This window comes from Tiliqua scincoides, chromosome 1 (genome assembly GCF_035046505.1).
Source record: "Tiliqua scincoides isolate rTilSci1 chromosome 1, rTilSci1.hap2, whole genome shotgun sequence".
NCBI lineage: Eukaryota > Metazoa > Chordata > Lepidosauria > Squamata > Scincidae > Tiliqua > Tiliqua scincoides.
This window is the reverse complement of record NC_089821.1, coordinates 124,246,204-125,374,453: the sequence shown is the minus strand read 5'-3', so window position 1 is coordinate 125,374,453 and position 1,128,250 is coordinate 124,246,204. Positions and strand designations below refer to the sequence as shown.

Below are 1,128,250 nucleotides of genomic sequence, written 5' to 3'. Positions count from 1 at the left end.
GTTAAGCAGCAAGGTGGCCAAATTTGTGGATGATATTAAACTTTTCCAAGTGGAGAAGACTAGAAGGGATTGTGAAGAGCTCCAGAAGGCTCTCTCCAAACTGGAAGAACAGGCAGCAAAATGGCAGATGTGTTTTAATGTAAGTAAGTGTGAAGTAATGCATATTGGAGCAAAAAGTCAAAACTTCACATATATGCTAATGCAGTGTTTCTCAAACTGTGGGTCGGGACCCAATAGGTGGGTCGCAAGCCAATTTCAGGTAGGTTCCCATTCATTTCAATATTTTATTTCTAATATATTAGACTTGATGCTACCATGGTATGTTACTGCATTGGGGGAAATGCTACATACCTGTACTTTTAACAAGCTACTATGTATATTCTTTTAACAATTATAGTGAATGGGACTTACTCCTGGGTAAGTGTGGGTAGGATTGCAGGATTGTTAAAAAAATTTCCTGCTTGATGATGTCACTTCCAGTCATGACATCATTTCTGATGGGTCCTTGCAGATTCTCATTCTGAAAAGTGGGTCCCGGTGGTAAATGTGTGAGAATCACTGCAGTAGACTATAATTTGCCTTCTTGCTTAGTTTCACTGCATGCTAATATTATAATGCCATTGTTCAAATGCATGGTAAGGCCACACCTGGAGTACTGCATACAGTTCTGGTTGCTACATCTCAAAAAAGATATAGTGGAAATGAGAAAGGTGCAAAAGAAAGCTACCAAAATGATTACTGGGCTGGGCACCTCCCTGATGAGGAAAGGTTACAGCATTTGGGGCTCTTCAGTCTAGAAAAAAGGCACACGAGTGGGGACATGATTGAGACGTACAAAATTATGCCAAGGATGGATAGGGGGATGCTCTTTTCCCACTCACACAACACCAGAAATAGGGGACATCCACTAACATTGAGTGTTAGGAGAGTTAGGACAGACAAAAGAAAATACTTCTTTACCCAGCGTGTAATTAGTCTGTGGAGCTCCTTGCTACAGGATTTGGTGGCATTTGGCCTGAATGCCTTTAAAGGGGAATTGGACAAATTTCTGGAGGAAAAGTCCATCACAGGATACAAGCCATGATGCATATGTGCAACCTCCTGATTTTAAGAAGTAGGCTACCTCAGAATGCCAGAGGCAAGGAAGGGCACCAGGATGTAGGTCTCTTGTTGCTTAGTGTACTCCCTCAGTGCTATGTGGAGGGATGGCTGCTTCTCCAGCAGCACCAGCCAGTGATAAGTAGTTTTGGGGTGGGGGGAGTGGGCGAAATGTGGTAGGGGGGCAGGGCAGGGGGAGAAACCAGGGCTGGAGGGGGTGGGACCAGCAGATCCCTGTTCCACCAGATCCTATCCTCCCTGTCGGGCTACAAAGCCCACATGGGGTCTCTCAAGTCTGTGCCAGTAAAATAGTCGGTGCAGACTTGAGAAGCCCCTTTGCGGGGCTTGGGGCTTTTCCCAGGGGAAGGGGACAAAAGTCCCCTTTCCCCAAGGAGGCTCCGAGAAGACCACCAAACCAAAGGCTTCAGCGGTGCCACTGGATCCAGTGGTAGTTGTTTTGGCACTGCTGCACCCAGTGGAGACGCCAGCTTCAAAATTGGACGGCCATTGGTAAAAGGAGTGCAGCATTTGGCAAAACAACCGCAGACACCAAGAGGCATTGGGCTGGCCTTGACAGAGAGGCACAAGAAACTATTATAAACAAAAAAAGGAGTAATAGGTTAAAAGTTCATTACCATAATAGAAGAGGTTAGGTGGGGGCCTAATTCTGTAAAAGAGGATTTAGTAATTAGTAAATAAATAAAGGCGTTCTTACATGAGACATTTACAGTGTTATGGAGAGTGGGCATACTAGAGGTTTGGGCTGCAACTGATCCTCAGCTTCTTCAACAAAAGCTGCAATCCTGTCCACACTTCCCAGAGAGTAAGCCCCATTAACTATAACTATAACAGGGCTTACTTCTGAGTAGACAGGCATAGGATTGGGCTCAAAATGTGCCTGTGTCAGTGTGGTTTTCTCTGTGGCAGAATGCACTTCAATATTCCATGCCTTCTAGCAGACATGAGTTTTAAGAGACCATCTAGTAGATGTTCTAGGCTTAAAATAGTTTCCAGTTGAGTTAACATTGTGAGGCATGTTCCTTCAAAATAATAACAATAAATCATCAGCCGCCCTCTTCCTTGTATTTGGTCTGCTTTGATCACGGCATGGCATTGTACTAAGAAGAAACTGCACCATAGCTCTGTGTTTTATCCATTTTGGAAACAAGGAGATTTCAGGCTGCAGGGCTATCTGCTAAAAATAAAATGTACAGTACTTGTGGCACAACTGTCACCTTTCATTTTCTTTAGTAAAGAAACTAGGCTTCTTTCTTGCCTCACAAACACTAGACTTTTTCTTTTTTTCCCCACAAGATGCATTTACAGTCAAATTTCTTCTACTTAAATTTCAGTAGAATTACTCCCTCAGATTTTAAGAGAGTGAAAAATAAGTCAATTCTGCCTGTAAGTCAACTCTTACAGACTCCACCTCTGGCTACTGTACTTTTGGGATTGTCTCTTAGCCAGGGCTGTCCCTAAGGAGTTGTGGAAACTGGGACATTTTCAGGGTCCCTAAAGTAGTGCCCCAATTCCCTCCCTCTTTTAAAAAAATCTTCAGTGCCCCAATCGCCACCTGTATAGCCTCCATCCTCCACCAGAGCCCTGGTCACTTCTTCAAGACAGATGGTCAAGGGAGCATGCGCAGACCCAAAGAGGATTCCCTCCCCAACATCCTCCTGCTCCATGTGGCTTAAAGAAGGACCCGGTGGTGGAGATGGCAGCAAGGGATGTGTGTGTTCTAGAGAACAGTGGTTCCCAACCTGGGTGCCTGCCAGGACTTTTAGGGGTACTTGAAAGAGAACTGAATAATGGCAGAGAAAGGCAGGTCTGTGTTAGAGAGCCTTGCAGGGCTGGCATTAGAATGCCTTGTGGGGTTAATATGAGGGGAACAATTTATGGAAATGGGCTGCCAAGGGGTACGCAAGTGGAAAAATGTTGAGAACCACTGCTCTAGAAGAGTGATCAAACCAGGATCACGTCTCCCCACCCACTTCTCCAGAGCCACTGCAATTCTCCAGTGCTGCTGCCATTGTAGCAGCAGTGCTGGAGGGGTTGGTAGGGGTTGCTGCCTCCTGAAGTGAACTCCACAGGTGCAGAGGAGCCTGAGGCACTCACCCTGATTTGCCATACCCTAGGGATGGCTCTGACCCAGCTACTGTTCTTGGAAGGCTACAGGAGGGTCATGACTGGACAACATGATCTTCTAAGGAAGTACTGAATAGTGGCATGTATATGTGAGGGAGAGCACACACTTATGTAGAAAAGGGACCTTCTGACACCTCTATTGTAAGTAGCCTATAGTGGCTGCTACTTGTTGGGTCATACCTTTGCAAGTTTAAAGGGACACCCATGCAAATAAATCATTGAATACTTGCACAGTTTGTAACACAGAGTTCTGAGGTTCTCTGCTTTTTATCACTTTACACTCCTCCTCTTTTCAAGAAGCCACACCTTGTGAATGATTCAGCTGTCCACCCACAGCATTGGTAATTTTTTGTTTAGGCCAAGTGCAAACATTTCTGGCACTTAGAGCCTGTTTTTTTAAGAGACAGGAGGCAACCATTTGAGAAATGATGTTTTGAGTCTTTTGGAGTAATATATGGTTCAGAAGGCCAGCTGTTGCATGAACTGTGGCTGGGGAGAGTGACCACATAGGCCAGATCTCCAGCTTGTGTGTTTTGGCCGAACTCCATTTACTGCAGTGTAAAATGTGCAGATTTATAGCATCTGAGGGCTCGTTATATGCACAGAAAAATCATGCCAGTTTAAAACCAAAGAGGGGAAAACTAGTCTGTAAATTAAGTTGAAAACTTTATTTGTGAATGCCTTCACAAATGATGGACTTCAAGTTCCATCAACTAGATGTTTAGAATGGGATACACCAGCTGTCATGCGAGCACAGCATGCAAACCATCACATTACAACAGTGTCTCAGGCTATTTATACAGAGACACATTTCAGTGTCTGTAAGAAGCTACCCTTTATATACTATTTATTTTTATTTTAAGAATTTATTTACCACCCTTTGAAATACAGATTTCCTAGGCTGCTTATGAAGTGAAAAAGAACAAGATAAAAAAATGGCACCCAATAGAAGGGCAATAAAACTGGCAATGTAAGGCAGACCAAAGAAAGAAAATTATAACAATCTCATTCATAGAAGATAATAATAACAACAACAATCTCATTCATAGAAAATAATAATAATAATAATTCATAGAAAATAATAATAGAAAATAATAATAATAATAAATATACCGCCTTTCTTGGTCATCAGATTTCTCGTCAGACTTTAATTCAAGGTGGTTTACATAGGCAGGCTGTTCTAAATCCCTGTAGGGATTTTTACAATTGAAGAAAGGTTCTATCTTTCAAGAACCACAACATTTCAGATGGATCTTTCTGATCTGGTATCACATTCTGGCCTCCAGTTTCCTCCCACACAAGCTGACAAACAGCTTCTTCATCTCTCACATGGAGGGCAGCCAAGACGCTTCTTCGCTGACACCAGAGCAGGTGGAATAACTTGTCAGCTGCTTCAAGGTCTCACCATTCACGGTGCCGGTGGCCTCGAACCGGCGACCTGCGGGTGTTATCTTCAGGCAAATGGAGGCTCTACCTTTTCTGGTGTGTTTTATCTGCCTAAGGCCCAAATCCTAACCAACTTTCCAGTGCTGACGTAGCTGTGTCAATGGGGTGTGTGCTGTATCCTGCAGTTGGGTGGCAATCACTGAGCCCTCCCCAAGGTAAGGGAATGTTTGTTCCCTTACCTTAGAGCTGTATTTACCTCGGTGCTGGGTTAGGATTGCACCCTTAAAGATATGATTATGTGCCAGGTGAGAGACCCTGCGGTTTCATAATTGGAGGCCTTCCCACTGACAAGTTCTTTTCCCATTTGTCGCCTGCCTTACCTCATATGGTAGGGGCATCCTGAAGAAGCCCCCAGTGTACAACTGGAACACAAGACCCAATATGGCGAATACATTCACAATCTAGGTATGTTTTCCAGTTGCCCTGAGTCCCAGGCCTTGAGGTTCGGAGTGCAGAGATGGGGAGCGAGGGGTGGTGCCTGTCAGAGCTGTTTGTAGGTCTTCTGGGCTACTCTTAAAATCTAAGCCAACAGTATTTTTAAAAACACACACACATTTTGGTGTGTAAGTTGACCCAAAATAATCGATATTTGTAGAGCAGAATTTGTAGAGTTTATCATAGATATATTAGACTTGGAAATAATAACTTCCATTACTGGAATTTGTGGTTGGGTGTTGACATAGCTCACTGACCCACATTGCTTTCATTAGATGTTTTAGATCACTAGAGGTTTTAAGTCAGCTGTTGTTAGACACTGCCAAGGATGGTGTCACCGGAGAATCCCCTGGATGGGACTGTTTAATGGATGGTTAAGCTGCTCATAAACATTTCTGTCCCCATCAGGATGCTAAAGTGCAGGTTTGCCTGATAAAACTAGGAAAAGGAAGCCAATCATCTTCCTGTTGCACACATTGTTTCCTGTGCAGACTGTAGATCAACAGAGAGTTGTTCAAACAACAATATTCACCAATATTGGCATCAAGAAACCAGTCACTCTCCTCGGTAAGTGTATACTAGGATGTTTCTAATGTTAAGACTGCAATTTTATGTACAACTACATGGGAGTAAGTCCCACTGAACTCAGTGAGACTTGCTTCATCAGTTTGCATGGGAACAGGCTGCTCATTGGTCACCCAGGGCCAGTCTAGGAATGAAGCTGACTGAAACACTCACTCTGTGCATTGGGGGGGGTCGGCAATGAACAGAAAAGGGGTGCGTACCTAGTTATTTTAAAGGGTCAGCCTAGCATACCTTATTATTTTAGGGTCTCGTTACTTTTGATTATGTTAGGTTAACAGAAAACAGCAGAAATGTTTAGCATATTTACATTTCAGTTTCATTATCTCAGTGTAATTAAAAGAATTAGTATATAGATCTTTTTTTTTTAATCCTTAAATAGTAAGGCGCAGCACAGCAGGCACCAAACTGCCTCTGTTGTTTTTGCATGACAATCTTGCATGTATATTCTTGAGTCGGCATGCACACAAGATACACCTCCTAGCACCAGAGCTCTCCTTCTTCTGGAGTTAGAATTCCAGTCTTGGGTTATTTAGACTCCAAGCCAAGGTTTCTCAAAGCAGCTCACATCTTACCCTGAAAGTCAGTCTCAGTTGATATATCTTGGATGAATTTTGCGACCTTGAATTGATCCTTGCCGTTTTGTTCCAGGCAATAGTTCAGGCATTATTCAGCTCACAAATCAGCGGGCACAACAGAGGTATGAACAACAGAGACAACCTTGAGAATTAGAATTAATTTCAGGAACAAGTGGCATCGCTGAAACTGACACTGAGCCAGTTTCTCCTTGGCTGGTTGTTTTCCCATCTGTGTTATCTGTTTCTCCCTTTGTTCCCTGAGATTGTTAGAAAAATAAGCAAAGAAGAGATGGGATGCCTTCCAAAGTAGTTTGCTTTTCAGTGTGCTTCCTCTGCTTACTATTGAACAACCCTAGATCTGTAATATGCATGAAAATGCACTTCTTTGTTGTTTCCTTATCATATACTGATCCAGACTATTTTCTTGCCAACCTTTTCAACTAATCCTTCAATGAATTTTGATGCCATTGAACGCAGTTTATTCCTGGATACTGCATTAGGATAATGCCATGTGTACTACAGTATGGAACAAAAGTCCAGGAAACAGACCCTTTGTTGGCACTGAAGAATCATGGGCATTGGGGCCAAGCTTTGAAAAAACTGTCTGCTGGTGCAGAGGCTGGTGAGAGAGCAAGTATGACTTTCTGTTGCCTTCCCCTCCCTTCGGGGTGGGTATCTTTTATTAGGCCAAGAACTGTTCTGGCATAAGAGCAAGCAGGCTTTCAAGCTACACAGAAACTCTAATTAGGAAGTAGTTCTGAGCATGAGGAAAATATTAAACAGCACTCTTTCCATTGGATCTTATCATGGATGTAAACGCCAGTTAAGCTCATTGGCAACCTGTAACTGCTGCGTCTCGATCAGACCTCTGTGCTGCAGTTTGCTGCTCTTATGCTATGAAACCGGGGGGGGGGGGCGGATGGGACAGCTCCTGCCCAACTCGTTGCAACAGGTACTTCCAAGTTTTAGTTTTGTCTTGGGGTAAGTGTACAGTTTTATTTATTTTTGTTCAGCACTAGGGATTATGTAGTCCCCTGTTCCCTCTCCCCTGTTTTCTCCTTCCCATTTGCAGCCAGTGAAACGGGGGGGCACTGTTTTAATTTGGGGGAAGACATGAGAATTTCTACCACAGCAGAGGCTGGAGGCAGATGTTCACAGGTACTGGTTCGCTAACATGGCCCTGCATCACAGGCATTGGGTATAGGGCAAGAGAAATCTTTTTGTGGCTCTTGGGCAGAAGATGTGCATGTGGAAGCCTGCTGTCCAAAATCAACTTCCCAAATATGTTTGCAAGCAGCCTTGAAGACCTAAGTGATGGATAGGGAGGATGTAAATCTATTAAAGGAATCAATACCCTGCCTTTCTCCAATGAAACTCAACATACTACACAGGGTGGCCAAGCAGTCCAGTACTGACCAGATCCAGACTTCTATAGCTCCAGCCAGATTGCTGCATTATGTTCATCTCTGATGCAAGAAAGCCAAGTCCTCTTCCCGATCAAATGTACTGTTTGCAGGGAAATGACATTTTTCATCAATAAGCAGCTCCATTTTATTGCTGGGAAAATCTGTTACTCTGCAACAGTTCTCTTTGTTTGCTTTTTCCTATTAGAGGCAAAGCACTCTCTTGCTGCTCCACTCTCCATTTTAGATACTGCAAATCAGTCCATTTTATTTAATTTACGGATTTAGGCTGCAATCCTAACCTCACTTTCCTGGAAGTAAGTCCTATTGAACACAATAGGGCTTACTTCTGAATAGACCTGGTTAGGCTTGTGCCCATAGAGTGTTTTATTTGGGGGGAAAACAGTCTTTGGATCTATAGCATGAGCAAAGAGTGAGAACAGGAGGCTCTCTCATTATTCATTTCTGTCTTGATCCTGTTTATGGAAGAAGGGTTTGTTTGCACATTCCCCTCAGGTCACATCCAATGTGCACCAGACTCCCCCATCACATGGTCTATTACTGCCTGCTGTGGTTGTCCACTAACCATTCACATGGCTGGGGGGTAAGGACATTGTAGGGCCACCACACAGCAGGCAAAATAAACACAACCAGAGGAGTTTAAAAAAAAAAAAAAAGCACAAAGGATAGGTTTATGAACAACCATGGTAGCTAAATCGAGCTTCCATGTTCAGAGGCAGTATACCTCTGAATGTCAGTGACTGGAGACAGAGGAGGGCTGTTGCCTTCATGTCCTGTTTGGCTAGCTAACTGCTGTTGGAAACAGGATATTGGACTAGGAGGACCCTGTTATGTGATTTTTTGCAAGTGGAGGTGACCCACTGGGACCACAGAGAGTGTAGGGGTTCTTTAACCTCTGCTATTTTCTCCAGCTCTCAAATTCTTGGAGTGAACATTCCTATGGAGTCGCCCTATGCTGCTTTGTTCCTAAGTTTTGGGTCAGTGAGTCTCCCACACCGGCTGCTTGGTAATGAAGTACGGAAGCATTGGAGGATCCCAGCCAGATGTTTCCAGAGGCAGAAATGTACCACAGAAAAGGCCATGCTGCTTAAAGGCCATGAACTAATTAGAACAAGTGTCCTGAGTACAGCCTGGCTCCTGCCGCATGCACATGTTAGAAGAACGGCTGTGATGCGATATTATTCGACACCATCGGAACAAGTCTCTGGGGGGCTATTTTTGCCTGCCCATAATTGTGAGAATGTTGTAACGTTTGTCCACACACCCAGCCCCGCCCAAATGCCTGCTATGCCAAAGCAGAGAAGAGCCCAGCAGTTAGGCATTTCCCTTTCTCTGCTGTTCAAGCAGCTCAAACCTGGGACCTGTTGCAGCCTGCAACTTGCTCTGGCACGACCGAAGCACTAGGAAGCAGGTATGATTGCTTTGTGCCTGCCGGTGCTGTAAGTCTTAGTATTGTGCTGTTAAATAGGACTGAGTACTTGGCTACAGAACAATTTTTCTTTTAGAGGCCCGGTGATGTGTGTAGGTGACAAGGCAACTGATCATGAGAGTGTTGTACTGAACCAGATAGAAGGCAGTGCGTGCATTTGTAGCAAACTGGATTTGAGGGAATTTCTCCTCAAGGCATTTATTTATCAGTTCTGACCAAGAAAGGGGGTGGTGCTCAGTATTCTGGGACAAGGAACTCTAACATTTGCTCTCAGGACAAATTTGCAGCAATTCACAGTGCAAACCTGTCATGTCTACTCAGAAGCAAGCCCCACTGATTTCAAGTGAGCCTGGTTCTCAGGTAAGTGTGTACTATATAATATTGCAGTTGGTCTGCCTTTGCATGCATAGTTTTGCAAAGTGTCCACTCTGTGCAAAAGTGAAAGTGACAAGAGTCTTTTCCAGACTTTGCCTTGGCTTGATATATTTGTGGCAAAACAGGAATAGGGAATTAGAATTTGGGAACATAAGGACTTCTGTACTGAAAATACTGCAACACTCATGGTTCTTAGAAAGGGACCCTAAGCAAACTTGGCATTCTCAATTGCCATTCTCAAACAGGCATTTTGCCACTCGTAATGGGAGTGGATCTATGGATCTTTGTGGCATCAAAATTTTATGTATGGAAGATGAGAGCCTTCAGGAGCAAACTTTTATATAGCTCATTGCAAGGGGCTACTACAGAGGACTGAGGGCCCAATCCTATCCAATTTTCCAGTGCCGGTGCAGGTGTGCCAATGGGACATGCACTGTATCCTGTGGTGGGGAGGCAGTCTTGGAGGCCTCCTCAAGGTATGGGTACGTTTGTTTCCTTACCTCAGGGCTGCATTGCGGTTGCACTGGTGCTGGAAAGTTGTCTAGGATTGGGCCCTCAAACCTTGTTTTTTTGTGGTTTACTCAAGTATATTTCAGAAACATTAAGCTGGCAGCAGCTACAGTAGAATTTAAACAGTCTGAGGTGCACACAGCTGCATAGTATCATACGATTAAATGCAATCATGATAATGAAAATTGTTGTCAGAGCTTTCAAAGTATCTATAAAAAAAAGCATTGACTCCAATTTCCACGACAGCCTCTGTGGTTTTGAACAGACTATTCAGGAACATTCCTTTCAGTCAGAGGCACTGTGTGTGTGCGTGTGTGGCAAGCATAGTAAGATTTATGCCTCACAGTTTGTTGTCTCTACAAGGAGATAAGACAAATGTTTAGAATTTCTTTTAGGTACTGGCCATTGGTCAATCAATAAAGATTTAACTTTTTCCTTGCCAACAGAGATAGGAGTATCATTGGAAACTTGTTTTAACTTCTAATTAAAACAGTCCACCATGTGTACATTTAAACATATGCATGGTGGACTGTTTGAATGAGAAGTCATTGACAAGTCAATCATATGATCAGACTCAAAATGGCCATCAATAAGCATGAACTTACCTTGACATATTAGTTGGCATCATATGCTCTTCCAGCTACATCAAATTTTTTAAAATGTAGTTAAACAACAACAACGCCAGTATAGCACTTCCCACAGTGACCCTAGTGACCTACCCACATGTTGGCATCCTTCAGTCTCGGAAGACTATGGTATTGCGCTCTGAGTAGTGGTTCTGGAACAGAGTGTCCTCTCCAGTGCGCGAAGCCTGGGTAAAGTAGGTATGGAGGATAGGCTGTTTCCCATGCAGCAAATCCCCCCTCTCCACGTCGCTGAAATGGTCCAATGGAAAGGCAGAGGCCAATACGGTTGGTTCCAGCGGCATCGCAGGATTGCCAGAACGTGACTGTGTTCAGCCATGAACTGCCTCAGGGACTCCGGCTCCGGATTTTGCCTCAAGGTTGACTCCTGAAGCCTTTTCCCTAACTGGATGTAGCCACAAGGCAGTGGAGGTTTGGGATCAGAGTTTTCCTTCTCTCAGATGAGCTGCCTTCCCAGGCTGACGAGTCCCATCTACCCGGTGGCTGTTTAGTTGCCTCTTACAACAAGTACAGCCAAACTGAGGGCCTATTCTTATCCCCAGCCCCCAGGGGAACCTACCCACCAATCCAGAAAATGCCCCCATACAGTCCATCAATAGAAGAAGCCAATCAGCAAGTAGCAATGGTGGAACACCATGATGATGTTACTTAAATTGAGCCCAGAAGTGAATGGACCAGTGAAATGGAATTGAAGTGTGGGTTGTGTGTTCCTACCTAGTTCCTGCCATAGTCTAGGTTATGGGTAATATGCTCCTGATGATCCATGTTCCTTTAGGGGAAGAGAAATCTGCTGACCACAGCAGGTAAAGGAGTGGAATGAGTGAGGGGACCTGTGGGAGAAAGGATGAGAAAGCAAAGAGCCCACATAATCATTTTGGCTGCAATCCTATACACACTTTCCTGGGAGGAAGCCCCATCAATTGCAATGGGAGTAGACATGCATAGGATTGCACTGTTCATGTCTTAGATGGCAGCCCAATGCAGACTTACGTGGGAGTATGCACCATTAAAATCAATCTGCCTTAGTTTTGAGTAAATATGCATTGGTCCCAACAGTTTTAGAACTTCCAAAGGATAGGTACAATCTCTGGGTTAAGCCCTGATGATCCCAGAACCAGCAAATAAACCTGATTTTTTTCCCATCATTGTCTACGTGCCACTAAACAGCTCTGAAAAGCAAGGCCCATTCTTGACATACATTGTGGGAAGGATTATTTGTCTTTGAAATCATTCAAGATTAATTTCTTTCACTGGAATTTCAACTTGGACACCCAAACTGAAACAAGAAATGTTTTCAGTGATTGACAGCCCAATCCTATCTAACTTTCCAGCACTGGTGCAGCCACAATGCAGCCCCAGGGTAAGGGAACAAATGTTCCCATACCTTGAGGAGGCCTTTGTGACTGCCACTCCAACACAGGAAGCAGTGCATACCCCATTGGCACAGTAGCACCTGCACTGCAAAATTGGATTGGATTGGGCCCTCAGAGGAGAAAACGGTTGCTACTACAGTTTGACAACCTTCAGAGCTTGTCAAGCTTAAGGTTAAAAGCAAGGCGATCCCAGAGCAAAACTCCAAAAGAAGGTCAGCTGTCACAGTTATAACCTTCCTTTCCCACTCAAATCATCTTCTTGTCTCCTCCAAGTCAACTCCACCTTCACACTCAACCTCTGGCTACCAACAAAGGGATGTCTCTGAACCACATGCATCCCAAAGTCACCACAGTTTTTTTGGCTCTCTCTATGGTGTAATGTTGGCTCAGATAATTCTCCATTCCCTCTGCCATTTGAACAACAGAGCTGAGAATCTCAAGTGGAAAATCTAAATAACAACCCACTCATCCACTGCCCCCCCCCCAAGCTTCATACACTACTGTGGAGCACAAACTACTGAGAAGTTCCCTTGCAGGAGACTCATTGAAGTAAATGGGGTCTCTTGTGTTGCTCCAATTCATTTCAGCAAGGGTTGACCTGGAGAACATTCTGATACACTGTGCCCCCTGGGTCAGATCCAGTGATCTCCCCTTCTGCTATCCTTCATGATGAGATTCCCACTTTATTCTGTCTCATAATAAGTCAGGGTTGAGTCTAGTAATTTGACAGTTTATTACTCATCGTGTGATCCTGAGTAACCATTTTCTACATAAATATTTGGGGATTAATTACCATGGAGAAGTAAATGTGGAAAGCATCGCTTTGGTGCTGACAATCCACATTCATTTTCAGGAAAGATCCATGATCACAAGCAGACAGGCACCTGCCCTCCTATACCTCACCTTTCCTGAAAAATGCATATAATTCTGACATAACCCTTTCATCAGTGGTGTAGCTAAAGGGGAGCCAGGGAGATCTATTGCCTTAGGTATCATGCTTTGAGGGGGTGTCAAGGGGATGCCTTTTGGAGGCCTTAGAAAGGTGTTTCCAGTTATCAGCAAAAACTGGGAGTGCTTTTCGAAGGCCTCTGAGGCCTAGGGGAGTGGATGGGCCCTGGATACCAGATGCCCTAGCCCACTGCTTTTTATAAAGTGTTTTTTCATGGGAATCATTCTAGAAGAACAGGCAGGGGGTAGAATACATGTTAGGACACAACATAAAGATCAGCAGGGCATCTGTTTCCATGTTAAATGGCTCTGCTATATTTCCTAGGAAAGGTAAAAGGGTCTACAAATTACTATCTACATAGCATAGAAAAATGGATTGATACAGGGGTGTCCAAAGTTTTTGGCAGGAGGGCCACATCATCTCTCTGACACTGTGTCTGGGGCTGGGGAAAAAAAAGAATTTACATTTCAAATTTGAATAAATTTACATAAGTTTACATAAATCAATATACTAGAGGTGGAACTTATATGAATGAATGAAGGTCTTGCAATAGCTCAAGGCCTATAAAAGGCCTTGCACAAAGCAAGGCCAGCCTTTCCTTTACTGCTGCTGCTGCATCACAGATGTGAAACAGCAAGCAGTGGAGGAGCCCTCATCCCACAGCCAATGTGAGAGGTCAAACAGTTGTCCTTATGCTGAGAGCAGTTACATTGAGCCAGTGCGGGCTCCAGCAAGTTACTGGAGGGCCAGAAGCTCATTGGAGACTGGTGTGTCCCTGAGGGCCGCATTGGGAGTCCTTGAGAGCTACAAGCGGCCCCAGGGCTGGGGTCTGGGCACCCCTGGATTGATACATTCCTTTCATGAGCCTGTCTTTTAAGTGGTGTGTATGTATGTGTGTTTTCCCTTCACAATCTTTGTGACAAGGTTGAGATGTGAAAGTCAAATGTTTGAAAAGTATCCCAGAATTAATTGTCTTGGCTATTGTAGCTATCCTAAGGGGATCCCACATTTGCTTTCACTGCCTTTGGTTTTTAAAATGCAGTAGAGCTTAATTAAACCCGTGAGATACAGAAATAAGGCATGGCTTTCACTCAAGCCAGGAGAGTGCCTTGCTGCTCTGGAAAATTTCCCAACTCTTGAACTTCCTCCAGGTTCTAGAATTGCTTTTCATTTGAGATGACCTTATGTTCCTAGGTTTTTGTGTTGGTAGTGCAGAGGTTATAGCTGCAATCTCAAAGCCCGGTCCAAAACATATTTCATTAGGGTGAAACTACATACTATGTTATCTTGGCCTGATGTGCTTAGTTCTTCATTCAATTGCAGCTGTGGGAAGGGGGGGTTTGATCTGGACTGAAACTGTTGTGGAGGAAAGGGCTAAAGCCAACCATGTCAAGGCCCCAGATTCCTACCTACCCACCCCATGGTTGCTGCTTGCCCTGGGAAGAAATCTCCCACTGACACCAATGGGAACTTTTCATATTAGGCATATAGTAGCAGAGGGGAGAAGGATCAGATCTGGTTTGAGACAGTGGCAGGGCAAAGGTAAAAGCCCCTCATGCTAGTCGCAATCTATATCTTACACTATATCACATACCTATGCTGCAACTGCTGCTGAGTGAGGAAAACCTAAGCATGTCAAAACCAAGTAGGTTGGAGCCCTTTCTGTCAGGAGAACTGCATAAAGGGTTCCAGTCTTATGACCACATGCACTCAAGACCTGTACTGTTCCACAGGGCTAATAGTTAACCTTCCTTAGTCCTAGTGTATATGGCTAGTTCTTCGTCCTGGATCCCTGAAAGGATTACAGTCTAGTGCAGGGGTGCCCAAACCCCGGCCCTGGGGCCACTTGCGGCCCTCATGGCCTCTCAAGGCGGCCCTCAGGGAACCCCCAGTCTCTAATGAGCCTCTGGCCTGCCGGAGATTTGTTGGAGCCCACAGTGGCCTGACGCAACTGCTCTCAGCGTGAGGGCGACAGTTTGACCTCTCACGTGAGCTGTGGAATGAGGGCTTCTCCACTGCTTGTTGTTTCATGTCTGTGATGCAGTAGCAACAGCAAGGGAAAGGTTGGCCTTGCTTTGTGCAAGGCCTTTTATAGGCCTTGAGCTATTGCAAGACCTTCATTCATTCATATACGTTCATCTTTAATATATTCATTTATGTAAACTTATGTAAATTTATTCAAATTTTAAATGTGAATTAATTCTTTTTTTCCCCTGGCCCCCAATACAGTGTCAGAGAGAGGATGTGGCCCTCCTGCCAAAAACTTTGAACACCCCTGGTCTAGTGTGCTGTGGCCATGTGGTTAAAGAGCTGTTGTTTAGGGAAGAAAGTGCTGGTTCTAGTCCTATTGGCTGTTCCTCTTTTGCTGCTGATCTGCTTGTTGCCAGCCAGCATCCAAAGGTTTCAAAGTTTACCTTCTTCCCCCATTTTGGTAATCTTTCCCACTGAGCTGTTGGGGATATCACAGTATTATTTCTTATGGGCATGTAATTGTGACTTCCATTCAGCACAGTCCTATGCAGGTCTATTCAGAAGTGTGTTTCACTAAGTCCAATGCAATTTACTCTCCAGTAAATATTGCATAGGATTGCAGCCATTTTTGCTCATCCTAATGTGCCCTGGCATGTGCCTGTTACAGGACTTGTGTGGGGTACACTGCAGTTTTTCAAACTATAGACAAGTGTAGGTTGCCATGGTGTATGTGTGTCTTCCAGTTTGTGTCATGTCTATGTGGTGGGCTTGGGTGACCTTGTAAGCTTGCATGGACTGGCTTCTTCCATGCATTGCTGGCCTGTCGGGCTATGATCGATGGTTTGTCAGCAGTGTTGCTGTGGTGATAATGTTTGTTATTTACTGCTGAGAATATGTAGGATCCCAATTATATTACATCAGTGTTATGCTGACATCAAGAGTCCACCTGAGCCATGCAGCTATAGGATGACTATACACTTCTTTGTGGGTTTTGGGTTGTTGTTGTTTTTTTTGTTTAATGCTATAGGCACTGTGATGAATGCCCTGTTTTTCCCCCATTTTTTGTCTATTTTTCTGGGGTTTTCGACACTCCCCAGAAACTCCTGTGTAGCTGAATAAGCTGCTGAGCATCCTTTGGAAGCAGCTTTTGTCCTTCGTTTAGAAACTCCGTTATTCTCCAAAGATGTGCTGTTTGTGGATTCAGCTTCTCTTCCTGTCTGGAATGGCTACCTCCAGATTGGCTTGTGCTCAGATTGGCTTGTGCTCAGCAACTGGGCAGCCATCTAGGACAAGGGAGTGGGATGGAGTGACCAGGTGGGTTCCACTCCTCCAATCAGGTAATTTGATGACATCTTGAAAGCACAGTTATTTTTTCCCCAGCCCTTAGAAACTGGGAGTTGTTCTCTGCTAAGCGCTGTTCACTGGGAGCTCAGAGAGGCACTTCCTCACCCACAAGAGCAAATTTCCTTGAGCAAGGTAAGTAGCTTAACCTAGGGGCTCCCTAGCTAGATTGCGATCAGGAACTTTTTGTTACTTTGGGCGCAGTCCTAAGCAACTTTCCAGCACTGACCTAGCCAAAATGCAGTCCCAAGGTAAGGCAACAAACATGCCCTTACTTTAAGGAGGCCTCCTTGACTGCCTCCCTACTGCAGGATACAATGCATGCCACATTGGCACAGCTATGTCAGTGCTGGAAAGTTGTTAGGATTGCACCCTTTGTCTGCTAAGTGACTCCAGCCAGTGTGCAAACATCGCCTGCTTTACCCTTGTGGGGCTGTGATAGTTTGAAAGCACAAATAAATACTCTGTGAATTCAGTATGGTTGAACTCCATGGAAAACATGGGCTGCCCTCAAAACACTGTAAAAGGCAAAGGGCTTAAATTTTCACATGCAAATGTTCTCATGGGGTTTTAACCTTACAATAACTTGAAATTGCTTACACGGAGGAGGGATAACTGGAAATGTTTGCAATTCCTGTCCACACAATGGAAACATCACCACTTGTAAGAGGATTGTGCCCTCAACTTGTCAACTTTACCCTGTTGTTCCTAAAATGAGACTCATTGGAAAGTGACATTGTTGCTTTTTGCCGTCTTGGCTCCAGCCCCCCAGCACCCCTGAGACAGGAAGCAGACTCTGGCAGCTGGGTCAGCAGACCTTGCTGCTGAACTTCCTTTTTCCACCAGGTTTTGGACTTTTGTTTCTGCTGACCCTTCGGCCCTTTACAGGCCTTTCCCATCAACTTTAAGGCTGCCTGCCTTCAACTGCTGTTCCGAGATTTGCTTGATCATTTATCTGCCCTGCTACAATAACTGAGCCCTGTGGTGTCTAAAGGCTAACAACATAATTCTAGTGCAAGCTTTCTGGGACAAAAGAGCCCTCCTCATCAGATGTGGTTTGGCCAGGCAGGCTTGGTTTTTAAGTGAGGAAATAACAGCTAGAATGAGACTTGGGGGGGGGGGGGGCTGGAGCTTTATGTGTATATGTGTGTGTGTGTGGGGGGGGGTTACGTTGGTGTTGGACAAGTTGATGAAAGTGTCGACCCAATGTGCAGCGGCAGTAAAGAAGGCCAATTTTATGCTTGGGATCATTAGAAAAGGTATTGAGAACAAAACAGCTAATATTATAATGCTATTGTACAAATCTATGGTAAGGCCACACCTGAAGTATTGTGTCCGGTTCTGGTCGCCACATCTCAAAAAGGATATAGTGGGAATGGAAAAGGTGCAAAAGAGAGCAACTAAGATGATTGCGGGGCTGGGGCACCTTCCTTATGAGAAAAGGCTATGGTGTTTGGGCCTCTTCAGCCTAGAGACGCCTGAGGGGGGACATGATTGAAACATACAAAATTATGCATGGGAAGGATAAAGTGGATAGAAAGATGCTCTTTACACTCTCACATAACAACAGAACCAGGGAACATCCACTAAAATTGAGTGTTGGGAGAGTTAGGACAGACAAAGGAAAATATTTCTTTACTCAGCGTGTGGTTGGTCTGTGGAACTCCTTGCCACAGAATGTGGTGACAGCATCTGGCCTGGATGCCTTTAAAAGGGGATTGGACAAGTTTCTGGAGGAAAAATCCATTACGGGTTACAAGCCATGATGTGTATGTGCAACCTCCTGATTTTAGAAATGGGCTATGTCAGATGCAAGGGAGGGCACCAGGATGCAGGACTCTTGTTATCAGGTGTGCTCTGTGGGGCATTTGGTGCGGTCGCTGTGAGATACAGGAAGCTGGACTAGATGGGCCTATGGCCTGATCCAGTGGGGCTGCTCTTATATAATCTGGATGGGGAAGCACAGCTGTAAGGGGGGAAAAGCTCCTGTTGGACCTGGTTCCAGATCCAAGTACATCTTGCCTCTTTCCTGGACCTGATTTGGCCCTTGGACTAAACCTGTGAAGACTTGCCTTTGCATTGCTAACTCTCCAAACATCAATCACATCACACCACAATGAGTCTGACACAGCAATGCCTTGCCTGTAGGACTGCCTCTATTCTTTTAATGTGAAGTAACACTGCATAAAATGGACTCGGGGCCACATTCCCGAGTCCTAAAAATTCCTAAACATTTAGGAGTATATGGGCAAATATAATTTTAGTCTCCAGCTATTTTCTGCCTCAAACATATGCTCACTGAAAAGTATTCTAAACTCAAAATTGCTCTTAACTGCAGCTGTTTTAGATGACTTCTTCATGTTTACAATTTTTTAAATGACTCATCTGGGTGGTACTGGTATCTTGTGCAGAACCCACATCCCAAGGGAGGAATAACATGCTTGTAGCTCAATGAAAATCCTAACAAATATTTTTTGAAATGTTGTATTTACCAAGAAAAAAAACATTAACGAAGCAAAATTCATTTAGCATGTCATTCAAGTTTGAAAGGACAAAGTGTCATCTCCATTTTGGTTAGATTAGAAGAAGCAGATTAGTAGAAGCTGTCTGGACTCAATATAGAGGGGGAAAGATAGATAGATAGATAAAAGTGATATAAGTCATTACATAGATATCTAATATCTGGCAGGAGGTCTGGTCTAGAGGGTAGAGACTCCATTTGCCTGAAGATAACATCCACAAGGTCACCAGTTCAAGGCCACCGGCACCGTGCGACCTTGAAGCAGCTGACAAGCTGAGCCCAGCTATTCCATCTGCTCTGAGCGTGGGAGGATGGAGGCCAGAATGTGAAGCCAGATCAGAAAGAAACATCTGAATGTTGTGGTTCTTGAAAGATAGAACCTTCTTTCAATTGTAAAAATCCCTACGGGGATTTAAATAGCCTGCCTATGTAAACCGCCTTGAACAAAGTCTTGAATAAAGACCAGGAAAGGCGGTATATAAATACCTGCATTATTATTATTATTGGTTCCACTTCTGTAATTCAAGACAATCCATAGCACACAAAACTTCCAAAAGTAGAATCCTAAAGGAAGCGGCACTACAGCTTTAGTGAAAACTGATGAAAAGGTGAAAACTGGTGTAGGCATCTGCTGCTACAGAACGGTCTGGGAACCTCCTAGTAGTGCTAGTCCAGGCTGCAGCAGAACTTGCCCAGCCAAAGGCAAGCACCAAGTATGAATGGGTGCCCAGAAGAGACTCAAAAAGACTCCTACTTGGAACTATAAAAATAGGGGGGGGGGGGTTGTCCAGTCCACAGCACATGGCAGGCCTTGGGACACAGCTGACAGGCTGCATTTGGCTTGGCAGGTGATGGATTGTAGAGCTCTGCATTGAATCAAAAGGGAGAATCAGCACTGGTTCTTTGCTTTATGAGCACCTTTTTGCTTTATGAGTCTGCATGCATAAAATGCAGAGTCCTTATGCGTGTGCTTTTTATCCCCCACAAGATGGGCATGGTTCTCCCCTACCTTTGCAATGCAATTGGCAGATTATTTTTTAGCACCCCCCCAGCCCCCCACACGCCTCAGGAAGGCTGTCTGCTTTGTTCCACTTGACTTTTTCTGACACGTGTCACTTTCATTTCATGGAATTAGAAGCTCATTCTCTGTTTAACTTTTTAAAAAAGGAGGGAGGGAGGACCATCATGTAGTTCAAGAAATCAATCCTACACAGGCTTATTCTGAAGGAAGTCTTACTACTTTTAGTGGGGCTTACTCCCAGTGTTAAAGGACTGCCATTTTGCAGCCCATTCCTGTGCATGTATACTCAGGAGTAAGTCAGGACTGCAGCGGCGGGGGGATGATCAGGGGGGCTTGCCCCCCTGAGCCAGCAGTTTGCCCCTCTAGCATTTTTTCCAAGCCTGTCAGTCCAATTCTATTCAGTGGGTTTTACTCCCAGTTAAGTGCATCAGATTGCTGCTTTAGGACCCAACCCTATCAAAATTTCCAGAGCTGATGCCGCTGTAATACAACCCTAAGGTAAGGGAACATTCCCTTACCTTGAGGAAGCCATGACTGCCCCAAACCACCACAGGATGTAGCGCATACCCCATTGGCAGAGCTGCAACAGTGCTAGAAAGTTGGATTTAGATTGGGTCCTTAGTCAATTAATGGTATGGGTTTTGTTGATTGATCAATTATCAGTTGGATTTGCATATGAATGAAACCTGTAGTTCTGAAGTTAAAAGGAATAAGGAAAGTTTTAGAATTACAAAACGCTGCCTGGTAATAATGCGGATCTTCTCTTATGTGGAATCAGAGTTGGGAGGAAGAGGGCGATTTTGTTATTTGCAAAGGGCACATGTATCATTCTGCCTTAATACCCAAATTACCTCAAAAAGTGTGCTACTGTATATATCTATATTATAAACTAATTCACTCTTGGGAAACTTTGGGAATTGTAGGTAGGTGGGAATTATAGGAATCACTTCTTAAATTCTCAGTGCCCATACCCAACTACTCTAGGTTTGAAGTCATGGGGAGAGAGTCATGGCAGCTAAAACTGATATAAGCAGTGCTTTTTTTGTAAATAAAAAGGTGCAGGAACTCACAACTTATTTATTTATTTATCTATTTTTAAACCATTTTTTATTGGAGAAATAAAATAAAATTAAAGTAAAGATGAACTTACTTCTGGGTAGACAGGCATAGGATTGGGCTGTCAATCTCCACATCCCCTTCCCCCAGCTACTTTTTCTACACAAGGGGAAAAATACTGTACAGGTGCACTTGTAGCGTGTAGTATGTAGTGTGGCACTACTTCGAGGAGAGGAAGCAGTGAATGGATTCCAGAAAATGGCTTACATGAGTTTCATGTAGTAAAATTACTCTAAGCAACTGTGGGAGTAAGAACAAAAAAGGAAGTCTTACACAAGAGGGGTCCTTAGGTGCACCTAGAAAAAGCTACATTTGCAAACAAGCCATTAAATATGATTTAATTCAGGTATCAGAATACTCTTTGTCTTTGGGAAGGTGCTTGGCATGCAATTGTATGTTCTCTGCTGCCCTGAGCAGCTGCTGTGCGTTGCTGGAGAGGAGCTGCAAATGCTGGCTGGCAGAGAGCATGCTTGTGGGGGAAGGATGAGGAGGATCTCTGGCAAGGCTGGACAGCACATTGTACACACGGAGAATTCCTTTTCACCTGCCCTTAGCATGTGAAAATGGTGCAGATATATATCTTTGCCAGGATTAAGAGCCCAATCCTAGGTATGTCTACTCTGAAGTCCACTTTAGTGAATGGGGCTTACTGTGGATAGGATGGCAGCCTCAGGGCCCAATTCTGTGCCTGTCTACTCAGAAGTCAGTCCCATTAGAGTCAATGGGGCTTCCTCCCAGGAAAGTGTGGAGAGGACTGCAGCCTCAGAGCCCTTCCTCTGCCTGTCTACTCAGGCTGCAAGGCTATGACACTTTCCTGGGAGTAAGCCTCATTGAACACAAAGAAACTTACTTCTGAGTAGACATGCTTGGGTTCTCACGCTGCAAGGCTATGCATCCTTTCCCAGGAGCAAGCACCATTGAGCACAATGAGACATACTTCTGAGTAGACATGTCTAGGCTTGTGCTGCAGATTGGTACAGGGGCTGCACCAGCCAGCTTCCTTCCCCTCCTCCTCTGCCAAGCCAGTACCTGGGCGTTCCGTGGGTGCTGCAGCCCGTCTCCCTGGCTGTCCATCCTCCTCCTCGGCATTGGCGCGTGTCCCCCACGCCCTCCACCGGCTTGGAAGTTGCACGGGGAAGCAGAGCGTGGGGGAGGGGAGGCGGGCTGGGCTCAGGCAAGAGCTTGGAGATTGGGGCAGGAGGGGGTCGTTGTGTGGTCAGGTAGGGGCCAGGCACCCACCCACCCTGCACCCCCCAGCACCCACCCAGCGAATGCCTCTATTTTGTCCCCCCCCTCCTGGAATGCCTCCAAAGGGGAGGGGCCCCTGCAAAAAGGTGCCGGAACTCCATCCCCCCCGCGTTACATTAGAAAAAAAGCCCTGGATATAAGTGCAGTATAGCTGTAACTGTAAAAAAGAGGGTCAGGACGATGCCCCCTTTCAACAAATGCTCTGTGCAAGATGGCTAAAGACAGGCTATATTCAGAGATTATATTCTGAATGTAGCAGTGTAAGTAATACCTATGAATGAAATCTCCCCTACTGTGAATAAAATGAAGCAACAGCTATTTCAAGCTGGGTTTTATCATCAGCATCTCTAACATTAATTTGCAAAATTGCCCCATAAATTGCTCCTCGATGCACAATCCAGCAAGCCCCTCTTTCACATGCTGTTCTGAGTATATTTGCATTGCACATTTTGATTGAATTAGAAATTAAGTTAATTGAACCTAATGAGGCTGAGCAGCATGTGGAACTCCTAGTGATGCAAATAGAAATGCCTGAATGGGATTTATGAAATTTCAAATGCTGTATGTGTTCATCAACTTATTTATGTTCTTCACTTCCTCAAGGTTCACACTATGTGCCTGAGAGTTGTCCCCTTTGCATCAGACAGAGGCAGGGATGTGCAAACCCAGTGCAGCTTGACCAGAGTTCAGTCATGAGTCTCCGCCCCCTGCCATTCCGCTCAAAAACTAGTTCTAACAGACAAACTTTTCAAGTCGCCCAGAGTGGTTTCATGACTTGAAGAGACTGGAGTCACATGGCTTTTTGATACGTGTGTCAGGCACATGGAAAAAAAAATGGAGCTGCTGGTGGAGTGTGTGTGTATTGGAGTTGTGATGTCCCCATCCCATCTGTAAACAAGGTAGGAGGGGAGGGACGAGAGCAGGGACAGAAGTGGCAAGAGGGAGGAGAGTCATGTGCAGCAGCTGGGAAGCTTACCAGTATGAACCAATCCTTTGCAGCTCTACTCAGAAGTAGTTCCATTTGTACTGGTTGTTCAATGAGGCTTCCTCCTACCAAGTAACAGCAGAGCCCAAAGGAGCCATGCAGTTGGAAAGCATGATCACTAAGAACCTCCTCCTCTCTGGGCTTCTCCAGCCAATTCCTCCTTGGGCTCCTCCTCCTGCTCTACCTCATCTACAGAAACAAATCAGACCGTCCATTCTTCGTCCAATGATCATCGGTTTCTTCAGAGATGGACAAGAGAGCCCACTCCCGCCTCTCCCCACCTCCTGCTTGATGCAAAAGCAAAACATTAACCCTCCCTTGCCTCCTGGCTGGAACTTCCCTGCTGTTCACCTGGTCCAAATGATGGGCGTACAAGGTCTTTCATGCTGCAAAAAAGTAAGCAAGCCAGACACAAGTCTGCATGCATGGGACTGAATGCCGAGTCAGTGCCTGAATTATTGACGCAGGTGACTTGAGTGTTTAGCAACTCGGACTTGAGTCCCTGACTTGAGTTCCCTTCCCTGGACAGAGGACATTGTGGAGTAAACAGGGCTTGTGCTAATACCCAAAAACCTCACAAGCATTTGTTCATTCTATGATAGCGCTCTCTTGAGAAGCACCCAGTACAGAATGTCTGGCAACAAATGAAATTCACATCTAGCTTGCTTCTGGTTTAGGTGTTTGCCTCTGCTAGTTTGTCTTTCAGGTGTGTTTTCATGTCTGCTTTATTGATGGACTTTTCTGGTTTTACTGTGAATTGATATTTTGTATGCTGTCTGAGTGTCCTTGGGCAGAGAAAATATTTTATGAATACAGTAAGTAGATGTGTTGCAAGGTCCAAAAAGCAAGACTCAGTAGTCAAGGGTGATCGTTTGCAAGCTTTTATTTCCTTGCTAGCAACGGGCATCTCATGGGACTACTGTCCAAAGCATTGAGAGCCAGTATCAATGTTAACCAGACCCTTTATAACATTCTGGGTCCTTTGTTTGAAGATTTGAACTTCCCATTGGCTGAAGTTTGACATCATAGATGGGGCTAACTCTTAATAGGCTGTAGATAGCCTTAGAGACACTTGATAGGTGAGCTTCAAGTTACAGGTTTCCAAATAAGGTAAAATTAAACAATTAAACATAATTGAATTACAAAGTTTTCAAGAACCAGCAGGGGATGCTATAACATTATTTTATCCAGGACTGTCCTTCTTGGCAGAACTTCAAACGCATTTCTTAGCATACATTCCCTTCGGACTCTTGGATGGCCTTGCTTGAGCCACTTGTCTTATCTCTCCTGCATTCCTTCTCCTGTTTTTAGCAAACACTGTGGGGTCGTCTGCCAACCTCTGGAGGCAAGGACCTTTAAACTTCCTTTTAACAGTTTTACTCTATGTCTTAATTCTATTTGTGACCAGTTACTTTGAGTACATTGGTACTGAGGGATCTATAGTGGTGTATATCCTTGCTAGAAGTGACCTCTTCCCTTTTAGTGGTTCCCTAGCACCTGCTAGTATAATCTCTTTGAGCTAAGGCTTCAGCCAGCTTCTTGTGATTTTTCATATATTTTAACATAAAACAAGCCAAACTTTCACTGCATCACTTTTTCTTTTTAAGAAATCCTTCTCCCATTTACCTTCAAACAAGTTACTCAGACATTACATGCCAGGCAAACTGCTCTCTCTCTCTCTCTGCACCTTCCTAATCAAACCTGCACCAACCCCTTTAACATTCATTTCTCCATTTCAGTTGCAATTCAAACAAAGACTGATTCTCAAGGATGTTCTTGGTTATCTAATTAAATGTATTCTTTTTCTAAATTCGTCTCTTGCAGGTGTCTGTGTCTAGCTAGCTAAACGCTATATTAACCTGCCAACTGATAAGCCTTCCCTGCAATACTAAGGCTTTTCTTACTTCTAATGACCACAATGTTTCCATATATGTGTTTTCTCAGCATTGTGATATCTTGGCTGGCCATATACTTCTGCCAAGATGTAGCCTATCTCTTCAGCCTTAGATACACTCCCTTTTCCAAATTCTAAAGTGTAGCACAGCCTTTGAAGCCCAAGGTCTCAGCTTCTGTGAAAACAGCTTCTAAAATGAGTCTTTCAAGCAGCTTTTCTATGAGACTAACTATGATTTTTAGATGAAAACAGCTTTCACTATTCTATGCGCCTTTCATGCTTTAGCAGTGTGGCTTTTAAGCCTTTAAGCTTTTTCCCAATGGCATATTAGCCTGGTCATTCTGTCACCTTCCATCAGATGGAGTCCTCAAAGACAAGCGTACAGTTAAAGAGGGGCTGTAGCTTGATGCATAGTTTGCACACAGAAGGTTCAATCTGCAGCATCCCAAACAGGACTGGGAAAGACCCTTGTTTGAAACTGCTACTCATCAGTGTACTGTAGACAACACCACACCAATACTACACCTGGATTGTGTGGATATTTGTCCCCACCTGGTATGCATGTGAGCAAGGGCTCAAGACTCAAAGCATGGATTATAGGGGAACTGAATAAGTGCACATGATTCCCAAAAAGAATCTGCATTCAAACCATACACATGGAGCCATGGCCCCTCCCTAACCTATTGCTTGTCTTTAAGTAGCTATTAATCTGCTTAAGACACTTCCTCTACCCAAAAACACGCCTGCAGTGTCCAAAAAAAGGAACACTTATGTGCACTCCCCCAATAGATAACATGTCTGATATCACAGGCCTATAAAATTGAGGGTCAGAAAAGTTTTCCCCAAACTTTATGGTGGTTTGATATGAATTTGGGATGCTGATTCCAAAAATGGCATCTGTTTTTCCCTTTCACATCTAGTTTTGGAGATATAGCCTCATTAGTGAATGGTTCGAGCAGCTTTCTCATGAGGAAGCCTACACCATGGCTTCCTCATGAGGAAGCTGCTTGAACCATTCACTAATGAGGCTATACTATATCTCCAAAACTAGACAGGGCAAAATGGATGCCATTTTTGGAATCAGCACCCCAATTATACACAGGAATTGGTGTAATGTTTAAGGAAGCGAAATGTGTGTTGGCCTGTGTATTCAGTGGAATCATAGCTGAGATGTCAATATTTCATGTAGAAAACATTTAAGTTGCCAGAACTCTTTGCTCTGACATTTTCAAAACATTGACAGCTGGGAGGGGGAAACTTGTACTCCTTTATAACCCATGTGTTTCATGTTTTCAGAAAAAAACTCTTATTCTTAATTCTGTTCAGGTTATAATCCTTAAGAATTTTTATTTTTAAAATACAATGCATTGACTTTTAAGGTACCGGTACTTTTCTTCCTGCCCATGATGCTTTGCTTTTTCTCTTATTTCTGTTTTAGACATTACTGAAAGAACTCTGCCATAGCTGCTGATTCAAACACTACTTTGATCAACAGTAAGGAGCTACCTGATATTGTCTGTCCTCTTTTCTCAGTTTTAGTTCTGCTTGTTCACGCAAGATGCACAAAAATTTTTACAAAAAGATGTGGTGATTAATTCAACTGATGTCATAGAATGAACCAGGGCATTCTATGGACAATCTGGGACAAAGCATTTGGAGGACTCCCTGATGGCTTCCATGAAATAAATGAATCTTTCCTGATAGTAAGGCAAGGACCCCAAATGAAGTACATGACACGAGGTATCAGATTGGGACTGGAGCCCAGAGCAGTTGCCTTAGTCATAAAGCTACATATCTTCCTCAGCTGGACCAAATCCCTGATATGCAGTAACTCAGATACAACTTTACCTTTGCAGTCCTAGCACTGTATATGCAGCCTTTGTACAGAATATGCAGGCCATCCTTGTGCTTGCAAGGATGGAGAAGCTATGGTGGTGCGAATCCCAGTTTTGCCACAGTCAGTTACAAAGAAAAGAGCTGGAACTTTATTCAGGGGTTGGGAGGTCAGTTCAGATTTATGTGAGAGAGATTTCAGTCCAGGTGAAGAAGAGACATAGCTTTTTGACTACAGCAACTTCTCCTGGCTCTAGTTCCAATCCAATTCCTCATTTCAGATACAACATGCTAAAGCTAGCTTGCAGAACTACACAAACACCTGGTCAGAGGACTGAATTTCACTTTAACTTTTAAAGCTCTTTTTTTGCTTATGATTTGGGGATGGGTTATCTAAGGAACTGCCTTTTTCCATATGAACTGGTTTCTCCCCCTGAGGACATCTGAAGGGGCCCTGCTTGCTTTGAAGCCTGAGTCACAGCAACAAGGGGTAGGGTCTTCTCTGTGGCTGCACAATTATTGTGGAATTTCTTCCCAACTGAGTTAAGAATTATGCCCTTGGTGCTAGCTTTCTGGGGGAGGAGAAGGGGGCTAAACATTTTTCTTTCTTTCATTTAACCATTCCTTCATAGTTCTGCTGGTCTTGTTTTTGTTTTAGTTACTTTGTTCATGTATTTTCATGTATGTGTTAATGCTGGTTGTTTTTACTTCTGGATTTTAAAATTTTTGTACTGTTGTGATTTTATGAATTTTTAAGCCACTTTAGGTGTCCTGGTAATTGTGTGGGTGAAGGGAAGGTAGAGTACAAATATTTCAAATAAATGTATAAGGTGGCCACAAAGACCCTATGCATGAGATTTTGTGAATTTGAGATGGAAGCCATTTAAGCCTGCACAGGGACTTCATGGCTGCCCGGTAAGTACATGTTTTGGTATTGTAAGCACAGCACTGCTGAATCCGTGCCCTGTACATGGGCAGATAAATACCAGCTGGTTGATTTAAAATGCCACTGCTAAGTATATTCTGTGATCACTTACAGCCCAGTCCTATCCAACTTTCCAGCACCAGTGCAACCACAATGCAGCCCCAGGGTAAGGGAACATATGTTCCCAAACCTTAAGGAGGCCTCTGTGACTGCACCCCCAACACAGGAAGCAGTGCTTCCCCCATAGGTACAGCAGCACTGGCACTGGAAAATTGGATAGGATTGGGCTGTTAGTTTGTTGATTGTGGTTTCTCTGTAGTTTCTACTCCTCACCCCATTCTTACTTCTGTATTCCTGCACCACCCAGGAAACGACCTGTGACAATGGCAATAGCTTACGATATGCAATATGAAGACTTGGACAATTTCACCTACTACTTGGAGAATTATGAGGAAGATGAGCCTGCAGCCTCCTCTCTCAGTAATCCACAGATTATTTCTCTTGTGCTTCATGCTCTGGCTTTCCTCCTTGGAGTGCCTGGCAATGCAATAGTCATCTGGATTATGGGTGTGAAATGGAATAAGACAGTCACTTCTCTCTGGTTCCTCAACCTGGCAATTGCAGACTTAATCTTTGTCTTGTTCCTGCCTCTTTACATTACATACGTGGCCATGGGCTTTCATTGGCCCTTTGGGAAATGGCTATGTAAAGCCAACTCCTTTATTGCCTTGTTCAACATGTTTGCCAGTGTTTTCTTCCTGACAGCAATCAGCCTCGACCGCTATGTTCATCTCATCCATCCTGTCTTCTCCTACAAGTATCGGACTGTCAAGAACACCTTCATTTTGACTGGGATCATTTGGATTTTGGCAACACTCATTGGGAGCCCGGCACTGTATTTCAAAGACACCCTAACATTACCTGACAATGTAACCATTTGCTACAACAACTTTCACCCAAATGACTTCCATCTCATTGTGTTAAGACATCATGTTCTGACCTGGGTGAGGTTTGTCTGTGGCTATCTCTTTCCTCTGTTAACTATGGTCATTTGTTACTCCCTCCTGATTTTCCAGGTGAAGAAAAGTGCTATACTAACTTCCAGCAGACTTTTCTGGACTATTCTTATCATTGTGGTGGCTTTCTTCATTTGCTGGACTCCTTACCACGTATTTAGCATTCTTGAGCTGTCAGCTCACCACAATGACTACTTGCATGACTTGCTGCGGGATGCTGTTCCTCTTTCTGTCGGCTTTGCTTTCATCAATAGCTGCCTCAACCCCATTCTCTATGTGCTTCTCAGCAAGAGACTCCGATTCTGTTTTAGTGTGACCTTTTCGGAATTAGTGAAACACACACTAAGGGAAGTTAGCCGATCTGGGACCATCAGTGAACCAGTATGGAATGCCATGAACTTACAACTGTGTGAAACCCCTGAAACTCCTGAAGTATAAATTTGCAAGCTTGAAAAATCTCAGCAAGTGGCTCCCTATATCTTTCACCCTTTGCACAGTATCCACTAGTATTCCATAGCCAGCAGTGTTTGTAACTATGCCTATCTATATGAACCAAAGGCATGGTGTGTTGAGGCTTCTTAGTTGAATTCTGGAGCTCATGATTCTTTTGTATGCTCTTCTGTGGATCTTTAATTGGCAGTATGGCTATAAACACATTTTTAACCAGACTGTGCTCTTTTGCCTTGAAGAGGAGCTTGATCCAGACACTCCAGTGGGTGATTATGTTTATTGTCACATTGTGAAACACTCCATCATCAAACTTTTGGACTTGGCTTTAAAGGCCAGACCATCAACTAGCACCTCTAATGACTATCTCAAGCTACTAAATGAATGAGGGTGTTTTGTATGAGAGCATAAGGATACTCTCATAATCTTATGAGGATACTTTGCCTCATAATCCTATTGAATAGTTTTTCAAAATCAAAATGTTGTCTTCCTCTGGCTCCAGTCAAAGACCTCAACCTTTTTCTTAGTCCGCTGGGGTAATTCCTTGGGAAATTTTCACTTTTTTCTTAGTCTGCTGGGGTAAATCCTTGGGGAATTTTCATATACATTCTCTTTCCTGTGTTGCTTAAAATAAACTGCATTACAATAGGTTGCACCTAAACAGCTGCTTAAGGCTGCTTGGCAGAATCCTTGGCTTCTTCCTTTCTGGTGGCTGTTCCTCAGGCCGTATCACAAGCTGGCTTTCAAAGTGTTTTCATAATTTGTAAAGCAGAACCACTACGCAAAGGGAAGATGTTCTGGTCTTGCCACACAAAATGGACAATGGAGCCCACTTGTCTCTTCTTCTTTATTGCCCGCTGCAGAGCACGTGGATGGAATTCAATATATCGAGCTTATTACTTGTAACAAGACATATGAATCTCTTATCCTAGCAAGAAGTGATCTCAACAATGTGGATTTTCTTTTTCATATGTACCAGATCATGCAGGCACACGCATACAATTAGGAAGTGCCAGAAAGCACTATTTCAGATGAGTTCAGTCTCACACATGTGAGACGTCTGCTCCTTTGGAGGTGTGCTGGGGGGAAGGAGGAAGGACCAGAGGAGCTCTGCTCCTCCACATCCAGAGCCTCTGTGTTGGACCACAGGCCCAACATGGAGGCTCTCAATTCTTTGGCAGCCCAAGGGTTGCCACAGAATTGAGTAGTCCCATTGCAGGGCGACTTGCCTTACTGGAGGGAAGGGGATGAAAGTCCCTTTCTCCCAAGATGCTGACAGCGCTGCCTAGTTAGCACTTAGGATGCTGCAGCAGCCATTGTCAGCGCCACAGTAGTACCACGCTCTGGGCAGTATAGGATCGGGCTGGCAATCTAGTGCAAACAGCTTTGTTCCTTGAGCACGATCATTCCATGCCATCCCAACAAGCCATGTCAGTCTTCAGCACTATACACACCAATGCAACATAGTCATCCATCAAAAGGCTGATAGAATGTTGATTTCGGTGGGAGGGGAAGCCTGGTTATATCCACGTTTAGTTTGAAGTAAGTTTGTGAGTTCATAGAGAGTAACACCCAAATGGGCATGTATAGGATTGTCAAGGCAAACATTTGCTTCTGTAATCTTCCCCCCCAGAACATTATAAAATCACATTTCAGTTGCATTTGTAGAAAACATTTTTTATTAAGAATCTGTATACCTATATTTATCTGCATTGCACACATAGCAGAACTGTTTTGGAATGATTTTGCCTGCAGTGTGTTGTCATATGGCACTTTGTCTTACTGGAGACATAGTCCAGACCTAACAAGGAAAAAAACATTTACAATAAATTCTTAAGATTGGTCTTTGTTTTCTTGAGGGTGGCTGATTTTGAAGATTAAATACTTGCATAACACTCTGCTTAATACATGAGAATATGTATCTGATTACCCATCTATTCAAAAATTGAAGATTTGTCATCTTGTTAACTGAGTGGAAAACAACCAACCCAGCCAACTGGAGGGGAGCTGGGTAGGGGAAGAGTCTGTCCTGCCTTGTTTGTGGAAAAATCAACATTTCCTGGACCTGCCTTGTTTCCCTCTTAAATCCCATGTTCAAATTATTGACACATTTTGTTTCATTGGTGTACAAACGCATTGTGTGTGTCTGTGCACACACACAGCCTTCCCCCAGTTCAGCTTGCATCATGCAGGCACTGAAATCCGAATGGCCACCTGCCACAGTGTTTTCTTCCCCCCTCTCCTGTTGTGAACAGCATCCATTTTGTTGACTGGCTGCATCATTTCCTTCTCAATGTCCTTGTGGCTGCAGGGGGTAGAAGTGGAGAATGACAACAGGTGGGCACACCAGGGAGTAGACAGGAGCTGCATTGGCCTGATCACTCCTCTCACTTGAACTTGCCTGCTACCCTGCTAGTCCAGCTACCCACTGGTGTGCTTAATCAGCCAATACAGACCAGGCTATCTGGCAATAGATACCTGAGGAACTGGTGGCTGCTGCAGCAACACGTCAAGAGTAATGCTAGTAGATGGTATGCAAGTCTGAAATGGGTACATATTTAGTAGATGCTTTCACCACATGATGCTTGGGAAGTTCTCTTCATAGATTCAAATCATCTGTAGTTTGTGGCTTGGTGTATTTGAGTTCCTTGCTATGAATACACTAGTTTTACTTTGGACTAGAGACTCTGTTTCCCCAATGGGGTCTGTAGACATTTACAACATATTATGTTGGACTCATATTGATGTGTAGTCTTTAGCCGAGCTCACATGCCTGAATTGTGTCCTTTCAGTTCTTGCTTTCTGCCTGTGCCACAGGTGGGAGTCTGAACTGGGTTATGCTGAGGGTTGCTAACCTGCTAAGAAGTATGGATAGCAGAGAGAGCAGGTAAACATATACACAAGCTGCACATTTTGGATGAACAAAACATTTCCTGCTGAGAAAAGAAAACCAATTTTTTTTAATTTCTTTCAAGAGTTGGCCCCTAGAGTTAGTAAGGACTTGCCATGCAAGAAACATTGGGCAGCTAGCTCTAGATATGCCACCTAATTCTAACACAGACAAAATACAGTGGCAAACAGGTAGAAATGCTACAGATCAGTCCCATGGACTTACTGGAATCTGGCAGCTCCAACATAGTTCTAGAAGGTTCAGCAAGCTGTGCTGCATCTGCACACAGGCCTGCTGGGGTGATGGAGCCTCCATAGCTGTGGTACTGGATTCTAATAAATCAAGCACCAAAAAGTGGGACCCAACATTTGGTATTGATTTGGGATTGCAATCTGGAAGTATAATGGAATCTAGAAGGGTACATTTCTGTGTACAAAGCCCAGAGTGTTGACCCATCTCTAAACAGTTTCTTAGAATTACAAAGGGGAATAAGGAATGTCAGGAATCAACCCTGTCAAGAAGTTACCCTACCAAACTTGGAAGACCAACCCTGGAATCCCAAATATCAGACAAAGTGGGAGTGGTTACTTTTGCCCTTTACAGATCATGTGCAATACCTTGACTTGCAACATCAAGGGATGCCCTAGATGCAAAAGCCATCATACATCAGCTGCCATATGTAAAAGTTACATAGTGTCCTAAATCAAGGGTGTCTAACATAAGGCCAGCAGGCCAGATACAGCCCTCAGAAGCTCTTTATCTGGCTCTCGATTGCTGAGCTGAAGTGTCACTGCTGAAAAGGCAGCCTGCATGAAAATTAGACTCTCCTATATCTTGGAAATATTGATATTTGTGTATTTTCTCTCCTGTCACTTGCACCTAATGAGTACCTAAGTGGGAAAAAGTACTTATTTCTAATCATGACCTGCTTAATGACATCAACTCCAGCTTCACAACATCACTTCTGGCCCTCAGCAGGTGCCATGAATGCTGTTTGGCCCACTGTAGGAAGAGCGTTTGACACCCTTGTCCTAAACAGTACTTACTTGTGGAGGCTGTGTATGATCAAGGAATATAAACATATCAAGTACCAAGTGGGGAAGAGAAGCCATTCTAGATACTTACTGCTTTACAAGTTCCAGACCGCAGCTCTGCTCTAGCTGTTTGGTAGTGGATAGCAAAGCTTTTGAAAGCTTGGCTGCATCTGTCCTAGAACTACTCCTGGAGTAGGCTGCACAGTCTACGCCAAAGGTCCCCAACCCCAGCCCGGGGGCCAGATGCGGTCTGTGGCAAGCCTCTATCTGGCCTGCGGCCAGCCTCTTGTCCCCTGAAAGCCCCTGACCAACTTTGCCGAACATGACTGGAACTGTGCTCTGGTTGCATCTGGAGGGTGTTCTAAAGGCCAGAGAGGTTGAATGAAAGAGCCCATTCATTCGTTTATTCACACATCTAAGTTTCATCTCTGATTTATTTATATAAATTTTATACTTAAATTTTTTCCCCGGCCCTCAAAACCATGCCAGACATTTGATGCGGCCCTCTGGCCAAAAAGTTTGGAGACCCCTGGTCTACGGTATAGGAACATCACATTAAACCAGTCAGGCAGATTCTTCCTCACTTGACTTTTGACAAGGAAGGAAGCAGGCAGAACTCATCCCACACAAGCTGCCAGGCTGCAGCTTGTCACTGGTGGTGTCTTCCGTGTGCTTTTTTTGCTGGGTTATGAAATGGGTTGGGCTGAGACAGTTGTACATCCTTACACAAGTCTTTGGTGGCACACTAAGGCCCAACCTAGGTATTATAGGCAAGTGCTGTGTCACAATACAAAACCCATCACATGAAAAAAGGGAAGTATGTCTGCTGTTTCAAAACAAAGGCATATGGGCTCCTCACCTTTCCATGGCTGTCATTTCCTTCCAACACTTTTCAGTCACCTGTGGTGACTTATGGTATTGAAGCTCACCTGTGGAGAAATGCAGCCGGAGTGGTCTCTTCATTCTGCACCAACCCCCTTGGCAATTAGAACCAGAATTTTTACCCAATAAAGGCAGTTTCATGCTTGAACATATTCAACTGTGATTGCCATCTCTAGTTTGGTCCATCATTCTCTATTTTTCTTAGGCTGAAACATTAACAAAATTTAGAGTGTGAGAGTATTCTTGTTCTGTGTGTGAGGGATAAATGGTCACTGAACTGTTGGATCTCTGAACTGATCACCTTCAAGGTTCATCCAAAATACCACAGAATGTTCCACAGCTAATTTGATTATGCTTTTTTCCATCCAACTCACTCAAACCACAGCACTTAAAAAATTGTGTTGTCCATTGCCAAAGACACCAAAAACACACTGAGCCAACTACTTGACATTTCTCTGGCACCTTCTTCTCTGAAGCAGGGCGTTAACTCAGAATGTCCTGGCCATCTTCCTCTTGGAATGATAACATTCTACTGCATTTAATTTTTCAACAACTCTCATAATTTGTTCCACATTCCAGATGTGGGGAAAAATGGCAGTGTCCAATACATTCTTTTCAACTAAGCACAGCAAACCTTTCCCATTTGGTTCATAATCTATCATTCTTCTAGAATGCATGGAGGGGAAAAATGGGTTTTTGCCTAATGTAGTAAAGAGCAAAGTTGTAGTCCAAACTCCACCAGTCTGAGTCTAGCATTATGGTAAGAGTTCATCACTCAGTGTTCAGAAGGCAGAATTCCTGTATTGTACATGGCAATTTCTAGTTACATTAGTTTCTAACATAGATCTCTTACTCATTGATCGTGATAACTGTCACTCTTCATTTCAGCACTTTATGACGACGATATCCGGCTAATATGGGTTCTGCGCTTGGAGCACAAGTATTCAAAAGAACGAAATTTGCACACATTTGAATGCACGAGTTTATGCAATCAGATACCGTACCAGCTCCTTAGATCTTAGCCAGTGTCCTGAAGATTCATGCTTACTGTTTTGACCATCAGATGGTGTTAGAACCCATTGATTTCAGATCAAGGTGTTTGTCACCTTTAGGATAAGAGACAGAACATATCTGCAACCATTTGTTAGGCCACTTGTTTTATGCCTCTCTGCTACACTGCTCTATAAAGCTTATGCAACCAGGGTGCCATTTAGCAGATTGCTGGAGAATGATCTTTTCCTTTTCCCCCTAATTGCGCCTTAGAAGTGTTTACTTGTGCTTGGGAAAAAAACTGCTGAAGCATACACCTTGCACCTGCTTCTTCACATAGCTGAACTCAGCACCTTTTTCAGGACATTTATACTGAAAAGAATGCTTCACCTCTCCCCTCCAAGTTCTGCAGCAGTATGCAGATATAATTAACAAAGAGTCAAGCAAGCAGTTCAGTCCAGTTCTCAGTTTACACCTGGTGGACAACATGTATACTGCTTCATCCCTGAAGAATACAATTTGCTGATGGCAAAATGTATTTCCAAATAAAATGAACGAAGGGCAAAATACAACCCCTATCCATCCTAAAGCACAAGGGACAATAATGATGCTTCTTGTAGAGCTTTGGTTCCCTCTACAGCACTGAATGACACTCTTCCACCAAAGAGATCAGGCAGCTAAAATAGCCTTAATTAACAGCAGCTGAGGCAAATCCAGCACTAGGACATTTAAAACTGAGCAGGTGGTAAAGGCCAAGAGAAACCTAAAATGAGAAGAGCAGAATATGGGAAAATGACAATTGAAAAGATGCAGGTTTAAGTGCTTAGCTTTGTGTAGTGTACTCAGTAACACGTATTATCACATAGCAACTGTGCGTCAAGAGTGGGTTTGGTTTTGAATTCTCTATGCAGGCAACAGAAAAAAAAACCATGCAGTTTCAAGTATTCTTTCCCCCCCCTCCCTCAGCAGTACAGAAAAGTAACTCACCATCTATATTACAGCAATTACAAGAGCTGGAAAGAGGAAGGTTGCTGAGTGCTACCAATCACACCCATGTTTATAGTTTTGCCAAGGCCCAATTCATATTTTACCTTCTGTACTTCAAAATGTTCCTAACATAAAAAGTTCTTATGTGCAGGAAGAGCCATTTTATCCCATCCTTGCTTTCAGAGTTTGGCATGGGCTATGTCAGGTTATTTCTGTTTACTTTCACAAACCACCCTGTGAAATTGGTTAGTTTAAATATTAGGCCTTGTCCACAAATGCATAATGAAATAATAGCATGGGGGAGAGAAACTTATGTTTTTGAATGCTCCCTTACATAAATGTCAAATAAAAAGCCAGCATAGCAAACTGAGCAAGGGTACAAATCCAGATTTCTTTGTGAAGAACTATTTTCTATCCACCCATCATTTTGCCTTTTCATGTTTGGTTGAAGCAAGAAGTACAACTTTGAAGCAAAATTTATAGAACTCCAAATATACTATAGCAACACTAATGAGCTATAACCAACCACTTAGTTTTAAAATAGCTGAAGGCTAGAAACATTACACACATGAAGGTTTTACTAATTCATATTGACAGCAAGTTGACAGGATCATTAACCAATTCAAATATTACAACTTTGGGAGATTTGTCCTGTTTTTTCATTTTCAAGCCAAGCCATCCCAGATAAGCAGGTGGAGATGAAGATGTGAATGTCAGATGTCAAGGCTTCAATGTTTACTAAATGAATGACACTAATTTAGTCCCATTATTTCTGTTTTGGGGAAATAAAGGTGCTCAGTTCAGGGTTATCTTCACAAAACAGAAGGGCTAGGAATTTTATCAAGCAAATGTTGCACCATAAAGCTTGAATTCTGACCATATGAAGATTTATGCCGTTACTATGAAACATTATTCTGCTTTTGAGTCAGATACAAAGAATGGATGCATCTGCACAGCTTTAATTCAATTATTCTGTACTGAAAAGAATACTTGCTGGTCCATTGTAAACGTACTCTGACATTTTGGATCCCTCATCAGAGCAGCAGACATTCACTTTGTTCACCTATTCATCCAAATGTAAATATAGCTGTATAATTTGTAACCCAGAGACACCCATTTAACAACTACACCCATCCTGAGGATGACCCTGCAACAAATGCATCCAATGATGGCACAGAATTTTCTCAAGCAATTTTCTAGACAAATAACCTACATTTTGATAATTAGGATGGTTACGGCTTTGCTGCCCTTTAGCTGTGTTCCCACCCCCAATTTCCTCTTTCAGATTCCTGCTGTCTATTCCTACCCATTCTCCACCCTTCAAAGGCACATATTCCCTCCTCATCCTTCCAATTTGATAAGCCATTCGCAGAATATATAGGGCACACTAGCCAATGAATATTACCCTAATGTATAACTTAGCCAACCAAAAGAACTGAGCAAAGTAGCTTGGAGTAAGAGCCAGTCATGTATTTGAATTTTGTAAATTGACATACATCAAGTTCCCTTTCTGTTCTCCACCTTTTTAAGAGAATGGTTTATAAGTATCAAGCAAAGTTGCTTCTCGTCACATTAGACAGTCAATTGACTATGCAAGGAGGATGCCACACATTACATAATATACTGTGGGATTCTAACACAACAGCTAAGCAAGTTAGCAAACCACTAACGAATGATTATGAGATATCACTCACTCATGGAATATGTACATTATTTTAACAGAGAAATTAAATGATTTCCCACTAGCTGACACATCTCATAATTTTAAAAGGATCCATTTCAAAGTGAAAAGAAAGCCACCCTTTAAAGGATAATAATGGAACTAACTTGCAAGGAAACAGTTTGAGAGGAAACAAAAACACAGACACTTCAGTGTTTCCAATAGTTTTACTTCTGATACAATCAGGGCTTAGATTTTGTTGAAAGCTGCTACGTCCATTGATTGTACATAATCTTCAAATGCAGTGATTTTCTCTTCCAACATATCAGTCCCAACTTTATCATCTTCGACTACACACTGAATTTGAAGCTTCTTAATTCCATAACCAACTGGAACCAATTTAGCTAGGAAAAAAATACAGTAAAATAGCTATTAGAACTAATAGCACAGCAAGCACTTCTGTATTTTTGTGAACAGGTGCTCAATGAATTTCCCATCTCTGCTGTAGTCTGTATGAGAACCACAGCTTTGGTTGGAGGCAGAAATGTATTCAAAACGGACCTGCTCTCTGCCTAACTCAGACTCTGTCAGTTATAAAAGTTACAACACTGCAGAGAAACAATTTTTGTCAATTGGTTCAGAGAAGATTTGTGAAACTTGCCATACTCCTGAATCTTAGTTTGCTTCTTCCCACTAGCTGGTAAAGTGTGTGTGTGTGTGGGGGGGGGGGGGAGACACACACAAACCATGTGACTTTTTACCAATGTTTAAGAGTTTGGCCATTTCATTCTGGCCAAAATCCCATACTCCACCAAAATGAAGTCAATGATTGTGCTCTTACAATCAGAAGTCCTCACTGCTTCTTAGCAAGTGGGAAATTTATGTAAAGCACATCTGCCCTGTGAGATTTGGGTGGGCAATATAACCTCCACCAAATCCCTGGGACTCCAAGGCTAAATACGATCTGCCATCATTGACTGAATGACAATATTTGCAATTACAGCATCTGTTGAAAGCCCAAATGTGGTCCTGAAGCATTATCTGCTACTGAATCGCCTATGCTTCTAGAAATACTTACTGAACGTATGCAGACAAAGGAGTCTATAATATTGGCTACAACACCTAAAGTTGCTTAATAAATATGACAGCTGAAGCCTTAGAGAGAGATGGAACACAGAGCTGGGTCACCCTATCTTATAAAATGAATGGATAGCAGCTTTAACTACAATATCTCAAATTCAAAAAATTTTTTAGAGTCTACTGTGCACCACCACACCTTCATTCTAAGGGGTTGACCAATAAATCCAGCTGCCAGCATTGCAATTTACCTGGAGTATCACGTAAATACATTATGTGGTCTTGTTCAGTGATACAATTTTTGAGGGAAAAAGATATTTGCTGTCTTAAATCTGCAATACAACAAAAACTGATATTTGTGTATCCTTCTGTTCTTTTAAGTTACATGCCTTATCTCATGGAAGCTAACTGCGAGATAGCAAAAAGGATTCTCTGTACCCTTACTACAGCTAAAAGACAAGCACTGAAAGGATAAGTGCCCCCCCACCATTGCTCAATGGACCGACCTCTTAACCTTGTCAACATTTGAATGAATGGCATATAGGCAGCAACTACATATGGATATATTTTTGGACACCTGGAAGCTTTTCTTATAGATTCATGAATAGATTGCCTACTAACATTTATTGTAACTTTTATGTTATTTTCCCATCTTTTTCTTTTCTCTCTTATTTACTAATAAAAGAGAAGGGGAAAAAATCCCTGGGACTCCCATCAAAGAGCCACACAGAACTTTGTGCACACAATCATGTGCTCTACCATTAAGCCATGGTCCTTCCACCATCAACCACCAGTTTTCAGCAATAGCCTTTATGAATTACTTACAAGATCCCCAGACCAGACCATCAGCTTGAATGCTCCTGACACACTCTTCCAATTTGGCCATGTCTGTCTCATCATCCCAAGGTTTCACATCCAACAAAAGGGATGACTTGGCAATTAGTGCTGGCTCTAGAGGAACCAAAGAACGGCTTAGTAAAATGGTAGAATAGGTTATTTTAATGAGAACCAGAAACTCACAAGTTTTTTTTTCCATACAAAACACTTCTGAGCTATAAGATAAATTTTACACCCCCTATCAAACATTATGAAAAATTATTATCAGAACATTATGAAAAAATGATGCAAGAAAAGATAGTCTTGTCCGTCACACTGAAATCCCTTTCACCTAGTTGAGAAAAGGGCATTATATAGTGTAACTGTTGATTTCCCACAGTTGGAATACTGCAACTGCTACAATACAGAACAGTTTCAGGCCAGTAGCTGTGGAATTATGCATTAGTTATGATCAGAAATCAGAATTTCACCATTAGCAAAAAAAAGGACCAGAATAATTTTCTCTTGAGTTCTCTGGATTTAAAAAAAAAAATTATTTTATGAAATGGTGGTAAACTGTTTGCTGGTCCCTACAGTGAGACCAAATGGCACCCATAAAGTATTTTCAATAAAAAATTTAACAAACTTGTAAAACTTTTAAGTCTTACACTACAGCCTATAAATGTCATTATTAACTAGAAATGGGAATTCACTATCAGACTTATCAAGCTGTTTTAGACGCAACAGGGAGGCTAAATCTAAGGTAGACATAATTTTTTCCTATTATTTATATAGCACTGAAGTTCATAGATTAATTCATAATAAATTTAATCTAAAAACTAATTTATAGTGAGTAAATTCAGGGATGATGAATAGATAGAATATGAATATTTTAAATAAACCAAGAAACATACTTTTTGCTTTTTTTGATTCATACTGTGCAAGACGCTCCTCCCTTAATCTTTTTGCCTCGTCACTTTCCTAAGAAAAACAAAACCATGAAGTTAAATAAAACAAAGCAAGCCCACCTCTATAACACAATCAAGTACAACCGGATTTTTCAGGTAAAACAAATCATCATAATTTCAGTCGAAAGATGGTGATTTGGTTTTGTTCATCATATCGCCAGTTGAAAACTGAAAGCACCCCCCATGGCAGTTGTTCATGAGAACTTATTACAGACAACCAAATTTCACAGTTTAGAGCGTGGCATGACTATACAATGAGGTTCATGTTGCTGTTTGCATAACTTTTGCAACAAAAGTTAAAGATGAGAAGGATGCCAAGTACCTCCTCTTCATCAGAGCCAAAAAGATCAATGTCGTCATCATCTTTGCTATCTCCATCTGTTGCATCTTCCACATCTGCAGGGCCATATTTCCCCAAGGCTTTTTTCACCCCAGGCAGGCTAGAAAACAGGCAACACTTAATTATTTACAGTAACCTCCTTTGAATTACACACACTCCAGAATTATTTTGGCAAAACAATTAACAAAGTTATTGCATTCCAAAGGCACTTGTTGCCTTAGAGAGTAGTTACCAAGTTGCACAGGCATAAACATCAGAGATTGAGTTACACATGTAGAAAAGAAAGGTGGAAATACAGTGGTAGAATGGGCTGTATCACTTCTGTCTATAAGTAAGGTACTATAATTTATCAGAGCCCCACATTTAATAACTCCCTGCAAACAGGAGACTAGCACATGAGAGGAAAAGATTCTAGCTCTGCTAGTTTTACAGCACTGGAGAGCAAGTAAAAACATTATCCCCCTCCTCAGGTATAATCAGTTTACCACCTCATTCTGTACAACAGAGTTGAGTAAGATCTTTATCATGGCATGGCGTGTCTCTCCTTCATCCCAGTTGATATTATTCCACAACACATACACACACTTTTGATATGAAATTGTGTCTAATTGCTCTGGTAAGCGTCATGCTGCAGTTCCACATGCATGCAAGAACACGCTCAAGCTGAAATCCTAAACAGGGCTATGCATAAATGATCAACTGGAGAGGTCCTCTTCAGGAAGGTCAGACAGATACTACACTTCTCCAGTACGGTATCCTAAGAACTTGTCCTTGACTCCCGCAGTTCCCTGCTTTTGATGAAGGAAAACAGCTCCTCCAAGACCAACAACTGAAGATTAAATGTTTTATTAAATGCCTGAGACTTGCAGAATATGTTTTCCTGTGGAACGTAATTATAAAGCCAAATGCCAATCAGAACTCTTTAAATCAAACTAGGAGTCACAAAACATTTTTTTTAAATGTAGAAAGAGCTCCACCTGCTGCTTACATATATAGTCAAGAGCACTGATTCTCAAATTTTTTAAAGGCCCTAGGCGAACCTTTTAGAGACCAAGTGCCCAAAGTGCAACCCAAAACCCACTTATTTATCGCAAAGTGCCAACACGGCAATTTAACCTGAATACTGAGGTTTTAGTTTAAAAAAAAAACTCATACATTAACATCTTTTACCTACTATTACTTGTAACCCTTAATGAACTTTTCCTCTAGAGATTTGTTCAATCCCTTCTTAAAGGCACCTAGGCAAGTTGTCATCACTGCTTCCTGTGGCAAAGAGTTCCACAGACTAATCACATGCTGGGTAAAGAAACTGGGGGTTTGGAGTGGGGTGCCATCAATATGCCAATGACACCCAGCTCTATCTCTCCTTTCCTCCAGACTCCAGGGTGGCGGTTGGGGGCCTGGAGCGCTGTCTGGAGGCAGTGAGGATCTGGATGGGGGCTAACAAGCTGAAATTAAATCCGGATAAGACAGAGGCTCTCCTGGTTCGGAAATCCTTGATGCAGGTGCTGGACTATCAGCTTGCGCTGAATGGGGTTGCACTCCCCCTGAAGGAGCAGGTGCACAGCTTGGGGGTCCATCTGGACTCGCAGCTGCTCCTGGATTCCCAGGTGGCGGCTGTGGCGGGGGGGGGGGCCTTCGCTCAGCTTCGGCTGGTGCGCCAGCTGCATCCGTACTTGGATCACATCGAGGTTAGATTATTGTAACGCGCTCTATGTGGGGCTGCCCTTGAAGACGGCCCTCGGAAACTGCAACTAGTGCAGAATGCGGCAGCCCATGTAGTTACTGGAGGTAGGTGGTTTGACTCTGTCAGTCCGCTTCTCCAGCAGCTACCTTGGCTGCCCATTCGTTTCTGGGCCCAATTCAAGGTGCTGGTTTTAACCTTTAAAGCCCTATACTGCTCTGGGCCACTGTATCTTAGAGATCGCCTACTTCTGTACAATCCAGCTCGTCCTCTTAGGTAATCAGAGAAGGCCTTTTTACAAGTGCTGCCTCCTAGGGAGGTACGTGGGGCAGCGGCTAGAAATAGGACCTTCTCAGTAGTGGCACCAACACTATGGAATTCCCTTCCCCTTGACTTAAGAATGGCTCCCTCTCTTGAGAATTTTCGGCAAGGCCTGAAGACCCTTCTGTTTAAACAAGCCTTCTGAGTTCTTAGCCTTTTTAACATCTTTTCAACATCTTTTAATTTTTCACAGGCCTGATTCTTTTATGACTTGCTGCTCTATGCTCTTTTTACCTTTTTATTACTTTTTATCTGACTACTGTTTTTTATGATATGCGTTAATATGCTTTTATCTGTTTTTAAATTATGTTTTTAATCTGTTTTAACCTGTTGTAAGCCGCCTTGAGTCCCTCCGGGGAAAAAGGCGGGGTAAAAATAAACTTATTATTATTATTAAAGAAATATTGGCAGGGAGGGGGTGGCTGCAAACCTTGCCACTGTTCATTTTCTCAAACAAGAAAATTTTTTTTTAAAAAGCCCCACCCACAGAAGTGGGCTCTAAGGCTGCAATCCCAGCCACTCTTTCCTAGGAGTAAGCCTCATTGCCACTAATGGGACTTACTTCTAAGTAGACACACACACAGGAGCAGGCTCCAATCCCAGGCACCCTTTCCTGGGAGTAAGCCTCATCCACTGTAATGGGGCTTACTTCTGAGTACACACACACAGGAGCAGGCTACAAGCCTCATCCACTGTAATGGGGCTTATTTCTGAGTAGACACGCAGGATGTCTCCTCTGCTGTGGAGGAAAAGCCTCTCCTGGCGCTGAGTGGGGAGCTGCTGAGGGAAAGGCAGGCTGCAAGGGCTGAGGAGAAGGGCGGCTCAGGCTTGGCTGGTGGTCTGCCAGTGAAGGGCCCTGAGCCATTCTAACAGAAAAAGCCAGGAGCCTGCTGGATGCTGATTGGCTGAGCCTGCTGGAGAGTTGGGGAAGGGAAAAACAGGGACCTTAAGCCTGCAGAGCAGGCAAAATTGAAAAGGGAAACAAATGTGGGGCAGGTGGGGGTGAAGGGAGAGGAGGGAAGCAGCCCGCCCTCCCAACACACAGGGGCTTGGTTTTCTTTAAAGTGACATGCAACTTCAGCACCCCTCTCCAGACTGCCTGGCTCAGCGCTGCGTGCCCCCTCTGGCATGCGTGCCATAGGTTCGCCACCACTGCCCTAGGCAGCTGTCCGATTTATAAATGCCAAGGGTGTCTACAGTGGTGATTGAGCAGCAGTGCTCCCCCTCAAGTAGCAGCTTGTTCAACCCTTGATGCGCATAACCTAATGTACCCTGTCAGTTTCTCAAACCACCAAAAACTGGTTCATGACCCACTTTTGGGTCAAACCTCTGGGTCAAATTGGCAGGTTTGACCTGTGGGTCAAACCCATAGTTTGAGAACCACTGGACTAGACTATATACAACACTAGACTTCAAAGCCATGAAACAAGTAATTAAAAGGGGAATGCTGTCCTTGTTTATATTTTTTTATAGCCGCTACGATTACTACCAAATAACTGTCTCTTCAAACCTGTTTGGCATCCCAGACTTCAGAAATTCTGTGCTAATTTAGAAACTAACATGCAGTTACTGATAAGACCTTTTAAGAGGCACCAAATGAATGAAATGATACACAGTCTATATGGAATCTCAGTGGCTACAAATATTTGCTTAGTGCTTGAAAAGACAAGGAAAATCACTGCTCCATTTTTGTCCCAGTGAAGTCAAGGACTAGACCAGAGGTTCTCAAACTGGGGCATTGCGATGGCCCAGCCTGAGAAGCTCTGTCTGTGCCACTGCCAGGGGCAACAAGAGCTTAATTTTACTCATCAGTATTGGCAGCACCATCCTTAGAGTGCGAGGAGCCCCATGGAAGCCTCCACAAGGCTCCACAAGCCTAAGAAAATGTAAAAATTAAGATTGTAACCCACTTCCGGTTTTCAATTGCAAAACTGAGAAGTGAATCATGATGTTACGGGAAAATTCCTCATTTTATTGTATTTCTGGTTATGCTACTTTGATATCAAGAACAGGCCTTCATATATGGATGCCAGCATGCAAAATGAACTATTCTCCCAGAAAACACTGGCCTACAGGCCTCATTCCCACTTTGGTCAAGCTCAGACTCTTGGTTGCGTATTTCCTCTTCTCCCCTCACAATCACACATCCTGGAAGGAAACTGATAATCCTACTTGTATCTCTAGCTGAATGAAACTCAGTAATCCTGTCAGACGGTTTTCCATTGTATCTTCAGTTTGTGTTTGCTTTCCTGAATGCAATTTCAGTAACTTCTGTATTTTGTAACAAAACATTAGAGTATACCTGTATTTTGCATTAACTTAGGTAAACCTCACTTAAAGTTGCTAGACATTCTCTGGCACCAAAGAGATAATCTGCATTTTAGCTGACACTGCTAGCCCTGTTTAGCTGTATCCTGGTTGATTAAGAAGAATTCCCTTCATTCATACCCTAGTTACCTATTGATAAATTAAACATTCTGCTTACATGTAAGCAACTTTTCAATATCCTTAAATACTACGACGGTTTGACTAGCAAATGATCACTCTCCCTAGTGCCCTAACATGGGGTAACTCTCTAGGTTGTCCACAGACACACATGCTGCTCACAGAAACTGCTGCTCACAGACCAGACATCCAGACAGGTAGCTATGTCTTTCACTTTGAACTCTTTCTCTTCCCTCACCCCCCTTGTTCCCTTCTCTCCCCATCTTTAGCTAGCAGCTGGGGTTGGCAGAACAGGGATCCCTGACATCCTTCCTTACCACTCCTCTTTCTGATTTCTTCAGATGCACCAAATACACTCTCACGACACTGCACTCACCACTATAGGACACTCTGGTTAGGGCATTACAATAGTCCTCTACTGATTCTTTTGGATATCTATTTTGTGTCCCTTTTAATAAAACTGTATTCGTTTATTGGAATATTTATCTCTGTTTCTTCTTTAAAAGGAATTTCTGCAGAACGCTGGTTCGCATCCAGTCTAAGGTCCCAGTGTTCCAATAGAGCAGGTATACTTATTCCCCGAAACTAGGGGTGCCCAAACCCAGACCTTGGGCCACTTATGGCCCCGAGGATTCTCAATGCAGCTCTCAGGGAGCCCCTAGTCTCCAATGAGCCTCTGGCCCTCTGGAGGTTTGTTGGAGCTCGAATTGGCCCAACGCAACTGCTCTCAGGGTGAGGGTGACTGTTTGACCTCTCATGTGAGCTGTTGGATGAGGGCTCCCTCCACTGCTTGCTGTTTCATGTCTGTGATGCAGTAGCAGCAGCAAAGGAAAGGCCAGCCTTGCTTTGTGCAAGGCCTTTTATAGGTCTTGAGCTATTGCAAGACATTCACTCATTCTTATAAGTTAATCTGTAATATGTTCATTTATCTAAACTTATGTAAATTTATTCAAATTTTAAATGTAAATTAATTCTTTTTTTCCCTGGCCCCCGACACAGTGTCAGAGATGATGTAGCCCTCCTGCCAAAAACTTTGGACACCCCTGCCCTAAACAAATAAACCTAGCTCATTTGGTAACAGTGATGCCCCAGTTTGAAAACTCTGGACTAGACTGAAGGACAACGGTGGGTTGAGATTCAAGATGCGTTGAAGCAGAGATGCATACCAATCATGCATATTTATCACTTTATGTGAAATACTTTTTTAAAGCAAGGTTTCAGTTCCCGGGAAAAGCAAAACAGCATCTTTCATAACTATTAACATTCTCCAAATAAAAAATGAATATCATGGTTTTCATCATTTAGTCTTACAATGATTGGCATTATTGCAATATTTAACATTTAATGCATAGCACTGGCAAAAAAATTATACTACAGTTAGCAAGTTATGAAATTGGCAGGATTTGGGACAAGTTCTGCAAATAATCTTTATGCAAGTTTAAGCTGAACTCTGACAGCATGATTTTCCAAAAAAATGCTAAACAAATAATTGATGTTTACTATCTCTGATCCATTTATTGACCCACAAAATGATGCTTTTCAGAACTGTATCATTAGTGCATCAAAATGCCAGCACAGACCGAGGTACAATAAGTGGAACAGCTTATTCCATTAATGAGATTGTCAGAAATATGGGTTTTCCAGAAAATTTACAATATAGAACTTCCAATACCCTTCTCTACCGGAATCTGAATTTTTAGTCCAGGAAAATTTTCCAAGTGGAAAATTCAATTTCTCCCCCCAGGTCACTAATATTATGAATTCTAAAAAAAGAGTCAGTTTTCACTGAAAATAGTAAAAGTAGTAAAATCCAAAACAAAAATGCAGACAAAAAAAAAACAAATTCAATCAAACAAGTCCTACCTTAATTTTTGTTTGTCATACGATTTAATGTGGTTGTACCACCGGAGGGCATGGAATAGCTCAGAAGGAGGGGGACCAGCAAGAGCTTCAAACACTGCAACATCTGCCTGGGATGGGACATATCTGCAAAAACATATTCATAGAAAAATAGGTTTACTTGCACCACATAGATGATCACATTGTTAAAGTTGCAAAGATATCCCAGAATGCTCCACTACTTTCTAGAAAGGAAGGGATTATGCAATCCTACTCTGGTCATGGTTGTGCACCATCTCACTTGCTTCTCAGAGATAGCTCACTGGCCACAAAGGCAATTGGACTGTTGGAACAGATAACACTATTTGATCTGATCGAGTCAGACTGTTCTTAACTTTGTTTACACTGGCTCCCACTCGCACAGGCCTGGAAGCATGCATCTTTTGTTATAATTTCACAGTAAATGCTCAAGGAGTGTTTGTGGTGCACCAACAACTGAACTCTCCACACAACAGATATACACAGCACCTTACTGTGCCTCAGAGCCAATATGGGTAGGGGTAGCTTTTGCTGCAGCTAAGAATATGTTCAGATGGTTCTGAAAGCAGACCTTCAGTAAAAGGCAAATCTGGTTCCCCAGAACATAAAAAATTTCTTTAAACACTATTGTACCTATGACAATAGCATTCAGTAATGACTTTATACAGCTATTCCAACTAGCAATCTCAGAGTCACTTGCACTGTCAGTATCTACTTCATAAGTTAAGCAGCTTGAGTACAGCAATCTAACTACCTCCTGCTCAGCATGTACACCATGAAGATGAACCTGTTCACCTCTCTATGAAAATGCAATTGCTATAGACCTCATTCTGATGTTTCATTCAGTTTAAAAATCTAATATTTCAGGTTGGGCAGACACCACTCCATCATCTTGAGAAGCCACACTGAAAGTTCACACTGAAAAGTGTCTCAGTCTACAGAGGGCTGAGGTCAAAAACTTGGTTAAAAGCAAATTATTTAAAAAACATGCCCAACCAAAACACTTTGAATGAATGATTATTAGCCATACCCTACCTCACAGACCCATTGCAAGTATAAAAGTTATCTTCTTTAATCAACCTGTCTTTAACAACAGATTGATTCAGTAATTCCATCTTGTTAGGACAGCCTTTTACCCTCCCATCAGCAGCCATTCAGAAGACCTAGGTAAATTCACAAGATCATGATGGGGGCTACAGCTGCAATCCTATACACATTTACCTGACAGTAAATTTCACTGAATTCAATGGGGCTTGCTTCTGAGACACGCATAGGATCGCACTAAAGAGAATGAACTACAAACAAGTCTCTTGTTTGAGACTTGCCTCAGTTATAAGCTCTTAGCTGTTTTTTGGTCTTTCTCTCAGTCCCCTTTCTACAATATAGGGAGATAATGATGACCCATGCCCTAGTGACATCCAGATTAGACTACTGCAACATGCTTTAAATTGCAATTAGTGCAGAACACAGCTGCCTGCGTGGTTGCTGGGGCTCATTGGTTTGACTGCCGGGCCGCTGCTTTGGTGGCTACGCTGGCTGCCAGTTTGCTCAGAGCTGAATTCAAAGTGTTAGTTTTGACTTTTAAAGCCCTAAACGGCTTGGGTCCAGGGTATTTGAGGGACTGCCTCCTTCCATACAATCTGACCCATCCTCACAGGTCACCAGAGGTGGCCCTTCTAACTGTGCCACCACCAGTAGAGATGAGGGGGATGGCAGCAGAAAGAGGGCCTTTGCAGTGGTGGCTCCCCATCTGTGGAACCCCCCCCCCCAGAACTGCTCCCTCTTTAGAGTCCTTGGGGGGGGAGGGGTTTAAGACCTTTTTCTTTAGGGAAGACTTTTTATGCTGACACTAGGGGGCACAGAGTCTCATTATTCCCTTGGTTCCACCCCGTGGAGGGCACTTTGCACAGATGATTTTCCTTTAATTTAAAGGGTCTGTCTCATGTTGAGATAAAAATCTCTACAACAGTAAGAAAAGCATTTTAAAGGGGTGCATTTTTCCCCTTCTCCAGGGATCAGCACATTCCTTCTCATTTGCTGTGGCCATTCCTGTTGAGTTAAATCCATGTGTGAAAAATCAGTGTATAACAAGGTTGGACCTGTATTTTAAATTCAGGATTAAAGTTTTTATTGGATTTTATTGTGTTTTATTGTTTTTAAAAGTTTTATTTTTATACTTATTTATATGTTTTATGTGTTTAATATGATTTTATTTGTCAGCTGCCTTGACTGCCCTTTACTGGGATAGAAAGGCGGGATATAAATTCTATAAATAAATGGGGTTATCCTTCTGGATCACCTGGGGGTAGTGGTGGCTTGGGGGGGGGGCCCTTTGTCTAGCTTCAACTGGTGCATCAGCAGTAGTCCATGTTGTCCATGCCTTAGCACACTACAACTTGATTCCTATAACTAGAGATATTTGAAAAAGGTTTTTTTTACTCAGAAGTAATCCCATTGCGTTGTAGGCTATAATCCTATTCATCAGAAACAACCTCTCTACCTATAACATGGTCTACATGAGCCAGCCCTTGAAGACTATTCAGAAATTTCAATTAGTGACAGCCTGTGGGGTCTCAGGGCCTGGTGGTTTGACCCACTATACTGCTGTTCCCAATTGAGTTAAGAACTATAGCCTCCCTGTTCACTTTTCAGTAAGGGACAAAAACATTTTTGGTTTGGCTTTCCCATCTCTTAATTTCTATTGTTAGAATTTTCCATAACACCAGATTTTGCCTGAGTTTTTTGCTGTTCTTATTAGCTTCCTGTTTTGTTTTTACTATACTGCTGATTTTGTTTCTTTACTGTCAGCTTTTAAACTCATTTTGGTTGCTGCTTTTATGATTTAACATTATCGCATTGCCTTTATGGTTTTTTTAAAAGACTATAAGCCACCCTGGGTGCACTGATGTTGGGGAAAGATGGAATACAACCATTTTGAATACATTATTTAATACAGACCTATCCTACAAGACCATTGCAAAGCTTACAAATGTCATCTGAATAGCCAAAAGCACTATATGCTAAATATTGCCATTCCTACAGCATCCTCTGGTCCAAGGAGCCTGCAGTGAGGGGTGCAGCGCTGTGTCTTGGCAAGTTGGCTGCCCCTCAGAGCCTGGATGAGTGCAGGGAAGGCAAGGGTGGTGCAAAATCTAGCCCCCAAACAACAAAAGAAGGTAGAAGGTCACAAGACTGAGGTTGTGAAGGGACGCAACGTGGGAGGAGTATCCATTCATTGAGGTTCTGATCCTGCCTCCCAGGAGGGGCATCCCAGCAGTAGGAATGCCAGGCCCTTCCTTCCCGTGAATGTAGCACATCCAAGATAAATGTAGGACATGACAAAAGAAAAACTAAAAACACTCATGTATGCATTTCATGCGGTTAATTTAAACACTATATTACTTGCTACTTAATATTAATATACTTCAAGCTGTATTCAGTTGGATCTGACTTTTGGTGATCCTATGGACTAAGTGGTACCAAAGTTTTCAGTCTTGGACCATTTCTTTCAGTTGCATATTATTTTTAAATTTATAACTATATTATGTATAATTTATTAATAAGAAGGCTACGTGCTGCCTGCAGGGGCCAGTCACAAGGAAAAGGAGGACGCAAAGTTCTTTTCCAGGACACAAGGGTAAAAAAGAGGACATGCCCTGGAAAAAGAGGACATCTGGTCATCCTGTACAGCACAATCCTATCCATGTGTAAGTACTCTAAGCTTCCATTCAATGGGGCTTACACCCATGTAACTGTGTACAGGACAGTGACATAGGCTACAATCTTACCCACATTTTCCTGGGAGTAAGCCCCACTGGATACAACAGGACTTACTTCTGAGTAGACAGGCAAAGGATTGGGCTCTTAGGCTAGCCACACTTCTCAGGCATAGGATTGGGTTGTTATGCTATTCACACTTTCCTGGGAGTAAGCCCCACTGACTAGAATGGGACTTACTTCTGAGTAGACATGCACAGGATTGGGCTCTGAGGCTGCAATCCTATCCAGACTTTCCTGGGAGCAAGCCCCACTGACTATAAGGGGGCTTACTTCTGAATAGACACGCTCAGGATTAGGCTCTTAAACTGACGTACCACTAACTCCCAGCAGAAGCCAGCCACTGGGAGCGTCCCCTTCGCAATGGTGCCCAAGGTGCTATCGCTCCATCGCCTCCCCAGAGGATGCTTTTAACCCCTTTGTGCCCGGCCCTCAGCGCAGACATCTGCTCCCTGTTGTATGTGCATCTGCAACACTCGGCTTAAGAGCCTGACGACAAGGAGGTCCTGGAGGGAGGCGTCACGGCTTTCCCAGCCCGCGCCGCGCTTTGTGCGGGCAGCGAAGGGCCAACAGGACCTGCGCCACGCGGGACAGACGGAGGCGCCTCCGCTCGCAGCCCCGAGGCGGAGTGACACGCCGAAGCTCGCGCGTGTTCGGCTCACCCCTCGACGTAGCTCTTGTCCGCTAGGAAGTCGTTGAGGACCTGGAGCCCCGCGGAGGATTTCAAGTTTCCGAAGCCCATGATGGTGGCGGAAGGACACGCAGCAGGGCGAAGAGCCACAGAAGGGAGCACGACTACAGCCGCCCACCAGCACGCGCCAGCCAAAAGAGATCGCGGTCTAGCTCCACGCCCTTATATAGGGCGCAGCGTATCCCTCCGCGTGGTCCGCCTCCTGTCACCGCGCTGTGTATCCCTCCACCTCTGAACGCTGGAACCTCAACTGACGCGCTCATACCCCCCCAAACGAGGTGCAACTGGCGGAAGTGACGCGCCCATACCCCAACGAGGCATGTCATAGGAGGAGGCGGGACACGTGGCATAGTTCCTTGCGGGCAGGAACTGACTTCATAGGTGGCGGCGGGCTGCCCGCTTTCTCCGTCAGGGAGGCGAAGGTTGCCGAAGGGCTGACGGAAATTGCCGAAGCGGTGGCCATATTATTGCCAAGGAGAAACGGCGTTCCCGAGGAGGCGTGTGTGTGTTTGCGGTCCTTGAGGGTGGACGCCCCCCAGCCGGGGTGAAGGTGATACGGACCAGGAGGGGGGGTCGGTGGGGGTGGTGGTGGTATGAGCGCCTGTGACTCCCTGGGGGGGCTGGTGAGGGGCTGGCGCTGCTCCCCTGCCTGACGCCCTTGACTCGGGTCGGGCAGCCCTGGGTCGCTCCCCAGCCTCTTGGGGGGGGGTGTCCAGGGCCTGTCCGTTCAGGACTGTTGTTGAAGGGGGGGAGGCGCAGCCCCCCCTCCAAATGCTTCAGTCCTCCCTGGCTGTGAGCAGCAGGGAGCCTGGGGGCACCTTGGGCATAGTGACTGGCACCTGCTGCTGGGGGGGGGGGGGCAGGCATTTGGCAGGAGGGCCATAGCACCCACTGACAGGGCTAGTTCAGTTAATGCAGGCAATTAAGCTGCACTGCAAATTTGCATAAATTAGTACATTAGAGGCGGAACTTGCATGATTGATAAATTTGCATAAATTAATACATCAGAGGTGGAACTTACATAAATGAATGACTTTTACTGAGCTTACTTATAACACACATGAGAACTATAATAGGCATGTAGAACCTCATGAGAACTATGAACTGTTTGCCACACACCTCTTGCACAGTGAAAACATACAGACCAAGCCAGAAACACATGGGGACATAAATTGTTCAGAGGCAATGTGGGGGGAGCATTAAAATAATGGCCAGGGAAAAGCAGAAAACACATGGAGACTCTAAAAGGCATTGCTCTAACTTGGCCTGGAGCCTGTGTCTGGCAGTCACAACTGGCGGTTGCAGACCAGTGCAGGCTCCTGCAGGCCAGAGGCGCACTGGAGACTGAGGGCTCCCTGTGGGCCAGATTTGGTGTCCACAAAGGCTGCAAAAGGCCAGCAGGCTGGGGTTTGCCCACCCCGTGCTAGATCACTTGCATGCATGCATGCATTTGTATAAGATTGCTTTCGTTTGTTATTGCTTACCCAGGCACAAGCCCCACTCACTATCATTGTTAAAAGCATATACATTGCAGCCTGTTAAAAGTACAGATCTCCCCAAATGCAGTCACATACCATGTTGGCATCAAGTAAAATATTGATAATTTACTATTTATCAATAAAAATAGTAAAATTTTTAAAAATAGTAAAATCACTAAAAATAAAATATTGAAATTGATGGGCCACCTGAAATTGGCTCACAGTCTACCTAGTGGGTAACAAACCATAGTTGGAGAAATGGTGATCTCTAACCCATAGCAATTTGCGTTTTTTAAAACATTTTTACTCATTATAACATTTCTCAATTTAAGAAACGTTTCTCATTATTTCTTAGTAATTGTCTCATTTCTTGTTTGTTCTGAATCGTATCATGTTGATTTCAAAAAAGATCCAAGTAAAACTTATTTATTCATTCAGATTTCATTCCTTCATAAAACTGATTTTTTCAACCCATAAAAATGTGTAAAATATACAATATGGCCCTTGTACTGGAAAGTTTGGAGACTCCTGCTCTACAGGGCCAGGTACAGCCTGGATGGTATAGAATCAGAATTGTTGATAAACAGTAATTTCCCTCTGCAGTTGAAGTATCCTTACCCAGCAACAGATTGTCCTGGCAATTGAAAAGTTCTTCTGCTAGTTTTTGGCTGTTGACACTTTTGAAAGTTAGATTTGTGCTTGTGTAAGCTTGCTCTTTTGTCCAGTGAGGATGGCAGCAGGTGATGCCCTCCATAGATGAATGCAGTGGGACACAATGCTCAAACCATGCAGTGCTTTGCTCCCTCTCCCCCCCCCCCCAGCATCTGCTGCTGTCTACAAGTGTTTATGAGTAAGGCTGATGGAACTGGTCCAGAGGCCAAATTCACTAGGACTGTTACAAACTGCAACTTTGGTAGCCACACCATGCCTTGCAAGCCCCCTTCCCACTTAGCTTGATGAACTCACATGATTGCTTAAGATTTTGCAGTTATTTGGCTGCACCTAATAAAAGTATATCCAGATTGCAGCATTTAAATTTTTTCCTAATACACTGATTTTTTAAATATGTGCTAGTATAATTGGGTGCCAGAGAGGTCCTGACCCTTTCAAAAAGTTTGTAGGACTGTTCAACAGGTGCAACTTCTCTCACTACTGCATGACAAAAGTGCATCTTTGCACTGGATTGTTTCAAACTTCTGATTGTTTTTAATGTTTTCTAATTGTTTTTGTGAGAGGTTTTTTTTGTATTTGGTAAAAATTGCAAACAAAGGTAGTGAAGACAAGCAGTGTACTGAAATTCCCTCTTCTCCAAAAGTAAGGGTATGTGGGGACCTTGTCTGCTTTTGTCACTTCAATAGCTCAATCCTAGAACTTCTGCTTTAGTAATTAATGGATTGCTGACAGAAAGAAGGTTTCTGCACTGGCTGAATGGAAATGTGGAGATGGTTGCTTGAATCTGAATCTGGTGCATATACAGTGTAACTGAGATGTTGCTGTGGTATTAAAACTTTTGATCTTCCTATCTGCATATGGAAATTAGGTACATTTGAGCCTGTTGGGTTGCATGGGTGATTTGGGCTGAATTCTATCCCCTCTGGAGTGAGCTGCCATGCTAAAGAGCTGGCACAGGTCCAAGGAGACCCACTGGTGATAGGAGGCTTACAGGGAGATAAGGGAAAATATTTTCTCTTACCTCTCCAAGCCTCCTGATTAGCCCTGCCCCCCCATAGCATGCAGCGCAGCCCCTTTTGGCATGGCTGCATGCTAGGGTGGGAAAATCATCAGATTGGTTAGGAACTCATTAGTTGTATATAACAGAAGAGGAAAAAATGCAAGTCATTATATCTTCAAGATATCAGTTGTTGGCAACCTTCAGTCTCGGAAGACTATGGTATCGCGATCTGGATGGTGGTTCTGGCACAGCGTCTAGTGTGGCTGAAAAGGCCGATTCGGGAGTGACAATCCCTTCCACACTGGGAGCAAGTGTAGTGTGTCCCTGGTCTGTCTCCCTGGCTATGGGCCTTCCTTCTTTGCCTCTTTGCCTCAGACTGTTGGCCAAGTGTCTCTTCAAACTGGGAAAGGCCATGCTGCACAGCCTGCCTCCAAGCGGGCCGCTCAGAGGCCAGGGTTTCCCACTTGTTGAGGTCCACTCCTAAGGCCTTCAGATCCCTCTTGCAGATGTCCTTGTATCGCAGCTGTGGTCTACCTGTAGGGTGCTTTCCTTGCACGAGTTCTCCATAGAGGAGATCCTTTGGGATCCGGCCATCATCCATTCTCACGACATGACCAAGCCAACGCAGGCGTCTCTGTTTCAGCAGTGCATACATGCTAGGGATTCCAGCTCGTTCCAGGACTGTGTTGTTTGGAACCAAGCCCAGGTGGTGTAGTGGTTTGGGAGGTGGATTTAAACCTGGAAGATCCAGGTTCAAATCCCCCCTCAGCCACTAAGCTCCCTGGGTGACCTTGGGCCACTTACTTCAAGATATGGGAGAGCCCAATTATCTTGTGAGCTGTCTTTTTTTAGCAGCACTACTTCTGTTGAGGTATTACTTAGCACCTGAGAGGTGCTCTGCAAAGTGACACCTTGTCAGAAGCAGCACTGCTAAAAGGTTGGTGCTAGGAGAGCCCATTTATCACTCAGCCCATTGCTCCTTCAGCAGTGATGCCTCGGCAGAAGTGGTGCTACTGAAAGGGTGGCCTGCATGATAATTGGGCTCTCCCAGCACCTTTGCAGCTTCTCCTCCCGTTCTCACACTTCTTGATTTGCCTCTTACCTTACATTGTTCCTTGTCTTCTGAGGCCTCCTTCTGTCTTTCCCTTCCAGCACCTCGGCATAATTGGTGCTGGGAGAGCCCAGTCAGTTAACATTTGAACTGCTTTCACCTTAGCAGACATGGTGCTGCTGAGAGGGTGGCCTGCATGATAATTGGGCTCTCCCAGCGCTACCCTTTCAGCAGTGCCACTTCTGCTGATGTATTGCTGCAGCTAAGAACAACTGATGGTGATACTGGGAGAGCCCAATCATTATGGCATAAAGAGCTCACACAGGCCGTATGTGGCCCACAGGCTTTATGTTTGACACCCTGATCTAGCTTGAAAACTTCTGTACTCCCAGATGGAGATAAGCAGATGAATCATCTGACATATTGGACAGTACATAGTACAAGAGTCACTTTTAGAATGGGCCTTCATATCTGTAGTTAAGGTGGTGTGTTGCAATACTTGTGGTGGTTTCCCTTTCAGACATTGCTTACTTGATGCCCTGCTCATTCTTCAGTCTGAAAGACTTTAAGAGAGTTGTATATATGTGGTGCTTCTGGTTTTCACATAATGGCATACTAATGATGTGGAAGTCTAGCTGCAAATTGAGGTGCATGTATGAATATAGTACATTTGCGCTTGATTATCATGGTAGCTCGTTATGCTATGAAGCAGGGTAAAAAGTAATGTGTATACTTATTGGTTGGATGCACATACAGAGTTGGTAGGCCATACATCTTGAATTCCAGGTTCACAGTGTCTCCTTTTGCTTCAGTGTTCTAGTGTGTGTTTTCACTGTACTCAGTGCAGAGTCCTTGTATTATGTGTTGAACAGCTCTTATAAAATAAAATGGAACTTTTGTCATAAGGTAAAGCAGTTGCCTAAGAATAAACATTAAATAAAGCATGTCTTTGTGGATGTGTGACAATGTTTGCTTTGATATTACAAGTGTTTTATATGCTTAGCCTTAAGTATTTTGAATTTGAATTGATCTTCTGTTCCTGCCATTTTGATAGAGAACTATCACTTGAACCTCATCTTAGAGCTTAATTTTAACATTTCTTTGCAGCATCATGTTCCGACTCCCTGCTGTCCGAAAGGCCTTATCTGGCATCACTCAGACTAATAATGGATGTGGTAAGATGCTTTTCTAGTTAGAACTTTTGTGTGGTGATACCCTACCTCTTTTTCCTGCACCCCATTTGTGTATTTTGTGATAACTTTTATTAGCAAGTCACTAATTCACAAGTGTGTTATTTTATTTACTATATTTAAAGCAAATATGGCATGAAGGATCTCGTCCCCCCCGTTCCCCCCCCCCGGACCGCAAACAGTAAGATTGAAAAGCAATGCAAAAATTAACAGCTTAGTAGTAGTATGTATGAATATTGCATTGCTTATATGTAGGGTGCTTTACAGAGGACAGGCCCCTGTCTCAAAGGGCTTGCAATCTAAAATTAAGCATGGGAAACTGAGGAAGGGGAGAGGAAAGGTGGCAGACAAAGGAAGAATATGCATTTATTCAGTTACTTAAACTTAGACTTGATTTATGTGTAGGGACTGTGTTAAAGGCTTCACAGAAGAGGTGCATTTAGAGGAAACGGGGAGAAAGGTGGTAATTCACAGAGGTTCTGGGATACACTTCTAAAGGATAGCAAGGGGCAAGTTATTTGCAAGAATAGAGTTGTTTGAGGGAGCAGAATTGGATCTGGCTGATCTGGCTGGATCTGGATCTTGAGGCTGATCATCAGAGCTGTGTGACTTCCATGGGTGGTTGCAGACTCTGAATATTGAAAATGACAACACAAAGAACTTGGTTGTTGTGTCAGAATTTGGAACTGAGGGTAGACTGTCCTTAAACATTTCATATATGGCTCTTATTAGTAAACATTTTGGGGCCTGACTTTTCTGATTCCTCTTTGGACTGTGTTTGAAGTCTTCCTTGATTGTATTTCAAGTGGAAAGAGGGAAAAACTGAGTAAAACATCTATCTCCTAAAAACCGTTTCTCAGTCTGTATTTTTTGTGTTAAATATTGCTATTTAAAGTAGCTTATAAAAGAATGAAATCACGAAATAATCAACACCAAGCAGAGATTCCTTTTTAAAGGCAACAGGTAAATTAAGACACACGTGTAAAGTTCTGAGAGAATAAGCCTCATTTTAAAACATGCTGGAAGTATGCTGTTTCAGGCTGAGTTCTGTCAGTTTTTTGTTTCTCATATAAGCTTAGCTTACAAATATGAATTAAATATTAAATAATACACTTATTTTATCAAGGTCTCTATCTACTTCTGTCACTGTGGTATTTTTCAGCATTGCGATGACAACTTGACTTCAGACAACATTTTCATTTTTTGACAATATGAGCTGGGCTTTCTGTTCGCTTTGTCAACAGTGCCACTGAATCCAAAATCTGTAATATGATTTTGAGCAATATAGTGTTATATCTGTATTTTATTCTGGTTTTCTTTCAGTGCGTGCAACAGCAACAGCAGCCAGCAACCTCATAGAGGTTTTTGTAGATGGGCAGCCTGTCATGGTACCTCCAGGAACCACAGTGCTTCAGGTACAATGACTCATGAATCTATATCTTTTTCTACTTCCTCCTAAGACTTGTATTAACTTATTTTGTATTTTCTAAGTGTTTTTATGTAATCAATAAGACACAAGTGTTGCAGCTTATATGTAGTTCCATTCTTCGTTAGGAATGTGTGTGAGAGGAAAGTTTTCTGCATATGTAATTTTTTTGTTAGGTAATCCGTTAAGTCAGTGCTGTGACTACATTTTTAGTTTTGTGTATGGATTGAGTTGTTACTGTCAGGAGTGTTAGGATTGTCACTTCTACATCCCCCTTTCCGAACCGATGAGTCAGAATACTGCATTTGCAGTACTTGTACCATTGTCAGTCTGCAGGGAAAGAGGGGACATTTGCAGCGATATCTAGGACTTTCAAAACAACATGATTATAGACTAGTCTCTGAATTAGAGTAGAGAATTAAATCAGAAGGAGTTTAATGCCCAACTGTAATTTAAAATTTTCTGAAAACTATATAATGCTGTATTTTACCATTTCTGCTCAGTCAGTGTTTGTTCACTTGGCATGACAGTGCTAGAGTGAACCATAAGAACATAAGAACAGCCCCACTGGATCAGGCCATAGGCCCATCTAGTCCAGCTTCCTGTATCTCACAGCGACCCACCAAATGCCCCAGGGAGCACACCAGATAACAAGAGACCTCATCCTGGTGCCCTCCCTTGCATCTGGCATTCTGACATAACCCATTTCTAAAATCAGGAGGTTGCGCATACACATCATGGCTTGTAACCCGTAATGGATTTTTCCTCCAGAAATTTGTCCAATCCCCTTTTAAAGGCGCCTAGGCTAGACGCCAGCACCACATCCTGTGGCAAGGAGTTCCACAGACCGACCACACGCTGAGTAAAGAAATATTTTCTTTTGTCCTAACCCGCCCAACACTCAATTTTAGTGGATGTCCCCTGGTTCTGGTATTATGTGGGAGTGTAAAGAGCATCTCCCTATCCACTCTGTCCATCCCCTGCATAATTTTGTATGTCTCAATCATGTCCCCCCTCAGGCGTCTCTTTTCTAGGCTGAAGAGGCCCAAACGCCGTAGCCTTTCCTCATAAGGAAGGTGCCCCAGCCCCGTAATCATCTTAGTCGCTCTCTTTTGCACCTTTTCCATTTCCACTATGTCTTTTTTGAGATGTGGCGATGAGAACTGGACACAATACTCCAGGTGTGGCCTTACCATAGATTTGTACAACAGCATTATATTAGCCGTTTTGTTCTCAATACCCTTCCTAATGATCCCAAGCATAGAATTGGCCTTCTTCACTGCCGCCGCACATTGGGTCGACACTTTCATCAACCTTTCCACCACCACCCCAAGATCTCTCTCCTGATCTGTCACAGACAGCTCAGAACCCATCAGCCTATATCTAAAATTTTGATTTTTTTGCCCCAATGTGCATGACTTTACACTTACTGACATTGAAGCTCATCTGCCAATTTGCTGCCCATTCTGCCAGTCTGGAGAGATCTTTCTGGAGCTCCTCACAATTACTTCTGGTCTTCACCACTCGGAAAAGTTTGGTGTCGTCTGCAAACTTAGCCACCTCACTGCTCAACCCTGTCTCCAGGTCATTTGTGAAGAGGTTGAAAAGCACCGGTCCCAGGACAGATCCTTGGAGCACACCGCTTTTCACCTCTCTCCACTGTGAAAATTGCCCATTGACACCCACTCTCTGCTTTCTGGCCTCCAACCAGTTCTCAATCCAGGAGTTCATTGGCCTGAGCCTCCAGAGTACTGAATTAACCTCTTACGTTTCATAGCATCATCATGTACCCTGCGGAGGTGTGGGACCAGGAAACTAATTTAGTTTAACAGAAAGCACAGTTTAGAAAAGCTCTGCTTCATTAAGTGCAAGTTATTTATCTTCCTTTCTATTCTTGCAAATCCTAATTTCCAGAATCCTGTAAATGGCACTGATCTGGAAAGTTCTGTTTTTACTTCTGGGCCAATCAGTATGTCTTGTAAAAACCTATAATATGTCACTTTACTGTTTAGTTTTCAAATACTTGCTGTTACATTTTGTCATATCATATTGGTGCTTTCCTTTCTTCTTCTTCCTGTATTAAAGATGTTCTAATGTTGTAGTTCTAATGTTGGAAACCTATGTCAGAAGCATTTTCTGAAGCATTTAAGCATTTTCAGAGGAAAATAATACAAACTCTTTGTGAAACTTTATAAAGTAAGACTGTGTCACATTTGTATAGAAGTACCCTAAAGAAATTTCTAATGTATGCCTTATTTTTCTAAATTCATGTTTTTCTTCTTTAGGCCTGTGAAAAGGTTGGAATGCAGATCCCTCGCTTTTGCTATCATGACAGACTGTCAGTGGCTGGGAATTGTAGGATGTGTCTTGTGGAGATAGAAAAAGCCCCCAAGGTTATTTATTTTATATATGTATATTTTTTTGCAAATAGTGATTTATATGCATTTTAATATTTCTGGAAAAGCTCTGTAGCTGAGTTTATCCTAAAGATCTAGTTGTTGTATTGGTAGCACCTCAGATGGTGGTTTTCGCTGAGAAAGTACAGTCCCAGTGGCATCACTAAGGAGTGCAGGCCGCAGTGGGTGATGCGCATAGGGGTGTGTGACATGCACTGGGGGTGACGCACTTAAATTGCGATAGTTAGGAGTAACTCCATCATATTATATACTGTTGGATGCGGAATTTCGAGCGGAATGCAATGCAAAAAACCAGAGTGAAATATCTCCTTTCTATCAAACATTATGGCCAAAAAACTGGAGAACAAAAATGCATGGATCCCTATGGAAAGTGAAAGTGAGACGTATTGTGCATTTACTCATGAGTAGGTGAACGTGCCTTAGTCCGTCGGAAAGCACAGGCTGAGAGGAATCCAATGACACCAGAGTGGTCCTGATCCAATGAATGCAGCCCCAAAAAACACCTGAGAAGGAAGTCCCTCCCTCCAAGCAGATGAATGTATTGAGCTCTATGGAAAGCAAAACTAAGCCTCATGGTCACGTTTACTCATGTGTAAGAAAACGTGCCTTGGCTGGTGTGGAAGATTAGGTGAAGGAGAGTGCAAGGCTACCAGAATGGTCCTGATCATATGCACCTGGAGCTAAACAAGTGCTCCAGAAGGCAGCATCCCCCCCATTAAAAAGGATCAAAACAGAAGTTTCAGCTGATAAGGTGAACTTTTTTTTGAGACCTGCAAAGCCAGGTGGATCCTGATAGTGATCTGGTTTGAACAGAAGTTCTTAAATTGAACTGGGCACTGGGTAGGGCTGAAAACCTTATTGATTTAGGGAGCGGGTGTTATTGCAGGCAGGTCACAGTGGAAATTCACTTGATGGAACAGGGCTGGCTTCTGCTTATTTGTTTTACTTTAATTATTTATGCTGATTTATTTTAATTTGCCTGATGATGTCACTTCCACCATGATATCACTTCTGGTGGTTCTTTGACAGATTGTCATTCTAAAAAGTGGGTCCCAGTGCTAAAAGTTTGAGAACTGCTACAATAAGGTGTTAGTGACACCCGGGGGGGGGGGTGTGACACCCCTAGTGACCAAAATCACTAAAATCATAATATGGAAGAATAATACCATCACGCTATATCAATCAATGCGTAATTTCATGCAGAATGTGTTCCATCTTTGTCATATCAAAAGGTACAGACAAAAAACCAGTGGGGGCGGAGTGATGGTAGATCACCATGCCCACCACCTGAATTTTCCTACTTTATCTAAATCTTTATCTTTCATTCTTTCTGTTAATACATCCATTTCTGCAATTTCATAAATCTTATCTATTAATTTTTCTCTATTGGGAATATCTGTAGATTTCCATAATCGTGCATACAATATTCTAGCCACTGTATCTGTACAATAAGATATTTCTTTTGCAAATCTTTAATTTCTGACACTATATTCAGGAGAAATATTTCCAGTTTGAATGGTATTACAATATTAAGTATCTCTTGAAACATTTTTTGTATCTTTTTCCAGTATATCTTGGCATTTTCACAGGTCCACCACATACGATAAAAAATACCCTCAGTCTGGTTACATTTCCAACATTTATGTGATAAACCTGGGTACATTTTTGCTATTTTATCTGGGGTCTGATGCCATCTATAAAACATTTTATATAAATTCTCTTTAAAAGAAACCGCTTTCGTTAATATTGTGGTCTCTTTCTAATCTGTTTGTAGCCAGTAGCTGCTTGTGCCATGCCTGTGATGAAGGGCTGGAATATTCTGACAAATTCTGAGAAGTCTAGGAAAGCAAGGTAGGCTGCATCTGATTGTGTGCTCTGAAGTAAATCCCATTGTGTTTAATGGGACTTACTTCCAGAAAAACTTGCATTATAAGACTGCAATCTGAATATTTTTACTTAGATGTAGGTTTCATTGGGCTTTACTCCCTATTAAGTGTACATAGGATTATTGGCTTGGTCTTTTGGCATTAGAACAATGGACTGATGGTTGGGTTATTTAAGCAAATTGTTTGCATTTTTTTAAAAAAGGTAATTTATGACTCTTTTTCTAAAAGGGAAGAATAATTTAACTATCTATAATTTTAGTGATAATTTAGTATTGAGGCCTGTTTTTCTGGTGGACGTGTCTCTTCAAAACTATGATTAAACAGCGTAAGTCTTCCTATCTGCATCTGCCTCTTAGACAGGCAGGAGTCTTCATGTTGCATATTGCAGTCCAGTGGAGCAGACGAGAGGCTGCCTGTTGGCAAGCTTTATTTTGAAGGAATGTGCACTTTGTTGTAGAAAGTAACGTAAGATGGGCTATATGTAAATATTTATCGTCTAAACAAGAATCCTACGCTGTCTTGTATTTTTCAGTTGTTAGGAGAAATCAAAAGCACATAGAATGATATTCTTATTTCAGCTAGCAGCTGGGCAACATTCCAGAATACAGCAACCATTAAAACACCTTCACTGTGAATGCCGCCCATTTTACTCTTGTAGGTTTGAGGTATCTCACTAATATAAAGGGCTGTTTTCATGATGGTGAATAAAGCATTTTTCTCTTTATTTACTGATTCCCAACAGAGAAGGTGTAATGGAGTTCCTGTTGGCAAACCATCCATTGGACTGTCCAATCTGTGATCAGGGAGGGGAGTGTGACCTGCAGGTATAACTTCTATAATTTTTTAAAATACTATTTTGAATGCAACTTTGTTTTTCAATATGTGACTGAGAGCGCAGTTCTAGCCTCTTATGTCAGTGCTTTCAGCACTGGCATATCGGTGCCAGTGGGACATGTGCTGCATCCTGCAGCTGGGTGTCACTCACAGAGGCCTCCACAAAGTAAGGGAATGTTTGTTCCCTTACCTCAGAGCTGCATTGCCCTTATGTCAGTGCTGGAAAGCACTGACATAAGGGGTTAGGATTGCGCCCTGAGACAAATAATTCTGGATGGATCCTGCTATATGAGCTGTACATCCCAGTTTGCCTTTGTCATGAACTCAACAGATAGCCTTAGGCTAACCGCTCCCTCCCTTTTCTTACATGTTTTACGAGTATAATAATAGATATCAGCACTTTGCACATTTAGAGTGCTGTATAAATGTTACATATCTGTTGGGTGACTGCTATTTAAATATTTTCTTGACTTATATTTTTAATGATGTGAACCTCCTTGGGTTCTTTTGATATAGAGCAGGGGTGCCCAAACCCCAGCCCTGAGGCCACTTGCGGCCCTCGGGGGGGCTTCCAATCTGGCCCGTGGGGAGCCCCCAGTCTCCAATGACCCTCTGGCCCTCCGGAGACTTGCTGGAGCCCATGCTGACCCGACACAACTGCTCTCAGTGTCAGGGCAACCGTTTGACCGCTTGTGTGAGCTGTGGGACGAGGGTTCCCTCCACTGCTTGCTGTTTCATATCTGTGATGCAGCAGTGGCAGCGAAGGAAAGGTCAGCCTTGCTTTGTGCAAGGCCCTTTACAGGCCTTGAGCTACTGCAAAACCTTCATTCATTCATATAAGCTCCATCTCTAATAAATTCATTTGTGTAAATTTATTCAAATTTGAAATGTAAATAAATTTTTTTTCCTGGCCCCTGACAGTGTCAGAGAGATGATGTGGCTCTTCTGCCAGAATGTTTGGACACTCCTGATGTAGAGCAAAAAGGTGGCATATAAAGTTTTAAAAATAAAATAACATACAAATATGTTCATTTATTTTGGGTCAATTATCTTAGGACCAGTCAATGATGTTTGGCAGTGACAGAAGCAGATTCTTAGAAGGAAAGCGTGCAGTGGAAGATAAGAACATTGGCCCATTAGTGAAAACTATCATGACTCGGTGCATACAATGCACTCGATGCATCAGGTATCTACTTTGTTCACCAAAAAATAATAAAATGCATCTTTGTGTTGTGACTAGAGAACTAAGAATATTTATTCAGAATACTGCTTTTCAGAAAAAGGTTCACAAAGCAGTTCACAGTGAAAATCAAATTCATCTGCATGCTATTTGCATTTGTTTTTTGATCAATTCTTCTATGAGTTGAACTCAGTAATAGTACTCAGTTCTCTTGAGAAGTGTCAACAAGAAGATATGGAGGAGTCCACTCAGGAGTCCCAAAATTGGGTAGGCCCAAGAAAGAACATGGAATCAAGGTGCAGCAGTATGACAATTGAATCATTTTATTTCAGTTGTGTTGTACCATTTTTGCTTGGAGATATGCTTGTTGTTTTTTTCATGAGTTAAAGGTCTTTTAACAAGGTTTTTAAACAAGGTAGCAGTAGTTTTGTGTCCTTTTGTGTCCTTTCTGGAAGCACTGAATGTTTGGGTTGACTGTTCTGTTATGTGTTATGCTTTTTTTTAAAAAAAACACAGGTTTGCAAATGAGATTGCAGGGGTTGATGATCTCGGGACCACAGGAAGAGGAAATGAGATGCAAGTTGGCACTTATATTGAAAAAATGTTCATGTCTGAGTTATCCGGCAATGTGATTGATATCTGTCCAGTTGGTGCCCTTACTTCCAAACCATATGCTTTTACTGCTCGACCCTGGGAGACAAGGCATGTATTCTTACTGGTATCTGATGTGGTGTTTTAAATGTAAATCTTGTTATGCTATTTTCTATAAGCCAAAGAAAAGAATGAATTCAAATTTATACAGGTTTTCTTAACTTTTGAATTGCATTTGTAGCAAACTTTTGGGGAGAATCCCAAGAATCCTAACCAAAACATGCTAATTTTTTAAAAGGGGGTACAGCTTGAGAATATATGCTTTGGTAGTGTTTCCTAGGCCAGGGATGAGGAAATTCTGCTAAATTCAGAGAATTTGCTCAGGGTAAGCATGTTTGGCAAGCCTTCTCATTGTCTTTAGGATCATGCAGTACATGATGACATTGATATTACTACGATACCCAACTGAGTCAATTCCACAAGTGTAAAGTGCATATTTGATTATACCAGTATGGCTGCCTGGGATGCTGCACCTGCAGTAGTGGTGGTGGGAGGGAAAAGTTGTCATAATGAAACTGCTAACAGACCTCTACAGGATGAGTTTAGGTTCAGTGCTGCTAGGTGCTGACTGTTGGTTTATATCAGGGGTCTCCAAACTTTTTGGCCAGAGGGCTGCATCAAATATCTGGCGTGGTGTGGAGGGCTGGAAAAAAAATTTAAATTTAAAAAAATTAGAGATGGAACATAGATGAGTGAATAAATGGGCTCGTTCATTCAATCTCTTTGGCCCTCAGAACACCCTCCACACACAATCAGAGCACAGTTCTGGTCATGTTCAGTTGAATAGGCCAGAGGCTTTCAGGGGACAAGAGGTTGGCTGCGGGCCAGAAAGAGGCTTGCTGTGGGCCGCATCTGGCCCCCGGCCGGGGTTTGGAGACCCCTGGTTTATAGCTTATCATGGGAACTTAATTCTCAATTGTGCATAATACTATATTACAGTATTACTGTACTGTTTCAACAGTGTAGTTGAACACATGGAAGTGCTTAGGAGTTTCAGTGGAGGAGATCTAATGTGCAGGTATTAATCTTCCCCTATTTCTACCTATAATTGTTGGCTTTGTTTTTTCTTTAGAAAGACCGAATCCATTGATGTTCTTGATGCAGTAGGGAGTAACATTGTGGTGAGCACTAGAACTGGTGAAGTGATGAGGATTTTGCCCAGGCTGCATGAAGATATTAATGAGGAATGGATATCTGATAAAACAAGGTATGCATGTGCACAGTGCAACCTTATTTGAAGGGAATTTTGATAAATTGCATAAAAATATACCAGTTTTAAGGCTTGTCTTATTTCAGTTCCATGCTTGGGGATTTAGAGGCTGCTCAAGAACTATTTGTGGTTTTCTGTCACTGTGCATAAATTGTTAGAGACAAGCAATTTTAATTCATTTCTTATTCTCAAGGTTTAGAGGGCATAATTTTTTCTTGTTTTGTAAACCACTTGTTAAACTTTTTTGTAGAAAAGTGGTGTTTATAAATATCCTTAACAATCCAGAGAAAGAGATGTGCTGTTGTCTCATCTTGAAATTGGTGGAACTTTAGCTGTGTGTTGTTCAGTGCAGTTGTGCCTTGTGTGTGTGCATGTCTGAAAAGGTTACAAAACTAAGAGCCCAATCCTATTCAGTTTTCCAGTGGTGATGCAACCATGCCGATGGGGTGTGCACGGCATTCTGTGGTAGTACGGCAGTAACAGAGGACTCCTCAAGATAATGGAACATCTGTTCCTTTACCTCAGAGCTACACTGAAGCTGCATTGGTGCTCCCAAGTTAGATAGAATTGGGACCTAAGAAATGCCTTCTATCTTAATGGAGTGATACTCTTTTTGGCACTACCTCCTCTTGACGAGTCCTGGTTGTGAATGAAACTCTGTAAGCATTTTTGTGTCACAATAAAAGACAAAATACTTGCGTTTTAATAGGGTACCTGTTTCTGAGAAAGTGATATACTGGTAGTTCTAAGGTAACGAAGTATGCTGGTGTCAGGTGAATATAGCAGAATGATCTTCAGTAGCTGCTTTTATCATTGACTTGAATTCAACTTTCCAGATTTGCTTATGATGGCCTGAAACGTCAACGTCTTGTTGAGCCAATGGTCAAAAATGAAGAAGGGCTGTTCTGTTATGCATCTTGGGAAGATGCCTTGATTCGTGTTGCTGGAGTGGTAAGAACATGTAATTCTGATAATGCACTATTGAGCAAAGCAAAGTAGTAGAAAAACCAAAACTACTTCTGAATTCTGTGACATCACAAATAGGATCAGACCTTACTAATGGCTCTTACAATATTGGGGAGAGAGTTTTGAAATTAAGTGCTTCTTTTCATTTATCATTGGCTAGTCTTATTGCACATATTTTGCACTTCTAAAGAATAGTCACAAGAATGTCCTCTGTGTTGTGGACCATGAAGATAAGCCTCCCCAGTGCCATCTTCTACATTTCACAATGGTTCTGTTTGTTTTACAGAATAATCATTGCATCACAGTTCTGTGATTAAAGCACCTTGAGTTTACAATGGATAGCATCCATTTTTGGAAGCTCCCTGTGACTGGAAGGAGTGTTCTGCAAGGGGTTTTTGCACAAGTGGAACACTCCTTCAGTTCATCACGTTCTGATGACAGAAATGCTAGTCAGGATGCTACCCTTTTTCTGTTTTCTTGGACTCCAGGTAGGCATTTTATTTGTATTTCTTCTTTGTAGCTTCAAGGCGTCCAAGGTAATGAGATAGCTGCAATTGCAGGAGGATTGGTTGATGCAGAAGCACTAGTAGCGCTCAAAGATTTGTTGAATAGAGTAAACTCGGACAACTTGTGCACTGAAGAGGTTTTCCCTACTGCAGGAGCTGGGTGAGATAATACAAATAGAGCTGTTTTATTAGGGGCTGATACAAAGAAAATGTTGAGTTGATACACAGTGGCAGGACTACAAGCTTTTGCATAGTAGAGAAATGCACGTAGGCTTGTTGGAGACAGATGTAGGTTACTAGGATAGAGTTTTTCAATTATAGTAGGGTGCCCAAACCCCAGCCCTGGGGCCACTTGCAGCCCTTGAGGACTCCCAATCCGGCCTGCAGGGAGCCCCCAGTCTCCAATGAGCCTTGGGTCCTCTGGAGACTTTCTGGATCCTGCACTGGCCTGACGCAACTGCTTTCAGCGTGGCGGCCAACTGTTCGACCTCTTGCATGAACTGTGGGGTGAAGGCTCCCTCCTCTGCTTGCTGTTTCACATCTGTGATGCAGAAGCAGCAGCAAAGGAAAGGCTGGCCTTGCTTTGTGCAAGGCCTTTTATAAACCTTGAGCTATTGCAAGACCTTCATTCATTCATATAAGTTCCATCTCTAATATATTCATTTATGTAAATTTATTCAAATTTGAAATGTCAATTTTTTTCTTGGTCCCCAATACAGTGTCTGAGAGATGATGTGAGCCTCTTGCTAAAAAGTTTGGACACCCCTGAGTTATAGGCTTCTAAAAACTGTACTACACAAAGTATGGTGCTACTTTTATTTTCCCATCCTGTTGTGAAAACTACAGTATATGATATGAAAGTTTAGTGCCATTTCTGTAGAGCACAGTGAAAATGCCTATAGAGTAGTAAAAATGCCATTTTAGCTAAGGGATTTACAATCCAAGAAAATTGTTTGGATCTAATGCTTTGTATTGAATATTTTGTGTTAAACATGGAAAAATTATTCTTGATAAAGCTATTTGAGTCCTTCCCATGGGAATGTCACCTCTCTCCAATTTTTTGCTGACTGTTTTGTGCATCTTGTTACAGAACAGACGTGCGATCAAACTACTTGCTTAATACCACGATTGCAGGTGTGGAAGAGGCTGATGTCCTGCTTCTGGTCGGCACTAATCCACGGTTTGAGGCACCACTGTTCAATGCCAGAATTCGTAAAAGGTTGGTGGTTTGCTAACTTAAAACCACATTCTAGAGATTTGCATTGAGATATTGCTTATATAGATATTTTGAAGGCTCTACCCTAGTTTTTAACATGATAGTATTGAAGTCAACTTAATATCGGTGGACATCATTGCCTTGTAGCTATTAATAGATTTTATGATCCAGTCCTATCCAGCACAGGAGCATCAATGCCATATGTCCACCACTGCATTTTGTGCTGGAATTGAGCAGGCTGGAATCTTATCGAAATAATGGGACATTTGTCCCCTTAGCCCACGTAAAGCCCCAGCCTGCTCAGTGGGTCTTGAGCCTGCGCCAGCTATTTTGCTGGCGCAGATTTGAGAAACCCTGTGTCAGGCTTTCGAGCCTGGGAGGGAAGATAGGATTTGGCAGAGGAGGCCTCTCCCTCCCCCCATTCTGTCCGCTCTCCACCCTCCCCCTGCCCATAATTGAGCCAATGCACTATAAATTGATCAACTGGTTACAATGAATTGTTACTAATTGTGTTCTGTGTTAAGCTACCCTTGAAAATCTGAACAGTTAAACCTAGTTTTTAGTAGCTGCTATCAGTTTAGTGGCGTCCTTTGCCTTAAAAATTAGGGTATCCTGCCTTTCATCATGTGCAGAACCCCTATCACATTAAGTGACTTCTTCATAAGGAACTCTCGCAGGATAATATATATTTGTCATTCAGACATGTTCGTCTGCACGTGATAAAAGGTTGTGTCTTAATGGTGTCTTCCATTTGCTCTATTTTCCAGTTGGTTACACAATGAGCTAAAAGTAGCTCTTGTGGGAAGCCAGGTTGACTTGACTTACACCTATGATCATCTGGGAGATTCTCCACAACTACTCCTGGACATTGCTTCAGAAAAACACCCATTCAGCAAGGTACTTTTAAAAAGAATTCTGCTGGTCTTGGGACTATGGCACAAAGTCAGTTCCTTGTGAGAGTGGATGGTAAAGGGGTGATATTCAGTACACAAGTACAGGATATTAAGTCATACTAGATATGCTTATGAATGTATCCAGTGCACTGTTCATATCTCAAGGTTGGCTGATCTAGGTCTGCACTGAATTAGCACTGGTTTAGGATGGAGACTGTCTTTATAGTAATAATGCTGAAATGCCCACTGATCAAATTGGGCTGCAATCCTATACTTGTTTATTTGGGAGTGAGTCCCTTTTACTTCCACTCTTTGGGGCTACTTCTAAAGAGACAGGCATAGAATATTGCTTAGTGTGCCTAAGTTGAAAGTTACTTCCTTTTTGTAAAGCAGCATTGTTGTGTTCAGCAAAGCAGTGTTCTCCTCCTCCTTTCACAGAGATGAATGCAATATTGAAAACCCTAAATTTTGTGGTAGCTAAAAAAGATAGATGTCAAAGTCTGTTGTATTGTCATCAGCAGAAAACAAAGTGTTCCCTTTTCTGCAGTCAGAATTCAAGCCACAAGTTTCTCTCCAAAACCATTTAAGCCAAAGAGCAGTTGGTTTAAAATTCTCTTCCAAATGACCATCTAAGGAGCCCCAAAAGGTGCATAAGAGCAAGCTTCTAGCTGTTCAGGTTGGGAAGACCTACATGGCTAAGCTGTATTACTGCTGGACTGCACTATTGAGCTAATTGGGAGAAATACTACTGTCAGAGCTGACCTTGTTATATAAACCCAGTTTTGTTTGAGAGGCTGCATTGACTCTGTTTCATTCCTGTTTAAGTTCTGGTGGAGGGTCAGGTTGCCAGAGAGTGAGCCAGATTGGGGGCTGAGAACCTGCAAGGCATGCATCCCTGCTCTCATAGCCATGCAGAGAGTGGCTCTCTGGTAAGCTAGGGACTAGTGGCAGCAGAACAGCGACCAGATGGGTTGACATCCTGGGTCAGATGTTTATAACAGAACCTCATGTATATACAAGGATGTGGAATTGCAAACTGCTTTTAAAACGTTTTATTTGAAAATGGGCTCTTGATCCAATATCCAAGTAGTAGGGTGATTTTCCCACTCTCTTGCCTCTTCAATTTCTTCCCATAGGTCCTGAACCAGGCTAAGAAACCAATGGTTGTGGTTGGCAGTGCAGCACTTCAGCGTGGTGATGGAGCAGCTATTCATTCAGCCATTTCCACCATTGCACAAAATGCTAGGACAAAAAGTGGAGTTGGTACTGACTGGAAAGTCATGAACATTCTTCATAGGTGTGTATGAAGTTTCTCTATTTTTTGTTCCCCCCCCCCCCGGTGAAGATTTCCTGGTACCAGTGGCTCAAGTAGAAAATGATGGATGCAAACTGACAAAACTGCTATTTCTTTTCCAAGCAAACATTTCAACGAACAGAGCAAATTGGTAACTAAAATGGGGGATATATCAGCAATATTTGCAGTAGGACATGCCCAAATAGTGAAATTTCTATTGAGCACATGGTACAAGTGCTTCCTGTATATATTTGCCCCAAATTAAGCCACAAGAGGAAGGGCCCTTTCAAAATCATTTTGTCATTTCACGTACTTCTATGAATTGTAGTCTAGAACTTAAAAAGTATTTTTGTCTTGATAGCTTTCAGAATATTTTATGGATCTGACTGAGTAGCATGGTGCTATGAAATCATGAGTATGTTAGAATTACTCAGAATAACTGTGCATGTTATGAAAACTTCCATCTATACATTTTATCATTTATTCATACTGCAACCCTTTCCCAAAAGCTATGCTGCTTTGTTATTGTATATTATTGCCTCCATGGCAAACCACTAAAACTCTAAGGCCGGGGTCTCCAAAATCCGGCCCAGGGGCCAGATGTAGCCTGCGATGAGCCTCTATCTGGCCCGTGGCCAGCCTCGTCTCCTGAACGCATCTGGCCCACTTGACGGAACATGATTGGAGCTGTGCTCTGGTTGCATCTGGAGGGGATTCTAAGGGCCAGAGAGATTGAATGAGCCCGTGCATTCATTTATTCACTCATCTAAGTTTCATCTCTTATATAAATTTTATATTTAAATTTTTTTCTGGCCCTCTACACCGTGCCAGATATTTGATGCGGCCCTCTGGCCAAAAACTCTGGAGACCCCTGCTCTAAGGACTCAATCCTATCCAGCTTTCCAATGCCGGTGCAGCCGCAATGCAGCCATGAGGAAAAGGAACATTCTCTTACCCGGAGGAGGAAGCCTTTGTGACTGTCCCTGTGCTGCAGGATGCAGTACGTGCCCTATTGACACGGCTGCACCAGCACTGGAAAATTGGATAGGATTTGGCCTCAAGGCTCTTACTTTTTTTTAACAAACCTTTTGTAACAATTCATTTTCATTAGTGTAGATTCTTTTAATGCAGGGGTCTTCAAATCCCAGCCCAGGGGCCAGATGTGGCCCACGGCTAGCCTCTATCCAGCCTGCAGCCAGCCTCTGACCCCTGAGAGCCTCTGGCCCAGTTGACCAAACACAACCGGAGTTGTGCTTGTGGGGTGGGGAAATGGGGGTGCTTTTAAGTGTGTGCTTTATTTCTTGGACTGTGCTCGTTCTTAGAGAAGTCCTGGACATTTGAGCCCATTCATTTATTCATTAATCCAAGTTCCATCTCTATTGTATTTAAATATTTTTTTTTTCCGGTCCTCGACACTGTTCCAGATATTTGATGTGGCCCTTCAGCCAAAAAGTTTAGAGACCCCTGCTTTAATGGAAAGAACAATATTTGTTTCTGAATGAAAAAAGATGTTTATATTGGACACCCTCACAAATCTTAGATGTATTAGTGAGGGCCCAATCCTATCCAATTTTTCAGTGCCAGTGCAGCTGTGCAAATGGGGTGTGCGCTGCATCTGGTGTTGGGTAGGCAGTAATAGAGGCCCCCTCAAAGTATGGGAACACTTGCTCCCTTACCTCAGGGCTGCACTGGTGCTGGAAAGTTGGATAGGATTGGGCCCTGAGTCAGTAATACAACCTATTGTAATTTGAAGTGAGAATTTCTACAAATTCTCATTTTTTAGGACCTGCGTATAGCCAACATAATTTGACCTGTTTGATATAACTGCCTGAATATTCCAAATCTTCTTGCAGAAAGTCATATACTGTGTTACAAACAGTTTGCATTTCCTGGTTTTATTTAGTATATTTGACATTATCTTATGTAATCAGTCTTTCTGTCCAATAGAACTGGTTTGCAGTTGAAAAGGAAATTTATCTGTTAAGCGCTAGTCATTTTCTTCTGTAGGGTTGCAAGCCAAGTTGCTGCACTTGACCTAGGTTACAAACCAGGTGTGGATGCAATACGAAAGAATCCTCCCAAAGTGCTGTACCTCTTAGGGGCAGATGCTGGTTGCATTACTCGTCAAGATCTGCCCAAGCACTGTCTTGTCATCTATCAGGGTAAGCAGCACTATAATAATACTTTGCCTACATTTTGCTCCTAAATGCATGGTCTAGATTTTAATAAAAGAAATTTAAAACAATGAAGCATAAACTATAAAGACCCGAATGCATTTTTGATTCAGGCTTTTCTCAGATTTCAAGGCACACACGTATGCCACTGCTTTTTCCAATTGTTCTTGAAATGATTTTCTTCTGATGTTTGCCTGCTCTCCCCCCGTCTTCGCATAAGTTCAAGCCCCGCTTGATGATGGGGATGCTAGTCCACATCCCTGTTAAGTAGTGCATGACGGTACTTTGAAAACACGGTTTTCTCATTCAACTTCTGCTTTTTCCAGAAGAATGTCTAATGGACTTTAGCTTTGACTGTAGTCTCTTCCAAATTCAGTATCGATGACTTAAAGGTCAGCAGAGATGGAAAATGGGTGATAACCTTACAAATGTCTCTATCTTCTTGCAAGTAGCAAGAACTATATAATTGCCAGAGTGGCTCTCTATTGGGATCCTACAAAATCTGTATTGGTATGTTGGGGAATTCACATTAAGAGCTATGACAGTTAAGTGCCTTCACTTTCTACCATAACAAACAGCCCCCATGCAGAAACTATCCAGAATATTATGCTTGTGCAGTGTGCACAGGTGCAAAACATGATCCCTCCTCCAGAGCTGTTGATTTCTCTTCATCCCCCCACCAGCTACTGCTGAAGACTTTTGGTAACAACATGAGATGTAGTGGGAAGGGGCTAATAACTGGAAACAATGAGGCAAATAGCTAGCAAAATGCGCCTCTGCTAGTGGTTCCTCTCCAAGTGTCTGGTAATACGCTTTTCCCGCACTACATCTCATTCTGTTGAGTGTCCCTGGATCATCTAGCAGCTGCTTTTTGTGTTGGAGGTCTGGCAACTTTGCTAAAGAAGGTGCCTTGCATCAGCACAACACTAGATGCTATCAACTGTTTTAGAGGGGAAAAAACCCCATCCAATGAGTAGGTTACCTAGAATAAGGAGGTGGTGTCTGGAAAAACATTCATGGACCCAACAGAGGGAGGCTGGAAGTGACAGGATGAGGAAGTATTGGTTGCAGTAGATTGGGTAAAAGCACAGCTAGCACCTTGGCCTCTGCTAGATTTACTGGCCTGCAACTGTCTCCAAGAAGTGCAAACTGCCCAAATTTATGTCCCCTCAACAAAGCAACTGCCAAAGCCCTTTGGCAACAGTATATGTTGGGGGAGGGATGCTGCAAGTGGTTTGGCCTCAAGAGCATTGATACATGCAGACTTTCTGATAGCTTGTCTAAGAAATTGACTGGTGCGGGTCATATCTGAGAAATTGCTACATGTACATGTGACTTTTCACTCTGTGTGTAGTACAAAATGAAATGGCACTAAAGGAAGCAGTTTTATTGAAGCAGTTTTATTTACAGTACATAAATATGTACAAAATATTAAGTCTTCCCTTGGTAAAGAAATATCTGCAAGCAATAACTTGAACGTATGACTAGGTGTATGATACATGCAACAAGGCTATAGCTAAAAGACAAAATGGGATATCAAAATTCAGGGCTTCAAATGCAGACTTAAGCCAAAGAGCACAAGTATCACTAGGGAAGAACTATAAAACCAGGATCAGTTGAGCAGAGGAATTTAATGTTGAGAGGTTGTAGTGTTATTTACTTTGAGAGAATAATTTCAATTAGTTCTAAGCATAATCTATATTTCTTTTTTGTTAAATGCAATAGACATTTGCAAGAATTAGTGTTACCAAAAAGGCTGTTTTGTTTAGGGGAATTATTTATATTAGCCTTCTGGAAACTTTTGGGACCATAGGCTGGATACAAGACAGCGTAGAGCAAAGAAATCTCTTGTTTAGCTTAATGAGACTGGGAGAAAGGTAACTTTCAATCAAAGGATTATATTTTTATTACAAAAATACACAAAGGTAAAACATAATACACATAGAGAATCGATAAGTATAGATTTCTAGTACTGGTCTGGTGTACCTAACTAGTGGTGGATGCGTGTGCTATGTATTTTGGGGTGCATCCGAAAAAGAATCAGAAATGGACAGAAAGTAGGGAGGTATTATAGGGGTTCCTTAATCTGCTAAACCCAGTTGCTGACTAAAGATAGGGGAGCAGGGAGGAATAGGTAGGGAAGAAGGGGGGGAGTTTAGACGCAACGATATATTTACCTGTCCGGGGGGGGGGGGAGTTGGAGGAAGAGTCTGGCCACTCTGGCCGGTGGGCAGTCAGAGCGACAGCATGTGCTCTGAGTTCTCTCTTATAAGTTGTCTTTTGCCCTGGAAGTTGATCTAAACTGACCGGAAGTATCCCAGAGCTGTGGGCATGCTCAGTAACACACAATGGTACACGTGGAGTATGTAAAGAAAAGGTGGAAGGGTCCAGAACTCAGTTATCAGCAAAAGCTTGGCTCTGGGGGAGGGAGGCAATTTGCATAAGGTGCTTAAAGAGTGTTAAAGCTACAACAAAAGAACAATAGACTTCCTCCTCCATAGGTGCATGCTTGTTTTGCATAATCAGGAGACACAGTGATTAGGTTATACATTGACCTGCAAGGAATTGGGAGTTTGTGTAATTCATGTGTTTGCAGCTTGGCCATGGCCCCTTAGAAACATGTGCTGGGGGAGGAGTGGCCTGCTTGCTTGGTCTGCATAGTCCAAAATACATAACTAGATATAAAAACAAAACTTGGAAGGGAAAAAGGGGATTTTCACGTAACAGGATTCCCCGCCTTGGGGCCGAGATCACGTGAGTGGTCTCATGGCCCCACACCAAATCAAACTAATTAAAACACATTGAGACAAGATTATTGCACAAAAAAAACAACATCAATAATAAAAATTATCTTGTGAATATAATAAAATCTCTTGTACTTGAGAAATCATGTATGCCTACAAACACAGCTCATTAGTATGGTGCCTTGTGTATGGGGCGGTACAGAGCAGCTTGTCACCAGCATCAGGGTGGCGAAGTTGTGGTCTTCCTCGAAGGGGTGTCGTCTGGCACAGCTGAAACTCAAGAAGGTTGTGGATCCCGTTGCATACCTTGGACCTATTCATCTGGAGCGATCGCCATGGCGTGCAGTCACCTTGTTGCCTTGCTGTCTCGCTGAGAGAGAGTCCACAGGCTGAGTGAAAAGTCAGATTGTTCTGACAGCCATGCTGCTTCCAAGAGAGGTACAGTCCAACAGAGCATGGGTCCAGCTTGTCTTGCAGTCCACGCCAGAGTTTCCAGGGATGCGAGGTTGCTCAACTTGTGTCCACAGATGGATGCTTGAGGTGTCTTTTTCTTTCCCTGCCTAGCTAATAAGACATCAAGTACACCAGATAATGCTGAGCATTCATGATTTCTGAGGGTACCAAGAGCTAAACACATTAAAAAAAAACAACTTTAAGAAAAACCATAACTCTGTCTTGCTTGGAGATCTGTTGGTTTTAGCTATAGAGTTCATAGAGAAATGTTTCTTGATGCAAAAACTTCTCCTGCTCACTGCATCTCAGGTTGCCTTGCTTGGAACAGAATACATGAGGTAGACTTGTTGGGATTACATTTACATGAATACAGGTTACATGCATAAGGTGTATAGAGATTGTGAAGAGAGAGAGAGAAGAGATTTTGAAATTTATATTCACCCAATTTGTGCTTCGAACCAGATTAGCATTGGATAGCCAATTTCTCTATAAACTGGACTTGACTGAGAAACAGAAGGGCTGATAAACATTCTGAGTCTCACACTGTCCATCAGTTAAAGTGTCTGTTGTGGGTGACATACAACAGGCAAAGTGAGGTATTATTTGTAAATAAACGACATAAATTGTCCTGAGAATACTTGTACTATAAAAGGAAATCACTTCATATAGGCTCATTGCTCAGCTCCTGTGAAGGAATTTGAGATTCAAGTAAATTTTTGTTCTTTGGAGGACATTTGTCCTTTGGAGGACATGTCCTCGTTCCTTTTCCTTTGTCCTTACTTGCTGTTGAAGCAAAAAAAAGGGTTAAAACTAAAAGATAGCCTTTGCTAAATTAGGCAGTAGAGGTTCTGCTTTGTTTGCTTCTTGCATTAAGTTACTGAAACAAAAAAATTAAAAACACAAAAGATTGCTACTCATTTGCACTCTGTGCATGCCCTGAGGCACCAAGATTAGGAGGGTTCCTCCTGCTTTTCTTTTCATTAGGAACAATGCATTGGCTTCTTGCATTGCTTACATAAGATCTAGAAAGTTTCAAGGAAACATAAAGTTATTAGTAAAACTTTTGTTGCTGGCACAGTGGCAGGGAGTTCCAACGGCCACTATAATCTAAACTTTTAGCATCAAAGAAGAAAAAAAAATGTTAAAATGCATTTTACACGCACATGGTTTATTCTTTTCTCCAACGATAATGTCTTCTTTGGAGTGGAAATCTTCCACTCCCTATGGTTCCATTTTCCCTAATTCTAGGTTTGAAATTTATTTCTTCTTGGCTGATGGAAGAGATGACTGAAGACTGCTCTCTTCCTGCTTTAGCAGCCATGTGTCCATATGGACTTCTGCCTACTGGAGCTTTCCTATTATACTTCTGCCTGTTCAAAACATCAGAAAAATCTTGTCCTAAAAGAAATGATGTAGGTGTGTCTGAATGTACAGCCACAACACGTGTACCTTTCCATCCTTTAAATTCTAAATGCACCTTTGCTTTAGGTACAAAAATCTCTGGACTTTCATAAGGCTTTACCTTATATGTTTCTCCAGGTAAAATCTGACATTCTTTCACTAAGTTTCTATGAATTGAGGTCAGTCTGGCTCCAGAATCTATGTGTCCCCGTATCTTTTTCCCATTAATAGTCAAAAAAACTTGATTTTTACTAGGAGGGGGCTTGGAAGTGCAAGCACTGAAGAACATCATGGGGAAAACTGGTTCTGAGGCAGATGGCTCTACCTGTTGGACAGCTGCCACAGGCTCAGGAGCTCTGGGACTGTATTTTGTGGCTAAATCCCTTAACTCTTCCAGAGTAGCTCTGTCCCATAACTCTTTTGGAACTTTCCTCTCTGCCAGGTCTTTCCTGAGGTAAGCTTTAAGCTCTTCTCGTTCTTTGTTCCTTTCGGGGGAGTTATTTCTTTCTCTGCTCTGATTCTGACTGTAAAATGGATTGAAATCCTGGTTCCCATTGCTCTCCCAATTTTGATTATCATTTTCATATGGAGAGTGAGAGCCATAATTAGAGTAAGTTACTGCCTGGATTGGTTCTTCTTGGATAAAGGGATTAACTGAGCACTGTGTCTCTCCTTCCCATTGAGGGTTAAATGGAGACTTTTGCTCTGATTCAAAAATTTCTTCTGTGTCTCTTTCCCATTGAGGGTTAAATGGAGACTCTGGCTCTGATTCAAGGGTTTCTTCCCCTTGGATAAAGGGATTAACTGGGTACTGTGTCTCTCCTTCCCATTGAGGGTTAAATGGAGACTTAGCCCTTGGATCAGAGGGCCAAATTTGCTCTGATTTGAAAATTTCTTCATTCCCATAGACTGAGGCTATTGCAGCTCTGTGTGAGTTTAGAGCCTCTTTTAATTGCTGTATTTCCTTCTGGCAACTCACGTGGCTTACAGACTGTTTGTTTTGTTGGGCCTGGGTCATGAGTTTTAACACTAAATTTCTGGTTTGTTCAAGATCCTCCTCTAGCTTTCTATTGTCTCGTTCATATTTTTCTATTGACTTTTTCCTTTCTATGGTGTAAATGGCAAGTTTGTTTGTGTAATGTTGTAACTGCCTGTTCAGATCAGTTATCCTAGCCTCTTTCTCTGCTATCTTCTCTAACTGAATCTCTTGATCTCTTTTAAATTCTGCTATCTGGGCATCTTTTATTTCTATGCTTTCCTGGAAAGTCAAAATACCATTCCACAAAACATGAGCAAAAACTGCATCCTTCTTAGCCCCTCTTGGTCTGTATTTCTTTTTGAATTCTTCACAAAGATCAACTATTTTTCCACAAATATCATTGCTTTCAAAGCAGCCCAATTTCCATGGATTCTGTCCTTTTTTTCCTAACCATTTCTCTATACAATTAACTCCTGAACTTGTGTACAAGTTCTGGGTTTCTTTAGATTCTGCTTCATTCATTTTCATGGTTTTGTTTTTCCTCTCATATATTGTGCTTGCTAATTGCTTCAGTTAAAAGCACACTGGGAAGGAATTTTTATTGAGGCTTGCTTGCTCTTAAGGAGCAAACAGCTGACTCCTTTTAGCAGGATCAAGAGCAAAAAGTGAGTACTGGAGGGTCTGCTTCTTGCAGACTGTAACCAGAGCCACGGGTGTAAAATTTTCCTGGTCTGCATGCAGGTAGTCCACCCAACTCCAAAAATCACAAATCTGTGAGTCTAGCGTTTCTCAAGTCTATGTTCCTACTCCCTATGCTTTTTCCTTTAACATTCAGCAAGGTTTTTCCTAGCATCTCCAAAAGGATCTTTGCAGAACTACTGTCTGATCCTGTGTTAGCTCTGACACACTGGCATCACCAACACATGCCTGCCCAGCTTTCTCCACCAATAATAATGTTACCAAAAAGGCTGTTTTGTTTAGGGGAATTATTTATATTAGCCTTCTGGAAACTTTTGGGACCATAGGCTGGATACAAGACAGCGTAGAGCAAAGAAATCTCTTGTTTAGCTTAATGAGACTGGGAGAAAGGTAACTTTCAATCAAAGGATTATATTTTTATTACAAAAATACACAAAGGTAAAACATAATACACATAGAGAATCGATAAGTATAGATTTCTAGTACTGGTCTGGTGTACCTAACTAGTGGTGGATGCGTGTGCTATGTATTTTGGGGTGCATCCGAAAAAGAATCAGAAATGGACAGAAAGTAGGGAGGTATTATAGGGGTTCCTTAATCTGCTAAACCCAGTTGCTGACTAAAGATAGGGGAGCAGGGAGGAATAGGTAGGGAAGAAGGGGGGGAGTTTAGACGCAACGATATATTTACCTGTCCGGGGGGGGGGGGGAGTTGGAGGAAGAGTCTGGCCACTCTGGCCGGTGGGCAGTCAGAGCGACAGCATGTGCTCTGAGTTCTCTCTTATAAGTTGTCTTTTGCCCTGGAAGTTGATCTAAACTGACCGGAAGTATCCCAGAGCTGTGGGCATGCTCAGTAACACACAATGGTACACGTGGAGTATGTAAAGAAAAGGTGGAAGGGTCCAGAACTCAGTTATCAGCAAAAGCTTGGCTCTGGGGGAGGGAGGCAATTTGCATAAGGTGCTTAAAGAGTGTTAAAGCTACAACAAAAGAACAATAGACTTCCTCCTCCATAGGTGCATGCTTGTTTTGCATAATCAGGAGACACAGTGATTAGGTTATACATTGACCTGCAAGGAATTGGGAGTTTGTGTAATTCATGTGTTTGCAGCTTGGCCATGGCCCCTTAGAAACATGTGCTGGGGGAGGAGTGGCCTGCTTGCTTGGTCTGCATAGTCCAAAATACATAACTAGATATAAAAACAAAACTTGGAAGGGAAAAAGGGGATTTTCACGTAACATTAGACTTACAACCATACTGGTTGTTCTTTGAAACTAAAGCTTTTTGGGTTACCATTTTTTTAGGGCACCATGGTGATGTAGGAGCACCTATGGCTGATATTATTCTCCCAGGAGCAGCTTACACAGAAAAGGCTGCAACTTATGTGAACACTGAGGGCAGAGCTCAACAAACCAGAGTAGCAGTTACACCACCTGGTATGGCAAGAGAGGACTGGAGAATTATTAGAGCAGTCTCTGAGGTACTCTAAGCAAAGGAAATGTCAACTGCTAATAAGTCTTTTATTTACTGCATTGATATGTACCACTTTTCTTAAATGGCGTTAAAATTGTGGATTGCAACTTAAAATGCTGAAAGAAAAAACCCAAAAATGTAAAGACAAAATAACGAGTTGTTGGTCAGGCTGTTGGTGTTCTCCTCAGAATCTAGTAACATGAGGTCCCTGGTCTGAGATTCTCTTTTCAAATACAGCTTAAAAGCTGCACTGGAGGTGCTATCTTTTGAAAATGCTACACAATGAGAGTAAAGGCTTGTAAGGACTCTAAATCATCCTTTCATGCTGTGGAAAAATGTGTTTTCTTGAATTGAGGGATTCATAGTATGGAATCAGTCTTGCTAAAAAGAGATATGTGGTCTGAATGATCACGTGTGCATTTGGCTGAGGATTCTCAGTTTCTCCCCACCCACTTTGTGTTTCAGCTAGCTGGAATGACCCTCCCATATGACACTCTTGATCAAGTGAGAAGCCGATTAGAAGAAGTATCTCCAAACTTGGTCCGATATGATGATGTAGAGGAAGCCAACTACTTTAGCCAAGCAGCTGAGCTGTCAAAGGTCTGGCATCCTTCAACTGTACAGATGCTATGTAACTCTATAGCAGGGGTATATTGTGTCATGCTAGAAGATAACACTGTGGCATGAGAATTCTGAATTCCAACAGTGACTACTAAATTCTTTCAATTGCAGGTAGTGAACCAGAAGCTTCTTGCTGATCCTCTTGTTCCGCCCCAGCTCACAGTTAAAGACTTTTATATGACAGGTAACATTAGCCAGATTCCTGTGAACTAGCAAGAACTCACCACTAAGGTGTCTTGCATCTGTTTGCTTTAGCTTCCTATGAACAGAATTGTTGGGTACTTTTTTGGTTATTTGGTCAATCAAGCTTTGCAGTTTGCCTTGCCAAAATACATTGTTTAGCCCTCCTTGCCCCCAGTACTCCTAGGTATTGACAAAATGCCACATAGGTGGTATTTCTTATTTCCTGGATTTCTTAATTGCTGTTAACTGCCAGAACTACTTCTCCATACCAGTCTACTTCTCTGGACATACACTTTCAGAGAAGTAGATTAGAAAATTAATCATGCTTATCATTCTGATATAAACTCTAGAGGTTTTTGGAGGTATACATGCACCCTGGTAGTTAACAGCAATTATAACTACTGTATGGTATTTGCATGTTGTCAGTTAATATTGGTTTGCCACCACTGTGGTAATGGTCCTGTTCATGAAATCTGAATAAAGATGCTCCATTGTATAGAAAGTTCCTGTATGTCTAGAGTATTTGTACAAGATACTTCTGTAAGAGTGAAAACTAAATTCAGAGTCCTTCCCTTATTACAAGCTGTATCTTGTATAATACTCACTGCATGCTTCCATGAAAATGGCTTATCCCAATGTTTTGATGTTTAACACAAAAGGAGTACACTGTGGAGGATTCTGCAGACACACACTTTGGGTGCAATCTTAACCCCTTATGTCAGTACTTTCCAGCACTGGCATAGTGGTGCCAATGGGATGTGTGCTGCATCCTGCAATTGGGTGTCACTCATGGAGGCCTCCTCAAAGTAAGGGGATGTTTATTCCCTTACCTCAAAGCTGCATTGCCCTTATGTCAGTGCTGGAAAGCACTGACATAAGGGGTTAGGATTGCACCCTTTGTTCTACAACCACTTTCCTTTATTAGGACTTGCATGACTGTTAACTCTTTAGCAGTAGAATTACTATGCTTCAACAACTGTAGCCCACTGGGTATATGATAAATATTGAAATTAACAACTAATACAATATTAATATATTAACTATAATTTATATCAACTAATGTTATAAAAGCTTGCATCTTAGAAAGTATTTAGTCATTCATGTTCGTAGGATCTTGGATGTCTCCAACTACTTGCATTCTTTAATGAACAGCAACTAGAGCATAAACAGTGTCTTATTCTTGAACCTTTTGAGTTAACAAGCAAATGTTTGTCTTTACAGATCCTATTAGTAGAGCATCACAGACAATGGCTAAATGTGTAAAAGCTGTTACAGAGGGTGCTAAGGCAATTGAAGAACCCTCCATCTGCTAAAGAATGAAATGCTGCAATTTCCAGAGTCCACTGGGTGTGCTCATGACTGATTTGATAAAAAAGCACATACACATGTGATGGTCAGTTTAAGTTCACACCTTCTTTATGAATACAAATGAGTTTATGGCTGTCAGCGGGCATTTGGTAACTATATTTGGCAACTTTACTGCATCTAGACAAATTATGTATACTGATTGTGTACAAACATGTGAAATTAAAGCAGTTTTACATATGCGGGACTTTTTATGCACTGTCACTTTTTCAATAATTAGATATAGAATTGCAGATGGAAAATTAGGGCATATGTAAGATCTTAACACTTAATGTATTGGAAAACAATCTAGCAAGATCAAGCCACTTTGTTGCATTTTACCATGTCAGAGTTTTTGGCTGGGAAGCATAACTAAGTTATTCCTGGGTAGTGCCACATTACTGGACTTGTAGCAGTCTCTTGCCTGAAAGGTTGAGAAATAAAGCAGTATGGAAAAAATACATTTTCAAGAAAAGAAAAAATTATTCTTGCTCATTTTGAATAGGTGCATATGTATTAAATTTTGAATATAAGGAAAGTGATATAAAAACCTGTGTGTAAGTACCATTCATTTCCAATGTATCAACTAAAAGCATTGCAGAACAGAACAAGTAGACATTTAAACCATGGCAAAAACTCGTCCTAATATCCTTATAATTGACCAATAAGCTATGCATTTTTTACTAACTTAGCAGCCACAACCCCAATTGTTCTGAACTAGTTCTGGCAGATAATTTGAGTTACTTATGCCTTTGTTCCAACAGAGAGATGTTAACCCAGTAAAAACTAATACAATTAAAAAAAAAAACTCTGGAAGGCCACAGGACATTTAATCTTTTTCCAGTTGGCTTTGCCTCACTGCTCCCTTGGTCTCTGGCTGTTTCATCTCTTGAGCACTTTCTGCTTCCAAAGGTCCTGCAATATTCATTGTTTGTTAGCAGCTGTACCATGTTCATCTCTGTGCCCTGCTATGTCAAAGAATGGCACAGAAGCATTCCAAAGAGTACAATTCCTCTATGCAGTAGAGGGGCGAAAGAAGAAACTGATCCTGGTGAAGGCCTTTCCACCATAATGTAGCCTCACTTTATATAGTGCTATCAATGAGTGTGGTGCTTTGTAACAGACAATCCCTACCAGATTCTAGGAATTCATAAGCTAGAGGTAGAAACATAAGGATGATGTAAGGGGAAAGGAGAGCTGAGTGGTGGCAAGATAAACAAAGAATGGGATTACATGAAATTTAGGCTTGTCTGCAATAATTCTCTGCTTTCAAACCCTGACTCCACCACTATCAGAATGGTTCAGGAAACTACTTAATACTTGAACACCTGGTAATTATTTTGCGTTGTCAGGATCAGAATATATAGATTTCCGGCTAGGAAGCAGAGGCATTCTGCTAATAATAATAATTATTATTATTATTTCTATCCTGCCCTTCTCCCTAAAGGGACCCAGGACGACTTACAAGATATTAAAAACAGATTAATATGTTTGTTATGTTTTAAACACTAACAAACCATAAAAACAGTAGTCAGATAAAAGTCAGAATAAAAAGAGCATAAAACAGCAGTTAATAGAGGAATCAGGCCTGTACAAAACAACTAAAAGATGTATAGAAGATGTTAAAAAGGCCATGAAGTCAGAAGGCTTGTTTAAACAGCAGGGTCTTCAGGCCTTGCTGAAAAGTCTCAAGAGGGGGAGCCATTCTCAAGTTAAGGGGAAGGGAGTTCCATAACGTTGGTGCCACTACTGAGAAGGCCCTGTTTCTTGCTGCCGCCCCACGTACCTCCTTAGGCGGTGGCACTTGTAAAAAGGCCTTCTCTGATGACCTCTGATGAATACCTGTTTTTCATTACATGTCATAGTCAGAAATAAATGCATCTGCTATAGCTTGTACTAATTTTGCTGCACAAACTTCTCATGTTTGCCCCATCATACTTTTTTCATACATCAAGATAGCCTCAGCAGTGAAATATGGTGGTCCCTCCCCATTTATGGAATATTGTTTCCACTACAGAAACTTGAAAACTGGTACCTCCCCCAAGTATGATAACATCACTTGTCTTGAAGCAGATACAAAAAAAATTCACTACATGGAAATCATCTCTGCTGAAGCTACCATAAATCTGTGTGTGGTTATGCAAGTTGCTGTATATTCACATGCTGGAAAGCTCAGGAATTGTGAAAAACCCATTGACAAGAGTTCACCTATTTACTGAACACCTAAACTCCAATTAAAACAGTATGCATGGCAAAAGGAAATTCTCAGCTGCTCTGTAATTAAGACCCCAATATTAGTTAACATACCACAATTTCAATATAGATATTGTAATTGGGCCAAGTGAAGTACCTGAAGCCACTTGATTGCCAACCAGCTTTAGACCAGGCCATGAGGAAGATGGGAGAATGGGCTGGAAATCCTAAGATTTTTAGAATGCAAAGTTAGCAAAACTTGCTCTAAACTTTAGGAGCGTGAAACCAATAAACAGATACCAATACTTTAATACAGGGTCCACATACCCTTCTGCTACTTCAATCTCCTCAATATTGCCTTTGCACGGGTACACATGCCCATGCCTCAGATATAAGGAAGGGCACATGCATGCACTCTAATCTCTTTACTTACCAGGAGAATGATCTGCAGCTGCTTCTATTTTAAATTGAAACTGTACTGCCTGGGTTTCCAGGCTGCATCACTTCTGCTCAGACAGGAAGCTGCACAGACCAAGTAGGCTGCAGATCATGTTCCTGGTAAATAAACTAAAGGAATGGGTGGGCTCCACATTGCCTCTCCTTGCCTACTTGGTGCTTTGTAAGCAGGCACAATCAGCCAAAGGTAAGCCATTTTTAAAAACTCAATGTTTCAGTGGGAAAGAATTCAGCACATGTTTTATGCTCCCAGTAATACTAGATCTCTAGGTCATTCAATAAGATTGAATGGCAAGACAAACTAAAGTACTTCTTCCACAACAACCTGTAGTTAATAAAAGCTGTGATGATGGCCACTAAGATGGCTTTAAAACTGTCATGGAGTTTAAGACTGGCTTTAAGTCTTTAAAGATAAACTTTAAGACTGTCATGGAGGTTAGGTCTATCAATGGCTACTAGTCAAGACAGCTGATGCTATTTCTAGGTTGAGAATAAACATGCCATAGAATACCAGTTGCTAGGGAGCATTAGTGACAGAAGGCTGTTGATGTGATATCATGATTGTGGGCTTCCTAGAGACATTGGCTGGCAACTGTTAGAAATGAGTTTGCTGGACGTTTGGTCTGATGCAGCAGGGCACTTCATATTCTTATTAAAGTTAATAGGTCTTGAAACTAAATTTTGGCGGTTTTTTGCTCAGCATTTAATGGCAACATGGACAAAACTTGCTGCCTAATAAGTCCATGCCTCCCTTAGGACAGGGATGATGGTATCACAGGCCCTGGTAATACTAGAAGTTCAGTATTAATTTTTTGCACATAAACTAATGCCAAAGTATCTTACAAAGAAGATAATGTATTTTCCTTGAGAGATGATGCTTAAACACAGTTAGTGTGCAAGTGCATTCTTTCAAGGAACAACAATAAATTGTTCTGTACTTTATTTACTCTTAGAAGTTACTCAGGAATGATTATCCCCCACCAGAAATAGCATTTCATAGTCTACTTTAAAAAAAAACCCCACTACAAATGTATTAAATTGCTTAAAACATTTTTGAGTTCACACTGACCTTTTCAACCAGAGGTTTTTCAAAAGAGACTCCAATTACAGAAGAACAATAGTCCTAATGCTTGTGTAGAACTTGCCAAGTTTTCACTGAAACACAAGTTTAACCCATGTCTGGACTATATATATATATATATCAGATTGCAGGTGGAAAGTTTGTACAATTGAATATTCCTCCATACAAAATATTCTTCCTCCAAAAAAATCCTTGATGTCAGGAGAACGGTTCAAGTCTAGCCTCTCCTCCCCAACACCCTAGTTTTCTATGTGCAGAAAATGTAGGCGGTGGGTAGGAGCATTCAATTTATGTGAGGTTTCACCTGCAAACAAATGAAATAGCTCAAACTCAGGTTTACCATGGCCCAAATCCTAACCCACTTTCCAGCACAGGCATAGCTGTGCCAATGGGACATGTGCTGCATCCTTCAGTTGGGGGGCAGCAGGGAGCAGCATAGAGGGGGGCAGCATAGAGACCTCCTCAAAATAAGGGAATGTTTGTTTCCTTACCTAGGAGTTGCATTTCCCTTATGTTGGTGCTGGAAAGTGGGTTAGGATTGCACCCCGTGTCAGTGAAAATAAGGTCCCAGTTGTACAGTACTTTGAATCTTAGGCTGTGTTACTGGAAGGAATGGGATTTCAATGTATGTAACTGCACAGAACCTTAGCAGTGCAAGATGCTCCTAAGCAATATTTACTCAGAAATGAGTAGTTTGGCACTGGGGCTTACTAGCAAGTAAGAGTGCTCATCACTGTAGCGCAGTGGTATTCAGATTGGGGCGTCTTTGCTCCCTTAAGGGGTGGGGGCAGGGGGAAGGCAGTGACGTGATCCCCAGGATCGCATTGCTAACGGGGCTGCAGGGACTGGGATGCACTCACCAGTCCCTGCAGCAGCCTTCCCAGGGTGAGGGGAGCCCTGCAGGCGCTCTCACAGGGCTTCCGGTTTTGCAGAAGTGGAGTGCAATCACTCTACTTTCACTTTAGACCAGCTGGGGAGCCCTGCAGGCACTTGCGCAGAGCTCCCAGCACCCCCAGGATGATGCTGCAGAGACTGGTGAGTGCATCCCAGTCCCTGCAGCCCCCCTGAGCTGTGCAATCCTGGGGTTGCCTTTTCCCCACCCCCACTGCCTCCCTCCCCTCCTTTGCAAGAACTTACTGCACTTTTCAAACGCCCAGAGAATTTGAAAACTGTAGCTGTAGCCTTACAGCCCAATCCTGTTGGGTTTGAACACTGTTCTGGCAGTGGGGATTGTCTTACGGCAATCTCAAAAGGGCCTGTCACAGTGCACAGAAGCAAGTGCTTGCTGCAGCAAAAGCAGGGACGCTGTAGTGACCCAGCACAAGGCAGCAGCTCTGTCAGTATTCCCCATCTGTTGGGATCTCAGGTAAGTCAGTGGGTGAGATGGGTGAAATCTGGGCAAAGAGTGGGCGAAATCTGGGAGTGCAGTGAGTTCAGTGGCAGCTGCATCAGCAGAATACTAGCCACTTTTGCAATCTCAATCCCAGGGCCTGGGTCCACACACACAGGAATTTAGCTAACACAGGTGTGAGTAGACTCCTGCCTCATGGCTTACTGGGGTAAGAGAACAAATGTTCCTTTATCCAGAGGAGACCTCTGAGACTGTCCCCCCTCAGGATGCAGTGCAAGTCATTTTGGCATGGCTGTATTGGCGGGGGGGGGGAGAGGGGGGAAGCATAGGATTGGGCTGTTAGTATCTTTAAATAGAAACTACTGTACTTCTTGAATTTCATATGTAAGAGCACAGTATTTAGATCCCATGTCCATGATTGCAAATATGGGATTAGACTGTGTCACAGAAAATGAGCATGCTGTGCTGTACATGGCTAAGGAAAACAGACTGCACATATATAGGAACCTACCCTCAGCTCCAGCTATGTCTGACAGGGCTGCAGCACAGCCAATGTTATGTACTTGTATGGCAGACAGGGCGTTTCAAAGATCACATTTTGTTTCCCACCAATGAAGATTACAGCATGTGGGCTGCAGCAGCCTATGCCACAGATGCTGTTCTGCCCTCTTTGGCCCTAGTAAGAATCTCATTATTTAAACAATGGTGAAGATTTTGTAAAGTCTAAAATTAGCCAAGAAAGCGCTTTTATTTTGCTAATTTCTTGTTTAAAGAAAAAAGGATTTAGAAAATCTAAATTCAAATTCACAAGCATGTGCTGGTACAAAAAATCCACAAGCTTCCAGAAACTGTTTGTTTGATGTTTGGCATTCAACCACAAGGTCTAATACTGCCCAAAATAACGAGGACTCATCCAACATAGCCCAAAACCAAGTAATTCTGCACTTTCACTGAGAAGTTGTACAGAATTTGTTTCCCAAATGGTAAAATACAAAGCACCACAAACTATTAAAGAAGGCAACAAATCTCTTGCTATAAACGTGCAAAGGATGAAGGAAAGACAAACAATTCCTTTGATAAAAGTGTCCAACACTAACCTATTATAACACTGTCAGATTTAGAGGAGCAACTTGTGGAAAAATTCCTACTTCAGGAATAGAGTCAACCAGGCAAAGAAATCTACTACACTGCAAACCTAAGCACACTGGCCTGCAAATAAAGCTCCATGGAAACCAATAGGATTCAACTCCAAGTTGTTTAGAGTTGGGGGAGTGTCCAATTCAGTGATGTTTCTTTTTTATCTGTTTTGCGGAACATTGTATATACAATAAATCCAACATTTGGACAATCAAAACATAGAACATTTTTTTAAAATGGAAATTGTTCATCTAACAATGAATGCGCTCCTGACACATCCAAGAATACTAGATAGAGAAGCTCAGCATTAAGTAAGAAAGAGAAACTAAGGCCAGTTTAAAGCCACTGTACTGTTCCCACTGCTTCTGCCTCTACCTTCACAACAGTATACTTAATATGAAACACATTATATTTTTAAGTACTGCAAAATTTGTAACAGTCCACTCAGAATATATACATCTCGGAATATTTTTCTTTAGTTGGTCACACTATATCATAATATAATGGCAGTACAATTCTATACATGCATATTCAGAAGAAAGTCCCACTGTGTTCAATGGAGTTTACTCCCTCCCAGGAACGCATGCATAGGATTGCAGCCGGACAGCCCAATTCTATGCATGTCTACTCAGAAGTAAGTCCCAGTAGAGTCAATGGGGCTTACTCCCAGGAAAGTGTGGATAGGATTGGGCTGTGAATCAGGTTATTAAAATACTGTGTAACAGCATTTCACAGTGTGCCACTATCCATTTTTTGTTTTACTTTTCATGTTTCACTTTTCTCAGCCTATAACAAGTTTATCAACTTTAAAACAACAGACCTCATCAGTCAAACTTCACAGCAGACACAAACACAAATTGAAACAATTCCTATTCAGTCTGATCTGTGAAACGTTTAAAAAAAGATATATATTAGAACTCAACTATTGTCAAAGTTTTGGATAGCATTTTTTTATTTTTCCATATTCATTATGGTGAACAAAAATTGCAACAAAAACACACAAGTTGCATTAATCCATACGTCCTGTTTATTGTCATCAACACCTACCTTTTCTCCACCTGAACAACATCTACCTATGTAAACATCTACATTTTCTTGACCTGAAGTCTGATCTATATCTATGCTTTTAGTATTGTTATATTTGTAAGCCACCTTTGTGGGATAGAAAGTCAGGATATAAATTCTGTAAGACAAACAAACAAATCAAATTTACCTTATCCTGGAAGATTAAAAAAAAAAAAATCAGTTCTGCCCCAAACCATTGACAGAAATCCTAATCATTCCATGAGAATGTACTGTACTTACATTTGCAGAACTGCCACACCACATAACTTAAGAAGTGTAGTATAAAACTTCAGGAACTGGGGGGCAGGGACGTGGGAGGGAAGAAATCAAATCATTTGCCCTATTTTATTTTTGTTAAAAATCAAGTGAAGAAAACAAGACTTAGAGAAAGATTCTTGTTCCATCTTTTGAGTGGCCAGGCAAAAAAGTGTCAGGCCACCTGCCTTTCCAAAACAGAGCTAGGCATGGAGAGGAGCAGCAGCAACAGCCTGTGTGGGGAAGCCACTTGCCAGAGCCCCTCTTCTCCTGGCGCTTCTCCTTCTTCTCAGGCTCCCTCCAAGATGGTAGGAAAGTTGTTGTTTTGGAGGGCAGAGGAGCCTCTGGCTGCCTGGTGTTATGTCCTCGCAGTGCCTGTAGTGGTGCTGTAGGAGGCTGCTGCGCTCTCTTCTGGAGCGGCCCGGCAGCCCTGCCTTCCTCGCTGGAGAATATATTCAGGGATTCCCCTTCATAATCACCTGCCCTCCGAGCACTTTGTAGTTTTAAAATAATAAAGGGCTCCCTCGCCAAGCCTCCTCTCCAAGCAGGGCTCCGCTCCGCTCCCAGCCGGGGGGGGCGGCGGCAGCAGCTCCTCCAGCAGCAGCTCCTCCAGCAGCAGCCGCCTCAGCACTGAAGCCGCTCCGAGTCCATTCCCCGGTCCCTCTGCTGGGGAGGAAGCTCTGGTCTGCCAGCCCAACAGAGGGAAAGGGGGGCGCGGAGAGAGCGGGAGAGGAGAGAAAAAAAAGCAGCTGGAAAGGTAAGCCAGGCCCGGCCTGCAGCCCCGGGCTCGCGTAGAGCGGCGGGCGGCCCCGCGGGCGCTGGGCGGGCCGCCGGGCGGGCTACGCGAGGCCGCGGCTTCGACGGGGCGCGCTAGGCCGCGGCGCCTTGAGGGGGGCCCGTGGGGTGCCGGAGCCCGCGGGGTGCCGCGGAGAGGCCCGAGAGGGGCCAGGGCGGCCGGACTCTTCCACAAAAGGGGGCCGCGGCGGCGGCGGGCTCCGTTGGGCGGGAGGCGGAGAGCAGGCCTCGACCCAGCGCGGGCCTGCGAGCTCCCCGCCCCCGCGGGGTCCCGCTCCGGCCGGTCCGAGGCGCCAGAGTGGGGGTCAGGCGGAACCCTCCCGTCTCCGCGCTGCTTTGGGGCTCGTTGTGGAGGGACCCCGAACTCGGGAGCGGCCAAGCCGCGCGGTGGACGGGGCGGTGGACGGGGGGGGGGGCTCCGGGGCGGGCAGGCGGGGGGGCAGACAGGCCGCTGCGAATAGTCTTTTAATTAGTGTTTCGACCACGGAGCCTTTCAGTGGGGACCGTGGGCGGGCAGGGCAGGGCAGGGCAGGGCGTGGGGAGCGCGCTCAGGAGGAGCCCCGCCGCCGCTGCCGGCCTTCCAAGTTCCATTCCAGTCCTCCCGCCTCCCTGGACTGGCCTTTTCAGCCGCACACCTGTGAGCTGCAGCACTCTTGGGCCCTGAGTGAGTGTGAAAACGGGTGACACCCAAACTCAGTCATGGGGGGGAGACATATACAAGCACACCCCAGTGGTCCTTCCTCCTCCTCTGCCCTGCTGGGTGCACCCCCATCTCTCCCCCCCCTCTGCCTCAGAAGGAATAAGGTCTTAAATTGAGATTTAAACTTGTGATTTTGGTAGAAACTTTCTCTGCAACTCTTGGAGTGGGCAATGGGCTGAAGTGGCAGGGCGCATGCAGGGGAGAGGAAGGGCATCCTGCCTGCCTGCCTGAGAGATGTTACAAGGTCTCACCCGAGAGAACCTTGCAACATTTGGTCCTCGTAACCCTGGTCGCTTGAAGGTTTCTTTTTAGGAGAGTGGAGTGCTTGGGGGGTGGGTGGGTTCGTGAGGCAACCCCCCTTTTCGACATGTGTGTTTCTTTCAGTCAGTTCCTCGTGCAGGACTACTTGATCTTCCCACTTCAGATAGTAGGTGCTGTCAGCCACTCAAGCACGTGCTTGGGTTTCTCCATCAGACCCCAGTTTTGTGAACGAGGGGCACTGCTTGAGCTGATCTCTGGAAATAATTTAGGCCATATCCAGTTTCCCAGCGCTGGTGCAACTGCACCAACTATGCACTACATCCTGCAGTAGGGGAACAGTCATGGAGACCTTCTCCAGGCAACATTTGTTCGCTTTCCTCAGTACTGCCTTGTGGTTGCACCGGCACTGGAAAGTTGGATAGGATTGGACCCTTACTTCCCAAGCCCGAATCTCATAAAAGACAAATTATGTGGTGTCAAGGCTGTTTTGGACAGGGACATGTGGTGGGTGGGGAGGCAGGTGAGGCTGAGCTTCTTTACTGGAGTTCTTCAAAAACAGTGCCACTGCCTTGTGAGGTGCACAAGCACTCACAACCCACGCGCAGAGTTTGCATACTTCACACAGCAGTGGCACTACTTTTCAAAGGACTCTAGTGGAGAGGCTCTGCCTCACCTACCGCCCTACCCACCACCCGTCCCTGGTGTTAGACTAGAAATATGTTATACTAGGGCATTGCATTCATATAGTAGGTGTTCTGTGCATAAAGTTGCTACAGCAGTCTCAGATTAGTTTCAAAGATGGACCTGTCATCCTCTGGAGATAGATTGGTAGGTTTGAATATAAGACATTATGATGTCTTTGAGGCTAGATACCATCAACACAAGGTTGCCAGGTCATTCTTAAGAAAAAGTACCAAACCCTGAATGCCCACAGTATATTCAGGTGAATTTCTGGCCAGAATTCAATAAACTGTGCCTCTAGTTCTGTGTGTTCAGGGCACTCTAGCTTTGTGTTTTTCAGACTGCAGTCCTTCAGAAAACATGTCAGTTTCTGAAACAGAGGAGCTTTTCAAAGGCACTTTGTGATATGGCACAGGGTCTTGTGGTTCAGAGTAAAAGAAAATTAAAAAAATCCCCCTGGACATGTTCAAAACCTAAAGTAGCTCTCAGGATTCCAGACCTTGGTCTGTACAGAACAGAATATTATTCCTTGGTGGTGGTGGTGGTGGGGGAGGTATGGATAATCATCCAATGAACATTTTATTTTTTAAAAAGTTCATTGGATCTATGTGGGCAACTTCATATGACCTTTAGGTGAGTGTGTTTTTTTTTCCAGTTCTGGCAGAGAGCTTAGATCCAGGTGTATTTTGTGCAAAGCACTTATACAAGTATTCTCTTACAAAAACAAGCCTGAGCTATATCTCTGAGCGCTGTTATACTGAGGCTGCAATCCTAACCCCACTTTCCTGAAAGTAAGCCCCATTGAACAAAATAGGGCTTAGACCTGGGAGTGGACCTGGTTAGGATTGTGCCCTGAGTTGGATAACTTTGTTATTACTTATGGCAGTGGTTCTCAAACTCTCCCAGAGAGTTTGAGTGCCACTAAGTCTTTGCGGGGGAGGGAGGGAGGCAGCGGGGGTGGGGGGAAGGCAGCAATGCAATCCCCAGGATCGCACTGCTCAGGGGGGCTGCAGGGACTTGGATGTACTCACCAGTCCCTGCAGCAGCCTTCCCCGGGGTGTGGGGAGCCCTGTGCGAGTGCCTGCAGGGCTCCCCAGCCGCTTTGAAGTGAATGTAGAGCGATTGCGCTCCATTTCTGGTTTTGTGGAAGTGGAGCGCGATCGCTCTACTTTCACTTAGAACCTGCTGGGGAACCCTGCAGGTGCTCACGCAGGGCTCCCCGCACCCTGGGAAGACTGCCGCAGGGACTGGTGAGTACATCCCAGTCCCTGCAGCCCCCTTAGCAGTGTGATCCTGGGGATTGCGTTGCTGCCTCCCCCCCACCCCCGCTGCCTCCCTCCCTCCCCTGCAAAGACTTAGTGGCTCTCAAACTTAGTGGCTCTCAGTGCGACCCTGAGGACTGCATCGCTGCCTTCCCCCCTGCCCCTTAAGGGAGCAGAGGCCAAGGCCCTCAGGCTGGGGTGTAGTGACGCCCCAGTCTGAATACCACTGACTTAGGGCAATAGGTCTAAGCCATCCTCAAAATGCATCTGGTGGTGAAATTACCATGTTGTCCTCTCTAGAATAACTGAATTGGATTGAGGCCTAATTTATTTTTCACAAAATTAAGTTTATTTAAAAAAAGCCTCCTAGAATGAGAGGGGAAGGTCCTAACACTGAAAGCCTAAGCACACTCAGTTGTGAATTAACTTCGTTAATGAGTTAAAAATTAATGAGTTTTCATTTTAAGTATATATGTTAGGATAAGGAAGCAAACATTTTTGCTTTCAAATTAGGGCCACCCAACTATGACCTTTAAGTAAGACGACACTTCTGCTCTCATTCTTTGCTTTCAATTCTTGTAACAAATCCTAGATTTTACTCTAGAATTTGTTTACTAGAATATAAACTTTTGTCCAATTATGGAATAAAGTAATCTGTTTTGGAGTAGACCTTTTTCATCTTTGGAAAAGTAGTTGAGTTGTTACAATAAATACTTGATATAAATATCTAGCAGCCCAATCCATAATCCAAATAAGCTGAATTGTCTGAGTTTGTTAATTTGCAATTAAACCATATAGTTCAGTGCCATTTGGTCTGGAGTGCTAGGTTAAAAATAATAGGATCAGGTTAAAAAAAATAGGATCAAGTGCAATGGTATTGGTGGTGATGATGCTGGTGATGGTTGTAGTAGTCCAGAGAACTGACATGAGTTGTGGTGTTGCACCAGTGCAAGCACTGTATGTGCACTGCCTTGCATGAGTCAGATGGACTGAAATGGAGCATAGTAAGAGCAGGACAATTAATGTGCAAATCCTAAACTACTTTCCTGCACTGACATAGCTGTGCCAGTGGGGCATGTGCTGCCTCCTTCAGTTGGGTGGCAAGTCACAGAGGCCTCCCCAAGGTAAAGCCATTTAGTTATTTGATTTTTCTCTGTAAACCGCTTTGTGAACATTTAGTTGAAAAGCGGTATATAAATACTGTTGTTGTTGTTGTTGTTGTTGTTGTTATTAAAGGAATGGTTGTTGCCTTACCTTAAATCTGCATTGCCCTTACCTCAGTGCTGGAAAGTTTAGGATTGTGTCCTAAGTGGCAGCATTAAGCACAGTTGTATCCATTTCAGCAGAGTCAGGTGCAGCGTTGTGAACACAAAACATAACTACCTGTATGTTAGCTCAAAAGCAAGAGTACCTGATATCAAGGCTTGTACTTACTTCAAGTGAGCCCAGTATGCTCACTAACCTACTCTGGTGCAGCAGCAGCTCCTTACATGCCTCCCAAGGTTTGTTCTGCCTGTCCAACTGATTACAATAAAATTGAGATACTTTATCCAAACTAACTTGTGCGCATGCTATAGCTGTTATTTTCAATGTTGTGTGTATGAGGATACTGTATTTACTGCATAGGGTAAATATAGACTAGTTATTCACAATGGTGGGCATACAACCACAGGGCAATCTTTTGCCAGTGGCATGTGGGGAGGATAACCTTTCCACACATCCATATATGATCTGAAATCCTAGGAAGTAAGGAAGGGAAAAGTGTTATCGCATGGATGATTCTACAGATGACTGATTCTCCGCATGGTGTTTTGCACACTGTTGTAAGTTATGACTTGATAAATGTAATTACTCCCCCAAAGCAGGAAGATCTATAGTTTAAGAATTAGAGGCAGTCTTGAGCTGGGGGGTTATGTTCTGAGAAGTGGCAAGAACGTAGAATATTCTTAAGTAAAAGATATCAGTACATTTTGTGGGGGGGGGGGGAACAAACCTCTAGAGTCAGGGTTATTGATCTTGCTATCAAAAGTAGCATATGCTAATTTTTTCTTTTGGTATTGAATATTTTGGTTCTACCAGCCTACCCTTTCTGCAAATTGTAAAACTATATCAGTTTTAGAAAGACAGAATGGGGGCAGTTTTGTCACATCAAGCTTCTGGAAATTTTTTTAAAAGTGGCTTCAAGTGTTCAAATATAGAATTACAGATGATAATGAGAAAAATGCTGCTGGGACTAAATTAACATCTTTCTGATATGTGTGAGTTGGTACTGAGCACAAGATGATATGAATCACTTTCATTCTGATCCTAGATACATAATTTGGAAATAACTCCTTTTAATGTTGGTGGCACTTGCTTTCACATTAGGGTGGAAATCCTATACAGTATGCACCCACCTGAGAGCAACTCTCTTTGAACAAGGTTGGATTATTTCCTGGAAAATGCACATAAGATCGAACTCCATCACCATGATGTCCGGGTTCATGCAGAAGAGAGGTGTGTTTCATTCCTGGTTTCATATGTACAGTAGTCTTCAACAGTAGCTGCTCCTATTCACTTGCAAATATTCTTAAAAATAACAAACCAAGAGTGAGCTGCTACCATAAAAGACTGGACAAAATCGATCTCTCTCTCTCTCTGAAAGCAAGAGACTTTGGAATTATGGCTACTGAGGGTAGGTTCAGATTGACAGGAATCTAAAATACTAGGCAATGCGTTATTAATACCTGCCAATACAATCTAATTTCAGTCCTGATCTTTGGAACTTGTATAAGGGGTCTTCCTCATAGTAAGTATAGTAAAGAAGCCTATGGTGCCTTGAAGAATAGGTCTGGAATCCTTCCCACATTTCCTAGAGAGTCAATCCCATTGAATTCTGAGTTAACGTGACTAGGGTTGTGCTGTAAGAAATTCATCATTGCAAAAGCTTTCATGGACTGGATTTCAGTTTGTCAGATGTACTGTATCTATATAGGTTGCTCATTCACTATAATAAGCTGCCACCCATGACAGCTATGGGAGTTTTGGAATGTATCCAATTGATACTTCTTGGAAGATGGGCGTTTGTCTCTCCTTTACCAGCTCCCCAGTATTTTGCTAAGCTCTGTCACTTTACGGTGTTGTTAGTGTAGGCATTATCACTTGAGACGCTCCTCCCACAGAAAGGTCCAAAGTGCTTCCATGTACTAGCCTTGTTTGTTCCTGCCTCTGCTAACATAGCAAGATTTCACACTAATTCTGAACGTTTCTGGGCAACTTAATAGGTGATGCCTGTGCACACAGTTCTAGGATGTAGTCACAAATACCCAGTGGCACACACTGGGAACGTTGACAGACAAGTTATTGATTTCAGAAAGGATTAAGAAGTACGTTGTGAACTCAGAAGTGGCAATGGGAATCTTCATTTATTTGACATGTCCCTTTGATCCCATGGATTCAGAGCAGCTTACAGTGTGAGCTGCTTTTCCAGACATACGTGGTTGTTTTAGAGTTGTGCTGTTTTTCTTTTTTCATTTTAAAATATCACTGGTACATGTTTAAACACTGAATCATTGAATGATTTTTTTTCATATGATAAATTCACATGAGCTGAAGAAACACAGCCTTTTGAATGTTGTTCAGTGCTTTCTAAAGGACTAGAAACATTTCAAAGCAAGGAATTATAGTAAATGCTTGTAAATATGAAACTCAGTTCCCAGAATTCTAGTATGACCCAGAAATAGGCAGCTTGTTCTTATTAGCTGTTTCCCAGAGTAAATGTAGCCCATCCAAAGTGGGCTTGGTTAGATTCAGCCTTGAGTTGTACACATGGTTTGAAGTTTCAAGACAGTTTGAATGCAGCAGCTATTTGCTAAATAAATTTGAAATTTCAGATTTCATTGCACGTATTTTTACAGTACTGATACTCTTGCTTGAATCTGCTGTAGAACTGAGTCCCAGAAAGCAAAAATTGCTCTGATTTGTAAATAACACAGGCCAACACACATTTTGCTTCCTTAAATGTTGCACCGATTCCTGGGTAAATTTGGGGTGCTGATTCCAGAAATGGCATCCGTTTTGCCCTATCATGTCTAGTTTTGGAGATATAATATAGCCTCTAGTGAATGGTTCAAGCAGCTTCCTCATGAGGAAGCCTACACCATGGCTTCCTCATGAGGAAGTTTCTTGAACCATTCACTAATGAGTGATCACACACACTAATGTGCGATAGGGCAAAACGGATGCCATTTTTGGAATCGGCACCCCAAATTCATATCAAACCACCATAACGTTTGGGAAAAACTTTTCTGACCCTCAATTTTGTAGGCCTGTGTAATTGTGAAGAAGGTATCAAATAAAATTAAGGCAAACCTTGAGTTAAAGATGGTGAAGCCTTTCTTGTGACCTTCAAAGCAAGGAACTGTATCATATAGTTCCTGTATGTGAGTGTGACTGTAGTTCATAATACCCTTGTGTGTGACAAAGAAACAGAATCCAAGCAGGGTGTTCTGAAAAAAGAATACAGGCAGGTCTCTCTATCCATGAAATTAGTTTTCTGCTGATCCAGGGCCCCCTGCGTGTCCATTAATATTGTTTAGAGCAGTGGTTCCCAAACTGTGAGCTGTGGAAACCAGCCAGCAGAGCCGTGGAATCCTCTCAAAAAATCTGCTGCCCTATACAGTGTATAGGATTGTATAAGATTGTGACCCTAATGGGGAGCCACGGCCAATGGCCCAGTAGGTCAAGAGAGCCACCAGTCGAAAATTTTGGGAACCACTGTTTTAGAGCCTTACCAGGGTGAAAATGTTCTTACAGGTCTCTATAAGTAGTCAAGCTTATAGCGACACTCAGACAGCCTGCTGGCAGCCTGAATACTTGAAAAAACTAGATTGACACGAATAGGAAACAGTTAACTTTCTGTTTCATGTTAGCGTCGATCTAGTCTTTTAAAGCATTCAGGCTGCCAGCAGGCTGTCTGCGTGTTGCTGTTTGCTTGAATGCTTATAGCAACCTGTAAAAGCAAGAACATTTTTGCCCTTGTAAGGCTCTAAACAATGTTAATGGGTATGCAAGGAGAGCACGCAGGGGCCATCAAGACAGGGTTCCCCCATCTCCATCGTTTCTATATCCTTAGAACCTATCCCCCATGGATATGGGAGCCCATTTGTATTTATAATGGCACAGATCACTAGAGGAAGATAAGTTTAGCTTCCACTTAGATGATGTCCCCAGATCCAGCTTTTTACTATATGTGACTATCCTTTCTTATGTGGAAAAGTAAAACATTACACTTAGAAACAATGGGGGAGGGGCAACAACATACACAGTACCAGCCCCAGATTGCTGGGGCTCCTGTGACAAACCCCATTCATCACCTGACACAACACTGAGTGCTCCTGCTACCTGAGCAGTATTGAGGGTTCAGGGACTCCTGAACAGTACTGAGGATTCAGGACTCTGCCTGGCCAGGTTACTAGATACTAATGTACCTGTATCTGTACATTATCAGCCGTCACTCACAGGAACAGTTCTGGTCGCCGCACCTCAATAAAGACATAGTGGAAATGGAAAAGGTGCAAAAGAGAGCGACTAAGATGATTACTGGGCTGCAACACCGTCCTTATGAGGAAAGGCTACAGCGTTTGGGCCTCTTCAGCCTAGAAAAAAGACGCCTGAGGGGGGACATGATTGAGACACACAAAATTATGCAGGGAATGGACACAGTGGATAGGGAGATGCTCTTTACACTCTCACAAAACACCAGAACTGTATGCCAATAAAGGTATTATTGTATTGTATTGTAAAACACCAGAACCAGGGGCCATTCGCTAAAATTGAGTGTTGGGAGAGTTAGAACAGACAAAAGAAAATATTTCTTTACTCAGCGTGTGGTTGGTCTGTGGAACTCCTTGCCACAGGATGTGGTGGTGGCGTCTGGCCTGGATGCCTTTAAAAGGGGATTGGACAAGTTTCTGGAGGAAAAATCCATTACGGGTTACAAGCCATGATGTGCATGTACAATCTCCTGATTTTAGAAATGGGCTATGTCAGAATGTCAGATGCAAGGGAGGGCACCAGGATGAGGTCTCTTGTTATCTGGTGTGCTCCCTGGGGTATTTGGTGGGCCGCTGTGAGATACAGGAGGCTGGACTAGATGGGACTATGGCCTGATCCAGTGAGGCTGTTCTTATGTTGTTATGATGGGGAGCCCTGCAAACGGAGCACAGAAACTTCATTTAAAGTGGGGCCTCTCTTATATCTAGCAGGGGAAGAGTAACTTTTCCCTGTTCATCCCAACATTGCATCTCTCCAGCGGATATTGCTGTTTCCCTTGTGCTTTTTTTGGAGCCCATTTGGGACAAACAAGGAACCGTCTTTTCCAAGCAGCTGCACAGCAAAAGGAATGACAACTCTTTTTGTTGAAAAGCAGTATGTAAATATTCTAAATAACATCCTGCCTTTCCTTTCCTCTACTACTCCAGAGCTGCAGAGGAAGAGCAAAATGTTTTCAGCTCCCTCCCACACTGTCACCCCAATAACAGGAGTCGAGTATGAGAGGAGGGAACGCAGCTTCTGAGTTGAGAAGGGGAAAACATTTCTCACCTTTTTAAACCTGAAAACAGTGCTTAGTTTGGAGGAACAGAAAAAGAAGATCCTGTTTTGAAAAGCAAGCTTGCCCTGGCCCCTTCTCTGCACATGGCAAATGCAGTTTCATCACCCTTTCCCATTTTTTACTTGTATATAAGATAAAGAGATGTTCACAAAATGCCCAGACATACTGACAGCCAGGTGTTCTCTTCAACTTGCAGTGGACTCCACAGAACACCATAATACTTAAGAAACTATGTGTGCTTGCTGAAAGGATCCCCAAGATTGGGAAGGAGTTGTAGCTCAATGGGAGAGCAGCTTCTTTACATGTATAATGTTCCCTTTTCAATTCCGAGTGCTCCTGGGAGGGCTGGAAAAGGCCTCTGTCTGAAACCTGGGAGAACGGCTGCCAGTCAACATTGACAATACTGAGTTAATTGGATCAACAGTCTGACTCCATATAAGACATATTCATAGACCAGGGTTTCTCAAACTCTGGGTCGGGACCCACTAGGTGGGTCACAAGCCAATTTCAGGTGGGTCTCCATTCATTTCAATATTTTATTTTTATTAGACTTGGTGCTACCATGGTATGTGCCTTCATTTGGGGAAATGTTACAGACCTGTATTTTTAACAGGCTACTATAGATATGCTTTTAACAATGATAGTAAATGGGACTTACTCCTGGGTAAGTGTGGGTAGGATTGTAGCCTAGGATTGTTAAAAAATTTCCTGCTTGATGATGTCATTTCCGGTCATGACGTCACTTCCGGTGGGTCCTGACAGTTTATCATTCTGAAAAGTGGGTCCCGGTGCTGAATGTGTGACAACCACTATCATAGACAGTAATAATACATAACAGAGCCCAGTTGCTTATAATGGTTGAACTGCTGTTAGTCTTCAGGAAGGGAAGGATATTTGGCAACAGTAGGGGAAGTAGGAGAGGATCCCAGGAAATGTATGGCATTATTAGGGTTGGTGTTATACAAAAGCATATCAAGCCCATTTTGCCCCACCAACACTTCTTCAAGTTTCCAGTATCATCAAGGAAGACTGAATTAGGGTGACAAACATAAAAGAAACTGTGTTTCAGTAAGGTCTTTGTGCCCGAAAGGGCTCCTAAACCCTAGAGTATAAATAGGAGCATTATTTCATTCCCCAACAAGAAAATTCCTTGGGATCTGCATCTTTTATGAAGGATTGAGGCTCAGACTATGGGGCAACTGTGATGCTAGCAGAGCTTCATACTTCAGTCTTGTTCAAATAAGGCACCATGTATTCTGTTGCGATATTCTAATGTTGCTTCCCTGCTATGGACAAGTAATACATTCACTGCTTTTTCTTCTGCAAAGTAATTATACACGGTGTGAGTAATGGCAACATTTCTTTACTGTTACAGAGAATATTTATGCTATATTATTATTAAGACTATTTATATATCACTTTTCAACAGGAGTAGTTTCGAAAGTGGTTTACATAGTAAAATAAATCAAGAAATGGTTCCTTGTCCCCAAAGGGCTAATAAAAAAACATACATTAGCAGCACTAGAAACACCCACTGTGAAAGGTGCCTTGCTGAGGTAAAGAGGGACAGTTGCTGTCCCCCTGCTAAATATTACAGGACACAATTTTAAAGATGTTCTTTGTCCAGTTAGCATGGTAGTTTCTTTAAATGCTCATATTAGGTATTTCTTTATTTCTTTTTCAAAACACTATCATTTTGATGGAAAGACTGGTACCCTTCTTGAATATGTCTTGTGATCCTCAGTTTGCATCTTTTATGATGAAGTACCAGGGCATTTCTATGTTGGGAGAGCAAGGAGTTTAACTTTTATTGTGTTATTTTTTTCAGTGAAAATCCTCAGCTGCTCTTTGGTCTATCTGAGAAATGTCTGTGTATATTTCCTTTGTAAAGCAAATAAATGGAGAGAAAGTTCAATTTGCCCAGTTAGGGAAAATGTATGTATAGACGGGCTGTTTTTTTTTTCCTAGCAGACCAAACAGTGAGTGAGTGAGGGAGGGAGGGAGGGAGGTCTTTTGTCATCAGAAAAATAGCACAGGGGAAAAGTTGACTCCCTTCCCCTTCTCTATGTCACAACACTGGTCCAGTTTTTCCCATTCAGCCATGGTGGCATTTACCAAAATTTAAAGAGGCAGGAAATCCCATCATAATTCCTGTTGTCTTACCTAGTTTGGGCTGAAAGTTGCATCTGTTTTGCTGCGAACTTACACACTTCCTCTCTTTTTTCTTTACAAGCCCATCAGTGTGCAAAAGACCTTCAAAGCTTCAAAGTTTGCTATTATTAAGAACTATATCTATCCTCTTCCCTTCCCCACCCATTCAAGCATCACTTTTCCAAAACCTAACACATGAAAAGGGCTGTTCTCATATTTTCTGGCAAGGCCCCTTACTTTCAACAGGTGTCTGACAGACAGAAACCCGTAAAACAGTGTTTCTCAAACTGTGGGTTGGGACCCACTAGGTGGGTCGTGAGCCAATTTCAGGTGGGTTCCCATTCATTTCAATATTTTATTTTTTATATATTAGGCTTGATGCTACCATAGTATGTGACTACATTTGGGGAAATGTTACAGACCTGTACTTTTAACAGGCTACTATATATATGTATATGCTTTTAACAATGATAGTAAATGGGACTTACTCCTGGGTAAGTGTGGGTAGGATTGCAGCCTAGGATTGTTAAGAATTTTCCTGTTTGATGATGATATTACTTCTGGTGGGTCCTGATAGATTCTCATTCTTAAAAGTGGGTCCTGGCGCTAAATGCTTAAGAACCACTGCCGTAAGATATTTCTCAGTTTAGAGATGCAATGCTATGAAAATTTCACTATTTAATTGCTGCCTACTGAGCTGCTATAAAATACCCGGGGGGGGGGGGTGTTTCACAGTCAGATCTATTGTGCAGTACAGGTGGCTTATTTATCCGCGTTAGTTCCATCCATGACTCTGCGGATTAACAAAAAATGCATTGTGCTAAATTCCATAGAGTTACGCAAATACACTGCAGCCTGACACTTCCGGATGGAAGGAAACTAAGGCAACTGTTATCAGTCCTCTCCCCTCCGCTCTGTACTCAGCCCTCCCCATTGCCAGCTGCCCAGCTTCTTTCACATGGGATGCTGATCTTTTAAGAGCCCAGCCCTATGCGTTTCTTCTCAGAAGTAAGCCCCATTGTAGTCAATGGGGCTTACTCCCAGGAAAGTGTGGAGAGGATTGTAGGCTAAATCTCATGCTTTGCTTGGTGGGAAGGCTTGCTTGTGTCGGTGATTGCCTGCACCGTGGGGGGGGGGGTTTGCTTGTGTCGGTGATTGCCTGCACCATCTCAATGGGTGGAGGGAATTTGGCAAATGCTCCCTGGGTTTTTTAAAGCAATCCCCTCTGTTGCTACCACATCTGCCCCTGTGTGAGTGAGTGAGTCAGAGAGAGAGAGAGAGAGAGAGAGAGAGAGAGAGTGCGTGCATGCGCTCCACCTTGATGCATGTGCTGGCTACAGAGATTTTGGCCCCCCTTCCCCTCTTCAGCCTCTCTGCTGGCTCAGGGGCCCCAAGAGTGTTACTGTTCCTTTGCAAGGGGAACCTCTTCCAGGGCTCTAGGGCTATTTCCCTGCCTGGGCAAGGCAGAGCCTTTTTGCAGTGTTTTGGGCTGCCTAGAAATGGAGCAAGATGCCAGTGCAGGGCAAAGGAGGCAAAGGTGTGTGTGACAAAGGTGTGTCTACCCCATGAGACAAATTCGCAGATTAAAAATCCGTGGATAAAAAGGCTGCACCTGTACTCTTACTTTGATTCTTTTCCAGTTAACTGCTGAATTTTGTCACTGCAATGAAAAACACCTTGGCTGTAATAACTGTGTCTTTATGATTCGATTACCTGTACATCAGATAAAAGGAGGAAAATGTTAGACTGTAGAATGACTGGGGAATTAGAAATGAATAGAGTAGGCTATGTTCTATAGATAGCCTCAAACACATGTTTGAAGCCTACTGGAGGAAATGCAGCAGGAGAAGGGCTAGGGAAACAGTAGGTGGAGGAGAGGGTTCGTTCCTCCACCCATCGTTCATGTGCTCCAAATTGCCCCCTCCAAAGCATTCTTTTCAGAAAGAAGGAGGCTGTCAAGGTTTGGTTACACTCATTATATGCTCGTAGTTTAGACCAGTGATAGCGAACCTTTTAGAGACTGAGTGCCCAAACTGCAATCCAAAACCCACTTATTTATCGCAAAGTGCCAACACGGCAATTTGACCTGAATACTGAGGTTTTAGTTTAGAAAAAAAAACTCATACATTAACATCTTTTACTTACTATTACTTATAACCCTTAATGAACTTTTCCTCTAGAGATTTGTCCAATCCCTTCTTAAAGGCACCTAGGCAAGTTATCATCACTGCTTCCTGTGGCAAAGAGTTCCACAGACTAATTACATGCTGGAAAAGCCTCTCCTGGCGCTGAGTGGGGAGCTGCTGAGGGAAAGGCAGGCTGCAAGGGCTTGCAATGGCTGAGGAGGAGGGCAGCTCAGGATTGGCTGGTGGTCAGCCAGTGAAGGGCCCTGAGCCATTCCAACAGAAAAAGCCAGGAGCCTGCTGGATGCTGATTGGCTGAGCCTGTTGGAGAGTTGGGGAAGGGAAAAACAGGGACCTTAAGCCTGCAGAGCAGGCAAAATTGAAATGGGAAACAAATGCAGGGCAGGTGGGGATGAAGGGAGAGGAGGGAAGCAGCCCATCCTCCCAACACAAAGGGGCTTGGTTATCTTTAAAGTGACAGCTTTAAGCACCCCTCTCCAGGCTTAGCGCTGCGCGCCCACAGAGACAGCGCTGCATGCCCCCTCTGGCATGCGTGCCATAGGTTCGCCACCACTGGTTTAGACCCTTTAGCTGAATCCAACTGTTTAGCTAAATCCTACTGTTCCTGCTACCAATTGATGCTCAGAAGGGTTGTAACTCAAAGAGTTGTAACAATTGCAACATATGTGGAACAGAGGCCATCATCAAGTGCTTTCCTGTGCTTGGCTAGTAGAATTCACCAGAGCAAACTATCTGTGAAGAATGAGTATTTTCAGAGATCTTGTGTGCAAAATACTCTCTTTGCAAAATGTCAGGTTATCATTCTAGCTAGTAATTCTTCTAGCTAGTAATGTGACCAGATTGATTCACTTCTCCTCTCTAAGCAATGTGGATCTGTCTCATGTCTTCATTAACAAGATTTTTCTTTGGTATGTTTTGTAGACAATCTGCTTTATCTTGACTTGTCGTCATTCCTGGATTGTGGTGTCCTTGGGGCTCTCTGCTAACACTGACATGGTACAGAAGATTTAAACTCGGGTAATTGATTCCCTCCAAGTAGATTGTAAAACCCCAGAAACCTTTTTTTTTCTTCAACTTTGAAACTTATCTTTTCTTTCTTTGGCTCTTTCAGCTGATGTTCACAAGGAAAAGAATCACGTGATGTATGAAGGCAAACACATACACTTTTCTGAGGTTGACAATAAGCCGTTGTGCTCGTACAGCCCTAAATTGTGCAAACAGAGGCGACTTAACGGTTACGCCTTTTGTATCAGGCACGTTCTGGAGGACAAGACTGCCCCCTTCAAGCAGTGTGAATATGTGGCCAAGTACAATAGCCAACGCTGCACCAACCCCATCCCCAAATCTGAAGACCGTAGGTAAGTGATGTGGCATGGTTAAAAAAGCATATCAGTTTGGGGCCCAAGGCATGATCTAAAGACACACAATGCTAACTAAGCAAGTCTCCAGCTCGTCAGTGTTTTTTGATGGGAGACTCTGGATTCCCTATGCATGACACCTTGACCACCCCCAAAGAAAAGTCATGGTATAAGTAAAATAACAATGCTTTTTTAAAAGAAAGAAAATAACTGTATTGTCACATTCAGCCAAAGTCAGACCAACCAAATTAATATGATTTTCTTTTTTGAGACAAATATTGCTTATTAGAGAACTAGGAAGATGTGTGTCTATAGAAAAGACAGCTGGATGCTTTGGAGGACTGATGTGTCCATAAGGCATAGAAGCCCTTCTTTCTCAACACCAGAGCTCTTTACATGTTTACAGCTGAGCTTCTTGAAACATGTACACAAGCCCTGGAAAACTGGAGATGATTTTCTTTTTGAGTGAAAGTTGGGTTGAGTAAAAGTTGGGATTCCTGGGAATTTATATATTGGTTTACAAAAGTTATTGGTTTACAAAAGTACAAATATACTGGTTTACAAAAGTTTTGTATTTTAGAAATTGCAAAAGACTCCTAGAATCTTGGAAGGAGTACCTAAGGTTGATGGTTGCATACATACTGTCTCTTCTATATTTCTTTTCTGGATGCATTGAGCATTTGTCTCTGTCTACAGTCTATAATCTACAAAAGAGATCTATCTTGAAATTGTGGCATAAATTTAAAAAAAATGCTTGTAGACAAGTCGTGGGAAATCCATACATCAGTTACTGATGTATGGATTTCCCAAGACTTGTCTACAAGCATTTTTTAGAATTTATGCTTCAGCGCTGTTTTGTGCTGCTGCTGTTGCATACAAGCAGAACTGTGAACTTTGACAGTTCCATCAACCTCCTTTACAAGAGAAGTGAGTAGGGGCTGAGTAAACCTGTCCTCTTTGCCACCACATATAGGAAGAACTGCCTTAACCTCTCTTCCAGTTGGAAGTAGCATGGATTTTAAGATGGGTCCACTACTACTCCCTTCCTTCAGAGCAGTTTCTACTATTGTGCTCCTCTGCTATGTAAAGGCATTGTCAGATTGTCAGGTCAGCAGTGTCACTAGCAGCACAGGATAAGAAAAGGGAGTTCAAGAGCAAGGGTACCCTTTTGCTGGTGCTGGATAACCTGAAGCCAGTCTTGTGCTATGCTTGAACGCAGTTAGGGTCATCACTTGGCTTGTTTTTCAGCCCTACAGCAAGAGTACAGAGTTTCAATATTTCATTTAATTTTCACAAAACTTTATGAAGACATCTGAGTGAAGACTGAAACCCCCCCTCTAGTCTCTCTAAAAATTCACTAACTGACAGCCCAATCCTATCCCCCACCATACAATAACATGCAGCTTCATAAACATGGCACATATTGCATGTGATGGTGGGGATGGCCAGCAGTCTAATCAGAGGTATATAAAAATATGTTGTACTGACTTCTGGAAGGGCTGCCTGGTAGCCTATGGGTATCCTTGGATCCACATCAGCTAATAGCAGGCTTCAGTCTGGGGAGAGGAAAGGGGCAGGATGGATTGGGAAAGAGGGGATAGCATTCTATGCAAGTTACTACCACCAGGTTGCACCCCTTCCTCCACTCTTTCTGTCCTGAAACTCCCCTGAACCTCCCCCTCCCTGCCCGTGACATGCTTCTGCTGACTTACCAGAGTTGGTGTAGCCCAAGCTCAATGATGGCTCTGAATGGTCTGGCAGCAATACAGTGTCCATGCCGTTACTGAGCCTTTTACAACAGTGTATTGAGAGATATACTTTTGTGAAAGGCCCATAGGATTGGGCCAGGAGAGATTTATGACAGCAACACCAACATTCCATTTTTAATACTGTATATATTTATAAATGTACAATTGCATAACTAGCCATTCAATTAATAGGACTGGATATACTGTAGATATGTAAAATTTTTGCCAAGTAAGCAAACTCCAATTATCACTTCGTCTTATGTCCTGGTCAATCAGAGGGCAGAGACTTTCAACTCTGAAAAATTTCCTTTCTTTCTCAAGCAGCAGGCAGGCACCTCTCATAGATCAGATGCAGAGATCATTTGTTTCTATAGTAACTTTCCTGGGAAATTGCAGCCAAAGTTAACCTTTTATTCTCCTTCCTTCTGCTGCAGCCTGATTCTGCTTTGCAAATGCTTGCAAAGCAGGTCTGTTTTTTTCAACAAAACGATGGGATCCTTCTTTCCATTTGAAACAAAGTCCCAGGCTACAATTCAGTGCACCATTTTTTAAGAATAACTCCCATGGAAAGCAATGGGTTTACTTCTGAGTAAAAAGGGTTGCAAATATATGCAGCTGCATCTCTCTGCTATGAACTGAATTGCACACGCTCAGTTATGTGTTATGGGTTGTATGTTGTATTTAGAGCTTCTGGCTTAACACACCAGGCACCTTAAAGGTGGATTTGATTCATGGTTCTCCTGCAGTGGTTCCCAACTTGCATATCCCTTGGCAGCCCATTTCCATAAATTGCACCCTTCATATTAGCAAAATGTTTGTAATAATACAAGCCCTCATCTCCTCTCAGATTTCATGTATTCATCACATATTTTCTCTTTTCATCTGTATGAAGAACAGAAGACTCTGCCTTTGCACTGTTTTGCACCGGAAGTGTGCTGAGAAATTCTGGGTGATTGATCACTTTCCATATTATGTTTCAGCTTTTTTACTGTGCTGGTTTTCAATCACTGGTTCATAGATGAATTGATGATCAAAAACTAGCTATTGGTGGGGCTTTCACAGCCAACTAGCTACCTACCTTCCTGCCTTGCTGGCCCTTCAAAGCATTCTGGAGCATGACCTGCCTTTTTCTGCCATTATTCCATTCTTTTTCAAGTGCCCTTAAAGGTCCTGTTGAGTGTCCCTGGGAGTACATGAATACCAGGTTGGGAACCACTATTTTACTGGTATGTTGTTTACAGTGCACTTACTCTGATAGTGTTTACAAAAGGTGATGAAGACCAGAATTTAAAAAGAATAAAAGTGTATCTTATGATCTTTCACTATGTTTTTAATAAATTAGAGACTACAGTTCTTAGGTAACAATTAGTGATTAGGTTATTTTTCAGGATCTGGCCTCGAGTAAAATCAGACAAAACTATAGTCAGACACCCCTCTAAGTTTAACCCCCGACTTATCCGAGGGTCATAGAAAGTTCCATGATTGTTGGTTCAAAGCCTGCCCTCGACTTATCTGTGGGATCGACTTATAGGTGGCTGTCTGCAGTAGTTTTTCTGCAAGTGCAGAACAGTTTCAGAATTCAGCATTGCAAAAATCTCTTTTTAAAAAGCCATGTTCCTAACTCATGTGGCTATAAGGGTGTATGTTAAAGCTTGTGGGAAATGTCTGGTGAAATTTTTGAAACCAGAAAGTTGGACTGAATTTCCAGGACACAGAGCTGCAGTGCCCTGTTTAGTGCCTTGCTTTTCTTTACAACTAGTAGAGGCAGAATAAATTATGCAGAAGAAGGAAATTTATGCATGTGTGCTTAATTTGCATAATGTAGACAGGTCACAGAACAGAGGTTTTCATGGTACAGGAGCTTTAGTGCAAAATTCTTGCAGCTCTGACTATGAAACAGAAATTTGTAAAAGGTGGCTTCAGATGTTATTGAAGAAGTTACTGCTTATTGAATGCAGAGCCATTTTGACAGTTGACTGGAAGACCTATTTGGAGTGTGTGAAGAAAACAGGCTTTAGCTTTTGCTCCTAAATAGAGTTGTTTGTTTTTGTTGATAACTAAATAAAAACGCAAAACGTCACATTTCGCTTTGTAATAAATAACCGCATTTTAAAATCCATAGGTAATGAGTAAGGAACACTGGATAAAAACACACAGCACCACGTTTTGCATTTTAATTCAACAAATTAAAAAAAAACAAACAATTTTTAAACACCTCTACTCATAAGTATATGTGCCTAGAACAGTGGTTCCCAAACGTTTTTCTCGTAAGTTAGCTAACAGTGCAATCCTAGGCATATCTACTCAGAAGTAAGTCCCACTGTGTTCAGTATGATTTACTCCCAAGTATGTATGTTTAGGATGGCAGCTCTATTTTAGTAAAGGGGAGAAATGAATGCTTTGTTGTGGCTCACAAGATGGAAAGCTATTCTATTTAAAACTTTCTAGTGTGCATTTTTGGGGGGGGGGGAAGAGCAGTTAACTAGGTGTGAAGCATCATGTCACAATATTGGGAAACAGATGACAGCAAGAAGAGTACAAGTTAACCATAACTTCTTAAATGTACCTTGCTTCATTTTCTTTTTGGCTTTAGTTGGTGTGGTTTTAAAGTGTGTTGCAAGCCAGCTAGAATGCCTCCTTATCAGTGAGGAAATATTTTGGATAAATTAATAACAAGAGAAACTACGATACTCATAACTGGGAATGCATAAAAATAATGACTCCTTTGCTTGTGGAGTTTTCTTTAGATTTGTAACTGACACTGGAGTTACCTACTCTGAGACCTAGAAAGCAAGGCAGTACAGTGGGCCTGTGCTACCTGCGGATTTGGGAACCTGTGGATTTGATCATCCGAAGGTCCTGAACCCTTTGACGTGAACCCATCGGAGGTGGTGGGAGCTGTTGCCTCTGGCGGGTGTTCTGAGGAGGGTTTCTGAGTCTTCCCCAGGCCTCAAAAGGCCTTAAAAGGGCCTAAAACGTCACTTCCAGCCCCTCCCCCCAAACTAGAAGTGACCTTCTAAGGCCTCCCAAAGGCCTCAGAACTTGCTTGGAGGCAACTGGAGTGCAGCTCCCTTTGCTTGAGGAGGATTAGGGGGCCCCAAGACCCACAGTCATCATCCGCAGTTTCATTCTCTGTTACAGGGGGTCCTGTAACAGAACTCCCGTGGATAAAGAGGGACATCCTGTAATTACTTCTAGACCAGTGGTTCTCATACACTTAGCTGCAGGACCCACTTTTTAAAATGAGAATCTGTCAGGACCCACCAGAAGTGATGTCATGACTGGAAGTGACATCATCAAGCAGGAAAATTGTGAACAATCCTAGGCTGCAATCCTACCCACACTTACCCAGGCATAAGTCCTGTTCACTATCATTGTTAAAATAATATACCGTACATAGTAACTTGTTAAAAGTACAGATCTGTAACATTTCCCCAAATGCAGTCACATACCATGGGAGCATCAAGTTTAATATATTAAAAATAAAATATTGAAATGAATGGGGACCCACCTGAAATTGGCTTGCGACCCACCTGGTTCCCACAGTTTGAGAAACACTGTTCTAGACCATTAGTTTAATGTAATGTGAAACATTTCAGTGCAGTGCAATCCTGTCTTGCGCTGGAATAGGCAGGCTGCAGGCCTGCGCTGTATTCAGCGCACGTTTCGGTCTGGCTGAGGTTCGGTCCGAGGCAAGGGGAAAAAATTTCCCTTACTCCAAGTAGAGCCACAGCAGACCCAATGAGTCTACTTGGATCTGTGCCACCTAAAGAGGTAACACAGATCTGAGCAGCCAAGAGTTGCTCCATTTTGCCTGGGAACAGGGCTAGGATCCGTTATAACTGCTGGAACCTCGCTCCCCGCCTGCCCTCCTCCCGCCCCAAAACATCTCCCTGCCTTCCCCATGCCCCCCCCGGCCCCTGTGCTGGCCCAGCTCAGCTAGCGTGAACCTTCACCACCATGGTGGCAGGATCTGCAGGCCAGTGCAGCTCTGTGCACCCATGTGGCTTTCTCCTAAAGAGATGCAAACAGCAGGTTTGCAACCCTCCCAGGCCTTGCGCCAGCTGTGGGCAGTTAGGATTGTGCCCTGAGTCAAAAACTCAAAATGTCAAAACCTGAAAATCTCATCTTTCCTCTCAAGCCCTCCTCTCCTTGTACTTTCTCCCACTCCATCAACAATCCGTTCAGCTTGTGGAGGAGGCTTGAAGCCTTGGTTTTATATTTAATGCCTCTCTGTCCTGCCTTTCTCATACCCAGCCTGTCACAAAATCACGTCATTTCTCCTTCTACATTGCAATAATTTGAGAAAACATCGCAAAGCTATGGCCTTCCTGTCAGTCACCTCTTGCTTTTATTACTGCAACCTTTTCCTCTCTGGTCTTCTGCTATTGCAGCTTAATATAGCACCTGCCATAAAATCATTCAGCTCTGATTATTACTGTGATCACATCACACTTTTCCTTGGATTCCTACATGGGCTTCCTAGCCACTCTCGGATCCAACACAAGCTCCTGGTTTTTACTTTCAGAATCTTTTTAGCTTACAAGACCTTGTTCTTTCTTGCATCTTTGCTCTCATACCCCAATATACTCCTACCTGGCACTTTACTTATCCAATTCCACCATCCTCAGCTGTCCAGTGGTCTCCTGCTTCCACACACGACTCCAACCTTGTTCTGTCTTTTACTAGAACTCCCTTTCAGATTACCTGCATGATGTCTCCCCAGAATCCACTTCTCCCATTAAACCTTTGACACTACTCCCTAGTGGCAATTGATGCATGCGTGTTTCTTGCTTAACCAAGCAACTTTCTTGCTTCACTGAAGAACGCGACCCACAGGCAATCAGCCTGCATGCTACAGGGTGGACACTAACCGAAAGTTCCTGCTTCCTGTTGATGTTCAGTTAGTTTCTCTCTCGTTGCACATTGTGTTCTTCAGTGAAGCAAGATATTGCTTTGTTAAGCAAGAAACATCAGTGTCAATTACTAATAAAGGAAAACGAAGGTCATAGGTGTGGGGGGGGGGCATGCAGGGGACCCTCCGGATCCATGGATAGGTGAAACTACTGGATCCCACTGGTATCTGCGAGATACCTGTAAGCTTAGTTTTAGAATGTTTCTTTTCTGCTTCCTATTTACCTTCAGTTCTGCACTTTGGGCTAAAAAATGTTTTGGTTTTACTTATGAAAGCACCCTAAGTTTTTAACAGACTGCAAAAAAGATTGGTTGTATAACCTTAAAATCTGGGTTATTGAGATTCACTAGCTCATACAAGCAGAAAGAGTGTGTAAAAAATGTGAGGAAATGTAATTTGGCTTAGGAATTGCCAAGAGTGATATCAGCCTTGACACCGCAAGCTTGACCTGCTTGTGGGGGTGCCTGTTTCTGTTTATTGCCTTGTAGAAGGTTGACCCAGTGCCTTTGAAAGTCAGATTGCCCACAGGCTGTTAACCTTTAATGTTGAACTGTGTGCTGAGACCCAAAATAATATAAACCCTAGTGCTTCACCATGATACAGTTTGGGGTATTTTCAGAATGGAAATGTTTTGCATCATTTCATAACATATTACCTGTTTACTTTTTGATTTAGTAACACTGAAGGGAAAACATTTTTGTTCTTTGTTAAGCTCTTTTCCTTGCCTTGGACATTTAAATTAGACTGGTAATGTTCGTGTTTTGCTTCCTCTTCAAGCACAAAATGGGAGTGTCGGGAATATAAGCTTCCTACAGAAATATGTTAAACCTAACACAGCTATTTTTGTTAGGATAAGAAAAAAAATTATCTTGAAAGATTTCTGTTGTGCTTAACCATCACATTTTTTCTAGTAAAGGGCTCCTTTTACATGCCAGCCTCAATATGTGGCTATACTGTAACATTACAGTATGTTGCCCGTCATTCACATGGTACTGTTATTTCTTTGGAAGTTTGTTGTTGATCAAAAAATGGTTATTTAAATTTGCTCCATTCATATTTCTCACAAATATGAAAAGAAATACCTGGGAACAGTCACTATTTGTTGATTGATCATTGTTCTTTTGATTTTTGGTTTGATTTTGCTGTGTTCTGCTTTTCCAAGGTATTGCAACAGTCACCTACAGGTTCTTGGCTTTATACCGAAAAAGGAGAGGAAGAAAAAGAATGATTCAATAGAGGAAGTAAAAGTTCGGCACCAGATGGATTCCATGGCTTTCAGTCTGACCGTTCCTCCGCTGGCCTTGAAGATGCCCAATGGACTGGATGGGATGTCTCTCTCTCCACCAGGGGCTAGGCTTCCTCTACACTATCTGGAAGCAGAATTAGAAGACCCCTTTGCTTTCAACGAGGAAGAGGATGATCTCAAGAAAGGGGCCACAGTGAAGAAAAAGTTGCAAAGCAAGTTAGCCCAAAATCGACAGCGCCAGAGAGAGACAGAGATTCTGAAAGTTCGCCAAGAGCACTTTAGCCCCCTTCCTGCACCTTTGCAGCAGCAGCAGCCTCTGCAGCAGCAGCAACACTCCCATCTCTCACCTTTACCAACTTCTTTAAAGCCAGCAGGGCTACCGCAGAGCTTAGTCTGCAAGTCACCTCAACCCCAGAACACCAGCCTACCAATGCAGGGAGTGGCACCCACCACACACACTATAGCACAAGCCAGGCAGTTGTCAAACAAGAGACCTCTGCCTCTCCTGCACCCTGCGAGGGCTCCTGCCCCAGACCCACCCAGGGCTGACAGGATCCTCATGAAAGCCACAGCCTTCTCTCCGCACTCATCCTGTTTGAGCCGATTACAGAGACTGGTGAAACTGTGCACTCAAAAACAGCAGCTGGATGCTGATCTGTTTCCTCACTTAGGTAGATGAAGAATTGTGCATTTTGTTTGTGGGTTTTGGTGTATATTACATAGCTCATATATGCATTCACGTACTACTTAAGTAAATTGTAAGCTTATGAGCACATGCTGCTTTGTGAAAAGGCAGAGTTGCATATACAGTAGATATCTATAGGAATATGTAGTACAAGAATACCTCCCATGAAGCTGCTTACTTTAGTTGTGATTTGTTACAGCCCTCTATACTGGCACAACTGACAGCTGTTGTAGCCTGTGAGAGTACTGCATTCTGGGAAGTCCAGCACCAGTCAATGCCAGTTTCCTACCTTATCTTTAACAGTGTCTCCTACAGCACTGTTTTCAGATCGCACTTGACTTTCTGGTAACATGTCCCCCAAGTTACGGGAGCTATTACTGATTTCAGATTCTCATCAGCTTAGTAAGGGAAATATATAAGAAAGCACACAATTTCTTTGTGCAGCTATAAATATAAGCAAAGGTAATAGCTGCAGGGGGCACAGAGATGGGGTTCCCTCATACCTGCAATTTCCTGTATCCACGGGTGGGGGGCAGGGATGAGGATGACTGAGTGTGTTCATTTCCTCTCATACTTTCCAGGGTTGGACTGGTCTGAAGATAGTGGAGAAGAATTGGAGGAATCGGAACAAACCTCGCCATACCAGGTTGCATGGTCTATTAGAGAAGCCCGCAGATATGAAAGGAATGAGTAAGTACCTATGAGAAAGTTTGTACAGAGTAGGAAATAATAATAATAATAATTTATTATTATTATTATTATTATTTTATTTTATTAATTTATATCCCGCCTTTATGCCCAAAGGGCACACAAGGCGGCTTACAACAATTAAAAAATACAACATTAAAAACAATAATTAAAACAATTTACAAATAATCAGAAATCTAAAAACCCCGTGGATTCTCATATAAAAAAGCAAGAAAGCCAGCCAGCCTGTCAACAATTAAAAGCTTTTTGAAATAAAAAGGTCTTCAGTCCATGCCAAAATGTTAACAAAGAGGGAGCAGTTCTCAATTCTAAGGGGAGGATATTCCAAATTTCGGGGACCACCACCGAGAAGGCTCTCTTCCTGGCCGCTGCCCCTCTCACATCTCTTGGTGGTGGCACAGTCAAAAGGGCCTCCCCAGATGATCTAAGAGCAGGATTGCAAGGAAGGAGGCGGTCCCTCAAAAACCCCGGACCCAAGCCGTAAAGGGCTTTAAAAGTCAAAACTAGCACCTTGAATTGGGCCTGGAACCAAACCGGCAGCCAGTGTAGCCGCCGAAGCGACGGCTTGACAGAGTCAAACCTACGTGCTCCAGCCACCACATGAGCAGCCGCGTTCTGTACTAATTGTAATTTCCGGACCGTCTTCAAAGGCAGCCCCACGTAGAGCGCATTGCAATAATCTAATCTAGATGTCACTAGGGCATGGGTTACACGCAGCTCAGGTATGGTCGCAGCTGGCGAATGCACCTGCTAACCTGCTTTTTAAAGTGTTTTGCTTGGGAGAAAGGGCAGGGCAGAGTCTCCTGGAGCAGTGCTCCTATATGCTTGGAGGTCTGGTCACAGTGTTCAGATTAATCCTAACTGAAAAATTTAAGATATAGATAGTAAGCGGTCTGCAACAAAACGTTGCCACATCTAACTGGACCCTAAAATTGAGGGATTTTTTTTGCTTTTATTAATTGAACATAATAATGAAATCCCGGGGGAACGCCACAGTTCCCATACCTAGGGGCCGTGCCTGGCTGTCTGGAGGTTGTGTGTGGCCTCCTTTGCACTATTTTTTTTTTTTTTTTGCCTTTTAAGGCATTCTGAGGCCCCAGAAAGGGCTTCCCCATGTCTCAGAATGCATTAAAAGGCATAAAAATGTCACTTCCAGTTTCCTGAGGAATACCGGGAGTCTCTTTTTTGGGGATCCAGGAGCCTGTCTGAAGCCTGCAGAGGCTGCCTCTGAGGTCTTCCGAACGCTCTCTGGAGGGGACCTGAGTGCAGCTCCACTCCCCTTTGGAGGGTTCAGGTGGGGCCAAGTCTGACTCAGTGCGGGTCCAGGGGTCCTGCATTGAGCCAGATCTGTGGATGTAAAATCTGTGGATAATCAGGCTCCACCTGTACCTCTGTTATAGAAAGAGGGGGAAACATATCCTAGCACCTCTTTCATTAATGTGTTCACTGGAGCTAACAGATGAAAAGAATCAGAAAGGGCTTGATGCTCTAGAAACGACTAAGTAGATAAAAGGGATCCCAGTGTGAAAGCAGGGAAAAGATGGTCAAATATAGACAAAGGTGGGTAAGTGTCATTATCTTAGCCCAGAATTTATTAAAATATACAGTATATAGAATCTAGGAGGCCCAGGAAGTAGGAGGCAGCAGGCTGGCTTGACTGTAAATGTGAAAGTAATGTCAAAGATTGTAAAGGAGTCACATGTACAAGCAAAAAACATAAGAAACCACCAGCTCCAGTATTCTGTGCAAAGGTGCAGGGTACCAGGTTTGTATTTTACATGAGTTACTAACAGCGCAATCCTATCTTGTGCTGGAACAGATAAGCCAGGAGGCTTGTGCAGTATCCAGTGTAAGATAGGGCTCCAAAGTGACTCAGCCAAAGGTAAGGGAAACTTTTCCCGTTGCCCCTGGGTAAGCCACTGCAGCCCCTGTGGGTCTTCTCAGACTTAAGCTGAGCTCGGCTGACACAAGGCTTGCTCCCTATGTTGGCGCGGAGGCTGCATTCAGCCTCCTTGGGCCAGTGTGCCTCCGCGCGCCATCCTAGCCAACACTCGAGGAGGTGCAAATCTGCCTTATGGCACATTTGCAACCCTCCTGGGCTGGCACAAGGGCAAGTCTGGATTGCGCCCTAAAATACATGTGATTAGCATTGTATTCTGCATAGTTCAAGTGTGTTTTTGTGTTAAGAAAATGCAGACTTTGGTGATATATTGATAGCTTCTCCAGTAATCTAGATTTAGGAAATGAAGGTCCTCAATCTTTAAAATGACAAATGTTCCTCATTAGATTCAGCCTATAGCATTGAACTGAAGTTAATTTAATTGGACTTGTTTAATAATTACGTGAATTTTGGATACTACCTATTTTATCAACTGTTTCCTCCTCCCACAATTTCACAGGCCAGATGATGATGAAGCCAGCGGCAGGAGTTCCCGTGTGTCCCAACTTTGCACTTATTTTCAGCAGAAATACAAGCACCTCTGCCGCCTGGAGCGGGCAGAATCTCGTCAGAGGAAATGCCAACATACATTCCAGAAAGCGTTGCTGCGGGCAGCCAGCAGAGAGCCGGAGTGTGCTGGGCAGCTGATACGAGAGCTCCGAAGAACTTCATGTACCAGGTGAGGCACCACATATTCCGGTACAGCAAGCCAACGCTGCAACTGTGAAAATACATATGTCAGTCATTTTAATTCGAATGCGGGTTTTTGTAAGAAACTCCAGGAAACTGGAAATATTTTCTTATTGCACTCTAAGAAGCAAAATACATAGCCAAATGATTCCTTTTAAAATCCAGCTTTTTTCCTAGCTCATCATTTCATAAGATTAATTTTTTTCTAGAAAAATATATGAATATTTAGTTTTGGATCACTACCACAAAATTCAAAAATAGACAATGCATATGAAACTTCATACAGATAATTGCAGTAGATATTCAGAATTTCAGACTTACAGTGCAAATTGGGACCAGAAGTGGCTCAGCCGGAGGCAAGGAGAAACTCTTCCCCTTACTCTTGGGTAAGCCACCACAGTCCCAATGGGTCTCCTCGGACTTGCACCACTTCAGGAGGTGGCACAAGTCCAAGGGGAACAAAGCGACTTCAAGCCACTCTGCACTGCTCAGGGAACAGGGTTGGGATCCAGCATAACTGCCGGGTCCCATCCCCATCTACTGCTCCCACCTCATCCACCCCCTGGAGCCCCCTCTGCCCGCCCTCCCCCAACCCCGGAACACCTCCCTTCCACCTCCTTGCTCTGGTTTAGGATTGCACCCTTAGTATGTTACATTTTAAAGGTAACCATCTGAGTATGAAAAACTACCCTTTACATTTTATGTTTATTTTTCCCTAAAAGAGTTGGGGGTATTCATATATTGAAAATTAATTTATACACTGATAATAAATAGAAATATTTTTATTTATGTATTTATAACATTTTATTCCATCCTTTGTTTTGTATAAGAGGGTCGCAGGGCACCTTGCAAAATTTGGAAGAAGAGGTTAAAATGTAATGGATGGTATATTTGAAGTCAGATTGATTTCAGCTCTACAATAAGACCCCAATGGCTGTATATCATGGACAACAGTGGACCTTTTCTGTGATGATCTTAGCAGTAGTATGTGCTGGCTGTTTTTTCCTTCTTGGGCCATACAGTGGGACTGGGCTATTCACTCAGTTTTCTGTATTGCTGGCTAAATGGCCATTTTTGCAGTTTTTAAAAAAGAATATTGGTATAATTATAGAAAGATACAAACCATTTAGAATACAAAGTTTAAGTCCGTTTTCACAACAACCTTCATAACTATGTTCAAATTATTGAGAATAATACATATGGATGAATTTCACCTTGAAATGTATCATTCTAGAGTGCTTCAAACATAGACCATTTAAGAATAAAGAATTGCACAATACATTTACCTAGTAGCATAGTATGTAGCATAGTACCATAGTAATGTCATATGTTAATTTAAATAACATCGTAAGATCTATATCCTTAAAAACAGTTCAGTCTGATTTGTGGCACTGATTTCTTCTAATGACCAAACATAGATATTGTGGTACAGTTAAAAGTTTAATTACTAGCTCTACATCATTCATCTCTTCAGTACCCATAAAATAACAATAACATTACCTATAGATCTTCTGGAATCTTGTGGTGTTGTTTTCTCAATAAAACACAAAATTATTTTCTCCTACCACTTAACTGTATCACATTTCCAAAAATATGAATAAAATAATCATCTAAAACACTGCAATGCCAACACATATTTCCTGTAAGATAACTCATTTTATAGGTTGTCAGGTGCCGCTGAAACTGAGATTCTTTTTTCAGATTCCTTTTTGTTAGTGATGAAACAAACATGCTTCTAAATAAAAACCCTTGCATGTTGTGGTTCACCTCCATCTAGAACGTTGCCTCATTTTTTTCCTTTTGTCCCCTTTCTTTAACAACACCTTATGCAAACATCCAGTTATTTCCTTTTTATGATATTGGTTTTGCAATTTTAGTTTTATTTTTCTATTAACAGCCTTAATGCAGATGTTGCTTTTTCAAAAACAATTTTTTAATGCTCTACCGTAGCTCAGTGGTTGAACATCAAAAAGTCCCTGGCTCAATCTCAGTCTAGCTAGTTAGAAAGTAGAAAAACTGGAAGAGACAAGCTCCTGACACTCTGGAGAACTGCTATCTGTCAGAGTAGATGAGAACTGAACTTAAATGGACCAGCTATCTGTCTGACTGCTTATAAAGCAAGTTCAGCTATTCAAAGGAGTTGTTCTCTTATGATAAGCTGTGCAGGAGCTGGCAGAACACCGCAACTGGCAGAACACCGTGATTTTGATTATGATGCTCTGGTGCAGAACTTGATAATTACTATCTTACAGCCAAATCCTAAGACGTGCTGGTGCAACCAGGCCATATGGCCAGCCCTTCATCCAGTGCAGCTTAGGACCCAGTTGGAAGTCTCCTCAGGGTAAGGGGATATTTTTCCCCTTAACTGTGTCACGCCCAGCCATTACCCTATGGGGCTTCTCGAATCCATGCAGCTATATAACTGGAAAAAATTCAGGAAGCCAATGATAACACCAGTCAGGCTGGGAGGAGGGTTAGGATACAGCAGAGGCCTGTTGTGCCAGTCCCACCTCTCACCCAGGCCTGATACACTCCATTCTGCCCCCCTGTGCCCAAAAATGTCCGTCCCCACCACCCTGCCCACACACCTGTGCTGCCTGGTGCAAACCTAGCTGTTTTGGCCAGTGTAGGGTCTGGATGTGGCACTGCCAAGCTGGCACAGGCCTTCGTGCCGCCCCAGCCAGTTCACGAGTAGATGCTAATGTGCCTTACAGTTCACCACCGATTTAGGATTGCGCTGTGAAGCCCTTTTATCCAACACAGAATGGCTTCAGTTGATTTTTCTCCTCATGAAATTTGTAGGCACTTTATACATGGACATGGGGCACATCTAGTTTTATTGTTTTTACAGGGAAGCCATCATTAAAGTAGCATTTCAATTTTATATTTTTCTATAATGTTTTATTTTGATAAGCTGTTCAATATCTTTTGGACAGTTCCGCCAGCTGTTTGTACTTTCTTTTTCTCTTAATAAGGAAATATACCTTTTCTCGTTGCCACCTTTATAAGCTCAGTTGCAATTTAGCAATTTAGCATCACAGTGCCTTCCTTCTTGACATGTATAGAATTGCTTGGTATTCAATGTTTATAAGGATGTTGGAGACAGAATGAGTCCATGTCCTTGTGTTTCATTTTGGTTCAATTTTCCCCTGCTGGTTATAGCTTCACTCACCAGGACAATTGACAGCTGAAATCCTGGAAGGTGCAATATATCAGGGATTCTTCACAAGTCTGTTGAACATGGTTAATGGGCATAGCTCAGTTTAGTAGGATTTTGATAATTTCTTTATATAAAGCCTATGTTTTGTAGAGTCTCCCTACACTAAAAAAGACTAAAAAGCACTTCAGTCCCAGCAAGCTGAGCTATATTTTGTGCCTTGGGGCAATCAAAACTGTGAGCCAAGGAAAGTTGACCTCTGTGACCTCCATCCTTTATGCAGATTGGAGCAAATCTAAATTACTTGCCACAGTCTGTTCTGCCATTCTTGATATTTTGTGTAATTAATACTCAGCTTGCTAGTTACAGGACAAGGATACTGAGTCCCTGTTCCCATCTTATTTAGCCCACTTCTCTGCTTTCTGAGGTTTCAGCGGTATTCCCCACAAACATTCAGGCAGATGGCAGATGGACAGAAGCCTGTTAAAATATGAAAGTGAACCTTTTCCGGAAGCTGGGTTCTGCACCTACTTAAATATTCTCTGCTTCTGTGGACTTGTTTCAAGTACACAGCCTTGATTCGAAGCATTCAATTAACTGTTTTGGTTCTTTTATGCACTGGTCTGGCAGGGCTGGAAAAATATTTGTAAATTAATAATGGTTATTATTTTTTTGTTTTATCATTGGTGACTATTAGTTAAGTGTATGGAAGATAGTCAGTTACTGCAAGCAGATATCACCACTGCAAGCTTAAACCATTTCTGCCCAATGTTGCATATACGTAACAGAGACCAAATGTGTACACCTGTGGTCCAGGCAAAATTGGATTCATGTTGAGTGCCAATAGATGGGCCAATGATGAATATTAGCATCGTTCCCAGCTTGTGAACTTTCCTGCAACCCCTCCCATGGAACTGTTCAAATGCTGAGCTTGATATGGTCTGTTAGCCAAAAATGTAATGGCAGTTCTTAGCTTCCTCATGTCTTTTTGTTTCAGCACGAGCCAAGTGAAGCAGCAGGGTGCGTCACCATGTAGTGGCACCACGAAGGGCGAACCATGCACCAACAAGGCTCTTCCATTCACAAAACACTGTTTTCAACGTATCTTTTTTTGGGTCATCCTTCTATTTGTGTTGTGGGTTGATACTTCTGATCACCCCTCTTTGATCAATGTGTAATGCTGAACTACATCTGCTAATATTTCTGGAATCTGTAAAAGTAGCAGAGACGGCATGACGATGCAGAACTTAGGCCAGATAAGTCAATGGGTACTGCTGTGTCTGTGACAGTACCAGTGGCTTCCATGAACCTAGTTTACGTATGTTCCATTTTCAATTTGCAAATCAAGATCCTGGAGTGTCAATCCTTGTGTCATTGATTTATAAGCTGGGAAGCATCCATTGGAGAGTGATGCATAATTTTTGTTAGTCATGCTTGTTTGCCCCAGGATTTGTGACTTCTTGCTTAGAAGAGAACCATCTGCCAAATAGGCAGGTTTTTATTGGTAGAAATGGACTGAGTGCAAGGTAGATTCAGTGGCCAATGCATGACAAGAAGGCATAAATGTCCATTTAGCTGGACAGTTGTATGCCACCTTTACACTTCCAAAGAGGCTCTCAGGGGCTTATATTCTGCTGAAAACACAAAAGATAATAAAATCATTGTCAAACATTTATTTTAGATAAATCTTGTCCTTAAAACAGGCTGAGATCCTTAGGGTTGAATGGGGGTATTTGAAGCCAGGTCGGGCTTGTCCTAGTCTGACCCTCTACACCACACTCACAGAAGCCTCTAATTAAAATACTTGATGGATTGGGACAATGCAAAATCTATAGGTAGATTTCTATTACTTGGACTTGTCTTAGGGCACTGAGGATTGAGGGTCCATGTGTTCTGCTGTTGTCCTATATACTACACTGAAAGGCTGAAGAAGGGCTGGAAATTTAGGTAGAACTTGGTTAACAAACTAGTGAAGAACCTAGACAGCATCTGCCTCAGCTTCAGTTACCTTTTGGTATCCAGAATTTCTCAGTTTGTGCTATTACTCACCTCCAGTGTGGAGGAACAAACAAATTTATAGTTGAGATTTATCATTATTAAAAATGGAAGCACAAGGATGACATTGCCTCTGTGAGGTTAGTAGGTATGTTCTCACAATATAGCTGAATAATCTCATATCTGAAGTAAGCTTAAAGTTTTTAGCCGGGAGTGTAGGTACAAGGAACTTGAGAGAGTGAAATGACCTGTAATGACTGAGAGATGAACGTGGTATAGTTTTGCAGTATCAATAGGAGAGGCAGAAACCAGGGAGAATGAAAGTCCTTAGGTTAGAGACCTTGACAAAGGAAGAAGTTGAACATGAGAGTAGGGAATTGCTGGAGCAAAGAAAAGGAAAGATTTGAAATTCAAGATGCTCAGAATTTTAATAAGTTTTCTATGTCTTCCCACCCTTTACCTTATACCTTACTTGAGCCTATTACAGGTTTTTACCTGCTCCTTTCTAATTGCATATCTTGCTTTAATTTAAAAGTAACTCCTAGGCACTGAAGAAAAAACTGTGAATTATAAAGAGAACAATGAAGACAAGGTTGACTGAGTACAGAAAGGGCCCTTTGTAGATGAGACAAGAACAGAGTATCCAAGAGCAAATGGCAGATAAAAGATCGACAGAACACTGAAAAGCTTTTAAAATCTGGGCTCTGTTAGTACATTGACCCAATTAGACATGTTAGTAGACTGATTCGTGTATCCAGCAGCCCCTGTGCAATTTCCTGTAGCATGGCACCGGACTGCTGAACTCACATCCAGAAGGCACTTGTGGAGAAGCACAGTTTGAAACTAGCCACATGGAGGTTGTACATTCGTTCTTTTGTTCTTTTGTTCTTTCTTTCTAGTGACCACAAGGGTTATTCTTTAGGCCTAAAGAATAATCTAAATATAATCTGGAATCGCAGGATAGATTAGTCATGTGGATTTGTCCATGCTCTTTGTATACCCAACATAATTATCCTGCCGTTGTTCACTTGGTTGCTTGTTTGAGGTGAGGCAAGTGCCCTCAAAGTGAAAGCTCGCCATGCCCCTTGTCGGTCACTTAAATGCAGAACTAAAGCAGGTGAAGTAGTTTTTACCAGAAGCTGCATGCTTTAAAGAAGATAGAGAAGGGAAAGTGTCTACTGCAGTTTGAAGGGAAAAACTGTTAGAAAACCTGAAAATTCATAAAGTATATATCTTTTCTGAGCAATATAATTTCAGACTCTGGCTTCAATGTATTGATTGCCCCTGTACGTCATCTTTCAGAAAGGCAGGAAGAATTTAACCGTTTTTGTTTTTCTTTATGTGGATGACAGAAATCCTCTCTTTAATATTAGAGTATGGATTGTCATTAGTTGGTTAGAAAGCAAACTTATTGATTGCATTGCCTCACAAATGACAGTATTGATTAAAAATCTCTAGGAAACAGGCACACAAACTCATTAGCAAAAGAGCAACTTCAATAAACCCATCTTAATAAATAATGAAATCATTAGCAGTTCTGCTTGATGGCAGTTTTCTGCTTTAACTGTTGACCTTGCATCTTCCCGTGATGCTTGAAACACAAATGACATTTTAAGGCATTTACTGAAAGCTGGATCTTAATACATGTTGGCATCCTTCAGTCTCGGAAGACTATGGTATTGCGCTCTGAGTAGTGGTTCTGGAACAGAGTGTCCACTCCAGTGCGTGAAGCCTGGATAAAGTAGATATGGAGGATATACTGTTACCCATGCAGCAAATCCCCCCTCTCCACGTCGCTGGAATGGTCCAATGGAAAGGCAGAAGCCAATACGGTTGGTTCCAGCGGCATCGCAGGAGTTGCCAGAACGTGACTGTGTTCAGCCATGAACTGCCTCAGGGACTCCGGCTCAGGATTTTGCCTCAAGGTTGACTCCTGAAGCCTCTTCCATAACTGGATGTAGCCACAAGGCAGTGGAGATTTGGGATCAGAGTTTTACCTCTCAGATAAGCTGCCTTCCCAGGCTAACGAGTCCCATCTACCCAGTGGCTGTTTAGTCACCTCTTACGATAAGTACAGCCAAACTGAGGGCCTATTCTTATCCCCCAGGGTTGATCTTAATACAGGGGGCTCCAGTATTTGCAGATCCCATATCCGCATATTCAGTTATCTGCTGATTGGGTCCATGCGCCCCCCTGTGCGCACCCTGTCCAGTAGCGAGGGGAGCTCTGCTCTCCCCTTACCTCCGGAGAGTCCTATGAGTCCAACAGAGGCTACAGATGTCTGTCCGCAGACTCTGTTGTGCTGAGACTGAGCTCTAGAGCTCAAAATGTGACTTCCAGTTTTACAGAGAAACCGGAAGTGACTTTTTTTAATGCCGTATAAGGCATTTCTCCGTAAAACCAGAAGTCACATGTTTTGAGCTCTACAGCTCAGTCTGAGCCCGAGAGAGGCCACAGGCAGATGTCCACAGCCTCTCTGGGCTCAGAGGACCCTCTGGAGGCTCAGCTCCAGACGGTGGGGGGCAGCCATTTGCCCCTATCCACTATTTCAGGTAACCGCAGGGGATTCCGGAATGGAACTCCCACAGATACATGGGCACGCCTGTGCAGAATAGCATTCAATACTCTGTCTTTTTTACTGTCTTTGCAAATCAAGTAGTCTTGTATTTCCCACCTATATTGCATGTTATTCCTGACATACATTTGCACAGATATCCTCTTGAACCGATCACAGCAGCTTTTCTCAAGTTGCACAGCCAAGTTTGCCGATGGACAGCAATGCTCTGTGCCAGTTTTTGACATTACACATCAGACACCCCTGTGTGAAGAACACGCCAAAAAAATGGTAAGTTTGTGTGATCATCAAGTTACTGTAAAAACATATACACTGCAACAGTGTATTTATAACAAGCCGGTAGTGAAAACGAATATTAAGAAATTTGTTGTTGCCCAATTTTTACTGTGAAAGCTGCTCTGGGAACATGGTGTTGAAAAGACTTATATACATATTCTAAATAAATAATTCATTTGCTTATTTTTTAAAATATTTGTATGTAATTGTTTTGTGCCAGGTCTCCTCAAGATAGTTAAAGTGCACTCACTCACACACATGCACCAGTGAATAATACAATAAAACCAGCAGACAAAGAAAATCCCAGTACAGCAACTCCACAGGTCAATAATAGAGTGACCTGACTTACCATAAGAGAGCAAACAGCAAAGCGGAATTAACTTTTCCTAGAAGAGAGTTCAAGAGCCCTGGTGCTACCATAGAAAAGCTGTGTCCTAGATTATCCTTCCACCATACTTCTAACAGCAAGGAGGCTTGAAACAGGACCTCTGAGGAAAATCTTAAGGATGTTTGAGTGGAAGGAGGTTGTCTTTTAGGTTCCATGTGCTCAGGTCGTTTAAGCCATCAAGCCACGGAATCGCATCAATGTACAGCATATTCACATCTTCCTTCAGAAGACTGTAAATTGAGCTTCTGGAGCAGATGGCAAGCTAAGAATGACTGTCCTCTGTATATGCATTTATGTGTCCATACATCTTGTCCACTTATGAACTCCCAGTGCACATAAACTTGCAGCATGAATACAAACATAATCTGCAGAAAATGGGGCCACATATCACCCTAAAGTTCTTTCTCCTTTGTCATATCATGGTATTTTTGTTGAAAAGTAGTATATCAATAATATATAATAATCATAATGTGTTCTTAGTTCAATTTTTCATTTTTGTATGCAGTTTTGTTCTGAAAAGTAATTGCCTTGCCTTGTGGTGTGCCATGCTGACTACTGCTGCTGTGTTCATGGAAAAGTGACTATATCTAACCTTGGACTGTGAAATTCTTCTTTGTGATTAAATGTCACTCCTAAACATCTCGAATATCACATTTTAGCCTATCGTTCTGTGACCAAATTTGAAATAGTTTGGTTTAAATGCTCTTTCACTTCCACTGCCCACCATGCCTTGGTATTTGAGAAATACAAACCAGTTTTCAGTTTCATGGTTGACTTTTTAAATTGTTTGGTGTTCTGTATTGACTTGCATGATGTAGAAGTTCTTATGAGTGGCAAGAAAAGATGGAAGAGCTTCACTTATTCTTTATATGCTCTTTCCGTTCTGTTTTGAAAAGGATAACTTCCTGAGAGGAGACAGCTCCCGTAAAGTTCAGCACCAGCAGCAGAGGAAACCCAGGAAAAAAACAAAGCCACCTGCACTTACCAAAAAACACAAGAAGAAGAGAAGGCGGGGACCACGACGTCCCCAGAAACCAATTCCTCCTGCTGTGCCCCAAGGAAACCTCAGTATGCCCACCAGCGTCTCACTGCCAATGGAGATCTCCCATATTCGGTCAGTGCCCATTAGCATTTTATTTTCAAGTTTACTAGCCTTTGCAGGAAAAGAGAGCCTGAGTGAATCAACATTTGAAACTTCCTTAAACTTGAGTCAGACCGTTGGTCCATCTTGGTCACCATTGTGTACATTGACTTGGCAGCAGTTCTTCAGGGCTTTAGAGAGGGAAGAGCTATGGCCGCATCCCAACGGGTATGCATAGAATATTTCCTGGATATTGCATATGGATATATTCTATGCTGCCTGTACAAGAAGTAGGCTAGCTAAGGCTGCAATCCTGTACACACTTTCCTGGGAGTAAGCACCCACTGAAGGCAGTGAGATTAACTTCTGAGTAAACAGAATCATGTCACAAGTTTTCTTTCACAGTTAGTTAATACAAAACCTGAGCCAGATTTTGCTGTGTCGAGTCCTTAATAATTGGTGAACATAAAGCTGAATAGCCATTGAGGAAAGGTTAGTGGTGGGCAGTCATTCTGCACCTTCCAGTCTGAGCAATAACCCATGCATCTTTAATTTACCATCTCTCCATGTATTGCTCTCTTTTCTTTCTTAATAACAAATTGCTCTGCCAAACAGGGAGATATTTGTGTTGGCACTGTATATTGTCAAACACTGAAATCTCTTGAAAAAGGGAGAAGCGGTTTCTATTGTGACTGGGACACATCTTACATACTAGTTCTGGTGAATAAATTAACATGAAATTTAACTATCAATACAGTAATACTTCCCATAATGCTGCCTTCTTTAGCACAGTTTTGTTACAGCTGTCTTGATCCTGGATTGATTGACAACTGTTGTAACCAGTGGGAGCAGTACATAGAGTGGTGGCTCCATCCACATTTCTTAATTTTTTAAATGCACACTTAAAGCCCTCTCACATCAGCCCAGTAATGCAAGTTGCAAGTTGCATCACTGTTTAAAAATTGCTGGTGTAAGTTCATGCAGTGTCTGTTTTGTCAGTTCTGTGCCAAGCACATTAGAGGAGGTGAAAAAGCAGCAGGGTTTTTTCTAGATCCAGTGCATAGGCTCTTAGTTGCAACCCTACATATTTCCTAGGTGGAAGAAGTTGCCTGACAAGCATTTTCCAGGGATAGGATTATGCAGTGGCTAGAACTTTATAAGTCACTATAACAGCTACAGCGGCTCCCATAGATTCAGGTTGTGGTGGCAGGATGGTGAGCTAGGACATTTGGAGAAAGAGAGAGCATATGCATCCTAGAACAGGTCAGTGCCCAGCAGCCAGGCATGGGTACCAGACTGAGGGGGGGGTGACTGGCTTTCCTATATTCCTAGGAGCCCTTCCACGCCGGACTTGAGTACTGATGAGCTGCCAGATGACATCGCCAATGAAATCACAGACATTCCACATGACCTCGAATTGAATCAGGAGGACTTTTCTGATGTTCTACCGCGGCTGCCTGATGACTTGCAAGACTTTGATTTCTTTGAAGGTATCGTCTCGCCCTTGGTTTTGTGTGAAAATCAGTTTAGATAACAAAATGTGGAAAAGCAGGTTTGAGTTTAGTTTTAAGTTTGGAAGTAGCTTCATTTCTCTTCTGCATTGGTTAAATAATTTAGGAGAATACTGGAACATGAAGATAAAAAGTAATGGCTCAGACTTCTAATACTTCTAATACTAATGTCAGTATCCTGGGTCTAACGCATCACCCCTGAATTTGAAAATATCAAGCAAACATTGCTGTCACCTGAAAATGTGTTAACCCAGCGTTCCCAAACTTGTCATCCGTAGTGGGTCACAGGCTCGCTGCCAGGCATTATGGGACGCAACATGGAAGTCGCTTTGGGTTGTGGCAGCATGTGTGTTGCACTGCATCATGCAGTGTGTACTTAAACAGTGAGTCATGACCCACCTAATGGGTCACAACCTGATTTGTTGGTTGGTTGCGTGCCTGCCATGGCCAGGAATCTGCAGGGCAGCCTGGAGCACAGCGTGGCACAGCCAGTGATGCGACCCAGAAGTGACTTCTGCATCACATGCCATGATGCCTGCAGATTTCCTGGTTGTGGCAGGTCACAACCCACCAAAAATTCATGACCCATGGTTTGAGAAACACTGTTTTAAACCAATTTTGGAGAACCATCTGTTCTTTTCTCAATATTTTAATACCTCTTTTATTTTTTTTATTTTTATTTTTTTAATATATTTTATTCATTCATTTCAGATACAGGAAAGGAAATAGGTTTAACTTTGGGTAGGGTACAACACAGGTTACACATAAGGTTTGGCCCCAGATTCCAACATACATCATTTAGTTAACACAGAAAAAACACAATAATCATCAATACAAAGGTTCGCATATTTATCAATATAAAAAATTGATTTTTACGAAATATTTTAATACCTCTTTTAATAGTTTACTGTATTTTTTCTTACAGTGCAAGCCTATGCATATCTACTTAAAATAAACCCCATTAAATTCAATGGGACTTACTTCCAGGTAAATGTGCATAGGATTGCAGACCTTTTAAGGTTAAGTTTGAGACAAGGATTTTTCATATTTTGGTAAAAGTAAATAATGGCCCTAGTAAATCATGGTTTGTTGCTGTGAGAATGTACTGTTATGAGCCTTGACATACACACTGTCCTTCTTCTCCCCTCCTGTTAACATGCAAGTGGAAGAAATCAGAAGCTTCCATTTGAGATTTATAATAAACTACATCCAAATGTAGGCAATAGTGTCTTGCAGAAAGTCATGGTTAGTTAATAAATCAGCCTTTCAATTTTGGATTGATATCCTGATTTATTAACTAAGTGTGGTTTACGTAAACTATTGTTGCCTATATGTGAGCATAACAGGAAACCATAGTTTGCTACAAACCACTAGCTTAACCCTTCTTACCTTCAGGGTAGGAAAGCTGAATACATGAGCCTAAGGCTCATGCCTTCTTGTACACATAATGACAAATCGTAGTTTGTGCATTTATGTCTGAAATAGGGTATTGTGTGGATTTTCATTTTCTTTTAATGTCTGCATAGCCAAATTTGAGGACCGTTATTAATAATTCAAAGTGAAAGCTTTAATACTGTAGATTTGACGAGTATTTTTGTTACAATAAAAGAAAACCATTATGACAACAGTAAGTTGTGTGCTGAAATGGTTTCCAAGTATCCCATTAGTAAGGGCAGATTTTGAAAGAGAAAGTACAAAAATTTACTTAACTCTGAAGGGACCTTGTTTCCTTCATTATCTGGTTAGTTAGCAAACCAGGATATCAAGCTAGGATTTGGTTTGTCATCCTGATGTGTTAACATTGTATTGTACAGACTATAATCTCCCCAAGTCACTCCCCTGGCTGAAAATACTTGGTGGTACATCATTAGGTCAGAGAGAAGTGCATGTTGAACAGCTTGAACATCCGCCGCATCTTTCCTTGGTCGATTTATATACATCAGTCTTTCTTAAATTGAGGAAAATTTTGCAGGAGCATTTTAGTGTTATATTGCAATGTAGGAGTTGGCGTTGAAAATGATGACGTGCCTGCCCTTACACTTAATGTTATGGAAGCATGCGCATCAACAGCCATCAAGAAATCAGCAATACCTATGTGGACCCCGTCCATTCACAATAGCAAAAAGTAATTTCATCTAAGCAAAAGTAGCTTTGTGAACGTACATGGCTAAAGCCTCTCTGAGGGAAGATTGGTGAACCTTCTGGTGGACTTCAGAACATTTTTTGCAGTATATGAAATGAAAGACAAACAAGTCATTGTCTCTTTGGCAGATTACTCTATAGGCTTTATGTCTAAGTTGCTTTTTTTTTTTAATTAATGCAGGTAAAAATGGAGATCTCCTCCCTACTACTGAAGAGGCAGAGGAGCTGGAACGGGCCCTGCAGGCTGTAACGTCTCTCGAGTGTCTGAGTACTATTGGAGTGCTCACACAGACAGATGGTGTGCCAGTTCAGGAGCTGTCAGACAGAGGAATAGGGGTATTCTCCACAGGTGCTGAAACTCCAGGAATTCAGTCCTTAAGCCGGGAAGTCAATGCGGATCTAGGTGAGCTACTAAACGGGCGTATAGTACATGATGACAATTTCTCTAGTTTGGACCTGGATGAGAGCTTGCTCCGTTCTGCTACCTTATCCAACCCACCTACGCCCCTGGCAGGGCAGATTCAGGGGCAATTCTCTGCCCCAGCCAACGTCGGCCTTACTTCTGCCACTCTGATCAGCCAGAGTGGGCTTGGGGAGAGAGCCTTCCCAGGACAGTTTCAAGGACTTCATGATGGCAGCCATGCCTCCCAGAGGCCACACCCTGCCCAGCTGCTCAGCAAGGCAGACGACCTAATCACCTCACGACAGCAATACAGCAGTGACCAGTCACACTCCTCACCCCATGGAAGCCATTACGACAGCGAGCATGTGCCGTCTCCCTACAGTGACCATATAACGTCCCCCCATGCCACCTCCTACTCTGGTGATAACTTGGCAGCTACATTCTCCACAGAGATGCCCATCATAGCACAGCATTTGCTACCATCGCAACTGGAGGTGCCACTTAGTGGGGTGGTGAACCCCAGGACTCACTGGGGGAACCTCCCAGTCAACCTGGGTGACCCCTCTCCATTTAGCAATCTGCTTGGTGCAGATGGACATCTCCTTTCCACCTCCTTGTCTACACCGCCTACCACGTCGCACTCAGAGACCACACAGCCTGCCTTCGCCACCGTGACCCCCAACAGCTCCAGTGTGCTTCCGGGGTTACCACAGACCAGTTTCAGTGGCATGGGTGCTGCATCTTCTGAACTCATGGCTTCCACTTCCCCCAAGCAGCAGCTCCCCCAGTTCAGTGCCGCCTTTGGCCACCAACTGAGCTCTCATAGTGGCATTCCCAAGGACCTTCAGCCCAGCCACAGTTCCATTGCTCCTCCAACAGGCTTCACAGTAACAGGTGCCACAGCTACTAGTACCAATAATGCATCTGCCCCTTTCACCACCTCCAGCTGAGCTTGTCTGTCTGAATTTCAGGCAGTTGGGGATCCTGATTTTTCTTTCCCTCCCCACTGTCTTCTCTTTCCTAGTTTTTTTTTTTGTCATCCCACTTCTTTTTTACAGACAATTTTTTCATTTAAAATAAAAAAGAGGAGGCTAAAAATAAAAGTCCTGATTCAGTACAGACCAGGGTTTTCCTCTTGCTAAGCTGTTCTCTATTGATCTTTTGTGCTGTTTATGTATTGGTGCTCATTTCCTCCTGGCAGGTTCTCTATATTTACCCAGTTAACACCCCCCAGTTAGGTAATACACAAAGTTACTGGATGTAATTTACCTTGGCCTGAGAAATGAGAAGATACCTCAGATTAAACCTAATGCAAGTTCTTATTTCTTAAGGTTCAGATCAGAGCTTTCAACCCTATTAGCATCTGGGGAGGAGGGAGGGTGCTTTATTATTATTTTTAAGGTTGAAAATGGGATGGAAAGTAGATCAGCCTTTTTTATTTGGTAATTGGGCACCACAGAATCAAGCCAAGACCATAGTTCAATTATTAATTCTGTCAACTTAACAGTGGGCTCTTGACCTCCTTTGTGAGCGTAGGAATGTGTGTGCATGAATGTGTGTATGTATTTTAAGGGTACATGACAATTCTTTCCTTTCCTTTCCTAAAGAAGCCCCCTTGAAACCAATGACTGTCCTTCCTGCATGCTGATTCATTTTCTTCAAGCTGGATTTATTAAATTGAAAAAAAAATTAAATACATGGGACAAGTTTGCTTGTACAGTACTTTTTGATTCAGAGAATTCAGAGTATTTAAGGTAGTAGTTAAAAAGATTAGCATTGATGAGAGGGAAGAGAAGGCATCTCTAAGTATTGGAATAAACTATCATGGCCTACCTGATTGGATAAAAATATGCTAATTTCTCCAGCTGATCAATTTACTGCAGTACTGTTGATGGGTTAGCTTTTTCCAGTAGAGCATTGTCCAGAATTTATCACATGAAAACAAATTCTTAGCTTGCAGAAGTGTTTTTTTTCCTTTCAAACTGCTATAGGTCAGATATGCTCAGTGATTTTACAAAGTTTTAGCCATCTTCTGTCATTCGATGCTCTTGAGGATTCCAGCAGGGGGTAGTGAGCCTTAATGGTATCTCAGAATACTTCTTCTATTTTTTATGAAAAGTTAGGTGTGGGAGAAAAACAAAACACCAAAAACACTATCCAAAGCATAAAGACAGGAATTCTCATCTCTTTTGCTAGTTGGCAAAAATGTCTGAAGCAGGAGATTCCAAAAGCATCACCTTATGCTCCCTGAAAAGCCTCAATTGACAGAATAGGGGTTGTGTCCTTTGTGAAGTTTTTCCTAAAAGGGGGGGGGGAATGTTGTTTGTGAAGCAACTATCTGTTACTCTCTTTCCCATATGCACACCCAACAGGGCTTTGTGCTTGTAGTGATTTTGATTCTCCCCAAAAAGTAAGTAGATTTATGCAGTTTTTTTCCATTAAGGCAAGTTCTGCTGCTTCTCTATGTTTTATGATATGGAAAGAATGGCCATTTACTCTTACTTAAGACCAGGCTTCATTTATTATGGTGACATGTTTGGAGTGTTCGTAATTTTGTTTAATGTTACGATATATAAAAAACATATAAAAGTAAGGCATACTCTAGTAGACCATTTTAATTGGTTTAAATTGGGGAATAAAAAAGTCACTTTTTGTGACTAAGAAAGTGGTAATTTCTTCATCTAGCTTTTTGTATTCCGCTTACAGTGATGCTCAAGGAAAATATGACACAGGCTAGATAAAGTCCTTGACTTCCTGAGAGAGGAAAGGGGTGGTGATGGTTCCAGGAATTGCCTGTTTAGGAGCCATTAGAGTGATGTCCTTATTTTTTAAAAATGTGCAGCTTATTGCTTTGAAAAGAACTGCAAGTTAGAATTTCCTCCACATACGTCGGCCAGAAATGTTTTGTGCTTTGAACCTCATGGATATTTTTATTTTCACCTGAATTGAAATGTATAGTAAACATCTTAAGTATCGTCCATTTATAGAGTTAAGCGTTTTAAGTGGCACTAAGCATTTAAATAAAGCTCCTCACATCTTATTCTACATGGCTTACAATGTGTTGCAAAATGAGGCTCCACTTGCCAGAGGCTGCCATCATGCCCACTGCCATTTTGGTTTTCATGCATAGCGGACAAATAATTGTTGTCCTTCTCTCCGCCCCCCCTTTTTTGTGGTTTCCATGCAGTTTGAACAGATGAGATGATTAGCTCTCCCAGGAAGGCGATTTGGTTTGGCAAACTTCTTGTCATTACAATAAATGCTACTTGGCACAATTTTATTCTACTGTTTTAAAATCAAGATAATAACTGGGATCCAAAGAGCCATCTATAGTTTTCTGTGCATGTGTAAGGGCTTTTCAGCCACCTGCTTCCTACTGGAGCTGCCCCCCCCCCCAAAAAAAAAAACAGGGTCAAAAAAACCTTCTGGAGCAGCAGCCCATAAGCTGTGAAAGGTGAAGGAAAAACTAGCAAGTTGTGAATGAAAATTAGCGAGTAGCGAATTTTACTGTAGTCCATTCTGCTAGTTCTCATGAATGTCCACATTCCTTTTTAAACACACACACTCCATTCATAGGTCTTACAAAGTCTGGTGTGCATCCCTTGACTCAGTGGTGCTGCTTTTTTGTTTGCGAGACAGTGGGAGAGCATCTGAAGCTACAATAGGTCCAAGCCACACATTTGGGCAGGGAACAGGTCAAGTTTCAGGTGTCTTGCAAGTCAGGATTTGTGTGTGTGTGTGGGGGGGGGGGATCCCAAGTGTTCATTTCAAGCCTGGGTTTTAAGATTTCCATAGTTTCATTACCCTAATCACAGTGGGTTATATCCAAAGCAAGTTAACTACGATTAAGCCCAACTGAGTATAATGGAACTTAATTTAGCCATGACTAATTTATCTCATTGATTTCAATGGTGCTTTGTCATGATTAACTTTCTTTGAATAAAACAAGACTATGCTTAAAGTTGCTGAGATAACTCGGAAATCTAGAGAGAGATACCTTTGTGTTTTGTTCAGGTGAATCATCTCTCTCTCTTTCTAAGCAGTTTCTGAACTAACCTCAAGTTGTATCGTGAGTAGCAGCAATGATGTTACCACCTTTTAAAAGAAATTCAAGATTGCTTCATTGTTGGTTAACAGTAGACTTCTTATGTTATCCAGAAATGCAAATAGTGAAGTTTGGCACACTTGCTCTGTGTCAAAACTTATATTTTATATATTAACACAAGAAATTAAACTATGTAGGATCAGCAGTTTTCACATTGTTGTCCAGGTTTGCAAGTGGAAAAAAAAATGATTAGCTGGTTTCAGTGAATTATTACTGAACATTTATGTATACTGCATATCATTTCTTGGAACTTGGCTTGCTTTCTCCTTTTTTTTTGGTTCTGGTTGCATACATCTTCGCTTCCCAGCAGTCTCAGAATTAAGAGTTTCTGGTTGAAATGTATGAAATAAGAGCCTGCTTTTCTTTTGCCACTGGGGGGCACCATTTAGAAAGATTCTTTTTTTCTTGAGAACCTGAAATTGTGAGTGACACACATTTAATCTTTCCCGGAGCAAGAGAGCTAGTGAGACAAAATACAGGGCTGTGAAAGAAGAGAGCAAGTTCAGTATATTCATTGTAACTCCTTTCGCAAACACAGAGTAAATACATGAACTGGATTAATAGTTTGAACGAGGTCTTTTTGTCTTTATTCTCTTGTTAGTTGTGAGGGCATTTTAATTAATTTCATAGATAATGTTACCAAATTTGTGCTGTCAACAATGCAGTGCAGATTCCTTCTGGATGGCAATCTGCTTTAGCCTCTTGCTTGTAATATGAAGTGGACTGATTTACCCTGAAACACCAGCACCTAAAAACAAGCAAACAAAAAAACCCACCTTACAAAATGGATCTAGTCTGAAGAGTTGGGCTGTTGGGTTATGCAACAGAGAATCTATGTCCTCTGGGGAAAGGGGTCAAACCAGTTTCTCTGAATGGTGATGATGATCACTATCCAAATCGGGGCATGTCTCAGGGATTCCTTGTGGAAATAAGGGCAGTTAAAATAGTTTTAAATAATTTTAATGTAGATTGTCATCACAGCATGAGTGCTAGAAAGAGAATACCCTTTTCATTTTTGTAGCCTGTAGTGTGTGGTGTGTGGGGTTCTTTCTCTTCTCGAAACTGTGCTCAAATCTAACACATGATTTCTCCCCATCGTGCTCAACTTTAAGCATTTATTTAAAAAGACCTTTCCTTCCTGCCTGTACCATGAGTATTCAGAATACTTAATGTAAATTTTTAAGACAAAGGTATATTAATTTATGATATTAACATCACCTCATAAATTATAAGTTTTATACTAAAAACTGTATTGAGTGTAATGAATTATGTTGCGTATGTGTTTTAATAGCTATAAAATTATACACTTTTCTTTTTTGAAAAACAGCAGAAAAGAATTCTAGTGGAGCACCTTTTTACACTGGATATTTGCCGTGTCAAGGTGTACAGCAATTCTTTGCTACCTTGCAGATACAAATGAATATATATATATATAAGTATAAAATATATTAGGTGAAAATGATATCTTGTATTGATGAAACATACAACTTTTTTTGTCCCGTATGTCCCCACTCTGCGGATCCTTGTTTCTCTGCAATAATTTATCTGTGGCTTGTACCTATGATGGTTAGAGGTTTTTTTTTTAGTTACAGGGTAAATAGATCAAATTTGAAATCCAATTGCTGCAGCTGGAAATGGTGAACCAAGTTTGTAAAACTCCCCCATCCCACTTAAATATATTTATTTCCAGTTAGACCTGCAGGTTGGATGTTTAAAATGACAAAATATTAAATCTGGGATCCATGGTGTCTTATTCAGGAATTTTCTCCCTTTCCTCACAAAGGAATTCCCACTGTGACTTATAAATAGAACTTGGGTATCTTGTGTGCATGTCTCTCTCTCTCTCTTTCTCACTCACACACATACAAGCGCACGCACGTTGGGGGAAGAGACTGTATGTGTGATATTCGAATGTGTATATTTGTATGTAGGTTATGGGGTGTTTTGTTTTTGGCTTTTTTTAAATAAAGAAAAAGTAGTTGAAGAGTGATAGAGTGTATTGTGGAAATGTGATTACTTAGTTGGGATTATTTTGTGCTCACTGTTATACAAATAACCAAACTACAGAAAATTTTGTTTCAAGGCTAATTCTGATATCATGTTGTTGGGTTTTAAAAATTTTTTTCTTATTCTAATTGAGCCCTGTTAAAATGACAGAAAATGCCATATATCCAAGACAGCCTTTATTTAAAAATAAATAAATTAAAAGGGGTTTTGCTCATGCAGGATTTAAAGTGAAGTTTTTATGTTTGATGGGAATATGAGACATGAGATCCTATACATGTTCAGGGTAGTACAAGAGTCTTCTGCCTCCAATCTGAAAATGGGTCCTTGTTACCAGATTATAAAGCTTCATGTACGGTGGCTTGCTGTCCCCAAGTTACACTTTCCTGTCAGAGCTGTTTGCATTGTATTTTGGAAGGGAATCAAGTGTCTTACTGTTGAAAAATACTTACTTGGGAGCTTCTGGGCAGGACTAAAACTAAAGCTACTTTCAGTCCCAAAGATGGCCTCACTAACAATCATTTTAGTTACTGATAACTTCACAACTTGGAACAAGAAAGGAATTCTTATTTGGGCTAGTGCAGTTATAACATGGGCTGCTGGCCAACGAGCAAATGGGAGCCATCTTTAGAAGCATGGTTTCCCTCCCTGCAGCCACATGAATAAATTGCACACATGCACACAACCATTGTGGTTAAGCAGTGTGACAATATCATCATTAAGCGTAGTTGCGGCTACCCGGGGTTTCCCTTGAAAACCTTTTGGTTAGTCTTAGCTATAGTTAATGCTTGTACAAACATACTTGCTTAAGCCATTTCTGCCCAATGTTGCATATATGCAATAGGGATCAAATGTGTACACCTGAAGGCTGACATAAATGGGTTAATGGCAGTAAGATGAGAGGGGAACTTAGTCCAGGCTGTGGGAAGGGAAAGTCTCTTGCAAAGTCTTCTCCAACATTTGCTTGGTGTGGTTTTCAGGGAGCCCTGGGTGCATGTACACCAGCCTTTAATGAGAGGCCCCAAACATGTTTGTTCATTTCCTTTCACATTTAGATACATTGAACAGCAGTATCCAAGCTGGAAACAGCTATGCCTTGAATGCTGCATGTTCTGTTGCTGTGAAAACCATGTCATGGAAATTAAAACATCTCTATCAAAATTTCTGTTGGTGCACAGAATCACATCAGGGGCTTTCTTTGCAAAAGAGGTGAAAAAAATTCTTGCAGCTGATATGCTCGCTTCCATATTTTTTCCAGTTATTTGTATGAAAATCATATTCCTTGTACATATGCATGCCAGTAAGAAGGGGGAAAATGTGGGTTGTTTATGGTCTTGCTTCCTATTAGGTGGTGAATATGGGAAGTACCAGAGTGAATTTATTTATGGGGAAGAGTAGACTCCTTTTTGTGTATACGTGTACAGAGAGATGTATATCAGATGTGGCAGCACTTGGCTGAATGTGGAATTGCCCTTTCCATGTACAAAAGATAATATGAATGTGAGACTTCTAATTCTATAGATGTGTGCATATTTGTGTCCATATGCTAGGTATACGTGGCACACACATACAAAATATATGTTACGACGAGTATGTGCGTGGGTATAGAGATCTATGTATAAGAAGCTGAAATTGTAGTTTCATTTGAGGGTTTTGGATGACTTCAAACTGCGGTTTGATTGCCACGACTTCAATTAGCATGGAATTATCTTAATGTATTTGCTTTTGTTTCTAATATAAAAGCCCTATATGATCTCTTCCAGTTGGTCTACATGCACCCCTTTTGCATACCTTTAATCCCGCTCTACTACCATACCAGAACTTCCCTCCGTCAGCGCCCAGTCTTTTGCGTAGGTCCCTCCCTTGTCACCAGGACAAGAGTCCCACTCAGTACAAAGTTAAATCCTGCTACTAATTCCCACCTTTCTTAAACGACTTGTTTTGAAACCAGTTAAACTGAAAACGCTTTTGAATAAGCACGCATCTTTTTGGTTTATTATGCCAAAGCTTAAGTAAATCCATAAGCACAGTTGGCTGGGTCCGTTTCCATGTTGTGATGCAAAAGTATTGGGAAACTCCTCATTTTCCTTTAAGGTGTGCCAGAGTGGTATCTTTTCTGCTAAAATTTCCAATTTTAAGAGTTCTCCACTTATTTGGAAAATTGCTTGGAGTTGGAAGATCGCTCTCAACACAAATATCACTTTGAACCAATGTTTTATCAAATTTTAGACTTGGGGCCCAATCCTATTCAACTTTCCAGCACCATTGCAGCCCTGAGATAAAGGAACAAATGTCCCCTCACCTTGAGGAGGCCTCTGTGACTCCCACCCCCACTGCAGGATGCAGCGCACACCCCATTGGCACAGTTTTATCAGCTCTGGAAACTTTGATAGGATTGGGCCCTTAATGTTTCCATGAGAATTAAATAATTATTTTGGGCCAAAATATTTTTTTTCCCCTTGTTGAGAGTGAAAATATTTGTGCATCTTAAGCTAAAGACTCATTCACATGACCAAAATGGGTGATTTCAATGCACTTTATAGTTGGTCAGATAACAAAGTCCACTATCTGATTGCTCTGTTACAGAACCTGCCTGCTTAATTTTCAAGACATAAGCTGTTTAGTCAGTTATGATCAACTAAATTTGGGGTACAACCCAAGAAGAGCGGTATGGGGAGAGGAATGACTGACCATAAGGCACCGCCAGTTTGAACCACTTTGCCACACAGTAATGCACATTTAACTTTTCATCCTGAACTAATTTTTGGTCATGTGAACAATCCTTAAATTTGAGCTCCTATAGCCTCTCACAAAATGATTCAAGGAGCCTCCCTGCCACTAATTCAGTTCCAGAGTAGAAAACATCTTTAAATTATTTGGTTTTCTGGGCTTTCTATAAAATCAGTAATATTTTTTTTCTATATGCTGAGAGTAATTTCTACCCTCTTGCCCTCTTCCTCCCCAAAAAGTTATCCCTTTGGTATCCATGCACACCCCAAAAATTGATATTGTAGGGCTAAATGTTTCTGTATATGTATGTATATATAACATAACACACTCTTTCAGGGCATAAATACATATATATTAAGTATGCAATATATTTTCCCCATCCCACTTTGCATTCATGAATATATGAGAGAGAATACAGATATCGTTTATGTGAATTTTGGTTCAATTTTGACATTTAGCAAAATGCTGTCCATTCTGCAATATTGAAGCTGCGTTTGCAGTTGTGTCCGAAATGAAAGAAAAAAATATTTATAATTCTCAAAAGCCATTTGAAATTGTCTTTTTAACAAGAAGGAGGGTGGCTTGTTAAATGCTGCCCTGTGCTGATAGGGAAGGTGCCTGTTTTAAAGTATGGGAACCTGTTGATTGTAATGAGTTGCCTTTTCCTTTTACCCTATTTTTAAAATGGTAAAGACTTGCATTTTATTGCAAACAGTTTTCCTTCAAATTACCCTACAATCAGCATGCTTCCATCACTGTTTACCTTGCGTGTTTGGTAATATTGGTATCATTAAGGAGATGGTATATTTTGATGCCTCTGCAGGAAGAAAACATTGCCTCGTTGCTTTTGCCACAGTTAACATCCCTTGTCAAGGATGGATATTTTCTTTTTAATGAAGAAATGTCTGGAAATGTGTCTTTGTATTCAGTCGGAAAGTTCTTCGCCGGGAACTATTGTGTTCAAAAGAATTTCTCAGGCTGTTTTTTACATCATGCCATTATGTAACTCTTTTCATATGTCCAAACTGAATTGTTGCGTTGGGTTTAAAACGAAAAGGGTGGGGTGGGGGGATTAAACAACACAGATTCAGAATAGGGCAGGTTTAAGCAGTTCAAAGCCAAATATCTTCATCCCAGGTGATATTGGAAAAAGAAGTCGTCATCAGATTGTTGAACCATGGCCAGAAAACTATGGAAAGGTGCTCTCTCTCCCCCTCTCCCTTGGCTGTCCTAAAGAATATGTTGGTTTTTGTGTCATTTTTAAAGCTATCTCCATTGCAGCTTGATATCAGAAACAGCCTCATAACAAAGAGCTTCATGGCAGCCATTTGTGAAATAGGGAAGAAGTTTTAGTGGAAAAACCAAGTGAGGCAGCAGTGCACTGTGGGAAGTACAGCTTGCTAATGCTAACTGTCTTTCAGATTAACTGCATGGTAGCAAGGATTGACAGTCTATACCCATTTGTTGTTCCCATTCCAACACACCAAATCTGTTTTCTTTTGCATACATTAAAATAAAAGCAAAGAACACCTTTTCACCATTAAAGCATAAACACCTGCTTAAAGGGAACACACAAACTTGATACAAGCATGCACAAAAGCAAGTCTAATATCTAACCTAAAGAACAGAGTGGATGAGGACAATCGAGAGCAAGAACTGTATACTGAAAGCTCCAGCATAAACAGAAATCTGCATTAACAATTTTCTGCTGGAAAGCTGGAAAGCTTTGGGGGCATCATTCCAGAGGTGGGTAGTGAGGCTGGCATTTGTACTTTCCTTTTCAATTGGAAGACTTACATGTTCCTCATACTTCTCAATGAATGTACTGTAATACCATTTGAGAAAAAGAATCAATGAAATTATAAGATTTGTCTCCTTTGGTTATCTGGTCCTCTTTTAATTGGTTTAAGGGTTTTTTGTATACAGAAGTTTACATTTTTATGTATATTCTTGTGTAAAAAAAACAGATGTAATATGTGTATAAAACACTGTATGTATTATCTGTATATAGTGTGAGAAAATGATTTTTTTCTTTCTTTCTTTTGGATGTATTAATAAATCTTGCTGTGAAGTAGCCTTGGTTTATTTTATGAGAACAGACATCTGATCTGAAGGATTTATTTGCTGTCACACAGAAGGCCAGTGGACTGCTTCGAACTGCAGCACACATGGGTTGGGGGCATAGAGTGTTGAAGGTGCAGGGGCTGTCACATCAACAAGTAAGGGGGGCGGGCAGCATTTGGCATGCCACCTCAGGCATCAGGACATCCTGGGCTGGCCCTGCTCAGGTTTGCTAAATATAGATTAGCTATGATTTAAGAGGTGCTGAAAGATCAAGAAGGCTTTTGCCAGCGATGGGCAAGTTCAGCACAGCTTGACTTGAGTTATGAGTCTCTGCCCCGCCACTCAACTCACAAACAAGTTGCAATGGGCGAACTTTCTTCCAGAGCGTTTTTCAGACTTGAAAAGACTCATGAGTCTTTTTGATACATGTGTCAGGTGTGGCTTCATGGGAAAAAATGGAGCTGCTGCCTGGGGTGTGTCTGTGTGTCGGAGTTCTCTTTAAACACTCCCCTGATTTTCCATCCCATCTGTAAACAAGGCAGGAGGGGGTGGGGACAGATTGCTTGAGAGTGGGGACAGAAACAGCAAGAGGGAGGAGGCTGATGTGCAGCAGCTGGGAAGCTTACCAGTATGACCCAATCCTTTGCAGCTCTGCTCAAAAGTATTCCCATTTATTCCAGTTTTTCAATGAGCTTCCTCCTCCAAAGTAACAACAGAGCCAAAAGGAGCCAGCCATGCAGTTGGGAAGCATGATTGCTATGAACCACCTCCCTCCCCCCACTGCTTCTCTGCCTCTCCCCTTCCCCTGGTTGTCTAAGGCAAGAACCCCCTTGGACTCCTCCTGCCCTACCTCATCCAAAGAAAAAAATGACTGTCCATTCTTCATCCAATGACAATCAGTTCCTTCAGAGATGGACAAGAGAGGCCCCCCTGCCTCTCCCCTCCTGCTGGATGGAAAAGCAAAGCATCAGCCCTTCCCTGTTTCCTGGCTGGAACTTCCCTGCTGCTCATCTTGTCTGAATGAGGCTCCATGAAGTCTTTTACACTGCAAAGAAAGTAAGCAAGCACAGACAGAGTTGAGTCTGCATGTGTGGGACTGAGTGCTGAGTCAGTGGCTTCAGACTTGAGTCAATGCCCGAGTCATCGATGCAGGTGACTTGAGTCAAGTGAGTCAGCAAAAAACACATCACCTGACTCGTTCCCATTCTTGCCTTTTGCTATTCAAATTTCAAATATTGGTGTGTAGCACAAGCAATAAAAAGTAGACAGTACTTTTTAGACAGCAGTAATAAAAAGTAGACAACTCTCCCGGAGTTTGAAACCCGCAATAAGTCCTTGCGGAGGCGGAGGGAAGGCAGCAACGTGATCTCCAGGATCGCACTGCTCAGGGGGGCTGCAGGGAGTGGGGTGCACTCACCAGTCCCTCCCCAGCCTGCAGAAAGTGAAAGTGGAGCGATCGCGCTCCAGTTCCGCAAAACGGGAAGTGAAGCAATTGCTCCACTTTCACTTCTGCTGACCTGGGGAGCCCTGCAGAGGCTCACGCAGGGCTTCCCGCACCCCAGGAAGGCTGCTGCAGGGACTGGTGAGTGTGCCCCAGTGATGACGCTCCACTTCTGGTTTAGCAGAGGTGAGGTGCGATCGCTCCACTTTCACTATTGAAGCATTGGGGAGCCCTGCAGTCATGGGGAGCATTGGGGAGTCCCTGCACCGGGCTCCCTGCACTCCCAGGAGGTTGCAGGAGGCTCTGGTAAGTCCGGAAGCCTGAGTGACACGATCCTGGGAATCGCACCACTGCCTGCTCCCTGCCTCCTGGCTGCCCCTGCCTCTTAAGGGGAAAGAGGCCAGGGCCCTCAAGCTGGGGCATCACAATGCCCCAGTCTGAAAACTTCTGTTTTAGACTGATCTTTTGCTAATTCCAGAACAGGGTCCCAGCCTGCTCTCAGCTCAATGGACAGTCTCATGATCTTACAGTTTGAATGTATGGAGAAGGGTAATTGAGGCTGCAATCCTATACACACTGTCAGGGGAGTTAATCCTATTGAATCTGTAGGGCTTACTTCTAAGTTGACATGCATAGCATTGTGCTGCAAATCTTGCTCCTTTCTGAGGTGTGTTTTTATTTTTTAAATCTTACATAGCTGCAGCAGTCTTCATCTTATTATGACCCATCATATATTTCACAGATGGGAAGACAGCAAGATGAAACATGCCTTGATACTCATCTAGCTACCCTTGTTTTGAAACATGACTGATAGAAAAGAGCATGGCAAAGAGTACACCTTCTTGTTCTGGGTCTTTTTCTGGCTTTTCAGGTCAGCAACTGCTTTAGAAGAAGAGCAGCGGAGCAGCCGTTCATGATAACGTTAGCTGAGCCAAATGGAAGTTTTAAAAAAGCACCTCTCTTTCCTATGTCCACCCATACCCTGCTAGTCACAAAGTAGGGGAAGTGACTGCAGCTTTGCAGGGCATGCTTTGCATGGAGACGGCTGCAAGTTCAAGCTCCTGCAAGTTCAAGCTCCTGCATGTCCATGCCGAGGCCCCAGGAACAGCTGCAGCTCAGGATTTCATGGCCTCCATAGCAACCATGGGTCTGTCTCAAAGAATATTTGCCCCAATGCATGATGCGGGACATACGCTGGACCTGGTGTTTACTGCTGGGCAGGCTGATGGTGATCTGGAGGTGGGGGATATTAAGATCACTCCTTTGTCATGGACAGATCACTTTCTGGTGGGATTTAGGCTTGTTGCGGCCTCTCACCTCCGCAATGGCGGGGGATCACATTTTATGATCTGCCCTTGGAGGCTGATGGATCCAAATGGATTCCTGAGGGCTCTGGGGGATTTTCCTGCTGCCAGAGCTGGAGACCCACCCGGCGCTCTGGTCAATCTCTGGAATACGGAGATGGCCAGGGCCCTGGATGAGATCGCTCCCGACCGTCCTCTGACCAGTCGCAGAGTCAGAGCAGCTCCTTGGTTTTCTGAGGAGCTGCGGATGATGAAGCGGCAGGGCAGACGTCTAGAGCGTCAGTGGCGAAAGACTCGTACCGAATCTGACCGTACACGGGCTAGGGCCCAGTTGAGAGCATATTCTAAGGCGGTGGTGGCAGCTAAGAGGGCACACCTCTCTGCCACCATTGCATCTGCAGAGAACCGTCCAGCTGAGCTCTTTTGTGTGGTCTGTAGCTTTTTACATCTGGCCCCCCCTACTGGTGGGGAGGAGTACACGGAACCTCGCTGTGACGAATTTGCAAGACACTTTGCAGAGAAGGTCAATCAGATTCGGCATGACTTGGACGCCGCTGTGGGCATGTCTAGTGATGTCCCCGGGGCACCTGTCTATCCTGCTATTTGGGATTCTTTTCAGCTTGTAGAGCCTGAGGATGTGGACAGAATTCTCTGGAGTGTGAGACCTGCTGCTTGCCCGCTCGACCTGTGCCCAGCATGGTTAATTAGGGCTGCCCGGGAAGGGCTGGCCGAGAGGACGGGGAGGGTGATGAACTCATCTCTCAGGGAGGGGGTGCTCCTGCCTGCCTTGAAGCAGGCGATGGTTCGCCCCCTCCTGAAGAAGCCCTCCCTGGATCCCACTAATTTAAATAACTTTCGGCCGGTCTCGAATATCCCATTCCTGGGCAAGGTGATTGAGCGGGGGGTGGCGTCCCAGCTTCAGAGGGTACTGGAGGAAACGGATTATCTGGACCCATTCCAATCTGGCTTCAGGCCGGGGTTTGGGACGGAGACTGCCTTGGTCGCCTTGGTGGATGACCTTCGCCGGGGGAAGGACAGGGGGAGTGCAACCCTATTAGTCCTGCTGGACCTCTCGGTGGCATTCGACATCATCGACCATGGTGTCCTTCTGGGCTGGCTGGCCGGATTGGGGCTTGGAGGCACTGTCTTGAAGTGGTTCCGCTCCTTCCTGGCTGACAGATCCCAGAAGGTGGTGCTGGGGGATGCCTGTTCGGCACCCCGACCTCTTAGGTTTGGGGTGCCGCAGGGTTCCATCTTATCCCCCATGCTTTTTAACATCTACATGAAGCCGCTGGGAGAGGTCATCCAGGGTTTTGGAGTGGGTTACCACCAGTACGCTGATGACACCCAGCTTTATCTCTCCTTTCCCCCTGATTCTGAGGAGGCAGTTGGGGTCCTGGATCACTGTCTGGAGGCGGTTAGGGACTGGATGTGGGCGAACAAGCTGAAATTAAATCCGGATAAGACAGAGGTGCTTTTGGTTCGGAAATCCACAGCTCGGGTGCTGGACTATCGTCCTGCTCTGAATGGGGTTGCACTCCCTCTGAAGGAGCAGGTCCGCAGCTTGGGGGTTCTCCTGGATCCACAGCTGCTCCTGGAGTCCCAGGTGGCAGCGGTGGCCAGGGGAGCCTTTGCTCAGCTTTGGCTGATTCGCCAGCTGCGACCGTACTTGAGCTGCGCGGACCTGGCCACAGTAACCCATGCCCTAGTGACATCTAGATTAGATTATTGCAATGCGCTCTACGTGGGGCTGCCTTTGAAGACGGTCCGGAAATTACAACTAGTACAGAACTAGTACAGAACGCGGCTGCTCGTGTGGTTGCCGGGGCACGTCGGTTTGACTCTGTCGAGCCGTTGCTCCGGCGGCTACACTGGTTGCCCGTTCTGTTCCGGGCCCAATTCAAGGTGCTAGCTTTAACTTTTAAAGCCCTTTACGGCTCGGGTCCGGGGTATTTGAGGGACCGCCTCCTTCCCTACAATCCGGCCCGTGCTCTTAGATCTTCTGGGGGGCCCTTTTGACTGTGCCGCCACTAAGAGATGTGAGAGGAGTGGCGACCAGGAAGAGGGCCTTCCCAGTGGTGGCCCCCGAACTGTGGAATACCCTCCCCTTAGAACTGAGAACTGCTCCCTCATTGCTAATGTTTCGGCATGGACTGAAGACCTTTTTATTTCAAAAAGCTTTTAATTGTTGACAGGCTGGCTGGCGTTCTTGCTTTTTATTTGAAAATCCACGGGGTTTGTTTTGTTTTTAGCTTTTTAATCATTGTAAATTGTTTTTAACTGTCTTTCATGCTGTATTTTTAAATTGTTTGTTAGCCGCCTTGTGTGCCCGTTGGGCAAAAAAGCGGGGTACAAATTAATAAAATAATAAATAATAATAATAATCTCCAAGTAGGGCTCGGAAAGACAGCCCATCCAAAGCGCTGGACATTCTACTGATCAGCTAGACAATATCGAGCTCGAAGAACCAGGAGTCTGATCCAGTAGCAGACAGCTGCATGTATCCAAGGCAGATTCAGGCAAATTGGTTATGTTGCTGAGCAAGTAGGGCAGCATGAGTACTCAAGTTCAGGAAGCAGAGTGCATTGGGAGGGTGGTGCTGAAATACTCTTCCTCGCCCAAGTGCTCTCTTGTTTACAGGTGCTGAGAGTTTTCTGTACTGTAAACCATGCACAGAAGCCACAGAATCTGTGGTGGCTGCCAGGACAAGCTTCCCTATCTTAATGGGAAGCATTAAATCTCACCATTGCAGTTTCCTCTCTCTCAGATGCTGGGGCCTTGGCTTCTCCATTTGGCGGAATGAAAGCCCTTCTGTGCCCGCCTTATAACAAGCTGCCAGGTTTTCATGTGGCATCAAGGGAGAGATGCCTTTTCATGTGGCCTTTTCATTCTCTGGGAGAGAGTACATAGCATATTCCTGGGATCAACTTTCAGGGTTTATGTGACTTTTTTGCTGAGAGGATTGTAACACCCTATTTTCCCAGCCATCCTTTTGCTAAATGCTCTGAGCTGGAAGAATCTGTATACAGCTTTGGAGCAGGAATCAATTTCATATAACCAATGAAAGAGGCCCTAGGATGTGGAAAACTGACAGCTGTCATCAAGCAGAAGAGAGGTTGCAGCTTGGGGCTCTCCCCTAAGCGAGAAGCAGAAATGTTTGCCTGATGCTCAGTAATGCTCTATTTATACCAAGATTCGTCAAGGTCAGTCTACTAGCATGTGGACATTACCAAATTTCATGACAAATGCAAAGCAGACACAGAGCAACCATGATCCATTGCCGTAATATCCTGATGAGAACACATTAAACAGTGAAGATGATTCCACTTGGAACAGCTTCACATGCTAAATTTATGTGAAGCAGCCTGTAAAACCCAGGAGTAGGACCTGTTGGAACATTAGAAACCGTGTGTGTGATTGCTATGTGGGGTTGTCTCCTTTTATTTTGACCCTCTACCTGTGCCTTTTTGATGGCATGCAGAAATTTAACCAGGTGAAGCTTGTAGAAACAGCTCATTTCCATGCCAGGACAAGCTTTCCTATCTAACTTTTTGCATGCTGGACTGCAAACAGAAACAAGGCCAGCAAAATGGGTGACAACCTTAGTAAGCTTAAGGACATTGCTGGACTGCACCCAATGTGCTCTGCAAGGGGAAGTAAACTGCACATTAGTAGAAATTGAAAAGGCAGCAAGCAGGATTCTAATTTAAGAGGTCTCTGGGAAAAGATTGATAATTATGGCAAAAGGGGAGGAAGAGGGCGAGTCAGCTCAAAAAAGTGCATTCTCAGCCTGAGGAATGCCTGCCAAACGAATGAGGAAAGAGATCTCGCTGAGATGACAATCAGCCAGGGAACAAGTATATAGGCTATGGCAGTGGTCTTCAACCTTTTTTGTGCCACAATCCCAATAAATAGATAAAATATTAGAGACCTACAGCGGATCCTGCCCAACTCCTGTGCCCTGATCTGCCCACACCTTCTGTTGCCTCCCACGTGTTGCCTTTCACAACAGCCCTGTGATGAGGCAGCCTAAGTAGGGCTGACCTTAGGAGCTGTGGGACAAGACAGCAAGAAGAGGCTGTGCAGGATTATATCAAAAACTCATTTCTGACAAGGCAGTATCATTACTGGATTGGATCCAAGCGGTTTCTTGCCCAGCCTTTGAAAGGTTGCCACGAACCTCAACAAGGCTTCGTGACCCCTGCCTCATTGCCCCATTGCCCACAAGTTGAAGAACACTGGGCTACAGAAAGGATGCAGTCATTTTTTGGTTCTGGACTAGAAAAACAGGGTGTGGTTTCAGAGATGAGCAGCAAAATGAGGTGGGGCCTGAAAAAAAGGAAAAAAAATACTGTTATACTTGTGTATAAATAAAATGATGCCTTAAAACTGACCCTGAGGACATGGGTCAATACAGTTGTAGAAGCTTCTGAGAATAGCTGCCTGCACATGCCTGATCTCGTCTGATCTCAGAAGCTAAGCAGGGTCAGGCCTGGTTAGTACTTGGATGGGAGACCGCTTGGGAATACCGGGTGCTGTAGGCTTATACCATAGTCTTTCGAGACTGAAGGTTGCCAACCATTTTAAGGTGGGAGTGGGCTGAGAAGTGGGACGGGGGAGGGTTTAAAAAAAAACAGCAATTCAAAGCAGGAAAGTGATATCCTCCAACATCCTAGCACCACAACCTCTGCATTGCTATACTCAGGGAAGCATCTCAGGACAACAGCCTCTGTGGCTGGGAGTGGGGATGAGAAGGGTTTGCACCGGGGGGGGGGGGGAGGGGAGACAAAGAATAGGGGAAATAGGGGTTTTTCAGCACTCCTGGGTACAGAGGTCTATCTGGGTGCAGCATCATGTGTGAATGCCCTGATAGCTTATGTCATGTAAATGAGGGCCCACTGCACTGATAGGATCCCCTGTCTTGCTGGGTAAGTTAGGCTGCTTACTGAGTTGGATGAGAATCTGCATCCCCTGCAAGCCTGGGGGTGGGAGGGAGAAACAGTCCTACAATGAGGAATTTCAAATGATATCGTCACACTGCAGCAGAGCTGCCAGTGTGAGGAGGAAAATGGTACTTTCAGCTGTCACCTCTTGAATAGGAGCACTAATGCTGTTTCTGTTATTTAAGCTCTCTAGCCTGTAATCATCCCATTTCTTGCCAGACGGGATGTGTCTCCTGTTTTATTAATATTATTGCTGAATTTGTGGTTTTGAAAAGATGCTGAACTGACATCCTTGGGCACTGGCTGGCTTTTATTAAATAAATAGAACAGATTTATTATAGCCTATAGACAGAGATGTTGATATGCGCACCCCCTCTCCCCACACACACGAAAACCAATCCAAATTCTGCATGGAGAAAACTCAAATTCTGTGCTCAAAATAAGTTATCAAATGTGTTTCTTGAGCATAAACACATATTACTTTTGCACTTTATTCTGGATCTGAGAGAAAAGATTTATTATTTTTTTTGGAATGTGATGGTTTTACCAGGAAATTTATAAGTCCTAATTTATACTTTCCACCAAGTAAGGTGGAAAAGGGGAGGTAGTAGAATTCTGGCCTGTTTCACTTCAGACTGGAGCTGTGGGGGTATATTTTTGAATTCCCCTCCCCCCCAAGCAAAGCGACAATAAAAATCCTGCATGTAGTAAATGAGCAAATCAGGGACAGGTTTGTCCTAAACCTGTTCACCAATATGCTTTTTTTAGGAAATGCAGCAAGTTCCTTGAATGGGGAAGCATTCTGGAATATGACCCCACACCTGCAATCTGAAGTGGAACAGTCCAGAATACTAACACCTCACTCTGCACAAGGTGTAGAGCAGCTATTTTCAACCACTGTGCCATGGCACATTAGTGTGCCATGAGTGGTCCACAGATGTGCCACAGGAATTTGGGGGAAGGTCATTTATTAGTAGAACCAATGGGGAATGTGAGCGCCCCACTGGCAGTATGGTGTGCCTTGTTACTTGTCAAAAACCTGATGGTGTGCCTTGACAATTTTAGTGCCTTGGCAGTGTGCTGGGAGAGGGTGCAGGGGGTACATCATACCTGGGCCCAGGGTCAAAAAGAAGATTGGGCTGTAAAAGAATTACACGATGGAGTCTTGATTCCTTGGCTTCTCAATGGCAAATGTCACTTTAACGGCGGACTGAACCTGGAATCTTTGTGCATGCAAAGCAGATGCTCTACAGCCCCTTTCCCATTCTATGATGAGTCCTACAATGTACATTCCAGCCTCTTGGAAACATGCACTTACTCAGCCATGTCTGCGTTATGAAGGCTGCTCAACTCTCTAATTATATATACAGTGTCAATGTTCCTGGCCATGATCACATGAGCCATAGTGCTGCACAGTGAAAAGCATAGATGGGGAAGAAGCACCTGCAGCTGGAGGTGTTCTGAAAGCATTTAGTAGAGCTGATTGTCCACTGCTTCAGGCAAGCTGCTTTTCTGTTTAAAACCAGCTGGGTGACTGATCAGTTGCATTAAAGATGTCCAAGCCGCCTCCAGCTAGCCACATTTCTCATCACTCTGTGCAATGCTTATCCAGTGACCATGAACACTTGGCCACAGAGTTCAATTCATTCAGTATAATTTTTTTTAACGAGAACTTTGATAAATATTATTTAAATTTAATTCTTGCTTCTGGAAACAAAAAACGTCACGTGAAGGTGATTGGAGATTGTGAGCCACACGGGGCAGAGAACATTTTTCCCTTTCTGTTGCAAAACACCAAGCATATTGCTGGTGTGTGTGTGTAGTTTCCCCTGCTAACTGGTTAAGAGGCACTTTTTCAAGTGAGTGCTCCTCTTTTATTTAGCAGGGGGAGAGTAACTGGCCCACCTCACCCCAGCAGTGTCTTTTCTAGTGGCTGTCTGCTGGTGTTGCATCTTTTTAGATTGTGAGCCCTTTTGGGACAGGGAGCCATTAGATATTTGATTTTCTCTGTAAACCGCTTTGTGAACTTTTTGTTGAAAAGCGGTATATAAATACTGTTGTTGTTGTTGTTGTGTGTGTGTGTGTGTGTGTAAAACACTACAATAATTTATATATAGTTAATATTCTTGCTGGGGCACAACCAACATTCCCTTGCATCCATGTTCACCATTCTTGCACACACGCACATCCACACATACAGTTGTTTCACACTCCCTGCCTTCCTGAATGAAAAGGAGCTCCAAGGAAAACCTTGTACAGTCTTTTACCAGTTGGTAGGTAAGGAAAGATTATTGAGTATTGATAGCACTTTTGTGATATCTGTTCATTTATAAATATAAAGCCTGTGCATGGGGGAAGTGAACAAGCACCCAGATAGAGCTAATCTCTAAAGCAACATCTCTTCCCCCAAAGCAAACAACATGCCCTTGGACTCCCACCCCCCTTTTTTCTTTCCATCCAACCGCACAAGTTAGACTTGCTTCTTTCACCGTCAGAATTTGAGTTGCAGGAACTGAAAATGGACTACCAAGGAAGGTCATTGGCGTATCAAAAGAATGTGACCTTGAAAGGGGATGATGGGTATTGAAGAGCTCAACATTGGGGCTTAATTTGCATCAATACTGTTTGTGGATCGAGCCTCAGTTGAAACCCCACTGTTAACCAGGAAACCTTATTGGTTTCTTAACATGGAGTGACTCCCAGTGGTGAGGGAAGGTCGCTCTGAAAATGCTCAAAGACACTCTGCAGCAGGCCTTCAGTCACGTTGCGAAAGAGGCATGATAGGGTAGATTAGGGGTTTTGGTCCAACAACAGCTCACAGGGCTTGACCCAGCTCAGTTGAAGCCCTGGAAGAATATGCAACTGCAGAAGCAGTTTATCTGTCTCCCAGTACTTCAATGGGAACAGAACCCACATTTCTTGGTCCGCATCCCAGTGTCCTTGCCTTGGGACCCATTTTAGATTTCTGTGCATTCAAGTTATTGACACTCGGTGTGTGCTGCCAATAGCTGGAAGCTTTGATTTACATCTTGGATGACTTTCAGCACATCCCCATCTTCCAGCAATAAATATTCTCATGCTCCCACTACCAGCCAGCTTTGCCTGCAGAAGAGACACCAAAGCGGCTGCTCTTGCTTCAGCAGCTTTAAAAAGATGAATTCCTGGGTTTGCCATAGCCTCTGGGCTTTTTTTTTTTTTTTAAACTGGATTTTAACTAGTAATGCCCTAGTGTTTTTCCTCTGCTGTCTTCCATATTCTTCCCCAGTAGATTGCTGCAGTCCTTGGGTTTTCATTGCAGACGTTCTATGTCATTTTAATAGCAGTCACTTGCATATACAGATATATCCAAAAATTAACAATCAAGAAAGAGCCAAAGTTATATCCGGTACACAAAGAACTGTAGAACACTGGTTTCCTTTGGATACGGTGATCAGCGAGTGATCCCAATTCACCTTGATGTGTGGTTGAAAGAAAAACCTTGGAATTTACTGTCAAGATATCAATATCTAGACCAGCAATTTCCAATTTCTTCCATCTCATGGCAAACAAGGTGCTAAAATTGTCAAGGACACCATTGGTTTTAGGATAATTGACAAGGCACACTATGCTGCTGGCAGGGGGCTCATATTCCCCAATGGCCTTACTAAAAAATGACCCTCCCCCAAACACCCACAGCACACCTGAAAACCATTTGTGGCATTGAAAATAGCTGATGTAGACCTGAGATTGTTCGAAGTCTCTACAATTTGACTAATGCTTTTCCAACTGTTACTGTTCCATTGTTCTGAGTAGTTTTGACCAATTTCAAATATTCATAACCACTTACCAGGTAAGCAATCACTTACCTGGCTCTTTCCTTGCCATCCATTTAAGCCATTTCTACCCAACGTTGCATATACACAACAGGGACCAAATATGTACACCTGTGGGCAGGGCAAAAATGGGTTAAGTAAAGCAGAAACTACAGTGCCCTCTGGGAGTTCTAAGCATGACTTGTACTTCTTGTTTTATCAAGAGAATTGTGCTGAAAGGAGCAGAGGTAAACAGCGACTTTTTTTCCTCTTCGTGGAGGGCACCATCAGTGCCACATCAGAGAGAGAGAGAGAGAGAGAGAGAGAGAGAGAGAGAGTTTGGCCGTCCCGAACTAGAGGGAAGGCTCCAGAAGGTGAGATGCTGGGGGACTTTCATTCAACACCTGGACCATTGGCTTGTTGGTGTTCTGCAGGATTCTGTTGACATGAATACTGATGCTGTTGACATGGAACTGCTGGGGGAAATCGTCCAGAGATTTAGAGTATAATCAGTATGCTGATAACTAGAGTGCCTCTCCATCACACTTCCTGGAAATACTCATCAGTTGGCATCTGAGTTCAGTAATGAACTGGATATGGGCTAACAAACTGAAGGTCCAATCTTATCCAACTTTCCAGCTGTGATGCAGCTATACCAGTGGGACGTGCCTTGCATTCTGTGATGGTGGGGGCAGTCTCAGAAGTCTCCTCCAGGTAAGGGAGCATTTGTTCCCTTTCCTCAAGGCTGCATTATGACTACATCAGCACTGAAAAGCTGGATAGGGATATGGGTCCTGAGACTTACTCTAGATGAGACAGAAATGCTCCTGATCAACAAACATCTGGTTTGGGGACAGGAGTTCTTCTATTTGCTTTGGATGGGGCTGCACTCCCCTGAAAACTCAGCTGCACAGACAGACAGTGTTTCTGGAACCAGCCTTGCTCTTGGATTGCCAGGTAGCAGCTGTGTCCAGGAATGCTTTTGCAAAGCTTAGGCTTGTGTGCCAATTCTGCCCATTCCTGGAGAAGGCCATTTTGGCATGGCAACACATGCCTTAGTTTCATCGGCACTGGATTACTACAATGTGCTTTAAGCGAGGCTGCTTTTGAAAAGTGGTGCACAGTGAAGCCTCTGGAATTTTGACCAGAAGGTTTTTTGGGGGGAGAACATGGATGGTTTGTTACACCAGCTGCACTGGCTTCCGGTCCATATCTCAACCCCGGGACAAAGTGCTGCTGATTATTACCTTTAAATCCTTAAATGGCCCAGGACCAGGATAGCTACAGGACTCTCTCCTCCCATACCATCCAGCTCATCAGGAGAAGCTCTGTTCCAAATTCTGAACTCTGAAGCTCCAAATTGCACTGCCTTATGATACACAGTTAGTGGGAACACAGGAAAGGTCCCTCTCTGCTGTAGCATTGAGGTTGCACCCCTCCCTGCCCAAGAGATCCATCTGGCCATGTCCTTAATGCCGTTCCAGTGCTAGGTAAGAAGGTCTTCTGTTCTAGCAGACCTTTGGCCTAGTTAGGATGCCTTATCCCCCTAGATTTGGGGGGAGGGGCGGTATTCATCTCTCACTTCTCTGTTCATTTGTTTAAATTTTAATGTTCCAATTATGTGTGATGATTTACATTTTTGTGTTCTTAGCTGTTTTAGGCCTCTCAGATATGCTCAAAGATTAGGGCCCGAGTGTTTTAAATAAATGGATAAATTCATGTGGAAAGTACAAGCAAAGCAATGGACTCTCCCACATTTAAACACGTGTTGCATTCTTTCAAGTTCCACTCCTCAGCATTTGTGAAATAAATGGAGCTCATCATGTTGCCACATTTTCAGCTCCAGCAGTAAAATCTGGTCGCTTGACTCTGAAAATTAGAACCTTAATTCAACTTGAGACTGACTTTTTGTAAACATTTTATGAACATTTTCTGCCAGTGCAGCAGGTGGAAAACTGCATCCTGCCAACAGAGTTACACAGAGTGGCCGCTGGCAGAGGGTTGGAGACAATCAGGGCAGGGCTCGGAGATGATCGGGGTGGGGATTAGGGCAGAGTGGGGGCAGATCAGGGCAGAGTAAGAGTAGGTTGCAGCAGCACAGACATCCACCATATCCTAAACCCTCACAGGCCAGACATGCCCACAGCAGGCGACACAAAGTTGTCTTCCCTCTTACTTCTCTCCCCTGACCTTTTCTCCTGAGATGGTGCATTGGATACAGCAGCCAGTGCACGAATGGCCCTGAATCCCTTGTGCTGGTCCTAGATGGGATTGGTCTGTTAAAGAGAACCTTGAGGTTCTGCTAAAGCCATTCTCCTCCACCTTCCCTACCTTTGGTAACTTGCAGAAAGTGCATATGGTGAAGTGTCTTGTAAACACCTCAGTGTTTGCCGGGGCCAGCCCAAGACATCCTGAGACTGCATGCCCAATGCTTCCTCTCTTACCTGATGTTGTGCCAGCCTCTGCTCCTCCCACTCTGTAATGCTCTGGTGCAGCACCTCCCTCTCCTCCACACTTCCTTTTCCTCTCTGTCCCCCCGCCCTTCAGTTTCCAATCTAGAGCTTGGAAAGAGGAAGAGGAACAGCGGAGGCAAGTAGGTGGACAGAGATGGATATCCCCCTGCCGCCCACAAATCTGCTGCCTGAGGTGACTGCTTCAGTTGGCCTCATGGATGGCCAGCCCTGAGCTTAGCCTTTGTGAAGTTTATCTCATATATTTCCAGTAATGTTTAGGAGACCTCAGCCAAAAACAAACAAACAAACAAACAAAAAAAGTTTTGGCATGTTCCATAAAGGAAAAGTATGAACAGAAGCAAAGGCAACATTGGTGGATGTGTGTTTCAAAAGGAATGCAGAATGATAAAATATAATTGGCTTCCTACTGCCTCTAATCTGCTGGATTTCCCTCACTGTCCAGCCTTTCGAAGTGTTGCTCCAAGGAACCTCTTCACTGGAATTATGGGGTCAGAGTAGAGAGGTGAGATGTTTAGATGTACCTGAAATCCATCTGGAACCTTTGCTCTAAAAAGTTGACCTGATTTAGCAAGAAGGTGACCCAAGCCTATTTCCGTGAATGAACCATCTCTCTGGATCAGCTTTTCTGCATGTAAATGGATATTGTGTTGGCGGAGAGGAGAAGGGAAGGCATCCAGCTTCTGAAAGGGTTGTTCTGCAGCATGCCCATGTGCACACACAGACTGCCAGACTGTGAGTCTGGGCTGCTTCGGTGGTGCCTTCAACTGTTTGCAGAGGGTGAGATAACCAATTCCAGTCACCTCTTGCACTTCCTCCCTCTGAGTTCCTTCTCCAGCAGGGGAGCAGCACCAGCTGCCTGTTCAGCAAGGGAGATCTTGGAGCAGGATGCAACAAAATGCTAGTAGTCCATGTGAGGGTGTCTACATCTGACCCTGGGCGTGCCTTCATTTCTTTCCTGAAGTGCAGGTCTCCTGCCTTTGAGAGAACAGAGCCACAGGGATCGCCCTCAGCGAAGCTTTTAAGGAATAACAGCCCTGCTCCACATTTGCATGCCTATGACATGGCTGCATTAGCAAAGCGCCCTGTCAGTTCAGTGGAGTGCTATGAATTAAAAGAGCCACTTGACTCAGAAACCATGAGAGCCCTTGTTCCCTTCCAAACCAGTCGTAAAACACAATTAAATTGCTGAATTAAAATGGGGCTCTTTGCAGTAACCACCGATAATTAACTTTTTTCCTAATAGAGGCAGCCATTCTACTCCTTTCAAAGATACCTGTTTTCCGTTTCCATTGCCCTTCTAGTCACCCCAAGGACAGAAATTGTTTGAGATACAACCGGCATGAGGCACAAGTAAAGGGGTTTGCAGTACAATCCTGTGCATGAACAAGAACATAAGAACAGCCCCACTGGATCAGGCCATAGGCCCATCTAGTCCAGCTTCCTGTATCTCACAGTGGCCCCCCAATGCCTTAGGGAGCACAAATACAACAAGAGACCTGTATCCTTTTGCTACTCCCTTGCACCTGGCATTCTGACATAGCCCATTTCTGAGACCAGGAAGTTGCACATACAGTTCAGTTCAGTAAGACCTTTATTGGCATAAAATACAGAGAAAGAACAAAACAAAACAGGAATATACAAAGACAACACAACACAACATAAGCATAAACATCAGTCACTGCCCAGAGTCCCAGAGCTCTGCCTGGCTATTACCCCAGATAAAAAGGAAGCGACATTATCCAGAGTCTCAGAATCAGGTGTGGAAAGGAGAGACTGGAGCATGATTGAATCCTCCCAGCCCTGCATCCTAGCTAACAATGGACCTAAATATTTCTTGCGTGACACATCATGTAGCGGGCAGTAAAAAAGGGTATGCATTGAAGTCTCAACGCAATCCCTACCACACTTGCATTTCCTCTCTGAATAGGGGATACCGCTGAACCTGCCCGTTAACAAGGCTGATGGAAGAGCGTAACACCTTGCCAGTGTGAAAGCTCTCCGGGCCTGTGGGCACACCAGGTGGTAAAAGAAGGAGGCCGGTTTCCCAAAACTGACTGGAATATGAAGATGGAGTGGAGAACATGTGGTTCTGGCGGCACTAAACAGCTCTTGTTGTTCAATAGTTGCACATACACTTCATGGCTTGTAACCCGTGATGGATTTTTCCTCCAGAAATTTGTCCAATCCCCTTTTAAAGGAATCTAGGCCAGATGCCATCTTCACATCCTGTGGCAAGGAGTTCCACAGATTAACTACATACTGAGTGACGAAATATTTCTTTTGTCTGTCCTAACTCTTCCAACACTTGATTTTAGTGGATGTCTCCTGTTTCTGGTGTTGTGTGAGAGGGAAAAGAGCATTTCTCTATCCACTCTATCCTTCCTATGCATAATGTTGTATGTCTCAGTCATGTCCCCCTCAGGCACCTTTTCTCTATGCTGAGTAGCATGGCTACTCAGAAGTTTGGGGTTTGAGAGAGGTCTGGACTCCTGACCGCTGGTCTAGCCCATTGGTCTTCGGCTGGTAACTGGAACCAACATCTGAATTGTGACTTGACCAAAAGTGGGTTGCACCAACAAATCCACCACAATTTTTCTGTGTGTAGGAGTTTTTTAAAAAGATGTGTGAGAAGGTTATTTGGAAGCTTTTGGCACACTATGCTACATACGGGGGATAGGATTGGGCTGTTTGAGAGCAAAAGGAGAGATAAAAAATAATGAAGGGGAGAAAGGCTGAAGAGGAAAAGAGGGAGAAAATGGATCATGGTTAAAAAAATAACAATGAGTCTCATGTTGCAGATTAGGGGTTAAGGTGGGTCCAGGATTGAAAAAGTGTGAAGGGTACTTAAAAGGAACCTCTTAAAGAATATGCATTTATAGCAGCCACTACTCTTGTAAGTATGGTGTATTCAAATAGAATTGCATCCTTGGCATGAAATGAGGCTGGAGTGGAAAAAAAAAACACGTGACATTGTTTGTGCAGAGGTTGATCTGAAGTGTGTATGGTGTCTTCCAAATATCACAATAATCAATTATTATCACAACATGGGGTCTCTGAGATGGGCTATATCCTAACTGCCTCTTAAGAATGGAATGTACTCCTGTTCACATGTATGTGTGGGAAGTTTTGGGAAGTTATACTGATTTCATCCTCAGCTCTGAATCCTGAAGAATCCTAGGACACGTCTGGCCCCTTGGCTGCCTTTGGGCCATTCCTGGTCTATATGCCACCAGGATTATGGCAACACAGGCAGAATTCCGAATGTCTTGCAAGCATACCAGCAACCTCCAAGTGACCCTGGGTGATATGCAAAAGCCCCTATGATTTCCTGCCCATGTAAACAAGACTCGAAATAACCTCAGTATGTTTGATCATGTCAACAAAGCCTGCATGGAGTTAGTTCTACTTCAAACCAGAGGAAAACAAAAATGGGTCCAAATGCACAGGACTGACTGTATTTTCCTTGGCAGCCATATCAAAGGCTGAGAAAGGTCTAGTGACTGTGTTTTGTTGCTGGCTACGGGTCAAACTCTGCTCCTGAGTTTACATGGCGGCCGCCGAGAGAAGCTGGCACAAGATCTCTGCAATTATTCCATGAAGCAATCTAGTTTTGTTTTTTATCAACAGAGAGACATCATGTATATTAATGAAGGTCATTCTGGGAAAAAGATGCTGCCTGTGAAAATTATTTTCCATTTTCTTCCTAACCTGCAAAATTAGACCTAATTGACTATGAATGGAAGGTTCTGTGTGCCTTGAAGATCTGCCTGACTTGTTGTACATTTCCTGTCATGGAAGGCGTCTTTTCTCCCTTTTTTTTTCCTTTTTGCTTTCAGAAAGCAGCATCTCACATTGTTTTTCCCCCTCCCCCCCATGTGAAATGTTTGAAAAGGGCTGCTCCGCTTTCATCAGTGCTGTTTCTGGTCTCTGCACAGGGCATTTCAGAAACATTTCATGCACGTCCTTATTGCACACAGCCTGTTTGTTCCACATTTTTCAGCAGAGAGGTACCCATGCCTGCCTCAGCTGGCTGAAAAATTTGTTTTCACATGAACAATTAGCTCACTTAATTACTTGCAATGGTCTTCATTCTGCAACTGATCAGATTATTCCACTGCCCCCTTTGTCAGCTTGCATCTTGAATCTCTTCTCATCTTACATTTTGCATTTCTTTTGTCTTCAAATGCCCTTTATGAACAACAGTTGCGCCCCACTTTTCTCTAGCCTCTTACAGGCATTGTACTTTCTCATGTGGTCCGGTTGCGCATCCTGAGATAACCACTCCTTAACTCATTTGACAGTCCAGCTTCGTTTAACACCCTTTCGCATGCAGTGATGCCAAAATGGCTACCATTGCATGCTGCGGAGGTTGCAGAAGTCTCCTCTGGGTAAGGGGAACAAATGTTCCCTTAGTGGGGAGGTAAGTGTCTGCGGTGCAGACAGGTCTTCTCAGACCTGCTCTACTAAATTTGCTGCAGGATCAGTTCTGGGAAGGGAGGTAGGATTCAGCGGCTGCTACTGCCATCTAATCCACAGGGGGAGGAACTGGGGGAGTGGGTGGATCCAGCAGCAGTCATACGCACTGGATCTTGCCCCCTATTTTTCTGTCCACTCCACCCCCTGTCTCTCTTTGGTCTTACATCAGCTATATAACTGGCTTTGGTCCAAGGAGACCTATAAGCCATCAATGGTTGGCAACCTTCAGTCTTGAAAGACTATGGTATAAGCCTACAGCACCCGGTATTCCCAGGCGGTCTCCCATCCAAGTACTAACCAGGCCTGACCCTGCTTAGCTTCCAAGATCAGACGAGATCAGGCCTATTTTCCCTTACTATGATAGCCACCCATCCTAGGATGCAGCATGCTCCTCTATAGCACAGCAGCATGCTTCATTATGGCAGTGATAGGACTGGGCAAGCGGTCAAATATCAGGGACCTGTGCCGTACAATGTTTCTGAAAAAGCAATAATGTGAGCTTTTAGTAAAAGTATGTCAGTGTCCCTATTGCTCTGCACATTTTCTGATTCTCATATAAGCCTTGAGCACAAGTAATAATAATAATAATAATAATAATAATAATAATAATAATAATACAGGTGTTTATATACCGCCTTTCATGGCCTTCAGATTTCTCCTCAGACTTTATTTCAAGGCGGTTTACACAGGCAGGCTATACTAAATCCCTATAGGGATTTTTACAATTGACGAAGGTTCTGTCTTTCAAGAACTACAACATTTCAGATGGATCCTTTTATGATCTGGTATCACATTCTGGCCTCCGGTTTCCTCCCACGCAAGCTGACAATCCTTCATATCTCACTTGAAGGGCGGCCAAAGAGCAGATGGAAAAACTCGGCTTGGCTTGTCAGCTGCTTCAAGGTCTCTCCGTTCACCGTGCCAGTGGCCTCAAACTGGTGACCTTCAGCTGTTATCTTCAGGCAAACGGAGGCTCTACCCTCTAGACCAGACCTCTTGCCCGTGTAAGTAAGCATGTCTTCCGGCCTGTATCCATTCTATCTGTGACTCATATGGAGGCAGTAGGCTGGACTGTACCAGTCCACAGCCCCCCCCTTTTTGTCTTTTAGTTCTCATCTTCTTTTTCTATACCTGGTTATGCTATTATGGACTATAATATCATGCAAGCTAAACTGTTCTCCCAGCATACAGGCCACATTTCCAGGACTTTGGTCAAGCCACAAACTCATTGTTAGATTACACAACCTCCCCCCACCCCCCATAGTCACACATTATGGGAGGAAGTCTTGTGTCTTAATCCAATCACCTTTTAAGCATCTCCTACGTTACTGTATGCAAACTTGAACTGCCTTCCGTGATTTTGGTGTTGAAAGTCTGTTTCTGATTCATTGTATTGTACCCACATCCTGCATTTTTTACCACACAGTCTTTGTTAAGTTCCCCTTTCTAGGAAGCCAGCTATTGACCCCCTGATTGAATTTTCCTGATAACTGATACCTACTCCAAGCACCCAGCATTGTGTTAAGCAACTAGCAATCAAACTACCTTCCAGCTCAGCACCTAGGCACTATCTCCCAATCCCTTATAAGAGAGGTCTTGCTCTCTCTTTCTCTCTCTCTCCAAGGCCCAACACATCTGCGTTGTGTCAGAGGGTCCTCTTCACAGGACTCCCCCCCCCCACTCCAACTGCTCTATAGGACAGGTAACTATCTTGCTCCTGGAAACTCTTTCACTTCTTCCCTCCCTCCTCCTCCTCTCTTTCCATCTTTAGCTAGCAGCTGGGGTTGGCAGAGCAGGGATCCCTAAAAGCCCCTACAACCCCCTTTCTCGTCTGTTTTCCTTGGATGCACCTTTATCATTTCAAGGTCATTTCTCCATGTGCATTATTTTTACCTTTGTTCTTTTGTAATAAAACCATAATCTTTTATTGAACGTTATCTTTCTCTCAGTCTCCTCTTTAAGCAAAAGGGAATTTCTCTGCATTATGCCATCTTGTTATCCAGCCTGAGATCCTAATGTTCCAATAAGGGCAGTGTAATAATTCCCCTAAACAAAACAGCCCTTTTGGTAACACACACTACAGCTCAGGGGGTGTACATCACCTTCTTGAATGCTTCCTCCTGTGGAAACAAAAAGCAAGCAAGCAAACACAAACAACCACATTCTCAGAATGAAATAAATGAGTACAACATGGGAAAAGATCTAACACAGTGCTCTGTGCTATGCCAGTTTAATACTTTCAGGGCTATCCTGACCCCGGAGACCATTCAAAAACATAAACTTTTTACTACAGCCTGAAATGGCAACATCCAGAGTTCTCCCACCTCCATGCAACACTCCTGTGCAAGCCGTATAGAATGATTATACTGTAATTGACTTTGTATTTCACATTAGTGCTAACCCTTTGGGGAAAAGACAGCTCTTGCTGAGAATCCATAGACCAAGAGGATACCAGGCCAACAGCCTTCCATTGACTTTAAATCAGTAATTTAGCCCTCCACTTCCTGTTGCCACTTTTTCAGTTCTTTCAGCCCTTTAGGATTTAGGATTTCCATTTGGCTTCTTCACTGCTCTCCAAGGGCTCTATCTTTTCAATCCCTATTCACTTTTGGGCCATTCACCAAACTTCAATATTTGCCTTCGCTGCGTACCATTCGTTCAATATATCTGTTTTCCCAAGTCTAGACTTTATTTTCTGAAAGAGCCCAATCATTTTCTTTCAGATGCCATTTTCTCCTCTTTTTATTGCTTTTCATTATGGCCCTAGACTCGGAAAATGTTGTCTGATGAATAATTCTTAAATCAACTAAAAGCTATAAAAAAGGGGCTTCCTCCCTCTTTTTCACTTATGCGCACCACCTATTATAAATCCTTCAGCACCATAAACAATTTTTTTTTCATATCATCCATAATTCAGTCCCATTCTGTCATCTGTCTTTTGCTTTTCCCATTAACTGCTCAGGGTTTGATTTGCAGTGAAATGTGTTGTTGGATGTTTAGGGCTATACAAACCAAAACAAGCTACATTGATCTCCTGTGTTGGCAGATTACATTTTATGTCCTTTCTAGGACTCAGAAAGTAAGACATCCAATATTATTTTCACTTTTTGGACACTTCTCTCAGATTACTTTCTTCACTCGATCCAGCTGAAAGAAAATGTTTTCTTTCACTTCAATCTTGGTGGGAAATTATCCACAGCACTATTTTGCTCAGCACATGGCAGAATCATGGTTTTATGGCTGTAATTTCTTGTGTAAAGTTGTCAGAGTAAGAGAATGAAATCCTTTATTTTGCCCACCAAATAGTTAGCTCATGAGTTCCGGAAACTATATTTCAAAGGTGTGTGGCTAAATGGACACTGATAGGCCCATGCAGTTGACAGGCCTTCAGAGTCAACAGGTGGCATGCTAGGAGACCGCATGTAGACTACAAAATGAATTTAATTTCAAACTGTTAATTAAACTACACATTCATTCCACATCAGGTTCACTGGTGAACTTTGAATATAGGGATGGTGTGACTGAGGATGCTGCCTGATGCCTCACTGGTTGGCAACCTTCAGTCTCGAAAGACTATGGTATAAGCCTACAGCACCTGGTATTCCCAGGCGGTCTCCCACCCAAGTACTAACCAGGCCTGACCCTGCTTAGCTTCCGAGATCAGACGAGATCAGGCATGTGTAGGGTAACAGTCTCCACTGCAGTTTTCAGAGACCAGGAAATGCAGGACTTCCAGTTTTATTGAAAATGACCAAGTGACTGGAGCATGATAGGGAAGCAGCTCAATGATGTTCACAACTGCGGTAGGCTGGAGGAGAGGTAGTGGCAGACTTGGGGTGAAGGGCACCCTAAATCCATCACCCCTTGCCCCCTCACCATCTGTACACACAGATGGTGGCTTGATTGCTGTTCTGCCACAGGAATTCTCACTGCAAATGAAACCATGTGCAATATGGCTTGTCTGTTTAGCACCAGGAGTGCAGCAAAAAGAGAACATAAATCCCCACTTGCATGCTTGACTCTCTCCTGCACTTGTACATCCTTTCTTTAGATCATTTGAGTACCCTTGCCTGTGTGAAATTGGGCTCTTGTTTCTAATGTGCTGGATATCTAGCCAGATAGCTAGAGAGGGTGTTTTGAATGTGTGAAATTTCTGTTTCCGTAATGATGCACTTGTGGTTCCTATGGGAATTATCACTAATGTTATTCTCTAACATTATTATCACTAACATTATTCAGTGATTTATTAATTTCATGCTTATCATTCCTGCATGGAGCTAAGAGCAGTATATACACTCCCCCTTCCCACTGTATCATCACAACAACACTTTGAGTTGGGTTAGGCTGCAAAATGCTGCTTGACCAAAGATTATCCAATGACTTCATGCCTGTCTGAGTAAAGATTTGAAGCCAGGTTTGCATGGCCTTCATCTATCAGACCACAATGACTCTCCTAAAAATTTAGGAGCTTTTCCCAAATTTTCCTAAATCACTTGTCAAACTATTTGCCATTCTAAATTGGAGGCACTGACTATGATGAATCTAATTTTGCTGGGCACAAAGCAGAGGCTTTTATCCTAGCAGCACTCTCCATGGACCCATGGAACTGATCCTGCCAAAATGTAAGCAGGCAGCACGAGGACATAGTTTGTACAGACAGTGAAGTGACAAAGTGATTTCTATACTACACACCCAGAGCTCAGTGCTTTGCAATCTGTGTCGATGTTTTTGATGCCTGGGCTGACCTAGCAGAACTCTTTGCAATGGATATTTATGAGGATTTGGGCAGACCATCACCTGCCATTCAAACGATTCACCCATTATTAGTCAATTAAAAGATGGATTATTATTCAATGTATTTCAATTCAACAAAAAAGTTCAATTACAGGTCATTCCTCATTATCTACTGAGGGTTCCGTTCCAGAACCCTCAGTGGATTAAAAAAAAAAAAAACAGTAGATACCAAATTAGTGGAAAAATAGCTTTAAAGACCCATTTCCAGGTTTCTTGCTCCTTCATTACGCCTAATGGAATAATTTCAGTCCAATAGATTCCATTATTCATCCCATCTAGTGGCTGAACACAGTATACTGTCTATACCGATGCATTCTGGAGTGAGAATGGAGGAACAAGAAACTTGGAAGTGGGTTTTAAAACCTATCTTTAACCCCAAGAAGCTTGCAACTGGTGCAGTTTAACAGTGGGAAACTTGGGAAATTGGATTTTGGTCCTTTTTTCATTGTTACAAGGCATTTAAATGTGGACCCCAGTGTCAGTGGTGAGTCAATTCAGTGGATGTTGAGGCACCACCTATAAATCATGTGGACGCAATCCTAAACCCTTAAGTCAGTGCTTTCCAGCACTGACATAAAGGCAATGTAGCTCTGAGGTCAGGGAACAAACATTCCCTTACTTTGAGGAGGCCTCCGTGAGTGACACCCAACTGCAGGATGCAGCACATGTTCCTTTGGCACCGCCTTGCCACTGCTGGAAAGTACTGCCATAAGGGGTTAGGACTGCGCCCTTAGTTGATTAAAATGAAAGAAGGGCGCAATCCTAACTTGTGTTGGAACAAGCAAGCCAGAAGGCTTGCATTGTATCCAGTGCAGTATTGTGGCCAGCAGTGGCTTAGCCAGAGGCAAGGGAAAACTTTTCCCCTTACCCCTGGTAAGGACTGCTGGTGCCTATGGGTCTCCTCAGACTTGCACCACCTCCTGAGGTGGCACAAGTCCGAGGAGAGCAGAGCTGCTTGAAGCCACTCCGTTCTCCCTGGGGACGGGGGTTGGGATCCAGCCGGATCCTAGCCCCGCCTCCCCCTCTCCGCCCCTGGGGCTGCCCATGAACGCCTCCCTCCCTCCTCCTCCCCACCCGCCCCCCACGCATACCTTTTGTCCTTGCGTTGGCTCATTCAGGCCGACACAAGGAGCTGGGGGGAAGCTGGCATGGAGACTTCTGTCAGCCTCTGCAGCGCCGGACTAGCTTCCTCCCAAGGAGGCGCAAATGTGCTTTACAGCACATTTGCTACCCTCCCAGGCTGGCCCAAGGGAGTTGGGTCAGCATAGGGTGCAGTTAGGATTGCACTCGAAGTTTAATATTACCAAAGCTTCTGTGTTTGTGCCTTTTGCAAAGTTAAAAGGTGTGTAAGATTATTTGCAAGTTAACAAACGAAAGTCCTAAAACTCCTAGTTAGAAGGAAAGGCCAACCTTAATATGCTGTTTTCTCTTCCCTAGTGGTAAAACGCACCCAAACTATGTCTGCCTCAAAAACAACATTTGTACCTTTAATTTGCACCCTCATCCATTAAAGTTGGCTGCCACTAATTAATTAACTAAAGCCTTTTGTTGATTAATCTACCAATTCAACCAAGTAAAGCTTGCAGCCCTGGTTAATACCTTCATAGATGGAACTGAGTGAAACCTGAAAGGAGGAGATAAGAAAACTGAAAGAGCCAGCCAGTGAAATAACTTTGTTACTTTCTCAAAGAGTTGCCTGTGTGCATTTTTCATGTTCTGTACTGTGCTGGTAGTGCTTTTTGATGAGGTCTGAATCTTGCCCAATTACCGTCCAAGCACAGTTGCTTTTTCTGTAGCACTGAATTTTGTTTTCAGGTTGAACATCCTTGCCTGCATCAACAGCGCCACGGAGAAGTCATGTTTCTGGGAGTCCATCTGGTCTCCATTCATCCTGTTGGACAACACATTCTTTTTGTTCCAATTCAACATCATTACTTCATTTCCTGAAAAGGATGCATTTCCTTAACATCAGAGTGATGCATGTCAAAATGTCTCGCTAGGCTCTCCCAATATGCAATAGTTCAGTATTTCCTCAGCTCTGGAAAAAGGATATACATTTCTTTCGGTTTACCTCATTATGCCTTAGGAAATAACTTTTCCTCTATTATCCTGACAGCTCCTGTTTTGACAGCTCTAACATGCAGTAAAAGCTGCTCAGTGCTTCTGCAAATACTGTATGTATCTCAATAATTTTCCATTCGTGCTATCTTTTTCCATCCTTGTTGAACTTTTTCAGACCCTTGTGTTGCTTTGAGCTGGTGCTTTATTTCGAAAAAGGAGGGGCAGGGCAGACCTTGAAGCCCTAACGCTGACAAAATTGGGAAATTGCTGTGGTTCCTCAATCATAAGGGAATAACACTCTGTACATGCCCAGAAATATTATCTATCATTACTTTTTTTCCCTGGGATGTCTCACAATATTAAAAAAATTAAATATTCCAGGTCTGAGTCCTACTGAATTAAAAGCAGTCTTGCCACTGCATAGAGGTATAGTTGATCTTTGAGCTTGCTTTATTCTAATGTATTAACTCTTGAATTGAATGGGCAATTTTTAAAGGAGGGTTGCCATGTTTCCATTGGAGACTAAATGCTAAATACGTATTTATTAAATAATCATACAAAAGAAGGAAGATGATCTAAATGAGCCAAGCAATGATTGCATCCTTGTTTTGCTTTATGTTTTGAACTTCTTCGATTATATCTAAGTAAGATATGTAAATCACTGTTTTGAAAAGTAGGAAAGAGGTATAGATTAAGTAAGGTGGTGTTTTGTGCCATGGTGCTCTGTCTCTAGCCATTTCTTCAGGAAGCAACACCACTGAAGCTACAATCCTATACATACATTCCTGGGAGCTCTATTAAGGTCAAGAGAGGGTCTTACAGCAACTGTATGCTGATCCAGAGCAGAAGTGCCTAGAGGTTAGCATGCTCACTCCCTTCCTGTTCCCCTCTCTTCCCTATCTGGAGACATAGTTTACTGGGGAAAAGCCCTGGTAGATTGAATCTGTGGCCCAGGAGATCAAGCTAGCCTGGGGTCTCTATGAAAATCACTCTCACGTCTCCTGTTGTAAAAAAGGTTATAATCCACTGTATTTCTTATACCAGGGATGAGGTAGGTTCAGAGTGAAATGCAAATAGTTTATTATAAAAGTCTAATGAAAGAAATGGGAGATAACAAAATCAAATGAACAAGGAAGAAAGGAAGGAGAATTTAATTTGACAAAGCGATTTAATCATCTGCAATTAATACTGAGCAGTGCAATAATATAAATGACCAGTAGATGGCGCTGGAATTTGCACTGCTGAATCTCATGCATGCGTTAACTCAGAGCTTCACCTGAGGTTTGATGTCCTTTTAATGCAGAGAGAAGACAACTCTGAAATCAACATTAAAATCCATGTGGTTTGCTACCTACACAGAAGCGGAGTGAAGCAGGGCTGTGTTCTTGCGCCAACCTTGTTTGGGATTTTCTTTACTGTCCTGCTGAAGCAGGCCTTTGGAACTGCAACAGAAGGCATCTATCTCCAGACCAGATCAGACAGAAAGCTCTTCAACCTCTCCAGACTGAGAGCAAAGTCCAAAGTCCAGCTGAAATGTCTGCGTGACTTCCTCTTTACCCACTCTACCAAAGATCTCCAGCAGCTCATGGATCGTTTTAGCAAGGCCTGCCAAGACTTTGGACTGACGATCAGCCTTAAGAAAACACAGGTCATGGTTCAGGATGTGGACTCACCTCCCTGCATTACAATCTCTGCACATGAACTGGAGGTTGTCCATGACTTTGTGTACCTTGGCTCAACGATCTCCGACACTCTTTCTCTCGATACCGAGCTAAACAAACGCATCGGTAAAGCAGCTACCACGTTTTCCAGACTCACAAAGAGAGTCTGGTCCAACAAGAAGCTGACGGAACATACCAAGATCCAGGTCTACAGAGCTTGCGTCCTGAGTACACTTCTGTACTGCAGCGAGTCATAGACTCTTCGCTCACAACAGGAGAGGAAACGGAACACTTTCCACATGCGCTGCCGCTGATGCATCCTTGGCATCACCTAGCAGTACAAAGTTCCAAACAACACAGTCCTTGAACGAGCTGGAAACCCTAGCATGTATTCACTGCTGAAACAGAGACGCCTGTATTGGCTCGGTCATGTTGTGAGAATGGATGATGGCCAGATCCCAAAAGATCTCCTCTATGGAGAACTCGTGCAAGGAAAGCGCCCTACAGGTAGACCACAGCTGCGATACAAGGACATCTGCAAGAGGGATCTGAAGGCCTTAGGAGTGGACCTCAACAGGTGGGAAACCCTGGCCTCTGAGCGGCCCGCTGTGCAGCATGGCCTTTCCCAGTTTGAAGAGACACTTGGCCAACAGTCTGAGGCAAAGAGGGAAAGAAGGAAGGCCCATAGCCAGGGAGACAGACCAGGGACAGACTGCACTTGCTCCCAGTGTGGAAGGGATTGTCACTCCCGAATGGCCTTTTCAGCCACACTAGACGCTGTTCCAGAACCACCATTCAGAGCGCGATACCATAGTCTTTCGAGACTGAAGGTTGCCAAGAGAGAGAGAGAGAGAGAGAGTCCCTTATCTGATTTTATCAGGATATTGAGCTCACCAGTGCTTTATGTTCGCTTCCTGCAAGGGGCCTCTCCTTCCTGGGAACCCGTTGAGTGAGATTCTCAGGCTGCTGGAACAAGAAGCAGCCATTTCCATCCTCTTGGGGAGTTTTATCATTCAGCTGTAATGATGTCATCTTAAATACTCTGGTAGCAAGAGGCAAGGGGCTAATATACCCAGGGATCGACCAAGTCTCAGATGATTCAAACTCGAGTCATGAAAACACATGTTATTCTCAACTCATACAGACTCAAGTCATATGTATCAACACCTTGAGCACTGTCTTGGGACTCGGGGTTTTACCCTAAAAATTAAAAGACAAATAGACTTGACTTGCTTTTGTGTGTGCTTGTTTGCTTACTTTTTCTTTTCCCACTTCCGAGACTTGACTCGCTTTTCAAAAAGACTCGAACCTGAGTCAAAATGACTCGAAAAACAGCTCTGGATGAATCGCAACGGCTGCCCAGTATGACTCACGGGTAACTTGAGTCAAGGAGGGCAAAGACTCGGGACGAGTCTTGGCACATTCCTGAATATACCCACCATTGGGAAATATAAAATGACGAGAGAACAGGCAAAACCCACAGAAAAAGAAATAGAATACACACACTCTCTCTCACACACAGAGTAATTTTATGATAGCCCCACTGAATACAATGGGGCTTACTTCTGAGTAGACACACATAGGCTTCTGTTGTCATTCACTTAGCAGAAATGTAACTAATAAAGATCCTACGAACCTGGGACCTGGTGAGTGCAGAGTATGTATTCAACCACTCAGCTATGGACAACCATCTTTTCTAATGATTTCTGACATAATTGAATTATGGAAGAGATCATGACATAGAGCTGAGGGAAGCCCAAAATGTGGCTGAGATGGCACATCTAATTGGGCATTTGTTATTTCCAGCAACTTTGAGTGACAGCCTGAAACTGCTACAAAAATAACAAGAGGTTTCAAATCCCATTTTCTACTAACTATTTTCTAAATTTCATGGTCTTGAAACTCCCCAGGCTAGTTACAATGTCATGGGATGTATGCAAGCTATCTTCCTGTCACTTACTAATAATCGTACCCTCTTTGCTATCATGTCCTTGTACTTGTTTCTTTTGTGTCCTCTTGTTTACCATTGAAACCCATTTCTGACACTTTCTAATGACAGTGTCATAGGAGGAATGTACAGTTTTCAGCCACAGAAATCCTAGCGCTACAGCTGACTTAAGGCTCCGCAGGGTGAAAACAGCTGTGCTGCTTTAATGCTGTTGTAACGGCACTGATCTTAGCGGAAGCCTGCCTGTGCTTTATATCAGTGCAAGTCTGATAATACACTGTTATTTTTCTTTCAGGCATCTAACATGTGCCAGAGGGAAAACTTGCCCTCTGAAATACAGGTTGGCTGTGCCTTCCCCACTCACTACTTTTTCTCTGGTGCCACCACTGCTTGTGCTTCTGTTTTTAGGAGGGCTCAGAAGCATCAAGAGCTGCAGGTTCATTCTCACCCAAAGATCTTTAGCCAGCAGTTAAATGCAAATCATGTCTGTTTCCCTTTTTTTGGAAATAGAAAGGACAAACAGTTGTTTTGCAAATACCAGAGGCCCTTATCCTTCCCTGTATGCAAACATGTAATTTTTAATGTGAAGTATCACCAGTTAACTGTACATAGACATAATCCAGAACATAACCGCCCATTGGAGGGTGTAGATTGAATATTATTTACATGGTACTGTCTGCAGAGTGGGATAAACAGGAGTCAAGGGTCACTAGGTACTTTGCAACAGACTTTCCAGACATCTGCATTACAGCACAATCCTAATTTGTGCTGGAATAGGCAGGCCAGCTGTATCCAGCACAGGTTTCAGGCTGGCTGAGGCTCGGCCTGAGGCAAGGGGAAAAAATTCCCCTTACCTGGGGAGAGTTGCAGCAGCCCCAGTGGGTCTACTCAGTTCTAAAGAGGTGGCGCAGATGCAAGCAGAACGGAGAAGCCTGGAGCCGCTCCACGCTGCCAGGGAATGGGGCTACGATCCGGTGTAAGTCCTGGATCCTGGACCCATCTCCTGCTCCCCGCCTGCCCATCCAAGTTCGGCCAGCATGAATTTACCAATCTTGGTTGGTGCAGAGTCTGGATTTTGGCCTCCGTGGGCTGGCACGCATCCCTGCACTGGCCTAACAAACTCACATGGAGGCGCAAACGTGCTTTATGGCATGTTAGCAATACTCCCAGGCCAGCGCAAGAGACTTATACTGGCCAAGCGCAACCTTAGGATTGTGCTCTTAATCTGTTAAGCAAAACAACCAAGATAGCTTGGTTGTTCAGGACTCACAAGTCTACTGAGGCACCCGCTTTCGTGGACTAGAATCAATTTCATCAGATGCATGAAGTATTATCCTCTGTTGCTGTGTGAGTTGTGTGCACATCTATCTATCTATCTATCTATCTATCTATCTATCTATCTATCTATCTATCTATCTATCTATCTATCTATCTATCTATCTATCTATCTATCTCAGGGGTGTCAAACTCGTTTCATACAGAGGGCCAAAGTTAGCATTCAGAGCTCCAGCTGAGAGCCAGATGTGATGTCACTGAGCAGAAAGTGACATAATTAAGCAGCTAATGGCCAGAAATCAGATTCTGTTCTCATATAGAAACTCATTAACTACAAATGACAGAAGAGAAAATCTCAAATCTTGATCATATTTCAAGATTTGGGAAAGCCCAATTTTCATGTAGGCTGCCATTTCAGCTGTAACATCTCAACAGCTGACAGCCTGAGGGCCGGATAAAAAGCTTCCAAGGGCCGCATCCGGCCCCCGGGCCTTATGTTTGACACCCCTATCCAGTGCTTTTTTTGTAAATAAAAAGGTGCAGGAACTCACAACTTGTTATTTATTTGTTTGTTTGTTTGTTTGTTTGTTTGTTTGTTTGTTTGTTTGTTTGTTTATTTATTTTTAAACCATTTTTTATTGGAGAAATAAAATATTTTTTATGTGCTTCCCCCCTAAAGATCAACTTACTTCTGAGTAGACATGCATAGGATTGGGCTGTCAATCTCCACATCCCCTTCCCCCTAGCTATTTTTTCTACACATGGGGAAAAATACTGTACAGGTGCACTTGTAGCGTGTAGTATGTAGTGTGGCACTACTTCGAGGAGAGGAAGCAGTGAATGGATTCCGAAAAATGGCTTACATGAGTTTCATGTAATAAAATTACTCTAAGCAACTGTGGGAGTAAGAACAAAAAAGGAATTCTTACATGAGAGGGGTCCTTAGGTGCACATAGAAACAGCTACGTTTGCAAACAAGCAATTAAATATGGTTTAATTCAGGTATCAGAATACTCTGTGTCTTTGGGAAGGCGCTTGGCATGCAATTGTATGTTCTCTGCTGCCCTGAGCAGCTGCTGTGCATTACTGGAGAGGAGCTGCAAACGCTGGCTGGCGGAGGGCATGCTTGTGGGGGAAGGATGAGGAGGATCTCTGGCAAGGCTGGACAGCACGTTGTACACACAGAGAATCCCTTTTCACCTGCCCTTAGCATGTGAAAACGGGTGCACATATATATCCCTGCCAGGATTAAGAGCCCAATCCTAGGTATGTCTACTCTGAAGTAAGTCTTGTTCTAGTCAATGGAGCTTACTCCCAGGAAAGTGCCTAGGATTGCAGCCTAAGAGCCCAATCCTATGCATGGCTACTCAGAAGTCCACTTTTGTGAATGGGGCTTACTGTGGATAGTATGGCAGCCTCAGGGCCCAATCCTGTGCCTGTCTCCTCAGAAGTCAGTCCCACTTGAGGCAGTGGGGCTTCCTCCCAGGAAAGTGTGGAGAGGACTGCAGCCTCAGAGCCCTTCCTCTGCCTGTCTACTCAGGCTGCAAGGCTATGACACTTTCCTAGGAGTAAGCTCCATTGAACACAATGGAACTTACTTTTGAGTAGACATGCTTGGGCTCTCAGGCTGCAAGGCTATGCACCCTTTCCCAGGAGCAAGCCCCATTGAGCGCAATGAGACATACTTCTGAGCAGACATGCCTAGGCTCGTGCTGCAGATTGGCACGGGGGCTGCACCAGCCAGCTTCCTTCCCCTCCTCCTCCACCAAGCCAGTACCTGGGCGTTCCGTGGGTGCCGCAGCCCGTCTCCCTCACTGGCTGGCTGGCTGTCCGCCCTGCTCCTCAGCATTGGCGCGTGTCCCCCGTGCTCTCCACCAGCTTGGAAGCTGCGCTGGGAAGCAGAGCGCGGGGGGAGGGGAGGCAGGCTGGGCTCAGGCGAGAGCTTGGAGATGGGGGCAGGAGGGGGTCACTGTGCGGTCAGACAGGGGCCCGCCCGCCCGCCCTGCACCCCCCAGCGCCCACCCAGCTAATGCCTCTATTTTGCTCCCCCCCTCCTGGAATGCCTCCAAAGGGGAGGGGCCCCTGCAAAAAGGTGCCGGAACTCCGTCCCCCCGCGTTCCATTAGAAAAAAAGCCCTGCCCCTATCTATCTATCTATCTATCTATCTATCTATCTATCTATCTATCTATCTATCTATCTATCTATCTATCTATGTAACTGAGCTTATGTTTCAGCAACGTGGCACAAGACTCTCCATTGTTTTCAAAGCAGATCAGTTAGTCTAAAAGTATAGCCTCCTTCTACAAAGCTGCTTTAGCTGGCAGGATGTAAACCATAGGATGGATTCTGGCCAAAAAGAGCAGGCCGGTTAAGCACGCCTTTAAATCTCTTCTGTAACTTGAATTCAGCAGGACTTAAAAGTGCTTACTTTATCTGGTTTGTATCTATTGCTTCTGTTTTGGTCACTAAAGTGACACATTCATCATGCTTGACAAGGGGCCAGAGCTATCAGCTTTGCACCATAGCTCAATAAAAGCTGTGTAAGAGCCAGTCTTGGCTTGCCTGTAAACATGTCATGTGGCCTGGTGGGTTGTTTGCATTTTTTAAAAATAGAGAGGGGGTACGCAAGATATGGTATCTGATACGGTATCAGAACGCGATACCATAGTCTTTCGAGACTGAAGGTTGCCAACTACCACGCAAGATAGCAACAGGAGGATTGGGGGCTTTAGGGCTTTGCTTCTGCCACAGTTTCACTGCCAGTTTGGGTCCTTGCACACTATTTTAAACAGAAAAAAGTCATCCAGAGCAAAACTGTGGTGGGGACAAAGTTCTAAATCCTTCCCCTCATCACTGGTACACTCTGTTTCTCAGTCCCTTTGGGACACAATTTAAAACAACAACAAAGGGCTATATTACATATATACAGGCGTCCCCCCATATCCACAGATCTGGTATCCACAGTTTAAGTTCTCTGTAGTTCTATGTGCCGCCCCCCCCATATCCCCATAGTCCCTCACACCCATTAGCATCCATTTTCTTCATTAGCAAGCAGTCACCTGAGAGGGAGTATTACCTCCTGAGTATGCATGTCTAGACTTGCACTGTATACATGCACAGACTTGCCCCCTTACACCCCCACAGCCTCCCACACTCATTACCATCCACTTTCTTCATTAGCAAGCAGTCCTTTTTCTTGCAGATGCTACAAGGAGAAAGCAACAAGCAGGCAGGCAACTTGCATGCTCAGGGAACACAGTCAGAACATTAACAGGAAGCGGGAGCTGTCCTGCTTCCTGTTAACGTTCTCAGTCTCTAGCATGAAGTTTGCCTACCTGCATATCGCATTCCTCTTGTAGCATCTGTAAAGGAAGAGACACGACTGCTTGTTAATGAAGAACCTGGAATGTAATGGGTGGAGGGGACGTGGGAGCAGGGGGGTCCACGGAGCATTACATCCATAGGGTTCTCCTGTATCTACATCCTGGAATGGATCCCCACTGATGCGGAGTGGGGCACCTGTAATTTATCTCTGAAGATATTTATTATTATCTGCACAATTATGTAGTTCTAAGAAATGGACTGGTGTCACCTTCATGGCCCAACCTCATTTGACCTAGACCTTAACATATCTGTTTTCCTGGCCAGCATCCGCATGCCAATTGTTTTGGATGTTTTTATTTTTAAGGTATTATTTTTAAAATGATTTCCCCCCACTTCTGTTGTCATGTCACCTTGGGCATTTTTTGAATGTGGAAAGATGGGATGTTTTTAATGAAGAATAATTACTGGGATTTGACCAGGGAGAACGGTAGGCTGGAAGTAATTACTTGCCCCAGCCAATCTAGCTAATTCATGTCTGGGTCTAATGCAGGACTCTGGAACCTGGAATTGTTATGGAGACACACTTATTTTGTATGCACAGCCAGACTGTTTTCTTTGTAGGGTTGCCAATCCACCAGGACTGGCCTGGAGTCTCCAGGATTCAGTAGCACTCTCTAGATCACTAGCAGCCCAACCAGGAGGCAAGCTGAAGCAGGTTGCAGCAGATTCAGAGTGTGTTTTACTCCAAGTCTGCCACCCCTACCACCAACCTACTGCTGACTCCTGCTGCAGCAATACATCCTTGCTCACTCAAATGAGAACCAGATCACCCCCCCCCCCCCGCAAGTACAGGGACCTGTATTGAAATGTATAAGGACAGGGTAAATGAAGGAGCTCCTTCATTTGCACCATCCCTTTGAATAAAACTGGAAATCTCACACTTCCAGGTTTGTGAAACCCTGTAAGGAGTATGGTAGTGTTTTTTCTTTTGTCTAGGACTGGGGGTGGCCAACCTTTCAATTTTAGGGCTCTTGGACCTTTAACAGTTGCGTGGAGACAGCTCCTCTACACAACTGCTAAAAGTCCAAGGGCCCTAAAGTTGACAGGATGGCTACCCCTGGTCTAGAGTGCCATAGCAGAGGCTGCAGTCAAAATGTCAGCATGGGGTGGCACTCCAGATCATGCTGCCTCCGGCTCCAGGTGGCGACTGAAAGCAATCCTAGGGATTCTAACAGGAAGTCCAGTTCCCTTGTGCCAGTTTCCAGTGTCAGCTTCTTGTAAAGGACGTTTGCACCACCGTGGGAGTTGGGAGGCCAGTGCAAGGAGGCACACTGGCCTTCCCGTGCCTGAGCAAGCCATAGCAAAGGTAAGTTTGTGCCTCTAGCAGACCACTGGCATGGGGGTTTGGAGAGGGAAGGGAAAAAGCATTTTGTGGGTATTCCAGAGCAGGGGGCAGGGTGGGCAGCAGGCAGACCAGTGGGCAGGCTGGACCTGGGAGGGGGTTGAAACTGGCCTCTGGCACTTAAGCTGGATCCTAGCCCCCCTCCCAAGCAGCTCAGTCGAACACTGGACTGGTTGGAGCTGTGCCAGCGAATCAGATGGTGCAGATTTGAGTAGCCCCATTGTGGTGGCTGGGGTACTGCTCAGGTTAAGGCAGGGCTTTTCAAACTGGGGCGTCGTGACGCCCCAGCCTGTGAGCCCTGGCCTCTGCCCCCTTAAGGGGGCTCTGCATTAAGACGCTCCGCGTTTACTTTCACTGTGCAGGGAGCCCTGCTGCAGGTCGCGCTGGGCTCCCTGCAGCCTGGGGAGGCTGCAGAAGGCTTGGGTAAGTGCACCCAAGCCCCTGCAGCCCCCCTGGGTGGTGCGATCCTGGGGATCACTCCACTGCCTTCCCCCGCCCCTGCTGCCTCCAGCCCCGCCCACGCAATTACTTAGTAGCTCTCAAACTCTCCCAGAGAGTTTGAGAACCACTGGGTTAAGGGGAAAAATTCTTCTTGCTCCAAGTTGAGCCACAGCCATCTCCAACCCTGCACTGGATACAGCACAGGTCAGCCAGCCAGCCTGTTCCAGTACAGGTTAGGATTGGGCTGAAAATCAATCAATAATATGTAAATGAATGTGTGAGTAACTAAGCTCATTACGGGGGTCAATTGGTATGAACCCATGTGCCAGTGGTACCCATGTGCGTTTCTGCCATGTCAATAGCCTCTGATTTTACCCATGGCCAGAACAGGAGCTGCTATCCCTGAAGAAGCAACATTGACAACAAAAGTGCAGTCAAACTTATCTGGCTCAGAAATATATTGCAAACTTACAGAAGCTCCACTTTGGACAATGAAGCAAGTACGAATAAGATACTTCTCACTGGAAGTAGAATGTAATTTAAGTCAGCATCTGCTGCCCTCCCCCATCTGTTTCACATGATGTTTTCATACATTGTATTGCTGTGGCAAGCAGCATGAAGCTGATTACTGGAGTCGTGCAGAACAGACACCTTGGAGAGCGCTGCTGTGCAGTCTCTTCATTTCATATGCGTAAAATTCTAGATTCAGTTTCTTGCCTCTCCAGTAGCAGGGCTGGGAAAGAAATCCACCAGAGACCTGAGAGAGCTGCTGCCAATTGCAGCTGACAATTCTGGGCTAGAAGGATCAACAGATGGTCTCAGCTTCCTCTGCCCACTTGCACCTTTGAGTGAGCTCTCATTTACAAGGGGACAGTTTCTGCCGCAGGATCAGCAGGGAGAGTAATGAAGGCCACAACCCCCACTCCTCATTGATAATTATATTAATTGCATCCATGAGTGAGGACAGAATGGCAGAATGCAGAGTTACTCCACTAACCTTTTATCTCTGGACTCTCCGATGAGTAATCAGAGTCAAGATTTCAGTGAAACCTGCAATCAAGCCATCCAAGCCCTTCCAAGGGCACATCACCAAATTATAAATTATTGAACTCTTTTGACACATTTGGAAGTTGTTCGTGATGCTCCCTTAATTTGAAGAGCACTTGAGGATGGGCAGTACATTTGAGACTCAAGGTTGGTCGCTGAGAGGAGGCTCAGGCAGGTCAGAATTTGTATGCTCATTTTTATGGGCAACTGATACTAGAAAACATGCGAAAGGCTGCCCTATGGACAGCTCCATCCTCCACACCCAAATAAATGTGGCTGAGCTGCTGGACAACATCTAGCTGTCATCTGTTGCCCCCTTCCAAAGCCCAGTGGCGATATTAATATTTATTCCACTGTAAGATAGAAAACACACAGCAACAGCTGAGCTTTATTAAGGCTAATCCCAGATCTTCTTGGAATCCACTTCAGTGGAATGCACTTTTGTCTTTGGCTATCACTGATCAGCAATGGGAATTTAAAATGGCTAGAAAACTTTTTAAAGAAAATCACAAGAACACAAATGGGGCTAGAGCTGTAGCTTAGTATCCTATGTGGAAGGATACTGGTGTTTTCAGCAAGGGCTGGGAAAGACCCCTCTTTAAAACCTCAAGAGCCACCGCCACTCAGGGTAGACAATACTGAACCTAGAATCTGGCCAAGCAGAAGGCAGCATCATTCATTTAGCTTGCTATTAATGGGTGCTAGCTTACTGATTGATAAATGCCACCTTACACCTACTCGAACGGGCCCTTAAAATGGCATCAACAGACACGCATCTCATTTGCACTATGACAAATGCTCACTGGATTGTGAATCTTTACACAGGTCTTGGAGCAGCTCTGGGCTGCAAATGAATTTAGGATGTCTCCCCCCTCCCCCACTGATCTTGAGTTGCAACAGGCTGCATTAGTGTTTCTAAATGTGGACAGTATAGCTGCTCACCATTGACCGCTGGCCAGTGCATTGCCATGAATATGATCCTAGAAAGGAACAGAAAGGTAGGAGATGTTGAATTCTCAATTCCTCTAATGTTTTCCTGCTCTTCAGTTGATTTTGGTCCATCCTCTACAGTGGCAGACAGTATCATTGGCTAAGTGGGTGTCTGAAGAGCTTGCCTTTGGTGGAACTTGTGTAAAACCTCAAGGCAGAGGCTGGATGGCTGATAGAATAAGCAGGGCAATCCAGAATCCCAGGATAACAGACTGAGACCAGAACAAAAACAGCAACTCTGAAAAACCAAAACATTATCAGACCAAAAGGAAACAGAGGTGATAAAGAGCTCAACATTAGTCTTCTCCTGGGAAGAAGTACTAGGATATTAATACCTTTCCGGAGTATTTGATTTCCTATAAATTCTGCAAAATGAGTAATTTGTTCACTGCTGGAAGACTGGGAGGGGCTTTGCAAAAAAACAACAACGATTGAGTCAGGCTCAATCCTTGGCTCAGGATGTGGGGTTGGTTTTTAGTTTGTCATTGTACTGCAGAGTTTTGAGAGAATGTCCTCTTATCTATCTATCTGTCTATCTATCTATGCCTAAAAATTAAAAAAAAATGCTTTTGTTAGTATACAAACCTGATGCTGCCCAGCAGGTAAGGAAATGTTGCTGAGACTAGAAATTTGTCAGGATCTTCCTCATTGGCTAATTTTTCAGTGTTGGCGTATAATTCAGCATGGATTGCATCTGTTCATCAGGGCATGTTCATATATTTTTGAGCTGCCTTTCATCTGAGGAATCTCTTATTGAATCAGCATCTTGAAGGATTGCTGAGTCCTTTCAGGATACCACCAGGTTCAGCTTTGTTGCTGGGGTCTGTTGTTTGACTTTCTCCTTCTAATTCATCTGCCTGGTAGATGTAGGATTTGGTCTTGCACCAGCTTTTCTGACTGTGAAGCTCACCTGATTCCCAAAAATGCCTTCTATCCCCATTTCTGGTGTGCTTTATTCTTTCAATAAATTCAATTTATTTTACTGTTCCACTGCCTAGTCTCAGTTTTCTCATAATGGAGTTGGTTGCCCATTTCCCCAGACTTCCATTACCTTCAGGCTTTTAAGAGGACCCTCTGGATTTGGGGACTCTTTGCCACCCTGGAAGGGAGGTTTGCCCAAGACAATTTTGTTCTTTATGGATCTCCCCTAGACTTGAGTGGTGGCGGCATCAGCTACCATCCCCATTTCATCCCAGTTCAATGAAGAGACAGAGGCATTTAAGTGTGTGTCTGTTCTAGGTGCTGAGCCTTGCATCCCCATCTTTCTGCCACACCTGGCTATTTTTTGGGCTATTAATCAAACGCAGCAATAGAGATTGGCCAGGTAAGACACTGGGCTGAAAGCTCACACTCATTGGATGGCCTAACTGAGGGAGCTGACCCTTTGATCCTCCCAATATTAGTGAGTTGCCAAATTCCTCCCTCCACCAATGAGGAGGGTGGAAGGAGCCACAGCTCATTGACATTGTTAATAAGTGTGGGGGGGGGGGATGCTTGGCTCCAGTGTCTCCAGCTACCTAGTACTGACCTTGTAAACTATCCTTTGTGTTACACCCAAATGCCTAGGTGGGAGCTAAAAGTCTAGCTTTGAACTTTGAATTGAGAAGGAAAGTAACTTTTTAAAAAGGAGCAACTTAAATGCTGGGAGTTTGTTGGAAAGGCTGTTAAGAGGTTTCTGGTTTTGCATTGCAGAAATTCTGCTGTTGCTTTGCTAGGAGTCTAGCACTCCTGCCTGTGTGCTTGATTGCTTGCTCCTTTGCTCAGTGTCTACACCTGTAAATGAAAAGATGATTACAAAGGCATAATTAGCTTCCAGTGCGCTTTCCTCCAAAAGGAGACATGACAAGAATCTCTTTGTCAGGCAGTGAACACGTGGAAGCATTGACTGAAGTTACCTCCCATTGCTATATTCCCGTCTCACAAACTGGTTCTACCATGAGATCACTGGTGACAGTGTGGTGGCTCACAAAACATTAAATGCCATAGAATTATGCAGGAGTAACTAGCAGATTCACTAGTGGAGATGTTTGGGCCTGTGTTGTAGCTGTCTTCTGAAATGGTTCTTATTAGGGCTCTCAGAAATTTGAACTCTCATCTTGAACACTGCATTTTCACAGGCAAATTGGCTGGTTAATTCCATCCAAGCCATCTGCATACTGCCCAAACCTCAGTATCTTGAGACGCCTTCTTGAGATGCTGAAGGAAGTGAAGGGCAATTTACAATTTAATAGACAGAAATGACTAGCCATTGTTGAAGGGAAAGTCCATCTTTCTTTGTCACTCCTCATTAGAATAATATCCAGAATAGCCTTTAAATAGCCCCAAATAGCCTTTAAAATTACTTTTCAGCTCCACCAATTAACATTCATCCTCACTATTGATCAATTAAAGTTGAGTTGAGTAATCTACCCTGTCATACTTTGTTCTAATATGTTCTTCCCTTAACATGGAGCAGGGCAGTAGTTTAGAGGCAAGATATGTGCCTTGCAAACAGATAGTCCCACTTTCTCCAGGTAGGCTAAGAATGACCCTATGGCAAGTGGCGTAGTTATGGGGGCGGCGGCAACGCAGTAAGTACTGCAGGTACTTACACCATGTAAGTGACCTCTTCCTCTCACCATCGGAGCCATTCCTGGCAACATGCAGGTGCTCCTGTGTAGCACCTACAGTACTAACTGCACCACCCCTCTGCTACGCCACTGCCTGTGCTGGGGTCTGACTCAGCTTCATTGGAATAAGAAGACATCACGCTCCTAGAGGAGTCACACCTGAATGAGAAGCGTACTCCCAAAAACATTTTGAACAATGCTGAAAGACTTCTATCTAGGCGTTGATGAGAAAAACTTATGAGACCAGGAATGTCGCATGAGCCCAGCTACCCTGCCATCTGAGAAAAGAAGTAGTGCTCTGGAAGGAGGGGGCCAGCTGCGCACAAACTCATCAGTCCTGGAAAGCCAGCCAGGTTTCCTGCCGGCAGCCTCTCTTACCTCATTCCCTCACAGCATTTACACCCTCTAGTTGACTGATCGCTTGAATCTCCTGCATCGATTGCTTTTACGCGGCGGTGCTTGTCTCGCTGCTCTCATTTCAGTGCTCAGCTTAGTTCTGAGCCACGAAGCCTCTTTGGGACACTTGGCATGAAAGATGGGGTGGAAGATTTTGTTTCTTTGTTTCTTGTTTCTCCCCTCCTCATATTTTTCCAGGAGTGATCTACTCATTAATCCCATAGAAAGGAAAACATGAGCCTTGGCAGTTCAAGTGAGTCACATTCTGCTAGATTTGCTCTCTGTGGCTTTGTAACAAATACACACTGTGTCTGTGTGTGTGTGTGTGTGTGTGTGTGTGTGTGTGTGTGTGTGGCGCGGGTGGAGAGGGAGAGAGACTAGATTTAAATTAGATTAGATTAACATGTGCCAATGCTGCTATCCTGAACTTGCTGACACCATTTATATACCAGTTAAATGCCATTGATGGCAGAGGTACTGCTCCTGTTTTCTGGGGTGTGTTCCAGGAGCTACCACAGTAAGCCCATTTATGCACAGTAGAAAAAACAGGACTGAGCTGCACAGCCTCTGGATTTCACAGCCAGGCCACTTCTGGCCCCATAGCATAGTCACATGTCTTGGCTAGCCATGGTTTCTGAATCTGTGCTTCCTTATGGCTGACACCATGGTCTAACAGCCCTGATCCAGGCTCATTTGATATGGCATCACCTGCTTTTAGTATCCATATTGGAGAGTGTGGCACTCATTACGACATCCTATGCCGCCTCTTTTCTCACTGGAAATCTACAAAAATGACTATCCATAGTTAAAACAATGTTGTTGGCAGCACTCCAAATCTAACCAATTACAATACAGAGAGTTTTGCCAGGAAACAGAGGATTCAGGAAAACTGAAAATGTCATGACTATGTAATGTCTCTCTTATCTTTCAGGGCACTTTTTTTTTTTTTAAAGGATATCAGAGAGTTGGAAAATATACAGAAAAGGACCTTGGATCCTTTGCCCAATGAGGAAAAAAATAATGTGACTGAAGCTTTTTACTTTAAAAGAGAGCTAGGGGTGTTGAGGACATGAATGATCTGCAAAGTTAGTAATAGAGTGGAGAGAGCAAATACAGACAACTCTCTCTCTCTCTCTCTCTCTCTCTCTCTCTCTCTGAATCTTGGAATTCATGCACTGTTGTTGATTGGCAGAAGGTTCAGGACAGACAAAAGTTCAGGACATTGTCTTAACACAATGCAGATGTATGAATTCACTGCCGTGAGGTGCAATGAGGAAGGCCTTTTAAAAAGAGTCAGTGCATTCATGAAGGATGGGTCTCTCAATGGCTATAAACCAATGGGAGCCAAACATGAAACCTCTCTACACAGGGGTCATATATCTTAGAATACCAGCTGCTGGGGACAAACAGTAGGGAATAACAACAGTGTTGTTGCCTTTGTGCTCTTGTAAGCTGCCTGGAGGCATGCAGCTGGCCACTGTTGGAGGCAGAATACTGTGCTAGCTAGACTGCCTTGGTCTACTCCAGCTGCGGGTCAGTTCTCGTGCTCACCCGGCCTCTCTTTGGCATGCTGGATCAGTGTTTGTGATCAGGTGCATCATTTCACTTTCTGTTACTCAGAAGTTCCAGCACGAGTTGTTGAGTACAATTCAGAGACAGTGAGGCACCCTTAAATACCATTGCAGGCAGTGCCACTTCTCCCAGGGTGACTTAACCTATAATTCACTAACATGGGGTCACCCAAGAAACTCGGAGTAACATGATGCCCTGATGTGGATTAGCGAATGTTTAAAATACAGGATGCAAATAGAAAGACTGAAAGAACAAAGTGCTATGCTGGGTCATGATGCTTTACACAGCAACCTCATGGCTTCGTTCCAAGATGGAGGTTGTCCTTTGAGGTGAATAGCACTAATGTTGGGCCATCTAATTAATCCTCCTGTCTTGCTGGCTCACAAGATGGCATCCAAGGCAGCTGAAATAAGACACAATAAGACATAAGATTCTCCTGGTGTGGGACGGAGGCAGGCAGGTGGGCGATTAATAAAAGGCTCTGAGGTGATGATGAGAGTAATTGTACACTACCCAGGCCTCAGTTGCTTTTCCAGATTTAATGAAGTTTAAGTTACAGGTGATCGTTTTGCTGTTTGTAGTGTGCAACCATTCCCAGTCCATGTTAAAACATTTGTCACCACAGACACTAGAAATGGCCAACTCTCCTTGTGGTTACATGGCCAGTGCAGTACATTTATAAGCAGTGGCCAAGGGTTAAACGGTCCTCTAGAGCCACTCTGACTTTCTTTTTATTGTGTCCATTATCTTTTTGGTGTTCTGTGCCTCATTCTGGGAGATCAACACAGCAGTGGCATCTTGATCCGCCATGCAGAATCTTGAGTTTTGCTGCCCATGTGGGTATCTTTCAGCAGGAGGGAGACGAAAGGCAGGCACATGACAGAGTGTCATCTATTCCCCTCATGACCAACGGGGATAAGACTTTGTTCTGAGAGAGCTCAATGCCATAATCCTCTGACTGTGAGGTTAATACCCTCTAATTGAAATGGAATTGAATGGAGTTTCCACCTGGTGCGTTTTGCAAGTTATTCCATGGTTTAGCTGACAGAGAAATAACTTTCAGCTGTTCTCAGTCTTGGATGAGCTTTATGAAGCCAACCTGGGACTGAGAGATGGAAATATTAATTAATCAATTAGCATAGTTGGCATCTTCATATATAATATATGGTGCCTTGTAATGAGATACATAAACTCCAAACATTCTACAAAAGTTGAGAAGACACAATTTGACCCACTCATAATTAATTATCATTCTCTTAGAACTAGAATGAACCCAACCTTCTTCCCCCAGAATTGTTAACTCTCAAGGGCAAATACTATTTAAAAAAGTCAAAAATTATAGTTTGTTTAAAATGGATTTCACCAGTTTGATGATGAAGACCAAGCCTAATTTTCAAAAAATAAGCAGGTAGTTTCTAATGGTTGAGTTTTAGAAGGTTTTCATCAAAATCTACACTGAGTAGATTTTCAGCCCCATTGAAAGTAAAGCTGAAAGATTGAAAATGCACTTGGGAAAACTGTTTAACTGATTTTAACCAAAGTTCATACCATGGGACTTCAGCACCACAGCACATATGTGGAGGTTTTTGGGGTTTTCCAAGAACCAGAACGCCTGCAGTTAAAAATATCAAGGGGATAGATTCAGTCTCACTGCGGGGGTGGGTCTTACTGTGGGGGATTCCTCTGGGGCTTGGAAAAGCCTCTAGCTCCCCTGGCATGCATTACAGGGATTTGGGGAGCTCTATCTGCCCCTCTCTTATTTTGCAACTCCCAACCCTATCCTCTATAACTGTCTGTGTGGTGATGCAGTGGCACCAACACAGCCTCTGCTATATTCTGTGAGGGAGCCTTCAGTGGCCTCTTTGGGGTAAGGGAACATTCCTTGGCCCCAGGATAAGCTATTGGCAGCCCACCAGATCTGTGCCAGCAGTATTGGTGGTGCAAGTCCATGTAGACCCATGAAGGCAGATTGAGCCCAGGGAGACTAACCTCTGAGAGAAACTAACATTACGTACAAACGTGTGTAATATGAAGAAGTCCAGAGTCTTTTTCACGAGCAGCAGGGACAATGGGAAAGATGACAGATGGGCAAAGAGTGAATTGCCTTCTCTTTGGCTCTTCCTTTCTTCAGCTCTCTGTCACCATGACCGTGTCTTTGCTTTCCTTAAATGTCTTGTTTTAGACCAACATTTTCCAGACATCGTTTTGCTTTTTTTTTTTTTTACTTTTGAACAAGCTGTCAATCACTCCTCTTTCCCTCCCCCAACATGCAGCTGAGCTCCTCAACTTAAGTGCTCTGAGGGGTTTTTCAGAGCCCCTTTCTCTAATTAGTGCCTTCCCTGCTGTAATTAGCCACTCAATTCCTTTTTACAGTCCAGTGGGTGCTCTGCACCAGTCTTTAAGCACTCTTACCTCAGAGCTCTCCTTAGTTGTCTATGTCCCAGTCCTCATAGGAGGATTTGATTCAAGCCAAATGGACAACTGTCCCATGCCTCATACAAACTGGGCTGCAAACTGTTTCTCTCTCTCCCCCCCCCCCCCCACTTGAAGTTACTGCCCATTCTGAGTTATCTCAGTCAGGGCGCAATCCTAACCAGCTTTTCAGCACTGACATAGCAGTACCAACGTGACATGCACTGCATTCTGCAGTGGGGAGGCAGTCAAGGGGGCCTCCTCGAGGTAAGGGAATGCTTGTTACCTTACCTTGGGGCTGCATTGCAGCTAGGTCAGTGTTGGTTAGAACTGCAACCTCAGTCAGTGTCAAAGGACACGCTTTTCCCAAAATGTGGCCCTGGCAGGATACAAGTTTATAAAAGAAATAAAGAATATATAACAAGAATCTTGAGTTCAGTGGGGGACAGGGCCTCCAAGAGGAATTATACCAGGGCGTACAAAGTTTCTTTGGGGCCCCTTCCCAAAGAAGGAGGGGCTGAAACAGAGTGGGGGGGGGCAATGGAGGTGGGCAGCATTTCTGCAGCAGCTGTAGCCCTACAGCTGTGTCCCTGAGCTCCCATCCACTTCTTCATGGTAAGCAGATCCACAAGCCAAAGAGCTCCTGGAGCAGGCCAACTTCCTCCCAGATGTGACACTGCTAAGGAATGTATGCATTTCTGGGCCTGGTGCATGTGGCTTCTGGCAGTAGTTGCCGCCATGTGCATCCCATGCAGGCGGCGAGTCCGAGTGAGATTGGAAAATGTCAGATCCCAGGAACTTTCTGGGCCCCCTTTCTGACCCTGGGCCTGGGTACAAATTACCCCCTTTACCCCCCTCTCCTAGGTCCTGGTGGGGGAGCATATGGTGTATGAAACATAAGTGAATCCAGTATTAAGTTCAGCCATTTGGAAAGGCCCCTTTTGAGGTTCTGAAGCAGTGCCCCTCTACCAGCATCCGGATGGAAGTCCACACACCATTTCAGGGAGCAATCTGGAGTCACAGCCACATAGCAGAGGCACCAGCCACAGCAAACCGAAATGAAAATGTTGGAATATTTGCTGGTTCTACTTTATTTTGTTAGCACATTTGTGCTCTAATGAAAAAACCAAATGAAAATAAACGTTCCTTTCCTTCAAACATCTATGGTGGCTGTCAGGTCAGAAAGTAGTAGACATGGGGATGTTCTTGTCGCTGGACACAGGGGCAAATCATAGGTACACTCCACTTAGAATTGTGGCCTGCTTGTTTGTGAGTGTTTGGGGCCAGTGTTGTGAGTGAGTTTGTGAGTGTTTGGGGGCAGAAATTTGCATTTTCCTAACTGTTATTCAAAAGCTGGGAAAATGGGATGTCAATGCAACAGAAAAGCAGCTTGCAACACAGAGGACATTGCTGGAATCGTGTGTATAAATTGGGCAACTTGCACATTTGTTCACAGAGCCAAGTCTGCGGGCAAGTAAGGCAGCCCCATTGGTAAAACCAGGACTGAACCCTCCATGAGGCCAGCTGAAGTGGTTCCCTCAGGCGGCAGATTGGTGAGTGGTGCCCGTCTCTATTTGCCTGCTTGCCTCCACTGCTCGTCCTTCTCCTTCCACTCCCTGGATTGCAAAAGAAAAGGGGATAGAGAGAAAACAGTTGAGGCAAATTTGGAGGGGAGTGCTGGAGAGTGGTGATCTAGAAGTGGGAAGAGCAGAGGATGGTACGTTATTGGGTAGGGAGCCAATATTTGGCATGCTGGCATCAGGTAGTCTTGAATCAGCTGAAGCTAAAGCTAAGAATACCTGGATTTGACCAGTTCCTGGCTAGAGGCCAAATCCTATGGATCTTGTGTTCCACCATCAAAGATCACAGCAGCACAGTACAAAGTGCATGGTAAATAGTGTGAACATGTCAGAGCCACTGGTGCAAATGGCCAGAGGTTCTGCAGGCCTGCTGCTAACGGACCCAGCCTGCACTAGACCTGACCTGTAAGGTGCCAGTGGGGGTGGGTTGTGGGAGGGTCATGGGTGTTTTGTGGGATGTTCAGGCAGAGGTGTAACTAGAAGCTCTGGCACCTGGGGCAGTGACATCAGGAGGTCACTTCCTGATGGCTGGTGGCTTCATATCCCCTGTTCCTTTGGGGGAGGCTCCCCAAAGAGAAAGAACAGGGCACGCGAAGCCACCAGTGCCTCCTCCTCCAGGGAGAACCAGGAACTGACAGCCTTGTGCCCCCCTAGCATAGCACCTGGGGTAGGTGCCCCTCAGACTCCACCCTAGTTACGCTTCTGAGTTCAGGGCAGGTAGGGAAGAAGGCAGGGGGTTGTAGAGGGCTGCAGGGGTGGAATGGTGGCAACAGCATGGATTGGGTCATTGGAGAGTTCAGACCCTATGCATGCCACCTTGAGTTTCAGCATAGAAGACATGCGATGGAATATCAATGTAACAAAGATACAAACATTGTGCTAAAAAAATCTCAGCCACAATTCAGTGCAGGGTTAGCTCCCTTTTATATACCAAGCAGTAAGAAATCTGGGTTTGTCAGCAAATGTCCCTTTGACAGGGTGTCTCTCTCTCAGATGAAGATACATTTCCAAAAGCCTGTTCATTGCATTCACACTTTTCATTTTTAGATGTGCATTTAAAAATGGTAAGCATACACAGCCTCACCTACCTCACAGGTTTGTTGTGAGGACTAAAGGAAGGAAGGAACCATGTACACCACCCTGAACTCTTAGAAGGAAGGGTGGTATAGAAATGTGAAAAAATTAATAATATACCATGACAAATATGTCTGTGAAGAGCACCATTGACAAGCCAATTGCCACTTGTCGTGTTCTATGTACTGCCCACTAGATGGCGCTCTAGGTTAAGAGACTGTGGAGAACCAAGCAAATGACTCGGTTCCACAATATCCTACCTTCTCAAGCACTGGAGGAAGCACAATGGCTGACTTGTTGCCCAGAGTGCCGTCTTTCCATTCACAACTTCACCACTATTTCTAATTATTATTATCATTTGCCACAACCACAAAAGTTTCTCATGCGTGTGCTTGCTTGCTGGTGCTGACGGTCCTGTTTCTGTCAGTTTCCACTGATGACTAGCTAATGCCAGGGGGGGCATGAAAATGGAGCTTTTCAGCAGGCATTAGTGTAAATTCTGTGTCTACAAAAGAAGCCGTGTCGGTGTGACTAACCAGGGTTATGCAGAAGCGCTCCACCAAAGTGCCTTCTGGACTGTGTGAAACTCAACTGGGTCTGAATACTACGTTGAGTCACTGGGTGCCTGGTGATCAACCTGCCTGTTGCTCTTCACTGTTCTGTTCCCCTCCCATCATCTGCTTAAGGCTCTCTCCCCACCTCTCACCTGGATCTTAGTTGCTCAGCAATGCTGGGCAGTTATTTAAAATGTGAAACAAAACCAAATACCACCTTGTATGTACACATTTTAGGGAAACAAAGCAATCAAAGATCAAGCCTGCTAATAAAATGTGTTTGATAAATTAAGCCCATTCTATATAGATGGAGTGGATAATTTAATGAAAAACTTGGTTCTGCAGCTTCCTCCCCCCCGTTCCCGAAGTGTTTAGTTTCCCAGCGTTATAATCACATTGTCTCGCTGGTTTTCTTGCATGTTTCATTCTTCATTCAAGTCATACCACTCTTGATTGACTTAATGGGCCAGATCTTCACGGCAGTGTAGAGCTGACGTCAAGTATTCCGTTGGAAGCTGGAACTTTTCCACACGCAGAAAATCCCCCAAGTTTTATGACCCAATTTCACTGTTCAGCTTTGCATAACTGAAATATGGGCATGAAAATAAACAGGAATGCCTTTTTCATTTAAATTTCAGCACTATGTTTTTGCATACAAAAAATGACGGATCAGATCTTAGCTATGCAGACCCATCTGTTATCAGCCAACCCCAACACCACTCATAAGCCCTTGACCAGATTATCAATCAACGCACACAAGGGGGGAAAGGAGGGTGGAATGAGATGGGCCGTACACATGAATATAAGAAATGAAAGTCTCAAACAGCTCCTGGAATACTGTTAATTTTAGGGCCCCCATACTATCCTTTAACTCCCCCCCCCATCGATGCAACTGTGCCAAAAAGTTGCATACTGCATGGGTGTGTGTGTGTGTGTGTGACCTGAGGGCTATTTGGAATTGAATATAAAACATTTATACTTCATTGCTTTCCAACGCTGCAAGATAAGTCATGTGGCTCCCACAATAGCCCTTAGAACACAGTGGTGCTAATATAATGTGATATTGGAATGTCATTCATTTTCAACTCACTGTGGATTTGTTGACCCTTGCATTGCCATTCCCAACTCCCTGTGTGAGTCCCATATTTCCCATTTCCTCTTATGAACCCACTACACTTGTACTCATGATTCTCAAATCTATCCTTCCATTGACACTACATTTGTTGACTCACAACTGGGCTGAGGTCTATGGAGAGATGTAACTTTTCCCATGGCTGCCCCTCCCCAATGGCTTGGCTTTGTCAACATGCATCTCTGCCTCTCTGGCAAAAAAGCCACAATCACTTTGTAACTTAGTGTTGTCATGTAGTTGGACTCCTCTTCCACTGCAATTTACATGCTCAGAGTGGCCCTGTATGTTTCAAGGAAAACACCTGTTGTAGAGTCCGCGAAGACGGGCAGCCATGCCTCACAGGCGTCCGTTCCTTCGCATGATGAGGAACGCCCAGTTCCTGCAAGATTTGACCGCTCTCTTGCGGTAGTTTGCAATGCCAAGGGAAGGCCTGACTGTCTGGCACCTGGGCATATATCTGAGAGGGTGATCGGGGATGGCTGCCCAGAGGGCTTTGAGATTTTGCAGCCACCGCCTCACTTTAAGGCAGGCCCACCGTCTCGTCCCCCACCTGAGGGGAATGCCTCACCTCACCAGGGCAACTTATCGCAGGACCTGGGCCATCGTTCATCCAGTATGGCGGCTCTCTACTTCCTGTTTGTTATTATTTACAAGAATATGTGAGACAAGACCTGAGGCAGGCAAGCAGGCAGCAGGACTTGAGGCAAGCCAGGCAATGGCTGGGTGGGTTTCTTTCCCTGGTTCTCTCTTCCACCGAGAGGCTTTCCCCAGGGGTTTCTTGGACTCCTTCCAGCAGCTCTCTCTCCCTTTTAGCTCTCCTGCAGAGCTCTGTCTTCAGCTCCTCTCCAGAGCTCTTGGCAGTCTCTCTTTCAGGGCTCACTCCCAGCTCCTTCTCTGGTAGTCTCTCATCCTGCAGAGCTCAGTCTTGAAGCTCCTCTCGGCAGCTCTTGGTGGTCTCTGCAGCCCCCTCTTCCAGCTCCTTCTCTGCCTAGCTTCCCTGGTGGTCTGAGAGCCGTCTGTGCTGGTGCAGCCCCTTTTATAGCCCCAGTGGCTCTGCACACGGCACTAATTGAAAGACAGCCCTCTAGCTTTCCTTCAACGGTACTGCAGCCTTTTTGCACAAGGCACTTGTCCTTTTGCGCTCAGCACTAAAATCTCCTGCCTCAGCCTCTCCCAACTCTCAAGGGCTCATCTTCATCATACATAGTTCACTTTAATTCTACTCAGCAACAGCAAGCCTGTTACTCTGCCCAACAACAGTGAGCCTATTGGCTCTAACAGTACTTAATGACTATTGGCTCACAAACAAGTCCTCAGCCATTTTCAACCACTGTGCCGTGGCACACTGGTGTGCCACGGATGGTGTGCAGGTGTGCCTTGGTGTGCACACCTCTTGGTGTGCAAGAGTTTGGGGAAGAGTGATATGTTATTAGGGTGACTGGGTGTTGTGAGCCCCTGCTGTCAATGAGGTGTGCCTTGTCAATTGTCAAAAAACTGGTGGTGTACCTTGACAATTTTAGCACCTTGTCAGTGCGCCATGAGATGGGAAAGGTTGAAAATTACTGACTTAGACAATTGAGCCCAAATCTTACACATATCACAGCCAAAGAAGAAGCAGATTTTTGGGTGCATCTCTATTCACATGCAAAGGAAATGTCTGCATTTCTCCTATGAAGAGACACGAGGAGCAGTGCATGTATCTCTTTCCAGAGGAAATGTACACATTCCTATTTTTACACACTTTCCTAGACCCACAAATAGAAGAAGGACCACCCACTCATATGTTTTCTTTCGACTCTGCTCCATAACCTGCCAGTAAACAGGGCTGCCAGTAAGAATACGGGCTGCCTTTCTACAAAGCTACCTTCAGGCAGGGATCCTGGTGATCCTCCAAGGGAAGGGTGCTGTTTAAATTCTAATTACGCTTCCAAGTTTGACCTTGGTGCATGTTTGGCATTGTTAACAGGGCAGAAGTGGGGTGGGTTGGTCATTGTTAAGGCCTTTTGCAGGGACATCGAAGGAAGGAGTCTGTCTCTGAGATATATTGGAGCAAAGCTGATTTGAGCTTTAGGCGGCAGCGTAATGACCCAGAATGCCTCCTGATGCTGCTGAGGTCTACCACCTCTGCACAATTTTTTTTCTTTTTTAAAAAAGCCATTTATTGAGATTCTCATGTGGTTTCTTCATGTGGTTAGTTGTAGAAATGCAGGACTTCTGGTGTGATTTAAAGGGACTTCATGAAGGAAGGAGGTCCTTCATTTGTGTGGTCCCTGTAAATCGAACCGGAAGTCTTTCACTTCCATGTTTGAAGAAACTGCACCTGTCGCAAAGCAAGGAGGCAGGTGATTCTCTGTCCTGTTAGCAGGCAGAAAGCAGATCCGTGCCGGTTACATCTGAAACAGGCAGCAGGGAGGCAGTGGCAGAAGTGGAATGAAGGGCACCCCAAATCTGCCACTCTCTCCCCTCCCCCACAATCTGCTGCTGATGCAACCCACATCACCAGGCCACCTCTGGCTTTAGAAGCAATGACCTGGTTGACCAGCCCTTTAGACTGCGTCCTGTGAGATCAGAGGAAGCCAGTCCAGTCCCTAGGATGCCCTCTGAACCTGCAGTTTGCCTCCCCCTCTAAAGCTGTGCCAGCTGCAGTCTTCCAACTGTCTTCCGCAGAAATCCTGCATCAAGCAAATTACAGTGCTCAAGTCCCAGCCAACAATGGACTTGGATTAACCGTTTTTCAAAGGTTCCTTTCTATTGTGGAGTTTTTTTCAGAAGCTTTTAGTGGAGCTAAATTTTAAACCACATCTGTTGCTGCCCTGCTCTCTCTAAAAGCAAAGCAATCTGACCCCACAGGCTAGGCTGTGTGTTCTGGAAGTCTATCCTTTGTACACTGCACAGCTCCTAAAGGGAGAGAAGTCACTAATGGCGTTTCAGCAGGAGTTCCGTGGCTTGGCATTGCACTGCTGTGTAGGAAAGCACTGCCTAAAAGCCACCAGTCGAATGCCACCAGGCTGTTATCCTAAATCAAGCCTGAGTTCTCTTTATAGACAACTTCCAGCTGTGTTGATACATTATCAAGCCAGCCTGTTAAGTAGATCTATAGTCCTGGTAAGTGTTTTTACTTATGTGCTACTCTTTTTCTATTAGTGCCTCCTAGGCTGCAATAGCAATCCATCACCATTGCCTATCAAAGTTTGCAGTACTGAAACTAACATGGGTTTGTATCGTGGAGGAAGAAAAACAGGGAGTAGAGAGAGCACAGCAGGCAGTGGCTTTGGTATTTTCTCGTATGCACCAGGGGCCAGATCCTCTGTAGTTCCAAATTACGGCAACTCCATTGCATTCAATGGGACTCTTCCCATTTGCCCCACATAGCCTCACTGAACCGCAGAACTCCTTATTTAGGCCCAAACGAGAAATTTGACTTTCTCTCCTAAGGGAATTGCTTTTAAACTTTTGTTTCAAAAAATCTTTTCTTCTGTTGGTATTTCTCTCCAGGGACTTGTCGGTGGAGAGACCCAAATCTCCCGGCAATAATATGTTTCTGAGTTATTATGCCAGCAGAAAAGAAATATAGAGATTTGAGCTGGGTCATTTTTTTCCTAGTGGCAGCCCAGACTCATTTTTAAAGGCTGGCTTTATGCAAACCTCAATGCACAATCAGATATTTTGAGCAGTGTGTGATGTGGCGGTGGCAGCAAACAGGCTTGATTGCTTGGTTTTAATAAAGAGCTAAAGCTGACAAATGATACACTTATTAGAGGCAGGCTTTGGCGATGGAGTAAACAAACAAAAGCCCTCCCGCCTTCCTCGTAACCACAAGCTCTGCAGTCGTGTTGGGAAGACGGTTGGTGCAGTGGGTGGCTATCTCAAGATCTGCATTCTGGTCACATCGCTGCTGCTATTGACCTTTGGCAAATCGCTTCACCTCTGCTTCCTGTCTTGCTTTTTGTCTTGTCTATTTAGATTTTTAAGCTCCTAAGGGGCAGAGCTGCTTTTCACTCACTGTTTATACAATAGCTGGACTGGCAGAGGACAACCAGGGGAAAGAAGCCTTTGTGAGCGACTGTGATCAAAGCAATTGGACTGGTTTCGTATTAGACAGTGCTCAGTTGTGAGGCAGATTGGTGGCATGTGTAACCATTCATCAGGACTGCGCATATTCAGTGATTCTGCACACTTCGAGAAAAGCCACCCCTGGGTGCCTGTTTAAGCATCTCACGTTACTTTAAACAAACAAGCATGTTTCTTGTGGTTGTCACTCCAAGAATAGGCACTAAAGATATACAGGTGATGCTTAGTGAACTTGGTATGCAAGGTTTCGTCCCCCTTCAGGTTGCCTTCACAACAACCCAGTGTGGTCGGTCAAACCAAGAGACAGAAACATTCAGTGAGCTTCATGGATGAGTGGGAATTTGGTCTGTGTTCATCCCAGTCTGACACTCAAACCACTACACCGCACTGCCTCCCAAGTATGCTTCCAATTTATGCTACCCACAGAGCTGGCTTTCCTTCGGGCAGAATTAGGGCTATCCAACTCTCTATATTGGCATATTTTAAAGCACAGAGTAATCCTAGCCCTGTTCTTGATTACTTCAGCCCTGTTTCTGAAGTAATGATTTGCTCTTATTGAATCTTAATTATAACACAGCATTAGCGTCGCCCTTTCAGAATTGTGCAAAGCACTTCACAGGTATCATGTTGAGATAGTCCTTACATGCACTTTGCAAAGTGAGTTGCTACTCTTATCCCATGTATCCCATGGGGTTGAGAGGGAGCAGCTTGCCTATGGTCACCTGGAGAGCTCACTGCAGAGGGGAGATTCACCCAAGGAAGTCTGGACTCACAGCTCTGTCTCTTCACCACTGTGCCACTCCAGTTGTAGGGCACTCATGTCTCTCATCTTGCACTGTCTGTGTCTGTGAGCTAGCTATTTTTGTAACCGGGAATTAGTGGTGTTTGGGGTTTTTCCTCAGGCACAAACAACAGATTTGAAGATTCATCCTTGCTGTTGGCTAATATGCTTATTTGTCGTTGGCACCGAGCAGTGGCCCAATCCCATCTGGGCTGGGCTCCTCTTCCACTGGTGCTATCTGCCATAAAGCAGTCAGTGGCAGTCGTAAAAGGCACTCTGGCAGCATACTTAGTAGTGCGCTGCCAGGAACACTGGCACCAGTGGATCCAGACCCTCCCATTGCCAAAGCTAAGGTGGTGGGGGAGGTGGGAGGGGATGGAGGTGGAAGGGGGTGGGCAGATTGGGGGAGGGTTTGGCGGTGGACCCGCCCCTTCCTGAACCCAATCTGTGCATACCTGTACCAGATATTTAGCTAGCACAAAAAAAAGTAGACCCCCTGCACTGTGGAGGCTTACCTCCAGGTAAAGGAACAGTTGTTCCTCCTTGCAACTGCCCCCACCCACAAGATTCAGCAGTAGCCAATTTGGCACCCCTGCATCTGTGTGAGGGGGGAAGAATAGGATTGGGCTGTAGGAGGAGGAACTGAGAGGCTGCCAGGCACTGCCCAGAGTGCATGCATAAATATCCACTATTCCGAATGGTAAGCATGAGAATTTTGCTGGAATCAAAGCACTGCTAAAAAGAGAGACAAAGTAACCTGGGGACTCTGCCTAAAGGGAAGGTAAAGCACAGTATTCTCTGCTGAGAGCCTGAAGGATTTACCATGCCATGGCAGTCTCAGCGCTAGCAATCCAAATTTACCCCTAATTTTGAGAGGAAGGATTCACTGTGCTTCCAATTACTAGAAAAACAAGGTTCTTCAGTGGAACTCTGTTCATTTTATTTCTTTCGAAGCGGTGAAGTGCGACGGGCTGATTTTATTGAACACCTCATCAGCCCTAGTTGAGTGCTTAATCAGTGTTGCAAACTCTTGAACAAGCTATAGAAGTGCCTGGTATTGTAAAATAACTAGCCCTTTGTTTCAGCCTCTTCACTGTACTTAAGATGTTAAGGGACATTTAACCCTTTGTACAGCACTCACTGTTGATCCTTGAGTAGAGGGTCAGAGCGGCTGGTGAGGGTCAGAGCGGCTCCATTTGTGCAGGGTACAGTGAGTGGGTCTGGGAGGAAGTAGCATTTCTGATGCTAAACAGCTGTGAGCACCCCGGGTGGGAAAGCAGTGCAAGCTCCAACTAACAAGGATGTGAGTTTAGTAAATAAGTCGATTAACAGCCCAATCCCAATCCAAACAAACAGGTATGACAGTGGAGTCAAGGTTCTCCTGTTGTTGTAAATGTTTACGAGGCGCTGGGGTGGCAATTTTGTTGACTACCAGTGGAAGCACAGATAAGCTGGTGTGAGAAGCAGGGGCAGGCAGGGGGAGGAACAGGAAAGTATCTGGGCAGGGATGGGGCAAGTGGAAGCGGAATAGGGGAGGGAGGGGGTGGATTCCAGTAGCACCAGCGTGTGCCAGGATCCTATCCCTATTCCCTCTCCCATACTGTTCTCAGTTCTGTGCTAGTAAAATAGCTGGTTCAGAATTGAGGATACCCATTTGGGCAGCAGAGGTTTGTCCCAGAATGACAGAATGAGCTTTGAGCTTTAGGAAAGGCAGGGTCTGTCTGTCTGTCTGTCTGTCTGTCTGTCTGTCTGTAATGCAGGGTATTTCTGCCTGCCTGCCTAAATAAATAAATAAATAAATAAAAATGTTCCTTTGCCATGAAGAGACCTGTGTGACTGCCCCCCACCATAGGATGCACTGCATGCTCCGTTGGCTGCATCAGTGTGGTGGGGAGTTTAGTTAGGACTGAGAATTTTTTTTTTTTAATTTAAAACTTTGATTTGTAATGTGGGGCTCCTTCATATTCCACAATTTTGTTTAGAACTTGCAATATTATGCAGAACTTGTATTCCTGAGTATTTAATTATGCATCATCATCATCATCACCATCATTTAGCATTCTGCAAAGGTTTGCATTCATTACATTAGTAATGCTTATGCCAGTCCTGAAAGGTAGATCAGTATGACTATCCCTGTCTTTCAGGCTGGAGAGGGACTGAAAACGAGACACCGGTACAGCTAAGCTGGGGCCAGGGGAGTACACTTTCCCCCTGTGGAGGAGTGGTGATTTTCCAATGTCTCTGCTGGGGGTGTGACCAAGCTTACCTTGGTGGTGTGGCAAACTGCGAAATCAACCTTTGGAGCCATTTCTTTGGCCAGGGCTGCAAGTGCATGGAGGATGGGGTGACAGTGCAGGTGCAGGGGTGTGTGTGACATGATGATGGAGGAGGTGTCATCATGTCACCTGATCCTAGTTACCAGCCCCCCCCCCGCTACACTACTGGGCTGAGATGGAATGCCTGAGGATACCCGGTGACTTTATTTCACAGCTTCTAGGTCACAATCTTATACCAATATAATATATAATATACCGGTTCCTTTAAAAAACAAAACCAATTTTTAGTCCTAGTTCTCATCTTTGTGCAGATATGTTTGCCATGCAAAAGTATGAGCGCTATTGAAGAAGGATCCAATATACGGTCTGAATACTATTCACAAGCAGCTTCTCTAGCCTGTCCAACTATCTATCCCTTGGCCATCATCTTGAGCATGCACCAGCAGGTGGGGGTTTTAATCCAGTGTAAGTACATAATCATTGAATAAGCCAGTTTCAGTCATCTGTGAATTCTGCTGCCCGATTTCAGAAACAGATTCACAAAGGAAGTTTTTCAGTCATCAGTACTGAGAAACTGAGAGATCCAACTGCCTCATTCTACTTGTGAAGACCATTTCCCTTGAGAGGGAAATATCCCTTGAAAGGGTATATCCCCAAACACAGCAAGCTAAAGGATATTGTCTTTTCCTACACAGATTTTTTTTTGCTTTTGCTGCATATTTTAACAGTGATGTGGGGTTTTTTTTTTTGCAGCAGGGGGAGGGGCATCCCTTTTGTTGCTCACAGCCTGGCTATGTATTACACCCATCAAAGTAGCTTCATGTAAGTCAGGCTCCGGCCGCTGAATATTTTGGCTGAGAAAGCTGGAGGTGATTGTAAAGTTGCTGGCTGCCTTCCTCCATCACTGCTTCTCTTATCTCTCTTTGGCAGCAAAGAGTCTCAGCTCCTTTCCCCTCTGAACCCTTAGGGAAAATTAGCTGCTAAAGAAGAGATCAGTAAGGCAAGGATATAAACAGTTGACTAACTTGGAAAAATGGCCAGTGGCTCATTTTTCCGGGTGTGTTTCTGCAGGGTCCTCTCCAGCCTTCTGTGTTGGCCTCTGAGAGAGTGTCAGAATTCTCCACAGTTCCTTTTGGCAGTTGTGGATATCTTTTTTTTAAAAAATAGGAACAGGTTTGATGTTCTCAGCATGCATATCTAGTACACAAGCCCATTGAATTGTTTCTGTTTATTGGAATCAATGAGATGGCCAGAGATGTACCATAGGTGCTCCTGAGCAATGATCACAGATAATCTGTAACATATGTCTTTTTGTGGCCTTTCTTACCTTCCCTAAATATAGGATTAAAGGCAGTGAATTTCCCCAAGGCCTCTCAGCAACATACATGGCTAAGCAGGGATTTGAGGTCAGGAGCCCAAGGGCCCAATCCTTTTCAACTTTCTAGCACCAATGCAGCCCTGAGGTAATGGAGCAAAGATAATCTTATCTTGAAGTAGCCTCTTATCTTGAGGACTGCCCCTCCACCACAGGATGCAGCACATACCCTGCTAGCATGGCTGCATCAGTGCTGCAAAATAGGATAGGACTGGGCCCCAGGTCCATTACATACATGCTATGTAAAACTGTACTGGCTTTCCAGTGCCAATGCTGCAAATTCAAGCATGTTCTTCCGTTCAAGAAACAGAACACATACACCCATCCATGTATATTATATGAGCACTCTCAGGCCGACAATGGGCTTCCAAGGTGTCAGACTGTCTTTTTCAAGTTCTGCTTCTTGAAATCCTTTTAAACTGAATACTCTGAGGACTGAACCTAGCACTTTCTGCATGCAAAGGTGTCCTGTACCCTCTCTGTGAGGGTGGCTGTTAGATTGCCAGTGGTGGTTATTGCAGGCAGTACAATAGATGGATTTGAAGAAATATAACTGCAGGCCAGGTCTGGACTTGCTGGTGGCTCCTTTAAAATAAACAAGTGTTGTTTTTTTGGGGGGCGGGGGGGGGGGAGATAAACCCTGAGAATCACTGGTCACTGTGGCAATTTATGATAATCGATGGTCAATTTTCTGTTACATCAGTGAATGTTACATTTTTCAGAGAAGATGGCCCATGGGAATATTGATTCAGATCAAAACCTCTCTTTTGAAAAAAAAATAAATTCATGTGCAATTATGCACAATATGTGCATAAATCAAAGAGGCCTTTTCAGAACTAATGAAGCAGAAATCTGTTTTTGCTAATTTAAGTGATCTTCCTGTTGACTAAGGAATTAACCAAGGAGAGAGAGAAAAAAAGCTGGGTTGAGGAAAAAAAAAAGTGAAAGAACAAAAAGCATCGATTGAAACAAAGAAATGTATTAAGTCTTAGCCACTGCTTCTCAGCAGTGATTCTTACACTTCATCAACAATTTAGTTTAAAGGCAACTGAAGCTACTGCTGCTGAATTTTCAGTTTTGTTAGGAAGATAATCCAGTTTTTCTTAAAATACATTAGAGTTACGAATCATTAATGTTGGATAAAACCAATGTGCCAGTTCCCCCATTTGAAAATGTTTGCTCATGGTGGTAAATATTTTGTATCATGCTGATCTAATTTGCATGCCATGGGGAGGCACAGACTGTGTTAAAACAGTTTAGAAAGTCAGTATGCATATAACATTAAATTAAACCCTCGATGCAACAAGAAGTCTTCTCTCTGTCTGAGCATACAGTTGCTAAGGTTGGGAATTTAACTCATATGACTTGGACTCTAGCTGCGAACATGTGTGATTTTGGACGATTTGGCAACTAGTGAGTCACAAGTGTGGAAGACCCTGAAAAACACTGGAGTCAGGGCCCCCCTGACTCGGCACTTGTCCTCATGCATGCTGACTCGAGTCTGCCTGTGTCTGGGTGTGCTTGCTTACTGTTTTCGTAGAGGGAAAAACCTATGGGCTCGTTGTTACTTGGGAGGGGGAAGCCTCATTGAATGACCAGCTGAAGTGGGACTACTTCTGAGTTGAGCTGACAAGCATTGGGTCATCCTGGTAAGCCAGCATTCCTACTCAGCGAGCACTAGGGAATAGGGAGTTCCATAGAGGCAGTAGGGAGTGCCAGACAGGGAAGGGTTAATGCATCCGATCAGGAAGGGAGAGGTGAGAGAAAGCTCTTTTGCTCATCTATGATAGAAAGGAAGGAACAGATGATCATTGGATGCAGGATGGGCAGTCTGGTATTTTCATTGGCTGAGGGAGGGCAGGAGGAAGAGCCCAAGGGGGTTCTTGCCTTACGATTGGCTGGAGGAGGAAGAAAGCAGCAGTAAGTTGAACAGCTTTTTAAAAAAAACACCAAAAAAATCGAAACAGATTCTTGGATTGTCACTAGGCCTGGAACTCTCTTACCCATGTTTTCTTCCACAGAATGTTAGCAGCCTGTTTAAAGAGACAGGAATGGATGTTTCAGTAATAATAACTTCCACTGTTGCTGTGTTAGCGGTGAAGAAAAGTGCGACAAGACTCGCTTAACAACCTAGCAACCTAGTTCATTGCTAACACAACATAAAATAGATAGAGCTGTAGATGGGAAACAGCCAGCAAAAGCAATCTGTGAGCGAGCAAGCTCCTCACAGGAGAGAGGAGACACACCTGGACTATACTGGGGGCCAAACAATGCTTGATCTTATGTAATCTTATTGGAGTGAAATGTACATGCCTTGGGTATTGTGTGGATCGAAATGCAATTGAATCTGTGTGTGTGTGTGTGTGTGTGTGTTTTAGCCAAACTGATGAGCGGGTACTTCTATTTATTCATTGACACTGCCTTCCTGCCTTGGCAAAGGCACTCAAGGCAGTTTACAATATTAAAACTAACAAGAGACAAAAGGTTTTAGGAACAGTGCTGTCCCAAGCCCATCATGGTATTTCAAGAACTGTTGACGTGAGCTCCACAGCCAGGTCTTCTCTTGCTTTACCCTCCCTCAGGGCACAAGGCCTTTCCATGGTGAAGGAGCTTGTAGGCTTTTGAAGGTTTTAAAAACATAAGAACAGTCCTGCTGGATCTGACAAAGGGTTGATCGTGTCCAGCATCCAGTTTCCAGCAGGTCCCAGCCAGAGGTTTCCAAGCAGGGTATGAAGGCAACAGCCCTTTTCTGCTGTTGCTCCCCCAAGCAACCTGTCTTCAGAGGTACACTGCCCCTGAATGTGGAAGTTCCATTGAGCTAGTATGGCAAATAGCCCTGTCCACTCCCCTTCTCAAGTCATCTAAGCTAGTGACTGTCACCACAGCAACAGTCTCTGCTGCACAATAAACAAGCAACACCAATGTTACGGCTATAATGACTTTACTGTGTTTTTGAGAGCATTCTGGTTCAGACTAAGATAAGAACCCCAAAGTGATTTAATACAGGCAGCAACCCTGAAATGTTGACTTAGGGAACAATCCTGAGTGTGCCTTGGGCCGGCACAAATCCCTTGCGCTCGCCCAGGAGGGTCACAAACATGTTTGTAAAGCATGTTTGCGCCTCCCCAAGAGTTGACTGTGCTGGCGTAGAGATGTGTGCTGGCCTGCAGAGGCTGAATCCAGCCTCTGTGCCAACTCTGGCAGGGAGGGTTGCATCGGCCGAGCACGGCCAACGCAAGGGTCTAGGGAGGGCAGGGAGGCGGCGGGGAGGAGGTGGAAGGGAGATGTTCCAGGGAGGGGGGAGGGTGGTCCCAGGGGCTGGAGGGCAAGGAGCAGGAGGCGGGGCTGGGACCTGGCTGTTATGTAGCAGCTCAGAGTGGCTGCAAACGTCTCCACTCTCCTTGGACTTATGCCACCCTGTGAGGTGGCGCAAGTCCAAGGAGACCCATTGGGTCTGTGGTGGCTTACCCGGGGGTAAGGGAAAGAAGTTCCCCTTGCCTTTGGCTGAGCCACTTTGGGCCCCAATCTTGTGCTGAATACAGTGCAGGCCTCCTGGCCTGCCTATTCCAGTGCAAGATTGGATTGTGCTGTTAGAAGCTCGTCTCACTAATTTCAGTGGAACTTACGTTCAGGTATGGCTGTTTTGGTTTATCTCAGTGACACTGCTAGTTCAGTTACACCGTTCTGTGCAATCTACTTCCCTGAACAGAGGGGATTCAAGGGCAAACTTTTACATGAACATGTTCCTTGTGAGAAGAGTGGTCTGAGACTTAAGATAGTATTAAGGTATCTGTTTATGAGCAAGAGGGAAGCAGACATCAGGTCCCCCAAATCAAGGAGCATGTAGCCCCACTCCCCAAAGACTGCTGCTTGCCAACCTGCTACAAATTCATTTTTTCCTATGCCACTAGCTATACACTCAGAGAGTCAGAAGACTGAATACAGCCCTGCCCTGTGTTAAATATTCCAACAGATAGTAGCCACCACTCATCAAAGCCATTATGCAAGAAAAAAACTGCACAAAAGCTGTTTGTCTCTTCACTTGCAATATTTTTCCATAACAATGCTTTGCAAGGGCAACTGCTGTTGAAATGATACCAAAGGCCAAAGCCTTCAGCTATCTGCTAAGAGAAAATAGCTCAGTCATGACACATTCAAGGTACATGGGTGGAACTGACACAGGCGTGCCTCTGCACTATCGCTGCTGTTAAAATCAGCAGACATGTAAGTAGCTTCCCAGCATTAATCATAATTGCTTCACAGCCAGGTCAGTTCTACCTGGTGGGTGCAAACAAATTAGAAAAAAAGAAAAACAACTCTGGCCTCCTGTATGATTTTAAAACTTCCCATGCAGATGCTTCGTAACTTGACCGGACAGATTACACCATTCATCTCTGATGTAACATTGTTTGTCATTTTTTAATATATTGAGAGGCTAAGCTCTGGATCCTTCCTAGATCTGTTTCCAGAGGTGCTTCTCTCTGGAAAAACCTTCAGGAGCAACCTTTTGGCATTGCCTTTCACAGCTGCTTCCAGCATGGCAACCAGATGTGACACTGATTCAGCCAGGCAACAGAGGTATCTGGAAAGGTGATGCCTACTGTCTGGGGAACAGCAGGGTACATGGGGGAACAGAGCTGAGGAAAAAAGACCCACCCACAGGATCAAAAGCTCTGTTGGAGTGTGCATCTCTGGGGAATGAAGTGATTTCGCTTGTTTTTTGTGCGTGTCAGAGCAAGGTCAGAGTCTAGTTGCGTTTGAGAGCCACTTCACATGTTCCTGATTATGGCTGTATGCTTAGGGGTCTATTACAGCATCACTTCAGAAGCGGCAACATACCTTTATTCCATTACAGGTACCAGCAGGACGGAGATGCTATGGCCACGGATTCCAGCTCAGGGGCAGGTGCAGTGTATGCAGTGAAAGGAATGCAGGTTGCTACTTCAGAGGATGCAGTACATCATGTATACATGTATGTGCACTCTTCAGTAGTAATATGTGCCATTGATAAGGAGTTCCTCCCCTAAAGAGGAAAACCTGCCATGCTAGTGCCTATCTATTAGCATTAACAAATGAAAGTTGCAATCATCATACACGTTTACCTGAGAGTAAGTCCCATTGATCTCAATGGAACTTACCGCAGACACTCGCCTATAAGTCAATCTCACGGATAAGTCGAGGGCAGGTTTTGAGTCAAGAATCATAGAATTTTCTATGACCCTTGGATAAGTCGGGATCATAAACTTGTGGGGATCTCTGATTATAGTTTTGTCTGATTTTACCCTAGGCCAGATCCTGAAAAATAACCTACCAGTAATTGTTACCTAAGAACTGACAGTCTCTGATTTATTAAAAATATAGTAAAAGATCATAAGATTCATTTTTATTCATAAACTTTTAAATTCTGATCTGCACCATCTTTTTGTAAACACTATCAAAGAGTAACTGCACTGTAAACAAGATACTAATAGAACAGTGTTTCCCAACCTGGGGTTCATGTACCCCCAGGGGCACTCAACAGGACCTTTATGGGTACTTGAAAGAGAATGGAATAATAGCAGTGCTCCAGAATGCCTTGCAGGGCTAGCAAGACAGGAAGGGAGGTAGCTAGTTGACTGTGAAAGCCCCACCAATAGCTAATTTTTGGTGATCAATTCATGTATGAACCAGTGACTGAAGACCAGCACAGGAAAAAAAACTAAAACGTAAAAAAGCGATCTATCACTCAGAATTTCTCAGGAGATATCTGGTGCAAAACAGTGCAAAGGCAAAGTCTTCTGCTCTTAAGCCAGAAGCTCTACATATAACATACAACTCAGAACACAACTGGGAGTGTGCAATTCAATTCACAGCAGAGACAAGCAACAGCAAATGGCTGTGACCAAGTGTGGCTGCACATAATTGAAACCCTGTTTACTCAGAAGCAGGCCCATTGCTTTCCCTGGGTGTTATTCCTAAGTAATGGTGCTCTGAACTGTAGTTTGTGAGACATTTGATGGGAGTGTTTCCACTTTCAGGGAAGGGGCATCCTGCAGCTGCAACAAGCCCACCCTCACCTGGTCTGAGGGCTGTTTCCTCCTCTTGATTTACAGCAGGATCAAGGCTGTCAGAGGGTTTCCTGGTCAGTTTCCCTGATTGCATGGCTTGTAAATAGGGGGCAGAGAAAGAGGGACAGTGGGGAAGGGAGAAGAGAAGGGGGAGAAAACAGTACAACAGAGTGAAGGCTGGTTGAGGGAAGAGAGGGGCTGGGACTGAAGGGCAGAGAGAAGCAGGCAGTGCAGGAGTGGGGGCTGGAGGGAGGGAGGCTGTGGGTGGGGCTCCCCTCCTCCCTCTTGCTCGGAAGAAGCAGATGCAGAGCTGTAGACTCTGCATGAAGAAGCAGGCCTCCCATTTCTCTCCACATCTTCAAGCTACAATCTTTTCCTGGGAGTAAGCCCCATTGACAATAATGGAACTTACTTCTGAGTAGGCATGCACAGGCTTGGACTCAAAGGCTGCCATACTATGCACACTTTCCTGGGGGTAAGCCCCATTGACAATGGAATTTACTTCTGAGTAGGCATGCACAGGCTTGGGCTCAAATGTGTTAGCCTTTTCTCAAACAGAAAATGCTCCATCCACTTGAACAATTCCACTGGTTTTTTTCCCTGCTCTATGATTGCCTCTATTTCAAATCAGGCAACCAGAACCATATGAAGAAAGGGTTTATACTGCTGATTTCCAGTTTTTGGAGGGCAACTGCCTATTGCATTGAGCTCTCATAGCATAATAATTGGCCCAGTTCTATCCAGTTGGGTGCCAGCATACTGGGTGTTGTGGTCGCAGAGGCTGCTTTACAGCCTACACCAATGTGTGCTGCTGCTCAGGAAGACCTGAGCAGCCTCCTGTGTGCCAGCGGGTGGCTGAAGACCCACTGGAACAGATAAGGCCGTGCAGGGAGTAGAGTGGTGTGGGGGAGGATGGAATGGGGATGGGTGGGTGAACGTGGTGATGACAGGGCTGAGATCAGATGCAGAGGGGGCAGGTTTGTTGGCGACGTATGCCATATCTGGACTCCTTCCCAGACCTGATCCACCGTCCTGGGTCAATGCAGACTTGCACCAACAATTGAGCTATAGGACAATTGAGTAGGACTATAGTGGCTTCTGGGGTTTACCTGGGGTCAAGGGGACAAATGTCCCCTTACACTGAAGAGGCCCCCAGCAGCTATAAATCCCCTGCAGGATACAGTGAAACCTGCATAGATGCACAGGGATTTAGTTAGGATTGGGCTACCTGAGTAGTAGTTGACAATCATAGCTATTTAATAATTAAGATGTGCACATCTGCATATATTTTACATAATGTGTTCCACTCCTGTTCTCTGTGGGTAGGGACCAGGAGTTTCCAGGGCAGAATTCTGAAACCCAACCATTGTCTGAACACTGAAAATTCTACCTGAGCCTCATTCCCTCCAGATTCTACTATTTCACAAGCCATGCCTATATAGTTTCAAACTTATTTCTGCAACCATAAGACCAGAAACCTTCTCTTACGAATGAAGGCCATGTTTCTGAGGGCACTGAATTTGCATCGGAAACCAAATGCTGAGCTTGTTTGATCATCACAAACACCAATATATAGCAATGTGCAATGACTTGCATTATTGTATGCTATTGAAAATATCCTATACAGTTATCCTCTTTATCTGCGGGGATTCCGTTCCCGGACCCCCTCTGGATACTGAAAACCATGGATAACAAAATCCACAGTTTTCGGAGCTCACCTTTGTTCTGAACATGACCGGAGCCTGGCTTTGGCCTCTCCAAGTCTCAGAACAGTGCCTATGGCATTTTTGATGACTTCCAGTAAAACCGGAAGTCATCCAAAAAAATGCTCCATGTGGCCTCTCTGAGACTCAGAACTGCTCTGGACGTGACTGGATCCAGTCTCTGGTCATATTCAGAGCAAAGGTGGGCTCCAAAACCCATGAACACCAAACCCCCTGATCACTCCCCCCCCCAGACCTCACAAATATGACCAGAACCTTGTTCAGGTCGTGTCTAGGAAGTTTTCTGAGCCTTGGAGAGGGTGTACGTTGTCGTGTCCAACCTCTCCGAGGCATAGAATGCTGCCCAGAGTGGTTTTCAGACAACTTCCAATAAAAATACAAGTCATCTGAAAGCAGCTCCAAGTGCCATTCTGTGCCTTGTAGAGCCTTGGAACAAGGTTCCAGTCATGTCTGGGAGGTCTGCAGGAGGATGCGATCTAAGGGTTTGGCATTGGGGTGGTGGGGCAAATCTGCTGATGCCGAAGCTATGAATAAAGAGGTCCCACCTGTACCTGGAGTCCTCAAGAATGGCAAGATAAATATGCTTTTCTTACGTGGCTTGATTCTAAAGTCCACTGCTTCCCTTGGTGCAGTCATGAGCAGGTGGAACACACTGGCATCTTGGCATAGGTATTACCCATCTGTGGTACTGCAGGCGATAGAGCCAGGCTTTGATAAAAGTCCTGGGATCTCTTTTCCCACAACTGGTCTCAAAAGAGCAAAGCAAGCCTAAAACACTCAGTTTAAGAGAACCAAGGGGAAGGAAGTGCTCCATTGACAGTCAGGATTTGCTAAGATAGCAGGCTAGGAAGGTGTGAAACTGTAACAATAGATACCTTCATGCTGAAGCTGGGTAAGCTTGTTGATGGAGCAAGTGCTGCTCCCTGTTTCTCAGCAAACCTTGTGTCAGAGAAGTAGCCCCAAACCAATTTTAAGCCTAGCTTCAGTCCTGTGTCTTCAAGAAAACCCTGAAAATACAGCTCTTATGAAGCATTATTGAATTGTTCATGGGCAACTCACCTATTTCACAGCATTGGGTGAATTTCATGCAAATTGTTACTTCAGCACTGTCCATTTCAGCTTTTTATGTGTCTGGGAGTCTTTCAGTTCTCTCCTGCGTAGGTTATGCATATTATTTCATCCCTGTGCATGAACCAGATCAGTTGTCAATGGTAAATGCAAGAGGTTGAGGACTGATTTTTTTCTTTTGTCTAATCCTCCTTCACAGGTTGTTTATGTCATAGATGCTCTTGAGGGAATCGAAACTACTGTACTCACTACAAGCTCCAAGTTTGTTTCTGTGTCTACCCATTATACCCTTCTGGTCAGTGACGAAGAGATAGGGAACAAAAAAGCTGCACCCCTGTGGATACCTACTAGGAAAGAATCCCATTGAACTAAATCTGTGCAAACATGCTTTAGATCAGTATATGTTCAATCATCAAGCAGAGCTCCATCTGATCATGAAACAAGCTGAAGTTTCCATCTGAACCTAGGGATTAGGGGCCGTGGAAGACAATAACTATTCACCTTTTAATTGTCCACAAATGTATAAACTCATATTGATCAAAAGAGGCCTACAGAGCTCTTGGAGGGAAAAACCTTAAAGACAATGGGTATGATCCCGCCTAAAAATCAGTGTTTTAAAATTCTGTTGATTTCAATAGGAGAATTAAGCACTTGCTTCAGACTATCCCATGGAAATCAACAGGGCTCAGTAGTGCTTAACTCTAGCTAGGTTTTGCCCTCTCTTTTCCAGCTGAGGGTTTTGCACCCATGAAGATGAAAGTAATCAAAGAGGAAAGCAAACATCCTTTCCCTTGTCAAGCGGGATCTAGTTAATATGCTTATGTAAAGCCTTTCCTCTTTTGTGTTCTTCTTTTGACACCACCAGCTGAAATATCTGCTAGATCCTGACAGTTCAGGGAGTGAAAGTTATGTCTTCTGAAACGGATGTTCCAGATATGATAGAACACCAATATATGGCAGCAAGGTGAGGATTTGACCCCAATGTGTGGATTACAATTCTGCCATGTACAGGATACACCAGAATAAGGGTGTCTGAGAAACTTTTGACTAGGTCAGATGTAAATCTACCAAGATGCTTAATGTTCTCTGAATGAGGACATGTCAGTTGGTTCTGCACCAGGCCGTCCTCTCAATCTTCTCTGTCCAATAACAATTGGTGTTACATACAAGGAAATCTGTCATTACAGAAGATTTAAGCCAATAACTAAATCCTTTCAGACTTATGAAGTCTATGATTGCATAATCCTATTTCATGTTCACCCAGGTGGCACTATCAGTTTTTTACTAGACTGCTGTAATGATGAAAATCATGGCAATGTAGAGATTGACTGGCCTGGCTGTGTGTGATGCGATGGACCAGCAGAATTTGGCTTCAGCCTTGGGATACCTAGAATTTCTTAAAAGTTTATATGGGGTTATTCAGTGAAGATCAATTATTAATGGTCAGCAAGCTCACCTGCAAATAGCTTGCCTGCACTACCAATCTTCTCCTGAATGTGAACTTGCACAGTAGTTCTGGGTGTATTCTAGGACACCTTCTGAATACACACTGGTCTTCTTTCTTAGGGTACAATCCTAAGGCACTCTTGGGCCTGCGCAACTCCCTTGTGCTGGCCCAGGAGGGTCGCAAACGTGCTGTAAAGCACATTTGTGCCTCCTCAGGAGCAAGCCGCGCCAGTGCACAGAGGCTGCATCCAGCCTCTGCACCAGCTTGCCTCAGATGGGTTCATTGGATGAACCTATGATGAAGGGATCTGGAGAGGGTGGGGGAGGGCGGGGCAGAGGCGGGAGGGAGGTGTTCCAGGGCAGGGGAGGGTGGTCCTGCAGGTGTGTCAGAATGCCAGATGCAAGGGAGGGCACCAGGAATGCAGGTCTCTTGCCTTTTGTGCTCCCTGAGGCATTTGGTGGGCCACTGTAAGATACAGGAAGCTGGACTAGATGGGCCTGTGGTCTGATCCAGCGGGGCTGTTCTTATGTTCTTATGGTGGGCAGGCGGGGAGTGGGAGGTGGGGCTGGGACCTGGCTATTATGCCAGATCCCAACCCCATTCCCAGAGCAGCATGGAGCAGCTGCAAGCCACTCTGCTCTCCTTGGACTTATGCCATCTCTGGAGGTGCTGCGAGTCTCAAGAGACCCATTGGGGCTGCACTGGTTTACCCAGGGGTAAGGGGAAGTGTTTCCCCTTACCTCTGGCTTGAGCCAATTTGGGCACCTATCCTGCGCTGGATACAGCTCAGGCCTCCTGGCTTGCCTGTTCCAGCACAAGATAGGATTGCGCTTCATGTAGGCTACTTCTGATTTTCGAAACTCACCATATGTTTTATTCATATCAAACAGGAGAGCTGGTCCCATCACAACCTTTAAGATTGCTTGTGGCTAATGCTACAGGTTGTGTGTGCAGGTGCAGAGGAGTGGAATTAGTTGGTTCCCTGGTCTCTCTTCTTGCAAGGGATCTTCATACTGGGGGGAACCTTGGTAATTGGGATTGACAGGAGTAAAGACATAGAAGGTTTTCACCTTCCTATGGCCTCCACGTACCCCTGGTGAGACTGCTGTATCTGTCAGTCATCCCCAGGGACAGGAAGACCGTGTGTTCAGGCTGTGTGTCTTGCTTCTTCCCATCACTGCACAGCGGGCTACAGTGGCTCCCACAGATCACTAGCATGTATTGCGTTCACTGAGTAATAATTGCTCCTATCACTTGATCATCTATAAACAATGATTGCATGTTGTCAAAGAATACATTACAGTAAATGATTGCTTCTTGCCATACATGCTATTTACCCAACTAGGAGCTGAGAAGTAACAACCCTAACAGAGACTGGCGATCACTTATGTGGATTCAGTGCAAGTAATGAGGCAACAGATGGACAGATATGGCAAGCCAAGGAAACAAACAGTATGCTTGATGTCTGTACTAAGGAAAACACAATCCTTGAACGCAGTCCTTGCTGCTGCAATAATAGTCCCTTCAGTAGCCTGGCAGTGGGAATGAAGGAGCCATAGTATGGATTTTCACAATAGCCAAGTGAAAAACCCAAATGCTATGAAAATTCACTAGGGGTTGGATCCCATAAATCTCATATGGGCTTGGGTTTCAATCTCAGTGTAACTTCTTCTGGAAAGACCCATAAGCGAAATGCTATACTCCTGCTTGGTCATGATCACTATTTTGTATGCTAAGTATATAAGAACAGAGGGCCCCTGTATCCACTGATCCTGCAGATCTGCAGATACACTTATCCATGGATTGGGTCCGTGGGGCCCCCTTGATGCATTCCTTGGTTTGTGCTCTCCTTGCCTCCAGAAGGTCCTCTGAGCCCAGTAGAGGCAGTGGACGTCCATCCTGCTAAACCTGAGAAGGCAAAGAAAGCCAGCATATGAGGTTAACCTTTCTGTTATTCCTGCATCTCAGTGGTGGTAGTGTTAAAAGGCATTTAGAAAAATCACTTCTAGTTTTATGAAAAAAACTGGAAGGCAAAGAAAGTGACTTCCAGTTTTTTTCATAAAACTAGAAGTGACTTTTCTAAATGCCTTTTAACACCACCACCACCGAGATATAGGAATTATAGAAAGGTTAACCTCATGTGCTGGCTTAATTGCTTATATAAGTATACTTATATAAGTATATGCAGAAATGTTAACATATTAATACAACAACAACAATATGAACTGACTCCTGAAGAGTGCTCCCTGAGACAATGAAGAACACTGCAGATCTCACCTCTCAATTCATGCACATTCTTGGCAACATTGCAGGGGATGTCTAGGATGCATCACTTGCATCAAATGGTATAGCCACATAAGAAAACAAATTGTCTTGGGCAGGATTGGCTTAAAGTGGGACTGTGTCAGAGATTTCCCATGCTCCTTTGTAGTAACAATTGCAACAGATCAGCATAAGAAAAGCCCTACTGGATTATGCCAAAGGCACATCCTGTTTCCTGCACTGGGCCACCAGTTGTCTCTGGGAAATCCACAGGAAGTTGATGAGGACATGCCCCTTTTCTACCATTGCTCTTCTTGAAACTGACATGCATAGACCTTTGGAGTAGCATATCGCGATCACGACTCACTGCGAATGACAGACCTATCCTCTGTGAATTCGAGTTAAAACATTGGGCATTCTGGGATCTGTGCTTTGGTGCAGGTGCTAAGTATCCTGTTAGAGATCTCTTCCTCTCTCCCACATCAACTATTCCCAGGGTTCCTTAGGAGAAGGAATGACTGCCCAAACAACATGTTTGCATCTGAGCTATGGCCTGAGGCCCAAATCCTAATCAACTTTCCAGCACTGACATAGCTGTGCCAGTGGTGTATGTGCTGCATCCTGCAGTTATTATTATTAATTATTATTAACAGTATTTATATACCGCTTTTCAACTAAGAGTTCACAAAGCGGTTTACAGAGAAAAATCAAATAACTAAATGGCTCCCTGTCCCAAAAGGGCTCACAATCTAAAAAGATGCAAAAAGAACACCAGCAGACAGCCACTAGAAAAGACACTGCTGGGGTGAGGTGGGCCAGTTATTCTCCCCCTGCTAAAAAGAGGAGCACCCACTTGAAAAAGTGCCTCTTGCCCAATTAGCAGGGGTAATTAGGGGTAATTAGCAGGGTGTATATGCATCTTTGTGTGCATGTACATATATGTGTGTGCATATGTGTGTTTGTATATATGTATGTAAATATATGTATGTGTGTATGTGCATGTGTCTGGGTGTGTATGTGTGTGTGTGTGTTTGTGTGTATATATGTATCATCAGCACTGATGTAAGGGCAATGCAGGTCTGAGGTAAGGGAACAAACATTCCTTTACTTTGAGGAGGCCTCCATGAGTGACACCCAACTGCAGGATGCAGCACACGCCTCATTGGCACCAGTACGCCAGTGCTGGAAAGCACTGACATAAGAGGTTAGGATTGTGCCCTGGGTGGCACTCACGGAGGCTTCCTCAAGGTGAGGGAATGTTTGTTCCCTTACCTCAGAACTGCATTGCCCTTACCTCAGTGCTGGAAAGTTGGTTAGGATTGCACCCTGAGATGGAGGGGGAGGGGGGAAAGAATTGAGTTCCATGGGTTCCATGTGGCATGGGTTGGGGTTACAAGGTCTAAACAGACTGAAGACTACTAGCAGAAGGACTAGCCATACCAATGTTGCTCTTGCCTAGGTGCAAGAGCGACATCACCTTGCTTGTTGCTTCTTATCTTGCTTCTTGCCCTGGCCCCACAATGACTCTTTGGGTGGGTCTGATGTGGACTTTTACAAGGGTCTAAATGCATATCTAGAACAGATATGGCCCCAGAATTCCATCAGTGCTGATGTGCACTCCTTAAAGCATTTGGTTCCACTGTGCTCATAATACCTATGGAATATGCTTTTCATGTATTGCTCACACAAGTATGACTAAGAAAGCTTTGTAGCAAAGTCCAGGCTTTCTCTCTCTCTCTTTCTTTCTTTAAATAAGTCTATAGGATTTTTACAGTCATCTAAGTGCTGAAATTTTGTTTCCTGGATCTGCAGCAGATGAAGCACAGGGCTCCAGTCTTTGTATAATGAGGAATTTCAAAAGATTAAAAATGAAAGAGAGCAGAGGCAATAATATTCAGAAAGTCTTGGTACAGGAATAAAGGGTAAAACTGTACAGTTTAATAAAGAGTTTGGGTTGGATGAACAGATGCAAGTGCTGAGTGGAGGTGACACTGCTATACGGGTTCAATGTAATAGCAAGTCAGTCACAACCCATAAGATCACTATCTATCATGCCACGGAAAAAAACATTTGCAGCACCTTGCAGTCTTCTTGTTTGCCAGGCTCTGCCACCCACAGGTGGTCTAGAACAGGGGTGTCCAAAGCTTTTGGCAGGAGGGCCACATCATCTCTCTGACACTGTGTCAGGGGCCTGGGAAAAAAAGAATTAATTTACATTTAAAATTTGAATACATTTACGTAAGTATACATAAATGAATATATTAAACATGAACTTATACGAATGAATGAAGGTCTTGCAATAGCTCAAGGCCTATAAAAGGCCTTGCACAAAGCAAGGCTGGCCTTTCCTTTGCTGCTGCTACTGCATCACAGACGTGAAACAGCAAGCAGTGGAGGGAGCCCTCATCCAACAGCTCACATGAGAGGTCAAACAGTCGCCCTCACCCTGAGAGCAGTTGCGTCGGGCCAGTAAGGGCTCTAACAAATCTCCGGAGGGCCAGAAGCTCATTGAAGACTGGGGTATCTCTGAGGGCCCCATTGAGAGGCCTCGAGGGCCACATGTGGCCCCAGGGCCAGGGTTTGGGCACCCCTGGTCTAGAACATTACACTGCTCAGGGGATCAACACCCCTACAGCAAAGATCTCATAATCTGTCCTATCCAGTGTAACTCATTGCCTGAATCAGGGTCATTGCATAGGGACTTCTCCAAAGTACTCATTACACCAGTGTTTTCGGGGGGGGGGATGGGGAAGTTTGCTATGGGATAGCCTTCAACACATGCTGTGAGTCAAAGCAGATGATGCACTTGAGATTTACGTGCAGTTGAGGTGTGAACACACACACACACAGACACAGACACAGACACACACACACACACACGCACACACACACAGGGGAAACACTAAGGTTCAGTGACGAGTGCCAACCTTATTCTTGGCCTCATGTGAGGGCACATTCACATTACAATGACAATTTAATTGTCACTTGTATGCTGCATAGCTGCCAATGAGACTCTTTGGAGCTTTAGCAGCTATTTAGTTGGCATAAGTCTGAGAAGCTCTTGGCATGTGCCACAGTCACTGAAATCCTCCCCTTCCCAGCCCTGGTACAGCCCACTCTGGACTTCCCCTGAACCACCTCCTCCACCATCTTACCTGCTCTGGCATAGCATCTGGAAGCCACTGGTACATGCTTAGAGTTCCAGCAATTTGTCCCAGTAGTCCTGTGGCATACAACAGCCATGCGCCTCTTGCAACACCATGAATGGACTTATGGCAGCGGATTGTGAGATCTGCTGCCATAGGCCTCCATAGGATTGGGCTGTTAATTTCTGTTTTTCTAAGCCAGTGATTTCACTTGTGTGTTGAGTGTACCTTCCCTTTGTAAATCATATCTGAATCTTTTCCATTCATTTGTATGCTTCCACAAAAGGGCTCACCCAAAGAGAACAAAATGGTCCTTTTCAAGTGGTTTCCAAACCGTGTTCACAGGACCACTGGGTTGATTGGAAACCTATTGAGAATTCCTTGATTTTAATTGTGGCAAACAAACTGCTTGAAGGGCATCTTGTTCATTATTACCATATTTCCCCTGCAATGTGCACAGGAGTATTTAGGGTGACAAGGTGTCTGAAAGACATCCAAGGGTATCATTTCAGATTTCAAGAGCAGGGGCAAAGAGATTCCAGTGGGAGGGCAAGGCGCTCAGCAAGGTTGAATGGCCTGTTCTAATTTGTATTCAAGATCAAATTTCAAAAAGCAGAACATTTTAAATGTAATGGATTGGTGGTGTGTGATGAATTAGCTTCCCTTACTCCCACCGTTTCCCCCATCAGCTTCCCTTAAAGTCATTTTTGCCAGGCCCACAAAACAGGGACATTTGGTCCCTGTTGCATTTATGCAATGTTGGGCAGAAATGGCTTAAGGAAAGCCTCAGTGTAAGGTTCAACAGGAAAATGGTAAGGTTCAACAGGAAACCGTGTAAGGTTCAACAGGAAACAGGAAACAACAGGAAGTGTTTCAGACTTCCCTGAGACACTTGAAAGCACCATCCAAAAAGACCTTATGGCCAAGCAGACAGGAATTGAATGGGTCTATGGTCTCCTTTGACAAGGTCCAGCCCTTAGCTAACTGGGAGTGGCACATACCAGTTAATTGGGTATTGCAGGTCAGAAGGCATGTAGGGATGTCCAGGTGGTTATAAACTATCCAGCCAGATTGACCAGTGGCATCATGACCTCTAGGCCAGGTCAGATCCAATGATGCTTGGGTGATGTCTAATATTGGACTTACTGTGGGGTCAGGAGGTGGTGACAGGTCCACCCGATACAGGACTACCCAAATCTTCTGAAAAAGCCAGACACGAGGCTGCTGGCCAGGAGCTGAGGGAAGACATCCCACCATCTCATGAGGTTGCAAGGTGCACCATAGAGGCTATACCCACCCCAGAGGCTGCAGGCTGAGCCCACCACCGAGCACAGAGGCTGACCAGCAAGGGAGAGGCCTGGTGGACCACGTCCACTGTGCAAGGCATCCTGGGAAGTAGGAATAGTGGGGGCAAACAGGGGATCTTTATGGATGTGAGGGGATTGTGACCAGGAGGAGGTGGGAGCCCATACCCTGGAGATAAAAGGTGACCAGCCCACGATGAAGGGGCTTGTCCTCTGGTCTCAAGAGTGCCTGGGATCTGTAGGCTGCCAGACCTCTTTTCAAGGCCAGGACCTGGAAACTCTGTCACAGGCATGAGGGAGACACTGGAGTAGGAAGGCAGGTGCAGCAACCCCCTTTCCAGGGAAGCTTCTGAGGCTTGACCCAAGCCCCCGAAATAGGGTGCAATCTCCAGAAACCGGGTGCAACTAAGGCAGACAGTCCACCCCAGGGGAGCGATTCTTCCCTTTCCACTCCAGTCCACCCTCCCCATTCCAGGCCCCTACAGGGGGAGTGTTCTGGCTTGGCTCCCTCCAAGGTTTCATCTGTGTGTGACCAAGCTCTCACCCACTTCCTGGGGATCAGAGACCTTTGACAGGGAACAGTGAGATGTAGCTGTGTTAGTATTTTGCTTTTAGGTTTACTAGTAATCACCTGCTTATATGATCGCTAAGATCCACACTTGGGCACTCCCAATGCCCAAGCTATTTCCCTTGCCTTTTAATTTCACTATTTCTTCCTTAGATTTTACCTGCCTGTTTCAACTCAATCACAGCTTTGCCCTTGTCCTCCTTGTTGCTGGGTTACATGTCAGAGCATTAAGCTAAGTAGTTTTTGCCAAAGTACTTTGCACATGCTCAGTGGCTTTTACTACTGTGGTCATTATATTTTGTGTATATATTGAGGACGGTTATATGCTAACAGGTCAAAGGGGCATCTTTGCAGGGCTGGGTTTGTAGCTCAGGGGCAGGGACACCTCCTTTTTTTTGCATGCAGAATTGTCCCAGGTTGGGAATGGCACCAGGGTGCAGATACCTTGTTGTCTTGTGTGCCCCCGAAGCATTTGGTGGGCCACTGTGAGATACAAGAAACTGGACTAGAAGGCCCTTTGGCGGATCCAGCAGGGCTCTTCTTATGTAGTCATATCTATGGGAGAGAGGCTTCTGAGGATGATCTCTCTCTCTGCTTTGTCCTTGTGATAGCAGCAGAGTCTTCTGAATTTGGCCCTGGCATAAGGGCAGATCTGGGGAAAGAAGGGAGACACGAGCATCAGGGCTTCCCTTTCCACCCCCTGCAGTCACCCCAGATGGTTATCAACAGAGGTCAAACAGTCACTCATTTTCAAAAAATGCAGAGTGATCTGTCTCCTTGGTATGCATATTTAGCACACAGGCTCATTTAAGTTTATAACAAAAACCACTCAGGGTGAAGGCAGATGCAATATTTTAAGTGTGGTGGAACTGATATGAATACACATTTGCTGCCCTGAAAATACATTCAGGAATGTGTTCAAATGACTTCACCCTCAGTGTGTTGAACCAAGGAGTTGGCCACAAATACAGGTTTCCTGAGACACAGAGGAATGGAGGGAGGGCTAGTACCTCTGGTCTTCCCTGAATGTGGCCCCCAAAGACATTTTGGCAGCAATCATATACACACTTACTTGGGAGCAAGTTCCATGGAACTCAGTGGGGCTTACTTCTGAGTAGACATGGTACAATTGCACTGTTTGCCATTACCAATGTTCACCAGCAATATGCAGAATAGGGAAGAAATGAGTGCACTTAGGGCACATTCCCAAATCTTCTGCAAAGTACCAGTTGAGTCTCGTTATTCTCGCGGGTTCTATTCCCAGAACTCACATGGATGGCAAAAATTGCATTAAAGCAAATCCATTTAAAAAACAATGTCCCTTTGCTCTGCAATTTAAAAACAGCCTTGCTGACCTTTGTAATGCAAGACAGAGTCATCAGGCAGACAATCCATCAATCAGTCTCTCTCCAGGTGCTTTGAAAGGCTTCACTCGGAGCCAGCAACCCCTACCTTCACCCAGAGTGCAGCACTGGGAAAGAATGCAAGTGATTATGCTCAGGGGACAGGGAGGGGTTGCTTGCCTTGAAGCTGTTCTAAGTGCCTGGAGAGAGAATGATTGATGGATTGTCAGCCGGCTGCCCTCTCTTGCATTTGGGACTCCAAAATGGTGTCTTGCTGTTTTTCAAGTGCATAACTTTGCTCACATATGGTGCTCTTGTAATCCACTGCCTCCTCCTGTTGCCTTTCAGCAGAGCTTGAGCCTTACTACTGACATTCAGAAGCAAATAAAAGCCAAAGGGAAGGATTGCCTGCACTGTCGGATCACCTAGGAAAATAAACCAAAAAGCATGGAGAAGTGTCTGCTATTTTTTATGACATGTAGTTCTCCTGAACACACTTGCTTTCTACAATGCAGTCACTTCTGAGAGCATAGTTAAGCTACAGAGCTAAACTCCCGAGGCAGATACTAGAAGGAAGAAAGAATATTTTGATAAGCAGCTCAGTATGAAATGGTCTCACATAAAAAGACGATGATGCAAGGAGATCTTATGTGAGAAGGTATTTGTAGACGCTCTACAGAAGAGCAGAACAAAAATAGTATATAATTCAAAAAACAAAAACCCAGCAACCAGACAGATGACATCTTTAACTCATATTTAGGAGCCACCACTTTGATATTCTCCAGCTTTGTGACTTTAAAAAGGCAGGGCTTGTAAAAGGTAGTGCTAGCAAAGTGGAAAAAAAATAAATTCATTGTTCATGGAGAGTGGGCACATTTGATTTTGTATCCAAAAAGGCAAATCTTTGCAGAAGCACAGGGAGATCTCAGAGCCATTTCAGACAACCCACAGCTGGAGCACCATGTCACATTTTATTTTCTTTCTTTAAGACACAGGCATGATCAAAGAGAATTCAGAAGTGTGCAGCAAAGATGGGAAAGTGCTTGAGGAGGAAACATTTAGGGATGGACACAGTTAGCTCTGACTAAAGAAGATAGAATGAGGGTGAAAGTGAGAGGGCAGGCAAAACAGAATAGTGGCTATGTCTCCATTTGTATGCACTCATACACACTTGTACATGACCGACCTGCCAGCTTGTGATCTCTGATGCTGAGAGACCACTGTAAATGTTGGAGAATTCCCATCAGCTTAGTCTCCTAGGAGTAAAACTTCTGATGACTCTCTGCCAGATGGTTGGTCCCATTGTCAAGACAGTCACTGCCCACATAATTTCTTTTCTTGAACCCTCTTGACGGAACATGACCCGCTCAGGGTTCCTCTAAATCATTTCTTACTTAGCGGAACGGCACACATTACAACCAAGACATATGCCAAGAGGCTGTCCTAATGCTCCATTTGTCTTTTCCATAATTGATTCACATGCAGGCCAAATACCCCGTAGATATTCACAAGGGACATAAACTCTCCCAAACACAATGACATCATCTTGTTTAACATGGTTCTTCTGAAGCCCAATTCCTGATATATGGCCATCAGCAAAAAAATTCATTAGTCTCAAAGCAATACTTGTTCCTCATTTTAGCTGTGGGATTACAGTGAACAAAAGGTGGCCACCACGTTATCAAATCCGCATTTCCTGCTCATACTGTCATGCTGTAGCCACGCTATAACTCAGTATTAAACTATATTTAATTAAATCCATATCATGAACAGGCTGCTTTGGCCAAAAAGAAAGTATGTAACAATGCATATATATTGACTCTCGTCGTTGGTCAATGCCAAGATTTATGGTCTCTGCAGGTAAATATTGAGCGAGGCAAACCCTTACTCAATTACGTTTGTCTCAGTCAATAAATCCACATGTTGACTCCAGCAGAACTCATCATCCATCTGTTATATTGCAACCAGTGTTCAATGATGCCACCCTATCTGAAATGGAGTTCTTGGTTAAACTGACACCAGGTAGGCGGTGTTGTGATGAGTGTTAGAAAATCTGGACTACTTGTTAAGATATACAGACAATTCTTGGAAAAGCTATAGATTTCTTGTGTAGTCCAATAGAAGGCATTTAGGTTTACATTAGGTCTTGTTAATGGTTTCAGGAGTAATCCAGAATTGCTTCAGGTATTGCTGGATGAAAGCTGTTGTTCTGAACCTTCAGCTCTTATTTACACAGGCAGGAATCCCAGGTTGGTTTAGCCATGCAGTCTGTCACCCCCATGATCCTGTGTTTAGTGTATGTCTGTGGAATTCCAAATCTCATCTCTTGTTGGATTTCCAAATAATTACCAGGTTATTGTTCTCACAGAGAACGACCTTAAAACTAAAAGGACTAAGAATATAGCATCAGATTATCTAGCAATGCCTTTGTGTTGTTATTGAGTTATGATTGGATGAAACAAATTACAGATTTTGGTTTGGCCCAGAGCATGCAGTGTGGCTGGCTAAGCTTCTACTGCATGCTATAGGAGAGGTAAGTAAAAAGTATCTACACTACCACTACCTGGTCTCCCGTGAGCCAACTTAGATCTGTACCAGTTTTTTGGCTGCGTGAGTAGGGGAGGGGATGTCAAACCTCAGGCAAGGGGCATGGAATATTGGTGTCACTGACATATTCACTGTCTATGTCACTGCCTCAGGCGCATCCTTTGGCAGGACAAAGTTCCAAACAACACAGTCCTGGAACGAGCTGGAATCCTCAGCATGTATGCACTGCTGAAACAGAGATGCCTGCGTTGGCTCATTCATGTCGTGAGAATGGATGATGGCTAGATCCCAAAGGATCTCCTCTATGGAGAACTCATGCAAGGAAAGCGCCCTACAGGTAGACCACAGCTGCGATACAAGGACATCTGCAAGAGGGATCTGAAGGCCTTAGGAGTGGACCTCAACAGGTGGGAAACCCTGGCCTCTGAGTGTCCCGCTTGGAGGCAGGCTGTGCAGCATGGCCTTTCCCAGTTTGAAGAGACATTTGGCCAACAGTCTGAGGCTAAGAGGCAAAGAAGGAAGGCCCATAGCCAGGGAGACAGACCAGGGACAGACTGCACTTGCTCCCAGTGTGGAAGGGATTGTCACTCCCGAATCGGCCTTTTCAGCCACACTAGATGCTGTTCCAGAACCACCATTCAGAGTGCGATACCATAGTCTCTCGATACTGAAGGTTGCCAACAAGGTGCCATATTCACCCCCAGCCTGCCTTTGACATGCTCCCAGCTGATCCCAATCTCAACCCTGATCTTCCTCCATATCATCCTAGAACAGAGTATCTCAACTAGTGGTATGGGTACCACCAGTGGTACTTGAGGTGGTATCTGGTGGTACTTGAAGGACTCCGGGCACCTTCTGCCTGGCAGCCAGACCAGGAACGTGACACAACCAACAGCGGTAGGAAGCTCCAAAGCATGCTTTTCTAAGCTCAGAAAAAGTCCTCCCATCCATCCTGAGAGCCCAATCCTATCCAATTTTGTAGTGCCCATGCTGCCGTGCTAATGGGATGTGCACTGCATCCGGTGGTGGGAAGGTAGTCACAGAGGCCTCCTCAAGATAAGGGAACATGTGTTCCCTTACTTTAGGGCTGCATTGCATCTGCACCGGTGCTGGAAAGTTGGATAGGATTGGACTCTCAGCCTCTTACTGGTATTTGTCACATCTCATCTGGCTGCCCAGCTGGCCTCCCAGTAACCCAGAAGTAACTGGCAATGTTGTCATCATCAGTTACTTCCGGTTTTACTTCAGATAGGTGGACCATGTGAAGTGGTATAGCCAAAGACAAATAGTGAGAACACTGTCCTAGAACACCCCAGAACACTCCCTCTGTTGACTTACCTGCCCTGGTGGGGGCTCTGAAGGTCATTGGCACATGCCTTGGGCGCTCAGCCCTTTGGACTGGCAGCCTCGGTCAGTGAGCTATTGTAGTGTCTACTGTGCCAGTGGCCCAGGCCTTGAGCTGACAGAGTGAAGGTTTCATTAGTGCAAGGTCTGGATAGGATTGGTCTGTAAAGCAAGTGAAGGCGTGTTGTTAGACTGGTATAGATGACTCTCCTGTGTAACTCTTAGGAGCCAGGGTATAATATGTTACAAGCAGAGAGCAAGTGGGAAGTTGCCTAGTATAATGTGCCTATTATACATTTAGTAAACAGAAGTCAATGAAAGTTTTTCCCTTCCATAAATAGCATGTGTGGTGATGGTGGTGGTGGGAGATAATGCTGACCAGGACAATGGGGGAGGCAAAGTACTAAAAGCCCCCACCCCTTTTCCATGGTTTTGCTATATATATAGCTGGTGCAAATCTGAGGCAACTCAGGGGTTGGGGCAGGAAAAAAAATGGGGAAAAAGATCCAGCATGTGCAACTGTGGTCACATCTACCCTTCCCTTCCCTGACATGCCTCTGGTTCCTCCCCCAATGTGCCCTGTAACTCTCTCTCCCCACCCACAAACCTCCCCCTCCACTCCAATGTGGCAATTGCTTTGCAGTGGCTTTGTGGCTCAGAAATGTTTGCCACCCATGTGCCATGTGCCATGTGCTTCACCATAAAGCACTTTATGACAGTGGAACTCTGGCTGGTATTGGGATGTTAGAAAATTGACTACTGTCCGTGAGGGCCAACATAAAATTGCAGTGCAGACACTGATTACCTGATGAACAAAATGTCCATGACACTAAGTAAATACAAAAGCAAAAACCACTCAGTCTCTTGCCCCATCTCCACTGTCGAGCACATCCCTCATGTGTTATAATCACTACCATAGCCATATTTGGTAATGCCTATTCACTAAGGACTGGAAGATCAATCTATCAAGAGTTTGACAGGATGCAAAATGGTTCTGGGGTATTTGCATCCTGGATTATTGTGGCCTGGTCAAATGCATTATGGTCCTTGACATCCCTGGACAATGACCAGGAATGACGCAAACATTTGTGTCTGGGTTTTTTGCATCCTGGTCATTTGCATCGTTCTCTAACTGGGCAACAAAATCTAACTGGGCAACAAACTCCATGTTATATGTTCTAAGCCTCTCATCCCAACCCTAACCCTACCTTTGCATTTTAAAAATAAACAAGTACATCTAATATACATATCAGTGTCACCCTTGTTATCCGTGGGGGTTCTATTCCGGGAATTCTGGGAATCCATTCTGTGGATACCGGAATCCGCAGGTGTTGGAATCCATGGATTTTGGAGGGCTTCAAGTCTCCAATTGGGTCCGGAGTCCCTTCTGAGTGCCTCCAGAAGACTGAAAAGCATGACTTAATAGTTTTTGCCCAAAAACAGGAAATCAAGCTTTTTGGCCTTCTGGAGGCCTTACAAGGCCTTCTGAAGGTCACAGAGGTTATGTGCAGCCTCCCCTGCCCTCAGAAGGGCCTTTGGCCAAGTGGGAGCACAGCTGCAGTCAGGTTTGGAGGGTTTTAGGATGCCACCCTGTGGGTTCGGAACCCATGGGTATTCAAATCCACAGGTACCAACACACGGATAATGAGCACCAACCTGTATTCAGACATAAATGTCCAGGAAGCAAAAAGAATGGATCAATATGTCCAATACTGGGACACATTTGACCGGGACACAGTTGTCCAGGGTACAATGGTCCTGGCACTAGCAAAATATGACTTGTGGGCTGCATTTGGCTTAATGGGTCACAAGCTGTGTAGTTCTAACCATATCTGATGCTTCAGAGGAAGAAGAAAATATTTCATCATTTGAGTGAGACAAAAAAAACAAACAACTTTCCTTCCTAGTTATGCCAGATTAAAGTTCATTGTAAAATATACAGGGTGACCCAAAAGTAGGTGGACAGTAGGTGGAATAAATGTTATTTACTGTCCACCTACTTCTGGGTCACCATGTATATTATTGTTTGATTCTCCTCAATACCAAAAACAAATGAAGCTCAGAGTGCTGACGTGTGTTTTGAAGGCTGTTAGAGAATTCCTCCTCCTTCCCTTCTTCTACAGCCTGATCAATACTACACTGTCACAGAACCCTCTTGCTAGCACACTGTGCTCCTGCCACGGTGAGAATGCAGAAGAGCTGGCACAGTGTCAAAAAGGACAGCCACAGAGTAGCAAAATCCTCCGATATGAATGAAATGTCTTGAACCAAAGCAGGCTCATACAAAATGGGAGTTCGTGCGCAAGACAAAATATGTTAAAAAAAATATTTTTTAACCCTAAAAAATTGTGCTTTCCACAAGTTGTGGGAAAGCATGAATATGTCTGAAGTGCATGGGCTGTGTCTGAAGCTGATGGGCGAATGGACCATCTTTTGGACAAGGGGTTCATTCATCTTTTAGTTCATTCCAGCTTTTTGAAGAACATGGCACAGTCTTATAACAATACACTACTTGTGAGTGCAGGTGTGAGTTCACAGGTTTCCATCCCCATACCAGAAATTTCCTGAACGTACTAGCATGTCATAGAGGAGACAAGGCCAACCTTTGTCCCTGATGTGCTAATTTCCCATAGGAGATCTGAGTGTGGTTATGCATTCGAATATGCAAAACTCCACCTTCATTCTGGAGTTTTTCATGCCTGAATTCTTGAATTAGTGCAAAGGGTGAACCTACAGATGATCCTTAGTTGGTGCCCACTGTCTTCATTCCTTTGAGTTCAAAATCATTTGGTCCCCTGGCCTTGATAACTTTTAGTGGGGACCAAAGACTCGTTCATACAACGAGTCTGTGCACTGCTACATTTCTTGTAGGGGGAGAATTAGCCCAGATGAACCTAGCCACGTGCATCCTTTTATCAGAAGTATAAAGCATACCACCACAAACACTCCACTTGTGGAGGTATGTCTTGATGATGTCAAATATAGGGGTACGTGGCCTAATATCACATTAGGCTGAAAACGATTATGTCTGGGATGGGCACCTTGTTTTAAGGTCAGCTGCACTGTATAATGTAGCTTATCTTATAAGGACAGATGGGAAGACACCAAACACAGGCATGACGGGAGGAGACCACATCGACACAGAGAAGGTACTTTATTGGTGCAGCACATTTAGAGTCTGTTTTTCTTCAGGGACAACAGTAAAAGCAACATTTATGTGCAATCTCTTAACAATTCAGTAATGAAACTGGTATATAAAAACACCTAAAAACCTGAGTGCACAAAGAACTTCAATATTGAATACAAGGCACAACTCATAAAACAGGAGAAAATAAATAACTTGAAATGAATAAAGTACATTCATGAAAGTTAGGGAAAATATTTCTCTGACAGAACACCAACAATGTCATAAACAACACAAAATACAGAACTTTTCGTAAAATAAGCATATACGCCTTCATGAACTTCAAACCAAAGCGGCTTACATATTAAAAATAAAAAATAATATACAAATAAAAACAACCCAACAAATATTAATTGATGAGACCACAGCAGTGCAATTCTTCATTTCCAAGAAAAACAGAGATACAGATATAAACAGCCAGCATCTTCCCAAGCCAAATGCTTAGCATTTTGTCAGGTATTCAGAAGTCCTGGAACAAGAGAGAGGGGTGTAAATGGGCTTTCTTGTAAGCTGTATAACACATTATAACAAAATATACTCACAACAGCTAACCTATCCTTATTGATTGCTTTTCCCAAAGATCAAGGCAATAAACTGATAAGTGATAAGAAATAAAACAACCATATACACATAGTGAAGTCAAAATCTATAATTAATTAAATGACATCGATGGCCCAATCCTATCCAGGCCTTGTGCTAGTACACTATCAGCGCAAGGCCTGGGCTGCTGGCACGGCAGCTGCTGTGATGGCCCACTAGCTAGGGGCCCTAGCGCAAATGGCTGGCAGCTCCAGATGTGCATGAACGGAGTGCACAGCCCCTGTGGGAGTAGGTAGGCTGGTGAAGGTGAGTTCCAGCGAAGGATCAGGACAGGGATCAGGCCAGCCCAGGGGCTTGACAAGGACAGGAGGGCAGATATCAGCAGCACTGAAATCTAAGGACCCCAGCCTAGGTTTGACATGCCTCCTTGGACCCATTCATAGCATCCAAAGAGCTGCTGCAGATTCAAGTTCACCCATTGGAGAACAGGCAGAAGCAGATGTGGGAGAACCCGTGGACATTATATATCTGGACTTTCAGAAGGCGTTTGACACGGTCCCTCACCAAAGGCTACTGAAAAAACTCCACAGTCAGGGAATTAGAGGACAGGTCCTCTCGTGAATTGAGAACTGGTTGGAGGCCAGGAAGCAGAGAGTGGGTGTCAATGGGCAATTTTCACAATGGAGAGAGGTGAAAAGCGGTGTGCCCCAAGGATCTGTCCTGGGACCAGTGCTTTTCAAGCTCTTCATAAATGACCTGGAGACAGGGTTGAGCAGTGAAGTGGCTAAGTTTGCAGACGACACCAAACTTTTCCGAGTGGTGAAGACCAGAAGTGATTGACCAGAAGGATCTCTCCAGACTGGCAGAATGGGCAGCAAAATGGCAGATGCGCTTCAATGTCAGTAAGTGTAAGGTCATGCACATTGGGCAAAAAAATCAAAACTTTAGAAAAAGGCTGATGGGTTCTGAGCTGTCTGTGACAGATCAGGAGAGAGATCTTGGGGTGGTGGTGGACAGGTCGATGAAAGTGTCGACCCAATGTGCGGCGGCAGTGAAGAAGGCCAATTCTATGCTTGGGATCATTAGGAAGGGTATTGAGAACAAAACGGCTAGTATTATAATGCCGTTGTACAAATCGATGGTAAGGCCACACCTGGAGTATTGTGTCCAGTTCTGGTCGCCGCATCTCAAAAAAGACATAATGGAAATGGAAAAGGTGCAAAAGAGAGCGACTAAGATGATTACGGGGCTGGGGCACCTTCCTTATGAGGAAAGGCTATGGCGTTTGGGCCTCTTCAGCCTAGAAAAGAGACGCCTGAAGGGGGACACGATTGAGACATACAAAATTATGCAGGGGATGGACAGAGTGGATAGGGAGATGCTCTTTACACTCTCACATAATACCAGAACCAGGGGACATCCACTTAAATTGAGTGTTGGGCTGGTTAGGACAGACAAAAGAAAATATTTCTTTACTCAGCGTGTGGTCGGTCTGTGGAACTCCTTGCCACAGGATGTGGTGCTGGCGTCTAGCCTAGACGCCTTTAAAAGGGGATTGGACAAGTTTCTGGAGGAAAAATCCATTACGGGGTACAAGCCATGATGTGTATGCGCAACCTCCTGATTTTAGAAATGGGTTATGTCAGAATGCCAGATGCAAGGGAGGGCACCAGGATGAGGTCTCTTGTTATCTGGTGTGCTCCCTGGGGCATTTGGTGGGCTGCTGTGAGATACAGGAAGCTGGACTAGATGGGCCTATGGCCTGATCCAGTGGGGCTGTTCTTATGTTCTTATGTTCTTAGGGTTGCTAAGTAAAAACCCATTTTATTGACCTCTCTGTCACTGAGTGTGTCATGTATGTAAGTTATGCAGGATTGAAATCCTGCATAACTGATTGGCCCAGACTTACGGCTGGCCAATCGGGTGATGGATCGAAATCCTACCATCCGATTGGCCCTCTAGTTAAGGTTTCAACTGCACCAATCATGGGGAGTCTGGGCAGAGCTAAAGGCTATAAAAGCCAGGGGTGTTTGCCTTGTGTTTCATTGCCAGGTTCTGTTCTGAAGATGGAATAAACACATTGAGCTGTTATCTCTATGCCTTCCTTTATTCGCATGGACCCACTATATAACAGAGTGGTCCCCAGCTGGCCCATAACATGCAGCAGAGGTTGTGCCAGCAGCTCTGCACATTCTGGGCCAGCCCCAGATAGGATTGGGCTATGAAAACCATAAACAACTGCAAGGTCAGGAAGGCCTTATTGATCATCCTTACCAAACATTTTACATCCACACAGTTCCTTTACTTTGGATTTCTGCTGAGTATACCTAATTTAGCTCCACTGTCTATCCATTGTGCCCTATCTCCTGACAGACGTGTTGTGTGGAGGCTTTAGCTGTGTTGGTTCCATATCCATAGAACAGAGGGAGCGATTAGCAGGACCATTCTGTGGAATTGGCCTCCGTGTGTCAGCACTGCAAGAGGGCAGCGTCAAGGAGAGGGCCTGGTCAGGGGTTTATGGTTTCTCTCCGCTTTATCCAAACTAAGCAAACAGTTCTGCCTTTGTGCCCTGGATTTTCTGATGTCTGCTTCAAAGTATCGATAGCTGTCCTTTAAAGACTAAGAAAGATTGAGTGGAAACATTCCATTAATGGTCTGCCATGCAGCTTCACAGTTCTGCTTTCGCATCTGATGGAGCAGGTAATTGCCTACAAAGAAAGCACACGCTCTTTCTTTCAACAAAAAAGAAAACCATTTCAGTTAGTCTTAAAAGGGCAACTGGACTTTTTAATAAGTTTTGAATTAAAGTCTAATCCAACTGATATTGCCTAGCCCAGTGGACCTACTTGGACTTTGGGAACCCTGTAAGTATTTGTGGGGAAGGGAAAGGGGAGGGAGTAGCAACACAATTGGGACGATTGTGCTGCTGCTGGGAAGGGAGGGGGTTTTTCCACTTACCTGGGGGGTTTGCTAAGGCCCGGGGAGGGGGGGTCTGGGGAGCCTGTGACTCCCTCTGCAGCCCTCTTGGCAGCTTCAAATTCCTGTAAAAAAGAAAAAAAATCCACTTCTGTTTCCATTGCGAAACCAGAAGTGATTCCCCCCCCCCAGTCATTGAAGTTTGAAAGTGCCAGGAGGGCTGCAGAGGGGCTCCCCAGACCCCACAGACTTAGTGATCCCTCAGGTAAGTGGAAAAAACTCCTCCCTCCTCAGCAGCAGCATGATTGTCCCAATTGTGTTGCTGCTGGTTTCTGCTGATTCCCCTGGTGGGTCACAACCCACCAGTTTGGGAACCACTTGTCTAGCCATCTTTTTTTTGGGGGGGGAGATACGTCTCCATCCTCTGAATTAGCATTAAAGTACTTACTGAACTGAGAACATGGAACTCAGTGGTTTGGACAAACACAGCTGTTAGTGGCAATACAAGGGAAGTCTCCATTCCCAGTAGGTTGGCTAATAGTCACTGGCTTTGGTGGCTATTTCCAAAAAAGGATTAAGCAGATTCATGGCAGTTCATGGATGCAAGAAGGGCAGGTGGCAACATTTCAGGTGGTTTTTGAAGAGATGGAACCCTCGTTTGGTATATGTTCTGTAGTTTGCAGAACCAAAATCCCAATGGTTGAATAATTTCAAAGGAGAAAACGGGATATGTCTACACTACAGACATAAAGAGGTTTAATGGCCTTGGGTCTTCCCATCAGGCAAGGAACTTGGTGCCTAGTAGTCTGCAAGGGGCTAAAAATCTCTAAGAGAGAATTTCCAGCATCCTTTCAATCGGAGCATTGCCTGGGTTCCCCAGGGAAGCTCAGGTCATGTTTGTGGTGGTGCAGATGTTCTTTGAAGACAGCTGAACACAGACAGCTAAGAATGCTTTTTGTCTTAGATGCCTCACTTGTCACTGTTGTTAATGTGAGGGAAAAGCTTGTGAAATGCTCTAGCCCATGCAGGTTTTACATCTGAAATATAAACACCCATTGAAGTGCCACTTGATTTACAACAAGCCGAGGATTAGGCTCAGGGCCAGTTCAAATAAACATTACCTTGGTGGCAGGACAGCCATTTTGCCATGGTCTGGTCCCTGCGTATTCAGTCATGTGCGTAAACAAGCAGTGTTTGGGCGTGATGACATGGCACGTTGGTACCCCACCATCACCTCTAGGTACTGGTGTGGGAAGGAATCAGATCATTCTGCTTACCCACATAGTGCTTGTTGACACACGTTACTGAAGCATAAGACTGAATAACATTGACATGGCTGTCAGGCCACAAAGGTAATGTTTGAATTGGGCTGCACATTGTGTCTGATGAATGGCCCTGATACCAAAGCCAAAAGGCAGTGGTTTAATTGTCTGGGAAGAAATATGCAAAGCAAGGAGTCAGTGCAGTAACAGAGAGCTTTGATAGGGAGTAAACTAACAGAAGTTTCTTGGTAAGCCCTTTAGTTTGGAATAGATGGGTGGGCTGACTTCTCTAGTTAAACAGGCAACCCAACAGGGCTGCGTGGGTGGCAGGACGGGGGAGTGGGTTTCACAAACACTTTGGTCTGCTGCTTCCTTCATTGAAGTGGGAGGGCTCAAAATGGGTGTTCACAGTGTGGCAGGTTGAGGCAGGGAAGCACCAGTGTTGTTTCTGGTGGATGCGGTGGCAGTCTCTTTTGCCAACCCTGTTCAGTCAGCAGTCACCTTTCCCTTCCATCAGTGCCCATGTGGAGCAAGTGTAAGGCACTGCAAGAATCTTAACTGACTATATTTGCCCTCAGTGATGTCATAATTTAAATACATCTGATTGGCTACATGCTGGCATAACATCACCCTACTCACTGCATGATTCTTGACTGACATGGGTCATTTCAAGAGAGGGTAGAAGTCCTAATTAGAAGCAATGTCACCAAAGCACCAGGAGCAAGGGGAAGTGACAACGGCAAACAGCTATGATTTAAAAAAAAATTGAAATCAGGGTTTTCTTCAGAGAACACTGAGCTCCCCTTGGAAAGTATGCCTTTCATCTTAAAATGTCTGCAGACAAACATTTGACACAGCTCTAATCCTTAAACAATGTTTGCATGGAAACCTGGGTCAGGCAGGGCCATCTGTGCTCTGTATTTTTGCTAGCATGGCCTGATGAAAAACCATAGAGGGCAAGTAGGGCACCTGTGCCTTAATCGTTTGGTAAAGTAGAGTGTGCATTTTGACAGAACACCAATTTAGAAAATCAAAACAGAAATAAATAGGTTCAGCAGTGCTGTTTCACTCATTTATACTGCAGCAGCAGCAGCAGAAGTAATTAGTGCTTATAGAGCATTCTTATAGAGCTTATAGAGCATGTAGAGGACAGGTGGGAAACCCTGGCCTCTGAGCGGCCCGCTTGGAGGCAGGCAGTGCCGCATGGCATCTTCCAGTTTGAAGAGACACTTGGCCAACAGACTGAGGCAAAGAGGCAAAGAAGGAAGGCCCATAGCCAGGGAGACAGACCAGGGACAGACAGCACTTGCTCCCAGTGCGGAAGGGATTGTCACTCCCAAATTGGCCTTTTCAGCCACACTAGATGCTGTTCCAGAACCACCATTCAGAGCGCGATAATAATAATAATAAATAATAATACAGGTATTTCTATACCACCTTTCTTGGTCCTCAGATTTCTCCTCAGACTTTATTCAAGGCGGTTTACATAGGCAGGCAATTTAAATCCCCGTAGGGATTTTTACAATTTGAAAGAAGTTTTCTGTCTTTCAAGAAACCACAACATTCAGATGTTTCTTTCTTGATCTGGTATCGCATCCTGGCCTCCATCCTCCCATGCTCAGAGCAGATGGAATAGCTCAGCTCAGCTTGTCAGCTGCTTCAAGGTCGCACGGTGCCGGTGGCCTCGAACTGGCGACCTTTGGATGTTATCTTCAGGCAAATGGAGGCTCAACCCGCTAGACCAGACCTCCTGCGATACCATAGTCTCTCGAGACTGAAGGTTGCCAACAACAGAGCATTCTTCTTTAGTGTTTGTCCTGTGTGGTGACAGGGTCCACTATTTTGGATCGGAGTCACCATTTCTCTCGATTGCAGATTTGGTCTGGGTGTAGGCAGGTGATTTTCATGTTGCCATGCAGCATGCCAAGCCAGCACTGATTCAGTCATCCCTTCAGTCATTTGCCATTGACCTCCAACTGAAGACCCTTGTGCGCCAGCGTACTGCTGTCGGCGTGCAGAACGTGGCTGTACCGTTGAAGGCGGGCTTCTCTCAACTTGTCTGTGATTGAAGCGATGCTGGCCCTCTGCCGGATGTCATAGAGCGTTATAGAGCATTCTACATACGCTTATCTCAGCAATTCTTTACAGAAGTTTCCACTTCTGTAAGGTAGGCCAATATTGTCCTCATCCACTCAGAACACAGTTGTGGGATAGTGGCTTGTTTTCAGACTATCGAACACGGCATCTAACCTACAGTCCTACAGATAAAACACTGAATTTCTTTGGGAATGAGTTCACATGGCTAATGTAAGATGGGAAATGGAAGTTTCTCAGCTCACAGTCTTTCTTTAGACTAGTCTAGGCTTTAACTGACGAGCTTGCAAGACTTTCTTTGCTTCTTTTTACTGTTAAGAGCTCTTGAGTTGGCATCCTTCAGTCTCGGAAGACTATGGTGTCACGCTCTGAATGGTGGTTCTGGAACAGAGTGTCCTCTCCAGTGCGCGAAGCCTGGGTAAAGTAGGTATGGAGGATAGGCTGTTACCCATGCAGCAAATCCCCCCTCTCCACGTCGCTGAAATGGTCCAATGGAAAGGCAGAGGCCAATACGGTTGGTTCCAGCGGCGTCGCAGGAGTTGCCAGAACGTGACTGTGTTCAGCCATGAACCGTCTCAGGGACTCCGGCTCCAGATTTTGCCTCGAGGTTGACTCCTGAAGCCTTTTCCATAACTGGATGTAGCCACAAGGCAGTGGAGGTTTGGGATCAGAGTTTTCCTTCTCTCAGATGAGCTGCCTTCCCAGGCTGACGAGTCCCATCTACCCGGTGGCTGTTTAGTCGCCTCTTACGACAAGTACAGCCAAACTGAGGGCCTATTCTTATCCCCAGCCCCCAGGGGATAAGAGCTCTACGTGAAAACAAAATTGTATGTACAAAATAAGATGAGACACAGAAAGAAAGAAAAAAGCTACAAAACAGAAACTTTCAGAAACTTCAACCCAGCTGAATTCCTGAAACCTAACTAAAGCACAGTTGAACAAGCAGAAGCCACCAACAGCGAAAACCCCCTCCCACCTCCCCCCTTAGGAGTGATTGCCTCATATTCAGCTCATGTTCAGCCCTAACAGGAGAAGCGGCTTCTGGTAAAATTCTCCCCCTGCACAATTAATCGGCTGCCCTGGGTGTTGGGTAGACATTGTCCAGAACAAGCCTATGGAGCACTTTGCAGGGATTGTTCCGCTAATCTCCAGGTGGAGTGTGTGATTGCATTTGGTAGGGACACTTTTTGCCCCTTCTCAACTATTGTTTCATAGAAGTGCTCTGTTTAGTAGCACTCTGGGTAGGCTACTGTGGAATGGCCAGGGGAGGGTGAATTGCTTGAATATTTTATCTGGCGGCATAGTGCTAGCTAGAATGCACTTGGGTTACTATGGTGACCAAGGGACGATGCTCCTTGGAGTTTGCTACATAATTCTTCAGAAGAAAGATTTAGGGATGTAGAACAAAACATGGCAGGGAAGCATCAAACCTAATAAGTCTCTGGGCTGAAAGGAAGCCAGATTTCTGTTTAGATACCACGGTGTTCGTTCGTTTTAGGGCCTGGGAAATATTCCAATTCTGCACCAGGCCAGTTCATTATACCGCCCCCCCCCCCAGTCAAATGGCACCATTTTATCACCTGGGTCGAAAATGAACCCACTGCCACATTCGAGCAGGCAGATCAAGGGGATGATCCCCCTCCCCTCGTTTAAACAACTTCCCTTTGTACCTGGTTTATAATAACGCTGATGGAAAACAGCATGCATATTGAACAAGATGCCAGGAAGGATCTGAAACTACCCCACTGCGTTTTTATCGAGCTGTGTGAATAGCAGCTGAAGAGATGGGCTCGTTAATCAAAGCAACAAGTGTCCAGAGGGCTCTTGCTGAAAGAGATGTTGCTGGAGGTGCTTTTTTTCCCCTCCCTCGTAAGAAGTTGAAAAATACATTTCCCTCCTCCCCCCACTGCAGTTGTTTAAACTTCCTTGGATAAATGAAATTGAATGTGGTTTTTATTCCCCCCCCTTTTTTTAAAAAAACAAACAGAACTCTGTGAATTTTAGCACAATTAGAGATACCCCCTTCCTTGAGGGGAGGAAACAAAGAATAGAAAAAAAGCAAAGCAATATTTGCTGCCCAACAACAAAGAAGAGCCTATCTTTAATGCAGAGCACAGCAAAAATGAAACGATGTCTCATAGAGAGATTGATTACACATGCCTCAATTGGCAGTTGGATCACATCTCGTGGCAAGGAGGTTAGGTTAGGGTGGAATAATTTATCCGCAGTCCAATTTGTAGTACGTCCTAAAGGCTACAATTGACATTGAAGCCCCACTTGGCTAGGTAGGATATTTTAAGCTGGGGCTGCACCAGTGAGCACGTAACACGTTATCTAATACAGGATGTGCAGAAAGTGGAACTCCTGAAGTCACATTCATTCATTCATTCATTCATTCATTCATTCCCCACCTTTCTCCCCAAAGGGCACCCAAGGTGGCTCACAAAGACATCAAAATACACATAACTTATAGAAAAGTATGGACACACTCCTACCCTGCACTGGAACAGGCAAGCCAAGAGGCTCGCGCTGTATCCAGTGCAGAATAGGTGCCGAAAGCGGCTCAGCCAGAGGTAAGGGGAAACATTACCCCTTACCCTCGGGTAAGGTGCCCGGCCCCTAAGGGTCTCCTTGGACCTGCACCACCTCCTGAGGTGGCACAAGTCGAGGAGAGCGGAGCTGCTTGTAGCCACTCCGAACTCCCCGGGAACAGGGGTTGGGATCCAGCATAATTGCTGGATCCCAGCCTCATCCCCGGGACTGCCCACCACCCGCCCTCCCCCCATCCCGGAATGACCCCCTTCCACCTCCTCCCTGCCCACCCCAGAGTCTTGTGTCGGCTGAGCTTGGCCAATGCAAGACTTGAAGCCTCCTCAGTGCGGAGGCTAAAGTCAGCCTCCACAGGCTGGTGCATCTCCATGTGCAGGCCTTGTCGACTCTCAAGGAGGTGCAAACATGCCTTATGGCATGTTTGTGACCCTCCTGGGCCGGCGCAAGGAACTTGCACCGGCCCAAGGGCTAGTCAGGATTGCACTCTAAAACATATAAAACTTTATTGAGCATATATAACACAGTATTAAGCCCCTGTCTTCCTCCCTGAAAAGCTAGGTGACACAGGAATGTTTTCAAGCCTCATTGACACTGTGCCACAGAGAGGGCCGATTGCAGATCCTCTGGAAACATATTACTGTGTTTAGAAGCAACAAGTGTCCAGCAACATGTGTTCTAGCCCACAATGTGAATGAAACCTTGGAGAGCTATGAGCTTGTGTGCTCCACACACCAGAGGTCAAAGGTGATGCTCCATATTTCCCTCTCCTCCTGTCTTACATGCAGGGCAAAGAGAGTGAAAGCTTTTGCTTTCATTTTAGAATAAACCACAGTTCTGTTACATATGAACTCCGAGCACTAGTTTTTTTTCATTGTGGCTTGTTAAAACAAACTATGGTTTAACCAGAATTTGCAAATTAGCCCTAACAATAGCTTGCTTCCTGGTGCTAATAGCAGGTTCAAGGAGGGGATTTTCTATTAGATTGTGATGCAGCAGGAAAGTGTTAAGTACGTACTCCACGCTGAAGTCCTGATCCTACTTGATCACTCCTCCCTCTTCAGCTGCTATTTAAATTTTTTAAAATGTACACATAGCTTCAGAATCAAAATGCCACCACTTTCTAAAACACAGGCTCAGACTCCATTTTGAACTGCTGTTCAGTATGTTGTGCGATGGAGTATATGCTTCTATTATGTTGTTAATCAGTGTGCATTGATTATAGACTTAAGGTTATGACATTCATAACCAAAATGCTGGCATTGTTGTGAACCCTGTTTTTTTTTTTTAACTGTTTACCAGTTTTTGCTATTTTGTAGAAATGCAGCATTGCAAGACGCCTCTGTGTCAGTGTGTGGGTGTGTGTGGATATGAGGCCCAGACCAAAAATGCACAAATCCAAGTGGCAATGGGAGTTTTCAATGGAATAAGTGCACATAAAGAAGAAAGACCCATGTTGGTTTCCTTATCCTGTGGGTTTTGTGCCATGGAAAATACAAGTATCTCTTTCCTGATCACCCCTATCTTAATCAATGAGTTCTCAATCTTCCATATGGGATTTTTGAATGCAATGTTGGAAAACTCACATGGCTCTTGATATCCATGAATTTGACATGAAATGGCATCCCAGACTGTCTTCCTAAGGAACTCTTCCTTGCCATAGCTCCTTCTCCAGAAGAAGAAAGTCCTGGATTGCAGTGAACATGTGGTTGCAAATCCCATGTGAGTTGAAACCCATGGAATAGCCACAAGTTTGGTCTGGGCCTCAGGCTATTCCAGAAATACTTTTCCAGACTACAGGGAGAGTCGGAGAGGAAGCAATAAGAAGAAACTGACACATCTTGTGAGATCCATGTAAAACTCCTTGGAAGCCCAGCAGACACAAGGTCAGGAGATGTGAGGGGGGTTGAGAAAGGAGTGGCTGAGAAAGCAGGACCCTTATTCTTGTGATACTGTTGAAGAAATTCAGTTTAGATTAGTCCAGAAGACATCCACCCCAGGAGACCAGCTTGACAAAACCAGAGGAGAAGCCAGTGAAAGATGGTCACAGTAGGTTTAAAAGACAAGATCCTGAAGGAAGCTGGCAGAGATCCCAAGACAGCAATTCCTTTGAACACAACCATTGGCTAGCCTCGGTAAATATGAGAGAGAGAGGTTGAATGAACAGAGAACACATTTCCATCTTCTCCCTACTTAAATTGGATGATCATTTCAGTGTTGCACCCATGATTGTCTGGCTGGGAGATAGTGTGAAATGAGTGACTGGGTGGTGTGCTAGGGTATGGTTTTTATTAGTAGCTTAGCTTTCCATTTTCTTTGCTGAGATCTGTACTCAAAGAAGCTTGTCTGTAATTGGTCAATGCAACAATTCCCATCCAGGGTCAAAAGAGGAAACTGGACCTCCTTCTCTTGCAGTCTCCAGGAGTCTGTGCAATCCTTTTGGCCCTTTTCTCCTGGAGGCGTGCTCTTTTGGATCAAAGTCAGTTTGCCCTCTAACAGTAAGGCCAAACCACCCATTTCACATGACATATACTTTATTCTGTTTCACGCTGTGAAAAATGTGCATGTTGGGAAAACAAGCAAACATGTCCATGGATTACACTTGAAATGTGGAGCCCTCCAACATGGTCCACAGCACTCATGTGTATTCATCACTTGATGGTCAAAGAACAACCTGGTCAAACACAGACAGAATTCTTATACTTGTCCCATCACAACAAATGCAACTGGCTTCAGCTAGTTTTCTTTCTCTGATGTCGTACATTTTTCAAAATCACAGGGCATTATTTTCACTCACAGTGGCAGGTGTTTTACAACCAAGACACCCCATGTGAAAAGCAACATTTTCAGTCTCATCTAACAGCCCAATCCTATCAAGGGCCTACAGCAGTGAAGTTCACAATCCACTGCCATAGTCCCCATTGTGGTGGTGCAAAAGCTGTGCTGCCATTGCATGCTTTGGAGCTGCCAGCACAAACAGCAGGAGCCTCCACATTTGCACCAGAACTGCATGGATGCTTCGCTGGTGCAGGTAAGGTGGCAGATGGAGCAATTCACAGGAGGAATGGAGCAGGGATCAGGTTAGGGCAGGGACTGGGCTGGGGTGGATCTCAGCACTAGTGGCTGTGCTGATAATGCCCCTGGCCCAAGTCCATCACACACACCCTGGACCTACTTGGATTTTCACCAGAAAAACAGCTGGAATAGATCCCAGTAGGCCTAATGGGTACCAGGGAACAACCAAGTAGGAAGTATAAAACTTCTTTACTTACCTGTCCGCTAGTGCCTGATTCTGAGCCAGTCCATATCCTGCAGCAGAGGCTACGTCAATTCCACTGCATGCTCTGAGCCAGCCCAAGATAGACTGGGCCGTAAAGGTGTGAACTTGGGGCAAATTCACCAGTTTAATAATAAAAATATGGCTTTTCCACCCAGGTTCGAGATGTGCTTTTCTGGCAAAATGGTCATTTGAACGCTCTGTCATGTGATGAGATGGCCACTCACAACACCCTTACTGGTGTTCAGATGTTTTCCAGGATGCGATAAAAGCAACTGTTTTACTTCTTGGAAGCCCATTTGTCTGAGCACTTCACTGTGCAAAACATATGTGGAAAAGTCACTTCATGATGTTGACTTTTATATGTTAAGAAAACACTTCCACAAGGCCCTCTCTCATCCTCAGGAGCTTCTGAAAATGATGCTCATTTGTGCAAGCGTTTAGTGGCTAGTGCCATCATTTGGATGGCATGTTTATTTTTCAGATTTTTCATCATTTTCCTTTTTGCATGTTCAAAGGCAGGACAAGTTAAAAGTCTGGTTAAAAAAAAAAATTTCTAAAGCTGAAGTCTCCTTTGATATATAGGAGCAGAATTGTTCACAGCCGTGGAGTGTATCTGTTGCATCACCTCAAGGGGTGGCGAAGACCTCCTTTCCATTGGATATGTCTGGCTGGTGGAAGTTCAATGCACTCTGCTGTATTGGCAGCCGCACATTATTACAACATGGCTCCTTGGGAATCAGAGCAAATCCAAAATTAGCAGATAAGGAGGGGGAGGAACCCTGCACCATTCCGAAACATGTCACATAGCCGTTGACACTTCAGCTGCAGCACTTTCACAGCAACCGGCAATGACTTGTAAGTGAAGAGACCTCTGAGCGATCTCTGTTCTTGACTAATTAACAGGCCTAAGAATGTTCATTAGGCCTCCAGGAACAAACTGTTGAGTTGAGTTGAGTTGTGTGTGTGTGTGTGTGTGTGTGTGTGTGTGTGTGTGTGTGTGTGTGTGTGTGTGTTTTTAAACCCAGAGAATGTCTGTTTGATCCTGCTGCGAGAAAAAGTGACTTGGGGAAGAATTCTTAACCTTTTGTTCATTCTTTCCTTTAGGCTACGACCAAGGGAGAAAGCATGTGTGACTACATGAGGAAAGAGCCCTGCAGTGGCCTTAGAATGAATGGACCAGAATTGAATAGCAATACCATCAAAAGCAGCACCAGAGTTTCAATGTGCTAAGCAGCAAGGACAGGCAACTGGTGGCCCTTGAAAGCCGGACGTAACCCTTGGCGGTCTTCATTCTGGTCCCTGGCAAGGTTTAATCAAAGCGAAGTGAAAAAGTTACCCACGTTTTTCACTCATAAGGAAAAGAAATTTGTTTTCAAAAGTGCTGAGAGCAGAGATGTACCACACCTCACATCTCCATTGGGATTTGTTATATAATGCCCTGTCTATTTTTAGTGAATTACAGCAAGGTCCTAAGCATGTCTATTCAGAAGGAAGTTCGGTTGCATCCAATGGAGCATGTGCCCAGGAAAGTGCCTATAGCAGCCATTTTCAACCAGTGTGCCTTGCCACACTAGTGTGCCGCGAATGGTCTGCAGGTGTGCCACAGGAGTTTGAGGGAGGGACATTTATTAGTAGGGCCATTGGGGGATGTGAGCCTCCCATCAGCAGCACGGTGTGCCTTGTCATTTGTTCAAAAACTGATGACTTGACTATTTTAGCACCTTGTCAGTGTGCCATGAGACGAAAAAGGTTGAAAATCACTGGCCAATAGTATTGCAGCTTTACTGCTCAAATAAGCACTGGGGCTGCCAACAGAATGTCTGTTCTGCCCGCAGAAGTGCCTGGAGCCAGCAGGCGATGTGCAACCTTGTTGCACTTGCTGACCCCACCAGCAAACACAACAAGGCCACTAGCACAATCACGGGTAGACACCTGCGTTCGCTGGCAGTGAGGACATCATCCACCAGTTACATGTAAGGCAGGAGTGAGGGCAAGTGGTGGGAGGGATGGGGAGGGAGTGGAACAGGGGAGGGAGTGCGAGGAATAGAGGTGCTTCTGGGCAGGGAGGAGAGAGGAGGTGGGAGGGGTGGATCTGGCAGCAATGGTGCATGCTGGATCTTATCCCCTCTTTTCTAAACCTCTCTGTCCCTTTTCACTCCTTGGGTATATGCCACCAAAATAGGTGGCAAATGTCCAAGGATAGCCACCGGTGGCTTCCATGCTTATTTGGAGGTAAGTACAAATGTTTTCTACTTACCTCCAGTTTCTCTTTGGGTCTCCCCGCCCCCCACTCCATAGGATACTTCCCGCCCCCCACTCCATAGGATACAGTGTACACCTTTGTGGCATGGCTACATCAGTGCTGGTGGCAGGAGATAGGATTGGGCTGTTAGTTATAAAGTCTAACTGTCCGTGAGGGGTTTAGATTCTGTCCACTGTGTATAGAGAATGCTCTCAAAGAAGACAGAAGTGGCTGTATATAGTTTGATTTCCAGGTGCCAGCAATATATAGGGGTGCCTTCTCCACATTATCGTTTTGACCCTAATCCACTCCTTCTACAATGAAGCATGATGCACAATGGAGGGTGGTGGTGGTGCTTTGCAAACAGACATGCCCACAGCACATCAGCAACAGATGGTCTTTTAACACAGATCCTGCCCCCAGTCATTTAATGGTCAATCTTATGGCAGACTGACCAATCACGGCTGCTACCAGGAGCTTTCAAAATGTCGTGGCCATTCATTTTTCCAGCCGTTAACACCAGGCTGCTTTTATGTGCAAGGCTTAAATATGGCTTTGAGCCTCTCGCACCCTGTTTATCTCACACAGAAATGTTGTAAATGCAGGCTGGAATGTGGCAGGGAACTCCAGTCTCTGTATTAGCTAGTTCAAGTGTTATGCTAGTATCACAGATTGGCTGAGGCTTCGGGAGCAGCAGTACCCTTACAGTGGGGCTGAGAGCTGCTTGACCTCAGTTCAGCAGCATGCCCAGCCATTGGTTTTTAAAAAGCACTTTAGCCATTTAATGCTTTTTAATAGCAAGTGTGATAAGCTGAGTGCGAATGATTAAAGCACTTTAAACGGGCACTTCCAAAGGACCAGGCAGCCCTGTTTGCTCTGGGGGTCAGATAAAGAAAAGTGGGGCAGAGCAGAAGGAAATTTCCTGGGTGTCTCCAAGGATACAGGGCTGGTTTGGCCTGGTTTGGCCTGCTCAGTCAAGGGCACCATCTTCTTGCCTTTTCACAACTGTGTAATACACATAAATCAACAGGTTCCCTTGCTGCATTTTCATGCCAGAAAAAAGGATTGCTGGTTGATGAGGGATTGATGGTTGCCTGTTATGAGGTTGTTAAATGTTAAATGTCCATAAAAATGTGGCAGTCTTATTTGTCCCCGTTCATTCATGGTAGCTCCCCTTTAGCTCCCCATTAATCAAGTCCTTGAGAAACAGTATCCTAAGCAGGGACAAGACTGTGGTGGTGGGATACTGAGTGCAGTGACAAGGCCTGCCCTTGCACAACAAGCCTTCAGATCTCTGCCCTGTTTTTCAGTTGGCTCCACCCAGTGCCACGATGCTCAGCTAGGCTGCATGCCCTGATCCCTTAGGTGCTATTGCACCCCATCCCTCTCTACATGCTGGCCTATTAGTCTATCATTACTTCTTAACTGGCTCTGCCACCAGTCTAAGCCTTTATACCCGTGTTTCTCAAACTGTGGGTCAGGACCCACTAGGCTGGTCACGAGCCAATTTCAGGTGGGTCCCCATTCATTTCAAAATTTTATTTTTAATATATTAGACTTGATGCTAACATGGTATGTGACTCCATTTGGGAAAATGTGACACTTCTGTGCTTTTAACAGGCTTCTATATATGTGCTTTTAACAATGATAGTAAATGGGACTTACTCCTGGGTAAGTGTGGGTAGGATTGCAGCCTAGGATTGTGAAAAATGTTCCTGCTTGTTGGTGTCACTTCTGGTCATGACATCACTTCTGACGGTTCCTGACAGATTCTCATTCTAAAAAGTGGGTCCCAGTGCTAAATGATTGAGAACCACTGCTCTATACCACTAGTAACTTTATTTGTGCCTGCTTTTCTCTCTCTCTCTCTCTCTCTCTCTCTCTCTCTCTCTCTCTCTCTCTCTCTCTCTCACACACACACACACACACACACACACACACACACTTACATGCAAGCAGGCATGTATGCATGTGCAGTCCCATGCTGTGATTGTCTCCTGCCCTCAGTGTTCACTCCCATTCAGTTCAGCCTGGTCCCAGCCAGCCAGCCATGTTTCTCTTTGCCCTACCCCAGCCCTGTGCAATCTGCATCTCCTGCAGAGTCGAGGGAATGAATGGAAGTGGAGTCAGGTAGCTGGCTTTGCAGGGACTTCCCCAGGGTCACTGTCAACAATGACAGCTATCCTATCCAGCATGCTCACTAGGTTGGATCTGTGCATGTGTGCTTATGGAAGAAGATCCGCCTCCCCCATGTAAACTCTAAATGGTTTTTTAATACTGCCATTTAAACAGCTCTAAAAACAAACTGTGAACCCGCCTTTGTTTTTTTTAGGTGTTTTTGTATACAAACCGTATGAAGACAGATGTGTTGTTAGTAGCCTGAGTGAGAGACACACTGGCGCTTGTAACGCCAATTAATACATTTTAAATCCACATAATACAAACAGGCACCTTACTTTTCAAAACAGCAGCCGCTATTCCTACATCAGCGGCAGCACTGGCGCACTTCACTGCTGCATGGTTCATACTGTGGCTTTCGTGCAGATTAAATTACCCACATTCCTTTGTATTTGGCTTCTCACCCTGTCCTATATTGGATCCTGGTCTGTGAAGAAATAGCAGTCCCAGTCCCACTGTTCTCTTGCACTAAGTATGGAGGATCTGCAGCGTGTGAAAGCAGCCCTGTTACTCAGCAACAGAGATGGGCGTGCAGGGAGAGACCTGTGGTGGCACAAAGAGAAGAATGCAAGAACTATGATATTTAGAGACAAAAATGGATGGACAGATATGGGATGCTGAGAGCACTGTAGTCAGGATCTCTGAGGAAGGGGTGCAGGGGGAACATCATAAAAAAGGGGACTAGGGAGACAAAAAGGGGGGGGGGTTTGGAGTCAAATTCACATTTGAAGGGAGAAGGGAAGGGACCCAAAAGAAACATTGTGCCCTCTGATAAAATTCCTCTCAGTGGCTCTGCCCGTAGTGGTGCAGAGACAAGGATAAAGAGGGCAGACTGAGGTGCAGAGGGAGAGGACAGAGGGAACACTATGGGGTGGTGGCAGAAAGAAGAAGTGTTGACATGTGAAGAAAGAGTGCCCTACAGGATTGGCAAAGAAAAAGTGGGTTACCAGAGCGTGGGCTAAAATGAACGCACTGTGTTACAGATGTGGCAGATGTGCTTTTGCAAGTGTGGCACAGCAGGTCTGGTCCCCTTAAATTCAGACAGATGTCAAAGCAGCATCCCCAGAATGATTCGAGTTTTGAATGCCCTATGGAGGATTCAGGCCACCTGAGAAGACAACACTCACTCTCAGCCATGGCTGTGACAGCATAAAGGCTTTGATGGCCGAGGCAGGGGAGAGAGAACCTTGGCACCACAGCAGCTGGGACTGGAAGGCAACTGACTGGCAGCATGCTGGCACCAGGCAGCTTTTGGGGTGTCTCTCTTTCATGCCAGACTCTGCTGAAGAGGAAATGGAGCAGAGCAGTCCCCTCTTTAATCTCCATACAAGAGAATCAACTCGCTCTCGGAAATCCCAGTCTTCCTGACCTCTTGAAAGCCACGACATGCTGCCATATGCTTCACTATTAAAGGAACGGCTGAGTTCTTTGTTCAGCCCTTCGGGAGAAGAAAAGCTGTGCAGCGATATGGCTGGTTGGCTCAGAGGAGACACTGAGGAGCTTTTGCAAAGCCACTTCTGATGGCCCAAATAGTCTGTGATCCTGAAACAGAGACTGGAAGGAAAAGAAACAGGATGACACTAAGATCTCCAGGCAGAAGGTTGCCTAGGAGCTTAGTTACTGGGATGCTGTTTAAAATGTGTGTGCTGGGGGGGGGGGGGAAATCAAGAGTTCAGCATTGGAAATGTCCCTTTAAAAAAGAGTGTAGTGGGGTGGAGAGGGGGTTTCCAGCGCATGACTGTGGCTGAGCTGGTGAATTGGTGAGTTCATCCATGAACCCTGGGGTCATGACCTGAAGGAAGGTGGGACCACACACACACACACACACACACACACACACACACGTCTGTACTGTGGCCAAACTACATGAAATTCAGAGCAGAAGCAAAGGAAGAAAGAAAAGAGAACTAAAAATTAAAAAATTAAAAGTGAACCCCTGTCAACAGTTGGAGTTAAAAGATACATCTCATCTGGATCTAAAGAGTCAGCAACCAATAGTTTCTCCATGTGGTATGGATTAAGGGGCCTGTCTTTCCTCACTTTCCCTGCCGCATGGGTGGGGTGGCTCTTCATGTATCCTGCTAATCTTTACTTTTTATAGCTAACATGCAAGAGATGATGGGGATTATTGCCCCATCATGTGGTCATAAAACAGGAGACACCAGAAGCAGTGCAAATGTAGTACTGTACAATGATTTGGTGCACTGCCCCTCCTGCGCCCTACTACTAGAGACCAAAGCATTGTGCATGTCTTGCCACTGTCCCAACACAAAGGTGCAAAGACATGAGTCCTCTTGTGGTGCTGCCAGCAGTATCTAGGTATGTGGCATGTTTTTCCACCTCTAGTTCAGGAATTCAGTGCCTGTGCCGCTTCTCTAGGGTCAAGTGCCTTCCAGGGAAGAGGCAGAGAATGTGGTGGCCTCCTGTGCTCTCAAGCTCAGAGGCTACAATGCTGTTACACTTAGACGGCTTCCCAGGTGCATTTCACATCTTGGAAACTTCCATTCTCTCTATGTGTGGTGCTCAGTGACATGCATATGGATCAGATCCAAAAGCTGTGCCTCTTCTGGTATAAGTGTCTTATCAACAGAAGCAGACGTGCACATGGAGAGCTGCATCCCCCCTGCCCTATTTTGACTTCTGTGCCCAATTTTACTTCTGCTTCTGTGTCATCTGTAATTGCCCCATTGTGCAAATGTGGCTGTGTTGGGGATGGGTTTAAGAGTTTAATGGATGCCTGTCAATGCTTTTAGTATGAAGGACTCTTTTTGGTGGGAAAGTGTTGTCTAAGCAAGGGATAGGAGAGGGGAAAGAGCTGTTGGCCTAAGTAAACCACAGGGACCCTTCCACCTTCCCACTCACTGATTTTATAAATGCTTGCTTCTGCGTCTGCCAGTATCTCTGTATGAAATGTATTCATTTGCATTAGCAAGTAGGTGGATCACCCTTTCCTGGGAAGGAAAATTCAGTGCAGAGAACTCCTAAGCAGACGCTTGGTATGTCCTCCCTCACCCTGTTGGGATCAGCGCTGTGATAGTGTAGCCCCTCTTGTGGCAGTGCTGTCACAGGGTCAGTTACCTGGGGGGAAAGAGCACCCACACGTAGTCCAAGTGCATCCTCTTCACAACTACTTCAGGTGTTCCTATACTTCTACTGAATCAGACAAAGGGTCCATCTATCCCAGGGCTCATGAAAAGATTGCTTAATGGTAATGTTCACTTTGTGCATGGGGAGGCGGGGCTATTATCTATTACAAAAAGAAATTCATTAAATGCTATCTATGTACTTTAAGCTGGCCGGAACATCTCTGCTCTGTGTAGAATTACTAATTAGAGCAAAGTATCATCCACGTATACATTGCAGCCCCTTCACTTATTCCAGAGTATCTGTACAATGAGAACAAGGGAGAACTCATTCACGGTTTTGTTGTAGGCACAATCTCAAGTGCAGGCACAAAACACACATGCATATGAGATGTGCACGCATTTTTTAAAAAACTTATATCTATTTAAAGCACATACAACCCCCCCCCCCATTTATTGAAGTGACCTTGAACAGTATATATTGGGACTAATTTGGAACAAGGGGTTCATTCTTCTGTTTTATTGCACCCTGCAGGTCCACACACTCGAGTGGCCCAGGTCACAACTTGGCATATCCACTGAGATGGAGAGCACTGTAAATGCAGGGCTTTCCCCCAAGGGTCAACTCATCGAGTTTCATAGACCCTGAGTGGCCTCCAGTGTATATGGAGTTTAGCTGAAAATTGTACCAGAGTTGCCTTTGATCATTACCTGGAGAGTCTGCCCGGAACAAGGGTCAGAAGGCTTACAGTACAGAAACACCACAATGCTGCAATCCTACCGTGTTATTGGTTTATTTATAGGAATGCTGTTCTAGGACTGCAGCCTTTCTTATTTCTTTATTTATTGAAAGCATTCCCCCCCCCTCAGTCTTCAGTCAGCAAAGCTACAAAAGCTTCCACGGCAGCATACCACTGCTAATCAATAAAAATAGCCAGTCATTCAAACAATAAAAGGTGGTTTGATTGGACGTGTGGGGGGGCGGGGCTATGGGTGCCTTGATGGCTTTTTCTTCTATTCCTGTTCTCAAGGCAAGTGGGGGTTCTGTAGGTCCCTGCAAGGAGCAAAAGGACCCATTCCAACTGGAGAAGCAGCAGCAGGCAGAGATGGTAATGCTGACACTTCACTCCCCTGGTTTTTTCTCCTCCTCCCAGTCATGTTTGCCAAGCATGCGCTGCCGTTATGCTATTGTTTCTGATTAAAATACGAAAAAGCATTTGGTGTCCCTAAACAGTTGGGGACCTGATCAAGCAAACCTTGTGTCCACAACATATTTAGGGATGAGCATCTGCCGCTCACACTTTATGCGATTCCTGCCACAAAAACACCCGTAGAAGAGCTGCAGCAAACATGATTGTAATGGAAAAAATGAAGTAGTGCTGAGAATCATCTCTGCACAAGTGGTCTGTTTTTCAGTCATGCAACAACATAACTGCCGTTCAATCACACGGACAACGAAGGGTTCTGAAGGTGGTTGTGTCACCTCAATCTTTCTTTTTCCACTGGAATTCACACTCCAGAGACCACCGTTGAAGCAACTTAAAGGACATCTAAGAATACGCAACCATAGATCAATATAGTTTTATCATTACTGATGCTCAAATGGTCTCACAATTACACACAGCACAAGTATAAAAGACATCCCCCCAGTTCCACTTCTGCAGTATTCCTCCCCTTCAAATATTCCATAGTAGTAATAGGATGTTTTCCATAAGTCAAAACAAGTGTGTAGCAATGGCATCTATACAGGTGCAATACCCTCCACACATCTTGATCTATCATCTACACAGCATGATATCCCATCTCCATTAAATGGGGATACCTACTGCCATGCTATTATTTCACATGTGCTCCAGTGGTTCTTATTTCATGGCTATTGTCTGAATTTTTCTGGTACATTTCTGGGATATTGTCCCCATTTTGCCTTTTTGGCAACATACGCCATCATTCTTTTCTTGTTTCAGACACCTGACCTCAGGTGTCTAGAAGCAAAATCTCAAGCTGGGAGGGGATGCATCTGGATGACTCTAGTGTGCATGCATGAAACTGCCCACACGTAAACAATAAGGAACCACGTCATACACAATCTGCTATTTCATATGCTGCAATGAGTGAAGTTCATTTGCAACAGGTAAGAACAACATGAAAAGGCACTCTTGGTTTGCTAATATACTTTAAACATTGTTCAGCATATTATACCTCCAGGGCGTTTCTCTCTGGCTACCCAGAGAACCAAATTCAATTCACCCCATGTTCAAGATTTCCTCTGATGTTCCAATGCAGTGGTAAGACAGAAACATCTTTCCACAAGATGTGGAACACGGTCCCAGTTTGGAGTCTGGATACACATCTACTCATGGGTGGGGAATCCACAAGTTTTTTTCCATCAGGTGCAGTCAGGAGGAAACAAGAAAGAACATGGAAGTAGCTTGCAACTTGTTCAGAATGATGAAAGTTGCTGTCAGTTTTTTGTTTTTGTTTTAAAATCATGTTACACCCCCCTCCTATTTAATCCATACCATATCCTTTCAATTAGACTTGTAGTGGTCCAGGAATGACAACTGGTTGCATTCTCTCCCAACAGAACTCTAAATTTCCTGATATGTTTAAATTTCTCCAAGCTGGAGAGACAAGTGTATAGTACATACCTCTTTAAAAAAAACTGGTAGCAGGGTTAGCACCAATAGTTCCCCTCCTCCTCTCCACTGATGCAGATCATTTAGGCTTCCTAGACCGAAATGTTTTGCTTTATAACAATAAAAAGCATGCTTGATCATACAGTCCTGAAGCCAGCAGTCTAGTGGTGCAATATTTGGGCCCCTGCTAGATTCTTGTGTAAACTGCAAAGGGCTTGGTCACTTCTGGTTTCTTTATGACAACTGCAGCCCAGGTGAAACCAGCTGGATGGAAAGGTTGGCAGAGTAAAACACGGAGGACTCGGGTTGATCTTGCAGCAGCCCTTTGGCACAAGACTTCATCTTCCCTATCAGCAACAGCTGACCTAGGATCACACTGAATTAGCCAGATGGTAAGCATGAACCCAACCCATTGAACCCAGGCGACATCTGTGGTGGGGGTGGCACAAGTGAGACTCCCCCCCCCCAATTTCTGCTTATGGTAAATGTTGACGGACATGGCAAGGTATACCCATGCCATCTGTAAGAGAGCAATTAATGCAAAATTGAAATCCTCCCCATTGCAAACATCACAAAATGTGTCCTGCTGGCACCAGTGGGCCCACTGCTGCTTTCACGTACGCACATATGCTGCTGTTAGCAAGCTAATTAGCTGTACTGTGGCCAGCAATGCTCGCCATTGAGCAGGACCAGCGTGCCGTCCCTTTTCCTTCCCTTCATCCAGTTGCCGTCGGGCAGCAGATCCTCAGGCTGGCTGTTCCCAGACAACAGCAAAGGCACACAGAGCCTGAGCTGCAAGGAGTTTTCCTAGCAGAAGAAACTGAAACAGCTGACAAGCCTTTCCCCCTCCCAAGTCCAATAGGTTAAGTGTGTATCTGGATAGGGAGGAGCGCCGAAAAGGGGCAGTTAGGCAGAACGGCGAGCGCACAGTGTGCCTTGGCAGTCTCCACCGAACAGATGGTTCCTGGGGAACCGTCACCAGCTGGTGTGTTTTGCAGCTGCCCCCGGGGGCTCTCCGTTGTGCCCAAGCCCAGCATCATCATGCCACAGTTCGAGAGAGCTTTAACTGTCTCTCCAATTGCCTGCTCCGGCCCACCTGTCTTCAGCTGCACATCATATGCACAGCAGGAGGAATTTATTTCTGTCTGATTTCATTTGCCTTTCTCCCAAGTAACAGGGCAAGGAGGGACAAGGTCAGTGCACTGCGAGGGACAAGCACAGTCCCAGAACCATAGGCAGCTTGCATTTCCAAGCATATCCACTGTCCCTTTGAAGAAAGCCATGCAAAGTATGCATTGCACAAAACGCACTGACCGCCACCCAAAACAGCAACCACTTGCTTTGTGACATAATGGTGCCGTGTGTTCCCAAGCATTCCTGGACTGGTGCACGGCAGGCATGAAAAGTGCACAGTCCCATGAAGTCAGGACTCAAGTCAGTTGTCCTCGAAGAGGCACCAGGGAGGTGGGGGGGGCAGGAATTCTACAAAAGGCCACAGCCAGGTGTTTAGGAGAATGCATGACTCCAACCTGTGCCAAGGCCTTCTTGGATTCTACCACTGCAGCCTGAAGGTAGGCATTGCCTTATGGAACATTCTCTTTTTATTTACGCAACAAAAGCAAATGTGCCTACAAATGTAGGTGTCAGGAAGAAAGGAGCTTACCAAGACTTCTTCCTTACATGGAAAGTGGTTCTCCCTCAATGGAGATCTTCAAGTAGAGGCTTGACAGGCATCTTTGGGAGATGCTCTAGAGAAGGTGTTCCTGCTTCAAGCAGGGGGTTGAACTAGACAGCCTTGAAGGCCCCTTCCAACTCTAGGATTTTCTGTTCTGTCATCCGACAGTCCCTCTTTTTCTCTAAACATAGGCCAGCTTGTGAAACTGTCCCCGCCAATTAATTTTTACTATTCTATAAATAACTTTTTTCCTTGTTTTTTTTCCCCTCCAGAATCATCCAATAAATTATTCCCGTTACTGAGTGGAGATGAGAGAAAATAGAACTGTGTTTAAGAAGTGCTTAGAACACTGTGGGCGGCAGCTGAAACGCCTGCCTAGTTGTCCTAACCAGGGCTGCAGCCCACGGCCCAAATGATGGCTAACGCTGCCACAAGGATGCTGCTGAGGTCATAACCATCTTCAGGGGCTTTCAAGCAGTTCACCAACCAGGCAGAGCAGTGGTAAACACTTGGTCTTAAAGGAGGACCTCTTTGAGAAGTCAGGTGGCTTAGTCACCTTCCCAAGATTGGCTGCCAGCAAGTCTAGTGGTCAGTTTCCTCTCCATATTTCTGTGACAGAAGAACATCATAGAAAAGGAGCAGGCCTGAGTCTAGCCAAAGGCCTATCTAAGCCTGCACTCCGTTGGCCCTCCAGTTGCCTCTCAGCAGCCCACTAGCAGGAAATGAAGGTGTATTGGCCATAATGGATGAATGGCGCCCACGAGTTCTAAGGCAGCCTAAGGAGCAAAAGGCTGGTTTGAAACGAAATGCTTGGGAGAGAGCGAGACGATCAGGAGGGGAGGGGGAGGGAAAGAACAGAAGCCTTTGGACTGGAAGAAAAAAGACCCCTTCAAAGGAATGATGGAGGCAAGACTTTAACCTCAGCCCAGCAGGAAGGAAGGGGTACACCTCCCTCTGTCAACTCTCCAGAAGCAGACGCCTGAAGAAAGGATTGAACCTAGAAGGAGAAGGTGGAGAGCTCCAGGGGCCTGTCGTCTTTCATTCCAGTCTATCCTCCCACCACCTTCAGCTCTTATCCTCTTATCCTGAGGGAAGTCTTGGTCCTTTCTTCTCTCCTCCGCCCTGTGGAGTTCCTGTTGCAGCTTGCATTAGCATTGTGTGGGAAGAATTAAAAAGCACATTTGGATCCATCTAATTTTGATGGACTGATGCAGCACACTACCCAGAGCGGGATTCCTTCCAAGGTACGGGAAAAATGTGTCTGTGATTTATGATGCGACAGACCCATTTCAATTGGATTCTCCAGCACACTGGCAGCCTCTCGAAGCTGGGGTAATGTCATAGCATCTGCTTCACAATTAGTCGTGCTTGTTGAGAATCCCATCCACGGGATAACAAGCCAGGGTCCCGCTTTTTATATAGTCTATCACAGGAAGGCCGTTCAGATCTGCCATGTGCTGTATAACCAGGTGGACTCAACCGTTTGCCCAGATCATCAGGCCTATGCCCTCCCAGTTTGTTCTGCAATGGCTGGTGATTGGCTGGCATTGCCGAGCCAATCGGTGTCCAGATGAATGCCTTTCACAGGTCCCTCCTCCTTTGCTCTCCAATTGGTCTGCCCTGAGAGCTGGCAGCCTCCAGGATTTTGCATTATGTCACAGAATGTGGTCCTGATGACTCATGCCTGCTCCGACCGCTTTGCGCAGCAGCACCCTGGCACAGGACCACATTTTGTACAGCACTGCAGACTGTACATAACCATTTGACATATGGCACCCGGGAAGATGCCAGATTCGGGGGGGGGGGTGTTTCAAAATGCAGGTCACAGGATGCGCTTTCATTATTAATTAGAGAGAACCTCTCAGGACAGCAACAGAGCTGGCAGAGCTGCAAATGTTTTTTTACCTACAGTAGGGGGGTTGGGGAGAGGGAGGAAGAAGCATTGGCAGGTTTCCACTGCTTATGACTCGCCTTGTACAAATGTTTAACCTCACAATGTCACCAGGAGTTATTGATTATGCTAACAGTGGTTCCTTCCTTCCCTTAGCAGAGACTCCCACTTTTCAGCCTCAACGAAGCTACATTAAAGCAGCAACAAGAACAGCCGTTGTGCAACTAAGGATACCATTTTAACGCCCTGGGAGGATGTTTCACCTGTGAATGGTAATTGTAGCTCTTCTGTTGATGGCTGTGGCAGCAACCAAGAGTAGGCTCCCATTAAGAACAAGGCACAAGCCACTAAAGGGGGGAATTTCAGGTGACACTTTGGGGGCTAGCTCTCACAAGCACCAAACCACCCAATTTCTCTGCTCTTGATTTCTTTACACTTTACTCTCACAGCCAGCTGTGTGCTGGCTGCAGTGAAAAGCACTGAAGCTAAAGAGAGATGAAAGATCCATCTGTGGTGTTAGATCTGCCATAGCTCACTCACACATGCCCATCATCGCTTCATGTTATAGCAATCAAGTGATGAATGTACATGCGTGAGCCACCCCTGCGCTTCTTGGAAGGCAATTCTTCTCAACTTGCAATGCACCAGGACGCAGTGATGCAAAACAAGAACTATGCTATTTATTCAACTTACATTCATGCCTATCAACCTCCTCTGAATTTAGGAGCCATTGTACTAAGCACTACAGATTACATTTTTGACAAATGCTGCATCTGAACATCCATTCAGACATTGCTTTCTAAATCACTCTGATACCGTTGAAACACTCAGGATCAGATATCAGGATTATATCACATATAATTCAGAGCTTATTCTTTCTAGTGTGTCACTAATTGACTGAAAGAGCAATTCTATACATGTTTATTCAAAAGTAAGTCACATGAGTTTAATGGGGCTTACTCCCAACTATGTTTCAAACAGGACTGTCAACACTATTCTGTAGTCTAGACCCAGAATATTTGAATATTTCTTCCATAGCTTCCTTTCCAAGTTTTGAAGTCTAAGAACAAAAACCGCTTGGCAGTCTCACCTTCTATTGAACTGGCAGCCACCATGGCATAGTCTTTTCTAGTGGTGGCGCCCAGGCTCTGAAATCAGTTACCAAGTTTTGCGCAACAGATTCAGGAAAGTAAACAAGCAATCATGGTCTTCATCTTCAGGGAAAGCACTTGTGATGACTTTCTTGTTTTACTGCCAGCATTCTGTTTTTAATATGTCCCTGTCAAAAATGATTTATTGTTATTTCTGTGTTTTTATTGATTTTTTTAAAAATGTAACCAGCTTTGCAAACCACCATCAGAACGTGGACTATGAATTGCCAAATCAAATAAATCAAATACTAAGCTCCATTTGAAGGTGTATACTAGAATTAATCTCAGTGGCTTGTATTGGCAACCTTCAGTCTCGAAAGACTATGGTATCGCGCTCTGAAAGGTGGTTCTGGCACAGCGTCTAGTGTGGCTGAAAAGGCCAATCCGGGAATGACAATCCCTTCCACACCGGGAGCAAGTGCAGTCTGTCCCTGGTCTGTCTCCCTGGCTATGGGCCTTCCTTCTTTGCCTCTTAGCCTCAGACTGTTGGCCAAGTGTCTCTTCAAACTGGGAAAGGCCATGCTGCACAGCCTGCCTCCAAGCGGGCCGCTCAGAGGCCAGGGTTTCCCACTTGTTGAGGTCCATCCCTAAGGCCTTCAGATCCCTCTTGCAGATGTCCTTGTATCGCAGCTGTGGTCTACCTGTAGGGCGCTTTCCTTGCACGAGTTCTCCATAGAGGAGATCCTTTGGGATCCGCCCATCATCCACTCTCACGACATGACCGAGCCAATGCAGGCATCTCTGTTTCAGCAGTGCATACATGCTAGGGATTCCAGCTCGTTCCAGGACTGTGTTGTTAGGATCTTTGTCCTGCCAGGTGATTACAGACAATATATAAAAGGCATATAACAGTGAATCTTAAAATCACATAAGCTAAAATCAACAAAACATAAAAACTGCAGCAGCAAAAAAGAACAGTCCAGATGGTTGAAGTATTAGGTTAAAAATATTTTAACCTCAAACGGTAGCTTTAAAACACAAATATCGATAAAGATGCCTGGGCAAAAAGCCATGTTTTCATTGGGCACTGGAAGGATAACAATACCAGTGTCCGGTGTGCAGAGTTAGGGAGAGCATTCCGTTTTCCGAATGCCACCACAGAAAAGGCTGTGCTCCTGTCAACCTACACCCCACTGACCCTCGACAAGCTGCTTGCTTCCACGCCAGTTTTGGAAGCCCATCTGAAAATGCACCGAGTATATGGAGATTAGTGTATCTGCTATGAAGGGCAGGAAAAAAGATGGGTCCACCGCTTTCACATGACAGTGAGTTATTGCCTGACTAACACACTGACAACTAGTTCACATTTCTGTTTCTCACAGTACTATAGCAACTGTGTTTATTTAAGAAAGAACCAGAAAGATTTGCAGCAAAACATTGTGGGATTTGCAACTGCTCCAGAGAAATAAGACATATTTTTTTTATTTTTCACAATTTTGTACCACTCTTTCTCCAAGGAGCTCAGGGTGGTATCTGAGGGTCCTTCTCTCCTTTTGCCCTCACAACATGCCTGCGGGGTAGGTGAGGATGAGAGGCAGTGACTGGACCAGGGTCACCCAGGAAGCTTTGTGGCTGAGCAGGAATTTGAACCTGGATTTTTCAGGTCTTAAGTCCAACACCAGAACCACTGCACCAACCTGGCTCTCTTCAATAAATATACTGAATGTACAGATTACATTATTCTGAAAACTACTTAATTGCGATCCCCTCTGTCAGCAGCGTCGACACCCCCTTTCCCTCCTCAGACTTGTGCCAGCTGAAGATATAAAAATCTCCTTTCCCCTCTGATGCTTCCTGATTCACCCCCCCCCCCACTGGATACAGCACACCTTTTTGGTGCAGCTGCACCAGTGAGAGGGGGGAAGGATAAGATTGGGCTCTTAAAATTCATTCAGACGGGTCTTCCCTAGCCTTGCCCTTGCCTGCCACCTTGAGCCTTTCCTTCATCTCTTCCTCACTTCTTCCCTATTATGTGTGGGGAGCCTGCAGTCCAGTGTTGCCAGGTGATCCTTTATCTTTCAATTAGCATAGAACTCTTGTCTTAAATTTCAGTGCTTACATGAGGTCAGGCTGCTAATAAAGAATATGCCACTGAGCATGTGCGGGCAGAGTGCCTTTTTGTCACAGTTGGATCCCCAGTCTAGGGCTTGGGATTAGGGTGAAGGACTTGCAGGCCATGGTTTTCAGGCAAGCTTGAGCCTCTCATTTTAAACCTATAATTTAAAAATTAGACCTGATCTACACATGCCACAGCATGAGGTGATAAGATTGCTGAGGTGCTAGAGTGGATGGTACTACCTCAGACTGCAGGGGCAGGAGCCAGTTTGAATGCTCTTGGCACAGAACCTTCCTGCAAGCAGAAAAAGAATACATCAGGGAGAAAGACGAACTGTGAGTCCAATCCTGAGCTCAGCACGCTGGCTTCCCACCGGTGCACATTGCCACAAACATGCCGTAAGGCACGTTTGCGAGGCTTCCCACCTGGCCAACCTCTGTGCTAGTCCAGCGCTGGGCTAGTGCCGGGCGGGCGCCCGTCCTCCACTGCTCAGCAGTCGCATTGACCGCTGAGCCGTGGCACAGTAGGTGGGGGCGGGGAGGGGGCAGGGATAGGGGGGCACCTGCAGGGTTTTTAAACTCTTTACCTTGGCAACCCACTATGTCATCTGTGGTGGATCTAGAGCCCGCCAAAGGTAGGAAGCTGCCATGTAAAATGGCATGCAACTCAGAAGCTGCTCCCAAGTTGTACCAGTGTGTGACCTGCTTCATTGGCCGTGTTGCATTACGGTTCTCAAACTGTGTGTCACAACCCACTGGTAGGTTGCAACCTGATTTTTGGACGAGGAAGCTACACGACATCGCCAGTGAAGTGGGTCACATGCTGGTGTGACCTAGAAGCAACTTTCCGGTTATGCACTATTTTACCTTATAGCTTCCTGGTTGCAGCAGGCCACTAACCTACCAAAAATTGGGTCGCCTCTACTGGGCACACACAGTTTGAGAAATGCTGCACTAGGCAGTATGGCTGGACTTCGGTATCCATGAGGTATCCATTCCAGACCCCCTGCAGATAACGAAATCCATGGATAAGCAAATCTGCAGATCTGTTCCATAGGAGGTTCCCTCCAGAGGTGTTCTGAGTCTCAGAAAGGCTTCCTCACATGACTGGAGAACACCTCTAGTCACGTCTGGGAGCTCAGGTCCAGCTGTACACCACAGGTTCAGAATCCACAATCCATGGACCCCTAATCTGGGGATAAAATGCCAGGCCTGTACTATGGTCCATGATGTTAACCAGTTGAATCACATCTTCATTTAAATGTATTTCTGTCAGACTGCGGTTCAGTGGAGTGTTGGTGAGAGATTCATCTGCATTTTCTTTTAGCTAGTCCCCGAGCTCTTAGATGCTAGCTTGTCTGTCATACGTGACTGGCAGGAGTAGTTTTTTTAAAAGCTTTAAATTTTTGCAGCCTAGCTAGCCACGCTGCTTTGTTATACAGTCACTCAAGTGCAGTTAGTTCCAGTAACTCTTCGAGCTCGAAGGACTCATCATCAGTAGTTCAGATGAAAAGTAGGATCTGGCTGATGTCAATGACATGAGCATCCTCTTCTAGAGCTAATGAAAAGTCCTTACATTGCCTGATGATTATCTGGTTTGGAGTCTGGAGGAGACCTGATTGTGCACTTGCCCTCTCTGCTACCGTTCAGAGAGATAATGATACTTTTTCAAAATTATTTGAAAATTCCACATTCGCTGCTCCGTAAGCCAACTTGATTGCATGCCCTTTAATTACCGTACACTAGGAATACGGCTCTATCTTACGAATGCTGCGATTCTACCGTTTGCTATTTTGCATCTGAGCTAGAATAGCGCAGTAGCTGAGACTGGGCTGGGAATCAAGAGGTCCCTGGATCAGCTCGTGTCGCTGCCATAAATTCATGGCTGGCCTTAGGCAAGCCACTCTCCTCTTCGCTCCTGCCAGCTGCAATGGAGAGATAATAACATGGGCTACCTAACAGAACTGTTGTGTGGATTGTTCAAATAATGTATGCAAAGTGTTTAAAACACTGTCAATGCTAATGGTGATTACGGCAGCAGCCTCAGAGCCTGCACTATTCATTTCTGCACAATAAGTTTATATTTCTTGCACTTGGTGCCAGTGGCATAGTGATAGATTTTGGAAGCACAGGAGCCTGCCTTGATGCACCCATAGCAATTCACCTTGTCTTCAGGGGTTAGCCTCCTTTGTTGTTGTTTGCTTTATTTTTAGGTGTTGCTCCTGCCACATGCTGCAATGACGGTTTTTGTTATGCTTTACTGCATAATATGCTTTTCTTGCATTAAAGTTTTTTTAATATGCTGGAAGCTACCTTGGGAGCCTGGGTCACAAATGGAAAGGTAGGGTTTGAGAGCCCAATCCTGGGCTCGACGTGCCGGCTTATTGCTGGGGCGCACTGTCGCAAACATGCCGTAAGGCACGTTTGTGAGGCCTGACGCTGGGCTAGCGCCTGTGCCGGCCCAGCACAGGCCGGCATTGGGCTAGCGCTGGGCGGGTGCCCAGGCTCTGCAACTTGGTGGTCGCACAGACTGCCGAGCTGCGGTAAGGTAAGTGGGGGCGGGGTCAAGGTGAGGGGGAGGAGTTCCAGGTGGGGAGAGGCGGGCAGAGGGTGGAGAGAGGGCGGGCAGGAGATGTGCCAGGGTGAGGGAACAGGGAGGGAGGGAGGCAAGCTCTTCTCCACCAGATCCTGCGCAGTCGTTTGGGGCTCGGCACCTGGCACAAATGCTCTTCCCTCACCGCCAATCTTTTGGTCGACTGTGAATCGAGTAGCCCCACTGCAGGGGTAATCCCCTTCACTGGGAAAAAGGGACGAAATTCCTCTTCTCCCAAGGTGCTGCCTGCGGCTGCTGTTGACACAGGCTGCGACGGCAGCCGTTTTTGGTGCCGCCAAAGTCGCGTGCCACGGAAGCTCAGGATTGGGCTGCCCGTCTTTTAAATGAATGAATGAAGCTTTTAAAAATCATTTTTATACCACCCTTTCCCCAAGGAGCATGGGACCATGTACTGTATACAGTTCCTGTCCTCTTTTTGCTCTCACAACACTGTGAGGTCGGTGAGGTTGAGAAATAGCAACTGGTCCAAGGTCAACCAGGAAGCTTCATGCCTGGCCAAGGATTTGAACCTAAATCTTTCAGGTCTAAGCCCAACTCCAGAACCACCACACCATCCTGGCTTGTTGTTGTCTTGTCTTTCCAGTCCTTTGAAAAAAATTTCCCAGGCAGCACCTGAGTGTCATGGTGACTGCTATTGCTGAAGAAGTCCCTTATATATTTGTAAATATGACACTATATATAATGATCTCTTTTTATATTTGGAGAATTTTGTGAACATTTAATTAAAAAAAAAAATCTCCATTGTACAACTCTGGCACCATCATAACCATCCGGTATATTCTAATTTGTAAAGGAGCAGACAGGTAAAACTAGCCTTTTAGGATAATACTCTCCCATTTGGTAAACGTTTAGATCTGCAATTCCATAGCTGCTTAACCAGTCCCACGGTGAGACTTACTTCTGCAAAGGCATTCATAGGATTGCACTGTTTGTATTATTCTTTGTTTTTTTAACTCGTGGAGTGTGTCTGCTTGTGCTCTATGCATTCATTTCTTTTTTTGAAAAGGATTAACAGAAGCATGACTATCCTCCTTTCCAAGTTCATCCTCCATCTATTCTTGCGTGACTGATGTGCAGTGGAAAAGAAGCCTATGGGAATATCACAAAAAGTTGGGCCAACCCTTGTCTTATGCTGTGGAAATGTCCTCAGAATCATAGAATTCATAAAACACAACCAATGTGTTAAGTTTCAATAGCATATTTCTTTTGACACTTTCAAGCAGAACTGATTCAATTTCTTTCACTATATATAGTGTTATCCTGTGGGATAGATCTTTGGTTTTCAGCTGGCGGGTTGCGCTCTGACATAAGGTGGGCCTTATTACCATTCTTTGTTTAGGATGTTTTTTAATGGGAGGGGAGAGAGAGAGAGAGAGAGAGAGAGAGAGAGAGAGAGAGAGAGAGAGAGAGAGAGGATGGACCCAGCAGTAAAACTTAAAATTGGATTACATATTGTTAGTTGGGGGAAAAAATGGTCTAAAAAGGCTACCAAAGTCTACTTGGGTGGAGGGTTGGTCTGGCATCTGGGAGATTCTCACCAATAATATCATTCACAGACCTTGGACAACTCTATGATTGGGTTCAGATAATCACCTAATCCATAGTCTAGACGTGGCCATGAATAAGCCTCCATGAGCTTTGATAGTCTCTCGTCCCTGATGATACGTAGCATAGGAATTTTGAGGTGGATGAATTGGATAGACATCTGGCAACCCAGGCATAAGGTGGCAACCCTATACCCAATTGTCTGGGACACAATTGGACACAATGGGACTTACTTCTGAGTAGTCCTGCATAGGATTGGGCTGTAAGTTTTATAGGCTGCTAGACAAGTGGGTATAGAATTTCACCTTATGCCTAGGTTGCCAGATGTCTACTCAAGATTCTACCCTTCCTTTAAACTTGTCCTAATAGGATCCGTAGAGAAAACCTGTCCACCTCAAAACTCTTATGGGACATAAAGTCAAGGACTAGACCAGTGATTTTCAAACGTTTTTGTCTCATGGCATACTGACAAGGTAGTAAAATTGTCAAGGCACACCATGCTGTTGGTAGGAGGGTCATATCCCCCAACGATCCTATTAATAAATGACCCTCCATCAAACTCCTGCGGCACACCTGGGGACCATTCATGGCACTAGTGTGCCATAGCACAGTGGTTGAAAATGGCTGGACTAGACCACTAGTTAAAAGAAACCACAATCTCACAAGTGTGGATGTAACAGGGAACTATGGTTACTTCAAAAGTGAAAGCCACTTCCAGTCTCCTCTCTCACACTATGGAGAGGGAAGAAGGAAGCACTTGTAGACTAGTTCTGATAACAACAAACCATGATTGTCTGAACCAGGTGATTGTCGAGAACCAATCCTCAGTTTCCCAGTTGACCTCAAACATGCAAAACCTCATCTGGATCAGATTTCCCACACGTATGCAAAAGTTTTCTGCATGTTTGGTTCCCTTTGCTGGTTTGGAGTTTGTTACTCAACCACAAACAGATGGGTTGGGAGTGGAGTGGGGTGGGGAGGCAAAATTAAAAAATGACTGTTTCAGCCATCTGTTCAATGTGGTCCTTGCACTCAGGAGGGTCGTGCGGCACGAGGCTGCATGTGAGGAGGATCCACGCCAAACAACATCAAGATTTTAAAGCACTTTGGAAAGCTAAAGGTTGCTATAGAGGTTACTGGAAATAACGAGTATGCTAATCCCTTGGTATAGTATTCTGCTATTGCTTTTTTGGCTGCCCTGACCTCTCCTCACAGCATGTGGGGGAATCCTGTAGGCCCTTCTAGAGTGACATGCCTTAACAATAAACTTTCTGTATTTTCCTTTGTGGAACATATTTTAATTTTGGCTGACCTTGGACTCTTCTGACACAGCTCCCATGCGCTAGCAAACATTCTGGACATTGTAGAACCTTTGGGAATGTTCTGCTCACTTGGGTTGAAATGCTCTCTTTCCTATGTCATTTTCTCCTTTTTCTAATTATATTACAGATTAATGCACATATGCCTGATTACTGCTGCATTTACCTTGCTGTGATTAAAATCTATGAAGTATTTGTCTTCTTGAAAACAAAGAGGCAGAGAAGAGACATTTGAGAAGAAAAGAAAGAGTTGGACATAGTTGTCCCTAGTCTGTGAGAAGCTCCAATTGCAAGAAATGTGTTAGGATGTGGTCAACCAAAGCCACACACATTTATGATCTCAATGAGTGAGTGAGTTGACCATGTGGATAAATCATTTCCATTGGAATCAATAAGATATAAAAAAGTGCTTCCCTTTGGCGGAATGATATCCTGAGCTTTCAGAAGGCCACAGTGCTCTTTCAGTCCTATCCTATGCTTGTTTACTTAGAAATAACCTCTCAGTGGAATCAGTGTATGTAAGTTTGTAGCTGTTGTTTTTTTGCTGCAGTTGAGTCAGGCTGCAATCTGTCACACACTTACATGGGATTCAGTTGCACTGAACTCAATGGGGCGTACTTCTGAGTAGACACACATAGGATTGCGCTGTCAAGCTGCAATCCTGTGCACATTTACTTGAGAGCAAGTCCCATTGAGCTCAATGCTTTGCTTCTCAGTAAACAAGCAAAGAGTTGAGTTGCATGGCTTCAATCAATCAAACCAAGCATAGTGAGGCTTATTTCCAAGCAAACGTGCAAATGACAGTGTTGTGCTATGGCTACACTTCTGAAAAGAAGCAACATAAATCATCACAGGAGTACTTTTTAAAAAAAAAACTCTCTGTTTTAGGCAGAGGGAACATTTCCTTTATTCATAAATATATGAAACTCTGGCTTCAACTCCCTGGATGCTTTCTGAGTCCTCATGGTGCTGCCAAACCTCAACAACAAAAAGTTACATTGCAGTCTTAAACCTATGCCTTAAATGGTCATAGGCTGCCCAGGACTTGGAGAAACAATGCTCTATGCAGGCAGCAGTCTTCAGCAATTTAATTGTCATAGGTGCATTTTAAAGCATACTGAATCACAGTGGTGTAGCTAAGCCAGGGCAGGGGGGTGCATTCCCCCCTGTGGCAGAGTGGCAGGTTCCCACCATCTCTGCAGGGTGTGTGTGATAGCATTCACCACAGGGACACAGTTAAATGCCAGGAAATGAGCCCTCCTGCCTGCCCTTGTTCCTGAACAGCTCCAAATGGAGCATGGAGGAGAGGGGTGACTGCACAGGTGCAGGGGTGATAGGAAGAGGCTGGGGAAATTATTGAGTCACCTGGCCCCAGATTCCTACCCCACCCCAGTACACTACTGCTGAATCACCATAGTTTGATGCGAGGTTGACCTTTCTCATTGCTTTATGGCCTTTGTGGCCTGTCCTTATCTTCATTTCTACCAGTCAATGATACACTGGCATCAGCTTAGGTGGGTGCATATTAATTATATAATAATTAGTATTTGGATAATGGTTAATACTCCTATGCATGTTTACTTGGAAAGAGTAAGGTGGATGCCTTTTAGATGGGGGTGGTGGGGAAATGTGAAAGAGAATCTGGAAAGAGAGGGATGGACACGCCCCTGAAGCTCCCCTGTCCCTTTAATTCTCTCTTCCCCACGGGGAAAGGACTGACATGTGGTATGTGGGGGTTCTCAAAATGATTCGTTGCCTGCTGCTCCTATCAGCTTCCCACAACAAATACCCAGCAAAGAGGCTGTGAGGTGGACCTTCTGTTTTCGATAGCCAAACTTGGTGGGAACTCATATTGCAGTGTGCAAATTCAAGACTAAGGTACACAGTTGCAGCTTCTGGGCCATGTGCGTCTTGGTGGGGAAGGAGACTGACAGGAGTGTCAGGCAACAAGCCCCAGTGGAGGGCAGCAGCTCATGCAAACGCACAGCTGTCAGTCACTGAGCCTGAGAGAGCAGCAGTAGTTGTGTTGTGCTGGCGAATAGGAGCACCAGCAGACCCACCAGCCTTATCTCCACTTATGGAGCATGCACAGAACCCGCAGCTGAAAAAGATTTCTGCATGGGCTCCAAGAAAAGCTGAAAATTCTTGAATGGATTCGTGAAGCACTTCCAAGCATCAGTGGGGCAATCTCGTTTGAACTGCATTAAAATAATACATGTGAGTAAGGGAGGTTTGGCAGTTGAGTGCGAATGTTGCCATCCTCCAATGGAGAGAGGAGAACTCAATACAAGGTTGCCCTCTTGCTGAAGCTAGCAGACTACTGGTTGACCCAAGTCAATTCAGCAAATTCATGGGTGAGGTGAAATTTAAATGGAGGGCATTCCTACTCACACGACTGCTGCCTCTACGAACACTTATATGGGAGTAAGTTGCAGGGAATTCAGTGAGATTTAGGGTCAACAACTGCACCCCAGGATAATGAATATTGAACAGACACCTGATATCCTTGGCTTTTGTACATACAGATTCCCAATAGTAAGTTTTTATCCTTTAATAAGACGAGTTGTTGTCTCATCTGAGATGGTTTTTCTGCAGCCTGGAAGCTCCTGTTAGGATATGTTGACAGAATGTGCAAGTTAAATTATAGCAATTGCAGGGAAGCTGAGAACAGATCCATGGCGGGGTTATCATCTTCCAGCTTGGTCTCCAAACTATTTTCCTAATTATTTGGTGATAATGAGACAATTGCCTATGACGACTGGACATAAGGATTTCACATGCATGTGCTATCAAGTGATATCACTGTGATAATTATGTGAGGTGGACTATAGCTGGATTCAGCAGGGAGCCCAGGATTTGTCACCCAGGCTTCCTGCTCAAGCTTGAGGCAGAAGAAAAGGGGTTAAAGACCCCTCTCCTTGGTTTTTCTTTTCCACTCCCTTGATATAACTTCCAGACATCTTTCAAGGGCATCCTCTCAATTTTGGCCACCTCTCTTCTTGATCCATTGCTTCCCAACCAATGGTCATTCCCTGCATCCTTCCCACTTCCTGTTTCCTCCTGCAAGACCAGGAGATGAGTCTCAGCTGGCTGGCAACAGAGTGGGGTACTCCCTTTCTAGCGTTCAGCTGTAGGGTTAGCCCTGTACTCTGTGGAATGTTAGCCTTCTTGACTGTCTTGACATCACCCACGTAGAGTCAGGAAAGTGGGGTTATTTGCAGAGATGATATGCGCTTCTGTTGCCGCTCCACATCTCGCAAGACACCTCTAGGGTAGGTTTTGGTGCTGAGCAAGTTACTTGCCTCTGCCCCCAGGTAGTTCTTGAAGCTTTTTGTGCTAGTTGCCAGGCAACTGACTATGGACATGAACACAACCAACTCGGAAGGAACAGGTTCTGAATCAAACCCTGAGACAAGTAGCATAATAACCTGAAAAGTCAACGGTCTCAAACACCCCCTGGCTGATTTACAAGTCCCAGAAAAATCACCTGTTGCAAATTGCTACTTTCCTTTGAAGTCAGACTGCTAGATAGCCTGTTATGAACTGAGAACCCAATCCTATGCATGTCTACTCAGAAGCAAGTCTCATTATAGTCAATGGGACTTACTTCCACATAAGAATGGATAGGATTGCAGCCTGAATGAGTACATTTGCAGACGGCAGTCTTGCTAAATATCCTGTTACTTTTTCAGGCATTATTCAAAGGACTGAGAACACAACTGTTAACTGTGCCTCACCCCAGAGTTAATGAGCGCCACAGGAACACACCTTGGCTCTCCCAGGTAGATCATCCTTAGGACATGTCAATAAGAAACTAAGCGTGGTTTATTTTGTTCTCTCAGCCCATTGGATATTTCATGGCCACCTGGGCATCCCTATCTGCCCTACGACCTGGACTTAGATGCCCATTCAGCTGGCACACGCAAATACCAGTAGGTGGGCTGACTGAGACCTTGTTCTTGCATAAATCAGAGGAAGAAGACATGGAATACACAAAATGATCTGCCAGCCTGGCCAAAGAGAATACATGAGGGCTGAGTGGAGCAAGCTCAAAGAGGTAGCAATGGACCTCAAGGTAAGGGGCTCTACCCCCTACTCTTTCTTGCTACCCAGCCTTCTTGCTGTGCAGGCAAGAAAGAAGAAGACGGGGCCAAGTAATCCTACTCTGCTTAGGATTGCTCTGCTTGCAGCTCTCTGCGGGACCACTCCAGCAGTAGCATGGGAAGAAAAGATAGGCTGCCACTGCCCCGCTCCTCTTCCTGCTTGCGGCCAGCAAGAAGAGGATTGGTGAGTCAACTGAAGTGGCCAGCTGAGTGATGGGTAGGCATGGGATGCTGTCCCCCTCATAAGTTCACCAGTCCCTCCAATCCACTGCTCAAAGAGGCTCCTTTGGGCAGTCTCATGGCTGGCTGAGCTCTGTTCACAGGTTCAATTTAATGCAGGCACAATTCTGTGTACGGTGTGCCAATTGTGGAGCTACAAAATGAACTCAGGTACAGTCATTCAGACAGAAGGGTGTACTCCGATTCAGCAGAATGTAAGACCAGCCTCAGGTTCTCCTTGAGTTCAGCATTTGTTTCTGCAGATAAAACCTGGGGAGAGCTGAGGGTGGGGGCAGGGCTACAGAGAACAGCCGCTGAGCACTATCCCATTCCCCTGTACCTGGCTTTTATAGTATTTGAACAGGCGTATAGATCAATTTGCGAAACGATATAGCATTTTCCTCACTTAGAAATGTATTACCATAACTGAAAAGATAGCAGTCAATCTGGCAGAAATATAGAAATTTAGAATAAGTATTTGAAACCCCAATGATGTCAGCAGTATAACTTCCATTAATAACTCAACGGATAAGAATTACTCCCTTGAACTCAAATCCTCATCCTGAGGGTATATCCAAGTTCTCCATATATGCCTAGTTCTGGGACTGAGCACTAATTTGACCTCTGATTTCTCAAAATCAGTAGGAAAGAGGGAGCGATAGTAAAAAAGGCAAGTGTTTCTTTCTAGCTTCCTTGTTTTCTTCTGCCTGCCACAAAATAGTTAGGTTCCCAAAAGATCAGGTGCCTTTGGGGCCACATACAATCAGGCCAGTTTAGCTTCAAGCTTATACATGAACTTGGGATGCCATTGAGGGAATATGGGAAGAAATCAGTCACCATTCCCTTTTGTGTTTCAGATCACATGTGTTTGTGCCTCAGGCATATCGTACCTCTGGCCAGCTCACTGAACCTGCACACCGAATGGCTTTTGTAAACAAGGGCGCCAGAGGATGCCTGTTGCCTGACATATTCCCTACCATGCATGTTCCCCACCACCGACATACATCGCTCCAACTGCAGAAGACAGCGATCTGACCCCCTGCCTCCTCACCCCATTCCTTCCTTGCACAGTCCCTTTAAACAAGTCAGGAAATGCGGAATGTGCCGGGAGCCCTTCCAGATTTCTTGTTTAATGTTCATGGTGAGTAAATATACTTGTATTTGTAATGCTTCTTAAACATTGCAACTCTCAAATCTCTCTCTTGCGGCTCTCACACACCTGAAGTTTTTGATATGTGGCTCTTACGTTAAGCAAGTTTGGCCACCCCTGGTCTGGAAGCAGGACAGAGGTTGAGGTGCTTCTGAGGGATGATCTCATGAGGTCAACCAGGAAGGCAACAACTAATCCCCATTCTCTCTCAATGGAGCCCTCACCTAAAAACCATGAAATGGCCAGGGATACTATGTAAGCAAGTCAAAAGCACAAACCCCTTTGCATATAATAATAAATATGAAAAAGCAGACAGTGCCTTGTATTGATGACTGTTAATAGTTATTATGAAGTGTAGAACAACTAATACATAATTACAACAAATACTCCTGAAATACACTGTGTGTGTGTGTGTGTGTGTTTTTTCCACAGCTTAGTAGTAGGTTAGAACCAGTTGTTGCCAGATGAGAGACAGCAATAAATATGACTAGCTTGCTTCTTTTTTCTTGCCCTCTGAGAAAACATGTTGATATAATCAATTTCACACTCCTTAATATTATCTTTACAGCTGACACCCAGCAAACATGACTCTTAAGTTGCAGCCACAGAAACTAGTAAACGTTTATGAATATCTCATTATGCATATTTTATTTTCTTATGAGCACCATAGTTGTGGCTTCCAGATGCTTCTTAAGTGTTCCTTTACAGACCTTTGGCAAAGGCTGTAGGTCAGAGGGAATGAAATGGGGGATTGCAGTAATTTAAACAAATATGACTGCGGTTGAGTATGAGAGCGTCTTCAGAAAGTGAAAGTCAGAAGGCAGAAAATAGGTCCTTAAAATGCTGAATAAATAGAGAAATCAGAAACAGGAGAAGATTCTCATGATGTGAGACTGTTTACATAAATGGCCTCCAAAGCACACAACCCTCGAACAGGTTTCAGCCTCTAAATCAAGTGCAGTTCAGATTTTTCTCATCTTGATGTCAGTGTCTTCCCCAGCCATGAATAATGTAACATATACAGAGAAGATGTGTACTTCTAAAACATGACTTGGGCGCTTGTGGTAGTCACACATCACAACTTCAGCCCCAGGGCTGGCCCAAGACCTCCAAATGCTACCTCCCTTGTCCAATGAAGAGCCAGTCCCCACCCATCCCACTCTTCAATGGTTAGTTTAGGGGTGCCCAAACCCTGGCCTGGGGACCGTTTGTGGCCGTCGGGGACCCCCAATCTGGCCCCAGGGGAGCCCCCAGTCTCCAATTAGCCTCTGGCCCTCCAGAGACTTGCTGGAGCCCATGCTGACCTAACACAACTACTCTCAGTGCAATGGCTGACTTATATGGCGAACTGCAGGTCGAGGGCTCTCTCCACTGCTTGCTGTTTCATGCCTGTGAAGCAGCAGCAGCAGCAAAGGAAAGGTTGGCCTTGCTTTGTGTAAGGTCTTTTATAGGTCTTGAGTTATCACGAGACCTGCATTCATTCATATAAGTTCCACCTCTAATATATTCATTTATGTAAATTTATTCACATTTTAAATGTAAATTCTTTTTTATCCTGGCCCCTGATGATGATGATGTGACCCTTCTGCCAAAAAGTTTGGACACCCCTAGTCTAGTTCAGCACTCTCCTCCCCTCCATCCTCTTTGCCCCCCACTTCCTTTTCCAATTCAGGGAGTGAAACGAGATGAAGGAGCAGTGGAACTATAAGGCAAGGAGAGAGACCTTCAGCAGGCTGCAAAACACTTCTCTCTCTTGTGATGGGGGAGCTCAGCTTACCCACCTTGTGGTTCCTCCTAAGCAGCCCTGCAGGTTCTCAAAGAGGAACCCTTTACACTACCAGGAAAATTTTGTTTTGATGGTTGAGTTTGCTACATGCTTGTGTACATGTGTAACACAGGCAGTTCTGCAGTTGTTTGTGGTCCTCATTGCTGGGACAGCCTTCAGGTGCGAAGCACACAACGGACAGTGTCGTATTTAAACTGGCTAAAATCTTTTTTTTCTAGGCTTGCAAATGGCAGAGGCAGCTGCAGTGAGTCAGTGCCTCTCCATGCTGCTGTCTCCATGCCACGCATTTTATCAGCATTATCTCCGCTTCATCCGGAGTATCTTGGGGAATCATCATAACTTATTCCAGAGTCAGGATACTGAATCTGTTCAATTTCAGCAACATTGCTGCATTCATAACCTTGTCATTATCCAGGAGACGATAACCTAAGGCAGAGTTGTTCATTTTTTAAGTCATTGAGCAATGTCCTGTTTATCGTATTCTGCACTTCTATAAATATCAGACACAAGAGAAGTTTTTTCCTCCTCCAGAATCACCTTTAGAATTCTCTGCTTTGTGGGGGGCAGGGAAGGGCACAACAAAGCACTGAACGCTCATCTGCACTGTTCCTGAAATACGTCGCTTTTAAAAAACAAACAAGACTTTTGCAAGTTTCCAACACAGGGATTTTTTTAGTCTTTAGTATGTTTCTAAGATAGCATCTTTGCACAGATTGCAGATAAAGCTCTTCAATGTTTTTATCACAATGCCCCAAAGTTAGAAACAGTTCCTCTCCACCTACCCAACCACCCCCAGTCCGTATATGACATTGGTATGTTTTAAAGAGCTTTGTAGATTAGATCGGTGGTGTGGAGTTAGATGTTTGAAAAGCGGTCAGCGAGGCTAATTAATCTGGTCTGTGTACAGAGCGCATTGCTGATTCTGAGCCCTTCTGGATTAACTTTGATAGCACACTTGGACTTCAGTCAAGATCTGAAATGGTTAGCACTCTCTCCATACTGTTTCAAATTTCCAACTACAGAAGGCTGAACTCTGGAAGAAGAAAAGTAGGAATAAATCCATGCTACTGCGTTGGCTTCATCAACTTATCAAGTTAAAAATAAAAATTTAAAAGGAACTCCACCTCTGATGACACAGGACTTATTTTCACACACATATTTTTAACAAAGCAGAATGGAGAATGCAATGGCCATTTCGGTAAGGCATACCCTGTGATCCTTGAATGTCTCTCCCACCTCAGTTTACAGGAAAATCCACAACTTTGGTGGGTAGGAGATGTGTGCCCAAGAACTTGAACATACTGCAAATGGGTGAGATTGCCCAAGTGGATTTCCATTTCATGCTGCTCTGTGTCTCTTTGGGTGCAGTCCTAACCCCTTATGTCAGTGCTTTCCAGCACTGGCATAGCGGTACCAATGGGACATGTGCTGCATCCTGCAGTTGGTGTCACTCATGGAGGCCTCCTCAAAGTCAGGGAATGTTTGTTCCCTTATCTCGGAGCTGCATTGCCCTTATGTCAGTGCTGGAAAGCACTGACATAAGGGGTTAGGAATGCGCCCTTTGTCGCATGAACATGAGAACGTTTTCCAAGGCAGTTGTCTGGGTTCATACAGGTGAGAATAATAATAATAATAATAATAATAACTTTATTTTTACCCCACCTTTCTCCCCGAAGGGACTCAAGGCGGCTCACAACAGATTAAAAACATAATTTAAAAACAAATAAAAACATATTAACACATCATAAAAAACAGCAGTCAGATTAAAAAATAGGTAAAAAGAGCATAGAGCAGCAGCAAGTCATAAAAGAATCAGGCCTGTAAAAAATATTAAAAGATGTTAAAAAGGCTGAGAACTCAGAAGGCTTGTTTAAACAGAAGGGTCTTCAGGCCTCGCCGAAAGGTCTCAAGAGATGGAGCCATTCTTAAGTCAAGGGGAAGGGAGTTCCATAGCGTTGGTGCCACTACTGAGAAGGCCCTATTTCTTGCCGCCGCCCCACGTGCCTCCCTAGGCGGCGGCACTTGTAAAAAGGCCTTCTCTGATGACCTGAGAGGACAAGCCGGATTGTACGGGAGCAGGCGATCTCTAAGATACCCTGGCCCAGAGCAGTATAGGGCTTTAAAGGTCAATACCCGCACCTTGAATTGGGCCCGGAAACAAATGGGCAGCCAATGCAGCCGCTGGAGAAGCGGGCTGACAGAGTCGAACCGCCTACCTCCAGTAACCACACGAGCCGCCGCATTCTGCACTAGATTCAGTGTCGAATACTGGGAGAGTGAAGCGAAGGAGAAATGTGAACAGGTAGACTCTGAGAAAGCTAGGCAGGCAATGCAGGACAGTGGCTGTGGAGCCCTATGTCCATGGGAGCTGTCCACAAGAAAGGAGGGGATGAGGCTGTGTGCTTCACTCCTGGTAAGTACTGAAAAGGGATAAGAAGGAGACTGGGCTCCGGATCCCTTCTCCCTGCTTACATGGTGAAACACTGGTGGGTAAAGAGAAGTGATTTGGAACTGTGGCAGCTTCCCACCTTGCTCTTAGCGGTAGAATGGGACTGATGCTGCCATGATCCCTTCCAATTTGTTCTCAGCAGATCACTGGAGGATTAGAGCTCCCAGTGGAGCAGCAGGCTGGAGATGGGAGTGAAGAAACAGGCTGGAGGCTCATCCATTCACCAACCCACCAAGGGTGCTGTTCTAGTGTCAGCTAACGAGAGGCTCACTAAGGTGATAATCTCAAGCAGTGGCTTAGGTGGACTGGGGATTATGGACACGTGGGCCCCTGTCTGCTGCCCCCACTGCCAGGAGAGTGCCTGTTCCAGCCAACCAACCACCACTGCTGCCACAGGGTTGGCCAGCTGCCCATCCACTGATGCTTCTATAGGATTGGGAGGATGGCTACCTACCCTCACAAGAGTACTCCCCAGGAAAAATGTGCCAGGAAGTGAGGCACTCTGCCTTCTCCTGCCTCTTCCAGAACGGATTTGAAAATAAGCACAGAGAGGGAGTGCAAGACAAAATGGAGGAGAGCGGTGGAGCATCCCTAGATTGTCTTCCTGCTACACTTGCTATAGATTTTTTTCTGCAACTACTATTGCTCTGGTTCTTAAAGCAAGCTCTCATTCTTTAAGTGAAGGTTATCATGTCACAAATTTAAAAGCCATTTTAACCAAAAATTGTAGGTGGGGCAAAGCAGTTCTCTAGATGGGGTAGCAACCATGGTGTGCTATGCGTTGTACACTAAATGCACCAACAGGCCCCACCTGGACTACAGCCTAGCAAGAATATTCTCAAGGACTTGAGTGAGTCACATATGGGTTATCAGCAAAGAGATTGTTGTACTGCAACAGAGTTTGTCTTCACACCATGACATCAAGGAACGCTCAGGTGAGGAGACATATACATTACCTACACATTCAAAGTTGGGTTCGGGTTTCAGGATGGGCCCTTGGCAATCTACCCCCCTCCCATGAATCCCCTCAGACTGGGTGGACCTTGAGACTTAATCAACCCATACAAAGCCTATAGATAGAGAGGTGGTCTCAGGGATCGACAGTGGGTCCTTTTCAGGCCATCTTGGCAGCTGTCCAACAGTGCCAAGCCCTGATGCTGGCCATGAGCACATTTTAACATAAGAGTTTACTTAATGTAACATTCGGTCCACTTCCAAACAACATCTGATGTGCATTTAGTTAGGACTCAGGAGACAGCCTTGTCTGTGTGACTGACCCCAGTATATGTTCCTTGCCAAAGTAGACAGGGCTTACCTCCTCTCTGATGGCTTTTTGCCCCAGGTTAAAACATTCCTGTTTCACCAGGCTTGTAACATCCCTGTTATCTGACTGTCTTTACCTTGGTAATGCAGAAATGGTGGTGTTAAATCTGATTTTTCCTGACTGCTGATTTATATTGTTGAAATGATGTTTTATCAGCTACTTTTACTGTAACTTCTTTTAATGAGCTTAGATACTACTTGATTGTAGTGTATTTTTGCATCTTGCTGTTAGCCGCCTTGAGCGTTATGTAACATGGAAAGGAGAGGTATAAATGCATAATCCATCCCAAGGTGGCAGATCTGCTCTGCCACCTAGAGTATTAGTCCCAGATTGTGCTGAAGGGTCTCCTCCACTCAGCAAACACCTCCCAAAGGTGCCTTGCCCTGCCGCAACAAAGAGCTGAACATTTTAAATTATTCACTGTGTATTTCCGCTGCAGTTTGCTGTTATTATTCCAGCTATCCTTGCAAAGCGGCGGAGTTGCCTGTTGCTGGTGAACCGTGCTAAGAATGCCTAAATACATCCTTTTATCACTGCAGCATCTACAATTTGCCAGTGAGCTGAGGTTTTGATCTTGCAATAGCCCTGTGCAGTAGCGAAGTAAGAATACTCTTTCCAGGACATATAGGTAGAAAACAGAGGGATTCAAATTGTATGCACTAGATACAGGTAGCCACAAGGGAATTCAGAGAGGATCTAGAATTCTGCACTGAAACACTTTCAAATCTTGTGATCACAAAATACAAATTTTACAAATGGAATAAATTTTAACACAAACAATAAACATCTTACGTGATCACGGGAAACCCTCTCCAGTCTACCATGAAACTTTTGCTGAAGTTTACCCCACACTGTCATTTTTTAGGCACTGAAAGGTGGCAGACAAAACTTCAAATAAATAAATACAGGTGGTGCTTATTTATCCATGGATTATATATCCGCGAATCTGACCCAATGCAAGTTCCCAGGACTTGCGTTGGGCCAGACCAGGCCCCACCTGAACCCTCCAAAGACACCGGAGTTGTGCTCTGGTTGTCTCTGAAGTCCTCAAAGGCAGCAAGCTTCCACCTGCTGCCTCTGTGGGCTTTAGAAAGGCTGTTTCGGCTGAAAAAACACTACTTCTGGTTTCCTGTGGGAAACCGGAAGTGGCATTTTTATGCCATATAATGCATTCTGAGGCCTGGGGTCTCATTTCTGGATTCCCATGGGAAACTGGAAGTAGCATTTTTTTCGACAGAAACAGCCATTCTGAAGCCCGCAGAGGCAGTGGGCGGACACAGGCTGCCTCTGCAAGTTTCAGAAAGCCCTCCAGAAACAACTGGAGTGCAGCTCTGGTCCCCTTCAGAAGGTTTAAGTGGTTGAAGATTGCAGATTTGATTATCTGCTATTTTCAGTATGGTACCAAAAATTTATGGGGCCTGGGTGACAAATGACCTTCGTATGCCACTGCTGACAACGGACCCCCTGTGGATACCGAGGCCCAACCTGTAATGTAATCATTTTGCAACAGAAAAGACTAGAAACTTATTGAGAATCTCTAGAATGAGACAAGATCGGCAAAATTTTGCAGATTCTGCTTATAAACTACACTCCATTGCACACAGTGGACTAAGGCTGCAATCCTATCCATACGTACCTGGGAATAAGTCCCATTTACTATAATGGGCTTGGACTCTAAGGGTGCAATCCTAACCCCTTATGTCAGTGCTTTCCAGCACTGGCATAGCGATGCCAATGGGACATGTGCTGCATCCTGCAGTTGGGTGTCAATCACGGAGGCCTCCTCAAAGTAAGGGAATATTTGTTCCCTTCCCTCAGAGCTGCATTGCCCTTAGTGCTGGAAAGCACTGACACAAGGGGTTAGGACTGCGCCCTAAGTGAGTTAGATTCCTTGGTCTTATCATAGTCTGACCCACACAACCCTGATTTACATTTTGAACTTCTGCCCTGTTTGATCACCTACACTGACCCGTATGTCTCATCTCTCTTGTGCCTTCTCACATAACAATTTCACAGAGAACCAGCTTGGGGGTGGGAGGGGGGGGAGAGAGAGACTGAGCCAGCTAGCCTCATCCCTGATCTCTGCCTCCTGTTCAGTGACTTTCAGATCAACATGCAGAGCATAAGAGTAAGGCCTTGTGCCTGATCTCAGTCTGCCCTTCACACGCATAGATTTTAAGTGAAAATGCTGTATGTAAAAGGTTATAGAGACAGTACAAGACACACAGGAATTTGCCCTCTGTGTGATCAATGCCAAACTTCAATCCTAATAGGAATTCAGGTTCTAGTGGTGCAGCGGCCTTTCCAACATCACAAACCTGCAGTGCACTCTCATGCGCAACCAGTTCGCTGCTGGAAATGGTGAATGGTGGTGGACATGCAACAACGGCCTTCCGAGGTGTCCCTGTGCCAGTATATTAGTGTGAGGATGGATGGAGGGTAGGAGGAATGTTGTGAGGAGGGGGAAATATGTGGTGGAGAGGGGGCTGTCAAGAGCAGGAAGAGAGCTGCTATTGGTGGCAGCTGCTCCGCTTATATCCTATCCCCCTTCCTGGTCTCGGTTGACCTCCCCAGGTCCACATGGGTTTGGGCCAGCCAAAGAGCTGGTGCAGCTCCAAGTAGACCTATCAGTGAGCAGAGGCTTACCCCAATGTAAAGGAACAAATGTTCCCTCAGGTTGAGGAGTCTCCAGAACTGCCTCCCCCGCAGGATACAGCCCATTCTCTATTGGCTGCATCTGCAGGGGGGATTTAGTTTGGATAGGGCTGTAATAATGCTGGTACATTGAATTTGCCTGCAAATGGGGATATGGTACTACTCTGCTTTGTCTGCATCTCAGGTGAAGTGGAAGTGAATCAATGTGTTGTGCCAATGCTGCTGGCCTTGGTCCATCCAGAATATGGCTCCTGTTAACCAGTGGATCAACAGGGCCATAGGGTGTTGTGAGGACAGGCACAAGACCTCCTGTTGCCGGAGGTGCAACGCAAAAGGCTGCCCCCCTTCCCTGGTGATGCACCAGCCTTTGCTCCTCCTGCTCCCTGGATTGGAAGGGGATGGAGAAGAAGAGGAAGCATGGAGAAGAGAGTTGTTGGGACATTTGATCTCATGCAAAACTATCAACATCACAAGGGAAACCTCTTAATCCATTTCTGCCCAACGTTGCATATGTGCAACAGGGACCACATGTGTACACCTGTGCGCCGGGCAAAAAATGGGTTAAGCTTCTCATGGTATTTGATAGTCACATTCCATAATGGGAGTACAAACTGCAGCTGGCATAGCAGGATCATGACAGCCTGCTAACCACTCTCTTAGCCATGGCTAAGCTGGTGGAGACCAGTATGGAAGCGGCATCAGCTACGTGTATTTACTATTAATAGGATCATCAGGACTGCCAGCTGCCTAATGCTAATGATACAAACAAGTAGTATTTATTGATCTTCCCCCCTCCTCTGAAAAAAATTCCCAGCGTGCATTATCATGCAGAATTATGCCATCCGCAATTGACTGAGAGGGGTTAATAGAACAGGAGACCCTCCCTCCCTCCCTCTCCCCAGACTTTTAATCATTTTTTTTCTCCCCCCGCTTGTTTACGCAGCTCTATGCAAAATTGGACGAGCTATTTGGAAAGCAGAGGTGTTAGTATATTTGAAGTGCAGAAAAATCAGCATTCAGTGCTATACAGCGTTTACTTCCTCAGTAAGCATGTCCGCTGAGGATTGCTTTCTTCATTTAAAATGCTTGCTCTGTTTGGAGCCTCTCACATGGCGGATAAAGGCCTTTTGCCCCTGGAAAAGGGGGTTTAACCACAGCCGTTTCGAATGCATCGTAGCTGTGGCTTTTTTTTTTTCTCTTGGAGGAGTGAGGTTGCTGAGTACATTACAGTAACATCTAAAGTAGGCATTTCCAAATGGTGAGGTTGGCAAGCTGGGTGCAAAGCCTCACCTAGCCACAAAGCTCACTGTGTGCCCCGGGCCAGTCATTGTCTTGCAGTGCCCAACACGGTGTGATGGCAGCACAACCCAACATCGACCCTGCCAAATCTGAATAAAGCAGTAGAGCAGTAGGCAGGCATTGCTCAGCCCTTCCACCTTTCACCCTCTTATCCTTGGAACCATGTCTGTTCTCTCATCATTTGTAACTTCTGGGATTGGAGCTCCACTGATCAAAAATGGCTGAGAAGTGATTTTGGAGGGGTGGGTGAGAGTTGAAGAATGGGCAGGGGAGGGTTCAACTGTAGTTCAACCCTCTCATTGGCTTGATGGGTATTTGGCAACAACCATGTGCCAGTCATGCTATTGTCCTTGAAGGAGGGCATGGAAATGCTGTCAATGAACTGGAGCTATGTGGATATGCAGCTAAAACCCTTTCACCATACAGGGCTAAGGAAAGTTAATGAGAAGGTTCAAACAGATACCTGAGCAGCAACTGTTACCCTGCAGATGCCTGATCTTGTCTGATCTTGGAAGCTAAGCAGGGTCAGGCCTGGTTAGTACTTGGATGGGAGACCTGGGAATACCGGGGGCTGTAGGCTTATACCATAGTCTTTCGAGACTGAAGGTTGCCAACCAGACAGTCAGTGAACTCTCAATGGACATCAGGAGCAATGGATAATTTCTACTCCATTAAAAACTAGTCATGTATGTTTTCTTTGGCACATCTGCATCTCCATTCACTTCAACGTATTTGGATGTGATAGACTTTCAGCTGATCTTCACTGTGGGCAGAACTGCACATAACAGTGACAAACCCAGTTCGTCGAACACCCAACACTTGTAATGGGGGGGGGCATTTCAAGCAGAAAAGCAGTGATGAGGGAGGATGCAGAAACCTCCATCCACTTGCAGCTTTTCTACTGTAGTTCCTACCCTAGCTCATTCACCCATCACCCTTTCACATCTGAGAGCCCATGATGATAGCATGCCTTTAAATCCCAGGGCTCAGTGAGAATTCCCAATTGGAATAGGCACTAGCCAGTTGGCAGCTGAGAGAGACCTTTGCTGTGATGTTTGATCTGTAAATGAAACCTTCATTTCGAAGGCTGCCTTCACAAAGGTAATAGCGGAATGATAACTTTTCACGTTACCACAAGTGGACAGGGAGTCTCTGTAAAAGCTGATTAGCATATTTGAAGGATCTCCAGAGTCAGCTAATGAGTGGAAAAATTTCATACCAGAGTTGGAAGGCAGTTCATGAAAGGCAGTGGGCTACACTCCAAGGAAGATGCTCAAAAGGTGGCAGCTCTTGAGGGCTTCAGAACCTCCCACCCAGTCATCACTTGTCTGCTTCAAAATCTCCTCTTTTTCAAGTCACGGTGATAGTGACCTGTGTTTGAATGCAGGGGTACGTACCTTTAATGTGATGTACTAAGTAGTAGTACAAGAACTTGCGGTTCTTGTTCATTTTCTGACCCAACCCTTGCAGACATTTTGACCAAATATGCACTCAGAACAAATTTCGACATTTGACTCTCTATTGTGGCTTCCTTTCTGCATAGCTCGCTCTTTTATGGTAATCAAATGTACTGCCAGCATTTTCTCCAACTATGCACACCAGCAAAGTGAACCAGATGCTTCTTGTTTTCCTTCAAAATCTCAGTGTTGGTTTTGTTTAGTGTTTCAGAGGATTGGACAAAAGACAGTATTTAATAAACCTGGCCTGCATTGCAGTGCATTTCTCAATGTACTAATAGTTTTGGCTGCAGCTCCCCATCTTGATTTAAAATCTGTCCTCATCTCTCATACAAATGAGCCCCTTAAAAAATAAAAAGCAGGCCAGTTTAATTCATCTCACGTGTTTAACTCGGTTCTCGCTCAGAATGGATGACTCCATTTTTAAACATAGAGGGGATGTGGACAGTAAGCAAGTTTCAGCTTTTTTTCTCAGCCAATCAGAGACAAGAGACTGGAAACTACTTTTGCCTTCTTAGCTTTAATCTTTGTTCCTACCACCAGAAGGCTAGCAGAGAAGCTGAGTGAAGACCATGCAGTGCATTTCTAGCTCACACTGTTGAAGAACATTCCTGTCATGTGTAGTGCATCAATGATCCCTTGCACAATCTGCCGTCAACACTGCGAGAGGTTTAGAGTTGTTTATTTGTTGTGAAGATTCGTAATATTTATTTAACTCATAACTTTCTGCCTATGGCTTAGAGCCATTTGATATTTCTTGACCTTGTCCATCCTAAAAATAGTTCTCCACTCTGGTCAGTTTCTATTATTCCTATTTTACAGATGGAGAATGAGACTGAAAGCAAGTTGGGATTTTAACTCAAATCCAGTTTTATGGTTAGAAGGTAGCCATTTTCAATCACTGTGCTGTGGCACACTGGTGTGCCGCAGGAATTTGAGGGATGATCATTTATTAGTAAAGCCAATGGGGTTGTGAGCCCCCCATGGGCAGCACAGTGTGCCTTGTCAATTGGCAAAAACCTAATGGTGCGCCTTGACAATTTTAGTGCCTTGTCAGTGTGCCATGAGATGAAAAATATTGAAAATCGTTGGGTTAGAGCCTGCACAACCATATTGACTTCAAGTACCTTATGGACAGTATGTCGTCCAATCATTCCTGCATCTAGTTTGCTTATTTTGAGTTTTGACATAAGCTGCTAAGACTCTATTCTTACTACAGCTCCATGCTAGGAGAATCATCACCTGCCTCATTTCAAGCAGTTGTTAAAGGCACAGAGCAAGGGTGGGAAAAACATATGACAACTCTACTTGGGCATATTGAGAAAGTCAGGAACTGGTCCATCTTTGTTCCTCATCTATAAAGGTATATACATTTATCAACTTAATGAAACATTTACAGCTACTTCTGTTTAGCATATGACAGTGAACATGACAGTGGTGTAGATAAGGGGGGGTATGGGGTGTCAATTGCCCTGGGTACCACACCAGGGAGTGTCGGTGGGGTCCTTTCAGAGGCCTTCTGAGGTCTGAGAACGCCATGCGTGGAAGCCTTAAAAAGGCACTTTTTGGTTTTAGCACTGCCTCCTTGGACCTCAGAAGGCCTGTCCACTCAAAAACTGGAAGTGCCTTTCTAAGGCCTCCAGCAGGGCTTCTAATGCCCAGAGAGGACTCCCTGCACCTCAGACCACCTCCTGGACACTCTGGGGTGGTGTTCTGGGCATATGGCCCTCAAGGGGTGTTAAAAATTTTTTGCCCCCATGTGCCAGATCACGCCACTGGAACTTGGTTTAACTACTCTTCATATCATTGGGTTAGAGACATAACTGGTGAATGAGAGAATTAATATTCCAGAACAAAGCATGTGAGCCTGGCAGCACATCTCCTGTACCCAGTTTGAGCCCTGAACAAGTATAAACTGCCCCAGCAGAAAACGCCTCACTTGTCTTCCGCACTGCTTTCAGTTTTCCTCCCAGGCAGCAGGAATCTGCGACAAACTTAAGCCTGGTAGATTGGCCTCCTTGTTCTGGTTCAGGTGCACTCCCCAGCCAAGGAGCAGAAAGATTTTAACTTCAAAAGGGGCCATTAAGATCACCTTCACTATCTGATCTCTAAACAAAGTTCTTACATTTCATCTGCATGATCTCAGCATTCCATCTGGCCCACCCAGGAGAGCTAAAGCAGTTGCCTGGTTGCATTGGTTGGAAGAGCTGAAAACAGGCCAGAGAAGAAGCAGGACAGGCATAAACAACTCCCCCCCCCCAATCTCTTTTAACAGGCATTCCCTAGAAAGGTTTTCCAGGAGTCAAGCCTAGTTGTCATCAGAGACTTCCCTCTATGGGCTATTGCCCAGGTTTCCTACAGTGACACAAGAGCAGTGGAGCATTTGGGAGGTGGAGCATTTGGCTCGTGTTATGATCTTGTATAGCATTTGGCCTGCATATTGCTGTAATGTGGAAGCCATTTCGAGGGGGCTGTTGTGGTGTTCTGAGGACCAAACTCCACATTATGCATATGCCACAAAAACCCAATGACAAATAGGTTTGGAGATGCATGTCTAGGAGAGTAATAGCTGGTGGGCAGTGATAGTGAGTGGTGTACTTGACCTTTTTATCTAACAGGGCCAACCATAATTGCACCATAGCTTATACTGACGCTTTTCTACAATGGTCCCCAAAACTCCCACCTTCTTTATTTTTATTTTTTGCTGTTTTGATTTAACATAATATCCAGTCTGAAGATAAGTACTACAAAGCTTGCTGACCTCTTTGCATTTTTTAATTGGCAATTACTATTTCTTTTTTTTAAATTGTACTTTCATTATGTAACTTTGTAAGCTGCTTTGGGCATTTGCTTCAACATGGGAAAGGTGGGATATAATTTTTTTTTTCCAATAAACAAAACAAAATAAATAAAAGGGTTACTTTACTGATGTGTTGATTTTTAAAAAAAATTTCTAATGGACCCCTGTGGCTGCAAACATTTTTTAAATAGACCAACAGCACAATCCTAACTTGTGCTGGAATAGACAGGCCGACTGACCTGCACTGCATCCAGCATGAGTTTAAGGCTGGATATGGCTCAGCTTGAGGAAACTGTTACCCTGCAGATGCACGATCTCATCTGATCTTGTCTGATCTTGGAAGCTAAACAGGGTCAGGCCTGGTTAGTACTTGGATGGGAGACCGCTTGGGAATACCAGGTGCTGTAGGCTTATACCACAGTCTTTCGAGACTGAAGGTTGCCAACCATTTGAGGCAAGGGGAAGTAATTTCCCTTACCCTGGATAACGCTGCAGCAACCCCACTAGGGATACACAGATCTGTGCCACCTAAAGAGGTGGGGCAAATCCGAGCAGCCCAGTGCTGCCCTGGGCTGCCCAGGGACGGGGATAGGATCCGGCATAACTTCCTGGCCTCACCCCCTGCTTCCTGCTCACGGGCCCACCCACTGCTCATCCTCCCCTGCCCCAAAACGCATCCAACCTCCCTGGGCCAGCACACATTATGTGCCAGCCTAGTTGATGCTCAAGGAGGTGCAAACGTGTTTTATGGCACGTTTGCAACCCTCCCAAGGTCAGCGCAAGGGATTGTGCTCCAAATCACTTTAAAACTTCATTTTTCTTGGTGTTTTCATTGCAAAATCATAAATTATCTGCCCAAAGTCAATTGTTCAGTGGCATCACTAGGGGGTGTGGGGTGTGTGTAGACCCATCAGGGGGGTGACACCAAAATGACTGCCATTGGAACCTGACACGGGGGGATTGATGAGTCCTACTCTGGGGGGAGCAGAGGGGGTGAGAGATGTCTGCGTAGGCTGCCTGCCCCTTCCCTCACTATCCAGACCTATCCAGACACAGCCCTGCTTTTGGCCTCTTGCATCTGTCCGGGTGAATTGGATTAGGGCCATGGCACTGATGAAATAATTTGATTTTTCTAACTAGATAGCTGGGGTTCTACTACAGTTAAGCTTCAAGGTGGACCTCTTGGATTTTAGGGGTTCTTGCTTACCCTGAGAGAAGATCTTTCCTAAGTTGGACTCTTTCAGTCTAAACTTCTTAGTCCTGGGTGGTGGCAACAGGAAAATTAGCCTTTCCCACCTCCCCACAACTGTGTCTGGACAAGAAAAGAGGGTGTTGTGTTGGATGCCCCAAACTTGGAGCTCTGGCATCATATCTAGATCGACCCTCAGGAAGATAAAGATAATTCAGGGTTGAGATGTTTATTATACTGTCAGTATTAATTTCGGAAATGTCTGAAGTGACATTAATTACAAAATGCAATCTTGGTACATTTTGATTAGCTGTATAGGTGATTCAGCTATTAAAACACATCATAGGCAGCTGAAGATATTTTGGTACCAGAGACAGAAAACTCAATTTATGCCCATCTGGTGGTAAAATAAAACAAGACTATTGCTGCCCTTTAATGATTCTCCAAAACCTGTAGATTTGCCTGGCATAAGGAACAGTCTATTTCAACTATTTTCAACCCTTTTCATCTCATGGCACACAAATAAGGCGCTAAAATTGTCAAGGCACACCATCAGTTTTTTGACAATTGACAAGGCACACCATACTGCTCACATCCCCCCATGGTTCTACTAATAAATGCCCTTCCCCCAAACGTCTAAGGCACACCAGCAAACCATTCAAGGCACACCAATATCCTCAGTGGTTGAAAACTGCTGCTCTTTTTAACGGTAGAAAGGCTGTAAAAATTGAAGATCCCTGAGATAGCCTTCACAACCACAGAAGCAGTAAAAACAGATTTAATCCAAAAACCATTTGAAAAGAGTATAAATCATAGTTTTTTTCACAGGCCCGAACAAAATGTTCTTGATTTAGGGATTCTCCCTTTGAGATAATGCTGAGACATTGTTCTCAATATTAGCAACACAATCGGCCACTTTTTTCCTTGCATCTGCACCTCCATGATTTCCCATAGTCCCCTCTTTCTTCTTTTTGTTCTTGTTTTGTTTAACAAGCTTTAGAACCTCCCTTCACTTTCTCCTGGGGAGTGTTTGATTGGGCTTTATTTCTGCTTCAGATTTATATACATTGTTAAAAACTCCAGTTGTTCGTCTCTGCTTGATGTCAGACCTTCCTCCCAATTAGATTCATGGTTGTTCTTAAGGATCCCGTAATCTTTTCATGCTCAAACAATAAATTCTGTTCCCCTTTCGCTCCAGGCCCTCCCTGGACCCTTGAGATACTCATGGGGCTCAACTCACCTCTCGGCCTGTGATTTGCAGTTCTTTTTCATGAACGATTTTGCAGTGGGTTTGTGCAGTATATATGGCCACTAGTGGGAGAGGGGAGTACAAAATAAGAAAACCAAGCATTACAAATGAATTTGGTTTTCTATAAGCTCAGACACTTCTTCATAACTTGACAGGCAATGACACTTTTTTTTTTCTTCAAAGCCATGATTTGCTGTGGCCTTGTTGTGCTTTTTATTAAAATACTATCAAGAGTGCTTGAAATGCTGGCTTTCCAGATGCCGAACTTCTTCCTTTAATAACTGCATTTGAGGCTTATATTTCCCCTCTGATGTATCAGCTGAGAGAACTGTGTCTGTACACACACACACACACACACACACACACACACACACACACACACACACACACACTTCCCTTGCTCTCCCCTTCAGTCATCAATGTATACGGCCTTTTCTTCAATGTCCTCATTTCTATGTAGGCTAAGAGATGCTTTTGCTTTTAGAAACTTTTCACGCTGTAAGTTAATAAAGCTTCCCCACTGAAGAGGTCTTGGAAGGACATGATGGTCAGGATTTCATCCACAATGGTGGATTATTGCTTAGCTATAAAGGGCTCCTCAGCTCAGTTAAGCACCTTCACTGTCTTTCTAAAATACGACTTTGAAGTTGGCTTGCCCGTCACTGTCCTTGAAGGAAGCGAAAGGTCACCATCACCTCTGCCTCCTTATTCAGCATTGCCGGGGAACAAATAAGCCTCCTGGGCGTACCTTTTCCTTCAAGTGACCTGAAATAGCTGGTCCTAAGTATACAAGGGCATCTGTTTCTGCACATATAATGTCCAAAAAGATAGTTTCTCAGACAACACAGACCTCGGTTAGCAGCTGGGATGGACAGAATGGGTTAGGACTAGAGATCATAATTTAGCTGGGAGTTGCAAGGCCATTATAGTTTTCCTTGCTGAGAAGGTTGTTCCATTCATTTCAATGGAGGCAGCAAATCTATGTTCATTCCCTTATCGGCATGCTTCCCAAACTTACTGTGGTCACATGCTCCTGCCGCCTCTTCTTCCTAGCTCAGCCAGGCACCGCTATCTTGGATCGCCCAAAATCTCACGCGATCCAAGATGGTGGTGCCCAGGGGAGCCAGTAGGAGTCAGTGCCTCAGTTCTCTGCAATGCACAGTTTGAGAGCCTCTGCTTTACTACTGCAGATCTGTTTCTTCCATTGAAATAAATATACTTGACTTCCAACGGGCGGACTTCCCTCAAATGAGGAGGCTGGTTAGAAGGAGGTTGAAAGGGAAGGTAAAAAGAATCCAATCTCTCCAGAGTGCATGGAGGCTGCTTAAAACAACAGTAATAGAGGCCCGGCAGGGGTGTATACCGCAAAGGAAGAAGGGCTCCACTAAATCCAGGAGGGTGCCCGCATGGCTAACCAGCCAAGTTAGAGAGGCCGTAAAGGGCAAGGAAGCTTCCTTCCGTAAACTGAAGTCTTGCCCTAATGAGGAGAATAAAAAGGAACATAAACTGTGGCAAAAGAAATGTAAGAAGGTGATACGGGAGGCCAAGCGAGACTATGAGGAACGCATGGCCAGCAACATTAAGGGGAATAATAAAAGCTTCTTCAAATATGTTAGAAGCAGGAAACCCGCCAGAGAAGTGGTTGGCCCTCTGGATGGTGAGGGAGGGAAAGGGGAGATAAAAGGAGACTTAGAGATGGCAGATAAATTAAATGAGTTCTTTGCATCTGTCTTCACGGCAGAAGACCTCGGGCAGATACCGCTGCCCGAACGGCCCCTCCTGACCAAGGAATTAAGTCAGATGGAGGTTAAAAGAGAAGATGTTTCAGACCTCATTGATAAATTAAAGATCAGTAAGTCACCGGGCCCTGATGGCATCCACCCAAGAGTTATTAAGGAATTGAAGAATGAAGTTGCAGATCTCTTGACTAAGATATGCAACTTGTCCCTCAAAATGGCCACAGTGCCAGAAGATTGGAGGATAGCAAATGTCACGCCTATCTTTAAAAAGGGAAAGAGGGGGGACCTGGGAAACTATAGGCCGGTCAGCCTAACATCCATACCAGGTAAGATGGTGGAATGCCTTATCAAAGATAGAATCTCAAAACACATAGACGAACAGGCCTTGCTGAGGGAGAATCAGCATGGCTTCTGTAAGGGTAAGTCTTGCCTCACGAACCTTATAGAATTCTTTGAAAAGGTCAACAGGCATGTGGATGCAGGAGAACCCGTAGACATTATATATCTGGACTTTCAGAAGTCCCTCATGGTCCCTCACCAAAGGCTACTAAAAAAACTCCACAATCAGGGAATTAGAGGACAGGTCCTCTCATGGACTGAGAACTGGTTGAAGACCAGGAAAGAGAGAGTGGGTGTCAATGGGTAATTTTCACAATGGAGAGAAGTGAAAAGTGGTGTGCCCCAAGGATCTGTCCTGGGATGGGTGCTTTTCAACCTATTCATAAATGACCTGGAGACAGGGTTGAGCAGTGAGGTTGCTAAGTTTGCAGATGACACCAAACAGTTCTGAGTAGTGAAGACCAGAAATGATTGTGAGGAGCTCCAGAAGGATCTCTCCAGACTGGCAGAACAGGCAGCAAAATGGCAGATGCGCTTCATTGTAAGTAAGTGTAAAGTCATGCACATTGGGGTAAAAAATAAAAACTTCACATATAGGCTGATGGGTTCTGAGCTGTCTGTGACAGATTAGGAGAGAGATCTTGGGGTGGTGGTGGACACGTTGATGAAAGTGTCAACCGAATGTGCGGCAGCAGTGAAGAAGGCCAATTCTATGCTTGGGATCATTAGAAAAGGTATTGAGAACAAAACGGCTAATGTTATAATGCCGTTGTACAAATCTATGGTAAGGCCACACCTGGAGTATTGTGTCCAGTTCTGGAAGCCACATCTCAAAAAGGACATAGTGGAAATGGAAAAGGTGCAAAAGAGAGCGACTAAGATGATTGCTGGGCTGGGGCACCTTCCTTATGAGGAAAGGTTATGGCGTTTGGGCCTCTTCAGCCTAGAAAAGAGGCGCCTGAGGGGGGACATGATTGAGACATACAAAATTATGCAGGGGATGGACTGAGTGGATAGAGAGATGCTCTTTACACTCTCACATAACACCAGAACCAGGGGACATGCACTAAAATTGAGTGTTGGGAGAGTTAGAACAGACTAGAGAAAATATTTCTTTACTCAGCGTGTGGTTGGTCTGTGGAACTCCTTGCCACAGGATGTGGTGATGGCGACTGGCCTGGACACCTTTAAAAGGGGATTGGACAAGTTTCTGGAGGAAAAATCCATTACGGGATACAAGCCATGATGTGTATGTGCAACCTCCTGATTTTAGAAATGGGCTATGTCAGAATGCCAGATGCAAGGGAGGGCACCAGGATGAGGTCTCTTGTTATCTGTTGCGCTCCCTGGGGCATTTGGTGGTCCGCTGTGAGATACAGGAAGCTGGACTAGATGGGCCTATGGCCTGATCCAGTGGGGTTGTTCTTATGTTCTTATGGGACCCTGAATTTGGAGCCTTTTCTATTTGAGACAAGTTATTTAGGTTGTAAGTGGTTACCTATAATTCACACATGTACTAGAAGAGGTCAAAAAATATTACTGTGAGAGATGAGAGTTTATTGGCTCTTATCTGACTCAGTCCAAATTATCTGGTTGCTAACTTTGACTGAAGAATTCCTTCCCTAGAGATTTTCTTTTCTAGCATATTGGGAACATCATTAAACCAGAGAGACCCTGTTAAAATCTCCAGGATTGCTTCAGAATTAACCTAGTGATTGACACAGATTTCTGAAGATTCCACACCACTTATAGGGGGCTGTCAACCCTATCAGGGTTGACCCTCTATTCAACATTCTGCATTCAACCCTGCATTCCAGCATCCCTATTATAGTGAGCTCTGGAGAAAGCCCTTGGTACAAGTAGGTACAAGTTCCTGGCAGCTGCTCCTTAACATTGGAACTTCATTGGAGGTCTGACAAAACCTGAGCCTGATCATCTTTCACAAACAGTAGGAAATTTTATGTCAGAAATCTGGACAGTAATTTAGCAGCTAGAGATGGACACATTTTGTGTAACAGTTCAATCAAAATATATGTCATGCTTGTGACAGCAGGAATTGAATTTGCCAGTCAGTGGAATGAGGCTAAAAATCCCTCTCCGCTGAACTAGCAAAAAGAGAAATAACTTGTGTATATGATTAAACTCATATATTCTGTAAGGTTCTGTGAAAGAAGGGAAAGATTAAACAACATAAGAAGTATTACAAAAATTGGAATTGGTTTATAAATTACAGGGACAGATGGGACAAATTATGGGGACTCCGAAAATCATTGGGAAAATATTTCCATTTTGACCAAAATGGTTTAAGCTACAGCATTGCTCAGGCGAGGGGCTACACAGTCAGCTTTCCGTGATGGACCCTGTGGTGTGTTCAGTCTCTGCTACCTCCAGAGGGCTGCAAAAGAACCTTGAGACCCTCAAGATTCTTGAGGATAGTTGTTGTTGCTCAATATCAACCGTGCTGAACTAGATGGGCCACTGGCCTGACCCTCAGGAGAAGGCAATGTTTGGGTGCTCTTCAAGAGGAGGGGTCGCTCCTACCTTTCCTCTCTTTGCTTCCCTCCTTGTTGCTGATACCTGATAGGGAGGTGCCCATCAGGGGCAATCCAGGGTTTTCAGGGCTTCAGATGGTTAGGTGAGGAAGAATTTACCTAATTCTGAGTAACACTATCAGTGGGTAACACTGGGTAACACTAGCCCATTCTGAGTAACACTCCTCCACTAGCCCTTGGGTCTCCATCAATGGGCATCGCACAGCTAAGCTGTGGAGGCTTCCTGAGAGCTGTCCTTCCTGCAGTGTCCTCAGGAGGCAAACTGGCAGGGCCCCTCATCATGGGTCTGGGTGGCCTTGTGTCTGTGTCTCTCCTCCCCACCCCTTCCTAGCCAGGTTCTCCTGATCCCACCTCGGGTGACTACAAAGGTTCCCCAGCTGTGTGCTCACTGTGACAGCTTGGCCAGTCTTCTCCCATGCATTTCCTCCCCCATTTCCTTCTTCCTCTTCCTCCTCAGTGACACTGACTGCCTGTTCAGCCAGCCACTGACGCAGCTGTTTCAGCGGCTGGTGCCCCCAGGATGCTGCGTTGAATGTGTCCAAAGCTGGACAGGCAACTTCCTCCATTCCTTTTGGCACTGAATTGTAAGATTGAAACTTGGAAGATTGACTCAATGCTCATTAATGATGCATTTAATTAACAGCATTCATTGAATTTATCTTGGGTGATATATCGTTTTGTATATAACTAGTATTACTGGTGACCATCATGAGTTGCATAGCATTTAATTTGACCTTACTATATTATTATGTGCAAGATATTAACGAAATAATAAATTCGGTATATATCTTTATGCTTTGAAATATATGTTTAGCTCTAAAGTACTGTGTACGCTGATAGCACTTTCAGGCAGCCTATTTGTGAGGGGGAGCGGGAGAATCGAGAAGGGAAGTGGGGCAGGCAGGGGGCAGTTCCAGGGCAGCAGAGGCAGATCTCAGTGGCAGTAGCACATGCCAGATCTTATCCCTGTTCTCATAACCCAATACACCCCTCCCTCCTCTTGGACTTAATCCAGCTAAATAGCTGGAGTAGGTCCAAGGACACCTGTTGGTGGCCAATTGGCCTATGGAGTTGCATCGCATAGATGGCAGGGGAAAGGTTTGGGCATTTATTAATGTATTTCAAAATGTTGTAAGGAAGGGATAGAACATCAGAAGCCTAAACGGCGGCAAGAAATAGGGCCTTCTCAGTAGTGGCACCAACGTTGTGGAACTCCCTTCCCCTTGACTTGAGAATGGCTTGACTTGAGAATGGCTTGAGAATGGCTTGACTTGAGAAGCCATTCTCAAGTCAATGGCTTGAGAATGGCTTGACTTGAGAATGGCTTGACTTGAGAATGGCTTGACTTGAGAATGGCTCCCTCTCTTGAGTCCTTTCGGCGAGGCCTGAAGACCTTGTTGTTTAACCAAGCCTTCTGACGTTCTGGCCTTTTTAACATCTTTTATATATCTTTTAGTTGCTTTTTTACAGGCCCGATTCCTCTAAGAACTGCTGTTTTATGCTCTTTTATTCTGACTCTTCTGACTACTGTTTTTATGGGTTCTGCTAATGTGTTTTTTAATATGTTTTTATCTGTGAAATTATGTTTTAATTTGTTTTATATGTTGTTAGCCGCCCTGGGTCCCTTTTTGGGAGAAGGGCGGGATAAAAATAAAGTTTTATTATTATTATTATTATTAAACAAATAAATAGGGAAAAATACCCTAGATACTCCAGAGCGCTCTTCTAGGGTCTGCTGCTTTCCTCTCTCATCCTTGCCGTGCTTGAACAGACACTTTTTGTTGATTACTTTAGATCAAGTTGATAAACAGAAACTTGGCAGATCAAGAGACAGTTGTACTAAAGCAGTCCACCTAGTTTTTAAAAGCCCAAGCATCAGTAGGAAGGGATGGTATCATTTACAGTGTGAAGTGACGAGGGGACAAAGGGGCTGCTTTGTTCCTGGGTGGATGTTCTACAAGGCTAATTTTCCTCCAGGACCTGTTAAGCAAACAGCAAGATCAGAGTCTTCAGCCAAGTAGCGGCACAAACTGGGGCCGTGGCCTCTTTACTCAATAGGTATATGCCTTAAGCAGGTGCTAGAAGAGCAGCCAGGGTGCACATGGATGGCGCACTGAACCATTAAGTAGGCAGTGGAGGCACCAGAAAAATGACATATGCTTTTCTAGTCATGTTTGTTCCATAAGCGCACTACCTAAGGACACATCCACACAGAAAGAGGGCAAATGTGAATCAAATTCCTTCCGGTGTACATGTTCCAGTGTTTGCACCCTACATTAGTTTCCCACCCACCTCCAAAAATGTACATCACACAAAGAGGCTGGTCTGCAAAACTGATTGTTTATCGTCGTCATCATCATCATCATCATCATCGCACTGTAACAAAATTTGAACAATTCTGTGTTTATCTGAATATTTTGATGTTTATTAATTTTGGTGCAAGAATTACAAAAATACTGCTATTTTTGGCATAGCAGCAATAGCTGAGCCACAAGTTATGCTATTCAGTTGTATAATACGATGTGTATTACAATGCATTAGGCAATAAAATAGATAAGAACACAAAATTTACAATAACTAAAAAAGCTTTGATGATACAAAAAAAAACTAAGATTACTGTTGGAATTAGCACCTCTGGATTGTATAAGAAAAATTAAATATTCAATATAAACTATTTTTGTGTTACCCATTGTTGTTATTAAGAATATTTTGATGCCCAGAGAGGATGTGCTTCTAGCTGCTGACATACTCCCAGGAAGACATGAGATAAATTATTTTGGATTACAAATAAGAGCACAATGTATTTCAATGGATGAGTGTAGCTGTTTCACAATAGCAGGACTCTGCAGCAGGTAACATCTGAAGGTCGCCAGTTTGAGGCCACCGGCAGCTGGGTGAATGGCAAGACCTTGAAGCAGCTGACAAAGCTGAGCTGAGTTATTCCACCTGCTCTTTGGTGTGAGCGAAGAAGCGTCTTGGCTGCCCTTCAAGTGAGAGATGAAGAAGCTGCTTGTCAGCCAGCGTGAAAGGCAACTGGGGGCCAGAAGTGATACCAGACCATGAAAGATCCATCTGAAATGCTGTGTGGTTCTTGAAAGAGAGAACCTTTCTGTTATTGTAAAAATCCCCTGGGGGGTTTAGAGATAGCCTGCCTATGTGAACCACCTTGAATAAAGTCAGAGGAGTAATCCGATGACCAGAAAGGCAGTATATAAATACCATTATTATTATTATTATTATTATTATTATTATTATTATTATTATTATTATTATTATTATTATTATTATTGACAGTCCACCACCACCCCCTTTAGTGTGGGTTCCTATTTTGGAGGAGACAGTCAGCTACTGTCTATTCCCCCTTTCAAGCAACCACACCCTGACTCCAAACTGAAAATTGTCTAACTTCTCAGAAAGGGGGTCGAGGCAGTGAATGGAACTGCCTTCCCGAAGCAGAGCAAACTTTGAGGCTAGCTTTGCAACACGAGGCAGAGGGACCCAGCCAGCAACCCCAAACTGTGCATCCTCTTGAGAGCAGAACTAGACTGCTCTCTGACAATTTGCTTGCCTCAAGGTGAATATCAATCCTTGTTCTTACTTCTCTCCCACCGTATTCCTGCCAGCTGCAACCGACTGAACTAATAACTCTACCATCCTTCACGCAATCTGAGAGAAGAAGCTCTCACCAAAATCAATCAAGAACTCTTTGATTACAGCAGCAGCCGGCTAACCTCAAACCATTATTTTGGGTGGGTGGGAGAGCTCACACACCAGGCACTGAATGTGAATGCTGCTTCCCTTGAGGAGGAGCTGACATGGTTGCAACAGCTCCACTTCCAGCAAGCACCCTAAAGCCAATATGCTTTATGGTACTGTTCTCCCAGCATGTCTTTTGCAGGATGAGGCAATGCTTCCTAAACTGGCTTACACAAGATAACCAATAATAAACACAATAACAATGAAGCCACACAGGGCTGGTGCTTCCCAAATAGGCCAACATTTTCCTTCCCTTTCACAACCTTCTATGAAAAAGTTTGGCACTTGTCAATGCTGACGGATGTCAACACTTCCTTCAGCTCAGTTCTGGTATAAACCGTTTGGTCTCCCAGACTTCTTTTGTCTACACCAGGGGTCTCCAAACTTTTTGGCCAGAGGGTTGCATCAAATATCTGACATAGTGTTGAGGTCCGGAAAAAAAATTTAAATATAAAATTAATATAAATAAATTAGAGATGGAACTTAGATGAGTGAATAAATGAATGAATGGGCTCATTCATTCAGCCTCTCTGGCCCTTAGAACACCCTCCAGATGCAACCAGAGCACAGCTCCAGTCATGTTCGACTAAGTGGGCCAGAGGCTTTCGGGGGACAAGAGGCTGGCCATGGGCCAGATAGAGGCTCACCACAGGCCGCATCTGGCCCCTGGGCCGGGGTTTGGAGACCCCTGGTGTACACCATCACTGGCTGACTTTGTCTGAAGTGAAGATCATGGTTGTCAAGCCCCTGTATGAGTTGCCTAATTTTTCCTTGGAGTAAACATAAAAAGGCTTAACCATGCAGAGTTGAAGATGACGATGACTTGAGCGGAGACAGGGGTGTGCTAAAGAAGGTGAATTTTAGGAATAAGAGCCAAGCGCTGACATGGTTTGCTTGATTCATTTGAATACTTGATAAGATTCCTTGCCTAGGTGACAAGAAATTAATTAAAATGGGGATGCGACAAGATCTTAGGAGAAAGGAAGAGAATAAGCCGCGAACAGGCGGAGGCTGGTCTACCTGCACCTGCCAGCAATTAATTATGCCTTCATTCATTACACTAGACCTTGGGTTTGCACCCAGCCTCTTTACTATGCCAGTTTCCCAGATTTTTTTCTTTTCTTTTAAGTTATTCTTATAAAGGGGAAAAATCTAATCATCATTAGGTAAAATTCTAAACTGCTTTTTCATTTTTCTTTTTTTTCTTTTTTTAAAGAATATGTTTGTTAGATTGTAATCAGCTCTTGAGAGTGCTTGGGAAGGAACGGATCCCAGTCTCAGAGCAATCTATACAGAGAGAAATCGCTTTCATTAAAACGTTAAGGCTTTGATTACCGCTGTACCACATAAAATCAACTCCTATCATTTGGCAGCTGGTGTTGGGAGGCACCAATGGCGCATGTCTATTTATTTCTTCCTTTCTCTCCAAGTAAAACTACAGGCAAGGGGGGGTGTTCTTTTAGATGGCTTGATTTCCCACCTCCCCCCCCCCCAGCAAAAACATATCACCAAAAATGGCCACTTCTACCTCCCAAACTAAATGAAAAAGCTTTTAGGCTTCATGAAGTGTGGGTACCTCTTCTCAGCACACCGTCTGAGTCGTATCCCAATCTATTAGGCTTTAAACAGAGCCAGCTAACGCAGCTGCTTCGCCTCTTGTTTTTCTATTACCTGCCTTTTCGCTCTCTGGTACAGCGAAGGAGCATCTCCAGCCAAAGTGATTTACAGGCTGTTACAGAAGGACAGGTCTGACACTGATTGAGTCACTTATCTCCCTTTTTGTGGCCAGCCCAATGACAGGCCTTCCCTCAGGTATCAATCAGCACATCAGTTCTTTGGGCCTAGGTGAGGGGGAAAGCTGTCAGGGTTGCATTTTGACTGTCATATTCATCTAAACTGCCAGCTGCCCTTCTTTGCTTAAAGAGCTTCTCTTTTTGCCACACACGAGCAGGAGGAGGATTCCCGGCAACGCTCGGCTTTCAGCATTCCCACTTGCAGCGCCCGTCTTCCAAGACATCCCTGACTTAATATGAATGTCCCTCCCTGCCACAGCAGCCAGTCATTACGGTGACTTTGCCATCTTCGAAACCCATGTTGCTAATTCACACAAAATGGATACAGTGTCACTCTGTGTGTGTGTGTGTGTGTGTGTGTGTGTGTGTGTGTGTGTGTGTGTGTGTGTGTGTGTGTGTGTGTGAGAGAGAGAGAGAGAGAGAGAGAGAGAGAGAGAGGTGGAGTCTCTACATGCAAATATCTTGTCATAAACCAAGCATCTAAGATGGCTAAATTATGAAAAAGTCACTGACCAGAATTTCTTCTTCCTGATAAAGAAGAGGTGGGTGAAGGGGAGGATATCGGGATGGAACACTACAATGCTGAAGCCTGGACATTGAATCTTTCCCAGACTGGATGGCACTTTCTCCTCACGTCTTTGAAAAATGATAAAAAGTGAAAAGCGGGCAAAATGGCGCGCAAGATGGATGGCTTTTATGACAAACTGCATAATTTAGGAGACTTCTTTAACACCGAGTACAAATTGCTTTATTCTTGAAGTGATAGGATCTCACAAGAGGCTGGAAAAAGCAACATGACTGGGAGGGTGTACATTTAACGCTTCACTGGAAGATGTGGGAGGGACGCACAAAGGGCCAGTCTCTACTTCAAAGTGTGTCAGGAGTGCTCAGAATGATTGAAAATGTCAAGTATTTTAAACTAAAATTGTAACCCAGTCGGGCTGCAGCTGATGTTAAGGTCTTCAAGCCACTGAACTGGTTTTGCACTTAGGCTGTTGGAAGTCAGTTCCTTGTAGGCACCTAACAGCACAATCCTATGCATGTCCACTCAGAAGTAAATCCCATTGTCCCATTGACCGGCAGGACAGCCAATGCAAATGGCCAGAGCCTTGCACATGTGCACCACCAGCCCATGCGGAAGCAGCTAACGTGACAGCAGGGGCAGGTTGTGGATGATTCAGGGAAGGACTGAGGTGGGGTGTGGTTCAGGCAGAGGGTGATCAGGAGTGGAGGAAGTGGATGTTGGTGGCAGCAATGCACAAACCTATTGCCCTTTCCTGATGGGGACCCACCCTCTGAGACTTCCGTCAGCAAATACGCCAGGTCCAAGGAGGCCCATTGGTGGCTAGGCAGCCTATGGGGAGGTAAGGAAATTTTTATTTACCTTTCCCAGGTCATCTGTTTGCCCACCACACCACCATAGAATGCAGTGTTAGTTTTGTGCGTTGTGTAAACTGGTGGGGGTTAGGATTGGGGCAGGACCGGCTTTAAGCCAAGTGGGCCAATTGCTCGCAATTGGGCCCCATGCTTCCGGGGGCTCTGTAGTATGGTAAAAATAAAAAATAAAATCAATATTTTAACTAAATAATTTCACAGTCACTAAAACAAGTGATTTTGTAATTATTTACTTTTCAAAGGTAATCTACACATTTTGTTGGTTTACTGGAAGGCTTGCATGTCGAAAATCTTATATTAAAATATGCCTCAATCCATTTGGTCCATTAATTCATATGTACTTTTTAAGTGCACATTTTGATTGCTTTCCATTTTACCATAGTGATATAAAGTCTACAATAAATTTTACTTATATCTCTAAGATTCTACAAACCTGGCCTGTGAACCTGGGGACCAGCAAAAAAATGTTTCCAATTTGGCTCTACAGCTCCTAAGGTTGGCCAAAGATTGGGATCTATATTTTTATGGCCATGCCAGGTTGATTATGGTCTCCATGACGACCCTGCGCTGGACTGAGACTCTGGACTAGGAAGGTCCTAGCATGGAGTGAAAGCTGAATGTCTCAGGCAATTTGATGGCTCAGTCATTATGCAAGGCCATCCTAAGCCTGGGATTATCAGGGCATGGCACAGCTCCCTTCAAGAGACACAGTGTGTTACAGAATAGAGATGTCTATTTATAGCTTTATTGAGACCAGGATTCTATGGCATGCAGGGCAAAGGGTGGAATTTGACAAAGTGAGCAAAAATGCACGGGGAGTCCTTTGGCTGGCACGGTCTGGAGCTGCAAAGTCTGACAAAGCAAAGGTCGGCAGCCTGCCATGCAGGCCTTGTGTTTGACTCTGACACCAGCGTGGGCTGATCAGCCTGTGTACACACGGATGATATTTGAAGAAGCGGGAGAGGGAGAGGAAGCCCTTTCAAGGAATCAGGCTTGATCTCTCCATCTGTCTGCAGTTGGCTGGCTGGCCCTGAAATGTGCCACCAGGGCAATCGATCCTTGGAGCAATCAGTCGGGAAATGCTAATGCAGGGATAAACTAATATTTGCCATCTCCCGAATGAAGCACTTGACATTAGAAGCGAGGCTGGAATCACAGACTCATCATGTCTGCCCAGCCCATTTTGAGGTTTGCTCAAACTCATAGGGACAGGGCCAATCACTCTTGTCACTCAGATATTATGTCATTCTGCCTGCTGGCGTAAAAGCCCGCCTGGAGAGCTGGCACACTCACTTTTCTGCTTATGAATTCCTGGTTTGCTTTGCGTGGATCCAGTAAACCGAACTTAAAAAAAAAATGGCATCAGCACTTCAGCAACCTGATTGAGATAGGAATATATTCAAGCCTGCCTTACCATCTGCAGAGCAGTAAAATACAAGGTAGACTTTTGTGGAACAGAACAGAAACAATCCCTATTGAAAATTGCTCAAAGGTGGGAAGGAATCACCCTTTCCACCTCCTCAAACCGGCAGCCCCGTCCCACAATTCTGAACACCTGTGCTTGACTCTTCTCTTCAGAAGCACTGAGTCCCTCCCATCCTTACTAATATGATTCTTTTCTTCACAGCAGCCATTCCAAAATGCTCAAGGCAAACAAGCCCATCTTCCTTGGCCACACTGCCCATGATCTGCAAATCCAGGTGACATCAGATGTCCAGATCCTATCTTCTTAATCAGCACATCCCTGCTGAAGAGCTTGGAAATATGAATCCCTTTTACAGCCCAATCCTACCTAAGTCCCCTCACAGAGATGCTGTGGTGCCAACGTGGCATCTGCTGTATCCCACAGGGAAGTTTTGGCATATTCAGGCCTCCTCAGGTTAAGGGAACATTTATTCCCTTGCCCTGAGGTAAGTCCCCACTGCCACGATGAGTCAACCTGGACCTGCATCAGCAATATTGCTTGCATCACCATGTTAACCGCTGAAGGCTAAGGGGGCACAGGAAAGGAGTTAGGATTTGGCAGATAATGCTGCTGTTGAACCTGCCCCCTTCCGGGGCCTGATTTGCCCTCCTCCCCACCCCACTGCCTTCTCATTCCTTCTGTGCCCCATCCTCAAGTCCTGTGAAATACATTTCCTTGCTTAGTTAGTGATGATGGGGTGTCTATCCTTTATTACTGGCAACGGACTCCTGGTCAGGTAATAAGTATACCCTTGCCTGCTGCTCTTCTTGACGGTAGAAATAGCCTAAGACAGGGGTGCTCGCACTTTTTTGGCTCGAGAGCTACTTTGAAACCCAGCAAGGCCCGGAGATCTACCAGAGTTTTTTTTACAATGTTCGCGCCATCATAACATATAACATTTATGTGTACAATGTATGTTGGTGTACCTTGAGCCCCACTGAGTATAACAGGACTTACTCCTGAGTAGACATGCCTAGGATTAGGCTGTGAGGCTGCAATCCTAGCCACACTTACCTGGGAGTAAGCCCCATTGAGAACAATGGGCATTACTCCTGGCATTTCCTCCCAGAGGCACCCGAAGGGGGGGTCGGCACTCCGCGATCCACTCATTTTGCCTTGCGATCTACCGGTAGATCGCGATCCACCTATTGAGCACCCCTGGCCTAAGATGTTGAATATTTGTAAGCAATTATACAACAGTGGCTGAGGCAACATCAGATGTTAACAAAACTAGACCTGTTTCACAAACTATCTCTGTTGGAGGCTGCTAGTGGGCAGACTGTTTCCCTATTAGAAAGAAATAGAACATGAATGGGGGGGGGGGCTCAATTCCCTTTCACATTTGGGAAAAAAAATGCATTTGTCAGAATTATGCAAAGTTGCATTTTCTCAGGAATATCAAAAGTCATAAAGCTCAGACCCAAAAAAGTGAGATAGATAATAAGAGATACTTGGCATTTATAGAACATCTTTTTTCTAAGTGCTCCTGTTGCTTCACATAGATATTATTTCAAGAATGTTTACAACACCCTTACAAGGTAGGTCAGCTTTATTTATTCCTGGTATCATCACCAAGGACTGCAGATGCTAAGGAGCTACTTGTAAACAAATCTGTGCCAACCACAAACTGAGACATTTCTGTCATTCTTTCCTGATCACTTGAGAATCCGAGATATGAATTTGGAACTTCAATCTTTTAAAAGTAACAGTACATTTTTTCTACTGTAAGATCTTCACTCTACTCTGTGTGTGTCTGTGTCTGTTACCTTATAACAGGGGTGCCCAAACCCTGGCCCTGGGGCCACTTGCAGCCCTTGAGGCCTCTCAATGTGGCCCTCAGGGAGCCCCCAAACTCCAAAGAGCCTCTGGCCCTCTGGAGATTTGTTGGAGCCCACACTGGCCCGATGCAACTGCTCTGAGCGTGAGGGCAACTGTTTGATGTCTCACGTATGCTGTGGATGAGGGTTCCCTCCGCTGCTTGTTGTTTCACATCTGTGATGCAGTAGCGGCAGCAAAGGAAAGGCCAGCCTTGCTTTGTGTAAGGCCTTTTATAGGCCTTGAGCTATTGCAAGACCTTCATTCATTCATACAAGTTCCATCGTTAATATATTCATTTATGTAAACTTATGTAAATTTATTCAAATTTTAAATGTAAATTTGTTCTGTTTTCCCCCGGCCCCCAACACAGTGTCAGAAAGATGATGTGGCCCTCCTGCCAAAAACTTTGGACACCCCTGCCTTATAAGAACAATGTTTACCAGACTTCCAGATTTCCTTGTAACAGGTGATCTTGTCAATTCACCTTTGGAGCCTTTCTCACACATACGTGTGTGCTAACACTTGATTACTGTACACCTGAAGCTGGTTCATACATGACTACCCCACCCAGTGATTATTTGATGGTATGAATGTGGTGTCCAGAACTGAAGCTGTTGACCACTTGTGTGCTCCACCTGCTACCTATGGGAGACAGCCCTCCACATATACAGCTGTATGAACAGAGTCTCTCTGCAGATGTGCTAATCAATGCATGCAGTTCATTATCACCTATTTTGAGCACCTGACCAGAGTTATAGATGGTTCGCATCACTCAAATGCAGTGGTGAAATCGAAAAACGTAAGATTCCAGGACATTTGGGGGGCCCCTCCTTTGGCTCCTGGGTTCCCTTCTTGGCCCCGAGCCTGGGTACAATTTACCCCCTGCACCTTCTCCTGGGCCATGCTGTCAGTGAGCCAGGAGATGATGTGAGTGCTTACTAGAGCAGCAGACTGGAGAGGGTGGCAGACACACAGCTGGGGGCTCGTCAGTGCGTCACGCCTCCGACATTGCCACTCGATGAGGTGGTTTCACATGGTTTCATGGACAGGCTGGCCCCACTTCGGACAAATGCTGAACACATGGGTGGCAGGACTTCAAGACCATGTCAGCACCAAGCTGGCATACTCTCCTGTCCCCCTCAACCACACATTCATCGTCTGCACAAGCAATGTCAGCAGAGTGTGCACAGCCTTCCCTTGAACACCTGTGTTTGTATCACTGGGAGAGGGGGATGAACATCCCTGTTTGTATCATTGGACGGGGGTGCTGCTTTTGTTTGAATACCTTCTTAGCACTCTATGATAGTCAGAGTAGGCAGCTCCTCTTTGTTTTTCTCGTATTCCCAGTGCCTTCTCGAATGAGGCCCTGGTTGCCATTGCTATATGCAGTTAGTTAATAAGGTGGCGGTGTGTTTTGTTTTGTTTTTTAGAGCAAACTAACAAACTTGATCCCTGACGTCTCTTGAATCCATTCCCTAACCCTGTAGACCCAATCAGTTTGTGTTTACATCCCATTTGGGGCAATGTAAGGAAGGATAGTATTTAGATGCCGCCAGATGAGCTCAGGCATACTTTGCTCACAGGGTTTGTGCAGCTTGTTAATGTGGCACCCTCAGTCAGGACCCTGTGGTGTTCATTGCTCATATTGACTGCCCTCAAATGTGGGAGCCAGCTAAGTGCACTGGAAAAATCATTGCATCTGAGTTCAAAACAGGCTCCAACATGACTGACACAGTTGGGGCTTAATTAACAGGAAGTTCACATCAAGCCGAAGCCAAATGTGACGATGGAAAAGCTTGAAGACAGTGTTGGGTAAGATTGCTTTCCTCCAGTAACACCGCAAACTGGGTCAAGCTGACCCACACGGTGACACAATCTTCGGCTGGCTCAGGATCTGCACATTCAAATCTCTTGTACGTTGGCCATAGTTCAGCACAGGTGGGAACCAGTTCAAGCCTCTCCATTGTCCTCAGAAGTAAATCCCACTAAGATCAGCGGACCTGCTCCCAAATTAAGATAGGCAAGGGCTGCAGCCTGATAGGGATCCATAGGCGTCAGTATTGTATGCTTAAATTTCATCAAGGAAGGTTTTATGAACAGACCGGATCAATGCCTGGTCCACACATGCAGCTGAATGAGAGTACAGTACAGAAGTGGTAAAATGGACTGCACCACCTCAGGCTACAGGGGAGAAAAATCGCACTGTTGAATTTTCCCCTGTGTTAAAAAAATATCCCATACAAATAGACAACCAGCAGAGTAGGCCAAGAGCTGAGATTGACTGCCCAATCCTAGGCATGTCTACTCAGAAGTAAGTCCCATTAGAGTCAATGGGGCTTACTCCCAGGAAAGTGTGGATAGGATTGGGCTGTGAATTATTCTTCCTGCTGTACTAGTTTCCGGTATGCAGTGAGATATTATTATTTATTATTACTACCGCTACTACTAGGTGGAGGAGCATCTAAAGATTAGACTTCCATCCTTGCAGCCTGAAGTGGTGTCCTCCATTTAACCGCCTCTTTCTCCCATTATGTGCAGCTCAGGTGTCAACACTGGCATTGGAAGCAAGTTCCTTAGCCAGGGGGAGTCTTGGTTCAGATGAATTCTGCCTGCAGCACACCAGCTAATGATTCAAGCTGCCTTATGTCTGCCTGAGAATCAGGCTTGTGTGGGGCAGCAGTCTAATCAACAGTGAGGCAGGCCTGTGAGAAAGCTCCATGTGAATGGCGCTAGGGCTCTCCCCATAACAACGGGTTGTACCCTGAAAGAGCTTAAATGAGTTTGCTGCGGTGTTGACATTTACCAAACTTTCTCAGTGTGCACAGTCTCTCCTAACTCCATCTTGGTACCTGAGTTGAATCAGCCAGGACTTCACCCTGGAATGAATGAGGCACAGCTCCTCTAAACAAGTTGGTGCTAAGGGCCATGAATCAGCTGTAGAACTGCGCAGCGTCTGTATAGTATGCTCTTCCAGAGTCTTGCAAATTCAAGCTCTCCACCTTGGCATCATCTCGCTTGCAAGCTCTCTAGTTAGAATTGAGTTTTGTTTGTTTCTAGAGGTGCAAGTCTTCTAGAACAGTGTTTCTCAAACTGTGGGTCAGCACTCACTAGGTGGGTTGCGAGCCAATTTGAGGTGGGTCCCCATTCATTTCAATATTTTTTTAAATACGATTTAAATATTTTTTTAACTCATAGGTTAGACTTGATGCTACCATGGTATGTGACTGCATTTGGGGAAATGTTACACACCTGTACTTTTACAAGCTACTATGTATATTCTTTTAACAATGATAGTAAATGGGACTTACTCCTGGATAAGTGTGGGTAGGAATGCAGCCTAGGATTGTTAAAAATTTTTCCTGCTTGTTGATGTCACTCCCATCATGACATCACTTCTGGTGGGTCCTGATAGATTCTCATTCTAAAAAGTGGGTCCTGGTGCTAAATGTGTGAGAACCACTGTTCCAGAATAATCAATCAAGCTTCATTGCCCAGTGGCCAAGCCTCCTGAACAGTCTTTTCAAACACTTACCCCAGGACGTCTCTCCCACCAATGACTTAAGCTCACACCCTGCCATTCCTTTTGTCCCTCAGGAACCCTCTGACTAGGGTGGAGTTAAGCCTTTGCATCTTCCTGGAAGGACACATCTGAACTCAATCATACCCAGGAAACTCCTGGATGCGCTTGCAGGAGACGTTCCAGATAGCATTAATTGCCCAAGAATGCCTTTGTAATATTTGTCCAAGTTCCTATAAATACTTTTGCTTTGGAAACAGACTGCTGGCATTTTCTTCCCCACTGAAGGCATCTATGCTTCAGTGTTTGGTGGTCTTCACTCCCTCCAATAGAGAGTTCTGATCTTCTGATCTGGTGTTGTAGAAGGCCTGGTGGGCGCAAAGATCACTGTGCCACTGTGCCTGATGGAGCTGCTGTTGGAAGTGGCCAGCAGCTCCCCACATGTGCCTGACACTGCAATGGAAGAGGTAGGTCAGTTGCATGGGCACTTTCTTTCAAGGGAGGAAGAGAGAGGACCAAGAAAGGTTCAGGGGAGGGAGGGAGCGATACTAGCAGCAGTAGTATATCCCTCATCCTATCTCCCTTCCTCTAAAGACCAACAGGCAACCAGGCAGTCTCCTGGTTTTTTACTTACCTCTTGCTGGCCATCCCCCCCCCCCAACACAGCATGCAATGTGCCTTCCATTGGTGCAGCCACATGCTATGGAGTGGTGAGGGACAGGATTGGGTTGTAAGGATAGGAAACGTCTCTTCTTCTCTCTCCTAACCCTTATAACAATTCTCATCCCTTCTAAAATCCTCAATTCCCAAGGAAACTGACCTGCTACAGTAGTCCTTTGGCTTGTGGATCTACTAACCATGAAGGAGCAGAGAGAAACTGAGGGACCCAGCTGTGGGGCTACAGCTGCTGCAGAAGTCAGTTTTGGTGCACACAGGACACTTTCCATTCTAGTGTGAGCCTAAATACAATGATACTAATCTCCTGCAATGATTTTCTATATTGGGAAAATTTTAGAGAGACTTAGGAGTGTGTTTGGTTTTCTGTATCTAGGTGCCTGCGCAGGGCAGACAAGACAGACCTGACCTCTGCATTGGGAAAACTGGTAGATCTGGCTCCAAGGCTATTCCGGCTGTTGCCCCTTTCCCCCTTCCTGTTTTGCCCCATTCTACTCAGCCCCATCGCCACCCCACACTTTGTTTCACTCCCTCCCTCTTTGGGAAGTGACCCAAAAGAAACTCTGTACCTCCTGATAAAATTTCTCTCCGAGGCCCTGACTGTTAGCCTAATTAGAAGCACTTTTCTCTTCTACCTGGTCAACAGTCCCCAAACAGTCACACACTGCATTTTAGCTGCTCTAGTTAGAATTGAGTTGTGTTTAATTCTCAGACTCAGGCAGACTCAGACCTGAGGTAGTGGTAGATGTACATGTACATGTAGTTTGTATGCATCTAGTATGCATGTATGTAGTTTGTTTGGAATGGTACATGTTGTTTGTATACATGTTAGAGCAGTGTTGGCAACAGTTGTCCTGGGCAAAATCCCAGTTCTGAACATGGTGTCATTTTGAAATAAACAGTTGCATTTTCTCCTGCACTATAGCTGCATGTGTTTATGTAATATAAATTTAAACCGCTCTCACTTAAGCTCTTTAGGGGCAGAGACCTGTCAATTTTTGCATGTGAAATTTTGTAAGGTGCTTTGTACTGAGATGTGAATGTGTATTCAATAAAGAATGGTAGTAACATTGCTGGGGATAACACTCAAGTGGGGGACATATGTCATACAGAAGTGAAGTGTAGTAAAGACACATACATATACACACACATAACACACACAACCTTCAAGGAGGTATATGAAATCCAACCACTACAGAAACACCCTGTCAAAAGCACATTCCGTCACTGGACAGATGAGCATTTTGCCCCAAAGCCACAAACATTCCACAAGGCTTGATTTACTTCCAGCTGTGATAAGCCTGGCTGAAAGATAGGAAGATGGAAAGCCAAGTGTCACTTCTCCTCACAAATGCGGCTAGAATGGCTCCGGGATCCAGGTGGCCTATGTTTCTTCTCAGTCACTGTACCTCTTCCAGTTTGAGACCTTGGCCGTGCCTCAATCTGGCACCATTTTCCACAGGCCTGTGTAAACATTTGTAGAGAAAAGGAAGATAAGGGGGAAGCGTGCTCTGTAAATAACAGATTGCTGGATGCCAGCAGGCACTATTAATACATTAGAAATGTCAAATATTTCACTGCTAGAATATCGTGCAAGAAAAAAGTAAATGTGAGCATTACATGTCATGGAACGGTGGAAAAAGCCGTGGGATTACAGAAGAGGCTAAACCTCTGCTTCTTTTTGGGAAAGATGGAAATTCCAGTAAATATTATCAGAAAATATGAGCATGGCACTGGCATACCTGGGAAGAGGTCAGCAGGTGCGTGGTCTTTCCAGGGTTGCCCCAGGGCGGCACAGGGGCCAGGACCATCGCTGGAATGTGGGAAACCAGGACGATTGTGCACAGGGCAGCTCGAGCTGCAGCACCACTCCACACTGACACCAGGGCACTGCAGGCTAGAAAAAGGAAAGCTCTGCACACCCCGTGTTTTCTTGCTTGGGAAAAGAGCTTGTTGTGAACATCTGTGTTTGCTTTTACCTTTTGAAGAAATGAAAAAGCCATTTTCCTATGATTAGTTACAAAAACTTAACAACTTCAATATAATATTGAGTTCTTGCAAAGAGCTGTGGAAACCTCTGATGAACAGCTTGATCTTCTTCATTCTGCCCCTGTCCATTGATACAGTGGGGCCAACATGATGACTGCTGCAACCTATGGTGGGGAAGGGACAGTTGCATAAGTCTCCTCCAGATAAGGGGACAGTATTTCCTTACCTGAAGGCAAGACTCCACAGTGTGGGCAGGTCTACTCAGACCTTCAACAGATAAATAGTTGTTGCAAGTCTGTGTTTACCCACATCACAGGATCAGGTCTGGCTAGGGGGTTAGGATAACAGCAGCACTGGCACCGCTGATCCTGCCCCCTTCCCAGGACCCAATCCACCCCCACTCCTTCTCACCCCTGCCCTGTTTCACCTCTCCCCACCTCTGTTCCACCCTCATGCCATCCCCTCCCACTTCTCCCACTGACTTACCCACTCTGACAATCAGTGGGAAATGTGACAACACAGGTGGGAAGCTTCAGGCCTTCCTACCAGTGTTGCCAACAGCACACTGTGTAGTGCGCAGACAGAGTGCCTTTTGACACTAGTGCTGACTGCTTTATGGCAGTCAGGACCTGCAAAGCATCGGATCTGACAATGGCTGGTATCAGGGCCTAGGAGAGGGGGGTAAAGGGGGTAGTTTGTACCCCCAGAGTCAAAAACGGGGCCCAGGAGCCAAAGGAGGGGCCCCAGAAATTTCCTACGATCTTACATTTTCCTATCTATTCAGACTTGTTGCCTGCATGGGATGCTGGGGACACTACCATGAGTGTGGGGCTGCAGGTACTCGCAAGCCATATATGCTGGACCATACATGACACTTGGTAACACAGTGTCAAATCTTGGAAGAAACTGGCTGCTACAGTATCTCTTTGGCTTGTGGATCTGCTTGCCATGAAGGAGTGTTCCCCAACCTTGTTTTGCCACTCCCTATCTCCAATTCTGCTCCCCTGTCACCATCCTCCCCCACTCTGTTTCACCCCACCCCCTTTGCAAAGGGGCCCAAAAGAAACTTTGTACCCCCTGATAAAATTCCTCCCAGAGCCCTGGCTGGTATGCTTAAGATTGGACTTGAAGTCTCGGATAACAACTCAGCATGAAGGAGACTACAAGATAAGTGACAAGTGTGTCATGAGTACACTGTGGTTGGACTCTCGCTTAGGAAACAAAAAAGAATGTGATACGGGGTACAATTTCTGCTTTCTGAGATTCTCAACTTTCATATCAGAAACCTCAGCTCCTCACTCCTGTACTGCACAGCTATGAAAACGGTCCCTAAGGTGTATGGGGACCACCTTGAGTAGTCTCTGAAGACTGTGTTCAGAGGTGGAGGTGGGGGTTCAGTGGCCCCATCTATCTTCTGGCCCTTCAAATTGTTAGAATAAGCTGGCCAGATTAAGGTAAATAGTATAAGAGTCTTTCTGGATCTGGCCAAGAGCCCATCTAGTCTGGCTTCCTGTATCTCACAGTGGCCCACTTCTGGGAGATCAGAGCACACAGGACAAGAAGATACCTGTACCCTGTTGTCACCTCCTTGTATGTGGCTATCAATTACACCAGGATAAAGAACACTGTAATGAATCAGTGCTAAAGGAAGCAGTGTTAGGAGAGGTATTTGTGTGTGTGTGTGCCTCTCTTTATCTTTAGTTGTATGCAGTTGTGCACAAGCAGCAACTCCAGGTGGGAATGAGTATCACCATCTGTCTTGACACATCCAGCTTGCATCCAGTTCAACGGGCAGTAGGTGATCACGCACTCATCAGTACCCATATCAACAGTGCAAACAGAAGCTGGTTATTGTTTGCAGCTCTTCCTTGCTGGATTGTTGGAGCAAATGAAAAGGCAGCCAAAGCAGCAGCCCCCAGATGCAAAGGAAATGAGCCAAGAAAAAAAAAAAATCTCTACTATAATGTTTATTAAATAGTAATTTTAAAAGGCTTTTATACAAATCATAGAAACACAGTTTGAGTTTGTTTTTCCTTATACACTGAAGAATCACAGTAAAAGCTTTAAAGTCCACATGATCTGGCTCAGCCAGTAAACGGTTGAACTACCTTGAGCTGGTAAATGTGAGAAATTCTGTTTCCTGCATACAATATTTCTAATGGATTTTTCTCCCCATGCTTCCTTGTCGACAGTAACACCTCCCTACAAATAAGGATATCAACTACGCTGCAGCCTGCCTGTCAGTCATGACTGAGATGACCTAGAGAGGTGGGAGTAACATGTACTTTGACAAAAGCATTGGTCATACTGATTTAGATTTGTGGGTGTGTGTGAGTGTGTTTTGGAAAGGGGAAAATCACTGAAGAACTTGACTAAGCAAATATAACATATATTTGCGTATGAAGATGTATTGATGTGAATATGGACTTTTTTTTTTCCTCGCCCTGTTAAAAATACAATCAAACACAGTTTTCTGCATTAGAACAGTAAAGCACCCAGCAGAGAGGTAAAGTGAGGTATCAGCTATGCAGCATTATGGCCTGATTCCGCTCATTGAGTGCACACAGCCAAGCTCCGGTACCAACCAACATGGAATTACAAAAGTACAGTATGGGCCTGTTCAAGAGGGAGCTGGTTCCATTGTACACAGCCTTGCATGAAACTCCCTGTAGAATTCACGCAAAAGGTCAGTAGCATCCTCCGGCCTCAGATTAGACACAAGTATCCCCACATAACCATTCACATACAGAACGCATACAGAGAACTCACAAGCACGCGCAAACACATATCTATCGAAATATATGTATACCCGAACTCTCACTCTCTGTATGTCTACTATACACTGAAAACACTACCTTTTTAAATATATTTATTACTTCTGTCAGGTGACCTTTACAGATTCAGCCAATCCTTCTGCAGCCTCCAACACATATATAAGAGAAATAAAGTTGGGACATGATCCAGTCAAAGGTAAGCAGGTGCTCAACTCTCCCATTGCATCAATGGAGCTTAAAAAGCGGTTAACTGTGGCTGGGCCATGTCCCCTTTTCACAACAGTAGCAGCAATCTGTCTGCAAAATGACCCTGTAAATTTGATGATTACCCTCTGTGTTTCTTTTAGATTGGGAAAAAAAAATGAGTCTGTATATGGAGTATACTGGATAGATATTTATCAAAAAGGAGCACTTTTTGGTGCTATTTCTAGCATGCTGAAAAGGCAATTATTTCCCCCCCCCCAATCCTCCTATCAAAGAGCCTGTGTTCCATTAACACTGCCAAGGAACCCTGGGAGCATCTCTCATGGAACTCCTGCCCAGGATTCTGGGGCACATTCTACAGCACACTGAGTCATTGGCTATTGGGTGGGGTAGGCCAAGCTGTTTTTTCAGAGATGTTTGTCCACTATTACCGATCTCCTCATTGAGGAAGTTCTGATGAGCCCCAGGGTGTCCCAGGACATAGTATGAAAAGATGAATATAAGGCCACCATCTTAAATGCAAGGAGTTAAATGCACTGAAATCAACAAGCTTAAGTGTGCCTAATTCTGTGCTGGACAGTGGCCTAAACAATTACAGGAAATAATAAATGCCTTGCTCATGCACTTGCATACATGGTGGTGGGCATCACACATACCAAAGGCTGTGGGCGTTCTGTATGGTAAGCATATGTGTTAAGCTGCTCTAAGGGCTGTTTCATACATTACGTATGTAATTACGCACCACAAACCATGTTTACTACCAGGTGAATGCTTGTTCAGGAGCTGCAGCCAGTACTGGTCCCTAGTAAGTATGTATGCATGATATACATGTTTGCAGAGATGTGTTTGTTAAATTCACAATTAACATGTTTTAGGTGTACTGTATAAAAACATGATAAGGTATGCAACTAAACAAAAGGCAATGTCTGAAACAGCCCTAACACTTGCTGATTTACTACATATGTGCTTAGGAGAGAACATAGCAATAGCTAGGCCAAAAAAGCAACAAAAACATGATGTTCTTGCATTGCCATAAATATGAGGTTGGCATAAATGTTTAGTACTAGGCTGTACGGTGTCACCCTTCAAACTACTACCAATTTTTTAAGTTCTGCTGGAAATCCCATCTGCTGATTCTGGAGCTCTTTCACATATCGTAGTCACTTTGTGATTTCTCCTAGGAAAGTGGCTTGAAGATTGCTGCCAAGAGCAGAAACAAAAGGCATTGGAAATACAAACTTAGCATTTGTAAACTTTTCTTTTACTGGTCTGCAATACACCTCTAGAATGGCACAACAGTACACATGACAGCATTAGAAATCTATCTGATCACGTGAAAGGACAAAGCTCTACCCAGTAGAGATCCAATGAAAGAGAATGATGAAAAGGAAGAGGGATGGGGGAAAGAGGGAATGCCTCCCTTGTCTTTTAAACATCTCTACATAGAGGGGGAAAATATTTTTCTAAGGCACTTGATTAAAAATAAAGAAACCACACACACCAAACCCTTCAAAAAACAAGTTGCTTTGCAAATCGCTAAGAGGCAAGTAGAGTTGCTTTGAAGGGATGAGAAAGTGAGAGCAGATTGGTCCAAACCTTTTATTCAACACCAACGCTAGAATATCAGCTTAGACCTGATACCCTGCAAAGTAACCATAAACGAAAGGGTCATAAAGATAGGTTTCCACTGGAGGGCTTAAATCCGCAAAGAAAAGTTGTGTCCCTGCTGCACAGAAAACACCAGGATTGTTTCCCTGATGTCAATGCATCAGTTCAGATTAGGGCATGCCATACTGTAGATCTTTGCACGATGAAGCCCTTGGTGCTGGAAAATGAAGGAATTGCATCATGCCTGATGGAGGTATCATTCCCACTCTAGCATGGGCTGGATAACACTATTCATTCCCACCAAACCCCCCCCCCCACCCACCCTGGCCCTGTGTTCTATTTTTCCTTCCCATCAGAGTGGCCACTGCATTAACAAAAATATATATAGCAGCCTGTCTTCCTCTCACAGCATATACAATGCCATCTCCTGAGTTCTTGGGCACCTTATAATTGTGTCTTTTGTTTGCTGCAATTTTCTTATAATAAAAGAGGAGGATTAAAAAAAAAAGACAGAAAGGAAAGTAAAAGAAAGAGCCCTTGTGATGAAGGCGTCCGCTGTTTCAATCCAAGATCTGGATTTAATAAATGGCTCTTATTCACGAATCACTTTAAGGCTCTTCAACCTCTCTTGAGGAGGCGCTTCTTGTTGCCTTGCACACCTCATGCTGCCTTCCTCTCTTGCTTTGTAATCTGGGAAGAAAGCCCTGGTGCTCCCACTGACCCTCAAGTCTAATTCCCCCCCCCCCCCACACACACACACCTGTCAATGCCCCAGCCTGATCAGAAAAAAAAAGCCAAGGCAACAGCACTCTTGCATTTTTGAGCCAAAGAAGCTGTAGCTTGCTGGGCTTTGTATTTCTACGCCAAAGAACAAATTGAAACCATGTAACAGTTTGGAATGGCATTAAGCTAGATGGGGCTTGTGTGTGTGTGTGTGTGTGTGTGTGTGTAATTTCTAAATATAGAATGGCTGCCAAAAGAAGGGGTGGGGTGGGGGAACTCTCTTTGGTTCCCAATCATCCCATTTGAGAAAGGAGGTGGGAAACAATGATCAACATTTTCTTCCTCACTTCCTGAATGCAAACCAAACATTTTGACTCTTGTGGATCCGATTTGCTCATATAAGACACAAAAATAATAGTATCAGAATTCCTTTCCTTGCCCCACCCCAGTCCTCCTCATTAAAATGATTAGCCATGGTCCTTGCAGATTATAATCCTCTTATTCAAAGTTTATGCCTGCTTCCCCCCCCTTTCTTTCTCTTTTTATTCCTTTCTTTCGTTTTAAAGATTGGGGCTGTCAGTAACCCCTCCCCACTTCAGTATTCCAGCACTGGCTTGTGTAAGATTATGGCATTCGGTTCCCATATAAAAAGTAATCTTCACCAGCCACTCTTGCTGGAATGAAATGTCAAATACGATTCCGGTGTAATCAGTCATGCCTCAGAGCAACACTTTTGGTGGTTCATTTTGACCTTGTGCTTGATGCCGTCATAAAGCTCAAAGTTGTAGTTCTCCAGGGTAGTGGAGCTCCGCGACGACAAGCCAGTATAGGAGCAGGTACAGTACAGCAGGAGCCCAGCACAAATGGCCCCTAGGAGCACACCCAGGGAACTCATGGCAATAATGGTGACAAGGATAGGATCTAGTGTATACAGCCAGTTTGGGTCTTTGTTCATCTGCGGGGTGAGCGGAGAGCTGGTTGAAGATGCCGTGTTGTTCTTCTCCTGGCCTAAATAGTCTGAAATATAATTAAAGGAAGTTATAGAAGGGAGGAAACACATTTCCCACTCGTAGGCTTCTCAGGGTATCTTGGTACTGTGTGAGGCTGTTGGAAGGTTGACACCGAGGCACTGTGGGTGTGAACTGGCAACTCCCTGTTGCTTGTTCAGTTGCTATACTGTGGGGATAGTTGCTATATTGTGGGAATGAGAGTTGCCATGCTAGTTCCCATCAATGATGCCTCCATGTAAGTCTGTTCTGAGGCAACCTCACACATGCTCATGGTGCATATGCATGACCTCTCATGCATTACCTCTGCAATCTGTACTAAGAGACTAAACAAAGAATGCAAGACAGCCCCCCCCCCCAATGCAGCCAACTGATCTGTATATTATTAGTTGCCAGCATTTTCACACTAATTTACTCTCAATTACTCTCTACTATCTACTTTACCCAGGCTTCGCGCACTGGAGAGGACACTCTGTTCCAGAACCACCATTCAGAGTGCGATACCATAGTCTTCCGAGACTGAAGGATGCCAACACACTCTCAATTTACAAGTCAAAAGGCAAAACAAGCTCCAGCTAAGAATTAATATTCCACTCCTCTTGAGCTCTCACATCAGAAGGGTGTTAAAGTCTGCAGTGGTGACAATAACTACAGCCATGACAACAGAGGAATGGAGGAGTTCAGTAACAGGATGCCTTTTAAAGTAATTTTGCTCACACAATGTGAGTTAGTTTTCTAACCACAAAACGCTGCGTTAAGGCCTGGAGGAGAATTCATTCCCGGGATTAGCTGGCTACACTCTAAACCGCTCTTGATAAGCACATCTGTTGTTATCCAAAGGGATGGGACCATTTCTCCATTTGTAGAAAACGTTTCTTTTTTCCTACATTGTTGAGTCTCTGACATAACTGGCGTACAGAAGTAACTGCATCAATGTAGACACTCCACCAGAGGCAGGTAAGCATCTCAACAGTTACAGCATGTGTGTTGTATTGATGTTAGTTACCATCATCCCTTATGGCAGTGGTTCTCACACATTTAGCACCGGGACCCACTTTTTAGAATGGGAATCTGTCAGGACCCACCAGAAGTGATGTCATTACCAGAAGTGACATCATTAAGCAGGAAAACTTTTAACAATCCTAGGCTGCAATCCTACCCACATGTTCCTAGGAGTAAGCCCCATTGACTGTCATTATTAAAAGCATCTACAGTGTAGCCTGTAAAAGTACAGGTCTCTCACATTTCCCCAAATGCAGTCACATACCATGGTAGCATCAAGACTAATCTATTAAAAATAAAATATTGAAGTGAATGGGGACCCACATGAAATTGGTTCGTTACCCACCTACTGGGTCCTGACCCACAGTTTGAGAAAAAGTGCCTTATGGTGTTGGTCAAACCTTCCTGAAGTCATCTTGGCAGAATGGGGCCATGGTTCAGATACACACATTTCAATGGTTCATACAGATGCACTGTCTTCATTTCCTGCTTGTGGGCTACCCAACTGGGTCACTCTGGGAAACGGTATGCTGGACTAGATGGCCTTTGATCTGATCCAGCATGGCTCTTAGGTTTTTTTTTATGTCATAAGGACAGAGTAAAAATCCAGTGGCCTTTATCTTCTCAATCCTGCTAGGCCTACTTGCAGCTGTGTAACCAAAGTTGACTATCCAGCAAGAAATCAGGTATGTCTTTCCCCTAAACTAGGGGTTCCTAAAGTGTGTATTGCGACGCCTTAGCACACTCACAGGAGTGCTGCGGGATGTTCCCAGTGGTCCATCCTACTTGTTCCCCCCAGGCACTGCCATCCTGGATCTCGCAAGATTTTGTGAGAACCAAGATAGTGGTGCTCAGCTGAGCTGGGAAGAAAAGGCTGTGGAGGCATCGTGACCCAGGTACGTTTGGGAACTACTGCCCTAAACAGTTTGAAATTTTGGCTGCAGTCTTCTACTGCTTGCCTGGGAGTAACCCCACTGAACACAGTGCAACTTCTGAGTAAACATACAAAGGGCTGCACTGTTAGATTACTTGCTTCTTCAAAAAATAATGAACAGTAAAAAACACTTGTGGGCTCTCCCTCGCTGGAGCTTTTCAAGCATAGGTATGGCCACCGTCATTTCACAGGTCCTGCTCCTAGCAGGAAGTTGGACTAGAAGCCCTTCAAGATCGTTTCCAACTTTAACATTCTATGATTCTATGTTTGACTAAAGCAACGAGAACAGTTCAAACGTTTCCATACTTGAAATGTTACTATAATAATGTTTGAAGATTTTCATTTAACTCTATAACCCAATTCTTCTTAACTGATAGATTTATGGTCAGTGCTGTTTACTGATTATTCATAAACTTCAAAATATTTTACCAATTAATTATTCTGCAGTCAAGATCAAAACTTGTGACTGAGACAAAGTGTACCTTGAGAAAGTCTTTGTGGAGCATGTGGCAGAAGACAGAAAGGCAGGGTGACTAGAAGGCCTGTGGCTGTGCCCTTTATGGGCACTGTCACCTTATGGGGAATCCACCTCTCACATTCAGCTACACCCCTTCAAGCCACAAAGCACATGGTGGTGAGGACATCCAGCTGCCATTGTAGCCAGGCCACTCCCAAGTTGCGGACAGGCCACACAGGCACCTGAGCACGAGGCACACTGCTCGCTGGCTCCAGCTGAGGAGCAGCCTCTTGTGCCAATGCAGTACAGTGGACCAGAGACTTTCCCCCCATTGGGTAAGTCCATCCCCAGACAAGCTTTTATATCTAAACTGAGATTTAAAAGTTGGAGATGGCTTGGATCCAGAGAATCACGAAGCAGTGTTCTACATGAGACGGGGGTTTCCTGCCTCCCTTCTACTTACCAGGGGAGTGTGTCCTCCACACCCCCCTCCTAAAAAGCTGAACCTGAAGGTCAGGAGATTCTTGGGAATTGGGTGGTGTTTGTTCAGAGGGTCCCAATGGCAGATGCAAAATTGCCCTCTTTCTCTTGTGCATGAAGCAATGCCTTTCCGTTCATGTAAGGCACTTGTGGATCCAACCCTATACCTGTGAAAAATAAGCCATGTGAGTCACAAAATTTCATACTCACCATCATCAGGGTCTTCCCCAAAATCTTCCCTGTGATCTTCTACCTTTGGAAAATCCACTGGAATGACAATAATTTTTTTGTTGTTATACAAGTTCTACTTTGCAAACCAGCAACCACAGACATTTGTCATAAGATCTACATGCTCGTGGAAGTAGATTTGGACTGTTCAAAGGCTATTCCTAATCAGGGCCATCTTCCAACATAGTATTTCTTATTTCATCTCCATCAGATGATCAGCTTTTAGGGAAAATGAAAGCTGGGGGGGACGGGGGAGGAAAATGAAACAGGATTATTCAGAAGGCCATTGAAATATTGTCAGTAGTGCCTTCATAATGGCTATAATTCATTAGTTGCATGATAACAGGTATTATCCCTGTAACTCTGAACAGTGCCCATCATTAGTCACCATTAACACAACATCCATTTAGCACACTCTCCATGTCATCATCTGACATGCACCTCAGTGGATGCAAAGACTAAATGACCCGCTTTCAACTTGGGTTTCAAATGAATTCAAGATAATTTAAGGAAGCTGTGTTTCATCATTACCTATCTATTCATGTAAAAGCTAAAAGGAAGCCAGTGAGATGTGAAATTCCACAAACATGAATCCATAGTCAGATGATCAGGCAAATCATACCTATGACTCAAGTGCTTTCTTAGTGGAAGCCCCTCTTTTAGTTCTTTGAAACACAGACACAAAGAATATCATATAAACTGATATGCACACTATGTGTGCCACTGTAGATCTCCTTGGAAAGTCTTTGGAGTTTTTTTGGCATGCTTGTAGATAAAATAAATAAAATAAACAAAGAAATAATGGTTGCAGCATCTTTTCAATGTACTGCATCTTAGTGATTAGTATGGCATATAGTAACAGCCTTGGTTTGCACATCAGGCAGATTGTAGAACATTTGATCACTCAACACTTGATGGCTTGAAGCTGAGGTCCATAATAAATGTGCCCACAGTAGTTCCATATGTTTTAAATAAAGAAACATCTCAGCTATGTAGAAAGAGAAAAGTGGGAAGGCCTGATTTTAGCAGCAACATGGCAGTCACAAGTGAGGAGGGCTGAGCCCACCCCAAGCCTGCTGCTGACCTTCCTGCAGCTCACCTTTCCAAGTGCTTTTCAAGCAGCCAAGGAGCCCAATCTTATTCCCCCCCCCCCCCACTGGTGCAGCCATGCCAAAAAAGGAGGTTATTGGGCAGCATTGGAGGTCTCCTGCTCTCCACTGGGTCAAACATCATCTCTCAATGATGCAGGAACAAAATTTACTGAGGATTTGCCCCAAGTCATTTTCAGTTAGGAGTCACTCAAACTCATTCCTATAATTCTAGAAAAATGTGTTTTGCTGCTTAGCCTCACGCAAGTTGAAACACAAACAAAACAGGAAAAAAAAAGTCAGCCGACAATTTGTAAGGCCAATGAAGTGAGACATGAATCTGTATCTGACAAGCATTGTACAAACAAATGCCTCACAAGCAATGTGGCGATATAACATTCAGGAATTACAAGCAATTATTAAACGATGGGTGTACTTGCCACAAGACAAACTAGACATGAACTGCTACACAGAGATGTATAAGGGGCTAGAACGTGTACAAGCTAAGTACAATCTCTGGAAAACAAATAAGCTGATCACAGGAGCAGAAGAAAAGAGACAACTGCTTGTAGGGTTGTGCTTTCAGGGTCATACGGTCACTGTAATTTTACAACGGATTCCTATTGTTATTACTCTGAAACTACTGGGTGACACCAATTCCCATGTTCCTGTCAGGGAATAAGATTTCAGGAATGGGTGCTGAGAACAAGAAGAAGCAATGCATTGCTAAGCAGCATGAGCAAATTCTCATAATAAGAGTAGCCCTCTTAGATCAGGTCAAACAGTTCAGTATCCCGTTTTCCACAGTAGCCAACCAAGTGCCTCTGGGAAGCCCACAAGCAAGAGGTAAGGAAATACTGCTCTTCTGCCATTGGTCCTCTGCAAGGGGTATTCAGAGGCATACTGTCACTGAACCCAGAGGCAACAGGATGGTATCCAGTACGGTAGATTGCCTTTCTCCAGTTTTTCCTGCTGCTGTGTGGAGAAAAGAGCTGGAAAGATGTCAAAACATGATTGTCACCATGACAGAGAAACTACTACAGGCTCAGCTGGGTGTACATTGGACCTAGTGTTTACTACTGGGCAAGTAGACGGTGATCTGGGTGTGGAAGAGATTCAGGGCCCAATCCTATCTCACTTTCCAGCACCAGTGCAGCTGCAATGCAGTTTCCTTACACTGAGGAGGCCTCCATAACTATCCTCCCACCACAGGATGCAGCATACACCCCATTAGTACAGCTCCAGGGCTGGAAAAGATGGATAGGATAGGATGGATAGGAAAAGATAAGATCACTCGTGGATAGATCACTTCCTGGTGGGGTTTAGGATACTGATGACCGCTTACCTCTGCAGAGGCAGGGGACCAAATTATATGGTCTGCACTAGGAGGTTGATAGGTCTAATTTTTTAATGGCTCTGGAGGCTTTTCCTGCTACCAGGGTTTGTAACCTATCCGAAGCTCTGGTCAAATTCTGGAATAAGGAAATTTTGGTTCCTTGGTAGCGCTTTGGTTTACTGAGGAGCTGCAGGAAATGAAGTGACTGGTCAGGCACCTTTAGCAATAGCAGAAGAAGACTTGCGGCAAGTCCGATCAAACACACAGGCTCAAGCTCATGCTAGAGCCAACTCTGTACTGGTGATGGCAGTGAAGAAGGTTTTTTTCTTTGCCACCACCACATCTGCAGGGCATTGTCTTGCTGAGTTTTCTGTGTAGTTCAGGGTGTGGTCCTCAAGGGATAGAGGAAGAGTGTACAGTTGTTCACTGTGACAAATTTACTAGATACATCATGGATGAAATTGCTTGCATCTGCCATGACTTGGATTCCCCATTGAAAGAATCTATTGAAGTCCCCCAGGTATCTGTTGGTTCCATTGTTTTTAGCCGGTGCAACCTGAGAATGTGGACTGGATTGATTGAAGTGTGCTTGTCTGTTCAATCCCCATCTAGCATGACTTACAAGACCTGCCCAAGAGAATCTGGCCCAGGGAAGGGATCTGGCCCACAGTGGTTAATGCGTCACTCAAGAGGGGTTGCTGCTGGTGGCATTGAAAATGGTAGTGATGCATCCCTTCCTGATGAAGCCCTCCTTAAATCTCACCATACTGGATAATTTCTGGTCAATTTCAAAACTCCCCTTCCTGGGCAAGGTGATTAAGTGGGTGGTGGCATCTCAGCTCTATAGTCTCGGATGCAACAGATTATCATTAATATTTGTTCTTTTATGACCACCTTTTACAGTCTCTTGTAATGCCTTTTATTGTTTTACTGTTTATTGCTACCTTTTGCCATTTTATAGCAGCTGTATTGATTTCTGCCGCTCACTATGATGATGCTCTTGATGGTTTTACTGTTTACTGTTTTAATGTTTGCTTTAATATTATTTTATGATTTTATATTTGCAAATTTTGTTAGCTGCCTTGGGCACCCAGTGTGGAGTAAAGGCAGGGTATAAAAGTGTGAAATATATAAATCAAAAGAGCAGCTCAGTAAAGAATATGCCTGGCCAATAATACCTTCCTGTATCAAATTGCAGGCCAGTGAGTTTCCTTATCCAGATTCTATGTTTTGTTATGCTGCACTTCCAGGGCTAGACTTAGGGCCCAATCCTAAGGTCACCCTGTGCTGCATCCAATGTTGCAAGCTGCTAGGTCACTGCTGTAAATGGGGAGAGGTGTGGCACATGTAGCAGTGGCTCCAGGAGGCTCCACAAGTGCTGGTAAGTTGGCAACAGGGGTGAGGAAGGATGGTTGGGGGGGGGTGTTCCAGGGTGGGGAGGGAAGGAGATGGGAAGCAGGCTGGAGGGAGAGGATCTGAGTCGCAAACATGCACACCAGATCCTAACCCCCATTTTCCGGCTTGCCCCACCTGCTTTCTCTCATCAGATTTACACCAACTATACAGCTAGCATGGGTCCAAGGAGACCGAAAGGCCACCAGGAGGCTTAAGGAGAGGTAAGTAAAAATTAACCTCTCTCCCAAAATCTGTGGCCTGATATGCATGATTTGTATGATTTAATAGTTAAGCAGGCCTTCAAAAGTCCTCTCCAGGAGAAATCACAGAAGCATAAAGAACCAGTTCTGGAAAGTAATTCTGTTCAGTTCAGCCACAATTGGAGTCAAAACAGAGTGAAGGACGTGAATTATGTTTCGGAACAGCAAAACAAAAACCCAAGCTGTGCAACATTTGCAGGAAGTAATTATTTTGAGAGTGAGTTCAGATTTCTCAGCCCACTTCAGGACCAACAAACCCAGATGGAAACATCTTGCATCTTCGGAGCTGAAAAGCTGCCAGAGTACCTCTTGGAAACAGAATGAAACACATCCAGACAGTGTTATTGAGTCAGGGTGGGAGAGTGAGGTGCTTGGGCCCACGGAAACTGAGAAACAAACGGTGATATTCACACTTAGATCCAAGACAACTGAGTTGGCAAAAGGAACACGATCTATCTAAAGGTAAGCGCTTTTTGTTTTAGTGGAAGAGGAGAAAAACATGTGCTTAAGGTTCCCATTTAAATCAATTGGACTTTAAAGTTCTTAATTTATGCGGCATTATTTCTAGGATTTTTTTTCATAGGACCTCCTCTAGCCTGATCAAACTGCTCCAGCACAACATAATGTGCCAGATGTGTGTGCATGCACACATCTGTGTGCTTAGACATCAACCCCCAGTGGCTTACTGCAGTACCAACTATCAGCACAAGTCCACTGGGTCCATTCCATGTCAGGCAAGTGCAAAACATTGGGTACAAATGGCTTTGCACTCCAGGTGATACCAAAAGACCTGGCTCAATGATTTTCATCAAAGGCAATGACTGCAGTCATGTGACAGTGAAGCTGGGTAAACACCCAGTTTCTCAGTGTTTTCCACAGCACTGACCAGCCAGCATTTGAGGGCAGCTCGTAGAAGCATCATAGGAGGAGGAAGGATTTAACAGAAATGAATATTATACTCTCTGCAATGTTGGTATTTGGAAAATGCCAAAGGCTTGAACTCTGGGAATTCATGTTTAAAACATGTACTCACTGAGAGGAAGGAGTAAACAAAGAGGAAATTAGACAGTGGCCCAGTGGAGAGGAGGCTGGCCTTTGTTCTGGCTGCCCCGCTAAGCTCTGTGCTTGCTGGTTGGCTGAGGCCAGGTTCAGCTCCCCATGTTATAAACAGGAATTACAGTATTCTACATCAAGGAGATATTTCGAGGACAAATACGTTTTTGAAATACATTGGAAAACAAAGGTTGAACAAAAGGAGAAGGAGAGAAAGAAATCAAAGAGAATTAAAACAGAGGAGGAAAGATACTGTATACCAGTTGGGGGCTTTTAAATTGGCAGCAAAATGCTGCAAGATACATCTCCTCTACCAAACGTTTCAAGGTCTAGTTGCATATTACAAGTCTAATGTCTGATTTCAAAATTTACAGTCCAATCCTTTGCATGACTACTCAGACGTAAGTCCCACAATATTCAATAATAATAATTGCTGCACAGGCAGCTAGGAATCAGTCCAATTGAACTGACTAGGGCTTACTCCTGAGTAGACATGCAGAGGATTCTGCCTGTTAGCTACCTAAATCCCTGTCTTTCACTCTTCTGAGCAGTACACAATAATAAATGAAGAATAATTCTTTGGGGCAATTCTTCTTAGCAATTAGCTAAGGTGAGGTGGCAAATGAGGTGTTGTCTAATCAAAGAAAATACTAACTAATGAAGCTGGATGGAAGAGTTCTCCCTTTTTGTTTGCATTCATGTATTCTTTCCTGTCCTTACATCTCAATATAATCCTGTTTTGGGGATATCTGGAGCTTCTTGATTTTTCAGTTACAGTTAGATGTCTTACAATAAATTAACTGCCTCGGGCTGCAGCCCTAAGCGTACTTCCTCAGGATGGCATACCTGGTCAAAGTCTTTGGTGTCTGATTTTGGTATCCATTCCCAGGGTGACTAGTTTCGTTTCAGGCCTATCCGCATTCAAAATGCTACCTTTGAATGGTGAGTTTAGAAATTTGCAGTACTATTTTAAAGAACTATTTTTAAAATGTCATTCCATTATTCCAAGTAAAAGTATTGCTTAAGAGAGTTTTTTTTTTCCAGTTTCCTGAAATTTCCATTTACCAATAGGAAAAACATGCTCACCCCTCCCCCAGGAACATTTCCATTTTCCTGGGCCTTCACATCTCTAGTCCAGATCCTCTTATCCGTGGACCACATCCCCACTGGGTCCTGCATAAGCATCAGATTTGTCTTGCCATCTCTTGCCGTGAGATCACAAGGCCTTGACCTATGAGATCATTAGGCCCCACTCCATGAGTCCTAGGCTTTGGGATGCTGGACAACTGGAAATCCTAACCATCATTATGTTCAGGACTTAATTCTGAATTAACATGTTTAGGATTGCATTGCTGGTTGAAAACATGATAACTGGGGTATGGAAAGAGGTTTCTGCTTACAGATTCTCCTATGCTTCATGTGCTGAGGGAGGGGATGAAAATCCCCAAAATAGAAAAACCCAAAATGGAGTTGTTCACAGTGAAAACACAAGATTACACACATGCTGCTGCATTCATGGAGTTCGTCCCCACCACTCTGGACTCTCCCCTCCAGTTGCTGACACTGTGGGTGACCTCTTTGAAGTGAGTAATGGAGGTTCCATAGATGCAACAGCATATGTGGTTCTGTGGATGGAGGCTACTGACCCTGACATCATCATTTTATTTTTCTTTCTTCTGTACAGGTTGTTTTGGATAATGGCAGCAAACTCTAAAAGAGCATCAGATAATCAAAGTTTTCTTTTAAAAATTTACTTTCCAGGCCTTAAAGGAAGAAATGTACACTGGGGAAAATTTGAATAAGGAGAACATTTATACAAAACGCTATTTACTTTGCTAGCAGTTTTCTCTATTCCCTTTGCTAATATTGCTGTACTTGTGTTTGATCAAACACTTTATCCTTCACAATCCCATTTCCTTTCCAAAATCAGTTCTGCAGTGAAACCATAATCCTATTTAGTGGGGAATTGTTTTGGGATTCAGACGCGAAGACTTGTGATTAGAAGGCCACGTTGGTTACATTCCAAATGAGCAAATCTTGTGATTTTTATACTGCCACCCACTATCCTGATACGTGAGTTCTTTCCTCAGAGATGGCAATGGCTTCAAGCAGACATCAAGGCCTTTCTGCTGTTCCTCCCTTAAATTATCAAACAATGGCTGTTTGAGCTGCAATAAATTTGGTAGCTGACTAATCCAGTTTCCAGCTCCTACATTTCACAGGGTTGCAGCTGACATTCTCTAACACATTTTTTTAAGCAAGCTCACATTTTTGTGAGCTGAGATGGTAAGAACTGAATACAATATTTAATCTGATCACTGAAGAATGAAGAAGAGTCTCTCTAGGTCAGGATATAATTGCACTGTGTTACACAGATTTCCATTGCTGCCATACAATGGTTTCTGTTTAAATTAAATAAATCTTCATTTGTTCAGTGTGATCCAGAAGCCAGTGCAGTCAGGGTCTTCGCATATAAAGCCTGCTGAAGTTCATTGATTTCAGTGTGACTGACGGACAATCAATTCTGTAACACCACTGGTCTCAGCAGAATTGTCCACCAGTGATTCACAGGTTGATGTAAAGTGTTACATCAGATAACATTCGTCTGTGTTATCTCACTCCCTGGGCCAACATCATCAGACCAGGTCAGGGAAGATAGCGTTAGGTGGAGAAGCAATACAGCTAGCAAAAAGTGAAGGAAAAAAGTACACTGCAGTTTCTTTCTCTAGCGAGAGACTACTGAAAATTACAATAGCACCGGAAAACCCTTCTGTGGTTTTGCAGCTGTGAATCAAACTTGTGTAAGTTTGTACCCCAAATACTCCATCTTAATGGATTTGAAGATGGATCTAGAAAGTTGTCTTACAGCACAATCCTATGTATGTCTACTCAGAAGTACGGGGGGGGGGTGTATCCATGAATCCTGTATCTGCAGTTTCACTTAACTGCGGATTGGATCGATGCCCTCCTCCCAAGGCCTTCCATGCACCCCTCCCCTCCCCTCCCCTGAGGTGAGGGGAACTGGGCTCTCCTCACCTCAGGAGACTTTCTGAAGTCTATAGAGGCTGTGCATGACCACCGACAGCCACTTCGGGTCTCAGAATGGTTGGAAAAGCAAAAAAAAAAGTGACCGGATTATACCTGAGGTATTCAATCTGAGCTCCCTAGGGAGGCGTGGCTACCCCCCAGGGGCGTGGTGAGGCATCTGGGGGAGAGAGGTGGCCATAGCTGCTCAGTTCAGCTCAGCTGCACTTGGCTGCCTCCTGACTTGCTGCTTTTCTGAGGCTGAGAACGAGGTAGGTGGGGCAGTGTGAAACATGGTGCGGGGAGGTGGAAGAGAAGGCTGGCTGGGCAGCTGCAGATGTGCTGCATCTCATCAGCATGGGGCGTGCTCCTGGAAGGCTTTAAACTGGGAGGCAAGCCTGACCTAGAGAGAGCAATGCAGTGCTTTCTTCCGCTTGGGAAGGAGGGAGCCCAGCCTGCTCTTAGTGGGGGGCGGGGGTGTCCAAATGCCACCATCTGCATTCCTCCATCTTGCCTGGGGGAAATAGGGGTGGCATCTTGTTATGCTATATGCCTCAGGCCTGTAGAGAATTTACAGGCTGGATAGAGCAAGGCCCTGATCTCTTGCCCTGCATACAGTGTAGCATCATGGGAGTGGCTGATGCAATACCTGGTCACCCGATGTGTCACCAGATGGTGAGTCACAGGATCACCAGACTGTAGCTTGCCTCTGATTGGCCAGTGCCAGTATATACTGCAGCCTGTGCAAGCTGCTGTGTGGGAGATGTTATGTGGAGTGTCTGCTGGAAGCTACGTCGGTGTGGATCGTGATCAGAGTGTCGAGAAAGAGAGCTATCTGTGCTGTTTGCTTGTTAAAGCTGCCTTTGAACTGTAAATATTGTACATACTGCAAGTAAAGGAACATCTGGTGGTAGAACTGCCGTGTGTCTCCTAATTTCCCGGGAGTACTTGCCTGACCTTGGGTCTCTGGAGCTTCGGTGTCGGCTGCGTACTGCAACACATCTGCATGTTGGGGTGTATGTGTGTGAGCAGCCCCCATCAACTTTGGGGGTGAGTTGTAATCTTGCTCGGCGTGGCTGCAATCCTATCCATACTTTCCTGGGAGTAAGCCCCATTGACTCAAATGGGACTTACTTCTGAGTAGACCTACATAGGCTTGGGGTCTGTGTCAGCTTAACCCAGGATCTTCACCTTTCTCTTTTTTCTCCCCTTCAAGAAAGAAAAAAAGAAGCCACCCTTGATCAGTCAGGCTTTGCCTCCAAAAATTGAATAAAAAATAAAAATACCCATTCCTTTTCAGCCATCCCCTCTTGCCTCCTTCGGGGGGGGGGGTACGTCCCATGTTGGCTGCTATTATAAAACAAAAGGCACAATCCTAGCTAGGTCTACTCAGAGGTGAGTCCTATTGTGTTCAATGGGACATACTCCCAGGAAAGTGAGGTTAGGATTGCAGCCAAACAATCTTTGGGTCTCAGTTTCACATCGGTTTGCAATTAGCAGATACACACAAAACAAAGTCTTCCCCTCCCCCAGCAAATTCATCACTTCTCTCTCTCCCCTCTTTCCAAAACCCTCCAGGTGTGCTGCTAACTCAGGGCACAATCCTAACCAGGTCTACTCAGAAGTAAGTCCAATTTTGGTCAATGGGGCTTACTGTCAGGTAAGTGTTGTTAGGATTGCAGCCTCAGAGCGCTGGCAGTTTTTTTGTTTCTAGTGTATAATTAGAACATGTTCATTCCCATTTTGGGGGTAACTGAGGTGAGGTGATATAATGGGGGCTGTGGCCAATGAACACAAGGACCAGGGGAACTGTGGGCTGGAAAAGTTCAAGAACCACTGAGTTATACAATAAAACCTGGTGGCATTTTTAATGCCTTATAAGGCATTGGGAGGCTGGAGAAGCCCCAAGGGTGGTCACACACAGCCTCTGCAGGCCTCTGAAAGCCTCCAGAGGTTATCCCAGCTTCCCTTACATCCAGAGAGCAGGGGGGCATCCCCTGGTATCAAATAACTGTGGGCACTTCCGGAACAGAAACCCTGTGGCTATCAGGGCATGCCTGTGTGTTCTATGCTGCTCAGGATTACAGCCTCTATCAGGCTGACCCCAAACACAGCAATTAAATCTCAGTGCAGATTACATCCCTCCAGCTGAACTGTTCTGATACTACCATGTATTCTGTTTCTCATTAAGAGAAAGAATTTAATAACTACCTTACAATAGTCAAAAAAACCCATTTGCTAGAATTCTTTTGGGAATGTTTTGGATATATATATTTATTTCAAAATGTTTTTTACCCTGCTTTTTCCTTCTAACTAAAGGTGCCCAAGGAGGCTTACCCATGGGCAATAAAATACAATAGAAAAATATAGAAAAAGCCAGAAATTCCTGCCAAGCGTTATACCAAACCCATTTGACACTAAATCAGGGCAGGCCCAATAAAACAGGAAAGTTTTAAGATGCCACCAGAAAGTCAAAAGCGATGGGACAGTCTCAGCTCAAGATGGTGCTCCACAACCATGAAGCCACTATGGAGAAGGCTCTTTTTCATGTCACTGCTGGCCAAACCTCAAACTTTCAGGTAACTAACATTTTTAATTGATTCAAGCCTTTGAATTTGGAAGGCAGATATGCCAGATTTCAAAAAACCCATTGCCACTGCAAACGTTTCAGATCAAACGTATCAGGTGTACTTAGGGGAAGCAAAGCAATGATGCTGGCTGAAATGGTCATGTCAAACAAGGACACCTGTCCTGGTCTCTTCTTGTGAGTTCTTCCTGGAAAGCACTGAGAAAATAATGAGAATGGGAGGGGCTTATCTACTCCAGCATCACTGCTGAGGATCTCATAGTGATTGGGATCAAAGTCACCACCATCCCAATCCTGTTCCAGTGAGTGCCTCAGAAAAGGGCCACCTGTCTCTTCATCCACTGCCACTGGTTCTAAACTGGCCTGGGGAATTTTTTCTGTTTCTGCTGTTTCTGGTGGTTTATCAGTTTGGGTCCAGTATTTATATTTGTCATTTAAGGTAGCACACACACAGCTTGACCAATTCTGTTATACTCAGTTGAGAAACAAAACAATGTTAGAAAAATTTAGGAAACAACATTATGAAATTATGGTTAATCAACACTGTGTTGCTGAAAATTTTCTAAGTGCTGAACTGCAGAAGTTAACTTCCAACTTATTTATACTAAAAAGTGGAAATGATAACGACATTGTAAGTGGTGTCTTATGAAATGGCTGATTGCTTGTTTTAAAGCATTTCTGAGCTCACTAGAAGGATAATTTATAAAACCTGAAAGAGGAAAACTGAGTTTTAATCAATGGACCTGACACAGCTTCAGTATAAGGCACAAAGCATAGCTGTAACTGGAGAGGTTGACATTTGCATCAGGGTGCAAAATAGGGCTTTAAAACAAAGTGAGTGCCCTGAGAAGTGGGAAGAGAAGGAGCACAGCCAAGGTGCTGACCTTTCAAGATGCTTTTTCTTAGATTAGGCTTAAATCTTACATGCAACTACAATAGATTATAGCAGGCAGGGTGATCATCATTGATGTTTGGCTGTTATGCAGGATAATTTCATCTAGGCACTTCAAACCAGAAAAATGAGGGAAGGGGGAAATGAGTGTTTAACCCTTAATGGTTGGCAACCTTCAGTCTCCAAAGACTATGGTATAAGCCTACAGCTTCTGGTATTCCCAGGCGGCCTCCCATCCAAGTACTAGCCAGGCCTGACCCTGCTGAGCTTCTGAGATCAGGCATGTGCAGGGCAACCCTACTCTGTTTTCCAAGTCAAAATTTCTCCTTCCTCAAAGCTGCTGTTAATCTTGCTGGGGGGGGGGGGGGGAGAAAGACAAGCACAATATAGGCTAGATTGATGGAAGGATAGATTTAGAATAAGAAAATAGCTTGGGGGGAAGGTCCCTCCCCTAGCTCTAATAAAAACCTGAGCTTCTCCACCTCCTTTAAAAAAAACACCAGGAGATTCCATAACAGATCTCCAGCATCCCACTTGGCCCCCTGGGTTCTCAAACAGTATCCTTATGAGGTTTCCTAAACTAGACTTCAATTGCAGAGACCCCTGGAGTAACTTCTCACTTCCCAATGGAAGGGATGTCTATAAGGTTTTCAGCCTATTCCTTCAATCCTCCAATTGAATTGCAAATGTGAAGCACTACATCTCTTTGTACCTTGAAGGTGCCACTCACATTGCAAAATGAAAAGGAAAATTAAGAAAAAGGAGTAACTGCATGCTTCACAATACCCAATCTGGGGCAGGAGAAGGTGGCGAGGTAAAAAAAATCCCCAATGGCAGGGTCCAGACACAACAGGTGGGTTACCAGATCCCCATCTCTAATCAAAAGATTGAGCTTTTCCTAAATAAGCAAAAGTCAAGGTTCCAGGTTTCATTAGGAATCTATTTTCAATAGTGAACTTGAACCCTAAGATTGGAAACTAGTAAAGGTTAAGAAATGTGCCTTGGAGGATGGACAAGAGCATCTATCTCCTCTGCAAACATATTCCCAAACATTTAGGATTAAGAAGGAAGACTCCCAGGGCAGATGACAAGACTACCAGGCAGGCCTAAACATTATTAAGCACTAACAAAGATAAATGATAGACAAATCAACCATCTCATGTCTAACTTTGGGCAGGCTGAAAGCCAATGAGGAGAGTGTGATTTCAGGTTTCCACAGCTTGCTCAGAATGGGAACCAAAAACACATGGGAAAAGAAAAGAGTGTTTCCTAATACCCGGAGCTAATATCAGTCAATAGCAGAAGTACTGAAGCAGTGCATTTAGGCTCCAACTTCAATCCATACTCTTACTGCATCCACTTGAAAATTGGAATGTTGAAAAGGTGAGGAATTAGCCTACACCAGCGCCTAAGAGAAGGGGGTAAAGGGAGTAATTTGTACCCGGGCCCAGGGTCAAAAAGGGGGGCCCAGGAGCCAAAGGAGGGGCCCCAGAAATTTCCTGGGATCTTACATTTTCCTATCAGACTTGTTGCCCACACAGGATGCTGGGGATACTACCATGAGTGTGTGGTTGCAGCCACTGCAGCTACTGGCAAGCCATATATGCTGGTATATACAGCATGAATACATACATACATGACACTCCTTAACCCAGTATCAAATCTGGGAGAAAACTGAACTGCAGTAGCTCATGGATCTGTTTACCATAAAGGAGTATATAGGAACTAAGGGACACTGGTCCAAGACTACAGCTGCTGCAGAAGCAAGTTTTGGTACATACAGGACACTTCCCATTCTAGTGTGAGCCTGAATAAGATGATGCTTATTTTCTGCAAGATTTTCTATATTTAAAAGATTTTAGAGTGACTTAGGTGTGTGTTTGGTTTTCCGTATTACTGTCTCTATCTGCCGATGCCACAGGGGTACACAGTTTCCAACCCTGTCGGAGCCTCAGAGAGGCTTCTGCAGGGTCTTAGAGGCTTGCGCCTGGGGCATTTGCCCCATTGGACCTAATGGTAGGTCTGCAACTGTTGACACTGCAAGCAAAAGTGTTGGGTATTATCTGCATTAAATTTATCTAACCGATTCAGAATTTTAAACATTAGTTTAAAGAAATTTTAAACATTAGTAAAACACCATTTTAAAATTAGTATCTGAACTGGAGCTGAATCAGAGAGTTTAAAAAAAAACAAAACCTAAAAAAAACAACTGATGAACTGGAATGTTACCCACATTTTTAATGGTTCAGCTAGCCTGATTTAGACTTGAAAGAAAAAATGAAGAGGAACTAAGTAGCTGCCATTTTGGAAGTTTACTATGAGAGGCCTTTAAATCTATACAATCACTTAAAAAAATAAATTAGGGTGTTCTAGAGATTAATGGTCTGAAGGACAATAATTTATAGCAGAGCTTAAGCCAAGACTATTTTGCATTAGCAGGGGAATGGACTAAGAAAGCATTTGGCAATAACTTTATGCCAGAAAAGCAAGGGACTGTGGACACTCCCTAAGAGAATTCTGGGAAAGAAAAAAAAATCAGGAAAAAATCCTGCATTAAGAAGTAGAAGAGAAAAGCTGATAGGCCACAATTACACTTCAAAACACATCCATTGCTAATTGCAGATGTTTTTATTTCCTAGATGTGCATTAGAGTTGAGAGAGTGAAAGAGAAACAGACAAATTAAAACAAAAACAAGGACAGCAGCAGCATTTTAATAGCATCTGTGGACTCTCCTGGCCTGTACAACTCACGTACATCACCCTCTCCTCTACTATTACAACATAGGGTTCCCAACCAATCATCTGGCAGAGCTCCTGTACATTTAACAAGAACATAAGAGCCATTCAAAGCTGAGGTTTTTCCAAGCATGAAGATAGCTTGTTGGCAAAACAAACAAAAAACTTCAGCAGTAAAAATTGTCTGTTATTCTATGTTAAAGGTACAGGAGCCCTGGGGTGGGGGGGGGGGGAGAGAGAGAGATACTGTAACCACCAGGTTCGTATTTGGGTAATTCTGGATCTCTTGCCAACACCTGAGGGTTAATTTGCAACCTGGGTCAGCTTTGGCATCTTTCAGTGGCACAGCTCAACTCTAGAACATATGAATAAATGAAGCTATCCCTGAGTGGGCCCAGGATATATTTCCCTTACCTCCAAGTTGCGACTTACCAGGAATTAAGAGAAAGCATTTCTAAATCAAACTTTAGTGATATTTTCAACCAGTTTTGAAACCTGTTTTTCTAGAAAAAAGCCCATTAGTTATTTTGGGGATGATATCCCTTTTGGGGGATGAGCAAAGCAGGTACTAAACATGTTTATTAAGAATAATCTCTTCCCAACTTGGCAAAAGTGCGGGTTGGACACAAGTCGCTTGTGCATATCCAGTCAGGTGGACTGGGTGACAACCTCCACACATGGTCTCATCATGACACAACAGCTGCGCAGTGTCAGGTGGGTGAATGTGGAAGTGTGGGATACAATGGAGGCAGAAATCTGAGAGACAGGAGGCACAGGAGGAGGAAAGAGCAGCTGATGGGAGAGGAGCCAAAGTGGTCAAAGCAATAATAAGCAAAGGCAGAATGCAGAAAGCTGAGGTAAGAGAGCTAGGCCAAAAGACCTGGAGGCTCAATGTCACGCATTGATTAGAAACTAACTGGGCAAGACATAGTTACCAACAACATACAAAACTATAATTCTGTAAATATGATATGCAGAGATATGAGGCACCTTTGCTGCTACCCAGCCCTGCCTTTGAGGCAGGATTGTCTAAGAGACAGTAGGCTTCATTGCAGGGCAGAATGGGGATTGGAATGCAGGGGTTTCCTTCCTCCAAGTCACTAACACTAACCACTTCACTACACTAGTTCCTGCAGGTGAGCGCCTGGTTTAGGGTGCTCTGCTGCTATTGCACATGCTCAGCACTTAAGCATCCAGCTCACCAATAAACAGCTTCACCCCACACAAAACGCTAAACTCTTTTTGGTTTATACAAGGACTCAAAACCCCTGCCAAGTTGAAATGTTCAGATCAAACCCTGCCAAATTGAAATGTTTTAGACAGAGCTTCAGACAAAAACAAAAGCTTCTGGTGTCAGCCTGACAACCTCTGGGTTGGCTGCACAACTGCTGTGTTGCACGTTAAGGACCCGCACAGGAGGGCCTTTTTGATTATTAACACCTGAGCACCAAAGCTCGGCGAGCCACCCACTTACAAAAGAAGCTGTACAGTATGTGGCCTAAGCAGAAGCCTTCCTAGTGTCTGTAAGGACAGCAAATTACAGCTGGAAAAACAGGAGTCTTGGTTCCATAAAAGCTGTTGTGGGAAGCAACTGCCCAAACAATTCCTCTGCTTGCATCCCTCCCCCCACAGAAAACCACCCCCACCCCCCACAGATCTGTGTAAAGAACTTCCAAACATAGTAGGAGTGTTTGTGTGTTCACAACATAAAACTTAAAATCAGTTCTTTCTTGCATGAATGTTTCTTAAAATACAAAAATTGGTGACACCCAAAATGTTTGCAGAACAAATGCTCTCATCTCCCTTCGCTTCCCCACAGTCAACATTCAGACATGAACATAAATAGAGCCAGGCAGGCTCAAAGGAAATTTATGCCTCATTTAAAAAAAACAAAACTGTCCTCAGATTACATGAATGAAGATAAATGCACTTCATCTTATTGTTCCTTTTTACATTGACTGCATAGCTAAACAGGGGCAGGAAATTAGCACTAGAATGGCAGCATATCTTACACTTTGAGTGCCTACCTGTATCCTGAGTGCTGAATCAAAGGTAACATTTGGTGTTTTAATGCATTCATTTGGCACCACAGAAAGCTCTCTGCAGTGTGTACTCACATAAACATGCCATCATTTCAAGAGCTGCAAAGAGAGGTTGCAGCCATGCATTCACCTACCCATTCATGCCTTCCATCACCTCCCTTCCTTTCCTATCTGCTTAGGGCAAGGATAATTCTCATTTTGCCTCACATTGGAAGGGAGGGAAAGATGAGTGACAGACTGAAGAAGAATGGGAGAGAGAAGCTGTGACTGCATCCTCTTTTGTACCTACAGTGTGCCTCAAGAGACATGACACAGTCTGGCACCCTTATTTTGGAGGGAAGGCTGTTTCTTCCTGTTGGTATGGCTTTTAAACAACTGAGAGTGCAAGTCTATGTGTGTCTATTCAGAAGTAAGTATCACTGAATTCAGTGTAACTTACTCTCAGGAAAGCTTGAACAGGATTGCCTGAAGTAGTTGAATTCTGTAGCCACTTGTGTGAGGTCTGCGTATCGCAATTAAGCCTTACGAATGTCTCAAAAGAGGTCAAACCCAGATGTTCTGACAGCATTAAATGAAAGTAAATAGAGCACTCTATCTGCTTCTGTTTATACATAAACACTAATTATTAAAAGTATTAGAAACATCTGCAGCATGAAAACAGCTGTTCTGAGATAAAGCAATGGAAATGGAAAAACCCTTACAACTAGTTGCAGATATTCCAAGTATTTTCAAAGTCCATCTTTAAGATCATTTTGGGCAATTACCTGGCGACAGAGAGTTCCACAGTTTAACCCTGCACAGGGTAAAAAATGTGCTGCTTGTCTTGCTTTAAACCTGTCATATGTTAATTTGATTTTGAGTGAGGGCATTTGGCTATTCTGCTATGCTGTAGAAGGGCATGCTTATCATTCCTTGTGTACTCCTTCCAGGCTGCTCATTGTGATAAGTGAAATGTTGATCATTCACTCATACTGCCCTTAGCCATCTCAGTTCTTAGCCTGAAGCACCTTCATCTTTCTATCTTATCCTTAGTTGGAAAGTGTTTTGCAGTCACAAGCTCTGCCATTTAAAAATTATAGCTGCTTGAAGTCTGACCCCAGCAACCTGCTTGGCATTTTGACTTCTAATACTAGCACATCAGAATTCCTCTAACTACCCACATTTGTTCCTCTGGGCTGTCTCTATCTCCAGAGTAATCAATCAAACTCTTTTGGTGAATCTGTCTAATATGCCCGAAGACAGGAGAATTATGAAAATTGATATCTGCTGAGAACATGACCATTTTCACTCCCTATTACTGCTTTGCCCAGATTAAGACAATGCTAAAGCTGAAAGCATTAATCTGCTAATTACTCTGATGAATTGATATACAGGTGGAGCCTATTTATCCACATTAGTTCTGTTCCGTGACTGGCGCAATTAACAAAAAAATACGTTGTGCTAAATTCCATAGAGTTACGCAAATACAATGAAGCCTAATACTTCCGGATGGAATGAAACTAAGGCAGCTGCTATCAATCCCCTCCCCTCTGTACTCAGCCCTCCCTGTTTCACATGGGATGCTGATCTTTTAACAGTCCAGCCCTATGCATTTCTACTCAGAAGTAAGCCCCATTGTAGTCAATGGGGTTTACTCCCAGGAATGTGGAGAGCATTGTAGGCTAAATCTCATGCTTTGCTTGGTGGGAAGGCTTGCTTGTGTCCGTGATAGCCTGCACCATCTCAATGGGGGGGGGGAAATTTGGCAAACACTCCCTGGGTTTTTTAAAGCAATCCCCTCTGTTGCTACCACACCTGCCCCTGTGTGAGTGAGTGAGTAAGAGCAAGAGAGCAAGCGCTAGCGCTCCACTGCTTATCCAACAGATAAGCTTATCTTATCTAGCTTATCCAACAGATAAGCGCTAGCGCTTATCTGGTCACGATAAGGAAACCGGATTTCTTGACGTGCTAAATGACTGTGGCTTAGATCAGCTAGTCACGGAGCCCACCAGAGGACAGGTGACTCTGGATTTAATTTTGTGCGGTACGCAGGACCTGGTTAGAGATGTAAACATTACTGAGCCATTGGGGAACAGTGATCATGCTGCGATCCGTTTTGACGTGGACGTTGGGGGAAGAATACCAGGCAAATCTCTAACAAAAACCCTTGACTTCCGACGGGCGGACTTCCCTCAAATGAGGAGGCTGGTTAGAAGGAGGTTGAAAGGGAGGGTAAAAAGAGTCCAATCTCTCCAGAGTGCATGGAGGCTGCTTAAAACAACAGTAATAGAGGCCCAGCAGAGGTGTATACCGCAAAGAAAGAAGGGTTCCACTAAATCCAGGAGGGTGCCCGCATGGCTAACCAGCCAAGTTAGAGAGGCTGTGAAGGGCAAGGAAGCTTCCTTCTGTAAATGGAAGTCTTGCCCTAATGAGGAGAATAAAAAGGAACATAAACTGTGGCAAAAGAAATGTAAGAAGGTGATATGGCAGGCCAAGCGAGACTATGAGGAACGCATGGCCAGCAACATTAAGGGGAATAATAAAAGCTTCTTCAAATATGTTAGAAGCAGGAAACCCGCCAGAGAAGCGGTTGGCCCTCTGGATGGTGAGGGAGGGAAAGGGGAGATAAAAGGAGACTTAGAGATGGCAGAGAAATTAAATGAGTTCTTTGCATCTGTCTTCACGGCAGAAGACCTCGGGCAGATACCGCTGCCCAAACGGCCCCTCCTGACCGAGGAGTTAAGTCAGATAGAGGTTAAAAGAGAAGATGTTTCAGACCTCATTGATAAATTAAAGATCAATAAGTCACCGGGCCCTGATGGCATCCCTGATGGCATCCACCCAAGGGAATCCACCGGGACCTGATGGCATCCACCAATTAAGGAATTGAAGAATGAAGTTGCAGATCTCTTGACTAAGGTATGCAACTTGTCCCTCAAAACGGCCACGGTGCCAGAAGATTGGAGGATAGCAAATGTCACGCCTATTTTTAAAAAGGGAAAGAGGGGGGACCCGGGAAACTATAGGCCGGTCAGCCTGACATCCATACCGGGTAAGATGGTGGAATGCCTCATCAAAGATAGGATCTCAAAACACATAGACGAACAGGCCTTGCTGAGGGAGAGTCAGCATGGCTTCTGTAAGGGTAAGTCTTGCCTCACGAACCTTATAGAATTCTTTGAATAGGTCAACAGGCATGTGGATGCGGGAGAACCCGTGGACATTATATATCTGGACTTTCAGAAGGCGTTTGACACGGTCCCTCACCAAAGGCTACTGAAAAAACTCCACAGTCAGGGAATTAGAGGACAGGTCCTCTCGTGGACTGAGAACTGGTTGGAGGCCAGGAAGCAGAGAGTGGGTGTCAATGGGCAATTTTCACAATGGAGAGAGGTGAAAAGCGGTGTGCCCCAAGGATCTGTCCTGGGACCGGTGCTTTTCAACCTCTTCATAAATGACCTGGAGACAGGGTTGAGCAGTGAAGTGGCTAAGTTTGCAGACGACACCAAACTTTTCCGAGTGGTAAAGACCAGAAGTGATTGTGAGGAGCTCCAGAAGGATCTCTCCAGACTGGCAGAATGGGCAGCAAAATGGCAGATGCGCTTCAATGTCAGTAAGTGTAAATTCATGCACATTGGGGCAAAAAATCAAAACTTTAGATATAGGCTGATGGGTTCTGAGCTGTCTGTGACAGATCAGGAGAGAGATCTTGGGGTGGTGGTGGACAGGTCGATGAAAGTGTCGACCCAATGTGCGGCGGCAGTGAAGAAGGCCAATTCTATGCTTGGGATCATTAGGAAGGGTATTGAGAACAAAACGGCTAGTATTATAATGCCGTTGTACAAATCTATGGTAAGGCCACACCTGGAGTATTGTGTCCAGTTCTGGTCGCCACATCTCAAAAAAGACATAGTGGAAATGGAAAAGGTGCAAAAGAGAGCGACTAAGATGATTACGGGGCTGGGGCACCTTCCTTATGAGGAAAGGCTACGGCGTTTGGGCCTCTTCAGCCTAGAAAAGAGACGCTTGAGGGGGAACATGATTGAGACATACAAAATTATGCAGGGGATGGACAGAGTGGATAGGGAGATGCTCTTTACACTTTCACATAATACCAGAACCAGGGGACATCCACTAAAATTGAGTGTTGGGCGGGTTAGGACAGACAAAAGAAAATATTTCTTTACTCAGCGTGTGGTCGGTCTGTGGAACTCCTTGCCACAGGATGTGGTGCTGGCGTCTAGCCTAGACGCCTTTAAAAGGGGATTGGACGAGTTTCTGGAGGAAAAATCCATTATGGGGTACAAGCCATGATGTGTATGCGCAACCTCCTGATTTTAGAAATGGGTTATGTCAGAATGCCAGATGTAGGGGAGAGCACCAGGATGAGGTCTCTTGTTATCTGGTGAGCTCCCTGGGGCATTTGGTGGGCCGCTGTGAGATACAGGAAGCTGGACTAGATGGGCCTATGGCCTGATCCAGTGGGGCTGTTCTTATGTTCTTATGTTCCATCTTGCTGCATGTGTTCTGGCTACAGAGATTTTGGCCCCCCCTTCCCCTCTTCAGCCTCTTTGCTGGCTCAGGGGCTCCAGGAGTGTTACTGTTCCTGTGCATGGGGAACCTCTTCCAGGGCTCCAGGGCTATTTCCCTGCCTGGGCGAGGCAGAGCCTTTTTGCAGTGTTTTGGGCTGCCTGGAAATGGAACGAGACACAAGCACAGGGCAAAGGAGGCAAAGGTGTGTGTGACTTTCAGTTCCCTCACCCTATTCAAGTTGAGACAAAACTGCAGATAAAAAAATCTGTGGATAAATAGGCTACACCTGTAGTTCACTGAACATGGAGGGAAACAAGAAGATGTTTAAGAAGACTGTAACCTTTGCAAAAGGGCGTTAAATAGTGAAGCACTGCTATGAATTATCTAGGCGCAATTCACTTGATTCAGGGGATGCTTTCAAGATGAAGATGACATTCTAAACAATTATTCATTTGCTGAAAGGGATACAGCTTTCCAGAAATGCTTATCATGCTGCTTAGCACTAAATGAGGAAGCATGAAAAGTGATGTCCCTTTAAAAAAAAAAAGAGAGAGAGAGAGAGAGAGAGAGAGAGAGAGAAAAGGAAAAAAAAGAGAGGTTCATGGCCCAATCCTATTCAAGGCCTATGCTGGCGAAACTTGGATTCTGTCAGTGCAGGATGCCACAAAAGCACCATAAAGCAGGGAGCAGGCATACTGGCAGGAGGCTGGGTCCTTCCCTCACATGCCAACAGAGCTATGGAGGCCCACCAGAACAGGTAAGCCTGGTGCAGGGGGTTGAATGGGGTGGGGATAGGCATTTCGGGCCTGAGGGGTGGTTTCAGTGACAGCACATGCCGAATCCTGACCCCCTTACACAGGCCTGATCTGCCTGCATGAATCAATGTGGACTTGCACCAACAATATCACTGGCGTTCGAGTTGACCCATTGATGCTGCTGGGGCTATAATGGAATTGCACTAGATTCTTCAAGGAGATAGGGCATGTGGGTCAACAGTGGCCCCTTGCTCTGACAAGTCTGGGAAGTATGTGGTTAAAACCTAGGCTTTTAGCAGTGGGTGTGCTGCAAGGCTGCAGCTAATAGAGGCAACAAGGTCTTCAAGGATAAAAGCAGCACTTGGAGAAGGGAGTGTTTGTGGGTGTAGAAGGAAGGAGGATGGAAAAACAGAGAGCAAGAGGAAGAAGCTTGCAGGAGAGAGGCGTAACGGACTAGCTAACTGACTGACTGGAGGCTGTGGGAGACTAGTGTGTGGCTTTCATGCCCAAGAACTGCTGAGAACCAAGGTGTTGCTGCAGTGGCCAGAGAAGCTGCTGGTGGGAGAGGGAAGGAAGGCGAGCTACCCTGTTGGTGGGGCAGGACCCTGCAATGCTTTCTGCAGAATTCTGCAGTCACACAAGGTTTCACAGAACTGCTTGCTAATTCCTTGTACAGTCAGTGCTACTTCTGCAGACCCTGCAAATTCTATTGCTACTCCCCAACCCAAATACAACTTGCCCATTAAATTAATAAATTCATTGTCTTAAAATGTCACTCGCTTTGGAATATGTATACGTGTTGGTTGAGTGATAGATTCATAGAACATGAAACTTGCAGTGTAGTGTACAATCTTATGCATGTTCATCAGAAGTAAGCTCCACTTATTGCAATGGGACTTACTCTCTAATAAGTATGCATAGGATTGCAGATATAGTCACTGTACTATCTAATATATTTTAGATATTGCACTGAAGATCATGTCATGACATTCAGGGAACAGAATTGGAGTGCTGGCTACACCTGAAGCTCCAATCTCTACTCTAAAATCACACATTAAGTGGGGATGTGTAGGACTCCTCTGAGGAATTTTGCTACTCGTATAGAAACACTTCTGGCTTTCCTTGACAGTCCTTGTGCATTTTTCCTGAGAAGCAACATCTAAATTCACATCTTTTTTCTTTCCAGAATTCCGGAATTGGGGCCCAATCCTCAACATTTGGCACCGGCTCAGCACCTGTGTACAGTGTCACAAATGTGCCGTAAGGCACACCTGCGAAACTTACCGCCTGGCCGTTCAGCACAAGGCCATGCTAAGCCAGCACCAGGCAGAGGATGGGCAACCACCACCCAGAGCTCCAGGGAAACGTAGGGTGGTGGAGAGGTGAGTGGGGGTGTGGGGTGGAGGCGTTCTGGGGAAGTTCAGGGAGAAGACATGGTGGGAAGAGGGAGTGGGATGGGATGGGATCCAAGCCCTGCATAGTGCCTCCTGGCCTGATGCAGGACTACTTCACTCTGCGCTGGCTAAACAGCTAGTGCAGAGTTGAGTAGCCCCATTGCTGGGCCGCTTCCCTTGCTCAGGGGAAGGTCTTTAGCTGCCCAACATCCATAGAATGCAGCAGCAACCGTTTTGGCACAGCTGCAGCCTTGGGCATCAGGCAGCTCAAGATTGGGCTGCCCATTCCCAAGTGCATGCCAAATTTCACTTTCCAATGGCAACTCTAGTGATAAGTCACATTTTTCCCCCAGTGGCATTTTTCCCTATAACATTATTAGCCTATATTATAGTGCACTGCAAGTCAAGGAGTGAACAATGTCCATTAGTGGCTTCAGTGTCTGCAGAATGTACTAAAATCAAGATGGTGCACATTTCTGCATGATTATTCATTTAGACTGATAGAAACTTAGTGGCTCAAAAAACTTGCATTGGCATTAAGTAATACCTAGCACTGAAGCTAAGTTTTCAAAGCATCTGATGAGCAGGTTGGCCCAATATCCATCCTAATCAGCAAAGTTTTTCTGACTGTTCTTCTTGAAAGGCAGCCTCTTTGCCCTGTTTTTGCTGTAGCTGAGCTCTCCTGAATCCTTGGAGACATTCTGAAATGATGCATCTCATCTCCTGGGTATGCCCCCCCCCCTGAGAAATCCAATATAATCGCAATCAGCAACTGAACACTTTAGTGAAATCCCAAATGAATCATATGAGTTGGCTCAGTTGATCAAGATAATTATGCTCCTAACAAGCAATGACAGGAAAGAAAGGGGGGGGGGGGAAACTGGGAGTGGGGGGGAAGAGGGTATCATTGAGACCTGAATCCTGTGCAGAAATAAGGTTCAAGCCTTGGATGCTATTAGCCAGTAGAACAGTACATATATAAATTATTGTCGGTGTTCAAATTTCTTAAGTAAGAAATGCCCATGCTAAAACTAATCCTCCAGAGTGGAAGTTCCCCTCATTTCACGTATCTTAAGATATATCTTAAGATATGTGAGCACTGGCTGACACTTCCTGGTGGTGGGAGAAAGTCACTCTGCATATGGTCAGACCTGCCATTCTTCATGAGTTTCAAGTCACTTCAATCACACTGGAAAGCAAGGTCCAGAGCTGAGCTTTAATAATCTCTGGTTCAAATGAAACCCTGAATAATGGCCAAACTACATGTTACAGAGAAATGTATAATCTGATCTGATTTTGTATAATGTATAATCTGATCTGGAACCATGGCAAAGTTCTAAACCTTCCCTTCCTGCCAGCCATGGTTTTCCACATTTCATACATTTTCCTCCCCCCCCCCCCATGCATGCTATATAAAAATAAAAAACCTGGGCCAAATTATACATTCCAAATAACTTGTACTTTGGCCCTAATACAGCTGAGATTCTCTCCCCTGAGCCACTTGTCCATTTGGCCTTTTTCATACAGAGGCTTCTACAATACGCACAGGGATTCTCACCATCTCAATTTCTCAAGGGTAAGAAAGCATAGCTTTTTTTACAGTTTCCAGCTTCTGCCAACATCTGTCATCCAGTGGCACTACAGTCAATGGTGAACTTCTCCAAAGCTCCTAATCAGGAAGGGTTTTTTTTTCTTTTTCCTCTTGCTTTCATTCAGTTCACTGCACCTCTGATGGCCTAAGAAATGAACTCTCGTTGTCAGTTCTTCAAGTTATGGCTACTTCATGATTATGGGAATGATCTATAAGCACAGGCAACATGATGTCTGATGATGCAGGAGGTCTGGTCTGGAGGGCTGAGCCTCCATTTGCCTGAAGATAACATCCGAAGGTCGCCAGTTCAAGGCCACCGGCACCGGGCGACCTTGAAGCAGCTGACAAGCTGAGCCGAGCTATTCCATCTGCTCTGAGCGTGGGAGGATGGAGGCCAGAATGTGCGACCAGATCAAGAAAGAAACATCTGAATGTTGTGGTTTCTTGAAAGATAGAAACCTTCTTTCAAATTGTAAAAATCCCTACGGGGATTTAAATTGCCTGCCTATGTAAACCGCCTTGAATAAAGTCTAAGGAGAAATCTGAGGACCAAGAAAGGCGGTATAGAAATACCTGTATTATTATTATTATTATTATTATGTACAAGGAAAAAACTGGTGCCATACAAGTTCCATATCCCTGGGCAGGGAATGGCTCCAAAACGGGCAGCCCAATCCAGTATAACTTCCCCAGAACCAATGCAGCTATGCCATTCTTCCCCCTCCCTACCTGTTTCATCCGTCCACACCCCGTGCAAATGTACCAGTCCTGGGGCTCCCATGGTGGCCGGTGTCGCCTGGCCACTGCTGCTCACCATTTGTGGTGGCAGCCAGGCAGTGCACTCTCTGGTGTACTGCATTATGCAATGGCTGTAAAGTGTGCTGTACCACTGGAACACATGTTCCAGCAGCTTCACAGGACTGGGCTGTAAGACAGCAGGAAGATGTAAGATATAAATTATACAAGGGATATGAAGGGTCATGACCTGGGACTCCCGGTGTCCACTCCAGCACCAGTAAGGCAGCTCATTTACTGAAGGAATTTCAGGCTGAGCTGTGTTGCCCAGAATTACCTGATCACACAATAAGTTCCCTGCTCAGGTAGCCTGGGGGTAGTGAGTGTAACTTCACCTGGTTCTATAAATCCTCAGCCCAAGGTCTGCTCTTCAGTCTGAGCACCTGGACTCCTTGTGAGAAGCTTCTGCCAGAAGCTGGGCACCTGCCCACCACTCCCCTCACAGGAGCTGCCTCTTCTTGATCCTGACTGTTTACCTGCTTGGACTCTGCGACATAATCAACCATCCCTCTTTATTGTCCAGAACTGGACAACACCTGCTTGCCCATTCCCATGAACCTATGGGTATGTGAAGGGATCAGAATAAGTCAGGCACAGGCAACACTGCTCCATCTAGCCCTTAGCTTTCCCTGTGAGTGAAAATGCCACTGTTGTGTGTCAAGAAAGAGTTTGGAAAGCTGTCCATCTATTCTCATTACTACTAATGAGACTTATGAGCTGCACACTCAAGATCAGCTCATGTAGATCACCTATCCCTTAACCAACTTGAATTTTTCTTTTGTGTTTATATATCAGAGTGAAAACTGAAGTGTTGAATGTATGCTGAGCATTCAACAAAACATCCAAAGAGCCCATGCTCTTTCTGAGCATGCCTATGTGTGGTGGAGATTCTAGTCTGTGGCCATGATTGTGAATATGAAATTGGGATGGTAGGTTTTTTCTAGGATAAATTCATCCCAAGAGAAAATGTGTGATATTTCTCATGTGCATGATTTAGCAAGTGGTGATGGAATCCAAACACCCTCACTCCCTCGAAAGCCTCATATCTCCAAAGCAGAGATAATCAAAGTGCTTCCAGAGAGTCAGGAGAGCCTCAAACTGTCCCATCTAATAGAAACATATCACACCAGACATTCCACTGATCTTTAGTCATCTTATCTGCCTCCTGCCTTGCACTTCTTGTTCAATCCATAATAACATCAGCCTTGTTTCTAATAATGTGATAAACTGGAGCATGGGTGGTTTCTCCCACTTGGCTCTCCATCTCTCAGACAGACTATTCCTCTGCCTGTTCCTTTCATTGCTTACCCTCCTTGTGGCATGGGACATTTTGATTCTCAAGGAAAGAATCTGCAATGCCCCTAGCACATACATAACAATACAGTTTGCTCAGAAGAACACTATTCTCATGATCCAAAAGGGAGGAAGAGAAGGAAAAAAAACAGCTATATGTATAAAAATATCATTTTTTTATTACATTCCACACAATACATCGTCAAGAATTTCAAAATTCCACAAGTTATTTTCACACACAGGCAACTGGGCAATGCTGACGATGTCACAGCTGTAAGGGGAGGAGGGTGAAAGGTGGCAGTAAAAATCTGTGGTGGGGAGGGGCAAAGGACAGTCTTTGGCGAAGTACTAAAAATAGGGTTTCTTAATCAGGTTAAAACACATCCATATTGAACATATTTGACCCAGGATGAAATCTGAAATGTTACTGGATGTATTTATGCTTGGCTGTGATTAGGGACAGCACTGGTGGACAGAAAGCCAATGGGAGTAAACAGTTTTAAGTTTATCATTACTTGTGACTAGTTCACTTTGGGGGTTTCCTATCATGGGTACCAGTGCAATAGAAATCAAGAAGCTGCTTGCTAACAAATTATTTCTACACTGGAAAACGTTATCCTAAGACCCACAAAGCTAATAAACCACACCTTACAAAGTGACCTGACACAGGATGGTCCTTCTGTGTCCTTACTAAGGATGCTCCTTACTAAGAGGTCCTCCATGATGAGGAATGTCTTCCCCCCTCCCCATTTTGAGATATGCAACAGGTGATGGCTTTGCTCTCACATATCTCTTCTTTCCAGATGCAGAGGATCAGCACACATGCTCATTTTCTTTTCATATACTCTCTGCACTTTAAGAATAGTTTCTCTACTAAACAGCACTGTGTGGCATTAACTCAGCAAAGCAAGCATCTTGGCAGAGTAAATTTGCTACATGCACCAGAGCATGCTACCTGAATAACATAGGGCTGAGGCAATGTGACATACACCCCCAGATTAAGTGCTCCTTTGTGGAACTGGCAAAGAACCTCCTGTTTCTTTCATGCCCTATGCCAGCCCTGTGGGTACATGGGATTCAATCCACTGGGAATCTGTCCCACACAATGAAATCAATGGGCGTTTCTCAATGAGGAGTTAATGATGTTTGTACAAGTCCCATTGATTTCAGTAGGGCTTCCACAAGAGAAACCCCTGATGGAATGCATCCATGGCCTTCACTCCCCAGTACAGCAGTGCTACTGATGTTTCTTTACGTTTTAGTTTTAATGAGGGAGAAAGGGTGGCTGGAGATTTGAAGAAGGATATAACAGCTAGTCACAACTGGATTTTTTTTTTAAAGCAAACATTGGAAAATCGTGTTTGGTGGAGATGCATTTTGCCTGAAAATATATATCAGACTGAACAATTCCAAAAACCTTTGTGTGTTATCACATGTTAATCTATATAAGGCATTTCCATTGCATTACTTCAGAGCAAATCAATAGATGGAGGCTTATCGTAGACTCCATTATGCCTCCTTTGTTAAAAGATGCAGAGATATCTGGATTGTAGCAGGCCTTATTCTTGGGGCTTTGGTTGACAGATGTCATTACCAACATCTTAAGAAGCAACATGAACACAAATGTTAACTGTGTCAATCAGCCATTTATGTGAATTTGGAGACAGAAAACGGGGGAAATCATTCTTTGTCTTTTGTAAATTACTGGTGAAAATACCTGGAAGAAAATTTCTTACTCTCACAAAAAAAGAAAGCTTTGCTAAGCAAGAGGTTTACTTATCAAAATAAATAAACCTTCGATTCATGGAGCTACAGCATTTTCCAAAACCTTGATGTACTGGTATCTATGTGTTACTCTAATGCTGGGTTTAACAAATAAACTGAACATTCATTATGAGATCGTATTTTATAAGGCAACTTGAAAAAGATTTGTTTTGTTGAGGGATTAATTCCACTACCAAAACAATGGCTATGTTGGAAAAAAAAAAATGTTAAGATCTCAGATCTGACCATCGAGCTTCTCTCAGTTATTCCCATCATCCACTGTGGCTTTTTTTTTTTTTTTTGGCTTGCCATTTATATTTTCCTTTGGCATAGCCTCTCCTTTTTCACCAGCACGAACCTGCTGACATTCTTATGGATGTCAAATATAAACCCAGCCAGAGCTAGATAAGGCAACAAAAAGCATTGTTTACTTCTCCAAGTAAACAAATCAGTGTATTCTTCATTAAAAAGGTATCCCAGGCCTACTACAAGGCAGGGCAGGAAAAATTACTCCCTGTGAAAATCATATAAGTACAAGCAAGTTCCAAAGGACCTTTCCAAGTAGCCATCCAGCCAATATCACACACGCATGCACACTTACATACATAGATATAGATATAGATATACAAGCACACACACATATACTCTTGCATACCCCTCCTGACTTGCTATTGAGTTTTCTTGTGAGTTGTCTACTGAGAAAAGAAAAAGTCTTGGAAAAATAAAAATAAAGGAGCATTCACTTTCAGAGAGACAGGGGAGGTGCGTCTCCTCTTGCAATCCCGGATGCAGCATTATACTTAGGAGTTTGTAAAAGAACACAAGGGTGAGGAAAGAGATGTCTAGAGTTCACATATATGCTGGATAAGGAGAAAAGTGCAAAATTGAGGCAACATATTTGAAGTCTTAGTTTTTTTTGTTTGTTTTTGTTGTGTTCCTGCTCCACTCTCAGCAATGCGAGCTGCGATCTTGCTCTAGTTTTATTGTTAAGGTGGGCTCCACTGCGAGAGGGGCCCCGTTGGAATAGTGGGAGGTTTTGTAGGTGATGGAGTGATCACTCTTCTTGGCCGCATAGCGGAACCGGTGATAGTGGAGCACAAGGGCCAGCGCGACGGAGACCAGCACCAGAACAGCACCTCCGGCGGCCATAACGTAATACCAGTAGGCTGGGATGGGCTGCACTGACACCGTGTCCACTGTGGGCTCGCTCCCTGGCAGAAGGGTGCCCCCTGGGGGAGAGACAGAAGAATGTTGCTAGGTGGGATGCATGCAAGCTAATAAATAAAAAGACACACACTCGCACACACGCACATGCTTTTAAAAGTTCCAAGCAGCTTAAATAAGGTCTGCATGACCAAGCACTCCCTTTAGTGGGAACGCAATTTCAATTTTTGACAAGCAGGCAAATTAAAGCAATTCATTAATTAGGAATATGGAGGAGGGGGGGGAGGAGGATGTAAATTTTGTTAATAACCATTACATTTCATGGGAACAGGGCCCCACCCCCCTTACCATCCTCTCCCCTCAATCAGCCCAGGCTTGTTTCAATGTGGCACTTGTTTGTCAAGCAATGACAAAACACATCACATTTCTAAACAAGTGACAAGAGTTTAATTGCAAAGTACGAAGGAGGTTGTGACAGGATCACAGAAAAGATACTAGAGAGGAAAACATGCTTCATTCCTATGGGAAAAGAAAGCAGGAAGGAATCTGCAGGCAAGACTTTGCTTTCTGCAGGCCGTCATGCACAGAGACCTAGAGGTTCTTTCTAGAGCCCGCTCCACCAAACAAAGCAGGCCATATGACTGACCCTCCGGCATGCCTTTACAAATCACAACTAAAACAGGAATTGAATAACAATCCTCAGCATGTTTAATTCAGATGCAAGTTCTACAATTTTCAACAGGGTTTCCTCCCTACCAAGTGTGCTTTTGATCCAGTCTGCATAGGCAGAATCCTATGCATGTCTACTCCAAAGTATGTCCTATTGTGTTCATTGGGGCTTACTCCTAGGAAAGTGTGCAACCTAAATGTATCTGATAGTACTGATAATTTCACAGCTAATCACTACTGCAAAATACAAATTAAGGCTTTACAACAGTTTAAGGTTCTCGCCCATGTTCTCCTTTTTCTGGAACATTTAATTAAAAATTCCCCTGATCTATACATATACTAAGGGCCCAATCCTATGCAACTGTACTGCTGATGCAGCTGCAATACAGCCCTGAGGTAAAGGAACAAATGTTCCCTTACCTTGAGGAGGCTTCCATGTCCGCCCCCCACCCCCCACAGGATCCAGTGCATGTCCCACTGGCACTACTGTATCAGTGCTGGAAAGTTGGGATAGGATTGGGCCCTAAGGCTGTCAGCCTATTAACTCATTTTAGTTTATTAATCATCTGTCATATAATCCATTAATCAATTAAATTTTTAAAAAAACACTTGCATATCATCGATACTTCAGTGTGAACAGCTTTTTAAAGTATTGAAGTATGTTTAAGATAAAACATAACATTTATAAACATAAGCCACAGCTAATTAAAAAGCTCATCTTTTACCATTTCCTCCTGCAAATATACCTCAAAAAATAGGCGTCCCTAACTTACAGTCCCAGCGAGTGCATTTTTCCCTTGCTAAATAAAATGGACCCCGCCTCCAATTAATAAATGGAAGTTTTAACTGACCACTATACTGATTAAACCAATTACAGGTTAAAGCTCTAATTTATGCACATCTTTTCAGAGAAGCCAAGTCAAGACTCTTCATCCAGTGTGCACATATGAAAACAATTCTTCCAAGTCCAGGAATATGCCCAGATGTGCCCCACAACATAGTCGCACCTCCTTCCCTCTGAGAACAGAATAAGCTTCATTCTCCTCACGTGTACACCATTCTCAGACCTCCCAAACTCAGCACTGGGAAACTAGTTGTCATAAATAACTTGGGAGACAGTCTGGGAAATTTATTTCTTTGCTGCTATTCAATGGCAGGCTGTCTCAGAGGCAACTTTCCAAATGACATGGTTTGGCCCAGATTTCTCCACCTCTTCCCATTTTGTGATGAGCGGGACAGAAAATTCAGAGACAGTGCCTGTGGGAAGTTTTCTTAAGTGCATTTTGAAAAATTTGCAACCAGCTAGGTCCAGTTGATCGTTTGTGATCTGACAGTAGCCCTATGCAGGTGATTGCTCACTGACAAATGTGGGAGAGGCTCAGCAAGGTCACATCCACTAACCATGCCCCCCTCTAATAACACAAACAGTAGCACTGCCCCCTGCTCACACTTTATAATTTATGGGTGTGTCTGATCCTAAGTTGTATCTAACAGCCTGTTGGATCTAAGATGTGACAGGGCAGCTATACTTGTTTACTCATCTATCTGCCCCTTCCCCATGTGCTCCTTTCAATGTCAAAATTAGGACACAGACACACACACTTTACACATGGACAGGGCAGGCACATGAGTAGACAAATGTGGTTGTCTGCTGCTTCCCATTCAGACCCAAGCTATTCAGAAAGCACAGATTTGGGCCACTTCATATGTAACTCTGAACACAAGAATCCCTGAAAAAAGGAAAGCCCATGTGAGGTTCAGTTCCTCTTCCACCCACTATGACACATAACTATGGCTACAGCTGCAGTGCCTGTGCATTGTTGGTGGAGAGTTCACAAGGGGCTTCTCGACATTTAAGGAAAAGACAAGAGACATAAAAGGGCCCTCTTACATGATCTGAACCGGGATCCGCAGCAGCTATATGTACTAACAACATTCTTCAAATGGGTCACCCTATGTGAGCAAGTGGGTAACTGTCATCCTAATCCTATGCATGTCTACTCAGAAGTAAGTTCCACAATATTCAGTGGGGCTTACTCCCAGGAACAGCCTGTGTTGCAATCCACACTTATAATGAATGAAGATAAATGAAAAATAGATAGTTCCATTAAATAGATAGTTTCTGAGCTTCTGTAAGCTGGTGTCCTTTGCTATTCAGCTCAGCGGTGCTAACTCTGGCTGCTTGGCAACCAAATCTGTGTGTGTTCCATACATGCTCAGAAGATTCCAAGGGGAAAACAAAACAGAGAATGATATGCATGGCTCTAAACCCAGCAAGGGAAGTTTCCCTTTACAACCCTACCTGCTTTTTCAAAGATACCAGTATGTGTTTTCCATGCACTCAGTGCTCTTTAGTCTTGCTGCGGCCTTCCCTATTCAATAGGTTAGTTTATGGTTCAGTTGCCTTGTGTGCACTGAAATGCTGGTGTTTAGAATGAGGTTTAAAATGACATCCAGAGCACAGGTTTCTCCAGAAACAGAAAATCAGCAGCCACTCAGGCATTTGTAACAGAGAAGCAAGGAAAGATTCAATTTGTGGTAACAAACGTGCAATCCCTCTTCATGCACATGAGCCAGAAGCCACCATCACAGCCATCAGCAAGTGACCTCCCATTTCCACGCAGAGGCAATTTTTTGGAGAGGGTAATGGAAAGGTGACCTTTCTTCTCACTTGCAACCAGGAACAACCCCTCAGCCGCAGAGCGGAGTGACCCAGAGTGAAAACGTGCAACATAGCTTGTGGTGTGCCTGTTCAAGGCATAGCTGGAGAGCCTTAAATGCAAAGACTCTCCCTATGGCAGCTATCAGCTTGCAGGCTCCTCCCTCCTCTCCAAGGCTTAGGAGGGTGAAGAGGTTCTGTTGCTGCCTGTCTTCATTCTTCACCAACTTACAGCATTAGGGAAAGGGACGTTTGATCCTGCCCTCCTCACTCACTCCTGTTATTTCTGTGAAGAGCTTTGACAAGCCCGGACTCAATAGCTTGAGGCTACACTGACCTTCATTTCCCACATTGGAGTTTTCTCTTATATTCTTTCTTTCATTCACTCACTCTCAGTTTGGGCTCACATACAGAAGAAGACTCATGGGTGCACTTTTACAGCCAAAATAGTTCTGATCCCAGCATGTGTTTGGAAAACAATACCTTAGAATTAATAGAAAGCCATCTAAGCCCAGTCCACCTATCCCCAAGGCAAGACCATTAGCCCATGATAGATAGACCTACCTAATTAAGACACAATATGTGGGAAGTAAAAGGCTGTGTGCACTGAAATGGGAATCTAGGTGACTCAGGCAAGTGAGTCAGACCACACTTTCCAGGGGAAGGCAAAAATTCCACAGCCTCACTTGGCCAGTATAATTTGGGGAAAATGTTCTTGATCTCAAATATGGCAGGAAATCAATCAAACCAACAAAAAAGCAAAAGCAAACAAAATTTCACTGGATGCATCTCCAGGTCACCCAGCAGTCTATCTCTATGGATGGCATCCCTGATGCCCTCCAAAATGAGTAGAAGAGCTCAAATTCATAGAGAAGAATATGTATGAAGAGAATCTCTGATTACACTGATCCTGACCCTCCCTGCTCCTTCCCCATCAAAATATCCCAAACTGATGGTTTGTTTAATTTTCTAGAGGAAATTGTGCCATTTCAAACACTGAGAAGAAAAAGTTTACAAAAGCAGCCATAAAACAACACTGAAGTAATAAAGCTGCCCATCACCTTGGGGATGTTGAACAAGTACAAACTGTCCTGCAAAGTGACAAATGATAAATATCTCGAGGTAATCCCCTGCTTTGCCACCCAGGCAGCAGAGGAATGAAAACACAAATGACAGTTTAATCACCAGTCGCTTGGAGCCAAGTCACTGGCACTTCAAGGCCTGGATTCTCAGGTACTGCAATTTGCCATGACGTGAAGGGTGAAATGGAGGGAACTCTACTGATCCACTTAAGATCTCAGACTTTCCTGCTTCCCAAACCATGCCACCTTCCAACTTATTGTCAGAGCCTATCCCTAGGAAAGGGTTTCCTTTTTTGACTCAAGACCTGGTAGGAGTCAAAGAAAGGGAAACTTGCCAAATTGTACAGAAAAAGAGGACAACATACACCTATCCAGGCCCAGGAGCCTGAAAAAAGTCAAGCTGAACTGACAAAAACACCAGTCCTGAAAAACATGTTTTGTGAACCTGCCTAAAAAGAAGGACATTTTTTGTCGAGGTCCAGGACTGAATGGAAGTAAGAAGGCCTTACTAATTAAGTACTAAATAAATATCAGTAGAAAAGAAAGACAATGGGTGCTCAGTATCCAGGTCTGTTCCAGGATCATCCGAAGATATAGAATTGACAAGGCAGACCACATGGCCAGTGGGGAGATCTCATACCTCAGTGGCCCTACTAATAAATGACCCTACCTTCAAACTCCTGCTGTATATCTGAAGACCATTCACAGCACACCTATGGGCCACAGCACACTGGTTGAAAACCACTGATCTATAACAGGGGTCTCCAAACTCCAGCCCAGGGGCTAGATGTGGCCCGTGGAGAGTCCCTATCCGGCCCACAGCCAGTCTGATCCCCTGAGAGCCTCTGGCCCAGTTGACCAAACACAACCAGAGTTGTGCTTGTGGGGTGGGGAAACAGGAAATAAAGTGTGTGTGCTTTATTACTTGGGCTGCATTGGTGCTTGGAGAAATCCTGGACATTTGAGCCCATTCATTCATTCATTCATTCATTCATTCATTCATTCATTCATTCATTCATTCATTCATTCATTCGTTCGTTCGTTCGTTCGTTCGTTCGTTCGTTCGTTCGTTCATTCATTCATCTAAGTTCCATCTCTAATGTATTTATTTAAATTTTATATTTCAATTTTTTCCCGGCCCTTGACACCATGCCAGATATTTGCTGCAACCCTTCGGCCGAAAAGTTTGGAGACTCCTGATCTATAACATGCAAAAGGATTCTGGGGGAGGGGGGGTCACATGTAGATGCAGTAAACAAGTGTCTAAAGCAGGGGTGCCTAAACCCCAGCCCGAGAGCCACTTGTGGCCCTCAGGGACTCCCAATCCAGCCCATGGGGAGCCCCCAGTCTCCAATGAGCTTCTGGCCCTCCAGACACTTGCTGGAGCCCGCACGGTCCCAATGTAACTGCTCTCACCCCTTGCGTAAGCTGTGGGACAAGGCTCCCTCCACTGCTTGCTGTTTTACATCTGTGATGCAGCAGTGGCAGTGAAGGAAGGTCTTGTATAGGCCTTGGGCTATTGCAAGACCTTCATTCATTCATATAAGTTCCATCTCTAATATATTCATTTAAGTAAATTTATTCAAATTTGAAATGTAAATTAATTCTTTCTTTTTTTCCCTGGCCGCTGACACAGTGTCAGAGAAATGATGTGGCCCTCCTGCCAAAAAGTTTGGACATCCCTGGTCTAAAGCCACCACTATTTTTCTTCTGACCATCTTGTACTCTGTTGTATATTGTATTGGCAACCTTCAGTCTCGAAAGACTATGGTATCGCGCTCTGAAAGGTGATTCTGGCACAGCGTCTAGTATGGCTGAAAAGGCCAGTCCGGGACTGACAATCCCTTCCACACCGGGAGCAAGTGCAGTCTGTCCCTGGTCTGTCTCCCTGGCTATGGGCCTTCCTTCTTTGCCTCTTTGCCTCAGACTGCTGGCAAAGTGTCTCTTCAAACTGGGAAAGGCCATGCTGCACAGCCTGCCTCCAAGCGAACCGCTCAGAGGCAAGGGTTTCCCACTTGTTGAGGTCCACTCCTAAGGCCTTCAGATCCCTCTTGCAGATGTCCTTGTATCGCAGCTGTGGTCTACCTGTAGGGCGCTTTCCTTGCACGAGTTCTCCATAGAGGAGATCCTTTGGGATCCGGCCATCATCCATTCTCACGACATGACCGAGCCAACGCAGGCGTCTCTGTTTCAGCAGTGCATACATGCTAGGGATTCCAGTTTGTTCCAGGACTGTGTTGTTAGGAACTTTGTCCTGCCAGGTGATGCCGAGAATGCGTTGGAGGCAGCGCATGTGGAAAGTGTTCAGTTTCCTCTCCTGTTGTGAGCGGAGAGTCCATGACTCGCTGCAGTACAGAAGTGTACTCAGGACGCAAGCTCTGTAGACCAAACATGTCTATAGCAAAGATCTTTGTTGAATTATCCTACTGCTAAAAATAGTTTGCTTTTTACTTTGCACTGCAAGATCCATCTTGCCCCGTGCTGTCAACCGGGGGTGGCAGCTGTTTGCAAAGGTCTTCAGCTGTTCCCTTTCCTGGCCCTGCTACTTGAGACCCTTTAAGGAAGGAACTGCATGCTCAAAGCACCACAGCATTACCCCAAAACAGCAGCCCCATGTCAAGTTATCCCCCTGCACAACACACATTGCAACTTGGCCAATGTCATTGCTTTCCTCCACTCCCAGGAGCCAACAAAGTGGAGCAAGGGTTGGAAAATAATACTTGGTATCAGGGTGAGGCCTGCGAGGTGTCAAGCAGTGGGGCCAGGAAAGACTACAGCTGAAGATCTCCACAAGCTGCTGCCACTCAGGTGACAGAACAGAGTGAGGTGGAGGACACTTGGTTGACTCCGTGTAAGACAGCTCCTTATATATGTATCCTGAAGATGGCAGACCTTTCTCTTCCCAACTTTAAAAAAGTGAACAAAATCAAAGAGAATAGAGCTGATGGTATCCTGAAGCATTACATAGCAAATACACTTTTTAGTAATTGTATATCTTGTCATACATAATTTTACTCCTAGGGCCTCTTCACATATTACATTTTTTTGGATGTACACTTGTGGTTTGCTTTGTTTTCTGAAGTGTCAAATAAATATGTAAAGTTTGTAAAAATGACAAATAGATCTTTCAAAACAAATGCTGGTCCTACTGAGGGATCACTTGGTGGAATCCCAGGTCTGTCGTGAAGGAGTGTGTGAAACAATCACTAAGGGCACAAGCTTCTTGTGCCGGCTCAGGAGAGTCGCAAATGTGCCGTAAACCAGCCTCCATGCCAACATGAAGAGGGAGCCTTGCATCAGCTGAGCTTGGCTGACACAAGGCTATGGGGTGGGTGGGGAAGATGTAGGAGAAAGGTGTTCTGGGGCAGGGGACGGCAGGCAGAGGGCAGTCCCAGGCTGGCGGGGAGTGGGAGGTGGGGCCGGGACCCAGCAGTTATGCCGAACCCTGACCCCCATTCCCGAGCAGTGCCTCAGACGTATGCCACCTCTGGAGGTGGTACAAGTTCAAGGAGACGCATAGGGGCTGCAGTGGTTTAGCCAGGGGTAAGGGAAAGAGTTTCCCCTTACCTTTGGCTGAGCCACTTTGGAGCCTTATCTTGCAGTGGATACAGCTCAGGCTTCCTGGCCTGCTTGTTCCAGCACAAGACAGGATTGCGCTGCACAATGCTGAAGATGCCTGGAGGTTTCCTCATGGTGTCTCATAGTGTTATGGTGAATCAGAAGCCTAGGCAGCTTGTCCTGGCTATTTCTTCCCTACACAGTTGCTCCCTTTCATTCTCTGTTGATCAGCACACCTGGAGTCCTTCAACAACAGACAAGGAGAGGCAATGTATGGAAGGGCTGGGGGTAGCAATGGAGGAAGAAGATTCACCAGCATATTTTAAAGGTAAAGGAAGAACCTCTGCTGACCCTCTTCACTGTGTCAAAATGTTTACACCACCTTCCTGTGAAACTCATCCTGTGTCTTTCACTTGTAATATGCCAGGCATCGCATATGAATAGCTCGAAGCTGTGGAAACAGCTGTGCCTGGACTTCTGTCAGGCTAAGGTGCTCCGCATATGAAATACAGTAAAGTGGAAGCACATCCAAAACTAGTCTCATAAAATCCAAGCCCCAGGCCATACAGTCTCACATTTTAAACAAAATTATTTTTAAGCTGCGTTTTCTAAACACCATTTTTGGTAAACACAAGATATGGGTGCTCCACTCCCTGCTCCTTTTTCAGGAGTCACTTTGCACTTGCAAATTTGCATTAGGTCAATTTGCATTTGCTTAACTTCCCATTCCCATCATGTCCAGTAAAGCATCTAATTAATGTAAGATAGCCTGGCATTCAGGGGCCTGTTTCCACTGTGATGGGCAGCCAGTGCCCACCCATACTAAAAAAGGGGGTCATGTCTTATACTATCTAGAATCCTTCTTCCTAATCTAGTTCTATATCTCAAGGGAAATGGTTTGTATAGGTGCATTCAATCACATGAGTCCCCACCAGCAAGCTGAAATGGTGGGGCCAAGCAAGCCCAAACACAGATTTACTACCAACATGAGACCTAGGCCACAATCCTAGCTAGATACATCTGCAACAGAAGCAAAAATATGTGTCTTTCCGTCTCCACCCTCAAGACAAGGCACTTGGAGGAGCAGGTCTCAGCTCCTGTCCTTTATGGACCTGACAGAACTGGATCTTAGACCCTGTTCCCATTTCTGTTCCTCTTCACAGAGAGGAAAGTAGAAAAGTCACGCAGTTGAATGCTGTGATTTAAACCAATAGCCCTGAACAAGACCAATGCATCTAGCATAGGAGAACTACTTGCTGAGGCCCATTTACTGCCCTGTTCTTAACTACAGTGGACCTGCCTTGTCCACAGGTCTGGATTTCACTATCAGTGGATATGGAAGATGCTCGGGTCCACGTTTAAAAGTGTTTTAAAAAGTCAAAATAAGCTGGAAAATAGTCTTTCCTATCATAGCTCTGCAAAACTGCACCATTTGCAGGACACTCAGTGGTGCTCCAGGAGTCACTTCCAGGTTGAGGGGGGAAAGTCAGGACCAAGGGAAGGGGTCACACAAACTGGAAGTGGCCTCCGGAGTACTGTGGAGTGCCCTCCAAACAATGTGGTTTTGCAGTGCTATGGTAGAAAAGGCTATTTTCTGACTTATTTTGACTTTTAAAAACACTTTTAAAAGTGAACCCCAGCAACCCAGACATCCATGTAGGGGGCGGAACTGAACTGTGGATACCAAGGGCCAAATGTATTTTCATCTCTCAGTTCAAGGGTGACTTGTGGAGAGTACAAGGTCCAGCAGGCATTTCTCCATTTTAACCATACTTGTCTTACTTTAGAATGAAGAAGAAATTGTTGGTCTATCTGTGGCCAAATTGACACATTGCACTCTAAACTGGTTGTAGGTGGACTCCAGGTTAATCACCTTTAATAAAATCCAAACACAAATAACATATTTGGCTTTAAAACATTTGAGCTAAATGGCTACTTGTAATGTATTCCCGCTATGTGAACTGGCACTGCAATCTACTCACTAGTCTGTCTCTGCTCCCTCCCAGTCATATCTTGCAGCATTGAGATGAAGGCAGTGAAAGAAGAAACAACAGAGAAGGAGAGAGAGAAAGAGAACCCTAACTTCAGCATGAACACTGGAACTGCAGAAGGGCTGTTACCATAGAGGGGTGACATGAGGATTCAGACAGCCATAATGCTCACATGATTATTGCAAATATTGCATCATAACTCAGTCTATCTGCCATTAATCAATGGAGGCCTAAAAAGATTATAGTCCAATTTTAACCATTTTCCTGCAAAGCCCACAAAACATCCTTGGAATGCCTGTATAATGTCAGCAGTTGGTGATGCTTGTATAAATCTGGCAAATATTAGGGCTGAGCTACTAAGACTACTTTTCATTAAGAAAATGAAAGATGAGTCAGCAGAATCTAAGGATTAAAATAATCATGATGAAGTTGCTAAACAACTTCTAGCATTAATGTCAGACTGAAACATAATTTTATGAATGTCAGCGTACTTTTTTTCCTTGGCTACAATGGCTTCTCTGCCAGATTCTCAATTTTAATCCCAAAGTAGTTTGCAAAACTATTTTTCACAAAGAAGGCCAACTTCTCGCAACCACTGAAAATACATCTCTTCTGGAAGTCAAAGCCAGCAGCTTTGGCAATACGTCAGCTATAGCTTGAGAGATTGCTCTAGGAAGAACAGTCTAGCCAATAATAAATAAAAAGGGAACAATTTAATATAAGCAGAAAGCTTCTGGAGGCGGATGCTCCTTGCTTTTGCCGCATTGGGGTTTTCCATCCCACAGGTGAAAGGCGGAAAGCATTACACAATGAAACAAAATGAAAAATCACTCCCAAAAGAAAGGAGCTGCCTTACTCTTTCCCCCACTCCAAAGCATCTCCACTGACTCAGAAACAAGTTTAATGAGGACGACACTATCTCCAAATTCCTTTCCCCTTCTGTTTCCCGCTACAGGTTTTATCAACTTGAGGCATCCCATTTTCTTTTCTTCAGGCCAACATTAAGCTATTAAATGCACCATTTCACCCTGCTTCTCTTTTACTAAATGTCAGCCTTCAAACTCAGGGTGACAGTTGTTCCTGCAATTTGATTCCCTCCCTCTGGTTTCCCCTCCCTCGCTGCTGCTTATGGTCCCTGGCTAAGAGCCCCAGTGCAGCCCTTGCCTTGGCATTTGTTGGCTGAAAAGGAAACCATCTCCACGCTAAATATTAATCATGTGCCGCCTCATTGCACTTCTAATGCACTGCTGATTTTTGGGTTAAGCTTCTCTGTGGTTGCAGTTTATTCCCTGATTTTACATCTTAAAGCTTCACTGCTCCTCCCTAGGCACAACAAAGGCAGAGGAGATCATCTGCACTCTTATTTATCTCTATTATTCTTTGGACTGAATGTGATGAGACCTGGGTGTGCCTGCAGTGTCAGCCCCACAGTGCAATTCTTAAAGGTCTTATGGAGCCTTTTCAAATAACTGTTTTTAAAGATTTGAGTGGGTTTAACCCACATTTAAATGGAGGGCATCCAGAAAGCCCAAATTTCTGTTCCAGCACTTCTGATGCATGAAGACAAATACAGGGTGCTTCACCCTCCCTCTACCTAATGAAACCACCACCAGTTCATACAGTTGAGAGTCTACCCAGTGACCAGAAGCAGCTACACAATCTAAATAGGTTGACATCCTTTGCTGGGCACCTGCGCCTTTGACATCTGCATGACCGGCAGATATCCAATGGGTGAAACATTTTTCCAGCACAGAGATAGTAATGGCAGGTGAACCTGTTAAACTTTTCCCTGTCACAGAATCAAGAGTTCTGCATTATGTTTTAAAAAGGAGGAAATAATCCAAAATGTGCATGGCTGGTTTCCTGTATTGAGCAGGATATTGAACACATAAGCTGCATTATCCAGGGTTCTTTCACCAGCTCCCAGAGTGCTATACTGCCCAATGGGGAGCACAGAAAGGGGCCCTCTGTGTGAGCCTGACTGACTTTGCCACTGTCACTTGAGTTTCAGAGAATGCACATATAAAGCTACCAAACATGCAGCAGAAAGAACATTCATTTTTATTTTATTCTTGAATTGAACACCTTTGACCAATGCAAAAACTGGTGCAGAACAAATATATATATTTGTGTGTGTGTGTGTGTGTGTGTGTATATATATATATATATATATATATATATATATATATATATATATATATATATATATATGCAGAACATATATATATATATATATATATATATATATATATATATATATATATATATATGTTCTTCAAGCTTCCAAACAAGTGAAAGCGACCCAACAGAAATACAACTTTTTAAAAACAAAAACAAAAAAAGGCTCATCCTGTGGTTTTTTGCTTTGGGGGGGGGGGCCAATGGACAGCAATCTGCCTTAACCCTCTCTCCCACAGTTCATGTCTAGTCTAGTGCCACCTGCTGATAGTAAAGCATATTACAAATGTAAATCTCTTCTTGCATAGCAGCAGTCTGTGTTAGTTTTTTTAACATTTCTTTCTTTGCACACACATTCAATTTTTAAATTAAAAAAAAATCAGAAATTAAATCATGCAGTAAGTAAAATTGCTAACATAAATGCATTTTTACCTGAAACTCCAAAAGTGTGTTCTCCAGAGAAAGCTGTGATGGGTTCTGCAAAGAAATTGAAAAGTTGAACTTCAGTATCTCCCACACAGCAAATTATAGATCCCCAGGACAGTCTTTGGCACGTGTGATCCTTGTGACTATGCATAAAGCACAAATCCACAAGAAACCTCTTTGTGCAGCTTTTCCTGAACTGCAGTTGTAACTAATTATCTTGCTGCACTTAGGAATCTGCTAGACAAGTGAGGCCCCATTTGTATATTTTATTACTGACTCAGCTTTTGTTCCTCTTGAGAAAAGTCATGAGAGAATGTCACCACTGATAGGTCATCTTAACTCTTTCTCTTTCTGCTAGTTTCCACCTCCAAAGTGTACAGTATTTCCCAGTTGCCTTCAGCCCCAGGAGAAAAAGAGGCAGGAATTCTTCCTTTTTCCCCATGAGGTAAAAAGTTGCTGAGATTAGTGGATATGTAATTTGGAGGTGGAAAACAAGGAGAAAAGATAAGAACGGCCCAATTCTAGGCTCTTGTTAGCATGTGCAGACTGGGTTTGATGCCATAAAACGCAGCAAAACAAAAGAAAGAAAATGTTGGGGGTGGATGGGATGTGATTAATGTCATTTATAGTTTGACCCTAGATTGGGGGGGGGGGAAATATAATCAGAATCTCAAGTACATGAAGTGTTTCCATAATGAAGAGTTGAAAATGCAAGAAGTAGTCTACCAGAAGTATCAGGAGATGCTTTTTGAATGCAAGAGTAGTTAGGCAATGGGAAAGTTACAGAGTGTTATTTTCTGGGGGAGTTTTAAACAGGAGATTGGCTAACATCTCCCAGAGATAGTTAAGTTTAAGATGGTTCTTTAGTCTCTCAGAGATGGTTAAGTGTCTGTTCATTTTTCGAGGCACTTCAATTGAAATCCCTTTCAGTGTTATGACTTCAGAAACTCTGCATATGTGTGTAGCCTTTGCATACCACTAAAGCTCTCCTTGCAAACTGACATGGCTTGAATTGTAAAGATATTCTCTATGACCAAGGAAAATGCAGTTAAGTTGGAACATGTTTGGATATAAGATTCGTATATATGCTAGCAACTTCAACTAAGGCAAGGACCTATATGTGGGATGAGCTGTCTCCTCTCCTTGCCCCATATTTCATACACAGCCTGTATGTGGTTCTGTTGCAAAGTGCATCATGGCTTCTGACCAGGACGTGCTGGTGTGCATGGAACTCACTAATGGGGACACACTTTTCCAATAAAGGGGAAAACTAAGGATTCCCTCTCTGCCTTTAAGATCATTCTGAAACACCATAAAACTATCTGGCATATTTGCCTGCGATTTCATTATCAAAAGACGATATTATGGCACCAGAGGTGTCAATTTTTCCCCCTTCTGGCAGAGCTTCTGTGCTTGATTGTTGCAAGTAGAACTTCATCAGATAAAGCTTTCCCTAGCACACAGTAGCAATGAAGGCAAAATCTTCACCTGTTGAATTTCTGCAGATCACAGAACAGCCAAAAGAAAAGTTAACAACTATTTGGCAACTCTGGGTGCTGCTGATGGCCCCACTGATGCTGATGCTGGGTGCTGATGTAGAACTGATGAAAACAGTTCTACATGGCCATTAAAAATAAATCACAGGCTCTTGTGGCCTTTATACTTCAGGAAATGGACATTTGCTAACCAATCCCATTATAAACTGTGCTCACCCTGTCAAGATCTGGTTTCAGATCTTCTGGAAACAACCACTTTTATCACTTTTGCCTCACCCATATATATTTTCAAGTAATATCACGGCTCTGCAGAAGGACCAGGTAATTGAATTGTTCTTCATTTAACTTTTCCCTACATCAATGGTTCCCAAACGGTGAGCCATGGCTTCCAGGGAAGCTGTGGAAATCAGTCGGGCAGCCATGGAATCTTCACGAAAAACCTGCCACTCTATACAATGTACAGGATTTTAGCCTAATGGGGAGCTGTAGGCAATGACACAGTAGGTCAAGGGAGTCACCAGTCAAAAAAGTTTGGGAACCACTTTTGCCCTAGACAACTGCAGCTCTCTTACAGTGCCGGCCTCACAATAATTTCATAGCCCTAAGGAATGCAAGCTGCCCCACTTAAGGGTACCTTGAAACAAAGATGAAAGTTTTTTTAGATCCTTTGGAAAAAAAATCTGTAATAAAGGACTGGATCAGAAAAAGCAACATTTAGTGCATATTACTGATTACTTTCTCAGAGAAGGAAAGGACTTTGACAATTTTCAGATTGTGTTTGCATTACTCCTGAAACTAGAGTCTCGTGGCTCAACTGCAGTTTCAGTGGAGTGCTGTGAAACAGTCTCCCCATCATTATTTGCTATCCCCATCACTATCCGCAATTCCCCGTGTCTCCATGCTCTGTGAGGATACTCCCCCCCCACAGATACGAGAAACTGCAGATAAGGGAGACCATATTTCCATGCCTCTCTGCACCGATTACCTTTGTTTAGGTGGATTACATTTATGCAAAGTGTTAAGGTGTCTTGCTTGTGCAAAAGTTATAAGCAAAAAGCTTATGGCCAGATGAGCAGGCAAGCAGCCTGCAGTCTAGAAGGGAGAGTAACAGCAAGTGACAGGTTTGTCAAAGAAAAAAAATAAATAGTACTGTGAATTATTAGACCCTTTTCTCAAGTTGAAAAGGAATCTGATTACTTTCCTAGATTACAATTTTAAAACAGGAGGGTGCTGTTCTAGGCAGTTCCTTCCATAGTCCTGATAGCAGGGGAGGCACAGAATGATGATACCCAGGTATTTTTTCATAGTCAGATGTTTGAGCTGTTTTCATTCAAAACTTTGAGACAAGTACTGTATCCTACCTGAGTGCTTTCCCCAAGGGGCAAAAGAGAACGGGGGGGCGGGGGGGGCAGTTTAATTCAGGGAAATGGTACAGAAAAAACGATTAGCATCCCACTTAATGCCATAGCCCTGATCCAAAGCCCTATCCAAAGCAGCTGCTTTGAAATTTTTTTTTAAGTGCAGGAGATCCTTCATGTGGATCTCCCACATCACATTTAGTTTTCCCTCTGAGCAGCTGTATGCATTACACCCCAGCAAAGATGCCTGAGGATACACCAATGTTTCTCAAAGCAAGCATGTAAGTATGGATTATGTACTCACATCTCTAAATGGACATTACATATGCTGGAAAGCCCTAGCACAATCAGGTTCTTAGTATATCTCTTGTTTACTGTTATAAATACCCATCTATCTGCTGTAAGTGTGTCTATGAGGCTTGGGGACATGCCCAAGAGAGGGAAGGAAGCAAGGGAGAGAGCTCCAGAGGAGGTCTGGAATGGAAGTAGCAGGAACGGAGGAGAGTGAGACTGGAGAAGGAAAGGAGAAGAATCCTGCGGAAGGACAACTGAGGAGAGCCAAGTCCAGGACAGGCCAACCATCTGGCAGGAGCCACCAGGCCCTCTGATTGATACCACCTCCCCCCTCCAGAGGTCAGTAGAGCCAACAGCAGAAGTGTCCTCCTGGGACCTCTGACTAAAGAACCTAGATTCCCAGTGAACACTATTGGGGGTGGGGGGTGGTTAGGACTGCTACTTTAGAAAATTTGGATAAATTAGCAAGGTTGTTTCAAGGAACTGAGCTGTATTGGGACTACACAGAACTAGATGAGACCAAGAGATGTGTATAAAAGAGCCTTCTATGTAAATAAACCTGTTTCCCATAAGCATCACTGGTTTCCCATAAGCATAAGGCTGGTCAAAGCCTGATTTTTGGGAATTATCCAGGGGAACACCAGAGTGTAGCAAAATTACCCCTTTGATGCTTCCTTCCCCTTCCCCTTGGGATGAGGCTGAGGCCCCTCATGATGTCACAGCATGTTAATCTGCATAATACATATCTAGTTCAATGGAGTTAAAAAAAATCCATTTCTTGATCATTATTTCTAGCAATGGTTGTCTTTAAATAGTTTTAGCTGATAATTTATACTGGAACCAATTTTTGCTTTTGCCTACTTCAGCATGTATTTTTCAAACACATTTAAAATTATAGGGAAACACTATTAGCATTATTCATCATGGGTGTTGTTGCTGTTGTCATTGTTGCTCTTGTACCGTGGCAGCGGAGAGATTATGGGCACAATCCTAACTAAATGTTAGGCTGGCGCAAATCCCTTGCGCCAGCCCAGGTGGGCTGCAAACGTGCTGTAAAGCACATTTGCTGCTCCTCGAGAGTTGGCTGGGTTGGCATAGGGACGCATGCCGGAAAACAGAGGGAGGGAGCGTTGTGTCAAGCTCGGCCGATGCAGGAGTCTCATGAGGGCAGGGAGGAGGTGGAGAAGAGACAGGAAGGAGGCATTCCAGGGTGGAGGGAGGGTGGACTAAGGGTGTTCGAGGGGGCGGGTGGGAGGGGAGCATAAGACGGGGCTCCGACCTAGCGTAATTCACAGTTTCACACATATCAGTTATTCAGCCACAAGTTGCTATTTGTTACCGACAAAGGCAAACAACCACCCATCCAGTGTATCTCACTGGCACCTGTTCTTTCTCCTCCTTGCTGTTACAGTGAAAGTAAGTGTTATGAGCCTTACTCAGAAAAGTTGCTTGTGCCGGAGTATGAAAGACAGGTAAGATTGTGCTACACACAGCTCCATCACACAACCACCACTATTTCTGCATACTTTGGTTTCCCTAGTTAACCTTCAGACTCTGGCCCATTTCACACAAATAGCAAAGGAGACAGTTAGCTGCTGTCAGACTAATCCTCTGCAGACTGCAGGTAGTCAAATCACATGACCGAGTGCTACTTCATATTATGTTTTAAGGGATTCTATGAACAGAAAACTAGATGGCAGGGAACAGACTTCTAGCCTAGCCTTCTCCTATGCTCAGTTTCCACAAGCATTTTTTTCTCTCTGTGAGAGGTATTCAACCATGAATTACGCCCATCTGCAACATACAAACTGTACAATCCAAGAATAGTTTTACCACCTCTTATGCTGTCTTGGGGAACTAGGCCTGAGCAACTTTTGCACAGGGATGTTAAAGAGAGGTAGTGTTGGCTAGAGCCACAATCCTACTCCTGCATGTGTATAGGTAGCTAAAGCTTTGCTTAAGGTTGAAATTGTGGATCATTCTATCACTAAGCAACAGTGGAATTGGATGAGTGGAATGGAGAGCAACTAAGGTTTACTTCACATGAAACTCTTGCCATGTGAAGATTGCTTGAAGTGACTATTGATGCATGGCCATTCTATGGAGGTGAGATGCTTGCAACTCAAAACTCTCTGTGAGGGCATAAAACATTTTAGCCATCACTTGCCACAATGTGGCAAGCATATGAATGGCTTGCCGTGTGCAGTAGTCACCATAGCGGTGCAATTTCAAGCAGTCTTCACCAGATAGCTGTTTTGAGTGAAGTGGGCCCAATAAATAAAAATAGCTAAAGAAGCCACACAAGATGCACCCTTATACCAAAAGGCCCTGGTCTCAAGACTAGTGGTGCAAAGCACTCCATGGCAAAACTTCAGCATAGACAGTCCACTTTTGAACTGGCCTATCTTACTGCCTGCTTTGATAACTGCTATAGATGAAATGCATGTTTACATACCCATACAGTTCTCGAAGGAACTATCAGTGCCTATCCGGACATCATCGATGGCAATCTCTCCCGAATGTCCTTCTCCTATAATTCCTTCAAACACAATCTAGGAGCAAAGACAAACAGCATAGTGAGTGTTATGTTTTCAGTTCCAAACAGTCCTTTTGTCCTTCAAAGGAAGGACATAAAATGTACCGAATCCTTTTGGCAAAATGCAAAGTTTTGAACTTATTCAGGCAGCTCTCCAAGTGACCATGGAAGTTGCTGTACAAAAAAATACACTTGAAAGACAAAAATGAAGAAAGTAAAATCTTACCTCCAACCCCAAAATGTATCCTATCTGCAGTTGACTATGAGCCCAATCCTATGCAGGTCTACTCAAAATAAGTCCCATTATAGCCAATGTGGCTTACTCCAGGTATGTGATAGCAGTGGTTTCCAAACTCCTCCAAGGGAGTTGTTGCAGGGGCAGGGTGGGAGCAGGGGGTGGCCCCAATGGTGCCACAGTGATTGTGGCACCATGGGGACCCAGGGGCAGTTTACTATACCTGGGGGGTTTCCTGGAGGGTCCCAGAGGCTTGCAGCCCCCGCCATGACCCTCTGCACGGCTGCACTGACCTCCGATCTGCTATATCTGCTAAACCTGGAATCCAAACTTGGTAGGCACAGAATGCATACTTGTTTTTATCACAGAGTTAACCTTCACTTCCCTTTTTGATTCTATGTAGGTATATGTCCCAACAAATCACTTGGGAACAAGAGTAGCCCTATAGATGCTTTAATTTTGTTTTGGGCAGCAATAAAACTCATTGGTTAAAAATGTAACGAGAGCAGCTTGCTGCACCTGGGAGTTTAGGCACGCTGGGATGTTCAGCCCTGTTACCCAGAAGTATCTGTTTTTTTCCTTGGGAAACAAGGGCCACCTGCCCATGGATTTTTGAAATTCAAGGACAAGCATTTGCCAGATCAGACCCAGAATGTCTTGCCTGGGCCCTGGGCCATCTCTAACTATTCTCAGCAAAGAAGCAAAGCCATTAAGAAGCAAAGCTGTTCATAATCCATGGTAGACAAATTCAAATTCTGATACAAGGGAATGCAAATGCCACATCAAGAAAACAAAACAAAAATAAATTCTCTGCTCCTGCTAAATTATGCAGCTCCCTCCAATGTGTGCAAATGTACTTGTCAAGTTTAATTTGCATGCTTCATTCCAAACCCAAGATTTGAGTTTTTGAAGGATCTTCTAGCAGGCAGCAGCCAGATGACATTGTTAAGTGAAAGGGGAACATGCCTGAAGCCATGTGGTGGAGGCAGACAGCTATGCAAGGCACAGCAGTTCTGACCGGTGGCACTATCCAGGTCCTTCCTGTTGGTTTTGTAACCACTTACGTACACTGCAGACTTAACAGTCATTCCCTCTGCCCTGGGATGCCTTGAAATTGTAGGTAATGTGAGGGTGGGAGCTATAGAGAATTCTCAGCTCCTTCACCAGATAGGGACAGATACATTTTCATCACCATGAAGGTTATATGCATACTTTCTCAATCAAAGCAGAGAGGTTCTCTGGACTGTAATTTATGTGCTGGGGTTTCCCCTCCCCCCCCACTATAACTCTGCCTTACAGAATCACTACCAGAGTATCTACCAGTATTTAAATTCTCTATCCTTGTTTGTACTCAGCTTTCTACAATTTTCTAAGGTGCCTAAGCAATGAATCCACACAGCGAACTCATTTCTCACACTCGGATTCCTCAAATCAAGGAAGTGTTAATTGTTTCTTTCCCCCAGAATAGTGCTCTCCCCCTCCCCTCACCAAAAGAAAACACCCTAGACAAGCTCTTCTGCCCTCTGTCTAGTTGCAAGATGCACCTGTGTTTATCCCTTAGAGGGTTGCAGTTCCTTGTCAAACCACCTGATAATCATCTAAGAACATAAATGGGACAACAAAAATATTTCCAAAGAAGAGACTTTAGGTATATAAAAGGCAACAGTATGAACAAAGACCTAAATCTATGTATAAAACAGGCAAATTCTGAATAACAAATACAGTGTCATTAAGTTACTATAGCAACATGGAAAAACACAATGAAGAAAAAGACCTTGCTCAACAATGTTCTCTAATGATGAATGAAACAGTATCTTTTGAAGTATTTGAAATGAGTACCACTGAAATCCACTTGAAACCAAAACCTCCTGAACCACAACCTCCGTAAGAAATGTACCTGATACTCCATATCGTAGCTAGGCAGAAGGATCCTGCCTTCTTTCCACTCTTCTCCTTGGTCTTCCCGAATGATCCACAGTGGCTTGTTTTCATGGATGGCTTCTCGCCACACCCTCAGCATTGTCCCACTCCCAGCGGACATCTGGTACCGGAATACCATACAAAGAGCACTCCTAGGTAAGAAGACCACGGGGCTAGCAAGTCGGGCATGTTGTCCTTCTCTTCTGGCACTGCTCTGTAGCCTTAAATAATTTTTGCCATCTGTTGAAGAGAGCAATTTCAGACCAAGTGGCAGCTTGGTATTCTTGGGTAAAGCAAACAGGAAGTGCATATAACAACAACATCAACTACAGTCTGATCACATTTCTTGTCGCTGTGAGCACAATAAAGGAGTGTAGGTAATGTACAGCCTTCCCCACAGATGGGGCTGCTCTGCTGTAACATTTTGGGTGAAACTTATATCTGAAGTTGAATTCCTGACAGAGAAACTTCATGTTAATGAGGAAAGTATGGGATGCTCGAAACCATGAGGCAACTCTTGATAGTGATACAGAGGTGAGAGGTATTTTGCAGGTGAGAACTGGAAAGGATTATCTTGCTTCCACGTGTTGATTCTCCCCTTTACCCCCATGCTTAAACCATTTTCCACTAGTGTTGTCTCCATCTAACCAGACTCCAAGACTGGTAGTAAGCTGGAGGTGGGGAATGATCCAAGGAGATGGATTATGGGGAAGAACTGGCAGAAGAAAAAAAGAGCTAAATACTTTCCCCCTTCAATTCCCTACTGCAAATTCCCCCCCCCTTCACATTTCCTTGAGAAACAGTAAGGAACATATTTAATGTAGTAATGTATAGTTATGCCCTGAGAACAGACACCCATATTTTGTTTATCAAGAAGGTCCCAGTCCTCATGGCTGTGGAACTGCATTGGCTTATTATGAAAACAACAATGAATTAGCATACTGTTTTAGCCAACAGTCTGAGGCAAAGAGGCAAAGAAGGAAGGCCCATAGCCAGGGAGACAGACCAGGGACAGACTGCACTTGCTCCCAGTGTGGAAGGGATTGTCACTCCCAAATTGGCCTTTTCAGTCACACTAGACGCTGTTCCAGAACCACCTTTCAGAGCGCGATACCATAGTCTTTCGAGACTGAAGGTTGCCAACATGTTTTTTCTAATCATTCCCTAGGAAAGCAATTTCAACCTTTTTCATTTTAGCACACTGAGAAGGTGCTAAAATGGTCAAGGCACACCATCAGTTTTTTTTAATTATTATTATTTTAAACAATTGACTGTCCAATGGCCCTACTAATATGTGACCCTCCCCCAAACTCCTGCAGCACATCTGTGGACTATCTGAGGCACACTAATGTGCCTCGACACAGTGGTTGAAAATCAATGCCCTAGGAGGTTGTGTGGTTTGCACCAATGTGTTCTGCCTTGATTCATGTCCTATTGCAAGTGCAAAAATGAGTATCACCCAAAAGAGGTGGCAAATATGTCATGTTGCCTGTAATGACAGAAGCTGTTTTTCTGTTTCTGCAGCTTCTCCTATCCTATTTTTTCAGAATTCTCCCTTTATTTTTATCTGTATTTAAAACAATTATTTTTAATTGTTAAAAAACATCTATGTTTTCACACCTCGATCTATTCACCAACATTCACTTATTCAAGATCTATTTGCAATTTTGCATATGCCTTTCATTTCACAATCCCCTACAAAGATCTCTTTTGTAAACCTATCCCCATCTATCTTTGTTCAGATTATGTTAAACAGGGCAAAAGTCAGTTGTGTATAAAGGGGAGCATATTTACCACAGCTTACAAAACAACAGCACTAAGCCTGTCCTCAGAATGCAAACAATAGCCCACTTATCAGGGGATGAAGAAGACATATGGATGCACTACAGTGCAAGTTGCAATATAAAAAGTACACAAAGCCCCACGGATGCTGAGGTTCAGCTTGTATTCATAAGGCCAACTTTTAAAAAGCAAGGCTCTTGTGCTTCTAGCAGCTGCATAACAAGCAGATATTCAGTTTGTGAAGTATTTCTTGTTGCTGAATCAACTAAGATTACAATCCTACATGTACCTGTTTGGGAATAAGCCCCATTGAACATAGAAGGATTTACTTCTAAGTAAACATGCACAGGATCAGACTGCAAAAAAGAAAAAAAAATCATTTTTGACAATACCAAGGTGCTGAGGAGAAAGCTGACTTCATGTCCTTAGATTAAGCCAAATCATTAATATGGAAGAAACTGAGACAAGTGTCTGAGCTGTACTACACAAAAGCCAATGCAGAGAGACAAGTGAGGAATATCCACTGCCTGATAAGAGAGAGACAGCATATTACATTGACTGAGACAGATCAGTGAGGAGGATGTCTATTTCACCAGCAGCCATAAGCATGGAAGTCTGCTGATTAAGACACTGAAAAGCTTAAGGCAAAAGATTGACATAATTAGGACAAGTGAAAGTGCAGTAATCGTCAGGGAAAAATTGACTCTGTAATCATGACATTATTGCCGGGCTTGTATTTACTCAGTCTCAAATGTGCTTGACTTACAAGTCAGAAGCTGACTCTCCAACACTACCCTCCACCTTGCCAACATGACAGGCTCAGGGCTGGAAAGGCTAGCTGTACTGTGGTGGTGGTAGTGGCGGTGCGCTTTTTATCTCGGGGTCTTTTTATTTTCATCATTAACAGTAATTATGTCGCAATTCGAGCCTATAGGCAGCAATCCTATATGCACATTCCTGGAAGTAAGCCCCATTGGACATAATGGGACTTACTTCTGAGTAGACATGTTCATAGATGATACATGAGCTGGAATGCTGATCATCATCTTTCGCTGTCTCTTTTTCTTCCCCCTTCTTCATACTGCAGAGGATTGGCCTCCAGCACAAGCAGCAGGGAGAAGTCAGTGATCGAAATAAAGGTGACTTAAATGCACCAAGCAGTTGTTCAGGGCACAAGGGGTTATTTTTAGCAGAAGGTAAACCTCTTCTGCCCCTCAGTTGTGGCCAACCTTGGATGACAGTAACATTGAATATGCTTATGCCTGCCACTTTATCTCCTGAGGGGAGGGGGAGATCAATGCCTGCAGCCTTTCTTGGCACAGAGATATAGTCATAGGGAAATCATGCTGCTGAATTGCTGTCTGCTGCACACCTATGCTCAAAAACTTGGTCAGGAAAAAAAACAACAGATGCCTCTTTTTCTTTTCAAGGAACACTTGGAGAGGAAATTGACAGGATCATATTTGGGTGGTGAGATGAGAACTTAACAAACATAGCTTGAGTCTGATAAATCCATCTAAATTTTAAGCACATTGGCCTGTTGCCTGTCTGAGCCTCTATGCTCTACTTTCTAGCTAAGCCTAAGTGGTGGGTTCAACACTCTGGGATAAGCCACAATGATGAAAATGTCCTCTTTGGAATTATCAAATGCTGGTACCCAAATATGGCATGGAAAAGGTCTCAGGTCCATCTAATCACAAGCCCATTCTCTTATCTTCAGCACAGAGGAGGACTACATATGGAACTTAATGAGCTATCAATATTTGGGCATGAAGCTGGAGATAAAACATGCACTGCAAGTTACCAACCCCGGGAAATCCAGGGTTGCCTCCAGTCAAATCAGCAGCAGCAGAACTCTGAGATTCCTTAGAAACTAAGATTGGGAATGCACATTGGGATTCCTTGAGGCTGATTTAATTAGGCCACTAAGTGGGGCAGTAGCGGAACTGAAGTATCATGCAGTTCAGAACCGTGGGCTAATGGAGAATTCTCTGATCATATTTACTGCTTCCAATTGTCAAGCCCTTTTTAAAGGCCTAAGGTAGTATCATTAACCTTTCACTTAGGAAACCTATGTCTGGGCTTCAAACAGCCAATGGGGGCTCATATGACAGAAACTGCCATAGGTAGAGGTGTTTGTTTCCAGTGAAGATTCCAACCCAACTTTCCAGTGCTGATGAAGCCACAATGCAGCCTTGAGGTAAGGGAAAAAAATATTCCCTTACCTTGAATCCACCAATACTGGATCCACCTGTACATGCTTTTCTGGAAGTAAACACAATGGGACCTACTTCTGAGTAAACATGCCTAGGACTTCACTGTCAGTCATTGAATGCTCTCTATACATCTTTCCAAATGTAGTAGCCGCCTTGGGTGCCCTTCGGGGAGAAAGGCAGAATACAAATCCAATAAATAAAATAAATAAATCGTATCCACTTTACTTTTGCCAAGGATTAACTTATATCAAGAAGAAACAGATTCCGTGTAGCTGCATCCACCTCAATAGCTGGGTAGCTTTTGGTGGACTTTGACTCAAGCAACTTTTTCATAAACCACTGTCTCCAAAAATGAGTGACATCTAGATTGATGAGAGCTCAGTTTCCAAGAAGAAGATTTTTCAAAGACAAAATTGCTCTTAGGCACTTATGTTCCATTGAAATTAATAGGTGTCAGGCACTCAAGTGTCACTCTGGCATCAAAAATTCTACATCCATGCCACTACTATCATAATGTAGCCCTCTTCATTAAAAACATATAATCAAAGTGTCACTGGATCTAGAAGAGTTGCATCAAGGGAATTAAGTGAAATTTGTCCAGACACTCCACCACCCTGACTTCTCTGCCAATATGATCAATAGAAGAGAAATAGGATATCAAAGCAGCCATGAGTACATTTTGCATTCCCTAGAAGAAGGATTTTCTCTGTTAAGACTACAGTATGTATTGTAGGAAAGCAGGATAACTCTCACCCACCCTACTCATTTGGCAGACCTTTCCTGTTTATGGGTTTGCAGGACATTCATGCCCTGGATTTAAGTATCATATTTGAACCCCTACCCATATAATGCAATGAGCAGAAGTCAAACTGCAAATTCATCTACCAGGCTGTGCATATTGACAACATGTATTTTATGGCTATACACGGGGGTCTACACATCCTAAGTGAAGTTTACATGGACATCTGGCAGGCCTAGAAGTGCAATATACCCAATAGGTGTGAGCACATTTCTGCTGTCCCATTCCTTTAGACTCATATTCAGACAAATTTGCCCAATTTAGAGAAGTTTATTTCAAGGAGCTCTCTTAAAAAAAGGACAGCATGAGGGTGGCTTTGTCTTTAGTCTCATAACATCTTCAGAGAGAGGGTGTGTAAAATAAAGGATGCCCCAGTGATTCTCCCTCGCATTAGTCAACCATAAAAGCAGACAGGCACATACACACAGTATAGCTGAAGAGGGAAGGAACTAAGGAAATTGGCCATTTCCTGGCTGAATGAAGGCACACATGCTTGAATCAGGAAGGAGGCTGTGTCTACTTCAATAAATGGCTTGAAAATAAATTTCTAGAGAAGCTAATCTTATTCAATTAAAGTCATCAATATTGTCTCAAGCCTTTGCTGACCTTGGGTCAAAATTCAGCAGATCAAAACTTTTGCCAACTTGCACAAGAGGTTGTTGTTGCTACTGTTATCATTAAAAGTATTTATATACTGCTTTTCAACAAAGTTCACAAAGCGGTTTACAGAGAAAATCAAATAACTAGATGGCCCCCTGTCCCAAAAGGGCTCAAAAATGAAGAACGAACCCTAGCAAACAGCCACTAGAAATGACTCTGTGCTGGGGTGAATAGAGACGGTTACTCTCCCCTAATAAACATCAAAGGAGCACCACTTGAAAAAGTGCCTCTTTGCCCAGTTAGCAGGTTCTGATCAAGTAAAGGCCTTTCTTGGTCAAAATTCTTCCTTCACATGGAGACATTGGCTCATGTATTTTTCTTTTTTTGTTTTTTGTTTTATTTTTCAAAAACAACTATAAACAAATACACATAACACAAAAAACATAACACATTTCACTACACAAAAAACACAAAGGGTGCAGGAAATCATATATCATTATCATATAACACTAAAGCTAATAAATCATTACATATCTTGATCAATTCCTCTTCTAAATTTACCTCTTAATATTCTTTTTTCATTCATCATACATGTATCATATCATATCAAAGATAATATATATGTAATACAATCATTTAAATGCCCTATCATATATTTCTGAAACTTCATTTTCAACCAAGCAGGGTTTTTTCCCTTGTTCAGTTTGTGTCGGTTTTCATTGTTAATCCAAAACTTCTAAAAGTCTGTCCATTTCCGTCACATTCATTATTTTCTCTATTAATTCATTTTTCATTAATATTTTAGAATCCTTCCAATATCTAACATATAAGATCCTCACTACAGTTAAAATCATAATAACTAGGTATACATCATTTTCTTTATCTATAATGTCTAAAATAATATAAAATTTATTGCTCTAATAAGTTTTTTTTTTACTTCCAGATCTATTCCCATTGATCTATTGTGATATCATGGCCTATATTTTATGCCCAATTTTATCATGCATTGTTTTACTGTTACATCTCAAAGTCCAATAGTCCATTTTATAATGCATATATTAATTTGATCTCAATCTTTCTTTAACATAAATGGCAACATCTTTTTATCTGAAACCACAAAACTCCTAATTTTTTATTCCCCAACAATGCCCTATTCATTAGTCACCACGCTTCTTTTTACTGGTCTTCCTCTCTTTTTGTCTTTTTCTTGTTGCTATTGGTGAGCGCCTCTTACTTGCTCCTCTAAGCTCTTCCCTCTCTGATTCATCAGTTGTTCCTAAATCATCTGATTTCTTTTCATCAGACTCCATTTCTGGTCTATATTCTTCTAATTCTTTTCTTCTCAATTTCTCTTTCTCCTTTTCTTATCTCATCTTTCATCACTGTACTCAAAATGTTTTCTGCTTTCATTGTTGAATTTATATTATATATCTGTGTCTGATACTGAAAAAACATACCTTCCGGAGAAAGCCATTTGTATGGTATTTGCCTTTCTCTTAAAAATTTTGTCAGGTTTTCATATTCTTTTCTCTTCTTCCTTACTCTCCATGGAACATATCTCAAAATGTTGACTTTGTTATCATCCACTGTCCAGTCCTTTTCCTGTGAGGCCTTCAGTAATTTATCTCTGTAAAAGGTTCTGATGAATTTCACATGGATTTCTCTTGGTAATTTGTGTTTTCTCAGTTAAGAAGTGCTCACTCTTCTGACTGAGTCCAATTCTTTAGATATCTCCTCCATTGGTGTATCAATCCATTTTGATATTAATCTGACAATCCACTGCGATGTATCTTCTCCTTCCTCCTCTGGTATATTTTGTATCCTCACCACTCGAGCTGCACTATCCATCTGAATTTCCATTAACGTTGTCTCTGCATCGTGCTGATTTTCTTTTATTTCTAATATTTTAGCTTGATCTTTTCTTATCTTTTGTCCCAATCTCTCAATCTTTTGTTTATTTTCTTCTGATGTAATTTTCACCTCCATCAGTTGTCCAGTAAGATCATCTAATCATTTCGTTAAAGCATCCACACTAGCCTGAGTCTGTACGGATTGGTTTGTTAGTTGCTGTACCATCACCAACAGTTTTTCTATGTTGTCTTGCACAGTCTGTTTCCAGTCTTTCCCTTTCATTTCCTCTTGTACTAATTTTCCAAGTCCCGTTTCCGACGCTGGCGAGCCTCGGACTTTCACTGTTTTGCCCACCATCTTCGTTCTTCCTTCCTTCTGCTCGCAATGTTCTTTAAAGCCACTAGATGTCCTCAGCGTATTCTCTTCCTTGCTTCAATTATAAACACAAATCCAGTTCTTGCAATGTCTTTTAAAATCCTCTAGATGTCACTAGATGTCACTGGTGCTCTGTTTTATTTATATTTCTCTTATCTTGTTTAGACTTGTAACCTTGGCAACGCAGGAATGTCCGACCGCTGGAATGTCAAAACATTCAGCTGTTCCTTCAGGCACTCCCAAACAATAGTAACAAACCAAAGCAATAAATGCTCCAATACACAAACTTTTCAAGGACAGTTAATTTGTAATCCACCGAAATTCAAAGTTGTAAAGTTATAATTATATTTTCATATATCCATAGCAAGCTTGGTAAATCTCCTCTACAATTTCTCCTCACACAGCTCCTCACATAAACAGCTGGGGAGAGAACCTTCCCCCCTCCTCCTCTTCTCACGACAAGAAAACAAATCAGGCAATCAAATTACTCAGTCCACGCCAGGCATGCGCAAACAGAATAACACTTACTTAAGTCTTTCAATGTCTTTCTCTGCAGGGGCCTCCAGCTTGATTCAAAATGAATTCTTCACCATTGCTGCCAAGACAGCATAAAGCCCCCTGGCCGGGCTTTATCTCCTCAGGAATCGTGCCATCACATAGAGGAGTTTGTTTCTCCTGACAAACAATCCTCGGATCTCCTTGGATCCACAGTTTTTGGGAATAACAGAGTGCCTTTCAAAAGCCCAAGAAAGGCACGTCTGTTCGGCTGCTGGCTGGCCCCTCCCCCCACTTGGCTCATGTACTTTTCCATTGGCTCTGTTTCCCCTTACAGCCAATGGAAAATACTGTATGTTAACTTATATGAGAGATCCTATGTTTATATTCTGGTTTATAACAGGTTTTATATTGCAGGGTGGGAGACATCCTGATTGTGGCACTACCTTCTAGGAGTACTGAAGGTACCCAAGGAGTAGCCGCCTTGGGTCCCTTCAGGGAGAAAGGCGGGGTAAAAATAAAGTATAATAATAATAATAATAATAATAATAATAATAATAATAATAATAATAATAATAATAATAATAATGAAGGAGTGAGAAGTATCATTTGAAGGTTCAATTGGATAGCAAATGTTGCAGGTAGACTAAGATGTACCTCTGGGGTAAAAGAAGGGGCTGAAGAAGCAAGAAGGAGAAGTTGCAATGTGTGCAATAGCAAGGATGAGAAAGAGAGTCAGTGAGCCAAAAGTCTCCACCTTCAAGTGCCTTGAGAACAGGCAAAAACCAACGAGAAACCAAGCATCGTATAGTTATCCTGAACTGCTTTACAGTTTTTTTTTAAAAAAGCAATACATATCCACTTGCATCTCTGGTTCTCATCTTCCAGTAGTTTTGAGGCTTGAGAAAAACAATACAATCTTTGAATCAAAGGGAGTTACTCGAGCAAATTGTGAGTCTCCTGCAGCACAAACCATTTTTCTGTTTTTTGTTTGTAAAGTGCCTAGCAAAACTTCACTGAGCTTCACACACACATTTTTAAAATTGTATCTGATGAAGCCCTGGCACCTTCAGATCATGAGCTGGGAAATAAACCCCATGATTTTTCCACAGATACATGAGCTGAGTCACACATACATATTCATTACTTGATGAATGGACCATCAAGTGACTATTTGCATGTATGAATACAAGTGCCAAAGTCAGAACCGTCATATTGCCACACACAGTGCTCTTCAACAGAGTCAGTTCACGCATTCATATGCTTGCTGTCAAGGGTAGTGTACATGGGTAGAGAAATTCAGTGGTATAGGTGCATGTGTGAACCAGCTTCTTACCATGGGAAGTGGGGAAAGTGGAAGGGAGAAGCCAAGATGCCACAGAGTCAACAATACTCGCCGTTCCCTTGATAATTGTTTATCAATTTCCAGATGTGCTCTCTAACCACTTATTGGTTGACAAGTAGGCTTGCAGCTGCTCAGAAAACTGCTGTTTCTCCCAAAAGAAGAGGCAAAGCAGCTGGCCCACAAGTGATGCTCAGGGATGGCACACAAGCAAGACTAATTTCTAGCCAATGTTTCCCAGAATGAATACAGGGCAATGGTGCTACACCTTCAATAGATGCACCAAAATAAAATTTGGGCAGATGCAGCTGTCTCCTGTTATAGCGTTATAGTGGCAGAGGAAGGGCCATTGGCAAATATTCTCTCTAGCAAGCAAGAGTGCAGTAGTCTCATATCCTAAAAACTGCAGTAATCTCATATCCCAATTTTAATGCTCTGGGGCCAAAATATACCAAAGGAGCCATGTGAGCTCCCAAAGTACTAATCGTAAGCCCCCCAATGGAGAGATGGAAAACTATGGTTAGAACACATCACATTATCACTAGGTGAGCTGCCATCTCGGCACATGCTGGTGTGGGGGGAAGAAGGGCAACAACCCACAAAGGACTCTCAGGCTACAACCAGAGATGAGTTTTTTTTTAAAAAAAAAACAACACCAGAGTTGTATGACCTTGAGTGGAAACAAAACTAAACTCAGAATTTGTGTTGTCTGGGCTTTCTCCAAGAGGCATGCAGAGAACGCTGGGACACTGCTAATTGCGGAGGGGGAGACAGCGTAGATTTGCATGAATCAAACTGTCCCATCCCCTCTGGACAGTTGGGTTCCTCCTGGGAACAGTGCACTCCTGGCAGCCAGCTAGTACAGCTGGCAGCAATGGCCTCTGATCACCTGCCACTAGCCAAGGTAAGCAGGTGGGCAGCAGGAAGCTGTAAAGCACTGGTTCCCAACCTGTGTTCCGTAGACCACAGGTGGTCCACAGGACCCTGAGAAGTGGTCCATGAGGTCTCAGTAAAAATCACTTCCAATGTCTCAATGAGCAAGCAATCTCCCATGAACCACCAATGAGGGCAGAGAATGGACTGCCCACAGCCATAACCACTGAAGTGTCAGCTGTGGCTTGGGTGGTCCATTCTCCGTCCTCTCTGATAGTCTGTGGGGGAATGTTGGGGACAGACCACCAGAGTGGGCAGAGACCAGACCCCCCCCACACACACACAGCTACATATGGTCCATGATGATTCCAATTTTTGCCCCGGTGGTCCACAGGTTCCTAAAGGTTGGGAACCACTACTGTAAAGTTGGTGATGGAGGCTTCCCAGAGGCAAGATAGAAAAAAGAAGCCGTAGGAAGGAAGAATAAGTCATGGGGGGGGGGGATACTGTGTACATATATGTGCACAGAGCCTAAATGCATCATGTACTCAAAAGCCCATATCAATCTGACACCAACTCTGCTTTGATGTGGTTTATACCTTGAGCAACTTATCAACCATCATCTGTACCTGCGGAAGTGATTCAATGTGCTTCTGAGTTTCAGAGATAGGATGATGGTATAGGAAGCAGGCATTACCTGCCCCTGCATCATCTGAAGATGAAATTGATGGGTTGCTGTAATGTCTACATGAATCAAATTAAAGCCTTGTAGATGCGGAGAGACCAAATAATCAAGGCCCACCACAGAGCTAATTGCCAAAATGGCTTGCCTGAGCCAAACCGTTCCAGTAAGTCATACTTTTTTATACAGTTAATGGAAGGAGAGTGATCAGCACCAAAGGAAAGGCAGCACCTGAATCAACGGAAGAAGAATCTCTCTGATACTGAACCATCTGAAGAAAGAATTTTGCAGAAAGTTCTGATCAATACTTTCAGGATCAAAAGCATATATTCCCTGGTTCTTTGATTTTAAAAGGCATTCCTTAGTAAGGAGACCACAGATAAACTACTGATGAACTGGCATCAAAAGTTCAAAAGGGCAACCTCAAGGCCTGAGGGCAAATCAGTTCCAGTAGCTCTGCCTGCTGCTGTTTCTGTGGCTACTGCTTCATTTAGAGATTTATGGGACATCTGGAATCAACAGAGCCAGAGCAGCAGGAATGTTCAACTAAGTGTTACTTTGCAAACAGCAGCACAACATAAGCACCTTGTTAAATCACGGACTGATCTTCCCAAACAACCATCTGGGAAGGCAAACAAATCATCTGGCTAACATGAATGGCTTTCGGCTAGCTTATCTTTTTCTCTCTAGCCTGCTTTTTTGGTGGGGGGGGGGGGAGGGTGTGCCCTAGGAAATATTTAACACACCGGAAACTTGGAATCCCACTGCCCAGATTGTGATGTAGTGTGATGGCTTATCTCTTAAGATCACACTATCTAAACCTGGTCACTCTGTGAAACAACTATTTCCTAAGGAAGGCAGCCAAGAAGGATGGTCTTGGCAGCCCAGATGGGATCATCTCCAGCAGAGCACATTATGCAGGGTGCATTCAAATCATTTGCCCAATATCTCAGTGTTAGGTGTTTCTTCTTCACTGGAGACTGGAAAGTGTTCCACCAAAGATAGTTCTATATTAACATTTGTTAATCAGCATATCTTCTTCAGAAGCAATAACTCTTCCAAGTTTTGTTATAGAGCTAACTCCTCTTAGGCTTGCAAAAAAGCTTCACATCTCACCAGAATCTGCTTCATTTTGGCAAAGAGAACAAATGCTTCCTACTTTATAGTCATCATCTCCAACTGCTGTCTGCAGAGATTTGCCCTGAGTTTCTCTGATTTCTTGAAATCACATTCAAAACTAATTCTTTGAAGTGAAAATTGGCCTGCCTTTAGTTCCTCTGTTCAACAAAGAAAATGGGCTAAAGTCTATGACATTTGGGTTCAGTTTCCCATTAGGGCCAGGACGCTTCCATGGCTTAAAGTGAAATCTTTGGGAGCACTTTCATTCAGGTCCCAAAATGACCTAGAGCTTTCTTGCTCAATTTAGGTGCATATGTAACTATTTTTGTTGCAGAGATGGAAGGTGGAAGGAAGCTGTTTTAAAGCTATTTTAAAAGGTACCACCCAGCTATGGTAGAGTTTACATTCATCTTACAGATACAAGATTTATTTAATTAAAATATTTATATCCTGCCTTTTCCCATCCCATGAAGGCATCCAAGGCAGTTTTCAGCATAATTACAAAAACAGGTATTACTACTACTTCTACTACTACAAGCCAATGATCAAAACAAAACAACACACCCAGATCAACACAGCTGAATGAGGGAATCAAACATGATCAGACAAGGCAGAAAAAGATTTTCAAGCAACACTAGAACATACACAGAAAGGGGAGCAATCTGATTTCCAAGGGGTAGGACTTCCATATGTGGGAAACCACCACATACCATCTCCTGCATCATGGCCAACCAAGCTCCTCATAGTGGCAGAATTGTCAGGAGGGCACCTGACCTAAGGGTCCAGCTGACCTAAATGGACGGGTCATTTCATACAAGGGAGATGGCCCTTCAGGTACCCCAGACCCAAGCTGTATTGGGCTTTAAAAGTAATCTCTAGCGCCTCTGAACTGAATTGCACCTAGAAACAGATCTGCAGCCAGTAAAGTTGGTACTTGGACCCCATCACCACATATGCACCAACTGGATGGTCTTCAAGGGCAGCCCCACATAGAACACATTTCAGGAATTCAATCCAAGGCATGGCTAGCCATGGTCAAGTCTGATTATCCACTTACCACTTACACCAGGCAGTGATTCAAGACTGCAACACCTTCCTAGCATTAGATGGAATTGAGCTGGAAGTCATCTGCATACTGGTGACAGGCAACTCCAATCCTCCCAGTGGCCTCTCCCAACAGCTTCATGTAGCTATTAATAACGCATGGAACAAGACAGATGCTGACGCCGTGCCAAAGTGGCACTTAAAATCCTCAGTTCCCTAGACCTTTAAAACGGGAACAACAGATCCACAACTCCTATGTGGATGAAATTCCTAACCGACTTTAAAACCTCTTATGCACCAACAAACAATGGACAAGCACATAGAACCTCTGTAAGAGGCACTTTTTCAAGTGGGTGCTCCTCTTTTTTTTAGCAGGGGGAGAGTAACTGGCCCTTCTCACCCCAGCAGTGTCTTTTCTAGTGGCTGTCTGCTGGTGTTCTTTTGCATCTTTTTAGATTGTGAGCCCTTTTGGGACAGGGAGCCATTAGTTATTTGATTTTTCTCTGTAAACCGCTTTGTGAACTTTTTGTTGAAAAGCGGTATATAAATAGTGTTAATAATAATAATAATAATTGATGGACCAATCCAAGTCCAATGCTTCTAAAAATTTACCTTCTCTGGCTCCATATCAGTTCTCTTACCCTGTAGCACTCTTGTTTTGATAAAGACAAATCAACTAGTAAAAACTATAATATTTATACCAGGTGGGCACTTCTCTCACAGGAAAATCTTTTCAATTCGATTACTTGTTAATTTACTTGCCAAGTCATCACCATTTTATTTTCTAAATAAAACTCCATCTATCAGACAAATCAATGAAGACTTCCAACACTGCAAGCCTGCACAAAATCAAGTCCTTAATCTAATTTGGGGAAGCCAGTAAGATGATCAGGCCCATCGCTTCAATCTCTTTTAATTAAGCCTGATTTTTCTGAACTGCACAGCAACTACAACTCCCACCAAATTTAACTGGAGTTCTGTTACTGTACCTGATTGAATACTTCCAGCAATCAGGCCGCTGGTGTGTAGCATTTATCCTAAATGCAAGAGAGTGTTGTATAGGTTAGCAGACATTGTGCACACTTTTGTACCTCCGTGCAAGTCTACTGGGCCTACACAGGGATGTGCACTGGCCCACGGAGGCCACATTCAGTCTCTGTGCCAATGGGATGCAGTAGGTCCACACCGGACAAGCTGAGCCTGCGAAGGGGTATGGGGGGTGCATGAGGAGGGTGGGCAGCGGGCAGGGAGTGGGGCCAGGACCCAGTAGTTATGCTGGATCCCAGCCCCATTCCCAGGTGGTGCAGAGCTACTCCATTCTGCTTGGATCTGTGCACCTCATCAGGTGGCACAGATCCGAGTAGACTCATTGGGGCCACTGAGGCTCTCCCCAGAGAAAGGGGAATTTTTTCCCCTTGTATTGGGTTCAGCATCAGTCAGCCCCAAACGTGTGCTGGATGTAGCAAAGGCCTCCTGGCCTTGCACAAGTTAGGATTGCGCTGTATGTGTCCACTGAATTCTCCATCTTTTTATACTATGTTGAAAGCAATGGCTAATCAATGATTACTACAGAAACATGAAGCGCTTCTTCACTGTCCACTCTTTTCCAGAGCGGAGAGAAACTGACCTCTTTACAAGATAACCTGGGGAGTGATATGAGATGTAGAGCTAGCTGAGAAAAGATAATCAACATACATGGTGTGTGTCTGGAGGAGGGTATACGAACATAAGGCAGAAAGAGTGCAGGCAGATTCAACTGGAGCACAAGTCATCTCTGACCCTGGTAGCTTTTGGGCGCAATTCTGAGTGCAGCTTAGGCCAGCACAAGTCCCTTGCGCTGGCCCAGGAGGGTCGCAAGTGTGCCGTAAGGCACATTTGCGCCTCCTGAAGAGTCGGCTGGGCCAGTGCAGGGATGCATGCCAGCCCGCGGAGGCTGAATCCAGCCTCCACACCAGCTCTGGCAGGGAGGGTTGCATCGGCCAAGATTGGCTGACACAAGGGTCTGGGGTGAGCGAGGAGGCAGGAGGGAGGCATTCTGGGGCAGGGGGAGAGCAGGCAGAGGGTGGTCCCGGGGGCAGGTGGGTGCGGAGCGCGGTGGCTTACCCAGGGGTAAGGGGAAGACTCTCCCCTTGCCTCCAGTTGAGCCACTTTGGGCCACTATCTTGCGCTGGATACAGCGCAGGACTCCTGGCCTGCCTGTTACAGTGTAAGATAGGATTGCGCTGCATGTCCCTTTGTCACGTAGCCACAGGAAGTCTTGTGCCTAGTTTCTGCTATAATTGTCATGACAAAAACACCAGTCCAGTAAATGGGAGCAGAACTGGAACCTTAATATTTGTTCTCACTGTGTACATCATGTACTAGTATACAATAGACCCTCACCATCTGTGGTCTCAGTATCCATGGATTTGATCATCCATGGTTGAAAGGAGACAGTCTCTGGAGCTCCAGGAGGCCACTTCCATGTCACAACAGACATTTTTAAAAAGTGTTCCCTTTAAAAATGTTTTTAAAAGTGATCCATTCCTTAACGCCAGAAACCATGCCAGCTGCAGGGCAGTCTGGTTCTCCTGGAAATCACTTGGGAAACGCTTCCATGGTTCATTCTGAGGTGCACCAGGGCCAAGAGAGGGGGTCATGAATTTCAGCATGTCCTAGAAGTGACTTCCACGAATGCCAGAGACTGTCCTACAGCCGCCACAATTTGCAGTGATAAGAAATGCTTGTAAAGACATTCTCTCCCTGCCCCTAACCTATCCCCATTCCACCCTAATGGATAACAAAACTGGCCTACCTTGCAAGGTTGTTGTTAGTATTACTTGGATAATGTATGTGAAGGTCTTTGAACCTTCCTTAGTGCTATCAAAATGGTATTATTATTATTATTCTGATATACTTCATTAGTCTCTGCAGAGTTCTGTATGTGTAGGTAAAAATTCGCACAATCTACTATCCCCTGCTATCTTCTGCCTTGGCTGGTTGAAACCATGGATAATTATACTGACTGGCTTCATTGGGATAAGGTTAAGCCTGATTTTACAGAAAGCCACAGTAAGCTCTCTCTCACTGGAGCCAACAGAAGAATCTGTTTGCCTATGGAAAGCATGAGAGAATTCACATGGAAAAAAATGCTTGCAATTCCCTCTGGGGGCATGAGGACTGAAGGATGCATATTCCATTGAGAGAGAGAGCTGTGAGGTTTCACTTTCACCAACAGGGATCACTGAATTTATAAGGGGAGCTTTAGGGGAGATGGCATGGAGATAATCTGTGAAGCTAAGGGCACAAGAAATATTGGGCTAAAAAAGGAAACACAAAGCTGCCTGAAAGACTATCTTGGAAAAAAATGGAATGAAATCAGTGTGTGTCTCGAGGAGTCATCCCCAATGTCAAAGGAAACCTGTAACTGTGTCAGGGCACATGCACAAATGGAACTGAAACTTGAGCAACTAGGTGGATTGACTGCTTCCTACTGCAGGTTTTTCCAGTTGCATACCTTTCCAATGATATTGCTGCACTAATATTATTTTTCTTGCATTTTTGGATGTGAGCATTTGACATGATCCAGTTCTGCCTTTTATTTCTCTGCGATTTAATTTATGTTTTGCACTGTAACTGCTGTAAAGAAGCTGGAGCACTTTCTATATGCCTCCTAGAGGCCCACATGCTTCCTTTCAGGGACCATGGAACACAAAAGGTAGCCACAGACCTTTGCATTTAACATAGGGGGAACTTCAGCACCTCTGAACTACAGCATCTGGGCTACCCTTAGTTGCCTTCCTGTAACCAACAGTACACCGGGGGGGGGGGGGGAAAGCAATGCCAGACCTCTCCAAACGTGAAAGAACATTTTCATTCTTTCTTGCCTGGGGCATAATGCTGATTTTTATGCATAGAAGGGGTGACCAGAAAAGCCTCAGAAGAATGTGAGAGTGTGAATTCAACAATGTCACTATTCTTCTCCCCAGTTAGTATATTACAAGAGAATCATTTTTTTTAAAGATATATTTATCTTTAAAAATATATCCACTAAACATCCACTACATCCACTAAAATTGAGTGTTGGGCGGGTTAGGACAGACAAAAGAAAATATTTCTTTACTCAGCGTGTGGTCGGTCTGTGGAACTCCTTGCCACAGGATGTGGTGCTGGCGTCTACCCTAGACGCCTTTAAAAGGGGATTGGACAAGTTTCTGTAGGAAAAATCCATTATGGGGTACAAGCCATGATGTGTATGCGCAACCTCCTGATTTTAGAAATGGGTTATGTCAGAAAGCCAGATGCAAGGGAGGGCACCAGGATGAGGTCTCTTGTTATCTGGTGTGCTCTCTGGGGCATTTGGTGGGCCGCTGTGAGATACAGGAAGCTGGACTAGATGGGCCTATGGCCTGATCCAGTGGGGCTGTTCTTATGTTCTTATATTGCTTATTTTAATCTGACAAAAAGTGCAAATACTTACAACATAACAGGAAAGCATTCTGCCTTTCAATTCCTAAAGCAAAAGGTCCAACAGAGCATCTTGTTTCCTGCAGATGCTTAATGGCCTAACGGAACTGAAGACTACAAATGTACAGCAAGTGAGAGCTTACAGAATCCTGAAAAGGCACAAAAGAGACAAAGAATTTCCAAGAACTCTTCAAGAGTCCCAAAGCAACATCACAATGATATAACTGTGATCCTTGACCAGGGTTATAGGGATGCCATTAAAACCATCTACCTTGTTCCAAAGTTTATGTCACAATTGCTTTGATGCTGTCTCGAACTTTTCAGTTGTCTTTGGAAGTTCTGTGTCTCTACTATACCTTTGCAGGAGCCTATAACTTCTTACAAACACAAAAACAGCATGGGCTCTGTGCATCACCTGGATAGCAAATAGTAGCAATGTAGCTTGTGAGTCCAGTTTGCTGCTCCCTCAACAAAGCTCCCCCAACCCATTACTCACACATAGAATATCGTGTGATTGTGGCTGAAAAGAGCATGGGAGTATCACACAAAGGCTAAAATGGAGAAGGGGCCCTGTTGGACTGAGTGCACGAATGGGTAATCTGTCAGTGAATAATCTAAAGCAAACTGTTTCTTTACAAAACATACGCAGCAGATATAGACTCTTAAGGAAAAGAGAAGAACAATTAATTATAAGAAGTGTCAGGGGAGAGGAAATGGAATGAAAAATTGAGTCTGAGTTATAAAAATAAGTAATTTTTGCCTACTTGCAGGAGGCTTATTATATTAATTAAACATTATTACAGCAAATGAGTTGGGGAGGGTTACGAAGTCTGAAGCTGCCTCTAAGTGTTCTCTCCTGTTGCCTGAGGCCACAGTCATCCTCAGATATTAATCTTCTAAAGTACTCTAAATGTTGAAGAGATAAACACTTGAAATATGAAAATGTTTCTTCTAACCCTGCTCCACCCTGCAGTCTGTGACCCTGTGCCAGCCCAAGATATTCATGAGACGGCCAGACAGTCTATGCTTCTTTCTATCGCAGACCATTTGGGAAGCCATGTTTGCTTCAGGGTTCAGCAGAGAAAACTGCATGTGGGACTGAGTCAGGTGCATAGGAGCCTAGTATTTCCAAGTGACATTTTGTAGACTATAGGAATAATTCCCATCAACATACATGAAAACATGCACCAACATGTGGACATGATGCATCAGTTATCCATGTAACTTGTTTGCAGAAAATGCTGTCTCCAACAGCCATCTACTGTCCATCATTTCATCTATCAACACACTGCATAGATGACCCAATTCCTTGACACATTTTGACATGTATGAGGTACAGGAATCATTCCCACAAAATACTACACTAGAAAAGACTGTAACAGCATGTTTGCATGGGTTTTTTTTTTCAGGATTCAGATTCAACACACCCGATTCCCCCAAGGCATATGGTATCTGATCCTATCTTCCTAGAAAGCCAATCATGCAGAAACATCGGGGATTGAATGCTAGAGAACAAATTATCTTGCCATGAAAGTGCATTCAGTATTTACAGTCTTGCTGTAAATCAGTGGTTGCCAAATTGTGTTCCTGACGGTTCACTGGAAGAAGCTACTCAATGTGAAGATCAGTGATAGTGGAAACACTTTCCTAAGAAACAGTTTGCCTGGCATTATTGATCAACCCCTGCAATATGAAGCTACTGACATTGGATATTAGAATATATTCTCAATTCACAGGCAACAAGACTGGCCGATGCACCATATGAACTGAGTGTGTATCCCATAGCATGTCCTATAATCGTCTGCACTGTGCAGACATTTGGTGGCAGGTGTTTAGGGGTTGACTGGCAGAAAAATTGAGGTAGAAAGTGTTCCTAAAAGTAGAAAATTTGAAGATCACAGCTACAAACAAAGACATTGTGCTTAGCCAGTTAAAGCCAAATTAATCAGCAACCTCTGTTTATGTTTCATATATGTTTTCCTTTCTCTGATTCTGCCTAGCAGGGGGGCACTATCCTTCCTTTCAAAAGCAACCTTAGATCAGTTAGTCTAGTTATTTCCAGTAAAGAATAGCAATCAGGGAGAAATGAATGGTTAGTCTTCAAAACACTGTCCTATTAGATAAGACCTACTGGAAAGCGGAGGGGAATCAATTGGATTAATGAATGCCCATGCTCTTCAGGGACAGGTATTACAGTGATCAGTGCTAGGGTGCTCAGGTAGCCTCAGGGATCAAATTAAATAGTGTGAAAGATTCCTTTCAAACAACAGTCCCACTTCAAGTAATCCTTGGATTTGTGATGTCAAATCTTAATGCATGTTCTTAGAAAGCAAGCAAATACAAGCAAATGTTTCTTGAAACCAGCAAACCTTTCTAGTCAAACTGAACTATACATTGCATTTAATGTGTAACATGGCTCTGAATGTTAAAAAAAACTTAAACAACAGTAACGTTCTGCGGTGGTAGTCTGATCCCCCAAGGTGTTAGTCCTTTCCCTACCCAAGGTGTTAGCTCTGGTGCACATGGAAGCATCTGTCATGGGGACCACAGCAGGTTTGGGGAAGGGATAATTTTTTTACAGTAACCACAAAAATAAATAATTAAATACTCCTACCCCACTCCATGGTCTTGATCTTGATTGGACACCCTATGGATGCTTAACTATTTTCTTTAATACACAGCCAAATTATGCAATTAATGTAATGTGTGATTTGGTTATCTATCCCACTCAAAGTGTTCATGTTGGAAGAGGAGCACCAACCCACAGTTTGTTGGAAGAGACCTTTAGATGCAAACCTAGGCCATCAACAATGCACAAAGCCTTCCATTGTAAAGACTTTCCTTACTGCATTCACCTCATCCTAAAGGGAATCTCAGTTCTTTTGTTCCAAGCATCACTTCTAGCAGAAGTGTTCAAGAATCAAGAGCAACTCACAGGAGTCTTCTTACATAGGCTTATGAGAGTTCTAATCCCAGAGATAATTGTGCAACTACACAGTTTAAAAAAAATGAAGATCTACCCATGCACATGAACAACTGTATGCATGTAAGAGTAGATACAAAAGCAGGTGAGGAAAGAAGCATTTAAAGTAATAAAACACAAGCTGGAAAGGATGAGTACAAGTTCAAAACAAACAGAAACTCTTCTATACATTGGGAAAATCAGGATGTAATTCTATGTATACATACCAGGGAGAAAACTGACTTCTGAGTAAACACACATAGGCTTGAGCTGTCAGAATGCAATTTGCTAGTTCAAATCTATCTCAGCATCAATTCAACATTTGTAGAAAGCACACAACCCCCTTATGAGTACTATTCAATATGGGAAAACTGTATATTTGAAATTATGGCCTTAATTATGTAGGTTGCAGGAACATGGAAAGCCAGCACATTAGGCAAAAAAAAATTTTCATTCTAATCTTTTCTTTGACAAGCAAGCAGTTCTCCTGAAGCAACCTTTTGACATGAGTTATCATTCACAAACAGGAGATTCTCTAGGAGGGCTGTATCATGTGCTTTCCTTGAACATTTAAATTTAGTTTATAATCTCTTTCAACCTGAAAGAAGTATTGTAACTTTTCCAAACCTATTATTACAAAAAAGAATTCCTAAAAAAGCATATCCGTGGAATGTTTAACATCTGCTGAGTATGTTAAAGGATGCTTAACAGGAATCATTATCCTACAGTTCATGTGTCAGCCATAGCATTTCTGTTACTTTATAGAATATGTGAACTGGTTTACCAGGGTAGTTCCCAATGCCTGGTCCCACGTGGCTCATCCAGGTGTTTCTAGAATGGAAACTCCATGTAAATCCCGTAGACATATCATGCGTCCAACCACAAAGATCTCCAGGAAGATCAAAGTTGCAGTTGAATCCTACAGGGATCTGAAAATCTTACAAGAACAGAACAACATAAAGACAAGATCAAAGAAAGGCCAGCCATGGAGAAACATTATTTAATAAGTTACATAGCTAGCAAATCATAAATAGTTGAGAAAGAATGAAGACTTTTTGGCACGCGTTTGTGTGTGCCTAGTTCTCTCGCGTGCTTCATCCTATGATTCATTTAATGTGTCTTGGGTTTCAGCAGCTCTTGAGGATCAGCCCCAAGTTTGGAATCATCACAATGCACATACTCACATACTTTCAGCTAAGCAAATGTAAAGGAAGGCACCAAATGCTTTCAGTCTCTCTAACTGGCACTTTTTCTTCCCCAGCACTTCACCCAAACTATTATACCTTCTTAAATGTCAAGGACTGTTCACCAGACTGTCCAGCTGGGCCACAGCCTTCCACCGTGGAGCCCCTCCTCCACTGAAAAAAGTGAAGAAAAATTCCAAGTTCCAAAATTTCTGCTTACTGAATGATGGGCCGTCAAACCACAAGGGGACTAACATCCTAACAGCTGCCCATAATGAGGACTCTCTCAGTCAGGGTTGAGTACCCAAGTTGCTATAGGGACAAACCACTGAAAGGCAGTCGTGCTTTAGGACTGATTCACACATGCAATAAATATTATTTCACCACTCAAAAAACCGGTGAGCACCCTCCATTGACATGTGATGTGTTTGAGGTGACAGTAGATTGAACAGGGAAGAGGATGTGTGAATTCTCCCCTCTAAATCAATGAGCTTCAATGCCCATACAAAAGGCTGAAATCTCAGAGATTTCAAAGGGATTTGGGTGTGGTCAATTTATTCCACTTGACTTCTAGAAGATTCAGCAAAGAACTAAAGAAGCTACAGGTCCTGCTGATATTCCATATTCTGGTTCTGGGAATTCTCTGTTCATTAGATTTGCTAACTGTATAAGGTTTACCAGTCTCTATAGGGAGCTTGTGCCTGAAAGGCATAATTTACAGTACAAGTATAAATCCAGGTAGCTGATTCCTCTGGAATTCAAATGTAGGAAATATGAGCAACTTCAGAGGACACGAGGATCAGCTGTCATGTTACATTTTTCAGGTGTGGGATGACACCTAAAACTCATTCCCATGCATTCTTGGTACAGGTAAGCGAACAATACACCTGACTGGAGCCTCCACAGACCTTATGCTGGTTCCAGTTCAAAGGTAAATTAGACAGCCCATTATGAGGTTATCAGCCATTTCCCATGTAAATTATTTTCAAAAGTTGTTCCATTTTTGAACTGACCCTCCCAGGTTGGTTGCAGCTGGGAAAGTGGAAGCTCCAGGAAGCTGGAGACAACTTTAATAATGAGAAGACTGTCAGAAAAGACTGGAGCAGAGATGCCAAGGGATTATTTCTGGAACCACTCCAAACAAGGAAGGGCAATCCAGGAGAATATACGTCAATGCCAGTTACAGTTGCAGCTTATTTGCAAGCTTCCTGAACAAGAAGGAAGTTTTAAATCAAGGAGCTGAAAAAGATAATGATCAGCAGAAAGAGGTCAGTGACCCATGCAATAGCATTCAGAAAACCTTATATAGAGAAATGGAAAGAACCTATCCCATCTCCAAAAATCATCATCATCACAGTAATAATGATTAGTGGACATGGCTCCTTTTATATTATGATCTAATCTGATTCTCCTCCTGAGAGAAGTATTGGTTCTTTTTAGACTTTCATAAATCTGATTGTCCAGAGAAATGTGCATTATTGTTTGTAAAGACACTGAGAATGAAATTTGTAGCTAAATCAAAGAACAATAATCTAAACCAGCCATTCTCAACAGGAGCCATATGGCCCCCTGGCAAGCCCAGTATGTTGGAATGTTCAAATTTTCTTGGTGTTCAATAATACATGATGTTATGTTTATCTGTTCATGTTGTATCCTTGTTTGACAGGGGGACCCTGGAACCTGAGAAGAGCTCCTAAGGGGCTGTAGCAAAAAAAAAAAAAAGGTTGTGAATGACTACTCTAAACTATTGGCCACTATCTTGAAACATTTAATTAGTGTGACTCAAGAGCAAGCAGAGGCTATTACTAGAAGGGCATGATCTCTTCAGTAGAACAAAGTAGAACATTTCGTTCTAAGACAGCAAACCTGTGTTTGCAGGTGGAGCACCTACCACTGCAGGTGGAGTGGGGGTTCACACAACTGAGTACTCCTCTGTGCAAACAAAATTCCTGCACATAGAAAATTAGTATATCAAAGATAAAGTTAGGTAGGAACCTCGTACCTTAATACACATTAGGTTCCTAGCACCTCATCCATGCATAAGGAAACCTCCATGCATAGTGGAGGATTCACAAGAAGAGTATTCAGTCTTATGAGTCTCAAACCTGGAGTCCAAAGGCATACAGCCCAGATATAGGTTTACCACTTCGGTGGTAATTACACTATGAATTAGGACAGGGTTTTTCAAACTGGGGCATCGTAATACCCCAGCCTGAGGGCGCTGGCCTCTGCTCCCTTAAGGGGCAAGGCAGTGAGGAGGCAGGAAGGAGGCAGCAACGCAATCCCCATGATTGTGCCGCTCAGGGAGCTGCAGGGGCTTGGCTGTACTTACCAGAGCCTCCTGCAGCCTCCTGGGGATGCGGGGAGCCTTGCGTGACCTTCTGCAGGGCTCCCCGAAGCTTTAGAAGTTGAAGTGGAGCGGTCGTGCTCCACTTCTGGTTTTGCAGACGCAGGGCACGATCACTCCACTTTTACTTCTAAAGCTTCAGGGATCCCTGCAGACAGTCGCACAGGGCTCCCCGCACTCCCAGGAGGCTGCAGGAGGCTCTGGTAAGTCCAGCCAAGCCCCTGCAGCCCCCTGAGAGACACGATCCTGGGGATCACGTCACTGCCTTCTCCCCGCCCCCGCTGCCCCCCCTGCACCTGCAAGGACTTAGAGCGGCTCAAACTCTCCCCGAGAGTTTGAAAACCGCTGAATTAGGGTATGGGGTCCTGTGTCTTTCCAGTGGAATAGAATCCTGATGGCACATTTGTACACAGTGTGAAATATTCAACTAATGATTTAAAAATTGTTCTGATATTTGATGCCCCTATTCATAATTTAGGGCCTAAGGCTACAGAATTAAAGCAGAGAAGCATTGACCTTCACAAACATTAGTTTTTTGTTTCAGCTATAAGTAGGAGTACCTGACTAAGGTTAAAACTCACATTTTTAAATTTGTGATGCATTAGGACTTCAAATTTGTAGTTTTGGAAAACTACCACTTTATAAATGCTCCTGAAACTAGTCAAGATAATCTTCAGATAGTTCAGAAGGATATAGGATGAACATATATACAGCAGGGTATTTGTCCAAAATCCAGTCCTCCTTTTTTTTTTTTTTAATTCTTAATGATACAGTAAATCAATGAAGCATTTTGTGAAGTCACTCAATCTTTGGTATTAAATAAGATCAGACTTCTGACCAAGCCTCTCTAGAGCTTAGGCTGTCACTAATAATATCATTCTGCAAGCCTCAGTTCCCTTGGCTAAAAGAGAAGGGGGAAAAACAAGAGTGATCACTTAGCTGCAAACTCATTATTGACAACAGTATAACTGGAATAGCCAAACTGCAGCTCAAGACCTATATGTGGCTCCCAAGTCATGCAAACCTTGGCTGCCAGCCAACTCAAGGAAGAGAGAGAGAGAGAGAGAGAGAGAGAGAGAGAGAGAGAGAGAGAGAGAGAGAGAACTACCAGGACTCCCCCCCCCCGCTCTCAGCAAAGAAAGGGTGGAGTCCAAGGTAGCATACACGTTGCATTTGCCATGTAGATGCTGCCCAAAACTGCATCCCCACAAAGCATTCTCTAACATGGTTTGGGAATACTGTAGTTACAACATGATGCAAATCCCTGAGCCTGCAAAAAAAAACGTGGAACAGGGGTGTGGAGACTCACAAGTCAATTATGATGATATCCTCACACATAAATACTGCATGGAGGAGGGGGAGCCTTACTGAGCAAGCTCAGAGTCTAGAACCTAGGAAGAGATATTGGTGATAGCTGTTCTGCAGTCAGACTTTTAGAAGGGACAAAGACTGGAGCTCCCTGGGGATTCTGAATTGGATTAAAAGAGAATAGGAAGTAGTAGCAGTCTGGTTAAGGTAACTGGAGTTGTGGGGAAAGCAGGAAATGTGAGTCCTATGAGAAGCAGTGAGACAGGGCTATATGGGACAGCAGGCAATTGGTTAACAGGCAGGGAGCCCATGCCCACCCAGCAAGAGATGGCAGAAGATGGGTGCAGGGAGAAATAGGATCCAGGAAAGCCACCATCACCTGAGTTGATGGTGGAAAAGTGAAGTTTAGGCATAACCTATTACGGCTATTCAGGGCACTGACTGGGACAAGGAAGAGCCTCATATGAAGGCAGTGCAGGCAGCTCTGAGGGAACCTGAAAAAGGAACCTCTGCTTCTTGCTCTGGTTGGCTTTTGAAGTGACTGCTCAGACTGGAGAAAACTGAAAGCCTCACAAGGGCACTTGTAACTGGCTGCACAAACATTTCTGTATGCAGCCCTTTGGATTAGTACCCCTTGTGCAATGTGCCCAGGAGTGGTGTAAGAGACCAGTTAGGTCAGACACTGGCCAGGGGCCTATCTGCTAGACTGACTCCCAAATCCTCTGTACCTGTGGCAATGGCATACCCATTATACTATCATGGAGGGCACTGCTTTTCCCCCAAGGTCCCTAGGAACCAGGCAGCAGTATGGATATCACTTAATCATATTGGACTAGATTCCAGAAGATACCTCCATTCTCCACACAGCCATCACCACAATCCGTTGCCTCTTCATCAATGGGGAATTGAGTGGTGGTCTCCTCACTCTTCAAGGTAGGCTTCAGAGTCTCTGCAGTGGACTTTACATCTGAATGCAAAAGGAGGAGGACAAAGAACAGAATATCTCATTAGATTAAGAGGAAGTCACACTGGCTAGCAAATATTGCAGTTGGGATGGGGGGAAGGGCTGCCTTCCCACACAGTGGTCTAGTTCACTTGTTTGCACAAACGCATAGCAAATTTACGCAAATCCCAGTCGTTGTCTATGTTTTCTGAAGTTTGCTCATTCTACAGCCATTAATTGGATTGTTATGCAAAGCCATGTCTCAAAGATCTCTGGCATACAAAGTATTTTGGTTTTTGCCTGTGGCATGCTGCCATCAGGAGATGGTGAGTTATGCAGCAAAAGGGTGAATGTGGTTTAATATGATGAGGAGTCACCTCTCTTAGGCAGTGATTGAACTAGATCAGTTTTACTCAACTGAATTACTGAGCCAGCTGGCCCTTGGCCCCTGAGGTGTTGTCCTAGACCTAGACAGAAAAGTTGAGATTAGCCCACTTCAGTTCCCTTGTGCCTGTATTCCCGCTGTTTATAGTGGCTGCCAACACTCAGTCCACATTTTCTTATTGCACACTGTGTATAGTATTGTAAGGAAAGATGGCAGCTAGGGTGATTGCAGTTACTCCTGCATGGGAAGAAGTGAGGAGAGAGGGAGGGAATATTCAGAGGATCCGTTGCAGAAAGCCAGAAGGTCTGAATATTCCACCTCTGGGAAAAGTGGTACTAGTGATGGCTCCATTCAACACTATGATTTTATGAAGACACCAAAAGGAGTAGATATATTTGGAAACATGAAGGATAGATCCCAAGTAGAGGAAGCATGTCTTGGAAGGAGAGCAGAATAAAAAAGGAGGAGAAACAAAACACCAGATGAATTGCAACCATCTGAGTAATGAATTCAGACTCACAGCATCCAAAGCATGAAACCTAACAGAAAAGCCTTCTTATGAGCATGGTAATAAGGTAAGGAAAGAAAAGCCACAAAGTTTCCCACATGCTATAGATGTCAACATGGCTCAAATCACTTGTAAAGCTTGATCTACGGATGTAGAGGAAATAAGGAATTCTTTCATCTTTGGACTCCAGTGGGCAACAATCTCCTTTATGCTTATGTTCTTATTGGTTTAAGAAAAGAAAAAAAAGCAGGAAAGTTTACTATAACTCCAGGAAAACAGAGATCACAGGCAACACTTTCATTTCCTTCACAAAAGGAAGAAAAGACTCAAAAATGCATACACGCACATACATACCCCATTTATGCCAATGTAGAAGAACAACAGCCAAATCCTACTGAGGGTTTATGACAGCAGATCTTGCAGTCCAACCTCACAAAAGGTGCACCACTATCATGCACTGTGGGGCTGCTAGTGCAAATGGCCAGTGGCCATATGCACAACATGATTGTATGCACAAATACTGTATGCGCAAACGGCCAGAGGCCATGTTACCGTATGTGTGCCAACAGCCAGAGGCCCTATATGTGCACCAACTTGGGCTGCACAAGGGCAGGTAAAGTGGTGGTGGGGATGGATCGTGGGCGGTTAGGGGAAGGATTGAGACAAGGAGCAGGATGAGCAGGGGGTGAATCTTGGCAGCAATTGTGCAAGTCAGATCCTATCCCCCTTTTCCCAGCTCGACATGCCCCTGAATTTCCTCAGACATGCACCAGCTAAATAACAGGCATGGGTCTGAAGAGACCCATTGACAGCCAGGTGGCTTATGGGGAGGTATATAGAAAATATTTCTATTTACCTCTCCCAGGTCATCTGTTCACTCCACTATCATAGCATGCAGCGTGCACTCCATTAGCGCTGCTTTATTGCATAAACTGGTGGAGAATTGGGACACAAGTAACTCAACACTGCAAATAACAAGACCAATGTTTGGGGACCAAAAGAACCTCTACGTGCTTTGGCACCTTACAGATAAGCACTTGGCTTCAAACTTTGTCTGTGCACTTTATTTCCCAGCCCTGTCATAAAAAAGAAAGAAAGATGCAGGCATGTACCTAAGAGCAGGTGTCAGGGGCAATTGAAGCTACAAAGAAACAAAGTTAAGGTCCACAGTAACTTATATGTGCTTGCTGCTTCATTTAGGAGAGAATTAGTCTGGGCTACAACATTAAGTATCTCATTACATTCCCACACTTTAGAGAGGTATGTGAGATATATTATAGCAGGACTGTTCAAATGCCAGAACAAAGAAGCAAAATATTGTGGCATGGAAACAGAAATTCTGAATCAAGGAAAAGCCAAGTGCAATAAACTATACAAATAAATGCAACTGATGGTCATTATTTTGTCTAAAAGGGCTTAATGCTTTATCCCGAGCCTAATGAATTGATCTTTTGCAGAATCAGTTTGGTACTGAAGATAAGAAAATTGATCTGGACAAACAGAGAACCAATGGGTTTTATGAAGAGAGGATTACAATCCAGCGCACAGGAGAGTTTGCACTTGGTGACATGTGGGTCATGTGAGAGTGTATTGCAGATGGATGTAGAGTGAAGTTCTCACTGGATGACTTCATGGCATATCCAAATGGGTGTTCCAATGGAGACAATTCCACCCATGCTTAGAATGTGCACAGGGTTCTCACTATCCACTTGATGACTAGAAGCCAAGAGACACACGCAGCATAGATTTTCTGCTCCCTGAACATAGAAGTCCTTTGTGGATACTGCCTGCATATCCACAACCAGGAGGGCTAGAAATGTATTCTTCCTTTCTTTCTTCTAAAGAAAGCAAATATTCTTACAAATCAAAATCCACCACCAGATTATGCATGGAATTCTTCCTGAAAGGAACTGGCAAACAGATTTCATTATTATGCACCTTCAGGTGATCATTAAATAAAGTCAGAAGCTGAAGGAAATTGCTTTAAACACCTTGACTATTTATTTCCTCTCACATAGCTCTTCCATTTCTTCTACCATTAAAGCATATTCCAATATCAAATTCAGCATTTCCCTCCGGTTTTCAGCAGAATCTATGCAACCTTAAACCTGCCTAATTTATAAGTTCAAATTTGTTATAATGCTATAAAACTCCAAAGCAATTTGAGAGCAAATTACATGCAAGGAATTGCACAAAATGATTATTAAAAATATCCGGTGAAATCAAGAAGTCCAAAGCTGAAAGTCAGATGCCGAAAATTGTTTTCCTTTGCACACAAAGATTTACAGGAGGAGCACAACCGTGTGAGAGATCTGTGAATGGGAAAACCCCATGCTGTGCTGGCATCATCTGCTGGTGTAATTTAGAGCCTCTTCAGTGTCTTGCACAGTCAATAGAGCTGTACAGGTTTCATGGCAGAATAAAGCAAAACTACAACAGCAGCAGGGCAGGCAACATGGTCTAAGAATGAAAAGCGTGCATGAGATAGCCTCACTCCTACCGGGCAGTCTATGTGTAGCAAAAGGCATCTGTGGATCCAGTTACAAAGCTGCCGAGAAATGGAAACCAGATGTTTGCAAGTTCAAAGGAGGGAAGACCAGTCACAAGCTAATGTTCGTCAATCTTCTGAAGAAAAAAATGTTGGCAGGTTCTTGAAACAAGCCAGCTGTTGACCTACTGCTTCAGGTCTACCCCCCCCGGCCCCCCCAAATAGCTATAAATGGCAAATTAGGTCCTGAACCCAGCTTCTACTGAGGCTGCTTCAGATGTTCCTTCTAGCGCTCAAAAACAAGTTCCTCAGCACAAAGTACAAGTGCACAAGTCACATCGGAAGTGACTCTTTGTTGCATGTTTAAATCAATAAATAAGGTTTATACACAAAAACAAGACCAGTCTCATCATGGTTCACAAACCCTTCAAAGACAGAGACATCTAGAACTGAGGCGTGAATGTGCTCTAGGAAGTGGGGGAGGAAAGGAACAATATTTTGATTTGCAACCCAAGATAGATTTATTGTGTTGGTTGAGACCAAAAAAACAGGCTTCAAGTGTGATGAGAAGCAAGGATATTTGTCAAGCAAAGTATGAATGTTTTTCTGAGGTTACTCAGGGTGTATCTTCAATGGAGCAGAAGCAGATTATCACACCCTGAGGCCTGGTTCTCACTGTGGCTAATACCACTTCAGACTGCAGGTACACAGGGGCTCACATGACTAAATGTGGAGGGGAAAAAGTTCCCTCCACATGGAACACTAGATTTCAGGGGTAAAGGTCCTAGTCTAGCATGCTCTTTGATGTGCTAATTTCCTATGCCCAAGAATGATTTTTTCCCCCACATGACTGAATGTTCCTGCATGTAAATAAAGAAATTAGCATACATTAAAAAGCAACATGTAAAAGAGGATGCTACAACCTTCACCCCTGACATCTACTATTCCATGTGCAGTGCTATTTTTGTTTTGGTTTTGTTTCTGTTTTGGGCATGGAGGAGCATTCAGGCAGGTGAGTCCCACCATTTGCACTCTGAAGTAAAGCCTAAATGCAGGTTGACTTAAGCTGCAATAGGAAGCCAGAGTCCTTATTCCCTACGTTGATGGTCAGTAGAAAGAACATGAGGTAACATCTCTTTGCTTCACCAGAGTGATTCCATCCAGGAACCTTAAAGCAAGAAGTGCACCTACCTGTGTGACTCCTACCTCTTCCGCCTCTCTTTTTTCAAAAAACCTCCCTGTTTCCATGGTGAGGAGTATGAGGCAATCTGCCTGCCTTGGTTAGATCTTAGGTCTAATTCATGTGTTACCACTGTGGTGTGGAAAACCAAAAAAACCCTCCTTCCACTGGCCATGTATGCACCAATCACATGGGTAGCCTGGGCCTTCTGACAACTACCCACAGCCCAATCCTGACCAAATTTCCAGTGCTGATGCAGCCACAATGCAGCCATAAGAGAAGAGTACAAACATTCCCTTGCCCTGAGAAGGCCTCCAAGACTGCCCTCCCACTGCAGAATGCAGCACATGCCCTGTTGGTATAGCTGCATTTGTGCTGGAAAGTTGGTTAGGATTGGGCTGCCATGCTGTCCTGATGGAAAGGTGGTGCTAGCCATGAAAATGACCACAGAATCTCCTAAGAGGGGATGGAGGAATGACAACATTAAACCAGTTTAAATCTGTGGTGTAGACATTCCATCGAGGATAAACAAAAGTGCTCAAGCAGACTTCCACCAATGCATTGTGGTGAAAGAGGAAAGCAAACCTTCTGAAGTCCCACTCCAGGCAGTTTATCAAGTTGTGTTTAGAGCTTTTATGTCTCTCTCTCTCTCTCTCTCTCTCTCTCTCTCTCTCTCTCTCTCTTTTGTATTATAATTTGATGATGAATGCTTGCAGTATGCTATCTTGTACAGCTTAATTACTGAACGGGTAATAACAATCCAGTGAAAGGCTAGTCATGGACTGCTTCTTTTGAGTTTCTTGTAGCATGAGCCCATAGAAAAATACTTTTTACAGATGTGGCTTCTAAATGAAAATCAAGTCTCTTTACCCGTGACATCTGGAAAGCAGATTGGATGCTAGACATATCTTAACAAAATAAAGGAAAAATAATAACTTTCTAGCCTAACAGTCAGCAACAAAAAATGATTTTGCTGCTGTTGCTGTATTGTGCTTCAGTGTTTTTATTTTGTTTGGTTTTTTTTTTTTTTGTCATTTCAGATAAGCACAGGAGGCCAGAGGGCAAAATTCAGCCAACAGCTTTGCTGGTTTATAGTGGCACATCAAAAGAAAAGACGAACAGTTCACTTATTAAGATCATGCAGGTAACATTTAGGTTCCTTTGACGGATAAGTACTGGAACTGTATCTCAGGAACCTTCAAATGTGAGGATTTTACCCTGTGGTCTATAGAAGAGCAACTGACTCCTCAACCAAAATTATGCCTTTCTATAAATCCAGCTCTCCCAATAGACAGGTAGTTTAATTATACTGTAAGCTTTCTGGAGGCAGGGACATTCAGGCATTAGGAGGTTCTACAGTCAGGCCTAGTATTTTCTACAAGCTTTAGGCATAAGAGCCCAATCCTATCTTTTACCCTGCCATAGCATGCAGCCATGCCAAAACGAGCTGTGCAACATGCTATACTGTGGGAGGCAGATTTAGAGGCTTAGGAGGGGAAAAGGAATTTTTTTTCCCCCTTACCCTTCCTCCATAAGCACCTCAACCACCAATGGGTCTCCTTGAACCTGCACAGCTCTTTACTGGTCCAGGTCCAAGAGACAAAGGGAGTGTGTTGGCTGTTCCTAGAGGAGATAGCATCCAGCACAAGTCACCCAAGCTGGGTGCCACACCCTCCCACCTGTGGCATGCCTCCCACTCACCTCTGCTCCATTCTGTTCTCACTTTTGGCAGCAGGAGCTCCTTTCTCTACCACCATACACAGGGCTGCTCCAGCCTCTTTGGTGGCATTCCAGAAGCATTCAGTTTCATGTGCTGCCAGAGTTTTGTTTGCAACTGCCATAAAGCAGCTACCACTAGTTCCAGCAACGGTAGAGCCCAATAGGACTGGGCTACAAGACACTGAACATTAGTATAGACCAGGGGAGTCAAATGTACTATACAGTGGGCCTGTTGTATCCACGGATTCAAGACCCACGAATTTCACTATCCGTGGGCCCTGAAGCCATGGGGACAGCCCCACATGGACCTTCCAGAGAGTTTTCTGAGGCCTGTGGAGTCCACATGTGTTCTCCACAGGCCTCAGAATGCCTTTTAAGGCCTTTGCTGTTGTCACCTTTCCTGTTGAAGGACAATTCTCTTGGTCTTTCATTAGCACATGTACATACAGCTTTAATAACTCCCCTGCTAACCTATACCGCTGGTGGGGGGGGGGAGGACGATTGATTCATACATCCTTATGCTCAAATGGCTGAAATAGTCTACCTATGAAAAATATTTGCAGGAGTCAAATATAGGTGCAAGGGAGGGCACCAGGATGACAAGGGAGGGCACCAGGATGAGGTCTCTTGTTATCTGGTGTGCTCCCTGGGGCATTTGGTGGGCCGCTGTGAGATACAGGAAGCTGGACTAGATGGGCCTATGGCCTGATCCAGTGGGGCTGTTCTTGTGTTCTTATGAGTCTTACCTGTCCAATCACACCCAAGCACTTCCAAGCGCATCCCGATTCCTGCAGGAGACCACCTTTCTGGGTGAACCCTGATGTACTGTGCAGGAATTGGGTCAAATCTTCTAACTTCAGGCGTATCATAGTGCATGTTTCCTTCAAACATCTTGAAGAAAAGAAACAGATATTAATATGAGCCTCCTTGGCTTCTATCCACCAAAAATAAATAGCTGGGGCAACAAATATTCTAAAAGGGGTCCAGCATTCCTGGAAATTGGTTGCCCTTTCAAGTTCATTTGAACTTTGTGTTTAACTGAGCAGTGGACCAAAAAATGAAGAAGCAAACCCTCAAAAAACGTGCTCAGAACATGAGGTTAACTGGAAAGAATTCAAAAATGGGCATTTGGGAATGCTTTCCAATAAACTTCATATTCTGAGCACCTTTTTGAGGCTTTGCCTCTTCTTTTTCTTTTGGTCTCCTGTTCTTGGTGCTGCCTTGTTTTTTCTTGCTTTACTGAGCAAAGTCCAGGCCCACAGAAAGAAATCAAGATAACCTGAACGATGGAAGTGACTGCAAAACAATCTCTGGGAAGAGGGAACATAGGCAAGACTGAAAAGAAACTTAGTAAGAAGTCAAAACAATATTTTTAATGGTACCAAGTCCAACTCTCATTTGTTTAAAAGTATTTTTGCCAGCTTTCAAATTGCACAAACACTTTGTGTAATATGTTCCATCAAACACCAGACCTTTTTTTTTTAAACCAAAATGAAACACTAGAGCCCATATTGTTTACATATCCAACCTCAATGTTTTGTCTTCAGGTTGTTCCTGAACAGGTGAGGTGACATGAGAACAGATCTCAAGTATCTACCATAAGGAAAAATCAGTGCAAATGTTTACCATTAATTCTAACAGAATGACAGTAGCCCTGAAGTGCAAGTTGTACCAAAACTGGTTAAGATTATCAGGAAATATGTCCTAATTTAATCTTCAGAACTTAAATCGTCAAACCATTGAATGAAAATGGTCAGAGAATTTGTAGAATCCCCTTTCAGAGAGACGGTTTCAGATGCATCTTACTGTTGCAGGGGACAAGGTGAACAATATTTTCTCTTGAACCCTATCAATATGTGAAACTAGATACTGGGCAAACTATGTCAATTTAATTATAGTACAGTTCAGTCAGATTTGCCTAGTGTAGTGATGGCCTACGGTTTGGGTTTTAAGACTTTTTAGGAACAGTGCTACAACTACACAAAACCCATGTAAGGTACAGAATAGATAATCACAACGTTAGCTGTTGAGGAGATTCCTGGGTAAACCACAATAGAAAGAACCTCATTTTTGGTTCTTTGTAGTGAGTGGTTCAATCCCGCAGTGTTAGGTCTCAAATAAAAAAGCCAAGTGAGTTATCATAAAATAAATTTGATCTGGAAGGCAAGCACCTAAGAACCAAACTAGACATGCTTTCAATTGAACCATTAGTTCTGGGGTGTTTGTTGTTCCTGGGACTAGTTCAGATAAAGGCTCTGATGGAAAAGTAAGAGGACTTTAAACCTAGCCTGACATGGTCCCAGTCTGAAGTGGCAGCCTTCACACTTGCTGGTTGGGGCGGGGGGGGGGAAGCAAACATACCAGAACAAAACTAGTTTGGCCCTAAGGGACAGCCCAGAATATTGTAATTGGGCAATGTAACTTTGCCCCAGAAAAAAGCAGTGTTACCTCCTGCATCCTGCTCTCTCCGCTCCACCTATGGTTGGGTTCCAACTTAAAAATTCCATATGCTGAAAAGAAAAGCATGCTATTGCCCAGGAGAATATAGCCCATCTGACAAAACCACACAGCATACTTTGGCACAAAACGTGCATCCTTTTAGCCAGATCCCGATCCCAGATACACTGACTAAAATCTGGAATAGCTCTGCTGACTTCTTGTGTAAACACGCTCAGCTTCTGGCTCTCTGTTTTTAATGGGGATCTCTCCCACCCTTCACTTTTCCAGTGTTGTCCAAAGGGCATCTGACTTTGAAGCTAATGTTCTAAGTCAAGGAATATGCCATGAGGTACACAGCCTTGTGTTTCTGGAGGAATTAGATCCTCTGACTCTTCTGATTTTTTGGATTAAGGTTTTATAATAATGCAAAACTTCAGTACTCTCAAATCCCCAACAGATAAGAACATTCACACACTCAAAGGGGGGGGGGAGTAATGAAACAGAACCTAATTCTTCCTCCACACAGGTGCATACCTATGCATGCACTCTAAGACTGCACTCTAGCAAGAGCACAGCATAATGTATCCTCCATATCTTCCTTTTGTAGAGATATGGCTATAAACTAAGGCAACAAAGGGCCCAATCCTATCCATCTTTCCAGCACCGATGCAGCAGGGCATACATTGAATCCTGGGTTGGGCAGACAGTAAAGGAGGTAGGGGAATGTTTGCTCCCTTACCCCAGAGCTGCATTGCGGTTGCATTGACGTTGGTAAATTGGATAGGATTGGGCCCTAAGTCAGATGCGTCACAAGACTGGTGCAGGTCGCCCTGGGAACACTCCAGAGCTAGCAACATGACATAGCACAGGGGTTGACACCATGGCCCTCACCATGCTGTCGGCAATGAGGCCCAAAGCAGCAAGTGGAGCTCTGTGTTCCCACCCATCCTTGCCCCTGTTTGACTTCAAACAGGGCACTCTGAAAGCAGTTGGCAATGACGCAATGACATCATGACATCATCATGTCACCCCCAAACTTCCAGAATGCCGAGTCTCCTTGATGTAAGCTCTGCATTGGGTGCTGGCCAACTCAGACATGCTGCTGGACAAAGTCCCTGTGTACGGGCTGCACTGGCAATGTATACGGGCTACCCTAATCATTTTGTACCCATTTCCTTATGAACTCATCATTTTCTTCCATAAATCACACATCAAGGTGTTGAGACATGCGATAGAATTTTTTGTTCCTGCTTCCCCCAACACTATCACTGAGAGCAGAACTACACATGCAGCTGAATCATGCTGGCAAGTGGGCTATATGAGCTCAGATGGCAACACATTAGGGCAGTGGTTCCCAAACCTTTTAGCACCAGGACCCACTTTTTAAAATTACATTCTATCGGGACACACCTAAGTCTACCAGACATTTTAAAAAGGAAACCTAGAAAGAAATATTATATTTATTTATAAGTAAAAACCAGAAAGAAAGAACCACAAACATTATCTCCCTATATTTACACATGCTTGCAAATTGCAGGAGCTCAGCTCTTTGCAGGGCAGTTAGCAGCTACACTATCTGATTTTTGAATAGATTCAGGACTTGAGGCAATTAGTTATCAGATCTTTCCATCACCTTTGGCAACCCACCAAAAATCAGGTCACAACACATTGGTGGGTCCCAATTCACAGCTTGGGAACCACTGCATTAGAGAAAAGAGGTTCTAGCCAAGCCACAAGCCCTCCTACGCTATATTTTCAATCTGCAGGATTTTTCTTCTTTTTTCCTTTTTTGTTTAGTATGTTTTTTCCCATAGCTTTAAAAAAAAATTTTTTTTTTAATGTGATCCCATATGGAAAATATAATGAAGTGACCACATATAATGAGTTTTAAGAAAGGGGAAGCAGTAAATCTTGGAAGTTTACAACCTTGGGTAACATTGGTGGACTATCTTACTTTGATAAATAACATCTGTTAATCGCTGGACGTTATATTTTTGAGCATATCATAATGTAATTTTTGTGTGTAATGCTGATACAACGTATTTTTTTCCCCGATTCTCAACTGCCTGCAAGAATAAGCAAAATATTATTTCCCTGCTGCCTGAAGGGATACTATCCACTCTACCAGCTCATTGCTACTTCCCTCCACTGCATGAGATTAATGCCTCATTCCCACTGAGGTTTCCTGAGCTGTACATAGAATATTGTCTATATTTCTCAGACAGAGAAAACTAGCATGTCAGAGAGAATTTACAGGTCAGTTACTATAGATTACCTACAGTCCTTCTCTCTGACATCAAACTTTCTCTGTAGAAAGAATTTTGTGGAAAGGAGCATTCAGTTATGGGAAACCTCCTGCAGTCTAAACGGGTGCAACACACACCACCTTAGTGAGGAGTAGTTCTTAGGCAGAAAAAGGTGATTTGTTCTTGCACCCAAAATCCTTATGCTTTCCAAATAAAGAAAGGTTCTCCTGTTGCCACACCACCAGGACTATTCGGATCACACCTAAGAGTGGGCAGAAGTTCAAGATGAAATGCTGCTGCATTTGGTAAGCACATCACCATTTAGGCATGCACACCCAAAATGGGATTGCATCTATGGGTCATTCTTTCTTAATTAAAAGGGAAGGGTGTGCTTTTAATATTCAAGGCTCTAAAGCAGTATCGTGGTTTTACAAGTCTTTAGCAGGTGGATTTTTCTCTTCATGCCTCCTAACCTAAAGCATATTCTGTCACTGGGATAAACCACGATACATTTCACAAAAGAAAGAAACACATCTGCAGTACACAATAGCTTTATCTCTGTGCATTCCTTCTTGAAGGTCATACCTTAGGTTGCATTGTTTTGGGGTCCTGTATGGTTTCCCAGTCCTTCCCATTCATGCTGTAGGACACCTTAAACTTCCTTACAAAGGCTCGGGCCTCTGCCATGTTGATTGTGTCCCCACCTCGGGCTCCTTGGATAATCACTCCTCTCACATTCTTAGGGACTCCCAGATCTACCTGCAGCCACTCTTCACCAGGCTGTGCTTGAGGGATGTGCGGGAACCATCCTGAGCGGCTGCTGACCAGGCGCGCTACACTAGGGGCCCAATGATACCCTCTAGTAGAAGAGGCTGAGATATGGGAGTCTGGGATGAGTCCAGAGAGCATCCCCAGCATGTTTGAGCAGGGTGAATCTGTGTGAAAAGGAAAGCAACGGAAATAGGCATGAGGATAACACAAGAACAGGTTTAAGCTGTAAGCACCAAAACAGCAGTAGAGGAGGAACATCCCACTGTGACTAACTGCTAGGTATTGAAATGTCAGATCACTTAAACCAGCTGTGCTGTGCTTTATAACAGCCATCATGGGCCGCAGGGGCCCTCAATGGATGCTCAGAACATCCTCACTGCTGCAATCTTCATCCAAATTGCTCTTTGCTTCCAGCTAGCCTTGCTTGCCCAGCCCCCAGTCTCCCAAGTCAGTGGAAAAAACATCAGGTCTGTAACAGTATCCTGGCTGTGGTTTTACTTCTCTTTTAAAAATAAATTCTAGTTAAGTCCATTCAAATTAGAGATAAACCACAACTGGAGACCATAATATTAAACAGAACAGATGAAGGCCTGGCTTCATGGCCTTTTTTACGTGGCAGTAACATACCATTAGAACTACAACTTAGTGTGTGGTGGGGTGAGGGGAAAGATCAGTCTCGCAAACTCTCCAACAGCTTGCAAATGTGAGTTATTATGACCACAGCTAAGAATATTCTGGAAATTCTTCAGAATGCAAGTTGAGCAAAGAAGTGGTGAGCCACAAACTCCACACATCAGAGTATTTAGGAATCTTATTGCTTGCCAAAAGAAGCAAGCTTTGACAGCTTCACAATATCACCAATTCATATGAAAATATGAATTAGGGCTAGTGGACACACACATGTACCCCTCTCTGATTCTCATCCCTTGGAAACTAATGAACCTACATGTGTGAATGAGCCATCATCACAAATCAGACACCACAAACAGAATGGCCGTATGGGTCCTTGCCTGCATATTGTCCTTCTTGGATTACCTTGAACTCCACACTTCCAGCTGCTCTTCCCATAGGCTGGTTCAGTTTTTTTTGTTTTTCATGACACCAATATTTCCCCCCCCCCACAAACTTTTATTTTTTTATTTTATTTTATTTTATTTCAGAGTTTTTTTCTTCAGAGCATAGTGCTCTTTAACCTCTTTTAGATCACTTTGAGAAGCTAAAGACTAGAAAACTATACTAGGGTGCCTGGATCTTCTGAAGGCACAGTCTAACTCAACAGGTCATGTCATGATCTAGTACTTCCCTCCTGCACCTCACTATCTCAGAGCTCCAACTTGTTGCAGGTGAATTATGGTTCCTCAGATGCCCCACGTCCCTGCCTGTTTCTTTTGGCTTTGCAGAACTAGGACTCACCTCCACTGTAGGTGCCGCTATTCTGATGAAGAGTGCCCCTCTGCAGTTCCCTGTCAACCCACTCTGACTTGCATCCCCTCAAGCAGGCAGGCAGAAGAGGCTCAGACTGCTTTGCTGTTCCACCTACTATTTCCCCCAGGCCTAGACCTGGGAAAACCTTTACTATCCACAGAGATGTTGTCAGAGCACCTGCATGTCAGCAGTCCAGGTCACTTCAGTTTGGTTGTGTTTATTTCCAGCTGTATTGGCTGCAGTGTCCAGCAGCTTCTTTGGAAACCTTTAAAAACACCTTATAAGTCAGGTGTGTGTTACGTATTATACAGCAGATGGGAACAAGGCTGAAAACACAATGGTTTTCCCTCAGGGCCATCTGCTGAGTTACTGGTTGAGATTAATTTTGAACCAGAACCTTCCCACCACTTAGCCACTATGGTACATCACCTTTCATTCTGAGGGGAAAGCCTTGCCAAAGGATGGGCATTGGGGGACAAGATGCAGTTTGTGGTGATGCACTAGGTAATATCTGGGTACCACCATACCTACAATGTCATAGAATAAACCAGTTCTATTACTATCAGTACATTCCAAGTGTCTGTCAGCACTGAAAGCAATCCAAACTGTGACAATGGTTGCAGCTGAGCTAAGGTTAACACATAGGAGTGGAATCCAGGACTGACGGACTCTCTTCCATCATACGCTGGAGACTCTAGTTCAACAAAGAAAAAACAATTAAAACGGCACACCTGTGATCCGACAGCCATAGAGCTCCAGCCGGAGGGCAATTCCAGTGTGCCATACTTGGGGTCGAATCCGCACAAACCGGGTCAGCACCGGGGCATGGATTTTGTTCAGAACCACTTCTGAAGCATCTGTGTTCGCCTGGAAAACCTAGAAGAAATAGAGGCAGAAAATATTTCTTAATCCTTTTCTAATCAAAATTAGAAGAAAGAGACACTTATTTCACAAGCTACAAAGCAAATGCAACCATTCAAAAGGTAGTGCAGAGCAGCAGAGAAGATACTCACCTGGGACCAGGGTTACCAAGTTTGCAGTTAGCCCCTGCTCCTGTGCCTTTATCTACAGCTCCATCCACAGATATTAGCAGGTAATAACACTTATCTTCACAGCATGAAAAGCTCCACCTGCTGATTTCTGGAGATCAGGCTGCTGCCAAAGGGCAGTGCATAGGCTTTTTTGTTAGTTTTGTTATTTAGGTGGCAAAACTATGCAGGAAGGATGAACTCAATCCTGTCCACCTCTGTTATGACAGCAACTTAAATTCAATCTCAGACAAATCTACTAAATAAAAAGAGCCTCTGATTTTGGATGGACAGGTCTAAAACACTTTGGCATCATTCCCAGGAGTGCAAGATGTTCAAAGCATTCCAAAAATCTAAGCCTCGCTCGCCTGAAATAGAGCATACAAGCAAAAATTAGCAGTATCAGTTGAACTGCTGACTTTACCCATCCATACTTCAGTTTCAATATTTACAACGTGGGCGTAGTAATGATCTCTTATAAACCTTAACAAAACCAGATTCAAATCACCACACTAATATTTGAACATTGCTGTCATTAGAATGCTTCGCTTTCCCCTGTGCACGTAGCAATCTCTCCAAAGGAGGCATGCCAGTACACACACACAAACACACACACACCAGAAATAAAATAAACTTTTTTAACAAGACCTTCATTTGGCGCAACGTATGCTGCAGTATTATTCAAACAAACTGCTGTCTTACCAGATGGCCATAATCAATAATTACCATATGGACATTGAATTTTTTCCCCTCTTCCTTCCATTATTTTAATAGCTTGGGTACGTGTCAGCATATTTTGTTTCAGGCTTTGCCTTCTACATGGAACAAGAGGAAAAGACAAAGAGAAGTTCCAGAAAGAAAACTGACATAACCACCCTAGGACTTCAAAGTCTTCACTTCCAAAGAAAAGTGGTGTACCTTTCCTGTATGCCTGAGTCTGGTGAATTTGTATGACATGATGCATCAGGGTGTAGTTACAGGATGAAGTTTACTTCAAAGTAGCAGTCTTGCAAGGCTATGGTTTGTATTTGGACTATAGTGTGCACTTGGGGGATAATCAACCTTTGCCCTCCTTGTTGTTTTCTTGCTGAAAATTACGTCTACAAAGTGGCTATTTTTACCTTAAAAGCACCATTTACTTCAATGGCAATTTCAGATTAAATAACATCTTCGGACAGTCAATTTTTAGCAGGCAAAACTGTAGGAGGTAAAGGGCTAAGAATCTGCTCCCTCCGTACTGCAGTCACATTCCAAATTATGTCCCCATATGACTGCTACTTGTGAACAAACTTAAGGCACTATTCACTTCAAGCCAGTTTTCATTCAGTCCTCTTTTGAATATACTTTCCAAGGTTCAAGGATCCCCAAGAAGTCTGCATGTGCTTTCACGTATATCTCTTCAATGCTGGACAAAGCCAAGTTGAATGCTAGGCTCAGTCATTACTCTGCTCAAACTAGTAATGGTTTAGTCTAGTTTGGTCAAACTGGGCAGGAGGTCTGGTCTAGAGGGTAGAGCCTCCGTCTGCCTGAAGAGAACATCCACAAGGTCGACAGTTCGAGGCCACCGGCACCGTGCGACCTTGAAGCAGCTGACAAGCTGAAGCCAAGGGATTCCATCTGCTCTGAGCGTGGGAGGATGGAGGCCAGAATGTGAAACCAGATCAGAGTGAAACACCTGGACTGTTGTGGTTCTTGAAAGATAGAACCTTCTTTCAATTGTAAAAATCCCTACGGGGATTTAATCAGCCTGCCTATGTAAACCGCCTTGAATAAAGTCTTGAATAAAGACCAAGAAAGGCGGTATATAAATACCTGTTGTTGTTGTTGTTGTTATTATTATTATTATTATTATTATTAGTAGTAGTAGTAGTAGTAGTAGTAGTAGTAGTAGTAGTAGTAGTACTGACTATAAAGTAAAACTTTAACTATTTAATCCTAGAGTCCTGGGATTGAAGACACGGCACTGTTTGAAAATCCAAAGGCCTTTCCCTACTGTTCCAGAGAAACTAGCACTAAAAGGATAATACAGATGTTTCCTGGGTTTTGGAACAATTACCTTCAGTCATCTTGGGGCAGAAATAGTTTGCCAGATCTTATGTATCACAAGCACCATGGCCTCTATATGAACTTACTCCTTGCAAGAATGCATAGGATAGTCATTTCCCAGCATGAAATGCGGTAAGAGAGGCATTGATACAAACAATGAGAGCACAAAATATGGACAGAGTTTTCGTCACACTGGGGGCAAGAGTGGGCTGTCCTAGCCCATTGCCCCGGTTATATAAAAAGGAAAAGGAAAAAAATGACCTTGAGATTACAAACAACCTTCTCTTTATACTGAAAACTACAGTAGCATAACTACAGTCAGCTTCTCAACATCTGACATGAAAGGAAGGGCACCGTTACATACAGGCAGCACCTCTCACTTTGTACATATTTTTGACATTTATACCTGTAAATCTTACCAAAGATTCTTGCTGCTAGAGTGTACAGCAGAGATCACAGCCCACTCGTGGGTAAATGGAAGGGAATATATTGGCAAGGAAAAGTGGCAAGGAAGGGAAGCTAGCAGTCAGAATCAAAAGGTGATTTTCTTAACACTGCCTGCACTCTAGCAAATACCTAAATCTGACCACTGCTCCTGCATAGAATTTAAACAGAACTATTATCATGATTGACACCACAGGAGTACGATGACATAATTATTCAAGGGGGAAAAAGTGTACACAAACACAGCCTCAGATGTCTACCTGATAAATTTTGCACCATCTCCTGTTTTGGTGAGTTATTGTTTATTATTATTACAATTATTTTGTTTCACTGAAACTTTAAAACCCTCAGTTGAGGACTCATTAGCACATCTCTCTTGGAGTCCAGCACATCACTGCATGGAGATTGTGTCAGCAGGAGGAGAGTAATTCAGTGCTAAATCCACAGTGTCACTTGTCAGTGTTAACCACAGTGGCAGAGTTGGAGCAAGCGTGTGTAATGGCGGGGCTCTTGCCTCTAGGGTGGTGAAGGGAAGCGACTGGGTATCAAGAAAGACTTTGCCTGCAAATCTGTGTTGATAATTGGGATTTGGAGTAGATTTAGAGTGGAACAGAAACGCTAATCCAGAGAATATAGATCATGCTGGTACCGTTTAGAAACACAGCGTGACTGATGTGTTTTTAATATCCTACTTTATCCCAGCAGACCCCCCTTTCCCCCTATCCTTTCCCTTGCTCAGCAGTCACCAAATACCCTTCTTCCAGCAGGAGGCCTGGAAGCATCAGTGTCTGCTGTGAGTGGTCTTCATGTTTGCCAGAAACTGAGTGAGACTGTGTTTGTATGTGCACATGTAGACACGCACATGCATGCAAGAAAGAGGCTCTGCGTGTGTGCACGTATGTGAGAGAGAGGCGGGATATATTTCAACACTGAAGTAAAGCTTGCAGCTTTGTGTCAATCCACAAAGCTGATCTGCAGCATGTCATCTAAGAACCTAAGACAAGAGACACCCATCTGGCCCACATGCCTGCCCTTATTTCAATTTCCCTCCTAATCCCCCTACTTCACTGCTTTTTTCAACTTCTGTTCCAGTCCAAACACAGACTGAGGTACCTCTGACATTTATCTTCCTTCTCCTCACCCCACTCCAGCTACCTTCTCCTCTTATTTGTTCCATGTCCCTAATCTGACTTGTTTCCTTAGTTTACATATTAATTCCCCCCTTTTTTTAGCCTCCTTTGCAGTGTGAAAGTTACAGAGGATCACTCTTAACTTGAAGCACTGCCAATAACTTTGTCAACTCTTATTCCTCATTTACACACTCATAAGACCTGGTGGAGTGGGGAGGGGAGTTTTACAACTTTATCAGCTTTGCAGAAAGGATGAAGGAAGCCGATAAACAGCTCTCAGATACAATTCTTATTTCAAAGGGAGAGAAGTGTTAACAACCTTACTGCTGCATCACAACTTCAGGCTATGTTCGTTCGTTCAATGCCATCCATCCAGGTGCTTAATCATCTGTCTAATTCCCAACAGATGGGCAAGGCCTAAAGGTTTCTGGGTTCTTCTTAGCAAGGCCTGACCGACAGAAACTGCAGGATTTAGGTATATGTTACTCACAATAAAAATCAAACAGAGCACTCCTAGAGAGATTGTGCCATTTTAAAGGCCAGGGAGCAACTCCTGTTATCTAGGGCTTCACCCTTTTCAAGCAATAATATCCTTCCTGCTACTGTGCAGACAGAGTGATACAGATGTCCAAACTGAATTACTTGTGGTATTTCTTTCGAAAGCTTTAAATGGTAACAATATTATCTCCTAAATCCTATACAGCTTCAACATCTTTGTTGCACTTCTTAACAGCGCCTTTACAGTGAACTATTGCCACTTAAAGCCCTGTGGACCTTATCTGGATAACATTCCCCTAAGTTTGCTTCCTAAGTTCAAGATACAAATTACTTCATATCATTCTGCTTGATGTTTAGCCTGCTCAGGAAAGGGTGTTCCTAAGCAGAAGGGTTTCTTCAATTGTCAGGCAGAGTCAGCACAGCTGGCATATGTATAGCATGTGCTAAGACCTGCACCAATAAGCTCCTAGGCCACATTGTGGACCAAGACCTGCTGTTGTAGGAATCAATACAGATGATGCAAAATGTATCCTGCAGATGCTGTACAAAATCCCCTTGTACCACTTGACAGGGTCACCAGATGCAAAGGAGGATGGAGTTTCCTATATTGTTACTGCTTGTGGAAAAAAAAGGAATTTTGACAGGGAATAGGAAAGGGAATTTCCTATTCATGGAGGACAAGTCCATCCAAGGCCTCTAGTCATGACAGTTACCTCCTTCCTCCAGAGCCAGAGGCAGTATGTCTTTTAATATCAGTTGCTGGAAAGCAACATTAGAAAAGGGTTATTTGCCATCATGCCCCAGAGGCATCAAGTTGGCCACTGTGCAAAACAGGAGACTAGACATGATGGGCCTTTGGTCTGGTCCAGCAGGGCTTTCTTATGTTCTTATGACAGGTGGTCCCACTTTTGTTACCTGCACATGAGAATCCTCAGAACCGTCTAAGTTCTCTCTCCTACACAGTTGCTAAAAAAACCCTGCTACTCACTGCATCTACACACTGAGGGCCCAATCCTATCCAATTTTTCAGTGCCGGTGCACCTGTTCCAATGGGGCATGCAGTGCATCCTATGTTGGGGAGGCAGTCATAGAGACTTCCTCAAGGTATGGGAACATTTGTTCCTTTATCTCAGGGCTGTATTGCGGCTACACCGGTGCTGGAAAGTTTGATAGGATTGGGCCCAAGTTGCTCACTCTTCTTTGAAGAATCTTTTGTCCATTTCTCTCCCTGTCCCCCCCCCCCCACACACACAATCCCCTCCCCAATTCTGCTTTGGCATCCAGCTGCTATTTACTTTATTAAGAAAGGCTGGAGACATAGGAAAGTTTTGTCAGGGAGCTGAAGTTGCTGTGACAGAAAATGCTGAGAGTGGTATTTTAATTTTTTTTTAAAGTCTGTACAAAGTTGCTTCACCAGAAGCAACAGTGGTATAAACAAAAAAAAACACAAAAAACAGATGTAGTACGCACCCTCCTGAGCAAGGAAGGCTCTATCATGCCACCTTCATATTTCTGAAGAATAACAATCTCGCCATTCCCTGGGGTTCACTGGCCAAGCTGCAGCTGGATAGTCCATGCTCATCTTAAAGTCCTCCACATAGCACAACATGAGGCAGCTTCTCCTATCCATCTTCACACACCTCCCATTTGGTGATGTACTCCCTCCCTCCCTCTAAACCAGGGCCTCTAAGAGGAATTTTATCAGAGGGTACAAAGTTTCTTTTGGGTCCCTTTGCAAAGGGGGAGGGGTGAAACAGAGAGGGAGAGGGTGATGAGTGAGCAGAGTAGGGGCAGGGAGGGGCGAAGCAGGGCGAGGGGAGGGTAGAGACAGCTGGAAAAGTCTTTGGAACCCAGGTCTACCCACCCATGTGGCATTAGTAGTGTCTCCAGTATCCCCAGTCATGGTAGTGTCCCCAGCATCCCGTATAGACAACATGTCTGAGAAGATAGGAAAATGTCAGATCCCAGGAAATTTCTGGGCCCCCTCCTTTGACTCCTGGGCCCCCCTTTTGACCCTGGGCCCGGGTACAAATTATCCCCTTTACCCCCCTCTCCTAGGCCCTGCTCTAAACATGCTAGTGAAAGTCAAGAGTAGCCAGGGGAGGAACAAACTGGGAGAAGTCACAGCTGCCTCAGCATTCATTGCATTGGGAAATTTTAAAGTGAGACATGCATGGATGCCCAGATTGCAATATGCAAAATCTGCCACCCCCAGCCTAACTTTCATCATTCATCTACAATGAACTTGGCATTCATCAATCAAGTGTTTTTCATACATTCTTATATCATGTGCTTTTATCTGTTCAGAGTCAGCCTTGCTGAAGAGGAAAAGTTTATGGGGAGACAGGACAGGATGGGATGGGATGCAAAGAACAAAGCGACTAGCTCCAAATTTGAAATCCTGGGTACCCAAATTTGGGAAACCCATAAAGAATGTCTGATCTTCACAAGCTTAATGCTCAACACACTCAGGCCTGTTTCAAGTTTCTTCAGACTGGCTCCAAAACGGAAGCATGTTTGCAGTGCTCGGGCTCAGTTTCCTCATTTTTGAGCTCCTTGCATTTGATCTACTGCTGAGAGTACACTGCACAGTTCCTTAGTTTTTACTGGAACTAAATGCAACAGGCAGCTTCCTGTCCCTAACAGAAGAACCATCAAACTATGTTACTAAGTCAAAACATGCAAGCTTCAGAAAACAAAGAGTAACTTTTTTTTTTTTTGTCACTGCACAAGCACAAAACGTTTGAACTTCACACTCTTGACTGGAGTTGAGATATTTCATGTCAACCCACTCTATATACCATGTCAGCTATTTCGCTGATGTGAAGCTTTTCTGAATAGCCCCCACCCGGCAGCATACACTTTTTAAAAAGGAAGCCTGAATGAAACCTTAGTACTGTTCACTCTCAAGTCTGCCAAATTTATAGTACGGTAGTACATACACTTCTCATGAGCATGAGTCACCTACTCATGAGCTCTCAAGCACGTTAAGAATGGCTTCTGGAGAGTTCAAAGTGATGAGAAGAACTGAAAGAGGCCCTTAGTCCAGGTCTGCACAATGTGAATTCACCAAGCCAGACACAGACACAGCTAAGCCTTGTAGCCTGCCAGGTATGTGACAATCCTCTCATTATAGTACTGTAGTCCCAGTGGTCAGCAAAACAAGGAGGCTTTATTAACCCCTTTGATGAGTTGCATTCAACTTGGTAGATCACAAGTAGAGCATGCAAGCAAGCTAGGGCAGGGAGCAAGGGAGTATTGTTCCAATGCCTGATGGTATCTTCTCTCTAAGCCACATGATGCAATCAGAGAAAGCAAAAGGGAAAAAGAAGTGTATGGAAGCCACACAACAGGGAACCTCTTGATTGCAGGTTGGGCTTGGGGATGAACAAAAGGGATATCCCAACATGCGGAGCTCCCTTGTAATGGACCATTGATCCATCTAGCTCACTTTTCTCTACACCAAATGGCAGAAGCTCTGCAGGGTTTCAGAGATGCCAGGGCCTGAACTGGGGTCTGCTGCATACAAGGCAGGTCCTCTTCCACTGAGCAACTGCCCCCCCCCCCCAACAAATGCTTTTTGGATACTGTGGAGAAAGAGTAAATATACATGGAAGTCAATTCTGCATGAGTGAGTGGTCGGGTAAAGCTGGGGGGGGGCAGAGTTATGAACTTTGTGCTGCATAATTAAGTGTTTCAACATGTTAATAATTTGCACATTTATCTTTTCAAAAGCAGCCGCAGAAAAGCCATTTGTCACTGCGACGGCATCATCTACGATATGAACATTCTCATCCCATCTCACTTCCCCCTTCTCCAACCCATTCCACCTCATGCACTCACTTAACACTCACTTTGGTTTCAGGCCATTCAACGGGACTACATGCAGAAACGAACCAATAATCAATGAAAACTGACCTACGTAATTAATTTGCTTTGAGATGCCAAGGGAGCGTAAAGAATGGCACGGCTGGATGAGGCAGGTCTGTTCTTCCCTGTTCCTTCCAAACCCTCTCAAGCCTCAACTGTAAATCAAGCTCATGCTGCTCTTCATGTTAAAATGTTCCCTTGTCACTTCAGGGTGTTGTTTTTTTTTTAAAGGCTGCATTAGTTCCAGTGGGTGTTGGAACCCTGCCAGCTACAGTGTCAGAAGTGAAAGAAAGAAAGAAAGAAAGAAAGAAAGAAAGAAAGAAAGAAAGAAAGAAAGAAAGAAAGAAAGAAAGAAAGAAAGAAAGAAAGAAAGAAAGAAAGAAAGAGGCCGTTTATGATTCTAAACCCCTTCATTTTATTTTAGTGCTGGTTTTGTCATCAAGAGTTTCTAAGGGCATTAGAGGGAGAGAGTTTCTATTCTGTCAGCAGGGAAAGGAGTTTAGAACAAACTTCTCTGCATACGTGCCTGCTTGTGCCTGTCTCCCTGGACTTCTTATTGATTTAGTGCAGGATTATGTTACCCCCATGGAGACAGAAAACACTAACAGGATTATGGGTTCAGGATTTCAGATGGAGAAGCATGAAGGGGAAAACAGGGAAGCCAGCGGAGATTATCTTTCTGTCAGAGAGGCAGAGAGCTTCAAGTGGGGAGCAAGGCAACTTCAGATATATGAGACGGATCCGGAAGGAGAGGCAAATTGGAAATAGAACCAACCTGAGGACTGATTCCTGTTTGAATGGCAATTTATGCAATTAACACCTCTCATGTGATCTGCAGTAGCTTAACTACAAGTTGCACCAGATTTCATGTACTTGAAAAGTAATTGGTGTAGTGGTTCAGGAGTTGAACTCAGACCTGAAAGATCCCAACTCCCAAATTAATGCATCCCCCCCAACACAGTGATGCCAAACTGGTGAACGCTGCATCTATAGTGGGAGGGGGCCAGGAGGCTTCAGTGGGGAAAGGGGGTTGTAAAAACTCCTTACCCCATGTAAGCCTTCCAACCTGCAATGGATCTCCTCAGACCTGCATTGGCAAGTTTGCCAGCGCAAGTCCATAGACAGAAATGGGGCAGGGAGCCTGCCACCAGAAGGGATAAGATCCATCACAGGCTGCCCACAACAGACCCTCTCCCTCCCACATGTTCTTGAGGTGGGAGCAGGGCTGTGGGCACCACAATGGCTTACTGTGAGGTCCTGCCAGGCCCTCCAGAGGTTCTGCCAAGCTCAGAGCCCACTCAATTGGCTTCTCTGCATTTCAGAATGCCTCCAGGAGGCTACCAGAAGCAACTTCCAGTTCACATCCATGACTTCTGATTTGCTTCTGGGGCGTTCTGAGTGCTTCCTGTTAACGTTGGATTAGTCTCTCTTCAAGTGTTCAGGCTGCCTGCCTGCATGTCGTGCTATAAGCTTGCATGCTTATAGCATCCTGTAAAAGGAATAAACACTTTCGCTTGACGCCAGCAGTAAGCACCTAAGCGATGTTAACAGGCACGAGGGCTGCGGAGAACTACAGATAGCAGGATCTATGGATACTGGCTCCACGGATATGGGAGGACGCCTGTACTTTTAATGTGCATAAGAGTTGGTTATTACATATAAGTTAAATGAATGTTGGCAGTAAGAAAACACTACTCTTCATATGTGCAAAAGACATTCTGCTCTACCTGATGGATAAACAAATCGTGCAATGGTGGAAGGTAGAGGAAAGATTTGGAGAGTTCCATCAGTTCTGGTCAGGTATCTGGTATGCAAATCACTTCCCACTCACTCACTCCCATCTTCGCCAAATGCAGTCCTGCTACTTATAAAAAACAACACAGTTGTCCCCCACTGCTATAAGCTCTCATTAATCTTGTTTTTCCTCCTCTTTATTCAACTTATCCCTATTCCCTTGCCTTTGGTGTGCTGTATCAACACTGACAGCAGCAAGGGAATTGGAAGTCTACTAGCCTTCACAGCCTAAAAAAATGCTTCCCCTTTTTTACTTACTCCCTCAACAACAACTGAAGGTGGGGGTTGCTCTGAACTTCTGGAGAAAATATTATCTTTCTTCTCCAGTTCTGCTACACGCAGCTCTTCCTGCCTCCTTGGCGCACTCTCTCAGTTTCTTTTATGAAGATGTAGATGTTAGCTGACCTGTCGGTAGCACCAGTTAAATTTGGCTCTGAGCCCACCTTACAGATTCAGCAGGGAAGGAACATGCTGCAGGCTCTAATGGTCTCAGACACACACACAGAAACATACATATACGTGCATAAGTGAGATCCAACAGAGTCCTCCTCCTCCCTCCTCTTCCCCTTCCCCTGCACTTCATGGGACCAAATCAAACTGTGGCAGAATTCACAAATCTATTTGGCACGGCACAGCACAGCAATCGAACCGTGCAAGACACTGCATTAACACGCCACCAAAACAGTGTGAAATCTGCACATTAAAAGAGGGCTTTTGGCAACTTTCCTACAGAATGTCCCTTTGGAGAGAAGAGAAATGGAGCCAGCTGCCCTTAGCGGCTGACACTTGTGAGAATGGTCTTGGAGCTCAATCATATTCTCAAGATGCGCCAGCATATCTTCACCTGCACTGGTGCAAAGACAGCCCCACCAGCATAGAAGCCCACCCACTGATGGAAATGCCACAGATGCCAGCATAACACCAGAAAAACAGAAAGGCAATGTTCCAAGCCACCATGATTTCACCCCCTACAGGGTACCACTTAATGTATGCTCTCGTGGCACCACCCTCCTCCACAAACACAGAGCTTGCATCTCAATCCAGGGGACAGGTGGGACTGATGCTGTTCTCAATTCCCCGTTACTCTCTCTGTGTTTCTCCTTGACCCTCACAGGCAGCTGTTCCACAGGCAAAGACACCATGCAGACCCCAAGGAAGCCTATAAGACAGGCTTTCGGAAGTCTTCCCAAGGGAAGCCTGTCTGCAGTGACCAATGTGAGCCCAGTTGCTGCTCAGCAAAGTTGCTGACCTACTCCTTTCAGTCTTTGTAACTTTGCAAACTCCAAGGCAGACAGTATACCAACCAGTGCAGGCAGACGTCAATGATAGCTGTTACTTGGCTGTCTTTTGGGTAACTTACGATGGCACAACAGCCCTGCTAGGAGGAGATGGTTGGCAATCTCACCTGCGTTCTATCCCAAATAGGATTCAGTCATCAGTGTGACACTGAAAACAGCTTTTGCATTTCTTGCTTCCGCACATAAAACCTACACTGATGTAGAATGCACGTTTTGCCGTTTATTCCACTCTCTATCCCTCACTAACTACTCTTATACATAATACTTTCCCAGGTCAGATGTTACTGACATCATTTGGGAAAACTTCCGAAGTCATGCAGTGGGGATTGAAGATGTTCTTCCACTATGGGATCATCGCAAACAAGTCACTTAAATTAGGTGGATGCTTAATCCTTTCCCTGTCTAGTGCATTTTCTCTGCACCCCATTTCCAACCTGGTCAATTTTCCCTGGCCTGGCCATGAGTCCAGGTTTTCTGGTCAATTCAGGAAAAGTGACTGGGAGGAAAGCTTGAGGCAGAGACATTGGGGGGGGGGGAAGCAAGATTAAGCCTTCTTCCTCCTGCCTGCTGCTTCCCCACTGCGAATCTGACCCCTACTGTGCCTTACGCACCAGAGGAAAACATGGGATAAGGAATTCCATGTTCACTGCCAAATGTCTAGTTCTGGCCGTTGGCTAAAATACGACAGGGAGATATTTTGTTTAGGAAAAGAAATCTTGAGGGGGAATAGATTTGAAGGAAATTGTATTTCTGGATTACCTTTCTAAAGATGAAATGATAGGTTGCTCAGCTGGGATAAATCAGCTTTAAAGTCACTGACCTGTCTAGTGCTCCAGCCTATTTGCTCCAGATGAGAACTACTTGACTACCATGTCAAACGGGGAAGCAGGAGAGAGCTAAATGTGTCACGAAACTCTTATCAAAACCCACCTCACATCTCGGTTTGCTGTGAATGGCAAATTTCCTATAAGTGACAATCTCAAGTAATTTATTGCCTTTTCTTCCTGAGCATGATTTTTAACTATTCCCCAGATCCGTGAGCATTGCAGATATAATCTCACATGAATCATCTCTCTCTCTCCGAGTCCTGCTGGAAGTTGAAACTTGGCTCGGGTTCAAAACAAGGACCGCTGCTGATAGTGCTGAGGATTTTCTTCTCTTCTTTCCCTAGGAGAGCAAAGCTGGGAAACATTTGGGCTTCCTAAGTGTAACGAAGGCAAAACAAAGACAGGTGGGCTCAGTGGGGGAATGGTTCCCTCTTGAGCAAAGATGAGAATCAAAGAAAAAAGAGAAAGGCCAAGTCTACCTCAAACCAATCTGGGCTTTCTGAGGACTTCAAGTTCCCTTATGGTGCGAGCCCAAGAGGGCTAAGAAACCACTGAAAAACAGGACTGAGCAGGAACTCAGGAGTCACAGTTCACCAAACAAATGCTTAGACCTATTTTGGGAGCCTTGAACCCCACCTAGACAATTGCAGTGTGCTTTATTTGTCTTGCTAGATTGCCAGTTTGTCTAAATAAATCCTGAATATGAATAGTAATTTTTGAAATGCCAGCCTGTTACAGCTTGAGAAAAAGAGAAACAGTATAACTCTTCCTTCTGATGCCTTCCCACCCAGGATACCAACCGGCAGAGCCAGCCTGAAAATGCTGGACTTATTTGCTGCTCCCTTTCTTCTAGAGGACAACAGACATGGGGGGTAGTGCAACAAATAAAAGAGGTGCCTCAGACCCTTCTGACAACTGGCAATGGTATGAGGTTATATAGCCACCTTGCCAAAGCCTTGCTGAAGCCTGATCAGTGCTTGGATGTTGACTGCTTGGGAGCTCCATGAATGTTATCTTGAGTTCCATGAAGGACAAAAGGCAAGCTCTAAAACAGGGGTGTCAAATTCGTTTCATACACAGGGCCGAAGTTAGCATTCAGGGCCCCAGTAGAGGGCTGGAAGTGATGTCATTAAGCAGAAAGTGACATCATTAAGCAGCTAATGGCCAGAAATCAGTCCCTGTTCTCATATAGAAACTGATTAACTGCAAATGACAGAAGAGAAAGTATGCAATTCTTGATCATATTTCAAGATTTGGGAAAGCCCAATTTTCATGGGGGCTGCCATTTCAGCTGTAACACCTCGGCAGCTGAAAGCCTAAGGGCCGGATAAAAAGCTTCCAGGGGCTGCATCTGGCCCTTGGGCCTTATGTCTGACACCTCTGCTCTAAAACATGTGATAAATAATAATGAAAACTCTCTTAAGCTACTATCTCTCTTGGCCAACAGCCATTGCCAGTACTTGAATCAGAGAGGCCAAAGTGGCAGAGGAGATCTGCCCTCTTTGACCGATGGTGATGACTAACTTTAGCACTGTTTTTAAAAGATTATGGGGGCACAATTTAGCTAAAATGGGGGTGGGGCTCTGGGGGTGGGGTTAGTATTGTCATTCAGGGGCCTCCTCCCTGTTCCTGCTCCCTAATTTGAGCACTGACCATCGCCTTATTCAGAGATTGCTTCAAAAGGTTTTCTTCCCCTTTGAAAAGTGATTTATTGTGACAAAGTCTGAGAATTCCTGCTCTACGGTATTCTGCAACAGAGCACTGAGGGTCAGTTAAGAAGAATCCTCACAAGAAAGGCAAAAATGAGTGACAGCTGCACACCTTCCCCAGAGCAGCAACAGCTTCATTATACACAGCTGCACTCCATACAGTGGACTCTCTTGCACACCTGCCCAGAGCACAGAATCAGTGGCCCCCTCCCCCCCAACTGAGCACACACTAAGCATTCCAAGGTCCCGGGCTCAGCAAGGGTCAACACAGCCATATTTATAGACAGAGCAAGCACAAGCACAGAGCGCTCAATGCATCACTGCCAGCCATTGCTGCCGCTGCTGCTACTGATCCCCTATCCCCTGACAAACTGAATTGCTCCTCATTATTTATCGCTGGGCTTTATTCTCTAGGACATCATGATCCCCTCTCAGGATTTGTGCCCTTTCATTTTCCAAGCCTCAATAACTCCTGAACTGCAGTTTCATGTGGTTTTGTGATTGTTAACCCAGCATGTGGACGAGGCTCAGGCCATAAATGCTCAATGAATCTTGTATGGCAAAACATGGGCTGTGAAAGCATTTTCTCCTTCATTTGCAGTCAAAAAACATACTGCAGACTCTCTCTCCACTGAGCAAGGCACAACAGCAGCCAGGTTTTCCAAGGAACACCGTTTCCTCATCCCTCATGAGATAAGAAAGATTACTTGCTGGAGTGGGGTGGGGTGGGGGTGGGGAAGACTTCTTGGGTTGCCTCCCAGCAGCAAGTAGAAAAGCACCACAACTCTTTATGGATTCCAGCTGATCCTTCCTCTCCTTCCACCATCAACAGAGTATTTTGCACTTTTGGGGGGGGGGAGGCCTTACCTTATGATTTTTGCCATGTCGGTACATCATCCAGTCTTCACCATTTGTGCTGACCTCCAGTTTATATGACCGCACATAGTACCCATTCTGTGTTTCTCTGGAAATGGCACCCTGTGTAGCAATGGCTGTCAGCACTGTCAGAAAGCGCAGATCCACCTGTGGGAGAGGACAGAGGAGGAATGGCAGGGGTTAATAAAAGACCATAATGAGATATCTTCATGTTTCAGACCAGGGGTCTCCAAACCCTGGCCCATGGGACACATACAGTCTGTGGCGAGCTTCCATCTGGCCCATGGCTAGCCTTCGGCCCTCTAGACCAGCCATTTTCAACCACTGTGCCATGGCACACTGGTGTGCCACAAATGGTCTGCAGGTGTGCCGCGAGAGTTTGGGGGAGGGTCATTTGATAATAGGGCCAATGGGATGTGAGCTCCCCACCAAGAGCACGGTGTGCCTTGTCAACTGTCAAAAAACCAATGGCGTGCCTTGACAATTTTAGTACATTGTCAGTGTGCTGTGAGACGAAAAAGGTTGAAATTCACTGCTCTAGAGGCTCTCGACCTTGGGTTTGGAAGAAACATTTCTTTGGAAAACCTCTTGGAACCTGATTTGTGGTGCTTCTTGCCTCCAAAGATTTTTCCTTAATTCATGGGTATTGAAATTGATTCAAATTTAATATAAATTTGAATATAAATTTAGTCAAATTTATTTAAATTTTTTCGACCCTCAACATTGTACCAGATATTTGATGTGGTCCTCCTGCCAAAAAGTTTGGAGTCCAAGTTTGGAGACTCCTGCTTTAAACATTAAAGGTACTTAATGTTCTTGAAAGCAGTTGTAAAGTTGCACAGGATGGCAAACTAAGATGCTGAGGATTAGAAAGCTGTTCAGACACAGTGCGCTGTGAGCATATTGTTCTAGTATGGGAATCATAGATCCAGTTTGCCTTCTGACTAACTCATGGTGGATCTCAGTTAGTCACTCCAGTACATCATAATAGTGTATTGTGCCAAGGGGGTTCTCCAGAACTCACTGTACCGGGGTGTTGGTGTTTCAAGAAGAATATATCTGAAAGCAGACCCTTGGATCAGGTGCTCAGCTGGGGTAAATTAGTATGACAGTATTTCATTTTCAGTAGATCACAGTGACGCAGCTGTAGTTTTTGCCACTGGCCATGTTTAGAGTTGCCTATTCTGCTTAAGCTCTGTTCCAGTATAAGAACTTAATAGGATCAATTTTCAGACCAGCTGAGTTAACATTACTAGATGTGGCAGCATGTGAGCCATAGAAGGAAATGTTTTCAGGCTGCCTGGTTTTGTTGCAGTTTTCATAATTGTGGGAGAGCAGTCTGTTTCAGAATGGCCCCTCCCTACCTCCCATTCCTTCCCTTTGCCTTGAACTGTAGGAAGGTTAGACTGAACTGTAAACATCCCTGAGATCAAATCTTCAAACTGCTTATTGCAAAATGCTCAGTACAACTGAGTTCCAGCCTCCCTTGCAAGTTGTAACTAAAAAATAAATAATAATAATTATGCATTGCAGTGGAAGTAATTTGAGCATAAGCAAGCTGTGTGCCCCTTTACCAGTGTGCCATTAATCATACAGAGTAGAACCCCCTGATGTTTTGCTAAGTCTGCGGCAAGCAAATGCCAACATGCCAGATTTCAGAAGTGAAAAAGACAGTTTTTTGGTTCAGGCAGGGTATCTGCTAGCATGCGAGAGAGAGAGAGAGAGAGAGAGAGAGAGAGAGAGAGAGAGAACACAAACAAACTCCTAATCCTGGGCTGCATAAAACACTCTAAGACAGGGGTGCTCACACTTTTTTGGCTCGAGAGCTACTTTGAAACCCAGCAAGGCCCGGAGATCTACCAGAGTTTTTTTTTACAATGTTCGCACCATCATAACATATAACATTTATGTGTACAATGTATGTTGGTGTACCTTGAGCCCCACTGAGTATAACAGGACTTACTCCTGAGTAGACATGCCTAGGATTAGGCTGTGAGGCTGCAATCCTAGCCACACTTACCTGGGAGTAAGCCCCGTTGAGTACAATGGGCCTTACTCCCGGCGTTTCCTCCCAGAGGCACCTGAAGGGGGGGGAGTCGGCACTCCGCGATCTACTCATTTTGCCTTGCGATCTACCGGTAGATCGTGATCCACCTATTGAGCACCCCTGCTCTAAGACTTTTCCTGAAGCTGAAGTCAAATAAAATTTCATATCTAACAACAGAGCACCAAAACTAAACTGAAGTCCATCTAAAGTGGGACAGAGACCAACACATGTTTCTTTTGGGAGGAAGCCTTCATTTTTCACACGTACAATTATGTGGGGATGTTCAGTTCGTCTTTTCAGATGGGTGTTTTTTTTTGTTTGTTTTTTTGCGATGCAGATTATAAAAGGTCACAGACATGCTGGCCCAGTAATTGTGCCATGAAAAATTGGACATCTGCTACAGGCAATGACCTTTCAGTACTTTCAGTGTTGGTCGCCCTGCAGTACTTGCCATCCAGGCCACAACTCTTTGCTGCCATGAATTGGTTCTGTGTAGGCCCTGCTTAAAGTCTCCCCTTCATACATTCTTGCTGGAGTTCCCAGCTGCTGGTATGCATCGCAAATCCCCAGCAGAATAAATATTATTCTAGCTGTACTTGCCCAACACACGCAAGAAAGTCCAGCTCATTTAGATCGCCGCAGAGTCAACAGGCCTCGTTAAGTGGTAGCGCTCTCTCCCTCTTAGCCCTCTGGAAAGTCCATCAAGGTTCAGGGGGCACCGGGTCAAGCCAAGACTTCTGCAGGAATGTTAATGGTCCAGCAGGGCTGCCTTCAGTTCATGAAGACAGAGTCGCACTGCTTTTGCCAAACAGCAGTTCAAGACTCTCCTGCTGGCTCCCAGCATGCAACAAAAGCTACAGAAGATTCTACAAGCTTCCCGTTCTGGGGTCAATTTAACAGCATGAAAATCAGTTTGGTTCATGGAAGAGACAGTGGGGGGGCCTGAAGGTCTGGTGGGTAGCCACAGTTCCCTGCCAAGACAAACTATGTGTCCAAGCAAAGTCACTTTCTCCCACTGCATCAGCCTGCCAAGACTGCTTCCAGGGACACATAGCGTGCCTGCCTGTGCCAAGCAAGCCAAGCTTTTCATAGAATAGAATGCTAGCTTGGGGTTCTAGCAGACCATGTTTTTGACAAAACAGACTTAAAGATCAGTTCTCACCAGCTGTCTGGCAACACCCTGCACATGACCGATCTTGTCTGATCTCAGAAGCTAAGCAGGGGCAGGCCTGGTTAGTACTTGGATGGGAGACCGCCTGGGAATACTGGGTGCTGTAGGCTTGGATGGGAGACCGCCTGGGAATACTGGGTGCTGTAGGCTTATACCATAGTCTTTCGAGACTGAACGTTGCCAACCAACCAATCTGGCAACACAACAGTTGCTAAGCCTGATATTATGACTTTGCTCCCCCCTTTTTTCTAAATTATGTTGATACCCCTTCCCTAGTTACAGAGAGTAATAGTACTCTGTCCACTTGGAGCTCAAAATACCTGCAGGAATTCCTTGTTGTTATCAACATTAGGAGTCCATCCATTATCATCACTATTAAGTCGGCTCTGCTGAGGGGTCCACCTGCCATCGGAATACGTAGAGGAGGCAGTGATCTGTTCATTGGAAATTCGGCCAGATTCCATTCCCAGTGGAATGTTGCACTGGAAATCTGGAGAAGGCAAGGAACGAAACAGAGATAAACTCTACACAGAATCTGGTGTGATTCACTTTTAACTAAAACCATTACTATTCATTGCTTCCCAACATCTTATCAAACAAGACTTTCATAGCCAAAAACATGAGCACTGAATGTGTCTACACACCCAAGAAAGCAGATGAATCATTAAAGTTAGGAAAGGACTGTCAAGGAGCCAACAGGTGCAGCCCTATCAAATTCCTACTCATTTGTCATGATATGCTGCAATCATTGCAGATGCAGATCTTTCTTGCTGGTGATCTACAAAGAATGAAGAAATCTAGAATTCTGTACTAAAAGTTATGAATCCTTTTGCCAAAAGCCTTAATTTTTTGGAAGCAGAATAACTACAGCAAGTGTGCATAGCTAAATTTCAACAGCATCTGTAAAATTTATTTTTTGGCAGCATTTCTCTTTTGTCATGGAGCAGAGAATGGAAACTAGGACTGCTATACTGGCATATTTGTAGATGACAGAAGTCTAAAAGCAGACAGACTGGGAGTGCATTGACCATTATAACTCGCTTGCTGGATCAGACCAAATTTGAATTTTGCTGTAAAATTCAAATGCCAACACTCAGGTAACAAAATAAAAAAATAATAATATTTGATTCCCACCCCATCCCCCAAAATGTTGTAGTCATTCATATTCAGAGATAGAGAATGTTCAAAAGTCTTGGCTATAAATATAACATACTTATATCTATGCCATTCAGTGCTTCAATTGCAAAATCCTGAATTGAAAAAGTACCAACTCTCAACCTGAACTTGCCAACTTACTCTCTGGCACCTCCTGCTGGACCAAATAATAGCGAGCAGAGAAGCCATCTTTAGCTACTGCCAAATCCGTGTGGAATGTGAGGGACAAGATGCCGGTAGTCGAGCGGATCTCTGAAGGGGTTTTAGTGCCACAGTACCTGCCAATCAAGGGACCAACTGCAATAGAAACAACATGAAAACAAAGTTGACGTTCCCTATAAATTAACTGCCCTCTTACCTACTAAGGGGAGTGAGCACAGTTCAGTGGTAGAGTACATGCTTTGCACACACAAAGTCCTAGGTTCAATCCCTAGGTTCATCTCCAGTTCAAAAACAATTTCAGGTCACAAGGCTTCCCATGTGCTCTATTTGGGAATGTCAGACGTTAGATAGGAGGTCAGACAGTGAAGAATGAGCAAATCCACATAGGGTGAACCAGAGAAGAACTAGGGTGGCAAAAAATTACTTTGTGTACTACTACTAATTTTAAAGAGTTATTATTTTTCAAACCTGGAAATGACACCAGCCTAAATAGGTGCTGAAGTTTAACACCAGTTGCAGCAGCTAAGCAGGGAGGTCCACAAAAGCTACTAGCCCAATTTAAGTTTTTTGAGCCATAAATCCTATCCAAATTTCCAGCACCAGTGCAATATAGCTCCGAGGTAAGGGAACAAATGTTCCCATACCTTGAGGAGGCCTCTATGACTGCCTCCCCACCACAGGATGCAGTGCACACCCCACTGGCATGGCTGCACTGGCACTGGTAAATTAGATAGAATTTGGCCCTAAAGAAACAACTTCTGTTGGGCATTCCCTGCAGGTCATTGAGTGGCAATTCTGATTTGTACAAGCAATATTCCCTCTAAGACGTCCACACGGCTACACGGACCCCTTAGACTGCTGAGCGGCAGAGTAGCGTGACATCATAGCTGAACTTCCGGGAACACCAAGTCTGACCTCACGGAGCTTGGTTTCCTAGGGCTTCCAGCTGCAGTTTTAAAGGGAACAATGTCTACAAGCAACCTGGCAAGTATGTGCTACTGGCAAGCTTAAGTACAGCTGTTTATAATGTATCAACAGTTTTCTTAGCATACAAAATTGTGATATACTTATTGACAACATTTTTCAGCAATTTTCCCACAAAACAGCACTCAAGGTAAGATACAAAACCATTCTGCATGTATCTAGTGTATTTAAAAAAAAATGTGTTCCTCTTCTCTCTGTCCAAGTGGTTCTCGAAGATCAGAATGGACTCAAATATTCAAGTTTCTGATCTCCATGATGTGATTATACAATATTCTAAAGTCTAAACATGTTTTTAACATTGTCTAAAGATACACAGAACCAGGAAGAGTGCAATAACCACAGAACAGGTACAATGGAACTCCATCTCCATTTAATATAACTCCTGGTCTCTGCTAAGGACAAGGCAATAATATATTAGATTGGATAGAGCTGTAGGGTGTTTGCAATTTATGACCTTTATGGAATTCTTCAGACTAAGAATTGATGCTGTTAGCCTGACAATAGCCAGACACGAGAGAGAGCATTGCCAATACATCACTTTAATCCTTACCTTGAGGAATACCATCCCAGATGTCCAGCCAATCATACTTGCAATCCCCCTCCCCAACTTGCAAGGGGTCATGCTCTAGGTCAAAGGTTAAAAACTGAAGGATAATCTCCATCTTTGGCTTGGCCATGATCGTGAAAGCACAGTCCAAGTTATGAGGATACTTGTCAGGAAATCCTGGGGATTCAATAGTACCATTCGAACTGGTGAAGTTTCTGGAACAATCTTCAGAGCCTATGATGAGAGACAAGGGGAGACCAAAATGGGACATTAACATACTACATCACCAGTCACCTCACTAATAGTAGCCAGGCTGAGAGGCATAATTCATAATTGTTTTTAAAGCACTTAAATCTCTCATGCAGAAAATTGCTAGAGCTTTGCAAGAGTATTAATTATTAATTATTACTGTCCCCATTTTAATTTTCCATCAGAGTGGCAATTAGCAGAGCAGTCGCACTGAAGTGACACCTGAAGACCAGCCTCTGAAAAGCCGTAAAATGGCACATGAGCAGCAGCCCTAACTTTCACAAGGGTTCAATTAAAAATATTTGGGGTAGGAAGGAGATATGCATGAGGGCTTCTGTTGGAAAGAGAAACAGAGCTGCCTTTCTCACTCGTCCATGTTATCTGCACCAGAAATGCAAGTTATTTCTATGCTTAAGGAACGTTTTCTGGCTGCCAGCAATAGAGACAATATTACCACTTATTTAGTGTTGACCCCAACACTGGCCTCCATTGTGCCACAGCCAGCTAAGTGCCTTCTATTTCTTGCCGACCCAAGGTGCCTGGGGGGAGAAGGAGGTTGCATTCTGTTCATGCTATGACTGCATTAAAACTATTGCTCTGTAGGGACCAGACAATTAACAATTGAATTCTATAGCCTACGGGTCATTGAAAAGGGTGGGGGGGGCAGAGAATGTTACAAGACCCTGTTGGTTCCACTGCTGTAACAGAGGATTAACTTTCACAACTCTTCTGGCTTTTGTTTTATTAGGGAGACTTTGCTCAGAAAAATGCTCAGTTCTAAATTAGGACAATTCCTAACACATGACTAAGAAAACAAAGATTGTTATGGAAGTTTGCTTTTCTAAAAAGATCTTACCCCTTTAAGAAAGATGTAGAGGATGCTACACTAATGGATATGGAAATTTATTTAATCAGATGACTGCTAAAATGAGTGGGACTTAATTGGATCATCTGGCAATTGACCAGTTCAGATATAGGCATCTGAACACAAATCACAGAATCTGCTAACACAACAGACCACTTGAGTAATTAGCTCTTTCCCATTCTTCTTTCGTTTAAAGTCAGTTAACAAAAAAGACACTGAGCAGAAGACCCTGAATGGCCTGGAGATATTTGAAAGCATAATACAGAGATATCAGGACTTCTGAGTATTATACTCCACACCATATTACATTAATATATTTACTGCAATCCTCAAAAGTCTTGTACTCTACAGTGCAATATGTGAAAATGGTCTGGGAAGATAAATTGTGAGTGACCAATCTTCCTTTTCTTTTTGAAGTGAAACTAACTAAAGGCTTTCACCTTATCTGTGGGGGTTCCAGAAACAGCATTATCTGTGTGGATACCTGAAACAGCGAATAAGGGTGAACACCCATCCCCATGGTCCCAGGGGCTTTGCCCCCTCTCCAAAGGTCAGGGAAACTCTGCTCCTCTCACCTCCGGAGGGGACTCTGAGCTCACTGGGAAAAAATATACTACTTCCAGTTTCACAGAGAAATCAGAAGTGATGTTTTTAATGCCTTATAAGGCATCCCTGAGAAAACGGAAGTAGCATTTTTTTTCCTCCTCAGAGGCCCCTCCAAAGGCAAGGAGAACAGAGCTCCGCTCAACTCCAGAAGGGGTGTGCATGGGGAAGGGGCTTAGTGTGCTTACCACGTTTGTTACCATTACTATTAACAACACTGCCAAGAAAAAGAAAAGGGTTTTCATTTACACTTTGCTGGCAACAGCAAAAAAATGGTGAGGACCAATGTCAGCAGGCATAAAGTATAACATACCAAAACAATACAAGAACAATAAAATCTGTAAACGCATAACTCAAAATATGAAAATGCAGTTCAGCCACTAAAGAGCATAAGAAATCTGTTCAGCCAAAAGTGGAAGGAGAGGGAAGGAGAGGTGCCAGCTAAATAATCTCCAGCTCCAGTCCTCCAAAGCAGAGTTTCCAAGCCCATTCTTAAAATCACCATCAGGCGGATTAAATTTGCATGCATATAAACAAAGCAATTGTTTCAAAGAAGCATTAATATTTTCTTTCTTTTCAGATTCTGTATGCAGTGGGCACCATCTTAGAAGAGGCATTCCTTACTCCATGGCAGAGATGGGGGAAAGTCTCTTCTGCAATTTTTTTTGTAAACACTTAGAATAAAACTGTTTAAAATAACTTTTTTTCAAACCTGTATCTCATTAAATTTAGAGCACTTTTTAAACAGATTGAAAGTTTCTAATAAATTAATCTATCTCAGGGGTGCCCAAACCCCGGCCCAGGGGCCACTTGCGGCCCTCAGGGGCTCCCAATCAGGCCTGTGGGGAGCCCCCAGTCTCCAATGAGTCTCTGGCCCTCCAGAGACTTGCTGGAGCCTGTACTGGCTCAACGCAACTGCTTTCAGCATGAGGACGACGGTTTGACCTTTCACCTGAGTTGTGGGATGAGGGCTCCGTCCGCTACTTGCTGTTTCACATCTGTGATGCAGCAGTGGCAGCAAAGGAAAGGATGGCCTTGCTTTGTGCAAGGCCTTTTATAGACCTTGAGCTATTGCAAGACCTTCATTCATTCATATATTCCATCTCTAATATATTCATTTACGCAAATTTATTCAAATTTGAAATTTAAATTAATTCTTTTTTTCCTGGCCCCCAATACAGTGTCAGAGAGATGATGTGGCCCTCCTGCCAAAATGTTTGGACACCCCTGATCTATCTGATTAACAAAACATTGTAACCCTAATTAGCATGACTTAAGTAAATAAAGTCAGTAGCCGTTTTTGAAATCATGACAGTATGGGAATTGCTGAGAATCTGTTTCTTAGAATCTGATCCTGAGAATCTGGCAGGATCTGTTTACAACTCAGTTCATGTTCACATTTCCCCATGCAAGCTACGTTCCAAGAAATGGATAAAGTGGTCCACAGGCATAAGGAAAAATTATTAAGCATATTTATATACTGCTTTTCAACAAAATGTTTTCAAAGTGATCTATACAGCAAAACAAATCAATAGACTCTCCTCATCAGAGTAGTCTTTAACATTCCAATTTGGAAGCCTCAGCTCAGCCACTTTCCTATCCCTGCACATGAGGCCATCAATTACGTAAATCGGTATCATTTCTACCCCTGTGTGCTTAGGAAACCAACAAATGCAAGCACCACACAGCTGTGACAACACCTTCCCCCTCCAAAATATTTGTGTATCTTTCTAGATAAGATGGGGAAAAGTCTGCTCCCCCCCCCTTTCTTCATGCTATTTGTTTCATGTTAGAATGGTGATGTAAATCTCCTGTGTATTTCCATCCAAGATGCTGGCAATGGAATGTAGGCAGGCGGCCTGGCACAACTCCACAATCCGTGTGCAAGACACAGCTAGGCCTCTCCCAGAACACACAAAAACGCTGTCTCACCCATACTAGCAAGCACAAAACAAGACTTCTCTCCAGAATTCCCATCCCCACACACACCAATCTTACAAATATTTAGACAGGGCTGGTTTAAAAAGCCTTCCCATTAGCTTTTTATTTTGTCCAAGCATCGTTTTGTATTAAAAAGGCATTATGAATAGTTCTTCTTATATGCAGCTCAAGAGGCATCCCTCCTGTTCCCTTGATGGCACTGCCAACAGCAGCCCGTTGAAACTAGCACTACACCAGTTACAAAACCCTTGGCTTCTCAAAAAGAGAAAACACAAGGCTATTGATCAGTGCTTCAATCGAATATTCACAGGAGGAGGGGCAGGAGACTTCTCTGTAGATTTAAAAAGGGACAATTTTCACTTAGCCTTGACTTTTAACAAGCTTTTTATACATGCCACAGAGAAAAAGATATACTGTTTGTAGCTGTGGAACACATGAGATGATTTAATGAAGAAGCCGGCTTCTCATGCCAAGATAGGCATCAAAATACACTGTTAATACACCAGTAAAATATTTTTCCATCTTGGAAGTGGTGATGAAACAGATTCGCAAAGGGCAGCAGCACAGAGGTGGGGAAGGACTTAAAAGAGACAGTGCTGCAAACATGATGAATGTGAAGTTTAATAGGATATGAATTCTCATATACGTCAAGGATAAGACTCCTCAGAGTCAGTTTCCCTGCATCTGCTAAAAGATCAAAGAAAACTAAATCATCTAGAAGCACCCTAAGTTGCAGAGCATTCAACCATTCCACAACATTTCTCTCCAAAAGTAAAAATTAAGAACAGGACAATAAATGGCAAAGCAATGTCAAGAATTTGACTCTTTGAGCAGGGGCAGAACAATGGAAAATTTAAAGCAGTTTAACATCCTGCTCTGCTGGATGGTCCTAGCCAGCAACAGATCCTCAGGCCTTGTGGTTGGGCCAGGGCAGCTCCCTAGTTTACCGACATGCTGCAAGCAACAAAATGACTTGGTTGACGCCTAGAGCGACAATGGAGGAAAGCTCATGATGAGTCTAACCGAACCTGGACGAAAGTCCATTTTAGGGCCTATTCCGTGGCGGTTATGGCAGCAAAGAAAGCCTTTTTCTCTGCCACCATAGTGTCTGCAAGGAGCCATCCAGTGGAGCTTTTTCAAGTCATTCATGAACTGCTCCACTCAACCTCTTCGGTGAAGGACCTAGAGGGCTCAGTTACCCACTGTGATGAGTTTGCAAGGCACTTTGCAGACAAAATTAATCATATTCATCATGACTTGAAATCTGGTTTAACAGTTCCAGAAGTTGTCCCTAAGGCATCTGTCAATTCCATCATTATGGATTCTTTTCAATTGTTACGGCCAGAGGATGTGGATAGGGTCCTCTGGAGTTTGAGACCATCAACATGCCCGCTTGACCCTTGCCCAGCACGGGTAAGTCAATCTGCTAGGGCTGGTCTGGCCACTTGGGTGGAACGCACTGTAAATTCATCCTTGCAAGAGGGAGTGATGCCTAGCAACCTGAAGATTGCAATTGTGCGCCTCCTCCTGAAAAGAAAAACCTTCTTTAAATTCTACCAATCTAAACAGCTACCAACCATTATCTAACCTTCCTTTCTTGGGCAAGGTGATTGAGCAGATGGTGGCATCTCAGCTCCAGGGAGTCCTAGATGAGACGGATTATCTGAACCCCTTCCAATCCAGCTTCAGGCCAAGCTTTGGCACAGAGACAGTCTTGGTTGCCCCCTGTTGGATGATCTTCACAGAGGACTAGGTAGGGGGAGCATGTCCATTTTGGTTCTCTTGGACATCTTAGCAATGTTCGATAACATTGACCATGGTATCCTTCTGGGTCGGCTGGCTGAGCTGGGGATTTGGGGGCACTGCTTTGCAGTGGTTCTGCTCCTTCTTGGCTGACTGGTCCAAGATGGTGATGCTGGGGGACTCTTGTTCAGCACCTTAGCCTTAACAATGTTGGGTGCCACAGGGTTCTATTTTGTGCTCCATGCTTTTTAACATCTTCATGAAACCGCTGGGGGAGATTGTCTGGGGATTTGGAGTGGGGTATGTTGATGACACCCAGCTCCATCTCTCCTTACCATCTCATTCCAAGGAGATGAAACGGAATTCCAGAAATTGAATCCAGAAAAGACAGAGGTCCTTTTGGTCAGGAAATCCTTGATGCAGGTAGTGAGTTATCTACCTGCTCTGAATGGGGTTGCAGTCCCCCTGCAGGAGCAGGTGCGCAGTTTGGGTGTGCTCCTGGATTCACAGCTTTCCCTGGAGGTGACAGCGGTGCCCAGAGGTGTGTTTGCTCAACTCCAGCTGGTGCGCCAGCCGCAGCCATACTCGAGTCAATCGGACCTGACCATAGTGGTCCATGCCCTAGTGACTTCAAGATTAGTTTACTGTTAATGCACTCTACATGGGGCTGCCCTTGGAGGTGGTTCGGAAGTTGCAACTAGTGCAGAATACAGTGGCCAGGTGGTTACTGGAGCTAGGCGGTTTGATTCTGTCAAACCGCTGCTACGGTGACTGCATTGGCTGCCCATTTGTTTCCGGGCCCAATTCAAGGTGCTGGTTTTGACCTTTAAAGCCTTTCACGGTTTGGGGACCGCCTTCTCCCATATGTTCCGGCCCGCCCTCTTAGGTCATCTGAGGGGGCTTTCCTGCAAGTGCCGCCTTTCTCCCAAGTTAGGGGATGACAGCACGGGAGCAAGCCTTCTCAGTAGTGGCACCGCAGTTACGGAACTGCCTGCTGGGGGAGTTAAATCATTCCCCTCCCTCATGGCATTTCAGTGAGGGCTTAAAACATTTTTGTTTCGCTTTGCATTTGGAATGTCTGCCTCCTGTGCCTCTCTACAGCAGTTCCTTGAGTATTTTTTGCTCTTCCTCCAATTGGTGTTTCCCCCACCCCATTGTATTTCCATTTTTTTTTCTATTTCCATTTTGTATTTTCTATTTTTTATTCTATTGTATATTGCATTTTTTTAAAATCTATGAATTGTAAGCCAACTTGGGCATCTGCTTTCAGCAGAGGAAAGGCGGGATAGAAATCTTTTAAATCAATCAATAAATCAATCAAACTCCTCCCCTCTGGTACCAGCTAGGATAGGCGTGGAGCTAACACAATGGTTATTGGCTGTATATATGCTGGCTGTATATATGTGACAGCAGATGAAACTGATCCAAGACAAAGCATCTGACAACTTTGAACTCCATTTCTGTGCTCAGACTATCCACCCTCAGGCTGAGTAAGCAAAACAACAACAACTCAGCCAGCAATGCTCACACCTTCCAGCATGTCAGCAAGCATATTATTTTAAAAGTGAGTAGATAATGCTACTTTTGACTATAGCATGTTTTGTAGTTTTTTTTTCAGAAAAACAAAAACACCCCCAGAAGAGGAGATTTTATGTATTAATTACAGTAGCAATCTACCTTTTTTGCGTCATGGAACTCAAGGCAGAGTACACAGAGTCCCCAGTCAATCTGAGCAAGGTGTTTGTGTCACGTGTCCTCAGACCATTCCCTTCAAGTTCTAAAGCTCTGAATCATCACCAGTTGGAGAAAGAATACTCAGCTGGGCAAATGGAGATGGCAGAAACCCGACTCAGTCAAAACACACATGAAGACTGGGTTGAGAGGACCCATAACAAAGTACAGTGGGCCCTTGGTATCTGCAAGGTCAGCATCATGGGCCTTTCCACACCTCAGAACACATCCTGGACAAGAACGGAAGTCACGTACACAAACTGGAAGTGGCTTCCAGTCGCATTCCCGCTGCCTTCTGAGGAGACAGGGAGGCCCATGGTGTGGGCCATGGGTCCAGCGTGGCCTCTGGAGGGCCCAACATAGCCCCCAGGTAAGTCAGCATCAGGTGCTGAACTTCAGCATCCGTAGAATTTTTTTATCTGTGGGGATTTCCAGAATGAAATCCCCAAAGATAACAATGGCCCACTGTACATGTCTTCCTCAGTAGATGTTTTGTCTCTTCATTAGGGAGTCCTGTCCTATGGTCAAAATGCCACCTGCCCTGGAACTTGAAACACTGGAAACCGACCTGTCTTGTAGATCTCGTAGCGCAGAGAGAAGCCGGCACCTTGACGAGCATAGTCTGAGGTGAATTTGATGTAGAGAGAAGGGCCTGATGAAGTGATAGTGGGAGGAGCAATATTTCCACAATGCTTGCCCAGCAGGTCAGCCGACTCACTGTCCCCATCTCGAATCTCAATAAAGTCATATCTGTCAATGGATGGAAAATAAGATAAGGCACAATTAGAAGGAAGCTGGGAAAGAAAAACTAGAAAAGATATCTTCTTACTTTATGGACGTGTATATTTTTTTCCACACAGCTTCACATTTATTTATTCCTTCGATTGCTCCACTATAAATACTTCTATTGGCTTGATGCTTCGCACATAAAGCAAAAAACAGTGCATTCTCATTCATGAATTCTTGCAGTATTCCATTACCTAACCTTCTGCTGTCAAATGATCTTGATCAAAATTCACCGCATGTCCTCCAAATAGCTTGACAGCAATCAGACTTTGCAAAATACACAATTTTGCTTATGTATTAAAACTTTTCATTATCTGAACATTTTGGATGTACTGTAAGTCACTGTGATATTTCTGTTTTTCTCCTATAGTATATATAAATCCATCAAGATTCTTCTGCTCCAACCCCAGGCCACAAATCTTTGGCCTTTCCATGCACTTGCCTATAAACATCACCTTTTTTTTTTCCTTGTGTCTCTCTGTATGTCTTTTATTTTGAGCTGTTTGTCAATGTGTTCAAAATTCGGCACAGAATTCAGGGCAGACATTTTCTTTTTGAGCACATTTTCAGGCCCTACTGTGATGAAGACATGTTTGGAAATGTATTTATTTGATTACATTTATTCTTACAGCCCAGGACTCATTTACACCCTTCAAGCATTCCAACAAAAACTGTTCAAACTATCTAGTTTCCCTTTACAGCAAGCCTGCACTTCCTACTTTCACATAATTGTTGGGGATCAACAACTGGAAATCTCAGGATCAACCAAGGTCCCCGTGGGAATACCACTTTCCAGAGGCAAGAGAGGGGCATGTGGAGAAAGTGGGCACTGTAGCATCAGGACTTTATGGGGGAAGGATGGCCTTTCACACTCCATTCAATTCTCATTGTTGCTCTGCTGCAATATGTTGCTGATTCAGGAAATTAAATGGCATGACTGAGTATCCTAAACCGTTGGTCACTATACTCCATTTGTTTTCAGACAGACACCTCTGTCTCTATGGCTTCAGGGTCATTTTTGCCTAATAAGTTAACATGTGAGACAAAAAATTGTATTAAAAGCCATTTTTGCCCAATGTTCCATATACACAACAGGGATAAAATGTGTACACCTGTGGGTTGGGCAGAAATGGGTTAATAAAAGACAGACAGCCATTTTTTAAAATGGTGTGATTTAAAAGGGGGGCAAAGCACCAAGGGGGCAAAGCACCAAGATTTTAAAACCAGATCCTTCATCACAAATTGCTCTGTTTAATCTTATTTCTTAAGTTAAAATAACTATACTGTACTTATTAATACCAAGTAATGTTAAGTCTACCTGCCACAAATGGTTAAAAAATATGGGGTTTTGTAATATGTGATTGCAAAAATTCTAAGCAACTTTTCTTGGTTTTCAAAAAGATTCTATTGACCTTAATTCTTGTCTTTCTTAATAGTACCTAGCAATATATAGTGCTTCACAATACAATCCTATGCGTACCTACTCAGAAATCCAATTGAGCTAAGAAGTAACTTCAAGTCTTACTCCCAAGCAAACACAACCCGATTACACATTACATTTATCATGTGATGAGCAGTTCTGGTCTCCCCCCCCCCCCTTTTACTGGGTAGAAGATGTAAAAGGCCATAGCTCAGGTTGGGGCCATCACACATAGAGGGCATTTACCCCTTTATCTCTAGACTGTTTTCCCACCAAAAATCATGACCTCAAAATGGCTATTTAACCTTTAAAGTGCTATTGTGGCAGATAAACACTTTGACATCTTCTTCAGGAGCACAAGTTTTAGTGGGAAAATGGCATGGCAGTGAAGGATTAATTGCTCTCTACCTTCATGCCATGGACCCAAATTCTGAAGCAGCCCGATATAGCTGCTATATAAAAATGAAAAAGAACCAAATTGCTTTTCATGTGACAAAAACTAGTGTGTAGTTCAATTCCTGGATCGCAGGCTTAGTGTTCAAGCTTATATACTTTCTGAATCTTTACAACAGCTCTGTAAATTAAATTTTATTTTTATCGCATACTACAGATAAAGAGCTGAGGTAATAGTGGCTTAAGAAACCTAGGGCCCAATCCTATCCAATTTTCCAGTGCCGGTGCAGCCGTGCCAGTGGGGCACGCACTGCATCCTGTGGTGGGAAGGCAGTCACAGAGACCTCCTCAAGGTATGGGAACATTTGTTCCCTTACTTCAGGGCTGCATTGCTGCTGCACCAATGCTGGAAAGTTTGATAGGATTGAGCCCCTAGTGAGTTCATTGTTGAGGCTAGACCTAAACCAGGAACTTACCTGTTTTACTAGATCTGAACTGAGGATTTGCCACAAATAGCTTATTTTTCCTTTTCCTACCTACCTCACTGCTATCTGCCTGTCTTTTCTTGCCAATTTTCTCTGCCTCTGAATTTACCACTCCCAATAATACTCTTTTTCCTTAGGTTGTGTCCACACCAGAACTCATGTCACATTTCAGTTTACTTTTGTCACTTTCACATCTCAATATTTTAACCCAGGTTTAAGGGTAGCAGATCATGGATTTGGAAGAAGAGTTTGCTCTGGTACAAAAAGCTGATCTAGAGCTGTAGCATGTTTAGAATAAAAACACTTGAGTTCTTGATTGTTCAGCTGGGCTATATGTCACTGCAAAAAAGGCCTGAAGATTAACATTGTATCTCAACTGATCTATTTCAATAACTTGCAGTCTCTGACATGAGCTCTTTCTTTTGCCCCAACTTGTACTAAAGCATATTGTGTGTTTGTACTTACTATAACACCATTTACAGAAAACCGCATGTCTCTCTTCCTCTATTTATTTGCATTGTGTCAACCTGTTAAAACAGCATGTTACCACTCTCGTCCTCAAAGGGGCTGAGGAGAGAAGAAAAGTGATACACTGCCAGGCTTCTGGAGTTGTCACAAGATCCTCTATTTGCGAATCAAGAGTTGAAAGGAAAAATAGCTTGTTGGACACAAAACAACTCTCATGTGACTCATTCCTTTCTTGCAAGACACACATCACCAAACAACTGCCCTAAACAAACTTACAGAATTCAATCTGCTATCAGCAAGAAGGACCAACTGAGACGCCCACATTTCACTGACTTCTGAGAGTTAATTAGGCTTTGCTCCAGGAACAAATGTCTAATGCTAAGAAACCCTCTAGCTTCAGGTTAAATCTATACACTCTGCTAAGAAGCCTGCCATAGCACAGCTCCCTGCATTTGCTGGCATGGCCAAAGGCAGACATTGGACCAGTCAGGTTCACGACAGACTGTGGGTCTTCCACTATATGAGGATTGATTGCCAGCATTAAACACCCCTCCCCACCACCACAGGAACTGAAGAACATGTCCTTGCAGGCCGGAGAGAAGAGAAGCAACTGGAAGAGGGATGCCCCACTGTTGACAGGCATGTCCAGGTAGAAGGAAGTAGTGGCAAGGATGCATGGCTAAGAGTATAGGTTTGGCAAGGCTGGTAATCTTTTCTCAGGCAACCCACAAAAACACTGAGCCCAGCCCTCTGCGCCCCAGTCTCTGACCTACTCCTCCCTCTCCCCTCCATTCCCCACACCTACTTAACAGCACCAGAGTTTCTCCATCGGCTGCTGGCGTGTGGCCACAACCACATAACATTTGCACAGAATGGTGGGTTTCATTTTGCAGCCGCTGTAAGGCACAGTAGAAATGGAAAAGGTGCAAAAGAGAGCGAATAAGATAATTACTGGGCTGGGGCACCTTCCTTATGAGAAAAGGCTACGGCGTTTGGGCCTCTTCAGCCTAGAAAAGAGACGCCTGAGAGGGGACATGATTGAGACATACAAAATTATGCAGGGGATGGACAGAGTGGATAGGGAGATGCTCTTTACACTCTCACATAATACCAGAACCAGGGGACATCCACTAAAGTTGAGTGTTGGGCGGGTTAGGACAGACAAAAGAAAATATTTCTTTACTCAGCGTGTGGTCGGTCTGTGGAATTCCTTGCCACAGGATGTGGTGCTGGCGTCTAGCCTAGACGCCTTTAAAAGGGGATTGGACAAGTTTCTGGAGGAAAAATCCATTACGGTTTACAAGCCATGATGTGTATGTGCAACCTCCTGATTTTAGAAATGGGCTATGTATCAGAATGCCAGATGCAAGGGAGGGCACCAGGATGCAGGTCTCTTGTTATCTGGTGTGCTCTCTGGGGCATTTGGTGGGCCGCTGTGAGATACAGGAAGCTGGACTATATAGGCCTATGGCCTGATCCAGTGGGGCTGTTCTTATGTTCTTATGTTAACACCAGAATGCTGGTGATGCAGAGGCCCAGTAGGATTGAGAACTAAGTAACTATGCCTACCTGTGAGTAAATTTATCTTAAAAGCCAGTACAGCACCTTGCTACTTGATGCAGGCAGTTCCCACACTTGCAAGTAGACATGGCAGATAGTTTGTACTGGAACCACAAGTAGGCATGCCTCTGTGCTGCAGGAATAGCCCAGGTCCTCATCAGCTAGCAAGTAAATTTACCTGTGAGTAGCTGCGATCGTCCTTGCTATCACATTGCAGTAGATATAGGGCGCAATCCTAACCCCTTATGTCAGTGCTTTCCAGCATGTGCTGGACATGTGCTGCATGCAATGGGACATGCAACAGGACATGTGCTGCATCTTGCAGTTGGGTGTCACTCACAGAGGCCTCCTCTAAGTAAGGGAATGTTTGTTCCCTTATCTCAGAGCTGCATTGCCCTTATGTCAGTACGGGAAAGCACTGACATAAGGGGTTAGGATTGCGCCCATACACATACAAATGTATTCACAAATAGGTATAGCACTGCAGTGCTTGCAAGAAGAAAAACAATGTCCCTCTTTGGCAGCCCAGAAATCCCACAGGACAATGTGGAATGTACTTCCTTAAGGAAGTATTAACTTTTTTGCATCAAGATCTAGAAGTGCACATTGGGGAAAATCCAACACAGGTCTCAGGATGAGGTACAGCTGTTTGCCATAAGTTCTGAAGTATATTATGAGAAAAACAGCTGATGTAGATATATCCTGCCAATTCTTAAAATTGCTGTCCAACAATAAACAAATCCACATAAGATGGCCTTTCACTATTCTGGGACAGTAGCACAGACACCCTCACCTGGCCAATCTGTGGCATGGAGAGGCAGTACCACAACAACGATGCCTGCTGCTCGATAAGCACTGGAGTGAGTCAATGTCCACAAGTGTCCTTGCGCAAGCACTAAGGCCCAAAGCGGAAACCTCAGAACTGCTGTGCCAATTCAAAGCTATTAGTTGTTTACAGCCCAATCCCATTCCCCCAACAGCCTGTGCGATACAGTGGATGCATTTAGAAATGGAAAGCTATTGTTATTGTTGTTGTTGCTTCTATTAACATTAATCACCATCTGCTTGATTTTCTGATTAACTGAATTAGCACTTCCCAGAGACATGGAAGTTGCACCATGTTTGTCAACAAGCCTGCAGACCAGCAGAAGGCAGTATTAATTTTTTTCCCCAAATCAATTAAAACATTAAGAATTTAACAATCTGCCAATGGACAATTTGTGTACAGAAGTCAAATTTATAATTGATTTGTTGGGGAGCATTTTGTCCTCAACATTAGATTACACATTGATTCCATCCACACATTTCAAGGAACATTCTCTTGCTACAGCTTATTCTAGATAACAAATATTGCACGAGCAGCCAGGGATTAAACTGCGCCAGGGCCCAGAGCCTGTTATTAATTCTGCATCTCAGCACAAGAAAACAAGTTATGTTATTACTGATAACTGAAACTTTTAGTTATAAATATGAGGTCGCCCAGAAAGTAATGCACCACATTTTTTTTCTCAGCCTACAGTAACGGTACGAATGCGAAACTTTAGATATACATTATTTGAATTTTCAGGAGTGCGCACACAAATTTTTGGTTTCTTCAGACAGATAGTGTAGCTGCAGCAGTGTTTCGAAATGGTGTCTGTAAGTGATGTACATTACAAGCAGCGTGTCGTCATTGAATTTCTCACTGCGGAGAAAGAAACTGTTGGGAACATTCACAAACGTTTGTGTACAGTTTATGGAGAATCTGCAGTCGACAGAAGTACGGTTAGTCGCTGGGCACAGAGGGTGAGGCCATTAGAAGGCGGTTCAGCAGAGCTCCAAGATTTGCGGCGTTCGGGGCAGCCATCCACGGCTGTCACACCTGACAGGACGCAGCTTGCTGATGTGCTCATTCGCGAGGACCAACGCATAACGACTAGGCAGTTGGTGCTGAAGCTGTCAATCAGCAAAGGAAGTGTGGATGCAATCATCCATGCTCTTGATTACTCAAAAGTGTGTGCACGATGGTTTCCGCGCTGTCTTACGGTGGACCACAAATCTCTCAGAAAAAAACATTTCTTCTGAGTTGCTGAAACATTTTGAAGATGAGGGGGAAGCGTTCTTGTCCAGGATTGTGACAGGTGATGAAACCTGGGTTCATCATTTTGAGCCCGAAACAAAACGACAGTCGATGGAATGGCGTCATCCTCAGTCTCCACAGAAGAAAAAATTCAAAGCAACTGCTTCCGCCGGTAAGGTCATGATCACTGTGTTTTGGGACTGTGAGGGCGTCATACTCATTGATGTGATGCCAAGAGGCAGCACCATTCATTCTGAAGCTTATGTGAAGACATTAACCAAACTCAAGAAGCGCTTCCAGTGACTTCAGCGCCATAACAACCCAGGTGAATGTTTGATTCAACATGATAACGCTCTGCCTCACACAAGTTTGAGGACTTTGGAACACATCACTAAACAGGGTTGGACTGTGTTACCCCATCCACCCTACAGCCCTGACCTAGCTCCCTCAGACTTCCACTTGTTTGGGCCATTAAAGGATGCCATTCGCGGAAGACATTTTGAGGATGACGAAGAGGTGATTCGCACAGTGCAGAAATGGCTTCGTGACCAGAACAAGGAGTGGTACCAACAGGGCATACATGCCCTTGTGTCTCGCTGGAGGAAGGCCATAGAACTGGACGGAGATTACGTGGAAAAATAGGAAGTGTAGAAGAAACATCATTCTTTCTTGTGTGTAAGTTTCATTGTGTTCAATAAATAATTGTTGAAGAAAAAAAATGTGGTGCATTACTTTCTGGGCGACCCTCGTAATAATAAAAGGATTTTCGGGTACCAGCTCTGTTCTTTCACTGATGGCCAACCACAAGGTGAACTAAGGCCAATATCAAATGAGGCTTAAAATTAGTCACAAAAACTAAAAACCCAATCCTATCCAGCACAGGAGCAGTGGTGCCAAAGTGCTGGATCCAAGCAGGCTAGAGGACTCTTCAGAGGAAGGGGACATTCATCCCCTTACCCAGACTAATGCACCAGCCTGCTCAATGGGACTTTTTGAGTCTGTGCCAGCTATTTGGTTGGTGCAGATTCAAGAAATCCCATGTTGGGTTTTGGAGCCTAATGTAGGGGATAAGATTCAACGGAAGAGACCTCTGCCAGTCCCACCCACCTCCCAGGTTGGTTGCACCCCCGTTTCGCCTTCCCCGCATCATGAATGCCTCCCCCATGTATGTTAAGGCACTTTACTACAGCCAGTGCTGGCACTGGGGTCACAGCACTGGCGTTCAGGCAGCATAGGATCTGATGGCCCATGTGAAATATAACTCTAAACTCATGCTCATTCTCTGTCTGTTGTTTTGAGAGCAGTTCTTGTAGCCTATGCTCATGCAAAATTCTTCCATTTATTTTAGCTACTCCTAAAGAACTCTGCAAAGTGAGAGATAACCTATATCATAATATGACTGTTGCCGGAGTACACTGTCTGGGCACTTGGCTAGAGATTATGTGCTTTCCTTTAGGAGAAAAAAAAAAAGAGGAGAGGGAAACCATTTCATTCCAAAAGCCTGGGCACAAAGACAAAAATCCAGGTTTGTTGTAACTGTGCAGGGCTGCTCCTCTTTCTGCTTCAAATTTCAACCTACACACATCACAAACACGCATGCTAGTGTAGTCACTGCTAAAGCCATCTCGAAATCCAATGTTTACAGCACTCAGGCTCAATTTGGTGCTAGGTTTTTTCCCTCATTTGAAAAACTCTTTGTATAATTTCTGGTTTCATTTCCTGTGATTCATCTTGCCTGTGGTTGGGTAGGGCAATTTTGTGCCATGATGGCATTGAGAGCCGTCTCAATCAATTCTAAGACAGCTGTTTTCAATTAAATACTGCACTTACTGCGGTGCCATTGGCTAAAACTGGTGCTTGCTCTCCAAAGGACAAAATACAGGCAACTGATCTAAAGGCATAGAAAAAAGTACAGCTAATTCATGATAGGGAAGACTTGGGCTGGGCACCAGCTTCTGAAACATGCTTCATTCCATGACTTCAAGTTACGGCATACCAAACAGTTTCCTGGGTTTCTTACTGTGATCAAAGCCTGATCACAATGCTACAGTACTTGGTTTTGGGATGGAAAACTATGATGCAAAGGAAGTGCACAGAGATCTTTCTTCATCCCTCCTAACACTACAACTTAATTCATCCAATGGAAGTGATAGGCAAGAGATTCAGGACAGATAACAGATAACAGAAAGAACTTCTTCACAAGCAGCACATCACTAATTTATGGAATTCCCCACCACAACATAGGCCGGCAGTCTCTGGCTTAAATGTCTGTAAAAAGGGGTTAGAGAAATTAATTACCACTACCATTTATATCCTTCAAACAGCTCTGGGTTGCATAACCTCACAACAACCCTGTGAGGCAGGTTAGGCTGACACAAAGAGAGAGAGATTGGCCTACGATCACCCAATGAACTTCACAGTTGAGTGGAAATTAACCACTGTTATCAAAATGAATAAAGGAAGACAGATCTATCAATGACTATTAAACCTTAATAAGGGTAAAATGGCACCTTCATATTGGAAACAGTGTACCTAAAAGCATCCTTAGCCAGAGACAAACAACACAGGAATGTGATGCCCTGCTAGTGAGCTTCAATAGTGGCATGTGAATTGCCACTGTTGAAAAAAAAAATCTCTGGACCAGATGGAAATTTGGTCTGATCTGGCAGGGCTCTTCTTATGTTCCCATAATTAAATGGATGAGCCAAGTCTGCCTTGCAAAAACCTCTCAGTTCCATGAGCAGTCAAATTATGCAGCCAATTATTCAAATTAGAGTCAAATTAGAGTCAAATGCCAATTCTTCATTGATAAAAAGTGCAGTTCAGTCAAATATTCTCAACAGGAACCAAACAGGACAAAAGTCTCCTAACAAGGAGCAGTGGCTCCTTGAAGAAGAGATCTTAGACCACAGCTGCCCTTATCTGTTCAATAGATCAACTACTTTTTCTTTGTAAAGAAAAAAACATACCAACTATCTTGGAGAGGAGGTCTTGAGGAAAGGTGAGGGAAAGGCCGTTTCCCCAATGTACAAATCATTGTGGGCTTTCCTGAGAGAGGCTTGTGTGTGAAGTGCCTTTAACCAGCAAACCATTTTCATATCCTATTTTATTCAACAGGTATTCTCTTCAGAGAAAATAATTCAGTTATGTTTTGTTATTATTCCAAATAAACCACTTCTAATGTCTCTTCTGTCTCTTGTGGCTAATGCTTATCCATTTCCCAGAAATTCGTTCCTCTGTTTTCTCCATTAGCCCTGAAAACATTATAGGTAAAAAATAAAAGGGAAAAAACAAACAAACAAAGCCATCTATTTGTTGCACCAGCTTTATAGCACTCAGGAGAAAACCTGTCACTTCATTTCGGTCCTACAGCTTGGGTCTAGAGCACCACCCAAGAAAAAAAATTATTTTCTTGCAGTCAAACGAATGGAAATTTTTTCCACATGTTCAGGGCTTGCTGGTAAAATTAGGTAGTCGAGACAACTGTTAAATGGTTGTTTTCGGTCTTGAATACACTGGCACAATCTAAATGGAAATAAGAGCAAATCAAATCAGTTAAACACTGAGAGAAGAGTCCTTGTAAATTTAAGACCCCTTTTTCTCACCTCTGTTTCAGTTAAGAACTGTCCATGGGAACCATAACACAGGGCATGTTCCAAGAAACTGGATGGCAGTGTTGTTTGAACTTCATCACAAGATAGGGAATAGAGCTATCATATGCCATTTCTTCAAATCTGGGCACACTAATTGGCATATCATGACATTTGTTTAAAAAAATTATAATCTGCTTTTCCATAGGCTCAAAGTGGTGCATGATAAAACAATTTAAAATAACTAAAAATTATACTGTACATAAAAATAAATAAATATTGTTCAAAGAGTACAATCTTAGGCATGTCTACTCAGATATAAGTCCTTCTGAGTTCAGTAGGGTTTACTCCCAGGTAAGTGTGCATTAGATTTCAGCTAAAGTGTTGCTAAGTGTAGAACAGCATTCAAGCTACATTTAGACCCACACATATCCCCCTTCCCCAGCTGCTTAAGGGAGTCCAGACCGGTGTCCCCTTGTCACAACATGCCTAGAAACCAGAGAAAGAGGGATGGATACCGGGGGGGGGGGAGGGGGGCGAAAGTAATTGGTTGGGAAGGATGAAGAGCCTTCTCCCCCAACATATTGGCTTATGAGTTCCAAACTGCCTATTCTTAACATTGCTTTGCAGAAAGGAAATAGTCTGTTGAGCTTCCCTTATACACTTTTTCAAGTATACCAGAGCTGTATCTGCAAAGGTTAAAATAACAAAAAACCAAGATAGCTATATACAGTTAAAAGTCTATGCCTCAGCTTACTTGCATAGAACACAGAAAACTTCACAATCTGCCCTCCCTTTTCTTATGCATGAAAATTCTTTAGCACTGGAAAATTCCTCACTGTCCATGGTTTACTGCTTTGTGTTTTTGTGTGTATTTGTCAGCTTTAGGCATTTTTATTTCCCATAAGGATATCACCGTAAAAAAAACATTAAGCTATTGATCCACCCCAACCACAGATCTCCCAGCCAAACTTCTTTGTCCTCTTACCATCACTGCTGCATACACACACTCTCTCTCTTTTCCACCCCACACAATCAGAGTGTTTAAAGTGGTAAATGAGTTTCTGTTTTTCTTTTCTTTCCTCTGCCCAATACCCCAGTCAGAGTCAATTCAAATATCTGGCAGCCATAATGGCGAGACTCTTTTACAAGGAAGAGATAATGATAAAGGCAGTGGCGTAGCTAAAGATCCTGCTGCCCAGTAAGGAGCTCAAAAAGATGCCCTGGAAGTGACATCCCTTCTGGGTTTTGATTTCATACTCACTTTTTTTTTTAAGTGAGAAATTAAAAATCTGCCACATCCCCCAAACACCAGCACCTCCCCCCAGTACTCAAGCTTTACTATTGTCCATCTCCAGCAAGCCCTGCATGCACATGACAGAAGCTCGGGACATGCCCCCCAGAGCCAGGCGGCTGTTTTGTTTGGCCAGAGTTGGTTTGGACAGAGTTCGAGTCCCGCAGCCACCTTGCGGGGGGGAGAGGCTGTGACAATGCTGCTAGCCCGCTCGCTGGCTCGCAGTGGCTGGGGAGGAAGACTCAGGGTGGGCAGGCAGGAGGAAGCCATGCCTGACTGACTGAGGCTACAATCCTATCTACGCTTACCTGGGAGTAAGCCCCATTGACTATAATGAACTTACTTCTTAGTAGATGTGCCTAGGACTGGCTCTGAGTGAGTTCATGTGGGAGGTGGCAGTGGCGACACACCACCCCTCCTGCTACTGCAATAGTGGTGAGCAAGGTGGAGGCAGTTGGCAGCCCTGCCAGGGAAGCTCCCCTGCCTCAGCTCCCACAGGCCTCAGTGGGGTGGCTGTTGGCTCTTAGGTGGAGGGGCTGCGGCGCCAGCACTGAGGCGGCCTGCGAAGGCCTCCCCCAACCCTGTTAAGGCGGTCTCGATAGAATGTTGTTTTAAAAACTGAGTCCCGGTGCTAAAAGGTTTGGGAATCAGTGGACTAAGGGCCTCTGAGCAACTTTGCCCCTTGCCTCCCAAGATGAACACTATGGCAAGGGGAAGATCAAGCTGGCTCCCACCACGGTCAGGCAAAGGAGCTGGTGCAAGTACCTCATAACTCTGCTTCAGTTGCCACATTGCCCAGGGACTGAAGAAACAAGTGGAGGCATTGGCAAGAGAACTAAGCAATTCCGTGGCTGTTTTTCAACTGTTTATTGTTATAGTAAGAGGATTGTTTTGACTTAAAGGTGGAGTATAAATCTCTACGTAAATTTTTAAAAATTAAAAAAATCTTAGCCCATGTAAAGAAACTCCAGGTTTAAGCTGCCATCGCCTGCTTGACACCACACTCATGATCCAAAAACTTCAGAAATCTAGAGACAAAACGATAAAGTATCTGAAGACTGTACATAAATCCAATCTAGTACTATAAAAAAATAGAAGTAAAATACATCTCTTACAAAGAGTAGGTTGATACACCAAATTCACACTGCTTGATGTGAGAGGATGAGCCCTATCAGACCTATCTGGATCTGTCATCAGACCTGTCATCTGTGCCTACATTTCTTTTCCAGATTCTCACTTTGGTTCCTATCTCTGAAAACATAGCTGATGGTGTCAGGAATCAACCAGCTACATGGCAATATCCTGACTTTGGCAGCCAGGAAGTTGTGTGGCAGGGAAAATGTGATGGGAGCTGCCTGCTGTTAACACGCATCCCAAGTTATGGAAGATTCCTCCTGGACATAGAACAGTGTCCAGGGTGACTCAGGGAACGGGAAAGGAACACAGGGCCTGCATAGCTTGCATTGTTGGGTTTAAAAATCTCCAACAGAGTGCGGATGAGGAGAGGAGTGGACATGGACAAGCAACTGAGAGCCTCAGTGGGTACCAGACTAACTCAAACTCACAGAGAAGCTGCAAGGAAACAAAGAGAAGGCGGTAAAAACGGGTGCATACTACAACCACTTCTCTCCAACATGTCTGAGGTGCGAAAGGGGCAATGGACCAAAGGCAATGGACCAAAGGAAAGACTTGCAGCATGATTGAATGCCAAATGGGGTTTAAAGCTGAAGACATAAATCTGGGCAGCTAGGACTTGCATATATCAGCTACCCCAAATTCCTTCTTCACCAATTTTCCTTTCTTCCTCCCATCCTTCCTTCCCAAATAAAAATAAGAATGCGTCAATCACTTCTGTAGATCATCCATGAAATGTAGCCTTTGTAGTGCTTCACAGCTTACTGCTCAGACGCAGGAGTGAGGAATGAGATAGGATGCACCCTATTATTTTAGCTAGCCTGTCTTCAGATATTGCATAGCCCTGTTATCTCATAGGATGGAACAGGCAATACTAATCTGGATCCAAACTTTTCCAGTCATTTATTATTATTACTTTTATCAGGAAACATTTATTTCTGTGGCACTCATCACTGCCTTAACTGAGCCTTTGGCAAACACAAGCGAGTTTATCCTCACAAGACCCCTGTCAAGGGAAGGAAAGGGGGGGGGTCATCAGTATTTTGCCCAAGGTCATACTGAAAATTTGCAGGAGAGCTTAAAATAGACGAGAGACTTGCTTTGACATATATTGTAGGAGACTTAAGCCCATGTCAGATAAGCAACACAAAACGGAAAGATTACGGTACCAGGCACCAGTCAAAACCTTAGTGTTGTGAGCTTCTGATAACCTTTTGCACTTCTCAATCCAGCATCCAGAGCTAAGTCAAAAAACATGGGGGGCCCCCCATAACAGATCACATGGTAGCACCAAACATATGCTACTCCATCCTACACTTTATCCCGGGTTGTGTGTTTTCTACACCTATGCAATATACTGTGCAAGCATGGGCAGCAATAGGGACCATCTCAGTGCTTACCTTTTAAAATTATGTTTCTAGCCCTCATGGCTGTGTGGGCAAGCTTGACCATATGTAAATAATAGCTCAGAAGGCAAAGGAAGATCTACCAGTGGTTGGAATTTTGATTTGATTAATTTGCATCATTTGTTGCCAATAGCTGGTGGATAGTAGCAGAACAAACTGGGCATAATTGAGATCACATAATTTTACTCTCTTGGCAAACAGCTTGGGCCAATATCTCTCCCACTCCAATGGGGATACAGAACAGACAAACTGGCATGTGTATTGGGGCGGGAGAGAGGAAGAAGAGCTCCTTTGTGCCTTACAGCAGTGTTTCTCAAAGTGTGCTCCTAAGAGCCCTGTAGCTCCCCAAGACCCCTTCAGGGGCTTCACAAGCACATTGTAAGTGGCCAGCATCTGCTTGGTACTGTGCTACTCTGTGCATGGACCAGCACTCTAGAGCTCCTCTAGACTTTGTGCATGTACAAGGGGAGCTCCCCAAGACTCCGTTTAGGACTATAAAAGGTCTACGGAGACAGAAAAGTTTGAGAACCACTGCCTTGAGGGAATCTCCTCATGTTTATGAGCCTTACTCTATAGCAAACCTATACTGACTTCAGCAAATTAATTTCTCCACAAATGTAGAACCTATTAATGCAATGCACACATAAGAAAAACATTATGTGAATCAGTGACACACATACATTCTGCCTGATCCAACAGAACTGTAACATCTAGGCCAGGGCTTCAAACTGGGTTTAGCTTCTACATACAGGTTAATGTTAGCATTAATGCAATATGCTTCCCAAGCCTGCAATCACAGGAGCACCTAGCAAGCAAGTAAGCTGAATTAATTCTCAGTCTAGAAGTAGAGCCAGAGTAATTCAGTGTAGTGTAGTGTAGATTTGAGCAGATTACCATCCTTACTACCTTAGCAGTGGCATTTCTATGGGGGGTGGGCCACACCAGGTGACACGCACGGGGGGGGGGGTAACACCACTAATCGCCAAAATATTTTAAATCTTGGTATTTTTGAATAATACCATCATGTTATATATCATTCAATGTGTAAGATTGTAATGAATGCAATGAAACAAACCACGCTGAAATAGCCTATCAAAAGTTATAGCCAAAAAACCAGTGGGGGTGGGGCAATGGTGCATCACCACACCCACTGCCTGGGACACTGCCCCACCCACTGCCTAGGAGGAGGTCCAACATAGGGGTGACACAAACCCTAGTGTGGCCACTGTACCTTAGTCACTTTCATGCGTAATCTGAAGCCCCAATCCTATTGGCACCTAGCGCCACCAGAATGAGTGTTCCAGTGGTGCTAGGTGATTTCCAACTGTTGCCAAAGGGGACATGACAGAGCACACAGGCTGGCTGCCACCACAAGCCTCAAGCAGCCAGCTCTGCGTGCCACAGGCATCAGGCACCTGCTGGCCCAGGTAAGATCACATAGGAGGTGGGAGGAAGGCAGAACAGGGTAGGGGTAGGCAGAATGGGGCAGCAACAGGGGTGGGACCAGGAAGAGGGTAGGATCAGTAGCAGTGATGTCCACCAAATCCAAACCCCCTTCCAGGGCTCAATCCATTTTCATGGCTCCACAAGGATTTGAGCCAACAATATTGCTTGCTCAGGTCCAAGTAGACCCACTGAAATGGCAGGGGCACAAATGTTTCCCTGCCCCAAGGCCTCCAGAGGCCAAAACTCCCCTGCAGGATGTAGCAGGTGGCCCAGAAAGGGAATATGGTTTGCAGTCAGAGTGAGATTTAATCAATTTGTTTCGGGTCATTTTTCTCCTGTCATGGGCCCCCACTGGTGCCATTGCAACAAATGGGGGCACAGCAGCTTGGGATGAGATGTATGGAAGAAAAATGACATGACAATAAATACCCCCTACCTCACCCTACAGTCCTGATCCAGATGGGCCCCCACACAACTGCTATTTTGGAGCTACTTAATAGTTTTAAATATGAAATTTCATTCTCAATTTAGGACCCAATCCTATCCAATTTTCTAGTACCGGTGCTGCCGTGCCAATGGGGTATGCACTGCTTCCTGTGTCGGGGAGGCAGTCATAAAGGCCTCCTCAAGGTCTGGGGACATTTGTTCCCTTACCTCAGGGCTGCACTGTAGCTGCACTGGTGCTGGAAAGTTGGATAGGACTGGGCCATTAGTTAATAAGAGAGAAGTAAGCTAGCCTATTTCTCTTTTCCTTTGCTGCTGATTACTTTCACTACAATTTTCCTTCATCTCTTCATTGGGTTGTGCTCCAAGGATAAGGCTGCCAGAGTTCTGCAGAGCTGGACACTGCAGTTAAGGACTGTTCTCAGACACTTGAGCCACATTTGGGGGGAAAAAAAACAGATCAACAAAGGGCACAATCTTAACCAGGTCTACTCAGAAGTAAGTCCTATTGTGTTCAATGGGACTTACTCCCAGGAAAGTGAGGTTAGGATTGCAGCCTAAACAGGACAAGAAACAAACAGGGCACACCAAAAGTTCACCTTCGAGGTTTTCTGCAATTTGTCATTTCCAAGTCATACATGGCTATTTAATTCTATTTGTGTCTATAAAACTCATCTCTCTAACTACTTTGACCTTCCATTTTTAGCTCCTGTGCTATTTTGTTGCAAGGACTCTTCAGCATTCTAGAAGGAGAGCAAAACTCATAATGAAGTCCGGAATGAAACAAATTAGAAAAAAAACAAACCTCATAATGGAATCCGGAATGAAAAAAAATATTGTTTTTAATTCGTTGCATTCCGGAATGAAATCCGGAATGAAACAAATTAAAAACAAATTAACTCGGGTTCACAGAGCACTAGTGTATCCATGTTATTCTGCATCTTATTATAATGTTATAATATAATGCACACAGCAGGAAAGTGCAGCTGCTAAACTCCACTCATAAAGGAAACCACCAGCAATCTCTAGACCCTTGAGAAACTATATTCACACCTTCTTAGTGCTATGACAATCCATTTGTGGGGAAAATTGGACCTTGCTTTCTAATTCATTGCACTGTCATCACTCTGTGGCACTTGATCACCAAAAGGAAAAAAAAAAACTACAGTCAAAGATAGTTCAAATGTTCATTTATGAACAATACCTAGGTAACGAATAGAGGACAGGCCAATCTGGCTTATGACTTTGTATAAACTCCAAAGAAACACTCCACAGAAACAGAGAAATTTGGAGTTAGGAGTCTTTATACCCAGCAGGATTTCTTTCACAGCTTATTCTCTACCTTTAGGGTTGGATTATATAAAATATTTTGCTGCATAAGCAAGGAATCTCAACTATCGCAAGTATACATGAACTGGTTAATTACATATTCAGCTACCAGCAGTTTATCCAATTGCCAACAGTCATGGAAGTTGCAACCAGCTTCACCTCTGTACATCCAATTCCTGCATGGTATATTAGTCCATATGATGGCACACCCAGAGAATGGTGTAAGTGGAACTGTCCCACTGCAGAAGTAAGTGCCTTGCATGAATGAGCTTGAAGAGCCGAACTACATATTGCACAGAATAAGGTGGCAGACTTAGAACCCAACCCTGTCCTTCCCCACAGCAGAGTCCAGTGATGGATTTAGGCAGTGCACACAAAATGGCCACCAACAGAATGCTCTGTGCCCTCCATTATTTTACTACAGCAGAAGTCACTGCTGTTGTAAAGGGCTTCACAGTACAGCCCAATCCTGGATGTGGTTTGGCGGTATGTTGCTTAAAATCTTATACATATCACTTCTGATGGCAAGTGTGTGTGGCAGGGTTTCATATTTCCCTGCATGGGCAATGGGGATGTTTAGAGAGTAAGGGGTAGCAGTTAGCCTATTACTGAGAACAGACAAAGCATGACCAAGCACAGTAATTGGTCCCTTGAAGGGTCTTGGCCGTCAGAATGTTCCCAACCAGGCCTAACCTGTGACCCCAGCCCTGCACAAGAGGAATAAATCACGCAAAATTAACCAAGATATTCAAATGTGAATCAATATGTTCTGGTTCAGAATTTGCTTTATCATGCACAGAATCTAGATTGTATTCTAAAATCATTCTAAAAATGGGATCGAGTAGTAAATGCTAGTGTGTAGGTGTGGGGGACAGGACAGAAATCACATACTAGGTTAGAGGAAGCCACGAATAAAAGCTAGTGTTACTGACTTCCCTGGTATTTGGCTGCCTTTCTTGACTAATATACAGTTACATGCAATACTAGCAAAGCAGTTAAACCTAGTAAAGTATAAATGTATTCATGAATTAATTAGGGAGAGAAAATACCCCTGAACCTATTTTTAGGAAATGGCAAGCATTATTGTTGTTTAGAGGGAGAAATTTTGAGTAGTTAATTTTCTGAAATTTTGAATAATAGAATAATATAGTGCAATTGTAGCCCGAAAATCATGTTATAGCAACAGTAAGTATGTTTTTGGCTATTGGTGTACATGTAATATGTGCCTTCTTGCTGCAGTGACACTTGTTTTTTGTTTGATTTCTTGGTTTGCTATGCACCATTGATATAGTCTAAAACAACCACTAATATACAGATGTCCCACCTGCCGTCTGAGGTAGTACAGTTCAGAATTCCACCACCTCATTCGGCATAATGCTTGGAACAGCTGTTATGTCACTGTTAAAATATAACTGAGCACCAACATCATCCCAAAACAATAGACGAGAACATGAGGCTCATCATCACTGCACATTAATTCTCATAATTTTATTTCTCTCTTTTTTTCCTTTTTTCAAAGCAGAGCCTTAAGGATGGTGCAAGATCTCTCCCAGCGGCTGGTGTGCTGAGGCAGCTTCTTTCGTTCAGTGATTTCTTAGCTGTCTTCCAGTTCACACTCTGGCACCTCCCTCGACAGATGAATTATGAAGACATTGTTCTGACTGGGTTTAAAAGGCAGCCCTGACACAATGAGGCTGGATTGAAGAGTGAATTTTTCCTCCCATACCCTAGGGAGGGGTGGGAACTGGTTGTGCTTCAAGAAGTCAACAGTGACAAGGTCTGAACAAAAGGAGAAACCAGTCATTGTTTCCCACACTTTTTTTTTTAAAAAAGAAAAGCACATCTAAATAGTATCATCACATAAATGAGCATTTACATTTTTAAAAATAGAACTGCTGACCGTCTCAGGCAACTGAGAATTGTTGGATTATGGAGTTATAGCAAACAAAAAATGACTAATGTTTCTGTTGAAAGCATTCTGGTCTATATATTGCCTGTATTTTTGCCTGACTGACCATGGGGTGTAAATGTTAATTGTAGCCCCACAGCTAGAAACACAGGCCACCAGACAAAGAGCAGAAGAGAACATTGTAGCTCTGTGTGGCTGAAGGAAATAAGATGAGGGGTGTAGAGTAACACCCTACTGATGGCTCTACCTTTTCTTGGGTCATACTTCATCAAGGGGCACTAGATGGGTTTCTAGCCTGTTATTCAGGAGGTAGCCACAGATTCTTAAAACAGGGAAGAAGATACATAAGATTTTTGACCACCGTGGTATTCCAGGGAAATGATTATCAGGTGCACTTTGATCCTGCCATTGCAGAACTTCTTCTACCCACCGAAGTCTTCTTTGGGATCCAAAGTTAGTAATATAAATGCTATTAATATTAAATGTTCAGCACACCACACACATAAGTGCACATGTAATTGGAAACCATGATTCCCCACTACATGAACAAATCCTAGAGAACTGTGGGCTTCTGGTTTTCTCCTCCACTGTTCCCTTGAGTTCATAGCTCTGATCTGTGACATTTCAATCCAGAGTTTCTTCAAACCACAGCTGTACGCAGGCATGGCATCAGAGATTGGTCAGGTTAAGCACAGGTTGAGGGTCCCAAACATAGTACCTAATGCACCATCAGGGATGGACACGGGTTGGCACAGAGGGCCTACAGCAGCACTTTGTTTCAGGAACCCCAAACACATGCCACCAGTACTGGTTCTGTTACTCATGCAAAACCAAAAACTGTCATTTGTCCTCCTGTCAGAAAATAATAGCTTCTTGTAACGTTTGAACCGAGCCATTGTCTCATTACTCCTTTAACAGCCTTGCAAATTAGGCCAGTATGGTTATCTCCATATTGCAGATGGGGTACAAAGCTGCCAGAAATATAGTTGTTTGCTCAAGGATATCCAGGGAATCCATGGCTGAGATTAGATGTCATTCAAATATTTACATCCTACTTCATTAGTCTGACACTAGGGTCTCAAAGCAGGTTACAGTATAAAACAACATGCTGGAAAGCATGAAGGAGATGATGGCATCCTATAGTACCACACTGGACACACTGGACAACTCCCACTGTTGGAAATGTAATCACCCTGCAACATCTTCTATCACACAACACACATGACCAGATAGGACCAAATCACTGTCATTAATATCCAGTTCGGAGAAAGAGCACAAAAGGACACCATGACCAATGCTGTTCCTGCCTCAGAAAGGTCATCTCGCAGTGCAGACCATTTCTTTCCCTATACCAGGTCTGAAACAAGTCCAAGTGATCCACTTCACCCAACAGAACCCAACAGATCAGCTATTTTCAACCTTTTCAATCTCAACCTTTCAAGGCACTAAAATTGTCAAGGCAAGTCATCAGTTTTTTGACAATTGACAAGGCACACCGCATTGCCAATGGGGGGCTCACATCCCCAATAAACCTACCCTCCCCAAACTCCCACGGCACACCTGTGGACCATTCACAGCACACCAATGTGCCATGGCACACTGGTTGAAAATTGCTGCTGTAGATGAATAGACATTGCATCCCTTTATCAAACCAGCACAATTGAGGTCAGTCTGTACTTTTCTAGAAGTAACAGGCTTCTGACAAGTGGCCTAATAAAACCAGTCTGTCCTCCTTGGCTGGCTCTTAACCAGTCAGGCAGAGCATGGATCTAAGGCACAGATGGTAGAGCTAATGGCCTCAAGGTCTTACCCACATCCTCAAGATGGAACAACTGAAACTCATCCAAAACAGCTGGATAAATGGAAGCTAAGGACACTTTTTAGCAGAAACTTACTTGAAATGCAGTCTAGGTTGGAGCAGAGTCAAACAATTTTATCAGCAAAGTGCTTTACAAATACAAGTGGGCTACCAGTAGTCTATCTTCGCATCACAAGGCTTAGATCAAACAAAGTCTTCTGCTACCCATAACAGCTCTGCTGGATGGCACTGATAAGAATATAATCATTGGAACATCTTCTGTTCCAACAGAGAATTAAAAACACTATGCTATCATTGCTGCCAGACAGCAGGCTTTAATATGGGCCTTTGCCCATGTTAATCTCAGAGATCACACCCTAGTCTTAGGTCTTTGCAGCTTTAATAAACAGGAAGAACATACTCTTCCACCGAAGCCTATTGTCTTAGCAGCAGGCCACACCATATCCAAGGTTGGTCCAAGACCTTTTGGTGCCTGAGGTAGTATGCCAAATGCTATTCCCACCCTTAGCAGGGTCAGCCTCTGCCCCTCCCAGAGGTGGCAAGTGAGGAGAGACAGAGGTGGCCCTGCCAACCTGTTCCCTGAGGTGACTGCTTCAATTGGCCTCGTGAATGGTGGCCCTGATCATAGCTTTCAGTGCATATGTCATCATTAAAGTCAACTAACTGGTGAAAATAGGCAATAGGTTGCCTTGAGCAAGAAAGAAAAATATGGCTGGGGTGAGAGGGAGGGGGAAGAAAAAATAAGAAAATGAAAAGGCAGGAATGGATTAATATAGATGCTCTGTATTCAGGGAAGGTTGGGCGGGAAAAGGATGCGGCCTCCTACTACACAATTCAAACACTTCTATTATATCTGCTTTCCCCTCTAGAGCTCAGAATAAAGGAATCTTGATGCTGCTTTGTTTAGAGGCATTTCCCAGGATTTTTGCTTAAGCTAATGCTTTGTTTCATTTCAAGATGTCTTTTTGCTTTTACTTTCTGACAGCTCAGTCATGGATGTCTTTCTCGTCCTAGGCTTTGGTTCAGCTCCACCAATATCAGAAGCAAGAGTGTCTCACTTGGAATCAGTCGCTTCCTCTCACACTCTACTACAAGTGGACTATTAACAGCCGTCAAGCCGTTATATTCCAAATTAAAGAGAAAGGGGACTCTAGGCCAGGAAAGAAAAGTGCCCACTTTTGAGTTGGACATCAGAAGAAACTTCTTCAGCTTTCATATGTAAACACACATAAGGAACCATCCTTGCTGGTTCATTTCTAGCTCAAGGTGGTCCAACTTTACTACTAAGGGGGCCGCAATACTCTGGCGCCACCACCTGAGTGCACAAACGCGGAACTAATTGGCAGTGATGTGATGGTTTCACAGCTAATTACTTCTGGGTTCTGAGCCGATGAAGTCACTCAAAGGAGGAGGTGGCAGGAGAAGCAGGAGGAGGTGGGTGCGGCAGGGCTTTTCGAGGGGCCCCAAAAGAGGTCCAGTGGGTCATATGCTGGGCCACCCTGTTCTAGCTCATGATGTGAGCCTCCTCATTAAATAAAAAATTAGTAACTTGTGAAGGGAGGCATATGCTATTTGTCCATGGTCTCGATTGGGGCCCTCAGAGGCCTCACTATCTCTGCTCCCCATTGCCAACATTATATTCATTTACCTGAGGCAACAGGGAGAACTCCATTCACAGCCTGAAGACTGCAAAAGGGTCTTCCGCAGCCTTCCCTGTATGCTTCATGACTGTAACTGAAGCCCCACGCAGCTTCCCTCTTGGCAATCAATGTTCTCATCACCAAACATTACCAGATGGAGACAGCTGCCCCTGTGCAGTCACCTTGCTCTGCGCATTCCAGGAAGAAATTACAGAGAACACTGGTCTTGGGCCCTAGATAATACCTCATCATCCCCACTGCCTCCAATAACTAATGCAAAAAGGGTATAAAACAACTGCCTCTAAGGTCCTGAAATGTGACAATAGTGTTGTCCTTGCTATGGGCTAGAGCAGGGGTGTCCAAACTTTTTGGCAGGAGGGGCACATCATCTCTCTGACACTGTATTGGGGGCCAGGAAAAAAAGAATCAATTTAAATTTCAAATTTGAATAGATTTACATAAATGAATATATTAGAGATGGAGCTTATATGAATGAATGAAGGTCTTGCTATAGCACAAGTCCTACAAAAGGCTTTGCACAAAGCAAGGCCAGCCTTTTCTTTGCTGCTGCTGCATCACAGATGCGAAACAGCAAAAAGTGGAGGGAGCCCTTGTCCCACAACTCATACGAGAGGTCAAACAGTTGCCCTCATGCTGAGAACCGTTGCATCGGGACAGTGCTGGCTCCAGCAAGTCTCCGAAGGGCCAGAGGCTCATTGGTGACTGGGGGCTCCCCGAGGGCCGCAAATGGCCCCTGTGCCAGGGTTTGGACACCCCTGGGCTAGAGGAACCTAGGGCTCAATCCAGACCCAGGCTGGACTGCATAGGCTGAATGGAAAATGAATCCTGTTACTCAGGCTTACTTCTGGGAGAGAATAGTACACAAATCTTGAATAGAGTCTAGACTGAGATTTACAAGCTACAGTGTGAGCTATTTGCCAGTGCTCTTGCCACCCAGAAAGCACTCTGTTTTGGACATTCTGGGGTTTTTTCCCTTCCTATGAAGCATGGACATCATGTCTTTTTTGTCAAAACTTTCAATTCCTCCTGCATATGGATAAATTCTGTTGCTGTTGATTATTTGGCACCTTTTGGGGCTCCAGCAAGCAACTTCCTGCTGGCTAGCACATGTGTTTAAGAATTAACTTTTGTGGAGGGAAAACCTCCACAAACCTATGACACCATAGCAAATAAAGCCACACAAGATGAAACCCAGGTTAACAGCCACTAGCTTTTGACTAAAACAAATAAGTAGACCTTGTAGATTTGGGAAATGTGGGGCCCTGCAACCTGTAAAAGGGAACAGACCTCAGAAAGTTGATAATCTCTGTGCCAATATTTAAAAGCTCTTTGAGTTAAAACCACTTAATCCTCAAGTAGCTAGAAAAGAGCAACTTGCTAGGATTAGACAAGAAAGAATTAAGTTACAAGAATGCCAAAAAAGATCTCTATTACAAAACAGCAGACGATAATAGGTACCAACTACTGCCTATATAAATGCTAGCAAATTTTTCCAGTATTATTAAATTATCTCAAGCAATTGGCCATAGGGTTGTAACATTTAAGGCTATATATATTAGACGGTTTCTATAATATAACATTTGGATTTTTGTGCCTACCAATTTATTCCATTTTTAGATTTTGAGGGCAGCCCTTTCTGAGTTTAAAATATTTAAGCCATCCATTTTCTGCTCAAGTTAAGTCATAAAATGATTTTCTAGAAGTACATCCTACATTTTCTGATTTCACATTTTACATATAACAAGCTAGTCATTGTTTTACACTACTAATTATACACAAAGAATAATTAATAATGAAGATTGAGTCTTAGAACTATGCTTACCTCATATGCTTAAAAAGGTAGAACCCAACCAAGGGCTACCCCAGACTTCAGAAGAGAGGGCAGGTGTGGGGCATAAAATCACTATCCTTCTCTACAGGCTTAAATTTTCTGAACTAAGGTTGAAATCCCATGGACACTTACCTGGGAATATATCCCACTGAATATGGTCCTGGAACTTGTACTTGTGTTTGAGTAAACCTACTTGGGCTTGTCCTGTAAGTTACATTTGTTCTTGCTATGTTGTTCATTCAGTATATGCTAATAGAACTGCTCCCACTCTTGTTGGCAACCTTCAGTCTCGGAAGACTACGGTGTCACACTCTGAATGGTGGTTCTGGAACAGAGTGTCCTCTCCAGTGCGCGAAGCCTGGGTAAAGTAGGTATGGAGGATAGGCTGTTACCCATGCAGCAAATCCCCCCTCTCCACGTCGCTGAAATGGTCCAGTGGAAAGGCAGAGGCCAATACAGTTGGTTCCAGCAACGTCGCAGGAGTTACCAGCACGTGACTATCTTCAGCCGTGAACTGCCTCAGGGACTCCGGCTCCAGATTTTGCCTTGAGGTTGATTCCTGAAGCCTTTTCCATAACTGGATGTAGCCACAAGGCAGTGGAGGTTTGGGATCAGAGTTTTCCTTCTCTCAGATGAGCTGCCTTCCCAGGCTGACGAGTCCCATCTACCCGGTGGCTGTTTAGTCGCCTCTTACAACAAGTACAGCCAAACTGAGGGCCTATTCTTATCCCCAGCCCCCAGGGGAGAACTACTCCCAACAAGTGTAGAATTTAACAAAAAGGAGCCATGCACTTTTCCAGTGGGTGATTGAACAGAATTCCAATCTTTTAACAAAACAAAATGTTCTCCTATCAATAGAAGAGACTTGTTCAATAGTTATGTGAGCATGATGTGAAAAAACAAAGTTGTAAGCCAATTTCCACCAAAGAAAAAGAACAGAAAGTTCTATGTTACATCAAACAATGTATTTAGATTTGGAAAACAAACTGAGGGTACTACAGACCAGATGTTTCTTTAAATCAGGGAGAAAAAAAATTATGTGCTTACATATTTTCAGTTGCATGGTTTACATTTCTAGCAGCTTTCCCAGGTCTAAAGATAAATTTGTATTATTTCTCAAATGTTTGCACATGAGCTAATTATTCATCAGTTTCCAAAACACTGACTAATTATCCCCTAGTAATTGCTGCCTCAACTGCTCTTTGACCTTAGCTGATAGAAAGAAGACCGTTTGCAACATTTTGTTCATGTGTAGAAGGATACAGCCAAGGCCTGATGGTCTACAATTATCATCATCAGCTGGTGTTTTGGTATGTGCGCAGTCAAGTCATAGCCAGTGACTCACTAGTTTCTGCTTCCTTCCATTTAAGGTACTTTTTTCAAAAGAGTAGGAAAAACAAAATTCACATTTACATAACAGGCATATCTTCCTGTAATGATGTGATAACAGTGGTTTGCAACCATTCCTGTTTCTGTAGCACATCATGTGCATATAAAACAGCTGATCTCTCATGAAGATTTTCATAGTAGTCATAGTAGGTATGTGTAAGCTCTTGGTTTTAAAGGCAAGCTGCTTCTGATTGCCAGATGTAGGGGAGGGCACCAGGACACAGGCTGTGTCTGTTGTGTGCTCCCTTGGGCATTTGGTGGGCCACTGTGAGATACAGGAAGCGGGACTAGATGGGCCCTTGGCTTGATCCAGTGGGGCTCTTCTTATGTTCTTAAGATGTTTAAAAATACCTTCACGATCACATTTATACAATGCTGAAGACCAGTGTTTCTCAAACTGTGGGTTGGGACCATCTAGGTGCGTCGTGAGCCAATTTCAGGTGGGTCCCCATTCATTTCAATATTTTATTTTTAACATATTAGACTTGATGCTACCATGGTATGTGACTGCATTTGGGGAGATCTCTACTTTTAACAGGCTACTACGTATATGTTTTATCAATGATAATCAATGTTGCTTACTCCTGTGTAATTGTGGATTGGATTGCAGCCTAGGACTGTTAAAAATTTTCCTGCTTGATGATGTCACTTCTGGCAATGACATCACTTCTATGTTAATGACATCACTTCCAGTGGGTTCCAACATACTGTCATTTTAAAAAGTGGGTCTTGGGTTAAAAAGTTTGAGAACCACTGCATTAGACTATTCAATGTGCTGAACATATCTCAGTAATCCTTAGGACAACCCTGTAAATTAGGCCAGAATTACTATCCAGATTCCAAAGGATCTCCTCTATGAAGAACTCGTGCAAGGAAAGCGCCCTACAGGTAGACCACAGCTGCGATACAAGGACATCTGCAAGAGGGATCTGAAGGCCTTAGGAGTGGACCTCAACAGGTGGGAAACCCTGGCCTCTGAGCGGCCCGCTTGGAGGCAGGCTGTGCAGCATGGCCTTTCCCAGTTTGAAGAGACACTTGGCCAACAGGCTGAGGCAAAGAGGCAAAGAAGGAAGGCCTACAGCCTTCCTTCTGTCCAGGGAGACAGACCAGGGACACATTACACTTGCTCCCAGTGTGGAAGGGATTGTCACTCCCGAATTGGCCTTTTCAGCCACACTAGACGCTGTGCCAGAACCACCATCCAGAGCGCGATACCATAGTCTTCCAAGACTGAAGGTTGCCAACAATACTATCTCCATATTGTAGACCAGGGGTGTCAAACTCATTTCATCCTGTGGGCCACATCGGATTTATGGCACCTTCTGAGGGCTGAACTCCAAATGTGGCCCCCAGAAGTGACATGAACATCTGAAGTGACGTCACAAGTGACGTCACTTCCAGTGTTTTTAAAAATGGGAAAACTCTGTCTCCTCTCAGCTAATCACTGCCCCCTCACTCTGCTGCCTCTCCCCAACCCAGCCCACCTCCTGTTCAACCCTGCTAAGCCCCAATAGCCTGCCCAGTTCCCGGAGCAAGGGAAACAAGTGGGCATTCGCCACCCCCACTTACAAAAAGTTTGAGTTTTTTTCTCTAGGAAAAAAAACCTGAACCTTTTGCAAGAAGAGGCAGTAAATGCCACCTCTGCCCGCTCGCTCCCACTGCTACCTCCGCCTCCCACCACCAATATCCCCCTCCCGCCTGACCCCCAAGCAACAGAAAAGAGCAGACAGAAGCTGCATTAGCTGCCCTTGCTTGCAAAAAGTTCAGGGGCTTTTTTCCTCTGGAAAACACCCTAAACATTTTGCAAGCAGAGGTGGTGAATACATCCTCTGCCTGCTCACTCTTGCTGCTCCCCTGCCTTCCACAAGTAGCATCCCCTTCCCCCTGCTCCTGTCCTCCCACCCGCCCACCAGTCAAGCCCCTGGTCACCCCTCCAAACCCCAACCTACCTGCTACTGCAGCTATCTCCTCCTCCATGCTGGAGGCTCCGTATACAACCGGAGCTCTGCTCTGTTCAGAGAATGTTTTGAGGCTCGGGGCTGCCCCGCACAGTATCTCTGGCCCTCAGAAAGATGTTTTGAGGCCTCATGAGGCCTTAAAAGGTCACTTCTGGGTTGGAAGTGACCTTTTAAGGCCTACCGTGGTCTCAAGATGTCATTCTGAAGGCCGAGTATGCAGCATCCCCGGCCCTTAGAGTGGTGTTTTGAGGCCTCAGAAGGTCTTATAAAGCCACCTCTGGGTTTTCTGAAAACACAGAAGTGACCTTTTAAGGCCTTCCAAGGTCACAAAATGTCATTTTGAGGGCCAGGGATGCTGCACGTGGCTTCCCTGGCCCTCAGAATTCTCCTCTGGATGCGACCAGGGCAGAGCTCTGGTGGCAGCCAGAGCAAGCAGGGGTGGGGCAGCATCAGAACTCCCCCAGAGCACAGGGGCTACACAAAATGGCTCTGCAGGCTATATTTGACACCCTGTAGACTGTGGACTGGGGTTGAGTGATAATCATGAACCTGCAGTCACTTAGCAAGTTTGTTGTTGCAATGAGATTTGAACCAGGAATTTCCCACCTCACAGGAGGCACTGGTACTGGACATATCAAGACAACAATCATTACAATTTTTACTTCCCAATGATCTCATGACCAATTTTGTTTCCCAAAAGCCTAGACACCAGCAGAAATTCTTAGAGGAAGCAGAGAACCTGTACCACTATCTTAATATAGCAGCCTTGCTGGTTGCTGCTGGCTGCCCCATCCAACCCATTCTGGGAAAGCATCTTAAGAGCTCACTGAAAGCTGACTGTATTGCAGTTTACCTCTCACTGCAGTTTTCTCCCTCTAAGACCTGAAAGTTGCGCTCCTCAGTGTGAAATTCACACATGTGGGTAAAATTGCTCTTTGAAACATGAGAAAATTACAGAGACAAGGAAATGGGCCTTCCAGCATGCCCACATATTCGTATCGTCCAGAAAGCACTTACTTCAACAGAGTGATTGTCAAAGATGGGTAGTCTGAAAAAGCCTACTTACATAATTTTGAAATGTGGCACCCTTCACAGATTTCTCTGAGGTTTATAAGATAGATAGGAATTCACTACAGTTTTTAGGAAGTGATAGAGAAATTGTAATTTTATCCACATTCCAACCCCACCCCTGGCTAGACTACCACTTTGGTGTTAGCCATTGGATATCACTGAGAGCCAAAGCCAATGCATTTCTAATCAGAAGCAAGCCCCATCATAGTCAAAAGAACTTACTCCCAGGTAAGTGTGGCTAGTATTGCAGCCAGAGTCTTATAACTGCTTTGGTGAAGATGTCTAGGCTCGAGTGATAAGCTCCATTCCCTAGGCCTGGAAAAAACTTCTGTCACAGACACAGGCCTGGACCCTGAACAGGAAAAGCAGCTGGGAATAGTTGTAGAAGAAACTGGTGAGCAATAGAAAGAGAAGCAACAGCCAGGCTTTGGGTATTAAGCAGTGGAGACAGAATATGTAGTTCTCCCTTCAGTAATGATAAGGTTAGAAAAGTTCCCAACATTTTTCCATCCTGTGCAGAAAATCCACTAGTGACTCTAGTCAAGCAGCATGAATTTTTAATCAAGGAAAGACAACCAGCTGAGGAATATCAATAATAATGGTACAAGGGAACTCTTGGCTTAGTTGGCTTGGTCACAGGCCTCATCAGCAGTCAGGAGGAAATCACTTATTCATTTCAACGCTAAACACATTTACTTACAAGTAAACCTCCCAGGTTTCAGTCAACCTTCCTTTCAAGTAAGAATTCAAAGAGTCTCTGTCCAAGTCTCACCTGGATTCGGACAACCAATGCATAAAACTAGGGCAGCAGTATTGCAGGACAACCCAGAAGAATAAAGCCCCAGTTCCAGATTGCCAACTAAACTTGCTTGGAGATCAGTTCAATTCTATTCCTAGCTTCCATTTGTTTGTATTTAGATACAGAATGTTTCCTCCTTAACAGTTTTGCACTCTACCTACTATATCCAGCTCTTTAAACAAGACAGGATGGAATAATTACACTTCAGCATTAGCATACTGCAAGAAGAAAGATTGGGCTTTAAATCAAAGCTGTTAATATACTCTGGAGGCAGCTGATCTATTTTCCAGGATGGAGACAACAGTTTTAAAGGCAATGCATGACATGCCTAATGTAGGCTACATATGAAACCTGCATACTGAAGCCTCACAGTACTGGTCTTTTAAGACTTACCCTCTGCATATCAAAATGATTTCAGGAATTTCCTGTCATTCTTCACAGGGCATTCTATTTTTGTTTAAAATAAAAAATTTAAAAAAAACACTCTGATTTTACTTCAGTGCCTTGCACTTGTACTCAGGGAATTTTAAGTCCCAGAAATCAGCTTAATTTTTCCCGCCTAATTTCATACTGTTTCAACCCTCCCATCTTTTGGAGTACTGTACCACAGTCTTGGGAGATCATGTGTCCTCTTTGACATGTTACCACCAGAGGGGGCTGAAAGCTACTGTTGCTAAACAGAATGCCAGAGAGAGGATGTCCACTGGATTACTCATAATTCAATTGAATGTCATGTTCAGTAAATGATGACGGGGGGAAAACATGCTGGGCTGGTTTTTATGGATCTTTCTTTGAAATGTCTTTGTTTGCAGTGAAATGAGGCTGTTGCACTGTGCTGGAGAGTGAGCGTGTTTACGCAAGACATGCTTGGGATGAAACACTCAATATGATCCTTCAGCATGATGATCAGTCTAGTGTAGAACAGTGGGTGGCACATTTCAGCAGCATTAATTCAGAAATTAGATGGGGGGAAGGAGAATACCTTCAAATATGAATTCAAAAGGAAAAAGTTGAATTTGAAATATGCTGTGGGAGGGAGCAAGTGAATGGAAAAAGCAGGCATTGAGTACAGTGATTCACTGAGGTTTCAGAGTCCAATTTTCTGACACAGACTGTGGGCAATGCAGCAAGAAGCAGCAGTCCAAGGAGGCCTGGGCAGGACAGCTACGTGACCAAGTGGAGCTGGTGAAAGGGGGTGGGTGGGTGGGGGGAGGAAATAAGTCATCATCACCAGTCTGCTTCACGGCGGCCAATTCAAGTCTCTCCCGAGAACAGAAATAAAGCTTGGCACGGGGAGGGGCTGTGGGGCTTTGCCCAGTTTAATGTGACAGAATGGCAACCTTTTCAAAAAAAGCAGTACTGTACACTCTTTTCAAACTAGATGCCGCTTCCCGGTTCATATAGCAGATACCCAACCCCACGGCATGGGAGGCTTGAAGAGCAGCAGTAGGAAAACAGCAGCTGCACTCACAGCACCGAGAGGAAGAAATGGCAAGCAGGCAGGGGCTATTACGGTTATTTCCGAATAGTTTGGCATGCCTCTAATCAGAGCTTCTGTTCCTCTTTCCATGCTTGCTTTAGGTTTACTGCTGCGTCACTGCACCTAAAGGGCAGCAGCACAGACAATGGCTCAGCTTCCAACCTTCATTTCAGAAAAGTGCCCATCCTGCAAGTATTAAGGGTCCCGGCTGTGTCTATCACAAACACACACAGGGTACGATAACAGAAGGAAGCCAATTTTCTTGGTTTTTGAAGTGCTTTCTAAAACTAAGGAGCTTTCCTGGGGCAGAAATGGAGCCGTGGGGGTGAATGATGCTTCAATTGCACCAAATTATTCCTTTCATGGTGGGGAAGGATAAAGCAGAATCTTTTCCTAACGGAGATGGAGTCTGCCCAAAAAAGAATTTTTAGGAAGAAATCATTACCCATTTGGATGGGATGGAACATTCTTCTAAAAAACATTTGTGTGAATATTTCACCTTTTAAACTTTTTTCAGTGCCATTTGGTTGCTACTACTTCAGTGTCAAGTGATGAACGGCAGCAGCAGCCCGCCAGTGAACTCTCCAGAGCCCCTGGTACCAGCAAAGGGGCAGGAGGGAGGCAGGGAGGGGAGAAACAGAGGAGGTGGGTAGGATCAGAGGGTGTAACGAGGGCTGTAAGGCGGTGGTATTGGCAGGGGTGGCACTGCCAATATCCTATCCTCCTTCCAGGCCTCAATCTGTCTTCCCAGGTCCACTAAGACTTACATCAGCAAAATCGCTGGCACAGGTCCAAGTAGTGCCAGAAGACTTTTCCCCAAGTAAGGGAACAAATGTTCCCTTACCCTGAGGAGACCTCTGGGACTGCCCCCTTGCAGGATGAGAGCATACTCTGGTAGCACAACTGCATCAGCAGGGGAGGGAAAGGATAGTATTGGGCCCCAAGTACATTTATATACTGCTTTTCAACAAAACGCAGGTCACAAAGTGGTTTACATAGCTAAATAAATGGTTCCTAGTCCTCAGAGAGCTCACAGTGTAAAAAAAAAAAAAAGAGAGAGAGAGAGAAGACACAACAGTCACAGGGAAATAAGTTATACTCAGGAGAAAAGGAACAATAGCTCCCCCCTGCTAAATATAAGAGGACATCTCTGTAAAAGTGCCTCTTTGTCCTGTTGGCAGGGGTGACACCTGCGGCGGTTGGAAACATAGGTCAGATTCAGGCTAGAAGAGGCCAGGAAATAATTGAATTGTCCAACCAATAGGGAGCAGAAAAAGAGGATGAAACGTGGACACATATTTCCATAAATTGTTCATGGTGTCTCTGTAAGGTGCTAGGCTACACAATCATGCACCTCTGAGCAAATCGCTGCACTACAGTTTGGAGCTGTACATTATTTCCTACAACTACTGCACAGCTCCACAATCACATTTGCTGCCATAACAGTTAGCCTGTCAGGCAGTCCGTCATGTACGGCACCCCACCCTTCTGAAATAAATGGGATTTAAAACCACATGGAAAGACTGTGGCATAAGATACAATTCTAGACTCTCAGGAAAAGCTATTCATTTTAGACAGACTCGCAGTTGGCCACAAACATTCAAACAGGGCTATAAGACCCGTGGGATCACTTCATTAATTCATGCTTGCTGAAGCTGTTAATTATTTCTTACTAGCTGCTAATTGTTTTTCTTGGACATTCAGCTCCCTGGACTTGCAATCCACCAAGTGCAGTAGAATCTCCCCAATTTGTGGAAGATAGCAAATGCCTTCCTTTCCATAGAAATGCATATTACAGACCCAGAACCCACGGCAAAGGAGAACAAGGCTAATATAACTTTAATAATTCTTCAAAAGCGGAAATTTAAGCAGGTGCAGGTTTTCTTTCCCTCACACCTGCCAAAAAGCAGCCCTGACCTACTAGAATCTGAATTTGAGAATCACAAGATCAAACAGCATTCTGATCATCTTGTCATCTGTTCAGCACAGAGATGCAAACAAAGAAAGTAGCAGCAAGGGTGTTCTTTCACTTGTGGTTACATCAGCACCATCTTCAGTAATTAATCACTACCCCTCACCAATGGGAGTGGCTTTGCTGCTATGGAAGTCAACTAAGATCAATCCTATTAAATATGTGTTAATGGTCAGGGCATGGTTGCTATTTGGATACTGTAATCTCAACCCAGTATTGCAACGGGAATCAGTAGCCCAGCATCCCTTGCAACTGTCCAGATTGGCACCTGTTAGACCACAAGGGTCAGATAAATTATTATGATTTAAATGTGTTGTGGCAAGTTTGACTAACTCCTTGGAATCTACTCCTGAGTAAAGCTGCTTATGATCCTGGTATAAGTGAACTTACCCCTGCTAATTGGGTAAGAGGCACTTTTTCAAGTGGGTGTCCTCTTTTTAGCCGGGGGAGAGTAACTGGCCCTCCTCACCCCAGCAGTGTCTTTTCTAGTGGCTGTCTGCTGATGTTCTTTTGCATCTTTTTAGATTGTGAGCCCTTTTGGGACAGGGAGCCATTAGTTGTTTCTCTGTAAACCACTTTGTGAACTTTTTGTTGAAAAGCGGTATATAAATACTGTTAATAATAATAACTACAGTATAGTTAGGGGACCTTGGCCAAACTGTGGCCCTTGCTATGATATAATTCTATACACTGCTTAATATCCCTGGAGCTGGAAAGACAGCAGCTTTTTTTCTCGTCCCACCTCTGATGAACAACAACGGTCATGATCCCTCACGTGAGGAAACTGAAAATATCAATAACATTTGCCTGCATGGGTAATACAGCTGTCAGACAGAGGTAACAATGCAGATTATTTGGCAGAAATATTTTGAACCCTGTAATATGGTTTCATGCATACACTCTATATCCTTTATATGAAGCTGCAAAGCAGTAAATGTAGTCCTGGGTTACAATACACTGGAGGAAATAGTCGCTGGAAAGGGCATTCATGAAAAATCACATGATAAAATAAGAGTTTGTCAGACATTCTTGGTTTTTAACTATGTTCCACATGCAACAGATTACATGCAACATTGGGGAATGGCATCATCAACTGCAGTTCCCAATTTCTACAATCCCATTCTTGCTCTATTTCCAAGTGTCAGTTTTTAGGAATATATTATACGCCTTACACTGTGAGATTAAGGACAACAGAAGTCAAGGAACAGAAAGAGGGGGGAAGCTCTTACTTGCAGTCATGTTTCTCAATTTCAAAGTGCGGATTGAAGTTGAGGATGATCTTCTGATTAGGTTCTGGGGCATAAATGATCCACTCGCAGTTTTGATGGGAGGGGTAGTCCTGAGGGTAGCCTGGTGAAGTGATGTAGCCAGCATCTTTGGAATTCAAACGGCCCCCACATGACTGAACTAAAAACAAAACAAGAAACAAAGTCTAAAATAAAAAGAGTTGTTGACATTGGCAATGAACTTAATACACAATGAGAATTGTTTCTCTGAGTTTTTATCGATGGATGCCTGGGTTGGGACTTTTTTCCCCTCTACTTTTTAATGTTTCACAGACTTTTTAACAACCATTTCGTATCCAAGAACAAAGCAAATCCCTGGACACTTAAAGTGAAGGTGATTACTATATACAACAATCCTCCCCACACACGGACACATACCACATCTTAGACAGACCAGAAAAAAAGAGCAGCTATAAATGAGTTCGCCTACACAATTTCAGATGTTTTCTTTTTTTTCCAAACAGACAACACAGACATTTCAGACTATTTGGAAATGAAACTGTCTTTATTTCCTCCCTTCTGTTAGCTCTTTTACAAGCATTTCTATGGCTTTCTTCCATGGTTACCCTAACAGCACCTCACAGACATTATTAAATCCAAACTTAACAATAACCCCCCTTGCAAAGTAGAAAAGAGTTATAATCTCTACTTTACAAAACAAGACTGCTCAGATAGAGAAGCCAAACAGTTCATTCCAAGTTTGGAATCTTGGAAATTAGGCCCAAGGCAACCCTACATTCTCCCCTGGTCTTGTACTGCCTTTCTATCCCTTGCCTTTCTGTCAGGCCTTGTCCTTGAGTTCCGTAACTTTGCACAGTTAGGGTTGCCAACCCTCCGGGTTTGGCTGGAGCCTTCAGGAATCAACATCCATCTCCAAGTGGCTGAAAGCAATCCTGGAGATTTGAACAGGGCCTCCCTGACTTAATGACATTACATCATGTTGAGGGGAAAATCTCCAGAAATAGCTTCCGTCAGAACTGGCAACCCTAGGCAGAGTTCACATCTTAGTCACTGCCACATGTCAGTCACTAACTGCCATTTTGTTCTAGGGAGGGAACCTCCATGTGGTATGCCAAGCACAGAGGTGTCCAACAGCTCTCCAGCTCTTCAAAAGAGCCACTGAGGAGGGAAAACATCTATGAAGGAATTCACCAAAGGTCAAACTGCAAGAAGAAGGGAAAAAGGCAGTAGGCTTGCATGTTAACTATTTTCTTTTTTATACCACAACACTTTCATTTCCTTTAAAAAGGGGACTTGTGCTTTTGGCATGCATACCTACCTACCAAATACATAGGCCTATTTAATTGTTTTTAAAATAGTTGTGGCAGTGCTTAGAGGCAGAGATACAAGTACTTCTCCTAAGGAATGTGAACGTACGTGGTCTGCAACACACAGCTTGCTGAACAGTGCCCCTGCCTCCCTGATGGGATTGGGAAGCAACCTAAGCAATTACTAAGGGCCAAATTCCATGGGTACCTTCCACTGGCAGTGCTAGTGTTCCAACAGTGGAAAGCCCTCTCCGCATAGCAGAGGCAACAAAGCATGCAACAGGGCCACTAACACAAATGGCTGGGGACTGGGCATGTGCATGCCACACAGCATCCAGCCACTGCCAGGTGAGATACATTGGTGGTGGAGGTGGGGGAGGAAAGCAACAGGGTGTTTTGGACAGGAACCAGGAGTGCATCGGGGAGGGAGGAGTGGACTGGCAGCAGTTACTCACGCAGGATCTTATCCCTCATTTTTTCAGTCTGCCCCACCCGTGGCTCTTGTCAGACCTATACCAGCTATACAGCTGGCACAGGTCCAACAAGACCCATAGGCCATCAGGGGCCATATGCAGAAGTAAGAGAAAAAAATTTCCCTTTCCTCTTGCAGGTCTCCTGATTGCCCCTTCCACCACAGCATGCAGCCCACATCACCACGGCGTGCCTGCATGCTTCAGCATGGAGGATTGAACAGTAAACCTCATACAGACTAGCACTTGACAAACACCAACTGCTGAACATTCCAGCTGGGTTTGCAAGAAGTCTGCATGTCTTACAGACTCCCCACACAGGGCATTTCTGGAACAACTAGGAATGACTTCCAGATCCCATCTCGGTATCCCTTGTCTCAGCTCCAACCGCAAGTCTGCATTTCCACACCCCTAACCATCCCCCAAATCTCTCTCCCTTTTGGCTTTGCCTTCATCTTCCCTCCATCACCTCCAACATTTCAAGCCAAGCTAAGCAGTTGGAATTAAAGACTGCAATAATCAACAGTGGTGGTTTTTGTGGTGCTGGCCCACAAATAGCCTGGTAACAATTACATCTTGAGCAAGGAAAGCACTTTCAGCCCTTGGTTATAACAACAGACCCAGGAGGGTGATTTCATCTTCAAGAAAACATTTCATCTTATGAATGCCACAAATCTGATTTATTATTTCATTACTTGCTGAGAGGGAAAAATCTGCATCATACACACAATTGATAACATACTAAACAATCTCAACAATGCCTTCTTTCCCACACATCAACCATCCATACAGCACATGGCTTTTATTTTTTGTAGGCCCTATGTCAAAAGTGACATAGTTGAACGGCAATATCACTGTCATCAACAGATGATGGTGCTCTGTTACTATATAATGGGGGTGGCTGTGTAGGAGGTCCTGATCATTCTACCTATCTCAAGTGACTATGGAAGTAGGGGCTGGGGCAAATGGAAGAGGGGACACTGAATAGATGGTCTTTTATTAATTCAGACACAAAAGAGTGAAGCCATGTTCTGCTTTAAGATCCTTCACTCAAGAGGTGGCATAAGTTCAAGGAGAGCAGAGCGGCCGCTCCACGCCACTTGGATACAGGGGCTAGGATCTGGCATATTTGCAGGGTCCCAGCCCTACCTCCCACTCCCCACCCGCCCACCCCTGGACAACTCTCCCCCACCCTGGAACGACTCCCTCCCACCTCCTCCCTGTCCTCACCAGACCCTTGCGTCTGCCAAGCTTGGCTGACACAAGCCTCCCTGTCAAGCTGGCACAGAGGCTGGATTCCGTAGGCTGGCAAGCATCCCTACACCGGCCCAGCCAACTCTCGAAGAAGTGCAAACATGCCTTATGGCACATTTCCTACCCTCCTGGGCCGGTGCAAGGGACTTGTGCAAGGGACTTGCCCCAAGATGCAGTTTGGATTGCACCCTTAATCTGTTAGCAGGCTTTCCAGATTACAACCTTGAGATCTGCCCTTTACTTTTAATGAGCTTCTCACCCACCAACCATACATTGGGAGAAAGGCTGCAACAGCTTCTCAACTCTGATCAGTATCTGGTCTTGTCATCCACACCTCCCTTCCCTATCTGCCATAATGAGCAGAATTCCAAGGAAAGGATTCCAAGTACCACACAAAGAACACCACATGGACACAGAGACTTAATTGAAGTGCAGCCTCTTCCTTGCAGTTCCTTAAACCCCTCCCCCCCTAAAAACTACTTCATAAAAACAGAAGGTTCTCCAAAGTGGGATTCAATTTGGCACACAGGAATGTTGTTGGAAGGAAACAAACTGGAAACTCCACTCCAACCTTGCCTTGTGTGTGCAAAAATCACCTTGGCTCTTGGCCCAAATGCATACAACAGACATAGAGAACCAAATGCTTAGAGCACAGGGGTACCCCACAAGACTGGAGGTGGGATGTACAACAGACAGTCTCACTTTTCAGTGCATGGGGAGATTTAGAAGCACAGAGTATATCTCAAGCTAGAAACCTAGCAAGAGGTGCAAGAGTGTCTTCTGATCCCTTGTGAAGCTTAGCTTATCACAAACCCAACTCAGTTCAAAGGAAGTCAACTTGGGCCTTTAACACAACAAGCTACATATTGGAAGAAGTGATGGCTACAACATTACCACAGCATTTCTCCAGGGAGGCAGCAGCTGATTCAAGTCCACTATACATCTTGTTAACCTGGAAAACGTTTAAAGCAGGGGTGCTCATTATGTCAATCGCGAGCTACCAGTCGATCTCCAGGCGAAATGAGTTGATTGCAGGCTTCTCTCCCGTCCACGCATCCCTAGGAGTGAGCCCCTGGCAGGCTTGTGAGCCCAGGGAGTGAGTCCAGGGAGCCTAGGGAGTGAGTCCAGGGAGCCCAGGGAGTGAGCACCTGGCAGGCTCCTCCCTGGGAGAGGAGCCGCTGGCAGGCTTTTCTCCCGTCCACGCATCCCTGGGAGTGAGCCCCATTGACTCTACTGGGGCTGACTTACCTTTCCCCTGTTTTTGCACTGGTATGTATGGAGATCTGTCCCCCCCCCCCAACTTCCATCTGTTGGTTCTGTGTGCAAGGGGTTTTGCACTGGTCTTGCTGTGATGTCTATATAAAGATCTTCCCTCCCTCACACCTTTCCCCTGCTTTTGCACTGGTCTGTATAGAGATCTGCTTCCCCCCCCCCCCCCCTTGTATTGGAATCGAGGAAGATCTGGTGAGGAGGTAGATGTGGTGTCAGCAGTGGCCCCTTTAAGGGTAAGGCCTGGGCATCCAGCAGAGTGTGCTGCACAGCTGCAGCCACTTGAAGGCAATAGGGCCCTCAGGGATATAAGAGCACCTGAGGCAGGAAGGGCTCCACTTATTTATGTGAGTCAGCCTTTTCCTACATGAAGATCATTAAGTCCAAGTACCGTTCCACCATGACTGATGAACATTTGGAAGTGTGCTTGAGGCTGGCTGTCAGCAGCTACTGTCCGGACTATGCATCCTTGGCTGATTCATTCTGTGCAAGTCATCAAAGTAAACTCAAGTAATTACAAAAAATGTTTATAGTTAATTATGTTGTGTTGTGCAATATTGGCTCACTCGGTTATGCAAGGTACACCAACATACATTGTACACATAAATGTTATATGTTATGATGGCACGAACATTGTAAAAAAACTCTGGTAGATCTCCGGGCCTTGCTGGGTTTCAAAGTAGCTCTCCAGCCAAAAAAGTGTGAGCACCCCTGGTTTAAAGCATGGTAAGGCTGGCTATGGGATGACTAGCTGACTCTCTTCTAGGAGGAAGGAAAGTGACACATTCGTCCCAAAGAATGACTCAGTTGTGTGCCCTGATAACTTGTACTAAACCAGGAAGCCAAAGAGCAATCTTAAATGCATTATCCTTGGTTTCTTGCGGTTTGAAGTCAATCTCAAAGCATGCACATGTTAAGATACAAGCACAAACATTTTAGTGAGAGCAAATGGTTGGGAGTTGGTCAGTCACAACAGGGAAAAGTATGTTTATGAGGTGAGGGGGGCTGAGAGGGACAGGGATTGAAGGAAGCCAAAAATGACTGTTAAATAGTGCAGCCCTTCTTGCCCACTTGTGCCATCAAAAGCAATCCCCACCACCCTTGGTCAGCAGCTTCTGCTATTGGAAACAGTGCCCTGACACACTACAGGAGCTCTGTATAAAAGGCTCTAAAATGTTTAGTATGCTGTACTGTAGTCAGGGGCAAATTGACTCATTCTAGGCAGAGTACATGTGGAAACTGCTTTCAACTGCTATAAAAAAAGATATCCCCTGTGATCTGAACCTTTTGTCAAAAACAACTGATTATGGTCCTATTGTACATGATATAACTGAGGTGTGAATGCGAGGTGTGGGGGTGAACTTATGGTTGTCTCCATGAAGTCTATGCGCTTGTAACTGTTGACACACAGAGGGTTTTCTCTCCATGTTTGTGTTCCTTCTTGATCACACACAGGAAGCTCTTTGCACACAGTTGTATGGTAGACTCCGTGCAAACCTTCAGCTGAGTGTGCTTGTCACCATGATACTGGTTCCCCCTGGTATTGGCAACCTTCAGTCTTGAAAGACTATGGTATCACGCTCTGAAAGGTGGTTCTGGTACAGCGTCTAGTGTGGCTGAAAAGGCCAATCCGGGAGTGACAATCCCTTCCACACTGGGAGCAAGTGCAGTCTGTCCCTGGTCTGTCTCCCTGGCTATGGGCCTTCCTTCTTTGCCTCTTTGCCTCAGACTGCTGGCAAAGTGTCTCTTCAAACTGGGAAAGGCCATGCTGCACAGCCTGCCTCCAAGCGGGCCGCTCAGAGGCCAGGGTTTCCCACTTGTTGAGGTCCATCCCTAAGGCCTTCAGATCCCTCTTGCAGATGTCCTTGTATCGCAAGGACTGGTTCCCCCACAACACATGTATGTGTTCACTCTCCAGAATTATGCCACACAACGAAAGCTTCTGTGAATTAGGGTAGGCAGACCACGTAAAATACTGGACATCCTGGAGTTTTAGCACCTATGAAATTGTGTTCTAAGGATCCATAATGTTTTATGAATCATGTTCATGACTTAGGCAGAGTTACCACTTGACTAGCATTAAACTGTCTTGACATCTTAGTGGCTCATTTGTGTCTCTTCAACAGTTATCATACATCCCTTTGGGAGCCATATTTTGACTTGAGCAAATGCTCAGATAGGGCCATGAGGAAGGGCTCTGCTCAGTGACTTACTTCCATTTACATTCCATTCTCAATGGTAAGACAAAGCAAGGACAAATGACCTTAACCCTCTCCTTCTCAGCCTGAACACTAAACAGAAGCTTTTACAGAGTTCTTCTAATATTGCTCCCCTCAGATGCTTATCTTTCACCTGTGTCTTCAGGCAAATGAAGAGAATATGGCCAAAGCCTCTGTAGTTGTTCACACTGAGAGGGGAAGGGGGTTAAAAAGACTTTTGCCTCAAACTCAGCAGAAAGTAGGCTGAAGCTTTCAGTGTTGGGGATTACCTCAGGGCAAATAAGGTTTCCCAAGGTTGAGTGGAGCCCCCAGGGTGCCAGGTTATCTCTGCCATATGCTTATGAATTGAAATGCTTCCTTCCACCCCCACACACTTTTTCTCTCAGGGGGCTATTCTGGTTCTACAAAGACTTATGCAACATTCTAGCAGCAAGAATATTCTTTAAAACAAGGAAAGCCTAAATGTGTGTTCCCACAGCCCAGTCTTGCAAAAATAAAACGGTCTGCTTTATCTAAACCTCAGATTACCCAAATGCAATGGATGACCTCATGGTTCTACAGACAAATGAGGACCAAGTGTATATGGCAAATATTGCCTCAGCTGGAGAGATGTATAAGCAAAGGCTGAAATTAGAGGCCAAGGCAGTGTGAAATTATATAGTGCCAGAAGCATCCAGGTCTGGGAATTTTTTTTTAACATTGAGAGTTTCAGTAGACCACAGCGAAGGCAGGAAGGAGAAAGAGGGAAGAAAGGAAAGGCTTCAGAGACTTTACTCCTCTAACGTCAGTCATGCTTGAATATCACCATCTGCGTGAAACAGCATGGCCTTGTGAATTATATATTACTTCTCAGCAGCCACCTCCATAAGAGACCAGGGTATTCTTCCTGATAGGTGCCATTTCTTTCCATCCCCCAACCTGACAGGATGGCTGCCTCCCTCATTTTCACCTCAGACAGCCAGCCTGGCTGTCATGGAGGGTGCAAATGCAAGAGGGCAAAGAAAGAGCTTGGGGTGTTGTGTTCACTAGTACAGATCACCTCTGCATTCCTGTGGCTGGGCCTTTTCAATTTCCCAGTCTCTGCATCTAGCTGGCACTCAGATGTAGCAAACTAAGCTGCACTAAATCACATAACAAAATCAGGCCATTGCCTTTAATGGGTGTGTACAATCCTCTACTTAGTGAGGAGGCACAGGAGGGTGCCTGATCTCTGGCACAGATGAACAATTATACTGTTTCTCACACAATGGCAGAGATAGCAGAGATAATTAGCTCCTCACAAATCATCCTACTTCTGAATAGTTCACCCAAGCGCTCCCCCTCTTCCACATGCAAGCAAACCAAATTACATTTTCCCCAGGAACTCCACATATTCCCTGTAAACCAGAGGGATGCCTCTTTAGCATAAGTGACTGAACGCAGTATGAGCTTGCTTTGTGAGACGGGAAGGCCGAGGCCAAAACACCTGAGCTGACACAGACTAGTCCAAGCTCGGGGGCCATATGCTGACCACCCAGTAAGGATCTGGCCTTCCAGGTTCAACTTAACATGGGGGTGCCAGCTGGCTTGCAAGCTGCAGAGGGTTGTAATGTTCCCAATTTGTATGCCCCTCTGTCAACTTTGGCAGAGAACCTACAACCCTGGAATAAAACATCCTGCATGCCATAGTGAGACCAAGGAGAATAACATAGCCAAAAGCCAAAACGCCCTCAGGAAGGGCCAGCAGGCTGGCAGCACTGAAAAGCAATTTCATCTCTGTGAACTGCCTTCGCTCCCTCTCTCCCACCCTGCAAGGCCATTCTCTGGAAGAAGAATTTTCCTCCTTTCCAAAAGAAAGACACCCTGCCTTGCACAGAAGCAGCAAAGAGGAACAAAGTAACAGGAAACCTCCTCACATGAAGCTCCTTCTGTCCGCCTCACAAGGGAGTCATCACTTCCTACACGGCAAATTACTATTTTTATCTTTCACAAATAAAGTTCGTGTGTGTCTGTGTATGTTAGCATGTGTTAGTTTGTTCTAAAACACACTGATTGTTTAAACACTTTCTTCTCACACATCTGAAAGATTGTGCGACTTTTCCTCTTTTGGAAAATATAATCCTGGAGAAATCACAAGAAAGCATTTAAGAGCTAAGAACTTATAAAAACATCTGGTTTTGTTCCACAGAGAAAACTTTCTCAATGCAAAAACATTCACACAAACTTACAGTTTTTACTAAAATACACCAGTATAGATTTTATGCAGGCAAGCTACTCACCCATTGATCAGTTACTTAATAGATACAGATGTACAGTATATGCCATTTAAATTTTAGTCCTGTACACACTTTTAACCTTCCTCACAAAAAGAATTGCAAGCCATTTGCAGAAGCATAAACGCTTCCAAAAAAAACAATCAAGCAACATTATATTTTGCATAGACAGGGGTGAAATCTTCAAGCAAAGAAAACACATTCTGCACCTCATCATCCCCTCATACTACATACTGGATTCCCAGTATTGGCTGGACTGGTCAAATCCCCAAATATGAAAAAGACTAAAAAGACAAATTTATTTTCAGTTCCATCTTTCCTTACCTGCCTACCATATATCAGCCTGAAACTTCAAACCACTTATTTTTAAGAAGCTCCAGTTACTTCAGTTGATACAGCATTGTACCAGAATATAAGATTCAAGGGTAGAAATCTTTCACTCTGATTCCAATCCCACATTTAAGCTGCAGTCCTATGCCTATCTACTTGGACTTTCTTCCAAATAAAAATATGTAGGATTGCAACATTGGGGCCATTCACACCTTACACAGGGTAAATTCAAGTCTACCTTCGACAGGAAGTGGTAGCCAATCCTAGCTTCCTGACAAATGTATCTGTGTGATAGTCATGTTGGCACACTCATGTTGCACATGTTTGCAGATTATTGTTTGATACTTTATATCTTCAGGGATACACAAAGAATTTTAGGTGTAAACAAAATGTACTGTATGAAGATATCTTTATTACCTGAATATCAGTAATTTTACATGCTGAGACTTAACCCACATCGAAGAGGCATGCAAAATTATAGGTTATGCTCGTGACTGGCCCATCTGCAACAAGAAGGAAGTATCTATGGCCAGAAGGAAACAGTGGCTACCACAAGTAGGGTGCCCACATTCATCAGACCCTCCATATGGATCTGAGTCTATGAAACTACTTCTGTTTTCCAAAGAACCATAACACAGGAATTGAGAGTCAAACTCCATATTCCAGCAAACGCAGGATGATGGTCCAGCATGGCCCTCTCCTCCTCTAATGTAGTGTCCAAGATCCTTACTGGTGCCAGCGGACACCTGGATGTCCTAGCCGACATCCCTACCACAGCCACTGGGACTCCCAGCACTTCAGACACTACCACTGCTGCCACTTGAGACATGGACTCCAAGGGCACCACCATTTACCCCATGCTCTGGGCAAGAATCCCCTCTATAGGGAAAAAAGAGCAGGGCAAGAGGGACACTGAGCCATGCATTGCATTTGTGGCAAGTGCCCCTGTTGCTAAGGCAACAGAGACACCTAATATGGGGTGGGGAAAGGGGGAGCCCTGAGCCCATGGCAACCAGGAGGGATTTAAAGGTTGTCTTTGCATGTTATGAGTAGGAGAACAACATGGGACTGAGAGCTCTGTGGAAGCCTCTGGAGAAGGAGGAAGAGGCCATGCTTGAGTGCAGGAAATGGGTGCAGTATATTCCCTACACCTAACTGAGGCATGGGGAAAGACAGAGAGGGAGCAACCGCCCTGCCAGGATCAGGGGCCCAGCCCTTCTAGACTTAAGAACATAAGAACAGCCCCACTGGATCAGGCCATAGGCCCATCTAGTCCAGCTTCCTGTATCTCACAGCGGCCCACCAAATGCCCCAGGAAGCACACCAGATAACAAGAGACCTCATCCTGGTGCCCTCCCCTGCATCTGGCCTTCTGACATAGCCCATTTCTAAAATCAGGAGGTTGCGCATACACATCATGGCTTGTACCCCGTAATGGATTTTCCTCCAGAAATTTGTCCAATCCCCTTTTAAAGGCATCTAGGCCAGATGTCATCACCACATCCTGTGGCAAGGAGTTCCACAGACCAACCTCACATTAAGTAATGAAATATTTTCTTTTGTCTGTCCTAACTCTCCCAACACTCAATTTTACTGGATGTCCCCTGGTTCTGATGTTATGTGAGAGTGTAAAGAGCATCTCTCTATCCACTCTGTCCATCCCCTGCATAATTTTGTGTATGTCTCAATCATGTCCCCCCCTCAGGCACCTCTTTTCTAGGCTGAAGAGGCCCAAACACCGTAGCCTTTCCTCATAAGGAAGGTGCCCCAGCCCAGTAATCATTTTGGTTGCTCTTTTTTGCATCTTTTCCATTTCCACTATGTCCTTTTTGAGATGTGGTGACCAGAACTGGATGCAATACTCCAGGTGTGGCCTTACTTCAGTCACAAAGGAGATGTTAGGGGGTAAGCACTGGTGGAGGTAGGCTCTACATGTGTAGTTTCACTTACCTGCAATAATTATTTTGCAATAATTATTTTGCATTTTTCCATTCCTCTCAGTTACTTACAGTTACTTACGTGGCAAAGGGACAGGAAAACTCAAGATACTACAGCACCATTCATTAAATAAACAGCATTTTACAAGGAGAGAAGAGGAATATGACAAGGAGGAGGCCACTGAGTAGCAATGCCATGTCTGCCATAATGTGGGGTTTGAGTCTAAGCCAATTCCTTTACCACCCCAGTATTTTCCCCCACAGGGTATGGGACAGGTTGTTTTCTTCCAGCTAAATTTAATTCCTATTTCACATTTCAAATAAATTAACTAGGAGTGTTCTGACTACTTCACCTTTAGAATGATTTTTGAAAGAGCCTTTAACTTCTTTCTTGTATCAAGGAAAGGTTTGAGCATGTTAATGGGTAACAAATCTGTATTAAATGATCTTGTGAGCACTCACGATGGCATGGTCTCGAGTAAAATAAGCAGACTACTTATTGGGCACAAGGACAGAGGCTTACTCCATCCTGAGTCACCTTTGCAACATGAACTTCAACACATCCAACTCTCCTGCGGCCTAGACAGTAAGCATTTTAATATTTAAATACCACCAGTCTGTGCTTCTTCCAGGATGTCACGCTACATTTTATTAAAATGTATTAATGGTTGAACATTCCATAAAAAGCAGTGCATATCTTCAGCCCCCTTTTTTTATAACGCCCAGATGGCTAGGGTTATGCGAGGACGGTTTAAGAGACATAAAATAAGAGTCAGAGGCTGATATCATCGTATATTACGAGCAGGGCTTTGCCTGCTCTAAATTCCTCCAAATTCAGAGCTTGCAATCTTAAAATGAGGAGGAGTGACATAAAGGCAACCAGTATTATCCACTTCTGAGGTATTAGGTCAGGGATGAGGCATGTGTGGGAGGGGAGCAATATGCATGCACGTTCCCAAAACTGTGAGCTTCGAGAAGCTGCCACAGTTTCATCATCCTTTCATCAGAAGTTCAGGGGACAGCACAGCATTCTTGTGCTCTCCCTCCACATTTGAGGTGATGATGAATCAGAGGATACTCCATTCCCAAATGCATCAGCCCAAAATCAGATCTACTGTGATGCAAGGGATTCTCTACTAGAGTAGATTCTCAGACAAACTAAGGTTCCTTCTTCGGACTATTAGTTCGACAATAAAATGCAATCCTGGGGAACTGAATGTGTGCAACATAAGATAGGAGCTTCATATGAATGAAGTTTTCTTTTACCCAGTCAGACCGTAGGTCCACAAGCCCAGTATTGTCATGTCTGACTTACAATGGCTGTCTGTGGTCTCAGCCGGTTCCTTTCAGCTCTGCTACCCAAGATCTGTTAACTGGAGATGCTGAACATTTGAACCTGGAACTTTACATGCTCTGTCACTGACCTAGGGGCACTTTGTGTTTCCAAACGGAAGTCGTTCTTTTCTTTTTAAAGATAGCCTGGCAGGCGTGAAGTTAAGAACACTGCATGCACTGCAAATGGTTGTTGGTTGGCAACCTTCAGTCTCGAAAGACTATGGTATAAACCTACAGCACCCAGTATTCCCAGGCGGTCTCCCATTGAAGTACTAACCAGGCCTGACCCTGCTTAGCTTCCAAGATCAGATGAGATTGGGCATGAGTAGGGTAACACATTTCAAGGAATAAGGCAAGAACAGGTGAAACTTTCATTTGCAGGGTTCACATATGTTCTTATGTTCTTACGTTATGGTCACATGTATCTGCCTTTATATTTTATTTAGAATTGTAGTATATCCCACACCCAGCCCCCCCACACACAAGTAGCCCTTCATCCTCTGGCTACTCCCCTTTGGGTCTGTATTCCCCAGGCAACTGGCACTTGGAGCAAAGAATTATTTTCAGGAAGGGATGGAAGAACTAGGCTCTGCAGCTGCTCCTTCTATAGCAGGGGTGCCCAAACCCCGGCCCGGGGGCCACTTGTGGCCCTCAAGGCCTCTCAATGCGGCCCTCAGAGATCCCCCAGACTCCAATGAGCCTCTGGCCCTCTGGAGATTTGTTGAAGCCCACACTGGCCCAACACAACTTCTCTCAGCATGAGGGCAACTGCTTGACCTCTCTTGTGAGCTGTGGGATGAAAGCTCCCTCCACTGCTTGCTCTTTCACATCTGTGATGCAGCAACGGCAGCAAAGGAAAGGCCAGCCTTGCTTTGTGCAAGGCCTTTTATAGGCATTGAGCTATTGCAAGACCTTCATTTGTTAATATAAGTTCATCATTAATATATTCATTTATGTAAACTTATGTAAATTTATTCAAATTTTAAATGTAAATTAATTCTTTTTTTCCCCCGGCCCCCGACTCAGTGTCAGAGAGCTGATGTGGCCCTCCTGCCAAAAACTTTGGACACCCCTGTTCTATAGCCAACTGGCTGGTCTTCCCATTGCCAAGCTGTTCTTCCTGGGAAGCAGGACTCCAACCACCCAGGGGCCCTAACTCCTCTGGCTCAGAGACCAGAGGGTGCTGGTCTTCAGCCCCTGCGTAACCAATGTAAATTTGGACATACATGAATGCTAACTTTCTGCATGGGATTCCCATATCCTATAATCCAGGCCTGCATCAGCTGCTTTCAGACCACCAGTGTGATTACGTCCTGGAAGGAAATATATATCATATATTTACCATATAGCAAAACTCCTACCTTAGCCCTAAGTGGCATAAAAACCGACAAATTTCTGGATGTCTGGGGGGAGATGGCTGGGCCTAGTAGGCCATACACACAGAAAATTAGTACAAGAAGTAGCAAAAATTAGTACAAGAAGTAGCAAAAGCTCATCAGGTAGGAATTCACATCAAACAGATGCTTACAGGGAAGTGTGCCTACAGATACTGAACTAGTGCCCCTGGGAATGCAGATCATGATAGATCCCAAGGTAGTCAGATGCAGACATCCCAGGCTTGCAAGTCTAAAATTGGATATGGGCAACCCGAAATGAGCCTCTATGCAGTTTCCAGTGTAAGTGTCTGGGAAATACCACTTGCTGATTGAGGGTCAGATCCAGAATGGCCAGCACCAGTCTATCACTGGTGCTGAGCGTCGCAAAACATGCCATAAAGCATGTCGTGATGCTCACCACTGGCACAGAATCAGTGTGAGCCCACACTGAGCCAGCGCCGGGCAGAAGACCAACAAACGCCGGCAAGAGCTCCATGCGTGTGCCAGGCAGTGGACTGGTAAGTCGGGGTGAGGGGAGGCATTTCGGGGTGGGAGGAGAGTGGGGGAAGCCAGAGGAGGAGGTAGGAATGGAGATGGCAGCAGGTCCTGCCGCCATATCCTAACCACCCTCCTGGCCCAGATGACCCAACGTGGGTCTCCTCAAATCTGTGTCCACTCAATAGTGGGCCACCAGGGCCACCTGGCCATTACATGGGGTAAGGGAAGGTAAGCTCCTTTCCCCCAAGTAGCCCTGGTGCTGCTTCCCAGCCCCATGGGATACAGCGGTAGCCACGTTGGCAGCACTGCAGCCCTGGGCGCTGTGAAGTACAGGATTAGGCTGTTATTTTGCTATATAAACCGCTTTGTGAACTACTTTTTGTTGAATGTGGGGTATAAACACTTTCATTGATGACAGTGATGATAATAAATAATATTCTGTTATCTGCTTTGAGTAACTAGAATGTTCAGATTGCTCTCAGGCTTGCTAATTCAAAAGGCCCAAACACGAACGTATACATATTAAATGGTTTAACATGCATCACAATACATGAACATGTGTATTTTTTAATTAGTAAGCTATTCTACAAGAATCTACAAGCTGTTCTTTTCCTCCAAGCATATCCAACCTCAAAGTTATAAAACTATTGTTATGACTCTGAGTATTTATGATAACAAAATAAAGTAATACAGAATTCTGTGCACAAAAAACAGATGCACTGTATTGGCAGCCATTCTAATAGTGCTTGTTTTCTCCTTTCATATTCTTCTGAGAAACACTCACAATTGCAGTGCATTTCAACATTTAAATCTTCTATTTAAAAAAAATCCACTGAAAACACTAAAATATAAGATAACTACTAGAGACAAATATAGTAAAAATTCAGGGTTTTTTTTCTTGAGCCTCACAGCCTTATTGTAAAAAGGCACCCAGTCCTTGGAGACATAAAGCTATTAGGTTAATTTCATATTATTGTTTTGAAAGAGGATAGATTGTATGAGGGACCTAAAAGTGAGGTTTAAAGCTCCCTGTAACTAAATCAGGAGCATCTGTGAAACAGCAAAACTGCCCAGGTGTGACGCAGAGTTTGCAAATCCCAGTTGCTATCCCCTCCACTCCCATAGAAAGCACACATCATCCAAGGGAAAAACGAATACAGGTTTGCAGCCAAGAGGGGCATATAAATTGGTGGGACATGCTACCCTCCCAAACAGAACATCAACTTCTAAAAGTGATGGTGAGGAAGACAGGATGCTGGCAATGCTACAGCTAAGAGTCCACATGCAAAAGAAGAAAGAGTACAGAAAGTTGAATTTCTGAGCTGCCAGTGCACCATACCCTTAAGCTGAATTCCTTATTTACTCTTTTCTAAATGCCACGCACATTCGGGTCCACACTCAGCTCCTGTCTGCTTTCCAAGCAAAGAAGATTTTCTGCTCATCACAATTCAGTACTGAAGAAGGAAGATTTCCCGAAGGCAGCTTTCCACACCAGCACGTGTGTCCATTTATAGCTCACTAAAAGCTTCATCCAGTGAAAGCTGAGCATCTCTTGCAAAAGGTGCTTGGTGTTCTCAGCTCTCTTGGCAGACAATGAGACTGGAAAGTGACCAGCACCACCCCTAATCAGGCCTTCCACCACCTCCTTTCTGCAAATCATAACTTCTCCAGCAAAGCCCAGAAACCCACACATGCATAAAAGTGTGCTTAAGGGCTTCGTGGATCATTAGTTTACACTTTTAATCCTGCAAGGTGCTGAGTACTTCCGCACAGCACCTTCAACACCCATTTGCTCTGGGCTGCTTCACATGTTACAGCAAAGAAATGTTTCTAAATTTCTCCTTCAGGTTGACTGAAATCTTTTTTGGAGAGTATTTATAAATATGAACACACAGAGTAAACATGCCGTCTGGGAATCAGAACTGACCAAGGCTCTTGGGTTTGTGGAAACATGGGGATACATAGGATAAATGGGGTGGATGGACAGATAGTTCATAAAAGATGATGATGTCACAGTGAATTTCTTTGTGATGCAATAGAATAACACAATTACCTCTATGGAGTTGTTTTCTAAAGATGTTGAATTCGACAAATCACCTTGAGTTTGTTCGCATGTTAGGACGTCTTCAAGTAATCTACCCTTCCACGCATCCCCTTATTCTAACAAAATCAAACCTTTTTTCCTTCCCCAAGGAGGTTCACATGATGACAAAATTTGGGAACTGGTGATCTAGATGTTTGTGTAGTCTCTTAGAAGTCTCAGAAGCAAAAATATTCTAAAGATCACAAGACAAAATCCCAATAGAGAGTTGCTGCCTAGAGGCATGAACAGGAGATCGAATAATGTAAATTTGACATCCTCTGATTTAAACAACAGGGCTTATGAAAGTAATTTATCAAAGAGCGACATCTAAGACAGGAGTCACTAATAAGGTACAGAAAAGACAGTTTCAGCCTGATAGCATAGGTCATTTTTAAGAGATGTGTCATGCTGGTTTAATATGTGCTGTGGGGTAGGTTTTAAGAGACTCCAGAAACAAATTAATAAGAATGAATGAAAAAATAAAAAGATACAGAAAGAGTCCCAAAAGTATTACACTAGTACAATGCAATGAGCTTTACACAACAGAATTACAATGCAATTATGTATGTACGAAAACACAACTTTCCATTAGCATCTTATAAGCTAGAAATCAAACCCCATTGCCAATAAATCCTTCCGTGTTCACCCAGGTAGATTTTTAACTAAAATTTCATGCTAGGAAGAGAGCTAAACCAATTTTAAAGGTGCTTCCCCAACCCAGCCATCTGAACTAGGATTCTGTCTTATTCAAAGTGACTTTGGCGTGTCACAAGACAACCTCATAAATGCCATGTCTGGGTTTAAGCAAAGGAGAGGAGCCAACCCATCAGCTCAGGAATGTGGCCATTTGACCACTTCCTAAGGCAAAGTGGGAAGGGTATAATATATCCACTTTATAGCACAGGACAGCAATGAATGATGAACTCCTGAAGTCTCAGCATATGGCTTTATTTTTCCAGTGATCTTTCACAAAGAGGAATCAACTTAAATCTTTCTTTCTCAAACAAAGATAAAAAATTTTAAAAACCCATGTTTTCTTCTGGACTTTTGGGCCTTAGCTTTGCAAAGATTTATCATGTTTATTTCATCTGTTTTGGCAGTGCACAATTTATACATTTATATCCCAACTTTCCTTCAAGAAGCACAGGGTTTCTCCTCCTCTTATTAACAGTATTTATATACCGCTTTTCAACTAAAAGTTCACAAAGCGGTTTAGAGAGAAAAATCAAATAACTAAATGGCTCCCTGTCCCAAAAGGGCTCACAATCTAAAAAGATGCAAATGAATACCAGCAGACAGCCACTAGAACAGACAGTGCTGGGGGTGAGGTGGGCCAATTACTCTCCCCCTGCTAAAAAAAAAGGAGCACCCACTTGCAAAAGTGCCTCTTACCCAATTAGCAGTAATATGAAAATATAATTTTCACTATAACCCCATATGGCAGATAGGCTGAGAGATAGCAGCTGGTCCAGGGTCAACCAGTAAGCTTCACAGCTGAGCAAGGACTCAACCCCTAGTCTCTTCAATCCAGTTCTGATACTTAACCCATTATACCACATTGGTTGTCAGAAGTTCTAATACTTCTCAGTCTGTCACACATACATTTTAACAGACAACTGCCAAAACCTGACATTCAATATGTGTCCTACGCACAAGATTCTAGGAGTACAATTTCTATTCACTGCCAAAATCTGACTAAGTCTGCCTGATTTGGAAATGTTCAATTAAAAAAATAATAATAATCACATGAAATATTTTGTCTTCAGACTCCCAGTGCTATGTTTCAGTTGCTAAATTATAAGGTTCAGATATCCTGCATATTCAAATGGGATAATTTCCTGTATCCCCCTTCCCCCTACATTTCAAGTAAATAGCAGCAGCAGCAAGGAAAATCCTTCCTTTTTACAGAATCTGATAAAGAACGTTTATCCTAGAAGGAGTATACATGTTGGGGGGAAAGGGAGAGATCTCCTGGTGATGCTGTGCATGGAATCTATTTTTCTCTTTAGTCCTGGGTGGCAAACAGCTCAATCCTAGACATACATACTTACTCAGAAGTAAATCCTCTTGAATTCAATGGGACTTATCCTCAGGTGTGAGTATATAAGACTACATAGGGCATGACCCTTTTCTTGCCAACCACTTTTCCTTTCCAAATCTCCCTTCCTTGCCAGGTGCATGCGTGCAAGGGAAGATTGCTTTGGAGTAGAAAAACAGATGATGGAAAAAGAGTTAAATATCCCCTTGCCTTTTTCTACTTCGAATTCCCTCCTCCCTAAGCTGATTTCCCCTTTTTAAAAATGGGTATCAGGAGTTTGCTACACTATACACAACCAGGTATAATGCATAGTTTGCCTTTCACCAAGCCACTATGAAAATAATGGAGCAAATCTGTATACAGATATATGGAGGGATAAACCACAATCTCTTTTAATATTCATTATGCTTTTTAACAAATGTAACTCTGATGAGATTTCACATCCTGACTTACCCGTAATGCCACCTATACAAACATCATTATCTGTCATCTTATATCATAAACAAATGTAATTCCAATAGCACATGTGATTTAATAGTGTTAATTTATATTTATGTCCACTGTTGTCCAAGCATTACTGCAAACACAATTCCAAGACCGCTGCTGATAGTTCTGGAATTACAATTCATAGCAAAATCATCCATCATATGTTCTACCCAATACACAGCCGCTACAGAAATGCTCTGTACAATACCAGTTAACAGATCTATTCCCCCCACACACACACACACACACTCAAACACATTCCACAGCTACCTTTACTAATGCCACCACCTCTGAGATTGCTGCAGGTATACTCAGGTTCATGTAACGCCTGCTGTGTCAGTCTGCTACGAATGGAGTTGTACTCCCATTGAAGGATGAAGATCCCAGTTTGGGAGTAGGTTCCCAGTTTGGGGGCTGTGCCCCAGACTGTTAGTGCCCAACTTTGACTGGGGTGCACAAACTCCACCTATTCCTGCCTCAGATAGACCTGGTACTTTACGACCCAATCCTATTGTAGTACAATTTCAGTGCAGGCATCAACACTAGCCATCACAAATGTGCCATAAAGCATATTTGAAATGACTTGAGAGTAGCCAGCAATGGGGACAAAGCCTGCGCCGTCCTGCTTGTGCCAATTCCATACCTACGGCTGCTGGAGCAGGTAAGAGCTACTCCATGTGGTGCAGGGTTGGGGGAAGGGCAGAACGGAGACAGGTGGGGCGGTTCAGGCCCAGGAGGGAAGGTAGGGATGACGGAGGAGGCCTTCAGGATATCCTAACCCCCGTACGGGGCATGAAAGTTCTACATGGGGCTTCTTGAACATTTGCCAGCAAGTTTGCTGGCGCAGATCCGAGCAGCCCCATTGGGCAAGCTGGGACTCGACACAGGGTAAGAGAACGCATGTTCCCTTACCCCAAGGAGATCTCTGGCCTGATTCAATTTCAGAGCTGGATACAGCGTTTGGATTGGGCTTTTGTTAGTTAGCTTCTTTGAATGTCCACTAGGAAGATAAAGTGGAATATAAATTTGTAAACAAAATAGAAGTTACCTCTCAACTAGATTACTGCAATACATTCTACAGAGAGCTGCCTCTGAGACCTTTTGGGAACATCAACTGGTATGAAATGCATGGGTCCTAACAGGTGCTAGACCTTACAAAACCTGTCATGCCGTTGTTGTCCCAGCGATGTTGGATACCAGTTTGTTTCCAAATGCAATTCAAGGTGTTTGTTTTTACCTCTAAAGCCCTAAACAGCTTAAAGCCAAGGTACCTTGAACGAGTCTCCCAACCCTTGAAATATTGTACGGAAGTTTTCCTGACTGCTCTGCCACCTTCTGGGATTCAGCAAGTGGTGAACATGAAAGTGCCTTCTCAGTTGTGGCTTCCACCATGTGGAATTCCCTGCTGGGGCGGACGGGAGACGGACAGACAGACAGGTGGCTCTCTCTGTCACAGTGTTTCAGTGCAAGTTGAAGGTTTGGCTATTTCAGCAAGCCTTCTCCAATTAAGATTCATGATGATGATGATGATGATGATGATGATGGTTTGTGCAACCGGTTTGTTCTGGTACCATGTTTTCACACCCTGCAGGTGATGCAGAACCTCTTGGGTGCGACTTGCATGGTAGGATGAGAGATATCAGTTCAGGCACCTAAAGAGGATCAAAGTGATTTGCCAAAACAGCTCATTGACAAAACAGGGTTGATGGAGCCACCTCCTAGTATTGGCAACCTTCAGTCTCGAAAGACTATGGTATCGCACTCTGAAAGGTGGTTCTGGCACAGCGTCTAGTGTGGCTGAAAAGGCCAATCCGGGAGTGACAATCCCTTCCACACCGGGAGCAAGTGCAGTCTGTCCCTGGTCTGTCTCCCTGGCTATGGGCCTTCCTTCTTTGCCTCTTAGCCTCAGACTGCTGGCAAAGTGTCTCTTCAAACTGGGAAAGGCCATGCTGCACAGCCTGCCTCCAAGCGGGCCGCTCAGAGGCCAGGGTTTCCCACTTGTTGAGGTCCATCCCTAAGGACTTCAGATCCCTCTTGCAGATGTCCTTGTATCGCAGCTGTGGTCTACCTGTAGGGTGCTTTCCTTGCACGAGTTCTCCATAGAGGAGATCCTTTGGGATCCGGCCATCATCCATTCTCACGACATGACCAAGCCAACGCAGGCGTCTCTGTTTCAGCAGTGCATACATGCTAGGGATTCCAGCACGTTCCAGGATTGTGTTGTTTGGAACTTTGTCCTGCCAGGTGATGCCGAGGATGCGTCGGAGGCAGCGCATGTGGAAAGCGCTCAGTTTCCTCTCCTGTTGTGAGCGAAGAGTCCATGACTCGCTGCAGTACAGAAGTGTACTCAGGACGCAAGCTCTGTAGACCTGGATCTTGGTATGTTCCGTCAGCTTCTTGTTGGACCAGACTCTCTTTGTGAGTCTGGAAAGCGTGGTAGCTGCTTTACCGATGCGCTTGTTTAGCTCGGTATCGAGAGAATGAGTGTCGGAGATCGTTGAGCCAAGGTACACAAAGTCATGGACAACCTCCAGTTCATGCTCAGAGATTGTAATGCAGGGAGGTGAGTCCACATCCTGAACCATGACCTGTGTTTTCTTCAGGCTGATTGTCAGTCCAAAATCTTGGCAGGCCTTGCTAAAACGATCCATGAGCTGCTGGAGATCTTTGGCAGAGTGGGTAGTGACAGCTGCATCGTCGGCAAAGAGGAAGTCACGCAGACATTTCAGCTGGACTTTGGATTTTGCTCTCAGTCTGGAGAGGTTGAAGAGCTTTCCGTCTGATCTGGTCCGGAGATAGATGCCTTCTGTTGCAGTTCCAAAGGCCTGCTTCAGCAGGACAGCGAAGAAAATCCCAAACAAGGTTGGGACAGCCCTGCTTCACTCCACTTCGGATGTCAAAAGGGTCTGATGTGGAGCCATCGAAGACAATAGTGCCCTTCATGTCCTTGTGAAAAGATCTGATGATGCTGAGGAGCCTGGGTGGACATCCAATCTTGGGGAGAATCTTGAAGAGGCCGTCTCTGCTGACCAGGTCGAAAGCCTTTGTGAGATCTATGAAGGCTATAAAGAGTGGAGCCATAAAGGCTATAATAGTGAAGGCTATAAAGGAGTGGAGCTGAAAATCTGGAGCCACCTCCAATAGGAGTGATACTCCTGCCCCCTGATAAGGCTCCTCAGTTATACACAGCTGCATGGCAGAAATGCAACCAGTGAACCTACTCCTCAGCATGGAAGATACAGTGATAGAAAGGCTACACCTGCTGAATGTCTGTCCATTTTCAAAGGGTTAAGATTCCTGCCAGGTAAAAAAGTTGGCAACTTTACTTTTCAGTGTCCCACTGCAGGACCTATTCAACGGGCCAAACTGCGCTTATGATTTTGTAGACAGGAAGTTGTCATCATCTTACGTGGTGTCCTTTACAAAAGACCAATTTAGAGATGAAAAATAAACCGCATTCCATATTGAATTTGTACTGGATGAATATCATTTTTGTCAAACTAAATTACAAACCTACACTGGGGAAAATAGGGTAGCTGAAACCTGAAGACTACAATGAACTGGTTCAAATGATTCAGCAGCACTGACTGCCAGAGAAAATTGGCTCTGGATTAACTTTTGTACTTAATGACGTATCATAGAAATACACAGACGTTTCACTTAAACATGATTTGCACACACAAGTCTTTGCATAGTTATCTCTTTAAGCAGAAGGAAACACCCTGAGACATGCTTTGAGAGATGAATACCTTGACATTGCCAACACAGAAATAAGGACAGTTTGTAACTGCATATTTCCATCTCAATTTGTTGAAAAATATCATCATACTTTCTGTCCCTCACTTTTTCCTTTGGACAATGTCAACCCTCTAATAAACTCTGGTTCTTAAGGACCAAGCATTGATGCTTGCGGTTTCTTCAGTCATCTGTGTCTCCATGTCTCTGTAGGTTGAACCTTGGCAGGCTTGGACTGGGAGTCTGCCCCGACATGACCTTCCCTCCAGCAAACTACAATTCTAACATTGTTCGTCAGGATTCCTTCGCTAATACGAATTGATCAAAGCATTTATAAATTTAAATAAAAATAATGCTGCTGTACTAATTATTACTTCCTCCCACATACGCTTCTCAGGACTATTTGTAGACTGTAATGTAGACTGATGTTGTCTTTGAGATCTAGGACCTTGAATGGAACACTAGGACCAATCCTATCCAACTTTCCAGCACATCTGCAGCCACAATACACCCCTCAGGTAAGGGAACAAATGCTCCGCTACCTTAAGGAGGCCCCTGAGACTAACCCCACTACCACAGAATGCATGTACACCCATTGGCATGGCTGTATCAGCACTGGAAAGTTGGATAGGATTGGGCCCTTAGATAAGCGGTATATAAATACACATCATCATCATCATCTCCTCAAAATGATACACCCTGGACTAGGGATGCTCAGCAAAACTCCTGGGCTGAGCAGAACAACACACATAATTGCTCTAAGAAGAACAGACACTATTGAAAAAAATGTTTTAATATTTATATCCTTCCTTTCCGCTTGTTTCCAAGCAGCCAAGACAGCTAACAATGGTCTATTAAAGACCTCAAATACAATAAAGTAAAACACATAATAATCAAACTACACACACACAAACTACAGTAAAATAAGCAGCAGAGCACAAGAGGAACAATGAATAGATAGATAAAATGATTCTTTAATCTTTGCCAGGGCAATAAGGAAAATGAAGTTCTTACTTCCAAAGGGTGGAAGTTCCATAGCTGTGGCGCCACCACAGGGAAGCCCCTACCCCTTGTTGCTTCCAACCTAGCTGCAGCCAATGGTGACACATAGAAGAGGGGTCCCCAGATGACCTTAGGCCAGGGAAAGGGCCATCTCATATCAGAGGAACAGCCAATGGTGACACATAGAAGAGGGGCCCCCAGATGACCTTAGGCCAGGGAAAGGGCCATCTCATATGAGAGGAGGCCACTCAGACACTCCAGTCCCAAGCTGTAAATGGTTTTAAAGGTTCATACCAGCACCCTGAACTGGGCTTGGAAATGAACAAGCAGCCAGTGCGGGAGCAGCAGACTGACAGAATCAAACCGCTAAACCAGCATGACTACAGAAGCTGCCACGTTCTGCACCAATTGCAGTTTCTGGACGGTCTTCAAGGACAACCTCACATACAGCACACTTTCCAGTAATCCAGTCTTGAAGGGACCAACGCATGGACCACTGCGGTCAGGTCTAACCAACTCAGGTAAGACCACAGCTGGCACACCAACCTCAGCTTGTAATCACTGTACGTTGACATACTTCTCAACACATAGATGTGCACACCCGTATTACACTGAAAGCTATAGCGTAGCTGGAGATTTCAGCTGAAAAAAATAAAAGCATTTTCCATCCTTTTGGAGCCAAGCAGTTCACCCTGACAAGAAAAGGTAACAAGTACTTTCTCTAGTTCCTGTACCGACTGATGAAAAAAGACTTGATTCTTCCTGATATTCTTCGTCCCTGCAATTTCTCATTGAGAAATACATCAAAGTTTGCTCACTTTTCCTGTCCAGAACTACAACATCTGGACAGCTAATGTCAACAACAGGACCTGCAATCTTGAAACTCAATATATCTTTATGCATTAAAAAAATGCAAATACTACTAAGACATCTGCTGTCTTTGTTCAGCCTCTAACATATGATTTTGCCATATGTTTATGGGTTGCACATAGTTAGGGTTTGCAAGCACAGAATAAACCAATGCTATATGCTGGACCAACTCCAGTTCAGTATAGACAACAATGTACTGATACAGAGCCAAATATATACAGTATTATATACATAGGTGCATTTGTCCAAAAGAAATTCTCCATCAAGGAAGCTGAAATTCTTGGCTTAAAACAGATTGTTTTGTTTTGTTTATTTTATTTATTTAAAATATTTCTACCCTACCATCCCTATGCCAACACTGGGCTCTCAAGGCAGCTTACAATATTAACATAACATACAATACACAAAATTAAACACAATAATATAAAAGCAGCAACCATGAAATCATCATAAAAATACATCAGAGGCAAGCACAAAACATAAACAGCAGCGGCATAAATAATAAAATTATAACTTAAAAACAAAAGCAGACACCCACATCCGAACCAAAAGGACCATACTAAAACAGCAATGAACAACAGCTAGGAAGGAATGGTCAACTGAAAAAGAAAAGTTTTCAGCCGTCACTGGATGGCTGATAGAGAGGGCATACATCTTAATTCAAGCAGGAGGAAATTCCATAACTGGTACCACAACAAAGAAGGCCCTGCTCCTTGGAACCACCCATCTAATGTCAGCAAGAAGCAGCACACACACTAAGTCCCTCTCAGATGGCCAGTGAGGATGAGCCAAAAGTCATCCTTTAAAGGTCTTTAAAGGTCAAAATCTGAATTGTGAAATGAACCAGCAACCAGGTTAGTCGTAGGAGCAACGGCTGGACTGAGTCTAACCACCAAATTGCCAAATCCACCTCCAAACGTGACCACCACATTCTAAACCAACTGCAGGTTCCAGAAACCCTTTAGGCATGTGGATTTCATTATTAAGGATCCCCACACCTTCTCTTCCCATTCAATCTATATCATTTAACATCATTTAATTATTTTGTTAATGCGCTCAGTGAACTGGTTGGTCTCCTCTTACATGTTCCAAGGGTGCTTCTCACCCTTCCTCCAAGCAGCTCTAGATGGTGGGTGTGCGTTTGCCCCATTTAACACACAGAGCAGTCCCTTCCGCTTCATGGTGGAGGAATTAGTCCAAATGCAGATCTTTCTGATCTAAGCCCGATGCAGTTCATGATGCCACACAAGCTGAGCACAAAATAAATGACTTAAAATACAAACCAGCATCTGAGAATATAAATTGGTTCAGGCAGTGGATGAGCAAAAACTACGGAGTAATATGCAGGCCTTTCACTGAGCATTTGGCAGGAGGTTGTCCAGCAGGCATATCAGCACTGTGCTAATTTGCTGGACCACCATGGAGAAGCTCCGACAGCCCCCTTCTCTCATCCCCATCCCCCATTCTGCTGGATGAGATTGGGGCTTTTCTATAGAGACACAGGAGGACAGGGCATTATTAAGAGCCTTGCTGAGTGAAAGCTATTTTGTCGTTATGATGACTTTCTCCAATTCAGCTATTGCTTAGAGCCTCGATAGCGTCGCAGAGTTTATTACACATGCTGCAGAGTGCCAGAGATGCTTTGTTTCCCACTGAGCAAACTTTCAATACTGGGAAGAAGGAAGAAAGGGGTGGGGTAGGGGATCATATACATATGTTCATCTGTAGCCAAATGCTCAGATCTTGCTTTATCTTTATCAGATGCCTAACCCCCAACTGCAGCTCGGTACTAAGGCCTCCTGTGGCTGAACCCTATCCCTTCCCCCCACCAATACAGTTGTGCTGCTGGAAAGCATGCTGCATTCTGGGAGGGAGGTAGTTCCAAAGGGAAGACAGTCCCACAGATTTCCTCTGGGTCAAGGAATATTTGTTCCCTTACCCAGAGGTTAGCCTCAGAGTCCCAGACAGGTCTACTTGGACCTGTGCCAGTGGTCAGGAGACTGGGTCCAGGAAAGGGGTTTGGATTTGGCAGATGCTGCTGCCACCCTCCTCCCTGCACCCATAGCTGCCCCATCCCACTGTCACCTGCCCCTGTTCTGCTCATCCCCACTGGCTTACCTGGGTTGGTGAGCCTTCCCTTCCCCATTCTGTCTGTATGTGCAGAGCTGCTCCGGTCTCTCCAGTACTCCAGCAGTTCCCTAAGGCAGTAGCCACTGGCAGAATGTTAGTTCTGCCAGCAGATAAGCCCAACAGGACTGGGCTGTTAGTGACCCTTTCTGATGTTGAGCAATTGAGAGGACAAGGCAGGTAGTCTGCATCTACTGCTAACAGTGGGTTGTCTGAGCAAAGAGTGCCACATCTACGCTACCAAGTATGGGTTGCTAAACCTTAGGCTGCACATTCTCAGCAGAGCCAGGAATGTTCTCAGACCTACTGTTGGTGTGGCAGCAACCACTGTGTTGGTATTTGCCCCCTGTCCCTGAAGAAGACCTTAAACAGCAGGATAGCAGAGAGGAGTTGATCAAGTACAGTTTCTCCCATCTCATCTCCCAGCACCTTGGACCTTCTCCTGCCTGGCAAAATGGTGACTCAGAATAGGAAAGGGATATAAGGAGCTTATTTCAAGCCAGGAAAAAAAGGAGGAGAGAAAGGAAACAAAGGGCCCAATTCTATCCAACTTTCCAAGGCCAATACAGCCATGCCAATGGGCTGTATGCTGCATCTTGTGGTGGGGAGGCAGTTACAGAGGCCAAGTCAAGGGAAGGGAATGTTTCTTCATCTACCTTGGGGCTGCATTGTGGTTCCATCAGCACTGGGAAGCTGGATAGCATTGGGCCCTAAGGCACCTGAACTCTTCACCTGCCCATTTCAGGCACATTTTCCTCCAGCTCAGTTCATTTCCAATATCATGGAGAAAGTTCCATCCCCTGGTCAGAGCAGACAGCAATTGTTCCGATCAGCAAGCCCAGCTGACTGGGAATTTGATCAGAGCAGCAGGTCGGGGAGGGGGGCCACTGGCAGATTAAATTCCTCCAACCCCAAAGCCGCTATTAGTCCAGCAGGGGAAAAATGCAGGTAGAGTCTGCAGGAATAATAGCTGTGGCAGGGAGGGGGCAGGTGGTTTATATTAACTGGGCTGCAGTTTTTTTCTTTCATGGTAAAAAAAAAGCTGCACAAGAGGGCAAAATACAAGAAGTGCAGGTTTTCTCATCACAGACTCTCCATGCTGGAAAAAGCAACAGATGTTATATTCTTTTTGGTAACAAAGTTCTTAAAGGCACAGGAGCCCTGCTTACAAAAATCAGCAGCAACTCTGTTGAAGCTTGATGCCCCAAAACTGAATGTAATTACTTTATTCTGAGAAGAGACAACTGGAACGGTCATACTACATCAAACTAAGTTATACAAGGAGGATCACTGTTACTGACACCATTGCATATAGAAACCAAAATCAGAATATACAAAAGTAAAATAAAGCTTTAAAAATCAGAAGAGTTTTGTTTTTTGGAAATAAAAAAAGGGACAGGTAAGGAAGGCTTCTAGCTTTAGAGATCTGGCCTGGAAGAGGTTATGTGGCTTTTCCTGGCACATTTCAAAATATCATAGCAGCCAGCTTTGGCAACCCCAAGCCACATACCTGCCCTCGTGTGACCCCCCCTTGACACAAGCACATAAGCACCACTACTGTACTCCCTAGAGCAGTGGTTCTCACACATTTAGTACATGGACACACTTTTTAGAATGAGAATTTGTCAGGACCCACCGGACGTTATGTCATGATTGGAAGTGACATCATCACTATTAGTAATTAGTTATTTGATTTTTCTCTGTAAACTGCTTTGTGAACTTTTTGTTGAAAAGCGGTATATAAATACTGTTCATCATCATCATCATCATCAAGCAGGAAAATTTTTAACAATCTTAGGCTGCAATCCTACCCACACTTACCCAGGAGTAAGTTCTATTTACTATCATTGTTAAAAGTATATACATAGTAGCTTGTTAATAGTACAGGTCTGTAACATTTCCTCAAACGCAGCCACATAACCATGGTAGCATCAAGTCTAATATATTAAAAATAAAATATTGAAATGAATGGGGACCCACCTGAAATGGGCTCGTGACCCACCTAGTGGGTCCTGATCCACAGTTTGAGAAACACAACCGTAGAGTACAAGGTGCTCACCACACATCAAAAAATTGGTGATCCCAGATAAGAGAGCAGGAAAGGGGTCTTGGGATTAGGGCACATGTAGGGACAATGACAATTGCATCAAGTAACAGTAGACTAGAAGCTAGGGAGAGGGAGGGTGGGAGTTTGACATAAAAATTGGTAGTTTGTCGTTCAAAATTCGAGAACTGGCACGTCTGTTTTAGTTGCCTAGCAACCACCAAGAGCTTCTTTCTGACCCCCTCAGGGGCAAAACAGATGTCCAGGGGATAAAATGGACAGCTAGAACAGGTGTGCCCACTGGCTGCCTGCGTGGCATCCCTTAAAAGGCGGGATGAAGGGACAAGTGTCCTACTAGCTCAATATATGGGCCAGCTCCCTTTTATCTAAGCATTTTGAAGTGTTGTTTTTAAGGAGTTTAGAAAAATTACAGGGTGCAAGCGTGTCATCACACTATTCCAAGAGTTCAGAATTCAAGGAGAAAAAATGCAATCTTCACTGTGATATTTTGGTAGAGCAAAGATGATTGGAACCCTGTATTTGAAAGCACCCACCGGTGGATGTCAGTAAATTCCAGAAGGCTTTCTTAAAGCAAAAACCTTCCACCTCAGTCAGTGAAGAGTGTATCTGTAATTACACACAGAGAAACACAAGGACACCAGGGCCCAGTCCTTTGAGGTTTTGATTTGACTTTGACTTCAAAGGAGCTAAGCCCCTTTATTTTACAACATGGTGACTAAAAACCACACTTCTGTTAAGCACCAGTGTTAAACCATGACAGGAATAGGGGTGATTTACAATACACGATCATGGCTACCAGGAATTCAGGCAGTTGGACATGAAGAGGGATTTTTTCTTTCTTTCAAAGAACCTCATTCTCCTTTTGCCTGCATGTGCATTAATTAGAAGTGCCAAAGGGCTGTGGTTAAGGCGAGAGTAAAGCTGGAATTGTTAACCCCTTCCGCCTCCCCATGTGTGCGTTTGCTGTCATCTCACCACACTTTCTGGGATTAGATGGGCTGTAATCTGGGACCTCTAGAGGGACACTGTGCTTGTATCAGAGGCTGCATATCACAAAGCGGATTTCCAGTTTGTTTTTCCCCCTTTTCATCACACAACTGCACCCTCCCCCCCTGCATCATCACAGATACATTCTCCTTTGTTTTGACTTTCAATGGGATTCCCCACCCCCACCATTCTTAGATATCTGCAATTTGTTTTTATAGCACAGCTGGTCTTCCAAAAGGTCACATGATTTGGCAGCCATCCCAGCGGTTAAAAATTAATTTTTCCTTATTAATACTACAGAGGGTCCCACAGGATAGGATCCCAGCCATATCTGAACCTGACAGCTTCCTAAAGCCTATGAAGGATGCTTTCTCCTCTAAGGCTATCAGCAGGACAAGGCCACTGTGTCCTGGAATTCAACTGGTCTGGAATCCTGTTAGGAAACCAAACCAAATTCCTCCTTATTTTCATTCTGCATGCACATAGCATGGTGCTGTTTTGAAAGAGAGGGGAAAAAGCTGGCTTCCCTGATCACATTGAAAAACAGGGCTTTTTTGCTAATCTCAGACCTTGCACGCAAACAGCACACATTAGGGTATAATATCTAGAATTATCCTATAATTGCCATGTGCAGAGCCAGCATCTTGGTCAGCCTCATTGGACAGCTGCCCAACATCTTCGGAAAGTCCCACTGCTGCTCCCCAAGTATCTTTGGCCCACAACCTTTGTGTGGCAGTGGCAAATTGACTCTCAAAATCTACTCAAGTAGGAGGGGAGCCAGGAGGGTAGTTTGCTGGGGAAACCTGAAACTGACTGTGACAACACAGGGATGAAAAATTTGGCACTGGGCACTGAATTGAGCAACTTGATTGATTTAGCTCTCGCTCTCTTTTTCAGAACAAGTTTCTAATATTGCAAATATAAGAAGAGTTTGGGTGTTGCAGAATCTAGAAGTCAAAGGGATGACTGTGCAAAGTTGCAAGTGGCTGGAAATGGGTTTGACGTTCTGCATAATTCTGTGTGTGCACGTACACAACCCCTCCAAATACACAGCTAGCAAAGCAGAATTATGGAAAAATCAACGCATTTCCTTCATTTTCACCATATATATGTCATGGTATCCAGCTTTTCCTAGAGCATTATTTGCATTACCATGGCATAGAATTGGTGCATTCATTTATTAGCACAGAGTATACATGGCCCTGGATGAAGGCTGGAGAGATCTGGAGTCAAACTGAAGCAAGACTGTAAGCTCCTTCAGTGACACCAGACGCCTCTCAACCTCAGGATATCTCCTGTTGAATGGGAATAGGGGTATGCTCCCACAGGAGGTTCTTCTTGACTGATGCTTGAAGTAGGCAAGAAGCATGCAGTAGCTAAAAAACAAAAACAGAACACCAAGCTTTATGGGATTTTGTACATTTTTCAGCAATGTTAATTCTGTCAATATGAAGGAAGTCAGTCAAGTTCAGCCTGGATGCATGATGTTGGAAAGGAACAGATGACTGAAGCAGACTATCTGAGGTCCAAGGAAAACGCCCTCTTAATAGCCAATTCGTTCAGAGTCACTGTGTCCAAGTATACTCTTAGGAAAATAACTGTACCTCTGAGTAGACAAAATAAGAAGTGACTGGAAAATGAAAGAGAGAAAGAGACTGGCAAGAACGTTCTAATGTCTTATTCGCACTTGTGGCTTGCTCCTGATCATACGGCTCTGCCGTTGAAGCTAATCCTGATGTGGCCTTGTTTGTTTTGAGACCAAAGAGCTAACTCTAATAGCTTAAAACATGTGAAAACACAATTCAGAAAGGATACGTGCCTGTCTCTTCTAAAGACATTCTTTTGGCAATACTGTACTCTAAGGCAACCTTTTCCATCTCATGGCACACTGACAAGGTGTTAAAATTGCCAAGGCACATCATCAATTTTTTGACAAGCTACATCCACTGACAGCAGGGGCTCACATTCCCCAGTGGCCCTTCTAACAAATGACCCTTCCCCAAACTCTCGTGGCACACCTGCAGACCATTCATGGCACATGGGTGTGCCATGGCACAGTGTTGAAAATGACTGTTCTAGAAACTGGTTCAGGAACATGGAACCTCTCCTGAGAGACATGTGTGCCATTTTTCCTGCACCACACGTCAGAAATTTTTTAATTCTCAATGTCAATAGAAACAATTTCAGCATATATTTAACTTTTCCATCGAATACAATGGATCTTACTAGGGCTTAATTATGCCCTTTTTTGAACACTTGCATCACTCAAAAGACAGTATTGCAAATCATCTTAAATTCTGGTATACATCTACTCTGTGTCAATTTCATCTTGGGCTATTTAGGAACGGTCAAGCTTTCTGGGACAGCAGGAGAGCAACACATCTAAACAAAAGGCACAGCCATGAACATGGCCAAGCCCATTTTAAGTGATCTGGGGGATGGCCTTGCCTTGCCATTGCAGATACCATCAAACCAGAAAAGCTAGCACTGCAAATATCATTGACCTGCAGCCTAAACCTAACCAAGTTGCCAGTGCCGATAATCCGCAATGCAGCACCGAGGTAAGGAAACAAATGTTCCCATACCTTGAGGAGGCCTCCATGACACACACCCCCCCCCCATTACAGGGTGCAGTGCGTGCCCTGTTGGCAAGGCTCTATTGGTGCTGGAAAGTTGGACAGAATTGGGCTGTAAATAGGAGATTAGCATTCTTCATTAGAGGCAAGCTAGGCCATTTTAATGATGCTTCTGACAGCTGCCCACTTCCTGTTGCACACGTCCTCATTTTCAATAAGAACTTCAAATTAGGTTTTCAGATGCCACAAACCCAAACAAACCAGCGAGTGTGTACGAAATATTTGCTGCAGGCCTACCTCTCTCTGCTGCAATATGTTCTGCTAGATTTACTGAAATCACTTCTGAAAATACTAGCTTTCAGCAAAACGTTTCAAAGTCTTCATGAGCACACATTGCTCGAACTTGCACTAACAGCGTCTGAATCGCTCTGTGCCGTGGCCAGCCAGAACTAGGGATCCTTACCCCCACCGCGCCTTCCCAGCTTGCTTTTCCAACCAGCAAACAAGATGAACAACACACAGTCATCCAAGCATATGATTTATCTTTGGTCTCCCACTCACAGTCCTAAACTGTGGTCCTAACATTTGCTTGGCTACATACAAATTGGCAGCTGTATTGTTTATCTCCTCCAGTTTTGTTTTGTTTTTAATGTATATAAATTGCAGAGGGCTTTTTCCCCCCTCTGTGTGGATTACCATATTATTGTCTATTTAAAACTCTTTCTCCCTCTCATCTTACATCCCTTTGGGGAGCCGAGAGAGACTTTCATAATGGGGGAAAGCTTTCAAAATGCACCAGATTCTGACAGAAATTTATCTACCTCTAGCATGTTTTTCTTATCCTGCTTTGCTAATTGCCAAAGCCATCTGTGGTTTCCTCCTTGTCACAATTTATCTTTATCCCTTGCTAGATTATGTAGTAAAGTCACATTACTGTATCTCCGATTTCTTTGATGACAGATCCCAATGATATAAGGATTAGAATTTAATTACCTGATTCAACCCGAGGTCAATATCGTTTTCAAATGACTGGCAATGGGAGTGGGCTGAGATGAAAATGGCATACAAGTGTATGAGGAGACAGGCTGTTGCTGGGGCGAAAGACAAAGGGGTAATTCCAATATATGCATCATTACTAGATTACTCAGCATTTGACAACTCACAGCAGAATATATGAACAGCCTCCACTGAGAAGTACTGCATTCCATGATAGCAACTAGCAAACAGAGGCAACCTCATCTCGCATTCTTCCTGTGCATTCAGAGTCCAGACAAAGAATAAGAAAATAGAGCTTAGAGGACTTAACAAACGTACCCACTCTTCCATTCTCTTCTCAAACACCAGTCACCTATTACCCTCCCTCTTTCCATCTGCCTGCGCAAGGAACAGGTTAACCACAGAGACTTCAAAGTCTCTGTAAACTTTTCCCCTAATGCATGTCACCAGCTGTAATATAACAAGTGCATTTCTGCTGCAACCCTATACACACTTACCTGGGAGTAAGTCTCATTCAACTCAATTTATTTCAGAGTAGATGTGCAAAGGACTGTGCTGTTAGGGCCATAGGCATAAAACCCAACAAAGTCCTTGCCATACTTCAGAGATGGTCTAGAGATTCCCATAAAATCAACCTTGCACATGGGGAAACACCTTCCTAAGCCAGAGCCATGTGGACAAACACTGGACTTGTTCCATCCAACCAATTCTCAGCAGAGCAAGGCAAGGTTAGTATGTTAGGAGCACTGCCGCACGGTCCCTACACATCTGAGATACGTGTTCTCTGTTTTTCAACATCCCTACCATAGACCAACTCAACCTCACAACAACCCTGTGAAGGACATGAGAGATCACAATAGTAATTTGACTAAGGCCACAACATGAGCTCTTGGGGAAAAAGAAGAGCTTGAATGACGTGTCTGAGTCTACTTCTAAACCGTGCATTAGGCTAGTGACACAATTTTGAGATTCTCTGCCATAAAGAATTATGGCTGAAGAGAAACAGGCACCATTTGGTGTTCCTTGCAACTAGTAGTCTAACTCAGTGTTTCTCAAACTGTGGGTCGAGACCCACTAGGTAGGTTAGGAACCAATTTCAGGTACGTCCCCATTTTTCAGGTCCCCCCATTTTATTTTTAATATATTGGACTTGATGCTACCATGGTACATGACTCCATTTAGGGAAATGTTATACATTTGTACTTTTAACAGGCTATGTATATGCTATGTATATGCTTTTAACAATGACAGTCAATGGGGCTTACTCCTAGGTAGGTTTGGACAGGATTGCAGCCTTGGATTGTTAGAAATATTCCTGCTTGATGATGTCTCCTCTGGCCATAACATCACTTCCAGATTAATGACATCACTTCCGGTGTGTCCCAACTGAAAGTGGGACACACCTTCCCCACGGAAATTGGGACAAACAGAAACCCATTCTAGAAAGTGAGTCCCAGTGCTAAAAAGTTTGAGAACCACTGGTCTAACACACCATTTCAGCCTCACTTTCCATTCATGGGGAGATTTATCTATGGCTCAATGAAGCAGGGCATGACACCAGGACCATTCAGTTTGGACTGACAAAAAGTCACCCTATCAACAATCCTAAAAGTAGCTGCGGAGTAAGGCTGCGATCCAATTCAGGCTTTTTGGGGGGAAAGCCCCATTGAACGCAATGGGACTTATTTCTGAGAAAATTTCCTTAGGGTGACATTGTGATTAATCCATGGCAGACAGGAGAACTTGAACAAAACTTGGAAATAAGCCACACTGATTTTCGTGGAACTTACTTCCAAGTAAACGGGTCTGGAATCACAACCTTGGTCCTGCTACCAAAGAAAATGCCCACAATTTCCTCCCTTAATTTCACAAGTAGCGTGCTGGCCCAGCAACAAAGGAAACAGGGACTCTCTCCCTTTGGTTTCCTATTTATTTTCCCACCGCCACAGTGAGGCAACAGCACTTGGCAAAGAGAGCTACTTGAAGTAGGTTTGCTGGGAATGTTTACATTTATTTTTGCAAAATATACTGAGCCTATCAAGCAGTAATGTGTTGCGCTTATAAATGTTGCTTAACTGTAAAGTGTTAGAAGAAGACAGATTCCAGGGAAACCGCACAAGGGAACTGAAAGTTTTCTTCTATATATTTTACGTATGCCTTCCAAGCAGACAGGTTTGGACTTCCTTTGAAGGAGAAATCAGTGGAGACTTATGGTGTCTTTGTCACAGTTGCTTTATTTACAATATACAGGTTTGAGCAGCAGATGGAACAGGTAGCGCATTCCTGCGAGCAACATCCGTTTCATGGGTGTTCTGGGTATTTCAGCTGCCAACCTTCCTCTTGGCTTCCATTCTAGTTTCTGCCAGTTCAAATCCTAGCCCTCTCTCTGCCTCTTCTAGAATCTGCCAATTCACATGCAGCCTTTGCCTTCAATCACTCCCAAGAGGTGGAAGGAGAAATCACCCAATACCTGGGCCCTTCCTCTCAGGTAGGTGCATTTGACAGCCCTGATAGAGGCTCCCATCCATATTTGTTAACCCTCTTTTGAGTAATCTAGATAACAAGTAAGTATTGCCTGAGGGCTTGGCAGTCGTGCCAAGCCGACATATGACATCAAATTCTAGTCTCACAACAATACTTTATAATAAATTAAAGTAACCCCTTTGATCTCCTGGGGTTGCTGTGATTAACAACCTCTCAACTTTTTCCCCTTCTCTGAAATCAAGATTTTCTTTAAAAAAACAAAAACTTCCCATTGTTCTTTGGAAAGATGTTTGGCATTTCTGAAGGTGAACAATATAAATGAAATACTTCCATATATTTCAGGCTCATATTCCACAGTACTGCACCCCACCCTCCCATGAGAATTTTGGTGAAACATTAACAAAATAAACACTTCTCCCAAATGCAATGAATATACAGTATTTTAAAAAAACTTCCACATTCCCATTCATTTATGTCAGATACTGTACAAAATTTTGGTGAAAAACTTTCAAGGAACAACAGTGCTCTAAATTAAAGGGGTGGTTTCTTCTCTCAAAATTAAGGGTTCTAAAATTTTGAATTGTTCTGTGCAAGTGATGTATACATGTACTAGATTTTGGACCCAATCCTATCCAACTTTCCTGTGCCGATGTAGCCATAATGCAGTCCCAAGGTAAGGGAGCAAACATTCCCTTGCTTTGAGGAGGACTCTGTGACTGCCCTCCCACCACAGGGTGCAGCACACACCCTGTGGGCAAGGCTGCATTAGAAAATTGGATAGGACTGGCCCTTTGTATTCTTAGGAGTTTGTGGGTATATCACTGTCATATTAAAGCAGAAGTTATTAAGGGTGCAATCCTAACCCACTCTCCAGCACTGACACAAAGGCAATGCAGCTCCGAGGTAAGGGAACAAATATTCCCTTACCTTGAGGAGGCCCTCGTGAGTGCCATCCAACTGTAGGATGCAACACACAGTTATGCCTGTGCTAGAAAGTGGGTTAGGTTTTGGGCCTAAATATTACAAGTGTACTGAACTGACTGCCGATTGAAAATGGGATGCAAAAGATGAAGAGTGCTGAATTCCATATTCACTATCCAGTCCCTAGTTAGGAATAGTAGTTTATGTAGCATTCTTGTTAAACAAAATGCACCATAGCCATTCCTCGTCTCTGCAACTCAGTAAGACTCATTACTGTATTTTTATTAACATATGCAAGATAGGGAGCTCAGGCTGAAAAAGAAAGGCTCCCTAGAGCTGTCTAGTGACTCCAAGAGATTCAAAGGGCAGGCCTTACTTGTCCCAAGTTCTAACATTCCATCCATTCACGACTATCAGAATGAAGCAAAACAGAAAAAGGGCACACTTAGGAACTCAGATGACTATAACTTTTAGTCTTGTGGTGGCATATGCGGGAAATCAACAGTGGCCTTTTCATCATGATGACATGCCAGGCATGGATGGTCTATAGAGGGCACTACAGATGATTGCAGGTTGCTTGACCTTGCCCGTTGACTGCAAAGTGCTGGCAAGCACACACAAGGCTGCCCTACTTGAAACTGAGCAGGAATTTGGCGGGGAGAAGACTTTGGAACACTTGACCACAAGTTAGGTTGTGTCAGAACACAGGGGCACATACAGCTGTGAAATGCATGCATGCATGCTTACATGAAGGATGCATTCCTTCCTACCAAACAGCCAGCTCCCAGAAGTCATAGCTCCCATCTCTGCACAGCAGGGGTTTCTAAAAGTATAGTACACATGCCCTGAATGTACTTGTCAATGCAGTTGCTAAAATGGCAGCACCTCCATTTCCCGTTAAAACGTTTCCAACCATTTATGACTGCAAAGAAAGCTCTGCAGACATGACTCAATCAAGGAGCCTAAAGTCACGGTTGTTTAACTGCTGGGCGGGACTGCAGTCCCTGAGGAGAAATTATGAGAAGAGATGCAACATGCACATTGCTCCCTGACCTCTCCCATCCTAGGCACAGCTTCTCCTCCCAGCTGTAGCTATGGATTATCGCCAAACTAATATGCTTACTTACTCTTTTCAGCAGCCATACACTGTCCGTGGCTCCATGCTGTTTATGCCAGAACTGAGGAAAGACCTCTTCCTCTTCTCTTCCTATCCTCAGGGTTAAGACACTCATTTATGCATGAGAAAAGGAGTGTGTCTGGAAAAATCCCTTCCCAACCAAAATACACAGCTTGCCCAGGCCTCTGTGGGGGATTTGTTAAACTTGGAAAGACCCAAATATTCTTTTGAGTTCATGTCAAGGAGGTTCAGGATAAACAACATTTTTGAACCCTTGTTCCAAAAGCTCTAGAAGCCAGATATCAAGTTTAAAAACAAAAGAAAACAGTGAATGGCATCTAGAAACATTCAGTACCAAAGCACTGTAGAAGCACAGTGCCTGTGGACCTGGTCCTGTGGCAATGGATGAGACACCACTGTGAAGAAAGCCACTTTGAACCTTCTAAAATAAACTATAGTATAACCATAACCATGAAAAGCCAAAGTGGTGTTTTGGTTCAACATAGAACTAGGGCTTTAGAGATCTGAATTCGAATCTTTCCTCATCCATAAAGTTCACTGGGTTGCCTTGGGCCAGTCATTTTCTCTCTCAGCCTAACCTACCTCACAGAGGAGTTGGAAGAATAAACAGTGGTAGAATTCCCTTTTTGTCAAGCTGAGAACGGAACTATCCTTGTTGGCCTCCCAATATGGGCTTACAACATTTCTGCTGTGTCTCTATGATGTGGGCTTTTGTCTGCTGCTTGTTGTTGAGCTGCATGACTGTTTTACATTTGTATTTGAATGTTTTATCGCATTTTACATTCTATTAGTCACCTTGGGCCGTTTTTTCTAAGAGGATACCAATATTTTAAAATAGACAGAATTGGAAGGGACAGAACCATGTATACCATCATGAGCTCCTTGCAGTTGGTGCAGAATTAAACGTTTTAAAAAATTAATTGATCTAATAAATTAATACCCCAAAGACTCTGCAGTGCTTCTGAATCTTCCAAGAATACGAGGATTTATGGCCACCATGGATGATGGGATTTTCCAAGGTTACAATGCTTTTTAATGGGAATAAAGTTTATTTTCATCTTTTTAGATAGCATATGGCATAACTCGCTTGGGTCAGGAAAAGTTTTTTGCCACTTCCTGCAGTACATCTTCTCTCTGACTGTGGATTCTGTGATTTTGGGGGTAGGGAGACGAGTCCCTGCTTTGCAGAGGTAGATTTTGGTCTCAAGTTTTACAAATCCAATATGCTACAGACAAAACCTGGTTATTGCCTTCACTGCTTCCCTTGTCAACTTAAAGCACAATATTCCACTACAATAAAGGCCAAGATCTATTGAGCTACAAAATGTTTTGATCTCCAGTAGCTGAAGTAGCCCAGCCTCAAGCGTCAGAACTGTATAAGATGAGCTCCCCTTCACCAGCAATCTACCCAACTGAATAAAGCAAGTGTGCTTCTTGGAGTCTGTACTGATGCTTAAGCCAGCAGATGTCCTCCTTATTATAACAACTAATTGGAAGAATGAGCCAAAAGGGCAAGGACTAAGTGGCCGTGGAGACCAAACTCCCACACCCATCCTCCCTCTGATGTGGTCTGCCTGGGTCAGGACAAGGGCAACAGAAGAAAGTCACTGACAACTACCAGGAAGAGAGGAGGGGGCAGGCTTCACTTTCCAAGGCTGTCAGTCAGGTGCCTTTCAATAAATGCTAAACTCAAATTATTGCCCAAGGAAGGAATCTCCACCCAGAGCAAAGGAATGTCAACTTGGCTAGGCCCTGCTATTCTTCTGGGTGTAAGTGCTGACATTTGCTGAAACAGAAAAGAGCATGTCCAATTTACTCACTCCTTTTTACTTATACTGAGGTATTGCAGAATACTTACTGTCTTGCCCCCCCCCCCATTCTGTGGTCACACTAATTCATGGATTCCCAGATTTTTCTTTTTGCAGTGGTTTCAATTACACTTTCACCACCCTAATTAGAAGGGTCATTAAAGAGGGTTAAGGGATAAGTCAGCCACATTAAATTATCATGAGTATGAAACCTGTGTGTGCGCGTGGGGGGGGTGACTTCCTGATCCACTCATACTGGTATAGTTCTCTTGAAGTCAGTAGTACACACCAAACTGGTCTGTAGGCTGCTCTCTTTGCCGCCTCTTTGCTGTTAACTACTTTGCTCATCCAAAACAAGTTTCAGGGCTCTTTGATTACATCTATAAGGAACCGAGATTCAATCAAACTAAGTCAAGCAGTTTGGGCCATATAGCTTAATCACAGCTCTGCTCTCCTCTATTAACTTTATGCCAGTATTAAGGAGAAATCAATCAGCTGAAATGAAGCATTAGCCACAATTTCCTCCTCACATGGGAAAAGCAACAACAGGCAGAGGTTCATTTGCAACTGAAATTGCTCCTGAGGGTGGCGAGAGATCTAGAAAGGTTCAGCTTCCCAAATGAGAGAGCTTTCTCTGCCATACATCTAGCTCTCTCTCCTTGGATTTCTGAGCATTCCTTACATTATACTTAAAGCAGGGCCAGGAAACTTGCTCTGCCACACAGTGGGCTAAGGCAAGAATATATCATAAGCCAGAGAGCTTCGGCTAATTTGCACACCATGGCTGCATGTAATTAATGCAATTTGCATATTGTTTTCATGAACATGGCAGATGCTAAACTGTAGTTGGTGAGCAAGTTGCACACATTTTACAGTATCCTTGCTCTGTGAAAAATCTGCTTTATCCCCTGAAAAATCCTTATACATCTTGGATTTTATAAACACTAGGAGTTTAAAATCAGCATGAATGTGAGATTGCATCCCACATACCTGCACCTGCATTTCTAAGCCTTTAGCAATTGTTTGCCAACCATTTCAAACTTATCTTTGAGCCCTTGAGGACTAGCCACTTACTTTAAAAGAATTGGAAAGTGTTCCTTTAGATTCTATAAAGTCCCATAAGCAGCACAAGCAAGCCCTAGGGAGCTTCATCAAAACAATATATGTGTTGCCTGCAGTGTTGTTCAACCTGTGTGTCGTGAACCCCAATGGGGTCACAAAGCCTCTTTTGTGGGGTTAGAGCAGGGGTGCCCAAACCCTGGCCCGGGGGCCACTTGCAGCCCTCAGGGACTCACAATCCGGCCCGCAGGGAGCCCCTAGTCTCTAATGAGCATCTGGCCCTCCAGAGACTTGCTAGAGCCCATGCTGGCCTGATGCAACTTCTCTCAGTGTGAAGATGATTGTTTGACCTCTCGCATGAGCTGTTGGACAAGGGTTCCCTCCACTGCTTGCTGTTTCACGTCTGTGATGCAGCAGTAGCAGTGAAGGAAAGGCTAGCCTTGCCTTGTGCAAGGACTTTTATAGGCCTTGAACTATTGCAAGACTTTCATTCATTCATACAAATTCCATCTCTAATATATTCATTTATGTAAATTTATTCAAATTGGAAATGTAAATTAATTCAGCCCGCAACACAGCATCAGAGAGATGATGTGGCCCTCCTGCTAAAAAGTTTGGACACCCCTGGGTTAGAGCAACCTTTCAGAGCCTGGGCAAGAGAGGGCTTGGATCCAGTCCAGTTATGGCACTGCCTTACCAAAACAGCTTTCTTGATATAACCCTATACAGCCTCTTCTCAAAGTCTTGTCCTGTAGCTCCCTAAGGCCAACCCTGCTCAGGTTGCTACCTCACAGGGTTGTTGTGAAGACACAAGAGGTAGGAGGAAACAGGGTGGGCAGATCAGTCCCAGGAAGGGGACAGGATCAGCAGTTGGATACTATACCTCAGCCTCATACTTTATTTATTGGGGTCATGGTACAAAAAAGGATGAAGACCACTGTTCCAAGGGAATGTTCCTTATCCCAGAACATGAGACTCTCACTGTACAGAATGAATATCCCTTATGTTAAGCCATATGCTGTAGCTGGGCTGCATTCTGCAGAACGTTTACTATATGATCTTTCTTTTCTGCAGGCTGATTTGTCCACCTTCCCTCTTTCAACCATTTAAACAGTTCCCCACAGCCAGTCATCCTCAATCCTAAATGGAAAAGTCATTAAAAGGTACCACTTGGGAACTGGGGGCCAATTTGTTGTATGTATGTACTTGTATTTTGTTTGGGGGGGTAATCTTTGTCTTAATAGAATTTTTATGGATTGCCTGGGTTTTGTTTCTGCTTCAGTGGCCCAAGCAAATCAATGCCAAGTGGTAAAAGAGATTGTTCTTCAGTACAAACAGGGACAGTACTCCTCCCCACTTCCAGTTAGAAAGAAACCAGAATTAGCAAAAAGGGATTAAGCAGAGGCAGATCTCTGGAATCCCATTTGTTGTTCGCTGCTACATTTTGGTACACAAGCAACAAGGAAAACAGAGGTACTGGTTCATCCGTACTGCTGGCAACAATCCAAGTCATCTGATTTACACCTCTTCTAACTCCATTAACAATGCCATTTGGTTTGCGTCAAGCATTAGCTGGAATTTAACAATATAGAAAATTCCCACAGTGACCTGAAAAAAAAGTTACATCATTGTACTGCAGCGAGGATAGAATCCTTACATCTGCAATTCTGCCAGCAAATCTTCCACGTGCACCAAGAAGGACTCTCAGAACAACAGCTGCAGAGCAAAATTGAGATGCTTCTTATTCACAGAATCAGAATGTTGGGAGGGACCCAAAGGCTACCTTGTCCAATCCCCAGCCAGAAAGACAGCACTATCCATTCACCAATTCCCCCTCCCATCACCTACACAATCTGGACCACCATGCGCCATAAGCAGGTACACTGAGAAAAAATGCTTGCAGAACAAATTTGCTCCAGGCAGCCCAGTCGCATGGAGCCCAATCCTATGTACATCTACTCAGGAGTAAGTCCCATTAAAGTCAATGGGACTTACTCCCAGGAAAGTGTGGACAGGATTGCAGTCATGCTCAGTAGCCAGAAAACTGGCTTTAGTATCTGGTGGCACCATTTTTTTTTTAGTGCCACACACACAAATCCACATAAAAATGCACCCTACTTTGCTGTATACAAAAGCAATGCCTTAATGAAAGCCTTCAGATTCTTAAACTGGTAGATAAACCAGGCGAGAGATTCTGGCACAGTGTAGCTCTCTTGCAGTGTGTGCTCCAGCACATGTTAGCTCCCTCCTAGAAAAGGCTATGATTCTGTGGGACTGCCCAGGACAGCCAAACGGCAGCAGGAGGCTGCACAGAGGATGCTCCACAGATTGCTCAGCAGCTGCTCTGTTCCGCCTTAATGGACACTCTGAGGCTCACAGCTGGGCAGGGATTAGAATGGTAGTACCTGCACATCCTTAATAGTGCTGCACACCTGACAGTTCCCATTTACTTCTGCTTGTGTGCCTACAAAAAGATGGGTGTTCTGAAAGGCTTCCAGCCAGCCTGCTGTCAGCACAGGGCTACTGCAGTCCGCAAGACAGCAGCCCACTGCTGCAATGCACTGCTGCCAGGAATTCAGGAGCAAGACACAATTTACTACAGAGACTCGTCACCCTCCCTCTCCCCACGCTTTATGCCTCTCCATTACTCCAATCACATGTTTTTGATTTCCCTGCTGCCGACTTCACTTAAATCATCAGCCAGGGCAGGGGTGCAGGGAGAGAGACGGGAGACTATCCTCTGGAGGGATTCCACATCACAGCGTGATGAGATGGCTCATCCTCTTGTAGAGGACATTTTACATGGAAAATGCAGCTTCGGGCAGCCACCTGAACTTATCCCAGGAGTCAACATTCTCTGGTAGGTCTCAGTCACCACACACCAGTCATTAAAAGAACCTGGTGACTTCTGGCCCACAAATTAAACCTTTTGTAATCTCCCACTGCTGAATTACACTGGTGAGAGCAAGTCACAGACAAGATTTCTCCACCAACCTTTACCTTGTGCTTCTTTTACCTTATCACTCTAGGCCTGTTTTCCTCTCTTCCACTCATTTGAGCCTCTGACTTACTCTTTGATCAAATCAGCCACTGAACAAGTTAAGGATGCTCCTGAAGCATAACTAATAGGATAAACAGACTCTAATTGGGTTTCCCTTTCCTGGTGCCCTCCCCTAACCCATCAGTCTAGTCTTCCTGCTCTCCCTCTGGGTTCAGGTTGATGGGTGTGCTGCACACCGGATTCAAGCAGTTGGACAGTTTCCTTTGGGGAAACAAGGCCATTTGGCCATTTCACTGGGCAGCACATTTATGGCTCAGTCGCCCTTCCTTTCCTTCCCCCCCTTCTCTGGTTGTTTGATCTGGTAGTTTCAACACTGGCCGTTTCCCTTCCCCTCTAGGAAGCAATAGATCTGCCCTGAGATGAGGTAGGTGCACAGCTAGCAAACACAGGTGAGGTTATGTTCAAAAAATGGAGAGGCCTGCTCTCAGAGCCCAACACTATGCACGTTCACTCAGATGTAAGCCCCATTGTAGTCAATGGGGCTTACTCCCAGGTCGGTGTGGATAGGATTGCAGCCAGGGAGTCCAATTCTATGCATGTTTACTCAGAAGTAAGTCCCATTATAGTCAATGGGGCTTACTCCCAGGTCAGTGTGGATAGGATCGCAGCCTGGGAGCCCAATCCAATACCTGTTTACTCAGAAGTAAGCCCCATTCTGGTCAGTGGGGCTTACTCCCACTGGCTGGTTCGCTCTTGGGCGTAAAGATCAGCTGTGAGCCAGAGCTGGGCAGAGAAGGCTCGGTGTGAACAGCCCACCCCTGGTTCTGCAAGGGAGCCAGAGGCCGCTTGCACCGCGTCCCTTGGAAAGGACCCCTCCGCTCCTTCCGAGCAGGTCAAGCGGCCTGGGGCGGCGGCGTGGCCAGCGAGCCTCCCTGGACGGGGCTGGATGCATTTGTGGACACGCAGCCTGGCAGGAGAGGCGGGCGCCGCTGCCGCAAGGTCCCGCCGTGCCAAAAGGGAGCCTGCCGGCGGCGTGCCGCAGGCTGGCAGCCCCGCGCGGGAAGGGACCCGGACTCGGGAGCTGAGCAGCCGCACGCCCCGAGCAGTGGGTCGCCTTGGCCGCCATGCTTGCGAAGGTGGACGGAGAAGAGCAGCAGCACCTGCTTCTTTCAGCACTGCTGGCAATAAAAGGTGCCCGCTTCTCGTGCGCCAATCCCAGCCTTCCTTCCCTTGACTACACCCTGGAATGATGCTCGTGGCCAGGCAGTGACGAGCAGCCCGGGCTCTACCTGGAAGGATCAGCCTTTGAACCTGGCTGGGCTCAAATCTCCACTGGCTACAGCCCAATCCTAGCCACACTTTTCTAGGAGTAAGCCCCATGGACCATACTTCTGGGTAGACGTGCATAGGACTGGGCTGTGAGGCTGCGATCTTACCTAGGAGTAAGCCCCATTGAATCTAATGGGGCTTACTTCTGAGTAGAGATGCATAGGATGGGGCTCCCAGGCTGCAATCCTAACCACACTTCTGGGAGTAAGTCCCATTGACTATAATGGGACTTATAGACATGCATAGGATTGGGCTCTTAAGCAAACGCCCCCTCCCCGTCTTCTCCAGGCCTGGCGGGGCTCAATCCAGCCCCAAGCTACACCCCAATAAAGTCCCGTTTTCTGACACGCAAGCCCTGCGCCTCATGCCCAATGCGTGGCTAAATTACGCACAGGGAAAGGAAAGGCACTCTGCTTATGCTCAGAGTCGCCAATCCTATCCACGCTCTCCTGGGAGTAAGCGCCATTGATTCTAATGGGACTTACTTCTGAGTAGTCATGCCTAGGATTGAGCTGTTTGTCTCCCACGGCTAAAGCCTAGCAATGGAGGTGGGGAAGCAAAAGACGGGAAGCGAACTGGGGCTGGGCGAGCCTGGCCTGGCCTCCCAGTGCCCGGCTGGTGGTGGCTTCTCCGGCAGGGCTGCTGCGAGCATGCCGGAGACTGGGAGCCTGCGGTCTCGCGCGCATGGACCCGGGGAACCCGCACAGGACTCCGTGGCGCATGCTGCCCAGCCACAGCCCAATCCTAAGCACGTCTACTCAGAAGTAAGTCCCATTAGAGTCAATGGGGCTTACTCCCAGGTAAGTGTGGATAGGATCGCAGCCTCAGTGCGCAAGGCATCTGGAGGCTGGAACTCTGGGGAGTAAGTCTCCCTGACTGGAGTAGCGGTGAGTAAACCTGTTGAGACTGGCGCGGCGTGGGATGCAGCGACTCTCCTGGAGCCTGGGGGATGGCGCAGCCTCCTCCCGCAAGGGTCTCCACCCCGCTTCCCAGGCCGGGTGCTGGGCGCTTCTCCGTCTCCCTCCCTCCCTCCCTCCCAACCGCGTTGTTTTGTTTCTGAGCTGCCACTGCCTGCTCGGTGGCTCAGCCGAGTGTCAGATCTCCGGTGCAGTAATTAAGGCGGATGGGCTGAGTGCGCCCTCTCCGCCAGTAAGCGGGCATTCGCTCCTTGCCTCTCTCGGGAACCAGGCTGCAAGGGAGAGCTTCCCAAACACCCCAGCGGACTTGGGATCGGAATTCACTGCGATCACTGAGCACCCCCCCCCCCAATTTCTCATTCTCCCGGGGTAGTCCTCATCACGCCTCCCCCATCTCTCTTTGCCAACTTAGGGCCCAGTCCTATCCAATTTTCCTGGGCTGGTGCAGTCGTGCCAGTGGGGTGTGCGCTGTGGTGGAGGGACAAGCACTGGGGCTTCCCCAAGGTAGTAGAACATGTGTTCCCTTACCACGGGGCTGCACTGTGGCTACACCGCAGCTGGAAAGTTGAATAGGATCGGGCCCTGAGTTATCTCTAGAAAAGTTTGCCACCCACCTGACAAGGATGCGCTGTTCATTGAGGGCTGCACTGTTTACTTTTGTGGATCTAGTGGACTTCGAGGCTGTTTTAACACCACCACCCCCAAAAGGGGAGTAAGTCTGCTATCCACACTAACCTGGGAGTAAGCTCCATTCACTCTAATGGGACTTACTTTTGAGTAGACCTGGAGAGGAGGGGGCTCTAAGTGGGGAGGGAGAGGAAAGCATAAGCTAAGGACATCCCAATCCCTGCAGTAGTTAGAGAGTAGGCAGAAAAGTTGCGATGCTCGCCCCCTCTCCCCGCAAATCACCTACTGAAAAGAAAATAAACTTTTTGTATTATGATTTGGGGTGGGGGAGCACGTTAGTTTCTCTTCTCGGTGTGTCTGTCTTGGGAAGACACCGGGGAATCTGAAATGTAGCTCAAGTTCATCAATGATTTAGAAGGTTTTTCTGCTCAGAGCTGGACAGCCTTTGGGGAGGGGGGGGTAATATTCTGCATTAAAAAAAAAAAAGATCGCCATCCCGTCCCTGAAAAAAAAGCTTGGTAGCATTTTTCAGCCTTTGATTTTTTCCATATGTGACATCTGGGGGGGGGGCGGGCGAGAGCACCCACCGCCCAGACTCTCGCGTTCTCCAGCCCTGCAGCCACCACCGCGAGTGGGGGTGAAAGTTGGACTTGGGGGAGAAGAGAGGAGTTGAGCTCCCAGATGTGAGCAGATCCTCTGGAGAACCGGGCAGGGCGCGGAGGGCTCGCCGTGGCTCCCTCCCTCCCCATCCCTTGCAAGTCCAGATCCTGAACACGATGGAGGGAGCCTGTTCAACGACAACCCCTTGCAGTGGGGGGGCGGGGAGACGGAGCCTACCTGCTTGTCCCAGGACTCCGGATCCAGCCAAGTAGAGAAGTAGGAATCCCCACAGGAGAGGACATGTATCCATTTTGGGGCGTGGGGTGGGGGGGAGGCGGCAGAAAGGCGATTCCTCCCGAGCTGCGCTGGATCCGAAGGGGGGGTTCCCTTCGCCAAGACTGTGATGAAGTCTCTCTGGTGTGACACTGGGCGGCTGTAGGATTTCCTTGGCCACCCTTGCTGGGCTTTCTCTCCTTCCGCTCTGCAAAGCCACTTCCCCAACAGATCAGCAGGCTGGAGGGAACTCCTTGGATTCAGGGGAGAAGAAGGAGCTGCTGGCAGCTGCTGGTGGAGACACGCACCAAGCGACACACACACACACACACACACCCGGCTGTGTGTCCGTCCAAATGCAGGCAGAGGGAGAGCCCTCCAGTTCTTCAAAGTGTCATTTCCTTCCGCGCAGCCTCGCCACTGCCCGGGCTCTTTGGAGAGGCAGCCGGAGAAACGTGTCGCCCGGGCATGGCAGGAGCCTCCAGCACGCACACCAGCCCCACGGCGGGCGGGCGGGCGGGCAGGCTGGCAACGTGTCTCCCCCGTGCAGAAGAAGCGCGATCTCCCACCCCCTGGAGGAAGGAGCCAGGCGGAGGCGCCTCTCCCTGGCCCGCGCTCTGCCCTCGGGGGCTGTGGGTGAGGCGCCCTGCGGTGCAGCCGGAGCCCAGCGGAGGCGCGAGGTCGGCTGTGCCCCGAGCCACCTCCTGGCCGTGCCTTGCCCGGGTGAAGATGCGCGGGCGGAGCGGGTGCCTCCCCTGCTCTGCTCTGCTCTGCTTTCTCTGCCTGCCTCTCGGCTCCCTCGCAGCCTTTTCAGGCAGAGCAGCATGTGGATGTCAGGCAGGCAGGCAGAGCTATCCGATTACACGCTCGCCCAGGGCCCGCCCCTTCCATGTTTCTCAGCGCGACCAAACACGCCGAGGGGGAGAGGCAGGCACTCCGCGGACGGCGCTCGGCCGCGCTCCAGCAGCCGCCGCGGCCCTCCTCGGAGCCCGCCCGCCCGCGCGCCCGAGATCAAAGGGTGGCTCCTGCTCCGCCGGCTGCAGCCGCGCCGCGCCCTTGGCTAAAGCAACAGGTCTGAGTCCGGGGCGCGCTCGCTCGGCGGCTGGGGAGGGGGGCACGTCCGCGTTGTATGCGCGCTCCCCCCACACACGTCCACTTCGTATGTACACTCCGTACACTCCCCCCTCACACACACGGAGGTCCACTTTGTATGTACACTCCCCTCACGCACGTCCACTTTGTATGTACACTCCTCTCTCTCACACACACACACAGGTCCACTTTGTATGCACAACCCCCCCCCCACACACACACACACAGGTCCACTTTGTATGTACACTCTCCTCAGGCACATCCACTTTGTATGTACACTCCTCTCTCACACACACAGGTCCACTTTGTATGCACAACCCCCCCCCACACACACACACGTCCACTTTGTGTATACACTCCCCTCACACACAGGTCCACTTTGTGCGCGCGCACACACACACACACAGGTCCACTTTGTATGCACAACCCCCCCCCCCCACACACACACACAGGTCCACTTTGTATGTACACTCTCCTCAGGCACATCCACTTTGTATGTACACTCCTCTCTCACACACACAGGTCCACTTTGTATGCACAACCCCCCCCACACACACACACACGTCCACTTTGTGTATACACTCCCCTCACACACAGGTCCACTTTGTGCACACACACACACACACACACAGGTCCACTTTGTATGCACAACCCCCACACACAGGTCCACTTTGTATGTACAGCACCCACTCACACACACACAAAGGCTAGAAAATCCTCCCTATTTTGTGTATCTGTCTGTCTCACACAGGGCCAGGCAGTGGGGCTGCCAGGGGGGAAAGGGAGGGGGTGGCTGTGCTAGCTTCAGCGCCTCACAGCTTTCTCTCCCCGTGCAAAGCAAAATGCTGAACTCCCAACACCACCCACACAACCAGAGAGACACAAATAACACTTAGGAGGCTGGCAGGAGACACGTTATTTGCTATAACACCGTGGAAGGGTTTTTACTTAAAACTTGCCAGCAGCGCAATAAATAAATCTACCTCTGGGATGAGGCCAACAGCATGCAGCCATTCAGCCCCGTAAAGAGATTGGTGTAGACAACTGTGGGCCGGATTAGGAAGAAGAATGTGATACTTCTTAATGGCCCAAGGTCCATTGGGGTGAGGGTATGCAGGCTTTCCGGTGGCACCGAACTTTTCCACCAGGCAGAAGGCAGCCTGATGAAAGCTCTGTGAAATGCAGAGCCCTGCACATTCTTACCGAATGGATCCTGAGAAGAAGCTGCTTGACCTATTGAGGCTATTCATTCTCCACCCCCAATCCGACCACCACTTATTTGAGCATAAGAAGAACCCTTCTGGCTCATCAAGTATCCAGCATTTTGTTTCACTCAGTGGTCAACTGATGCCACCAGAAGGGCTTGGAGACAAGCCTTGCCTTGCTTCTGCCCTCAGCAAATGGCATTCAGCAGCTTGCTTCCCCTGGACTTGGAGGTAGCACATTGCTCTCATGACAAACAGGCAGTGATATGATAGAGCCATCCTCTAGGAGCCTGTCTAATCCCCTCTTAAAGCTATCTAAGGCCATCATCACACTGTGTGAAGTACTGTCCCGTTTGCCCTGTCTTTTCTGCCAATCTCTTTCATGGGATGATCCCAGGCGCTAGTGCTATTGGAGGAAAAGAAGCTCTCTATCCACCTTCTGCTTACCAAGCATAATTTTATCTTATTCCTTAGGCCAGTGTTTTCCAAACTTTTTCAACTGGGTGTTCCCCTTGACCTACTGGGCCATTGGCCAGGGCTCCCCATTAGGGCTAGAATCCTATACATTGTATAGGGTGGTGGATTTTTCACAAGGATTCCACAACTCCCCTGGCTGGTTTCCACGGCTCCCCAAGAAGCCACAGCTCACAGTTTGGGAACCACTGTCTTAGGCCCACATAAAATGTGCAGTATGTCTCTGACAAATCACACCTGTGAGTGTCAACCCACATGGGATTTGTAACCACACACTCACTCAAGTGCTGGGGTTTATCTGTGGAAAAAGTAAAGCTATTCCCTCCTCCAGTGCTATCAATTATCCTTCAGCTGTCTTCTTGTGTCTGTACATATCCCAGCAGCCCTTGCTCACCTAAAGGGGCTGGAGTTTCCCCCTAAGGGTGTGCCCTTATGGAGTAGTTAACATCCTGATCCTGAAACCCACCCTGGGAGATAGTCAAGGATGCTGTCCCACCTACCCTGAGGACTTAAAACCTATGGATATCTCAAACAACCACATGAGTTTCCAACAATACATTCAATACAACGTGGAAGATTCCAAAGTCACAGATTAAGTCATGAAAAAGGCACTTGGCTTATTCCATGGGGAAAAAATGACAGATAAGGAAACCCACTTGGATTTTGCATCCACACTTGTGCTATATCCATGGGAAATGTTGATTCTCACGTGAATATTTCTACCTTTGATCTGGGACTTAGAGCCCTATCCTATCCAACTTTCCAGTGCTGATGCAGCCATGCCACTGGGGCATGTGCAGCATCTTGCAGTGGAGGGGCAGTCACAGAGGCCTCCTCAAGGTAAGGGGAAATTTATTCCCTTACCTCGGGACTGCATTGTGGTGCATTGGTGCTAGAAAGTTGGATAGGATTGGACCCTAAATTACTTTTCTTTTCCTAAACCAAATTACTTGGAAGTAATAGCAATCAAACCACTAGGAAGCTGGTTCCCATGATCACCTTCAGCACAGCAGCTGGTGTTTACACCAAGTTTCAGCTACTAATGCCATATCCGGAGGCAGGGCTGGCCCAAGCAGTAGCCTGGGGGCAGGCGGACACGGAACTAAGTTTTGCAGGGTACCTCAATGCGCCCTGTAAGCTGCCCCTCCCTCTCACAGTCAGAGTCATTCATGGTAAAGCAGAGGCACGAAAGCAACGTGTTGTCCGCATTGAGGTGCCCGGAAAACTTAGTGCTGTTCCCCCCCGTGGCTATGCTACTGGACCCAAGACCACCCAGAGCTTGGCAGGGTGCCACATGCTGCCCTCCTTACATGGCAATATGCAGCTTTTGCTCCTCCCATTCTTAGGACTGGAAATGAAGAGGGGGACAGAGAGGAAAAGGAAGTGCAGAAAGGAGGAGAGCGGTATGGTAGAGCACTGGCAGCTTCTTCTGTTCTGCCCCCTCTCTTCCTTTTCCAGTTCAGGGAATGTTAGGAAAAGGAACAGTGGAGGATAGTCAGAGGTGGGCACCTCCTATGAATCTAATGCCTGCGATGGTGACTGCCTCAGTCAGCCTCATGGATAGGCCAACTCTCCCTGGGGGGGAGGGGGCGTGCACTGCACACCCCCAACTTTTAGCATACCTTTCCTGGAGCTGCTTTGGGAGTACTCACAGACGCATGCGGAAAAACACCATTTGGCCATGTGCATGTGAGCCCAGTGGTTGGAACATTCTCAAGAATTGGCCCTTCAAGCTGGTTTGTGCCTGGCATCTGCCTGGAGTCAGCAGAGTTTCAGTTTGTACCCACCACTCCCAGGACTAGTCAACTGGAGCTGCATAACAGCCTTATCCATTCAGGGAGCCGCACAGACAACAGGAGCACCTGAACCGGCCCTTACAAGTTAATCAGGGTGATAAATGGGTGAATGTGTGTAGGATCAGCATGCCAGGCACAACAATGGAGAATGAGCCACAGACACTCAGGTGACTTCAGTTATAGCTTTGGGCCCACCTGCAATGAGTTGGGTCAGTTCCTTTGCCCTTCCCAGTGAAAGGTAACCAGGCAGGAATTAATGCTAATGACCCACATCATTAGAAACATGGTGTGTCATTGTGATAAGGACAGGCATTGATTTACTTGCCTTTTGCATGCTGTACATGATTGTTTTAAGAAGAACTGCTTCTAAATGCATGCTGGGGGTGGGAAATACCTTTACCAAGCCAAGGTTTTGGTTGGCTCTCAGTGAGGCAGTATAAAAGGATACTGTTAATCTCAAGGAAAAGGAATGTAGTTGCCTGTAGAAAAGAGACAGAAAGAAGCAAAGAAAAAAAGGTTGGAAGGCTTGCACTTTCCAAATGCTTCTATGGGCGCAATCCTATCCTGCGCTGGAATAGGCAAGCCAAGAGGTGTGCGCTGTATCCAGCGCAGGATAGGGGCCCAAGGTGGTCAGCCAGAGGCAAGGGGAAACTTTTCCCCTTACCCCTGGGTAAGGCACCCAGGCCCCAATGGGTCTCCTCAGACTTGCGCCACCTCCTGAGCTTGAAGCTGTTCCAATCTCCCCGGAAATGAGTGTTCGGATCCAGCATAAGTGCCGGATCCCAGCCCCACCTCCTGCTCCCCACCTGCCCACCCCAGAGCCTTGTGTTGGCCCAACCAGGCTGATGCAAAGCTCACTGAGTAAACCACCACAGAGGGTGGATTCAGGAGGCTGGATGCGGCTTACTCCCAAGGAGGCACAAACGTCCATTATGGCACGTTTGTGACCCTCTTGGGCCGGCGCAAGGGACTTGCGCCGGCCCAACTCATTCTCAGGCTTGCGCCCTAAGTAGTATACACATGTGTGTGCATGTGTGTGTGTGTGTGTGTGTTCACAGCTTCACACAGAATTTCACACAGGTTTCGAAATACTTCAGCATCACCTCTAAATTCCAAGCTGGGTTGTGTGGATTCTAAGCAACCTTGCTTCAAAAAACAAACATGCTTTAAGATGCTAAAGTCCAACAGAAATGGGGCATGGCATTTGAAAAAGACACTGTGCTGATTTCTTTGCTTGGGAGCATCTATGCAGAAGGACAACACCCACATTTGGCCCCAATGCAGAGCATGCATCATGTCAGACTTTTGCTAGGACAATTCCAAGGAACCAAAGCGCACACTTGCGCTCTCTCTCTTTCTATATACACACACAGAATCACAATGTCACTACTAGAATATTCCATTTCTCCTCTATAGTAATTACCTCTGATCTATTTCCATGGTGCTTATTTTATACAAAGCATTGTCTCCTCACAAGGCTCATATCTTGCAGCAATCACCCATCGCTGTATCGTTGCCATATCACCCATCACCCCTCAACTGCTGCCTGATTCTCCCTTCTCTAACTCCTGTGCTCATCTGACAAGCCTGAACTTGTCCTCCTGCCCTTCTCTTACTGTCTAATGTGGACTGCAATAGAATGAGTAGGGATGATCTAAGAATTCCTGAGACAACACGTATGAAATATTCTGATCACTTAGAAAAAGGACTTTATAAGTATAAAGTCTTGCACGCCCAGGAGTGAGCAACCTGGGAATGGGTCTACAAGGATCCTAAATTTTAGAAGGAGGCTCTAGTCTTGGATAAGCAGGTTTTCAGGAAGTTCAATCCACTACAACTCCCTGCACAGCAAAGCAGCAGCGCCAATGTGGTATCCACTGCATTCTGTGGGGGAGTTTCAGACTCTGAAGGCCTCCAGGGTAAGCCCCTGGTGGGTCTACTCAGACTTGCACCTGCAGATGGATCCAGGAGGCCACTTCAAGCCCAGGAAGGGGGCCTGGATTCGGTGGACATCGCTGCCACCAAACCTGCCCCTTCCCAGTCCCAATCTGCTCTCCTTCCTGCCCCTGTCACCATCCTGTTCTGCCTCCCCCCACCTCCCTCCCCCCACCTGCAGTCATGCCTTTGGCAGGGGGCATCCAGAGTGCCACATGAAGCTGGCCAGTCACTGCTTCCAGTGTCAGCCAGCCAGCACACGCCAGCCTTTTGTGCTTTGCGACTGCTGGAAAGCACCTAGCCATGCAGGAACACTCATTCCAGTGGCACTAGCAACAGTCAGGATTGGGCAGTGAATCTTGCGACTGCCTAGGCTTTCGCTAGTGCTTGTGAATCTACTGTGCTACTTCCAGTTCTTCCAGCGGTACTTACAGTGGATTGTGTTGTCATCATCCATCAGGAAAGAACCATTTGGAAAGAGCAGGAAAACCAAAGCACTGATATAGAAACATTTGGCAATCCTGAAAAGTTGCTGGAAGTTCAGAACCACTGCTCAATGCCCTCTAGTCCAAGGCCTTTCATTTTTCACAGTACCACTTTTCAAAGTCCCATCATTGCCACCAGAGAGTGCCGCTGTGCCCGGGAATGGGTGTCTTTCCCATAGCTGGGGCTTCACCCTGCATCCTCCTTTCCCAAACCGCCTCTTTGAAAGGGTCAGACAACTATAGAGCCACATCCTGCCTACTGGCGCGCCACTGCTCCAGTCATCTCCACTTCCAGTCCAGATGGAAGAGTGCCAGAAAGTCTCAATGGCACTGGGGGCAAGTACTATCTGTTGTAAAGTACCACTAGTTGAAAAGCACTGATCTAGTGAGTCCATCACTGCACAGGTATGCACCCAACTTTCCTCCTCTCCCCTCCTGCTTTACCCCCATTTTTCTCTTTTCATACCCCACATCACTCCCTCTTAAAAATCACATGGTTTATTGCTATTCCCACATGCCCTCACTTGCTAATAACCTAGGCCAGTTTATTTCTATAGGGGTTTTGTCTGGGGTAGATAGGTCTTGAGCTGTTTCATGAAGTGTGCTCGCCCTGCACCTGTGAACAGTACACAAGGTTGGCTCATTCATGAGGTCCGCTGAGGGTGGTTGCCTCAGGCAGTTGGTTGGTGGAAGTCACCCACCTCAGCCCGCCCACTTGCCTCCTCCACTCCTCCTCCTCCTCTTCCCACTCCCTCAACTGGAAAAGGGAGAGGGGGAAATGAGGAAGAGAACATATGGAGGGGAATGGCAGCCTAGAGTGTTGTGCTCTAGCGCACCACTCTCCACATTTTCTTTCCTGCTCTACCCCTTTTTTCCTCCTCCAGTCATGGGAGTGAGAGCAACAGAGGTTGGTACATCACTAGGTAAGAGAGGAAGCATTTAGTACGCTTCCTTAGATGCCAGGAGGTCTTGAGCCAGCACTGACAGTACACTAATAATGCTGGGTGGTGTACTGTAGTGGCAAGAAGTCAGAGTCCCCAGTTCAAATTCACCACAGCTAAGAACTTCCTAGGTCAAGACAAGGCAGTGTGCTCTCTGTTTTGGCCCCTGTCCTCCTTAATTACAACTGGGGGATACCCTGGTACAAGGCACGGTATGAGGGCACATGATACAGCTACTTGGATGGTGCCAAGCTAGGTCTGGTCAGTGCCTGGACTCCTATAATTGAATTTCATCATGGAAGAAAGCTATTATTATTTTAAGTTATTATTGAATAAATAATAACAATATTTGCTTATTCTGGCCCACATGCCTGATCTTGTCTGATCTTGGAAGCTAAGCAGGGTCAGGCCCGGTTAGTACTTGGATGGGAGACCACCTGGGAATACCGAGTGCTGTAGGCTTATACCATAGTCTTTCGAGACTGAAGGTTGCCAACCATTTTTATCCATTGTAAAGGTTACTGATGACCCACAGCATGCAGCACCACTGACAGAGTGCACATTGCATGCTATGGGGGGGGGGCAACCAGATGGCTCAGGACAGGTAAAACTTTTTCTTACTTACTTCCTCGTAGGTCGACTGGCCCCCAATGCATCACTTTGCGCGTACACTCGCTATTTTGCTGGTGTAGATTCAAGGAGACCCTGAGACAGCTCAGGGCATGAAAGGGGGAACAGGGTCACAGTGTGCACCAGGCATCCAAGATCCTTCTTCTCCTGCCCAGCCCATTCCCTGACCTGAACCACCAATGCTCCTTCCCCAAACTGACCCCAAAACGACCCATCTGGGAGCAGCTGTCATGCACACAGGGCCTCTGGCTATTTGCCACTGGAGCACATGATGGTGGCACAGCTTTTGCACTGCCAATCTGGGGCTTAAGGTGTCAGATCACGAAACACACACACACACACACACACACACACACACTTTGCAAGCACTTTTGCCCCACTTTCATGTTTGGAATACTAACCTGTGGCATGAGGCACTCTTCATGCCCTCATATTAAAATGTCACATTTTCGGATTTTTTTCTAGGAATTGGATTGTCGTCGATCTTGTGTGAACCTGGTTTCAGCCTTTTGTCTGGCCTGGAAGTCCCTTACTGCAGTCTTGATCTCTAGGTCAGCCTTCTGGGTACCCTGGAATGACTGTAAAGGTTTGGGGGGGAACAGTCCTTGAACTCCATTTCTAGGGAGAGTCTAGCAAATGTCTACACACACACATGCTATATGCAAGGTCTCAAGCAGACTTGGGAGATAGGACCCCTATCATTTTAATAATTTATTATTATTCATAATAAATAAAAATATTCCTTTCTAAATCTCTTTTTTTCTAATAAAACAACGTGGGCTGCGATAGATTGTCTTTTTTAAAAGTGGGTTCTGGTGCTAAAGAGTTTGGGAAGCATTGTGCTAGCCTTGAAGGTGCCACAGGGCCCTTTCATGCATCTGCTATAGCAGACTAACATGGCCACCGCTTGTAAGAATTCGTCAGCTCACCGAGGGTTGGTCCTGTGTTTGACCTATTGATGGGTCATTTTTTCATGTGCCTCCAACCATGGGAGGGTGGGTGCCTAGTAAATGGATCTTTAGTTTGGTTTTATTCAGGCTGTTTTCATGTACAGAGTATGTATTACTTAACTGAGGTGTCTGACACAAAGTTCCCAGCTATTAAGATAGAAATGGATAAAGGCTGAAAGGCTGGATAAAACTAGGAGGTAAAAGGACCTGGTAAATGTTATTTACATGTTACACATTTACATAAACATAAATGCTTATTTTTTAAGTAAATATTACATAAACAGAGCTCCATGAGTAAGCTCAGCACCTCTGCAAGATAAACAAGATAAAATAAGCAAGAGAAATTTTGCAACTTGCAAGCTGCCAGCCATTTCAGATTAAAATGTGCAGAAACACAAAAAGACTTGTATCATCTGGGCGGCTTAAATTACATGCTAGGGCTAAAATCCAATGCCTTACCTGGGAGGAAGTCCTATTAAACTAAATGGCGATCACTTCTGAGTAGACATGCAAAGGATTGTGTAGTAGGTCTTTGAAAAGTTTTTGCTCTTAGCACACACTTAATAACATGAATTAAATTACTGCCAGCATATTTTTAAGGAGATCAGATTTAAGTGGATTGCTATGGTCCAAGGAGAGAGTGGGTTATAGTAGATATCTAGGTGTGATGCTAGCGCCTGGATCTACTGGATTTCCATTTAGCTATAAAGGACACCAGACATGGTTTCATTGTGGCTCATGCAGGAATACTTGCTGAATGGATTGTGCCTATAGTTAGTAAAGATATTTGCAATAAATATTTCTCCAAACCATCTGATAACATATATTTTTATCTTTATGACAAGCTGCACCTGTTCACTGATTTTTCTTTTAATTGAAACATCTTTTAACATTCCAAAGTCTGTCACAGATGTCGAAGGAGATTTAAAAACAATGAAATAAAATCGGATTCTCAGTTTTGTTCTTGTTCTGAGAGCCAGAAACAACTTCAGGGTGGAGAGAGCAGTCTTGGCTACTAACAAATCTACAATACATAAATTTCCTCATGCCTTAGCCATACCTCCTTGGCCACAAGTGACAAGCAGAGCTGCTGAAGAGAATGAGCTCAAGACACACAGAAGGTCCAGCAATATATTCTTTCATTGTTTAGATTTTGGGGGTCCTCAGAGCCTCAACCTCTACAATACAAATTTTTGAGCTCAGACAGATGGGTTATAAGGGGGGAACCCACATTTTTCTGCATGATGGAATGTTTAAAGAAACACACCAATGGACAAAAGTTGAACCTTTTGTAGGTTGATTCATATGAATAAATTGCATCTATTACTGTCCTATACGGTAACAGGCCACCCATTGAAAGCACAAATATGCAGAATCTCTTTCAGCCTGCCTCGTTCACATACATCATCTCCTACTGAAGGAGTTGTTGAGCCCATTTTGTGAGATAATTATAATTTTTACTTTGGCTGGTCGCTGTTTCTTCTGTGATTCTTATTAACTCTCCAGTTTGGATCTGTCTCATACGTCTGACTTCTACAGCGGCCTGTTAAAAAACTCTCATTGATGAAAATGGAAACATAATCAGGTCCTTTATGTGCTGAATTTTCAGCAGGAAAATGTGTTACTTTTTAATGGCGAGCTTATGTCTAAACTACTGCACCATCAAACTAGTTGAGCATTTTGTTCAACTATATAAATAGCTCTGGAAAATGTTAACCTAGTTGCATGCATGTGATAAAAATGCACATCCCTCGAAATCCCTGTTTGGGTGCAAAGACCTAACTGGTGACGATGACGACAACAATACACACATACACAAAAGAGCACAGGAATAAGAAGTGGATCAGTCTAAAATAGAACAGCCTGATCCACCAGCATTTTGAGGAATCTGGCAAAATAAATACTCCTAAACTGCAATGGGATCTTTACCATAATAAAGTTGGGTGATTAGACGGCCACACGTAAAACTCCACTGCAGCAATATGATGCCATTTGTCAAAGCAGGCAAGAACCTTAGGACTGAATAAATCAGAATGGCAGCTATCAAGGTCTACCCACTGTTTTTCCCCCCGTCAGCAACTATCCTTAGAAACTATTAGATGTTTTACAATGTCCAGCTTACCAGGCCACTGGGGATGTACAAAGCTCAGAGAGCCCATATAGTGAGTGGCTAAAAATGAATAGCACACTATGTCTAGCAGCCACCCAACCACTGAATTTAAAGCAGCCATACTGGGTCTATGGCTTTATTTAAAGTGACCATGCATTGTAAGCAGGATTGTTCATGTTCTGTATCAGAAATCCAAGTTTTGCATCTAAGTAAATAAAGCAAACTGTTGGTATACCGTCAGTTCTCATTATCCACCAGGATTAGGTTTCTGGAAACCCCAGTGGATAGTGACTTTGCAGATAACAAACCATTGATCCTAAGGGATCAATGGGGTTAGGTATAAGGGATACCCGGGAGGATACCCGGGAGGTATAAGGGGGAGAGGGGGACCTTCCCTGCCACCAGAAGAGTCCAACAGAGATTCTCAGGAAGTCAGCAGAGTGCAGCATAAGTGCCAGAAGGTCTTTGAAAGCTACAGAGACCTTCAAGAGCCTTCAGGGACCTTCAGAATGGCACTCACAACCAGCGCAGACCCCTTAAAAGTGACCAGCAGAAGCTTTTGCTGGCCATCTTAAAGGGGTCCACACTGGTCACAGGCACTGTTCTGAAGGTCCCTGCAGCCTCCGGAAGATCTCTGCATAGCAGATACTAACAGAGGCGTTGATAATGAGAGATGGTAGCAATTCTGCCCCTCTTTATATGCAAATTCGCATATAAAAAGAATTGACTGTAATTGGACAAACTTGCTTATTTCATTCAACGAGTTTATTCAACTTGCACATTTAAAACATCCGATGATGCTAGTAATTTTGTTTTCCCTCAGAATTCGGAATGTGCTGGATTTTTTAGAAAGCTGTTGGTAGGGGGTATAACAACTGTGGTGACTGAGGGTAATGGTGTATGGATGGGCTAGGAGATTATTAGTGGAGGCCATAAAGGGTGGTCTGGTAGCAACACAGGTTTTTCTCCTCCTCCCTCAGCATTATAATAACTGCCAACATTTTTTCAACTGTGTAGCTTCATAGCCATGAAAATTAAAAACCTGTCCCTAAAGAATGAAAATTGAGATTCTCGGGAATCTAATTTCTGTGCCAGATCTCAGATGGAATTCTATGCAAAAGGTATCACAGGAAAGGATCAGCTGTGGCTGTAGGACTTCATCTACTACAAAATGGTAGGAGTGTTGACGTTAGGCTGGAATATTCTTTGTTTTCATTTCATTTGCTGTTGGGCCTGGACCAAGCCCATCTGCTGCTCCAATCACCACATAGGGTCAGGTCCTTTCCCAGTTTCGGAAAGGCACCTGCTTTGTTCAAAGATGTACGAGCTACAACTATAGCAGGTGGAACTGAGATATGGAGGTGGCTGGTGGGACACCTAGGATTGCTTGGTATATAGGGGTTTCAAATTTCTACTGACAAGAGCTCCATGTGCAAAAAGTAGTAAAGGTTAAGCCATTTGTAAGTTTTTTCCACTGCAATTTAAAGTCTCAGAAAATGTTCTCAAGTTTGGAACACACTACTGGAACTGGTAGTCCCTCCTCCCCATAGAATATGAGAAACATCCATAAAGCCTCACTGAAAATAGGACGATCTGTAATTTAATTGCTCCTTAATAGCTTGTTTACTTCGCCATCTGCATTAAATTTGGTTGAAAGAATTTCACAGATGAAGAGCTGGCTGCAGTTTGCATGGGTTGGAATTTCCTCTCACTGGAAAAGAGGCCCTATGCTTCTTCAAAGATGAAATATATGTGTTCCTACTTTTCCTCTATTTCCGCCTTTACCCAAAGGATTTTCTCTTCCAGTATCTCACCTTCCCTTTCTTCTTATCCCTTAAGAAACTGTTGCCATCTTTCCATACAGTGGATGAACATTCTTTCTTCTGAACAATGCAACTTCATGATCTCCCTTAAGGAAGCCAGAAAGTTCTCTCTCTCTCTCTCTCTCTCTCTCAGTGGTGGTCCTGCTGCATGGGACAACATATGGAAAAGGCCTTCCCACACTTGCTTGGCCAATGAGGCAATGGCAGTACCTAATAAGCTCACAGCCACATGATGTGTTGTCTAAAGGTTCCTTGCCAATAGTTTTTCAGTCTCAAGTGAGGCAAATTCCTCATTCCCCCACTTGCTTGCCCAGTGGAGGCAACAGTGGAGGTTGCTCGTAGCAGAATGATCCAGGGCATGTAGGTTTTGTTAGCCAGAGCACATCTGAGCAACTGCTCTAGTTGCACCTGGTCCCTACACAAACTGAAGCATGCGCTGAGAAAACAGACCATTAAATAAAACACCATAAAATAGTATATTCTTAAGAAAAGGAAAAAATGGAAGGGCAGAAATGGGATCATGTGGTATAGGAGAAGAAAGGAGCTGGGCTAGAGTCTCCTCTTCCCGATCTTTCTGCCCACCCATGAAACCAAACTATGCTTTAACTCCACATTCCTCCAAAGAATTCCAAGTAGCATTTGAGCCATACATTAGCCAAGTAAACTACATTAGCCTGGGAAGTTGTTTATAAAAATCAAGACTATCTTGTATTTTTCTGCTAGCTGTACGGCCACTGAGCTGAGATCAGTCGTGCTTTTTTCATTGCTCTTATGTCACACGCAACATACTGTTTTTATCACAGACCCTTGACAGCATTCCAAGGAAGCGTGGAAGCAGACAAAATGGCAGGCTGAAATCAGCACTCTACAAAAGCCAAACACAGATTCATTTGGCCACAAAAATGCACAGAATGAAACTTCTCCTGGCAAGAAACCAGAAACAATGTAGTGGTGAGAGCACGAGGCAATGAGCCAATGGCAAAATTATAGGTTTCAAGTCATCATCTAACCTTCAGCCCATTATGTGAGCTAAGTGTCATATAACCTCTGCCTGTGACACAAGATCTAGAATGCTGGATTCCTCTGCTAAACACAAGAAGATCATAGCACAACTTATACAAACACACTGCATATGGAACAACTGATAGCGTAGGAGTTTTAAGCAGATAAGAACAAAATCTGCTACTAGCCCACCCACCTGTATGTACCAATCTATCACAGCTGTCCAAAGTGAGAACCAAGAAACTACTCACTCCAGGGGGAAAAAAAAAATCACTCACTCTGGGCAAATTGTAAGGCTGATTGAAGCTTTCAGATGAATTGTGCATAGACAGCAAACTCTTAACTTGATTAGCAATGGAACAGCTTTCTGTAAGGGACACAGTATAGATTGGGAGGGGTTTTTCTGTTGGCATCATTGTCATAATAGCATCATCATGGGTGCAACAGGGATCTAAAAGTTTCCCTTGAGCCCAAACCTTTCTGGATGCCCAGCAGACATTCTCTTAGATCCCAATCCCATCTCCCGATGCAGCTGCACTTAGGTGGAGAGGAGGGATTGGGAAGCTTCGGAGGGGAAAGAAGAATTATTTCCCCTTACCCCTCATAAGCCTCTTGGCTCAGCAGTTAATTTCCTCGGACCTGCACCAGCTCCATAGCTGGTGCAAGTCTGAGGAAAAGAAAGAAGCAAGGAGGCTGCTAAAATAGGATTCAACAGGTGCCATCACTGTCAGATCCACCACCTCCTGTAGGCTTCATGGCCCTGTCCTTCCCCTCTGCCTACCCAGTTTTACCTTCTTCCTGCCCCCTCCCGCTACAGCCTTATCCAGGGATGTGCCAGAGTCACAGCACCAGAGTCCCAAGTCTTTGCCTCCCTTGAGGCGAGTCGTCCACAAGTGATAACAGGTGGCTGTCATGACTTGTCCAGAGCCATTGCTTAAGTCATTTTGACTCAAGTCCAAGTCTTTTTGAAAAGCAAGTCAAGTTGTGCAAGTAGGGGGAAAAAAAGGCAAGCAAGCAAGCACACACAAAAGCAGTCGTGTCTCACGTCTATTCGAGTCTTTTCATTTTTAGGGACAAGTCAGTGCCCAAGTTTTTGACATGCATGACTCAAGTCCACACAAATAATGAAAATTGTGTGTTTTTGAGACTCACGTCTGAGGGCCCAATCCTATCCAATTTTCCAGGACCAGTGCAACTGCAATGCAACCCCAACAAATGATCCCATACCTTAAGAGGGCCTCTGTGACTATCTCCCCACCACAAGATGCCCCACTGGCATGGCTGCACTGGCACTGAAAAATTGGATAGGATTATGCCCTGAGTCATCCAAGTTGCAGTCCATCCCTGGCCTTACCTAGCTGGGTGGGCGCAGTGGAAACCAACAATGGACTCATAGCGCTGTTGCCTCTTGCAGCAACACTCCCAAAATGGCAGGTGGCATTGCAGATGCTGTTCCTGGATATTCAGTGATGATGTCACGTGTCATTGCCAAACTTCCGGGTGGCTGAGCCCCATGCTGCGCGGAGCTCAGCTTAGAGCTGCATGGCCATGCAGCTTACAAGGAACACCGATATTTATTTTTCATCTTTTTGCCTCTTGAGTCAACCTGGCAACAACTGTATAGACTATAGAGCAAGCAGCTATCCTTGTCCTAGCACAACTGTCTCAGCTTATTGCATTAAAACAAGTTGCAATGACAGAGAAATTTCCAACAAAAGCCTATTTAAACAGATTCAGATGTCTCACTTGGGGAAATTGAAACATAGATGGAACACAGACTTAACTGTTGCTGAGTACGCTGTTCTGAATTACTTTCTCGCTAGACTTACAAACTACTGTTAGCTTAATTAGCACCTTTGGTGTCCAGCCATTGTTCCAGCATGAAAGCAATAGCTTTGAGTCTGGAAAGCAGGAGGACACTGGACGGAAGATAACCTTTCAGTCATCTGAAGAGGCGTCAGAGCAGGTCAAACTAACAGCCACTGTTAGTTCTCTATCTGCTGCTTCTTCACTCCCACACAGTTTGCAGAGATGTCAGTCAAGCTGCATAATTAGGGATAGGCTGGAGCACAGGATCGTGCATATACGAGCCCACACATATATATGTACCACACTGACTTTTTACCCTTAACACGTTTCGACAGCTTTTTATTTCATTTTCTTTATGGTGCTTTTCAATGTGAAACAATTTCCAGCTGATACTATTTTGTCAATGAAAATATAACATTTTTGCACATTCACACTATTGTTGTAATGGATCACTGATATTTTGTTTTATTTTGTTACATACCACTAGGGACTGAAACACTGTGGAACCAAAAAAATATATTTCATGATGCTTGGCCAGGTTCATTGTGACATAATGCCTATAACTAGCGTCCATATAGCACCTCTCAAGCATTCACAGCAAGCCATACGTTATCTTATTGCAACAACCTTCATTATTCTCATCCCCATATTGCAGGATGGCGGTTAAGGTTGAAGGAAAGTGGCTTGCACAAGTCTACCCGGTGAGGTGAGATTTGAACTGGGGTTCTCTCCCAGTCATTACACAGCACGCTCTCTAGGCCATTTTCAACCTTTTTTTTTAAATCTCAAAGCACACTAAGGCACTAACATTTTCAGGATCAGTTTTTTGTCACCACACTAGTGGCCGGAGGCTCATATCCCTAATGGCACTACTAATAAAATTAACCTCCACCAAACTCCACAGATGTGACACACCAATGTGCCACAACAGACCAGCTGAATATCTCTGCTCTAAGTCTATAGTATTTATGCATATGTTACATGCATATTGATCTCACTCTTCCTCCAAGGAGCATTTATAGTCTCACAGTTCAAAGACAGTGACTTGCCTAAGGCCATCCTATGACGTTCATAACTGAGCAGAAACCTGAACTCATATTTCCCACACTAAGCAGTTAACCAGTACTGCAGACTGACTTTTTCAATCCTGGATGGCCTGGATGTCACATCTGATAATATTTGAGTTTCCCCTGGTTTCTTTTTAGTAATATTTGAAAAAAAGGAAATAAAAAATAGACTTTTAAAAATCTGAATGGAACGCTGCCCTGCCGCCCACTCAAATTAATCCGCAGTATTATATATCCATGTTAATAAGACAGAACTCTGTTCCCACAACTGCTTTGAAGCTGTAATGTGTCTGGGAACCATCAGGGGGCAGCTGTGACCAGAAAAGAACAAACCCAGAAGGATGCAGTGGGAAAATAAAAGACCAGCTAGTGATGAGAGTAAAATGAAGGAACTATCAAAGAAGAGAGCAAGGAAGCAAATAGAGGAACAAAGGGAGGGAAAAATAAAAGGCAGGGGAAAGGCCCTGGAAAGACTAGATGAAAAGTAAAAAGTGTTAAGGCATGGAGTGTGGGGGGAAAATGAACAGTTAGAAAAATTTAATATTAGAGGAAGGGAATTGAGCACTGGTGAGCAGGGAAGGGGGTTGTTTAAGCACTTTGAACGCTCCTGGGGGGGGGAAGAAATGCCACCCCTTCAGAGTTAATAAGAAAAGCTTTCAGGCCCAAGCAGGTGAACTGAATGAGCCTGAACACAAAGGTGTCATTTCTCTCAATAGCACAGCAGCATAAAAGGAGGCAATGGATCTTTTTTTTTTCCACCACCCCCCCTCCTCTCTCACTTTACAAGTGTAATCTCAGGGCTTTCAAGGTGCACTTCATCGCGAGCGCTCTCTCGGTTCCAGCAGGTTAACTTCATTAAAGGGCTCCTTCCTTGGGCCGCTTTCATGTTTGCAGGGATCCCTACTGGGTGGCTCCATTAGGCAGAGAAAACCACCTAAGGTTTGATTGTAAACGGATGTTTTACAGTGGTGAATGGAATGCATGGAAGGAGTGGGGGGAGAGGGAAGGCCCTGGGCAGGAGACAGATCCTCCGCAGCTATTAATTACACTTCCCTGCACAGCAGGCCTGGCCACTATCAAGCAGGGTAACCAGATGCAATGGAGGACAGAGTGCCTCTGCCTTTAGCCATTGTAAAGAAGAGGGAATTTTAGCAGGTGCAGCTTCTTAAACCCTTCCATGTTGAGCTGCACCTGCTAAAATTCCCTCTTCTATCCAGTGGCTAAAGGTGTAGGCCAGGGGTGCTCACACTTTTTTGGCTCCAGAGCTACTTTGAAACCCAGCAAGGCCCGGAGATCTACCAGAGTTTTTTTTTTACAATGTTCGCGCCATCATAACATATAACATTTATGTGTACAATGTATGTTGGTGTACCTTGAGCCCTACTGAGTATAACAGGACTTACTCCTGAGTAGACATGCCTAGGATTAGGCTGTGAGGCTGCAATCCTAGCCACACTTACCTGGGAGTAAGCCCCATTGAGTACAATGGGCCTTACTCCCGGCGTTTCCTCCCAGAGGCACCTGAAGGGGGGGTCGGCACTCTGCGATCTACTCATTTTGCCTCGCGATCCACCTATTGAGCACCCCTGGTGTAGGCACTCTGTCCTGCATTGCATCTGGTCACCCTGGCAAAAGAGAATGGCAGAAAATGAAATTCGAATGAAGAGGCTCAGTCTGACTTCTCTGTGATAAGGGATCTAAATGGACAGTGTTTCCCTTCTGCTTCTTATGATTCAGCTCTGGTGTCTTCAAGGCTTTATCATGGGGCTTCTTTCTTTCTTGCCCCTCCCCTGTTTTTCTGGCATCAGTTGGTGAGGGGAGAATTTCATCTGATGCTCAAAAATTCTCAGTCTAGAACTTTCCTTGGAAGAGGACCTGAAACCCAAGGGTTTTGGACCAGCCATTTTCAACCACTGTGCCATCGCACTTTGGTGTGCCACAAGGGGTCCCCAGGTGTGCCATAGGAATTTGGGGGAAGGTAATTTATGAGTAGGGCCAATGGAGGATGTGAGTCCCTTACTGGCAGCATGGTGTGTGCCTTGTCAATTGTAAAAAACCTGATGGTGTGCTTTGACAATTTTTGTGCCTTGTCAGTGTGCTGTGAGATGAAAAAGGTTGAAAATAACTGGTTTGGACAATACAGGTATAACCTAATTATCCATGAATTTTTAACCTGTGGTTTTATCTCAATGCAATGAGAAGAGCCCTTTAAATTAAAGGGAAAAAGTCGTTTAACAATAGCCTCATTCATTAGAGAGAGGGCAGCCAGTTGACAACCCATCAATCATTCTCTCTCCAGGCACTTAAAACAGCTTTACTCCTAGGCCAGCACTCTTCCCTTCCTCCTGAGTATGTGAAAGAAAAATAATCACTTTGCATTCCTTCCTAGGGATGAGCTCTGGGTGAAGGGAGGGGTCGCTGGTTTGGAGTGAAGCCTTTCTAAGCATCTGGAGAGAGACTGATTGATGGATTGTCTACCTAATGACCCTGTCTTACATCACAAAGGTCAGCAAGGCTATTTTCAAATTGCCTAGCAAAGGGTCATTGTTTTTAAAATGGATTTGCTTTAATGCAATTTTTGCCATCCAGGTGAGTTCTGGGAACAGAATCTTTGCAAATCAAGACTCAACCTGTACTAGCAGATTAGTCCCCAGCTCACCCAAAAAGTTTTACTGACCTGTTCATCCACACGTGTAGGGCAACAGGTGGGCCTGTTTTATTCTCAATGGCTAGAATAACAAGGACATCCTACTTTGTTTTATTTATTCTATAAGAATGGTTGAATACTGATACTACAGTTCTCCCAACTGGACTTTGAAGGACATGTGTGCTCATGATGCACACACATTCTGGCCCCTCCCTTCTGGGAGAGTTCAAGGCATTCTAGGTGTGCTGATTAACTTAGTAAGGTGATCATTGCATTGGTGTACCAGACGCCCCAGGCAGGAACACAGTGACATCACATGACATAATGACATCACTTGCCTGGGGAAGTGATGGGAGGGGCAAAATTGCCTCAGCAGGTGCTCCCATCAATTCCTGACTTGGGAAGTGACCGGAGCGCGCTCACACTCACAGGGACAGATGGCACCCCATGGGCAAATGGAGAGGTCTCCTGTCCTGAGATGCCATACCTTAAATATGCCACTGGATCTGTTTGTGTACAGGGGCAGTTAAGATAAAAACACATGCAATTAAAGAAAGTGCCCCAAACCCTTCCTGAAGGAAGGGGAGAGACACAGGCCACAGGCAATAAAGTCACATGCCATTGCCAAACTTTCAGGTTGCAGCATGCTGGAAATGTCACTTCCTCATTTTTCTAGCTAAAAAAAGAGCAGAGCCTTTATTTTGGAACTTTGCCTCTTGGTCACAAGTTTAGAATTCAATTGTTGTTCCTTTTTTCCCTTTTAATCCCCAATAACCTTTGATTTGATTTAAACAACCTCATAGTTCTTTCACCCACAGAGCAATTGGCATCCCATCTTTGATGCCTTGCTCAGCAATGCTTACAGAGCTAATTTACACACACACCCCAATGCTGTCACCTCCCCCTCCAATCATCCCAGTTTAATTCTTTCCTTCTCAATCCCCATTTCAAAAGGCAGGGAGTATAGGGAAGGGAGGGAGGAAGAGGACAGGGAGAAGTCTTTGTAGCAGGGAGAGGAGACAGACAGACGGTGGTAAGCGCAGATCCACAGCGTGGATCCCAGTGTGCCACTGTGAACCCACAGTTCCACCAGGGCCCACTGGCACGCCAGCCCCAAGAAGGCCCCAGGTTCAATCTGTGGCATCTCTGGATATGCCTTGGCTTCCCCAATCTCAGGAAAACTGCCTCCAATTGGTAGGCAGTACTGATCTAGATGGGCCAAGGACCAGCTCTCTGTGGGAAGAAAGGTTTAATTCTTTAGCTTTACAGCTTATAAAATGTGTCTTTGTTACATTTTTCTCCCACATGGGGCTCTCAGTAGTCTCTCACCTATGTTGCAGAGCAGGGCCACATCCACTTAGCTGCAGCAACTCTTCATTGCTAAATGCGAGCCAGTGTGATGTAGTGGTCAGAGTGCCAGACTCACCGGGGAGACCTGTGTTCAAATCCCTACTCTGCCACAAAGCAAACAAATGAACTTGAGCTTCTCACCATCTCGATTTAGCCCAGTCTATTTCACAGGGTTGTTGTGATGGCCAAAGGTGTGGGGAAAGAACTATGGCTGGACATTGCCCCATGCTCTTTTGAGCAATGCTGGGGGGGGGGAGGGGAATGTAGATAATGCAAAGATGCTTCCAAACCATTCACTGGCCTCCTGCATTGCATTCTTTTTTTCAAAAGGTATTTTATATACTTTCTAAAAGAAAAAAGGGGGCAAAACATCACTGACTGCAAAGAAAGAATGAAGCTTAAAATGCGTATGCACCAAGTCCCTGAACATACTATTGCTTTTAAAACAACTGCGGCAGCAACAAAGGGACCCTGAAAAGCAGGTACAAACATAAACAAAGCAGGATACAGAGGATATTCACTTTTCTAGATCATCTTGCATTTTCTCAAGGTACGGGGGGGACGGGGACGAAATGTTTTTCTTCGAAGGAACAGGCCACATTTTATTGAGTTGTGCTGCTCCCAGCATTTCCCTTTTCATGGTGTTGTTCAACATTCCAGCAGGCAACACTTCTCATTTCATAGTCCAGGGGCAGAGAACTAAATGCCAGAAGGCCTGCACAATAATTTTATTTTATATTTATTTTTTGGCTAGCAGTTAGAAATGCTGCTGCCATAAAAATAGATCCCTCCAGCAAATTATCTCGGGTGTATTTCATCTCCTTCTTGGAGGAATATATTCTTGGGCCACATTTCTTTTCTTCCCTCTGTCCTGCTTCTCTCTCACTCCACCCTCCCCCGCCACAAAAGAAGTATGTAATTTCCACTGTTTTGACTCTCCATTTGATAGGCCCTGGCAAGAACATCCATGTATGTTTCAGCTGCTTTCTCCTCACACCCTACATTTTGTTATCCTATGTAAGTGTGTAGCCTCCAACCTCTCATCTCCCCAATATTTGCACACATTTTGGAATATATTTTCATGATAACACACTCATATAACCCATGACCATAAGTGACTTCCACGTGCTTCATTTGAAGAGACTGTGAAGTGCCTGCACTGCTAATGGGAAAGCAAGACCCCATGTGTTTCACCAGTAAGTGTATTGCTTGAATGCAGGCTCTTGCTTCAGTGTTGGCTGGCAGAGAACAGTCATTTTGAAGAGAGCAGAAAGTGGGTTTGAGACAAGAAGTTTTGCTTCCCGTACATGCGCACACATTCCTTTTATCCATAAGAATAAGAGCCCTACTGAATCAGACCAAGGATCCATCTAACCCAGACTCCCATTTCTCACAATGGGTAGACAAACACCTCTGTGAAGCCCACAAACAACCATCTGGGTAGCAACCGTCTCATGCAAATGTGCCATTTAACAATGTTCAATGTTACTATTTCTCTATATCCCATGCTCTTCCATCATAGAACACAAGGTAGGGTGCATGAGGTTCCCAGGCTGTCATCCACCCAGGCACTGACCAGACCTCATTTTGCTTTGCTTCAATAAAGTGGCTGGAGTATGTGCCCTCAAACCATGTCCTGGAATGCCTCCTTCCTGCCTCCCCCCATGCCCCAACTCACCTCTCCACCACCCAGCAGTTCGGGCAACTGGCGGGCAGCAGATCACTAGTCTCCAACCGGAACTGTCCCAGTGGGGGCTTGCGCTGCACCATCTCTGGCGTTCTGCAGGTGCTAACCCTTGCAAACATGATTTACAGTAGTAAAGCCAGCACACCGAGCTCAAGATTGGTCTCTAAGAGTTCTAGTATTAGCTCTGATACATGGAAATGAGAGTTGACTCATATAAACACTTCATTGGTTCCCTGCTGTGTCATAACAACACCTTATTGGCTCTCAGAATAGTCTCGCTGATCAGTTTTGAGTTAAGAAAATCCACTTTTGTTATACAACAGTTGTGTTTCCTTTTCTGGCGATTTGGCCATAACCGTGGCGATTTGGCCAAGATATTTCAAGGTGGTTTGTTTCATTGCATTCTGCATTAGTTTACACATATAATGATATATAACATGTTGGTACTATTCAAAAACACCAAGATTTTCACAATTTTGGCCAGTATTGGCGTCACCCCCTCGCAGTGTGTCACCTGGTGTGGTCCACAGCCCCTGCACCCCCTAGTAATGCCACTGCTCATCCTTCATTGTGATGGTCTGATGCAGTGCCTGTGTGCATGCTATAGAAAGGAAACCAGGGCTCTGTTACACACTGTGGGGATCCCTCTGTGATGATGCCATCCGTTTACAGATTAACCTTGAAAATATATATATATTTTTAACTCCTTTAGAGCAGTGTTTCTCAACAGGTGGTTCGCATACTGCTGGTGGTCTGCAAGATGGTTCTGGAGGTAGATTGCATTGCAGCAGGTCTCCCAACCCAGAAGTAACTGGTGATGATGTTATTGTTAGTTACTTCTTGTAGTATTCAGGATAGGAGGACACCTGTGAAGTGGTACATCTTCTCAATGACGTTGAGAAATGCTGTTTTAGAGTTTGCTGTGAACAACATCCCTTTCACTCCTCCCCAACTGAACCTTGAAATGCCCCCCTCAGAACAACAACCAGCAACCAACTCTTTTTCAAAGGGAGAGCTTCACTTTCATTTTTGCTTGGGTCATACATTTCAGAAACTGTTGATCCACCTTGTCTGGAGGTGATTTCTCAGTATGAGACACAATATTTGCCAACAGAGTGTGAGAAGGGAGTACAAAAGCAATTGGTTCCAAGAGGAAACTGTTCAAATTCCAGAAAACATTGGTATATATGCTGGAATAACAAATGGAGGGTCATCGCACCACCACATACCCTGGAGCATTTCACAGAAGAAAATAGGTGAGCTTATTTTGTAGTACATGTACAGGAAATCTATGGCATTGTACTGAGCAAAGCAAATGACAGAAGTGCTCCTGTGGGATACAATGAAAATCCCTGACCAAACAATTGTTGTAATATGAGGTATTAACCTCCAAATACAGTAGTCTCCAAACCAGAAGGCAAATTGTCCCATATAGTTTGCAAACTATGCTGTGTGCTTTTGTTGTTCTGACAGAACACTAGGGGCCCAATCTTATCCAACTTTCCAGCTCCAGTACAATCACAATACACTCATGAGGTAAGGGAACAAGAGTTCCCATACATTGAGGAGGCCTCTGTGACTGCCTCCCCATCATAGGATGCAGTGCACGCCCCATGGGCACAGTTGCACCGGCACTGGAAAGTTGGATAGGATTGGGCCCTAGGTCACCATTGTTGAGAAAGGTGGGATTGTAAAGGTTTTACAATGAAAATGAGTACATCGCAACCCCAAACAATGAGATCTTCCAACCTGAGTGCCCATTTGCCCAGTTTGTGAGAACCACAATTCTTGCATCACCTAATCACATAAAGAGTTTGGATGAGCCAATTAAATACAGTACATCCAAATTTGTTCAATACCAGAAATCAAATAATATATGGTAAGCATACACATTTTCTTCTGTGAAATACTTTATGGTATGTAGGTGTAGGTGAACACAGTGTCCTTCAGTTCTCTGGCATTTCTTGCTTTCAGTTTTCCTTTTTATTCCACCCTCTATGTCCAATACTGAAAAATTGTCACCTAAGGCTATTCTTGCCACAAGTATCATACAAGAACTGAAGGTCTATGTTAGGTGTCTGAGGGTGCAATCCTAACCCAGTTTCTAGCACAAACATAAGGGCAATTCAGCTCCTAGGTAAGGAAACCAACATTCCCTTACCTGGAAGAGGCCTCCATGAGTGCCCCCCCAATTGCAGGATGCAACACATGTCCCATTGGCACAGCTATGCCGGTGCTGGAAAGTGGGTTAGGATTTGGGCCCGAAGCACATTTCTAGATAAAAAATGTGCAAAGCTGTCTTGTGAGGAGTGGAAAGGCAGAGTATGAATACATTCCCCCCCCCCCCCCCAAAATGCATGAACAGGAGCAAAGCCCAGATATGGGCAATTGGCCAAGTGACTGCTGGATTTTCAAGCTTATCATAAGCCACATCTCATCTCAACAAGGTGTTCCATGAATCCTCTTGAAAAGAAAACTGAGGTGGAACACTTTCCTCTTACTAGCCTAAGGGGGAATCAGCAGGTTGTTTCTTTCAAATTACATTTAGAGAATAATGCAGAGTCAGTTTAAACATAACTCTGAAGAGTAGGGGAGCTTTATTGTGTACTTGAGCTTCAATAGACTGCGTTAACTATTATAGAACCATATATTGGAAAGGCAGCCAGTTTCAGGTTTGAGTCTTGATATCTCCAGATGAAGGAGCCCGGATAGCAGGGTTAGCTGAGAGTTTGCTCTGTTTGAGACCTCGGAGAGGCAGTGTGAAGTGGAGGATTCTCCTGAAACAAATGGACCAATGGTCTACCTCAGGATAGGGCAGCATCAAGGGTCCAATGACAAAACAAGATATTAATCTAGAGAGCTACATTAACAATTAGGGCCCATACACTCTAGGGCAGTGCTTCTCTTGTGGGGGACTGGCAGTTTTTATACCCAATATGCCAGGGACTGATAGTATACCTGTGCCATATTATTACTACTTTTTTTTTTCTTTCCTAGAAATTCTCCAGGGACCACTAGCCAATGGCTCATGGACTGGTATGGGTCTGCAGACCACACAATGTGTAGCACTGCTCTGGGCAACTTAAGAAGCCTCTCTGGAATAAGTAGCCGACTATGGGCCCAATCCTATCCAACTTTCTAGCACCAGTGCAGCTGTAATGCAGCCCCAAGGTAAGGAAACAAATGTGCCCATACCTTGAGGAGGCCTCTGTGACTGCCTGCCTACCACAGGATGCAGTGCATGCCCCATTGGCACAGCTGCACCAGCACTGGAAAACTGGATAGGATTAGGCCCTCTGAGGGCTACATTTTCTCCAATCCTGTCACAATTAACTCCATCTTCACATGACAGGAGATCAGAGGCTTCATTCCTAGGTAGCAACGTACAACACAAAAGTTCAATTTAGTTGTCTAGAATTTATAAAATGGCTCCCAAGTAAGAATGCAGTTGTTCCCCTTTGGCAGTTGGATATCAGATTTTTAGATTGTGAGCCCTTTTGGGACAGGGAACCATTTAGTTATTGGATTTTTCTCTGTAAACCGCTTTGTGAACTTTTAGTTGAAAAGCGGTATATAAATACTGTTAATAATAATAATAATAATAATAATAATAATAATAATAATAATAATAATATCAGGCAGAAATGCCATCACTACACATCCATAAAAGGAAATTCCGTATCCCTTGCATTCCTGTCTCTTGTAACTGTAATTTCCTTGTTGAAAGTGCTGCCTCTAACTAAAGCCAGAATGGCAGCAACAAGACACAGGGCCTTCTCTGTTGCAGCACCATTGTTGCGGAACCCCTTCCCCATTGAGTTAAGAACTACATTCTCCCTATTAGACTTCCTACGGGGGCTGAAAATTTTCAGCTTTCATTTACTTACCTCCCTAGTTCTGCTAGTTTTTCTGTTTAGTTTGGGAGAGCACAATCCTAACCAGGTCTACTCAAAAGTAAGTCCTATTTTGTTCAATGGGGCTTACTCTCAGGAAAGTGTGGTTAGGATTGCAGCCTTCTGGCACAATCCTATCCAACTTTGCAGCATGGGTGCAACCTCAATACAGCCCCAAGGTAAGGGAATAAATGTTCCCAGACCTTGAAGAGGCCTTTATGACTGCCTCTTCACCACAGGATGCAGTGCATGCCCCTTTGGCACAGCAGCACTGGCACTGGAAAATTGGATAGGATTGGTTGTTTATGTTTAGTTGTTTATGTTTGGGGCTGTTTTTGTGGGGATGTGAAATATTTTTATTCTCAATTCTGGTTTTTATTCCCGCATTAAAAATTTTTTTGTTGTTGTTTCTACTATGATTTTTAGGGATTTTTAAACCCAACTCAGGTGCCTTGGTGATCTTTGAGGGGAGGGAGGCAAGACCATGAATATTTCAAATAACAAAAAAAGTACCTGAGATAGTCCCCTATAAGTTGAGAAATTTCTGCCAATAAATCAAGTGTAAATCAACCCTTTGCCTTATCTGTGGGTCACTCAGGTGTCAGGGCTGTTCAGGCAGGGCCTAGAAGAGGGGGATAAAGGAGGTAATTTGGCTCCTGGGCCCCCTTTCTGACCCTGGGCCTGGGTACAAAGGAGGGGGCCCAGAAATTTCCTGGCATCTTTCCAATCTCACCCAGACTCACTGCCCACCTGGGATGCTGGGAGTATTGCTGTGGGCACGTAGTGGTGATAACTGCTATAACGCAGGCCCAGGAATGCATATATTTCTTTAAAAGTCACATCTGGGAGAAAACGACCTGCTACAGTAGTTCTTTGGCTTGTGGATCTGCTAACCATGAAGGAATGTATAGGAGCTCACTGACACAGCTGTAGGACTGCAGCTACTGCAGAAGTAAGTTTTTGTGTATACAGGACAGTTTACATTCTAATATGAGCCTAAGTACAATGATACTAATCTCCTGCATTGATTTTCTAAATTTGAAAGGTATTAGAAAAACTTAGGAGTGTGTTTGGTTTTCCGTATTACTATATCTAGCTGCTGGGTAGACAGGTAGACCCGAGTTCTGCATTGATAAGACTGGTAGACCTGGGCTCCAAAGACTATTCCAGCTGTTGCCACTTTTCCCCTGCCTGCTCTGCCCCCATTCTGCCCACTCCCCTCACCACTCCCCACTCTGTTTCACCCCCTCCCTCTTTGGGAAGGGGCCCAAAAGAGACTTTGTACCCCCTGATAAAATTTGTCTCAGAGTCCCTGTGTTCAGGCACATCACAGCAGCTAGGAGAAGCCCAGAGAAGAGCAAGAGAACAATGCAGAGATAATTACAGGCAATTAGTCTACAGGGCAAGGAGGTTGCAAGCTGCAGCTAAAGCTAACCTTTTCACTCCTCCTGAGAAAAAAGTAAGCCAGGGCTCAAGGCTTCCATTTAAATCAAACAAGCCTCCTTCACACCTGGCAGGATCACATCTGACCCTTTTGCACCTTTGTTCCATTTTGCAAATATCTGGCAGAGGTCTGGTTTTTTAAACACCAAGATATAATCCTCATTTCCAGGTGAAACAAAGTCCGAGGCTACAATTCAATGCACCATTTCTTAAGAATAACACCCATGGAAAGCAATAGTTGCAACTATGTGTAGCTGGATTTGATCATGCTCATTGCTTGTCTTTCAACTATGAATTGAATTTGAGCCTCTGGCTTAAACACACCAGGCACTTAAAGAAGGCTTTGATTAATGGTTCTGCCGGTATGTTGTTTACAGTGCACTTACTCTGATAGTGTTTACAAAAAGATTGTGAAGACCAGAATTCAAAAAGTTAAGCAATCAAAATGTACCTTATGATCTTTTACTATATTTTTAATAAATTAGAGACTGTACAGTTCTTAGGTCACAATTACTGGTCGGTTATTTTTCAGGATCTGGCCTGGGGTAAAATCAGACAAAACTATAGTCAGATACCTCCCCCCTAAGTTTACCCCTCCCCAATTTATCTGAGAGTCATAGAAAATTCCATGATTTTGGCTCAAAACCTGCCTTTGACTAATCTGTGAGATTGACTTAAACTTGAGTGTCTATGGTAACTATAACTGTTAAGGCCTCAGTAGCCCAGCTGGCCTCATAAATCACCCAGCTAGGTTGTAAGTTCAACAACCAAATTATAAGAACTCTTGGAAACAATCAGTCAGCCAAGAAGGGGTGTTTTCTTAGCTCCTGTTCAGCCAAGGAAATCCACATGGCCAAGTGGTCTATTTCGCACTTAGGGATGGATTGAAATGTCATAGCTGCCAAATGGAGGCTAATGGAAATGCTTCTGTTTTGCAGAACCTTGCCCTTCAGAAAGACTGGAGCAACTGAAATCTACATAAAATGCCTGGAAGTGGTGCAGAGAGGAGATGCTTCACAGGATCGCAACACTCTGCATGGGGAGCAGCTTTCAGACAACATCCTGTGTGGGGAACCAGCCCAAGTGGCAACATCCTGTCAATATCCTATTTGTGGAACCAGCCCAGGTGAACTCTATTCAATGGTTGGCAACCTTCAGTCTCGAAAGACTGTGGTATAAGCCTACAGCACCAGGTATTCCCAAGCGGTTTCCCATCCAAGTGCTAACCAGGCCTGACCCTGCTTAGCTTCCAAGATCAGACGAGATTGGGCATGTGCAGGGTAACAGTTGCTGCTCAATGGTCAGGGCTCATTCTGCCTCAGGAAGGCCCTTCTAGTAGCAGTGGCAATCACGATAGTGCCTGATCAGAGATGCATGCACCTTTTTTCATCTCTTGACTATATTGAGCCGGAATATAATGCATTCCACTTTCCTGTCAGTCTCCCCAAGCATGGCATTAGTGGGATCCAGTCATCCATAATTCACCAGGCAAAGTTTGTATAAAATCCCAAGTTTTTTTTGTGCAAGAGCTCTGGTTCGATTGTAAGCCCGAGGATCATTACCATTAAGGAGACTGTGGAATGGCAGCTTTTAGTAAAACAAATGAAAAGCTGTATTTAGTGTCTTTTGCCACATTGTGAGAGGAATGAATAAAACACTTTATAATATATTTTACAGCTGCCATTTCTTAGGGTTTTCTGCCTCACAATAGTCAAAGCAGCTCTGACTGGGGAGTAGCTGTAAAAACAATTTTTTTTTCCTGTTTTGTTTTGTTTTAAACTGTTCAGTTGAAAGAATGCATATTAATTGCCTCATCATTCCTAAAACTGTTGTTGTGGAGAGTTTGGGACCAGGAGTTTAGACAGCGGCAGCAGTGGCAGCAGCTGGGAAGGGGCTGGCTGGCTGGGCGAGGGAGTTCAAGGTAGTGTCATGGGTGAGCAACAGAAGCAAGGAACTGGGCAAAACAGTGACTGGCGCTGCCAAAACAAAGAAACAGATATTGAGAGAGATTGTTCTGAGAGCATCCTGAGCTGCAAGAAGCCTGTGAGGAGAGAGCAGGAAAAACATTGAGGACTGGAGGTGGGGTGGAACTGGACAAAGCCGGACAGTCTATAACGTGAAACCTTTCTTTGGGTTCTTGGTTGTGTATGTTAATACCCCATCTGTGTCTACATTTCTATGCTCTGTTATTGTGAAACTCTTACTGATTGTACCAACTTTAGTACAGATCAGTGATTCTTAAACTGGGGAGCCATGGAAACCAGCCAGAGGAGCTACAGAATTCTTGCTCCCTATCCCAATCCTTCCAGCCCCTGGGCCATCATTCTCAGGACAGTACAGAAGTTTGCCATCTCTGCCTCAAGACCAGATGCAGCCAAAGTTAATCATTTTCAAGAGCCATTGATTTCAGTGAAAGTCAAGACCCTCCTTAACACCTCAAATTTGGAACTGATGGAATTTTAAAACTGTTTAACTTTGTATTGTGCCCTGATATGAAGTAAACATACACATTTTCATCAAATATTGGAGGTGTGTGTATGTGTGATGATACAGTATTTTTGTTTTTTTACCAGCCATTTGCTTTGCTCACTTGCGTAACAATGAGCTATTGCTCTATTAAAAGTAACTCTTGAAATGCACAGGCTCTTTGTTTATGGCAGTGGTTCTCAAACATTTTAGCACTGGGACCCACTTTTTAGAACGACAATCTGTTGGGACCCAACAGAAGTGATGTCATTAATCTCGAAGTGATGTCATGGCCTGAAGTGACACCATCAAGCGAGAAAATTTTTAACAATCTGAGGCTGCAATCCTATCCTACCCAGGAGAAAGCCCCATTGACTATAATTGTTAAAAGCACAGACATAGTGGCCTGTTAAAAGTACAGATCTGTCACATTTCCCCAAATGCAGTCACATACCTTGGCAGCATTAAGTCTAATATATTAAAAATAAAATATTTAAATGAATGGGAACCCAACTGAAACAGGCTTGCGACCCACTTAGTGGATCCTGAACCACAGTTTGAGAAACACTGGCTTATGGCATGCTGTGGTCAGGCTGATCTGTGAAGGGCTCATCAGCGCAAGGCCAGTTTTTAGAGAGGGAGGGGTAGACTATCTGCAACCCTGGTCCTCTCCTATTGATTTCCAGGGCTTAAAGATTGATCTATGCACATTCCTGTACTTCTAATAAAAGAGGGAATTTTCTAAGCGTGCCATGGCTGCTCAATCATTTGTTGCCAGTTCAGATGCTGTTGCCAGGTCATGGACCAGTTGAATATTACTGTTTTAGCCTGTTAGTATTTTCATTAAAAAATTATTACATGATGTAACTCAGCTTCTTCTTAGGGCAAAAGAAACATGCAATCTGTCTCCACAATTACAGTTGCTAAGGAATTGGAATGGAAGCCGCCGTCAGATTACTGTAACTCATTTCAGCGACTAATTGGACACTCATCTGACAAGTACGTTATTGCTTTACTGGAGGAAAAAAAAGGACAATTAGGAACAAAACAAAATTAAAGATCTCTTTATGGCTATAGGTACAATCATGTTTTCCTGCATGGCTACATACTCCTAAAGAAGAAGCAGCTAATCAGATCTTGTTCAGCCTTTGTTTGGGAGGTTTGAATCCCCCCCCCCCCGCGCCCATTGTGTCACAGCACTGAAGCTAAAGCAACAATTACTTTCAGAGGTGCTGATTGCATCAAAGGATCATTGACTCCATCAGGAGCTGCTGATTTCCAGCATATCTGAAAAATCAGGCTGAAACTTCTTTGTGAAGAGTTTGCAAAACAACCAGCCATTTTGGAGGTGAGGAAAAATAAAATATTGTATAAGAAAGCCTCGGTGGGATGTGTGTGTGTTTCCAATTATTTGACACAATCCCAGACCAGCATTACCAGAAATCATTTTTAGTTGTAAGGGGTGTGTCCCTGGCTATGCGAGACACAAACAGCTGTCATTCCAATGGATATTAATTGACACTTCCTCAGTCTAGCCCTCAGTGCACCAGTACAGAAAGGGACTGGGCTGGCAGGATGAGTTTTATATAAAGACATCTGCTTGAACAGCACACAGTAGCTGAAATGGAAAGGCTGCACCTGGACTTCTATTTAAAATAACAGAAATTGGTGTAACCACTTGCTTCTCTTGGCTCCTTGCTTTTTTTTTTTTTTTTTTTTTTTTTTTTACTGACCTCAGCTCAGTTCCTCTCTCTACCACCACCTCCTTCCCATTCTCTTTCTTGTTGATCGGTCAGAAGGAAATTAAATTCCAGAGAGTGTACTGTGCCATGTGTAAATGGAAGCCAGGATTTCAGCGCCATGTGGATTTGATTCAATACAAGCCGGGGGTGGGGGAGGAAGCAAAGGAAGGGAAATAAAGCTGGTTGTTTGGAAAGCAGCAGCGCCCAACCTCAAATAGTTTCTAATTTAAAAGACGCTTGAATATTCCCATGGTGGCGATGGCCACTACACTAATCAGGTGCTTGCCATTTCACGAAAAAAGTATATTTTTCTCTATCTTTTCTAAAGGTGGTTTTAGGACTTGCTGACAACATGAAGCCTAGCACCTGTGAGCCCGATGCTGGGAAAGGGGAAGGACACACTAGAGCCACTGATCGAGATCAGTGACCTTGTCGTAAACCATTACCTTGGGCTGGGGGACACATGCAGAAGAAGACAAGCAGTGTTGCTGAACCTTTAGGGCTTAGGGACTTGCAGCACAATCCTATGCATGTCTACTCAGAAGTAAGTGCCACTGAGTTAAATGGGGCTTACTCCCAGGAAAGTGTGGATAAGATGGCAATCTTGGAGGCTGTGGTCATGCTTCAGGCACAGCAAACAGCATGAATAGTATTGGGAATAGGTGAGAGAGAAGGGCTGTTAGTCATATGGAGGAGTGACCTGAAACAAGGCTGAACTTTGCTCATCAGCCATTCCACCCAAGGTCCAACTGAACAAGCAATTGGAGCAAGCCCTCCAAAGTGACCCTTCTATAAAACCAGTGACTGGCCAGAAATATAAAGGCTTGATGATGACGTAGGTGTTCTATTCTGCATCAAATCCCAATCTCTGATTTTACCAACAGTCTGACTGCTGTACACATGACACAGGTGTCCCAAATGTATAGAAAACAGGGTGAAAAGGTTAGCACTCTTGCAATAGCAGGTGGGAGCTGGCAGTGGCTCAGCCAGGTCTTTGGGTAACCTACAGGTTGGGTCTGGGTCAAAGCTTGCAGTAATAGCAGCGAAATATTTCAGTAACAGAGGCGTCGCTAGTTTTGCAGAGACTCCCTGCAGCATGCAATGGTTCCTCCCCTCCCGAGCCATATGGGTGGGGGGTGGGGGAAACGGAGGCAAATGGCTCCCGATGGGAGGGGGAGGAACCGTTGCATGCTGCAGGGAGGCTCTCTGCAAAACTCCGTGCACCGCCCCCCCCAGCGATGCCTCTGGTAACAGATGAAGTCCGCCCACAAGCCACCCACTAGAACAGGGCTACTTAAACTTTGAGGGAGCATTACTCCCTCAGTAAGTTCTTGCAGGGGAGGGGCTAGGGCAGCTACGCGATCCCCAGGATCGTGCTGCTAAGGGGGGCGAGGGGGGTGCTAGTGACTTACTTGGCATGGTGTAGGGCTGCATCGAGTTGCAGGTGGTGCGGGAAGCCCTGCGCAGCCCTCTGCAGCGCTCCCCGAGGCTTGGAACCTGCAATAGAAGCGGGCACAAAGCACTTCCGTTTTGCAGAATAAATTGCAATGTCATATGCACAATTCAAATGCAGTGGCACCGCTAGATTTGGTATAATCTCCATTAACTTGATTCATGTATTTTAATATAGAACACCCGACAGTAACCAACCAAAAACCTGTGGCCAACTTGGTGACAGTCACACAACTGAATAAGAGTTGTTTTAATATTAGCTTTGATATATGGAAATGAGAGCTGACTCATACCAACACCTTACTGGTTCATGTCTGTGTCATAATAACAGCTCATTGGCTCTTGGAACAATGAGTCTCCTTGATCAGTTTTACATTAAAGGTAAAGGTACTTTTTGTTATATAAGGCAGTTGTGATTCCCTTTTCTGGTTTTTTAGCCATAATGTTTGATAGAATACAGATACTACAACACAATTTGTTTCATTGCATTCTGCATTAAATTACTCACTGAATGATATATAACCTGATGGTATTACGTATTCAAAAATACAAAGATTTTACAGGTTTTGCCAGTAGTGGTATCATCCTCCCTGAGTGTGTCAACCGGAGTGACCAGCATCCCCTGCACCCTCCTAGTGATGCCACTGTTTGGGAGTAAAGAGGAAGAAGTACTGTACAGTACTGTACATTACAGTACTGACAGTCTCTTTCTCCTTCCAGTGCTGCTGGAGGAAAAGGTAGGGGGAAAAGCTGTGGCAGCTCCAAATCGCTTCTCCCCACCTACTTGGGGGTACCTGAATATTCAAGCAAAGCACCAAGTGAGCAGAGGCAGCATCCTTAACCATGATACTGCCACCACCACCAGGCTGCCCCCTGTGATACGTCACCAGGGACTCATGGTTTCATTGGAAGCTTGGGCTTGGCAGCGGCAGCAGAATTTGAAAAATGATGCAAGGAGAAGAAGATGGGCTGCTGCTGCTGCTATCATGGCCTCCCGGTAAGGTAAGCCAGAAAGGAGCCCACAGCTCAATGGGGAGGCTTACAAAAAGGCAGTAGGGAGCAACAGCAGCAGCAGCATTCTGTTCCCTTTCTTTCTCTGGTGCTATTCACCATTCCTGGTTGTCCCAGCCACCCATCAGCATTGGAGCACTGAACATCCAGGAATTGTAAAGCAGCACTGAGCAAAGAAGATGGTCTGCTGCTGTCCCCCACAATCATCCGGGCGTCACCTCCAGGCTTCCTAGGTGGCACTGTTGGGAAGCAGCAGCAACAGCAATGGGCCTTACTCCTGAGGAGTTGGCGAGACACAGATGGGTGTCCTTGCGTGAGCATGGACCCCATACATAGCCCATGGTGGAGCCACCCTTGGACTCCCTCAAGTCATTAACAATCTTTTTTTGCCCAGCTGGGCTCTGATCCTGGAAGTTAGCAAAGGGGTGGAAATGGTCATGGGCAATTCAGGAGAAAATAAGCAGATGAAAGAAAGAGAAATGGCCCCTCTGTCTCACCTGCTTATTCCTCTTGTGAAGTGCAAGAGTCCTCTTTGTCCCTCACATTTGTGCTATCTGCATATACCTAGCTTGGAGAATGAGGGCACAATCCTAACCAACTTTCCAGTACTGACCTACCCGCAATGCAGCCCCAAGGTGAGGTAACAAACATGTTCTTACCTCGATGAGACCTCCTTGATTGCCTCCCCACTGCAGGATGCGGTGCACGTCACATTGGTACAGCTATGTCAGTGCTGGAAAGTTGGTTGGGATTTCGCCCTAAGTTGTCTGTCAAGGTAATGGTTAGCTCCACCCTAAATAAATGATTTTGGATGTTTGGGGCCCTTCCCCCCCCCCCGTTCTATTTTGTTCTACATTTACTATATTCCACTGGTTGAACACCACAGGTATTTAGAAGAATTTCCCTCATGCTTGTAAACCTACGGATGGCCTACATTTCCCCTTTCGCTGCTAGCCCTCACCTCTGTTAATGATTACTTTGATTAATGAGGGCACAGCAGAGTCCTGTTGTTAACAAAGTGGATCTTCTGCAGAGATGTGCAGAAAAGAGTTCACATCGGCCTGCTGGCAGGGGGGTTGTCACCAGACCAAGACAGCTGTGATGGAGCTGTGGGGATTCCTCCTTTATTGATTCTGTGTGTGCAGGGTGGTGCAGGGGGTGGGGAATAATAGAGGGATCCAAAAATCAGAACGAAAACACCAGACTGTGTCTTACTCTGAACAGATGACTGAACCCTATGCGAGGTGGAAGACACCCTCCCCGCATCTCCCTCTCTGGCTGCACTACGCCGCTGCCGCCAATCTGGAAGCAAATGAGAAATCTGACTTGGCCCAGCCCTTTGAAGTCTCCCTGTTTGAGGTTATTACGGTAAAGGGATAATGAGTGGATGAAAGGGGCCTCTTTAGCCGAGCTTGTTTTCAAGGAGACATAGATGAATAAACTTCAAAAACAGGCAGAGCACTTTGCAGGGCCCTGTTCATGGGGGCTGAGAACAGAGGGGCACCTGGCTGCCTGTAGCAGTGGAGTAGAGGGAAATCACTGGGGGCTGCGAGGCAAGCACTTCACAGGGAAGCCCCATTGCCAGCTGCTGGAACGCCAAAACCTTCATCTGTGGAGATTTCAAAGGGGGAAGAGGAATGGGGGTAGATGGACAGAGAGGGCCTATTCCTAGAGGAGGCCATATTACTGCAGAGATGTTAAGTGGTCTGCATATCATTAATAAGAAGGCTGATCAAAGTTTCTGTGAAACATCGCCACTTACAGCATTCTGCTTTGACCCAGCAGCCCTCTTTCCATTCAGGAGGTCCCAAGGCCAGTCTGCCTCCCCCCCCACCTTTAGCAGGAGGCCGCCTTCAAAAAGGCTGCATTTTCCTGGTAATTAAATAATCAAATATGTTTATCGAAGTGGAAATGCTGCCCTCCCCTGAAACGTTCGAGTGGGAGATCTGAAGGCTCCCGTTTTTATGAGTTTGCAGGTGACCGGAACCCCCCTGGGTCTTCTGCTTCCCCCCTCCCCACTTTCATGCCACAATATGGTAGGAGGGTTGGTGCAGCAAGTGTGCAGCGTGCTTATTCAGGGAAAGAAGAGATACGGGAGCGAAGGCTCTCTCTGTGTCTATAAATACCATTATTGCTCTCTCTCTCTCTCTCTCTCTCTCTCTCTCTGTAAATAGCATTTCTGCAATCCATTTTAAGCCATCTTGAGGACCATGTGTTTGAAAGGCAGGGTATAAATCTAGAGATTAAAGAATACAAAAACAGATGCCATCACAGTCTCTTTCTCCCACCCCATTTTTGTGCACCTCATCTTGCCATTGCTCTAGATCAGACAAGGTTGTTTGTTTTAATCCAAATGTGATTTGAGCAGAGTGAAACCCACTGAAGAAGTAAAAGCTATAGAACAGGAGGAGACATACAGCACCAATCCCCTTGCTTTTTACTCCACAGCAAGTCCTACTGGATTTGTTGGTACCTACAGTGGTTCTCACACATTTAGCACCAGGACCCACTTTTTAGAACGAGAATCTGTCAGGACCCACCAGAAGTGATGTCATAACTGGAAGTGACATCACTGAGCAGAAAATTTGTAACAATTCTAGGCCGCAATCCTACCCACACTTAGCCAGGAGTAAGTCCCATTGACTATCATTGTTAAAAAAATAGACATAGTAACTTGTTAAAAGTACAGGTCTGCATTTCCCCAAATGCAGCCACATTCCATGGTAGCATCAAGTCTAATATATTACAAATAAAATATTGAAGTGAATAGTGACCCACCTGAAATGGGCTCGCAACCCACCTAGTGGGTCCCGACCCACAGTTTGAGAAACACTGCCTTAGTAAATGCACTTTGCACTGCAGCCTTCATCTATTACCTACCTTCTCAACCCCTTACTCCTCTATCCGAATTACAGGTATGTGTAAAATAAATACAAATAGTCAGAATGTGTCAGGGTTGGTGGTCTGGACAAGGGAAAGCAGGACTGACAGATGAGCCTGGCAAATGATTTGGCTGGTCAATAGACTGGAAAGTTATTGAATGGAGAGCAGAGAGGCAGATGAGGAAGTAGGGGAACCTTGGTGACAGCCTAGTCTTTTCCAAAAGATGAGCTTCTCAGAGTCAGAGACTGTTGAATCCCATTAGCCCCTTGTGTCACCTGACCCCTATAGAGCTACCTCTCTCTGACCGCTTGCAGTGATGGCGGCCTGGGAGTGGGAACTGGGGGCTGAGTTGAGAGCCTCCACTTCAAACCTTCACATACTCGTTGTTCTTTCATGCATAGACAATGTTCACAAACAAACAATGAACAAATGGAGACCAGGGGCAGGGAGAATGGGTGTGATCCGTTCTACTCTTTCCTCCATGCATTTCATGTACGCGCTGCCTAAATGGCCAAAAGGGCATGCGTCTTTAAAGAAAGGCACAGACAATATACATTAAATATATTCAAACATATAATAAAAAATAAGTGTAAATGAACAAGATTTGTTTTCATATGGAAGTATAATGCTTTCAAGTTCTCCAGATTGGTCATATTGACCACCACACAAAGGCTGTCCCACAGCTGTGTGAGATGGACAGAGCTCTTACACACAAGGGGAAATTTATGAACACAAACCAGGTGTTGGCACAATGGGCTCTAAACTCCACACTGACACAACCTGCACACAGACTGACTGCTACCGCAACCCCATCAGTGCAGCTGAGGTGATCCATCTCTTCCCACAGAGGCCATGGCTCTGGAATCAGCAACTGAGCAGCCACCCACACCTGAGCTGCTGCTACAGAGCCAGCAGCAGCAGCAGCAGCAGCCAGGACCATTCTGGCCACTGCCATCAGTGGAGGGGCACCATTTTGGTTGACAGTTGAAAGTGCTGGCCAATGGCATGAGAGAGACAAGATTGTCTTGAACAGAGAAGCTTGAGGAAGTGTCTGTATGACCTGAAAGTGTACCTCAAGCATTTATGGATCCAACCCTGTGAATTATTTTGTGAGTAGTGGATGCTGGAGGACAGAACTGTGAATGGACCAGACTTTCCAGTTTTGTAAAGCAGGTGCATTGATGTGAGAGATGCACAAGTTTTGTTCTATATCTAAAGTATGTATTTTTTTTCCTCACGAAGTGTACTATTGGACATTACACCAGCTATGCAAAAACACAAAGTACAATTTATCCAAACCTCTGCCACTCTCTGCATCCAAGCAACACGCAAAGCCCTCTTCTCTTGTTCATTTTGTGTGAACATCATGCAGTTTGCTGAAGTTTCACTTCTTTTTTCTCCTCTGGATAGAAGAAATGATACTTTTCCTGTCCTCTCGAGAGGTGACCTCCTGCAAATAGCAATAGCAGCAAAAACAAAACAAAACAAAAATACACAAAGAAAAAAATGCCACAGAAAGCATCACACCACAAGCTCCTAGCATTGATTTAGTATAAGGCTGGTGTCCAAACCTTGCGTTTGTTTTCTATTAGAATCCCTGCTAGGATTTAACAGGCGGGTGTGGGATAAGGCTGAACGTGCAGATGGTACAATATGTTCTAATAGGCACAAGCTGTCAGCCACTCTAGGACTCAAAAGAAGTAATCTTTAGGGCTCCTTAGCTGTTCTACCAGTCTATAGGCCCTTCCCAGGAAGCTGATCAGGAGTGGAGGGTGAGCAAAGGTGAACATAAGAACAGCCCCACTGGATCAGGCCATAGGCCCATCTAGCCCAGCTTCCTGTATCTCACAGCGGCCCACCAAATGCCCCAGGGAGCACACCAGATAACCTCATCCTGGTGCCCTCCCCTACATCTGGCATTCTGACATAGCCCATTTCTAAAATCAGGAGGTGGCACATACACATCATGGCTTGTAACCCGTAATGGGTTTGACACTACTGTAAGGTGGTTTGACACTACTTCACGACCTCCCTGGCTCACCTCCCTTCCCAGCCCAAAGTCCATACAAAGTAGCAGATGTTCTCATCTCTGTGGCTTGGCTACACAAGACTTCTGCTGTTTGGAGGGCTACTTATGAAGTTATTTGGAGAACATTCTATTTCTTTTTCTTTTCCAGTTCTCAAATGAATGAACTGCCTTCGCTCTTTAGGGAGAGAGGGATAGAAGGTATATAGGAATACAAACTGAAAACCTTCCAATGCTTTCAGGAAGAAAACACAGCATATTTACTATGTTCTTTGCCAAATTCCTACGTGCTACTTTTTCTGTAGAAAAGGAAAAAGAAAAATATGCACTCATTGGGGAAGGGGAATGTTGAGTCATCTATATCTATATATGTCTCTATATAACTATATATATAGTTGAGAGGCCAACCTCTCAAGAAAGTGATACAAAATAAAAGTACTGCACACTTAAATTCTGTTCACAAACTGTGGCAGGCATGTGGAAGGGGATTGTGCCATTGCTCATAAGTAAAATCATAGTTGCCTGTGGTACCAGTGTAGCACCACTCTGCAAAATGTGCACTGACACTAATCAAAGCTTCTTTTCCTTGAGGAATAGCAGCTGTGGGGTGGCCAATCTGAATCAGTACTGTGGTGGGAGGTAGTATTAAAATCCTCCATGATCCCAATCCAGCTATTTAACATTAAACATGCACATCCTTAAAGTAATGCGTAATTTGAGGCTTAAGAGCTGGCAAGAGGACAGGGAAATAAGATTTTTTCCAGTGATATAACGTCTTGTTCCTCTTAATTCGTCTGTCAATAGAAAGTGAAGAACAGTGCATTAAAACTGAACCCTACATCTGTCTCTTTCCTTCTCTGTGGTTTTCCAAACTTTTCCCAACTACATAACCCGTTAAGCAACAAGAATTCTACATGACCCATTAGCACTGCCTGTTTTCAACTTGCAAAGCAAACATGTCTTTTTCCCAACTTCCCAGGTTTGTTTTGCTTGCCATGAATTTAGCACAGTGCAGTGCGGCCAGTACCCTGAGGTTTAAGTTCCTAGATCCTCTGTGACATTTTACGTTCTTTTAATATGTACATGTCTGAAATTTATATGACTATTTCCTGTTAGGAAAACAAATAGCCTGACAAACACAGCACTACCCGGAATTCATTTTTGTTTTGAACTTTTCCTGTGTTTACAGGCCCACAACATCATGTTTACACAGTGGACAATATGAACAACACGAGATTGCTTGGTTTGTGAAAGCTGACAGCAGGGAATCTCGCTGAAGAGGCTCCACGCCCAAGTTAGCCGTCAAAGCTCTTTCAAGCAGGCACCAAAATGTGTGAGAAACATGAACAAAGGCAGCTGGACAGAAGCATTGCAACGAGCATGCCAATTTTTGCCAAAATTCATTGCCAAAAATGCCAAAATTGAGCTAGGCCTACCCTCTAAATTCTACACAAATATCACAGGCCAACACACATTTTGCTTCCTTAAACGTTACACCAACTCCTGGGTATATTTGGGGTGCTGATTCCAAAAATGGCATCCGTTTTGCCCTATCACATCTAGTTTTGGAGACACGGCATAATGAATGGTTCAAGCAGCTTTCTCATGAGGAAGCCTACACCATGGCTTCCTCATGAGGAAGCTGCTTGAACCATTCACTAATGTTGGCAACCTTCAGTCTCAAAAGACTATGATATCACGCTCTGAATAGTGGTTCTGGCACAGTGTCTAGTGCGGCTGAAAAGGCCGATTCGGGAGTGACAATCCCTTCCATACTGGGAGCAAGTGTAGTGTGTCCCTGGTCTGTCTCCCTAGTTGTGGGCCTTCCTTCTTTGCCTCTTTGCCTCAGTCTGTTGGCCAAGTGTCTCTTCAAACTGGGAAAGGTCATGCTGCACAGCCTGCCTCCAAGCAGAATGCTCAGAGGCCAAGGTTTCCCATCTGTTAAGGTTCATTCCTAAGGCTTTCAGATCCCACTTGCAGATATCCTTGTAGTGCAGCTGTGGTCTACCCGTAGGGCACTTTCCCTGCACAAGTTCTCCATAGAGGAGATCCTTTGGGATCCGACCATTGCACATTCTCACAACATGACCAAGCCAACGCAGGCATCTCTGTTTCAGCACTCATTCAGCCTCATTCACTAATGAGGCTATACTATATCTCCAAAACTAGACGTGATAGGGCAAAATGGATGCCATTTTTGGAACCAGCACCCCAAATTCATATCAAACCACCATAAAGTTTGGGAAAAACTTTTCTGACACTCTCTGTGTATTTGCTTATTGCTGGTTTTTTTTGGCTATTCTGTGAATACCTTCTCTAGCTGTGGGAGAAACTGGGGCACCCTGCGCAAAATCTGTTCAGAGGAACCCACTGCCACCAACGGTGACACATTTGAACTCTCCACATCAGGTTTTCAATCTGCGAAGGATCAAGCTGTTGCAAGTGAGGAGACCCACTGGTTGCAACAACTGATACAGGATATGCAAAAGTGGGAGAAGAAAAAGGGAAGAGGTGCAATAAAGTGAAGTCAACACACAGTCCAACTCATTTGGTGATGCAGGCAGAAAAATTCCAAAGGGTTGGTGCCCAAACCCACTGAGGGTAAAAATATATTCCAATAACTAAACCAGCAATTTGCTGCTGTCTTTCAGTGGTACCTTGAAATCCTGAGGCAGCCTGCCTCATTGTACCTAACAACAGGGACAGCCTGTTCCAGCTACTCTCTTCTCCACTCTGCCTACTCAATAAAGGCCAGCCACCCTTGCTCTGAGCTTAGCAAAAAGTGGCAACAGGAGCAAAACACAAGCAGAAGGAGGAGTGGGGATGGTTAGCTTTTGTTGGCATGCAAGCAAAGGGGTCATGGTGGTGATACACACAAGTGAGAAAGCAGAGGTAGTTGCCGCAGTAAGGCCTATGGGGTGGGTCAGGGGGTTGGCATCCAAAAGTGCTGACCTCCATAAAAATGCACTGAGAGCAATTGCATTACAAAGGCTTAGGACATGCTTTTCTGTCAGGCATGCAGCACCGCCTCCACTTGTAAACATGCCTGTCCCTTCACACTGCAAATTAAAAGGCTTTTCATGTAACAAGGCATGTAGACAAGGGCTAAGCAACTGGATTGGAATCCAGATCAGACAAAAGGTTTTGTGGGTGGATGGAACTCACCATAGACATGGCATTCAAAACATGCATTGGGTTCTGCTCCACCATAAGAGTTAGGCCCCCCCACTTGGGAGGGCCACTGCAGGACTATGGCTGGGTGTCCAGGCGACATCGTTTGGTAGCTCAGCTTGCCATTTTCCAAATTCGGCTGGCCCACCAGCTTTGGCTCCACTCGGATCAGAATGAGATGGATGCAGTTGGTGACTCTAATGCATTGTAGGTGGGGCTGCCTGCAGAAGCTGTAGCTTGTTCAGAACATGGTAGCCAGGACTGCTGTGAGGGACATGCCACTGTGGTTGTCTTAGGCTTGTTCTGAAGAAACTCTGTTAGCTTCTAGTTTATTTCAAGCACAGGTTTAAACCTTTAGGTTCCCTTTTTCCAGACTATTGCGGGGTTAAAGGGCTACTTGATCCCTTATGAACCTGCTCAGTAGGTGAGTTATTTATCAGAGGCTATCCTCCAGGAAGGGAGGTGGGTGGCCACCTAAAAGGGAACCTTTTCTGCTGCCTCACTTCAATTATACATTCTTTCCCCAGGGAGCACAACCCGATACCATCTTTTTAGGTCCTAGTTAGACCATGTCTGTCCTGGTGCTAATGGTGTAAGGGTGCAATGTGTCTCCTGTTTATTATCTTGCTGTCTTTCCAGGCACTCAAGAAGGGTAATATGTGTTCCTGTGCTTGCCACCTCGTGGCTGGAAGGGATGGAGTAGTTTGTTCAATTTAGTCTAGACTGGGCATGCTCAGTTTGTACCTGCACTTGTTCCAAGATAGATGCTGTGTTCAGGCCTCTATGAACAGACTCCACTACTGCTGCAGCTGTTTCAAGACCTTGTCAGAGCAAGTCCTATCATTTCTAAATGGTGGCTGGGAGCGGAGACTGAGTGGCTTTGCCTAAGGCCACTTGGTGTGTTTGTGATTTGCTAGTGTGGGGCTCCCTCTCCTGCTCCACCAGCTCTCTGGCTGGTTTGTGGTTTGGTATTGATTTGGTAGTGTTAGGTTCAGGGTGTGGAGTTGGTTTCCCAATGGTGGAACAAGGGGGTTCCTGCTCTTTGTGTTGTATCCCATATACGTCCTGAGGCTGTGTTATACTTGCATTGTAGGAGGCTTTATCACTTTATATTTATATGTTTTGTTAAGCCACTTTGGGCCCAATCCTGTCCAATTTTCCAACAATGGGGCAGCCGCAATTGGACAGGATGGGCAGTTCCCCAGGATAAAGGAACAAATGTTCCCATACCTTGAGGAAGCCTCTGTGACTGCCTCCCCACCACAAGTTGCAGTATACACCCCATTGGCACAGCTTCACCAGCACTGGAAGATTGGATAGGATTTGGCCCTTTGAGTGCCAACTTGCAGGCAAGTTGCACTAAAGGTTGTTTTTGAAAGACAGAAACAAAGAAAGATGCAGCATAGGTACTTCCAGAAAAAGTAAGAAACTACTCAGAAAGTGATGGTAGGAGATAGAAGTGGGGAGAGGAGTGGAACATCACTTAAAACCATCACTGCAAATGTTCCGCATCGACTCTTCTCTAGCATTCTATCAAAAATAGTATAAATAATTTGTTAAAGATCGATTTCCATTCATGCATGTGCTTCTAAAACATCTCACTTTGGTGAAGCAGCAGTGGGAGGGGAATGCATCATTTTTCTCCACACCTTTTATAGTGTAATTTATCATAGTAAAAACATTACTGTCATATTTGGCTTAGTCATACGAGGGGAGCTTGGGTGCTTCCTGGGTAAGAAGTTCCCTCTGATATTGTCTGAGTCGAGCTTCCTGGTTGAGGGACAGGGTCATCTGGGTGCAGATAAAGGTGCACTTGGTCGCAGGAGATTTCACAGCAGGAGATTGGCCCTTAGTTAACACGGCAGAAATGTGCTTTTCTTGCAAACATCCCCTCAAAATGTCCTCATTTGCATCTTTTGTGCCATTATCTATCCCGAGCTTTGATACAGGGAGGCTAGTTGGTCAAATTAACACCATAGATACCTCAAGGTAAACCTGGGTTTGATTCCCTGTTCAGTGCTCTTTCTAGAAACACTTCCTAATGTATAATCGCAACCCTTTGTGCTGCTTGGTTTCATATAGGAAGTTAATATTAAGTATGTACAGTCGTTTTAGATGCAGTTGACTTGGACAAATTTAAATTTATATAGTTGGCACCCCCCGCCATTTAAACACGGTTTAAATAGTGCAGTTCCGCCACTCCACTTACTAAATACATGCGTGAGATTGATGAAGCTGGTGTTTGCTCCATTGTTTTCAGTTCCCACCTGTTTCTTGTCAGTTTTAAAGAGGCAGTATGTATTTTCCCAATGTCAGGGATTTTTCAAGACAATTTTGAGCCAAAATTTTCACTTTTCATGTGGTCTCTGGCACATAATCCTTGTGTGCAAGGGTCGACTTTATGTAGGTCATTTTAATAACTGTCTATTTGGAACGGCTGTGAGACTGTGTGAGCCAAGGAATCAGCTAGCAGTGTTTCTCAAACCGTGGGTAGGGGTCCATTAGGTGGGTCGGGAGCCAATTTCAGGTGGGTCCCCATTAATTTCAATATTTTATTTTTAATATATTAGACTTGGTGCTCCCATGGTATGTGACTGCATTTGGGGAAATGTTAGAGACCTGTACTTTTAACAAGCTACTATGTATATCCTTTTAACAATAGTAGTCAATGGGACTTACTCCTGGTAAATGTGGGTAGGATTGCAGCCTAGGATTGTTAAAAATGTTCCTGCTTGATGATGTCACTTCTGGTCATGACATCACTTCCGGTGGGTCCTGACAGATTCTCATTCTAAAAAGTGGGTCCCGGTGCTAAATGTGTGAGAACCATTGAGCTAGAGGGTCATGCTTTGGAAAAGGGAGATAAAGGCTGCAATCCTAACCCACTTTCCTGAGCATAAGCCCCATTGAACAAAATAGAGCTTACTTCTTAGTAGACCTGGTTAGGATTGTGCCCACAGCCTCTAAATGGATATTTACAAATACAGGCATGGGCTGCTTAACAACCATTTGCTTAATGATGGACCACATATATGATGGTGGTCAAAGCACAATAAAGATGATCTTAATGAGGCAGTCACGTCTCCCATAGCCTACAGCCTGTTGTGTCTGTCTACACAACAGAGAGGCTCTTAATACAAAGAAGAGGCAATCTATCTCCAGCAGCCTGTGCAACCAGCTAGTGTCTGGCAGGGAGTGTCTGTTTACACAACAAAGGCAAATGTTTGGACTGTTCACTTAATGACCTAATCACATAACAAAAGGGGAAGGAGAACTTATCCCGAACGTATTGATTGTTAAGTGGCGCACACCTGTATTGGGTTGTGCCCTGAAGAGTGTGAGCAGAAGGAAACTTGTGCAGGTTAACTTCCTCACCCCTCCTGATCACCGCAGCCTGGCCATGAGGCCAGCTGAAACAGTGAGGGGGTGGAACAAAGTTTGGCACCATTTCAAGTAGTGGATCCTGAAAAACAGCAGTCCTGAAAAACCGCTGCTGAAAGTTGAGGGATCCTCTGGGGCAAGTTAGCCTGGGGTGCAGCAGAGAGCCTCAAGGAGAAGGGATATTGGCTAAAATCACCTCATCTTGCACAAATGGAAATAACTTTGTCTGTGCAAGAGGCCTTAGGCAAGAGTCCTTTAAACAATTTAAAATTAAGATAGGCTTCCATATCCTTTTTTTAAAAAAAGAAGAAAGCTGACTCAGAAGTTTCACTTGCTTTATGCAAGTTCACATGGCAAGCACAGCATTTTAAAAATGTTCTTCCTTTAAGGAATTCTTTTCACCTTCACTTGTCAACAGAGGAACCTGCCTGTGCATTGCCGAACTTTATGGGATCTCCTTTTGCACAGGAACTGAGAGATTGAATGTTGTTGTTGTTGTTGTTAACAGTATTTATATACCGCTTTTCAACTAAAAGTTCACAAAGCAGTTTACAGAGAAAAATCAAATAACTAAATGGCTCCCTGTCCCAAAAGGGCTCACAGTCTAAAAAGATGCAAATGAACACCAGCAGACAGCCACTAGAACAGACAGTGCTGCAGTGAGGTGGGCCAGTTACTCTCCCCCTGCTAAAAAAAGGAGCACCCACTTGAAAAAGTGCCTCTTACCTAATTAGCAGGGGTTCATCCCTGCGAATGGGGTTCAGGGGTATTCAGCAGGGAATACATCCTAATAGTTCCTAGAGCCTGGCTGTCCTGTCAATGCAATGATCATTCTAAAGCTGCCCCAGGCTGTGAATTTAGGGCTTGCCACCACTTACATGCTCACCCAGCAATGCAAGAGGCGATTGGCAAGGGGAGAGAAGATCTGACTCCTAAATTTTTGGGCTGGCTCCTAGATCCAAAGCAAGACTTCTTCCAAATAAGAGCATATCAGGGTCACAGTGGGACAATTACTTGTCCAACAGTTCACCTAGAATTCTTACCTTTGATTGATTAGGAAGTACTAAGTAACATGAGGGAAAAAAGCCTCATGTAGAAGAGGAACTTAAAAGAGCTTACATGCTGGATGTTGATTATTCTGCACATTCAGAGATATCGTGGTCACTTTAAAACATTGCAAGTAGCAACATCATCATTTTATTATTACCCACATTTGTATCCAATCCCTTTTTCCTTAACTAGGTCTTTTTCAGTGTATAGGGACTTCTTCCCACCAGAGGTTCTGATGAATCTGCTGCTAATTTAAGTTCCTAGCAAGCAGTTGCAAGGTTACTGGTAGGGATGGATACTTGGAGACATGTATTTGCAGATCAGAACTACCTTAAATATTTAAAAGATTTCATATCTACCCTTCCAGCCCTGTAGGGGCCACCAGAGAGGTCCACATGTTAAAACAGACCAGTCAATGATTAAAAATGGATATTAAAACACAGCCTAATACAGACAACCAAGACAACAGACAAGTCTGTGATCACTAGTCTGAGCTTCTGGTCCTATCACTAGGAGGTTGGGGCAGTGGACATGGGGTCACTTCTTTCTACTGGAATTGTATCCAAACAGCTTGATGGGATGGTTTAAGCTGAGCGCATAGGGCTGTTCTCAAATTGTGCTGTATGCAGGTGTCTGTAAATGTCTGTACAAAATGTCTGTACCAGAATAGAGATTACTGTGCGAATGGACGTACCCGAGTCAATTTTTACAGATGTACATGGTTTATGCCTGCTTTGAATGAAGTATGTGGATGGCCGTGCCCAGGTACAGTGATTGCACCTGGGTTCAGTTTAATGTATGACCTGCCCTTATGCACTCAGCCCCTGTTTACATAGTGTACTTCATGGCTGAGCAGAATTTCAGCCTGTGTTTTATGCCCCGGTTTAACCATTTATCCACTACACACCATCAGACCCTCTGGTCCCCTGATCAGCTCACTCCTGAAGTCTGTTAAAACTAGTTATGTGCAAAAGGTATGTAATACAAGGACTATACTTGGAATGGGCTTGTAATTTGTTAATAACTCATTTTTTCTCACCGCGGTACTTTGAGCGGTAATAAAATTAACAGAGAAAGGGAGGCCTGCTGATGGAAATCGTTTCGCTGTCTTGGGTTTTAGATTTCTGTGGTCGCTTTGTGCTGGGTCTGAAGATGAAACCATCATGCTTTACGATATCGGAGTCATTTTTATTGCAGCAAATGGTGGGGGAATTGCTTGAGAAAGGTTAACCATATGCCACTTTTTAATTAGAATCACCTCTGAGTAACTGATGGCTGGGCTTGGATTCCGCCTGGTGTTTAGTGGTCTGTGTATGACTTTCAAGGCTCTCTCGAATGTCTGGGTGATTACTGCTGCCTGCTCTGTGTTGCCATTCATGCCCTTGGGCCATTGTTCATGTGAGCTGGTAATTCGGGAGAAACAAGGTGTATAGGGTGATGAAGAATTCCATTGCTGTGTAGTGTCTTGAAAGCAAGCAAAGGGATTAAGAGGGGCTTGTTGTATTATCATCCTTCCTATAATAAGTAGGGAAAAACAAGTCTAGCAAAATCTCTCCGTCTTTCTTTGGCCCCCATATCTTTCTTTTCAGGCACACTAAGCTCATTTCAAGAGTCAGTGTTGTTTTACATTAATAAATTAAACAGGCTCCTTTTATTGAAATTCTACAGGGATTCCTGCACTTGAAGTTAACAGAGCTTAGTATCGGTGTGTGGGTGTCCCCTGTTCCTGATGAGATCCCACCTTCAGAGTGCAGAGTGTGTGTCTGGCTACAAATAACAGCTGTTGATTGGGGTGCAGAAAACACTGGAGAGGGGTTACATTCATACCCCATAATAAGTGGGGCATCTTTCCAGAGGTATCCGATTGGCCACTGTTGTCAACAGAAGGCTGGTTTAAGTGGACTTTTGGCCTGGTTCAACAACAGGGCGCTTCTTTTTTCCTTACTTAATGGCTCCAGCCTCAAACCCATTATGATGTGGGGGAGAATATTCCTATTTGTCTTCCAGCTGGGATGAAAGAGTTTGGAATGGAGGAGGCAGGTTTTTGGATGTCGATTCTAGAAATGAACTATTGTTTTATTGCTTTAGGTTTTGATCACTGGTTTGGGTAATTTTTCTGTTTTAGTATACTCCAGGGTATGTTTTCACCTTTTTCAGCCTAAGCTGGCTGAAACAGTAGAGAGGTGGAGGGAGGGGTAGGAAAGGCTTTTATATAGATAATAAAAAATAAATAAAATATACCACCATGGGCTTGCATTACAAGTTTATCATAAGCAAGGTGAATAAAAATTGATTTTTTTACTGGGTCATATTTTTTGTTGCTTTAGAAATGGAGCTATATTAAGAGTCGCTTATAAAATACGTAGTTCAAAATTAAATCTGAGTTTAATATAAACATTAAGTTCTACATATTTCTCAATATTGAATTTTCTGTGTAAAAGAAAAAATGGAAAAATTTTACTGCTGAGGTCAAGGCATTGTAAACATAAGAAAGGTCATGCATTGTACAGTATTCGTCATTGGGGTAATGTATGAATATTTATGATTCCATGCAGCCATTCGACACAGGCATTTACTTTGCATCTCATGGCGCAATATTCTTTTCCTCAGCACCCCAGCTCCACCCTGGATTGTGGCCCTTGTCCTCAAGTCAGTTTTTTTTGCTTCATGTCCTTCCATTAGGAAGCAGATCCAAACAGGCGCCATTTCTGTCACAGCTCCCCCCGCCTCCCCACGCTTTCCTGCATGGGGCAAGCAATGTGAGCCAGGGTTTTGGAGCAGACCCCTGGGAGGTAAAACAGCTTCATAGCAGTGATCGTCAACCTTTGCGTGCCATGAGCCCCTAAAATAAACAAATAACACAACACTGTTGATCCCTTCCACCTATTGCCCCCTTCACCTTGTTTCCACACCTCTTGTGTCTTAACAACAACCCTGTAAGATAGCAGCCTGAGCAGACCTGGCCTTAGGGGCTGTGGGTCAAGACAGCAAGAAGAGGCTGTGCAGCATTATATGAACAACCCAGTTCTGATAAGGTAGTACCACTGTTGGATTGAATCCAAGCCCTCTCTTACACGGGCTTTGAAAGTTTGCCATGTTTCCTTCCCCCCCCCCCCGAAGCATTTTAATAAATAAGCATTGCACTTTTGCCACTTAGAAAAGCATGTTAGATCCCTGAGTTATAATAATGTTTCACAAAGTTTTTAAAATTAGATTTCAAATTTCACTTGTCCTGCATACCAACAGGCTCCCAAAATTTAGGTCAAGGGGGAGTCTAGCAATGGGTTAAAGTAATCAATAAAATACAAGCACTGCCTCTGAACAGGCTAGGCTTGATACAAAATGAAAAGAACTTCAGCAACTGTTACCCTGCACATGCCCAATCTCATCTGATCTCGGAAGCTAAGCAGGGTCAGGCCTGGTTAGTACTTGGAAGGGAGACCACTTGGGAATACTGGGTGCTGTAGGCTTATACCATAGTCTTTTGAGACTGAAGGTTGCCAACCAACCAGCACTTCCACCCACCCTCGCACTTCCATCCAGAGCTTTGAGTGTTGGGCTGGGAGCAGTTGAACTGGTAGAGTATGGCTGGCATCCTGTTCCTACCCAATGCCCTCCACTAGCCTTCTGTCCACCTGGCTGTTTCCACCTTGCTGCTGTTCCAATCCTCATTTTGCTCATTGTCCTTGAAAGAAAGTGACCAAGAAGATAACCGAGTGGCAGCAGCTGACCTCCTGCTCTTCCCCTCTGAGCCGCTGCCAAGGATTGCTGTGGCCGTGCAGGAGGAGAAAGCGGCGTGGGGGTTGCCTACATTCTTGTGCCTGATTGTGACAACTCCCAACGTTCCCATCATCACCACCAGATCAGGCACTGGCCAGATCAGGCACCAATGGCCCATTCCCATCAGTGAAGTCACAATTGGGTCAACTGCTGAACGCTGGGTACTGATGGCAGTGAATGTGTCCTGGGCACCATTGAGGTGGGTGGCAATGCTGTTGTGGGGATTTTCTGCAGGTCCCCCCACAGCCAGACAACTGGCTGGCAGTAACTGCCACTGTCTCCACAAGCTGTTGCACCCGCCCACTTCGGAGGAGCCTGGGAGCGGAAGATGAAGTCTTCTCTCACGCTTCTCCCGTCTAGGTTGTTTTGAAGAAGTGGCGGGTGCAGGAGACAGTGATGGTGTGGGAGTTGCAGGGTGCATGCAGAAGGGGGGCAAAAGGTTGGATTGTTCCTTCATGCACCAGGTCAGCTTGACTTCCCTCACCCTCAAAAGCCACCATCACCTCTGACAGCATCTAAAGTCACTCCCAAAGTTTCTGTTTTTTCACCACCCACTTCAGTGACTGAAATATTGTTCTTGTGTCCTTTCCTGCTTCCATTTCAAATCTGACCCAAGTCTTACTTGGAGCATGAGCAACTGGGTGGAGTCAGACCAGTTGGGCACTGTCCAAGAGCCTACATGCCTGGGCTGACCCTGTTAGAGATAATTGGGCAAAACACAGAGATAGCAGAAGCGCAAACCGGCAGCTGCAGAGTGTGGTGCTCGGAGCACAGGGAAGGACGCCAAAAAAAGGAGGCAAGACCCAGGGAAGTACCAACACCAGAGTCTATTTACAGGCAGTATTTACAGGTAGAAGGCAGTTCCAAAAATCAGCAAGCAGAGGCAGTCCAGCAAACAGTCCAAGTGGTCAGTAAATCAGGTATCCATCCAGCAGAGATTCATTCAGCAACTCACTCCTACAACTCACCCAGTGGAGTGTGCTTGTTGGCCATTTATACTCCTGTCAGCCAATGGGAAAGGCCATGACCTCATCCCTGAGGAATGTCATTGCATCATCCTGGGTGGGGATTGCATTAGCTTTTCCCATCTCTCCTTGTTCTGTGCAATGACTCAGCACTTTGCCCTGATTGGTCCTTGCCCCATTGTCTGACAGGTATGCTTACATTTGCTTATACACAGCAGCAGTCTGGTAGGCCTGCCTTATCCAGCCACCAAATTGCCTTGCTGTATGGGGCACATACTGTAACAGACCCCTTAGTACTAGCACTCAATGCATCATCAGGGCTATGGGAGGGCCATGGGGGGGTCCAGTGCAGGTCTTTGCCTCAGAGTCTCCAATAACCTGTTGACCAGTGTACTAATGAGATGTCCACGTAACATAAATTACTGTACCATACAAGCTGCCATTTTGCAGCTGGCTGCACCTGCACAAGCTGCCATTTTGTGCTGGTAGCTCCTGAGGCTCTAGCAAAAAATAAAGTTGCCCCTGGAAGCTTAAAGTCTACCCACCACCTTTGAAGGTATTTCTGTTCCCAGGTTGCCAGAAAGCTAATGCAACCAAAATAGATCTTCTCCACTTCACAACAGGTCTTAAACTAGGCAACTTACTCTGTTTTCCCACTTACTCATATGGTAGAAATTACATCACTGCTAAATGGGACACTTCTCTTCAGTGAGAAAAACAGCCACCTCTCTCTCCTTGCTAGTTTGGGTAAGCCAACGATTTGGGCCTCGAAGTGACAAATATGCAGTGAGAAATTTATTTCCTTGTTATTTTAAATAGTTTTTTTTCCTCCCAGACTACCTCTGTTTTTATAGGGATGGTGAACACCCTCTAGCAGTGCTGTGATGCAGAAGAAACTCCAATTTAACAGACTTTCTGGTCAGATTATCACTTGGTGCAGGTGAGGCTTGGCAGGAAGGCAGATTTTTTTCCACAAAGAAGTGGAAGAAGTTTGCAAAGAATGAAGCAGATTTTAATGCAAGTTTACCTTTTTCCCCCTTCTAATGAATTTTCATGGCAGTGCTCACCCCAGCCGCTGCGATTCATAAAAGAAAATTAAAAACCTGCCTTGAAGCCTGTATGACAATGCAGCTAACATCTTGCAGAAGTTGGCATTATCCTTTGAGAACCTTTCAGCTCTATTTCTATGCCACATTGTTTTCCTGCACAAAAACATATTTTAAATATGAAACATTGAATGTTCATTGCTTCTTTATATCATTTTTTATTCATTGTGTGAAGGAGGCAAAGGACACGGTTTTATATAGAATCTACACTGAATGTCTGATTTTGCAATTTTAATTGACTGCACAGATTCCCTGAGAAATTTATTTTCTTTCAGGTGCAGATGTTTTTCTGGGAAAGTGAGTTGCAAGTTTTTACTAGGACCCATTGATCTCCAGAGACTCTGTTTCTGAAAGGTGGGGCAGGAGGACCTGGTGTTCTTGGGCAGGCTAAGGAGGTGGAGCCAATTACCAAGATTCTCTGTTGTGCCATGGCATACCCTCATAAACAAACAATTCAGAATGCAAAATGCCCCAAGCAGAAATCAATAGCTGATAAATTACATACAGAGTATATAATTCCTCATGGCACCAGTAGTTTCTGAGTCAAGCTGCAGACTACATACATGCAGTATGTTGCTAAAAAATTAAGCTGGCCATGCAAAGAAGTCAGCAAAAGTTATGAGGCTACACAATTTGTTTTACTGATCTACCTACCCTTGCATACTAACACCAGCATTGTGTGACATATCAAAGCATGGGGAGAAAAGGTACAGAACTATTCTTACCAAATTTCCAGAACAGTCTTATCTACTCGCTATAATGAAGCAGATGTGAAGCCGTTTATGAACCCAAATTCAGCATTTCTTAGCAAATGCCTATCAGGAATATATGGTGGGCCGGGAGGCATAGTGTGCGCAGTGTGCATCTTGCAATTCCTTGGATATTCCTACAAGCTGCTTGTCAGAACAAATGCATGTACACACTTGATTTCCAAATAAGCATATGTCTTGCCTATAAATCTTCCAAGACACAGATCTCCCCACATATGATGTTGTACTTGGGCAGGGGTTTCCAACCTGGTATATTATATACCTGGTATATTATAGGTTTCCCAGCATCTGTATATACCACGTTCAGCCACTAGAAGTGACAAATGTAATGTAATGGAATAATTTCATTCCATTCCATCCAGCTCCTCTAGTGGCTGAATGCAGTATTTATCCCTGCTTTTTCAGTCCTTTCAAAATCCATTCCCCCCTCTTCCTATGCAAGTCAATTTTGCCCTCTGTTCCCCTCCTCCTTCCAGCCCCACCCACTATCAATCACATCAAATCAATCAATCAAAGACTCTCAGCACATTGTTCCTGCGTGTATTATTGATGTATTTTCTGGCCCTTGACACCGTGTCAGATATACAATGCTGCCCTCGCGCCGAAAAGTTTGGAGACCCCTGTGCTAGGGAAAAGTCTCATCTACTTAAGTCTTTTATGTAGTTTTAGTTTCACTGTACACATAGATATGGTTGCGTTGAGGCCAACAACCAATCTCAGTCCAGTGCCCAGTACTTCTGAATTCCTTTGCTAATGCAATTTCTTTTTATATATCTCTTTTTATATATTCTCTTCATTTTGCATTACCTTGATCAGGATGTGCTGTGCATGTGTCTGGGCGTGTGAGTGGGTCAGTTTGATCCTATCTGGACCATTCTGTGCCATAGGCGACACTTACATATACACTGTAAGGTCTTTGTTTGCCCCCTTAAACATACATAAAGACATGCCTCTTATTGAAAGAGACAAAAATGGGAGCTTTTGATTGTGCAGTGATTCCCCGAGTTACAAATGGCCATGTTGGAACTTTTGCAAGGTACAGTCCATCCATCTGCGCACAACCGTACTGGGCCAGTGTAAGTCATTTCGATCTACATATGTTACCATTTCCAGAAGAAGCTCCAGAATGGAACCAGTATCTATCCTAGACCAGTGTTTCTCAAATGGTGGGTTAGGATCCACAAGGTGGGTCGCAACACAATTTCAGGTGGGAACCCAATCATTTCAATATTTTATTTTTAATGTATTAGACTTGATGCTACCATGGCATGTGACTGCATTGGGGAAATGTTACAGACCTGTACTTTTAACAAGCTACTGTTTATATTCTTTTAACAATAATAGTCAATGGAACTTACTCCTGGGTAAGTGTGGTAGGATTGCAGCCTAGGATTGTTAAAAATGTTCCTGCTTGATGATGTCACTTCCGGTCATGACATCTTTTCCGGTGGTTCCTGACAGGTTCTCATTCTGAAAAGTGGGTCCCGATGCTGAATGCGTGAGAACCACTGTCCTAGACATAAAGTATTTTATATCACAATCATGGGTCAAGCACTTCCAGAAAGAAAAGATCTGTCAAGCTATCAAATTCCAGTGTCCTTCAGGCCCCAGAAGCACTCTTGTTTTTCCCTGGTGAGTAATCACTGAGTGAAATAAAGATGGGAAGCCTGGTGGTAAATGAGGAGAACTGGAGGGTGAGGCTGGGGTGTTTCATACTTTAGGGGTGTCTGTGATCAAGCACTTTGCAGTCTTGGTGTCTGCTTGGTCTTGGTGTTCCTCCAGCCATTCCAGCCAATCATTGCTTGCCTGCTTTCCAGCCTGATGCACTTCAGCCACAAAGCATAAATTGTGCGCGTGCCTTAAATTTCACACTCTGCTCTCATTGCAGTTGCTTCCCAAACTCAGTACCTCCAAATTCAAGAATTCTAGAGTTGCTTATTGGGGGATAAGTTGGAACAGGAGAAAATTAAGTCATTCATTTGAATTACAGAAATTCTCCCAAATCTTGACAGGCCTAACCCAGTCCATCCATCAAGATATTTTGTAAAAAAAAAATATTTGTGTGCAGAGGATTATCATTCAAACTAGTGAGCTCTCACTGTTAGAAAATATGTAAATCCCATCAAGAGCAGTGGATCTTTCAGCTACTGATTTTGTTGGTGTTTCTTTTTGTTGTTGCGCTTTTGGGAATGACATATTCAAAATGTTTGATTTTGGTAAATTTGTTATTTAACCTGCTACTTGCCCATTTCTGTTTATCTCTTTAATTGTTGAAGGGAAGAGTGGTTCTGGAACTTCTCACAGACTAAGGAGTACTATCTGGAAATAGGTTCAGGGCCCAGTCCTATTTGACTTTCCAGCACAGTTGCATCCACAATGCAGCTTCAGGGTAGGGGACAAATGTTCCCTTACCTTGAGGAGGCCTCCGTGACTGCCTGTTGGTGTGGCTGCATCAGCACTGAAAAATTGGATCAGATTGGGCCCTAGGTTTGTATTTCACTGCTGTCTTCTTCCAGGGCCCAAATCTATTGATCATTTTCTTCTTATTAAAACTATTTCTGTACTGCTCCTCAACAAAAATTCACAATGGCAAAGTAAACACTGCAAACTAAATGCTATGTTATGGAAAGGCTAAGGGCTTAATCAGCATGCTTTCGGCTTTGGAATGTAATCTAGACGTGCATTGCTTTGTTAGCTTACAAGAAGTACTTAAAACAATCTCAACAAGATGAAACAATAAAATGGCTACTGTAAAAAAGCATTGTCAAGCACTGTCATCAGAAGCAGCCTGGCTAAGCATTTATTAATTTTACTACGCAAACCACTTTGTGAAGTACTTTTTGTTGAAAAGCAGTATATAAATAGTCTTATAATAAACAGCTAATCTCAACACCAGAGGAAGGGAAATTGTTCCGCGTTGTACCAGTTGTGCCCTGTTATCTTTTCACAAGCAAGTGATAAACTATGCAAATAACATGACAGCCCCCTCCCCCCGCTAGTTGTGGGATTTTATTCTTCGACCTCTTTTCCCCTGGCTTTGCATTGACAATACTACCCAAAATTGATTTTGATTTTAAAATTAGATGGAAATAAAAACACAGTATCAATACAGTACATGCAGAAGACCACAGCCCTAAAAAATCCTAACTGTTTGCAAGGCACAATACATGTTTTAATCTCTTTTGAAAAGCTTTGAGCTAAGGTAGCCAATAGAGTGAGCTGGCCTGCATGGTAGAGGGTGGGTTCACTCTGTGATGTTTACTCCACAAGCGTTCAGCAGTGTGTTCACAGCAGTGTGTGGAAAAGTGACTGTTTTGCAATTACACATTGTGTTGAACCGCTTCCCTTTTCCATTGGGATCAGAAACGCAACCCACAGTCTACCCATATGTTCCTGCTTCTGATAGTTTTTCTACTGTTGCACTTTTTATCTAGCTTCAGATTCAGCTAGATAATGTTGATTAGTTCTCTTTCTACCATATTTTCAGCTTTGAGAAACAAACAGAAACAAGATGTTTCTTTATGTTTAAAGTGCAGTGCATGCTTCTCTTTTTTTAAAGGATGGTCACCACATCTTTTTTTATGCCTGGAAGACCTCCCTCTATTTTCAGTGTTCTTGAACCAGCTGCTTATTTCATTAGCAGGAAAGGGGGGATTAAAGCATTAAAGTTTTATCTACCTATGTAGATTTAGCTAAAAGTGCAACATACTTGACAGAAATTCCCTTCAAAATTGCTGTCTATGTGGATTATAATTTAATATGTGCTGAAACCAACTTAATGTTGGCAGTGCGCCTGGGGTATAAATGTCAAACTCCGCATATATGTGGCTTGGATTTTCTTGAGCGCTGAATCTGTTTTAATGAATCCAGTCACAACCCTGATAGATCTGAAGACTTTCCTGCATTCTTGCATTGCGGTTTCATCATCATTTAGTTCCCTTGTTTCGTATCATGCAGGGAGAAACGCATTCTTCCTGGTGGAATCAACTCTTTACTGGATGCTACATGACCTTATTTTCTTTTAGAATTTAACTTGCATTTTTTGTGGTGCTTTTGCCAGGGGATAAAATCTTTGTGTTTGGTACCCAGGGATTCTGCAAAGCGGCAGACTTCTAACAGACAGTTTACATCTGTCCAACTGCTTTAGCTTGGTGTTTAGAGAGTGTGCTTGTAGGAAGAGGACAGGTTTACAACATTAACATAAAAAACCTTGGTTGATGGCTTTACTGATTACAAAGTAGAGAATAGAAGTTACAAGATCAGAAAGGAAATTATCTGTATGTAAACTCAGATTACTCGAAACGTTTCAATAGATAAAAATCAACCCCAATTTAGTAGGCTTTCCAAAAACTCATCTAAGTTACCTGTATAAAGTGACAAGACTTAGAGCAGCAATTTTTGACTAGTGTGCTGCAGCACATTGGTGTGCTGCTGGACTTTGAGGGAGGGTCATATATTAGTAGGGCTGTTGGGGGGGTGTTAGCCCCCTCCCCCACCGGCAGTGCGGTGGGCCTTGTCAATTGTCAAAAACCTGGTGTGGCTTGACCATTTTTGCACCTTCTCAGTGTGCCATGAGATGACAAAGGTTAGAAATTGCTGACAGAGAAAGAGAGTTGTACTCAGCAACCACTTATATGAAAAATTCAATAGTTTTGCCATGTTAAACCCATTTCATATCTTTCAAGAACAGAACCAGCAATTCTGAAACTAAACATGCTTATGGAGAAGGAAATCACAACTTCAGTGCTTCACAGATTAAAACAGAGGCTTGCTCTTTTGCATTTCTAACACTGCTTCCCCATTATTGAAAGTTGTCACACACACACACACACACACACACACACGCTTGCAAACTATTACATACTGATAGTTCGTCTCTGCCTGCTACACTTTCTGTTTGTTTACCCTGTGACAGCCTGTTCCACACTGGCTTCTGAAGCAGCAGGGTCAATATAAACTAACCACAGGTTTCTTTAAAACCACAAATAAACCACAAACTCAAGAATGTTTAATCTCCCAAGGGATCTGGTTGTCCTACAAGAAGAGCAGTTGCTTAGATGCATTCAGCAACATTTCTTATTTTGGAATAGTGGTTAAGGGGGGGAGGAAGGCAAGCAAAATACTGCATAGAGCACTTGGGCAACCAAGAAAGAATAACTTGGCTACAACTCATCTTGTCCGAAAGGTGCTTGTTCTTTGGTCTAATGGCACAGTAGAAAGCTGTACAGGTATAACCTAATTATCCATGGATTGTTCACCTGCAGTTTTATCTCAACATGCTGAGAAGGGCCCTTTAAATTAAAAGAAAAAAGTCATTTAACAATAGCCTCATTAATGGGAGAGAGGGCAGCCAGCTGACAATCCAATCATTCTCTCCCCAGTCACTTAGAACTGCTTCTCTCTGAGGCAAGCGACCCCTCCCTTCTCCCTGAGCATATGAAAGAATACTAAATGGCAGTGATTATCACCTCCTCCATCTCCCCTCCCCCCCCCCGCCCTGCAGCTCCTGGTGAAGGGAGGGACTGCTGCGCAGTGAAGCCTTTATAAGCACCGGGGGAGAGATTGCTTGCTTGCTGCATTACAAAGGTCAGCAAGGCTGTTTTTAAACCACTGAACAAAGGGACATTGTTTTTTAAATAGATTTGCTTTAATGTGCTTTTTGCCAACCACAAAGTTGTATTGGCCCAAGATCACACTTAACTGTATGGAAATGCAGGTCCCCTGACTGCAACACAGGGAATGTGCACTGGATTGAACCTTAGTGTTCATGTTTATCCCTTTACTTGCACATTAAAAATGATGCACCTGCCTTGCCACTCTAGAAGTTTTGGCTTCTAGGATCTCAAAGGAGGGGCCAAAGCCTGAAGAATGGCAGTCCCTAATAATTCACATTAATTAGGTGTGGTTTTTTTTGTGGTTTTTTTGTGTGTGTGTATGCCTGAAATGCTTCCAAAAGGCAAAACAGAGGCAGGGGTTGATCAAGGAAGGGCACAAGGAACTTGAGAGTGTTCCTAACAGAAACAACTGGAGCATATGGCAGGTCCCACTGATTTCTGGTGACTTTGCATCCAAATATGTTTGCTTGCTTGCAATACAGTTGCTATCTCAATAGACATTTATTGTGGGTCAAATGTTGTTCTGTGCTATGATGATTTTTCATACTATAAATATCAGCCAGATTCTCCTCCCCTCCCCCCTCTCTGAATCAAGACTGTATTATGGAAGGTTTTGTTTTGTTAACCTTTTGTCACCCCCAAAATCTGGATTACTGCCCCCCCCCCAGCTATTTTGCCCTGGAAAAAAGGCTCCCACTGATACCAATGGAAGCTGTTTTCCAAATATTTTTGTCAACAGGAGCTGGTGGAGGGAAGAGGGGTTTTGATCTAGATTAGAACCATGGCAAGGCAGAGGGTTTTAACTCCCCTGCCCATCATGGCATAGTCCTAGTCCACGAAACCCGTTCTGGCTATTTACAAAAGAACAGCAAACATGCTAGTCCCAATCTAGTTTGACCCTTAACGTGATCACCAGACAGACACAGTTCTGGAAACCTAACCCTCTCCTGCCTTTGGATAAATGCAGTCCAACAAAGTTTTGGATAAAGAAAAAAAAACCCAGCCATTGCAACTGCCTGCATCCCCTGTGGTTTTCGTCAAAGAGCCTCTCACAGTTGAAAAAGATAACAAGATCACAATGAACACTTAATTATTCTTAAAGCCTTTATTTTAATGTAAAATAAATCAGTTACCATTTATACTGTGATATATAACAAAAAAGTCAGAAATTTATCTTGTGGTACCAAATAATCTCTCAGATTTCTTCGTTCTCCAAATAAATTGCCTAGATTAAAAAAAAATACAATGCACACAAACATATAGGCAGGCACTTAAAGAAAACACCCGAATGATAGATAGGAAAGGGCAGCAATGTGCAAACTAGAGCAATTCCCATTACAGTTCTCCTGAAGTCAGTGGGATTGCACCAGAAATTATCTGAAATGGATGGCTTGTGAATGTAGGATTACAAAAATGTTCTGATTTGTGCATTTAGAAGCAACCTGCACTGGAGTAAGTGCACAGATGGTTAGAATACTCTTACAAAGAATTACATTCAAGGACCTGATCTGGGAAGGCAATACATGCTCTCACCTTCCACAGAGAAAATGGGGCTCACCCCAAAGCATGTATGGAACACCTAGTATTGTAAAGAGAGAGAGAGAGAGAGAGAGAGAGAGAGAGAGAGAGAGAGAGAGAGAGAGGTAGTACTTTCACACTCTAAAAAAGTAGGCAGCATGTGAAGCTGTTTCTGGTTAAGGAGAGGAGTTGGAATGTGCAGTTGCTGAACATAATCTGGGAAGTTGACAACTTTCTAGGTGCCTTCTCTGGTCTTCAGATTGACCAAAAAACCTCCTTTTCAATGCTGTGATCACAGTGTTAACTTTTTTTTTTTTTTTGCTTCAAAGTTTAATATCCACAGATTGTTCAGGAAACTGCTGGTGCCTACATTAAATCTTAAATCATGCAATGGTTATTGCAATAAGAATTTGATCCAAAGTACACTGAAGATTCCAGTAAGTTCAGTGGGCTTTCAGCCAGACCTCTGTTCCAAATGCAATACCTAAGTAAGCTTGGTTCCCCAGGAAATCTACATGTGAGCCAAACCTAAGTCTTCAGCTGCTCTGATCTGAAATTGGTAGCCCTTCCCATTGAATGGTTCTCTTGATCTCCAGTCTTGCGTGGATACACCCTTCGTTCCCCTTTACTTTGGAATGCGAACCAGCCTTTGAAGAAAGTATAATGTAGTTGCCTAGCAACTGTATGGTGTTCTCTTCATGTTTTTCTGGGTTAAGCTGGTGGTGATTCAGAATTGGGGAATATTGCACCAGATTATTGGTAAAATCCACCCTTCCTCTCCTTGACACTGATGATGGAGTTTACAAATAGTGTGATTCATCTTCCTGTGCTTATAGCTACCTTCTCTTTCTTCTCACAAGTGAAGACAAAACGGGGCTGTGGTGGAAGGTATCTCTGCCTCTGGGTAGACAACCAATCTCTTCCTGGGGTGGGCCAACACTATGAAACGTGTTTAACGAGAGCAACATACAGATTCACATCCTCAGCATTTGGTTTGAAAATGCAACAGTCTGCCCAGAATCATCTGAGAAACCCAGATTCACACTGGGGAAAAAACAAATTCTCTGGCTGGATTGGCACAGTTTTACAGAAATTGAGTGCAAGTATTAGTGAATAAAATAAAGAACCACTTCACATCCACAGTATTCAAAAACATATGGGCACATGGGGGAAAAAAAGAGCAACTTGTTTTTTTAACGGCTCGTGTGGATGTAGCTTTTTTTGCAAGTGGTGAATTTTCAACCATCAGCTATAACACCTTGTGATATGTGTGTGCGCTACACATTTGTCTGCAATATGGTGCTGAAATAGTTTGTTTTACATTATTGCAGAGAAGCAGACTCTCTCTATATATACACACATGCACATGGATATGGATATACACACACTTACCTCTAGGAGTCAATTAAAGCAGCCAGCAGTCTCCCCTCCCCCACTCCCCAATCAGAATAGTGGCACTTTAGACTGATGAGGATGGCATGCACTTCCTCTTGCTCCCGTCCCCAAAGACAGGCCAAGAGTTTTTGTTCTCTTCATGGAGACCAGCAGAATATGAAGCATCTATTTACTGCATCTATTTTTCCTAAAAGGAGAAAAAGTCTCTGATCTAAGAGCAGAAGTATTGTTTAATAAGGCATTGGCCAAGATTAACAGCGCGGAAGGTCTTCTTTTGACCTGCTTGCCCTGCCAAATGGAGCCGCTGCAGTCAATGGGAGTTTTAGAGGGGTGTTTCAGGTTACAGAGAAACAATTGAGCATGAGCTTCAAAGGCCATAAATAACCCAGACAGGCTCTTTCCATCCAATTTGGATTTGTCCCTTGCTCCTGAAATGCTGTCAGTTATCTTTGTAAAGGGGAATGAAATGGCACTAGAAAGGGTTACTAGGCAGTGATTTATAAGGCAGGAGCTTATCTTCCAAAGCTCCTCTTAATTGTGATCTGGCCAGATAAAACCCCCGTCATCAACATTAGTTTCTTTTCCTGCAGGATCCAATGTATCATAGGTTATACTTATACAAAAGCAAAGTGCATTTTAAGTGTTTCACCTTGCCCCTTGTGCCTTGTGGCCTGTCTGGTCACCAGCACTTGCTGCATGGCTGCCAAATCTTCCTTCAGCTGAGAATCCTAAGGTTTAAATATTTTATTTTATTAGACAGGGAGCAGTGGGAACAGAAGCATGTGCGCTGCATCTCAAGGGGAAAAGTGTGTTTTTATCTGGGAAGGCCACTCCCCAAATATTCATGCTGCTTCAAATCCAAACCTAAGGTGATATCAATGAACCGGTCTGCCTGTGTGAGACAAATTTACACATCTGTGCTGTCAAAAACAGAGTTCATGAAACAAAACATGAGGCAAAGAGTTTCAAACAGGAAATATTCTCACCAGCTGCATTTAGATGACCAAGATCAGTTTGGGATTGACAAGAATCCTATATGGCTGGAGCCACGCTGTACTCTTGCTGCTCTAGGTACGACATGTGCCTGAAGCTCAACAAGGATAACAACTGAGTTGTGGGTACTTTCTACTGTAGTGGGTAAGCTGAAAACACCCTTAAGTGCTTGACAGATGGCAACATGATAGAAGGTGGAAAGTGGGACACACTCTGAAATTTCTTCCTCATGCTCTGCATATATCAGCAGAAGAAGTAATTTTGTCCCTCCCATTAAGGATCCGCAGATCAAGTCAGATTGGATGAAAGCCCATCCACTTTTTTTTTTTTTTAAAAAGGTTGCCTGAACTGGTTTTGTTAGGGTAGAGCAGCCATTTTCAACCACTGTGCTGTGGCACACCGGTGTGCCGTGAGTGGTCCACAGGTGTGCCACAGGAATTTGGGGGAAGGTCATTTATTAATAGGGCAAATGGGAGATGTGAGCTCCCACTAACAACATGGTGTGCCTTGTCGATTGTCGAAAACCTGGTGGTGTGCCTTGACCATTTTAGTGCCTTGTCAGCGTGCTGTGAGATGGAAAAGGTTGAAAATCACTGGGGCAGAGAGTCACTATGAGCCACTCACTCTTCCCCTTCTTGTTCATCTTCTCTCATCTTGAATGTTCAACAAGATACATGAAGAAAGAGGAGCCCCTCACCACGTACTCTGCACTGTGTCTGTGCAATATTAACTAAAACTTGGTTGCAGTAGAGTGGGTGGGAGGGGATCAGCTGCCCACTCAAAAGTGGAATGAAGAAGATTTCAGGGCATTTATACAAATGTATTTTCCAGGGAAATGTAAACATATGCTGAGAATCCCTCACAATTCATTCCTGGTTACTTAATACTGTATTATGACTGACTATGTCAAATACTGACGATGTCATGAAATAGAAACAGCAGCCACTTGAAGTTTATCCACTGGAAATAGACATTGCTCTAATGCAGCTATCTCTCAGTTTTCCTACATGACGGTGCATTAATAGGCTTCCCGACAATAACTTCTTAGTGGCATTTCCCTACAAAAGGTACTCATCGAAACACAGAGTTTCTCCTCATTGTTTTCCATTCAAGTCCTAGCTAGAGATGGATAATGGCATGCAACCCTGAATTCAAAACCTGCTCATCATTATTTAGGGGCCTTGGATTGAAGGTTGTGAGTTTTGTTAAAATGCAATTACTTATCTGAATACTAATGCTCAGGAGAACAGTCTGAGGCCCTGTGGCTTCCATACCAAACGGCTGAATCTTTCATGGGCACTAGAGCTGACACTTGGAAATGCAGCAATGCACATTTGCGTGTGTGTGACAGATTCACTATGCGCCAAGTCTCCAGGGGCCTCCTGGTATAATGAAGCTATTTCAGAAAGGGTAAATGATAAATGGCTGTGCCTGGTAGATGACCCCTCTGTGCGATATATAATAATTATGAGATGACCTGTGTAATGAATCCTGCTAATTTGCTGCATACCAAAAGAAAACCAACAGATCCTCTCATACATTTCTTGGACAGGCCCAAGGTCTCTCCCTTGAATGGAGAAAGGACTAAAACGTAGCCTTGAAATAGAGCCAGAGTCAGAGACTGCGGAATCTCTGGAGCTGGAGCTGTTCAAAATTCTGAGCTGAAATAACTTTCAGACGCCTCATTGGACTGGGTGGCCAATCAAAATCTACAGCAGTGCTCTCCAGACTCTGGCTGGATCCAGTGCCCTGTTAAATCCCTCTCCTGCATGAATGGCACTTACCATTCTGCGGGGGAGCCTCTTGTTCAACCTTTATGCTCACTTTGCGCTTCCAGGTCTTTCACCCCAGCTGGCTTTGCACCAGCATTTCCAGGCATGCATGGCTGGCCGGCGCAAAGGTGGGGGGTGAGCTGCAACACCAAAGAAAGGTCCCCAGGCAAAATAGTAAGTGCCGTCTGCACAGGGGACACAGTTTACCAGCACGCAGCGGTCTCCACTTTGGAGACTGCTGGTCTACAGGGCTGAAAGGACATTTGCACATCACAACAACCCACCCCAACCCCTCAACTCTGACCTCTCTTCCAGACCTGTGGCTGATGGCAGTACCAAGACACCACTTGCACAAAAACTCAGCCTTTCCTCCTCTTGTGTCTCTGTTTGCCAAGAAATGGAATGCATTGTTTCCTCTCCTGCCTGGTTTCCTTTAAAAACTCTCTGTTATCCATGATCTCCCCACCATATTATTCTGGAGGCTTTCCTTGCCCTCATTCCCCTGACTGTTGCACTCCCAAATTCCTGCCACAAGCAGCAGGCTGCGGTTTGGCGCTTTGCTTTTCAAGAGCCGGAACCTCCTTTCTGGGACCTGGAGAAGACCCTTCTACTGGTTTTGCAGCACAAAAACCGAGGACTGCAACGCTCAAGCATTGCTCAGGGGAACAGCCTTGACTGGAAACTAGTTTCCAGGAAGAGCGAAGAGTGGTGGACAAGCTCCCACTTCTCTCCCCCAAGTGGGCTGCCAGTAAGTCATATTCCACAGCCATTCCTCCTTGCACACAACCCTGTTGTCTTTGGGTTAGTATCTGTGGGGGCCCTCAACAGCCTGCTTTGGTCTATGGGCTGCCTATTTCTGACTCCTAGTTTACAATGATTAATTGTGATGGTGGCAGGCACTTCCAATGGGGAGCCAGCCCTTTACACACACACACACACACACACACACACACACACACACACACACCCCCTCTCTAACAGGCTAAAACCCCATGCAGTAAGAAAATACTGTCCCAATGAGTCCTTTTATGTGTCTTTTCAGGAGACATAAGAACATAAGAACAGCCCCACTGGATCAGGCCATATAGGCCCATCTAGTCCAGCTTCCTGTATCTCACAGCGGCCCACCAAATACCCCAGGGAGCACACCAGATAACAAGAGACCTCATCCTGGTGCCCTCCCCTGCATCTGGCATTCTGACATAGCCCATTTCTAAAATCAGGAGGTTGCACATACACATCATGGCTTGTACCCCGTAATGGATTTTTCCTCCAGAAACTTGTCCAATTGCAGCACAACACTGCAGGACAACACTGCAGGACATCTCTATGAACTATGCAAATATCACTTTTTGTTTCTGTCCACCTGACTCTTTGTAATTAGAAAAAATAAAAGTTTTTTAACATGTGACCAATGGAGGGAAAAATTAGGATAGAAAATGAAATGTCCCCCACAGGCAATTAAAAAGACGACTGAGACAGCATTAAAATGAGAGGGGCATGCAACATTCCCATATGACAGCAACAAACGGTGACCACAACTCCCAACACAACAAAGCCCACTGTAAACTTGCCAGGGGACACTGCATATGATCCAAAATTTGCCGACTAGATAAGGGCCAGCCACATAGTGGCTTCAGAAGGGAACCTCCTGGCATTTCAAAATAGATTCCTGCAATATGGGTATCGGGCATGTTTCTGTGTGGTTGCAAATAGCCCTGAGTGGCACTTTGTGGTGTGCTTAGGAAGTCTGCTTTCCCTTCATCTATCACCATCTATGTTCAAGCAACTTAAAAAAAACAAAAACTCCTCTGATAGATTGATATTAAAAGTCATTGTACCGCTTAAGGAAGGTGTCTTGGCTGTGAACTGGTCAGAGTTAAGGCTCCTATTTCATGGGTTGATGAGCTCAGTAGGACCAGTTAGAAGATCAGAAAAGTCTCAGAGCAACACAAGTTCCACTTTTGGCTATACAGCTGCAGTCATGGAGTCTTTTTGTCTTGGATCTTGATGCCTGTACTGGTACTGATCAGGACTGATGCGGTGGTGGCCTGGTCTGCCCATTTCATGATAAGGCAGAACTCTGTGGCCTTGAGGTGGTGATGGTGGCACATCTTGGCGGAGGGGTCCTTTGTGGTGGGCTGCTGCTTGTGATGCATAATACTGAGGATACCATAGCTCTGTTGCCCTTGGGCCATCTTGCAGGTGAGCGTAGCTCCCTTTGGAGGGAGGAACTGCAGGCTGGCCTCCTTGATAGTAAGGAAGCTCTCTCTCTTTGTATGTTACTCGAAGCCCTGTTAAGTACTCCACTGGTTCTACAGGTCCGTGCCTGGAAGGGGAGGAACAAAACAAAAGCGGTGTCAAGGGAAGGCCCAGCATTACATCCATTCAAACCAAAGCTACGCATTTAAGAAACACCATCATCACCAGCTACTGGCCCACCTCAGTCAGAACAAAAGAGACCATAAAAAACACAGGCATTAAAAAACCAAATGGCATTATTGCATTCATAGCACAATAGGAAGCTGCCGAATATTGTCAGGACATTGGCCTATCTAGCTTAGTTTTGTCAACACTGATGGGCAGTGGCTCTCCAAGTTTCAGGGCAGAATTTTTCTCTCTGCCCTTCCCGGAGATGTGGTTTGGGGCCATCTGCATGCAGAGCATGTGCTCTGTCCATGAGCTGCAGGCCCTTCCCTCAAGGGACTGACGATGCAAGCTACTTACCCTCTCTATGCAATAATGGGAAACAAAAGACCATTTTCAGTTTGACTGCGTCTTATCTAGCCTGAGGATAAACAGACAGGTCCGGCCTGCCTCCCGGCAAGTCCCACAGGGTTCACGTACACCAATATTCACACCTCAAAGCTGTTTTCCCAATTTTCTTGTCTCAGACATGTCAGTCCATAAAACTCTCCAAGCCCCACAGTTGGAAAGCCTGGAAGTCCCAGAAGAAAACATTTAAGGATATGAGGATGCAGTATCTGTGCTTCATGGGCCAGTCGCCAGGGTTGTTCCAGAGAAAAACAGTATATTACACACCCACACGTGTGAGCAGAAGGGCCTGACTTGCAGAGCCAGCTCTGTAACTTGTCTGCATCAATAAGGATTTGACAAGCTCTGGTGCATGCAAAAAGCAACATGTGTGACTGCACAATGTCAGCGGGTCTGATTATGGAGTCATTTCTGCAGTTTTCTCTGTCTTAATTCCAGGATTTACATTAATGAGGATTCTCCCTAATAAAAGCAAAGCCAGGATAAGTGTTAATATGGAATAAATAACAGTTATATGTAGTTGTCAGCGTAGAAGCCACAAAAGCTCAACGTGATTAGGAGTGCTCTTCGGACAGGAGCTATAGGAAAAACTGCTGACTGGCTGTGCATACAAGTGCTGACTGCAACATTTCTTAAGATGCAAAAATAGATACTATGATTTCTAGAGTTTGTTGATGTTTTCAGCATGGAGATTTCTCATTGCGTACCACAGCTTCTGTGCACACACACTCTGAAATTCTTGCTTCAGAGTGCAGGAATATGTAGTCCCATTTTTGGAGATGCCCTTGATCTAATTCTGCATCCAGGCAGTAACCAATGCTGCACATGCAGAGCACTGTTAGAAAAGCAATAATTGCAGCAGGCCTGTGGGGAGGAGAGTTTGGGGCAGCGCTGGTTCATCCTTGAAAGCCAACTGAAACTGGTCACCTCAGGCAGCAGATGGGTGTGGGGTGCACTTGTCTGTCTGCCTACTTGTTTCCATGGCTCCTCCTCCCTGGATTGAAAAAGAAGAGGAGGGTGGAGAAGAAGTGTGGAGGGGGAAAGGTGCTGAGCTAGAACATTGAAGAGTAGGAGGAACAGTTGCTGCTGCATCAGGGTAAGTAGGGCAGCATTTGGTATGTCACGTCAGGAGATCTTGGGCCAACACTGTGTGTGTATTTAACATTTGTCCATGCTAGATGAGTGCCCTATGAAGCACTTCTGTCCATTTCCCAGGCCTACATGGTTTCTTTCTCGGACCTGCTGGTTCATTTTTCTTCTTCCGAATGTTTCATGCTGCCTAACAGCTGTTGAATTTGTGTAGTTGACCTTCCTGACCCTATAAATATGATCCTGCATGTGAGAAAAAAGGGTGAAACTTTGCAAGGCAAAGCCGGGTTTACCATCTGTAAAAATAGTCTAGGGCAGTAGCCTCCAAACTGTGGCCTGTGGTGTGCCTGACGATCGCAGCAGTGTGGACCCGAAGCCTTATGGTTCTGACACAAAGCGACCAATTTTCACACTGTGATTTTGCGGAGCTTCACGCCAGGCATGGATGCCCAGATACAAGGGCACAAAATTCGCAACGGAAAGACTCTTGATAACAAAGGAGAGGCATGACTCTGGCTAGGAAGATGAACAGTTCAAAATGTTTGTTCAGCTTGCACCCTCTTCATGCTCATCCCATGCCTATTTCCTGTCATTTGTATCAACTGGTGAGGAACCAGTGCATGCTGTATAAGAGGACCCTGGGAACTAGGCACACTAAATCACAGCACTCAGCCCTCTGAATTAAGGGGGAGTTTTCACATTTGTGTTAACTGTACCATCAAGTTATTACCTGCATGTGTGAAACAACCTCTCACAGATTACATATTGCTGACAGAGTTTTTGTAACATAAAAAGAACCCTGCTGGATCAGGCCAAGAGCCCATCTAGTCCAGCTTCCTGTGTCTCACAGTGACCCACCAGAAGCCTCCGGGAGCACACAAGAGACCTGTATCTTGTTACCACTCCCTTGCATCTGGCATTCAGAGACAGCCTATCTTTAAAACCCAGAGATTGCCTAAGGTCATGACTTGTAACTTGAGATGGACTTTTCCTCCATAAATCTGTCCAATCGCAAAAGCATCTAGGCAAAGTGGCATCACAACATCATGCGGCAGGGAGTCTCACAGATTAATTACATGTTGGGTAAAAAAATATTTCCATTTGTTCTGATTCTTCTGTCAGTGGATATCCCCTGGTTCTGGTGTTGTGCAAGAGGGAATAGAACTTCCCTCTCTCCACCACATGTAGAATTGTATATATGTCAGTCAGGTCCCCCCTCAGGTGCTTTCTTTCTAGACTGCAGAGCCCCTAACACCTCTAGCATTATGTTTTTCAGTAGAGGCAGTCCACACATTCAGTTGTGAGTTGTCAAGTGCTTCTGTGTAATTAAATGATGAGACATTCCACATGTTCATCAGCCTTCAGAACTACCTGGATGTGAATCCTCATTCTCAGAGATTCTGCAATAGCAAATATGCAGGTCTCAGGGAGCTGTAACCTGTCAGAGAGCCTTCACAAGTATAAACAGTGAAGTAAATGCAGCCAGAAGAACGCATTTGCTGTGGCCACATGTCACAATTTTAAAGGTATACATAACCTTTTAAAAATATACTTCCAAACAAAATGTGGAATAGCCCTTAAAATGGTAGTTCTGCCAGTTCAGCTGTATAAAAGTACGACTTCCAATTAATGTGGACCTAAGTTAAGGATAACCCTTTTTTTCAACCGAGAGACAGAACATTTGCTTTTAATTTAAAATGTAAAATTAAGAGCTTATGTATGTGAACAAACAGCATATCATCGAGTAAATACCATAGGAATGATATCTCTTGTTCCTAAAGGCTTCGTTCCATAAATGCTGCAGAGATTGCAGTGGGAAAACTGGTGTCAGACTGATAATAGTCAACCCTGAGGGGTACAAGTATGCCTAGAAGAAAGAGGCTAGTGAAGGGGAAGGGGAATAGAAAAAAAAAACCCGAAGGACAATCCAAGCAGCATGATCCAATTGTGGTTCCTATCCAGTCTTACAGGCCCACTGGTATTGAGCACTATGGTGAAAGACTACACTGTCAGCTCTTTTCTTCTACAGGTCCCACAATACACTGCTCTGGAAATAAAGCTGAAATTCCCACCTTCTAGCTATGGTTCAGTCATCACTAACGTAATAGCTTTTACTGGCAAGATCTGAGGCTGGTCCCCTGATAGAGCCAGAGAGGCAGCAAATAACAATGGACGCATGTCACTGTGCCTAGGGAGGTCGAACTCTCAAAATAGTATCAATTGGTTCGAGCAGAGAACAGCCCGCCTGGTATTCAGAATATCAAGGGAAAGCACATCATTCTATTATTTAACACCTCAGTGGTTTTATTCATAGGCTGTCAAGGAGGAATGAGATTGGCTCCTTCATCACTGAAGCAAATGTGCTCTTAAAGCAGGACAAATCCTCCCTACTGTCTCTTAAGGAAGCCCTCAGAAAAAGGGGCTTAGTCACCAAAGACTGGGTTTTTAAAAAATGGACCCGAATCTATCAGTCTTCTAGATGATGGTGGCGATTGCAACCATATTGGAGATGCAGTCATTGACATTTTCACATCCCCCAAGGAAATCAAAGAATCAAAGCTTATGATGAGATCATGAGGGGTGCTGTGATCTTAAATGTCCTCCTAATCATCGCCACAAAGCTCTACTGCTGCTGACCTTTCTCCTGTCACTCTTCTTACTGACAGCCAGCCAAGCTGCTCTGAGCCAGTGTGATTGGGATAACTCCAGAGTCATATCCATTGTACAAAGACTAAGTCGTGATGGAAAAGTACCCTGTCCTGATGCTTTTGCAAACGGACAGAATCCAACTAGAGCTCAAGGCCTTGGTGACAGGACCACTGGTATAGTGCCTGAAGGCCTACAATCCTGACCACACTTACCTGGCAGTAAGCCCCAACGGGGACGTGAAGTCCAGGTTACATGAAGTGGGACATGACCTCTGAGGAACATGTGCAAGACCGGCTTTGTAGAAGAGTTTCCCAAATGTTCTGGGGCAAACCATTTCAGGTTGTTAACCAGAAATGTGACTTTTATTTAATAACCTCAAAATTCCTTGCACTGGGCTACAATAATATTTTTATTTTGTTCAGTTGGTTGAAGTGTTCATAGAATAAAAACAAAAGTTCTTAAAAAATGCAGATGCTTAAATTGACATTATAATGCTTTTCTGTCCTAATTTTTAAAACCAAAAATATATCTAAGATAAAGCTGAGTAAAGCTAGGGAAACAAGCAAGTAAGGGGTATCTGGCGTAGACAGAAACAATTTCAGGAAGTTATTAATAAAGAGTTGTTTTAACAAACTGATTCAAAGTTGGGGAAAGGAGGAGTCACTTTAAGGGCAGACACTTGCTATCTGAAGGCTGTAATTTTGCAATTTTCTGTGCATAACTAGGAAAAAAAATTACTGTGGTGGGGGAAATGTATTCAGAAACAGAAATTCAGAATGTGGCTAACACCACAATCCTAAGAATGAAAAGTATACCCCATTGTTAAATGGGACTTCGTCTCAGGTAAATGTGTATAGGATTGCAGCCGAAATAAGTTCAGAAGACATTCTTGTGAAAACGTATGCAAGCCACCCAGGATTTGGATGCTGAAAACGAACCGGTCTACCAGCTTGTATGCTCAAGTTCAAAGGTCAAAATCCTCAAAAACCAAAATAGAAACCAACCAAAAATGCTGATGCCCATAACTTCTACAAGCAGCTAATAATGATATGGTTTTTGTGGCAATTATTATGTTTTATATTTTGAACACCCACTACCACAGCTTGCTAGAAAAAGGGTGGCTATTTATATAAACAATTTTTTAAACAAAATTGAGGTTTGCAAATGTATGTTTTTTATTATAATCAAATAGTTTTCAGATTATTTCTGTCCTAAGATATGCACACAGAATTAAACAATAAATTCCAGCACATAAAAACTGCAGAAAAAAACAAATTTGCAAACTACAAGTTTTAGAGTACAGGTAAAGCCCCTTTATCCACAGGGGTTCCTTTCCCAGAGCCCCATGGATACTGAAAACTGTGGATAACGAAATCCGCAGTTTTGAGTGCCCACCTTTGCTCTGAATGCAACTGGAGTGCAACATGGCCTCTCTAAGGCTCAGAATGGCCCCTGGAGAGGTTTTCGTATGTCTTTGAAAAGTCTGTTGTGCTGGTTGTCTGAAAACCACTCTGGGTGGCTTTCTGAGCCTTGGAGAGGCCAGGTGAGGTGGCCTGCGCCCTCTGCTCTGGGTGACTTTCTGAGCATCAGAGAAGCTGCAAGCTAGTGCACATGGCCTCTCCGAGGCTCTGAACAGCACCCGGAGTGGTTTTCGGACAGCTTCCGGTTTTATTGGAAACAAAAACCACTCCAGGGGCCATCTGGAGCCTTGGAGAGGCCGCACACCACCTTACACAGTCTCCCCGAAGCTCAGAAAACCTTCCAGACATGACAAGAACAATGTTCCAATTGCATTTGGGAAGTCTGCAGGGGGGCGATCCGGGGGTTCAGCTTTCGCAATGGGGCAAATCCGCGGATGCCAAATCTGTGGATAAAGAGGACCCACCTGTATGAGAAAAAAATGGATCATTGAATATAACTCTGAGTCACTGTTCAGGAAAATGAAAGCAGCATGATTTGCAAAACCATGGTATTACCCCATGTCTGTGTTAGAAGCAAGAGCTACAGGCATATGCTGTTGTAGGCTACATTCCACTCCATCAGATCCATTAAGTGAAATCGTCAATAAGGAGGTGTGTATGTTTGTGTATACACACGCACAAAAAGAAGAAATGGAAAACAAAGTGTCAGATGGTAGAACATGAAAATGGTCTTGTCTTGTGACAAGCTTAAAAATACAAGATAAGCATGGAGACAATTCACAACAGGTGAACTGCAATGCCACAACCTCCTAGCAATGTTAATTAACTTTGTAATGTGATAGAAATTCATTGTTATTATTAAGGCCTGCCAAGATGATGTTTGGTCTCATTATATACTTTAATTCCAGTAATTCTCTGTCTAATTTTATTGATAAGAAGGAAGGAGGCCTTGCAGTATCAGATATAGTACTGTATTTTGAAACATATACTTTGCTCTCGGATAAAGGATTGGGTTAATTAAACCACAGGATAGACCAAGGTAATCTGGAAGAGGCCTTTAGCAGATTTTAGTGGATTCGCTGTTACGGATTTCACTTAAAGACAGATAAAAGGTTGTCAAAGGGCAGTACAATCATGCCTAAATTGAAGGAAGACTGCTACCAGTATAGAAGATCATCATGTCCAGATTATTCTCCAATGGCACTATACTTTTTGATGCTAAATTTAATAATGTAGGACAATGAGATCAGTTTCAGGAATGGGTTTTGTGGGAGAAGTTCTAAGATAAACATGGAATTCAGGATGGTCAAATGAAGTCCTATGCTCAACTACAAGGAGAGATGGAATACAACCACCCTTTCTTCAAGTAAATGGCCCTGTGATGGGGACTAGCATTGGCTCCACAGTGTGACAGCATCGCAATGGCTGTGTTGTGGGTGAAACCTTGGAGCTTGTAGGTAAGCGTAGCAGTCAACGGGTATCCGGTTTTGTGAAATGCTTATAAGTCTATTATGCAGCTGCATGGCAATGTCCTGCAAGTTAACCTGCTCTATGGGCTGATTCAGGTTTAGGTGGATGCTATTGGCAACCTTCAGTCTCGAAAGACTATGGTATCGCGCTCTGAAAGGTGGTTCTGGAACAGCGTCTAGTGTGGCTGAAAAGGCCAATCCGGGACTGACAATCCCTTCCACACCAGGAGCAAGTGCAGTCTGTCCCTGGTCTGTCTCCCACTTAGGTGGATAGTGGGGAGGAAAATGGTTAAAAGTTCTGGTGGCATTACTTAAGGGTCTCCTGCCTGCGCATCCAGATGATAAAGCTACCATCAGCACATCTCGGGTAGAAGAGAGGCCTTGGGGGACAGGAACTAAGTAAGCATTGGTCTTATGTCCATGTTAGCATACTGTGGGGAGTTTTCCCTCTAAGCTGCATGGCCAGGCAGTCATGCTCTTTCCTACCAAGCTCTGCGCAGTGTGAGCATTCAGGAGGCACCATAGAAAGCCCAGGGCAGGGCACTGTTCCAGGATCCCCAGCAACCGGGTAATGTAGAGGTTTTACCCACTTCTCTCTTTTTGCTAGAATCAGGCCGATTATTGAAAGGTGTATCTTGTGGCTGACTCTAGCAGCGTGAAGGGAGAAACATGTGGCACAGGAGTCCTTTTTGCATCTCCAAGGGTGGCTTCAGGCCCTTCAGCACTTTGTCTGGACTCTCTCATGAAGAATCAACAGGGCCTGTCTTTTATAATGTTCTGTTTTTAAAGTTAAAAATCTCTGGGGAAGACAAGGGTCCTAAAAGTCCAAGGCCTGGAATTCTTCCTCTCTCTCTCTCCATTCTCAACAGGAAACATTTGAACTAAGTAATTCCAGGGGGAGAGCACAGGTTCATTTCAAAGCAGATAATGTTTGTTGGTGATTTACCCCAGGGGCTGAAGTGAATGCAACAGGAAAAAGAAAATGCACAGTTGTGTTTCATTTCTTGCAAAACAATTCTCAATTCTTTGGAGTATAGTCTAGATGATAATATATTTGGCTTGGAAAAAAAAATCACTATTTCAATAAGAGAACTCAAATATGCAGCAATGGGCAAACTGAATTAAAAGAAAAAGATTTAGAGCAATGGACAAATTGCTTTTTAGAAAAATTATCTTGTTTTTGATAGAACCTTTTTAAATGTTGACAATGCTGTGTAATTTGTCATGACTGCCAATTAAGCTCTCGATTGGGAGGTCATCTCGTTATTATCTGGTTATTTGCACCAGTCTGCAGTTGCCAAAAAGGAGATGCAGCAAGTCAACCAGAGTGTCATTAGAGGAAGATGCAAAAGACCAGGAAGCCATGTGTTGCATTAATAGCACTTGTGGTTGTGTATGTGAAGCATGAAAATTGACCCTGTTTTTGATGAGGCGAAAGCATACTGAGGTCTTCTGAGGCTTGGAAAGCTCCCAGGATGGACTTTATAATCTTCCTGTTGAATGATCTGATCAAAATTTTGTTGAGGCTCTTGAAATCTAGAATGCCCTATCTGTTTTGATTCCTCTCTGGGATCATAAATAAAGCCAGGTATGCCCTTGAGCAAATCTGAGGAGTGAGTAGTGGCTCTTTAACTTGGCTGCCTAGAAGTGTTGAGCTGTTGCAGTCATTATGGATTATGTATAGAAAGATAACATTACAGGGACCAGGAGCATACCAAGGGTGGGTGGGGGGTGTCACGGGGTCCTGTTTGACTTGGGAATCTCCCCTGGTCCTTCCCTACCGCAAGGGTGATGTTTGTGACAGGGGGCTGGCTCCCTGGGTGCAGGCCATAAGGGAGTGCCAGCGTGTTTGTTCCTTAAATGCTGGATAGACCTGGACTGTCCTGGACAGTCTCAAGGCAGAGGCCAGATTTACCCTTTGCTTCAAATTCCAGGTAGATCTGGCTTCCCCCCAGGAATCTCATGGTGAACACCAGGTCTACCCATGACTTCCAGCCCAGACTTCCCAGTCTACCCAGACTTCCATGAATAACCAGCCAAGGGCAGCAATGGGAACAGTCCATTCCCAGGTTCTAGTGTTGCTAGGTACACCACTGACAGTGACTTTTATTTTCAGCTGATTTTTACAGATAATGTAACAGACCTTTCACAGAATCCTGGAAATATAACAAAATCCTGGGCTGGACTGTGGAAATGAGCATCGGGCTGGGGGTTCAGTGCAAGACCAAGTTGAATCCCAGCCACACACTCAATTAGCATTGTTTACTGCCATGGATAACCTAAAAGTGGTTTTAAAAAAATCTAAATTCTGCACTGGAAGTAGCAGAAAGCCCGAAGTCTGTGATCTGTCTAAATTACTCACATTTGCAATTTTGCATAATATAGCCTGTGTCGGTCATGGCAAGAGACAACAAGCTATATAGGGGTGCAGAAACTTTTCCCCTACTCTGGAATTCTTGCTCACCCTTTTCTCTGGCATTTGCCTCTATCTGCAATATTTGGGGCTAGAAGCTTTTCTTCTTCTTTTATAATAATAATGATGATGATGATGAAAACAGATTATTCTCAGGAAAGGGCTGTACAAGAGCAGTTCCTGATGGCAAACACAATGCTGAATTGTGTGGACAAAAGCCACGGGGAGACAATTCTTCACCCCTTCAGTTTTCAAGATTATTTGTTTTTCTGCAGAATTATGAATATACATCTTCAGCTATTGTTTCTAGTCACACTCAAAAAATGTACTATTCGTAGTGGTAACTGGGCAGTTGCCGACTTTCATCACAGCACACACAAGGAGAAATGAGATTGGGGAAACGCATGAAATGACATAGGGACATGGGATAAATGCTCTTTCTGCAAACTATGGGGAAAGAATAGACTGTTTTCAGCTGCAGCACCAGGCTCGATTTGTAGTTTTGCACTCAGATATCAAGCTGCAGAGTTTTTAATCCTGGTCCCCAACAAAATTAAAGTACTTAGAAAGATTTATGAGTGTTTTTTTTTTCTGGTAAAGACTGGTAAAGAATGAAACTGCAAAAGTGTAAACGTACAGCCATTCTGAACTAGCTCCCTTTCCTTTGGTCTAACATAAAGCCCACCTTGTTCCCATTTTCCCTAAACACTAAATACTCACATATGTATATACACACACACTGTCTCGTTCGCTCAATTCCGATGCACTGTTTCTGTGTCCTTTCCAAGCAGAAGCAGAACAACACTGAGTTGGCTCTGTGCCTTTCTGGCCCCCTCTGAACAGGTCCTAATGAATTTGATTCTCCCTCTTGTTGTTTTTGTTGTCTCCCAAGGGGCTCAGAGGTCAGAAGCCTCGTTCATGCCTCCTCAGCGATCTGTGGTTTGGAAGGTTACGCACATGTGCCAAACCAACAGTGAGAAGCAGAAATTTAGTGGCCTCCTGGGGCTTCATCCAAATTGACTTGCACACTCAGCCATTCTTGAAAGCATGTTGCAATCATACAACGATGAGGAAGGTTTGTTCTTAGGTTTCTGGTTGGCAGTGGCATGAGCTAGGAGGTAGAAGGCAAAGTATGGGGGGGGAAAGAGGATTTGGACTAGCAGAAGAACCAGTAGAAAACTGTGGTACTCTTCAAAGGACAGAGGCATGTGATAACCTGTCTTTCAGGACTGGAGGTTTAGAGGCAAGCAAGGGGCAGTGTTGCTCCAGCTGGAAAGCCAGGTCAAAGTCAGTAATTTTAAAGGCCCTGGAACTGATAACATTCTGGTTATCTGCAGTGATGCCTTGTAGTGCAGCAGAGAGCAGGCCAGTAGCTCCCACTTTGGGTGGTATAGATAATAAGATGCCTGGATTTATTGTTCAAGTGATACACCTGGTACTTTATACAGTCCTGTTACAACCGAGAGTTACTTCCTGACCTCAGTTACACACATTCTTCAGCAAGGTCCTGCAGACAGAAATTCTAAAGGTACAGCTTCTTCCAGCATTGTGATAAAATGGAGGAAAAAATGCCGCCATGCAAAGCATGGAGGACATGTAAGAAATGGGGCCACAGCTCAGCTATTGTAATTTCAGAATTTCAGTGCGAATAACTGATTTCTATAAATCTTGTAGCAATTTTTCCTGTGGAAGGGTTCTGAATTTAACAACATTAGAATCCTGCTCATGAGAGGAACACAAGGGAAAACTGCAAACCTATGCACAGTAAACTTTCTTATGGAAGATTCTTGTGGAATTTGCATTATACAACATAGTGAAGAGTCCTTTCTGGAGCTAGAGAAAAAAGTCACAGGCCCAATTCACCCAATCCTTTATTTTAGTGAAGTGAAGCTTCTCTGTGTTGGCTTTTTTGGTGTGAGCTAACTGGACTTGTGAGTTCTCCAACAAGTTTTCAAGTTTCTCCAGTCCTCTCTCAAACTACATTTCAAAAAATGTAATGTATTTTTTTTAAAAAAAGTCAATCCTAGGCATGTCTATTTAGAAGCATGTTCTACTGATTTCAGTGGGGCTTACTTCCAGGTGTGTGTCTAGGACTGCAGTTTAAGTTAATTGTAAACTGTAGTCTTGACACAAGCTACAGCAATCCTTGACCAGCAGCGCTTTCATCTCATTCACTGTCTAGTTAAAGCCAGTCATGTGAACCTGACCACTTCTTCTGAACTTCCAAGTGCACACTTAGCATATGAAAGACCCTGCAAACCAGGAATAATGGTATAGGCACCCAAAACCACTTACAATACTCATAAAAAGAGCTTGAAAGAAGGTGAGCAATGTGTGGCAAACAGCCAGGGTGATCCAGTAGAAGGAACCCTGATCTTAAAGCTTAAAGCCATTCTGTCACTGTGGGGCATCAGCAAGTCTCCCACCTTCAGTTTCCTGTTTGTAAAATAAGGTTTTATAGAGGGTTGAGAGGGCAAACCCTCTCCAGACTACAAAGCACTTTGCAAATTAAAAATGTTACAGACATGATAAATAGCAGGAGTCACACTCTATTTCCTCTGCTTGTCTTTCGTGAGTTGTGAAAAAGGCAAACCCAGGCAGGGCTCGGTACGTCCTTCTCCACCTCAGCTGCTCTTTTGCATGTTTCCTTTATCAGTAAATTAGATACTGTCAACTTCCAACAATATGTTTTTTTTTAAGTTTGCCACTTCCACCCTCAGTTTCCTTGTTCAGACCATATGTCTGTGTAATTTTCATTTTTTGATAAAATAGCAGCTGCCTCACTGTAACCACTAAACTAAAGCAGTTAGTTTAGGGAGTGATTCCTATTAGAACTTGGGCCGAGTTCTCACTAACTGCTGATGTGGCTAACTATGTGTGATTTGTACTATTTCGGTCGGGGGGAGGGGAGTTATGTATCTAAATGCTCCTCCACTCAAAAACATACTGGCAAGCTGGACCTAAACAAAGGAAGAATTCTGTGAGTGAGCTTTGTGTTTAAGGAAAAGGAGGATACACTGGCACGTATCAGGGAAAGACCGACTGGCCACAGCTCATTAAAATCAATTTCACTAACCTAGGAATATCTGAAGCAGGCCTGCTACTCTTCAGATGATCTTTGTTTTAGTAGGTTTGGTTGGCAACCTTCAGTCTCGAAAGACTATGGTATAAGCCTACAGCACCCGGTATTCCCAGGCAGTCTCCCATCCAAGTACTAACCAGGCCTGACCCTGCTTAGCTTCCAAGATCAGACGAGATTGGGCATGTGCAGGGTAACAGTTGTTTATAGTGTGTGTGTGTGGGGGGGGGGGTCCATGCCTTTTGCATTTTAAAATTGCAGGAACTGAAATTGTGCCTTGTGGTGCTAACAAGAAAATTTAGCCTTATGACGTACTGCTATTGTTGCTGTCCAAGAGTTATTATTGTAGCTCCTGGTGGAAAGCAGATGTCTAGCAGTGCCATCGTAACCCTCAAGCAGCCACCACACAAGGGTTATTTATGGGCTGCTCTGGTAAAGGAGCTTTCGTCTTCTGTTCTTTCATCCACAGTGCGTGGCTCAAAAATCAGATAATGTAAACCAATACAATTCCAGCCTCTCGTGTAGCACATGCCAGGCAGTAGGAGCTGTTTTTAGTTTGAGGAGTGTGTTTGGAATTCCTGCAGTGTCAAGTTTCCAGTCACCAGACCTCGTATCCCCCGGTCCAGGCACGACTGCGGTTGAAGGGGATTAGCAGACCACTCTGCACCGTTATGTATTACATAGCTTTGACTTCTCTAGGCTTTGCAGATCCATAAAAAATAATGATCATTTGATGACCTAAGTTACTGGTGAAAAAGAAAATGAAAAAGAAAAGCCTTCACTTATGCTACTTGTATTTGCTTTGGATTGCAAAGAGCAGGAATCCCTTTATTGTTTGCTCACAGGCAGTGAAATTCAAGCAAGGGCACATTTCTAACAAAACAGTGGGATGTAGAGCCAGCTCCGTTTTCTCCTTTGCACGCAGCTGCAATTCCACCAACACCACTGCCATATCTAACTGTTTCTCAAGGTGGGGAAATTGGGGTGCTACTTGTATCCAGATACATTTTGCACCCTTTCCTGTTCCAGAAAGCCCATTTTAGAAATGGGCTATGTCAGAATGCCAGATGCAAGGGAGGGCACCAGGATGAGGTCTCTTCTTATCTGGTGTGCTCCCTGGGGCATTTGGTGGGCCGCTGTGAGATACAGGAAGCTGGACTAGATGGGCCTATGGCTTGATCCAGTGGGGCTGTTCTTATGTTCCAGACCATAGAAATAAAGTGAACAGTGTTGTCAGTACTGAGGAACTTCCATCAACTTCACTGGGTATAACTAGTGCCTGACTAGGCCTCCCTGAAATGGGACACTGAATCTCTGGAGGCATCTGCTCTCAAATACTGCAAGAGCTGTCAAATAATAATAAAATCAATCAGCTAGACTGTTTTAACTAGTTGAAGTATTTGATGAGAAAATTCAATACTTAAAAAATTCAATATATGGACAGCCTCTGTTCAGGTAGGATAACCAGTTGCAGAGGTAGGATAACCAGAGGAGAAGAGGGGTCCTCCTGTCATGGTTGTACAAGGGGGGCCAGAACTTCTGTGCAGTTCTTATTCATAAGGGCATAGGAGCTCTGTCCTCCTTTTCATCTGGTTATCCCATGCTCCAAGGAAGTTGCTCCTGTAGACCTGAAAAGTCTCCTTATATCTTTTGCATATACTGGGCACAGGACTTCGCAGCTAGTTTACGGCTAGAACTAACAAGTTCTCCTGCCACTTTACGGTACTCAAATACTACATCAAGTATGTTTTTAGCTGTTAAATCAAGCAGTAGTATCCTGGGAGAACAAGCATTAAAGAGACTGCATAGAAGTTCTTAGCTTTAATTGTAACCTACTTCTGTCCTGTCACAATGAAATGATTGTCTATGATGGCTTAGGTCAAATGCAGCCTGCTCCAAGCTTCCATTGCTCTGTACTCACCGCAAGGGAATGTGGGATAGCCAGTCTAAAATGTGAAATGGTGGGAGGGAGAAACTAGGGCAAATGAAAAATAATTGTATTAGAGCATCTGCCACTTACGAGTAGAATGAAGTACTCCAGAAGAGAAAAAAATGCACAAGGCTACATTCCTGTGTCTACATTTTTGGAAGTCAGATCCAGGTGTGATATAGTTCTAAATGAGCATGCATTGCACTGGGATTTAAATGCACCCAATGCTTATGAAAACCCAACCCTAACACTCCAAGTGGCACAAATGAGCAAGCCCAGGAGGCTGAAAATAGAGACTTTTTTACGCTAAGCCGAACAACCCTCCCTCTGCTTAAGCTAGACATTTCTGTGGTTGGCAGTCTGTACAACGGAGGCAGGAATAAGATGTTCAGGAACAATAGATTTTCGACTAAGCTGCAGGAGAGAGCAAACACTCATTTGACCTTCCTTAGACTGACTCTACATTCAGATCACCTTATGCATTGCTAGCTTCTCCATTAGGGGGTGTGTTGAATTAAAAAACCTATTGAGCAAAAGCACGCTGCTAGTTTGTGACCTTTTCAAAACAGAAAGGGTCTTAAACAGATTGTAATGACTTGCTTCTTAAATTAACAACATGTGTCATTTTGTATGTTGCACATTACTCAGCACTGCATAATACCTCGAGAGTCATTAACCTCTTGGCACCAACAACTCCCATCTCCATTCTAAGTAGTCATGCCTTTTGTGTTGCAACCCTCTTGCCCTATTAAGACAGTCCAGGATTAGGATTTTGGGTCTCTTGCTGGCCTTTTGTTCCTTAAATCAGCATGGGCCCAGGTTTTTATGCTGACAAAACACCCAGCCTTGTGCAAAGAAGTGCTTTGCATCCTAGTGAATGGATCTTTCTGATCAGTCTACAGGACGGGACTATTAGAGTAATCTTATCCAATCCTTCTCAGCCAAAGGGAAAAAATCCCACTCTTCTGGAGGTGGATTTAGGGCTGGGCTTTTGTCCCTGTAGCAGATAGAGGGAATTAGCCCATCCCAGCACCAGTTTGGTGCATGTGCTTTAGCTGCTCAAGGAAGATGGAAAGGGCCTGATCTTACTGAGGGGACAGTCAATGGTTATGATCCTATTACTACAGATCCGAGCCATAACAGCAGATTAAGTTGACACCTGGAGTTCACTTTTTGGCACTATATTTGTAAATATTAAAATAAAAGTAGTAAGGTAGGTGACAGTGGTAGCTCATTTGGACTCAGGTTCCATAGTTCATTGAGAAATTCCCTTAGCAAGTTCCCATTGTGCATTATTTTTCTTTAAGTACAAAAGATTTTTATTAGAAAGTTAGAAGAATCACTGTTGCACAATTCTCATTCTTAGGAGGAGGTTCTGGTGGTAAAAGACTCAGAGAACAGGAAAAATGTAGCAAAACTGAAGAAAAACAAACTCCCCCTTCACATCTCTAGAGGTCATTTGCTTGTCCTGGAGTAACCCAACAGGTGAGGGACACAAGATGTGATTCTAATACTGGAAGACAAGATGATAGCTAGCAATGCAAGTTAGCACCGCACCAAAGAGAAACAGGTGATGTTGCTGGGCAGGAATAGCCTAAGAGAAAATTTCTGCTTCAAATAACAAAACATAATAAGAACAATACAGAATGAAGAGTAAACTGCTAACCTGAGAGGTGTACCCTGCATCATCCATGAGAGATCTGATGGAAGGGAGAAAAAGGCCAGAATTGCACATTGTTGGCAACCGATAAACTACCCTGGTTCTGTTTTGTTTATATATTTAAAATAAGTAATTCTGGTTCCCTGATGAAAAGAAAATCCAACACACAAAGGAAAAATCACCATCATCACAGGCTCAAAGGAATGGGTGGCAGAAGAGCTATTATAATGTATGTATAATTCTCTGCATTCACTACATTGCAAACACCATAAAGCACCTTGAAAGTCATATAAAACCACACTCTAATCCGTTCTCATTGTACAAATGAAACGAATTTAAAACACAATGAACATGCCGCCGCATTGTTAAAATGGTTTTCAACAAATAATAGAACCCATTAGAGAGAGTCTCCTTAAGTATTAACAACTGGTGCAGTGGTTCTAGTTATTCAAATATTGGATTATTAATACACAGCCAGATATTTAGAGGCTGCATAAAATTCCATAAGAGCAGGTTATTAATTCTATGACAGAGCGTTTATTTTTAAAATAATATTTCATCTAAATTAAAGCATTCTTTGCTGTTTTTTTCTCATTGCTGTCAGTGCTCTACCCTGAGGTACAATCAGGGCGTTAAAAAAAAAGGGGAAAGAGAGAGAGAAGAATTGTGTCTCAATAAACTACAAAAATACAGAATGAGAAGAGATGGTAATTCCACTCCACTTGATTTCTAGATACAGTAACTCAAATGAACTCATCTTTTTATTTTTCATCTTTGCAGTAAAAACCATATGTACAACCTCAAAGGAAGTACACAATATTTTACTGACAAAATAAAGCTCTGTCATTGGTTCTGTTTAGATCATATTTCAATCCAAGGTGCTATCTAAGTTTCCAGTGTACAGTTACATCTTCAAACCAGTAACAAAAACAATCATGTTTCTTTTCTGCTAGTTGTTTTAAGATGTTCTTTCTGCAGTCATGCATACTGAACACTTTTTAAAAGGTGACTGTTTGGGTGACAGAAACTTCAAACTGATTTTTTAGCAGTTCATATTCCTCCCCCAGTTCAGGAACCTACTTTCCTCACATCTGAAGAAAAACCAATTTCAACCACCATCACAAATGATGCTACAAATATTTGGCAGAAATTACCATTGCTGCTGGTATCCTTTTTTGGCTATAAAAAACAGAGATTCTCATCGAGACAATCTTCAACTGTCACACCAAAAAAAACACAACAACACAAAAAAACAACTTTCATAGCTATAACAACTGACAAGAAGACAACTAATTTTTCTTTCTAATCAGATAAAAATTCGGAGATGGATTTGGAAGGAGAAAAAAAAGCTCATTCACATTTCATAATTCACTGATATTTATGGGGCTTAATTTGTTAAAGAAAACTGATTGCATTAATTAGCAATGGTATACCAATGTTAATAACTACAATCAAGAGGAATTAACTGCACCAATGAAATATGATTGGTGCATTTAACTCCTCTTTGGTCATCAATATGCATCTTTGCACTAACCAGAGAACACAGCTGGAGGCTCCCTGTTTTCCTACAGCCTGCAAAGGCAGAAACTCCCATCCCTCCACTTCCAACCCTGACTCTCCTAAATTCCAAATGATGCTGCACGATCTGCAAGTCACCTTGCTCATTTACATATCAATGGTTGATCTACATAATTCAGGGTGTTTTTTTTAGTGCAGATCCTGATTTTTGTTTGTGTGTTGATTGTGAATTACCTTGTTTACAGGACACCTAGAAAATCAAGTATCACAATTTGAACGTACCACTAGTAAATCCAAAATACAGCTTTTCAACTTGGTGGGTTTTTTTTGGGGGGGGGAGAGGGGATATTATGACTTTTACTAGTACCACCTTACAAGTACCACCATAAGTACCACCAAGGTAACTGTGTACCACCACCACCACCAGAGTTGGAAGCTGTGCACAGGAATTGGTGGCTTGCTCCACACCCTCCTTTCCCAGATCGTGCCTCAAGTGCGGGCAGTCAGATCTTACTCACAGGTGCCATACCTCTCCAGCCACCTCCTCTTCCAGCAGAGTCTCGTGATCTCCCTTTCTCTGTTTGGACAGGAGCACAATTTCAGTGCTTGCAATGGGTACCATTTTCCCTAGAAATGACACTGGGTACCCCTCATTTTTCTAGAGAAGTTTCACACTAAGAAACATCCTGGAGTGTTCACATCTCTGTCTGCTTTCCTGACTGTTAGGTAGCACTCTGCATTCACTCTACACCCCAAGAAATTAGATCTTCAGCTAATATTTTTAATCACAGCTTCTTACTCATTAAATAATTTGATTGCAATATTAAGGGCCCAATTCAGTCACAGTTAAGCACTTTTACATCCCCAGTGATTCCAATGGAAGGATTAAGAACATGTTTAAAGCTTTCCCATTTGAAACTAGGACTTACTGAAACTAGGAAGTTATTGCTGTGCCCCTGAAGCATCTCAGTGACTGGAGAAGTGAAGCATGAACATCTAACAATATGGATCTGGTATCAAAAAGAATAAGGATGGAATCTTTGTTCTGTCAGTATGGCTTTGAAGAGGTAAACTTATCACTGTTTCTGAATCTCACCTCAGAAAAAAAACCATCATCTATATCAGAAGTTCTCAAACTGGGGTGTCACAACACCCCAGCCTGAGTCCCTCTGCCTTTACACCTTTAAGGGGTGGGGAGGGGGAAAGGAGCGATGTGATCCCCAGGATTGTGCTGCTGTTGGGGAGGGCAAGGGCTGTCTTTTATTTACATAACGAAGCGGCAGGTTCCCAGGGGTGCGGGGAGCCCCATGGAATCCTCCGCAGGGCTCCCCAAGTCTCAGAAAATGTAGAAGCTACCGTGACCCACTTCCGGTTTTGTGATCACAAACCAGAAGTGTGTTGTGGTTAATTTTCAGAGGCTTGGGGAGCCCTGCAGAGGTTTCCACGGGGCTCCCTGAACCCCCAGAAACCTGCTGCTTCATTATGTAAGAAAAAGACAGCCCCTGCCCCCCCCCCCGACACCGGTGCAATCCTGGGGATCATGTCACTCCATTCCCCCCTCCCTTGCAAGAACTTACCTCAGGAAGTTTACTCCCAAGAAGTTTGAAAACCCCTGATCTATATTTCCCTACTTCACACATTTTATAAATATGGCATTTAATGAAGTGTACTCAGATGGTTAATGAGACACGAACTTCCATTCCATTCCATTGTCTTCTGCATTTTTGGCAAGCTCTCACAGCATGCAATGATTGGTATTTCATTAAGAAGATTTAGAGACTTCTAACAGAGGAAAGCATTCCTCTTCTGAAACTAGAGTGACAGAGTCCTGAAACCACCTGGATTCTTATGAGATCTCACAAATTCTCCTGCTATATGCTAAATGAAAAAAAATCACATATTTCAAATGTATACATTATAGTAATAAAAAAGTTGCCTTGAGAACTGAATTGAAATTAAGCTATGGTGCTCAAATAGACAGTAACATGCCCCTTTAGGCATCTATGCTCTTCTATTACAGTTTGTGCCCAAAATAGAGGCTAGGATTCCTCTTGCCTCCCCCCTTCAAGTGGAAATTAGTTCTGCACACACACAGAGGATGGACCAGTTTCCTTTTAGTGGCAGCCCCTCACACCTTGGGGGGGGTATTATTTCAGATTGACCACTTATTGATCATGGATAAAAGTGGTCGCCACTAGAAGCTCCATGTGCATACATGTTGCCCATAGTAGTTTGTATCTCACCCCTAGTCGTCTGATCCTGTATATGTACAGATATAAACATTCACTTGCAGAAGTGTATGTAAAAAGTATTATTCCCAATTCACAGTTGGAAAAACTAGCATTGCTGATTTTTCAGTGAGCTTAAAAAGTCTTGACTTCATTCCATAGGGTATTTTTTTCCCCCTAAGAAACTGTTATTGTCTCTAGGGCATGTCTCTAGGGTCAATCTCATTTGGTCCTAGCCTCTTTGGGACACCAGGTGACACACCTAGATGTGGTTTTACTTCTTGTGCATAATAGCCGTAAAAATTAAGTAAAATAAAAAAAAATATTAATACCACTGGTGTGCTGTGCATTTATATTACAAAACAGAGATCAACATTCAGTAGTCCTGGCTAAAACCATAGTTCCATGTAATTTGGGACTAGTTCCAAACTTTTTTTCCCATACTTGAATAGTGGCAACAAATGACATAACTGGATATATAACTGGATCTATAATAATGACATACTGGATATATAATTCCCACAGTTCTCTTCACTGTCCTCTTTCTCTATCAGCAGATAAAAAACACTAAAACCCCACTGCAATAGCTCAACATTGTAGACACTCTTTTGATTTTACTTTTTGGAAAGTAGTTTGCTTTCTTTCTGTGTTTCATGGCTTCTCTTCTTTATGTAGAAATGTTCTAACTACAATGTACAATGTAAATGGAATATCTAATAAAAAACTAAAACATGAAAAGCAAATACCCAACATAGCTAATACTCAGTCCTCCCTTATTTCTCATTTTTTATACATAACAGGCTTTTATGCACAGTCTTCTGTCAGTTGCTTGGCTTTAAGGACAATGGAGATGGTTGCCTCAGTCAGCAGACTGCTGGGACACACACAGCCACCTCCCTCCACTGATGCTCCACCACTATCTGACTTAGAAAACAAAGAGGGTGACAGAGCAGAAGAGAAAGTGGAAGGAGAGGGCTGTGGTGAGGTAGAACACTCCTTCGCATCCATGGTATAGTACAGCCATTTTAAACCTATGTGCTGTGGCACATTGGTGTTTTGCAAATGGCCCGCAGGTGTGCTTAGGATTTTGGGGGAGGGTCATTTATTGGCAGTGGTATTGCTAAGGGGGTGTGGGCAGTACTGGGTGACACCACTACTTGCCAAAAAGGTAAAGGTCTTATGTATGTATACTTGCCAAAAATTTTTAAATCTTGGGAATTTCAAATAATACCAGCATGTTATATATCAATCGATGTGTAATTTCATGCAGAATGCAATGAAACAACCATGTTGAAATATATCAATAGATATAGCCAAAAGCCAGCGGGGGGCGGGGCAATGGTACATCACCACACCCACTGCCTGCGGCGTTGCCCTGCCCACTGCATGGGATGAGGTCCATTGTAGGGGTGACATGCTGGGCTCCTGCACAGGGTGATGCAAACGCTAATGACACCACTGTTCATTAGTAGGACTATTGGGGGAGTCCTACTCCATCCATCGGCAGTACAGTGTACCCTGCCAATTGTAAAAAAATTGAGAGTGTGCCTTGACCATTTTAGCACTTTGTCAGTGTGCTGTGAGATGAAAAAGATTGAAAATGGCTGGTGTGGTAGGAGGACTGAGACTGGCATATTACTAGATCAGTGGGAGCAGCATGTGGCCTTCTGTCCCAAGTGCATGGGAAATCTTGAGCTGGCCCTGCTTAGGCTTATGCTTACTACTGCATTTTGAACTGTATTTTGCAGTGTTAATATATTAGCAACCTAAGAACATAAGAACAGCCCCACTGGATCAGGCCATAGGCCCATCTAGTCCAGCTTCCTGTATCTCACAGCGGTCCATCAAATGCCCCAGGGAGCACACCAGATAACAAGAGATCTCATCCTGGTGCCCTCCCTTGCATCTGGCATTCTGACATAGCCCATTTTTCAAGTCTTTTTTCAACACTTTTTTCAAGTCTGTCAATTCCAAAATACTTAATATAATTTTAATAAAATAGATCGATACATCTGGAAATACCTGGAGGAGAAGTGGTACAGAGAACATTGTTAATAATTTAATAAGAAACTGATAACTACCTCCCTCATGGCTAAAATGGAAAGACTGCTACTTGGGAAAGGCAAGATGTTCACCTGTGTGACACAGATGTAATTTAACATCCATTAATGGGATACAGCACACTTGGTATGCTAGTCCCATCCAGTGTCTAAAAAAAGACTAATGGCCCAAACACTGATTTTTCCTCTCACTTACAATGACAAATTTAAAATTAAACTATAGTGCTTGCACAGCAAACAACATTACTTTTCAAAGAGCCCCCATGGCATTTTGCTGCTTTGGTTAAATGGGAAAGAGCTTTAGAAACATTGGGATTTATAAAAAGAATTAAGCAGAAACCTTACTAAAAGCTGAAATTATATCTTAATCCAGAGTTAAGACCAGTAAATCAATGGTTCTAGGGGAAAAGGCGCACTGTGAAGCAACAAATATCACAGTATTCTTTATCACAATATGCTGGGTACTAATGAAAGAACGGATTATATTGCAGTCTCTGTCCAGCCCTTAAGTTCTGTGCTTCTGTTCAGGGCAGGGCTTCAGCTGGCCTTGAAGTGCCTCTTAGGACATGCAGAAGGCACCTCCCATCTCTCATTTGAAATAAATATAATGAATTTAGTCTCTCCCAAAGAGGCACCATGGTGTCTCCCTTGCCCCACATGGTGTCCCCCTTGCCTTCCTTGCCCCATTTGGCTCCTGCTTGCCACTGTATACGACCCATGTGACCTGACAGTATGCAGGGAGGAGGAGCTGCCAAATTACGTTCCCCTACTGTAGTGTCTACTGCACTGCAGATTATTCTGACTGATGTGTCTTCTTGATTATACAGTAATGTTATTATGATTGTTGTTATTCTGTGCCTTGCTCTTTGTAACCATGCTTTCTTACCTAGTGCATCTTTTCTCCTGGTATTGCCAAATGTGTTGGGTTATGCAGCCTAGTGTTACCCTGCAGATGCCCGATCTTGTCTGATCTCGGAAGCTAAGCAGGGTCAGGCCTGGTTAGTACTTGGATGGGAGACTGCCTGGGACTACTGGGTGCTGTAGGCTTATACCATAGTCTTTCGAGACTGAAGGTTGCCAACCATGGAGAGGTAACAGTGCAGTCTCTTGGGAAGAGTTTGCCTGTCTGTCATTCTCTTAAACATACCTTGGTTGAATCCCCCCTCCCCACAATATATTGGACTATTGCAGTGGTTTCCAAACTGTGAGCTGTGGCTCCCTAGGGAGCAGTGAAAATCAGCCAGGGGAGCTGAAAAATCCTCACAAAAAACCTGTTGTCCTATACAGTGTATAGAATTGCAGCCCTAATGGGGAGCTGTAGCCAATGACCCAGTAGGTCAAGGGAGCTGCAAGTCAAAAACGTTTGGAAACCACTGTGCTGTTGCATAAACGTGTAGTACAGGAGTAGCAGAATCATGCAAAAGATAAGTAAGCCAGCATTTTTAACTCCCCACCACCACTTCCAACAGATCTGGGTCACATGAGTACAATGAAATACAATTTTAGCACTCACTTGGAGGAGTCTGAAAATGTTTTCCCCATCTTGCTGCATGAAAGGATAAAGGGACACAAGCAGCTTTGAGCAGAGATGACAGTTGCAGGATTTCACATGTCTGACTTCATAGCAAGCAAAGGAGAAACTGTTTGTCTTTCTTCAAAATGGTATAATTTTCTCTACCCTAACAGTGATTTTCAGATGTCTTCAGGGCAGACAATAAATGAGAACTTTGCATTGTAGACACTTCAAACTCTTACAGATGCATTTAGCAAGTCAAATCCCTGGTTGGTTATTCAGGGATATGTAGACAGAGACCTGTATATAAATGTCAAGTGATCTTGTTTGAATCCTTTGTGTTAAACAGCGGGAATTATTAAAAGCTGAAACTTGTACATCAATGATCAGCGTGTTGCTTTGTCTTTTTGTTTGGTTTTGAATCCTGTCCACACAGAAGTGCATATTCTTTTTTTATGTTTGTTTCTCTGCCACTTCATTGGAAAGCTCCACTTGATTTTTAAAAAAAATGAAAACTCGTAACTAAAATGCCAGATGCTGTCATATAATATAGTCGCTGCTGACACCCTGATCTAAGTAAAAAGTCATTTGCACAGAGTTGTAACTGTGAAATCGCATTGAGATTGCTTGTGCTTGGTAAATTTTGCTGCTATCTATCGTGGATTGCTCTGCAAAATACTTTCTTACACCAAGAAAATAAAGGATCTTTCAGTTTATGATATCAGGATATGCCCCTGGTTCCCTTTCTGCTCCCCTACCACCAAAGCTCCTGAATCAGGAGCCACTCTGACTGAATACCCACTTGTTTTTACTACCTTGTGTCCTCAGATGATGCTGTGCTACCAATTTCTAAAACACGGTCTAAAAGATAGCTGAATGTGCAGTCCTCATTCTCCATACTAAATTAACTTTGAAGTGGAACAAAACTAGTAGGTAACTCACTTTCCTTCCAGGGCTACACTCTCCCTTCTTGCTTCCTATGGCTGTTATATCTTGTAGAACATGTTCTGCTGTTTTTTCAGCTGTTGCAAAAGTACCGGATATCAATTACTTCGTGCAGGGAGGATGCTGACCTGAATAACAGCTCCCGTTTAACATTACTTCTCACCTTGCTATCAACTGCTCTGACATTTAAATTCATGCCTCCTAGACTCCTCTTGAATCAGGGCGTTCATGACTTCCCTTTTCCTTTTATTAAACTGTTCAGAAGGGATTAACTTCTAAAACTAACATTTACCCAAGCGTCTCAGGATGGCATGTATTCAAGGCAAAATGAGGAGTGAGATGCTAGGAAAGACTTATATAGATGAAAAGTAACAGTAAGTGAGAGTTTTGTTAACACACACACCTGGAACCAAACAAGCTGCATTTTAACAATGCTAGAGGGCATCTATAGATCTGTAATACAGCAACATACCGCTGCTGTCATTGCAGGCTCTTAAGTTTGTATTAATTTCTATTCCTTTTATAAGGGCAAAGGCTAAAAGGCCAGTGCAATGCAAAACAGAATGCATGCATGCTTAGAAACATATTGCCACAAAGCATTTAGATGCACACTGGATTCCTGTGAGGAAAAAAATGGAGGCCCAACAGCTTTGGAATCATAGAAGCATTTGCAAAACAAAGTTAACTTCCAATTAATGTTATGTCATCAGCTTTACCATGCAGCTCCCCACATTTAAAAATTCAGCTCTGAATTTGTCAGCTGCCTGGCTGCCCTTTCTACGTTGACCTCTGGATAGTATCCCAAGTCCAGACTCACAAATAGGTGGGGAGGCGGAGGATTGTGAACATGCACTCCTCTCCTCAATATATTTGAACCATGTTCATTTGAATTGCTCCAATGCATGATTAGGGACTGGGACAGTGAGTTGGGGGGGGGCAGCGGAGATGCATGCACGTGTCCACATGCCTCCCCTACATTTTTGAAGGTTATCTGGATTATTGTCTGAGGCTGGATTCATTTAGTCTGACACTGTGCATGTCTTCTCACAAATTGCAAAATGTGAATACCTGTACGGTATTTTTCTGGGCTACAAGCCCAGCAGCTTGTAAGTAATGATTATTATTAACAAAAGAAATTTGGGGTGAAAACCTTAATTTTATTTCCAGTTAGAGATGCTGGTGTGTTGATCCAGTTGCGGAAAGGGCTGCATGCTCAAGCACCTATCAAAGGCCAGGATGTATGTGTGCTACGTACTGCCCAGCAGAGCATGCATGGCCCTTCCCTCAGCACCATAAAGTACTACCTGAGCTCCTAGTATTTCATATTAGAACACTAGTCAATCTAGCTCCTTCTCATCCATACTCTAAGCCTCTGGTCTGTCTGTTTCATATACCCAAAAAGACCTTGACATTTGTATACCTGCTTGCTCCCATGTACCCGTCTTTCACTGGCACATCTGTTTCAACTCCTCTCTCCTCACTATCTCCCCTGCTCTAATCCACATTTGAAGGAAGTCCTGCATCTGTAGCTCCTCCATCATCCATGTACGTGCAAAGATGGTCTCTGCTACTACCTTTTCCTGTATTCCCCTCATCTGCTGCTCTCAGTTTTCTCCCACCGGACAAGACATTTTACCATGGGAGGGCTTGGCAACCCTCCAAGACTGGCCTGGAGTTTCCCTGAATCAGGAGCTTCCTCCACGGTGAACTACCAAAAGCAATCATGGAGATTCTTATAAAGCCTCTGGGAATTTCCAACATTACATACAACATTGTGTAAAAAAAATCCCAAAGAACAGCTTCCGTCAAGGTTGGCAACTCTATTATTGGGTGGGTGGCCATCAGGATGGGCGGTCATCAGGGGTAGACAAGGTTGGACTGGTTCAGGGTACATCAGGCCAACTCCTGAAGACCACAACAAGCCAGCAAACATGGCCAGCACAAGTCACTCAGTTGGGCAATTCACGCTGTTGCTGCTTTCTTCCTCCTTCCCCATCTGCAACTGAGCTTCAGAGATTTCACAGTGGTACAAGGGTTTCTGAGGACATCCAAGGAGAGACTACCACTGCCCCTGAGTGCTCCTTCCTCAGCTGAAGCCTGAGCATGGTACACTGGAAAAGCATGCAGTGAGACTGATCTCCTTTACCTTTCCAGTCATCTGGAAGATCAAGGAGAGAGATCTCCAAGTGCTCCTTTCTCAACACCACCACAACCACACCTTTTTAAATCATTCCAGCTGTTTGAAAAGGTAAAAAGACAGCATCTGAGTTGCTCCTTTCTTAGCCCTGTCACAGAGGGACCACCCAACCTACCCCCCTTGTCAGTTTTCTGGATGGAAAGTCAGCCTGGTGGTGCAGGAAAAAGAGGAACCTATCTCATAGCGGGAGGGGGAAGTGTGCACATTGTGCAAGCATATGCGTATGCCAGAGTACCTTGGTGTGCCTAGCACTCCATACCTTTGCCTGAGACCCCACCAGAACCTGGAAGTGATGTTGATTTACCCAAGGCAAACAAAAGCACCTAACAAAAAGTTGAAGCTTGTCCCCAAAAGCAGTCTCTGTAGCAGACAACTGCAGTGTAGCCAGCTGTAGCCAGCCAACCAGGCATGGACTGGGGGAGGAGGTGGATTGAGAAACTTATAAACCAGTTAGCTTAGCATCTGTTGCAGGTAAATCAGTTGAAAGCATTACAAATGAGGGAATTATAGCATATAGTATAGAAGGATAAAACTTGCTGAGAAAGAATCAGCATAGCTTCCCCAAAGGAAGTCTGGCCTCATCGGCCTTTTGAAATCCTTTCAGAGTATAAAGTGGCAATTGGATAAGGGTGAGCTGGTAAACCTGATACACTTGGATTTCCAAAAAGCATTTGACAAAGACTGTTCCCAAAGGTTCTTCTGTAAACTTAACTGTCATGGGATGAGAGAACAGGTCTTCTTACAAACTGCTAACTGATTAAACAGGACGAAGTGGAGAGCAGGAGTAAAACAGCCCATTCTTACAATGAAAGTATGTCCGAAGCAGAGTTTCCAAAGCATCTGTATTGGAACTGGTGCTATAGCTGGTTCATAAGGTGTGCAAGGAGTTAGAGGTGTACAATGAAGTGGTTACGTTTGCAGTGAACAGCAGATTATCCTGGATGGTAAAATGTACATTGATGGGGACTGAAGTGGAGGTTAAAAACCAGGAAAGAGATCTCAGCTGGTGGATAGCACAATGAAAATGCCAACTGAGTGTGTAGGAAAAGTGAAAAAGTGATCATTACAAAAAGGACTGAAAATAAAACAGAGTATTGTAATGCCTTTTTAGAAATCTCGAACTAATCTATAGATGTATAGGATGTGTCCACTTGTGAATATTGTAATTCAACCTGCTTCTTTTAGTGGTTTTAGTTGGCAAGCAGACTCTGGACCTCAGAAAGCCACCTGCATGCAATCGGAGAACACCTCTGGCCCTCCATCACAGGTTCAGAACCCATGGTTAAATCCATTAAATCTGTGGGTTCCAAACCCATGGATAAAATGGCAGACCTGTAAATGGAATGGCAGGCAGAAATGCCTGCACTATTTAAACTGTTGTTTTTTGCTCTTTTTGTTTGTTTGCTGAACGCATATATTTGAATTCACACAAATGTGTTAAAGATGTCGGATGACTGCGTATGTTCTGATTACCCAACTCAAAAAGAATATTATAAAACTGGAAAGGGTGGAGAAACAGGAAAGCAAAATGATCAGGTGGACTGCATGGGAAAAGTTCAAGGTATGAACCGGGACTAATGTCTGAGAATCTTAGCTACATGAGCAGAAGTTACAATAGCTGGGCAACTGTTTGATTGTTAATTTTCAGCAAAAATCCATTCTGCTACTGGAAAGCTATTCAACCACCTTCAACCATGCAAGAACTATAAAAAGACCTCAACCATGCAAAGCCAGAAAGACTACAACCTTGGCTTACCCTTGTTGATAATCAAGAAGGGCATCTTCTTTTCCTCTCTGCATCTGTTTAAGTTCACCTTTGAGAAGCTTTGTGTTAAAAACTATGGAACGGAAAATCTTTATCAAGATATGCTGAATGATTCCTTTAAGAAAAAGAATATGTGAAGCTATCACTTTGAAAGCCAAGAAATGTGACCTTTAGATTGGACGTACTGTATAGTTCTTAGATCATTTAGTTTTTACAATTGTATTTTCTCCTTCCTGTCTGGAGCTGAGGGTGGTATACACAGGTTTTTCCAAAACCCTTCATCTCAATCAAATGCTCTTCCTACTAACATGTTTCTTTTTTCTCATTAATGTTTTGCTTTATTCCCGTTCTTCTGTGTTTGTCTTATATTCTTTGCTTAATGATTCAATGCTTCTATAATTGTACTGTTGATAAGTAATAAATATTATGCAGACTGATTTTTTAAAAGTTCTCTTCAGGGACCTTCCACTGTCCCGGCTCCCACATGCGTATTTATGGTCTGCTCTGAGTATGTGGGCCTTACGTTGACATCTATAAAAAGTACTCTTCACTTTGGACTTATGCTTTATACAAATGTGTCACTTAAGCCATTTTAAAAATTTATTCCCTTTGCCTATTTATTCAGCTGTTCAGTTTGAAGAAACTGACTTTTAAACCATTTCATTTCTATCAAATGGTGCTTTTTAGGGAAGAGCCAAGAGCCTTCAGAAAACTGACAAAATCCATCCGCCTCTGTTCTTTTCTGATCTTTATCCCCATCTCCAAAGTATTCTCCTGGGAAACTGATTTTTAAAGGTTTCAGAGGGTTTCTTAATTTTAAAGAAATGTCCTCATTGATACCAAGGGGTTTTTAAAACTTCTTTTCTGCTGAAATTTCTTTAGTTACTCCCTTGGAGATTATAGATCTGGTTGGACAGCTGCACTCCATGACTTGATGCCCTGACCTTCTGACCTGCTTGACTTCCTTAAAAAGAATGCCTTTCAGTGTAAAAGACCTAATTTGGCTTTCAGAAAAAGCAACTTGTTAATTATAGGCTTTGTTCTATTTCACTTTAAAGGAAGCACAAATTATTCCTCTTCATTATTAGAGTCAACCCTTTTCCTTTCTTTGGTTTGTATTTAGATCTTTGATTTTCCTTAAAGGTGCAAGTTTTGTGAACTCAGATACGATCACTTCTGGTAAGATATATAAAAAGAATCCAAACATCTCAATTTCTGCCCTGCTCTAAGTTTGGTTTTGTGCACTTTATTCTAAGGCAATTTCATTTCACGGAGATCCAAATCGTTGTGACATTAGTCGGATCTATCAGCTGCTTAGCTCTCACATCACATAAGGGCAGATTTGGAGGCCCCAAAACTGATAACTGACTGGAGACTAGAATCTAGAAGTGATACACAAGCTGTCCTAACTAGCTTTAAAAATAGATATAGATAACTAAGAGCTTAATCCCATGCAGGTCCAAGTAAATCCCACGATAGTCAATGGGGGCTTACTCCAGGTAAGTATGGATAGGACTGTAGCCTAAGTGTTTTTTTCTTCACAGTTCACTCCTTTTCGCTGGTTGAAAGTAAGAACATATGAACAGTCCTGCTGGATCTCATCTAATCCAGTATCCTGTTACCTTATCTCTTCTCTGCCATTGCTTCCCTGCAACTGGCATGTAGAGACTTACTAATAGGCACTAATAGATTTGTCCTCCATGTATTTGTCTAATTCCCTTAGGCATCTAAGCTAGTGACCACTTCACATCTTGTGACTGATAAACACTAGATTAATTATTATGAAGAAGTACCTCCCTTTGTATGACCTGAATCTTCCACCAAGCAGTTTCACTGGATTACCCATGGTTCTAGTGCTTGTGAGTGTGAGACATACTTTCTCCCTCTCTATTTCAAGCATAATTTTATAAGACTCAATCATATCCCCCCTCCTTCAACTGCTTTTTTTTCTAAGCAAAAAAGCCTCAAATGTTGTAATCTTTTGTGTGTGTGGTTGTGCTCCAACTCTGATCATTTTGATTGCCCCTTTTGCATTTTTTCCAGCTCAACACTGTCTTTCTTGATGTCCGGTGACCAGAATATTCCAAATGCACCATCCATTTGTATAGGGTTATTAGTATTACAATAATACTAGCAGTCTTATTATCAATTCCTTTCCCTAATGTACCCAGCATGGATTTTGCCTTCTTCATAGCTGGTACGCTCCGAGTCAACAAAAATAATAAAAAATTTGAATTTCCCTTCCTTCAGCTGACCCCATTCATTATATTAAATTCCTATTCATTTGTTTTAGCAAAATTTACACAGTGACCAAGCACTATAACAGGTATTTCTTAAATTTACTGCAGTCAACACCATTTGTACCTGCTGTTCTGTTTTCTCTGATGGGCCGTTATCTTTCTATTCTTTCCACAACAATGGTGGGTTGCTAAGTTTTGTAATTACAATGGGCCTTATCAAAGGCATTTTCTTTTAAAACAGACTTTTCTTTAAAAGGGACTCTGACATGTTACATATCTCAGTTAAAGGTGTTATTCACACTTACACACAGTTGATCTATCACAGCCCTGACTTAACGAGATACTAAAGATGAGGTGGTAAAATTCAGGGGACAAGAAGTTTCTTTATGAGTCATTCAGCAAGAAAGTACTTAATTGATATGAAATATTCTGCATAATGATCTAAATTTAAAAACAAAAAACAAAACTGCACTCCTAATGATCTAAATAGAAAAAACTACACTCATTACTCAAAGTCAGTGAGATGGATGTGTTTTTGGTGACTCTATGCACACAGATCTGGATTGCCAAAACAAAATCTAGGGAAACATTACTTCATTTGGGAATGTTTCAAGATAGCAAGTAGATGAACTTCCAAGCTGACATGGGATAAATCTTGACGCAGAAGCACTCCATCAATGTTTTTTCTGATATTGTTTGCTTGAATTTTTGTTCACAATTACACCATAGTTGTGTAATAGCATCTACATAGCATGATTCTTGTGCATTTACAAACAATGAAAAGATACTCCCCTGCACAAAGAGAGACCTGAGGCAAAAAACAGTTAAGCAAGCAAAAGTGATCAACTGTATCAAAGGAAGCAGGGAGGTCCAGGAGGAGGAAAGACCAAGTAGACTTTTCAGGCAACACTACCTAATATTGCAGGGACAGTTCAAACAATCCTGCCCCATCAGCACTTCAATCATAAAAACAGGAGTAGGTAAACATGTCTCCCTTCACTTGTGTGCTATCACACTGGTGATAGATAGATAAGACCTTTATTGGCATATATAACAAACACAACAAAGAGAACAACAGTAGTGAGTACAAGCCTATGATATATAATACATAATTGAATAAGTCAGGTATATTTGTTCCATATAAAACATAGCGGCCTAACATATAAAATATACTGGATAGCCTCTCTTGGGCTATTGTTTATTTTGAAATTCAATATCCAACAGTCTGACTGTGATGCTCTGATAGGCCTCAGCATATGAACACATGTTCAGACGGTCTAGTGAGATCCCTACTGTCTCAATTTTCTTCCTTATATAGGTTGACCATGAAGAAAGGTCGAGCTCGCCGAGCATTAAATATAGCAGATTGCCATGCTGGTGTACAATTGTGGGGAGAGGGCATCTGAACTGCACCTCACTGCAAAATTTAAATACTGGTTTAAAGTAGTATTCAGTTTGTATAGTGAGAGGGAACAGGGCATTAAAAAACCACCACCATCCGCAATACTGTGGTAGAAGGATGGCATACTGAATGGGGAGGGATATGCACACTACACACTCCTTCCCATGTGATTTGACAGTTTCGATGGTGGTATTGTCCAAACCAACCCAGTGATTGCAGTGAGGACAGTTTCATTGGATTGCTGATGGCAGAAACTGCATTGGAAGGGATCAGAAGCAGAGCTGGAAAACAGAAAGTTGAGAAAGAAGAACAGCATGGATTGAAACTGAAAGGTTGAAAGAGAAACTGGGCACTAGCTGCAGAGAGATGACCGATCACGGAATGGTTTTATGACAATAGGGGAGTCATGTTTTAATGCAACAGGAAAGGACCCAGAAGGGAAGAAGAGGCTGATAATGTCATGGAAAGGAAAAACAATGCAAGGCGAGTTGAGGGGGAAAGGATAAAGGGGGCATGTGGTCGAGTTAGATAACAGGGCAGTCAACTCCTCAACTGAGACAGGTAGGAAGAGGAAAGGAATATGTAGGAGGTAAGAAGAGAAGAGGAAAGAGTGGGAGTCAGAGGTACAGAGAGATCTGGTTTCAATTAAAACATAAATAAATGTCATCATCCCTGGTCCAATCATCATTTCACAACACTATCAGGAGAACTGCATTAGGACAGATGTTACAGATACGAAACACTGTAGACCAATACTAATAAAGGTAATAATGTAACCACAATTAAAGAAAAAGTTCCTAGAGGCACTTCTGTAACAACACTCTCATGGACACAGAAAGTTGTGGCTGGACTGCATCTCTACCTTAAAGCATTCATAAACTTCTTGGCGTGAGTCCCTCAGACTCTTACAACTCCAAATGGGAATGGTCAGAATATTATTCAATGACAGCTCAGTCTCATGAACCATGTAGGTGTTCACCATGACGAAGAGTAAGGGAAAGGACAAATACATTGCTAGCCATCCTTTGAGCTGGTTTCATCTGTAAGCACGGATATTGGTGAAAAGAGCTCACTGGGATCTGAGGTATCACTCCAACAGGTATTGGAGTTCAATAAGTAGAGGAACTCCGAATTGAATTGTCAGCAAGACGATCAATGGAAGGATGAGAGAGCTTAAATCTCACAATGTTCATGAGCACCATAGTTTTCAAGAGAGAGGTTATCCAGTACTGATTGTAAAAAAACCCCCAAAATCTGAGCAATAATGAAATTTTTGTGCTGCTATGTTCCAAGTCTGAGAAAAGGATAATAAAATAGCATCATTGCGTTCTGCTAAGGAAGATATAAAAACAGTTAGCAGTCACTTAGGGGATGTGAATGGAGTACATAGTGTAATGGCTAGGATGCCAAACCTACATCTGCATGTAACCTTGCAAGGAAAAGTAATTGCAAACTCTGCATCTTGTTTCAACCTCAAGGGGAATATTCAAAATGGGAAGGTGACTCCAGAAGACAAATGCCTTCTACTGAGCAGATTAATTTTGCACAATAGCTTGGGTAGACTAGTTGGGCGGTATGTGTTCGTGTGTGCTGAGAAAGAGAAAGCACACACCAATCTAACAAATCTCAGGGTGATTATGGACATGAATTAATGCATTCTTTCAAGGTTTGGCAAGGATTTCGAGTTTATGCAAATACAGCAGTTGGATTATAGTGTTGACTCCCTTCTTTGTCCCAAGTTATTACTAATTTCCCTCTCCTAAATTACTGTAACAAATTATGCAGCAGGAAAGCCTCTCTGCTCCCTTGTGACATTCACTAAACTTCTCTTATTTAGTGGCCTCAGAAAACAGAACAGCATGGCATACCCTGAATGTCAATGCTAGGAGCTGTTGCCTCTCAAATAATGGAGCTAATATTATTTTAGATCAGTGGTTCACACTCTTTTCAGCCCAGGACCCACTTCAGAGAATGACAATCTGTCTGGGACCCACTGGACGTGATGTCATCAACCTGGAAGTGATGTCATGGACAGAAGTGACATAATCAAACAGGAAGTGACATCACTGTGATGCTAGAACCAGAAGTGAGGTCATCAAGCAGGAACTGACATCACTGTTCTCACCTAGGAACTCAAACTGTAAATGACAAGAGAAAATATTCCAGCTCAGAAGCTTCTTACAATTCTCCTCCTCTGCTACCATTGCTATCAAGCAAAAAGAATAAAAATAAAACATCTGGAACAAAATATTTGTTTTGCTCAGTACATATGCTCAGTACTTACTTTCAGGCCATTTCACTTACAACCCTGAAGATCACCAAAATCATGGAAAAGGTCATCCAACCCCCATTTCACATACAACCTTGGAGAAGATCATTAAAATGCTCTCAGCCTGACTTTCAGTCAGTTTTACATACAACCCCAAAGATCACCAAAATCATGGAACTGGAAGCTACATAAAAGGTCATTTAGTCCAACCCCCTGTCTGCAGCTTCTCAGACATATTCTCAGTGCAGCAGAAATGGCCAAGGCACTTGAAGAGATGCATCATATCTGTTTGACTACTTCTAATGGTGTGCATCAGAGAAATGTCAGGGAGTGGTGGAGCATCCCCCTCACTACTAAAGGAGGAAGATAGGCATGCCCCACTGTTCTCCTCCCACCTGCTAAAAGAAGCCAAACAGTGGGGTAGCTTCATTGGAAGGGAGAGCTCACTTGTTGTGGCTGTGAGAGGTGGCAAGGTGGCAATGGTGACAGTGCTCTCCTTCACCTTTGCCAAGGTGAGGTGGCCTCCATGACTGCCTGGCTGGCAAGTTACAAGCACACAGGGGAGGGGACGCCACCCATTCCAATCCCAGGCTTACCTCAGCAGCTCCACGCTGAAAAGAGGGCTGAAAAGAGGGAGGAGGGGGCAGGGAAGCAAACCTGCCATGTGGGGGGCAGTGCTGCAGCGGGGTCGACTTGGCAGGGGAGGGAGGGACAGGGGTGGGGGCTGCGAGGACGATCACCACCAGCAGCAGCAGCAGGCGAGAGGCACCCTGGCACCTGGTAATGGAGCAGGGGAGCATCAGGGAAAGGTGCAGATGCTGCTGCCACCGCCGCCTTTCACAGGGTCCAATAGGTGCGTGGAAGAAGACGGCGGTGCCAGCATCCGGACCTTTCCCTGACACAGGTAGGTGAGAAGGAGGCTAGAGGGGCACCCTGGAGTGGACCCTGTAGAAGGCGGTGGTGGCGGCATCCACACCTTTCCCTGACCTCTGCCAAGCCAACCCTGCTGCAGGCTCCCTCTCACCTGCCTGCCCAATCAGGTCTACTCAGAAGTAAGTTCCATTATAGTCAATGGGGCTTTCTGCCAGGAAAGTGTGGATGGGATTGGGAAGAGTACTGGGAGAAGGCCGGATGCCGCTGCCGCCGCCGCTGCAGGTGCGCTCTCCTAGGAATGGGGCCGGGCAACAGCACTCGCACAGGAAAAGCGGCACGCTGCTGCTCTGCGCCTGTGCGAGTTGCTTTTTCTCTTATTCTGCGCCTAGAGAAAGCCTAAAATGGTGGCACCCAGGCTTTAACATAAGAACATAAGAACAGCCCCACTGGATCAGGCCATAGGCCCATCTAGTCCAGCTTCCTGTATCTCACAGCGGCCCACCAAATGCCCCAGGGAGCACACCAGATAACAAGAGACCTCATCCTGGTGCCCTCCCTTGCATCTGGCATTCTGACATAACCCATTTCTAAAATCAGGAGGTTGTGCATACACATCATGGCTTGTACCCCGTAATGGATTTTTCCTCCAGAAACTTGTCCACTCCCCTTTTAAAGGCGTCTAGGGTAGACGCCAGCACCACATCCTGTGGCAAGGAGTTCCACAGACCGACCACACGCTGAGTAAAGAAATATTTTCTTTTGTCTGTCCTAACCCGCCCAACACTCAATTTTAGTGGATGTCCCCTGGTTCTGGTATTAAGTGAGAGTGTAAAGAGCATCTCCCTATCCACTCTGCCCATCCCCTGCATAATTTTGTATGTCTCAATCATGTCCCCCCTCAAGCGTCTCTTTTCTAGGCTGAAGAGGCCCAAACACCATAGCCTTTCCTCATAAGGAAGGTGCCCCAGCCCCGTAATCATCTTAGTCGCTCTCTTTTGCACCTTTTCCATTTCCACTATGTCTTTTTTGAGATGCGGTGACCAGAACTGGACACAGTACTCCAGGTGTGGCCTTACCATCGATTTGTACAACGGCATTATAATACTAGCCGTTTTGTTCTCAATACCCTTCCTAATGATCCCAAGCATAGAATTGGCCTTCTTCACTGCCGCCGACATTGGGTCGATACTTTCATCGACCTGTCCACCACCACCCCAAGATCTCTCTCCTGATCTGTCAGGAGATCAAAAGAGGGCTTTGCCCTCTTTCAAAATGGCACCACCTGGGTCTTTTGCCCTTTTCCAAGATGGTGGCTGCCAGCTTCTGGGGACCCACCTGAAATCCTTTTGCAACCCACTTGGTGGGTCGCAATCCACAGTTTGAGAACCTCCGGTTTAGATGTTCTCCTTTAAAGCCCACCTTAAACTTTAATGAGTTCATAAGAGGAGAGTGTGTCCTCCTGCCTAGTTCACCCCACTTTTCTCCCCTGATCCAGAAATAATACCTACAATGAGAACTCACTCTTTAGTCTTCCCAGGTTTACCCTGGTGTCCTTTATGCCAGAAAATGTTGTTCTTGAGTCAACACAAGGACTGAGAAGAATCGAATTATTGATTTTTTTAGAATCAGCATTTCTTCCTAGAAAGGTGGCCGAGGCTTGGGAGATGCATCATATTAATACAGATCATTAAAGGTCCTAGTGACTGACCTCTACTTCTGGTTAAGAGTCTATTTCTGGGCCTGAAAGGAGAAAAAGAGCAACTTTGCACATCCAAAGACATCAACGCTGCTCTGACTTGGGTTGCTTCAGGCAAAATTGTACCTCATGTTAAAAGGAGCCTGTAAATGAAACCAAAGGGCAAAGGAAAAACAAAAAGGAAGGAGCCTTTGAGGAAACAGGCTCCTTTCACCCACAGAGCACTTTCCTGGTTTCATCAGAACGCATCTTGAATTATGAACACATCTTGAATCAGACGTTCCTAATGAAACCAGAAAATAGAGGTAGTGTTATTTCTGGAGAAAAAGACATCCAAATGTGTATTTTTACAGGATGTTGCATTATAGTCAAACCCTTAGTGCCAAAATAGCGCTGCAGGCAGGGCTGGTGAATTTCAAGATACAGTATTTTCTTTCTAACTATGAAGCTTCACCGCTGGCTCAATGCTATTCAGCAGTGGTTTGCCTGAGAGCCCTAGAGCAATGGTTGAGTGCAAAAACCCCTATCCTTCCTGCAAATCCTCGGCTTTGCTTTTACTCTTTTCCTTCCCTTCTGGAGATTAAATAACACAATCCGGTATGAGAATGAGTATCTATCACTCCTCAGCCCTTGGGGAGATGTAAGATCTGACTTAGCAGAAACTTTCCCATCCAAGGCTGCCAAATGATGACGATAAATTTCTATCAATGTTAGTGGTGGTTTTGCTTTTTATTTTTTTAAAAGGCCATGTGATCGAGTCTTGGTTTTCCTGTATGGCTTTTCATAACAGAGAGTTCACAAAAGGCCATTAAGCATTAACTCTGCTGCTGATCTGAAAGTTATCATTATTCATCATCAACATCAACTTTTAGAAGAGAAACTCCAGTGCAAAAAATGCTGAATGACAATTTATCAGCAACTTTGATTCTGTTTATTTTGGACTCAGTTAAACAGCACACCCTATGGCATGGGGGCAAGGATACTACTCTGGCATTACAGGCTTTCATTCGTGCGTCTCCCCCATTCCCTGCCAATCATATTTCTTCAGTTTTCTGGGATAAGCAACATAATTCCAACTGACACCTAGCCTGCAACAAACCAGTTCCCAGCAAGGCCAGGAAATAAAAGTATAAATATAAAACCAATACTTTGTATTTTTAGGCAAAACTACTGTATCAAACAATGGGAAATGCTTCAGACAATGATTCCTCCCTTTCTGTCTCAGCATATTTTTGGAACGGAACAGATAAATACTTTGATAATAGTCACAGACCCCTCCTGTCAATTTGAGAGGGTTCCCAGTGTGCCTCTCTTCCATCTTTTTGAGCCTGTACTGCTCCCTCGCATGGCCTCATGGGTGTCAGACAGTAGGAGCTCCCATGCAACTTATTGTTGCTGCTCATGTGCAAATTTCCACCACAACCCTGATACTCCAAGTAAATAGATCCAATCAAACTCAGGATAACTGAGACGTAGAAAGTGCTGGAGAGAGTCAGAACAAAGGTCCATCTACGCTGCCGCTGACAAGTTTAAGCCATTTCTGCCTAGTGTTACATACACGCAACAGGGATCAAATGCGTATAGCTGTGAGCTGGGCAAAAATGGGTTAAGTATACAAGCAGGTCTTGAATCAAGGTCCTTCTGTGAATGGGGCCCTATCTACATGTTCTTCTGCAACAAGCTTCTCTTGGGTTATGAATTCCAGATCAGAAGATGTTGATGCAAATGAGAAGGAGGCTGCCATGTGCAGCACTTCCCAGCAAAGATCTGGATGAACATTCTTGCACTTGCTGGGGGGGACAGGATGGGACACTACCAACATCACACTGTCTGTGGGCTGTGCCTCAATCAGAAGGATCCCAACCACAAAGCGGGGATCTGGCACGGGGCTCTTCCCTGTTCACTCACCATTACTGAGGGAATCCTGGCAGTGGAGTAGTGATCAACCATACAAAGGTAAATTTGGCTTGTTGCTGGTCATTCTTCCAATTATTGCCTGTGACCATTAAATCAATCAATCACTTTCCACAAGGTGGATGCACATTAGCAGGGTGGGAGGGGAGTGAAAAGAGTTTTTTTCATTTTTCTTTTTTTCCAGCAATATGCTGCAGTTTGAATGCAGGAAAAATGCAATTTTAATACTCTGCCAGTTCATCATTCAGACTGTGCAATATCCCATCCTTACCCTTACAGAAACGAATCTTCAGTACGTGCAACTGCATGTCCTTCCCACAGCCTTCCCTGTCCCTTAAATCACCTCCCCGACATCCAAAGTTATGCTGCAAGATTCTTGGGGCAGGTATCTGACTTTTTGCTTGTGTTACTCTGTACAGTGTTGTGTACAGCAATGGTATTATAGAAACAAACAACAGCAACATAAAGTGTATAATCTGAGAAGCTGTATACAAAATAAGACCATTTTGTGCAAAATAAGACCATGTGTGCAAGACTGGGTATTTTATGCAGTGGGAGAGAGCTTCAGGCATCCTGATGTAAACACGAGGCTGGCATGTATGTGCCCCTTCATCTTCCAGCTGACAGGCACTGTGAAGCAAATAAACTCCCTCTGCCCTCACAAATGCAAAGGCTATGAAACATCTTGATTGCTTCCTAAACCCTTTCCAAATATCTATCCCAAATAGAGATAAAACTGAGAACTGGGAAAGAAGAATGTGAAATTAATGGCTTGATTTAGAAAGAATCCATCAGGAAAGAAGATCTTTGTGTTCAGTGGGGATAGTTCAATGCAAGGCTGCTGAATGTTCAGCAGAAGCCAAAGAAGTAAACATGATGTTGAGATGAAGAACTGAATGGATAAAAAAAATACTGAAAAGCCTCCAATGTCATATAAATCACTAGTGCTGTATATGCACAGTTGGGTACAATATTCAGTGCTGTTGATCTGTAACTGACCAAATGTAAAAGAAATAGAGGAGATTCAGGGATGAGATGGAAGGCAACAGTGGTTAAGGCCTAGAAAAGACTGGACTTGAATGGAATAGATCTGTTAAGTAGAGCGAGAGGAAATGAATCAGAGAGGATGCAATAACGGGATACAAAGGAAGGAAGGGAAAAATGGGGCAGGAGGAGTGTATTGGGCACTGCTTTTACAGCTGCTTCTCTATGGAAACCTTGAATGCAGTAAGTTGTTTCAATATGTAATCAGCCAATGGAACTTGCTGCTCAAATTGACAGCTGCAGATACAAATTTTGTAAGATTAAAATAGATCTTGAAAATATCCCATTACCTGGGGCGTAAGGTAAAGCTGCAAAGAGCCAAGCTGCACTTTTAAGAAAGATATTTTCTGATATTAAATTAGCACATTATGGTTCACATTGGTCACAGATGTGTATCAGAGGCTGCTTGAAATGTACAATTCCCTTTAAACAACAGAGATGTAAAGTTTCAGTCTATATTAAAGCATGTCAAAGCCTGGGAAAATTTTTCTTAGAGGAGAGATCCAATTATGTCTAGTGAGATATGCGTATATTCTTAATAGTTTTAAGCTCTGTCTAGGTGGCAACTATCCAAAGAAATATAACACAAAATAGAACATCCCACTGAAATACTTTCAAGATACATACTCAAATGCAATCACTCTTTACAAAAGTCACTCTTTCTATGGAAATTATTTTTAAAATTATATCATAACAGAGTGTCCACTTTGTCCACCAAGCTCGACCAGTGTGGGAGTCTAGGGGGCGTGGGGAGGGCAGGGAAGAGGCAGGAGGGAGGCGATTCAGGGAGGGGGGAGGGTGGGCAGTGGGTGTTCATAGGGGCAGGTGGGCAGGGAGCGGGAGACGGAGCCAGGATCTGGCACTTATGCCCATGGTGACCAGATGTCATAACTGCAAAAGAGGACAAGACACCTCAAATGTAAGACATCCAAGAAAAATGTAGGACATGACAAAATAAAAGCTAAAAACATTCATACATGGATTTCATGTGGTTCATGTAAACACAATATTATTTATTATCAAATTTAAAACTATATTATCTATAACTTATTACATAAAATTTATTAAATACAAGAAGGCTCTGCACTGCCTGCTTACAGGGAAAAGGAGGACATCTAAGTTCTTTTCCAGGACACAAGGCTAAAAAAGAGGATATGTTCTAGAAAAAGAGGACGTCTGGTCACTCTGCTTATGCCTAGCCCCATTCCCAGGCAGCCAGGGGCAGCTCCGAGTTGCTCAGATCTGCGTCACTGATTTTGGTGGTGCAGATCCGAGTAGCCCCATTGGGGCTGTTACGGTTCTCTCCAGCGTAAAGCGTAAACTTCCCCTTGCCTCGGGCAGAGCCTCAGACAGCTCAAAACGTGCCTGTTACAGTGCAAATTAGCCTGTGGAACTCCTTGCCACAGGATGTGGTGATGGCATTTAGCCTAGATACCTTTAAAAGGGGATTGAACAGATTTCTGGAGGAAAATCACAGGTTACAAGCCATGACGGGTATGTATAGCCTGAAATTAGCCGGTCGCTCATTATGAGGGCTGGGTAGGAAATGTTTTCTGTCACCCAAATTGGTCATGGATGGCAGTTTTTTCGCCTACCCCAGACTGGCGAGGGAGGGAAGGTATATTCAGTAGTTTTCATGCATTAAAAATTGGTCACTGTGTGTAATAAATTAGCACAAGTTCAACCCAACTTGTCTTCGCTGGAGGTTGTGAGCATAAAAAGAATGCTAGATGCAGGGAGGTGGCAACGAGATGCAAGTATTTTGTGGTCTTGTATGTGCTCCCTGAGACATCTGGTGGGTGGCTGTGAAATACAGGAAGTTGGACTAGATGGGCCCTGGACCTGATCCAGTAGGGCTCTTCTTGTGTTCTTATGTGCTGCCCGTGCAGTTGGGGCTCCCCTTGTGGCTTGTCCCAGTTTGTCTTCAACAAAAATATTCTTTTCAGTGGAACAGGAACTCGAACCCTTACCTTGGAGAGGCTTGTATGTTTATTCTATATGTGTGCCTTCTCCCAAAGGAATGATCTTTCCTTTCTTTGGGCTACTGCAATCTAAAAGTTTTGTCTTGAAAGTGTGTGTTTATGCAAGTGTGTGTTTATTTAAGGAGATCTGAGCTATGAGTGCTTGGCTATTCCTTTTTCCTTGTTGTCTCTGCCACACTAGTTGCTTGTGCCAGATGGGTTGTGGATGTGGTGCACTGATGTACTGGAGTCATCACCCCATTGTGGGTGCACTGATTGGCTCCTATGTAATGGTAGTACTGCTGGGTCACCCATATGTGCTGGAACTGTTGCCATAGGTGCTGGGGGAATGGCTGGCAAGGCTGCACTTCTCCAGGGTTTTTGAAGCTCCTCTTTGCTCCTGGGTGCAGGATTCTGGTTAAGTTACAGATTGTAGAGTATAATATTGCCTTGTGAAGTATAATATTGAATAAGGGGGTGAGACTCATGTTTCCTTCCATCAGTTCTAGAGCCATGACTTTGCTGCAACTGTTGCTCTGGGAACTCTTCACAGCGGCATTCTGTCATTGCTAGCTATGATTTTATCACAACAAACTCTGTCTCAGTTAGGCCCTGTTACGACCTGCTACAACTCTTGCAGAATAAGCTTCCTCAATGTCACGCTTTTGCCCAGCAGATCATGACTCTTGCTGACATGTTCATTGAGATACTTTACTTTTTTTTTTTTTTAACATTGGCTGTCTAAATTATTAACACAGCTAGAAAGATGGCACTAAATCACCAGCAGAAGGGCGGCATGACAGAATTGCAACATAATCTCTCATTTCTTTGCCAGATGTCTGTCTGATGCAGATTTTGCTAAACAGTGTAATAGCAGGAAAAAATCTCTGCCTGGAGAGAGACTGTGTGTCACTGTGCGGGTGCACACACGAGTAAGTATCGGTTTAAAATAAAAACATACCTGGGTAAAGAGGCATATTGTCGTTCTATTCCTTCAAACTGGAGATGGTGCAAAGTTCCATCTGGACCTTTTCCAGACACCTGTGGAGAACAGCATAATTAGAGATGAAGATCAATTATTCAACCCAGTTACTGACAATGTTTCTCAAAATGATAATCAGAGAACAAATGATGTTCAAGCATGCCAAAATCAACAAAAAAGAAATGCTCAAGGCTCAAGAGGAATCTACACTTAATCTTACTACTGTTAATAACTTTTTTTTTAAAAGAATGTTAAATCAAAAGAGAGTTTATGTTCTTTATTTTTTTATGCAGAACAGAAGGGATGCTGCACATTTGGACAGAACATGGGGCAATGGAAAAAGACATTCACCCCATTTAAAGACATATACCCCATTTAAAAATAAAAATCAAGAAGCCTACAGAATGACATGAAAGCAACCTCTGATCTCCATCCAGGTATCAGATGTGCAAAGACGTGGACCCAAAAGAGCTGTGTTCAAAACTGGAAGCAGCCCGTGGATTTGCTGTACTAGTCTCTCAGTTACAGTTCCTTAGTTTATAAAACAGGAATATTGCCTGGGCTGTTGTGCAGAGGAATAAGTTAGAGACCATAAAGCAGTGGTTCTCACACTTTTAGCACCAGGACCCACTTTTTAGAATGAGAATCTGTGAGGACCCACCGGAAGTGACATCATCAAGCCAGAAAATTTTTAACAATCCTAGGCTGCAATCCTACCCACACTTACCCAGGAGTAAGTCCCATTGACTATCATTGTTAAAAGAATATATATAGTAGCTTGTTAAAAGTACAGATCAGTAACATTTCCCCAAATACAGTCACATACTGTGGTAGCATCAACTCTATTAAAAATAAAATATTGAAATGAATGGGGACCCACCTGAAACTGGCTTGCAACCCACCTAGTGGGTCCTGATCCACAGTTTGAGAAACAATGGGTTAGAGACCATAAAGCACTGGTTCTCACACTTTTAGCACCAGGACCCACTTTTTAGAATGAGAATCTGTCAGGACCCACTGGAAGTGATATCATGACCAGAAGTGGCAACATTAAGCAGGAAAATTTTTAACAATCCTAGGCTGCAATCCTACTCAAGAACAAGTTCCACTTACTATCATACACACAATAGCCTATTAAAGAACATCTGTAACATTTCTCCGATTGCAGTCACATACCATGGTAGCACCAAGTCTCACATATTAAAAATAAAATATTGAAATGAATGAGAACACACTGAAACTGGCTCGCAACTCACAGTTTGAGAAACACTACTTTAGAGCAGGGGTGCCCAAACCTTGGCGCGGGGGCCATTTGTGGTACTCGGGGACTCTCAATCTGGCCCCAGGGGAGCCCCCAGTCTCCAATGAGCCTCTGGCCCTCCGGAGACTTTCTGGAGCCAGTGCTGGCCCAACACAATTGCACTCAGTGTGATGGTGACTGTTTGACCTGTCACATGAGCTGTGGGACGAGGGCTCCCTCCACCACTGCTTGCTGTTTCACGTCTGTGATGCAGCAGTGGCAGCAAAGGAAAGGCTGGTCTTGCTTTGTGCAAGGTCTTTTATATGCCTTGAGCTATTGCAAGACCTTCATTCATTCATAAGTTCCATCTCTAATATATTCATTTATGTACATTTATGCAAATTTATTTAAATATGAAATGTCAATTAATTCTTCTTTTTTCTCGGCCCCTGACACAGTGTCAGAGAGATGATGTAGCCCTCCTGCCAAAAAGTCTGGACACCCCTGCTTTAGAGGAAGGGCTGCAGGATTGTAACTATGATGTCATGTAATTAGTTGCACAAAATATGGCTTTCAAACCAAGCCATAGTTTCTGATTCTATTTTACTGGATGACTAACTATGTTTTGCCCATTTGAGCATCATGTAAAACTTCAGTTAAGCTTCTTCAACTTGACATGATGTCTGAATTGAGCTGATGCCCAAAATGCTGTCTTCTTAAAATGAAGCTATTGTTCTTCCCGGCTAATGCAGGAGTTGCAGCACGCACTGTATTCCTTGTTTCTGCCATTAGTAAGTATTTGTATCCTGGTGCTGCTACAATCAGCAGTTTTATAACGCAATATAGTAAGAGGCCATCTAAAACCTTTTCTCTCTTCCCACTCCCCGCTTCACCCCAATGCAGATTAATGGAAGAAGGGAGAATTTAATGCCTTTTCAAAATGCTGTTAACAATTCATTTAAAATAAAAGCCAGGATGAACTGCGCCAACAAACTGATTTTTATACTGTGCTTGTTTCCCCCCCATACATAATGCACACACAATCTAAAATTAATATGTCTCGCATATTCTACAGGTTAGACAACACTTCTGCCAGTCATGTAATTTATGCGCAATATGTTGGTTTTGCTGAAGAGAGGCAGTGCAATGAGCTGCAGAAAGGATTATTTCCCTCATGTCGCATTTTCATGGTACAATCTCTCTTGAGCACATCCACTGGATTAAGGAAAACAGACAATAGATATATTATTAATTTAAAGGAGTGCTTCTCAAATTGTAAGTCAAATCCATATGAAGGGAGCGCAAGGCACTTAGAGGGAGGGGAGCCTGAAGTTCTAAGAAACCAGAATCACTGTCCCTTTAAGGAGCACAGGGCGACTGACAAAAATCTGGTTCTTTCTCCAGATTTAAATGTCTCTACATATTTCACCTATTCCTTATGAAGGCTACAGAATCTCACCCCCCAGGGGTTACTCCCTTACCTTATTTAACCAATTTTACTGTAATCCCAGTTCTTGGGTTTCCCAGTGCACAATTACAGCGAATTTCCCCTGGGGGCTGGGGATAAAAATAGGCCCTCAGTTTGGCTGTACTTGTTGTAAGAGGCGACTAAACAGCTACTGGGTAGATGGGACTCGTCAGCCTGGGAAGGCAGCTCATCTGAGAGAAGGAAAACTCTGATCCCAAACCTCCACTGCCTTGTGGCTACATCCAGTTATGGAAAAGGCTTCAGGAGTCAACCTCGAGGCAAAATCCGGAGCCGGAGTCCCTGAGGCAGTTCATGGCTAAACACAGTCATGTTCTGGCAACTCCTGCAACGCCGCTGGAACCAACCGTATTGGCCTCTGCCTTTCCATTGGACCATTTCAGCGACATGGAGAGGGGGGATTTGCTGCATGGGTAACAGCCTATCCTCCATACCTACTTTACCCAGGCTTTGCGCACTGGAGAGGACACTCTGTTCCAGAACCACCATTCAGAGCGTGACACCATGGTCTTCCGAGACTGAAGGATGCCAACTTGAATTACAGCAAAGATGAGGTTTCTTTACCCTGTCCCTACCTCTTTTTAACAGTGGAGCATAACAGAAATGTTCAAGTTGCAGGGGCTAAAAACCACAAAGGTTAGACTTTTCCTTTAAGGAGGATTACTTTTCACTAACTGCATAATTAGATCAACAGTCAAAACTGAGAAAAATACAGGCTCAAATTCAAGACATTTAAATGCTTCATTCCCCCACTAAACATTACATATATGCTGCCTTGAGGTCAGAAACAGAGCAAGTCCCTTTACCTCATGCTACAAATTCACAAACAGTCCAATGGCAAATGTGGTTCAATGTCAGTAAGTGTAAAGTGATGCACAACAGGGCAAAAAAAATCCTAACTTCACACATTCATTGATGAGATCTAAGCTGTCAGCAATGACCCAGGAAAGTGATCTTGGGTTGTGGTGAACAACTCAATGAGAACGTCTACCCAAAGTGTGGCAGCAGTGAAGAAAGCAAATTCCATGCTAGGGGCATTTTTAAAGGGATCAAAAATATAACTGCAGATATAATAGCGCCCCTGTATAAATCCATGGTGTAGTCACATTTGGAATACCATGTGCAGTTCTGGTTCCTACATCTCAACAAGGATATTGTAGTGCTGGAAAAGGTGCCAAAGAGGAAAATCAAAATGATCAGAGGACTGGAATGTTTTCCTTATAAGATATAGCATTTATGGCTTTTTTGGTTGGAAAAAAGGCAAGGATAGACATGATTGAGACATAAACTGTGCATGGTGTGAGGGGGGAAGAGATGGGGTCCCCCCCCCAACTTATTAGGACCAGGGCTAATCCAGTGAACTGCCTAGTGGGAAACAAAAGGAGACACTTTTTCGCACAATGCTTAATGAGTCTGTGGAATTCATCACTGTAAGATGTGGGGATGGCCACTATCTTGAATAGCTTTAGGGGGATTGGAGAAGGTTTGTCATGATAATCATGAGCTATCTTCAGGTTTAGCCACAGTACGCCTCTGAATATCAGTTGTTGGGAAGAAGTGATGGGAGAGAAGAGTGTCTTTCATTTTGTGCATGTGGATTACTCAGAGGCAGCTGGTGGGGCTCCTGTGGGAAACAGGATGCTAGACTAGATGGGCCGTTGGCCTAATACCTAAAGTCACCTCCTTTGGGTCATGGTTTGAGAAGTAGACTACCTCAGAAGGCCAGTACAAGGGAGCGGCAACAGGTTGCAGGTATCTTGTGGTCTTGTGTGCTTCCTGAGGCATCTAGTGGACCACTGTGAGATACAGAAAGCTGGACTAGATGGGCCTTTAGCCTGAATCTAGCAGGACACTTCTTATGTTTCTACCGTACTGATGAATCACACATGTATCCTACCACCCCTAAAAGTAGCCTCAGGAACTTACATGTGTTTTTCTGTTATATCTTCCCAATAACTCTGTAAGGTAGCTTAGACTGAGAGCTAGTGCCCGGCTCAAGGTGCCAAAGCCAGGTTGTGTATACTACACTAGCAGCCTTCAACCTTTTCAAACCCAGGACCCACCTTTCACTCTAACCTACTGCATGGGACCCAGCTTTCTTCGCATTATGTTCCTCTTTCTTCCTGCTTCTCTCCCAGCTGCTATGGTGTTTGCTCTCTTTCTGTTTTAATGTCAGTTTCCCCTTCTTTTTAAACAAATGTTTAACCATTCAAAAAGAAATAGTTAACCATTCTTGCATTTCTGTTCTTATGTTTCTTACTTAAGTAGTTCTATTTCCTCAAACAACAGGGAACTTGGCAGACAGACAAGTCTGTTCAGGAATGCTGAACTCTGTCTCAGTGCATGTGCCACTCTGAGGAAAAGCACAACAAATCCATGATGTAGGCTGAGAGAACACAGCATTTGTGGAATTACTATCTACTCACTTGATCAGGAATGGCCAACTATTAATGTGCAGTGGCAAGAGATTTATAGGGGAAATGATCTGCAGAGTTACTGAGTACTGTATTCCATTCATTTCTCAGTTTACCAAAGTCAATTACTGTACCAAAACATTAAAAATTACCAAGCAAGTGTATTGCTTACCAAAACAAGCCCTCAGAACTGCTGTGTAAGGAAAAAGCACTTGCATTGCACATGAGCCTTGTAAGAACAATAACCATCCAATTTCTGACTGTTCTTTCTGGTTTTATTTTTTTTTTAATCCCCCTGCCAGTTCTGTTTGTATATGTGCTCTGAGATACAGTTGCCATAGAAACCGATTGTGGATAGTTTCACAAAAGTTGGCTCTGCACAGCTGATAGATTCGTTGCTCAGTGTAAACTGGCCAATAAGCTCAAAGAGCAGACCAAGGTTCTGTGCCTTTCATCAGAAACTCAACTAAGCCCTTCTTCCTTTGCCATCTGTCTAGACATAAGTCAAGATGTTACCTCAGCGAATCAAAAGTAAGTGAAAGAAAATGTGACTTGCTAAAAACACGCAGGGGAAAAAAATTTATGGAACTGGAAGCATCTGTCTAGTTAGGCTATCATTAAAATGCTGAGATTAATGGAAAGTAAAGCTCATCCGTTTATGGCCCTTTGCAACAAATGGCTTTGCAACGGGGCAGTTTTACCCAAACACGTGAGGGGAGTTCAAGCACAGAAATGATGGGACACAGAATGGGCTTAGAACCCAATTCCGTTCCTACTTTTTCTATTTATTTTAAAATATTTATATCCTGCCCTTCCCCTAAGATTCAAGTCAGCTTACCACATAAACAGTGAAAAACACGGAAACTAATACATTAAAAATAGATGGACACCAGGCTCAATCCCTAACCCCCCCCCCCCAAGCAAGAACCAACCAGGATAAAAAGCAAGCATTTAGATACCAACATACCAACATCCACAAAGTCCTTTAAAAGAAATAACTCTTTCCCAGCCATCAAAAGACTGACAAGACGGGGCCTGTCCACCTCACCGCATTGAGCAGAAGCTACTACAGGGAGTACTTTCTTTTAGGTTACTGCCCAAGTGCATCTCAAAAGGAGATGGAACTCGGAATGCAGCGCCCCTGCTGCTTCTTCTTCCTGGTTCAGCCTGGCACCGCCACCTTGGATAGCTCAAAATAAAACAAACTCAAAATATTAAATGTTATACATCCAAAACCATTGGATGCAGGAAAGAAAACTAGTATGGAAGTGAACACTACATTGTTTGTGGTGTCAATTAAGTACGGGTGGGACCTTGGTATCCACTGATTTGACTAACCGCTGATACCAAGGTCTACCTTTAAATGCCTTGTAAAAAAAGCGGGGGGGGGGGGGAAGCACCAAAATCCAATTTCCTACCATCGCACTGTTAAATTATAATTTCATTCAATTATTCACCCCATCGACACTGAGTTATAGTGTCGCTCAATGCATTCTGGGGCGACAACAGAGAAGCAAGAATCCTGGAAGTGGATCTTTAAAGCTATTTTTCCACTGATTTGGTATCAAGTGATTTTTTTATCCACTGGAGATTCTGGAACAGAATCTGGAAAGGCATGACCTGTATACCACACTTGTAATGGCCTTTAAAACTTGCCTGTTTTGTTACTTGGTTTCGACCACTAGTAAATTCCTCCTTTGTGGCAACTTTGATATCTGTTCTCCAGTGGAAAGTCTCTTTGCAGGCTGTAATATGCTCCTGAAGAAAGTTTTTAATTAAACTTAAACAGGAATTTACATAAAATGTTATGAGCTTTATTTTTGTTTTTGTTTTCCACTACTCTGTATCATTAGAGAATGACTATATTTATTTGCCTTTGAATATGAAATATGAATTTTTAGGAATCCAAAATTACTATTTCCATCTGATTGAATGCTATTTTTTAAATGATTACAATAATTTTTATATAAATAAAAAAATGCTAGTTAAGAGCAAATTTCACCTCAAAAATAGATAGAAAGAAAAGTGGACAAATGATTCATATTCCTACAGAATGCAACAGAAAGAAATATTTAGCAAGTCTTAAAAGATTAACCTGACACACTTAAAAGGATCTGAGTGAAATAGTTCTCTCAGGGAAAAGACCTGAGCACCACCAAGGACAGCTCAGCAAAAATTCCAGTATATGCTCTGCCAACCAAATAATAATGTAATTAACAAAGTAGTTATGCTGAAGTGTTCAAATTTGGGTACAATCATATTGGTTTTAACTCAAGTACTGCAGCTTAACTGATTTGTGGATCAGACTTGAAAACACCAGGAGATCAATGGCAATGCAGTAGAAATGGGAAGGGTATGGAGAAAAGAAATAAAATTTCTGCCACTGCTGACACATAAGTATTAGTTCTGCTTCAAGCATCTTACAGGAAACAAATATGGTCAAATTTATTAGAGCAATGGTCCTCCAAACCATGAAGTGAGGGTCCCTAGAGAGATCTGGATAGCTGGCAAGGGAACAACTGGTTGCTTCCTTGCAATGTGCTGACGGTGCGTTTTTATTGGGTTCCTGTATGATTTGTTTATTCAATCTGGTACATTCAGTAAAAGCTCCTTGGCTGGTTCAGCACAAAGCCAAAGGAGTGCTGTACTCACCCTGCAGGTGCAGAAAGCAAGGAGGCTCTTCCTTGCATTGGGAGGTGATGAATAAATCCTTTGAACGACCAACAGCTGCCTGTCCATTTCTGGGGCTGGAGGACAAGCACCATGCCTGACCAGCCAGCAACAGGATCAGCCCATGATTCAGGAAACAGGAGATTTTTTTTTTTTTTTGCCATCGAATCCCCTTTTCCCTATTGCTCCCATAGTGAGGCGGGGAGACCAACCAGAAGTCAGAAGGACAAGAGAACATCCAATTGCTTATACTCATTGCTTGTTGATTTTGTTGTTTAACTGTATTTTATTTCTAATTATATGGGCCTATAAAATTGAGGATCAGAAAAACTTTTTTTCTTTCAAAAATTTATGGAGCTTTTATATGAATTTGGATACTGATTCAAAAAATGGCATCGGTTTCGCGCTATCACGTTTAATTTCAGAAATACAGCACAGCCTGTCACAGGAAGTTGCTTGAATCATTCATTAACAAGGATACACTGCATCTGCAAAACTAGATGTGATAGGGCAAAACTGATGCCATTTTTTGAATCAGCACCCCAAATATACTCAGGAATAGAGCTAACTTTTAGGATAGTAAAATTTGTTTTAGCCTGTGTTATTAGCTGCCTTGGGCACTCACCAAGTGGACAGGCAGGATAAAACTAAATTTCCTAAACAAAGAAATTTTTTTTAAAAGCAACGAGCATACTTACTTGGGAGCAAGTTCCACTGGATTCTATGGAACTGGTTCCCAAGTACACATGCACAGGACTGGACTGTATGGAGACTTGGTTTTGATCCCTGTTTAGGGAGATGCAGGACACTGTTTGAGAAGATGTGGATAGATGGTATTTCTGGAAAACAGGACTATCTGTTGAGGAACATGAAAAAGATGTGGAGTGGAATACACAGATTAAATTTATTCCCTATGTAATGCAAGACAGGTACTGACAAAAATGGAGAAATTATAAAATGAAATCATCCTTACATGACACCAACTCTAGAGATTCCCAACACAAAGAGCTAAATAGAATTTATGTAAAGTTACATGGGGATAACATCACAAAACACAGGAGTTTAACCAGATATAAGGCTTTATTTCACATGGTCGAAACCAATTTCTAACGGTAAGGTAGTCAGAATCCCCAAGCATTGTAGCATTGTGCTACAATCCACACCAATATTTCTTTCCCTAATTTCTCCAAAGCACAGAGTGACCATAGATGAGAGCGAATACCACAGGCAAAACAATCAGGATCAGGGGCCTGATTTAGTTTAACAACTGGCAGCCTTTCATGCCAGGCTGGCTTGTTTTCTGCATGATTAATACCACCATTGCACTTTGAGTATCAATTCAGTCCACCAGCCATTTTCATCTGTAGTTTTATTATTATGGCATTAAAATTATTCTGCAATAAAAATTCCTGCTTCCAGAAGAGAAGCAGCACTGCCCCAATGCCATTTAATAATAATAAAATGGCAATGGACTAGAGGCAGATATTGAATGAGTAAGATGGGGAAAAGAAGTGAATGGACCATCAGTCATGCCTTGGCTTTGACTCTTAAGACCCTACGATTCTTTTGAAACACGAGAGAGGGGGAAGATAAGGGGGTGTGGGTATAGCGGAGCTCAGGATTCTCGTCATTCTCCAACAGCTGGCGGAATCAGAAAACGGATCTCTATTGCACATTATATAACTCAAGCCAAGAGAAACTGAGTGCAATAAAAAAGAGAAAAATGTGCTGGTGTAAATGTAAGCTATGGCTCTGTCAAATGTGATAACTGTATGGTGCTTTAGCTGAGGCCCCTAATAACAGCAGGTGATAGTCTGGCTGCAAATAATCTCTCACAGCCTGACAATTCTCTCTGAGATTTGCCCAGGAAAACAAACACAAAAGCGTGCACGAACACACACATCCCTTTCCTTTAGATTTAGGGTTTAGATTTATGGGGGAAAAAACCCCTGCAAGTTAGCTGGGAAATGCTGCAAATTAACTGAGGGTGAGAACTGAAGTATTAAGGTGCAACATCCACTTAGCAACAAAGGTGGAAGAATCTGACCATCAGCTTTAATGACTGCCTTACAGCCCAATCCTGAGCTGCCCAGTGTGTGGGGTTCCCGTGGTGCCAAAAAGGCTACCGTGGAATCCTGAGCATGCTGGGCAGCCGTTGGTGGCTCTTTGGGGAAAGGGGTCTTTCAGCCTCTTCCCCTGGGTAAGGAAATGAGCCCCATAATGGGGCTACTCGAGTCTGTGGTGGCTCTTTAGCTGGTTCAGAAACAAGGAGTCCTGTGTTGGGCCGTGCGGTTCGACACAGGGCTCCGGATCCGGCGGCTAGCTTCAGCACTGGGCCTGCGGTACTGCTCGCAAACATGCCTTACAGCACACGTTTGCGACAGTGTGCGCCTGCAACGAAGCACAGGATTGGGTCCTTAGACTCTAATTACATGACAAGCCAGATCAGCATTGTCCCAGATGAGGCTGCTGAATGAGGTTTGGAATTACTTTCCACATTTTAAAGTGCAAGCTAGATCAAGTTTATTGAAGTTCATTGGTTCCAGTGGGATTTAACATTTCCTTAAATCAGTCCTTTGTGATCCAACCAATGGGGGGTGGGTGGTAATTAGTAGGTCAGTTCAGGGTTGTTTACAGACTTATGGAGCAATCATGGAAACAGAACGCAGATTCAGAATGCATCTGAATGTTGCCAGACTGTTGACTGGAGCTGGCTGCTGGGACATAATCCTCTGGCCTTGCTAGATCTGCATGGATTGTCAGTTTGACTTTTAAGAAAATGCTTTTCACCGACCTGTTACAGATAGGGCATGGTCTGCTCAGTTTGCCATCATGATGCTTTCAAATGCTGCTTTGATATTTTTACTGAGATCTGGCCGTTGTTTTGCTGCTATACACTATGTTTCTTTTGTTGGATTACTGAAGTCTCTTTACTGTACATTTGATACATTTCTCATTGATTCTGTTTTGCGAACCCTCCCTGGTATGTGTGCTTAAAAAAAACACAGAGACAGATGTTTGGCCCTGTTGCCTTTGATAGCACCACTCATAAAAGTGGGTAATACTTAAAAATTCAGTTGCAGGAGTAAATGCCTGTTTAGCAGATATGTCAGTCCAGCACGGAGTGCTGCATTTGTTCCCCAGGAGACGATATGGGCCTTGTACATTTTGTACACAGCAAGCACATCCAGCAAAATGATCCATAGGAGAACTGCTCTTGCTGGATTTAGGTGGAAATTATTACGTCTCTACAGCATTTACACCATGGATTATAGATACCCACTGGGAGAGATTTGCTTGCTTATATAGTGAAGTAGAATTTTTGCAGGTATCCACTGCCTCTAAAATACGTAGCCCAAGGGTAACAAGTAACAAGAAGCCCCCAAATCCCCAGCATTTAAAAACGACTTCAACGTTATGAATGGAACCAGTTTCTATTTCATCTCCCGTTTGTTCTCCCTTCAGGATTGCCTCCTGCTTGTGAGGTTTGTTAGCAGTCTCAAGAGATTCAAAAATACCTCCTGAGTGAAGGGATTTTTGCACACAAATCCTTTTCGTCCCAGATATTACCAAAGCCCGATGAAACACAGTTTTTGCACATCAGCTCCATCTTCTATGTAGCCCAAATAGGAGAATAAGAAGAAAGCTGAAATTCTGAAGATGAAATAGGCTGGCTAGTTTTCATAGATACCCAGACCTATGTATATTTCCAGGGATGGTGCCAGGAATAATCTAGGTTGGATAATCCAGTCAATCCAATCTTGAACCCTAGGACTGGGAGAAGCAGTAGAATCCAATGCATCACTAGGAGGTGGGCAGGGCAAGGGATGGGAAAGATCAGAGCAGGATTCTCCCCCAGTTCCCCAGTGACTTGAAGCTGGGACCATACATTTATTTTTAAATCATCACTGCTGCAATGTTTTGCAAGAGCATTATTAACAGCATACTTACAAAGGAAAATCCAGCCAAGACCTCTGGATTGCCAGAAATGTCAGTAACTGAAAAACAGATCAAGATTTTGTGCATTGTCCGGGCTGCTTAAAATCCATAGACTTCAATAGGAGTAAAGCAGCTGAACAATACACAGCACAGCACAGCTTGCAACCTTTAACTATTGTGCTCATCTCAAAAATTACCAGCTATTCCTTTGTGCTGTGTCACCTTCTCACTACTGAAAGGTGAGATTAGCAACTCTTAGGTGTGACTGTTTGTCTACCTCCAGCATCTTCTTTACCTTTGCTGGACACAATACGAATGCCCTTTCAAAGGACACTTCAGTCGCCATTGCCTCTCATCCTCACTGTGTCTAGGGTTTGGCCACAGAAGACTATCTGACCTCCCTTCTTTCTCCTCGGCAACCCTTCTGCATTTCCGATCAAGTGCTGAAAGGAAAAGGTATGAATGGCACTATGGAACCATGTGGCATTTGCTCTTTGATGTCTCCTCTCTGAGGTTTTGTTTTTCATGCTTGGGACATGTTGGGGGAGGGGAGAATGGAACTAGACTCATAAGGTACCTTGCCCTGCCCTCCAACAGAGTATGTTAATGTGAGTTAAAAAGAGAAATTTGTCCCGTTTTGTCATTGACATTTCAACGACTTGTTGCACAGTGACAGTGATTACCACAAGTACAGCAGACTTCTTGAATTGGAAAGCTATTTTCTTTTTTGAATTGATGTTTTTTTCCCCATCCCCCTTCAGAGTCCATGACACATTGTTTACTGTATCCTTCAAGATTTGTCCATTTGCCTTTTTATTTAATCGAAAAAGGTGCAAATTAAAATTTCAAACATTTTGTGTCCATAAAAAAAGAATGGGCAAGAGAAAGAAAACAGTGCTGGTGTTTTCTTTACACAGAGGAGGGGTGTGTGTGTATTTTTGCCTTCGTGCTTTTTGTGATCAAAGCTGAAACAGAGATTTTTGCATTATTATAACACTCATCATTTCTGCCTGTAATTTGGATGGTTTTAATAAAGCTCCATTGATTTCACTGAATGAAATCCCTCTTGGCAAGAACAGAACACATACACTGATTACTAAATATGCAGCAATTATCATATTCAGCAGCACACTTTAATATCTTATTTATAGATGTATCTGTCTGTAATTTGCTTTAATTAAGTTGCATTGATTTTAATGACAGGAGCCATCTCTTGAAGATGGAGATAAGGTTATGTGATCCCATCAACACTGCTGTGCCATTGTTTAGGTGACACACCTTTTATGCTCCTTGGCCGCATGGCATAACTTGTCCTTTCTTTTTTAAGGTGTACAGATGGAGAGAAAATGAACATCTTTTGTTGGACCAACTATTGCTGATGAAGGAAAATGAAAGCTTTTGAGTTATGCAAAACTAGATCTGTATGCTTAATCAGTAGGTGAATCAATTAAAGCTTTAGTAGTTTAACTGTCCACTCAGCTCCACCATTTTTTATTATGTCCTAGGAAAGCAGCAGATATTCTGAATCAGTGATAGAGTGAACACAGGCTAACTGATCATAGGAAAATCTACATGGATGGATAGTGCTCCCCGTCAAAGAACAAGTTAGTAGGGGTGTGCTTCTGAATCCAGCTTTTTATCAAGCCAGTTGTAGGCCATGGCCAGCAGAGCCTTTGATTGGTGAAGCAACTGCGGACTTTGTTGAGGAAGGCAGATTACTGAAAGGCACTTATACATGAGGCAGCCATTATTCAGAAATTGCAGCTGGTATAAAATGCAGCAGCATTCAGTTTGGCGAACTAGAATTGCACCACATCTTCCTAACCCTACAGAGAGATTGGAACATGTCTCAGGAATCCTATCTCTCTCTCCACAAGTAGTCTGTCACTCAGGACAACAAGACCATGCAAGTCTCATGATGTGGTGGGGGACTGAGCCCCCTGCTTTTGTCAAGAACAGGAATTTATGGATAAGAGTGGAAACAATTCCAGTTTTCTCTGAAGAAGAAGAAATTGAAGAAGACATTCAATATCATTCAGAATATGCAAAGCATTACTAACCATTTCAGGCAGGGTGGGAAACATGGTTGAATCAATTGTCCTTTTGGCAGAAGAACTTTCTGGAAAAACCCTCCCCCTAAAGGCAGAATCTGCTAAGACAAACACGTCCACCTTGTAGAATTTGATAAATCTGTGGACAGAAACTCACACTGCAGTTCAAAAGGAGTGAGAACAAACCTGGAAGGCAGCCAAGGTCACTTCCTGACTCAACGAAAGGGCACTGATGCTGTGTGGTGGAATCGTGCCCAAAGTTCTATATGACATCTTAATACACTCCCAAGGTGCTAGTGGAGACCTCCTGGCCCTTGGAGCGCTCTAGAAAGCAAGCAACCAAGTTTTGGATTTACAAAAATACTCCACCCTGTAGACAGAACCTCCATATATCTAACTTGTATCAGTTAGATGTATGGATGGAATTAAGACCAAAGGAAAGTACTGTAAGCCAATTTCCTGCAGCCTCGGAACCAGTGAATTCACCTTAGATAAGATGGTTCAAATCATTTTCTGCAGTTAAGTATATTATTGAGGGTCACCACCTGCTACTTCAATGTGTCTGTACTGAGACCCTATCCACACCCCTTCTCAGAAATCTAGAATGGCAGCCAGGTAATTACTAACCAGGTTTCTCTCGTTCCATTTGCATCAAAACAGGAAGGTCTTGGTAGAGACCTACTGGTGGAATGAGATCCAGATGCCATTCTGGTATTCACAGCTAGGACTATGTTGCCATAAATGCTCTGCCATTTTCTTTCATCCTCCAGGAAGTCAAATTAAAAAATGTTTGGATTTGGATGAATGAACTCTTCCTCTTTATCCACCAGGTGTAGAGTCCTAACAGCTTTGGACAGTAGTGGAGGAAACAAATCATCCGGGAACATGGAAAATTAGTTAGAATTGCTCTGGTTCCACTCTTCTTCTGGAAATTCCCTTTCTCCCTGCAGGGGAAGCCCCAGAAGCATCTGAATGGGTAGAAAAAGGATAAGGGTCACCCTAAAATTGCATCATTTTGCATCACAGGGAAGGGAGAATGCTGTTTACCACTGGTTGGCAGAAATCCTTTGGCTGCATTCTTCCATCTTACCCACTCTCTCCTAGTCCTATGTTGAGAGTTGTCAGGGCTTCTACCGGTGGGCCTAAAATTGGAAATGCCAGATAAGAAGGATTCCCCTATGCATCAAGGAGACCCCCACCTCTGGAGCCATTGTTATGTTTGGACCTCTGTTGCTTCTTGTGAAATTTTTTAATGGGATGATTGAGAAAGAGCTCTATTCTTCCTTTTCCTTACCCCTTTCAGCTACCATGTCCTTTATCTCTGTCACTATTAATAGCTTAACTCAAGCAAAGAACTGTAGATCTGCACCAACTTCCTTGAGATCTGGGGGACGAAGAACTGCTGGGGAAGGCTTCTTCTCCTACCTCCACATCATCTTCACTGGTCCCTCAATGTTGGATAAGTTAGAAGGCCAGCCCTGTACCACCCTCAGGTCTGGACCCTTCCCTCTTATGGTTTCAATGCTGTGTTCTCTGGTTCACTCTTTTGAAAAGATGGGGGGGAAGGGGTTGGGTGAATCAATACAGCCACTTTCCCTCCCCTGAGGGGGAACACAGTAGGCAACAGGTTAACAGGACAAGCTCTCCTCGTGAAGGGTCTCATCCCTACTTTTAGTCTTGGGAAGAGAAAATGGGGGAGGAGAAGCCAAACAAACTTATCCCCCCCCCCCAAAGGATAAAAAAGACATCAGCAGGCTCTTGTTACTGCTCTGCTTCACAGCCACAAGGGAGGGCCAGTCTTGGGAAAGTGAGGGATCAGAATTGGATCGTGGCCCCCCCAAGGAGCAGGAGGGAATATCCCAAAAGATACTGAATGCCCACTTGCCTTTTCCCAGAGAACTCTTTGTTTTTCCTACAACACATAGCCAGCCCTCTGAAAACTCTCTCTCTGGAGAGAGAGAGAGAGAGAGAGAGAGAGAGAGAGAGAGCTGCGTCTGCACTCTAGGCAAGCACGAGCAACCCAGCAGAATTCAATGTTGGGGAAATCTCTGACTGTGAATCTCCAGTGAGCACGTAAATCATTGCCTGGCACCGAAGAAAGGGCAGAAGGGTGGCAGTGCCTAATTATGCAGAGCTCTGTGTGCATGCACTGAAGTTGTTTGATTGAACCTAAAACCTACATACCCACGGAAATCACAGCAGACCTGTTCTTTCACAGCTTGCACACAGTAGGTCTCCACAATGGGATCTCAAACTGTGTCATGTTGTGCACTCCTAGGACCTGCACCCCTGCATCAAGGCAGCTAAAACACACACAAATTATGGTTCAGTTAGCACACACCACACCAAGTTTGGGGCAGCAAGGTCTTGCTTCACAAGTCCTGATAGTCTCGGGGAGGGGGGGTACTGAGTCAAAAATAGCTTAGAAACACCAGAGACCTTCCCCCCCTTACCACATTTCAAAGCAAGTTGAACACTACAGGGGAATGGCACAACCTACATATGGGCATTTGTCACACTGGCTTAAAGAAGGGCAAGAGGTCAGGCCACCCCTTTATTCCTTGGCACAGATAAACTGTACACACATTCAGGCAGGAAGCAATCAGGAGAAATCACATTAGCACATTTTCACTCATTAGGTCTTTACCATAGTTTCTCAAATGCAACAACCAGGAATTTCTGATGTGATTTGCTTGATTGACTTATGTGAGATAGGACTTTGTTGCAACTGTACAAGATGCCACTACACATATTCTACAGCTGCACCTAATGTACAGATGAAGCCTTGCCTCTAAGTAGGAAGACAAGAGATCAGTAATTACCTGCATTGGGAGAAAAAGCAGTTATAGGTAGAAGTGTAGATCAAAGGGTAGAAGTTTTCCTTGAGTTCCTTGAGGATCCTCAAAATGTGGTATAGGTATTGCCCTTTTCTCAAGAATCCATGCTGAGGCATGTGTCAGCAGACATGGTTCTGCTCCTACTTCCACATGTTCAGTGAGCATAGAGCACAGTACTAGCATAGAGAAAAGTGCTAATTAAGAAAAGGAGATGCCCTGAATAAAGGAATGCAAAACCTTAAAAGTGTCCTTTATGGCTGTCCTAAAGGCTGTGTCTATGCTGAGAACTCGCAACACTACAACAGCTATTGAAACCGGAATTGGATACAGAATTGTGTGAGCCTCTGCTTTCATTTTTTTAAAAAGGAAGCCAGTTCTACCTTCTAGAACAGAGGGTAACAAACGGCCGGATGTGGTCCACCACCCAATGTCATCTGGCCCACGTGGAGCTCGGCTTGGGAGGCAAACACATAGGAATTTCGCAAGCCTGGGCAGGTGGCATATTGGGAATGGGGCACCCTCCAACCTGAGTTCTGTGCAGCCACTTCCAGGAGCTTGGCAACATGATGTTGTTGCTGAACACCTGGATCCTTTCTGAGGAAAGAATGCCGACCCCTGCTCTAGGACTATAAAACTGGGTTGAGAAGTATGTAGGCAATGCTTGGGTGAAAAAATCTCAATAACCTGGAGCAAAAAAGGCTGGCTAGGATTTCCCGAAATCCGTTGCTGAGCCTGAATGTTCTGCATAGCTTTTTCCCGTCATGTGCTGAGGGGGAGCAGAATATATTCTGCAAAACACACACACACACACACACAAAATAGGTGTATTTGCCAAATTTATGCAGGTTGCCAAATTCAGCTGCTGAGTGCAGAACTGTTTGAGGCCTTTTACTTTTCTTATATAGAGAAGACACACGGCCTTTCCTGAAGTTTACAGATACATCTTCAAGTAATCGGCCTTCATGATCTCAATGCTTTCGTGATTCTCAGAGCATTTTGTAAAGCTTTTTAAAGACGCGATGGATCTGAACTGTTTTTCTAAATCACTGCATTTTAGAATATATCATCATAACTCTGTAACCATTATCCATTCTAAAAATGCAAGGGCATGATCTCGAAGGAAAAAAAAACTCTCTAAGCTAGTTTTGCTAGTGCATTTTCAGTTTCTGGTCATCATTTTTCATTCACTGATTACCACTTTAAGTGTTGATTAATAGTTAGTTCATGCCACAATGTACTTCCCATGGGTCAGGAAAATATCCTTGAATAAAGCAGCTAGATAGAAAAATCACACCATCCTTCTAGTTCTCTATAAAAGACCAACAGGCTTTTGCATTAACATTACTGATGACCTTGCAGTGTCCCCTGGTTAATTTACTGAAAAACAAAGTCACACAATTAGCAGTGCAATCCAACAGTGTAGCTAGATTGGGGGGGGGAACAAAACGGTAAGTACCACAGGTGCCGCGATGCACTGTGTAAGTGGCCTCTCTCACTTGCTGTTGGAGCTATTCCACGGAGTGATGGCAACACACAGGATATGCTGTTTGGCTGGGTGAGCGCCTGCACGTTGCCAACAGTGCCCAGAATGGCTCCAATGGCAAGTGGGAGGCGCCGCTTTCACAGCACATTATGGCGCCTGCAGCATTTACCGTTCTCGCCCCTCTAACTACGCTATTGGCCAAATCTTATCTATGATGCATTAAGTTGAATGGGGTTTACACCCAGAAACGTGTGTACAAGATTTCAACTTAAGTGTCTTCTAATCTCCCTATCTCTCACATTTTGAAAAAGAAAAAAGAGTGAAAGAAAAGAGTGGTGTTTAGATAATGATACTGCTAATATACTTAAATTTCTATTCTCTCGCTACCAGAATCAGCATGAAGCTTATAAAAGAATAGTATGTCAACTTTATTATCTCTGAATTTTAACATTTCTCACAAATGCAATAAGATTAGAACAGATAACTGTTCTTAATAAAGGAAACAAAATGCAGGCAAACATTTCTAGAAGAAAAATAAGAGCAGAAACCACTATAACCATATCGGTTGGCTTACCTAAATAGGTACAATAGCATCAGAGCTATAAGTAGCACCCTCTATAAAATACAAAGATGAATATATCACACTTTGACGCAAATGTATCCAAAATGACACAAAAATGTCCAAACTTAGAGCATATTGACTACCATTTCCAGAAGCTGAAGTTCAGTAACCTTGTGATTCAAGATCTTGAAGGGTTGCCTCTATTCCTCGTGTCTATTTACAAATGAGATCATGGCCCTTCTCTCTGGGTGGCTTTCCTTCTCATTAATCCAATAATTTGTTTTGGTTAATTTGACCCCTTAATTGTCTTAAACGCGCACCAGATTGGCAAAGCCCTCATACTTGCAACCCAATCCTGAGATAATCTAGAAAAGCAAACAGTAGACACCTTTAATTTAATGCTAACTGCACTTTTCTTTCAAACAAGTAGAAAGGCGTGTGAAATTCCCCTCTTTTTTTCGAGCATGTTAGGAATACAGTATTTCAGCATCAGACCAGAACAAGGAACTGAGACAAAACAATGAACCTCTTTTCCAGGCCTCTGAAGAAAAGCAGTCACTTGGGATAATCAAGTTTTGTTTACTTATCTGAATTGAATTGACATTTATTTAATGCACCTTGACAAATTTGTCCCTTTGACTCATACTTAATATTAAAAACCCAATCTTTTGACATAGCCTGTGAATAAGTGCCTTTCATTCCTCCACAGTCTTGCATTCTTCCCTCTTCTTTGTAATAGTTTACTATACTATTTACTATAATTTATAATTTACTATACTAAAATGTTCACTTTATCCAAATAACTGCTGCTTTTAGCCTGCAGATTGCTCCTCTTTCAAGTCAGCTCATTGTCTTGTTGACAATTAGAATTTTTTGCTTTGTACTTTGAAAGAGTACTTTCAAACTCTTATAAGGCATTTCCTCATTATGTTAGCATTTAACCTAATATAAACTGAGCTCCTAGCACTCAAGGCTATCGTCTCAAGGACTAATTTTGCAATCTATGTCATGCAGAAGTTCTTTAGAAAAGTCAGCAGTTAAGTCAAAATACAAACAAGAGGTAGAGGCACCAAAACTACGTTGGTTAATTAGTAGGTGATAACTTGTGGAAGCTTTCACTCCTTTTTCAATAGAGTACTTAATATGATTCTGTGAGACTGTCATACTCATACTTCATGAGGCATTCATTGTGCTGGCTACACATGTGCAAGCACTTGTATGCATGTGCATTCATGTATATATGTAATTTGTTGGAGGGGCACTGGAAAAAGGAAGGAATGGAACCAAACTACTGCACAGTCCAAGTGCTAAATATAGTCTGTGAAAAGATTCTTAAAAGGAGGAAAGAAAGAAACAAGAATCTCTCATTGTCTTTTGTACAGGTGCCTTGCTGGAGACTCTCTTGAGTAGAAGAAGTGCCTTGAGGCAATAAAATCTTCATGGATGTATTATCACATTCTAAACTCTTTACTACTTCACAAAACAGTGTAGTATAAGGAGAAAGTAGTTTAATATGGAACAACAAAATTCTTTAAACAGTGACCCCAAACACTCATACTGAAGAAAACAGCTAATATTTTTTATGTTAAAATTTGACCCTACATGCTTCTAATCTAATAACAAACCAGAACAGCATTGATGGAATTTTAATGGTTGGAGTAGTAAATCCACCTTAATCCTTTTAAAAATAGATAGGGCAAAGCAAAAAAATGCTCCTCCTCTTTTCTCACTTCATCACACTTTGTAATGATAGCCCAAAAAAAGTTACCTTCAGCACATCTATGAAATGCACCCCCCCAATCCAACCATTCTGCAAACATATTTATCAGAGCCATCAGCAGAAAAAGATTTTAAAAGTAGCTATATTCATTCCATATGCTGCGCCATCCGGCTTTTTTGGATCCTGTTGATCCTGGCTTTCCAAATGCTACAGACATTATTTCCTTAAGCCCGCAGTCAGAATTGGGTGGCAACCTTCCTTTTCTTACCGATATCAATTTAGCAGCTGGTAGAATATTTCTGCGATCTGGTGCTATCTGTCAATAGTTGGTACCAGATGGATGCCAGATGGGCAATTCTGGGCAATGCCTTCTCCTGAGCTCCAGTTTTAAAAACCAGCACACTCAAGGTCAAGTCTTGTCAGCTGGTTGACTCAAATGGCACTTGAAAAGAAAGACCACGGGGGGGGGGGGGAGGAAAAGCAACATCTGCTTCTTACTCCTAACAACCCTAAAAATATTGTGATGGGTAGCTATGTTGTTCCAGAACCACCTTTCAGAGCGCAATACCATAGTCTTTCGAGACTGAAGGTTGCCAACAACAGCTATACTTTCTTTTGTAAACATAAGTTAATATACAGCAGAAGATATTTCCAATTCCAGTCTCTACACCAGCCATTTTCAACCACTGTGCCATGGCACATTGGTGTGCCGCAAGTGGTCCACAGCAAGTGTGCCACAGGAATTTGGGGGAAGGTCATTTATTAGTAGGGCCAATAGGGGATGTGAGCCCCCCACTGGCAGCATGGTGTGCCTTGTCAATTGTAAAAAATCTGATCGTGTGCCTTGACAGTGTTAGATGGAAAAGGTTAAAAATCACTGCTCTACACTTTGCTGTGTAACTGGACCCAGGGGTCAATTTTTCAGCCACCAGGGCCAACTTTGAATGTGAAGCATGATCAATCAGAGAGCATGGAGGACAGCTTTCAAACTCTCTTCTGTGGTACAGCAGAACAACAGGAAAACAAATTTTTAAGTGCTTCTAAAAAGCTTCAGAGGACACTTGGTACTGAACATGCAGCATGGGGCAGATTGGGGTAGGAGGTGAAAAGTAGTGGCAGAGCCCTGCTCAAAGTATTCATTTTTTAGTCATTCAGAACTTGGTTGACCTGCCTTTCAAACTGGAGTAAAAATATAATAAAAAAGGTCATTTAATCGTTTTGAATGAAGCCCACGGCAGTTCATTCCATTCAACTACAAGTCCCCCCTCCGCCTCCACTTCTTTATGTCCAAAGGAAAAGTTTAAGAGTGTTGAGTTAAATTGTCCTTAAGTTTAGAAAGGTGTCTGCAGGAAAATACAGCTAACATCAAAGCATGCTCTCCACTCTGCAATTTGCTTCATGGAGAAGTTATGATAAACAGGTTATGTGGTTCCCCAAGGTTACCATGGAAACCTTTTCTTTTCAGGCCATCATTTCCAAAGGTACAATTTGCATTAAAATGACAGAATTTGATTTTTTTTGTGTGTTAAGACTCAAGTGGGGTCATGCTACCATACATTATAGCTATTATTTCAAAATTCAGGAACATATATTCAAGGGAGAGATCTATTAATCCACGTAAACATCTTGGTGACCGATTACAGTTTAATTGCCTGTTCGTCAGGTATTTCCCTGACAAATTATCAGGGAAAATTAAACTTCGAAGGCGAGAATAAATATTAAAGCTAATTTGTATCTAACAACTACTTTTTCTGTTACTGTCTACTGCAATTGTTCCACACCAAGTGTGGGTTTTAGATTTTGGATGATGGCTTCTTATTAATCTCACCCATGTTTCTGAATCACAGCATAAGAAAAAAAAATCATTGAAAATGAAAGTAATACGAAGACCTTGTAAATATAAACAAATATCAGCGCTACTACTGCTGGAAGTCATCTGATCGCTCTCTCTCTCTTTCTAAATATACATGGCACACATGCATAATTTTTCATTTAAAATTATTGCTTCTACATTGACTGCATATATATATTTTTAACACCGCAATATATCCTCATATGAAGAATTTCTTGATACAACTAATAGCCATAAGAGCACATTGATTTCAATAGGGGAAGCTGATTTGCATGCACATTCTTCTGAACATATGAACTTGCTCCCTCTGATTAAATGAACATAGGATTCTGAATCTGTACTTTAGGGTGTGTGAATAATAATACAGACACAGCACATGCAGCAACCATGTGAAAAAAAATATGGCTCAGAGGACTAAGGATACTTTACCATCTCTGACAACAAGTTGCTCTGAGTTGTGGGTGGTCCTTTGCAGAGATCTGCAAAACCCACAGGAGAAACTATGTGTTTAATCCTGTTATTCAAGCAATAAATCATCACGGAAAATAACCCGACTATTTGAATTTAGGCTGGGTTCAATAGACAATACAGAATTTTCAGTATCAATTACTTGTTTATATTAAATACCATAAATTCAACTTTAATGACTCCAGGTCAAAAATAATTTAGTCCTACCAGGTTATTTAGGGACTGGCCCTATCCAGGCCTAGGACTGCTGTACTATCACAGATCAGTGACATAAACAATTTGCATCAATGGGTTTGGACCAGGATCCAGCGAAGCCCTCTGGCTGTTGCCATTGTCGCTATTGGGCAGCCCAATCCAACGCAAATTCCCCTGTGCGGATGCAGTGGTACCAGCATGGCTTGTGTTGCATCCCGCAGGGGATGCAAGTCTCCTCAAGGTAAGGGGACCTTTGTAAGGGAAAAACCATAGCCAGCACAATATTCAGACTCATGCCAGTAAAATAGCTGGCACAAGCCCAAGTTGGTCTTTGTCAGTGGATCAGGCCCAGGAAGGGGAATAGGATACAGCGCCACCAATCCTGCCCCTCTCCTGGGCCTGATTCCTCACTCCTGCCAGCTTAATCCTAGTATGTAACATGGATGAGCCAACTCTCTATCTTTCAGATAAAGCTTATTTCCCAAACTCCCTGGGACATGACCAAGAAATTGACAGCACATTACAGTTATTTCCAGGATTCGGTGGTAACTTTAAAAGTTATGTAGATCTCCCATACCTTCTCTCTGAATTATAAGAACAATGGAAAAATTCAATGTGGGTAAAAGCCATCAACCATGCTAACTTGCTAAAATGACACACTGAATTATGGTAGTAGAGCTAGTGCAAAATCTGGTTCATATGCACTTCACATAATGCCATACAAATATAAACGTAAAATCACATTCCATCTTTTAAATAAGGTTGTTAAAATGTATGTACTTACAATTTTAATACTTTCTCTTTATTGAGCTGAAAATGTCTAAGTAAAGGAATTTTTTTTAATTCAACTGACTCAAGCACATAAGCACTTCTAAAAAGATATTTAAAATTAAAAATACAAAGAGAGTGGAATTATCTGAGAACCTGAGAAGAGGATTTTTAACACGAAACATTTGTTCGGTGAAATACTTTTAAATTAAATGTCATTTCCATCATTAAGAGGGGGGGAAGGCTGTGTACCTTTTCAACATTTTACTTTTATTAGGGTAGGAAACTGAAAAAAACGTTTTTTTGTTTTTTTTAATGGAAGGGCTAAGTTTGTGTAGGGTTGATTTAGCAAATGAAGTTTTCTTCTGTTCTATTTTGTTCTGTACTTTAATGCATTCTTATTAGATTAGCATCTGCACTGCAGACCTTGAAGTGGGAACTAATAAAGTTATCCACACAATCTCTAGGTGTCTGAGCCACTGACTTTGTTTCATTTAAAATAATTATAACAATGCCACTTGTTTGTTAAAAAGCCTTTTTATATTCACAGATAATTGCTTTATACAATACCCAGCTATACATTCCAATTCTCACATCTCTGCAGAGAGGCGGGGGCTGGAGGGCGCCCCTCAAGTGCTGTAGTGCTTGCAACAACTTGACAACAATGTAGCCACCACACTTTTAAGGCTTAATGTTAACAAGAGCTGCAGCTATGATGGAGTTTAACAAGCAGGCAGACAATGTAGAACACCTTCAAGTGGTAACATATTTTATCAACTGTAGAACTATTAACAATGGAAATTTACAGCCTGATTTATTCCAAGGAGTCACAGAAGCAAGTGAAAAAACACACATTTCAAACATGAAAAAGAGAGGCTGATTCTTGTCCTTGTATCTACTGTGCCACTGGGGAAGTTGCTCTGCAGCTCCTCATCTCAACTAGCTCATTTCTGAGTTAAAACACCCTGCTATGGGCATTATACAATACAAGCCACACCGCTAGTTCAGACTGAGAATCATGGAAACTTAAGTGCATTCAATAGCAATCTACAAATATTGCCTGCCATGAAGAAAAAAGATGCACTCGGCCCAGAGTTTCTTACATCCAGTGCCCAGAGAAACCAGCAAAGCTCTTCTCCTACTGTGCTGCCTATTAGTTCTTCAGTCAGCTCAGTTGAGACGGGGCAGAGGACATGTTCTCAGTGCGCTCATGCTTTCTACTAGCTTCAACTGTCCTGCAGCAGACTGGTTTCCTATCAACACCATGACATCCAAAACCATTCAGCTGCCAGGAAAGAAACCTTGGTAATAGTTTGGCACAGTGAGGAATTCTTAGCTTGTGTCCTCAAAAAGTTGCTTTTCCACTTTAGAGTTTACCCATGTCTCATTCGAAAGTCATGCTGGCGGCACTGGGTTGATTTGGTTCCCCACACCACTCATGTGCTTTTGTATTAGGGGAGCCAGTACAGTTGATAAAGTAATAACAACAACAACAAAAACAACAACAACAACAGGTATTTATATACCACCTTTCTTGGTCTTTATTCAAGACTTTATTCAAGGTGGTTTACATAGGCAGGCTTTATTTAAATCCCTTATTAAATAGGGATTTTTACAATTGAAAGAAGGTTCTTTCTTTCAAGAACCACTACATTCAGGTGTTTCATTCCGATCTGGCTTCACATTCTGGCCTCCATCCTCCCACGCTCAGAGCAGATGGAATAGCTCGGCTTCAGCTTGTCAGCTGCTTCAAGGTAGCACGGTCCGGTGGCCTCGAACTGGCGACCTTGTGGATGTTATCTTCAGGCAGACGGAGGCTCTACCCTCTAGGCCAGACCTCCTGCCCAAAGTAAGGGTCAAAGTCTCCTCTGTCCACTTGGAGAGAAACCCATGGCTAGATTGCCTTGATTAGGTACTGGGCAACCATGGGGCAAAGGGGGGAGACACAAGTGGAAGGGACTAAGGAGAAAGTATGGGAAAAACAGGAACAAGCCCCAGTTACTTCTGCAAGGATCTGTACTATGTCCATAAAAGAGAAGTACAGGTGGGGCCTCGGTATCTGTGGCGGAACTGCTCTTGGACCCCTGCCCCAGATGCCAAATTTTGCGGATAATTAAATCAACAATCAGCCCCACCTGAGCCCTCTGGAGGCAACTGAAGCTGCACTCCACTCACTTCCAAAGGGCCTTCTGAAGCCCACAGGCACAACAATCGTCTTCCCACTGCCTCTGCAGGCTTCAGAATGGCCTTTTCAGTGAGAAAAACGCTACTTCCGGTTTCCTGAGGGAAACCAGATGTGACATTTTTATGCCAAATAAGGAACTCTGAGGCCCTGGGAAGCCTCTTTATAAGTATTTGCAACTGAAATCTGTGTGCTAAACCACTATGGGTGCAATCCTAACCCCTTATGTCAGTACTTTCCAGCACTGGCATAGCGGTGCCCATGGGACATGTGCTGCATCCTGCAGTTGGGTGTCACTCATGGAGGCCTCCTCAGAGTAAAGGAATGTTTGTTCCCTTACCTTGGAGCTGCATTGCCCTTATGTCAGTGCTGGAAAGCACTGACATAAGGGGTTAGGATTGCACCCATAGTGGTTTAGCATCACACCATCACAGTGTGCTGCTAGAACTTCTGAAACATTTTCATTGTCTACTCTGACAGTTTATTGATCCTGTATAATGTTATTAAATGTTATTTATTCTATTTTACTGAGTTATACAACTTCTTCCTTATGCTGTTAGGCATTTAAGGTTATTTTGGGGTGAACTTGGAATGGTTTTGGAATGAGTTAGAATTTTTCCCATTAAAATTAATGTAATAATTTTACTCATCTAGAGATGTTCACTTTATGTGCTGTTTTCAGGAACTGATTAGGTACATATAAAGAGGGAAAGTTCCGATAAGCACGCAGTATGGGACAGAATTCATTACTATCTAGTTCTGTATTACAATTGTAAGTGCAGTCTAGATTTCAACTTAATTTTAGTGTCTTAGAACCTATTCACATGACTTTTTTTGTTGGCAGTACCTAAGGAAGGGGGGGGGGAAGTGACCAGTGTTGGCTTCCATCCATTTTAACCTACACTGAGCCTAGAGGTAGCCAACCCTGATTGAAGTTATTGCTTTCCTTACATGACATCATGTTAGAAATTCCTGGAAGCACTCTATTTCTCCCAGAAACTAATATAATATCTTTTGCTATGGCAAATGAAAAGTAGGTCTGGGCCAAGCCTAGCACATGTCAACAACATATGCATGACGGCTTAGCATGAGACATGACTGCAAGTCAACATGGACTGCCTTTCCCCCTGCAGATGCCATAAGCTTTAAAGATAAGGGGAAAGAATTTGGAACCAGTGTGGTTTTTCATTTGATTTCAAAGAAACAAGACTGAATTCCTAAATTTACAAAGAGGGATATTACTAAGGTAAGTGAGTGGGTGTTAGGGGGTGGTGGAGGTTGTCTTTTAAAGAGGAATTCTCATTTATTTTTTCATTTAACCAAAGCAGTTAGAAGTGTCAGAAGAAACTATATTTTATCTTTCAAGTATGCATGGCATTGACATGCTGGAGGTTGGGAGCAAAGCTATCATTTCGGAACATTTTCTTTTGCAAATAGTCAAAGTGAAGGTTCAAATGGTATACTATCAGATCAAGTTAATTCTCAGGAAGGCTTAATGTTAAAATCGCAGTGGCCTTTCCCTACTGTTATAACTCCTGCTCTTTTCCATACAGAAGGACAGTTTCAGGTTTGTATGCTGAAATGTGTTAATTCATCACATTAACACACACAGCCCGAGCTTTGGGAATGATGGACGGTAGGTAGATAGCCATGAAAGTTGGCCTGCAAATACACAAATTCCTTAATAGGAACTCTTCTAATCGTGCCATCATACAAATGAACAAACAAGCCTGCTCATTCAGTCAACAAAATGGCAACAAAGCTTAAAGGCTCTTTGGTCAGAGCTGACCTCACCTAAATGCTAGTGTAGCAGTTACTTTTGGCAGAACTGCCACGAAGTTCTTTAGGGTGAGGAGCATGGTGTGTGGGCCAAGATGCTCCCAATAGTGTTAGTGCTCAGAGGACTCTCCCCCTATGGCTCACCTAACCAACCACCAAGCATGGTGCAATAACAGATTTCTCCAACAGCCTCTATTGGGCCTGGGAGAAGGTTTATTGGCTTGAGTAACCATGGGCAAGAAGCTACAGCACAAATTGCAAATACAGTAAGTATAGATGGAGTCTGTATATCTGCAGATAAAGAGGGAGGTAAACTGGAAGCAGCATTTTTTGCCCATGAGGGCCATTCTGAAACCCGCAGAGTCTGTGGGTGGACGCACAGTTCTGGTTGTCTTCTGAGGGTTTAAGGAGCCGAAACAGTGGATTTCTTTATCTGTGGTTTTCAGTATCTGCGAGGTGTCAAGAATGGAACCCTTGCAGATAACGAAACCCCTTCTGTATAAGTAAACAGAGTCACAAGGTGACACTTTATTGTCTTATCTGGATAACATTCTATGAAGCTTTGATTAAACAGTAACATTCTTGATTGATCTGGGGTCGATCTGTGAATGGAAAGAGTTTAATAATCTCACATATTTGGCATATGAAAAAATTCTGCTTCAACGTACGAAGCAGGAGCAAAATACGAAGGGATCTTCACGCACCTCAAACACCCCCTATTAAGCATCTGTGTTGTTTCATATTACTCACTCCCTCAAGTGCAAAGTATAAGGAGCAGTCATTCCAGGATCCCCTTCTGAGAAAAGAGTTCTGAAGACTTACAGTGTTTTTGTATTATCTGATTATTTAGTGATATTCAAGTGAAGGGGATGGATAGATGGGATACCCAATACTATATTTGAAGCATCAGTTCCCCAAAGCAACAGCCTCCTTCTCAAGCCTGTGCTATGCCAACTGGATGGACAAATGCCTTCTTTTTCTCTTTCATTAGATTCAAGCTTTTTCTTTTAGTCCCCCCTTCCTGGGGGGCCTGGCACAGCACACACACACATTCAGGCAAAACCAGGGTGCCAGATCTCTCCTCCAGAGAGATAGCTGTGACCTTCTGGCTCCTGAAGCAATCATTATCATCTATTCATCTACCCAGAAGCCTAGAGAGAATGTCATCCAAAACATAACATTCTGTGATGCCATTCAGGGCAAAATAAGGTATCTTCATTAAAGGTAAATTGCTATGGCACATTGCACCATTTGAAGCTTCAGTAGTGCTTTTCCAAAAACAAGTTAGAAGGGGAAAAAGAGGAACCAAGAATTGTTCAGTTATCTTTCCCAGCCAGAGGGCTTTCAGAAAAGGCTGAATTCACAGGGTGTTTTTGCTGTGGTTCCCATATTACATAAAGTTGTCATTTCTCCCATTGCACGAGAAGACAGGAAAGTCATTATTCTTTTTGAGCTGGAATGCAATTTTTTTTAAACCATGATCCAATATAAACTATTGTGGTTTTGGGGAGCCTAACCTGCTTGAAACTCAACATCCTGAAGCTAGAATTAATTGCTCATTAAATGCACAAAGAGCTTCTTTCTCAGTCCAAAATAAGCACAAAATCTTTTGACACATTATGGAAAAATGATATAGTTCTCAGGCGTTTTTCCTCCATTTGACTTTTTCGGGGGTCTGGATTGGTGCCAGATGCACAATAAATTCAGTGGCCTTTAACATGAGCTATCATGATTCTTCTTTTTTGTAACCTTAATTGGGCACTGACAAAACTCAGTATGTTACAAATCTGTTTCTGTCAAAAATCTGTTGACAGTTAGTATATTTGAGCCAAACTACACAGGTCTGACACCAGAAATGGCTAAGGGTAAATCAAATAACCAAACATGTGATTATTTTTTTTTAAATCAGCACTTGAATCTTACTTGCAAAAAAAGGAAGCAAAAAAAGTTATAGGAATGGATGTAAACAAGGCATTATAAAAGGAAATTGTCATGCTGTCTGCATCCAACCCTACCAGTGAAGAACTGCACAATTACCGTGTTTTACGCAGTTCTTGGAGACCAAAAGATAAGAGAGAGAGAGAGAGAGAGAGAGAGAGAGAGAGAGAGAGAGAGAGAGAGAGAGAGGAAATTAATGCTACACCAAAGGACAGAGCTAAGATTATAAGTAACCAAATCTGTGCATGAGATCTGTAAAGCAATCCACACAAACGTGAAAAGAGAGTACTAATTTCAAGTTACTATAGATTTAGCTGTTGTGAGTTTGTGCTCAGGTACACACATGTAATGTGTGTAACAGGTTTCAGTTCAAAAGTAACACATGTAATGTGTTAGGTTAATGTGTAAGGTTTCAGTTCAAAAGTAACACATGTAATGTGTGTAACAGAGGTTTCAGTTCAAAAGAACACACGACACAGTATGTAGGACTGTGTGTTCACAAATCCCTTTTCTAAAAGCTAAAATCCTGCTGATCAGCTGTTTCACAAAGGAAATGGAGGATCATGATAATGGGAATATGTGCATGGAAGCCTGGATAAGCAGGCATAACATCCCTAATTCAGCAGTTCCCAAACTTACCGTGGTCACAGTGTCCTTCTTTCCCTGCAGTTTCTTCTTGGCTCCCCCAAGCACTGTCATCTTGGAGCACAGGAGTTCATGTGTGATCCAAGATAGCTGTGCCCAGGAGAGTCAGGAAGAAGACATGTTTCATTTTACTAAAGTCATACCAAATATTGGTTGTGTGGTATCAAATGAAACATGCTGTTGCTACAAAGTGCAATACAGTGCTAAATCAAGAATTGACTTGGGTCCAATAAATGAGTTCAAAATACAAAGATTTCACGACTAATACACAAAAGTGACAGTGCCATTTGATATCTTGTTTCTTCAGTTGCTGACAGACTAGGTGACATTTTTCAGTGTGCTGTTTATGTAAGTCTACAAAATGTTTCATAACTCAATTTGAAAGTAATTATACAGTAATTATATGGGAGTGCCTATATAGTTAAAGTGATTAACTCTCAGTATTCTGTCATTATAAAGTCTGAACATTCCGTTCATCATAAAACCAAAATATTTTGTTTGGTCAGTGTGAAGTTAGGTGTGGAGAACCTACCTGAGGGATATAACCTGACCAAATTTCAGAAAAATTCAATATGGCTGAATTACAGAAGTTTTCATATCGCATGTTCACACTTTATAATAATAGATTGTTGAAAAGCCCACTCACCTGAATGACACCATCACTGGGCACCATTTTGTTATTTAATTAACTCCACTCTACCAAAGATATGAGTTCCACAATCAAAATTTGTAATTTGAATTGACACCAAATTGACACCACTTTCATGTTTGCCTCACTGACCAACCCACAAATGTATGTTTGCTGACAGACTATAAGTGAACTTTGTTGCTCTTGTGATTCCCACAACACTCAAGGGAGCAAGATGGTCAGGGCCTGTGGACTGCCAGCACGTGCCTGTCTGGAGAGGCCCACTCTCTTAAGCCAGCCTTGCTTAAAACATTGTAAGAACTATCATAGTACAATATTCAAAAAGTTACGGAGGACCCTAGAAGAACTTCACGTGGCCCTGGACTCCCTTGCCTTTGGCAAGGCACCTGGAAAAGACAGCATCCCTGCTGAAGTCCTAAAATGCTGCAAAGAGATCATCGTCACTGAGCTGCATGAAATCCTCTGTCTCTGCTGGAGAGAAGGTGGAGTATCTCAAGACATGAGGGATGCAAACATCATCACGCTGTACAAGAACAAAGGTGACAGGGGTGACTGCAACAACTACCGCGGCATCTCTCTCCTTAGCGTTGTAGGAAAGCTGTTTGCCCGAGTTGTACTAAAGAGGCTCCAGGTACTTGCAGAGAGCGTCTATCCAGAATCGCAGTGTGGATTCCGAGCCAACAGGTCCACCACTGATATGGTATTCTCCCTTAGACAACTGCAGGAGAAATGCAGGGAACAACGACAGCCACTCTTTATAGCCTTCATAGATCTCACAAAGGCTTTCGACCTGGTCAGCAGAGACAGCCTCTTCAAGATTCTCCCCAAGATTGGATGTCCACCCAGGCTCCTCAGCATCATCAGATCTTTCCACAAGGACATGAAGGGCACTGTTGTCTTCGATGGCTTCACATCAGACCCTTTTGACATCCAAAGCGGAGTGAAGCAGGGCTGTGTTCTTGCACCAACCTTGTTTGGGATTTTCTTCGCTGTCCTGCTGAAGCAGGCCTTTGGAACTGCAACAGAAGGCATCTATCTCCGGACCAGATCAGAAGGAAAGCTCTTCAACCTCTCCAGACTGAGAGCAAAATCCAAAGTCCAGCTGAAATGTCTGCGTGACTTCCTCTTTGCCGACGATGCAGCTGTCACTACCCACTCTGCCAAAGATCTCCAGCAGCTCATGGATCGTTTTAGCAAGGCCTGCCAAGATTTTGGACTGACAATCAGCCTGAAGAAAACACAGGTCATGGTTCAGGATGTGGACTCACCTCCCTGCATTACAATCTCTGAGCATGAACTGGAGGTTGTCCATGACTTTGTGTACCTTGGCTCAACGATCTCTGACACTCATTCTCTCGATACCGAGCTAAACAAGCGCATCGGTAAAGCAGCTACCACGTTTTCCAGAGTCACAAAGAGAGTCTGGTCCAACAAGAAGCTGACGGAACATACCAAGATCCAGGTCTACACAGCTTGCGTCCTGAGTACACTTCTGTACTGCAGCGAGTCATGGACTCTTCGCTCACAACAGGAGAGGAAACTGAGCGCTTTCCACATGCGCTGCCTCCGACGCATCCTCGGCATCACCTGGCAGGACAAAGTTCCAAACAACACAGTCCTGGAACGTGCTGGAATCCCTAGCATGTATTCACTGCTGAAACAGAGACGTCTGCGTTGGCTTGGTCATGTCGTGAGAATGGATGATGGCCGGATCCCAAAGGATCTCCTCTATGGAGAACTCGTGCAAGGAAAGCGCCCTACAGGTAGACCACAGCTGCGATACATCTGCAAGAGGGATCTGAAGGCCTTAGGGATGGACCTCAACAAGTGGGAAACCCTGGCCTCTGAGCGGCCCGCTTGGAGGCAGGCTGTGCAGCATGGCCTTTCCCAGTTTGAAGAGACACTTTGCCAACAGTCTGAGGCTAAGAGGCAAAGAAGGAAGGCCCATAGCCAGGGAGACAGACCAGGGACAGACTGCACTTGCTCCCGGTGTGGAAGGGATTGTCAGTCCCGGATTGGCCTTTTCAGCCACACTAGACGCTGTGCCAGAACCACCTTTCAGAGCGCGATACCATAGTCTTTCGAGACTGAAGGTTGCCAATACAATACAATGGAGGACCATTATATGCTTAATATGCAGTTGAGCTTTTAGCTACTTTTCACCTGTCCTGATTGCTTTAGAAATGCATCTGTTTCTAGCTGCACTGTTTCCTTTGTGTGCTTGGGGCACATGTATGCTTATGCACATGGATACATGTACACTTTCACAAAAACACACACACAATATATGCGTATCATTTTATCTGGAAGAGCACCTATCTTTCAGCCTGTGGATTAGTGGTAAGTGCCAACCAATCTAAACATGTTAGATAGAGCGAATTGGGATTACAGCAGCTGCTATGCATTAGCAAGACACTGTAAAAGAAAGCTGGCTTAGGTAACATGGCTAACTGACAAAAACAGAGGGAGAACTTATCTAGCATTAACAATATATAGGAGGAGGTCACCAGCTGCGTTTCCCCTAGTGAATCTCCTATATAGGGAAAGGAAAAACCTTTAACAGCAGGATTTCCTCTTGTCTCAGCATTATGTGCCGCCATTGGAACAAAGACCTGGAAAAGTGTAGACTACAATAAGTTTTCAATTTAATCACAATTATGGAATTAACTTTTCTTTTTTTTCCAATGGAAAAGAAGTCAGCTGTTGCTCAGTTCTGGTTCCCAGGGATCCAAGCTAAAGTCAGAAATTCTGTCTGTTAGTGATCATGGTCTACAGGACATATTCTCAAACCACGTCGTTGACCAGATGGGAAGGGGAAATAAACTCTCTATATAAGAAGGTATGAAGCAATGTTTAAACAAGATGATTTGTTGCTGTTGTTTTCCAACTGGATTCAGTACCAGTAGTGAAGCACCAGTTACAAAACTGCTCACATCTGGTGCTGGCTTTATGTAAAACTGATCATCTTTACACAGAATCCAAAAACAGGACTTTATAGCAGAGGTAGCGCCTTTAGTTCGGCAGCCATGATGTGTGTCAGAAGGAATGGAATGCTAGGTAACTACCAAAAAGGCTCAGATGAGTTACAAGAAATGGAGGAAAGTCCACAGCTACAAACAGAAAAGAAAAAATTCTGCTTCAATATTCCAGGCTGGGGAAACAGCTGATTAAGAAATTACATACAGTCCAGGCAAATAGCAGATCACCATGCAATGTGCCACTTCAGACTGGAGGTGGGGGATTGGGTGATGACATATTCAAAATAAATAAATAAACAAATAAACAAACAAACAAACAAATAAATAAATAAATCCCCTTCCCATACATAGAAATTTGGATATCAGGGAAAAATTGCATTCAGGGGAATATCAGGGGAAAGCAATTGCACATTGGGGCTTTCTTTATAAGAGGAGAATGATTCAGACTTGCATCTTTCTACCTGCAATTTGATATGGAGTGAAGCTACTCTCTAAGTTGCACTAATACTTTGCATTTTAAGTACAAAAAACTCTGCATTTACCAGAAATATAGAGGGAAAGTTTGTTCTAGAAGAGAAAACTCTACTGCACGTGGAAAAATGATGGAGAAGGTCTCTCAGGTCATCAGAGAAGGCCTTTTTACAAGTGCCGTCGCCTAAGGAGGTACGTGGGGCGGCGGCAAGAAATAGGGCCTTCTCAGTAGTGGCACCAACGTTGTGTAACTCCCTTCCCCTTGACTTGAGAATGGCTCTCTCTCTGGAGACTTTTCGGCGAGGCCTGAAGACCTTGTTGTTTAATCAAGCCTTCTGACTTCATGGCCTTTTTAACATCTTTTATACATCTTTTAGTTGCTTTTTACAGGCTTGATTCCTCTAAGTACTGCTGTTTTATGCTCTTTTATTCTGACTTTTATCTGACTACTGTTTTTATGGGTTCTGCTAATGTGTTTTTATCTGTTTGTGAAATTATGTTTTAATCGGTTTTATATGTTGTTAGCCGCCCTGGGTCCCTTTGGGGAGAAGGGCGGGATAGAAATAAAGTTTTATTATTATTATTATTATTATTATTATTATTATTATTATTATAAAAGCTAGCAAACCTAGATCAGTGGGCCTGGGGTCAGGCATCTATCTGCTGAGGTTCATTTACTGAAAAAGAGCCACTATCTACTAGAGCCCTCAAAACTGGAAGTGAGTGCTGTTATTTTTGTTTAGAATCAGCGCTAGAAGCAAGAGGTGAAGAAGGTGATGCTTGGTCAAGGAAGGGGAGGCAAAGATAGTGGAAGAAGGAAAAGGCAAAACCAGGCAAAATGCTGCTTGAAGCAAAAAGCGGAGGTGCAAGTGTAGCAGGAGCGTGTGGGTGAAGCCCAGGGCAAGTGAGATACTGCCACTGCCTAACACTGTCCCTGGAGTGCTGCTGCTCGCCACTGTAGGCTGTGAGCTTGCCCAGCCTATCCTGTCAGCCTCACTGTTCAACCTTCCACTCCATCCTGCCAAATGTCCAGTCATGGGGGAACAACTGGAGGGCTCTTTTTTTGTTTCTTGTATCACCTGGCAAGCCACTTGGCATCACCACCATGTATGTTTTCCAGCAGGAACTGGGACAAACTGGTAGGAACTTGAACCAGAGCCCAGTGGTTTTACTGGAATAAATGGAGGAATTTTCCCTGATCTTCTCTGATCTTGGAAGCTAAGCAGGGTCAGGCCTGGTTAGTACTTGGATGGGAGACCGCCTGGGAATACCAGGTGCTGTAGGCTTATACCAGTCTTTCGAGACTGAAGGTTGCCAACCATTTTCCCCCCCTTCTTACTGCAGTTCTGGGAATGGCCAGCCAGGAGGAACAGCTGCAACACTAGGTGCAGGGCTGGGAGAAGGGACCTATGTTAGGTCACCTGTCTGGAACCTCCAAAACATGGAGCTGGCCCTGAATGACTCAAGCAGGGGATTTGCCTGGTCAGTCTTGAGAAACACAGAAGCATTACCTTCCGCAGGCTGCTCTATAGGGCTGCGGCAAGAAGTTGCAGCTTTCTACTATCTACACAGCACAGAGAGTGGTTGTATGAAATCCACCGGGGGCAATGCATTGAGGCTTGAGACCTCCAAGAGCCAAAAACTAGACTAAGGCAACAGAAAAATACCTGCCATTTTCAGGGTAAATTTGTATGACTTTTCCATTTATTTTTTTTTAAATACAACACAGATTCCAGATCAAATAGCACAAGGGATTAGGAGAAGTGTTCAAGAGGCCCCTGAACATCTGAAGGAAGAACTTGCCAGCAAAGAACAGTCTCTTTCCTCCTCCTGCATGAAAGCTGTGAAGTTAATGCTGGAGCAAATGCATCTGAATGAGGAATGGAAACAATCTGGAGAATTCTGATATCAATCAGTGAGACTGAGAGCTTTAAAGCTATCTTGGGGTCTTTGATTAACAACTCCTTTTCTCACAGAAAACATGTCACCTTGGGAATTGGTAATCTTAAGGTATTACACCTAATAGAAATGGCCTAAAGGGGATTACCCAGAAGGGACCTTTGTGAATCTCTTGGAGACTAGATGGGGCCATAAGTCTGAGTCCCTTCAAGCAAGGTAATAAAACCCCTCAAGGCCTGATAAGAAATGGAAATCTTTAGCCAGCTCCCAAAGCTTCATTGACCAGGTCTCAGTATTTGCCAGGATATCAATTCTTCTTTAACCAGCTACCTTGGGAACACAAACATGTTATTTATATTTATAATCATGGTTTGGGGAATAGTTATTTTGAAACACACACACACACACACCCCAACCATTAAGCATTAATGTTCTATATATTTACTCAGTTGGGCTGACTTAATTAAAGGGTGCATTAAACTGATTTAGTCAGAACATTTCTCAACACTAACAGTAGCACAGTACCTCTATTACGACAAAGTTAAAAGTCAGGGTAATGAGCTAGCTTTTGAGTTGCCTGGAATTTTTCTTCAAGCTGAATGTTAACCAAAAAACAAAGAAAGTGGGGGAAGAACTGGTGGGCATGATGAAAAGCCTAACTATGCAGTTTGTTAGGTCACAAACCTTATATGCAGTTACCTGGGAATAAGTCACATTGACTTCAATTATACTTTTGTAAGCATAAGATTGTGCTGCTAGTCTCTTCAAAAATGGTGTGGAGTAGACGACACAGAAATCATTAGCAATAAGGGGCTGGAGGTTAGGAGCACCCCCATAGAGGTGACTAGAATCCAGGTTTTTAAAATCTGGCAAGCTTTGTAGCCCTCACTATGGATTTAGATGGGAGGTCTAGGGAAAGCCTGCTTTCCCTTTGTTTAGAGGTTCAGACTCCTGCATTAGGAGAGGTTCTGGTTCAGGGCAACCTGGATTAAATACCCACAGAGTAGACAATTGTAAATTAAGTGATTAACAATTAGCTCTGATTGTTAACACAGCTTTATGCTTAGATAATAATTTATTCCAATTATTACCGTACTTTCAGCATTTGGACTTAAAAAAGTTACACCACCGTAACATATGGTTTTATGTTGTAAAGAGATTCAAAAAGTGCTCTATAAAATCAGGAGGAAAGCAATTCAATACTATCAGAGGGGCTCTATGTAGAATATAGAAACAGTACATTAAAGAGATTATAACATATTTTAGCAGTTCCCAAACTGGGGGTCCAAGACACACTAGTAGCTTCTAACCCAATTTTTGGTTGGTTGCAAAACTTGTTACGTGAAAATCCCTTTTTTCCTTTTAGTTGTAATTTTCTCTCTATATCTGGTTACGTAAGTTACTAAAACATCATGCAGGCCACACTTCTCCCAGCACACTTTCCCCAAAACTCTGGCCAAGTCACAAGTTCATGGTTACAAAATCCACCTCCCTATGATTCACATATTATAGGAAGAAGTCTGGCATAGTAAATAATTGTTTAAGTGTCTCCTATTCATTGTATTGTTTTAACCCAGTCTCCTACATTACTGTAATCATTGTATTGTTTTAACCCTATTACTGCTTAAGTACCGTATGCAAACTTGAACTGGGTTCAAATTCCTGGGTTGCCCATTCAATGTATTGTTTAAGTTCCCCCAGCTAGGAAGCCAGCCATTAGACCCCACTGAATTTTGCTGATAAGGGACATCCTGTTCTCTTCAATGTTTACCCTGCTGTAAGCAAGCTACCATCCAGCTCAGCATGTTTTGCAAACCCCTTTTTAAGAGAGGGCTTCCCCGCTACATGCTCTCTCTCTCTGGCTCCCTCTCCAAGGACACAACTCATCTGTGTTGTGTCAGAGGGTCCTCCACACAGGACTCTTCCCCCCCCCATCCAACTGCTCTACAAGACAGGTAACTCTGGTGTCTGGAACTTTTTCCCTTCTTTCCCCCCTTTTTCTCTCCTTCTCTCCCCATCTTTAGTTAGCAACTGGGTTTGGCAGGCCAGGGACCCCTAAAATCCTTCCCTGCAACCTTTCTTTTTTCTAATTTCCTCAGATGCACCAAATACTTTTTACATGCACCCACCATGAAAGCTAGGTACACTGGATTCAAGTATTAGGACCAAGAAACATACACCTATCAGTTCTCCATGTGCATTATGTTTACCTTTGTGCTTTCGTAATAAAACTATAATCTTTTATTAAAAGTTATCTTTCTCTCAGTCTCTTCTTTAAGCAAAAGGGAATTCCTCTGCATTACGCTGTCTTGTTATCCAGCCTGCGATCCTAAAGTTCCAATAAGGGCAGTATACTAATTCCCCTAAACAAAACAGCCCTTTTGGTAACAAACTGACAGGGCAGATCAGGCTATGTGCATCAAGAGTTAAACAACTTGCTACTGGGGGAGGGGAGTGCTGCTGCCTGATCACCATTATAGCCACAGAGACTTGAGAAGCTGGTAAAGTGAAACTTCTTTTTTAGGTGCATCCCAATGCGAAAACATTTGGAAACCACTGACATTACTTGGATGTAAAAATTAGATTTTCAGGGTCTGTTCAATCCTCCACCATCCCTCCCAAGGCTCTCTCCACTGGCATCCTGTGCCAGCTGAGGATGTAGCTGAAGTGCTTAAAAAGCTTAGCCACATGAGAAAAGAACTTCCCTATTAAAGCTGGACCAGCCAACTGCATAACATGCCTGTGGCTGGCAGATCAATGGTTAGACAAAAATTTTTTGCAATAGGAAAAGGGGTCCTCCTACACTTGTTGCCACTGACTGAGACTAAGTTGGTGGCAACAGGAGATACAGGTTGTTGTTAATACTTTCACCATATCTTTCAAAGCCCCAACTTTTTCATGAATTATTTGAAAAACACAATCGGTTCCTTTGAGCTGTCTCCTGATGAGTAGCTTTCACCTACCCAGTGCTGATCATAGTCAGATGGCCTTCCCCGGCCTTCTTCCTCATCATAGAAAGGTAAGCCTTCCCGCCTCGCCTGATGATATTCTTTTCGCAACTTCTGGATGCGGTCTGCAGTTCCACCAGTTGGACGGTCACTAGATAAAGAAAAAATATAACGTAAGTATTTGAGTATATCTCACCGCCTGTGGATGCAAGTATGTCAAGTGACCTCATTTACCAGGTGCAAACTTTTTAGCTTAAGCTGTAGAACAAATTTTAGCGTTGGAAGTTGTCCTCCTTTGCAAGTCGTGACTTTACACAAACATAATGTGCTTGGACTTGCACACACACACTCACTTTCTAAGGCTCCTGCTTGTATTGCTATACAGTACTTTATTTCACAGTTAAGAATGCAAGGAAATAAAATATTTAACAAAATATTTAACAATATTTAAATGTAATACAATTTAACATTTGGGGTTGTCTACATTCCAAGTTTATTGTGAATCACTTCAGAACTAACCTACAACATCTATACCGAAGACATCTGGAAACCAGTCCAAGGATGGTGGAAACCTCTGCTGCTCTAAGTTCAAATCATATCTATCTGAAACAGGGGCCAATTTCCTGCTACAGCTTACAACCTGCCACTTAAATACGTGCTTCTATGAAAGAGTCCCCCAACTAGACCACAGGCATTGCTGATAGTGGCCTGGTTGCTTAATCTGCCCTTCTTGCCTTTTCTTCCAGTTGCCCATGCCATTCGATATGGGCAGCACAAGAAAAGGTGATTATATTACCAAGCCAAGCCTATTTTCAACCTGATTCATGCGTTTTATTGCTTTTTAAAAAATGGGATCCCAAAAAACTTTGCGTGTTTGCAGCAGGAATTTATTGTAATCATAATTGTTTCTGTATGATGAAAATGCATATTTTCTCCAAAACATTTAAAAGACGAAAAAACACACCACAGCATGATTTTGGTGGATGACAGGAAATAAAATGAATCCCATATACTCCTTGGAAAATTAAAGGCAAATGCAAGAGCCAGAAACATAGCAGCATGGTGATCTAACTTGTAATGGGGGTATAAAGTTATTGATCCACATGCTTTGAAATTGGTCCCAAATCTTGCTGGTGAGGAAAAACTCCCAAGCTTATCATGATATGCAAGTTCCACATACAAATTGGACATGTGGTGGTGGTGGTGGTGAGGCAATAAATTAGCTTTGGACTTCTTCCACCATTTACTGTGGATAATTGTGCCACCACCTTGGTTTTGTCCATTTCGTCAGCACTTCCTTCTGTCTTTCATTATTTGTCACCTAACAAATCTTGTCCACAGCTAAACTGTGCAGGGACTGTGCTGAAATGACTACATTTCATTTCTTTGTTGAAATGACTACATTTGTTGAAATGGTTGATACATGGTTGGTAGGATTAAGGGGACAGTGATATTTGTGGTATGTGATCTGTAGCATCTCTAAATTACAGCAAAGTTGAGCTAGCTATATATGCATGAAGGGGAAAAAAAGTTTTGTTAGCTGGCATAGATTTATATTTCCTGTCTTGTGGTCTAGATACAGGGATATTAAATTAATTTGATTCACAGTGACATTTATGGATACATTTCCTATGTCTGCCTAAATGTAGGGATTAAATGTCAAGGAAGAGGGAATTTTTTTTAATGTAGGGCAAAGGAGGCCTTGGTGGGGGGAATAATATACACAGTGTCTGGGAATGAAACCCCAGAACACAGACCACGTAAACAGAAAATGAAGTACTGATCCTGTACAAAACATTCAAATCAACATAATGCAATTTAACACAAGGTGAATAAAAGATATACCATCAATTGCACAGCACGTCACATCAGTTACATAGCACATTTCAGAATACACTGCAAAGTCCCACACAGGAACAAGTGTGATACCAGTGTCTAGATGTCTGATGGTTACCCGTAGTATAACCATCATATGCTTAGGCATATGCTAGTTTCATACATTTTTTTTACACAGAAATTCTTTCTGTCTAGAAACTTTGCAACACCTGAAGCTACTCAGAAGCAATTTCACACGCATCTGCTATCTAAGCAAGTTAAGGTAATTTCTCTCATTAGAAGTCCATGTTCTAGTTTTCAGACACTAGACTGACTTTCAAAGCATCCTGCATCCATGTCCTGGAAATGAAATGTGTGAGGATGTCTCAGCATAAAACATGAGAATCTCATAGCAAAACCCACAATGAAATAAATACACTGGCAATACACTGGCAAAAAATATTGTATTTTTACAATATACATAAAAATACACTGGCACTTTTTATGGTGCTGAGAAAACTCCGAGATATCTTCTACTGGATAATTGTGGGCTTAACCTGGCCAACAGTCTTAAACACCAGGAACGACATACAAATCAAGCCAGGGAATGCTTTTGAATGAATTTAGTGACCTTTCATCAGCAAATCATCCACAACTTAGCTGCAAGTCAGATCCCACATTTTTATACTAAAATAAAAGCTAGATTCTTCTGAAAACCACAATGAAAAAAATCTATTTCTCTGATGAAGGAAGACCTTGGCAGTAGTACATCCCATTTGCTGCAGCAAACAAAAAAAATATAGCCAAGACATAACCCTTGAGGGATTTATCTCAATCACTGTCCACACCAATACTGTTAATAGAAGCGGCTTTCTTAAGATTTAAGTCTAATTGGAGAGAGAAATATGAACTGAATAACAAAAAAAATAAAAAAGCAACCCAACCTCTATTTCGTCCCAAGTAATGTGAAATGACTGTGATGCCTGATCATTTAACAGTTCTGAATTTCAACTTGGCTCCTGACAATTACATGAATATATGAACCCCATTCAAACTCACCAGATGAATTCAATCAGGGCCAGGCAAATATCGCATACATAATCTATTAGTTTACCCCAAAGAAACTGAAGCATTGAATTCAAACAGAATGAAGTCATCAGTAATAATAATAAGAAATGAAACTGATAAGGCTATATTAAAAAAGGCACAATTTTCTCACATTTGTGGGAAAAATTGTACTTGGACTGCAACCTATTCTCTCATCTGACTATAAATACATATATTTAAAAATATGCGTTTGATCAGATAGACATTCTAAAGCAGAGGAATGGAGGAAGAAAACAAATTTCAGTTGCACAAGATGTACAACTGCTTGCCCTGAAAAGAAATCAGACTTTACAAAAGAAATATAAAAAATTATGCCAACTTTCAAAATCAATATGTATAATAAGTACTTTCACTGGAATAGATCCGTAAGATTACATCAGTATTGAAGGTAGATGATTGTTGAGAAAGGAGAGCAGCAGCATCATCTCTATTAAGGGAGTTGATGTAGCAGTGGCCAAGAAACTAAGTTACACATGAGGAATTCGTCTCTGCCATGAACATAGGAAGTGGGGAGGCCAAGCCACAGCCTCTCATTCTCCCTACTGCAATATGGTGATAATTATATTTCCCTTAAAGGACTACAACACAGTAAGACACATGAAATGCCTTAAATACTCAATTATACAAATGCTTATTATTAAGACACATATAAAACTACAGTTTTGAAACTGAAGAGGGCCAGCTGTGATTGACCTCCACTGCAGCCTGTATTTTATCATGGCCTTTCCTGTGTTCAAAGACCAAGGAAATATTTCTTTACGCAGTGTGTAATTAATCTGTGAAAATCCTTGCCGCAGAATGTGGTGATGGCACCTGGCCTAGACACCTTTAAAAGATCCCTTTAAAAAGGGACTGGTCAGATTTATGGAGGAAAAGTTCATCACAGGTCACAAGCCATGATGGGTATATGCAACCTCCTGGTTTTAGAAGTAGGCTCCCACAGAATGCCAGATGCAAGGGAGTGGCCACAGGATACAGGTGTTTGGTGCTCCCTGAGTCATCTGGGAGGGCACTGTGGGATACAGGAAGCTGGACTAGATGGGCCTTTGGCCTGATCCACCAAGGCTTTTGTGTTTTTAACGTAAACCTTAGTGGGCCAAGCCTTCATTGCTTGACTTGTCAGACCACCAAGTCAGAGTCCAACTCCTGTCAGATTCCAGTTAGACTCCAAAACATAGTGAATGCACTGATCCTATGACTCCAAGCCCCGACCATTTTGGTTCTGGGTCTGTATATAAGCAAAACAAACAAACAAACAAACAAAAAACCAGTAAAACCCAGGTACTGGATCCAGAAAAACAACCCACACCCCACCATAAGCACAGCACTATTGCTGCAGTCCCACTTGCTCCATGGAAACACAGAGTAGCACTGGTTGGTTTAAGGCAGTGGTTCTCAAGCTTTTATCACCAGGATCCACTTTTTAGAATGAGAATCTGTCAGGACCCATCGGAAGTGAAGTCATGACCGTAAGTTAAGTCATCACGCAGGAAATTTTTCATAAACCTAGGCTGCAATCCTACCCACTCTTACCCAGGAGTAAGTCCCTTTTACTATCATTAGAAGCAGATAAAGAGTAGCCTGTTAAAAGTACAGATCTGTAACATTTCCCCAATGCAGTCACATGCCAAGGTAGTATCAAGTCTAATATATTAAAAATAAAAAATTGAAATGAATGGGGACCCACCTGAAATTGACTCGCAACCCACCTAGTGGGTTCCAACCCACACTTTGAGAAACACTGGTTTAAGGGAAATGAATCCATTCCTGCAATATGTCTGTGCCGCACAGAAAATGCACTGGATATCAGATAATTACTTCAGACAGGTGCCTTTAATATTTGCATGTAATCATTACCAAATGTGCAAATCAATACTTAAAAGCTTCATATTTTGGATAACCAATCAAAAAAGAAGAAGAAAATTTTTTTGTAATACTTTTACACATATCATTAGATGTCATTTCATTTTGAGCACCTAAAGAAATAATCATTGTGGTAATGGCACTTCCCTTCATAAGACAGGGTCCTTTCTTTCATGTTATCAGTTCAATATCGGTGGCATACAACATATCTCATTTAGGCCTTGGGTACTACACAAAGATGCCTAGGCTGCTTTATCTCTTAGAATCTGATTTGAATGTCAGTCGACATAGCAGCAGTTTTTTTAATGCCTGACATCTTACTGGGCTCCCTTTAACAAAAATGCAAAATTAAATCCAATGGGGTTAGCCTTGTCATAAAGTATATACATGCGTTATCTTCTGTATTTCTCAAAAAGTAAATATTTCACTCCGTGTGGTTTCCTAATGGTATTCATCTTGCTGAAGTCACATTTTCAGACACAAATCACAGGTGACAGGGCAGAAATGTTTGCTTAATCTGAATCTGTTCCAAGCATATACAGGTCAAAGGTTCTTCCCCTAACTTTATAGCCAAAAGGGTGCACAGGTTGGGATCACTAAATCCTCCCCCTAGACCAGCGGCTCCCAAAATGTGCATTGCAATGCCCTGGGGTGTCGCAAGGCTCTTGGTGGGATGTTGTGGGCCATTCACTGCTTCAGCAGGGAGACCACGCAATGCTTCTCCAAACAACAGCTAGAGGCTCGATGTGGTGGAAAGCGCTCCAGTGCATGAAAACGAGCTGGGAAAAGCGCTCCCACCTGCCCTGGATTCCTTGCAGCTGTTTGAAGGGGTGTGCAATGTCTCTGAACCCAGAAGGGACTGGCGATGACACCATTGCCAGTCACTTTCAGTAGCCGCGTGTGGAGCATTGTGAGTCCCAACACTTTGAGAACTGTTGCCCTAGACTCTCTCTCAGCATCCCATTTTCCACAGATAGGCTCCAGCACCAGAAGTTTACCTAAAATCTTTATCCCCTCCAAAATTCCTCCTGAAGGGATACTATGCTACATGCAAGATTTCTAAGAGGATTGCTGAGACCATTGGTAAGCTTCACACCCACCAACATAGTCCCCTGGAATGATGCCATTTTGACATTTGTGAATGGGGTGGTGCTTTGATTCTGCTGTTATCAGATGTAATTTGAGCCTCAACCATTTAACTCAAGACTTCACTTTCCCTTATCATATATAGATTAACAGCTGCCCAGTGGCTAGGATCACACTGAAAAACAAGTTCTGTATGCCAAAGGGAACTCTAGACATCTTCACTCCCCACCCTCCATGGCATACATCTTTTGAAACTGATGGCACTGAGTAGGGGGAATAAGCTTTCCTATTGCACTAGCACAAGCTGCTTGCATGAGTCTCTGTTGCTTCCCACAGAGAACAGCATCGCCATCATCATCATCATCTCTGCTTTTCAACAAGAGTAATTCACAAAGTGGTTTACATAGTAAAAAAAATCAAGCAATACTTCCCTGTCCCTAAAGATCACACAATCTAAAAAGAGAAAAATACAGTAGACACACAAGCAACAGCTGCTGGAAAAGATGCTATGTTAGGGTGAAGAGGAATATAAGAGAGCACCTCTTTAAAAGGTGCCCCTTTGCCCAATTTAGTAGGGATTAAGTAAACCCTTTCCTTGAACAAATGCTGGGGATATGCAGAACAGCATGGAAAGGAGACTGAAATCAAAGGTTATGATGGGGGCCAAGCTTCTGGGGGCTATTTCAGCCCCTGAGCTTTCAATTACCTAAGTCTCATTTAGGGAGACCCGTTTCCCCCACAATGTCTGGCCATGATTGCCAAAGCTGTCTGAGAACCATCTGCGTGCCATGTACATACAGTGGGACAAAAAGAAAGGTTCTCTGTAGATGCTTTCCAGCTGAGATCTCATTTCCCTGCTTTGGAGAGTTGCCAAGGACGGAATATTTTTCAGGACTCCCTTCAGCACTCCTACTTGGGGTGTGTTTCAGTGGTGGAAGTTCACCTGGAATTGCGGGAAGGAGAGTAGGTTGGGGCTCCTTCATTCATTTAGCTGGGATTTGTACAGGCCAAACCTTTGATACTTTCTGCATTCTACTTCAAAATATCATCTTTGTCATTTAACATTCTATACTGTGTAACCCACCACGACCCTACTGTGTAACCCACCACGACCCTGGAGATAGAAACAAAAATCCATATGAAAAATGAAACTTTTCTAGGCTTTGTTTTGTTCTGCACCTAATAAAACTGTGTCCTGATCAAAGGAACGTGCCAATTATTCCAGTTACAATGTCATAAAAGTCAAAACAGAACTATATCTACCATTAGGGACATACTTGTCTTATACATACATAAAACATGTGAGAAAGGACTACTGAGAGGTATTGTTCATTTATGGTATCACTCACTTAAGAAGTCAAGACTGATCTATTTCAAAGGGTATGTTACAATAGCTACATTTATGATGCCAGCATTTATTTCAGTACACTGAAATCTTGCATGCTTTATTAAAGTGACTTAGCCACCCCAATAATAAGAGGAATGAGAAAGAATGCCTGAAAAAAATTAACCACATCGTGAACATAACACTACAAATATTTAAACCTTTCATCTTTGTCAGTCAGAGAGAGAGAGATTTACAAGGAATGAGCTCTTTTGGTGCAAATGAATGATATTCCAATAGAAGGCTCTTTGACAATTTCAGGAGATAACAGAATATTCAAACCCAGAGCATTTAAAATGTAACACCACCAGCTGCACATTTCATAGCCAAAATCAAAAACCTCATCTTCTTGAATGATGAAAAGTTATGAACACACACACACAGGGTGAAAATAGGACACAACTTAGAGTTTTTACACCATGTCTCAGTATTGTGATGGTAACAACAATAACAAAAGGCCAACAAAGTTAGCCATTTGGGACTCAGTCCAGTAAGATGCTACATATTTGACCTAATTCAGCGCACTTCACTTTTCAAAATAGCAGCTATCAGATAATGCAGAGCAGTAGGCAGAAGCAAGGCATATCTAAGGTATGGCAAGTAGGGCATGTGCCCTGGGTGCCACTTGAAGGGGGAATGCCACTTCTGCTGCAATCTCCAAGCACAGCACTGTACTCAAAAGTTAGCATCAGTTTGGCAGAAACCAAAAGACCGCTTCCCCTTCACGGCTTGCTCCAGACTCCTCCAGACTCTGCTTCCCCTCCACGGCTTGCCCTCCCATGGGCTTTATAGCCCTCCAGCATCTTTCTGCTGCCAATAAAGTTCCTGCAAGATGGAGGAGGAGAAGAAGCATGTTGCAGGAGGCACAGCAAGCTTCAGCCCTGTGGCTGGGATCTCAAGAGCGCTGCTCGCCTGATCATTCCTCAGGAGTCAGAGCCAATGAAGGAAGCCACTCACTCTGTGCTGTGACTTTCCCACCACAGAGTGACGGAGAGGGGAAGGGGTAGGTGATGCCTGCTGAAAGGGGGCTGGCTGAGGGAAGCCCCATCCCTCTGTTTTTTATCTCACACACAGGGGGCTCCTTGCTCGCTTTGCTTTGCCTCTCCTGCTAAAGGTCTGCGTCATTTTATTCAAACCACAGCAGCGCCAAAGGACAAAGCAAGCCTCCCACACTCCTCAAAGTCCCAGGCAGTGCCGTTCAGTTTTTAAATGACACTTGGAGAGAGAAGACAGACGCAAGCTAGGGGTTGTGCTTTTCAGCTTGGCAGAAACAAAAAATCTGCTTCTCAGCCAGCTTTCAACTTCCACCAGGCTGCCGCAAATCTCTGAGAATAGCAGAGCAGCACGACAGATGTCAAAAGTCAGCTGGGTATCAGAGCCATAGCTCTCCTTCCAGCCACCACAGCCATGGCCCCCCTCCTCTGAATCCAGAAGTGATGTCACGGTGTCACTGCCACAATTGCAACACCACCTGGGTTTGCTGCTGCACGGAACACACTCCAATTTTATGCAGGAATTAACTGGGAATGTAACTTAATTTCAGCAGCAGGCCAGAGCTGAGTAAGGCCATTGCTGCATCTAGTCTACACATTTCAATTTTGACTGGCAGCAGTTTTTCAGGTTCTCAGGCAGTGGTTCAGTTCAGATCTTCTGTGTATATATAATCATGTACTCTACCACTGGGCTATGGCCTCTTCTTGGCTGTGGAAGGGGGGGGGATTGACATACTGAGTTGCCAGCAACTGCTACCTCTTGAAGAGGCACTCTGGTCAAGCTAGTCATGACCAGGGGTCTTACACTTCCATGAAGGCCTTCTGGACTTTGTATCACCTATGGACTAAACTTAGCTTCAGAAGGATGCTGCTTAAGGCTTGAGTTACACATGGGCTTGGAGAAAAGTGCTGTCACTTTTTGTTCTAGATGTTCTTTGATAGTGCTAGGATAAGACTTTCCAAAAGTGACCTTGCTTCTCCAGTGTTTTGCATTTTTCTCAGGCAGATGGGTGGAGAAGATTAATCTCAGCCCTTTGGGAGCTGCTGCTGAGCTCCATCCCCTGCATAAGATATTTTTTCTCACATTTCAAGAGTTATTTCCCACCTCAGAAACACCCGTTTTTGGGGTGCATCCAACCCTAGATAGGACTGTTACGCTAGATCCTGTGAGACACTGACTTACCACACCAGCTCACAGGATGAGGTTCATTATAAGAGCTCAGCACATCACAGTAGCCCTGTTGACAGCAAACTATCTGGACATTAACAATGGTGATACATAGGGATTTGGGAATACAACAAACTGCTGCTAATTTCTGACACTGATTCCTAAAGCTTAAGTTCTGTGTACGAAGTCCTGAGCACTAGTGAACAGCTTGGATTATTCAGTCTTCAAGCAGTTCCCCTGCATCAGCTCTCAGTCTAGGATACAATAAGTTGCAAGCATACCTGACACAGTGTAAACTACATATGAATAGGTCATCATGAAATTTTGTTGAAATGTCACCAATGCTATAATTTCAAAACTGCTCTGATGTGGTTGTTGGTGGTACACACATGGGACTATTTCATACTTTGACAGAGCATGTGGCTAAAAGCAAAACTAAGACAACACAGTCTGGGCATTTGAAGTGATGCTGAAAGAAAAATGGTGGGCATTTGGGGAGAGGAATTTGCAGAAGTTTCCCTTTCAGCTGCTCTGGGGCACCTCTAAAGCACAACCACTGTCAGCATAATTGGGAAATGTGTCTTGGCAACCATGAGAGCAATAAAGGTTTTAAAATGGAAGCCTGAGAATTTTGAGAACATAATTGTAGGTTACATTCTATATAAGCAGAATCACGAGACCAGAGCATCCTAGAAAATGAGAGCTGACAGAAAGGTAACCTCACACATAGCGACATGCACAAACATAAGATGAGTGGGATAGGCAGCAAGAGACCAAGAAAAAACTGAAGAGAGAGTTCTGTGTAAGTTGCTTCAATGTGTATGATAAAAACTTTAGCTGGATCATGCTCCAGTTTCATATTCTTAATAAAACGAAACATAAGATGTCTAAGTCAACGGCTGCAACTTTCTAACTCTGCAAACCTATGCAAACACATTATAACCACTTCCACCAAAGATTCCTACATTCAAGATTCCTAAAGCAACACAGGACCCCTCATTTATCTGGATGTAAGTTGAACCCCAGGTGGCCCTTGCAATGTTACTGGTGACTCTTTGACTTTAGAAGTGGCTTACTGGAAATTCAGCAGCTAATATTTTGACTGCTAGGGATTACTAAAAATAACACAGTTGGGTTCCTTTTTTAACCTGTTATACAACACTGAGCAAAATTTAACATGGTGGCAGCAGCTTTGCTAACATCTCAGGGCCCTTAAACAGTGTGACTTATGGATAAACTTGCATCGTTTTCTAAAAAATGTTCATAGTATTTTCTTTTCAACATAAATAAACAATGAACTTCTTCATTCAAATGGCTTCCCACCTTGCTTCCACCTATCTCTGCCTCAATTTTGTGGTCTCATCTTTCATCAGACACCTGTAAGGGTAGTTTGCAGAGAACATCTTTCAAGATGGCTTAATTTAAGCAAATTCTGCTTCTTAAAGAGCAAGGGGATGTGTCATTAATTTTTGAATTGGAAAAGGTTTTTTGCATTCAAATGAACAGCACAGAAGGGAAAATGAGTAAAACTTCTCCCTCTACTCAAGTATTGCAAAAGAAAAATTGGCACCTAGAAAAAGTTTTGGTCTACACAGCTATGAAAAACATCTGCCCATAATGAAAGGAACAACTTGTTTGAAATTCTACTACTTTAAGGTTTTCTCATGCAATGCTAGAAAAAAGGGTAATCCATCCTCCTTATGTCACTGAAGGCAAAATCTGGCATAACAAAAGTTTAGATTTTAGCCTTATAGGAGCATCAGGCACAAAAGAGGGCAAAATATTTTCTAGGCACATTGGTTGTTTGCATAGTAATATGGGTGAGAAAGGGACATTTGGAAAAAGACATTTGTTGTGCTGAAAGGTTCCTAGCCAAAATGTGCTTGTTAGGGGAAAACAGTCACAGGATTTCCATAAAAAATACTACTAAAAGGGTGAAGTTTGAGCTAGTTAAGGGCAATGGCATTTGGTGGGGGTCGCTGTGAGATACAGGAAGCTGGACTAGATGGGCCTATGGCCTGATCCAGTGGGGCTGTTCTTATGTTCTTAATGCCTGAGCTTCTGGCATCCACATTCTTTTCTGATGTCTGTAATATGAATGAATCTGTAAAGGACTACAAAGAGCAAGGAGATTAGGGGACTCAGCTGCTGACAACAATTCAACTTTCCACAGCGATGCACAATGGCAAATGACAAAAGAGAGTTTCTTCTGGACAATGCTTCAGTATCTGTTTTATACCTCAAAATGACATCCGCTATTTCTTCTTTCCATCATGGAAACTTTATGAGATAGAATAATGGAGGGCAGTCTCTATACATCCATTTCCTTAGGATACACACAGAAGAACACTTTAAATTGCCTTTCTTTGGCACTCATTTTACAACTGACTTTATGTAAGAAAAAAACTTTAGTGAGAGAAAGCAGTTGGCATATTTGTAACATGAAGGTCACACCAACATGGAGTGCCGATTTTTTACCCTCCCACTCAATTTACAACAGCTGTAACGATTCAGCTAAGCAAACGCTGAATGCTAAATTCTTGCAAAGGGTGCCTACTGCATTTCTTACACCTCAGTCCTAAGAAGAGTCATTTAGAAGTCAATATAATTTGCTCCTATGTGAGTTTAGTCTTTCAGTCTCCGCATCCAGCATACCTGCGTACAAACAGTCAGGTTTGCCAATGCTTTATTTTCTACCTTAGATATTAAGAAATGGGGACCAATACCTAAAAGGCACCTTGAGAGATTATTCTGTTGGAGCAAGTCAGTACAGAAGTAAACTGGATGGCAGTCAGGGGTTAAGCTATCTTGTAAAAAAAACTAGTGCTACTCCAACTAGTGCTGTATCAAGTTTTCACGTTCAAATATTTTTTAGGTGCAGAGTGGACTTTTAATGGGGCAGGAGGTCTGGTCTAGAGGGTAGAGCCTCTGTTTGCCTGAAGATAACATCCACAGGTCGCCAGTTCGAGGCCACCGGCACCGTGAATAGTGAGACCTTGAAGCAGCTGACAAGCTGAGCTGAGTTATTCCACCTGCTCTTTGGTGTGAGTGAAGAAGTGTCTTGGCTGCCCTCCATGTGAGAGATGAAGGAGCTGCTTGTCAGCTTGCGTGGGAGGAAATCGGAGGCCAGAATATGATACCAGATCAAAAAGATCCATCTGAAATGTTGTGGTTCTTGAAAGATAGAACCTTTCTTCGAGTATAAAAATCCCTACGGGGTTTTAGAACAGCCTGCCTGTGTAAACCGCCTTGAATAAAGTCTGAGGAGAAATCTGACGACCAAGAAAGGTGGTATATAAATACATGTATTATTATTATTATTATTATTATTATTATTATTAATGAATGCCAAAAATGTCCCACAAGAACTTCACGCCTAAGTGGTATTGCACAGGTTGCTTCACAACTGTTTGAAGCCTTAACACATTGCTGCCTTGGTGCCATTTTAGGTTGTCTTTGCTGTGTGATCCTACTCAATCAGGGAGGATGTCATAAACAGTATGATGACATAGCACCATGTGGCCAGTCAGTGGCTATTACTACTATTAATAGGCTATTACTGGCTGTTTCCATGTGGCTATTACTGAGAATGAGTTAAAACCATCACATTACCCTAACTCTCAAAAACATTGCTGAGGTACCATTTTATTGACAAGTGTGTGAACAAGGAGGTCTTACGCTAACTTTTAAGGAAGGCAGTGTGTGATCAGTCTCAAAAGATTCAGACTTGGAAGGACTTGAAAGTAACAGTGTAAATATCTCCAAAGCAAGGGCCACACATTTTTGCAAAGCTGCTGGAATCTTCTCTCAGGCACTGAAGATGTGAACAGTAATTTTCACATTACCTTTTCCACGTACCTCCAGACACAGATGTGATTCACAAAGATTCACACTTGTGCTTTTGGAACTGAAATCCTAAATGCTGTTGGTATCAATCAGTGGCAAATGACTCTGAAATGGCTCAGTAGGCCATTTTGTCTTGTTTCTTTATTTTATAATACTGATCTCCAAGTAAAATATTGTAAGCCTATATAGTGAAGTAACCTTAAAACTTTAAATCCCCAACATTAAATTCTCCACATCCTGAAAAAATAATGTGCTCCTCTCTTCTTTAAAAGTTATTTATAGGCTGCCTGGAATGTCAGAGGAAAGTAGATAGATCATATGGTCAAAAAGCATCCTTATAATAAAAGAAAGCTTTTAATGGATGATGGCTACTGGGATAACATTAATCCAGTATTAGAACTTTTACGGGAAAAAAAAATACAAATGTAATTTATCTTTTTAACTGTCAGCTGCATTTCTAAAGCCTTAAAATCTGTAGCTTCCAGGGGCCTTTTGTCTTTCTGCCATGGCAGGAATATCTTGGACAGCTGTAAGAGCTTTGTAAGCTATCTTTCTCAAAATCCATTAGCTAATTCAAGGAACCTAATTAGAGCTGCCACTTTGATGAAGCATACCAAATCCGTAATACAAACTAGTAACACCAACAGCGTTTATTAGAAAAACCACACGAAACAAAACTCCATTAAATATAACAAAAAAGTGATAGACATAAGCACAAAATTTATGAAAATGTTAATCTCAATAGAAAAAGGATAAAAAGGAAACAAATGACTGTAGTCCATCAAGAGATGTACAAACACTAAAATATATCTTTTAATATAAAACTAAATAAAAATTTGTAGCTTTGGCAAGTCTTTTCTGAATGTAAGGTATAGTCAGTGGTGCTTGTCATGGGTTTTTCTTTTTTTAAAGGTCCACATCACATACTTTAGAAATAACATTAAATTATAAAGGAATAAATACACAAACATTTAAAACAGAAAGACAATGAACAAGGGCTGCGCAGGGGCAGGTGGTAGTTTGCTATATGTACTTCTTAGTGTTACACAGGCACCAGCCCAAAGGTGCCCATGACACTCCAACAACTACATTCCACACTGATGCCTGAACATTTAAAAAGCCAGCTTAGACCTGGAGGGGTGGGGATAGAGCAGGAATTACATTTCCCAGCAACAGGATATCACCAAGCACTGAGAAAATGCAGTATTTCTTCACTTTCTGAGTAGATGATTCCACAGGTTTCTTTGCTAGTGCCAATGAAGTAGAAAAACCACTACCACTACAGACAAGGACCTGATCAAAATTTATTGTTGGGAGAGTTAGGACAGACAAAAGAAAATATTTCTTTACTCAGCGGGTAGTTAATCTGTGGAACTCTTTGCCACAGGATGCGTTGATGGCATCGGACCTAGATGCTTTTAAAAGGGGGTTGGACAAATTTCTGGCGGGAAAATCCATCACGGGTTACAAACCATGATGCGTATGCGCAACCTCCTGATTTAGAAATGGGCTATGTCAGAATGCCAATGCAAGGGAGAGCACCAGGATGCAGGTCTCTTGTTGTCTTGTGTGCTCCCTGAGGCATTTGGTGGGCGACTGTGAGATACAGGAAGCTGGACTAGATGGGCCTATTGCCTGTTCCAGCGGGGCTGTTCTTATGTTCTTATTGTACCCCTGCCTGTCAAGCAGAGGCACTAGAAGCTGAGAAGTGGCAGCATCATTTTAGTGCTCTTGTTTCATTCATAGTCATACTTATCATGGTAAATAGGATTGCCAACCCTCCAGGATCGGCCTTATGGTCCAAGAATCAGCATTCATCTCTAGGTGACTAATGAAAGAATCCTGGAGATCTTTAGAGCCTCCCTGGCTGAATGACATTATGTCACATTGGGGAGAACAGAATTGTCAGGAAAAGCATTAGTTAGCATTGGCACCTGCATTCCAAATGTTTGGAAATATTTTTAAACTTCGCTGCTGAAGTTCCTGACAAAACTGTGGAATGTTGGTCTTAATCTGTATCATGCACAAATGTCTTTAGGGTCAGGACAATAAACTGACCTGTGCAGTCTGCCTGTGCTTGTGCTAAAGCTACTCACACTCAGGCTGGGGCGGATCCAAGGGGGGCCATGGGTGTGTGCCCCCACTAAACGATCCAGCAGGGAAGGGTGCCCCCCCGGTTTGAGGAGTGAAGTGGGAACGCATACTGGGTAGCGAATCAGCAGCGAGATTGTGCCTGGCCAACACATCTCACTGATATCAACGGCCACAGTCCCAAAGGCCACACTTTTCACGTAAGCCATGTAAGCACCCCCTCCTCCTTAATCAATCTATGGAGTTTAATGCTCCAAATGTGAATGCTCCAAATCAGAAGAAGCTTTTAAAATCCTGCTGAACAGCATAGCTGGTGTTCTGTGACCACAGCCACCTGAGTTTGGGTAAACCAGCATTTGTAAAACAAGAGTTTTCACACCTCCAAACTATACTCTCTTGCCATTAGCTACTATACTGGATTCCAGTGCACATTTTTTTCTCTCACCCAAATTTTCTCCTTCGCCAAATCGCTGCTGAAATCCAGTTTTGATGGAATTTTGGCAGTAACTCTTATTTTCATTTGATATATTGACTGACTAAAAAGGCCTTATACTTGCACAATATTGTTAAATGCCTTGAATTCTTGGGCAGACTACTCCTTTCCGAGGTTAATGGCAGGTGGGGGAAAAGGAGATTGCCGTCTGGTAAAGGATTAACAAATGCCACTCATCTACCTGCTATTAGCTCTGATCCCCTACTCTGAAACTCTGATCCAAATCAGACACCCTTCCCAGCAGTTTCGAAAGGTAAAGCAAAAGAAGTCTGGATATCTGATCAAGGATCTCACACATCACATGTACTTTGGCCCTTACCCAGTTACTGCTCTGGAAACTATTGTTAAATATATGATTTCCTCTAGCACAGTGCTTCCCAAACTTTTTAGCTCAGGGACCCATTTTTTAAAATGACAATAAATTACGACCCCCTAGACCAAAACAGAGATCTAGAAAGAAATATTTTATTAAGAATAATCAACAAATTATTAACTAATAATCAGGGGTCCTGTGTACCTGAGGCTGCTAGAGATCTTACATATAGTATGTGTGTGTAGACATTGGCCAGACTGTCTCAAAAAATGGAGTTCAAGGACTGTTCACCTGAACATTTACAGTCATTTCAGGGTACCAGATTGCTGAACTGGAGAGCAAGATGTACAGTTAATGCCTTCCAGGTCAGACAAAAGAGAATCCAGCTAACAATTTTCTTCTACAAATCAGGCAAGGGTGCTTGCTTGCAAATATTTTTTTCCAATGTTTCAAAAACTTTTTACAACCCACCAAAAAACAGCTCACAAACCACTGTTGGGTCCCAACCCATATTTTGGGAAACACTGCTCTAGCGCTACAGATTCAAATTGGATGACCGCATTCTTTGTTTTGTTTTGATGGTTAAAGAGGAAAGAAATTTGGACATTTCTCATGTATGTTTTCAAATCTGGACCCCTAACACTGCAAACAATAGAGAGCCTGACACTCTAAATAAGAGGGTTTGTTTCAATATGCATCTTCACATACTTTTAATTACATCTCTGTTCTGCTTCTATGTTCCACCAAACAGATGTAAAAACAAAATCAGCATCTTTTCTACTGAAAGACAGCAGCTGTTCTAGTTAAGCCACTAGCGTGCCGAGGTGAAAGGTGCAAGCCTTACAAGAGAAGAATGAAGCATTCTGACGGCAGTTTAACGAGGAATAGCGTAAACAGCAAATGAAATAATTTGTAAAGTATTTCATTAGCTGTCAGCGCAAGATGTGAGGCAGGATGAAAATGTGCCAGGTAGTAGCTGTGCATGACAGAATAGCTCTTAGAGAACAGAGAACTCCTTAGAGATGTGCACACTTAATCAGTATTATAATTATTGTGATATTGCCTCTGGAGTCTGAAGCGTAGGGACCAGAAACCATTGTGTTAGGCACTGCTCAAACGTATCACCAACACTGTTCCTAAGTAGATGGCATCTCATTCTCATCTCATTCTTTGAAATTTCAGAAACATCACATAACAGACAGAAGAGGAGTGATTGTGGAATAATTAAGGAAATTACTCAAGTGGAGCTTTGACAGTCATATAACAAGTATGTATAATAATGCAGCCAATATGGATGCCAGGTCTGCAGAATGTGCAACACACCAGGCTTGGAAACAAGCCAGCCCCCATGCAGAGAGGCCCAACAGGGGCTGAATAATCTCCTAGGTTTGCTGCTTGCCTGGGATTACAAAAACTGTGTGTGAGTAGTAGTAGTTGGCAGGTTCCCGTAAGCGCAATAGGCTACAGTGGGACAAATGTACATTCCCTCACAAGGCCTCCTCCCTTAATTTCTGCTTTGCATGTTAGAGACAGATTGCCAATCTTCTGAAAAGCACCCAGCTTGTAACAAACACACTAGGTCAGTGTTTCTCAAACTGCGGGTCAGGACCCACTAGGTGGGTCACGAGTCAATTTCAGGTGGGTCCCCATTCATTTCAATTTTTTATTTTTAATATATTTGACTTGATGCTACCATGGTATGTGACTGTATTTGGGAAAATATTACAGATTTGTACTTTTAACAGGCTACTATGTATACGCTTTTAGCAATGATGGTAAATGGGACTTACTCCTGGGTGAGATTGCAGCCTAGAATTGTTAAAAATTTTCCTGCTTGATGATGTTATTTCCGGCCATGACATCACTTCATAAGAACAGCCCTGCTGGATCAGGCCATAGGCCCATCTAGTCCAGCTTCTTGTATCTCACAGCAGCCCACCAAATGCCCCAGGGAGCACACCACATAACAAGAGACCTGCATCCTGGTGCCCTCCCTTGCATCTGGCATTCTGACTTAGCCTGTTTCTAGAATCAGGAGGTTGCGCATACACACCATGTCTTGTAACCCGTAATGGATTTTGCCTCCAGAAATTTGTCCATTCCCCTTTTAAAGGCATCTAGGCCAGATGCCATCACCATATCATGTGGCAAGGAATTCCACAGACCAACCACATGCTGAGTAAAGTGGGTCCTACTAACCACACTTCCAGTGGGTCCTAACAGATTCTCATTCTAAAAAGTGGGTCCTGGTGCTAAAAGTTTGAGAACCACTGCACTAGGTTCTTGGGGGGGGGGGGAAGTGCTAGTATTTCGTACTTTGCCTGTTTTACATCTTAGTTTTCAGTGCTGGTTTTATCTAGTGGTGGTTTGCTTTTATGGCTACCGTTTTATGGAAATGTTGATTTTACTCTGCAAGCTGTCTTGAGGGTTTGTGAGCAGAATGGCAGGAGCATAAATGAAAACAAAATGAAACAAACAAACAAACAAGCTGTAAACCAAAATCTGTATTTGCCTTCATTGGCTGCAATGTAGATGGCACCAGAATAATTTGAATTCTTTTTTGAAAATCAGAATTTGATCAAGTGCTTACACACAAGCAAAACCTTTTGAATATTATGTGTATGAGAAAATATAATCTCCCCTCTCCTGAACTTATATGGAGTCAAACTGTATGGAGTCTAACTATATCTAAACTCTGGGTAGCATGTGGATTTACAGGTGCATCCACAAATTGTCCTTTCCTCAGGAGTACATTAGAAATGTTAAACTGTTGCCTGAAATTCATTACAGCATTATCAGCTCTCTTTGTTCTGGGTGAGCCAGAGGGCAAAATAACAAAAATGGTTTTGCTCTGAGTGAAGTGGAACTGACCCAGCACCGCAATGTCAGTAGAAGCTAATGTAGTAACAAGACCTGGAGTGGTGTGTAAACAACCATTCAACTGCTCTTTGCGTGGCTCTGCATCCCATAAATTGCCAATAAACTCTTCTAGCTATAGCAGAACCCTCAACGTGCCCATAACCAGCCAAAACTCTGTTGAAAGTTTTTCTTCCTCTGCTCTGTTACTTGTGTACTAAGCAATGTACCCTACAAAGCAGCTAATGGCATTGACTGCTTGCTTGTCTGGGAAGTGTTTTGTTTCTTTTTTGCTTGTACTGAAGCTTGCTCCTGTGGCAATGAACAAATGCACAAGTTAACCCTGTACATACCAGACCTTTGGTGTTTGCTATGAAGCCAGCAGTTGCAGGATAGGCCTTTGGCTTCGCTGAGCAGAAGGGAAAGCTGAACTTTGGCTTACAGCTCACTACAGGATTGGGTAGGGAGGGGATACTGGCAAGAGGAAGTATTGGCTGCAATCTGTAAGAAGTATGGTCTTTAGTGGACTGTGGGGAAACACTGCCTATGTACAAACTTTGCAAATCCAAAGGAGTAGCCATGCTAGACTTTCCACAGAGATACAAAGAAAGCAGACATGTGTTTTTGGGAATAATATGCTTTGAAGGCATTTTTACTGTGAAAGGAAGGCACTGACTAGGTAAGAGAAAGGAAACATTTGCAAGACCTTGAAACATTATACACTACAAAAATGTGTCTTGGATTATCGGGTTGTAGGGACAATGCAACTCACAGTGTTTCTGCATACCAAGTCACAATACATAGATTCAAGGGCATGAATGCACACATTTTCTTCTGGACATTAATTTCACGTTGAAGTGCATCTTAGAACATATTTAAATATTAACAAGTGTGTCCCCTTTTTATGTCTCTCCCTGTGATACATTCCAGGGGAGAGGAGCAAGTATCATTTCAGCCCTGACTTGACAGTCTTTGGGATTCACAACCATTGTGCTAGCCAGGCTAATTGCCATACACACAATACTGGGATGCTACATGCTAAATTACACTAACTCATTAACTTAATGATAATACATTTACATACTTGAAATGTTGACATTAAGAGGTCACTACAATAGAGGGTGGAATCTTCCAAGTTGGGGGGGTGGTGGGAAGACCGGGGCTTATAACTCTGAGCTCATAGTCTCCCAGGAGACCCACCAGGGAAGAACCATCCCATCTCTGTTTTTAGCACAACTTGTGGCAACTGACTTATCAAAGAAAATCTAGAATCTCACAGTGACTGTAGATTTTCTTACGAACTTACTTTGCTGCCATGAATCATGCTGCAGCCAACAGGTCACTTTAGGACCCTATTTCCCCACTCCACTCCTCAGCAGCTAATAGGGCAGTGAACTGGCATGCTCCCCAGAGGCAGGACTGCTTCAAGGAAGCAAGACAGGACAGGAAAGATGGGAGGAGGCTGAATTGCCTCTGCCAAACCCTCAATGACAAGGGGTCATTGAGTGAGGCAAACTGGGCGTATGGAAAAGGGTCCAGCAATTGGCTGTGCACTCAGGTGCTATCCCTATTCTCAGTAACTGGCACAGACAGGAGTGATATCATCATAACCTTTCAGAAGAAGCAGTGATATACCTAAAGGGGGCAATGGGGGCAAATGCCCCAGGGGCAGCACCACCAGCCTTGCCCTGCCCTGCCTGCCACCTGTTTATCTTTAAAAAAGAAAGAAAGAAAGAAACCAGCAGCTCTGCTGACTTCTTTCCCTTAAAAACAAGCAAACAACTCTCCTCCTGATGAAGGAGGGGGGTGACCCAGAATCTTGGCCGGAGAGGCTGTGAGTTGCTGCCTCTTTGGCTACGATTCTGGGCCTCCCCTTCCTCTCCCCTTTTATAGGAGGAGGGGTGGCTCAGTCCAGCTGTGAATCAGGGCTGGAGAGGTAGCAGATCGCAGTCTCTCTGGCTGTGATTTTGGGTCGTGTCTTTCATCTCCTTGGAGGAGACAAAAGATGCCGCCCAGAATGGTATCACGCCTGGAGTGGCCGCCACTCCTGGCATGCTGCCACTCTAGGCCGCCCCTTTTCTCTCCTCCTATAAAGGAGGAGAGGAGGGGGTGACCCAGTTCAGCATTGAATCATGGCCAGACAGGCAGCAACTCGCAGCCTCTCCGGCTACAATTCTAGGCTGCGTCTTTCCTCACTTTGGAGGAGAGAAAGGGAGCAGCCCAGAGTGGCGTGGAATCACGCTGGGAGAGGCTTGAACTCCTGGTGCAAATCTGAAAGTGATAGCAGTGACATGATAACATCACCATAATTACTTCCGGACCAGGGGCAGGGGGGGGGGCAAACAGAGTGACAGCTCCGTGTGGGAAAAAGCCCAGGACTGCCACTGAGAAGATTGTGCGAATGTATAATATACATTATATGCAGAGCGCTTCTCTTTGCCCCAAACTACAACACACACAAGACAATGCTCCACATTCAGCAAGCAAACATATGAATGGATTGCAGAAAAGGGCCAAGTGGAGAGCAAAGAATGCAAGGCTGTGAAGCCCGGGATTTTAATACATTTTTGCCCCATAGAATCCTATAGGATTCTTAGGTGGGGTGACTCAATCATAGGGTTCTAATTGTTAAGGAAATACCCATGATGAGTTTTCTCTTTTTCATCCACCCAGTTGAGGATGTGGTGACTAAGCTGGTGGTCATTGCGTTGTCCTCTAAATTATCATCATCATCATCATTCTTTATTTACAGTCACAGACCCAACATATCCTCTAAATTAAGCTTTCTCATGAGTTTGGTGACGACCATTGGTGGTGTGAAACCTGTCCTTTGTCTTTCAAAGGGTGCTTTTTTCAACTCAAATATAGGAAAGTGGCTAGGCTTATTAAACTGTTAAATATGCCATTCCAGCAGGATTCAGATCTGGAAGGCCTCATCTCCATTTTGGAGGCATGAAACACAAGTTAACATTTAAGTTTTACACAAGCTCTGTCCCAATCTGGAGCACTGAATTCCAGGCTTAATTAAGGAGTTGGGGGGGGGGGGAGGTTGATTACATGGCTCAAGTGCAGAAGTGAGATCTTCCTGGTTAGAGGATTTGTGACCTCACGCCAACAGCCCCTCGAATCGCCACAGTACTGGCACGTGGCTCTCCAGGCAGGTGCTTGGTACCAAAGACACTCATTTAAACATACGTCTCCTACACGTCTTGCATCAGACAGAAGTAAGATAGCACCTAGTAGTGAATGCCATGATGCTATGCAAACAAAGCACAGTTTATGGGCCAGTTTATCGGGTAAAAGAGCATGATGCCAGACACATCGAGTGCATACACAAATGTGTTTCAGTTACTTCAATATTGCCACTCTTGCATTTATTCAGCCCTGAGAAGGATGAATATGCAAAGCTTGGTTCCTGCCCTCCACAAAGATCACCCCCTCAAAAAAACCTCTCATTGTAACTGCTCAATTGTACACTGCCTTTAAACAAACATCTTTACCTTTCCTTTCCACTGCCCTCCATTAGGAAGTGACCTAAAGAAGAAACACACACAACAGGGAAGGGCCACAAAGGCTAGTACATACCTAATGGGTTTCTTATCTTTAGAATAGTGGTTTCAAAACTGTGGGTCATGGGGCTGTGAAACTAACAAGCTGATAGCTGACAAGAAAAAAAATGTGCAGAGCCCTATGGAAATGAAACTGAGTTGCACGTGTGCACTTACTCACAAGTAGGCAGTGTGCCTCAGTCCACTTTGAAGGGCAAGCCAAGAGGAACGCAATGCCTCCAAAATGGTCCCAATCCGATGAATGTAGGCCCCAAAACACCTGAGAAGGAAGTCTCCTCCTCCAAGTTGATAAGAAAAATGTACTGAGCCCTATGAAAAGCAAAACTGATCCTTCTCTGCGCATTTACTTGAAAGCAGGCAAATATGCTTTGGCTCCTATGAAAGGGTAGGTAAAGGGGAATGCAAGGCTACTAGAATTGTTCTGATCCAATGAATGTGAAGCTCAATAAATGCTCTAGAAGGTCCTGTACCAAAGGACCAGAATAAAAACAGAGGCTAGTAAGGTGAAACTAGATTTTTTAGTCCTGTAAGTGGTCCCGGGAGAGAGTCATTTAGAAAGTGGGTCCCAGTGCTAAAAAGTTTGGGATGCAATGCTTTAGTCAGTGGTCTCCCTCCTCAGGCAGCACTCAGTTGCAACAGCACTGAAAGTCTCTTCAATTGAAAAGGTGCCTCCTTGAGACCTTTGGTTCTGAGTTATTTAAAAGCCAAGCAGAAATATTGCAAGTCCTGCCCTGTTAACTTCTTGAAGCCACAGATGTACTTAAACCTGGAATGGATTTGATTCTACGGGCCGGCTGTAGCCTTCCAGGTGGACCCCACCATTTCAGAATATAAGTTGAAGCAAGAATAATATTGTTGCCAGAGTTTATGCCACATCTTGTTTGCACTATAGGCCCTGATGAGACCTCTGGGCACAAGCATAGTATAATAACTATCAAACTACCATCGTTCTCCCAGAAGCCATCAAGAGTAGATGGCTCTCGTGCCTCTGTTCCAAATGAAGTCAGCTTAATGAGATGGCTAATTGATGAGCACCACTTCCTTCTCTCGTCCATTAAGGTAAGTAGAACACGTGGGCATCTCAGTTCGTCAAAGACAAGAAAAACACATTAATTTGGAGAGTTGTGGAGCTGTTAATAAATCTGACACTGTCTGGCAGATTTTCTTCATTTGCTCCTATTTGATGGACACTGAGATCACAAGTTGCAGGGAATCTATTTTCTCCCACAAAATTGCTACTCAGTATTTTTTTCCCCCCAAAAAAACATGAAAAAGCATCAAAATACAGCAGGAAGACATTTTATTTCACGTTAGGAAGCCTACTCAGTACATATTTGCTAGTGTGAGCAAGCTACTCAGTCATAAACCTGCTCTATGCTGTATCTCTGAATTTTATTATAAGAAATAATCATGTTGTCTGCTTATTTTGAGATAGTTGATATTCTGTTCAAATGCAATCCTTATTGTAAATCCCTTTTACTGTACATTTCTCCCTCCGACTGAAATTTGTACAGGCTCAGCTAAGCTATTTCTAATAATTTTTCATTACTAACAGATTTTCTTGTGTGTGGGTGTTATGTCTTTGCCTTTGGGATGGGGAAAGGTAATGGGTGACAGGCGGGGGGGGGGGAGAGAACTGCTTTAAGTGCCCTGAAAAACATCTTCCTGAATCTGGGCCTCATAAATCCTATAAATCCTATTTCATCAGCAGGCTGGAAAAGCTTTTTTCCTGGGCAATAATGAAGCCCAGCCTTTAAATTTATGGTTTCATTTGAAAAATGGACTATAAAAGGAGCCTGGCTTTGCTGTCTATCACAGGGACGTGCTTGACATAAGCATGCAAGGGGCAGTTGGGGGGGGAGAGAAAAGGACTTAATATATTCTGGGGCCCATAGGCAAGTGAAGCTTGGGTACTTGGTTTATAGCCATACCAATAGAAACTATTTTTCTCCAAAGGGCTGTACTTTGCTTGTTTCATTACAAATTCTACACAGTTCCACTGTATACACAAAACACACATGTAAAAAGTCTTTCAGTTCTATATTCTTTAGTCTGTCGCTTCTCAATTTGCCTGATCTTCCACACCATGACCCCTGCTTTAGAGAGCTTAAAATTTACTAACAATTATGTTCTCGGCCAGGATAAACATGTAATGTGTCAAGGGTAGATGCAACTCTCTAAAGTTAAACACTACGAGGCACATAGTGAACTCTGATTAGCCATGGCTCCCAGGAAAACATCTTGTAAATCTCTGGCCACCACTTCTTCTGAGTTCACTGTGTGAAACTATAGCGTTAACCCTTGCGCTTACAGAAATTTGTGTTCAGCAGCTCTAACTTCCTTCAGATGCGTCTCAGCTTAAAAAATGCTTAATGCAGGTGCATTTAGGGACCTATCAACATACCAAGATCTGGTTTGAAACAATCTCTATGTATCCAAACTTCTGGTTTCCTGGAACTACGGTTGGCCTGCATCTTACACGAGAGTTACGTTCCAGAGTCAGTACCTTAAACTAAAATTATATACTGTGGGCCCTCAATATCTGGGGGGTATTCCTGGAACCCCCATGGATGATGAAGTCCATGAGTTTGGGTACCTGAAATCCTTTGAACGTGACTGCAGCTGCACTCTGGTTGCATCCAGGGGACCTTCAGAGTGCTGAGGATGCCTCCCCAGCCCTCAGATGGCCTTCTGAGGCCTCTGGAAGGTTAAAAATTGAGACTTGCAGTTTTTGGTCAAAAACTGGAAGCCACGATTTTTAGCCTTCTGGAGGCCCTAGAGGGCTACACATGGCCTCCATGGGCTGCACACAGCCTCCATGGTCACAGCTCCTATCCCCTTCGGAGGGTACAGGTTGGACTCAACCCGCATGTTCAGAACCAGTGGATAGTCAAATCCATGAGTACAGAAACCATGGGTAAGGAGAGTAACCTGTATAAGAACATAAGAACAGCCCCACTGGATCAGGCCATAGGCCCATCTAGTCCAGCTTCCTGTATCTCACAGCGGTCCACCAAATGCCCCAGGAAGCACACCAGATAACAAGAGACCTGCATCCTGGTGCCCTCCCTTGCATCTGGCATTTTGATACATAGCCCATTTCTAAAATCAGGAGGTTGCATATACACATCATGGCTTGTACCCCGTAATGGATTTTTCCTCCAGAAACTTGTCCAATCCCCTTTTAAAGACATCCAGGCCAGACGCCATCACCACATCCTGTGGCAAGGAGTTCCACAGACCGACCCCATGCTGAGTAAAGAAATATTTTCTTTTGTCTGTCCTAACCCTCCCAACACACAATTTTAGTGGATGTCCCCTGGTTCTGGTGTTATGTGAGAGTGTAAAGAGCATCTCCCTATCCACTCTGTCCATCCCATGCATAATTTTGTATGTCTCAATCATGTCCCCCCTCAGGCGTCTCTTTTCTAGGCTGAAGAGGCCCAAACGCCGTAGCCTTTCCTCCTAAGGATGGTGCCCCAGCCCAGCAATCAGCTTAGTTCCTCTCTTTTGCACCTTTTCCATTTCCACTATGTCTTTTTTGAGATGCGGCGACCAGAACTGGACACAATACTCCAGGTGTGGCCTTACCATCGATTTGTACAATGGCATTATAATATTAGCCGTTTTGTTCTCAATACCTTTTCTAATGATCCCAGGCATAGAATTGGCCTTCTTCACTGCCGCCGCACATTGGGTCGACACTTTCATCGACCTGTCCACCACCACCCCAAGATCTCTCTCCTGATCTGTCATAGACAGCTCAGAACCCATTAGCCTATATATGAAGTTTTGATTTTTTGCCCCAATGTGCATGACTTTACACTTACTTACATTGAAGCACATCTGCCATTTTGCTGCCAGTTTGGAGAGATCCTTCTGGAGGATTCAAAACTAACCTGAAAACACCTTGTAGCTGAAAAATACATATTTTCTCTTTAAAAACTACGAGAGGTAAATGACAACTGAGATGACTGAGGATACAGCAGCTTCAATATCTGATTTGACGCTCCCTCTGGGCCATATATTTAATAAATGGAATGGCAGGCAGAATCACCTGCACTATTTCAACTATTGCTTTTTTCTGGTTTTTGCTTGACAAGTCCATGTGGTTGAATTTGCACAAGCAAAGTGTGAGTAAACTATGGGTCGATTGTATTGTAATTGCTCTTAAGAAACACAGTTCAGGTCCCTTAGCACAATCATATTTTCAGGAGTCTCTATCCCAGAGAGGACTAAAAATCTCAGGAGTGCAACACATATACTTTTGGTTGCCCATATAAAACTCGAAGGTGTTCTCAGCAAAGAGGCAACATAATGTATGCATGTCTCTACCAATGCCATATTCTTAAATGCAATTAGATTATTCCTGAAATTGGAAAGACAAAGAAACCCTACACACATTGGGAATGATCTGAAGGATGACAAGCTGCAATGGAAGTGTTGTCATGGCAAAGGCCAGACAGGCCTTTCTTTTCTCTCCCACTGATAAGGGCTATTATTCTTTTCCAAACCCAAGCATTCTAAGTAGTGACACTGCCAGAAAAGAGTCACAATAGCATGATAAAACATTGTTTATGGTCTGCCAAATAAAATATTCCTATCCTTGTGTGGAAAAGCATGAATTTCAACCATTTTGGCATATTTTCCACCTGTTTTGGACCTCTCCAGAACACTTCAGAGCAGGGGTGCTCACACTTTTTTGGCTCGAGAGCTACTTTGAAACCCAGCAAGGCCCGGAGATCTACCCTCCAGGGGGGCAACTTGGGGGGTGATGAGAAGTGAGGTGACTCCATGTGTGGGGCCACGGGGAGGGGTTGGGGAGCCCTCTGGGGGGCAACTTGGGGGGTGACAGGAAGTGGGGTGACTCCATGTGTGGGGCCACGGGGAAGGGTTGGGGAGCCCTCCAGGGGGACAACTTGGAGGGGTGATGGGAAGTGGGGGGACACCAAGTGTGGGGCCAGGGGGAGGGGTTGGGGAGCCCTCCAGGAGAGCAACTTGGGGGGTGATGGGAAGTGGGGGGACACCAGGTGTGGGGCCAGGGGGAGGGGTTGGGGAGCCCTCCAGGGGGGCAACTTGGGGGGTGATGGGAAGTGGGGGGACACCAGGTGTGGGGCCAGGGGGAGGGGTTGGGGAGCCCTCCAGGAGAGCAACTTGCGGGGGTGATGGGAAGTGGGGGGACACCAGGTGTGGGGCCAGGGGAACGGCTGGGGAGCCCTCCAGGAGAGCAACTTGCGGGGGTGATGGGAAGTGGGGGGACACCAGGTGTGGGGCCAGAGGAGCGGCTGGGGAGCCCTCCAGGGGGGCAACTTGGGGGCAGCCCGACACCCTCTTTCCTGCTCGCCCTCCCTCCGCCCCGAGGCGCCTGCTCAGCTCACCCTCTGGGAGCAGAAAAGTTCTCTGAGGGTGCCGCAGGGCCAATCCCAGCCTCGGGAGGAAGGCGGCGACGCGAGGCAGTGTAGCCCAGCCGCGCCGTGCTTCCTCCCGGGCTCCCCTTACCTGTCCGCAGGGAGGGGGTCTCGGCGGCGCCTCTGGCGGCGCTCGCCCTCCCGCTGGCTGCAGCCTCGCAGCGCCTGGCCCCCGAGGCGGGGATGGCGGTGCCCGCATGGGGCAGCAGCAACAACCAGAGCGTCCCCGCCAGCCACGGGCTCCCGCGCCGCCTGCCCCCGGGGGATACGCTGCAGCAGGGGCAGCTCCCGCTCATCTCCGCCGTGGCTCCTTGGCACCGGATGCGATGGCGGGCCAATCAGGAAGCTCCGGAGCTCTTTCCCCGCCCCTTTCATTGATTGAAAGGAGCGGGAAAGAGTCCCGGAGCTTCCCGATTGGCCCGCCATGTTGAAAGGGGCGGGAAAGAGCCCCGGAGCTTCCCGATTGGCCCGGCACCGCCGAGTGTCCCGGATGCGATGGCGGGCCAATCGGGAAGCTCCGAGGCTCTTTCCCGCTCCTTTCAACATGGCAGGCCAATTGGGAAGCTCCGGGGCTCTTTCCCGCCCCTTTCAACATGGCGGACGGGAGGCTCCACGCGCGATCGACATCTTGAGCACGCCTGCTTCAGAGGCTTCTGTGACACCTTATCATCCTGAATACATTGGTAAGTCATTTGAAGATGGTAGCCATGTTTACCCTATTGAGTAAACATTGCATACCCTACTGAGTTTACCCTTTTTAAGCATCTTTCCCCCCAACTGACTAGTAAATAAAGGACCTGGCTTTGAAACAGCTCACTGGGCCATGAAGCCCATCAGATTTCTAAGAGCGGAAAATTCAGACTACAGTGACACCCCCCTCAGTACCTAATCCAACAGCTAAAACCTGGTTAATGCCCACAGGTTATTAAAAGCACGGTCGTGCATCCCCACTTTGTACATTTGCTCAGATCCAACAAATGTAATTTGTGCAATACTCCACAATGGGTTCTCCTACCTTGCTGCGAGTGTGGGTGCTGGGACCAGGATCGTGAGGAAGTGCAAATAAGTGAGGTAGGAATAGCATCACATGAGGGGGTGCATGAAGCCAGACAAAACGGTGGATTGTTCCCATTGCCAGCTCGAAGTGTATGAAGAAACACTTAGAGGTGGCTGCAAGCAATTCTTCTGCTTGCCACTGCCTCTAAGTCAGCGGTTCCCAAGCTAGTGGGTCAAGACCCACCAGGGGAACTGGAAGCAGGGTGCCCCCCCCTTAAGGGGCATGTCCTTCAGGGTTGGCAGTGACATGATCCTGAGGATTGTGCTGCTGCCCGGTAAGGAGGAAAAAACCCCTTTGTCTCTGGCAGTGGTACAATCCTTGGGATTGTGTCACTGCCATAACCCCACCATCTCAAGCACTTAGTTGGTTACCAACCTCCTGGGAGGAGTTCGGGAACCAATGCTCTCTAAGTCAGGGGTGCTCACACTTTTTTGGCTCGAGAGCTACTTTGAAACCCTGCAAGGCCCGGAGATCTACCAGGGGGGAAGGAAGCGCCTGACAGACACCCCCTTTAATGTATGGAGCCCCTGCTGGAGTCTAGTCAGTTTCGTCAGTTTTGTTTCTGCATGCCTGAAGAGCAGCTAAAGTGTCAGTTTCAGTGTCAGTTTAGTGTCAGCTAAATATGTCAGTTTCGTCTAGTCACTAGACGAAACTGACATATTAACAGTTTGGAGAGACAGGGCTCCGCGATCTACTCATTTTGCCTCGCGATCTACCGGTAGATCGCGATCCACCTATTGAGCACCCCTGCTCTAAGTGTTTCTTTAAACACTTACAAGTGGTGTAGCGGCGGATGCAGTCTCACTGTGCTGCCCCTCCATTCCTTCCAAAGGAGAAAGAATAGGGGCCGGCATAGCAAGATTGCACCAGCAACTGCTGCTGCTACCATTTCTAAATGTTTCTTTAAACACAAAGAAGCTGCTCAGACCTACCTGGAAGTAATTAGTGGTGATGTCATCACGTCACCGCCAATTACTTCTGCGTCTGCCACTGGGGGGAGGTGTGATGCCAGAAGTCAATGCCCCATGAGGTAGACAAGGCAGCTATGCTGCTGGTTCCCATGCAAACTTCTCCTGTCTGGGCTCTCTAGCTTTGGGTGGTGATAGCAAACACTACTTTTCACCAGCACATATCCAGTTTAGTCAGTATTGCAAAACGGGTGAACAGAGGTGCAGGGAGATAGATAACTCCTGCTGAGGGCCAGGCACTGCTCCTGTCTCACCCTCCATCTTTCTTTACAGGTCTGCTTATGAACTTAAGGAGAAATCAGGCAAGTTGCATCCCATTGTTGCTAGGTGACCAAGTCCCTTCCTACAAAAGGTAAAGGCAGGATATAAATGTTTTAAAATCAATAAATACTCTGTGCAGCAAGGGACTGGCACTACAATAATGAAAATAGAATAAAAATTCAAATAAAAATTCATACAATCGCAGAAATGAATAACGGTGGATTTCCCTTGTACTACTGTCATGCTTGCCACACAGTCAAGGAAGAGTAGCTGTGGCATAAGAAGCCTATAGATTACAACACAGTGAGAAACTTAGCCTTGGGGAACCACTGGGTGAAGGTGAATTCTTACTGGTGAATTCTTACTTACAGCCTTATCTAAAGACCATTTGTTCTGGGACAACAGTTCAAAGACAAGTCTCTCACTCTCCATTGCCTGAGGTTATGTCAACCCTGAAATCAGGCTGAAAAAATGCAAAAGGGTGTACCATACATAGATTAACACACTACTGCATTAAAAGGGGGGGGGGGAGGGAGGTCTCCTGAACAACATCCTGAAAAAATTTTATTCTTAGAATTACAAGTTGCTTTCTTCCTCACAGTTCTTGACCAATTCTACTCAAGAATTTAAAAACGTTTAAACTGGCAACACCAAATTCTGCTCAAACTGTGACAGGATAAGTGGCATACAAAATAAAACCTATTGATGGTATGACACTGTGTCTTAAAGTTGTCCCACTGGCATAAGGTTCTAGCGAATACATCTTTGGTATATATAAAAATGATGACTGCTGCCTGCTTTCACTTTTCCCTTCTCCTTTACTTTTAGAAAGGTGTATAAGACAAATCCATTTTGCCAGCTTTTTGGGGGGGGGGGGTTGTGAAATTGAGAGGTCCTATATCTGATGCTCCTAGAATACTGTATTTTAAATTATTCTTTTAAATAGTTGAATCTGTTTTTACTGAAAATTTGTTGCTTTTATACTCTGTTAGCCATCCTTGGGATTATTTAATGAAATGTGAGATAGGAATGAGAAAACAAATCAATAGAATTGTCCCATTTGGACTGTTCTTGCTGTGTCATAACCTATTGCTCATTTGCCTCCTTCCTGAGGATTGATTTTGTGCTTGCTTTCAAATGGGACTGGTTCCCTCTCCTGCAGTAAACCCGGTTTGACTTTTCACAGTATGCAAAGTCAAACTGGGCTGGCAGGGAGAAAAAGATCAACACAACAGTAAGCATAAAACTGTGTCATTTGGTATTGCTTTTTCTCATCCTTATCACTGCAGATAATAATTTTGTGGCCAAACCGGACATGACAGCCAACTCTGTTTATACATGAACAGGGCAGATGTGAATAAAGAGTGGGGATACAAGCCTCTGTTTTTCTCAAAAATGGTGCACAGGTGAGGGTTGCAGAGTATTCCTCCTACTTTATGTCCTTGTATTCCATGGTTGCTGGTACTGCACAATGTAAGCAGAAGGTATGTCTTAGATAACATCCTTCTTTATTCAGGCATCATTGCCTGAAGGCCATTTGATACTGATTCTTAAGTTAGCCTTAACTATGGTGCCATTTTTGTATGAAAATGCTACATGCTCAGTATTACTTAAAACTATGTTTCCCTAACAAAAGTGAGAAGAATGCAGGCCAATAAGGTTGGTTTCTTCCCAGAAGATATAATTTTGTATTTTACTGTTACTGAGCACATTTCTCACGCAGATGTTTTACTATTCATGCTGTGCTACATACTGTATATTCCTCTTACACAGTCTCAGTGTCTAAATACCAAGTAATCTACCTGTATTTTACAAAACAAAGTAGTAGAAAAATCTGGTTAAAATAATATTTAAAGCCTTCGCTCTAAGGAGATGGGTGCAACCTAAAGAGGATTCCAGCATTTCTTGGGAGGCAGAATATCCATTCCTTCATTTCCGAATAGCTGTGCATATCAGCATGTTAGTGATGCTTTCGCAAAGGAGGTTTGACAACAATGGAGTCCCCCACCCGCTAAACAAGAAGTGACAACTCCATTTGAAAGCTGTCCCTGGATGTGTTTTATGTGCAGAAATTATCTCTGACAGTTCAAATCAAAACAGAGTTTTCATTTCACACAGGAGGTAAATGGACGATAGAATGGGTTGCTTTAAATGCTATGGTCTAGTGCAATTAACGTTGCAGAAAATTTCCTGGGAGTAGGCTTGTGCTAAAGTTTGTGAAAAAGAATGTACAAACTTACTTTCTCTGATAGTTGGTGTTTGAAAGATCAGGCTGGAAGGTAACTATTTTAAAAAAAGTCACATACACCATGGTGTAGCTTTTTGCTGCTGTGCTAAAGCAGCACACTTAACTTAGAAAAGAAAGCAACATTATTTTGTTAAGAATTGTTATTTGAGCCTAATCTCACCAGGTTGTTTGATTAAAAATGTATGGGCACTTCTGAGAATACCAGCTGATTCTCCAAGGATGAGTCCATAACAAAGTAGACAATGATTTTGTCATCATCCTAACCAGCCAGCAGAATTTCCATGCCTTGTACAGCTCTTTCACAAAGGGGTGGGAGGAAGGACCAAGGCCTCCTGGTAATGCATGTGCTTTTCATGCAGGAGGTCCTTGTTGCATTCGGAGCATCTCTGGTTAAAGGATTACTGGATAGCAGGCTGGAAAGGACCTCTTGCCCGATACCTTGAAGAATCACAGCCACTCAGAATAACTTCAGATGTAACGTGTTTGTAACAAACTGCGTTGAAATATCTATATTCTAACAGTTATGGTGAAATAACCAGAACAGGAAAACAGAACTGACTTATGTAACAAAAATGGATTTCCTTGACTCGAAACTGACCAATGAGAATGACTGTTTCAAGAGCAAATGAGGTGTTGTTATGACATAGCACAGAACCAATAAGGTGTTGGTATGAGTCAGTTCCCATTTCCATGTATCAGAGCTCATACTAGAACTCTTATTCAGTTGTGTGAGTGCCAACAAGTTGGCCACTGGTTTTTTGTGGGTTACTGATTTGTTGGGTGACCTGTACTGTGATATTTTAAAATAAATAAAGTTAATGGGGGTTACTCCAGCCTTAGTGATGCCTCTGCATTTAGGCTGTGCGTAGAATGTCGTAATTTATTCTGTACAGTCTGGTACAGGAGGAGGTCCATCATGGGGGTGATGCAATGCGCTCTCGTTCTGGATGATGCAAATCCTAGTGACGCCTCTGTGGCCAGGGGTCCCAAACTGTGAGGCACAATGCCCTGGAGCACAGCAAGGCACTCCCTGGGGAGATGCGGACCAGCTGGCAGCAAGGACGCTGCAAAGGCCTTTGGGAAGGTTCTGGTTGGCCTTCTAAAGCACAGAGAGGTTGCGTATATCTTTACCACACTTCAGAAAGCTGGCTGGAGTCTTCTCAAAGGCCTTTTGAGCATTTCGTTGGTCTCTGAAGTGACAATGAAGTGACATCATCGCCAATCACTTATAAGGGGATATTTTTCCCCTTACCCCAAATAATGCCCTAGCCTGCCCAATGGAGTTACTTGGATCTGTGCCAGCAATTTAGTTGGTGCAAGACTGAGCAGCTCCATGTAGGGCATTCAGGCCCAAGAGGAAGGACTGCATATGGTGGAGACCTGCCCCACCAATCGCGCCCCCTCCTAGGCCTGATCTGCCCCTATTCTGCCCTTCCAAACCAATAAACACCCAGTCCCCACCTCTGTTCTACATTCCCACTAACCCTTTGGTGGCAGCTGATCTTCAACTGAACTTCTGCTGGGGTGGTGCAAGCCTCCCTGTTGGCACTGCCTATACTCTGTGCCACAAATGTGCTTCATGGCACGTTTGTAACACTCTCGGTTGGTGCAGGGACTGCTGTACTGACGGAGGGAAACCACTGCATTGTGCTGTTAGTATGACAATACCAAATGCCATCCTGCAGAGTTTTCCACTGGGACCCGTGTGGGAATTAACAACCTTTTGCTTTGTGAATGTAAAGTGCTGCATAAACATTAAATATTATGAGATGAAACTGTGTCTTAGGCTGTCTCTAAGAAGCACCAATGAAGCCTCACAGCATTATTTTTAATGTATTTAATTTAAGTGAAAGCCTCCTGAAAATGTTCTACGATTTTATCTGCACCTGTAAAACCAAATGCCTTCCATTTAGGGCACATCCAAATAGCAGCTTCCTCTCCCTCCAATCTTATAGTGGAAGACACCAAGTACACTTTAAGATTATAAGAACAGCCCAGCCAGGTCAGCACAAAGATCTGTCTTGGCCATCTCTCTGTCTCTCACTGCAGCCAGCCAGATGATTCTGGGAAGCTCACCAGCAGGACATGAAGGAAATAGCAGACTGCTCTTGTCTGTTTCCAGCTTCTGTCTCTAGCACTCCAATGCCTTTAGGTTGCATCCAGGAGATGGTCTGAGGTGCATGCACCAGAGGCTTTTCATAAAACTGAAGGTGCATCTCAGAAGCCTCTGGGACATGTTTTGAGGCATGCAGAAGCCACATTCATGGCCTTGCATGCTGCACAATACCTCCAGATGCGACCAAAAGACACTTCTGAACACGTCTGGAGGTCCTCTAAGGCGCCACCTGCAGATATTGCTATCCATGGGAAGTTTGGGAATGGAACTCCAGTGGATACCGAGGTCCCACCTGTATACAAAAATGTGGACTGTGCTGTTTTGAGCATCTCATGGTTGTTTTTCATGTTATATTTTAAATTCACAAGGAGACTTTTGGTGGTTACTCATATCTTGTAAAGGACTGAAAGTATCTTATTTCAATGCACACCCCATTCACTTTTCAAGGGAGCTATGTACTTCTGAGGTGGTTCTGTGCTCCAAAATGGATTAAAGTGATGAGAAAATAAACAGGGGGAAAAAAACAAAAAAAGCATAGGAGAAAAAAAAGTAAGTTTTAAAAAAATAACCTGACTACATGGTATATATTAGCACATTACCCTTAAAACACATTTGCACAGTGGTAGGATATATCTGATTCCAGGGGAACTTACTTAGTAGTAGGCCTGCCTCAGATGACAACTTAAAATCAAGGAAGTTTAATAGAAAAGGCTGAGCATTAATTGTAGCTGAACTGATCAAGATATTTATAAGTCAGCACCACCACTCAAAGTTTGAGAATGAGATTTTCTGACTCTTCAGTTTTAAAGACTGTAGATATTGCTAAAGGTGGAAGAAGCTTTTCAAAGTCTTCGGCATGGAGGTCAGAACGTCAACAATGATGCAGACAGTGGCATTTAAAGGAAAAGGATGAAAAGATCACTCCACCTTTTATATGCTTTCTCTCCCCCCCCCAACCCTGTAGGAGCAGCAGCTGCATAAACATTGCTATTTTCTACACAGGCACAAAAAAGCAGCCTCTGTACTCTTAGAAATCAGGATCAGCAGTTACGGAAAATATCAAAGAAAGAAAACAAGACTTCCTTCAGGTGAGGGACTTGCATGTCCCTCTATTTCACCCATAATTTGTGCACTTAACAATCAATAACAATTAGGGACAGGCCTGTTGCTGATTTAATGCTACTCCCCAAAGCCCTCTTCCCCGCCCTCACTTTCCTCTCCCACACTAACCCCAGACCCCTCCATCATGCTGCAGAAGTAGCTCCTGATTTGTAAAGCAAGGACTTGCATTGCAACAAGCCTCCTCTATCATTACCTGTGAATGGATCAGAAGCACTTCAGATCTCCTGGTTAGCAGAACACTTACAGCACAGAAGTGCTCAATTAAAGCAGCCCTTTCAGGCAATTATTGAGCATTACAGCCGCTCAGAAACAGAAAATAGCATTCCCCTTTACTCCAAAAGAGAGTGAATTTTTACCCCTTTCATCAGTACTGTGTGCTCTTTTTATTTATTTATTTTCTGAAAGCAACATATGTTACAGCCACTTCCAGGATTTTCTTCAAAACTCCAAGTTTATTAACAACGTTTACAAGTTTACATCCTTAAACAATCTGCACATGCAGGCAGTTCCCCCTCCCAGGAAATTACATTTGTTCCTTTTGACATATTTTAATCACTGTGTTAGGTTCCTACCTCCTTATGAGGCAAACTTGCATCTTGCTTAAGAGCCCAAAGGCAGAAGTGTTTAGAGCTGATAAATTCAGAAGCTAGCACAGACTATGTTTTCAGTGATTACTGAGTTGACAGACAACACCCTGAAGTAACTATTACACTGAAAATTGTAATTTATCACCATTTAAATTTCAAATGAATGAGGAGAATCAAGCACAACAATGCTTGTCAAAAGAGCTGATTATTCAAATTATTTGTAAAGAAGGTAAAAATATCAGCACCTCACTGCCCTTTTCTCCACTGTTACTGTACTCTCATCTAACACCTCCCTGGCAAGATGCTAAAGAACCTATTCCCTCAGAGCTGAACTGAGGCACAGCTAAAACAAGCCTATGTGACAGTCATACAGTGGAGGAGGAAGCCATTTTCAGCCAATGGTGCAGGACAGGTGCGGCAAAAGGAATCATGGCAACAGGAAGAAGAAGATGAATAAAAATAAAGAAAAGCATGATTAATGCTTTCCTGTGAATTCAATGCTCTAAACCAGTGACTTTCAACCTTTTTCATTTCATGGCACACTGACAAGGCACTAAAATGGTCAAGGCACACCACCAGTTTTTTAACAACTGACAAGGCACACCATGCTGTCATTGGGGGCTCACATCCTCCATTGGCCCTACTAATAAATGACCCTCTCCCAAATTCTCGTGGCACACCTGGACACCATTCATGGCACACCAGTCCGCCACGGCACAGTGGTTGAAAATGACTTGAAAATGGGTTGGTGAATAGTTGAGGTCATCAAGTGAGGTTCAGGGCTAACTGAGACAGACCAAGACAATCTGGGTTCAGACAGACCAAGACAATCTGGGTTCAACTTTCTTACAGTTACTTGCACATTGCCGCTTCTACTTGATCTTACTTTCTCAAGTCACTAGGCACAAAAAGGAAGCATTCTCAGAATTGAGTTGAATGTGTTAAAAGTAAAACCAGTGGTAAAAGTAAATTACTATTCAGGCATTGTCAGAAACCATACTCACAGACCTTCTCTACCTGTAAATTTAATACTTACAGGGCAATCCGACGGATGTCTACTCAGCAGTAAGCTCCACTGAATTCAAAGAGATTTAGTCACAGGGATGTGTATAAAGGAACTTAGCCCTACTTGGTTTACGAGAGGATTAGACAAATTCACAGAAGAATGAAATGAATTTCAAGAAACAAAACTGATCAGTAAAAGATCAGAATGCACAAGAAACAGGTTTGCATTAGCTGTTCATCAAGAGGCTTTCTACACAATTACAAACTGCAAACTACATGTGTACAAGCTAACCACGGAAACATTCAGATCTCTCTCATGAGCCCAGGTGCGTGTCTCCTCCTCCTCAGCTAATGGTTGAGCCTGTCTTTTCGTCAAAGAACACCACAGGGGCCCCACAGCAGGAAAGCTGGAATGGATGTGCGACTGAGGGAGAGTTGTCTGATGAACTTCAGTTACAGGTAATTGCAGTTCCTTTTTCTTCTTTGTAGCTTATGTGGTGTCCCTCACTAGGAAACCAAGAAATCTGTGCACTAGAGAAGTATGCTATGACAACCACCGCTTCCTTTCTAGAGTTTACATCTAAGGAATACCGCTTGATAGCAACAAGCTGCAGTCTTACAGATTTTGTCTATAGTAGAGGAGTCCCTGCCTCCTCCCCCTTCCTGGGCTTCTCCAGCTAATCCTAAAACATGAACCCCCTTGGGCTCCTCCTCCTGCTCCATCTCATCCAGAGAAAATATCAGAATGCCCATTCTTTGTCCAATGACCATTGGTTCCTATAGAGATGGGAAAGAGCCTGCTCCCACCTCCTGCCCTATGACAAAGCCTGCTCCCACCCTTCCCTGCCTCCTGGCTGGAATGTCCGTGCTGCTCGCCTAGTCTGAATGATGGCCCCACAAGGTCTTTCTCACCACAAAAAAAGTAAGCAAGCACAGCCAGAAACAGAGTCGAGTCTGCATGCATGGGGACCAAATGCCGATTATATATCTTGACTTGAGAATGGCTCCCTCTCTTGAGACTTTTCGGCGAGGCCTGAAGACCCTTCTGTTTAAACAAGCCTTCTGAGTTCATGGCCTTTTTAACATCTTTTAGTATTTTTTACAGGCCTGATTCCTCTATGATCTGCTGCTTTATGCTCTTTTTATCTGACTACTGTTTTTATGGTATCTGTTAATGTGTTTTTAATATGTTTTTTATCTGTTGGTTAAATTATGTTTTTAATCTGTTTTTAACATGTTGTAAGCTGCCCTGGGTCCCTTTTAGGGAGAAGGGCGGGATATAAATAAAGTTTATTATTATTATTATTGATTTAAAAGAAAATTTTTTGGCAAAAATGAGAAGCTAGGACAAGCTACATGCTTATATTTTACTAATCAACAAACAAGATTCATAAGTGTTTGTAACAATAATAAAACTACGTTACCTCTGTGAAACTTTAGAAAAGGGTAGCATGATGCAAACCGTGAAGAGCTAACTCACCATATGAACCAATGTTGTTGTAACTAAATACACCATAATATCCACCACATGTAGTTCAATTTGCGCTAGTCAACTGCGTGTAAGACAAAGAGCGACTGTATTGCTTACAATTCCATCCACAACATGGCAGACCATATGAATTAGTTCAACATTTTCTCAAACTGTGGGTTGGGACCTGCACAGTGGGTCACGATCCAATTTCTGGTGAGTTCCACAGAGCCTTCAGTGAAAACAAGGGTGATCAGATAATTAATTGCTTCAAGCCCTGAGGCTATTTAAAACTCAGATGGCTGCTAATTGCCCTGCAAACAGCTGAGCTCCCACAGTTTTCAAGCTGGTGTAAATATAGGAAGATAAATGTTTGAGTGTCTTTTTTCTGGTGTGTTTCTTCCCAAGTTCGTCCATGGCAGGGGGCAGGAGGCAGGGGGCTCAGTCATTTAGTGGGTCACAAAATGAATTCTTATAATGAGAACAAATATTGTAAAGCAAAGTGGGTCTCAATAGAGTGCCATTTTGAAAAGTGCATCTTGGTGCTAAAATGTTTGAGAACCACTGAATTAAGTTGTTCTGTCAACTGAATTGACTCTCCCAAAAGCTGAAGGAATATTCTGGAGCTCTTCCTTTTTTCTGTGATTACTGAGGAGGTTCCCACTTCTCAAGTTGAGAGAAATGTGAGTAAAACCATTAACCAAGGTCAGGAGGAGAAAGTCTTGTGCTCATGAGCTATAAAGATAAATAACTAAGGCACACAAAACATAATTGCCTTCTCAAATCTGCTGCCCCACAATGTGGTGACGCTGTGCTCAGTTCAGATGATTTTCAAAGAGGTTTTAACAAATGAATAAAGGACATGTTTCTCAGTGGCTATTAGCCAGTAAGGCTTAAGAAGCATAGAAAGCTGCCTTATACCAAAGTCAGACAATTGATCCAGCTAGCTCAATATTGCCTACACTTCCTGGCAGTGGTTTTCTGGGGTTTCAGGTAGGAATTTTCCCCAGACCTACCTGTTGATTCCAGAGATTGAACCTGGGACCTATGTGTAAAGCAACTGCTCAACCACCAGTAGCATAGCAAGACAGGGGCAGAGAGGGCATACTACCTCAGGTGCCCAGCCAGAAGGGGTAGCCACAGGGCTGTGTTGCTTGCCTGTTTTCAGCAATCTTTGGGCCCAGCTGCCTCCCCACATGAAGCACCTCCAAACATGAAGCAAAAGGTGCGAAGATCACTGAACAGAAGTAATCTGAAGGTGGGCTATTACATTTAATGTAATGCATTAGCCTGGGTGGTTGGAGGTGGCTGCAGAGCTGCAGAAACTAAGCCACACACCGGACGGTTTTCTCCATAGAGACACCTCTGTGTACCACTGAGTTGCAGCCCCTCTGTGTTAGAAATTCTCACTAAACTACTGTGTTTAGAGGCATGGCACACCTGAAATAACTGCTTGGGAACAAAGACAAATTGAGGGCAGCTGCCTCTATGCCTGGCTTGTGGGCTTTCTGGAACTATTTGTGAATTATGGGAAACAGGATGCTACACTAGATGCAAGGCCTAGGAGAGAGGGGTAAAGGGGGTAATTTGTACCCGGGCCCAGGGTCAAAAAGGGGGACCATGAGCCAAAGGAGGGGGCACAAAAATTTCCTGGAATGTTACATTTTCCTTTTTTTGTGTGCAAAGTTTATTTATTTATTACAGATACAGGTGAGGAAAATGGGTTAGACTTAGGGCTGGGACTACACAAGTTACACATGAGGGTATTGGCCATAGATTACAACATGCATTGTTCCAAAAAAGAAAGAAAAAGAAATCAACAACAATCAAAAAGAAAAATACTTATCAATACAAAAGTTATCATATTTGTTATTATACTAATTAATGATTAGTCAATATTGTTTAACTAAAGTTATCTATCCAGTTATTAAAAGGCTTCCAATATCTTCTTACTCTACCTAAATCTCTCTCTTTCATTCTTTCTGTTAAAACCTTCATTTCTTGCTATTTCATAAATTTTATCTATTAAATTTTCTCTAGTTGGAACAACTGTAGATTTCCACTTTTGCGTATACAATATTCTTGCTGCTGTACTGACAGGTACAATAAGGTGTTTCTTATATTGGTCTTTAATTTCTGATGTCACATTTAGGAGGAATATTTCTGGTCTGAATGGTAATACACAATTCAATATCTCTTGTAACAATTTATGTATCATTTTCCAATATTTCTTTGTGGATGTTACATTTTCCTATCTACTCAGACTTGTTACCTGCATGGGATGCTGAGGATACTACCACGAGTGTGCGGCTGCAGCTCCTGCACCTACTGGCAAACTATATATGCTGGGCCAAGGAATGTGTACATGACACTCCTTAACACAGTGTCAAATCTGGGAGGAAACTGGCCTGCTACAGTAGCACCTTGGTTTGTGGATCTGCTAACCATGAAGGAGTGAGTAGGAGCTCAGGGACACAGCTGCAAGACTACAGCTGCTGCAGAAGCAAGTTTCAGTACACACAGGACACTTTACATTCTAGTGTAAGCCAAAATATGATGATGCTAATTTTCTGCAAGATTTTCTATATTTAAAAGATTTTAGAGAGACTTAGGAGTGGTTTGGCTTTCCATATTACTGTATATAGCTGCTGATGCCACATGGGTGAGTAGACCTGGCTACAAAGACTTTTCCAGCTATCTCCCCCTCCCCCATCTTGTTTTGCCCCTCCTTGCTCCCATTCTGCTCACCCATCACCACCCTTCCCCGCTTTGTTTTACCCCTCCTCCTTTGTAAAGGGGCCCAACAGAAACTTTGTACCCCCTGATAAAATTCCTCTCAGAGGCCCTGACTAGATGGACCACTGGTTTGATTCTGCAGGGCTCTTTGCCTGCTTTTATATTCATAAATTCATACAATAAGACACAGTTTGTATGCTGTATATGCCAGAAACAATTTATATAAACAAGTACACAGATATAGCATAAATAATGTTCGCAGATATTTGTCTGCAGAATCAACAATGGCTTTCGTTCAAAAATCCACAAGCAGAACTGGAAAGAGGAGGAACTGACTTCCACTCTCCCACCCCCTCTTTAAAATTGGACACAGTAGCCAATTCAGGTGGTCTTAATCTTTAACAGTGCAAGATCTGGGGAGGGTATTGCAGCTGTTTCCAGCTTGTTGTCATCTTAATCATCATTGTACGTGCCCTCCTCCTCCACTTCATGCATTAAGACTTTCCATCACTGTCTAACAACTATTTTGTGGTAAGCAGCATGTAATAATTGCCAGGGGAACTCTCTCGGTTGCTCCAATACTGACCTCACACTTATAAGGTCACCTGGTCAACTGAAGTATTTATTTCAATATAGATGGGAGGAGTAGGCCAGGCATTTCTGTTTTATCACATTAATCTGTTCAGGGAAGAAAAAACCCTCAAGGTCAAAAATGACTTGGGAAGGCTCTATCTTCTGCTTTTCCATCAAGTTGCAGAACTTACGTTGTGGTATTATGTTCACCAACTCATCATTATCACCGCCCTCATTTGCTGAGAAGAAAAATACCAGCATTTGCTTTCTGCTTTTCATTAGTTTGATTTCATATACTAATTGCAGATTGACTCGCAGACAATTCGGCCTGCCAGATCTGTTTCGTTTTGTTGCGAAAGCCAACAAGAACCAACAAGAAGTTTTTGTTGCAAAAACCAATAAGAAGTGCCTTATTTTTCTTTTTAAAACACTTTTGCAGGCACAGGAAGCCCTGCGGTGGCTCCCTGCATCCCCTCCCCCCGGACTGCAGTGCTGGCTGCAGGTAAGTAGAAACCCTCCTAACGTCCCAACAGCAGCGCAAATCTGTGCATCGCGTTGCTGCCTTCCCCCCCTTCCCCGCAACAACTTACAGTGCTCCCAACTCCCTTGCAGGAATTTGGGGAGCACTGCTCTAGTCACTATCCACAATTCAGCATGCTTAAATATGCAAATATGCATGCGTATTGTCCAGGAACGAAAACTGCACAGTAATGGTCTTTCCAGAAACCACAAGAACTTAACATGATATTACAATAGCCCAAGGGTTCACAAACTTTTTTGACTGGCGGTTCCCTTGACCTACTGGATCACTGGACATGGTTCCCCCATTAGGGTTACAATCCTTGGGTGGCAGGTTTTTGCGAGGATTCCATGGTTCCTCTGACTGGTTTCTATGGCTTCCGGGGGAGACACGGCTCACAGTTGCACTCACAGAGAACCACCACAGTAGCCCTTTTCAGACATTCATTTTGGGAACAAGAAGTACACATGGAGGGGTGGCGGCAGCGGCACACAATGGTGGACTCTGCTATGACCTACTTGCATTTGTTTCAACTTCTGACATGAGCTCATGCACGTACAAGTGTACAGATGCAAACTTACGTCAGAAATTGAATCAAACGCATGAAGATCTTTGGGGTGGGGAAGGCTTGCTGCCACAATGCCATTCTATCCGGAATGAATGTCTGAAAAGGGTTAATGAAATAGAGGGTGAGAGAAAAACACTGGGCAAGCACCTTGCTATTAATATCAATTACAGCTATATTAGTTAAGTGCTTGTGAATTTCAAGAATACCCACCATGAACAATATCTAAATCTTATTTATTTTCACAGAATGTATTGAGCTTTAACATGATCCTACCTTAAAGCTTTTTTTGAGCAAGCACGCATTAAGAAATCCACATATTCCTCACATCTGGAAAGATATTTTTTGTTTATTTCACATGAGGGAAATACTTTACATTTCTTGCTTGCAAGATGGAAATACCACAGCCTTTCAGGCTTGCACTTTCAGTATGCAAGTGACTGGCCTATAAACAAGACTTTAGCAGGTTCTCTTTCGAACAACTCTGACTATTTAATTAATCTTCAAGCCATTAACCATTCATTTAAAATGCCTCTTACGAAATCTTCATTTTGCACATTATCAGCTGGTTCACAAATGAGCAGAGGGGTAATGATCTCCCTCTCCCATTCCTAGAGCTTACCAACCTCATAGTCAATTTTGGCTTCTTAATTACCCACATACACATTAGGATTTAAAAGTAAATGGCAGGTTTAGAAAAAAAATTAATGTGCGTGCATGCACACACACAGAGTTAACATTCTTATTTCTGTGCTGCCTGTTAAAGGAACCGCAGCCTACTTTTGGTTAAAGGGCATAGTGGAATTTTATCCATAATGAAAACATGACCGTGGAGAGAAACATTATGGGTTGGGGTGAAACTGAAAATAAATTTTGAGAAGCTTTTTGTACTGGGGGGCGGGAGCCTAGACAGGGGTGGATTTGTGTCCCCATGTCCTAAGTTCAAATTCCTACCTAGTCATGAACTCACTAACTCTGTGCAGACACTATACCAAATTAAGGGTAAGAAAGCTAAACTGTAGCCCGTTTGAATGAGAAAAAAACAAGAAAAGCATGGTTTGAAGTGGGTTGTTTTTGTGCATATTTGACAAACCATCGCTATGTCACTGGACCACGTCACTATAGAAATAGGAGTGTAAGACTGAAGAAAAACAAAAGCAAACCATAAGCGCTGCGAACCACTGTGTGATTTCAAAAGAAACTTATAATAGTTCTACTTATTATTACTGCTTGCCCAGCGCTGCCAATGAATACTGCTGGTCACTACAGCAGTGACCAGCATGGAATCTACAGTGATCTACCAGTGACCTATATGGAATCAAAGACAGATTTCTAAACATTTTGTCCTCATTGAGGTATTTCTTTCTAATGAGTAAAATGGATTTACAGCCTTACTGAACACAATGAGCTTACTTCTGAGTAAAATAAATGACACCATTTTCAAATACCTCTACTCATAAACTATGCCAGTGATTCCCAAGCTGTGATTTCCAGGGGAGTCACATAAACTAGCCAGGGGAACTGCAGGAAGAACTCACCACCTTATACAATGTATAGGATTGTAGTCCTAATGGGGAGCCGCTGCCAACGACCCAGAAGGTCAAGAGAGCCATCAGTTGAAAAAGTTTGGGAACCACCGAGCTCCATCATTGCTTATCAGATAGAGGCAGCCAAATCATGTAATGCAGTGCTTCTCAAACTGTGGGCCGGGACCCACTAGGTCCCGGCCAGAATTCCTGGCCCACTAGGTCCCGGCCAGGTCCCGGTCCTTGACAGAATTCATTCATTTCATTCATTCATTTCAATAGTTTATTTTTAATATATTAGACTTGATGCTATCATGGCATGTGACTGCATTTGGGGAAATATGACAGATCTGTACTTTTAACAAGCTACTATGTATATTCTTTTAACAATGGTAGTTAATGGGAGTTACTCTTGGGTAAGTATGGGTAGGCTTAGTCTTGGATTGTTAAATTTTCCTGCTTGATGACATCACTTCCAATCACGACATCACTTCCGGTGGGTCCTGACAGATTCTCATTCTAAAAAGTGGGTCTTGGAGCTAAATGTGTGAGAACCACTGATGTAATGGGTCCCTTTTTTGTACTGCTAAGCCTCTCATACATAAAATAATTGAGAGTAACATTTTTCAGGACTTTTTTCAAATACAGAGATTAATAACAGTGTTAGAAAATCATGAGAAATGTAGTTTATCAACAAAGATATGAATGTGTACTGACCCAGTGAAAGAAAGGACGACCCCCCCCCCCAAATGCCATTCACACATTGCATTTGATCTGCTTTTGTCACATAAAGATTGATTTTTATGTTCGGAAAATCACAAAGATGAAGACTGGAACACACACTGACGACTAATGCAGGATAGTATGATTAACCCAACCCATTTGTATTATGTCTTTCTTACAATGAACTCCATCAGCACATTAGTAGAAGCCCATGCCTACCTATAGTTAAAGATCTAGCTACCTATATGGCACTGGTCACATTTTAAGGCACTGGTTCCCAACCTTCCGTGGACCACAGGTGGTCTGTGAAGCCTCAGGGGGGAAAAATCACCTTTGATCACTTCCAGCATCTAGCCAAGCAAGCGCTCCCTCACAGATCACCAGAGAGGGGGGACAAAGCACTGAAGCACCGGTTGCGGGCGTTCCATTCTCCACCCTCTCTGGTAGTCTGTGGGGGAATGCTCACTTGGGAGATGCTTCACTACAGTCCACCAGAGAGGGTGGAGACATTGAAGACTGCAGCTGTGGGTGGTATATTCTCCACCCTTTCTTGTGGTCCATGGGGGAGTGCCCAGTTGGGCGATCCTTCCCCACAGACCACCAGAGAGGATGGAGACTGCCACATTGCATGAGGTCCATGACTATTCCAATTTTTGGCTCAGTGGTCCATGGGCTCCTAAAGGTTGGGAACCATTGTTTAAAGGAGATTAGAATGTTGCCCTAAGTTACTGACTTCCTAAGAATCATCACTGTTCACTTCTACCAGTGAACTGCACATCTTGCCTGGTTTTCCTTCAGCAGGTTCCAGCAGGCATGAGGAAGATAAGAGAACAAAGGAAAGAGATAAGTTGGGCAGCAAAGACTTTAAGCTCCTATTACAAATGAGAGTTGTGCTGCAAGGTGAGGAGTCCCCTTTGCAGCTCAATCATCACAAGCCAAATTATCCTGTGGACTGGATAAAGAGCTTCAGGCCTTATATATTTGACACCCTTGGTCTAGATCAGTGGTTCTCAAACTTTTCCCTTGGTCTAGATCAGTGGTTCTCAAACTTTTCAGTCTTTGGAGCCCTTTGAATCCTGAAAGGAGATGAGGGGGCATTCCAGCGCATGCATTGAGTGTCAGGGAGCCCCAGAGTGCTGGCACAAACCAGGTGGGGGAGGGATGGATGGTGGCTACTTATTGTGTGTCCTGAAGGGGTCCTCAGGGAGCCCTAGGGCTCCTAGGAGCACATGTTGAGAAACACTGATCTCGACCGTGTCAACTCAGGAATCTCTGGTCTCAGCAGACACATCCTAGTCCTTTAAGAAGTGTACCTGGGAGGATCCCTCTCTTCCTAGAATGCAGCCACAGCAGAACAGTCTGAAGAAGAATGGAAGTAGTATGTATAGCACCTCCCCAGATCTTATAGACTGAATCACACTGAAAGGGATATTAGAATTGGAATGTCTTAGACATTTGGCCCTCAGACCTTTAATTATAACTGGCTCCAAGATCATCCCCATTTTCCTTCCAGAATGCAGTACATGTAAGAGTGGGAGTTCAGTCCTCGCTGGGCCTCAGCTAACACACATGCTACGATGCAAACCCACCATTCACAAATCATAACATTTTTGTGCCTTTTGTGCTCAGAAAAAAAGGAGAACTTCATGTGAAGCTTCACTGAAATTCAGTAAACTGGCTTAATAGGTCTGTGTGAACATCTGAAGCTGCCTTCTTCTTATTAACAGCCCAATTCTAACCAATTTTCCGGTGCCAATGCAGCCCTGAGAAAAGGGAACAAACATTCTCTTACCTTGAAGAGGCCTCCATGGCTGCCCGCCCCCACTACAGGATGCAGCGCACAGCTGGAAAGTTGGACAGGACTGGGCTGCAGAGGGCTCCTCTGACCACCCCCCTCCCCCCAGACCTCCCAGGACTGCAGCGCTGGTGCAGATGAGTAAAAAACCCTCCTATCCTCGGCAGCAGCATGATCTTTGGAATCACATCGCAGCCTTTCCACCTCCATGCCCCTTAAAGGGGCAGACAAGTGCTTCCCTGGCTGGTGGGTTGCGACCCACCAGTTTGGAAACCGCTGCTGTAGGGCATGTAAATATTGTCCTTATATTGCAGTGGATGCTGAGAGGGAAGTTCATGGCAGAGGCAAGATTCGAACCAGGAAAGTCCTGATTTGCAACTCAGGGCCCAATCCTTTCCAATTTTCCAGCACCGGTGCAGCTGCAATGCAGCCCCAAGGCAAGAAACAAATGTTCTCTTACCTTGTAGAGGCCTCCATAACTACCCTCCCACCACAGGATGAAGCACATATCCCATTGGCATGGCTACACCAGGGCTGGAAAGTTGGATAGGATTTGGCCCCCAGTCTCTTAGCCACTACAACACCAACTCAACACCAAGCATTACAGACAAGCATTACACACACAGTACTGAATTCCCTTGAAAACAAGCAGAACTAAAGCAATCACAATAAGGCTGAAGCTGGTCTGTGCCAGGATTGCCACAATACTGCTGAATTCAGTAGAAAGAGTTAACATTACAACCTGAAAAAAATGGACTCAGCACATGTTTTCAGGATTATTTCCTGCCTTTCAAAGTCTAGAAAGGCTTCTAATTATTGAGATAGTTTTGAGGCAAACAAAAAAAAAGTAGGGCATTAAAATAGGGCATTTTGCAAGGGGAGTTGTGGCTAATTGTATATCAGTTATTAGGTACACCGATCAAGCCACAGACATACTTTCATTATAAGCAGCCTCATAATTTTATAAAATCATTAAAGGGATGATAATACATTCTTCATAGAGAAAAAAGTGATTGCTTGGTTCAGTGCATGAGTTTTAATTCAATTCTCTGTGGTAATGGCCCATGACTGGAATTCCTAGGCTGAGATGAGATCATCTAGGTTCTGTTTATTGAAAGTAAAAAAAGGGGGGAGAGAGCTCATTTAAGTCATTTCTCAGGTCCTCACATTCTCTGTCACAGATTGTGAGTCAGAGGCGGGAGGAAAAAAAAGATCAACCTGATTAAGTAAGAAAAATCATGCAAGGGTACAGGCAGACCAGAAGCAAAGAGTGAGGACATCACCACAACATAACAAACCAGGTGCTAAATGCTCATTCCTCAAAAAAAAAGTGAAATTGTTTTGAACTGGCTAATGATACATCTGCATGAGTCTCTCAGATTTCATGCCTGTCACATACAGGTCACTCAGGGCCAGCCCTATAATGAGCAACGGCGAGACCATCTGTCCATTAGGGACCACTTTCCCTAATGTACTGCCCATGCTCTCAAAAGGCAAGGAGAGTGGGGACAGGTGCTGCTCTAGCCAGCCGCTTTCTATTCCTCTCCTTACTTCCTCTCTCCTTTTCCTTTGAAAGGGCAACAGGGAGGAGGCCAGGGAATAGGAAGGTGGTCTTCAGAGGTAATCTGGTAGCCTGGGAGGTAGAGCAGGGTTTCCAAGGTGAAGATCTTGGAGGGCAATCCGGAGAAATGTGTGTAGTGTGAACCTGACAGTAAGCCTGATTCAGCAAGCTGCCATATGTAGACACAAGAAATTGCTTGCCTGTATCAACTTCTTCTTTTTTATTTAAATTTGAGATGTGAAAAAAGCAGCCTGAGAGTTCAGCACAAAGAAAATGGTCTGAGAAATCATGACCTATCATGCACATCCCAACACGATAATATAATTATCCCAAGTGAATATCTTGCAGAGTCTGAAAAGTCTCTCTCTCCCCCTCTCCCTGACACACACATACCCACCCAGACACCCATCCCCATGTGAATAGTAGAATGTAAGTGGATTTGGGATTGGCACTTAGTGGTCACTTCTTTTATTTCAAATAATAAGAGACTTAAACTTATATTTCATACTCCGCTAAACCTGGAAATTAATAGATTTAGTTCAACACTAGTTTTTAACTTCTTTTCATCTTCCCAATTCCACTTTCTAGTTCAACATTTTAATATGTAAAAAACCTATAAACTGATTAATTCAACCACCGTGAAAGAGTATTAAACTAATGCAGAACAAACAGAGGCACATGTCCTGGCTCTTGTTTAGATATTGCGAATGTGAAAGGCCTTCAGGTATTTACTTTATGTATTATAAAAAAATTAACTACCTGGTTTCCAAACACTTTCATCTCCCTCCAAACAAACAAAACCAAACCCTCAAAAAATGCAAGAAACAGCAATTAAAAATTAAAATGTAATCAAGATACAAATGTTATAAAGTAGCCACCAATCCACCAAAACACAGTATCAGTTCCATAATCAGGGACTACCAAATGGCTTTGTTGGATGGATAAGGTTTTTATAACCTTCCTAAAAACTAAACTTCTCCTGTGGTGGTGAGGGGAGACACAAAGGACAACATTAGCGGATGTCCCCGTTCTGATGTCAGCCTTCATTCACATGACCGGTGACATGTCTTTCTTAGTTAACTAAAAGTCAACCTCTGCAAACATGAACATTATAAAGGCAGGGAAATCAAACCCAAAGTCCAAACATCCTAAACCGCTCACTGATTGAAATTAAGGAGACTGCAGAGGTTGGTTATAAAGGAGATTTGGAAATAGAATTTTGAATAAGACAACAAGATGCCCATCCCACATCCCTGCTACAAAACTGGAGATGACAAAGGTCTATTTTCAAACTACAGGTTGAGACTCATTATTCAAAAGGGTTCCATTCCAAGAACTCACCTGGATGGCAAAAAATATGCACTATAGCAAATCAATTTAAAAAACAAAGTCTCTTTGTTCTGGTGATTTAAAAACAGCCTTGCTGACCTTTGTAATGCACACAGAGACAATCAGTCTCTCTCCAGGCACTTAGGCTTCACTTGGAGGCAGCAATCCCTCCCTTCACCAGGAGCCCCTGCGAGGGGGAAAGAATGGAGAAGGTGATAATCGCTGCCATTCAGCTTTCTTTCATGTGCTGGGGGGGGGGAGGGAGGAGTGAAGCCTGCAGAGAGAATGACTGATGGATTGTCAGCCAGCTGCCCTCTTTGGCATTATTAGACTGTTTCCCTTCAATTTAAAGGGCCCTTCTCATCAGCTTTGAGATAGAAAAATCTGTGGATAATTAGGTTATACCTGTAATCGCTTGCATGACTGTCTCTCTGCAACAGTAAAAAGCAGTTTTTTAAACTGTGATTTTAAAGGGGTGCATTTTTCCCCTTCTCCAGGGTTCAGCGCGTTCCTTCTCATTTGCAGGGGCCATTCCAGTTGAGTCAAATCCGTGCATAACAAGGCTGGACCTGTATTCTGTTTCGTTTATTTTCAGAACCCCTTTTCTAAGCAACAGTGAACAAACTGAAGCTCAATGGAAGTTGCACTATCCTCTAAAATGATGTTTATCCTTTCAGCAAGAAGAATTTGCATAAACACTGTAGAAACTAAGGAACAGGCCTCACAACCAACCTCAAGTTATGAACTTTCCTTCTTTTCCTGTTAGTGTTGAGCTGTCCTGTCTTGCTTATACTTACTGTAATACACTCCCCCTCCCCAAAGAGCAATTTTTCAATACAGACAACCTAGTAAAGCACTGTATTTCTTCTTCTTTCCAAAGAAGCCAGCTTTCAGAGTCTCAGCATGATGGCTGCATGACTATATGCCTACAAACACGTGTTTTCTTTTTAACTTATGCAGAAAAAAATCACTATCTTTCTTAATGCTATCAACCTGGAAGCTTGACAGTAAGGATTAAAAATGGCTCCTTCCTCCCCACTTGGTTATTGGAAAGACCCTGAACAGTAATCTGTCTTGTGAAGCCATACTTTACAGTCTGCATAAAAGTGCCATGATTCTTGGTCCTCCTTCCAACCTAATTGAAAGCGCATAATATCACACAACAGGGGAAATGTAAACTGTAAGCATATGTAGTAAATCATGGTATAGGCTACAAAAGCTGGCTGCTAATGGGCACCAAGTGATCGTGGGGGCCAAAAAGCAATCTGAACACACAAGAACAACAATTTCTTCCAAGCAGGAAAACTACTTCAGTTGCTCTGCAGTTGGATTGAACAGGTCAATTTAGCTAATCTGTGAGCCTTTTTTTATAATTATTTAGATTTGATCATGACCTTCAGGTAGAGAGAGACTGGTACAGATGCAAATACAGAGTAAATCTCTTGTTTCCTTTATGCAAATATAAATCCTTGGCCATTCAAAATCACTCAGCCAATCTTAATAATACTGCAGAAGTGCTTTAGCAAATGTAGTCATCAGAATGTCTTCTCTTGTACAAAAAAAAATGAAATAAAATAAATTTAGGAATTGAGAAACATGTAACTTAGTTTTTTCACATTCTTATAATGAACACATCCACTGGTTCATCTGCTAACCATGCCAAAGTTCTCATCATGCAGACATATCAGTTTCTAATTGCAGTGTGGCAACCATTGGTGTGCATTATGTGCTGGCACAGCACATTTTGGGGCAGCCATCAAGCTCAAAATCACCCTTCAAAAAAATAGAGGCAGGCTCTTCGACATTTTGTTGGGCTTTAAAATATTTACACTTATGCAAACATATGGATATTTCTGTGATACAAGTATTACCTCTCAACAGGAGCATGCTGATGAGGTGGCTTGTTTATCCTTGCATACAGTCCTTCCAAGTGGTCCCTGTCTACTGGTCCTGGAGGATTATCACACCCAAAGGCTTCTGGAACAGGTGGAGAGGATGGCCTGTAGGCAGTGGCAACTGGATACATTTCTCGAAAGTGATTCACTCGTGCATAATTCGGGTCTGTCTCATCATCATCAATATCAGGAGGTGGCCCCATAGGACCAGTGGAATACTCAGCAAGCCCTCTAGCCTGCTTCTGCCGTAACTCTTGATGCTTTGCGCCAATCCTAAGGGATATAAAAATCAACATACAGTACACAGACAACATAAATGCGAGCTAAAGCTGAGGGGAAACATATGGAGCCTTACATTCATGCTTTGGTGTTTAAACAAATTTATCAAGCAAGCATTTCATCACAAATCCACCATGACTCACTACATATAAGCACTCTCCCCACCCAAATATTTGCAAATGGATAGCACATGGGTCCAAATGCACTTACATAACCATAACTTCACAAATATGCATTACAGGTAAAGAATTATGGAAAAGGCCATGTTCAAGGCTTACAACTGGACCATATTAAGTTGCCGGCTTTAATTATATGAACTAATATGACCAGTGCAACTTTTTCCATATCTTTCCTCAATTCCAAAGTTATCCTAAATAAATTAATTTGTAAAGTACGTTAGTGTGGATAAATACAGAGAGGGCTTAGCTGTCTGAAAAAAGACAAGATGAGAAGCAATTTACTTTGGCTTTCTGCATGCGAGCACTCCGCCTCTCAAAATAGGGACATCATATCACATTATACGAAGGTAAGGCACAGAGTGAAACAGGAAAGAAATGAACAGAAGTCTGACAGAGATGAACTGGTACATATAAGTGAATTAAAGACTATTACTGGCAGTACTCCACTGTGATAAAGCCTTACGTGGTATTACAATACACTGCTGCTAATCAGTGCCATTGTGAAATCTGTTGGGAATAGGACTGGTAAAAACATACCCAGGTATAATTTCAAACCTAGCTAGATTCAGATGATTCAACATTTGCTTTGCAACTGAAAACTCTGAACAAGGCATTATTAACATTACACAACTTAAAACATTTAGCTGCCTCACTCCATAATTAAAGCAACAGAAAAGATCACAGCAACAAGTTGAACCCAGTATATAGAGAACAAAGAATGAAAAGCAAGAGAGGGATTAAAGCAGAGAAGAATTGCCAATTAAAGTCAGAATTTACGCACCATTATTAAATTCTGAAGCACAGAAGAAATTTCCGGAAGCAAATAGGTGTAGAAATTGTACAAAAAGATGGCAAGAGAATAACAAATGTTGTTAAAATGGTCACCTTTTGTAGTTGAAAAATATTTAGAACAGCAAAACAGTAGCTGATGAGAAATTAAAAAATAAAATCAGACTTGGGTAGAGGAGAAAAAAACAACTATGAGTAATAATTAAAAATAATAATTATTAAATTATTATTATTAAATTATTATTTTGAAGCATCATGAGGATAATTCAGTCTACTGCAAGAGTAGCAATGGACTTGACCTGTGAGCCATACTAGAATGACATTTCATATTTTATGTGAGGAGAGGAACAAGGATTTCAGCAGGAGGAACAGAAGATTCATGGCAAAATGCAACGTCAAGTTGATATATTAAAGACTAGAATTCAAGGAGCGGGTTTGTTGTGGTTCCTTCTCTGTTGCACTTATCACAGCATAACATTACAGATATACTGGAACATATGTATATAGGTACTCCATCCAAGCTTCTTCAATTTTGCCGTGTAGATCTATGCAGCCTACACGCACAGGTTGAGTCTCATTATTTGCAAGGGTTCCATTCCCAGAACTCATGTGGATGGAAAAAATCGCATTAAAGCAAATTCATTTAGAAAACAATGATCCTTTGCTAGGCGATTTAAAAACAGCCTTGCTCACCTTTGTGATGTAAGACAGAGTCATTAGGCAGACAATGCATCAATCAGTCTCTCTCCAGACCCATAGAATGGCTTCACTCCACTAGAAGCCAGGGACCCCTCCTTTCACCCAGAGCAAAGTGATTTTCTTTCATGTTCTGTCATGTTCTGCTCAGGGGGAAGGGAGGGGTCACTGCCTTGGAGTGAAGCTGAAGCTGCCTGGAGAGAGAATGATTGATGGATTGTCAGCCAGCTGCCCTCTCTAATGAGGCTAATGTTAAATGACTGTTTTCCTTTCATTTAAAGCAGGGGTCTCCAAACTTTTTGGCCAGAGGGCCACATCAAATATCTGGCATGGTGTTGAGGGCTGGAAAAAAATTTAAATAAATGAATTAGAGATGGAACTTAGATGAGTGAATAAGGGTGCAATCCTAACCCCTTATGTCAATGCTTTCCATTACTGGCATAGCAGTGCCAATGGGACATGTGCTGCATCCTGCAGTTGGGTGGCACTCACAGAGGCCTCCTCAAAGTAAGGGAATGTTTGTTCCCTTACCTCGGAGCTGCATTGCCCTTAAGTCAGCGGACAAGAGGGGGATAAAAGGCTGGCTGCGGGCCGGATAGAGGCTTGTCGCGGGCCACATCTGGCCCCCAGGCTGGGGTTTGGAGACCCCTGATTTAAAGGACCCCATATGAGCACTCAAAATAATGCCCCAATCCCATTTCATTAATGTATTCAATTTATGAAGTATGTTCTTTGCCTTTTAAAATTGTCCCATTTTTTTCTTTTGGTATGACATCAAAAGAAATAAAAGAATAAAGACATGAAATAGTAATAAAATAAACCACAGCAGAAATGAAACTCACTATCATTCTATTCAGAGCTAGGCACATGTAAACCTACACTCATGAAGCCAGTTCAACACTGTATAATTAGGTGTGCCTATTCTGGAAACCTATAGACTTAGGAACACCTAATTCTGCATAGGATTAGGCTGGCTGTCTATGGGTGAAGGGTTGTATGAGATAAAAACTGATAGAAGAACTGCATAATATCATAGTGGTCTCTAGCCAGTATAGGAGCCAACACTTATACAGTCACAATTCACCCTATTCTGCTTACAAAAATGCTAACTTGGAGACAAGCGAAGGGCAGGGAAAATAGTATTTTTTTCAGCACCAACATACTATACTTTGTGGGAAAACACCTCAACTCTGCACTGAAAATTATTCTTTGAGGAAAGACAACTGGATCTTCTATAACAAGTTGGTAAAAATTGTGCATTTTAAAATTTATTTCTATTTAGAAAACCATTGGCCTGGTTCAGATATAATGCTAAGCCATGGTTTAGTGCTACTAACTGTGAACTGAGGTTTGTTAACAGTCTACACTTGGAGCAAATCAGCATATTAAATTGTGATTGAACTTTGGTAAGCTGGTTGGTTTGTTTCAACTTTACCTGGTAACAAACCAGAGTTCTCAGAACGTGTGTGTATCATGGAACCGTGGTTTCCGATGAAAGCAAAACTTTTAATCTAATTCTTGCCTTGTATGAGAGAGGATGGGGTGCATGCCAGTCTGCAGCTCCCCTAGGCTCACTCAGGAAGCACTAAACCATGGTAAACCAGTGTAAATCTACTTAGAGCACAATCCAAAAGGAGCTTGCGCTTGGCCGGCGCAAGTCCCCTGTAGTCGCCCTAGAGTGTTGCCACTCTGCCATAAAGCACATTCACAACAAATCTTGAGTTAGCTAGGCCAGTGCTAGGACTTGCGCCAGCCTCCCCACACCAGATCCGGATATGGAAGCGATAAGTAAGTGCTGGCCAAGGCAGGCTGGCATGGGTGGGTGGGAGAGGATGGAACTCAGGCAGGGAGGAGCATTTTTTGGTGGGGGAGGGCGAACCAGGACGCAGATTGGGCCCAGGAGGGGAGTGGGACTGGCCACGGAAGCATAGGCTGAATCCTAATTCCCACTCCTGGGCCCTGCAGCTTTACCTGGGCTGCACGGATTTGAGCTAGTAAATACGCTGGCGCAGATCCAAGCAGCCCCAAAGGGTGGCTGGATGGGAGATGGGGTAAGGAGAAAAATATCCCCTTATCTCAAGTTGACCTACAGCTGGCACCTGTGTAAAGCACAGGCCACTCAGCCTGCTTGTTCCAGAGTACATTAGGACTGGGTTGTTAATTCCATGCCTTTTCAATTCTAACAGCTAGGTGGTTTCTTTCCAGAATGTTTCTTACTGCTGAATCTTACAGACACATGCATTCCCTAACTTTCCACCCCGCTTATGGGCCCTCAAGACGGCTATCATTTATCTCCCCATCCTTCATAGGCTTCCTGAAACTCTCATAATGCTTGTAGGAACATACAATGACCCATCCCGATATAGTACAGGCTACAGGAATGTGTGGCCCTCTTTTGATCCCATCCTTCCAATCCTTTTTGAAAAAGCAAATCCTGGATAACCTGCATCATGCTTAAGGCCAGAACTGATAACAAAGGTAGTGGGAATTTGCTGTAGAAAGGAATGGCTTGAATAGGAGGTTCATGGTACATCCCCAACACGTTTATCATGATTATAGGACTGTGTTCAGTGTTCTTGATCTACTGCTATAGACTCCTGTATAACACTACACAGTTAATTGTTAAACTGAGGTAAGAATGTGGTGAAGGCCTCCAGGACAGTTAGGAAAGGTTATTCAGAAACAAACAATCCCCAGAAAGTTGAAAGAGCAATAATCAAACTAAAAAACAACAACAAAAAAATCCAGGATTAAGCAGATGCTTTGAGGTTACCACAGATAAGAATAAAGCATGAATACTGCCTTTTATTTTTATAATGTAACAATCCCAAGCACACAAGTAATTAGTGAGCAGATTAAAAAAAGCTGGAAGCTTAATCCTCCAAGGGCTCCTGAAAGGAAGATGAAAGAAAGATCACAAGATCACATAGGGGAGAGAGAGAGAGGCAGCCCAGCTTGTGTTCTGTTGAAACAAACACATGCATGTGAAAACTTTAAACCTGATCAATTTTGTCAACAAAAACAACGCTTCCTGTGAGAGTGCACAGTGTATAGATCCCATTGTCAGAGAATGTCTGCTGCATGGCAACAACCAAGATGGATTTCCATTGCAAATAAAGCTAAAAACATCAATACAGAAAAGTGGAGGTGAGGTGGGGAGGGTGATTGAACTGGTACTCTCTTTCATACATAGAGTGCTTTCAAGTGAAATTATCATGCGGAAAGATTAATATTTTACACACCCCACCACAGGGATGTGTTTAGAAATTAAGATGAAGGCTCTCAATTTAGCTTTGTTAAAAATTACACATGTCAGTACATTACTGTCCATTTCTAAGTGTTTTCATTTCCTGCCATTTGGGTTTTGTGCCAAAGGGGGCAGAGTGCCTATATCTGGCTGCCTGAGGTATGAGGACCAGGCTGAGTTGGTCTGCAGGTACAACCTCACTGGGATCACCACCGTGATGTGTTCCACGTTATACTGAGAATACTGCCTCAACTTTTCTTTAGGAGACTGTAGTTTTCATGCTAGCATCCAAGAGTGGACAATGGACCTAATCTACTTCCATTAAAAACTATGTATGCTGTTCAGCAAGACATGCCCATGTCTGAAAGAGACATTTGGGCACTACATATTAGGGGATGACTCCCTATTGTGAAAAGAATGAACTATGGAATGCTTACTAATATGGTGATTGTCCAATGGACTCATTGGCAAAGGTTTCATAAGGTAGATGCAGTTATGATAATGATCAGAAAAGGATGGAATAATTATGCAGAGCGTTTTGAGGAATACGTTGCCTTATGGACAGCATTGCAATAAATCATTTCACCGTTGATATATTTATTCTGATAGCTTTGCTATGCAACTTTCTTGGGTATGATAAAATAAGATCTCCTGCCTGATTATAAAATCTGGACACTAGATCGGTACTAAGAAGTCATGAGAAGAATTCTATGTAATTGTGCCGCAGTTACAGAACTCTATTCATCAGCTGGCCTGTTATGGCATACTACCATATGATTTCAAAGCTAATATCATCCAAGCTGTCAATTCTATACTGTCAAGCAGGCAGGCTTGAGATCTCCTTCCCAGGGCTCCCCACATTGTGTGGAATGTGAATCATTTCACACAAATATGCATATTAGTCGGCATTGTACGCTACTCCATAATCATTTGTGAACTGTTCTTAAAGATTTTTATTCACCAGCACTATTTCAGAGTAGTGGCATTGACAAGGCATAAGGCTACTCCAAAAGTAAATAAATGGGGGGGGGGGGAAAAACCTGCAGCCTTCAAGAGGAAACTGTCAATAATACTACACATTTCTTGTGCATTTGGCATTTCATTTGCAGACAATAGCAGTTTTCATCTGAAGACAAAAAGCTGTTAGGGGCAATGGCTCAATATATAATGCCTGAAATAAGTAAAAAGAAAAAAATAGTCTGAAAAAGCAACGGGACACTATTGATATGAAGCATCTCTCCCTAGGGTCAGACTCATGTTTCACTGACAGAAACGCTAGCACCAACTGATAACATGTTGAACACCTGATGCACACAAGGGCTCTGACCAAATTCCATTCATACCATGGAGATTGTACGGGTTTGGTTCCTTCTTCCCCTACTACCTGCTCTTTTGGTCCCTCCCATACTAGCAGTTAAATCTAAATGTGGCTGTTATATATATGGCCAATGCTGGCACCAGATTGCCACAGGCTTTTGTGCCACTGCTTTCGCTGTGGGATTCAGGGGGACAGTCTGGCTAGGCAGGCCCTCAGCAGCTGCCCAATCAGGCCAATGCCACCCCTTAATATGACAAATGCAGTCAAATTGTTTGGTCCATTAATCCTTCAATATCAGCCATGTTTGGCTAGGAAAAACTGCTAGTCAAAACAATAAAAGGAAAGTAAGAAAAACAAATTTAAATAGCAATGTGGAAAGTTACCCCAACCGTTTTGCAGGGGAAGATCAAAAATTGTAGGCCCAGTTTTTATCCCTTCCAAACTTCAGAGATCTCTCCAATTGTCCCCAGTTGAAGACCACCAGCAGAGTGGCTCAATCCATCTCACTCGTAGCATTCTTTAATCTCGATAGTGACAATAATTGGTACCACAGTCAATACTGGTGCTTTGTACTCAACAAAAGCCAAAATTGGGTTGCTACAATTTTCTTTGTTGCTACAGAAAAAAAAATCCAGCTTCTTCCATTTTTTGCCTTATAAATGCAGTCTGCAATTGCTCCCACAGTTAGGCTCTAACCTACTCAAAAACCAATGACTTCCTTTTCATGTTGTATTTCACGATCCAATACTGGGCTATGTGAATTTCTCCATGATCAATGCCTCATCTCTTCGACAGGGCTATTATAATTGCATTAATATTTCTTGTTTATTTCTCAGTTCTCTGTTGAAAATCTATACAATTTCATCAGTGATCTCTCTTTTACCAGTTTTTCACTTGGTGCTTCAGCCACAATATCCGAACAAACTAATGAACGTTTTTGTCGATCATACCCTATTGCTGCTACTTTAATTGTCTTGCTTTTCAAGAATCACTCCTCTACATTTCCAAAAGTTGTTTTTTTTTAAATATTTGGATCCACTTCTTACAGGGAAAAAAAACTAGCCATATAATATATCCAGTAAACTGACCGAGTTCCCGAAAATGGCAATAAACTTTCTTCTCTTTTCTATCTGGCCTTGCAAGCTGACGTGTATTAACTGAATATTGCCACAGCATTTCTTCCCATGTCCATTCCTAGACTCCCTTTGTTCACGTTTATTATTTATGAGTATATTGCCCATTATTTTTTGGGCAGGACTATGGGAAAGGATTCAGGGTCTTCTGCCACCCCTTATTTTCACTTCTTACCCCTCTCCAACAATAGCAGTTCTATATGCTGCAGCCTCGCTCCCCTTTTGCTCTCGCCTCCTTCCCTTTCTATTCCTCCATTTCCTTTGCTTGTCTTGTATTTCTTTGCTCAGCAGCTAAGCACAATATCCTTCAGTCTAGGGGAGCCTAATCCCTGGAGTTTCAGGACTCATTTTTCCAGGACGACATCATCTTGTTCTTGCCACAGTTCTAAAAGGATTAAAACTCCTTTGATGTGACTGCCATCTTGAACGCTCTTCAATTTGGATGGCAAAAACAAGAGACAGTTGCAGCAAGGGGTATTTTGTAAAAGGGGCTTACTGCTGGTGGAGGATTTCTTGCTGGCTCTTCTCTCATTTATTTAAAATATTTATATCCTACCCTTTCTAACGATTTTCTAACAATGTGAGTGTGTATAGATAGACTCTCTCTCTCTCTCTCTCTCTCTCTCTCATGTGTGTGTGTTTGTGTGGGAGGAGGAATTATACACAGGAGAATTCTTCTTACCTGCACACTCTGACCTCTTTGGAGTCAGGAGAAGAGAAACCAACAAGAAGGTGAGCAGTACCTTGTAGCACACAGAAGCGGCAGCTATCCTTCTCCTAACTGCATTCGAAAACACAATGGTGCCCACCATTATGGGGAAAAATGAACCAGCAGGAAAGCTTCTATTGCCTTCCTCCCATTTTGCCCTTTACTGTCATCTCCTTAGGGCCTGGATCCCACAGGTCACAAACTAAGGGTGGGAAGCAATGCATGAAACCTGCACTGCCTCCTTCATTCAATCAGTTGCTAGCATTCCCCCCCGCCCCCGCTGCCTTTTTGACACACTCTGGGCATGACATCTCAAAGCATGTCAGAGAATACTGAAAATTGGCTCATATATTTATACTGGAACAGATACACATCCTACTGTCATTACAAAAACCTGCCATATCAACAAGCCAAGACTGGAAATTGCACTAACAGCTAACATGCTGGGTCAGCTGTACTCACTGGATGGGTTTTGTCAAATAAGAGGCAAGAAACAACATGTCACTCATACATCAGCAATGAAGGTGACAATGAACATGTATAGAATAAGTCATTCCTATTTTCAATAAGGTTCTCAATAAGGTATTTATCCTAAATGTTTAAAAAATGGAAAGCATTTAACAGAGGCTGGAAACTAGGGAAGACTTGGAGAGCAGGCTTCACCTTCCTGGCCCACTTCTCCTAGGCATGTCTACCTGTCACTCTAAACACTTTGGATCTAGAAGAAATCCCAACAGGTGACATTAGCAGCACAGGTGCTAACAGGTGACTTAGCAGCACAAGGCACAGAATCCCAATTGACACTCATCCCAGTTGACAATATAGTGTACTTAGGATGGCTTCACACTTTATGAGGCAGCCATAGCTGCTATGGGCATGCTGAAGTTAACACTAGTATTACCAGTAGCAAATACAGTGTAAGTATGTGCCTTTTCAGCCACACTAGACGCTATGCCAGAACCACCATTCAGAACGCGATACCATAGTCTTTCGAGACTGAAGGTTGCCAACTACTATGTATTTGCTGCAAATACCCTGTCCCATTGATGTTTTCTTCCTTCATAATTTTACACACAATGGCTAGTTCCTGGATAGATTCTTTTTTTATATAAAAAAAATATAGCCAAGGCCCTTACAAGCTATCTTCCATAAGCACAAATCTATGCTGGCTGAATTCCACTGTGTGTCTTTTGCCAAGAATGCCAGAAAGAGGGGGCTTGGATTTGTACCTCCAGGACTAATTTCCTCTTATGACTGCTCACAAGTAAATCAAGTAAGCTAAAAACCATCTACTTTTAAGTTATGGTATGTCATCTAGGGTGAATTTTACATTTAGAAGCAATATTTTGCTTGACTAAAAATCTATGTTCCTGACCACTAAATAATAAACCTAAGCTTTTGGTTAAGACAAACCCAAGAAAAGTTGTGGTAGGATTGGGACAGGGATTGGGATGGAATATGGGTCAGATCTCACAGAATGGTTTAAGAAGTAGGGACAAACTGACAGACACACCTAGAATAAGATTAGGGAGCCACACAGACGAATCTAGATCCCAATTGTTACCTAGGCCTGACCTGGAAACATTTATAACATGCAGAGCCCCTTCTTCTAGCCTGCGGTCTTGACTGATTCACCATTAAGAAAGACCAAAAGGAAATCAGAAGACTCCTGATTCAACCCAACTGATCATTACAAGATTTGGCTTGGGGCCAAAGTATGCACTCATAGCTAGCACCAACTCATAAGGCTGAGAGTAACATGATGTGAGAAGGCAGCCATGAAGGCTGAGAGCTGTGAGACTCTGCTGGCAGCACCATACTCCGGCAGCCTCCCTCACTTTCGGCTGATTAGCTAAGACATGTCTGCTAGCAGCATCTGATCACCAGCAGGAGATTCCAGCAAGGGACGGAGGGCAGGGATGCAAAGGTTCGGAAGCAGAGCACTGGGCACTTTAAGACTGAGTTGCTGGCCAGAGGAGGTGGACTGCCAGGTGGCCATGCGAGGACATAATCAAGTCAGAGCAGCCAATGAGAAGAACGCCGACCTGAAGGGCATTCAGAGGATCTTGCACTGTGAGGGAGACACTGGGTTGCCCTGTGAAGGGAGAGGGAGCTTAGGAGGATGACCAAGAGTGCAGGAACCTTTCCTCCAGGTACTGTCTGAGGCTGCCTCTGAGCTACTTTGCCCTGGGACCATGTAGTGGCTTCATGCTCCTTCTGCACCTGACCCAAGGTCAGGACAATGAGACCCACTGGCAGAGGCCCTTATGAGGGGCAGCCAGGATGCACTGGACAAGGGACATGGACTGGCACCACAACATCAAGAGACTTTTTGTCTATTAAAAAAATGTGTGTTAGGGCAAAACTATTTTTCACCAATCATGAGAAAAGGTTGGCCTGTGAGGGACTTACTAAATAGCATTCACAACTAGAGAGCTAATGGAAGAAGTGTAGAGAATAAGAAGCCCCAGGCAAGTACAGTAGCCCATTGGTTCTTAAACTTTTTAGTACCGGAACCCACTTTTTAGAATGACAATCTGTTGGGATCCACTGGAAGTGATGTCATGGCTGGAAGTGACATCATCAAGCAGGAAAATTTGTAACAATTTTCCTGCAAATCTATCCAATTGCAGGCTGCAAATCTATCCATACCTACCCAGAAGTAAGCCCCACTGACTATGTTTGCTAAAGGCATAGACATAGTAGCCTGTTAAAAGTGCAGATCTGTCACATTTCCCCAAGTCACATACCATGGGAGCATCAAGTCTAATACATTAAAAATAAAATATGGAAATGAATGGGGACCCACCTGAAATGGGCTCAAGACCCACCTAGTGGGTCCCAACCCACAGTTTGAGAAACACTGCAGTAGCCCGTAACTGCAACAGTATCAACAATTTATGACCAGTTAAATATTCAGCATTGTTTCCCCACCCCCTTTTGTTATAATAAAGCATTTTTGACTGGGAAAGGAATACCAACTGAGCTAGTGATTCAGAGCTACCTCTTGCAAGATTTGGAATGCCATACTCTCCTCTAATCTATAATCACTATAAATCACCATTATTTACTTTCAAGGGATGTCCAGCGTGACTACTATGAACAAAGATGTCTGACAAGCAGATGAAGGATCAATACAAAAGTGATCTATTACACACATCAGCTCAAATTCAATTCAAATGTAGGCACAATTACCCCTTCACAAGCATTTCCTAGAGATCTCTGGCTAAGTAGCATCAGAAGACACTTAGGCTGTGGTGGATTCACAAATGATGAAAGAAACATGCCTGATCCAGCCTGGACTGCAGCACTTGTGAATGTGATATGGAAGAAAAAAATATATTACATTCTTACCCACATATATTTCTTCCACTGGAGCTACGGACAATGCAAAATACAATATAAATGGAGCTTGTTACATGCCATTTCCTAACTCTGTCAGGTCCCAACTCTGCTTTAGTCAGATGCTTTATTCTAAATGCCATGTCATTGTCTATGAAAGAAAAAGGCAGAACTGTTTACATTAGCCTGCCAGTTTCCTAAGTGATCAACAAAGAAGCTACTGTCACAGATTCTAGTGCATACAGCAGGAGAAACAGATCTAAAATGAATTAGAATTATTAAATCGGTGGGCTGGGACTCATCTATTCTTTTGTCCAGTGCTCATGTTGCCATCATACAAAATATCAGATCACTTCATGCACTCAGCATGAAACATGACAATGACCTTGACCTGCACAACATCATCCAATATTTTTTTCATAAATCCCACACACCATAACTACGCCACTATGATCTAATAAGAATCTAAAAGTAATTAACTGAATTCTTTTTTTGAAAACCACCACCTTAATCAAATATGTATTCTTATCAGGGTTCTGAGGCAGCAGTAAATTGGGACATTTAAAAAACTGGGACCTCATCCAATCCGTGATCTGATCAGGGTTCAATGGTTATAATAAATTGGGACTATTAAAACTGGGATCTCATCCAACACTTTATTTTGTCTAAACCACAGAACCTAGCAGTGTTGCTAAGTCAGGAATATTCAATGAACATAAATGCTGTGTTGAATTAACCCTTACAAAATATGAAGCAAAATACACAGGAGTTTTAATACAAATATACTAAATCTGAAATTCAGTTGTGGTCAAATTAATGTTTGTTAGATTAAAAAATCAATAAAGAAAACATTTTTTAAATAATAATGATCTGCAATCCTGTATGGCTATGTAGACTGAAGTCCTATTGACTCATGGGCCATAAACATGCAGAATTTCAGATTACTGTATTGGTTTTCTGCCCTTTCACCAGCAAATTTCAACAGATAAGAGACAGAGACTCATAAGGAGAAGTGTGATTTGTCAGTAATTAATGAAATAAAAACATAACACCACTTCCTGCATATCTCAGTTTTGTAAAAAAACAAACAACCCCTCCCCCCAAATTTGTGAAAAATTAAAACCATTTTTCAACACCTAATTGGCTCTGTAATAATTGTGGCTGCATCTGCTGACAATGTACCACCTATATCGCCTACTGAGAACACTTTTAAAGCAATTATTATTTATAATTATAAAATGTACCCTTGGAATAAAAATACATTACACTGCTTTCTGCACTTTTCCTTCTTGGGAAAAATGAAATCTGTGAAAGAATCAAAATGTTTAAGAACACCTCTACTCATAAGTGTGGGTTCGTTACTCATGCTTGTAGATTTTGAAGTTTACTATATAAAATTTTCAATTTAATTTTGGAACCAAACATACATCTATTTCTCGTAGCCCTTTCATAACACAACCCAAGGGAGAGTATGCCTTACAGACAGAACAGGAAAAGGTTTTTCAAGTCTCAAGCATCCACTTAAAGTGTACACGGGTTTTATGTTTTTTTAGTTTGCATCTTCATTTCTGTGGGATGCGTTTAGCTTGTGCAGGGTACGTGCAGCTGCAATATTAAATTGTCATTTGTCACATATCAAAAACATATATATTGATTTAAAGTATATTAGCATGCTGCAAGGTTCAGGGCTGATAAGACCAGGGGTGAACAACTCTTCAGCTTTGGAAGGCTTCCTAGAAGTCAAGTAAACCACAAACTGAAATCACTTACAAGTTCCTAAGCCTAAAATTCACTCTTTTAAATGCTCAATCCTGGCCAGCTACTGAAAACAAAAGCCAGATGTACCCTTTCTTTTCTGTTTATGGAGCTATTTTCACCAGCAAAAAGCCCAAAGACACAAGTAAGATTTCCATTAACAAAATGAGCTACCTACCTTTCACAACTGAATCAGCACAAAGATGTAACCTGGCCTTTAGAACTGTTTTATGGACACAATTCATATGATCTGCGCGCTCTTTATTAAAAACATTCAGGTTTCAATAAAATTACTTCATTTATTAAGAAAAATATTTTTAACAGTAAGACACTAGGCTCTGCTGGAAAGGCAACTTTAGTCTCAGTAGGGATGCTCAAAGAAAATAGGTAAACAACCAGGAAAAACAGCTGTCTTTTAGCAGATATTAATATTAAATGCAGCTGAAAAGAGGGGAAATTATAGCAGAGCCCAAGCTACCTGATACATCTGGGTTTACTTTAGAAAGATCTTCAAAGGCAAGAATATTAAAAAGCAATGTGAGTTGCCTTATAGTTCAACTTAGATAGACACAAGCAGGGGATGTGGGAAGCTGGGAGACACTTTCCATTTTAGAAAAAGGAAGTCCACCTTTTCCGATATTGCAATGTTAAATTGGTAGTAAGACTGAATCGTCTTTATAAAAAAAAATTAAAAACAATTGTTTTCATTTATAAATAAAATTTTAGGTTTTTGAAGCTGATCTAGCCAAATTTTGTATACAGAAGCTACAAGATGAGTAATCCATTCCATAAAAATAAGGTGTGATGAACCAACAACATGGATTAGAAAGGTAACCTGCCCAGTGGGAGAACACCACTGTATCTGATCTAGCTATGATGCTCTCAATGTCTTGTACCTGGATTCCAAGACATGTACCCTACGGAGAAAATGAAAAGCTGAAAAGTAGTGAAAAGAAGAAACACTGTGATATTTGGATGAAGCGCCAACTTAATACAGAATGATATACAGATAAATTATTGCACAGAATAAAATTGCTTGTGCATTAAAATTTTCATTAACCACTTAGAGTCTCAATTTTGTTTGATTAATTTCAGCCAATCAGTTCAAACTTATAGTACCTAGGCTGCATGACCACTCTGCATTTCAGCATTTAAAAGGTTTTATATACCTTGGGTGATAAAGGGTAAAAGAAAGAAGAAAGGAGCTCGGAAAACAGCATTCACATATTATAATCTGGAATATCTGTAAGTAACCACTCTAAACTCTGGTTTAGAATCTAGTGACTAAAGCCAATGCTGAGAACCATGTTTTCATGTTTAGGATTCTCTGTACAAGTTCTGCTATTGAGTAACTGCTCTTACAATTCTTCGTTTGGCAGGAACGCAATGGCCTTTTTATAAGATCTAATATTCCCCTTGACAACACTGATGGCTTGGATGGAATCCTTTCCTGATAATACTGTTCCCCTATATACAACATGTACTGATCCTCCCAAGGACTAGAATGAAAAGACCTGCAACTTAAAGCAGGTACAGCTGTACTGGGTTTCCAAACTGGACCACTTTCTCTGAGCCAGCATCTCCACTGTGGACTCCGTGCAGAATAAGTTCATGTCTGCAGCAATGTGGTTGTGTGGGAGGAGACAAAATCTGCACATTTCATTTTTAGCTGAAAAGTAAATCAGGTTCAACCACAATTCCAGAAACAAGTACTGAAATCAGAAAAAGCATGCAAAAATATGGTACATCTGACAGACATGTGCCGCAGAATTGAAAAGATCATCAGCTACAGAACACACAATGGTGATATCATCATCCCACCACCATAATACTTGAATGGAGCTATTCAGCTGTAACATTTGATGTCTACTGATCCTTGACTAATTGGGCTTAATAACCAATCTTCCCTACCAAGGGTCAGGAACATCCCCTTTACATTGTAAACATACCTTACAGCAGCAGTTCTCAAACTCTCAGGGAGTTTGAGCCCCACTGTAACTTCTTTCGAGGGAGGGGGAAGGCAGCAACACAATCGCCAGAATCACGTGGCTGTTGAGTGATGCAGAGGCTTGCTTACACTTACCAGAGGCTGGAGCAGGCTCCCAGGAGTGTAAGAAGCCCTGTGCCAGCCTCCGCAGGGCTCCCGAAGTGCACAAATTGTCAAAATAACAATCGTGACCCACTTCTGGTTTTGTGACAGGAAACCGGAAGTGGGTCGTGATCATTATTTTGAGTGTCTGTGTGCTTGGGGGGCCCTGTGGAGACTGGAGAGGGGCTCCCCACATCCCCTGCAGCCTGCTCCAGCCTCTGGTAAGTGGAAGCAAACCCCTGCGCCCTTTGACAGTGACACGATTCTGGCAATCACATCGCCGCTTCCCCCCCTCCCTACCCCTTGAGGGTGCAGAGGCCAGGGCTCTCTGGCTGGGGTGTCTCGACCCACTGCCTTACAGCTATGCTGATCTTCTAATCAAGGAAGTCTCTCTTGATACACAAGGTGACCACAGTGAATTGTTCATTCTTCAACCCTTATGACAACTGAGAAATTTTCTGGAGCAGCTCATCATGGCACTGCTTCTAGCATTTCAACCTATTTGCATCCAAGATGGTTGCCAAACCATCATTCAGCAACATTCTCTCCTCTTTCTGCTTCGAAGGCATTTGACTCTTCCAAGGAATTACTTGATTGGAATTGGGGGCAAAGCTCATTCTAACTCTAGAACAGCCATTTTCAACCACTGTGCCGTGGCACACTGGTGTGCTGTGAGTGGTCCATAGGTGTGCCACAGGAATTTGGGGGAAGGTCATTTATTAATAGGGCCAATGGGAGATGTGAGCCCCCACTGGCAGCATGGTGTGCCTTGTCAATTGTCAAAAACCTGGCAGTGTGCCTTGACCATTTTACTGCCTTATCGGTGTGCTGTGAGATGAAAAAGGTTGAAAATCACTGCTCTAGAAGCTTCTGGAGAGATCCTCTGAGATGTGTTTCACTGCTACTTTTTTGCCAAGCAAGGCAGGAATGAGGACAGGCTGTCCAGGCAGAAGACTATTCCCATTCCACCAACATGAACTAATATAATCAGGTGGGCAGAGGAGGAAGAGACCATGCTGGGTGTGGGTGTTCTCCAGACAAGGACATCCTTATTCTCCAGACGGAGAGATCATGATGTGAAAAGTTGAGCTTGGCTCCTGTCACCCAAGGAAGAGCCACCTCTTTGACACAGCTTTTCAATCCCTGGAACAAGGAAGGAATAACTGCACTTTAGATGCAGTTCACATTGGAAACAAAGGAGCAAAAACTTTGGAAAAGGGCTTGGCGTTTGGAAGGCTCCCAGAGATGCTAGGTATGCAAAACTGTGCAAGGGCCACAGGTGCTAGCATGCTGAAAAGGCCTGGCTCTTGCATTATGTTATATCCACCCATCAAATCCTCTGCTGACCTCTTTCACCAACATCTTATAACAGAGGCCCAGTATCAAAATTTTCCCTCAGGAAAAGGACCTGGAGCTAGGCCAGAGTGCTGGAAGTGCAGAGAAATCTAAGTAGCAGTAAGTTTTTATAGAAACAGAGGCATCACCTCTCTCTGCTTCTACAAAAATCTGCCACATTACTAGGCAGGGAAAGTTATCCAGAGAAGACTAATGAAATTTTACCAATGACAGTAATTACGAAAGCAATTAAAATCTCATACAAAGCTGAGTGTTTCTGTGGCTTTTACACACCAGGTTGCAGTACGATTCTTTTTCCATCTCTAGGCACTGTGATTGTTAGTTTTGCTATAAATTAATTTCTCTCCTAATAGGGAATGAGCAGCTGAGTGTGCACAGCCTACATTCTAGTAAATCTTTTCTGAAGCTCAGGCCATTCGGAAGGCAAGACAAAGTACGATGCTAGTGAAGTCATAGTGACAGCAAGATCTATGGCACAGTCTCACTGTGTGGCTGTCGTTGCCAATATGTGCATTAAAATCTTAGGCCTGAATTACATTATACATTACGGGATTAGTGAATCTTGGGACAGAGTTATAAAACTCATCTTTGCTGTCTGCATAAGCCATCATTAGGTGAACAGTCAATAATAACACAGAGCACTAAAGTTCCACTCAACTGGATAACTTGAAGCTTACCTTAGTCAAATTCTTCCCATTTTTTTCCACAGTAATTTGTCTTGAGGAAGCCAGCTTTCTTTTTATTATTATTGATAAAATCATCTGCTACATTTTTAAGAGCTGGACAATAAATTAATCTGATCTGCACACATTATGACCACTTTAGTCTTTAGAGTTACTTCAACCATCTCTTCCCTAGGGCCTGGTTCACACATGTTCAAGCAGTTGATGACCGAACCACTGTGGTGACTTGTACATGCAAGTGAACTGTCACAGCCCAACAGCCATATCAACTCAAGCAATATCAACAGCCGTATCAACTCAATGGTTTTCCACTGGAGTCACTTTACAGTTCCAGCTTCAAGTTTACAAAGCACAGCAATTGACAAAAACTCAAGAGGCAGATATTCAATATGTGGACCAGCTCCAGATACAAGTGACTGCGCCTTTGAGGCACATGTAAGGTGCAGTTGACCTGTGATGTCAACACTGAAAATATGTGAGATTTTATGGGGAAGCAGCACTGCCACACTGAAACTCAGAGGTGTAGCAAGCAGGGGAGGCGTTTACCCCAGATACCAGACCAGAAGGGGTGCTGCACGGCCGCAATGTATCCTTGTATGTGCTCCAGAGTTCTAAAGAACCTCCAACAAGCAAGCAAGTCTCTTTAGAACTCCAGAGCACAACTGTGGCCGTGTAACTTGTTGGCAGACGCATGCTAGAGACACAGAACTCCGGAGTGCTTGCTGGCAGACACTTAATCTCCAGCAAGCGTCTGCTGGCAAGCGACATGGCCATGCATGTGTTCCAGAGTTTTTGAGAGTTCTAAAGAGTCTTGCTTGCTTGTCGAAGATTCTTTAAAACTCTGGAAGGCACACGTAGCTGCATTGCTTACTGGAAGATGTTGCTTTACTAAAGCATCTCCTGCTTTACTAAAGCCTCTTTACAGAGGCTCTCCTGGTTCGGAAATCCTCGATGCAGGTGCTGGATATTGGCTTGCTCTGAATGGGGTTGCACTCCCTCTGAAGGAGCAGGTCTGCAGCTTGGGGGTCCACCTGGACTCGCAGCTGCTCCTGGACTCCCAGGTGGCGGCTGTGGCTAGGGGGGCCTTCGCGCAGCTTCGGATGGTGCGCCAGCTGCGACCATTCTTGGATCGTGCAGACCTGGCCATGGTGATCCATGCTACGGTGACATCGAGGTTAGATTATTGTAACACGCTTTATGTGGGGCTGCCCCTGAAGATGGTTCAGAAACTGCAATTAGTGCAGAATGCAGCAGCCCGTGTGGTCACTGGAGCTAGGCGGTTTGACTCTGTCAGTCCGATTCTCCGGGGGCTACACTGGCTGCCCATTCGTTTCCGGGCCCAATTCAAGGTGCTGGTCTTGACCTTTAAAGCCCTATACTGCTCTGGGCCAGGCTATCTCAGAGTTCGCCTACTCCCGTACAATCCGGCTCGTCCTCTCAGGTCATCAGAGAAGGCCTTTTTACATGTGCCGCCGCCTAAAGAGGTACGTGGGGCGGCGGCAAGAAATAGGGCCTTCTCAGTAGTGGCACCAACGTTATGGAACTCCCTTCCCCTTGACTTGAGAATGGCTCCCTCCCTTGAGACCTTTCAGCGAGGCCTGAAGACCTTGTTGTTTACACAAGCCTTCTGACTCTATGGCCTTTTAAACATCTTTTATACATCTTTTAGTTTTTTACAGGCGTGATTCCTCCTTGAACTGCTGTTTTATTCTCTTTTTATTCTGACTTTTATCTGATTACTGTTTTTATGGTTTCTCTTAATGTGTTTTTAATGTTTTTATCTGTTAAATTATGTTTTAATCTGTTTTTTTTTAATATGTTGTAAGCCGCCCTGGGTCCCTTTGGGGAGAAGGGCGGGATAAAAATAAAGTTTATTATTATTATTATTATCTGCCAGCAAATTGGGGAACCCAGAAGTGATGTGATGATGTCAGAAGTCTCTGACCCGAGCGCCGCTGTACCTAGTAATGTCACTGCGGAAACCAATAGTATTTTGTGCATTACAATATTATGCATTATACACTAGTGAATCTTGGGATACAGGTACATAATTGATCTTTGTTGTTTCACTATACAACACTCCAAAATATTTTATAGAAGGAAATTTCATGAATGAGTGGAACTTGATTTGCACTGGTAACATTCCCAGACACCTGAAAGATTGCCTGCTCCCTCAGAGTCATAATCTGTGGGATTTTTCTCCTTCAGACTATGTATGAACTGTACTGCTCAGCAATATACACAATTGGTCTGGATATCTTCCAGTGACGGAAACCGATTATAATGCTCATTTTTTCATTCACCCATGCAGTTATCAAAAGAAATGTTTTTTATTTGGGTTAAGAGAGGGGAGGACCACAGAGAATGACAGATGTCACTCAACTACACTTCCAGGGTCAAGCTTAACTGCCAAACAATATGCAAAAATGCACTGATTGAGGATGTGCTTCTAACACAAATGCACCACACTAGCAAGCAACAGGTACAAATATGCTATGAGTGGTTAGCCTTTAGTATGGATGGAATAGGCAGCAGGGATCTATGGCACACCAGGAGTGGAACAAGATAGTCCACATTTCTGGTTAAGGCACAGATTCAGGCCTCTACCTCTAACCCCTCTCTTGCACAGCTGCTCTGTTCAAAAGGCTAGAGGTAAAAACCATGAGGTGGCATGGGTAAAGAAGTGCATACCAATGTGCTACACTTTCATTTAGGATTGTCTGGTGACATGCTTGTCAGTATAAAATACCACTGCCCAGAGGTGTTTCAGCCTCAGAGCTCAGCCGGGTTGGCAGCGATTGTGCTTAACCTTGGTGGCATTCTGGAAGTTTAGGGGTGATGTGATGCTGTAATTACATCACCCCTGACCTTCAGGGCTCTTGCACTGGTTTAAATGTGAAACCTGCCTCCCTTCGGTAATCTTTGGGCCATTCTGGACCCAGTCACTGTGTGCTTTCACCGGTGAGCAGCGAAAACATAATTGGAGGTGAGAGTGTGTGGCAGCTGGGCCTGAAGAGGCCCCAAAGTTCACTGAAGGGAGGCTTGGGCGGTGTTGTGTCGCCCTCTGCTAAACTGTGCGCCTGGAGCAGCCCACTCCCATCAACCCGGTCTTGCGATGCCACTGCCTCAGCAATGTGAACCAACATCCTGATCAGACAGAAGATCAAGAGGCTACACAGTTATGACTTAGAAAATAGAAAGGACCCATCTATATCTAGGGAGCAATTTAACTACCACCCTTGGATATGATATTTCATATTTCCCCCCTTAAAGCAGAACTAAAGGAAGAATTTGCCCATTGGAAAAAGGTTACATTTCTGTTCTTGTTAATTGAGGGATAAGAATCAAATATGTGAGTTAAAAATATCACCCAGGTTCATCAGCTTCTAAGCACACCTGCTGTTCTCCATTTCAATCTCAAACGTTTCCGGGTCAGAAAGGTGAATAATTATTAGAGAAAATAAGACCAGAATTATAAAGGCATTGAACTGACTGTTTTTAATATGTTCTTACCAATTAACTCTCTCTCCAGGGAATGCATTCTATTTCGAAAGAGAATTTATCACTCAAAGAAATGTTAACAACAATTACTTCAAGTCCAACTGGAACATTAGCCCTAGGAACAGAAGGGATCATTCCTTTCAGTCTGCCAACATTTCAGCAAATGACACTGGTCCTTTAACAGATGGGATACATACTTCTTAGCTTGCCAGGATCCTAATAAAAGACATTGGCTTCTGTAAAATGAAGGACACATACCTCTCAAATTGCCAGCATCCAAACTGGGACTCACGAGTTTAAAATAAAGAAGGGACTCGGGCTAGCTATATCAGACATACGCTGCAGAAATTTCAACACCACTGATGCAATCCTTGACCGAACACTAATTAATTCGTCAAAGCTCTGAATGTGTACATTTGGGATAAGTACCTTATCTACTAGACAGGCTGCTATTTGTACCTTAGTAGTTATTTGTGACTGACTTTTGCTTTTAGCTTGTTTTGGAATGACTGCTATTATGACTGTCATGTATTTTATTGCAAGTTGACTTTATTACTTGCATAATACTCGGAGTTTATTTTTATACTGAAAAACATTTTATAAACAAATAATAAACTACCATAATAATTGCTTGAATAATTGCAGAGTCACAATAAGACTTGCAAGCCAAATGCAGTTAGGCTCCTGTCTTTGCTGCCTGCCTGAGATGGCTGGCAAGTATGGGGTAGGGCAAAGTATCAGGGGGCCAAGTTGCATTCACTTTAACAGGCTGCAAATTTTGCGGGCTTGCAGTAGGATACTATGAAATCAGAAGGATGATCCACAGAGAAATGAATGTGAACATTCATTTGTGATAAGAGGTTGTGATAAGAACTGTAGCACTATATGACCATTTTTTCAAATGGATTAATAATATTCTATTATTATAATTAGCTATCCGTAATCCATATTTATTACAACAATCAAAAGATGCAATATAAATTCATACAATCAATAATTACACAATCACAACAGCAAACACACACAAGGCTCAATCCAAAGTGCGCCTTATGCCGGCCCAAGTCCCTTAACAAGAAATTAACAAGTCCCTTGGGCCGGCATAAGAGGGTCACAAACGTGCCTTAAAGCATGTTTGCGCCTCCTCACGGGGAAGCCAGGCCAGTGCTCCAAGAAGCGCCGGCCTGCAGAGGCTGCCATAAGCCTCTGCTGCGGCTTCTCCGCAGCTGCTTGTGTCAGCGGGCTCGCGCCGGTACAAGCAGCAAAGGTAGGCTGGGGGGCGGGGAGGAGGCGTTTCTGCGTGGGGGGAAGGCGGGCGATGGCTGGCCCTGGGGGAGGGCGCAAGGGGAGCTGGAGGCTGGGCTGGGACCCGGCAGTTATGCGGGATCCCAACCCCCATCCCAGTGGAGAATGGAGCGGCTTCAAGCTGCTCCGCTTTCCTCGGACTTGTGCTACCTCCAGAGGCGGTGCAGGTCCGAGGAGACCCATTGGGGCCAGCAGCCCTTACCCAGGGGTAAGGGGAAGAGTTTCCCTTTGCCTCTGGCTGAGCCGCTGCTGCCCACAAACCTGCCTGGGATGCAGCACAAGCCTCCTGGCTTGCCTGCTCCAGCACAGGTTTAGATTGCTCCCACAGTAACTTAAAGCCTGATGGAATAAAATGAGCAGTAACAATAATCCTAATTTAAGAATACTGAAATAAAATAGGCTTCACTGCCCACCTGATGGCAGGCTCTGATGGAGCCAGGTGTAAATTTGCTGGTTCTACTGCAAGTTCATATGGGGAGAGGTGATTCTCAAGATATTCTGGTGCCTAGCACTTTGGGGCTGTAATGCCAAGGCAAGGACTTTGAAACAAGCCTGGAAATAAACAGGCAATCAATGAAGCTGGTATAAAAGTGGTATAATATGACCAGAACAAGCTTTCCTCCCTACAATTTGGTACCAATTGCAGTTTCTGAACAGTCTTCAAAGGCAGCCCTGTGTAAAGTGTGTTGCAGTAACCTAACCTGGAGATGACAAGAGCATGAATGCTGAAGGACAGGTATGATTTCTCCAAGAAACAGAACAATGGGTTCTGCAAATAAATAAATAACAGCAAATAAATAAGGGCACTAAGAAATAATTTGATCGATCGGGCATTTCATCCCAAACCCTTGAAGTGAGTTGCAATATCATTAAAAGAAACTTATGAACATAGAAAAATTGGTTTGAAAATATTCCAGATAAATATATAAGGTATATTAGGGTGCTAACCCACTCATATTTATTCAAAAGTAAGTCCCTACTATGTTGAGTAGGTCTTGCTTTTGGTTAAATTTGCATAGGATTGCAGCCTTGACTTAACATGAGCCCTGGAAAAGACAGTGGCCTAGGCATTATCAGGTGCCCCTAGACAAATTTCTCTGTTTGTCTCCTGCTGAGCTTGAGAATTCTTCTCTAATCAAGTTCTTTGAAAAGGGTTTTCAAGACAGCACCCGAGCATCCCTATGGATGTCATCACCACTTCTGCTTCTTCCCCCCTTTGATTCTATTCCTGGTTATCTATGAGTTTACTCAACATAGACAGGATTTGTGCAGAGTGCAAGACTTGAAGCACGTGCTAGGAAAACATGCAACTAAAAAAGCCACTGACTTGTTATTTCCATGTCTGCACTGTACCCTCAACCCATTCACTTTCTAGACATTCTAAAAAAGAGAAGTGGTGGCACATGCCACTGCATGTACCTCAACCACATGGTACATGCCACATGGCAACCTTTTCCAATTGAGGGCTGAAATGACAAGCAAGGGATATCAGCTCAGTGATGGCACTGCATGGCAGTTATCAAACTATAAAGAAGCAGAAGCTTTTTCAGGTTCACCAGGTCAACTGTCCATCCTCTTTCTTCATTCATCATAGAAAACACAAAGTACACACAGCTTACCTTTCCCGTTCCTCTTTCATCTTCTCTAGGTCTTCCTCTCTGAGAGTGCCTTGCTTGGAGTTTCCCTTCTCATCACTTTTTGCACCTTTATCCTCTTTTTTCTTGCCAAACCTGATGGAGAAATTGGGAACAGTTATGTGAGAGAAGGAAGAAAAGTATGCATTACTCCAACCTTAACTTAAACCTAGTGATTTAAACAAAAGTGGTACCTGTATAATATAAAGAGACTGTAAAGAGCTCCAGAAGGATCTCTCCAAACTGGAAGACTGGGCAGCAAAATGGCAGATGCGTTTCAATGTAAGTAAGTGTAAAGTCATGCACATTGGGGCAAAGAATCAAAACTTTACATATAGGCTAATGGGTTCTGAGCTATCTGAGACAGATCAGGAGAAAGATCTTGGGGTCCTTGTGGACAGCTCGATGAAAATGTCAACCCAATGTGCAGCGGCAGTGAAGAGGGTTAATTCCATGCTTGGAATCATTAGGTAAGGCATTGAGAACGAGGCTGCAATCCTAACCAATTTTCCAGCAGTGACATAAGGGCAAAGCTCCGCAGTAAGGAAACAAACATACCCTTACCTTGAGGAGGCCTCCGTGACTGACCCCCAACTGTAGAATGCCGCACATGCCCCTCTGGCACAGCTATGCCAGTGCTGGAAAGCTAGTTAGCATTGTTCCCTGAGACAGCTAATATTGTAATGCCGTTGTACAAATCGATGGTAAGGCCACACCTGGAGTACTACGTCCAGTTCTGGTCACCACATCTCAAAAAGGATATAGTGGAGATGGAAAAGGTGCGAAAGAGAACAACCAAAATGATTACTGGGCTGGGGCACCTTCCCTATGAGGAAAAGCTACAGTGTTTGGGCCTCTTCAGTCTAGAAAAGAGGTGCTTAAGGGGGGATATGATTGAGACATACAAAATCATGCAGGAGATGGACAGAGTGGATACAGACGCTCTTTTCCCTCTAACGTAACACCAGAATTTGGGGACATCCACCAAAGTTGAGTGTTGGGAGAGTTAGGATAGACAGAAGAAAATATTTCTTTACCTAGCGTGTAATTAGTATGTGGAACTCTTTGCCACAGGAGGTAGTGATGGCCTGGATGCCTTTAAGAGGGGATTGGACAAATTTCTGGAGGAGAAGTTCATTACAGATTACAAGTCATAGTAGGTATGTGCAGGCTCTTGGTTTTAGAGGCAGGCTGCCTCTGATTGCCAGATGCAGGGGAGGGCACTGGGATGCAGATTGTGTCTGTTTTGGTGGGCCACTGTGAGATACAGGAAGCTGGACTAGATGGGCCTCTGGCCTGATCCAGCAGGGCTGTTCTTATGCTCTTAATATTGTTTTGCTTCAGCTATGCCTCCTAAAACCAAGCCAATACACTATTCAATAAACCCCAAATTCATCAGAGTATAAATCAACCAATTTTCCATACACTTGAAGCTTAATTTCCCCCCCCCCAAGAGATTTCTCAAGATGCTAAATGAATGGCGTTTTCAATGCTAAACTATTATTAGCATAAATTTTAAAAGCAGGTGAAGGGTCTTCTTTCCCAAAGGACAGTTTGTGTGCAAGTAATCCTTGGCAGCCTTCAATTCAACACATAGAGGTGAACCACATCATACTCTGCTCTTATTGAAAGAACTTGCTACTCCATCATGTCAGCCTTGATTTTCCTCAGTTTGCTTTATGAAATCAAGGTAGGTGCAGCCAACATAAAAATGAACAGTGCTACATCACATGGGCAGAACAATAGTTTAAGAAAGCCATGGCACAAAATCCAATGCTCTTTTGCATTACCAACAGATGACAACTTGCAAATTGCAATGACTTTAAAATTCTGCAAGGAGTGGTTCTCAAATATGCTAATATACAGGGTGACCCAAAAGTAGGTGGACAGTAAATGATAACATTTATTCCACCTACTGTCCACCTACTTTTGGGTCACCCTGTATATCTCCTATACTACAAAAACAAGTCCATAGTATGGAATAAAATCACTCTTTGTATCATGACTAATGGTTATTTTTGGTTTGGTATACTGAAAAGTATTCTCATTGTATGGATTAAAGGATTAAGCTACTGTTACTGGCTCAAATCTGCAACTTGGATTATTGTTCTGAAAATGTAACCAAATAATCATTTTTTAATTAGCCAAATACAATAGGGTATGCACTTCGAAAAATAGAAAAAGGGGGTGGAAATTATATGGAAAATGTAAATAGGTAAGGAATTGCTAAAAAAGAAAATTCTCAGTGGCCATGGACTACAGAATTAAAATTAATTTTTATAGTTAAGGTAGAATTGCATCATTAAAAATGCTTGAAACATGCTGTTTGGAAAGAAAAAACATCTGAATTTAATAAATGAGGTGAACAGATAACTTTAGAATTCACTATTTGCATAGCTTAACACATGTAGAGTATTTCATAGCTCACCTACTATTCATCTTGAATGCCAACCTTGTGAAGGGAACAAAAAACCTTCCTGTTTGTTGTAAAATTAAGGACTGAGAGTGAAATACAACCAGTTTGAACCACCATCTCCCTTTGGTCACCTTCTACTACACCTTTGCAGGTAAATTTCTATAAGACCAAGGGTAAAAACCATTGTACCTAAATAAGCACATTTTGTATTTATCGGCTTGATCTTTGTGTGATTTTTTCAAAACCTTTCACAGATGTCTGGAAATTGCTCTTTTATTCATTAAGCAGCTCTCCATGGCTTCCAGCATGTTGGCTGAACTATATTTCTCTTATATATTGGCATTTCTCCAGTGACCAACACTGAAATCCTAAGTTTCACTGTAACCTTATATAACTCAAACTGCTAATGAATTCAAGCCATAAGGCAACACTAGAAGAAAGCTAGCCTCTGAAAGATAACACTACCATACCCAAGTCCAAAAGACTCCACAGCAAATTAAAAAGGTCTCTCCACCTGAAAAAATTGCATATTTCAGCAGGCGCACATTAGTAGCAAGTGGTAGATATCCTTATTTACAGATAGATTATAGCAGTGTTTCTCAAACTGTGGGTAGGGACCCACTAGGTGGGTCAAAAGCCAATTTCAGGTGGGTCCCCATTCATTTCACTATTTAATTTTTAATATATTAGACTTGATGCTACCAGTGGCATGTGATTGCATTGGGGAAATGTTACAGATCTGTACTTTTAACAGGCTACTCTATATATGCATTGTTAAAATGATAGTAAATGGAATTTATTCCTGGAAAGTGTGGGCAGGATTGCAGCCTAGGACTTTCCTGCTTGATGATGTGACTTCTGGTCATGACATCACTTCCGGTGGGTCCTGGCAGATTCTCATTCTAAAAACTGGGTCCCAGTGCTAAAAGTGTGCAAACCACTGGATTATAGAATATATATCATGGATAATCCCTCACAAAGTGGAAGTAGATTACAATACTAATCTTTGAAATGGACAGCACAGTAGGAGAAGGCACACTTTAATCATGGCTAGTATGCTGCACCCTGAGATGGCATTCCTCTAGGAAAGGGGTTGGCAACCTCTTTGGGCAAAGAGACCAGGGTTCATGCCTCCCAAGTTGAGCTCTACACAGGCTGGATGACTTTTGGGTGGTGAGCTGGATCCAGCCCATGGGTCATAGGTTGCTGACCCCTGCTGTGAGTCCTTTCCTTGGCTACCCATTGCACCAGTCTTAGCATTTGAAACTACTGCAATCTTTGGAGATTTTGATGCCTTATCTATTACATGCATATTCAGTGGAAAACTCATTGCTTCTTCACATTTGCCAAGGTGTTTGGCCTCTCTCAGATGAAGGAGAGAGAGAGAGCAAGTGTGCACAAACTGGTGAGGAATGTCCTTGAGTGTGTTATTTCAGGGTTCCACTACTTCTTCTAAAGTGATTAAGAAATGTGTATATGTTGTTTCTCTCTTGCTTCCAGACATGGAAGGTACTCCTTACTTCCCATAAGGTGGGAGGTGGGTAAGTAGAGGTGGGTGAAAATGGTTTTATTGTTTCATGGATTTCAGTGTTTTCCAAAGTGTAGAAAGCGATGTTAAGTGTTTTTATTCCATGGGCGCATTTTTATAAATTATAATTACTTTTAAAGTGTACTAGGTAGGTGATATAGGAGGCATGGTATCAGCAAATACAGCCACATACATGGAGAGGTGCTGGAGAATTTCTTTCTTCCTTCCTTAAATGAGAAGTGCAGAAAGCAGTGTTATGTGTTTTTATTTCATTATAACCAAAAAAAAGCACTTCTGCCCTTAAGGCCTCTAACATGTGTCTTCAGAGGCTCCATTTCTTCCATTCTTGAGAGCCGGGGCTTGCACTCAATTGTTTTATTGTATGGATATATGTTCCTGCCTGCCTGATCTGTTTAGGCAAAACAGGGGTTCATTTTTCCACACTGTCACAATGTGCAGTCCCTGCTGAGCGCAAGGAACAGGGAGAAAAGGAGCTACAGATAAACAGTCAGAATACACAAAGAGAACACATCAGTGGAAGGAGAGTACTTGTCTGTTTCAAGCACAAGTAGAAACTCCACTGTAGAAAAAGTTGCCTTTTCCCTCTGACTATTGCATGTCCCTCTGACTATTGTAACACAAAAAGGGGGAAATAGTCCGTAAAGTTATTTCCCTTGCATTCCAGGAAGACCAGCCTCAGTAAAGTAGGGGATTTGGAGGTGTTTCAGATGAACAGGGACCCCCCTCTAAAGAATATGAAAAGCCAGTGTTGGAGTGGAATATAGCCATCCAGCATTTCCCATATTTCAAGAACACAGAATTTCAAAAAATTATGAACTTTTGTGTCTACTACTTCGCTTGTACTCCTATTTGGAAAAATGTAAACCAAACAAGAGTTCAGCATAGCCTTGCCATGTACATTTGTAAGTACAGTTAAATGCATAGTGCAAAATGGCTCTCAAACCAATTCTGGAAGGTCTGAATCTAATAGCAGCTGAGATGAGAGAACTTTCTTACCTAATACATACATATTCAATGTAGAACTCATCACATCAAGATGGCACACATTATTCCTTGCACCCTGGCCACACTCCAGATCATACCTTTGATCAGCCTGCCATCTTTTTCTCATAGTTGCATTTAAACAGACCTGGGGTCTGCATCTGATTTTGCATTTATAGATTAAAATATATATTAAAATATATATAAAATATATATTATTGCCTGGGTATGTTGAATTACTACAGGGAATAAAGCAAAACATATTACACAATAAAAAGATATGCAACTACAAAAATTTACATACATTTCCCCATAAATCTATATATTGTCTTGTGCATAGAGGAAAAAGGCTTAAAAAAGAAAAGAACAAAGTGATTATTTTAATTCTAATAACTGCCAGTTTGACAGCTATGGAAAACCCACTTGTATCAGGTGATATACAGCCTCTTGCCAAAAGGTGGAAAGTTCAAGCGAGATTATAAGCTAGCAAGCATTTGGTAAATGTTGATGAAAAGGAGTTTTTCTGATATTTTTGGCTTCATATTGGATCTGTATAAAGTTACACAGCACACCTGCTCTACCAAACATGCAATCTGTAGCCACAGGCTGGGAAACAACTGTGATTTTTTCTTCTTCTTATCTTCTTTTGTCTTCTACTAAATAGTAAAAGTCTATTCCCTTTAGTTATAAAGAACAGCTGAATAGCGCAGAAAAAAAGTAAAATTAGAAAATGGCACCAGCTTTGAAACACAAGTCCCATAAAACTAAAAAGTATCAAGGCTCCTCAAATACACTTTCAACTGTATAGTGTTTGCTCCCTTGCTTCTTTCCCCAGATCCATGCTCCATACTGCCAAGAGTCTCCAGCTGAACAAAGCACTTCTTCAAACACATGACTGCAAGTATAATGCCTAGGTCAGGAACTTGTAAGCATAAAAGATCAGGAGAGTAAACCATCTTAGCCTATTGCTGCAGATACAATAGAGTGCTAGGACACACAAGTCCTTAAGGTGCAACAGAACATGAAGGTTCATATGAAAGCTTCTCTATATCCAGGAAACAAAAAATAGTGACTGCATTCGTTGGCCATGCCCCCTGCTCCAGATGTACCTGTTGAACACATGGTTGATTACATCCCTAGCAGTCACAGTTTTCATGACCAAGGAGCAATATCTGTCTATACCACAGAACCTTTCTGAACATGAGGAGAATTTCACATGGCAGGAGCAAAATGTGTTTTGTGAGACACAAGATGATGCGTGAATATCTGCTTCCTGAAAGACTGACCAATGAATATGGGAACTAGAGGGGAGCAGTAACATGTTGCTCGTTTTTAATAAGTTCTCTCTCAATAGGTGGTTACAACAAATGATCCCTAGTCAATATAAAGTCACACCAAGTCCATGGCCTTACTCTGCATCTGAGTGGGGTGCATATGTGATGGATGCAAGAATGAGCAGCACAGTAAAGGTATCCAAATGGCCATCTGTTGAATTCCCCTCACATCTTGTCAGGATCCTGGTTCCCAAAAAAAGATGCTTACCCCAAAACTTCAAGCTAAAAGGGTGAGGAGGAAAGTTATAAGCCAAGCAGAGAAACTTTAAATTGGTAATCCTGGTAAGATGTAGAATCAAATACAGAGAGGATGAAGTAGTTAACAGTAGTGATAGATGCTATATGAAATAATCAAATTTTGATTCAACTTTGGTATACCTGTTTACACAACTGCTTTGAACAGGAAACTATGGCTGTAAAGGGTAATCTCCTGCATTCTGCTCTTACCCCACTCGAATTAAAATTAAAACAGGGTTCAGGTATCACAAGGTCCATATATTGACACAACTTTAAAGATGGGTGTTCTGGAAAAGGATGGGGTGGTGACAAAGGCATACTCAGGGCTTCTGGAGCCCAGGGCAACGCCTCATGTCATGATGCCACACAGCATCATGACATCATCAGTGCCAAAGAAAGCAGCTGTACCTGCAAAGCCATTAGTTTTTTACATTGGCATCCTTTAGTCTTGGAAGACTATGGTATCGCACTCTGAGTAGTGGTTCTGGAAGAGTGTCCTCTCCAGTGCGCGAAGCCTGGGTAAAGTAGATATGGAGGAAATACTGTTACCCATGCAGCAAATTCCCCCTCTCCACGTCGCTGAAATGGTCCAATGGAAAGGCAGAAGCCAATACGGTTGGTTCCAGCAGCGCCGCAGGAGTTGCCAGAACGTGACTGTGTTCAGCCATGAACTGCCTCAGGGACTCCGGCTCCGGATTTTGCCTCAAGGTTGACTCCTGAAGCCTTTTCCATAACTGGATGTAGACACAAGGCAGTGGAGGTTTGGGATCAGAGTTTTCCTTCTCTCAGATGAGCTGCCTTCCCAGGCTGACGAGTCCCATCTACCCGGTGGCTGTTTAGTCGCCTCTTACGACAAGTACAGCCAAACTGAGGGCCTATTCTTATCTATCTATAATGGAAGGGCAATATTTCAAATGCACAGTGCATATTAGGTGTGCATACAAAAGCACCAAGGGATTTTCTATTATGCAACTTGGGCTCAGAAAAGCAAACATGGGTGTGAGATTGTGTTCCGTACCTGAGAACAGGCTGTGCAGGTACAATGGATTCTCTACTTCTAATATCAGGTTTGAGCATCCAGAGAACAAGTGGAACAGCCCTTTTATTACACTCGCAGAAACCAGTGGTTCACACCACTGTGGCTGATTATGTGGCACTTAAACACCATGCATGTGATTTAAAGAGAGGGATCCCTAGGAGCTCTAATGCACTGTGTTCCAGGCAATCCACTGCGGATTCCAGGTAAAGAGAAACTGCCAGCAATGCCACCTTTTTCTCTGCACCAGGTGGAACTGTACCACAGGAGTCTGCTAATACAGGTGGTGTCTCAGCACCCATGGGGTTCCGCTTTGTATTCCTTCGGCTCCAGGGCGAAGGGGGAGGAGGTCCTTGCCTTGGCGTGAATTCAAGCAGAGCTTTTTTAAGCCCTGGAGACTTCCTGATTGCCACCCGGCCACATTACAGTGGTAAGAAAGGAGGTTTTTTGCTGTGTAAAGTACTCATCTGCAGTGACCGTGTTGAGTCAAATCCGTGGGTGGTGAAAGTGCGGATGAGAAGGGTGGACTTGTAATCACACAAAACTCATTGAATCAAACTTTTAATACATTTTTTCCCACACAGCGAAAACTACATTCATAATTTGAATCCTGAACATTTGTTATTAGATATTATTGCCCCGATGTGCACTCTTTTTAAAGTGACTGTCTAGGCAATGAAAGTTGGTTACTACTACTCACCTACTGACATCATCTTTTCTTTGTTTTGTCTTTTATTTTGAGGCAGGCTTAAAATGAACTTGCTGTTCTGTGAGCCTACTTTGTTGCTCCTGCGATGAATTTCTTACATACAAGACCTAAAAGCGGTGGCCATGGTAACATTTCATTTCTGTGCTGAAGAGCCAGTTTCCACATCTCAAATGTGTTGATATTTACTTTGAGGATGAAAGAGCAGGGAGGTCTACAAAGTCCCCAGACTTCTAATGCAGAAAAAAAAAAACATCTGCTGGACAGAGTCCTAAGCAGATTGCTAGCTAAATTCTGCAACTGGGAATTCTTTTGGTTAATTAGGTCTCCCATATCAGTAGATGTCACTGCAGCTAACTGAGAACACAACGGTATTTGAAGCATTTTGTGAGAAAAGAATATTAATTCAAAAGGTCACAATAATGCGGGGGGGAGGGGTTTGGAGGGGAAGGAAGCAAACCTACAACCAGTGCTCACCCATAGATGGTGTCATCTGTAGAAGTAATCTACGGGCCTAAAAAATGAAAGCGGATTTGTAGATTACTTACAGCAAAAAAAGGGGGGGAGAGGAAAAGAGTTTGGAAGCAGTCACAGTCTTAGCTGAGTCTGGTCTTTATCACTGGCAGCCTGCTTTTAATGTCCCAGAGCCCTACCACCACAGTTTGGCCTTGATGGTGACAACAAAGATTTTATATTCTGTTCTCTGGGATGGTGTGCTACAAGTTTCTAACTAGAAGACTGGGTGCCATTTCCTGTTCCCCACACTGAGACTTCCGGTCAGAAGAAGAAACAGCGGACACTTGAAGCCATGATGCTGAACACCAGAGATCAAAATTCTCCTGGTTTCAGAAATCAGGTGCTGCTAGCGGGCCAACCAACCCCACCACTTCTGCTATAGTGCTCTAATAATGTTTGCTGTACTTCCTCATTCTCTGCAATTTATTGCTGAAGGAAGCCACTATGGCCAACCTGCAGCACCACCAGAATAGTAACCGCTTGACTGCCTAGTCTAGTTATCGGAAGCGGGGCTGGTAAATTCACAAGATCAGGTGAAGGTCCACTTTGGGCAGTGGGAGCTGGTGAAATGATGGAGTGTTCCTTGCACTACAGCCCTGCCCACAACCTGCTCCACCTTTCAGCTCTCTGGTGGGTTACCTGCTTGCCACTGCTGTTGTGATCCCCCTCCTTGCTCTCCTTTCTGGAAGGAAAAGGAGGAAAGCAAGCTAGAAGGGAAGCATGGTATCAAGGCCCGATACTAACCAAATTTCCATCACAGATGCAGCCACAATGCAGCTCATAAGAACATAAGAACAGCCCCACTGGATCAGGCCATAGGCCCATCTAGTCCAGCTTCCTGTATCTCACAGCGGCCCACCAAATGCCCCAGGGAGCACACCAGATAACAAGAGACCTCATCCTGGTGCCCTCCCTTGCATCTGGCATTCTGACATACCCATTTCTAAAATCAGGAGGTTGCACCTTGACGAGAAGGTTCGGGACTGCCCCTTCCGCAGGATGCTGCGCACATCCCATTGGCATGGCTGCATCAGCACTGGATAGTTGAATAGTATTAGACCCTTAGTCTTGTTACTAAGTTTTGTTACTTGCTTTGAGCCTTTTAAGTTAAAGGCTGACCATATTTAAAAATAAACAGTAAAGGTTGTGTTTCTCCTAACTATTTCAGGGCAAATGAAATAAAAACAAAACACAAAACACTATGAATGCTTTAAAAAAACATAGGAAAACAGCTCTGATATTAAATTTAAATGTAAGTAAGAAGTGAGTGAGAAAGATAAAGATACTAATAAGGTATGATTTTCAGGTCCACACAGGGACTATAAAAAGCTTATTAACTGCCACTACTGCCGTGTGGTTTAAGTTATTTTATCACTCTGCTTTACAGCAGGAGAAATACTCTCTTGGAGCAGCACCGTGCTTTGATTAATTACTTTCATACATAGGCTTTTACAGGGTATTAGTGTTGGAGTGAGTCAGACTGGCTGCCTGTGATTACCAGCTCAGACTCATTTTACATTTATGTTAATAGGAGTGTTAATGAAAGAAATCTTTTCCATTTTTACTGTTTTTCTAACTACCTAAAAGCTTTCTGGTTATATTTTTACTTATTGGACAAAAGCTACGAGTGCTATACGCTGCAATTCAGCAGTGATCTTTCTGAAATTATCATATTGGAAGGGTGGTAGGGTGGGGAGAATACACACAGTAAATCAAAGCTCAACAGCCTCATGTCTAGGGACAACTGACCAGACACCCAGCTCGCTACCCTAGGTGAGACGGCATAAAACTCTCTTGTTTTTCCTATACATAAAACCGGAAAGCTATACAAGCTAGTCATTGTTTGAAATAAAGTACAATAGATACTAACTTCAGGTTGTAGAGAAATAAGGCAAATAGTTGCTCTGACAATAAATAGTTGCTCTGACAATACCTCCCTGAGGTCTGATGATATTTGTGTTCAAAACGGGGCAAAATAGGTATAAGCTGTTCACATGTAAGTGCATATTGACAGTTGAGTTTAATTCTCAATCAAGTACTGATTAAGATCAGAATTAAATGCTACAGCACACATAAAAGTCACTGAATGCGGCAGCCTCCATCTCCTCCTCCTTTCTCCCCCACAAGTCTAGTAATACAAAATATGTGATGCGACTGCAAGCTTTCCTGCTGCCTGCAGGACAATTTCTTTTTTTTTTTTGGGGGGGGGGGGGAGATGGGGAGAATTTGCAATGTATTACTGGAAGAAAGTGGAGAAGAAGCTGTTAATTTCAACAGACATGTACATGCTGGAAACAGACATAGTAGAATACACATAATAGCAAGTTCTGATCTCAGTAGTCTAGGCAACCCTTGAGCTCAATTTTCAGTATGGTACTAAAAAAGACCAACATAGATGTAAACAGGAATAAGATTTTTTTTAAAAAGGGAAAGACACTAGGAACAGACAGTATAAATGAAAGATCATAAATACCCTGCAATAGCGTGGTGGTAGCTAGGAAGGTTAAAACTGAAAGAGGACAGTGATGATCTGGCCCTTCATGGTTAAAACCTCATCAATTCTCTAAATAAATCAGGGTGGAGAGCAAACACACATCCAAAGATCCAGCTAAAGGTCCTCCTTTTATTACATGTGTGAACTGTACAGCAAGGTGAACGACAATTCAAATATTATCTCAGCCATGTATTCACCAGGGGTTGGACATGAATATGTTATATGACTTGAGGCAATGCTGGTGAAGCACTTTAAACCCTAAAAAGGCATTATATAATTAAAAGCGGCAATGTTCTTCTGAAAACTCAGAAAAGACTGGATAGCTTACATAGCTACCAATTTTCAGTTGCAATACTTGGACTAGATAAAAACTCTGTAGTGGCTGAAAGCCATGGAGTGGTCCACAGGCTCCCTGGACCCTCTGACAGGCTGGAGCTGCCACAGGTAAGAAAGAAAATCCACCCTTTTGTCCCTGGCAGTGGCATGATTGTTGCAATCATGTCTCTGCTTTCACAATTGCCCCACCTCTTAAGGGGCACACACAGGGCTACCCTAGCTGGGGCGTTACAGTGTCCCAGTTTGGAACCCTCTGCTCTACCAGCATATTTTGGAACTCTAGTGAATCCTATGCCTGACTGAAACTGACAGTTCACTAGAGAGTTCCAAAATATTCACTAGAGTTCCAAAATATGCTGGTAGAGCAGAGGGTTCCAAACTGGGACACTGTAACGCCCCAGCTAGGGTAGCCCTGTGTGTGCCCCTTAAGAGGTGGGGCAATTGTGAAAGCAGAGACATGATTGCAACAATCATGCCACTGCCAGGGACAAAAGGGTGGATTTTCTTTCTTACCTGTGGCAGCTCCAGCCTGTCAGAGGGTCCAGGGAGCCTGTGGACCACTCCATGGGGCTCCCCATGTCTGCAAACTGCTGAAAATAGTGAAAAACGGCCCCTTCTGGACAAAAACTGGAAGTGGCAATATTTCACTATTTTCAGCAGTTTGGAGGATTGGGGCACTCTGCAGAGGGCTCCACAGGCCCCCTGGAACCTCTGGCAGGCCAGAACTGCCACAGATAAGTAAAAAAAAACCCCACTTTTTCATCCCCAGCAGTGGTGCAATTGTTATGATTGCATTGTTGCCTTGCCTCTCCCCTGCAAGCACTTAAGAGTGGTTCCCAAACTCACATAGAGTTTGGGAACTGCTGTGGTAGAGGCACAGGGAAAGCAATATCAGTATTAAGCAAGTCAACTGGGTAAAACTTATCCAGCCACACACAATGGATACAAAAGTTTTTGATCAACCATCCACTTAAGGCATTTATAATAAAATGTTTTGAGTAAAAATGTACACTGCTTATCAAAATCGCTGAAATGCACAGGAGGATGGGATAGATGTATTGAACCAAGGACAGAACTAGAGACACAAGATATACACCCCCAAATATGTGCTAGAAAGAAAACTGACGTGTATAACTGACAAAACATTAACAATGTGTTGATACAATATAATTGAAAAAAACAATAGAACTGCCATGTATGAAAGACAAAGATAAAACATTGGCTGTATCAAAAATATATGTAACACAAGTAGACATACTAGGATTTCCAATGCGCCATGAAATTCTATCAATACTGTTGACACATATCTTGATTATCTGATTAATTCCTTCTGAATAAGTCCCAACAGGATATTGGTCCATTGAGCCATTTCAAATTATCTATATGCATGGAAATTGTATCAGCAGGAAAACACACACTTTCGTTCCCTTCAACTGTAAAACCAATGACAATGTTCCACACACACAGGACTTCAATAGTTCATGCGAAGTTATACAATTCGCTCTACAGACTCCCTCAGATCACTGAGAGCAACCCACTAAAATCAATGGATTGTCTGTCTACTGAGAGAAATGAGCAACATTCCTTGAGAGTGATACAACAGCTACTGTCCTGACAAAGAACTTGCAGGCTCTATACTTTTACAAGATTAACTTTCATCACCCAAAATCTCTGATGCAAGAGTTATTGAATAACTGTTAGCTGAAGAGGCATAAATACGGCACAGATACTGTTTGAAAATAAAGGCAAGCTTTTTGGAGAATATTGCACCATGCCATAAAGTTTATTCTTTAACCAGTTCTGGAAAATGAGCTGTGGATAATTATAGATAAAAGAGCTGATTGTAGCAGGCACTGTATTACTTTGATGGACAAAAATCCGCAAGCGTATACAATAATAATAGATATCACGCATCCACTCTCATGAAATGTAAGAGAGCACAAAAGATAAAGCAAATTAAAATATCAAAGCCTAGTAATGTAGATTAAAAGAGTATTGAAACAAAAATAAGTTGAAATATTTATTCCCCCAGCTAGTGGCATCATCCCCTTATCACTGAAATGTAATTATACAAGAATTCAGATTCAACAATGCATTATAACAATGCAAAAATAAAAAAACTCCCCAAACCTGCCATCAGATGTGATATTCTTCAGGAACAGATGACAATTAGACTCATCATATCGAACTTGCTGGAGAATTGCATTCCTAGACTGTCTAATCCGCTGAACAATGGAATAAAAATGAAAGTGCGGCCCCCACAAGTACTTCAGTGCTTCCCTGCCCAGACTATGCCTATTTTTACTTGCGCTCATTTTACTTGATTTTTAGCATCCTTGAAGAGAAATCAAAAACAAGCATTGCATTGATTACGGTACTAAAAAAATAAACACATCACACCACCTCTGCACTTGATCTACAAGGACCTCCCCTGAAGGTATTGTTACAAGGCTCATGAATCTTGACTGAAGACCATGCATTCTAGGTTTTATTAAAACAACAAACTATCTGGCTCCCCTTATTAAGTCAGAAAATCAGAGAGCAGACAAATAAATCAACAAGAAAATTTTTTTTAAAAAGTTTCCCCTTTTCACTATTATGATCATTCACACTACTAGTACAAAGGCTATGTAAGTGGTTGTCTTACTTACTGGAGATTAAGGTTCAAATCTCCACCAATTTGGCACTTATGAGCCATAAGAGATATTGATTATACTTTGGCAAGCTTCTGTCTCTTTTCTCCGGATATTGTAAAAATTAGGAGTATCAGTGACGTAATCTAGGTTTGGAAACAAGTTTTTAAGAGTTCTACATTCTCCTCCAAAAGTCAGCTTCCACGTTAGTGGTGTTCCTGGGCTTCTTCGTGTCCAGGGCAGCACTTGGCTTGCTACCCCTGCCCCCGCCAGCTCATGACCCAGAAGTAATTGCAGTGATGTCACTGCAATCGGAATTGCACCAGGAGTATAAGCCTATTCCTGGTGCGATTTTTCATCGCTCTGGGCTGTCACCTTTCTCTCCTCCAGGAAGCTGTCTCCTCCTTTCGTGAAATCCTCAGAAGAGACAAAAAATGTGGCCCAGAATCGCGGCCAGAGAGGCAGTGAGCTGTTGCCTGTCCAACTTCTTTATAGGGGAAGTGGAAAGGGGCGGCCAGAGAGGCAGCATGCTGGGAGTTACAAATCTTTCTAGGTCGCTCTGTCTTCCTAGGCCACCCCTTTCCTCTCTTCCTATAAAGGAGGGGACAGCCCTCTGCCAGAGGTCTTTGTAAGGGCCATTGCATTTGGGTCACTTATGAATAATTTACAAGCAAACCTCAGCCAGCTGGTTCTAGTGTACTAAAAATACAGTTAAGATATTGCTGGATATATTTTAAGGCATGTTCAGCAGGACAAACATAAAACCAGGCTTTTAAAATTATATGATTTTTAAGAACATGCATCAAAATTTTTCAACAGCTGACTCAGGTTTCTCAATTGGTTGGCAACAATTTCCAAATTAGCTTAGAATACATGTAACAAGCCCACCAACTGAGCCATGGCATCTGCCATAGTTACAAAAATGATAAAACAACACGAAAAATGTGGAAGAGTCATAATGAAAGCTCATTTAAAAAAATTCAGCTCTGGATGATGTAGCAGTGATGAATTCAGTATTAGGAATTACTAGAGAAGGAACAGAAGATAAAACAGCAATTTATCATAACGCCATTACATAAATCGTTTGCCCACATTTAGATTATTATTGTAACAAATATATGCTTATTATAATGGTATAGCATTGTTTGACCTCCTCTCCCCTAAGAACACAGGCACTCCTGAGCCAGTATAATTTAACTGCTTTTGAAATCATAAGTAGTATTAGAATTAGGATATTTTGGTAGTTCATTTCCGTAAGAAAAGACGACAATCACAACCATCTGTATCTAACAACTTCTTAATCTTCCCATTCTGTTACATACAAGTAGCCTCTCATATGTAAATTATGTCCAATTATCTTGTTAAGGATATTGTGAGCCTGTGATCTGGTGAAGGCTTGTGTTCAGAAAAGAGGGGAGAAAAATCACACCCAGATTGAAAATGAGAACATATACTTGGAGCCTTGCCCTACAAGTGAATCCAGCCTCACTACATACCAAGGTAACTTTTAAAAAGTTTGCCTCAATTTCTGTGTTTTGATTAAAATTCTCTGCAGGGGGCCAAAGTGCAATACAGAGGACTGATTACAGCTACAGTTTGCATTCTCTGGTTGGATATTGGGACCTCACAGGTATTGTCTATCCATTAACAGTATTTGTGATGTCACGATTAGGCTGCAATCTTATTCATGCTCACCTGAGAGTAAGTCCCATTAAACTCAATGGGGCTTACTTGTGAGTAGACATGCATAGGATTGTGCTGTTAAGTAATGAGAATAGTCCATTGCTAAGTATTAACAACCATTATAGCTATACAGCACAATCAGTACACATGACACCTTACAAAGCAACACAAAGGACACATTTCTATCCTTTGTGTCCTTTGTGTTGCTTTGTCCTGCAGGAGCCCCACTCTGGTTCTCCATTTAAGATGTAGAAAAATCATATTCTTATGTAAATATTTATTTTACAGTGTTTCTATACTACCTTTCTCATAGACTCAAGGCTGTTTAAATAAGAACATAAACTCATTTTTTGAGACCCATTTTTGAAACCCCCCATTTTTGAGGTTTTTACAAGTATTATTGTATTATTATCATGAGAGTCTCATAGAACCCTTCCTTTCTCCAGATGTTTCCCCTTCATAGTGCAGTTGTCATTCTGGCCTGCCAGCTCTTGCATTTTCAAGCTTTTGCAGGCAGCTGCCCCAAGCTTTCAACTACTATCTCAAGAATGTTATCTGTTCTTGTCAGCTGATTCCACAATCCTCTCCTTTAACCAGTGGCCTTGGCCTCCCATCCAAGGCAGCTGATCCTGCCTAGCTTTTATCAGGCAAGGTGACAGCTCAACCTCCAGACCACAGCTCCTGCCCTCTTAACTATTAAGAGCATTGTGACAAGGCATAAGAAATTTGTACAAATCTGTTATAGTTGAAATAGATCAGGTCTTAATAGATAAGTCAAAATAGATCAGTATAGATGCTGGAAACAGAACAGATATTTATAACCCATAATAAATATCAATTAAGAAAAGAAACATATTCATTATGGGGTATCAGATAGGAACAAATAATCAAAGGCATATAACCAATAAAAGAGCCTTCTGTTTCCAACATACATATTGATTTATTTCAACTGATTTATTTGACCTGATCTATCAATCTCTGCCTTAAATAATTGCTATAATATTTGAAAAGCCTACATATGATTTCTGACAATTAAAGATACTGATAATAAGGGATGTAAATAATAATGAATAAATATTTAACAGGCACCGTCACCTCCCTAAGTCATTTCAATACATTATAAAAAATGTGGCAAGCTGAGACTGAATAAACGCTGTGTAATCCGTTTGCATGGGTAGGTGGTTTTTTCCCCCCAAGGGCAATAGCAGTTGTGGGTGGTTGTACTGAATCAGGGTGATGGCAGGGCTTAAATGACTCCTATTGATATTAAGGTCCCAAACCATGGAGGATACAGCTGGTATTTACCATATTAAAGTCTAATCCTAATTGGATACCATGCCAATGGTGCATGGACACTGGTGTGACATCCGTAATATACTAGTCCCATCCAGGTAACCCCACACCAGGTGAGCCTTCCCAGTAATACTGGGACAGCCCTTTCCAGCAATACAGCCGGCAGCCAGGGAAACCACAACGCAGCTTGTCACCCTTGGAGCAACATTCTTGGGCCACGGTAACTTAAAGATCGCCTACTCCCGCACAATCCGGCTCGTCCTCTTAGGTAATCAGAGAAGGCCTTTTTACAAGTTCTGCAGCCTAAGGAGGTACATGGGGGGGCGGCGGCAAGAAATAGGGCCTTCTCAGTAGTGGCACCAACGTTATGGAACGCCCTTCCCCTTGACTTGAGAATGGCTCCCTCTCTTGAGACTTTTCGGCGAGGCCTGAAGACCCTGCTGTTTAAACAAGCCTTCTGAGTTCACGGCCTTTTTAACATCTTTTAGTATTTTTTACAGGCCTGAGTCCTCTATGAACTGCTGCTTTATGCTCTTTTTATCTGACTTTTTATCTGACTAGTGTTTTTATGGTATCTGTTAATGTGTTTTAATATGTTTTTATCTGTTTGTTAAATTATGTTTTAATCTGTTTTTAACATGTTGTAAGCCGCCCTGGGTCCCTTTGGGGAGGAGGACGGAGTATAAATAAAGTTTATGATGATGATGACGACGACGACGACATCGGCACATATTGGCATGGTATCCAAAGACTAAATCATCACACCCACCCAACTGCAATGCCTGCAGGCAAAGAAGTACCACCAAGATGAACCGAGCAGAGGCAGGCAAAGGGCCAATGCTGTGGAGATGCCCACTACCAGTCACTGCAAATGAGGAACATGGTAACAGGTATCCCTGCCAACCATAGGAAGAAGTGTGCACACACATGAACACATAAGGATACCATCTCAAGGACCCCATCTCCAACAGGAGCTCCAGTGGTGTCAGCAGTAAACACACAAAGACCTGCTAGGAACCCCTGTACCCACAATTCAAGTCCCCTTATTCCTCCTGTGATGAATATGGTAAAATCACAGGCTAGGCCTGACTCCATTTTGTAGCTGCTCTGGGAAGCTGTGCTGTTTTGGATAGCAGCTTTCACAGCAACTGCAGAGCTCTGAGGTCTGATAAACTGACCTTCACACCAGCATGAAGAAGCTCCAATTAAGGTGCAGCTGAAATTCTCCAATTGGGAGGGAGTGAGCATGATTGCCCAGCATTGCATCAACCAGTGAGGTCATCTTCCAGAAACTTCAGCTGGTCTGAGCCTTCTGTTGGTCAGAAGTTACCTTCAAGATAGAAAAGCCTTCTGCTAGGCTTGGAAGGGTCCACCATCATTGCTGCTCTTTTCCATTCCATCATGGACATCTGTCAGTATCGCTGCTTCCACCACATGTGGAAGAGCTGCCGTTTGCCTATGCTCAGGAGTTTGAAAGACCAGGTGAGTGTTAAGCAGTAAGTCTAGGATGGTGATTTTCAACCTTTTTCATCTCACGGCAGACTGACAAGGCACTAAAAATGGTCAAGGCACACCACCAGGTTTTGACAATTGACAAGGCACACCATGCTGCCAGTGGGGGCTCACATCTCCCATTGGCCCTATTAATAAATGACCTTCCCCCAAACTAGTGTCACACCTGTGGACCACTCACAGCACACCAGTGTGCCACGGCACAGTGGTTGAAAATGGCCTGGTCTAGGAGCTTAGCTTTCTTGTTTTAGCATTGTATGTGTATTGCATTTAGTCTCTCAAGCAACCACAGCAGACATGCACCCATAAGCCAATCTCACAGATAGGTCTTCAGCCCCAAATCATGGAATATCCCCCAGATAAGTCGGGGGTAAAACTTGGGGAATGTGAGGAGGAGCTGCAGCTTGCCCTGGAGCCTGAATGAAAGGGGGGAAAGAATCTGAATCCAGCCACTGCTTTTGAAGACATTAACAAGGTGCTTATGCAGTACATTCCCCCCTTAAAGCAACAGAATTGAACATTGCATTGAATTGCTTAAAAAAAAATCTAGGTTTGAAACTGCAGAAAAGCATTTGCAGTTTTCAAAACCACCCAAAACAAATGCAGCACCAATACAAAGCAACACAAGCAACTTAACACAGCACAACACCCTGCTTCCATTGTTAAACTTTTTATACTGTTTACTGTCATTTTAAGACGCACTCCTGGGTTTAGAGTTGAGGAAAAATGCTCAGAAAACTCTACAATGGAGTTCTGGCAAATGTAAACAAAGCTGCATGTTTGCAAGCTATCTGCAATCGCTCCGAATGTTCCTCAGACACTTCACAGACCCTCTGCAGGCACTTTTAAAGCACCTCCGGTTTTCTTCTGGCTGCTGTGACAGCCTGAACAGCCCTGACCCCTAACCCAGAGATAAGACAAGGAGATGATGCTTGATTTATTAGTAGAAATTTCTCACCTTATAGGTGAGTATCTACAGTAAGTGTCTTTCATGGACTTGTAACCATATTTCTATTCATAAATCATATATTTACAAGCTAGTGTCTGTGTGAGTGCAAAAGAACTGATTAATTTAATTTCAGCCTGGGTCACTCAGTCATACTACCAACAAACCAGCATCTTGAGGCTTGATTAGTGGAATTTGGCGGACTCAGAATTAGCAAGGGTAGGGAAGTTAGCCCGTAGGACTTCAGCTGCCACTCAGATGGAGGACCAGGTGTCAAAAGGGGTGGTGGCACCAACCACAAGACATGTTTGCCCAGAGAACGTGCACCTCTAACTCACTGGGAACTGGCAATCCAGCAAGATTGATGGTAGTGTAGGAATGTGTAAACCATGACACCACCAATGTAAATGTGCCCCCATATATACAGAGGTTCCGTTCTGGAATGTCCCACAGATATATGAATCTGCTGATACAAGAGAAGCCTCTGAAGGGTCTGCAGAGCCCAGCAGAGGCCAGGTGCATCTGCCCACAGCCTTTGCTGGGCTCAGAATGTGTCAGAGGCAAAAAAAAGTCACGTCCTGATTTTTCAGAAAAACCAGAAGTGATGTTTTTATGGTTTTAAAAGGCATTATGAGGACCAGGAAAGCCCCAGATGACTGAGGCGAGACGCTCCCCTCGCCTCCCAGAGACGGCGTGTGCAGGAGGGGCCATGGACTCAATCTGAGGTTAACTGAGACCACAGATATGGAATCCACAGATACGGCCCCCGTACATACAATCAAGGAATATCTTTTTTACCTGCTGTTTTCCCCTTCTCCATTGTTCCCTATGGGGTTGCTCCTACCTATTCCAGTTCTGTCATTTTTCTGGCACCAAGGGTGCGCTCATCTTCTCAATAGGGTTTAGGATATGGTGAGCATCGACTCCTCTTCATCCCTCCCACATTACACCTCATCTCTATTCTATCTTGGCTTCTGCACTGGCATCTGAATGACATCTAATCTATGTTGGCAAGGTGTTTTTCTGGCATTGTGCCAGCACCCAAGGGGAATTCATTAGCAGGCAGACTTCTATGCTAGTGTAGCTGCCATTTGGACAATGTACTTGGAGATTCATTGGTTTACCTCAAGGACAGGATTTGCCATTTTCCCTACCTGAAATGGTTTAAGACTGTACTATTAGGATGGGTCAAAGTGGGACAAGTAAACTCCAATACTTCACAATCCACAGTGCAGGTTGTTGTTTTCCGCCAATCGTATTCCCTCTCATATAGCTAGACAAGGTACAATTAGAATGATGAAGAGGTTGGAGTAGCTTCCTTGGAAAAGAAGCATATCTTCACATACAATAAACCTATGGAGGCTGTTACCACAGAATGTGACTATGTCTTCTAGTATAGAAGGCTAGAAAAAAAGGTTCAACAGATTGATCGAAAATAGGTTTTACAAGAGCTATTAACCATGACACTAAATGGAATATCTTACATTCAGACAAAGAAACCTTGGAGTACCAGCCTCTGAGTACATGAGGTGGCAATCACCAATATACTCTGCCAGTGAGCACCCAAGAGGCATCTGGTTGGCCATAGAAGTAGACAAAATGTCAAGTTCCGTGCTGGCTCCTACAAAGATGGCAATTCATATGTCCTTATGTCAAACATAAAGAGTAATTACCGACATTTGACTAGCAGCATGACTTGTGACATTCTTGGTTTCTGTTCTCACCTGTGACTGAGATGAAGACAGTTGAGTATGCCTCCTGCTTTAAAACTCTGAACATAATGCAGGGAAACTGTGTATCTTGTATTGTCAAAGAGAATAATTCCAGCAGCTAAGACATTTTAAACAGATGTTACTCAATTATCATCTTTACTAGAAATGACAACCTGATGGGAATTAATTAAATTAAGGGGGAAGAAAAAACTCATGGTGACATTTCAGTATGGTCAAATCCACACATTTGCAAATTCATTTAAGAAACAGACTGAATACAGCAATAGATTGTGTCTACTATTAACAAGAAAATATGGAAATTATGATCAGAAGTTTTATTTATGAAATATGAAAACAGCCTCATTAAAAAACCCACATCATAACCAATATAGGTTGCTGCAGTGTCTTATAACAATAATGAAAAATATATTTATAGCATCCAGTTTTGGGGAACAAGAGCAAAATGACTGAGCTTCCATAAAGTGTAAGGGGAGTTAAACTTATTTTTTTTTAAACAACTCTGATTAGACAAAAAGAAACTACTACTTTGATGCTCAAATTAGCATCTTTTCTCCAACAAGCTGAATTAATTAGTAGAGTGACAAAAGAATTAGTTCAGATAGGATCAAAGCTGAAACCATATTTATTTGGAATGTTAACTGAAAAACACAGAGTATTAACTCTTTGTATACCATTTCTCACTTTTTTTTTTAAGTATGCATATTACACTATAAGGACAATCATCACTTTGTTACCAGCAGTCTTTGGAAAGAAAAAGAAAAATTGTAGCAAGCCTATCCATTCCACAAAGAATCCTTGGAGTCAGGATTCCCCCCCCCCCCAGGTCTTCTTGATTAAGTAATTTCAAAAGCATCAATATAATTAAGCAACAGAGATCTCACAAAGAATACTTAATTTGAACTCTCTCTCAGAACATTATTTTAATTAGATCTTAGACCAATTTCAACAATCCTCTCTCTCATGTGATAGTTGCAATCATATGTTAGTTATAATTGCCTGGTTGTATGAAATGGTTATCACAAATTCTAAGCTGATCGGTCATCATGCCATTGTTCGGTACTGTATGTGACTTGTTTACATTTTGTATGACCAAAAGTAATTTTGTACGCAATCTTTCGGACTTGTATTTGATTCCATATCAGATATATGAGCCACAAGGGCAGCAATACTCAAAAATGCCTCCACCCAATTATAGGCCTACAGAGCAATGGGGAATATTCAAGTTCTGATATTTGCATCAAAATTTGCTTATGTGGTAGGAGTCAGGCTGATTAAGAAAGCACGTGTACACACTTTTCAGTAGCAGCTCCCATGAGAAGGAATTCCCTGCCCTCTAGTGTGCATTTGTCTTCCACCTTGCCAGTGTATCATCAGAGGTCGAAGACCTGGCTATTCACTGGCATTTTCTGTCCATTTATCATCTGTTATAAAGTCTTTTGTTGTTGTTTATGTCTATGGGTTTATTTTACAGGGGCCCCTGGTATCCAAGGATTCACTTATCTGCGGATCAGGTCCGCTGCCACCCCCACATGCAGCCCCCTCCAATGGTGAAGGAAGTTCCATTCCCCTAACCTCTGGAGGGTCCTCTGAGCATATCCATCCACGGTCTCTGCCGGGTTCAGACTGAGTCCAACAGTTAAAAAAATACAACTTTCAGTTTCTCTGTGGAACTGGAAGTGATATTTTAATGCCTTATAAGGCAATGGGAGGCCCAGGGAAGCCTCAGTGGGGGGGAGGCATTCACCCATATCCGCAGTTTCACGTAATCGTGGGGTGTTCTGAAACAGAACCCCCACAGATACAGGGGCATATCTGTACTTGTGGCTGTAGTGCTTTTATGGTGTTTTTGTTATGGCTTCTTTTATTACATTGTAAGTTGTTCTGAGTCCCTAAAGGGAGCCAGACGGCAAACATTTACTTTAATAACAAGCAATCATACAGATGAATATCCAAATGCAAATATCTACATTACTTTGATATCTTGGACATGCTTAGATGTAGAACCCCATTCACATTCTGACGCAACTGGATTGGGGTGTCAGTGTGCAATACAAAGTTGTGTTTTAATTATTGGGGGGCAAGGAGTACTCATTCCAAGGAATATATGTTTGCTTTCCGCCTGTGGACATGCCAGTAAATATAGAAACTATACAATATTTCAGTACGACAATGATTTACAATGTGGTCATAGAAATCAAATACTGATTTATAGTCTGTCCAATGCACCAAGTTCCATTTGCTTGTCCACTAGACTGTGTAAGTACTATTTTCCATATTTTCCTGTTTTTTCTTCTGTCCTATAGCAAAGGCTGATCTTCTCCCCTTTTGCAGTATGACAAAGGGGCAGTTTATTTTCAAATAGATGCTAATATGCCATTTTGGAGACTGGCCTACATATCTAGAATTGTCTTTCAGTCACCAAGCATAAGAAAAATAATAATTAAAATCCACAGCTAAGGGCACATTAAGAGAAGAGGTGGACTGAGGATGTGCAAGTCAATGGTTCTCTTCTGTGTCCTATATCATGTGAACATTCACAAGTAGGCCTTAATTAAGTAGCTGTTCACTTTCTCAATCTGAAATTTCTCCATTGGATTAACCTCCTTCACCATACGAAAGAAAAGCTAAGAACTGAGAAAAGGGGGGACCTTGGGTCTAGGAGTTCAAGGCTGAGGGAAACTCCTCATTAAATTGAACATTAAATCCTTTAAGATTTCCAAACATTTACTAGGAACTAAAGACACATCATCAAGAGGGTGACAAACCTTGTTGTTTCACTGGAGCTATTAAGCTCTACATTAGCTGCTGTATTCTGTGACTGACAATATAGTGGCCCCATTTTATCTAGGGTCTCAGCACCTGCAGATTTGAACATCTGTGGATGCAGAGGCCATGCCTCAGAGGGGCTCCTGCACAGGACAGGAAGTCACTTCTGGTTCATGTCAATAAATTCAGGTTGCGTCCAGGAGGTATTCTGAGGCACGGTAAAGTTGTGTGCCCCCCCCCTCCCGTACCTCAGAACACCTCTTGGATATGACTGGAAGTCACTGATACGAACTGGAAGTAACTTCCAATTCCGTCCAGGAGGACTTCTGTGGAGGTTAGGAGGCTGGAGCAACCTCCAGAGGGCCACTGGGCTTCCAGGTAAGTACTGCAGCCTCAGCCCCCCGGCGATTTTCATATCCACAAGGAGTCATGGAACCTATCCCCCATGGATACCAAGGGCTCACTGTATAATCAGGGCCAAGAAGATTCCCATAACTTTTCCTGCATGATAAAGTATGGTAATCATCCAGATAGAAAGGAAACTAAACTGGGGGGAAAAAGCACAACAAATATAGCAAGATCTTCAGAGTAGTCATCATGGGAACAGGTTCCTTGTGAAAAGAACTGGGGGGGGAACTCCAATGGGGTTTGCTCTGGGTGGAATGTTCGAAGGGAAATTTGTTCTATGGCTGTTCAGTATACTGTCCACCTCACTCTGAATAATATGAGAACTGAAGAGGAAAAAGGTCCACTTTAGCATTCACAGTAGGGCTCTGTAGTTTATTCATAATTAATTCTAATTCTGTTAAAAAAATCTAGGATGTTGTTGAATATTTTCTATGCAGTATCATCAAAACTTTAAAAAATCTTTAAATAATACTTTTCTAATGCAAATGACATGTCTCAATATTCTAAACATCTAATCTTTTAGCACTCTAATGTGCCAAAAGCAGGTCGCATGATAAATATTGCCTCCCCTCCCAGGCTATAACCATGGTAGTATCATACATTTCTAATTAGACATAGTAGAATATGGTTAACATAATTCCTGTGAGATTTATTATTAGTTTGTAGATTTCTTTTTTCTGTTGAATTCTGCTAATGCTGAGGATCACTGGAGTCCAAACACTTGGAGTACTGGCAAGAGAAAAGTGTCTGCCTGCCTGTTGATGTGTCTGGCTATCAATTATATGCGGTCAACGTGTTTTTCCTTACACTTTATTTTGTTGGTAGCTGAGTTTTTAAGTGATGCATATGGGATTTGAGAGAATAATTTCATATCAGGTTAGGGAATATTTTCAGAGAAAGAACTGCCCCATCCATAACAAAAACACACTACAATTTTCGTTTGTAAAACTATGCCCAGAATAATCATGTTGGAAACATTATTCCCTTGGAGAGCTTTACATGGGTATTCAAATTATTTTAAAAACTCATTGAACACGACACCTTAACAAATCTGGGTTGGGCTCATTCTTGTTAGGTGGCTTAGCAAAAATGGCAAGACAGCTGCTAAATAGAACAGGAAATAATGAAACAGTTGAAAAATACAGCACATAAGAGCTAGCACAAGGATGCAATTATATTGCTCAGCAGAAGAATCTAATTTAGGAAAAACTCAGGAGCAAAGGTACCTGTTTTTTCTTTGATACAAGCATATAACTCTCATTAGTGTTAATAAGAGTTATGTGCATGTATCAAGGGGAGCATGCTTTTTCAGAGATTAATGCTACCTTGTTATGGGAACTAAAGGAGGCTCTGTCACTCAAAGACACTCTCTCTGCTGGTTAATTAAGCAAGAGCCTCTATTGTCAATCTTGGGAGAATGTGCTTCCTCTTCTATCTCCAGCCAGGCTGACACTAAGCCAATTGTCAAATGTCAAGAACAACAAAGTGGGCGACAGCAATGTTAAACAGTCAAATTCCAGCCTTCCATGGTCCAAGCCCTCTCTGAACTGGATTTAGATGTGTTTTAATATACTTACTAGAAATCAGACTGATGTCTTACCGGTGAGTTTAGGCATTGAGAAATGTGGTTAAAACTGATTTCAAAAGAAGATTTTATTAAATCTTAGCATGTTGTACTCATTACCTTAATAAGAACAAGGTTGTAAAATTTCTTTCCCTCCTGAGTGTCTGCTGTAAATATTACACTCGCAGTTTGCCCAATCAATACAAGCCAAAGCCCAGGACAATACCGTAACCCACAAGATGTGCATTAGCTCTGAAATGCAGAACTCAAGTCACAGAAGAATGTGCTCATGTGCTACATACATGATAGATTTCCTCAAAATGTCAGAAAGTTAGACCAATACCCATTTACAAAACAAACTAGCATGAAAGACAAAGGAAAAAAAGCATCTCAAAACAGCAGCAACAAGTACATTGTTATGAGGGTTGATATCTGTACTTTTAATATGATATTCTATACGAATAAAAACTCCAAGGCTCTTATAATCAGGAAACCAGAAATCCTATGGAAAGAAACTATAATTAGGGTCAAATTAGATATGACGCCAAACAGATAAGCTTTGCTTTTACAAATGTTGAAACCGCAGCAGAAATGGTAGGCAAATTTTAGTACTTTACCCTAACTGTGGTTTCGATCCTGTCCCCCCCCCCACGCACACTATTTTTAATGGGATTTAAAACAGCCCTGAGCAGCCCTATACATTGAACTTGAAACACTAAGATTGCTGACTACTGATTTAAAGAAACTTATACACAAGTCCCATCAACTTACATAAAACACGTCACTCTTACTTTCATTATTTTCTTATTTCTACTTTCTTATTCAAGTCTGTGCACATTCTACTTCCCTATTCATAATAACAAAATGTTAACAATTTTGAAAATAATCATATCTAACAAAGACAAACTCAGAGGGGGGGAAATATAATTAAGCACCACAGCAAAAGTACTCAGAATTCTTGGGACAGAATATGATGGAAAAACCCAGGCAAATATTTAAACAGTTACTCATCACTGTATATTACAAATGTGACACAAAGATCAATGATTGCGTGTTGATAAATACCAAACATCTCTAACCAATTTGTAAGTAATTTAGCCACTGAACGCAGCACTCAACCCATCTACACATCAACCACAAATGTTCTTGTTCAGTTCATTATTAGTATTTGTACATAGGAGTTATAGTGGGATGACAATACTATAAAACTGACTCTCAAAAGCCCTCCTTTTCCCAAAATCTGCTATACAAGCAAAGCTACTCAAATAATGGTATGATGAGACAAACTGCTGACATCAGGCAGGAAACCAACAACAACACATAAGGTTGTAAGAAAATTATGTTAGTGTAATTCAGGTCAAAACAGGCAATTTTCTCAAATTAGAATATTGTTCTGAAATCGCAGGCAGCCTTACTAAAATCTGCTAAGCTTTTGTCAAATGTATTGCACATTCTTCTATGAAGTTAGGGTTTTCAGCACTACGGCAATCAACATTCTCTATTCTCAAAATATTTCAACCTATTTCTATCAAGCCACCACACAGAAAACATGTCCCATGCCACCTTTCCATGACAAATATCCACTGAAAGCTCTTCTGGTCCATCATGGAACAGAAGAACAGATGTGTTAAGATAATCCACAATGCAATGCAAATGAAATACACATGCACAAAAACATATGTGGTATTGGATTATAAAAAGAACTTATCAAGCACTGAAGGTTGGAAGTGAACACAGAAGCAGGTTATGAAAAGTTTGGCAGAAATTTGTTACTTAGTACCACAAAAATGGTAGCAGGCTGCAGACAAGGTCTGGTGGTTGAGTGGAAGGCTGTTGGAAGAATACTAAGCAGGAATGGGCCTGGTTGATTTCTGGATGGGAGACCACAAGACATGAGACAACAAAGCCAGGAGAAGATGCTGTTTACAGCTTGGCTAACCTGAAAAAATGGAATTCTTACCTGTGAATATCCTGCCCTTGGAAGAGGAAGGGGTTCATTCTGTACTGTGTGGGATGCCCCTCCCTCTGCACGAGACAGGGCTGGACTGCTGACGTTATCTCCTCCACCAGGGGGCGTCCCGGTCCCAGTCTGGACTAAAGAGCAAGAACCAGGATTCCTCCAAACCGCTGCTGTAGTTTCCCACACGGCCCGCAGAACACCCTGGAGGCCTACAGCAACACCTGGCAAATGCCTCATCTGAGATCAGGAAGACTTGAAAATAACGTGGAAGAGAGGTAGGGAACCTGGCCTCAGGATGCCCTAACTGCCACCCTCCAGACGACGAGGAAGCCACAGAGGGACTGCAGCCGGGGAATCTCACCAAGGATAGCAGTGGGCAGAATGAACCCCTTCCTCTTCCAAGAACAGGATATTCACAGGTAAGAACTCCGTTTTTCTCTGGAAGAGGAAGGGGTTAAATCTGTATTGTGTGGGATATGCCAAAGCTACATATCGCCTGGGTGGGCCTGGTGAGATCGCCCCCTACCGTTGCAAAACCGTTTGCAGGACCCTCCTACCAAAGGTGGCTTCAGCAGAGGCAGTCAGGTCAATTTTATAGTGCCTGGTGAAGGTATTTGGAGAGGCCCAAGTGCCTGCCTTGCAGATATCTTTGAGAGAGGTCACCCCTTCGAAGGCTGCGGAAGTTGCCACCCCCCTAGTGGAGTGCGCAGTGATACATACCCTCAGGAGGTTCTATCCCCCGTGCTCCATACACCTCCACAATGGCCCCCTTTAGCCACCTTGCCAAGGAGACCACCGAAGCGTTCTTGCCTGGGGACGAGCCAGCAAAGGTGATAAACAGGGCGTCAGTTTTCCTGATGCTCTTGGAACGCTCTGTATAATAATGCAGAGCCCTGCGGACATCAGGGGTATGCCACTCTTTTCCCCTCCTATGGACCGGCTGCGGGCAGAATGAGGGCAACACGATATCCTGCGACCAATGGAAGAGGGAACTCACTTTAGGGAGGAATGAAAGGTCTGGGCACAGGACCACCTTGCCCCGGTGGAAAATACAAAGATTGTCGTTAATCGATAAGGCCCCCATCTCTGACACCCTCCTGGCTGAGGTAATCACAACCAGGAAGAGCGTCTTAAGGGTGCCGTCTTCAAGGGGGCCGTGGCCTTGGGCTCGAAAGGAGCCTTCATCATGGCAGAAAAGACCATCCCCAGGTCCCAGGAAGGAAACCTATGTACAGTTGGGGAGTTGAGAAGAGCTACCCCCTTAAGGAAATGCCTGACATGCGGATGTGCAGAGATGCTACACTTAATTCCTGCCCCCAAAATGCTGTTCAGAGCCGCTACCTGCCGTTTGAGGGTCCAGGTGCTGAGGCCCTTTTCAAGACCCTCCTGCAGGAACTATAAGATAAGCTTAGTCTTGGGCCTGGTGGCACTGACACCCTTAGCGCTGGTCCAATGCCCAAAATGCCTCCAGGTAGACCCATACACCTTGTTGGTCAATTTTCTTCTGGAGGCCAGGAGGGTGTTCAGAACCCTGTCTGGGTAACCACACTGGGACAGCGATGCCCGTTCAACAGCCAGGTTGTCAGCCGGAACATCTGTGGCTTGGGATGAAGGAGTGGCCCTTGCTGCAGCAGATCTGTGTGTGTGTGTGCTGGTAGTGGCCACCCTGGCTCGTCTGCCAGCTGGACTATCCCTGAGAACCAAGGCCTGCATGGCCAGTGTGGTGCCACTAGGAGAACTTCCACTCCCAGTTTCCTGACCCTGCGGAGGACCAGCGGGAGGACAGACCAAGGTGGAAAGGCCTCCTGCATCAGCTGTGCATACCTGGTGCTTCCTGGCCTGCATACATAGGCCTTGGCGGTCGTGTTGTCTGTTCTTACCAGCACATGGGCCCCTTGAATCTTGCTGTGGAATCCCAGTCGGATGATCTGCAGTTCCAAACAGTTGAGGCTGTGCTGGGACTCCCTTGGTTCCCAGAGTCCCTGTGCACGTTCGTCCTCCAGGTGGGCTCCCCACTCCGGGAGACTGGTGTCCATGGTCACCACAGTCCTGGATGGGATCTCCAGGCTGACTCGCAGTGATAGCCTCCCTGGGGCCAACCACCACTTCAGGCAATCCCTTAACTGCCGTATTATAGGGATGGGGCGATGCTGTCTCCTCTCCACCCGATGTAGGAGGGGGGAGAGAGTCGACTGGAGGGGACGGGTGTGAAACCGGGACTAAGCCACCACATCCTGACAAGACACCCTGAGTCCCTGTATGGTGACCTGTAGGTCCCTCATTTTTCCATTTCTCTTTGACACCAGGAAGAATACTGAATACCCCTGACCCCTCTGGGCTGCAGGCACTCTCTCTATTGCCCTAATGTCCCATAGGTGTTGGATGGCGTTCAGCTTCTGCTGGCGTTTCAGGGGGTCCCTGGACATGGGACCCACCAGAAATGCTCTTGTCTGCCATAAAGGCGGCTGCCAAGGCTATTTTCTTTGAGGAACTCCTTGCCTTCTTGGACATTCCATGCGCCGAGGCTGCCAATTCCTCAGCCCACAGGAAGGTAGCCCTGGCCATAATGGAATTGGCAGCTACTGCACGCAGAGTGTGGGAGGTGACAAAATTGTGCTTGAGGGAGCCCTCAATTCTTTTGTCACAACCATCTTTGGGACCCCCTTCCCCCTCCGTGGGAAGAACTGCACTGGAGGATAGTGCTGCGAAAGGAGCATCCACCACTGGAACTTTCAAGCACTGAAGTACCTTGTCTGGCAGGGTGTACAGCTTGTCTATAACCCGGGAGCTGTGTCTATGGGAAACAAGCCATGTAGGTTTGCTGAGGTGCCCCCTTCCTGATTCTGTGTGGCATCGCCCTCAGGAGAAAGGTTTAGTGATTGGGAAGCCTTGCCCATCACTCTGGGGAACAGGTCTATAGGAAAGAGCCTATCCATCTTCTGGGGCAGTTCACTATCAGCATCATCACCAGAGAGTTCCCCCCTCCCTCCCAGAACCAGATGTGTGGGAGGAGGAGGAGAGGGAGGGAGAGGAGGAGGGGGATCTGGATCTCCCCTTGCCTCTTAGAGCGCTCCTGTGCTGCTCTCTTGGTTGCGGGGGGGGGGGGACCCCCGAGCTCTCACTGGAGGAGGAGAGGGAAGAGAATTGGGAACTCGGTGATCTATCCCTCTTCCTGGTCTTCTTAGACTTCTTAATTGTCCTCTTAATGAGAGAGGGCAGCTCCTTTTTTAATGTCCCCCCCATGGCTTCCCTGACCATGGCAGACAAATCCAGGGGGGAGGGGGAAGTTGTCTGGCCCCCTTTGGTAGAAGGACCTGGATTGGGGCTGTCCCCTTGGGGGTCTACCATCTGCCCCCTCATCATGTCCCAGGAGTCCCATGGATGGGATGCCTGCCCGAGGCTGCCCTTCCATTCTCTTATGCAGATTGCTAGGCTGGAGCTGCTCCTTTGTGGCTGGGATGCTGCGCCTTAGTTAGTTGCCTGGGTGCTCTACTCCCGAATAGCCTTCCCTTCACAGCCAGAGGCCAGAATGGGAGGTGCTTCCGGGATCTAGGACCATGAGGAGGTCAGGCAACATCCTGCAGCCTGCACTGTGGCGCTTTCTCTCTCTGCCCCCCCCCCCCGGGGCTCGCAGCCACACCGGGAGGGATGGAGGAGCGCTGTGCGTGGCTGTGCTGCTTGCCTCTGTCTCCCTGCGTGCACCTGGGGCTGGCACATGGAAGGAACTCCGGGGCCTCAAAGTCATGCCGGAAGAAGGCAGGGGTGCTCTGTGCGCAGTTTCCCTTCCTCCCCCTCACAGCCTGTGCGGGGATGCTCCGGGGCCTCTGCCGCGCCGGAGAAAAGGAGGGAGAGGCAAGGCATGCTCGATGCGTGGCCTCTCTCTCTCCTCCCGCACGCGATAGTATGTGTGCAGAAGGCACCTCTGGAGCTCCGGAGGCTGAGGCGGGGGGAAAAGAAGGCTTACCCCTGCGGTGGTGTGCGCGAGGGAAGCGCTCACTTGCGGGGATACTTAACTCCCCCCCCCCACTGGAGTTGTTGTGTCCCAAAGGGCTGGTGCTGCCCTGGCTGGCCTGCTGCAGCTGCTGCCCACGAGGCAGGGCCCATGTCAGTCAGCTCACAAACCCCCGACGCTGCCCCCAAAGCAGGCCCAGTCCCTGCCTAGGACTAGGGACTAGGTAGAGAAGGGCAATGGAAGAGTTTTTCTCTTCCATGGGGATGGAGTGGGGATGGAGGCCAGGGAGAGATCGTCTTGAAGAGGAAGCAGGAGAAAGGTAGAAAATGCTAAGCTCTCTGGAGCTAGCAAAAACCCCACCTGTCCCTTGGAGAGCCAGGACCAGACTGGGATGCCCCCTGGTGGAGGAGACAATGTCAGCAGTCCGGCCCTGTCTCATGCAGAGGGAGGGGCATCCCACACAGCACAGAATTAAACCCTTCCTCTTCCAGAGAACTGCTCCTGCTAGAAGCTCAGAAGGTATACCCAGATGCAATGACCACACAATGTAAGATTCCATCTGGAAAGAAAGGGCTCTAGGAGCTGCTGTAGAACCACTGTTGTAAAATCTCATTTGTATTCTACTTTGGAGCTTTCTAAGCTGCCTTGGGCATTTGCTTCGGCATGGGAAAGGTGAAATATAAATCTCTCACATAAAAATAAAATAATGAAAATGTAATTGGCAAGATAATTTTTCTCATGGGTTTTGCCTGCCCCTAGTATTCAGGAGTTGGGACTACTTGAAGCTCTCTGTGCAGCAGTGTAAAAAGAAAAATGGATTTGATCTTGCCTTGGACTCCAGGCAAAAGTCCTACCTGAGAAAATACATCTCACATGGTCTTCTCTGTATTGTTGGATATCAGTTTTCAACACTTCCCTTGCCGTCACTCATATTAATTTAGCCAGTCCCAATGTTTTTATCACTCTGACTATGTACACTAATATTGTATGGATGTTTAAGACTGATATTTGTTCATCTCTTGACCTTCCCTATTTCAGTTTTCCTGTAAAAGCATACTACTGATTTATAAAAAACAGAATTTAACATTTTCAGCATGGTTTTTTTCAAGCTATAAATTTCAACCATATTCTACTCCCTCCCCCTACTAATAAAGATGGAAATGAAACCTCTCTTTTCATTCTTTTCCTCCAGTCATACAATTTCCTGTCACCTTAATACTCCAGTTATACAACTACACTGGCGGGAATTGTGAATACACTGGCCAGTGATATTTAGATGTAAAGAACAACAGGATGTAGGAGCATAAAGAGGATATCATGATAAAACCCAAGGGCCTAAATATGCAGCAGATGGAAGCTTTATATCCTGGGAAATGGGAAACAGCCAAGGTCAGCCATAATACCTGAGATTTAAGCAAATGTCTCTGAGATATCAGGAATTTTTCTTCAATAGCTGTCAACTGCATTCTTCAAAGCAATAATAATAATAATAGTTTACACTTCATTGTCACTGAAACTTGAATCAATTTTGGGGGATACAGTAGTTAAGGGGAATGAAAATTTACACACCAATTTGTATCTGAAAGTGCAGCTTGACCTGATATTAGTAAGCTTTGTGCAACATCTTCATATAATACAATCATAGGTTATAAAAGACAAGATGAGTTACCAGGGCCGGTCCATCCATGAGGTCAGCTGATATGGAAAACATCAGCGGCAGACAGTGAGGGGTGGAGGATGCGGGGTGCCTCTTGTTCCCCGAGTCTGCCATTACCACCTCCCTCCAACCTGCCGCCAACTCAGGCTGCAATTATTCCCTTCCTTACTCTGCTCCTTATGCTCTGTTGTCAAATTTGGAAGTGTTGGACTTCTAGTTTTATTTACAAAGTCAGCATGAGTTCACTTTATCCCTGTAAATAAAACCAGAAGCATGGGACTGATGGATTTGACAACAGCACATAAGGATCACGGTAAGAATTAAGTACAGAGGTGGTGGACCCAAGAAGGCATCAGGCTGCATCCTGTATGATGTGTATCTAGCAACATCACAGAGCTCCAGTATGGCAGCCAAATGGATCAGCATGAAACAAAAACCTTAGAAGGATTAATGATCACTTCATGACTTTATTCTCTTACACTTTTATGCAACTTGTGCAGTAGCTCTTTGAACCACGCTTCCTACAAGCAGACTGACTTTCTCCAATGTTTCTATGACAAAACAAGGGCCTTTGGTAGAAAGCCATTAGTCAGTGGGAGCGGGGGGGGCGGGGGGAGGAGAAGCTGGAGCTGGCTACTGCATGACTCAGAGAGGGGAGCCCCTTAGGGACTTGCACTGGGTGAGGCTGCCCCAGGGCACAAAGAACCTGGTGCTGGTCCTATATTTAGTGTTCCATTAAAAAGAAGTTCAACTGTATAGAAGCCTACTGCTTCTGAGCCAATCCTTTCATACTATTAAGTTTGGAGCTTTATGAATTTAATTGGGGCAGAAGAGAATTCTGATGACTTGCAGTCCATGTGACCTAGGGGAGGTGACACATTCCATTTTAAATGGGATGACATTCTCCCTAAGAGTTCATAATCACAGACTGGGTGATTTTTCAGATTATCTTCACAGCATGGGAGCCACTGCAACTCCGCCTCTTCCTGTACAATTATAGTTCTGGCTCACATAGGAAGAGTCACATTGCATCTTCTGAAAACTGAGATTGTATTTGGGTTACTTAACCCTAATATTCTTTTGTAAGCAGAAACATGAAAACACAGTGCTAGGCTGGCAGAAAATGGGAGAAGTACTGAAATAGAAGAACGGCTACTATGGCTTGACATATATGGGTATCTGTGAGCTTTTGCACATTTATAGAGGATGCTATTATAACCATGATATGTGACATTATTACAATAGTCCCCCTTATGGAACATCTTTAAAATCTATTTTAAAATACCCTGAGTTTCCAATGGGGAAAAAACTGGATTACATATGGAATGTTACAAATATTTACAGAAAACTGTACTCCACTATCAACAACTGCATCAAGTAGAATAGCAGGCACACATATTTTTACATCTGTTAAAATTCATATATAGATTCTGGTCATGTTAATATTTTCCTTCTCTTAACAATGTCTTAGAAATATTTTATGAGTAAAAGGTGAAAATGTTGCGAAACTAGAGTAGCAGCCTAACTGTGAAGCCAGGTACCTCTTAATTGAGAAGACTTTTAACCTTGCTCAAAGTATCCAAAGAACATTCCTTTTGTGACACACAGTTATAAGTGATTCTGAAAACAGCACATATTCCAGCAAATGCTCTCTGGCATTTATGTTTGATGCTTTGCGCTGTAACCATGTCAGAGTGCACAAGCTGAATAGGGTTAGGCCTCGGAGGGTATTTCTCAAAAGAATAAGTAGACAGTTTCAAAAACTACCCATGATGAAGGGGCAGAAACCCATGCAACCTTATTTGAGAAGCTTAAAATGTGAAATTAAGATAAACAAAGAGTCATTTCTGGCCAGGAGACAGCACCAAGCTGGTGGAGGACAAAAAGGATGTATTGTTACTACATAGAAAATAGCTGTTGAATAGGCAGGTTGGAGGTCTTGTTAGCAGCTTGTCATATAGAACTCAAAGGTCAGAAATCAGCCCTGAGCTAAGAAGAACAAAATGTAGCTGACAGCGTAGCAACTCTTGCTAAATAGGAGTTGATCAAAGGCTGAAGGAGAGGTTTCAGGTTAGTGCAGGTGAATGCAGATTACTGGAGAGGTGTAGCATGAGGCCTGAGACAGCACTAGAAGCACATGAGGACCCAAAACCTTGCAGTTTTTTTTAGCTCCATTTACCTCTCCAGAACATAGAGCAAGTATCATGGGGCATAAGTGCGAAGCTCCAGGAAAGCCACAAGAAATAAGGGGCTGAGCACTCTTTGAGAAGTTCCAATGGAGAGTGGTTTTGTCCTAAGATGGGTGTTTCTTAGAAGTGGTTTTCATTCTTATGTCTTCAACAACATAAAGACACTGAACAACAATATCACTAAGGGCACAATCCAGCCCCTTGACTTGGGTCTCCTCAGGAGTCGGTTAGGCCGGTGCGCAGAGGTGTGCTGGCCTGCAATGTTACATGAAAATCCCCTTTTTCCTTTTAAGTTGTGATTTTTATGTTATTATGGACTAAAATATCATACAGGCAAAACTTCTCATACAGGCCACAAAAGAGTCAAGTCACAAGCTCACCTATTTCTCTAGGGACACTGGAAGAGTAAATCATTGTTTAAGTGTCTCTTAATCCAATCACTGTATATGCAAACACCTTAGGGGAGGAAGACTCTAGCAACAAAGTCTTCTATTCAATGTATTGTTTTAACTCAATCACCGTATGCAGATTTGAACGGCCAGCTACCCCCCCCCCAAGGAGGCCAGCCTTTGCTGATAGCTGACTTCCTGATCCTTTCATTGTTTTACATACTCCACGTGCCCCACTGTGTGTAGTGAGCAAGCGCATCCAGATCAGCTCTGGGACACATCCGGGTCATCCAGGTCAGCAAAAACCCTTTTAAGAGAGAGCTTCGCCACATGGTCTCTCTCTCTGGCTGCCCTTCCAAGGCAGAGGGTCCTCCATAGGACTCTCCACCCCCCCCCATCCAACTGCTATTCAGGACAGGTAACTATATGTGTCTGAAACACCTTCCCTTCTCCCCCCTTTTTTTTCTCCCCTTCTCTCCCCATCTTTAGTTAGCAACTGGGTTATGCAGACCAGGGACCCTTAAAATCCTTCCCTAAAATCTTTCCCTTTTTCTAATCTTCTCGGACGCACCAAATACACTCTACATGCAACCACCATAAGCTAGGTACGTACACTAGGTGCAAGTACTAGGACCAAGGCTCATTATTTTTCATGTGCATTATGTTTACCTGTGTGCTTTGTAATAAAAAATATAATCTTTTACTGAAAATTATCTTTCTCTCAGTCTCCTCTTTGAACTAAAGGGAATCTCTCTGCATTATGCTGTCTTGTTATCCAGCCTGCGATTTTGCAGTTCCAATGAGGGCACTGTAATAATTCCCTTAAAAACAAAACAGCCCTTTTTGGTATCAGCAGAGGCTGGAACAAGCCTCCACACCAATGGAGGCACCCAGCTGGGCCAATGCAAGCCTCTGAGGTAGGCGGGGAGGGGGCAGGAGGGAGGCATTCCTGGGCAGGGGGAGGGCAGGCGGTGGGTAGCCCCAGGTGTGGGCGGACAGGGGAGCAGGAGGTGGGGCTGGGATCCGGCAGTTATGCCCGATCCCAACCCCTGTTCCCTGGGAGAAAAGAGCAACTTCAAGCCACTCTGGTCTCCTAGGACTTGCGCCACCTCAAGACATGGCACAGGTCCAAGGAGACCCATAGGGGAAAGGGCGCCTTTCCCAGAAGTAAGGGGGAAAGTTTCCCCTTGCCTCTGGCTCAGCTGCTTTTGGTCCTTATCCTGCACTGGATAAAGTGCAAGCCTCCTGGCTTGCTTGTTTCAGCGCAGGGTAGGATTGTGCCCTAACTTAATTAATGCAGGGAAAATAGCTTGAGGGAGAACAAACTGAATTAAGCTGAAATAAACAATTTGAGCTAAACATTGATTACTCATTAATAGGCTCAAAGAAAAAGGGTCCCGATTGGAGACTGAGCTTGTAAGACAGCATGAATGACAGGAAATGACCTCCTTAGCTTTCCTCTCTAAGCATCCAGTCACAAGCAATGTGGCTAGAAAGCACTGGGAAAGAATAGCTTTTGCCTTCAAATTCAGATCTCAGAGAGATATAAACCAAAGAATAGCAACTGTTGAACCCCTGCTGACTGGGTAAGAGGCTCTTTTTTGAGTGGGTACTTCTCTTTTAGCAAGGGAAGAGTAACTGGCCCGCCTCACCCCAGCAGTGTCTTTTCTAGTGGTTGTCTGCTGGTGTTCTTTTGCATCCTTTTAGATTGTGAACCCTTTTGGGACAGGGAGCCATTAGTTATTTGATTTTCTCTGTAAACCGCTTTGTGAACTTTTAGTTGAAAAGCAGTGTATAAATACTGTTATAATAATAATAACTGCAGTTCATGACCTCCCGCTCCCCAATCTGCTCACAGAGAACAGAAGAGGAGCTAGCAGGAGGCTAAGGAGGAAAACAGTTGGCTATGAATCCCCTGCTAATTGGGTAAGAGGCACTTTTTCAAGTGGGTGCTCCTTTTTTTTTAGCAGAGGGAGAGTAACTGGCCCATCTCACCCCAGCAGTGTCTGTTCTAGTGGCTGTCTGCTGGTATTCTTTTGCATCTTTTTAGATTGTGAGCCCTTTTGGGACAGGGAGCCATTTAGTTATTTGATTTTTCTCTGTAAACCGCTTTGTGAACTCTTAGTTGAAAAGCAGTATATAAATACTGTTAATTAATAAATATTAATAATATGAATTTAGAGGCATGGAGATGGGTAGGGTGAGAGAACTAAGAGAAGATGAAATACAAAAACACTTTTCTTGGTCCAATATTATTCTCAAGGAACTTGATGACATAAACATCAACACAAAAAAGGACTGCAACAGTGTTGTGTGTACTCTGCTGACATTAAAACCAAATTCAGAGGAGCTAAACATTACTGTGAGCTCCATGATTGGATATCTTGAATAGCAGCTGGGGGGATCCAATTAGGATCATGGTGATGGGGAATGGGAAGATTGACATACAGTGGAACCTCCTCATCTGCAGGTTTGGAATCTGTGGCTGGAGGGCCTCACCAAACTCTCCTACATGACAGGATGTGCCTTCATACCTTCCGGTCAAGTGAGGAAGGTATTCCGAGGCATGTGGATGTCACACACAGAACATGTTCCAGAGGCTTCTGAAATGCACTTCTAGTTTTTCATAAAACCAAAAATGCATCTCAGAAGCCTCTGGGAGGTGTTCTGAGGCAGGCAGATGCGTCTAGCACTTCTGGTCATGTCCAGAGTTCCTTTGAGGAATCTCTGCGGATCTTGTTATCCATGGGTTGAATATCTACAGGGGTCCAGGAATGGAATACTTGTGGATACTGAGGTCCCCCCTGTATTTCTATATTATGATCATTCTGAACCACTTAGTTGCACTCATCAGGAGCGTGGTGTTGCAGCACATGGCCGTGGCTTCCATGCTGCGGGCTAGGCATCTGTCAAAATGGCGGAAAGACACAGTAAGCAGTGAGTCATGCTACCCTATGGGTTGTTCAAAAAGAAGCTTTCACATTTAAGACCAGATATAACCACTTCCTTCATTGACATACGAAAACAAACAGTCTTGCCTTTAAAAACACAGCATATTTGTAATTTCTAATACATTTCAAGATTGTAAGGTTATTTAAATTGTAGGAGTACACAAAATACAGCACACATCTAGGTAAAAAACGTACAGAACTATACATTCACCAGATTTCAAACTCACTCTAAGACATTCTGCTGGCTTCTGCCTGGAGAGACAATCCAAAGTACAAGGTGTTGATTATAAAGGACTAAGCAGACGTCTAAGAGTCTACTTGCAAATGACCAAAGTTTTCATGAGCTTAAACGGACCAATACATGGCTGAAAATAAACAGAATGCCAAATGAAGTCTCCAGTTCTCTGGAAGGCCAAGTACATCTGGAATCTTCATGCCATTAGAAAATAACAGTTTGGCTGATGGATTAAGCTTCTAAATGCACACAGGAAAACAGAACATTCTCTTTCCTAAATCAGACTCTTTTTCTGCCAACATCATAACCCTTTGATTAGAAGCCATATACTGTTCTCTCAAAAAAGCATGTATTGATACCAAATAGAACTAGTGTTTTGTGCAGCGTACACCTAACGTATAAACCTGATCTTGTGGAGATTGAGAAAAATCTGGCAAAGTTGTCTGAGATCCTCCAAAAGTAACTGAGCAGTTTAACTGAGCAGCCAACCAAGACCAGAACAGAAAACACGCCCTAGCTTCCCTTCCTCACTGCAACCAGCAATATGAGTTCAATGAAGAGAAGGCCATGGCTATAAGACAATACAGAGACAGAATGCCACCCAGTATGGAGACACTGGGACTATACTGTACTCACCTTTGAACCCTCAGTGGTGTAAAATTGAAGGGATGGATTAGGGGGCTGAAATCTGAACCACCTAGCCCCCTTCTCCAGTACATCAGTGACTATGGGCAGAGTTTCACTATGGAGGACTGCAGTCTTTTCCCCCACCCCCAAATTCAGAAATGTCTGTACTTAGATTTATTCTCTTAGTGTTATTTTCCAAAAGAATGAACTTGTAGCGTTGGATATTTCAGTAGAAGGAAAAATCTGTTACAAGTTTCAGCTTATGATTGATAAAGCAGACAGGACTAAGGTTAAATTTCCTCTGCCAGCAAATAAAACTCCCTCACCAGCAATGGTCTTTTTTCTTTCCCTTTTATTACCTTCCTTGACTCTCCCATATGGCATAAGTTACACTAACCAAAGAGCCAATGAGATAAGGAGGCTCAATAGAATGAATCAGCATCATGACAGCAGCAAATTAAATATACAGGGTGACCCAAAAGTAGGTGGACAGTAGGTGGAATAAATGTTATCATTTACTGTCCACCTACTTTTGGGTCACCCTGTATAAATTATTCTGCAATGTATTGCATATGTGCATAGCAGCACGCCCATGGCATCAAAAGAGGATTTATCATCTTCCCATACAGAGTTGGTAGGGACACTGGAGCATGTTTTTGATATGAGGCACACGGGGAAACATTAACTATATATTGATTGACATTTTCCTGCTTGTGTTATCTACCTTAACCTCTGAAAGCTATTGGATTAGTTACTTCAGATCTCTCTCTCTCTCTCTGTGTGTGTGTGTGTGTGTGTGTGTGTGTGTGTGTTCTGTCTATATATAAAACCTCCTACTCATTTCTTTTTCTCTATAATGCATCAAGGACATCTGCAAGAGGGATCTGAAGGCCTTAGCGATGGACCTCAACAAGTGGGAAACCCTGGCCTCTGAGCGGCCCGCTTGGAGGCAGGCTGTGCAGCATGGCCTTTCCCAGTTTGAAGAGACACTTTGCCAACAGTCTGAGGCAAAGAGGCAAAGAAGGAAGGCCCATAGCCAGGGAGACAGACCAGGGACAGACTGCACTTGTTCCCGGTGTGGAAGGGATTGTCACTCCCGGATTGGCCTTTTCAGCCACACTAGACGCTGTGCCAGAACCACCTTTCAGAGCGCGATACCATAGTCTTTCGAGACTGAAGGTTGCCAACACACCATCTCATAGAATTGGTGCTCCCCTGTTTACTGAGTACAATTCCATGATCAGGACTCACAAACCGAGTCCCCATAATGTTGTCTATCACTACTTCCCTGCATGGGAGATGCTAAAAGAAAAGTAGGTCTCCTGTGGCTTAAGTGACATATAGAGACCCTTCAGTTTTGAAGTGTTGCAAGAGGTGAGTTTATCTTAAAACCAAGTGGGTGTGGAATAGGGACAGCCAAAGTATAAGAAAAAACCAAATGAAGTAAAAATTTTAAAAAAATTTCAAACAAGCTGCAGTTACTTCATTCTTTCCCATGCAATCATTTTAGCCAAACCGGGAAGTGTAGATCTCAAATATGCAACAGCTAATTCAAGGACTCTGCTGTGTCTGCTGGTTTTTTGCACCCTGCTCTACGAACAGGACACACCTGGGTTTACAACCTAACAGGAAGTAGCTAGGTGACTGCTCCCCTATCCACTCACATCACTAATTCCATAGGCAGTCCTTATAAGTCATAAGACTGTGCAAGGGAAGGATCAAGTGGGTAGAGAATTGGAGGCAGGCGATTTGCTTCCCATTCACTAAAGGCAAACAGAAGTGGATCAGTGTGGTTCTGTCTGCAATGGGTTGGAGGGAGATAGCAACACACTTGTCTTCTGTGATGTAGTATTTTAATAGATGAATTACAGCCCTATCCTATTCACACTTTCTTGGGAGTAAGTCCCAGTGACTCTAAGGGGACTTACTTCTGAGCAGACATGCATAGGATTGGGCTGTCAATCAGCTAAAACCATGTCAAATAGCTTCTAGAAGATTTTAATGTAACTTGTTAACTGTCTAAGGCAGTGGTTCTCACACATTTAGCACCGGGACTCACTTTTTAGTATGAGATTCTGTCAGGAACCACTGGAAATGATGTCATGAACAGAAGTGACATCATCAAGCAGGAAATTTTTTTCACAATCCTAGGCTGCAATCCTACCCACACTTACCCAGAAGTTCATTGACTAGTACTGTTAAAAGAATATACATAGTAGCTTGTTAAAAGTACAGATCTGTGACATTTCCCCAAATGCAGTCACATACCATGGTGGCATCAAGTCTAATATATTAAAAATAAACTATTGAAATGAATGGGGACCCACCTGAAATTGGCTCGCGATCCACCTAGTGGGTCCTGTCGCACAGTTTGAGAAACACTGGTCTAAGGGCACAGTCCTAACCCACTTTCCAGCTCTGACATAAGGGCAATGCTGCTCAGAGGTAAGGGAACAAACATTCCCTTACTTTGAGGAGGCCTCTGTAAGTGACACCCAACTGCAGAATGCAGCACACGTCCCATTGACATCGCTATGCCAGTACTGGAAAGTTGGTTTGGATTTGGGCCCAAGACTGTAAGCAACAATAAAATTTATACCTCCATGTGACAGCAGACCCCACTTTCAAACTTGGTTAAGCAATTCTATCACTTACAATGCATTCTTAAGAACTGTCCTGCACCCTTTAAGTAATCCAACTGTCATTGCTAAACATTCATTTCTTGGGGACAGATTATTGCTTTTATGATAAGGATGCTGAAGCAATTTAAAAAAAAAAAAAGATTTATTCCCAGAACAGCAATGATGATGCATTATTGTATTGGCAACCTTCAGTCTCGAAAGACTATGGTATTGCGCTCTGAAAGGTGGTTCTGGCACAGCGTCTAGTGTGGCTGAAAAGGCCAATCCGGGAGTGACAATCCCTTCCACACCGGGAACAAGTGCAGTCTGTCCCTGGTCTGTCTCCCTGGCTATGGGCCTTCCTTCTTTGCCTCTTTGCCTCAGACTGTTGGCAAAGTGTCTCTTCAAACTGGGAAAGGCCATGCTGCACAGCCTGCCTCCAAGCGGGCCGCTCAGAGGCCAGGGTTTCCCACTTGTTGAGGTCCACTCATAATTCTATGAGAACGATATAGATTATTGACCCTTGCCCATGTGCTTGAATCATTTAAAAATTACTCCAGCAACATAGAAGCTACTCATGTAAAGACAAGGCAATTTATACAATGTAACAACAAAATGGAGAGGTGAACATGAAGTGGAAGCCCAGAGGAAATTAAGCCAAATAATCATTCTGCATGGTGTAAAGGTGCAGATCACAATTTTTGTGAAGTTATCTGGAGAGAGAGCTTCAAAATGAATAACTATTTAAAAGCTATTTGCATGATCCAGTGTGATATAGGACACAAGATGTTCCAGGGGTTGGCAATAAATATGGAGCCACAAAAAAGAACCTTAACTGTACATTGCAAAGCTTTTTGCCTATTTTATTGTTCCACTTATGGCTTTAATGTTCAAACCTATGTACACAAAAGTATATAGTCACACAAGAGTATTGAACACAAGACATTGCTTAGCAGCTGCCTACACTGCAAATATTCATTCAGCGGCTACAATTTCTTGAATGGTTTCCTGTTAAAAACCTTGTTCTCTATCAAACATCTACTAACGTCTTCTTGAGAAACCATACATCTGTAAACTGGCAGCTTGATATAAAGTACTGTCAAGGTTTGTGCTCAACCCCTTAGCTGGGAGTTGCTGGAGGATGCCCCTGGGTTTGACACAGTAGGCCTGTGTAAAGTTTGGCCCCAGCAGAGGTCTGCTACAGGCAAGAAGTGCTGAGTCACTCAGCAGGTGCTAGTTGATTGCCTGTACAGTGACGACAGACACAGGTGGAAATGGGTGCGGCTGATCAGCTCAAGCCTGCCCTGAAACAGGCACCCATTGGCCAGCCTTTGTATAAAGCCAAGGTGGGGTTGTTGGATGGACAGCTGCAGAGCACTTTGTCGCTGTGCTCTAAATCTCGTGTCAGTGAGTAGCTCTGGTTCCCTGCGTGGGACCAACGCTGAATGCCTGTACTGAACTGCACTCTATCTGATGTAAATACACGTTTGGTGAAGGACCCTGCTGTCTGTGCTGTGTTTCTGTCCTTGAAGCAAGCTTTCCAGCAAGGCTGTCGCACACACTCCCTAGAAACTGTGCCAAGCTGTGAGACCTTGGGCAGTGGGAGTAAGCCGTCTGCATTTACCTGTGCCAACAAGTACTTGGAAATATTGCTGAGCCTTAGATATTTACAGTGGAATATGAGAAACGTCTTCTATATGAGAAAATCATGAAGGGCAAACAATGGATTTCTCTGTCTTGCTGTCCATACTTCAGGATTTGATTTCAATGTAACACACTTCTCACTTTACTTGCTTAGTGGTTAACTGATCACACTGTTCACATAACATGGCAATACAATAGACAAAATACAATGAATTTTAAATCTATTGAAGAAAGACCAATGAGAGACATGCACAGAAAAAGAGACTAATTATTGATCATGCAGGAACAGACCTGGTGGTAACTCAACCAATGTTGTGGCCACAGGAAAACAAGATACACATTTCAACTCAGAAAGGAGTTAATTAGGCAAAACGAAACAAACCAGGATGTCCTTAAGTGCAGCTGGCTTACAAAAGTTCAACTGGCAAGTCTATAAATCAATAATTTAAGTGTAAAAGAATGTGAGAAAAGAGTAAAAGCCAATTCACATCACCAAACTGATTAAATAAGAATGTGGTGAATCCATGAAGCATTCCAGTAAGCACCAACGTCTCTGTGCACAGTATTAGTTCAACTGAACCAACATTTACAGCACTGCCACTCAACTCACTTTCAGCCATAGTGAGTCAAGAATCTGTCGTTGACAAAAGGAATCACAAACGTCATCAAGTATGTGCCTAACACTGCATAGATCCACCCCACACACTTTCACAATGGTCACGTAAATTGGCCCCAATTAACTCAAGTTCCCAAGATGAATGGCAGCAAGGGGGAATAAGAAGCAACTCAACATACTCAGCAAGCTCATCAGACACATTCTGTGATATTTTCATGAGGTCCAATATTACCTATTTTCAATATTAGGGGGCTTACAGGGCATGCCTTCCCACTATTTCAGTTACTGTCAAATGCTGATTAAAAGTCACAGATGTATTTCAATTTGATAGACATGCTCAGGGCTGGCACATTCAATGTTGGGAGGGTTAGGACAGACAAAAGAAAATATTTCTTTACTCAGCGTGTGGTCAGTCTGTGGAACTCCTTGCTGCAGGATGTGGTGACGGCATCTGGCCTGGATGCCTTTAAAAGGGGATTGGATAAGTTTCTGGAGGAAAAATCCATTACGGGGTACAAGCCATGATGTGTATGTGAAACCTCCTGATTTTAGAAATGGGCTACGTCAGAATGCCAGATGCAAGGGAGGGCACCAGAATGCAGGTCTCTTGTTATCTGGTGTGCTCCCTGGAGCATTTGGTGGGCTGCTGTGAGATATAGGAAGCTGGACTAGATGGGCCTATGGCCTGATCCAGTGGGGCTGTTCTTATGTTAGTGGGAGCCTAAATACGTATAATGATACTAATCTCCTGCAATGGTTTTCTATATTTGAAAGATTTTAGAGAGACTTAGGAGTGTGTTTGGTTTTCTGTATTACTGTATCTAGCTGCCTATGCCAGGCAGGTGGGTAGACCTGAATTCTACATTGGGAGACTGGTAGATCTGGTCTCCAAAGACTATTCTGGCTGTTGCCACTTCCCCCCTGCCTGTTTTGCCCCCATTCTTCCCACCCCCATTGCCACCCCCACTCTGTTTCACCCCCTTCCTCTTTGGGAAGGGGATCCAAAAAAACTTTGTACCCCCTGATAAAATTCCTCTCAGAGGCCCTGACACACCCACTCAACTCTTGGGCAGAGTGTGGCAGTTCTCAAGAACCAGCCAAACTGCAAGTGCTCCTGGTGGCCTGTTCCTACCTGGTACCAAATACATGGTAATTGGAAACCATGTGATGACAGCAGCAGCTAGAGGACTGCTCAGTTCTTAGGTCTAAGAGGGCTAAGAAACTTTCAATTCTCCAGCCATTGACTCTTCCCACTGGTTACCCTGGCTGGCAGTGTTCAGGGACCCACCCAGAAAAGGCAGTGCATCTCCTTGACCCAAAGAGGAGAGCTGGAACACATGTGCAGTGACTGATTGGGCCAAGTGAGCCTACATAAGCCCTTCCATATCTCCACTCTTCTCTCTGGGGTAATGAGCAAGTTAAAAGATCTTCAAGTGAACATGAAATCTCTTGACCATGTAAGAAAGATTAAAGATGGATAGAAAAAGACGCAAATGGGAGAACAGTAGTAGCCCTGCAAGGAGGACTCTGTTTGGGGCTTCCTTGGAATGTGCACACCTGCCTGTCCTTGTGTTCAACACTGGCTGCAGAGGTAAATACTGAATGCAAGGAAAGTGTCCCTCCATGACTGGAAAATTGAGATATTCTAGGATTGTTGACTGTGGGGAGAAACTCTCCCCACATTCACCATATGCCTTTGCAAACAAAAAACTGAATGCTAGAAATTGGGGAGGCCTAGCATGCACCATCTGTGAGGAAGTGAAAGGCTAGCATGAATGCTTGACAAGGGAGAGGAAAATCTGCATAGGGTTTGTCACTTTTTGGTAAATACACATACATGACATTGCTCCAGCTTTAAAACACTTGACGACTGCTTGAGATTGGCTATTGCACATATTGTTTTTGAGTATAGACTCAACAGTCTGGTGCAAACACAGTGCTGGTGAACCCTGAACTGAAGTTAAACAATCAGAAATGTACTACTGGATTGTATCCTCTGCTTCCTCATGCAATACCAACTATTAATAGTTTAATTGCATTTTTTTAAAGTTTCAGTATGCGTAGGGATGAGGCACGCAAGGAAAGGATCCTAACTGAAATGTGCAAGCAGAGGTGTTTTCTGCTCATTCAGTGGCACCTTTCAATCCAAATGTATGTTTGCAATTTTTAACAATTTCTACATTTCTATTCTAGCTTTCATTCAAAGAGTTCAGGACAGTGTACACGCTGCTCCCCATTTATCCTAACCACCACTGGGAGTGATAGATTAGATTTCATGTATGTATATGACCCAGTGTTACGGTGAGAGCTTCATGAGTCCTCTCAGGTCACTCCTAACACATACAATATAGTCCTTCCTTTCATCTGGACTTTCGTTTGTTTAATTATTACTATTTTTTAAAAATCTTTCACCCAATGTTAACCATTACTTTGATATCTTTTGGCATGCATTTTATATATTGCAATCTAAAGGATTACAGATTCCAAAGTAAATGCAGACTCCTAGGAAATCACCACCATTTACCTACCACATGTAGGGGAAAGCAATTTAGATTCCCAGGCTTTTCTCCTGTCATCATGGGGAATAATGAAAGTTCAGAATTGACATAACATTCTCCACTCCTAATGCAGCTGAGGGGGTAATGAATTATAATGATAATTATGTTACTCGCCATTAAAAGATTACTTTAGCAAAAATTGAAAAGCGTTGTACATGCATGCATGGGGAGCAGAAAGAGAGATCACACATTTCAGTCCTCTGCTGCATGCTCCTGAACACCAGCTTTTTTTAAAGCCTGAATCCATTCTGCTTCGTATCACCTCCTCCAAAACACACAATGCACTCCATTTATACCATGTGTGTTTAGTAGAGATAGCTGTTTATACCAGACAAAAGATGGAAAATACTTGTCAAATGTCTAAAGGTCAGTTCAACATTGAAAGTTTACGTTCATTGGCAAACCAGCAGTTGCCTGATGAGAGTCTTGGAGTCTCTTCAGTCTGGTGATGTTTTTCTAAGTTTTTCAGGGAGATCCATCAGATTTAGATAGATAAGAGAGAGAAGGGGAGAATACGTTTTTCTCTTGTGCCACACATGAAAGCAAAAGAAGCAGGCAGACAAGTATAAAGGATGCCAAACACTCTTTCACCATAATCCAATAACTATGCTATCCCTGAATTCAAGGTACAATTGAATGAGTAGAAAACACTTCTGCTCGCAAATTTCATTTAGGCTCTTTTCGCTGTATGCTTCATGCCTACATATAAAAGAAATAAAGGACCAGTGAGCGGCAGAGGGAGCTTGTGAACTCTGGACTGCCTGAAGTGATACTGGGAGTCCCAAGGAGAACCAAAGAAGAGGAGCAGCCGTGTTCCCAGTGCAGTGCAAAGAGACTCGCCAGCATGAGGTCCGGTTCCCAAGAGTCCACTATGAGGCAGGCAACTGCTACCACCAAAACTCTGGTACTTACACCAACTTCTGAGGCTGCAGCGGATGCTGCAGGATGCAGCCCGTCCACGGAACAGCAAGTCACACACCCCACAACTTACTGAAAAGGGTAACATGAACATAGGAGCACTCAGGTGAGTGGAGGAAGCGCTAACAGGAATTCAGATACAGTTAGCAAGGCAGAACAAGGTAGCAAGGACAGTAATTTGCATGCGATTGAGTATGCAAGAAAGGAGGAGAGCAGGATGTGGGTTGCTTAAAAGTTCCACCCCCACTCCAGATGACAATCAGTCTTCCCACAGGGGAGGAACCTCACATTCCTGCAACTGCCAAACAATTCCCTATCCCAGGCTTAAAAACACGGGTTCTGCATTCACCACAATCCAATAACATCGGCAAATCAAATTCCTGGAAAACAGAACAAAATATTTTATAGGTTTCCTGCTTCTCGATCCAACCTGTTCTCTCATCCTGATTTGGCATTCACAACAAGAGCGCCTGAGCTGGCTTATATAAGAATTGTGTGATGGTCTGTTCTCAGCCAATGGGTGCTGCTGCCTATTTATGCTGTAAATCCTCCAACATTTCTCAAAATTTTTCTCTGGTGGTTTCTCATAGAGTGCGATTAAGTCACTTTCTAAGAGATGTGCTCAATGATATGCCTCAATGAAGAATTCTGAAAACAAAATCTAAAGTTCTCAACCTTTACAATGCAAAGCAATAATGCTTTGTAATACAGGTGTGCGCCACTTAATATAGGTATGTAGGTATACCTATACAACGTTCCCATTTTTATGTGATTAGGTTGTTAAGTGAACATTCAGCCCAATCCAGTGCCTTTGTTGTGTAAACGACACTCCCTGCCAGAAACTAGCTGGTTATACAGGCTACTGGAGATAGAGTGCCTCTTCTTTGCATGAAGGGCCTCTTTGTTGTGTAAACAGACACTCTGCTCCATGCTATGGGAGTCCTGACTGCCTCATTAAGAGCCTCTTTGTTGTGCTTTGATTACCATTATATATGTGGTCTGTTGTTAAGCAAAAGATTGTTAAGTGGCAGACGCCTGTATGTATGTATTTTTTTCCTGTTACCATACAAACCTAGCTCTACAAGATTTCAAACTCAATATATAAACAATGTTGTCTGCTCTAGTATCAGAGTATAAGATCACTGCAGAGCAGGCAAGCAGGGAATACACCTACAAAACAGAGTTTTACACATTTCAGTAGGTGAGAGTAAGTGTGGTTAAGTGCGATAATAATTTTACACACCAAACTTTGGTTTTCAGACAAAACTTAACATCAGGCCAATCTGGCTTATTATTCTAATGCAGGATTCAGTATTTCAGTAATGCACATTCATTTACTTAAACAAATATATACAAATTGATTTTTAAAATCTATTATTAAACTCCATTATTAAGAGCCAGCCACTGCTAAAAGGGCAGGGTTATCTTTGCAGGGAGTATTCTTTCAAGGATAGTTCTGTGAGAATAAAGAATGTGTGGGACTGAAATACAGACTGCTTGTTCCTATGCACCATAAGGTAAACAATCAACTCCACAAGACAGTTCTCAATCACTATGCCCAGGAGCACAACCACGACTAGCATAAAGGGACTTGTTAATACAAACCATCTGCATCCTCTCCATCAACTTCAAAGGATGTACATAAAGTCAATTAAAAATATCTAAAAAGTCAGATTCACCTTGTCGTCCCTTCTTCCAAGTGTGTCCCCACTCTTTACACAGAAAACAAGTCAGCAGGGTAAGGGAGCATGTCAGAAACACATCAACTGTCACAGCAAGCCCTCTAAACAATTTAGAACATATGTTCTAAAACTGAACAACAAGTATCAATGTCAAGTTTTATTTTAGCAGGCCTTTGTGTCAAGGTACTACAAAATAAAACAAGTGCATCCATCAAGTAAAGGACTCAGGATCAAAGTTAAAGCTCAGGATATCTAGAAATCTGGCTCTTCAGCTGTCTAACTTCTGTCAAAAATGTACCTGGAGACCACTTTTCAATTAATGGAAAGGAACTGTGGGATAATGTATGATACCTCTGACAAAAATCTATAGAAAAATCACTGGACAAGATCCAATGCTTCCCTATGCACTGCACTCTCATACACTGGAAGGATCAGTACCTTCTTCAGACCATGGTCTCATGGATCTCTTGTAGCTGCTTTGAATGCCCATTTGGGAGATTAAAGTGGAATATAAATTTGTAAATAAATGAAATAAAAATCTCAAGGGGTGCTGTTCCAGAGGGCCTCCTGAGCTTGTGAAGGCTTTGAGAAGAATACAGGGAATACCAGTGGAAAGATGGAATCCCATCTACTAACTTTGATTTTTAATATACTTGAAGAATAAGATCTCGTCATGCTATGTTACTGTAACTTCTATGTATTTCCCAGGACCTTAAGGGTACAATCTTATCCAACTTTCCAGCACTGATGCAGCCATGTGAGGGGGGCATGCACTGCATCTTGTGGTGAGGGGTAGTCACAGTGGTCTCCTCAAGGTTAGGGAATGTCTGTTCCCTTATCTTGGGGCTGCACTGGCACTAGAAAGTTGGTTAGGAATGAACCTTTAGTAGTTTGAAAGGTGATCCCTCCTATGCATTTGAAGTTATAATTGGCTCCAACAGAGGTGAGGGTACAAGAAAAACTCTCCTCATCTGCACCACTTCATATTCTATGTAATTTCTTAGGATAAAGGGGTTGAATGTTGTAAAGGGATTCAACTACTTTTGCTGTTTAATGTGCAGATGTCACTAAAAGGAAGTAGCCCCCACTGAATAAATTGTTGAAAACTGTTGAAAAATAAAGTGAATAAATTCACTTCAGCCCCCACTGAAGTGAATAAATTGTTGAAAACTTATCAGAATACAGACGTACACTGGTATCCGTAGGGGTTCCATTCTGGAACCCCCCAGGGTTAACTGAAACTGTGGATGACTGGGGACAGTGCCCCCCCCACATTCCAGAGGTGAGTGGAACTGGGTTCCTCTAATCTCAGAAGGGTCTTCTGAAGCCCACAGAGGCCAGGTGTGACCACCCACAGCTGCTGTGGGCATCAGAGTGACCTAAAAAGACTCCCCCTCAAAAAGCAACTTCTGATTTTATTGTAAAACTGGAAGTCACTCTTTTTTGTGCCTTTTAGGCCATTCTGAGGTCTGCAGCATATGTGGGCAGTCATATCTGGCCTCTGCAGGCCTTAGAAAACTCTCCAGAGGCAAGGGAACCCAGCTCCCCTTGCCTCTGGAGGGGACAAGGGGGGCACATGGGGGCCCTGTGGAGCCGATCTGGGGTTAAGTGAAACTGTGGATACGAGATTCACAGATACAGGGGACACCCTTATTCATTTGTTTAAAAAACTACTACGTTGATGCAAGATTTAGGAGAAGGAAGGTACGAGCCATCTAGTATATTTCTTTGTTCATACCTCTTGGAGATTTTGAATTGAAGGAAAAACTACATGAATAAAGTATCAGGAGACCACACACAAGAATTGAAATTTGGAGTAATTAAAGTCACAGGTACCATGTATGCCTGTTGTACCACTTTGTAAAAAATCCTTTTCATATTTTCACATTAATTTGGACTACTACAATACATCTAATTTTGAAACAATACAATATGACTTAATTGGAGTCTTTTTAACCCTAATATCAGATTAGCAACCTGCTTTTCACTTTGTTGTTAAGAAGTAGCACATCTAATGCTAGCACATGCCATTATGTGCACTGGGGAGTCACGACTGTTTCTCAAAGACAAAAGGACTTTTCACTTTCAAGCTCACTATTGTCTTTCCATACTTTGAAGAATTGTCATTATTCTTTCACAGCAGCCAGAATGGATTTGTTCTTAGAAGGTTGACAATAGTGGTTTTAAGGAAAGGTGGGTAGATGAGTTTGGCAAGAAAGTAGGAACTGCAAAGCTAGTATATGGATCCAGAGCATCTCCCTATTTCTCTTCCCTTTTCAAGGAAATTGAATATTTATGTGCCAATTCATAATTTTGGTCAAGTTCTTTAAACTTAATTTCTCTAACTTGAAAGTTAAATGCAGTGAGCTAAAGCAATAAATTTTCAAGAAACACACACCTGACTGGCCACTGTCTTTCCCTCATGATTAGGCAAGTGTCTAAGGTAGTTCATAACCTAAGGAGTTGTGTCCAAACTTATTGAAGGTCTTACCACTGAGCAACAGAAAATGGGGTGGGGACACTTTTGGAAGAGACTCCAGGAGCATTTACATGAGTGACTAAGAGCCCAATCCTATCCAACCTTCTAGCACCGGTGCAGCTGCAATTCAGCCCAAAGGTAAGGGAACAAATGTTCCCATACCTTGAGGAGACCTCTGTGACTGTCTCCCCACCCACAGAAGGCAATTCACACCTCATTGGCACAGCTGCACTAGCCTTGGAAAATTGTATAGGATTGAGCCCCAAGACATGTATTTAAAATTTTATATTGCACCCTTTCCCCCCTGCAGGAGTGATCAGGGTAACTTTCAACAAATATTTAAGATCATATAAACAGATCTTAAGTAATACGTAATAGCTAAAATATGAATCATGTCAGCTATGTATATTTTTAAAAGCAAACCTCATGAGCAGAAGGTTAGTCAAAATAAAGAAAAGGCCTTTATCTTCCACTTAAAAGCTTCCACAGAGAGAGCCATCCATTGGGGGGGGGGAGGGTTGGAGTTCTACAATTTAGGTCGAACCACCTTTTAAACTTTCCAGACCAGTTATAGCCTTTTAAACATCCATTCAAGAAAACTTATTGCTTAAGTTTCCAGTACACTATGACACAATGGCTTAGTCTTTTTTGAAAAAGGAGTCTGCTTGAATACATCTAACAGGACTTTTTGATGTATAACCCATGGAAAGCATCAAACCTGAACAGAGTTGAAAAGCTTCTCTTTCTTTGTGCTGTCAGTGAGTATCCACACTCTTTATTTATGTGGGTGACTCCCCTTCTATACTTACACCCTGCCAATTTCAGCAGCTAGCAGTGGGACTCACCTGTACGGCCACATACAAATGGCAAAACCTCTACCCTCTTGTGAAATACATATTGGAACTGCATTACGAATCAGAGCCTGTCAAGCCATCAACTTGCCTCTGCTTGAATTATCCTCAGACCCACTATTCAGTTTCACTTTTAGTGCCAGAGTCTGCTTTTTCTCCGCTTGGACAACTGCATTTAACACCCACATACACACAAAAATGTAATTAGAACTGGCCTCCAAAACATTTATATTTTGAGAAAGTATGGGCAGAAAGAAATACACCTTGAATGTCAGATCCTAGAGTGAATATGCAAGGCTTAGGGGAGAGGAGAGGTTATGAAGGCCTAGACAATAAGCATTTGAAACTAGACACACATTAAAGAGAAGTAACTTGACAAATTAGGAAAATGTCATAATGCAACAGAAGAACCTTACTACAGCATTTTTACAGTAGCACTATTCCAGCAGAGGCGCCTTGTTGAACCCAGATATTTTTTTATAGGGTGATGGAGAAAGGAGCTAGGGTGAAAAGGCTGGTGGGAGCAGTGGTGTCGCTAAGGGGTGAGGGGGGTGCGGGCCGCACCAGGTGATGCGCCCTGGAGGGGTGACGTGCCCTGGGGGGACACTCTAAAATCGCGCCTTTACGAGCTGCCGCGTCATGCCATACACCATTGGATGCGGAATGACCAGCGGAACACAATGCAAAAAACCCCATTGAGATAGGTCCTTTCCTTCAAATGTTATGGCCAAAAAACCGGAAGGAAAAATGCATAGAGCCCTATGGAAAGTGAAAGTGAGCCGTTTACTTGCGAGTAGGCGTACTTGCCATAGTCCGTCAGAAAGGGCTGGCTGAGCGGACTCCAACAACATCAGAATGGTCCTGATCCAATGAGTGCAGCCCCCCAAAAACACCCAAGAAGGAGGTTCCCCCTCCCAGCTGCGAGCGTGTTCAGCTCTATGGGAAGGGAAAGGAAGCTACGTGGCTGCATTTACTCGTGAGTAGGCAACCTTGCTTTGCTCCGTCCAAAAGGGCAGACTGAGAGGATTCCAACATCAAAATGGTCCTAATCAAATAAATGCAGCCCCAAAAACACCTGAGGAAGAGGTCCGCCCCAGCTGTGAGTGACTAAGGGAAGCAAAGCAACCTCATGTTTACTTGCGAGTAGGCAGATGTGCCTTCGCTGGTGGTCAGACCAGGCAAAGAATGTGAGGACACCAGAATGGTTCTGATCCGATGGGACTGGAGTCCCAAAAACCCCAGAAGGCAGCCTCCCCCCCCCCCACTAGAAAGGACCAACAAAGAGGCTTGAACTGGAAAGGGGAAAGTTTTCTATTTTGCACTTGCAAAGTTTCCCTCACAGCCCAATCCTACCCACACTTTCCTGGGAGTAAGCCCAACTGACTCTAATGGGACTTACTTCTGAGTAGACATGCATAGAATTGGGCTCTGAGGCTGGACTCCTAGCCCCACTTTCCTGGGAGTAAGCCCCACTGACTCTAATGGGACTTACTTCTGAGTAGACAGGCATAGGATTGGGCTCTCAGACTTGTAAAGCCAGGTGGGTCTTTGTAGTGATGTGCTTGAAATAGAAGGACTTTAAACTGGGCACTGGAGAGGGCTGAAGATCTCACTGATTCTTTGGGGGGGGAGGTGTTATTGCAGGCAGACTACAGAGAAAACTCAATTGGTGGAACAGGACTGGCTCCCCCTTATTTAATTATTTCTTTTATTTTAATTTAATTATTTATAATTGTTTATTTTAATTTGCTTGATGATGTCACTTCTGGCCATGACATCACTTCCAATGGGTCCTGGACAGACTGTCATTCTAAAAAGTGGGTCCCAGTGCTAAAAGTATGAGAACTGCTGCAATAAGGAGTTAGCAAGTTGACACCGGTGTGTGTGTGTGTGTGTGTGTGTGTGTGTGTGTGTGTGTGTGTGTGAGAGAGAGAGAGAGAGAGAGAGAGAGAGTCCACAAGTTTTCAAAATCACTAAAATCAGAATTTGGAGGAATAACACCATCATGTTATATATCAATCAATGCGTAATTTCATGCGGAATGCAATGAAACAAACCACATTGAAATATCTGTGTTCTATCAAAAGGTACTGCCAAAAACCAGTGGGAGGTGGGGCAATGGTACATCACCATGCCCACCACCTGGAGTGTTGCCCCGCCCACTGCATGGGGTGACACGCAAGCCTCCTGCACTGGGTGACGCGAATCCTAGTGACGCCACTGAGGGGGGGGAGGCTCAAGAGAACTGGAGACTGCTCGTCCATGGTCCTTTTTCTCTGAAGAGAGATCTCATTTGGCAGTATGCTTCAGTTTGGGCTGGTGCTATTTAACACAAGAACCACGTAAGTGTTTTTTCTCAGCCTAGGTTCTGTTTAGGAAGCCCAAGAAAGCGTCAGGAAGAACTGAATGTCATTCTGTGTAGCAGATGAATACTTTTTAAGAATAAACCGCAACAGTGATGAGACCAATAATTATACACTACATTAGCTATATGCAAGATATTAAAATATATATACAGCATAGATTCTTAGTGCTGCTTAAGGCCCAGTCATTTAAAGATTTGTTTAAGGCCCAGTCATCCTACTCCCCTTAAGCAGTGCAGAAGTGCTTGCTAATTTCCTCAGTAATGAGATAGCTAGTTTCAGCATGCTTTTAAATACCTTAGGGGATATTATTTAGCATCAGACTTGCTGCTAGAAGAAGCTATCACTTTCTGGCCATATGAGCCAACTTCACTTTATTTTCTGTTTATTACTACAATTAAGATAGTCACTAATTGTAGTTCTTCAGATGATTTTAGTTTTATTTTCAGATATGTTACAATGCATAGTAATTGGTTCCACGTTTTCAGACTGCATCAAGTACCTTGAAAAATATATATAATTTTTTTCAAGAGGATAATTGCAGCAAACATCTCCCTCATTTAAAAAAAAAAAATATTTAATTGCTGAGCGATTCAACTACCATGGATTGAATATTCTGCTTCTTCAAGACTGACCGTATATTAAATGGAGGTTTTAAATGTATAAATACTCAACTGAAACCACCTTATTAAAATCCTGTAATGATATTTCAGCTACTTGGTCACGTGGCTTGTCACCTGTGTTGATTACTCCTAACTTGTCGGCAGCATTCAGTGCAATTGACTGCAAGATGATTGTACAGCATGCAGAAGAACGTTTCTGGGCTTTACATATTCGTGGCTGAAGTTCTACATTGCTTAAACTTCGAAGGACTTCACAGTAAAAGTAGGTTGTGTGTGTGTGTTTTAATTCTGCCCTTAAAGTCCCTATGGGTATGCACTAAGTGTCTGCTTGGAGCGCTATCCTTTATTCTTAAAAACAGCAGCTCTTCTCAGCTCTTTTAATTAAATCTCATGGCTTTAATTATCTAAATGCAGATGTTGTATCAATTTGTGTTTATTTTACAGCCCTGTTCTCTACTTTGCATTCTTTCTCATCGATGTTTGCAGAATTATTGAGATTTTAAAAATATATTTACAGAGAGCATAATGCGCTCCCACTTTGGCACAGCACATGCCTATGGTGGACCCACAAAGGTGAATCATGTTTTTTTTTTCCCTTCCAGCCCATTTAGTGCCAAGTTATATACCAGGATGTCATGGAGAACAGGATGACTGAGAGATGAACAAGAGTCCATACTCCCATCCAACCCTCCCTTTCACTTTGATACAACATACGTGACCTATGAGCGTGACTAACTTCCTTCAGGTAAAGAGAGAGAGTTTGTTGGGAAAACAGTAAGTGTCCATAGACCTTTCTTCTTGAATGCCTGTACACTTCATTAGGCAGGGGAAGGAAAACCAAAACAAAGCTCCTTTGACCCTATAGAAATTTTCCAGATGCTGGCCTTTGCAAATAAAGTAAGTGAACTGTGTCCAACAAGTAATACAACAAAGTGCAGATTGCAAAATCTACCAGTTTATTGTTTAAGGTGCTCCCCCCCAACACCCAAGAAACTGCTTTTGATATACTCCCTAATGAGAAATTCATTTTCCAGGTTTCAAGGCCACATTCGCCAAGTCTAGATAGTAAACCGATGTTTTGCCCTAAACTTTGTACAGCGATGATTCTCAAACTTTTTAGCACCATGACCCATTTTTTAAGATTGACAATCTGTCGGGACCCACTGGAAATGATTAACTTAGAAGTGATGTCACAGCCAGAAGTGACAACATCAAACAGGAAATTTTAACACCTCATGTGACAAAATCAATCAAGTACCGTAGATACTCGCCTATAGTACGTGAAATTTTTTCCACGTAATCAAGCTCCAGTTTTCACTTCACCTTATCTCCGGGTCAATCAGAGGGCAAAGCCTTTCAACTCCTAAAAGTTTCCTTTCTCAAGCAGCAGACAGACAGGCACCAAGTTTCTCAAGCAGCAGGCAGGCACAGAAGCAATTTGTTAACCTTTTATTCTCCTTCCTTCTGCTGCAGCCTGGTTCTGCTTTGCAAATGCTTGCAAAGCAGGTCTGTTTTTTGAAACACCAGGATGGGACCCTCCTTCCCAGGCTACAGTTCAGTGCACCCTTACTTAAGAATACCACCCATGGAAAGCAATGGGTCTACTTCTGAGTAAAAAGGGCTTCAAATATATGCAGCTGCATCTCTCTGCTGTGAATTGAATTGCACACTCCCAGTTATGTGTTATGGGATGTATGTTGTATGTAGAGCTTCTAGCTTAACTCACCAGACACCTTAAAGGTGGATTTGATTCATGGTTCTCCTCCCAACCTTTTTCACTTGCATATCCCTTGGCAGCCCATTTCCATAAATTGTACCCTTCCTATTAGCAAAATGTTTGTAATTAATAATACAAGCCCTGATCTCCTCTATATGAAAGCCCAGACTTTATGTATTTATCATAGTGTTTTCTCTTTTCATCTGTTTGAAGAACAGAAGACTCTGCCTTTGCACTGTTTTGCACCAGAAGTGTGCTGAGAAATTCTGGGTGATTGATCACTTTCCATTTTATGTTTCAGCTTTTTTCCGGGTTGGTTTTCAATCACTGGTTCATAGATGAATTGATGACCAAAAACTAGCTATTGGTGGGGCTTTCACAGCCAACTAGCTACCTCCCTTCCTGCCTTGCTGGTCCTTGCAAGGCATTCCTGTCTTGCAAGGCATTCTGGAGCATGACCTGCCTTTTTCTGCCATTATTCCATTCTTTTTCAAGTACTCCTAAAGGTCCTGTTGAGTGCCCCAGGGAGTACATGAATACCAGGTTGGGAATCACTGTTTTACTGGTATGTGGTTTACAGTGCACTTACTCTGGTAGTGCTTACAAAAAGGTGGTGAAGAAAAGAATTTAAAAAGAATAAAAATGTATCTTATGATCTTTTACTATGTTTTTAATAAATTAGAGACTACAGTTCTTAGGTAACAATTAGTGGTGGGTTATTTTTCAGGAACTGGCCTCCAGTAAAATCAGACAAAACTATAGTCAGACACCCCTCTAAGTTTAACCCCCGACTTATCCAAGGGTCATAGAAAATTCCATGATTGTTGGCCCAAAACCTGCCCTCGACTTATCTGTGGGATCGACTTATAAGCGAGTGTCTGCGGTGAATAAAAAGTTTGCAATAAGTATGAACACTTATTTAAAATGAAGAACCCTCCCAAGCAGTTGCTGATCTGTTTAAAAAAACATTCCCCAAACGTCCCAAAAGCTGCAATTCTATCCACACTTACCTGGGAGTAAACCCCATTGACTATCATTGTTAAAAGCATATACATAGTTGTCTCTTAAAAGTACAGATCTGTAACATTTCACCAAATGCAGTCACATACCTTGGTGGTATGAAGTCTTAATACATTAAAAATAAAATATGCATTGAAATGAATGGTGGCCAACCTGAAATTGGTTCATGACCCACTATAAATGCTCCTGCCCTGGCATTTAGACGGGAGTAGGCTCTGCTGGAGCCAGGTTGCAATTGTCTATGCCTAGGGTTCCTTTGAGCTTTTGGCAGGGATATTTGCCTTAGTTTTTTGTTGTTTGCAATACAGCAGTGTTTCTCAAACTGTAGCTTGGGACTTACTAGGTGGGTCATGAGCAGTGGCGTCACTAGGGTTCGCGTCACCTGGTGTGGGATGCCAGCGTGTCACCCCCCCATGTAGTGGGCAGGGCCCCAGATGGTGGGCGTTGTGATGTACTATCACTCCGCCCCCCACTGTTTTTTTGGCTGTACTTTCTGATAGAACACATTCTACATGAAATTACGCATTGATTGATATATAACATGATGGTATTATTCCTCCAAACTGTGATTTTGGTCACTAGTGGTGTCATACACACACACCTCCCCCGGTGTCAACTTACTAATACCTTATTGTAGCAGTTCTCAAACTTTTAGCACTGGGACCCACTTTTTAGAACGACAATCTGTCCAAGACCCACCAGAAGTGATGTCATGGTGGAAGTGACATCATCAGGCAGATTAAAATAAATAAGTATAAATAATTAAAGTAAAACAAATAATTAAATAAGCAGAAGCCAGCCCTGGTCCACCAAGTGAATTTCTTCTGTAGCCTGCCTGCAATAACACCCGTTGTGGCCTGCACCCCCCTGCATCCTCCTAGTGATGCCACTGGTCACAAGCCAATTTCAGGTGAGTCCCCATTCATTTCAATAGTTTATTTTTATTATATTTGACTTGATGCCACCATAGGATGTGACTGCATTTGGGGATCTGTATTTTTAACAACCTACTGTGCATATTCTTTTAACACTGATAGTAAATGGAACTTACTCCTGGGTAAGTATGAGTAGGATTGCAGCCTAGGATTGTTAAAAAATTTCCTGCTTGGTGATGTCACTTCCGGTCATGACATCACTTTCGGTGGGTCCTGACAGATTCTCAGTCTAAAAAGTGGGTCCTGGTGCTAAAAGTGTGAAAACCACTGCAGTAAAGCATGATATTTTTGCTCCTAGCAGGTTTCAGGATTTCCAGGTATTAGGTTAGTTGCATTTTTCTTTATTTCCTTGAGAAAGCTCTACAGAGTTTAGGGAGAAACGTTGGGTTACTATCTAGACTTGGTGAACGTGGCCTTGAAACCCAGAAAATGAATTTCTTATTAGGTGTCAACTCTGGCCACAGAAGCCTTAGTTCTTGCTTCGCATTTATGTTTCCAGGCTGATTATGGCGATTTCTGGGAGTTTATTCTCCTGAAAAACAAACAATGCCCTTTTCTGCTTAGTATACACTCAATATTTCAATAGCTTGAGGTTTCATACTGGGAACTCTTAAGCAGGGGTGCCCAAACCCCGTCCCTGGGGCCACTTGTGGCCCTCGAGGCCTCTCAATGCAGCCCTCAGGGAGCTTCCAGTCTCTAATGAGCCTCTGGCACTCCAGAGATTTGTTGGAGCCCACACTGGCCCGACACAACTGCTCTCAGTGTGAGGGCGATTGTTTGACCTCTCACGTGAGGTCAAACAAAAAATAGTGACCCCCAGGTAAGTCTAAAAAAAAACCCTTCCCTCCCCGGCAGCAGCACAATCATCCAAATTGGGTTGCTGCAGATTCCTGGGCCATTCCTCTTAAAGGGGAATTGCCCTTTTCCAGTTCCCCTGGTGGGCTACAACCTACCAGTTTGAGAACCACTGTACAGCATCTCCAGCAGGTACCTATTGAGCTTCAGCTTGAAGATCTCCATTGTGGGATAATCCACCACCTCCCTTGGCAATCTGTTCCACTGCCAAATTGCCCTTACCATCAAGAATGTCTTCCTGATGTCCAACCAGAATTGCTTCACTTGCAGTTTGTACCCTTTTGATCTAGTTCTACTCTCCAAAGCAGCTGAGAACAAGTATGCTCCTTCTTCCATATGAAAGCCCTTCATGCAATTGAAGGCTGCTGTCATATCCCTCGTAGCCTTCTCTTCTCCAGGCTTTCATACCACATTCCTTCAACCTTTCCTCATAGAGTTTGTTCTCCAGTTTCTTGGGGTAGAAAATTTTGGACACCACCATGAAGAAATACCTCTCAGTGGTCATCACCAGAGGGAGCTTCCAGAAGTCTCAGAAAGTTTCTGAAAGGGGGCGGGGCACATAAAAAGCCCTTAATAAGCAGGTAGTTTTATATGAGTGGTCCACGTACAAACAAGCATATCCATGGCCTATCTAAGTAGCTAACAATAAATCAGTGAGGCAGATAAAATTTGACTTGGGAAAATTGTCTGCTTTTGGGGGAGAGCATTCTGAGTGATGGGAGACGGAATAAAAATTCCAGTGAAGCTGGGAGAGGAGAAAGACTACTAAGGGCATAATCCAGCACCGACATAAGGGCAGTGCAGCTCTGAAGTAAGGAAACAAACACTCCCCTACCTTGAGGAGGCCTCCAGGAATGCCCCCATACTGCAGGACGCAGCACATGTCCCACTGGACAGCTATGTCAGTGCTGGAATGTGGGGTTAGGATCTGGGCCTAAATTGCTTAATCATACATGAATTGACTATGAGTTATTAGCATACAATATGGATTACTGAAGAAAACAATGTTCTCTATTAAGTGTTTCAATATTATTCATAAGAAAGTGTGCATATCTGTATATGAATGAACTAGACAAGTAGCTCTGCCTCTTCCAACTTTCTGGAAGAATCTCATTTAGGTCTGGTAGTTGAAGCCAAAGTAAAAATACGAGAATACTGGGTTCTTCTGCCTTGTAAGAACCCAGGCAGCTAACAGCAGAAAGCAACAGCTGGTAAGGACTCCTGGTAGAGCATGTTGTCCTTGCAAAGTGAACAGTGGCAAATTTCACTAGACAAGCAAAATCAATCAGTTGAATGCAAAAGAACATGCATGCATTAGGAAAAATACTTTGGGACAATAAAGATTTTGGAATTATCTAGAAACTGTAGGAAGTAGGATTTAGCAATTGGAAGATCGGCCTTGGTGAAGTTTCAGCAAACCAAGAACACCTGGCAGTAGTAAAATCCCACCTGATCCTAGCATAGGAGAAGTAACAACACTGAAGCTCCCCACAATATGTCAAATTTTTTTTTAAAAAGGTGATTATCAAAGGTAAGCATTGTCAATGAACTGACAACAGTTCATATGCAATGGTAGCTAAAAAAATCCTTTGGTTGAAAGTTAAATCTATGTTGGCCTCCATTGGAAGAGGAAATGAATTCTTGGCAACAGAATGTTCACATCATTGTCAGTCTTATTTCTTCTCAGGTTTCCTTATTCTCTGATAGATGCTCTTGCCAAAAAGCAAAGCACTGCTCCACACATCACAATTCATGTGTCAATTCTATGTGTCAAGCTACGTGACATAGGAGATTTGAGATCAGATCTCCTGATGTTTTTATGCTTTCCTAAAAGCAGTCACAGGATGTTATGAATTATTAGACTGGAGCCGTGTCTTGGAGGGGTGTTTAACACTCCCATATGGCATTTACACCATTCTTAAACATGTTTATCATAAGCTATTGGTCCTACAGAAGAAACTGTACCATTTTCATAGCAAAAAAAGAGCATATTTAAACTATTTGTGTACTACTATTAGGTGGCAGCTGGGGAGCAGGAGAAGATTTACAGCCCTGTCCTATGCTGAGGCAGTGCTGGTGGTTTGTGCGCTGCCCCAGCAACTGATGTCATGCAAGTGCTGCAACTGATGTCATGAAGTGCTGTAAGGCACTTCAATGCCAAGGGAGAACATGCAGTGGTGGCAGAAAGGACAGTGCCACTTGAACAGTGCTGAGGAAGAGTACCAGCTAGTGAGTGCCCCTGCTGAGTGGCAGGAAGGCTTTTCAGGGTGGGGGAAGGGCAGGGAGGGGGTGAAACCATGCAGAGGAAGGAAGAGCCAGAGGGCGGATTGGGCCTGGGAGGTGGCGGCAACAGTGGTAGAGGCCGCTGTTGAATCCTATCCACCCTCCTGAGCCATGGAGCCCGCATGCGTCTTCTCAGTTCTGTGCCAGCTAAGTAGCGGGTGCAGATTTGAGTTTACCCATTGGGGCTGTCGGAGTTCTACACGGGGTAAGGGAACCAATGTTCCTTACCTTGAAGAGTCCTCCAGCTGCTGCTCTAGTCACTCAGGATACAATAGCAGCCATTTTAGTGCCAGTGTACCACATGGCACAAGGGCAACATAGGATTGGGCCCTTAGATTTAGAATGCCGTTCAGGAACAAAGGACTAAACATCTCTGCACTGCCCTCAGTGCCCTTGCTCTGCCTTCTTCCCCTCCCCCCCGCAATTTTTAAACAACTCCTTAGCAGATCTAATGCAGATTTCCCACATAATAGATAGCTTGGTTCTCACTTTCTGCATCTTTGCTTAATGTGGTGTCTTGAGATTTTAATTTCTGATTCAGCATTTCTAATGATTTCATTCACACTCATATTAATCAGTGTCCTGTAAGCGGGAGTTTTAAAAGGCAAGGAAACAGAATATTAAAAACTGTATGCTGGTTCACCAGGTGGTGGGCTAAATGTGTCCACTTCACCTCTGCCATGACCTTTATTACGAGGGTCGCCCAGAAAGTAATGCACCACATTTTTTTTCTCAGCCTACAGTAATGGTACGAATGCAAAACTTTAGATATATATTATTTGAATTTTCAGGAGTGCGCACACAAATTTTTGGTTTCTTCAGACAGATAGCATAGCTGCAGCAGTGTTTTGAAATGGCGTCTGTAAGTGATGTACGTTACAAGCAGCGTGTCGTCATTGAATTTCTCACTACGGAGAAAGAAACTGTTGGGAACATTCACAAACGTTTGTGTACAGTTTATGGAGAATCTGCAGTCAACAGAAGTACAGTTAGTCGCTGGGCATAGAGGGTGAGGCCATTAGAAGGCGGTTCAGCAGAGCTCCAAGATTTGCAGCGTTCGGGGCGGCCATCCACAGCGGTCACAACTGACAAGATGCAGCTTGCTGATGTGCTCATTCGCGAGGACCGATGCATAACGACTAGGCAGTTGGCGCTGAAGCTGTCAATCAGCAAAGGAAGTGTGGATGCAATCATCCGTGCTCTTGATTACTCAAAAGTGTGTGCACGATGGGTTCCGCGCTGTCTTACGGTGGACCACAAATCTCTCAGAAAAAAACATTTCTTCTGAGTTGCTGAAACGTTTTGAAGATGAGGGGGAAGCGTTCTTGTCCAGGATTGTGACAGGTGATGAAACCTGGGTTCACCATTTTGAGACCGAAACGAAATGACAGTCGATGGAATGGCGTCATCCTCAATCTCCACAGAAGAAAAAATTCAAAGCAACTGCTTCTGCCAGTAAGGTCATGATCACTGTGTTTTGGGACTGTGAGGGCATCATACTCATTGATGTGATGCCAAGAGGCAGCACCATTCATTCTGAAGCTTATGTGAAGACATTAACCAAACTCAAGAAGCACTTCCAGCGACTTCGGCGCCATAACAACCCAGGTGAATGTTTGATTCAACATGATAACGCTCGGCCTCACACAAGTTTGAGGACTTCGGAACACATCACTAAACAGGGTTGGACTGTGTTATCCCATCCACCCTACAGCTCTGACCTAGCTCCCTCAGACTTCCACTTGTTTGGGCCATTAAAGGATGCCATTCGCGGAAGACATTTTGAGGATGACGAAGAGGTGATTCGCACAGTGCAGAAATGGCTTCGTGACCAGAACAAGGAGTGGTACCAACAGGGCATACATGCCCTTGTGTCTCGCTGGAGGAAGGCCGTAGAACTGGACGGAGATTACGTGGAAAAATAGGGAGTGTAGAAGAAACATCATTCTTTCTTGTGTGTAAGTTTCATTGTGTTCAATAAATAATTGTTGAAGAAAAAAAATGTGGTGCATTACTTTCTGGGCGACCCTCATATATGTGAAATGTACAGCTTTAATAGTTGTACAAAAAAGGTAGCTAGCATATACACATAGTGCAGACAAGAGTTTACTGAATCTCTTTGCCAAATGAATTCGAGCTGCTAGCAGTTAGGGAAGCAGTTACATCTGCAGTTCAGCACTATTTTGGATTACATTTTTTTCTAGCTGTTAAAACACATTTCATTGAAAGATCAATGTACTATGATTTTCAACAAAGGCAGAGGAGAACAAGTTTCTCAAAAGACAAGGCACAAGCTACTCTTTACCTCTTTTCCCAATCGGTTTGAGGACATGCTCACCTGAACTGGACCCAGAGAGAAGATGAACAATGCTGAGTGCCATGGAAAATCTCTATCTTGTTTTTCCAATCTATTTTATTAAATTTCTTTTTGAAGAACCAAATAATACAAAGGCAGGAGGAAGGGGGGAATAAAAGTGTCCCTGGTGGCCACTAGTTGTTTCTTCTTTAATGCCTAGAGATTATAATCAAATCTGCTTCTGTTGTCTTAGTTTTCTTCCTTAGGAAAACTTTTTTTCTTTTCTTAGGATCAAATTATACTTTATGTTAAATACATGCATGGCACAAAATGCGCCACAGAGGCCCCAACTTAGATCAAAGCAACAATGGCCAGAAACACAGAATTGCAATAACAGTACTGACGCCAGCTCTCATGATCTGATGAAGTATAAACTATATGAAAAGTACCCAATGCGCAAATGAACTACAGAAAACAAACTGGACTCTACCCATGAGAACCCGAACCTGTCTACCACCATGCAGCCACGCTGTTAGAGCACATGTTGCATGCTATGGCGGGAGGGGGAAGAAACTACATGGTAAGGTAAGTAAAAATATTTCTATAGGCTTCCTGGCCAAAATGCCAGTTATTTCACTGGCGTAAGTCTGGGAAGAAGCAGGGGGCCATTGAGCTGGGAAAATGGGGATAATATCCTCACATGTACTGCTGCCAGAATCTATGCCCCCTGCCCTCGAAACACCCCTGACTGCCCTGCTCCACTTCTCTCTCTTCCATTTTCATACCACCACTTTACTTACTCCAGCACAGAGTCTGGGAGCCACTGTCTCCAGAAATTTAGGCCAGGAACCCCAAAGCTCACAACAACAAAAGTGTATCTTTAACAATGCCGCTGTGGTACATACAGCAGCGGACTAGGAGTTCCGTCGTCAAAAGTGCCCAGTAGGATTGGGCCATAAGGTTCTGTTTCTGTCTCAGTTCCAGCATCTAGTGATGAAAAGGGAATCAGAGTTACCTAGCAATATAGCAACATTTATCCAATGAAGGTGCATGTTTGCAAGTCTGGTATAAATTTTTTTTTTTCTAGTGCAACATTTTTAAAGCATATTTTACACAGTATGAAATTTGATGTGCTGCTAAACTGAGAGGACATCACAAAATGCCTAGCAGAGCAGTTCCTCCAACACAAAATTCAGGAGTGTACAATTCTCTGTAAAATAAGAAGTATCTCTACAAGACAGATTTGTAATAGCAATTTCGGAACAGGATCTATAATAGAACAAATTCCATTTTATTATGGCAAGTAGGGACTAAAGCCAGTTATCCACTCAGAACTAGGAAGCTGCGTGCCAAATCGGTTTTCACCACCCAGTGGGTACAACTCACTTCTCATGCAAATTAAACAGCTTACGCAGAGCCACTGCTGTAAAGTTGACAAGATTCATTATAGGACCATCTTGAGAAGAAAAAAAAGTGTGTTTACGTTTCAAGATATGAAGAAACAGTAGTGTCCAACAGGAGTCTGGAACTGCCATTTTAATTTTCAGTTGAAAACAACAGAGCAAAGCTGCCTAAGTTTATAAAACTGAGAAAGTGAGTCCAGCCCCACTGGAAGAATGCTAACCAAGTACCCAAGATACATACTGGGTTCATTCTGAGGATTTGTCCAGAAGTGGGAACATACGCAAATTGAAGCAGCTGGCCCAGCACTTTCACGCCTGTGCAAAAACACCACCACAGATGGACTGTGCCTGCGCATAAATGCGGGTGCAGTTGTCTGTAACTTGGACTTCCATAACTTGGAGACCCAGAGAATGTTCAACCATCATTGTAAGCAGACTGTGCTCTTGGGAGTTTCAACACAACTTCAGAATAGAATTTCAGTCTACATGCAGTTACAACTGTCAACCATCTTTGAGCAACACAACTAATAGCTCAGCACTGGCATCATCATGCTATTTACAACTACAATAAAGTTATTGCAGTGCAGATGTGGATGCTAGCTTCAAATTCATTTATACACGGATGGTGCGCCTGCCACAAACTCACCTAAAAGTTGAAGACAGTGACATCCATATATGCAGCCTATCTGGGTCAAGTATTTATGAATAAAAATGATTTGTGGAGTGTTTAGATGAGAATGAAAGCAGTGAAATTTGTGATCCACCATTATATCCCAAGCTTTTGTTTTCAGAATCTGAAATGCCCTTCATTCTAACACATTTCTTTGTTATTTCTTACAGTCAGGCAGCTATCACGTCAATGACAGCAAGAGATGCAATCCAGTGGTTGAGCAGTCATACTGCCTGAAGCTAAGCAAGAACAACTGAGTTATGCCCTTGGAGGGGAGATGCAAAGCCAAGCTAACAAAGTGCTATAACCCATTGGGAGAGAATGGAGTCGCGAATGTGCCATTTGTGGCCCTGGGGGACTTCGAATTTGGCTCGCAGGTAGCCCCCAGTCTCCAATGAGCCTCTGGCCCTCTGGAAACTTGCTGGAGCCATGCTGGTCCAATGCAACTGCTATCAGCATGAGGGCAACTGTTTGACCTCTCATGTGAGCTGTGGGATGAGGGCTCCCTCCACTGCTTGCTGTTTCCCATCCAAGATGCTGCTGCAGCAGTGAAGGAAAGGACAGCCTTGCTTTGAGCAAGGCCTTTTATAGACCTTGAGCTATTGCAAGACCTGCATTCATTCATACAAGTCTCATCTCTAATATATTCATTTATGTGAATTTATGCAAATATATGCAGATTTGAAGTGTAAAGTAATTTTTTTCCCTGGCCCCCAACTCGGTGTTGGAGAGATGATGTGGTCCTCCTGCCAAAAAGTTTGGGCACCCCCGTTATAAGGCATTAGGAGGCCCTGTACATGCCCTGTACATGCACTGGCATAATGTGCATTATCTTGGTCCTTTGAATTTGAGAGGTAAATGAAGAGAGCAAGATTGTGTGCCAAACATGGAATTCCATTCCTCTACTCCATGAAGGCTGTGCACAGATCACATCATAACTGACTTATGCTAGAATCCAAAGAATCAAGGGCCCTCTAAGAACTAGCACCACACACTTGGAGAAAGACAGTACAAAATGGAATAATGCTTTTGTGGGTTTCTGGCATTTTACATGGTTTCAATATTCTCCCTACTCTAATGTTCTTTTTTCTCTCCCATTTTCATCTTAATTATAAAACAAAAGATCAACACTAACAAGTTTGCTGGGTCTTTTCGTTCTTAAAAAGAATATATTTTAAAATGATTAGATTAATGACTGCATATCTGTAAAAATATATGTCAACTGGAGTTGAAATGACTGGTACAGTTAATCAGCATCTGGGCATTATAAAATAAATATTGTTTTGGTTTGACTCCTTCCCCAGCACAAGTCAATAAGACACGTACTATTCCCTACAGGAGGGTATCAATAGCAATACTTATTATATTGACACATGTCACTTATGGGTCCTGCTTGCATTAGTATTGCATCTCTATCTGGAACTTAGGCACCAAGTGCTTTGACATAGGAGACACAGTCTGACAGGAGACACTTACAGTCTGCACAATGTAAACTAATATTGCTATTTAACATGAAACAGACAAGCTCTCCAAATTTTGACAGGCATCTTGAATCTAGAGATGACTAGATGCCTGTCAAAGAGAATCTAGAGATGACTGCATCACTCACTGAAATTGATGTTAAAACAAGGATCTTCATTTTACTCTGGAGGAACTCATTACGGCAAGGAACTAGGGCTGAACCAAAATTACCTATCTGTTCATGCTTTCATGAATATGTGCTGAAAAGCCCTTGCGTTCTCACAATTTTTTGGCAGTCACCGCAGACACATTTGTTTTGCTTTTGCTGTACTTCTTCAGTGCTGCTAGCCTCATTTGCCCATACAACCACTGAACTAGCACCCAGGGTTTTTGTTGACAACTTTACAATGCTATTTCAGCTGTTACGACATCATGGACACTCATACACCCATGCAACTCGTCCCAGATCATAAGATTAAATTGCTTTCATTTGCTCACAGTGCTAAGGAGGAGAGAAAGGGTGTCAGAAGCAGCAGTAGCATTGATGGCAACTAACAGATTAAAAATACTGTGAATGCTCACTGAGATGTCAAAGGAAACTTTCCATCTAAAGCAAATAGCAATTGGGGTGGTTGTGAGCGACCTGAATCTGAATCATGGCAATGGCAAATATTCTCCACATTACAGTCCCAGTTGAGATAAGGACCCTAATATGGCTGTTTAGCAGAGAAAAGCTAGGCAGGATCAGCTCTAATTACGTACTTAATGCGTTAGCTTGACCCTGAGAAAGAAGGAATGGAGAAGCTGGAAAGCCTGTGATAAACGTGCAAAACCTTGAAAGTCAAGTCCCTGAGAAGTTGTTTTTTAAAGATATCCATAAAGTAAAATCTCTCAGAACTTCCAATTTAAAAGTAGAAGATGATGAAAAGTGAGTGTTTCATAAATGTCAGTGGTATTCCTGTCCATAGTTGCACACATACAGCACTGGACCGGATCTTTAAAGGGTATATAAATTGGCCTTAAAGCAAATGCTCAGGAATATGTTATCAAGTTTAAGCCCTTTTAGTATAAAGTGCAGGAGCAGCTTTATAAGAGTACATACTCTGTTCTGCCTCTTAAAGTTCACGTTTTGGTCTCTAACCCATTTCCTTCCACACAAAACCAACTTGTTAGTGCTTGGCATAGTGCTTGGACACTATTTGCTCTACAAATATAGGTTGTCTTATTATTAAAGTACATTAATGAGTTAGAAGGCTATACTCTATGATGCACTGGCTTAACTCGTTAACATTAATGAGATTTATGTGCGCATACTAAGAGAAGACTAGAAACCTAATTAAACAAATAAACCTTTAGTAGTGTACACATGAGCATTTTTAATATGAAAAAAATTCCTCTCTGCTTTGACAAATGATAAGCTCAGCTAAGAATTAATCAGGACAGTGGGGGCAAGAAAAGGAGGTCATCATAAAGTCTTCAGTATTTTTTAAAAGTGATATGACAAATGTGCCATGTATATATTCTCAGATTAATCATTGCACCCATCCCCTTTGCCTGCAATCACTAAAACATGTTAAATAAAAGTAACACCTGACAGTTTTACACTGGAGATATAAATCAGGGGAGAAAAATTAAAGCAAAGGCCTCACAAAACCTTCAAAACAGCTTCTGGTCATAATTCAGCTCTCACTTTGCTGTAACAACATTTGCATTTATTTCCATTGCTTTCCTACCTATGTAAAGCGGTAGTAAAACAATTAATTATGGAGCCCTAGGACGTAGAACAGGGTTTATGTTTGGACTGGTAACTGTGCAAAATAACATACAACAACAATAACAAAATAGCATGTGTTTCAAGAGCTGATTCTCTGCATCCAGCAGAAGAGGCTGTGTGTATGGCACCCCATGTTGTTGGCATCCTTCAGTCTCGGAAGACTACAGTATTGCACTCTGAATAGCGTTCTGGAACAGAGTGTCCTCTCCAGTGCGCGAAGCCTGGGTAAAGTAGGTATGGAGGATAGGCTGTTACCCATGCAGCAAATCCCCCCTCTCCACGTCGCTGAAATGGTCCAATGGAAAGGCAGAAGCCAATACGGTTGGTTCCAGCGACGTCGCAGGAGCTGCCAGAACATGACTGTGTTCAGCCATGAACTGCCTCAGGGACTCCGGCTCCGGATTTTGCCTCGAGGTTGACTCCTGAAGCCTTTTCCATAACTGGATGTAGCCACAAGGCAGTGAAGGTTTGGGATCAGAGTTTTCCTTCTCTCAGATGAGCTGCCTTCCCAGGCTAACGAGTCCCATCTACCCGGTGGCTGTTCAGTCACCTCTTACGACAAGTACAGCCAAACCGAGGGCCTATTCTTATCCCCAGCCCTCAGGGCACCCCACGCTGAACTGAATCAGTGTCTGCATCACTAGCTTGAAAGGGTATGAAAGGTATGAAAACATACCATGGAGGACAGAACAGTCTCCCCATCCTTCCAAAGAAGAGTATGTCATTTCCACAGATGCCATCATCAGTGACAGTCTGATTTAGGCACATTACGCAGATATGCATACAAACCACTTTATGGTTGGCCAGTGTTCTACACACAAAGCACATAGATGCCTTTAAACCTGGGCTCGTAGAAATGGGACATTAATAAAAGATTATTATTATGCTACCTATGCACCAATGCACCAATACTATTGGAGCCAACACAACAGGTTGTAAAAAGTACAGTTTGAAAACAGCCTGTATTTAACAAAGAAAATGTAGTCTCCCAGCTAAAATGAAAAATTAAAATCACTCAGGTGTTTAGCTCAAAGAAAAAATGGCAAATTTAAACAAGCAAAAAAATTCTCAATCTTTTTAAAAAAGAGAGTAAATAAGTGACTATTGTTAGCAGAAAAATACAGTATTTCCAAAGAAGAAGAAAAAATTAGTATGTGCGTATTAGGTCCATTATTAGTGGCTCATGTTACTACAGCAACATAAAAGAAGAATCAGTTTTCTACAGAACCACCATTTTGGTATGTATCAAGACTAGCGGTATATAAATACTGCTATTAAATACTGTATATATAAAAATAAATAAATAAATAAAAATAATGTTGAAAAGCGGTATATAAATACTGTTGTTGTTGCTGTTGTTGTTGTTATCTACCAATACTCTGACAGCAGCACTGTCACTATAAGCATCATCTACTGTAATTCAAATGTAGAAAGATAGTGGTAAACCATCACCAATGGTTCTCCTGTACAATTCTTAATCCAGACTGGAAAATATGGTGAGAGGCTTTGAGACTCTGCCTTCTACAATCCATGGTTATTCTTTCTGCTGAAAATGCCAGATACTCCATTGGTCTATAGCAAAACACTTTTGCAGTCCCTTGGTCCTAGTCTGTAAGGAGCTAGCTATTAAAATTTCATTGGGAAGGCTGCAGTCCATTAGCTAACTTACCTTCATACCCATAAAACGTGAAGGGTAAAACCCAGGAATTTTACAACCAGTATCTGGAAAAGGTAATAACGGGGCCACAGTCACATTACATTTATTATACAACATGGCTCTAACAACTGCTCTGGGATCAGGCCACAAAGCAACAGTGCACCGTGACAGATGTAGCTTTACTCATGATGATGTAAAAGGTTGAGTTTTTATTTAACTTAATTTTAAAATGTAGTCAAAGCTTTGGCTCCGCGGTAAGCAAATATACTGAGATGATGTCAGGTCAGATAACTAAACTAAACCAGATCACAAATTAAGAACTTAATACTCATCAAACAACAAACTCAAGGATATGCCTTCCCATAATACTCTGTTGGATGATCAAGCACTGCATTCAGCAAAGTTAAGCACCAAGGAAGTGACAAACGGATTACCACTTCACACTGACCCAAATTGCATTGGTTGGGGCTGTCATAAGAATGGGGAAGATTAAAGTTCCTGCTCTGCTATGCAAAAACACAACAATGCTTTTTCACACAGTTGTCACAGCGTAGCTTTTATATCGGTTTTTCTGAACCATATTTAACCTGACAAAAATGTAAGGCTAATGCTGAAGTATTCTTTAGCAAAAAAAGCAAGTGTTCCTTAAAATAATATCAAGAGCCTACAAGTGAATAGCAATGCTCCTCATTTGTAAGACTCCACACCCGCTGGCTACCGGTCTAGTCAAATATTCACCTCTTAATTCTTACTTGCCCAGTATCAAAGACATCTCTTTCTGCTACATGGAAAGATAACATTGACCAATATTTATGCTTCCCCCTACCAGCTTAAGTGTAACTGAACTGAAGCTTTCACCTGAAAGTGTTAAGGACACCCTAATGTCTTCAAATATGCCACGGACACATGTAGGAGCATAGCAGTAGCAGAAAATGCAATTCAGTGTCTTCCATCTGCCCTGATAGTTTTATGCACTGTGTTGATGAAACATTAATATAACAATGGAATACAGCTAAAGACTTAAATAATAAAAGCTTTCATGGTATGCACCGCTGGATATTGGCTGTTTTTCTGAGGCCAGCATAGACCCCAGTAACCCCCAAGAGTTCTCCCAGAGCCTTGGGATTAATGTTCCCTGTAATTTTTACAGGGAGTATGCAGAGCTGTACAGCGATTGCATAGCGGCCGCTCCAGAGAACTCAGTTGACAACATTGTTGAGCTCCAGAGCACAATGTGAGAAGGTGCGTGAGGCTCTAATTTCAGCTGTGCAGCTTACAGGAAATGGGATAATTCTTTCTTCATTTCCAAACTTCCTATTTTAGTCCTTATAGCCTACCTATAAGCCAGTGGGCACCAAATCCTGGCCCAAGGACCAGATCCAGCGCCCATCACAATTCTTCCCCTGTGTGAACTATTCTGCTGGGGAGCTTCCTCAATGTGCCTCCAATTGCCCTCAAACTGTGGGCCAGCCAGGTGCTTCCATGTTCTGTCACCCCAGCAGGCTTTAAACCTGGATTTCCAGGCAGACACAGCTGGCTGGGGTGCAGTTTGGAGGTAATTAGAGGCCCACCGAGGAGGCTCCCTGGCAGAATAATAAACTCTGTTTGTGCTGGGGAAGGGTTTTCCAGTGCGGAGACCGCTGATATAACTGAATTAATATTGTCTTCTGAATTATGAGATTGCCATTTTGTCCTTAGACCATAGATAAGGGCCTCCTACCCCAGTCTGTGGGCTGGATTTGGTGCACCAGCATTAGCTTCTAGGCATGGTGCTGGTGAAAATTAATTGTTCTGTGCTGCAGACTCCAGTTTTCGTAGCAGATCTTTGCACAAACTTACACCGGACAGTTGCTCCGCGCCCCCCCCCCCAGAAATCGGGGTGCAGAGCCTTTGGGGCGACAGGCTGCCTGGCACTAGTCTGTGGAAAGACTGGCTGCAAAAACTGGTGGTTGCAGCATGGAACAGTAAGGATTCACCTGCGCTGCACCTGGAAGTCTCATCCTGGTCTGTGCCATGGGATAATTTGGAGACTGCTGTCACAGATCATCACAGAAGAGACTTTTTTGGTGTCCTATCTTTATCTACTACTTGACTGTGATAATATGTTGCAATGCCTTTTCCAAGATGGCACCATACTGTAAGCATCATTACAAAAGCAGCCCAAACACAGTCCCTTAGAGACTTTTAGACAGACGATGAACCTATGTTTGCTTTACCATTGATTCTGAACTAATTTTATCAACAAATACTTAACTATTTATCTGAATTCAACTGTACGCAGTTTGTGCGGTTCATATTTTCATAATGTAGCTTTTGCAAAGTTAATGGATGTATTCATTGTGGTTTTTTTAAGTTCTTTTGATGGGATATATATTAATTTTAAATATCACATTGCAAAATATACACTGTCCCCATATGGAGATTAATTTCTGAATACAAAATTAGCATATGAAGTGGTCCTTCATCAACATCGAACGTGATTCAATAGATCCAATGCTAGGTTTGCACCTGGAGGGCCATCGGTTGCCCACTCATGGGGTGACATCTGACAAAAATAAAAAATCAGTTTAACCTAATTTGAAAAAGACAAAATATAAACAAGGTTCTTTACCTCAACATGGCACCTAAACTTTTCTTCTTTGTTTTTCTTTCAGGATCTTCATTCTCTTCTTTCTTGTTCTTTTCTTTCATTTTAGATTTGGTCTTCAAATTAGGTTTTTTATTCTTTTCCTTTATCTTTAATTTGTCTTTTGCTTTCTTGTGCTTCTTTGCTTTGCCTTCCACATCTTCTAATTCTGCATTCACATGAAGGGCAGATTTAAAGTTCTGAGCCTCCTGACCTGAGAGAGAGCTCTTATCAGACAGACCATCTGTAGAGAGCAAAAGATCATCAATAAGGACAGACTAGGGTCATTTTTGAGAAAAATGTAAAAATGAAAATTGCAGGGCTGGTTTTAAATTTGCTCCATTTAATGAACTTTCATTAAATTGTATACACTGAAGAGGCCATGAAACATCCAGCTAACTCCAAAAGCGCTCTGCTATAAATTAAGAGCAGACACATTATGGGTTCTTATTTTCTAGTTACACTATATTTAGTAATAACTAGATATGGGAAAACACTATCCTTACTGACACTAGACTTGTTAAGTCTTATGAGTTTTAAAAAATACTTCCTCTCGGGAAACAAACAGTCAGAGGTTATTTCAGTCAGAGAACTAATAGAGCATAATTGGACTTCAAAATTTATAAGCACACATTCTGCGTTTACAGCTAGACCAGGATTATCAAATCTTAAACACAAACTCCTGAGGGGTGATGCAGTGCATGATTTTCCAACAGGAGAGTTCAGACATACAGTCAGATTGAGATGCACAGCACTGCCATTCTGTCATGCTTATGCTGTTTTTCCAAACAAAAACAAGGAAATATATACACACAGAGAAAAAGAAAGAAAAGGATAAAGACAAGCATACACCTAAAAATTAAAATGGTCTCAAGGCTGAACAGCTTGAAGACTACTGTGGTAGTGCACAAATAAGAAAGGGAAACAATAGTTGTGAAAGGCCAACAACAAACAAGGCCACAGATTGCAAAATCTGTGTCAGATATAATGGGCAGTACAGACAGGCAGGATCAAGCTTAGGTTGAAGCAACATCACTATATATACCCCAGTCATGCTTCCAGACATGCTGTGATGAGGATTAAGACTAGGATCCCACCAGAGTCCCTTCAATAATACATATGTGCATCATCAACAGCATGTGAAAAGATTAACCCGTACCCACAAGATCATTACATTAGCTGAATTAACATCTTCATTCAAGGCATGTAAAAGTAGTATTGAACAAAGTGGGAGAAAGTACACCAGCACATAGCTTGTTTGAAACAGAAATGTTTTCTGAAGAGGAGAGTTTTTCAGGGAGGTACCTTCTGTCATATCTTCAGGTCCATCATAAGATTTGTCAATTGCAGCTCTGAAACTCTCATTACACCCTCTGCCACGGACCATGTGAGGCCTGGGCCTATAGAAAGGAAGCTCATTCTTTTTCACTTCAGCAACGGCTGTCTGGAGACTCTCCAGTGAGCTTGACTTCTTTAAACCTAGGGTGGGACCAATATCCTTGCCAGGTGATTCTAAAGGCGGTGGGGGGCAAGGGAGAGAGAATGAGCAAGAGAAAATTAAACTATACAAAGTAGTAATAAAACTATAACATGCACATTTTAAATACCTGCACTACTTGGTACTCCTTTAAAACACAAGATCCTACAGTTGAACAATTGGAAGTCACCTCTTGCTCTCCAAAACAAATGAGAGCCCTTAAGCCTAATAAATTAGGCTTGTAAATCTCATAGGTATAGAAAACATAAACCATGGCTGGAAACATATGTAACTCAAAGCAATATTCCTACAGTATTCTGAGCCTACAGAGACGCAAGAATCATTGGTTTTAGCCCTGCCCTCAGGAACTACCAAAGCAAGCCCTTCCTTTCTTCCATCTCATAGCCCTCCAATTACTTGAGGACAGCTATCATCTACTCCTCCATAGCCTTCTCTTCTCCAGGCTAAACATACCACATTTTAACAGTTCCTCATAGGACTTTGTATCCAGATCTTTCACCATCCTGGTTGCCCTTCTCTGAACTGCCCCAACTTGTGAATGTCCTTCTTAAAATATGGTACCTAAGGCTGGATGAAGTATATCAAGTGAGGTCTGACAAGTGCACTGTAGATCAGAACAGAACAGAACTGCTTCTTGTGAACTGACTCTATGAGTCTGTTAGTGCAGTCCAGCAACAAATTTGCTTTTTTTGCAGCCACATCATACTGCTGGCTCAGGTTCAATTTATGGTCCACTGAAAGCACAATCCTAACTTGACCTTGGGCAGCCCAGGAGGGTTGCAAGTGTGCCAAAAGGCACGTTTGCGCCTCCTCGGCTGGGCCAGTACAGGGACACACGCCAGCCGAGAAGGTTGAATCCAGTCTCTGCCCTGACTTCAAAGGAGAGGCTTGCATTGACCGAGCTTGGGGCTGGGGTGGGCAGGGAGGAGACGGGAGGGAGGCATTCTGCAACGCAGGGAGAGTGGTCCTGGGGGCAGGTGGGCGGGGAATGGGAGGCAGAGCTGGGACCCAGCAGATATGCTGGATCCTAGCCCGTTCCCGAGCAGGTGGAGCTTATGCCACCTCCGGAGGTGGTGCAAGTACAAGGAGACCAATTGGGACTGTGGTGGCTTACTCGAGGGTAAGGGGAAGAGTTTCAGGAGTATTCAGTACTCAGGAGGAGTACTCTATCAGTACCTCCTCCTGAGCCAGATTGGGCCCCTATCTTGTTCCGGATACAGCGCAGGCTTCTGGTCTGCCTTTTCCAGAACAAGATAGGATTGCGCTGCACGGCATCTAGATCTTTTTCACACATGCACCCAGTGATGTGCGGTGAGGGCCAAGGCTGGGGACGCAGTGTCACCACTAAATTTCCAGGTCACAGAGCTTCCGCATTATTTTTACATAGCACACGTGCAATCGCAGCAGAGTTTTCATTGCCATAGCTCTAAGGCTATGGAACTGATGTCAGGCTGATCTGTCTGTAGTTTCCCAGATCTCCCCTTCCCTTTACAGATAGGGACATCATTTTCTTATCTTCAATCTTCAGGCACCTCACCCTTCACTCATTCTCCAGAAGTTCTAAAGACTACTGAGCAGCTGCTGTGTGGTTGCATCTGCCTGAACCTTTAATACCCTGGAGTGTAATTCATCTAATCCTTGGGGCTTCAATTCATTTAAAGTTTACTAAGCGGGCCTTTACAATCTCTTTGCCTTCCTTGAGTAATGGCGCTCCCAGCTCATCCTTAGTGCATGGGGAAACTGCACCTTTTTTATGAAGCTAAGAGGATTTCTGCATGCTATTCACTACAGTTATCCTTAGCAGGCGTTAGGGGAGCAGGCTGTTCTCTCAACCAACATGCTGCTGTAGGTGCCTCTGGGTTCTGTGTGTCACGTCATGAATGATTCACTATAGCAGGGGTCTCCAAACTTTTTGGCCAGAGGGCTGCATGAAATATCTGGTGCAGTGCTGAGGGCCGGAAAAAAAATTTAAATATAAAATTTAAATAAATAAATGAGAGATGGAACTTAGATGAATGAATAAATGAATGAGTGGGTTCATTTACTAAGCCTCTCCGGCCCTCCAGATGCAATCAGGGCACAGATCTGGTCATGTTCAGTCAAGTGGGCCAGAGGCTTTCAGGAGACAAGAGGCTGCCCGTGGGCCGGACAGAGGCTTGCTGTGGGCCACATCTGGCCCCCAGGCCGGGTTTTGGAGACCCCTGCACTATAGTTATGAGTCAAAACTTAATACAACTTAATTACATGAAGTTTTGAGAATTGCTCTTTTCACTCTCATACGTGGTCCATGGGCCAACACCAACCCCTTTTCTTGAGATACAAAAAGAGAAATACATGAAGTTAACAGAGAGAGGGGCTCAGAAGGGCCTGCAATGCTGCAGAGAGAAAGAGAGTCACATGAGGTGCAGGCACCTCTGTGGTATGAGGAAAAAGGGCAGCTGAGAGATAGAATGGCAGAGAAATGGGAGTGTTGTGAAGCGGGGAAACAAAAGCATAGGAAGGAGTAGATTTGGCAGCCCAGAGAAAACTCTGGTTGTGTTCAGGGAAGAAAGCAAGCACTGTGAGATGCAGAGAAGAAAAGAGTTTAATAACATGGGGTGTAGAAAGACCCCATGACAGCTATTTTCAACCATTGTGCTGCGGCACACTGGTGTCTCATGAATGGTCTGCAGGGGTGCTATAGGAGTTTTGGGGAGTCAAATATTAGTAGGGCATTGGGGGTGTGAGCCTCTGGCTGGCAGTGTGGTGTGTGTTGTCAACTGTCAAAAAACTAATGGTGTGCCTTGAAAATGTTAGTGTCCTACCAGTGTGCCATGAAATGAAAAAGGTTGAAAATCGCTGCCCTAGGATTAGGAAAATGAGAGGAACTAAGAGGTAGGTAACTAAGAGATGGAGATACCAATGGTACAGATGGAAAAAGAGAGTATATTCATGATGGGATGCAGAGATGGGAGGCTTAACAGAGAGGGATTCAGAGACACCAGTGGTGGTTCAGAGAGGAAACAGACAGAGCCACAGGGCACAAAGAGAAAAAGGGGGATTAACAAAGAATGGGTAAGAACAAACCAAGTTAATCCTAGACCTGGGATCGGCAACCTGTGTTTTAAGAGCCGCATGCGGCTCTTTCAGCCATCTGCTCTGGCTCCTGCAGGCTGGGATTTAAAGGGGCAAGACGGGCAGCTGCTGCTTTCCCTTGGGCAGAGGGGGAGATTGTTTTGTGCAGGACGGGCTGCTGCTGCTTTCCCCTTGGGGGGAGCAGGAGATTGTTTTGTGCTGCAGGGGAGGGAAAGGGGGGCTTGGCCGCTCCTGCCTGAGAAGATGGTGTGCTGGGGCTTCGCCTGCTCCCGTAATGCGCTGTGCGCCCTCTACGTCGTGTATATGTTGAGTGTGGCTGACAGCAGCCAGGCTCCCCTCCTGGCCGCCTGCCACCCTTAGTGTGGCTGGCAAGGGGTGGGGTCGCCAGGCGGGTGGGCTTCCAGTGAGGGTCGGTGGGGGGTGCAGAGGCAGGAGGGGGAGCCCAGGCAGGGCTGCCTGGGTGGGGGGAGGCAGGGGCAGCTCCCAGGAGAGGGCAGAAGGCGCCTGCAGTCCCCTTGTGGGCATCTCCTGTGCACCCAGCTGTGGGGTGGGGCTTGGCACAGTGAGGCAATGGGGATGACCTCACTTTTGTCTTGTCAATAGGTGAGGCAGAGCAGTGGGAGAGGGGGGGAGTGTTGACTTTGCAAGGGTGGGTGGGTGGGGAAGAGGGAGGCTGTGGAAGGGCTGCCTGTGTAACTCCATCTTTACCTTGCTTTTCTGGGGTGCCAGTGGGAGCAGGAGTGCAGAGATGGGGCTGTGGGAGCCTTAGAAAGGGGTGCTCTTTCAGGAGCAAGAAAGATGGGGGTTTTATGATTAGCAGCTATTTCAAAGCAGCTTCCCATTTGTAAGCCATAACTGGCAGTGCCATCATGTGCATGTTTAAGTAAGCTTCACTGAGTTTAATGGGACTTCCTCCCAGGTGTGTACAGAACTGCAGACTCAGTCCTGGGGGATGCTTTAAGTTTTTCGTACACCTAAGTGATGAAGCAGACACCTTTCAAAGTGTCTCCACTTAACAAAAATTCAAAGTAATTTTAAATTAGGCACATGAGATCAATAATACAATATACAATAAATATATAATCTATATATTGATCAATATATAATCAATATAGATGAGTGTTTTTAGCTTTTATTTTGTGGTCCTACATTTTTCTTCAATATCCTACATTCTGGGGTGACTTGTCCTCTTTTATTGTTATGACATCTGGTCACGCTGTGTGTGCCTCAGAGTGCCGTCTCAGGGCCCAGTCCTATCCAGTTTTCCAGTGTCGGTGCAGCCATTCTAATGGGGCATGCACTGCATCTTGTAGTGGGGAGTCAGTCACAGAGGCCTCTTCAAGGTATGGGAACATTTGTTTCCTTACGTCTGGGCTGCATCACCACTAGCCCACCTCACCCCAGCAGTGTCTTTTCTAGTGGCTGTCTGCTGGTGTTCTTTTGCATCTTTTTAGATTGTGAGCCCTTTTGGGACAGGGAGCCACTAGTTGTTTGATTTTTCTCTGTAAACCGCTTTGTGAACTTTTAGTTGAAAAGTGGTATATAAATACTGTTAATCATCATCATCATCATCATCATCCTCAGTGCTGGAAAGTTAGATAGGATTGGGCCCTCAGTCAAGATATATCTATCTTGACAATAAGTATATTGTCTGGTTAGCACAGGAAGGGGAGCTTGCAGCAGATCATAAAGATTAAAAAAAACTATATATGCAGTGTTATCTTCATTTTAGATGTCAAAAGGGTTTTGTGGCTCCCGAGGTTTTCTTTTCTCTGGAAAACGGGTCCAAATGGCTCTTTGAATGTTTAAGGTTGCCGACCCCTGTCCTAGACAAAAATTAAAATGCTCATTTGTAATTAATGTAACAAAACTGCCCTTCTGAGGTGATAAAAATAGCCAGAGTTATGCGAGTTGTACACCTTGCCCTAGCATATCATTCTTGCAACATGGAGTTGGTGTTTTTGTTAAGTGGAGACACTTTGAAAGGTGTCTGCTTCATCACTTAGGTGTACAAAAAACTTAAAGCATCCCCCAGGACTGAGTCTGCAATTCTGTACACACCTGGGAGGAAGTCCCATTAAACTCAGTGAGGCTTACTTAAACATGCACATGATGGCACTGCCAGTTATGGCTTACAAATGGGAAGCTGCTTTGAAATAGCTGCTAATCATAAAACTGCTCTGGTAACATTGTTGAAAAGAGGTATATACTCTTTGCTAGTAAATAAATCAAAAGAATGCTGGAAATGCAGAGTATTTCTCAAGGGTAATTCTTTGCTTTTAACAGGAATCAGATGAATAAACGGGGGCATCTTTGCAAAGTGTTCAATCACTTATTCCAAAGCTATGCTGACTGAACATTGTTCTGTTCTATCAAAGTACTCACCATGGACTCCGTGAATTAAACAAACATTTCTAGCATACTCTTATACATTTCATTGCATTCTGAGACAGCATTTTCAAAAGTTTAAATAGGAAAAATAGGTAATTTTTTTCTTTGTATGAAATTAGTCAACATGGTCAACAGTAGAACACAGTAGAAATCTATTTTCTAGGAATGTCTTGCTACAATAGTAATTTTTTATTTAGAGTAATGCTAAGACTTCAAATTTGCAAGGCATACATGTAGGTGAAGAGGTAGATTAAAATGTTCAGCGAAGTGTAAGTGAAATTGAGTTATAGTTACAACTGTGAAATGGGTATCAATTTTATGCAATATTAAGAACTGGGAAAAAGTAAACCTACACATCTAGGTTCCTATGTAAACTACATAGGAAATTAAATTCAAAAGAATGGTACTGCATTACTACCCTGAGATGAGCTAAAAATACTTGCGTCTTTGATGCTAAATGTAAGATATCAAATAATGAGAAAATGTAGAATTTGAGATTATCTTAAATACAACCAAGTGATTAACGAAACTTTGAGATGTAAAAAAAAATTAAGGGTAACCATTGCCAGCAAATGGTGAAAGAAAGACAAACAAAGCAATTTGCACTGCTGTTCCCTAGGGGCGTTGACAACTAGTGTACAAAAAGGGGGGGGGGAGACAGAAATCAGTTTAAAGGGAAACCTGGTTGCTAGGTCACAAAGTGCTAGCTTCCTTTGTTCATTAATTGCCATTGTGGAGACTACCATTATTGACAAATTAGCAACTGCTGAAATGGATTTTGAGTACTGCCTTGCTTGCTATAGAAAGGTGCTTAAAATTATTCAAGCCATAGGCTTCCAGCAAGAGGTACTGCAGTGCCCATTTGAGACTGGAAAGCAGCAACAGAAAAGAGGAACATAATCACAGAAGAAGAAAAATATGAAGTAAAAGCTTTTCTGATCAGTAGAGAAAAGGCTGGGCTGCTTTTCTGTGGAAAAACAGCTTTGATTGCTAGCTTTCGACAGGAAAATCACCACACAGCCCCAAAAGAAAGATTCACTTGTAAGACTTAATTTGAGCTAGGGCTGAGCCTGCTTTCAATATCCAGGTTCATTTTGGGGAAATGTGTGGATAATAGGCAAGTTATTTCTGAGCACAAACAATGTCTAAATGCTACGTTCCACTTGGACAAAAATTAAGCCACACAAACTTAAATGAGTGAAAAAACTTATGGTTGGGCTTATAAACACCTATGCAGAAGACTTATGCAGCCATGTTCCACGAGCACACTGTAGAAAGTAAATCAAGACACACACTTTGATTTTGTCAGTTCACCACAATGTTGTCCTAATTGTTACACAAAACAAATGAGGTGGAAAACCAGTTTCTGGTATACACTTAAGACTGAAGGGTGCACGTATCTTACTGCTCCTCTATACAGAAAAATTTCCTCCATATAGAAAACTAGAGGCAGGAAATAAAAGCTAGAAACTTTCTCCTTAATGTCATGTTAGTTTTATATTTTCAGGGAATGTTATTGTACGGAGGAGTAGTCAATGATGCATGAAGGAGCACTCAGGCACTTGGAATCTGAAGTAGTATATAGTTCAGACCTTACTTCTCTGTCTCTTAAGCTCTTTTACAGATATAGATGGTGTTAATTTGGGAACCTAAGTCTATTTTAATGTTCCAGAGAACTGTCCAGCAACCCAGTTTTAAGCAAACCAAAACCAGATGTCAACACAAAATATTGACCAAGATTTGTGTTCTGACGCAGACAGATGCCCAGGTTATACAATGTACTCACCAATGTACATCTGTTTTACTTATTGTAGTTACTATGATTTATGTATAAAGAAGTGATATCTACTTCACATACATGCTGGGCAATATTTTTTTTTAAGTGCTGTTTGATTGTATATATGCAGACCTAAAAGAGATGAGAAGGAAGAAGAGAGCCACATTTTTAGCCCAAAATTGACCCAGCATTATGGATTTGTGTGAGTGAGTGTGTGTGTGTATACACACAATACCAATTCAGATTGGGACCATGATGAGCAGGGGAAAATTTTTATCCCTTTGCCCTTGCCAAGACCAAATCCAGACTGGTGAGCTTCATGGCTGTTACCTGCCTTGGGAGGAAGGGAGGCTATTTAGGTTTAAAACAAAACACACATCTAATGGTGTGATTAACGTCAAGTTTAGTTGAACCCTAATATTTTAAAAGCAGTATCAGCAGTTCTATATCAGCAGAGCCTCAATTTTTAAACTCTATGCAGGACATCAATGGCAAGGTTTAGACCAATGCATGATTGCCCAACAGGCCTAGTGGATAGGCCAACATAATCTCGCTCCCCACCATATGCAGCCTCCACATACCATGAAGTTGTCCCCAAAATATTCCCTGACATTGGTGAGGCAAGACTTGGCGTAGGAATTATCTACCCAATTCATCTTTGCACTTGAATGGATTTCCTCTCCCCACTTAGGTTCCAGTAGCGGCATTTATTCCAATGCCTTGACACTATGGAATGAGTTAAACTGAGAATAATGGAGAGCAAACGTCAAACTTATTTCACATATCAGTCAAATTAAGTTTATAAACTTATGAAGATATACAGCATAAAAAGATGACACATAGATGGATGCCTTGTGTGCTCACAGTGACACTCAGGAGGTTAGGCTTCAACTGAAAATAAATGCCGTTTTTGCCTTTCAAAATATAACTCAAGGATAATGTCACACTTGGTACACTAATGTAGGCAGATGGCTGTGATCAGGTATCCTTGGGTTTCATTATCAATTCTGTTTGACACTTCCTTGGATTTTACAGCTAGCTCAGGTAGGTTACACATAGGACAAAGTAATCAAATATAATAATTATGAACCCAAAGGCGACCCACTTGATTGATACACTCATCAGCCACAAAAGCCCCAGTAAATACCTAGCCACACCAACCACTACTGAGCCCCTATTAATACAAATTCCACAAAATTAAATATTTCATACACCTGTGAACGTTTTCATTGTGGATATGCCACAACATAAGCCATAAGTTTAGACCAGGTGTGCTCAAAACGTCGATCAACCGGTCGATCGCGAAGCAAAATCCGGACGATCACGCGCCAAGCCTCTGGTCCGCCATGTTGAAAGGGGTGGGAAAGAGCCCTGGAGCTTCCCGAATTGGCCCGCCATCGCATTCCCACCCTTCCCTGTTCTCTCCTGGAAAAATCCCACTGACTGACTAAATGCCCACCTGAGGATGAGGCAGCCCAAAGTCGCCAAGGTGGCCCACCACTTTCTGTGAGAGACTAGATGCATGCATAAATGTTATATGTTATGATGGCGCGAACATTGTAAAAAAACTCTGGTAGATCTCCAGGCCTTGCTGGGTTTCAAAGTAGCTCTCGAGCCAAAAAAGTGTGAGCACCCCTGGTTTAAACATTTAAGCAGCAACAACAATGCCTGGTTTCAGCATTTCAGAACACTCTTCCCAGCTTAAGAAAAGAAAAAGAGTGTTTACTTAACAAGTAAATTCAGTCAAATACTTCATTGCATAATCTAAGTTCTTGCTAATGCAACTAAAATTAGAGAAGGCTTATGTTCAGTTTATGGCCTAAGAGCATTTTATAGCAATACTGTCAAAATATAGAGTGAAATGGCAAAGATTAACTACGTGTTCTACTAACTTGAAATGAAAGTGAAGTTCCCCCTGTCACCTCCATGTGTTTTGCCATTTAAAGAGAGCTATCCTCATTTATTCAAAAGCTTATTGAGGACTCTCTCCTGTAGATTAATAGTTGAACATTTAGTTGCCCTTTTCCTCAGGCTATGTAGTAATTTAATCTGACTTTTTTATTGGCAACACTGGAAAATTCCAACATTAAAAACTGCCAGTGAAACAATATTTTAGAATCCAGATAAAAAGGAAATTGTGTGCTTTGCATATTGCTTAATATATTGACTGGTTATTAATACTGTAAACCAGTGGTTCTCAAACTCTTTAGCACTGGGACCCACTTTTTAAAATGACACTCTCAGGCCCCACTTAGCTTTGAGACAAAAAAAAAAAGATGATCTACAAAGACATAATAGTTTTAGGGCCCAATCCTTTCCAATTTTCCAGCACTGGTGCAGTCGCAATGCAACCCTAAGGCAAAGGAACAAACGTTCCCATAGCTTAAGGAGGCCTCTATGTCTGCTGCCCCACCACAAGATGCAGTGCATGCCCCATTGGCACAGCTGCACCAGCACTGGAAAATTGGATAAGATTAGGCCCTTAGTTATTTATTTAAAAGTAATGTTTCATTTATTTATTTGCAAAAAAACCTGATCCATTTCTCATAAGGAGGAAACCGTAATGAATAGCGCCTCAAGTCTTGAGGTGTTTAGTTATGTGACCCAGGCTTCACCTGCCCCAATTTCTTATCATTGATGGACTTGGGAAAAAAACAAACACAGAAAAAATGGGACTCAAACATTTATCTCCCTATATTTGCACAAGCTTGCAAATTGCAGAAGCTCAGCTCTTTAGCAGCTAGCTCTGTAGTTTTTAAACTCTCCTGGAGTTTGAAGCCCGCAGTAAGTCCTTGTGGGGGCAGGCAGTGACATGATCCCCAGGATTGCACCACTCAGGGGGGCTGCAGGGACTGGGATGCACTCAACAGTCCCTGCAGCAGCGTTCTGGGGGTGTGGGGAGCCCTGCGTGAGCTTCTGCAGGGCTCCCCAGGTCAGCAGTAGTGAAAGTGAGCGAATGCGCTCTGTCTCTGCAAAACCAGAAATGGAGCACAATCACTCTACTTTCACTGCTGCTGACTTGGGGAGCCCTGCAGAGGCTCGCGCAGGGCTCCCCGCACCCTCCGGGCACTGCTGCAGGGACTGGTGAGTGCACCCCAGTCCCTGTACCCCCGTCAGAAGTGAAAGTGGAGCAATCGCGCTCTGCTTCCAGTTTAGTGGTGGCGGGGTGCAATCACCCCACTTTCACTTTGGAAGCCTTGGGGGGCCCTGTGGACAGCCACGCAGAGCTCCCCACACCCCTGGGAGGCTGCAGGAGGCTGTGGTAAGCATAGCCAAGCCCCTGCAGCCCCTCCCCTCCCCTGCAGCTGCCTCCCTGCTGCCCCTGCCCCTTAAGGGCAAAGAACCCAGGGCCCTCAGGCTGGGGCGTCAGAACGTCCCAGTCTGAAAAGTTCTGAGCTAGCTGATTTTTTAATAGCCTCAAAGTTTGAGGCAATTAGTTATCTGATATTTCCCTCACTGGAGGCTCCTGTGGGTCACCACACCCCCAGTAGGTCCTGACCCACAGTTTAAGAAGTGCTGTTACAAACACAACAAAATTAGATTATATGAACATTAATTAGTAATCATAAACTACTTTCAAAGTGAAAAAGCTGACTTTGGAGAACATTTTAGGGTGCTCATTGCGGCCAGGGAGAGAGAGAAATGGAGTATCAAATTAAAAGTGCAAGATATCTATATTTGCAGGAACCAGTAGGTTTGACAGTTTAAGATCCTGGACAAACCAAGAAAAACTCTAGGCATTCATTAAAAAAAATCTTTTATCATAACTTGCTTCAGTTGACTAAGAGGAGCTCTAGCTTGTCATTGGCCAGTTGCTGGGTTGTTTAGGAATGTAAATATATGCTTGAGGATGTGGACAAGATTCTTGCTTGTATGGGATCATCAACTTGCTTGTTTGACCTTTGCTCAGTGTGGCTACTTAAGGCAGCCAGTGGAGGTCTGACCAAGCAGGCTGGGAGGATAATTAAGGCATTCCTGTGAGAAATCAATTCCACCTCATTTAAAATCTGCAGTGTTAAATTGGTACTTAAGACAATCTTCCTCCACCTCACTGTGTTGGGAATTCACCAGTATGTCTCTAACCTTACATCTTTTAGGAAAGTGCTCCAGGTTTTTCTGGACTGAACTGTATCTAATTCCAATCTGGTTACCATCCTGGTTAATGGGCTGAATATTTGTCCTGGTGGGTAATCTATACTTGGAACTGAGCAGGGGAAGTACATCTCTCTCAGTTCCACTGGACTTCCCTCATAGCTTTAGATACCATCGACCATTATATCCTGCTGAGCTTCCTGTAGGGATGAGGCTTGGGGGCATGATTGTATGGTGATTCTAGTACTCCCTGGAGGACAGGTTTCAGAAGATGGTGCTGGGTAATTAGCTAAATGTCATGACTATTGACCTATCATATCTTAGGCGGTTCCATCTGGTTCTCTGAGCTGTAACATCTCCATGAAACCAGAGAGAGAGGGAGGGAGGGAGAGAGAGAGATCTGGGGACTTGCTCAGAGTCATCAATATGTTGCTGATACACATTTCTTAATGCTTAGGTAGTTGCAGTGGCCAGGAATGCTTTTGCTTCAGGTTGGTATACCTTCTATATCCATTCCTGGAGAAGGCAGAGTTGCACATACCTTATAGGTAAATTTTGAGATGGACTACAGAAATACAATTTACATATATAACATCTTACTGCCAAAGAAATGAAAGCGACTTATAAATTTAAATAAACAAATTCAAGATATAATTATTTTCATGCTATAATATAAAAGTTACATAATGTAACAGCAGGAGACAGTTTGGAAGAGAAGAAGTCAATTGGCAGCTGGACCCAATTGGCTAACTGGATAGGGTTCTCTGTCTCACCACCTCTTTGGGCAGCCAGTCACAACTGCTAGAGGCAGTCCTGGAAGAAGACAGGCTGCAATTTTAATGGGTAGCCATTCCAAAAATAATAGCAACATCCAGCAAGGTCAAAAACTGGAAGCCAAGTTCTAGCTAATCCTCTGAATTCTCTTAAAATCTGATCTCTGCAAGAATTTTAAGCAAAATGCAGAACTAGACAGAAATCAACAGAGTCTGAGATAATATAAGAAGGCATGGTTCATGTGCAAACTTACTATGGATGAGGCGGCATCATAGATCTTAATGTCTTTGTGACAGTAACTTGTGATCAGTAACTTGTGGCAACTTATGTGTTACTACAATGGGGTAGAAGCGAATTCAATTGGGTTACTTCCCATGCTGTTTCAGTAACATATGAATGGGCCTTAATTTCTAGTTCATTTCTATAGACCCCAATTTCGAATGTATTTCTATTAAGAATTAAACATGATACTTTGACCAGCTTCTGTACTGATTTATGAAATGACACTTTGTAATTGTCTCTATACAAGGATCAAATTATGTATAGGTCTCTTTGAGTGTCAGGTTTCATGTTCTGACATTAAAACCTGATTTTTCTTTCCAAGTTCCTACCTCTCCTCACACACTACCATCATTCCACTTTTGATAAGTATATCCTCCTATGTTAATATGCCCCCAACTAGATTAGCAAATAAGTGCTAGAATATCTGAAAGAAAAGTAACGAAAAAGAAAAATGTGCCCCGGAAGATCAGAGAAAGCAATTTAAATAAACAGGGATCTAAGACCACTGGACAGCCACAGTGGTGGAGTTAATGACTGAGAAACTAAACACAGCCAGTAAATTAGCAAGTGTTAGAAATACTGACATTTTAATTTATCTTATATGTTAATTTCTCTGAATAGTCAAGCTAGAGGAAGGTGCTTCTGGGAACAAGTTCAGAGGAGTGAATTTGTGTAAGACAGGTTATTTAACTATCTAAATGTTAAAAGGATATAATGAGATTATGGCCATTTTGGAAGCAAGAAAAAAGTTGGCTTAATTACATGCAATATAATTCCATCACAAAAAAGCAGTTTCCTTAAAATTAATAGGCTGTGGGCCAAACTACATGTGACAGATGTAGCTGTGTGTACTTTAGCACCTTTTTGCCCTAAACATTATGAAGTAGGAGCAAGAGTGTGGACATACCTTTTTTGTCCCTAATTTTCATAAATATTTATTGAAAGGAGGGAAGAGAACTATCCCATCCCCACCACCCCTGCCTTTTCTCATTGAGCTCCATTGCTTGAAGCAACGCCCTGCTCACTTTCCAGTCCTGCCATGCCATTTATTTAAACAGAAGTACTTTAGGACTTCCAAGTGACCTAAACAATGCTTTCTATACCTTTTTAGCAATCCTCCCATGACATTTCCTCATGTGCTTGGGTGCTTTTAATACTTTAGAACTCAATAAAGGTTGGTGCTTGATGCTTTAGTTTAGAACATTAGGATTCAATTCCTAACAATAAAGTAATACTTTGTTCAATCCTGAAGTTACTCCATACATAGAATCCCTTGTTTGATCATCTGGGGTGAAGGTATGAGACCCCTAAGTGGTTTATATAACAATACAGGAAACAATTCACACCAAATTTTTTTTAAAAAAAAATCTCTAGCTTCCTAAGCCAGGTGTGTCAAACCTAAGGCACATGGGAGTTATTTATCTGACCTGCATGGTGCTTGTCCCATCTCCCAGTCAGCAACAGCAATCTCCGCTCACACACAATAAAAATTTGCCATGCCACTGACAAGAAGAGCCAAGGAAGAGGCGGTGAAATTGCTAGCAACAGCCAGGCAAAAGGGAAGGTGTGCACACGTATGCACACACACAGAGCGAGCACAAGACCAAGTCTGCTTTAGCAAAAAATGACTTGTGTGTGTGTGTGTATGCTGACAGATTCACCTTTTCTTCCCTGGCTCCCTCTGCCAGCTCACTGCCAATGGGAAGCAACCAGTTGCAGATCAGCCCTTGCACAGGCCAGGCAACAGCCACCCCCAACCTGTACTACTTGCCTTATTTGTAAGCAAATACTTCCAAAAAGCTTTGCTTGGTGCAAAGTAACATAGAAGCAAGTCTGACCTATGTCAAAGATCAGAAACAGAAGCAAAAGGAATCCTCTATGCGTGAGGCCAGTGACGTCACTAGGGTTTGCATGTGCAGGACTGCAAATGCACTCCTCCTCTGAGTGCAGGAGGCCAGCACATCCCCTCCTCCCATGCAGTGGGTGGGGAAAACACAACAGGCATTGGGCATGGGGATGTACCACTGCCCCGTCCTGCTGATTTTTTAGCTATAAGTTTTGATAAAATAGAGGTATTTCAACATGGTTTGTTTCATTGCATTCTGCATGAAATTACACTTTGATAAATATAACACCACCCCATGCGTGTGATCCAGTGCGGCCCTCTCCCCCCGCACCCTCCTAGCAACGCCACTGGGGTGAGGCTAAACAGCAAGTTTGACATAAAAGCTTCTGGGGCAGCAGTCCTTACTACTAGATCTGATCTGATCTATTGTCACAGCAAAGTAGGTGCACTGCCACCTGCTTATTCAATTGTCCTTAAGAACATAAGAACAGCCCCACTGGATCAGGCCATAGGCCCATCTAGTCCAGCTTCCTGTATCTCACAGTGGCCCACCAAATGCCCCTTGGATGGGCTTACCCCACAGCGCACCCGCTCCCCACAATCAGGTTCTTTTTTCCTCATAATGTGATTCAAAAGTGATCAGGTTTCACACATCACACCCCACATAGCCAATCATATCTGGCACTGTACCAAAGTTGGTGCAGGACCAACAAAGTCAATTCAGGATGAGGGAATGCTTTCTGTGTCTCATTACCCCTCTTGATTGCGGTCTTGCCCTGAACGTATATCAGAAAAGAAAGGGGAGTACAGCTACAATGGCTGCCGCCAACTATGTAGTTTCTGCCATCCAGCCAATGCAAATGCTTTCCTACTGCAACTCCGTATTACAGTCCTTTCAATACAGTTTGTTAAGGACAAACACTTCTTCGGCTTTCAACCCTCCCTATGTAATAGATGAAAACGGGAGGATTTTTTTTAGCCTACAAGCAGAGCAGCAAAGTTGGGACTGAGTGGGTCAGTCTGCTTCAGTTGAGTCTCGCAAAATAATTGTAGGTGAACTTTTAGGACAGGGTTCCTGGTATTCTGCTTCCCCAGACCCAAAAAAGAAACCAGAGGAATATTCACATTTTAGAACAGCATTCATTTATTAGCATTCAGCATAATCTTTCATCTAATCATTAGCATTTTGCTTCCCCTCCCACCTAATCCTTACTCATATACGTTTTCAGGCATGATCTCTGCAGCGATAGTAAAAATTACCTGGGACGGAGGTATTTCATTATTCATCCTACTGTTTAATTTGTTCTCTTCAACTGAACAGCTATCAGAGGTACTCTTAATGTTATGGCCTTTTCAACACGGGTTCATTTAGAAAACATTGAGAGAATTATGAAAGGCTTGATAAAAGCACCGAAATATGCTAAACCTCTTATAAAAAATTAGTGATAACAATTATCTTTTAGTTGGTCTTTTGCCTTAAAGCAAAGGATCCTAAATTGGAAACAGAAATAAAAGGTTTGAATAATGATACGACTACCAAAAAAAGGTAAGAATCAGAACTCAAAGCGTTTGCTAAGTTCTCTGATTAATAGCTCTCATTTCAGATGTGAGATTTCTCAATATTTGAATTGTTTCTACCACCTGCCTTGTTTAATGGCTGAATTCCACTCTTCACCATACCCCTGATCAGGAACGTGCTCCAGTCACTGACCCCAATTCATGAGTCGCAAGCCAGTGACCCTGCCACTCGACTCATGAGTCATATCACATGGTTGTCTCAACTCGACATGAGTAAAATTTTGAGTCTTCCTATTTGCAAGTAGTCATTTTGGGAAACGAGCTGAGTTGCGAGTCCAGTGCTTCCTTGAGCACAACGTCACAGCTTAAAAAAATCCTTAAGCCTTCCTCTTCCCCTCAACCCCTGCCTCCTAGAACCAACCTACCCTCCTCCCACCACATCTGCTTCTATTGCCAGTCTGAAGACCAGCTTCCAGATTGCCCACAAAGTTTTCGGCATGACGTGGAAGTGGTAAAAAAAGTAAGCAACACACACACACACGAGTCAGGACTTGAGCCATTTTGAGTCCTGATTTTTTTTTTTTTTTCAAATCACTGGCCCAGAGTAGTGAGTCAAGTTGGGTCAGTGACATCCACGACTTGAGTCGTCAAAAACAGCATTTGTGTGTGACACACGTCCCCGCCCCTCACTTAACTCATGCAGATGGCTCCTTGTAACTGGAAGTCCCTGGAGCATTGCTGGTTGGACTGCAAAGTCACAGGGGAAAGTGCTAGATGAAATCTTAAGGGATCGAGATGTCATATTGTTGCAGGGAACATGGGCTACTATACCCATCGACTTTGAAGGGTCCTTCCAGCATGGAAGAGCGCAGCAAAAGGTCGTCCTGCTGACAGTCTTGCCATATTAGTGAAACCAGTCTTTAAACATGAGTTGCTGTTTATGGCTGATAGCTATTGTAAAATCCAGACAATTAAGCTGAGGATACCACCTCAAACTTTACCACTCCTGAGGAGTGGCCTTTCGGCCCCAATTCCAATCAACAAGGGGGGTCAAACAGGGGTGCATTCTTGCACCCACCTTGTTTAATCTCTTTATCAACGATCTGGTTCCCTTTTTAGCTAACTTTAATACGCATTGCCCCAAATTAGTTTCAGTGGATATCCCTTTACTTTTGTACGCTGATGACATGGCCCTGATATCACATACTAAAATAGGACTACAAACACCTGGTTAACTGGTTAACACCTGCATAGAATATTTGATCAATAACGGCCTGCAGCTAAATTATGAAAAATCCAAGATTGTGGTATTTGGGCACTCTTGGAAACCACAGTCTTGGTTTTTCAATAGAAAATCAGTACAGCAGGTCAAGGAATTCCAGTATCTTGGCCTCCAGTTTCACTACCGGCACTCCTGGTTCCCCCATCATCTTACTATAATTAATTCATCTAAACTAATTGTTCAGGCTATAACCTGTTTTTTCTTCTCCTGGGGCAACGCATTCATTCCAGCTGCTCTCCAAGCTTTTAATGCCAAAGTTACACTACAAATTTTGTACGGCATCCTTGTATGGATGCCAGCATTAACTGATCTGATTGAAAATATCCATTCAAACTTCCTATACAAAATTCTCAGTGTACCGCACTGTGTTCCCTGCTCTGCACTCTGCCTGGAGACAGGCCAATATAGGCTGGCATTTCTAGCCTCGTCCAGCTTCTTAAAATACTGGCCAAAGTGTGTTTCAGGGCTGACCAAAACCCACTGTTGAAGGGGCTACTGACTGACCCATTGTCATCAACTTGCCTAGTTCTTTTCAATAAGAAAATCAAACAAATGAGCCTCGAGAACGATCCACAAGGAGCTTCTACTCTTGAGGTTTCCATTAGGCTCCTGACAAGAAGATTAATCAATATAGAAAGGCAAGAAATTTTGGGTGCAGCAGAGCAAAAATGTTCCCCTCTGAATTTTCATCTTAGTATTACATTTGGTCAACAGTCAAAGTATCTGACCTTTTAGAGTGCCCCCTTGTGCGAGGAGGGCTTTCACATTAGTCCGCTGCAATGTGTTGCCTTCTAAAGACCCACTTGGCAGGTTTAGAAATGCCCTGAGGGAAGAACGATTCTGTAGTTGTGGCCTTGGAGAGGTAGACTCTCTTATTCACATTGCTTTGCACTGTGCTAGTAATCAAGTTCTTAGAAACCAGTATATTTCTCCACTGCTAAGAATGTAAAAAAGGTTTCCCTGAGAATGCTTTTCTACAATTTCTGCTGGCGGGTGATTCTGAGCTTGTGACCTCTCCAGTGGCAAAATTTTTATATTTGAGCAATTTGAAGCGGGCTAAGCTGTTGGTCTCAAGCAACATGAAGTAACTTTGTATGCAAATTGCTGTTTTTTTAACTTTTATTTTATTTTTTATTTTAACGTATACATCTATATACATCTATAACCCTTGCTAACTGGGTAAGTGGCACTTTTTCAAGTGGGTGCTCCTCTTTTCAGCAGGTGGAGAGTAAGTGGCCCGACTCACCCCAGCAGTGTCTGTTCTAGTGGCTGTCTGCTGGTTGTGAGCCCTTTTGGGACAGGGAGCCATTAGTTATTTGATTTTTCTCTGTAAACCGCTTTGTGAACTTTTAGTTGAAAAGCAGTATATAAATACTGTTAATAATAATATTGGACTGTCTGGAGTTGTTATCTGTAAAACTCTATGCCTAATAAAGGTTTGTTGAGTTGAGTAACTGGAAGTCCAGGAAATGATTTTTCTCTAGCCAAGGATAGACAAAGTTGATGGGCTAACTGCCATTATCCTGCTTTCTCTCTGCTTGCTTGTGTGAACGTGAATGCTTAGCTATAAGAAATTCTTGTTTTCATTCTTTGATTTTATTGCATTTAATGTAACATCTAGCATTATCCCATCCAGAAGTGAGAGAGTGCTTTTTGCAAGCATTTAAGTCTGTTGTGCGCCTCTTTCCGCTGGTAAGGTTTGTGGTCTGATGCTTGTCTTTATCCCTCTTGTGCATGAAGAAATGGAAAGGTGCATGCAAATCCAAGGCTTACACCTACTCACCCATGTAACAAGCAGCTATGGTTTGTCATTATGTTTGAAGCAAGCCACTGACTCTGTGAAACTGGGGATGGCTGGATTCCATAAATGAAACAAGGGAGAAAGAGCATGGGCGCAAAAATCAATGTGGCTTATTATGACTCAACATGTTTTGAATCAAAAGCTTTTTTCTCGCAGGCAATTGAATGTATTTCTTTGGAGGGGCTGCATAGGCTAGTCGTGCATTCTGCCTGCAAAAATAATCAAATAGCTAAGAGAGAAGTAAACACCTGTTGGGTTTAGTTCTCTTTTCACTATTTTATTAGTTATTTTATTGAACCTGCTTTACCGATGCGCTTGTTTAGCTCGGTATCGAGAGAATGAGTGTCGGAGATCGTTGAGCCAAGGTACACAAAGTCATGGACAACCTCCAGTTCATGCTCAGAGATTGTAATGCAGGGAGGTGAGTCCACATCCTGAACCATGACCTGTGTTTTCTTCAGGCTGATTGTCAGTCCAAAATCTTGGCAGGCCTTGCTAAAACGATCCATGAGCTGCTGGAGATCTTTGGCAGAGTGGGTAGTGACAGCTGCATCGTCGGCAAAGAGGAAGTCACGCAGACATTTCAGCTGGACTTTGGATTTTGCTCTCAGTCTGGAGAGGTTGAAGAGCTTTCCGTCTGATCTGGTCCGGAGATAGATGCCTTCTGTTGCAGTTCCAAAGGCCTGCTTCAGCAGGACAGCGAAGAAAATCCCAAACAAGGTTGGTGCAAGAACACAGCCCTGCTTCACTCCGCTTCGGATGTCAAAAGGGTCTGATGTGGAGCCATCGAAGACAACAGTGCCCTTCATGTCCTTGTGGAAAGATCTGATGATGCTGAGGAGCCTGGGTGGACATCCAATCTTGGGGAGAATCTTGAAGAGGCCGTCTCTGCTGACCAGGTCGAAAGCCTTTGTGAGATCTATGAAGGCTATAAAGAGTGGCTGTCGTTGTTCCCTGCATTTCTCCTGCAGTTGTCTAAGGGAGAATACCATATCAGTGGTGGACCTGTTGGCTCGGAATCCACACTGCGATTCTGGATAGACGCTCTCTGCAAGTACCTGGAGCCTCTTTAGTACAACTCGGGCAAACAGCTTTCCTACAACGCTAAGGAGAGAGATGCCGTGGTAGTTGTTGCAGTCACCCCTGTCACCTTTGTTCTTGTACAGCGTGATGATGTTTGCATCCCTCATGTCTTGAGGTACTCCACCTTCTCTCCAGCAGAGAGAGAGGATTTCATGCAGCTCAGTGACGATGATCTCTTTGCAGCATTTTAGGACTTCAGCAGGGATGCTGTCTTTTCCAGGTGCCTTGCCAAAGGCAAGGGAGTCCAGGGCCACGTGAAGTTCTTCTAGGGTTCTTCTAGCAGCTACCACGTTTTCCAGACTCACAAAGAGAGTCTGGTCCAACAAGAAGCTGACGGAACATACCAAGATCCAGGTCTACAGAGCTTGCGTCCTGAGTACACTTCTGTACTGCAGCGAGTCATGGACTCTTCGCTCACAACAGGAGAGGAAACTGAGCGCTTTCCACATGCGCTGCCTCCGACGCATCCTCGGCATCACCTGGCAGGACAAAGTTCCAAACAACACAGTCCTGGAACGTGCTGGAATCCCTAGCATGTATTCACTGCTGAAACAGAGACGCCTGCGTTGGCTTGGTCATGTTGTGAGAATGGATGATGGCCGGATCCCAAAGGATCTCCTCTATGGAGAACTCGTGCGAGGAAAGCGCCCTACAGGTAGACCACATCTGCGATACAAGGACATCTGCAAGAGGGATCTGAAGGCCTTAGGGATGGACCTCAACAAGTGGGAAACCCTGGCCTTTGAGCGGCCCACTTGGAGGCAGGCTGTGCAGCATGGCCTTTCCCAGTTTGAAGAGACACTTTGCCAACAGTCTGAGGCAAAGAGGCAAAGAAGGAAGGCCCATAGCCAGGGAGACAGACCAGGGACAGACTGCACTTGCTCCCGGTGTGGAAGGGATTGTCACTCCCGGATTGGCCTTTTCAGCCACACTAGACGCTGTGCCAGAACCACCTTTCAGAGCGCGATACCATAGTCTTTCGAGACTGAAGGTTGCCAATACAATATTGAACCAAATTCATTACTATTTCATGCAGCTTCTCTTGAAACATATATTCTGTCACCCTGGAGGAAGTGCCTTCAACTCAAAATGTGTTGGGCCATAACAAAGAGTATTGCTCTTTGAGTGCCATTAAGACCCCCCTCACCCTCTCGTTTGCTTCCTATTCTGTCGCCTTTTTAAAAACCAGACTCCATCAACAAGAGGGGCACTGTTCTTTCTAGATAACTGAGTCTGTCAGTCAACATGACCTCAAGTCCCATAAGGATTCAGCTTTAACTGGAAACAAACAAGCATGGGGCAACTTGAAGACAACTTTATTGAGACCTGAACCTTCACAGACTACAACCCATTTTTTAAGATGCATAAAGAGGTAGATATATTTAAATATACACATGCATGGAGTATAATGAAAAATATTGTAACCAGAAGGGTCAAAAGGCCATGAAACAGAAAGAGAGAATAAATATATACAAGGTGAGAATATAGAACAATTCACAGCATTAATTGGCAATATTGACTTTCTAGCTATGCTCTGGTAACGTAATCCATGTACAGTGAAAAAACACATTATTCCAAATTGAACAGAATAAATTATGCTTAGAAATTCTAGTTCAGCAATTTCATGGTGGTGTCTTCCTTCGAAGTCCTTCTGAGGAAAAGTCAGTTTGAGGTCAGCATCAGAGAATCCTGGGAGATAAATATTCTCCCATTGGCTTCTGAATGTTGCCATTTATGTATGAGCTTATTCATAACTAATTAGTAACTATAGCTGTTGTAATGATATTGATAAATTGAAGAAACAAAGCTATGGCCATGCAAGAAGGACCTTCTATTGGGTTTCATGACAGCAGCACCACGCACCAAAGCTTCACATGCTCTCAAGCAATGGTTTCATATACTTATTGAAGGGATAGTGGGACTCTGCTTGACCGAACTCTGCAGAATGTGGTAAGAAACCCCACAGGGTAGCAATTATCAGCTACAACTCACCAGCAGTTTCCTGGCAGGAAAAGTAGAAGGACTCAAGAGCAGTTCTGACATCTATTCCTGTGAGATCCGACAGTTGTGTTATCAAAAGCTAAAATTGGGCACCTTTGCTGATAAACCAGGGCAAAGCAAGATCCTTGCTAGAGTATCCCAAGTTATGAAAATGTGCAGGTTTTATTAAATTTATTTTTACTTGGGCTGTTTTCTTGTGCAGAAAAAACTGTTCTTCCTAAAACAGTTATTTAACATAAACCTGATTAAGTTCATATATACCCTGCCAATTTTCACGGAAAATTGAACCTAGACATTTCTTTCAAACCACACATAAATGGCTGTGGGATAAAGACAGTTTCACATTCTGTTTGGCGGAACTATTAAAGGTATTATCTCAATGTGAAAAATTAATGTAAGAACAAAATATGAGGTTAGGCAAAAATTCAATTTTCGTGTTTGGAACAGCTCTCTCTCTCTCTCTCTCTCTAACAAACACACACACACACACACACACACACACACACACACACACACACACACACCTGCTGTTAAATGTATAATTGTAAGACTACCAGGAAAAAAAAAACGAGCAAAAGAAACAAGAGAGAAATCTTGGGCTTTTTGTACACCTGCCGGCTCTCAGTTTGATCAGTGAATGCTGCACACTTGAGATGCTTATGATTTTGCCTTATTGGGCTCCTTCCACAGCTGCCCAACAGCCACTCTAATTTAAGAAGCTCTAAATATTGTTGCCATGGGCGACAAATGAACATAGAACAAGGCAAAGCTCCACTAATAAAAAGGCTTTCACAGCATTTCAGCCCTTGCTCATAAGTAAAGTTAAAATTTATGGCTTTTAAAATACTGGATCTGGGAGAGGTCAGGTTATATGGCTGCCAGTAATAAAAGAAATCAATACGGCACTGCATCTGAAGAAGCCAGCAAACTAAATAAACACTTCATCCAAATCCACTTGGACCTGAATTAAGAGAACATAAAGCACTGTGTTTATTCCTCTTGCCTTTTATCATTCAGATAGTTTGCACTGTCCAAATCTCAACAGTTTGACACCAGGTGAGAATAATATTTGCCTGCGGAGGAACCTTTTGTCTAACTGACCCTTCAGGATTATTCTACAACGGCAAGTAAAGGAGAAGAGAGGGACTACTGTCACTTCAAACCTCTCCTGCCTCCAGCAAGTTTAAACCCCACAGCACATCCACAATACTTTAATAATGGAAAATATTCAAAGGCTGAAGTCACTCTCACAACCATTTTCCCAGCTCAGTCTCCCAAAGAAAAGTTAACCAACATCCTCACCAGGTTGCATCAAGCAACATACAGCTGTCACTAGAAAAACTCATGATACCAATCATCAGAGTATTCTTTATGAGAAGCACCTTTATGTTGGAATAGGCATGCTGAGAAGAAAGTTTTTCTTTTCAGGTTATATTTCATCTCATGGCTCATTTCCTAGGCCCCAACATCTTGTACCAATGGACCAACTGCTGACATTCTACTAACTCTGAGTTAAGCAAACCAAGCCATTTTCAACCAAACCAAACCATTAAGGACATTCAACAGATACAAGCACTTATCAACTTGGAGGCTGGGGGACTTTCTTCCCAAGAGTTTATTGAGGCTTGTTCATCAGACTGGGACCATTCTGGTGCCACTGCTTTAAATAGACCGAGGCACATTCACCTATTTGCATATAAATGTGCACATTCTGTCCATTTCATTTTCAATAGGGCTCAATATATTTTCCTTGTCAGCTATCAGTTTGTCGGTTTTTTGACCCAACAAAAATCAGGTCACAACCCACACTTTGAGAACTGCTGCTCTAATATATGTATTTTGTCACCCAAAGAGGTTGACTTAATGGGGCTCAAGGAACAGCCTCACCCACACATATCCAAATGGCAAATGCTGTTTGTATTCTACAGTTCCATGACTCTGCTGTGTAAGCACAGAATCTAATAACTGGCAGAGACTTCAACTCTGCCTGAGAAACTGAACTCTCATTTTCTAAAACAAAATAAAAATGCACAAATCTTGGTGCCATGACAACAGTAAAATTACAAACTTGGAAACACGTAGATAGTAGAACAGTTAAATAATAAAACCTAAAACATTTATTTAAATTTTAAACAATTTAATACAGAGCAATTTAAAACAGCACAACAATAAAGAGAATAATGTAAGTGCAAAACAGTTAAATGTAAGGTAAAAACTAACCCTGCAAATTAGAAATCATGAATCAAAAGCCTGTGCACTATCTGGTCCATTTGGACTTTCCAAGAGAGAGAATTTCACAATTCTGTGAAATTGTGATCTCTGTGAAACTGAATGCTGCGACCAAAAAGGCCCTGCCTCTCTTCTCCATCAATTGCGCCCCACTGAGGCGCATGAAGGACATGGAATAGGACCTCCAAAGTGCACAGATAGATGGGGATGACAGTCCTTCAAGTATCCAGGTCCTAAGTGGTATGGGGCCTTAAAAGTAATAACCAGCACTTTGAATTGGGCATAAAACGCACTGGCCACCAACATAGGAGTAGTGCAGTCAGAACCACAGCCCCTGAGAGGCTCTGGGTTGCTGCCTTTTGGGCCACATGAAGTTTCCAAACCATTTTCAAAGGAAGTTCCACATAAAGCTCATTTACGATAACTTCAAGTATGAGATCACTAGGGTATGAAGTACTACGTCCCTCAGAACCAAATGCAACTAGTGCACCAGCCAAAGCTGAGAAAATTCACTCTTGGCCATCACTGATATCTGACACTCCAGAGTCAGGGCTGGATCCAGAAATACTCCCAACCCAATCTCTCAAAATGAGTGAAACCCTGCTCAAAACCAGTTGCATTCCCAGTTCTCAATATGCTCTCTTACAAACTTGCTTGGATTGAGTTTCGGTTTAACCCCTATCTAATCCTTAATACAACCAGTTACTGACTCAAACTCCATAGCTTCCCTAGTCCCACATGCTGTGATTTTCAACCAGTGTGCCATGGCACATTGGTGTTCCACTAATGATCTGCAGGTGTGCCGTGAGAATTTGAAGGAGGGTCATTTATTCTTAGAGCCATTGGGGGATGTGAGCCCCTTACCAGCAGCATGGTGCTTCTTGTCAATTGCCAAAGAAAAACTGATGGTGTGCCTTGACAGTTTTAGTACCTTGTCTGTGTGCCAGGAGATGAAAAAGGCTGAAAATTCCTGCCCTAATTGAATAGAAAGGCAGTGCTGGATGTCACACTCACATATTGGTGATATCACACTTTAAAAATGCCATCAATTTCATGTAGAAGTTAAACAACATGTGGATTAAGATTTCAGGAACCCATAGGCCAAAGTGCTTAGCAGCAGTTCCTCATAAGAACATAAGAACAGCCCCACTGGATCAGGCCATAGGCCCATCTAGTCCAGCTTCCTGTATCTCACAGCGGCCCACCAAATGCCCCAGGGAGCACACCAGATAACAAGAGACCTCATCCTGGTGCCCTCCCTTGCATCTGGCATTCTGACATAACCCATTTCTAAAATCAGGAGGTTGCGCATACACATCATGGCTTGTACCCCATAATGGATTTTTCCTATAGAAACTTGTCCAATCCCCTTTTAAAGGCGTCTAGGCTAGACGCCATCACCACATCCTGTGGCAAGGAGTTCCACAGACCAACCACATGCTGAGTAAAGAAATATTTTCTTTTGTCTGTCCTAACCCGCCCAACACTCAATTTTAGTGGATGTCCCCTGGTTCTGGTATTATGTGAGAGTGTAAAGAGCATCTCCCTATCCACTCTGTCCATCCCCTGCATAATTTTGTATGTCTCCATCATGTCCCCCCTTCAGGCGTCTCTTTTCTAGGCTGAAGAGGCCCAAACGCCGTAGCCTTTCCTCATAAGGAAGGTGCCCCAGCCCCGTAATCATCTTAGTCGCTCTCTTTTGCACCTTTTCCATTTCCACTATGTCTTTTTTGAGATGCGGCGACCAGAACTGGACACAATACTCCAGGTGTGGCCTTACCATCAATTTGTACAACGGCATTATAATATTAGCCGTTTTGTTCTCAATACCCTTCCTAATGATCCCAAGCATAGAATTGGCCTTCTTCACTGCCGCCGCACATCGGGTCGACACTTTCATCGACTTGTCCACCACCACCCCAAGATCTCTCTCCTGATCTGTCACAGACAGCTCAGAACTCATCAGCCTATATCTAAAGTTTTGATTTTTTGCCCCAATGTGCATGACTTTACACTTACTGACATTGAAGCGCATCTGCCATTTTGCTGCCCATGCTGCCAGTCTGGAGAGATCTTTCTGGAGTTCCTCACAATCACTTCATGACTACTTCCTCATGACTACTTCCTCAGTTCCTCATGACTACAGGTAAGAGTACAGCCTCCATTAACACCAAGACTCTTAGGCTAATCCCACCAAGTGGTCCAGAAGAATACATGATATAAAAAGCCACTGAGGTCCAGCAGAACCAAGGGATGCACTTTCCTTGTCCAGTTCCCAGCATAGACCATTGGACAGGACAACGAAGGCTGTTTCGTTCTTGAAGCCAGGCCTAAAACTAGATTGAGGATCCAGATAATCAGCATCATCCAAGCTCCATACAGGCAGCCTGGCAAGGAGATCACAACTTCCTCTGTCACCCAGCTGAATAGGCTTCAGATGTTTTACTTTTTCAAATGTCTTAGCTCTCTGCAGATAGCAGGTGAGCACTCATCTAAGGATGCAAGGCATCATTCACCAATCTCCTGTAAACTATGAGGAAGGAGCCATTCTTTTCAAAGACCAGCCATGATGAAAATTCTAAGAATCTTTTGCCTGAAGCCAGTACTAGATAACAGCCATCTTAAATTCTTGGCAGACATTAGGAACTCAAAGGCAGCTTTCCAATGGACAGATGGTTGGCAAGAGGTCCTTCCTCAAAGCTCAAATGGCTTATCTGTAGCCATGATTATTTTGATCAGGTCCCTCAAGATAAAACTAAAATGAAATGACGCTGATGAATGCTCCAGGACAGTGTAAACTCCTACTGCTCATTCTTGAGCATCACATGGGGCACTTCACCCTGCCCTTTAAGAAGACAAAGAACGGGTGGATCTCAATCACAAGATTGAAATGTTTGCTGCTGTTCACTGTGGTAGTACATTTGGATGCCAATATGATCGTGATTAAGGTACACTTGTCAGAAGCTTGGATGCTGACGTTTCCTTCTAATTTTTGAGAAGGCAAAAGGGAAAGTTCTGAAAATACCTAATATTTTACCCGTCAGCACCATTTCCCCTTCTATATAGCCCCCACCAAATACACTTCTCCAGTATAATCTTTTAATTTCAGGCTTTTCTAAACAGACCAAATCCTCTTCATCACTTCTCACTCTTCTTTCACATGACTTTAAATGCTCTTCTTTGGCAGCATGTTCAGGATAGACAAAAGGAAGTTCTTCTCAACCTCTCGCAGTGTAGTGGTGACTACTAGAGTAGATAGCTTTCAAAATGGATTTGACCAATTCATAGATGATATGTTTATCAGGTATTAGCTTGGTGACAGCTCCAAGGAATCTCTGTGTTTGGAGGCAGGGATCTTTGGAACACTGAAGGCAAACAATAAGCAAGGGCTGTTGGTTGCAAACTTCCCTGAGGATGGTAACAGAATGCTGGATCTTTAGTTTGATCCATTTATGATTCTTTGCAAACTTCCTGCTTCAAACTTCTTTTCCCTTGAACCACCAAAAGGTGGACACAATATTTCAGAAGTGTCCCAACTAATGGCATCTTGCACACATACACAGATTACTTCCCCATCACTACTAGATGACAGACCCAATAAATGAATTTGCTTTTCTTTTTAGTCACACCACACACTGGCATCCATAAATCAATGTGTGACCAACTAATACCACAAGATGGGTATACACACTGAAAGCATACCTACTCTTTTCCAATGCAATATATGACAATTGCTTCCTAATCTGTCAGAATATTTTATGTCCTGAAGACTTTTGTATTCAGTGTCAAAATAAATTCTAAAAAACATCTCAGTCAAGAGTTCTTTAGGAACCGCTGTGCCTAATAAGAGTTTATCCACATCATTCCTTATAAGCTTATACTAGTACTTGCTCAGCCCAACGCACTGCATCCCTTTTGCAGTAGGTTCACTCTAGCCTTGTCTTTCCATTATCATAGTATCCTTTACAGTTTATTGTTCAGTGTGGTGTCAGAGGCCTTAGTATTAGATGGAGAGCAATTCTCTTTTTGATGTGTACAATTCCCCAAGTAGGTTGCTGTCTCATTTTTCAAGCCTATTTACACGTGCCCCCTTAAATTGAAAATAACTAGCTGATCAGATATAAAAGTAAGCTCCTATAGACATGTATTCTATCTCAGTCTGAACTTGAATTGTTGAGAAATGTATAGTAATTCACATGAATGCTGTGAGTGTTGGCCTGTAACTGAGTTGGAGTCAACTCCTTACAGTATCTTCAGATGGAGAAACGTAGAAATATAATATATTTGGCTCCTAAAAGAGGAGGACAAGATCCTTTGTGTAGCTGGGATAAATGTATTTTGAATACTACCTGAACCTTGGTTTTGCCTTTGTTACTGCTATGAGAAAAATATGAAGTTTCTCCACCATGCATATTTCAAAAGTGAAGTTCTTCACATGGATTTCTGTTCTCCAGAACTTTGCGGGGCATTCATAAGCCTTTATTTTTCAAAAGAGACCAGGAATTTTCAACCTTTTTCACACTGACAGCTGGGTTCACAACATCCCCCAATAGCCCTACAATAAATAACCTTTCCCCCCCAAAAGTCCCATAGTACACCATTGTGGCCCACCAATGTGCCGTGGTACAGTGGCTGGAAACTGCTGAAATAGCTCCTCCTCCTGGTAAACACTGTTTCCTTTAAGCTGCACAGCTCAAAACCCAGCCAAGCTGAGCTCTACACAGCTCAGAGCTCGGTGTTTCCAGAAGTCTAACGATATATGATGTCATTGTCATGCATCTGCCACTGTGTCATGCTGCAGCTCAAATTCCTTAGGGGAAATATTGATGGTAAGTAGGCAGGGCCAATGACTTTCAAGTTCTGCTTCCAGGAGTGGGGAAACCAAGTCTTCCCAAACTGAACTGGAAAGGCAGTGGAACCCCTCAACCATATCAAAAACAAATAAACTAAAAAAAACAGAAACAAGTACTACTAAAAACAGCAGAACTATTCACTACTACAGAGCTCCACCAATTCTGATGGAATAAGCACAGGCAGCAGAAGAAAATGGAACATCTGGAAATGTATCTGATCAAATGGTATACAGCAATACATCCCATAGCAATGCTTCCTTTAGTGCTGCATCACTACAGTGTGCTTTGTCCTATGCGTGATTGCCAGCCATTATAGCCAATGAAAGTGCTGCATTTTGGGTAGTACAGGGCCAATCAGTGCCAGTTCCCTACCTCATCATCAACACATGTCACTGTTTCAGAAAGCGATTCACTTTCAGGGAACCTCTGCACTATTGAAGGTGCTTCTCTCCTGCCTTTCAGGCCAAAGTCTACCACTTCTTCTTCACTCAGCAGCACTAAGCAGCAGCAAGGATTGGAGGGATGAGATGGTAACCATCCCAGGCCAGTACCATAGGACCTCTAGATGCTGCAATAATTTTGCCAAAAACAGCTTCTCTATATTACCGTTATTATCAACAATATTTATATATTACTTTTCAAAGGGACAAGTTCACAAAGCAATTAACACAGCAAAAAAAGTGGTTCTCTGTCCCAAAGAGACTCACAATTTTACAAAATATAAAAAAAAGACAGTCAAGCTCCTCTGCAATGCAGAGGACATTTGCATTACTCCCCTAATCATGTTCCGCCTTTCAAAGAATACCCACTAGGGCAGCGGTTCCCAAATTGTGCCTTGGGGCCTCACAAGGCACTCCCTGTGGAGCTGCGGGCTGCCAGCTGGCAGGGAAGGCAGCAAGACCATACAGGATGCTGCAGGGGCCGGTAAGAGGCTAAGCTCAGCTAGCCAAGCTCCTGCACATGGTTCTCGTGCACTGCTAAAGGCCCTCCTGCCCGCCCCGAGGCTCTTACCAGCCTTTATAGTGTCCAGTGCAGTTTACAAACCCAAAGTGACTGGCAATGACATAACTGACAGTCACTTCTGAGAGCCACAAGTTGCGTTTGCAGTGCACAGAGGAGCCACAGAACACCAAAGATTGGGAAGCGCTGCACTAGGGGTTTTAAAGGAGAATGACTACAGTTCTAAATATACTTGGATGAAAAACCTACTGAAAACTGTAGGACCTCCTTCTGACTAAATATAGCTAGGATCAAGCTGCAAAGCTCAATTCATTTAACAGCATCTGTCACGCAACTCAAAAATAGTATAACAAAATTAGCATATCATCCAGAAGGGATTCAGATGTACTGGTCTTTTGTGCAAATGCTTCCTGATCCAGCAAGGCTGGAAAAGCAAGACTTTTCTTATGTTCTTTTAGGGTTCTGACAGTTTTTCTGCTATTTAAAAAAATAAGGAAATAGGAAAACATTAGCAGTACTCACTGATCATCATATAGCCACATTAAATTACTATGGCTCAAGGTTCAGGTCGTTATTACCCTAGAAACTGTACTGGTCTGTGACCGTAATAAAAGATTCATTCATACCCTAGAAACTGAAAGATGCTATAGTATCAATTTTCTAGAGTGGTTTTAAAAGATGTTCAAAGTTCGAATACAAATACAGGTGTGCTCCTGTATCCGCAGGGGTTCCATTCCAGAAACCCCTCGCAGTTATGTGAAGCCACAGATATGGGTGAATGTCGTCGTTCGTCGTCGTCGTCCCCCCGAGCTGAGAGGAGCTCTGCTGCCCTTACCTCCAGAGGGTCCTCTGAGTTCAGAAGAGGTTGAGGATGTCAGTTCACAATCTCTGTTGGGCTCAAACTGAGAATGACAGGGGAAAAAAGCAACTTCTGGTTTCTCTGTAAAACCAGAAGTTACGTTTTTTAATGCCTTATAAGGCATTAGGAGGCCCAGGGAAGCAGGGGAGAGCATTGATATTCATCCATTGCTTGTGGGGAAATATTCACTGCATTTATTTTCTGACCATTATTATTATTCATTTCATGCCATGACTACTGCTATCTCTCAGCCTCACCTACCTCACAGGGTTGTTGAGAGGACAAAAGAAGGGGAGGAACCATGCACACCACCTTGAGCTCATTAACTGATGAATGGTATAAAAATGTGAATATATATTAATTAGCCAATCTTGCCATATGGGGTCTCAAAAATTTATGGGCTCCGGAGGGGTCAAATGACCTAGCTATGCCACTGCTTGGAGCCAATTCAAACATTCAGGAAAAGCGCCTTCCAGGTTTAGCTGGTACCCGGGTTTACCAATGAAAGTAACAAAATTGCATTATTGAATGCCCCTCATGTTAAAAGAAAAAAAATGTTTTTTGCATGTGGAAAGGTAGTAGTTTCAGGGAGTTGGCTATAATTCACCTTTTCTTCAAGATGTTACCTTTCCAAGTACAGGGAGATTTGTCGTTGAGGGAACAAGGGCACTAATGGGATCTACAGAGAAAACTCTTGTTTATGGAATGGCTAATAGCAGCCACTTGTTCCATTTTGCATCATAGCTAAAGAAGTAGTTTGCTAATCCTCATTCTCTGAAGTAGAAACTGGGAGGGCAGATGTAATATCTGGGAAGAGTTCCAACTTCATTAAGTCCAAGGCTACAGTGGTTTCAGCATGCCCACTGCCAGGAGTGTGTCATGAGCAGAAAAATCTAGCATCTGGAGGGAAAGGATTAAGGAAAATTAGGAACTCATCAGTGACTGCAGGTTTTTTTAGTAGCATGCAGCAGTTCACTACATTTGCCAACAGCAGCCACCAAGTACACAAGTCTCTAAGGAACTACAGATTCCTGCCCCCTTCTGTGCACCTCTTGACCTCTCAATTAGGTCAAGGGGTGAGAAAACTTCTTCAGAGACTAGCTAGAGGTATGAAGTTAGGAGCCAGAAGCCAACAGTGAAGGATCACAGAGCAAGCTCAAAGCACTCCATATTTCTAAATGGATTTGCTATGACGTATGCAGATGCTGACACTGTACAGAAGCCCTGGAGGGCTTTCCCCACTGCTCCTTTTGTTCTGTGGATTTCCAATTTCCTGCTGTCCTAAGTCAGCATGTTTGAGCATGGTATGCTACTTCTTAAAGCGACTCTATAAGACAAGCTAACAGCACAGGATTATGTCTTTTCAAATAAAGCATTCATAAGATTAAGTATTTTTGAAGCAGAGGGTTTCAACTCAGAAATTCAAATTTTATTTGCCGAACAGACCACTGGTGCATTATTCCTTCCTGCAGCAAACACAAAATGCTGACAATAGCATATGCCCTTAAATACTCACGTCAATGTGATGGCAAATGCAGCCCAGTCAGGGCTTTTGAGTACCTGAATGCAGGTATTTAAAGACGTGATCCTGCTGTTCACACTAAAGCAAGCCCAACTATAATATGAAGTGAGGAACTACTCTGATTTGTTTTCCTTAAAGAGTGATAATCTTATTTAGTATCTCGGGAGTGTCGTAACAAGAAAGTCTTTTTCTCTGAAGGTAGAGAAGATCCTTGGCCAGAAAAGCAACAGAGAAGAACCTCAAGCATTTTTGCAGCTTCTTTAAGTGCAATGATAGGTAGATTTTCTCAGTTCAAGACCCTTGGCTAACACCACTTCAGTGAGCAAGGGCTAATAAAAGTTCTAACCAGTTCTACTCATGCCAAAGAGTATTAAACTAGAGGCACACACAAAAATTGAAGGGGAAAGTACTTCACTCTTTGTCTCTGCCAAGCCTCAGGGTGACAAAAGAGGGAAAATAAATGCAGCCGCAATTAGATATACTTAGTACTCAAGTCAGGCAGGGCTGAAGATTAAGGAGCCAAGCCAATGGCCTCATGGAAGAGGTGGATTTTGAAAAAGTATTATACATGTTCAGGAAAGGGGCAATGGCAAGCTGTTGATGTGAAGTAACTTCCTACGATTCCACTGATTTCAGACATAGCATCACAAATTGCAAAAAAGAAAAGACGCACTGGCGATCTGGAAGTTGCTGGAAGCCACTTCACACCAAGGCTAAGGCTGGTTTTCAGCTCAGGGTTTGGAACGAGACAAGTCTCTACAGCCATCATAGGCCAAACACTCCTTATGATACTATACAAGTTCTGAAAGTTCTTTTGGTTGACACTTTTAACACATATGACAAAATAAAATAAATCAATTAAGTAAATTAAGTTTCCAATAAGTAAATGTTTAAAAATTTTATTTAATATAAAGAAAAACCATCCTAACCCTTCCAAGCAGTTGCTGATCTGTTTGAAAAAAAAAAAATTCCCAAACATCCTAAAGACTGCAACCTTATCCACACTTACCCAGGCTTAAGTCCTATTGACTATCATTGTTAAAAGCATATACATAGTAGCTTGTTAAAAGGACAGATCTGTAACATTTCCCCAAATGCAGCCACATACTATGGCAGCATCAATTTTGAAAATAAGATAAGCACTGAATGAATGGGGGGGTCTACCTGAAATTGGCTTGTGACCCACCTGGTCTGAGAAATATGGGATTGATCCTTTGGGTGGAGGATGTTCAGTTGGACTTCAGAAATTATCTCCAATTGCTATTAAACTTTAGAACTCTGAAACTGAATCTTTACAGCTGTTTACATAACAAAAAGTATTATAATATCTGGCTCTGTACAAGTGGAGACACTTGTTCATCAAAGAATAAAACATAACCTGGCAACCTGTGGGTTCTTAAGAAGTGAGGAAGATCATTGTGTTCATCTGCTGGAATACAGAATTTTCATGACAGTGATCAGTCTACTGATGGGAGCTACTGGTTTAAAATCTCAACATACATGTGTGTTTTAGAAAATTAAAAAGAAAATAGGATGAGTTACTTTCTTTTAGTCCATTTTGCTAATTAATATGTCAAAGCTCGTAAAGAAGGACTCATCAGCTTTTCTCCAGTACTGCATCATTTTAAAGAGCTGTGTCAGCACAGACCTCAGCAGACAGTCAATACATATTAAAAGAGTCTCAAGCATTAAATCAAAAACAAAAAAGAAACCACGTGAAAAATGAAAAAAAGCAAATAGCTGTGAGGCTAATGGAATACCATTTGTGACTTTGCATAAAGTGTGTGTATGTGCGTGGGGGGAATATTTTTCCAGTGCAAGCAGTAATCTGCACATAAATCCTTCCTATCTTTCCTATTATAACTGCTTCAAAAACAACAGTTAGTTATATGTGTATATCAGGTTAAAGAATATGGTTTTACGGCAAATACATTGCATCACTAAATATACTTCCTTGCTTGAGGCTTCAAACTGGTCCATTTCAACAGCTGAAAGAAAAATAGACAGGCAAGTTTACCTACTGGATTCTGAAATATGGGATGCTATTGTAACTCACAGTGCAATCCTATTCTTGGTCTCCACCGGCACAGTGACCTCTGCACTGGCCTAGAGTTGCAAACATGCCATAAAGCATGTTTACAACTACTCTAGAGCAAGCAGCACCAGCAGGAATGCTGGTGCTAGTCCACCAGTGCTACATCCAAAGCAGTGGCCACAAGTGGATGTAAGGAAAGTACAGAGCAGTGCAGGTGCTAGGGAAGGGTAGAACAGAAGCCTGGAGCTGCTATAATGGGTTGGGGGAGGGACAGACCTGGGAGGAAGCGGGATCCGTAGAGGAGGCCTCCACTGTATCTTAACTCCCTTCCTGGGCTTGCTGGCCTTCCATTGGTCTTCCCAGATTTGCACCAGAGATTTAGGTGGCACAGATCTGAGAAGCTCCATAAGGCAGGCTGGGGCTTTAACCAGCATAGAGGGATAAATGTTCCCTTACCCCGAGTAGACCTTCAGCCTTCTCCTAACTGGCACTGGATGTAGCATAGACCATGTGGCCCTGCTGTGCCAGTGCAGGTTAGAATTGGGTTGTCAGTTACATTACCATCTCAGACCTATGCCACAAGTTTTCAGAAATCTCCAAAGGATTTGCTAACCCAAGTTTACCTGGAAGACTTTGGAAGAATTTTATAAGTTTAACAGACTGGGGAAGGAAAAGACAACAGCCTTATTTCCAATTTCCATTGACCATTTTATACTCACTGCCCCCTCTCCCAGTTTAAAACCAAACTATGTAGGCAGAAGATTAAGTAAATATTAAAAATGATTCAACTTCTGTTTAGGAATCTAGTTTCGGCAATTCAGGAAACATCTAGCAGTCCAGTCCCTTGTAGTTTTTACCTGTTAATTTACCTCAGCCTCACTTTCGAAAAAGATTACATATCCAGGGTGCTATGAGTGAAGGAAAGACTGGATGATTAAAGACATTATGCCTGAGTTTCAGAATCTTCAATCTCCCACTTCAGTTGTTATGAGCTCTAAAAAGGGATGGCTAGAATCTGTGCTAGACAAAGAAAGAAAGCTGGTGTAATACAGTGTGACAATGTGACCTGCAAAGTCCTTAGTTCACTTCTCACTTATTAAACCATTAACTCATTATGTAGTCTTTAGCTAACTGCCGTTTCTCAGCCTTAACACCTCACCTGTCATATAGGGATAACACCAGTGATGTAATATCCTAATAATTAGGATCTACATTTAATCCAAATAAAGATGCAGTAAAAGCTGTGTTATCCAGCACTTGGTTAAGCAGTAAATTTTGTTAACTGGAATCTTTGCATGCCACTTCAAGATGGCAGAGAAGCAAGTTAAACAAGCTCCCCCAACCACATCCCTCCTTCAAGGAAGTCCTCTATGAACAGAGATTTTTAAATGTCTTCCTTATGAGGCCCTCCTGAGGAAGGAAGTAGCATCTCTATTTCCAGAGGACACTCATGAAGAAGAATAGAGAGGCATTGTAGAGAAAGCCCTGTCACATAAATTAGGGAGCTTGTAAAAGTTGTGTTAACCAACATACCTGGTAATCAGCAACACCCGTTCCCCATGCATGCTGGATAATACAGCTTTTTCCTGCATTACCAGATTGCAGATGAAAGCAACTAAGGGCGCAATCCTATCCTGCACTGGAACAGGCAAGCCAAGAGGCTTGCGCTGTATCCAGCGCAGGATACGGGCCCAAGGCGGCTCAGTCAGAGGCAAGGGGAAACTTTTCCACTTACCCCTGGATAAGGTGCGTTTGGCCCAATGGGTCTCCTTGGACTTGCGCCACCTCCTCAGGTAGCACAAGTCCGAGTAGAGCGGAGTGACTTGAAGCTGCTCCATTCTCCCCGGGAACAGGGGTTGAGATCCGGCATAACTGCTAGATCCCAGCAGCGCCACCCACTCCCCACGTGCCTGCCCCCAGGGCTGCCCACTGCCAGCCGTCCCTCCGCCCAGGAACGCCTCCCTCCCACTCACCCCAGAGCCTCGCGTCGGCCCAGCTGGGCCGATGCAAGACTCGCGGAGGAAGCCAGTGTGGAAGCTTGGAACAAACATTCCTTACAGCACGTTTGCGACACACCTGCACCGGCCCTTCCTTGCACCAGCCCAAATGAAGGGCTGGATTGTGCCCTAAACCAGTTTAAATCTACTTCTTTAAGTCATTTGGAGATAAAACTACAAGAGCATCAATGCTGACAAACAACAGACTGGACATCAACTATCAGGCATCTGCCAGGGCTCACTGCCAACTAGACTCCTTGAAACGGAGCACTGCTCAGAAGGAAAACACACACACTTTCCAGCAGATTTAGTTGTGCTTCTAGCCTGCAAAGAGACTCATCATCCCACCAGTATCACTGACACTAGAGCCACTGAAGAAGTCCGTTAATATGAGCAGCTCTGTTACATCAGACGAAAGGTCTATCTAGCTCCACATCTTACTTGTCACAGTGGTCCACCAGCTGCTTCTGAATAAACCATTCCAAGTCTCCAGCCAATCAGTTCCACTGGATGCTTTCTGGCTTTAGTGTTGAGAGAGAGAGCAGATCTTTTCCAGGTTTTGGTCGGCTCTGGGCAAGAGATCTAGAGAAAGCCTTTTGGGTTCTGGTGTTCTCTCTCCTCTTCCAACCAGCCAGGCACCTGCATCTTCCTCTAGGCCTAATAACCTGTGATGGGTATGCAGCTGTGACAATGATAAGCAGCAATTGCTTCTTCACTACAGAGCGGCCATGGGGGACTGAGCTGAGAGAAAGGGCAGTCAGTGTAAAGCAATAACAGCAGCAGTCTGAGTTTGTGGGAGGCCTATCGAAGATCTCTTGCCCGGGCCCAACCTAAGAACTTGAAATTGCCATTGTAGTTTTCAGTTTTTCTACTGTCCACTTTAAAAGTAATACAAACTCAGGGCCCAATTCTATCCAACATTCTAGCGCTGATGCAGCCGTGCCAACGGGGCATGTACTCTATCATGCAGTGGGGGGCCATCACAGAGGTCTCTTGAAGATAAAGGAACATTTGTTCCTTTACCTCAGGGCTGCATTGTGGGTGTATCAGTGCTGGAAAGTTGGAGAGGACTGGGCATGCAAGTAACATTTTTTAGTATTTTTGTCACATTTGGTCAACAGCCAAAGTATCTGACCTCTTAGAGTGCCCCCTTGTGCAAGGAGGGCTTTCACATTAGTCCGCTGCAATGTGTTGCCTTCTAAAGACCTACTTGGCAGGTTCAGAAATGCCCTGAGGGAAGAATGATTCTGTAGTTCTTGGAGAGGTAGACTCTCTTACTACATTGCTTTGCAATGTGCTAGTAATCAAGTGCTTAGAAACCAGTATCTTTCTCCATTGTTAAGAACTAAAAAAGGTTTCCCTGAGAATGCTTTTCTACAATTTCTGCTGGTGGGTGATTCTGAGCTTGTGACCTTTCCAGTTGGAAAATTTTTATATTTGAGCAATTTGAAGTGGACTATTTTTATTCTTATTATTATGCCATTGTATGAATCGATGGAAAGGCCACACCTGGAGTATTGTGTCCAGTTCTGGTCGCCACATCTCAAAAAGGACATAGTGGAAATGGAAAAGGTGCAAAAGAGAGCGACTAAGATGATTACTGGGCTGGGGCACCTTCCTTATGAGAAAAGGCTACAGCGTTTGGGCCTCTTCAGTCTAGAAAGGGCACGCCCGAGGGGGGATGTGATTGAGACATACAAAATTATGCATGGGAAGGATAAAGTGGATAGAGAGATGCTCTTTACACTCTCACATAACACCAGAACCAGGGGACATCCACTAAAATAGAGTGTTGGGAGAGTTAGGACACACAAAAGAAAATATTTCTTTACTCAGCGTGTGGTTGGTCTGTGGAACTCCTTGCCACAGGATGTGGTGATGGCATCTGGCCTAGACACCTTTAAAAGGGGATTGGACAAGTTTCTGGAGGAAAAATCCATTATGGGTTACAAGCCATGATGTGTATGTGCAACCTCCTGATTTTAGAAATGGGCTATGTCAGAATGCCAATGCAAGGGAGGGCACCAGGATGCAGGTCTCTTGTTGTCTTGAGTGCTCCCTGGGGCATTTGGTGGGCTGCTGTGAGATGCAGGAAGCTGGACTAGATGGGCCTATGGTCTGATCCAGTGGGGCTGTTCTTATGGTCTCTCTCTTGTTGACTAAGCTGTTGGTCTCAAGTAACATGGAGTAACTTTGCAAGCAAATTGCTGTTTTTTAACTTTTATTTTATTTTTAACATGTATATCTATATGCTGGACTATCTAGAGTTGTTATCTGTTAAATGCTATGCCTAGTAGAGGTTTGTTGAATTGAGTATTTTTGTCACTTTTAGACTTTCTTACACATAAACACAAAATTTCATGAACCTGAAATATAAATCGTTCACTTTCTGAGCTATTCCTTGCCAACTGTTATGATTGCAGTGGGCTTTGATCCAATGTGAATTGACAGGAAGGGCTTCCATTTCTCTCTGGCAAACTGAATGCAGCTGCACTGTTTGCAAGCCTCCTCCTGAGTAATAACAGGGTACACCTTTCCAACCCATGAGTCACTTCTTGGAAAGTTTTTCATACTCAGAGGCTCTCTTCAACAAAGATAAAATAGAGATTTCAGGTGCAAGGAAGATGGAAGGCATCAGTGGAGACTTCCAGCTTCAAATAGAAAATACTGACGCATACCGAAGGCAAAGGTGAACTGCAGGAGCCATAAAAACCATTCAAAAGATATCTACCTTGATCTGAAGAAATAGGAATAGTTTAAATGTTAGAGGTCTGCATAGATATGTCATGTATGCAATACATAGAGGCATTCACTGTTGAATGTTTTATTGCAGACAATATAAACAAAAACAAATATTGTTTTTGGCATTGAAAGCTATGCTTTTCCAGTTTTTACAAAATTGTGACAGGCAGGGTTTATCCAAATTGGCAAGATCTCAAGCAGCTTTTTCAAAAAGGACACAGCTTTGGACACAGGTGAGTAGAAAGGAACTGAAACTGTTTAGCTCTAATATTTTGACTTCAACAGTAAACATTTGAGATCTTGCCATCTGAAGAGAGGTTAAGCAGTTGCCTAAACTAGACAGAACAAGAGAAGATGGAGTAAGTTCCTAAACTGTAAGCCTATCACCAGATGAAATCAAGACCCATTCTATGGAAATAAAGTCAGTAAATAGAAATAGACTAGTAAATAGAAAGATTACATCTGACGGAGGTAAGGAAGTAATGGTCACATAGTCCATTTGATAGGTCACAAGATATAGTCCATGATAGGTCACATAGTCCATTTGAATGCAGCAGATACTAAATTCTATAGATGAGAAAAACCAACAACTGATGATGAAATATGCATTATTATACTAGGTCCAGTCCAAGCCTTTTAGCCATCTGGGACTGGGCCTCAAGATGCCACCCTTCACTTGCTCCTTATATATATATTTTTATTTCTTGGCATGCCTGCCATGCCCCGTTCCCTACTATCTTCTGCAGTGGGGCTTCATCTGCACCATCTCTTCATTGTTGTCCAAACAACCCTGGCTCCATTAGTTTGAAAAGAGCATCAAAGAGATTATCATCCCGCAAAGGAAGTGGGAGACAGGGTCAAAGGGTTGCCCCCTTCACATGCCACCCAACTTTTCGACTGGTGAACCCAGTCGAACCCACCAGGTTCGACTGGTGAGCCAGTCAAGATTATCAACTCCAATTTTTTCTTCTTTGCATGCCCCCTGAATTGACCTGACTGAATAAGTTAACAGAGACTAAACACTGGCTAAAGCAATGAAGCAAACAACTGCCAATAAATCTATTAACTATTCCAGAGAGATCTAGAATAACTTTCAGTTTCATCCAGGTGAAGTAAAGTACACCGGTTGGAACCCATGCCTGAAATTTCCCATGGCATCCTCTCATAATTTGGACAGTAGGATGTTCAGACAAGTTTCACAATACAAAGCAAAAAATCCAAAACAAGGGGAAAAGCTGTCAGATCCAGCAAAGGGACTCAGTTCAATGAGTGAAGCAGCTGACGTTGGAAAAAAATTCAAGCTTTCGTTCCAACTGTCAATTTCAAACTTTGCTAAAAATTAGTTACATTAGTTATTTTAATAATTTGAAACTTAACATTAATGCTAAACATTAGTAGCAGTGCAGCCTAATCAAAAAGAAGGGTCTATAACTTAGTAAGGAATCCCAGTAGCAAGTGGTCTATACTTGCTGGCTACCACCATATGGTCCAGGTAATCCAACCAACTACGACATTACATTACACAGTTGTTCTGTCACCCAGTGAGATCCTCCTGAGGCAAACACTGTTGGCTGTCGAATTAAGTTCCCTTGTGACACGTGATGCACACGAACAGTGAGGCAAGCTACAGCGGAAGGGATCTTGGCATCCTATTCATTGTGCCCAATTGTTCACAGAGTCAAATCCCATCAACTGCCTCAGGATGCAAGGTGGGATCAACATCAAAACGATTCAATGAAGAATAGTGGGGGGAAAAGTGACCATTTTGCTAAACCATTTCCCATAGCTTAGGGCAGTGATGCTCAAACTAGCACCAGGACCCACTCATTTTAGAATGAGAATCTGTCAGGACCCACTGGAAGTGATGTCATGACCGGAAGTGACATCATCAACAGGAAGAGTTTTAACAATTCTAGGCTGCAATCCTACCCACACTTACCCAGAAGTAAGTCCCATTTACGATCACTGTTTAAAGTATATACATAATAGCCTGTTAAATGTAAAGATCTGTAACATTTCCCCAAATGCAGTAACATACTTAGGTAGCATTAAGTCTAATATATTAAAAATATAATATTGAAATGAATGGGGACCCACCTGAAATTGACTGGCAACCCACCAAGTGGGTCCCAACCTAGTTTAAGAAACACTGGCTTAGGTAATATGACACCAGAGGCTTTGCCTCCTCTCTAGCCTCAGATGGATTTAATACTTATTCTTACCCCTTATACAGTAGAAACTGGCACCAATCCACTGCATGGATGATTAGGCATTGTATAACAGTCTAATCTCACCTATTCATTTTAATTTTTGCTCTGTTTAGTATAAATAAAAAAGAAGTCATTCTATAGCTTTTCCTGAAAGTGATTGACTTTATGTGCAATGCCAAACAAACCATAAATCCTAATTTATCACTGCAGAATTTGGATCAATTAATTTTTTTTAATAAAAACTCCATGCCTCTATTTCCTGTAAACTGGATCGAGCCAATGGTTCAAGAATAGCTGTCTGGTTTGTAAGTACAGATAAGGAAAATAAAACAAGAAAATCTTACCTAATTTTTGTCCGGTCAACAAGCCAACTTTGCTTTCATCAGCCACTAAAAACAAGGGAAAAATACATAAAAAAATAAGACATTGAACTAAATGAAGCAATTTTTAATAAATGAAAACAATTTCAGATATATGACACACTCATCACTAGCTAAACACTTCAAAGGTCTTATTTTTAGTGTCTGATTCCTGAATCAGAGATGAAAAGTTCAAATGCAGTATAAGAACAGGTACATCCTAGAAGCCAAAGAAAGGTCAAGGAATTCTGTAGCACACAATCTCCACAATGTAATAATTCACATTATATTATCAAAATACTATCTTAAAAAAGGAAAGAATACAAGGCATAAGGTCTATTCATACATTTGGGAAAATGGGCATTTTCAAAGTGTGTTGGAGCAGTGTGTGAGGGCACCTGCCCTTACACTCACACAGATGGTATGGAGGACTTTTAAATCTCCCATTTTGAGCCCTCGTGTGCTGTCTGCAAGTTACACCAACAGTACAGAGGGCATAGCTGACCAGCACATTCTTGCTGACTGTCATGGTGTTGGCTCATGGTGTGCACTCAGAATATTTAGGGAGAAACTTATAAATGTATTGATGTGATAATAGTTAATAGTTCTTTGGGTTATTATATAATAAAATAAATCAGACAAATTATTGGGTACCATCCAGAGTTTTCATGATGCAAAACTCTGCAATCAAGCCAACTAAAGCAGAAGGTGTGTTCTACTTTTACAAGATGTGTTTGTGTGAGAGGAGCATGCCTTCCAGACACAGAAGGGGCTTCTGACAGCAAAATGCCATCTCACAAATGTTCTTGAGGTGACCCATTAGAAACTGAATTGTTAACTGTATCTACTTATTGGTGATTAAGGTGACAATCTCTTCTGGAACAATTTCTTCTTTAGGTTAGTCAGGTTTTCTAATTATTTTGGAACACCGGAGAAGAAAAAGATAACATTCCATAGATTGTGGTAAGTAAGCAAATACAGAGAGGTAACCTGAGGAACTGAAAACATAGGTTCTGGCTTTTCTTAAACCACAGTAGTTTATTTTAGTGCTACAGTCCTTCCCTTCTTTCAGACTAAAAAGTCAGTTTACACCCCACTGAGTTGGGCGTGCAGATAGTACAGAGTGGTTGCCTTAACAGTGAAGAGTTCTGTACAGTTAGAATTGTCAACTCAGTGGGGAATAAAGTGAGCTTGTGCTACAGAAGTGCTTTACTACTAAGGAGAACTACTGCTATTTGAGGACATAGGTGTGAACACACCCTCAGGTGCCTTTCTAACCATTCCATTTATGTCTACTCTACCCTATTATCAAAAGCAACATGTAATCAAACAATTGTAGCTTCTGAACTATCCAAGGACAGAAGGGGAGATAAATTCAGCATATAAGAAAAAATAAGAATCATAAAATTACATTGCAAGTAGTACACTGTCCTGGTTAGATGTCAACTGCCAAAACAAGGCATAAGAACTTGGAGTTATAACAAATTCATAGTTTTACCTACTGTATTTCTTCAAGAGTAAAGTCCAAGCTTTGTTCCTCCAAGAATCAGCACATATCAGCAAGAAGTATAGCTCCAAAAGGCTAAATATGTATGTTGCCTTCTAAGAATATTAGAGAATTCCACCCCTTCTTTTAGATATAACATTATTTGACCCACAGCAACATTTATAAGCTCATGTAGAATATAAGAGACTACAGTCATTTGTTTGACATCATCACAGGCTGATTGATATTCAGATGAACCACAGGAAAGAAACTGGTGGAAATCTGTTTAACACAATTAGTCAAGCCTCCAAGAATGTGTTCAACAGACATCCCAGAACAAAGACCTTTGAACATGATAAATTTGGCAGGCCAAGATTTATTCATTACATTCAAAATGGCCACAGTATTGCTACTTGGTAAGACATATTTTTATATCTGTCACAGCTTGAGTTTTTTTGGGGAGCGGAAGGGATGTAGGAGAAAGAAAAGCTAAATTTAGAAGAGCTAATACAAAACAAATTTAGATTATAACAAAAATGACCCTACCCCAGAAAAACCCACAATATAATTTCTAGGTAACATTCCATCTGTAGAAAGCCTCACTGAAAACATCTTCTAAAAAAGTAAATTAATCAGCCAAGATCGTGTTTCCAAACACAAACATCTCTTGCATGCTTTTAAGGATCTAAATAAATTACTTTCCCTGATCTAAACATATTTGCAGGCAGAGAAAAAAATCAGTTGCTAGCTCTCCAGATGGATATTATCCTTACACAGCCCTTTCAGCATAATAAAGATATAGCACCATCAATTAATTTTAAGTCAATGATTGTGCCAACAACATGACTCTCCAGCAGCTCTTATTTTTCTTCTGCAGTGTTTCCTCATATAGAGATGGCTGTATATTACTCACTGAGAATGTGTCAAATTCTGGCTTGCAACCATCCTTTTACATAAATTTCTGAGCTGTTCTAAAATAAAGCCACTTTCTGTTGTAGATGGGCCTTCTTTCTTTCTAATGCAATGAACTAGTTTCACAGTTATGCCCTAAATATGGATTTGTAAACCTCGGGTAACTTCTAGAAACATTACAATTGTGAGAGGCACGATAATATAGTGGTTTGGGAGCTGGACTTAGACCTGGAAGACCCAGGTTCAAATCTCCACTCATAAAGCTTCCTGGGTGATCTGGGGCCCATCACTATCTCTCAGTCTTGCCTACCTTACAGGTTGGTTGTGAGAACAAAAGGAGGGAAGGAACGATGTACACCACCCTGAGCTCCTTGGAGGAAGGGTAGATAAAAATGTGAAAATAAATAAGACTACAATTCTATACACACTTTCCTGAGAGTAAACCCTGTTGAACATATAATGACACTTACTTCTGAGTAGACATGCATAGGATTGGGTTCTCAGTCTTTCATAATACTCATGACCCAGACTTGAAGTTAAAATATGGAACACAATGTAGACTAGAAGTTTCTTCTTCAACCTCTTTGTTGAATGTCCCAGGAAATAAGATGGCCATAGTCACAGGGACTAGGGCAATCCCATGCTCCTTCTCTATGTATATGCCCTTTACAAAGCTGTTACATTAATTTTATCATTTATCAAAGTACTACTATTTTGACTGTGAGTTGCTGAGTGTGTACTTGTACAATTGCTGAGCAATTAACAAGTAACAATGTGTGGACAAACCTTTGTGACTGCATTGTTCTCAAGGATCAAGTTTCTTTCAAAATATGTTTTCCACATTTGGGATGCATACTGCATTGTTTCTGTCATGATAGCGCAAATAGCTCCTCTCTCGTCGTACCCCTCTGCTTCTCACTCCTAAGTAATGCACTGTTAATTAAGGCCATCATAGCTTATTTTACACCCTTCTCCCTGCACCGCCTTCTTAAGCTAAATGAAGCAGGTTAATCCTTTGCAATGTCATAGTGTAAAACATTAATAATCTAAATCCTAACTGAACTTGCAGAATGCTATTATCACTTCTGTTCAGTTTCCAGGGCATAACAACCACTACTTTGTTATCCAAACTTCTTAGTGAACAGAATTTAGGAAAGAATCATTGGACTGAATTTCAGCATCACCAAGCCATTCCTGATTTCTCTCCCCCCCCCCTTCTATAATTCCAATGCTAGTCTAAGATACTGCTTAGATTTTTATCTTAACACTGATTTTATACTGGATGTTTATGAACACTACATGTTCATGTCACCTGAGATGCTAACTTTTACAATTTATTTTAAAACAATGCAATACATACAACACTTATTATGCAGTTTTATTTACTGCATTTGTGTACAACCTTTAACTTAAAGAAGATTTCACAGTTTAAATTACATTACTTTCTTGTTTTGCTGGAAAGAGGTAAATACAATCGCTAGCTTCTTCATTGTCCCCCACCAAAACGGAAACTGCAGATGTTCCCGTCTTCCTAGATCTGAACCTAGCTGGCCCTTTCCAACTACTTCCCTCAACATTAAAAAAGAATGACAACCATACTAAAGTGTTTGGGTTCTCTTTTATGCTGTAAGCAATTCTCTCTTTGATTGCTATGCCACTTAAGTACAATAAGTACTTGATGGGTGGTGCTTAAAAATATGAAACTATTAATGTAACAACTAAAAGAGGCTGTATATTCACACACTAGCATACTTTGCAAGGGTTCACATCACAGGAATGTAATGCATTACATGGGGGGGGTGCAAAACAAAGCAAACACATCCACCCATTCAGACAGAAATTTGATTAACTTCATAACAACGTGACATTTGGTGGAATCAGACACTCCCCATCCCCAACATGCTCCCAGGATGTTTCACACTTTCAACATGGAATGCCAGGAGACATGGAATGGAGGAGACAGTTCTGGGAAGAGCCAAATGTCAGGTGGACTCTAATCCAGGCCGATGGAGTGAATTTTAGTTGTCTCAGCTCTTGCTCTCAGACAGCCAGGTGGAACTGTTACTTACGGAGATTGTTCTAGGAAGGAAGAGCCACGTGGTAGTTGGTCCCCACTAGGTCAACAGAGTAGTTTCTAGTGTACAAACTCACAGTGGATTCCATAATTGAATTGGTCCTGTGAGGCACTGCATCACACAGTTAAGAACACCCATGCTCTGCGGAGATTGATTTCTGGGCCTTCACGTATGGTAACAGCTTACATTTTGTGATCATAAACCATTGATGGAAAAACCTGGACTGTGATCCAACCTCAAAAGTTAATTCTGTTGACATTAGATTTACTTTCAAATATGTTCAGGATTGGGCTGTTTGAAAGAGAATGATGCCCAGAATAATGGGAAAGCATATAATTTAAGTCTTCACAGATCATATCATGAGTCCTCAGACCATACCTTGGGTATATGGATGATGAATGGTTCTTGTCCTCATGAATACATACAAACAACTTCAGAAAGTTGTGAAAAGCCATTTGGAAACATCCAAAAAATCATACTGGCTATTTTTTTTTAATCCTCAAAATGTCTCACACATACTTTTACATTTACTCCATTTGGTGGTTCAGTTAAAGACAGCACCACGTAGTGAAAAACTTATCACTTACGGATAGCAGCCAAACATGGAACAGCATTTTTTTGCTCAGATGTCTTGCAACAATGCATGGAAACCATTTACTGTGGACAAGCTTATAATGTCACTAAGAAATGCAGCAGTCAGCTTTTATGAGGACCAGGTTTTAGAAATGGGTTATGTCAGAATGCCAGGTGCAAGGGAGGGCACCAGGATGAGGTCTCTTGTTATCTGGTGTGCTCCCTGGGGCATTTGGTGGGCCGCTGTGAGATACAGGAAGCTGGACTAGATGGGCCTATGGCCTGATCCAGTGGGGCTGTTCTTATGTTCTTATGGGTAGGATTTTTTAAAATGTCATCTGAGGGCCCAATCCTATCCAATTTTCCAGTGCCAGTGCAGCTGTGCCAATGAGGTGTGCTCTGCATCCTGTGGTAGGGAGGCAGTGTTAGAAGCCTCCTCAAGGTATGGGAACATTTGTTCCCTTACCTCAGGGCTGCGTTGCTGCTGCATCAATGCTGGAAAGTTGGATAGGATTGGGCCCTGAATTGGCTATGGATGGCAGTTTGCTGCCTACCCCAGAGTGGCGAGGGAGGGAAGGTGTGTTCAAGTAGGTTTCAAGCATTATAAATATAATTATATTATATAATATATATTATGTTAATAATATTATAGTATAAGCACTTATAAAGTGGCTCAAATTCAACTCAGGTGCATACTGGTGTCTTCGTTTTGGGGGAGGGTGGGTGCAAGAGTAAACAGAATGCCAGATGCAGGGGAGTGGCAGTGAGATGCAAGTATCTTGGGGTCTTCTGTGCTCCCTGAGGCATCTGGTGGACCGCTGAGAAATACATGGAAACTGGACTAGATGGACCCTGGGCCTGATCCAGCAGGGCTCTTCTTATGTACTTATGCAGCATGACTACCAAATTTTTGAATATGAAGAAAAAATGTAATTGTGAAAGTAAAAAAAACAACAACAGGGAAAATAAAATCTTAAGTATGTATTATATGCATATTGAAAACTCCCTGCTCAATATAGACAGAAAGTAATCTGGTAGAACAAGTTCACACAAAGTAATTGTCACGTGCATGTATATACACGTAAGAAGTGCCATGCTTCTGCCTTAACATTACCAGATATTTTGAATCAAGGTACAACAGAATCAAGGTACAACTTGTTAATACAATTCAATTCCCTGTTTAGCTCCAGGCTAAAGCTAACACAGCTTCCATGCTCAGAATGCAATTCCCAGGGCTGTTATTCTTACAGATCATTTATGTAAGGTCCAAGTAGCGTTCGCGTATATAGGCTTGTGGAAAACGGTAAGTGTATTAATATAAATAATAAAATGCTAGGCTTTTAAAAATTATATTTGTCTTCTGTTACAGTTTGAAAAAAATTCATTTTGTCATGCAGCTGGGAAAGAACACTGCTGCACACGTGATCGGTTAATGCATTTTTAGTGCATAATGTGGCAATTATTGTCTATACAACTGTCCTATTGTGCATGAATAGGAAGTGGCATCATCCTTACAATAAATTGTACGGTAATTAGCTATTTCCCCTCATTTCCTTTCTGAACTCCCATAACACTCAGATATATCATCTGTCTTGCTTATTTGCAAAAGTAAGGACAAACCATCTGTACTGCCACTGTTCTAAATTAGATGGACTGTAATTTTCAGGGCTGTAAAGCAAAGGGTAGAAGTTCAAACCTTGAAATTGTTTGCTGAGGGTCAGATTGTATTTAATTTAGGTGACCTAATAAAAAGACTGCTTGCATAAAGAAAAAATGTGATAACTAAACTGCCACCCAGTTCTACAGAGAGAGAAAGAGAATACAGCCAGCATACTCCAATCATTTAGTTTGTTCACAAAATCAAACATAACCCCAGTTACAGACAACCTTTCTCAGACATACAAGAAAGGAAATTTTAGCTACTCCTAGTGAATCATTCTTGTAGCCACTCTTGGGTGTCTTCTGAACTCCATCCATATTTAAACAGTCATTTGAGAGATCAAATGTAAAAACACAACAGAGCACAGTAGTTTAATTCTCCATATAGTTTCAGTTGTGAAACAGCCTCATCTCAATGAATACCTATAGTACTCAGAGAAACTAAACTGGGTCTACCCCCTTCCCCATCATTACACTGAACCCTCTAACTTGAAGTAGGAAGCTCAAAAATAAGACTTCATGGTGTGTATACACTTACACAAATATTACAGGAAGTTACTTCTGGGGGGGTGGTGGTGAAGTTACAGTTAGCTTCTGAAGCAGCTCAGGTGAGATACTGTGGATGAAGAATGGGAAACATACAACACCCTTAATGAAGGATTAACAAAAAATATTATGCCTCTTTGCTGTCACCTTCACAAGTGATGAACTGGAAGAGTATTTCAGCAATTGCCACAACAGGGCAGAGTATGAAACTGAAGGGTACGAAAGACCTCTGCTGCAACAGGTGAAAAGTAACAAAATGTGCTTTATTTTAATAAACATACAAGGACTCACTGAATAAGGATTATCTCCTACATATTAAAAAAAAAAATCATCACAGCACTGAGTTACAAAATTTTCTTCCTAAGCCTGAGAAGCACAGCTTGCATATTCTCCTGGTTTTCCCTTATAGCGTCTGGAATGAGGAAGTTATTTTCAACCTTTTTCATCTCACAGCACACAAAAAAGGTACTAAAATTATCAAGGTCACCATCAGTTTTTGGACAACTGACAAGGCACACCGCACTTGGGGTATTGGGGCTCACATCCCCCAATACCCAACATACAACTCTCTCAAAACATTGCTGCGGCACAGTGATTGAAAACTGCTGGGGAAACAGGACATTAAACCATTAACATTAAACCAATTCTACATTTACAATTAAACATTAAACCAGTTCTAGGAGTTACCTAGAAAAGGGAAATTAAAATCAAGACTTTTCACATCTTACTGCAACCAGAGGTTGGTGAATGAGCCAGAAAGGTCCTGGGGGCACTCCTGGATAGGAAACATGCTTTGTCTGGGCACTGTTCAATGAATACTCGAGACAACACACATGGGAGAAAGGGCCACTTTATTAGCATGTTAATACAGAATGTCCAGCTGAAAGTCCAGCTGAAATGTCTGCGTGACTGTGCCAACGATGCATCTGTCACTACCCACTCTGCCAAAGATCTCCAGCAGCTCATGGATTGTTTTAGCAAGGCCTGCCAAGATTTTGGACTGACAATCAGCCTGAAGAAAACACAGGTCATGGTTCAGGATGTGGACTCACCTCCCTGCATTACAATCTCTGCACATGAACTGGAGGTTGTCCATGACTTTGTGTACCTTGGCTCAACGATCTCTGACACTCTCTCTCTCGATACCGAGCTAAACAAACGCATCGGTAAAGCAGCTACCACGTTTTCCAGACTCACAAAGAGAGTCTGGTCCAACAAGAAGCTGACGGAACATACCAAGATCCAGGTCTACAGAGCTTGCGTCCTGAGTACACTTCTGTACTGCAGCGAGTCATGGACTCTTCACTCACAACAGGAGAAGAAACTGAATGCTTTCCACATGCGCTGCCTCCAACACATTCTCGGCATCACCTGGCAGGACAAAGTTCCAAACAACACAGTCCTGGAACGAGCTGGAATCCCTAGCATGTATGCAATGCTGAAACAGACGCCTGCGTTGGCTGGGTCATGTTGTGAGAATGGATGATGGCCGGGTCCCAAAGGATCTCCTCTATGGAGAACTCATGCAAGGAAAGCGCCCTACAGGTAGACCACAGCTGCGATACAAGGACATCTGCAAGAGGGATCTGAAGGCCTTAGGGGTGGACCTCAACAAGTGGGAAACCCTGGCCTCTGAGCGGCCTGCTTGGAGAAAGGCTGTGCAGCATGGCCTTTCCCAGTTTGAAGAGACACTTGGCCAACAGACTTAGGCAAAGAGGCAAAGAAGGAAGGCCCATAGCCAGGGAGACAGACCAGGGACAGACTGCACTTGCTCCCGGTGTGGAAGGGATTGTCACCCCCCAAATCGGCCTTTTCAGCCACACTAGACGCTGCGCCAGAACCACCATTCAGAGCGCGATACCATAGTCTTTCGAGACTGAAGGTTGCCAACAACAACTAATATGGAAAGGAGGATGAGACCTGCAGTTGCAGGGGCAGCGAAAACCCCTTTGTGGTGCGGAGGTGGGACCACTGGGCGGCCCCAGAACCAAATCTGTCCCCCAGGCTGGATGTGCACCCGACTCCAAGCTGCACCCTGTTCTTGGGCGACGCAGCTCATCCAGGACTGTCCCATAAGGGGAAGGCAGCCAGACCACAGGCTGTGCCACCTCGAGCCACTGAGGACGATCCCCGTGGTCCCGGCCATGGCCCCAGTCAATGTCCTTGTGCCGCTGAGCCCCTGAGGACTGCTGTTGGGTTCTGCCCTGCCTATGTTGTCTGAAGGTGCACTCCAAAGTCCCAAGCATGCCTCTACCGCACCACCTGCCACAAGAAGGCATCCGCCTAGCGCTTGACCCCTCTGCTCCCAAACAGGAGGAGAAGCGCCTTAAGGCTATCCTGCAGGTCTCTCAAAAAGATGTCCACCCCCTGCTCAGACAAGTGCCCCCATCTCCTCTGTAGAGAACAGGCATCGAGAAGACAATGGCTGGGTGCACAATGACCCATCCACCAGTCCGTGCCACAAACTGGCCAATCTCTTTGGCAACCTTCCTCCTCATCCTCTCCACCTTAGCACAGCGGCTGGCAACACGCCACACCCGCCACTGTAGGAAGTCCAACCAGACCACCTTGATGCCGGGCAGCCAACCCGGAAGGGTGGCGAGCTCCTTGCCTGCTCTGGGACTGAGGGGCAGCCTGGACATCCCACACAGATCATTTTCATGCAGGTGGACCACCAATACGTCAGGCGACAAGTTTTCCTTCAATTACTCCACCATTGTGGGCAGCAGCTGGCCCCACCGCACCCCCCATTTGGCCAGCCAGCCAACTTGCATGGCGGGGCTGAGCCTGAGCTGCATTCCAAATTGCCTCACAGCTGCCCACTTGCGGGCCCAAACTACCATGGAATGGCCGCAGACAGTTCACGAACCTGCTTCTCACCACATCCTGCAGAAGGAGAAAGAAGTTATTGCCACAACCCCTGCTTTTGCAGCACCCCCTCATAAAGGGGGGGTGCCAATGAAGGATCCTGCCTCTAAAAGATTCAAAAGTAGCGCCTATAAGCTCCAGAACGCCAATGTCCTATCTGCTGAATGTTGCCCCTGGACAGGCACAATGCCACAGCTGCAGAACCCGCTTTGATACGCAGGGAATGAAGGCTATACTCCTTTGGCTGCAACTCCAGGGCTATGAGGGCACATGAAAAGACCACCCTAGACTGGAATAAAGTCAGCGGGGAGTCATCCATGTGCTGGAACAGGGTTCCTGCTCACGCCACTGAATGTGCTACATACTCCTGCAGCACCTCAACCGGGCACAGCGGCAACCAGCCTGTCAAGCAGGCTGGAAAACATCGCCCCTCTCTTAAATGAGTAGCGGTAGCTAAGCAGGTTTTCATCTGAACATCACCCCTCCCTCACCAGAGCAGGGACTGCTCACCTGTGAAGTGAGTTGGCGGCACTGCCCCTCTCTACAATGGAATAAGGGCTGCATACCTGTTAGCAGGTTGTTGACAGCACATCCCACCTCTCCCACTGGAGCAGGGACAGCACGCCCATTAAAGTGGTTGGTAACACTGCCTGTTAAGCAGGTTGGTAGCAACATTGCTAACATAACCTCACCCCTCCCCCGCTGGAGGAGGAGCTGATCACCCATTAAGCGGGTTGGCAACCTCACCCCTCTCTCAAGGAACAGGGGCAGCATACCTGCTGGCAGGGTGTTGACAGAACATCACCCCTCTCCCACTGGGCAGGGGCAGCACACCCGTTAAGTGGGTCAGTAATAACATTGCCCTTAAAGCAGTGGGGGCCGAGCACCTGTTAAGCGGGCTGTTAACAGAAAAATCCTCCTTCTCAAGGAGAAGGGCCACAATCCTGTCAAGCGGGCTAGTAACTGGACATCACCCCTTTCCTAGGAGGAGGGGAAGAACACCCATTAAATGATTGCTAATAGAACACCCCCCCTCTCAAAGAAGAAGGGGCCACAAATCCACAAGTGAGTTTGTAACCAAGCACTGCCCCTCCCCCAGCAGCCGGGACAGTGCACCCATTAAGTGGGCTGGTAACGAAACATCACCCCTCTCTAAGGAGAAGCGGCTACATGGGTTGTTAACAGAAACCTCCTCCCCTCTTCCAAAGGCCTTGGGGCATTATGCCCACTAAGTGGGTCTGCACCAGAACACAGAGCTTCCAAATGAATAACAGGTAAACCATGGTTCAGACTTGCCTGTCTGCTTGTGTTATCTATCTGCTCAGCCCCCAGCTTATAATATGAGTTCATAATTATTCAATAAGTTCATTGAACTTATTCATTGAACTTATTCAATTATGAATAAGTTCATAATTATTATTAAGTATATTTGTATACTGCTTTTCAAAAACAAAGTTAACCAAAAACTAAACTGTCAACTGGTACTCCATATCTTCCCAGGCAAAAAAACAAAAACACACACTGGCTTTTGAATATTTTATTGGCTCTGTTTCGTGGCACAAGCCCCCCCCCCCCCCCGGAATACTTACTCTCAAGTAAGTTTTCCACTCTTACGCATACATTTTTGTCTACACAAATAATCAGGAGCACTAATTTGATTGTAAAGGCTCAAATTAATCAGTACATCCAGAAATCAATAACTATTGTGCAAGGAGGTTTATAATTGCTATGTATCATTGCAAGTTTTCTATAAGATGGGTACGTTCATTTCTTTTTTACAGCTGGACCACAGAGGCTGATAGATGCAAACTCTATTAATGTTGCCAGCAAACTCATGGATAAATATAAGTCCCCAGGACCAACATAAGCTGTCCAGTTTTGAAAAACAAATGCTTGGCAAATAATCTCCATTCAAAAGTGAAAATGAACATATTTTTTGCATTTTACTTTGACTATAAAAATGACTCGCAGCCCAATCCTAAAGGCAGTACTGCTGCTGGGTGCAGCAGTGCCAAAGCAGCTACTGCTGCATCCTGTGGCAGCCACCGGAGGTCTCCTTGGAGGAAGGGGACTTTCATTCCCTTCCCCTGGGAATGCCCAAGCCCCACAATGGGGCTTCTCAAGTTTGCACCGGCTAACTTGCTGGCACAGACTTGAAAGACTCCATGTCAGACCTTCCAGCCCAATATGGAGTTCAGGATCCAGCGGAGCAGATCTCCAACAGCTGCACCCCCTCCCACCCTGGTTCTTTCCACCGCCCCATCCTCCTCCTGTCCCGCAACACCTCCTTATCACCACCAGGAGCTTTTACCCAGCTCTGGAAGATGTCCAGCCTGGGCTGGGAAAAGCACTGACTGGTGTTGGGCCGGCGCCAATAAGATGCAGGGTACTGCAGGTGTGCCTTACAGCATACTGTGACCCCCAGCATTGGCAGTCTGCTTGTACGGCCGGCACTGAAGAGCTCAGGATTGGGCTGTCAATCATCAACTGCACTAAAGTTACTTGCCATGTCACTCAGTGCATAAAGTATTTGCACCACCAGTTGAACAAACAGGCCGAATGTTTAAACTGGCTTGCGGTGTCAGCAATGAACTTCAAAGGAGGGCAGCTATTTTTAACCATAATACATAGCTAACTTTTGATTCACATCCCCCATGCTCTTTTAAAGCTTCTGGGACAAAAAGTTACTCTTGTAAGACAAATATTTGCATACATAAAATTCAGCAGAAAGCAGGCCAAACAAAGATATGTTTTGTGCTTGTGGTCTGTGAATTTTTTTTTAAAAATATTTTTATGTCCTAGTTTTCACAGAAATGCTGAAAACTCTGGATCGTCCATAATTTAATTCAGTGTTGATCCTTTGAACATTTAGGGAAAAGATTGAGAACATTTGCAGTGAAAATTCTCTGTTCTACTGGACAAGAATACAATCCAGAGTCCAGCATCAAAATTACAACCCTAAGAATCTCATTTATCTATTTCTTTAAAAGCAAGTTCTTAATCCTCCACAGTTGTGGAGGAAACGTATCTGAAATGAAGCGACTCGAGTCCCAATCCTATCCAATTTTCCAGTGCTGGTGCAGTTGTACCAATGGGGTGTGCGCTGCATCCTGTAGCAGAGGGGCAGTCACTCAACGTATGGGAACATGCATTCCCTTACCATGGGGTTGCATTGTGGCGACAGCAGAGCTGGAAAGTTGGATAAGATTGGGCCCTCAAACTGCTGAAGCCTGAAAATCCGAGGAAGCTTTCCAGATCTCAAGAAGGTAGGACTCAGGTCCTTTCAATACATCCACAGATTCCAGAGACAGCCCAAGCCTCACACAAAGCCTCCATATGCCTCCCAAAACCACATAAAAGCTGACAATTCAGCTCCCCCTCCTCACTCATTCCTTCCTCACACAGACCTTCACAACAAAACAGTAGGTGCAAAGCTACCATGTCTTATACTTCCTGTTTTGTGGAAAAGTCCTGTCTGAGGAAGAAGCAAGTTCAAGGGGAATGGATGGCCACTTTCTCTGCATTCTTGGGGGCATACATGACCTGCTTTCCAAAACTCTTACCATACCCCTTCCTTGAGCAGTCACAAAGTGTGCTTCTGGAGGGGAGTAAGGGGGTAAAATCCGGAAGCATGCTTCCTGGAGGAGAGTAAGGGGGTAAGAAAGAGGATCACTGCCTTCTGATGGCAGCGGGAGGGAGGGAGCCGAGTCACCCCTTTCTCCTTATATCTGGATGCTACCTCTTTGCTCAACTCAGGTCCTGTTAAGAATGAACCAAAATAGCAGATCATGCTGGGAACTCAGCATGCTGTGCTATTCTGAGCAGAACAAGGAAGCTGCACCTAGGACAAGGTAGCAGAAACTGGGGGTAAGGGAAAAGGATGGGTGGTTTCTCCTCTCCATCATTTACTCTACTCAACCACTTACTTAAGCAGCTGGGGATTAGAGAAATTAAAAGGTGGAGGAAGCCGCAGCAGTTTCCTCACTCTCAGGGAGCAGGAAAGAGATAGAGCATGGATTGGAGCACCTCCACTGGCAGCGGGAAGCTACAGAACATGGAGGGGGGGCTCTACTCATTTCGCTGCCCCTAAACTTGATACAAGGATCTTAACTTAGGTCATCTGTGGATTGATCCTGATGGAACCTTTCTTTCCTTATGGTACAATCCATCCTTATGGTACAATCTAATATAAGAATAGCACCGCTAGATCAGGTCGTAGGCTCATATAGTCCAGTTTCCTGTATCTCACAGTGGCCCACCAAATGCCCCAGGGAGCACACAAGACAACAAGAGACCTACATCCTGGCGCCCTCCATTGCATCTGGCATTCTGACATAGCCCATTTCTAAAATCAGGGGATTGCACATATACAACATGGCTTGTAACCCATGATGAACTAGCTGCTCTAAGGCACAGTCATTTAGCATGTTAAGAAATTTGGTGATGTTTAAAGGCCCCTGGAGGTCTTAAAGGTCTTCTGAGCATGCATGGCCTCTCTGGCCCTCAGAACACCTCAGGGAAGGCAGCAGTTGTGGACAGCCCTCAAAGCTGCATGGTGCTCCCCCAGTTGTGCCACTTAGGGTCACTTGTACCCATGGAACCCCCCTCCCCAGGGAACTGGATATCAATATAAAGTGAGGGACAGGGATACAGGGAACCTTGAGGCCCAATTAAAAATAATATAGTACTAGCACTACATATCTTTGTAACTCTGTAACTTCTAGTTGTACCTCAGGGAAGCTACCTGTACCTAATATATGTTCTTTTGATATGACTATGGTTCTATGCAAAATGCTTGGATAATATAAATCCTTATATTGTAGGCAAGTGCAAAAAACATGTGTTCTGCCAGATTCCCAGTCCAAGCTCTGCCTGGAGAATTATGCCCACTTTTAGCTAATTAGCTCCCCTTCTTTCCTCAAAAATGACCCTGGTTCTGCCCTGCAGTACTGCTGGACCCCACCACCAGGGTAGCTCGCCTGTTTAACCTACAGAGGTCCTCCTTCCTGCTAGCAGCCTTCCGCCACTACAGCAGCGCCTTGGTCCTCAGCAGGTCTTGGGCACAGCAGCCAAACACCAGTCTTAGTGTCTCCAGTAGTTTCTACTCCAGCAGCTTCCAAAGTCCATTCACACATCAGTCCATCAGCAGTTCCAGCAGTCCATTAGCCATCAATTCCTCAGTCTGTCCTTCCTCAAGCTTTCCTCCTTCTGCTACCCACACCAAACTCTCCCTTCATCAGGTGCTTTTATGCCTGAGGACCCTATTGCCTTCAAGTGGCTGCAGCTGTGCAGCACACTCTGCTGGATGCCCAGGCCAAGGGGCCACTGCTGACACCACATCTACCTCATCTCCAGATCTTGATTCCAATACAGCATGGTGCCTGAACACAGCTAGAATCTTACAAGTTCCTTTATTCTTGCTGGAGACAACATGAAAACCTGGGTTGAAATATCCACCTGCAATCCATAACCATGTGCAAAGGATCTGCCACCTTTCTCCACAGAAAGCAATTTCAGATGAAATTGTCATATTACAGGGTGGAAACAATTTTCAGCCACACTTCAATACATTCTGCACTGCTCTAACAGCTAGCAGGACATAAGGTTGCCACCAATCATAGGCCTGTAGAAGTGAGCCAAAGTTCTCAACTTTATTATTTCTTACTGTGGATGCTGAGGTTTTTCCCTAGTAATCTACATGTTGCTTAAAGGCAAAACCTTTCTATCTGCTCATGTGAACATTTAGACATCTATTTCAGAGATAAACTCTGCCAAATTTTCAGGCTTGGGTCTTGTTCTCAGATTTTCTGGTATGTAACGGAGCTTTTGAAATGACATTGACAGACATGTTGTCCATGTTATGCAGGATATATTGTTAATAACCTTGTTGCTTCCCCACTGTGCAAATATCATTTCAGGCACAGAAAAAAATGTAAGGAACTGCAGTGGATAAAATCCTCTGCTGGCAACAATGGCAAAGGAAACAAGGGGCTGCTTTCAGTCCTTCACTGAAACAAGCAGACCAGACTCATGCTCAAAATTTATATTAAAGTTACAAACTAAGATGTTTTTCAAATATCTCTGAACCACATGACAACTGCCATGCAACACTTGTTTTAACCCATTTCTGCCCAGCCCACAGGGTGTACACATTTTATCCCTGTTGCATATATGCAGTGTTGGGCAGAAATGGCTTAAAAAGGTACACTGAGAACAGTTTTCAAACACTTTTTTCAACTAAGTAAAACCAAAACTAGGTGCTACGTGTGTATGTGGCAGCTGCAGAAAGCAACCAGCATGGGTCATCTTCTCCTCCTCCACTACGTGGTGGGTTTTATGCTGCAGATTTCCCTATCCTCTCTTAACTGACTGGGTGCTATTTGTAGTGGCAGAGAAATTCACAATGTGACAACAGGATACATTTTCTAGAGCTGAAGAGGAAGAAATCAGAATGAAAAGAAGGAGGAGAAATTTGATGCAGCCATATAGTTCTGCCTTAAAGGCCAAATTAGATGTTATGACCGGTTGGGGACAGCCTATGTGTTGTTTATTATTATTATTATTATTATTATTAACAGTATTTATATACTGCTTTTCAACTAAAAGTTCACAAAGCGGTTTACAGAGAAAAATCAAATATCTAAATGGCTAATGGTTAATTAGTGTAACATTAAACACTAGAAAAGCACCATTGGAAATTGTCACTTTCAGGAATGGAAAGAGAAGTTTAGTCCTTCTCCTTCCTGCTCCAAATTGACTGCCTTCATGCTTTCTTACTTATGAGAGTAAAAGATGCAGGAACCTAGTACTTTTTCTCCTGCAGAGAGAAAACAGTAGGGGAGAGCTGATTTTGAGTCAAATAGTAGGAGCAGGAAGAGTTAAAAGTCTTCCTCGCCACCCCCTACATTCATCTAGTAGAAATGACAGCCTCTCACAGCTATTTTTTTTTTTTTTAAATCAGGAAAAGAAAACTGAGCAAGACCTGCTCATACACTTTCTGGATATAATCAAATCTGACCCTAATAGCTGGAACGAAGAGAAGGCAGACCACTGTACCTGCTGCCCTGGTTCTTAATGGTTTTCTTCAAATTCTGTGTGCTTTAAAAAAACAAAAGCAGGAAATGCATGGTGAGGCTAAAAAGGATTATCGCTGCCATTCCACCCATTCTTACCAAGATCCATGCTCTTGGAGGCTTTCAGATTAATTGATTCTGTCTGCTTGGCCAGTGTCAAAGATCTGAAGTTGATGTGCTGATCTGGTAAATATGCTGCTGAATCTGCTTCTAAGCTGTGGAGAGAAGCCATGAAGAAGAAAAAAACTTAGGCACAAGCTCAAAAACAAATGGAGTAATTAAACCCTATGTGACATAAATGCATTTCCCCTCTTCAGTTATTATAAATTATTATCAAGTTCTTGCATGAGTTATTGTCTGCATTGAATCTGATTTTGCTTGAAGAGATTGCAGAAGAAGAGATAATCAGGGCCCAAAGCTTTGTTTTACCCCAAGCTTGTCCATTTTGCAACCATCCCAATTAATAAGGCATATTAAAAGTCAACAAGGTACATTCACAAGGATTCTTTAAAAAACACAAAAAAGAGAGTTACCATCTGATGCATATATCAACATGTATTTACAAAGAGCCTAAAACCATTAGATGCTGTATAATACAGAGGGGCCCCTATATCCATGGATTGTATCCTGTATCTGTGGTTAGGGCTGCTCCCGTTGCCTCTGGAGAGTCCTCTGAGCCCAGTAGAGCCAGACAAAAAAAAACAAACACCTGACAGTAAAAAAAAATTGAGCCTAACTGTAAAAACAAACAAAAACAAAACAAAACAAAACAAAAGCTACTTCCGGTTTCTCTGTGAAACCAGAGGTGATGATTTTAATGCCTTATAAAGCATTTAAAACATCACTTCCTGTTTCACAGAAAAACCAGAAGTAGCTTTTTTTTTCTTTTTACTACTAGGCTCAGAGGACTTTCTGTAGGTGAGGAGCTCTGCTCTCCTTGCCTCCAAAAGGTGGGGCAGGGTGACCAGATAGGGTGACCTATCTGAGAAGATAGGGGGAACTGCCCACCTGAACTAACCTACTGTCACTGCCCGAGTCCCAACCCTCCTCCTGTGAAGTGACTATCAAAGCCAAAGCAACTTCAGAATCCATGTTGCTTTCACCTGCAGCACCAAACGGCCCTAAGCTCAAGTGCTACCAAAAGAGGCTTCCTGGTGCAAAGCAGAGCCAGCTCTCATGTTCGTTGGCTGGTACTGCAAAAGCCCACAAAACATACTTGAGGTTTCTTTTTCTAGAGCAGACACAGGGACTCAGCAGCCAGCCTTTTTCATCAGAGCTTTCCAGAAACAAGTCGAGTCTGCTGCGGGCCTGGTGGGAGCGGCCAGGCTGAGCCAGGGTGGCATCTCACTTACTTCTTCAGGACTCGCCAACCTACAGCTTGTGCCATCTGTATTTGGCCACAATCCTATCCACACTTTCCTGGGAGTAAGCCCCAATAGGGCTTACTTCTGAGTAAACACACAAGGGATTGAGCTCTTTGTGCACTGGGCTCAGCGGGGTGCCCAGGTCTGTCTGCAGTACATTCAGGGAGAAGCAAAAACAAAAACTGAGTGGGCGCCCCACTCAAATCGGTGCTCCACAGGGCAGTGGGCAGCCTCACTCACTGTGTGGAGATAAGCCAAGCAGCAAGACAAGTGCTGCTGAGCAGGGTGGGGATGGGGAAGATCCCCCCCCCAGCGAGCAAAGCAGTACAGATCCTTTTGGAGCACCACAGAGCTCAGAGCGAGTGGCAGCATCCAGGCAAGGAAGGGCTGGGAAGGGGCCTGCGCCTGTTGCTGCATAGAGATGAAACCTATTGATAAGGTTAGTGCAGAAGGGGGATGGGGTACAGGCTTGTTTAAGCCATACACAGGGAAAGGTGTCGGTGGGTGGGAGAGAAAAGCAAGCCTAGTGCAGGGCCTCCCAAGCGGCAGGGCCCAATTTTGTGAAATCGCTCCAATCACCTTAAGGCCGGCCCTGACACTGGAAACCCATTGCAGATCCTGTGCCCCCTCCAGGACCTAATCCACCAACTTCCTGTCCCATTTCCTCTACTTCTTGTGGCTTCACAACAACCCTGTGAGGTAGCAGCCTGAGCAGGGCCAACCTTAGGAGCTGCAGAGCAAGACAGAGAGGAGGCTGTTACATCAAGAACTCTGTTTTGATAAGGCAAAATTCAATTTTGATTATATCCAGAATTCCATTATATCAAGAAAAGTTTACTGAATTGAATCCAAGCCCTTCCTTGCATAGGCTTTGAAAGATTACCTTGACCCCACTCCCCAACCCCAAATTAGGCTTTGCCTAGAGGCTTCAACCTAGAGGTTGAAGAACACTGGACTAGAATGTAGAAATGTGTATCCATACTCAGAAATTAGGAAATCTGTTTGCTTAAATGAATATGTCCTGTTGCAAATTCAATATCATAAAGTGTTTCATATGTTTTTAACATATTTAGGTACAGCACTCCTATCAGAAGTCACACTTATAAATAACAAGCATTTTCAAACCTATGATTATAATCTGTGAGCAGCTCAACACTCGGATGTGGAGGCAAAGGGGGTGGGACCTCATTTTCAGCCATGCCACTCTCAGATGTATGAAGCTCTGAAATCAAGGGAGGAAAAATTAATAAACTATGGCACCAGCAAATATATTACATCTGTTTGCTAATCAAGAACAAACTGGCAAGCCTGAACATCTCTTGAAGCTAGAAACAAATTACACAAATCTCCAAACTAACTAAACTAGAATTAAAATTACACCAAGCAGAAAATACATCCCCAAGGATTTTCAAAAGACCCGATTTTCCCGTTTGCACATGCATAATTAAAGATAAACACATTGAAATTCTCCTTATAGTGAACAGCAGTCAAAGCCTTATATTGGTTTTATTAGTTTTAAAGGATATTCTCTCACACAAACAAAATTTGCGACTGAACTAAGGCTTGGAGGAAACACTCAGCAGGTGCACAGCATTAACTGTATTGTAACATATCTAGGCTATTTACCTGTTCAGCACCTTACCTACAGGTTGGGACCAGACTCAGGCTTTCTATGCCCTCAAACAGAATCGATCAGTGCCATCCCTCTTTCCCCACAATCTTATCTACAAGCTGAACTGGTCAAGAAAAACTAGGAATGTACCCAGAAGTCTCCTCCAAAACCTTCTAAGCCAGTTTGTGCCCTGGCAAGTGTCTGAGTTTACCAATTACATTAAAAATATCTCTCTTTTTTGCAGGAATACAGGTACCTAAAGGCCCAATCCTATTCAACTTTCCTGGGCCAATGCAGCCCTGTCATAAGGAACAAAAATTTCCTTACCTTGAGGAGGCCCCCATGACTGCCCCCCCCCACCGCACAATGCAGAGCGCACACTGTTGGCACAGTTACATCAGCGCTGGAAAGTTGGATAGGATGGACCCACAGGTATCTAAGTTAGCCCCATTTTGTCACTATGAGATAACACCTTTGTTTCCTCTCCAGTTCCCTATAGGAACAAGAAATCTAAAACAAGTGCAGTAACTTCATGAACTGAGGTGGTGGTCTCAGGTGGTGCCTCTTTGTGCACAGGGCAGCAGTGCACAAAGAGGCAGTCCACATTTCCTCCATGACATACTATATATGAAAAGGAATTTAGCAGGGAAAGAACTAGTGCCCCTATTCACCCCAGCATAGCATCTCTCCTAGGGACTGTTGGCAGTGTTTCCCTTGTGTCTTACAAGTCCCTTTGGGACAGGGAATAACAATCTTTGTTAAGTAATTGGCTGCGACAACTTCCATTGAAGAGTAGCACAACAACACAGCACAAGAAAAAGAAAAATCTTTTCTTCTGATGCTTCAGGTTAGACCTGTTCTTGGGTCTTTTGGGGGCACTGATTCAAAAAATGACATCGTTTGACAGCATCAGATCCAGTTATACTCTCAAAACACAACAATATACAATTATATTTCTGCACATCAGCATGTAAGGTGGCTATGCTGTATCTCCAAAACTAGAGTTGACAGGCCAAAATTGATGCCATTTTTGAATCAACACCCCAAATATATCCGTAGGTCTAATTTTTAAGGCACCACAACGTGTGTTGGGCAATGTAACCAAACATAAATATCACGTCCCTTAATTCAGCTTTGAAGAAGGCTGTTTAGAGAAACAGAACACTAATTCTAGCCTTGCTTTTGACCACACCTTGTTTTTTCTGCATACCAAGACTTTCAGCAGCCTTCTCTATATCCAGTTACTCTTTTTCATTTTCTTAAGGCAGTGTCTTCTATCTTATTTTAATTTCTTTCCCCCATCATCGTCCTTCCCTTAATTTTGTTCTAAGTTCCAAATCTGGTCTTCCATCTTCAGCACTACTTCAACCCATACACCAGCTAAAGCGGTGCTTCTCAAACTCTCTGTCTGGCAATTGTTTTCCCCAGTGTGTCAGGGACTGGTATTGTAATCTGTGCTATATTACTAATATAGTTTCTTTCCTGGAAATTTACTGTGGAATTTCCAGCCATCACCAGCCGATGGCTCATGCATGGAACATTTTGAATAGCACTGCTCTAAAGGACAACCATATTGAGACTATTTTGGGATACCTCCAACCAAAAGTTCACAGAATTTGGCGTTCACACATAAGGTTTAGCAGATCATCTAAGGGTAGTCTAAAATTTACCCTTTTTGTATCTGCTACTATATGCATGGGTGCAGTGATCTGCAGTATACGACACTATCCTGTATCGTAGCAGAAGCAGCAACCTGGCATCATTTTAAAGACGACTGTGCTTCCCTGTCTTGCCAGCAGCTTCCCAAACTCAAGCACTGTGCACTGAAAGTTTTCCCTGCCAGTTGATAAAATTAAAGTTCTGCTCACGATTTCCAATCATATTTGTGACTCTTGCATCCAACATTACCAACTAATCAGTTGAGATAAAGTTATAAATAACCACCCATTTGTGATGGATGCATTTCATTCACTGATTTGCTACTATAACAAAGTAGATAATTCAAAGAGAAAAGTGTGCCGAAATTTAAATGGGGAGCTGAACAGGAGCTCCTGTTCACAAACAATCACCAATTTAGTTATGTAGAAAAGGTTCAAGATAAATTGTTAATATCATTCCCAATAGGCTATATATTGAAATTTCAGTTTGCAAAATCCTTTATAAACCTTGTCTGTCAATTCAAGTACACAAGGTGCTTGCCATGACATTCTGGGATTCCGTGCTTGAGTAAATAAGTCTGAATTGGAGACATCAAGGAAAATGTTGATATTCCGATTTAGCTGCAGGTGAGAAGAGCTACAAACTGGGAATTTGGGTTGCAAGTCGTAATCATTTTAATCAATAGATTAAGCCTGCGGTTTTCAAACTCGCAGGGAGTTTGAATCCCGCAGTAAGTCTTTGCGGGGGCAGGGGGGAGGCAGCGGCATGCTCCTCAGGATTGCACCGCTCAGGGAGGCTGCAGGTGCTTGGTGCACTTGCCCAAGCCCCCTGCAGCCCCCCAGGGGTGCGGCGAGCCCTGCGCGACCTTCAGCAGGGCTCCCCAGGTCAGGGAAGGTGACAGCAGAGCGATCGCGCCCCGCTCCGCTAAACCAGAAGCGCTGTGCGATCGCTCCATGTTCCCTTTTGACCAGGCTGCAGGGACTGGAGTGCACCCTCCAGTCCCTGCAGCAGCCATCCCTGGCTGCGGGGAGCCAGGCACAAGCGCCTGCAGGGCTCCTCGGATCAGGGAATGTGAGAGTGGGCGATTGCACTCCGCTTCCCGTTTTGCAGAGGCGGAGCGCAATCGTGCCAATCTCACTTTCCCTGACCCGAGGAGCCCTACAGGCGCTTGTGCCTGGCTCCTCGCAGCCAGGGATGGCTGCTGCAGGGACTGGAGGGTATACCCCAGTCCCTGCAGCCTGGTCAAATGGGAACATGGAGCGATCGCACACAACTTCTGGTTTAGCAGAGTGGGGTGCAATCGCTCCGCTGTCACCTTCCCTGACCTGGGGAGCCCTGCTGAAGGTCACGCGGGGCTCGCCACACCCCCGGGGGGCTGCAGGGGGCTTGGGCAAGTGCACCAAGCCCCTGCAGCCCCCCAAGCGGCGCGATTCTGGGGATCACGCCACTGCCTCCTGGCTGCCCCCGCCCCTTGAGGGGAAAGGGACCATGACCCTCAGGCTGGGGCGTCGAGATGCCCCAGTTTGAATACCACTGGATTAATCAGTCGGGACCTATTTTAATCAGTGGGATCACAAGTTGAGTGCATGCTTCTTTATTATCCAAGATTATTTTGGTTCTGGAAGGTTAACTATAATAGACAATGAAAAAAATAGATAGCATCTCCTTCAAAACTAAATGGACGTTTTTGGTTGGTAAGTTCTATGACCTTTCATTTCTTTTAACACCTCAAAGTGGTATAATAAGGTTTTAGTAATACACATTTTTCTAAATGTACTCAGTTAAGCTATCTGGTTATGTGGCAGGTGATTGAATAACTTAAAATTATTTATTTTGTTGCCAGCTCTGATATGAAGTTAGGAAGGTTAACTGTGGTACTCAATGCATTTTTTTTTTAGGGCAAATGTTTGAACAAAACTCTGCTACTTAGCCACAGTGATGACAGGAAATCCCTTGGCAGCCTGATCATTTTTTTGCAAGTTACAAACCCTCTGATGAGGCAGATTCCAGTAATCTTTCAGCAACAGAAATGTGAAGTTGCTGGCACTGAAGTAAGACTTCTTTGAAGAGATTGTACTAAAAAAAATGCTGTCTCTGCACAACGGCTTGGCAGAGGAACAAACCAAGGACCTCTGGGTGGCAAGTATTAGATTATTCATATAAAAATAGACCGAATGCTGGCATTTCAATATTGGATTTTAAAGAATCTCTTCCTCAAACAGCCATAGTCAAAGTATAATTATTTCTTTAAAAGTGTCTGATACGAGCTTTTTTACCTAGATGTTATATTTTCTTTTTTACAAGAATAATAAGAGATCTCTTTTAAAAACCCAAAACGAATTGGTAGAGGTCCTGTGTACCTCCACTAAGTTTATAAAAGAAAGGATAATTATATCTACCATTTTATATTCCCGCTTTCTACTGGTGAAGTGCAGTCCTCCCCTCTGTTGCTACTAGACCTAAATGTCTTTCTCAAAGTGAAGTGCTGATCCCCCATCCCTGCAATTCAGTTCAATTCAGACAATGACAAAAATCTGTAAAGTATCAGTTACCCAATATCTTTAGAAGTTATTCTTTCTTCTTTCTCACTGCAACAAAATCTCATGTGCACTCCTATACAGTAACCTGCCTATTGCAATGCGCTCCTTTCTGGTCTACCAGCCTCTCATCTAAAGGTCTTTTCTTCAAGTCTATACTCAGCTGCCTACCTTGTCTTTATTGCCTGACAATTTGATCATCTGTCACCCTTTCTTAATTCTCTTCACTGACACCCCCTTGCCCATCTAATTCATTGCAAGCTTTTTTTGGGTGAATACATGCGGTTATTGCTGTTGCTTTATCTCTCTTCTTTCTTCTCATGCTCAGTGCCATTCCCTTAATTTCAAACTCACTCTTCTGCTTGGATCTATATGAAAACACATCTGTGAGAAGGCTCTTGACTTTTTCTAACTGCTTTCGGAAAATGATCACCAAACTATGGACCCGATCCTATCCAACCTTCCAGCGCTGATGCAGCCATGGCAACAGGGCATGTGCTGCTTCTTGTAGCGGGGTGGTGGTCACAGAGGCCTCCTCAAGGAAAGGGAATGTTTGGTCCCTTACTTCAGGGCTGCAAAGATGATTGGGTCTTAAGACTGCAATCCTATGCACACTTCCCTGTAAATAAGTTTCTGACTATCATGAGACTTACTTCTGAGAAAACATGCATAGGATAGGGGCTGTAAATAAGAAACACCATTATCAAGATTCTAAGATGTCTTTCATTATTGAAAAGCAAATGTATGTTGATTATTATTTGGGAACAGACTGGTGTACACTACAGGTTGCACCATTCCAAAAACTTGATGGTACTAGGAATTTGGCTGCTCATTTCCATAATCTTTCCAATTATGTCCATTAATTTTAAATTTCATATACTATACACAGAATTTCTACAATGTTAAAACACTTTTGCTTGTCCATTTTTTTTCTTGAAAAAACACAGAAACAAATCTTTTCATTGCTTGCGTTAAATACTAGCCAGTCTTGTGGAAAACAGGCCATGCAGGTTCTTGCATTTATATTGTTTTTCACCCATTAAAATGGTTACAAGAGTTAAATTAATGGTGTGATTTCTCCTATTCTCTTATTCTGCTACTATTTAAAACACTACATTTTCAAAAGGGTGAAAATATGCTCCTTTTACACATGCTAACCATGTTAGTGATAATACAAAAAACAACAGCAAGTATCCTAAGTACTTTACAATTTTCTTAACTGCTGAAACTGAAGACATAACTGAAGACTTGTGTTATGTAAGAATTTCAAATAAGTTTAACCTACAAAACCAAAATACTTTAAAAAATCAGAACCTCTATTGGCCTAAATAGACACATCACAGAACACAATACAGGAGCGCCATATCGGTGAAACCCGTATTAGTGGGTTCACTTATCTGCAGATTGGGTCTGCTCCCCCAGTGTGCCCCCCCAGACACAACCCCTCCAGAGGTAAGGGGAGCTCTGTTTCCCTCACCTCTGGGGGGGGGGGGGAGTCTGAGTTCAGCAGAGGCTGAGGATGCCTCAGATAAGACCAAAAAATCCTTTAACTCCCAGCATCATAGCAATCACAGCGATCACATTGCTGCCTTTGCTCTCCACTTGCCCTTAAGGGTGCAGAGACAGGGTTTCCCTGGTTGGGGTATCGCGATGCCCCAGATTGGGAACCTCTGCCCTATCCCTTGCTATTTGATATCTACACAAAACAACTGAAGAAAGCAGGTCAAAGCTTGAGCACTGCCTGAGGTGGACCAATTCTGCTGCCCCTCCATGTTTTTTGCCTTTGTGCTAATGTGCACACACCCCCATCACCAATGTTGAAGCCCCATCCTATCTCTTCTGCCACCAGTGCACCCTGAAAACTGGCCAGTGCCAGGGGATCAAGGTGCTAGTTCTTACATTTAAAGCCCATTACTGCTTCAGACCAAAATATCTCAAGGACCACCTCCCTCCATGTGAACCTATCTATGTCATTATATTCCATAGAAAGGCTGCCTCTCTTATGGCTGCTACAGCCTAGTGAAGTATGGTTGTTGGCAACTGATGAGAAGGTCTCAGTTCCATGGAACTCCCAATGTTAAGCAGGACCCTTCATTGCTACTCTTTCCATCAGCTGAAGGTCTGCTTTTTTCTTGACAAGCTTTCACATAGTTTTGAATAATAGTTATGAGCTGTCTTCCTTGTTTTAACATGTGTGTTTTTTTGCCTCTGATCTTGGTTTTGCTTTGCTGTTGATTTTTTAATTCATTATTTTTTATTGCTTTTACAATACATATGTAAGCTGCCCTGAATCTGTGGGAAAAGCTCTGGGTAAAAATCTTATAAATGAAGAAATGTGATTGTCTTCAGACTATCCTACATCAGTCGTACCAGTTGCCAGTCTGCTTCTAGACCAAGTCAAGACACGGTACTGATTTTAACCTTTAATAAAGCCCTGCATGGCCTGCACCCATCATATATGAAGGACTATCTCTCCCTGCATAAGGCCCGGGATCAGCTGAAGTTCAGTCAGCAAGTTTCAGCATCTGTGACATCTTTACTCACAGCAAGAGCTCACTGTAGAACTTTTATGGTGCCCACTCAGAAGCTATGCAACCTCTTCCTAGAATTGGTTAAGGCAGCTACTTCTCTGCATTAGTTTCCAAAAAGGAATTGGCTTATTTTTTCAGCCAAAGTCTCTTTTCAAAGCTCTGGAGAATTATATATTACCTGCTACTTGTAGTATTTTATAACTTGTTCTGATTGCTACATAAAGCACCCTGAGCACTGGGAAAATTGTATAAAAATAATAAATGCAGACCTCTGCATTTGAAACTTTGTACAAATATAACTAGGCTATATATTAAATATCTCATCTTCAGCATTAGATTTATACCCCACCTTAGAATTTGAAGATTTTTCTTTGTATGTACTTACTAAGCATTAATAGTTGAAATAAACAACAACCAATTCTTGTGGCACTTTACCTTTTTTTTTAAATCTATGGTCAGGTGTCCTTATACATGGATTCAGGACCCACAGATTTGATTATCTGCGGGTCCTGAACCCATGCGGTCAGTCTGACCTGGACTTTCCAGAGGCGACTGGAGCTGTGCTGTGGTCACCTCAGCTGAGTGTTCTGAGGTCCTTGGAGGCTGTGTCCGGGGAGGCATGATGCTTCACAGGCCTCAGAACACCTCTGGAGTACTCCGCTGAACCCTTTGAATTTGATTATTCATGGGTTTCAGCATCTACAGGAGTTCTGGGAATTGATGCTGAGACACCACTGTACCTATTTATGCATGTACCTACACTCACTTATGTCAACTGACAATTTCACTGCATATATCTGATGAAGTAGAATGCAGCCCACAAAAGCATATGCTAGAAAATAAAGGTTAGTCTTTAAGATGCCAAAAAAAAAACCTCTTGCCTGTTTTTGCTGCACCTCTGAAAATATTTAAAGTCAGAGTAAATTCTATACACAAAGTAACATTAGACACCATTTAAGAACCTGGAACCTAGGTTTAAGGACTCAGGAATCACTGAAGTTCTATCACACACTCACACACACCCCAACAATCATTTGCATCCATAATCTTATATCCAACCTTATGAGTGAGGCAGCAAGCTAGAAACTGTCACTTGGACTGGAACTGCCAGGAATCGAATTCACAGGTTCTGAGTCAACTCTTCCACCTTCCCTGAAATCTTCATGTTTGACCAAGTCTGCATTTGCACTAATTATCTTCCAAGTTGTCCCACCCCCTTTGGAAATTCATATCTACACCACAAATTTTTTTCTGTAAAACGAACATCGGATACCCAGGACTCACCTTTCAACCTCTCCTGAGGACAATATGTTACAAAACACTGCACAGCAGCATCACTACGCCTAGGAAAATTGATATTCCTTTCAAGCTCCGGTTTTGGAATTAATACAACAGGCTCTGTGCGTTCCTAAGAGGAAAGATAATTACATACATTATAAATATATATAACATATAATATATATAATATATATAAATATACATAACATATAATATTCTAGAATGCCACTCTCTGCTGTAATTTATCTTCAAATTACAATGAAGGACTTCCTTGCACCTTTGTCCATCTTCAAAGACTTCACCCATTGCTATCAGATGATAGCCTGTGGCATGTTACACAGATGCTATTGATTCATTGTACTTACTTCTTAGAAAGTAGTGATAGCTTTTCCCAGATGCACAAATAGAAATAGTCCTCCTGACTCTCAAGTAGTACCAGTTCTACTAGTGACTAAAGGCCACAACTGCAATGGTTCTATCCAGCAGTACTACTACAGCAGGAGCACTACATTGTTATTTCTTAACATTTCTTTCCTGCATATCAGTGAAGGTCTCTCTAGCAGTACTTAAAAATACCTGTAATTTCTATATGTGGCATTCAATTTGTGCATTTATAATGCATTTCTTGTACCCTAACAACTCCCAAAACTAGTGTCACATGAGCATTTTCAGCAGTGTCAAAAATGCCCTGACATATCAGAGCTTTTGACATTCCCTGAGAAAATGCATTCCTGATGCGTTCCAATCAGTGGTTCCCAAACTTTTTAGCATCAGGACACACTTTTTAAAATGACAGTCTTCTTGGGACCCACCTAGGTTTACGAGACTTTAAAAAAAGATCTAGAAAGAAATAATATTTTTATTCATTTTCTTATCAGTAATATTTTGTTTATTAAAAAAAACTTGATCAATTCCTCATCATGAAGCAGCCCAATGAACTTTAATGAATGCTCACCTTCCTTTCTCACAGTTATCCCCCCCAAAATAAAAACAATAAAATTTTCTTATTTTTTTTTTAATTCTTTATCAACTAAGAATCATTTATCTCACTATATTTACACATGCTTGCAAACTGCAGGAGTTCAGCTCCTTGCAAACCCCTGGAACTGAGCTCTTTGCAGGGCAATTAGCAGCTATCTGATTTTTGAATAGCCTCAGGACTTGAGGCAATTAGTTATCTGATCTTGCCATTAACTGTGTTTACACTGAGGCTCTACCCAGTCCTTTGTGACCCACCAAAAACAGGTTGCAACCCACCAGTGGGTCCCAACCAACCAGTTTGGAAGCATTGGTTTAGACTGTCCTATCTTCTACTCACTCTTAGTTGACTGTCTTGCCTTCAGTGACATTATTACATAGCCAAATCCGATTGACTATGTAACACTGTTACATCATTCCATTCGCTATGCTATTCCAGGTGGACAAAACAGGAAGGAAGCAGCATAGCACTAGGGGAAAAAAGTAGCACTTAAGCACCAGCATCCAGGAGAGATAATGGTACCAAATTGGGAAATACAGGTGAATACACAATTTGGAGGGGGGGGGGAATATTTCCAGCCCAAACAGCATTGGTATCTGGAACCTAAAAATTTAGTGCATGCCTAGATTTATACACATCAAAACCAGAATACAGGATAGCATTTCGTCTGACCACAACTAGCTTCCCATTATTACTCCATCTGTGAAGGCAGCTTGTAGACTTGTCAAGACAAGAAGAACTGTGCCAATGGTAATTTTTTGACAGCCAGCTGGTTTCCTTCTCTCAGTGGCTGCCACATATGCTCTGTAATGAATGCACACCAGAGTGGCTTTGGAAGTAAACAGCAAACCCTTTACCCATATTTCAGTGTATTTGGCTCTTACAGGTTTTATTCCCCCTCTTCTCTCCCAATAACCACAATTTCAAATTTGTGCTGACAGCTGCTTTGTAAAAATATAAAATTTAACAAGCAGAATTTTAAGAGAGTTTTAATTGTTTTGCTAGAAAAAACCTAAAACAAACCCTCCATATCCACAATTATTAAAAGCACACTGAATTCATTCAAAACTATTGGCAAAGCCATGTCAACCCAGGGTTTCACAAGTTTGAATTCACATGGAAGGCAAGTAGATCTGCCTTTCATAATATAATGACGCGTAACACTTTTTTAGAGTGATCATTAAAGCATTTAGATTGTTTCATCACGTCATTTGTTTACACATGTGTATGTCTGTGCACTGCATGTAATGTCACATACTTAGAACATGTAGCTAAAGTGGTTTTGTAAATGCATTTGATTTTGTTCATGGTTCTCAATTCAGAAAAGTAGAAAATGGGCTGAATTTAGTCAAAATCAGTATTGATTATACCTCTGATTACAAAGAAGGCCATTTTAAACTGATTGCCTTTATAGATTTTGATATTCTACACAACTAAGTTTCTGGACTTCTGTCCATATCAACATGAGAAATAATATTTATAAACTATTTTTCAATAAAAGATTCACAAAGCAATCTTTAAATAAAAGATTCACAAAATAAATGAATGATTCCCTGATCCAAAAGAACTCTCAATCTAAAAAGATGCAGAAGAAGCAACAGGAAACAGCCACAAGGAAAGATGATGTACTTGACTGAAAAGACACTATAAATTACACAGGCCTATGAATCTGAGGGTCAAAAGAACTTTTTAAAAAAAATTATGGTAGTTTTATAGGAATTTGGAGCGCAGATTCAAAAAATGGCATCGATTCGGCCCTATGATGTCTAGTTTGGAAATACAGCATAGCATAATTATAGTTAATGGTTAAAGCAGCTTCCTTGTGAGGAGTAATTGTCAACTTGAACTCAGAGCCTTGCCAATGAAACATTTTTATTGATGAGAAATTGCACAACTACTGTTGCTGCACCCTTCCATGGACACAATTTTACTACAAAATAGCATTTATATGCTAAACCTTATTCTCTTATATGCTTCTGTTCAAAACATAGTAGCAGGCTCCTATTAGACACAGTAGTAGTAGTAGTAACTTTAATATCTTTGTGCTACAGCACAATGAAATTTATGCACCTTTGAGATACAAGCATAAATATATACAACAATTCCAACAATCACACTCTACACACTCACCCACACATTCTATACGACATGAATCATAACATAAAAACAGTATAACAGACCATAATGCCCAGGAGCATGGTAACATTGCCTTATTCAAGGTAATTATGGCCGTGGGATAAAAACTGTTCAGGAGTCATGTGGTGCGTGCTCTAATAGTTCTGTATCATCTACCCAAAGGCAACAGTTCAAAGAACTTATGAGCCGGATGGAAGGGGTCTCTCAGAATACTATGTGACTTCTGCAGACAGTGAGATGTACAGATGTCCTCCAAAGCTGGTAGATGAAGGTTGATGATGTGCTGCGTGATCTTAATCCTCTGCAGAGCTTTTTTGTTCCCTGCAGAGCAATTTCCGTACCATACCAAGATATCATAGGTTAGGACACTCTCAATGGTGCAAGGATAGTAAGACACAAGCAGCTGCTGTGACAAATTTAACCTCCCAAGCTTCCTCAGAAAATATAACCGCTTTTGTGCCTTTTTTATCAACATGCTGGTGTTAATAGTCCATGAGAGGTCCTCTGTGATGTAAATACCTAGGAATTTGAAACTAGCAACGCTCTCCACCTCCTCACCATTTATGTATAATGGTGTGTGTACATCCCTCTTTTTCTGGAAGTCAGTTATAAGTTCTTTAGTTTTTTTTGATGTTAAGTGAGAGATTATTTTCTTTGCATCACAATAACTCCTGTACCTCCTTTCTATAAGCAGACTCATCATTCCCTTGCAGAAGCAGCAGCTTTAAATCAACAGCTTCCAAAATCTGCTTTTCTCATTTTTTGATAAACAACAAAATCAATAGCTAGACAACTGATCACTGCACTCTCTAATTGGAGTATTCAGTTAGTGAAACAGCTGTCATGAAAAGGTTCCATTAGTGTTCCAGACAATAAAAAAAATAATGGATTTTAAAATATATCCTGTTCTACCAAACTGGGATGCCGCAACAGGGGAAGTAGTTCAGGTAAGGAAAAGAATGGGTCATGGCCCATTTCGCTATAGTATTCAGCCTCAAATAGAATTACAATTGAACTGCAAGCACATCCTATAAAAATTAATTTCTGTTTCAAATGAATTTTATTCAATCAAAAGCTCATTACATATTCCTCACAAGGCACATGCTAGAAATGCGCGCGCACTCTCACATTTCATACATCTGAGTGATGACAAAGCCATATGGAAACAAACAGCTTTTTGGATAGAATGAAAGCAACAGGAGATTCAAAGAAAAGTGAGAATGTTGGAAAAACGGGGGGGGGGGCATGTGACAGCCACTGCTCTTGTTACAGCAGACCCAACTATTAAAAACCAGGACATTAGTTTGTAGGGAACCCTATGCCAAAGAAAGGAGAAGCAGTCTCTCTTTTTAATTCAGGGATACTAAAGCGTATGCTCATTTTTCTGCAGGAATGGCCAGATAAATCCTGCTGCATTACACCAAATAAAGGTTTTGAAAGTGAACTTTGCTAAATACAATATTTGGCCATGTTTCTCTTCCATGTAAAGATTATGGTAAATATTATGGTAAAACAGAGATTGCTACACTAGTGTAGCCACATGGCTTGGTCACTGTAAAAGTAAACCAACTGAAGACATATGGGACTTCAGTCACATGCTGCTTTTTGATGAATTGTAAAAAATCTAAGGTAACTTCAAAATGTTCAGTTGTTTGCCTTTTACTTTGTGTCTCATAACAACTCAAATTTTAAAGAGACAAGAATGGGAAGACAGGCTTTCTAATTACTCTTGTCAAGTTGGCATGCAGCTGGATGAGCTCAAAGAATCAGTGTAAGCAAGGACAATTACATAATACACCTATGACCTTCTAGTTTGCCTCTCACTATGAGGTAACTGGCTGGCATAACAGAATAACCCACATTACCTGATCCATGATACTCTTTCCCCTTGTTCATGAAATAATGAGTACCACCAGGTAAACAATGACAAACTTGTTCTTTCAGTTAAAGTAATGACTGTACGACAAGTTGCTCTTGCAGAGAAAAACATGATGCAATGGAATGACACGAAGTTAGGTATAATGATATTACAATCTGTTTTCAAAGGAGAAATAGGACTGCACCAAATGGCAGATTCAATTGAGTTTGGGCTCTCAAACACAGCTATTATTACAGAATGGCATACAGAGCTCTCAGAAACAAATAGCTGGAGATAAACGTTTCACATACCACATCATTTTGCCTATCCAGCCTTCTAAGAACCACAAGCTGGATCATCCCTCGAATATTTCCTTCCATAGACATGGAACGCCTTAAGGTCTCCATGGCTTCATGATTTGATTTTCCAAGCAGAGATTCCCCATTTACTGCAATAAGCTGGTCATTTATTCGCAGGCGGCCATCCTACAAATAAGAGTATTAAATATACTGAGAGACAAATAGCAAGAAAAAGGAAACCTGCCCATTAAAAAAAATAGAATATACTGGTAAGGTGCTGATTTAAGATATTTATATCCCACCTTTCCCATACCAAGGCAAATGCCCAAGGCAGCTTACAAAACTTTATAATAAAGTACAAGGTATCACAACAGGTAAAAATGAAAACATCAAGCAAGACATTAAAACATTAATTTTAACATTACACCCTGTACATGCCCGATCTCGTCTGATCTCGGAAGCTAAGCAGGGTCAGGCCTGGTTAGTACTTGGATGGGAGACCGCCTGGGAATACCGGGTGCTGTAGGCTTATACCATAGTCTTTCGAGACTGAAGGTTGCCAACCAATGAGTGAAACATAAACCAAAACACAGTAAAATCTAACAAATATTATTGGGCTAATGGGGAACAAATTAGTCCAGAGAAGCAGTCAAGTCACAGCTGTATTTCAGGGGCACAGAGGGCAAATATCCACTCAGCAATCTGTGGAACAACAAATTGTTCCATATAACTTGTGAAGACTTAAAGCAGTACTACTGCAATAATCTGTTAACAGTACATTTGAAGGAATTGCTATGAATATGTATGACAAATGGAAAGGTTGGAAAGGAAGAGGTAAGTTGCCTTGTACAACTGAAGCTGAGCAGTGGCCAGTGGCAGATATATGCCCATAAGACCTGGTCGCAGGCGTGAAGCAGTGTGGGGCTTCTCTCTTCCATAGACTTCTTATAGGAAGGAGAGAGAGACAGAGAAAGAAAGAAGCCACACGCTCTCCCACCTGACTCAGCCCAGCTGTTGCTGCAGCTACTGCCATCACTGTTATCGGGTTAATCACTCTTTCTTGGCTAGGCTTGACTCATGGAAGTGCCCATACCTAAGCAGCACTTGCTTGCCTTCTAATTGCCTATTAGATGAATGGTATATTTACGTACCATTTCGCACAGTGCTCAGCTCTCTAAATGGATCACCATGTTATGAGAGGTATTACTTATTCATGAGTTTTTATTCTTATTTTTAACACACTGGACTTAAGACTCTTTAAAACTGTAAAAGAAGAAAAGGGAAGTAAAGAGGGCAGGGCCATGTGTGGAAAAAACAGGACTTCATGTTACTACTCATTTTAACATTCAGTATTTGCCACCAACTCATATGTGTTTGCACTGCATACTTTCCCCACTTTTTCTTTTAAGGGGAAAAACACAAACAAAGTAGTAATTCTTATTGAGAAAATCATCTCTCTTAACTTTGAAATATATTAGTTTGCATTATTCATGCTGATGCTGTAAAACTGAAAGAACCTAATATAAACTGAAAGGGTTTGCAGTGAAAAAAGACTCACAGAAGAGGAAGCGGCATTGAAAAACCATTTGCCTGCTTACAGTGAATTTAATTCAATCATAAGCTCATTAAGAGTCTTCTATAAGCACTAGTCAGAGCTGCTTACATCTCTCATATGTCTTAGTGGTCCATAATACACACATATTTTTATTTTTTTCAATTCTGATTGTCCATCCACATCTCCCACACTTAAAGTATTCAATATATTCTCATTACATTTCTGCCGAGTCTAGCTAATATCTTTTTCCCCTTATAAACCACAAATGCACAAGAATCATTTTCCATTTGTATTCAAACTTGTGAAACAAAGAAATGGGGCGCATTAGTATAACCACAGAGTTTGGGTTCAGAAGTACTGCTAGGTGAGAGGTCCAATAAGATCGTCTACGCACCACACATGCCAGGTAGCTTACTATTAAAACTCAAACATTTGTAAGAATTTACTCTATGGCCTGAGGTTTGGGAGCAGCTCATACTTTCACTAACTCCAGCAGCATCCCTTTGTGAAGACGTAACACTGTGACATGACCTTTCACAGATATAGGCCGCCAAATTTAAGTTTCTAGCATGTGACAATGTCTCTAAAAACATTAGGACATGAAAAGTTGCAGTAGCTTCTGAAGTGACAATAAGTTTAAAAAATTATACAGGAGGGCCCCTTATCTGTGGGGTTCCATTCCAGAACCCCCCATAAATACCTGAAACTGCAGATACACCTGCCCGTGGGCGTACCCTGGACCCTCTAGAAGCTCTTCTGAGCCCCACAGAGGCAGCTTGCAGCTGCCCATGGCAGCCACAAGGTTTTTTTGGGCCCAAAAAAGTCACTTTTGATTTTTGGGCAAAAGGGGAAGTGACATTTTTATGCCTTTAAAAGGCATTATGAAGGCAGGAGAAGCCCACAGTGGCTTTTGTTGTTGTTTAAAACAACTATTTCGAGCCCCTCAAAAGCCATGGGCAAACCCACACAGCCTCTATGGGGCTGGGAAGATCCTCCGGCCTCTTTTCTGCAGGGTGCATGGGTAGAAGCAGCTGTGGAACCATGGATAACTGAAACTGCAGCTACTGAATTCCTGGATATGGGTCCCCCCCACATATGGTATATACATCCGTGTATATAGGCACATCTAAAGATATGGAGAGTCACTTTGATTTCATTTCCATTATGCTTCACAATATGATTTCAATCTTTATTTGAATTTTTATGAGGGTTTTTTAGCCCTGTCGTTTTACCTTCTTATTCTTTCATGTAATGCAGTAAGAATTAGAAGTGGTAGAATAAATTAATCCTAACACACATAATAAGGACGTTTCTGATGTCAAAACCAAAGAAAGAATACCCAATGGGGCATGGGCGGTGTTTTTCTTTTTCTTTTTTTGGGGGGGGGGAACAAACAGGATTTATATATTTTAAGGAAGAGTATAGCCAGGTATTAGTCAGGTTACTTGGAGCTTTTTGTGCTCTTATAAAATCCTCACCAAAAAAAAAAAAATGAAAGGAATCATTCATTCCAATGCTCAGAGAAAAGAGTGAAGATTTTATTGCTAGGAGCTTTAATGAAGACTTTAAAGAATTCTTTCATTATATTGTTGTGTAGATCTCAAATCTTTCATTAAAGCTTAGCTACAGCTGCTTCGTTAAGGATATTTAAAAAAGTATATTCAAACGCATGAAAGAACTGTTTAAATCCAGGTTAGATTTTTTGTCCTATAAATCTGGGGCAGGAAAGGTCCGATCTATATTGTGTAGACTTCCAGATGCTCCAAGGTTTAGAGATGCACTCATGGTGTTCCATGACTGAAGTATATATAGCAATGCTAGGATTTTAAAAAAAATAGCTAGATATATAGCTGAGCAACCTCAGGTTTTTAAAAATTCCACTGGCCCTTATTGGGCTTGAAGGTAAGAGTTTGAATTTCTTCATATGTACACAGTATTTTATACTACTATGTTGGCAACCTTCAGTCTCGAAAGACTACGGTATCGCGCTCTAAAAGGTGGTTCTGGAATAGCGTCTAGTGTGGCTGAAAAGGCCACACTAGATAATGATTATTAATGACTATAAAATGATTATTAATGACTATAAAACAATTATTATTCATTAAAAATGTATGATCTTCCAATCTAAAATGCAGTGATAACAAATACTATGAATTCCAGTTTGGAGTCAGTTTAGATTTAGCAGCTGTCCACTGTATGATTTATATTGTTAGTTCTGCACAGAGCCCTGTTGATTAAGTGCTCCTACAGAATCCACACTGGACCATCCAAAGTCTCAGAGCAAATGCAGTCTATACAGTGAAGATCTAGCTCTTCAATGTGTGCGCGCACACACCAGCAAGAGACTATGCAGGCCGCAGATAGGGGCCAAACTGTGCCATAGAGGACGCACTTAATCAAAAGCCTTAATTCCCAATACAATTAAAAATCCATGGCCTTACTATTTCAAGAAGGTCACCTGACATCAGCATTTCTGAGACCACATCTCCTTCACCAGACTACACTTAGATTTCCAGTACCAAATAAGTCATTTCTAGCAACTGTAAAGAATCTGTACAGTCATTTTATAGAGTAGTCAATTCTCCTTTATAACCCAGAACAGTGTTTCCAGTTCAGTATTACAGTGGGAGGAAAACTGAATTTGTTTTAGAATTATAACCTCTTTCTTCTTTTCCTGCTTTCCCAAGGCATTTCTGAAACTCATTTATTAGATCAGTTTCTCATCCAGATTCCCTTCTCTCAGTTATCACAAGCTATCTGTAGAGACACCACTCTTATAAAAATAATGATTTTATGTGTTATATTTTCACAGCAGAACCAGCTCTTAAATTCAGTGTATATATTTAAGACAATAATACTTATAGCTCTGGACACAAGTAGAATTTACTTAAGGAACAAATGGATAAGATTCAATAGCAGAAGGGAAAAAGAAGTGAGCATGAAATCTAAAAAAGGCCAATAACCAATCCTGATGGCAATAAGCACTATTAAATAGATATGTACAGCTGAGCATGTAATATGAACCTACAGACAATAATATACATCCTTGAATGATACTTGTACCTGGCTGACATTTTTGGATTCACTGCAGAACCTAATGCTACAACAAACCCCACTTCAATAGATCAAAAACTATTTCACATTGAGCTACTTCAGAGGTGTAGCTGGACATCTGAGTTGGACAAAAAAAAAAGTGAACAGAAGGAGAGAATATACTACTGATGTGTCCATGAACTCTTGTACTAGAGCTAGGAGAAGTCTTTGTGCAGTGCAACATCTCAGGTTGCATTGTTGCATTACACTATCAACAACAATAAGAAAAAATAAAGGCTGTAGTGTATAAGCAGTGGATGAACATGAAAAGGTTCTGAGAAAGAGCCTGTGCAACAGTAGAACCTCTCTGGATTTGGGATCACTTTTCTCATGCCTTACTCTTCAACTAAGTAAGAAAATGCTTTACTCCTCACCACCAAAATGCTATGTATAAAGTTATTAGTTGTTTCCAAAGCTATGTCTGTAATGCTTGAAAAACTATGTGACAATGGCCAAACTGCTGCGCTTCATAGCTGAGAAGTGATTTGAACCCAGGTCTCTATCATTTGACTGCAGTAACCTACCCATTACATCATACTGGAGCTCTAGGGTTATGAGTTCAAAAATACTAATCTACAAAGATAAACTATAGTTTCATAGCAGAACCAGTTCTCAAATTCAGCGCACCGCAGATACCTGCCTATAAGTCGATCTCACAGATAAGTCAAGGAGCGTGTTTTGAGCAAAAAAAATCATGAAATGTTCTATGACCCTCAGATAAGTCGGGGGTTAAACTTAGGGGGCTGCCTAACTATAATTTTTCCTGATTTTAACCTAGAACAGATCCTGAAAAATTACCTACCAGTAAATGTTATTTAAGAACTGTACAATCTCTAATTTATTAAAAATATAGTACATGTTCATAAGATGCATTTTGATTCATTAACTTTTAAAATTCTGGTCTTCACAGCCTTTCTGTAAACACTATCAAAGTAAGTGCACTGTAAACAGCATACCAGTAGAACCATTAATCAAATCCTTCCTTAAGGTCTACATATAACATGCAACATAAAGCACATAACTGGGAGTGTGCAATTCAAGTCATAGCAGAGAGAAAAGCGATGAAGACTGAGCATGAGCAAGTACAGTTACACATAATTGCAACCTGATTTACTCAGAAGCAGGCCCATTGCTTTCCTTGGGTGTTATTCTTAAGTAATGGTGCACTGAATTGTAGCCTGCTTATGGGAATGGTGAGGAGGCTTTGTGTGGAGTAAGTGCTGCATAGCAGCAACCCTCATACAATTACAATTTCAAAGAGCACCTTCCTGTTTGAAGAAGAAGCTAAAATGGCTGCCTCTGAATACCATAATAACTAGTAAAAATTCTCCTTTTTCCTCCACCCTGTGTCCTGCTTCAGTCCCACCCCCCACTTCACCAGACAGCAACTAAGCTTCCCAGCAGCTCCCGCCCCATTCACTGTATTGACCCAGGTATAAGTCAACCCAAGTTTCCAAGGATTATTCTGGGCATAAATTTTTCAATTTACACACGAGTATATGCGGCGTGGTTTTTATCTCTCTGCGTGTATTATACACACGCACTGAGCTCCATGCTTTGCAGAACTCAGCAGGAAGGTGCATAGCCACTTGGCCATGCATCTTGGAGAGAACAATGTTCCTATTAGATCAGACTAAAGGCCCATCTAGCCTGGCATCTTTTTCCCACAGTCCCAATCAAAGGCCTCTGAAAAGCCCAGAAGAGGGTCATGTAGAAGGAGTCTTCTCCGGCTATTGCCCACAGCATTCAGACACATACCTAGAGGTGGTATACAGTCATTATGACTATTAGCAGTGATAGACTTTTGTTTTTACAAATCAGTTATAAATATCCCCTCTTGTCTAACTAACAGCTGGAACAAAATAACCAACACCTCAATGGAAACATTATGACAACAAATAAATTTAGATATGGTGCCACCCAATTCTGAGCTGCCCAGCGTGCGGGGCTGCAGCGGTATCAAAAATGGCTGCCGCTGCATCCTAAGCACAACCAGGGCAGCGCCAGAGGCTCCTCAGGAGAAGGGGACTTTTATCTCCAGGTAAGGCAAGCAGCCCTGCAATGGGGCCACTCAATTCTATGACGACCGAAGGATCGGCATAGAATCAAGAGCCTCCGTGTTGGACCAGTGACCAACAGGGAAGCTCAAGTCCTGTTCCACCTCCCTCCCCCAGCACGCCTCCTCCCCACCTTCCTCCACCCACCTCTCCACCACCCAGCAGCCCGCACAACCACGGAGTAGTGGAGCAGTGGCTGTCCACCAGCGCTGAGCTAGCACTGTACTGAACTGGCACTGCCTTGTAGCACGTTTGCGATAGCGTGCGCTGGCGGTAAGCTGGCCTGCACTGTATAGGATTGCGCCCTAATACACTGCAGTTTTCTGTTCATTTACATACTAAAGCTTCTTCTGCTTTGTAAAGGGAAATAAAGGCAACTAAACACTGGATATTAATATTTCAACAGCTTAATGAATATAGGTTCCATAAATTACATCCTGTGATTTTCTTACTCAGAGAACTGACAGGAGATAACTGTTTATGGTTGAGGAAAAGGTGTTTTGCCAGGAAAAAAAGTATTAGTAATTTGGGGAAATTAGAAACAGAAAACTTAAATACTCATTATGTTCACTCAGGAACAGCAAAAGTACTATTAAGTAAGTTAAGGTGGGATTTGCACATTTTCAAATGTTTACACCCATTTGACTCTTATAAATTAAAAACAGCATAGAAAAGCACATTATTCACATTTAAACATGATGGGGGAAAACTGAGAAGCTCTTCCTTCATTTATATGTTTAGTCGAAAGTAAGTTCTATGGCACTGATACAAGTCTTGTCAAGTCACACACTTTTGTCCATAATACTATCAGTATTTTAGTTGTTCAGTGCAAATACGGGCAAGTAGTTTTTAATTTCTTGGACAAACTGAACACTTTCTTCCAAATCTTAGGCTTGGTGAATTTGTATTCCTATGTACATGAAAGTCAATTTCCTCATTGTTTTTGTGATGGTTTATGGGTCCAGCTGTGCTGCCCTAGGATCAAGGCAACGCAGCGAAGAAAGAATGCAGTTATGTTATTATAGAGGTGCCCTACTGGCTTAGCAGTTAAGACTGCATTGAGTTTGCCACATAGCAAAGTGTGAATCCCTTAATTAAAACATGAAAACTCAAGGAAGCTGTTCTAAAAATGCGAGCAATTTCAAGAACTGTAATTTTCTATGGTACTTTCACACTCTACAAGTGAATTAGGTAGAAATTAAAACAGACACAATTTACACATCATACCTTTTAAAATGTTATCTCTGCAACCATTTTTAAAGAATACAATGAAAATACAGAGTTTTCACCCAATACAGAACTTCACCCAATATTTAAGAAGACAGCAACTATTTTCAAGTCAGTTCTCTTCACATCTTGGCATGGCTGTTGTGACATGGGTAGGTACTGCCATGGGTTGAGGAGCTATGGCAGTGGTTTTCAGACTGGGGCATCGCAAAGCCACAGCCAGAGAGCCCTGGCCTCTGCCCCCTTAAGGAGTGGGGAGGGGGGAAGACAGCGATGTGGTTGCCAGGATCGCGCCACTTTGAAGGAGTGCAGGGGCTTGGCTGGACTCACCACAGCCTGCTGCAGCCTCCCAGGGTTGTGGCAAACCCCTCGCCAGCCTCTGCACAGCTCCCCAACATGGGAAGAATGCAAACTAATGGTCGTGACCCACTTCCAGTTTGCGATTGCAATACTGGAAGTGGGTCGCTATTGTTATTTTCATAGCCTCCGAATGTTGGGGAGCCCTGTGGAGGCTGGCGCAGGACTCGCCGCACTCCCAGGAGGCTGCAGCAAGCTGTGGAAAGTCCAGCCAAGCCCCTGAGCCCCTACAAAGCAACATGATCCTGGCGATTGCATTGCTGCCTCCCCCACGAGGACTTGCAGTGGGGCTCGAACTCCCTGGGAGTTTGAGAACCACTAAGCTATGGTGTTGTGACAAGTTTCTGATTAAAAATTTTCCAGAAAATCTCTATAATTGTTCACCAAACCATTAATTCAGGGCTTGAACTTGCACATTTGTCAAAGTTTAGGGGAAGCTCACAAGGGGACATCATTTCTTGGTTGATGGCAGGTGATGGAATCATGTCAGCTAGAAAACTGGTATACTAATAAGCTTTTATAGAAAACTAACCCATCAGACTGTGTTATCCAGAGGGTTGATTAAGCTAAATATCTATTATGCTGTTTGGTACCTATTTACAACATATCTTAACTAGGTGCCATCCCTTCCTAAGCCCGCCCACCCCCACCCCCCTTAGCCCAAGGCTGAAATCACAGGTGGGACTCTGGTTGTGCACACCAATGAAAGGTCCGTGTCAAAACCCAGCTGTGCCCCACCTTGCCCCAGCAACAGATTCACTGCTACCATTCTCCACCCATTACTGGATAAGCAGCCCCATCCAATATCAAGTAATAAGGGGTAGAACAGTAGCAGCAGCAGCCTATCCTCCTTCCTAGGGTGCCATTTAAAAATTCTTGGATTACCTACTCCAATGGAGCATTGGGGATTGAGGTATCTGGGAATTTTAAAATGGCAAGTAGGAAGGAAGCGGAGAGACTACTGAGGTTGATTTCCCCTCCCCAATTGCTCGGCAACTTAGGAAGCAGCCACCACTGCTGACAGACCCTTTCAGCAACGCTGCTAAGGGAAGGGCTCTCCTAGCAGCGCTGCTTCCGCCAAAGTGCTGGGATAAGAGATGAATTGAGGTTTCAGAAGGTTAGGTACAGGGGAAGAGGCAGACCTAGAGAGATGAGAAATGGAGAGGGGAGAAGCTGCAAAGTGGTGGGAAAGTCCCAACACATGGGCCACCCACTTCTGCTGAAGCATCATTTTGCAGAGCACCTCTCATCTCCTGAGCTGAAAAGGGACACCTTGGCAGAACTGGGGCTGCTGAAAAGGTGTCCCGTGTGATAATTGGGCTCTCTCATTTCTTGAAAATACAATCAAAATTTGCATATTTTCTCTTATGTCGTTTGCAGCTAATGAGTTTCTAAATGAGAAAAAATGCTTATTTCTGGTCATCACCTGTTTAATAACGTCATTTCATGCTTAATTATGTCATTTCCAGCCTTCAGCAAGTACCATGAATGCTATTTGGTCCACTGTATGAAACACATTTGATACCTCTGAACTAGACAGTTATTTTGATAACCGAGACAGTCGGTTTCCATACCTTATAAGCTGCACCTCCATGAATGATGGATTTGATAAAAATTCCAAGGTCTGCCCCGGTTTCTCGAGATTTGTTCCCTTTTAAACTCACACCAAGCCCAGCTGAACCAGAGTCGTTCAGGGGAATCTCAAATGTCAGTTGCTCTGTAGTGTCAAGGGAAAGAACGTTGCAGTACGGCTCTCCTTTCTGTTGGATGATACAATAAAGAAGCATCTATTGAAGGAATCAACGTATAAGTTCAAAAATGAATGGGCACATACTTAGAGATGTACATCTTTTAAAAAAATCAGCATAAAACAATAGACCAGAGAGTATTTGCACAAGAAAAGCATCAAAATATAAATGATTTAACATCTCAATGTAAGCACAAGCAAAAGAATTATAAAGGCAAAGGATGGGGAGGAGCAGAAAGCTATAAACTAAATATATTGTCATTCATTCCATGAATCATTGCTGGATATTGTAACATATTTTGACAAGGGTGGGCACATAAATGGTGGAACAGAACCATAACTTAATGAAGCCTCAAACCATTAACATCTGGACTAATCCCGTCGTTCTCATATTATGGGTCACAACCTGATTCATGGTGGGTCGCAGGGCATTAAGGCTTCCAGATAGTGCTGGTGCGTGACCCACTTCTTGGGCCGCGGCAGTCATGTTGCATTCTGGAGTGCAACCTGGAAGCCTCAAGACATTCTGGGGCACGACATGACTATCACAGTCAACAAAGTGGGTCATGGCAGTAAAAGGTTTGAGAACTGCTGCACTAATCCATATGGCAAGGCAACAACGGATGAGTAAACATGACAGGTATGTCCCAGAGAGGAATGGATGCAGGGATGCATCTTCCACCTGAAGTTTCCCATGCTCCATCCCACCCTGACTCTTAAGAGTGACTTGGGGTTGGGCATGTGGCTGCAGCAAGGAGGTGACAGTGGTAAGATCTTGAAGGAGCTTCCTTTCATTTGAACAAGTCTGGATGCAAACCCATGTCAATTTCATAGACCAACTTCAGAAGATAAAACTGACTACTTCTGGAGACCACATCCCAGTTATTGTCTAAAGCAGCGATTTTCAGCCTCTGAGCCATGGCACACCGGTGTGCCGCAGATGGTCCTCAGGTGAGCCGCGGAACTTTGGGGAGGGTCATTTATTAGTGAGGCAACTGGGAGATTTGAACCCCCTACCAGCAGCATGGTGTACCTTGTCAATGATCAAAAAACAGATGGTTTGCCTTGACAATTTTAGCACCTTGTCAGTGTGCTGTGAGATGAAAAAGGCTGAAAATTGCTGGTCTAAAGATTCCCACAAATGCATTCATCCAACATTTCCCTGCCACTTGTTTCAGAAGACTAAGCGGTAATTCTACAACCTGTTCCTGAAAGGGAGTCTTACTGAATACAGTAGGATTTGCTTGTAAATAAATATGCACAAGATTGCACTTCAAACTGATTAAATATCAGGGCACACTTGGGTTGAAGAATGTATGAATTAACACAGCTTTATAATGTACTGAGAAAAAACAGGTTTTAGGAGAGGTTATTTCAGGGAACACATGAAGATTTGTTCTGCAACACTGAGAGATAAAATGAAAATTAAAAGCTACAATAGGCCTGCATCAGATATTTTTCCTGTACACATCTTTAGGGCAAAAAGGGAGATTCTAGAAGTTGCAAAAACACCCAACCCACCTTTTTCAGTTTTGTGGGTGGCCAGTTCAGGTAACATTTCCCATCTTTAATATTTCTTCAGAACCTTTTTTAATTGTTTTCTTCTGTTTCAATTTCTTCTGTCTTGCTACATGATCTCAACCACTCATGTAATAATGCTATTACATAGCCAAACAGATTTGGATATGTAATGTTATCATAAAGCCAATTCAGAGTGAAGGCAATACTTTCTGTCCTTATTCTGAGCAGGTGAACACTTTCATTCCTATTCACAGCTTCTGCCATCCACTATCAGAGCTGCACGCTTGAGAGGAACAATAAGGTTTCACGCAAAGAGAATGTGAGTGTAGACACACACATATACAAGAAATGTGGGTCTGGATGCTTTTCTTAATTCCAAAAGATGTTCAAAATTCCTTGTAAAATATACTCTATTTAACGAGGAACATATGTTAAATGGGTGGTCAAACTGTGCCTTGCGAACCACATGCAGCTCTTCGATTCATAATGCGCAGTTCTCAAATATGTTGGCTAAGCTGCTTTTTGCATCACAATTAATTAAAAAAGTAGGTAAGAAATTTTCAAGCTTTATAATTATTTACCATGTCTAAACTCAGTTCACTAGATTAAAATGCAAGTTTAGTGTTCATGGTCAGTAAATATATTTAAGAATTTAAATGCTTCTTAAATATTGCGGCTCTCAAATATCTTTCTTGTGGCTCTTATGCTAAGCAAGTTTGGCCACCCCTGATATATTACATATTCCACTTTCAGATATTCCACTTCTCCTGTGGAAGCCTCATTGAAATAAACTATGCTCTTCTAGAACTCCGCCAATTTTTTCTAAACATTTAATCAAAATCTTTCACGTTGCAGTAAAAACCAGTGTTTAGTCTTGTGAAAAGCTAAAATACATAATACACTTAATCTAGAAGTCACTATATTATTGAAGCTGTTGAGGAAAAAAGCAATTGGTGGGGGGGGGAGAGATACAGGGTCTATTGAACTATAAACCTCAATTCCAATGTGTATCAAGAGCAAATATTTAATATATTTAATCACATGACAAAGTTAATGCATTTCATTTAATTGGAAAATACAAATGTGGCTTGATGTTGACATTAATAATTATTGTCTGGCAGTCCACTTCCTTTGTTCTTATTAAACCCACTAGCTTGGCTTTGTTAACTTTTCAAGGTGTGTGTGCTCCTGTTTGCATGCACTCATGTTAAATATGCATACGTGTGGTTTTAAATCCTTAAAAACAGAACAACAAAACTGATACTACTGGAAAAGAATGAATGATACTTGGCAATTGCTGATGCCTAAGAGACCCCACTTACAACTGAATAATAAAATTCTAATAAAGGTAATTATGCCTGTGGTTATATTCTAGTGCCTATTATTCAAGACAGGCAAACAAGCCAGACACTCCAATTTTTAAACCTCAGACAGTATTCTTTTGCACCACAAATTCAGAGACATGACTGTAGAGAACAACAGTTACAGGGGAACCTGTACAATCCACAAACATTAGGTAAGATGGTGATCAAGTGAAAATAGGAAAATGGGGAAAAAATTACAGAGTGGCTCCATCAGACATCTCATCAGCTCAACATATCAAACCATCTTCTTCAGATACTCTACGATCCAAACAAAATTTGATGTATTGTTGTCAGAAATACATATCCATTTAATAGTATTAGGAATTACAGCTAAATATCTGTCTGGTAATTTATCATCAGTTGTGAAATTCAGGAGCCCCTATCTTCTTTTTCTATCAAGCTAGCCTCCACCACATATTCTCCTCCTTAGCTCACTAAGATGTGCAATCTAAACATGTACCCTCAGAAATAAGTTCCAATGAGTTCAGTGGGATTTACTCCTTTGTAAGCATATTTAGGATCCCAACCAAGGGAGTTTACGACATTATTATTTCACTGCTGGCCATTCACATGTCTCAGTTTTCCCACATTCCTACCCAGGAGCATACAGACCTCTTGTCTTTCTGCACTCTAAATGGTTCCCTCCCCCCAATTGTTCAACAAACTTCATTTTTTGGGTCACATGAACCTCAAAGTCACGTGTACTGACTGTCAACATTCTAACAGTGATCCTTCTCTTCAGGGAGATAAATTAAGGTATATTATCCAACAGTAACATATCTCAAGGCAAGGACCAGGATCCAAAAGTATTTCAGGCCACAGCTAAGGGCTTGGGGATGGCCAGTATCTTCTTCCTTTCAAAAGCAGGTCCGATACTCCTGCCATCTGCCAAATTTTCAAGGTCCCTTCCATTTCAAGGGTTGTTGGTGATGTGAGGCATGGAAAGTTAGAGAGCCCCAAAGAGCTCTTACACATCTTTGGATCTCGGTTCAGAGAACACAGCATAAAGTTATAGTTAGAGTTCGGTGAAAACTGTTTCATTTTTTTCATGTTATTCCTAAATAAAACTTGCTGAAAGCAACTGGTGAAAGCAACAATTTGCAAACAGGCAAAGTGCAAACAAGGAAAGGCTACAAAGAACCAGTAGGGTACCAACAACAAAGATGACAAACAACAAGGCTGCAAACAGGAGATCAAGACCTGTTGTTGCTTCTCTGCTGCTGCTGCATGTAAGACACTTCCTGGTCTCACAACCTCAGGGCACACTCAAGATGCTCCAGAGGATACAATTCAGCTGCATCTTAGAGGGAATGGGAAAAAGGTTTTGGAAAAGGTATTTCAGAGGGATTTCATGGATCAAGGAGGATTTCATTTTGTACCTGAAAATGACCCATTTTGTGGCAAATCATGATATTTTGCATGTACCACATTTGACTGACCCAAATTATAGTGTAATACATGGAACATTTGTCAGATATCTTACTTGCCATTCATTTTTTAAGAAGATTTAAATAGGAACCTAAAATTTTAAAAATGACAGAAACCCTACACCTGATTTATGCTCTAGTCCATCTTCTACATACAGATATTCTACTCAGGCTATAACATATTTTTCAGTTTTCCACAAGAACATGAACACTTTTCCCTTGCAATAAGTAAATTGCCAAATATTATGGAGAAATCACAGATGAAAGTGATTTCCGATCAGTAAGCTACAGCAGCAGTCAAAATACAAAAGGGGCCTGGGTCCATCATAAGCACATGTTGCTTCTTAGTTAATTCATCCCTTGTGTCTGAATACCACCGTAACACTGGCTTCTTGGAAACCATCCAGGCACAGCCATATCAATCTGCCCAAGGACCACACCACAAACACACAAACAGACAAGTGCACCTGTCTGCTAAACTTGCTTTTGCCAAGTTGCTTTTTCAATACCAAATTACTAACTTCACTTCCCACTTCCAATGGAGCAACAGAATTAATTGGAATATGGCAATTATCTCAATTTATATAATGTGCTTGTGTAACAACAAATATTCTGTGCACCTGCTCATATCTTTCACCAGAATGTTCTTGGTTTCAGTCTGTAACTAACAGTTTTATTACGGCTTTTTTCCCCCCAACACACACCTGTTTCAAACGAATATAACCCTTGATCACAAGCAAATCAATACAGCAGAATTTGGTGTGTTTTGCTTCCCTACAAAATCAACAACAGAAGAAAAAGTTGTTTTTTTTTAAAATGACAATTGGAGCATTTTGAGAACAAACTGTTCTCAGTCTAACTATACTCCTAAATAAACATATAGCTAAGTAATTGGATTACCAAAATAAACACAGTGCTAAAAAACATAGCACACAAATTCAGGTGCTCAAGTGTTCCATGCATTTCCTGAGATTTATTAGTTTATTAAAAGGGAGTTACTTTACACATTAGTTCTTTCCACCAATCCGCTGGGTTATCATTTGAGTGCGTGGGTACACAATCAGCACCAAAATAGAGTTGTTAAAATGAGCTGAAGCAAGACGACAGTTATAAATACACTCAATCATTTTCAAGTACTAGGTTTCCTACAGCTCTCCTCTGACAGCCAGTTTGGAATCCATAACATTTCACAGCTATCTAATTCTTCACTGAGGCATTGAGAAAAATGCATCAAACAAAGGGCCCAATCCTATCCAATTTTCCAGTGCTGATGAAGCCGCAACGCAGCCTCGAAGTAAGGGAACAAATGTTCCCTTACCTTGAGGAGGCCTCCGTGATGGCCCCCCCTTCAGAATGCAGTGCACACCCAGTTGGCATGGCTGCACTGGAAAGTTGGATGGGACTGGGCCCAAAGTTAAGTTTTTGGTGATAGTGTTTTTTAAATAGTTCTTTGTACATTAACGTATTCAGGAACATTCCAATTGATTATGTTCTCTCCACTAAAGTCTTTTATATGAAGTAGAACAGCATTTCTCAACAAGTGGTTCTTGTAGCACCAGCAGTACCTGAGGTAGTGTCTGGTGGTACGCACTAGACCAGGAGTGGGCAAACATTTTGGCAGGATGGCCAAATCATCTCTCTGACACTGTGTCGGGGACCAGGAAAAAAAAGAATTCACATTTCAAATTTGAATAAATTTACATAAATAAATGCATTTAATAATATGTACATATGCAATAAATAATAATACGTATACAATAAAGGGCACAATCCTAACCCCTTATGTCAGTGCTTTCCAGCACTGGCATAGCGGTGCCAGTGGGACGTGTGCTGCATCCTGCAGTTGGGTGTCACTCACGGAGGCCTCCTCAAAGTCAGGGAATGTTTGTTCCCTTACCTAGGATCTGCATTTTTCTTATGTCAGTGCTAGAAAGCACTGACATAAGGGGTTAGGATTGCACCCAAAGTTACATAAATGAATACATTAGAGTTATAACTTATATGATTGAATAGATTTTACTGAGCTTACTTATAATACATGAGAACAATAATTCAGGCATGAAGAACCACATGAGAACTATGAACGGCTTGCCACACACCTCTTGCACAATGAAAACACACATACCAAGCCAGAATCACATGGAGACATAAGTTGATCAGAGGCAATGGATGGATGGTTAAAGTAATACCCAGGGGAAAGCAGAAAACACATGGAGACTATAAAAGGCCTTTCTCTAACTCAGCTCGCAGCTCATATCTGACGGTCTCGACCAGCAAGGGTTCCAACAGTCTCTGATGGGCCAGAGGCTCATTGGAGACTGGGGGTTCCCTGAGAGCCAGATTGGGGTCTTAGATGGTCACAAATGGCCCCTGGGGCTGGGGACTGCCCCCAGATCAGCAATGCAATGTGACAAACAGCAGTTGAAGGCTTGGCTTGGTGAGCAGAGCCCTGGTGTGTGCACTTTTTGCATGGTCACAAAAGGCTTCCGGTCTACCCTAAGCCTTTTACTGGCGTTTATCACATTGCATCTGGTCTCCCAATCCAGAAGTAACTGACAATCATATCATCAGTTACTTCTGGTGGTACTTTCGATAGTAGAAACATGCAAAGTGGTATGACAGGGTACGAATGCTGAGAAATGCTGAAGTAGAACATAACCTATTTAAATCTGAGTTGAGTTTAGAAACTGTAACATCTTTTATGGTGGCTAATGAAACAAAACCCAACACAGGAAAAAAAATCACAGAATTAGCAAAAAAACACAGAAATGAGACTGGCAGAACAGAAGTAAGCTGAAAGCCCATATAAGAAGGCATTTTTCTGGTGTCTACATAATAGAAAAATGAGTTTCCAGTGAACCTTCATTTATGAAGTTTGGAATGTATGACACACCTCATCAGCTACATTCCTGGAAATCTCTCAGATCTACTAACACCATCCTATATAGCCCATCTGTAAGCCAAAGTCTACCAAGCAAGTATTCAGAAAAGTGTTGACCTGCGTATGATCCAAAAAGGTGCAATTTCTTAACAGATTCCATTTGCTTAAATTATTCTAAGACCACCATCTTTGGGAGTATATTTAATTTGATATAACATCTTATACTGAGAGAGAGAAAGAGAGAGAGAGAGAGAGAGAGAGAGAGCGCTTTAAGTAACATTAAATATCACTAGTCCTTGGGACAAAAATAAACTTCTAAAATGTAAACAAAACACAATCACACTTTCTCCCTCCCTTCTCCTTAACTATTCCTATTACTGACCCTGAATGTGTTTGTTCCAACACTTTTGGGGAGCAACTCCTTGCAGATAGTTACTTCACAACAGAAACCAAAAGTGATAGTCTAATGGACACTTTTTTTGTGACTCAAACTCAAATCGCTTGACATGAATTCCCATTCCTGTTTTGTGCCACCTGAAAGCTCACAAACTCTATGGTAAACATTCTTGGATCTCAGGCAGAGATATTCTCCATCCCTGCTACCCAAAATAGTTTTACCTGGAGGAACCAGGGAAAAATACTGGAACCTTCTGCAAACCGTGGGCTATAGCCACTTACTTGTAGGTGCCAATTTATGCTAAAGGCATGTATGGCTAACTATTGGACCTTTACACACCTGAAGAAAGATCCCAATTTGGCTCTTCTGCCTTGTATGTCTCTGTGAGAAGATTTGCCTAAGGCATAGTTCCGATCTAATTATTCTAGGATAATCTTCTCTTTAAGAGAAGGTTCTACAGTAATCTTAAATCAAACTGCAAAGGAGGGACTACACTATGCTCTGTACTGTGCAACCTGAAAGCTCACATTCTGTTGTGAATACTGGCTGTTTGGAAACCAGTTACTGGAATGCACCCACTGTTTGGAGCATGAGTCCCTTCTTCCTCCTCTTTGCCATATCTCCCCAAGCCCCCTGAAAAGCTGCTGCTGAACTTTAGGGATCCTCAAGAACGTCAGATATGATCATATGGACTGGAAGTGGAAGGAAGTACCCTGGAAAATCAGTTGGAGCTTTCTAAGCCTGCCACAAATGAAATGCCATGTCATTCTCAAAGGTCCCCCAACACCCAGGAGTGGCTTGAGAGGGCTTACAGCAGAGAGAATGGGATGGGAAACATCTAAAACTGACAATGACTAGGCTCTTGCATAAGCCTAACTGCGGATGCAACCCATTGTGTCCATGAATGTCTATTTAAATATGTGGTGGAGAACAAAATTGGATTGTTTGCTTAAATGCTCAGTGAGTTTTCACAAAACCTTTACCGCTATTAGAAAGACTAAAAAACAAAGTAGCGAGATCAAACTCAAGGAACCTATTACGCCATTCATTACTTCCTTTTCCTTCTTCTTTCCCTTTAAAACTCCAAATGTGACAATACACCTAACAATACAATAAAATTTTTGACCTGCCACCAAATCTTAAAAGTAGTTCAGAAGAGAAGTTTCTTTATATCAGCTCATTTTTCTCTTCCCAGAACTTTTCCTTGCACTCTGAGAAATGGTCATGTAATATGATACATTGACAGGTTTTTATCTTAACACAGTTTATCTGATTAAAACCAACATGGTCTTGATATTGCCAATTTGTACTAAACCTGAACTCGAGTCAGGGGGACAAAATAAAACAAAACTCTTCATGCACACTTCCCTTGAAAAAGTAGGAAACTACTCTTAGCTTTCCCATGCATGCTGGATTCTGTAAAATGTGCTCTCAGTCTTTTCTACTTATCTACATTAAGAACTCTTAATTTAAAAAAATAAATCTGAGTTTGCTCCCCCCAACTCAAATTCTTCTCTGTCCAACTCATGTTAATGTATGATCAAGTCTTGCCTCGATACTCTCTGTCTCCTGAGACAATTTTTCAATTAAGCCTTGTTATTTAATCTAAGAATGCCGACAGTCATTGACCACTGCAGTTTCTATCTGTGGATTTATGATAATCTAATGCACATCTCTCTTGGCAGAAGGGCTGCCTTAGCTATCCCTATTGTTCGAAGGCCAAAAAAGAACCTTACAAAAAACATTAGCTGGCTGCAGCCAGGAAGGAAATAGCATTTATTTAACATAGCAAGAGACCTTTCACTAACTGTCAGATGTCCTTGACCAGCACACACCACCATGGCCTCTCCAGTGTGTGCTGGCTGCCCCCTTGCTTGCTGTTCAGTTCTGATAAGGGGAGTATACTCCCTTGAGTGCCATTCAGAGCCGAGAGCAAGAGGCAATGGACTTAGACGAGATCATTTTCAAGGGCTTATGAATTTACATTCTCCCACTGTTCTTCTCAGAAAGAATTGCAATTAGAGAGCAATATCTTGGTGCCACATAACCATGATTTCATAGAAATATTTGAAAATAAGATGCTTTACACCTTATAGTTATTCATTATTATCTTTCTAATAAGATTTTTAAAAAGTCTTCACACACACAGTTTGGCAAAATCCACAAAACGTTGTACAGATATTAACAAGTAAATCTTATTAAAATAACGCTAGCCTCCAGATAATGTCCACATTCAGCTTAACAGTGCTTGAGTTACCAAATTTAGGAGTCTCCCACACATTTATAGATCTGAGATAAACATTTAATGCAGGCCTGATAACAAGTGTTGTTGCAGCTTTAGTCTCAGTGATGGCACTTTTATGGATTTTTTCCTAAGGGTTGTGGACAAGTAACAGTTGATCCCATTTACTTCAGAACAATCCCTGAAAGATTGGTTAGGTTAAGAGACTCTGACTAACCAAAGGCTAGCTACCCACCCAGAAAATTTCACAGCTGCAGAAGAGGCTTTAACTGGGACCTCCGATATACAAGCTTAGCACTGTGCACTGCATAGGACAAATCAGCTTAAGTCCAAATACTTCAGCTTAATTAGATTGAACTCTGCCCGGTCAGCCTTAAAACACATTTATGTTCCATCTAGCATTCAGGTTGCTCTCTGTGTGAAGAAGAGCAGATATTTACATAATGATGAGTTGTTTACTTCATGCACAACCAGCATGTTTTAAGTAAACACATATTTAATAAAAGTATCTAGGCTGCAAGAAAGCACAAACATTCTACGAGTAGTTGCCTTTGCTCTCTTGGCCTCTCCATAATCACAGTCACAAGGGCCTTGCCCTTGAACAAGAGTTTATTCTTTTATTTACTGCATTTCTATCCCACCTTTTCTCCCAAAGGGACCCAAGGTGGCTTACAACAATGGGAAAAAATGTTGGAATCTCTCTGGAGTTGGGATCTCTGAAAAAAAAACTCAGAACTGGGACTGGATAACATAGTTGTATGCTTCAGGATACAAAGAACTGTGATATACAAGGAATGTTAGATGAATCCTTAACTATTAAGGTCTCCAGTACAGGTTCATACTTTCATATGTTAAACTGAAACTTAACTGAACTTGACCTTTCCACTGGGTATGATAAATCATATACTGTACATACACATGCCATTTAGTTTAACAGGCAGCTATTTAACTTTTTAAAGGAAAAAATCTCCCTTTCAAGATCAGACCAACACAACACTGCTTCCAAGGAACCCAAAAATAAGTCAGAGAAAAAAAGAATGACTCAAAGTTAACATAAATAGCACCAGGTCGTTAACAAATATGGACAATAATGAAAACTATATACTGTATGTTACAATTTCCTAAAACAAAGACAAATCTATTCAGCTTTTGATTATTTGTGACATGTTTGGTGTAGGATCAATCTTCCGTCTTTGAGTGGGTATCTACTGCAGGTCTCTGGACTCTCATTAAAATGAGAGCATCTTTCCCGTCATTTATTCAGGGAATGTACGCAGCTGCAGCCCAGCACGGGTTAAACAACAACTGTCTCCAATTAAAGTGGCTTATTTTGCCAGCAAGAAAAAAAATGATCCTTAACATTGGTTTAAGACGTGTGGGTTCATGATCAATCCTTTCAGGGAATGGTAGATGAGAAAAGGCAGCAACAGGCACGATCAACCCTTTTAATATTTTCAGAATTAGGTGCAACAGTAGCATGGTTTCATGTATTCCACTTACTTTGAAAGCAGTCAGAAAATACAAACCAGATTACTGTCAGAAAGTTTTCTCCCTTCCTCCTAATCTTTAAACAGTCTTCAGAGAAGGCAGCACAGTATTTACTACAAAGCTTAAAGCCCAAATGTACCTTATAAAATATACTAATCACAAGGCAGCCTGTAGAGTCTGGTAATTAAGCAAATCAAGATAAACCCCCAGAGTTTTGGAACCAGCTCCTTACCCAGCTGTTACACAGTCAACAGCTGGCATGAATTACTAGTAGCATTTGGCTAACTGGATAATAAGGAGGACAGCCTGTGGTTGGTCCCAATTCTCCTTTACTGATCTGCTTCACAAGAGAAACTTCTTAGGATTCTCTTGTTCGCTTCTGAAGCAATGACAATACCTCAAAGAGCAGGCTGGGTTTCACTTCACTTACAATGCAAGAAGAATGTTAATTGCTCAGCTCTTTGATGTTAATGTTCACAGAACTGCACTCAAGGAAGCCCCAATATCCTGTAATCCAATCAACAGCCATTACATCCTAATGCTGTGCTAGAAGCAAGAGAACTGATAAAACCATCTGGCAAATTTATGTTTTCAGATGTGTTTCGAACACCTGTGGCGATCCAGGTCAAGCCCAACTATAGAGAGAGAGGGGATGTTTTCTGTGTCAAGTTTAGCCCTGGTGGCCATAGGTATTTGATGTGCCAAAGGTGCATGTGCATGCACCTACATACACACAAGATCGTAATATCCAGTACTTAAAATATATTCAGAAGACTGACACCATAATGGCACCCTAGTCTATTTTGCTGTCATTTCTGCAACATTTTCTGCATACATTACCTATAAAAAGTAACAAAACGTTTATCACGACAGTATTTTCTACAAATACCTTTCCAGTGTAAACTCAGTGACAAAACCTGAGATCAGATTAATGTCGAGCATTTCAAAAAGGCAAAGTCAGTGAAGGAACCATGTACACTGCCCTGAGTCTTTTGGAGGAAGAGCGGTATAAAAATATGGAAAAATAAACAAAATGAATATTCAACCTGCAAACTGCTACCAGACAGGCTGTTATGCATCTGTGAAGCACGCTTCCAAAACTATATTGAGAACAGTATTAGAATTCACATTATCACTATTGCTACGAGGCCTACCACCTGTGCATCATTCTCTCAGACAGACGAAGAAAATAAGAGATTTAACTGAAAGTCACAGCTATAAAAAACCTCTCTCCCTTTTGGGATCTCAATCAAGCCAGTCAGAAGCAACTTATACCGCTTGAAATATGGCTAATACTTGCTGCAAGAGTGAAGAATAGCTAATACACCACATGAATACTAAAAAACATGACAAGCAAATAGTACTTCTCTTGTCATCTTTTGGTATAGCTTAATTTTATTTGGGTCTGAAACGACTTTCTGGCTTTCCCTCTTCTAGACTTCAAGAACAGTTGGGGCACAGAAATGAAGTTTATGAGTGACAAATCAAAGGTTGGAATATTACAAAGGCCTACACACATTTTGCAGCCTTAAAGGTTAGACCTGTTCTTGGGCATAATTGGGGTGCTGTTTTCCCTGACTGCCTCTAGTTTTAGGGGTACAGCATAGCCTCCTGATGCCGATTGAAGCTGCTTCCTCATGAGAAGCCCACTGTGTCTGCTTCCTCACAAGGAAACTGCTTGAAACTGCATATGAGGTGGCTGTGCTGTACCCCCAAAACTAGGGCCAATCGGCCAAAACTAATGCCATTTTTGGATTCTGTACCCAAAAATAAATTTGTTCAAACATCCTTGGCAACTAAAAACAGAGGTTTTTGTAGGCCTGTGTCATATAAGTCTAATAACAGTTAAAAAGCTAGCATTCAGTCAAGCAAATGACAAAATAAAGCCTTGCCCCAACTCCCTACCAAGTATAAGCTCAGCAGTTTACTGCAGTCCAGCTTTATCAGGAAACAGTGACAGAAGCTAAGACAAGATAAGAAGGTCACTTTGCAACAATTAAACCTCCTCTAGAGCTTCCTCTACCAACCAACCATGGGCTCTCATTACAAAAACAAACACATGCAACAAGGACTCAAGTGCTAAAAGGAAATGGAAGAGGGACATTTAAGTCATTTTGGCATAAAGTGATGCTAATAAAAAGACACCAACTAAAAGCAAGTTCCTGACAAAAAGGAAAAGTAGGAGGTTCTTGGAGCTAGAAGACAATGATAGTTTGTTTTCTTCCAAGGGGAGAAAAGAAGACAAAGGTAGGAAGTTCTGTCCTTCCTTCATCCTACTAAACACTGATTTAAAAAAACAAAGACAAAAACCTCAAGTAGACACATCCATCAAAATAAGGAAGAAACTACAGCTTATATTTTTCTGAGACTTAAGGGTTATATTCTAAAAAACACTCTGTGCTGATAAACCTTTTTATGTATTTTTGGGGTAGAAGGAGAACATGTTTTCAAAATTAAAGCATCCTCTCACTACACAAGCATTCTGCACTGTAGAGCTCAGTGAGCACCCAGCCCGCAGACCAGATTCAGAGCCTAAGAGCAACCTTCCCTGTGTGAACAGAGCTCACTGTTGCACAGGGCAGTCTTCTTGATCTTCTCAGAACCTTGCACCAGACAGCTGCTTCCACCGCCTGTCAACCCAGCAAGCTGCGTCTGCCCATCAGGAGGTTCTGGGAAGATCAGGAAGGAGGATACGAGGCTGCCCTGTGGAACAGTAAGTTCAGTTTGTGCTGGCTATGGGTTTTCCGGACAGCAACAGTCCACGGTTTGGAGACCACTGGTATAGCTGCTGAGCCAACCAATGGAAAAACAAGTAAACATTGAAGGTTTTCTAACACTATGCTGAAACATGTCTAGGAACTCTGGAAGTCCTCTCAACTTTGGCCATCTAATGTTTTAGGTACACCACAGCCCGGTGAAGATTCCAAGATAAATGACAATGCAACACATCCCATAATCACAACACTAACAATCACAGTGAGGGTCAGCATAATATAGTGTCAGGCTCTTGCCACAAAGACCAAGGTTCAACTCCCTGCTCAGCTGAGAAGCTCACTCCCTTGGAGACGTTCATCTTCTCAAAGGATAACCTAATTCACAGAGTTTTTGTGAATATAAAGTGGATAGTAGGACATGAACACCGCTTGATGTTCTTGGAAGAAGAGGTGGGTGAACTATAATGAAGCAGTAGTTTGGATGCATCAAGCTGGGGTTCCTAGTACAAAGAGCAGTCAACAAGCACCATAGGACTGGTGGCTTCAGAAGCAATAAGACAAAATACTGCCTTGCTTCCAATTTCAAAACTGCAGTCCTATACACAATCTCCTGGGAGTAAGCCCACTGAACACAATGGAATGTACCTCTGAGCAGTCATGCATAGTATTGCATTCTTAAGGGGGATTAGATATTTTTAACTATACCTTGCATAAATGCAGGAAAAAGCCCTGCAGGATCATGCCAAAGGTCCATTTAGCCACCCAATAAACCACCTCTGGGAAGCCTATAAGCTAGAAAGAACAACAGACTTCTCTTCCACCATTGTTCCCTTGCTGTTGGTCATCTGCAGGCATACTGCTGCTGGAACTTGAAGTAGCACATAGCCATGACTAATAGCTATTTGATAGTCCTAATACCAGACTTGTACTATCTCCCAGTGTACTGCATGAATTATGATACTATGTTGGTTACCACCAGTTATGTAATCTAGGACTAAGATTAAAATTTATTACCATTAATCAGTGCAACTTAGCATAAATATTTTGATCACCAACATGAAACAATTATCTAGAACTGATGGTTAGCCACTTAAGATAGAGTAATAGTTCTTTCATCCACAGTCACATGAAGAACATTACCAGCTCTCGGGGCAGAAAGGTTTCTTCTTGCCGAGCAATTATCAGAGAGACGATTTCTCCTTGCTTCGTGCTTCTCAGCATAGCTACAAGCTCTTCTTGGGTCCTGCCAGTGATGTCTCTGCCATTCACCTAAGAGATGAAACAAACAAATGCAACCAGCAAAATCACTTACAAGCACACAACGGCCCCATTGAGACATAGCATGTCAACAGACAGAAGATTAGTGGTCTCAGTACTAATACAATTGGACAGAGAAAAGGTTGGGCTTTTGGACTTGATGGGAGGGCACCACAGATACCCAGCAGCATTAGCTGCTACACTTGCTGGTCTTGCTTCAGCCCAGAATGTCCGGGTCTTCACACCGCATCACTGCATGTGTGCACTGCTCTTTCACACTGCATGTGTGCATATGTGCTAAAAGCCAGAACTATTTTTCAGTGCACCGATTACACCTCACTGGACTAAAACCATTGCTCTCAGCTTGGGATGGAAGTGGATAAAGGTATAACTCAGTGGAGTTGGAAAAGAACTGAGAGCCAACAGCACCTGAATTTTTATTCTGCCACCTACCATGATTAAGGTTATAATCCTAAGCACACTTATTTTGGAACGCGGTGAGACCTGCTTCTGAATAAACACACATAGAAACATGGTGTACCAGTATAATGTCAATCTGGGGATTTAACTGTGCAACAGTTTGTGCTACAATGGATAGTATCTTTCTCTCTCACTGGCATACCTGGGGACTTGGGTGGGCAAATGTCCCAAGTGGCGTCCCTTGGGGAGGGGCGCCACAACCCTTCTTCCGCTGCAATTTTTTTTGTTTTTCGAGTCTATTTTTGCAGCCTTAGAAGGCTTAGGCTGGGGAGGTTGCCCATGGCCTCCCCAGCCCTCAGAAGGCCTTCAAAATGCAAAAAAAAAAACACCCCAAAAACCAGAGTGCTGTTTTTTTGGGTGGGGGGCGGCATTTTGTGGCCCTGTGCCCCTGAGCAGCACCACGGCCAGGTCAACAATTGATCTCTCTCTCTCCCCCCTTCCCACAAGATAGCAGTCCAATCTGAAATGGCCCCATATTATCCAATATTATAGGAAGCAGTTCATTACCATATCACAAGGTTAAAATAACCTTCCAACATTAGCAATTGACTGACAACTCATAGACCAGTTAAGGTTGAACTGTACATTGAAGTACCCTGATGACTAATCTTTCAGTGCTGTGAAATGGCAGTGTTACCCTAGATAAGGATAAGGTCAAATGCTTGAAGGGTGGTGCTCTATTCTGCTCAAAGCAGAAAAAACGTTGGGTCTGGGCACCTTTAATTATATTGCAAGAACTTTTTCAAACTTGTGAAAAAGGGGCCACTCAGTTTTATGCCATAGTAGTTTTGAAGATTTACACTCAAAAAGTAAAATCAATACAGAATATTTTCAACAACACTGCATGGTCAGAATACATAAATTGGGTGATTTTGACTAGATCAAAAGAGAATCAAGAGAATAAAGAAACTAGTTCAACGCACTCATAGATTTGTGTTTCTAAAACAGCAGTGCAACCTCTTCCATGAGCTATATGGAAATCCAAACCTCTCTGTATGCGTAAATCCTTAAGTACATTTAAAGGAAATATTGAGAACCCAGCCTACATCCAAAAATAAATTAACTGAATCAAAAATTTAGACCTAACAAGACTCCCTTACGTGAACCAATTGAGTTCCCCTTTTAACCGTGTTTGGTGAGTTAATATCAACATAAGAAGAACATAAGAAGAGTCCCACTGGATCAGGCCCATCTAGTCCAGACTTCTGTATCTCACAGTGATGCAACAGGGAGCACACAAGACAAGATACCTGCATCCTGTTGCCATTCCCTTGCACCTGGCATTCTGAGGTTGCCTAGTTCTAAAGCCAGGAAGTTGCACATATTCATCATGGCTTGTAACCAGTGCTGGACTTTTTCTTCCATAAATCTGTCCAATCCCCTTTGGCAAGCTCTTATATCTCAAAGTTTATCAGAATGCAAGTACAATTTCTTTTTGAAACGTATTTTAATTGTATAGTATATTAAAACCCACAGCATACTTTTTGTGATGCACTATAAAGAAATAGTTTCCAAACCTCCAGTATTCTGTCCCCTGACTGCAAACGACCATCTTTAACAGCTGCGCCCCGTGGTAAAATATTCTTTACAAATATAGGTCCGGGACCATGTATGGAAGAGTCTCTGGTAACTACAGTGAAGCCTAGTCCTTCAGGACCTATACGGCAGACAGAAAAATTTGTGAAACTGAGATAAACAACAGCAGACAGTTTATTATCCAAAGGATCTATGGTAAGGGTCAAACATTTAGATGCAAGTAGCTCTGTGTTATGTCAGGCATCACTGCTGTACTTCAATCACCTGCATTGTTTTAGCAGTGAATTAAGGTTACATTTTCAACTTCCTCTGAACAGCTGTTAACCTTTTCCCCTTCAGGGTTCTTCTAACTACAAAAGTCATGGACATTATTTGCCATATTTTTTTTTCCTGTTCTGTACATTTTTCTTGGGTAACCAATGCCTTAGCTCAATTAATGATTCCAAAACAATGACATACTATGGTATGAAAGTTCAAAGGGAAAGAAAAATATCTCCAAAGTTATTCAAACCATACAATAAGCAGTCGTTGTAGTCTTATTACAATGGTTAAGTAAACTTTTGAAAGTTGTCCAAATGAAAATAGGAGTGGTTGGTTTTTTTTCCCAGCCACTTCAAGTTTGGAGAGGGATTTTTGAACTTGAAATTCAGAACGGGGTTCAGAATACACATGATTACTGCTACCCCAATGTTCATTTAGAACATGGGTCTCCAAACCCTGGCCCGGGGGCCAGATGTGGCCCGCAGCAAGCCTCTATCCGGCCCATGGCCAGCCCCTTATCCCCTGAAAGCCTCTGACCCACTTGACCAAACATGACTGGAACTGTGCTCTGGTTGTGCTTGGAGGGTGTTCTAAGGGCCAGAGAGTTTGAAGGAAAGAGCCCATTCATTCATTCACTCACCTAAGTTCCATCTCTAATTTATTTATATAAATTTTATATTTAAATTTTTTTCCAGCCCTCAACACCATGCCAGATATTTGATGCAGCCCTCTGGCCAAAATGTTTGGAGACCCCTGATCCAGAAGTATGCAAAAAGCTGAAGCTCTAGTACCACATCATTACTCCAAGAACCAGTTAACTTTCAGCGCAGTCCTATACAAATCTACTCAGAAGTAAGCAACACAGATAGTACTCCCATGTAAATGTGTACAGGATTGCAGCCTAAGAGACCACTTTACCGGCTTAAGAGGGCTTAACAACCAATGTTTCAATAGAATCAAACAGGGTCTCTGAAGTAAATCTCATAAATATTCACCAGGTTTCAACTTAATTTGACTTAACTTGAGTCAACTTAATTTGAGTTAACTTAATTCAAGTTAATTTGAACCTCATTCATGCATTACACTAGGGGTGCTCACACTTTTTTGGCTCGAGAGCTACTTTGAAACCCAGCAAGGCCCGGAGATCTACCAGAGATTTTTTACAATGTTCGTGCCATCATAACATATAACATTTATGTGTACAATGTATGTTGGTGTACCTTGCATAACCGCATGAGCCAATATTGCACAACACAACATAATTAACTATAAACATTTTTTGTAATTACTTGAGTTTACTTTGATGACTTGCACTGAAGTGAATCAGCCAAGGATGCATAGTCCGGACAGTAGCTGCTGACAGCCAGCCTCAAGCACACTTCCAAATGTTCATCAGTCATGGTGGAACGGTACTTGGACTTAATGATCTTCATGTAGGAAAAGGCTGACTCACAAAAATAAGTGGAGCCCTTCCTGCCTCAGGTGCTCTTATATCCCTGAGGGCCCTATTGCCTTCAAGTGGCTGCAGTTGTGCAGCACACTCTGCTGGATGCCCAGGCCTTACCCTTAAAGGAGCCACTGCTGACACCACATCTACCTCCTCACCAGATCTTCCTCGATTCCAGTACAAGTGGGGGGGGGGGAGCAGATCTCTATACAGACCAGTGTAAAAACAGGGGAAAGGTGTGGGGGAGGGAAGATCTCTATATAGACATCACAGCAAGACCAGTGCAAAATCCCTTGCACATAGAACCAACAGATGGAAGTGGTGGGGGGGGCAGATCTCCATACATACCAGTGCAAAAACATGGGAAAGGTAAGTCAGCCCCAGTAGATTCAACGGGGCTTACTCCCAGGGATGCGTGGACAGGAGCTCACTCCCAGGGATGCGTCACTCCCAGGACGGGGCTCACTCCCAGGGATGCGTGGACAGGAGAGAAGCCTGCGATCAACTCAATTTGCCTGGCAATCGACCGGCCGATCGCGATCGACGTATTGAGCACCCCTGCATTACACAATAGGGGTGTGCATGTACATAAGGAAAAAGAACTGCACAGGAAGTTGAGTTTCCATGTGCAGTCATATGTCTGAAGCAAATCATTAAACCACTTACCTTTCTTAAGATCTATCCTTATCTTTTTTGCGTTCTTCTTGCTGCCAAAGCCCATCAGCGGAGATAGAGATGGTGATGGTGGCTTCCTGCTAACTCTTGGAAGGTTAGGGCTTTTAGGAGAATGTAGCACTATGGGCACACCTGGTTCCAGGTTGTCCATTCCGGAAAAATCCACTGGCTTTGTTACTGGTTTTGGATGGATGGGAGGTGGGACCTTTGTTTTTAAAACATGGTCAGTGTTGTCTGGAGAATATAAAGGTGCGATGACAGATTTTTCATATTGTTCACGGCTGTATGGAGGAACCACTTCCAAGATTATGTTTTGAGATTTCATTGCTTGACGGAAGATGTCTTGTGCTCTTGAAAGACAAGTATAGGGAAAATCATATAAAAATCAAAACATGTAAACAATGTTCAGACCTGTCCATATTTCTCTTTAATTAATTTAGTGCAGTGCTTCCCAAACTTGTAGCACTTCAGCACCCAGGAGGAAGTAGCGATGATATCATTGCCACTTCGGGGTGCGGAGGCTGGACGCAACTCAATAAACAGCGCTAAGGGGCTCAGGGTGGGCAAGAGGGTCTTTTCAAGCCTGCCGAAATTGTATGCAGCAGCTCTGGCCACCATGCTGATCCTCCTCCTGTTGTTTGCAAGGTCACCACGTGGTCTCGCTGCTGTGTGGCAGGCGTCCTATAACACCCCAGAGCTTCGCAAGGCACGCTTTGGAAACCTCTGACTTAGTGCAGAGGTTATCAAACTACAACCCAGGGACCACATGTGACCCGCCACAAGATTTTATCTGGAACGCAGCAACTTATTTGTTCTCCAACCATACAGTCAGACAGTTAACATGTGCAGTTCTGTCTGCCACACTCCCTTTCCATATGGCCAGAGTAGTGTCAGTCTGGCTAAGCCTCATTTTGTCACATTTCTCTTTCATTCTGAAGCACATTATGCCAATTACAAAAAAGATCCAAGTAAAACTTCATTCATTCATTAAAATTTCATTCATTCATAAATAAAACAGATTTTTTTGGGCCCATGAATATGTGCAAAATACGAGAGGGATATGGCCTCGTATACAATATGGCCCTCGTTCTGAAAAGTTTAGAGGCCGCTGACTTAGTGGAAAGCACATTTAAAGACTCTTAACATACAAGGTTGGTCTCCTTATCTTTAGCACACTTCACAAAACAGGCCTTATACTGAAGTTATGTTTCCCACTTCTATAGCTTTATCAGTATACAAAGTACTTTACTCTTCCGATCTCACAACAATTTGTCTTCACAACAATTTGGAGGGGGGAGAAGGTTAGGCAGAAGGACACCGACTTGCCCATGGCCACCCAGTTAGCTACAGTCCTATCCCCGAAACCAACACTGTTTCCACTGCACTACCACGATACCCAAGGTGCTGAGAGACAGCATATCTTGTTCCAGCTTTGATCTCTGCTTGTGGCAGAGTAGAACAGGATGCATTCTAACATCAAATATAGGAGGCACTGTATCTGTGTATAGTTAGATTAAGGGCAGAAATACTGCTCCCTGCTTACTTATGCACTCAATGAACATTATATTCAAGTGAACAGTGTACGAGAGGGAATTTGTGAAATTCCTTCACCAAATTATGCAAGCAATGTACACAGAAACAAAGGAAACTTACCCTTACACCCCCCAATAAAGAAGACGCAAAACAGAAGCAGAGGAGGTCAAGCGATAGGCTGACCACCCCGCATGGCAGGTGTCGTGTGGGTTGGGAGGCAGTGTGAAACTTGGTGCCCATCCTCAGACAGTGGGGTCAAGGGGTGGGTCAGATTCGTTGACACCTTGCTTGCCTGTCTTGAAGAGGTGGACTGCTAAGCCCCTTGCCAGCTGAGGCAGTTAATCCAGCAGGGTCCACCCTGTGGCATTTCCCCCCAGAAAGCTGCCCCGCTTCATGGTTTGCACGGGCTGACAATGACTAGCTGCACATGGCATGGCAGTACCTGGACTTTCAGGCAGGTTTCAAGCCCGTGGTTAGTCAAGGGGGAAGCAGATGCCGTTGGCCCCCATGTTAGAACTGGCACAGCGTGGGGGGTTTGAGTTAGGCCCTGCTGCAGGCTTTTCCCATGTTGCTGTATTCTAATAAAGTGGCAACAACCCGGGCAGCCAATCAGCTGCCAGAGATTTCCCACCTCTGCCCTGCGCCTCATCAGGGTAGGGCAGAGCAATTGACAGTGATGTGGTAACCACACCACAGCCTTTTTTCTCTGCCCTACTTCTTCATACGTTAACTCATTTAAATGAATTCCTCATGAAAACTCTAAATATGCACTATCAAGGATTTACATCCAACCTTCCATCTCAATCTGTGAATTCAAAGAAAGTACTGATTAACAGGACCTTCTACTCAAAAACTCTGACTCTTCTCCATTGAATATTTAAATTAATGTCTGCCCAGAAGGAAATAGTCTCACAATCTTATCTCTGTGAATAACACATTTAAATTATAGATTTAGCTTATTTTTCTAGTGTATTGTGGTTAACTTCCAAAATGGTTTCCTTCTCTAACTACCACCTACCAGAAAATGAAAGAAAACTATATCTACAGTTTATTTAACTTTAAATCACTCTGCTCTCAGATCACTACAAGAAGTCAATCAACCATATAAAGTAGTATCTAATAGAAATATGATGATCAGGGTTTTTGGGCCCAATCCTACCCAATTTTCCAGTGCCAGAGCAGCCATGCTAATGGGGCCTGCACTGCATTTTGTAGTGGGGAGGCAGTCACAGAGGCCTCCTCAAGATAAGGGAATGTTTGTTCCCTTACCTGAGGGCTGCATTGCAGCTGCACCGGTCCTGGAAAGTTGGATAGGATTGGGCCCTTCATTGTCTAAATAAATATTAAGCCTCAACTACACAATCTTATTCCATTCACCTGGGAAGAGAATCACAACTTTCAGACTTGCTAACATTGCACTTTTAATCCATTATCACATCTTATATTTGCATAAAGCACAAAAACCAATATGCATAAATCCAAATCTTATTATCAGTATCAAGAATGTACCAATGATGCTGATTGTATTGGTCAACCTATAAGTGCCAGTTTTGTATGCTAGATCTGCATGTATGTTAAACTTTATATAAACACACCCTATTCAAATGCTATGGCCACACATAGAAATGATCACTGAGATGGGTAGGAAAGCACAAAATTACTGCACCACTATATGTAGAGCCAAGATTCAGGAACATATAAGTCATGGTGGATCAATCATATTAGTTTTAATTGATCAAATCTGAAAAATGGCACAGAAAGAAAATTCCAAAAAAAAGTAATTTTTTATGCTTAGATAACACACATTTATCACAGGAGGCATAGTTTTCAAAAAGGCATTTTCCCAGCACATGTGAAGGGATGGGGGCAAGAGCCTCTACTAAGATGGCATTAGCTGACTACAGTTTTTTGTAAGCACATGTATTAAAAATAATTTACAATGGGCAGCCCAATCCTAAACCAAGCTGGTACAGTGGGGCTTGCATGGCCTCTGCTGCTTTCAGTGTAGCTCAGGCGGTGGCTGAAGGGAATAATCAGGCTAAGGGAATCTATTTGTGAAAAGCCATATATAAATACTGTTAATAATAATAATAATATTTCCCATTATCCTGAGTAAAGCCCCAGTCACCCCGATGCAACGTCTCAGATCTGTGTCAGCTATTTAGCTGGGGTAAATATGGGAAGCCCAGTATAATGTCAGGCGGGGAGTTAACCCATTTCTGCCCAGCCCAGCAGATGTACACATTTGCTGGGTATATGCAACATTGGGCAAAAATGGCTTAAGATACAGCGGATGCTTGCTCTGCCAGTCCCACCACCTCCCGGTCCTTCCTCCCTCCTGGATCCAATCCACCCCTCTATTCCACCCTCTATTATTATTATTATTATTATTATTATTAACAGTATTTATATACCACTTTTCAACTAAAAGTTCACAAAGCGGTTTACAGAGAAAAATCAAATAACTAAATGGCTCCTTGTCCCAAAAGGGCTCACAATCTAAAAAGATGCAAAAAGAACACCAGCAGACAGCCACTAAAAAAGACACTGCTGGGGTGAGGTAGGCCAGTTACTCTCCCCCTGCTAAAAAGAGGATCACCCACTTGAAAAAGTGCCCCTTGCCCAATTAGCAGGGGTAATTTTGTGGGGTCTACTCACTCAGAAGCCCCCGCAGAGCAACCTTACCTGCACTATCCAGTCAATCATCAGGATTCCGCATCAGCAGGGTGGCACAGGCCACTCCGCTGGTTCTGCTTATTCCCAAAGTGTCACGAACGTGGTCTACAGCACATTTGCAACACCTTCAGCTGGCGCAGTAGCTACTGCACTAGCAGAGGAAGATGTTAGGACTGCGCTGTGGAACAGTTCTCTAAAAAATTGCTGGCACTTTTTACAGCAAAATATTTTTTCCTAACCAGTTGAATTTTCATCCCTAATGATAAATTAGATACTCCATTCCTAATGATATTCCATCCCTAATGATCAATACCTATATACCAAAAAACTGAGATAATGAGCAGCAACACAATGAACATCCTAATGACTGCAATCTTATCCACACTTACCCAGGCTTAAGTCCTATTGACTATCATTGTTAAAACCATAGACATAGTAGCCTGTTAAAAGTACAGATCTGTAACATTTCAACAAATGCAGTCACATACCAGTCTAATATATTAAAAAGAAAATATTGAAATGAATAGGGAACCCACCTGAAATGGGCTCACAACCCACCTAGTAGGTCCCGATCCACAGTTTGAGAAACACTAAGCTAGATTATTAACACACCTATTCCAAGTTCCTAGTAAAATGTTCAGGTCAAGAAGATTAACATGTGGCTATACAGCAACATGGGAAGAAATATTCTGCTCCCTATGTGACTATTGGGGGGGAAATAGTTGACTTCATAAGCTACAGAGCCTGAATTCTGCTGTTTTCATTATACACAAAACCAAACACATTTTTTTTAGTCCTGACTGATTTGCACTTCATATAATTCCAGTTTTAACAAAATAACGCAATACATCAAAACTTACTGTGCAAAGGTTTTATCTGCAAGTTCTATGTCGTTGATTTTTACAATACACTCATTTTCATGGAAAAGTCCATCCCGCTTAGAACGGCTGTTTTCCTCAACACCACGGATAAAAAGGCCTAAAATCCTGGGGGAAATGCAAAATAAATGACTTGGAATTTCTTTTTTAGACAACTGTACTATTAATAAGGGATACATATTTGAGGATAGCAGAAAAGAGGAAAATACAATTTCCTAATCAATCTCCACCAACCCTTCTTTGCCTCATAAATATGGAATCTTATTTACAAAAAGCACACATTCCCATGCAGTTAGAAAATCGAGGTTTCTTATGCGTAACCGCTGATCTCTAAATGGGAGTCTATGGGATGACCTGGGCAGATTATAAAGCGGACTGGTTAGGAAGCTCTATATGTGAGTATACAAAGACTCCCTGCCCCTTTAGCCATGCATTCCTGTTCCCATTTCATGGAACATGGTTAAATTCCAAGAGGCTAGAAGAAATGGCAACAGGTGATGGAGAAAGAAGATACAATGGGGGGGGGGTGCACCGACATAGGTGGGAATATCCAAAAAAGAAAAGGGTACGAAGCAAAATTTCAAGCCACTTTGGGTGACAGCTTGGAGTAGGCCTATGCACAGAGTTTAACACTTTTTTGTCAGATTCATGCCTCATGTTAATAAAATGTAAGCATGAGCCTTACATCTGCATCTCCTAGTGTACATGCACATCTCTTATGAATCTCTCCAAGGGGCTAGAAACATAATGAAAGTCTCTCTCTATCTCTCTCTCACTCTTTCTCAGACACACACACACCCCCCCTCACTTTCCATAATACCCTGATCAGTACACACTAAAATTTAGTGTGTACTATACACAACTAAATTGGAATATAGTGTGTACACAGCTATATTCCAAAGAGAATACATTGGTCCACTGGAATGCAAATAAATTTCCTGTATTTGGTTGTTTCAGTGACTTAGAGAAAGTTGCCATATCCACAAAGCAAATACAGAGATGTGAACCAACCCCCACCTGGTTTTTTTATAAAACAGTCATCATGCTCTATTATTCAGTCAACATGGTAAGAGTATGCTGACACCTCGCCACCCCCATATCCACAGATCCAATATCTGTGATTCAAAAATTCCCCTATCATGCCCCCCCCCATTGTGAAAAGTGTCTGCTTTTGGTTTCCTGTTGCTGTTCCTAGGTCTCACTGGCTCTTTCTTGACTACAAAATGGAAGTAAGAAGCACTCAGCACTCACAGAAAGTGAGAGAGAGAGAGAGAGCTGAAAAGAACATGAACTTAAAGAACTCAAAGAGCTCAGCATCACATTCTTTTCAGCCTTCTGCACTGCTTTCTGCAACAGGAAGGATGGAATCAAAATCAGATAAGTCATTTGTTCAATAAGGGGCACAATGGGGAATTTTTGAACCACCTTTTAATGGGTTCCTTTTTATCCATGGTTTCTGTATCTGCAGAAAAAGTATCCCCATAAATACTAGGGGGACAGGGTGCCTGTAGGTCTAATACTGGACTAGGACTCAGAAAACTCAAGTTCCTACTTACTAATCTATTATTTCAATTAGTTGATTTCCTCCCTATGCTTTGCCCACTTAGTTCTATTTACTAAGGAATCAGTTTCATAAGCTTCACTGTATCTAATTCTTTTCTAATTGTAAAGTTTCCTATTTGCTGTTTCAACAAGCTTAAAAACCACAAAGAGCTTTCTAAGGACTCAAAATATAACTAAATACTTCACATAAACCAACATTAATATAACTTTGATCATTCAAATAACTTACAATTTTTAAAAATATCCTTGTTAATTATACCATGTACACTTTTTTAAAACAGTGGACTGCATGTTATTGTCACAACACACAGTAGACTTATTAAAAAGGATTCTTGTTACAATTGTCCATTTAGTATTTCTACTCAGAGTCAAAAGCCTTTCTTAAAAGCCAATTTTTATGCCAACAGCAGAAATATCCAATTAAAGTTCAAGTCCACAATGTCACCAGTAAATTTAACGAAGGTAAAAATTAACAAAAGCAAGTAAATTCTTAAAACGATATGTTATCTGTCAGTGATCTTGGTCAAACCTACTGTGACCAACATAACAATCCTACAGCTTTATATGATAACCCTCTTGTCTTAAATTCTCATTTGAAATGGAGAATGCAGACATATGGATTGAGTTATGTGTGTTCTGGCAGCATAAACTTATTACTTCCTTATTTTTATTATGTAGAGTCTCAACATTAATGTTATTTAATGTGTTCTTAAAAAAATTAATTTCCTCTCTTTTATTGTAATCTTCAGTGTAAAAATATATATTAAAACCTTTTAGTTGACAAACAGGCAGAGGAACAATGTTCATTGTGTACCAATACTTAATCTGGAATACATTAAGATAGAAGCAGTTAAAGAAATAATAGGATGATAGTGGAAAAAACCATAAATTACTTAATAGTATTATAGTATATCATCTTCCTTGACGTAGTTTGAAATTTGAAAAAGTTTAAGCATTTTAAAAAATTATTCATAGCTAGAATACCTCTATAAGCAAATCTGGTTTATTTCAAGAACGAGGAGGCCACATGGATAGCAAAAATAGCAGTACAAATTCTGCTGAAGGTGATTGCAATGCTTTCATTCAAAACAATATCAACATTCTACTTGTCTGTTCAAGGAGTCACTTTGGTAAGCATACCACACAGCATTTGTCAAAAAGAATATTAAAAGACAAACTAGGCCCAAAAAGCACGAGAAGCTTTTAGGAAAATTTCTTTTTAGGATGCATCTTACGCAGTGATAAAATTCAGTACATATGGTGTGTGTAACATGTACATTACTAATAAGGAAATGAAAATGCTATGGCACCTTCCATGGGAAAATTTCACAATTCTTTAACAAAATCTCAAGACTACTCAATTCCATTTTCTCCCCAAAGAAAGTACCATAATTTGAGTGCAATATCTAAACAAAGAGAGACTTTGATTAAGTGTAATTTCTGACATGACTAATAGATCACATGGGATTGGCCCTGGAAAGATATAATTCTCAATAACGTTGTGCTGGGGTTTTGGAGGCTTATATGCTCCCTCTATTTGGCACCGTGCAACCTTTCCATTTTCAGAGTTAATCAGTGTAGTGTCTGCACTTGGTTCCTGCTAACCACAATTAGGTTACGAAGTTTCAAATTCTAGTTTAAAGCTACTTCTGAGTATCATTAGCAATGAGGCAATGTGTAACACTGAAAAAGTTGGAAGACGGAAAGAGTGCATAAAAACATAGTGAAGACATTAGGAAAAGTTATGTCTACCAAAGTATCACAAAAAGAATATACAAGTGGGATGAAGAACAAGGTTGAAATATCTATACTTCTTCCTGTTTACCTACATGCATATGTGTATATTTCAGACCTGTAGGTTTCTTTGTTAGCTATTAATGTTATTTGAACTTTGAGACAGAATTCCACCCCCAATTAAAGAAAAGCAAATTCAATCCATCTCATCATATGTAAAAGTGGATACAATCAACAGGCTGGAACATACCAGTCACTCTGATTTTGGTTCCAACTCTTTTAACAGAAAAAAAGGACAAGTACAGCCCTACTATGTTAGAAGCCATTTTACTACAGATGGAGCCTCAGTATCTGCAGGGGATCTGTTCTTGGATCCCCCCATGGATACAGAAAATTGTGGATAATCAAATCCACAATTTTTTGGGCCCATAAGTCCTCCAAGAGGCTTTCTGAAGCCCGCAAAGGCGTTGCGAGTTCACCCACTGCCCCTGCAGGCTTCAGAATGGCCTTTTCACACTAAAAAATGCTACTTCCAGTTTCCTTTGGGAAACTGGAAGTGACATTTTTATGCCATATAAGGCATTCTGAGCCCTTGGGAAGCCCCTGGGGAAGCTCCAGAGGGCTCAGGTAGGACCAAGTTTGGCTCCACGTGGCTCGAGAGGACCCACATTGAGTCACATCCGCAGCTGCAGAATCTGCATATATGGAGGCCCCACCTGTACACAGCAATGACATAAGTATCACTAACAGCCAGCTATCTTAGCAACTTGGTTTAGAAGTGATGTCGGAAAATGTAATAAATATCCACTTGTGTGTGGAATGCAACTTTGCAGAGATAGTCCTACATCTGAGCTACTGAGACAGGAACAAAGTTGACTGCCACGAGAAAGGTGACAGCTTCAAGCTAAAGTTCATTGGCATGAATTTGTTAAGTCTAAGATTATTGTAGCACTAAACCATTTAAATCACTCGCCGTCTGGTTATTCAAATTCATAACACATTGTGTATGCACGACACAATTTACAATATGATTTGAAAAAAATAATCACACTAAACAACCACATTGGTTTGATCACAATCGTTTTGATAGAGGGACCCAAATGCTTTTTTTACATTCTATACTACAAGACAAGACTAATTTCAGTGGTCATTTCAGCATTATTTACTTCCCCTTCCCCACTTATTTTTAAAATGCTTTGGGGGGAAATAAAAAGACTCCTAGAACCAAATTTATAAAAAACAGTAAAGAGAGAACAAAATAGAGATAAGATTAGAGAAAGGACGTAGTACAAACAGAATTATTATAAGCTCCTTCAATTTCTATTGACATTTTTATTACAGTTCTAATTTTAGGGGAAGCTTACTCAGTAACTTTTCATTAGCATACTTCTTTATAAGGCAAATCCACTTACCTTCCACTTAATGATGAAAAATATGGTACCACGTGTATTCCCAAAGGGCCACCTTCCCCAGAAATCTCCACCATTCTGGTTGCATCACTAACAGAAGGAAGAACAAAAACAAAAGTACGATTTTTGGAGAGCTTGTGTATGTACTTTCAGCACCACTTGTACCAATTCAATCCTAAGAAATCAAGCCTCTCAAATACTTCAATTTCCACAGAACACCTCACCACCATAACTTGCCAGAACCTTAAACAATAGTCTGAATTGTCCATACAGTTGAGAACCCATTAACATATTATTTAACATGGTTGATGATGGATGGGACTTCAACTGATTAGAGCAGGGGTGTCAAGCATAAGGTCCGGGGGCCGGATGTGGCCCACGGAAGCTTTACATCTGGCCCTCAGGCTCTCAGCTGCTGAGCAGTGCTGAGGTGTTACTGCTGAAAGGGCAGCCCACACAAAAATTGGTCTCTCCCATATCTTGAAATATGATAAAGATTTATGTATTTTCTCTTCCTTCTGTCATTGGCAGCTAATGAATTCTTAAGTGAGAAAAGTGCTTATTTTTGGTTATAAACTGTTTATTGACAATACTTTCTGCCTAACGTCATCACTTCCAGCCCTCAGCAGGGATCATGAATACCATTTGGCCCTCAGTATGAAACAGGTTTGACATCCCTGGATTAGAGCCTGGATGAAGATCATATTCACATGTACTGCTCCTGGGTTGCCAGGGGGCTGCATCACTTTGGAACAGAGCCTAAGTAGTTAGAGTCCAATCCATATGGTTAATTCTTGAAAAATCTAGTACTGGATGGACCTACAATCCTTGGACTGACAGCTGCATGGGCCCTGTTTCAATGTTGCATGCAAAGAACACTTGGTGGACCTTAGTGTGGATTCTCTGGTGGGCGAATATGCTACATTACCACAGAGTAAAAGCTCTACATTATCAAAGCCTTGTCTGTACCACCTCTAAAGCTAAAAGATGGTTAAAAAAAAAAAAGCACTTCCATTTCTGCAATTTTCTGTATTGCAGCAACCATGAAAGCTGTACTCTTTGAGATCCTGCTACAAATCTGGTGATCTTATTAAAATGAAATGCAAGGATCTACTGTCTTGCACACAAAATGTGTACAGAAATATGCTCCTGTCTGAATGAATTTCCCATTAATCTTCGGAATATTTCAAGTACAGTCTTGTCTCAGCTCTCTCAGCTCCCTTAATGTGCAGTAGTTCACTCAGAATCAATTCACTTGTCCATGATCTAACTGTTCAATTAAATTGACACCTAGGCAGAAAACTCAGATAATCATTTTGCCATACCAATATTCTGTCACTGGCAACAAAAAAGTCACTAATGACTGTATAAATCAACCGTCAGCTATATATAAAATGAAAACATGGAATTCAGTTACATGTTATCATAAACTCTAAATGACAGTGGTGATTAAACAATGATCCCTAATAAGAAAGTAGCAAAAATAGTGAGTTGTATCCTAAGTTGTCATTCCATGAACTTAAGAACTTTTCTTTTAAGAGGAGGGTGATTTTCACCAATTGCCCCTTCCTGATGCAGTCTTCAAGCCACATGCCATCTTATTTGGGAGGGGGGAACGCCAGCCCCCAGGAAAAATGTTCTGAACAGTAGAGGGACTTGCAGAGGAAGTGAAAGTTGGGTGAAAACTGCCCCTCTCCCTTTGTAAACAGAACATTTTTTTGTTTGCAAAATGAGTCCTTTATGTCAAAATATTCCCATTTCTTTCTGACATACCCATGTAACAGGCATAAACAAACAAGATAAGGCTGATTCAGAGAGGCAGATAAAAATTTTAACAAAAAAACTGGGAGAAAATTTCCATTGTGTTTCTTTGGGTTGATGACAATAGTGTTATACACATTCAGTAAAAACATCAAAAGGCAAAGGAAGAAACTAAGCCTTTTAACCAAATGGGAACAATAAAAGAGTGGGTATTTATGTGAACTACTGGCCAGCCAATATTTAGTCAAAGCTATAAATGATCATCCCAAAGAAATCTAATAACAAAATTGAGAAACTAAACACAGATGTCATGTCATATACACCAAATCCCCAAGACACGTACTAGTCCCATTTTGGAAGCTGGAATATGTACATAGGTCGAAACAGTCAGCTCTTGCTGGCCCAGCACTCTCACACCTGCACAAAAGCACCACAATGGACCAACTGCATCTACCCAAGAGTGCTGATGCAGCTGTCCATAACTCAGGGACCCAGTCAACCATTGAGATTAAGGTTACAATATCAAAGTTTTTCCAAATGATCCTAAGACAAGCTTGTTCAGAGGCCAATTTCATGCCATGCTTCTTTATTAACATTTAAGAACCTCTAGTTGTGTACAGTTTTTATTTCTTTGTAGCATCAGTGGATGGAACAAATTACTAAGGGTGATATGGACCAAGAGACAGTTGTACCAAAATTATCCCATTTTCAAAACTTCTATACTGGAGAGTAAATAGTGAATGAGGAAAGGCATAATAATCTGTGCAGATGCACCTTTTCAGTATTTGTATATACGGGGGGGGGGGGTCCCACTGCATCTGCAGGGCTTCTGTTCCAGAAACCCTCATAGATACCTGAAATCGTGGATACAGGGACACCCCCCCCAGCGCCCCCTGTGCCCATTTACCCAGTTTAAAGCCTTACCAGGTGAAGTTGCGCTTTGCAAGCCGCCTCCTGGCAACCAGCACATTTGGAAAAAAACTGAAGGAAGTTAAAAGGAAGCACTAGCTTTGCTTCCTGTTGACCTCCTTCAAGTTTTTGCAAGTGCGCTTGCAGCCGAAACACTTGCAAAAACTAGGAGGTCAAAACGAGCACTTGTTTTGACATCCTTCTAACTTTCGCAAGGATTCCTGTTGCCAAAACTCTAATGAGGCCAACAAGAAACAAAGTTAACACTTCCTATTGACCTCCTTCATTTTTTTCCAAATGTGCTGGCTACCAGGAGGTAGCTTGCAAAGCACTTCGTCACCCGTCAGCCAGCACAAGTGGGCACATGGGAGGGGGGTGTGAATGGGCTCAAAGGGGGCAAGGTCCCTGAATCCACAGATACCTGAAAGTGCAGATGTGGGATCCATGGAAGTGAGGGTCCCATTACCCTCCTTCCAGCATTATTTTTGCTACGGCCATTGCGTTTTTATTTTTTAAATAGGAGAGGCTATGTGTACAGTCCCTGCACAAGGAACTACGTCTCATAACACACAACTGCTGCCCGCCACAAGCCCCTGCTTCCTCCAAGGAACCATCACACAAGCAAACTTTAACAGCAGCTCAGAGGGAGACCAGTGAAGCCACTACGCTCGTGGGTGATAAGTAATAGTACGAACAGACCACTACCTAGTATGGATATAGGAGTTCTTCCTGTCCACAAAACTTTGCAGCTAGTGTCAGTGCATTTCCCAACCTGCGCCTAATGGGGAGATGATCCTAGATAATTATTGGCAATGGCTGGCATTTGAGCATAGAATACCACTGCACAGGGAAGGCAATGCAAGGTAATCAGGAAATTGATTCAATCAACACAAAGCATTATCTACTGATTAAACCCAGAATGCTGAAGGAAATGAAACAGGCAACAGAGCTTTTGTGGTCAAGTGGGCAATAATAGGTGGTTGTCCAGGCAAGAACCATACATCACACAGATGCTGAAATAAACTTTCAGGTTTGAGAGATGCCCCATACTAAACCGAGTGCATTGTAGAAGAAATGCAATCACTATAGCTAGGTACTATTGATCACATGTGGACTATTATTCTAACTTTGTTAGAGTGGACGTGTTCTCAGAAAAGAAGTACCCTGCAAAACATGACTGCATTATTAATTCTTGCTGGTCACCCACTGGCTCATCTTAGCCCCTTCACATCGATTCACCTTGTCACACTGCTGACAAGGTCACTCATTTCACTTGTTGTACCAGTTGCATCAAGCCCCACCTTGAATCCCTTTCATTGGCTCCTGGTCTGCTCCCAGATCCAGCGCAAGATTTTGGTACTTCAAAGCACTCCACAACATTCACATTCCTACTGTCTCAGTCCTTATATCCTGCCCATTTCCTTTGGCCGTTCAGTTCTGGGATCCTTTGCCACATGAAGATCTTCTGCTCCCTGGAACAACTCTGTTCCCTCTCTTATGGCACCACTTATGCTTGGAACTGCCTCTTGAAACACAAGTGGGATGCTTCTCCACTCACTTTCTTCAAAAATCTTCTTAAAACCCACCTTTACCAGATGCTACACCAAAGACGACATGAGACAAGTTGACATTGTAACAAAATCGAGTCATGCTTACTGATTAAACCAAAACAATCAATTAAATGACAGTAGTGAGTCCTGTCTATGATACTGCACCACCCTAAGCGCAGGCCTCTACCCAGAGTGAGAGAGCTAATCTGCCAAGACACCCCCATAAGTGAAAACAACCTGGCTTCAAACCCAGGATTGGGTCTCAGCGACCCAATTTTTTCACCACCTGTCGCAAGAAAGGTGGTCAAGTAAGTCTAATTGTTCTGCCCACACCAAGCCTGACAGACACCGCAATTCAAGCCCTAAGAATCACCAGCCTGTAATCCCAACCTAGATAGCCACTTGAAACTAGTTCTGGTTTTCAGCTGATTCTCAACAGTTGCGTACCTGCCATAGACCTGCCTGGGGCAAATGCTCCAGGTGCTGGCCTCTGGTACCCTGCGGAAGCCTCTCTGAGGTTTTCCCGGTGTGGGAGGAGGTCACGCAAGGCTCCGTGAGCCTCTGGTGAGGGGGAACGGATTTCTGCCCAAGGGGGCGGTGATAGCCCACAGGGGGGCGCCATCAAAGAGATTTGCCCCAGGCGCAGGGCTGTGGAGGTCCGCAGCTGAACTACCTAAAGGGTAGTTACTGAATCCCTACTCCTAATCTCTGTCCCACACTACACCTGTCACCTGTGGCCATCCAGACTAAAGCCACCATCAGAACAGTCTTGAGTAGGCCAAAAAAAACAAACAAAAAAACATTCCTTCCCTACCCCCTAAAAGTGAGCAGCTAATCTCAGCTTATTCCAATGGTGGGTGGGTTGGGTCATGCACTTCCCCCTTCAAGAACTGGAAGTATCAGGAAGGTGGCCAAGCCCAGTGTGTGGTCTCTGTTCCTTCCCCATTTCTTAGCCTATGGCTGATAGCCTATCACCAATCTCATGCAGGTTGAGACCGAGCCAATGCGACCTCCTACGTTCACAGATAGGGGCAACATTCCACAATGGTTTTGACACCATTCTTTCATTCTCTTCCCTGAACTAAGAACATGTAACTGAAACAATAGCATAGGCTTCTCCTGTTTACCCCATCTCCATCTCTGCTCTGACTAGTTGTCAATATTCAGATTGCAAGCCCTCCAGGACAAGGACCTGCCTTTTCAATGATACATTACCTAAAACTCATTATGGATGCATACCAGCTCAATGAAAGTGGCTGTTGTCTTCAGCATTGGGCTCTATATAGACAAACAGGTCAAAGTGACCACCATTCATTCATATATGTTCCATCTTTACTATATTCATTTATGTAAACTTATGTAAATTTATTCAAATTTTAAATGTAAATTAATTCCTTTTTTTCCTCCGGCTCCCGACACAGCGTCAGAAAGACGATGTGGTCCTCCTGTCAAAAACTTTGGACACCCCTGCGCAAGAGGAAGCTGTACCATGGAAAAGGGCATGAATTTATGAACTTATGAAGCCAAATACTGAGTAGTGAGAAAACAGAAGCAAATAGACCTAAACTATAGTTTTCCTGTTATATGCTTTTACACTCAAACCATGGTATGAAGCAGTTTGAATTGAGCCAATATTACACAGGCCTACAAAACTTAGGGTCAGAAAAGTTTTTCCCAAACTTTATGGTGGCTGGATATGAAATTGGTTGTGCCAATTCCAAAAATGGCATCCGTTTTGCCCTATCACGTCTACTTTTGGAGATACAGTATAGCCTCATTAGTGAATAGTTCAAGCAGCTTCCTCATGAGGAAGCCATGGTGTAGGCTTCCTCATGAGGAAGCTGCTTGAACCATTCACTAAAGAGGCTATGCAGTGTCTCAAAAACTAGACGTGATAGGGCAAAACGGATGCCATTTTTGGAATCGGCACCCCAAATATACCCAGGAATTGGTGTAACATTTAAGGAAGTACAATGTATGTTGGCCTGTGTTATCAATATGCATGTGTGAATAAGTCCTTTCTTTTGATACAAGAAAAGTTGATTAAGTAGCTACATCCTTAAATAAACTAAAAAAAGTTCGATCTTAAGAGGCAAGAACAAAATTATGCAAGCATAACTGAACTTCCATGCAACCTTATCTTTATAGAAGCTCACAGAGCTTACCTGAGCTCACAGAAGCCACCCCCCATGCATTTTTCAATCTTCCCCTTTTGCCTGATTTCCTATAGTTCCCCAACCCTCAGGATGGTTGTTCAGGGACCTGATCACTAGGAGGAGGAGCTGAAAAAATAATGTGCAAGTGCCACTATATGAACACGCCCTTGGATACAACTCTAAGTATTTCTAAATTACACTTAAAGCTGTTGTACATTCAACAACAACAAAATGCATGCAGTCAGCAAGTGGGAGATTTGTAATATTGTTTTACCTCTACTTTCCAGATTGCCAGCACTGAGAAAGACAGAAAGAGAAAATGAACTGAATGTGTTGATGAAGAAAATAAGGCTCTATTAATTTAGTTATGTTTTATGAATATAGTAAATGTATATTTAAATAACGTGGTCTGACAGAACCCGAATTGAAATTATATGGAAGGCAACATGAGAAGTTGTAGGCATGATGCCTACATTTTTTTGTCCACCAAAACCCATGCATAAAATATTTTCTGAATTCCAAGTAATCAAATGTTAATAAACTAAGTATCTACTTTCTAATAGTCTGGGTTTAATTTTTCATTAACAGAGCTATTTTTACTATGGAAAAATCTGTTTAAAAATAAGGCTTACAAAAACAACATTTCTGTTTCCACGTGTTATGCTATGGGGTGGAATTTCATGGCTCGTGATACATTCCTACCAAGCTATAGCACAGTAACATGCTATTTTTAACCTATTACAATTAAGAGGACCGGGGCAGAAATCAAGAATGTAAGAAAGGTGGTGGGGGTGTTTCTTAATCCTTGAGTATTATTGAGCAAGCTAATTTTCTATGCTATGGTTTATGGCTTTATTGAGCATGTTTTTATACATCACATCTTATTTCAGCATTTGTTTCTTGCTAAATAAGAAAATATGCCTTTCCCTCTTGATCTATTTTTCTTACACTGGTATAAATAAAACACTTCCTTCTCTCCCTGCATATTTCCCATCGACCTAGAAGCAAGTAAATAACATTTTCCACAATTAGGAGGGGGGGGGGAAATAAATGGTTCTCTATTTTCTATTTTGAGACAAAATAGAAAATGTGTTACTTATCTGTCTTCTTGCTCTTTCTAATAATTTTACCAACAGAAACATGAAAGCATGAAAGACTAAAAGGGAGGTCTATATTGAAAGTATTTGGTTAACTTGTCTGAAATCTTGGTAAGAAACATAAGGGTTTTGTGTTTTTTTAAGGTCTCAACTTTCTCATCACCTGCTTTTTTCAATAATGTCTCTGAAATTTTCTTAACATCTTCTGAAATACACACATTGTAAAAAGTTACAAATTTAACACTCTGAGACTCTGAGACAGTGGGCTCCCTCATATACCATGTTTAAAAATGCACCTTTAACTCACCAGTGAATTTAAATATCAGGTAGCTATTGCTTCAACCAGAACATTTAGACGTGGCAAACGTTTATCTGATTAGGAAACTCACTTCTTCCTGCCAGTGAGTGATCTGACCACAGAGGCCCTTGAATTCAAACATGCCAAAACAAATAATGCTAATATAGTATAATTTAAGGTGGCAGCCATGCGGAAAGGTTACCACAAACAGTACCCTGGGTTTCCCTACTGACTTCTAATATCAATTCGCCTGCAGTTCAAAGTCATCAGGGGGTCAGAGATCAACTGCACCATCTACTACATCTTTTATCCACCACCCACCAAAACTAATGCTGTCATTTGGACCACGCTGTTCTTAATTTGATTGACTTGAAGCAGTGTGATAGGATGAGATGCAGAAGGAATACAAGAAAGCTTAGTAAAAGAACACACTACAATCGGGAACCAATGAGAGAGAACTACTACATCCTTGTGAAAAGTTGTTTCAATATAACCTGGATCAGTAGGCAAACTTATTTCCCCACCCATACACACACTGTGGTATAGTGGATAGAGCCCTACACTTAGACTAGGGAGACCAAGCCCACTGAAACTCACTGTTACCATGGTCCAATCAATCACAAACTAGACAAACTGCAAAGAGGTTCATGGACAGACGTAACACACAACCAAATGGTCAATGCAACAGATGCTTGAATATGTGTTTGAATTACCATCTTTTAGCTTAACTTACTTCCAGTGTTGTTCTGAGGATACCAGGCGTGGGGAATTACTTGGAGAAAAGGCAGGACATGAACAATAATTCAGGCTTATGTCAGTGGAAACTGAGTTGCCCATTTTAAAGAAGACTTCATTATCTGACACCTCCCCACCACCATCTGACTGTGTCTCTAATAGCAATCTGCTAATTTTCTCCTACTTAAGTTAAAGGCTGCCAGGGAGTGGTCCAAGCTGACCTGACACCCTAAATGGCAGGCAATGTGCTGCTCCCATCCTCGTTCTTTCCCCTGGTGCCAGGAATGATCACGCACTTACTGTAAGTGACAGCAGCAGGAAAGAAAAGGGGGAAATTTATACATGTGTGCATGAGGGAGACACACACATGTATGAAGTCCCTCCTTTTCTTTCCTGCTGCTGTCACCTACTCTGAGCTGGCCAGATTGCCTCTGCCCAGCCAGTTTGAGGAACTAGCAGTGGTGGAAGGAGAGTGGTAGGAACCCCTACAGTGGAGGACTCCTTCAGTGCCACACAGCATATTTTTTTTTAAATAAAATATCACAGTCTTTGGCAGCAACATTGTAAAAATACCCTCCAAACTGCCTCACCCGGACCCTGTCCCTTCTTACCCTCCTCAATGTTTACTCAGCCACTGCTCTGAAATAACAGCAGCAGATAAGGCTAGCAGTTTGAAGCAAGTTTGAAGAAGCACCATCCCACTTCCAAAGTGCAGTAAAGTAGGGGCAATATAAGGCAGTTGCAAGCAATAGCTGATACAGCCTGCTTCACCTCACCCTGGTGGATGGGTCAAGCCCTGATAGCTGTTCTCTCATTGTTATCTTTCAGCAAATGTAAAACTAAAAGGCATGTAAAACTGTGGAGCGTGATCGCTCTGCTTTCACTTTCACTGCTGTGGGGAGCCCTGCCAAAGGTTCGCACCGGGCTCCCGGCAACCTGGGGAGGCTGTAGGAGGCTTCGGTAAGTGCATCCAAGTCCCTGCAGCCCCCTGAGCTGCTTGATCCTGGGGATGGCACAGGCGACTCCTCCCTACCTTCAGGCTGCCCCCGCCCCTTAAGGGGGCAGAAGCCAGGGCCCACAGGCTGGGGTGTCACGATGCCCCAGTTTGAAAAGCCCTGCAATAAACTCTTATTTTTTGCTTATCCAGTCTAAGTTCACTTGGGAGGGGACTGATTGCCCCACATCCACTACCAGCAAGCTTTTAAAGAGCAACTTTGAAATACTGATGCTCTCTGTCACAGTGAGAAGGCAGTTTGGCCAAGACAGCCTCCTTCTGCCTGTATTTTCCCTACTCTTAGGTGGTTTAACTCCAGGTCAAGGACAAAATGGAGGCAAGGAGGTCGGGGCCAGTTGCTAAATGCTGAGGCCTGTGTCCCATTATCCAATACACTCCCTACCATAATTAAAATAAATATATATAAGGCCACCTCTCCCCTCCCCATTGCTTCAAAATTCTTCTTCAAAAACTCACCTTCTTTTCTAACAAATTAAAGGGGGAAAAAAGAGTTGGGGTTTCTTTCTCTTAACTCCATACACTTTTTCTACTATTCCTAGAAATTCCCATTTCTAGCTACTACTTGGATGTTATGCAGCTTCTTCAATTCTGAATTAAAAGCAAAACTAGCCTGATGCCTGAGATCAATAATTTGATCTCTCAACATATTTTTCGTTGTTCAAAAGCATCTCCAGATGAGGGTGTTAACTGAATGAGGTGCTGAGGGGGGAAAGGTACTTTTCCCGTCCCAGGTCATTTCACTGCTCAAAATTGCCTCCTCGTATGCAATAACTAGCCACACAAGATAAAAAGGTTGAAAGGTATATTGTACCTGCCTCTTTTTTCCTTCCATAGCCAACAGCAACTAAAGGAGGGAAGGATGGTTTTGATGAGAGGAAACAGCACTCTGGCAGCGTTAAATTATCTTTTCTTCCCGACCTATGGATTTGATCCACCCCATCCACCCTATGGCTCCTTTTAAGCAAAGGCAAAGATATAACTTCTTACCATAATCTTCTTTGTCACATCTAGTCTGGCCCCAAGCAAGATGGCAATGAGCAGGCATGAAGTCTGCTTGAAATTCATCAGCTGCTAATATTTTTCAGTATATTTCAATTTCTTTTCAAGAAATTGTTTTAAGGAAATGATGATTATCTTTAATCTACAAATACACATCCTGTCAAGAGCATTTATGTGTTTTTATATGCACACAGAGACAGATTTATTTAAAGTCTAGAAAAGGTACAGAGTAATAACACTGAAAAGGAAATATATGGTGCTCATACCTGAAAATGAATTTTGTTTTCTGCAATGTCAGCACTTCACTGTGTGCAGCAAGATCCCAGTCTTCGGAAGACGAGTGCGTTGAACCCTAGAGAGATTTCAAAATGTACACTTTAGGTTCAGTGTTAACAAAATAGTTGCTGCTACGTACATGATGCTCCAAACCAACAGCAAATACCTGAGAGCTACAGTCTGTCATTTTGCAGTCCACTAGCTCCTATTCTAACAAGACTTCAGGCAATGGAAGCACTTACATTGGTCACTTGTTACAAGATAAGATTCCACAGTATTATATCCCATTTCTAGAAGGGACCATTCAGAGTACAAAGGGGGAACATTACTGTAGCTTTTTTGACCTTGTACAATTTACTGGGCGGGATTCAACCCCCAACATAGCCGGAAAGCATTTCTGATCATACAAAAAATATACAGTAGAGCAGCAGCTCTGTAGGTCTGGTCATGCTGCTCTGGAGGGCTCCCTGACCTTGGGGGACCTTTGAGTAGAGAAACTGCCTCACAAGGGAGAGACAAAAAGCTGATTTTCACAAGCAAAGTACTTGGGTGCAGTTTACATTCTCGAGTGCTAGTGACTTGGTTTAACATCTGGATCTACTAGCTACATCTAAATTAATGAATGTTGGTATGCATAAACATGCAATCTATGTATAAACATAGATTAATGAATGCTCATCCATGAATTACATAATCCAAATTCTAAGTAGGAAAGGAAAAGTTGCAAGTACTGCATGGGTTGCATTATGTTGTCACAGAGCAGCGTGTCCAATATGTATTGCAAGAGGTCCCCATTATGTTTCCCCGCATTTAAGTCTTCAACTTTTTAAAGAACTAGATGTAAAAAGCCCCCACTTGTCCTTTACTGCTGTAGCCATGCTTGCATATTTTCTTACTCTTCCAAGCTCTTCAAAGGTAATCTTTGACATAAAGTTTCCCCTGCTTTCTGACAGTTCATTTTTTGAGGATACACGCTTTCAACAAAACCCAGAAGTCATTCATTCAACATATGCTCTGCTCTTTCAACCTCTCTGCTGTTCTAAAGGCTAAAATTGCCCTACCCATGTTGATTTGCATATGACATGGTGATTCAAACTATTTTGGTATTTGTGTATGTTTGTGCATTTGAGAGAGAGAGATTGCAAGTCAATTTCAGATGGGTTGCGTAGCATCTAGCTCAACTGCCATTGAAAATACAGAATTGAAAATACAAGGTACAGAGCTGCAGGACAGGGTGGGCTTCTGGTGGGAGAGAGGCATGGTGCTTTGCCCTGAATAGGTAGGAAGATGGGATGCTGGAAAGGTGTGAGAGCTGTGTGGTTCTGTGTGTGGTTCCACACACAGAAGCAGATCCAAGTCTGCACTTCTGCTTTGACTTCCAAACTGGACTGTTTGAATTCCAAACTATGCAAAGTAACAGCACAACCATGCGGTGTAATGGGACCTCTGGCTGATCACGTCTTGGGTTCGAAGCCTAAATTGATGATGCCACTTCCGGTCATGACATCACTTCCTGTGAGTCTTGATGGTAAAAAATTTGAGAACCACTATGCTAGTATTTAGCTTACAAAATATTTATGTTGAACACTTGGAGTGCTTCAATGTATGTTCATATAAAGTCAAAGGTTAAATTTTCATTGATTTGAGTGGAGCAATGCTGCACCCTAAAACTCAGATCTTGAAACTGAATAACATTACACTAGCATAGCAGTTGGGTTCTTTCCTTCTTCTAAGTACACAGCGCTAGGTATAACTTGTTTTAGGCTCAAACTAGAGGCAATCACTATTTAAGTGCTTTTAAATGTTTTATCAGCAGACTCCAAAATCAACTGACATGATCTACTAATTAGAACTGCAACCAGAACTTCACCAGCATCGATGCGCTAGTTCTCATATCCTTCCAGTAGTAAAATGACACACAAAATCTCAGCAACGTAATATAAATATTGGCACTCGGGGGCCTCATCCTTTTGCTATATTGTTCTATTGATAACAATAATGAAGCAAATGTCTGTGATCAGTATTTTGCTTTCTCAGGATATTTTTACCTGTGTTACACAGCCAAGTACAATGCAAATACGTAACACAACACACTCAAAAAGAAAATCTTTTAAATTTTGCATTGCATGAACATTACAAGTTATGTGATCAAAGAGTAAATTCTAGAAAGTAACATGGGATATTCAAACATAACTGTTGTAATAACTTGAACAGGACAAAACAACTCACAGCCCAGTCCTGAGCTGCCCGGGGCACCCAGGTTTGGTGGCACCAAGAACGGCTGCCGCCGGATCCTGCGCACCCCGGGCTACCGCGGGAGTAGCCTTGGAAGAAGGTGACTTTTGTCCCCTTTCCCCAGGTAAGGTAAGCAGCCCCTAAATGGGGCTACTCACTTTATCGCCAACCTAAAGGCGCTCGTGCAGGGCGATGAGCCCTCCACAAGCGCCTTTGATCCTGCGGAGCGGAGCTCCACGGACCCACCTCCCTCCCTCCCTCCCTCCCTCCCCCAGCACGCCTCCAGGCTACCCCCCTACCTGCGTCACGCCTCTTCCCCGCCCTCACTCCACCTCCAGCTGGCCTCCCCCCTCCCCAGAACGCCACCCCCGCTTACCGTGCCATGGCTTGGCGGTCCCGGAGACCGCTGAGCTGCGGAGGCTGGGCAACCACCCCGTGGCCGGCGCTGGGCTAGCACAGGCGGGAGCCCAGCGGTGAGGCTCGCAAACCTATAGGGTAATCTATAGCAGCACAATGACACTATAAAAACAATTTTCACAGCAATTATTTACGTGCTGATTTTTGATGCACCAACGGCATTTAAAAAACCAAACTTGCCACCATACAATTTTCTTATCTGTGATCAACAAACAAAATACAAAAGCATTCAAGTTTTGCACATTATGAACATAACATGCTAAATTACATGAGAAAAAGGAAAGCCATGAAGTCACATATATCTCAGAACAGCAATAATATTTTTTATTTTAAGCCTATTTAGATAATTGAAAGGAAGCGCTGAGAAAAACAGGTCCATCAATTTAAGGCAAGACAAGTAAGCGAGAAAGCATTTTATAGTAATAAGGTGATACTTGAAACCCATATTTCTGGACACCCCTAAATAAAGGCGTTGAGGAAAATGTTAACTACTATTCCCCAACATTCAGAAGCTTTTACAAACTGTGCCATTTAAGTCGAAGGTGTTCTATGAAACTTCACATGAAACCATGCACAGTATATGCAAACTTTCTATAAAGAAGGTAATTTCCATAGATTCACTGCATATTAAAATAGTTCCAATCTGTGACTTTGGGGTAATTTAAGAAATAGAAAAGCAAAAAAAAAAAAAAAAAAACCTTGAAAGAAGTAGGTCCTACTGGGGATACTGGGTAACGCTGGGGGAAAAAAGTACAGAAACTCTAGCTACATGCATGTGGGAATGGAGATGTGCAGCTTGTATGCATACATTGTATTTAATAATTCTCTTTCACTTTAAGACTGAACAGCATTGGATGTTACCTGAAGCACTGGCATTTGACTTCCACATTCACCTAGCAGCACTTCATCTAACACCTGAAGAGGAGGTAACATGGAGGAAGTGTGCAAAGCGTAGCTGTGAAGTCACAAGTTCCTCTTTGAACATTTTTAATTAAGAGGGGGAAAAAATTATGGCACCAACTTCATTTCATGAAAGAAAATCTGGCCATGTGAGGACTTGTTTTCATAACAGAAAATCTGTAAAGCAGTTTCATTAACGTAGTTATATGGATATGTTTATGTGGCGTAGCCATGCATATTTAGTAAACCTGAAATGAATTTTTTACACATGAAGACATGTAATTGATCACTAATAAACTGCTTGATTAAGAAACTGCTGATTAAAAACGCATTATAAACACTGGTAGTAAAATGTAGCAGTGATTACACATTCAGATGGCAGAGGTGACAGGGAAACAGAGGTTAATTATGTCCAAAGCTGTCCTTATTTTTATGATGCCCTTAAGCTTAGGCAGCTGCTTGCATATGTTACAGTAATGGAAACACATGTATCTTCACTACTACAGTCAATTTGCCTGTTCCTGATAACTTCCATCCATTGCAACCTTGATCTACAATCCCTCTCCGTTACCTACAATGTGTTTCCCCAAAGTCACGTAACAGGTAACAAACACTGCCTTGAGTACGTTTTCTCTCAATAGTTATTTTTGTTCTCCCTCAGTTCTGAACACAAAGGTTGTGATCTAAAGCCACATGCACTGTGCATGTATAGGAATTTCTCTTTCCATGTCAGCATTGCCCCTCACCAAAACCTCAAACTGTTTTCCGTATGGTGCTCAGCATAGGCGACAAAGGGGCTTCGAGCACAAAAGCTACTGAAAATGAAACTGGTGAAAGGAACTGGTGGTGTGTATGTCCTATCACAAGTTGGAGCAGAAGTGGAAACAGCTTTGGTGTGAGATGGATCATTTCACAAACAGTAAATGTTAAAATATGCACAACTAAATACTAGTATGAACTCTCACTCCTCAATATCAATCGCCTTTCTTGGTGGAAGGCAATTCAGCCTGATAATGTTAGCATAAGATTTAAAAAGATAGAAAGGGGGAAGGACATTCAATTGTGAAATGAAGTGCAGACAAGACTATTAGCCACTTGCGTTATGCCTCAAGAAAAAAGGTCGATTTTCACAGTACTCCCTTCTTTCAGAAGGAATTTCTAATAAAGTACAAGAGAGATCACTTCTAAAGAAAAAAGTAGCAAAAGGTTCAAAGACTTGATGTACTAGCATGTACATAATGGGGTTCACTGAAGATTCAAATATTTGCTTAAAAGAATTGGTATGAAACCAGTAAAATGTAGGAGATAGCATGAAAAGCAACTGAGTTTGGAATGGATACATATAACAAATATCCATTCTTCTACAGCAACTACTGAACAGTGCTTGAGAAAGAAAAAAGCATGACATAAGACATGTGGCTTTATTCAGGAGCCAGGATGGTGCAGTGCAGGGGTATCAAACGTAAGGCCGCATGCAAGTCCTGGAAACTCTTTGACCAGCCCCCATGATTTGGGCTCTCTCAGTGTCATCCTTTCAGAAGCACTGCTTCTGCCTAGGCTCTGGAAGGGAGAGACAGGAGGTGGCCTCAGATGGCAAGCAAAACTATGGGGTAAGAGGCAGACCAAGAGGAATGAGAGAGGGAGACGCTGCCGAGGTGCTGACAAAGCCCGATGAACACCCTTTCAGCAGCGCTGCTTCTGCTGAGACATCACTTCACTGATCACCTCCCAGCTGCTGAGATGCAAAGTGATGCTGAAGCAGAAATGGTACTACTGAAAGGGTAGCTCATGTAATAATTAGGTTCTCCTGTATCTTGAAAATATGGACAGGATCTGCACACTTTCTCTTCTTCCATCTGTAACTAATGAGTTTCTATATGAGAAAAGACTGCTTATATCTGGCCATCATCTGCTTAATGACATCACTTCCAGCCCTCAGCAGGCACCATGAATGCTATTCGGCCCACAAAATGAAACTAGTTTGTCACTCCTGGTGTAGTCGTTCAGGAGTTGGACTGCAATATCCAGGTTCAAATCCCTGTTCAGCCATCAAGCTTCTTTGTTAACCACGGACCAGTCACTCTCTCTTAGTCTCACCTAACTCACAGGGTTGTTGTGAAGAGTGCAAAGTATAAATGTACACTAGCCTGAGCTCCTTAGAGGAAAGGTGGTATAAAAATGAAAAAAAAAAAAAAATTTCAAAGTTAGCTGCTTTTCACATTACCCCTTTCTTACATTTTTTTTATCGTTTTAATGTACAGTCATGCACCGCTTTATGACAGGGATCAGGACCATGATCCCCATTGTCATGCAGCACTTGACACAACCCGGTCCCTTCACAGGGAAGGGAATACTCCCCTCCTCTCCGGAGGGTTGTATAAGCTGCCCAGAGGCAGCGCGCACACCCACTCGCTGCCTCTGTGGAGCTCAGACTGAGAGAAATCGCGTCTCTCACACAACCGGTTTTACAGAGGAGACCGGAAATCATGTGAGATTTCCCTCAGTCTGAGCCTTGCACAGGCAGCATGCGGATGTGCGCTGCCTCTGGGAGGCTCAGCGAACCCTCTGGAGGGAAGGGTCCCCAACTTTCCAGAGGGTTGGGGAGTGCGCCCCCGATGTCCACATGACCACACATGGTCATCGGTCATGCGATTCCGGGGTAAGCCGGAACATCACAGTGGCACACACCTGTATACAGCTCCTTCTACCACTGAGTTTATTCTGTTAACTTCCTTAATTGCTTGTTTCCTGAAACATACATACTGCTGTCAATGTTATCGTTCCTCATGTGGTTGGTCTGATTACCTGTACCCTTTTCCCCGTTTGAATAGTTAATTTGCCCTATGTGAATACTAACCACATGTCGTCTTACACCAGTATTATTTTTGCAGACTCCTTGCTTCAGGTATTGTAAAGGGTGAACTACAGCTGAACTTTCTAGATCAGAGGTTTGGTATTTGCCAAAGAAAGAGGTTTGGTATTTGCCAAAGAAGGAGATAAAGAAATCTAACCTGCTGGGAGTCTTTTGCATCCTTGTACCCCTAGAGACTGGGATTTCATGGTCACACGCACATTTACTTTTTTTTTTTTTAAATAAAGGGAAATTTCTTCCAGGAATGTTGAATAGTAAACTTTAACTTCAAATAATTATTTTCACTACTATGAACTCCTGCCCAATAATTAAATCTGAGGAAAAACAAATTAAACCATTTTAATTTGACATGCATGAGAGTTCTGCTATACAGGTATGCTAAAACATCCAGCAGAAGGTCAAATCTAGACATAATGCACTCAGATGTGGAAATACAATTGTGGCATTCCAAGAACATGAGTTGGAATTAGTTTCTCAGCTTTAACAACAGACTCTTATCTTGACAAATGCAGCCATCATTGATGAATGCACATTCACATTTAATTAATAAGTAATTAAGCCCAATCCTAAACTGCACTGGCACAGCCAAGTTACAAGGACTGTGATGTATCCAAAGCAGCTTAGGAGGCAACAGGAGGTCACCTTGGGGTAGAGATATTTTTACCCTTACCCCCAAGTAAAGCCCCAGTTACTCCTATGAGGTTTCTCAAATCTGCAAATCAAATCTGCAACAAATCCAGGCAACCCATGTAGGGCTGCATGGCTGAGGGTTAGGATGCAGCATGCACCACCTATTCCACACCCCTGCCAGGTTCAATCTAACTCCTGTTCCTCCCTCCAGCAACCCAAAACACTCCCTCTCCGCCCAGTGCACACTTACCTGTGCAGGCCGGCATAGGGGCTGGAGCCTGCAGTGCAAAAGCAGTGCAGACCTCTGTGTCAGCCTCACTTGGCTCCCGAGTAGGCACAAACGTGGCTGAAGGCATGCTTGCAACACTCAGAGCCTGTGTGGGAATTGCTGCACTGGCTCACAACACAGTTTGGATTGGGTTGTTAATCGCGTTAGGAATAAAGAAGAAGGAATGGGTAGGCAGGCCTGGAATTGAACATATTCTTAAGTTTCCCCATCGATATAAATAGAGCTTCAAACGGTTAAACTTTGGCTCCAAACTGAAGTATTATAATTATAACTCTAAACTGAATGCAGAGTTCAATGTTGCTCTATTAATAAACCCAGTGCATTTGTCATCTCCAAACAAAAAGAATTAATATTGATTGTTTACCTTTAAATCAATAAGATTATTTGAAATTACAAAGTCTGATAACAAGAGAAAAACATATTGCTACTTCCAAGAAATCCATGTGGATCTATAATGATATTTTAAATCCCTGTGTGTGCACAAAGAGACAGAAGAAAATAACCTTTGGCAAAATGTGATTCGTGCTAATAATTTAGTATGGAATTCAATGAAATCAGTACTGAAGTAGTGAGCTGTGCTCTGAATATATAAATGATTGAGTAATTTGACAAAATGGTGATATCACCTGTAATGAAGCAAAGCAAACTAATTATTAAAGATAAAAAAATAATGAGAAAAGCAGAATGTATTAACATTCATAAGAAATGAGATCACAACATACAAATGCACTGGACAGACAACAGCACAGCTACAAGAACCTAATAAAGGTTAATTAAAGAACTTTACATAATGCATCCTTTTCAGAATTATAACATTATTAAGGCAGTACAAACAAGTAATATGAGCACTACTGCTAATATTCCTAATTTGTAATTAATTCAAAGAAAATTCATGCCATGAACCCAACAGCAAACTTCATTTTGAATTAGGAGATGCATTTATTGACAAACTTCTTTGGGGTTATAGATTTAATTGATGCATAGCTGAAAGCTAATAGCTTCATCCTTATTAGGAGAGTATAAAACATGAAGCAAATTGTTGTCACTTGGGTATGCATGACATGAACATGCTAAGATATACTAAAACAGGCTTAAAACAAGTTATGAGACCTCTACAGAATTATATGAAATGATTTTATTTACACACAATTTTCTCTTAAGTTTGGGGCTTCTAGGGGTCTCCAACCCAGGCACTGAAAAGGCCCACACCCCTTAGGTTCCCCACAGTGACACACATGTTTAATTCACATTCCAAAAAGGAAAGGATGCTACACTTTAAGATCTCATGCTGATCTCACCTAAAGCTGGCACAGAAACAGTTGGATTAATCTGTAGCTCAATCAAGCTGTTACAAAGGATGAGTTCCTTATACTATTTTTTCTGTTCCTTCTTTATTATGCCTTTATATTCATATAGCCATCCATATATTCAAATTTGAATACTAGGTTGGGTTTATGGTATAGAGGAGAAACAAGGCCATATTAGACTCCAAGGTAAAGCTTCACAAAAAAATAGAATTTTCTGAGAATTCTGAATCAGAAAAAAATACCCAGTGCCAAGTATATTGACTTGGCACTGGGCATAACCAGATATTATTACTAGTAGATTAATATCAAATTATATATTACGTTAATATAATATTAAATATTATCTGGTTATGCCCAGTGCCAGCTCAATATACATGTTCTCTCAGTTTGTCTCCTTCCCAGATCACATCTAAGAGGATTTCCTGCCTAAGGTAGGAAACTAGATGATCTATTAGGCCCCTTCCAACTCTATGATTATATAATGTCTTCTACAGATCCTGTACAAATCACCTTCTCATTCTTCCCATATCTCTTCTCTTCCTCGACACAATCCTACATCAACTTCTCTTTGGTTCGCATCTTATAAAACTTGCAAGTGCCTTACACAGATAGCTCTCCAATGAAAATGGGTGAGCAATGATGATAAATATTTGCAAGAATGCCAGGTTAGACCAAGTACCGAATGAGTGCTTATTCTGAGGTTGTAGAGGATCATAAAGTAACTGGCAGGCATTGCAGGTACACTAAACTCTCAATAAGCTAAGCCAGTGGTTCTCACACATTTAGCACTGGGATCCACTTTCTAAAATGACCCACCAAAAGTGATGTCATGACTGGAAGTGACATCATCAAGCAGGAAATTTTTTAACAATCCTAGGCTGCAAACCTACCCAGGAGTAAGTCCCATTTACTATCATTGTTAAAAGAAAATACATAGCAGCTTGTTAAAAGTACAGGTCTGTAATGTTTCCCCAAATGCAGTCACATACCATGGTAGCATCAAGTCTAATATATTAAAATAATGAAATGAATGGGCACCCAACTGAAATTGGCTTGCAACCCACCTAGTGGGTCCTGACCCACAGTTTGAGAAGCACTGAGCTAAGCATTTTTATGTACAACAGTTCAAACAATAGCTGCTCAGCTAATGTGTATTAACCTCAACTTGGAGTGAATTTAATATGGAGAGCATAATGTGAACGACTGTAGCTTTTCATTTCCAAATAAAAGAGGGATCAAATTATATTAAGCATAAAAAAAATGTGAATACTTAGGTTAGTTTCAAAATTATACCATCCATTCTTTGTAGGGTCTACCATTAAATTAGCATCAAGACAGTACCATGGCTCCAAATAGGGCACTCTCTCTGTGTGGATTTTCAAGCTAAGGTTGTGTCTGTCCTACTCAGTCTTTTTTATTGATAGTCACGCAAAGAAAAATTAGGAAAAGATAAACAAAGAGCATAATGTTTTACAGTTCTAATAAACAGAGCCTGCACGCTATAGAGCGGTGGTTCTCAAACTTTTAGCACCAGGACCCACTTTTTAGAATGAGAATCTGTGAGGACCCACCGTAAGTGATGTCATGACAAGAAGTGACGACATCAAGCAGGATAATTTTTAGCAATCCTACGCTGCAATCCTACCCACACTTACCCATTTACTATCATTGTTAAAAACATATACATAGGAGCCTGCTCAAAGAACAGATCTGTAATGTTTCCCCAAATGCAGCCACATGCCATGGTACCATCAAGTCTAATATAAATTAAAAATATTGAAATGAATGGGGACCCACCTGAAATTGGCTTGCGACCCACCTAGCAGGTCCTGACCCATAGTCTGAGAAACACTGCTATAGAGAGACTGTCCGGCTCCCTGTTAGTCTCCCTCTAGCGTGCAGACTGGTTGCCTGCACATCACATTGCTTAGTTTAAGCAAGTTTAAAGCAACACCCATGCTTCCAGTGTGACTACACAAAAAAATAAGATAATTTAATGTGCATGTGGGTCCATGGGCCCCCTTAAGATCCACAGATATGGGGACCCAACTGTGTTTTGAACAAGGAAGTCCATTAAATTTCTGACTTTCAGAATTATCTTACACATAAGCAGGAAGCACTTCATTTAAGTTTCAACTGAAAGGTAACTTACAATTGCTAGTTGTGGTGAAAAGCATAGTGAAATTTTTAAAAGTTCTTAACCTAGGAATTTAATAACAGCTAGCTAATGTTCATTGTAAAGGTGAAGGGATTTTTTAGTCAGATCTTTTTAGTTCTGATCCGTAGTGCAGACAAGCTAGAAAGATGGAGATGATTGACAGGCAAATTATGCACACAAGCAATGACAGGTGCATACTGCAGTCTTTACACAAAACTAAAATCTCTCACTAACCATTGCATCCTTCACAAATCTTACCAAGTAAGGCTTTTTCTTCCTTCAAAGTCTGTTATCTATTACTGCCGCCTTTAGAGGGCTGCACAGCTGGAGTTAAGGTTGCACGTGTGACTAATTTTGAGAAATTGGACACATGCAGATTCAAAGTGACAAGCTATTTGAGTGTTTTTGAGTATTTAACAATTTAAAAAAATAAGTTATTTTGATGTTGCTTTAAAATACCATTTCTTTCATGATTGTACCTATAAGAAAATCAGATCAGTAACTTTATAAAAAGTTTTGTGTGTGAATTATTTAGAACTAAACTACCGATTTATAACAATCTGGGCATGTTATATAGTGCAGCTTTATTTTAAATACTACATGATCGTCTACAAATAGGCCAAATATTTTTCTGAATTAATTAAAATTTTATATGCTGTAATGCCACTAGAAGTAAATACCAATACGGATACCAAATAGAAAATGTAAAAGCTCAACGGAACTGAAAACAGAACAAAAGAAAACAGAATGAAATTTTTTATTCTGCAAGACTAAGAGATGCAAGATTTTTACCAATTTACAGACTTCAGATGTATCAGCTTCTCATTTTACTTTTGAAAATCACAGATCAACCTAGCATAAACAGAAGTGATTGCAAGCTGCTGAATGTCAATTGTGCTTCTGATACTAACAGATTAATTGATTTATCTCGGGACTGTCTTACTAAAAATTGGTTTCTTGCCAACATATTTCACATACAAGAATATACATGTGATTGTGTGACTAGCTTGTTGGGCATGAAAATGCCAAGTCCAAATTCCTTAATTTATGAAGCTGTCTTCTTTCAGGTCCATTTCATATACTGCACGACAAACCCAATCCATCACCAAGTGCCACCTCTCAGATTTCATTTTTTTTAAATAGCCTTCTCAGTTCCAACTATCGCTTGAAGATGCACAAAAACTACAAGGGTCAGAACTATTACATAGGTTTCCTTTCCTATGCGATACATACAATTACAAAAACTAAGAGTGGTTTCAGTTTCTGCTGAAGTTACTTTCTAACTCATGTTCCATGTAAAGAAAGGTACAATTTGATGTCTGTATACATTTGAACAGGTACCTAGATAGAACATCAGTCATACCTTTCATAGTAAGCTAAGATTTACATTCCATCCAACATACTGTACTTTGAAGTATTTAACAGGTCTCGCACATTAAAGCATCCAAGTGATTCAGATGCAAAAGCAACTTAAAATTCATGATTTTCAACATGAGCAGTTGAGTAGAAAGCAACGATAGTACAGTGTCTAGTGCAGTATGTAGTATGAGTGCTACTCTATCAGTAATTCCATCCCCAAAAGCTGGTGCATATATGACACTGGCTGATCTGCACTAGAGATCAGAAATGGGCCATAACTACTTTCTGAGCGAAATTCCTCCTCAGATAACTGCAATTAATGACAATTCTTACTCCCTGTTAAATAGGCTCTCTCCTACCAGGTTGTAAGCTCTGAAAGAACAGGTTCGCAGCCTGGGAGTCCTCCTAGACATGCAGCTGTCCCTGAACGCTCAGGCGGCATCTGTGGCTGGGAGGCTTTTGCCCAGCTTCAGCTGGTATGCTGGCTGCACCTGTACCTGTGTCAGTCAGATCTGGCAACAGTGATCCATGCTAGTGACATCTCGATTAGACTACTGTAACACACTCTACATGAGGCCATCCCTGAAGCTGCAGTTGGTGCAGAATGCAACAGTTTGGTCACTGGGGCTCGGTGTGTGGAATCCGCTATGGTGTTGTTCCAGCAGCTACACTGGCTGCACATTCCTTTCTGAGTCCAATTTAAGGTGTTGGTGATGACCTTTAAAGCCCTATATGGCATAGGCTGGGATACCTCAAGGACCGTCTTCCCATATATATTCCTGCACGTCTCATATGGTCATCAGAAGGGGCCCTTCTACACCCGCCATCTGAAGCCAGGGGGTGGCAGAGAGGTGTATGGCCTTCTTGGTTGTGGCACCATGCCTCTGGAATCACCTGCCAGAAGATCTGAGGGAAGCTTCTTCAGTATATGGTTTCTGGCAGGGTTTGAAGACCCATCTGTTTTACCTGGCCATTGAGGAGGGAGGCACTCCTTAGGGACCACTTCTTAGCTTTGTAACTTATGATACTCTACACTATTTGACATTTTAATCTGCTCTTTTATTATTTTTAAGTTTTTTTATTAGTTTATATTTTAATATTTGTTTCTGATGTTTTATCCTTAGGTGTTTACATTTATCTGTACACCACTTTGGGTTTATAAAAAAGCTGTATAGAAATCTAATAAATAATATTAGTCAGCTTCCATCTCTGGTTTCAAATCCTAATAAAGATTGAATTCCAGTTAACATTAACTGTTAGAGCCTGGGTGTTATTTCTATGTTCTTCCCACAGAATTGCATGGGGCTGTATGAGAGTATGGGGCAAGCCTTGAGTGCACTTATCATATCATGTACGATCCAGTTTTGCATGTGGTTTGTCCAGTCTCCACTATCCTTCCACTTGCAAAAATAACACAATTATAGATGCCTGGGTTCTTCATGGAGTCCCTAAAGGGGTCTGAGGGAGCCCCAGAGAAACACTACCCTAAAACATCACCAGGACAGGCAGTATCTCTGTCTTCATGAGCTGCTGGCTACAGAGCTCACAGAGAAACTTTTCAGGAGTTCTGAGCTTTAGCTGTACTTGTGAACAAAGCAGAAAAGTCTGGCTGCTTATAACTGTGAGACTTACAGAGAATCCTATGCATGTTCAATGGGAATTACTCCCATGGAACTGCTTATAGGTTTGCAGCCTCAGCAGAATAAGAAATAATTACTCATGTTTCTATTTCTTCTAGCAGCAATTCAAGGTTTTTAACTACCTCTAGGGTTTACTGACATAACTGAAGCAGATCTCAAATTTGGGTCAAGCCTATACCACATTTTCTGGTTTTGTTTTGTTTTTAAATAGCTAGGGTAGTTCTTGAACATGTTCTGCCACCTCCTGTCTAAGACAGGAAAATAGAAACAAAAACTAATCAGGTCAAAAAAACCAGTTTATGTGGCAATGTTCAAAGCAAACAAAAAGAGTCTGGCACAGATAAACTAATTTCCACCTGTTTCTGCTTACTGCATATACAGTAACTCAATTTAGATTGATCGGATAATGTTTGCAGACTTACTACACTGGCACAAGACTACTATATCCACTTAGATTATTTCAAAAGCACCAAGATGAAATGCTGTTTGTGCTCCTTTTAATTTCATTTTAGCTCTTTGTTTATTTCCCTACTTCAAAGCACTTTCAGAATTTGACAACTATGTAAAATTAATACAGAAAATGTGACAGCCTCAATCTGCATTACTTTGCAAGATATTAGACTCTTGATTCAGCTATACCACCTTATGAAGCATCCTCTAAGAAAAAATTCAGTCATGTGCCATATACAATCGGGAAAAATATATTATACAAGAAAACTTAATGTTTCAAGGAGTGCTTGTTTTATTCAACAGAAATCCTCAGTTCTCCCAGATGTGCTGGCTCATGTGCACAGCTTATATCATTCAACATAGCAGTTATGCAAGTAAGGATCAACACGGTAGTCACTCACAGCTTGCCTTGGTTGCAGCCTTCCACCCCAGCCTTTCTTGTGATAACTATTCTGCTATCAATTCCTAGAACCCAAAGCGTATAATACTAGCCACCTGTCTAGATGCAACCCCTAACTTTGCCCAAGAGAATCAACTAGAAATGCCCCCTTTCTGGGTGTGGGAGCTTTTTTGACCCGCTCACCATTACACAAGTTAAGGGAGACAATTCTGGCACATGGGTACTTCAAGTGAGGGGTGGGGCTCAGTAGCCATTACTGGCTACAAAGCTACTGCCTACTACCTGCCTTCTGTCTTCCTTCACTGTGCCTCGCCTACTCACCCAGTCATGGGACAGTCAGAGATTAGCTGGAACCAGGCAAGCTGCCCACCTGATTGGCCTCGGTTGATAGGGAAAAAAGAAAAAAAAAAAACTATCTCAGACTACTGTTTTTGGGTTGGGTTTCCCTTAAGCCAGTGGTTCCCAAACTGAGACATAGCTCCCAGGGGAGCAGCAGAAACAAGCCAGGGGAGCCACAGAATCTGCTCAAAAAACCCGCCGCCCTATACAATGTATAGGATTGTAGCCCTATTTGGCTGCAGCTCCCCATGTCCCAGTAGGTCAAGGGAGCTACCACTTGAAAAATTTTGGGAACCACCGCCTTAAGCCAAAGCAGTCACATCTGGCATATATCTGGCAGACCAGGGAGAAGGAGGAGGGATTCTGATGTGCACCCTAAGTTAAACAGGGTTAAGGGATGGTACCAAGTTCTAGATCAGTGGTTCTCACACATTTAGCACCTGGACCCACTTTTTATCTGTCAGAATATGTCAGGACCCACTGGAAGTGTTGTCATGACCGGAAGTGATATCATCAAGCAGGAACATTTTTAACAATCCTAGGCTGAAATCCTGCCCACACTTACCCAGGAGTAAGCCCCATTTACTATCATTGTGAAAAGAATATGCATAGTAGCTTGTTAAATGTTACCGGTCTGTAACATTTCCCCAAATGCAGTCAACTACCATGGTAGTATCAAGTCTAATATATTAAAAATAAAATATCAAAATGAATGTGAAGCCCCAACCCACAGTTTGAGAAATACTGTCCCAGATGCTGCCCAACTCAGAGATGATTGTTGAGATGTATGGTTGGATTATCAATAAAAGTGGCCCAATATTACTCCAAATCACATGTCACTTTTGGGGGGAGGTAAGGGCAAAGCTAGATGCTTAAGTCACTATTTTCATTGAACATCCTTATTGAGTTGTTATATTATACACTGATTTGAAGGTGTTTGGAAAAACAGCAGCCTAAAACAAAAATGTAGAACCAACATAAAATATAGAGTGCCTAATTTCTCTGATACGTTACAGACATAAAATTCAATGTTCAAATAAAAAAAAGCTTGAAATTTGATAACAAATGGTGATTTATGTCAGTTCAGGTGCCTGAGAATCCATTATCACTTTGGCTTCACTAGCAACTAACATCTAACTGAACTGTAAAATGTTGTTATTCCTTTAGAAGTGTGCAATTATACTTAAACAACTTTGCACTGAATGCATACTGTTATTAAGGGAGCAATTTCTCAAGTTCTTTTCCCACATTGCATGTAATAAAGGGTTGAGATATTAAGCTGTATGTGCTTAATAACCCCGCCCTTTGTATGCTTAGTGATCTGAATTCTTCTTGAAGATTCAGCATTGACTCTAAAGTACTTCCTGTTATATATTATAGGGTGTATGTTTTTTCCACCAACAGAGGTAAAACTTCATCACAAGGTAAGTTACTATGCATGCCAGGAAAAAGAATGTCCTAAAAATTAACTACTCACTACATGCTTCCCTGAAACACAAATCTGTGTTTTGCTTCTTTTTGTGTTCTAATAAGCTGACAGTCAAAAGCACAAATAAAAACAGAAAAACAATCAAAACAAGTGCCGAACAGATTAGAGAATTAAAAGCAGGACATAAACAATTACAGGACATTTTGATCTCTTCCTGCTTTGACTTCACCCCAGACCCGTACAGCCAATGAATTCAGCATGCTGAAGTCATAAAACATATTCCATTTGAACACTGCTTTTTCACTCAAGTTGACAATTTTAAACTGTGCCTTCATATACATTACATCTTTCTCAGTTAAAGTAGCAGAAAATGCACACTGCTGTTGGTCATGTAAGAGATCAGGAAGAACAGAATTATGTTAACTTGGCACTCCCTCATTTAACAGTGTGTTATGCAGCAGGAAAATGATGTTCATGGAAGAAGAAAAAAAGTAGAATTTTTCCTCTGTGGATTAAGACTGCAAGACAGCTTTGGTTTCTGCAGTGTCTCACAGCAACAGCTCCAAAACTAACTCACTCCAGATGTCCCTGTGATCATCTAATCAGACATCAAAAGCGGTACCCTGACAGGCTCTCATACTGATTGTAAGTATATTCTATATATATGTTCCCACAGCACAAATATATACAGTAGCAACTTGCTATGTGTTTTTAATTGACTCATCTAAATCAGCACTCTATTTAAAACACACATGAGCAGTTAAGGAAATCAATGTTCTACCTACTAAATTACAGAAAATTCTTCTGCATCTCAGAAAGCACCTTTCTTCCATGCAATGCAAATGCATGTGTTTCAAAACAGTTGTTAACACAGATGGGGGGAAAAACTAATATTTACAATCTACAGTAGTGCAGATGTAATGTTCCCTTTAAACAGGGACGACTCTAGATTTTGGGACAGACTTGGGCAAGATGCGCACTGTGTAGGCCTCCACTTTCCATCACTCTGCTGCGGTTTCTGCCAGCTGGTTGCTTGCCAGGAAGGATCTGGTGAGCAAGTTCAATAGTCATTACTCCTTTCTTGATCACCCCTTCTTGACCAGAGGCTGGATGAGCATGCAACAACTACAGCAGAGGAACAGGAGCAGAACCATGGATCTTGACCATGGACCTCACATTAACTCCACATGCCAGCCCTGCCCTTAATGGCAGTTCAAAGATTGGGAATGCTTTGCGGTGTTTAGTACTCCCTCTCCCTAATTCCCCTCTCCTAAATTTTAATATTAACCATGATGTACTATTGTATCCATGGAGATTATACCCAAAGGGTCCTCTGAGCCCAGCATCTGTCTGCAGCCTCTTCCAGACTCAAACTGAGTCTTAACAAAAAAGTAACCTCTGGTATTTTGTAAAATCAGATATGGCATTTTTAATGCATTATAAGGCATGGGGGACTGGAGGGTGGAGGCGTTCGCTGGTATCCATGGTTTCAGTTAACCATGGGGACTTCCAAAACGGAACTCCTGCAGATACCGGGGCATGGTATTTAGTAAGTGGAATGGTGAGTAGTTTTGCCTGCACTGTTTAAACTCTCTCTCTCTCTCTCTCTCTCTCTCTCTCTGTGCCAAGCACATGTATTGCACAATTTGCACAAGTAACGTGCATATAAGATGCAGGCAGACAATATACCCTTTTTATTGGATGAATGCTTCATGTAATTTTACCTCAAATATAGTCTTTCAAATTGCAACTTTGTTTCGTCTCTACAGATACCCATTCATACGAAATTAGGTTCAGGGATACCAATTGGGCTGGTACAAGATACACATTATGCTAATGTTCAAACACTTAATCACAATAGCTAATACTTTACAATTAGCAGTAGAAGAACCAGAGGCTTGACCCTGTTCAAGAAGACATTGAAGCATAAAAAGCTTCTGATTAAATATGAACCTTTTCCAAATTACAAATTTTATGTCCACAATGAAGAAATGCGTGTCAGAACTGGTCTCCTTTTATCAGTTCAAAGTAGGTGGAACTTTTAAAGCTTGATCATATTCACTGCTATAATACAACAGAAATGATTAGCATGATATAGATTAGAGCAGGGATGTTCACACTTTTTTGGCTCGAGAGCTACTTTGAAACCCAGCAAGGCCTGGAGATCTACTAGAGTTTTTTTTACAATGTTCGCGCCATCATAACATATAACATTTGTGTGTACAATGTATGTTGGTGTACCTTGAGCCCCACTGAGTATAACAGGACTTACTCCTGAGTAGACATGCCTAGGATTAGGCTGTGAGGCTGCAATCCTAGCCACACTTACCTGGGAGTAAGCCCCATTGAGTACAATGGGGCTTACTCCCGGCGTTTCCTCCCAGAGGCACCTGAAGGGGGGGGAGTTGGCACTCCGCGATCTACTCATTTTGCCTCTCGATCTACCGGTAGATCGCGATCCACCTATTGAGCACCCCTGGATTAGAGTATATAGATATTCTCACTGAGTAAACTAACTTTGATTATGTTTTCTCAGATTTGTGTTGAATTTGAGCCAACAGGTGCCTTCTGCATGTGGAAGCTGTCATCTGAGTTCACAAAAGGGCTATTTTATATCTTGCACAGACTGTTGTGGGGAAAAAGTGAAAATAACTCTGAAAATGTTCTTCCACAGGCATAATCTTGCGGTTGCCCAGAGACTCTAACAGGAAGCAACTTCTAGTTTCCCCCACTGGCCAAAGGATTACAAGTCTGAGTAAGTTGCTGCCCCTCCTCACCTCCCTGAACTAACAAACAAAAAGACCAGCTTGGTCCTACCCATTGATCAGAACAGGCAGAGCAGCAACGGAGAACATGATTGTCCCCTCCTTCCAAACAGACTTTGCTTTGCACTAAGAGCCAATGTTCAGAAACTACAGCAAGAGAATAGGAGCTGCTGATTCTGTTCCTGTGTGTGCAGCTGAAGTTGTGTTATTAAAATCATTTGCAAACCACCTTGAATATCTTCAGAACAAAATTGTAAAGATACTAAGTAAACTTATTGCAGAAGTTGTTCTATGTTAATCTGATACTGTATTATGTTTCTGCTAATTACTCTGGACAGAACTTGGTTGTGAAAAGCAGTACAAAATGATACAAAATAAAATATGAAAACTGCTACAAGCATCTGTGGGACTGCTATACTAGCTGCTGTTTTCCTTCCACTCCTGCTTCTTTGAATTCCAGCCTACTGTGCTAACAAATATCTTACAAAGAGAAAGAAATCACATGGTACACCATATAACTGAGTGAAGTCTGGAGGCTGAGAACAGTATCCTTAATACTAGTGTATCCCAGATTCTCAGCACTGGAAGGCACGAAACACATGCACACCCCTACAATCAAATCCACAGATAATGGGAAGCCCAATCATATCCAACAGTGGTGCAGTGGGGCTGCCAGGCCCATGCTGCATCCAGAGTTGGATTCGAGCAGGCAGGTCTCCTTCCTTACCCTGTTTAGCTTCCCAGCCTGCTGAATGGGGTACTCAGATCTGCACCAGCTATAGCTGGGGCAGGTCCATGTAGCCCATGTAATGCCAGCAGGCCCAGGACACAGTTAGGGTGTACCGCGGGCCTGTTCCACCAGTCCTGGCCACCTCTTGGGCCTGAAAGCCCCCTCCCCACCCTAACTCAAAACACCCACTTGCCACCTTTGGAACATCTTCTCACTCCCCTCCCCCTCCCTAGTGCAAGACCTACCTGACCCAATGGCCATCAGGTGGGATGCAATGCCCACAGGACAGTGCAGTCCTTACTACTAGAACCACTTACTCACCGGGTGTCGAAAAGCACTTTATGGCACCAAGCACTGGTGCTGCAGCACTGGCAGGGTCTCACTATAGGATTAGGCTCTAACACACAGTTCCATACATCCTAATTAGTCTTGAGTACATCACAAGAGGGCAACAAAAACTATGGGCTTTGAGATACAGGTATCCCCCGCTTTTCAATGGACTGTTTTTCAACTATCTACAGTTTTGACAACTTTCTCTCAATGCAGACAATGTGTGGACAAGTAAGGGAAAGCTATTTGGTCTTTTTGAGCCAACAGCAGTTGGCTCAAGGATCTCTCTCAGGTTTTGCATTGACAGTTAGCATTTGAAAACTTAAAAAGAAAAAAGGCTGTTGAGTTGGCCTCTCTTGGGTTTTGCACTGGCAATTAGCATTTGTATTGGTAATTAGCATTTGCAGGCTAAAAAGTTGGGTTCTACTTCTGGACCATTTCTGGTTTTTGTCAGTATTCTGATCCCTAACCTGTCAAATATGCAGGGGGATGCCTGTACAAGTTTTATTTGAACATTACACATGTGGTTTTTTATTCTATTTTTGACTTGACCTTTTAAATTTCAACTAAAATTCTCATATATATTTTAATTGTAATTTAACATCATTTAACATGCTTTCAATATCACTTCTGATGCAGCTTTTTAGCCATACATGTTAATTACCTACAGACATGTTCAAGTTCACTGAAGCAATATTCAGTTCATATCACAGAACACCACCTGACCCAAAATTTATTTCAAGAAAAAAATCCTGATGAATTTCAAAAAGAAGGTCGACAATATTTCTTGCCTGCGCACATATTAACATCCTTCTGGTTATCACGCACTGTAAATTGTTCATTTCCTCTAGCCTACTTAATGCATTTACACAGTCTGCATTACAAATTTAGATCATGTGCAATTAAGTTTTTCAATTAATTATTTCTAATTGTGTATGTAAGAGATAAACAACTAAGTAATATAATAGTACCATTACTCAGTACAGAAAATTCCTTTGAAGCAAAAGTCATCAGCACATACATTAATCACCTATTATAGTTCTGAGCTATGCAGAAACCATAAAACTCTCCTTTTAAATGATTAATAAACATTAAAACCACTCCCTGACAACTGTCAAACAAACCATGTACATCGTGGAGCATCCTATCTTCATTTCATTTAAAGTTTTTTAAATTTCTAAACTCTTGCTTGGCAGATGCAAAATAGAAGAGCTGAATGGTCATCTTTGATGGAAACAGGACATGCTTTTTCATGATACCAACAATTTCTGGAGCCAATTTAGTTCAGAGAACCTGTAAAAGGTTGGTTACTCCCAACCCTGTTGGTGATTCTTTTCCAAGTGTATATTAGGTCAATTCTCACCTTCTATTTTACCTTCTCACTCAAACTAAATTTCAGCTTCCTCAGTATCAACTTTGAGGTCATACTCTACCACCTCTCCCTATACTATGGAGTGTACATAAATACTGTAAATTCTGCTTCACTGAGGATTTGGAGGAAAGCATACTGGCCTGACGTCAAGAAAAGCTTGTAGGAGCTACTGAAGTAATGTTTCATGGCAAGAACTAGCTGGCCTAGTCTTGAGAGACAGAATAAATTTATCCCCCACCAGAGTAGTTATGCAAGTGCTGAATACACAGAATCTTTTTAAGGCATTTTGAGAACTACTAACAGTATCTCTGGAATTCTTTCATTCAAGGATCCATTTGAGGATCCCCCAAAAACTCAGGAGATGGGAGGAAAATGTTAAATTCTTGCACAATGAAAGTTCCAAAGGCAACCAATACCTTTAGAAACTAACATATAGATAAAAATTAGTTGCTATAAATTAAATGGTATTTGGCAGTCAGCACCCACATCCATTCATTACACCTGCTTGCCCTCTAAGGAGTTCATAATGGCTTATATATCATTTTCAGATTTTCCACTGAAACAGTTTACAGGAACAGGTCTACTCGTGTTGAGCAGGAGAACTGCATCATGGGCTTTTGTATCTTATTCCTGGCGTATGCTTGCAAGAAAGAAAGGGTCTCTGCATTTTATGCAGCAATCATGTTTGTTGCCAGCGTACCAAAAGGTTACTTTGGTATTTCCTACAAACATACAAAGTGCAAATGAGAGGTGGTGCACTATATGTAGTAGAGATAGTGCCCTGACTGGACCCTGTACCCAAAGCAAACTAGATATCTGCTAAAATGCAAAGCTACTCAGAAGATTTAGCAAAACGTAACACTCAACCAATAGCCTGGACAGAGTAGTACAAAAAGATTTCAGTCTGCTGTGATCTTGAAAAAAAAAAAATTCTGGATTCTATATACAATGATAAAAATGGCAACTTCGCAGAAAAGAGTCTGAATATAAATTACCCTCCTATTGCTTTCACCATGACAGTTCCTTTTATCTAGTAATCATATGCTTAAATGAAAAATGTAAAGATACCTACTCAAACACATAAGTGGGGAAATGGAGCATGCCCACAGCATTTTTTTTTCTCCAGGATGTTTCTCAGTACATGTTATTTTTGATTGGCTTCAATCCAAAGACTATTTTGAGTGAATGGAAGGCAGTTCTAATTCCCTCTCCATTCCTTTTGCAATCACCTGCATAATTTCAGAGGCTACCCCACATCTTAGAGGCAATGACAGACAGGCTGCAACAGAAGGGCGAAAGGAAAGCCGCACTGGCTGATGTTCTTTGAATCCAGGTTATTCCCACCATTTCTAAGACACCCAATATTGCTCAGAACAGCAATATCAGACAAAGATACCTACAGACACAGAAGTCTTCAGAGCATGGTCACTGGCATGAGAAGCTCCTGCAGGAAAGTCAGTAGGTGGGCCTAGTGCAGGATCACTGCTCCTTCTTACCAACAGTGGTGTCCCTAAAAGCAAACATAATGAAGGATTAAACATGAAGGACAGATATATGGCACTAAGTTTTCTTATTGCAACAGGTGAACAGGCCCCTTGTATGTCCCAACAGCACTATTTACTGTAACATTCCTTGCATTCTAAGCAGGTTACACAACAACTTCACACCTCTCCATAGTGGGAAATAAAAAAAATTGAGCAGATTTCATCCTAAAAGCTACAATTGTGGTTAGATGAACAACAGAGAATGTTGTTTGCAAAGAACAAAATGAAATCTTGGAAAACATAATTAGCCCACTTGCAGCATTTCCAGTATTCAATAGAACAATAAATCTGGTTAGAACTTCAGAGTATGACCAGGAATGTTATACAACCTCCTAGCTTTTGCCCATGAGTCTAAGAGTAACTGTACTTCTTACAGTCCCCCAAACAATTTCTATGTGACCCTTAGTAGATAACTTAGTAGATAACAATAGATACTAAATAGACTTTTAGTAGATAACAACTGTCATGGAATCCTTCTCAACATATCCTTACCAAATTAGTATCTTTATCATTGCCAAACCATTAACCATGTGATATACCTTCAAGAACAGCCTAAAATTTCAGATCATTCTGAAAGCAGCTCCTACGCTGTGTCACTGAAATCTTGTGAAATCCATACAAAAGTTGTTTTGCTGTCTAATATAGATAAATTTTCTAAACTTGCTTAGTTCTACACTAGAAATGGGATTTTTTTTTTTCTCCTTCAACTGTTCTCAAATTAATTTGTACTTGGAGGAGGGCCAAGAAGGAAGACTTATTGATCCAAAAGGATTTCCCATCATTTGCAAACAACTGTAAAAAAAAAAAAAATGATAAAATGGGAACACCTCTGCAATACCAGCTAGATGGCTACAGAACTCATTGTTTAATATATGACTAAAATGCAGTCAACTAAGCATTGTTGAATATATGACTAATACGTAGTCAACTAAATATACTTGAATTTGGCAGTCTGCAACTTGGAGTCAGAAAAGAAAAGGAACTATTAGATCAATGTATTTGGTCTATAGTTAAAACGTACTAAAAAAAAAAATTTATTCAGATCGACTCTCTGATCAAAATGTGGTATCCAACCCATAGGTTCCTGATTCCAGACTAACTTGAAAGATACAATAATACTTCCTACAACACTACTTCCTATAACTTTGCCCCAACTATAATTTTTACATTATTATAAGCATTAAGATTAAAATCCATAAATCATTCCAAAATTTAGTACAAAAAAGTACAGGCCTTTGCACTACCCTTTCAGCCAACAGAAGCTACATAATTTTGAATAGCATGGCACCAATTAGAACAGTGTATTCTGGCTAGCACTGCGTTGGCTCATCCTCCTGGAAGTAGCTCCTCCCATCCTCTTCCACAATGGCCACACAGGAAAAGCAACAACAGCAATGTCATAGTAAACTTCAACTGTATACACTTGTGAGTACAGTGCTGCAAATACACTCACTCACATTATAAGTACCAGAGTGCTGCTTCACACAGCACTCTGTTTTCGGGGACCATATTCATATAACAAGTACCCATTGGCAAACCTGGCTCTAAGTTATTGGAAAAAATGTTTATTCCTATCCTCTGCCTTTGCTTTATAGGTGCCATTTGGAAGCCATTGACAGGTTAACCAAGGAAGCATCTTTGAAATTTTTTTCATAATAATCAAAATTCATAAATAAGCAGAAGTTGAAAAGAGTTATATTCTATTTAAAAAATCATCACATTACAGACAAGAAATGCAATGTAGTACTTCTTTCTCAATTGAAGAACTGCATGGATAACAGCTCTACCAGTTCCATACCAAAGCACAACACACAGGAAAGGTTTCCCTCCCCCCCCCCCCCATTGCCTGAATAAAGCCACATTTTCTGTATGTAGCTTTAAAAAAATCTTTGGGCTTTAGTTATTCAGAAGTCATTAAGTTGCATTATGGAGCAAATATGCTATCCACACACTTACAATTAACCACAAGGGGAACTAGACCAAACAGTTGGAACCATTAGATTTATGCTTGGGGGACGTTTACCTCATTGTAGCTCTTACAGCAATTAAGTTAAAAAGGGGAACTGATTCTCTCTCAAGTCAAATCTAGTACTATGTGAGCCTTTCCACGAATTTCATGTAAATTATTTAAAAAAACATTTTGCAAAATCTAAAGCTGGAACTACTTGCTAATATGTTAGCTCACTTTTGACTCAAAAGTTCATCTAAATAGGTCAATTTTATATTGTTCCTAGAGGTCTTCACTGTTGAAATCTTTCATTTAATGGATGCATAATAATAAGAGTTCTTCATCTGATATTACCCCCTCCCCCCAAAAAAAAGCCCTCAAAACAACTCACATCAATAACACTGACATGCACTTCTACCATCTTCCAAAGCAGGGATGCCCAAACCCTGGCCCTAGGGCCACTTGGGGCCCTCAGGGAGCCCCCAGTCTCCAATGAGCCTCTGGCCCTCCGGAGATTTGTTGGAGCCCGCACTGGCCTGATGCATGAGGGTGACTGTTTGACCTCTCGCATGAGCTGTGGGATGAGGGCTTCCTCCACTGCTTGCTGTTTCACTCTGTGATGCAGTAGTGGCAGCAAAGGAAAGGCGACTCTTGCTTTGTGCAAGGCCTTTTACAGGCCTTGAACTATTTCAAGACCTTCATTCATTCATATAAATTCATCTTTAATATAGTCATTTATGTAAACTTATGTAAATTTATTCAAATTTTAAATGTAAATTGATTCTTTTTTCCCTCGCCCCCGACACAGTATCAGAGAGATGATGTGGCCCTCCTGCCAAAAACTTTGGACACCCCTGTTCCAAAGCAAACATGTCAGCAGTGCTTTTAATACCAGGCATCTAAATCCTATCTGCCCCATCACCTACCACTCTTCTCTAGTGCCAGCCATGCCTATGTTTCCTCACTGAAGTGCTCAAGATTGAAATCACCTTTCTAACCTCTAAATACCTTTTACAGGAATATTCCAGAGAAATCCTAAGAAAGCCGCTATCAATTCCTCACAGTAAGAAAATAACATTTCTACCAACTTGTTCAGTCCCTACAACATTCGCATTTGGTCTAAGCATTGTCTTACTTAGAAGCTGATCTAACCTACTGGTTTAATCATTCAGAGCAGTGGTTCCCAAACCTACCTGGCTTGCAGTACTCAGAATCTGAAAGTGAGTGGTGATGATACAAAATGAGTCATGTGATTATGTCACTGCTACTCACTTCTGGGTTTGGCAACCAGAAGTGAGCCTGTAAACAATGGTTTATGTTGGTCAGGGTGGGTGAAAGAGCCTTTCCAAGCACAGTATACAGGCTCATGTTACTGTCTCACTGTCAGACAGAAGTCATCCCGACATCTACTTTGAGAACCTCTGCTTTAGAGAGCTACCACGAGGGTAGGCTCTAGCAGCCACCCTTTTATACCTCCCCTGACCAATCGGGCAAGGGATGACCTCATCCCCATTACCTCATCTTCTTGTGACTTAGTTACATCATCCTCCCAGGATGCGCCAGCCCCTCTCCCACAGACTTGCACTGGAGCTTCAAAGTCACTAACTCAGCATATTTGAACAGTCACCATTGGTCAAGTCCAAGGTCACATGGAACACTTTCCTTTTGCTTTGCTTTAGCCGTGGGCTTACATCTAGATACAGGATCCAGGCTTTCAGGCCTTGCTGTGCTCAGGCAGGAAATTTTCCTGGTCAAGCCAAAATATCCTGACAGTTTTTCTCTTTCATCATCAGCCCCGCCCATCTCCATGTCTTCCTCAACATTTCAGAACATTCATCCAATTTCCCCCATGCCAATTATAGGAAAACAAAGTAAAAATTAATGCACATGAATTTCCTCCATCTCCCTTCCCTTGGCTTGACAATCAGGATTTAAGGACCTGTAAGTTATTACATTGGAGCTAGAATCAGCTTTTGCTTCATTGCCTTAGCCTTTTTTTTCAGTGACTTGCATAATGCACTGTATAGTATTACAGCCCACGCTGCAACCTCATACACGTATCAAATCCAACCATCTGAAGAACCCACTTTTCTGAAATCCTACAGTTGCTCATTTTTGGAAACCTCAGAAATGTGCTAGGCCCTCATATTCAGTAAGCATAGTAGGCACAGTGCTTAGGACACATAATAACTTTAGGACCCCACAAAAATGTTTTAATTTCTTTTAAAATCAGGGGGGAAATGAATTTTTAGCATAGAAGAAAATATTTTTTTGTCACATCAGAAAAAAAATCAAGCTTTTATGGCCCATGGGAATCTATTAAATATTGCCTAAAACAGGGGAAAAAAGTAAGACAAATTATTTAAGGTTATATCAAAAATAATTTCTAATATCGATATTATGGTGGGAGGGGCTCACAAAGGCAAAAGTACTAGGATCCACAATAGCCATCATGCAACCCTGACTAAAACTACAGTTCTAAAAGTTATTTCATATCATGGATATTAGTAATTACAGGTAGGGCTTCGGTATTCACAGGGGATTCGCTCTTGAAACTCCCACAGATACCGAAAAACATAGATAAGCAAATTTGTAGTTTTGGCCCCTTAAAGCCTCCAAAGGCAACTAGAGCTGAACTCCAGTTGTCTTTGGAGCAGCCTCTGCAAGCTCCAGAATGGCCATTTCAGGCAAAAAAAAAAAGTCCTAAGGGAAATCTGAAGTTACTTTTTTGGTCTGAAATGACTATTCTGAAGCCAGCAGAGGCCATAGGCAGATGCGCATGGCCTCTGCAGGCTTCAGAAAGCCCCCTGGAGGCAACCGGAATGCAGCTCCAGTCACTTACAGAGGCTTGAGGTTGGGCCAAGTCTGGCTCAAGGCGAGCCTGGGGGACCCAAATTGAGCCAGATCCGCGGATAGAAAATCCACGGATACCAAGGCCCCACCTGTACCAGGTCTCTGTGTTTTTGCCTCTTTTTTCTGTTTTTTCCTGAGGAACTGTTTTCCTCTAAACTATTTTCTTTTCATTGCAGCTGAACTATAAATAATTTGACACATATAGCACGTATTACCTGTCTATGTTCACTGAAGGTCTCAAAAACTGCTCAACTGCCTTGCAGGAACAAGTGCCATTCAAAGGCTGTGGAAGGTAGGCAATACTTACACACGCTCACTTTTAAAAAGTGGTTGAACTCTGATTTCAAGCTCTCCACTCAGGACACATACCCATTCTCTCTTTTTCTCAGGTTGACTGACAGACTATATCCTCTCTCCCACAGTTTGCTCTAAAACAAACCGATCACCAGGATTTAATCTATACCTGTTATACACTTGTTACATGGAATGATGGTACTTTGAATGCTTAAATAAATAAATAAATACCTTCATCTGAATACTAACCAGGGATCAGTTTCCAGAAATACCCACCTGGAAAACAGAAGCTACAACATGCTCGTATACCTGCTTTAGAATCCAACTTCAGTGTCTCACATCAGCTAGACCTGATTCTCCTCCTTAACTTTGCTGTATGTATGAAAACGGTATGAAAATGTGTGGAAAAACCTTTTTTTGCAACTTGGATGACAATGCTTTATTTCACAAGCACAAATAGTTAAAAAGACTGTGGTCTAATTAAACAAATAACAAGTGTTTCTGTTTTGCATTCCTCTAGGAGAATATACAGGATGCAGTCTAATCTTCAAAGCATTCTCAAGCCAAACACAAGATCACATTAAAAATATGAATGTAGCCAAATGAATAAATTTGCAGGAGAACTTGATCACAGTATTGGGCCACAGTACTGAGAATGCTAATTCATCAATATATTAGTTCACATGTATCTATGTAGCTCACATGGACGCATATTTCTTTTAGAAATTTTAAAGCCTTTAAAACAAAGTTATTTGTTGGTTACAAAAGATTTCTGAAAGTATTTTAAGAACATTGGGCTCGGTCTAGCCTATATTAAGCACTTTTAAATCCAACTGCTTGAAATAGAAGCTGTGAAAATTGAAATTTGAAGCTTGAAATTCTCTGCTGTGTGTGTTTTTGCCTGGTTTGTTTACCTCTCTGGTCCTGGTTGTGGGGGAAGGGGGTTGAGGGGAGGACCCTGTGTCTCTGGATTGGCTGCCTCTGGCTCCCTTCTGTTTTGGAGGCAGTTGTGGATTCTCTGCTGTGTGTTTTTGCCTGGTTTGTTTTCCTCTCTGGTCCTGGTTGTGGGCGGAGGGAGGTCCCCTGGGGGCTGGGGGATAAGAATAGGCCCTCAGTTCGACTGTACTTGTCTTAAGAGGCGACTAAACAGCCACCGGGTAGGTGGGACTCGTTAGCCTGGGAAGGCAGCTCATCTGAGAGAAGGAAAACTCTGATCCCAAACCTCCACTGCCTTATGGCTACATCCAGTTATGGAAAAGGCTTCAGGAGTCAACCTCGAGGCAAAATCCGGAGCCGGAGTCCCTGAGAAAGATCACGGTTGTATACAGTCATGTTCTGGCAACTCCTGTGACGCCACTGGAACCAACCGTATTGGTTTCTGCCTTTCCACTGGGCCATTTCAGCGATGTGGAGAGGGGGGATTTGCTGCATGGGTAACAGCCTATCCTCCATACCTTCTTTACCCAGGCTTCGCGCACTGGAGACGACACTCCAACTTCGCCATATGGCATCGGCACAACACGGGAAGCAGCAGTTTACCAGTTATAAGTCTTTGCTCGATTGGCTTAGAGCATGACGCCAGGGGCTGCTTCCGACGGTGGGAGAGATCACTGCATCTCATTGGGCAGCTACCGCCCGCCTTAAGCTGGGCAGTCCCAGCCAGTAAGGTGCTGCTTCGCCACGGTCCATTAACCTCATGGGGTGTGAGCAGTTTAGGGTGAAAACCAACAAGCAGATCAATTACTCTGCAGCATGCAACAGAAAACTCCTGCCCTAAAGCTGGGCACCTGGAACGTTAGGACAATGACACCTGGCTTTTCTGACGACCCGCAAGAAATTGACAATGCACACAAAACAGCTGTCATCAACATGGAGCTGAACAGACTGCAGATGGACATCATCACCCTCCAAGAAACAAGGTTGCCAGAATCAGGATCTGTCAAGGAGAGAAATTTCTCATTTTTCTGGCAGGGAAAACCACCAAACAAGACCAGAGAACATGGCGTTGGCTTTGCGGTCAGAAGTACCCTGCTGAAATCCATCATTCCACCTTCTGCAGGAAGTGAAAGAATTTTGTCCCTGCAGCTCCACTCATCAGCAGGACTTGTAACTCTCATCAGTGCATATGCACCAACTCTGCTATCTCCAGCAGAAGATAAAGACAAATTCTACGACAACCTGGCCACCATAATCAAGAAAGTCCCTAAGAAAGAGTCATTGTTCATCCTTGGTGACTTCAGCGCTAGAGTTGGTGCTGATCACAGTTCATGGCCCACTTGCTTAGGTCAGTTCGGCACTGGGAATATGAACGAAAATGGCCAATGCCTGCTAGAGTTTTGCTGCCATCACGGTCTCTGTGTCAGCAACACGTTCTTCAACACAAAGCCCCAACACAGAGTCTCTTGGAGATACCCAAGATCAAAGCACTGGCACCAGCTTGACCTGATGTCTCAACAGACGCTCCAGCCTTCCCAGCATCAAGATCACACGCAGTTATCAGGGTGCTGCCTGCGACACTGACCACTCCCTGGTGTGCAGCAGAGTGAAACTGCAAACAAAGTGACTGTATCACATGAAAAAGGAAGGAAGAATTCACATTGACACCAGCAAGACCCGGGATCAGGGAAAAGTGGAGGAATTTGCACGAGCGCTTGAGGAAATTCTTCCAGGCCCGGCCAACGCAAACGCATCCAACAGATGGGAACATTTCAGGAATGCCATTTACAACACCACCTTGTCCATATTTGGCAAGAAGACCAACAAGACGGCAGACTGGTTTGAAGCCCACTCTGAGGAGCTGACACCAGTCATTGAGGAAAAAAAGAGACCTCTAGCAGCATACAAACCTTTCTCAGTAAGCACAACCTGGACGTCCTCCGAGCTGCTCACAACAAAGTCCAGCAGACTGCCAAGAGATGTGCTAACGACTACTGGCTCCAACTCTGTTCCCAGATACAGATAGCAGCTGACACAGGCAACATCAAGGGGATGTATGATGGTATCAAGCAGGCCCTAGGTCCAACACAGAAGAGAATTGCCTCTCTGAAGCCTGCCACAGGTCATCCAGGATCGGGTGCAGAACTACTCTGAGCTGTATTCCAGAGAAAACGTAGTTACTGAAGAAGCACTGAACAACATTGAGTGCCTGCCTGTGTTGGAGGAGCCTGACAGCAAACCAACCCTAGAAGAACTTCACATGGCCCTGGACTCCCTTGCCTCTGGGAAAGACAGCATCCCTGCCGCTCCTTAGCGGTGTAGGAAAGCTGTTTGCCCGAGTTGCACTGAAGAGGCTACAGGTACTTGCAGAAAGCATCTATCCAGAATCGCAGTGCAGATTCCAAGCCAACAGGTCCACCACTGATATGGTATTCTCCCTTAGACAGCTGCAGGAGAAATTCAGGGAACAATGACAGCCACTCTTTATAGCCTTCATAGATCTCACAAAGGCTTTCGACCTGGTCAGCAGGGACGGCCTCTTCAAGATTCTCCCCAAGATCGAATGTCCACCCAGGCTCCTCAGCATCAGGTCTTTCCACAAGGACATGAAGGGCACTGTAGTCTTTGATGGCTCCACAACAGACCCCTTTGACATCCGAAGCGGAGTGAAGCAGGGCTGTGTTCTTGCACCGACCTTGTTTGGGATTTTCTTCACTGTCCTGCTGAAGCAGGCCTTTGGAACAGCAACAGAAGGCATCTATCTCTGGACCAGATCAGACAGAAAGCTCTTCAACCTCTCCAGACTGACAGCAAAGTCCAAAGTCCAGCTGAAATGTCTGCGTGACTTCCTCTTTGCCGACGATGCAGCTGTCACCGCCCACTCTGCCAAAGATCTCCAGCAGCTCATGGATCGTTTTAGCAAGGCCTGCCAAGACTTTAGACTGACAATTAAGCCTGAAGAAAACACAGTTCATGGTTCAGGATGTGGACTCACCTCCCTGCATTACAATCTCTGCAAACGAACTGGAGGTTGTCCATGACTTTGTGTACCTTAGCTCAACGATCTCTGACACTCTCTCTCTCGATACCAAGCTAAACAAACATTGGCCTCTTCAGCCACACAAGACACTGTTCCAGAACCACTTTTCAGAGCGTGATACCATAGTCTTCCGAGACTGAAGGATGCAAATGATGATGATGAAATGGAAGCATGCAATGGGTACTCAAAGCTCTCCTACTGAAACGATACATTTTATATATTGGTCACATTTGTAAAATAGCTTTGTGATTTAATGAAGGAAGTATCCTTGAGAGGGACAACTAAGCAGCCTCTCATTTTATGTGACAAATGCATTTGTTACATTTACACTGAGAGCTTTTCATGTAATTTGGAAGCAGGCACCTGTATAAATGTATCTGGAAAATACAATTGGAACAGCATCTTCAGGTTCTTGCACATACATGCAAGTAAGCCACACTTCAAAATGTTTGCTATAGAGCACGTCCGCACAACACCAGTGTACACAAAGCAAACACGTTTTCCATGTCTAATGTGGAACTGTGCCATGGAGGTAACTCCCAGTGAACATAAGAATACCTTGATCACGTGGAAGGTGAAACTTCTGTCACTGCCTTTTTAATCAAGTAAGATGCATATAAATAATCAACATGTCAATTTTCTATTCTACTCATGCTTTTCTGCCCTTTATACCAATTAAATCATTGTGCATTGGTCTTGTATTTTTACTAATTAAAAACATACCCATTTTTTCCCCAAAAAAATCTTCCAAAGCAGGGTCAGCTCACCCGTAATTGAGCAAATCTGTTTGCATTCCAGTCATGCAGAAATAGGACAAGAAGTTTTCATTTGCATTATGGATTTAAACTGCTGTAGCAGAGGGCTGGATAGAGTTGCAGAGATGTAAACAATAGCAGAATATTTATCAACACTGCAATACAAATGCCAGAAATAAACCAAGTCTGACATTCAGAATAGAGATAGGCTTTATACTGCACTTACAACACAAACACACTGAGCATACAAAGACACTCTGACTGAAAAGCCATAGGTCAGCAGTATGCGTATTAAATTGAGTTTCTACTAACCAGTCTTTTTAGTGTTTCATGTGCCTGACTAACGAAAGTAACTCCTGGTAGCCTAGTGGATGGCTCAGGAAATGTTGTAACAATACTGAAACTAAACAAGTCTGGATCTGGTCAGCTGCCGGATGGGAAATAACTGGGAATACTAAGCTCCTCTGACTTTCTAAAAGATGACCCAAGCTTGTTTTTAATGAAGTACTTTGGTACTTTCGCCTGTTTCTTGTAACTTTCTAACAGCTCTAGACAGTGACGAGACAAGAATAGAGTACCATAGTGAAGGCGTGAACTATAACAATAATATGTTGTAATCTTGTCTGTACAAAATGAAGTACAAGCATGCCCCCATGACTGCAGGGGTTCTGTTCTGAAACCACCCACATTTAAGTGAACAGGTGAACACCCCCCCCCCCACCCTCCAGTGCTGAGGGGAGTTCTGCTTCCCCTGCCTTTGGAGGGTTATCTGAAACCAGCAGAGGCCAGAGACATCCATCTGCAGCCTCTGCTGGGTTCAGACTGAGCCTTAGAGTGAAACACATGTGACTTTTGCTTTTTTAGAGAAAATAAAAGAAATCATGCGTGTTTCACTCTAAGGCTCAGTCTGAGCCCAGCAGAGGCCACAGACAGACATCTGTGACGGGCTCAGAAACCCTCCAGAGGTTAAGGGAGCAGAGTTTCAGAAGGGGCGTGCGCCTGATCCGCAAAGAAATCAGTGGATGTGGCCCCGCCTTGTAATACAGAAGAGTTAGTTGAAATCAGGTTAGTGCTCATTCTTAGCGTGCTTTCAGAGGAAAGTTTTTGAAATACAGTAAGGAATGCATTTATATCGAGTTAAATCAATGGCCCACTGAATCCAGAAACATCAATATCAGTGATAGCAAACTTATGACAGATGTGTCAGAGGTGACACACCACAACATTTTGGGTGACGCAGCAACATTCACCAACAACAACTTGTATTTCATTTTTGTAATTATTTGACATTTCATATATAATACATAGTACTACACAATTGGATTGTATTTTTAAAAAATAAACGAGTATGTAAAGAACTGTTTCTCTTTTGTTTTGGCAGGGGTACGTGTGTGTGCGCGTGATGTGCCAGCAGAGTCAAATTAGGAATTTTCTGAATTTTTGACACGCTGAGCCCAAACGTTTCACCGTCACTGATCTATACTGACTGAAACACCTCTCCAGATAGGTGTTTCCTCTTCTGAGTGTTTCCATTACTTTTTCCATCTTAGCTTCTCCATTACTGGAATACCAGAACCAAAACGTACGACTTCTGTTATTTCCAAAATGATAAGCGTGTAGGCAAGTGGTGAGACATATTTAAATCCCAAAGTAAAAGCATGCGCACTAGACTGGCCTCTAGCAAACACCTCCACAATGTGGGTCTGACCTTTTCAAAGCTACAGACATTTTCTGCTCACTTCTCTACACACTTCTTAAAATGTTAATAGAAAAACTCAATGTTTGAAGTTATCCCCTAACATTCTGCCACCTTCAAGGAGAAGAGGGGGGGGGGAGAGAAGGAGAAAAGAATGAACTGATTCAAACTCCATCAGATGTCATTACTGAATTGTGCATGCAGTAAGTTCGAAGGAAATACCATAGATACTCACCTATAAAGGTGAGAAATTTCTACCAATAAATCAATACGTAGATTGACACCTTGTCTTATCTGGGGGTCACTCAGGGGGTCAGGGCTGCTCAGACATGTCTTGACAGCCAAGAGAAGCTTGGGGAAGCTTTAAAAGTGCCTGTGGAGGATCTGTGAAGTGCCTGGAACATTTGAGTGATTGCAGACAGCTTGCAAACAAGCAGCTTTGTTTACATTTGTCAGATTTCCGTTGTAGCATCTTCTGAGTATGCTCCTTAACTCCAAACCCAGGAATGCCTCTAAAAACAGTGAATAAAAAGTTGTCTGGCAGCAATGGAAGCAGGGTGCTGTGCTGGGGTAAGCTGTTTATGTAGCTTATATTGGGGCTGCATTTGTTTTGGATGGTTTTTAAAATGGCAAATGCTTTTCTGCATTTCCAAACCTGGATTTATTTTTTTTTAGCAATTCAACGCAATGTTCAATTCTGTCAGGTTGGGAGGCGTGGCACACAGTACTACATAACCACTTTGTTAATGTCTTCCAAAGCAGTGGCAGGGCTCAGATTATTTCCCCTCTTTCAATCAGGCTCCAGAGCAAGCTGCAGCTCCTCTGCACAAGCACCATTCCCCAAGTTTTATCCCAGACTTATCTGGCCGTCATGGGACATTCCATGATTTTTAGCTGAAAACCTGCCACTGCCTTATCTGTGAGATTAACATATAGGTGAGTATCTGCGGTATTCTAGAGAAAGCAGTGAGCACAAAGGCAAAAGGACACATTTTAGAGTTTCACTGCATAAATATAATTTATTTATAACAGATACCAAGATTAGAGTTTTATATCTTCAATGGTAGCTTGATTCCCCACATTCTCCTATCCTCCATTTACTAACCTTCACCATTTTTTTTAAAAAAGGCTGTTATGGCCAGTGACATCGCTGGGGGGTGCAGAGCACATGGGGTGACACATATGGGGGTGACATCACTAGCCAAAATTTTTAAAATCTTGCTATTTTCAAATAATGTTATATAACAATTGATGTGTAATTTCATGCAGAATGCAATGAAACAGACCCTATTGAAATATCTCTATTCTATCAAAAGTTAAAGCCACAAAACCAGCAGGGGCAGGGCAATGGTACAGCACCACATACACCACTAGGGGGCACTGCCCCACCCATTGCATGGGAGGAGGTCAGTCATAGGGCGATGCAAATCCTAGTGACGCCACTGACTATGCCAATAAGCAGCTAAGAGTAGCACAGAAATCCTTTATTTTCTTTGTTAACTTTTTCCACCCTAGCCACTGAAAAGCAAATGTAATGATTCACTGATGTAAGAAGCTGCTTATGATATAAAAGGTACAGTTCACTTTTACGTTACAAATACAAGTATTTTATATTCTTGGTCCACAGAGTTACACTGTCTTTGTACATATCAGTACGAAGTGCAACCAAGTCAGCCAAGGATAAGAAAAATAGAGACAGGTTTATTTAATAGGCAGCAAATGTATTGCCACACAGTCATTCACAATGCTACAAAGGGGGAATACTATATGCATTATGTAGCATGAATTCCAAATCTCTCTCACATTAAACAATACCAAACAGTGACACTTATGAAGGTGTATGTTATACTAAGCAATTGCAGGCTGTAATGAATCAGAAGAACAAGGCCTAAATTGTTGCTTTCCAACATTAAAGCTCTTCCATTTGTTGTTGTTTTTTTGGGGGGACGGGGGGACGGGACACAGTTCTAAGATTTTAGTGACCCACTTCTACAGAGAACTTTTTTCACTGGCACTCTTCAGCAAGCACTGCTATTTCACAAAGTCTGTTCTGATCATGTCATGAGCATTTAAGATTTTTTAAGAAGAATTATAATAAGGATTCCATAAGGAAAAAGATTGTCAAGTTTATATGTCTGGTGCAAATCTGCAGAAGCACAAAAACATCCATAGAACCTGATACTGGTTTCAACATTCAGCTTCCTTTCCTTTTCAAGCAGAGAAAATTTCTAAGTTCTTATGGTATGAACTAAGTAGATTTGGGAATGGGCAATATTTGCTGAAATGTCAGAGGGGCGGCCGAATAAGACCCTCCAGTGCTTTTCACAGTTCCTTGGCCTCCCCCAATGACTAGCAAAACCAGTACAAATGACATAATAATGATCAATTACAAGATCAATTATGAAAGGGCGCAATCCTAACCAACTTTCTAGCACTGACATAGCTGTGCCAATGTGGTGCACACTGTATCCTGCAGTGGGGAGGCAGTCAAGGGAGCCTCCTCAAGATAAGGGCATGTTTGTTACCTTACCTTGGGGGCTCCATTGTGGGTAAGTCAGTGCTAGAAAGTTGGTTAGGATTGCATCCTAAATGGCATAATTTCTATATGCTGCAGAATTCAGCTTTTCTTGGCTTAGATTAGCATGTCAATATTTTAGCAGAGTACACAAGCCCTGAACAAACACTTGAAAAGAGCAGAATTATAACGGCACATAGCTCTTCTCCAAGCTCTTTAAAATAAAAATTATTTATTTGAAATATGTTTTCCACTGCTCAAAATGGTAGATAAAGATAAAGTTCATGAGCAAACCTAGTTTCAGAGCAGAGGGTGTCACTTCAATCTCTCCTCCAATTGGTTGAAATGCAGCTAGCTGGGATGCTACATGGCTCTCAAAAGCATCCGGACTGTTTCCATCTGTTAAACTACCATTGATGTCATCAGATTTGGGGAGCGAATCTTGTTCTTCGTACACTGCAATCAACTGTAAAATGAAAGATTTCATGAGATTCTCAAAACAAGAACTGGGCAACTTAATGGAATCTTAAAACCCAATAACTTGGATTTTTTTAAAAAAACAACCATGCGCAGTATTTAATGCACACAAGGACAATTTCATGCCCCTAACTTCAACCCCCATTTCAGTTCCTTGCACTCCTTGAAAATTTGTACCTGCGAATCAGGAAACCATTTGAAATTAGGTAGCAATGGGGCAGGAAGGAAGGAATTTGTGCTCCCATTCATGCATATATCCACCCACTTATGCCAGCCTCCAATTCCGAGTTATTGCCTCAAGAGAGACCTTAATTCCCAACTTTATATAAGTCCTTAAAATGTGCAGTCGCATATTCATTAATATGGAAGCTTTTCCAAATGTGTATGCCTCAGTATAACCATGAGGAATGAATATTTGCTGGTGCACCTTTTGCCCAGAATTTCATTAAGGCAGGTTTACCATAAGTGGTTATTATTTACAAGAAATTTCAGTTTTTAAAAAACAACTTTCATAGCACAGCAACGCTTAATTGTCAAAAAGGCAAGGAGATTGTAACTGAAACTTTTATAAAATGTAACTATGCCTTTCAGTTCTTGAAAAATAAAATATACAAGATTCCACAGGTCTCTCAAATGATATCATCCATCATTTCAGTGGCTATTGTACTACGAAATGTTGATAGATATTCTAAAACCATATCAGTTTCACATTCTATAAGTTTATTGACATTATAATATTGACACACATCAGAGCAAATAGCAGGTCCACATTCACAGACGGGGCTCCAAATCAGCCGAAAGAATCAAGCATGAGAGAATTCTTGATAACAGGGAGATCTTAGATGCATGCAGCAAAACTGTGGTAGTGATTTTTAAAAGAAAAACCTTCTATGTCAGGGGTTCCAAACTTTGAAGCACCATGACCCACCTTCTCTTCTACAGCGAGCTGCAATGCTCCTAGTGGTGCTGGAAGTCTTTCACAGCTGGCAACCCACTCTACAGGCCTCTGAAGGCTGCAGAAGCCTCTATAAGCCACTTCTGGTTTTCATAAGTGGCTTAAGGAGGCTTCTGAGGGCCATTCTGAAACCCACAGAGGCCTTTAGAGTGGGTCGCCAGGCCGGGCAAGGCCTCCAGAGGCTCTGGAAGGTAATGGAGCAAGCCCATTGGAGTACTTTGTCTGAGATAACAACTAGATGCTAAAGAAAGCATAACAAGTCACTTAGGGGTCCAAAAAAATTAACAAAAATATTGACTACCACGAAACAAAGATAATCTTCAAGGCCACTCAAGTTGCCTTCATTCAGTAATCACGACATAAGCCACAGAGACAAAGGGTTAAGGCAAGATGTGTCATTAAGTGTTGTCTACACTGATGCCATCATTAACCATGGTTAGCTTCAAATCGAGTTTGGCACTCAGATTTATAGTAAGTGTCATTTGAGGAAATCTCAGTGCAGGTCTAACACTTTACCATGCTAAAATGGAAAAAGGGGGGGAATTTGCATGAGACAAGGAAGGAAATGAAGGAAGAGGAAGCACACAAATTCACAGGATGCTAATGATTCACTTAACCACAACTGCAAGAATGGGAAATCTGCATCTTACTAGGCCAATAAGGCAGCTCCTTATGCTGGAATCAAACAAGGCTTAAAATAATGTTGAAGATTTAAGGTTTTGAGCCAGAAAACCGAGAGCGAAGTACTAACGTTGCACAACACATCTTCCCTACTTCCTCGCACTTTCTGCAGCCTTTGTGCGCCCTGAAAATCAGTCCTCAAAACTCGGGAACTCCCCCCCCTCCCCAGAATGGTTGTGAAAGTAGCACAGAGGACTGTAGCATGAGGGAGGAATCAGCACAAATCAGTAGAAGCCTTGCACAAGTTCAAGTGTCTTCTGTTCATGCAAGGAAATCTCTGGATCCTGGCCAAAGACTACTTCAGTTAAATTAAATGGACTATAACATTGTACACTCAAATTTAACTCCCTTCAGATGTTTGTGTAAAACAAGAACAAAAAGGTAGGAGGAAGCATGTTCCTGAATTTCATTAAAAATACTACTGTAACATCTGATCCTTCCTGTCACTTTGAAGATTCATGTCAAAAGGATGTACTAATGTTAGTAAAATAACAGAACAAAGAGACAAATAGTTAAGGGAACTCATTTGCCAGAGGCAAAAAAAAATGTAAAAGAAGGAACTGAGAGGAGATATGAGAAGAAAACAATGAAAAAAAATTTAACTGCTCCAAAGAGTTGACATTTTCAGGTCTCAGACTCATTTATAATTTGGTTACAAGAAGAGCGCCAGCTCTTGTTCACAAATGCAGCTTGTCTTTATTTTAGCAGCATGTACATAAACCCCATGAATAATCAGGACAGTAACATGACCTTCTTTAAAATGGAGTGCACACTCTTACAGATTCACACATCTCTTATGGAGTAACAAGTGCGGCAGGAAAAAAAACCCCTGCATTACAGCAGCTGGACATAAAAATAGCAGGAGGCTGTTTAAGTAAGAAAACGTTCAACTGAGGGAGTGGCAACACAGGCCACAAAGCTTCTGCTCTGAAGCCTTGGGAAAGATCAAGTCTTCATTTTTGGCTTACAAAGCCAATGTTTTATAGTTAACCTTTATAGCTTAATATCTGTTTAGTATGTTTTCTAGTTTGGCAAAGCTAGACATTGGTACTAGTAATGGAAAGCAAACCATTTTAAAGCAAATTGGCCAGTAACAATGTTGGCTTGCCATGTTGCCTCACTATTTTGATGCAAGAAAATGTGGAATTAACATAACAAGGATCACGATAACAGAACACTACTAGGAAATCTGGGACTGATCATAGGATTGTAGATGAAATACAAGAGATCATTTAGGTTTGATGCATGGTAGTCTGATCAGGAGGTTCATAATTGATAGATCTTCTAAAAAGATTGGGGGAATGAGATTTAATTAACATTATTAGTGTATGCTCTCAACCAATTGTTGTCCAACAAAATTTGGGTCTGCTTTAGACTACAGCTCAAATGAAATATAGTTGGTCTACTTCTCACATGAGGGTTACACTCCAAGGTTGGCCATGTAAAGCCAAAATTCAAAACTCCCTTGAACACAACACATATATACCGCCTCTTTTAAGAACTAAAAGCACAGTATGACAAACACACAAATAGCAGCTTCATTCTCTCACTTCAGGCTCAATCCAGGGCATGAACAGAGTACCCATTCCAGAACCCCCAGTGGATAAAAAAAAAAAAAAAAGTAATACCAAATCAGTGGAAAAAATAGCTCTAAAGACCCACTTCCAGGTTCTTGTTCCTCCACTGTTATCACAGAATGCATCAGTATAGACACTATACCACATTCAGCCACTGGATTAGGTGAATAATGGAATCAATTTATTCCAATAGATTCCATTATTCAGCTAGTGGCTGAATGCAGTATAGCGTCTATATACGGATCTATTCTGGGGCAACAATGGAGGAGCAATAAACCCAGTAGTGGGTATTTAAAGCTATCTTTAACCCTGAGAAACACATAACCAGTGCAGTTTAAACACTGCAAGAGTAGGAAATTGGATTTTGGTGCTCGTTTTCCTTGTTACAAGGCATTTTAAGGTGGACCCTGGTATCATTGCTGAGTTAAATCAGTGGATGCCAAATCAGTGGATACCAAGGTCCCACCTATAAGTTGAATGTCAGGAGAAATTGCCTGCACTGTTTAACATGCTATTTTCCTTTGTCTTTTTTGAATTCACACAAGCCTACTGCATGTTAGATGCAAATCAACTGTGTATAAGTGATCAGTTAAAAGATAAATCAATACTAATTTATCTTTTTCTTATATTTTAATGGCCTCTCAAATATTGAGTAGAAGAGTATCCAAGATCCTAAAGCCAATATCACACATACACTCACTCCCCCCCCCCCCATGGTATAAAAAAAGAGTGTATGCATCATGGAAGAAAATCTACAAAACTTTACAGAATTACTGAGAAGTTAAAACACTGACATTTCAGCACTTCCAGAAGTAGAACAAAACAAATTAGCACCTTTTAAGTAGAGAAGGAAACATAGCAGTTCTATTTTAAAGTACTTATATAACAGTAACTCAAGGCAATTAGTTGTTTATATTAATTGTATACAATTCTAAATATTTCAAAACGGTTTGTTTTTCTTTTTAAAATGCGCAACAAGATTAGCATTTTCAATTAGATTAGAAAGGTAAGCATATTATTAACCTCTTCCTGAGTATGGAAAAAAACCAAGAAAACACGACTTGAATGATTTCACCCTGCTTAAGTGGAACCAAAGAGATACTTCTGTTTCTTTCCTAATCCAAATTCTGGGCGGAGGGTAGAAAAGAGGCAACTTCAGTGAGGGGAAAAACTAAACCTGCGTGCAATTAAATTCATCAGCTTCCAAGTACTACCAGATTAAGAATAATTTTATAGTAATAAATATTTATTCTTGTTAGGAACATATAGCATACTTAAAGGAGGGTATATGGAGGGGCAGAAAATAACGCATAGAACAAATACTAATATATTTCCAGGCTTTCATATAATACAATTGTCTGACCCATGAAGATGCCATGCCAGGGTAGGATATTAGTTTTTTTTAATTGTATCCTACCTTGAGACTCAAAATTGACCAATGTGTCCTGAATTATGATACATTTACAGAAAACGGAACACAGAAAACCTTGCATTGGAATAGGGGGAAATTTGCCAAAACTAGGCAGATTTCTTGTACAAGTAGAAAGCAAACAATAGAAAACAAAAGCAGTAAATTAAAATTAATAAAACGGCGGGAATCTAAAGCTGCAATCCTATGCATACATATCTGGAAGTAACCCCCCCCCCCGAACAGAGTGGGACGTACTTTTGAGTAAGCATGCATAGGACTGTGCTTTAAGCCAACTAGCAGTCTTGGAATGATAACTTCTACAAACTCAGCAGTCTCAACCCAATCCCTGACAGATCTCCCTCAGGTCATCTTGATGATCACTTAGTACAGGGTCTCTAAACTTTTCAGCCAAAAGGGCCGCATCAAATAGCTGGCACAGTGTCAAGGGCCAGAAAAAAAAATTAGATATAAAATTTAAATAAATACATTATTAATTATTATTATTATTATTATTATTAACAGTATTTATATACCGCTTTTCAACTAAAAGTTCACAAAGCGGTTTACAGAGAAAAATCAAATAACTAAATGGCTTCCTGTCCCAAGGACTCACAATCTAAAAAAATGCAAATGAATACCAGCAGACAGCCACTAGAAAAGACAGTGCTGGGGTGAGGTGGGCCAGTTACTCTGCCCCTGCTAAAAAAAGGAGCACCCACTTGAAAAAGTGCCTCTTACCCAATTAGCAGGGGTAATTAGAGACAGAACTTAGATGAATGAATAAATGAATGGGCTCAAATGCCCAGGTCTTCTTCAAGCATGAACACACCACAAGAAATAAAGCACACATTTAAATGGACCCCCATTCCTCCACCCCACAAGCACAACTCTGGTTGTGTTTGATTAACAGAGGCTCTCAGGGGATCAGAGGCTAACCGCGGGCCGGATAGAGGCTTACTGCGGGCCGCATCTGGCCCCCGGGCCGGGGGTTTGGAGACCCCTGACTTAGTAAATTATAAATACATAGACAAGACAGGAGCAAATAGACTCCTTTCAGAATTTTTTTCTATGTATTAGTAATCCAGGTCCTAGTGTTAAAGAAATTCTCTGTCTACTGTCTCTACACTGGTGATTTCCAACCTTTCATCTCACAGCACACTGACAAGATACCACAGTTCTCAAGGCACACATCAGTTCTTTTACAATTTACAAGACACTGCACTGCCAGCAGGGGGTTCATATCACCCGCTGGCCCAATTAACAAATTATCCGCCCCCAAACTTCCACAGCACACCTGTGGACCATTTGTGGTACACCAACATGCTAGGACATACCATGGATAATATTATAATCCCATTATTTTTCTACCACCTCTGTTGTTCAGTCAACTTTTTTTCTAAATTAAGAAGGCCTAAATATTTCAGTGTTTAGTTATACTGAAGGTGTTTCAACCCCCAATGATTTTTCCTGCATTCCATGAACTGGTATTAGCATGAAAAATTAGCAAGTCGAATACTAAAAGTTTGGACCTTATTAAGTACAAACTTTCCTGTGATTCATCTATACAGAAAACTTGCGCTGTGCCTCTTGGAATAACCACTTCAAGTGTTTTATATTACACATTGCCTTCTGTTTCTTCTTAAGCATCATCTGTTCTCATTGACCAACTTCCAGTTCTGTGCTAGATAAAGTAGTTCCCCCCCTCCACAGATTCACTTATCCACAGTTCACAATTACCCCCTCCATCACACTCGTGATTCACCTTTCTTCTACAAAAATGTACTTTATAGAGTGGACAACAAACTAATTATAGCAGGTGTCTATATTTTTCACTACAAGATCACTAATCTGGAGTGACCAACAACTAAAAAACCCCTCATTATTCACTGTTCCAAAAATGATGCCCTTTGATCCTAAAAATCCTTTATCAAAAGTGTTCCTGCTCCCAATTGCCCACTCTTGCCACTGGGCCTGAGCCCTTCCCATGCTTTAACCAGTGTTAAAGTGTTTAACCAGTGTTTCTCAAACTGTGGGTAGGGACCCACTAGGTGGGTCCCCATTCATTTGAATATTTTGTTTTTAATATATTAGACTTGGTGCTACCATGATATGTGACAGCATTTGGGGAACTATTACAGACCTGTACTTTTAACAAGCTACTATGTATATTCTTTTAACAATGATAATAAATGGGACTTAATCCTTGGTAGGATAGCAGCCTAGGATTGTTGACAATTTTCCTGCTTGATGATATCACCTCTGGTCAAGACATCACTTCTGGTGGGTCCTGACAGATTCTCATTCTAAAAAGTGGGTCCCAGTGCTAAATGTGTGAGAATCACTGCTTTATACGACACATCCTGAACTTCCCCACATTAATTCTCCACACTACACACCATCCTAAATTTCCTCTGTAACCAGAGTCTTCTCTCCACTGGTGCTGGCAAACTGCAACCTCCACACCACTCACATGTTTTGTCACCAGAGCAGCTAACTGAAACAGAAGAAGCAAAGAATGGCATTGTGGCATTAGTAGCAGTCATGTATAGGTCAGCTCCTTTGCTTTGAACCAAGGGCACTGCTTCTCAGCAGTGAAGATGGTTCAGAAATTGGTGTGTTGCCTAATAGTGTTGCCATATTCTTCACTATGGATGCAAAGGGGCCTGATAAGGCTTTATATTTCAGAGCTCTGTTCTTACCACTCAAGTGGCTCTGTGTTGGATTTTTATAAACACAGTGGAAACGCCCCAAAATGTTTTTTAAAAACTTATGCAGAATTTCTGCATTTAAGAAGTCTTAATAGCAATGTTGACGAATCGGGAGATGTGCATTTTGCTGAATTCATCTGTTAACATTTGGGGAATACTCTCGTTAAAAGAAACTACATACATAACTACCGCTTCTAAGAAAATGCAAACTATGCAGAAACCTTTAAAAAACCCACATAATTTCAAATAGTTCACATTTTCATCATTTTCCCTAATGCTTCCCCCTATATCCTACAGCAAATTAAGTTTCAAAGACTTGTTTAAAATCCCAGGGAGATTTTTATTTATTTCTGTACTGAGAAATATAAAGCAAAAAATGTACATAACCAACTGGAGAACATCTATTAAGAAACTGTTTCTCCACTGTATTTTCTGTGAAAGTTTCCTATATGACTGTAACAGATAAGGCGCTCACTCTTATTCCCTGTACTAAAATTACTGAAGGGTACCAATATTTAGGGAGCTTTTAATATTAATATATAGCAATCTCCTAAAAACACAACAGATGTGAAAGAAAGCCGCAAAGCAATTCAAGAGTGAAAAATGTTTGATTTTTAAGTTGTTAAATACATATTATTTTTGAGAATATTTATATGCTGCTTTTCAAAAACAAACTTTAGTGTAAAGCTAAGTTGTCACCCTCGCACACAAGATGCCTAGCAGCAAGTATAGGCAATATGATGTTTTAACTGTTGCACATGCTTCTAAAACAGAAATGAAAAGTTAATTCTTTTATGTTTTGACCACACAGAAAGAATTCTATTATCAACAATGGAGAGTTAATGAACCAGCACTGATTATAGTTTCCATTTTTAAAGGAGGTATTCACAAAACTGATAAATAAAATGCAGCCGAGCTTGGTAAAGATCACTAGCTGAGCCTCACTTATCTATTGCACATCTGCCACACCGCATTATCTTACTGTTCAAGAGTCAGTTTTGCATTTCAATGCAGTAGCTCCATCAGATTAATGCCCAAGACATTTCAGCTGTGTGGCACATAAGTAAGTGGACGTAGAGGAATATTATGCATGGTCTGTATCATTGACACTAAGCAAAGGAAATGTGATTAGTACCAAATTGCATGTGACAGGGGAATCGGAAAGCTGTCAAACATAATGACATGGATTCAGTATTTAGAAGGTAGAAGGGGGAAAATAAAGGAGTTGGCCAGGCTGGCACAGAGACAGCAATAACACACAGCAGCTATGATAAATTAATTCATTTACTTATGAAAAATTAGAGACTTCCACACGCAACTCTAATTTATAATCCTGTCAATCAGGCTGAGTAAATAAAAAGCCTGTAAGATTCAACATACTGCAGACAAGCAAATGAGAAAAATAATTTTTGCATTTAATTTATGACTAATTTCTTGATTTTTTTGGTAAATCATATTAGACTGGGCCTTTTATAGGAGTTGCTAATCCAAAGATGTATCATAATGTTTTCTATTTTAATGACCAGCACCAGGTATTTTTAAGAAGACTGTGAAATTAAACAGTTAACAGCTGCATAAACAAAAATTTGACACAGGGTTGATACCACTGAAATATCTATACTAACTTTTTTTTTTTTTAAAAGCAAGGACCAGATAATGTCTTTTGTGGACCTGGTATCTAGGAAGACATCAAGAGTGACATCAAGTCTGTTCTTAGCAGCAGTACAGTAACCCTAATATGCCTGACAACGGCACAAAAGAACTAAAACTTAGTTCCTTTCAGGTAAAACTGGAGTCCCAACCAGTTCTCTTCCTAGGCTCCAACCAACCCGAAAACCCCTGGCAATCTGCTTTCAGGTGGTTCTGAGTTTTCTTAAACTGAATCATCAATAGTTCTTGAGAGTACAGACTCATGGTCTGAGCATTTTCACATTCATAAAATGATAGTTTTTTTCTAGAATGTCTCCTAAGTTCTTAATTCTATAAACTATGTTGCATAAGTGTGTGATACGCAGGCAACTACATGCAAGAGTGCTACATACAAGAGTGCCCCAGGAACCCTCCACGGTTACCTGAAACCATGGACACCAGGAAATAGCCCCCACCCAATTCCTTATAATGCCCACCCGAATCTTATAATGCCTCCTAAAGCTTTATAAGGCATTAAAAACGTCACTTCTGGTTTTATTAAAAAAACAAACCAGAAGTGACTTTTTTTACCTCTAAGGTTCAGTCTGAGCCCAGCAGAGGTTGCAGACATATGTGAACAGACTCTGCTGGGCTCAAAGGACAATCCTGATGAGTGCTTGGAGCATGGGGGGGGGGTCCGCAGACCCAATTTTTGGATACACGATCGTACTATACATTTTTGGTCTGATTTGTGTTTGTATAAAAAACTGGAGTCTAGAGATTATGTAAGAATTGCACTAGCACCCCCCTCCCCAAACAGCACACATGACAGAGGCTTGGGTTAATTTTTTATTGAATACAACAAGAAAACCTGCAGGGAAAAAATCTAACTGAGAACAACTCCCTAGTGTGCTGGCACTAAATGTTCAGGGGAAACAGTGCTAGTCATCTATGTCTCCCAGACCCCAATGGGTGTCACATCCTGGTTCAAGGTGTCACCTGACCAGAGACCAAGTTCCCTGCCAACCTGCCAACCCAGAAGGGTCAAGACAGCTGGTGAGCACCAACCTGCAACCTGTGTTGGTCTTTGTAAGATCCAGCCGGGGGCAAGTTCACAAAGTCTTCCAAGCACAAGTCAAAATTTTAATTTCAGCAATAAAGCCTTTAAGTAGCATATAATAAGGGCTATTAGTAATATGTAAAGCTCTTTACCTATATGTATACATTAAATACTATGGGACTTTAGGAAGAAGGCAAGAAATTAAAGTATTTCTTGGTATTTTGTCCCTCATACCATCTCTTCTTTGTAGTATGGAGCTATAGTGCAATCAATTTCAGATACTGCTGCAAGCCTCTCTCTATGGTTATATAGTTCTGCAATTGCTTTTTTTTTTTAAATTGGGTAGTGATCTGTTTTACCTTCACCACCACAAATACAATACAAAAGCAGTATATATTTGAAATATATGAAATTTATTTGAAATAAATCACGGAAAGGATACTGAGGTGGCCTTAAACCCAATTATTGCAACTCTTATTTCTTTAGCAAAAAATGAAAAAGTTGAAGAATAGGTTAAGAATGCCTGTGATAATAGTTTTAAAAGTGACAGTTTGGAAGACAGATTAACATGTTTCACAGCACTGCAAGAAGGTTGGATGAAAACACAGCGTTATTTTTGAAGTGAAAGCTGTTTATTGAACACACTCATCAAGCTTAACAATAGTTTGTCATTTTTAGAAATGGTTATGGGAAACTTATTTTACTACACCAGGTTATGCGTATGATTGTGTGTATTTACAGATGGCCTTGTATTTCTTAAGTATAACTTGTGTTCACAATTAATAACAACAACTAGTATTTATACACTGCCTTTCTGGTCATTGACGGCTCCTTTGACTTTATTCAAGGTGGTTCAAACAGGCTGGCTTTCTCTAAAACTCCTAAGGGTTTAGAGATAATATGTTATATTGCCAAATATGTTCTATGAAGAACAATCAACATTTCAGGTGGATCTTTTCCGAGTCTGGTAAACACTCTGGCTGCTTCTCACAGAAAGAGCTTCAGAGTTGGCTTCTTTGGCTCTCACCCAAAAACAGCTCAGCTTGTCAGCTTCTCAAGGTCTCACTACTCATGGAAGCTTCTGGTGGTCCTTGAACTGGCAACCTTTAGATGTGAGCTTCAGGGTTAACAACAGTTTTATCCTCTAGACCAGACCTCCTGCCCTCCCTGTTAATAAGACCAGTTGTGCTAATAAAAACATTAGCACAACTATTAAAGGCATTTCAATCCTGTATGTTTATTCTTGATAATAACCAACAGAGTTGTTCTATCCCATTCTGTTTTTCTTATAGCAGAATATTTCAGAAATGTAAATTAAAAACCCCATCTCTTTCCTTTATGTTTCTAACGATCACTTTTGAAGAATACCTACTTCCATCATGAAGGAGCAGCAATTAGTGCAGCTAGAGATACATTTTTGCATCTTAATCAGCTGATCCATGGGGGTTCAACAACAGTAGAGCAACTTCCCAAAGACTGCTGTGCCTACATTTATGTCTAGTGTTGGATGTTAAGCAGGTGTGGAATTTACTTTAACTTACTATCATTTTACATTTTCAGCCTAGGCAGGAAGACTGATATATAAAAGGAAAAGTCCTCTTCCATTGAAAATCACCCCATAGCAACTTGTTAAATTGCTCAGAATGCCTTCTAAGGGTATAAAAACATCACTTCCGGTTTCCCCCATGAATCCAGAAGTGATGTTTTTCAGTCCACTGAGGGCCTTACAAGGCCATTTGGAGGGTCAGGGAAGTGCCTCCCTAGGGCGGCAAGGGATGGGACCAGTGGGGGGGGTGCAGCTTGCAATCGTCACCCCAGGTGGCACCAGGTCAGGATCGCCACTGACTCTGAATGGCTAGCTGGAGATAATTCTGGTTTGAATGAAGGGAAGCATCTTGAAGCACAGGCCTGTCTTTGAACTCTCAAGAACAAAGGGTGGGCAAACCATGGTGTTCAGGAATGCTTGCTTCAGAAGGTCAAGTCGGGGAGGAATTGAACAGCAGCCATGGACTGCTTTGATCCTTAATTATTCAAAACCTTTGCCACTCACAGCCCCTTAGACACTCAAGACTCGTGCTTGACTGAAGACTAGCAGAAAACCACCTGAAATAAGAAAAGTGTGCATACATATAAGTCAGCTCCAAGTCTGAATATTAAATGGGGTGGGTGGGCAGACACCCCCTATGAAGTTTTCCATATGAAGTGCTGACATCACCTCAGAACAATCCTGTAAGGCCACCCAGAGCCATTTTTGGACTATGACAGAGGCCATTTATCATCATCAGCAGAATATGGTTCTCCAAAATATAATCTGAAAAGCACAAATAACTTAGTATACCATCTACCCTCCTACCCAACCTTTAGTGAGTATACTCACGGACAGATTTCTTGGTAAGTTAACCACAAGTCAAGTCTGAACTATGATATAGTGTCACTCTGGTATATGATAGGTTTTGTATGCAGTCCTCAAAATTTTAACGCAATGCTGACTCTTGTCCTTTAATCCAGAGAGATAGGTAAAAATGTAAGAAACAACAATGTAGTAGCCAGACCAAGAGGTTCTCCTCAAACCGCCCACAATGTCAAACACATGCTTCTATGCCACTTCTGGCATCCATGGATTCAAGTAGCCATTTTCAACCACTGTGCTATGGTATACTGGTATGCTTTGAATTGTCCACAGATGTGTCACAGAAATTTCAGAGAAGGTCATTTATTGGTATGGCCAATGAGTATGTGAGCCCCCCGCAGGCAGCACTGTCAATTGTCAAAAGCCCGATGGTGTGCCTTGACAATTTTAGTACCTTGTCAGTGTGCCGTGACTTGAAAAAGACTAGAAATCACTGAATTAGAGGGTGCTTATTCACAGAAAAACATATTACTCACAGCCAAGATCTTCTCGACTTAGCTTTCCATCATCGCCACATAAAGACAAACCAGAACCCACCTACCTGTCCTGGGCAGAACTTTATCCAACTATCCACATAAAATGAAAATCCAGTTATAGGAGGGACCCTACAAAATGGTGCCTCAACCTGGGAGTACATTTTACCCTTGAGTCCACACATTCATAGTTGCAGAAGTAGCCACGTACAGAACAAAAAAAAAAATTTAGAAGGTTCACATCAAAGGGTCTGGTTCAAGAAACAAAGCAATCAATTCCTATAACCTATTCATAGCCATCTGGCTATATAATTCAGAAAAATACTGGGTAGAAACTACAGAAGAAACTGCCCAACATTTTAAAATTGTGTCCACAAACCAGCCCACCAGCTTCGTAGCTATTTGATAACTAGGTGTTTGTTTCCAGCGAGCAAGATAGGATTACAGTCTAAATTTTACTGACCACAATGGGCTTACTTTTTAGTAAAATAAACACCATTTTCAAACACCTCCAGATGTAACCATTTTTATCTTATGCATATTTTAGTTCTAGATAATGTACGACAGGCAATTATAAATGGCACCTTGACTCATTATGTTACCAAGTACAATCAATCAGAGGTTTTAAAATTAGATTTACCAGCAATTTTAATCTTTACTGCCAAATTTTCAGCTGAGGGCTATTTTTCCAAATTAAACAAATATGCATTTGCATATATGGATTGTGCATATGGAAAGTTTTCCAATTACACACAAATTCAGCGATTGCAAACAATTTATGCTCCCTGTAAAGTACTAGTTGTGAAGAGTTTCACAGATGCTTGTTTCGCAACCAAAACAATCCAAAAACAGAACACTTCAATAGCTTCTTAGACAAAGGCCTTCTACACATTTACAATTCTCTACTTCAAAACCTGTTCACAATGTAAAAATTTCTACTACTAATTTAAAAGGTGCAATCACACACTGGAAAGCCTTGTGTTACAGAATAAGAGTTACTAAAGAATTAGAATAAGTCATATGTAATAAAAACAAAAATGTGATAATGCCAGCATGGTATTCCTTATTTCATCTGCTTATTTCATAGGGTTGTCTGTACTTTTCTGTTTTTAAGTTGCCATGAATTGATTCTTTTGAAGTTTCACGGTGGTACTCAGATCTTTTGCACAAGTCCTGGGTATTAATTTCTCAAAAAAGACATTTCCGGCACTGGTCTCTACACAAAAACAGTTGCATTAGAGTTTTGGAGGGAATATTCCCTTTCCAAACAGAATCTGATGTTAACAATATTGATACAGCAATTACAGGTGCCTCCCTGTATCTGTAGATCCCATATCCAAGGATTCACTTATCTGCAGTTCTCCATGCCACCCTTGCCCATTACCTATCTTTGTCTTCCTTTACTGTGGCACCAAATGCTCCAGTATCTTCCTTTGCAGTCTGTTATTCAACACTAGAAGAGGAATATGACAATCAGCCATCTGGAACACTGGAGGAGGGAGAACGACAGAGCAGTAACAGGAAGCAGGAAGCTTCCTATTTCCTGATAGCATTCTCTTAGAGCCTGATCCTAACTGGTGTACCACCAGTGCTCCTGGCCCACTGCCAGCACGTGGTGTTGTAAAAGTGCCCTTTGGCACTCTGACTCTGATTGTGTAATCAGTGAGGCTGCTGCAATGGTGGAGAGGCCAGCATCAGTTGGTGCTGAACTTCAGCACTGGGAAGACGCCCAGGAAGAGTGCCGGGTGGTAAATACCCTTATCGGGAGGTGGGGAGACTTTTCGAGGAAAGGGGAAGAGACAGACCTTGGCAAGAGAAGCCATGCCGGAGGGAGGATTGGGTCTGGAAGGGGGCAGAGACAATGGCACAGGCTGATGTCGAATGCCCCCTCCTGAGTCATGGAGCCTTACACAGGCCTTCGTGTTTTGTTCCAGCTCAAGAGCTGGCGTAGCTCCAAGAAGACCCATTGGAACCACTGGGGCTTGACTTGGGGTAAGGGTACATGCAAAATACAGCAGTGGTCATTTTGGCACCACTATAGCTCGTGGCAGCATATCATTGGGCTGATAGTACCTCTCCTCCAGCATTCTGGATGTCGCATTCCTCTTCTAGGTTCTACAAAGGAAGAGACACAAGAGCTTGGTGCTACAGTAAGTATAGAATTTGCAAACACAACTCATTTGCTCAAAGCAAAAATACTTCATATATTATTGTGAAATAAGGATGAGGGAGAGTTATTCATTAGGTGCATCCATTTCTATAATACAAATGCATCTGCTTCATCTAGATTAGCATTTTAAAACAAGTCTCCGGCTGATAGAGGCAAGACAGAAGTGCACTGGCTTAACAGGAATGTTTATCAAGTAAAAGGACTTCACTCCATCTTAGATGAGGCTGCAGGCCCCTTGAACAATCAAGTTTGCCATTTGAAGTGCTCCTTGACTTACTCTTGAACCCAGAAGCCAAAGAGGGCCTTTGCCCAGCTTCAGATAGCTAAAGAAAAATATTTCACTATGGCGACCCGTGCCTTAGTTATGTCAATATCAGCCCAGATGTTGACATGCCCTACAGTGTGGTGCTGCCTTTGAAATTTCAGCTGTTATAAAGTCCTATAAATTTTTCCCCAGGCATAATACTTTGGAAGAATATGTAACTCTTGCACTGATCCCATTGCAGTTAAAGTCAGACAGTTTGGGACCAGTACTTAATGGACTGCCTTGTCCTATATTATTCAGCCTACCCTTTATCCTGAGCAAGGAAGGCTCTCTTGCACACTCTACCACTAGATGAGGATCATTTGGGAGGGGCACATACTTCTCTCTAGCAATATCCAGGTTCTCCTGCTCCAAGAGATTCGCCTTAAACACATTATCACCTTTTAGAAACAAAATACTCCAGCAAATGTATGACTTGATTAGAGATTAACTATATTCTGATACTTCCTCTTTATCTTCTGTGAGATACTTTGTGGAAGCTTTGGATACCAAGACTAAAGTTCGTTGTAGCAGTTACACCAGTGGTTCCCAAACCTTTTAGCACCAGGAGTCACTTTTTCAAATGACACTGTATCTGGACCCACCTAGGTTTACGAGACTTAAAAAGATATGGTAATTTTTTAGTTCTTTATTCACAAAAAGCTTGATACATTTTCCGTAATGCGGTAGCCTTAATAAACTTTAATGAATGCTCTTTCCTTTCCCATTTTCCCCCAGAAAAATAAAAATAAAAAATCTTGGTTTTTTGGCACTCTTATTAGAGGGCATCAACTAACACACATTTTTCTTTACCAGGGGTCTCCAAACTATGGCTCAGAGTCTACATCCAGCCTGCCACAAGATTTTATCTGGCCCACATCAAGTTAAAATATTTTTCCCTCATCCATGTGGTCGTACAGTTAATAAGTGTAGTTCTGTTCACCATACTTCTTTCCGTAGGGTCACAGTGGTGCTGGCCTGGCTAAACGTCATTTTCAGTCACTTGGGCCATATGGTTTAAGACCCTCGAACCATAATTTTTCAGTGTTAATCCCACCCCTGCCAGTGAAACTAATCAGGTTTCTGCCATGTTGACTTTTCAACAATGCAATAAAACAATCGTAGTGAGGAAATAGCATCCTTTTTGCAGATGTATAAATAAATCTGACCAATCCATTACAAGTACTTAAACAAATCATAACAAACCAGGTTACCCCAATGCATCAGGCTGAGACTGTGTGCCATGTGTTGCTTGCCTCTGCCCTATATTAGTGGCTCACGTCGAGCCATGCTTTTTGTAACATCTCTGTAACTATCATCTTTGCGATATTACATAGTTAGATCCAAGTAAACCTTATTTATTTAAATTTTATTCATTTATTTATAAAACTTATTTTTAAGCCCACAAAAGTGTGCAAAAAATACAATGTGGCCCTTGTATTGAAAAGTTGGAGACCCCTGCTCTATACTTACACATGCTTGCAAACTGCAGGAACTGAACTCTTTGCAGGATAACCAGCTCCTGCAGTTTGCACGATAGTTGTTAATTGCTCTGCCATGAGCTCAGCTATCTCCAAAGAGCAGGGCTTGAGGCAATTAGTTATTTATTTATTTTTATTTTATTTTTATACCGCCCTTCCTCCAAGTGCTCAGGGCGGTGTACAGCTCGCCTCCTTTTGTCCTCACAACAACCCTGTGAGGTAGGTGAGGTTGAGAGAAAAGTGACTGACCCAAGGTCACCCAGGAAGCTTCATGGCTGAGGCGGGATTCAAACCTGGATCTTCCAGGTCTATCTCCCAAACCACTACACCACCCTGGCTCTCGGTCAGGTTATCTGATCTTACGATCACAGTGTGTTTACACTGGAGGCTCTGCTGCTCACAATCCACGAAAATTGGGTCACAACCCACAGTTTGGGAACTGCTGAGTTAGACAGCTTTCACTAACCTTGGAAATGCATTTTTTCAGGTTGGGCAGCTTTTCCACCAACTGGTTTTTGAGGATTGTAACTGATGAGAACTAAGAGGAAAAACTTTCTTGCTACTAAGTTCCTGTTAATGCCGCCTCCTTCTCCTATTTTAGCCCTTCTACAAAATGTCTTCATCTCTCACCCCCCCCTTTCTCCCCACCTTTGCAACAACTCTGCTTCGAATTGAGAGAACTTACAATAGAATTGATTCATAAAAGAAACTCAAGGTAAGAATGTTTCAGCTGCCTCATTTTAATAATCAAGTGACATTTCCAATAATAATTTATCCACAGATAGATTTTTAAACAAGTAGTTCCTATGTGACATGATCCACTTAACTACCACTTTTCTACAAATCTCTCACCATAAAAGAAAATTATTTTCTGACAGTCTATTCATGAACAGCACCATTTAGCACATTAGTAAAGCGCCTAAGATTACCATCAGATGTGACTTCTGCTTATAGGCAGGAGAACTGCCAACATATCCTGGGAGCTCCCTCCACCCCTCTCTCACAAACACACACTTCTGTATAAAACAGACGCATTTCAGCATTTTCATGACGTTGTATGCAGTGAATATACCACCAAGGTTTTTAAATGTATCAACAAGACAACTTCCCTCCCATGCATGTGCAGAGTCTCAAAATCAGGTAGACAGCAAACTTTTTTTCGTTTTTTTATCCTATTTAGCAGTCACCACTAGGTCTGAAGGATTTCCCAGCAAGGTTGTTCTTATTCCAAAAGATCACAAGCAAATAGAACAAACTGAATGTCCATGTAATATATCTGGGGCTCTGACTCACATGGGTTCTAGGTGCAGTGTCTGTCCCCATCCCCAATGGCTTATGGAAAGAAAGGGGCTTAAGCATCAGCCACACCATTTTCCTGCAGCATGCGCTATTGCTCTCTTCCATCTTCTGGTCATCCATCTTTTGACTATCCTCCACATATGCTTCTTCAGCTTCCCTTTTGAACCCTGTATGCTGAGTCATGCACCTTATATTCTCCTTCATAAGATCCTGTCTGCTTGACAGGAGGCAGAGAACGCCCTGCCAACATGGCACCCCACCAACCACTACCAGAAGAACTGCTATCCTTCTTCCTCCCTCTTTTAAAAAAAACTGCCAATATCAAGTAACCAATAGGGACAAAAATAAAATACAGTCATTGCTTTGAAACTGGAATACTACTAATGCATGAGTTTAAAGGTTCACAGTTCAAATCTTACACCTTCCTTCAACTCACGAGATGGACTTTGCCAAGATCCTATTCTCAGAATACTTCCCCACCTTCAATATGGATATAATACTGACCTATTTCACAGGCCTGTTATAAGGATTACTTGAAATTTACTTGAAGTATTTCAGACACTTTAAAATACCATATATATGTTATGTGGCAACAGTAGGTGTATTTATTTAATAGCCTAAAGGAATTAGAAATCGTTTGCACTCAGTATTATACCAGCTCTCATATCCCCCATTAACTGAATATTCTCCTTAAGAAAAAGAAAACACATTCTGTTCTATTTATTGCAATCGGAATTAAATTATGAAAGGAGAGATTTTGCACTGCACTCGCATTCTATAATTTGGTTAGTTCGACCATATAAAGGAAAGTATTTTTGCATGCCTGTTTTTGTAGATATTTAATATTTATGTAACACACAAGATATTTGGATCAGATAAAAGCTTAGTTTGAACCATTTCTCTTGAATCAAATTCAGATTTAAAAATCAGTAAACTGAAAAAGCTTAGACAGCAAAGAATAAAATTTCAAAGCAGATACTCTTGTGATTATGCAATGGATCTAGGAGTCTAAAAAACTGCAATTATACCACAGTGGCTCTCTGAACTATTTCCTTACTGATCTCCATCTCTCCCATCTTTCCAAGTTGGCTCCCAAGTTTTGCAGAATTTTTTGGATTGGTTATATCTCACTCACAGCTGTGAACCCAACTGTGGGGCTGTGAAGTTAATATAAGCATTAAAAAGCTGACTACATAAACTATGCCATAAAAGGACCATAATACCATGCAGGCCAGTTCAGCAATCACAGTAAGAATGAAGCTATAGAACCTCTTAGTCTTACAAGTACGAAGATGAACTTCTGATGGGACCAGTCTCCTTCCAAAATTAGTGTTCCTCACACTAACCCATTCTCAATTTCCAATTACCCAAGCAGCTGCACCCTCCTCTATACCAACTGATAGTTCTGCAGAACCTTTAAATAGCAGATTTCTGTGTCATTAAGAAGAATAACAATCACACATGTATGTGTCCCTTGCCCAATTTAAACCAGTAAGTTTCTAAACTGTAGGGCAGCAAACACAAAATCTATTGTGTTTTACCTAACCTCACCATTAAGGTTGAGTACTGTTCTGATTAATTCATACACCAAGGATTATCAGCACAGTAGATAGTATCCATGCAAAAACTACCAGTAATGGGGGGGTGGGGAGATGTGCCAGCAGAATTGTCCTTGCAAGGTTGACTGCTTCAATTATCAGGTGAACACCAAATAAATTATTTCAATAAATAAAAATCTTTACTCTTTCATTCTTTAACACTGGCAACAAAGGACATGAACTAAAGAAAATTTAAGATCAGATGCATTTGCTACACATTTCGATTTCACAGTCTGCAGAAATCAGAACGCATCATGAGTTCACAATCATAAGCATCCCCAAAAATCAATGACAACATAGGTAAAGAGGAGAACCATACAAATAACCGTTTCTCCCAATGTCCTGTTGAACTGTTTTTTCGTTCATTACAGCATAATGAGAATTCCAAATTCTACATCTCCTATCTACTAATCTGGTTGCTGTACAGATCACATACAATGATAAAAATTCTAGCACTGACTTCTATATTGTGCGAAGAATCAAGTACAGAACTTGTGCTAGGAAACTGAATTATGTGCATGTTCAAAAGGCTCAATTTAACATATAGATATTGCATGCCCTTCCTCTTATGGAACTGAGGGAATAACACAACAGAACCTTCAGACATAAGTTTTATGCCTTATTAACCTTCAGACATAGCGTTTATGTTCTTTACCTGACATAGGTAGAGAAGTTGTACTCCCACACTCCTTTCTGGATTGCTATTACAAATTCATGCCCAATACAATTTTTCTCCTACTTAATTCCAGTAGCTTTGCTCACAACTGTAGCATCTACAGTTTGTGCTGGACTTTAAGATTTTACTCCTTACCTCTAACAGAACCTACCAACACAATTCTGAATTTATATATAAGTACACAAAATGGCGGCCAACCTAGCAGTCTGAAAACATGTAAAAATGCGAGTAGATAAATAGGTACCATCTTAGTGAGAAGGTAATGGCGTTCCGTGCGCTTTGGCATCTAGTCATGCCAGCCACATGACCGCAGAAACTGTCTACGGGCAAACGCTGGCTCTTTGGGTTAGAAACGGAGATGAGCACCAACCCTAGAGTCGGAGATGACTAGCCTTAACGCCGGGGGGAAGCTTTACCTTTTTTTAGACAAAATGAGCAGCCTTAGTAGGAAAATTCTTACAACATCACATTTCAAAAAGCAGAACTGTCACTAAAGAAATGGAATAATCATATCTCAAAATACTTTAGAGCAGTATTAATATTGTTCAAACAATCCGAAGCAGCTCAAAAGGTGTGTGAGTGCATACAAGCGACTAGGAATTTTTAATCACATACATAGCAAACAAATTTTAGAAGAGATTTTTTTTTAAACTTGGTGAAACTGAATCAACTAAAGTTTTAATTGTAGATTGAGACTAGCTCCTCATAAATTGGCAAGGCAACTTAAGTATAGTGCTCTTTAAAGGCCTGCCACCATATGTCACAAGGGGGGAAAAAATCAGTTATACAGATGGGTTGCCTTTTGGTAGACAGAACTATCAGATAGTGGTTTCACCCTAAAAGACTTAACTGTGTCTTCACTTCCAAAAGCTACAGAAAACAGTGCTCAACTGAAGGCCATGTCAACCTGTCTTTTGAATCTGAATATAGGTGTATGCCGCTTAGCGACGTTCCACCTAACGACCAACCACATATACGACAATGGTCACCCAAGATCAAAGCCTATAGGCTTTAGTGCCAAACCACCCCCAAGTACCCTGCAAAAACGTGAAGGCAACGAGTGAGGAAAGTTATTCCCAGGAAAGTAGGCTGGGATTGCAGTCTTCAGACACTCAGATCAGGGCTTACAAACAAGAAGTCTCTTCAAAGCCTATTCAGAAGTAAGTCCCATTACAATGAGTGGGGCTTACTCCCAAGAAAGTAGGTGGGAACTGCAGACACTTTAATGAGCTCAGAGGCAATTGGGTTGCTGGCATGAGCGTGCATACAAACAGGAAGGCAAAGCCTACTCAAAAGTAATCCCCATTACAATGAGTAGGGCTTCCTCCCAGGAAAGTAGGCAAGGATTGCAGCCTCCAGACACTCTGATCAGGGCTTACAAATGGGAAGACCCAGTAGCTGCAAAGCCTACTCAGAAATAAGTCACATTACAAGGAATAGGACTTACTCCCAGGAAGTAGGCGGGGATTGCAGCCTCCAAGCACTTAGATTGGAGCTCCAGTTGCCAGCACACACCTCTGTTTGTGCCTCTGTTTGTGCCTCTGTTTAAAAGCTTAATGCTTAACAATAGGACCATATAATGACGGAGATTTTAGTCCTAATCCCCATTGTCAAGCAACTCAGGACTGTACTCCAGAATATGGATAAGCACTGAACTGCATTAGCTGTATTATTGCAACACAAAATATTTTGTGATCCAAAATTTGAAAAGAAAAAAGCTGTATGATGATTTTTGTTATTTTTAACTTCTTCCTCTGAGAAGAACCGATCCCCTTGCATAAGAAGCCCCCAAAAGCAGTTGGCAGAAGTTTTGTGATTTACTGTAGATACTAGAGTATAACTTGAAATCACAGATAAGTTGGGGGCAGATTTTGAGCCAACAATCATGGAATTTTCTATGACCCTTTGATACATGGGGGTTAAACTTAGAGGGGGTGTCGGACTATAATTTTGTCTGATTTTACCTGAGGCCAGATCCTGAAAAATAACCTGCCAGTAATTGTTACCTCAGAACTGTACAGACTCTTATTAAAAATATTGTAAAGTATCACAAGATACATTTTATTCATTAACTTTTTAAATTCTGTTCTTCACAACTTCTGAGTAAGTGCACTGTAAACAACATACCAATAGAAGCATTAATCAAATCTCTCTTTAAGGTACCTGGTGTGTGAAGTCAGCACTCAACATATAACATAGAACTTATAACGAATAAATGGGAGTGTGCAATTCAATTCACAGCAGAAGACAAGCAACAAGGGCTGAGCATGAGCAAGCACAGCTACAGATAGTTGCAACCTGATTTACTCAAAATCAGACCCATTGCTTTCCATTGGTGTTATTCTTAAGTAATGGTGCACTGAATTGTAGCCTTGGATTCTGTTTCAGATAGAAATGAGGATTACATATTGGTGTTTTAAAAATCAGATAGTGCAAAATGTTTTGCACAACATTTGCAAAACAGTGCAGAAAGGCTGGGTGTGATCCCGCCAAAGAGAACAAGGCTTGCTTGATTTAAATGGAAGACTTGAGTCCTGGTTTACTTTTGTCTCAGGAGAACTGAAAAGGTTAACTTCTACTGAAGCTCTCAGCCTCCTTGCCCTCTAATGATCTCTGCATTGTCCTCTTGCTCTCCCAGGCTGCCTAAACAGTCCTAACTCCTGAGTGACCTACAGATAAAGCAAGGAGGTGATTTACAGTTGATTTATTGACAGAAATTTCTGGTCTTCTAGACAAGTATCTACAGTGCTTCAATTTGACCAATTAACAATTTGACTGTTACTGATGGTGAATTAGCCATCTTTGCTATACCTTAATTATGCATAGGTAGAAATATTCAGAGCATAGTTATTTGGTTTTCAACCTGATAGTGGCAGTGTAGATACAGCTTTTTTTATCCAAGCAGAAATTCCGTTCTTTGCCCATATCCCAGAACACACTTGTTAAATGAGAGATCAACACATTACACTCAATTTTGCATTACTAAACAATTTGCTTATGAGGAATTACAAAACATTAATTCAAGAATTCAGAACAGAATCACAGTGCCACTTCAACACATCTGCTGTAATGTAACCACCTGTACTAATCCAAAGTAATTAGTACATTAGTTATCTTTCTGTTCCCTAGGGTTTATGCAAAAACCAAAATTTTAGGAAAACGTATCCCGTCTACATCACAGTAACCAGAGTGCGTATCAAAGAACAGCTATATATTTCAGGGAATTAACAAACCTTTTTACACACTCCGTGTATTGTCAACTAGCCAAAGATGATGGAACTGTGAAGGAGCTAATGGTTTGCAGAAGAGGAAAGCAATAGCTGCATGTATCTAACACTCTTCCCCTCCCTCACAATGACACCATCTCCTTTGTTTACATGCTTTCATGTTCAAACACTTGTTATTCTTAATAGGAAGTGGAATTAAAAGCAAGAAAAATTAAGTCTTTGAACAAATGCTTAACATAGAAAACACAAATTAATATTTGGTACAAACAGGTTAATAGCATTCATCCTTGCTTCTGACAAGGAAGAAAATTTATCACCAAACTTTTCAGAAAGTTGCCTATTGTGTTCCAGCACTGCTTCTGATTAGCTATAGCAAATTTTATAAAATATGGGCACCCCACAGAGACATATGAAAATTAGTCCTCAGAAACATCTACAATCTAGCTTCAATTTTGTCCTCATGGTAATGAGCTTAAAGCCCAAGTGTGGCCCAATTATACCCTCCCTCCCTCCATGCCTGGACACTGGCATCAAGTGTGTCCATCTTTCACTGCTGGTCACTTGGTGCATGAGATTAGAAGCAGTGCCTTCATCCAACACTGAAGGCATGTAGTAAATATTATGTTGGCACACTCTCATAATTTGACATTGATTTGTGGCGTTATTGCAATGAAACATGCCCTTTAGGCAGTGAGAATGAGCCTACAGAACCACAACTGGATCATCCTTTTGACTCTGGAATGAAATGTGAACTAGTATGAATGTTGAACTGTCAGAATAACAGCTATCATAATTTAATCTAGGTCAGGGTTTCTCAAAATGTGAGTCGTGACCCACTTGGTGGGTTGCAACCTATTGTTGGTGGCTTGCGAAGCATTAGCTCAGGAATTTTCAAACTGGGGCATCACAACGCCCCAGCCTGAAGACCCTGCCCTCTGCCCCCTTAAGGAGCAGGGGCAACAAAGAGGCAGCAACACGATCCCCAGGATCACATCGCTAAAGGGGCTTGGCTGGACTTACCAGAGCCTCCTGCAGCCTCCTGGGGATGCAGGGAGCCCTGCACAACTCTCCACACAGCTCCCCAGGTCTTCAAAAGTGAAAGCGGAGCAATTGGGTTCCACTTTCGATTTTGTGGAGCGCGATCGCTCCACTTTCACTTTTGAAGACCTGGGGAGCCCTGCAGGCGCTCATGCAGGGCTTCCCGCACCCCTGGGAGGCTGCAGGAGTCTCTGGTAAGTCCAGCCAAGCCCCTGCAGCTCCCTTAGTGATGTGATCCTGGAGATTGTGTTGCTGCCTCCCCTCGGCCCCCGCAAGGACTTACTGTAGGGCTCGAACTACCTTGGAGTTTGAAAACCACTGCTTTAGCTGATAAGCTGATAGCTGAGAAGGCAAATGCACTGAGCCCTATGGAAAGTGAAACAGCCATATTGTGCATTTATTCAGGAGTAGGCAAACATGTCTTAATCCATTGGAAAGGGCAGGCTGAGAGAAATCCAATGACACCAGAATGGTTCCAATCCAATGAATACATCTTGAGTTTAATAATATAATATTAATATTAATATTAATATTAATATTAATATTAATATTAATATTAATATTAATATTAATATTAATAATAATAATAATAATAATAATACAGGTATTTCTATACCGCCTTTCTTGGTCCTCAAATTTCTCCTTAGACTTTATTCAAGGCGGTTTACACAGGCAGGCAATTTAAATCCCTGTAGGGATTTTTACACTTTGAAAGAATGTTCTCTCTTTCAAGAAACCACAACATTCAAGATGTTTCTTTCTTCATCTGGTCGCACATTCTGGCCTCCATCCTCCCACGCTCAGAGCAGATGGAATAGCTCGGTTCAGCTTGTCAGCTACTTCAAGGTCGCACGGTGCCGGTGGCCTCGAACTGGCGACCTTCGGATGTTATCTTCAGGCAAATGGAGGCTCAACCCTATAGACCAGACCTCCTGCCCTGTCCTCCTGTTTAGTCATGAATAAGCAAATGTGCCTTGTCTCATAGTCAGGTCAGGCAAAGAGGAATGCAAAGCCACCAGAATGGTACCAGTCTGATGAAAGTAGAGGTCAACAAATGCTCCATAAGGAACCCCCACCCCACTAAAAAGGATAAAAACAGACACTTGAGCTGGTAAGGTGAAATTTTTTCTTTTTTAGACTCGTAAAGCTAGTTGGGTCCCGATAGTGATATGATTTAAATATACGAACTTAAATTGAACTACGTACTGGTTAGGGCTGAAAATCTAACTGATTTTTTGGGTGTGGTCTGGGTGTTATTGCAGACAGACTACAGAGAAAATTCACTTGGTGGAACAGGGCTCACTTATCCTTATTTATTTGTTTTACTTTAATTTGCTTGATGTCACTTCCAGTCATGACATCACTTCTGGTGGTTCCTGGACAGATTATCATTCTAAAAAGCGGGTGCCAGTGTTAAAAGTTTGAGAACCACTGATCTAGGCCATGAAGCTGAATATTATGTTCCTTTCTAATATCATGAAAATTCTTGACTGATAATATTCGTTACCTTAAGAATCAGGAAGGAGGTTTATTTTCTAGAAAAAGGTTTGCTAGCTGATTGAACCATGCCAATATTAGTCTGCATTAGAGGCTACCAGTTACTATTTTCAACAGAACTCCAAAAATAAGATTTGGGCAGGATCCAATTCTGATTAAAAGAAAACAAGATTTGATAATTAGCAATTTTAAACATCAGTTGATTATATATCTTATTTGTAAAATAATGGATGTGGATCAACTTTCGCTTACAAAATCCTTCCAAATTTCTAGGAAAGCTTCCAGTTTGTTGTCATAATACAGTGCTTCTCAAACTTCTTAGCCCAGGACCCACTTTTTAGGATTACAATCTGTCAGGACCCACCAGAAGTGATGAAATGGGCAAAGTGATAACATTAAGCAGGAAAAGTTTTCTTAACAATCCTAGGCTGCAATCCTATCCACACTTACCCAGGAGTAAGCCCCATTGACTATCGTTTAAAACTTATACATTGTAGCCTGTTAAAAGTATACATCTCCCCAAATGCAGTTGCATACCATTGTCTAATATACTGAAAATAAAATACTGAAATGAATGAGGACCCACTTGAAAGTGGCTCATGACTCACATAGTGGGTCCTGACCCTAGTTTGAGAAACAGTGTCATAATATGTGAATTAGAAAAAAAGACAAACTCAGAAAAGATAATTTAGTTTAGGAAGGCTTAGGGTACCTTCAGCAACTTCAAAAGTGTCTCTTTTTAGGAACGCCGACACTTATGCAGGCATCAAAAATAAATGGCGTATGTTTTTTATATTCACAAAAATCATTGACCACCCACCGTCTCCAAATATCTTGGCGCTATTTTTATTATACAGAAAAAGTGCACTTGGGTGAGTGTGGGCACACACAGATTCTGAAATACTGACCTTAGTCCATAATTCACCTAGGACAGCTGTTTTCAGAGTTTACACTGCTTTCAGTTGCTTGGTGGGTGGCATATTCCTAATTGTAGCTGCTTGGTTACATAAGCCCTAGAAAATGAACTATTTGGATTCACTTTTACTCTAACAAGCTGCATGATTATCAGTTCTGGGTCTTTTTCTTGTGTTGAACTGAAAATTATTGGGCTACCAAAAAGACCTGCAAAACATCATTAAAGTATATTTAGGTTTACAAGAGTAATTTTTTCTTTAAATATCTTTAAAAAGAATACATTCCTACATGGAACATTTGTGCAGCATACAGCACACTTCATTCAACTTGCAAGATGTTCAATTACTAGAAACATCTGACAATGGGCCACTTTCACCCCTTCCCTAAAACCTCAGGTTATAAAGTACATCTCTTAACAAGGACCAACACAAAACGAAACATAGATAGGACAAACACTGAGTTATGGAAAGTCGTAATCACTTCTAGATTACAGGATGCAATACTCTATACTTGCAGGATGCAAAAAGTATTAATGTATGTATTTGCATGTGATCAAACCTTCCAGAAAAGAACCACTACACATGAAATCCCATTTTGCAATTCAGCAAGAAGTAACAAGTAAAACTAGAGCGCTGTTGGCAGCTCCAGATTTTAAAATGTATCTACCATATCGGAACCTGACTCTGTATAAAATATTTCTAACTGAAACATTTAGAAGCGGCGTAAGTACTGACAACACTTCACACTGAACATGCGCACAGAAACTGCCAACGTTACATTCTTTTGCCTTCTAAGACTATAAAATATTCCACAATCCTTTAACATAAGAACATAAGAACAGCCCCGCTGGATCAGGCCATAGGCCCATCTAGTCTAGCTTCCTGTATCTCACAGCGGCCCACCAAATGCCCCAGGGAGCACACCAGATAACCTCATTCTGGTGTCCTCCCTTGCATCTGGCATTCTGACATAGCCCATTTCTAAAATCAACTTTAAACAACTGTTTCAGATTGCTAACATATTAAAGAGCAGAACACACATTACTTAGCATGAGTAGCAGGGGAACTGGGTGGCCCACTAGTCCTGCTCCCACCCACACCCTTGTGTGTTTTGCATGTGGTCTGCGTCACCCCTATAATGGACCTCCTCCCATGCAGTGGGGGGAGCAACACTCCTGGCAGTGGGCATGGTGATGTACCATTGACCTGCCCCTGCTGGTTTTGGGGATATAACCTTTGAAAAAACAGAGATGTTTCAGTGCATTCTGCAAGACACTATGCATCAAATAATATGTAACATGACGGTATTAGAAAATACCAAGATTTTTAAAATTTTGGTAGTGGTGTGACACGCCTCCCCCCCGCCCGCGTACGTCACCTGGTGCAGCCTGCACTCCCCCTAGTGACACCACTGCCCTCCATGAAATTGAGACTTTCACTTCAGACACTGGATTGGCAGGGGACCCTGCTGCATCTGACTGGCCCATCGGGAATGCCCTGCTTACAGAATGCAACTGGCATACAATACCCACCACTACTTCTCCAAGAAATGATTTAGTCCACCACTGTCATCTCCTCCTCTGTATACTTCTTCCTTTATAAAATACATGGAGCAGTGGGACAGTGGTGGGAATGCAACAGGTTCCCTTGCTTTCAACCTTCCACCATCAGCCGATTTGCCTTTTTCAGCTGTTCTGTATATGTATAAATACTGCTGTGTATTGCTTCAGTCTCACCCTGATTTGTTTTGAGTTTTAAGAAGCCTTGCAGCTGTCTGTTTGTCTTTACTGCATTGTTTTTAATTTTGTACATTGTCACCCTGGGTCTTGGGAGAACAGCAGAATAGAATTTTAAAAAAACAAACAGAAGGCTGCCAGGCAAGGGAAAGAGAGGGGTGTGTGTAAGCTGGGCAACATTTGGCAAGGCAAGGCATTGCTCAAGGGGAGGTAACATCTCACTACTCTCTCTCAAGTGCTGGGTGTGCTTTGACTTCGGCGGCCTGTTTGAGCATAGCAAGGAAAAAAAGTCTATGCACAAACAAGCTGCATATTCAAGAGTTCCCAAGAACTAAACTAAGGAGAGGAAAAGAGAGGACAGTTTGTTAGATTCAGGGATCTGGGGAAAGAAGGCTACTACGATAAGGAAAAAACTTAAGCTAAGTTACGAGTCATGTTCGACAATGCTTATGCAAAATTAATTCCCATATCTGTATGTGGTATCTGGATCTCATTATGTCTTGCAAAATTTTGTGAGGCCAGTCAGAAACAGCATTATAATACAACATGCAAAATTCTGGACAGTGTACTGCTGATCCATATCCTCATCTAGAACTGAGAGAAATAGCAAGAGCACATGCTTGTACAGAGAACACGAGGACCAATGCCAATATGCTCTCTCGTAAACGATTTCCAGAAATTTCTTGGCTCCTGCTGGTGTTTGCTGTGTATAGGCAGGATGAGTCACGAGGGTGTGGCAGCCAACAGGCAACAGGAGGGGGGGCAAGCACCACAGGTTCCAGACACACCGACATGCCACAGGTAGTACAAACAGTGCTGCTACCAGAATTTATAGGCCCCAGAATCTATGTGTATTAGGCCCTTCATCTCCACAACACCAAGAAACATTGATCCCTTGATCACAGGGACACAATGAAAAGACTAAAGGGCACATCACAATTATCGTGTACATTTATGGTCTATTCATTGTCACACCCTTGCTATAAATAATAATCAACATCCTGAAACATAAAGGTGCTTGAAGAAAATAAATTGAATTACGTCAATTCACCCTCCAGTTTTACAAAAGGGCTTTCTTGGTAGAGGGGCCCGTTTTACACATTTGTATCCAGCCCAGAGAAATTATGCTTGTAGGGTGGTGGATAAATGAAGCTGCCACCTAAGTCATACATTAGTCCCCCTAGTCCAGTAACGTCAGTACTCCAACTGGCCGCAGCCCCCCAGGTTTGCAGATGGGGATCTTTGTCAGCCATACTACCCAAGTGTCATTTGGAAATGCTGGTCTTTAATCCTCCATGTAAATTATATGCTCTACTACTAAGCCACAGTCATCTGAGGGGGCTTTCCTGCAAGTGCCTCCGCTGACTCAGGTTGCAGTAATGGCAGCACAAGGGCAAGACTTCTTTGCAGTGGCACCACAGTTATGAAACTCCCCTCTAGAGGAGTTAAGAACAACTCCTGCCCTCATAGCTCTTCAGCACAGGCTCAAAATGTTGTTTCTTCAAGCATTAGGGTGATGGGTTGGTGATTACCTCCTATGCATCTATATACGGTTGCCACTTTTCCCCATGCTTTAATTTATTTTACTTCTATAGTTGTCGATCTGAACGGCTGACTCCCCAATTGTTTTTATTAATTGTTTACCAATCATTTTATTTATTGTAATCTTTATTGTTATTGTTCTTTATGGAAACCTGTAAGCCGCCAAGAGCATTTTCTTGGCAAAGGAAAGGAAAGTATATACATTTTTCAAATACCTACTTATTAGTAAGAAATTCCATAACAGTCCTGTCCGTGGGTATTGAAAGTAACTGATATCCATAATGACCAATAATATTTAAAGTTCCTGTCTTTCCTATGAACTAGAATCCACAACACTAGAAATAACTACTGCATTGCCTGTCAAGTTGTTGTCCCTGCTCAGCAAACGACAATGAAGCTCTATACTTCCATTATCAAGTATCTGCAGCAGAAAATTCGAATTTGCTTGGCCAACGGGGAGGTGAACAATTTAGAACCATTTTGTCCAATCCTGATGGTATTTGTTAAAGAAAAAAGTGTGGACATATTCCAGTAAGTGACACATTTGCATACATAAGTGATGCATCTATCTGTATATATACACACAGGATTTTTACTGGTGCAAGACACCACAAATAATCACTTTAAGCTGCATTTTAAAAAATCATGCTTACTTTAATAGAGAAATACATATTTCTCATATGCTTGCCCTGTATTGTTGCTTTCCAAATCTGATTCAGAACTCTGATGGATGAATCAATTCAAAAGCAGAAAATTTGGTAGGTACCACAAATGAATTTGAAATTGGCCTTAACCATTTATGATAGATCTTACAGCTCCATCTAGCTCTGTACAATGGAACTCTATGTTAATGACAAAAACTGAAAGTGCATTATAGGTACATGCATTGTTAGCAGCTTTTGAAATTAACGCAATATACTGATCATATAGCTACTGATCAGCAGCTACTGATCATAAGATTAATCATTTCATATTTAACATTAATGAAGTTGAATAATCCTTTTTCCAAGTGATACCACTATCTTCTATCCATACACTATTCCAGATTTCTTCCTTATGTAGAGAGGTTCCTGGACTAAAAATTAATTCTCCTTGAGATACAAATAAATGGGAGGGGATTTATTGCTTCCCTAACTGATCCATATTCTGATAAATATGACTTCTATGTTACTCTTTCAACATTTATTACACCCTTGAGATGAACTCAAGAATCAGAGATTTTTCTCAGCTAAGAGGGTCTTAATCTACTATCACCCAAAATTAGTACGGCTTCCTTGCTTTGTATTTCTCCAAGGTGAGGATTAGCACTATTGGACCATAGGGATTAAACATTCCGGATACTTACAACACACCCCTAATCCAATCAAAATGAAGAAGGTGCAGCATGAAACATTTACGCTATGAATATGTTCATACAATTCCTTCATCTAGTTCAGACAATAAATCTCACACGAATGACAGGTTTATCCCCATTTGAGCCAGGAACAAAGGTACAGAGGCTTGACAACATTAATTTCAATACATTAAATAAAATAAATTTACACTATTACTTTGCTAAGTAGCTGAGAAGTTAAAGACACTGAGCAAACTGGGATCTCCACTCCTTTCTTTGAGATAGCAGATTTGGCTACTTTCACCTAATGCCTTGCTTAGATCCTATTTTAATTACTGCAACTCACTTTACTCAGAGCCATTCCTGCAGAAAACCTAGAAAATGCAAAAGGTGTAGAATGTTACCTGGCTGATATCAGGACCTCTCTGACAAACTACGTTACTCCAATTTTGTTACCTCTTCATTGATTCCAAATTTGTTTCTGGGTACAATTCAAGTTGCTAGTTGTTACCTCTAAAACCCTAAATGGTTTGGGCCCTTAGAGGCCCCCATGAGAATCTATAATAATCAGGTGACACTTATTTCCATGTATCAACATTGGCCAATTCCTTTGGCCTACGCATGGGATATAGTCTTCTCAGTGACCAGCCCCAGACTGCTGAATATTCTCCCTTGGGATGTCCATACTCCCAATCTGTTCTGATGCTTATGATGTAAAGTACACATCTAAGATCTACCTATTCTGCTAGGCCTTTACTGGTATGGATATTTTATTTTTTCTATTTCAGTAGAGGCTGTCTCTGTGGTGAAAACCACCATAGAATTTTCATCAACTCTGGGATTACTTTGATGAAAAGCAGAATTAAAATAAATAAGCAAAAACTGTAGAACTTACTCTTTCTCAGAGTAAGAAAATATGGAAATCCAATCACAGTATAACACCATAATGCCACAAAACACACGCAATAAAACTGTGATAGAGCCAAACTTCATGTGGGATCTGAAAATTCAAGGAATTTTCAACTTGAACTTTCACTGAAAAGGAAGAAATCCACCTCTAGCTCACACTTGGAGAAATATCCACGCAATATTCATCTTGGTAAGAACAAAAACTCAATTATTGTGACTAAGGAACAATAAAGTTATGTTCTGCTGTATCTCCCAGTACTACAAATACTGGCCAACAGTGGACGAGAAGGAGAAAGGATTCCTCTGCTGTATTCCCTTGTCAATGACAGACAAGGCCAAACAGCTATGACTGCGTTATTTTATTTTCCTGACTGGTGAAGGGGTACCTCATTTTTTCTGATTAGCTAACTAACTGGCAGACACAGACATTTCACCATTTAATTGAGCGGATGTTTTATTATTTCATGCACTGATTAATTTAAAGTTTAAAAGGTATGTTTTCTGCTGTTTTATGCCTCCTCCTCCCCAATAGGTACCCATAGGTATAGGATACATAGGCCTCATGACAAAAACTGGGCTGCCAACAAGCTGCATAATCAGTTGCAAATTAACAGATAGAGGAGGCATTAAGTGTAAAAATATATAGAACCAGGTAGCAGTGCAGAATAGGGCTCAGAAAACCTAAGGGGCTATGTTTAGGGCCCATCAACACAGTCTTTGTGAATGCTAACATGGTTGGTATTTCATTCTTGGTTCAAGCATGCCCAAATTTGGAAGTTCAACTGGAGGCATCACTTATCTCAAAAGTGAAAGCTTTCAACACTGAGAAATGACAAAATCTTTCATGCTAATGGCCTCTAAACTCAGGAGGCTTATCTTAAAGCAGGCGGGGAAGAAATACTTGCAATAGCTGATTTGTAATAAAGTTTCCCAGAAACAGCAATATAAATAGATTGACAACCTAACTGTCAACGTAGTTTTTTTTTTTTCCTTTAACATCCAATTAAAAGATATCCCTATGTATTCCATGCAATTTTATGTTTGCTATGGCCAGAAACTGACAACGCAATTTTTTTTCCTAACACAACAAGATTATTTTTCCAGTCCAGGGTGCTCCAAGTTGCATGATCAGTTGGAATTTGTGGCATGCCTGGAAAGGAGCAGAAAAACCACAGATCTGTCTATGACAAGCAGTCAGGCCAATATTCCCGTCTGCCTTTCCAATATTGGCCGTTTCCTGGTCAGTAGGATAAAATAAAAACCACGGTGAAGCTGCCAATATACTAGGATAGCAAAAGTTCAGCCTGTAACTTGACTTGGGACACATTTGTCCAAGATTGTCCTCCACCGCTCTTGGGGAAAGGAGAACATAACCTGGCCTAGTTCTCACTCAAGAGAGAAAACTGTCTTGGAGTTTCAGACAAGGCAGACTACAGCTGGGACCTCACATGACTCAATGTTCCTATAAGCCCCACAGATTCTGTACACAGAACATTACCTGCCAGAAAGAAGGTTTTTTAACAGCCTTCCCCTCAACACATTAGTTTTATATGTGAATGATTTTTCCTCTTATGTGGAAGAACAACTGATCACGTGAATTTGGTCAGAAGCAGTACAACACTACAGGTTGACAACCTGAGCTAGAACTAGGCCTAAGGAAGAATTCAGGCCTACAATCACTTTCTAGTCCCAACAATGACTGGCCCTTTGCCAATGACCCTGTATGATGGACTGAACTAAGAGCTATTAAGTAACTCAGTAGCTGTGTGTGTCTGTCAGTCAGCACTATTAGCATGCAAACAGAGGAGAAACATGTAGTCACAAAGAACAAGGATCATCTGCCACCTTGATAGCATGCAGAGAAGGCTTTCTGTGATTCTTCCTACCACTGCAGAGGAGAAAGGGGATATTTCAGGGGTCACTACCAAGTGAAAAGATCTCAGATCCATCCAACAATGTCTACTGCCTGCTTGTCTTCCCCTCACCACCCATCTCTGCCCTGCCCAGCTTTCCAACAGTACCTCTTACATCCACACTAACAACTTAAAATGAGAAGAATGATACAGAGACAGATCTAGCAATGTGGAAAATGCCAGAAATATAATATTGCTGTCTCTGATAACTATGTTCTTATTTTTTTTTTACAATAAGTAGGTTAGGATTACACAATAGCTTGCTAACAAGATTAAAGATAAGGGGCTCCATTAATAGCTTCCCTAAGGCCATCAAGAAATCCCATAAAATCCACCTTAGACTTCGCTGTGAATTATACTCCTGGCAATTTCTTTTAACTTATCTAATGTCTGCATCATTGACTAGACTCCTTTCAGAGGCAAGCTCAGGTTATTGTTGTCAAAATCTTAAAAAGAAAAAAAAATGCAGAAGAGCTCACCTTTCCACTACAGTATTATTTCCAAGCTGTTTGGTACATTGCTTATCTCATCTGCTTATCTCTACAACAATCTGTAGGTTAATATTAAAGAACTATATTTGTATCTTCAGATGTGACATTTCCTAATTTTAATGTCCTCTAGGCACTGTGTTTCTTATAATAACTTGAAATGAGACTTAGAAAAAATGCTTTAAAATTTACCTTCAGGAAGTAAATATATAAAGTGAAATAAATTTGAAACATTTTCAGTAATAAATAGCACAGTCATTCATTGGGTAAGACTAAGGCTACAATCTTAACCTCACTTTCCTGGAAGTAAGTCCCATTGAACACAATAGGACTTACTTCTGAGTAGACCTGGCTAGGATTGTGTCCTAAGTTTTATTTTGGATGCTGCATTTTGAACGTCTATTGTATGCACTGACATTCATGAGTGGAGCCAGAAGCGAAGTTATTAGTTCATGCATGGCTTGACACTGAAAGTAGTATGTCATCAGCTCAGATAACTAGATGGCCAATTCTTTGAAAAACTTTAAATAGTCATAATACTATACTGGGATGAATGCCATTTCCCTTATTTTTTTCCCCATGTTTCCTCATTTTTGGACATTTCTAATCTCGCAAAAGTTTCTGTGCTGGTTCAGAAGCCTAAAAGCTGCTGGGACATGCTCCTTTTCTTGACAATGTCATTCCCAAACTGGGTGGAATGGTGTGCCCAGATGGACTCCACTCCTCCAATAGGTAACTCTATGACTATATCAAACCTAGGTTACTTAAGTTCAAGTACAGGACTGCTTGCATGTGTTTCTGCCAGGTCTGCCATGAGATCTGATGCTGGTTTACAGAAGGAACACCCACTCCTTCCCAATAAGTGCAGGAACCGAAATTTCTAGGACAAAGTAAGTAGGTAGTAATATGGACAACAGTAGCTACACACAGTCAAGGTTTTAATTTTGTTTTGTTTGCTTTTTTCACTTCAAGCCAGCCTGTAAACTTCACCAGTTTAGCAATGAACTTTTGTGTGCTTTGATCTGAAGTAGGATCTCTTGGCTCAGCATCACTAGTTATCGCACCCAATTTGGGCAAGCTATTTCTTCATGTCCATCCAGTCAAACTCTCAAAGTTTCCATTAGCTTGCTTGTTGTACTTCTCTACCCCATTCCCCTGTTTTTAAAAACATGTCTCTTTGGGATTTTTGGGGGTCAGGGGATAGAAAGATGAGTTTCCCATCACTTCGCTGCTGAACAAGTAAGAGGGGAAAGTGGGGAACCGGAAGGAATGTGTGAGTGCTAACCACTAGGTGCTCAGTCAAGCTGCCTTCTCCAGTTACCTTCCCTGACATATACCCTCCAGTTACCTTCCCTGACAAGGCTCGTGCCCTGAAGACCAAGGCTCCCTTCCTGGCTGACGAACTGAAGCAGTGGTCGGATTATTCCTCCCCTTCTGTTTAAGGCAGGGGAGAGAGAAGCAACTGAAATCTTTAGGGCAGCACAGTCTTTTTGCAGCAGAGGATTGGCCTGTGAGACACCCAGTGCTAGGCCTGCCTTGTTTTTATCTTTTTGTAAGCAGTCCTGCTGGGTGTCTCTCTCTGTATAGGCCAGTCTCAGAAGGTGGGCCTTGCCACATGTGTTTCTTTTTAGGAGGGAGCTCAGGGGAGGGGAGAGGTGCCACTATCAAGAGAATGACGAGCCAAGGGAGATATGGCGGTGGGGGTTGGACAGGCCGTTACAGGAGAAGGAGAGTTCATCATAGGCAGATCATCTCTCCTTCTGGTCCTTCCCCCAATTCTCGGATGCCTGGTGGTCTTGGCGGTGAGTCCCTGGATCTGAAGCTGCTGCTTTTGAATGCCAGGTCGGTGAATAATAAAACCTGCATCATCCGGGATTTAATCCTGGATGAGAAAGCTGACCTGGTATGTATTACGGAGACCTGGTTGGACATGGCAGGAGGAGTTAGTCTCTCTGAACTCTGTCCTCCAGGTTTCCAGGTGTTGCAGCAGCCAAGATTGCAGGGACGGGGAGGGGGAGTTGCAATGGTCTATCGTGAGTCCATCTCCCTTACCAGGTGCCCTGTCCAGCAGTTTGCTGGGTTCGAGTGCCTGCATGTTGTGTTGAGAGGGCCGGACAGGATTGGGATTCTGTTGGTGTACCGCCCGCCCTGCTGCCCAACAGTCTCCCTGCCTGAGCTGACTGGGGTGATCTCGGGGGTGGCATTGGAGGCCCCCCGCCTATTAGTGCTGGGGGACTTCAATGTGCATGCCGAGGCCCCTGCATCAGGTGCAGCTCAGGATTTCATGGCCGCCATGACAACCATGGGCCTATCCCAGAAGATCTTGGCCCCGACACATACTGCAGGACACGTGCTGGACCTGGTGTTTACAGCTGGGCACGGGGGCAGTGATCTGGACGTAGAGGAGATCAAGATCACTCCGTTGTCATAGACAGATCACTTCCTGGTAAGGTTTAGGCTTGTTGCGACTTCCTACCTCCGCAGAGGCGGGGGACCGTTTTCTATGGTCCGCCCCTGGAGGCTAATGGATCCTGAAGGTTTCCTGAGGGCTCTGGGGGATTTCCCCACTGCCAAGACTGGCGTCTCATCTGAGGCCCTGGTTGACCTCTGGAATGGGGAAATGACCAGGACAGTGGATGAGATTGCTCCGGAGCGACCACTGCCACGTCGCAGACTCGGAGCGGCTCCTTGGTTCACTGAGGAGCTGCGAAGGATGAAGCGGCAGGGCAGGCGTCTAGAGCGACGGTGGCAGAAAACTCGGGATGAATCCAATCGGACACGGAGTAGAGCCCATTACAGAGCCTATTCTGTGGCGGTGGTAGCAGCGAAGAGATCGTTCTTCTCTGCTACCATTGCGTCTGCTGACAACCGTCTGACAGAGCTGTTCCGTGTGGTGCGGGGCCTCCTCCATCAGGCCCCCCCAGTAGACCAGGAGGAATACACAGTCAGCCGCTGTGACGTGTTTGCGCAACATTTTGCAGATAAAATCGATCGTATTCGTCACAACTTGGATGCCACATTGACAGTGTCTGACGATGTCCCCTTGGCAACTGCTTGTCCTGTGTTGTGGGATTCTTTTCAGCTTGTACAGCCTGAGGATGAGGACAGACTCCTTTGGAGTGTGAGGCCGTCTGCCTGCCTGCTCGACCCTTGCCCAGCTTGGTTGATAAGAGCTGCCCGGGGTGGGCTGGCTGAGTGGACAGGGAGGGTGGTCAACTCTTCCTTGATGGAGCGGACGTTACCACTCGCTTTGAAACGGGCGGTGGTTTGCCCCCTCCTGAAGAAGCCCTCCCTGGATTCCACTGTGTTGGATAACTACCGGCCAGTCTCCAACATCCCGTTTCTGGGCAAGGTAATTGAGCGGGTGGTGGCGTCCCAACTCCAGAGGGTTTTGGATGAAGCGGATTATCTGGATCCTTTTCAATCTGGCTTCAGGCCGGGCTTTGGGACGGAAACCGCCTTGGTCGCCTTGGTGGATGACCTACGGCGGGGACTGGACAGGGGGAGTGTGTCCCTGTTGGTCCTGCTGGACCCCTCAGTGGCTTTCGATACCATCGACCATGGTATCCTTCTGGGCCGATTGGCCGAGTTGGGAGCTGGAGGCACTGTTTTGCGGTGGTTCCGCTCCTACTTGGAGGGTCGGTCCCAGATGGTGGTGCTGGGGGATGCCTGTTCGACACCCTGGCCCTTGAGATGCGGGGTGCCACAGGGCTCAATTCTGTCCCCCATGCTATTTAATATCTACATGAAACCGCTGGGAGAGGTCATCCGGGGGTTTGGAGTGGGGTGCCATCAATATGCTGATGACACCCAGCTCTATCTCTCCTTTCCTCCAGACTCCAGGGTGGCGGTTGAGGACCTGGAGCGCTGTCTGGAGGCAGTGAGGATCTGGATGGGGGCTAACAAGCTGAAATTAAATCCGGATAAGACAGAGGCTCTCCTGGTTCGGAAATCCTCGATGCAGGTGCTGGACTATCGGCTTGCGCTGAATGGGGTTGCACTTCCTCTGAAGGAGCAGGTCTGCAGCTTGGGGGTCCACCTGGACTCGCAGCTGCTCCTGGATTCCCAGGTGGCGGCTGTGGCAAGGGGGGCTTTCGCTCAGCTTCGGCTGGTGTGCCAGCTGCGGCCGTACTTGGATCGTGCAGACCTGGCCACGGTGATCCATGCCTCAGTGACATCGAGATTAGATTACTGTAACGCGCTCTATGTGGGGCTGCCCTTGAAGACGGTTCAGAAACTGCAACTAGTGCAGAATGTGGCGGCCCATGTGGTTACTGGAGGTAGGCGGTTCGACTCTGTCAGTCCGCTTCTCCAGCGGCTGCACTGGCTGCCCATTCGTTTCCGGGCCCAATTCAAGGTGCTGGTATTGACCTTTAAAGCCCTATACTGCTCTGGACCAGGGTATCTTAGAGATCGCCTGCTCCCGTACAATCCGGCTCGCCCTCTCAGGTCATCAGAGAAGGCCTTTTTACAAGTGCCGCCGCCTAGGGAGGTACGTGGGGCGGCTGCAAGAAATAGGGCCTTCTCAGTAGTGGCACCAACACTATGGAACTCCCTTCCCCTTGACTTAAGAATGGCTCCCTCTCTTGAGACCTTTCGGCAAGGCCTGAAGACCCTTCTGTTTAAACAGGCCTTCTGAGTTCTTGGCCTTTTAACATCTTTTTAACATCTTTTAATATTTTTTACAGGCCTGATTCTTTTATGACTTGCTGCTGCTCTATGCTCTTTTTACCTATTTTTTTTACTCTGACTGCTGTTTTCAGTATGTGTTAATATGTTTTTATTTGTTTTTAAATTGTTTTTAATATGTTGTAAGCCGCCTTGAGTCCCTTCGGGGAGAAAGGCGGGGTAGAAATAAAGTTGTTATTATTATTATTATTATATACTAAAATAATTCTTGCAAAGGACATATAAGCATGTTTTACCATTTATATTAAATAGTATGCATTTCCTTTTCTTCCTCTTATAACAACTGCAAGTCAAGACATAAACTAGAGTCGAGAACATTAGTGTGCCAGGCACTGCCAGAAAATTTCCCAACCTGCCATAATCAATCATGTTACCTTCTTGCTTCAAAACTGATACTTCCAAAGTCTGTGGAGGTAATGTCTCCAATTTAAAAGTACTTCATAGGACTGAAATTCCTTTATGCATCTATATGTGTTGCCTTGAAGGATTGCCTCTTCAAACTGGCAATGAAAAATTAGTTGATAAGTACCAAACTATATTCTTGAAGTATTGATAAATATGCTGTGTCAGAGCATTTATTATGCATTTTAAACGACATACATTTAATTGAACCCTCACTGGAACATAAATACAGTACTCAAGCAATGCATCAAACATTTTATGCAGTTTTTAAAGATGTGTGCACAAGGCTGGAATGTAGACCTTTAATCATTTTTCTCTCCCTTTAAAGTCATTCATTGACAGGTATCTTTTTTTAACAGTATATCTTGCTCATTTCCCAACAGACAAGAGTATCATTGTACTGTATACAAAAATTGTTCATGAACACTAGCTTTTCTCTTCATCATTAACTGTTTCCCCCTCCAGCTGTGAATCACAGATACAGTACTTGCAACTAAGTTATTTCAACAGCTGCCCCATCCCATCATAGGATTATATCCAAGGAAATCACTGAGCCAGAGTTACCACCTAAGGAAATATTCATTTTCGGGCTCTAAGGCTACACTCACAAAGTCTAGATTCTATCCCGACATTTCGCCTAACTATGTAGAGCAGTGTTTCTCAAACTGTGGGTCAGGACACACTAGGTGGGTCGTGAGCCAATTTCAGGTGGGTCCTCATTCATTTCAATATTTTATTTATAATATAATAGACTTGATGCTGCCATAGTATGTGACTGCATTTGGGGAAGTACAGACCTGTACTTTTAACAAGCTATGTATATTCTTTTAACAATGATAGCAAATGGGACTTAACCCTGGATAATTAGAATTGCAGCCTAGGATTGTTAAAAAATTTCCCACTTGATGATATCACTTCGGGGCCATGACATCACTTTCAGTGCGTCCAAACAGATTCTCATTCTGGAAAGTTGGTCCCAGTGCTAAATGTGTGCTGTACAGCTTTCTCATTGGAATAAAATAAAACAAAAAAGTAGTTAGCTGACACCTACAACTACTGAAACTCTGCTCCAAGTGAGTTTCAGTAGTTTTAGTTGTCAGCTGACTATTTTTAATTTTACTCCCTTGAGAAATCTCTACAGAGTTAAGGCAAAACATCAGGATAGGATCCAGACTTCATTATTGTAGCTTTAGAGCCGAAAAATGAATCTTTCCTTAAGCATTCAAGGAAAATTAATCCCAACTAAGCACCACTTAGAACAATACAGCAAATTAGTTGCAACTAACTCAAGCCTCATTAAATTCAGTATGATACAGTCATTATCTAACTTTCTTTGGATACTATCCATGGAAAACAGAAAACTATTTGGTCCTTTTCAAAAGGGTTCAGTGAATTCCATGCAGGTAGCAAGTAAACTAAGAATAAATGTCAGTGGAAGACCCATTACATATAACTTTTACAACACAAGCAGACCTGCAAAAAGAAAAAATCTACAGCGTGTATTCTGCACTCATCTTTCTACTGTTATTTCATCCCATCTTGTTTTGTTATTACGAATGTATCATAATGGTGAGCAACGATACACATCTGATCAGTGCCATTAAGATTTCCAGTGAGGCCAACAGCAGCCTATAGGGCCTGAACCCTTATGGTACTCTGGAAGACCTGTTACTTCATATAAGCCTGGTGAGAGCAAGCATACTGCCTTTAGTAAACTGGAAGAAAATCTTAGAACACTAGACTGGGCAATACAAGCACCACCACACTGATACAAAACATAAGACTCTGAACTAATGCATTTTGTTAAGGTATAAATTAAAAAAACAAAACATTTCTTTCTTGGACTGCAAAGACAGCCATTACTTTGAGCCTAACCTAAAAATTGTAGTTCTAACTCTAAAGTCATAGGAATATTCCCTGAAACCACACACAGAAACAGTGATTGAAGACAAGTTATTCTGTAAGAAAATATATAAAGTCAAAGACAGTGATTGCAAGTGACTCTATGCCCTCCCTCACCACAGTTAACAAGCAAATGTTTCAAACATGCATATTAGAACTTTCCAAATTTCTTCACAGAGTTGTTGACAAAGAAATGCCTTGCTCTTATGAACCAGAATTTTATCTCTGCCAACATGCATAGGAGGAGCTTTTCAGTCCTCTCCCTTCTAGCAGTCATGCCCATAAACACCCCAGAACTAACAATACTGGAAGATTGGAGGGTCTAGAGAGCACTAGAAGAGTGAGGGAGGGCCTCTGAATGCAAATATTGTTCCTCCATGGGCAAGTAGAAGTATTTAAGCCCAGGCAGTGGCATTAGATCTTGCCATATATGAAAAACCAATTGATCTGCTGGCAAAAAGGGCCCAAGCAACATGCATTTTTTCCCCTTTAAGAGCCAGGATCAAACTGAACAAAGCTGGCTCCAAAAGCTAAAATGGTTCAGAAGCAAGATGGGATTCTCTTCTCCCATCACTGTCATCCCTCACCTATCTGTCATCAAAAGGAAGTCAGAAATGGGAAAGTAAAACATTGGAAAACGGAAAAGTAAAAAAAAACAAAACAGGATGAACAGACAGGAGCTCAAAATAATGGTGGAGCAATATGAAATGCTGGTCAAATGTCCTGGAAAATAAGGTAACAGGAAGAACAGTAAATAGAAATGTTTTGTGAAATAGCATTGGTTGGGAATAGAGAGAAAAGCTAGCGAGAACATCCGCTGCCATGTCAACATAAATTACATCAGGGCAATCTTAGGAAGTTCACCTATATCTTCTAATCTATCTTTTATCATTTTCACAAATAACTGAAATCTGCCCTAGTCTTTGGTATAGGGAGAAAACTATAAGTATGTGTGAACCAACTTCAGGCCAGGTCTGACTGCTCAATCAATGAGATCTGAAAACTAGGCTTTTAACATATGCCTGAATTGTATTCTAAATCCATGTACTCAAGACTCTTAACCCCCCCCCATTGTAATCATAAAGAATGTTCATATTCCAATTAAACTATATGAAGAATTTAAATAAGTCAGCACTTAAAGATAGAATAATTAGAACTCTAAGACACTCTAGGGCAGTGTATTTCTGTAAAATTATTACTTGTCTCTGGAACATTAAAGCACAAACCAAAGACAAATTGACTTAGCCACTTGGGAAATGCAACATCTCCAGAAATCTGCTCCTTAAGACTCATTTCTTACTGGTATTGTGTGCAACTCTCTTACGCTTAAAGGTCATAATAGAGGAACTCAGTGTAATTTTTTTTTAACATGTCTTATTTCATTAAAGTCTTTATAAGAAAAACTGTTAAGTTTGAATGAGTTGTTATAGACAATTTCAAAGCATCAGCAGTTTTATTTTTTAGAGCACATTAGGTGATATTTGCTATCAACTATCCAATTTCCATGGTGAACTTTTTTTCAATCCATAAAAAATTGTAGTCAAAATTTAATTACCCTATTTTAGTGCAACATAAAAGCAGAACTGTGAACACAGCTCAATATAAAGCTAATAGCTGACTTTTCATGAACCAAAAAGAAACCATATTAATTCCTTAAAAAGTTTCAACAGTAAGTGAATTTTCTTTTTGCAATATCATATGCTCCAACCTCATTTACTATCATAGATCCATTAATCACATAACCAGAATGTCCTATGCATCTGATCACTGAACTAAACTTCCAAACAAAAATAATTTATTCTCTATTCTTTCCAACCTTCGGTCCAAACTAGATGTTATGTGGAATAAGCAACATAACTCTGTTTCTTTTCCTTTTTTATAAACAGTGCACCACAGAAGGGTGGGGAAGCTTTGCCCCCGCTATGGTTTCAATCCCAATCACACCACTGCATTTATAGCAAAGGGGAAGGTTATGCAACTGAGGGCTAAACATATTAGTCTCCCACCTATTTGAGCTTGCAATTACATTCTTAAACCATCCTGACTACTCAGCATCAGGATGCTGTTCTGGCATAGTACAGTATTTCTGGCACTGGATTTAGACCCAGAAATCTAGGTTCAAATTCCCACTCAGCCATGAAGCTTGGGCTAGTCCCTATCTCTCAGCCTCACCTACCTCACAGGTCTGTAGTGAAGACAAAAGAATGAAGGACATCACCCTGAGCTCCTTGAAGGAAGGATAGTATATGAAAAAAATAAAAATTCATCTGAGATTATGCCATCCATATAGTTAACATTTCACTAGCAATTAACTTTTTTTAAAGCTAAAAGCCACAACCTTCTGATACGTAAAAAACCTATGCTAGCATTAAGCCTAGAGAATTCCCATGTTTTCTAAAGCAGAGTGCTTGACAATAGTCTGAAATTAAGGGCTAGCATTCCCAACCTCAACAGGAGGAAGTTAATGGAAGGTTTTCCTGAATTTGCCTTCAGAACTGGGCCAAAGATAGTGTTCTACCAGTGGCACAAAAGAATGAATTCGGGACCGAGAGATAAAGAGCTGACAAATTTTAACCGGAATTCGTTAAAACTGGGAAGTCCTTGGGATGCAGTTACTATCTCTGGGAATCTTGTTGCAGAATCAGCAAGTGTGCTGCTTCTACTTTTTCCATAGACTTATAAAACAATAAAACAGTGTTTCTAAACCAGTGATTCTCATGCCATCAGTGCTACTTGAGGCAATGTCCAGTGGTACTCGTGGGACCCCAGACCTCTCCACCTGGCAGCGAGGCCAGAAATGCAATGTGACACGAAGCAATAGGAGGCTTGGTAGGAGGAGCTCCAGCCCATCCTTTTGTCTGCCCTGAACCTCATACTGGTATTTGGGAAGCCAGGCACAGCACAACAATCTGGAAGTAACTGGTGATTACATCATGGCCAGTTGCTTCTGGTGGTACTTCCAATAGGTGGACCATGCAAAGTGGTATGGCAGGGTTCAAAGTTTGAGAAACACTGCAATAAATATTTCTACAAAGAGTCACTTCAAGGATCCACTGCTCTCACATCTAAAGAGAACTAAATTCTGCAGTGCTGCTCATAGATTCCTTACAACTTAGGAACATGGGGCATGTTACACAACAATAATCTTTTGTTAGCAGTCCAATCACATAAATTCTATAAGAAGAGAATAAATGGTGCTGGGCACACAGCTTATCCAGCTCTGTATAAAGATATTGTCTTCTACCTTAAAAGAAGAGGGAGCAATGTTGTGCCAAAACACATACTGCTAGCCAGAGATAACTTATCTGGGCTCTTAGGGGTTTCAGGAGGAGGAGTTAATATTGTTTCAACAACTAACATTTACCACAGACATCAGCCAAAAATATACAATTCAACATTAGGAAACAAAAAGAAAACAAGAATTATCGATCACATGTTTTTTGTTCCTTTGGCAGTATTGTTCTTTTGTTAGCAATGGGCAGCATCATCCTATCCAGAGCTTTAGCTGATGTGAAACGAGCAGGCAAGCATCTTCAGTTCAGTTACATTTTCAAGCTAATTTTTTCAGACAGCTTGGTTTTTCGGAGCTAACTAAGAGCACATTTTATAGTTTATGAAGAGTCATTTGTCATCATGCTAAAACAACCTTGAACTTTCTGCTCCACATATAGTAAATATGCATAACTGGAAACCAAATATTGCTGTTTTTAAATTTATGAAATACACAGCACTTCAAGAAACTTAGCTGATGGCAGGGGTTTGCACTGTACTTATAATAAAAGGACATACTAACAGAAGTGATCAGAAGTGACAAAAATACATAGTCATCCCTTGTCTTAGGCACAGTTGATCTGCAGGAATTCAAATTTACATAGCTGGCAAAAACAAAAACAGCAGTTTAAATAGTGCAGGCAATTCCACTTACTACATGCCCTGGAATGAGTGAGCCTGACAATGATGCTGTTTCCTCAGTTCCTGCCTGTTTCTCATAACTTTTAAAGACACAGTATGTGTTTAATGGATGTCGGGGATTTTCAAGGTAATTTTGAATATATGCAATTATAGGTTTATGCACCAACACTGGAATGTAACCCTCATTGCAAGAGGGTTTCATAAGCAAAAAAAGATAGCCACTAAACATACTGCAATTTATTCTAGCTTAAACACACAGTCAACATTCAGGAGGCATACATTATTCAGACAACAAAATGAGGCCATATGTAAAAATGAAAAATGTCAAGTTAAATGGGTTCAATTCCCCGATACAGAAGATACTGTCCAGGAATGCAGCATTGATTAACACCTCTATTGATGGGCAGGTATGGTGAGATTAGGGAAGCAAGCCTTCATTGCTTTACTCTCAGTATAGTGCATGATGGTCAAGACATCATTCTGTTCAGAAGCAGCCATTTTCCCAGCTTTCCTCCTACATTCCATATAGCATATGCTATAGCATATAGCATATCTTGAAAGAGGTGATCTAGAGAAAGTATCCTCTGATATCATGATATAACCACATAACACTACTTTTCACAATACAAACTGCAACCATTATGCATTTATTGGAGAAAAAAATATAAGGGAAGGGTTAAGGTTCTAACATAATTCATTCATGTATCAATCTGCATAAACACTGTATGCAAAGTTGTTGGGGAATAGCAACACTGAGTAGTATTTACCAGTTGATGGAGTATTTAGTTATTTGAAGTGAAATTGTATGTGGTCCCTTTAACGGTCATTGTAAAGGGCGTGTCTTTTGCCCATTCCTCTTTGTGTATATATAGCTTCCAGTTTGCTGACTTTTGCAGTACAGAAGAGTGTATCTTCTTCTCTCTTTTTAGTTATTGTTTTTATCATAGCTGCATGCATCCAGGGGCATCTATTTAGGGCTCCTGGTTTCAGTGTTAAGAAACTTGATGTGAGTAAAGTGTCTGGGTGAGCTTGCATCAGATTGTAAGTAAACTCCTTTTCAGTCTTAATCTTTGGCCTGAGGTTTTTTTTTTTTTTTGTGCCTTGGTTTGCAAGCAGCCTGGGTAGAAGAGCAATAACCCGTCGCCCTAGTTCAGGAGTCTCCAAACCCCGGCCCGGGAGCCAGATGCGGCCCGTGGCAAGTCTCTATCCTGCCCGTGGCCAGTCTCTTGTCCCCTGAAAGCCTCTGACCCACTTTGCCGAACATGACTAGAACTATGCTCTGGAGGGTGTTCTAAGGGCCAGAGAGGTTGAATGAATGAATGAGCCCATTCACTTGTTTATTCACTCATCTAAGATCCATCTCTAATTTATTTTTATAAATTTTATATTTAAATTTTTTTTCAGCCCTCAAAACCGTCTATTCCATCTATAGGCAAAAATAGATATTAACTTTTATAGATGATTATTCTAGATACTACTTATTACTTAGTAGATTATTCAAGATCTACTTGCTTAAAGAGAAAAGTGAGACACATGAGGCAATTAAGAAATATGTGGCAGCTGTTACCAATAGATTTGGGAGGAAACCTCAGAGTTTGCAGACAGATCAAGGTGGTGAGTATTCCTCACACCTTACACAGATTTAGCAGGGAATTGTACACAGATATACAGTGGCTTATACACCTGAACAGAATGGAATTGCAGAATGCAAGAATAAATCTTTGTTAGATATGGTAAGATGTACTCACCTATAGTACTTAAAATTTTTGCCAAGTAATCAAGCTCCAATTATCACTTTGCCTAATCTCCGGGTCAATCAGAGGGCAGAGCATTTCAACTCTGAAAAGTTTCATTTCTTTCTCAAGCAGCAGTGCTCATAGAAGAGATGCAGAGATTGTTTCTACAGCAACTTCACTGGGAAATTCCAGTCAAAGTTAACCTTTTGTTCTCCTTCCTTCTTCCCTTGTTCTCCTTGTTCCCTTTTGCAAATGCTGCTTGCAACCTGGTTCTGCTTTGCAAATGCTTGCAAAGCAGGTCTGTTTTTTCAACACCAAGATGGGATCCTCCTTTCCATTTGAAACAAAGTCCCAGGCTAAAATTCAGTGCACCTTTATTTAAGAATAACTCCCATGGAAAGCAGTGGGTCTACTTCTAAGTTAAAAGGCTTGCAAATATCTCATCTCTCTGCTGTGAATTGAATGGCACACTCCCAGTTATGTGTTATAAGTTGTATGTTATATGTAGAGCTTAACACGCCAGACACCTTAAAGGTGGATTTGATTCATGGATCTCTTGCAGTGGTTCCCAACCCTTTTCACTTGCATATCCCTTAGCAGCCCATTTCCATAAATTGCACCCTTCCTATTAGCAAAATGTTTGTAATTAGTAAGACAAGCCCTCATCTCCTCCATATGAAAGCCCAGACTTCATGTATTTATCAGTTTTCTCTTTTTATCTGTTTGAAGAACAAAAGACTCTGCCTTTGCACTATTCTGCACCAGAAGTGTGCGGAAAAATTCTGGGTGATTGAAAACCAGCACAGTAAAAAAAGCTGAAACATAAAATGGAAAGTGATCAATCACTGGTTCATAGATGAATTGATGACCAAAAACTAGCTATTGGTGGGGCTTTCACAGCCAACTAGCTACCTCCCTTCCTGCCTTGCTGGTCCTTGCAAGGCATTCTGGAGCATGACCTGCCTTTTTCTACCATTATTCCATTCTTTTTCAAGTACCCCTAAAGGTCCTGTTGAGTGTCCCTGGGAGTACATGAATACCAGGCTGGGAACCACTGTTTTACTGGTATGTTGTTTACAGTGCACTTACTCTGATAGTGCTAACAAAAAGGTGAAGAAGACCAGAATTTAAAAAGAATAAGAATGTATCTTATGATATTTTACTATGTTTTTAATAAATTAGAGACTACAGTTCTTAGGTAACAATTAGTGGTGGGTTATTTTTCAGGATCTGGCCTCGAGTAAAATCAGACAAAACTATAGTCAGACACCCCTCTAAGCTTAACCCCTGACTTATCCAAGGGTCAAAGAAAATTCCATGATTGTTGGCCCAAAACCTGGCCTCGGCTTATCTGTGGGATCGACTTATAGACGGGTGTCTGCGGTATGCTTATAGGTGCGGAATTGCCATATCAATTTTGGGGAGAAGCACTAAATACAGCTACATATATACAGAATTGCCTGCAGTAAATACATGCAACATTCTTGCATTTTTTGCTTGCTTACAACTTAACCTCCAAACACCAATACTTTCCCCTGATCTTTCAACTGCAATCTTTTCCTCTGAGTTGGGGCAGGAGGGACTACAGCTCGTCAGTATAACTTCAAACTTAGAAAAAAAAATACATGCTATTAATTCTAAACTCTTAATTCTGACAATAACTTCCTACATAGCTTTCCAACCTGTAAGGAATGGAAGATGTGGCAAAAGGCAAGGATGCTGTGCACTCACCCAAAGACACACAGAGGACACAGCTGGGTACAGAGAATGGGATGAGTCTGCACCAGCTACTGCATTGGCTTCCCTTGTGTCTGCTGACATCTTGTGGCCTGGGGAGGCAGGAAGAGGTAATGCCCCAACCAACGTGACGGCAGTGGGGATAGTGGTGGAGCTCAAGCCTAACATTGATAACCAAGTGACTTGGACGGCTTCACTGCTGATATTAGTGCATGGGAGGAGGGGAAGACAGTCAAGTAAACCCATTTGCAAGTACAGCAAGGGAAACAAGATCGGGGTGGGGTGGATTTAGCAACAAGAGGTGGGCGAGGTAGCCTGTGTGGCATCATATAAGCCTCTTCCATGGATATTAGCACCCAGGTCAGGGATGAGAGGTTAGCTAACCCAGGTGAATGGCTAAGTAAAGGACTGAGGAAAGCAGTTGGACCTAGGCAGGCAGACCACCTCTGCACAGAAGTACCTTTGACAGCCACAGCAGGAGAAGGAAATGAACAGCTGTCAACCTCATCCCCAGCTAACCTCTGAGGCCTTCATTTAGGGGTCTCTGGGAGAGGTTCGCAAGTAGGCCAAGGAGGACCACACAACAGACCAGGAGGAGGCACCAGCCCACCCCTCTGGGAAAGAGTGCTCCCCACACTTATGAATCCTAATTATTTAAAGTACTTTAAACAGAGAAAACCTGTTGTACAGGCCAAACTTCTGCTATTTTCCTCACAGAAGTACAGGACTTGCCTTCTTTCTCTTACAAACTTGGCATCACCTCATAATGAAACAGATGTGCTCCAATACCCATCTACCCCATGCTTCTGTCCCACTATTCATCCTCAACCAGCCTTGAACTCTCCAACCACCCCAACATCAACACCAGAGTCCATCACTAACTTATGTCACCCTCCATAACCCAAAATGAAAATATTTGCAAAGCAGGAGGTTAGTGGGAAGGTATGTGCCCAATTCCCACACCCAATTGTTAAGGTTCACCCAAGGATTAAGATTGGAGGTGAAAAACTAAATATAAGTATAGGTTTGTGGAGGTTGAATTGTGAGCCCAATATGTGAGACTGTAGACCATGTTGACTACTTACATGTGAAATTTAAAAGGCTGGCACAGTGCAATTCCCATACTTTTTCATGCTTGAGTGAATTGTAAGTTACATAAGAACATAAGAACAGCCCCACTGGATCAGGCCATAGGCCCATCTAGTCCAGCTTCCTGTATCTCACAGCGGCCCACCAAATGCCCCAGGGAGCACACCAGATAACAAGAGACCTCATCCTGGTGCTCTCCCCTACATCTGGCATTCTGACATAACCCATTTCTAAAATCAGGAGGTTGCGCATACACATCATGGCTTGTACCCCATAATGGATTTTTCCTCCAGAAACTCGTCCAATCCCCTTTTAAAGGCGTCTAGGCTAGACGCCAGCACCACATCCTGTGGCAAGGAGTTCCACAGACCGACCACGCGCTGAGTAAAGAAATATTTTCTTTTGTCTGTCCTAACTCTCCCAACACTCAATTTTAGTGGATGTCCCCTGGTTCTGGTATTATGTGAGAGTGTAAAGAGTATCTCCCTATCCACTCTGTCCATCCCATGCATAATTTTGTATGTCTCAATCATGTCCCCCCTCAAGCGTCTCTTTTCTAGGCTGAAGAGGCCCAAACGCCGTAGCCTTTCCTCATAAGGAAGGTGCCCCAGCCCCGTAATCATCTTAGTCGCTCTCTTTTGCACCTTTTCCATTTCCACTATGTCTTTTTTGAGATGCGGCGACCAGAACTGGACACAATACTCCAGGTGTGGCCTTACCATTGATTTGTACAACGGCATTATAATACTAGCCGTTTTGTTCTCAATACCCTTCCTAATGATCCCAAGCATAGAATTGGCCTTCTTCACTGCCGCCGCACATTGGGTCGACACTTTCATCGACCTGTCCACCACCACCCCAAGATCTCTCTCTTGATCTGTCACAGACAGCTCAGAACCCATCAGCCTATATCTAAAGTTCTGATTTTTTGCCCCAATGTGCATGAATTTACACCTACTGACACTGAAGCGCATCTGCTGTTTTGCTGCCCATTCTGCCAGTCTGGAGAGATACTTCTGGAGCTCCTCACAATCACTTCTGGTCTTCACCACTCGGAAAAGTTTGGTGTCGTCTGCAAACTTTGCAACCTCACTGCTCAATCCTGTCTGCAGGTCATTTATGAAGAGGTTGAAAAGCACCGGTCCCAGGACAGATCCTTGGGGCACACCGCTTTTCACTTCTCTCCATTGTGAAAATTGCCCTTTGACACCCACTCTCTGTTTCCTGGCCTTCAACCAGTTCTCAATCCATGAGAGGACCTGTCCTCTAATTCCCTGACTGTGGAGTTTTTTCAGTAGCCTTTGGTGAGGGACTGTGTCGAACACCTTCTGAAAGTCCAGATATATAATGTCCACGGGTTCTCCCGCATCCACATGCCTGTTGACCTTTTCAAAAAATTCTATAAGGTTCGTGAGGCAAGACTTACCCTTACAGAAGCCATGCTGACTCTCCATCAGCAAGGCCTGTTTGTCTATGTGTTTTGAGATCCTATCTTTGATGAGGCATTCCACCATCTTACCCGGTATGGATGTTAGGCTGACCGGCCTATAGTTTCCCAGGTCCCCCCTCTTTCCCTTTTTAAAAATAGGCGTGACATTTGCTATCCTCCAATCTTCTGGCACCGTGGCAGTTTTGAGGGACAAGTTGCATACCTTAGTCAAGAGATCTGCAACTTCATTCTTCAATTCCTTAATAACCCTTGGGTGTATGCCATCAGGGCCCGGTGACTTATTGATCTTTAATTTATCAATGAGGTCTGAAACATCTTCTCTTTTAACCTCTATCTGACTTAACTCCTCGGTTAGGAGGGGCCGTTCGGGCAGCGGTATCTGCCCGAGGTCTTCTGCCGTGAAGACAGATGCAAAGAACTCATTTAATTTCTCTGCCATCTCTAAGTCTCCTTTTATCGCCCCTTTCCCTCCCTCACCATCCAGAGGGCCAACCGCTTCTCTGGCAGGTTTCCTGCTTCTAACATATTTGAAGAAGCTTTTATTATTCCCCTTAATGTTGCTAGCCATGCGTTCCTCATAGTCTCGCTTGGCCTCCCGTATCACCTTCTTACATTTCTTTTGCCACAGTTTATGTTCCTTTTTATTCTCCTCATTAGGGCAAGACTTCCATTTACGGAAGGAAGCTTCCTTGCCCTTCACAGCCTCTCTAACTTGGCTGGTTAGCCATGCGGGCACTCTCCTGGATTTAGTGGAACCCTTCTTTCTTTGCGGTATACACCTCTGCTGGGCCTCTATTACTGTTGTTTTAAGCAGCCTCCATGCACTCTGGAGAGATTGGACTCTTTTTACCCTCCCTTTCAACCTCCTTCTAACCAGCCTCCTCATTTGAGGGAAGTCCACCCGTCGGAAGTCAAGGGTTTTTGTTAGAGATTTGCCTGGTATTCTTCCCCCAGCGTGCACGTCAAAACGGATCGCAGCATGATCACTATTCCCCAATGGCTCAGTAACGTTTACATCTCTAACCAGGTCCTGCGTACCGCACAAAATTAAATCCAGAGTCACCTGTCCTCTGGTGGGCTCCGTGACTAGCTGCTCTAAGCCACAGTCATTTAGCACGTCAAGAAATCCGGTTTCCTTATCGTGACCAGAACACAAATTGACCCAGTCAATATGAGGATAATTGAAGTCCCCCATGATTACAACCCTGTCCCTCCTTGTCACCTCCCTGATCTGTTTCCTCATTTCAAGGTCCCCATCCGATTTCTGGTCTGGAGGACGATAGCACGCCCCCAGTATTACATCGCTGCACAAGCCTGGTAATTTAACCCACAGAGATTCTACGGTGGAGTCGGACCCACCTTCAATCTCTACTTTGCTGGATTCTATCCCTTCCTTAACATAAAGGGCCACCCCACCTCCAACACGCCCCTGCCTGTCCCTCCTGTAGAGTTTATAGCCCGGGATTGCGGTATCCCACTGATTCCCCGCATTCCACCAGGTTCCCGTTATGCCCACTATGTCAATATTTTCCCTTGTCACCAGACATTCCAGTTCTCCCACCTTTGCTCGTAGACTTCGGGCATTCGCATAAAAGCATTTATACATGGAATGCCCCAGGATGGGCTGCTTATTCGCTCCTTTGTCCCCGCATCCTCTCATTGTGCCAAACTGTCTATCACATCCCATCACCCTACCTTTCCCAATTTCTTCTCCTACCCTGCCTTTGTCTTGTTGTTCTCTAACCTCCCCATCCTCATCCCATAGGGATGAGGAGTCCCGAACCGGATGCCCCTCAGCTCCTGTCGGCCTTCCCCCAGGGATCAGTTTAAAAGCTGCTCTGCCACCTTTTTAATGTTATGCGCCAGCAGTCTGGATCCATTCTGGTTCAAATGGAGCCCGTCCCTCTTGTACAGGCCCCGCTTGTCCCAAAACGTTCCCCAGTGCCTAACGAATCTAAACCCCTCCTCCCTACACCACCGTCTCATCCACGCATTGAGACCCCTGATCTCAGCCTGCCTAGCTGGCCCTGCGCGTGGAACAGGTAGCACTTCAGAGAACGCTACCTTTGAGGTCCTGGCTTTCAGCTTCCTGCCTAAAAGCCTAAATTTGGCCTCCAGGACCTCCCAGCTACACTTGCCCACGTCGTTGGTGCCGACATGCACCACAGCCGCTACCTCTCCCCCAGCACTGTCTACTAGCCTGTCTAGACGAGAAGTGATGTCCGCAACCTTCGCACCAGGCAGGCAAGTCACCATGCGGTCCTCACATCCGTCGCAAACCCCCCTCTCTATGTTTCTAATAATCGAATCCCCCACTACAAGAAGCCCCCGACCCCCCTCCCGCCGAGGAGTATCCCGAGTGCGCTCGGATACGGGCCCATCCCCTGGAGAAGGGATCCCCCCTAGGGGATTGTTTCCCTCCTCTCCAGGATGACGTCCTCCAGTCCCGAGACTTCCCACCCGGGCAGCCGAGGAGCTGCACGCCTGAGGTTGGGACGAAGCCTGATCGTCCCCGGAAGTCTCCCCACGGTCCTCCTCTGGCTGCCTGCGCTTCTCCAGGTCGGCCACCAAGGCTTCAAGGGAGCGGACGCGTTCCCTGAGAGCCTGGAGCTCCTTGCACCGAGGACACACCCATGACTTATGCCCCAGAGGCATATAATCATACATGTGGCACTCGATGCAGAACACTGGATAGCCCCCACCCTGCTGCTGGCTGTCTGACTGCATAGCTTTTTTGTTGTTGTTGTTGTTGTTTTATTTAGGGGTCCTTTTAAAAACCGTACAATGGATAGCAGCCCTTTTCTCTAGGGAAGAGGAAGGGCAGTGTATGGGGCCCTGGCCTCCTCGCCCTGCTGCTGAACTCACCCAGATGCTAAACTCTTGTGCCTTACCTGGCACTTAGTTCCCGAGGCACTCGGTTCCCAGAGGCCACACGCGTCTGCAGAGAACCACACGTGATGGCCCGCCTAGCTTTATACTCCTGGCTGGCTCCTCCCCCCTCCTTCCTTCCTGATTGAAAGGGGGCTGGCCTTCCCAGGTGAGTTTACAAAAGCTCAGGAAGGCAAAAGGCTGCTGATGGGCATGACCTACTCTGCAGGCTCCTGAATGGACTGCTTGGATTAGCCTAATGGGGCACTTAATGGGTTGGGAATTGGCCCTTCCTAGGTTCTTTCCCTCCTAGTTCTGTTCTCTTAGGCTGGACTGTTTTTGTTACCTCAAGCTAGTTTTTATTTGGGTTTGTTTAATTATTTATTGCTCTCTAGATCCTGTGTGCCAATTTACTGACCTGTTTAGGTTATGTTCTAACTTAGATTAAGTTTAACCTGGGTTAAGTATAGGTTTAATTTAAACAAGTAGAAAAACCTGCTTTCCACTTTATCCTCCTCCCTTCCTTCGATTAGGTGCTACCTTAGGTGCAGCTAACTTTCAACTTTGATTTAAATGCCTGACCCTTGGGCTCTTACTCACGAGTAGGACTCTGCTCTTACTCACGAGTAGGACTCTGCTCCTGCTCAGAGTAGCCCTATGTACCTCCCTTAGGTGCTAACTTTCAATTTTGATTTAAGGTTGCTTTAAAGGTAAGGTTAAGGTTAGAAGACAGGGAGTTAGAAAGACAAAGCGTTAGAATGAGTACACTTACCTCCTCCTCCTGCTCCTCCTCCTCTCCTTCTCCAAAACTCAGAGGTCTCCTTGCCTTCTCCTCGCCCAGATGCTAAACTCTTGTGCCTTACCTGGCACTTAGTTCCCGAGGCACTTGGTTCCCAGAGGCCACACACACAAGTTCATTAACTCTTCTATTAACCAAAGGATTTTTTGGTTTTTGGATTCTAAAAGCTTCTTGTTAGGGAGAAAATTAACTGAATTACATGAGCTGTCTTGTTGGGAACATGAAAGCACACATTTTAACTCAGTAACTGTGGTTCTGTAATATTTAACATTTTAAGTACTACAACCACCATCTATGGCAGGCCCCTTTTTATCATTATCCCTACCTTATTCCTAGTTTCATTATCTTCATAGTTAGTTCAATTGTTCTAAAAGAAAGGTACACGTACAACGCAGTCCACTGTTTCTTAGTGCCATGTAAGTCTGTGAAGGACTAAGACCAGTTTATGACAAACCTGGAATATAGCCAACTTACCACAGACTGAAATAGCAGAAGTATCAAAGAAATGCACAGCAGATCAATAGGTAACATCCAGAGCACAGCCCATGGAAATGAAGCTCTCAAAAGTCAATTTTCTCTACCCCACCTTATCTATTTGCACACTCTGTTCATAGTTTTCTTCCCAAGAACCTCTTTCTGAAGCTTCCACCATATAAACGCCCAGGAAGCCTCAAACTTTCTTTTTTCCAGCAAAGCATCAATTTAGTTCTCTGTTATTTTGGTTCTGAATAGTGGTTTGCTTTTGTTATTTTCTGTTTTTAATTCTTGTTCTGTTACCCTGTTATACTTGTTATAATTGATGTGTTTTCATTATGTTTTTATTGCTGCCCAGATTTAGGCCACCTTGGGATCTCCATATGGAGAGAAAAGATGAGTTTAAAAAAATTTAAACTGAAGTCTGCAAGCAACTTCCTTTATTCATACACACACACAAGTAGATCCATACACATGGATCAAGAAGGCTATCTTCACTATCTGTTTTGTTGCATATATACAGTCTCTGATCATGAAAGTTCAACATAGTCATTATTAACAATGGCCTGCCATGAATCTGTCTAATCTCCTTGTAAAGGCAGTTAAGTCAACACAAAATCTTGTGACAGTGAATTCCATCAATTAATCACATAATTTGTGAAGCAGTAATATCTTCTCCCTGTCCTGAATCTACCATCAATTTAACTGGTCTTTTATTACAAGAGAGGGAGAAAAACTTTCTCTATCCAATCTAAATTTTCTATGGTCCCCTATAATAATAAAATAATAATAATAATAATAATAATAATAATAATAATAATAATAATAATGGTATTTATATACTGCCTTTCTAGCCATTGGATTGCTCCTTTGGCTTTATTCAAGGCAGTTTACATAAGCAGGCTTTCTCTAAACCCCTGAGGGAGTTTTTACAATAAACAAAGTTCTGTCTTTCAAAAACACACTACTTGCCATGTGGATACTCTTCTGTCTGGTCTTCATTCTGGCTGTATCACCTCCCACACTGAGAAACAGCTGCAGCTCAGCTTGTCAGCTTCGAAGTCTACCTGCACACAGAAACTTCCAGTGTTCTTGAACTGGTGACCTTCAGATGTTGTCTTTGGGCTTAACAATGGCTCTGCCCTCTAGACCAGACTTTCTTCCACAGACAGCTAATGCAGAAGGGCCAATCAGGAAAGAAGCAGTGCCAAAGTGGCAGTGAATAAAAAGATGCCCAACTATACACTGGTGCCTGAGCCAACAAAATGTTCAAATTAAAATTGTTCATGAGGACCTTTTTCTGAAATTTGGTCAGTCCCAGTTTTTCACAGGGTAGGTTCTCCAAGCAAAACTTGACGATCACATACACTGACTTGATTTGGCGCTAATTAGAACATACAGATTTAATAATGATAGAATGCTAGAAAAGCTCATCGCTCTCATTATGGCGTTGCTCGCACACCATATAAGAATTACAGACTCTTTTCCCCATTAAAGAGCTCAAAACATGTTGGCTAGTGGACAAGAAATTAAAAACCTTTTTCAAAGAAAGGTTTTAAAAAAGAGGGTGAAACTCTGTATGACACAAAAGTTATTTCCTGAAGTATACCAGACATAGCCATTCGAAAAGAACTGTAGCCCCCAATTAAAATAACTGATATCCACTAGTATTTTTTTTTTTTCACTCATTGGTATGTGAAGCTTCTGCAATTATTTCCTAATTGCATGCTTGAAATAACTGCATTATCAAGGTGTGCTTTTGCAATGCTTTTCTTGGCATGGGAAGATTAAGCCCAACTAGAATGAAGGGTGCCTGAAAATCAACAGCTGCTTTTGAAATTGAATCTACTATCTGTTATTGTACAGCTTAAAGCCTATTCACATTCAGCATGGTGCGGGAATGAGCAAGGTGAGAGCCTGAAGGCAGATAACATACAAAAGAAAAATATTTTCAAAGCGAGTGCTACAAACAAAGGAGTTTTTAAAAAATGGCTTGACATATTAATTCTTCAATGAACAGTAGGTTTCCTTCATCCACAAAAGACAAGCTATCTCTAGGATCAATCTTAATAGCTGAGCCTTGTAATAAGGAATCCAAGGCAGTGAAAAGCCAAGGCGCTGTAGACTTAAATATAGATTGGCAGAATCCTTTAAAGTTGCCTCCTCAAGAAAAATCCTTGTCTAATTTAACAGAAACAAATCCCTAAGGAAAGCAAGCTTCAAATGTAACTCATCTCAACACCTGCTAGTAAGCTTGATTTCAACACAGGTTACAGTTTATCTATAAGAAACCTTTCTATTTTAAATGTGTTCCATAGGTACATGTCACAAGGTTAGAAAAAATATGGTTTTTAAATATTAAATGCAATGCCTATTATTCTGCAAACAAACAGTAATGAATCTAATTCTGCATCCAAGGGGGTTGGGCTTTGAGTTAGACAACAGTTTCCCTCTTCCCATGCCACATAATCTTTTCTTTATTTAAACCGATGTGATTTTCAAAAGACTTTTTGTGGTAATGTGTGGTTGGGTTGCATTTGATTGAGATGAATGAACTAAACATGACTCATTTATTTCATTTTACCATTGCACCTCCAAAATAAGCATACCAGACAAAGGCTTGGGATAAAGGGTCACTTTTATGAATCAAAACCATAAAATCTGCAGCAGGGGGAGCTAACTAAACCACCCCCACGTGTGGGCAACTAAGTTGGGGGAAGTAGTTGTAACCATCTGCCTCCCCCGGGCTACACGGGCATCACATCGTGGCTCCAAGTCATCCTAGGTCCTGGCCCGTGAGATCACCAACCCCAAGGGGTTGAGGCAGCGGAAGAGCAGAGACCCCACAGGCCACACCCGCTGGTGAGCTCTGCTTGCTCCAGTCCGGGGGCTTGCCAGCCAGCTTCAGCGACCGGGACAAGTATTGTCTGAGCGATCCTGGCTCACCCCCTGACCTTGTTGACCTCCTGATTCCCTATATCCCTATCTACCCTGCCCGCACGGACCTGCCAAAGTGACCAAAGCCAAGAAGTACAGACAATAAACCCAACACCCACACCATGGCAGTCTGGGGTAGGTGAAAAAATCACCAACCACAGCCAATTAGGCAGGCGACAAAAATTCCCACCCAGCCCCCCAAAGAGCGACCAGCTACTCTCAGACTGTCCTTGGGCAGGTGGGCGGGGCTCAGGAAAACCAGCAGACTGGAGCCAGAAGGTGAGGAGCCTTCTGGGTGCACAGCCTGCCCTGCCCTCACCGATAATGCAGCCAATAGGCTGCCCCCGTTTTCCCGCCTCTGCCTGGAGTTCGTGGAGTGCAGGGCAAAGGGGGGGCGACACTTTATGGTGCCTCACCCTCATTACATTAATTGTTGAACAAATGACTAGAGTTCTGAATGAGTAACAAATTGATTATTAATCTGAGTTGGGGGGCAATCCCAGCCTGCACCTGAAAAAAACAGCAATGGAAAGCAATCTCCCCCACCAATTGCTTGGGACAGCTCCCCTGTGATGCTGGGCTTTTGCCCCAAGTAATTACCCTCTGGGAAGCAGCATGCTTAATGAAGTGAAGCAGCTCCACTGCAGTCTATGGAAAAACAGAAAATGAACGGGAGCTACAATAATGAAAATAGTGAAAAGGAAAGCACTGTTTTCCCAAACAACTAAATAAATAAGGTTCTTAAACAAAAAAAGGAGTAAATAAACAAAAGAAAATGCCCTGCACATCCCTATTGCACAGGGAATTGGTGTTTCTAAACAAACACTGAAAAAATCTTCCACCAAATATGAGCAGGCCCTTGAGGCAGACCTACATCAACTCTTCAGATCCTGGCTACTATGGTAGTAGTACCTTAGAAGTTAGGCCACTGCTTTGCAACACTGTTAACACGCTCAATTCCCACCTTCAATTAGAACTGCAATAATAAAAGCCATATTTCTTTTACAATTCAAACAACATCTCTCACGGGAATGTCCATTTTATGTTTTTGGCTCAAATACAGAAAGATACAACTTCACCTATTATGTGACTGGCAGCCAGCAAGGAGAATTGCTTCTGCAAGGTTCTGAAGGTATTTACTTCACACATCACACCAAAAGTTGCATTTTCCATCTCCTTTCATTCAGTGGACTGATCACATGGCTATTCTTACAGAGTGATACACTGGGCAAACATTCCTAGTCACGTGAACAACTTGTACCCAAATAGGCTTAACAACCGTCTCCTACAAGGCTCTGTAATGGCACCCACACTATTTAACCGGTACATCTCAGACTTGCCAATAACAAGGGGATGTAAATTTGAATATGCCGACAACTTGGCTCTAGCAGTGCAGGGAAAAAACATGGAGGTACTGGATGGCCTCCTCTCAGAAGACCTCAAGATCCTGGGAAAATATTTTGCTGACTGGTTAATACCCAGTATCAGCAAAACGGTGACTATATGCTTCCACCTTAACAATAAATTAGCCAATGCAGTCCTGGTAGTCTATCTAAATAACAACCTACTCCCTTAAAATCCCCATCCTAAATATATTGGAGTAACTCTGGACCGGACTCTCTCTTATAAGGCACACCTCAAGAACATGGCTGCAAAAATCAATACCAGGAACAACATACTCCAGAAATTAATAGGAACAAGATGAGGATCTTCAGCCACGACTCTCAGAACATCTGCATTAGGACTGATCTACTCCGCAGCAGAATACTGTGCTCCAGTATGGCTTAACAGCTGTCATACTAGCAAGATTGATGCCAAATTAAATGAAACTATGAGGATCATAAGCAGCTGTAGAAAACCCACTCCTGTCTGTTGGCTCCCCGTCTTGAGCCACATAGCACCACCAGCCCTACGGAGACAAGAGGCTTTAGTGAAAGAATACAGAAAAATCACCAACATCCCACTTTTACCAGTACATGCCAATCTTCCTCATCTATAAGTCAGTAGGCTTAAATCCAGGAAGCCTTCTCTGCAACTCGCACAACATCTGCATAACAATTTTAACATCAACGCCCAATGGAAAGCTCAATGGGCAGTCGAACGTCCAGAAACAGGTAGATATATAGATGATCCTACACTTAAGATGCCAGGTTTCAACTTACCTTGCCAGCACTGGAAAACCCTGAACAAGATCCATACCCTACATGGTGTTAGTCAGGACTCAATGTTTAAATGGGGGCTAGTATCTACCCCACAGTGTGATTGCGGGTTCCCCGGCCAAACCATATACCACATTGTGTCTGGCTACAAATTGAGGGCGTATACAGGCCCATGGTCTGACTTTTTCAATGAAGACAACTCTGTCCATGAATGGCTGGACAAACTGGACATTGACATTTGACCTAGTCTAATTGATATACAAGTCAATTTATTACATGCATGCATGCAGACTGACTGACTGACTGACTGACTGACTGAGGAAAACATCTAAGCCAGTGCTTCCTAAACATTTTAGCACCAGGACCTACTTTTTAAAATAACAATCTATCATGCGCCACTAGAAAAAGAGATCTATAAATAAGTAAGTTTTTAATGTATAACTAATAATTGGGATCCTGTGCTTCCAAGGTTGCTAGAGACGTTTTGTATAGTATGTGTGTACTCACATTTCCCAGACCCTCCCTAGAAGTGGAGTTCAAGGCCTATTCCCCCAAACTTTACAGTCATTTCACAGTACCCAGAAGGTTGAACTGGAGAGCAAGATGTGAAGTTAGGGACTTTCAGGTCAGACAAAAGGCCTAAATTGGGTTCACATGTTGTCTATTCGAGAAAATCAGAAAATGTGACATTTTAATTTGAGAGTATGACAACTACCTCATAGCACAACTTAACATTCCAGGTAACAAGTAATTTCAGGTAATCTGCAAATCAGACAAGGGTACTCGCAACGGTTTGTGTTTTTTTTAAAGGTTTCAGAAACTTTCGCAACCCATCAAAAACCGGCTCACAACAACTGGGGGGTCCCAACCCACAGATTGGGAGACACTGATCTAAGCACTAAGATTTATGATAAACTTTATTCCTGTCTTCTCGAACAGTTTCTCAATCACTAAACTGGTCACATAATTCAGTAAGGCCTTCTCTCTTCTAGATACAAATTGAATTACCTGGGACTTTGGGAGAGCAGAGGACAAAACTAACCTAAACTATTCCTTATGTAATTAACAAGAAATTGACTTTCAATATGCTTAGCAAATAATTATATTTGCTGTGCGACCATAACATTGCTTTTTCTTTATGTAATTAGTCAGACAGATGCACATTACTGACTTCTTCCCAAAGCTCTGCCTAGGGAAAGTACAGGGCCAATTCAGGCCTCCTTTTCTGAGAAAAAATATCAACTTGGCAGAAATCTCAGGTTCTCACACATTCTTTCCTGCTATAGGGCAGAAAAGTAACATAAAAATTAGTTAATTGAGCTATATTGTTTTTACCTACAGATGTTACATCCTGAAACACCTGATTTGTACCCAGGAAGAAAACTTAAAATTGATGGCACAGTCTAATTAACTCATTACTCCATGGTGGGATGAGAAGAATTTGTAAGCATTGTCATCAAGCTCCAATTTGCTTTCAGAGAGTAAAATGTGAAATAACCTATTCAGTTTCAGTATTGTAGAAATACTTCTTGCAAAACTATTCATGTTTGCAATACATGTGAAAGAATCAAGGTAACAACAGTCTGACTTAGTCTTATGCTCAAAGGCTCACCTACACAGCATGTGGTAAGTACATCAAACACAAAAACAAATAAATCCAGGCCAGACAGATAAAATAAACAAATTTATATGGATGTTCTGTTTATGCACTGCAATGCATGTAGAGTCTACAGGCTACAGTGTGAATAAGGAAAGGACATAGAAAACCATTTGCAATGCCCTCCTTGGAACACAAAATCATAGGTGGTCAGATAGTCCAAAGTATAATAATGCCTTCATTGGGACTATTAGGACCAATCAAAAAGCAAGATACCAAACCACAAAACGTTTGCAATCTATTGGATTAGTAAGCGGGGGGGGGGGGGCCGTGGAGACATGTTCCCCAACCATCAAAATGTTTCACAACAGTTCAGGTTCCCTGACAATCTTCAGTTTCCTTGAATCTGTTTCCATAATTTTTTACTTTCAAGAGTGGCTTCAATGGGGAAAGCCACTAAAGCAGTGGTTCTCACACATTTAACATTGAGACCCACTTTTTAGAATGAGAATCTGTCAGGACCCACCAGAAGTGATGTCATGACTGGAAGTGACAGCATAAAGCAGGAAAATTTTTAACAATTCTAGGCTGCAATCCTACCCACACTTACCCAGGCGTAAGTCCCATTGACTATCATTGTTAAAAGAATACACATAGTAGCTTGTTAAAAGTACAGTTCTGTAACATTTCCCCAAATGCAGTCACACACCATGGTAGCATCAAGTCTAATATATTAAAAATAAAATATTGAAATGGGCACCCACCTGAAATTGGCTCACAACCCACCTGGTGAGTCCTAACCCACAGTTAGGACTCACTAAAGCAGTGTTTCTCAACCAACGGTACGAGTACCACAGGTGGTACTTGAGGTGGTGTCCAGTGGAACTTGTGGGACCACCCACCCATCTGGCAGCAAGACTAGAGGTACAACGTGACAAGCAGCAGAAGACTTGGCTTGGCAGGCAGAGCTCCAGCATGCCCTTTTCATGCACTTGCAAAAGCCCTCCTGTCCTCCCTGAACTTCTTACCAGTGTTTGTCATGTTGCCTCTGGCTTCCAAATTTAGAAGTAACTGGCAATGACATCATTGCAGGTTACTTCCAGTGGTACTTCCAATAGGGGGATCACGAGCAGTGGTATAGTGGGGTACAAACGTTGAGAATGCCACTCTATAGGCCTCCTGTCCCTTCTCTCTTGTCCACTATTATCCATAGTGTGAACTGTCTGGAAAAAAAAAATTTCTATATATTTAAGCTTTTATACTTTACAACTATTAAAAAAACAATTGGGCTATTATTCAAAACAGGCTGGTGGTGAGTGAGGTCTACATATGACTATGTTCTTGCCTAGAGTGACTTTGCTATATAGTTGTGCAGCACATAATGTAAAGTATTATGGTAGCCACTTAACTGTCGAAACCAGGGATGTCAAACATAAGGTCCACAGGCCAAATGTGGCCTCCAGAAGCAATTTATCCAGCCCCCATTATAATTGGGCTCTCTCATATCTTGAACATATGAACAAGATTGGCACATTTTCTCTTCTGTCATTTGCAGTTAATTAGTCTCTATGCAAGAACCAAGTGCTTATTTCTAGTCATCTACTTAAAGATGTCACTTTCTGCTTAAAGATGTCACTTCCAGCCTCAGCAGGAACCAGGCTAACTTCCGCCCTCCATATGAAATGAGTTTGACATCCCTGGTATAAACAGCTGTTGCTTACCTGTAACCTCTCTCCCTCCAGTATACTTTTAATTGCTTTCAAGTATCCTAACTAAAGACTGCCATTGCAACAGATTTAGACATGTATTTCTTTGTCCTCATTTGATTCTGCCACGCACTGGTTCTGCAGCGTTGTCTGGGATGTTCTCATCACACAATAGCAGTAAGTCTGGGGTAAGGGAGAATGTTCTTCATTGTGGCAAGAATGAACTTCTTAAAATTCACTCATTAATTTTTAGAAGTCCCCAGCTAATACTACACCCAAATTAAAAAATTGTAAATGTACTGGTTCAACTCTTATTAAAATCTGAACTTGTAAGTAATCTTGCACTGTACCTTCTACATGTGGGTTTCTTTGAGGATGTTCCTTGAATTATGCAAAATGAGAACCATTAGCTAAGATTTGTAGTATCTTTTACTTCTGTATTTGAATAATAAAGAGAGCTCTTCTTAAGGTGTATTATAACTGGAACAGCTGAATGAGAACTTTAACCAACATGTATAAAAACCGCTGAGATGATTATAGACATGACAGTAGGCTGAAACATGTCAGAACGCCTAACGAATAAACTCTTTACACTATGGTACCAACGGTTGCTTCTAATAACTATACTATCATTCCCAGAAATCATTTAAGTAGGAAAGGTATTAAACCCATTATTTCATTATTCTTTCCCTTTTGTTTGGAAAATGGGTGACAGATTTATAAGCAGTTAAATAGCAGTATCACCTCAACAAAAATCCTTAGCTGATTGTGAGAATTTTGTGTTATATTTGGATATGAGTGAAAACAACAGTTCTGAAGGAAAAGGAATACTTTATATGGAGATGAAACACATGCTTCATCTCAGCTTAAAGGTGTTCTTTATTAAATCCTATTAAGACGTGCTTCTCATCTGTACGTTTTATAAGTACAGTAGACTTCCAGTAATCAGGCACATATAGAACCCATGGGATGCCAGTTTATCGAATATGCTGGACTATCAGAAAGACTGTGCCAAGCCAAGGTGCTGCCAACATCGTTCAAGCGGCCCAGCAATAGTGAAGCCCCACCCACAGGGACATGAACTTCCTGCATTTTGACCTGCTGCTGTCACTATAATCAGAGCATACCCTGTAATCAGGGCATGCGTTAACCTAGAGCTTCCAGCAAGGTCTGTTCTGTGATCTTAGATGCAATTAAAAGTCCACTGTTTGCACTATTCTTCCGGGGCACATATTGGGAGGCAAGCTAGCTGGGCCAGACTTATAGCTGCCAACAAAAAGCACATCCAGCACCCCTGCAACCTCAAGGCAGTCAGTAGTCATTTTGATGCTCAATTATCAGGAGTGCCATTCAACTGGGTAACAGATCACCGGAAGACTACTGTATAAGTATTTAAAAAAACTTTCTCTGTTTATCAGAGTACCTTTCCAGTCAAACTGAAATCTTGTAGACATAATTTTAAGTGTCAAAGCTATTCAAAGTGATAATCTATTGAGAATTAATCAGGAAGACTGAACCCAAATCACAGCTTAATCATGGACTTCCTGAGCTAATAAGTCACACATTTAGCATCTTCTCAACTGTAACACAACAATGCAAGGAACCTAACAAAACTTGTCACTCACACACAGGGGTAACAACTTACCTTCGGGATAAGCGAAAGCAAACTCAAAACAGAGAACACATGAAAACCAGAAATTGTACATAGTTTGGTCAAGAAGATTCAAAAATATTAACCCATGGTGTCACTGAATCTTACTTACTATCATCATTGTGAAGAAACAGGTCTCATTTAGCACTTGTTATATTGATAAAACAATATAAACTAGGAAACAATAGTGAAAATGGGAACTTCCACAAACTGTTAATTTCTTAACAGAATCAGTGCTTGCCAGTCATCTTCCAGGAGACTAAAATTTACCTAACAAGAATTGGATGACTTTATCAAGTGAATTTCTTTGAACTTATTTGTACTTTATGATAAAGTCTTCTATGATTTGACCCAACACTCAAATTTACCTCTTAGTGTCTGGAACATGAGGGCACATTATTGATATCTACTACAATGTTGTGTTGTACTTGTCAAAATAAGACATGTGATGTATTCACAAAATGCAGGAGTCTATAACTCCTCTTGGTATTATAAGAAACAATGTATTAACTACAGACTTGTCTTAAGATCATATATATTATTAATGTGTAGTTTAAATACAGGCATCCCCCTGTGTCCACAGTGGATATGGTCCTGCTCTCTCCCTCTGCAGATAAAAGTGAACCCTATACTTAGTGTGGCGCCAAGCACTGTTTCTCATGTCTCTTCCTTTGTGACACAGGAAGAACATGATAATCAGTCAGCCAGAACTCTAGAGAGGGAAACAGCCAGAATGGCAGAATTAACATTCTGGCAGTCTCCATTCTCTAGCATTTTGGCTGGCAGCTTCTCTTTCCTCATCCTGCATTCTGTAACAGGAAGGGCTGCAGAGAAAGAGCACTATAAATGTAGACAGCTGAGTGTGGAGGGGGGGCTGAAAACTGCTGATAAGTGAAACCACAGATATGGGTCCCACAGATATAGCTTCACACCTGTAATTCAGTCTTTGATAACTGAACAGACACATTCCCCTTATATAACCAAAAATATTAACTGTACCTATTCCAGTTATACCACAAATGCTGAAAGCGTCTAGACAGACAAGTTGTACTACTTAGATTTGTTCTACACACATTTCTAAAAACTGAATATGCTTATTATTCTTTTCAATATTTTCCATAATATGTTGCAAAGTCACAGGTTCCACCCCGGCCCCAATCCTGTGCTTATTTCAACAGTATCCTCACACTCCAAAATACTAGCAAAATTTGTCTCTACAACACAAAACAGTTATGCCAGCTAAAGTCTGAATTAAGCAAAATGCAATCTAAGCCCTTTAAATTTTCTTGTCATAGATTTCAAAATTCGTCACTCGTATTCATGCACTCAAGAAACAACTATCAGTGCAATACATAACATCTGCCACTAAATTTAAGTACATCTGTATTACTTCTTTTTATTTTATTGGACAATTTCAGGTGAATGACTGCCTATTTAGCATTCCTATACAACAAATTAAATTGTTCAGAGCTAATGGTTCTTCTCCACACTGGAAAACTGCCTGGTAACTTGGCAAAAAGTCACATAATCTCACAGCTACAAGGGATGGAGGACTGTTAAGTAGAGAGCTGTATTGGTGCCTGAGCTGCACAAAAAAATGTGCCAAGACAACTAGTAATATTCTGTGCCTTCCATGAGTCATTCAAAATATAAAAATGTTTTTTAAAATGTGCAGACGTGTTTAGCTGGCATAATTTTGCTTTTTCAAAGCTTGAGGAAGAGGCAATATTGCTGCAGAGACGTGTGCATCTACTCAGTGACTACCAGAAATCTTTTCTTAGCTGCTTCCCACTTACCAGGAGGTAGGGGGCCCACAATCCCCTCTGTATGCCTCCCTGTGCCTTAGAACAGCTCCCTGACATGATTGCAACCTACTTCATTTTCAAACCCCTAGTTAAATGGGAAACCTCCCCTTTTCTCGGTGGTGATGCAATCCAGAAGTGCCACTGTTGTCATATCGCTACCTCGTCACAGTCCATGAAGACTTAGTGGTTCCCTCAACCTTTGTGTAAAGGTTGGGAACTGCTGGCTTAGGGTCTCAGCAAGTCGAAATCCGGCACTGCCCTCCCAGCTTCTACGGATTCAGTCGCCATTGCCCGCACAAGTCACAAAAGAATTTTCATAACTAAAGACTTCAGAACTGCTATATAGTGGTAGTATTGAGAAATCCTTGTCTTAAACATGATCAGTCAATGCACTCAGGTGCACAAATGTTGCACTTCTTTTCTCCCCATAAATGTGATTGGAAAAGTCTCTGAGCATACTTCACTAGTATGTTTCTTGAAGAAATATGAAAAAATGCGATTTAAATAGCCTAACAGGTTTATTAGGACTTGAATAACTGTCTCACACAAAAAACTTACATTTATTCAGCTTCACACAATGTCATAATAAAATGGCATCTCTCTCCCTCCGCAATACACACACACTTCACTTTTCCCTTCAACTGGAAAGTTTTGCAAGCTAACTCACATTGAGCAAGTCAGAAACTTACATTATATAATTAAGGTACAAGGAAGTGCCATTTATCATGTCTGATGTCTCAAGTGTTCTGTCAATTTTCAGGAAGTGTTTACAATAAACCAAAATGCATGGAGACATATGAGAGAGAATCTCTTTACTCAAATACACACAAGTTTAATTAACACAGCTGAACACAAAGAAAAGACTGTACCATAGTTTCATTATTTTAACTTGTCAAAGCTACAGTAGCACTCTGACCTCTTTTTACTAGGCTAAAGGAATGCCCAACAAAGCATTAATTCACTGTTTTGACCTTAGAACATGGAGTACAATGACTTTTAGCCAGGTAATGCAATCTTCCTAAGTAGCTTTCAAGAATGATTGTACCGTTTTGGAAGCAATTAGTACCATGGGACCTATTATGTCATTTGTAGCGTGTAACGGGCTCTGTCAGGTTTTTTTTTCTCCCAAAACATCTTTTTCAGGTTGATCAAGCAATAATTGCTTCAGTCACTCTAAACTAGATCAGTGCAACTGCGCTAAGAAACCTCTTGAAGAGGTAGCATTCCTAGACACAGTGGAAAGACTAAGCGAATGTCAAAAGATTTTCTCTTAGGGAGAGGGGAGAAAAAGATTAACAGTCCAATCCTAAACTGGGCTAGCTATGATGCCGCAACTGTTGTGCCAGCACTAGTTATCCCAAATGTGCCACAACGCGCATTTGTGACAATTTTTAAGTAAGAAGCTTTGATGTCCATCTTGGGGGCAGACTCAAGGAGTGCGGTGTCTGCTGTGCAATCCAGGCCCGCCCACTCTCTCCCTGACTGGCACAAAGAACAGGGAGCTAGAGAGGAAATGCAAGTGTGGTAGGGATTGCGTTGAGACTTTAATGCATACCTTTTTTTATTGCCCGCTACATGTTGTGTCACGTAAGAAATTTCTAGGTCCATTGCTAGCTAGGATGCAGGGCTGGGAGGATTCAACCATGCTTCAGTCTCTCCTTTCCACTCCTGATCCTGAGACTCTGGATAATGTTGCTTCCTTTTTATCTGGGGTAATAGCCAGGCAGAGCCCTGGGACTGATGTTTTTGCTTATGTTGTGTTGTCTTTGTACATTCCTGTCTTGTTCTGTTCTTTCTCTGTATTTTATGCCAATAAAGGTCTTACTGAACTGAACTGAACTGAGAACAGGGAGCCACAAAAAACAGTTTGTTGACCTTTATTACTTTGAGATTTTTACATTCATCTGTGGGGCCCTGTTTCATCACAGGACCCCTTGGAGCATTCCCCATACAATGCCAGTTAAAGTCCATAACAATTCCCAAAAAGGGGGCCAGTTACCCCACGGATCCCCTCTCCAGTAATCTTCACCATGAGTTGTGCCACGTGAGTTGTGCTCCCCGCTGGAAGGTCCGTACACCAGGGCAGTCTCCTTGGAATGGGAGTTGTCTTGGGAGGGGTCGGGATTGTGTGCTCATCCCCTTCTCAATTCCCCAGGTAGTTTCTGACCCAGTGGTCACCGGTCCAGCCAGATGGGAAATAGCCCTCCCCCCAGGTAAGTGGGTTCAGGCTAGATACGCTCCTGGGGTCCCCTCCTGTTGGGGTTCTCCAATAGCCCTGGGGAGGCTCTCCCCTCTTTGGGCCGTAGTCCCTGGCCTGTGTCCTCGGCCGGCCTGTGGCTGCCTCCAGGTTGTGTCTGCCTCCAAGTTGCAAGGGGCCAGGCCTGCCTCCTCTCCTCTGTCTTTTCCCTCTCCTCCCTGCTGAAGCTCAGGAAGGTGCTTCCTCCCCCTGTGGCTGCCTGGTCTCTTCTTATCCTCCTGGCCTCGCCTCTTCCTGATCTCCTGAGATCTCAGGTCTTCCTATTGCAGACCACACCCTACTTGTTAAAAGGGGTAGCTACAGCTGTGCTGCCCTGTCTCTTGGGAAGCTTCTGCCCTGCCCAATGGGTGAGTAGGTTGGCTACATTTGTGGCCCTAGAGCCTTACGCTCTCTGGGTGGCTTCTCGCCCGACCCCCCAGGGCAGTCCTCTGGGTATTCCATTGGGCTGGGCTCCTTCTCCCTCAGCTCGCCTTTCCCCGTCCTCCTCCTTCCCTGCTGTGGATCGCAAGCCAGGGTAAGTCCCTGGGTGACAGAAGCCCTGGCAGAAAACCCTGCACCATCTCGTTGACACAGAATCCTGACCCGTGGCTGCTAGTACAGTAAGTACAGCATTGAGTGCCACATGAGAGGCTGGGGAAGAGAAGGTTCAGGTTCAGATGGGGGTGTGGAGGCACAATGTATGGGGGAAGACATATGTCCACACTCCTTCCCCACACATTTACAAGGCCTGGTCAGAGAACTATCCTTTATGCATTTACTGTGTATAAAAGAGACAGAACACAAGAGTTATTAAAACATTATGTAAGTCAGGTTGCCTTTTGTACACACTAAAGCAATACAATGCTGACAGAGCTCAAGAAGTTAACCCTGAACTTTTTCAACACAAATGCTACATTGGGGAACCAGAAGTTTCTCCTAAAAATCAATTTGCAATACAAATCGCAAGAAAAAACCTTTTTACATGCCACAGTTTCTATCCACTCAATGTGACTTTGAACAAGCAGGAGAGCTAAACCATGGCTGTAATATTCAACCTTCACTTGAAATTTATCTCCAGGGCAGAAAATAATTGGATGTCGCACCTATTAACTCAGTTTCATTCTGCTAATTATCCTTTAGTAATAATCTTGGGGGGTTTTCTCACCACTGTATTTTGAGCAGGATTAATATATGCACTGGTGAAATTATTTTGAAGACTATCAAATAATACAGTAAATCAAACTACTATGACCATATCTATTCCAGTTAGCACCAAGGACAACTTCCAAGTAGAGTGCTTTCTAATGAATTTAGAAATCATTCAAAAAAAGCTGTCTCTTCTTCAATATCTCTTCCAACCAATTTCTCAATTTCATCTTCCTTTCATTCTTAGAGTTACATTCTGGTTTTATTTTAACTAACTATGAGTTGTGGTTACTCCCAACTATGTTACAGTAAATAGAGAGATGCTCTTTTCCATCTCACATAATACCAGAACCCTGCTGAAATTGGGAGAGTTAGGACAGACAAAAGAAAATATTTCTTTACCCAGCATGTTATTAGTCTGTAGAACCCCTTGCCATAGGAAGTGCTGATGGTATCTTGCCTGGATGCCTTTAAGATGGGACTGGACAAATTTCTAGAGGAAAAGACTATCACAGGTTACAGGTCATGATAGGTATGTGCAAATTCCTGGTTTTAGGAGTAGGCTACCTCAGAATGCCAGATGCATGGGAGTGCATCAGGACGCAGGTTGTGTCTTGCTGTCTTGTGTGCTCCCTGAAGCATTTGGTGGGCCACTGTGAGATACAGGAAGCTGGACTAGATGGACCTTTGGCCTGATCTAGCAGGGTTCTTCTTATGTTCTTAACTATACAATTTTTTACCATTCTAAAGAGCAAAAAAATAATAATCAAATTTACAGCTCAGTTTTAGAGTTTGTTTAAATGGAGGGAGCCATCTTGCTGCCGCCAACCCAGTGTCAAAAAATGCTATCAGTGCAACTGCAATGAGAATGAGACAGGTAAATATATACTGATAAAACAAGGCCAACCCAAGACATTTTGCAACAATGCAACTCTTAACATTGAAGAGGGGCATGTTAAAATGGCACACTGCACCAACTTTTGTTCATCATCACCATTACCAGGTTAAAAGTTACACCTCTGTATCACACTATACACAATGCAAACTCCACCCCCACAGTGAGCCATTCTAGCCAAACAGTCCAGAAGAGTAACATGAGTAGTTCTCAAAGCTACTGAGAGGCCCAGCAGAACCCACAGGAATGCTTTCAGATTAGATCACCACTAAAGATAACCAAAGATGTTTCAAGCCCAAACTCAGATGAGAAGCCAGACTAAAAAACGTCAAGGTAATCTGTTTCTTTTCGGAATTCCTGGAGTTGGATAACCACTGCACACTTGAGCATTTTGCACAAGAGTGAAAGATTGGAAAGTGGCTGGTAATTATTCAAACACAGTGAGGTCAAGCCAAACCTTTTCCAACAGGGGATACAAAGTTGCCCCCGCCAGCAGATCAATCACCCTCTCTGGCCACTTGGCCAGCCCAGTTCTGGCAACTCTTTATCAGCCAGGCTGGGCAAGGATCAGGGGTACACACCATCAGCCTCACACTTCCAAGGCACACTGCACAACATCCTCAGGCTGCAAAGAGTCCATAACTATAGGACATACATGGTCATCAGAATAAGTTTCCCTCACTACTAGGTAAGTGCAGGCTTACAACTTTGATTTTGGGAACAGAAGAGGCTCACTGGTAAGCAATGTCTTCTAGCAAGTTTCAAATCCTTGCAAATTGATCAGAAGCAAGATAAGATGCAAAAGAAAAGAGAAGAGGGTCAGTACAGTGCCTAGCTGCTTTCTCCATTGCTCTCCCCACTGGTTAGGGGGTTGCTGGAAAAAAGATAGGTTTTCCCCCTCAGTCTTGGGTAGTGAAAACCTTCCCTCAGTTAGAAAAGGGGGCCTCTGATCCAAGGGAGATTCCACTTTAAATAGTAGTGATGGCTGGATGATCTGGGAAAGCATAGGTGACCTGCTGTTAGATGAACTCAGACCAGCAAGCAATAAAGGACAATAAAAAGAGTTTATTAAGAGAGTTGAAGGAATACAACAGGAGACAGGAAAAAGCAATGGGGAAACACAACAGGCACAGTTCAAACAGCAACCAGGGAACAGAAAACAGGAAAGTGGAGTTATTGGTTAAAAAAAGAAAAAAAAAACTGACACAAAAGTTAAAAGCAAGCAAACAAATATCCTGGTGCAAATTTCTGAAAATAGTAATACCTCCTTAATGCTGTGGATATGTTCCTGCAAAACCAAGTGTTATGTGAAACAGCACTATAAGAGGCAATTATGATACTGTTCTAGTGTGGATGTGTTTACAGTACAAGACTCAGCAATGCATTAGGTTGGAACCTGCTGTGTAATTGACCACTGCTGTAGTCACTCCTCCTGCATGGAAGTAGTGGAAGGTGAGAAGAATTACTCCCAGAAGGATCAGGCTGCAACTCTTGTTGAACTACATGCTTCTTGTTGAAGATGACATCTCAGGTAGATTGCCTCTCCTGATATCTCCTCTCCCAAAGCATTTCCTGGTAGCAAGCGATTGGCCCTGTGCTAGCCAGAACATAAAGTGCTCACTGAATGAAAGCACAGCACAGACAGCTGTACTTTTTCTGCACTGAACCATTTTATGGATTTTAGCCTCTCTTTTTATACTAGTGGGTGTAATTTTTACAGGACAGAGAGTGCTATGCTGTCCCTCTGCTATGCTGTCCCTCTGCCAAGATCAGCTTTGGTCTCACCTTGAATGGGTATGGGAAGCCGATGACAGAGTTTCATGGAGGAATCCACTGCTAACAAATGAACAACATCTTGAGAACTAGTCTCAGGAGTGACTTGTAGCACCCTAAGGAAGCTTAGACAGTGCAAGTACTGTGCAGCCAGAATGACAACTACACTATGAAGGGGAAACGTGGAGATACTGGAGGATTCTATGAGTTTTTCTCATAGACTATGAAGTTTTCTCATACACTATGAAGGGGAAACATGGAGATACTGAGGATTCTATGAGTTTTTCTCATAGAATAATACAAGGAGGGCCCCGTATCTGTGGATCCTGAATCTGTAGTTTCAGTTATGCGTGGATCCACACTACTTCCGGAAGTGAGAGGAAATTGCTCCCCTCCAAAGGGTATTCTGAGTCCAACAGAGGCCGTGGGCAGCTGCTTGCGGCCTCTGCAGGTCTCAGAACAACAGTTTAAATGGAAAACCAGAAGCAACGTTTTTACACCTTTAAAAGGCATTAGGAGGGCACTGAGAGGACTGGGGAAGCCTCCTAATATTCATACAACCAAAGTAAAAACTGCTAGTCAAAACAGATTCTACAGCTAGGGTTTGGCCAGATGCAGAGCAGAACCCTGAATATACAAATGTAAGAGTTTAAGCATCACCACAAAGTATCTGACAAGAGCTCTTTTGAGAAAACCTTCTAAAATCAAGAATGTAGACGTTTTAGAACTCTCTCTCTCTCTCTCTCTCTCTCGCACCTTAAAATACAAACTAAATGAGCCAGAAATTTTCATAGTAGCTTTTCATTATTTTAGTCTGCTTCAAATTACCAGCAACAGAATCTCTCAGCCTGAATTTATTAAAATATAAGTTACATAGTATTAAGCAAGGATGCTTATTAGCTTACGTTTCTATAGTTATTCATGAGAGGCTAATTACAGTTTGAAATGTATACAGTCTGTGTCATAATTAACCACATTGTGATAGTCTAATTAATCATTACAGTCTGAGACCTCATTTTTAATACAGGAAATGAAGTAAAGAATTCTACAACATGAGAGAAGACTGTTAGAGCTACCAGGCATATGAAGAGCTGAAAATTTTGAAATGTAGTCCTTCAGCAGTCTAGCAACATATACAGCAAAATGCTGTTCATGATATTATGGCCATGATGAAAAGTTGCTCTGCTTCAAACAAGCAGAATTCAGCCTCCATGAAGTTGGAATTATAGGGTATACCAGGAAGCACAATACTGCATGCCATTCCACACCAGCAACACAAGATTCCAAATCCTCTTCAGCGACAGGCCTTTACAGAGTGTGTTACAGCTGTTTAGCTTTGTGGCTTGGAAGACGCAATAGCAAAGCAACAGCTCTGCACACAGAAAGTGTCAGGTGCAGTCTCTGGCATTTCCTGGTGGGGTTGGGAAAGTTACCTGCGTAGAATCCTAAAGAACCACAGCCAATCAAGGTATATAATTCTGGGTTTAATGGACAAATGGCCTAGTTTGGTTCAAGGCACTGGTTCCCAACCTGTGGTGCAGGGCTGTGCGTACCAAAACATATTTCTCCAGCAGTTTTAGTTCCACAGTTGTGTCCTTGATACACACAGGATACTTTCCATTCTAGGATGGGAGACTGCCTGGGAATACTGGGTGCTGCAGGCTTCTACCATAGTCTTTCGAGACTGAAGGTTGCCAACCAACCAAGTGTGAGAATAAATATGATGATCTAATTTTCTGCAATGATTTTCTATATTTAAAATTTTTAGGGATTTAAGAGTGTTTAGTTTACTGTATTATTTACTGGGCAGGTAGACCTGAGCTCCACATTGGGAAGCAAAGTAAGACCAGGGTTCCAAACACTCTTCCTGCTGTTGCAACCTTTCCCTATCTCCAGCAGCAACACAATCATGTCACCGCTGTCACCCTGCACCTTAAGCAGGCAGCAGTAGAGGTTCCCTGGCTAGGGCACCATGCTGCCCCAGTTTGGGAACCTCTGCCCTACGCTAACCAAGAACCAATATGCTTGTCAGCATTCAGGATAGGTATCAGACCACCTTTTACATTTCTCTCTTGGTGTTCACTGGCATTGTTGTCACCCCTTTCTCCAATGGTCAATGAAGGAATTGTAAAAGCCCAGCATTCTCTTGATGTAAAGTAGTCATATGCTGATATAATTATCACGTATTTTATATCAAAACAAAGTCCTATTTCTTGCTTCCAAGGCATGCTTTTACAATACCACAGTTACTTGCCTATAAGGCGAGAAATCTGTGCCTAAAAATCGCAGGTGAATCATCCCCTCGCCTTATCTCCACACTCCAGTCACCTGGGCAGACCGAGTAAACTGGGCTGCAACTACCGTAGATACTCGCCTATAAGTCGACGCCACAAATAAATGGGGGGGCACGTTTTGAGCCAACAATCATGGAATTTTCAATGACCCCCGGATAAGTCAGGGGTTAAACTTAGGGGGGTGTCTGATTATGGTTTTGTCTGATTTTACCCCAGGTCAGATCCTGAAAAATAACCTACCACTAATTGTTACCTAAGAACTGTAGCCTCTAATTTATTAAAAACATAGTAAAAGATCATAAGATACATTCTTATTCTTTTTAAATTCTGGTCTTTACCACTTTTTTGTAAACACTATCAGAGTAAGTGCACTGTAAACAACATACCAGTAAATCAGTGGTTCCCAGCCTGGTATTCATGTACTCCCAGGGACACTCAACAGGACCTTTAGGGGTACTTGAAAAAGAATGGAATAATGGTAGAAAAAGGCAGGTCATGCTCCAGAATGCCTTGCAAGGACCAGCAAGGCAGGAAGGGAGGTAGCTAGTTGGCTTTGAAAGCCCCACCAATAGCTAGTTTTTGGTCATCCACTGGTCATGAACCAGTGATTGAAAACCAGCACAGTAAAAAAGCTGAAACATAATATGGAAAGTGATCAATCACCCAGAATTTCTCAGCACACTTCTGGTGCAAAACAGTGCAGAGGCAGAGTCTTCTGTTCCTCAAACAGATAAAAAGAGAAAACACTATGATGAATACATGAAGTCTGGGTTTTCATAGAGAGGAGATGAGGGCTTGTATTATTACAAACATTTTGCTAATATGAAGGGTACAATTTATTATTGCCAAGGGATATGTAAGTGATAAAGGTTGGCAACCACTGCAGGAGAACCATGAATCAAATCCACCTTTAAGGTGTCTGGTGTGTTAAACCAGAAGCTCTACATACAACATACAACCCATAACACATAACTGAGTGTGCAATTCAATTCACAGCAGAGAGATGCAGCCGCATATATTTGCAATCCTTTTTACTCAGAAGCAAACCCACTGCTTTCCATGGGTGTTATTCTTAAGTAATGCTGCATTGAATTGTAGCCTGGGAATTGTTGCTTCAAATGGAAAGGGGATCCTATCCTGGTGCTGAAAAAAAAAAAACTCTGCCAAATGCACAGCCTTTGCAAAAGGGAATCCGGTTGCAGCAGCAAAAGGGAATGGAGGGGAATAAAAGGTTAACTTTAGCTGAAAAGTCCCAGGAAAGTAACTATAGCAACTAACCAGCTGCCTGCCTAAGCTTAGCAGAGAAAGAACCTGTTCAGAGTTGAAAGGCTCTGCCCTCTGATTGACCTGGAGATAAGGAGAAGTGAGAATTGGAGCTTGATTACTTGGCAAAAATTTCACATACTATACCTGAGTATCTACGGTATGTGCAGCTGAACTTGGTCAGTCATTCCTTGTTGCTTGTCTCTCTGCTGTGAATTGAATTGCACACTCCCAGTTATGTGCTCCAAGTTATGTGTTATATGCGGAGCCTAGATTAACACACCAGGTACCTTAATAGGATTGGATTAATGTTTCTACTGGTATGCTGTTTACAGTGCACTTAGAGCACAACTCTAGGCTTATCTACTCAGAAGTAAGTTCCATTAAAGTCAATGGTGCTTACTCCCAGGAAAGTGTGGATGAGAATGTGGCCTTACTCTGATGCGTTTACAAAAAGGTTGTGAAGAATACAACTTTAAAAGTTAATGAATAAAAATGTATCTTATGATCATAGATCATAAGATCATAGTTTAATAAATTAGAGACTGTATTTTTAATACTGTTTTTACTAGGCTGTGTATACATACTATGCATACATATACTGATGGTGTGCCTGATCGTGTGCCTTGACCATTTTAGTGCCTTGCAAGTGTGCCGTGAGATGAAAATGGTTGAAAATCACTGTTCTAGATTAACATAGATATACTATATATGTATACTGTGCTTTTAATACTTGCTATGTTTTTAATAAAATAGAGACTATACAGTTCTTAGGTAATAATTACTGGTAGGTTATTTTACAATATCTGGCCTTGGGTAAAATCAGACAAAATTAGACTCGGACACCCCCCTAAGTTTAACCTCTCACTTATCCTAGAGTCATAGAAAATTCCATGATTTGGGACTTAAAATCTGCCTTCAACTTATCTGTGAGGTCGACTTATAGGCAGGTATCTATGGTAGATCATCTCCAGTTCAAATTTTTATCTGTAGCCTGAAAATAAGGAACTGAACAAAACTGAAAATATTAACATAACTATTAATGTCCTCCACAGTACTGCATAATTATCTGAAACAGTAAGCAGATGCTTATCACCACATTGTGATCCAAAAGACTGTGTCCTAAGTTCTTCCTGCAGTGCTTAGGATACCCTGAGCACCTTCGGATACAACCATAATGAACCCCATGCAATAAAGGTTGAGATTCAAGTACAGGTGTGTGCAGCTTAACCACCTTCCACTTAAGGATTCATATACGGAAGGACCACATATACAATGGTGGTCAATTATAAATAAGAGGTTCTTAATGAGGCAGTCAGGTCACCATAGCCTGCAGCAGAGTGTCTGTTTACACAAAAATGAGGCTGTTAATGCAAAGAGGCAATCTATCTCCAGTAGCCTGTGTCTTTCCTTCACTGCCACTGCTGCTTCACAGATGTGAAACAGCAAGCAGCAGAGGGAGCCCTTGGCCCACAGCTCGCGTGAGAGGTAGAACAGTCGGCCCCCACACTGAGAGCAGTCATGGCCGGCCATAGCGGGCTCCAGCAAGTCTCCAGTGGGCCAAAGGCTTATTGAAGACTGGGGACTCCTTGTGGGCTGGATTAGGGGTCTCCGAGAGCTCCAAATGGCTCCTGGACTGAGGTTTGGGCACTCCTGCTCTAGAGCAGTGGTTCTTGCATCTTTTGGTCTCTGAATTCCTTCCTCAAAACCTAACAGCAGCCTTGAGAAGCCACAGGACTCCAAGGAGCACACAATGAGAAATGCTATTCTAGAGAAGGGGTGCCCAAACCCTGGCCCAGGGGCCACTTGCAGCCCTCGGGGGCTTACAATCCAGCCCGCAGGGAGTCCCCAGTCTCCAACGAGCCTCTGGCCCTCCAGAGACTTGCTGGAGCCTGTGCTGGCCCAACGCAACTGCTCTCAGTGTGAGGACGACTGTTCAACCTCTCACCGGAGCTGTGGGGCGAGGGCTCCCTCCACTACTTGCTGTTTCACATCTGTGGTACAGCAAAGGAAAGGCTGGCCTTGCTTTGTGCAAGGCCTTTTATAGACCTTGAGCTATTGCAAAACCTTCATTCATTCATATGTTCCATCTCTAATATATTTATGTCAATTTATTCAAATTTAAAACGCAAATTAATTCTTTTTTCCCGGCCCCCAACACAGTGTCAGAGAGATGATGTGGCCCTCCTGCCAAAATGTTTGGACACCCCTGTTCTAGAGGAATATACAGACTCAAAATGTAATTAAACTAAGGGAAATTAAAAATCCCCAGTACAATAAAGTCAGTCACAAAACAGTTTAATTGAAGTGCCAAGCTTCAACTTTCCTGCTATAGTTTGTTTTTATCTAGATCAAGGGAAGGCAAACTGCAGCCCATGCCCACATGGATATGTTCACCTGGTGAGCAGTGCTTTTGGTTCTGCACAGCTATCGTTCAGAGGACAGGGATGCTCTAGACAGTTGCATCTGCCAGGATGTTCTGTTGTGTAGCATTCTGGGACACTGAGCAGACAACGCATCTTTCCAGAGCATCTCTGTCCTCCGAACAGGGAGGACATAGCATGGTGGCCGCACAGACCACTTGGATGAGGTCAGGATGGGGATCGCATTCCAGGCACGATGTGCTCAGCAATTTGAGCAGCGCTGATCTAAATGAAATTTAGCACGTGCCAAAAATAGTTAAGCTTAGTTATGTTTTATTATTATTACTACAGCTAAAGCACTGAACAATTTCTGTGAAGAGAAAAAGTATAGGTATAATTTATTAAGAGACTTGCATACTACTAAGAACATACATTATGCTGTCAGCATTTAGAAGTACACAACAATGCTTTGGTTGCAAAAGCACACAGTGAGCATTATCATCATTAATGGTTTAAAAGCAACCCAGGATAAAAGTAAAATTCCACAAGTGTAAAAGAGATAAGTTTAAAAAGAAAAATGGTGTCATGGAAATAGAGTATGACAGACCAGTATTAACTATCAAGTTAACAGCATGGAAAGGCAGAGCTGGTTCAAACATAAAACTCCTGGTGATCACAGAAGAATTTCTGTGGATCAGGCCATGGGAATGACGCTCAAGTGTCTCCTCTTACATGCAAATTTACACTCTCTCCCGCACCCCTTCCCCACATACTTGTTTTTTCTTGGTAACACTAATTCAGGTTAACTTTTTAACCAAGGTTTGAGGAAGCATTGGGCCAGCTCAATCTACTATGTTACTGTTATGCTCTGCACCAACCCTAAAAGCCTGGCAGTACAAGACTGACATAGCTGCACTGCCATTTAACTGCAACCCCTAGAAACCACCTATGTGAGCTAACACAAAACTTTCATATAGTGTCACATCTCCAACTGAGCTCAACAGTTCATAACCTTGTTTAAGAGCCTTCAAATGTTAGGTGATATGAAATTGAGATACATACGTGTTATTTCGACAATATATATATTTTCATTCTCTCTCTCTCTCTCCCCCATATACACACCTAATAAAAGTTTACCAAAAAATTTTAACTGTGCACCACAAATACAGTGAGAAAAATATAGTAGAAATAACGTCAAAGGAAAAAATTCACTATAAAATTGGAATTAGTTTTTAAAAGCTGGTTCACAGAGTGCAATAAATTCATATTTTCACAGTCATTTCTTACTGATCCTTGAAAACACAATGAGAAGTACAATTCTTATCTAATCAGTTTTAATAAGTTTTAAGTATTTACTATATTTTTTCGACCATCTCACAGTCCCCTCCAAAAATTCTTAACAAAGCCCATGCAATTTAAGATAATGGTAATTTAAGAGCACTTTTTTTTTAAAGAGGAAAGTAAAAGAATTGGAAAATCATCATTTATGTTTTTATGCTCAGTTCTCTTATACATTACCGCAATATTATGACACAAAGAAAAGCAGTAGGATATAAAGATTGTTGAGACATGTGCAATTTCCAGTTGGTAAAGTCAATGCCTCAAGGAAATATGGGTGGGTGGGGGGAAATCTATGAGAAAAAAGAGTTATTAGTTAAACCTTAAAAGTTATTAGCAGCAGCATATTTACAGATGAGACGGGCAATATTTTGGAGGAATAGCCCCTCCCCATTACATTTCTCTCAGTTTCACCTCCATTCCTTCACTTGCTACTGCACTCAGCATCTCCATACCTGGACTTGTACAACTCTCCACTCAGCCGTGCAGCAAACACCAGTCTTCCTGACTTATGACACTGTTCTTCTGTGTCACTCCCTCTGCCCCCTTTTAAAGTCATTTTACCAGGACAAGTCATTCCAGGACATTGTTAAGGACAAGTCTAGGCCTTATTTGGAAGTTCTAGTCCTAGTCCTGTTCCCAGTTCAACCCTTTCTGCCATTACAGTGGTTGGATGTACTGTACATATAAGGAAGTACTGTACATGTACTGGTTTTAGGAAGTAATGAATGACTAGATAACTCCATCTCTGACAGAGGTGGTTGTTATTATTATTATTATTATTATTATTATTATTATTATTATTATTATTATTATTATTATTATTATTATTAACAGTATTTATATACCGCTTTTCAACTAGAAGTTCACAAAGCGGTTTACAGAGAAAAATCAAAAGAACTAGTGGCTCCCTGTCCCAAAAGGGCTCACAATCTAAAAAAATGCAAAAGAACACCAGCAGACAGCCACTAGAAAAGACACTGCTGGGGTGAGGTGGGCTAGTTACTCTCCCCCTGCTATAAAGAGGAGCACCCACTTGAAAGTGTGCCTCTTACCCGGTTAGCAGGGGTTAGCAGGTTGAAGCTTTGAAAGGGAAGGGACTCTCTTATTTCCCAGATTGTCTCTTCAAAATTTTTATACTACCCTTCCTCAAGGAGCTCAGGGTGGCATACATAGTTCCTTCCCTCTTTTACTTCTCTCCTACCTGTAGGTTAGGCTGAGAGATACTGACCAGTTCAAGGTCACCCAGGAAGTTTCATGGCTGAGCAGGGATTTGAACCCAACTCCTGAACCACTACACACCATCCAGGTTTTTTCCTTCATAAGATTATTCCTGAAATGGATTCCCATAAAGCAATAGTACGTTGCAACTCAACATCCATATGGAAAGCTCAGGTACGCAAGTGAAAGAAGGAATGCAGTCCACCTGTTATCTGCTTTAGCACCCTTCCTACTTTCACCATAGGCCTCTTCTAGCTCCCTATTTTCCTTTCCTGCTTTTCCCTAGACAATTTAACTTTTATATCGGGAATACATGAAAGGTTTCTGAGTTTTGCATGCATGTAGTATCCTTGCTGCTTAAGCTCCTCTTAAAGGTTTCATCCCCCACTGTTGATGTGCTCCAGTGGTTCCTTTGCTACAGTTTTGGATATTCTCCTGCCTAAACTACAATCTTGATTCTGCAACTAAGCACACATATTCTGTAGGATCTAAATATGTATATGCTCCGGTGACAAAAATAGGAAGACTGCCTGAACTCTACTTATTCCATCAATCTCAGTAGTTTTTTTTAAAGTGCTCCTTGACAATAAAACCTATGTCAAGACATGTTCAATTATTCAGTCCTTGCTATTCCTTTGTGCATGAATGTATGCTTAAACCACTGATTCTATGGTTTTGCCTTAAACTTCAAATGGTACTTCCCCCCCGACAGCCATGTCTGAGACACCATATTTTGATAGACACACTGACAGAATATGCCAAAAAAGACTGTGCTTTCCAAGCATGATATATGAATTCCTCATAGTTCTAAAAATTGTGCTCTAATCGTGATATTTGAATATCCATACTGTTGCATGAATTACAATGCTATTTAAGTTTCTTCTGGTTTATTGGGACTTGCTTTCTGTTTTCTAACTAAATCTTGCTTAAGAGTTTCATCAAGGTTATTTAAAGCTGCATGCCATGTTGGCAACCTTCAAGACTATGGTATCGTGCTCTGAATGGTGGTTCTGAAACAGCGTCTAGTGTGGCTGAAAAGGCCGACTCGGGAGTGACAAACCACTGCATGCCAAACCACTGCTAATCATTCAAAATTCTACACTCAACAGGAAGGAATAGTTGATAAGTGAGCAGGTATTGCTAGTGGACAGGAGTAAGGATTACTTCAAGTCTGTAAACACTCTTATTTAAATTCAGATTCACAATTAAAATGCAATCTGAATGTAAGAGAGGTATAACAAACTACATATCAGACTACAGAGTAAAAACTGGTTGGCTTCATCTTGCTTGTGAGTAACTGTTTTAAGTCAGCTTAAGAGCGACTCCAGAATTCATAAGTGTGTAGATTTCCCAAAACAGTCTCTGTACCTTGACAAAGTTCAAGAATTTCCAGAATTTTTCAAGTCTGTAAGTTTTTCAAGTTGTATTCCAAACAGGCATAGATGGGATAAAAGGGTCTCGGATATCCAAAACAAAGATACGGTAGCTTTATTCTAATAATTGTACACTATGTTGTATATTGTGTACAATATTCCCAACATTGTGGTGATCATTCTGCAGACAAACCCACAACCCGTTATTGTATACAGGGAAAGAAAATATTTGACATCTCAATGCCACACAGTGAAGGAACAAACATTTCCAACAAATACGAAATTGATAAATTCTGATAATCTTGCAGTAGCTGCCACTTCAATTTTACCTCTCCATTTCTACCTGATTTATCAAAAGTTTTTGCAAACAAAGTCAGTCTGCTTACACCCACAATTCTGTATATATTGCCAATTTCATACGCCTTAGGAAAAAAGGCAGAGCTGCTTAGTATACTATGCTATTAGTGCCGTACTCATTCTTTTTTGCTCAAATAGTTGCATTACAATATGAATTTGTAAATACTTATGTTACATAACCTCAGTGTTACAAGTCTTGTACTCAGGCTCTCTCTAGTCTGGTAAAGAAAGTATTCTCATCAAAATTCCTCTTGTATGGCTCCCAGAGATGTGTTTATCATAGCAGTTGAGGAGGCAGCCCAGATGTTTTAGAAGGCACTAAACTGCTTCTCCCATTATTAGTTTGCTGCCTGAGGACAACTGCCAACAATGTTCCTTTCACCTCCCACTGCCTCTTAGAAGACATGAATGTTGCACAGGTTTTCTGTAGGGTTGTTCCTTTTACTTTCGGAAACAGCGGGAGGCAAAATTGAAAAGAGCAGATCTGAAGAAATAATGGTAAGTTTGCAATTTTGAAATTACCACTCTGTTTTGCAGCCTATTGCCTCAGGGGGGCAAAAAAATAGTGAAGATTACATGAACTTTTGCCTCCTGACCTCTCACTTTTATAAAAGATTTTTATTACAGAGGCACAGAAAGAAATACAGCCTCTCCATTCTTCCCCCAACCAGGTTATACCTCCAAGCCTACTAAATATGCTACACGAGTTACATCCAATAGAGGTTGCACGCAAGTACAGATAACAAAATGATATGGGGAACAGAACTGAGAGGATTCTTATTTCCATCTCTTATTCTGAAGGTGTGAAGAGACTAGTCTTCACAATCACTTCACTTTCTCAAATGTGGTAACAAATCCTATGTATTGCTAACACAGGGAATTTTACTATGACTTTTGTAAGCATTTTCATCACACAATGGAGGAGGAGTAGTTTCAATGACACTACCCTCCTTCACACCACCTGAAAATCTGTGGAACCTTGTGCCTCTTCGTTCCAGAGAGTCACTTTGTGCATTGTGGATGCTGGGTTCATGACAGAAAGGCACAAGCCCAAGAGCTGACTAAGGCGGTGTGGGCAGAGGAAAAGACCAGGTCAGCTATGGATGAGCCAGGATGTAGCTCAGGGCAGAGGAGGTACTGAACACTTGGGTCTTGCAGGAGACACCCCAGAACAGGTATGGTATTCAGGGAAGCATATACGTAGCAAGGAATCCACGGTGAGGAGGCTTGTCCTCAGCTCCTGAGTGCCATAACAGCCTGAGGCTGACCAACCCACAGAGGGGGGTGAAGGGGGTGCGGGCCGCACTGGAGGGTGACACACTAAAATCACAGTGGTTAGGAGTAACCCCATCATATTATATTCCGCTGGATGTGGAATTTTAAGCGGAATGCAATGCAAAAAACCAGAGTGAAATATCTCCTTTCTATCAAAAGTTATGGCCAAAGAACTGGAGAACAAAAAATGCATGGAACCCTATGGAAAGTGAAACTGAGCTGTATTGCGTGTTTACTCATGAGTAGGTGACCTTGCCTTAGTCAGTCGGAAAGGGCAGAATGAGAGGAATCCAATGACACTAGAATGGTCCTGATCCAATGAATGCAGCCCCCAAAAACACCTGAGAAGGAAGTCCCTCCCTCCAGGCAGATGAATGTATTGAGCACTATGGAAAGCAAAACTAAGCCTCACAGTTGTGTTTACTCGTGAGTAAGCAAACGTGCCTTGGCTGGTGTGGAAGATCAGGTGAAGGAGAATGCAAGGCTACCAGAATGGTCCTGATCCTATGCACCTACAGCTAAAAAGTTTCAAAACAGAGGCTTCAGCTGATAAGGTGAATCTTTTTGAGACTTGCAAAGCCAGGTGGATCCTGAGAATGATCTGGATAAAACAGAAGTTCTAAAATTGAACTGGGCACTGGGTAGGGCTGAAAACCTTACTGATTTTTTTTGGGGGGGGGGTGTTATTGCAGGTAGGCTACAGAGGAAATTCACTTGGTGGACCAGGGCTAGCTTCTGCTTATTTATTTGTTTTATTTTAATTATATTTATACTTATTTATTTTAATTTGCCTGATGTCAATTCCAACGTGGCATCACTTCTGGTGAGTCTTGGACAGATTGTCATTCTAAAAAGCGGGATCCAGTGCTAATAATTTGAGAACTGCTGCAATAAGGTGTTATTAAGTTGACACCCTTGGGAGGGTGACATCACTAGTGACCAAAATCACTAAAATCATAATTTGGAAGAATAATACCATTACGTTATAGATCAATCAATGTGTGATTTTATGCAGAATGTGTTCTATCTTTGTTCTACCAAAAGGTACAGCCAAAAAACCAGTGGTGGCGGAATGATGGGACATCACCACACCCATCACCTTGGGTGTTGCCCCATCCACTGCATGGGGGGGTGACACACTGGCATCCCGCACTGGGTGAGGCAAACCCTAGTGACACCACTGCCAACCTGCAGCAGACAAATGACTTCCCAGAAAGGACCCAGCAAGGTGAATGGAAGAGGAAAGCAGGTGCAGTAATCCTGTCACCGGGTGATCTTGAGGCCCATGCAGATACTTCCCTGCAATAACTCAAGCACTAAGCACCTGGGGGCAACAGAACAAAGAGGTATCTCCATCATTCTAACTTGACCTCTCTTTTTCAAGTAGGCGCATTTGGGGCGGCTGGGCCCCCCTTTTTCCCCTGCTGGGTGGGGGCTCCTACAATCAGGACAAGATGCTTCAGATATCAAATTAAGGTACAGGCATGCCCCCATATCCATGGGGGTTCCATTCCAGAATGTCCCATTGATATCCAAATCCAGATACAAGGGAACGAACCCCTACCCTCCATAGGCAAGGAGCTCCCCTCGCCTCCTCAGGCTTTGGGCCTCAGAATAGCTGAAAAGGCAAAAAAGGAACTTCTGGTTTTATGATAAAACCCAAAGTGACGTTTCTAATACCTTATAAGGCATTGGATGGTCCGGGGAAGTCTTTTTCTTTTTTTAAAGACTTTTTGGTCATTCTGAGGTGCGCAGCGGCCGTGGGCTGCCTCCGTAGGACTCAGAAGACCCTCCATAGGTAAGGGGAACCCAGCTCTCTCCGCCTCCAGAGAGGGCCCTGTGGATCCAATCTGCAGTTAAGTGAAACCATGGATACAGGATCTGCGGATATGGAGGCCCCCCTGTATTCATAAATGCATAAAGAAATCCAATCAGCCAAGTCATGCTAAAAACATTCTAGATTGTTGTGAGTTACTACATTTGATGAGTGGTTGCAGCAGGACCTGGAAAGCTTAATATTTGTTAAGAAATGTTCTCTACTAATTTAAACCATAAAAAGAACCACCAACAATGCAGCATGGATTGGCAGGAGTTTCAAAGCAAGCCTGATGGAAAACAGAACACTTCCACATTATGAAGCTGTACATGAAATGAAGTATTATGTACTTTAAGGACAACATGAAACTTTACAACCATACATCGTACACAGATCCATGGGACATTCTCCCCCCCCCTTCCCCCAATTTACTCTGATAAAATTGCTTTTGTCCAGGCTGGGGGAAAGCCTTTGGAGGCTAGGAGGGAATCATCTTCCTATAAGCATTGCAGGAAGTTTCTTGGAAGAACTACATGAACAAGCCAATTGTTCATGTAGAACAAGAAAAACAGAGGAAAAAATAGACCTTATGGAAAAACAAGACCTTATGGAAGCCCATTATTGTACTAAGGAACTGACTCTTCCCCCACCTACTCCCAACTCCTTGCATTGATCTTAGAACAAAAGCAGCCATAGGATCTAGGCCAGGGGTGCTCACACTTTTTTGGCTCGAGAGCTACTTTGAAACCCAGCAAGGCCCGGAGATCTACCAGAGTTTTTTTTTACAATGTTCGCGCCATCATAACATATAACATTTATGTGTACAATGTATGTTGGTGTACCTTGAGCCCCACTGAGTATAACAGGACTTACTCCTGAGTAGACATGCCTAGGATTAGGCTGTGAGGCTGCAATCCTAGCCACACTTACCTGGGAGTAAGCCCCATTGAGTACAATGGGCCTTACTCCTGGCATTTCCTCCCAGTGGCACCTGAAGGGGGGGTCGGCACTCCGCGATCTACTCATTTTGCCTCTCAATCTACCGGTAGATCGCGATCCACCTATTGAGCACCCCTGATCTAGGCACTACCAGCTCATCTTTCACCACACATTCTCTCCATCCTTTTTTGCCTTCTAGTACTTGATGAAAACATTTAACAGTCATGCTAGGGATGGGACATTTCATCTGCCATCATTAAGCTATAATACGTAATATGCTAATTTAAACACAGCCAAAAGGAAAAAAGAGAATGTTGCCATTCATAGATCAAGTATCCCTCTCATTCATAAAAGCAATGTGATGCTCTCATCTAAAATAAAAACCTAAAGTATTCAACATCTGTGTAAACCAGTGTGCCAATAACCAAGATTCTATTTAATCTATGGGAAGAAAAGAGTGCAAGAGTGTCTGCCCCTTGTTAATGCAAGCAGCTTTCTTCCCTCTCCCCTCCAAACCATACCTAATAGCTCATGAATGTTGACTGTGTCTAAGCTTTCCTTTGAAAAATTGTTCTCTATCAAAGCTCTCCCCTTCACACATTTCAAGCCAATTAGAGACAAGACAGATTAGTGTGAAAAAGGCAGTTAATTTTAGAAAATATATGCATAAGTCAAATGTGTTTAATTATTTCAATATTTCCAGGATGTGACAGATTTATTTTAAAAAGGCAATGAAATAATGTTTTTAAAAGTGAAATGAGAACAGCAGATTAACCACTAAAGGTCTGTCTACTAGAGTTTAACTACATAATTTTTTTGTCTTTTCAAATTCTGTATTAGACTTAATAAACATTAGAACTGCTAATTCTCAGTGTTAAGCTCACCATCTTCTCATTTAGACACAACACATATTTGCAGTTACATTTAGTGATAACACAATGTAAGTCATTGTAAATTGGTTAAGAAAAAAGTTGAAAGTTTTAAGTAGACTTTGCCAGTAACAAACGTCCATTTTACCAGTGTATACCATGTGCAAAACCCAGTAAAAAGCTCTTCAATCCAAACAAGGTGATTACCAATTCCAAGGTAACACCTTCACAGATTTGCTGTGAAAACACATACCTCCGTATTTGATTTGTTACTTGCCATGGAGAGAGGAATACACATTACAGAAACCTAATCCCCCAATTTTTCAATGTGTAAGAATTCCTTTTTAAAAGGAACTGAAATATATCAGCTAGAGTTCATAATAATTCGCATTTATAGAGACCTTTGAACAATGTGCTTCACATACTTTAGGTCAGTTGAATTTACAGGCCTGTGGATGGGTGGGTGGGGATTATAGTATCCCTCACACCAAAGACTGAGTTTAAACAAGAGTTGTCTGCTTATAGCTACCTAGTGAGTTCATAGCTAAGGGCACAATCCTAACCAGGTCAACTCAGAAGTAAGTCCTATTTTGTTCAAGGGCACTTACTCTCAGGAAAGGGTAGCCTAAGTCAAGATGTGAACTTCGACCCTCCAGATTCATATCCTTTACTATGCTACACCAGAATGAGAATTGGAAAATCCCTGGTTTTAAATCCCATTTCAACCATGAGTTCACTCCCACAGTTTTAGGAGGAAAGTTACCATTCAATCACTGCTCTGCAGCACAAGGATAAAATTTGTTGCAATAGTTACCGAGAAAGTGCTCTGAGAAAATGGCATTATAGAAGCACCACCACCATTACTACTACCTACTAATAATAATAATAATAATAATAATAATAATAATAATAATAATAATAATAATAATAATAACAATAACTGTTATAAATGAGAGAAAAGTATAGAAGCAGGATAGTTCATTATGCACTAAACACTGTAGATTATGAACATGTGCATTTGTCAGTAGGCTTAAAAATCTAGGCAATGTTGATAAGATAAAGATGAAAGAAACAAGTTTGAGAAAGCAAAAAGTTAAAGCAAGCTCATGCAGCAACCTATAGAGCACAGCCAGTGAACCTAGTGTGGCCTAGCACAGGTTGCATCAACTATGCAAAGGAGCCAGGGTTTTCAAAACTAGCCAGCTTTTTTATTATACACATAAAAAACTCATGGTAGAGCAAGATGGTGCCAATGGAGAAAGTTACAGGGGGCAGAATGGAAAGGTAGTTTGCAGACATAAGAGGAATATTTGGTTAACATAACCCAAAAAGCCAAGGGAGAAGTAGTAAAGGTCAAAAGTACATCCTTAATTTTTTTTTATTAAACATATTTGCCATCTCCTGAAGGATACAAATAGTGAGTTCCTCAAAAAGGAAAGTTGTAGAATGGTTCAGAATTTCATTACTTCAATACTTGTGCTTTTGCTCACAACCTTCAAAGCACTTCCCATTTCTATTACCTTAAACAGCTGTTAGCCAGTTTCTCTCTAAAATTCCAACAGTTAATTAGCAGCAAGACAGTACATATGTACAACCTGCCACATTTAATTATACTGTAATTTTCTTATGTTAAAAAAATACATTATTCAAATGTGTTTTTAGAATACCAATTGTTAGCATCTGAACACATCTTCCCAAGTTTATTTCTTTGACAGTTCTAAGATAATTAAATAGCTTGAAATGTCCACCATGCTTTCACAGAACACCAGCAACACAACAGACTTTTAAAAAAATTCCCTATATTTTCTTGGCAATGTGATAAACAGATACGTCTTTGTCCTCCAGTTCCCCACGACTAAAAAAATTATAGAAAGATACACTATTTTAACGTATTGTACTTCAAGAACCATTTGTTAACACAGAAAAGAAGTTCTTACAAATTGCAGTAGAACATTTAAGTCACTCAAAAATTAAACATTGTTTTATAAAGTTTGAAATATATACAGTGGGCCCTCAGTATCTGCATGGGATCCATTCCCAGACCCCTAAAGACACCAAATTCTGTGGATAATTAAAACCATGAGGGACTCACGCCAGCAACCAGAAGTGCCTCTCTCAAGTATCCAGGAGGCTTTCTGAGACACAGGGAAGTTGCATATGACCTCCTCACAACTCGGAACACCGCCCAGACAGGAAGTTCTTGAGGCTCAAACCCATGGGTGCTTGAACCAACTGAGGTAGGGCAGTAGCAGCTAAATGGATGCAGTTCATCACAACCCACCTTCCTCCAAAATCTAGAGCAGACCATAAAATATGGGTAAGTGTTCATGGGTGGGTACACACCCGACCTCTTTGACTTGGAGCTAAAGGAGTCTGCTAAGAACTTTTGAAGCCACGGGGAGGTACATGGTTTGAAATTCTTGCTGTAGATGCTTGCCAATGGGCAGTATTTTGCAACTGTATTCTCTCTATAACAGGGGTCTCTATAAACTTTTCAGCTGAAGGGCCACATCAAATATCTGGTACAGTGTCGAGGGCCGGAAAAAAAATTAAATAATAAAATTTAAATATATTAGAAATGGAACTTAGATGAATGAATAAATGAGTGGGTGCAAATGCCCAGGATTTCTCCAAGCACCAACATAGCCTAAGAAATAAAGTGCAAACTTAAACTGACCCCCATTCCCCCACCCCACAAGCATAACTCAGGTTGTGTTTGGGCAACTGGGCCAGAGTCTCTCAGGAGATCAGAGGCTGGTTACGGGCCGGATAGAGGCTGGCTGCAGGCCGCGGTTTGGAGACCCCTGCTCTATAGGATCAGGCTAGGTTCTCAGTAGTTTAGCCTGATAATCTCTTTTCCTTCTCCAGAGGAAAGCTTTGTGACTAAAGCAGGAAATAAGAGTAGAGAGTTGTTTTGCAGGTGGCCAAGAGAAAAGAGTGGTTGCTCCTTCATGCTGTAAATTCCAGAAAAAGCAAGGGGGTAGGAAATTTAGCTGGCAGTTGGGTAGCCAGGAAAGGGGAGAGTCCATTCCAGTGGCAGCAGGAGCTAGATTAACAAATATGACAGGGAATTTCTCTCAATTCACATTTTCTCCTTGGCCACTCAGGAGTCTTAGGTGTGCTGTTTGACTCTGTCTGCAACTGGCATCTCAACCCTGTCTGAAACCTCTAATTTAATTGCATGTAATCAATTCTGGAAAAACAATGCTTCAGCTGCACCAGAAAACATGGAAGCCGCCTGTGAGAGAATGCTAGAAACGATAAGGTCCACACACGCACCCCTTTCCAACAGAGTACAGCGAGCCCCCACATCCGCAGACTCATTTATCTGTGGATTGGGTCAGAGGCCCCCCTGCATATGCCCCCCTCCCCACACGCCCCGTCTAGAGGGGAGCCCAACATGCCCAGGCATGCCCCTGTATCTGGAGGGCTTTCGTGGGCCTCCTAATGCCTTATAAGGCATTAAAAACAGGTTTCATGGAGAAACTGCAAGCAGAGCTCCCCTGGCCTTTGGAGGGTGTGGAGGAGGTGTTCGCCTATATCTGCAGTTTCACCTAACCTTGGAGAGGTTCCAAAACAGAACTCCCATGGATATGAGGGCATGCCTGTAGTTCAAAGCGGTTTACATAGAAATAAATGGTTCTCAAGGGCTCACATTCTAAAAAAAATTAAACAAGACAGCAGTAACAGCCATTGGAAAAGATGCCATGATGGGGAGGAGGGACAGTTGCTCTCCCCTTGCTAAGTATAAGAGAAAACCACTTTAAAATGTGGCTCTTTGCCCAGTTAGTTACATTTGTATCACCAAACAGGTCTTTTCTAAAGCAACAATAGTTTAAAGGCCCCTGCACAGCAGGGATGAACCAACAAAGACACCATTTTTTCCGAAAAGTAAAGAGAAACAAAAAAGGATCTCATAAGAAAGTAAGAAAAAACTGCTAGCCACTGTCCCACCTCACAATCTGCAGTATTGGATGGTGCAGGATCAGCAATACACACACACTGGAGTACAGATTCCAAATATCAGGGTTATAACAACAACAGCTATAATCTTATTGATTGTCTAGGTTTGAAGTGCTAAGAGTTTTGTGAGAAGACTACATCCTGAAGTGAAACAAGTCTTAAGAACGAGCTATACAGCACTGTGCAAGGACTTTCCATTCTGTGTGGTGAAGATCACTATGCAATTTAAAAGCCTGCATACTCCACACTAAACAGAGATTGATCTGACAAACATTATCTCACTTGCTTTCTAATCAAATTGAGAGGATTTGTCAGTCAAGAAGTCAGAAGCTTACCATGTGAAAAGCTGAACTTGCACAAATTTACTGTCATTACTGCTCCAAATATCTTTCGAAGTCCTTATGCTAGAAACCAATGAAACTCTGTATCTTCATTCAAACGGCACATTAAAAAATGAACAAGAGTAAATTTTCTACAACTCCTGTCAACAAAAATGATAAAGTGCAACCTAGTTGCTAAGCAGGGTCAGGCCTGGTTAGTACTTGGATGGGAGACCACCTGGGAATACCGGGTGCTGTAGGCTTATACCATAGTCTTTCGAGACTGAAGGTTGCCAACCAACAGTTTCAGATGTCAGTCAGGTTAGGGGATCCAGGGCTATCATAGTTCACAGGGCCCATATGGAAATATCTTGGGAAGCCAGAGGCAGGAGACCTGAGAACGCCCCCTGCAGAAATGTCTCAAGAAGGCGAGGAGTAGCAAGAAGGCACGTCTGAATCAATGTTTTTTCTTTGATCCAGAAAAGGTAATGTTTACCATTCTTGTAAACTGCAAACTTGGGTACAGCATTTGTTTATGATTCACTGTCTTATCATGAGGGAAATCAAGTTGTCAGTTAAAGACTGAATACACTCATTCCCTTATCATGATAGGAGAGTGCGTACGTCTTTAACCAGTTGCATAAAGGAAAGACAGGGGGTGATGATACCAGTGTTACTTAATCTGTGTGGCAACATGAAACCAAGAAAAAATTTTTTTTCCTACATATACTTCTATAAAAAGCAACCTGTTATTACCACAAACTTTTATCATAGCTTATGAGAAGGGCAACTCTGCTTTAGATCAGCATTAGATCTTACCATTGCCTGGAATGGAAATATCAACACTGTTTCTCAGCCTGTTTCCTAGAATATAGCACTCGGAGAATAAATATACAGTCAAGTGTTATTAGAATCATTTTAAGTGAACCAACACTGAAAGTGTTCCCAGTATACTCCACATACCAAGCAGTACTTCAACAGTACTTCCTAAGTACTTCAAAAGACAGTAAATCTTATAATCCCCCATAGTTTATTCTAAGAATTATTCTTTATATTTTAATTTTAAAAAGCCTCAAAATCAGATTAATCAAATGATGGAAATATTATACAAGTAAGACATCAGTTCAGAAGTCCCACATGATAGGTTTTAACTAATTAACAGTAGCTAATGCTGAAGACACTCAGTTCAATCCCTCCTTTCTACCAGATATCAGGGTGGCAGATATCAGGTCCTGGAGCACGGCCTGAGATCTGTATGAAAGCTAACAAACAGATTAAGTGTCAGGCAAGAGGCAGACCTCTGTCACGCAAGATAGAGGTCCTCCTGGTTAGGAAATCTACGATGAATTGCACTGGATTAGTGTCCTGCTCTGAAAGGGGTTACACTCCCTCTGAAGGAGCAGGTGTGCAGTTTGAGAGTTCTCCTGGATTCACAGCTGCTCAGGTGTCTGCTGTAGCCAGGGGGCATTAGCCTCACTTCAACTAGTGCACCAGCTGGCTATGGGGACAGTGATCCATGACATGGTGACAGAGATTAGACTACAGTACCATGCTCTACATGGAGCTGCCCTTGAAGACTGTTCAGAAACTGCTATTACTGCAGAAGGCTGTGTGGTCGCTGGAGGGTGGCAGTTCAACTCTGAGACTGCTGCTTCAGTGGTTGCCATTCCTGCCACTTCATTTCTGGGCCCAATTCAAAGCACTGGCCTTAATCTCTAAAGCCCTATACAGCTTGGGATCAATATATTTGGCAACCGCCTTCTTCTGTCCAATCCGACCCAACCTCTTCAGTCAGAGAGGACCCTTTTTCATTTGCTGTCAGTGATGAGGGTGGTGGCTAGAAATAGTGCCTTCTTGGTAGTGATCCCTGTCCTATGGAACTCCCTGCCCTTTGATTAAAGAACTGTTTCCTACTCAGAAGCCTTCGAACGAGGTCTAAAGATGTTCTACTTCCAAAAAAGCTTTCTCACTTCAGCTAAATGTATATCTATGTTTGCTGGTTCTATTGGCGACTTTAGTCAGTCAGTCAGTGTTCTTATCCTGTACTGTTGTGGTTGACTGCTGCTGGCTAATTTTTAACCCAATATAATATTTGATTTGATTTTCTTTGATATTTATTGTATAGTAACATAATACTTATGTTACATGTAATTGTTACATATTACATACAATTGTATCTTTGTGTAAATTGTTAATTATAAGCGACTTTGAGAGCCAAATGTATCTGAAAGGTGGAGTACAACTAAAAGAGAAAGAAAAGGGGCCAACGAATTCTCGGTATTGGAAAGGCACAGGTGTCTGTTAATCAGAGACACATAAATCAGTGGTTTCAAACTGTGGAGCAGTTAAGACTTTGGTACGTCTGATTTTCTTAATTCTAATATTTGACATACACAAAAGCAACACAGCTACCTTCGAGGAGTCAAAACAAGTAGTACCAGATCAATACAATATTTAAAATCAATACTTGACCTCAGTAGCAGTTACTCCTTTCTTCAAAACAGAAAAAGAGCTTTAAAGATTTATCTTTTTTCATTCACGAAGTAATAATGTTTCAGCTGCATGTTCTCGTCTACGTTATTGTGCAGCAATATTGTGCCGCAATAAAAGCTAGTCGATATGTCTAATTGTCTGAGGTGTTTAACCCCATATTACTGTCATACAGCTATTAAGTTATATAAGGTTACAACACAGTCACATTAGACTTTAATTCAATCTGACAATTTCTAGTCTAGTTAAAAATAAAGCAATATTCTCCATCAACCTTATCTTTGTCTTCCACAACATCTGCCAGTATGTCATCTGGGTCCAGGATTCCCCCATCTGTGTACTCCAGATGGTGGATATTCACCCAATAAGAAGGATCCTGCAAGTGAAACACAAGTATATTTTCTCATTAGTTATCTTTTTAGCATAATTCAGGCAACAATAACAAAATATAAAATATATATATATTTATATAAATATAATTCAAATTAAGCATATTTTATTAACAAATGAGTTTATTCAATACTGCTATTTAAAAAGGTATCTTATATGGACATAGGGCATCTGAACTTGATAAGCAATGCTATGGACATTTATATTCAATTGCTGTAACTTCATGAACTATTTTTTAAATTCATTTCAGTTTTGTATTAATGTTTCACTGCAATTTTTAGCACGTTTATAAAACATTAAACATACGTAATTTAGAAATCTATATATTTAACTAAATAAATTTAGAACTAAGTAGCAAGTCTCAAAGTAATTGTAGTAAATAAATGCAAATGTAGTAAATTACTTGCATTTAGTATTGCAAGTAAAAGCAATGCAGAAAAACTATTACTATACCCTTCCACGATGGGTTTAACATTTAATTTTTCTCAACTGAAATGAAACTTTTGCTCTTATATAAATAAAAAATTGAGAACATTAAGCACTGCACACACAAGCATTAATACATGCTTACTGAAAGAAATGCAAAACAATCATTTGTTTTGCATTTTCAATATGGTTCCATAACCATATTGGAGCATAACAGTAGGAAATGTGTGATAACTTCCTCTCTTCTGGGGTTTCTCCCCTCCTTCTGTGTTGCTGCTGAAGACCATATCACTACAGCTGGAGACGGGCAGCCCACCAAAAAGGGCTGCCACCAAATCCAGTGCCTCCCGCACTACCGCAGAAGGCGCCTTGGGAGAAAGGGATGTTCGTCCCCTTCCCCCGAGTAATATAAGCAGCCCCGCAATGGGGCTACTCACTTTACAGGAAAAGGCGCTCATGTACGGTGCGCAGCCCTCCACGAGCGCCCTGGATCCTGCGGAGCCGAGCTCCGCAGATCCTCCTCCCTCCCTCCCCCAGGCACGCCTTCCGCCCACCCCCCCGGCATGCCTCCCCCCTTCCCAGAATGCCTCCTCTCCACCCCCGTCCACACCCCCGCCTGCCTTTCTGCAGCTCCATCTTGCAGCTAGGAAAATGGTCACCACCACCTCCATTTCCCTGTCCTCAACCATCACTTCTGGGCACCAGTTCAGTTTGGGCTGGGCCTCAAGGACAGTGGGTGTGCATGAACAGAAAGCATGATGGTAGCAGCATCAGGATAAATAACAGAGGTTCTCAAAAGCAGCGCTGATGTCTCATTTTTTCCATTTTTGTTTGGGTGGGGACTTCTCCCTCATTCTGAACAACATACAGTTGTTGGACAACAATCCTATTTCAATCCTATTACTGAGGCCTGTCAAACCTCAGTGAAAAACTGCGCAGCCGCAGTACTTGTGTTCTTGATATGAAGAGCAAATTCAACATTGTGACTAGCATTTTTCCTTTAACCCTATTGCATCTGAAAACTGCAGTCCACTAATCCAAGTAGGCCACTGGTTCCGAACCTCTCAGTTAGTCTGCATGTGAAAAGCATGGCTTTTGCCTGAAGCTATATAAATCTGTACAGCTTGGAATGGAATGGAATGGAATGGAAGCTACGTATATAAATCTGTAGAGGAAGAACCAAAACATTATGAAAATGTGAAAACTCAACTGTGAGCTCTCTTCTCTTTGAGATGCAAAATTTAAATATCTTTGGAAAACTCTGAGCCTTTGATTCCATTGATGGGAATTAAACAAAAATACTGTCACAGTAGTTTATGGACAGTTTGTGACATTTTCTTTAATTCAATTTTTAAAAAAAACCAGTATTCCCCATCTTTCCCCCTTACGTCAGGATATTATGCAAGATTCCTATTCCATCTGATCCATTAAACAAAAGATGAGCAATAACCTTGCTTCTTTTTATATAGGCTTATATACACAAGATTCACATGGCAGTTCTCCTTTCTTCTTAACAATCCCACCACAAATCACCCTTAAGAAATATTCCAAACCAACCTCTAGCATGGTGTTAAAAGTTGCAATCAAGACAAATATATCAGAAGTCTTGGTGCACATATTACAGAGAATGCATGTGCCTAAGTCTGAAATCCGATACACTTTCCTGAGAGTAAGCCCCACTGAATACAATGAGACTTAATTCCAGATAGAGAGGCATGGGATTGTGTTGCAAGTTTCTCTACAGCAGATGTTCCCTTTAAGGAGTGGGGAAAGGGGAGGGAGGTTAAAGGAGGTCTAGGGGGTGCTTCGCACTTACTTCAAGAAGGCAGGGCTGTAGCAAGCTGCAGGAGGTGCGGAAAGCCCTGTGCAGCACTCCCCAAGGCTTGGAACTTCCACTAAAAGTGGTCGCAAAGCATCTCCTGCAAAAAGGAAGTGCTTTTCGCCTGCTGCAGCCCTGCCTTCTTGAAATAAGTGCAAAGCACACACCCTCTCGCCCCCCGTAGCGACGTGATCCTGGAGATCGCATCGCTGCCCTAGCCCCTCCCCTGCAAGAACTTACTGAGGGAGTAAAGTTCCCTCAAAGTTTGAGAAACACCGCTCTAGAGTTTGATCTTTATATAAGGTGGTGCTATAAAGAACTATAAAGAAATCTAGAAAGCCAAGTCTTAGCAGACAGTAACAGTGAATGATAAACTTTTCCATTTCAATTCCCAGCTTCAGATTTTCAATATTAATGTTATTTTGAAGTTCCACTGCATGTATTAGCAATATACGTGGCTATTCTCCTAACTGGAAACTCAGAGGAAAGGCCTGTCAAAAAGGCACATAAACATGACAACTAGTTCAATGTACTAACAACCACATTTGGAAAGGTTTGTTAATAATTTTATATAAGGAAGACAGTTCTGAAGTTCCACTTCTTTGTCATACACTAGCATCATCAAAAAGAGAGCCCAGATAGGAGTGGATTCTATCACTGATGGTTCCCAGTGAAAGTAAACAGGTTTCAACTGAGGAAGGGAAAGAATCTTCTCCTTGGGTTCATGAGGTGAACAACTAGTACAAACCTTAATTTCCACATCAGTGAGTGGCTGTCATTTTCTACTGTGGAGATATCAGAAAAGAGAGATCCTGTTCATTTAGAGCCAAGGTTCATCTATTTTTGCATCTTCCCCTGCCTTTTGATGCCTTTGGGCATGCAAGGAACATGCCATGCTCACTTCTCTTAAAGATAGGGGTCCCATTAACCCAGTATCCACTATCTTTCCTCCCTAAATTTATGAAGCCCATTTCAAAAGTAATCTAAACTAACAGCCATTGCCTTGCCGGAATGAATTTCTACGGTAGCTGTGCACTAAAGCATTCGTCTGTTCTGAATCTTCTGCCAATTTATTTCATTAGGTGGCAACAAGTTTTATAGGACAGGTAGAAAGAATAGTCTGTCCTTTTTTAAAAATTTTACACACCATGCATAAATTTAGAAACATCCACCATGTGAGAGGGAAAAAACATTAAAGCAATGCACTTGAGGAACACCCACTCTTGACTTCTGGGTGGTCCTTCACCAAGAGGAAACACATAGCAGAGCATCAGGTAGGCCTTGCACAGAGACTCTTTGTGCCCCAGGAGTTCTGCAAAATATAAGCACTCTTTTCTTTTCTCTCCTCTCACCCACGACAACAATGGAATGTTGCTACTACAGCACAAAATAAGAGCCCCATAGCATTGAAAGTTTCTGCCTTGCTACCTTGGGCTTAGCAATCTTGTTAAACTGCACAGTTACCACAGCTCAAGTTCAACTGATATGGGATCACGGGGCTTCTACTTCAACTGAGTATCTTCTTTTAAGTGCTTTTGACATATAGCCACCACTGTGCTGTCAAAAGCATGCGTAAAAGAGAAAGACCTTTCCAAGGTTTAGGCCCTGGGACCACCTTCCACACCCCATCATGGACAGGCTTTCACTTTTCTGGCATTTCTACCCAACGTTGCATAGACACAACAGGGATCAGCCTGTGGGCTGGGTAGAAATGAGTTTTAAAAGTATGCAATTGTTTTCCAAGATGGGTAAAGACAAACATCTTATTTGCTACATCAATGTTTCTGAACCGTTTTAGCTACACAATCCACTTTGTGGGTCACAGTGGCCAGATAGCGCCCCAAAATGCCTTGCAGCTGCCAAGTAGCACCTTAAAATATCTTTCAGCACCACAGCTGGCACCAGTCCGCAACTTTACTTTTAGCACCACTGGTGCTGACTGCAACGCACCAAAAATCAGCTCACAACCCACAGCTTAGGAACCACTGTGCTACACGATCACATTTTCTGCCAGACAGAATGGACAAAGGATGATACAAGACCGCACTACTTCCTTGCCATAACAGACTATGGATCTAGAAAGTTAAAGTTATCCTTGTAACATCGGGACAAACTGATTTTTTACCAGAATATTTCATCCTATTTAAGCCTCACAAGTGAAACTACAAGCTGTTTTTAAATGTCAAAACAGAGGCTGCATTCAGGCACAACACAGCCTACCAATCCATAGCCATTATAAGAACGAGCAGTCTCAAGCTCACAGAAATGCTCCTCCACCTCTCCTTGCGTGTAAAGAGGCAGTTAAAAAATTCTGTTCCAGGTTTGTGGCAACCCACAGTTTGTTAATTCATTCGAAGCCAGGTTGTCACTAACTCCCTTTCCACTTCACATATAGAAAGTAAAAGGACAAGTCCATGAGTTTGAGCTTGCTTGCTATATCAACCTGTGATCGCTGTTGCATCTGAATATAGCCAAATATTCCCAAATCTTTTTAACACAGGTGGCTTAAATATATCCAGTGCATCTTCCCAGTAATCCAACATTACAGACGCTACATTTTAACTGAGTAGCAGGGCTTCAAAGAGAACTAGAGGTTGTATCCTAAGGGGCATAAGTTGAAGGGCATACATGAAAACAAGTTTCCCTGCCCTCTCCTTGGCCTGATAGCCTTTGCACTCCTAGAAAAATCTGGAGGGGGGGGGCCTAGGGTGTGTGTATTCCAGAACAGTGTTCTGTGGGAAACTGAGGATTCTGGGGAGATTGGAAATTATCACTTACCCTTGCATGAATGGAAATGCCTTCTATTCACAGAAGATTTCAGTAGTAGTAGTAGTAGTAGTAGTAGTAGTAAACTTAAAAATTAGTAAAACTCACAAACATACTGAAACTAGAGGTAATACTGTAATCTAATACTCACCAGTAGCTAAACATGAAAGATCGCCAATGTTAGCCCTAAAGGTTTCCAGGTGTCATTCCAAAACCACCACTTTAGATCAATTTGTTTAGCACAAATAACTTGACATTACAACTAAATAACATAACGGCTCCAAATTAACTGCACCTTGATTTTTGGTTGGCATTCCAGAAAATAACTCAAGCAAAGTATAATGTCTATGATACAAACACTTTCCAAGAGTGAATCTTTTCATACTGTTGCATTCTAGTCATCATTTCACTATTACCCGGCAACTTTTTTTTTATGTTATACCTATCCATTACACACGAACCTTCACTAAGAAAACAAACAGTTTATTCAAGCATTTTTCACTTTTTATAAAAGTTGTAAACTTGACTAGTTTTAACCAATGTTTACTAAACTCAATAATATTTTATTAAACCAAACAACAACAGCATGCTTCCTTCCTTCTATAATACACCATATCAAATTATTTCACTTTTTAGAAACAGCTGGGCTAAGACTCTTGTGTGTCATTCAATTTTTACTAACATTAACATGTCAATATGAAGCTAAACTACTAGTTTGCTATTAAAAGCTTGTACAACTAGTACATTGTCAGGAACATGGAAGTATTTTCCTCATACTCATCACCCTTTTGCTATACACAATGGTAACACACAAACTGCATTTATTTTATTTCGGTTACATTTCATCACTGGAAAACTTGTTTTCCAGGATTTTCAAAATGCTTCATATAGTACCTTTTAAATACAGGAAAAAATATAATCGTAACTACAGTGAGCCGTCAACACAGACATTAGATACTATCCATAACAGCAGCGACCACCACATTACAAATTTTGTTAGAAAAGGTAAGATGGCATGCACCAGATTCACAAACTACAGGTGTGCACCACTTCCGATCCCCATTGATATAAAATTAGTCATTAAGTGAACATTCAGTCCAGTCTAGTGTCTTTGTTGTGTAAACAGACACTTCCTGCCAAACACTAGCTGGCTCCACAGGCGACTGGAGATAGATTGCCTTCCCTTTTCATTAAGCGCCTCTCTGTTGTAGTTTCAAGTTATAAAAGAAAGAACAGTGTCTCTGTGGTATAAATAGACACTGTTGCAGACTATGGGAGACGCGATTGCCTCATTAAGAGCAACTTTACTGTACTTTGACCAATGCCGTATACGCAGTCTGTTGTTAAGCAAATGGTTGTTAAGTGACGCGCACCTGGATTTGGAGTATTTTTTAAACTGCATGTATTCAAGGCAGTGTGCAGCAGAACTAAACAATACACTAAAGAAAACAGAAATCAATAGCAATTTCAGATCACAGCAAAACACAATCCCCAAAACGCTTACGCCAAGTCATACGCTCAGCAACAGGTAGAGGTTCGTACAACGCTTCAAAAGGCAGTAAGGAATTGGGAGGGAAATGCACAAACTGGGTGCTGCTACAGAAAAAAACTCTGCCCCAAGTCTCCACCAGCCTCCTCATGGCTGACAGAAGGAATCCAGAGTAGGGTCTCCTCAGGTTACCTCAATTTTCACTATTAACCCTGTATTTATAATAATCACATTCACCAGTTCACAAACATTCTCTTTTGCATACTGGCAAAGCTTTTCAAGCTTACCAACAATCATCAATGCATCCTCCAATGCCCCTGAAACCTCCATGATCCAAACCATCTCCCAACGCACACAGGCAAGGTCCAGTAATTTGATTCATTTCAGTGATTCTGAGGACATGAAGTGGGGCCTTCCCTTTCCACTGATAATGCAACTTGGCCCTGCCCACACCGAATTATGGAGAAAGGTTTATGGAACAGGTGTCAATGCTTCTCCACAAGCCTCTTCACAATCAAACTGAAGTCCTGATCCCCCCCAACTCTCACCCAGCAGCTTTTCACAATTAACATACTGTACTGCTTTCTCTCCTCCCCTGCGATAGGTAGGCTTACTTTTTTTTCTTTACAAAGCACCTCAAGATACAATGTTTCATTTGTGCCACAGCACATTCAGAATCTGGTTTCTCATCAACATGCCTATAACAAATAGAGAATGCAATTTTTCCCTCCACCAAAGTTCACTTCAGGATTTTGTGCCAGTCCAGGCCTTCAAAGCACCTTGATTCTTTGGAGGGCTTACATCTACTTCCTTTTCTTTAACCAGTCTTAAAGAAAGACCACAATGGGACTTCGTGCAAAATCTGGGGTTTTTCTCCCTTGCTGTGGTGGAAAGCTTTGCTGCAGAGAGCTCACTTCTCAAGTAGAACAGAATTAAATTCACACAATCACAGCCACAAGAAAAATCTTGCTACTCAGTTAATTTAGGCTTTCTATGAAAACAGTTGTCCACTTGCTTTGCTTTTTCTCTGCTGTGTACATTTAGAATGGAAATTGGGAGGGAGGAGATTTGGACTGCCTGACAGGTAAAAGACAAGGAAAGGTGAAGGTAAAAGGTAAAGGGCAAATATTAAATTAAACCTCTTCACAGGTCCTGGAAGCATTCTTGCTGCTGATTTGCTGTCTGTATGCTGGCTGGGGCAGCATGAAGAGAGAAGAGAAAAACGTGTTGACACATGGAAGACAGCATATCAGCGTTCAAGTCAGGCAGGGGTTTGCTATAACCCATCAGCCTGTGGTGCACGCACCCATAAATAGATACACACCCATAAACACATTCAGACCTCATGAGGGAAAGAATCCCCTCCTTCTCTCCATCCCTTAATTGTCTGTAAAAAAGAGGGGGGGGGTTGTTTCCTCTCAGCTAGGCTTGTGCAGGAGAACTTGAGAAGACTCTAGTTTTTTCAACTACCATCTACCAGCAGAGAGAGGAGTTGGCTTTTTTAAAACTTGGCAGCAAGACCCTCTTCTTGGCCACAAGGCTTTGTTTAAATCTCATGTTTGTCCCCAACCTCTTCTCCAACAAGCTCAGGCACACATGAATGTGGTTTATTCATTTTATCCTCAGCAGCCAAAATACTAAAATACTGGCCCTTCCATTTTAATCAAAAGTCTTGTAACTTTAATGGTATCTTCAAATCTCAACCAAAGAAATGAACAAAACTGAGCAAGGGGGAATCATTTTATTCATCCCCATCCACCCCCCACCCAAAAAGCTGGAACGGAGAAGTTTGAACAGAAGAAACACTGTTGGCTCAAACCAAAGGACAAATTGAAACAACACAAGCCTTGCTATTTAAATCATTATTTTAAGCCTATTTCATGTAGGCCTGAACATTTCAGGATTAATTGTGTGTAGTTTTGGCTGACAATCAATGAAATCATTAACAAAGCTCCCACTCAACAGCACAGGATTGGAGTCCAGGATGCCAAGATTGACGACCTTTTGACTTATGTCTATGCAAAACATTCCATGCTTCTAATGGCCTAATTTACCTATTTCATGTACCAGCTCTTCAGCACTGAAATTTTAATATGCAAAGGAATTACATAAAGGGATTAACTTAAAATATCTTTAATTAAAGGTTAGTTGATAGCTTTAAACTTGTGTAATAATTGTCCAGAACACTGCAATACCATTTATGCAGCCCTTGAGAAGTCAAGCCATCAAAAGCTTAAGATCCTTATCCACTTACACAACATATTAATACACAAATGCTAATTCGAACATTTTAGAGTTAACTGAATCAATTAAAATTATTGCTTATGACTTCACATTTCAGTTAACAAGTTAAGATTAAAATTTCACATAAACACAATTACAAGCCATAATTTTATTCTCTATCAATCACAGCTACCAAAAAGTATATATTTGTATGCTTCTAAAAAAATGTGGGGTTTTCTCAGTACAACAGTATATTGAGGACTGTCCTGTTCTAGACTCACCTGGAGGGCATGAGGGGCTCCAGCAAGTCATTAAAAGCCCCAGTCAAGCAAGCAAGACCAGCCACAGTTGACTCCATCATGGGTGGCATCATGGGAGAACAGCCCCCAGCTGGCAGGCATGCAACATGCCCTCCCAACACTGTGAAGGAGGCAGGAGAAGGAAATGCCAAAGGAGATGTGGGGCAAAGCGAAACAATCCCAGTTGCTGAGAAGTGTCAGAGGGAGGATACAGCCTGTGAGGAAGCAGCCATCTTAGGCCTCAGGGTCCCAGCAAAAGCAGGCAGGACAATGTGCCCCATAGATCCAGAGTAGGAGGCAGAGGAGAACAAGGGGGAAAGGGCAAGAGACCAGGGACAAGCAAAAGGTGAGAGGGACTAGAAGGCATGGGGAAGATTGCTAGGCTCAAAAGGCACATTGGGACAGTGATGAAGGGAGGTCAGGGGAGACACTGTGCTTTCAGCAACAGAGCAAAGACAGGAAATCCCTGTGGATGAGGAGGCCCCTTGGGCGGTAGAGTCATCCCACACCAACCATCTGAGCTAGCTCCTAGCCTACAGGCTTTCCTCCAGAGCAGGGGTGCCCAAACCCCGGACCGGGGGCCATTTGCGGCCCTCAGGGACTCCCAATCCTGCCCACAGGGAGTCTCCAATCTCCAATGAGCCTCTGGCCCTCTGGAGACTTGCTGCAGCCCGTGCTGGCCTGACATAACTGCTCTCAGCATGAGAACGACTGTTTGACCTCTCATGTGAGCTGTGGGACGAGGGCTCCCTCCACTGCTTGCTGTTCCACATCTGTGATGCAGCAGTGGCAGTGAAGGAAAGGCCAGCTTTGCTTTGTGCAAGGCCTTTTATAGGCCTTGAGCTATTGAAAGACCTTCATTCATTCATATATGTTCCATCTCTAATATACTCATTTAAGTAAAATTTGAAATGTAAATTAATTCTTTTTCCCCCCAGCCCCTGACACTGTGTCAGAGAGATAATGTGGCCCTCCTGCCAAAATGTTTGGACACGCCTGCTCCAGAGGATTGATGGATATGTTGCCTTGGGGAGGAAGAGCTTACAAGGGCATAATTCACAACCTTTAAAAATTGAACATTTATTTCTCAAGCAAACACATGAAAAAACACATGCGTATCTTTTCTACTCACTATTTCATGAGGACTTTTTCAAATCACTAATACAATGCAAATATAATGCAAAAATTACATTAATATTAATACAATGTAAAGAATTATATTCCAGTACCATGGGTTTGATTCAGTCAAAGTTAAGCACCTAGGTGCCATATATCTGAAGGAGAGAATTAGGCACAAGCTTAAAATATGCCCTTAATTAAAGTTATGGAATTTAAATCTGCTTTACCCATTTAGTTCATCAGAAACTTCCTACCTAAAATGATCCAAAGTACTGATATTGGACACATACACATCACAAGGGGGGACTTTCCCATGCCCACATGGAAGTCTACAGAAAATATTCCAAGCTGGAGGGAGAACCATGCACAGCATATGTTGCAAGCAATTGACTCAGCAATTGGGGCCGCAAATAGATCCCTTTTTTAAAAAATTAAAATTCTAGCAACTGTCTGTTTAAGAGCAATGTGCCTGAAAAAGAAACCAAAAGTCAAACAAGATGTTCCTTTAAGCAAGTGATAATGTCAAGCATGTTTGTTTTTTATTCAGCGGTTGTATCCCATCCATTGGCACGAACAGGAGCAGAAGTTTAAATAGTATTACCTCCCCAGGCCTGATCTTGCTGATATTTACTGAATAAAAACCAAGTACACTAGCCCCATAAGAACATAAGAACAGCCCCACTGGATCAGGCCATAGACCCATCTAGTCCAGCTTCCTGTATCTCACAGCGGCCCACCAAATGCCCCAGGGAGCACACCAGATAACAAGAGACCTCATCCTGGTGCCCTCCCTTGCATCTGGCCTTCTGACATAGCCCATTTCTAAAATCAGGAGGTTGTGCATACACATCATGGCTTGTAACCCGTAATGGATTTTTCCTCCAGAAACTTGTCCAATTCCCTTTTAAAGGCGTCCAGGCCAGATGCCGTCACCACATCCCCAATGTTTAGTTAGACCCTTATCCTACATGGTTTACAGCACACTCCTAAGTGGATGGGGTCATTTAGTTAAAAAGCATTTCATAGATCACTCTTCTGAGTAACTTCTAATTATGGGATTGGCAATATTACCTGGAACCTGATACACACCATTTTATATTTTAATTTGAAGTGGTATCTATAGGTTTGATCAAGCCTTTTTAAAAAAAAAGAGAAAGAGAGAAATTTGAAAAAGCACACTGGTTTAATTCGCCTCAGCACTTCTCAAATGAATATTGAACAGCCACATTAATGTGCATGTGCTATTTGCCCAAGGGCTGCATCCCAAGTTTATATTTAACATCAAATCATTCCAAGGTTGTTTATTATCACATCCTTTATGCGAAGAGAAACGCTTTGGGAATTACTATGCAAATATTTTCCTAATCGTATATTAAAAACTAGTCACTTGAATAAAAAATAATGCTAAGTGGGCACCCACGGGTTGCTTATTTAGAGAAACCTAAGTCACAACTTGCAATGAAGACTATTCAAGGAAGTCAAATTACCACTAATAATTTTATCTTGCCTCCAAGCACAAAATGCCGAACTCGTTACCAGAATGACACACACCAGAGGAATACAAGGATAGGGAGACATTTACAAAACAGTTTCCAATGCCAAGTACAAGTCATTGTGTTTGATAGGAGATGAAATAAGAACATCAGAACATGCCTATGCTACAATGCACAAACTTGTGACACACCAGGCCAGACACAGAACACAAGCCACATATAGCAGTCTACCAGGACTCCAAAAAACCTATTATTTTGCTGCCTGGCAGAGAACAGGGGGGGGGGGGAAGAGCTGTTGAAACAACCCTTGCTGTATCTTCTGCACTTAGCACAGCAACAACTCTTTTCCATATCTCCACAATTCTTTTGCAAACCTTGCAAAGCGTTGTATAAGCTGGTAGCATTGATCTACACTTTGTGGGGGGGGCAGAAAACAGCTTTTACTGTATGGATAAGAAGGCAAGTGAAACAATGGAGCTCTAGAATTGCAGCCAAGGAAATCTTTGGTTGGCAAAAATGGGGGGGGGGCTGCTTGTGAATTGTGACCCCAAAACCAACTGAACTAGTGTTTTAATGCAGGGGTGGGCAAACTCTCACAGATGACAAGCTGCACCTGCTGAAATTCTCTCTCCTATACAATTGTTAAAGGTCCAGGAATCGCTAAAGTTGAAAATTGCCACAAAGCCAGCATTCATCTCAACATATGGAGACTATCGGGTAGTCCTACCTTACTTATGTACCGCATCCACACACAGTTCCAGAATAGAACACTTATTTCACTAGAAAGACTATCATGTTTATAACACAGAGATGCCCCAGAGCTGAGCTTGACTCTGTCCTATACAGTAGTCATTATATCTGGTAAAAAGACAACCTAAGAAGTGAGAGAAACTGAATGTACAAGTAAAGGTTCACACAAACAGGAAGTGCCAAAATTAAGATATCAACTCTACTGAAAAGGAGAATGCACTCCTCCTCTTTCTTCTAACTTTTCTCTCAGGGCACGTAGGATGTGAATTTGAGAGCCTTAATGACCAAGAATGGACTTGTTAAACAACTGCTCAAATTGTAATACTTCAATAAACACAGGTTCAACAATTCAAATGGGGAAAGCGGAGAGATCATTATGCCAGATATGCCCAGCTTCAACTAGAAGATAATTTCCAATGTATAACTATATATGAGCAACTGGAAGCCAGAGGACAGCACACTACGTTTTTTGGAAAATGCATACATCATTTTGTTCATTCCCCTTCTTTGGTAACTTTTTTCTTTAATGACATGACATTTCACACCACTGCAGGTAACATTCAGGTCAGCTCATTTTTAGCTCCTGCCTTAAATACATTTGGTATTTATTTTCCACTATTTGTTTAAAACTTAACTAGATTATTTAAAATAAACTAATAGGTTTTGTTATTTCTTACACCAGCCCCTTTCATATTATCAGACAATTTGATATTCTTTACCTCTTCACTCAAAGATTTGAAAGGACTCAAACTTCACTCTCAACCTCAAAAACAATAATTTCAGTTTATTCACATTTAAACATTTAACACTCATTTCATCTCCAATGTTTCTAAAGGTTATCAATCCCACGCTATGAAACTTCTGTTTCTAAAATGCTGATGAGTTTCCTTATATTCTTTTGCGAGCCATGACAACCCATTGAGCCACAAGATGCAAATGGTCTCGCTTAACAACAATAGAATATACAGTATTTGGGAATGGCTGTTTTTTTTTATATTCTAATATTCAACTTGTGTGAAACCATTTTTTACAAGTTGAACAGTTCTGAAGAGATAACAAATCTGCAGTTCTACAACTTTCCTGTGATTCAGAAAACAAGCAATGGGGATAAGGCATATACATTAATTTTAAATATTTACTATGTCCCAAACACGCAAATCAAGTTTTATCACTCTGATTTACTAAGAGAGATTTTGAATTAAAAACAGCAGCACAAAATACTAAAAATGTAAATAGAGCAGTTGGCTCATTTGGCCTTGTCAACTAGATCAGGAGTTTTAAACTTGTTTCTTATAGCAGGCAAGATAGCATTCATGGTGTCTGCTGAGGGCCAGGAGTGACATCATTAAGCATGAAATGATGTCATTAAGCAGATGATGGCCAGAAATGAACATTTGGTTCTCAGATAGGAACTCATTAATTGTGACAGAATAGAAAATGCACAAATCTTGATCATATTTTCAAGATATGGGAGCCTAATTATCACATAGGAGTCTAATTACCACACTTTCAGCCACCCTGCTTTTGAATTCAGGAACTGAGAGGTGCTGCTGGGGCATCACTTCATGGAGAAGTAGCACTGCTGAAAGAGTGGCCCACAGAATAACTGGGTTCTCCCAGCACCTCAGTAAAGTATCCATTTCTTACCCCTCTTATTCTGCCCCTTCCCTTTTAGTGTTTCTTACCTCCTGAGATCTCCTTCTGTCTCTCCCTCTGAAAGTGTCAGCAAAAGCAGCATTGCTGAAATGGTAGTGCTTGGAGAGCTCAATTATCACATGGGTTGGATAAAAACCTTCCATGCCCATACCTGGCCCAAATGCCTTATGCCTGATACCCCTGAAGTAGACTATGATCTCTTAAAGACCCAATTTTTCCTCACCAAATGTAAATGCAATAGCCAACACTGAACCCACGGAAGACAGCCAATAATATATCAAAGTACAGAGAGATGTTTTGTGCAGCCTGGTAATGACAGTCATTGCCTTGCTGATCCAAGATACAGGCAAGGTAGTATCTTTTATTGGTTCAGACACCATCAGTAAAAGGTCTTCCAAAAAAAGAATATGCTCACATATTAAGTAATCACCAACAGAAGATAAGAGGCTAGCTGTACATTTTTATGGACTGAGATGTAGCAAATATATATTTAGAAACTGCTCACTTACAGCTTTGTTTCAAAACACTCAATAAATCACCACTTAAGACAGAGGTTTTATGTCTAGGATCACTATAACATGTGATCTACATGGGCCTTTTAGAGATAAACTAAGCTAGAATTCAAAACCAGGAAAACTGCCAAAGTCATGAAAAATACAAATCAGTCTAGATAATGTGTCTATGATGCTTGTTTTCAGCCAAGAGAGAGATTTCAGTTCTCCACAAAGTTACTGAATAATTTCATGATTGTAAAGGGATTGCACAGCCAGAAGATTGGAATTTCATACAATCTCCAAGTACAATAATATAAATTGGTCTAGATTTCAGCTACACTTATGCCTAGATAGGTAACCAGAAACTATTCAAAACCACTTTGATAGCACCAAACATTGGTTGATGGATATGTAATGAAAATCCCTTTTACATTACCTAATTAATGCTGACAACATTTGAATAACTATTTTCAAAAATTCTCATCGTGCAAAATAGACAAACTGCCAAAGTACTAATCAAGCATGGGGGGGGGGGGAGGATAACGTTTAGGAGCCTTAGGAGGTCTTTTGCTTGAAAAATAAAAATACAGACTTACAGTTTGACACTCTCACAGAGATATTTTAAAGTACTAGGAGAGGCACATTATTCGTGGCAAACATGTAACCATAAAGTGACAAAGATAAAGACCCTTCAGTGTCCAGCAAGTACCAAGTATTCAATTTCCTATCACATACAAGGAATGAATTGAGCTTTCATTCGTCTACTTAACATTTACTCCCTTACATCACCTTGTCTTATGAGACGCTTAGAGTCAATAAACTAAACACGATCCATTTCAGAGTATTCTTTTGCTCTGTGGAGGTCAGAAGTTTGCATTTTCAACAAAAGTTGGTTTAGTAAAAGATGCACTGAAATTACATAAGGTCTCATTCTCTGGGTGAAAATACTGATAATACCCATTGGCCACATATAATGGAAACAAGAGAAATTCAGGATGTTATTTCAAAAGTGGTGTATACTTCAACATTAGATAAGCTAGGACCAATTAATTATAATCCATTTATAAAATGCAATTGGATGTACAAACACATAAGAACCTTAATTCTTTTCGGGGGGGATTTCTCTTTTGAAAATTTGTGCTATTCCAAAACTATAATTTCATTCCCTCCCCCCCCCCCAAATCACAAATTAGTATTGGAACAATAGTTTAGAAAATGTGAAAATAATACCAAGTTTTTATTCAAATAGGAAAGGACTAGATTCCAACTAAATTCAAAGAAAGAATGGAAGATTAGTTTCTTCAGGTCTGCACTTTATATTAATGCATCACAGGTTCAAATGATGCTAGAATGTATCAGGCAAATCTAATAGCCCAAATCTAATAGCAAAGAGTTAACTACTATGACTTAAAAAGCAATGAATATCCAAACAGAGAGCTGAGGAACTGCAGTATTTATTTGAAAAATCCCATCTTTCCTCCCCTGAAAATGGGATGCCCAAGGCAGCAACAGCAATAATTTAATACACAAATACACAGTAAAATACAAAAAGCACAAAACAGAGATAACAAAAGCAGTAAAATGCAGACAGCTGCGGATGATAATCGTATTTATTAGGTCGAGTGTCAGTGCAGGACTAAGACAACCCAAGTTCAAATTCTGACAAACCCATAAAATTCACCAGAAGACCTTGTGCCAGTCTCAAACTAACAAACTTCACAGGGCTGTTGTGAGGATAGGAGAATCATGTATCATAATCATAAGGAATCCTGAGATCCTTGAAAGAAAGATGATGCACAAAATTTTGAAGTACATAACATGAATATACAGTGGTGCCTCGCATAACGAAATTAATTTGTTCCGCGAGTCCTTTCGTTATGCGAGTTTTTTGTTTTGCGAAGCGTGTTTTCCCATAGGAATGCATTGAAATTTAATTAATGCGTTCCTATGGGCAAGAAAAATCAGAACAAAGTCAAATTTGGTTTACAAAGTGTTTATTAAGTGCTCTTTAAAGGCATACATACTGTACAGAGGATTTCAAAAAGGGGGGGGATGCTGAGTGGGGAGCTTGAAGGCTGTAACCCTGTGCACACTTTCCTGGGAGCAAGCACAATGGGACTTACTTCTGAGGAGACGCGCACAGGATTGTGCTCTAAGCTGGGGAGGAGGACAGAGCAGCTACACTCAATTGCTTGCTTTTGCCCTGATCATGGAAGGAAACAAGGAAGCACAATGGGACTTACTTCTGAGGAGACACGCACAGGATTGTGCTCTAAGCTGGGGAGGAGGACAGAGCAGCTGCACTCAATTGCTTGCTTTTGATCATGGGGGGGGAACGTGAAGGAAATGGGGCAGTGAGAGGGTGAATGAGCGATGGGGGAGATGCTGAGTGGGGAGTTTGAAGGCTGTAATCCTGTGCACACTTTCCTGGGAGCAAGCACAATGGGACTTACTTACATAAACTGACATGAAGATCCCCCCCTTATTAGGGTGAATGGGATCAGGCTTGCGGGGGGGGGGGGAGGCTGCGATGGCAGGTTGCTGGGGGGGCTTACATTTAGGTGCTGGATGAGGTGAGTGAAGGCACCCCTCCCCTGCTGTGTGAGTGTGGGGGGGCAGAGCATCTGTGTGTGTAAGAGAAGGGGGCAGCCTGTGTGTGTGAGAGAGGGGGGAAAGTGTTTGTGTTGCAGAGAAGTTGTGATGCTCCAGGCTTGGGGTGGGGGGAAAGAGAGGCTGCAATGCTCCAACCTTGGGGGGAGAGAGGCTGGGATGCTCCAGGCTTGGGAAGAGAGAGGGCTGTGATGTTCCAGGCTTGCGGGGGGCACAAAAACGGGCAGAAGCAAGAACGTGCAACCCCTGACAGGCACACAGGAGCCTGGCCCTGTGAGTGAGTGAGTGAGGGGTGGTGAAGAGAGCGTAAGTGTGTGTGTGAGAGGGAGGGAGGGATGCTGACTGACCTGCTGCTGCACGAGGGAACCCCAAGAACTCATCATCCTTCCTTAGGGTGAACTGCATAAACTGCATAAACTGGCATGACGATCCTCCCCCTTCCTTAGGGTGAATGTGAGCATAAACTGGCATGAAGATCCCCCCCCTTAAAACAAACCAAAACAAACAAAAAAATTTGTCTTGCGAAGCACGGGTCATAAAAATTCGTTGTGCGAGTCACCAAAAATCGCAAAACACTTTCGTTCTGCGAGTTTTTCGCTGCGCGAGGCATTCATTATGCGAGGTACCACTGTACGTAATTGGCAATTGTTGGTTTTAGAAATGTGAAAAAGAAATGGAATCCAACTCCATAGCAGCCAACTCAAATCTAACTATTTATTAAATATTTACAACCTGCCTTTCCCCTCCTGAAAAGGCCATCTCTCCTAGTTTTTTGAAATGTGGTTCTATAAGAGCTGATATCCAGTTGCAGCCTATTTATCCATGGATTTTTATCTGCGGATTTGTCTCAACGCGAATGGGGTGGGGGAACCAAAAGTCACACACACCTTTGCCTGCTTTGCCCTGCGCTGGTGTCCCTGTCTCTGGCCCTCTGGAGACTTGCTGGAGCCTGCACTGGCCCGACGCAACTGCTCTCAGCATGAAGGTGGCTGTTAGACTTCTCGCGTGAGCTGTGGGATGAGGGCTCCCTCCACTACTCATTGCTTCACGAAAGAGGCCTTTCACATCTGTGATGCAGCAGCAGCAGCAAAGGAAAGGCCAGCCTTGCTTTGTGTAAGGCCTTTTAGAGGCCTTGAGTGACTGCAAGATCTTCATTCATTCATATAAGTTCCATCTCTAATATTGATTTATGTACATTTATTCAAATTTTAAATGTATATTAATTCTTTTTTTCCCAACTCCTGACAGTGTCAGAGAGATGATGTGGTCCTCCTGCCAAAATGTTTGGACACCCCTGGGTTAGAGAGTAGAGAAGGGGTGTCAAACTATAAGGCCTGCAAAAGCTCTTTATCCAGCCCTTGGGCTCTCCCAGCACCACCATAAGCTGCTCTCAGCTGCTGTGCTGTGGTATCACTGCAGAAAAGGCAGCCAGCGTGATAATTGGGCTCTCCCATACCTTGAAAATATTAAGATTTGCATATTTTCTCTTCTGTCATTTGCAGCTAATGAGTTCCTAAATGACAAAAGAGTGCTTATTTCTGGTCATGACCTGCTTAATGACATCACTTCCAGGCCTCAGCAGGCTCCATGAATGCTGTTTGGCCCACTGTATGAAATGAGTTTGACACCCCTGGACTAGAGCATGGATGAAAGTTAAAACAAAATAGATAGCATTTAAAAGCATAGCTTTATTTAGATTGCAAATTTATTTGGGGCGGTAAACAACTTAAATAATGATGTAACACATGCAAATATGTGCAAAACCCAAACAAACAGAAATAAACATAAACATAAGATCACTGATGAATGTATAGGTTGGATGAAATCGGGCGAAAGAAGAAAGCACATGGATTTAATTTGAAATGTGGTTATATAGTGGGCCCCTGGTATCCATGGGGAATCTGTTTCAGGATCCCTCCCCCATGGATACTGAGGGGGCTTGCAATCATTTACGTGGAGGTTGCACATGGCCACCTGGTTGCCTCAGAAGCCTCCAGAGCATGACTGGAAGTGATTTCCAGTTCACACCAACAACTTCCAGTCATGTCTGAGAGGTGTGAACACATCCGGCCTTCTGAGGCCTTCCAGCCACAGGCTTAGCATCAGTGAATATTCAAATTCACGGATGCCTAGCCTGTGGATAAGGAGGGCCCAGCGTAACTGAAAACAGTAAAAGTGAAGCGACAGTCGAGTGGATAAAAAAAGTCAAGTCATTTCTGTATTTATTGGAATCATGGAGAAAGCATCCCTGCCCCATCTCAAGTCAATTACCCGAGTGCCCCAGACACAAAACAGGTATATCCGTGGTCTATAATTTGCGTAGAGGCTACGTTAGGGACCTCTAAACCTGTCCAATAAAGCCTCCAGGCTGTATGTTCATCAGCCACATTCCAGAAGACCACTACAGCCTCAGTGAAAGGCTGTTCAGGTTAAAGTACAAACCAATGTTGATCAATATTGATCAGGTGAATACTTTTTTGAAATATCCATGTCTGGTAGTACATCCAAATCTCAAATGCAAACATAACAACTCATTTAGTCATAGATCAGAAAATTGTTGAAGAATGGAGGTGTCCCAGCCACCTTATGTTTAATAAAGAGGGACACACACACACCAAGAGTTAACCAGTTAATATCATCTTCTTAGCCAGCAGCAACTGTTAATTCTTTGTCATTTTCATCTAAGTCACATTGTCACTTTCCCTATTGGCTGCACATTTTACATTGCCTGTAATTTTCAACTGTTCAGACTTGTTTTAAAGGAACTACCCAATGTAACTCCAAAGCTTAAGAGATCTCTTATCAACTGTGTAATTAATAATTGTGCAACAACCAATTCCACACACTTCAAGTCACAACTTAAATGTCTTGGAGCCAACTAAGATCAGAGTGAGTATTATCTAAATCTTTTATAATCCTTTTCTTGCCTCAGGTCTCCATTTTAAAGCCAGTGAACAACAAGAGGAAAGAGAAGATTGGTGGTAGTTTGGGATAGGTCTTAGAAGGCGACATGGAACAACCATAAGAAATAAAACAAAGGAAGTCTTTTTCCTGAATTGCTTGTGTCCCAAAATCATCCTAATCTAAAAAGTTATAGTGCTTTTCTTTTCAGCAATCCTTTAATCTGAGTAAAGACATTGCATTGCATAAATAATGCTTCATAACATTATACAGCAAATACTGTACTGCTGTGATGCTATTTACCAGTGCTTGCGACTGGTGCTTTACCCAATCGTCAAACTAGATGTCCAAGCAACCATGTGGTTGTCTACTTGCCCTGCCTGCCTATAAAATGGAAGGGGGAAGGAATATATTTTTACATCAAAAAGCAGCATTCAGGTAGGTGACAGAAGGAAAATTATTTCCTTCTGCAACTTACCTTGCTATTTTTTCCTCAAGCTCTGTTGCAAAAACCAAAAGCAAGTTGGTGAGAAGGCTGACTGTATCAAGTATGGCAAGGAAATGGGGTTAAGTATATAAGAAGTAGGTCCTGTGCAACTTTACTATATAGACAAATGGGGCAATCCTATAGTTGCCTCAACACCTACTTCAGCCCAAATTTGGGGCCCAATCCTATCCCACTTTCCAGCACTGATGCAGTCATGCCAATGGAGAATGACATCATGTGGTGGGGGGCAGTCACAGAAGTCTTCTCAAGTTAACATTTGTTCCTTTATCTCAGGGTTGCATTGCGGCTGCATAGGCCATGGAAAGTTGTATAAGATTGGGTCCTTGGTCAAGATTTTCAACTCTTCTCCCCACAAACTACAATTCAAACCTTTCTTTTTCCTTTACATATTTTAACCAGCTCCTCCACTGTTTGAAATTTCAACTTGGACACTTAGCTGTTACTCAGTCCCTACTCAACCATCAAAAACATGGATAGATTTATTTTCAATACCACCAGCCTAGCTTCCTTTGTGCAACACCACTTACTTTGAATATAGTGGGGGGAAAACAAAACACAAAAGTCACATCCAGAGGTGTTCAGAAGTGCAGGGAGGCCACATGCAGACTCCCCACATCTCAGAAAGCCTGTCCGAGACCGCCAAGAGGCACTTCTGGTTTTTCAAGAAAATCGGAAGTGCATCTTAAAAGCCTCCAGCAGGCAATCAAAAAAGTTAAATGCTTCCTGTTTAGCAACAGAGTTAATTTAATCATGTATGCAGGCTGCCAGCAGTCTGATTCTGTTGTGCTTAAATGCTTACAGTTACCTGTTAAAGCAAGATACACTTCACCCCCAATAAGTTTTTAAACAATGTTAACATGTGGGGGACCGCAGAACCATAATCAATACAGGCATCCCCCAAATCCGTGGTTTACATATCCACAGTTTCCATATCTGTGGCGTCCTTGGAATGGATCCCCCCAAATACAGTGGCATATCTGTATAGCCTAAAATAGCAAATATGTTGGATAGGTAAAAGAGACCAGATTTTCCTGCAATGGCAATTTACAGGTATTGTAAGGAACAAAATCAACTATAGGTGTGCACCGCTTAACAACCATTCGCTTAACAACAGACCATATATACAACTCAACACACAACAAAGAGGCACTTAGTGAGGCGTCAGGTCTCCTATAGCTTGCAGCAGAATGTCTGTTTACACAACAAAGAGGCTCTTAATGCAGAGAATGGGCAATCTATCTCCAGTAGCCTGTGCAGCCAGTTAGAGTTTGGAAGGGAGTGTCTGTTTACACAACAAAGACACTAGATTGGACTGAATGTTTGCTTAATAACCTAATAGCATAACAACAGGGATTGGAGAACGTATCGCCATAGTTAAGCTGTGCATGCCTATATTTCCTTTCTCAAGAATAGGTCAGTCTGAATTCTGGAGGGAGATACAATGAACATTACTCCCAAGGTATGGTCCCCTAGCAAATCTCTTAGTGGGACCAAGGAATATTTTCACCAACAGTGGCCGTACCTAGTTCATAATGCATAGAAAACATGTGGGTAGTCAATCACACCGCAAGCATTCTCAACAGAATAGTCAGATGCTGAGCAATAGTTATCCAGACTATAACATAAAGAGATGCTAACTACAGAAACTTAAGTTAACCAAGTGTTTAATATTATGTTAATTGATTAGCTGCTGGCAGAGAACAGCTACATTGGGCACCCCGTTGCGGGGGAAGGTGGGGTGCAAATGTCTTGATAAATTTATGTACATGTTGTACAAGTATGAAGGATAAACAAAGGTCTGAAAAACTCATCATGGCTTCTGTCTTGGAGCCCCAAGAATAGGTAAAACATTACAGTTTTTAAAATGAAATTAAACAAAGCAATTTACATAGAACATCTGTACAAGACAATAGGCAATTTTTAAGTTTGGAACCTACTTCTAAATGGAGAGAATACTGAGTGTGCATCGATTAACATGTCTGTACCCAGACTCCTAAGAGGTTGGAGAAAAGGAGCCCTTAGTCCTATTTCTACTATGAGATGACACTATGATGTAATTAAAATTATAGTTAACTGCTTACATAAGAGCATTCTTAGTCAATTGACTATTATCCTAACCCTAAACTTTCCCCCTCTTAACTACACTTATGCACATACAAGTGTGATCTGCCAATTTCCTACCCTTTTTTTGAATTCTAATAAAGATATTTATATTTGATATGCCATCCCTTCAAGCAGATTACAGTGCCTGGAAACATATTGCATTAAACTGGGTTTTAAAACACCTACTTTAAAACAGCCACTATTAAATAACAGCCAATCACAACAGCTTGAAAACACTGAGCAATAACTGCTCAAATGATGTTATTCCCAATCAAGAAAAATCACATCCATAACTGTGAGTTTAAATACCTGTGTTAATGATTCTTCAAGCGTCGACAGAAATCCCTAAAGGCTATAGAATCACCATGCATCATTAGAGAGGGCAGGCCTGGAAGGACAAAAGCCCTCAACTCACTAACAGACCCTGAACACATTAATTTTAAACCACAGGAATGCCAAGTTACAAACATTTGACTTACAAAACATCTACACTTATAAATGAAGCGCAAGTAATAAACAACCATCACTGTCACCATTACCTACACAAGCAAACAAGAATGCACACATTCAACAGAGATCCATGGGAACTTGTGATGTCATTAAGCACCAGCTTTTGAGGGTTACAGATCTGATCTGGTGAGCAGGAGAAGAAAGCAGAAGAAATGGAGAGAGAGAACTAAACCCAGAGAAGGAGAGAGGAAAACCAGAGGAGGGGAGACAGAGGCAGCAACAGACTGGGGAACCAACAAAGGAAAGAGAAGAGCTGGGTTATGTGTTATTTTGTGGGCTTCCACAGGAACCTAACAAGATTGCAAATGAATTTTGTGTTCCAAATGACCAACTTACAAATGAATTTTTAGAGCACAACCAATTTGTAAGTTAGGGGATCTCATGTACTTTTAGTTAGGCATGTATGCTGCTTCCCACTCTGTTTTTCTAAGTTTCTCATTCACTGTACACCTCCTATTGAAGTGGAGAGATAAGCCAAGGATTGATCAAATATAACTCTGCAATCTATACAAAATAAGAAACGTTGCTTTGAAAACTTCTCAAATGATTAGTGTCATTAAGCATATGATTTCACAAACATGAGGTTTTTAGCAACCAGTAAATCTTAATTCATTCTCAATATGGGATTGAATTAAAGTCCATTAACATGGTGACATTTTCAGAATGCCAGTTGTCTATCATAACAGAACCAGGATTTTCATTCTTCAGAAAAGTGACACAGAGTTATTATTCTAAAAGGCAACCATCCAACTGCCCCCTATTGTTTAATTTTCTAATGAATCTTAACAACTACTTTACAAAATAGCTTTTACCATATTATCAATGTGATGCCCATTGTTCTCGACTTCTCTATTTGATGTTCCAATCAATCTAAAGCTGGCACAAAGATTATGTCACAACCCAGAAAAGAAGAGGGAACACATCAAGCATGCAACCAACTGAAAACAAGAGACTATTTGTATTATCTAACCTTTAAAATATGGAAAGCGAGAGTTGATCTAAGATTTCATTTAGCAAAATACTAATTTCAAAACCATTTTTTAAAAAACACTGTCAGGGTCACAATGAAGAACACAACACAGCAAACTATTTTACCCTCTCTGTATTCTAAAGTATAATTTTGCCACTTTACATCCCAAAGACAGAAAAAGAATGGTGGGTAAGTGTAACAAAAGATCAGAAGATCGGGTGGATGATGTGGTGTTGACAGAGATTCCCATGTTTTGACAGCTGGTTGATAGCTCTGGGAAGGGCAGGGCTGGCTCCACAGCTGTAATCAATCAAGGCCAATGGAGACTTTGATGGACATCTGAGCTTCATTTGATCTTGATGGGACTTTGTATGGACATGGACTAATGAAGCAGCTCACAGCTGAGCTGTATCTTGGACAATGGGACATACAGGAATCAAAGGCAACTTCAGAAGGAGCAAGGACCCAGATCTACAGGAGACGGACAGACTGACATCCACACCAGAAGAAAGGGACTGCCAGGACTCTGCTGGAGGACACAGGGAGAAGGGGACTGCCAGGACCATGCTGGAGGACTCAGACACAGTGGAGGGACTCTGCTGTGTTGGACTCACCTAAGGAAGAGGACAAAAAGAAGCTGTAGGATTGGAATGTGCCTTTGAAGTTGGATTGGACTTGGACTGGAGGCTTCAGACCTTTACCCACTAAATTAAGTGGAGTTTTGGAGAGGGGAGAGCCTCTGAACAAAAGGAACTGCAGGGAGTGTGTTGGTAGCAATAAATTCTGTTAATTGCACAAATTGATAAGGAGTTATGTAGACATTCCTTTGCACACCACAGCTGCTGTTCTTGAAAAAGGAGGTGCTAATCAGCCAAAAAGCGGGCATTGGGAGACAATATTTTGGACAAATTGGCATAGTTGGTAGGATTCAAACCTATTGGAGAAGACAGTGAGTTGGCTCTGTGTGCATGCACATGTTCACAAGAATGAACTGGTCTTAAACAACTGGTGTGTATATACCACCTTGAGGGCCCTTAAGTGGGGTGGAAAGCCGGGGTATAAATCTGTTAAATAAAATAAATAAGCCTGTACACATACCTTACATTCCAATTGGGACATAGAAAATACACAATCAACTTATGCTTAGTACTGCATTGTTCTTTCAATAATTATCTCAGAAGAATCTTTAACCATTCCTCCCACCCTTGACATAACTTTTGATGGAAAACCAATTTCAGTTTTAAGTAATGCACACAGAAGTATACCAAACTTGTACATTTTAACCTTGAATGAAATAAAAAAGTATCTAAAGGTCTCCTTAGAGGTAAAAAAGATAGGATACAAATGTTTAAAAATAATAAAATGAATTGGAAGTCTACCTTTGTCAAATGGCCATCAAAAGCAACAAAAACATTCCCTTACTTTGAGTAGACTTCCATGAGTGCCCCCCAACTGCAGGATGCAGCACATGCTCCAAGGCACAGCTATGCCAGTGCTGGAAAGTTGGTTAGGAATGTACCCTATGTGACTAGGCCAGATTCATTTTTTTCTTGTCTAGGCTGATGCAAAGGCCCTCAAGACCCTGATAAAAAAAGGCAAAGCTTGGGTTATATGAATTGTCTTCAATTATCACAAACTCAGCTCAGTAAGATTCTACAAAAAGTACACTTTACTCCTGTCATACTATTCAAGCCCACAAAACAATGCCACAATTCTGGGAGCCCCTGCCCTTGAGACAAACATGACCATATAAGTCACAAAACAAAGTGCCTTGGGTCCTAGCTATCCCTCACCAACCCCAGTGCCATTCAATCAGAGCCCTCTGTCAACTGTACTAACAGATCTCACACACAATCCAAGAACAGTAAGGCACATCTCTCCAACAGAATGACACAAAAAGGAAACATTTAGTAGTGCTGCTTAATTTTTATGTTGCTATATTTTATATTTTTATCTACTGGCGATGCTTTTACAGCTCTTTTACTGCTGTCTCCACATTTTTGCTGTTTTATAGCTGCATTGTTTTTATATTAGTTTATAATTGATTTTATGTAAACCACCTTGGGAGCCCACAGCTTTGGGGGAAAGGTGGGGTAAAAATGTATTAAACATAAACAAACCCACTATCTCCATCCAAGAAGGCCAGAGAAGGACAACGAAAAACTATCAGAGGTAGTCACTAATTAGCTCATCCCACAAGATTCCATGTTAGTCTATAGCCAGAAACATGAGACAATGTCACAGAACCCCAAAATGTGCATTCTCCTTCTGCCTAACTTGCTATGTACAAGAATTACCCACTTGTGCTGTGTGACACACATTTCATTAACAAACCCAAAATCTGTGGTCCACCCTAGGAATACAGGAGAGGTAACTAACCTACTTGCTCAGTTCTAGTTGTAGACAAAGTGAGTCACTGGGGAGGGGGAGGTAGCTGGATGCAATGGTTCACAGGGGGCAGCTGAGGCTATGCACCTTCCTCTGCAGCACTCCGGGTATTTCCTGGCTCTCTGGGGGGGGGGGGTTGCATAGTGCTCATTGCTTACAGTGGCAAGTGGGATCATCCACCCTCCTACATCTCCATCTGGCTCCAAAACAGAACCTTTCTGGAACCTGGAGGGGGGTGTTATGAGCAGGCATAGCTATGATGTGATGAAGCAGGGTGACTTTCCACAACACTGCACCACCTGGGTGCCAGGAGGCTCTGGGATGCCACTGCTCAGTTCCAATTCCATTCTTTTTCATTATGCCTCCCCCGTGGAACCAGACATGGCCATTGCTTAGCATTTGCTGAGCTTCCCCAATAAGATCCCCTTTTGAACCTTGCCCTGGGCCTGGAGGAAAGAATCCTTGACTCCCTTCCCCCTCCTAAAACTGAACAAGCTACCACTTAGCACCTGCTAGATTTACCTGTCACTCTATTGCTCATGCCTTTCTTGGACTCTCCTTAAGCGGGAGCATGAGAAATTTTGACTACCCAGTCTTGCTTGTCCTGTGTTACTCCACATTCCTGAGATACCATCACAGCAGATACAAAGAAGCATTCCTCCCTTTGATTGTACTGTACTGTACATTTATCCACTGAGCAAACATTGTTTATTGTGTTTTGCACCTATATCTGTCTCTCCTGTCCCTGTCTATAATGCCAATTTCCACTGGGGTGTTATGAGTCAATTGCAAAAGGTCCCTACAGATGTGCAGTCTTTCACATATGCATGGACTTAACAGCATGTCTGGCAACACCATGCAGAAGGAGACAGCCATGCTTTTATATTACCTTATTTCTATTACCTTGGAAGCAGTTAAGGGTCTAAAAAGTTTAAAGCTTGACACCAAGTTTAAAGCACACACACGTCAGCAAGAATTAGGGAAAAACATTACAGTTATTGGAAAAAAAACCTTGGGCCACAAAAGGAAACATCTGTGATTTAGCAAATGCTATGACACAAGAACACAAGATAATCTCATGGATGCCGAAATTCTGAGTTCAGCATCCATGTGATTATCTTGTGTTCTCTAAAAATCAATACATTACATTACATCAATACATTACATGTACATCAATACATTACAAAGCACATGTTGTGTATTTTTCTTCCCCCATTTAGTAACACTGAATGAAGTTTCCTCTTTCAACTATAGATAAGGGATTACTGCTGTGATTCATACTATGAAAAGGATTCTCTCCTAAACTTGGCAAGGAATCAACCACATTCCCGCATTATTGTGAGAGTTGTGATATATGAAGTGATACTTGAGCTTATTAATATGCTTGACATGCTGAAGAAATTTGAATGTTATGTAGCTTAATTAAGACTTGCTATTCAAAAAACATATTGGTGCACCAAAGGCAAATTAGGGGATTGTTAATGAATGCTGATTTATATAAAGGATAAATTAATATTTAGATAGATATGAGAGAGTATAGTTTAGAACATGTTGGAGTATCTAAGAGCTCAGCATATAGTTACTGCCAATATAAACACACAGATGCTACAAATGCTGTTCCCCAGGAAAATTAAAAGAAACTGTCTTAAGGCTAAGCAAGGAATTACAATGCCTAGCCATCTGAAGTCTCAAAGAGTTGAGACCCATTTGTTACCAGCAATAATTTTACTTCCTTGTCTGAAAATTTATCATACTATGCTTGGACTACTCCTTGGAAACCACTCTTTCAAACTCAAAGTCTGAGGTGAACCAGACTAAACTGGCTAGAATGATTCAGAATACTTTACAGGGCAGAAGACTCATGTCTGTTTCCTTTCCTCCTCCTCACTTCAGGGTTTGGAAAACTTGATTTGAGAGAGGGGACCATATTAGAGGAAATGCCTGTGGGTGGCACACAGAACATACATCTCAGGCAGTTTCAGCTCTCTCAAAGTCAGCAATTAAGAGTTCAACTGGAGTTAAAAAGCTTTCTTCTATCTATACCAATTGGAGAAGATGAAGGTTTTGGCTCATAGGCAGCCTACAATTTGCAACCTTCCTATGATGTGTATTTAGAAATAAATCTGAGTTGAGTGGAACTTATTGCCAAGCAAGCAATATTGTAATCTTTGTTTTAAGAAGAGGATCATTCTGAGTCTGGGCAAAAAATAAATTTTAAAACCTTCTTTTTGTATCTGTTAAAAAAAAGAGTAAACGTTCAATGTACAGACTGTTGGAACAAAAGCTGGATCTAACTCTGCATGTACAATTATGTGACATGAATGCAGTCTTGTCAAGAACAGAATGTGAAAAACAGTAAGTCTTTGCTTGTGACTTCATAGCCAGCATGTTCAAATGGAGTAACGCATGCCTAGGGCACAGCCACAACACATGTGCTGCCAATCAAATGCAGCTGCCAACTGTACATACAGCTCAAGGCAGTGTGCCACAATTTGTTGCTGCCAGGTTTTCCTCATAGCTCTTAAGCCTCTTCCTTAAGGGCTGCTTTAGGACAGTGCTGCTTCCTTTAGGACAGTGCTTCCCAAACTCCTACAAGGGAGTTGGGAGCACTGTAAGTGTGTGCAGGGGAGGAGCTATGGCAGCAACATAATCCCCAGGATCACACTGCTGCAAGGGGGACTTTCTAAAACTTTCCTAAGGGACTAGTGGCCTCTAGGAGGGTGCGGGAAGCCCCACAGATGCCTCTGCAGGGGTCCCCAAAGCTCCAAAACAGTTTTTAAAAAACAACTGAAAACCACTTCCTGTTTTCAATTGTATTTTTTAAAACTGTTTTGGAGCTTTGGGGACCCCTGCAGAGGCATCTGTGGGGCTTCCCACACCCTCCCCCCCACAGAGGCCAGCCATCCTTAAGTTTGTACAAAAACCCTCCCCGCTCCGCCCCAGCAGCAGTACAATCCTGGGGATAGCATTGCTGCCTTCCCCCCTCCCCGCCCCTTAAAGGAACAAGTGCTTCTGTGGCTGGTGGGTCACAACCCACCAGTTTGGTAACTACTTATTTAGGAGATTCTTATCCCATCTTTTAGCCTCCAAAGAAGTTCCTCACCAAGGCAGCTCGTATCAGTTAATTTGAACAGCACAATGGCCAACAAAAAAAAATTTCTCTCTCCCTTTCTCCTCCTCCTTCATACAGCAGTTGATGCCTCCAAGTCACCGTGGGGGGGAAGGCGGACATAGTCCTTGCTTTTTTTCTTTTTAAGCCACAGTGCCATGTTCACTGCCCGACATGGAAGAGGCCAGCAGCATTTGCTCTCTCCACTGCTGTTTTCCCTTACTCTTTCAGATCCAAGAAAAGCAGTAGCACAGATTTGGTCCCTATGCTCATCTTCCTGCAAAAGGAACACATACAGAGATCTCCTTCCATTATTGCCTCATCTAGCTCCTAGGGAAGCCACTGTAGGGAATGGATTGCAGTCTTCCACCACACCACTAGCGAAAAAAACCAATTTGTAATTTTCCCCCTCTGCTTCCCAGGGAGAATACTGCAGGAAGAGAAAAGTGGCTGGGAAGTCCAGCTCCAGCCTTTAGCCAAGGAAAGGACAGCAGCAGGGATGCCACTCCCCTTCCCCTAGCCAGAAAAGATTACTCTGCTACAAGTCACAGCTGTCTGAGAACTGAAGTTTCAGCATCCTCTAGACTCCACCATTAGTCAAGGAACTCCTGAATTGCATTTGCGGGAGAGAAGGAAGGCTGGTTTTTAAATTTTTATTTCTGCAATTCCCTATAAGCCACTTTATGATGGGTCAGTCACAACCCAGTGGAAAAGCACATGCTTTGAATGTGTAAGATCCCTGGCAGGCATCTCCAGGAAGTGTAGAGAAAGATTCCTGTTTGATAGCCAGTGTTGGCAATATGGTGTTGACTTAGGCAGCTTCCCTATATTCCTATTATAAGACACCTTGATAACCATTCAGTCAAAGCGCAAGATATAAATCCCTGAAATAAACATTTCTTGTAGTTTACTTCTATGTTTTAATCATACTTAGCACAATTCTGAAATCATACAGGTCATTTCTCTAGCATTCAGGTTCTCCTAATTTTGCATGAACTCTTCACCCATATCATTATTTAAATGTTTTGGAAAGTATGCACTTAGGATGGAGTCAGGACACCAGTTGCTGATAAACTTGTTTGCTCAACAACTAACCACTTTGCATTCCCACCAACAAACCAGTTATTCCCCAAAAGAAGATTTTGGCATTTTTCCTTTTAAAAAAATTATGTTAACTACTGCTAATCACCTCAGTTTTCTTTAAATGCTTACAAAATCAGTTATAAACTACATCCATGCAGCATTAACTCAGCTGGATGCGTGACATTTTGCTAATTGGATTACAGGTTGTGTAGCAACCCTCATTTTTCTCCTGCACACACTCTAACTCATGAACATGAAATTTCCAATCGTTTAGAAATTTAGATGGTTACAGGTAAGGGCTTTAAAGACAAGAGAATCTTCAAGACTTAAGCAAAGAACTGAACTTAACATAACCATGACTACACAAAACAAAGGTTGAATATCCATCAAGAGATTTACTTATATTCTTCTCTATGCTTGTGGCATAGAGAGCTTCCAACAAACAAAAGAATAAAACCTGCAATAAAATAAAAACAGTAAAAGCACTCCTCAGTAAGTACAACACAATCACCAGGAGCAGCAACTCAAGAAACACTGTGGACTTAGCAGCCATATGCTGTCCAGAAGTACTAGACTTTGCCACCTCTTCAAAGCAGAGAAGCTTTAAACTTCATCAGGAAAGTTGTTCTACAGCCTTGAAACAACTGCAGTACAGCTGTATGAATTAGAGCAGAAAGGTGTGTGTAAAAAATAAGCATTTGTTTAGCATTCTCAGATACACCAAGATACAGCATAACTTGGTACTGTCCGTACAGGAACCCTGTAGTAAGGCAAATAATATCCACACACCATAATTGGAGAGCAGGAAGTGGCTAACAGCCCAATCCTGAGCTCTTGTGGTGCGCGGCTGCAGCAGCACCGAAAACAGCAGCCACCACATCCTGCACACCTCGGGCAGCCACAGGCGGCAACTTGGGAGAAGGGGACTTTAATCCTGGGGATTTTGTTCCCTTACCCCGGGTAAGGGAAGTAGCCCTGCAGTGGGGTTACTCAATTCACCGCCGTCCAAAAGGTTGGTGGTGAGGGAAGAGCATTCGTGTTGGGCAGTGAGCCCCACACGAATGCTCATGATCTGGTGGAGCAGAGCTCCATGGGTCCCACCTCCCTCCCTCCCTCCCTGCTCCCTCCCCCCCCGCCTTCCCATTATACCTCCTCCCCCCTCCCTGGAATGCCTCCTCCCCACCCCTGCTTACCTTACCTCGGCTAGGCAATCTGCTGCCAAGCAGCAGAGGCTGGGCGCCCACACTGAGCGCCCAGCACTGAGCTAGCACGGGCATTGGCTCAGCTTCAGGCCTCAGAAATGTGCTTTACTGTTTGCGACACTGCACGCCAGCAGTAAGCCAGCTCATCGAGCCCAGGATTGGGCTTCAAGTCACCTATTCAAATTCATGGTTGAGACAAGTTTTGAACTGGGGAAACCTAATTTACAACCCAATCTTTTAGCCACTATGCTGCACCAACTAATATATTAGACATATATCCACTTATCTTAAAATGTATATACCTTTTTCCAACTATCTTTATCGCACTGTGATCATTTTAAAAAGCCTTCCCCACTGAACTTCACATACTAACTTCACATACTTAGCTAGGGCATGCTCCAAGCACCTAATACTGCTTTTTTCCCCTATTGCACTTCTTACAGTGCTCCCCTAAGACATCTTCCATACACTTATATGGACCAACAGAGCAGTGGGCTATAGTGAAAAGCTCCTCCCTGGCTCTCCTTATAACCCAGTTTGTTAACACGAATTATTGCCTGGGATTCAAACACTACACAGCCCATGTGGGTGAGGAAAGCACTTCCAGAAGTCATTGTGGGAAGTTATTTTCTTCTCGCACAAAGGTCTCATGGAGCAATACTCTGGAGGCTATCTCCCATGGAGCAGCATTGAGAAATTCCTAAGGATGAACAGAGCAGTACCTATAGCACTTGGGGTCCTGGCCAGAATCTTGACTAGATAGGAAGTAAACTCATGACCCTTCCAACCCTCATATGCTGCCATTTGTTTAGCTGATGGCAGTGAAGCAATACATAAACCACTGTTCATGTGCTTTTACTTTCATGTGACTCTTTCCTAGTGCACATCTTGACTCCATACAGTCCTATTCTTTCATTTTGTTTAAAATGCATGCCTTGCACTTGAAACTGTCACCTAATTTTATTGTATATTAACTGAAGGGTTAAACAAAGTTCCTTTTACTTTCTTTGAGTGAGGTTTGCTAGTTAAGAAAAGGCTGCAGCTTGCTCAGTGCTTCCCTCCTATAAAAGGCTGTCTTCTCACTCCAATCTCACCTGTGATCAGATGGGGTTGTAAAGCAGTGCAGAACCAGTCAATGTTTCATATATTCAACTGTACAAACTGACCAATAACTGTGAGAAAAGTCATCAAGCTAGCAATGAGTATCCCACTCTAACATTAACCCTAAAAGCAATGAAGATATTTAAATGTGACATGGTGAAGGCACCTTGAGTGACTTTAATGGGGTAAAAAGGCGAGATATACATTCTATAAATAAAGCATCAAAGGAGAACACACTTTCCCCTTCACCAAATTACAAACACTGGTATTATCTGCTTAAAGTTACCTATAATGACCATTTAGACAGCGGTCACCAAGCTGGAAACCACTGCACACTGGAAAATCCTTCCTCAGCGTGAACAAAACTTAGTGTTCTGTAAAGGAGCCTCTTCTTCATGTCTCTGATCACCTGCAACCTTTGCACCAGCCAGCTACATCTGCCCAGAAATCCAGGTGTAAAGACTGCTATGTGATGATAGAATCTAGAAGTGGCTGGCTGGCGCAAAGGTTGAGGGTAATCAGAGGTGCAGAGAAGAGGCTCCAGGTGGAATGGTAAGCTCTGTTCACCCACAGGAAGGATTGCAACGGGTGCTGAATCTGGTCCACGGGCCAGGGTTTGGTGCCCGCTGATTTAGACCAAGGATGGCCAGCATCTACATTATCAGGGATCACTTTCTTCTCCGGATTGTGATCCTGGGCCAAAAGTGTATCTTCACACCAAAAAAGCCTGAACATTGCCACTGAGTCCCATCCCAGTGCTGCTGTTTTGATCTCTTACAGACTGCAAACTATTTATTACACCTTGATTTAAATTTGACAAAGCTACCACAAGCCAGAAAATATGCTTTGAGGACCAGATATGGCCCAATAATAGAAAACTCTTGTTTAAACCATGTCCCAGTGTGGTCTAGCTAATGTGTCCTCTTTATATGATGAGAAGTACTATGATGAATCTTTTAAAGATTCATTTTCTATTGTAAAATTTTTGTTTATGCACAGAACTTACAAAAGAGGGGAATTTGTATTATCCTGAGCAAACAGTGTGAAGAACATCTCAAACTAGTAGTTTGACCTGACTTTTTTCAAGTCTGGGGAATGTTTATTTTGAATTCCATAACTTGTTTCCTTATGAAACAAACTGAGGAGATTTGATTGCTTTACTTTAGCAATTAGCAAACAACGTCAATTTAGGCTTAAACAAATAGCCAGGCACTTTGGATGCTGTATAGCAATAACTCAAACACATTTATCAAAAGCAGGAGTGGAATTCTCATATTTTCTTCCCTGAAACTGCTGCTTAAGATTAAAGTTTAATTATCCAAAGGAAGCTTCCCACATGCCTCATTTTGAATTCTTGTGAAGTTGATATTAGTTCCCAGCAAGTAAAAAGTATACTTAACAAGACAGGGCCTAAAACTTCAGAACCATCTAGCAAGAAACAACTTTGTAGATTTTATTTATGACAGTGCAAAAAGATGCCAGACAAGTTTTATCAATCCCCTTATACTTCTTTCATAGATTGTTCATTAAAAACCATAGACATACCATTCATATAACAACTGCAGGATAGGTTCAGAGAGTTTAAACTCTTTCGCTAGAAGCTATTTGAAGAACTGTAGTCACAACCACTGCAATGTAACGTTCCTTATGCAAATAATTCATGGTTTTGTGTGGCAACATTTATGTATATTAATTAGCATAAAATGCAAGGTATCATGTCAACAGAAAAAGAACATTTCCTAGGGCTATTTCTCAAATAGGGTAGAACAGGCAAAACAGCATTATCAGCTCCCTGTCACATGACACACCTGTGCCACGGTTTTACAGTTTCAAGAGCAATAAAAACAATTGTAGAATGCCCAAAATAGACATTTGCCACTATCCCACTTTAACTTCCTATATCCTTCTACCACATTTAGTGTAGCTCAGTTTGATTCATGTCTAGCAGCAAAGTCCACACTCCTAAACTGTGATCACATGTCATGTGAAAGAATAAAAAGAAAATGTTCCATATAGAAAAATCAAAACAGGAAACTCATATACAGGCAATGCCAGTTGGAGACAAGGCAGCAGACATAAGTTTCTGATTTTACATATGCATATTTACAGTTTTCCCATTCAAGGATTTGTTTCTAGTTTAAGTCCATGCTGCTTATTATATAAGTGTAGCTATAAGTTGAAAACATGGCATTGTCAGATTCATCTGCTGAATGGTGTCGCTCATAACAGGCAGTGACTTTCTAGTAGCTTGAACAGAGGGCTTTCTTAGTTCCAATACAAAAGATCCTTTAGCTCAGAGGTCTTCAACAGATGGGCCAGGACCAAGAAGTGGGTCACATTCTGACTTCAAGAGTCTTGTAGCAGTGCTATCGACTTCCTTTTGTCTGGGGGCTCAGGACTGAACAGCAGCCAGGGTTAGAGGTTCAAGATGAGTTTAAGATGAGTCAGAGATTTTAGATATGAAGGGCTGCTTGGCCAAGTTTGATTGCCAGCAGGTCCCTTCAGTCTCCCATTCATTTACTTGCTCTTCTCTGCTACTTCCTCGTTCTCTCCCCCCCCCTTTCAACATTGAGCACAATGAAGCCGTGCCACTGTTGGATGTTCAACTGCCCAACGTTCCCTGTAAGAGGTCCACATCACTGTGCGGACCCCTTTGCTTGCTGCACAGCAGGGTGGAGCATCTTCCAACAATGACATATGTCATCACCAACTTCCAGTTCAGCCAAGCTCCAAGCTGTGCAGCTTAGCAGGAACAATGTCTCTGCCCATCCTCTCCATCCAACTGGTCTGGAAGGAAAGAACTGGCTGAATGATACAGAAGCAGCACATACAAATTGGGTAACCCAATTAGCTAAAGAAAAGGAACTGTGGTCACTTGATTGAGACATACAAAATTATGCATGGGAAGGATAAAGTTGATAGAGAGATGCTCGTTACTCTCTCACATGACAGAAGAACCAGGGGACATCCACTAAAATTGGCAGGAGGTCTGGTCTAGAGGGTAGAGCCTCCGTTTGCCTGAAGATAACATCCACAGGTCGCCAGTTCGAGGCCACCGGCACCATGCAACCTTGAAGCAGCTGACAAGCTGAGCCAAGTTATTCCATCTGCTCTGAGCGTGGGAGGATGGAGGCCAGAATGTGAAACCAGATCAGAAAGAAACATCTGAACGTTGTGGTTCTTGAAAGATAGAACCTTCGTTCAATTGTAAAAATCCCTATAGGGATTTACTACAGCCTGCCTATTTAAACCGCCTTGAAATAAAATCTGGGGAAAAATCTGACGACCATGAAAGGCGGTATATAAATACCTGTATTATTATTATTATTATTATTATTATTAAAATTGAGTGTTGGGAGGATTAGGACAGACAAAAGAAAATATTTCTTTACTCAGCGTGTGGTCGGTCTGTGGAACAGGATGTGGTGACGGCATCTGGCCTGGATGCCTTTATAAGGGGATTGGACAAGTTTCTGGAGGAAAAATCCATTATGGGTTACTAGCCATGATGTGTATGTGCAACCTCCTGATTTTAGAAATGGGCTATGTCAGAATGCCAGTGCAAGGGAGGAAACCAGGATGCAGGTCTCTTGTTATCTGGTGTGCTCCCTGGGGCATTTGGTGGGTCTCTGTGAGATACAGGAAGCTGGACTAGATGGGCCTATGGCCTGATCCAGTGGGGCTGTTCTTATGTTCTTATCTTTCTTGCCTGCTGGGATCCTGGATGTGGACCCCATGTTGCTGGTAGGTTTTGAAATGGTTCTAGCTCTTTGACAAGCTGCAGACCACAGCTTGAACTAGAAATGCTATGAAATTGAACCAGGAATGCTCATTAAACCATATGCTGTGTCCATCACTGACCTATAGACTCTTCCTAATGACAAGGCCTCCCTACTGAACAAAACTAGTAACCCACAGTGCAGTGGCCACTTTTGCACAAAATGGATAACAGGGCATCTGTAGGCTTATACCATAGTCTTTCGAGACTGAAGGTTGCCAACCAACCATACAAACATAACCCAGAAACCACATCAGGCAATTCCTAGTTCAGGAAAGAGAGCAAAAGTTAAAGATGATCCTAGTGCAAGTGTGCCAGAGATTTTTGAGTGGTTTGTTCATCCTACCTTACCCGCCTTCACATCACACAGTATGTTAATATGATAGGAGATAGGGGAGCCAACAACAACATCCATTTGTAGTTTCCAGGTAAAGAATCTCTAAGAATGGAGGTGGGTGGGGGAAACAAGCATAGGGCTGTTCTGCCATGTACAACAGAACAGCATTGCCATGGTGCAAAATCTCTGCCCAGCCTATAACCTTTAAAGGCACATGGTCCTTAGCCATCACATTTTGAGTTTCTTCTATGTGCATCCTTCAGTAGCTATGAGAAATACAGCCCAGTACTATGGAAGCTCAACATATAAGGGCCAAACACTACAAGATGTTTGCTTTTAAGCAGTACAGGCCAGTCAGAGATCACTCACCACAGGAAAGTTACTTTGAGTGGCACTTCCTTGGCAACCACCTCTCCATGATTACTGATGCTCCAGCCCTAGCATGTTGTGACTATGTCACATGAGTGAAGCAGTGCCCCTCTTGGGTCTTTCATACATATAAATGTATCGCTTCTCAGTTTAGAAACTCTGACCACCTCTGATCTTTGGTTTAAAAATAAAGAAAATAACTTAGTTAACGTAAGTTTTACCAGTAAGTTTGTGGCACAGAAAAATTTCAAAGTGTATATAGATTAAAATAAAGCACTTTAAGTTAAAAAAAACACCATACATTTAAGAACCGTAATTTTAACAATTAATATCATAGTATTTGACAGTATTGTCCAGAACCCTCCAGGAGTTATTATATCCAATTGCCAATACTGATTGAGCAATACCTCCCATCACATCTGGATCACATCAGCCCACTAGTTCCAAGTTTGATACTGTTGTGTACAACAACACACACATCTTTCATGAGGTATACCAGCCACATACAATACAGACAGCATCAGTTCTTTCCTTAAATACCCACAACATGTTTATTAATAGGCAAACATTTTGCAGGGGAGGCCGACAACAAACATCATCAACCCTTTCTGTCAGCTTCCTCGGCAATGTTCTTTTTGACAGCATTCTGCTATTCCTCCTCAACATGAAAAGGCCATTCAGCCACTCACAATATGTTTCTCTTCCAAAACAGATACTGCATGCCATAACCAAGGCTGCATGGCCCAAACACCTTGCACAGAGGAGTTACTCCACTTTGCAACTCCCTTGCAGTGTAATTGGTGAAGCGTACAGTCCTTACCTTCTCTTTGGTTCTCAGGTATCTCTGCAGAGCCTGCTGGGTGATGTCTCTGACCCGGATCTGTCCATCCTTACAGGGAACCACTATCGCAGTCTTGCCAAAACAAACCGTCACTTTCATCTCCTCCAGATGAAAACAAACCTGGCTGGGGGCTGTTTTAAAGAGCAGTCATGACTCAAATTTTTTTTTAAAAAGATGAGCAGCCTTGCCAGAAAGGGGACTGGAGAAAATTAATCCTTCACCAGGGCAGCAAAGCTATCAAACCAACCCCAAGCCCCACAGTGGTGATGGAGGGGGGAGGACAGCACCAACCCCAAGCCCAAACCAACCCCAAGCCCCACAGTGGTGGTGGGGGGCTGGTGGTGGAGGGGGGAGGACAGCAGCAGCAGGTGGTTATGTCTCAGGAGGGAGGAGGGCTGAAGGACAAGCAACAAGGGGGAGGGCAGGAGAAAGAGGACCAGAAATGCTTCATGAGAGAGGGAAGCAGGCCTGGGCTCTGCAGGCAGGCATGAAACCCCTCAGCCCCTGGCTTGGAGGCAAGCAAAACGGTAACAAAGGTCACACACAAGTTTGCCAAGCAGGAGGAGGAGGAAGGGAAGAGTCAGCAGGGCTGGGTCTACTCTAGGAAAGGTAGCTGCCTAAGCCCAGCCAGGCACACCAATGGAGGGGGGGGAGAAGAGGCGGCCTCATGTTCTCACCCCCAGACTGGAGCCAGAGAGAGAGGCAGGGGGAGGCGGGAAGGGGGGGAAGCAGGCAGGCAAGAAGGGCCGGGGAATGGGAAGGGGGCGGATCTTTCGTCACCACTCCTCGCAGACCTCCTCCTCTGCAGGCTGTTCCCCGGCAGCAGAAAGGGGGAAAGAGGAAGCGCCTGCTCTCCAGGGAAAAGCGCAGGCCGAGCCTGGGGAGGCAGCGAGAGCCCGGGCAGGGCAGGCTCTGCTGCTGCGCTCTGCGCTGTTCCCGCCCCGGCTGCCGCTCCCCGCGCGCGCACAGAGACACGCTCAGGCGGCGGCTGCTGCCCGGGTCTCTCCTTCCCTCCCCCCCCTTCTGGAATCCCAGGAAGGAAGAAGCCGCTCCGCAGGGCTTGGAGTTGTTTTGTATCCCCGCAGCCGCTTCCACCCTGCCCGGCTCTTAAAGGGGCCGCCGCCGCCGCAGCGCCTTGCCTAGCGCTGCGGACGACCTTGGAGAAGGAGGAGAAAGGAAAGTGCCGCCGTCTTTGCACCCCCCACCGCTCCAAGCCGAAGCCTGCGCGTCCAGTTCGTGCAGCCTTTTCCGTGGGGTTAAGGAAATCCTAGCCACACTTACTTGGGAGCAAGCCCCGTTGACTAGAAGGGGACTTCCTTCGGAGTAGACATCATAGGATTGGGCTCCCAGGCTGCAATCCTAGCCACACGTCCCTGGAAGAAAGCCCCAGTGGCTCTCATGAAGCTTACTTCTGAGTAAACATGCCTAGGACTGGGCTCTGGGGCTGCAAACCTATCCACACTTTCCTGGGAGTAAGCTCCATCAAACACAATGGAGCTTACTTCTGAGTAGACATGCCTAGACTTGTGCTGTCAGGCTGCAATCCGAAGCGTACTTACCCCACTGAGAGTAGGTTCCATTGAACTGGGGGAGTTACTTCCGAGTAGACCTGCATTGGTTTCTGCGATAACAATGAGAGAGCTCAGGTTACAATCCTATCCATACTTACCTGGAAGTAAGCCCCATTGACTATAATGGGAGAGTAGACTTGCATAGGATTGGGCTCTCAGAGCGTTGATGGGGCTTTGTCCACCTGCAGCTCTATAGTACCAACTTGGGAAGGAATGAAGCCCTATTTACAGTCGCGGGATTTACTCTTGGGAAAGCATGCATGGGATCAGTAAATGGGGTTTGCGCAAACTTGACGAGCTCCTTCTTTGGGGGAGGCTGATTGATTCGGATTACTTGATCTGGAAAGAGTAACTGTGTCGCCTCTAATGTTTCTATGCAGTCACTGGGGCGCAAGAGAACACTTTCACAGGTTTCAGTAACATATCCTGAAGGAAAGCAGGGTTGGCTCATCCTCCTCCTCCTAGCATTCCTCTGACGTCCTACATATGTGGCAAGGCAGGCCGAATGGATGATGTGCAGTGCCAGCCTTTGAAAGTTTCCTCAAAAGTGAAAGCGCAATCCTATGCATGTCTAAGCAGAAATAAGTCCCATTAGAGTCAATGGGGATTACTCCCAAATCATTGTACCCAGGATTGCAGCCTATCAGCCCAATCCTATGCATGTCTACTCAGAAGTAAGTCCCAATAGTGTCAATGGGGCTTGCTCCCAGGAAAGTGTGGATAGAATTGGGCTGTAAGGCAGCCTAAGGTTGAAATCCTATCCACACTTACCTTGGAGTAAGCTCCATTAACTATAATGGGACTTGCTTCTGATTAGACATGCATAGATTGGGCTAGTCAAGTTAGGTTCTATAGTGCTTCCTCTATGTAACATGGCCTAGAGTGCTGTCTAAAGCCCTATTAATTGATCTTCACACTATATTTCCAGACTTGTTTTTATTCCATGATTAAATAAAAGATAGTGTAGCAGTTAAAATGATTTGGAAACGTTCAAAGCTACTAATAAAAAAAAACCCAATAAAAACCACTAATAAGAAAATGCCCAGGAGCAACAAGAGGAATTTCAGCAGCAAAACAGCTCAGCAGTTTAAAAGCTCAGGAGAATAGCATCTTGAACATAAATGTTTATTATGAGATTGAAACCACACAGGTGTCTCTGAGGAGAGTACTCCACAATTGGGGTACCACCACAGAAAAGGTCCTTTAAAGGTGACAGCCTATGCACCTACTTTGTAAGGAAAAAGTGAAACCACACTTAACACACTGTACCCAATCCCAATAAGGTTACCAAGAAAATAATTCAAGCAGGTTGCCACTAATTTTCTAGCACAGTGTTTCTCAAACTGTGGATCAGGGCCCACTAGGTGGGTCACAAACCAATTTCAGGTGGGTCCCCATTCATTTTAATATTTTATTTTTACTATTTTATACTTTGTGCTACCATGGTATGTGACTGCATCTGGGAAAATGTTACAGATCTGTACTTCCAACCAGCTATTCTGTATATGCTTTAAACAATGATAGTAAATAGGACTTACTCCTGGGTTCATGTGAGCAGGATTTGTAATAATTTTGCTGCTTGATGATGTCACTTCCAGTCATGACATCACTTCCTGTTAAGTGAATCCTAACAGATTCTCATTTTAAAAAGTGGCTCCTGGTGCTAAAAGTTTGACAACCACTGTTCTAGCAGAATATCCATGTCTTTAACAGGTGCCTTACAACAATGAATCAAACAGTGGATGTTTTCTCAACAATTCATTTTATGAAATGTGTATTCCATCTTTCTGCCATGCTCATAGGTTTCCTAGGAGGTGTTCCCTCTAAGTATTGACCTGACCCAATACTGTTTAGTTTCAGCAAAGTGGTTGCTGTGTGTGTTTTCAGACCAGATGTTAGGACTAGTGTAGTATATCAGGAGGGCTTCACCTGTCTTACTTCTGCTTGTCCTGCAGCTTTTAAAGAGATATGAGCTTTGACAGAAAGAAAAGTGGCAGCTCTCTTCCACTATCTGCAATAAGAATTATCCCATTTCCAAGAAATGACTCTAAATGACTACAAATTGGAGTCAAATCTTAATCATGAAACTTATTGTGTGTATTTACAAATGGATGCTAGCCACACAATCCTACAAATGCTTACTCAGAAATAACTCCCCAAGTCCTCAGTGGTACTTGCTCTCAGGTAAGCTTGTATAGGATTATAGCCTTAGAGCCCAATCCTGTGGTCTCTAAGGATTGGAGGTGGCACAGAGTTGTGCCACCGACCACAGTCACAGATGTGCTATAAGGCACGTTTGCAGGGCTCACTGCTGGGCTCCCGCCAGTGCCATCCCAGCACCGGCTGGTGCTGGGCTAGCACAGGGCGGTTGCCAGGTTCCACAGCTCAGCGGTCTCCTGGACCGCAGAGCAGCGGAATGGGAGGCGGGGGCATGGATGGGGCGGGGAGGAGGCATTCCAGGGAGGGGGAGGCTGGCGGGGGGTGGAGAGACGGTGGAGGGAGGCATGCCAGGGGGTGGGTGGGAGGCCTGTCGGGGGTGGGAGGGAGGAGGATCTGCGGAGCTCTGCTCCGCAAGATCCAAGGCGCTCGTGCAGGGCCACGCTCCCTACACGAGCGCCTTTTCCTTACCACCAACCTTTTGGTTGGCGGTCAAGTGAGTAGCCCCATTGCGGGGCTGCTTACCTTACTCGGGGGAAGGGGGCGAATGTCCCCTTCTGCTGAGGTGCCTCCTGCGGTAGCGCAGGTGGCGTAGGGTTTGGCAGCAGCCCTTCTCAGTGCCTAGGCACTCCAGGCATCTCAGGATTGGGCTGCCCATCATCCTGCACTTCAGCACTGACTTGATCTCGCCCTGCAACTTCAGCTGCACCTTTTTTTGTAGTGGGTGCCCAATAATAGGTATGCAAACCAAACATGGCAAAGATAATATTTTCTCAGGAGAAAAGGCTCCTCAAGTGTGCTTCTCATAAATGCATAGTCAATAAACTGTGAAATGAATGACTGGATAACAGCATGACAAGTGAAAATTCAACAAGTTCAATCTCTCCCACAAGGACATGCTGTGATAGGGAAGGAACTGCCTGTTGAATGTGTGCTGGCCTTCCAATCATTACTGTCATAGGCACCTGCCAATAAAAGGTGATCAGCCTGCCTAGAAACTGGACTTTGAAAAGAGAATTTTTCTTTGCTTTTTCCTTGGATCTGATTAGATGCATATGTGTAGCAATGCTTTTCATGCCATTTTACAGGATATTAGAAATGACAGGCTCACATCTTTTACACTGTCACCAGTTGATAAGTGGTCATTTGTATCCATCTCAGCTCCACTAACTTAACTGATAAGTAGCTGGGTGATAGAATCCAACCAAGAGTTTTATAGTCAGAGAATCACCTGTATTATTGATTATTACACTTGATTACACTGGCATTCCTGGAGGGAGGGCAAAGCAGTAAATTTCTTCCAGCACTGGGACACCCATGCAATGTGATCCCTCCCCTGCAGCTTTCCAGCTAGTTGTGGCTTCAAAAGCAAAGTGAAGGTATTTCCTCCATTTTGCTCTTGCCTTCACAAACAGCAGCTTGGAAGCTGAGGAGAAGGAGGCTGCTGTACACAGGCATCCTGATGCCTGAAGAAATTGCTTCCCCCCCCCAATGCCAGTGCTTGATTACTCCACCTTCCCCCCCCCTTCCAGACTACTAGGGTTTATGTAGCCCAGGGATGCTTAATGAGCAGCATGTGGGCCAAATAAGGTCCCAATTGCAAACTGGAAGTGGGTCACAATAGCTGTTTTTAACTTTTTGGAAACTTGGAGAGCCCTGCAGAAAAGTCCATGGGCTCCCTGCACCATCTGGAAGGCTGGCACTGCAAGGGGTAATTAAGAAAAAACCCTTTTGTCCCCAGCAGTGGCATTGCTGCCTTCACCCCTCCCTCACAAGAACTTAGAATGGTTCCCAAACTCCCTGAGAGAGTTTGGAGATGGAATAGCTGGAACAGCATGCCCTGCCACACCCACCACTACTTCCTGCCAACTGAGCCTACCAAGTTGCTTCAGGGTGCAATCCTAACCCCCGGTGGCGTAGCTAATGATAGTGTAGCCCGGTGCCAAGTTCAAAATGTTGCCCCGGAAGTGATGTCACAACCGGAAGTGACATTGTGCCTGGGCTTTTTAAAAAGTGAAAATTGGGAGGAACCCACCTCCTCCCCCCCCCCCAGCAGCTCACCACTCACTTGCTCTGCTGCCTCCCCCCCAGTCAGTGGCATAGCTAAGGCATATATCTGCTACCTGGGGTCAAAGAAGATTTTGTAGCCCCCTCTGCATGACAAAATCAAATTTAATTAAGTAAATAAATAAAATGTTATTGGTTCCATGCTGTACCATAATAACGTCTCATTGGCACTCAGAACAATCAGTCTCATAGGACAGTTTGGAGTTAAGCAGATTCACTTTTTGTTCCACAAAGCAGTTGTGTTTTCATTTTCTGGTTAATTGGTCATAACGTTTGATAGAATACAGATATTCCAGTGCAGTTTGTTTCATTGCATTCTGCATTAAATTACCTTTCCAATGATATATAACATGATGGTATTCATATTTATCCAAAATTTTCACAATTTTGGTCACTAGTGTCAAGCTCAGCTTGTTGCCTCCCTAAAGCTTGATGTACCCCGTTAGCTACGCCACTGCCTAACCCCTTATGTCAGTGCTTTCCAGCACTGGCATAGTGGTACCAATGGGACATATGCTGCATCCTGCAGTTGGGTGTCACTCACGGAAGCCTCCTCAAAGTAAGGGAATGTTTGTTCCCTTCCCTCAGAGCTCCATTGCCCTTATGTCACTGCTGGAAAGCACTGACATAAGGGGTTAGGATTGCATCCTCAGTGGCTCAGAACCTAGAAGTAATTGGTGGTGACATCATTACATCTCTGCCAATTGCTTCTATGTCTGTGCAGTCAGGAGGTGAAATCAGGGTTATGCAGCCCCCCCCCCCCCAGCTGATAGAAGTTGGAGTGCCCTGTTCTAGACAAACAGGAATTACTCTTAACCTAACAGTTGCTTAACCTTTTTTCAAGAATTCCCCGTACTGGGGGGATGACACCCTTTTGATTCTGATAAAGCTTTCAGTCAAACTGGCTATCTTCTCTACTGCACACTAGCAGTACAGTCATATTCTACACAAGGCTGTGGAGCAAACCTGGTGCCACAGTGTCTGCATTAAATCTCCTTGGTGGCTGCATTTGAGAAATGATGTGCCAGAAGTTACAAGGATCTAGAGAGGTCTGTGATCAGACTGTTTTGTTCTATATACTGCCCATGAAATAGAGGCTCTCAAGCTTTGTCATAATGAGCTTTCTTAAATATCAGTTAAGACAACCAAGAACAGATGGTTTGGTTGGAGGTTATGCAAGGTTGGAATCAGGCAGATCAATGGAAATGGAGGGTAGGGGATGGTGACTCTTATCTCAGTGATTTTCAACCTTTTTCATCTCACAGCACACTAACAAGGAGCTAACACTCTCAAGGCACACTACCAGTTTTTTGACAATTGACAAGACACACGTGATGGTGGGGGGAAGTCACATCCCCCAATGGCTCCACTAACAGTGACTCTCCCCTAAACTCCCATGGCACACCTGCAGACATTCATGGCACAATGGTTGAAAATAGTTGCTTTGTCACATCCTTCTGCATGTGAAAAGAACCCAAGAGAAGAACCATTATGGAACAGCCCAGCAAGATTTTGGAAGCTTTTTTCACACTTGGAAAGAAATTTCAGATAAAATATATATGCCAAGCAAGTTCTTTCCACATTTGGGGGGGGGGGGGGTTTGGGTGTGGGAGTGGAATTTCCATGTGGAAGAGTCTGTTAGTGTATTGTTACTTTTCCTTCTTATAAATTTCACCACAGAACTGTGTAACACCACTTTTTAAGGCCTGAAGCTCCTGCATTATGTTGCACAAGTGTGGAAGTAGAATTTGGAAATTTAAAAGGAGGAGGAAAGAATAAGGATAAATGCATAGCCACTACAAATGATGACATCAAACACATTCAGTTAATCCAGGATTTAGAGAGAGAGAGAGCGCGCGCGAGCACTGGTATCTAAGTGGCATCAAATTAGACATAACTGGAAAGGACATCCCAACATTCCATCTTCCTTAGCCTGGTTACATTCACAGCCATCTGGAACAGCCTTGCTAAGTTTCCTACCTTGGCTTCTTTTACCAGGGACACTCCCTTGCATATTATTCTTTCTCCAGCTGGTATATGTTTCTTGCAGATACCAGGCTCCCTCTCTTTTTAAGTTCTGCAACTATTTACATATGAGTAACAAAATATATAATATCCTACCCTGCAATATGAACAATGTAGTCTTTGTTTCTGTTTTCATTACTTTTTTCCCAGCATCCTTTCTAACAATACATTGAACATTCTTTATTCTTTGTTCTGTCAACTACCATCACCTTCATATTTGTGAACTGAGTTGTGAAACCTGTTTAACTTCTGTGGTAAGTGATGCACTCTTTTCATTTTCATTATTTTTTTAACCCACAAGGGGGTATCGCTGAAAGCAGTAACAGGAATTATGTATTTAGTCCAAAAAAGGGGAGAAGGTTGTTTAATTTGTGGCAAAGACTGATGGTGAGTTACATGAAGTATGGCAATTTTAGAATTTTAATTTGCAGACTTCTAGTCTGACATAGGCTGCAATCCTAACCTCACTTTCCTGGGAGTAAGTCCGATTGAACACAATAGGACTTACTTCTGAGTAGACCTGGTTAGGCTTGTGCCCTTACAGTCTTATCTAGGGTTTGCCTTAAGGCAATTTGACCAATTTGGTCAAATTTGTCCCTTAACCTGGGGCCCCACACTGGGGCAGTGAGCAAAGCACCCACAGCTACAACCAGCACCTGGCTCTGTAGTGGACACTCCAGTATGGAATCTGCCATGCCAAGGTGTTGTGAGGAGAGCATAGTGAGCTAAGTATTGCTGCTTGTTGGCCCTCCCTTGCTCCCACTCGTAGGTCTGATTAGCTTGAAATCCCCCCCTCCCATGCCAGGAAGCAGTTTTCTGTGACTCATCCTGGTGAGCAGAGGAGCCATGGGGTGGGAGGCCCCAGCAAAAATGTTTTGCATTGGGCCCTATAGCTCCTATGGGTGGTCCTGGTCTTATTCATATTTCCTGAGAAATGAGTGCCATTGATTTCACAGGAAACCTGCAGGGGGTTGCAGCAAGAATTAATCTTGCAAATGTGTAGAAGACATGCACACAGCCTCTTGCCTTTTTGGGGGGGACTATTTTTTTTTAATGGCTTCAGAAAAGCAGCATCAGAGCAATACCTCTTCCATTCCATCTGTAGTTTCTCTACTCAGAATCACCTCCTCAACTGCTTTTCCATGTGTGGGAAAAGATATGAGGTTCCAAATGCAGCCAGCAATGTAGCTGGAGGAAAAAGTTCAACAGACTATTTATGTGTCTCACAAGTATCAACAGTTCGGCCTGTAGGTTGCAATCCTATTCACACCTTTTCCCAAGTATGAGGAGCCTGTAGGCCAAGGCCTTGGGACTCTTGGTCTGCACATGGGAGTTAGGAATGTTTTTCCTTTGGAAGTAATGACTGGCTGTACTTCTATGTGACTAAGGTCTGACAGGGAATGGGTAGAGATTGGAAAGTGCTCATTATGACCTATGGAGATCTCCTCCCACATGTTATGTAGTGTGTATTTAAAGCATAATTTAATTTCTACTTGTGCTTTGCTATGCATGCTTGTTATATGTTTTGTTAGCTGCTCTGAAGAACCGCCTTAGGACTGAATATGTCAAATATACATAAACTTAAAGTTAAAATTACGCATAGAATGTTTGGATCCACAACCAAACCAACCACAAGTTTCTCAAGCGGCAGGCAGGCACCAGGCAGGCAGGGCAGAGATCCTTTCTACAGCAACTAGGAAATTCCAGCCAAAGTTCACCTTTTAATCTCCTTCCTTCTGCTGCAGCCTGGTTCTGGTTCCGCTTGGCAAATGCTTGCAAATCAGGTCTGTTTTTTGAAACACCAGGATGGGATCCTCCTTCTCAGGCTACAATTCAGTGCACCCTTACTTCAGAATAACACCCATGGAAAGCAGTGGGTCTACTTCTGAGTAAAAAGGGCTGCAAATATATGCAGCTGCATCTCTCTGCTGTGAATTGAATTGCATACTCCCAGTTGTGGGTTGTATGTTGTACGTAGAGCTTCTGGCTAAACACACCAGACACCTTAAAGGTGGATTTGATTCATGGTTCTCCTGCAGTGGTTCCCAACCTTTTTCACTTACATATCCCTTGGCAACCTATTTCCATAAAGTGTACCCTTTCCATTAGCAAAATGTTTGTAATTAGTAAGACAAGCCCTCACCTCCTCCATATGAAAACCCAGAATTCATGTATTCATCACAGTGTTTTCTCTTTTTATCTGTTTGAAGAACAGAAGACTGCCTTTGCACTGTTTTGCACCAGGAGTGTGCTGAGAAATTCTGAGTGATTGATCACTTTCCATATTATGTTTCAGCTTTTTTTACTGTGCTGGTTTTCAATCACTGGTTCATACATTAATTGGTGACCAAAAACTAGCTATTGGTGGGGCTTTCACAGCCAACTAGCTACCTCCCTTCCTGGCCTTGCAAAGCATTCTGGAGCACGACCTGCCATTTTCTACCATTATTCCATTCTTTTTCAAGTACCCCTACAGGTTCTGTTGAGTGTCCCTGGAAGTACATGAATACCAGGTTGGGAACCACTGTTTTACTGCTATGTTGTTTACAGTGCACTTACTCTGATAGTGTTTACAAAAAGGTGGTGAAGACCAGAATTTAAAAAGAATAAGAATGTATCTTATGATCTTTTACTATGTTTTTAATAAATTAGAGACTACAGTTCTTAGGTAACAATTAGTGGTAGGTTATTTTTCAGGATCTGGCCTCGGGTAAAATCAGACAAAACTATAGTCAGACACCCCCCTAAGTTTAACCCCTGACTTATCCAAGGGTCATAGAAAATTCCATGATTGTTGGCTCAAACCCTGCCCTCAACTTATCTGTGGGGCCGACTTACAGGCAAGTATCTACAGTACATAGGGTTGCGGCCTCACTGCTCAGTTTTGTCTCTGCCACATTACAGCAAGTAGCTATGCCAACAGAGCACACACTGCATGCTATGGTGGGGGAGGGGGGTTCAAACAGCCTGCAGGAGGTAAGTATAAAAATTTTTACGTACCCCCTGGTAGGTTGCCCAGTGGCCTATGGGTAGAAGTATTTGTTTCTGGGGAATAAGATAAGATAACAACCTAAGCCTAAACAGCCACCGGGTAGATGGGACTTGTCAGCCTGGAAAAGCAGCTCATCTGAGAGAAGGAAAACTCTGATCCCAAACCTCCACTGCCTTGTGGAGTTATGGGAAAGGCTTCCCATAACTACATCCAGTTATGGGAAAGGCTTCAGGAGTCAACCTCGAGGCAAAATCCGGAGCCGGAGTCCCTGAGGCAGTTCATGGCTGAACACAGTCACGTTCTGGCAACTCCTGTGACATCGCTGGAACCAACTGTATTGGCTTCTGCTTTTCCACTGGACCATTTCAGTGACGTGGAGAGGGGGGATTTGCTGCATGGGTAACAGTATATCCTCCATATCTACTTTACCCAGGCTTCGCACACTGGAGAGAGTACTGTGTTCCAGAATGTAATGGAAGATCAGAAGATCATCAGGTGGATGATGTGGTGTTGACAGCGATTCCATGTTTTGACAGTTGTTTGACAGCTCTGGGAAGGGCAGGGCTGGCTCCACAGCTGTAATCAATCAAGGCCAATGGAGACCTGGATGGACACCTGAGCTTCATTTGACCTTGATGGGACTTTGAATGGACATGGACTGAAGGGATGGCTCACCTGAGCCTAATTTGGAGCTAATGAGGTAGCTCACAGCTGAGCTGCATTTGGATCATGAGACATCCAAGGATAAAAGGCAGCTTTGACCCAGGACCAAGAGCAGGATGCTGACCCAGAGGGAAACCTGGATGGACCCACACTGGGAGAAGGGGATTGCCAGAACTCTGCTGGAGGACACAGAAGAGAGGACTGCCAGGACCCTGCTGGAGGAGACACTCTGCTGGAGAGAACACTGCTGGAGAGGAGGAACTCTACTGCAGAAGACTGGACTGTGCTTTGGACACTGGACTTGGACTGGAGGCTTCAGACGTTACCCCCGGAGTTAAGTGGAGTTTTGGGGAGGGAAAGCCTCTGGACAAGAGGGATTGCAGGGAGTGTCTGTGTTTGTAGCAATAAATTCTTGTTAATTGCTATAGATAAGAAGTTCTTTGTTTATTCCTTTGCACACCACAGCTGTTTTTCTTGGGAAAGTGGGTTGTTAATTAGCCAAAAAGTGGGCATTAGAAGGGAGTTGAGATATTTGGCAGAACACAACCACTACTCAGAGCGCAATACCATAGTCTTCTGAGACTGAAGGATGCCAACAACAGCCTCTTACTTAACACAATGGGTTTACTTTTGAACAAACGGTTTGAAAACACTCTTTTCAATCACCTCTATATGAATCTTCTTGGACCTACACAAACTGTGTAGCTGGCACAAGTCCTAGGAGATTCAAGGGTGAGGCGGGTAGAAAAATGGGGGATATGATCTAGCATGCATGACTGCCACTGCATCCACCCCCCCTCCCCAATATACACCTGGTTCCCCCCAACATGCCCTGTTACTCTCCCTCCCCACCCACAACCCCCACTGCCAACTTACCAGTGCCTGTTGAGTTTCCTGGAGCCACTGCCATGCACACTGTGCCTCTTACAACCTGCAGCAGAAGCCTGGCAAGATGCAGAAGCATACAGCAGCAGTCTGGCTTTTGCACCGCCTTAAGGGATCTTGTGCTGCCAGAATGCTAGTTCCAGCAGTGCAAAGCCCCAATTAGATTACGGCCTTAGAGGACCATGAACTGAACGTGAGCCAGGAGTGTGATGCAGCCAAATAAAAGCTAATGCAATGCTAGGCTACATTAACAGAGACACAGGGCACAGTCCTAACCCCTTATGTCAGTGCTTTCCAGCACTGACATAAGGGTAATGGAGCTCTGAGGTAAGGGAACAAACATTCCCTTACTTTGAGGAGGCTTCCGTGAGTGACACCCAACTGCAGGATGCAGCACATGTCCCATTGGCAGCGCTATGCCAGTGCTGGAAAGCACTGACATAAGGGGTTAGGATTGCGCCCACATAGTCTAAATCAGGGGTTGGCAACCTACAGCCTGTGGCTGCATCTGGCCCTTCAGCTGAAGCCATATGGCTCACCATGCAAAGGCCGGCCCATGCAGAGTTTGACTTGGGAGGCTTCACTTCCAGCCCAGTTAGCTGTGCACCAGATGAGGAATGATGGCGTCGCCTATTCAGGCTCATGGAATCCTTGTGCTGCTTTACCATTCCTTGCCCTGCATGCAACAAACTGGGCAGGAGGCAAAGCCTCCCAAGATGAGCTCTTCATGGACCACTTCCAGGTGATCAGCAGCCTGGAAGTTCAGCAGTGCCATGATGACTTCACAACTGAATGTCCGGCTCCTTGAAAGAATAGGTTGCTGACCCCTGGTTTGAATCATGAGAAGTAATTGTTCCACTGTATTTTGAGCTAGTCGTACCTCATCTGGAATACTGCACTCAGTTTTGGGTACCACATTTCAAGAAGGACATTGATAAGCTGGAATGGGTTGAAAGGAGGGCAAGAGAAATGTTGGGGGATCTGGAAACCAAATCCTATGAAGAAGGGAAGAACTTGGTTTGTTTAGCATGGAGAAGAGAAGGCAAAAAGGAGATTATAGGCACCTTTGCATATCTGAAGAGTTGTCATACAGAAGAATAGGATGACTTACTCTACACTCCAGCTCCTGAGGACAGAACCAATGGATTGAAATTACAAGGAAATAGATTTGGGCTATACATGAGGAAGAGTTCCTATCTTTAAGAGCTATCT

At 43.1% G+C, this 1,128,250-nt stretch overlaps 6 protein-coding genes, 2 non-coding genes and 5 pseudogenes across 10 annotated transcripts; 6 read left to right on the top strand and 7 right to left on the bottom strand.

Moving 5' to 3' along the window:
- Positions 1–28,244: 28,244 nt before the first annotated feature.
- On the top strand, positions 28,245–29,622 carry CMKLR2 (chemerin chemokine-like receptor 2). The gene has a single exon (XM_066638055.1). It carries the CDS (start codon positions 28,245–28,247, stop codon positions 29,295–29,297), a length of 1,053 nt encoding a protein of 350 aa, XP_066494152.1. The 3' UTR covers positions 29,298–29,622.
- Positions 29,623–37,962: 8,340 nt separating this feature from the next.
- On the bottom strand, positions 37,963–51,889 carry EEF1B2 (eukaryotic translation elongation factor 1 beta 2). The gene is made up of 6 exons (XM_066623745.1): positions 51,718–51,889; positions 47,264–47,386; positions 40,933–41,050; positions 40,557–40,623; positions 39,652–39,777; positions 37,963–38,153 (listed from the first exon to the last, which is right to left on the bottom strand). Exons 1-6 carry the CDS (start codon positions 51,795–51,797, stop codon positions 37,999–38,001), a joined length of 669 nt encoding a protein of 222 aa, XP_066479842.1. The 5' UTR covers positions 51,798–51,889; the 3' UTR covers positions 37,963–37,998.
- On the bottom strand, positions 39,965–40,097 carry LOC136638405 (small nucleolar RNA SNORA41). The gene has a single exon (XR_010793625.1). It is a non-coding gene; the product is annotated as a small nucleolar RNA SNORA41 (small nucleolar RNA).
- LOC136638392 (small nucleolar RNA SNORD51) lies at positions 40,695–40,771 on the bottom strand. The gene has a single exon (XR_010793613.1). It is a non-coding gene; the product is annotated as a small nucleolar RNA SNORD51 (small nucleolar RNA).
- Positions 51,890–52,117: 228 nt separating the features above from the next.
- Positions 52,118–84,148, top strand: NDUFS1 (NADH:ubiquinone oxidoreductase core subunit S1). Its single transcript, XM_066623617.1, has 19 exons — positions 52,118–52,296; positions 57,055–57,122; positions 58,461–58,552; positions 60,849–60,956; positions 62,755–62,831; positions 63,609–63,690; positions 64,756–64,886; positions 65,397–65,582; positions 66,604–66,738; positions 67,578–67,692; positions 68,228–68,373; positions 69,304–69,432; positions 70,197–70,326; positions 71,459–71,619; positions 73,624–73,778; positions 81,371–81,546; positions 82,005–82,139; positions 82,272–82,344; positions 83,565–84,148. The coding sequence occupies exons 2-19, from the start codon at positions 57,059–57,061 to the stop codon at positions 83,654–83,656; spliced, it is 2,187 nt and encodes a 728-aa protein (XP_066479714.1). The 5' UTR covers positions 52,118–52,296; positions 57,055–57,058; the 3' UTR covers positions 83,657–84,148.
- Positions 84,149–91,808: 7,660 nt separating this feature from the next.
- Positions 91,809–136,590, top strand: INO80D (INO80 complex subunit D). Its single transcript, XM_066623496.1, has 11 exons — positions 91,809–91,982; positions 106,733–106,828; positions 106,923–107,169; positions 114,995–115,749; positions 116,345–116,453; positions 118,871–119,089; positions 123,255–123,358; positions 126,964–127,097; positions 128,388–128,605; positions 129,905–130,062; positions 132,407–136,590. Exons 3-11 carry the CDS (start codon positions 106,952–106,954, stop codon positions 133,576–133,578), a joined length of 3,087 nt encoding a protein of 1,028 aa, XP_066479593.1. The 5' UTR covers positions 91,809–91,982; positions 106,733–106,828; positions 106,923–106,951; the 3' UTR covers positions 133,579–136,590.
- A 14,111-nt stretch (positions 136,591–150,701) lies between these two features.
- LOC136637379 (5S ribosomal RNA) lies at positions 150,702–150,820 on the top strand (annotated as a pseudogene).
- A 14,723-nt stretch (positions 150,821–165,543) lies between these two features.
- On the bottom strand, positions 165,544–165,666 carry LOC136637410 (5S ribosomal RNA; annotated as a pseudogene).
- Positions 165,667–310,384: 144,718 nt separating this feature from the next.
- On the bottom strand, positions 310,385–515,291 carry NRP2 (neuropilin 2). 2 transcript variants are annotated; one of them, XM_066623286.1, is made up of 17 exons: positions 514,496–515,291; positions 467,145–467,322; positions 432,781–432,962; positions 425,084–425,314; positions 423,529–423,684; positions 422,553–422,722; positions 419,006–419,161; positions 404,226–404,370; positions 401,884–402,233; positions 397,360–397,504; positions 390,241–390,357; positions 385,336–385,488; positions 363,943–364,205; positions 361,730–361,826; positions 356,133–356,177; positions 313,865–313,921; positions 310,385–310,791 (listed from the first exon to the last, which is right to left on the bottom strand). In XM_066623286.1, the coding sequence occupies exons 1-17, from the start codon at positions 514,566–514,568 to the stop codon at positions 310,487–310,489; spliced, it is 2,823 nt and encodes a 940-aa protein (XP_066479383.1). In that variant the 5' UTR covers positions 514,569–515,291; the 3' UTR covers positions 310,385–310,486. The 2 variants fall into 2 exon arrangements, with proteins under 2 accessions (XP_066479383.1, XP_066479470.1); XM_066623373.1 differs by lacking the exons at positions 310,385–310,791; positions 313,865–313,921 and adding an exon at positions 340,828–343,628.
- Positions 515,292–565,402: 50,111 nt separating this feature from the next.
- Positions 565,403–565,522, top strand: LOC136637565 (5S ribosomal RNA; annotated as a pseudogene).
- Positions 565,523–575,378: 9,856 nt separating this feature from the next.
- Positions 575,379–1,115,677, bottom strand: PARD3B (par-3 family cell polarity regulator beta). 2 transcript variants are annotated; one of them, XM_066623172.1, is made up of 24 exons: positions 1,115,473–1,115,677; positions 1,114,658–1,114,809; positions 1,076,219–1,076,320; positions 979,889–980,060; positions 965,414–965,523; positions 942,382–942,467; positions 931,599–931,685; positions 926,872–926,997; positions 921,794–922,152; positions 919,401–919,540; positions 917,287–917,415; positions 901,940–902,125; positions 892,089–892,262; positions 886,811–886,934; positions 878,313–878,409; positions 875,923–876,038; positions 858,617–858,661; positions 816,751–816,957; positions 815,431–815,689; positions 740,276–740,386; positions 716,255–716,551; positions 664,248–664,383; positions 625,038–625,117; positions 575,379–582,295 (listed from the first exon to the last, which is right to left on the bottom strand). In XM_066623172.1, exons 2-24 carry the CDS (start codon positions 1,114,775–1,114,777, stop codon positions 581,935–581,937), a joined length of 3,624 nt encoding a protein of 1,207 aa, XP_066479269.1. In that variant the 5' UTR covers positions 1,114,778–1,114,809; positions 1,115,473–1,115,677; the 3' UTR covers positions 575,379–581,934. The 2 variants fall into 2 exon arrangements, with proteins under 2 accessions (XP_066479269.1, XP_066479187.1); XM_066623090.1 differs by having other exon boundaries at positions 1,114,658–1,115,677.
- LOC136637371 (5S ribosomal RNA) lies at positions 594,953–595,069 on the bottom strand (annotated as a pseudogene).
- Positions 892,488–892,605, top strand: LOC136638280 (5S ribosomal RNA; annotated as a pseudogene).
- Positions 1,115,678–1,128,250: the final 12,573 nt, after the last annotated feature.

Bases quoted from the DNA above. Each gene is read 5' to 3' on its own strand.
- NRP2 (XM_066623286.1), bottom strand. From the start codon at position 514,568: ATGGATACATGTCCTCTCCTGTGGGGATTCCTACTTCTCTACTTGGCT. The intron at 404,371-419,005 runs GTAAGGCCTCCC...TATTTCTTCTAG, and splicing joins GACATGGCAAAAATCATAAG to GTTTTCCAGGCGAACACAGA. The intron at 397,505-401,883 runs GTATGACCTTCA...CTTTTCTTCAAG, and splicing joins CCAAAACAATGCAACCTAAG to ATGTTTGAAGGAAACATGCA.
- NDUFS1 (XM_066623617.1), top strand. From the start codon at position 57,059: ATGTTCCGACTCCCTGCTGTCCGAAAGGCCTTATCTGGCATCACTCAG. The intron at 69,433-70,196 runs GTTGGTGGTTTG...TCTATTTTCCAG, and splicing joins AATGCCAGAATTCGTAAAAG to TTGGTTACACAATGAGCTAA. The intron at 82,140-82,271 runs GTCTGGCATCCT...TTTCAATTGCAG, and splicing joins AAGCAGCTGAGCTGTCAAAG to GTAGTGAACCAGAAGCTTCT.
- CMKLR2 (XM_066638055.1), top strand. From the start codon at position 28,245: ATGCAATATGAAGACTTGGACAATTTCACCTACTACTTGGAGAATTAT.
- PARD3B (XM_066623090.1), bottom strand. From the start codon at position 1,114,777: ATGAAAGTGACGGTTTGTTTTGGCAAGACTGCGATAGTGGTTCCCTGT. The intron at 931,686-942,381 runs GTATGAGCACCA...TCCTTCTGTTAG, and splicing joins AAAACAAAATTCATTTTCAG to TGATGCAACCAGAATGGTGG. The intron at 716,552-740,275 runs GTAAGCTGTGTG...TATATCCCTTAG, and splicing joins ATGAAAGAGGAACGGGAAAG to GATTGGCGCAAAGCATCAAG.
- EEF1B2 (XM_066623745.1), bottom strand. From the start codon at position 51,797: ATGGGCTTCGGAAACTTGAAATCCTCCGCGGGGCTCCAGGTCCTCAAC. The intron at 47,387-51,717 runs GTGAGCCGAACA...ATGTTTTTGCAG, and splicing joins GACAAGAGCTACGTCGAGGG to ATATGTCCCATCCCAGGCAG. The intron at 39,778-40,556 runs GTATGTTTCTTG...TGGTTCCTCTAG, and splicing joins TGAATCAAAAAAAGCAAAAA to AGCCAGCACTAATTGCCAAG.
- INO80D (XM_066623496.1), top strand. From the start codon at position 106,952: ATGTATGAAGGCAAACACATACACTTTTCTGAGGTTGACAATAAGCCG. The intron at 127,098-128,387 runs GTAAGTTTGTGT...TGTTTTGAAAAG, and splicing joins AAGAACACGCCAAAAAAATG to GATAACTTCCTGAGAGGAGA. The intron at 128,606-129,904 runs GTCAGTGCCCAT...CTATATTCCTAG, and splicing joins ATGGAGATCTCCCATATTCG to GAGCCCTTCCACGCCGGACT.